Raw genomic sequence first — 838789 nt, 5'->3', positions numbered from 1 at the left:
GTATCAGGTACTGTTTTAGCTGTTGAGAATATAGTGGCGGGGTGGGGGGAGACAACAAACAAAAAAATCAAACAAATTTAAGTAGATGATAATCCCTGTCTTCTTGAAGCTATAGTTAAGAAAGGGGAGAGGGACAGTAATTTCAAAAATTAAGTGAAATTAAGCTATAATCAAGAAAGGGGAGAGGGACAGTAATTTCAAAAATTAAGTGAAATATATAAGGGGAGAGGGACAGTAATTTCAAAAATTAAGTGAAATATATATGTGCCTTTGGAATTTTATTACCACTTAAATAAATAAGTTTAAAAAATTAAGTGAAATAAAGTATGTAATTTGTATTAACAATAAATGCTATGGGGAAAAACATAACAAGGGAAGCACGGTAAGAACCCCAGTTAGAGGCGTTGTTGTTGCCAGTAAGATGGCCAGGAATGGCCCTACTGCGCAGCTGCCACTTGGGTTGAGAATGGAAAGGAGAGACAAGGCAATGTAGTCATCTGGGTGAACAGAGGTTCCAGGTGGAGGAAGCAGCAAATGCAAAGGGCCTTTTCACATAATAACGTACTTAATTGTGGTTATAAAATAGAAGTAAATGGCATCAATTTCAGAGATACAAAAATGAAAGACGTGTGGACAGAACCTTGGAGAAGGTGGGTGCATAATAACTTCATCTGACAAGAGGGGACAATCCCAAAGCAGCACCCACAGTTAAAGGTCTTAGTTTATTATCCACAGTTACAACAGAGAAACCAAACATAAAAATGAAACTAACTGAAAAACAATAAAGAAAAAAGGCAGAGGTAGAGTATAATGTCTCTTTTATTTATGTGTATCTTAATATATGATGCCTAGAAGTGATAAATTACTTTTACCTGAATAAATGAAGACATCAGAAGGAGAAGTAGAAAAAGTGAAGCTTAGTGGGAGAAGTTGGATCACAGAACTGATTTTAACCATGTGCTCAGTTTGATTTACAAACACATACACACCCCTTTTGGAAGTCTTCTCATACTCTTAGGATAAATACCAAAACCTAAACAAGGCCTACAGGGCCCTTTCTGTCTCAGCAGCCTCACCTCATGTTCCCTCTCCTGCACTCGCTGCTCTAGTCACACCTCCATTCAGTTTCCTGAGCAAGCAAGGACCTCTAAGCTTCTGTCTGTGCTAATCCTTCCAGCTGAAATGTTTCTGGCCCAATATTCCACACTTCTGGACTGACTTATCCATTAGGGCCAGAAGGCGCAAGTGCCGTGGGCCCACAATACCGTTAGCGGCCCACCAAAATGTTTTCTTTTAGAATGAGAAAAACAACCCTTTTAGATCAAAGAAAATATTTTAATATACCATACTAACATACTTATTTCTATACCAGTATAATTACAAAATGCGATTTTGAATATTTTTTATGGAGGTAGGGGCCCGCAAAAGCAAAGGTGTCTCCTTAAGTTGTTAAAATGGCATCCACAACTCTTTTAAACATATTTACATAATACGTAATGAAAGGGAGGGAATTAACAAAACAAAATATTTACCTAATTCACCCAGTATATCAAATACTATTATACCATAGTATAAATACCAAGGTCCCTGAATGTCCCATTCGCCCATTCTACTGACCTTGTGTGACTTCTACTCACCCCTCAGATCTAAACTGACCCTTCTTCAGGTGAGTAAGGGACAGGTGGGGCTAGGTGGTGAGAGATGGTAAGAGGGCTATGTGATCAGGCTCACAGAAATCCTAGAAACGCTGAGGCATAGGGAAGCCAGAGATATGGGAACAAACCAGATCACACTGCCCTTTGCATCAGAGATGGGGTCTTTCTATGACAGTCACACGGTGACCACAAAGAATGGCCAGATCCCAAGGAAGTAGTAAGCCATTAAAGATGTAATCACCAGTCCTTACTCGAACCAAGACATCACAAGAATGAAAAGACTATAAGCTCCTTGGTCAGTTCTAAATAAAAGACGGTCAATGAAAGCCCACATTGGCAACCTCATCGGGACCCCTCTTTCCTGAGAGCTTTTTCTCTGTATCCTTGCTAAATAAAACTCTATCGCTTTACTCAACCTCCTTTGTCTGCGAGATTCATTTCGACTCTGTGAGACAAGAATCTCACTGTCCCACTTCACAGGGACAGGGACTCTGCTTGATTCCCTCAGGCAATATAAGGTCCCTATATATGTTTTCCCATCACTTTGTAATATGGCAATGATACAAATAATTGTGTAAATTTGTATTTAATGAAATCAGGAACTGTGTCTACCTCATTTAATCTGCAGCATAAAACCTTGTAGTCAGTGATGTGAGAGCCTGAAAGATTCAGAATTTTCTGCTGTGGCTCCTCTCAAGTCCTTCTTCTGTTTTCTGATCCTTGATTTACTATTATTTAATCTCTTATTCACTGTTTCTTCATTTAAAAAATGGCAATAATAAGGGGAGTTATGAGCTAGAATGAGCCAGAACAATACCTGACACATAGTAAAGCCCAGCTTAAAAAAAAACCAAAAACTAGCTATTCTTCATTTTATTAGAGTATTACTACTACTACTACTATTTTTTATACTATTACCATCATCATTATTATTCCATATACTGGGTGAATTAGGTAAAAATTCTTTGTTAGTTTTTCTCCCTTTTATATCTATTAGGTAAATACGTTTAAAAGAGTTGTGGATGCCATCTTAATAACTTAAGTCCCAAGTTTTTAGGAAAATCTTAGAGCAAGTAGCTATAAAGACAGAAGAGAACTGAAGTTTTGGCTACTGAAAATACATAATTATCCATGAATTCAAAATGTCAGGGCTTTCAAAATACCCATACCCACCAATTCATAATTTTACATGATAAGATCAGGCTGGAAGAACATTTTTAGCAAAGAATAGTAAATCAGAATTCTCTCGAACACAAATTTCCAAGAAAATCTCATAAAAATGAGAGGTAGAATTTATTATCTTAAAGAAACTTAACTATTTCCCTTAAATAGATGCTCTACAGAGTTGAACACAATTTTCGACAGTGATATTACTTTCTTGGGTTTTTAATTTTTTATACATAATTCCTTCTGCAGGTAAATAAAAATACATGCCCCAAAGCAGTAAAAATAAAATAAAGCAATAGTAACTGAAAAGCCTACCAAGGGTTTTCATTTTGGCAAACATTTATCTTACCATCTAAGCTTCAGACTCTTGAGATGGCCCTTGGGATAAAATGACAGACTCAGGTTTGATTCCCACTGGTATTTCAAACAATACTGCACAACCTGAGGACCATTTTTTGAGGATAAACAACTGGCTAGGAGCAGGACAGTCCCCAGGCTTTGCCTGGGGCCTATAATCTCACCTAATCATTATTCAGAATCCCCCAGAAAAGCCTCCAGCTACAACTGTGATTGTTATTTAGGACTAAACTTGCAAATTCAATTTTGAAAATCCTTTCTTCTTTCATGATTTCATTTTTTTGTTTAATTCATGTGTACCTTTAGATATCAACTACAGCAAGCATTAAAACCTAGAGCAATAGTCCATCTGTTTTGAATGTTGCTTTCTCTACCAATTTATAAAAAAAGATATTTTAGTAGCAAAAATGCCTAAGGACTACACTGCATAATACATGCACCTAAAAATGCAAAATTCTTACTTAAAGGGGGTATGAAAAGCAGTGATAATGGAGAAGAGTTCTACAAATTGAGAATTTTGTAATACAGTTCTTATAAGCCATTTTTTAACTTCTAAAACCAAAACAATTTTTATAAATGCAAAAATGAATTGAGGGATGCAACAGTCTCTGAAAATCAGGGAATAAGCTAGAGTCAAATCATACCACAAATTTCTTTAGCTAGATCTTTCACTTTTTTTTTTTTAACTTAGGTTGTAAAGAATATTTCTTGCTATCTATCCTGCCAAAATGTTCTGCTCTTGCTTTATTTCTAAGATCCACCATTGCAACCCTCTCTGTTCTTCCAGTAATTCTGTCTGCTTTAGTTGATAGCAACATATAATTTCTTACTAATTATAACACAAAAGAGTCTCCTCTCTAAAGAACAGCAATTAAGAGTGAGGGCCTTATGTCTTCAGATTGCTTGGAAAAAGGGGACAATTATAATTGTTACACCAAAGTATATTGTAGGGATAGGTGAGACAAATGACTTAAAGTATTTAGTAGATTGTCTGGTACATAGTAAGTATTCAAAAAATGTTATTGTTAATAATGAAACTTTTTAGAATATTTACTTTATAAAGGTTTTCTGAGAAAACAAACAAAAAAAACCCCCACATTTGTGTGACTTTGGACAAACTGAGTTAAATTCTGTTCTTTTGTTTTCTCACTCATAAAATGAAATAATCTGACAATATTAATCTAAAGGTCTTTCTTGACTGTAAAAACATATAATTTTATTTAGCTATAGTTAAGGTTCAGACTTATTTTTCTTCTCTATTTTTAATGTGAATTGACAGTTTTGTTTCTAGTTGAGACTAACTTGTTTTTTTGTATCCTTTTTCTTCAGTAAGAACCACATGGGATGATGTTTTGTACTCCTACTGGTCTTAGTATTCATGGGGTATTTTCCCAATTGCTTATGATGAAGTACTACACTCATTATCAACCCCCATAGAAGACCCTAAGAAGGTATAGTTTCCTTTTGAGCTGATATCTTAAAAGTGAATCAGACATTAATTATACATAATATGTAAAAATTTTTGTTCTATCTAATCCAAGAATTAAAAAAAAAAACTTGTTATGTTTCTGAAGTGGCAGTAGGTAAAGTTTTACTCAAAACTGCTAATCTTGTACAGCAAAAGTGAAGCACATAAAATAAAAGTAAAACATCATATCAAAACATTAAAAAATGAAAAATATGAAAAAATAATTGTATCACATGTGATTTTTTGTGTTAATACTCTTAATATGATTCTTGATTTTTATTAATAAAGAAAATAACATCAAAGACCCCTAAGAAAAATTTGGAATGGGGCCTAAGGGAGATAGGCATAAAAGAAATATAAAAGACAAATAAAAAATACAAAGATATACATTTTATTAACAATCAAATAAATGAAAATTAGAATGCCATGCACTTTTCTCACTTCTTATTTCAGATATATTTAAAAACAAAGATAGTCAATACCAATGAAAAAATTAAAGAGAAAGTGTCACTCTGATACACTATAGGTGGAAATGCAAATTGGGAGAGCCTTTCCATATATTTCCCCTTTGATTTACCAATTCCATTTTTAAGAATATACCATAAGCTAGCACTTTCCAAAGTGTTCATTGGGATGTTGACATGTTCTGATGTTACTTTGTGTGTGTGTGTGTGTGTGTGTGTGTAAAAGTCTAAATTTAATTTTAAATGTAAATGTATATAATGGCACTTGAAAACTTTTCCTTTTTTAAGTAAACTTTATTTTTCAGAAAGTTTTAGCCTCCCAGCAAAATGGAGTGGAAAGTACAGCAATTTCCCATATTGCTCCCTGCTCCATACAAGTATGACTTCTCCAACTAGCAACATCCTGCAGACAGATGCTATTTTAAGAAAAGATTCTATGGTCAAATATGTTTGATTACTAAGACCACTGTATATGACTATACATTGGTATTCTCCAAGATGGAGATTAATAGATGTGGTTCTTTATGTTATAGGCCATGGACCCCTTCTATCAGAGAGCATGCTTAGGAACTAAGGCTGTGCAACACTTTTGTAAACTATCCTAAAAATATCATTAGACACAAGTACAAAGATGTATGTAAGAGAATGTTCACTGAAATCGTGCTTAACACACACAAAAACCCCTGGAAAAATCCCATATACTAAATAATGGGAAAATGGTTACATAATTTATGTCATATCCTTAAACTGGAATATTATATAACCACTAATAAGGGAAATGCAGATATTTCCAGACATGAAAAACAGCAATAAACTGCTAAGTCAAAGAAGCAATCTAGACAAAGACCATTTATAATCTATTGTTCCTAATTCTAATAATTACATCTATTATGATTATGTACTATGCATTTTATACAAATATATCAATAAATACAGAAAGACAAATAACAAAATATAAACAGTAATTATCACAGGCTGGTAGGATCACTATATTTTCAGTATTGTCTTTTTTTTCCTAATGAACATCTATTAATTTTATAACAAATATTTTTTAAAGGCTATGTGTTTATATGTCTAAACTGGGAAATCTGGCATCTTATTTTATAGGTATCAGATGCTTTTCATATTTAATAAAAATTAAGTTCACAATCAAGAAAACTATAATTATAAAGAATTCATAGAGAGAAAACACAATTCCTACCTTCTGGAGAGAAACTGATAAAAACATAACAAGTGCTGTGAGAGCCAGCAGCGTAATGGAGGCAGTAAATCTCTAGATGCTCTATGCCTTTATGAGTCCCTATAAGGGAGTACCTCTTCTCTCTGTAACAGAAATAACATAAACACACACATTTATTTAAAGGAGCAGCTGAAGGAATATCATCCTCAAGTATAGCTTGGAGCTATACAGGCTGCCTGTTTTCAAGTGGGATATCACAGGTAAACAGTTGGAAATATTACCACTTACTTTCTGTATGACCTTGGAAAAGTTACTTATTTTCTCTGTGCCTCAGTCTCCTCATCTGTAAGTGGGGATAATGATATTACCATCTATAAAGATTATATTCATAAAGTACTCATAACAGTGCCAGATACTGTTGCTATATATGTGATTTTTAAAAATAAAAAGTGGGATTGATTATATTAATAGAGATCCTTCACAGAGCACATTATTATCAGTGATATTTTACTTCTGTTACCATCTCAAAGTAATTCTCACCTCGATCCTGTGAGGCATTATTATTATTACTACTTGGCCCTCAGCTCTGCATACCAGAAACTTAATTTTATCAGCTTCCTAAACTGATAAAAACTTACAAAAAAGCTGATCAATTAAAAATTTTTTTTGTGTGTTTTCAAAATGTTATTCATTTGATAAAATACTATGTACTAATATCTGGTCTAATTAAGTACTGAACCACCACTTAGACATTACTTGATTAGCATAAAATTAGAGCAAGGAGAATTGAAAACTCGTATCAGACCTTAAGCCATAGTAGTATGATATGCTTTTCTAGTGTGTTAACAATTTCCTCTTACTCTAGATATGACACCTTGAGAAGGCACAGCATCACCAATGAAGTATTCTTTCCAAGAATATTTCACTTGAATCTAATAATAAAAAAATCTTCAGGAAAATCTAAAATAAGGGCCACCTTGCAAACATTGGCCCAGACTGAAAAAAAATATCAATGACATGATACAAAGAGGTTGGAAATTTTTCTATATTAAAGGATATTAAATGGATATGATAATAGAATACAAAGAATAATCCATAATTAGATCTTGGATTAGAGAAAAAAAGACAGTTATAATTGCTGGACAATTGGGAAATCTAAAATGCAGACTCCAGAAATCTCTATCCGTGAATAAATTTAAAATTAACTTAGGTGGTTTGTACCTAGAAATAAAATTATTCATTCATGTATTTATATTCATGACAATTTATTAAATACCTATTCATTGTGATAGGCTTGAAGATAACAAAATTCCTGGGAGTAACAAACCCTAAAATATGTACATGGCTTAACCAAAAAGATCAGGTTAAGGGTGTTGAGGACCTTTTTAACTAAGTCTTTGTCAAGCACGTTAGCAAAACAGCTAAACCATATCTGTTATATTTGAGACTCAGGCCCTCTTCCTACTGAAGTATTTTCCCTTCTAAAAGAAGGGAAAAATTAAGAACATTGGAGCAGGTTGCTAGTGCTTCATCCAGACTTCAGTAAATTCCTACAAGAAGGAATGACCTATCTGGAAGCAGAGAAGGGGGAAAAAAAGACAGCTTTGCCAAAAGAGCTACTTTCTGTCTGTGGCTGAGAATCAGATAATCCGAAGCTTGGCAGGTTGATAAAGCCAAATTATAAGTGTTTTATAATTATCTTTTACTTCTTTTTTAATAGGCTATTTTCATGATGTAGAATTTGAAAGACACGAAGGGGCAGCGAAAATTTCTCTTCCAGTCTTAGACAAGACTGTTTTCCCTCCTTAGAGGTAACTTCTGCTAACAGATTTCCTGTATTCTTCCAGAAATGTTTAATGCACTGCCATATCTGCACTTGTGTGTACAGAAATGGTTATGCACACTGTTCTACACCTTGATTTCTTCATAGCACATTTTGTCAATGGGTGATTCCAGTACCGTTGCCTTATTTTATATTATTATTATAAAACTATATTGTAAAAACTATAGACAAAAATACAAGGGGACATAAAGATGTTTTCTCATGCAAAGGAAATAAGATAATGGTCACCAGGAAGAAAAGAGCACTGAGGTGTCTGAGTATAGAGTATTGAAGACAATAACTCAGGAATGTATCTGGGAAGATTTGTCTGAAAACATCTTTGGATTCTAAGCATGCCAGTGTATTGTGACAGAGCCCCTAAAAAGTTGCTGTAGCCTCTGCCATGAGAGGGGTGCTAAAGTGGCTAAGACTCAGCTGGCAGACATAAAGGAGAGGGCACAGCCCTTACTAGAAACCATGGCAAGAATCATGGTAATAGATCCAGTTTATGATTCCAGAGGCCAAACAAGGAATTTTGCCTTTGTGGATGCTGGCACATTGGCCAAAATGTCAAGGGTCAAGCAATAACTCAATGGCGACAAGGAAGCAGAAAGAAGAGTACAGAAACCCACACTCATTCATTGACTCCAGGTATATAAGTCTCCCAGGAACCTGGAGAAGAGAAGGGACGGAGAATCCTTTTAAGCTAAGGGGAAGAATCTTGGTTTAAAGCCTAAATCAATTTGATTTTACTTTATTTTTTAAAATTTTTTTTAAAGATTTTATTTATTTATTTGACAGAGAGAGATCACAAGTAGACAGAGAGGCAGGCAGAGAGAGAGAGAGGGAAGCAGGCTCCCTGCTGAGCAGAGAGCCCAACTCGGGCCTCGATCCCAGGACCCTGAGATCATGACCCAAGCCGAAGGCAGTGGCTCAACCCACTGAGCCACCCAGACGCCCTGATTTTACTTTAGAAGTAACCAAGCAACTACCAGTTGGTAAGATTAATTTTTCCTTTATCTGTGGAAATGGTGATGGTGGGTGGTACCAGGAAAAGGAATCTGTGAGAAAAGTCAATTTTTAAATATAGGCAAACTATATTTTACACACTTGAGATAAGCAACTACAACATTTAAATCTACATAGCCAGCTTATAGGCCTGTTACAAAAATTCAATGAAATGGTTGTAAAAAATGTACAAATAATAAAGGGTGTGGGGGGCGCCTGGGTGGCTCAGTGGGTTGGGCCGCTGCCTTCAGCTCAGGACGTGATCCCAGAGTCCTGGGATCGAGCCCCGCATCGGGCTCTCTGCTCAGCAGGGAGCCTGCTTCCTCCTCTCTCTCTGCCTGCTTGTGATCTCTCTCTGTCAAATAAATAAATAAAATCTTTAAAAAAAAAATAAAGGGTGTGATTTTCTGGTTATGATTTGTGACAGTAACTTTCCTTTAACTTCTTCCCAAGTTCTAAGGACTTTTAATACCATCCCATAATGCCAGATTTTGTATACATAGTCACTTCCAAAGTGTATTAGCTTTAGAGTTATTGAATCCTGCTTTGTGGCCCACTGGCTGTATAAATTTGAGGAAATAGCTTAACTTCTCTGAGTCTTGGATTTTTAGGTATAAAACAGAATGACAGCATAGAAAATATAGTCAATAAAATTGTATTAACATTGTATGATGAGTGCTCAGTAATGTATAGAATTGCCAAATCAATACATTATACACCTGAAACTAAAATAACATTATATGTTAATTATACTTCAATTAAAAAATATATCCCTTCTCAATATTCTCAATATAAACCCATCCAATAAACAATATGTATTTTCAAAAAAATGTGTGATAATAAAAAATTATTTCATACAGGTATGTATCAAGTACAACACATTGTTTGGCCAATGGTTGGTGGATCTACTATTTTCTCTAAAGCACAGAGAAAACATAAAACATAGTTTTATGTTGCCCAGTTTTTGACTGGAAAAGTTTGACCATGTTGTACGTCCTTACCATACAAGACTGAGCTCTATAAAGTAAGGCTCCTTGTTATTGTTTTCAGGCTGATGGAGTAATAAACATCCCCATATACCATGAAGGAAGCAGGTCTCTGTCATAATAAAAGCATTCAAATACAATAAACATAAATAGCAATCTTCTTAAATCTTACCCTGAGAATGAGCATAGGAATTAGTTATAATTATCTCCCATTTCCTCTAAATAGAAATTGCCTTTTTTAAAAAAGGTATTTACCTCAAATCTAACAACCATTAAAAAGAAATTACACAGTGAATAATAAAATCCACAATCAATAATGATTTCTGATTAAAAAGGTAGATTGGACATACACATTTAACTCCATCCATTTTTTAAACCATACTAAAATACAGTATTAAAATTTTTGTTAAAAAGCATAAACAAAGAAAGAAAAAGAGAGTGAGCAGTGAATGAATTAATGACGGTAACCAAAATTTGGAAGCTAGAGGACAGAAGTACGATAGCTAACTGATAGCCGATTCAAACAAGTTGAATCCTAAGCCAGCAGTAGGTAAAGCTGGGAAGCAATTTTATTTGCAGTAGTTTCCAAAATACTTGGGAATTGGTAACACCTAAATTTCTGGAAGCAGGTTAAATAACAGTAAGCCTGGTTAGAAACCAATATAAGAATCAATCTCTTGCATTCGTTTTCTATCATTCACAACTAGACAAGTCCTCCTCCCTCTCTTATCTTGGCAGAAGACTAAATGTTTATTCTTTGGAGTGTGTAAAACAGAAGATTCCCCAACTAGCAAATTTTGAAGAATTCTGGAGGGAAGATTATTCTACTGAAAATAGAACTGAATGAAGTTTTACATGACAAATATTAAGACTCCCAAGTCCTCTACTACTGGGTTTGCAGAACACTAGTAGCCCATCATAAACTTCTAGGCAGGAGAGTGGAAGATTCTTCTTTGGTGAATATTACTGGAATAAAAACAAAACAAAACAAAACAGGTATTCAGTGAAATGATACTGGGGGCTCCTGAACAAAACAGCATGTTCAGGTCTAGGGAATTCACAGCCATTAAGCTCCAGTTATGTGTTATCCTGGCCTTCTCCCTTTCTCACTTTCTGAAATCTGAACTGACAGCCAATGACCACTAGACATTTGGGGAAAGCCCCTCAAAGGAAAGATGGAACCCGAAACAAACAAATGAACAAACAAAATAAGCAAACAAACAGAAAATAGAACTGTCAGGAAATGAGAATTTCAAAAAAATTACCTTTTTTAAAAAATATTTTATTCATTTGAGAGAGAGAGAGAGACAGAGAGAGCACAAGCGAGGGGAGAAGCAGGCTCCCTGCTAACATGGGACCCCAACGTGGGGCTTGATCCCAGGACCTAAAGATCATGACCTGAGCTGAAGGCAGATGCTTAAGCCCTTCAAAAAATTATCTTTAAAGAGATAAGAGAAGAACTGCATCCATGAAACAAAACCAGATTGCTTAAAAAAAGAAAGAAAGAAAAAACACTCAGGAGACAAGAAAAGTGGTGGTGGGAAACAAAATTGTGATAGAAATGGAAGGTTGGAAGATCTCCCAGCAAATGAAGAGATTGACGGAAAGAATATAGAAGAGAAAGGATAAGAAAATTAGAAGAGCAATCTAGAAGGTTCAACATCCAAATAACAGAAAAAGAGAAAAGAAAACAGAGAAAAAATTATCTAAGAGATAACTCATGAAAAATTTTCTGAATTAAAGAATAAGAATTTCTGGATTAAAAGGGTTCACTGGGCACTCAGCCAAATTAATGGAAATAGATCCCCTAAAGGGCACATAAAATTTCAGAACTTCGTGACAAACAAAATTGTAAAAGCTTCCAGAAAGGAAAAATATACAAGACAGAAAGTAGAATGTCTTTCAGATTTTCAACACTGGAAACTAAGACAATGGAGACAGACCATAAAAACTTTGAAAGAAAATAAATTTCAAACCAGAGTTCTGTAGTTAGCCATAATATCAATGAAATATCAATAAAGCTGAAAGATATTTTCAGAGAGACAAGATCAAAGCTATGGGTAAATGTGCTCCATCTAAATGAGAGGAAATGAAGATGGAAAAGACATTAAAAACAAGAGTTTCAACTCAAAAAACAGGAACAAAAGAAGCCCCCACGTGATAATGAAAAGTAACCTGTGCTGTATGGGACAGAGGTTGCAACTGAATCAGAAACAAGTACATTGAACCAAGCAAATGAAAAAACAAGATAATTATTAATTTTAGGGAAAACAAAGAATTAGAAACATGATATGGTTCAGTCATTAATTAATTTATAAAAAACAATTTTATAATTTTATAAATAAATTAATTTATATTAACTTAATTATTAAGTTATAAAATGTGCTTAATTAAAAGTTAAACATCAAAATCATTATATAATTATATTGAGAAGATGATGTATTCGGATTTAATTCAATAGCTTCCATAGTGAGAAATTAATAGATTACATGCAAAGCTGAAAAAAATCAAGAAGTAGAAATAATCATATTCTTTAGAGGTATTTTTTATAAATATAAAAAGGAACAGCTAAAAATGAACTGAAAATGATAGCTTCTGGGAATTAGAAAAATGGTGGAAGGTTTGCAGAGCAGGGGACTGCTGCTGTTTTTTTTTTAAGTCTCATAGGACGGCTTGATTTTTTAAACCATATCCATGTGTAACTTTGATATACACAACACCAACCAAAAAACAGCATAAGATTGCCATTAACAATAATCTGTGGAAACTTAGCAGGCATTTACAAATTCTTAAGTGTCACTGTAGATGAACTGTTTTATTATATAGCCTTACAGGATAAGTTTCTGGAAAAAAAAATGTTGAGGCAGACAAACATCTGCTTTGGCAGTCAGCCCATGGCAGGCATCTAAACATTACTACTTTAGTTGGTAACAATGAAAAACAAAAATGGGCACTGTACAGAGTCCTAGACATTCTAGGTTCTACCTCTTTTTTAGTTATATAATCTTGGACAAGATATTAAACCTCTTTTTGCTTAAGATTTCTTAAGTGTAAAATCCTTACTTCACAATAATGTTGTGAGTGTTAATTGACACAGGAACAGTGCTTAGCACAGTGCCTGAGACATAATGATCGGTTAATAAATATTTGCTATTTTAATTTTAATTCCAAATTCCTTACTCTCGGTTGTAAGGATTACATCCACTGTACCTCCTTCCACTCCCTTCCATGAACTTTGGAACAATTTATGTTCCATGTACGTCTTGTTCATCTACCCCACAGAGATCAGATTCAATCATTACCCTAAAATTGATCATGTCTGGTCTACTTTGAAACAAAGACTAGAAGTAAGTGTGATACCTGGAACCACATCTTTTCTTATCCAAACTGCTTTCCTTTGTTTTATAGCAGCCACGAGCAGGATCTGTAACTAGAAGACCTAAATTTGGATAGGTCTTTCAGAAAATATTTTCAGAGTATTGCTTTTCTCACCTGTAAAGTAGACATGAAAAAACCTGCTGGAAAGGACATTTGATGTTTGCCTACCTACCATGCTTCCATGCTTTCCTTCTACTTCCGTTAACTGCATCCTGATTTTTCTTTAACTCACCCATTTCCCAGCTCTGGAGGAGGATTTAAGTGGAGAAGCACGTCAGCATATTACCCTATCCCCTGTCCACAGTTACATGTTCAAGGATGAGCACTTAACCAAATGAGGACCAGTGATACTTAAAACTCTCAGTGTCACCAAGCGTGGAGCTGACAATTGAGCCGATTCAGCTCCAAATTAGCCTAGATGAAAGACCATTCCATGCTATGAGCCAAAATACCCTGTTGTAGTCTAAGCCTGTGTGTGTGTGTGTGTGTGTGTGTGTGTGTGTAGTGGGAGGGGGTGCGCAGAGAGGGAGAATGTTCTTCATTGCAACCAAAAGAGTCTTGACCTACCTTATAAGTATTATCTCCACTATTTCTAGGATCAACTGAGATGATAAATAAATTAAAAAATTTGGTAAACATAAAGCTATATGCAAATGTTAACTGTTATTACCACAGTTTTTAATAACTTAAGCCCAACTTCTTCACAAAGCAAACTATGTCAAACTATGTCTTACTATGTCTTGTAAAAGATTTTCACAAAAACCAAAGTACCCTACTTAAGGTCTGGAGCTGTTGGATATTATTTGTGAATATATATTGTGTATAAAAACATAAGAATATGCAGTTGTTCAAATCATTCCAGGTCATGCATGTGACAGCAGCTCAGATGGCTTCCTTATTCATCAAACTTAAAAGGTTAGGCTAGTAAACCCCAAATCTCTATTTTACCCTTTGATATTTATGGTCGTATGCTCCGTAAACCTGTGTGAATCTCCCTGAAAATATGTATTCAGTAGTAGTTTCTTAAAACTGAATTTTATCAGATAATTAGTCAAGTCTGGAGTACTTTTAATTGTTTTATTATTTATTAAAAACACTAAAAGGAAATTGAAATATGTAACCTACTTCCTATAAAAGCTGATTTTATAAACCTGTAAAATAAAATACTTTGAAGTCAGAATAAAAACTGGAAGTATATGGATATTTCAAATGAGCTCAAAGGCTTTAAAAAGGCACTTGTTTTCTTAAATAGATCTATCTCTTCATGCCCATAGGATTAATTTGACTGGCAATTCTTTTCTTTCTGGCTAATGCAAAAATAAACTTTAGCTCAATTCCTGTTTCATTTCTCAGAAACTGAGTAAGTGCTGTTGAAATAAATGCCGTTTTAAAATATTTGCTCCATCTGATATGTCCTTGGTCTTATTTCCAGATTAGTTTCCTTTAGGTAAAGGATAGCTAATCAAGTAATGAGGGTGACTTTTGGTCTCACCCTCCATTATCATTACCTGATGACAACAATGAATAGAATTATGAGAAAATCATGAGCATGAATGTATATATTTTCTTATGAAGAAAAATATCTAATAAAAATAAAAAAAACTGAGCTATAACCACAATTTTTACAGAATTAAAGTGAGATAAGAATGCTATTCTCTAGTTAAAAATAAGTTATAATATCAGTGCCGCTGGTAAAAGTTTCATACCAATTCAAAATATTATTAGACTGATTACTAGTCAGAAAATAATAAAATGCTTGAATTCCAGTTCAGTTAAACCAACAATCTTCTTAATAAACCAGAATTATAAACTGAGCCTATGTAGAGTCTGGTATTTTAATAAATATGCTTTCAATCAGTTTTGTCTTTCAAATGTCTATTTTGGGAAGTTATAAGGGAATCCCAGAAATTCTGGAATTGTTTGAAGTATTTTTGAAATTTCTGTTTTGCAAATATCTTTACAATTAGCTTTTGCACCACACAAGATCTCTTGTTTTTGATCCAAAAGGCATACATAACTTTTGACCCACTAAACATAGCTGGAGATGACATTTAGTTGATTTCAGAATTCAGATGAAACTTGTGTGTATATTTAAAATAGTGGTCACAGAACAAAAGCAATTCCATAAATATTTTGTGCAAAGGTAGTCCCATTGAACTAAGTCTATGGTTTCAAAAGTTCTGTGGAGAAAGAGTCAAATAATAATCTAGATTTAAAAATTTTGTGTTTGTCACCTTCCCTATAATTATATCTTAAGTTAGGAATAAAACAGTCCGATTATGCAGGCATAATAAATCGTAGACTGTGCAATAAAGTTTTCTTTTTTTTTAATGAGCAACTCCAGGAAATTAGTTCAATTTAACAAACATTAATTGAGTGTATCCTATGTATCTGTAGTAGTGCCAAGTATAATCGGAAATAAATAAATAACAAGGCACCTATAAGGTACTAGAAGAGGAAATCATGTGTAATAACCACTACAACATCTACTTCACTTAATTCTAGAGCAGGCTATTATAAATGAAGTTAAAATCTTAGTTGTATAAGTTAATTTACAAATGCAAATGTTTTCTTATGTTTACCTTATTCCTACTACCATTGTGTACCTTTATAAATACTTATCACATTAAATTGTATAAATTTATTTATATATTGCCCCATCAGCTAGCCTATGAGCTCTGTTACAGTAAGGACTGGAAGTCATAGCATGATGTTTAATACAACAAACATGCACAACAACCATATGAATCATAAGGCAGGAAGTTAAATGTATTATCACTGAAAGAAATGCAAAATGGTATAAGAAAACCAAACAAGGAATGGTTCAATTTTCACTAAAGAGTTTGGGGAAACCTTCCAAAGAAAGAAGCATTTAGAGATCTCAATACAGAGAAATATAAGAAGAAAGAGAGGATTACAGATAGATGGAAGACGAAAGGTTTGCAAAAGCATCAAAGTAAAGAAAGTACTGCAGATGCTTTAAAACTTTTCATAATCTAGTATCAGTGGAATTCTAAGCCTTTGTGGTTGAATAATAGATGTAATAGAGGTATGAAGAGGAACAGTGGGAGAAACACTGAGACAAGTCAGTAGCAATCTGAGTGGGTTTGTTTTCCCATACCTGTACAACTTTGGGGCTAATGCAAGTGCCATGAAAATGGCTTTTGGGTATCTACCACATGACTGAACACAATTCAGCTGTCTAAACTGTTTTAGAATAATGTATGACACTGTTTACCAAATGGTATTTCATAGAATGATACAGTCAGAAAAACGTAATGCATGCTTGCAGAGCCCAGTTCAATCTAGTGTATTTTCCCAAATAATCTGACCATGGAATCTTTTTGAAATTCCTATTAACATCTTACTTTGAAAAATATTATTGTAATTTCCTTATGTTAATATGTATGATATCACAATACTTGAACTCAAAATTTGAGTCATCAGATGGGTCTGTTTCAAGACTTTTGATGATATATTACTATTGGGAACGACTCCGAAATATCCACTAATTTGAAAGCAACAGAGAATACGAGATAGGGTCATAATAAATTAGACAGATTACAAACATAAGTTTACTTTTGTCTTATATACCCAAACCTACCCGAAATATTTAACAGTTCATGATAGATTGATCAAGATTACGGTGAAGCTTAGTGAAATAAACCTAAGCTTTGACTCAGATATAATACCTTAAAAATATCAAGAAACTGGAAACAAAGGAATTGTTGAATAAATTTTGGTACATCCATACTATACAATATATCACAGTGATTTAAAAAATTAGAGCTATTTCTACAAAGCAGTGTAGAATGAAAAATGTGAAATGTTGGGCCATTCGTGTGTGTGTATTTGAGAGACTCCTTTTTTTTTTTTTTAAGATTTTATTTATTTGACAGATGGAGATCACAAGTAGGCAGAGAAGCAGGCAGAGAGAGAGGGGGAAGCAGGCTCCTGCTGAGCAGAGAGCCTGATGTGGGGCTCCATCCTAGGAGCCTGGGATCATGACCTGAGCTGAAGGCAGAGGCTTTAACCCACTGAGCCACCAGGCACTCCAAGATTCCAGATTCCATTTTTTAAAGCAATGAGCAAAATTCCTGTCTATGTGTGTATCCAGTGAATACAGAAAAGATATAGAGTGGGTTAAGTTAAAAAAGGACTTCATAAAGACATGATCATAATTTTACATAGATAAAGTAAGATCTAAAAAACTGAAGAATATTAAAAACTACAGAATTTACATCAAAGTTTATTATGACCAGTATAATAAATTATCACCTGTTTGAATTCTTTGTTGGTTGCCCATTAATTACAGTGGGAGCTGGGGTGGGTGAGATGTCCATTTTTTAGCATGTGTTATATATTCCTTCATGATCTGGTCCCTACTCTTTTTTTTTTAATTTTTTATTTTTTATAAACATATAATATATTTTTATCCCCAGGGGTACAGGTCTGTGAATCGCCAGGTTTACACACTTCACAGCACTCACCATAGCACATACCCTTTTCAATGTCCATAACCCCACCCCCCTTCTCCCAAAAGTCCCTACTCTTTTTATATTACCAGTGTATAGCCTACCTTCCAGTTATTTGAAACAACCTCCTATTTACTGGAATACCCTGTGCTACTTCATATTCCTGTGCCTGTGTCCTTTTCTCACTTTTCTGCCTGTTATGTTTAAGACCTAGTCATACAAATATAAAAAACATAACATATAATAAGCACAAAGTAAGTGTTATAGGAATTCAGAATTCAGGAAAAGCTATCTGAATTAGGTCTTGAAGGATTAGCACTTAAATAGAAATAGGGTGAGAAGGTATTCCAAGCAGGGAGAAAGGACAAAAGCCACAATATATAGGTGGTATGCAGTACAAGCCATCTTCAGGAGACAGTGCCTGGTATGTAGTGGGTATGTGGTAAATAACTGGATGATTAGGTGGGTGGGTTTATCAGAGGATCAATGTAGGGAAATAGCAAGTTATAAGATGGGTAGGTTGGGAGGGGACCAGATAATTGGGTCTTAAATATGTAGCAAAGACACCCCAAATATATCCTGTACACTCAGGCTCTTCAAACAGGAGTACATGTAATTCATGTGACACTAGAATGACCATGGTACACATGAAGCATCTCTGACTCATCAATTTTCTTTGAAAATGTAGAATTAAGTTATTATACGATATCTAAATTTAAGCATTATTTTTATATTAAAAACAGACATATTATATGATATCTAATTTTAAACATTATTTTGATATTAAAACCAACAGATGTATATAGATATAAAATCTGGGTGAACTTTTAAGATAAAACAGAAAACTTCAAAGAAATGTTGAGCTTGTGATAAAGAGCTTTCAGGTTATGCTACCAGATCCTGGTGCACACCTCTTTACATCCTTTCCTGGCAGTGGAAATACGGAGTCAGGTAAGGGATTTGAACAAGGTAGTGACACGATTAAAGTGATGATTTATTTATATTAATCTAGCAGTGGGATGCTGACTGGCCCAGAATGGGGAGAAGATTAGAAATCTGTATCCTAGCTAGAGAACTACTGCAACAGTCTGGAAGGGTAGCTATTGGAATGGAAAGAAGCATGACAACCTCCATTGAAGAACTTAGTATTTCAACCACTATTGCAACTCGTGCCAATGTTAAAATTGAGTCAGTGTGATGCTGGACCTTTTTCATATTGAGAGGCAGTTTATTTATTATTAGGTAAGTAGTAACTCTGGCGCCAGAATGCTTGAGTTTAAATTTTGGCTCAGGCACTTAACTTGCTGTGTGACTTAATACAAATTGTTTAAGTGTTCTGTATCTCTACTTCCTCATTTGTGTAATGGGGATAATGACACTTACTATTAGCTACTTCACTAGATTGCTGTGAGGTTTATTTATTTTTTTTATAAAGATTTTATTTATTTATTTGACAGAGAGAAATCACAAGTACACTGAGAGGCAGACAGAGAGAGAGAGAAGGAAGCAGGCTCCCTGCTGAGCAGAGAGCCCGATGCGGGACTCGATCCCAGGACCCTGAGATCATGACCTGAGCCGAAGGCAGCGGCTTAACCCACTGAGCCACCCAGGCGCCCCTGCTGTGAGGTTTAAATGACTTAATATATGTAAAGCATTTAAAATAGTGCCTGGCACAGTAAACGCTATTTAAGTATTATCTGCTATAATTACTATTATTAATTTAAAAATTATTTATAGTGACCTCCATCTTTCCTAATTTTAGGAATTAGGGAAAGTTAATTCTAATTCTGTGATGGTTCTGGAAAAGCCCTGAATTCTAGAATCTCCTCCAAGAGGGCATTAAAAAATTATAGGCTTGGTCAGCTCCCCAGTATATTTGTACCCTATTGCCACTTCTTTACAATTAAAAGGTCTCTTTTGAATTTGATAACCTGTTTTTAAAATGTCCATAACAAGTGTTTCTGGCACCTAGTAAGATTACATTTATTTGAAAAAGTAAATATTTTGTTAAAATTAATTGCTGATATAAAAAATGGAGAAAAAATGTAATCATATCTATTCAGAATGAGCAAACTCATGGTGGGCTGTCTGTTATGGTACGGCACAGTGCATTGATAGGCTTTAATAGCTTGAACCAAATGAAATTGCCCATATTCAATCATTTTTAACTAGCAGAAATGTCAATTTCAAATGACTTAACTTACGATTTCCTTAAATATGCCTTGGACAAAGAATGTATACTTTTATGTTTCTTAATCAAATTCTATACTCTTATTTGTTAGTTAAAATAACCAAGAAATAATGTGGACAAATAAGATCCACAGACCATTCATATAAATTAACAGCCTGGAATTTGGAAAACTCTTGTTCTTGCCTTAAACTTCTTCCTGCACTTGTCCCTGCTGTGCTTTCATGGTAAGCAGGCTGGTCCCACGGGTGGCCTTACAGTCTTGTCTCTACCAACTGTGCATATATTAGCCACCAAAAGCCTTGCCTTTGTTTGGGGTATTGCTTTTTTAAAGTATGCTTAGAAAGATTTTCTGGACTTCAGAAATTAAAGGCCTTTGACTATACTAATGAATGAAAAACCAAATTGATTTACCACTGAATTCCTTTTGTAATGATTTGGGGGATTTACTAAAATTCAGAAGGTCATACTTATAAAAATCAGTAGCAACTCTAATTATTTGGCTGGGCATCTCAATCTGGCCATTTGCAATCATCATTTGACTTTCTGGGACCGTATAAAAATACAAACAGTATTTTCAAATTGAAAATTTTATTTTGAATAGCTCTTGAAATAAAGACATTTGTGTATGCACGTGCGTGTGTGTGTGTGTACGTACTATGTAAGATAATATAGAGATACATTATTAGCATATATTTTGGTATGGTATATCCTTTTTTGGTTTGCAGTTTTAGTTTTAAAAGAATAAGAATAAGATGAAAGCTACCCAATTCTTCAAAAAAGCAAACAAACAAACCTAGAACAGCTTAAATACCTGGATATCAAAAGAATCCAAACTGAGTTATAGATCTACGTGAAATTAAATGGACTTGATAAAAATGAGTCTCTTCATTTGCAACTGTTACTAATAATAGTAAGATACATGGAAAAAATATTGCCCTAGTCTTGTTCTACATCTTAGCTTTAAAGGTTAAAGGACTGAAAGATGAGAAAGGAGAGGTCTTCACCTTGGATTGCCCCAAAAGGAAAAATGTAGGATGAGTAGGAGGACATAGCCAAAAGGCAGTGATGAGCTTGGAACAATACAGACCTCTAAATATTATGAGCAAAACTCAAATCCAAGTAAAATCACCAGCATTTTCCCATTTCCAATTTATTATTCATGCCACAGAGGAGGTTTTTCCAAAATACAAATCTGAGCATAACATCTGCCATTTTAAAAACCTCAATAGATTTACATTGTTACTGAACCTAATAGAAGTAAAAATGTCTTCACATGGTCTTGTAGAGCTACTGTGATCCAGTTACTTAACTCCTCTTACAGCTTCCTATTCATTGACACCTCTCACCAATTAGTTTAATTTATCATTTAGGCAAAAGTTCCCTTCGGGTCCTGGTATTCTCTATATTGCTTCCAGCCACATGGCTTCCTGCTAGGTGTTCTTTCCTTCCCTTTTGACAGTTAGTCCATATTCTACTGGCAATTAACAATAAAACAGTATGATTTATTCCCATTTGGCCTCTGAATGAAGTGCTGTGGGGCTATAGAGAGGTGATTATTTTATTAGGTGTCTCTATATCTTAGTTACTGGTGATAGAAACCAACTTGATGCAATTTCAGCAGAAAGTAAATTTATTAAAGGAAGGACCTCACAGAATTCTCCAGGAAGCTGGAGATTTAGCTTTGGAGGCTACCAGTCTAGGAAAAGGGGCCCCAGCGTACAATGCTGCTGTTTAGAAGCTGCAAGCTAGATGCTGCCTCTAGAATAGCTTTTCTGTTGTATCTGGAAACTGGAAGCAGTTGCTACATATTTACCTTCTCTAAAAATGGAGTTTATGGCCTGTTTTCTCATGGCTCTAGTTTTTGCCTCAAAGACTGTGGAGTATATACCTGAACAGTCAGAGTCTTGCTTACAAACTCATGCTCAAACGTAAGTAGTTGATATTTTGAGCCTCTCAGGTAGGAACTATCTTTAATTTAGAAGCTAAGGGACCCCCTAAACAAAGAAAGAGGACTCTGATACTAATTCACCAAGAACAACAACAAATATCCACTATATTAAAAATGGACATAAAAATGAGGAAAATTTTTTGGGAAAGTAGTATTTTAGTTAGGTCTCTCAACTCTCTTAGTCTCTTTCCTTCTCTCTCTTTTTTGGCTTTTGTCAAGGAAGATTTTGTCAGACAGAGAGAGAGCACGTGATCAGGAGGACACTGCAGGGAAAGAAAAGACCATAGCAATGGTTCTTAAGTAGCTTTAGAATCAACTGAGAAGCTTTTAAATAAATCAACATAAAAATTCTGAGTCAGTAGGAGTGGACTGAGGCTCTGGTTCCTCACAAAATTATCAGAAGATGGTTGCAATCACTTGGCTAAGCATTTCTGATATCAAAAGCATGGACAAGTGAAATAAATGGTGTGTTCTGAGAAAGTAGTAAGTTGTTGGTGCAGTATGAGTGGAACACAGGCAGAAGATCAGATGTGAGGCAAGAAAGGTAAACTGTGGCCAAACAGGGAACGTTATGAAGTTTATCACACAGGCCAGCCATCAGACATTTGGGAAATTAGGAATGATACAACATAGAAACCTATTAATCTTGCATGTGGGAGAAGTACAATAAAACAAATACTTTAGTAAATAATGGGAAATGACTGTGCATCAGTTATAAAACAGAAGAGAAAAATATCCTTAAGAAAATGGAATAAAACTGGAATTTTACAGGGGCACCTGGGTGGCACAATCAATTGAGTGTCTGACTCTTGGTTTCAGCTCAGGTTGTGATCTCAGGGTCTCATGAGATGGAGCCCTGCATCAGAGTATAGTCTGCTTTAGATGCTCTCCCCTTCTCCCTCTAGTTCTCCCCCCATTCTCTCTCTCTCTAAAATAAACAAAATTTTTAAAAACCCTGAAATTTTATATATCTTATACATAGGTGTCTGAAAGTAGATGATTAGTCAATGTAGATTAGAAAGGGGGAAGCAAGAACTCTTAAAAATTCTTTAACTTTTTGGAGTTAAGCTCTTAAAATTAAGAACTCTTAAAATTCTGAACTTGAAACAAAACTTTTTAAACAGCGGACAGACCAAGATCACCTTTTGCCAGGGAAGCTCTGGGAGGAGAATGGTTGCTGTAGAAGGAAGGAGAACCCAGCCTGTATTAATGTAGTTTAGGTTAACTGGGGGATAATCTTCTATCAGAGAAAGAGAAAGTTTCCCTAGTCCCGCTTTGTCACCCTGGTATGGATGGGGGCGATAACATGATAAAAACCTAGACTGCTTATGATCCAGAATTAGTTATTCCCTTTCCTAGATGACCTACAGGGTATCATCTGTATAAACAGATGATCTTAAGTTAGGTTGCACCTAATCACACATGTTGACATTAAGTCTAAACATGTATTACTGACATTTGGGCATGCTGTAATTCATTGCCCTTAGCGTACAAAGTGGTTTGTGGCATGATGATGCTGATTTCTAGAGCTAAACCGATAGATTAATAAATGATAAATCACACAGAAACAAACATCCTTCTGAGAAGAACAGAAATGTTGATGGGATACCATCCAAAAGGTAATGGCCCAGATCCACTTCTGGAATGGATGAGGAGTAAGGAGCTTACCAGAGAAACAGTCAAAGCTGGAAAAATTATAAAAGCACTAACATTTATAATTTCTAGAAACTGTTTTAAGGGCAAAAAGCAAATAAACAACCTTTTTTGCAATTGTAATTAGCCCTTACTTACAGAGCAGAGGTTTTACTCCAGGTGAGGAAGGCTGAGAACAAATGGCCTAAATCCTCCTTGCCCCAGCTCAGTTTTAGGGTAGAAGTTCCACACCAGCAGGGGCAAGTCAAGATGATCAGAGGCGACTGTTCCACCAACTGTCCCATTCATAAAATGGGTGTCACCCCAAGAAAAGTGGACCACTGCCCTTGTCCATAGTTTCAGAGCAGTGGCTCAGAGATTTTGCCTAGGCATAGATGCAGACCATAAAAATGGAGTTTTAAAGCTCTCTCCAAAATAAGTAATTTTATTTAGAACAGAGTGTAGAAAAGTTCAGGATTAAGGGTGACACAAGTAAGAAAGTACGAGAAGGCTAGTAACTCTTTACGAGAAACAAAATAAATGGCAGGCCACATCAGTACAGAATAATAAATGAATTATAAATCAGTTACCAAATAAAACAAAAAAAATACCTCAGGAAAATGGGATTTTTAACAGAGAGAACCAAGGAAAGAGACAGAAAGAAGAGTCCTTCTGGGGTAGGAACAAACTTCAAAAAGAAAGGCCTCAAAAACTACTCTAGCAAAGAGGCTAGAATTTAATTGGATCAGACTATAGAGTAATTTGTGTCCTTAAGCCTTGTCAAAAACAACAAAGTATTCTACCAGCAATCAGTGAAGCTCAACAGATGTGTGAGATACCAACAGAGGCAGACAGCATAATAATGATCAAGAAAGTAAAAAAAGAGCTATGTTATAAATACTGTTATTACATGGTGACCATGTGCATGGGCAAACCCAAACCATTTCAGGAGTATTAACAGAAGCCTGACACAATGGGGGAAACAGACCTCACTAAAATAGTCTAGCTAAGTAATTAAACAAATAAACAAGCAAACAACAACAAAAAAGTCCTGGAAGAGAGGCTCAGTATCTAGAGTTGATAGGCTATTGAAAATGTCAAGTTTCCAACAGCAAAAAATTATAAGACATGCAAAAAACATTAAAGTATGACCTAAACACAGGGAAAAAAATGAGTAGAAACTAATTTTTGGGAGAGCATTTCTCAACTCATTTTGAAGCCATTATTACTCTGATACAAAAATTAGACAAAGACATCACAAGAAAAGAAAACTACAGATCAATCTCTCTTATGAATATAGACACAAACATCTTAAATTAAGTAGCAGGAAACCAAATCTGGCAACATATAAAAAGTATCATACACCATGACTATATGGAACTTATCCCAGGAATGTAAGGTTGGTTTAACATCCAAAATGAATTAATTTAATACACTGTATCAGTAGAATAAAGAAAAATCACATGTTATTATCTCAACAGAACAAATAAAATAATAAAAAATAAATAATAGAGGGAGGAGTCAAGATGGCGGAGAAGTAGCAGGCTGAGACTACTTCAGCTAGCCGGAGATCAGCTAGATAGCTTATCTAAAGATTGCAAACACCTGAAAATCCATCGGCAGATCGAAGAGAAGAACAGCAATTCTGGAAACAGAAAAACGACCACTTTCTGAAAGGTAGGACCGGCGGAGAAGTGAATCCAAAGCAACGGGAAGATAGACCCCGGGGGGAGGGGCCGGCTCCCGGCAAGCGGCAGAGCAACGGAGCACAAAATCAGGACTTTTAAAAGTCTGTTCCGCTGAGGGACATCGCTCCAGAGGCTAAACCGGGGCGAAGCCAACGCAGGATCAGCGTGGCCTCAGGTCCCGCAGGGTCACAGAAGGATCGGGGGTGTCTGAGTGTTGCAGAGCTTGTGGGTATTGGAATGGGAAAGCCGGCTACAGAGACAGAGCCCACACTAAGCTCACAGCTCGGTGTTACTTTGAACTGGTCGCAGGCTTGGTGAGCTCGGAGCGTGGCCGGAGGTCAGGCAGACGGGAGTAACTGGCGCTGTTCTCTGAGGGCGCACTGAGGAGTGGGGCCCTGGGCTCTCGGCTCCTCCGGGCCGGAGACCAGGAGGCCGCCATTTGTATTCCCGTCCTCTGGAACTCTACGGAAAGTGCTCAGGAAAAAAAAGCTCCTGAAAGCAAACCCGGCCCCTGCTAAGGGCGGTGCAATTCCGCCTGGGGAAAAGACACTTGAGAATCACTACAAAAGGCCCCTCCCCCAGAAGATCAACAAGAAATCCTGTGGAGACCAAGTTCACCTACCAAGGAATGCGGTTTCAATACCAAGGAGAGCAGCAGAATCCCGAGGAGGAGAAAGCAAAGCACGGAACTCATGGCTTTTTCCCTGTGATTTTTTTTAGTCTTGCAGTTAATTTAATTTTTTTCTTTTTAATTTTTTGTTTTTTTTCTCACCTTCTGGTAAAATTTTTTTTAAGTTTTACCTTTTTCTTTTTTAACGTTTTTAACCAGTTTATCTAATATATATATTTTTTCTTTTTTATATTTTTCTTATTTGTTTTCTTTTTTTTTAATTCTTTTTTCTTTTTTTTTTCTTTCTTCCTTTTTGAACCTCTTTTTATCCCCTTTCTCCCCCCTCACGATTTGGGATCTCTTCTAATTTGGTTAAAGCATATTTTCCTGGGGTTGTTGCCACCCTTTTAGTATTTTACTTGCTCCTTCATATACTCTTATCTGGACAAAATGACAAGAAGGAAAAATTCAACACAAAAAAAAGAACAAGAGGCAGTACCGAAGGCTAGGGACCTAATCAATACAGACATTGGTAATATGTCAGATCTAGAGTTCAGAATGGTTCTAGAACCTCTAGTTCTCAAGGTTCTAGCCGGGCTCGAAAAAGGCATGGAAGATATTAGAGAAACCCTTTCGAGAGATAATAAAAGGCCTTTCTGGAGAAATAAAAGAACTAAAATCTAACCAAGTTGAAATTAAAAAAGCTATTAATGAGGTGCAATCAAAAATGGAGGCTCTCACTGCTAGGATAAATGAGGCAGAAGAAAGAATTAGTGATATAGAAGACCAAATGACAGAGAATAAAGAAGCTGAGCAAAAGAGGGACAAACAGCTAATGGAGCATGAGAGGAGAATTCGAGAGATAAGTGACACCATAAGACGAAACAACATTGGAATAATTGGGATTCCAGAAGAAGAAGAAAGAGAGAGGGGAGCAGAAGGTATACTGGAGAGAATTATTGGGGAGAATTTCCCCAATATGGCAAAGGGAACGAGCATCAAAATTCAGGAGGTTCAGAGAACGCCCCTCAAAATCAATAAGAATAGGCCCACACCCCGACACCTAATAGTAAAATTTACAAGTCTCAGTGACAAAGAGAAAATCCTGAAAGCAGCCTGGGAAAAGAAGTCTGTAAAATACAATGGTAAAAATATTAGATTGGCAGCTGACTTATCCACAGAGACCTGGCAGGCCAGAAAGAGCTGGCATGATATTTTCAGAGCACTAAATGAGAAAAACATGCAGCCAAGAATACTATATCCAGCTAGGCTATCATTGAAAATAGAAGGAGAGATTAAAAGCTTCCAGGACAAACAAAAACTGAAAGAATTTGCAAACACCAAACCAGCTCTACAGGAAATATTGAAAGGGGTCCTCTAAGCAAAGAGAGAGCCTACAAGTGATAGATCAGAAAGGAACAGAGACCATATACAGTAACAGTCACCTTACAGGCAATACAATGGCACTAAATTCATATCTCTCAATAGTTACCCTGAATGTTAATGGGCTAAATGTCCCTGTCAAAAGACACAGGGTATCAGAATGGATAAAAAAATAAAACCCATCTATATGTTGCCTCCAAGAAACTCATTTTAAGCCCAAAGACACCTCCAGATTTAAAGTGAGGGGGTGGAAAAGAATTTACCATGCTAATGGACATCAGAAGAAAGCAGGAGTGGCAATCCTTATATCAGATCAATTAGATTTTAAGCCAAAGACTATAATAAGAGATGAGGAAGGACACTATATCATACTCAAAGGGTCTGTCCAACAAGAAGATCTAACAATTTTAAATATCTATGCCCCCAACGTGGGAGCAGCCAACTATATAAACCAATTAATAACAAAATCAAAGAAACACATAAACAATAATACAATAATAGTAGGGGACTTAAACACTCCCCTCACTGAAATGGACAGATCATCCAAGCAAAAGATCAGCAAGGAAATAAAGGCCTTAAACGACACACTGGACCAGATGGACATCACAGATATATTCAGAACATTTCATCCCAAAGCAACAGAATACACATTCTTCTCTAGTGCACATGGAACATTCTCCAGAATAGATCACATCCTCGGTCCTAAATCAGGACTCAACCAGTATCAAAAGATTGGGATCATTCCCTGCATATTTTCAGACCACAGTGCTCTAAAGCTAGAACTCAACCACAACAGGAAGTTTGAAAAGAACCCAAATACATGGAGACTAAAGAGCATCCTTCTAAAGAATGAATGGGTCAACCAGGAAATTAAAGAAGAATTGAAAAAAATCATGGAAACAAATGATAATGAAAATACAACGGTTCAAAATTTGTGGGACACAACAAAGGCAGTCCTGAGAGGAAAATATATAGCGGTTCAAGCCTTTCTCAAGAAAGAAGAAAGGTGTCAGGTACACAATCTAACCCTACACCTAAAGGAGCTGGAGAAAGAACAAGAAAGAAACCCTAAGCCCAGCAGGAGAAGAGAAATCATAAAGATCAGAGCAGAAATCAATGAAATAGAAACCAAAAAAACAATAGAACAAATCAACGAAACTAGGAGCTTGTTCTTTGAAAGAATTAATAAAATTGATAAACCCCTGGCCCGACTTATCAAAAAGAAAAGAGAAAGGACCCAAATAAATAAAATCATGAACGAAAGAGGAGAGATCACAACTAACACCAAAGAAATACAAACTATTATAAGAACATACTATGAGCAACTCTACGCCAATAAATTTGACAATCTGGAAGAAATGGATGCATTCCTAAAAACATATAAACAACCACAACTAAACCAGGAAGAAATAGAAAGCCTGAACAGACCCATAACCAGTAAGGAGATTGAAACAGTCATTAAAAATCTCCAAACAAACCAAAGCCCAGGGCCAGACAGCTTCCCGGGGGAATTCTACCAAACATTTAAAGAAGAACTAATTCCTATTCTCCTGAAACTGTTCCAAAAAATAGAAATGGAAAGAAAACTTCCAAACTCATTTTTATGAGGCTAGCATCACCTTGATCCCAAAACCAGACAAGGAGCCCATCAAAAAAGAGAATTACAGACCAATATCCTTGATGAACACAGATGCGAAAATACTCAACAAAATACTAGCCAATAGGATTCAACAGTACATTAAAAGGATTATTCACCACGACCAAGTGGGATTTATTCCAGGGCTGCTAGGTTGGTTCAACATCCGCAAATCAGTCAATGTGATACACCACATCAGTAAAAGAAAGAACAAGAACCATATGATACTCTCAATAGATGCTGAAAAAGCATTTGACAAAGTGCAGCATCTCTTCCTGATCAAAACTCTTCAAAGTGTAGGGATAGAGGGCACATACCTCAATATCATCAAAGCCATCTATGAAAAACCCACCGCAAATATCATTCTCAATGGAGAAAAACTGAAAGCTTTTCCGCTAAGGTCAGGAACACGGCAGGGATGTCCATTATCACCACTGCTATTCAACATAGTACTAGAGGTCCTAGCCTCAATAATCATACAACAAAAGGAAATTAAAGGCATCCAAATCAGCAAAGAAGAAGTCAAATTATCACTCTTCGCAGATGACATGATACTATATGTGGAAAACCCAAAAGACTCCACTCCAAATCTGCTAGAACTTGTACAGGAATTCAGTAAAGTGTCAGGATATAAAATCAATGCACAGAAATCAGTTGCATTTCTCTACACCAACAGCAAGACAGAAGAAAGAGAAATTAAGGAGTCAATCCCATTTACAATTGCACCCAAAACCATAAGATACCTAGGAATAAATCTAACTAAAGAGGCACAGAATCTATACTCAGAAAACTATAAAGTACTCATGAAAGAAACTGAGGAAGACACAAAGAAATGGAAAAATGTTCCATGCTCCTGGATTGGAAGAATAAATATTGTGAAAATGTCTATGCTACCTAACGCAATCTACACATTTAATGCAATTCATATCAAAGTACCATCCATCTTTTTCAAAGAAATGGAACAAATAATTCTAAAATTTATATGGAACCAGAAAAGACCTCGAATAGCCAAAGGGATATTGAAAAAGAAAGCCAACGTTGGTGGCATCACAATTCCGGACTTCAAGCTCTATTACAAAACTGTCATCATCAAGACAGCATGGTACTGGCACAAAAACAGACACAGAGATCAATGGAACAGAATGGAGAGCCCAGAAATAGACCCTCAACTCTACAGTCAACTAATCTTCGACAAAGCAGGAAAGAATGTTCAATGGAAAAAAGACAGCCTCTTCAATAAATGGTGCTGGGAAAATTGGACAGCCACATGCAGAAAAATGATATTGGACCATTTCCTTACACCACACACGAAAATAGACTCAAAATGGATGAAGGACCTCAATGTGCAAAAGGAATCCATCAAAATCCTTGAGGAGAACACAGGCAGCAACCTCTTCGACCTCAGCCGCAGCAACATCTTCCTAGGAACAACACCAAAGGCAAGGGAAGCAAGGGCAAAAATGAACTATTGGGATTTCATCAAGATCAAAAGCTTTTGCACAGCAAAGGAAACAGTTAACAAAATCAAAAGACAACTGACAGAATGGGAGAAGATATTTGCAAACGACATATCAGATAAAGGATTAGTGTCTAGAATCTATAAAGAACTTAGCAAACTCAATACCCAAAGAACAAATGATCCAATCAAGAAATGGGCAGAGGACATGAACAGACATTTCTGCAAAGAAGACATCCAGATGGCCAACAGACACATGAAAAAGTGCTCCATATCACTCGGCATCAGGGAAATACAAATCAAAACCACAATGAGATATCACCTCACACCAGTCAGAATGGCTAAAATCAACAAGTCAGGAAATGACAGATGCTGGCGAGGATGTGGAGAAAGGGGAACCCTCCTACACTGTTGGTGGGAATGCAAGCTGGTGCAGCCACTCTGGAAAACAGCATGGAGGTTCCTCAAAATGTTGAAAATAGAACTGCCCTATGACCCAACAATTGCACTATTGGGTATTTACCCTAAAGATACAAACGTAGTGATCCAAAGGGGCACGTGCACCTGAATGTTTATAGCAGCAATATCCACAATAGCCAAACTATGGAAAGAACCTAGATGTCCATCAACAGATGAATGGATCAAGAAGATGTGGTATATATACACAATGGAATACTATGCAGCCATCAAAAGAAATGAAATCTTGCCATTTGTGACAACATGGATGGAACTAGAGCGTATCATGTTTAGCGAAATATGTCAAGCAGAGAAAGACAACTATCATATGATCTCCCTGATATAAGGAAGTGGAGATGGAACATGGGGGCTTAAGTGGGTAGGAGAAGAATAAATGAAACAAGATGGGATTGGGAGGGAGACAAACCATACGTGACTCTTAATCTCACAAAACAAACTGAGGGTTGCTGGGGGGAGGGGGTTTCAGAGAAGGGGGTGGGATTATGGACATTGGGGACGGTATGTGCTTTGGTGAGTGCTGTGAAGTCTGTAAACCTGGTGATTCACAGACCTGTACCCCTGGGGATAAAAATATATGTTTATAAAAAATAAAAACTTAAAAAAAAAAGAAAAAGAAATACAAAAATAAATAAATAAATAAATAAATAAATAATAAAATCCAATACCTCTTGATGATAAAAATATCTACAAATTAGGGGTGCCTAGGTGGCTAGGTTGGGTAAACGTCTACCATCAGCTCAGGTCATGATTTCAGGGTCCTGGGATCAAGCCCTTTGTAGGGCTCCCTGCTCAGTGGGATACTGCTTCTCTCTCTTCCCGTTATACCCCCATAGTCTCTCTTGGTATCTCCCTCTCTCTTTCAAATAAATAAATAAATAAATAAATAAAATCTTTAAAAAATCCTCTACAAATCAGAATTAGAGAAGTGAACTTCCTCAAAGAATAAAAACCATCTTTTAACAATCCACAGCTATTATCATAATTAACAGGGTAAGAATGAGTGTTTTTTTGGAGTGCCTGGGTGGCTCACTGGGTTGAAGACTCTGCCTTCGGCTTGGGTCATGATCTTAGGGTTCTGGGATTGAGCCCCACATCAGGTTCTCTGCTCAGCAGGAAGCCTGCTTGTGATCTCTGTCAGATAAATAAATAAACTCTTAAAAAAAAAAAAAAAGAAAGAATGAGTGCTTTCTTCCTACATTGGGAAAAAGACAAAGGATATCCACTCTTAACACTTCTATTCAACATTATACTGGGGTTCTAGCCAGGGAAACTAGGCAAGAAAATGAAATATGAGGAACCTAGATCAGGCATAAGTAAAACTATCTGTGTTTCAGATGATATGGTCTTCTTTGTAGGAAATTCAAAGGAATTCTCTAAGAAACTATAAAAATTTATAAATGAGTTCAGCAAAGTTGCAAGACAAAATCAATATAAAAAATCAGTCACTTTCTCTATGACAATGAACAATATGAAATGATATTAAGAAACAATTCCAAACTAATGGAGTACTATACAGTGGCTAATTGAACATAATAAAAAATAATTAAAAAAATAATAAAAGAAAAGAAACAATTTTATTTAAAATAGTATCAAAGGAATAAAATATTTAGGAACAAATTTAGCAAAAGAAGTATATAATTACACTCTAAAAACTATGAAAGTTTACTGAAGAAAATTAAGACTTAACTAAATGGAAATACGCATTCATGGATGAATATGAGCCTTACTATTGCTAAGACACAACATTCCCCAAATTGATCTTTAGATTAAATGCAATCTCTATCAAAATCACAGCTGGCTTCTTTGTGAAATTGACAGGCTGAATATGTAAAATTTATATGAGAATTCAAGGGACCCAGAATAGCCAGGACAAACAATCTTGAAAAAGAAGGACAAAGTTGGAGAACTCAATTCCTTACATTAATCATGCAACATGATGCCCCCAGCTTTGTTTTTCTTTTTCAACATTTCCTTAGCAATTTGGGGTCTTTTCTAGTTCCACACAAATTTTCAGATACATGAATTTTAGGATTGTTTGTTCCAGCAGTTTGAAAAATTCTGGTAGTATTTTGATCGGGATGGCACTGAAAGTATAGATTGCTCTGGGCAGTACAGACATTTTAACAATGTTTATTCTTCTGATTCATGAGCATGGAATGTTTTTCCATCTTTTTGTGTCTTCTTCAACTTCTTTCATTAGTGTTCTGTAGTTCCTCAAGTACTGAGCCTTTACCTCTTTGGTTAGGCTTATTCCAAGGTACCTGATGGTTCTTGGTGCTATAGTAAATGGAGTCAATTCTCTAATTTCTCTTTCTATAGTTTCATTGTTGGTGTATAAGAAAGCAACTGATTTCTGTGCATTGATTTTGTATCTTGCCACATTACTTAACTGCTGTATGAGTTCTAATAATTTGGGGGTGGAGTCTTCTGGGTTTTCCATATAAAGTATCATGTCATCTGCAAAGAGAGAGAGTTCGACTTCTTCTTTGCCAATGTGAAAACCGTTTATTTCTTTTTGCCGTTTGATTGCTGTTGCTAGGACTTCTAGTACCATATTGAACAACAGTGGCAAGAGTGAACATCCTTGTCGTGTTCCTGATCTCAATGGGAAGACTATTAGCTTCTTCCCATTGAGAATGATATTCACTGTGGGCTTTTCATAGATGGATTTTAAGTTGAGGAATGTTCCTCTACCTGTATACTTTGAAGCATTTTAATCAGCAAAGGATGCTGTATTTTGTTAAATGCTTTTTCTGCATCACTTGAGAGGACCATGTGGTTTTTTTTTCTTTTATTGATTTGTTCTATCACATTGATTGATTTTCGAATGTTAAACCACCCTTGCACCCCAGGGACCCACCTGGTCATGTGATCACCAAGACAGCACAGTAGTGGCACAAAAACAGAACACATAGGCCAATGGGGCAGAGTAGAGAGCCCAGATATGGACCCTCAACTCTGTGGTCAAATAGTCTTTGACAAAGCAAGAAAAAAATCCAGTGGAAAAAACCAGTTTCTTCAATAAATGGTGCTTGGGAAATTGGACAGCTATGTATAGAAGAATGAAACTTGACCATTCTTGAACACCATACACAAAGAATCGTACATCATACACAAAGAATAAACTCGAAATAGATAAAAGACCTCAACGTGAGAGGAATCCATCAAAATCCTAGAGGAGAACATAGGTAGTAACCTCTTCGATATCAGCCACAGCAACTTCTTTCAAGACATGTCTCCAAAGGCAAAGGAAACAAAAGTGAAAATGAACTTTTGGGACTTCATCAAGATAAAAAGCTTCTGCACAGCCAAGGAAACAGTTAACAAAACAAAGAGGGAATCCACGGAATGGGAGAAGTTATTTGCAAATGACACTACAGACAAAGGGCTGATAGTCAACATCTATAAAGAACTCCTTAAACTCAGCACCCAAAAAACACATAATTACATTAAAAAATGGGCAGAAGACATGAACAGACACTTCTGCAAAGAAGATATACAAATGGCTAACAGACACATGAAAAAATGTTCATCATCATTAGCCACCAGAGAGATTCAAATCAAAACCACATTGAGATACTACCTTACATGGGTTAGAATGGCCAAAATTAATAAGACAGTAAACAACAATGTTATGGAGAGGATGTGGAGAAAGGGGAACCCTCTTCCACTGTTGGTGGGAATGCAAGTTGGTGCAGCCACTTTGGAAAACAGTGTGGAGATTCCTCAAGAAATTAAAAATAGAGCTACCTTATGACCCTGCCATTGCACTATTGGGTATTTACCCCAAAGATACAGATGTAGTGAAAAGAAGGGCCATATGTACCCCAATGTTCATAGCAGCAATGGCCACAGTTGTCAAACTGTGGAAATAGCTGGGATGCCCTTCAGCAGATGAATGGATAAAGAAGATATGGTCCATATATACAATGGGATATTACTCAACCATCAGAAATCATGAATACCCAACTTTTGTGTCAACATGGTTGGGACTAGAGGAGATTATTCTGCGTGAAATAGTCAAGCAGAGGGAGTCAATTATCACATGGTTTCACTTACTTGTGGAACATAAAGAATAACATGAAGGTCACTAGAAGGAAAGGAAAAGTGAAGTGGGGGAAACTGTAGAGGGAGATGAAGCATGAGAGTCTGTGGACTCTGAGAAACAAACTGAGGGTTTTAGAGGGAAGGGGGGTGGGAGGATGGGTGAGCCTGTTGGTGGGTATTAAGGAGGGCACATTGCGTGGAGCACTGGGTGTGGTCCATAAACAACAAATCTTGAAACACTGAAAAAATAAAATAAAATTTAAAAAATCTTACAGTAATCATCACAAAACTAAGTAATTAAGAGTGTGGTACTGGCATAAAGACAGACACAGACCAATGGAATCCAACTGAAAATCCAAAAACAAACCCTCATATTTATGGTCAATTTTTTTTTAAACAAAAATGTTACAAGAATTCAAAGGTAGAAAGTAAACTTCCCAAATGGATCTATGACAAACAGATACTCATATACAACTGTATATGATTTTATAGGGTTATTAGGGAATACAAATGAAGTGTAAGAATGAAACAACTCTACCACTCAAACACAACTCATGGTTCAACTGTTGATTTTTGTATATCTTTTTCCAGAATTTTAAACTTTATGCATTTTTAACAAAAAAGCCCATGCTTCAACAAAATCTTTGCAAACATTATATAAAACAATATCATAATATTGTCCTGTAATTTGTTTATTACCATTCACTACAGTGTTATTTAGTTTCTTTCCAAATTTAATTATTATAAATAATCTTGCAAATTTCCTTGAGATAAGACTTTTTCTATACTTCTTTGGAATAGATTTTTAGAAATTGGGTCAAGGATAATAATAACTTTAGGCTTCTGGTATACATATATATCTTAACTGCTTTTAAGAGTTTTACATCTACCAGCAGTGTAAAAAAAATACAGTTGGCCCTTGAACAACATGAGGGTCAGGGGTACTGACTCCCTATGTAGTTGAATATCCATTTATAATTTTTGACTCCCCAAAATCTTTACTAATAGCTTACTGTTGCCCTGAAGCCTTATAGATAACATATACAGTCAGTTAACACGTTTTGTACATTACATGTATTATATACTGAATTCTTACAATAAAGTAAGCTAGACAAAGAAAATGTTATTAAAATCATAAGGAAGAGAAATACATTTACAGGTCTGTGCTGTATCAAAAGCAATCTGCATGTAAATGGACCCATAGCAGTTCAAATCCATGTTGCTCAAGGTTTAATTGTTTCTGCTTCTACATAGTTTCACAAACATACCTCATTGAAGTGGAGATGCAACATGGGGGGTTTGAGGGGTAGGAGAAGAATAAATGAAACAAGATGGGATCGGGAGGGAGACAAAAACCATAAGTGACTCTTAATTTCACAAAACAAACTGAGGGTTGCTGGGGGGAGCGGGGTCGGGAGAAGGGGATCGGGTTATGGAAATTGGGGAGGGTATGTGCTATGGTGAGTGCTGTGAAGTGTGTAAACCTAGCAATTCACAGACCTGTACCCCTGGGGATAAAAATACATTATATGTTTATTAAAAAAATAAATTAATTAAAAACAAACAAACAAACAAACAAACATACCTCATTTTCATGAGTAGTATCATCTTTAAAAGTCTTTAGAGCATCTATTTGAAATTTTACTTATAAGCTATATTGGACAAAGAACTCATTTTAAGTTTAGTAATGGGGGTAATATTAATATTTGCTATAAAAGTTTTGCATAACAGCAAAGGAAACAATCAACAAAACTAAAGGCAACTTATTAAATAGGAGAAGATATTTGCAAATGATGTATCAGATAAAGGACTAGTATCCAAAATCTATAAAGAACTTATCAAAGTCAACACCAAAAGTTAAATAATCCAGTTAAGAAATGGGCAGAAGACATGAACAGACATTTCTCCAAAGAAGGCATACATATGGCCAAGAGACACATGAAAAAACGCTCAACTTCTCTCATCATCAGGGAAGACAAATCAAAAGAATAATGAGGTACCACCTCACACTTGTCAAAATGGCTAAAATTAACAACTTAGGAAACAACAGATGTTGCCCAGGGTAGAGAAGGGGGAACCCTTTTACACTGCTGATGGGAATGGAAACTGGTGCAACCACTCTGGGAAAATAGTATGGAGGTTCCTCGAAAAATTAAAAAGAGAGCTACCCTACGACCCAGGAATTACACTACCAGGTATTTATCCAAACGATACAAAAATACTGGTTTGAAGGAGCATGTGTACCCAATGTTTATAGCAGCACTATCAACAATAGCCAAATTATGGAAAAAATCCAAATATCCACTGAAAGATGAATTATATATATTTATATATAATATATAATATATAATATAAACTATGTATATTAATATTATATTTATATTCTATCATATTATATTAATTATATTTATATTATAATATATATGTATATTTATATATAATGGAATATTACTAAGCCATCAAAAAGAATGAAATCTTGCCATTTGCAATGATATGGATAGAACCAGAATGTAGTACATTAAGCAAAATAAGTCACTGACAGAAAGACAAACATCGAATGATTGATTTCATTCATTTGTGGAATTTAAGAAACTAAACAGATGAACATGGGGAAGGTAAAGAAAAATAAAATAAGATAAAAAGAGAGAGGGAGTCAAATCACGAGACTCTTATCTATAGAGAAAATCGATGGTTGATGGAGGGGAGGTGAGGGGGAATGGTCTAAATGAGTGATAGGTATTAAGAAGGGCACTTGCTGGAATGAGAACTGGGTGTTATACGTAAGTGAATCACTATATTCTACTCCTGAAACAAATACTGCACTATATGCTAACTTGATTTTAAATAAAATATTGGAAGAAAAACAAAAAAAGAAAACAAAAACAAAAAATAAACAAAAAAGGTTTGCATAGTTTTATGAGATTAATGTATCATATCTTAAATAGAAGTCAAGGCCATTTTTCTTATTCTGGAAAAGAATGGGTTTTTATCAGTAAGATCAAATAAATATTTTGGCCATGTCTACAAGGCACTGTAGTAGAAGTGGGAGAATGTGATGGGAAGGTACAGGCACAAAAATAGTTCAGTAACAATATGAAATTTAAATATATTGCAGAAAATAGCATAAGGTCTCAAGTTTGGTACAAAATTATTTGTCAAGAAGGCAACATTGGGTGTTTATGTAAGTGATTAATCACTAACTTCTACTCTAGAAACTAATACTGCACATATGTTAAGAAAATTTACATTAGCGACAACATGGATGGAACTAGAGCGTATCATGCTTAGCGAAATAAGTCAAGCGGAGAAAGACAACTATCATATGATCTCCCTGATATGAGGAAGTGGTGATGCAACATGGGGGCTTAAGTGGGTACGAGAAGAATAAATGAAAGACGATGGGATTGGGAGGGAGACAAACCATAAGTGACTCTTAATCTCACAAAACAAACTGAGGGTTGCTGGGGGGAGGGGGTTTGGGAGAAGGGGGTGGTATTATGGACATTGGGGAGGGTATGTGTTTTGGTGAGTGCTGTGAAGTGTGTAAACCTGGTGATTCACAGACCTGTACCCCGGGGATAAAAATATATGTTTATAAAAAATAAAAAATTATATTAAAAAATAATAATAATAAAAAAAAAAGAAAATTTACATTAAAAAAAGCAACATGGAAAATGAAGCTTCTAGAACTTCAGGGGAGAGAGAAATCACTTCAAGTTAGGATGAGATTTATTTTCTAATCATAGAACTTAGTACATATATGGAAACCTAGAAAAGTTTTTGTCTTAACATTATTCAAAAGTCTTTAAACAATAAAGGTTAGAATTTTAAAAATTCTGATGTTTAATAAATGTTTCTAACATTTGACCATGAGTATGGACATTAATAGCACCCATTTCTAGATTACTGTTTTTTCTCTTTTCATTATTTCTACTTCAAGACTTAAAAATTTTTTTTATTTATTTGAGAGAGAGAAAGAGAGGGAGAGTGAGAGTGAGCATGAGAGGGGAGAAGGTCAGAGAGAAGAGAAGAGTTCCTGTGGGGCTGGGAACCCGATGTGGGATTCAATCCCCGGACTCCCGGATCATGACCTGAGCTGAAGGCAGTTGCTTAACCAACTGAGCCACCCAGGAGCCCCACGACTCACTTTTAACCAATTAGCTTTTGATAGATGGTACTAAATTCATCCATGCAGTGAGTGGTTAATAGTACCTGTAGTTCATCTAGTCCTGTCATCCGGGCTTTCTTTTCCTTGGTATGGATTTGCACTCGGGATAGCTATTATAATGTAACAGTGAGTTGTCTGGCACTGCATTCTTTAGTCTAGTATCTATCACACAGAGAAATATCTTTCTTGGGAATTAGAATATTATTCATGTTAAATAAATATCACTATCAACACTGACAGCTCAATTTAAGTCAATGCTCTGGATGAATTTCCATCTTATTACTTTGAAGAAATCAATTCACTTTTATGCAATGTCTGATGGTTATACACATATGTGCACACACAAAAAACACATTTTTATGGTACTTTTAAAGAAACAGTTGATGAGTTTTTGTAAGATGGGGAAGCTTTTATATTAAACTTGAAAAGCTTCAGAATTTGCCACACAGAAAGCCACAGTCTCATATCTGAAGACTAAAGACAAAACAGAGAGTTCCCATTATCTGAATATTCATCACACAAACAAAAGTTCTCACATCATAAAATATTGATTAATTTATACATCACTCATTAATTGTTCCTACTCAAATATTCTTCCCTCCTCAACACTAAAAAACCTGTCCTTACCTATTATGATAAAAGTTTTGTTAGTTGGTCTTTCCTTCATCATTGGATGTTGCAAATTTATCTCTTCTTTTAGGATCCCATTTATGGCTGTAAATAATATAATGAAATTGACAATAATGTAATATAAATTGACTCAAAGTCAATATCAAGGAAAAATGCAGGATTTCATGAATGCTATTTGAGTACTACTCAAATTGCACATAAAGCCAGTTAGAACAGTTAAGAAGTAAAATAGAGAAAAAAACCAGCAAGGTTTATGACTCAACAGGTGCTCCAAAGGAGAATAATTTGAATATCAAAGATTGGGTAGACTCTTCGGAATATTGGAAAAACAAACAAATAAAAAAAGACCCAGAGTATTTTTGCAAAAAAGCATCCTCTTTAAAAGCTTCTTAGAAGGTTAAACATTAAGAGCTGGATGCCATATTGTGTTATCAAATGTGTTAGAAATAACAAAAAAAATTAAAATATCATTCATTCTTTATTGATTTTTGTTATTCCTACAGTTAAAATTATAACCTGTATTTAAATATCTTTGGTTTTTGGGGCGCCTGGGTGGCTCAGTGGGTTAAGCCTCTGCCTTCGGCTCAGGTCATGATCTCAGGATCCTGGGATCCAGCCCCGCACTGGGCTCTCTGCTCTGCAGGGAGCCTGCTTCCCCCCTCTCTGCCTAGTATTCTGCCTGCTTGTGATTTCTGTCTCTATCAAATAAATAAATAAAATATTAAAAAATATCTTTGGTTTAACACTTTTCATAATAAAGTCTTACTAAACCTTCCCTTTCTACTCCTATGCTCCTACTACTTACTATACACCTTTTGTTTCTACTTCATTTAGATTCCTTGTGCTGGTATTAATTATTTTTAGATAACAACAGTAATACAGGACAGTCATAAAAAGAATTTTTATTCTTAAAAATGAACAAATTAAATGAATTCCTTCACATCCATGTTAGGATGTGAACCTTAATTTCATGTGTTCATAAATAAAGCATTCCATAGCACTAGTACAGTGTTAACAAAGAAATCAACCATCATCCTCAATCTTTGTTTATACCATGAGAGATTTCAGTGCAGAATGTAGGGTATTGGATGAACAAGTAATTAAAGTTCACCTAAATAAACAGAGGTCTGCAAAGTCTGGGAGATTAAAATCAATGAAAAGTTATATGGTAAGTCAGCTCATCAGCTCAAGGATTGAAATACAGGAGAAATATGATCATAATTCTGATTAACCTTGCCATAATATTTCTCAGCAACTAAATCTTTTTAAAGATACATATGAAAAGTCAAATGACATGGATATGGGATAGTTAATCTGTCACACGAAAAGTAAGGATTGTTTGGAAAGTGATAAAAATCAATGATACTTTTCCAAGATGATAGGAAAATATATTCATTTATTTAAAGGAGAAAAAACAATCTCTATGTTAAGTAGTCCAACTATTAAATAAAATGTCAGATTTCATGTGTGTAAGAACAAATACTTTAATAATAATAACTGTACTTTTTAATTGAAGTATTATTGGTATATGCCATATGGAAACTTGAGAATATGGAAAATAGAAACAAGTGTTTGCTGATGTTCAAACAATTAAAACTTTAACTCAAGTATATAGTATTCTGAAGAACAAGAAGGATAAAAATGAGTGAAGTGCCAGGTATAAAAATTTAGTGAATTAGAGTACATGCACCAATTAACAGTTGCCATATGATAATATGGGTGATTGTGGCCAGATATTATGATTATTCAAGCAGTGTCAGAAATGTTAACTTTAATGTAAAATTTCCTAATTTTGAAAGATTATATGACACAAATGACATAATAATAAATTAACTTATTAATAATTTATTAATACATAAATTATTTCTTGTACATGCTGAATCTGACTTGTAGGCCTGTGGTTTTATAAATCTAGAATAAATAATGCTATTTTGGTTATGTATAGTTGATTTACATTTATAATAAAGAAAATGTTTCAAATACTTCAGTCCAATTTTCTCATGTCAATCCTACTAATATCATTCTTTTTTTAGTAAGCTTACAAATGAAAATACAAAACTGTAAGATCTTAACCATGCTTTCATTTCCAAATATCTTGGCATTGGGTAAGAGGGAGAAAAGAGAAGTTAAGTATGTATCCAGACTTGTGAACATTTAGTGAAGAACAATTACAATCTCAAAGATACACAACTACAATCTAGACTCCTTTTTAAAATTTTCTTTCAGTTATCCCTTAGTTATTCAGAATGACAGAGTCCTGTAGACTTAGTTGTCTGTTTCAGGAGCAGATGGGAAAAGTAGCTGCTTTAAAATGTTATTAAAACTACGGGGCCTCTGTTCAGGATTTACTTTTCTTTTTAAGCTTCTGATTTTAAGCTAAAGCAACTTTAACCAAGGGAAGAAGGACCAGACAGCTGCCGTAGCCCTAGTTCAATGCTTATGTCTCTACATGGGAAATGCTCTAATAAACAATCACAGCAAATAGACAATTGACTCTATCTTCTGCCAAAGCAGTGAGAAAAAGTCATTCATATATTGTTGGGGTGAGTGCAGTGTGGGTGTACAATCTTTAAGGAGAGTATAGCCAATACTTACTAAAATTAAAAATGCACTTATTATTTTGTATTCTGGTTATGGTGCTGGTTATGCAAATCTATGAACATGTTAAAATTTGTAGGATGGTACATCAAAACAAAGAAATCAGTTTTACTGTATGATAATTTTTGAAAAAGAGCAAGTGAGCATACTATACTACCATAGCTTACTACCAGGGTTGTGGCTACTTTCAGGTTAATAATTACAGCACCTTAAGGGTGGGCAATGCTGGCAGTTCCCATCCATTATCTCATCTGATTTTATAATTATCCAGTTAACATAGAGAGTAATCTCCAATTTTTGCAGAAGAGCACACACCAAGCCTCCATGAGAGGGGGAGTGACTTACCTAAAAAGCCACGTGGCAATGGAGTAATGAAGCCCAGACTGAATCCAGGCCTGTCTGCACAATTTGAAACAGGTTCCATCCCCAATGCCCCCATTCTCTGTGGCTCTGAGATGGTTGAAACAATAAAGTTTTTTTTTTAAATGCATCCACTCTTTGACCTAGTAATCCTGCTTCGGAAATTTAACCTACAGATATCCTAAACATGCACAAAACAATAATACTCTATTTCTTCCACTGTAGCAGTGTTTATATCACCAAATATTGAAAGTAACTCAAATGCTCCTCCACAAGGGGCTGATTAAATAACTATGACATACTTCCAATGGAGAACCATGCGGCTCTGAACAGAAGTAAAGAATATTAAAACAAAAACCAAAACAAAACAAATAAAAATCCTCCTAGAACACCAAGAAAAATTGTTCAGCAAAGAAAAAAAAAGCAAAGTATAATAAAATATATTGTATGCTACCACTCATGTAAGAAAGGGGAGAATATATCTGTATTTGTATCCACCTGTGTTAGTATGATGTTTGTCCAAACAAACACAAAAGGGTACACAAGAAACTAGTAATAGCTCTGACCAGAATGAGTTGGTGGCAGAGAAGACAGGGACACAGGTGGAAGTAAGATTTTGTGTGAGTTCTTTTTAATATTGATCTGAGTTTTGAACCATATGTGAAAAGTTAAAAAGACAATTAAGAAAGAAAGGGATTATAGACAGGTGAGTGGAGCTTTAAGTTTAGGTGCTAACCTTTTACTTTGCTCCTAGAAGCAGCATTTTTACTTTAACCTTTCTCCTGGCTCTAGCAAGAACAAAGCACGTTCTACTTAGTTTTCGCTTCATGTGAGCCTGAAGAAGGAAGGAAAAATCTGTATTGGAGACTTAGGTGGAGAATACATTTATTGTGATTTAAAAAGAGCCATCAGCTAAGGATAAGCAGCTTAGTTCCTAGATTTGTTCACCATAGTCCACTAAAGGTATTATTAATTTTATCTGAACTGCAGAACTAAAATTAGGATTTCTTTATTTCTGTTACAAATTGCTAAGAACTAAATATTGTATGCTGTGTTTGAAAAAGCAAAGGATTCTAAAACCTTGGTCTCAGCAGTTAAACTGTCAAATACAAATACCAGATAATCTATATCTATTTCACTGCCATCCCCTAAGAATCATTCTTGACAAAACCCTCACTGAGAATTTCTCCTTATTGTAAAAAGTACAGAATGATTTGCAAGTGAAAAAAACTTTCCAGGCTCAGGGTTACCTGCTTTCCATTGGAGCTCTGTAAAGCTGCTGTAAATGATGATAAACAATAATAGCTTGTATTTCTGGAGTGATTTGCAGTATACAGACTGAATTCTTATATCTTATTTCATTTCATCTTTACACTCTGATATGTGGGTATTATTAGCTCTGTTTTATAAATTAAGAAATTGAAGTTCAGAGAAGTGAGGTGATTGGATAAGGTCCTACCCGCAGGAGCACCTGGGTGGCTCAGGTGATTGAGCATATGACTTTTGATTTCAGCTCAGGTCATGATCTCAGGTTTTGGGATTCAGCCCCATGTCTAGCTCTGTGCTCAGCGCAGAATATCTCACTGTGCCTCTCCCTCTGCTCCTTTCCCCTACTTGTGCTCTCTTTTCCCCTCTCTCTTTCTATCTCTAGAATAAAAAAATAAAATCTTAAAAAAAAAAAAAAGATCAACGTCCAGAGATTGGCAGAGGCCAGACTGGAACCCAGACCTGATCCTGAGACCAACTGATAGTCTATTTTCACAAAGTTATAAATATTTATGTATACATACATATGTAATTATCAATGCCTGCCATAAATACACATATGACTAGTTTAGAGAAAACTAATAATAGTTACATCTGTTGAGGAAGTTAAGTCTTAAAGTTGGTCTGTAAGGAAAAAGTACCCAGTAGTTAAAAACACCTTTGGAGATCATTTAAATTACCCACTAAGTAAAGACATATAGTGTGGATGTTTAAAAACCCTGGTTATATTAAATTTCATAGTACAAATTAATATATCACATACATTAGGGTACATACCTAAATATTACCTTACAAAAGAGAATTATAATAGGTAAAAAGGTGAATTTCTTTTTTTTTTTGTAATTAACATAAAACATAAAATGTATTATTAGCCCCAGGGGTACAGGTCTGTGAATTGCCAAGTTTACATACTTCACAGCACTCACTATAGCACATACCTTCCCCAATGTCCATAACCCCACCCCCCTCTCCCTGCTCCCACCTCACAACCCTCAGTTTGTTCTGTGACATTAAGAGTCTCTTATGGTTTGTCTCCCTCCTGATCCCATCTTGTTCCATTTATTCTTTCCCCACCCCCCAAGCACCCCATGTTGCATCTCTGCTTTCTCGTATCAGGGAGATCATATGATAGTTGTCTTTCTCTGATGGACTTATTTTGCTAAGCATAATACCCTTTAGTTCCATTCACGTCATTGCAAATGGCAAGATTTCATTTCTTTTGATGGCTGCATAGTATTCCATTGTGTGTGTGTGTGTGTGTGTGTGTGTGTGTGTGTGTGTACCACATCTTCTTTATCCATTCATCTGTTCATGGACATCTAGCCTCCTTCCATAGTTTGGTTATTGTGGACAGTGCTGATATAAACATTCGGGTGCATGTGCTCCTTCAGATCACTACATTTCTATCTTTAGGGTAAATACCCGGTACTGTGATTGCTGGGTCATAGGGTAGCTCTATTTTCAACTTTTTGAAGAACCTCCATGTTGTTTTCTGGAGTGGTTGCAGCAGCTTGCATTCCCATCAAGGAGGGCTTCCCTTTCCCTCCCTCCTGGCCAGCATCTGTCATTTCCTGATTTGTTAATTTTAGCCATTCTGACTGGTGTGAGGTGATATCTCATTGTGGTTTTGATTTGTATTTCCCTGATGCCGAGTGATGTGGAGCACTTTTTCATGTGTCTGCTGGCCATCTGGATGTCTTCTTTGCAGAAACATCTGTTCATGTCCTCTGCCCATTTCTTGATCGGATTTTTTGTTCTTTGGGTGTGGAGTTTGATTAGTTCTTTATAGATTTTGGATACTAGCCCTTTATCTGATATGTCGTTTGCAAATATCTTCTCCCACTCTGTCAGTTGTCTTTTGGTTTTGTTAACTGTTTCCTTTGCTGTGCAAAAGCTTTTGATCTTGATGAAGTCCAATAGTTCATTTTTGCCTTTGCTTCCCTTGCCTTTGGCAACATTCCTAGGAAGAAGTTGCTGCGGCTGAGGTTGAAGAGGTTATTGTCTATGTTCTCCTCAAGGATTTTGATGGATTGCTTTCTCACATTGAGGTCCTTCATCCATTTTGAGTCTATTTTCGTGTGTGGTATAAGGAAATGGTCCAGCTTCATTTTTCTGCATGTGGCTGTCCAACTTCTCCAACACCATTTGTTGAACAGACTGTCTTTTTTCCATTGGACATTCTTTCCTGCTTTGTCGAAGATTAGTTGGCCGTAGAGTTGAGGGTCCATTTCTGGCCTCTGCATTCTGTTCCATTGATCTATGTGTCTGTTTTTGTGGCAGTGCCATACTGTCTTGATGATGACAGCTTTGTAATAGAGCTTGAAGTCTGAAATTGTGATGCCACCAACTTAGGCTTTCTTTTTCAATATTCCTCTGGCTATTTGAGGTCTTTTCTGGTTCCATATAAATTTTAGGATTATTTGTTCCATTTCTTTGAAAAAAATGGATGGTATTTTGATAGGGATTGCATTAAATGTGTAGACTGCTTTAGGTAACATAGACATTCTCACAATATTTGTTCTTCTAATGGAACATTGTTCCATTTCCTTGTTTCTTCCTCAATTTCTTTCATGAGTATTTTATAGTTTTCTGAGTATAGATTCTTTGGTTAGGTTTATTCCTAGGTATCTTGTGGTTTGGGGTGCAATTGTAAATGGGACTGACTCCTTAATTTCTCTTTCTTCTGTCTTGTTGTTGGTGTAGAGAAATGCAACTGATTTCTGTGCATTGATTTTATATCCTGACACTTTACTGAATTCCTGTATAAGTTCTAGCAGTTTTGGAAGGGAGTCTTTTGGGTTTTCCACATATAGCATCATATCATCTGCAAAGCGTGATAGTTTGACTTCTTCTTTGCTGATTTGGATGCCTTTAATTTCTTTTTGTTGTCTGATTGCTGAGGCTAGGACTTCTAGTACTATGTTGAATAGCAGTGGTGATAATGGTGGTGGTGGTAATAATATCTGTGGTGATGGATTATCACCAGTGGTGATAATCCTTGTCGTGTTCCTGACCTTAGTGGAAAAGCTCTCAGTTTTTCTCCCTTCAAAATGATATTTGCAGTGAGTTTTTTATAGATGGCTTTGATGATATTGAGGTATGTACCCTCTATCCTTACACTTTGAAGACTTTTGATCAGGAAGGGATGCTGTACTTTGTCAAATACTTTTTCAGCATCTATTGAGAATATCATATGGTTCTTGTTCTTTCTTTTATTAATGTATTGTATCACATTGATTGCTTTGTGGATGTTGAACCAACCTTGCAGCCCTGGAATAAATCCCACTTGGTCGTGGTGAATGATCCTTTTAATGTACTGTTGGATCCTATTGGCCAGTATTTTGGTGAGAATTTTCATATCTGTGTTCATCAAGGATATTGGTCTGTAATTGTCTTTTTTGATGGGATCCTTGTCTGGTTTTGCGATCTCATAAAATGAGTTTGGTCTCATAAAATGAGTTTGGAAGTCTTCCTTCCATTTCTATTTTTTGGAACACTTTCCAAAGTGTGTGTTTGGAGATTTTTGTTTGTTTGTTTGGAGATTTTTTTTTTAAGATTTTATTTATTTATTTGACAGAGAGAAATCACAAGTACACTGAGAGGCAGGCAGAGAGAGAGAGAGAAGGAAGCAGGCTCCCTGCTGAGCAGAGAGTCCGATGCGGGACTCGATCCCAGGACCCTGAGATCATGACCTGAGCCAAAGGCAGCGGCTTAACCCACTGAGCCACCCAGGCGCCCTGTTTGGAGATTTTTGATGACTGTTTCAATCTCCTTACTGGTTATGGGTCTGTTCAGGTTTTCTATTTCTTCCTGGTTCAGTTGTGGGAGTTTATATATCTCTAGAAATGTATCCATTTCTTCCAGATTGTCGAATTTTTTGGGTAGAGTTGCTCATACTATGTTCTTATAATTGTTTGTATTTCTTTGATGTTGGTTGTGATCACTCCTCTTTCATTCATGATTTTATTTATTTGGGTCCTTTCTCTTTCTTTTTGATAAGTCTGGCCAGGGGTTTATCAATATTATTAATTCTTTCAAAGAACAAGCTCCTAGTTTTGTTGATTTGTTCTATTGTTTTTTGGTTTCTATTTCATTGATTTCTGCTCTGATCTTTATTATTTCTCTTCTCCTGCTGGGTTTAGGATTTCTTTGTTGTTCTTTCTCCAGCTCCTTTAGGTGTAGGGTTAGGTTGTATTGTGTGAAAAGGTGAATTTCTAAAACTAAATGTAAATATCATGCAACTCTATTGTACAAATAATAGCTAACATTCACTGAGAACTTACTGTGAGTTGCATATTATGCTAATGTTTTATAGATTACCATATTTAATCCTTTATAGATGTCTATGAGGTAGATCAAAACTCATAAAAACAGATGAGGAAATGAAAGTCTTTGAAAGTTTGAGTCACATAGGAAGTAAATCTCAATGCCATGATTTAAATAATTTTAAATTCAGACTCTAAAAGTCAGATTCTTAGAATATGAATTGGTATTCATATTCTTATTTGGATGCACAAAACTATGCATTAAACAAAGCAGGAGAAAGAATCTTATATATATATATATGCAAATATATATATGATATTTATATGAAAGATGACATATATATAAAGAGAAGTTTGACAAAGATTCAAAACCTAATTTCCAAATTCCAAACCATGCCAATAGGACTTCTGGTCAAGATGGCACTGTGAGTAACATTTTAGAGACTTATCTATTTCATATTCTTCATATTATAAAGTACAGAGAGAAAAAAATTAAGAGATATATGTGCACTAAAAAAATAAAAATCCCATGTAACAGAACACAAAGTAGTAAGCAAGCTGACAGTGCAGTCTCGTTAGGTTCCAGGTTTGGTAGCAGTCACAGGCACCAGTGATTGACAGTACATGGTAGTGGAGATTAAAAGAATCACCTGACAAAAGAGTTCAGCCTGTCTCTTTACATAAAATCTGCACTGAGGTGTGATTCCCCCAACTCTGAAAAAGAGGTTGTAAAAAAAAACTCAGCTAAAGTTTATACAAACCCAGGGAGCCAGAGGATGAAGACCAAGCCTACCTCTTAAAACGCAGGTAAACCTTCCCCCCATTCCCCCTCCCTGAGTCAGTGATTAGAATAAGCAGGAAAAGATGAAATAAGAGAAAAAAGTTTCCCCTCAAGATAAGCCTGCAAACTAATTTCCAAAGAACATGAGGAAAACTTAAAGCCATGAAAGACAAAACCTTAATAATCAGTAGTTAAGTGTAAACTGCAAAACAAATACATACACAGAGCAATCAGAAAGCATCTTAAAATTAAGGCTTTAAGATTCTCAAAGAAATAAAAGGAGGACACCTATAAAATAATAAGAGATTATGAAATAAAATCAAAAGAAAAGAATAGATGTTTATGAAAATATACAATAAAATTTTTTGAAAATGAAAATATATTACTGGAAAAGAAAACCCTAGTAAACACCAGAAATTCTAAACTGGATATAGTAGAAAAGACAGTAAGCTGGAAATGAGGATCAAGAAATTCACAAAGATTAAGATACTCAGAGGGACACCTGGCAGGCTCAGTAAGTAGAACTTGTGACTCTTGATCTTGGGGTTGTGAGTTTGAGTCCCATGTTGGGTGCAGAGATTACATAAAAATAAAATCTTTAGGGGTGCCTGGGTGGATGGTTGGTTAACTGTCTGACTCCTGGTTTTGGCTCAGGTTGTGATCTCAGCATTGTGGGATTGAGCCCTGTGTTGGGCTCTGCCCTTAGCAAGGAGTCAGCCTCAGATTCTCTCTCTCTCCCTCTGGCCCCTCCCACTTGTGCTCTCTCTCTAAAATAAATAAAACTTAAAAAAAAATCTTTTTAAAAAAAGGATAAGATACTGAGATACAAAGAGATGAAAACTGGGAAAAAGTAGTTAACGGTCATGGGGGATAGATGCTTTAACATATATCCAAACAAAAATTCCAGAAATAGAAGACAGAAGGCACAGCACATAAGCAATGTTTGAATGTATAATATTTGAGATATTTCCAGTACTAAAGGTCAATATGATAGCTATGATAAAAAGCATCATAATCAGTAAGCCTATAGAAAGATACATGAAAATAAATCCACACCCCAAACTTTCATAAGAGCAAGTGCAAAAGTCAAGGTTAATAAGAAAATCTCAATACCATCACAGACAGAGAGAGAAAGAATACTTGTAAAGACCAATTATTAAATGGTGTTTAATTATTTGAGAGAGAGAGAGAGAGAGAGCAAGAGAGCTAGGATGGGGAGAACAAAAGAAGAGGGAAATGGATAAGCAGACTTCTGCTGGGCATGAAGCCCAATTCGGGGCTCAATCTCAGGATCCCAAGATTAGGACCTGAGCCAAAGTCAGATGCTTACCTGACTGAACCACGCAAGTGCCTCTAGATGGAATATTCTACTAAGTCTATCTGGTTCAGTATGTCACTCAAAGCCATTGTTTCCTTGTTGGTTTTTTGTTCAGATGATCTGTCCACTGATGTAGGCAGGATGTTAAAGTCCCCTAGTATTATTGTGTTATTATCAATTAGTTTCTTTATGTTTGTTATGAATTGTTCTATATATTTGGGTACTCCCATGTTGGGTGCATAAATATTTACAATTGTCGTATCTTCTTGTTGGATTATTCCCTTTATGATTATATGATGCCCTTCTTCTTCTTCTTCTTTTTCACAGCCTTTATTTCATTATTATATACTTTTTAAAAGATTTTACTTATTCATTTGAGAGAGAGAGAGCACGAGAGGGAGTGTGAGAGAGCACAAGAAGGGGGAGGGACAGAGGGAGAAGCAGACTCCTGGCTGAGCAAGGGGCCCAATGTGGGGCTCAGTTCCAGGACCCTGGGATCATGATCTGAGCCAAAGGTAGATATTTAGCTGACCAAGCCCCCCAGCCCCAACAAGTCTTTGTTTTGAAGTCTATTTGTCTGCTATAAGTTGCTACTCTGAATTTCTTTTGACATCCATTAGCATGATAAATGTTTCTCCATCCCCTCATTTTCAATCTGTAAGTATCTTTAGATCTAAAATGAGTCTCCTATAGGTAGCATATAGATGATTTTTTATTTTTTATCCATTCTGACACCCTATAAGTTATGATTGGGGCATTTGATCTATTTACATTTAAAGTAATTATTATAGATAAGTATTATTGCCATTTTATTACTTGTTTTGTTATTATTTCTGAAGATTTTCTCTTATCCCTTCTCTTTGTCACTCTTAGTCTCTCCTTTGCTTTCAAAGAGTCCCCTTTAATATATCTTGCAGGGCTGGTTTAGTGGTCATAAATTCTGTTAGCTTTTGTTTGTCTGGAAAACTCTTTACTTCCTATATTCTGAATGATAGCATTGCTGGATAGAGAATGCTTGGCCCAGATTTTTCCCATTCAGCATTTTGATCATATCATACCACTGCTTTCTTGCTTGCCAATTTCTGTTGAGGAATCTCCAGTTAGCTTTATGGACTTTCCCTTTTAAGTTAAGGACTTCTTTTATGTTGCTGTTTTTAAGATTTTTTCTTTGTTGCTGTAGTTTGCAAATTTAATTACGGTAAGTGTTGGTGTTGGCCTGCTTTTGTTGATTTTGATGGGCACTCTCTGTGCCTCCTGGATCTGGAGTATCTATTCCCATTCCCAGAGTAGGAAAGTTTTCCACTATTACTTCTTGAAATAAAATTTCAGCACCCTTTTCTTTCTATTCTTCTTCTGGGACTCCAATAATATGAATGTTATTATGTTTGATGGAGTCACTTCTGTAAGTCTCTTCTTGTATTGCATAATTCTTCTTTCTCTTATTTGCTCAGCTTCATGATATTCTATTATTTTGTCTTCTACGTCACTAATTCATTCCTCTACTTCTTTCAGCCTGCTGTTCCTTGCATCAAGCCTGTTCCCAGTCTCATTTATAAGCATACATGAAACGATCATGCAAAATGATGACATCCTAAACCTCAAAATAAGGCTCAAGAGTCAAAGATTCAGAATTATATGGAAGAGACCTCTGATCGTAATGAGTTCATGATGATATAGATGAATCTTGAATGTATTATATTAAGTGAAGGAAGATAAAATCAAAAGGCTACACATGGTATAATTATATTTTAATCATCATTAATAATATAAACTGTACTCTGGAAAAGGCAAAACTATAAAGACAAAAAACAAAGTGCTTGTCAAGGACTAAAGGAGAGGGGTTGACTACAAAGGGCAAAGGAAAATTTTTATGGGTGTTGGAAATTCTATAAATTGACTATTGTGGTGGTTGAATATATAGGTAAATTTGCCAAAACTCAAAACAGCACACTAAAAGGATGATTCTATTTTATGTAAACTGCATCTTAATTGACCTGATTACAAACACTCTGCTTAATTACTTAAAATAGTGATAAATGCATTGCCTCAAATGTATTCATTAAATTAGAAAAATGATTAAAAATCGATCAAATGTTTTAATCAAAGAAGTGAGAAAAAGAGTAAATATAGGAAACAAGGAGAATAATGATGAAGATAATAATGTAAACCAATATCTAGCCAGACTGATGAACAAAACAAACAAAAAAACATTATGGGTGAAAAGGGAACATGATTAAAATACAGTATATGTATAAACCCAGTCTATTACTAACAACTTTAGGACATACTTGGTATTAAACAAATAACTCATACATATATATGTCTGGGTAATTACTGGTAGATTTTAAGTAAAGGAATGGGTTTTATAAAATGCTTCATAGTATCATACTATAACCAAATTTCAATGATCTGTATTTGTCTTAAACTCTCACTAGGAATATTTTCCTTATTATTCAACTATTATCCATCTTTTTAGTCCTAATGCTTTGAGCTTTCCATAAGCTTTTGTCACTTCTCACAACTGTTCCCTAATTGCCTTACCTATATGATTATTGTCCATTCAACCACAGCTTACATTTCTTTGTATTTATTCTCAACTGAATTTAGCACAATGCTCTATAAATACTGCAAATGACAAATGAAAATCGTTTCTTAAGTGATACTGAAGAAAGGGAGACACAATTGTTTTTTGAAGTTATACAGCTGAGAGTACTTTAATCGAATATATTAAAACTAGAGGGAAAAAAACAAAAACCAAAAAAAAAAAAAACCTAGAGGGAAAAAAACCTTTCCCTTTCCTCTTTGCTGGGCTTAAATTTTTAAAGAACCAATACAATCTTAACCAAAATTCTGAATTCCTGACTGGATACTTACAGAACTATTCATTATAATGAGAAAACAGAAGGGGTTCCTGCTGAGGAAGCATATCAAATATTTCAGTATGAAACAGATATATGTCAAGAAAGAGCAGACTACTTCAAAAAAATCTCTTATATGATATAGGCAATGTATAATTCTTGACTGAAACTTAGATTAGAGTAAATAAATTTTATAAAAGGATAGTATCAAAATAATTGGCAACATTTGACTATAAGACTGTATATTAGATGACAGTATTGTATCAATGTTAAATTTTCTGAGTTCAACAATTAATTTATTGTCGCTTTTCTATGCTGTAGGAAATGTCATTTAAAATGAAAAAAATCAGGTTGACATCAGACTTCTCTCATACAATTATATGTAATAGTAGACAACGAAGCATGCTCAACTGATTTTTAGAAGTAAAAGTTCCTACCCAAGAATTTAAAAGTAGCCTAGCTCTATCACCCACTTCTAAAGATACAAATGTAATTCCTAGTCTTGGAAGGACCCAGAAACTTAACTGTTCATTCTGTGGGAAAAAAAAAAACTTACAAAATGCAAAATATTTTAATTATGAGAAAGCATCAGCAATGAAACCATTAAAACTTTAGGTTCTATCCCTAAGTTAATATGGTTCTAAGATAATACACATGTGAAAATAATCATTTAACAAAATTGAAATAATATGAAAAATAGCAATATAAAGGTAAAAGTCAAAATTATTTCAATAAAAAGTGGTGTGTGGAGTGCATGCATGTGTCTGTGTGTGTCGGGGGACAAGGGTAAGAATGGGAGTAAATAAAATTATGGTGAGTATCTTATTGAACATACAGGGAACTATTACATAATTTTATTCATAACACTGAAAGAAGAATATAGCATTTGTAGAATAAAAATATAATATAAAACTTCCAAATGTGAGTAAAAATAAAGAGCAAGAGAAACTTGGCAGGTGCAGCAAAATACAGGAAGAGAAAAAGAATAGGAAAGAATAAAGAAAAGTATTAAAAACAAAGTCCAGCACTAAATATACACGCTGAAAGTGAATCATGAACTTACTATATCCATAAGGAATATAGGCAAATTTAAGTACTTTCACTTTCCAGGGCATATAAAAGATGAGATAAAGAAAGAGAAGATAATTTTTTTTTCTAAAAAGAAGTATAAAAAGTAGCATACTATAAGAACAAATATATTTTTTCCATACTAACAGTGAAATCACTTGGTTCTTTGTCTAAAAAATAAGATTCTTACCAGGCTTATTTAAAAAGCAAAATCCAATTCTTCAGTCTTATGTTATAAGAAAGCAATTCTAGTTTACATAAGCAATTCTATGCTATATGACATCTTAAAAATTTATAAGTAAAGGTTAAAATTAAAAAACAGGGAAAGATAAATCAGATGAAACAAATCAAAAAGCAAGAGTAGCAACATTAATTGCATACTTGTAGAAATCAAAGCAAAGTGTAAGATACAGAGTGAGTTACTTTTTTGATTAAAAAGTATAGATCTACAGTAAGAATACATATTTTATTTTATGAACCTGGTACTACAAATAACAAATAATTGAAATATAAAACAAAGACTACTTGAAAACGAAGAAGAACATGAAAACATGGAAAATAATTGTTCTGGGAAAATAACTTTTCCCCCAAAACAGTCATTTTTACGAATCAAGCATACAGAAGTAAATTAAAGAATCAAGCAACACAATGAATGTGTATTATTTTGTCTATAACAGAGAACATAATTTTCTTCAAATGTCCATGTCATGTTTATCAAAACTGATTATATTTGGTGTCACAATGACTTCACCGAACTTAAAAAATTAAAAAATTTATTGGCCAGCAACTAATCACAGGACAGTAAAACTAGATACTACTGACTAAAGATAAAAAGAATAAGTAACACTATCTAGAGACTAAAAATCATTCTCCAAAGAAGAAATAAAGCCATAAATTAGAGATTACATATTTAAAAAATAACAGTAAAGGCAGTCAAATGCTCTTAAGATAGGTTTCTGTTATGAAATGATAGGTTGAACTCATATTTCTATCTCCTCTCTCTTGAGATTTCACTGAAATACTAGTAAAGAAATAATTTTTAAAGGGAAAAACAGTAAGTAAAAGGGATGAGAGGCTACCTATCAATGGAAAAGGGAGTTTAACAACAGAGAGAAGGAAAGTAGGAGTTCTAAATGGTAAAGCAGAGGAGTAGAGCAGGGCGCCAACCCACTGGAGGAAGCCTGGAAAGGCAGAAAACACAAAGTTTGATTGACTTTAGTAGAGTGACACAGGGCTGAAAGCAGGAAATAACTGAAAATCAGAAGACAAGGCTGTGGATTTTCCAACCACTTGTCACTGTGGGATACTCAGCATTCAACTTCCAACCCTATTTCAATTAAAAAGAAAATGAGTTTTCTTCTCCAAAGAAATTTCACACACCATCTGGTATGAATCAGGGTGGCTAGAATGAGAGGCAGTGCTCCCTATCAGAGACATCATCATTTTACACTTAGGGTTTCTAAAACACATAATGATTATTTTCAAGAATATTCATCCACAGTGAAGCCAACCAATAAACTAGTCTACACAGAACTCAGAGCTCTTCTGTTACTCTATTTAAAATGTAAACCGAAGCCAAAGATCACCAAATACTTGAGGTATATCTACCATAGTGAAAAGAAAAATAAAGACAAAAAAAGGGGGAACAAAAGACTATGAGAAAGTGGAGAATGTTTACAGAATATAAAGTAACTGAAAAACTTTCAGTACATCCATAAAACAAGAACAGGATATCTTTAAGAAAGAATAAGAATGAGCCCTTGGCCAGAGGCCATAATGGTTCCCCCCTCCGCTTTTTCTTACTCTGGAGTACAGTATTGCATATATACGAAGTAAGAGTCAAAGCCAATCTGTCTATTTCACACTTTCTTGAGGAATCGCAACTCAAGAGGTATACACATTAAACAGTTTAATTTGTTCTCATGGTGGTTTCCAACTGTCAAATCTTTACCTTAAATATATCTTTATTAATATGTCTTTGTCTTATTTATATATATCTTAAATATATCTTTGTCATATTTAACAGCTTTGGGGTGACTTGTTATTAAAATTCAACATTGTTTGAAACTTTACCCTCAAATGCAGTTAAAAGAAAAAAAGAATGAGCCCTTGGAAATTAAATACATGATTACCAAATTCAATAGGGAGTTTGGAAAATAAGAAAAAACTTCAAAAAATGGAATAAAAAGCACAAGATAGGGTATGAGAAAGATTTAAGAGTTACAGAGGACTGATTCTAAAGGGTTAGTATTCAACGAACAGAAATCTCAGAATGGAAAAAAATAGGGACATATACAGGGGAAAATAATCATAGAAATAATAAAAGGTAGGTTCAGAAATAAAAAGGATATAAAATTTAAGATTAAAGGATCCCTTTATGCCAAGTACAGGAGATTTAAAAACTCCATGACTAGACATAGAGTTTTTAAATTTTTATTATATCTTTTCATATCTTTATGAAATTCTGGACTACTAGGCAAGGAGACCTTAAAGGCTTCCGGTAAGAAGAAACAAGTCACATATCAATCATCTGGTCAGCAATACTGGAAAAAATTGAGCAATGTCTTAAAAGTTGTGAGGAATGATTTTAAATTTAAGTATCTAGCAAAAGCAGTATTCAAATATGTAAGTAGAATAAAGACAGGTATACAAGTATACAAGGACTTAAAAAGTTAATCTCCTACACATCCTTTCTTGAATGATTACTTGAGCTTTTGCATCTAATCTGGCAAAAGAGGAAAGAAAATCAAGAAGGAAGATATCCTGGGGATCAAAGAAATAACTCTTATTCAGGACACTTGATTAGACACATGTTTAACTATTGGACTAAAATATAGCCTAGCAAAGGCAAAAAAAAAAAAATGAAGTATCTGAACTAAGGAAGAATAATTTAAGGAAGAATATTAAGCAAAACACATGCAAACTTTTATAGTTAAGTCAAATTGTTGATGTATGTTGGCAAAGGAAAATTTTGTAATAATCTATCATAGCTGTGGGTGTACCAAAATGTGAGAGAAATTTCAAGCACCTTAATGTTTTTGTTTTGTTAGGATGTCCTGATTACCTTTATATTTTATTAGAGAATAAAAGTCCATATATATAGATGTGGACAAAAATTAGAACAGGAAGCAAAATTTCCAAACTGTCAAAAGAAAACTAGGATAAAAAGGAAAATTAGGGGGCGCCTGGGTGGCTCAGTGGGTTAAAGCCTCTGCCTTCAGCTCAGGTCATGATCCCAGGGTCCTGGGATCGAGCCCTGCATCGGGCTCTCTGCTTGGCAGGGAGCCTGCTTCCCTTCCTCTCTCTCTCTGCCTGCCTCTCTGCCTACTTGTGATCTCTGTCTGTGAAATAAATGAATTAAATCTTAAAAAAAAAAAAAAAAGACAAAGACTGGCTAAAAAGAAAGAAGAAAAGGAAGGGAGGAATGTGGATGGAATGAAGGAAGAAAAGAAGGAAGGAAGGTAGAAAATCCAGTGACAAATTAGTTTAAAAAGGAACACTTAAATCAATATGATGGAGAAATGTTGAAAATCGAAAGATGAAAGGTAAAAAAGATAAGCCATAAAATTGCTAACTAAAGAAAGCAGATATCAGAAGAAAACTTTTTAACTGAAGATAAAATCCTTTAACTGGAACAAGGATATTAAATTGACAAAAGTCCAATTCCAAAAAAATTATTACATAATAATCTTGACACCTTGATCACATTTAGAAAATTGTTATATATATGTGTGTATATACATACACACACACACACACGAATATTATTAATATGTTTCTGTTGATATAAAATTCATATTTGCTTATTCTTATTATGTTTCTGTTTATATAAAACTCTTCTTATTCTTCTATTTTTATTTATATATATTAATAGTATACATACTAATATGCACATATATTAACACATATATATACTACCAATAGTATATATAGGTAATAGTATACATTATATACTATTATATATAGTTTGGTGTATATTATATAATATGTAGTATATAGTATATATTAGTATATAATAGTATATGGTATAATATATAATACTATATATACTATTCAGCGTATATGTCTGTGTATGTATACACACAGATATTACTTAATAATATAAGGGGAAATAGTCATCAACAACCACAGTAGAAAATTAAAGAATCCTCTAATAAATTAATAATCGAGTAGTCAAAAATAAATGACAGATATACCAAGCTTCATCAACAGAAAATATTGTTTGTATTGTTTTTAAATGCCCATAAAGAATGATTATGTATTAGCTTATAAAGACAATTTCAATAAGTTTCTCAAGCAGAAATTATGAAGACCACATCATCTAAAAAAAGAAATAACACTATAAATCCACAAAAAGGGAATATCTAAGCCCGTATCCTCTTAGAACTAAAAAAAGAGTATTTTCCTAATAATGTCTTTACTAAAAGGAAATAAAAAAATACATTACAGACTATTGAGAAATAACTGATGTCAAAAGAAAACCTACAGCTTTAAGTCTATACATTAAAAAAGACCTCGTTCGAGGGCGCCTGGGTGGCTCAGTGGGTTAAGCCGCTGCCTTCGGCTCAGGTCATGATCTCAGAGTCCTGGGATCGAGTCCCGCATCGGGCTCTCTGCTCGGCAGAGAGCCTGCTTCCCTCTCTCTCTCTCTGGCTGCCTCTCTGTCTACTTGTGATTTCTCTCTGTCAAATTAATAAATAAAATCTTTGAACAAAAAAAAAAGACCTCGTTCGAAACATATGAACCAAGCATTTAATTCAAGGATCCAGAAAAGAAAAACAAAATATACCCAAAGAAAAGAGAATAAGGAGGCAATGGTAAAAATAGAAACAAAAGAAAAAACCCACGATGGTAGACTTTGACACAACAAAAGCTGACCCTTTCTGCAGCCCAGTAAAACATAGTTCTGGTGCTATTTTGATATTTCAAATGATCTTAGAGAAAGAGAAAGAATAAAAGCCTTAAATTCATTCTATGAAACTGATGCACTTTGCTATAAAAGATGACAATGACAAAGCAAAAATAAAAACTGAAAACTAATCTCTTACTCTTTCATTCAGTACATATTGACAGTCTACTGTAGGTACTATACCAGGCAATACGCATAAAGCAGTATGGAGATTAGATTTTGAAAATAAGCAAATCTGTACATGACCAACTATAGTTTTTTTTTTTTTTTAAGATTTTATTTATTTATTTGACAGACAGAGATCACAAGAAGGCAGGAAGACAGGCAGAGAGAGAGGAGGAAGCAGGCTCCCTGCTGAGCAGAGAGCCTGATGCGAGGCTCGATCCCAGGACCCTGGTATCACGACCCGAGCTGAAGGCAGAGGCTTTAACCCACTGAGCCACCCAGGCACCCCATGATCAAGTATAGTTTATAAGAGGAATATGAGATATGTATGTTGGGAAATTTAATAAAATAAATTATTATTAGGTCAAAAAAACCCACATGATTAGTATCATAAATGATTAAAATTATTTGATAAAGTCCAATATCAAGTTCTATTTAAAATACTTTAAATTAGAAACTGTACAGGATACACTAATTTACATTATTCTACAAGAATTAGTTAATGCAACCAGATAAAATTATATGAGATGCAAACATTGGAAAGGATTTGGAATTATCATTTGCTAATGATAAAATTACCTACATGAAAAAACCCAAGTGCATTAACTAAATTAATAAGATAGTTCATGGAGTAAACAGTTCATGGCCTTTTAAAAAATAAATGTACAGTAAAAAAAATAAGAATAAGGGTTTTATATAAACAGAAACATAGTAGAACATGTAACAGGAAGAAAGAGTTCATAACAGCAACAAAAAGTACACAAACTAAGTAATGGTAATAAATCTCACAGAAGCTGCACTGTTAAAATCAGTGGGAATAGGAAGAGCTTTTCTAGACAACACGTGATTTACATGGAAAAACAAAATTAGATTCCTATCTCAAATTCATGCCTAAGACAAATTCTGGGTGGATTAAAGACCAACACATGAACAGAAAATTTAAATACAAGATTTTTAAAAATTAAAGAACATTATACATTATTTATTAACAATGCATATATTTTGTAAAAATATTAAATTATCCATGCATATGAGCCCATTAATTTCAGAGCACTGGTTACCTTTGGAGACAGAGGGCAGGAGAAGGCCTAGAAGTGAGCTTTAGCTTTGTCATAATATATCATTACTTTGAGTATTTTTTTAAAGATTTATTTATTTATTTTAGAGAAAGAAATAGAAGGAGGGGTGCAGAGGGAAAGGGAGGGGACTCAAGTCAACTCTCTGCTGAGCACAGAGCCCTATATGAGACTCAATCTTGAACCTGAGATAACAACCTAAGCTAAAACCAAGACTCAGTTGCTTAACTAAATATGCCACCCAAGTGTCCGTATATATCATTCTTTAAAAAAAAATAAGTGGGAGATAAATCAGGATTAAGTGTTTAGTTTGATTTGACTGAGTTACTTAATTACTTTCTGTATTTCTTCAGTAAGTTTGAAATATTTCATAATGAAGAACAGAAAATTTGTAGCATCTATAATCCATTTAATCTTTACTTTGGAGAAAATTGCGAGGTTAGTGGACTTATTCTAATTGTCACACTGTTGAATAATACATGCTTTCCCTGTTTTAATTTGAAATGCCTGTATCATTGCTTTGCGGCCTTTTGGTTAAGATCAAGTGGAATACCTGTATCTTATTGTAAATTTTTCTATACATGAGCTTATTTGTCTTTTTTATCTTGTTCTTTTTTTTTTTCTTAATCTATTTTGGCCTCAGTACCACCATTTTAGTTATTAAAACTTTTACAAGTTTAAAAATGAATAAATGGTCAAACCTGCATTACTTCTCCACGTTTCCCAAATCATCATTTGCCTGGTACCTCCTTAGTGTTTATTGTTCCTCATAGCATTCAAAATAAATGTTAGGAATAACTCCTGACGAAGCTTGGAATCCTTTATGTCAGCTCCATAAAGATAGGGATTTCCATTTTATTCTTTGCTGTATCCCAACAGTTTCCACAGAGTTTGGCATACAGTAGTCTCTGAATATTTGTTCAGTGAATTCATTCATTAAAAAAAACCAAAACAAACCAAACAAAAAAACCCTGAAAAGCTAGGATTACATTATATTTATAGACTAATGTGGAGGAGATTTTGCTTAGTCAAACCAACATTTATGTATTTAAATATTTCTCAGAAAGGGCACCTGGATGGCTTAGTGGGTTGGGCCTCTGCCTTCGGCTCGGGTCATGGTCTCGGGTTGTGGTCTTGGGGTCCTGGGATCGAGCCCCTGCATTGGGCTCTCTGCTTAGCAAGGAGCCTTTCCCCCCACCCCCTGCCTGCCTCTCTGCCTACTTGTGATCTCTCTCTCCATCAAATAAATAAATATAATCTTTAAAATACTATATATCTCAGTAAAGTTTTATAATTTTCTTCAGTTAAATTATACCTGAAATTCCTCTTATGCTTATCCTTATATAATTTTTGTTATGATTAATATCCTTTTCCTTTATTTTTAAAATTGATTATTAGCTAGTAGGGGAGTAACTGATTTTGGGAGTTTTTTAATCCAGCAAGCTGGCTATCTTCTTTTAATCCTTTTATAGATAATAGTAACATCTGCAAATAATGACATTTTGTGTTTTGCTAGCCAATCTGTATATTTCTCTTATTTTCCCTTTTTTATTGGTTTGGGTAGAACTTCTAGGATGTTAAGAAGCTAGAATGACAATAGGTACCTTTTTTTTTCATATTTTCAATTGAATGCTTGCTATTTTATAAATTTTATTTTTAGATTTTCATAGATACCTTTTTACCAGATTAAGAAATTTTCCTCACACTCCTAATTTGCTAAGTATTTATTTTAATTACTGTTGAGTTTTAGTAAATGTTTTTTATATATCCAGTAAAATGAACACATGGTTTTTCTCCTTTAATATTCAAGGTACTAGATTATCTTGGCAGGTTTAAAAGAAATAAAACAAAAGATTGAACCATTCTTGAATTCCTTGGATAAAACCTACATGGTCAGGAGATAACTTTCATGCACATAAACATTATTCATTTCAATTTGCTAATGTTTTATTTACAATTCTTGTATCAAAGTTTCCATGTGAAACTGGTCCATAAGTTCTCTTTATTTCTTTGCCTGATTTGATATTAAAATCAAAAGAATGATGCTTTTCTATTTGTCCTGAAACATTTCTTTCGTTTTCCACTCTAGTCCAAGCCGCCACCTGAATTATCCTCTAATTCTCCCTTCTTTTCAAATTTATTTTTTCTCTTCCTTGCCCTCTTTTTCTCTCACACCCTACCACATCACACATGTTCTAAAATGTAAGTTCCAAGAGCAAGGAGCTTGCCTCTCCCCAGAAATTTGGCCTCTGTCAAGCCTGTAACAAAATATGTGTTGAATAAATAAAAGAAATAAAATCCCACTTTTCACCTATCAGACTGGCAAAGACAAAAAACTTGAAAGATCCATATTGACACTTGGGGGAAAAAATGAACACATATTTATATGCATATATCCTAAAAAGTAATTTGAAGATAGCAGCCAAAAGCCTTTAAAACATGATATCTTTGACCAAGAAGGTGCATTGCTAGCATTTTATTTTTCTGATGTAATCTAATAATGTGAAAACATTTTTAATCAAAACATTGTTCATCAGGAAAAATGGCAAATAAGGTAATTGTTCATGGTAGTGATTTTTAAATAAATTAGATACATCCATACAGTGTAACAGTATGTACTTCTAAAATTGTCACAGAAAGATGTTTTGGACAAACTGTAAACTTTAAAAAGATGGTAATATAATGTGTATTATCATTCTGTTTTGGTAAAAAAGTTTACTTCTATGCATTGAACAAAGCCTACAAGTATATACACAAAATATTGCTGTTATTTACAAAGCTTCTTTTCTTTTCCTCTACCTATATTTTTCTACATTTCTATCATGAAAACTTCTATCAAAGCATAAATTTAAAAAGAAAATAATTATAATATCATGTTACCAATTTAATGAAAAATCTTTGGCACTGAGAAGTAATATCAAATATTCATGCATGTTTGTGTATGTGTGTGTATGTGTGTGTGTGTGTGTGTGTATAAATGAAGGTTGCCCGGTATTTGAAACACACTTCTTTGGGCAATCTTGAAACTAATTACTAAGGAGCAGTCATGTGACCTAGGTTCAGGGAAACTAACATTTCCACCCAGAACTCTGAATTCTGTGAGAGCAATGCAGATACACAGAAAATCATTAGAGATTACTCATTGAACTGGTGGCCAAACTGAGACACTAAACTCCAAGAGAGTCCAAGGGCAACAGAGCACAGTAGCATGACAAAGAAAGTGGTAAATAACTCCTAAAGCAGACTTTTTTTGTGGTATGACATTGGCTAGGCTTTGCTTATTTTGGTTTGTACTATGTTCTTAAGCCTGGTTCTCAAAGTCCTTACCTTACAGATCTATAGAGCTCTACTATGGTATTTTTCCAAAAAAGTCCTTTTCTGTTTCAGACAGGTTAGTTTCTATTGTTTAGAATGAAGAATCCTGGTATAATTCTCAATTGGCACAACTGGCAACTGGTACAGCAGCCTACCAATTATCTCCAATTAATGCTCTTGCATTTCAGAAATTGCCACTATTTTTCTAGGTAGGTCAAAAGGTAACTAGAGATGACATGGGCATAAATACCAGAGAGATCAGATATGAATACCAGCCATGATACTTACGATTTGTTTGAACTTGGACAATAGATCTAATCTCTATAGTCCTTAATCTCCTCATGTATAAATTACTCTGAGGATTCAATAAGATCATGTTAAAATTTCACATATCCAGTATTTATCTTAAATTCTTAACTCTGCTCCCTTATTTCATGGCTCACATTATATCTACACTTTTAATTCATGTATACTTCTACCATAAACACCACTTACCATTATGATCAACTCTTTTTCTATTTCATCAGAATATGAAAACTATGCATAAATCTAAATTTTTGCTTTCTTCAATACTATGCGTTGGTTACTGCAGTCTGGTAGAGAAATTATAATGACCTATATAAAGTCAAACTGCCTTTTGGCCAGACTCACAATACTATACTCAGATAAAAACAAACAAAATGACAGCATATATCCAAAAAAGCACTGAAAAGTGAAAAAAGAATCTGAATCTTTCCTGAACTCTAATGAAGAAGAACTAATGTAAGATTTTTTTTACTAATTCATAGTAAAAAATCTAAAAACTCTCTCTTGTCATCTCCTTAAATTACAGAGTAGGGCAGCTGCCCCAGAACCTTACCTCAGACCCCTAAATCTTCCTCAAGTCATCTATCTAAGCTCCACCCAATATAACTTTTTCTTTCAACACATCTCCTCCTCCAGTCTTTCTGGATTGATTATTTTCTCCCTCTAACTTCCTAATGTAAATAAATCAAGCTTTCTCAGCTTCTTTCAATTCTCCCTTCCCATATATATAACACACACACACACACACAAAAGGCCCTGAAGCTGAGCAACCAGGGAAAGATTTATTAACTTTTAAGTATTCACAATATTTTATCCTCCCTGATGCCTTCCAACATTTCTCTTTTTTCTCTTCTTCTCTTTTGCTCTTCTCCTCTCTTCCTTTCCCTCCCTCCCGTTCTCCTCCCTGCTACCATAACTATATAGATTTGAGCCATGATATATTTTGATCTGAGACCACAAGTATGTCTTTACACATACTTGGCAATCCCACACTTTCCTGCTTGGTCTTTTTCCTCTATTTCTCAGCTCTGATCTTTCTCCTGAGCTCCAGAAATACAAATGTCTCTAACTTCTGGACATCTTCATTTGGATGCCTTAAGGGCATGGGCATTTCAAACACAAAATTTAAAGCGAATGAAACACTCAGCAACTTTCTTCCTAAATCTTTTTTTCTCCTATATTCTCCAACCCAACATCAACTTTCACTTGGTCAAACAAAAACCCTAACTGTGATCCCTGACTTTTCTGCTTCCTTTATACTCCACATTCATTAATCACCAAGTCCTGATCTCTGTAATTATTTTAATCTCTTGCATTTGTATACTCTTATACACATTAGTTGCCACTACCCTAGATTAGACTAACACACATGTTTTCTTCTATCTGGTCTTCCTGTCTCCTGGTCTGTCTTATTTCAGTTCACTGTTTTTACTACTGTTAAAACAGTCTTTCTAAGATGTCAGTCTCATTCTGTCACTTAACTACATGGGTTATGGAGTCTGACTGCTAAGTTTTGAACCAGATTTAAAGATCAACTAGGGAGGAGAGAAAGTGCATGCTATAGTGGTTAAGCACACAGACACTACAATCTACTTTCCTTGGTTCAAATGTCAACATTGACTTTATTAATACTTTGGAACAATTAAGTTTGTAGAACCTAGTTTTCTTAATTATAAAACTGAAATAACAAAAGAACCTATATTACAGAGAAGTTGTAAGGATTACATTAAATCAAAAGCTCTGACAGAGCCATGTAAATGTTTGCTATCATTATTATATGACCTTATGTAGATTATACAGCCTTTCAGTACTTCAGTCATCCTACCTATAAATAGGAATAGTATGTTATAACAGGTTTTTTGATATTAGGTGACATAATGAGACTCAATTAGAAGTCAGAACCTCTGTTAAAACATCCTCTGATTTTCCAATTTCCCAAGGTAGGAATAAATGTACATGACCTCACTGCACCAGTATATACTCTATATCATAGCACTGAACATAGGTAGTTACAACTGACTGCTTCTCTGTCTCCCTCCCCAAACTGGATGTTCTTGGATTGCAGGAGGTATGCATTGCCCAGTGGTTTTTCTATTGTACATCACAGCAAAATCTTATTATGCAAATGACTGAATATATATACCTATATATTTACATATATAGATATATATACAGATATAGATATAGATATCTATATATAGTCTTTCCCAATGTCTAGCAAATAGTAGGCAGTCAATATATGTCAATTTTCTTTATCAATTTTCTCAGTCTGTGGTGGGATGGTGGTAGGACGGTAGCCTACTAGAGCTCTCTTTTCTTTCAATTTTAACCTCTCTCAAAGTACCAGGCCATTTGGTGATGATGAGTTCTTTTACCTGGATCCAAGCCAGCTGTCACTGCTGAGTTTCAGTATCCCAACCTCAATAATCTCATAAGAAATTAAGTCACTATTTCCATATCTGGGCCTTTTTCTGACGGGCCAACAGTGAAGAAAATGTCTAACAATGTTAGTGTCAGAGTACTTTCTTTTATTTTTTTAAAGATTTTTATTTATTTGTCCAGCGATAAAGAAAGAGAGAACACAAGCAGGGGAGTGGCAGGCACTATCTAATCTTGGTTAGATGCAACTGTTCCATGCTCTGCAAGAAATGTGAGACTTCTGGAGCCTTTTACTAGCACTCACCAATGGCAGTAACTCTTTGCCACCACTGTGACAGTCCACAATGCCTCTAGACATTTCCAAATTCTGTCTAGGGAGTGAGAGTCAGGGGAACAAAAATGATCACACTTAGTTGAGAATCACTGAATATTTTCAAGCACCTTTCTGTCACTTTCATCAAAATGGTCATACACACTAAAAATATAAAAATAAGAACCAATCATTTTTTATTTTGATAATAAGAATGATAAAGAAGTTGGGACACCTGGGTGGCTCAGTTGGTTAAGCATCTGCCTTTGGCTCAGGTCATGATCCCAGGGTCTTGGGATCCAGTCCCACAAGGGGGCTCCTTGTTCAGCAGGGAGCCTGCTTCTCCCTCTGCCTGCTGTTCCCCCTGCTTGTGCTCTCTTTGACAAATAAATAAAATCTTAAAAAAATGAAAATGAGGGGCGCCTCGGTGGCTCAGTGGGTTAAAGCCTCTGCCTTCAGCTCAGGTCATGATCCCAGGGTCCTGGGATCGAGCCCCGCATCGGGCTCTCTGCTCAATGGGAAGCCTGCTTCCCCCTGCTTCTCTGCCTACTTGGGATCTCTGTCTGTCAAATAAATAAAATCTTAAAAAAAAATGAAAATGATAAAGAAGTACAAAATGCATGGTTCTTGCCTTTCTTTTCTTTCTTAAATCTTTATTGGGTTTCCTGATTGTTAGGAATTGAGACTGATTTTTTAAAAAAAGATTTTATTCATTTGACAGAGAGAGACAGAGCATGAGCAAGGAGGAGGAGGAGCAAAGGGAGAGGGACAAGCAGACTTGCTGCTGAGCAGATTCTGAGGTGCACCAGTCGCAGGACCTGGGATCATGACCTGAGCTGAAGGCAGATGTTTAACTGACTGAGCCGCCTCCGTGCCAGTTATTGCTTTTCTTTACTGGAGACACATAGTAATAGGCATCTGACAAAATACAGCATCCTTTCTTGATAAAAACCCTCAAGAAAGTAGGGACAGAAGGAACATACCTCAACATCATAAAGGCCATACATGAAAAACATAGCAATTATCATCCTCAATGGGAAAAATGGAAAACTTTTCCTCTAAGGTAAGGAATACAACAGGGATGTCCAGTCTCACCACTGCTACTTAGCATAGTACTGGAAGTCCTAGCCTCAGTATTCAGACAACAAAAAAAAATAAGAGGTATCCAAATGAGCAAGGAAGAAGTCATTCATCACAGACAACATGATACTTTATGCAGAAAACCTGAAAGACTCCACCAAAAAAATTGCTAGAACTGACACATGCATTCAGCAAACTTACAGGATATAAAATTAATGTACACAAATCTCTTCCATTTCTTTTTTTTTTAAAGATTTTATTTATTTATTTGACAGAGAGAGAGAGATCACAAGTAGGTGGGGGGTGGGGGTGGAGAAGGAGGCTCCCTGCTGAGCAGAGAGCCCGATGCGGGCGGGGCTTGATCCCAGGACCCTGAGATCACAACCCAAGCTGAAGGCAGAGGCTCAACCCACTGAGCCACTCAGGCGCCTGTCTGTTCCATTTCTATACACAAATAATGAAGCAGCAGAAAGAGAAATCAAGGGAAACATTAGATACCTATAAACCAAAGAGGTAAAAGATGTTCAACGTCTGAAAACTATAGAACACTTATGAAAGAAACTGAAGAAGACACAAAGAAATGGAAAAAAAAATACAGTCTGTTCAACAAATGGTGTTGGGAAAAATGGACAGTGACATGCAGAGGAATGAAACTGGACCACTTTCTTACATCATATACAAAACTAAATTCAAAATGGATGAAAGACCTAAATGCGAGACAGGAAACCATGGAAGAACAAATATTGTTAAAATGTGTACACTATCCAAAGCAATCTACACATTCAACGCAATCAAGCTGAATTACAAAAATAAAAATAAAATAACATAGAGAGAGAGAGTCAAAACATAAGAGACTCTTAACTATAGAGAACAAACTGAGGGTTGATGGAGAGAAGGTGGGCGGATGGTCTAAATAGGTGATATGTATTAAGGAGGGCACTTATTGGGATGAGCACTGCATGTTATATGTAAATGAGGAAGAACTAAATTCTATTCCTGAAATCAATACTGCACTATACATATACCCAACTTAAATTTAAATAAAATCTTGGAAGAAAATAAAAGGATTAGGAATGGTTACTTGAAATCATAGTCAGATTAAACATTAAAAGTCTTTTGTCCATTTTTCTTTTTTTTTTTTTTTGAAGGGGTATTGATTTGTGATCATTTCTTTTCAATTATACATGTTGAAATGTCTTCTCCAGTTTGCAACTTGTTCTTTCATTCTTTTAATGTGACTTTTGAAAGAAGAAACATCACAATTATAATGCAATAACAGTAATCTTTTCCTTAATAACTTTTTAAATTTTGTATCTTAAATTTTTCCCTATTCTGAATAAATAATCAATGAACCCAATACCATTTATTGAAAAGTCAACCCTTATCACAAATACCAGCTCTGTTATATAAGTTTCCAAACACATAGATGTCTCTGGGCTGTCTTTTTTCACTCCATGGGCCAATCCATCTATCTTTGCACAATTATAATACTGTATTAATTACTAAGGCTTTATACCAAATTTTCATCTCTGGCAGATCAAGTCTCCTCACTTTACTCTTCTTCTTCTTCTTCTTTTTTTTTTTTTTTTAAAGATTTTATTTACTTATTTGACAGAGAGAGATCACAAGTAGACAGAGAGGCAGGCAGAGAGAGAGAGGAAGGGAAGCAGGCTCCCTACTGAGCAGAGAGTCCGATGCGGGCCTCGATCCCAGGACCCTGAGATCATTACCTGAGCCGAAGGTAGCGGCTTAACCCACTGAGCCACCCAGGCACCCTCACTTTACTCTTCTTCAGGACTATTATTATAGTCCTTAATCATATCTTTTATTTATTAAACAGATGTGTTTTATATTGTTCAGTAATTTTAATATGTGAGATGTTTGAAATCTTATTCTTCTATTATTTCTGATACTTTTTCCTGATATTTGGTAATTTTTATTGTAATCTCGTTTTTTATTTTTTTAACTTTACCTGTGGGAATTTTTTGAGTCCTATATTCAAAGTAGATTCCTTTGGAGAGAATTTGTGTTCTACTAGCTACTTGGAGGATTTTAAACTTGGGACCACATTAGATTCTTGGCTTTAATTTTCTTTTTCATATCATCTGTGTAGTGTGAAGTTCAGTAGCAAACCCACAAGACCAGCTTGTGGTTACAAATGATCACGGAGAAATTTTACTATGCTTAGTGCCAAGATGTGAAGCAATTAGTTATTCTTGAAGTGCTGTGGGAGGTGATAGGCTGATTTTATTACGCACTCTCACAATGAAGGTGCAGAGATTTCTAAGTCTATGCTGAGGCCCCTCATGTTTTAAAAAAAAAAAACAATCACCTTGGGTTTTGACTCTTTCTTGTTCCTCTTTCAATGAGGGAAAAGTCTGTGAAAACCTTAGCCCAGGGTTTACCAGGTTCAACAAATACTATAAAGCTTACTGCTCTGGATGGCACTTATATTTGTTTATTGTTTTGTTGTTTTGTTTTATTTTTAAAAATATTTTATTTATTTATTTGGGAGAGAGAGAGAGAGGGAGAGAGAGAGAGAAGCAGACTCCCCGATGAGCAGGGAGCCTGATGCAGGGCTAGATGCCAGGACCCTGGTCTCATGATCTGAGCTGAAGGCAGACGCTTAACCAGCTGAGCCACCCAGGTGCCCCTGTTGCTTTATTTTAACCTTTTGGGATAAACAAATCATCATCATTTTTCACATCATCTTTCCAGGTCATAGATGCATGCAATACTACTTTTATATCATATTGTTTTTAGTTGTTTACCATGAGATGTAGGGTATCTAGTTCACCATAATAACAAGACACAAAGCTTGCATTTTATTTCCCCCTTACATTCATCTATTTACCTTATTTCTTTTAAAATGTCTCTATTCTGTTTGTTTGCTTTTTTTTTTTCCTGGTTTAAAAAACCAGATACTCAGTTTGAAAAAAACATGAAGTGATATTAATATGAATTAGGAAAGCCAAAAGTCTCAGCCCCCTAATCCACCTCCCTATAACCCTAAGGAAAAGACACTGTTATAGTTCGCTCTCATATAATATATATTTTTATTTTTACAAAAATAGTATTATGCCAGGGTTCCTGGGTGGCTCAGTGGGTTAAGCCTTTGCCTTCAGCTCAGGTCACGATCTCAGGGTCCTGGGATTGAGCCCCGCATCTAGCTCTCTACTCTGCTCAGAGCCTGCTTGCCCCCAGCCTCTATGCCTGCCTCTCTGCCTACTTGTGATCTCTGTCTGTCAAATAAGTAAATAAGAGTCTTAAAAAAATAGTATTATGCCTAAATATATTCCCCTCTTGTCCATAACATGGTTTAAAAAACAAACATATATCAGGTAGAATTTAACATGTCATTAATTATAGATCTACTTCATGAATATTTTCAAAAGAAAACACTGTCTAGCAAATATTGAATTTCTTTCTCTTTTCTTCAATTTAAAATCCTATTTTCTGAAAGACATTCTGAAAGTATATTTTAACTTGTTTTATTAAATATGCAATATTCTATGACAGATCCACATTTCACTTATAACTATGTTATTTATCAGTAAACAGATTCACCATGACATATTTTCAAAGTTCGATATTTTCATCTCTCTTGATAAAACTGCATCATCAGGAAGTTATTAACTTCAATGGATTTAGAATTTTATAATTGATTAGGTACAGTGGGATTACAAAATATTCTCAACATGCTAAGTAAGTGTTATTTCAAATGACTCTAAGCAGATTTAATATTCTAACTGAAAGGGATTCAATATTTTAACTGGTTTTGGGCTATCATCTTCTCTGGCTATTCTCATATGCTATGAAAGAGTAGCTCTTCTGAGAGATCAAATGAACAATTATTGATATTTGCCATCTTGAATATTTCGAATGTCCACTATTCAAGAAGGTAGATGTTACACATATTTTTAAGTTGCGCTGAAAATCCATACTAATTTATTTAAAGTACTTACTAATTAAAATAAAATAGTCCCCTTACTATAGAAGTTATTTATTATAGGAAAAAGATCAAAGATCTTTGTTTCAAATTTTGTCTATTTAATCCAAAGAGGCTTTAAACAGGCTTTTTGGAAAACTTTTGGAAACAAAGGAAAAAGCTCTTTAAGAATTAAAACTCATTTCTGGCAGGGATAGGTTGCAGAGGCTGCTCCAAAACCTGCTACAAAATTTAACAAAGAAAACAACTGGATAACAACTGGGTGGTTCAATTGGTTAAATGTCTGCCTTTGGTTCATGACACGATCATGTCATAGGGTCGTCGGATCAAGTCCCCTGTTAGGATACCTGATGAGTGGGGAGTCTGCTTCTCCCTCTCCTGTGCTCGCTCTCTCTCTCTCTCTCTCTCTCTTTCAAATAAGTAAATAAAATCTTTAAAAAAAGAAAAGGAAATAACTGGATAAAAATTCATATTTATACCAACCATGGTTTCAAGAGACAGTGACAGGAAAAAAACAGGTGGAAAGAAAAATTCTTTTTAATTATAAAAAGTTCATGACAGAATGAGAGAAAAACTCTAGGCCATAAAAAGTGGTCTGCAAGAAAGTTAATGTAATTAGGGTATACTAGGTTTTCCAATGAACAGTATTTATATAACATTAATAAGCTCATCATTTATTTTTGAAACTATATTGGCAAGATGGGGGCACAGAGAGATACAAGTGAGGTAAGTCATCATCTAATGATAATAGATACATCATGTTTATAATATCTATAATTCCTATCTATAATTTCTATTTGTAGAATTTATAATAATAATAATTTATTTATAATGTCCCATAACAGTAAACCTGGATATAGCAGCAAAAAACCCCACATTATTTAAAAATAGGTAACCAAATTACTCTGGGAATTAAAAGCAAGTAAATATTAAAGCAGTTAAATATTAAAAGCAGTTATCTCTAGGTTAGGTGGACTCCTAGGGAGGGGACACTCAATATTATTTGACTTAACATGTTCATATAATATGTTATCTTTTTTCTCTTTTTAAAAAATTAACATTTAATGTATTATTTGTTTTACGGGTACAGGTCTGTGAATCATCAGTCTTAAACAATTCATAGCAGTCAACATAGCACATACCCTCCCCAATGTCCATCACCCAGCCACTCTATTCCTTCTATCGCTCTCCCCTCTAGCAACTCTCAGTTTGTTTCCTGCGATTAAGAGTCTCTTATGTTTGTCGCCCTCCCTGGTCCCATCATGTTTCATTTTTCCCTCCCTTGCTCCTATAAATCCTTACCCTGTCTCTCAAATTCCTCATATCAGAGAGATCATATGATAATTGTCTTTCTCTGATTGACATATTTCACTTAGCATAATACCCTTTAGTTCCATCCTTGTCATTGCAAATGCCAAGACTTTAGGTTTTTTGATGGCTGCATAGTATTCCATTGTGTGTGTGTGTGTGTGTGTGTGTGTGTGTATGTATACACACACACACATCACAACTTCTTTATCCATTCATCTGTTGATGGACATCTAGCCTCCTTCCATAGTTTGGCTATTGTAGACAGTGGTGCTATAAACATTCAGGTGCACGTGCCACTTCGTTTCACTACATTTGTATCTTTAGGGTAAATACCCAGTAGTGTGACTGCTGGGTCATAAGGTAGCTCTATTTTCAACTTTTTGAGGAACCTCCATACTGTTTTCCAGAATGGTTGCATCAGCTTGCATGCCCACCAACAATGTAGAAAGGTTCCCCTTTCTCTGCATCCTCGTCAACATCTGTCTTTTCTGACTGGTTAATTTTAGCCATCCTGACTGGTGCGAGGTGGTGCCGAGTGATGTGGAGCACTTTTTCATGTGTCTGTTGGCCTTCTGGATGTCTTCTTTGCAGAAATGTCTGTTCATGTCCTCTGCCCATTTCTTGATTGGATTCTTTGTTCTTTGGGTGTGGAGTTTGATAAGTTCTTTATAGATTTTGGATACTAGCCCTTTATCTGATACGTCATTTGCAAATATCTTCCCCGATTCTGTCAGCTGTCTTTTGGTTTTGTTGACTGTTTCCTTTGCTGTGCAAAAGCTTTTGATCTTGATGAAGTCCCAATAGTTCATTTTTGACCTTGCTTCCCTTGCCTTTGGCAATGTTTTTACAAAGAAGTTGCTGCAGCTGAGGTTGAAGAGTTGCTGCCTATATTCTCCTCCAGGATTTTGATGGATTCCTGCCTCATGTTAATGTCTTTCATCCATTTTGAGTCTATTATTGTGTGTGGTGTAAGGAAATGGTCCAGTTTCATTTTCCTGCATGTGCCTGTCCAATTTTTCCAACACCATTTATTAAAGAGACTGTCTTTTTTTTCTACTGGACATTTTTTCCTGCTTTGTCTAAGATTAGTTGACCATAGAGTTGAGGGTCCATTTCTGGGCTCTCTATTCTGTTGCACTGATCTATGTGACTGTTTTTGTGCCAGTACCATAGTGTCTTGATGATGACAGCTTTGTAACAGAGCTTGAAGTCTGGAATTGTAAAGCCACCAGCTTTGGTTTTCTTTTTCAACATTCCTCTGGTTGTTCAGGGTCTTTTCTGGTTCTATATAAATTTCAGAGTTATTTGTTCAATTTCTTTGAAAAAAGTTGATGGTATTTTGATAGGGATTGCATTAAATGTGTAGATTGCTCTAGGTAGCATTCTACATTATCTTTTTTAAAGGGAAAAGAATAAGGTCTTAACAGGGAATCTAAGGCTGTACATACATTCTCACTCCATTTCTGCACTTTAGTAACAAATGGAGAGGCAACATGGTGCGATGGGGGTTGAATTTGGATCCATACGAATATGGATTTGAATTCTGGATCTATAAGTGACTGATTCAAATGTCCGTCAGAATGTCAGTTAGTATTTTTGAGAGCATATTGTTTTTGTATATAATTAGGCAAAATGATTTCTAGCATGCAGAGATACTGTAGGGACTATCAATAATCTATGTGGAGCATATGGCATGTAGAAAACAATAATAGTAGTTGCTATAATTAGTCATTATCTTTTACTAATGAAAACAACAGCAAACTATCAAAGTTTACAATTTCTTTTTTTCCCAAAGATCTGTATTTATTTATTTGACAGAGAAAGAGATAGCACAAGCAGGGGGAGCAGCAGGCAGAGGGAGAGAGAGAGGGAGAAGCAGATTCCCCACTGAGCAGTAAACCCAATGTGGGACTCTACGCCAGGACCTTGGGATCATGACCTGAACTGAAGGCAGGCATTAACTGACTGAGCCACCAGGCACCCTGAAGTTTTCAATTTCATTTTTTTCTTTTAAGAATTTTATTTGACAGAGAGAGATCACAAGTAGGCAGAGAGGCAAACAGAGAAAGAGGGGGAAGCAGGATCCCCACTGAGCAGAGAGCCTGATGTGGGGCTCCATCTCAGGACCCTGAGACTATAACCTGAGCTGAAGGCAGAGGCTTAACCCCCTGAGCCACCCAGGTGCCCCTGAAGTTTTTAATATCCAAAGCTACAATCTTATATTGAAATCTGAATCATATAACTATCAGGTGAGTTTTATTATCTGCATTTTATAGTTGAGCAAAAAGGATCAGCATACTTGCCCAAACCTATTAGTAGGAACTTAAACTTGAAACAAAACTGCAAATACTCAATCTCTCTCAAAAATAATTCTCATTCAAACAATAAATAGGAAAGCAGAAAAGTCCTTTTCTGAGTAGAATACTTTAAACAACAAAACTTTTTCATTAGAGCTAGCAATAGGGTGATTAATGGTGGGGAAGATATAAGAAAAGTTTCAAAGAGAAAATAGCTGTGAATCTAGCTATCAGTTCCAGGCCCAAGGTTACCTGATACTCAAAAGATAGAAAGAACGCTAATTATTTTTAGTGAAAGTAGCCTATATAATAGAACTAACAGAACTCTAATAGTAGAGTTAGATTCAAATGTGATCATGTACTTCCTGACCTAACGTTGTTACTCATTTGTACCTAAGCCCTCATAATTTTGTAAAGCATGCTCAAAAATTTATCATTCCTTTAAAATGGACAGACTTTCAGGAAGGTGGGCTGTAATATAACTTTTTAAGTCTGATGCTGTCTTGCCTTGTTATAATTCACAGAATCAAAGAAAACTTCATTCATATGGCATCTACTCCCTAAATCTCAAGCACAGCGTCTCTGACACTGTTAACCACCTATGAACCACCTTTGAAGGGCTGGACTTGCAAATCCAGGACTGTGAACAATGAACTAGAATTCTAACTAAATTTTAAACTTCGATGACAGGGATGTTGGTCAGCCTTATTTCCCACTGTATCACCAGTGTTTACCACAATGCTGGGTAAACAATAGGTGCTCAGTCAGTATTTGTGAAGTGGATAAATAAGTGTATGAAAGAGTTAATAATAATTCTTAAGTGATTATTTGAATTTTCATTTTGCAAAGATAAAAGGACTGAGTACAAAATTAATAATAAATTTATTTTATTCATAACTCAGTAATTATTTTTCCTTAATTAAAAAAATAAAATAATGTAGATTAAGTGAAGTGTTATTTTTTGGAGTAAAAATTCTGCCACTTGCATACATGTAAAGTCAATGTTATAGCTTCACTACTTCTGTTTTTATAATGTACTTTTACCCATCCCTTAAGAGCAAAAATAATGCAAACAATCATAGTAAACGTAACAGTATTTTCTAATCTAAAATACTATAGTCACTATACTATAGGCCTGAGATACTTGATTTCATTCACACTACACAACAAACTTATGAAACGATATTATCACCACATCTGACAGATGAAGAAAATGGAGTTTAAAGAGGTAATTTGTGCAAGGTCACAAAGATGGTAAAATCCAGATTAAAAAAAACAAAAAAGTCTAATTCTAAAATAACTGGTTTAACCACAGGGTTAACCCACACAAGAGTCATACCATATCTAGCCTGCTATCCAACCCCAACCATGAGAGAATAATTTACCTATTCATTCAACATCTATTGTACACCAATTATGCTCCTGGTGCTACGCTAGGCTCTCCTAATGATCACTTGTAATTCTGAAACACAATAAAAAATGACACATACCAACATTGCTCCCTGGAACCATACTGTTGAGACCCATACTCTGAAAGGTTACACACTCTGTTCATATGCATGTGTGACATGTGTGCTTTTGTTTGTCTTACTAAGCTACACACTTCTTTTAGGCAGGGTGGTACCAGGTTTATTTTTATATTCCTGAAAAATGCCTAGCACAGTGCTTTGCTCATAAAAAGTTCTTAATAAACACTGTTCAAAAATAACACTATGTGTAAACTGAACTAAATTTCCTTGGCTGAGATAAAATGTAAATGAAGATTTTATCTTCTAATCTTCTGTGCAATTATCCTACACTTAAAAAACCATAAATTCCAAAAACAAGACAGTTTTATTATTTTAAATATTCCATTCATAAGCTTTAATAAAATTGTTAAATTTTCATGTAAACAAATATAAAATCTATTCTGATAAATCTCATTTAGTATGTAAATGGACTTTATTTGCTTTTCATATATTATAACCTTAGGTAATGTTCTTTTTATAATGTGGCCTTCCCCTACATATGATTGCACAAGGATAAAAAGATTCCATTTTAAAAAGGATAAATAATAATTTTTCTATTTTTTCTCAGAGCCATTATTATGATTAGAGAACTATATGAATACTTGATTCTGTAAGACATATATAAAAAAAGAAACCACATCCTGGCAGGAATTATTTTATTTCCACTTCTGACAGTGCATTTTGCTTCTTAGTCTTGATAAAAATAAAATCAATTTGAAAGGACAGATTTTAATCTGAGATGATACAGAGCATTTATTTATTTATTTATTTATTTATTTTTGGTGGAAAAAAAAAGATATGTGGCAATTCATACTATGCATTAGAGATCAGAATCTGGCCTTAAGTTTACATGATTGATGGGTTTCTATCTGAACAGGCATAAATGTGAATAGTAACTGTAATAATGCTTACCAGAGAGAGTGGATGTGACCTCAAGCATAAAAGTCTCCCTTTTTATTTTCAGCATTAAATAGCTTCCTCTACAGCAAAATATTTTTGAGAAGCACTAACAAAACCCTATGTATTACTTAAAATATAATACTTAATAACACATATCCATATCCATACCATGATTTCAGTAGACAAACAATGATGTTAACTATTCATAGAAAACCTCATTCAATCACCAATTTCTAAAATTACACGCTTGCCCGGGGTACAAATCATTCATTTGTGAGTTACAATTAAACCTAGAGGACAAAATAATTCATTACATAGTGGTATGTTTTATACTATTTTCTTTAATGACCATACATACAAACACTATTTATTTTACTAGGCCTGAGTATTCTCACTGAATATTCTGTCTGGCTCTAAAATTGAAAACTTACATAAACTCATGCTACTCTCATATGGAAAAAAATACTACTGTGGGTATCTTATGGTTATCAGTCAATTGGCTGGCTCCTAAAGGCTCATAGAAGAGAAAAGGACATCACGCAGTATACTGACCATGTAGCCTTACTGTTAGTAATCTTTGTTTTGTTGTTCCTCCTTATGGAAACAAATATAAAATCTATTCTGATAAATCTCATTTAGTATGTAAATAGACTTTATTTGCTTTTCATATACTATAACCTTTTAATTACAGTCAGGCAGTTTCTCCTTCTTACAGGGCATAATACTGAAACTGAAACCCCTGGGAGACATAAACTTATCTTGCAGAATTGATTTAATTAATCCCTACTCTAATTATTTAGTAATAAGATCTTAGGTAAGTCATCCACATTCCAACCTTATAGAATAATTATGGTAATAAAGGGTAGCAGCATTTACAAATACCAATGAGTTCTAAGCTCTGTGCCACATGTTTTACATATACTGTCACATTTAATATTCAAAATCAACTAACCTTTACAAGGTAAATATAATCATTTCCATTTTATATATAAGGTCACTAAAAACCAGAAATCTGAATTAACACCATCATAAATGGCAAAACCAGGAAGTAAACCCAAGTCTGAGTGACTAAACTAATCATGAAGTGAAATAATACATATGAATAACAAATAATGAAGTGAATAGGTAACTATAAAAGTAAAAAAGGACCAGGAACTGCAATTCCAATAATGGTGAAGTAATTTGAAACAGACTTGTTATCCCATGATAACAATTATAAACTGTGAAAAAATACTAAAAGCAATAAATAAAAACAACTATTTGGTAATCGACCAAAAGAACGCAAAAATAGAAAGAGGCTGAGACCCTTGAAAGAAGAGAATATTACTAGACAAGATCTATATTTGTATAGTTTTTCCTCTAAGGTAAAAATTTGTGGGAGTAGCCAAAACTGAAACAGAAAGTACATTCCTATTAGCTTGAGGTATTAAAGACCAGAGTTCAGGGCTGAAAGAATGGCTGATAAATGGGGTTTTGGGGAGGTAGATTCTGGGAAGTGGGGAGGCATAGGGGGAGAGCTGAAAATTTGCATATACATTCCCACTCCTGAACTATATATACACACAAGGAAGACTCCAAAGAAGGTACTGGAAAGTAATAGCTGAAAGGCTGAAAGGAATTTTTGCTGTTGCCCACTGCATGAGACAAAGAATTTGGAGTTTGAATCCCATAAGACTGACGCCGCTTGGTGAAAAACTTAGGCTTTCCATAGAAATCTCCTAAGGGCCACATTTCAGGAGTAAAGATTTTATCCCTGTATTAAAACAGTTACCCTAGAATTTAAGGAAAACCAGAAGAGATCCACTGTAATAAAACGTAGAACCAAGCCTTTCCTAGACAAAGATAAGCAGCCAGTAATTTAACTGTTAGGTAAAAATAAGTCATATTCTTCAGAGGAAGATAACAGAATCCAGAGTCTCTAAAGTATATAATATACCCAGGATAGAATAAAAAAGTTCGACAAATGGATAAACAGGAATATGTAACCCAAGTTTCATAGAAAAAACAGCAATAGAACAGATTCTGTAATGATTCAGAAAGTACTTTATTATCAAGAACACAGGGCACCTGCCTGGCTCAGTCAGTCAAGTATGTGTCTCTTGATCTTGGGGTTGTGAGTTTGAGCCCATGTTGGGTGGAGACATTACTTAAAAATAAAATTTTATAAATAAATAAATAAATAAATATTATCAAGAACAAAAGAATTCATGAAAGAACCAAGATGCCCTTCAACGGACAAATGGGTAAGGAAGATGGGGTCTGTATACACTATGGAGTATTATGCCTCTATCAGAAAGGATGAACACCCAACTTTTGTAGCAACATGGATGGGACTGGAAGAGATTATGCTGAGTGAAATAACTCAAGCAGAGAGAGTCAATTATCATATGGTTTCACTTATTTGTGGAGCATAACAAATAACATGGAGGACATGGGGAGGTGGAGAGGAGAAGGGAGTTGAGGGAAATTGGAAGGGGAGGTGAACCATGAGAGACTATGGACCCAGAAAAACAACCTGAGGGTTTTGAAGGGGTGGGGGGTGGGAGGTTGGGGGAACCAGGTGGTGGGTATTGAGGAGGGCACGAATTGCATGGAGCACTGGGTGTGGTACGAAAACAATGAATACTGTTACACTGAAAAGAAATTAAAATAAAAAAAAGAAGAAGTAAAACAAAACAAACAAACAAAAACCAAAAAACAAGGGGCGCCTGGGTGGCTCAGTGGGTTAAAGCCTCTGCCTTCGGCTCAGGTCATGATCCCAGGGTGCTGGGATCAAGTCCCACATCAGGATCTCTGCTTAGCAGGGAGCGTGCTTTCTCCTCTCTCTCTGCCTCCCTCTCTGCCTACTTGTGATCTCTGTCTGTCAAATGAATAAAAATATTAAAAAAAAAGAGAAAGGATTAACAAAACTAAGAATTGGTTCTTTGAAAAGGTAGACAAAATTGACAAACATTTAGCTAGACTAAGCAAAAGAAAAGACTCATAAATAAAATTATAAAGGAAAGAGCAGAGGCACCCTGGGTGACTCAGTCGGTTAAGTGTATGCCTTTGGCTCAGGTCATGATCCCAGAGTCCCAGAATCAAGCCCTTCATCTGGCTCCTGGATCAACAGGGAGTCTGCTTCTCCCTCTGACCCTCCCCCATCTCATAATCTCTCTCTCTTTCACTCTCTCTCAAATAAAATCTTAAGAAAAAAGACATTGCAACAGAAACCACAGAAATACAAAGGAAAATAATTTGACTACAATGAATAATAAAATGCCAATAAATTGGACAATCTAGAAAAATGAATACATTCCTAGAAACATACAATCTACCAGGACTAAAGCATGAAGAAACAGAAATCCCAAACAGGCCAATTAATAAGAAGACTGAATTGGCAATCAAAAACCTTATAACAAACAAAAGCTCAGTATTAGATGGTTTCACTGGTGAATTCTACCAACATTTAAAGAAGAATTAATACCAATCATCAAGCAGAGAAAGACAACTATCATATGATCTCTCTGATATGAGGAAGTGGTGATGCAACATGGAGGCTTAAGTGGGTAGGAGAAGAATAAATGAAACAAGATGGGATTGGGAGGGAGACAAACCATAAGTGACTCTTAATCTCACAAAACTGCTGGGGGGAGGGGGTTTGGGAGAAGGGGGTGGGATTATGGACATTGGGGAGGGTATGTGCTTTGGTGAGTGCTGTGAAGTGTGTAAACCTGGTGATTCACAGACCTGTACCCCTGGGGATAAAAATATAGGTTTATAAAAAATAAAAAATTAAAAAAAAAATTTCTAAAAAATTTAAGAGAAGGAAAGGCTTCTAAATTCATTTTTACAAAGCCAGCATTACCCTACTACAAGAGCAGGTAAGAATGCTCTAAGAAAAGAAAACTACAGGTCAATATATCTAATGAATATATTTACAAAAATTCTCAACAAAATATTAGCAAATTGAATTCAACAGTGTATTAAAAGGGTCATACACTATGATCAAGCGGGACTCATCCCTTGGATGCAAGAATAATCCAACAGATGCAAGTCAATAAATGTGACACATCACATTTAACAGAATTAGATCAATATCATATGATCTCAATAGATGCAAAAGAAGCATCTGACAAATTCCAACATCCTTTCATGATAAAAACCCTCAACAAAAATCTCAACATAATAAAACTGATATACAACAAGCTTACATTGAAACCTTCTCTTGTAAGGTCAGGAGCAAGATAAGAATGTCCAATCTCACGACTCATATTAAATAAAATACTGGAAATCTTACCGAAAGCAATCAGGCAAAAGAAAGAAATAAAAGGCATCCAAATCAGAAAGGAAGAAGTAAAATTATTCCTGTTTGTAGACAATATATAGAGAAAAGCCAAGTTTTACATCAAAAAAGTATTAGAACTAAAAGATGAATTCAGTAAAGTTTCACGAAAAAAATCCGTATGCAAAAATTAGTTGCAGTTCAATACAATAACAATGAGCAATCTGAAAAAGAAATTTAAAAAAACAATCTCATTCACAGTAGCATCAAAAATAATAAACTACTGGGCGCCTGGGTGGCTCAGTGGGTTAAGCCGCTGCCTTCGGCTCAGGTCATGATCTCAGGGTCCTGGGATCGAGGCCCGCATCGGGCTCTCTGCTAAGCAGGGAGCCTGCTTCCCTCTCTCTCTCTCTCTGCCTGCCTCTCCATCTACTTGTGATTTCTCTCTGTCAAATAAATAAATAAAAAAAAATCTTAAAAAAAAAAAACAATAAACTACTTACAAATAAATTTAATGAAGGAGGTGAAAGACTTATACAATGAACATTATAAGACACTGATGAAAGAAATTGAAGAAGATACAAGTAAGTGTAAAGATGTTTCATGTTATGGATTAGAAGAATTCATATTGTTAAAATGTCCATACTACCAGAAGCCATCTATAGATACAGTGAAATCCCTATCAAAATTTCAGTGGCACTTTTTTTTTTTTTTTTTTTTACAGATACAACAAATAATCTTAAAATTCATATGGAGCCACTGAAGACCCCTAATTGTCACATCAGTCTTGAGAAAGAACACAGCTAGAGGCACCATACTTCCTGATTTCAAACTCTACTCCAAAGTCAAAGTAACTGAAATAGTATGGTATTGGCATAAAACCAGAGACAAAGACCAATGGAATCAAATGAAGTACCCAGAAATAAACCAATACATACTGTCAATAAGAGCCCACCCTGAAAAGAAGCCAAGAAAATTCAGTGAGGAAAAGATAGTCTTTTCAATAAATGGTGTTGGAATGACTGGATATCCACATGCAAAATAATAAAATGGCACCCTTATCTTATACCACTCACAAAAATTAACTTGATTTTAATTTAATGCTTAAATGTAACACTGGAAACCATAAAACTCCTAGAAACAGGGAAGAAGCTTCTTAACATTGGTCTTGGCAATGATTTTTTTTGATATGCCATCAAAAGTACAAGCAACTGGGGAGCCTCAGTGGCTTAGCTATTAAGCATCTACCTTCAGCTCAGGTCATGATCCCAGAGTCCTGGGATCAAGCCCCATATTGGGCTCCCTGTTCAACGGGAAGCCTGCTTCTCCCTCTCCCACTCCCTCTCACTGTCTCTCTCTGTCAAATAAATAAGTAAAATCCTTAAAAAAGAAAAGTACAAGCAACAAAAGCAAAAAAAAAAAAATCAGTGAGACTACATTAAACACAATTCTATACTGCAAAAAAAAAAAAAAAAGAAAGAAAGAAAAAAACAAAAAGAAAAGAACGAAAAGAAAAAGCAACCTATGGAATGGAAGAAGTACTTGCAAATCTTGTAATTGATAAGGGGTTAATATCCAAAACACATAAGGAACTCCTACAACCGAGCAGCAAAAAACCAAATAATCTGATTTGAAAAATGGCAAAGAAAATAAACAGACATTTCCCCAAAGAAGACACACAAATGGCCAAAGGTACAAAAAATTTCCCAACATCACTACTCATCAGGAAAATGCAAATCAAAACCACAAAGAGATATCACTTCACACCTGCTAGAAGGGCTATTATCAAAAATACAAGAGACTGCAAGTTCTGGTAAGGATGGGGAGAGGAAGAACCCTTGGGCACTGTTGGTAGGAAAATAAATTGGTACAGACACTATGGAAAACACTATGGGAGGGTTCTTCAAAATATTAAAAATAGAACTACCATATGATCTAGTAGACCCACTTTTGGAATATATCTGAAGAAAATAAAATCAATATCTCAAAGAGATATCTGTACTTCCAGGTTCATTACAGCACTGTTTACAATAGCCAAGACATGGAACAACCTGTGTCTATAATTGGATGAATGCATAAAGAAAAAGTGATGTGTATTTATGTGTGTGTGCTTATAATATGAAATATTATCCATAAAAAGAAGGAAATCCTGCCATTTGTGACTACATGGATGAACCTTAAGGGCATTATGGTAAGTGAAATAAATCCAACAGAGAAAAACAAATACTGTATGATCTCACTTACTTGTGGACTCTAAAAAAGACTGAACTCAGAGAAACAGAAAGTAGACTGGTAGTTGCTGAGGTGTGGTGGGAGATAAGGTGGGAGAAATGGGTGAAGGTGGTCAAAGGGTACAAACTTCCAGTTACAAGATGAGTAAGTCCTGGGGATCTAATGCACATGATAGTGACTACAGTTAACAATACTATATTTTATATCTGAAAGTTGCTAAGAGAGCAGATCTCACACACCACACACATATGTACCCTTCCCCAGTGTAATAATATGAGAAAGAGATGGATATGTTAATTAACATTATTATGGTAATCATCTGTAATATACATTTATATCAAATCATCACATTATAACACCTTAAACTTACATGTCAATTACTACTCAATAAGCTTGGTCAGAGGGAAGAGGTAATTCTGTCCTTATTTCCATGATGACATTCATGTATACTTGAGAAACCAAGAAAATCAATGGATAATCCCCTACACCCAAAGAGTTTAGAAAGGTAGCTAGTTACATAATATATGAAAATCAATGATTCTCCTATATATATGTAAGCCATGCCCAATTAGAAAATAAAAACTAGAAACACACCCATTTAATATGAAATACACAATATAAATAAATAACTTAGAATAAACAAATCCAGATATCTATAAGACATGTAATCTGTTTCCAGGACAGACATAATTAATATTCAAAGACTTATTATTCCAACTAAATTAATCTATTATTTTAGTAAGGTTCCTACTAAAATAGCAATAGGATATTTTATTAAAGATTTTATTTATTTATTTGAGGAGAGAATGAGAGAGAGAGAGCATGAGAGGAGAGAGGTCAGTGGGAGAAGCTGACTCCCTGCTCAGCAGGAAGCCTGATGTGGGACTGGATCCTGGGACTCTAGGATCATGACCTGAGCTGAAGGCAGCTGCTTAACCAACTGAGCCACCAAGGTGCCCCTAAATAGCGATAGGATTTTTTATTTTCAAAACTTGAGAGATGATACCAAAGTTCATCTGGTTAAAAATATGTCATTATCTACAAATATTTTGGAAAAAAAAAAAGAGTAGTACAGAGGAGACCAGTCCTTCCAGAACACTGGAAAGATACAGTCATTTAGGAGTTATATACTAGAGAAGAAATAGACAGATAGAAAATATATACTGGAGAATCCTGAAATATACTTCAAAACATGTAAGATTTTTATATATGATAAAGGTGACTTTAAAAAAATCAATGCCAAAAATTAAAATTAAAAGATTAATCAGTAAAAGCTGCTGGTACACTAACAAGATTTGAGATAATTTAAAGATTTAAATATAAAGTATTTTATTTAAAAAAATTTGGAGGGAGGGATGAATTTGCATAGTATAGAGGATTTTTACGGTAGTTAAACTACTGCACATGATACTGTGAGAGTGGGTACATGCCTTTACAAATTTGTCCAAACCTACAAAATGTACGATACCAATAGTGAACCCTAAGGTAAACTGTAGACTTTAGGTGATAATGATGTGTCTATGTAGTTTTATCAATTGTAACAAATGTACAACTGTGGTGGGGAAATTGGTAATGAGGGAGACTATGAATGTTTGGGGGCAGAGGGTCTATGGGAAATCTCTACATGTTTCTCTTAGTTTTGCTGTAAACCTAAAACTGCTATAATAAAATCTCTTAACAAAAATTAATCTGTAAGGGTGGGAAAGATGTAATGGTGTTATATATTTTATAATATTGGAAATAAACAGAAGCCATAAAAGGAAAGACTGATTATTTGACTAAAACTTAAAATTCCAGCATGGGAAAAAAGAAACTACCATAAATCAAGTTGAGTGCAAATTAAATAGCAGAAAAATGTTTGAAATACCTAAGAAAAGACACATTTTATTAGAATACTAAGAGCTCCTAGAAATCAATAATAAAGAGATGAGGGAAAGTCCATTAGTAAAGAACAATGGGTATTCTGCATTTATGTTTAAAAAAAGCATATACAGCATATGCATGTGTATGTTTCATGTATGTACACACATAAACTTGTATGTCAATAGAAGATTTCTGAAATGATACGTAAAACAAGCCAATATAAGTTACTTATGGAAAGTAGAAACATGATGGTTCCAAATTTTACTTTTTATTTTATGCTTTTCCATATTATTTATTTTAAAAACCATGAGTATTGTTTTAACAATTCAAAAGCAAAACCTAACATATTCCTTCTGAAGAAACTCACCAGTAATACACTATTTGAGTAAATATGTCCCTCTCTTTACTCGTTGACAGTATTACATACTGAATTCTATTATGAAGTTAAAACATTTCAAAAAAGGGAGTGACTTACTAAAATCCTGTATAGCAAAAGGCATAAAACTCTGGAATAAGGGAAGTTATCTAAATATAAGTGTAAACTCAATTTTCCTTGTGGACTTTTTTTTTCCTCTCAAACTGTTTTTGAAATACATGCCAGAAAAAAGGAAATAATTATTGTTGTTTTCATTTTGCTTCTTTCAAGTCAGAACTAGAGTTTTCTCTAGAAATTCCTTTCCCTTCACTCCCACTGGGACTCTGGAATCAATTGAGTCCTGTCCTCCAAAGCCCATTACGATCAGAACTTTTTCTCTTATGGATGCTGATTCTCTATCCTCAGCAGTTTTTATTCCAGGAAATTGGCCTCTCTCCCCAAGATTCTAGCTATTAACAAGCAATAGATGCATCAAAAGCAACTTGATCAGTTACATACTCAGTAAAGAATCGTGCAGATGAGGAACAATGACAGTAATTAACGTTAGGATCTGAGTCTTAACCTTTAGTAATCTGAATGAGATACAGTATGTTGCACCTTGTACAGACTTTTCAAGTTTCTCCTCAAACATACTGGATCGAGATGACACTTTTTCTAATTATCATAATGCAATTTCTTTCTGAACATTTAAGTACGTTGGAATTCCTAGCTCATGTAACACCTAAATGGTAAGAGAAATAACCAACACATGTATATATGAAATAGAAGTATTTAACTGTTTCTGTGATACTTTATTGTAGTGATTATGAAACCTAGTATATTCTATTTTTCTTCATGTCCACAGATTTTATGTTTTGGTATGATATCTGGCACATAAAAGTTTTCAAAATGTATAGATTGATAAATACAAGTAAAGACAGGACTGTCACTTATTTACAAACATAGCATATTAGAGTTAGAAAGGGCTTAGAGGTTTTGCAATCCGTAAGAATTCCGTAAGCCGCTCCTACTCTATCCTTACTCGCCACCATAACTACCAATGTCATACTCCCAACAAATATGTGCATTCACTCTCACTGTGAACACACTATTGATGTTAAATCCTCCATCTAAGAAATCAGTCCATTCCAGTTTCAGACATATCCTAGGCCTTGCAATATAAACACTAGAGGGCAAAAGTACAATACCCTTGTATTTTCCCTAGGTTTTTTTTTTTTTTTTTTTTTTTTTACCAGTAATATGGGGTATTTGCTTTACTGTTACTTGTCTATCAAACTATATTGTCCTTATTTTTCAGTTCAAGTTTTCCTAAGTAGATCAGCACAACTCTAAGTAGATATTGTTTCCAATTTCTGTGAGGCACATTCTTATTCAAAAGTCCAGTACTTTTGTATCATCTCCACTTCTAGAGAATCCAATTTTATGGAATAAAAAAATACTCAGGCACACAAGTAGTAATTAGCAGAACTGAGATTAAACAGTAGAGACAGGACCAAAACATTTACATTTTTTAAAAAGCTTTCCAGGTTTTGCGGAAGTATAGTCAGAGTGGAGAACCAATGCTCTAGTAATGTGATCCATAGTTTAGAAAATCAAAACTTACTCTTTAAACCGTCAACTATTCATTTAACCTTGCACTTTATGTTTTCTTTTCTCAAAGTTTCAGAATTCATTTGGAAAAAGAGATAAAAATATAAACCAAAGCCACAAGCCCTTCAGTTTACTGAAAAATTCCAGGAAATAACATGTCTCCACTTTGCAGCATTTCAAATTCTCTAGTTCCAATGTCTGTTTATCTCTTATACCAATTAAAAAAAATATTTAACTGAATTAGCTTCAGAGTCAACTTGCTTTCAATATCACTCCTTCTGGATGCTATCTATATGGAAGGGGCTAATAACAATGTTCTTCATTCACTTCATAAACATCTATTAAGTACCTCTTCTATGCAAAGAATAATTTGAAGGTTTTACCTGCAAGAAGAGTATGTTTTGGAAATTTTATATGTTTCATGCAATAAAAAAGCACAAGGGCCTGAAAACAGGATTTTTTTCCTTTTTCTGTTTTTTATCTTATTATTTAAAAAAAAATAACAGTTCCAGTATAATTAAAATAAAGTATTATATTAATTTCAGGTGTGCAATATAGAAATTTAAAAATTCTATGCATTACTCAGTGCTCACCACGATGTATGTACTCTTAATTCCCTTCACCTATTTCATCCATTCTCTCACCTCCCTCCCCTCCCCATCAGTTTGTTCTCTATAGTTAAGAGTCGTTTGTTTCATTGGCTCATTTTTGTTTGCTTTTGTTTCTTATATTCCACATGAGTGAAATCATCTGGTATTTGTCTTTTTCTAACCAACTTATTTCACTTAGCATTATATTCTAGTCCCATTCATGTTGTTGCAAACAGCAGGATGGCATTTTTTGTTCTGAACAAGTAATATTTCATTCCATATCTATACCACATCTTCATTATCCATTCATCTATGCATGGAAACTTAGGTTGTTTCCATAATTTGGCTATTGTAAATAATGTTGCAGTAAACATAGGGGTGCATATGGGAAAATATGTAGCAGAATGACTGGATCATATAAAATTCAATTTTAATTTTTTGAGGAACCTCTATACTGAGTTCCACTATGGCTATACCATTTTGCATTTTAACCAAGAGTGCACAAGCGTTCCTTTTTCTCTGCATCCTTGCCAAAACTTGTTGTATTTTTTATTTTAACCATTCTGACAAGTGTGAGGTAGTATCTCCTTGGGGTTTTGATATGCATTTCCCTTATGCTGAGTGATTTGAGCATCTATTCATGTTTCTGTTGGCCATCTGCATATCTTCTTTGGAGAAATGTCTGTTCATGTCTTTGGCCCATTTTTCAACTGGATTATTTGGTTTTGGGGTGTTGAGTTGTATCAGATCTTTACATATTTTGGATACTAACCAATTATTGGATATGTCACATGCAAATACCTTCTCCCATTCAATAGGTTACCTTTCAGTTTTGTTAGTTATTTCATTCACTGCGCAGAAGCTTTTTATTTTGATGTACTTCCAATAGTTTATTTTTCCTTTTGTTACCCTTGCCAAGGGAGACATATCTAGAAAAATGTTGCTATAGCTGATGTCAGAGAAATTACTGCCTACGCTGTCTTCTAGGATTTTATGGTTTCAGATATTACATTGTGGTCTTTAATTGATTTTGAGTTTATATTTGTGTATGGTGTAACAAAGTGGTCCAGTTTTCCAAACACCATTTGTTGAAGAGACTCTTTTTCCCATTGGATGTTCATGCCTCCTTTGTCAAAGTTTAATTAACCATATAGCTGTGGGTTTATTACTAGGCTCTTTATTCTGTTTTATTGATCTATGTGTCTATTTTTGTCCCAGAACCATGCTGTTTTGACTACTACAACTCTATGGTGTATCTTGAAATCTGGGATTTTTATACCTCCAGTTTTGTTCTTTTTCAAGATTCTTTTGGCTATTCAAGGTCTTTTGTGGTTCTCTACAAATTCTAATTATTTGTTCTAATTCTGTGAAACATGTTTTTGGTATTTTGATAGGGATTGCACTAAATCTGTACCTTGCATGTGGTACTATGGGCATTTTTGCAATATTTGTTCTTCAATCCATGAGCATGGAATATCTTTCCTTTTGTTTGTGTCATCTTCAAATTCTTTCCTCAATGTTTTATCTTTTTATGTTTTTAAAGATTTTATTTATTTGTCAGAAAAAGAGGGAAGGGTGAGCAAAAGCAGGAGAAGTGGCAAGCAAAGGGAGAAGCAGGTTCCCTGCCAAGCAAGGAGCCCAATGTGGGACTCAAAGGAGATGCTTAAGCAACTGAGCCACTCAGGTGTCCCTCATTAATGTTTTATAGTTTTCAGAGTACAAGTCTTTCACCTATCCCTATGCATTTTATTATTCTTGGTGAACTTGTAAATAGGACTGTTTTCTTAATTTCTCTTTCTCTACACTATTAATGTACAGAAAGACAACATATTTGTGTATGTTGACTGTGTATCCCACAATCTTATTGAATTCATTTATCAGTTCTAGTAGGTTTTTGGTGGAGTCTTTAGGGTTTTCAATATATTGTATCATGTCATTTGCAAAGAGTGAAAGTTTTCAAGTGAGTGAAAGAGTGAAAGTTTCATTTCTTCTTTAGCAATTTGGATGCTTTTATTTATTTTTCTTCTCTGAATGCTGGGGCTAGGACTTACAGTACTATGTTGATTAAACATGGTAAGAGTGGACATTCTTGTCTTGTTCCTGACCTGAGAAAGAAAAATTCTCAGTATTTCACCATTGAGTACAATGTTAGCTGTATTTTTTTTCCATAAAGAGCCTTTATTATGAGCTACATTCACTCTAAACCTCTTTCATTGAGAGTTTTTATGATGAATAATGTTGTACTTTGTCCAATGTTTTTTCTGTCATATGATTTTTATCCTTTCTCTTGTTGATGTGACATGTGACATTAATTGATTTGTGAATATTGAGCTAGCCTTGTATCCCAAGAATAAATCCCACCTGTGGTGAACAATTTTTAAAAATGTATTGATGAAAACTTAGTTTGCTAATATTTTGTTGAGGATTTTTGCATCTATGTCCATCAGAGATATTAGCCCATAGTTCTCTTTTTTTGTAGTGTCTTTATACATTTTTGCTATCAGGGTAATGCTGGCTTCATAGAATGAATCTGGAAGCTTTCCCTACTCTTCTATTTTTTGGAATAGTTTGAGAGGAATAGGTATTAATTCTTCTTTAAGTGTTCAGTAGAATTCACCCAGGAAGCCATCTGGTTCTTAATTTTTGCTTGTTGGGAGGTTTTTGATTACTGATCCAATTTCATAGTTGGTAATCAGTCTGTGAAAATTTTCTATTTCTTCCTGATTCAGTTTTGGGAGATTATATGTTTCTAGGAATTTATCCGTTTCTTCTAGGTTGTCCAATTTGTTGGCATATAATTTTGCATAAAATTCTCTTATAATTCTTCGTAAATCTGTGGTGGTGGTTGTTATTTGTCCTTCTTCATTTCTAATTTTGTTTATTTGAGTCCTCTCCAGTTTTTGATGAGAGTGGCTAAAGATTTATCAATTTGGTTTATCTTTCTAAAGAACCAGCTATGGGTTTCATTGATATGTTCTCTTTTTTTTTTTTAGTTTCTATTTTGTATATTTCTGCTCTAACCTTTATTATTTCTTCCCTTCTACTGGTGTTGGGTATTGTTTGTTCTTTTTCCAGTGCTTTAGTTGTAAGGTTAGGTTGTTAATTTGAGATTTTTCTTGCTTGAGGTACACCTATATGCCTACAAACTTCCCCCTTAGAACAGATTCTGCTGCATTTTGAAAATTTTGGACCATTGTGTTTTCATTTTCCTTTGTCTCCTTTTTTTTTTTTTTTGTTTAAGATTTTATTTATCTATTTGAGAGAAAGAAACAGCAAGAGAGAGTATGAGCAGGGAGGAGAGGGAGAAGCAGGCTCCCCACAAGGAAGGAGCCAGATGAAGGACCAGATGAAGGACTTGATCCCCGAATACTGGGATCATGACCTGAGTCAAAGGCAGACACTTAACTGAGTGAGTCACCCAGGTGTCCCCTTTGTTACCTTTTGATTTCTTTGTTGACCCATTCATTGTTTAGTAGCATGTTATTTAACCTCCATGAGTTTTTGGTCTTACCAGATCCTTTTTTTCTTGTGGTTTATTTCCAGTTTCGTAGGATGTAACTGTTTTCTTTTCTTTTGCTGCTTTTAAAATTCTCTCTTTCTCTAGATTTGGTAAATTTTCAGCTATAATTCCTTCAAATAGATTTTCTGACCACTCTTTCCCCTTTTCTTCTTCTAGGATCCCTATAAAGTGAATGTTATTATGCATGATGATGTTGTTGAGTTCCCTTAATCTATTTTCATTTAAAAAATATTTTTCCTCTTTCTTTTTCAGTTTTATTGCTATTACTCTGTCCACCAGGTCACACTAATCCATTCTTCTGCTTCCTCTAGTCTACTACTTATTCCCTCTAGTGATTTTTAATTTTACTTATTGAGTTCTTCATCTCTTTTGGGTTCTTTATTAGGCATTTTATTCTTTCTTAAGGGTCTCTTTGAGGCCTTCCACTCTTTTCTCAAGTCCAGTGAGTATCTTACGATCATTATTTTAAATTCTCTTTTAGGTATATTACTTACTTAGGTTCCACTTAGGTCTCTTGCTGTGATTTTGTCCTATTCTTTCAATTAGGGCATATTCATCTATCTCATTTTGTCTAACTCTCTGTATGCATTTCTATGTGATAGGAAATGCCAGCTCTATCACCTGCTCTTGAAAGTAGTGGCATTGTAAAGAAGAGATCTTGTTCCCTGCAATGTAATGTTCCATGTTCACCAGAACCTGGTGTTTCAGGGGTACTTCCTGTGTGTGTTGCCTGTACCCTGCTGTTGTGGCTCAGCTGCATTTGTCTTCAGTTCAGCTGTCTGCAATGGCTCTCTTTGTGTGTTAGAGGCATGGTTTGGTCCCTGTGTTATTAGTGGGCCAGTGTGGGGCCACCTTGGGCTTGAGATGAATCAGAGCAGGCATTTGCCAGAACTGTGGTAACAGCAAACTGCAGTGTGCTCTCCCTGTGTTGTCCTCTGAGAAGCTTATATTGATGAGTGGGGCCTGTAGTCAGATCAGAAGTCTACCACTGGGGGTCATAGTGGGATTGGTGTGTGTGGTTATTTTTCCCTCTCCCCCAAAGACAAGAGTCTGTTTGAAGTGGTGCTTGCCCGTGTTGTACAATGTGACACTTGTCGCACTGCTTTGGATTGACTCCTCCTGAGGGCAGGTCTGCAGGAGAATGCATGGGCAAGGCATGTGGGGCCAGAAGGTTTGCACTGGTGTGCCATGGAAAGGGATCTGTCGCTACTTGAGAAAGCTCCTGCCCTTGGGCTGGAAGGGGTGAATCTATAGGAGAGGAAGGGGGTTTGGGGGAAGGTGACGTGCTGTTAGGAAGGTACTTGAGGGTCTGCTGCAGGAGGAGACCTGTAGCTGCCTGGGAAAGCACTTGTCCCAACTAGGATAGAGGTGGTAAATCTGTAGACAAGAGTGGGGGTGGGATGTGCTATTAGCAAGACAGTGTTTACATTGCACTGGTTCCTACACGTGTCCATTTGCCTAGGCTGGGGTTAGGCGAGGGAAGTGGTGCCCACTAGCTCTTTTATTACTGGACAAGTCTCCAACAGATCCCTGCCCCTCCAGCACATACTCTGAGATTAGTAAATAAATCTCTCTTCCTTATACCCTATGCATTTTTCAACTGCTGCTTCTAAGCTGTATTTCATTAGAGCTGTTTGTTCTGCTGTCTCTTTAAGGGTGGGGACTCAGTTTCCTCTTACCCTGCTGGCCCTGCCAGAGCTGAGCTTGCTGGTTTTTAAAGTTCTAGGTGTTAAGTCCCACTAATTATAAGAACCCACAGAACTATGCTCCTTGGTTTTCAAAGCCACATGTTATGGAGTTTTGTCTTCCTTATATAGGTTCCTGTGTTTGGGGTGCCTGGTGTGAGGGCCTGTTTATTTCCTCTATCCATGTCCTCAGCATCTTTCCCTCCTGCAGACAGTCCTGTGGGTCAGTCTGACTTCTGCCCACATCTCTTACCCTGTTTGATGTGTCCTCTTCTCTACATTTATCTACAGAGAATCTGTTCTACCGGTCTTTGAGTCATTTTCTGGGTTATTTATACTGATGTGGATGTTACCTAGTTGTAGCCACAAGATAAGGTGAGCTGGGGATCCTTCAACTCCATCTTTCTTCACTCCCCAAACAGGAGTTTATAATGCTTTACCTTCCTTCCTTGTCAGAAGTTCAAACACAAGAAAATATACATAAAACACTCTCACTGAACTTGTGAAATAAGAGTATACATCCTATGTAAGTTTTATTACATGAAAAATTTATGACAATTATCTAAATATATGGGAGATGATCATAAAGAACATAAAAATATACTGATAATCTATACCACATGCCAAATTATATATTAGAAAGATTTCATTAGAATTATCTTTACTAGAATGAGCTGTAGAATTAGTGTTAAAAATATATAGTGGTTACATTCATTTTGAAAGATTAAGAATATTTTTAAATTTGAATTTAAAGTGAATTTCTTACTCATGAAAATAAAAAGTGGCTCTGGTTTGAATCAAAACTGGCAAAGGGGGGCGCCTGGGTGGCTCAGTTGGTTAAGGCCTCTGCCTTCAGCTCAGGTCATGATCCCAAGGTTCCGGGATCGAGCCCCACATCAGGCTCTCTGCTCCTCTCTCTCTCTCTCTCTGCCTGCTTCTCTGCCTACTTGTGATCTCTGTCTGCCAAATAAATAAATAAAATCTTTAGGAAAAAAAAAAACTGGCAAAGGAAAAACTAACTCAAGTTCATTTACAAAGTGTAACTATCAATAAAATTAAAAAATGTAAACACAAAACTATCTCTAAAGTCTTTAGAGAATCTTATTTGTTGATACATATAATATGGATACAAGTTTTCATCATAAAATAGTAACCCTATTATTTGAACTCTGAGCTCAAGTAAACAAACAAAATGGTAGATATTGTTTCATAATTTAAAAAACAGTTATAGAGTATATGGGCAAAAATATTATAGAGAAGCTATGTTCAAGAAACTTATTGCTAAATCATTATAAACAAAATATGTACATCTACTCATAGACCATATCTTGTCACAAGTGAGACAACATCTTTCCCAGGAAAAGAAAATTTTCTTGTTTTTAGAAATTAATTTTTCTGCCCTAATTTTATTCTCAGTTCAAAAACATAGATTAGAGAGTGTTATTGCTTAAATTGTGTCACTTCCCAAAATATGTTTAAAAACTAATTCTTGACACTTGCTTGTTAACTTGTTTGCAAATAGGGTTTTTATAGATGTAATCAAGTTAAGGTCATACTGAATTACGGTGGGCTCTAATCTGACTGTGTCCTTATAAAGAAGAACAGAAAAAACATAGCAACCTAGGGAGAAAACCAGGTAATGAGGGAGGCAGAGACTGAAATAATGAGTTTATAAACCAAGGAATGCTAAGGACTGCCAGGAAACAACAGAAGCAAAGAGAAAGGAATATAACAGAATCTTCGCTAAAGCCCTCAAAAGAGCTTTTAAACTTTCACCTTCAAGATTTGTGAAAGAGTAATTCCTTAAAATTTGAGCCATTCAGTTTGTGGTAACTTGTTACAGCACACCTAGAAAAGTAATATAAAGACCCAAACTACTGTTTACTTCTATTTTTCTAGTGTGATTATCAGTTTCTCAGACTAAGCATCAGCGCATACATAAAAGATACTAAAAATATTTTTTTTTTTTTTTTTTTTTAAGATTTTATTTATTTGTCAGAGAGCGAGCGAGAGCAAGCACAGGCAGACAGAGTGGAAGGCAGAGTCAGATGGAGAAGCAGGCTCCCCGCGGAGCAAGGAGCCCGATGTGGGACTCGATCCCAGGACGCTGGGATCATGACCTGAGCCGAAGGCAGCTGTTTAACCAACTGAGCCACCCAGGCGTCCCAAAATATTTATTTTTTTGAAGAAGAAAATTCTTCAAGTCACTCTACCTTGCACATGGATTATTTCTCCAAATAATAGTGGCTGATACAAAGTTAAAATTTTAGAACAGGCAGTGAGTCCATGAACACCCAAGTAAAATTACTTGCAAAATTTGTAATGTACATTCAAATACGCAAAGGTCAACAATCATTTTTTTTTTAACAACTACATTTTTAAATAGTGAAATATTTTTTAGGGTCTTTGTTTTTTTAATTTATTTAAATTTTGTTAGCTAACATATAGTGCAATATTGGTTTCTGGAGTAGAATTCGGTGATTCATCACTTACACATAAGAGATGCCCTCTTTAAAAAAGGAAAGAAAACAGATGGACATATGGAAAAGGGTAAAGGAAAAAAAGAGGGAACGAACCACAAGTGACTTTTTTTTTTTTTTTAAGATTTTATTTACTTGGGGCGCCTGGGTGGCTCAGTGGGTTAAAGCCTCTGTCTTCGGCTTGGGTCATGATCCCAGGGTCCTGGGATCAAGCCCCACATCGGGCTCTCTGCTCAGCGGGGAGCCTGCTTCCCCCCCCGCCCCAACCTGCCCTACCGCCTGTCTCTCTGCCTACTTGTGATCTGTCAAATAAATAAATAATATCTTTCTTTAAAGATTTTATTTACTTGAGATAGAGAGAGCAGGAGTAGGGGGAGGGGAGGGGCATTGGGAGAGGGAAAAGCAGACTCCCTGTGGAGCAGGGAGCCTGACATTAGGCTTATCCTAGAATTCCGGGATCATGACCTGTACCAAAGTCACACACTTAACTGACTGAGCCAACCAGGTGCTCCCACTTGTTTTCTTTCTTTAACTCCACATATGAGTGAGATCATATGGTATTTTTCTTTCTCTGACTGACTTATTCCAATTAGCATAATATACTCTAGTTCTACCACATCATTGCAAATGGGAAGATTTCATTTTTTCTGATAGCTGAATAATATTCCACTGTGATGTATGTAAATATATATATATACCACAACTTCTTTATCCATTCAGTTGATGGACATTTGGGCTATCTCCATAGTTTGGCTACTATTGATAATGCTGCTATCAACATCAGTGTGCATGTTCCCCTTTGAATCTAAACAGTGATTTTTTTTATAAATTGCTTTTTCATATGTTTAAACATAAACTGCCTGTTGGGAAAATGCAATGAATAAAATTTAGTAGCAATATGACAACATGATGATGTAAAAGAAATCTGGCATAAGTATAACAGACAAATTCATTATTTCTTTAGACAGAGTTGAGCCTGTCATAAGAGAACCTGTTTTCAATAATTTTGCAAAAAGTAGAATAACTATATCACCTATTTATTGAATTATAAACTATGTAAGTGCTAAATAGCTAGGATATTTACTTATATCATCTATCCCATTTAATCCTTGATATTATATTATTATTAGCACCTAAATTTTAAAGATGTACAAACTGGTGGTCAAAGGGAATCAGTAATTTGTCTAAGGTCACATAGTTGGAAGGTGTGGCAGTTTTGTGGTTGATTAGTCAGTCTTAATATGCTCTTTGAATTTGTGTTCTTATACAGCAGACTTATAAGCCATACTTGGTATGTTCTACTTGCCTTTCAAAGTACAAAAAGTTTTTATGACTATAATATTCCAATTAGCCTTAAAATATGGGAAATAAGTGAAATAGCACTTTTGATGAAAATTATAAATATCTGTGGCTTATTAATGACATGGTCATAAGCAGAATGGAATTCAAAGAGAACAAAGGGCTGGTTCTTAATATAATGTGGAAGAAATACAAATTAGAGCTATCTGATATAAGACGTATTGCTGTGGTTAAAGAATAACTTAAGATCAAAATAGGATATGAAATGGGAATGAGTTAAAAAATATTAGAGAAAAAATGTGATAAAATTGGTTGCATATGGAGAAGCAGTACATATAGAAACTATTTCTACTAATTTAGCAGTGGTCAATTTAAAGCATTTTTAAATGCTTTAAAAGCATTTTAAATGGAAAGAGAGCACACAAGTGGGAGGAAAGGCAGAGGAAGAGGGAGAGAGAGAATCTCTAACAGACTCCCCACTGAGTGCAAAGCCCCCCACGGGGCTCAACGCCACAATCCAAAGATTATGACCTGAGAAATCAAGAGCTGGACACTCAACTGATGGAGCCACTCAGGTGCCCCATTAAAAATTTTCTTAAAAGAGTTAAGTTGATCATATCAAACTAAGAAAAGATTTAAATCATGATTAAAGTACAAGAAAGCCTGTTTTAGAGAGGATTACTAAAACTGCGCAAAGGGTTATTAGAAACAACTTCCTACTCCTGAGAGCTGTTACACTAGATCAGTTTGCTGAAGGAAGCAGTGGAAACTAGTTTTTTAAAGATCCTTAGGAACAGAAGGCATACATTACTAGCAGCTCAGAAAGGGTTAGGTGTGTCTCTGCCAGAAGGCAGCCGGTGGATAACCACTCTTCGTTCTACAAAGCCCAGTGACTGCATAATAATGCTATTCTTATAACTGTGAGGCAAGGGCAACACAGCTGCTTTTTCCTTTCTTTGGTGATCAAGATTTGCTGTCCAAAAGGTTGAAGAATAATTTGAATGTAATTAGATGAAAATTTCCCCAACAGAAAAGCAAGAATTAATTTTGACTCTAGTTACTGAAAGAAAACTCAGAAGCTGTACACTGGACTTTTTAAACATTTATGTCCTCCTTTACTTAGAAAGTATTCCTCTACGTACAACTTAAAAAGCAGACTCGTCTGCGAGATGACCTTAGGCTTACGAGTTGAATTACTACTAAATAAAAAACTCTGAGCTTATCTACAGTTTGTATAAAATCTTTTGAAAAATTCAATTTTAATGCATTCTACTTAAATTTTTATGAGTTTATTTTTATTTCATTTTATATTCATCTACTTAAGTCTTTATATTTCATGAAGATGGAGAAGGCAGATTCCTTATAGTTAAAATTTTTTCTTTAAAATACAGTGAATTTCGGGGTGGCTGGGTGGCTCAGTGGGCTCAGGTCATGATCCCAGGGTCCTGGGATTGAGCCCTGCATCGGGCTCTCTGCTTGGCAGGGAGCCTGCTTCCTCTCTCTCTGCCTGCCTCTCTGCCTACTTGTGATCTCTCTCTGTGTCAAATAAATAAATAAAATCTTAAAAAAAAAAAGAAAGAAAAAAAGAAAGAAAATGATCATTTCTTAAAAAAAAAAAATACAAAAAAAATACAGTGAATTTCTTTCCAGGCAAACTTTCCCTTTAACTGGTAATATAATTAATTTCAATTTTGAAGAGGGCACTGTGGTCCACAATCCTTGGCTGACTCTTCTTCCAAGAGCAATAAGAGCTGCTGAGAAAGGAACTAAAAGTTCCATGAGTTCTTTTGATGCAGGAATCTTACAAAATATAAAGCTGTGAGGAATGTAAAGGGATTACTTCCCAAGATTTTGGAACACTTCAGAACAGTTGTTAAAAATAAGTGAAAAACAAATGCTGGAATTAAACAAAAAAATTTCATAAATGGTATGGATATAAACAGAAAAGAATTCTAACCTTTGAAACTATTCAGTATTGTAGTTAGATGATTATGTGTCCAAGATGATACAAATGGCAGTGTTTTCAAACATGGCTACTTAATTTCTGTTATTTAAATTTTTATTTTATATTTAGGGATTTAATGCAGCTCTATACTATGAAATACAATATGCAGAGAGCTTAGTGTAGTTTTTGACAGGCAAAAATGCTCAGGAAAAAAGCAAAGAAAGAAAGAAATAGCTTAGCTATAGAGAAATATCTATATTAGCTATGCATAATATATAAAGTTTTTATACTAAAGAACACTGTTTTTCTTCATTAAAATGCAAGATAATACTACCTTTTTCTACATACTAAACAACAGAAAACTCATAATATAAATATTTCATTGCTTGCCTCCAAGAAATTGTTGACATCCTCTGTGGCCATCTGCCAAGGTGGTCATTCCTTTGTGTGTGATGGAATTAAAGAAGTATCAAGGTTCTGTGGATTGATGACAGAAAATATTCTGTGCTCTTGGCTTCTGGTATTTATTTCCTTGGTCCTGTTAAAAAGGAAAGAAAAGTGAATTTACCAATTCTGAACAGATAGCCAGTTATTCTGTATTTCTTTAGAGTCACATTTAAGGACATTTTGAGATTTTTATGAGTTCTCATTAAGAATCATAGAATTTTAGTCTTACACAAAAGACTTGCTACATTCATGAATGCAAGTAAGAAAAAGCTATGTCAATCAGAGGATTCAATCCCCACACTTCACAGTATGGGAAACTGAAATCTAGAGAGGTTAAACAACTCAACCAAAGCTACAATTAGTGGCAGAGCTAGCATGAGAAAACAGTTCTTACTACTCCCAGTTCAGGGCTTTTTCTTCTGATTGTATCTCAGCAGGTACAAGAGAAGAATCTTTTTTTTTTAAACTTAAGTCTTTTGAGAGAGAGAAAGAGAGAATGAACGAAGGAAGGGGCAGTGGGAGAGAATCTTTCATGCAGACTTCCTGCCAACTGAGGAGATTGACACAGGGCTGAATCCTACAACCAATGAGTTCAGGACCCTAGTCAAAAACCAAGAGTTGTACGTTTAACCAACTGAACCACCCAGGAGCCCCAAGAGAAGAATCTTTGGAAGAGGAAGGGAGACTGGGAAAAGCTAACTTCCCAGCCTCAATGCTTAGGGAAAATTCTAGAAACAACAAAAACCACAATAGTTTAATAATATTTAGATTAATTCATAGCACAGGACTTGTTCAAATAAATATTTTATTAAAGTATGACTAAGATATAGTTTTATTAATAAACTAAAATTTTACCATTAAATTTCTGAATTTCACCCAGAGCAATGATCATTTATTTTTCCAAATTCTTATTACTACAACAATCTATCATCCACATAGCAAAAGTGTTATTTTTATTAGAGTAACACAGTGACATTTTTAAAAAGAAAACTAGGTTATAGACTGCTTCGCTCAAAATTCTCCAAAGTTTTCCCATAACTGTTAGGCTAAAGTCTTACCCTACGTTACATGATTGGGCCCCTGTTTACCTGTCAGTCTATCTCACCACTCTCCCCTTGTTTGGTATTCTATAGCCTTAGTGCCTTCTGTTCTTCCTTGAATATGCTAAGCACACTTATGGTTTATGTCTTTGACCTTGGTCTTCCCTCAGACTGAAACTCTTTTCCCCAGAGAGCCACATGTTTATTCCCAATAACCAAACTCTCTTTCTTTTCCCTTGAGAGCTCCATAGCCTGTTTCAAGAATCTGCTCTAAAGTCACTTCCCAGAGAGTCTTTCTCTTACTATCTAGCCATGCAACTTCCACACTCAAACCTCCTTCTCAATGGCCCCTTTCTTTATACACACACTGGCTTTATTTTCATTCATGGTATTTATAATTTCTAAATGTTATAGAGTCCAACACAATCCTTATAGGAACCAGATGTGTTTGGAAATACTTGCATTTTAAAAGATAATACGGTACATGTAGTGTAATTATGTAACACATTTCTCTTCCCTCTGTATCTGAGAGGTCTAGTTGGTTAACATGTTCCTCTTCCCTCTGCATCTGAGAGGTCTAGTTGGTTAACACGTCTACAGGAAAACATGTATTCATTCTAAGTGAGATTTTTTTAAAAAGGCAATAAATAGTCTCATATCACTTTTACTACTAAACAAATTAAGATTAGGTCAGGTTTTACCACGATATGAATTATAAACACTTTCAACTTCAGAGCTTTTTGATTTTAGAATTGCACAGAAGAGATTACTGAATATCCTATCCGTTATTTGTGGAATATTCTATAAATCAGTTTGTTGATTGCCCGTCTCTCCTGTACGCACAAGGAGACTGCCTGTCTCTCCATTACACAGAAAGGAATGATCACCTAGTATGCTCATTAGATCAAGGATCTTTTTTTCTGCTGTATGCCCAGTGCCTAATAGATAAGTATTTGATCAATATTAGTTAAGTGGATAAATGAAGGCTTCTGTAAGGACCAGCTATTTTTGTTTTTTACATTTTAAGTAAACCCTATCCTGTAATATATTCTTTTCAACTGAAGGAATAGTATGAAAGCATTGTAAAAGCTTAAAATTATTTCTTCTTTTAAGGTTCACTAAAAGAAAAAAAATATGACAAATGGCATTTCAAGAAAACTACAGAAACAACACCTAGAGTATGTGATACAGTAAGAGTTTTTAGCTAGAAGTCCACAGATCCAGGTTTGGCCTTCTTTGCATTCCTATTTTCTATTTAATTCCTTATCTATCATTCATCCATCCATCTTTATATATTTAGCTCTTTCTCTCTCGTTTGGGTATCTCACCATTCTTTTTTTTTTAAAGATAGATTTATTTATTTATTTATTTATTTATGTAACACAGAGAGAGAGAGTGAGATCACAAGTAGGCAGAGAGAGAGAGGAAGGGAAGCAGGCTCCCTGCTGAGCAGAGAGCCCGACGTGGGACTCGATCCCAGGACCCTGAGATCATTACCCAAGCTGAAGGCAGCCGCTTAACCCACTGAGCCACCCAGGCGCCCCGATATCTCACTTTTCTTTGCCCAATGCATTATCTGTAAGACTAGACGATTGAACTCAATGGTCGTTAGCAGTTCTATGATTCTACTAACAGTTAAATAATTGAGGTAGTAATCACTGATTATCCCAGAATTGGCTGACCAGTCGGAAAGACACATAAACTTGCTCATCTAATCACAGCAACAGAAATACAGACTAGTTTTAAATTAAATTTAGCATGTGTGTCCAATGCCAAGGAAATGACACGTGTCCCAAACATGTAGTTTTATATATATCTATATAGATATATATATGCATATACACACACACGACACTGAACTTTTGTGTTTCTGCATAAGAATATGCCCAATAATACAAATATTTATTGACTATTTACTCTGTACCAGGCACTATTCTAAGGTCTTTACATATATTGAACTTAAAATAATTCTATTAGATAAGAATTAATTTTACCCATTAATGGGTAGTAGTGGTAAAGTAGTAGATTGTACCACATCCTCTTTCCCTAGCACACCTCCATTGAAGGTATATGTATATAGCTCTGCTCTGAGACTTTGGGCCTGGGCTTGCTTTGACCAATGGGGTAACATAAGACATCATGCGGACAGCCACATGAAATACGCTTGTGCAAGGGACAAGAAATATGCTTGTGCAATTGCACTTCTTCCCTTGTTATCTAGTTTTTCTTTTCTTTTCTTTAAGTAGGCTCCATGCCCTGTGCAGAGCCTAATGTTGGGCTTGAACTCACAGCCCTGACATCAACACTATCAGCTGAGATGAAGAGTCTGACGCTTACTGACTGAGCCTCCCAGGTGCCCTCTTGTTTTTTACTCTGAGGAAAAAAAAATGCTTTAGTTAGTTCCATGGCAAAGGAGAGATATTTGGCTCAGACTTAGACGCATTCTCCACTTGGATCCATGTCCTACTTCAACGTACCCACAGACTCCTAGCAAAAACGAAAAGCTTATTTTGGTATGCCAGTGAGATTTTATGGTTTGTATTATAAACCATCATCAAAAGCTCACTGACAAACTTTTTTACAGACAATAAAAATGAAGGGCAGAAACTGAGTAACTTATCTAATCTTTCACAGTTAGTTAAGTGATATGGGTTATGAAGCCTACCAAGTCTGGCTCAAGGGCCACTCTCTTAACACCTATACTATAGTGTCACTACATTATATTGCCTGTATTATATGTTATTAATTCATTTATTAACATAGTAGCAGGTGGTTTGGCATACATTAAAATTCATAATTATAAAGGTAGTCTAGCTATCAATAGACAAAGTTGTCTTGCAGTGAAATGTTTCTTCTGAAAAAATTAGTAAGTATAAAATAAATGTACTATTTCCTAGAAGCAGATTAATAAGATTTTATATATCTTGAGGTGGCTTTCCAGTTCATCCTGCTACCATACAGTAACCTTCAGTGCTGATATCTCCACGACACAATTCCACTCTTTGACCTTGGCTGACTAATTCAGGCATGTATCTATGATTCAAACTCGATCACTTAGATTTCTCTCCTGGAATTTTGAAATTTGGACCCATCACGGGGAGCCACCATCAATGGCCCTCTACTGGAAAAAGCTGAAATCTCCAGAGCTGCTCCTGTTACATTCTTTCCCACCTGTCAATTCTATGATGGTATCTTCCCAGACAAATGTACTTTTTGAGTAAGTTTACTAAAACCTATTTTTCTTGTTGTAACCAAAAGAAATTTAACAAAGTAGATTTAAAAAATCCATTGCTTTTATTATAATTTAAAAGTGCAAAGATTTCATAAAGAAGAGACCTGATAAAGCCTGCATTTGTTTTACATTCTATCAAAGTAATTTTGTAATTTATAGTTATGGATTGTATATTTCCTGAAAACTAGCTAGAAATCCTTCTATATTTTGAGAGCGAGCATCCATGGACTGTCTGTGAATAGAATTACATTTCAGTAAAGTTGAATAAAGTCAGTTTTTCTTTGCAATCCTATTTATTTTATGCATTTAAAAATGTTTTATGATGAGCTTTATATATTCCTTTTGATACAAAAAGCAAGTAAACATATGGAATTATCTTCATCATTAATTCAACTCAGAAACTATATATGAGACCCAAATATATTCTAGACATTGTTTTGGGTCCTGCGGATACAGCAAGGTCTCTGCTCTCATAGAGTAGTGATAGGAAAGAGTATGTGGATATAAGTTGAAAATTTTGTAGTACGATTAGTAATGAACCTGATAAATCTATACAGTAAAGCGATAAAAGTAGCTTAAATGTGTGAGGGTATGGTGGCAAATGCCTGAAGAATATTTATGTGCAATCCTTAATCTATTCCTAGACTGAAGAGGGATACATCAGCATAGGGAGCTCTGTCAGAAATCATATGTAAGAATAAATAAAAAGCGCAATCACCACCACAGTGGCATATTTATCTCACACTTTTTACTTTACCAGTGATTTTCATATCTCAGTGATTTCATATATTACAATATGACCTCTTAATACTTCATTGAGATGAACAAGTGAGAAAATGGAGCCTCAGAAGTTTGAGAAACTTGACCACTTTGTGTAGTGGCAGAACAAGGGCTACTGTCTGTTTTTCAAGCCTCCTAGTTTTATTTCTGTTATATCACAATACATCATCTTTACAAAAGACAATTAGTTTCACAAAAGGCAGGGGTGAGGACTTTTTTTTTACTTCTATGAGATACTTATGGAGTGGGACTGAGAAGCAACATTATTGGAATCACACAGAAGCTGCTGGTGACAAATTGAATATCTTCTGTCATCAGGCATATGCTCAAATTAGTAAGAACTTTGGAATGGTGTGATAGACTTGGTAGTGGAAAAGTTTATGAGTTCATTTTCTCAACTGGTAGATTTAACCATTTAGCGCAGGAGCTGGCAAACCTCAGCCTGTAAAACAAATCTGGTCTGACACCTGTTTTTGTATGATCTATGAGCCAATAATGGTATTTACATTTTTAAATGGCTCAAAGCATCAAAGGAAAAAAGTTCTATGACATCTGAAAATTAAATAAAATTTAAATTTCAGTGCCCATAACTACAGCCATACTCATTTGTTTATGTATTGCTATGGCTACATTCACACCTTAGCAGCACATGAGTAGTGCAAGAGACATGCTGGCCTGTGAAGCCTAAAATATTTATTATTGACCCTTTACAGAAAAGATTTTGACCCCAATCTAGAAGATCACAGTTTTCCAAGGAGTTCGTAATGTAAACAGCAGTAATGACATCTATTTAAATCTGTAATTAAAAAAAATTAATAATGGCATAGTTGAATATTTCTTCCCCTTAAGAGCATCCAACGCATTTGAGTGAATGACTATCATAGGGACCTTAGAAGCATGCTTGTTTCTAAGCCACTCAGCTATTCATGAGGTTAACACATGGTGTCTGTGAATATTACAGAAGTTTAAATTGTTTAGCTCTTAGTCCTACCTTTTGAAACTTATTGTCTCATAGATTGTTGGTTAAAGATAGGAAGCACAAAGAACTTCTGGTGGCATATAATTAAGGAGAAGCATACAATTACTATGAAGCCTGTGAATTTGCATTAGGACAACCATCACCAAATCTGTAAATTGCACATATCTAATCAAAAGGAACGCCTTAAAGTCTCAAATACTTTTAAAAAGTCATAATTAAAAAGAATATGGTCTTATCCCTAATTTTCTTGAGTAGAATTTTCTTTAGAAATTAAAACCAGCTGATGTCAAAAGCGCAGAAGATGAAGAACTCCAAAAGATGAGATCATAAAAGCAGTCTGTCACCTACTTTTGATGTTGTAACTTAGAGTTACTTTTCAGTATATATGTGAATACTCATTTGGCCACAAAGTCAAGTATTATTAAAAATACTGTTATAATTTTAATTTACTATTGTCAAATCATTTTTCTCCACATAATTGAAGATAAATAGCAAACAGGCCACTTACTAGCAGAGACAGCACTTGGATATCTTTACTATGTATAATAAATCCTAGTTTATAGGGTTGCTAGAGCTAGAAATAATCAAGAACCAGCTGGACTAGGAAGTGAAGTTCTTGTCCACATCCATCACCCAGCCCAGGGTGGTACAGACCAAGTATGTTGAAGCCATAGTCAATAAGAACACCAAGGGGAAAGAATTAATCATCTCACTGACAAGTTCTACATATGTCCCTGGGAAACTACATGACGTAGCACATGTACTCATTGATGTGGGAACAGGCTACTATATTTTCTACATAGCTGAAGATGCTCTTTTTTTCAGGAAGAAGACAGACTTCCTCAACAAGCAAATGGAGAAAATCCAGCCAATTTTGCAGCAGAAGCATGCCATGAAACAGGCTGTTATGAAGATAATGAACAAAAAGATTCAGTAACTCACAGCCGTGGGGCAACTCAGACTATTGTCAAAGCCTGAGAGCTTGTTTCAGGAAAGGGGCAGAAGGACCCTGCTTTAGGACCCTGTGACTTTGTGGTTATGGTTTCCTGGGGTCAGGGAAGAGAACGGTCTTGTGTTTAATGTTAATAAGTACACCAGCTGGGACCAAAAAAAGAAAAAAAAAAAAAAAGAACTCAGTACCTAGAGGTAAGAACAGAAAAGAGAGAATGAAGTAAGAGGTATTAACAATGTCCTTTATTTATATACAGAGAAATAAAAAAGGTCTAGAAAATGCTTACTTAGAAAAAAAGGATAAACTGAATAGTCTCTACAGATGACCAAATTATCCTTCCCTCTTAATTTCCAGACAATTCCTCGACCAAAATTTTTGGGAGCCAGATGCATTTTGGAATGAAGTTTTTAGAATTTTGAAAGGCAAGCTTAAATTTAACTATCAGACATGCAGAAGCTTTTTTAAAAAATGTATTGTACGGTGACTAACATAACATAATCAAAAGTAAATAAATAAAAAATAAAACACAAATTCTTAATGTCTAAAAGACATCAGAGACTGCTTAGTACCAAACTATAATTTCAGGCTTCTTGTCACTGAAGATTAATAATTGGTTCAAAAAGAATGGACTCTTATGGACTGATGAATAGATACACAAAATGTAATATAACCCATACAATGGAATGTTATTTGGCCATAAAAAGGAATGAAATTTTGACACATGCTACAAGATGGATGAACCTTGAAAATATTATTCTAAGTGAAAGACGGACATACTATATGTCCGTGAAAGACCCACATACTATATGATTCTATATATATGAAATGTCCAGAACCCTCAAATCCATAGTGACAGAAAGGTTAGTGGTTGCCAGGGACTTGGAGTAGAGGGGAATGGAGTATGACTGCTAAAAGGTACAGGGTTTCTTTCTGGGGTGAAAATGTTCTGAAAGTAGATAGTGGGGATTGATGTACAACATTGTAAATATACAGAAAATAACCAAATAGCACAATTTAAAATTGTAAAGCATATAGCATTTGAATTGTACCTCAATAATGCTATCATTAAAATTTTTTCTTTAAAAAAGAAGAATGAATTCACTTTATCAGATCATCTTTTGTTTCTAAAGTATTTAAAATAAGCTGCCAAAATACTAGGGGAAATATTTCTGTTCATGACTGTGAATAACCACATTGCTCTTATATGATATACCTAAAAGAAAATAGTTGTTTATTTCTTCAAATATTTCACATTTAAAAATCTAAACATACATAAACAAGTCTAAACACAGAGCATACATAATTAGTATAGATAAGAAAAGAAACACAGGGAAAGACTCAAATAATAGAATAAGGCTGGGCTAGACTTTAGTATGTCCTTACCATAAAGATATAACAAAAGTTAAAAATTTCTGTCAAATGCTGAAAACAGTTACAGAAAATTAATCTGGCAATTTCTTCTTAAATCTGATGTCCAATTTCTTTTAATTCCAATTTAAGTTAGAGAATGTTTATAAACCAATATAAAGCTACTTATATTGATGAATAATGGCTTCTGGAAACGGGAGAAAATTTAAAATTGAGTATTTAACCAGAAAAGTTAAAGAATGAAGAAACTAGAATCTGTCTGCATTTGAACAATCTTAAGTCTTAACTTATAAAAGATGAATTATAGAAGAAAAAAGAAAAAGAAAGCAAAGAGTAAGCAAAATCCACCAAAATCTATGTTCATTTATTCGGGTTCCTGAACTTGATGTTCATCTTGCACTGAAGATGTTACTCACTCGAACACATAAACTGGCTTGATGCCTAGGGTATTAAGATCTGCTAAATGGCCACTTCCAACAGTAGATCACAGCTAGTTAACAAAGAGTAAAATGAGACATTTTCTTCAGTAGATTAGGAAAAGCTACATTGATTTTATACAGCATAGTTTTCTCTCATATATATACACTTATATGTATACATGTATACACTTATATATGTAAAAGAAAATAACCAAAAACATTTTTTAGAATATAAATAACAAAACATAGGTACAACTGAAAACAAATAAGTTTGAATATATGTAGCAAGAAACCAACACATTTTCTTTGATACTCCTAGAAAATAAATTGTAACAGGATAAAATTCTTACCAAATTACCAATGTTTATTTAGTCATCTAAATTATTTTCTATAATTTGTGTTTATTCACATTGAATAATATAAGTAAAATGGAAAAGTTTCAATTTATAAGTAAAACATGATAACATGATTACTAGATTCTGTTACATAACCATGACCTAAATTCAAGCTGCTCCCAATATTTACTCCAGTATGTGGTAAATCACAACATTAAAAATTCTTTTTTGTTGTTTTATCCTTTAACATCACAATATGTTTAATATTATGAGAATATTTAATGATATAAAGTATAAAATATAATTGTATCTAGGTAATTAAGCAAAATGTGAGCTTCCAATTTTATAGAACCTGCTATTTCTTTAATAGTCTGTGTAAAGCATGTTTGAAGTACTAGAAAAAAATAAATCTGCAGTCTTTCATAAACTGTATACTCAACATTGGAGGTAGAAAGGAATAATGCAAAGGGTACATACATGTTAAGATAATGTAGCAGTAGCAACTGATTTGTAGGAAAATCAGTCTATAGGTCTTATTTAGGATGAGGAAATTCAGCTAATGCTTGCAGCTGGAAATAAGTAGTTTCATGGCTTTTCTTTTTTTGAAATGAAAATGATACTAAGATCTATTATATAACATAAAGATACTGTGATCAAATCATATTTATTAACTTCTTAAAGTCCACATTAGGATTTTAGTTGGAATTGAAAAAGCAATAAAACATGAATGCCTTCCTTCAATAGGTAGTTTTATTTTATATGCCACACACACACACATATTTTTTTTTTTTTTAAGAGAGGGAGAAAGAACACGTGCACATGTACACACAGAGGGAGGTGGGACTGGGAATGGGCAGAGGGAGGGAGGGAAAGAGAGGGGAGAGAGAGAGAGAGAGAATCTCAAGAGATTCCATACCCAGCACCGATCTTAACACAGGGTTCAATCTCATGACCCTGAGATCATGACCCCAGCTGAAATCAAGAGTTGGTTGCTAAACCCGCTGAGCCACCCATGTGCCCCTATATTTTTATTATTAAGTATTACGTGAAACTAAAAATCTTAAATAGCATAAGAATAATATAATTGAATGGTCACATGTAACAAAGGCAGTTATGGACTACTATGTCAACACAATCAGTTTTAGAAGGTGATAGAAAAAATTATGCATTCATGGTAAAATCAAATGAAGTTACAGTATATTATGCTAATACCAATTAAAAGATGGAAGTAATATTAAGGGTTAAAATCACATTTGATTTTGGAAAATTTTGTATTAAATATAAAGATGTTTAAAAAATCCCATCAAGAAACATAACTGGAGACACTTCACTGAAATTCAATTTGCTTCAAATAAATTCTTTTACTATTAATTAATAAAATAGAGGCATGTAGTGACACTATTTCCATTAATTTTATAATTCATGCAAATATTTGCTTGGTCATTAAAAGCTTAGTTTAAGAGTTTCAAAGAAAAATAAGTAATTAAACGTCAGGGAATGAAGAGCTCATATAAGTGACAAACATGCAAAAAGAATCTATAAAGATAGTTAAACTAACTTTCCATAAAGTCCATCCTATACTGCAGCTCATAGTTACCTCAACTTTCTCTAGATTCTTGGTTAAAAGTACCACCCACTTAAAAATCATGACATAGGGGCGCCTGGGTGGCTCAGTGGGTTAAGCCACTGCCTTCGGCTCAGGTCATGATCTCAGGGTCCTGGGATCGAGTCCCGCATCGGGCTCTCTGCTCCACAGGGAGCCTGCTTCCTCCTCTCTCTCTCTGCCTGCCTCTCTGCCTACTTGTAATCTCTCTCTGTCAAATAAAAAAATAAAATCTTTAAAAAAAAAAAAAATCATGACATAGACTGACAGTTTTTCCCATTACAGAGATATACCATAATTCATTTTAAAGTAACTTTTTCAAGTAATTTATGATTAATGTAATTCAAAGTGCATAGAAGTATATGAGGTGAAAAAAAAAAGCCCCAATTTTCTTGCCACAGATAACACCAGTAATAATTTCTTGCATGTCTCATTTTACAAATTTTATATACCTCTTAGAAACTCTTAGAGATAAATTATTTAGGAATCTGGAGTTTTTCAGATTTTGAAAGGTAATCTGATGCATTTACTGCATTTTACCTAACACCAACCAGTGGTATCTAGGCAGAATCTCACAATAATATACAATATTTCTGAAGTGAATATTCATACTTTGATATAAATATAGAACCTAAATAATTTCACATAGTCACAAGTATCTTTACTTTTTTTTTCTTCAGAGGATATGTCATTTTTCCTCCAACTTCACAGAGGTATAGCTGACATATAAGACTAGTAACTCCAGGGTGTATAACATGATTTGATACATGATTGTATTACAAAATGATTACACAATATGGTTAATTAACAATTTCATCGGCTCACTTAATTACTTGTGTGTGTGTGTGTGTGTGTGTGTGGTGAGAACATTTAAGATTTACTCTCTCAGCAACTTCCAACTATATAATACAGTTATTGTTAACTATAGGCACCATGCTGAATATTAAATTCCAGAAACTTCATTATTTTATAACTGGAAGATTGTGCCCTTGGAACAAAATCATTTCCCCATTTCTTCCACTTGCCAACCCCTGGCAACAACCATCATTCTATGCTCGGTTTCTATGACTTGGGGTTTTTTTTCCCCCAAGTTTTTATTTAAATTCCAATTAGTTAACATATAGTGTAATATTAGTGTCAGGTATAGAATTAAGTGATTCAACACAATATCAGTGTCAGGTATGGAATTGAGTGATTCAAATGGTGCTCATTATAATTTTATTTTTTTTAAAGATTCTACACATAAGTGTGATTATATAAAAATCAGGTTGACTTATTTCACTTAACCATAATGCTCTCAAGATCCACGCATGTTGTCACAAATGCTAGAATTTCCTTCTTTTTCTATGGCTGAATTTTATTTCTCTATGTTTTCTTTATCCATTCATTCATCCACTGATGGACACTTAGGTTATTTCTACGTTTTGGCTATTGTGAATAATATTACAATGAGAACAGGGGTGCAGGTATCTCTTTGAGACTATCATTTTTTTTTTCCCTTCAGATATATACCGAGAAGTGAAACCATACAGCAGGTTTATTTTTAATTTTTTGAGGGACCTCCATACTCTTCTCTATAACATACCAATTTATATTCCCACTAATAGTGCATACGTTTCCTTTTTTCCACATCCTTACCAGGACTTGTAAACTTCTCTCTCTTGATAACAGCCATTCTTACAGGTATGAAGTGACATCACATTGTGGTTTTGATTGGCATTTTCCTGATGATTAGTGATGCTAAGCATCTTTGCATGTACCTGTTGGCCACCTGTACGTCTTCTTTGGAAAAGTATCTGTTTGGGTCCTTCTGCCCATTTTTAATCAGATTGTTTTTGGCTACTGAGTTGTAAGAGTTCCTTATGTTTTGGATATTAACTCCTTGTCTATTATATGGTCATGTATAGCTTTTAAATTCATGATGAATTTAAGTAGGCCTGTAATGTTCCCAGGTCAGTTAGGTTTTGTCCAAACGTGCTGAGGGAAAAAGAAACTTTTACTGATTCTCCCAAAGATGGTACATAGCTAGTACCATTTTACATTCCATAGCAAGGAAATTAATTCATTATATACATACATTGAATAAAGGCCACCCCAAAATACCACGTCTTAATGCCTGGAACCAGTAAACATTATTTTACAAAGAGAAGGGGTATTTTCAGATGTGATTAAAGGATTTTTTTTTTTTTTAAAGATTTTATTTATTTATTTGAAAGACGGAGATCACAAGTAGGCAGAGAGGCAGGCAGAGAGAGAGAGAGAGAGGGAAGCAGGCTTCCTGTGGAGCAGGGAGCCCGATGCGGGGCTCGATCCCAGGACCCTGAGATCATGACCCGAGCCAAAGGCAGCAGCCCAAACCACTGAGCCACCCAGGCGCCCCTGATTAAAGGATTTTGAAACAAGCAGATTATTTTGAATTATCCAGATGGGCCCTAAATGCAATCATAAAGGTCCTTATGAGAGGAAAGCAGATATATATAGAAGACCAGGAAGCAATGTGGCCATAGAGCCCAAGATTGAAGAGATGTGGCCACAACTCAAAGCATGCTGGCAGCCACTAGAAGTTGGAAGAGGCAAGAAGAGGATTGCTCACTTAGAATCTTTAGAGAAAGTCCTGCCAACATCTTGATTTTGCCCAGTGACACATATTTCAGATTTCTGGTATCTAGAAAAGTGAGGAAATCATTATCCGTTGAATTAAGCTACTAAATTTATGGTAATTTTCACAGAAGCCATAAGAAATTAATACACAAACAATGTACCTAAGCTTGTTATAAATACCCAAACAATATGCCTAGGTACAATATGGCAGTAAGTCTTAAAGTTAGTTTAGTATACATGAAAGTTACTCATATGGATACATTATTCATCTTGTACCAGAATATATCCTTATTTATTTATTTATTTATTTATTTATTTATTTATTTATTTATTTATTTTCAGCGTGACAGTATTCATTGTTTTTGCACCACACCCAGTGCTCCATGCAATACGTGCCCTCCTTAATACCCACCACCTGGCTCCCCCAACCTCCCACCCCCTCCACCCCTTCAAAACCCTCAGGTTGTTTTTCAGAGTCCATAGTCTCTCATGGTTCACCTCCCCTTCCAATTTCCCTCAACTCCCTTCTCCTCTCCACCTCCCCATGTCCTCCATGATATTTGTTATGCTCCACAAGTAAGTGAAACCATATGTTAATTGACTCTCTCTGCTTGACTTATTTCACTCAGCATTAATCTCTTCCAGTCCTGTCCATATTGCTACAAAAGTGTACCACAATATATCTTATTATTTATAGTAGTTACTCAGTTCATTTCATTTCAGGTGATAATTCCAGATATATAATCATATCATCTGCATGCAGGGGTTTAACTTCACTTTACTGATTTTAAAAAACTTCTAATACCTTTTTCTTGGCTGATTTCCTTCACCATAATGTTAAATGACAGCCATGGCAGTGGGCATCTTTACAACATTCCTGACTTGTACAAATGAATTTGCAGTGCTTCCTCTTTCCTCCTTTGCCCCCAACACCTACCTGCTTCATCTGTCATGAACTGTAAGGACAATGAGTAAGCTTCCCACATCTGGTGTGTTTTGACTATTTTCTTGTACCTGCACTGTTTTTGTTTTATAATGGTTGGTGTCATGTTATCTGGTTTGCAGATATTCATAACTGCTACATTATCAATGAATTATACTCTTTACATTAAAAAATAACTTCATTCATCTCACAAGATGTTAATGTGGACTGATTCCTCTGTAAGTATTTTGTTGGCTTTTATTTGGCTTAATTTTTATCTTTAGTTTTCAACATTCCTAAAATTCTTTAATATACTTGTGTTTCTTGCATATATCAGAGAATAACATTTTGCTCTGTGCTTTAGCTAGAAATCCACTTTTTAAAAAACTAACATGAGGGGCACCTGGGTGGCTCAGTGGGTTAAAGCCTCTGCCTTCGGCTCGGGTCATGATCCCAGGGTCCTGGGATTGGGCCCTGCATCGGGCTCTCTGCTCAGCAGGGAGCCTGCTTCCTCCTTTCTCTCTGCCTGCCTCTCTGCCTACTTGTGATTTCTGTCTGTCAAATAAATAAATAAAATCTTAAAAAAAAACCAAAAAACACACAAAAAAACCCAACATGAATTAAGTCCATTTACATAAATTCTCTTGGCTGATTCCCCTCAGTATAACATTAAATGATTAGTGTAACGGTGGGCATCTGGTAAATAGAAATGATCTTCATTTTATTATTATTTCAATATGTTTTCTGGAAATAAAACAAATTTTTATCATTGTTATCTCATTTTTATTCATGTTTAGTTCCTCTCTATCTCTGTTCCAGTAGTTAGAACTTTATGCAACTTTTTTATAACTTTGTTTTTTACTTGCATATCTATTTGTTTACTCCCATAAGCAATTATGATATTAACATATTTTCCATTGCTTTGTCCTTATTTTCATTCACTTGTCCTATTTGTTAGTATTTTTCAGTGTTTTTCTTTGTACTCTTCAACTCTGCTCATACTTTTATTATTGGCAGCTTTAACTGACCTATCATTTCCACCAACAGTGAAGAGGGTTCCCCATTCTCTGCATCCTCACTAACATGTCCTTAATGTACTTTCTATAATGCTTCGTCTCCCTTGTGGTCTTTCCAATTTAATCTTTGAAATAAATACTTCTTTCGTAAGTTTTGCCAACTCATAATTCAACTCTTAGTGTTTTTAAAACATTTTCCCTGACTGGCTTTCTAGACCATGAGTTTCATTCTGAGGTAATTGCTTTATTTTCTCTCTTCTCTCTCTGCCTCTGTTACCATCCATCCATCCCTCCCACCCTTCCTCCTTGCCTTCTTTTTTCCTTTCCTTTTTTCATGGAGAAGCCCATACAATAGATTTTCATCAATATTAAGATTCAGATATAATCCCCAAACCCTAAAAAAGGCAAAAAAGTAGCTGAGACTAGCAGAAAACATATAAGAGTAGGTGAGGAGAAACAGTCTTGGAGAAATGTAGTGGTAAACGACCCTTGTAGTGAAAAGACTATACTGTAAAGGACCCCTAAAAAATGAGAGCAAAAATGACCTGAAGGTAAAAAAACATAATTAAGTTGTCTTGTTTGCAATCACAGGTATGGGAACAGAGGTGAGCTGAGCTGTCAACAGAATCCTCAGAACCAGAGAGGGTAGGAGCTACACAAAGAATACACAGACAAGCCTACTCCCTTGGGAAGACTAGCAAATGTGAAACAGTACTCTGGACTCTCCTACCAATACACACATCCCTCTTAAAAATGCCTACCCAGCTAAAACCATTATAATCAGCCATATGCAAACAAAAAGGAACTACTACAGTACTGTTAAAATAATACTCTAAAAAAAGAAGATGATAAGAATAGCAAAAACATAGTAATAGGCAGCATCAATCACTAGAAAATGGTAAATTGAATACTTTCATTTGTGTATTAACCATTTGCAATTCTTTGATAAACTGCATGTTCATGTCTTTTATACAAATGCATTTTCTTTTCTATATTGAATTATTGCACTCTTCCCATATTAAGAAAATCAGCATCTTCCTTATTATAGCTACCAAATATTAATTTGTAGGTTTTCAAGTAACTTTTAACTTAATTTTTGGATTTTTTCTAATTACTTAGAAATTTTCATAGTTAAAAAAAACAGTCTATTATTTTATGGCTTTTAAGAGTTGCTTTTTAAATAAAACACTAAAGTTATCACTCAATGTTTTTCAAAAATGTCTTAAATTCCACAAATCCATCAATACCATACTTAAAACCCATAAATGACTTCTGTCATGGTTAAAATAAAACCTTAATATAGTATTCCTTCACATGAACTCTAAGGTCCTTACATGTTTGGCCCCTTCAATCTCTCCAGTCTCATTTCAAACCACTCTTTCTCTTACTTTCTCCATACCAGCACATGGGATTTCTTGCTATTCCTCAGACACATTAGTTCTTGCTGACCAACCAGCCTTTCTATGTGCTGTTCCATTCTTTTACTCTGGCCACTCTTCCCCAATTCATGGCTTTCACTTCCATCATCTGGGTGGTTTCTGCTTCAATATCATTTTCCTAGAGTCTTTCCTGACCACCATATCTAAACTAAAATAACACTACCAGCTCTTCATCATCCACTAACTGCTTATCATATTTTATTTTTCTTTCTAAAACATGTCACTTTCTGAAATTACATTCTGTAACTATAAAATGGCTTAGAGTCTATCTCTAAAAATAGGTAGTGAGCTTCATGAGGGCAGGGACTTTGGCTCCTTCATCGTATATATGAGCTTCTATAATAATCCCCAGTAAATAATTGGAGCACAAATATTTTTTTAAATGAGTGAATGAATAAATAAATGATGTTTCCAATGCTTAACCTTAAAAAATGTTTTAAAGCACTTTTGAAGAATTGCCCACATTAGTTAATAAAGAGAATATGAAGACAAACTATATAGATCAAAAGCACTTCTTTAGAAGTTCTTGTTTTTAAATTTTACCTTTATGATGTTCTGTGTTTTTAAAACCCATCAGTACATGTATAACATATAATTTCTTCTGTGGGGACACCAGATCACATGTGTATTTGGAAACAATGTAGCCTTGATTTACATTTGCTTTACATGCTACATTTTTAAAAAATTTTATTTATTTATTTGACAGACAGAAATCACAAGTAGGCAGAGAAGCAGGCAGAGAGAGAGAGGCAGAGAGAGAGGGGGAGGCAGGCTCCCTGCTGAGCAGAAAGCCTGATGAGGGGTTTGATCCCAGGACCCTGAGATCACAACCAGAGCTGAAGGCAGAGGCTTAACCCACTGAACCACCCAGGCCCCCCACCTACATGTTACATTTTTATAAAAACTGAGATGTTTTTTGTTTATAACCTTTTTGAGAAAGTAAGTGTAGTAAATTGCAAAATCCTTGCCTGAGTGCATTTAGCTACTAGTGTGGGCACACAATAAATATTACATTACATAATGCATTAGAAAATTTAAGCTAAAAAAAAAGAAAAGAAAAGGTAAGATGAGAAAGGGTGACAGTTTAAAGTAGAATGGTCTTATAAGAAGAAAACCAGAAAATTCAAAAGTATGTGGAAATTAAACAACATACTACTAAACAATCAATGAATCAAGAAATCAAAGGAGAAAGTAAAAAATAGCTTGAGACAAATGAAACTGGAAATACAATGTATCAAAACTTATGAGCTGTAACAAAGACAATTCTAAGATGGAAGATGATAGAAATAAAGGTCTGCATCAAAAAACAAGAAAAATTTCAAAGACAGAGCATAGCTTTATACCTTAAAGAAAAAGAGTAACAAAGCCCAGAGTTAGTGGAAAAAGGAAATAACAAAAATCAGAGCAGAGATAAATGGAATAGAGACTAAAAATAGAGAACAAAAATTAAACTAAGACCTGGTTCTTTGAAAAGATAAAATTGACAAGATAGATGGTCTTTAGATACACTCACCAAAAAAAGAGAAGACTTGAATAAATAAAACCAGAAATGAAAGAGGACACCTTATGATACCACAGAAATGCAAAGAATGATAACTATGAAGAATTCTATACCAATAAATTTGACAATATAGAAAAATGCATAAATTCCTAGAAATATACAACCTACCAAAAGTGAGTCATGAAAAATCAAAAATCTGAACAGACTGATTCCTAGAAGAGAGACTGAATCAATAATCAAAACATACCAACAAACAAAATTCCAGGATCAGATGGTTTCACTGGATGAATTCTACCAAACATTTGAAGATGAATTAATACCACCAGTCCTTCTTAAATTCTTCAAAAAATTAAGAGGAAGGAATGTTTCCCAATCATTGTACAAAGTCAGCATCACCCTAATACCAAAACCAGACAAGGATGCCACAAGAAAATTGTAGGTCAATATCCCTGATGAACATAGATGCAAAATCCTCAACAAAATAGCACATCAAATCAACAATACATCAAGAGGATCACACATAATGATCAAGTAGGATCTACTCCAAGAACACAAGAATGTTTCTACATCTACAAATCAATCAGTGTGATACACCACATTAACAAAACAGAAGTCAAAATCATATGATTATCTCAACAGAATCAGGAAAAACACGACAAAATTCAACATCTTTTCATAAGAAAAACTCTCAACAAAGTTTTTCTGGGTGTAGAGGGAATGCACCTCAATATAATAAAGGCCATATGTGACAAGCCTAAAGGTAATGATTATCTCAGTTGTAAAAAATTGAGTACTTTCCTTTAAGATCAGGAACAAGACAAAGGTGCCAATTCTCATCACTTTTATTCAACATAGTATGTAAATGGAGTCCTGGTGTGAGCGATTAGGCAAGAAAAAGAAATAAAGGCATCCAAACTGAAAAGGAAAAGGTAAAATTGTTATTAGTTGCAGATGACATATTTTATTTAAAATTCCCTGTAAAATGTACCAAAAGACGTTAGAATTAATTAAGTAAAGTTACAGGACACAAGAGCAAAATGCAAAAGTCTACTGCATTTCTATACACAAATAACAAATTATCAGAACAAGAAATTAAGAAAATAATCCCATTTGCAATTGCTTCAAAAGAATAAAAAATACCTAGGAATAAATTTAACCAAGGAGGTGAAAGACCTGTACACTGAAAACTACAGGACATTAGTTAAAGAAATTGGAGAAGATACAAATAAATGGATAGATATTCTATGCTCATAGATTGGAAGAATTAATATTGTAAAAATGGCCATACTACTATAAGCCATTTATAGATTCAATGTAATCCCACAAAAATAGAAAAAACAACCCTAAAATGTATATGAAACCACTTAAAAGACCCTGACTAGCCAAACAGAACTTGAGAAAGAACAGAATTTGGTGGCACTCTGCCTCCAAATTTCAAACTACCTTACAACAACAGCATGGTACTGGCACAAAAACACACACATAGATCAATGGGCCAGAACAGGGATCCCAGAAATAAACCCATGCATATATGGTCAATTAATTTATGATAAAGAACCCAAGAATATATGATGAGGAAAGGACAGTATTTTCAATAAAAGGTGTTAGGAAAACTGGACAGCCACATGCAAAAGAATGAAACCGGACCATTATCTTATACCATCCACAAAGATTAATTTAAAATGGATTAGACTTGAGTATAGACCTGAAGCCGTAAAACTCTTAAAACATGTGGTAAGCTCCTTGATATTGGTCTCACTGATAATATTTTGGATTTGGTAACAAAAGCAAAGGCAAGAAAGGGAAAAAATAAATTAAGTGGGACGACATCAAACGAAAAAGCTCTACCCTCTCAAACTCTCAAAATGAAAAGCAAACTACGGACTTAGAGAAAATATTTACAAATCACATATTTGATAAGGGGTTAATATCCAAAATGCATAAAGAACTTGTAAACTCAAAAGCAGATAAATAAATAAATAAATAAATTAATTAATTAATTAATAAATACTTTTCCAAAGAAGACAAATAGATGGCCAACAGGCACAGGAAAAGATGCTCAACATCACTCATCACCAAGTAAATGCAAATCGAAACCACAACGGGATATCACCGCATACCTGTCAGAATGGCTCTTCTTAAAAAGACAAGCAACAGGTGCTGGCGATCATGTGGAGAAAATACATGCACTGTTGGTAGGAATGTAAACTGATGCAGCCACTATGGGAAACAATATGGAGGTTCCTCAAAAAAGTTAAAAATAGAACTATTATCCAGCAGGTCCACTTCTGGGTAATTTTCTAAAGAAAATAAAAAACCATTCACTTGAAAATATATATGCACCCTCATGTTCACTGCAGCATTATTTACAATAGCTGAGACATGGAAACAACTAAGTGACCATCAATGGATGAATAAAGAAAGAAAATGTATGTATATTTCACTTATATGTGAAATCCAAGAAATGAATGCATGAAAGAAAACAAAAACAGATTCTTAAATATAGAGAACAAAATAATGGTTGCTAGAGCAGAGATGGCTGGGTGAGGGATAGGTGAAATAGATAAAGGGGATTAAGAAGTATAAACTTCCAGTTATAAAATAAGTCATAGAGATAAAAATTATATCATAGGGAATACATGTGATAATGATAATATGATAATATGATAATGATGTGTTTGGTGATAGATGGTGACTGTACTTGTTGTGATGAGTACTGAGTAATGTACACAATTGTTGACTCAATATGTTGTATACCTGTAACTAATATTACACTGTACATTAATTATACTTCAACAAAAAGAACATGGTTAAAGGAAGAAAATGCATATATAATGGTATATTAAGGAACCATTAGAAAGGAATTGTGGAATGTGGTGTACGTATAATGGAGTACTATTATTCAGCCATAAGTAATACCTCTTGCCATTTGAGACAACGTGGGTGGATACTGAGGGCATTATCCTAAATGAAACAAGTTGGATACAGAGAGACAAATACCAAAAACCCTAATACCATATGATCTCACATATATGTGGAATAAAACAACAAAAGACTCCCAAAATCATGAGCTCACAGAGAGACAATAGATTGACGGTTGCCAGAGGTGGGGGTGGGCGTGGGCAAAATGGGTGAAAGGGGTCAAAGGAACAAATTTCTAATTATAAGATAAGTTAGTCCTGGCACTGTAATACACAGCATAGTGACTATAGTTAAAAATACTGTATTCCGGGGTGCCTGGGTGGCTCAGTGGGTTAAGCCTCTGCCTTCAGCTCAGATCATGATCTCAGGGTCCTGGGATGGAGCCCCACATCAGGCTCTCTGCTTGGCAGGGGGCCTGCTTCTCCCTTCTCTCTGCCTGCCTCTCTGTCTACTTGTGATCTCTCTCTCTGTCAAATAAATAAATAAAAATAAAAATAAAAATAAACAAAAAAAAATACTGTATTCCATTTTCAGTTGCTAAAAGAGTAGATCAGAAAAAAAAAGAAATAGAATGGTCAGATAAGTCCTGTTGGGGAGGTGAAATTTAAGCAATTGTTTGAAGAAGATGAGCGGACTTCTCAAGATAGTCAAACAAATGCATTTCAGGCTCAGAAAAAATTCTAGAAGAGCAGTTTCAAATTTTTAAGTAATATTAGCATGAGATAAATGTACAATTATTTCTCGAGATGATTATTTTAGAAGACTTAACATTCATTTGCATGGGATGGTATATTTTTTTAAAAGTCAAATCATTTTAGTCATATTTTAAATGATAGTATACTATACATGATATCTTTGTAGAGTTGACACTCATAGGAAATATAAAGATTCACAGACTCTATAATGATAACAAATGTTTTTCCCTTTAACACAGGGCATTTATTATTTGTTTTTCTTTTAAATGCCACAGTTGACGGTATGAATTAATACTGAAATGCTAAAATGTAGTAATATTAAGCTCACCATCAAAAGCCTGACACATTATTTGCCTTTCTAATAGTTTTTTGCATCAGTTTGGATAGACTAGAATGCAGTTATTCAGTTAAACACTAATCTAGGTATTGCTGTGGAGATATTTTACATATTATTTTATTTTCATTAACATCTTCAATCCACATAATCCACAGAAACATAAAATCATTATAAATTCACTGCATGAGAAAATGTAAGCTTACTGAACTTTCTTTGAGTGTTTAAAATAATATCATAATATAAAAAAATTAATTGCTTTACGAGCAGTATTTTATTTACTCCTTACAAGAACATGAGGTACACGGAGCACTAGGTATTACACACAAACAATGAATCATGGAACACTACATCAAAAACTAATGATGTACTATATGGTGACTAACATAACATAATAATAATAATAATAAAGAACATGAGACAGGTATTACTCATATGCCCATTTTATGGATGAGGAAGCCAATGCATAGACACTGAGAAACAAAACTAGGTATTTAGAGATTGAGTTGTCATGAGACCATGAGAACCCATGCAACTAACTGGAGTGCAAAACAAAACAAAAAGTCTTCTAAGTTTAGTCTTTTTTGATGTTGGTAAAAGTTAAAGAAATTCAAACTACAAGAACTCTGCAGTACAACTTTACACTTTTTGCAGTTAAAAAGAAGGATAGTGTTAAAAACTATCAAGGCTTCAGAGAAAATGATGCAATCTGTATTGATTCTGGTAATGGCAAGTATTTTTAATTTTTTAGAAGTTAGTGTAGCCAGTCATTAACAATTTTAGATGCTATGGCATAATAATTCTACTACAAAGAATAAACTCTCTGCAGATGACAAAAAGGAAAACCAGATTTTTCCTAAATCACATGTTAACAGTAAAATGTTGTAAATAACCTAAATGTTCAAGCAAAGATAAATGAAGAAGCAAGATGGTTTATCAACAGAATACATAACCATTAAATTGAAGACTACAGAGAAGCATTTTCCAATGATAACATATGAGATCCTTTATACAAAGTACTCTATGATCTTCTTGGAGAGCATCACACATATTAGCACATGAAGGTTTTCCTATAGAAAAGAAATTTCCTTTGATGTTCAATTAAGTATTTTCCAAACTTATCTGAAAACAAAATAAAGAATGTATATTGTTTACAAATTTAGGCAGAGTTCAGTAATAACAACTTGTTTCTGCTCAACTCGGTGCCAGATGGGGCAGCTTGAAGGCCTGGGAGTGGAATCATCTGAAATTTGCTTGATCATGTGCCGGATATGACCTCTCATGTTACCTGGGCTTCCTCACAATACAGGGGCTAGGGTCCAAAGGGTGAACACTCCAAGAGAAAGAGAGAGGCAGAGCTGTATTATCTAGAATGACTAAGCTTTTGCAGTTGCCTAGTGTCAATTCCACTACATCTACTCATCCAGGCAGCCAAATTTCAGGGAAGAGGGAAACATTTCACTTCTTAATGAGAGAGTAGAAAGGTTCTGGAAGAACATGTGGGATCAGAAATATTTCTGTTGTGATTTTTGGCAAGTACAATTTGCCACATATTTTTAAAGTAATAAGTACCAATTTCCCAAGTTTGGTAAATGTTGATGGATGTATAACAAAAAAAGCTATATAATGTATATATTACATACATATTATCTATCTTTTCATATATATACTTATACATATACTCATACCCACACACTATTTGGCCTAGAGGAAAATTCCCTGTATTTGACACAGTAAAATAGTTCCAATCGTTGTGAAATGAATTAAGAAATTTCCATCCAAATTTATATGAACAATAACAGAAATTAGTTTTCCCATCGACCAGCTCAGTTTTCCATTGACCACTTGGATTATTGTATTGTCTACCTTCTTGTATTTCACAAGAGACAAGTTTTCAAGATACTAAGTCTTACATTAGTGAAGAAAAAAAATCTTTTTTTTTTAATTTATTTATTTGACAGAGAGAGAGATCACAAGTAAGCATTTTCTTTTTTACCAGAGTTTTTCAAAGTACTTCCTTTGTGTAGTTACAGCTACCAAATAGAAACTATTTTTTTATGGTGGTGAAAAAACATCTTTAAACAGCTCCTGTTAATTACCCTCACAAATGTGACAGGTTAAAGCAATATAAATGAAACCAAACTGGAAAAATCTGATGTCTATGGAAATTTAAAACTTGGTGAGAATGTTGGGAATGAAAAGTACAGCATAGAGTATTTAGTCAATAATACTGTAATAACTCTGTTTGATGACAGATATGATGATATGAACTACACTTACCGTGGTGTGCACTTTTTAATGTATGTGATTGTTGAATCGCTATGTTGTATACCTAAAACTAATGATACATGTTAAGTATACTTTAACTTTTTAAAAAATACAGGAATCAAAAAACAAACAAACAAACAAACAAAAAACAACCATGGAAAAACCTTAGACTTAAAATTATCTCCTATACATCCTTTCTCAAGAAACCTCTGGAAAATGTATTCCACAGAAAATGAGAAAACAAGAGAAAAAAAAGGTTTAAGGAACAGGAGTTTTACGCAGGAAAGAGAAGAAGGAAATCTCACAAACAAGGTTAGAGATATCCCAGAACGATACCTGTGCCATTAGGGATAGCAGCCAAACCAGACTGCAATGTGACTCAAGTTGAGGGTTTTCATCAAGATTCCCCACCAGCTTTTGTAATGGCTTTTCCTATTTCTCTTCTTTTATTTCTAGATCAATCTAGCAAGAAGTTTATCAGTTTTATTAATATTTCCAAAGAACCACCTTTTGCTTTCACTATCTTTCTATTTTTGGTATTCCTTAATTTATTGATTTCTGATTTTATATTATTTTCCTGTTTCTAGTTACTTTGGGTTTAATATACTATGCTTTTCTTTAAAATTATAAATTTCTCTTTAAGCACTTAACTATATTCTACAAATTTTCTGTGTTTTTATTATCATTAAGTTCATACATAGTTCATATTTCCTAACTTTCCTTATGATTTCTTATTGATTCATAGATTATTTAGAAGTATGATGCTTAATTTCCAAATATTTGGGAATTTTTCATACTTTTTTATTATTGGTCTGTAACTTAATCCTATTTTTTCCTCCCCCACAGAGAACATATTCTGGATGATTTTAAATCTTCTAAAATTTACTGAGACTTGTTCATGGTCCAGCATATAATCTATCAATGAATGTTCCATGCAGAGCACCAAAGAATTCATAGTCTGGTGTTACTCAGTATACGTTCTACAAATGTCAATTAGGTCCAGTTCGTTTTTACTGTTGTTCAAGTTCTTTATTTACTTACTGGCTTGTCTACTTGTTCTAAGAACTGTTGAAAGAGCATAGTTGAAACACCCAACCATAACTGTGGATTAGTGTATTTCTCCTTTCAACACTTATCAGTTTTTCTTTTATGTATTTTTAGGCTCTATATCTACACATGACGGTATGTACTTTCGATGTCTTGGATGTCTTTTAGCAGTATAAAATTTCCCCTTTATTTATGAAAAAGATGTCTTTCTTCTTCTCTAGATGTCTATTTTGTCTAATATTAATTTAGCCACCTCAACTTGATGATTTTTGTTAGCATGGTTCATTTTACTTTTAACATCTACCTGTGTCTATATTTAAAATGTACTTCCTCCATCCAATACACTAAGGGTTGGCAAATTATGGCCCATGGGAGAGATACTTTTTTTGGTAAATAAAGTTTTACTGAAACACAGATACAACCACTTGTTTACATTTTGTCTATGGGTAAAAAGTTTTGGGAGGCTACAACAGCAGAATTGGGCAATTGTAACTGAAACTGTATAGTCCTCAAACCTAAAATATTTACTATCTACACTTTGATGAAATGTTTGCCAACCATTGTGGTATAGAATTGTTTTACTAGATTTTTATTAGTCTAACAAAATAAAACAATTCACTGGCGTGTTTAGACAATTTACATTTAATATAATTATTATATAGTTAAGATACAAATCTTCTTGCTATTTTCTATCTGAACCATCTCTTCTTTCATCCTCTGTTCCTGCCTTATTTTGAACAAATTCAATTTTTTAGTATCCCACTATACTCCTCTACTAACTTATTAGCCATCTCTCTGTATACCTTTAGTAGTTATTCTCGGGCTTAGGTATGCAAATTTAACTTAGCATAGATTTAAATAATATATCACTTCCTAAATAACATAAAAATCTTGTGACATTTTATCTCCAATTCTCCCTCGGATTTTTTGCCCTATCATCATACATTTTACTACTACATACATCAAAAAACTCACAATATTTCATATTTTTTTTACTTTTTTGACAATTATTTTTTAATTAAAATATATTTTATTTCAGTATAACTGTTATATTCATTTCAGGTGTATAATATAATAATTCAATAGCTCTATACATTACTCAGTGCTCAACAAAAGAAATGTATTCTTAATTTCCTTTATCTATTTCACCCATCCCTCCACCCACCTCCCCTCTGTCAACCACTGGTTTGTTCTCTGTATTTAAGAGTCTTGTTTTTTTATTTGTCTCTTTTCTTTGTTTGTTCATTTGTTTCTTAAATTGCACATATGAGTGAAATATTTTATTTGACTTTCTCTGTCTGACTCATTTCACTCAGCATTATACGCTCTAGGTCCATCCAGGTTGTTGCACATGGCAAGATCTCATTCTTTATTATGACTGAGTAATATTGCCATATATATATGTATATATATATGAGTAATATTGCCATATATATATGTATATGTATATACATATATATATGCTGCATCTTTTTTATCCATTCATTTATAGATGTACATTTAGGTTGCTTCTGTATCTTGGTTATTGTAACTAATGCTGCAATAAATACAGGGATGCACGTATTTTTTTCAAATTAATGTTTCCATTGACTTTTGGGTAAATATCTGTAGTAGAATTATTTGATCATATGGTATTTCTATTTTTGGCTTTGAGTTATCTTTCACAAAATTTTAATGGGAAAAAGTCTTTTATTTTTACCTATTTATTTACTATTTCTGAGGCTTTTCTTCCTTTGTGTGAATTGTGCTCCACTGAATACCATTTTTCTTCTGCCTTAAGACTTCATTTAATACTTTTTGTAACAAACGTCTGCTAGCAATAAATTCCCTCAATTACTTAGCTGTCTTATCTGAAAATGCCATTATTTTGGATTTTTTACTGGATATATAATTTTAAGTTCATAGTTTTCTTTCAGTGCATTGTTCATTCCAGTGTTTTCTGATTTTCATTGTTTCCATAGAGAAGTCAGTAAATTTTTTGCCTCTGTGCTTTGTATGCAATGTGTCTTTTTTCTGGGCTTTTATGACTTTTCTTTTTATTACTAGCTTTCAGAAATGATGTCTTGGTGTGGTATTCTTTCCTGTTTGAAATTAGTTGAACTTCTTGGTTTTGTGAGTTTATATTTTTTATGAAATGTGGAAAAAGTCTGGTCATTATTTCTCAAATACTTCTTCCTCCTAGAACTCCAATTACACATTTTTTTTTTTTTTTTAAGACCAAATAGTATCAGGACACTGATATCATTTTATTTATTTATTTATTTATTTAAGTTGTCTTACTCTCTGCTTTTGTTTGGAAAATTTTAGCAGCAATGGCCACCATCGCCAAACTGTGGAAAGAGCCAAGATGTCCTTCAACAGACAAATGGATAAAGAAGATATGGCCTGTACATACAATGGAATATTATGCCTCCATTAGAAAGGTTGAATACCCAACTTTTGTATCAACATGGATGGGATTGGAGATCATGCTTTGTGAAATAAGTCAAGCAGAGAGAGTCAATTATCATATGGTTTCACTTACTTGTGGAGCATGAGGAACAACATGGAGGACATTAGGAAAATGAAAGGAAAAGTGAATTGGGGGAAATTGGAGGGGGAGACGAACCATGAGAGACTGTAGACTCTGAGAAACAAATTGAGGGTTTGAAGGGGGGTGGTTAGGTGAGCCTGGTGGTGGGTATTAAGGAGGGCATGTATTGCATGGAGCACTGGGTGTGGTGCCTAAACAATGAATCTTGGAACACTGAAAAAATAAAATTAAATTAAAAAAAAAAAGTTCACTTACATTTTTACCGGCAGTGTCTAATGCATTGCTTAATGCATCCAGTAGATATTTCATTTCATCTGTGGGAATTTATAGAGCTACAAAACATTTTCCATGACTGTTCTCATTATTTTAATATTTCAATCTTCAGTATGTAAACGATCAGCTGTTTTAAAGTCTTTGCTAATTACATCATCCCTGTCAATTCTTGGTCTGTTTTCCCTGGACTGGCTACTGTATCTGGCTTTACATATGGGGAGAGGCCAGCATCAGTCCATGTCTTTCTCAGTGAGCTTAGAGTACATATGTACCATATGCATGAGGCTGCATGATCAAGTAAGCACAATATCTTCTTCACAAGAATGTGAGAGTTGGAGAAAGGAAGTAAAATAGTTTAAAAAGCATTTTAATAGGAATACATAATTAATGATAAATATCCACAAATAAGGGCTATCTGTGCAAGTCCACAAAGGTCAAATAAACCTTCTAAATAAATAGTATAAGTCATGTGATGTCCTCTGTTCTTTACATCTCTGAAGAAAAATATCTGATTATTCAAATGAAATAGTTTCCTTATTTTAATAAGGCAATGAAAATTATATAAATTAATATTTTTTTACTTCTTTCCATCAATTTTGAACTTTAAGGAAAAAAATCAAGTGAACAAATAGATAAGAAAAATGCAAACTAAATGATTGGCATATGAAGCCTCCCACATCCCAGTTGCTTGCTTCTGCTTTATTAAAAAATATATATATATTTATATATATATAAATATACATATATTTTTATGTATGTATGTGTACATACACACACACACACATATCCAGTAATTTGGAGTACAAAAGCAACATATACTTATTACAGCAATTTAGGAAAGCATAAAAAAGGACAGTAAAAATAAATTCACCCATCATTTTATACTAAAAGATAATCTCTGTTACATTTTGGAGTATGCATGTAGACATTCACTTTTTTTTTAAAAACAAAAATGAGTAGTGAAAAGCTAGTTATCTTAGAATAGTTTATTCTACCAACATATGTTGGACAGTTTAGTTGGACATTTGTTGGCCATTTTAGTTGTTTTCAAACATCATGATAAAATAATTCTTTTTTTTTTTTAATGTGTTTACTTATCTTAGAGAGAGAGAGAAAGAAAAAGATAGAGACAGCAGGGGAGGGATAGAGGGAAAGCGACAGAGAGAATCTCAAGCACACAACCCACTGAGTGTGGGATTCTATCCCAGGACCCTGAGACCATGATCTGAGCTCAAACCAAGAATCAGATGCTTAACCAAATGAGTGATCCAGGCACACCAAATAATTCTTGATAATACACTTAGGCGTAGTTTTTAGAAATGTGATCCCTGAGTAAATCAGTACACACATGTAAAGCTTTTGTTAGAGTTTCCTCCAGAGTTATTTTTTTTGTTAGAGTTTCTCCCAGGAAGATAACACCAAGATGTTGGACTAGAACAACTGCTGGATCTCTAAGTATCAACTCCAATAGAAATTATAGACAGAAAAAGCCAAGAATACGAAAACTTAAAAACTCCTCTGGAGGGCAGGGTGGTATAGAAGACTATTGTGAACTGGTAAATGTCCTTGGGCCTTGGAACCCAGGGCTCTAGGGCAAGAGGCAGCCTATCGACTATGGGAGGACAAAATTGGAAATGAACTGTTAGAGTTCTGCTTTTGATTCTTTTCTGTCATTGCCTTGAAACAAAAATTGACTGCCCCCATATCTTCAGGGACTCACACTACTATACAAATGCCCTCAGGAGTAAAGAGTACTTAAAAATTTTTGAGCTGAGAAACAGCCATGAGAAAGGGTAAATACTAACCATTTACATTAATGTGGATGGAACTGGAGGGTATTATGCTGAGCGAAATAAGTCAATGAGAGAAAGACAATTATCATATGGTTTCACTCATATGTGGAATATAAGAAACAGCACATAAGATCACAGGAGAAGGGAGGGAAAACTGAGAACTCCCTGAGAGGGAGACAAACCACAAGAGACTCTGAACTACAGGAACAAACAGAATTGCTAGAGGGGAGGTGGGTAGGAGGATGAGGTAGGTAATGGGTGATGGGTGTTGAGGGACCATGATATACTGAGCAAATGAGCATTAGGTGTTAATGCAACTTATGAATTACTGAACTCTACATCTAATTTAAATTAAAAAAAAAATAAAGAGCTGAGAAAAACATGGGGTGGGAGGACTAACTAACCTTAGGCAGTCATACCCCTACCCTTTCCTACCAAATCACAGAGCTGGTGATTTTGAATCATCATCTATGGATGCTGCTGCTTCTGGTGGGATGGGGGAGTGAGGGGAAACGGTGAGACTCAGATCTGAGGTATCACTTTCCTGACTATAAATTATTGTGATTTCTTGGTGGCCTGAGGATTTTCTACCTACCTGCCATCCTCTGAAATCCGTTGCATTTCTATACACTAATAATGAAGTACCAGAAAGAGAAATTAAGAAAACAGTCCCATTTATAACTACACCAAAAATAGTAAAATACCTAGGATATTTACCAAGAAGGTAAAAGACCTTCTGGTACTCTGAGAACTCTAAAATGCCGATGAAAGAAAATGAAGTCAACACAAAGGGAAAGATATTCTATGCTCTTGAATTAGAAGAACAAATATTATTAAGAGGTCCATATTACCCAATACAATCCACAAATTTTATGTAATCTTTATCAAAATATCAAAGGCATTTTTTGAAGAACTAGAACAAACAATCCTAAAATTTCTACGGGACCTCAAAAGACTCCAGATAGCTAGAGCAATCTTAAAAAAGAACAAAATTGGAAGAATCACAATCCCAGATTTTAAGATATACAACAAAGCTGTAGTAATCAAAACAGCACAGTTCTGGCACAAAAACAGACACATAGATCAATGAAAAAAAAGAACAGAGAGCCCAGAAATAAAAACACAATTATTCTATGGTCAATTAATCTTTGACAAAGGAGGCAAGGATATGTAATGGGAAAAAGACAGTCTCTTCAACAAATGGTGCTAGGAATATAGGAGAGGAATATGTAAAAGACTGAAATTGGATCACTTTCTTACACTATATACAAAATTAAATTTGAAATCAGCTAAATGCCTAAATGTGAGACCTGAAACCATAAAAGTCCTAGAGGAGAACACAGGCAGCAACCTATTTGGCCTTGGCCATAGCAACTTCCTGCTAGACATATCACTAGAGGCGAGGGAAACAAAAAGCAAAAATAAACTATTGGGATTACATCAAAATAAAAAGCTTCTGTTCAATGAAGGAAATAGTCAATAAAACTAAAAGGTAACCTATTGAACAGGAGAAGATATCTGCAAGTGACATATCTAATGAAGAGTTGGAACACAAAATATATAAAGAATTGATACAATTAAATACCAAAATAAATAAATAAATGAATAAAAATCAAATAATCCAAATAAAAATGGGCAGAAGACATGAACAGACATTTCCCAAAGAAGATATACAGATGGCCAACATCCACAAGAAAAGATGTTCAATGTCCTTAATCATCAGGGAAGTGCAAATCAAACCTACATGAGATATCACCTTATACTTCCCAGAATGGATAAAATAAAAACACAAGAAACAGCAAGTGTTGACAAGGATGTGGAGAAAAAGGAACCATCTTATGCTTCTGATGGGAATGCAAACTGGTGCAGTCACTGTGGAAAACAGTCTGAAGGATCCTCAAAAAGTTGAAGATAGAATTGCCATGATCCAGTAATTCCACTACTGGGTGTTTACCCAAAGAATACAAAAACACTATTTTGAAAAGATATGTGCCCCCCTCTGTTTATTACAGCATTATTTACAACAGCCAAGATATGGAAGCAGCTCAAGTGTCCATCTATAGATGAATGGATAAAGAAGATATGGTATATATACACAACAGAATATTACTCAGCTATAAAAACAATGAGATCTTGGCATTTGCAAAGACATAGATGGATCTACGGGCATAATGCCAGATGAAATAAATCAGAGAAGGACAAGTACCACAGAATTTCACTCACATGTGTAATTTAATAAACAAAACAAAGAAAAAAAGAGACAAACTGAAAAACAGACTTAACTAAAGAGAAGAAACTGATGGTTACCAGAGGGGAGGTGGGTAGGGGAATGGGTAAAGTAGGTGTAGAGGATTAAGAGTATACTCTTTTTTTATTTTAAGAGTATATTAAGATTAAGAGTATCTAAGGGATGAGCACTGAAAATGTATAGAATTGTTGAATTACTATTTTGTACACCTGAAACTAATTTAATACTCTATGTTAACTGTACTAGAATTAAAAAATATTTTTTTAAAAAGGAAAAAGAAAAATTACGACACTTATTTAAACAATAGTATATAGAATAATGCTGACAGAATATCTTGGCAAAGTCTGTTGTCTTTAAAAATAGCTAGCAGCAAAGAAAAAGAAAAATTGACTGCAATAGTTTGTTATTTAAAGTAGATAGTTGCAACAAGATGGAATTGGGGAAGGAGAAAGAGAAAACAGGATATCAGAATGTATAAGAATCTTTTTAGGGAAGATATATAAATGCTAAGTTGTTATTTTTAAGTAAAAAAAGATTAAAAAGAAGATATACAAAGTGTATGAAAAAGCTGAAATAAAATGGTAGAAAACATTCAACTGTATCAAAAATTATAACTATTATATGTTTATTGACAGTTTCTTGTTAGTGGGTCTATAAAACTCGTGCTTATAATCTCTACTCCTTTTTCTTTTTGTAAGCTGGAATACCTTTATTTTTTCTTTTAATAATATGTTGTTACTCTAAAGTTTCAAATTCTGGAGATAACATGAAAATCATCTAGAGTTTACCACAATTTGGTATATATTGTAAAGGACATTAGACCAGATGACTATCTTTTACCAACACTTATCTTCCCTGAACTTTTATATCTTGGTTATTCTTTTGTCAAAATATTTACCTTTTATAGAAGCTTAACACATGCAACCAGAAGTATGGCAACAGTTTTAGGAGATACAAACAAGTGAACCAAACAATGTTAAATAATGTAAACCAAAGTTTCTGTTTGTGGAATAGTAGAGAACTAATGGAGCACAGAATTAATTTAGGTATGTGGCACTGAGAAGTTAAGTGAAGCAACGTGAGAGCCCACTGGTCAGGGTTAAAACACTGAATCCCTGGTCACTTCAAAAGGTGGGGGGTGACCATTCCATGGCTCAGTTGGACGTGTACACTGAGACTATCTAGGCATTTCCTGAGTCAAAGAAAACTGGGTCTGACCTATACATGTAAATGGGAGACCATCAGGTGTCATCAGTACTTATGGGAGGATACTGGAAGAAATGGAGGAAAAAAATCAAAAAGCACTTAAAGACATCAATAGCATTCAAAGAAATCTCAAAAAAATGCTCAGAACCAGATAGTTTTACATGAGTTTTAACACACATTAAAGAAATAGTAAATTCATATCTTGTAAAGCTTTTCCAGAAATTAGAAGAGTAAAAGCTGCCCATCTTATTTTATTAGGTTAATGTAATCTTAATTCCAAAATGAGACAAGGAAAATGAAGGAAAACAACTACAGCACATTTCACTTAAAAATGCAGATTCTAAAATTCTCAATAAAATATTTGCTAACCAAAAAATAACGTGTTAAAAATAATACACCATGATCAAGTAGGATATAAACTAGAAATGCAGTGATGGTTTCATATTAGAAATTCTATCCATATAATTCACAGCATTAATATACCACAGGATAAATGTCATGTGATTACCTCAAAGATGCATAAAAGCCATTTTATAGGGTTCAATAGCTATTTATGCATACCAAGCTTGAAATAAAAGAACTTCCTTAACTTAGTAAAGGTTGTATATTAAAAACCTTTAGCAATGGGGCGCCGGGTGGCTCAGTGGGTTAAAGCCTCTGCCTTCGGCTCAGGTCATGATCCCAGGGTCCTGGGATGGAGTCCAGTATCAGGCTCTCTGCTCAGCAGGGAGCCTGCTTCCTCCTCTCTCTCTGCCTGCCTCTCTGCCTACTTGTGATCTCTCCCTTTCTGTCAAATAAATAAATAAAATCTTTAAAAACAAAACAAAAAAACAAACCTTCAGCAAGCATTATACTTAAGTGAGAAGTAAGATACTAGATGCATCCTCTTTAAGACTAGGCATAAGATAAGGATGCCCATTGCCACTAGTACTTGTTTTACATACTTCCAGAGGAAATGATTAAAGGTATAGAAAGAAGAAAAGTAAGAGGATGGGAGAGGTAGAAAGAAAACTTTGATTATTTGGAATTGATATATGATCACCTATCTAGAAAAAACAATCTTTTAAGCATTAGAGAGTTCAGCATTGTTGTTAAAACCAAGATCAAGTTTCAAAAAATCAGTATTATTTCTCTACACAAACAATAGACATCAAGAAAATATTTTAATAAAATTTAAAATATTGATGTCTACTCAAAGAGCATCATGCACAAAATTAAAAAGTTGAAATAATGGAAGCAGATTTTTTTTAGTATCTAAAACTAACAGGAAATGAATATTTAGAATATACAACAAACTCTTACAGAGCATTTATCAAAAGACAAGAACCCATATGAAAAATAAAGTGTATGAACAGCAATTTCAGAAAAGGGAAGTCAAAAGGCCAATAAAAATATGAAAATATATTCAAATAAATGTATTACTGATAAGAAGAATTAAAATTAAAACGAAAAACTACAAAAATTATGCATATGAGATGGAAAATAGCAAGCTCAATAATGTCAAGGATTGACGGGAGTGAGAGGGTTACTGTTGGTGTGGACCAAAGTATTTGATCAAGCAACTGGCAGGACTTGGTCAAATTAAGCATAAACATGTGTCCTACTACCAGCAATTGTGCTCCTTGATATATATCCCAAAGAAGTCCTTGCAAAATTCCATGATTAAATAAGTATGAGGATGCTCATCATAGCAGTGTTTGTTGCAACAGAAAATCTAGGTAGCAATCACTGGGAAATATAGGTTGTTCAAACACGATAGCTACAAACTATGGAATATTATGCAGCAGTTAGAAGCAATGTACACATGACAACATAAGTAAATGATAAGCACATAATGTTAAGTAAAATTAAGCAGTAAGGAACAAAACAAGATACACAGCACAATATCATATATACATAATAAAATTTAATACACATAAAAAAGGGGAGGGGGCAGGGTGGAGAGATAATTGACACAAGCCCAACCAAGAGAACCATGAAGGTTCATAATATATTCTCTTATTTATTTGAAATTTTCTGTTTAAAATATTTAAAAATATGTATAGAAAATAATACATTATGAAAATACATAGAATAAAACAAAGAGAGCATTTCAGTAGTTACTATAATGACTATCATATTAGAATGGTTCCCTATGGGTCAAGGTCAGGAGCATGGGACTAGAAACAAAAATAAAATGTATAAATAAATAATATCAGTACTTTACATGGACCAACGATGACAGCATGCAATGAACTAAGGACATGTTTAGCTTTATTCTCTATGCAAAGGTCCTTTAAAAAAAAAATTCCTTATGGCTATTTTTTTTTTTAATTGGAGGGATCTGGTTTTAGCTAGTGAAGATGAAGGAACTACAAAAATAATTGTCTAATTATTATAATTCAGAAAACAATTGAATAGCTGTTCCAAATAACCAATTCACCATATGTAGCTATAGAAATGAATTAGAAATAAGCAATGTCATTTTTATTTTCAAGATAAGTCATTTCTGACAATATTCATCACAAAAAACTAGCAAAATCAATAAGCTGCTACCCACAAATTAAGGAGAAAAAATAGACTCTAAAGTACTAGCACTCTAAGAGAATAAAGAAAAACAGAACAAAAGGAAAAAATTTCCGCACCAGAGGCTGTAAACTGTTTTATTTCATTCACACAGTTGGCAAAAGTAGGTTTTTTCACAGGCAAAATTCTGTGCTGATGTTAAAAAATTAGGACTCTTCAAAATCCATATTTGTTTCTCACAAAAAATTGTAAAATCAGATTTAACAATCTCTTATTTCTTCCTCGGGAGGATTATAGAGCTGAACAAAAGTGCCTCATTTATTGGTCACATATTCTCCAAAGTTACATTGTACCTGCCTAACACACAATGTTATTTAAAATACCTTTTCTTTGCACACAGTACTCCTCATCTCTCACTCAAAATTTTACCAAAATATATTAAAAAATTTACTTAGTAATGTAATCATATAAGCAGTCATGGGAGGCATGAGCAGAACATGCTAAATGAAAGGATATGATGGGTCAAGAGAAATCTCTGGGGACTCAAGAAATAGTAAAAAGAGGTTTGGTATTCGGAGGTAATACCATAAATATATGAAACTATGACAGGGTTTTTGGAGTGGTTAAAGAACAAGTTTCTAATGTAGTTAACCGATTAACCGATGAATGAATACACTACATTAAGAAGAAAGTGCAGTGGATAGAAATTTTTTTTTTAATATTTTATATATTTATTTGAGAGAGAGAAAGTGAGAGACAGCATGAGTGAGAAGGTCAGAGGAAGAAGCAGACTTCCCATGGAGCTGGGAGCCCAATGCGGGACTCGATCCCAGGACTCCAGGATCATGACCTGAGCTGAAGACAGTCGCTCAACCAACTGAGCCACCCAGGCGCCCCTGGATAGAGATTTTTAAGTATTCTTTCAAGTTAAACATTATTGAGTTCTGCTTACAGTTTTAATGGAAGCTACTTCATTTCTTCTCTATTCTTCTTATTTGGTTTGCACACTTCCATGATAATACATCAATTTTATCAATTGCTTGTTATAAATGAAATACAATACTTCTTGTCAAAATAGTGTTAGGGCATACATATTTGTGCCTGAATATGAATGAATGTGGTGTTGAGGTTTCTTAGGTAGGGCCAGTGGTAAAGCCAGTTTGCCAAGTCAAAGTACAGTCTGGAAATCCTTGTCATTTAAATGAGATTATTTATATGGTTGTATTTATTACTTACCTTGAGTATCTATATTTTAAAGATCTTGTCTGTAAACCATATAACCTTCAATATCTACTTCCCACATGCAGAAACTGATTTCCTCAAAAAGCATCTAAAAAAGAAGAAAATATCACAGATTGGAGGAAATAAATATTATTTCATTTATTTTAAATATAAAAGCAGATTATTCAAAATTATTCTTTATGAGTTTAGTAAGTTTGGACAAGGGGAGGTGTATCTCATAGGACATATTTTATATAAATAAAACAGTAGTAATAATGAGATCTTTCCATTTAGAAGAACCAGAAATTTCTATGGAACACATATTTTGATTCAGGTCATAAAATTTTATACTTTCTATAGTACTGATTTTACCTGGTTACTTTGTTTCTATGAGCATTCTTAAGAAATATAATTTTAGGTATGCCCGCGTGACTTGGTTGGGCTACCTACTCTTGATTTCAGCTCTGGTCATGATCTCAGGGTTGGGGGATTGAGCCCCGACTTGGGCTCCATGTCTGTCTGTCTGTCTGTCTCTCTCTTTCTCTTCCTCTGCCTCTCCCCTCAAAGCCCTCTGTGCTCACTCTAAGTAAGTAAGTAAATAAATAAATAAAACATTGTTAAAAAAAAATCTTAAATACATGGATTCTGATGTCCTACATGAATATAGCCCTACCCTAGAAAATATTTTCCTTATTACAAAAATATATTCTTGATTACATCTAAATTGCTTACAAATGCCAATATCATAGAGATCAACTAGTTATTGTCCTCATAAAAAAGGTCAATGTCACTTTAATCACCCAATCAGTTCTTTACACCAACCTAGGGAAACTCTACAGAGTCTTTTAAGAGAAATTGCCACTAATAGAGAATTAGGATCATTCAGAGGAAATGTTCTTTGCTAAAGGATTTTTATTCTGACTCTTCTTGATTTTTTCAAGAAGCCTAAGACAAGCAGTTAGGGAAACAGGATTCAGAGGCTAGTGTGCCATACCTTTAGTACATGGTTTTGAGTACTATGGATTCCCAAGCCATATGTCAAAGTTTTGGATTAAGCAACATGATTATTCTTTTTGGACATTAATGTAGATCTCTCATTAGTGTAGTTTTTCAGTTGCAGCTGCATATTAAAAATACTTGGGACACTTTTAACTATTTTGAGACTCAGTATACTTCTTAGATACTCTGATTTAAATGGCATGATGTAGGGTCAGGGTGTAGGAAGGAAGGATATCTGTTCTTCAGGTATAGAAACAATCTCCTTCCAAGTATCTGATTTAATTTCTACAAATCAATAAGATTAGCTTAAAAAAATACAGTCTACAGATATCTATGAAACCTACAAAAACTACTATGAAAACCTATGAAAAATACTGAATACTTGCTAATCTGACTACTAACAAGTGTGACATAAATGGTGGTTGCAGGGAATTTCAAAGTACAATGCACTTAAGGACCAAAGGTACTCCTTTAAAATGTAGAATCCTGCTAGGTGTTATGCTGGAGATTCTGATTCAGAGAAACTAGGCTAAGGCCATGGATTGTCTATTTTTACAGACATCTCTGGTGATTATAATGCAAAAGGTCTATAGTCCCTATAAAAGAGTGCTATAAGAATTTATGAATACTATTACTATGACCTTCATTATTAGCATTTATAAAAATCCTTGAGTTTTATTTTAAGGTAATATTTCTAATCTTAAAAGATAATCTTAAAACACTCAGGATAGGAAATAACTTTAAAATGCAAATAAGACTTTAGCAATAAATCAATGTAGATAAGTTAAAATAATGTTTATGGATAATATATTTTTTAAGTTGTGCTACTCTCCTAAGTAAACTATGTAAGTAATCAACAAAATACTGTGGCAAAAAAGAGAAAACTAGATTATATTCTGTAATGGGAATTAAACCTAACACTATATATTTAACTACAAACATGCCCTCAATGATCAGAATTAAAAATTTTTTTGGCCCTAACTTAGCAGGAGGGGAAAGCTCTTCTAGCATCATTTGCTCTAAGAGCAAAGCTAAAATTTTTTTTTAAAGAAAAAGTCTTGAGTCATTTCCTTCAACACACACACTAACATAACTTACTAAAAATAACATGAAATAGGCTGTTAACATTTTAGATTTGAAACTTCTTATAAACAGGTCCAGAAATACAATCACGGACTTCTCAAATGTCTTTCATGAACATGGATCTACTCCACCTCTCAAATCTGCAGGATCAGATGCAAGTCTGGCTCTGGTTTATAGCTACGCAATCAGGTCCCAACGTCTTTTGGCAAGATTCATGATCTTTTACTATTTGACCTCAGCTGCCTTTTGTTGTTTACCTCTCATCTCTTCATCAACCAAAACTTGGCTCAAATATTGCTTCCTCCTTGAAGGAAATTTCCATCAATCTGACACTAAAAGCTTTCTTTCTCTTCTGATTTCCAGCACTAATTATTGCAAATTACTTGGGTAATTAATCAGGTACTCACTTATGGTCCTTTATTTCTATCTTTTATTATTAAGATTTGGCATGTTTGTTTTATTCCCTCAACTAAATTATATTTCCCAGCAAGCCTGAAAGCATTTAATAAATATGTGATGATTTTATTTGTTAGTCTTCCCAGTAACTGAGTATAGCATTTGACAGTGATTGAGTGAGGCATCCAGCTTTTCTCTTTAGTATGCCTTACAACTATTAATGATTTAAAAATTGTAATTGTGGTCTCCCTATCCTGCAAGAATTTGTCCATCTCTTTTGAGGCTACAACACCCAACTCTCTTAATATCTCATAATCCAGGTAATTTTAGTCAAAGGAGGGTAATGGTGTAATAACTGCTCTTAATAATAACAATGAATTAACAAGAATGCACATTTTATTTTATTTTTAAAGAATGCACACTTTAAAGAATAAATTAGACTCTATTTAATTATACTTAACATAGAAGTCCTAGGGAAAAGATTTAGTGTTTCCTTAGAAAAACTACATACTTTAATAAGAACCAATAACTCAGTAAATAACAGCATATATCACAAAACAACTCAAAGTATACATATTATTTTTTAATAACTAAAAATACAAATTTATAGATAAGTGTCTGCAACATTTTTTTAAAGCTAACACTTCTTCCTTGCTTTGAGATACAGTAATGAGAGCTAACATTTATTGATTTTTAAATCTAACCATCATTAATTAAATTTTTACAACAATCCTAAGAAGTACTATTATCATCTCCATTGCACAGATAATGAAATTGAGGAACACAGAGATTGACTCATCCAAGGTGCTATAGTCAGTAACTGTCAGAGCTAGATTTCAAACTCAGACAGTCTGTAATTATCTACAATATTTTCTGAAGCCACTGTCCATTAAACTAAAACTCCAGTAGCTCTGGAAGCCTTACTGAATGTATCTTCATATAAATTTCTGCCTTCCACCTTCCACCCTTTTGCAAGCTTTATCAGGTTTCCCACTCAAAGGAGAATGCCATGGGGGTCCATTTCCAACTCTTCTCACAAAGAGATGATTTCTTTTTCTTTTTTTTTTTTTTTAATTATGTTCAGTTAGCCACTGCATAATACATTAGTTTTTGATGTAGTGTTCAATGATTCATTAGTTACGTATAACACCTAGTGCTCATTCTAGCACATGCCCTCCTTAATACCCATCACCCTGTTAACCCCTCCTTCAGCCACTCCCCTCTGAAACCTTCAGTTTGCTTCCAGGGGTCCACAGTCTCTCATGGTAATCTCCCTCTCTGATTTCTAAGCCCTCATTTAGTGCTACATACATTCTATTATTTCTGTACAATTTAAAGAATAAATTCACTGTATAATTTACATAATAAAACATAATAAATACTAAAGATTTATCCTAAAAACCTCATTCTTGCTTCGAATATGATGTCTTCTAACCTAATAACATTAAGTATAGATCCATGCTGGATATTTTATTTACAGTTTTAACTCATTAAAAAAATTTTTACAAAAATTATACCTTTTATAGAAAAATTATACCTTCTCTATAATCTTGAAATATGGAAGTTTTTACAGTAAGAAAATATGCTTTCTGCTTCCCTGAGCTATAGGACTATATCAAAACTTAAAATACTGCTTCTTTTTCTTCTTCTTCTTTTTTTTTTTTTTTAAGAGCGAGAGAAAGTGTGAGTGTGGGGTGAGGGGTTAGAGGGAGGAGGCAAGAGAGAAACTCTCAAGCAGGCGCCAATGCCCAGCATAGAGCTCCACGCAGGGCTTAGTCCCCTGACCCTGAGATCATAACCTGAGCCGAAATCAAGAGTTGGATGCTCAACCGACTGAGTCCCCAAGGCACCGCTCAAAACCTAAATTTTTATAGGTAATTGCTCTCATACTATTAGTAGAATGCAATTTTGTAGACCTCAAGATTCCAGTTATTCTAGTAGGTGACTTAAAAAAAATCTAATGCACAAATTTCAGATGTGGCTGAATGGAAACAGAATACAGCAAAGCATTAATGAATAAAATAAAATCTTTCAGTCTTTTATTTCAATAAAAACCAAACATTCAAAGAATTAAAAATATATTTAACCCTTGCCTGCTTGCTTATTTGCCTTGTTTGCCTTTTTTTTTTTTTTTAAGATTTTATTTATTCATTTGACAGACACAGATCACAAGTAGGCAGAGAGGCAGGCAGAGAGAGAGGAGGAAGCAGGCTCCTGGCTGAGCAGAGAGCCAGACAGGGGGCTCCATCCCAGGACCCTGAAATCATGACCTGAGCCGAAGGCAGAGGCTTTAACCCACTGAGCCACCCAGGCGCCCCTTGCCTTGTTTGCTTTTTAAATGTTTCCAAATTTGTTCAGTATGACAAAAGTTCTAATCATGCAGTGAATGGAAGTTTTTTTTTCTCAACTGTTTTTAGTTTGGAGACTAATCTTAGCCTGACTGTATTCAAGCCATTGCTTAGTACCAGTTAAGTCCGTTATTAAGTTTATTCCAGATCACTCATTTAGTGCAACTTGCATAACTCTTATTTATGGTTTTAGAGCAACTGTTCTATTTATGTTGAACAGTATAAAATTCCCTCATTGGATACGCCCCAGTCATTGTCAAAAACAAAGAACCACGGGTAATTCCTTAATCCTGTCCACCAAATTAGGCCTTGTCTTTAGCCCTCTTGTAACTTGCCCAGATGATCTGGCTTCAGTTAAGAAGCTATATTTAAAGTCCAAAGAAACTAAAGTTCTTTCTATAAAAGTTGATAATAACCAGGCTTTCAAGGTAAAATAGTAAATGACATTTATTTTTCATTAGAGAAAAGAAAGAAGCAATCTTTACTTCTTCTTACTTTCTTTTCCCACCAGCATTCTCTAAAACTGTTTATCTGATCTGGACAGTATATCTCTTCCACTGGAATAAATAATCAATTTGGTTCTACAGACCACCTTAATTACATCTATTATTTGGGAAATACCAGGGAGTGATTTTTGACTACTAATGTGCTAATGAGAGCTAACGTTTTTGGGCAGAAAGAATTATGTACAACATTTTGCCAAATATAATACCAAGAACAGCATGTTAATATTATGGAAATAACAAATTCATTAAGCTTGTTATCCTATTGGGCTGGTTGATAGACTATTAATGAACTAATAGGGTTTGGACCTAGTTAGTGGGTTGGCAGCTCATTTATTACTCTAATTCTAGGTAGTTTCTCCCAAATTCAAAAATAAGGTTCTTGAAGACCACTATGGATTGAGAACTCAAGGCTGAGAAAATAAGTATGTTGTAGGATTTGGAGATGGAAATCATGTGAATATGAAGGTCTCAATTAATAGGCTTACATTCAATAAAACAAAGACATTTTAAAGAAATCATTTCCATTTATTTTTTCAAGCACCAAAACTTTTTAAGGATTTTCTTTGTGGCAGTGTTACAGAAATAACCTATAAAACTATTCCATATAATATAGCTTTATTATATTTTTTAAAGCTCTTTTACTTTTGGAAATTATAAATATACTGGTAACCTTGCTTTCTACCTAGCTCTAAGTGTTGGCACTGTTAAAATTTATGACTAGGATGATATTGATACTATCATCGTATTTTCTCAGGTTCTGCCTCTTGCCTCTCTGACTCCTGAATCAGTAGTCTCTATTATACATTTCTAGCTGTATTTTCTACCTGTTATCTTTCTCACAGTATCTTTAGAAACTATTACCACGAACATCACCTCCATTTTCTTTTTAAAAACATCATGTTCCTCCTTTTCTCATTATTATCAATAACAGGAGTTGCCTACATTTCCAGAATGCTGGAAATAAAATATTTTTTTAATACTAAAAAGGTCTACAGAGGAAAAAAAAAAGAGAGAAAAGAGAAGAGAAGCAACAGTGATACGTTGATTTCATTGTTCAGGATTATGCTAAAAGCATATAAGCATATCTTGGAAATATTGTACATTTGGTTCCAAATCACCACAATAAAGCAAATATTACAATAACATCAGTCAAATGAACTTTTTGGTTTCCCAGTGCATATAAATGTTATATATAGTCTACTATATGTTATATATAGTCTACTCAGTGTGCAATACAATCATGTCTAAACAATGTACATACCTTAATTAAGACACTTTATTGCTAAAAAATGCTATCATCTGAGCTTTTGACAAGTCATAATCACTGATCACCATAACAAATGTAATAATAATAAAGAGGTTTGAAATATTGCAAGAATCACAAAAATGTAACAGAGAGACAGTGAGTAAATGCTATTGGGAAAACGGCACTGAGAGACTTGCCCAACACAGGGTTGCCACAAACCTTCAATGTGTGCAAAAAAAAAAAAAAAAAAGTAATATTCGTGAAGTGCAATAAATGAGGTAAGGGTGTAGATGGAATTACTGGACAAGGGATATCAAAGAGACAGGGATATCAAAGGAGGAATTTCAACATCAGAAGGTATGATTAAATTCCTTCTGAAACATGGTGAACTTGAAGGACCCTTCCAAATCCATGATTCTATGAATCTATGATTGAGAATCATAAGCAATTTTATGAACAAACAAGAAAATGTTTTGGGCGTGGGAAGCATTCACAAGTCAAAACCAAAGTTGTACTGCCCCCTTTTGCTGGCTGACTACGGAAATTCATAAACATTTAACAGGATAACAATTAACATTTTAGTTTCTAAAGCAGTATGGTAAAATATAGGAATTAGTTGTACCAGTCAGCCAATTTATTTTTTAATATATTTAACTAACCCCAGTGTTTAAACGACCAAAATAATATAAATTCATTGGGGGCCAACATGAAGAATAAAACAAAAACCCTGGAAGTGATACTGAAATTCAGGCTACCAAATAAAAAATTCCAAAAGAACTAGAATTTAGCCCAAGAAAAAGTGATGTTTCTGTTGATATTGAAACAGAAAATGGGTCCATAATCCTGGGTGTATGTGCATGTGTGTGTGATAGAGACACTACTGCTCCTGTGTACAAAAATCAAGAGTCTTTAAAGAAGTTTCACATATCTTCAAGTATTTTAATGGTGCTATGTTATAACATTTTGGGGCATTTGATATAAAAGACACTATAATCCCAAACAAAAACCCTATTATAAAGATAAGATTTCATGAAACGATCATAAATCTACTTTAATACCTAAAAAGAAATCCAGATCTGAATATAAACCATAATGCTTTATTTACGTGGTGGTAAAGAAGATAATAACAAGCCCAAAAGTGATTCCCCTGTACTGACTAATCAAACTACTGGAGTGTTTTAGGAGCTTAACTAGAAAATCCAGAATCAGAACTCAGAGAAAATCTTTTTAGGTGTTCTCTGTATAAAAATAAAAAAAAATCATGTTAGCTAAAAAAATGAATATGGTAGAATTATTAATTAGTACTTGTTAATTAAGACTAATTTAAAAGAAAACTAATTAAAGGAAAGATATATTTAAATTAACTTATAAAAATTCTAAATGTAATTTTAAAGTATGTGCACAGAAACTGAAACTGTTCTCATAAGATTTCCAATATAAGTAGCTTCAAAATTTAGCTACAGATTATTAAAATCAGCATAGAAACTGCTATAGAAAACATCAAACTTATGCTATAAGGCCTTTTAAATGTTCTAGAATATGGAAATACCCTTTTTTTAAGTACTTATGGTATTGATAATATAAAGCATAATCTTTTTATATAATGCATACAATAGCCAAAGTGACTTTTCAAATCATCAACAAAACAAAGTAAAATCACTCTCCAAAATGAAGGGTTCTCATTAATAGAAATAAATCCTACGATATTCTAAGAGAAGAGATGTTAGCCAGAATAACTGACAAAATAACAGTAAGTAGTTGCGCCTTGGGAAAATCAAGTTCTATCATGAATAAAAACAATAAAAAGATATCAGAGAGATGTTAGAATCTTGTGAAAGTTGATGAAATCCTCTCATGTCAACACACTGAAATTATAAAATGACAAGCAGGAAAATGCAAATAAATGCACTGAAGAGTAAGAGTATCATACTTAGTGATGTCTGAAAAGGAGGCTAATAAGATTGGAAAATCAAAGTCACCAGTGAGTGTTTGGGGGAAACATCAGCCTCTGACTTTCCGCATTTTTTTTTTTTTTTTTTTTTTTGTGCAGGCACTCATAACATTAAAAGAAACCATATTACATGAGAAATTTTATGAGCCTGTAGTAATGCCTGATTTTATGATGTCTGGAAACAGCTTTAACCAAAAGAGAACAATATTTCAAATCCTACCAAGATCATTTCAGTATTATGCCAACCTGCCAAATAATGAAGAGTTTTATTAGAGAAAATAACATACTGACACAAGAATAAAATCCTTATAAATGGAAAAAGATGTCTGGATTACACAAATTACCTCCAGGAGTAAACAATGACAGGGTCATTACTGACTGAGTGAGAGATAATTGAGAAATCAAAAAATGAAATCTAAATAGGAGTAAGTGCAGCCAAAAAGAGCTTGAGTCACTCCTGTTTATTAGAGATTTTTCATGTTCAGAGGATTGCCTTGTCAAGTTTCCTTTCTGAGATATATAAAAGATAAATGGAATATCATTTTAGATCCTCCAAAGATAATAAATCAAAAACTACACATATAAAATGTGAAGAATTTCCAGACATTTGCTTCATCTTCTCAGTTTATAATGAACTGAAATGACTATGCAAAAAAAGAAGTACTTAAACATTTAAAGCACAACATTATAGGTCATCGTACTCTATAAAAGTGATTGGAGTCTTAATACTATCTCTCTCATAAAGTTTCAAATGCTATTTAAAATTAATCAAATATTAAATGTTCCCTATATTGCTGGCATTTATAATGCTGTGATTTTTCTGATGATTCCTTCCTTAGCACTGAGAATCTGTAGATACTGATATAAAAAATGCACCCTTTGTAAATATATATAATATAGAACTTTAACTTGGTACAATGAACTACAAAACAGTACACGAAGTAAAATTTAGTATGTTCAGTAAAAATCAAATTTAAAACATTTTAAAATACCTACTGATGAGCTGGTTGCAACAGAGAGCAACTGAAGCAAATAATAAAATGAAATATTCAGTTGATTCATATGGAAAATAATAAAAACAAATTATCTCCATATGTTGGGACGCCTCTCTTTTGGATTCAACCAGTGAAATTATTTTATTGCTCAAAAATGACTGAACATGGGAAATTTCATACTGTTTAAACTAAAAGCACTAGAGTTAACATATTTAGCTCATTTAATCCTATGAAATATTGTAAAACAAATCAAGAAACAATATCAATTCATTGACTAAAATATGTATTTCAACTAATTTTACTATCACACAAAAAAGGTGAAAAGGGAGTAAACACTGTAAGTGATTTCTGCTGCTCCCAGATTATTAAATTAAGAGTTTAGGTCTTTAACAAATTTGAGCATATACTATGTAGATTTTAGGTACAAAAAATCATTATTGCTATTTTATTCTTCTTAGATGCGGAAAGAAGATGTAGTAAGAGGACGGTTATAAATGAGAGCAAATTCAATATTTAAAAGAGAAGGAAACCAACGAAGTCCTTTATATTTACAATAGCTTAATAAATTTTTTTGGCCAAGTACTATAAAGTGAGAACTTCTTCTACCACATTATTGCAAGTTCATAATGTAAAAAAATGGTTTACTACAGGTAAAAGGCAATCTATGTTAACGGGCAATTGATTAATTAATGTAATCGAAAAAGGATTTTATATTTATGTAATAGTTTAGCAGAAACTTTAAGGAATGAATTCTCAATTTTGCCTGATTCTAAAAATGTATCTTAAACAAACAAAAATAAAAAATTAATACAGTATTTAAATTCTTATATACCTAATTATAACATTAGATGTACCAAAATTATATATTTTGGTACGTCTAATGTTTGGTCAGAATGAAGAGTGTGGCTGTACCAGTTGTTAAAATACTAAATAGTAAAAGGCTTCCATACTTGTTAGAAAATAGTCACTGCTCTCCTCTCTTCTGCACATGCCCCCTTCTCTAGGGGACCTCATCCCCACCAAGAAGACTTCCACATTCTAACACCTTAGGAAGAAACACCTGGCAGAACAGGGGGCCTATAAGCCCCTGGGATTCGCCCAAATTAGTTGGTGCCTATGTCCTACCAGTTGTTATATGTTTCAAATCTCTCCTCTGTTAATAAGGATAGTTGCAGAAGCTGTGTATGTAGAGTCAGACAACGTTATAGTAGCTCTACTATCTGGGTAAGTCAATCAACCTTTTTGAAATTCTAACTTCCTTTTTTGAAATAGTTATTACTAACTACTTAATAGAACTGATTATAGATAGTGTGAAATGGCATGACGTGTCTATGAGCAATGGTAGGCATACTACTTACTCTCCCCTCACTTTACCAGTAATACAGCACAGCTGATCCTTGAACAACAGGGGTAAGGAATGCCAACCCTGTATGCAGTCAAAAATCCACGTATAACACTTGAGTCCCCAAAAACTTAACTACAAATAGCCTACCATTGACCAGAAGCCTTAGCGATACCATGAACAGTTGATTCACATATACTTTGTATGTATTATATACTGTATTTTTATAATTAAGTAAGTTAGAGAAAAGAAAATGCTAATAAAGACGTAAGAAAGAGAAAATGCATTTATAGTACTGTATTTTATTTATCTGAAAAAAACCCCTGCATGTATGTAAGTGGACCCACACAGTTCAAACCTGGGTTGTTCCAAGGTCAACTGTAAATAAATACTACATGGGAAAATAAGCAAAAACTGCAGTTTTTTATTCACAAGTGGGTTATCTTTCAAATACTCATTTTGGAAGTCGGTAGTCTAATAATTAGAATGTATTTTCCTCATAGTGATCATTATATAAAAGTAGTAATAGGGTGCCTGGGTGGCTCAGTTGGTTAAGCTGCTGCCTTCGGCTCAGGTCATGATCTCAGGTCATGGGATGGAGTCCCGCATTGGGCTCTCTGCTCAGCAGGGAGCCTGCTTCCTCCTCTCTCTCTCTGCCTGCCTCTCTGCCTACTTGTGATCTCTGTCTGTCAAATAAACAAATAAAATCTTTAAAAAAAAAAGTAGTAATATATCTCACAATTTTATAAATTCCAATTTCATCTATAATATACTGTTTTGATACATGGGGAAAAAAAACCTTATTGAGTATTCATATATACTAGGCACTATTCTAAGAATTTTACATTTAAGGTATTTAATCCTCAAAACAACCTTAAGGAATAGTATGCTTTTATCATGCCCACTTACCAAATGAGGAAATCAAGACAGAGAGGTGAAGTAACATGCTCGAGGCTGTATTTGCTAGTAAGAGGCAGAGCCAGGATTCATCCTAAACAACCAGGCTCAAGAGCCTTAAACCATTATACTATACTGCCTTTGAAGTTATTTGAATTATAAAACATATAAACATTTATAAAAATCAAAAGCATTGAGAAAAACTACATAGTAGTTTCTCAACTTGTGACAGAAATCAAACTGAGCAAAAGAAAAAAGTATTGGGAATTTATCTTGCATTCTGGTGGCTTGAAGGAAAGCAGCCTGGGTAGATAAGATTTATGGAGATAAAGGCTGTCTATTGTCAAAGGCTTAAATACTATCATTGTTTCTTCATCACAGCTAAAGCTCCTGAGTTACCTTTCCTTTTCTTATTTGCTTATCTTTCTTTCAGAGTAAGTGTCTTTTTTAAAGACAGTTTGCAGATAGGCCCAAGGCCAATCAGTATTGACCTGGGCTCCCAAGTCTGGATTATCAACAATGACCAGGCTCTTGTCTGGTACCTTCCCCAAAGATCAACAGAATGGTAGCATTTGTTCCAAGGAGATTAGGCGGTTACTGCCTCGCTCCCCTCTTCTTCAGACTTATTTGGTGTATTAAATGCTCTGAATGCTGCTTTCCAGTATTTTAGAATGTTACTTTACTATGTCATTTTTAATTCTTAAGCATCTTAGGTATCCCTAAGTATTCATATTTGAGCATTTTAAGGGTATTAAGATTTTAATTTAGACTGTAGGTCTAAATTTTTTGTTGGAATTGCATTCAATTTTTTTGGTTAAAACACATTTTTTCTTACCTCCATTATTAAGACTTTACTGTATACATTGACTTAATATTTTACAGTGATGCTTAGAATTTCAATAAGATGGTGACTATGCAATATCATTTTATTTATGTAATTTATTAAGCTTTACTCGTATTTGATGACTAATAAAACATTTTAATAGTGTGGGGTTACAAAAAGATGAAAAGGGATATACCATACTATATATTTTCAGTCCCAAACAAATTCACATGGATCATCTTTATAACTGTCCATTTACTCTAAACAATATATTGTAATAGTATAAAATAAATAATACCAGCCTAAATGGGAAGAATGCTTATCTTTGGGTTAGGTAGTTGTCTTAGTGGGGTTTCTAAGGAAGCAGACTCCGAGACTAAGACTGAGTATACATAATTTATTTGGAAGGTTCGGAGTAACTTGCAGGGAAATGGGAAGGTGCTAAGAGAAGGGCAGGCAGCTAATACAGGGTACATTACTAAGCTAGCTAAAACAAAAGCCAACTGAAACTTAGTTTCATGGGCGAAACTGGCAAATAATTTAAGATACAGGTTTCAGAACTGTCTAAGCCAGGGCCAAAGAAGCTGTAATCTGTCAGTCATTGTTTATGGTCTAACCCCAGTGGCTTCTGGTAGCTCAAAGGCCATCATATGGGAGATGCTGGCCTTTGGAAGGCTGATATATACAAAATGGTAAGGACCTACAAGGGTGAGTTTATGGATGGAGTACCACATTAACTATTACATTAACAAAACTATTAGGCACCCCTCAATCACCACAGTATTTTTTTGTTTGTTTGTTTTTTGTGGGGCTTGAACTCATGACCCTGAGATCCAGACCTGAGCTGAGATCAAGAGTCTGATGCTTAACCAACTGAGCCACCCAGGAGCCCCAAGAATCATTCTGACAAAGTAAGTTTAGCCCTGAATGTTGGTAAAATTTTGGCAAACCAGTTTTACCTGGAAGCACAAAGTATGCTAACAGTATTTAAGTATTACAAATGATAAGATAGTGTATAACTTCTCAACTCAAAATGTTAACAAAACAGGAGGCTGGGTACTGAGACACTAGGAAACAAGCTCAAGGAATAATATCAGCCCATGATTTAACTCTTTTAAGAAATAATCTTTGTTTCCTCCTTGGCTCTTGAAGATTGGTTAACTATCATGAATGACACAATAACTATCTGGACCAGGAAGTTCACACCATCAGATTATCTCAGTGGAAACAAATGGTCATTGATGTTCTTCACTCCAGAACGGCAGCAGTACAGGAGACAAAAGTTTGGGAAAAACTAGCCAAAATGTATAAGACCACAAGAGATGTCATCTTTCTATTTGGATTCAAAACCCATTTCAGTGATGCCAAGACAACTGACTTTGGTATGACTTAGGATTACTTGGATAATGCAAAGAAAAATGAACCCAAAAATTGAGTTGCAAGACAGAGGATGTATGAGAAGAAAAAGACCTCATGAAAACAGTGAAAGTAATGCAAGAACAGAATGAAGAAAGTCAGGGGGACTACAAAGCCAATGTTGGTGCTGGCAAAAAGTGAACTGGAGATTCAACAACTGAAGGAGAAACACTTGGCAGTGACTTTATCTGTGGTGATTGTGCAGATTTTTGATGAGAGAATTAATAAACCAGAAATTAAAGAAAAAAATGAAAGTATCCTCATGATCCCTATAATGTACCAAACCACAGCAAGAACAAACACCCACCAGAACAAGAGATGTGAAACATCATCTCAAATAATAAAACTATTTACTAGTAAATGGGTACATTCCTATTGCAACTTGAAGGTACATGCTATAAAATAAATGAACTATGGATTAAAGTCATTTGGAGAATCCACAAGCACTTTTTCCAAGAAATGCTTCTCCAACCTAAGTATAATTTTTCTGATTTAATTCTTTCTCATCTTTAAAGCTTTTCTGGTTCCTCTCAGTATTTGTCTGACTTGACTCTCAAGGTCTTTTCTTTGGAGTGTGCCACAGCAATTATGTTTCTCAAGGTCAGGTGATAGGTGCCAAGTAGAGGAGTCAGGTCCAGGTCCTGGCTTCACCATAATTCCAAAACTCCTTTGGTTAATGAAATGCAAGTCTGATGGATTATTATTTCTGGATCTTGACTCTGTAAACTGGATTAGCACTTGCAGTCACTGGCCTGCTAAAACAGACTAGAGGGCTAAGACTTCAGCCCTGAGCCCTATGGGCTAAGTGCCTAAGGCTCTTTTGGTCACTTACTGCCCACTAAAGTGGGTTTATTCAAGAGTGATAATCTTCTGAAAGCTAACCATGGTGAAAAAGCTATGTACATATGTAAACTATGTATCTGTACCCAAAACTAATATTTGTAGATGTGAAACTAATTTGTTCATTATTTTTTACAGAGAATAGAGAAAAAAGGTGTAAAATGTGTGTGTGTAAGTGAAGAAATGCCATTTCTTCCCTAAACTGTGCAAGGCTATAAATCATACTATTTGAGATAATTATGCATGTATTTATTTCCTCTGAATTCTATTTTCACAACACAGTCGCCAAGTATTGGTCTATTTCTACTGCAGAGAGTAGTGCCTGGAATTTGTCAGGGTACCTCTGCTATTACTCTGTGAGTTGTGTGGTTGTCAGGATTACTTTCAGTGTGTATACATGGGAAAGGTGCTTGCGGTGGGTGGGAGGTAGGCAGAGGGAGAGGCAACAGGAAATATGAAGAGTAAGAGATTTACCTAAGAAGAATATTTTCAAAAAAAAAAAAAAGAAGAAGAAGAAGAATATTTGAATATTTTTTTTCTCAGAAAGAGTAAGTCTGGTAAAGAAATATAATGTCTAAAGCAGCAAATATTTAGGAAAAAAACCCAAATTTTTATTTTTTAAAAGACCAATTTATAATATTAAATTTCATGTTGTTAATAATTCTTGAGTAAAACAATTTTATGTATAGCATGACTAATTTCTCATATCAAGATTTAGTAACAATAACAGAAATTTACAGCTGGAAGGAAACAGTACTCTCCTAGACCTTGCCTTCATTTTTAAGAAGAGAAAACAGAGCTAAAAGGTTGACTTGCCAGAGGTCATAGTCAGTGATAAAAAGGCTAGGATCCAGGTCTCATCATTTCCTCTCAGATGTCCTTAACACAAATAATTTTGAAATATTAACTTTTCCAATTTGCAGAGCTTTTCATTTGAGCTCCACAACACATTTTCACATAAATAATATTTGTAGGAAATATTATAAGCATTGCACCACATCCCAACATGAACATATTCCAAATCTGTACATCTCTACTTTTAATTCATTTTTTTACTAAGAACAGTTAAGAAAAGATGTTTGTATATAGGTATATATTAAGAATGCTGCCTTAGACTATTCTTACCGATTTCATTAACATGAAATACATCTGAATTACTACAATTTTAAAAATTTACAGCAACCATCAATCTCAAAGATAGACCTATTTTCTAAAAGTCATACCTTCTAAAATCAAGCAAATTATGGAAGTGGGGAAGTGAACATGAATCTTTTTGAAAATTAACCAGCACTCTAATTGAAAGTCTTTTACCCTTCCACCGTTTTTATTGTTTTTCATCTTACCCCAAAACTACATATAAATAATATGAGAAAAGTTCTTCATCAATCTATATAAAGTTTTTAGGCAACAATGTAATACTATTTCATTAACAAGTCCTCTGGGTACAGAATTTTTTGGTGTGGACATGGAACAGACTGACAGAAGTTTCAGTCTTCGAAATGCTAGCTCAGAATAAAGGCCAACATGTGGAGGATGATAAACTAGTCTGGATCCCCTTGATAAAAAGACCAATTTTCAATAAAAAATATGGTGAATACATTTGTATGTTTAAAAATGCACAACTGTTTATGTTTGAAAAATAGCTCTTGAATGGGTGCTGAATATGAAGTGTGCAGCTAGCAGTAGATCAATTGGGTGACCAATGATAAAGGTCTGAACTGAAGAGGGTTAAAACTTGGTGACTTACCAGAGTTAAAGAGGGAAGAAAAAAAGGAAAAAGATTAAGTAGTGAAGGACAGTTACCAATTTTTAAGAAAATAGGACAACACAACCATGGTTGCCTATAAACTCTCTCTGACTTCTCTCCTATTGCTCCTACCTCAGTTTTCCCAAAATGCCAAACATACTCTTGCTTCACAATGTGCAACTGTTGTTCCTTCATCCTGGAAAAATACTCCCTAAATGTCCCCATGGCTTGCTCCCTTACCTCCTCAGGTCTTTGCTCAAATGGTAACTTTACAGTGATGACTTCCCTAAGCATCCCACTTAGAATTATAACCCTATCCACATCTTGGCTCTCCTTAGTTCTCTTCCCTCCTCTATTTTTCCCCACAAAATTTATATCAGACACACAACACATTTATTTGCTTTGTCTTTTCCACTACAGATATGTTCCCTGAGGGGTAAATATTTGTTGATTTGTCTACTTCACTACTGTACCCTCAGGGCCTAGAACATAGTAGGCATTCAATATATGTTTAATTAATGATTGAACAAGTGAATTAACAGTAGCATCAACATCGGTACAGAGTGGGGAAAAAGTATGCAGTAAATGATTATGTGCACTTTTAAATATGCTCAATTAGAAGAGGTCACTGAGAAGAAAGATAAAGTTGGAAGAGCAGCAGGGGGACCCTGGGTTTGCTTTATCCCTCAAACAGAGTAGCTCAACATCAAATCATTTTGAACAACTAGGAAATAGATTTGAGGATTAAGAAAATAATCTGCATAACTGGAGGGAGAGAAAGTGGCAGATGTGAGGTTTGGAGCTATGAACTAGGGGAGAGAAAAGCTATGGTGCTGGGAAAGGGAGGGAACCATTTTTTTAGAAGCCAGGGAGAGAGGGAGAGGGCAGGAGAAAGAACAGCATATAGGGTTCCCACAATATGCTGGGGTGAGGGGATTCCCTGAATGGCACTGAGAGAAATCATTCCCCCTCCTGGAGTACATGTGGAAGAGGGATTTTGCTTTTCTGAGGACAAAAGGCCCCCTAGGAGCCACTGAGTGGCTGTTTAGCAGCAGAGGACAGAAGCATGTGTAGAGGGCAGATATGCTGGTCACAGCTTTCCACTGTGGGGCACAACAGACTCCACTCTGTGTGACTGCTTTTATGGGACAGAATGGTGCGGGGCAAGCTGCAAGCCTCTCCTCCTAGGGAGAGAAGCAGGTCCACACCTTGCTGGGTCCTTTAAGATTTGGAGTTTTCAATACCAGCCATGGGACAAAGATAAAACACATAACTGTGGCATAGGATGTGCTGATGGCCAGGCACAGGGAAGTTGAGGTGCAGTGATATGATGAAAGCCTGGAATACAGGAGAAGAAGTTGTTCACTTTTTCATCAGGGCCTCCTAAACAGTAGCAGCTGTGAGTTTTCCCCCAGGTTGAGAGGGTGGGGTGATATGATCTTCCACTCATTCCCTTCCCCCCACCACCATGGTTGGACTTAAGAGAGAAACAGAACCTCCAGGGGAGGCTGGAGCCCCTTACACCAAACCCTGCCCTTGTGCACCCAGCAGGGGCATGTTTCCTAAGGCAGGTCTGACTGTGAACCAGCACAGGGGGCCTCTCCCTCAGAACAACATAGGCTGCCCCACATGTACCAGGTCTACTAATCACAGAGTGCTCTAAAGCATCAGCTTCAGTTCTCGTGGAAATAGGACCAGGTTTTCTTTTCTTAAGAATTCTTTTATTTCTGGGGTGCCTGGGTGGCTCAGTGGGTTAAGCCACTGCCTTCGGCTTGGCAGTGCCTGGGATCGAGTCCTGCATCGGGCTCTGTGCTCAGCAGGGAGCCTGCTTCCTTCTCTCTGCCTCTCTGCCTACTTGTGATCTCTCTCTGTCAAATAAATAAAATAAAATCTTTAAAAAAAAAAAGAATTCTTTTATTTCTTTATTCTTTATTTTCTTCTTCCTTTAGCATTAGGCTTACAGTTTTTTGTTCATTTGTTGGTTTGTTTCTTTTTTTTTCCTTTGTAGAATCAGCCTTTTTTTGTTTCCCCCCTTTTTCCTTCCTTCTTTCTTATTATTTGGAATCAGGGTTATAGTTGTTTGTCTGTCTGTTTTTTCTTCCTTTTCCTTTTCTCTTTTCTTAGATCAGTCCTTATTTTTTTTTAGTTTTTTTTTTTTTTTTTTAAATTAGGCTTATCTTAACAAACAAATCAAAGCACACCTAGTGAAAGGTTCAACCACCTCCCACTGCAAGCAAGGAGGAATTCTGAGCAAACTGACCTGTGGAAAAGGGCAGCCAAAACACAACAGCAGAGTGCACACAGCATACAACAGAAACACTTCCTGAAGTGCAAGACCCTGGACAGTGTGTGACCCCTTCTTAATATAGTATTACTCTCAGGAGCAGGAAACACAACATTCTTTCAAAAGACAGAAACCTAGACATAATTACAAGATAGAGAGATTCTCCCTAAAAGAAATAGCAAAAGAAATCACAGCCAGGGATTTATCAAAACAGATATAAGCAATATATCTGAACAAGAATTTAGAATGACAGTCATAAGAATACTAGCTGGGCTTGAAAGCAGCAAAGAAGACACCAGAAAAATCCTCACTGCAGAGATAAAACTAGTCATGCTGAAATAAAAATGCTATAACTGAGATGCAGAACCAAGTGGATGTAATCACAATGAGGATGGAAGAAGCAGAGAATCAAATAGGTGATAGAGAGTTAAAATTATGGAAAATAATGAAGCTGAAAAGAAGAGGGAAAGAAAACATCATGAATACAAACTTAGGGAATTTAGTGATTCAACAATGTGCAATATTATCTGTATCACAGGAGTCTCAGAAGAATAAAAGTGTGAAAATGGGGCAGAAAGTTTATTTGAACAAATTATAGCTGACAATTTCCCTAATCTGGGGAAGGAAACAGGCATTTATGTCCAAGAGTCACAGAGAACTCCCCTCAAAACCCAAAAAGAACAGGTCAACACCAAGATATATTAGAGTGAAATTCACAAAACAAAAAAGATAAAGTGAGAATTCTGGAAGTAGCTAGGGGCAAAAGGTCCTTAACCTACAAGGGTGGACACATAAGGTTAGCGGCAGACCTGTCCACAAAAACGTAGCAAGCCAGAAATAAGCAGCATGATATATTCAACACGCTGAATGGGAAAAATAACACAGCCAAGCAGCAAAGCTGTCATTAAGAATGGAGGGAAAGATAAAGAGTTTTCAAGATAAGCAAAAACTAAAGGAGTTCATGAACACTAAACCAGCTCTGCAAGTAATACTAAAAGGGATTCTTAGAGCAGGAAATAGATACCAAAAGTGACAGGAACTTTTTTTAACCATTTTTAAAAGAAACAGAGACAATCTACAGGAACAGCAATTTTACAAGTAATACAATAGCACTAAATTCATATCTATCAATAATTACTCTGAATGTAAATAGGCTCAATGCTCTAATCAAAATACACACGGCTTCAGAATGGATTAAAAAAGAAAAAAAACCAAAACCAATCAAGATGCTGCTTACAAGAGACTCATTATAGACCAAATGACACCTCCAGACTGAAAGTGAGGGGGTGGAGGAACAGGTTAATGGACATCATGCTAATGAATCATGCTAGTGGACATCAAAAGAAAGCTGGAATAGCCATACTTACATCAGAAAAACTAGATTTTAAACCAAAGACTGTAATAAGAGATGAAGAAGAGTACTGTATTATAATAAAGGGGTCTATCCAACAAGCTCTAACAGTTAACAAATATTTATACCTCCAACTTGGGAGCAGCCAAATACATAAATCAATTAGTAACAATCTTAAAGAAACTCATTGATAATAATATGATAGTAGGAGGGGCCTTTGACACCTCACTCACACCAATGGACAGATCATCTTAAGGAGATCAACAAGGAAATAATGACTGAATGACACACAGGACCAGATGGACTTAAGGGACATATTCAGAGCATTTCATCCTAAAGCAGCAGAATACATATTCTTTTTGAGTGCACATGGAACATTCTCCAGAAGAGATCACATATTGGATCGCAAATCAGGTCTCAACAAGCACAAGAAGACTGAGATTACACTGTACATATTTTCAGACTACAGTGCTATGAAACCTGAAGTCAACCACAAGAAAAAATTTAGAAGGACCACAAATACATGGAGGTAAAAGAACATCCTACTAAAGAATGAATGGGTTAAGCAGGAAATTAAAGAAATAAAAAAAAATTGGAAGCAAAAGAAAATGAAAACACAACAGTCCAAAACTTTTGGGATGCAGCAAATGCAGTTATAAGGAATTTTATAGCAATATAAGCCTTTCTCAAGAAGAAAAGTCTCAAATACACAACCTTAACTTACACCTAAAAGAAGCAGGAAGAAGAACAGCAAATAAAGCCCAGAATCAGCAGAAGAAGGGAAATAACTATGATTAGAGCAGAAATAAATGATATACAAGTAAAAAAAAAAAAAAAGTAGGACACATCAATGAAATTAGGAGCTGGTTCTTTGAAAGAATTAACACAATTGTTAAATCCCTAGGCCAGACTTACCAAAAGGAAAAGAAAAAGGACACAAATAAATAAAATCACAAATGAAACTGGAGAGACCACAACCAGCAATGAAGAAATTCAAATAATTATAGGAGAATCTTATAAGCAATTATATGCCAAAAATCTGGAAGAAAAGGGTAAGTTCCTGGAAATATATAAACTACCAAAACTGAAAAAGGAAGGAATAGAAAATCTGAACAGACCCATAACCAGCAAAGAAATTAAATCAATCATCAAAAATAACCCAAAACACAAGGTCCAGGGCTAGATGACTTCCCAGTGGAATTCTACCAAACATTTAAAGAAGAATTAATACCTATTCCTCTGAAGCTGTTTAAAAAAGTAGAAAAGGAAGAAAACCTTCCAAACTCATTCTATGAGGCCAGCATCACCTTGATTGCAAAACCAGACAAACACCTCATTAAAAAGAATTATAGACCAATATCGCCAATGATCATGTGCAAAAATTCTCAACAAGATTCTAGCCAATCAATTTCAACAGTAAATTAAAAGGATTATTCACCAAGATCAAGTGCAATTTATTCCTGGGCTACAGGGGTGGTTCAATTTCCGCAGGTCAATCAACATGATACACCACATTAATAAAAGGATAAGAATCATATGATCCTCTCAACAGACGCAGAAAAGCATTTGAAAAAAATACAGCATCCTCCTCGAAAAAAACCCTCAAGAATGTAGGGATAGAAGAACATACCTCAACATCATAAAGCCTGTATACAAAAGACTAAGAGCTAATATGATCTTCAATGGGGAAAACTGAGAGCTTTACCCCTAAAGTCAGGAACATGATAGGGATGTCCACTCTTACTGTTCAACACGGTCCTGAAAATCCTAGCCTCAGCAATCAGACAACAAAAAGAAATAAAAAACATCCAAATTAGCACAGAAGAAGTCAAACTTTCACTCTTCTCAGACAACATGATACTTTAGGTAGAAAACCTGAAAGATTCCACCAACAAATTGCTAGAACTGATATATGAATTCAGCAAAGTCACAGGATATAAAATGGACATTCAGAAATCTGTTGCATTTCTATACACCAATTATAATAAAACAGCAGAAAGAGAGATCAAGGAATCAATCCCATTTACAATTACATCAAAGACCATAAGATACCTAGAAATAAATCTAACCAAAGAAATAAAAGTTCTGTACTCTGAAAGCTATAGAACACATATAAAAGAAACTGAAGAAGGCACAAAGGAATGGAAAAACATTCCATGTCATGGATTGGAAGAAAAAATAATATTGTTAAATGGTCTATTCCACCCAAAACAATCTACATATTCAATGCAATCCCTATCAAAAATAACACCAGCATTTTTCATAGAACTAGAATGAACAACTATAAAATTTGTATGGAACCAGACAAAACTCTAAATAACTAAAGTGATGTAGAAAAAGAAAAGAAACACTGGAGGAATCACAATTCCGGACTTCAAGCTCTATTACAAATCTGCAGTCATTAAGACAGTATGGTATTGGCACAGAACAGACAGATAGATCAAAGGAACAGAACAGAGAAACCAGAAATGGACCCACAAGTGTAAGGTCAACGAATCTTCGACAAAGCAGGAAAAAATATCCAATGGAAATAAGACACGGTCTTCAAAAAATGGTGTTGGAAAAAACTGGACAGTGACATGCAGAAGAATGGCACCAGACTACTTTCTTACACCACACAAAAATAAATTAAAAATGGATGAAAGACCTAACTGTGACACAGGAAACCATCAATATTCTAGAGAAGAACACAGGCAGCAACCTCTTTGACCTCGGCCATAGAAATTTCTTACTAGACATATCACCGGAGGCAAGGGAAACAAAAATAAAGATGAACTATCAGGACCTCATCAAGACAAAAAGCTTCTGCACACTGAAGGAAACAATCAACAAAACCAAAAGGCAACCGATGGAATGGGAGAAAGTTTTTGCAAATGACATATCAGATAATGGGCTAGTATCCAAAATCTATAAAGAACTTACCAAACTCAACACCCCAAAAAACAAATAATCCAGTTAAGAAATGGGCAGAAGACTTGAATAGAACCTTGTCCAAAAAAGACATTCAGATGGCTAACAGACACATGAAAAGAGGCTCAACATCTCGCATCATTAGGGAAATACAAATCAAAACCAAAATGAGATACTACTTCATACCTGTCAGATTGGTTAAAATTAACAACTCAGAAACAACAGGTGTTTGTGAGGGTGCAGAGAAAGGGGAACCTTCTTGTACTGTTAGTAAAAAGGCAAATTGGTGCATCCACTCTGGAAAACAGTATGGATTTTCCACAGAAAGTTAAAATGAGAGCTATCCTATGACCCAGCAATTATATTATTAGTTATTTATCCAAAGGATACAAAAATTCTGATTTGAAGGGGCACATGCACCCCAAATTTATAGCAGTACTATCAACAATAGCCAAATTATGGAAAGAGCCCAGATGTCCATTAACAGATGAATGGATAAAGAAGATGTGGTATATGTACACATATATATATATACATATGTGGTATGTATATATATATGTGGAATACTACTTGGTATCAGAATGAATGAAATCTTGCCACTTGCAATGATATGGATCGAACTAGAGGGCATTATGTGACATAAATCAGTCAGAGAATGACAAATACTATGTGATTTCACTCATACCTGCAATTTAAGAAAAACAGATAAACAAAGAGGAAGGGAAGGAAAAATAAAATAAGATAAAAACAGAGAGGGAGGCAAACCACAAGAGACTCTTAAATGTAGAGAAGAAGCTGACAGTTGCTGAAGGGGAGGTGGGTGGGAAAATGGGCAAGATGGGTGATGGACATTATGGAGGACACTTGTTTGGATGTGAACTGGGTGTTGTATGCAGCTGATGAATAACTGGATTCTGTTCTTGAAAGCAGAGCCACACTCTATGTTACCTAACTTGAAATTTAAAAAAAGAAAGAAAGGAGGAAAGAAAGGGAGGAAGGGCGGGACGGAGGGAAGAAGGGAGGGAGGAAGGAAGGATGGAGTAAAGAAAGAAGCAAAGGAACAAAGGATATAAAGTAGCGCACAGAAAAATAAGTAAATGGTTAAGAAACTTGCAAATGCGTTTAACTAATTCTAAAGACATGTTTTTGGGCTAAAGTCACAATACAAATGCATACCCACATACCATATAAATACTTAAGGCTATAAATGAAGCAAACTTGTAAATAAAATGCATTCCTTTCTCTCAATTTAAAAAAGAAAGAGGTCTCTGAGCAATACAACTGGTGCTCAGGGAAAAGGTTTCAGCTAGTATAAGAAGCATTATCATACTCATAAACAATGTGCGTGGGAAAAAGAAAATTTTAAAAAGCTATAGAAATTGGGAAACACCAATATTTAAGGTTTGGGCAAAGGAAGAAGAGTAAGCAAAAGGGGCGCCTGGGTGGCTCAGTGGGTTAAAGCCTCTGCCTTCAGCTCGTCATGATCCCAGGGTCCTGGGATCGAGTCTCGAATTGGGCTCTCTGCTCAGCAGGGAGCCTGTTTTCCTTCCTCTCTCTCTGCCTGCCTCTCTGCCTAGTTGTGATCTCTGTCTGTCAAATAAATAAATAAAATTAAAAAAAAAAAACCTGGAGGGTGCCTGGGTGGCTCAGTGGGTTAAGCCGCTGCCTTCGGCTCAGGTCATGATCTCAGGGTCCTGGGATCGAGTCCCGCATCGGGCTCTCTGCTCAGCAAAGAGCCTGCTTCCTCCTCTCTCTCTCTGCGTACTTGTAATCTCTCTCTGTCAAATAAATAAATAAAATCTTAAAAAAAAAAAAAAACCTGGAAAAAAACAAAAAGGTAAGAACACCACCAGAAAAAGGAGAAAGGAGAGAATTTTAAGAGGTTCAGTAGTATCCAGTGTAAGACAATCTATAATAAAGGAAGAGAAAGATCCAGAGTATTTCATAATTAGGTTACTACTGACTTTAGTCAATGCAGTTTTAGAGGAGCACAAAATAACAATGACAAATAACCACCACTTATTGAACAATCACTTATAGGTATATTCAAGGGGGTGCTTCAAATGTACTATCGATAATCTTCCCAACCACATTACCAAGTAGCTCTTCTATTATCCAAATTTTATAGAAGAAGACTTGGGCTAAGTAAGACGAAGTGTCTCATATGTTATAGATGAACAAAAAGTGGAGGAGCTAAGGTTTGAGTCCTAGTAAAAATATACCTTATAAATGTTTTGTTCATATGATACTCTTGATGTAAATTCCACATGAATAAATTTTTGAGGTATAAAAATCTTGCCACTTTAAACACCAACACTCACATATTTTAAAGATCTTTTAAAAAATTGTTAAAAAACCTTATACTTGATAATTTATGAATGCCATTATGAATGTCAATAGCTGTATTTATGCCTTTGGGAACAGCTGAGTTATTTAGTTTTTTTGCTTTTATGATGAAAGGCTCTATGAATTTTATTTATTTATTTATTTATTTTTTGAGAATCTGTGTCTTCATTTTATGATTTTTTTTGCCTATGGGCTAGAACCATGCTAAGTGCTATACATATATCCTCTCAGGTAATCCTCACCATAACCTTGCGATTTAAGTTCTAGTATAAGGAAAAAGAGGAGAGAGTAAATAACTTATCCAATTTTACATATTCAGTCCTCGCAGAGGTTTTAGGTCTCTGAGCCTCCAACTCCAAAGCTCTTAATCTTAATTCTGACTCAGCTGTTTTCCAGGGTGATATGCCAATGAGGTCCTTAGTCACTTTGCAGATAGACCAGATTTCCGGATAAGTATTGCCCTAAATGAACTCTGAGATATTCAACTTCCAAAAATTTTACTGTTAATTGGGGAAAAAAAAGTTAACTTTTCAGATATTTGGACAAATGCTAACAATTTAAGAAAAAAAGAGGAAGCATCATAATAGTTTAATATTAAATTGCATTAATTTCCTATTTGTTACCAAATTACCATAAATTTATAGTTTAAAACGACGCTTTTTATTACCTTGTTGTTGTATAGGGTCAAGTAACCTTGTATAGGTCTCACTGAGTTAAGGCTGGGCACAGCTGCATTCCTTTCTATGGGCTCTTTGGGGGAACCTTCCCTTTCCAGATTCTTGAGATGGCACATCTTCCTTGGCTTATGGTTCCTTTCCTCCATTTTTAAAGCCACAAGAGCAGAATGAGTCTTTATCACATGAAATATATTTCACCTTCTTTCCTGCACTCCTCTTGCTCTTTTAAGAACCCCTGTAATTGGGCGCCTGGGTGGCTCAGTGGTTTAAAGCCTCTGCCTTCGGCTCAGGTCATGATCTCAGGGTCCTGGGATCAAGGCCCGCATCGGGCTTTCTGCTCAGTAGGGAGCCTGTTTCCCCCTCTCTCTCTACCTGCCTCTCTGCCTACTTGTGATTTCTGTCAAATAAATAAAATCTTAAAGAACCCCAGTAATTACACTGGGCCCACCTGTATAATCTAGAATACCCTCCCTCTTTTAAGGTTAGCTGATTAGCAACTTTGACCCTATCTGTAACCTTAATTCCCCTTTGCTGTGTAAGGTAACATACTCACAGGTTCTGGAGATCAGAACATAGGCATCTTTGGGGAACTTGTATTCTGCATACCACAGTAAATAAGAAAATTCTCACCTATAGCATAGTATGTTCCTACGATTGGAGAACTTTTTATTTTTTTTTTACCAACAGAAGGAGAGGGAAAAAGATACTAGGCTGATTGGGAAATACTAATTTAGATTATACTATTTGCAGAAATATTTAGGCTGAATTTTTAAAATTTATCTTGCAGATCTTAAAAGTAGTCTTCAGATATCCTCAGTCTAGGCAATAAAACATAGGAGCATATGCTATGGTCCGGAAAGGTGCTTACTTTCTATAAAAGTTAGAGTATCTTTTCGTTAGTCTTCATTCATCCCTTCACCCTTTGCCCTTGCAATTTACACTTTCACCCTTCCTAGGAATGTCCTTTGGCCTCTAAATTTACATATATAACCAAAATTCAAGCTATCTGAATGTAATCCATTCAGATATTAGTAATTCCTCATACATGTTAGTGAAGCCTGCAAGTTTTCAGAGGTTTTTCTATACTTTAGAAAAACTAATTATTCCAACTAATTTTTCCAGCCCTAGAATCACATGAAGGAAACATTTTTTAAGCCATGAGTGGAAAAAGTTTTAGTAACATTTTCTTATCAAAGCTCACCTTCCTCGGGGCACCTGGGTGGCTCAGTGGGTTAAAGCCTCTGCCTTCGGCTCAGGTCACAATCCCAGGGTCCTGGGATCGAGCCCCACATTGGGCTCTCTGCTCAGTGGGGAGCCTACTTCCCCCTCTCTCTTTGCCTGCCTCTCTGCGTATTGGTGATTTCTGTCAAATAAATAAATAAAATCTTTAAAAAAAAAAAAAGCTCACCTTCCTCTCTTTCCCTAATATTTCCTCCAAATTCTCAGAAAGTAACCTAATATTATTCCCACTTCCATTGTAATAAGTTGAACAAGGAAGACTTGCTAACCATAAATATTTAAAATAATAATTCACAAATTGCCAAATAATTATTAAATAATAATTATATACTAACCTTTATTTTTTTTTAACTTTATGTTTTTAGTACTCTTTTTTTTTTTTTAAAGATTTTATTTATTTATTTGACAGACATCACACGTAGGCAGAGAGGCAGGCGGAGAAGAGAGGAAGCGATGCAGGCTCCCCGCTGAGCAGAGAGCAGATGCCAGGCTTGATCCCTGGCATCTGGGATCCAGGACCCTGGGATCATGACCTCAGCCAAAGGCAGAGGCTTTAACCCACTGAGCCACCCAGGTGCCCCTAAACTAAACTTTATTACAATGCAACAAAAAAGAAACTGCAGAGGGATAAATTTAAAACAATAAGTTGTATCAATATAAAGAAAACACTGAAACTCTACTAAGAAAATAGAACATAAATGGAATAATATACCTTGCTGTTAGAATGAATATTGGAAGGATAACAACTATCTGAAAATGAATACATTTTTACTTCACAAAAGTAGAGTGTCCCAGACCAGGAGCATCAACATCACCTTTGAATTTTTAGATACATAAATTCCAAGCCTCAACTCAGACTCAGTGAATTAGAAACTCTGAAGGTGAGGCCCCACAAACTATGTTTTAGCAAGCTTTCTACAAGATTCTGACTGATAGGTGCAAAAATCTGAGATTCTTGTTTTAATGTAATTTTTAAAAAAGATTTATTTATTTATTTATTTATTTGACAGAGATCACAATTAGGCAGAGAAGCAGAGAAAGAGGAAGGGAAGCAGGCTCCTGGCTGAGCAGAGAGCCGGATGTGGGGCTCAATCCCAGGACTCTAGAATCATGACCTGAGCTGAAGGCAGAGGCTTTAACCCACTGAGCCACCCAGGCACCCGTTTTAATGTAATTTTAACAAAAAGTAACAACGTAATATTTCCTCAAGAGGGAAATAGAAATAGACAAGCTGATTCTAAAGGTCATATGGAAAAATACCCATTAAAATGTTGGCACTACAGAAAGGACAAATTGGCAAAGAAATCAATGGAAAAGAATAGAGAGTCCAGAAATATTCTCTCTACATAAGGGAATTTATTACCTAAGAAGAGTGGCATTTTAAATCAGAGAGGAATGATACAGAGACAACTGGTTAGCACTCACAAACAATGAGCCACCCAAATAAATAACTAAATGGAACAATAAGTTCCTGGAAGCAATAAGAGATGAAATTTTTATAAACTGAGAAGAAACAAATGCCCTTCTAAGCAAGACATACAGATAGGAAGAAGACTGGAAAATCTGACTACTTAAAAAAAAAAATTAACAAAGAAAAAAGTACTGTAAACCACACCATGTGACCGATAATCAGCTAGAGAAAAGAATATTTGTATTATGTAAAACAGACCAAAAGTCCAACGACTCTAACTCACAAAGAGCTATTACAAATTAAAACTCAATAAAAAAATGAGAGAAGGACATGAAAAGAGATGCTGTGTGTGAAGCGAAGAAGACTCACAAATATATGAATATATGAAATATATGAAAAGGTATTATGAGAAGAAAAGTAAAACAATAAGGAGAAATTTTTCATCTTTGAAATTGGCAAAATATACTTGATAATCCAATGTGGCAATGAGGAGAAACAGCATTCTCCTTTACCACAAACAGAATTATAAACTGATGAAACATCATTGGAGGCAATTTTCCAACATCCATCAATATCTGAAAACAAACACACCTTACATTTAATAGTTAGGAACTTATCCTTCAGTAATAGCACACATGGTCAAAGAGATGTAAATGCAATGGTGTTCATCCCATCATTGTTTGAAATAACAAAATAGTGGACCAATCCAAGTATCTGTTACTAGAAAATGTGTAAATAATGGACTATTCATCTTAGAATACCAAACAACCACAACAACAAACTGAAATAGCACTATGTAGCAACATCTAAGGTAAATTACCAAGTTTTAAAAAATGGTGAATAATAGAGAGTACAGTATATTTCTATATGTATAAAAGGAAATACAGATCTTTTGTCTATATATATACATGCTTCTCTAGGCATGTATTTATGAAAGACACACAGTAACTGTTAACACTAGTTAATATTCTGGGAGTACCTGGGTGGCTCAGTCATTAAGCATCTGCCTTCGGCTTAGGTCATGATACCGGGGTCCTGGGATCAAACCCTGCATTGGGCTCCCTGCTCAGCAGGAAGCCTGCTTCTCTGCTTCTCTCTCTCTGATTCCCCCTGCTTGTGTTAACTCTCTTGCTGTCTCTCTTTAATAAATAAATACACAATCTTTAAAAAAATATTCAGTTTGGGATCCAGGGTCAAGGTGTTTAGGGTAGAAACCTTATTTACAACACTCTTTTCTTCTATTTCTACTATTTGAATTACTTTTAATTTTTTTAATTTCACTATAGTAGATACACATTACATTAGTTTAGGTGAAAATAGTATAGTAATTCAACAACTGTATACATTATGTTTTCCATACCACAAGTATAGCTACTATCTGTCCCCATACATTGCTATTACAATATCATTGATTATATTCCCTACACTGTACCTTTTATTCTCATGACTTATTCATTCCATAACTGGAAGCCTGTATTTCCCACGCTCCTTCACGGTTTGTTCATCCCCGCCCCACCCCCAGCCCTTCCCTTCTGGCCACCATCAGTTTGTTTTCTGTATTTATAGGTCTGATTCTGCTTTTTGTTTGTTTATTCATTTTGTTTTTTAAATTCTACATATAAGTGGAATCATATGGTATTTGTCTTTTAAAAAGTATAGCTTAATGTTTGGAATATGGAGTAAAAGCAATAGTAACAATGGCAAAACTGTCAAAATCATCTTTTTTCCAAACTCTGCAAATTAACTTCAGTTAGCTCATTTTTCTCTTAATCCCATTCCCCTCTCAGGTTCTAGAGTAGCCATGAAAACAAAGAGCCTCACCACTCTGGAAGCTGGATAAATTAGCAGCCTATCAATACATATAGGATTAGGGTAGGCTTAGAATTCCCTGAAATGTCCATACCTAAAGAACTGTCAATATTTGCCTATCTAGCATCTCACCAAACGATTCCATTTACAAAGCATTTTATTTCATGACTCAAGAGCTGCCTCTGTGCAAACAGTGTTACTTTTGAGCACTTACTAAAGAAAATCAGTGGCAATTAGTTAACACTGAAGCTGTTGGAGGGAACTTCAACGCTTGGGGCTAATGAGAGGCTGATCAAACAAACAAAAATTAAAGGGAAAATTGAAGAATTAAGATGTCCACATGGAACCCTGAAAAACTTCAACATATTCCTGGGATTCTAGAGGCTCATGTACATGCAAAGAGCTTAGTGCATGACCATGAAAGACTTGAGAAGGCTCTGAGCTCTCATTTCTGGCTGACTTTGAGACTCCGTGCAAGCAGAAAGTGAAGGCTAAGGCTAAGGGAGGGCTTTAAACTGCCTGGTGGAGCACTAAGGGAATGCCCCAACAAATATACAGAGCCCCTCAGCAAAGGTTGAGAGACTTCTTAGTTCAATCTCCCATCAATCATTTGCTGACTGCTAAGGCAACAGAACAGAGACTTCAGTGCCCACACAACAAAGAACAGACTTTATAGAAAAATCACTTAAAACACAGATAGCAACAACAACAACAACAACCCAAATAACAATAACAAATCCTGGTGAGAAGGGCATCTGGTTTCTAGAATAGACAAATTATCATAAATATCCAGTTTTGACCAAAAAAAAAGAGATTATAATCAAACAAAAAAGCATAGCCTATAAACAGGAAAAATAGCAGTTAACAGAAACTGTCCCTGAGGAAAATCAAAAGTTGGATTTATTAGACAAAGATTTTAAATCACCTATAATAAATAAGTTGAAAGAACTAAAAGAAATCATGTCTAAGAACTATGAGAAAGTATGCAAATGATGTCTCATCAAATAGAGAATAACAATAAAGAGATATAAATTATTATTCCTTTTATTTGTAAAAGATTTTATTTTTAAGTAATGTCTACACCCAGTGCGGGGCTCAAACTCACAACCCAGAGATCTAGAGTCACATGCTGTACTGACTGAGCCAGCCAGGCACCCCTATTATTTTAAATCAAAGAGAAATTCTGATGTTGAAAAGTATAACTAAAATGAAAAACTTCCCTAGTCTGAATAATATATTTAAACTCACAGAAGAAAGAATCACTTAACTTGAAGACAATGAACTGAATACAGGTCAACTGAAACTATCCAGCATGAGAAGGAAACAGCAAAAGGAATAAGGAGAAATTAACAGAGCCTCAGACACCTGAGGGACACCATCCAACATCCCCAACATGTAAAATGGGAGCCCCAGAAAAAGAGAGAAGGAGGGAGTGGCTGGAAAAGGTGGGAGAAAGAGAGAGAGAAGAGAGAGAGGAAGGAGTAGAAGGAATATCTTAAGAAATAATGACTAGAAACTCTCCAGATACAACAACAAAAAGAATTAATCTTAGAATTCAAGAAACTCAATAAACTCGAGTACGATAAATCAAGATCTACGCTCAAACATTTCATAGTCAAAATGTCAAAAGAAAAGGACAAGAGACAATCTTGAAAACTGCAATAGAAAATATGATCCTCAATAAAAGTAAAGACTGACTTCTCACTAGAAACAATAGAGGCCAAATGACACTGAGATGACATTATCCAAGGTGCTGAAAGAAAACAAAGAAAGAAGCAAAAAACAACTATTAACAAAGAATCTTACATCTGCAAAACCATTTTTAAAAATGAAAGAGAAATCAAGATATTTCTAAAAAACAAAAACTAAGAGAATATGTTGCTAGTAGTTGTGTCCAAGAAATGAGGAGAGTATTTCAGTCTAAAACTAGACATACCTTTGTTTTACATAGTGAAACAAAAAGCACCAGTATTTACTATAAAAGTATATAGGTAAATATAAAAGTATAAATAGATATTTTTCATTGTAATTCTCTTCTTCTCCTATATGATTTAAAACACAGCCATACAATTTTAAAATTGTGTTGATGGGTTTACAATGTATAAAAATGTAATCTATATGATAATAATAGCACAAAGTGAAGGAAGTGAATGGAACTATATTGGAGCAAAGTTTCTGCAATGAAATTAAATTGGTATTAATCTAAACTAGATTGTTTTATGTAAACATGCTAATAATGATCACCAGGACAACCATTAAGAAAACAATTCTAAAGCATATAGTAAAAGAAACAAAGAAATTAAAATGGTATACTAAAAAAAAAAATCTATCAAATACAGAGGAAGGCAATAATGAAGGAATGGGAACAATGGGTGAAGACATAAAAAACACAGCAACCAGGAAAATGGCAGATGTAATTCTTAATTTTACAGTAATTACATTATATGTAAATGTAATAAACAATCTAAAATGGATTAAAAAACATGATACAACTACACTCTCACTCTTTGTAAAATATATACTTTAGATTCAAAGACAGAAATTGGTTAAAAAGGAAAACTATGAAAAGATTATGCCATACAAACAATAATCAAAAGATAGTTGAAGTGTGTGTACTAATATCAGAAGAAACTTGAAGACAAAAATTTTCCCTAGAGATGAAGAACACTTTACAATAATAAAAGGAGCAACCTATCAGAAAGTAATAACTATTATAAATATATGCAACAAAGAAGCCCTGATAAACCTGAAGGAAGAATTTACAGAACAGAAGAGAAAAATACACAATTAAACAATAATAGCTGGAGACTTCAGTATCCCATTTTCAATAATGGATAGATTAACTAGCCAGAAAGTCAACAGGGAAATAGAAGACTGAAATAGTACTAAAAATCAACTAGACGTAAGAGATTTATAGAATACTCTATCCAACAACAGTAGAATATCTTTCTTCTCAAATGCTCATGGAAATTCACAGATGTGAGGAAATTAAATGACACACTTCTAAATAATCAACAAACAAAATATCCCAAGAGAAATCAGAAAATATTTTAATGAATAAAAACGTAAACAAAATATACCCAAACTGATGGGATTTAATTAAAGTAGTGCGTAGAGGGAAACGTACAGCTATAAATGCCCATATTAACAAAAGAAGAAAATCTCAAGTCAAATCAGGAACAAAGCAGGAATAACACTACCAATCACATAGAAATAAAAAGGATTATAAGGGCATACTAACAATAATTATATTTCAAGAAATTAGAAAACCTAGATAAGATGCATATTTATTAAAGTGTTTTTGCTGTTGTTTTAAATGTTTGTGTATCTTAAGTTCTGCAAAGTGTCAAATCAACACACAATTAACTTCTGCCTTCATAGAAGTTGAGATATTGTATTTTTAAAATTGATTTTATTTTTATCAAGGTAATACATGTATATAGTTTATTAAGTAAAATTATATTGTCTTATAGTGAAAAATTACATCCTTCTGCCATACCCCTCTATACTGTCTCATATATGTGTATGTATATATATGTATATATACACATATATATGTAATATACACATATACACGTATATATACACATATACATATATATACACATATATGTATATATGAGTGTATATATATATATAAATAAATAAAAGTATTACATTGGTTTCAGGTGTAAAATATAATGATTTAACAATTCTATACATTACTCAGTGTTCATCATGATTAAGTATACTCTTAAACCCCCTTATGTATTTTATCTGTCCCCCCCACCTACCACTCCTCTAGCAAACACCCATTTGTTCTCTGTACTTAAAGAGTCTGGGTTTCTTTTTCTTTGTTTTACTTCTTAAATTCCACATAGGAGGAAAATCATATAGTATGTCTTTTTCTCACTTATTTCATTTAGCAATATAACCTCTATATCCATCCATGTTGTCACAAGTGGCAAGAACTCATTCTTTTTATGGATGAGCAATATTCCATTTATATATATGTGTATATTTATATAATATATAATATACATATATTGTATATATTATATATATTATACATAATATAAATATATATACACTTAAATGTAAGTGTATATATATATCACATCTTCTTTAGATATATCTATTTATCTAATTTACCTAATCTATTTATATATATCTATATATCAATCATATCTTCTCTATCCAGTCATTAATGGACACTTGGGTTGCTTCCATATTTTGGCTATTGTAAATAATGCTGCAGTAAACATAGGAGTGCATATGTCTTTTCGAATTAGTGTTTTATTTTCTTTGGATAAATTAGTGTTTTATTTCTATTTTTAATTTTTTGTAGAACCTTCATGCTGTTTTCTACAGTTGCTGCATCAATTTGCATGCCCACCAACAATGTGCCAGAGCTTCTTTTTTAAATTTCTATTTTTAATTTTTTGAGAAAGGTTTATACTATTTTCCACAGTGGTTGTACCAATTGGCATTCCTACCAACAGTGCACAAGGGTTCCTTTTTCTCCACATCCTCTCCAACTGTTGTTATTTCTTGTCTTTTTGATTTTGCCATTCTGTCAGGTATAAAATGATATCTCATTGTTGTTTTGTTTTGCATTTCATTGTATAATGATGTTGAGCATCTTTTCATGTATCTGTTGGCCATGAGTATTTCTTCTTTGGAAAAATGTCTATTCAGGTCCTCTGCCCTTTTTAAAATCAGATTATCTGTTTGTTTTTTTGGGGGGGGTACTGACTTGTATAAATGCTTTATATATTTTGGATATTAATCCCTATTGGATATATCATTTGCAAATACCTTCTCCTAATTAGCAGGTTGCCTTTTTGTTTTGGTGATAGTTTCCTCTGCTGCACAAAAGCTTTTTATTTTGCTGTAGTCCCAACAGTTTATTTTTGCTTTTGTTTCCCTTGCCTCAGGAGACTTATCTAGAAAAACGTTGTGATGGCAGATGTCAAAGAAATGGCTGCTTATGTCTTCTTCTAGGAGTTTTGTGTTTTCAGGTCTCCCACTTAGGTCTTTAGTCCATTTTGATTTATTATTGTGTATGTACAGTATAAGAAAGTGGTTCAATTTCATTCTTTTGCATGTAGCTGTCCAGTTTTCCAAGCAAAATTTGTTGAAGACTGTCTTTTCTCCCATTGTATACTCTTGCCTGCTTTGCCACAGATTAGTATAAGTGTGGGTCTAGATGATATCCTTATATTTATTTCTTCATTTATCAATTTAAAACATTATTGGTTAACTCCCAATCATATGAAGACTTCACTCTTTTATATTCTTATCCCACATTTCTACTCATCTCTGATATCAAAATAATGTTATAATGTGGGACTATATAAATCACCAATATAAATATAAATAGCTAATGTCTACATTATTATGAGTTGCAAATATTTTAAGCAAAGAGGTGAACTAGGACCATGCCTATTATTTCTCCTGGAGTTCATAACTACTAATTTTTTTACCCTCTAGTTTTCTATGTACTTAATACAATTATTATATACTCTTCCAAATCACTGCTACATGCAATTAATATTTTTTCTGTATGCTCAAACACATTATGTTCCTTTGTTTCCTGGAGAGCTCCTTCCCAAGGTTCTCTTTTAGAGAGTACAATATAGAACTGACTGACCTCATGGCTTGTTGAATAGCAGCCATGCTGACACTTTCTTATCCCTCTCCTGAGTGGGATCCCCCTGCCCTGGTCAACTATATCTTTCTCTTTCTTATTTAATCATCTGGACAAATCACATCCTTTAAAAATTTCATAGGCAACAGTCCATGGAAAGCATTTTTTAGGGAAAATAATATCCTTGATATGCTGCAATTTGGGACTTTTTCTTTGGTAAGAGTATTTTTCATTTATTGTGCTGGATATTCAGTGGGCTTTTTCAATGTGGAGACTCATTTCCATCAGTTCTGAGAAAAAATAAACTTATTAGTTCTTTAATAATTCCTTGCTCACTTTACTTTTCCTATTCTTTCTTTATTGGAGTCTTACTTGCAATATGATGGGCCTCCTGGGTTAAGCCTTGAATCTCAAGTTTTTTCTGCCTTTGTTTTTTTTTTTTTTTCCAGGTTTTTATTTAAATTAGTTGGTTAACAGATAGGGTAATACTCGTTTCAGGAGTAGAGTTTAGTGATTCATCACTTACATATAATACGTGATACCAATTACAAGTACCTTCCTTAATATCCATCACCAATTTTGTCCACCCCCCACCCACTTCCGCTCTGGCAACCCTCAGTTTGTTTTCTATAGTTAAGAGTCTTTTGTGGTTTGACTCTCCCCCACCTTTTTCTCTTCCTTCCCCTTCTATTTCTCTTAACCTCTTTGCTTCCTGTTCTGTTTTCTAGGGGCTCTTCATAACTTTCTCTTCCAATCTATTTGTGTTTATAATTCAATTTTATTTATATTTTTTTAATTTCAAAGTTCTGCTTTTTCTACTTTGAAAAATTTAAATAGCACCTTATTCTTATTTAATGAACTCAATAGTTCCACTGATTCTTTGAAAATATAGTTCGTCTCTAACTTATATATGTTTCTTTTTCTTTTTGCTTTTGCTTTTAATCTTCTAGCTACCTTCATTGTCAGTTTCTTCTGGATCACATAACACTGTTTGATTCCGATTATCATGTTTTTCATGTTGGAAACTTTCCTTAAATTAATGGACAATTGTTGGAGTGAACTGTTGGACAATCACTCATATAAAGAATGAAGCACTGAAAGAAGTGTGTGGGTAGGACCTGTCAATTGGTGACTTTCACTGCAAGTTAATCAGGTTAATAAGGTGAAGTGTCCTATTTGTAGAAGAATCTCCAAATGTCAGGATCTGAAAATCTTTTGCTCTGGGAATATTAAAGTGCTATCCAATAGCAAAGTATTATTTTCTTACTTTGTTTTACTACATAGGTTGAAATTCTACTTGGAGCAAGCTTTCTAAAATCTATAGCAATCTCAAAGATATTTCATAAACATATTAATGTAATCTGGCATTATAAAAATTACTTTATAATTAATTCTGAATACAATCTTAAGTAGTCTGTCAGTTTAAAATGCTTTAGCTAAAATAAAGTTCAAATTATTTAAGACATCTTCACAGATTTTCACAATATGTTAGACATGTTCTATACATCCTTCTTACCTCTAAATGCATTAGGAAAAAAGGATGACACAGCATTGTAAAATTTAAGTTTTGGATAATGTGACTTAGAGAAGTACAGAACTAGAAAGGATTTTGAGCTATCATTCCAAATAAACTCTTATTTTTTAGAATAGGAAACAGCATTTGGATCCTTCCTTCAGGCAATTAACTAAAATGGAGAATCATGACTAGTTAACTATCTTTATATAAGATGCCAAAATGTAAATAAACTTTAAAAAAAGTAGTTATATAGTTAAAGTTATAAACAGTGCAACATTCTTTTACCAGCTTTGGTCTAAAACAATATAGGTACTTACAATATTTGGTCAATACCAAAATTTTCTAGTGGTGTTGAGTGCTTTTGATTTAGTTTTGTAAAAAATAGAATCTTTTTCTAAAATTTTTTTTTAAAGATTTTATTTATTTATTTGACAGAGAGAAATCACAAGCAGGCAGAGAGGCAGGCAGAGAGAGAGAGAGGAGGAAGCAGGCTCCCTGCTGAGCAGAGAGCCCGATGTGGGACTCGATCCCAGGACCCTGAGATCATGACCCGAGCCGAGGGCAGCGGCTTAACCACTGAGCCACCCAGGCGCCCTTTTTCTAAAATTTTTAAAAAGATTTTATTTATTTATTCGAGACACACACACAGAGAGAGAACTCGCACAAGAGGGTGGGGGAAGCAGAGGCAGAGGGAGAAACAGACTGCCCACCAAAGCAGGAAGTTTGACACGGGGCTTGATCTCAGGACCCCAAGATCATGACCTGAGCCAAAGGCAGATGCTCAACTGACTGAGCCATCCAGGCGCCCCTCTTTTTCTAAAATTTGAAGCAAAAATTTATTCTTGTTATATACATGGAGAAATGAAATGTACTTGGGATGATATTTAAATCACAAGTCCAGTATGATATGGTAAAAGAGCATTGAAATGGGAATAAAGGAATCTGGGTTCTAGTTCACTACTAGCATTTTCAATATGGGCAAATCACTTAACCTCTCTGGGCCTCAAGTTCAAGTATAAAAGTGTTTGACTAGATAATCTCTCTTAGGACCTATCACTGAAAAGTTTCATTACTTCAATACAATCATTTTCACAGCAATAATATTATTTACTAATTGATAACCTGAGTGATGGACTTAGTTTTATAATTCTGATGTTTAAGTTCTGTCTAATTACTCATTCTGCCATCACCATTGAATAGGAACTTGAGCTTATAGGCTGGTTAGAAAAAACAGGGTGTGTTGGGGCCCAGCAAGCCAGGAAAGAGCAGGAACCAAAGTTCAGAGGTGAATATATCCACACATGTCCAATGAACATATCAAGAGACAATGAGAGGAGAAGGGTGATAAGAGTCTACTGGAGAAAAAAGCCATCCTGGGGGAAGGGCACAAGAATGACTGGGTCTGCACTTCAGGTTTTCTCAGGAGAGTGGACATGAAAAAGACACTATCTATGGTTATTTTCTCTGTATATACCAAGGCCTACATGTCACACTAATTTTTTCTAATATTCTCACATCAGAGACTCAACAATCATGGCATCTACATATTGTCTTAAAAAAAAAAAAAAAAAAACTGAAGTCGGGGCACCTGGATGGCTTAGTTGGTTAGATGTTTAACTCTTGGTTTTGGTTCAGGACATGATGTCAGGATCATGGGATGAAGCCCCTGTGCTGGACTCTGCACTCAGAATGGAGTCAGCTTGTTCTGCTTCCTCTGCTGCCCAGCCAACCCTGTTCACATGTTTTTTTCCTCTCTCTCTTTAAAATAAATAGATAAAGTCTTTAAAACAAAATTGAAAGAAAACATTTGGGGACACAATGCTCATAAAATCAATCATTTCCCCTCTACCGATGCATACCCTAATTTTATAAATTAGAGATAATCCATGGGGAGTATGGTTAGCTCAAATTTGCTAAAAATTATAACTCAAAAATGAGAAAGTTTCTCTAAAATACCATATAAAAGTATCTTTCAAATAAGGTATTAATGAAGTTGCAAAGTATTAATTTAGTTTTTAAAATGAAACAAAACATTAGAAACTGAATTTGAACTGTTGCCTCAAACTGAAACCCAAATAAATTGTTTAATAATTCTTCCAAGGTAAAAATTTTTTTTTTGAAATTTCAAAGCTGATGCTATTAAGCAATTTTCCCTAAAAGGGTTTATTTATCTTGTGGCACTCAGCAGACAAAAAATTTGAGGATTTGAATTAAGTACTCTCTCTTTCTTGCCTTTCACATCCATTTAAATGTCAAGATATATATAATCAACTTCTGTATCTCAAACATTCAAATTCTCTTTTGCATTCCTACTGCCTCAAAGTCACTATATATATATATATATATATATATATATATATATATATATATATATATATATAAAATATGTGTACATAGAAAAAGCACATTATTTCTGGCTTAACAGGGCACAAAGAAAAATAATGCACTGAAAATGAAATTAATAATAACTAAGAGATCAGTAAAAATAAAGGGAAAAATATATATGTGTATATATATATACATAAAATAAAGGGAATTAAAAATAAAGGGAAAAAATATATATGTGCATATATATATACATATATATATATATATTTTTTTTTTTTTTAGAGAGAGAGAGAGAGAACATGGGCATGAGTGGGGGTGGGGAGGGGCAGGGGCAGAGGGAAAGAGAGAGAACCTGTAGCAGGCTCCATGTGGAGGAATGTAGGGCTCGATCCCATGACCCTAACATCATGATCTGAGCCAAAATCAAAAGTCTGATACTTAGCTGACTGAGCCACCCAGGTGCCCCAGAAATCTGATTTTTAAATTCAAAAATAAAATAATTGAAAAAAGGTGTGTTCCTGTTGAACCCAGAATTACCAGCGTATAAGGCCAAGTGAAAGAAATTGTGTCTGGTATTTTCACTGTAAGCATCTTTGCCATAGACATTTTTGTTGCATAACTAATCAGCTGTAAGGCAGTTTTGCCATAAAAGAGAAAATGATGAAAAACAAAAGAGGGACATTCACTGACACAATGAAACATGAAAAATTAATAACAAAAAGGTTTTCCTGTAAAATAAAAATATTTGAATACATTAAAAATGTATAATTCCATGGTAATATTGCACAAATAATTGATTTTATTTTGTGGATTATATCTAAGCACTTGTCTCCAAATTCTTTTGTTCATAGTATTACACTTTTTTTCTTTTTTTTACCTTAGCTTGTTGATTCACCTGCTTGTCAGCAAAGTGTTTTCTTTTTTTTAAACTAAGATTTCTCCCTTCATTAAGAGAGATATCAGTTTCCAAATATAAGGATGCATATTTGTAACTGAGATTTTTATTGCATTATGAAAATCCTCTGAACTGTTTGTGTTTGGCATATTGCTACAGGTCAGTTGACAGACATTCCAAAGGTCCATGGTAAAGTGGGTTCAAAACTGGACCAGTGTATAGGCCAGTATGAGGTCTTAGATTTATATAATATAAAAATGGAAATACTGCATCAATGTAGAAAAAAATCCAACCGGTCAACCAGTTGATGAAACTAACTAACTGTCAAACCAAACTGTCAACCAATTATTTTTCTACCTTTTATGGCAAAATTGCCTTATGGCCAATTACTTATGTAGTAAAATTGTTTGCGAAGAAAATGCTTACAGCAAAAATTCTTGGGGCAAAGATGCTTATGGTGAAACTACCTAGAACCAGATGAAACACCTCAAAATATAAAAATATTTCTATATATGAAAATATAGAAAGAGAGCAAAATCTTCAGGGAGAACAGACTTGGAAAATAACTCCAAGAGAAATTTCTGGTAAGGAAGATAATAGTTATAAAAGAAAATGAAAAACAAAACAAAACAAAAAAAAAACCAAAACAGAAGGTTAGGAATAAGGAAATGACAGAATTAAAATTCCCTGGTTTGAAAATGAAAGGGCTAAGTTATTGGTAGATTAATCAGAGTAAGACATACAAGTAGATACATTTTGGTAAAATTCCATTATTATGATTAAAAGAAAACATTAAAAATTTCCAGAAAGAACAAGTTATTTAGCAAAGAAAAACAATCAGAATGACTTCTTTCTGTGTGTAATACTTGAAGTTGGAAGATACTGCAATACTGAGGAAAGAGAGAAAAGACTGCCAACAAACAATTCTATGCCCATTCAAGTTATCATTCATTTTGCAGGCTGAAGGAAAGAATTCTGCATACGCAAAGATGAGCTAGAAGACCACTCTTCATCCAATCTGATGAAAATACTCAAGAAAAACACCTGAGCCAAAAAACCTAAGAACCAGAATAAAAATCTCAATATGGAAGATGATGAATAGAAAACAGTGTAATAAGCCTTGCAAAATACGTGTTAAAACTAAATGGATAATGATTGTCTGACTGGGAATTGATAATGTAACTGCCAAGTAAGGATTCTTAAAATAGAAGAGACATATGGCAAGGGAAAAATCTAATCAATCTGGAACCAAATATATTGAACTCTGTCAGCAAAATCAAGGAGTTGGAAGGGGGTAAAGGAAAGTAAAAGCACCCTAAAGGCCAAGGGGAATAGAATGGGGGATTAAAACATTCTAAAGCATTCATCTAGGAGAAGGGAACAGAGTAGACTGGGAGAGAATTTATTTGGTTTTGGGTTTTCATATAATATTATATAATTGTGGAGAAATATGTGTTAGGTAATGAGTATCAGAAGTATCAATAAAAAAGCACATTATTTCTGGCTTAACAGGGCACAAAGAAAAATAATAATGCACTGGAAATGAAATTAATAATAACTAAGAGATCAGAAAAAATAAAGGGAAAAGAGCAAACAACAAAATAAATAATGAACACAAAGTAACATGAAAGAAATATAATGAGGTATGTAAGTTGTCACTCTACATAATGATAACAGTAACCCTCTTAAATAAGGAGTTTCAGACTCGGTTTAAAGCAAAATCTAGCTATATGGCATTTTACAAAAAAAAGCATTTAAAAGAAATTGCTAAATATCTTGCTTTAGTGCTAAGAATGTCAAAATATACATGTAAACATATATATGTATATCTATCTATCATCTATCTATTCATCTAATCAAAATAAAAATAAGAGGTATGCATGGTAAGTACTAAGTAAAACCAAATTCAGTACAAAGATAGATTGACACTTAGACATTTAGCAGAAACACATTTCTTTTTTTAATATTCCAGAATACTCTAAAGGAATATTTTCTTCATGATATCACAGCAATTTGGATACATACCTTCATTACCATTGCTCTACAAATAAATTTTCCTTAGTGTATTGTGAATTTGGGAACAATAATTTTCTTTCAAAATAACTTAAAAATAGTATGTTTAACTTGCTTTTTTCCCCCTGAAAATGGTATGGGGTTTTATTTAAACATGCTATTTTCTACACTTGACAACAAGAATAACAAGAAAAACAAAGAAGAAAACAAAATGAAGGCAAAAATATCAGACAAGAAAAACTTATCCAAATGGATATAAAAACTTGGTGGTAAATAAGGGTATATTCATATCTCAATATTCTGAGAATAACTTACTTAAAATAGTTTAATTTGCAAATCCGAGGCTTATAAGGTAAACAGCAATACCAAATCTCTTGAAATATGAAAAAAATACACTCTACCCTAAGTGATTTTAATTACCCCAAGTAAAATGTATACAAAGATTGTTCTAACAATATTATGGATATGCTCCTTTAAGAGATGGAGAAACAGAAATTGAACTATTACTGGATCTCAGAAATGGCAGAAGTAAACTTTTTGGTTTCCTTTTTTTAGGATTATATAATCTCTTCAAAATATGTATTCTGAGACACTGTCAATTTTCTTTTTTTTTTTTTAAAGTAACATTCTGGTATAGTTCTATCCCAACTTTCCAATTAAAACTATGCAGTCAAGCATGGACCACCCAATTCTTTTTCAGTAGCAAGGACAGTATATGAATACCTTAGATATATTACATTACAAAGTTATCCTTCAGATAAGATTTCACTGCTTCATGCATTTTATGTAAATGAACAAATATTTTCATGTAAATATGTGCATGTTTCTGTAAAATAAAGTTCATAGTAGTTTTACCCAACAAAAACAAGTTCTGGTTAAAAGGAAATCATATTAGATTTTAATATTCCAGTGAATTCCAAAATATCTTGAAAAATGATGTATGACTAATTGAAGATTTAAAAATTTACCAGTCCACCCTCACTGAACTAACCTAGATGAAGAGACTGATTACAGCTGAAATCTCACTTTCACTTCTGCATAACTTTCTCCAAGATTTGTTTGGGAACTGTCTCATGCTTAGTCACCCTCCAAATATGATTTTTATGAGCAAAAGCAGTTAGCTATTTTTATGTTATGCAAGATGGGAAAAGATATATGAGTATTCCTTTTTAAGCAACATAATTTGATTTTTATGCTTATTCAATATTAAAAAAGCGGTTCACTTTTACATTTTAGAATTGCCATATGGATATATTTCACTGGAGATCCATTCCTATTGAAAGCCTGGCAAACTTCTGTTTACAATAAGAGGTAGAGCAACAGAGGATAATTTATACATTGTCTATGTATATTTTATTTCCATGCCAGTTTTTAAACAGTAGGCTTGGAACAGCAGACTACGTAGACTTGGTCTCTAGAAAAATAAAAACATGGATGAGCAGATCCTAAAACACCACCACAGTGCACATAAAATTCTCTTTTTGTAATCCACTAATAACCGTTTTGACTATTTATTATTTTCCATGTGGCAGACATTGTCCTGTGGAATATCTCATTTAATTCTCCTAATATAACTATGTGGCAAGCATAATTATTCCCACTTTACTAAGTAAGGTAACAAAGTTGGAAAGATCACATGGGCAGAATCTTAGCTCAAGTCTGACTTCAAAGCTTTTTTATCTAAAATAATGTAAAGGTTATTATCAAAGATATTTAACTCTAAGATGACAATGTGCAAAGTAGTGATTAGTGAATAGTACCCAAAGAAGAACACATGCACCCATGCGTGCGTGCACATACACGTGCACGCGTGTGTGTGCACGAGCACTTGCATGTGCACACACACACACACACACACACACACACACACTTCTTAGGTGTAGAGGCCAGCATGCTGAAAAGATACAATAATATCTCATTCATCTAGAACTATCAAGGAATTAGAAATTTTAAGTAAAAGAGATTTTTCCAGATAATTAAAACATAGCATTCTTAATGTTTAAAACATTTAATTAAATTTTTCAAAATACAAATAATATATTTTCTTATATTCTTAAGAGAATGAACTTTGAAGAACAACAGAACTTTTCTTGATAATGCAAGCTTATTCTTATGAAAATTAGGATCTCTTCTGGTTAACAAATTCAGTGAATGTCCTGTAATTATAACGATGACCTTAGCTGTCAATGTATGTAGTGCTATTTGCCCTTATTGTAAGAAGACCTGGGTTGCTTTTTTGATTTTTTAAATCTTTTCTAATATTTTCTTATCTTCTCTTATTAGTCGGTTACTATAAGCATGACTACCAATGACCGGTATGCTCTTCAGTTCATTAAAAAAACAAAAACAAAAAATAACCCCTGAAACAATTGTAGGTTGGGAAATAGAAAAACAAGTTAATCTTTCAACCCTCCCAACTTCCGATCTCTTTTCTGTCTATTCATTCAACAGATATTAGGTGCCAAGCACTGTGTTAGATGCTGGTTAAAATTAAATTTTATGTTATAATAACCCTGAAAATGACCAAGAATTCCTCTATAATATTAACTCCTTTGCCTTTGGGACATATAGCTCAACAATATATAGAGTACCCTATATAGTGAGAGAGCAGCTAACCAGGCGGGGTAAGTCTCTAAGGTCTCCACTTAGGCCTCACACATCCCAAGTGTAAAGAAGATACTATCTCCTAGGTAGAAAGAATGACATTGTGATAACGTAAAAGGTGCACATGAAGGCTTATAAGCAGAGAAGCCCCCCCCAAAAGTACAAGTACAACAAGTACAAGTACAAATACAAGTAAGATAAAGGCATCTATGTAAACAAAAGCAAAGAGAGAGAGAGGAAAAAAGAGAAACCTTTGAGGCCTATGATTATGATTGTATCCTATATAATCGTAGACTCCTAATATAATCTAGAGGTAAGTCAGAAGCGACTTGCATTCGTCTGTTAGATCACTGGACTACAGGGCCCCATCCCCATAGCCTTCATCTGGTGTTCGATTCTGCATCAGAATGCTTTATTAAATCACTCAGCTGATGCTGTGCTGGTGGTCCAGGATCCACGTTTTGTTCAACACCACATTTATCTGACACGGGGGTAAAATAATACCAATATTACACTTGAAAAATAAACGTTAGGTTTTCTGTAAATTGGGAAAAGAAAATGGCTGTGGTAGTTCTGGTATGACCCAGGCACAGGTTTGGGTACAGTATTTCTCAGTATGCTTCACTTAATATCTGTAAAATAATCACCTACAGTGCTTATTAATAATAACACATGGATTCCTCCACCTTATCTCAGATCTAGTGAATTAGAGAAACTGGGGCCTAAGCCCAAGAATTTTCATTTTTAAGAAATTCCATTCTAAGAATAAAAATCATCTTCTATAATAAACAGGTATAATCAGAAGCTACATTAGAAATAAAATACTCTTACAAGTTAAAATAGATTTTCTATCTTATCTACAAAGGGGCCATTCTTTTGTTCATTCACTGATAATTTATGGAATACTCATTACATGTCACACAGTGCGTCTAGATGTTGGTAATACAAAGATGACCAAGAGACAGTCCCTGAACTCAAAAGTCTCAGTCTAATGTTTGTAAGAATAGTAAAATCAACAGTCTTTTCACCAAATTAGTTCTAATTAATTTCTATTACAGAATATGAACAAAAGTGACCACTGCAATTAGTTAATATAACTTGACTCATAAATTCTCTTTAAGAAAATGGCAACAAAATAAGTCCTTTTGAATGACCTCTACATTGCATTTTAGGACAAAGAACTTCTCATTCATCTCTTATGTTATGGATGAATGCAGTTTTTAGGTAATGAAGTTCACTTAAAAAAGTACACAAACTATTTGGACTCTAATCATTTGGTCTAAAATTTAAGACATATTATCTGGTCTCCCCAACCTTTCCCAGGCCAATCATTACCAACATTTAGTGAGTAAATTCCTGCTGCTATTCACCCTGCAGCATGCTACATGAGAAAGAGCTAGACAGCAAATAAAAGTCTGCAATCTAGCAGGTCCATCCTTGGAGCTTTTGATCGGAGATTCAGATTTAACACCACTATTTTTCTGGCTTAAGACACATGCTTATCTCTCCAGATCAGGACTGATTTTGTTTATATTACATATCTCATGTTTTCAGTTGGACAATCTCAAACAAACATTTTAAAATTGTTGAAAATTTTTCATGCTTTTTAAAGATATTTATATGGTAACAAACAGAAATATTCCTGTCATACTAAGCAATATATCAAAAACAACTTTGCATGGTTTCATTGACCTTGTTTATCACTTACTGTACCATTCCACAAAGAAATGATACTCTAGAGGCATTTGGGGTATAAAGGGTCATTGCTATATTGTGTCAATATCAAGAAGTACAGTGCTGATAATATATCATATAGAAATTGAGCTGTCAGAAGAAACCAAAAGACAAAGTTTATTTAATCAACTTGGCTAAAAATTATATTAGCATTTTACCCAAATTGTATATTAACATTTTTAAAATAGTAATAATGGTTATAGTCCTCTCTTTTAGGCCAAAAAGCATGGGTTTTGCCCAGCAATAAACCCATGCTTACATGGTCAACTAATTTACAACCAAAGAGGCAAGAATATACAATGGGGAGAAGACAGTTTCTTCAACAAATGGTGCTCAGAAAACCAGACATCTACTTGCAGAAGAATAAACAGGACCAGTTTCTTACACTGTAGACACACAATAATAAACTCAAAATGGACTAAAGACCTAAATGGGAGACCCAAAACCACAAAACTCATAGAAGACACAGGCAGTCATTTCTTTGATATCAGTCATCACAACATTTTTCTAGATATATCTCCTAAGGCAAGGGAAACAAAAGCAAAAATAAACTATTGGGACTGCACCAAAATAAAAAGCTTTTGAGCTGCAAAGGAAACAAAACAAAAAGGCAATCTACTGAATGGAGGTTTTTGCAATATATCCAAGAGGGGTAATCTCCAAAATAAAGAAGGAATTTAAATAACTCAATACCAAAAAAGCCAATCTGATTTTAAAAAGGGCAGAGGACCCACAACAGACATTTTCCAAAAAAAGAAATACTCATGGCCAACAGACACATAAAAAGATGCTCAGCATCACTATACAAACAAATACAAACTAAAACCACAATAAGGTATTACCTCACACCTGTCAGAATGGTGAGAATAAAAAAGACAAGAAATAAAAGTGTTGGCAAAGCCGTGGAGAAAAAGGAACCCTTGTGCATTGTTGGTGGAAACACAAATTGGTGCAGCAACTGTAGAAAACAGCATGGAAGTTTTTCAAAAAATTAAAAATAGAAATATCATATGACCCAGTGATTCCACTACTGGGTATTTTTACCCAAAGAAAATGAAAATACTAATTTGAAAAGACATATGCATTCCTGTTTATTGCAGCATTATTTATAATAGTCAAAATAAGGAAGCAACCCATGGGTCCATTGATAAATGAATGAATAAAGATGTGTGTATATGTGTGTGTGTGCGTGTGTGTGTGTAATGGAATATTACTCAGCCATAGCAAAAATGAGATCTTGCCATTGGCGACAATAGGAGTGGACATAGAGGGTATAATGCTAAGTGAAGTAAGTCCAACTATAACAAATATTATATAATTTCACTTATATAGGGAATGTAAAAAAACAAATAAAGAGCAGAAACAGACCCATAAGTACAGAGAACTGATGCTGACAGAGGGATGGGTAGGGTATGTGCAGAATGGGTGAAGGACAATAGGGAGATACAGGCTTCCAGGTATGGAATGAATGAGTCATGAAGATAAAAGGTATAGTGTAAGGAATACAGTCAATGATATTATAATAGTGTTGTATGGTGATAGTAGCTATACTTGTGCTTAGCATAGCATAATGTAGAGACTTGTTGAATCACTCTATTGTATACCTATAACTAATGTTACTTTGTGTATTAACTAAACTTCAATGAAAAATAAACAAAAAATGCAGGGCTCCTGGGTGGCTCAGTTGGTTAAGCGTCGACCTTTGGCTCAAGTCATGATCTCAGGGTCCTGGGATAGAGCCCCATGATTGGCTCCACACTCAGAAGTGTGCATGTACTCTCTCTTTCTCAAATAAATAAGTACACAAATAAAAATAAAATATAAATAAATGCATGTTATTTAAAAATATTTTTTCCCTATACGTTTAAAGTCTTTGTTTCCAGATCCATGGTTCTATAACAAAGTTGTTTCAAAGCCTACAGAATCCACTAAAATCTCTGCAATGCCACAAAATTACTTAAATTTGAAAACTGTATTTGAATCACAAATATTTCAATAATGAAAAAAATATTATTAACTTAAAATTTTTGAAAGTGTCAATTAGGGAGGTAGTCCAAATTTCAAAATGGCATAAAATAATGAGAGAAGTTAGTACAGAAAGTAAAAAGAATTTAAAGTCTCATATTGTTTAACAATAAATTATATATGGATACCATATTCTGCATTTACCTATTCAATTATCCAGTAAAATATATTTATAACGTCCGACTTCTCAATTTTTGTAATATACAGTCACAAAAACGTGGACGTAGAACTAATGAGTTCCTTCCCTAAATTTCAACATTTTCATCAATTGCCATATGTTTAAAACTTACAAACAATGAAATGTTCCTTTTTGCTAATGCTCAGTGATATTTAAATATACTGACAACCTTCTTTTAAAAAAATTCTATTTATTTTAGAGAGAGGAGTTGGAATGGCAGAGAGAGAGAGAGACAGAGGGAATCTCGAGCAGACTCCACATTGAGCATAGAACCTCATGACCTGAGCTGAAATCAAGAGCGGAACATCCAACTGACTAAGCCACCTAAGCGTGCCCTAACAACCTTCTTTATACAATGTATCAGCTATATTTACACTGAGCCTATCTTTTTAGACATAAGACTATGAGTTGAGTCACTATTTTGGTTAAGAAGTTCCTTAAGTTTCCTTCAGCCATAGTTTGTATTCCACTTTTCTGTTAAGGACTATTAATAGTTCTTTGCTGCTTTTAATTCTTCTGGAGTGGAAGATCTTTAAAATTGGGGCTGGATGAGTAAAGGCATTTTGGAAATCAAACTGACAAAAAGCAATATGAAATTGCTAGCTAAAGAAATAGAGCTAAAGATTCAACTTTTATGAGAACTTTCTGTGAAATCTTAAATTGTGCTGATAGGAAACATTCAATCTGATGCCAGACTTATTTCTTAAAGAAACATGAACTGTGTTGGTATAATGAATAAGGATAAGTGCAAACATTTTACAAACACAAAATCCATTAATTTTAAGTAAGGTTTTTGTAAGACAGAGGTGGAAGTGTAATTTTACATATTTGCTGGCGGTAGAAGATTTTTTAGATATTTAAAGTGACTCGACAATACAAGCATGTATGTATATAACTGATTCTATGTATATGAAAAGTTATGAATTACTTTTTTGTGCTGATTGTCATTTTCAGTCCATTGCATAGCAAGGTGGTATAAAGGAAAAAGGGCAAACCCAAGAAGCAAGAAATGGGATTTAGTTTCTGCTCCAAGCCTACGTAATGTGTAGTCTTAGACAACTGTTTGTCATTGAACTTCAGGATGTCAGGACTTTTTCTACCAAAAATACAAGGTTACTGTAAGGATTCATAATATACATATTGTATATGTTATATTTATGTAAAGTAATATATATATATAGACTTTTTTTTTTAAAAGATTTTATTTATTTATTTGTCAGAGAGAGAGCGAGCAAGCACAGGCAGGCAGAGTGGCGGCAGAGGCAGAGGGAGAAGCAGGCTTCCCGCCGAGCAAGGAGCCTGATGTGGGACTCGATCCCAGGATGCTGGGATCATGACCTGAGCCGAAGGCAGTCGCTTAACCAACTGAGCCACCCAGGCATCCCTAGACATGCTTTTTAAAGTATGGTTTTTCAACTAAGATTTCACAATAAGTTTTAACTAATAGGTACCAAAGTTTGCAAAATAATTTTATTTATTCTTAAACGTAAGAAGCATTCAAATACCCTTATACTGTAAGTCGTATTCCCTTTCTCACTCCCTTTCAAGTAAGTACATTCTGACATACTTTTTAAAGTAAGGAATGTGTTGTATATGTGACTGCCATCCATCACACACTCATGTTGGATAAGAGATTGTCAACTGCTATTTAAGTATAATCAGCTAGGGGGAAAATAATATTATCATTGTCCCTATTATTAAAATAGCCCAGGTTAGAGGTCTACTCTTAAGGCTATAATTCATACAATTCATGCAATATAATTCATAACTTCACTGAAATGTAAGTACAAAGGACTGCTTTGTCTGTTTTATTCTTTTTGGCACATGTGGAACACAGGAAGGAAATACCTGGGATAAAGCACTGACTACGTATAGTGAAAGATATCATAAACACTCTGGTTATCAGTATGGAAAGTAATATTTAGCCATCTAATAACTAAAATTATATTTCTCCATTCAGAACTTTTAGTCATTTTTCCTTTCAAAGGTACCTAATTCTTAACCTATAAATCTCAATACCCAGGTTAAGTAGACTCCAAATTCCTTTAACAGATTTTTATTTTAGTTACTGCTTCCTCTTAGGATGGTAAAAAGGGAAGAAAGAATGTACACATAATGCCAACACATTTTTCATTTTCTTTTAAGCTGGTCATATTGCTTGTTAAACTTTTTTCTACTTTCTTTTTCAGTATAGCAAAAAAAAAATTCCATAGTCAATCTTTAAAAAATATTTGGAAATATTTTAAAGAGATTTCACAGTATGATCCATTCCTTCAATATTTACTGACCTATTAAGTGAAAGCTACTACTTCTACTACCTATAGAGTCCCAGACCTTAAAGAAGCCTAGTACAAGAGACAGAAAAATTAATAAGGCATCTGTAGTAAAAAATATAATAGATGTTGAAAGGAGCTAAGCATATGGGGTTATTTAGCTATGCTGGAGACATCCTGGAGGTTGAAGAATGTCTTTCAAGATGACACCAGCATTGAGTCCTGAAGTCTAGGTGGGAAAGTAAAATTTTTTTAAGCAGAAGGAGTATCATAAGAATTTACATCTGACATTACTTATTTGTTATAATCACATTTACCTTTTAGAAAGATGACTGTAACTGCAATACAGAGAACAGTTTCAAAAACAGCAAAAACCATATATTAACCACTATTCCTTTTCATAATGTATGCAAATTCACAATATAGCTTATAAGACTTACATACAGTGAAATAAACAACATTTAAGGTAGAAAAAGAATGTTCATTAAGCCATTTCTGGTAATAGTAAAAAGCTAAACACAAAAAAATCCTCCCCCAACACATAAAAAACAACAGCAAAAACCCTAGCATATAAATAAGAGAATGGTTAAAAAAATTATGAAATGCAACTAAGAGAAAGAATTAATTGCTATTTTTTCATAGAGTCTAAGATGCTAGAAATGGTAAAACAAGTATGTATTCAGAGACATCAAAATTTTTAAAAAGTGCTTCATATTGATGAAAGATACTAATTTTATATATACATACATATATAAATTTTTTTATTTCAATAGCATCTTAAATTTAAAAAGCATGTTTTTCTTTTTAAGACTTATTTACTTATTTATTTGACAGAGACACAGTGAGAGAGAGAACAGAAGCAGGAGGAGTGGGAGAGGAAGATAGGACCCTGGGAGCATGACCTGAGCTGAAGGCAGACATGTAACCAACTGAGCCACCCAGGTCCCACTAAAAAGCATGTTCTAACAGTATATATATAATGTTACAAATCTTTCCAGTTATATACTACTCACATGCATGTGTATGCATGTGCACACTAACTCACATACACCCTTAAAGTATACAAAAGAAAAAAAGAAATTATTACAGATTATTTTTTAATTGTAATTTAGCTAAAGGCAGACACTTAACAACTGAGCCACCCTGGTGTCCCGTTTTTTCGTTTTTTGTTTTTTTTACCGTAATTTAATGGAATTACATGCCAGAAATTTTTATTTGTATATATAGAAAGATACAGAAATATATACATATGTAAAAAACATAGAACATGTAACTTATACAGGTGATACTCTTTTGCCACATAGTTCCTCCAGTAATGTGATTAAGATGAAAATAATTCGGGTGGAAGAAAACAGAGATACATATGGTAAGGGTAGGTAAATACAAAATGGAAAGATCTGGGGAAATTATAGAGACAGCTGTGATGTGCACAGCATTTGAGGAATGAATATAAAAACCGATAATGGGAATGTAATAAGTATTTCTAAAATATTGCTCATGAAACCAAAGACAAGAAAATGTTATTTTTAAAAATTTACTTAAGCTTCATGAATTGCTCTTTGACTTTGATCATATTGCATGCCTGAATCATGTGAGTTGTGATTTATAAGAATTGTATGTATTGAGAGAGGCAAGATGGCGGAGGAGTAGCAGACTAATATGATATCAGGTAGCAGTTCAGATATATAGTTATCAAACCATTCTGAACACCTACAAACTCAACAGGATATCGAAGAGAAGAGCAGCAATTCTAGGAACAGAAAATTGACCACTCTCTGAAAGGTAGGACAAGTGAATCTGAAGTGACGGGAAGATAGACCGCAGGGGGAGGGGATGGTTCCTGGTAAGCAGCAGAACAGTGGAGCACAAAAACAGAACTTTTAGAAGTCTGCTCCACTGAGGAACATTGCTCCAGAGGCTAAGCGGGAGTAGAGACCTTGAGAGACAGTATAGTCTCAGGACCTATGGAGTCACAGAAAGATCGGGGGTGTCTGAGTGTGGCAGTGCTCCCAGGTATTGGAGCAGGGAAGTCGACTACAGAGACAGAGCCAAGGAGTGAGCTCTCAGCTCGGGGTTACCTTAAACCGTGATGTACGGCACAGCCAGGCCACTGCTCTTTAAGCAGGGACCCCACAAGTGGCAAGGTCAGGGAGACTCACCCTCCTCCACTGGATACAGGAATCTGCTGGGTTTGGAGATTCCAAATGGGGCTGTGTGCCAGAGACTGAAAGGCTTGGTCAGGCCGGGTGAGGCCAGAGAGTGGGTAAAGACCAGAGAGAGGGGAGCGATTGATGCTTTTTCTTTGAGGGCACACTGAGAAGTGGGGACCCAAGCTCTTGGCTCCTCTGGGCCAGAGACTGGGAGGCCACCATTTTGATTCCCATCCTCCAGAGCTCTACAGAAAGCAATCAGGGAAGAAAAACTCCCAAGAGTGAACTTGAGTAGATTTCTTAGCCTGGCTCCTGGCAAGGGTGGTGCAATTCCACCTCTGGCAAAGACATTTGAGAATCACAACAACAGGCCCCTCCCCACAGAATACCATCAAGAACACCCAGCCAAGACCAATCTTGTGGATCAAGGAGAGCAGCAGAACTCCAGAGCTAGAGGAAAGCAATGCATGGGATTCATGCCTTTCTCTCCATGATCCTTTAGTCCTGCAAAGTTAAATTAAATTTTTTAATTTTATATTTTTCTTATTCTAATTTTTTTAACTTTTGCTCTTCCCTCTTTTAATGTTTTTTAACTAGTTCATCTTAATACCTTTCTAAAAAAAAAACTTTCTAAGCCTTCATTATAATAGTCATATTTTATCCTTCATTGTATTTAACCTTATTTTTTGTATACATATGGGGGTTTTTTTCCTAAAAAATTTTGAGATACAATTTCTACTAACAGATCAAAATATACCCTAAATCTAGCACAGGGCTTTGTTCTAGTGTTCAGCCTGAGCACGTTCGCTCCCCATTTTTTTTTCTTCTTTATTTTTCCCACCAACTTATCTTATCAATTCCTTTTCTAGAATTTTTTTTTTTAGTTTTCATCTTTATAGTCATATTCCATCACTTCATCATGTTTACCCTTATTTTTGTATATATATGTTTTCCTTTCATTACAATTTTGGGAGGTAGTTTCTTCTAAGAGACCAAAATATACCCCAATCAAGTGGGTGGCTCTGTTCTATTCATATATATATTCATATATATATATATATATATATATATATATATATAATGACTGGTGAAAAAAATATATATTTATCTTTTACCCCCTTTCTTCTTGCCCTCATTTGGCATCTTTTCTGATTTGGTTAGCATATATTTTTATGGGGTCTCTCACACCCTTTTAGCATTTTATTCTCTCATTCATATATTCTTATCTGGAAAAATGACAAGGCGGAAAAACTCACCACAAAAAAAAAGATCAAGAGGCAGTACTGACGGCTAGGGACCTAATCAATACAGACATTGGTAATATGTCAGATCTGGAATTCAGAATGATGACTGTCAAGGTGTTAGCTGAGCTCAAAAATGGCATGAGGGTATTAGAGAAACCCTGTCTGGACAAATAAAATCCCTTTCTGGAGAAAATAAAAGAACTAAAACTTAACCAAGTTAAATAAAAAAAAGTACTAATGAAGTGCAATCAAGAATGGAGGCTCTTACTGCTAGGATAAATGATAAAGAAGAGAAAATTAGTGATATAGAAGACCAAATGACAGGGAATAACGAAGCTGAACAAAAGAGAGACAAACAACTACGGGACCATAAGGGGAGAATTCGAGAGAGAAGTGATACCATAAGATGAAATATAAGAATAATTGGGATTCCAGGAGAAGAAGAAAGGGAGAGGGTAGAATGTATATTGGAGCAAATTATGAGAATTTCCCTAATATGGAAAGGGAACAAGCATCAACATCCAGGAGGCACAAAGAACCCCTCTCAAAACCAGGTCCACACCCTGTCATCTAATAGTAAAACTTACTAGTCTTAGTGACAAAGAGAAAATCCTGAAAGCAGCTTGGGACAAGAAGTCTGTAACATACAATGGCAGAAATATTAGATTGGCAGCAGACTTATCCACAGAGACCTGGCAGGCCAGAAAGAACTGGCATGATATATTCAGAGCACTAAACGGGAAAAATATGCAGCCAAGAATACTATATCCAGGCTATCACTAAAAATAGAAGGAAAGATAAGAAGCTTCCAGGAAAAACAAAAATTACAAGAACTTGCAAACACCAAACCAGTCCTACAGAAAATATTGAATGGGTCCTATAAGCAAAGAGAGAGACTAGAAGTAGTACAACAGAAAGGAACAGAGACAATATACAGTAACAGTATACTGTATACTATAACAATACACAGTAACAATCACCTTACAGGCAATACAATGCCACTAAATTCATATCTTACAATAGTTACCCTGAATGTAAATGGGCTAAATGCCTCAATCAAAAGACACAGGGTGTCAGAATGGATAAAACGACAAGACCCATCAATATGCTGTCTGTAAAAAACTCATTTTAGACCCAAAGACATCTCCAGATTTAAAGTGAGGGGTGGAAACCAATTTACCATGCTAATGGATATCAAAAGAATGCTGGGGTGGCAATCCATACATCAGATGAATTAGATTTTAAGGCTAAAGACTATAATAGGAGATGAGGAAGGACACTATATCATATTCAAAGGGTCTGTCCAACAAGAAGTTCTAATAATTTTAAATATCTATGCCCCTAACATGGGAGCAGCCAACTATATAAACCAATTAATAACAAAATCAAAGAAACACATCAACAGTAATACAATAATAGTAGGGGACTTTAACATGCCCCTCACTGAAATGAACAGATCATCCAAGCAAAAGACTAAGAAGGAAATAAAGGCCTTAAATAACACACTGGACCAGATGGACATCACAGATATATTCAGAACACTCCATCCCAAAGCAACAGAATACACACTTTTCTCTAGTGCAAATGAACATTCTCCAGAATAGATCACATCCCGGAGCACAAAGCAGGTCTCAGCAAGTACCAAAAGACTGGTATTCCCTGCATATTTTCAGACCACAATGCTCTGAAGCTAGAACTCAATCACAAGAGGAAAGTTGGAAAGAACTCAAAGACAGGGAGGTTAAAGAGCATCCTACTAAAGAATGAATGGGCCAACCAGGAAATTAAAGAAGAATTGAAAAAATCCATGGAAACAAATGAAAATGAAAACTCAACTGTTCAAAATCTTTGGGACCCAGCAAAAGTGGTCCTGAGAGGAAAGTACATAGCAATACAAGCCTTTCTCAAGAAATAAGAAAGGTCCCAAGCATACAATCTAACCCTACACCTAAAGGAACTGGAGAAAGAACAGCAAAGAAAGCCTAAACTAAGCAGGAGAAAAGAAATAATAGAGTAGAGCAGAAATCAATGAAATAGAAACCAAAAGAACAGCAGAAGAAATCAACAAAACTAGGAGCTGGTTCTTTGAAAGAATTAATAAGATTGATAAAACCCTGGCCAGACTTAGCAAAAAGAAAAGAAAAATGACCCAAATAAAATCATTAATGAAAGAGGAGAGATCACAACTCTAGCAAATTTGACTATCTGGAAGAAATGGATACATTCCCAGAGACATATAAACTACCAAAACTGAACCAGGAGGATATAGAAAACCTGAAGAGACCCATAACCAGTAAGGAGATCAAAGCAGTCATCAAAAATCTGCCAAGAAACAGGAGCCCAGGACCAGACGGCTTCCCAGGGGAATTCTACCAAATATTTAAATTAGAATTAATACTTATTTTCCTGAAACTGTTCCAAAAAATAGAAAAAGAAGGAAAACTTCCAAACTCATTTTATGAGGCCAGCTATTACCTTGATTCCAAAACCAGACAAAGACCCCATCAAAAAAGAGAATTACAGACAAATTACCTTGATGAACACAGATGCGAAAATTCTCACCAAAATGCTAGCCAATAGGATCCAATAGTACATTAAAAGGATAATTCACCATGACCAAGTGGGATTTATTCCTGGGCTGCAAGGCCAGTTCAACATCTGCAAATCAAGCAATGTGATATAATATATTAATAAAAGAAAGAACAAGAACCATATGATACTCTCAAACGATGCTGAAAGCTTTTGACAAAGCATAGTATCCTTTCTGATCAAAACTCTTCAAAGTATAGGGATGGAGGGTATATTCCTCAATATCATCAAAGCCATCTATGAAAAACCCAGAGCAAATATCATTCTCAATGGGGAAAAACTGAGAGCTTTTCCACTCAATCACGAACATGGCAAGAATGTCCACTATCACCACTGCTATTCAACATAGTACTAGAAGTCCTTGCCTCAACGATCAGACAACAAAAAGAAATTAAAGGCATCTGAATCAGCAAAGAAGAAGTCAATCTATCACTCTTTGTAAATGATATGACATTTTACATGGAAAACCCAAGACTCCACTCCCAAATGCTAGAACTTGTACAGGAATTCAGTAAAGTGTCAAGATATAGAATCAACACACAGAAATCAGTTGCATTTCTATAGACCAACACCAAGACAGAAGAAAGAGAAATTAAGGAGTCGATCCCACTTACAATTGCACCCAAAACCATAAGATACCTAGCATTATACCTAACCAAAGGGGGGAAGAATCTGTACTCAGAAAACTATAAAGTACTCATGAAAGAAAGTGAGGAAGAGTCAAAGAATGCTCATGGATTGGAAGAACAAATATTATGAAAATAGCTATGCTACCTAAAGCAATCTACACATTTAACGCAATCTCTATCAAAATCTATTTTTTTTTTCAAAAAAATGGAATAAATAATACTAAAATTTATATGGAATCAGAAAAGACCCCAAATAGCCAGAGGAGAAAGAAAGCCAAATTTGATGGCATCACATTTCCAGACTTTAAGCTCTATTACAAAGCTGTAATCATCAAGACAGTATGGTATTGGCACAAAAACAGACACATAGATCAATGGAACAGAATAGAGAGCCCAGAAACAGACCCTCAACTCTATGGTCAACTGATCTTCAAGAAAACAGGAATGAATGTCTAATAGAAAAAAGACAGTCTCTTCAACAAATGGTGTTGGGAAAACTTGATGGGCACATACAGAGAATAAAAACTGGATCATTTCCTTAAACCACATACAAAAATAGACTCAAAATGATTTAAAGACCTCAATGTGAGACAGAAATCGATCAAAATCCTTGAGGACAATGCAGGCAGCAACTCTTCGACCTTAGCTGCAGTAACTTCTTCCTAGAAACATCACTGAAGGCAAGGGACGCAAGGGCAAAAATGAACTTACTGGGACTTCATCAAGATCAAAAGCTTTTGCACAGCAAAGGAAACAGTCAACAAAACCAAAAGACAACTGACAGAATGGGAGAAGGTATTCGCAAATGAAATATCAGATAAAGGGCTAGTATACAAAATCTATAAAGAACTTATCAAACTCAACACCCAAAGAACAAAGAATCCAATCAAGAAATGGGCAGAAGACTTGAACAAACATTTCTGCCAAGAAGACACCCAAATGGTCAACAGACACATGAAAAGGTGTTCCACATCACTTGGCATCAGGGAAATACAAATCAAAGCCACAATGAGATGCTACCTCACACCAGCCAGAATGGCTAAAATTAACAAATCAGGAAATGACAGATTTTGGAGAGGATGTGGAGAAATGGAAACCCTCCTACACTCTTGGTAGGAATGCAAGCTGGTGCAGCCACTCTGAAAAACAGCATGGAGTTTCCTCAAAAAGTTGAAAATAGAGCTAGCTACCCTATGACCCAGCAATCACACTACTGGGTATTTACCCCAAAGATACAAATGTAGTGATCCGAAGGGGTATGTGCACCCAAATGTTTATAGCAGCAAAGTCCATAATAGCCAAACTATGGAAAGAACCTAGATGCCCATCAACAGATGAACGGATAAAGAAGATGTGGTATATATATACAATGGAATACTATGCAGCCATCAGAAGAAATGAAATCTTGCCATTTGCAATGACGTGGATGGAACTAGAGGATATTATGCTGAGCGAAATAAGTCAATCAGAGAAAGAAAATTATCATATGATCTCCCTGATATGAGGAATTTGAGAGCAGAATGGGGTTTGGCGGGTAGGGAAGGAATAAATGAAACAAGATGGGATTGGGAGGGAGACAAACCATAAGAGACTCTTCATCTCACAAAATAAAGTAAGGGTTGCTCAGGGGAGGGGTTGTGTGGATAGGGTGGTTCGGTTACAGACATTGGGGAGGGTATGTGCTATGGTGAGTGCTGTGAAGTGTGTAAGCCTGATGATTCACAGACCTGTACCCCTGGGGCAAAGAATCTATTTTATGTTAATAAAAATAATTAATACATAATTCTAAAAAAGAATTGTACGTATCAATGGGAAGACTCGAATCAATATAAGTGCTTTGGGAATGACTAAATTTATTCACTTATTTAAATATCCATTAAGTTTAACATATACATCGACTGTTAGACATCTTAATTTTAGAAACATTAAAATATGAAAACTTTTGCATTTGAAATGGCAGGAATACAATAATACTTGCATAAGTAAGAAAAATGATTAGAAAGATGCAAAAGAAACAACATTTACTAGTACAGGGAAGAATGCAGTTAGGAGAGAGGCATTTATTTTTCACTTTCTACCTTTGAAAACTCAGTAATTTTCAAAATAACATAATGCATTACTCATGAAATTAGAGGTTTGTTTTTTTTTAAAGATTTTATTTATTTATTTGACAAAGAGAGATCACAAGTAGGCAGAGAGGCAGGCAGAGAGAGAGGAAGGGAAGCAGGCCCCCTGCTGAGCAGAGAGCCCATGGGACTTGATCCCAGGACCCTGACATCATGACCTGAGCCGAAGGCAGAGGCCCAACCCACTGAGCCACCCAGGCGCCCCGAAATTAGAGGTTTGTAAGAGAAAAAAACAATCACTGGGGACATTTGTGTTAATTGCTATCACTGAAGTTATTCCGTCCTTTGTCTTGTTGGATTTTTCACTTTTGAGTTCCTACTTTCCTAAGCTGTTCTATCCAACTTCCTTCACTGGGTCCCCTTCTACTGCCCAATTTCACATGTTCCCCCACATTTCAGTTTTTAGCAGTCTTCTTCCTGCAGATACCTCCCTTGGAGACATTATCTATATTAATGATGTCAGCTCATAACTATATGTTCCTTAGGCCTCACCTCTCACAACATGAATAGTAGATAAATAAAACTAGAAATGGTCTATTACCAGTTTTCTGATGGATTTCTAAGTTGATATCCCATAATCAACACACAATGAACATATTCAAACACAACCCATTTTATTCATTCTCATTCTTACTTTGATGATTGCTTTTCATCTTGGTTAATGAATCATAAACTTTCATGCTAGAAACTTCAGAATCACCTCTGACTCCTCTCCTTTTTAATAAAGTCCCAATCTACGTACTCATCAGTCAACAATGCTGAATTTATATCTATATTGTTTCTCACAGTCTTCCCCTTTAAAAGTCCTATAACTTACACACATCTCTCATTTAAATTATAATAGCTTTCTGAGTTCTGTCTTTCTAATCTTTCCATGTCAATTCATATTAAATCATTTTACTAAAACATAGTACGTCTACTCAGTTGATACTCCTAACTTAAAAATTTAAAAACGCTTCCCACACTATAACACTCAAAACTCTCCAGTTTTTAATATTTCCACGAATATTTAATAAATATTTATTATGTGCCTATATAGATGACAAATAGGAGAAAGACTTCAAAAAAACATTGGGATTGGCAGGAAAAGCTGAGGAGAAGAGCAGCCCTTGATGAGACCACAAAATTGCATATTCTTAGCTACTACTACATTCCACCCAACCCTCAGTGCCCATGACCATTCATTTATCCTTAGTCCTCTATCCTTAGTCCTCTCTGCCATAAGTCAACTCATTTGGCTCATATATGGCCTCTTGTATTCACCTGTCCTTCTTTAAGGGACATGGAAGAATAAAACATAGCTTTAAAGGTAATGAAAACAGCTAAAAATAAACTCTTTACGACCAACAATTTACAAAGGCTGCTTTCATATTCACTGCATTTAACATAATCATTGACTATTTATTTACTTGACATTTAGAGTCTAACATAGCATAGTTCACTGATCACAGACAAAAGATAGTCAACCTAATGAATAGGTAAGCGTAAATCTTATTTTCATCAAGTCAACCTAACGAAAAGCTAAAAAATAAAATACCTAATTTATGTAGTTTTTAGGAAACAAAGTATTTGACATAACTAATTTTCTAAGTAACCCATATTTACCATTTCAAATGTCAAACTTTAAATACATTTAATCACTCTTAAAGAGAAGCATTCTAAAATACAGGCATACCTCATTTTATTGCACTTTGCCTTATTGTTCTTTGCAGATGTTGTGTTTCTTTACAAATTAAAGGTTTGGGGCAACCATTCATCAAGCAAGTCTATCAGTGTTATTTTTCCAACAGCATTTGATCCCTTCAAGTCTCTGTGTCATACTTCGGTAATTCTCACAATATTTCAATTACTCTCATTATGATTGTATTTGTTATGGTGATCTGTGATCAGTGATCTTTGATATTACTACTGTACTGTTGTGGGGTGCCATAAACTGTGCCCATACAACATGGCAACCTTAATCAACAGATATGTATTCTGATTGCTTTACCAGCTGCTCCCCTATCTCTCTCTCTCTCCTCCAATCTCTTTATTCCCTAGGATTCAACAATACTGACATTGGGCCAGATAATAATACTGACAATTGGGCCCTACAATGGCTTCGAGGTGTTCAAGTAAATGGAAGAGTCACATGTATGTCATTTCAATCAAAAGCTAGAAATGATTAAGCCTTTTACACCAAACAGCCAAATTGTGAATGCAAAGGAAAAGCCCTGAGGAATGAAAATGTTACTCCAGTGAACACACAAATGATAAGTGAGACAGCCTTATTGCCAATATAACAAAACTTATAGTGAACTGAACAGATAAAACCAACTACCTCATTCTCCTAAGCCAAAAACAGAGGGCGACCTTAATATTTCAATTCTACGAGGCTGAGAAAGGTAAGGAAGCTGCAGAAGAAAAGTCTGAAGCTAGCAGAGGCTGATTTGTGAGGTTTAAGGAAAGTCTTCCCCATTAACATAAAAGTGCAAGGTGAAGCAGCAAGTTCTGATACAGAGGCTGCAAGTTCTCCAAAAGATCTAGTATGTAACGAAGGTAACCACACTAAATAGACAAAATAGCCCTCCACGGAAAGCAGCAGCCATCTAGTATTTTCACAGCTAGAGAGGAGAAGTCAGTGCCTGGCTTCAAAGATTCAAAGAATAGGCTACCTCTCTAGTTGGGGGCTAATGCATCTGGTGATTTTAAGCTGAATTCAAGGCTCACTGACCATTCAGAGAATCCTACGGCCCTTAAGAATTATGCCGAAACCACTCTGCCTGTGCTCAAAAAATGAAACAAAAAAGCCTGTATGATAGCACATCTGCTTACAGTATGGTTTACTGATTTTAAGCCCATAGTGGAGACTTATTGCTCAGGAAAACAGATTCCTTTCAAACTATTACTCCTCATCAACAATGCACCTGGTCACCAAGAGTTATAATAGAAATGTACAATGAAATTAATGTTGTTTTCATGCTTGCTAATGCAACACCCATTCTGCAGCCCAAGGATCAAGGAGTGATTTTAATTTTCAAGTCTTTATTTTTTTTTTTTAAGATTTTATTTATTTATTTGGAAGAGCTCACAAGTAGGCAAAGAGGCAGGCAGAGAGAGAGAGAAGAGGAAGCAGGCTCCCTGCCGAGCAGAGAGCCTGATGTGGGACTTGATCCCAGGATCCCGATATCATGACCTGAGCCGAAGGCAGAGGCTTAACCCACTGAGCTACCCAGGTGTCCTAATTTTCAAGTCTTTAAAAAAGACTTCCAAGTCTTTGATTTTCAAGCATTTAAGAAATATATTTAGTAAAGCTATAGCTACTATAGACAAGGATTCCTTCGATGGATCTGCGTAAAGTAAATTGAAAACCTTCTGGAAAGGATGCACTGTCCTAAATGCCATTAAGAACATTCATGATTTATGGGGAAGAGGTAAAAATATCAACATTAACAGGAGCTTGGAAACAGTTGACTCCAACTCTCATGTATGACTTTGAGAGGTTCGAGATTTCAATGGAGGAAGTAACAGCAGATGTGGTGGAAACAGCATAAAACTAGAATTAGAAGGGGAACCTGAAGATGTGACTGGATTGCTACAATCTCATGATTAAACTTTAACAGAAGACGAACTGTTTCTTATGGATGAGAAAAGAAAATGGTTTCTTGAGATAGAAACTACTCCTGCTGAAGATGCTTTTAAGATTGCTAAAACAACAGCAAAGGATTTCGAATATTACATAAATTTAGTAAATTTATTTGCTAAAATTGCACTATAGGGTTTGAGAGGATTGTTTCCAATTTTGAAAGATGTTCTACTGGGGGTAAATGGTATCAAACAACATCTCACGCTACAGAGAAATTATTCATAAAATGTAGAGCCAATTGGTGTGGTAAACTTCATTACTGCCTTTTCATAAGAAAATGCCACAGCTATCCCAAATTTCAGCAACCACCACACTGATCACTCAGCAGCCACTCAAACTTGAGGCAAGATCCTCCACCAGCAAAAAGATTACAACTCACCGAAAGTTTAGACAACAGTTAGCATTTTTTAGCAATACAGTATTTTTAAATTAAGGTATGTACGTTTTTAGATATGTTATTGCATGCTTCATAGACTACAGTATAAACATAACTTTTATATGTACCAGGAAATTAAAAAAAAAAAAACTCATTTGAATCACTGCAATATTCACTTTACTTTGGTGGTCTGGAACTGAACCCATACTACCGAACCCATACTATCTCCAAAGTATGCCTGTATACCATACACATTCCTGCCTTCCTAAGTAGAAAAGCAAAGAAAATTTTTAACTTTACTTGATAATTTCAGCACATCTAAAATTATTCCTTATAATAGAACAATTATGTGTCTCTAGTTATTTCAGATTCTTCTTTAAATTGAGGTCATTTCTTTTCTATCCAAACACTTACAAATTTCTATATTCAGGTATTTCACCTTAGCTTTTTTGTTCTAAAAAACTAGGAAACTGGGGCGCCTGGGTGGCTCAGTGGATTAAGCCGCTGCCTTCGGCTCAGGTCATGATCTCAGTGTCCTGGGATCGAGCCCCGCATCGGGCTCTTTGCTCAGCGGGAGCCTGCTTCTCTCTCTCTCTCTGCCTGACTCTCCGCCTGCTTGTGATTTCTCTCTCTGTCAAATAAATAAATAAAATCTTTAAAAAAAAAATAATAAAATAAAATAAAAAAAAAACTAGGAAACTATGTTAGGAGTCAATAAAGTTGGTGAAGGTCTAAGGAGAAAAGGGGTTGCTTTATTTTTATTTTATTGTTTTTAAAGTTTTTATTCATTTGAGAGAGAGAAACAGTAATAGTGAGAGAAGGCACAAGCAGGGAGGTCAGGGAGACGTAGGCTCCCCACAAATCAGGGAGCCTGAAATGGGGTTCGAACCCAGAATCCTGAGAACAGGATCTGAACTATAGGCAGATGCTTAACTGACTGAGCCACCTAGGTATCCCAGGAGTTGGTTTAATACAAATGAGAGCTTTGTGGTTAAGTATTTTCAGTGCTCTGAATCATTATGTTATTTTACCTCTGTATTAGGAATTGTACTGAAATGGCTGCTTGTGCTAAAGTTTACTTCCTATAAAAAGTGGGGAGGTCAGTTAAACATAGAGTCCTCCTAGTTAGCTAAAAGAATGATTACAAAATGGGATTCAAATTTTATAAGATGAGAGTAAATCATACATAATTGTTGTTCACAAGGAAATTAACATGCTGAAACTGATGCTTTCATAGTTGACTTCAAAGAAATCCAAGGAAATTCATTTTAAACCGTCAAATCTATATGTCTAACTAGTAATGGCAGGAAATAAGAAAACATTTTATCTGTCTTCTTTCTTTCAATTTGAATGTCCAATGGAATTCTCAGAATACAAAGTATTTTTTACTCTGATATAAAAAGCCTAGACAGTTCTTTAAATTTTAGGATGTCCTTAATGAATCTAGTCCCTCATGGCAAGATATGTTGCTTTTCACAGCTATTCATTCATGTTCTCCAAAGAAGTAACTTAGCTAAACTACGGATCAAAACCAGTGATGCCTCTACCGCTTTTTTACAGACATGGTACATGACTTTTTAAAAGAAACATGATCTGAAGATCTGAAGTCACCTGTAATAACAGGCAAGGCACAAATACAAAGCAAACATAATTAAAAACTTTCCAAAACTCGAACAAGGGTTTCTGAATCTTATATTATCTAATTTGGTAGGTGTTAAGTATGTAGCCTTAGAAAGTTTGCTTGAATAATCTACCAAGAGGAATATGTGTATATTATAAAAACAAACAAACAAAAAAACCCAAAAGACTAAAGTAAAGCTTTGAATGTTTTTTTCCTAAAGAAATGTCTTTATGTATTTTACGCATGTAAAAAACCGTATTGTGATTTTGTGCATAAATTATGCATATTAATAACAACAGATATGTTAGTGCTTACAATGGGGCCAACTATATTCTAAATGCTTTACTTGTAAATAGTTCAGTCTTTTAAAAGCCCTTTAAGTTAGGTACTATAATAGTCAAACCCAATTTCACAGATGAGGAAATTCAGGTGCACAGAGGTTAAAGCTGTCCAAGATCCCACAACTAGAAAGTAGAGGCACTGTTTAATAGATAAGAGAAGAACTGCTAATATAATTTAAGGATATCTTAGTATAGTCTCCATGTGGTGTGAATTCTGAAATACAAAATATTGAATCCAGTGTAAAAATGGAGTAACAAACATTTTTAATTCAATAATTTAAACACCACATGAAACAACTAGAAATAGAAGGGAAGTTCCTCAACCTAATAAAAGACATCCATGAAAAACTCACAGCTATCATCATACATAAGAGTGAGAGACTGCATACTATCCCCTTAGGTTGAGAACAAAACTTTCACTGCTTGTATTCCGTATTGTACCAGAGTTTCTAGCTATGGCAATTAGGCAAGAAAAAGAAAGAAAAGATAGCCAAATTTTAAAGGAAAAAGTAAATTGATCTTTATTTACAGAGGACATCATCTTACATAGAGAGAATCCTAAGAAACTACTAGAAGAATTCAGTAAGGTAGCAGGATAAAAGACCAATATATAAGTCAACTGAATGTCAATACACTAACAATAAACATGAAAAAAATACTTGGAGATAAACTTTTTTAAGAGTGTAAGACTTAAAATCTGATAACACTGTTGTAAGATATTAAAGAAAACCCAAATAAGTTGAAGGATATGCTACATTTCTGAATCAAAAGGCTGAACATTATTAAGATGATAATATTCCTGAAATTGATCTATAGATTCAACACTATCTGTATAAAATTCCAGCTGTTAATTTTATAGAACTGACATACTGATTAGGATTTCACATGGAAATGCAGGAATAACCAATCTTGCTAAAGAACAACAAAGTTAGAGAATGCATACTTCACATAATCAAAATAATGTGGTACTGTCATAAGAATAGACAGACATGCAGTTTTAATAGAACAGAACTATAATTCAGGAAATAAACCCTTACATTTGTGGTCATTTGGTTTTTGGCAAAGAAACTAAGACCATTCATGGGAATAGAATTATCTTTTTGATAAATCGGGTTCAACTGGGGATCCACATGAAAAATAATGAAACTGGACTCCTTCCTTACACTATATACAAACATTAACTCAAGACTGATCACAGACTTCAATGTGAGAGCTAAAACTATAAGACTCTTTTTTTTTTTTTTTTTAATTTGACAGATCACAGGTAGAAAGAGAGGCAGGCAGAGAGAGAGGGAGGAGGAAGCAGGCTCCCCACTGAGCAGAGAGCCCGAAGTGGGGCTCGATCCCAGAACCCTGGGATCATGACTTGAGCCGAGAGCAGAGGCTTTAACCCATTGAGCCACCCAGGCACCCCAAAACTGTAAGACTCTTAACAGAAAACATAGGAATAAAATTTTTGTGATCTTGCCTTAGGCAAAGATTTCTTTAAATATGATACCAAAAGCACAAGCAAGAAAAGAAAAAAAACTTAATAAATTGGACTTCACCAAACTTAGGAACTTTCATGCTATAAAGGATACCATCAAGAAAATGAAAAGACAACCTATGGAATGGGAAAAACATAAATCATGTAACTGATAAGGGACAACTCAAATGTGCATCAACTGGTGAATGGATAAACAAAATATGGTATATTTAAAATATTGGGTTATTATTTGTCAATGAAAAGGAACAAAGTTAGGATATATCCTGTAACATGGACGAACTTGCAAACATTACGCTAAATGAAAGAAGCCAGTCACAAAAGACCCTATCTTGTATGATTCCATTTGTATGAAATGTTCAGGAAAGGCAAATCTATAGAAAAAGACAGTAAGTCTGTGATTTCTTAAAGTTTGGGAGATGGATAGGCAATGACCACTAATGGGTACATGGATTTTTGGGGTGTTATTTAAGACATTCTAAAACTGATTATTTTGTCATACAACTCTGTGAATATATTAAAAATCACTGAACTGTACATTTTTTTAAAAGATTTTTTTATTTGACAGAGAGAGACAGAGATTACAAGTAGGCAGAGAGGCAGACAGAGAGAGAGGGAAGCAGGTTCCCTGCTGAGCATAGAGCCCGATGCAGGACTCTATCCCAGGATCCTGAGATCATGACCTGAGCTGAAGGCAGAGGCTTAACCCACTGAGCCACCCAGGCGCCTGGAATTGTACACTTCAAATAGTTGAAATACATGATATAGATTACATCTCAATAAAACTGTTAAAATAACTTGAATATCATCTTTTTACCGTGTATAAATTACTTGTGAATAAAATATACCTTAGATGATCATGATCTCAGAGACCTACATCGGGCTCTCTGCTCGGTAGGGAGTCTGCTTCACCCTCTCTCTCTGCCTGCCTCTCTGCCTACTTGTGATCTCTCTCTCTCTTTCAAATAAATAAACAAACATATAAATAAATAAAATCTTCAAAAAAACTAACTTAAATATTTGATAGAATGTGATTAAGCTACCCATTTTTTAGTAAGTCCATGAGAACATTACCACAGAGATTCACACATTCTCTGTGAACATTTATTGAGTACTGATTATTAGCTTGGTACTGTGATAAGTGCTGAGTATTTGATGGTGACCTTTTTTGAGGGCTACAGTGGAATAGTGGTAATGTCTACTCTAACAGAAAACAAGGTGCTTTATGGTGTTTCGTTGTGAAGATTTCACAGGGTTCAGTCAACACTTTTTTCCCATGTGGTAGAGCAGATCCAAAACTCTAAATTTTTTAGTATTTTTACATTTCACTAAAGATGCAGCATGCTTTAAACACGAATTTTAATTCAGACTGTATGGCTTTACTTTTTCTCTGGGTCTTAATTTCCGTATCCACAAAATGGGGATAATTGAATCTACCTTATTAGGTTCTTATGAGAATTAAATGAGATAATCCATTTAAAGTACACAGATTATTGCCTATGCACTTGAGTAAAGACTCAATAAACATAATGATGATAATGATGATGCTGGTGGCAGTGACACAGTGGTAATTTACATATAGGTGTTCCTTTATGTACAGAGGTGAATCCTATCTCCCTTCAGGTCTGTGTTCTGGTTCAGCTCTCTATTCATTTACGAAAGCAATATTTTCATCCTTTGTTCATCTGACTTTCAAAAATATATGGATATATCCTGAACTTGCAACTATGCCCAACTGGTTTAAATCCAGCCTCTATGCTATGTCTAGCAACAAAACTGATTTGTAGGAAATTACCTGGAGGTCATATGATTTTTTCCATTCTTCTATGTACTGTAAATACTATGGTTGCATAAAACACAATTCCCAAAAGGCCACAAACTTGGACTATATATCTTAGCCATTTTCAGAAACTCCGTTTTTTAACTGGAAAAGAATAAAGTGTCATAAAAAATCTATTTATGCAACTGTTACTGAAATTCTGTAGAAGCTATAACTATGTACCTTTTCATCATAACCTCCAAAGATCCTTTCACATTCTAGAAAATTTTTCAGTCTCTCTTTGCGTAACTACTTGAAAAAAATTGAGAGAAATGATATTTGTGGAAAATTATTTATAAGCTATGTCTTGTCCAACGCTTTTAGGTACTATTCTTAAACTTTCACCACTACAGACAGCTGTAAACTCAAACTATATTACTGTACCTATTATATATAAAAAAGTAACAAGGAACAATTTTTCTATTATAATGCATGCAAAGGACTGAACTTCTATAAGTTTATCCTACTCAGTAGTAAAAATTCACTGTTTCCCAGCCCATTCCTGACAGGGAACCCCTGCAGCCAATATGCACCTATGTGCTAAAGAAGCTACACAGAGGCAACAGTTATTAATGGAGACCTATACAAATAAGGATGACTGGATATGAAAGGAGAATCAGCAGTTTAAAAGAGAAGACCAAGGCCCCAAATGTGCAAATGGTACCCAATGAAGAGAAATTATGCAAGAAACAGGAGAAGTGATTGAAATTTTCTAATTTTGTTTTCGGTTATATTTGAAAGGTGTTATGCCAATAAAACAAGAATGTACTATCATGGAAACACAGCAATCAACAGTAAAACAGCAAAAAATTGTTATACTAATCTACATATTTCCCTGGTATATGTAAGTTAGAATTTCTCCACATACTCAGGTGTTACTACTAAAACTCAGTTAATCGGATAAGCAATAGACTAAATCCATTGTTATTTTTTATTTAAAATTCTCAAATGTTTAGTTTTCAGGGGTTTGTTGTTGGCAGAAAGCAATGATAAGATTCAGAGGTCTAGTAGGGCATTTCAAAGTCAAATAAGGAATTCTTTGTTGAGGGAAGGAAGTCTAATACACTAAAGGAATCTGGCAGACATCACTGGCTCCTAATCAATGAATACCACCAGTACAGTACTTGCTTTCTCAGTCAGGGTGAAAACCTAAAAAGGACCCTAACATTTCCTATTCCATGGCAGGGAGTAGAAGAAGAGAATACTAGCCGTGTTTTTTTTTAATGGAGCTAATATTTATGTGTAGAAAATGAAATGATAAAAATCTCTGAAACAGAATATAGGAAGATCATTTTACAGTCTTGCAGTAGTGATTTCCTTTCTTACCATAACATAAAGACCAGAAATTATAAACGACTAACACATTTGACTAAACAAAAATGTAAAATTTAAATGCAGCAAAATATATAAAACAAAGCAAAAGACATGATGAATTGGGAAAAAAATATTTATACTTACAAAAGAGACTAGTAAACATTTTTAATATTAAAAAATTCTTCTGTAAAATCAGTGAAAAGGAAACTCTCCAAAAGAAAGATAAACAAGAGAAATGAATAGGAAATTCACTAAAGAAGGAAATTGAGAACTATAGAGATATATTAACTCTTACTATGTGCCAGTTTAACAAGTACCTAGTAGCTACTTTACATAAATTTCCTCATTAGGAGAGGATATAGAATTCTCAACAATTCTCTAAAGTAGTTTCCAGATTCACATCAATTTTATAGTAAGGTCAATTAGCTTGCCAATGTTACACAGCATGTTAGTAGTAGAGTCTGGGATTCAAGCTTTAATACCAGCCCAGACTCATATCATTGCTCTCTACCACTAACAGACAATGCATTGCCACAGAGGTATTAATTTTAAGGAATTAATAATAAAGCACATAGATATCTGTATGAGATAATAGGGGCACTCTCTATTTATAAATAAGAAGAAAAGGAAATTTACTTATTAAAATATAATGTATTCATAACATGTAGTATCATATAGGAATTAAAAAGAGTAAGGTAAACATACATGTAGCAATACAGTAAGATATTTAATTTAGCAATATGTCAGTGGATTTTTTAAAAAGAAACTTGCACAAAAGAGTATGATCTCACTTGTATAATTTTAAAAATTAAATATATATTTAATTGTAAATATTTATGTGTGTATACATTATATGTATAAACTTAGAGATTTCTCTAAGGAATATAATTCTAGATAGGAGTTCTTACTTTCTGCTGCTTTTTATTTGTAAAGTTAGATTTTTAAAAATAGCATATGGACATTTTATTATTTATAATGGGGCAACAAAAACACCTCTATCCTGGAAAAAAATAAGGGAAAACTACATTAAGTAAATCACTTCCTAGAGAAGCTTATAGTTTTATATATTAGTAAAATGTCCAATGCTGTCACCTAGGTATTACTTTTAGTTTATCTTGGAAACTCCTAATATATTATTCCTAATGATAGCAGGTAGTAACTTATTCTAACCTCCAAATCATTAACCAGTCATTTTACAGCTTGCTAAGGGGTTATCTAAAGTTCTCACTATTTAAACCAGCCACTTTCCTTATTGATTTTGTCTAAAAAAATATTAAGCTAAAATATTAAATATTAGTCTAAAAGTACAGAATACTTTAAAAAAGTAGTTGAGCAATATTGTACCAAAAATTTTGAAATTTCAATCCTCTTTGATCTAGCTATTGTGTTTTTTTATTCAAAAGAAATTATGCCCAAAGATTTATTTCATCAATGACGTAAGAGCACTAGTATAATAAAAAATTTAAACCAAAAATGGGGAGTTGTTTAAATAAGTCATGGTACAACTAAACAATACCATACAGCCATATAAAATAATAGTGCAGAAGAAAACTAAGTAATAAGGATAGATGTTTACTATGTACTGTTAATGAAAAAATTCAAGCAATAAAATGGCATATGCAATATGAACTCATTTAAAAAGTAAGAATCTCTAAAGAGAAAGATCTGAGAGGATAAGAACCAAAATGAATATCTCTGGACAGGGTAATTATATGAAATCTTTATGTTCGTCTTCTGTATCTTCTAAAAGAAATAAATATTACTTTGTAATAACAAAATTAGCTTAAAAGTAGAAAAAATCAAAATCATGTTGTGATATGTTTAACATATGGTATGCAGTCATCTTTAAGTTATTCATAGAGAGAAAACTGAAATACAAAAGCAAAGTGATGGGCAATCATTTATTAATACAGTTTCACCAACCTGTCCTACTTTTCCTGGCAGCCCTTTCCATGCTGAAAATTGGCCGTTTACAACAGAATAAGGTGTATTTAAGCTATTCACATTCTTCTGCAACAGGGGAAGGCTGTGAAATGGTTCCATTTTAGGCTTCTCTAAACCTCTAACAAAACTGGTGATGTCAACAACATTTTCATTAGAGATTAGAAGCTGTTAACAGTAAATACTAAAAAAAGCAACAGTACAAGTTGGAGAGTAGGTATTACAAATAAAAAAGTTTTAAAAAAATGTTTTACAAGGTAATATTCCCAGCAGATGAAATACAATATACTTGCCATTATCTAAGAGTTAAACTTTATGTGCAAAAGGGAAGCACCAATTACCAGATCACTGAATGGATTTTTATAAAATGTAAGAAGCTGCAGGTCGTATCACCTATTTCTCAAGCCCAACCTCACCTCAAGCATTAGAGTTGGAGAGGATTTATATAGTAAAATAAGCAAGTGTTTTAGGTAAGGTTTGAGAGTGAACAGCTGCAGACTCCACACAATAAAGAGGGCATGACTGACTGAGTTAAAAGTATCATTGGTGATTCTTACCTACATTATCTCATCTAATTAAGTTTTCAGACTAACAGACAGACCCAGACTTCAAATGACCAAAGAGATGCTGGAGTTTGAGAGACAATCAGTGGCAGAACTGGAACCTCCCAAGATTGGAGTCTGGTTGAAAGATTTTTTTTCCTTCAAGTTCAACACTATAATAATAGACCAAATGAGACTGGCAAGCCATAAACCGAATATGATAGGAATCAGATTTAAATTAAAATGAGTATAATAGGGTGGAAAAGTAAACAAAGAGAAAATAGATAATGACTAATGATAAGCATTTAAAAATTGTAAATTTGGGGCACCTGGGTAGCTAAGTCATTAAGCGTCTGCCTTCAGCCCAGGTCATGATCCCAGAATCCTGGGATTGAGCCCGGTGTCTGACTCCCTGCTCGGCAGGGAGCCTGCTTCTCCCTCTCCCACTCCCCCTGTTTGTGTTCCCTCTCTTGCTGTGTCTCTCTCTGTCAAATAAATAAATAAAATCTTTAAAAATAAAAAAATAAAAATTGTAAATTTGTTAAGAAATAGCATTTTAGACTCTTTTTAAATTAAGTACTGGAAACCATGAATTCCAGAGAGGCTCATGTGATACTTTTTCATGTTGATTTTATTTTGCAATGTGCAAAAAAGTCACAGAGACATATTCATTTTGCACCAAGTAGAAGCTATCTGGTACAAAGGTTTCTTAGGCCATCTTAGAAAACATTTCAAGAAAAGCTAATAAAAAGTATTATAGTTTTTTAAAGAAGGAAGGAATATTTTAGTTCAGCATATTTATAACAGAGCAAAACCTCCAATAAAAAATAGACATGCTGAGGAGATTCCTTGGGGAAAAGGATTTCAGTAGAGATAGTAAAGGTTCTCACAAGTGCGTATGTGTACATACACATGCACAAATTTCTTATGAAAATATATGAAGTAAAACAAATTGTTAGAGAAATTATTACTATGGTGATATAGTTGTAGGTATAAGATAGTTAAATTTAAATTTTTTGACATTACATACAAAAGTTACCAAAATATATTCTACTTTTCCTAACCTTTGTAAAATTTTAAACTTAAGGAAAGTTCCAGTAATAGTATCCCCAAAGAACACCCAATTATCTTTCACCTAACTTAATGACTTTTAACCTCCGGCCACATTTGCACTTCCTCTATCTTGAGTATCTGCTTGTGTGTGTGTGTGCATATCTTTATATATACATGTGCTTTTTTGGGTGAAACATTTGAGAGTTAGTTGTATATAATGTAGTACTCAACCCATACTCAGTATGTATCTCCTAAGAACAATGATAGTCTCTACACAATTGGGATAATATAATTATGACATTCAGGACATTGAACAGCAATATTTATTTTTTTTTTAAAGATTTTATTTATTTATTTGACAGAGAGAAATCACAAGTAGATGGAGAGGCAGGCAGAGAGAGAGAGAGGGAAACAGGCTCTCTGCTCAGCAGAGAGCCCGATGTGGGACTCGATCCCAGGACCCTGAGACCATGACCCGAGCCGAAGGCAGCGGCTTAACCCACTGAGCCACCCAGGCGCCCTGAACAGCAATATTTAATGTGATACAATTTATAATCCACATTTGGATTTTGTCATTTATTCCTAAAGTATCCTTTTTACTATTTTTGCCTTTTTTTTTCCCCAAGTTAGGATTCAATCGATATTCATTCTGTTTTCACCTAGAGCAAATTCTCCAGTCTATTTTAGTTTTTCACATTACTGACATTTTGGAAGAGTCTAGGTCAATTGTTTTTCAGACTTCTTCAATTTGAATGTATCTGGTTAATTCCTCATGATTAGATTTAGGTTTAAACATTATTGAAGATGGCGGAGAAGTAGCAAGCTGAGACTGCTTCAGCTAGCCGGAGATCAGCTAGATAGCTTATCTAAAGACTGCAAACACCTGAAAATCCATCGGCAGACCGAAGAGAAGAAGAACAGCAATTCTGGAAACAGAAAAACAACCACTTTCTGAAAGGTAGGACCGGCGGAGAAGTGAATCCAAAGCGACGGGAAGATAGACCCCGGGGGGAGGGGCCGGCTCCCGGCAAGCGACGGAGCAACCGCGCACAAAATCAGGACTTTTAAAAGTCTGTTCCGCTGAGGGACATCAGTCCAGAGGCTAAACCGGGGCGAAGCCCACGCGGGGTCAGCGTGGCCTCAGGTCCCGCAGGGTCACAGAAGGATCGGGGGTGTCTGAGTGTCGCAGAGCTTGCGGGTATTGGAACGGGAAAGCCGGCTACAGAAACAGAGCCGACAGTGAGCTCGCAGCTCGGTGTTACCTTGAACCGATCGCAGGCTCGGTGAGCTCGGAGCGCGGCCAGAGGTCAGGCAGACGGGAGTAACTGGGCGCTGTTCTCTGAGGGCGCACTGAGGAGTGGGGCCCTGGGCTCTCGGCTCCTCCGGGCTGGAGACCAGGAGGCCGCCATTTGTGTTCCCGTCCTCCGGAACTCTACGGAAAGCGCTCAGGGAACAAAAGCTCCTGAAAGCAAACCCGAGCGGATTACTCACCCTGGCTCCGGGTAAGGGCGGTGTAATTCCGCCTGGGGCAAAGACACTTGAGAATCACTACAACAGGCCCCTCCCCCAGAAGATCAACAAGAAATCCAGCTGAGACCAAGTTCACCTACCAAGGAGTGCGGTTTCAATACCAAGGAGAGCAGCAGAATTCCAGAGGAGGAGAAAGCCAAGCACGGAACTCATGTCTTTTTTCCTGTGATTTTTTTTTAGTCTTGCAGTTAATTTAATTTTTTCTTTTTCATTTTTTTTTTCTTTTTTTCTTTTTCTTCTCGCCTTCGGGTAAAATTTATTTTTTTTTTAACTGTTACCTTTTTCTTTTTTAACGATTTTTTACTAGTTTATCTAATATATATATTTTTTCTTTTTTACATTTTTCTCAGGTGTTTTCTTTTTTTAAAAAAATTTTTTTTTCTTTTCTTTTTTTTTCTTTCTTCCTTTTTGAACCTCTTTTTATCCCCTTTCTCCCCACTCACGATTTTGGATCTCTTCTAATTTGGTTAAAGCATATTTTCCTGGGGTTGTTGCCACCCTTTTAGTATTTTACTTGCCCCTTCATTTACTCTTATCTGGCCAAAATGACAAGACGTAAAAATTCAACGCAAAAAAAAGAACAAGAGGCAGTACCAAAGGCTAGGGACCTAATCAATACAGACATCGGTAATATGTCAGATCTAGAGTTCAGAATGACAATTCTCAAGGTTCTAGCCGGGCTCGAAAAAGGCATGGAAGATATTAGAGAAACCCTCTCGAGAGATATAAAAGCCCTTTCTGGAGAAATAAAAGAACTAAAATCTAACCAAGTTGAAATCAAAAAAGCTATTAATGAGGTGCAATCAAAAATGGAGGCTCTCACTGCTAGGATAAATGAGGCAGAAGAAAGAATTAGTGATATAGAAGACCAAATGACAGAGAATAAAGAAGCTGAACAAAAGAGGGACAAACAGCTACTGGACCACGAGGGGAGAATTCGAGAATTAAGTGACACCATAAGACGAAACAACATTAGAATAATTGGGATTCCAGAAGAAGAAGAAAGAGAGAGGGGAGCAGAAGGTATACTGGAGAGAATTATTGGGGAGAATTTCCCCAATATGGCAAAGGGAACGAGCATCAAAATTCAGGAGGTTCAGAGAACGCCCCTCAAAATCAATAAGAATAGGCCCACACCCCGTCACCTAATAGTAAAATTTACAAGTCTCAGTGACAAAGAGAAAATCCTGAAAGCAGCCCGGGAAAAGAAGTCTGTAACATACAATGGTAAAAATATTAGATTGGCAGCTGACTTATCCACAGAGACCTGGCAGGCCAGAAAGAGCTGGCATGATATTTTTAGAGCACTAAACGAGAAAAACATGCAGCCCAGAATACTATATCCAGCTAGGCTATCATTGAAAATAGAAGGAGAGATTAAAAGCTTCCAGGACAAACAACAACTGAAAGAATTTGCAAATACCAAACCAGCTCTACAGGAAATATTGAAAGGGGTCCTCTAAGCAAAGAGAGAGCCTACAAGTGGTAGATCAGAAAGGAACAGAGACCATATACAATAACAGTCACCTTACAGGCAATACAATGGCACTAAATTCATATCTCTCAATAGTTACCCTGAATGTGAATGGGCTAAATGCCCCTGTCAAAAGACACAGGGTATCAGAATGGATAAAAAAACAAAACCCATCTATATGTTGCCTCCAAGAAACTCATTTTAAGCCCGAAGACACCTCCAGATTTAAAGTGAGGGGGTGGAAAAGAATTTACCATGCTAATGGACATCAGAAGAAAGCAGGAGTGGCAATCCTTATATCAGATCAATTAGATTTTAAGCCAAAGACTATAATAAGAGATGAGGAAGGACACTATATCATACTCAAAGGGTCTGTCCAACAAGAAGATTTAACAATTTTAAATATCTATGCCCCCAACGTGGGAGCAGCCAACTATATAAACCAATTAATAACAAAATCAAAGAAACACATCAACAACAATACAATAATAGTAGGGGACTTTAACACTCCCCTCACTGAAATGGACAGGTCATCCAAGCAAAAGATCAGCAAGGAAATAAAGGCCTTAAACGACACACTGGACCAGATGGACATCACAGATATATTCAGAATATTTCATCCCAAAGCAACAGAATACACATTCTTCTCTAGTGCACATGGAACATTCTCCAGAATAGATCACATCCTTGGTCCTAAATCAGGACTCAACCGGTATCAAAAGATTGGGATCATTCCCTGCATATTTTCAGACCACAATGCTCTAAAGCTAGAACTCAACCACAAAAGGAAGTTTGGAAAGAACCCAAATACATGGAGACTAAACAGTATCCTTCTAAAGAATGAATGGGTCAACCGGGAAATTAAAGAAGAATTGAAAAAAATCATGGAAACAAATGATAATGAAAATACAACAGTTCAAAATCTGTGGGACACAATAAAGGCAGTCCTGAGAGGAAAATATATAGCGGTACAAGCCTTTCTCAAGAAACAAGAAAGGTCTCAGGTACACAACCTAACCCTACACCTAAAGGAGCTGGAGAAAGAACAAGAAAGAAACCCTAAGCCCAGCAGGAGAAGAGAAATCATAAAGATCAGAGCAGAAATCAATGAAATAGAAACCAAAAAAACAATAGAAAAAATCAACGAAAGTAGGAGCTGGTTCTTTGAAAGAATTAATAAAATTGATAAACCCCTGGCCCGACTTATCAAAAAGAAAAGAGAAAGGACCCAAATAAATAAAATCATGAATGAAAGAGGAGAGATCACAACTAACACCAAAGAAATACAAACTATTATAAGAACATACTATGAGCAACTCTACGGCAATAAATTTGACAATCTGGAAGAAATGGATACATTCCTAGAAACATATAAACTACCACAACTGAACCAGGAAGAAATAGAAAGCCTGAACAGACCCATAACCAGTAAGGAGATTGAAACAGTCATTAAAAATCTCCAAACAAACAAAAGCCCAGGGCCAGACGGCTTCCCGGGGGAATTCTACCAAACATTTAAAGAAGAACTAATTCCTATTCTCCTGAAACTGTTCCAAAAAATAGAAATGGAAGGAAAACTTCCAAACTCATTTTATGAGGCCAGCATCACCTTGATCCCAAAACCAGACAAGGATCCCACCAAAAAAGAGAGCTATAGACCGATATCCTTGATGAACACAGATGCGAAAATACTCAACAAAATACTAGCCAATAGGATTCAACAGTACATTAAAAAGATTATTCACCACGACCAAGTGGGATTTATTCCAGGGCTGCAAGGTTGGTTCAACATCCGCAAATCAGTCAATGTGATACAACACATCAATAAAAGAAAGAACAAGAACCATATGATACTTTCAATAGATGCTGAAAAAGCATTTGACAAAGTACAGCATCCCTTCCTGATCAAAACTCTTCAAAGTGTAGGGATAGAGGGCACATACCTCAATATCATCAAAACCATCTATGAAAAACCCACCGCAAATATCATTCTCAATGGAGAAAAACTGAAAGCTTTTCCACTAAGGTCAGGAACACGGCAGGGATGTCCATTATCACCACTGCTATTCAACATAGTACTAGAGGTCCTAGCCTCAGCAATCAGACAACAAAAGGAAATTAAAGGCATCCAAATCGGCAAAGAAGAAGTCAAATTATCACTCTTCGCAGATGATATGATACTATATGTGGAAAACCCAAAAGACTCCACTCCAAAACTGCTAGAACTTATACAGAAATTCAGTAAAGTGTCAGGATATAAAATCAATGCACAGAAATCAGTTGCATTTCTCTACACCAACAGCAAGACAGAAGAAAGAGATATTAAGGAGTCAATCCCATTTACAATTGCATCCAAAACCATAAGATACCTAGGAATAAACCTAACCAAAGAGACACAGAATCTATACTCAGAAAACTATAAAGTACTCATGAAAGAAATTGAGGAAGACACAAAGAAATGGAAAAATGTTCCATGCTCCTGGATTGGAAGAATAAATATTGTGAAAATGTCTATGCTACCTAAAGCAATCTACACATTTAATGCAATTCCTATCAAAGTACCATCCATCTTTTTCAAAGAAATGGAACAAATAATGCTAAAATTTATATGGAACCAGAAAAGACCTCGAATAGCCAAAGGGATATTGAAAAAGAAAGCCAACGTTGGTGGCATCACAATTCCGGACTTCAAGCTCTATTACAAAGCTGTCATCATCAAGACAGCATGGTACTGGCACAAAAACAGACACATAGATCAATGGAACAGAATAGAGAGCCCAGAAATAGACCCTCAAATCTATGGTCAACTCATCTTCGACAAAGCAGGAAAGAATGTCCAATGGAAAAAAGACAGCCTCTTCAATAAATGGTGCTGGGAAAATTGGACAGCCACATGCAGAAAAATGAAATTGGACCATTTCCTTACACCACACACAAAAATAGACTCAAAATGGATGAAGGACCTCAATGTGCGAAAGGAATCCATCAAAATCCTTGAGGAGAACACAGGCAGCAACCTCTTCGACCTCTGCCGCAGCAACATCTTCCTAGGAACAACGCAAAAGGCAAGGGAAGCAAGGGCAAAAATGAACTATTGGGATTTCATCAAGATCAAAAGCTTTTGCACAGCAAAGGAAACAGTTAACAAAATCAAAAGACAACTGACAGAATGGGAGAAGATATTTGCAAACGACATATCAGATAAAGGACTAGTGTCCAGAATCTATAAAGAACTTAGCAAACTCAACACCCAAAGAACAAATAATCCAATCAAGAAATGGGCAGAGGACATGAACAGACATTTCTGCAAAGAAGACATCCAGATGGCCAACAGACACATGAAAAAGTGCTCCATATCACTCGGCATCAGGGAAATACAAATCAAAACCACAATGAGATATCACCTCACACCAGTCAGAATGGCTAAAATCAACAAGTCAGGAAATGACAGATGCTGGCGAGGATGCGGAGAAAGGGGAACCCTCCTACACTGTTGGTGGGAATGCAAGCTGGTGCAGCCACTCTGGAAAACAGCATGGAGGTTCCTCAGAATGTTGAAAATAGAACTGCCCTATGACCCAGCAATTGCACTATTGGGTATTTACCCTAAAGATACAAACGTAGTGATCCAAAGGGGCACATGCACCCGAATGTTTATAGCAGCAATGTCCACAATAGCCAAACTATGGAAAGAACCTAGATGTCCATCCACAGATGAATGGATCAAGAAGATGTGGTATATATACACAATGGAATACTATGCAGCCATCAAAAGAAATGAAATCTTGCCATTTGCGACAACATGGATGGAACTAGAGCGTATCATGCTTAGCGAAATAAGTCAAGCAGAGAAAGACAACTATCATATGATCTCCCTGATATGAGGAAGTGGTGATGCAACATGGAGGCTTAAGTGGGTAGGAGAAGAATCAATGAAACAAGATGGGATTGGGAGGGAGACAAACCATAAGTGACTCTTAATCTCACAAAACAAACTGAGGGTTGCTGGGGGTAGGGGGTTTGGGAGAAGGGGGTGGGATTATGGACATTGGGGAGGGTATGTGCTTTGGTGAGTGCTGTGAAGTGTGTAAACTTGGTGATTCACAGACCTGTACCCCTGGGGATAAAAATATATGTTTATAAAAAAAAAAAAAAAAAAAAAAAAAGAAAGAAAGGACCAATACCCAACTTTTGTAGCAACATGGACGGGACTGGAAGAGATTATTATGCTGAGTGAAATAAGTCAAGCAGAGAGAGTCAATTATCATATGGTTTCACTTATTTGTGGAGCATAACAAATAGCATGGAGGACATGGGGAGTTAGAGAGGAGAAGGGAGTTGGGGGAAATTGGCAGGGGAGGTGAACCATGAGAGACTATGGACTCTGAAAAACAATCTGAGGGTTTTGAAGGGGTGGGGGGTGGGAGGTTGGGGTACTAGGTGGTGGGTATTATAAAGGGCACGAATTGCATGGAGCACTGGGTGTGGTGAAAAATAATGAATACTGTTATGCTGAAAATAAAAAATAAATTAAAAAAAAAAAAAAAAAAAAAAAAAAACATTATTGGCAGGACTACAACAAAAGTGGCAGCTTTTCCTTCTTAAGTGTCTATTAGGAGACACCTGATGCTAGACCATCTTTTATTGGTGTTCTGAAGTTTAATTTAGTTAAGATGATATCTACCAAATTTCTCTAATTTAAAGGTACCTATTCCTTTCTATTTAATAAGTAATCTGTGAGGTGATACATAAGACCATATGAATACCTTGTATGTAAAGAAGCACTTTACATTCACCCTTCTTCCAATTTCTTTTAAGTATCAGTGTGGACTCATTACTATCTTTAATTCACTTTGTCGTAATCAATTTCTAATATTATTTATTTTGATAGTCCAACTGTCCCAAATTTCTCCAGAGGGGCCCCTTTAAAGCTGGCTTCTGTGCCCTTTGGACATGTCTCCTCAGTTTTTGAGCCTGTCCTAAAAAAAAGTTTAAAAATAATGAGTCATTTCAAAACAGAAATCAATATTATATCCAATAGTAGAACCCTACTAGAAGTATTTCCTCCAAACTAAGTAACTAGAAAATTCCTCCAAGGCATAAAATAAGGGAATGAATTATTACCAGTATTATTTAAAATGGTTTTGAATATCTTTACAAATGCAAAAAAGAAAAAGGAAAACAATGAATTAATATAACAGGAAAAGGCAAAATACTGTTTTGATAAAATGACTATATGCTATGAAATCTAAAAGAATCAACAGCACAGAAGTTATAGAACTAATAAGTTTAATATATTTTCCAGATATAAGCTAAATATACTAAAGTAATATCACCAAGTAATAACTAGTTAGAAAATACAAAAGAAAGATTCCATTCAAAATAACAAGGAAAAACTGCAACATTTAGAATGTAATGAGAGCTATATTTAACCTTTATGAAGACAACCATTAAATTCAATTAGGAGATTAAAATTATTATTCTTAAACGGAGAAAATGTCATTTATTGAATGGGTGGCCATAATATTATAAAATTAGTTTTTTAGTTAAACATAGTACATTACACATGTGTTCATCTCCACTTCTTCCTGAAACACCATTTAAATAACAGTAAATATATTTTAAGAAAAATTATAATACTATAAAAAAGAAACAGATAAAATATATCAAATATATAAATATATTTCCAAATATATCCAATTTGGAAACTGGAAATTGGATTGATTAAAGATAACCCCAGGGATAAGAAAGGTATGGAAAGGGAAGGGAAAGAAAGAGGGAGAGAGGGAGGAAGGGAAAGGGAAGGGAGAGAAAGCAATTCTATTGCAGAACCTCAGAAAAGCTTAGGAATTGTCCTTCTGGATATAAGTGTTTAGTAAGTCAGGCTTTAAGTGTAAGGATCTGCTCACAAGTTTTTAAAAGAGGATGCCAAATAAACTAATCTCCTTCCCTAATCTGGAGCCAAGTGACTACTTGAATAGGTGACTGAAGTTTTATTCTCTAGAAGGTTGAACCAGAGAGGTGTCATTGTGAGATACCCAGAAGAGCTGAGAGTGGAATAACGTGCCTTGTTTAATAAGTGGGTTTAAGTAAAGGTTGTTTTTTGTTTTCTTTTTTTTTTACCACCACTCCCTTACTTTTGATTGCCTCCCAGAATGCATTCATCCAGGCTTTTACCTCAGAGGCAAGAAACTAGAAAATTCCTGAGTATAATCTGAACTTCCCAAGAATAAATACCTTGAGTTACTGACATGTGGTGATCTCCCAACAAAGAAATCACTTCAGTGCTCATTCAACTCAGGGAAGCTCTTCAGTCAACAAACTCTGCTTATAGCCAACAGAAACAGAATTGAAACCACAGAAAGAAAAACCAAGAAATCAGAGAAATTAATACAATTCAGGAAACAGGAGAAACTTCAAAAAATATATTTAGAAACCTCTCAGAAATAAGAAACTATATTGTACCCAGGAAACAATAATCAGAAGCTATATGAAAGAAACTCTCAGAGAATAAAGAACAGAATGGAAAAAAAGAATAAATGTATAAAAAGAAGGCTCAAAGATAAAATCCAAGATTGCTTCCACAAGGTAGAAGAATATAAGAGAAATGAACAATAGGAAACAAAAGATAAGACAATTAGAATCTAAGAGGTCCAATATCCAAATTATAGGAGTTCCAGAAGGATGAAGAAACAACATTACCAACAGCAAAATTTAAAGAAAAGAAACTATCAAAACAAACATACAAACAAAAAACATATGAGAAGTTTCAAATGGAATACCCAGGTAAAAGGATAAAAATAGAACAAAAACAAGGTGAATCATTAAGGAAGTATAAAACACTGAGAAAAAAGAAGATTCCAAAAGATTCCAGAGTATGAAAGTGGAGCTATAATGAACAAGAGGAGAATCTGAAAGTTACTCGCCTTTTTAATAACAACACCAGAAAATAAAAGATAATTATTTTAATAATTCTGAAATAGACAGGGTATTCAGGAAATGCAACCTAATTTTTATTTCTGTTAACAACTACAGAATAGTCTTAGAAATACTACCAGAAAAAACTCAAGACAAATTGGAAAGCAATCAGACAAATCTGAGTTGAATTCTTGGTCAACCTCTCACTAGCTTTGTAATCAATGAGTTGCTTAGCTTCTTCAAACTTGTTTCATTCTTAGTAAAAAATAATAATGTCAAACTCATAGGGTTGTCCTAAGAATTAAATATAACTTCTACAAAACAACAAAAAGTACTTAACAAATTACAGGTGTTATTATTATCTTCAGAATAATCATTTTTATTATTTAGTTGATGTCCCAACCATCGAGATAAATGCTAAAAAACTAAATATTTAAACAATTGGAGAAAATATATTAAATTTTAGTAATTAATGAAATATAGTATAATGTCATTAAAATTATAATTGCAAAGCCATGAAGAAACATGGAAAAAAATTAGAAAATGCCAAAGAAAAATGGACATCCCAAAATAAATGTATAGAATAGTTTTAACTACAGGAAAAATGCATGTGCCTAAACATTATGGAATTGAAAAGTCCATATGCAAAAACAGAATACTGGCATTTTAAATCATTCCTATTTAAGAATTTATTTAGTGGCATGTTATCCATTTTAAATAAAGTTTAGATCACTGTAGAAAATACAAATAAGTAAAAAGAAAATGTGTTAAAATCATCCAAAACCTCATTCTCAAGAATTTAAAAATATTTTAAATTTTTAAATTTTTTATTTTTTATAAACAAATAATATATTTTTATCTCCAGGGGTACAGGTCTGTGAATTGCCCAGTTTACACACTTCACAGCACTCACCAAACTAAGAGCTATTACTTTTAAATTTTTGAGATTGGTAACGGTTATATATATCTATTGTTTAACAAAATCAGATTGCTTATATTAGCTTGCAAACATCTCAGTTTCCTCTCAACAAATTATCATGAACTTCTTTTGACAGCATAAATATATTTCAGACACTTATAAAAACTGCTATTTAACATCTTATTATAAGAATAACTCACACCCAACTCAACCCATTCTCTTGTGAAGCAATTACCTGTTTCTAATATTTAAATTTTCTATAAAGGGAGGTAATGACCACCTTTGTGGCTAAATCTCTGCACATAACTTTAATTTATAAACACCAATATAAATATTTTAACAACTTGGATATACACTGACAAATAGCTCTGCATAGGAGCTGTGGCAATTAACTTCTTGCCAGTAAGAGATATAAAGGAATCTAGACTCTTGAATGCTTGTTAATTTGGGGTTTCAAATTCTGTTTCCTTCCTTCCTCCCTTCCAACCTCCCTCCATCCCTCCCTCCTTTCCTTCCTTTTCTTTACTTTTCTAACTTGGTAAGAAAAGTAGCACTGTATGGTTACTTCCATCAGGATTTCTTCCTCCCTCCCACCCTCCCTCCCTCCTTTCCTTCTTTTTTCTTCCTTCCCCCCCTCCCTTCCTTCCTTTTCTTCTTTACTTTTTTAACTTGATAAGAAAAGTAGCACTGTATGGTTACTTCCATCAGGATCTCTTGAATTACTAGTGATAGTGAACACATGAAACATTTATGTCTGTTTATGTCCTTTGTTCAGTTATTTCCTGAAGCACATGCTTAGAGTCAATTTTGGATTTCAGTCTTGGCTTTGCCATTTACAAGCTGTAAATAACCTGAGTACCACTGGAAAACAACTAAAATAAAATAATATATAAAATATTTCTCAAATATTCCCATGAGCTAACAAAAAAGAAAAGAATTCTGACAAGATCAAGCGAAGACTGATATTCAGAGTGGCAAAGCAAGAACTTAAATTGTCTTCTACCTTGTGAATATTTACTGAAGTAGCCGAACCTGAGGATTAATTTTTTTTTAAGATTTTATTTATTTATTTGACAGAGAGAGATCACAAGTAGGCAGAGCAGCCCGCAGAGAGAGAGGAAGGGAAGCAGGCCCCTTGCTGAGCAGAGAGCCTGATGTGGGACTCGATCCCAGGACCCTGAGATCATGACCTGAGCCGAAGGCAGCGGCTTAACCCACTCAGCCACCCAGGCACCCCCTGAGTATTAATTTTTGTGGCCTCAAAAGGTAGAGCATCCAACAGCAGACCCACTATAGTATTGCTACCATAAAGCACTATTCAGGGTAAGAGTAAATTAGATCATGATAAAAAGAGCAATCACATATACAACTTACTGTGTTCTAAGTGCTTTAAAGATATTAGCTCATCTAATCCTCACAAAAAACATTAAAAAGGTCCCATTAAAAAAAAAAAAGCCCCATTATAGCCTTTTCTAAAAGGTCAAGGCTGAAGCACAGAAAAGTTAAGTAATTTGTTCATGGTTAGCAGTAGAGCCAAAATGCATCAGACAGTCTGGATCCAGAGACAATGCTCTCTTAAGAACTATGCCCTACCAATCCCCCAATCCTACCCAGAGGAAATGCAAAGGAAATAGTCTATACCAAGTTTTGGCACTGGGTAGTGCAATAAGTCATCTCTGAGAATTTGCAACCACAAGCTAACCCTCAGTGAAGTCTGCAGTCTGAAGACTCACTACTCTTATGCTTCATAAAAACTCAAGCCAAGAATTTAAAGTGGTTCTATATTAATGGTATTATACTAATACTGTTCTCAGGCATCTGATGGAAACAAAGGTAAACATTGGAAAATCCACTTTCATCACAGGTAGTCCAAGATTTTAAAAATAATCACTTACATACATAAAAAACAAAGCATTATATTTTAAAACAAAAATATGTGCCACAATCATTACTAAAAAATTTCAGGTAGTAGAACTACCACACACACAATACAAATACGCTTGATCTATTTTAAGAAATAAAAAATCTTAACAGCAGAAGAACACAAATTCTGAAAAAAAGAAAGAAAACAGAATTTTTAAAAATACAAAGCAAGGGGCATAAGGGTGGCTCAGTAGGTAAGATATCGGACTTCTGGTTTGGGCTTAGGTCATGATCTCATGGAACTTGAGATTGAGCCCTGCATTGTCAAACTCAGCACTTGGTAAGGAGTCTGAAGATCGCCCACTGCCCCTCCTTCTCACACTCTCACGCACGCTCTCTCTCTCTCTCTAGAATAAATCTTTAAAAATAAAAATAAAAAATGCAAAGTATGATAATCAAATCAAAGGAAAAATCAATCAGTAAGTTAGACGATAGCTTTAATATAGCTGAAATGAGAACTAGAAAACTGGAGTAGAGAAATGCAAATCATGTCAAATGTAGTCCTGAGAGGTAAAGAGGTATGGCAAATACTGTGAAAAGATTTAACATGTATCTGAACTGGAGTTCTAACAAAAAGAGAAGGAAGTGGAGACTACAGTGGAAGAGCTAAGCTACAGAAAATACAAGAAAAAGAAAATATTTCAAAAGCAATGAAAAAATAAACCACATTCAAAGGACTGACAAACTGATAATTAATTTTTTGAAAAAAATAGTAGAAGCCAGTAGACAGTGAAATAATACCTTCTATAGGCTAAAAGGAATTCTCTAGTAACCTAGAATTCTATCCTCAAAAATATTCTTAACAACGAGAATGAAATAGGTTATTTAATAATAAAGACTGAGAGGCTTTGTCACTCTTATATCCTCACTGAATATACTTTCAAGCAAAAGGAAAATAATACCAGGTTAAAGATCTGAAATGCCAGAGGAACGATGGCAGTGGGGAGTGGTAACTATGAGCAACATTAACATTATAAAATAATGATATTTATTCCTTCCAGAATTAAAAATGGCATAGTACATAAAATAAAAATATATAAATTGGGGAAAGGTGAACAGAGTTAAAGTGTTCTTTTCTTAATATTTATTTAATTATTTTAGAGAAAGAGAGAGAGAGAGAAAGAATCTCTAGCAAACTCCCCACTAAGTCATGATTCCATGACCCTAAGATCATGACCTGAGCCAAACTAAGAGCTGGACGCTTGCTTAACTAACTGAGCCACACAGGCACCCTAAAATTGTTCTCTTCTAAGATTCTTCTTTTTCTTTTTTGTTTAGCAGAGAGTAATTTTTTGTACGTAACTTGAAAAGGCAGCTGATAACATTTTGGGGGTAATGAAGTAAAAGTAGAGAGTATGACTTCCAAACTAGCAGAACAATCACAAGAACAACAAAACAATGAAGAGGATGACATAATGAAGTAAACAAAAAGGCACTAAAGGGAAGAAAAAGAAACAAAGAAATGGGGAAGTAAAAACCCAAAATAAAAAGGAAGAAAAGGAGGAAGGCACATGTAGAAATAGCTATTTGCAGAAATTACATAACTATAGATGCTTATGACATTTAAATCTTAAGAGGTATTAAAGGATGGCTCAGTGGGTTAAGCCTCTGCCTTTGGCTCAGGTCATGATCTCAGGGTCCTGGGATCGAGCCCCACATTGAGTCCCACATCGGGCTCTCTGCTTGGCGGGGAGTCTGCTTCTCCCTCTCTCTCTGCCTTCCTATCTGCCTATCTGTGATCTCTTTTTATCAAATAAATAAATAAAATCTTTAAGAAAAAAGGTATTAAAACAGCTTTGTGCCAATGCATTTGAAAACAGATGAAATGATCAAATTTCTAGGAAAATATACTTTACTGACATTGATTCAAGTTCAAACAGAAAAATCTGAACATTACTACTAAAGAAGTTGAATCAGTAGTAAAAATCTTTTCACAAGCTAAATTCTAGGCCCAGCCGTACAATCTAACTATTAATCTCAGAGTCTTAGTTTCTTTAATCGTAATATACTGTTAATTATTTCATAATTACTATACTATCTTACAAACACTTAATTTGAGAATTAAAAATAGTATATGATGGCAGTCTCCAAACTTTAAAGTGTTATAAAAACTATATTATATTATTCATCTAACTTTGGATTTAAATCAGGAAACCTATAACTTTAAAAAGATACATTCCAGGGCGCCTGGGTGGCTCAGTCGGGTTAAGCCGCTGCCTTCGGCTCAGGTCATGATCTCAGGGTCCTGGGATCGAGTCCCGCATCGGGTTCTCTGCTCAGCAGGGAGCCTGCTTCCCTCTCTCTCTCTCTCTGCCTGCCTCTCTGCCTGCTTGTGATCTCTGCCTGTCAAATAAATAAATAAAATCTTTAAAAAAAAAAAAAGATACACCACCAAAAAGCCAAGTTTTCACTGTAAGATGAATCTTATTTTGCTACTGTATCCACTAAATAACTAAGGACATATTCCTTGGGAGGAAAACTGGCCACAAAATAATACAACTGCAAATTAAGAATGCTAAAAAAAACTTTAAATTCATGTTTTCAAAAAGTCACTATTGTATCTTAAGATTTTACTAAGTTATAAAATATAAATGATAGCAATTTTTTTTTAGTGCAATAGGCTTAAGATCCAAAACACAAAAATAATCGTGCAGGATGGGAAGCAGCAGGATAACAAACACACTAGTTTAATGTTTTCATGGGTAATGAGTTAATGTTTTCCCCCCGAAACACAATCTTCTATGAATGTGTGCTTTGTAAAATACCTATAAATCTATTCATATCTACTTTTTCATGTGTGCATTCACTCATTCACTCAAAGATGTTAGGGCTTACCAAGTAACAGGCACAGGATTAGCTGATGAGGATAAAACGATGAGTAACAGTGAGGCTTATAACCATTTTACAGTCCAGTGAGAGGGGAGAGCGATAAAGTACCTGATTATGCAGAGTACTATAGATGTTCACAGAGGAGTACACTTAGTGCAAAATGAAGAGATCAGAGAATATTTCCTGAAGGGCTGACTTCTAAGCCATGTAATAAAGAAGAAATTAGTTAGCCATGGGAAAGGGAGGAGTTGGATGTCCATTTCAGAAGAAGAAAACCCAGGTCACTGCTGTCATTCCTCCTCATATTCCTTCCTACAACCTCATGCACATATATGTTATGCTACATTGGTCAAGCATGGTGCCTGCAACAAAAATTATTTCATAAAGAGCAGGGTTTTAAATTTACTATTGGATCACAGTAATGGTGGGTTTTAATGATAGGAGTTGTATAATGTATTTAAATTATTCTAACTCTGACAAGATACCTTAAACTTATTTTGAAATCAAACTTCAGAGATCCATGTTTGACCAAAACATAATGAAATTTTAAGAATAATGCTCAAGTTGTTTCATTGTTCCAAGCACTGGTATAGCTAGAAATTATAAAAAAGAAGTCAGTGGATCTATGGTGGGATGGGACAGTGGGTCATAATTCTGGTCCACAAACAAAGAAAGGGCACTTCATTGAATTGGGCTCACTTTCCAAACTAATCCATCTACTAACTTGCCACTTAAGCATGTAGCAAGTGTCACAACATCAATAGGTTATACAGCTTCCTAAAAAGATTCTCTTAACTAAGGGCACTATCCTGGCTCTTCTTCCAGCAGTGATTGGCTTTGGGGAATGTTTTTAATACCACTATTTCTATCTTAATTTTTCTATGACTCCAGTAATATTTACCCTTGAGCCACTACATTAAATACTAAAATATTTCCAAGGCTGAAATGTTTTCAATTACATTAATTTTGATCTCTGTAAGAAATGTAACCCCACTGTTAGGGATATGTGTTACTCTGAAGAGGAAAAAAGACACTGATGGAAAGCAAAAATAATAGAAAGCAGTAAGTAGCAACACAGCTGGGGTTGTGTTTGGCTTTGGCACAATAAAGAAAAACACAATACCAGTGGATAATGTATTTTTTATTTTCTTCATGCTGCCTACATGGATATGTGAGGAATTTATTCTAAGGCAACAATTTGATTTCTCACAGAATGCTGTATTTTCTTATAGGCAACTTTTTATGTTCTGATTAAATTTTTCCATCTATCTTTTCTTGGTGAGCTGGAATGTTGTGGTCTTGTTCAACATATTAAATTATGCTTTTGTATAATTTTATAGTTTCTTTTTTTGTGTAAATTTTGGTCATAAAAAAGACCTCAAAAATTTGATTTGCCAATGAACAGACTCAGCTCCTAATAGGGCCAATGTTCTTGCTCTTGTAGTCTCCAACTGCTCCTGAAAAAGCCCTATATAAACAATCCAGATTTATATATCTATAAGACTGAATAAAACAAGGAATATAATTCTGATCATTCACATAAATATTAAACCAAAATCAAAGTAATATTCACCTGAGAAATGTAGAAAGACTAAAAGTACTGATACAAAATGAAAGAACACAGTATTTGGACTCAGACCTGGCTTAGAATCTTAACTGTCACCACTATGTCACAGCTGTGTAACAGACAAATTAAAGCTATTTAATTTCTTCCAGGCTTTGGCCTTCTTTACTGAGAAATACAGAAAATAATACGTACTATTTTGAGTTGTTTTGGGGGTTAAATGAGGTAACAAATGTACAGCCTCTGGCAAAAATAGTGGACACCACAATTTTTTAACTCAATTTTCTATCAAAGTAGACTGGTCAGAAGGTATATTTTAGAGCACAGACTGTCCAAAATTTGGCTAGGTAAGTGAAAGTGATGTCCTGCTTAACTTGACACCAGCTCAACCTTGTTCATACAATATTTTTGAGGTGGGAGGGAGGATGGGATGGATTAAAACAGCGAACTTGACATCAAAAATAGAGACATGATTTTCTGGGATGCCTGGGTGGCTCAGATGGTTGGAGTGTCTGCCTTTCGCTTGGGTCATGATCCCAGGGTCATGGGATTGAGCCCTGCATCCAGTTCCCTGCTCAGTGGGAAGCCTGCTTCCTCCTCTCCCACTCTCACTGCTTGTGTTCCCTCTCTCGCTGTGTGTCTTACTCTGTCATATAAATAAATAAAATACTTAAAAAAAATAAAGACATGATTTTTTACATCTTTTCCTCCAATTTAATTCAGACCTTCTGGAAGCATTTTATTTTATTTATTTATTTATTTATTTATTTATTTATTTATTTATTTTAGTGGAGCCCAGTGTAGGGTTTGAACTCACAATCCTGAGATCAATACTTGAGCTGAGATTAAGAGTGGAATGCTTAACCAACCAAACAACCCAGGTACCCATTTCTGGATCATTTTATTGTTCTAGGTTCTGAAAGGATGCTCATTTAATCACATTTATTTATTTATTTTTTTTTTTAATCACATTTATTTATTGTATTTTTAAGATTTTCTTTATTTATTTGAGAGACAGTGAGAGTGAGAGCAGGGGGGAGAAGGAGAGAGAGAGAATCTCAAGCAGACTCTGTATTAAGCACAGAGCCTAAGGTGGGGCTTCTTTTCACAATCCTGAGATCATGACCTGAGCCAAAATCAAGAGTCCGATGCTTAATCAACTGACCAGTGCAGGCGCCCCTCCTGGATCATTTTAAATCAGAGGATGCAGTGGGTGGCTAAGATAGGCAAGTGAAACAAGAAAGGGGATACTTGGGGTTTATGGCTATTATGTATGTATACAGAGATTATTCAATGTATTTGTGTATATACACATGCATGTGTGCATACATGCAAGCACACACATCTCACACAAACACATATATAAAACAATTATGTGCATGAAAAAATCAGGATCAACCAAAGAAAAACAAACACATGTAATGAGTTGTAGTTTTAACTTTAACACCTATTTTTGGTGAAAGAACACAATTTTTTTTGACATTTAGTTGTTTTTTTTTTTTTTAATATTATACTGAGGTTAGTAAACAGCATAGTGCAATGAAATGAGGTTAAAAAAACAAACTCGGAACTGTCTTACCTAGTTAGCAGACTTTTAAAAGAGATGAAGTACGACTAAAGTTCTTTTTTTTTTTTAAATAAAAAAAAATTTTTTTTAAGATTTTATTTATTTATTTGACAGACAGAGATCACAAGTAGGCAGAGAGGCAGGCAGAGAGAGAGGGGAGGAAGCAGGCTCCCTGCTGAGCAGAGATCCCTATGCGGGGCTCGATCCCAGGACCCTGGGATCATGACCTGACCGAAGGTAGAGGCCTCAACCCATTGAGCCATCCAGGCGCCCCACGACTATAGTTCTTTAATACCTAGAATTGTTCTAAGTTCTGAAAGGATGCTCATTTAATCACATTTATTTATATATCTAAAGTGACAACACATAAGCAGTATAGTTTTATCACTGTTTTAATTAAAAATCTTTGATTTCCGATGGAATCATATAATTTTTCTTAGTACCACTTATAGCCTTCTTCTTGCTTTTGCCCCTAGTGGACAAGAAGGGGCTACTAATATTTATAAAATACCTCAAAAATAATGTTAAAATATCATGGATCAATAACCAACAGTAAGCTACAAAAGGCAATTAATTAGTGACTGTTACTAGAGCAGTGGAACATAGATTCATTCTTATTTGTGAACATTCTTAAGTGAGGAGTGTGTGAGACCGTACTTTCCAAAGATGCTAATCAATCTTTTCCCATATTCTCTTCTTACAATGTGACTGACACTCCTCTCACTGAGAGGTAGGTTCTATGTCCCTTCCCTTGAACATGGGTAAGGGCTTATGACCGACCACTGCAGTAGATACATGATAAAGATGATGCTATGTAATTTCTGAGGCTAGGTCATAAAAAGGATAAAGCTTCTGCCTAGTTTTCCTTCTTGAGATACTTTCTCCTGAATCTTGGTCACTATGCTATGAGGAAGCTCAAACTAGCCCATGAGGAGAGACAATATGGAGAGGCCCTTTGGAGAAGAATTAAATCCCCAGCCAATAGCCAGAACCAACTATTAGGTGAATGAACAATAATGTGGATGATTTTAGCTCTCCCACCTTGCCAGTCCCCAAATTGAGATTCCAAACACTATGGGACTGAGACAAACAATCCCCACTGTGCTGTCTGAAATCCTGATCCAGAATCTGTGAGTGTAATAAATGGTCATTCTGTACCATTGAATAATTTGATATGCAGCATTAGAAAACTGGAATAGGTGTTTCTACACACACAAGTTTGAGACCCTGACATTTGAGGGCTGTATGTAGAGGTTTGTACTGTTTATACTGTTAGAGACAGGGAAAACAAGGGGAGATTAACAACTGATCTAATTTTCATAGTATATGGCTGTTTGCTTTCTCTTGTCTTAAGAACAATCTACTCTAACTACTCCCTGAACCTGAACATTAAGCTCCTCAGTGACCCAACACTCACTCTGATCTTCACTTGGCAACTTGCTACTCTCATTAAAGGTCTATGTTTCCTATGAAATGTCAGATGCTCCCAGAAGGTGCATCTAACTGCTAAGGAATGGGTTTGGGTGTCTTCTGTGTGATTATAGTGATTTTATCATAACTGCAGTTGTCTAATAATCTGTTCACCCCACTGGCCTATAAGCTCCTTGACAGCATATATGTTCTTACTACTGCATACAAAACATGAAATAGTGCTGCATGATCAACAGTATCAGTTTAATGAATGAATTAATGCTCTTTTCTATCTCAACCCTGCTGTAAAAGTATATAGGCTGAAAGCGAATACCTTGAAAATTGGAAGAAGTGGATATTGAGAAACTGCAGTAGGTTAGATAGAAATGAACAAAGATACACTGAAGTTAGAAACTTCCAAATTAGTCTTTCTAATTTAGGGCACCCAAAATATACCAAAGGCATCATGTCTGATGAATATCAGAGGTAAAACAATCTCCATTCTGGTTCCAGAAAATTCTGCAAATCAAACACAGTTCTCCCTCTGTTCCTGACTCTCCTGATACTCTCCTCAGTTCCTCATGTTACCCTCGTTCCTCATGTTACCCTAGTAGACTCTTGATAACCTCCAGAAATTCAAAATCACTAAATTTATCCAGAATTGTCATTATAAGTGCTCTATACTCGGGATCACAGACCTGGTAGAATTCAAGACAATACTGATTTCATTCTTTTTTTTTTTTTTTTTTTCCTCTCCATTAAATTAAACCTCAATCTACATGAAATAACATCATTATAAAAACCATCACATAGGGCGCCTGGGTGGCTCAGTTTGTTGAGCAACTGCCTTCAACTTAGGTCATGATTCTGGAGTCCCAGGATGGAGCCCACATTGGGCTCCCTGCTCAGCAGGAGGTATGCTTCTCCCTCTGACCTTCCCCTTCTCATGCTGGCTCTCTCATTCTCTCTCTTTCTCAAATAAATAAATAAAAACTTTAAAAAAAAAACATCACATAAATGCATTCATGAATCAACAAAAGTAGAAGATAAATTCCAATTTTCTGGAAAGAAAATAAGGACATTTAACTAATGATTCTAAAATTACTCTCTCCGATTCTTGTAAGTTTTTACTTCTACTCCTTAATACTGATTTAAAACAAGCATTGATTTCATTCTAACAATTAACTCTAGAGTGCAAATCACTTTATCCCTCCCTGGGGTTATCAACAAGAGATGAGGGACTTGTTTACCTAAATGTAAGACCTACCATAGATATGAATAATTACTTTTGAGTTAGAAAGGTCTGTCAGTATTCATTGTCTACTCCTGGTGTTTTATACAAAAAGTCTCTCAGGGAGCACAAACACATGCTTTTTTCCAGGTTCCCATATTTACTTCTCTTCCTTACTGTCACCTATTGGGCAACTTCCTCTTCAAAAACATCTTTTATATTTTATTCTCTGGCACTTGGTTCAAAGGTTTTCCCTCCTATCCAAATACTGCAATCAATCAGAATCACTTCAGTGGGCTACATGAATGACCCCTTATCTTCCATTGCTTGATTTTTCTTGGTAATTCAATCAACCATTTCCATACACATGCCCAGCTGTCATAGTGCTATACCCTCAAAATAATACATTTTACTCTGACCATGACCTCCCAAATAGCCAGTGGTCTCTTCTAATTATAATCCAATATATAGATTCTCGAGGCAAGTTCTAAGGTAGGATGTGCAAGATGATATAAGCTTATATAAAGTATATTAGAGTAGAGATAAATACATATAATTTGTAATTACATATATACATTGGTGGTGTGTGTTTTAAAAAACTGCTTACTTTCAGAGGCTTTCTATCTACCTTTTATCCTTTCTCTTTAGTCCCTTTTCTACTCTGCTTTTTTCACACTGTTCATCACCTCAACCACTTGCCTGTCAATATTTTCAATTCCCCTCCCCTCTGTCCTTCCATTGTACCTGGGTCCTGAGTGCTTTGAGAGAACAATGACAAAATATAAAACTCTATAGATAGTGGTCACCATAAATCCTTGGTCAGCATCCTTTGGGCCCCAATGATGCTGGGTAATCCTATCTGCTTTCCTTATTTAGCTCTCTATTCCTCCACAGTGAACAACTCAAATATTAATCATTTCTCAAAAACTCCATCTTTACCAAGTCTTCCCTCATGCCTAGCAGATGAAGTGCTGGTCAACAGAAAAAAATAACTTCCTTTAGATGAGATGAGATTTCAACTCCCTCAATTTTCTACTACCAATGTTAAAAACTGACCTATTTCCAATTCTCCCCACCTCTTAAAACAAAAAGGTTTTTTTTTCTTTCTGTGCTGTGGTTTACTAATCTCACTCCCTTTATCTGTTTATCCATTCTGATACTAATTTATCTCTCTACAGCCCTTGCAGTTAAACTTGCTTAAGTTTTTCCCATTTTAGAAAACGGCCTCTTCCAACCTCAAATTCTTTTTAGCTACTATGCTTTTTTTTCCTCTTCCCTTTCATAATCAAACTCCATGAAAGAAGGTTGATATCAAGTCTCCTTTTCTCCACCACTCCCTTCATTAATTACAGCAATTAGGCTTCCATTACCATTACTTCAAGTCAATCCAATGATACGTTTTCATCATTATTTTTCATTGCATCTCAGCAATTCTGACTCGGCTCATTCTTCAAAATTTTTCTTTCTTTGGCATGGAGACAACAGAGAATTTTTATCCAATCAACCATTGGATTACTAGCCACCTTTGTGTTTTCTTCATTCTCTGGTTAACCCTATATGCATGTTCTCAATCTTGGCTGTACATTAAAATCACCAGGGAAGCTTTTGCAATAGGACATACTGAGATCAACTGAATCACAATCCCCAGAGTGTGGAAACCAACTACCATGTTTCAGAAAGGTCATCATTTCAGATGTACTGTGACAATAAGAATCTCTACTTTAAATTTTATCTGCAGGGTTCCGCCACAGGCCCTCTTCCCTTCTCACAGTATGCATTTGCTATATACAAACTTACTCTTACGGCTTCAGTTACAATCTATATGCTGATAAATTCCAAATCTGTATCTTCAGCTCAGATCTCTCTTCTGATCACCATACCCATGTATTCAACTCTTTTGTTTGTACATAAACACTTTGATGTCTTGTATGTCTCAAACTCAACATGTTCCAAACTGAACCAATCACTCCCCATCCCCCTCTATATAATCCACTCCTCATTACTGCCCACCAACAAACACTAAACTCCAATAATTATACCTCTTGAATATTCCCTCAATCTATTTCTGTCTCCCCCTTCCATATACAATTCACCATCATTGCTTAACTGGACTGAGATGAGTTTCTCAATTGGCCTCCCACCTATAATTTTGCTCTCTCCTCCAATCCACACTCTTCACTGCAACCAGAATGATCTTTCTAAAATGCAAAGTTGGTTACATTACTCCACTTAAATTTTGTCATGCTTTAGGCCTTGCAGTGGCTTCTCACTGCCTTTAGAATAAAATACCTTAAAACAGCTTATAAAGTCCTTCATGACTGTGTCCCTTTTTTGCCTCCCCCCACCTTCCCACGTTCAATGTTCAAACACTATATTGCTAGTATGTGAAGAGTCATCCTCTCTACTCTAGGCATTGGCATAAAATTATGTCTACTTGAAATAACCTATCTCTTTACAAGTCTAGCTAACCGCTTCTTAGTTTTCAGGTCTCAATTTAGATGCCACAGCTTCTAGGAAAGTCTTTCCTGACTTGTCCAATTTGTGGTAAAGACCAGAGGCAGAGCTGGGGCTCAACAAATAGTCAAATGTAGCTCTTCTGCATTTTCTAACATTTCTAGTTAGGCTGGAGGAATGAGGATGATTTCTGGCCAGTAAGATGTGGAGGAAAAAGATATAAACTACTCAGGATTGGTCTTTAAAAATGTTCAATGGGATTCTCCAGGTCTCCCTTTCACTTTCATGACAACTGAAAAAGCCATGTTTATTTATTTTTTTAATATTAGTTTCACGTGTATAATTTTGTGATTTAACACTTCCATATAACAGCTGGGGCTTGTAACAAGTGTCCTCCTTAGTCCCCATTCCCTATTTAACCCGTCCTCCTCATCCACCTACCCTCTGGGAACCATCAGTTTTTTCTCTATACTTAAGAGTTTGTTTCTGGGGGACCTGGGTGGCTCAGTGGGTTAAGGCCTCTGCCTTCGGCTCAGGTCATGATCTCAGGGTTCTGGGATCGAGCCCCGCATCGGGCTCTCTGCTCAGCAGGGAGCCTGCTTCCCTTCTGTCTCTGGCTGCTGCTCTGCCGACTTGTGATCTCTCTCGCTCTGTCAAATAAATAAATAAAATCTTAAAAAAAAAAAGAAAAGAAAAAACAGTCTGTTTCTTGGTTTGCCTCTCTCTCTCTCTCTTTCCCCCCTAAGCTAGCTAGTTTGTTTTGCTTCTTAAAACTCACATGAGTGAAATCATACGGTATTTGCCTTTGTCTGACTTATTTCACTTAGCAGAATATTCTCTAGCTCCATCTGTGTCATTGTAAATGGCCAGATTTCACTCACTCTAATGGCCAAAATATTCTACTGTATACATAACACCACAATTTCTTTATCCATCCATTCATCAGTCAATGGACATTTGGGCTGTTTTCAGACTTTGGCTATCGCAGATACTGCTGCTATAAATAAAAGGGTACAGGTATCCCTTTGAATTAGTCTTTTTTCATTCTTTGGGTAAATACCTCATAATGCAATTATTGGATCATAGGGTAATTCTATTTTTGACTTCTGAGGAACCTCCAAACTGTTTTCCACAGTACAAAGCCACATATTTCTGCAAGACAGTGGAGGGCTACCTAATACAAATTGGACATTACTTAAGTAGAAAAAAATTCCTTTTATGATAAATTATGGAGATTTCTAGTTTAATTTGGTAGCAAGTTTGGGCTAGCTTACCCTTACTGAAACAACACAGGGCTTCAGCTATATACTCCCACTGGACCTCTTTACTACTTAACACAATTGGTTATTGCTTATCTGTTTTCCCTGATAAGACTATTAGCACTTTAAAGAAAAGTTTTATGCTTTTCTTGCTCAGTGCCTTGTCCCTAGAATCTAGTCCAGTGTTTGAAACACAGATGACATTAAAGAATTATCTGTTACATGAATGACTGGATCAGTATAATCTACAGCATTAAATAGAATGCTATAGTAGTATTGCTCTGAATTTATAAGTAATACTATACACTAGATATTTTATCTGCCAGTATTTTTCTATGCCTTTTCATTAAAAACAGCTATATAAACTTTGATTCTTGTATTTTCTATTTTGCAACTTTTATTTTTTTCACTTAATATAAGAATGTATCTTTGTGATAACAAATTAATCAGAAACATTATTTAAAGTATATTCCTTTGGGACGCCTGGGTGGCTCAGTTGGTTAAGCGGCTGCCTTCGGCTCAGGTCATGATCCCAGCGTCCTGGGATCGAGTCCCACATCGGGCTCCTTGCTTGGCAGGGAGCCTGCTTCTCCCTCTGCCTCTGCCTGCCACTCTGTCTGCCTGTGCTTGCTCTCGCTTCTCTCTCTATGACAAATAAATAAAAAAAAAAAAATCTTAAAAAAAAAATAAAGTATATTCCTTTATATCTAAATACTACATATACCCAAACATTTCTTATTCTTGGACATTTAGGAGGTTCCCTGCAAACAATTTTAGATGTAAGACAGTTTCTATTCTTGTTCAACTTACATTTTGAATAATTTCTCCCACATTTTAAAGGTCTCATTTTCTTTTATCTTGTAGTTTCCCTGAAAACTAGAATTAACATCTTCAAATTCTTAAGTCCTTTTGGTATGCCTTGCTAGATACTTGGAACTGAATAAACACAGATAATACATATTGATTAACTCTGAATGGAGAAAAAAACTGAAGCTACCAATTCCAAAACAAAAGGTACTTTAGATATTTTATAAGCAAGATATCTGAACCAAACAAAATACAAACCCAATTAAACTACATTTAAGAGAAATGGAAACGGAGCACAGTTTTAACTGATAATTCTCTTGCTCCTTTTTGTTCTCCACAATTCTCCAAAATTAACTTAAGTTTTGATTTTAAGAACAACGAGAAAGCACAATAGCTTGGGGTCAGGATATTCAAGTTCAAGTTTTGGCTATTTCATTTACTAGGTGTGTGGCCTTGTGTATCTCCCTGTATTTCAGTTGTTTTTGAAATATGAGGGTGTGTGTCTCTCTCTAAGACAGGGTTTCTCAACCTAACATTATAGACATTTTAAACTGGAAAACTGTTGTTGGGAGCTCTCCTGTGCACTGTTTGATGTTTAGTAACTTCCCTAACCTCTACCCACTAGCTGCCAGTAGCAACATCCTGATTCTGTCAGGTGAGGGCAATCAAAAATATCACCAAACACTGTCAAATATGCACTGTGGGACAAAATCACCCGCAGTGGAGAACTACTGCTCTAAAATAAGAACAATACTTTATAATTCTATAGCTTTGTTATTTCAGCAACTTATTCCTCAAATTTTTTCAGAACTCCTAACAAATTACTGGGTTAAATGTTTATAGTCTGTCTGCAGTATTTCCTTTTCTTTCTCTGTAATTTCCTTTTCCTTCTCTGCTCTCTTGTAATTTGCTTTTAAACAGTCAAAAGCATATCAAAGAAACAAAGAAAATGGAGAGGTGTAAATGTTAAACTGATTTGTCCTGGGGTAATTAAATATTGATAATATTGCTCTTTTAACTCTTAGCAGTACTTCAATTACTTTTTTCTCTATTCTCTTTTAAGAAGAAAAGAGTACCTCGATTTCCTCTCTTCTACAAATTAGACCATTTAAGGTGGTGTTAGAGCTCAGGGATTCCAATTAGCATTTAACACTGCAAACACTGAAGAGCATCTAAAACTGCTTCTTCATTCAGAACATTTTTTTTTTTCAAGTCTGTTGAAGGTAGCAAGAATACTCCAAAAAGAACCTTACTCGTAGTAATGAAATTAATTTAAAAACGACTATCATACATACAGACATGTATTACTCATAGGAAGTAATTTGTATTTATACTATACCACACACTCTCAAAACATTTAATAAATGTTAAATCTAATAATTCAATGTTCCCATCTTGTATAAGAGGGGAATAAATTTTAAGCATCTGAAAATGAGTCTTCAAATAAAAGTATCTCTTTAAAATACACCCTATATTACTATAGCACTTTAGTGGTAAGTAAATCAAGCATACTTTTACTTAAATACAGATTGTATATGTGTTAAAGGTATTATGCAACCAACAAAATATGATATGACAGGGAGTCAACTATACATCATTTCTCAGTAATTACATTTAATTTTATATTCCCTTCAAGATCTAATGTAGAAATAATTAAATTAATTAAATTAATAATTTAATTTCTGAACTAATAGAACAAGGGGAATTTGTTCACTTTAAATATTTAAAGTGGTATCATTTTTGTGGGTTTTTTTAAAGATTTTATTTATATATTTGACAGAGAGAGAGAGATCGCAAGTAGGCAGAGAGGCAGACAGAGAGTGAGGGGTGGAGGAAGCGGGCTCCCTGCTGAGCAGAGAGCCCAAGGCAGGGGTTGGGGGGTGTATGGTGGACAATGGACACAGGATCCCAGGGCCCTGAGATCATGACCTGACTCAAAGGCAGAGGCTTAACCTACTGAGCCACCCAGGTGCCCCTGAAGTGTTATCTTAATACTCACTGTGTTCTTTTAGGAATTTGAAAATGAATATTTCTATGACAAACAACATTTTTCTACCTGTTAAAAACAGTTGCTGAACTTGGATTTCTTAATCGTGATCTAACATTTTTGTTAGAAAGTGATTAGGCATATACTGGGAGTAACGTTAACCTTTTAACTACATTTAATGAGTAAAGAGCAATCACTTGCCATAATTTTATTTACTTATTTATTATTTATACCCTGCTAGCTTCCAATAATGATTTAAGATGATTCACCTCATTTTTTTATACACTAGAGTTATAAGGCAGCTCGGTGTGGTAGAAAAGCATTGCTTTGGAATCAGATACACCTAGGTTTAAATCCTGTTTCTGTGGCATAGTAGCCATAAACTTGAGTCAAGTCACTTATCTTACTTTCTGAATAGCAGGATCTATAGCTATTTGAAGTATTAGCTCTAATACCTGTATAACTGGTTTGTGGCTAGCATTCCATAAGTTTTATTGCTTCTTCCTCAGAAATGTTTAGAGTTTCAGAAAATTCAATGTGCTAATTTTCACAGTGTTCTCTTTTAGATCAAAAAAGTTAAGGCTTTGTCACTGTGCCTGATAGGGAAAATATCAGTATGTAAAATATTAATTCAGATGCCATTCTGGACTCATTCTTTTTTTGAACTACTTATTATGTACTCATACCACTAAAAGGAGTTAAATACTATGTAAAAGGGTACATATGAAAATGACGGTGTAAATTAATATTTCAAGAGATAAAATACAAGTGGAATTTTGAAAATACTTTAAAGTCTCTGAGTAAACCTTCATTTTACAGCAGTGGGCTTCAAATAGGGCTCTAGTATCTATAGGAGATACTAGACTATACTAATCATTAGAATGCCAATGTACGTCTTTGATCAAGATTTGTCTACACCTCACTAAGAATTTAATTAATTACTCTTTGTTGCAGTTGGTCTCAAAGCAGATTCAAGGAAATTCCAAACTTCTTTGGAAACTAGGAAAAATTAATTCAAAAACACTTTTGGAAAAAAAATTACTTTTGGAAATCAAGTCTTAACGATACTTAAGTAGACTAAATTATGTCCTCAATTCACTGAATTAGCTATACTGATTCTCATTAGGGTTGTCCATTTTTGAAATTTCTACCTGTGTGTAAATTTTTAAAAAAACATGGCTAACAAAATCATGCAGAGAAAAAAAATCCATCTTAAATAAGGCAATCTGGCTTAAAGACAAAACAAAATTGAAAATTCTGACATGTGATTGGTAAAAAAAAAAAAAAAAAAAAAAGGCTAATTCAGTAGTTCTGCATCAGAATCACTACCTAGAGAGTTTAAAACAGACCACAAGGCCCTACCTCTATAGTTTCTGATTTAACAGGTCATGAGAAAGTCCTTGGAATTACATTTCTAACATATTTCCTGGTGATGCTACTGCTGCTGGCTAGTTTAGCAAGCTTTGAGAACCACTGTTCCAAATATCCCTAAATATTTATTATTTCTAGTCTTCTTTAATCTGAATAATCTGTTATGCAATTTTCTTTTTTTTTTTTTTTAAGATTTTATTTATTTGTTTGACAGAGAGAGATTACAAGTAGGCAGAGAGGCAGGCAGAGAGAGAGAGAGGAGGAAGCAGGCTCCCTGCTGAGCAGAGAGCCAGATGTGGGACTCAATCCCAGGACCCTGAGATCATGACCTGAGCTGAAGGCAGCGGCCTAACCCACTGAGCCACCCAGGCGCCCCATGTTATGCAATTTTCTTGACTCAATTTATTCATTTACTCCTACAGCAATTTCTTGGCCAGGTTGTTTCAAGGTTCTGCTGTCATAGAACTTACAATCTACAGGTAAGAGAGACAATAAACATGTAAAGAGGAAAATCCTGGATAGTAGTAGATGCCATAAACAGAATTAACACAAAGTGATGTGATGTGAGTGATTTCTTTAGCTTTGGTGGTGGCTGGGGAAGACTTCCCTGAGTAGTTAATATTTAAGCTGAGACCTGACTTGTTAACAAGAGTCAGCCATGGAAAGACTGAAGGCAAGAACATTCCAAGCAGAAGAAACAGACCACAAGAAACAACTTGTGTAAATGTCTTAAATAAGAAATAAATTTGGTGTGTCAAGAGATAGGTTAATTTGGATTACCCATGAGGGTGGAGAGATAGAAGTCAAATCAGTCATGTAGGGTTGGGGAACCTGGGTGGTTCAGCGGTTTAAGCATCTGCCTCTGCTTGGTCACGGTCCCAGGGTCCTGGGATCAAGCCCTGCTTCTGGCTCCCTGCTCCACGGGAAGCCTTCTTCTCCCTTTCCCACTCCCCCTGCTTCTGTTCCCTCTCTAGCTGTGTCTCTCTCTATCAAATAAATAAATAAATAAAATCTTTAAAAAGAATCATGTAGGGTCATTTGGGCCAAGGTAAGCAATTTGGAGAGTTCCGATATACCATACTGAAAAAGTCTGCCATTAAAATACAAACAATGAAAATGGCAATTAATCTCTTGGCACTGTAGCTGTATCATATAAATAGCAGAATACACTTCCAGTGGGTCAAAGACCATGCCTATAGCAGTAGGCATGGTTTAAGAAATTTAGAGCAGTTTCAAAAAAAAAAAAGTTAGAAGCTCAGAAGGCTTAGCTACTTATCAGCAAGGTGATCAAAGGCATGGTTGCCTTCAGTATTCTGGACCTCACTTTTCTCCATCTTTAAAAGAGAACAAGTATCACTAAGAATTGTTAGTAATATTAAACAGGATAATGAATACCGGATAATTACCTTTCATTTTGCGGGTACTTCATAAACAGAACTTATAGAAATGTTATTACAGATCAGTCTCTTCTGCTCTTTCAGATAAATTAATCAGCTCAAAACAATGAAAGAATGATTGAAACATGCTAAGTTTTCAAGAAATCTTTCTTTTGTATCTGAATTCTCATAGCTGCAATTTCCCAAATGATCCCACATATGTGTCTATATATCAATTTTATTTATTTATTTATTTATAAAATTTATTTAAAGATTTTATTTATTTATGACAGAGATAGATAGTGGGAGAGGGAATACAAGCATGGGGAGCTGGAGAGGGAGAAGCAGGCTCCCTGCTGAACAGGGAGCCTGATATGGGGCTCGATCCCAGGATGCTGGGATCATGACCTGAGCCAAAGGCAGATGCTTAATGATTGAGCCACCCAGGTGTCTCTATATCTGAATTTTAAATATACTTGTAAAACAATAATCCTAAGAATAATGAGTATTACATTTTAATCAACATACAGTAATCTAAACACCAAATAAATGTTGCTCCATTCAAGTATAGGATTATAGAGCTACACTTGTTCCAAATAGCTTTGAAACTCTTGTTCTAGAACTAGTGTAAGAATGAATCAACTTAAAAGACCCCCCAAATCTACTTTTTAGCTTTCACTTGTTTTTGACCAAGAATGAAACAAACAAAACACAAAACCTTCCTCAATAGACATTACTCGGAAAGACAGTTGTCTGTAAACTCTAAATTAACTCTCAAAAAGTGACTAATAATACAGATTACATTCAAAATAATGGCACAGACTGTGATGATAACCTAAGGGGTTCCAAAAGTAGTTAAGCAAACCAATAGCACTGAAATAACTACATAGCCTCTCATGTAATTACTTTCTAAGAAAAGATATTTGCTTGCATGGATGGTTTCTAGGATATTTGTTTAAAAGCAATCTACCAATGTGTGCGTTATTTGTATGTGGGTAGCATAGAGTGAAATTTAAAGATCATTACAGGAAAAGAATCCCTTAGGAAACTGAATGTTCTATAAACTAATAATCTTCTGGAAAACAAAAGGTCATGATAGACAAGAAGTCATGCTTCCAGCTTTTCCAGCTTCTTAAAAGTAGTACTTCAATATTCTTTCTATCCAGTCTCAGTCACTTAATAGCTCTCATCATCTATCATGTGTTTTTGAGTAAAAACTATTAGCCATCCTTATGAAAGGAATACTGAGAGACTTGGAGAAGAGTTAAGTGGATAATTCAAATTTAAAGATAAAGTGAGGGGTAGATAAGAAAGAAGGGAACCTAGTCCCATTACTTCCAAATAAATAGAAGAACTATATATGGTATAAATGAAAAAGGATTTAGGTAGGGCAGTTCCTAGAGTCTGCAGAAGAAAAGAAAGCAAACAACATGAAGCTATAAGAAGCAAAACAAAACAAACAAACAACTCATCTCAGCCTGCATCCAGGTCAGTTAAAGGCAACTTTCGCAGGAACTCAGCCTGTTAGAATTCTCACTTTCATTGTATGATGGGATAAATGAGCCTCAGAAATCATGTGAATACTGCAGTACAGCTGTTTTCATGTTTGCAGATGGGCCAGGCTAGGGTAAAGGAGATAGGTACATTCTAAAAGTATTTTCATAGAAACATTGCCATAAGATCCACAGAACTGTTAATATCATGTCTTACATACACTATGGATTGGTTAAAGGAACATAATGTCACCAAGCATAACCACCATGTAAAACAGCATTTCTGTGACAGATACTGAGAAAACAAATATACAGATTAAAGACTATCTATATTAGTCTCTTCAAGATGATGGGGCTTAACACAGTTAACAGTTACTTAATATGTGATTACAAGGTCACCTGATTAAAGCTACTAATGGTCACAATATCTGTCACTCAAAATCCCTGAGGCCTTGCCTACTTGTGATCTCTGTCTGTCAAATAAATAAAATAAAAAATATTAAAAAAAAAAAAAACCCTGAGGCCAGCAACATTTCAGAATTGATTTACATGTATATTTTTTTTAATTTTAGAAATTTAAAGTAAGAAACATATATACTATATATTTATACTATATAGGATATAACCTTCCCAGAGGGGACTGGAGTAGCACCTGAGAATCAAACACATGTGAAATATAGGAATATTCACATAGGGGAAATATAAAGCCTAATAACAGCCTCACAAAATTCAGCTCTGAATTTACCACCAAATAAACTAAGTTCAAGTTTGAATTTGCTGCCTGAGTAAGTAAGTAAGCCTTAAGTAAAAATACTTTTATTTAATTTTTTCTTATTGAAAAAGGTGTGGGGGGTTTTCCCTCCAAACTTTCTGAAGCTCTGAATTACAGATAAGGGACTAGGGACACTTATATCATTATTTGTAAATTCTCTCAACATCACTGTATGGATGATCCACTGTCACCTCTGAAAAATAAAATTCGGGGGCTTCCTAACTAAGTAAAGACTAATTGACTATAGACAAAAAGCTCTAAAAAACCCTTGTAATTGTTCTAGTGCCCAAGGATTCTTGCAAAGGTTTCAGAAGGCCTCAGGTAATATGAGGAGAACAAAGTTTCTCTTGAACTGAATGCTGGAAAATGTTGTGATCCAAAATATGAGACTTAGATTTGCCTCTCTGGATGATCAACAAAATTATTGTAATAATAATGATAATGATGTGGGAAACCTAGCTTTAAAGCACCTGCCAACAAAAGCTGCCATTCCCTGTTTCCTCACTCTCAAGTGGACTGCCCTAAACCTAGGTAGGCAGTGTTGCTCAGCCCTGCCCTTGTTTCAGTGGTCATGACCTGCTGTGTTGCTTACACAGACAAAATACATTTACATAGCACAGCAGATGCTATCTCTGGGTCAACCAGACTAGTATTTCCTTTTCTTTCCCTCCTACTGACCCCTTTTGTGCCAATTTCTATTTCCATACTTGGAATCTACTCACTTCTGCTATCAGGAGCTCCTTTGACTTCAGATTAAACTCTACCTTCTACTGTTTAAGAATTTATATTCTCCTTTCTAGAGTAGCTAATGTTCTAACTGAAGCTCTGTGTTCGCTGAGACCCTCATTTTATGTAACCTCTTATCAGCCTAAATCAATTTTAATCCTTGGTTTTTCTTGACCTGTCTCATTCTATACCATGGGTAGTGATCAAAGTAACTCTTCTCAAAGTATTGGCTTATAGTTATAAAATATCTCTTCCTTCTGTATTTTCTCTTCTTTATGGATGACCCATCAATCTCCTTAATCAAATAAAATGGAAGCCAATAATTTGAAAAAAGACAAAAATATATTAGAAAAAAAAGTAAGGGGCAAATGTAAAGACAATAAAAAATACTTAATACAACTCTTTGAAAACCCATTGTCACTAACAGCATCAATTCCAACCAAATAAATAAGGAAAAATGACGGCAAAAAGGAAATATTAGTTGGGGATGGAGGTAGGGGATGGGGAATGGATTGCTTAAGAATGGGGGAAAATAGCCCCAGGAAGAAAAATCAGCCACCATTAAAAGAAATGGCAAAATATTTTATAAATAGTAACAAGACATCCTGTATTTATATAATGGCTGTCTTCCAAAGAATTCATGGCGATGTATTTTTTAAAGCAAAGACAATTTTTTTAAAAAAAGATGAGCCAATATAGGATTAACTTGAATTGATCTTAAAGTATATGATATTTGCGTATCGAAGATTCAATTACTTGGTCCTAAAAGGAAAAGCAAAATCTATTAAAGATATTGTTTTTCATGTGAGACAAGGATTTCGATAGGCCCAAATTTCCACTGAAAGATCAATGTAGCAATGATGAAAAATACATACTGAAAAACTGACTTGGAAGTCAGCAAACATTGTACTGAAATATCTATATATGTTTAAACTCTATTTTATGAGGAACAAAATAAGGGTAGGTATTACCTTAGATCTGTGTCAAAATTGTTTTATTTTTTCAATGGCTATTATAAAATATATTACCTTTTGTATTATATGTTCTTATCCTTGGAATTAAATTCTGGTTGGGTAAATTTTATAATCCCAAAATAAAAGGTGAAGCTCCTAGTTAGGTATGTTACAGTGAATTGGTGACATCCCACATGAGACTAAAAGCATTCAAAAGATTTAAGTAATTTGCCCAGTATTAATGGTACAGCATGGTAGAGATCTTGTTTAATTTCCAGTCCAATGCTTTTAAATATTACATAAATCTATATTCTAAAACATAAAACTAAGTATTAAATTGCAAAGAAACAAAATAGGAGATTTTATATAATAGTATTTCTATTCTAGGTTTTTCTATGGCAGGGGTGGGGAGGGGAGTGATGGATAATCTATCTAGGAGGAAAAGTCTCCTAGTAGTGAAAATGTGAAAATGCGAAGGACACAAAAATATTTTGTAAATGATACAAGCAATGGATAAAAAGGGAACTTGAAATTTCAATAGGAGCAGGGTGAAATATAGAGCCTTTATTAGGATGCTCTATTCTTTATTTATTTTATTAAAAACAATTTTTTTTAAAGATTTTATTTATTTATTTGACAGACAGAGATCGCAAGCAGTCAGAGAGACAGGCAGAGAGAGAGGGGGAAGCAGGCTCCCTGCTGAGCAGACAGCCTGATGTGGGCTCGATCCCAGGACCCTGGGATCATGACCTGAGCCGAAAGAAGAGGCTTTAACCCACTGAGACACCCATGTGCCCTTCTATTTCTTATTTTTGCATGAATTATGTTAAGCAAATGTTAAAGAAATGAAAAATATATATAATATAGCTCAGATTTTATATATGTATTTATATATATACACATATATATAATATAGCTCAGATATGGTGTTTTTAATCTTCTCATCTTTCCATTTTAAAAAATTTCATTTGTAGGGGCGCCTGGGTGGCTCAGTGGGTTAAAGCCTCTGCCTTCGACTCAGGTCATGATCCCAGGGTCCTGGGATCGAGCCCTGCATCGAGCTCTCTGCTCAGCGGGGAGCCTGCTTCCTCCTCTCTCTCTGCCTGCCTCTCTGCTTACTTGTAATCTCTGTCTGTCAAATAAATAAATAAAATCTTAAAAAAAATAAAAATAAAAAATTTCATTTGTAACAAAGAAAGTTATGTTTGCAGACTCTCAATTAAGCAGAGGTTACGATTTAAAATCATATATTAATACTAGCATACAATCAATCTTTTCACAAAAACATTTTCCACTTAATAGTAAATATTTCCCAGTCTCCCAAAAGTCATAATCTCTTTTATAATCAGAACCAACCAACCCAAAAGTGGCTTTGTGAATATAGTTATATCTTGATTTTTGAAACCAAGATTCCCAAACATTTTATAAAGCAGAAATATTGGTTAGTAAGAGAAAGGGGAACATAAGTTTTACATGTTTGACTTTTGATTAATTTTACTAGTGATGGAAAGAGGAGCAAAGAGGAGAGATAAGAGAGCTCAAGTTTGTGGAACAAATGGAGTTGGATTTGAAATCTCACTTTCTCATTAGTATCTTAATAAATTTAGGCAAATGACTTACCTTCTTTGGGCTTGTTTCCTCATATGTTTGTTATGAGGATCATAGGATATAATGTCAATAATGGGCAAGAAGCACAATGCTTCATAAATAGTGGTTTTAATTATTAACAAGGTATTTATAGATAACCGACTCATTTTGTCAGAAACATGCCAGATGGTCTTGAAATTGTGCGAAAGTTACCAGCAAAAAGGTAAGATTATTTTATTCCTTTTTGGGTTGCAAATGTACAGAAAGTTTTGTAATAAAAAGTCCCTTCCCTTGAAATTCACATGCAAATTCAATGGAAGTGTAACAGTTTTAGATGTATGAGATTAATGTTTTATGCTTCAGCTGGATAGAAAATTCCACAAGGGTTTGGATCATGTTTGTTTACAATTTATCCTAAACCTAGAAGAGCTATGGTACACAGTAGTGACTCAAAGAATATCTGTTGGGGGTGTCTGGGTAGCTCAGTTGGTTAAGTGGCTGCCTTCAGCTCAGGTCATGATCCCAGCATCGAGCCCAGCAGTGGGTTCCTCACTCAGCGGAGAGCCTCCTTTTCCCTGTCCCTCTGCCTGTTGTTCTGCTTACTTGTGTTCTCTATATCTCTAATAAATTTAAAAAAAAAAAAAAAAACAACTTAAAAAAACCCTGTTGAATGACTGAATAAATAAGTGAATACATTAAAGTCACTCAGAGAAGATATAAAAGGGTCAAAAAATTATGAGAAACATAACCATTTGAAATGAAGAATAATTCACAATGAAATGCTCGTGGTCCTGGGCAAATGGTAGAGAACTAAGGAGTTTAACAGAACCCATCAGAGCCAAAAGGAATAGAATTGAAAAAAGCATGACAGAGAGATAGATACATGCTCTACAAGAAGGAAGATACCACAGGAGACACTGAATGACAAGAATTGGAAAACTCAGAACTCAAAGAGATGAGATGCGATTACATAAACATTCAAATAGTTCTGGAGAGAGCAGATTTAGCTTAAGACTATAAAGGTCTAGGACTAAAGAAAGAAAATTAAGGGGGTCTCAGAGCCCACAGGATCCATAAGAAAAGCCTTTGCTTTTGCATACGAAGCGTGAAATATTTTCTCAAAAGGAAAAGGATGAAGGATACAACAAACAAGAATGAGACAACGGAATAAATTAAAGCAGAAAGATTCGAAGGAGTCTAAAAATCACTTAACAGAACCATGCTGAAGTGAATGAAGGAAATAATAAGTATATTGGTCAGGAGCAAGACTAATGATTTACCAATTAAATTCATGCAATCACATTCAAAATGAGCAGCTACTGATATTTTATATAGTTTGTGTTCTAACATACCAGGAATTCACCCACAAAAGTATGAATTACATTGCAACAGGCATTATGTAGAAGAAACAAAAGGATTAAAGTTATGATTCTGGGGTAGACTCAAGAGTAGGTCATCTAAGCACCCACAGAGCCATTTGGGAAGCCTTGCGAATGGGGGCCACCTTGGACTGTGTTGCAATACAGGGTCCTTTTATGGAAAGCAGACCAGAATTATGGGATATACGTATCACTTCTCTGTCCTACCTACTGTACCTCAATCTTCCTTAGAGCCACATCTTTTCCTATAAGTGATGGGGATATATCTTCTTATTGAAGATATATCTTCATCAACAAGAGGTTGATCTTGTTTGGTTCCAAGTTGCTATATGCTCTATAGTTCAAGGTATCTTTAATCCTTGTCAGAAGTTTCATTTTCCTCTGGTTTTATAGCTTAAACCAAGTGAAATGGCGAGGGAACGGAACGCAAGTAATTTGCACTGGAACTATCTGTACCTAATTAATTAAGAGTTAATTGCATGTCTTTCTCATGTTATTTATTTACTCACTCAACATACACTTATTAGGCTCCAACTATGTCCAGAAATTACTGTAAATGCTAGGGATATCACAATTTGAAGTGACAAAAAGAGTAGTTTGTATTCAAGGTGTTTGGAAGAATGGGGGTTTGAAGGAGACAATAAATAAACATTTATTTAACACCTTTTATATTAAAATCTATTTGAGGGTACCTGGGTGACTCAGTTGGCTAAGCAACTGCCTTCGACTCAGGTCACTATCCTGGAGTCCCGGCATCAAGTCCCGCATCAGGCTCCCGGTTTGCCAGGGTGTCTGCTTCTCCCTCTGACCCTCCTTCTTCTCATGCTCTCTCTCAAATAAATAAATAAATAAATAAAATCTTAAAAAACAAACAAACAAACGTATTTGATATTAATATGGAAAATTGCCTAGCACCCTGACATTGTGAGCTGTTTCTTATCCTGAAATATAATCTAAAGAAAGTACAATCCTTTGGGTACATGAATTATCATTTTAGTTAATATAAGTGACTTCGAAACATTTGCCATAATTAGAAGCAGCAAACGCTTTTCTATATTTATCTTAGCTTCTTATATTGCATTTGATAAAAACATATTTATTCTTCTCATCATAAAAGTAACAACAATATTACAGAAATATTGGAATCTAGAAGAAAAAGTAGCCCAAATATTAGCACCTCAATATAGCATTTGGTACATTTTATTCTAATATTATTAATGTTTAAATAGTTGTCAATTTACATAGTTGCAATCATGTTATATAATTTTGATTTTGTTTTATTTTAAACATTTTTCAGTACTTCATAATTTCTTAAAGTTAGTAGAGCCACAAATTAGCAAAAGAACTGCATATATATTTACCATTCTGCCAGATCATATAAAAACTTTAAGAATGAAACTAAAAAGTCTATTTTAAGTGTAATTAGTCTTTAAATTGAGGCCCAATACTAAAGTTCTGAAGCCTAGAAAATACTAGGTTCAAAATCTGATGCTACTTTGGGTGCCTGGGTGGCTCAGAACGTTAAGCCTCTACCTTCAGCTCAGATCACAAGCTCAAGGTCCTGGAATCCAACCCTGCACTGGGCTCTCTGCTCGGCGGGGACATTGCTTCCCCCTTTCTATCTGCCTGCCTGCTTGTGATGTCTCTCTCTCTCTCTGCCAAATAAATAAATAAAATCTTTAAAAAAAAAAAGAAAAAAATTGATGCTACATATTTTTTTTTAAAGCATTATCAGACATGGCAAAATATTATACTTACATTACCACAATTTCTACTTTAGGTTTGCTATTGAATAAAGTTAATGAGAAAATTGATGAGTTCATTTTTCAATAAACATTTATTTAGCCACTAATAAAATATTAGGTTCCAAACATATGATTTGAAATTTTGTTCAGGAAACTAAAGAATCACACTTTTTAAAGAAAAAAATATTTATTTATCCAAATTAAACTTCTGCTTCTCTCATGACTCAACATTACTGGATCATTTTTGAAGTTATCTGTGCATGACATCTTTAAAACTAAATACAGAATACAGTGAATTTCCATATATACTGATTTTATTGAAGAATTACGATTTTAATAAATCTGTGGCATGCCTCAGGTGGACCACAACTTACTCATAAATTTAGTAGAGACCCACCTCAGATATATTGCAGGTTTGGTTGCAGACAAAGGAAATATAGCACGTATCTCAATAAGGGGAGTCAAATGAATTTTTTGGTCTCTCAATGCATATAAAAATTATGTTTCCAGTACACTGTAGTCTATTAAGTGTGCAATCCATTATGTCTAAAAAGCAATGTACATACCTTAATTAAAAAATATCTTATGGGGCACCTGGGTGGCTCAGTGGGTTAAGCCTCTCCCTTCAGCTCAGGTCATGATCTCAGGATCCTGGGATAGAGTCCTGCTCAGCAGGGAGCCTGTTCTCCCTCTCTCTCTGCCTGCCTCTCTGCCTACTTGTGATCTCTGTCTCTGTGTCAAATAAATAAATAAAATCTTAAAAAAAAAAAAAACAATCTTATTGCTAAGAAATGCTAGCCATCATCTAAGCTTTCAATGAGTTGTAGATCACTGATTACCATAATGAATACAATGACAAAAGTTGAAATATTGCAAGATTTATCAAAATGTGATAAAGATGCAGAAAAGTGAGAAAATGCTACTGGAATAATAGCACCAATAGAATTGCTCAACTCATGGTTGCCACAAATCTTTAATTTGTAAAAAAACTCAGTATCTGCAAAGTGCAAGAAAGCACAGCACAATAAAATGGGTATGCCTGCATATGATATCTGTCTGCTCTAATGGAGGGATAGATTAATCACCTGCCCCTAATTCCACACCTCCAGACTGCAGACTGCACCTTTACTTTGACTCTGAACTTTACGCAATGAGATTTTTTCTTCTATTTTTACTTTATTTTAATAATTCTAAAAGATCCACTAGACACAAAGTAGTATTTATTAACATGACAACATGGTTTATTAAATTAACTACCTTCAGGATCTGGACACTAAGGAGAATAAGACAAGTTTTTAATAGGGAAGAGAGGGGTCACAACTATAATTGAGATGGGGATGCAATGAATGGGCAGGGACTGCCACTCTGACCAGAATTTCAGGCACATAGAAGATTGTGTATTTTCCGTACTCACTCACTAGCCAAGAAAATTCTATGAAGCTTCATTTTCTCTAGCTTATACTAGCATACTGACTGTGCTTCTCTAACTCCAACAATCTCCTGAGAGGCTGTTATTATTGCCAACAGTACTATTACCCTCTAAAACATCTGAAAAATCTCTGACTTAAGACAGGCTGAATGAGACTAGGTCAAACCCAATATCCAAAATGTTTGTGACACAAAGGCAGTGGTTTTGAGACTGTTGATAGAGCCAAACTATTCACAATTCTGCTGAGATTCCAAGTCAGCATGTTATGAATTAGAAGTGGCATAAGTGGTAATGAAAACTTCAGACACATGATCACTTCAACTTTGTTTTAAAAAGTTTAATGATATTAATCTGGAAACATATTTCAGTGGATTACTCAAAATGAAGACAGAAAAGGTATACACCAAGAATAGATGAGAGAATATTAAACATTATTTTTCTATATATATGTCTAAGAAGGTTAGCTACAGGGTCATTTTCTTTAGTCTATGTAGCAATCATCCCCACGAACAAAACATTTTGATGATAAAACAATTAACAACTTATTCTTTTATGGTATTAAATTTCCAACATAAAGGTGGGATTACTGGCTAATTCCAAATTATAGCTATGATATCCAGTTATGTGAAAATTACATTTGTAATTAGCATTAACCAAAAGAAGTTCAAAATTGCAAACAAGAAAGCTAAACTTATAGTGTAGAAATCAGAGATCTGAAAGGGTCAAGGAATGTTTATGTTAAAAGAAGTATTGGGGTACCTGGGTGGCTCAGTTGGTTAAGCGACTGCCTTCAGCTCAGGCCATTATCCCAGAATCCTGGGACTGAGTCCCATATTGGGCTCCCAGCTCCATGGGAAGTCTGCTTCTCCCTCTGACCTCCCCTCTCATGTGTTCTCACTCTGTCTCTCTTTCTCTCTCTAATAAACATATAAAATCTTTTTAAAAACAAATAAAGACGTATCAATGGATAATACATACTTAAACTTGATTATTTTAGCTACAGTAGAAAGGGAAGTTAGTCATATGACTCTGTTAAAATCATACATTTGTAGTGGATAAGCTGTAGGGCAGTTCACTTTATGGAAATTAACAACAAAATGACTACATAAGGAAAAATGATTTTAAATGATAATCTCAGAATTATATATAGCAGTAATCAACAGCCATGAGAAATGGATCATACAAAATCCATAGTAAACACTAGCGCATTCAGTGTATTTAGAGTAATCTGCCAGCCCTAAAATAAATAGAAAGCTGGTAAAATACTATGCCAACATGACATGTAAGTAAACAATACTCAGTGGATACCACAGGCTATTCAGTATACAAGCTCAGGATCTGATTAGTTACTCAAATCCACAGATCTGAGCCACATCTGTCATCTAGTCATAATCAGTCTTAACACTAGAAAGAACCCCAGGAATCACTTGGAAAAATATGCTTGCCCATTGTTCAAAAATTATCTTCAGTGTTTATAAAATAGTTGAGAGTAACATTTAAGGGTTCAATCTCTGAAGCACCAGTTCTGAAGGAGGGTTTTCTCCAAATCTATAAAAATTTGGTTCCTATAAACAACTCAACAGGAAAGAATATGACCTTGACCAAGACTAGAGTTCCACAGACTGTCGTTAGGTGTTTGTGGCACCAACAATCTACATCCCACATATCAGAAATACCTTAAGTGGATCCTAAAATTGGTGTGGAATCTGGTGAAGTCTATAATCTAACATGGGAGAAAAAAAAAAGTGGGGATATAATGGAATCGAGCTCTAATAGTGAGTGCAAGACTGTATCAAGCATAAGTTAAGGCATCTTTTCTCTCATGTTATAAAAGTTACATATTGTGGATGCTTTTTTTCCAAAACTGTTTTAGAATAAACCAGATTTATTTTATACAGTCTTATACCTCTCAAACTGAACCAGAATACCCTCTTTTTCATTCCAAACTCGAGTATTTGGAGTGATTCTCAGTTGTCCTTGTATCTCAGGTGTCTCAATCATCTCAGGGAATCTACATATACTCTTCGAACTCTATATGCTTTTAACCACAGCCTCTTATTTGGTTTCAGAAATACCTAAAATTATATTCTGTAATACAGTAGTCCAGTCCACAGTATAGAAAATTTTGAAAATCTACTTTTATATGTATTTCCATTCACTGATTTTGATTTTCTCTTATTTCTCTGAAGACATAGAGATATTCAGAGATATTCATGGTTGTTTTACTTCCTGTTCCTAACAAATCATTACTTAACATCTGCATATACACATTTCAGGAGTCTGACCATCTTGGGGTCAACCACGCATCACTGAACGTCTCCAATGCCAGTGACAAGATCACTCAAGATACCAATAAAAATCACCATTCAAACAACACAGGAAAAGAGTTATATTTCCACAGAAATGTTATATTAGGTCAGCAAGAGTAGTTCAATATTTGCAAATGAATCAACATGATACATACTATCAGTAAGAACGAATAAAAATCAGATGATCATTTCGTAGATGCAGAAAAAGCATTTGACAAAGTACAACCTCCATTCATAATAAAAAGCCCTCAACAAAGTGGTTTAGAGAGAACATACCTCAACCTAACAAAGGCCATATATAAAAACCCACAATTAACATCATCTTCAAATAGTAAAAACTGAGAGCTTTCCACTAAGATCAGGAACAAGACAAGGATTCCACTCTCGTCACTTATATTCAACATAGTACTGGCAGTCCTATTCATAGTAATCAGAAAACAAAAAAATAAGAGACATCAAAATTACTAAGAAAGAAGTAAAACTTTGAGTATTTACAGATGACATGATACTATAAATAGAAAACTGTAAATACTCCACCAAAAAACTACTAGAACTGAAAAATGAAGTCAGTAAAGTTGCAGGATACAAATCAATGTACAGAAATCTGCTCCATTTCTATACACTAATAATGAAACATCAGAAATAGAAATTAAGAAAACAATCCCATTTGCAATTTCAGCAAAAACAATAAAATACCTAGGAATAAACTTAACCAAAGAGGTGAAAGATCTGAACTCTGAAAACATTAAAACATTAATGAAAGAAATTGAAGATGACACAAAGAAATGGCAAGACATTTCATGCTCATTGTTTGGAGAACAAATATTGTTAAAATGTCTATACTATCCAAAGGAAACTACAGATTTAATGCAATCCATATCACAATAACAAGAGGAGGGAGGGGTGCTTGGGTAGCTCAGATGGTTAACTGTCTGCCCTTGGCTCAGGTCATGATCTCCAGCTCTTGGCATCGAGCCCCATGGGCTCCCAGCTCAGCGGGGAGTCTGATACTCCCTCTCCCTCTCCCCTTGCTTGTGCCTTGTCTCTGTCTCTATGTCTCTCTCTCTCAAATGAATAAATAAAACCTTAAAAAAAAAACCAAGAGGATTTTTCACAGAATCAAAATAGAACTGGAGGTATCACTATTCGAGACTTCATATATTACACAGTTGTAATAATCAAACATTATGATACAGAAAAAATAGACATATAGATCAATGGAACAGAATAGAAAGTCCAGAAATAAACCCACAACTATATGGTCAATTAATCTTTGACAAAGAGGCAAGAATATGCAATGGGAAAAAGGCAGTCTCTTCAAGAAATGGTGTTGGGAAAATCAGACAGTTACATCCAAAAGAATTAAACTGGACTACTTTCTTAAAATGACATACACAATTAAACTTGAAATAAATTAATAAATAATAAATTAAAGACAGTTACATTCCAAAAGAATTAAACTGGACTACTTTCTTAAAATGACATACACAATTAAACTTGAAATAAATTAATAAATAATAAATTAAAGACCTAAATGTGAGACCTGAAACCATAAAAATCCTAGAAGAAAGCACAAGCAGCAATTTGTGACATTGATCACTGCAATATCCTTCTATACATGTCTCCTGAGGCAAGGGAAACAAAACAAAAAATAAACTATTGGGACTATATCAATATAAAAAGCTTCTGCACAATGAAGGAAACAACCAACAAAAAGAACAACTACTGTATGGGAGAAGATATTTTCAAATGTTTTATCTGATAAAGGTTTAATATCCAAAACATATAAAGAACTTATACAAATCAACAACCAAAAACAAATAATCTGATTTAAAAATAGGCAGAAGACATGAACAGACATTTCCCAAAGAAGACATAAATATGGCCAACAGACACATGAAAAGATGCTCAATCTCACTCAGTATCAGGGAAATGGAAATCAAAAACCATAATAAGGTACCACCTCACTCTTGTCAGAATGCCTAAAATTAAGAACACAAGAAACAACAAGTGCTAGCAAGGATGTGTAGAAGAAGGAATCCTCTTACACTGTTGGTGGAAATGCAAGTTGGTGCAGCCACTGTGGGAAACAGTATGGAGATTCCTCAACAAATTAAAAAGAGAAGTATCCTGTGATCCAGTAATTGCACTGTTGGGTATCTACCCCCAAAATACTAAAACACTAATTCAAAGGTATATATGCACTGTTATGTTTACTGCAGCATTATTTGTAATAGCCAAATTATGGAAGCAGCCAAAGTGTCTACTGATAGATCAATGGATAAAGAAGATGTGGTATATATAAATCATAGAATATTATTCAGTCATAAAAAAGAACAAAATCTTGTCATTTGCAACAACGTGGATGGAGAGCAAATTATTTTTAGTTTAAGGGCCATATAAAAACAGACTGCAGGCCAGATACAACCTGTGGGTGCTAATCTACTGATTTCTTATATAGAATTACTTGCCAAGAGGCCTCTACTACACTCTCAGATTCTGGAGAGGAGGGATGAAATGTATTTTATTCACTTTTTATTTCTACTGTCTGGTACAAACAACTTTCACATAGCAGCCATTCAATAAATATTTGATTATTGAACAAATAAATGACTGAATAAATCCATTAGCAGTCCAGCAACAAAATTATTACTTATACAGTAAAGTATCTGCACTGTTCACCAATAGCTGGTTTCTTCTCTCTGAGGCAGAAAGATGACTAATTTCCCAGCCTCTTTGTGATTGGATTTGTGACTTCTGGGTTAAAGCCCTTAATTGTAGATGCAAGATCTTTCAGGGCTCTTTTTTTTTCTTTTTTTCCAGTGTGATGATCAGCAATGATTGAATGGTGGCTGCTCCATAAGGTCCCTAAGTGACTATTACAAGCATAGATACCTCTGACCATGACGGACATGCAAGGAGAATAACAAATAAACCTCCATTGTTCCAAACCACTGAGGTTTTGTGGTTGTTTCTCACTACCTCATAATACAGACTAGCCTGGCTGATAATCATACTCTCATGTTCAGGCTACATGCAAACTATTTAAAAACTCACATTTGTCTGTAGTACACAGCAGAAGAACAAAAGCATTTTTATCATTCCACTAAAAAAAAACCCAAAAAACAAAAAAAAAAGTGCTCTGAAATTTTAAACTAGTTTCTAGGGTGATCTGGCAAAAATCATCAATTATTTGATTTTTGTGACCTGTTTTCCTAACCAGAATATATAATCAGGGTAATATTTACATTCTAAGAACTCACTTGTAGGGCAAATTAAGAAAACAACTATATAGATATTATTTACAATTAAATAAGTTGGATAATTACTAGTGGCTCCTGATTTCTTACAAACTATTTTCATTTAGACATTTACATGAAGACTGTTAAAAAAAAAACTGAGTAAGTACTTATAAATTTAATTCTTACAATTTAGATTGCTACTTTCTAAAATTTCCATGATGAGAAAAGTTGTTCATATGAAAGTAAGTCTAATCAATTATTAATCCTGAGAAAGAAAAGCTATAGATTCAGAAACATTTAAGAAATACTTCATACAACTGTAACATATGGATATCTTATTTAGACCTTGATTCAAATGAACAGCTACAAAAAAAAATCACAAAAATACCAAATATATAATGCAATTGAAAAATATCTGAAAGCTGATGTACAATGATAATTAGGACTGTGTCCAATTTTTTAAAGTGAGGTAATGGTATTGTGGCTATTTTAAATTGAGTTATCTTTTAGATATACACATAAAAAAACCTATAGATGAAAAAAATCCTATAGCTAATGCTATAACCCTTTCAGGGCAATTATTCCCATTTCTCTTAGCCTAGTCTAGTGCTTTAGGAATAAAGGGCAGTGGGACAGAGCTCAGACAAGGAAAAGTAGTATAGTGGACAGGGTTCTAGACTTCCATTCTGATTTCAAACAGAGTACATCAGTTTTTATTTTTGACTATCACTACCAAACAGACAAATAACAACAAAAACCCAAAAAACCAAACTTGACTAAATCTAGTTTATCCCAGTATATCTTATAGACTGTTGTCTTTCCATTGTCTCCCGAAACGTAAACCTCTCTTCTAGACTCTTCCAAAGTCTTCTTAGTTGCCTCATTCTACTCTGGGCTTCTTCCCTGAACCACCTTTTGAATAATTCCTTCCCATAGTGTTTTTTTCTACAGTACCTCTATTCCTGCTACTATAATTACTAATTGACAATTTACAATCCCCTATGCCTCCTCTTCTTGACAAAATGCTCCCTCTAGAGACGTATTTGCTCTTAGTATAAACCCAAAGGACACCCTTCTCTGGTGGACCTTTCTAAAAAGAAGTCTTTATTCTCCCAACACCCTCATATAATGCTGTAACAGAGTCTGGGGGAAATAAGAGGTCACCATTCCTTAAGCCACTCATTATCATTTCCAAATCATTACTGCCAAATCCTCATGTAAAAAGTTCTATTCCTTTGAGGTTTATTATTTTCCAGTTATACCCACTACTCTTTTTAAAAGGAAATAGGATACCTATAAATCTATTTAATCAGCTCACATTAGTGTTTTTCTCATTTTCAATATTTATTAGAAGTCCAATAAATACCAACCTAAATTACACAGTTTTACAAAGGAAAGAGAAAGCATCCAATGGGAAAAAATAAGATATACACTAATTACAAATGTAAAAGGGCCTTGTAACAATGACAGACTTGAAGGCAAGCAGACTAAGCAGTGTTATTGCTGCTTTGTAGAAATTAAAGCACCAAGACTGGTGATGAAGGGAAGAAACACAAGTGGTGAAATGGAAGAGAGAATACTCTGGGCAGTGGTTTATTTATTTCCAAAACACAAAGCTTTATTTACTTTTTCTGATTAGAAAAATCATAAATACTAACAAAAAATTCAAAGAAGAAAAATAATTATCTGATATCTTATAAGCCAAAAATAACCAGGGTCAACAATTTTATGCAAAAAGAATCATACTATATTTTGTATGTTATTTTTACCTGTGGCTTTATAAATAATGCACATTTCCATATTAGCAATAAAGGTCTATATAATACAGTTAACAGCACTTGCTCTGAAATCATACTTCTGGATCCATAACCTAGCTTTTCTTCTTAGTAGTCAGGTGATATTTGGCAGTTTATTTTTGTCTAAGGCAAATCATCTTTAAAATAATGTTAAAAATAGTACGTATCTCATGGGATTCTGAGGACGAGATATATTTAAGCTATTTGAGATATTCTAAGCTAATTGCTTAGAATAGTACCTAAACATTAAGTATATGTGCTCAATAACTAGTTTTTAATTTTAAATGTCATTTTCATATTAATAATTATAATGATTTTATATATATATACACTGAAAGTGATTATCACAATAAGTTTAATTAACATCCATCACCTCACATAGGTAATTTTTTTTTTTAGGAGAAGTTTTAAGATCTACTCTCTTAGCAATGTCCAAACATACAATACAGTATTAACTATAGTCACCACGCTTTACAATACACCCCCATAATTTACGTACCTTCTAACTTTATGCTTGTCACCTTCAATGGATCACCTTCAATGATTTCATGGTCCCATCTCCACCCCCTGCATCTGGCAACCAAAAATCTGTTCTCTGTATCCAGGAGTTTGGGTTTTTTTTTTTTTGGGATTCTAATATAAGTGAGATCATACAGCATTTGGCTTTCTTTGTCTGAGTCCCTCAGGGTCCATCCATGTTGTCACAAATGGTAGGATTTCCTTCTTAATGGATGAATAATACTTCATTTTTCTTGGTGTGTGTATATACATATATATTTTAGCATATTATATACATATTTTAATGTATAGTTTAACATAAAATATACACATATATTTACAGCATATATGTAGACACCATATATATGTGATATAATGTGATAATATGTATATACATAATATGATAGTATGTATATATAATCACATTTTCTTTATCAATTCATCTGTCAACAGACACTTAAGTTGTTTCTATGTCTTGGCTATTGTGTATTAGTCTACACCTGCCATTTTAAATGGCTATAAAGTATGCCATTATAAGAATGTACCATTTGCATTCAAACTACCCTCTATTAATGGATATATTTTTTAAAGATTTTATTTGTTTATTTGATAGACAGGGATCACAAGTAGGCAGGGAAGCAGGGAGAGAGAGAGGAGGAAGCAGGGTCCCCGCTGAGCAGAGAGCCCGATGTGGGGCTCAATCCCAGACCCTGGAACCATGACCTGAGCCGAAGGCAGAGGCTTTAACCCTCTGAGCCACCCAGGTGCCCTTATTAATGGATATTTAAGTTGCTTTCACTGAAGCAATGTTTTTTTTTTTAAACTTTTTTTTAAGATTTTATTTATCTATTTGACAGAGAGAGAGAGATCACAAGTAGGCAGAGAGGCAGACAGAGAGAGGGGGGGAAGCAGACTCCCTGCTGAGCAGAGAGCCTGATGGGGGGCTGGATCTCACGACCCTGGGGTCACGACCCAAGCCGAAGGCAGAGGCTTTAACTCACTGAGCCACCCAGGTGCCCCTATTAATGGATATTTAAGTTGCTTTCACTGAAGCAATGTTTTTAAATTTAAGAGCAAGGAAGTAAGAGGGATAACAAAGTCATTTACAAAGTTTTAATTTAATTTAAAATTAATTTAATTAAGTTTTATAAATTTTGTAATTTAAAATAATAAAATTTTAATTTTAATTCACAAAAACAATTAGTACACTGAATTTTAACATTAACTTCAAATCCACCAATTATAGCAACACGCCCTCCCCTTAACTCTGAAGAGTTTTATTTGTATATCAAGGCAGTCTGATTTATCTATACCTCACCCAACCACCCTTAACTCAGTAAGTCTAAAATTAAGACCTTTCTTTCTTCTAAACTGACTTCATCACCCCAGTAGGGTTCTTAATCTTACCTATCTTCTTATCACAGAAACATAAAATCATCACTGTGAGACTATCGCACTTCTAAGGAGTGCAGGATACTTAGATTACATCAGGTACTAAGAAACTAAAACATTTCTTTGCGAGAATTCTTGGCCAGTTCTATGGGAGGAATTTCAGGCCTTGGGTTTGCAAAGAAACCTAGATGGATTATTTACTCCATCTATCACAACATTTCATCTCCTATGCCATTTTTGTTAAAAGGCTAAACTTTAGAGCTGCTTATGTGTACCCCAGAACATGAACAAAATAAAACAGAAATCTGTTATTTCTCAATCAAATCACTATCATTTAGAAAGCTTAAAGAAAATGAACATAAACATTTACCACTGGTGAAAGGAAATACTACTCCCAGCCAGATCCAACTGATCTAACTTTCATGGGATATGAAATTTTGGAATGATAAAACTTTTGAGGTAATAAATAAATCTGATACATTCATAATACAAGAATCTGTCATGAAAAGTAATGATCTATTGTCAGCAGTAATTGAATGCCATTTTATTCAGTTTTCAAATAAAAACTAATTCATGTACCCCCTACAGAATAAAAGTGATATGTTAAAATCTCTAAGTATTCCATTTACCACTCAATCAAATCCTTAGCTGGTACATACATAGTTATGTCTCCAGAAAAATATAATGCTAATCCTAAATAAATCACTTTAATAAGAGGAGATAGTATTTTTCTTTACGTTGTATAGCACGCGTGTGCGCACACACACACACACACACACACACACACACTTTAGTAGTTTTTGCAGGGGGAAGGAGTGGAGAGGAAGAGAATCCTAAGCAGGCTCCACATCCAGCACAGCGTGCCAGGTGCAGCTCAATCTCACAATCCTGAGATCATGACCTGAGCCAAAATCAAGAGTAGGATACTTAACTGACTGGGCCACCTAGGCACCTGGAAAAGGTTTTGTTTTGTTTCTTGACACAGAGAAAACTATGTTGATAATTTCTAAAATAAAACTTTTAGGGGTGCTTCGGTGGCTCAGTTGGCTGAACATCTGACTTCGGTTTTGGTGAGGTCATGATCTTGGGGTTGTGAGATTAAGCCCAGCAATGGACTCTACTTAAGATTCCCTCTTCCTCTGCCCCTCCTCTGCTCTCACTCTCTCTCTTTCAAATGAATAAATACATGTCTAAAAAACAAGAATGGAATTTTACCCATGAAGATTAAAGTCTGCATTTTAGCCTATACATTCTTTAAATGTTTGATTTCTGGTAAAACAGAAGTCTGTTTTGCATCTAAAAATCTATTATCCTGAGGGGTGATATTGTATAAGATAGTATAATTTGGTAAACTTATTTTTAACTAAATGATGACTCATTTTCACTATGTAGATTTCAGGTAACTATATATATTTACCCAGCTGCATTATTTAGAAGTGTTTGTTATTAGAATTTTCAATAGGTTTCAAGACGTTACATCCACTACAATAGATGTTATTATACTGGAGAATATAAGCAAGGTAGAACCTATCTTCCAGTTAGCATAAATTCTCTAGGTGAATGTATACTGGCATACAATGATTAAAATATGGAGTACAGACATGTACATTTCACTATGATTTACTCCAGATGATAAGAACACCTGATCATGTGAGACATTTTGTAAAAATGCACTGTCCAATGAACTTTTATAAAATTTTCTTCATATAATCTTTCAAATTTAGTATTAGAACTCACCATGAACATTACTTTAAAACCTAATGATTCCAAAACACGGAGTATGCTAATATTTTATTCCATTTTCAACTAAAAAGACTGTAATCCAGCATAACATTTATATAAAACTTGGAGAAAAACAGTAAACTTCTTTGAAAATGTTTAAAACAAAAGGCATTTTAAAGACAGAGGCCAGCCTGAGAGGACCAGAAGATAATTTAGCAATGCTAAATTATCAGAGAGAAAATATCTCAGATCATTTTTGATGAATAGATCCCCCAACAAGGAGGAGCATAGTAAGCATATATGCGTATGTTAGCTAAAATACGAGAAAGTCCTGAGAGACCTGAATATGAGTCCCAAGGTCTACTATTTGATGACTGTATAAACTTGGACAAAGTACTTCTCTCCACATGTCAGTTTCCTTATCTCAAAAAAAAGAGGGTAAGAATAGTGCCTATTTCATTGGGTTATTAGCTGGATTAAATGAAAATATAAAGGGACTTAGCACAAAGTCTGCCTCCCTAAACCAGTCCTCTATTAACTATTCACATCCACAAATACATAAATCCACATCTACATGTACACACACATAGAGATAAATACATTATAAATAAATATCTATGTATATTTATATATACAAGACAGTTGGGGTTTGTCAGAGAGAAAAATCATAATATATTAGGTTAATATTGATTTTGACTTTAAATGGAAATGCTTCTATTTTAGCATGTATGTCTATCAATTTGCTAAATTACTACCTTACTCAGAATTATCAATTTATAGTAATACCGGAGTTTAGTTTTACATTTAGACATTCTAAATGTCTGTTGTATAAGGAAAATAGTATTACGATCTTGATTAATGTTATTTCTGTATTTCCAATTTTTATACTAGTGAAGTTGTCAGACTTTTCTATAATTCTAACAATCCAGAATTCATTAGGTAGTATCAGAAGAATGGCATGAAGTTTGATAATGCAGTGGGCAAAAATTTTCCAAAATATACTTGTGGACAAAATAGTGAAATGTGAACTGGAGATATGGTCCTCAAACTTTCATACTTTGTATCCTACCATCAAAGATGGTTCCACCATGATAAAAAAGAATGACCATTTTGCCTGAGGAATTTTTATTTGTTTTTCCAAAAGTCTCATAATGATGTAAGTGGCAATCTGTGCCACCTGTGGTATTTTCGGATAATGCTTTTGGGATTAAATAGTATATAGCAAATGTACTATCAATATCAAATTACTAGAATGGATATTACATATATTATCATATAGAAACACCACTGGCTTAATAATCTTACCCCTAAGGTTGAGTGCTATGTTAATGTAGAAAGAGGTCTTTAGGAAGTGTCACATACTTTTGTCCTTTCACCTTATTGATTTTTATTATGTAATTAATGAAGTCACTGAAAGAGGGAAAATCATTTAGCAATACCTTGTATAAATGGGAAATGCCCGCTCTAGTTCCCCATGAGCTCCTTATTATCCAGCACTGCGACATAGCTGCTAAACACAAGAACATACTATGCGGTGACATTTATAGAAATGTTAAATCCAGCAAAAAGCATTGGTTGGATGATAATTTACTATGAGCTGTTAACTGAGAGTCCCATCACTAAGGAAAAAAAAATATATTAACAATAGTGGACTGGCTAAATAAATTACGGTTCTTCCATTTAGAACTCTATTCTGTATTTTAAAATTATGTTGATGAAAATGTACTGACATGGAAGTATATTCAAGATGTATCAAGTAAAAACAGGCTGTATGACAGTATGCAGTTCTGATCCCATTAAAATAGAAACAGATACATCTCTCTCTCTCTCTCTCTCTCTCTTTCTTCTTCCTATCTTCCCTCTCTCTCCTTTCCCTATGTATATAAAAGGTTTGGAGTGAGAAACATATATGCTAATCAGTAGATATCTCTGAACAATGGAATTATACATTTAGAAACTTTTCTCTTATTTATCCAGACATTGCAAATTTTCAAAAGAGAACATATATGGTTTCTATACCATAAAAGAAAATTAAATGAGTGAAACCTGCATTAGCAGAAAATTTGGGTTTTAGTCCAAAGTGTTTTCCAATTTCTTAAAATTTGTGTTTTTTTCCTTTACCTACTAGTAACAGCACATCACTTAAAATTATAATGAAGGACGGAAAAGCTTCTTACAAATGGCTTCAAAGATCAAATTTCATCTTCAAAAAAAAGATCAAGTTTGAAGTAAAATAATTGAATAACCCTATTAGTAAAATTAGATGAAGTATGGTATCGAGAGCAATGATATAGTGAAAAGTGAAATATCGTACCCTCAAACTGCTAACTAGTTACAATTATCATCCATCATCTCTTCACCTTTTAAGATGGTTCCTGAAGCATAAAAACAACAACGAAAAAGAACCTATCAATGCACTATAGTAGGAATATTTGATAAACAAATATTGCAGTGTCCCACTACATCAGACTTTCTCCAACAGAAAGTCACTGAAAGAGGGAAAATCACAGAAAGAGGGAAATCAATCACTGAAAGGGAAAATAACAGAAATTATTTGTTTTAAGTATTCAACAAGCGACTGTGGAAGGAGCTCATGGAATCGAGAAGATATGGGTACTATGATCACAGACAGCATCACTGTGAATAACTAACCCAAGGTCTTTGCTTCTATTCTTCCAATACAATCTGTCCTTAGTACAATTCTGGAAACAAAGTCTAGTCAGATCATCAATTTTCACTCAGAAATCTTAGGTTCAATGGAAGATACAGATTCGGGAAAACTATAGGCTACTTTGAATACCAGTCTATCAAGAATGTTACAGGATAAGCACTACGGGTTGCCAGCAGGGCAGAGTTAGCTGTTCCTCTTCTGCAGGAGTCCTTGCAGCAGTCCACATAGTGGTTCATACAGCCATCTGAAAGCTTTCTTTCCTTGTTTCCTATATCACAACTTTGGTACAAGATGAGACCCACATCAAACAGAGGAGAGAGTTGCACTGACTTAGAGGCCACCTGCACCATCTGTAGTCAGTATCTCATGTAACGTCATAGCATAGCTTCCAGGATTCCTCCAAGGGACATGTCCATTTGTAAGAGTCACCACACTCAAAGAAACCCAAAGATATGGGTGCCTGCCAGTATCTACAGTGCAAGAGTAACAGTGAAGCTTATCAATTAGGGGGCATTTTACCATAAGTAATGTTGTCTACTGACACAGCTGATATACTACCCTTATCATGTAACCATGGAAACAGAGCTAGAGCCTTAACAGAAGGTCAAACTCTCATGCCTAAGGGCAAAATGTTCTTGTTAAACCTTTGCCCATATAGGGCAAGATACTTTCTTGTAGCACTGGTAAGAGATGACAGTAAGAATGACCACTCAGTTACCATGAGATTTTAAAAGTCAGCTTTGGAGGATGAGAGGAATAGGGATGACGGGAAGAGTTAGAAATAGGGAATAGTTTAAGATAGGGGAAAAGAAGTGAATGAAATTATTCTGTAAGCCTGAACACCATCTATTTCTATTTAATTGTAGTCAGTGTTTGAATAAAAACAGAATCTAAATTCAGTGTTTTTATTTTGTAGACAAGCAGATAGAGTGAGATCTCAAACTATATTCACTTAAGAAGTCATCTGGAATAAATCTGTACAATAGATTCATTTCTTAAGTTTTAGAGATACTGGAACTTAAGGAAAATTTATGTCTTGGCAAATGAAATAAGATGTTTACTGAATTCCTGAAGACTGTATCTTGATCTATGTCTAATGATAATCTTTAAAGAAAATAAAATATAACAAAAATGCCTAACAATTACTGAGTAACTCTTTTTTTTTTTTTTAAATATTTTATTTGTTTATTTGACAGCTAGAGAGAGAGCACAAGTAAGCAGAGTGGCAGGGAGAAGGGGAGAGAGAGAAGCAGGCTCTGCTGAGAGCCTGATGCGGGCGGGGCTCGATCCCAGGACCCTGGAATCATGACCAGAGCTGAAGGCGGCCGCTTAACCAGCTGAGCCACCCGGGCGCCCCGTGAGTAACTCTTAATAGGCAGTTCAAAATACTTCTTTGATATAAATAAATTTAAAGCTCCTAGACATATCAATGTCCATCATAGTGGCTGGTTCAAAGTAAGTGCTCAATAAATGTACTAAATTAATGAATATTCAGAGAGTTTATCTTTTGCACTCTACAAAGTTACTATGAAAAGTCAAAACTTCTATCAACATTAACTAGTGTTTTCTTAACATTGATCAGAATTGGTACAGATATTCTTAAATCTATATTCATTTCCACAAATAATCATCAAGTATCTATGTGCTATGATCTGTGCTAGCTGCTTGAAACACCATGTTTGTTCTCTAGGTATTCCCAGAAAATTCTAATATGACAGAAAAATACAAAACTGGATGATGCCATTGGGTTGCTGAAGGACAAAAGCCAGCCTCACAGGCCACACCAAATCTTAAATATTAAGAAAGAAAGAAACAAGTACAGACATATAAAGTGCATTCTTCATCGAAGGAATAGCTTGAGCAAAGGCCTGGAGGTGAGAGAAAATATAATATATGTGGTAGACCTAAAAACAGTTTAGTGTTGCTGAAGGAAATATTAATACTAAAGGGAGGAGGTAGTGAGAGATGAGGCTTCACTATGAGAGGAACATAAAATATCTGCCTATTAACACACGGCATTTAAGGTGATAAATGTCTATAAATGTACCCAATGAAAATAATGTTGCACATGTCTCTTGTCCCCTGCCCACCCACAAAACTTAAACAGTAATGCCTGCTTAATTTTGGAACATACAAATAACAGATATGCTTTAGTAACCACTTACCAATTAAATGCTAAGTTTACATTTTAATCTTTGCTTTGTATATATTCCTGGCAATGAGCATATATAGCATATTATATGCTCATATATGCATATAATATATGCATATATATAATATGAAGATCTTAATATTTAAGAAATCTTCATATTTATAAGAATCTTCATATTTTTATGAAAATATGAATCTTCATATTTTTAAAAAAACTCACAAAAGTTGACCACTGGGTGTTACATGCAAGTGATGACTCACTAAATTCAACGCCTAAATCCAATTTTACCATGTGTGTTAACTAATTAGAATTTAAATAAAAACTTGAAATTAAAATAGAATACAAATAAATTCTTAAGAAAAATGAAAACACAAGGCTCAGCTTACAGTGTTTTCTACTGAAAAAAATCCACAAAAACTCATATTTAGCATCTTATGACATTCCTATTTCCCACTTTCCATGTCATCTCTGGTTTATCTAACAGGGAGTCATTAGCTTTAACACATGCAACTTTGAAAAAATTCATATTTTACTACATTATACTGTGATATTCCTATATTAATTTTTTTCCCCTGAGATTGGTTTTTCCTATATCTTTTGATGAATGGTGATTTCAAATGATCATGACACTGCTTCAGAGTTGCTACAGTTACAGAAAACAATCTGATTTCAACCATGGGACAGAGAATGCTAACAGGCTAGGAAAACACAGAAGCACCTCACAAACTCATAGGTTTGACCTTCTCAACTGATAGCTAGAATGTCTGGTCCTACACACAGTGTAATGGTTCCAGCTTCCTTCAATCTTAAAGCTATTCTCACTTCACCTTATTCCCTGTCCTACTTTAATAATACTGGGAAATACTAGGCTATATGAAAATAGGAAAGCCTCATGATAGAGGCCTATATGGTTGGAAAGAGGCCTTCTACACCCTTCTCCAGAGGAGAGCAAAGATGTTTTGCCCTTTCCCTATTCCTGCTCCAAGCAGGTAGGGCTTATATGTGTTAAACACTGGAGATGAGGTTGGGAGTTATCTAGCCCCAAATCTTCCTTTTGGAAAGTGGTGATGCCTAAACTTATTGTCTCAGATGATGGCTATGCACCTCTCCCTCAGCTGCCTACTGGGTTTTAGGGCCTGAAGAAAGTAAGACAAGATGAACAGTAATTTTAGGTATCAGGAAGTGACCAACCACAAAGGTTTAATTTCAGCTGTCCAGTAGGTTATCAGAAACACATTAATATGAAAGTAGTGGGCTATGTATAAGTATGAATTGCTGTCAATATTTTAAGTATTCAGTTTTTCATATATCAGTTACTAAAGGAATAAAGGAAGAAAAGAGGGGGAAAAAAAAGCAAGAAGGGATAGAAAACTGTAAAAACTGGCTAATATAAACAGCCTCTAACTGTTTGCAGTATTACCTAAAAATTATAGATCCTTTAATAGATTTGTGATTAGGTAAGAGAAGGAAGGTGAGTTCAGCTGTAAGGCTTGATGAGCCCTGTGCAAAACTGCTGGGATTAGCTGGGCTGGGGGCACTAGCTATCACGAGAGAATGGTGAATACCAGCCAAATTAGAGTGTCCAAGGTGTCATGAAAGAATGTAGGTTTGATCCAGGGTAGCACCAATTTCCAAATAATCTCATCTGGTAGAAGAAGTAGTATGAATGGAATCTTTGTGTAGTGGTGACATGTGAAGACCACTGGTAGTAGCAGTAAGTTTCCTCAAGACTTATACTACATAAAAGCAAAGCCAGAGGTATAATGATTCTCTACCTGGGCAAAAGGGGCTGCAGTCCCATCATATCTCAAGACCAGGACGTTTCCTAGTACTAAACAAGTTATCAAGTCAGTCTGAGCAATCAGGGTGGCAATGGTGGGAGAAGGCTATATAGCCTGTTGACATTAGAGCACTTATGGAATTAACCTAGCACCTGGATACTGACCTAAAACCAGAAAGATTAATGCTCATGAGAGAATGAGATCACTAATATCCTGGCTCAGGAACTGAGCTGGATAGAGATGTAGGTAAAAAGTCTAGAATATTGATAAATAAGAAAGCAATATTATAATTGGTGTATTCATGGGTTTTTCAGGGTGTGTAAACTGTACTGGTGGCAAAGCCTGCCATTAGAGAGGCCCCTATCACCAGATCTGCAATTTTTTTAAAAATAAGTGAGCCCTTGTTCACACATACACAGTATCACCCAAAATATACATTAGCACAGGAGAGCAAATTAAGCACATTATCTGTTTTTATAAAACAAACAACAAACAAACAAAAAAAAAACCAACCCCCCTCCTCCCCAACAACCCGTTGTATTGGAACACAGGTATACCCTCTTCATTTGTTTATTGTCAATGGCTGGTTTCACACTAAGCAATGCTGAATCTGGCTGATAAAGCAGAAAGCAGAAAGGGCTTTACTATCTAGCCTGTTACAGAAAAAGTGTGTTGAGTAGTGCATTAGGGTAATACTACCTAGAATAAATCCAAAGGATCTCCAATTCCCATTCTTGCCATGTATTTTACTTCTATTTCTCAGGTAAATTAAAACCTGGATGTTTTTTAAAGGCAAGATTTATACTAAAAGAGAGAAGAAATGTATAAAGATTCTAAAATTTCAGGAAAAACACAAATTCAAAACATTAAATAACAAATTCTGAACAAATGAAAGCAACACTGGTACTCAATCCATCTACAATCCTTAAAATAAATTCTTAAAGTAATGTATATCTCAAATTTCTTTAAAAACAATTGTGGTTTTTCTCCCTATTAGTGACCAAGATAATTATTTTCAAAAATTGTATTTGAATACTGAGACAGAGAAAGGCTAAGTGACCTGCTTCTCAAACTGGGTCATAGGTTCCAAGGAACTTGTGAATATGTTCAGAGAAATTCTTGTGTTTTCCAAGAAAATGTATGATTTTGTTTTTTGTTTGTATTTTATTTCGTTAATGGGGGGGTGGTAATTACAGCTATGTAAGAGATAAGAAACTGAGTTCATACCTGCTTTATATACATACATATATAAAATTTTCTAGAAAAGAGTCTACCACAATATTTTTCCCTTGTAGAGTTGTAAATACAATAGTAATATTTGAAAAATCACTGTCAGAGCATGTCAGTAGAGGAAGGAAAAATGACATTAAAAAATCATAACAACATAGTTAAAACTTGAGTGATTTTATAATTTGAATACCATTAATTATTAAAAACTCCTAAACCAAAGTTCAACTAGATTTCTCTGCCTAGAACCAGTAATCACACATCTCTAAAACAACACTGTTTACATGACATTAAAACAAAAAGACTTGGGACGCCTGGGTGGCTCAGCTGGTTAAGCAGCTGGCTGCCTTTGGCTCAGGTCATGATCCCAGCATCCTGGGATTGAGTCCCACATCCAGCTCCTTGCTCAGCAGGGAACCTGCTTCTCCCTCTGCCTCTGCCTGCCATTCTGTCTGCCTGTGCGCTCGCTCACTCTCTCTCTTGTCTCTGACAAATAAATAAATAAATAATCTTTAAAGCAAAACAAAACAAAGCAAAAACAAAAACACTTTAGCAAAAGTTAATGTATTATTCTGACCTTACAGGATATAGACAGTTAAGTGATAAATGTTTAAATTACTAATAGAACATATACAATTATATACATTTGAAAACATGTTAAGTGACTCACACTTTGTATGATTCATGTAAGCTCTGAAGAGTATAGTTTAAAGGTACATATATATTGAATAAAGCCTACGAATGCTTTAAGAGCAGGAACCATGTAATTTTTTACTTGTTGCAAATTAAGATTCTGGGAAATAATGTCAAATTTTAGCATCTTGCAACATTCTTCTCTCAAAAAAGCTAAAATTATATATATATACACATACACATACATATATCTGTGTATATATATTATATATATACATAATATCTATCCATCTCAAGGTTAAGATTGCCAAAAGAAAGGGAATTTGTAGGACAATTTTATGATAATTCTGATTTCAATCTAATATACAGTTGACCCTTGAACATTGGTTTGAACTGCACAAGTCCACTTACATACAGTTTAAAAAGTACTGTACTATTAATGTATTTTCCTTATGATTTTTTAAAAGATTTTATTTTTTTACTTGAGAGAGAGAGAACGAGCAGGGGGATGAATCAGAGAGGAAGAGGAAGAAGCAGACTCTCCGATGAGCAGGGGACCCCATGTTCAATCCTAGGACCCTGAGATCACGACCTGAGAGAAAGGCAGATGCTCAACAGACTGAGAAACCCAGGTGCCCCATCCTTACGATTTTCTTTCCTCTCGCTTGCTTTATTATAGCAATACTGTATATAATACATATACAAAATATATGTTTATCAACTGTTTGTGTTATTGGTAAGGCTCTGGTAAATAGTAGGCTATTAGTAGTTAAGTTTCTGGGGAGTCAAAAGTTATATGTGACTATGTGGAAGACTGGCATCCCTCATCTCCACATGTTCAAGGGTCAGCTGTACAAACTAGGAAAGTATTTTCAGCCAACATGGGAAAATGTTACTATACATACTATAAAATACACTTCCATATTAATAAATTACAAAATTAAGGCTTTGATAGAATAAATGAAAAGACCAAAGAGGATTTCATGAATAAATACTATTAAAACAAAATGAAGTACCATTGGTAAAGAAGACAGAAATATTTATCATCCTGAGAACCAATAATAAAAACTGAAGATCTTAGGTGGAAAAAATACAAACTTTCAATTGTACAGTAAGCCATTCTGATATATTACCATATGGGATGTATATATCAGTTTCATCTTCTTAAGAAGTAAATTGACAACATGAGTCAATAATAGCTTTAAAGTATTTCATATACTTTGGCACGGAAATTTCATTTTCAAGAATTCTAGTCTTTGGACACTGAGAAGTTGACAGTCTTAGGCAATAAAGCATTCACTCCTATGGTATAATAATGAAATATGAGGAACAATATGAGGTCTAACATTAAGGGAATGGCTAAGTAAATTATTATGTACACACAATAAATTGTACATTTAAAAGTTTTGAATAACATGAAAATATATTTATGTTGGGGTAGATTTCCCCAGTTACAGATCAAGCAGTAAGCAAGTAAGCAAGTAAGCAACTACATCACCAGTAAGCAAGTATAGTAATTTATGATATAGGAAAGAGAATTTTTTAAAAGTAATATTCTAAATAATAATTCTAAGGGATTACAAATATGTCCAAAAATTGGAAAACTAGTAGAAATTATTTATATTATTTTAAATTTAAAATCCTTGATGAAATCAAACCTCAAAAACTACTTCAAAAATTCAGCCAACTATTTCAAAATAGAGATTTGGAAACCTTTTTGGAATGGATAAGAAAATATGTAAAATACAATGAATAAAGGGAGAGTTAAAGACTATCAGCATCAGAAACTAGTCCTATCTAACTTTTTTATAATTCTGGTGGAAATGTGAAAGCCTCTTTGGTTATGTAATGAACAAATAGAAAATACCGAAGTAACAAGATAAGTAGTAGCAAAATCATATCTAAGTACATAAAAGGAGGCAAAAATGCTACATATGATTTGACTGAAGTTAGGAAGGTTTTGTCATTTAGGGAGAAATGAAAAAAATATATTTACAGAACAAATAATCAAGCATTATCTGTCATAAGAAGAAGAAACTTCAAAGTAATTTTTCTATTTCTTCTGTAAAGTCTTCTATTTAACATGTTAAAATTCTAGGCATTATTAAGGATACTAACAACAAAATAAAGATTTTCTTTAAAAGATTTTATTTATTTATTTGAGGGAAAGAGTGACTGAGCATGAGTGGAGTCGGGGAGGGGTAGAGGGAGAAGCAGATTTCCCCTTGAGCATGGAGCCCAACAGGGGACTCAATCTCAGGACCCTGAGATCATTACCTGACCTGCAGCCAGCAGCCTAAAAGACTGAGGCACACAGGTGCCTCCAAAATAAACATTTTTAACTTATAAATTTTCAATAAATTTTGAAATATTTGATAGCAGTCCATACCTTACTTAGACCCTAGAATAATCAGTTTATAAGTATATGCAACAGAAAAACAGACTAGTTCAATTAACCCTCACTACTGTGGAAAGAACATAACATGGATTTATCTAGTAACATTTATCTAGTACTACAAGAATGAATGACAAAAATTGGTTCTGTATAAACCATAGACTAAAAAGACTTATAAGGGGTGCCTGGGTGGCTCAGTGGGTTAAGCCTCTGCCTTCGGCTCAGGTCATGATCTCAGGGTCCTGGGGTCGAGCTCTGCATCGGGCTCTCTGCTCAGCAGGGAGCCTGCTTCCCTCTCTCTCTGCCTGCCTCTCTGCCTACTTGTGATCTCTGTCTGTCAAATAAATAAATAAATCTTTAAAAAAAAAAAAGACTTATAAAGTGGGCATTTTAAGGCATTGCTCTATGTATTTGAGGCCTCTAAATACCTTAAAGCATCGCACCAATCACCAAGAACAAAGATTCCTTCCGGCCCTGTGCTAAAGAAATCCTTTAAGGAATGAGAAGAATTTCCTTTAATTATTTTTTAATTGAAAAATAATTTTATATTATTTATATTTAGACTATTAAACATTTTAATTACATTAGTGAATTTACATAGCTCACTTAATATTAATTACATTCCTACTCATATCAAGTCAACTCCTGCATGCAAACCTAAGAGTATGGTGACAGCATAATGTACAGCATAATGACTACAGTTTGTATTTTAGAACAGAAGTTTGCTAAGAGAGTAGAACTTAATTTAAATGATGTCACCAAAAAGACATATACTTGAGGTGATGGGTATGTTAATTAACTCAATGGAGGAAATCCTACCCAGGGTATATGTATATAAAAACATCACATCATACACTTTAAACTTTATTTTCAATTATACCTCAATGAAGCTGGAAAAAAAAAAAAGGCCATGGGGATGCCAATAGAATTTTATTTATTTATTTGTCAGACAGAGATCACAAGTAGGCAGAGAGAGAGAGAGAAGAGGAAGCAGGCTCCCTGCTGAGCAGAGAGCCCGATGTGGGGCTTGATCCCAGGAGCCTGTGATCATGACTCGAGCTGAAGGCAGAGGCTTTAACCCACTGAGTCACCCAGGCGACCTGGGGATGCCAATAGGGTAAAAAATTTGCTTACTGGGTATTCCGTTACTAAATGTGTAAATGCTGTAGCTTACTGTATATATAGAAGGCAAATAATAAATTATACTTTCCTTCAGTTGTCAGAACCAGCTTTTATTCATGTACAAACATTTCATAATAAAAAAGCCACTGACAGCTCTTCAGTTAAATATGTATTAATAAATGATAAGATGCAAATATGCAAACTATGGAAATAGATACATAACTTTTTTTTTTTTTTTTTAAGAGAGAGGCAAAATCAGACTCCTTGCTGAGCAAGGAGACAGACAGACATGGGGCTAGATCCCAGGACCCTGAGATCATGACATGAGCTGAAGGCAGACACTTAATCAACTGAGCCACCCAGGTGCCCCTACGTATAACTTCTACACAGCCGAATAATATCACCAACAGGGATTTGTAAGCTCTTGCCAGGGTTCTTCATTAAGAAGTCTTCTGTTGTGTCTATAATATTAGCAACATCACAAATGTACACATACAGGACACTAGATATTATAAAAACTTATATGCAAATGTTTCATCTATTTACTCGCTTATCCATCCATCCACCCAATCCACTCTATAAAACACTTTCATTGTGTTCCAATGATTTAATTTAAATACTGAAATAGCCGTAAATTCTGACTACCTCACATAAGGATACTATGATCTTCTGCAATGTCAAAAAAAAAAAAAAAGAGAGAGAGAGAGAGAGAGAGAGAGAGAGAAGGCATTCTGGAAGGAAGTTTTTAAGCTAATAATTCAGTCATACTTTTTGCCTAACAAATTCAGTCATACTCTTTGAACAAACTTTTAAGGTCAGAAAGTAATGAAATCTACCGGAGGAAAACTTTAAACACTGTGTTTATACTATACAGATGTTAGAGATAAATGGCAAAGTATGTATGGAGACAGAATAAAATGTTGTGATTATACTTTGCTCATTTTTTTCTTAATGAAGTAATGAAACTAAAGATAAAAGACAGTGGAGAAAATTTAGTAGTAAAAAAGTAAGAGCCTCTGAAAAAATTTTTTTAAAGCATTTGCAATGCAAATAAAAGCAATCTAGAAAGTCAAAATAAATATTTATATATTGGAACATGTTAAGCCATCCATAATTTAAACTTGTTTCATAATAAGATCACTGATATTACAAAAGATCTACAGAATAAAACATATACAAACATAAGAGCTGACAACATTGGGAGTAGATGGGTTTGAATTGTGGCTTTTCCACTTACTGGCTAAGGGACACTGACAAATTTAACATTTCAGTCCAGTTTCATTATCTGGAATATACAGACACTACCTAATTTGTAGGGTATCTGTGAGCACCCAAGAAATAGTTTGGGGAAAACAGTTCATGACACTGTTAAATGATAAATAAATGATACATATTGTAAGACAGAAGTAAGGGGGGAATAAAAGAAAAAAATGCTGACTCAAACTCTGAGGTAAAAGGTAGAGAGATGAGAGTTATACATTCTCTCCTTTAAAACAGCACTCTAGGAGGGAGGAGCAAGATGGTGGAGAAGTAGAAGACCTAATATCATCCGGTCCCAGGAGTTCAACTAGTTATCAAACCATTCTGAACACCTAAAAACTCAACAAGAGATAGAAGAGAAGAAGAGCAGCATTTCTAGGAACAGAAAAGCCACCACTTTCTAGAAGGTAGGGCATTCAGAGAACAGAATCTGAGGCGATATCTGGGAAGATAGACTGTGGGAAGAGGGGGTGAGAGGCCAGCTCTCAGCAAGTGGTAGAGCCATGGAACACAAAATCAGAACTTTTTTTTTTTAAAGATTTTATTTTATTTATTTGACAGACAGAGATCACAAGTACGCAGAGAGGCAGGCAGAGAGAAAGAGAGGGAGAAGCAGACTCTCCGCTGAGCAGAGAGTCCGACGCGGGGCTCGATCCCAGGACCCTGGGATCATGACCTGAGCCGAAGGCAGAGGCTTTAACCCACTGAGCCACCCAGGCGCCCCACAAAATCAGAACTTTTAAAAATCTGTTCCAATGCGGGATGTGGCTCCAGAGGCTAAGTGGGGGGTGGAGCCCTCACTAAGACAGGGTCGTCTCAGGACCTATGGCGGCTCACAAAAAACTGGGGGTGCCTGAGTGTGGCAGAGCCCCCAGAGATATCTGGGAGCGTGGAAGCAAGCTGCAGAGATGGAGCCGAGGATGGGGCTCTCAGCTCAGGGTTAACTTATCAACTGTGATCCGAGGCACAGTCAGGCCATTTGTTCTTCGAGCAGAGACCCCACAAGTGGAAGATCTGGGGAGACTACCCCCATTCTTCCTCTGGGAGCAGCAGTGGAGGAGCATGCTGCAGGAATTTGCTGGGTTTGGAGACTCAAAAGGGGGCTGGGTGCCAGAGACAGAAACGCTTGGTCACAGGCTGAGTGAGCATGGAGTGTGGCAAGAGACCAGGAAGATGGGGGTGATTGACTGCTTTTCTCTGAGGGTGCACTGAGGAATGGGACCCTGAGCTCTCAGAGCCTACAGGCCTAGAGTTTAGGAGGCTGCCATCTTCATTCCCGACCTCCAGAGCCGTTCAGAAAGAGTTCAGGGAACAAAAGCTACCAAGCGCAAACCTGAGAAGATTGCTTAGCCTGGTCCCTGACAAGGGCGATGCAATTCCATCTCAGGCAAAGGCATTTGAGAATCACTGCAAGAGGCTCCTCCCCCCAGAAGATCAGCAAGAACATCCAGCCAATACCGAGTTCATCAATCAATGAGAACTGCAGAACTCCAGAGATAGGGGAAAGCAACACATAGTACTCATGGCTTTCCCCCCACGATTCTTTAGTCTTTGAAAATTAAATTTTTTAATTTTTTTTTCTTTTTCTATTTTTCAAAAATTTTCCTCTTTGCTATTTTAACATTTTTTGAACTATTTTATCTTGTCAATACCTTTTTAAAAGTTTTATTTAATTTTCATTGTTATAGTCATATTTCCCTTCATTGTATTTAGCTTTATTTTTTGTATACATACAGGTTTTTCCTTCTTTAAAATTTTGGGATACAGTTTCCTCTAACAGATCAAAATATACCAGCTATAAAACTAGTACAAGGCTTTGTTCTAGTCTCTAGTCTGATCACATTCTTTCCTTTCCCTCTTTTTCTTTTTCCAACCAAATTCTTATCAAATCCTTATTTAGAATCTTTTTAAAATTTCATCTTTATAGTCATATTCCATACCTTTATCATATTTACCCTTATTGTTGTGTAAGTTTATTTTTCTTTGAATATTGGGACACAGTTTCTTCTAACTGATGAAAATACACCCAAAATCAAGAAGGTTGCTTTGTTCTACTCACCAGTCTAAAACATGTATGTGTATATGTGTGTGTGTGTGTGTGTGTGTGTGTGTGTGTATTTTTTTTCCTCCTTTCTCTCCCACCGCCCACCCCCGTACCTCCAGATCTCTTCCAATTTAGTTAGTATATATTTTTGCTACCTTTTTAGTATTTTATACTCTCATTTATCTATTCTTACCTAGATAAAATAACAAGGAAGAAAAACTCACCTATAAAAATCAAGAGGCAGTACCCATGGCTAAGAACCTAATCAATACAGACATTAGTAAGATGGTCAGATCTAGAGTTCTGAATGAAGATTATCGAGGTGCTAGCTGGGCTCAAAAAAAGCATGGAAGATACTAGAGTATACCTTTTGGAGAAATAAAATCCCTTTCTGGAGGATTAAAAGAACTAAAATCTAACCAAGTTGAAATACAAAAAGCTATTAATAAGGTGCAGTAAAAACTGGAGGCTTGTACTGCTAGGAAAAATGAGGCAAGAGAGAAATAGTGATATAGAAGACCAAATGATGGGGAATAAAGTAGCTGAGAAAAAGAGAAAAACAACTATTTGACCACGAGGGGAGAATTCGAGAGATAAGTGATACCATAACATGAAAAAGTATTAGAATATGTGGGACCCCAGAAGACAAAGAAAGAGAGAGGGGGGGAAGAAGGTCTATTTGAAGAAATTATAGTAAAGAATTTCCCTAATTTGGTGAAAGAGACAAGCATCAAAATCCCCGGAGGCACAGAGAGCCCCCCTGCCCCCCGCCAAATCAATAAAAATAGATCCACACCCTGTCATCTAATAGTAAAACTTACTAATCTTAGTGACAAAGAGAAAATCCAGAAAGCAGCTTGGGACAAGAAGTCTGTAACATACAATGGCAGAAATATTAGATTGGCAGCAGACTTATCCACAGAGATTGGGCAGGCCAGAAAAAACTGGCATGATACATTTAGAGCATTAAATGGGAAAAATATGCAGCCAAGAATACTATATCCAGGTAGGCTGTCATTGAAAATAGAAGGAGAGATAAAGAGTTTCCAGGACAAACAAAAACTAAAAGAATTTGTAAACACCAAACCAGCCCTATAGGAAATATTGAAAGGGGTTCTCTAAGCAAAGAGAGAGCCTAAAAGTAGCAGACCAGAAAGGAACAGAGACAATATACAGTAACAGTCACCTTACAGGCAATACAATGGCACTAAATTCATATCTTTCTTTCTTTTTATTTTTTTTAAGATTTTATTTATTTATCAGAGAGAGAGAGGGGGAGAGAGCGAGCACAGGCAGACAGAATGGCAGGCAGAGGCAGAGGGAGAAGCAGGCTCCCTGCCGAGCAAGGAGCCCGATGTGGGACTCGATCCCAGGACACTGGGATCATGACCAGAGCCGAAGGCAGCTGCTTAACCAACTGAGCCACCCAGGCGTCCCAAATTCATATCTTTCAATACTTACCCTGAATGTAAACGAGCTAAATGCCCCAATCAAAAGACACAGAGTATCAGAATGGATAAAAAAACAAAACCCATCAATATGCTGTCTGCAAGAAACTGATTTTAGACCCAAAGACACGTCCAGATTTAAAGAGAGGGGGTGGAAAACAATTTACCACGCTAATGGACATCAAAAGAAAGCTGGGGTGGCAATCTTTATATCAGATAAATTAGATTTTAAGCCAAAGACCATAATAAGAGATGAGGAAGGACACTATATCATGCTCAAAGGGTCTCTCCAACAAGAAGATCAAACAATTTTAAATATCTACACCACTAAGAGGGGAGGAAACAATTTTATAAACCAATTAATAACAAAATCAAAAGAACACATCAAAACTAACACAATCAGAGTAGGGGACTTTAACACCTCCTCATTGAAATGGACAGATCATCCAAGCAAAAGATCAACAAGGAAATAAAGCCTTTAATGACACTCTGGACCAGATAGACATCACACATATATTCAGAAAATCCCATCCCAAAGCAACAGAATACACATTCTTCTCTAGTACACATGGAACACTCTCCAGAATAGTTCATATCCTGGGTCACAAATCAGGTCTCAACTGGTACCAAAAGATTGGGATCATTCCCTACATATTTTTAAGCCACCATGTTCTGAAACTAGAACTCAACCACATGAGGAAAGTTGTAAAGAACTCAAATACACAGAGGTTAAAGAGCATCCTACTAGAGAATGAATGGGTCAACCAGGAAATTAAAGATGAATTTTTAAAATTCATGTAAACAAATGAAAACAAAACCAAAACTGTTCAAAATCTGTGGGATGCAGCAAAGGTGGTCCTGAGAGAAAAATATATAGCAATACAAGCCTTTCTCAAGAAACAAGAAAGGTTGCAAGTACACAACCTAACCCTATGCCTAATGGAGCTGGAGACAGAACAGCAAAGAAAGCCTAAACCCAGCAGCAGAAGAGAAATAATAAAGATCAGAGCAGAAACCAATGAAACAGAAAGCAAAAGAGCAATAGAACAAATCAAAGAAACTAGGACCTGGTTCTTTGAAAGAATTAGTAAGACTGACCCCCTGGCCAGACTTACCAAATAGAAAAGAGAAAGGACCCAAATAAATAAAACCATGAGAGAGAGAGGAGAGATCACAACTAACACCAAAGAAATAGAAAAAATTATAAGAACATATTATGAGCAACTATATACCTGCAAATTTGACAATCTGGAAGAAATGGATGCATTTCTAGAGACATATAAACTTCCAAAACTGAACCAGGGATAAATAGAAAGCTTGAACAGACCTTTCACCAGTAAGGAGATTGAAGCAGTCACCAAAAATCTCTCAACAAACAAGCGCCCAGGGCCAGATGGCATCCCAGGGGAATTCTATCAAACATTTAAAAAATAATTAATTCCTATTCTCCTGAAACTGTTTCAAAAAACAGAAATGGAAGGAAAACTTCCAAACTCATTTTATGAAGCCAGCATTACCTTGATCCCAAAACCAGACAAAGACCCCATCAAAAGGAGAATTACAGACTAATATCCTTGATGAACAGAGATGCAAAAGTTCTCACCAAAATATTAGCTAATAGGATCCAACAGTACATTAAAATGACTATTCACCATGACAAGTAGGATTTATTCCAGGGCTGCAAGGTTGGTTTAACATCTGAAAATCAATCAATGTGATACAATACACTAATAAAGGAAAGAACAATAACCATATGATACTCTCGATAGGTGCTGAAAAAGCATTTGACAAAGTACAGTGTCCTTTCTTGATCAAAACTCTTCAAAGTGTAGGGAAAGAGGGTACAAACCTCAATATCATCAAAGCCATCTATGAAAAACCCACAGCAAATATCATTCTGAATGGGAAAAAACAGAGCTTTTCCCCTAATGTCAAGAACACAGCAGGGTTGTCCACTACCACCACTGCTACTCAACATAGTACTAGAAGTCCCAGCCTCTGCAATCAGACAAAAAGAGAAATAAAAGACATCCAAATTGGCAAAGAAGTCAAACTCTCACTCTTTGCAGATGATTTGGAAAACCCAGGAGACTCCACTCCAAAACTGCTAGAACTCATACATAGAATTCAGTAAACTGACAGGATATAGAATCAGTGCACAGAAATCAGTTGCATTTCTCTACACCAACAGCAAGACAGAAGAAAGAGAAATTAAGGAGTCAATCCCATTTACAATTGCACCCCAAACCATAAGATACCTAGGAATAAACCTAACCAAAGGGGCAAAGAATCTGTATTCAGGAAACTATAAAGTACTCATGAAAGAAACTGAGGAAGGTACAATGAAATGGAAAAATGTTCCATGCTCATGGATTGGAAGAACAAATATTATGAAAATGTCTATGCTACCTAAAGCAATCCATACATTTAATGCAATCCCTATCAAAAAACCATCAATTTTTTTAAAAAAATGGAACAGATCCTAAAATTTATATGGAACCAATAAAGACCCCGAATAGCCAGAGGAATGTTGAAAAAGAAAACCAAAGTTGGTGGCATCACAATTCCAGACCTCAAGCTCCATTACAAAGCTGTCATCATCAAGACAGTATGGTGCTGGCACAAAAACAGACACATAGATCAATGGAACAGAATAGAGAGCCCAGAAACAGACCCTCAACTCTATGGTCAACTAATCTTCGACAAAGCAGGAAAGAATGTCCAGTGGAAAAAAGTCTCTTCAACAAATGGTATTGGGAAAATTGGACAGCCACATGCAGAAGAATGAAACTGGACCACTTCCTTACATCACACAGAAAAATCGACTAAAAATGGATGAAAGACCTCAATGTGAGATAGGAATCCACCAAAATCCTTGAGGACAACACAGACAGCAACCTCTTCGACCTCAGCCGCAGTGACTTTTCCTAGGAACGTCGCCAAAGGCAAGGGAAGCAAGGGCAAAACCAAACTATTGGGACTTCATCAAGATCAAAACCTTTTGCAAAGCAAAGAGAATAGTTAACAAAACCAAAAGAAAACCAACAGAATGATAGAAGATATTTGCAATGACATATCACATAAAGGGCTAGTATGTAAAATCTATAAAGGACTTATCAAACTCAACACCCAAAGAACAATGAATCCAATCAAGAAATGGGCAGAAGACTTGAATAGACATTTCTGCCAAGACACCAAAATGGCCAAGAAACACATGAAAAAGTGCTCCACATCATTTACCATAAGGGAAATACAAATCAAAACCACAGTGAGATACCACCTCACACCAGTCAGAATGGTAAAGTTAACCACTCAGCAAATGACAGATGTTGCCAAGGTTGCAGAGAAAGGGGAACCCATCTACACTGTTGGTGGGAATGCAAGCTGGTGCAACCACTCTGGAAAACAGAATGGAAGTTCCTCAAAAAGTTGATAATAGAGCTACCGTATGACCTAGCAATCGCACTACTGGGGTATTTACTCTAAAGATACAAATGTAGTGAAACGAAGTGGCATGTGCACCCAAATGTTTATAGCAGCAATGTCCACAATAGCCAAACTATGGAAAGAACCTAGATGTCCATCAATAGATGAAGGAAAAGAGAAGATGTGATATATATATAAACACGCACATACACACGCACATATATATAATGGAATCCTACGCAGCCATCAAAGAACCAAGATCTTGCCATTTGCAATGACGTGGATGGAACTAGAGGTTATTATGCTACGTAAAGGCAATCAGAGAAAGAGAACTGTCATATGATCTCTCTGATATGAGGAATTTGAGAGGCAGGGCTGGGAGTTGTGGGGGGGTAGGGAGGGAGAAAATAAAACAAGATGGGACAAACCATAAGAGACTCATTATTTCAGGAAACAAATTGAGGGGTGCTGGGGAAGTGGAGTGGGATAGGGTGGCTGGGTTATGGACACTGGAATCTGTACCCCTGAAGGAAATAATACATTATATGTTAATTTAAATAAAAAGCACCCTAAGAACAAAATTCATTGTGGAGTTGAAAGTATGTAATGTACAGGATGAAAAAAGGTAATCATTGATATAATGTCTCTGAGAATAACCTGTCAGTAACATTGAAGATTGTAATGTCTGTTCTTTTTAATCAATAAAGTTGAACCAGATATACACTAGTTTTTATTTCAGGGTCCAGAAAACAAAACAAACCAATTAAAAAATAAAACAACAGCACAACTCAATACAGTTTTTAGAATCCAATTTTTTTAAAGCATGGGAATAATTCTGTGTGCATTCCCTTCATGCTGCTGCTAATATCCAGGATCAAACAAAGATTCTAGTGGTGAAACCTAAGTAAAATGCATTATGACATAATTACAAACCCTAAAGCACACTGAATGTATTTTTTTTTTTGCTTTATTTATACTATATTGGATTTAAAACTCCAAAAAAAAAAAAAATCGAAAACAGTAGTACAGTATGGGATTCTAAGACTCATGATCTTATTACTAAGTAACAAGGTCTTCATATTGTTCATATCCCATGACCACATGCCTTTAACATATAGAGATCAATAACAAAAAAAGACAGTCTTAAAGGCTTGAGGTAAACAAAATACTTTTAAAAAACAGAGAAGGCACTGAAGAAATCACAATAGAAATCAAAGTATATTTATAAGAAAAGAGTAACAAAACCCTATATTTTAAAATTTGGGATATACAGTTAAAGCAGTATTTACTGGATACTTAATGGTCTTAAATACTTATCTTAAAAAAGATAAAAGCCTGAAAATTGATGAGAAAGCATCTAAGTTGAAATTAAAAAGTCACTATATAATGAATAAAGTAAAATAGAAATAAATAGAAAGTAAGAATACAGCAGTATCAGCAGTACCAAAAGTTAGTAGTACCAAAAGCTATGAATAACGTTGATAATGCCATTACTGTGTTAATCTTATATAAGAAAGAAGCATAAATAAAAATGTCATATGTGAAAAGTAGCATATAACAAATAATGCATATATTAACCAGGTAAGAAATCACGGACATCTTTATGCCTATAAACAAGAAAATACAAACATATATAAATTCTTAGAAAACTTTAACATTATTATTTAATAAAAAGTTTATTATCTAATAAACTAAGACTCTAAATATTCTTTCATCACTTAAGTAATTATATCTAAACACCTCTCACATACACACACACAAACAACAGCTTTGATGGGTTATAGGTATTTTTCAGAATGCATTCAAACAAAATTCTAATCTTATAAAAACACTTCCAGGCAATGCAAAAAAAAAAAAAGGTAAACATCAACTAATTAAAAAAAGCGGGGGGGACAAATACAGAGCACTCTTTCTTCCTGGAAAGAGTTGAAAAATGCACAAACTAAATATTTTAAAATCTAATCCAGCAATGTAAGAAAAAAAGTGTTACAACATGACTAAGTTGGTTTATAACAGGAATACCAAGTCAGTTTAATTTAGAACATTACTTAAATGTAATTTAATTTAACATGTGCATTAACAGATTAAAGAAGAAAAATATAAACAACTCAATAATGCATTTAATATGACTCAATAGTTGTACATGATAAAAACTTTTAATACTAGGAACAGAAAATGACTTTAAAAATCCACCAAAAAAAAAAAAAAAAAAAAAAGGCCGCACTTAAAAGGTGATGTGGAAAGCACTTTTTTAAAAAAGCAAGATTATAAGGATACCCATTATCATTGCCACTAGAGATTCTACCCCCATATAAAAGCAAAGGGAAGAAATAATAGGTATAAGGCTTTGAAAGGAACAAACAAAATTTTACATTTGCTAAGAAAGAATACCTATTTCAAAAATATTCTGAGAACGAAATTATTAGAATGAAAAAGAGTGATTAGTAAGCTTCCTAGATAAATAACAGATACACAAAAGAGAACTGCATTTCTGTACTAAAATAAGATACAATGTATTTTAAAGTACCAAAACTATATAGAAGAATTACACTGGGAAAATCTCAAAACTTTGTGAAATATTAAAAAGTATAATATAAGAAGCATCCTATAGCCTTATACTTAAAGCCTTGTTATCATGATGACATCAATTCTAATAAAAATCCACATGAGGTTTCTTATAGTCTATGACACACTGATCAAATTTCCATGGAAGTACTATGTGACAAGATTTAGTCTATCAGCTATCAAGATTTATTTTAAAGGTGTAATAATTAAGGCAAGGGTTAGTCAAACTGACCAATGAACCCAATAGTGAGTCCAGAAAATGACACGTACTTGTATTATAATATAATTTAAAACAAATGGAGCATTGAAAATTAATGGTACAGGAGAATTCATTCAATAAACAATGCTCGTATACTTAAACACTGAAGGAAATAATAAAATTAGATCCTATCTCAAATTCTAGACAGAAACCCAATTCAAGTGCAGGTAGGTATAAAAAAATGTAGAAGACAATAGTTTAAAACTTAAAAAAATGTTACAGGAAAATGTATTAAACACAAAACAAAAAGAATTTAGAACTTCTTTTCTTTGAAGCACCATAAAAACAAAATACAAAATGGGAGAAGATATTTGCTACATGCATAGAAAATTACTATCTAGACATACAAAGAATTCGTAAACTGAGAAAATGGAATCACAAATGTACCATGTGAAAATACAGTTAACCTCATTAGTAATTTAAAAAATGAAATTAAAATTATAAGGTGCCATTTCACACCTACCAGATGGCAAAACTTTAAAAAAAGGTGGTCAGCAGAGGAAATACCAAGGGTCAGAGAAATAAATAGAAGAGCAATGGCAATTCTCATACCCTGGTGGCAGAATAAAGTGATACAATGATTTTGGAAAACAGAATGAACTGATTTTGTAAAGTTGAATATATGCATAGGCTGTGATTCTGCAATTCTGTGTAAACCCACCTTAGAGTAGTGCTCCTCAAATAATCCATTTGAACAACCCACTGTATTTGTTAAAATTTCCAGTCTGTTACAGATCAATACTCATGTAAAATATAATAAAAATGAATTGCTAGATAAGTAGTCATGTGCTTGGATACTGCAGCTATTAAAGTTTCTAAACATTTTCAACTTTTGTACTTATTTTGTCACAAAACAGTGACAATTTGAGGATCAGTACTGGTTCATGAAACACATTTTGAAAAAGCACTATGTTAGAGCAATGCTATTCAAGAAAACCTCTAATAACAGAAATGTTGTATAACTGAGCTTAACAAACTGAAATCAAAGTGTGTATTCTGACCACAATGGAATGAAATTTGAAGTCAACAGCAGAAAGAAATTTGAAAAATTCACAAATATCTGGAAATTAGACAACACACTTCTAAATAACCAATAAGTCAAAAAAAGAAATCACCAGAAAAATTAGGAAATACTTTGAAACAAAAGAAAAGGAAAGCACAATAGATAAAACCTTATGGTATATGGTGAGTGAACTACAGAAGCTGAAGGGTCTCCATTTTAGAAAGGCAACATCTCTGCTGTTTTTCTGCTAGGCTCCATTTACTCATGTTCCAAAGTTTGCCTGTGAATGAGTCAAAGAGGCCATGTTCCCACTTCAAGGGGAAAGAAAGAAAATGAATCATTCCCTGAGTTTTGTCCTATGCCCCAAACACCTGACTTTAAGACCAGAAGAAGCGCCAGATCCCAAATCAGCACATTAGCTTCAAAGGAGCCTCAGCTGTGGCTAGCATCAATCTCTTCTTTTTTTAATGTGGTCTATCTAGCTAAAGGTTTGTCAATTTTACTGATCTCAGGAGAACCAACTTTTGCTTTTGTTGATTTTTCTCTCTTTTTTTTTTTCTATTCTCTATTCTCTTTTAAAAAATATTTTATTTATTTATTTGTCAGAGAGAGACAGAAAGAGCACACAAGCAGGGGGATTGGCAGTCAGAGCGAGACCATGCAGGTCTCCATCCCAGCACTCTGGAATCAGGACCTGAGCTGAAGTCAGCCACTTAATTGACTAGGTTACTCAGGTGTCCCTCTATTTTCTGTTCTTTATCTTTGCTCTAATCTTTATTATTTTCCTCTTTCTTTGGATTTACTTTGCTCTGTTTCTAGTTTCTTAAGGTAGAAAATTATGTTACTGATTTGAGATCTTTCTTCTTTTTTAATGTGAGCCTTTACAGCTTTAAATTCTCCCTTTAACAATGCTTTTGGTGCCAGCCAGCCCAGAGAGGCATCTCACAGGACCAGCCAAGAGGGTCCTTGGTTTCAAGAAGCTGGAAATCAAACACAAGCCAGACAAAGTGGCAACAGTTTATTGAATAGTGTTAAGTAGAATGTGGAGAGTAGAAGACAAAGTCTTTGGGAGGCTCCAAAAGGAAAGCAGGGTCTTATTGTCATTAGGTGTTTATGTTGGAAAGGGGTCTATGGTATGTGTTCCTTCAGGAATCCAGACTAGTGTCTAGATTCAGAGGATCAGAGGAATGAGTGATTCCTTTCCTAAACAAAGATCAGTGTCCAAAAAAAAAGAGGAGTGGCAGGCGAACAACAGGTGCTACTCCGTAAATTACTGAAGGACAAATTCTTAGAAACACAAAGACTTCTAAAACTGACTGAAGAAGAAATAGAAAATCTGAATGTACTTATGTCAAATTAAAAGATTTACATCAATTATCAAAAAATTTCTAATATAAAAGTCCAGGACCAGATGGCTTCACTGGTGAATTTTACCAAATGTTTGTTTCTTCATTTATTTATTTTTAAGGATTTATTTATTTATTTATTTGACAGAGAGAGACAGTGAGAGGGAACATAAGGAGGCGGGTGAGAGAGGGATTAGCAGGCTTGCTGCTCACTAGCAAGTCCGATGTGGGGCTTGATCCTAGGATCTGGGGATCATGACCTGGGCCCAAGGTAGACGCTTAGCAACTGAGTGAGCCACCCAAGTGCCCTTCTACCAAATGTTTAAAGAGAAATTAACACCAATCTTTCTCAAGCTCTTCCAAAAAATAGAAGAGGAAAGAATACTCCCTAAATCATCCTGTAAGACCATTAAATCCTGTACCAAAGTTAAAAAAAAAAAATTACAAGAAAACTACAGACCAATACCTCTTATAAATACAATAATCAACAAAATATAGAAAACCAAATCCAGCAGCATTAATACACATTATACATGATAATCAAGTAGGATCATTCTAGGAATGCATAGTTGGTTCAGCCTTTGAAATTCAATGCATGTAATACACCATATTAATAGAACAAAGTAAAAAACCATATGATTAACTCAATAAATATATAAAAAAAAAGCCTATGACAAAATCCAACAACCTTTCATGACCAAAAAACAAAACAAAACAAACCACTCAACAAATCAGGAATAGAAGAGAAATTTCCTCAACCTGAAGGATCGTTAAAAAACAAAACAAAAAACAAATAAAAAAAACCCAAAGAAAAGATCATACTTAATTTTGAGATAGTGAAACTCTTTACCCTAAGATCAGGAACAAGAAAAGATCTCTGTTCATATCTCTTCTATTCAAATGATAAGGGAAGTTCTAGGGAGAGCAATTAGATAAGAAAAAAAAAAAGGCATCTACACTAGAAAGGAAGAAGTTAAAAAAAAATAAAAGAACTATCCCTATTTGGAGGTAACATAATTTTATCTACATAGAGGAGTGTGTAAAAAATTATGAGAGCTAATGAGTTCAGCAAAGTTATAGAACGTAAGGTCAGTATAGAAAAAGCAGTTGTTATTTCAACACTAGCAATGAACAAACTGAAGAGGAAATTAAGAAAAAAATTCCATTTAAAACAGCATGAAAAGGAATAAAATAGGCAGGAATAAATTTAACCAAGAAGTTTAGGACTTGTACACTGAAACCTATAAAACATTGTTTAAAGAGATTAAAGGCCCTGGGCTTTTGTTTGTTTGGAGATTTTTAATGACTGTTTCAATCTTCTTACATAAATGAAAAGACATCCCATGTTCATGGATTGGAAAGTAAATATTATTAAGACTGTAAAAGTCTCCAAACTGATCTATACATTCAACGCAATGCCTATAAAAATTCCAACAGCCTTTTCTTTTTCTTTTCTAATTTCCTTCTTTTCTCTTTTTCAGAAATGGAAAAGCTGATTTTAAAATTCATATGGAAATATAAAGGATCCTAAATAGCCAAAGCAGTCTTCGAAAAAAAAAAAAAATGTTCAAGGATTCACATTTCCTGATTTTAAAACTTACTATAAACCTATAGTGCTCAAAACACTGTGGTAGTGACATAAGGAGAGACCTATAAATCAACGGAAAAGAACTGAGACTCTGGAATATACCCATATGATTATGATCAACTGATTTTTGACAAGGGTGCCAACATCATTCAATGGGAGAAGAATAGTCTCTTCAAATGGTGTTCGAAGAACTGAATACACAAAAGAATGAATCTGGACCTTTATTTCGTATCATACACAGGAATTAACCCAAAATGGATCAAAGACTTATCTGCAAGAGCTAAAAAAAATATATAACTCCTAGAAGCAGAGATACAAATCTTTGTTACATTGGATTTGGTATTTTTTTTTAAATAAGACACTAAAAATTCAAGCAACAACAACAAAATAGTTAAACTGCTTAATTAAGAACTTCTGTGCATCAAAGGTTATGATCAAGAAAGTGAAATGATAATACACAGAGTGGGAGAAATATCTGCAAATATATATATCTGGTAAGAGTCTAGTGTCCAAAGTATATACAAAAAATCCTCTTACACCTTAACAATAAAAAGGCAATAAAAAGAAGGGGTGCCTGGGTTGTTCAGTGGGTTAAGCCTCTGCCTTTGGCTCAGGTCATAATCTCATGGTCCTGGGATTGAGCCCCACATAGGGCTCTCTGCTCAGCAGGAAGCATGCATCCCCCCCCACCCCCCTGCAACCTAAACACTTGTGATCTCCGTCAAATAAATAATAAAATCCTTTTTAAAAAAAGACAATAACATTGACTGATTTGCGGATGTTGAACCAACCTTGCAGCCCTGGAATAAATCCCACTTGGTCGTGGTGAATAATCTTTTTAATGTACTGTTGAATCCTATTGGCTAGTATTTTGTTGAGTATTTTCGCATTTGTGTTCATCAAGGATATTGGTCTATAGCTCTCTTTTTTGATGGGATCCTTGTCTGGTTTTGGGATCAAGGTGATGCTGGCCTCATAAAATGAGTTTGGAAGTTTTCCTTCCATTTCTATTTTTTGGAACAGTTTCAGGAGAATAGGAATTAGTTCTTCTTTAAATGTTTGGTAGAATTCCCCCGGGGAAGCCGTCTGGCCCTGGGCTTTTGTTTGTTTGGAGATTTTTAATGACTGTTTCAATCTTCTTACTGGTTATGAGTCTGTTCAGGCTTTCTATTTCTTCCTGGTTCAGTTGTGGTAGTTTATATGTTTCTAGGAATGCATCCATTTCTTCCAGATTGTCAAATTTATTGGTGTAGAGTTGCTCATAGTATGTTCTTATAATAGTTTGTATTTCTTTGGTGTTAGTTGTGATCTCTCCTCTTTCATTCATGATTTTATTTATTTGGGTCCTTTCTCTTTTCTTTTTGATAAGTCGGGCCAAGGGTTTACCAATTTTATTAATTCTTTCAAAGAACCAGCTCCTACTTTCATTGATTTGTTCTATTGTTTTTTTGATTTCTATTTCATTGATTTCTGCTCTGATCTTTATGATTTCTCTTCTCCTGCTGGGCTTAGGGTTTCTTTCTTGTTCTTTCTCCAGCTCCTTTAGGTGTAGGATTAGGTTGTGTACCTGAGACCTTTCTTGTTTCTTCAGAAAGGCTAGTACCGCTATATATTTTCCTCTCAGGACTGCCTTTGTTGTGTCCCACAGATTTTGAACCGTTGTATTTTCATTATCATTTGTTTCCATGATTTTTTTCAATTCTTCTTTAATTTCCCGGTTGACCCATTCATTCTTTAGAAGGATGCTGTTTAGTCTCCATGTATTTGGGTTCTTTTCAAACTTCCTTTTGTGGTTGAGTTCTAGCTTTAGAGCATTGTGGTCTGGAAATATGCAGGGAATGATCCCAATCTTTTGATACTGGTTGAGTCCTGATTTAGGACCGAGGATGTGATCTATTCTGGAGAATGTTCCATGTGCACTAGAGAAGAATGTGTATTCTGTTGCTTTGGGATGAAATGTTCTGAATATATCTGTGATGTCCATCTGGTCCAGTGTGTCGTTTAAGGCCTTTATTTCCTTGCTGATCTTTTGCTTGGATGATCTGTCCATTTCAGTGAAGGGAGTGTTAAAGTCCCCTACTATTATTGTATTGTTGTTTATGTATTTCTTTGATTTTGTTATTAATTGGTTTATATAGTTGGCTGCTCCCATGATGGGGGCATAGATATTTAAAATTGTTAAATCTTCTTTTTGGACAGACTCTTTGAGTATGATATAGTGTCCTTCCTCATCTCTTATAATAGTCTTTGGCTTAAAATCTAATTGATTTGATATAAGGATTGCCACTCCTGCTTTCTTCTGATGCACAGCAAAGGAAACAGTTAACAAAATCAAAAGACAACTGACAGAATGGGAGAAGATATTTGCAAACGACATATCAGATAAAGGACTAGTGTCCAGAATCTATAAAGAACTTAGCAAACTCAACACCCAAAGAACAAATAATCCAATCAAGAAATGGGCAGAGGACATGAACAGACATTTCTGCAAAGAAGACATCCAAATGGCCAACAGACACATGAAAAAGTGCTCCATATCACTCGGCATCAGGAAAATACAAATCAAAACCACAATGAGATATCACCTCACACCAGTCAGAATGGCTAAAATAAACAAGTCAGGAAATGACAGATGCTGGCGAGGATGCGGAGAAAGGGGAACCCTCCTACACTGTTGGTGGGAATGCAAGCTAAGCTGGTGCAGCCACTCTGGAAAACAGCATGGAGGTTCCTCAAAATGTTGAAAATAGAACTGCCCTATGACCCAGCAATTGCACTATTGGGTATTTACCCTAAAGATACAAACGTAGTGACCCAAAGGAGCACGTGCACCTGAATGTTTATAGCAGCAATGTCCACAATAGCCAAACTATGGAAAGAACCTAGATGTCCATCAACAGATGAATGGATCAAGAAGATGTGGTATATATACACAATGGAATACTATGCAGCCATCAAAAGAAATGAAATCTTGCCATTTGCGACAACATGGATGGAACTAGAGCGTATCATGCTTAGCGAAATAAGTCAAGCAGAGAAAGACAACTATCATATGATCTCCCTGATATGAGGAAGTGGTGATGCAACATGAGGGCTTAAGCGGGTAGGAGAAGAAGAAATGAAACAAGATGGGATTGGGAGGGAGACAAACCATAAGTGACTCTTAATCTCACAAAACAAACTGAGGGTTGCTGGGGGGAGGGGGTTTGGGAGAAGGGGGTAGGATTATGGACATTGGGGAGGGTATGTGCTTTGGTGAGTGCTGTGAAGTCTGTAAACCTGGTGATTCACAGACCTGTACCCCTGGGGATAAAAATATATGTTTATAAAAAATAAAAAATTAAAAAAAAAGACAATAAAAGATAAACGATTCATTTTAAAAATGAGTCAGAAGATTGGGCAAATGGACAAAAGACTTGAGTATACCACTTTGCAAAGAAGATCTGTAAATGGTCATTAAAAACATGAAAAGATGCTGTCATTAGCCATCAGGAAAACAGCATTAAACAGACAGATGAGATACCACTTCAAAATCAAAAAAATGAGATACCACTTCAAACCAACCAGGATAGCTATCATAGAAAATATACATAATAAATGCTGGCAAGCATGTGCAGAAACTAGAACCCTCACATACTACCGGTGGAATGTAAAATGGAGCAACCACTTTATAAAACAGTCTGGCAGGCCCTCAGATATTAAACAGAGTTACTATATGACCCAGCAATTCCACTCCAAAGTATATACCTCAGAATACTGAAAACATGTATTTACACAAAATCTTGAACATAAATGTTTATAGCAGCAGCATTATCTATAATAACCAAAAAGTGAAAGCAACCCAAATGTCTATAAACTGATGAATAACAATATTTCAACCATAAAAGGGGCCGAAGTATTGATACAAACACATGGATGAAACACTGTGCTAAATAAAATAAGCCAGACATAGTGATATCATTCCGTGTATGTGAAATGTCTAGAATAAGCATATCAACAGAAACAGAAAGTAGAGGCTGCCAGTAGTGGTGGAGGGGTAAATTTTAAGTGACTGTTAAAAGGTTTCTTTATAGAACGATAGAACTATTCTGGAATTAGATAGTGGTGATGGTTCCACAGTATCATTTATATACCACAATCTACTGAATACACTCTAAAATGGTTACAATAGTGACATTCACATCATGTAAATTTTACCTCAATTAAAAAAAGTGAACATACAGCCTCCTCTCCCTACCCCCCAACCAAGAAAGCAAGATAAATGCTCAAAAAATTTCAGTTTTTTTCTTATTTGCTTTCTGGTTTAAAAGATATTGCCACAGGCCTCATAGTTTGGAAACAGCTGGAGTATAAAACCATAGCATGACTATTCTATGGCTAATGCATACCCAAAGATCTTCAGGGATTTCTAGAGTTATCCAAATTCCTCCCCTGGTTCAAAAGAAAGGTACAGAACAGCTGACTCCCTGAGATATCTCCTGACATCCACATGTCACATGATCTCTAGCTTCTAGAGAGCTAAGGTCTGTCCAATTTCTGGGTACAAATCACTGGGCTGCTGAGAACGGAATATACCATAATCCAGTCAAGCCACAGTCTAGTCAGTCAATCTGTCTCACCAGAAACTTTCAGCAAATAAAGAAAAAAAGACTTCTTTCTTACAATCTCTCTACATGGTCAGTTTTATTTCTGTTGCTGGTACCACCTCTCTGAAAGTATTATCACTAATGAAATGTTGTTCTTTTGCTCCTCCTGTTTCACCTACTGAGTCACTGCTCAATGTTCCCTGTTCAGAGCACTGCCAGTATTGTTTTAGACCCAGGAAAGACTCCATGCCTTATGGAGTGGACCACGAGTGGGCCATGCCAGCATTCCAGGGTGTGACAGGGCAATTTTTCAGAGAGGTTTCTCTTATTCTCAGCCAAAGGGATTTATCATTTCTCTTTTCTCAGAGGAGCAAAGGTGGAACTGCAGGCACTCTGATGGACTTTTCAACCAGTGAGCCCCACCTGAGAAGATTCAGTCCCCTGTATGTTTTCTACTACCATCCTTTTCTTTTAGGGGTTTTCATATTGCTTGTTTTTCTCTGAACAAGTTATATTACCTAAACCTTCCTTTTGAATATGTTCTCTCTTCTCCCTGGAAAGCCTCACTTCTCTCCATCCACCAACTCCAAAACAGCAAGCTGTTTTTCATTCTCCAAGTCACAATCTTCCTTGATGAAGACTTTCCTAATGCCCCCATAAGTTTCAGGTGCTCTTTTCCTTTAACCTCATTAAAGCACATGTCAGGTTATAACTGTTGATTCTCAATATACAGTAGAATATAGTATGTATCCTCACTAAGTTCTTCAAAGGCAGAGGTTGTGCCTTACTCATTTTTGTAATTCCAGTACCTAATAAATGGTAAGCACTCAATAAAACACTTCTTCTTCTTCTTCTTCTTTTTTTTTTTTAAAGATTTTATTAATTTATTTGACAGAGAGAAAGATCACAAGTAGGCGGAGAGTCAGGCAGAGAGAGAGGAGGAAGCAGGCTCCCGCTGAGCTAAGAGCCCGATGCGGGGCTCGATCCCAGGACACTGAGATCATGACCTGAGCCGAAGGCAGCGGCTTAATCCACTGAGCCACCCAGGCGCCCCAATAAAACACTTCTTAAATATAGGAGTTAAAAAAAAAAAAAAAGCCTATCAGGAGTCCTACTGAGACATTCTTAGGGACCACGCACTGTGCCAACAACAACTTTGCATGCATTCTCTCTCTCTGAATCTTCCTAAAAACACTGATAGGTAAGTAGAATTAATATCCCACTTTTTTTTTCTTAAAGGTTTTATTCATTTGAGAGAGGGGGAGAGAGACAAAGCATGAGCCATTCTTTGTCTAAGTCCTTACCATCTTATCCATCCATAGAATTCCAATTCTCACTTTAAAACTTTGTGAGAGCATCACTTTGAAGTTTTCCTGTCAAAGAATACATTCTCATCATAAGGGGTTTCTGTAACTCAGAATTAGTTTATTAACATACATTTCTAGACATTGTATTTATTTACCTATTGTATTTCACTATTCACTTTTTTCCCAAATGCACAGTCCATTTCTTACTCATTTTTGTACCTGTAGTGCTTATGTAACAAAAAAAGCACGCATACATTGAGATGCTTAGTAAAGGTCTTGGCTAATTGCATTTCTATGTCTCCACTTGATCTCTGGGTAGGTTTGCAGTATTACTTGCCCCAAACTCTGGCCAAGCAGTATGTGAAAAACACTAAGACTTGCTAATGCCCATGTTCCCTCTTCTTAAAACTTTCCCTTTGTCCACACAAAATATATTCCATTCTTTTTGGTTGCAGAGCCCTTACTTCAATTCAGGTCTGTCCTTTGCAAAGGCAATGGCCTTGATGACTACAATATATCTAGGACATGCATTCATCTATTAGGGCTTGGGCTAGCTTTCAAGCCACAAATAAAAACAAAGCAAGCACTTCATAATCCTGGGGGTTGGAAGACCCTAAAGAGAAAATTTTATCTGATGATAAAACGATAAACGTTTGTGCCCTTAGCTAAGAAGAAGCAAATTAATTCTGCTGGAGCAGGGTTAAGATGATTTGATAGAAACTGACATCTGAATTGGACTTTATAGTAAAACATGTTCATTTGGTGTATGGGGGGGAGAACAAGGAATAGGTAAGGCAAGAGGCACTGTACAGAAGGCAGTACATGTGTAAAGGCAAGGAGACATGAAAAAGCCAACATAACGTTGAAGAGGAAGCAGTTAGGTAAGCTGCCACAAGACAAAGGGAAAAGTAACAGAAGATGAGGCTGGAGGTGTAAGATGGAGTAAAAGACTTCTGTGCCAGACTGAAAATACAGTCTTATATAAACTGAGATGAAGGTCTTTAATCAAGATAGTGGCATAACTAGATTTATGTTTAGAAACAACTTCAGCAAAAGATAGAATATGGAGTAGAGGAGGAAAGGCCAGAGGCAGATTCATTAGCTAAAGAGGCTACTTACTATCATTGTCTAGCCAAGGAATGAGCTAATGTAACAGAAATAAGCATAACATGAAGACAGAACTGAATAGACTTAGGGGTTATGAAGGAGAAAAGTTCTACAGAATTTGGTAACTATGGGGACTATGGAGGTAAAACAAAGGGTAGCAGAAAATTGTGACATTTCTAACTTGGGAATGGGTGGGGGGAACAGAATGACACCATCCAAGAGAGTAAACATAAGCAGAGGAGATGTTTGTGAGAGATGTTAATGAGCTTAATTACATAAATGCTAATTTTGAAGGATTTGGGGGACATAATGTTAACCACTTAGTCTAGGACCTAATCATATGTTCTTGAATTAATTTGATGTGTTTATGTAGACTTCTCAACCAATGCTAAAATACTAGAAGACCTTGTATTTTATTTCCTTTGCAACATCACTGCATATAGGAAGGCTTCATTAAAACAACAATAACAACAAATCCCTAGTGAACTGATTTGATTTGTATGGACCAAGATTCTGTACATAAATAAAGACATAATTTTATTATCCATTATAGAATTAAGAAGCTAAAGTCATCAAAATTTCTAGACGGGTACATAAAAAGAACCCTAGTGTACTTTTGTAGCATGAAGGCAAAGAAAGAAAAATGACATTTCTTTACATTTACTAGTAGCTAGAGGATATTTTCCCTTCTAACTCCTGGTTTATCTTCTTTTCATCATAGAATAATTAGTAGCCAGTCTACTTGAGAAAATGTCGCGATCCAAGTTCAGTCTTTTTTTTTTTTTGTCAGTCACAAGGACTATGGTGTCAGATATTGGCTTTGCCAGATCATGTATAACCTAGAGCAAGTTAAAAAGTAGACCCTTATTTTAAAACTGTAGAAGAGGATAACAAGCTCTATCTCATAATTAAGGATTAAATGCTATATATAAAAGTGTCTGTAACTATTCCTGGTGTATAATAAGCAGGCAAGTTAATATTTTGCCTTAATGTGTTCTTTATACATACGTGGAGAGAAGACTCTACATTTTCCAAATACTGTTTTTGGGGGCACCTGGGTGGCTCAGTGTATTAAGCCTCTAACTTCAGCTCAGGTCATGGTCTCAGGGTACTGAGACAGAACACTGCATGAGACTCTCTGCTCAGCAGGGAGGCTGCTTCCGCCCCCCCCACTCTGCCTGCCTCTCTGTCTACTTGTGATCTCTGTCTGTCAAATAAATAAATAAAATCTTTAACAAAATATTGTTTTTAATGTAAGACTCTGGATATTCTATTTTAAAGTCATCTTCAAAGTTAGTAGAGCATACTTGTTAAGAAGTCAAATACTGATATTAAATGTGGTTTAAAGTTTATTTTCATGCAATCTTCATGGAGTTAGTTCACTTAAGTATGCTTTCTCATCTATAAAATGGCACTAAAAATTATACTTTCTTTCAAGGTAACTGTGAATTAAATGACATAATGTACATAAAGTATGTAGTATTATGTACCAGTTAGTGCACTAATCCAAACATCAGCCATTATAACTATCGTAATCCATTTTGTCAAATATAAAAACATGTAATTCTTATTGCATTATTTTGCAATAAGAACATAACATATAACATACGTGTGTACATGGATGTGTGTATACCCTCATGCATGTGAGGAGGAAATCAAAAGGAACCAAGAAATTAAATTCAATACACCAAAAAAAATCATAAAAAGTTGTACATTGTAGGAAAAAAAAATGAATTTTTATCAGAAATAAGATGCAGTGATAAAATTATCAACTAAATTTTATTATTTGTAGTATAACTATATAACTTCCATTTTATTTTATTTATTTTTTTTTTTTTAAAGATTTTTATTTTTATTTATTTGACAGAGAGAAATCACAAGTAGTCGGAGAGGCAGGCAGAGAGAGAGAGAGAAGCAGGCTCCCCGCTGAGCAGAGAGCCCGATGCGGGACTCGATCCCAGGACCCTGAGATCATGACCTGAGCCGAAGGCAGCGGCTTAACCCACTGAGCCACCCAGGCGCCCCTATAACTTCCATTTTAATGTAAATTTGGATGATCACAGGAGACATGAAAAAAATTTTATAGAGTATTTTCATGTATTTTCCAGAAAGAATGACCTTAGGAATAACAGATTTTACATTGATAATATTTACCCAACTAAGTTTAATCTTGTTTTAAGAAATACACAAATGAGAATGTACAGGTTTTTTTTTATTTTACCAATAAATAATATAACAGTATCACAAGAATTTTCCCCACACAGAAATAGCATTTCTGACTTATCACTGATCACCTTATTATTTTTTCTCATAGCAATAAAGATCTTCCATTGAGCAATTTATATTATTTTACCTGGTCTCTCTTGACATCAAACCTGTTTGATGAGAAAGCTGACTAAAATACACATTATAATCCTTAATTAGGGAATTTTTTCTTCTGTGTTTAAATAAAAAAAAATCCCAAGATACTGGACTCATAAATAACCTGTCTCTCAGTGCCACAGTGCAAAAGTGTTTATGCCTTAATACTATATAGTTCAGCAACATAGGCATACTAGCTCATTAATCCAGATTTAATCATTTGAAATGAGATAACGGCATGTCCCTATTAGTCTAAAGTTCAACCCTAAATTTATCTATGAAGGAAACCAGCAAAAATAAATTAAGACCATAATAAGATTTAGAAGGAAATGTTTGTCCAATTTTACATACTATTTTCAAGCAGTCTTAGAACTGTTTTAGCAGCATTAATTTACGTACCAACTACTTAATATGTGCATTACAAATAAGACTGATTCATTCAGATATAGATAAGATTCTTCTTGGAACCAGTTATATCACTATATAAATCTGAAGTAAAGCTGCATATATTTTTAAATTGCAAAAGTCACTGGATCCAACCTCAATTATTCTGATTTAGCAGTACTTTCAAGTAGCTATCACTGCAAATCCTAGTCTGATGTCTACTAAACACTTGAGTAACCACAGATATATTTTAAGAGCAAATATGCTGTATTTTACTAAGCCTAAAGTCTTAAAGTCTGAATAAGAAATTTATATTAATTTGTATATTATGTATACCTACAGGTCCAGAGGCTAAAATGTTTTACTCATAACTTATTTCATTAAAATGATCAAGCCAGCACAAATAACTATATTTCTTTACAATCCTGGTACTCATTAATGGCACCAATTTGATATTTTTGTAGGTAAGTCAAGAATTTAGTAGATAACATAAGTATCCTGAAAACCTTGTTCCTAGGGCAAGGGCAGAACTCACATAATACATAAAGCGCGAGAGCAGTGATTCTTAAGCTTAGCAGTGAACAAAGAAAACATGTGGGAATTCCTCTTAAAATGCAGATTACAGAAGCCAAGTCATTGGAAATGCCAATACAGTAGGTTTGGGGTATACTCTGCAGTTTAAATTGGCAACTCACGTGCTTCTGAAGCAGGTGGTCTAGGAGTTAATAACTAGTCTTCAGCAGATTCATAAACTTCCTGATACATAGAGGTCATACAGAGTACTAGAGGGGAAGGAAAGAAAAACTGAATGGAAGAAATCAGAGACAAAGACGAATAATGAGACTCTTGGACCCAGAGAAACAAACTGAAACAAACTGGTTTCAGAAGGGAGGGGGGTGGGAGGAGGAGGTAACTGGGTGATGGGTATTAAGGAGGGCACCTGTGGTGATGAGCACTGGGTGTTATACGCGACTAATGAATCATTGAACATTACGTCAAAAACTAATGATGTACTATATCTTTGCTAATTGAATTTAAATTAAAAAAAAAAAAAGGCTCATTCAGAGTTTTTCATTGACACCCTCCTTTCAGAGTCCAATACTTTAATCAGATTTTCAAAGGGAGCCAACACCCACAAGAAGGCAAAAGCCACCTTGCCTGCAGAAGCCCTGAAGCCCCAGTAAAATAATCCCTGACCAGCAACGGGATTCCCACACCTTGCTAAGGTTTCTATTAGTACTACTAGTCTACCTCCTTTTCCTTTTTTATCTTTAGAGACAGTGACCACCATGCAATTTTTATAAAAATTACTAAATGCTAGTACAGAAACTTTATTGAACATCACTGTTTTCTTTCCAAGAGATTTTCTTTCTCATTTGCAGGGTTTCAATTTCTTGTGTGTGTGTCTCCTTCCTCATCTTCCCAGATTTGTTGAATTTCATTTTACTATTTATTTAATGTAGAATTTAAAGAAAATGTATAGCTTTAAAAAAAAAATAATGTAGGGGCGCCTGGGTGGCTCAGCGGGTTAAGCCTCTTGCCTTCTGCTCAGGTCATGAACTCAGGGTCCTGGGATTGAGTCCCGAATCCAGCTCTCTGCTCAGCAGGGAGCCTGCTTCTTTTTCTTTCTCTCTGCCTGCCTACCTACTTGTGATCTCTGTCAAGTAATTAAATAAAATCTTTAAAAAAACAAAGTAATGCACCTTGATAATGTAAAATTTTAAAGATTGTCTTTGTTTTTGAGAGGCCAAATAACTTCAGGTATCCAATGGCATTATTAAAAAAAGGCTGGGGGTTCTTTGGCTTTTTACTTGAAGTTTCCTATAGCTTACTCATAGCTGGGAGACATGTTTTATCTCTAAGTCATAACCCCCTTTTCTTCCTCATAGAGGCGTATGCTTCTCATCAGTCACATAAAGGAAGACTTAACTTTAAAGTGTTATTCAGGCACTAAAAATAAATGGTAGGAAAAATTGCCAAGAAGGGGTATAAGAGACGTACAATCACTGAACTCTTAGTGTAGCAGTTCATCAGGATGTTTAGTTATTCTAAATGACTATTATGTAGAAAAAAGGAAGAAAATGTTTCTCTGAGTTATGGTAACATCCACCTAATAGCTCATTATGATGTTTACTTTTTTTAATCCACATAGATTCTATAAAAGAAATCCTGCATTTTTAAGAATACTATATGCTAATTACTTATCTGCAACTTAACTGTTCACTTGAAGTTGAGAAGGCTAACAGTACTTTTGTACAAACCTTTTATGTATCTGTTCACAATGAAAGAAAAGCAGCAAACCAGGAAGTGAGCCATCTCCTTTAGTGGCCAGAGCTTTTCTATCCTTTCCCTCTCAGAGTAAAATACAGGAAAGGATAAAGACATATTTAAGTTGTTAAAAGACTACATTATCTTGTGAGAAGAGGGCAATGCTATGCTTCCTTCACCTCTCTTTAAGGAGAAAATTCCGTTCCCCTAAGGAATTTCAATTAAAAGCCAACAGGTATTAAAAGTTTTTTGTTTATGCTTTTAAAGAGTGGGAACACAGAAGGCAGGCGGTGGAGCCAAGAAAGAATTTTCTTTTGCCTCTGTAATCAATTCCTGCATCAAAACATGTGTGACCTTACTTGATTTGTAATAACGGTGGCAGTGTGTATCATATGTGTGCATGTGGGTCCTGGGACGAGGGGGACACTGTTAAATACTATTAATATCCAGTCCTCATCTTTCTCCCTAAGAAAGACCATTCATTATAGCGGGGGGTCAGATGAGGGGGTAGCTCTTTTGGAGGTCTATTTCAAGGTACTTCATGACCTAAATGACTATATATCTGGCTATCTTTATTACTTTCCTGAACTTCTAAACTCACTTCAATTTCACCTACCCAGTCAGAAGGCCTCTCTCCTAATTCTTCCCTGGCTGAGTCATGATGAGTGCTCTCAGCTATCCTGCCATAGTCTAAACTACTAGAGCCGAGGATCCAGAAGCCACCCTCACAGAATTCCTCATTACATTCTAACGTCAGTCCAAAACAAGTTAAGAGTGAAGCTTCTGTGGTGCCATCAGCCCTCGAGCAACCTATGAACCTAGTGTTAAAAGCTCTCTCAAGGAAAGGCATGAGAATGTTAACCCAGCAGACTTTAGCCTTATAACAGTAATTCTCAATGCTTGCTGAACTTTAGCATCATTTGAGAAACTTTTAAGAAGAACAATACTAGGATCCTCAATTCTCAGAAATTCTGATTTAAATGTTAGGGGTTGGTCTTTAACAATTTTAATGTGCATCAATTAGAAACACTGTCTTAGATGTAGGAGAAAGAAGTGTGTGCAAATACAAAAAGTATTGCTTTCGTAGGTCAAACTGTTAAGAATGGGATAAGAAATTAATCAATAATGGATTATATATATGATAAAGATTAAAATGTGTTATATAAACTGATAATGGTGTTTGGACAAACAAAAAACCAGCTGTATTAAAAAAACACTATTAGTGTCATTTAAAGCAATTATTTATTATATTTGCCTAATTATGAATTTCAACAATGATTTGAAACCATTAAATTTACAAATTAACCATGTTAGTTTTAATTACTTAGATTACAGAAATACAGAAACAGAATCATAGGACTGGATACTTAACTGTGCATACACCAGCTGCTCACATTTAATGGACATGAACTTATCATTTTAAAAAATTAAAGATGATATTACTTATCAGTAGGGTGCTCTGATTAAATACTAAACTTGTCAATAGCTGAATATTATCGACCATTGGATTCTTTTTTATTAAATGAGAATAGCACATACCCAAACTATCAAATATTTTGAAACATCACTAATAGTCCAGTGCTCTTCTGCTCATTTGATATTCACATGTCATTTTTACATATAAAACTCCTTTTTCCATGTATTATTTTCATATAGAATAAACAAATTTCAAAGACAACAAAACTAAAGAATATACTGTAGTAACTCAATAAAATGAATATATTCAAAAGTGAGATGCAAATGGAGTTTCTGTATGCAGAATATTTTTTCATTATTTTATTATAAAAATTTCAGAAATGTTTAACCCTCGTTACTGATTACTATCCAAGCAGCAGTGGCTTCTGACATTTCAGCACTGAGTTTTCTTGTATCTCTTTTAGTCCATATTAGGAAGTAATTTTAAAAACACTGAAGTACATCAGAAGAGCTTTCTATTTAAAGGAATTCATCAGTGAAATCTTTTCATCATTTATAGCTTTATAGGTTTGATTTTTCATGTAACAAATTTACTAAAATTTGGCAAAATAAAGTGACTACAGTATGTATTCCTAAAAGGCAAAAGCACAAATATATACCCCCCAAAATATAAAACATAGAGGAAACATTATAAAATAAATATAAATAACATATAAATATGATGTAGATACTTTAAAAAAGTTTTCTTATAAATCAAAATATGTTCACATCATGATATCTGGACGAAAGGCAGCATTATTATTTCTGAGATGACACATCTAAGGTTGTAAAGGAGAATATGTGTTTTTAAGTCCCAGCTATTTTGTCTGTAGTCTGTTATACCATCTTTATCCTTTACCATATGCATTGTAGGTGGGATGCTTCCTGTTGTTACTATGTCTAGCTTTGCAGACTCAACTTTCAAACACTTTATTTACTTCTCAAACACGATCCTATAATTGTCTTTATTTTCCCCAAGTCAAAGTAAGTTACTAGGATGTGTACTTAGTTTTATCCTTAAGAAAAATCCTTAAAAAATATCCTTAAGAAAAAATTCAAACTTTTTGTTAACCTAATGGAATTTAAACAATAACACTGAAAAATATAAGAAAATTAAAATGGAAACAAAGATGAAATCATATAACCATTTTTACAAATCCTTGTAATTTATTTGTTAGTTTAATCAAAACTTTATTTGTAATTATACTACCCTTGGTAATTTATTATGAAGTCTTTCTTATCAGACATATCCAGGATTAGTCTATGGGAACAGAATTTCAAACCAGTGTTAGAGCAAAAGCATCCCAGGAAAAATTGTGTCTTTTATCTTATAACATCCTGTTTTCCTTTTTTCCCTAGTAACAAGTTACTATACCTTAGCAAATCCAAGGTAATTAAAGTAAGCAACTTTCTTTACTGAGGAAAAAAACAAAAAACAAAACCCAGACATATCCCTAAAAAGTTACAGTGAACAGAACTTCAGGAACCACAGAACCAACATAAGTGGTTTCCAGGGGTACAGAGTTCCCTTTTAAAAATTTTGTACAAACATAGATATAGCACAACCCTGAAAAACTATTTAGTAAATGTTAAAGAAGAACCAACAGAAATTTAAAGAAATTCAAATAAAGTACAAACAAGCACAAAGAAGTTAATAAGTTTAACAAGTATAATTTCTCATATTACATTAACTATGTTCAAGCACCAAGTGGCTGGTCCAAATTTCTAGGCACCTTGCCTTACTTTCTTCTCTTTCACTTTCCTGTTTTAATCCAAGTGGCAAATATAAATAAACCAGGAGACAGGAGACCTCAGTCCTAGCTATACCACTCGCTATATGATCTTGGATAAACCATTTACCTTTTCTGGCATGGGTCTCTGTTTCTTCATCAATAAAACTAAGAGGTTGAAAATTAAGTGCCTTTATTATTATCATCTAGAAATGTCTTTTTTTTTTTAAGATTTTATTTATTTATTTGACAGAGAGAAATCACAAGTAGACGGAGAGGCAGGCAGAGAGATTGAGAGGGAAGCAGGCTCCCTGCCGAGCAGAGAGCCCAATGCAGGACTCGATCCCAAGACCCCGAGATCATGACCTGAGCCGAAGGCAGCGGCTTAACCCACTGAGCCACCCAGGCACCCTAGAAATGTCTGTCTTAAAACTCAAGTCATATACCCATTCTCTAAGTACCTGAAAGACTTGTTCACTCTTTGTAATACTGATCTCTCTTAAGTGCTATGGTGACTGCCTGTCTTTTTTTTAATTTTTTTTTAAGGATTTTATTTATTTATTTGACAGACAGAGATCACCGGTAGGCAGAGAGGCACGCAGAGAGAGAGGAGGAAGCAGGCTCCCCGTCGAGCAGAGAGCCCGATGAGCAGAAGGCAGAGGCTTTAACCCACTGAGCCACCCAGGCGCCCCTGGTCCCTGCCTGTCTTAAATACTGCTGAATAACTGACATATAGCAAATATTATGTGTCAAACAAGTAAATGAATGAATATTTATGCTTCTCTATACTACTGTGAAAATCCCAAGATCGTTTTTGAGTCCTCGGTCTCTCTTTACCTAACTACATATACAGTAAGTATGAGCACAACAATGTACGCTTTCTCTCAGAAAAATTCCTGCTTTTAAAAATATTACTGCTCCCTTGAGTCAGGATTTGATGTCCTCAAGTAGCTGATATTAGCCATAATACCTAAAATGTCCACAAAAATCTCATTTAAAGAGAAAAATTATTTTCACAAGCCAGAACGTAAAAAAAGACTTTAAATATGACTTGATACTTTTTAGCAGAAACTTAAAAGTGGTTTAATCACATCAGGATTTACAAATAATTTGAGTTTTCAGACTAGGTTATCAGGATCCCTGAGTCTATGCCCCCAATCAGCAGAATGAACATATCAAAATACCAGAGAGAGAGGGAGAATGAGAGAGAAACATTTTGTAAAACTTGTTTACAAAGTTTGAACCTTATTTCATGTGGAAGATAGCAAGGCGATTGTGCCTTTGAGTTAATATCTTGTCATTTTAGACACATATGGAATTATCTTTGTTTAATTTTAAATAATGTAAGTGGCATTTATGTAAAAATTTCCATAAATGTTAGCAAATTATTAGACTGGAATACTAAATTTTAAGTTTTGCTATTTAAAAAAAAATCCTAATAAATTATTTTACATGATAACCCTACCAAGTAACTATGAACAATAATTACAAATTTGAATTTAGATACTCCTCTATTACTTGTCTAACAAATCATTTACAATTCTCTCTCAAAGAGATAGTTCTGAGTCTTTTGGTCATCATCAGTTACTATTTTTTGGCTCCCAACCAAACCATATCACTTTCTTAAACTGATGAATCATAGACACTATATAATATTTTAAACAAGAAAAAACAACTTTTTAATGTTCCTCTAATGTATCTTTATAGAAATATGCTGTTCTTATAACTCCAGGGTTTTTCAAAAGTTGTCTGTAAAATAATAATCTATTCTCTGAAACTTGGAATTGTTTTTCATAGAAAATATTAACAACGATGGTTAAGTTTCTAAGATGGCTTGGCAAAGCACATTGAACCTATAATATAAAGTACAAAAACACTGATAATATGATAAATATGGAAGGAGTTTTTGAACTAGTTCATGATGGGGTGAGAAACCTCTGACAACTTAAAAAAATACTCGATCCTTAATATCCAAAGAGATAGCTTTAATTAACTTAATTCTATTTAAAACAATTTTTCTTTCTTTTTTAAAAAGATTTTATTTATTTATTTATTTGACACAGAGAGAGACAGCAAGAGCAGGAACACAAGCAGGAGGAGTGGGAGAGGGAGAAGCAGGCTTCCTGCCGAGCAGGGAGCATAATGTGGGGCTCGAACCCAGGACCCTGGGATCATGAACTGAGCTGAAGGCAGACACTTAATGACTGAGCCACCCAGGTGCCCCTAAAACAATTTTTTCTATATAAGTTTTCAGTGAATAAAACTTAAGAGGACAAATCCAAAGGAAACACAAGCCAATAGAATTTTTGAAGAACACAATAATATAAATTTAACATTTATTTTATAGATTTGTTGTTTAAATACTTAATAAGAAGTAGACATAGCTTGACTCAACATACTGGCACATGAAATATTCTGAATTCTAACTTAGCCTTTCTACTGACTTTTCTACGGCCACGCTTTAAAGGTCTAAACTTTCCGTATGTCTGTTTCTTTATGGAAAACAACGGGGATGTTTTCCCCACTATCATTTAATAATAAAATAAAAAATTTTAAATTAATATAAAGAATCTGGAAAATAGAAAATAAAAGTTTGATGTAATTTTCAAGGAACTGTAAATTAAACTGAATTTGTTTTATTTTGCCAAATGAGAAACTACCCAAGTTAGACACTCACCACGACATTTAAGTCACCAATTTTTCAATAGTACAACTAATATACAGACAATACATATAATCGCTAGAACAGCTAATACTTTTAAAAGTATGTGCCAGGCATTTTTTAAAGGGGCATATAGACATGTATATGCACACACACATATGTATCACATACATATGCATATATATATATATCTCTTATCAAATAACCCTGAGGTGGGCACAATTATTACACCTATTTTACTAATGAGGAAATTGAGAAAGATAGGAATGGTAGAAAAAGGATTTGAATCCAAACAGCCAGGCTCTACTGCCCAGGCTCTTAACTTTTTTTTAATACTGCCTATTTAATATTGGGGAAACTAGACAAAAAAATGTAACCTATTTACATTTTTATTACACTTAATAAGGAATTACCAAACGCACTGCTGTAAGCTAGAAGTAGAATATTTAAATTAACAAAGTGTGACAATTTATTTAGATTTCTCTAATATCAGAGTTCAACAATATTTACAGGTGTCCATTTTATTAGCTAAACGCAGGAAAGCAAAAAGGTAAGAGGTCCATGTATAAAATTTCAAAGAAAATTTTAAAATATTTTTAGGAGTAATGGGGTAATTTTATTTTTTAAAAAAGAGGAAAATTTTAAATCTACTTCATAATTTCACAAAGACTCTGAAACATGGTTATTACTAATAATAGAAGCAGGAAAGAAAAGGAAAGGAAATTAAATTTTAGTGAATGTCCACAACATGGTAGGACTTCATATACACTCCTTAATAGTCAAAATGCTGTGAGAAATGAGTCACTATACAAATTTTACAGATAATCTCAAATTCAGAACATTATCAGCTCACCAAAGGTTGCATACTATACTATACCCTCAGTATATGGAGCCAGTGTTCAAACTCAGGACTGTCTCTGAAGCACTAAAAGTTGTTCCCTACTAATAGAAAAAGTATGGTTATCATTGATCATCTGTGAAAACTGTAGTTGTACTACAGCTTTGTAGTATATATCAAATTCTGGAATTGTGATACCTCCAGCTTTGTTTATCTTTCTCAAGATTGCTTGGCTATTTGGGCGGGTTTGTTTTGTTTTATTTATGAAACCATACAGATTTCAGTAATATTGGATCTAGTTCTGTGAAAAATGTTGGTATTTTGATGGGTATTGAAGTGAATCTGTAGATTGTTTTGGGTAATATGAACACTTTAACAATATTAATCTTCCCATCCATAAGCATGGGTTATCTTTCCATTTGTTTGTGTCATCTTCAGTTTCTTTCATCAGTATTTTATAGTATTCTGAGTACGGGTGTTTCACCTACTTGTTTATGTGTATCCCTAGGTATTTTACTCTTTCTGGTGCAGTTATAAATGGAACTGTTTATTTATTTATTTATTTATTTTTAAATTTCTCTTTCTGCTACTTCATTGTTAGCATATAGAAATCCAACCAATTTCTAATATGGAATGAATAAATCATAAGAATAACAGGTAAAGTATAGGGAATACAGTCAATGGTATTATAATAGCATTGCTTGGTGACAGGTGGTAGCTAACTTGCAGTGAGCATAACATACAGAGTTGCCGAAGCTATACATTACATATGTGAAACTAACATAATGTGTCAACTACACTCAGATAAAAAATTAAATAGGTCATTCCAAAGATAAAAAAAAAATAGAGAATTATACTATTAAATTCAGTATTTAATTTTAAACATAAATTTCATAATCTTTCTTTTCCAAAGCTTATAACAGGTTAAAATGGTATTTGTCTTATTTTTACATTCTTAACAGAATTTTTTGTATTGGTGCTTATACGCAGTGATATTATATTAAGAATATACTTATAAATTTTTTTTTTAGTTGTTAAGAGGATTAAAGAAGATAATGTATGTAAAAATGCTTAGCAAAGTGACTGGCAAAAAGGAAGCTCAATACATGTTAGTGATTACCTCTGCAGTAAAAAATCCTATCAAACATTCTTTAATCATAATCGTTACAGTCTAAACTTTATTTGAAAAGGGAACTTTGGTGGGGTATGTTTCATACCTATTAGCTTATCATAGAACTAGGGATCTCTGGAATACACTTTGATAGAAAGACAAATAGGAAGGTGTAAAACAAGGAACACATCAATCCCTAAACAATTTCCAAGCGATTCTTCATTTCTATTTAAAAGGTACCCTGACCACTTAGACTTATTAAATAAATTTAGTAAGCCATCTTTTCAACACTAATACGTTTCCCAAACACTTATGTCCTATGAAGGAAATCACAAGTGGTCTGCTAGACACTGTATGAAGAATAAACCAATACTAGTGATATCATCTCATTAAGAATGTCTATAAATTAGTAAAGAAGCAAGTGAACAGAGAAGCACTAAACTCAATTCTGTAGTTTTTAATTTTAGATGTTAACCTGCTTTAGAAGCATGGTCTGTCATCTCTGAGAATGCCAGAAAGTTAAATTCAAGATCACCAGATGGATCATGCACTGGCAGAATTCACTGATCAAAAGTAATGTGATGCACCTCGTCTAGTCAATGAATGCTTGTATTTCTTTTACGTCATCCTTACAATTTAACACATTGCTGTGACATTGTGGTCTTAGTAAGAGTCAAGTGACTTAATCCACTTTTTATAATGCTCTAGTATTTGGGTATTTTTTGAACTTTTCATTATTAATTAGATTATTTATTACTTGACACAAACTAGTGTTCAAAGAGTCCTAAAATTTAAAGACCAACATGAATATATTTTATCAGCAATATAAGTTAGATGGAAAATAACCATTAAAAATTAAATTTCTTCAACTTCATCTTTAAAACTACTATTCCAATTGAGATACATCATATTTTCAAAGCTACACTGTATTTTCAAAAGCTAATATTGAGGTCCAAAGTAGTTAATGTAACTTAATAATTTATAATTAATTCTGACTATATAAATTAATCTAAAAATAACCAAAATAAAGTTAGCACTGTATTGTGATTAGTTTGTAATTCTGCTTTTCTTCAAGCAATTTAAAATTTTTTTTGTATTCTAGTAACATCAACACAAATGTGCCCTAGATTCAGAACCTGTCAATATTGTCTTCTACTCTGTCTTAGTTTGTTCCAGATATCATAACATGATATATCAAGGTGCCAGTTAAAGGTCTTTCCAAGTTGTCCCACTGTATGTATCCCTTAAGGTCATTTGCTAAGATATCCTACACCAGCCTAGCACACTTACAGGCTTTTTTCTTTTTCTTCATTATTTACAACTTAGTCAATCACACCCAGGATATTCTCTTGAATACATACACTCATTTTAATTCCCTTTCTTGCTTTTCTTTTCTAATCTTTACCTACTTATGTTTAACGCACAATGTTATGGTCACTACTTTCATTGTTTTCTGTGTTAAAGGGATTTTAAACGACAGACCACTATAACCCCGATTCCATGGGAAAAAGCACTGTGAGTTTTAAAGTGAAATAAAAATGAACTCTTATAACACAATCCTTTTATAAGTAGTAGTAAGCTTTTGCACTGAGCATAAAGAATATTAGTCTAAGTATAAAAATTAATTCTAAGGATAAAGGAAGCATTGGCCTACAACATCTTCGAGTTTGATTCCTACATAAATCTAACATCACTTTTTACCATGTATTTCCTAGTTCTTACAAGTTCTGTCATTCTGACCATCATTTAATGTTTGGTACTATGTTCTCCCCCCACCCCTTAGTACCATTGTACATATTATTCCTTCCTAGAAAACTTTTCCCCCTCTTGATTAAGTTAACTAATTCATCGAGATTTCAGCTAACTAAACACTTCCTCCAAAACAAAAACAAAAATAAAAACAAAAACAAAAACAAACTTCTCTTGATCCCACTGATTGGTTATTCTCCTAAAAGCCTTCATATTAAACACTAATTGGAATAGTTCCAACTTTGCACTTATTTATATGATTATTTGATTAATATCCATTATCTCTAGGATAAGTCCAGAAGAGCAAGATCCACATTTATTTTTGGTTCACTATTCAGTGAGCACATAATAGGTTTCAACACACATTTGTTGAAAGAAAAGACATTGGCAAGCCACTGGTAAAAGAAAAAAGAGAGAGAGATAAGAATACTGAGTCAATGACCCCTACAGAAGAGACAAATTACTGATTTTTCAAGAGAAAACAATACAGAGCCATATTTGATACAACTCTTTAAAACATACATTTTTCAGGGGAAAAAAGTTCATTTTGTGATGGCAGGAATAGGTGGAATGGTAATTGACACGATGGGGCCAGCTAGAAAGAAATTATGCCAGATGCAAATAAAGCTTGTTAAGTAAATGGAGAAAACGTAAGCTATAACTTTGCTATTTTTAGAATTTATATATAAGATTCACAGTTTTAATTATATACTATTTACTATTGATCCTAGGGACCAATTTGGGTATTAATTTTAATTATAAAAGGAAAAAGAAACTCAGCTAGTATCCTTGGATAAAATTTTCCTGTTTTGACTCCATGGTGTTTCATTTCTAACTCATTCAAAATATACTTGCTTTAGCCTCTTGACAAATTTTCTAGTTATAATTGTGAAGAAGTATTCCCTTCATTTTTTATGCAAGTTATTTTTTCCCTATTTCTTTTTTGATTTCCATTCTTGAAAATAAAATGTTAAAAACATAAATGCAAGGTATATTATTTCTAACCCCTTTCTTAATTTACCAGGTTATTTTGAATTTTAATTGTAGCTTTCAAACTACTAAAAATAAGCTCCCCCATCCTCTCATTGCATTTAAAGCTTTGTCTTAACTTGAATTACTCTCTTCAGAGCCAACCTACGATTTCTCTACCTAAATTCTGATTAACTCATGTCCTCCCAAGAAGCCCACTGTGATTAACTCTACAGAATTCTAATTGCTTCTTTACTCTGCATATTTTCATACTCAGTTTGATGTTATTTTACAAAAGCTCCTGAAGTGTTTTTCAAGTACATGTTTCAGACACTTTAAAAAAAGACTTAATCTTAAAAACTTGCTTTATCTGTCTTCTGTTCAAACCACTACCTGAATACAGAAAAATTATAAAAATGTTAAGTGACTATGTCATTTGTATTTTGAATGAGCATATAATTTGGAGCTCTGACTAAAATAATAAAACTCTATCTTGGGTCCAACATGTATCTTATCTCAAGACTAAAACTGACCTATTGTCACCACTTTATGACTGACATTCTTCACCACCAGTTCCCTCGTCAATATTTTCCCAGGTAAGTGAGAAATGCATTTTGCAATAAGAACCAAAGTAATTCAAAGTCAGAATAGATTATATCCATTGTTCCTCCCTCAATTGACTATGCTTTTCACCCTGTTAGGTAAGATTAGATCAGTCTAACAGACTTTATTCTGTATCAAGCTATGATGATTGTTAGCCAATACTCAATTCTTTTCAAGGTATTCAAGGAATATATTCATGTGATGATTGGGGGATAGGACTGCAATTTTCCTGTATCATTCCTTTTCTCATTCCTTTAATACATAAGTATATTTTTCCATTATAAAATTACTACATGAATATAAACTTATTGTTAAAAATAAATCAAAGTTATGCTGAAGAGTTCTTAGTCTTCCAGCATCCCACTTACACACTTTCTCTAAAACAAAGGTATAATTTGCTACATATTTTCCAGACTTTTTCTTAATGTATTTACATAAACATAAGGCATATGTCATATAATTTTTTTATTTTATAAATACATGTGCACATGATATAACATATACATATATAAGTATATATTCTTATATAGTACAGGCATATTATTCTGTGTGCATTTTTTTTACAAAAATGGGATCATACTATATATATATTTTTTGTGACATGTTTTCAATTTAGCTTATCTTAGAGATCTTTCCACATTTTTTGGCTTATAAATCCAAACTCTGCATGGTTGTTGTTCTTATCCACAGAGACCACAGGTAATATTTTCTAACTTTCTTATAAAATTTCAAAATAAATGAATCATTTCTTTCAGTGCCCAGGAAACTGAACAATGTAGATTTTTTTCATTGTAATATATTTTAATTAAAAGCATTTTAGCAAGTAATCATTGAATTTAATATGATTTTTCATCTTTTCTTAAATGTTTAAACCTCTTATAAACTTGTATTTTAATAAAAAAATATATATATGTACATAAAGAATACACACATTTAGTAATCTAGGTCCAAAATTGGTAAAAAGTAAAATTTAGTTTTATAAAAAAGAAAGCAATATAGCAAATTTACCTACTCATTAGAAAAATTAAACACATAAATATATAACAAATTTTCTAAATCCATGATATAGATTGCACAAAAACGGTGAAGCTGCTGAAGAAATGTTTTTAAAGAATTCTTAAAAGCTACAAGAAGAAAAAAAAACTTCTAAAGCAGTTTACTAACATTCTTAGAACATAGAAACCACAAACAGCAGGAGCAGCAGGCCAGAAAAGCAACATAAGATTAAATTAAAATCTGTATCATGCAGGTCTAGTCTCCTCCCATACATATAACATTGGAGTATTGTAATTGTTACCTTTGTTTTCTAATAGGCAACATATTGCTATGCTCTTCAAACTGGAAACTTGAGTTGAATCAATTAGGAAACAAACACATCTACTATATAGAATTTACTAATTAAAAAAAAAACTGGGCCATTTAAGTAAGATATGTAATAATATAAGCTGTTAGGTTTTATTATCAAAAGAAATTGCTGAAGGAAATGCTATACTACTTCTGGTAGAAAATAAGCTTCATTTTTAGACTTCTATGAAAGAATTAATGTTAATACCACATAAATGAAAAAAGTACTCATAAGGAATGGCATGATTTAGGAAAGCCTATGGCTACACAAAATCATTGCCATCATTACTGGTAATATTTGTAGCTGGTATAAAGCTTTCTGATATATAGTGAACTGAACACTGCAGCTTTAATTGAAGTTTGAATGTTATAAACAGTTAGATGTCTGGCTCTGGCCTGCATTCTAATACCATCAGCAGAACAGAGATGGGAAGTATAAACAAACCTTTTAACTAGATTACAGTCTCTCAAATGGCCAAGAAATCCTTTAGCACAAACTCCTGTGTTACAAATGTGGGAGAAGGAAAATTATTTTTTGGAATAATGCTAAAAAATAGCCTCTATATTTCCGTCATTATTGGAACATGTATTTGACTTTCTAAATATTGGCTTAGTATTCGGTAATGATAAACTTTACATTTAACTTTCAAAATAAGTAAAAATCCTTTTTATCTTAAATAGCAGCTGTTTTTTATATCAGTATATCTCAAGTAAAGAAGCTGTTTAGAAATCAATACTTTCTTTTGTTGAATGTGGAATACTTGCCTCCCCCAACATTAGTGGCTATATGTATATAGCCAAGAGTATTATTTTTTGATAGTAGTAATATTAAGAATGTATGGATTATGTTAATTAATGGCTAACAGATTGGCAGACATTTCTGGACTCAAGGTATATAGAAAACAATAGCTTTAAATACAAGGATGAATCTTAATATAATTTAGAATTCAGTCAACCTTAAGAAACATTTAAGGTTTATTCAACTTTCAAGATACAGACTACAAATATAAAAAAGGGGAGCACAAGAATGTAAATTTTAACACTAGTACCATACAGAAATTTTTCCTCTAATTGCCTGAATCTTGGTTGGTTGGCAAAGAACTCTGTAAAGCATGGATGTGCAAAAATTTTCACCATTACAACTGATTTATATAAATCAGTGACTGATTTATATAACTCATTTTAGTCCTTTAAAACAATATGTTCTAATAAATTACTCAGTAACACAGAATTTAATTACAAGTTCTCTAAGAAAAGGTTATATAGGTCAACTGAAACAGGACTCAGATTAGAATCAGTCACATAAAACTTTGAATGAAGTATATGCTTTTCACCAGGTATGGTATCATTAGTGATTTTCTTTTCCATCATGTGCAGCTGCATTAGAAGATATTCCTTAATATGTGTTAAGCCTGGTTCTCACTTCGGCTTTCTGAAAATTATACTGAGTCATTCCAACTTCTAAAATCTCACATGATATTACAGAAATACCTCAAACAGAAACAATAATGAGTTAGAATCTTTACCTTTAAACCCTTATCTTTAGATATTGCCTTTGCCTATTAGGAATTACCTTTAGGTTATCTAAGGATGTTATTTGAGACCATAGACTTCTTCTACCCCACCAATTACTGAGATTATTTGTTAAAGCAATAAAATCAATTTGTTATAAAGTTTCCTCTCTGAAATATAACAGACTATATAATATATAATATATATAACATATATTATATATATATAATAGAGAACAGTTCTTTAGCATTTAAAAATATAACCAAATTCTACAAGTCATAATGTATCAGCATATTATTTATAGAATAATATAGTCATCTTATGCATATAGCATGAATGTGTATTTACTTAGGATGCATATGAAAATTACTTGATTAACAACATAGAATTTTTAAAAATTACTCTTTTCTTCTAGAGCAAAGAATGTAAAAGTAAATCTGGTTAGCTAGGTCAAAACACATTTTAATTCAGTAGCTGCTTTAAAGAACAACTATATAATAATTTAGGCATCTAGAGAATCCACCAAGTTGTCCATTCTCATACTAAAAATATTTCTGACTTTACGTAGTACTAAAAAGAGTACATTAAATTTAATTCTGTATGTATAATGTAGTAATTATGAAAATCTTATAAAATACAGGATCCAGAAGATCTGCATATATACACACCCAACCACTAGGCAATATATGTCCCTTCTGTGTAGTGATTTTCCATTTAAACATTTACATTAAAATGCTTGCAGTAAATCCAATATTCGTTGGATTACAAATTGTTAGAACCTTCAAACTTCACCTAACAAAATGCTAAATACAACCCATGCAAGAGAAAGAAAATTCAGTATGTAGAAAGCCTAAATGTAATCTTTGCCATACAGAGAGAAAACTGATTTTAGGTATACAGTTAACCCTTGAACAATGAGAGTGCTGATCTCTGTGCAGTTGAAAATCCTGTATAACTTCTGACTCTTCTAAAACTTCACTACTAAAAGCCTACTGTTGAACAGAAGACTTACCAGTAACAAAATCAATTAAAACATATTTTGTGTCTTACATAACATATTCCATTCTTAAAAAAAGCTAGAGGAAAAAAGTGTTAAGAAAATCAGAAGATAGAAAAAGTATACTTATACTACTGTAAGAATTCTGCATATTAGTGGACCCACAGTTCAAACCTGTGTTGTTCAAGGGTCAAGTGTATTTGATTTCCAGTTGCACACTGGTCTGCATCTATGTTCCTTATAAAGAACTGGGTTTGTTTATTGTTTTTCTCTCCTTGTAAACTTCTAGAAATTTTCCATCACTCTATCAATAAGCTATTTGGGCCATGATTTTACTAGTGGTTACCAGAGTACTTATTGACTGATAAAAGTTATTGTGACTGTGCTTTAAATTTTAAAAAGTGTTATGAATTTACTGTGATGGAGTATTTTGCTGCTATATGTAAAATGCTGTTTTATCAGTAATAGGTCTCCCCATCTATAACATGGCAATAATGTTCAAAGTTCACAGGACCAGTGTACTGATATATTTATCATAGTGTTAGGCACTTATAATAAATGGTAACTATGATTATTACTAGAATAAAAAGTTAAGAATGAACTTGAAAAAGATCAGAATTGACCTTCAGAAGTCTATTTACCTTCACAAGATACTGTACCAGCAAGAGAGTCCTTCCTTTCAAACTGTGAATCAATATTATTCTAAGTACAGTTTAAGGGGGACAAAGAAAATCCAGGAAATTTCCCTCTAATATATTTTTAAATTACATGTGAAAGCCATGATAGGAACCAAGATAGTATCCTTTGGTTTTGAAACATCCATAACCAAGAAACTCCCAAATCATTTTACTGAAGTTGTCTCACATAATCAAGAATAAAAATTGCAACTAACCTGTTTAGAGTTAGAAATGGAAAGCTTCTAATGAGGATCTTGGAGGAATTTATCTAGTGCACACTGAAAATTCCAAAACTCCTAAAAATAGTATATACTGTAATTATTCCATGATAATTAAATTATACTGGTAGCTTAAATTATAGAAATTAACTAAATGATCAAAATGATAATGTACCATGTCTTCCAATGAACCTTGAAAGATAGCCTGTTATATGAAATGTAAAGAGAAAAGTTACTTTTGAGAAAAAAAAAGTTTAAATTTGTTTTTTGGGGGGAATAATTTAATGAGGTACTTCAAAAAACAATGTTGATAACGTTCAAATATAAGTATGTACCAATAAAATACTAGCAATGATAGCCACATAGACTAATTTTATGATCTAAAATTAACGAATTATATACAGAATAGAAATCCCCAGAATACAGTATTAACTGGAAAATTTTTCTTTATATTTTTCTATTTTAATAAAATATAGCAAAATCCTTCTTAAACATGCATTTTTCTACCTAACAGTATCCATTTAATTAATATAAAATTTATTTAGGAAAAAACATCAAAGTAAAGTTATGACCAATAGACTTGTGGAATACAATAAAATATCTCTTCATATTAAACTGTAGGGACCATCCTGTTTCTCAGATGCCTAGCACAGTGCCTGACAGACAGCAGATGCTCAGTGGATGTTTAATGAATACCTAAATACAATATGTTTTGCACATACATTCAAAATCCAGACAAGTTTGCAAAGGTACATAAGTTGGACATAGGCTTTCTGGCTGACTTCATGGGGTCCCAGTGATGACTAGGAGTAAATCTTCATATCCATAGAAAACTGGCAAGTTGATAAGTGTCTGGGTAAGGACCAAAAAAACAAAGTCAGGGAAACATGTCACCTAAGTAACAGTTGCTTTATAGAGCTGGTAAAAGTGGCCTAATCACTCCAATATCCTATTGCACTAGGCATTCAATGAAATGAAATTTAAGTGTATCTTGAACTTTTACCAGTATATTTTTAATTGGAATTTTTTTGAAATCTCTTATTAAAAATAAATGATTTTTGTTAAATTGCATCCTGTACAAGGATTAAAGGAAATATGTTTTTATGTTCTATAAATACTATATTGTTATCAGGATTTATTTTGGTTGACAGAAAAAGTGAGAGCTACAGTAAAAACAAATTTAAAAAATCATGGTAGTGGAAAAATTGTAGGAAAGAAAAAGGAAGAAAGGAAACGAATTCTACATATGGAAGTAAAGAAATTCAAATATGCCTAACTCTATTATCAATTATGACAAATAACCAGTAGGGCCTACTGTGCATCAGACACTGCTGTGAGGGATATAAAATGTTAACAAGACAAGAATCCTTAGTTTTAAGTGGTTCACACAGCAAGACTAACAGGTAAACATTCATAATACATTGTATATCATTCTTATATACATGTCTTTAATCCAAGAGTAAGAAGTAAGACGTATATTTATTAATTAGAAGTGCAGAGAAAAAATAAGCATCAGAGGAAGCTGAAATAATTCTCATAATAGTAACTATCTAGAATGAAAGAAATCAGTACCTCTTAAATCAACAACAAATAAGTGAGTTATAAATAGACAAAATTTTAGCTTAAAGCTATATACCTAAATATTCTTAGAATAATATGCCTCCATATAAAATCCCTAAGTGCTATACACAAAATTGTGAATGAGTCTCATTCACGACCTCATAAGAATGAGGTTGTATAGCACAGTGACTGTTAAGAGACCTCAGTTCTCTGGTCCATGTTCTGCCCACTTAGAGGCCTTAGAACCTAGGCAAGTTCCTCAAGCTCTCTGAAATTCAGCAATATGAAAAATGAAGAGCTGGATAAAGTGATCTCCAAGATATCACTTAGATGAACATTACAATCCTAAAATGTCTTAATATTTAAAATATAAGCCATAATAAAAAGGGTTTTCTAAATATAAATCATTATCCAACTTAGAGGAAGTCTGGAAACCTCAAACCACACAATTACCCCATGAGTGGTGGGATATAGGAACATTTTCAAAAGAAAAGCAGACACAACTTAAGTAAAGGTATTATCGTCAAGACTGTAAATTTTCACTCAGCTGCCGACAGGGCAACTATCTTCCAATTATATACACAATTTGCTTTACTTAAAATTGATTTCTTCACTAAGTTCTACTTTCTCCCTCTTATGTTAAGGTTGCTGAGGAAGTAGGGTGAGGACGAGAAATCCTAGGTGGGCCTGAAATAATAGTATTGATGTTGGGAGAAAAACTTGAACTTGACACAGGTTTCTGCTGAAGTATACCAATTATACCTCAGTGGAAGGTAAGAAACTGTTCAAATTGATGGCAGAAAGGAAGGAAATAAGAACATATTGTTTATTGCTATACAGCTTTTTCCCCGTGTTGAAATGTCTACTTTTGCACACATTAATGAAAATTTTACAGAACAAGTTTTTACAGTTGCAATGCATTTCTGCCACTAAAATAGAAGCATCATTAAGTTTTGGTTTTACCATCAAGAAAATAAAAATTAAAAAGTATTACGTTTTAATAATATTGTGTCAAATATCCATCTAGATTTATTTTTCTTCAATCCTTTCTTTTGATCAAATTGCTATTTTCATATTACTAGTCTGATCATAAAATTGCTGCTTTACAAAAAAATATTTTTTGCTGACATAAATTATGGGATCAGAGATACCAATGCAGTTACAAAAAAGGGTGTGTATGTGTGAGAGAGACAGAGTGTGTGTGCGTGAGAGAGAAAGTGTATATATGTATGTGTGCATCCATCTTCAAGGAAAGGATAAAGAAATGCATGTATGAAACAAAATGCCACTTTCCAACGTAAGCCCTAGTAAAAGGCCTACACTGGAAACATAGTTTCTAGCATTTGTGAAATAAAATACAGCACTGAATTTGAAAGCCATAGTGATTTTTATGAAGCTGTTATTCTATAAACCGAAACCTGGATTTATCTTTCAATTTTTGCCTAACTACAATGAATATAATAAGTATGACTTCATTATTTGACTCATGAAAGTATATTTTAGAAATTTGTCTTCTTTCACATACAGTGATCAATTTGGTTCGGTACCCCAAGAGATGAAAAACTCATCTCAATTTACAACACTAAATAAATAATTCAGTTAAAACTGAAAGTGGTACCAATCCGGCAAACTATTGATGGAGAGGTTTGGCCTTCCATGAAGCCAGAACAACATAAAGTTTTCAATGGGGATTACTTGTTCAGACAAGTTACAAAGATTAGAAAAATACCCAGATTAATTAGGAAAAGCTAATATTCTCGTCTTATGGAAAATAATTATCAAGAACGTATGTAGGGAGAGATAATACCGGAGGTATTTAAACTTTGAGCATTTTAAGCTTTGAACTTTACATACTAATATATGAAACAAACATTTAACAAAAAAAGCAGTAATACAAGTCAAAACCTAACCAAAGGCCTCTATCAACTAAAAATTTGAAATCTTCCTTGCAAGTCAGACACAACAACAACAACAATAACAAAAAAGGAAAATTAAACCCAGAAAGCAAAAACCAATCAAGTCTGTTCCAACACTGAAGTCAATTTCCAAACCATATACAGAACCAAAAAGGAGAAAACACTCAGGTCTACAAATGGATAAGCAGTTCCTATACAATCCAAATCCCGACATTTTCCCACTCAGAAACGAATGCAGTGGAGCTTTTCCTGGGGAAAAAGGGGAAAAGCTCTCCAAATGAATTTTTTCAAGTGACATCTAGAAAGTGTGCCTCTTTCTGTCTCTTTCCCTGGCGCCTCATTGGAGGAAGGAGGGGGTTGTTTTTGTATTCTCCCCCACTGGAGCAAGACACAATCAGATGTTAGCTGGAGAAGAGAAACCACTTTTGACAACAGCAAATAAAAATAAAAGTGCCCTTCCTCCTCTGACAGGATGGGCACCCACCTCACACACCCCTCCCCACTCCAACCCCTCCTCCCCCCCCCCCCAGCACCACCCCCTCCTCACCCCGGAGCTCCACTGCGTATGTGGTTTGGTGCTACTGTTGCCCCGGAGTTAAAGTCAGAGCCAGAGGAAGGCAATGAAGCCCCCACAGACACACTTACCTTTCCTGCCCCCCACTTTTGAGTGCCTTCCCTGGAGCTGTGGAGGATGACACAAAGGGTAATAAAGGGGGGGGAGTGGAGGAGGAGGAGGCGAAGGAGGAGGAGAGCTGGGGAAGTGGCTGCTCCTGGGTGTAGTGAGATGTCTCCAGCCAGGGCCAAGCAGCAGCAGCAGTAGCAGTAGCAGCAGCAGCAGCAGCAGCAGCAGCAGCAGCAGCAGCAAAGGGTCTGTGTTGCTAAGAGGCTTTTGGTCTCTTTCTCTCCTCCTCTCACGGCCAAAGAGGAGGAGGGTGGAGGGGGCTCGGGAGGGAGGCTAGTGGAGGGGTGAGGGGGTAGGAGTCGTGGATGGGGGTTTTCGAAGAAGAAGAAACTCCTTCTTCTTCTTTCTCAGGCTCAATCCCCCTCTCAGGTCTCAGGGCTGGAGGGTGGGGGAAGGAACTCAGCCGCCTTCCCCCCACCCCCCTCAATTCAAGGTTGAAGTGGGGTAAAATTAGTGTCCTGTCCCTTTAAAAATAGAAATAAAAGGTGCCCCCCCTCTGCCACTGCCTCTCTCTTCATCATCAGCTGCTGCTGCTGCTGGGGTCTCTCTGCTGGGGGGGGGAGGGGGGGTTCGGGTAGAAGAGACGGGAGGCACTCACTGCGCATGTCCCTCCCTGACGGGAGGCTGGTTGGTCGAAGGCAGAAGGAGGGGGAGGGGAGGAAATGATATGGTTTCCCAGAAGGCTCCGAGGCACTTGCGACCCGGAAGACATTGTAGCAGGGGGTAGAGGGGCGGGGGCGGGGAGTAGGAGGAAGTCGCTACTCTTTAACACCCCGTGCCCCCCTCCTCTCTCCCAAGGGAAAGCGGAGGAACGGAAGTGGGCGTGGACGGAGACGCAAGTAAGTCACGTGTTTGGGCGGGAGTGGGGCGGGGTGGGAGACGCGGTGCGTGCGCGGGGAATGCCGGGAGTAGTGGTGTACTGTTGGCAGTAGCAGGTGAAGCCGAGCCGACTCCGCGGTGAGTGGACCCTGAAGCGGTTCCCGTTGTCGCTAGATTCCTGCTCTGCCCTGGTAAGGGCAGACTTCTCTGTGAGAGGTAACACGGGGCAATCTAGCCTGAAAACGAAAGCCAGGGTCGCCAGTGGCGAAAGGCAAATCGAAAAGAATGAGGACGGAAGGTTGCGGAGACTGGGAATGCGGGAAGGGGCAGGCTTGTCTAGGCCAGGCAGGCCCCTCTGTCTCGTGGCCTTCCTGTGAGGCTGCTGACGAATTTCTGACGCCTGCAGGGATTCCTCACGAGAGCAGATCTCTGGCGGGGTGTGGACTACCCCCGGTGGTGGTGAGGAAATTTGATCCTGCTGCTAAAGAGAAATGGGATCTGTGGAGCTTCTGCAGAGGACTGTTGGCTGTTTCTTCAGCTCAGAGCAGGAGGAGAGAAAAGCTCCGTGTGTGAATTTTGACAACTTTGGGCATTAGATGCGTTACTTGCATTGGGTATTGTGACCATCATTCCTTACTTCGCTGTGCTCCTTGGAATTCTGGAGTGGTTTTGGGGAGGAGGGAGCAAGCTGGGAAGTCTTGAAAGGAATTTCCCTCCCGTATCTTGGCGTTGTTGCTGCAGCACCACGCTTCTGCTTGTTCTGAGAAAGGGATATGGATGGTGTAGTCGTCGAGGTTGTTACGGTTTATAGAGAAGGGACATGAAATTTTCTTTTTCTCTAGTGTAGATGAGAGATTTTTAATATTTTTTTAAAGATTTTATTTATTTGACAGAGAGAGATTACAAGTAGGCAGAGAGGCAGGCAGAGAGAGAGAGAGAGAAGGAAGCAGGCTCCCTGCTGAGCAGAGAGCCCGATGCGGGACTGGATCCCAGGACCCTGAGATCATGACCTGAGCTGAAGGCAGCGGCTTAACCCACTGAGCCACCCAGGCGCCCCCAGATGAGAGATTTTTTAAATGGGCATTTTGTTTGAAGTTTCTTTGGTTACTAGTCTCAGATGGTTTCTCAATTAAATGCCACCTATTTTTGCTGGAAATGTTTCCCTCATAAGATAATAATTTAAACTACTAAAGAATTCAAGAATTTACATTAGTAAGCCTTTCTTTCTTTCCTTTTTTTTTTTTTTTTTTTTTAGTAAAATATCACCATTTCTTTTTCATACTCATTTCATACAATCTTAACTGAGCCATTGCTGTCTTTCAGTTATCTTCTTTGGTAAAAGTACTTTCAAAGATGATCACTCTTCATCGTTTTCTTCTAAGACCAGTAATCTAAAATTCCTTATTTTGTTGCATTGGTATTATTTACTTCTGTAATGAGTTCTTTAGGAGTACGCTGTCAATTAAAGTTACTACTTTTCTACATTTTACTTCTTATGTTTTGGCAGTGGACCCTATTTATACACTATTGCCTTGTGCTTCTTTCTTGTGTGTAGTATGTGAAACAATTAAAAACTAGACTCTGTGCCTTAAAATTTTGTTCGTATTGCAACATTTACCACTTTATAAAAGAAAAAAATATATAGCAAAGCAATATAAGTGCCTTCTTTAACAAATTTAAATTTTTTTTAAAAGATTTTTATTTATTTATTTGACAGACAGAGATTACAAGTAAGCAGAGAGAGAGGAGGAAGCAGGCTCCCCGCTGAGCAGAGAGCCCAATGTGGGGCTCGATCCCAGGACGCTGGGATCATGACCTGAGCCGAAGGCAGAGGCCTTAACCCACTGAGCCACCCAGGCGCCCCAAACAAATTTAAATTTTTTATGTTAAGATACTAAATATGCAAAAAATGCACAAATCATAGGTATGTAGTATAATTCAACACTTTGGTGATCACTACCAAAATCAAGAACTAGAACATTCTTGGCATTGGAGACCAACTCCTGCCCCCATCCATTCCTGAATATTCTGTTCACCACTTCCAGAGGTTAACACTAACTGAATTTTTATTGTAATTATTTCCTATTTTTATTTCAAGTGTTTTTGTAACCACCGATGTTGGCATTCTTACACGAAGTAGATGAATTTTGCCTGTATTTTACCTATATGAAAAGATTATCCATTATGTATTACTTTCCTCTTGTGCATCAATGTTTAACTCTGTTAGTGGATTTAGCTGTAGTACATGTTTTTTTCATTTTTATATAGGAATGTCTGTAGTAAGTGGTGTGTAGTTAATTCTTTTATTAATAAACCACAATTTAATTAGTCTAAGTTTAATGGACATTTGGATTGTGTCTAGTTTTTAGCAATTATAAACAATCCTACTATGAATGTACTTATGCATGTATTTTTATGCACATAGCATTTATTTTTGCACAGTGTAGATTATGCCAAACTTTCCCCAAATAGATCAATTTATGCTCCTACCAACAGTATATGATATATAACTTTTTTCAACAGTGTCACCAGTAGTTGACATTTTTCATTTTTGCCACATGATGAATGTAGCTTATTATTGTTTTCATTTACAGTGCTCTGGTTATTAATGACTTTGAGCATTTTGTAAAAAATTTATTGGCTATTTCAGTTTCTTGTTTGAAATGTCGTTTCTTTACCACAATGTTTCTGTTCGGTTGTCTATGTTTTACTTAAAGATTTGACCAGTGTGGCAAATATTCTCTGTGTGCTTGGAACATTTCTTGCTTCCTGGATGATTTTCTCTTCATTTCATTTTTTTACTGGCTTACATGCTATTAGTATTATTTTAAATTTATTTGTAATTTTAACTCAAAGAAAGGGTTTCTATACCATAGCCCGCTTGTGGCTGGTCATGGACAACTTGAAATGTGGATAGTGTTGCTGAGGAACTGAATTTTTAGTTTTATGTACTGTTAATTTAAATTTGGAAAACTGATACTTGATTTGGTTGTTGAAAAGCCTTTAAGTATGTTTGGAACAACTTGGATATGTAAATGTACTTTTCAATTGGAAACTAAAAATAAAGGTCAAATATTTCTGATGACAATTTAGCATCTTGAATTGTCATGTTCTGTAAATGTCAAATTGCAGATTTCTGAAACTTAGTATGAAAACAATAGAATAATTTAGCTTTTTATTATGACTGCATGTTGAAATTATAATAAATTAATTTTACCTTTTTTAAATGTGGATACTAGAAAATTTTAAATTATGTTTATGCATGGTATTGTATTTCTCTTGGACAGTACTGTTCTTATCATCAACATTCAGTTACATATTCCTATATTTTTACCATTTTCAGACTTCATTAATTTTTGCATTTCTCAGTTTTCTTTGAAAATCTTTTTCGTTTTGCTTTTAATACTGTTTAGAGTATCTTTAATACAGTTGTACTGAAGGCGAGTTATCTTAATTTTTTGCTTACCGTACAGTGTCTTGTTTCATCTTCAATCTTGAAGAATGTTTTGGGTCTTTTAAACTGTAGACTTTCGTTGTTTTTCAGAATCTTGAAGATAACGTTCCACTGTGAGTTTTTGCTTTTTGAATTTTTTTAGCTTCCATTAGTGATTTGAGAAGTCAGCTGCCAATCTAATACTTGCTGCTTTGAAAGAAATCTCTAAAAAATTTTTCTTTAGGTTTTCTGCTATTTCCTTATGATATTTTGGATAGAATTCTTTTTCCTGTTTTGGGTTGAGATGCTTGAATCAGTCTGATCAGTGTCTTTTTAAGAAGTAAATGACCCAATTTTTTACTGTTTCTAACTACTTGCTAAAAATTACAGTTGTGGCTTTTGTTGGGCCGGTATTGGTAATTTGTTGTTTTTAACTGATAATTTCAGTTTCTTAATTTTTTTTAAGGGTCTGTTTCTGCTGGTTCATGATTTTTTCCTTGTATGACTATGTCCGAGTTGTTGGATATGAAAAATTACAGGATTATTTAAGTCTTAGGATAATGGTATCTTTTTTAGGAAGGCATGTTTTCCTGGGAAAATTGATTTATGCATGCTACCAGTCCCAAGTCACTTAGTTCATGTTCGACTTCAGATTACTTGTTTTATACACACACACACATACACTCACACATGCATGCGTGCACTATTCAGCAGGGCTTCAAGTCATGAGTCATATGAGTTCTGTTTTCCATCTAGTTTCTCTCTGATCCTGATGATGTTGCTCTTAGGATCTCAACTTAATTTGGGTGATGATATATTTGCATCCCACTTTTGGTGGATCCTGTGCTTTGATTTTTTTGTTGTTTTTTGTTTTTTTTTTCCTCGTAGCCCAGGAAAGCTACCAGCAGCGCTGCCCTTCTGTTTTCTCAGTCTGGGGGTCTGCCCATCCAGGGCTCTAACTAAACCCTGATATCATGACCTGAGCTGAAATCAAGAGTCAGACGCTTAATTGACTGAGTCATCCAGGTGCCCCCAAGTTAGTTAAAATTTAGAAAAGTTTCAAGTAGTTTTTGAGTTAATAGTTTAAACTATTATATGTAAAATGTAAAGGTTTAAATTGTAAAAGAACATGTTGTTGAAATATTAACTACTTCTACATGGCTTATTAAAAACAAGTTGAACTTCTCACAAGTTTATTTTATCTCAAGTTTAATTCTCCAGAGTATGGCCCACCGGAGATGTACCATGGTGGACAGAAATGGTTGGGCCTTTATCCCCACATCTTCCTAAGCCCCAGGAAGGTGTGATGTTGGACAGGGTGGCTGTTAAAGCCCCCATATCCCCATCTTTGGGGAAAACAGTTTTTATACTTTTTTTTGTCTGATTTTTTTGGTATTTAACTCCATATTTCCAAGTAACATATGCTACCACTTAATTTTTCCATTTTAGGCACTATCTTTTGACTTCCTCTGTGGATGGTGTAAATTTAGGTTTTTCCCACAAATACCCATGCCCTCTCCCAGCATTCCAGTGATACCTTAGTTTTTGGTAGATAACCATTCTATGTCTGTATAGTTTCTCAATATTTATGATTAATTCAACCCCCCAAACTCTGCATGTGATCAGCATCTCCTTTCCAGGTTCAGAAGTTTTTGTTGTTGTTGTTCAACTAGTTCAACCATCATTGAGAATTTCTCCTAGAACATTCTGATCTCCAGTTTAGGCTGGCTGCTTGATACGGCTGCCCCTCATGCAACCTGTCTCTAGCCTGTGATGTACCCTCTCTTACATCCCATGTAATTCTTTGCTTGTGTTAATTTTTGCATCTCTGAATTTTCTTTGGAGATCTTTTTTCTTTTGTTTGAGTACAGGCTTTTAGAATTTCTTTAACTTAGGTTATCATCATTAAAGGGTTAATAGTTATCTATTAAGATTAATAATTGATTTTGTTTGGTCACAGTCTCCAGTAGCTAAGTGGCAGATGTTTTGAGGTGTTCTGTACCTCTGAATGTCTTTAGGTTGCCCTAACTTAGTAGGATTCTACGTTGGAAATGTTTTTCTTCAGAATTGCAAAGTAATCCTTAGTGTTTGATATAAAATTTGAAGCTGTATTTTCAACAATTTGCATTTCACTTTTTTATTCCCAGTGGAAGCTCCTGTACCCTTTTTGTTTGAAGCTTATATAAGGTTCTCTTTGTTGAAGCTAGTGTTCTGAAATGTCACGGTGATGTGAGGTGAGTTATGAGTCTATAGGCATCCACTTTGCTGTGCATTTATTTCATGGGTTCTTTTGTCTGGCAACTTGTATTTCTTAGTTCTGAGAAGGTTTCAGATACTTCTGCTCTGATTTCCTTGCCTGTGTTTTTGGCTCTAAAATTGCAATTAGACATTATATTCTTAGATGTATTTCTTCTCTCCCATATTTGATCTTCTCCCAGTCCTTTGCTTTACAATTTTTTGAATACTTATTTGATTTCTTTAAACATTCAGACTTTAATTTCTATTGTTTTGTTTTTAATTTCCAATACTTTTTTTGATCTCTGCATTTTTTTAAATGGCATCCTGATTATTTTTCTCTTTATGAATTTAATTAAAGTTACATTTTAAAGTTTATTTCTGCCTACTTTCTTATCTCCTAAGTTATCCTTTCTGTTAGGATGCTCTAAAGGCTTTCATCTTAGAGGCTTTCCTCAGCTATCTTGTGATCCTTGGTTGTGTGTTCAAATTTGTATAAAGAGCATTAAGAAGCTTTTTCATGCTTTTGAATTTGGCTGAGCCTTGCAAATGCTAATGGATCAACCTTTGGTAAAATTTCTCTGCAGCATATTTGGTGGGGAAATCCTGATACCCACTTTTTTGGTGTTATTTGGAAGCCTTTTCTCTTGGGCTAATAAGAGCCCAATGAGAAGAATTTTCCAGTCTCTTGCCTCTAAGTCAGTGGTTCTCAGCTTTGACACTATGACCCCCAGGAGACATTTGGCAATGTCCAGAGACATATCTGATTGTTAAGGGTGAATTGCTATTGAAAATCAGTGGATAGAGACTGAAGGTGCTATTGAGTATCCTACAATGCATGGGACAGCCACCTACAACAAAGAATTAGTTCAAAAATATCATTAGTGCCTATTGTGAGAAACCCTGTTCATGGCATAAGCCTGAGAACCAGGTGAAAACAGCACAAGAATCACATTTGATATTGTTCTAAAAGATCTTTTATTTAGTGATAGAGTGAGCAAGCAGGGCCAGGGACTGGGGGAGGAGCAGAGGGAGAGGGAGCTGAAATCCAGAGTCAGCTGCTCAACCAGCTGAGCCACTCAGGCACCCCTGATTTTTTTTTTTTTTTTAAATGATACTCTGATCTGCTGTGCCTGGTTATTTCCCAATGTAAATTTCTTCTGTTACTGTATAGAACCTTGTCTTTTGAAGGAGAGAGATAGAGGTCTCCATTTAATTTTAACTGTCTTATCACTTCAGGTTTTTGAAGGTGAATTCTAGCCCAAATTAAAATACTGGTTATTAAGTGTTCTTGTTTTTATGTGTTTATTCTGTTTCAATAGGATTGACCAATGAGATGTTTTATGGGATGCTTAAGTTTGAAAATGAAATGTAAGTTGAACGTTAAAAATAAAATGTAGATAAAACCTGGAATTTACAGTTCTTCCCCTTCTTCTATTTTAGTTTTATTCCTCCTTTTCACTCCAGATTCTTTCCTAGGTGCTTATCTTCAAAGAAGCATCTGTTTGGGACACCAAAGTTTTCCCTCATTTCTTTTTTCCCCTTAATATCACATTCTTCTCCCAGTGCCCCTTCTCATCTTCAGTAAAAACACAATAAAATTTTAGATATTTTACTGCTTCTTTGATTAATATGGCAATGAAATTACTATTAAGTTTTAACCAAAAGATTGAGGTCAGAGTTGGCAAGATTAAAGGTCCAATGTGTTAGCTTTTCTTTTGGTGGACTTGTACATTTTCGCTTTCTCCCATATGCTTTCATCTTGACACTATTATAAAAATGTACATTTTTTTATATAGATGTCCTAGAAATGTCACCTTACATTGTTTTCTCAAAATAATCACGTCTAGGGGCACCTGGGTGGCTCAGTGGGTTAAGCCGCTGCCTTCGGCTCAGGTCATGATCTCAGGGTCCTGGGATCGAGTCCCGCATGGGGCTCTCTGCTCAGCAGAGAGCCTGCTTCCTCCTCTCTCTCTCTGCCTGCCTCTCTGCCTACTTGTGATCTCTCTCTGTCAAATAAATAAATAAAAAATCTTTAAAAAAAAAAATAATCACGTCTAGATTTATGTATGTCTTTGTTATTTTAAAATGGATGAAACCCAAAAATATTTTCTTTAAAAGCTGTGTTGCAACTAGTAGCCATAAGACCTCTGTTGTTTGAATCATATCCAGTGGGCATGTTCTCATGTATATTCTTACTTTCATATGTAAATATTCTATTCTTCTGATTTAAGAATAAAAACAAACAGATGAATTAGTTTTAAAATACTTTTAAAGTAGTTAATATTTCCTTTGACTCACATTATTGTTTAGCAAACATTCCCATAGGGTCATATTCTCCCAAGGCAGATGTTGCACATACATTGTATTTTACAGAGATTTTTTACTTCATTTTATAGGCTGCCTGTTGTACTTACTTGAAAGTGACTGTTTTTTTGTACTTACATTTCATTTTCGCAAATATTCCATAAGTTTGTGTTCCCACCTGGGTTTTTCACAAATTGTCATTAAAAAGAGTAGAGTTTGGGTCTGTATTTTCCCGTGTGTTTTGGGATTACCATATTTGACAGCAGGGAAAAGTGAAGGTTGTGACTTAGATCAATCCCTTCTTTCTTTTTTTTTTCTTTTTGGATTTTTTAAAATTAATAGACTCATTTTTTTAGAGCAGTTTTAGGACTTACAGAAAAATTGATTGAGAGTACAGCAAATTCCCATATATTCCCTCTGGCCTAGCTTTCCTGCTGTTAACCCAGTTTACCTTATTGTTAACATCTTGCTAGAGTGATGTGTTTTTTGCAGTTGATGAACCAGTATTGATATGTTATTATTAAGGAAAATTCAAAGTTCTTGGTATGTTTTAGATACCAGTCTTTTGTCATATATGTATTTTGCAAATATTTTTTCTGTCGTGGCTTGTCTTAACAGTGTCTTTCACAGGACACAAGTTTTTTAATTTAAATAAAATTCTATCCACCAGTGTTTTCTTTCCTGGATTGTGCTTTTGATGTTGTATGTAAAAATTCATTGCCGGGGACGCTTGGGTGGCTCAGTCAGTTTAGAGTCTGATTCAGTCTTAGCTCAGGTCTTGATCTCCAGGCCATGAGTGCAAGCCCCACATTAAAGTCCAGTGTGGAGCCTACTAAAAAAAGAAAAAGAAAAAAAAAAAAACCAAAACCAAAAAAACAAACAAAACACTGCCAAATGCAAAGTAACAGATTTTTTTACTATGTTCCTTTTTAGAAGTTATATGGTTTTACACTTAACTTATGGATTTATTATCCATTTAGTGTTAATTATTGTGAAATGTGTAAGTTCTTTGTCAACTCAGTTTTTTTTTTTTTAAAGATTTTATTTATTTATTTGACAGAGAGAAATTACAAGTACACTGAGAGGCAGGCAGAGAGAGAGAGAAGGAAGCAGGCTCCCTGCTGAGCAGAGAGCCCGATGCGGGACTCGATCCCAGGAACCTGAGATCATGACCTGAGCCGAAGGCAGCAGCTTAACCCACTGAGCCACCCAGGTGCCCCTGTCAACTCAGTTTTTTTTCCCGCATGTGTTCACTTGTTCCAGTACCATTAGACTTTATTTGTTGAATTATCTTCTTTGTCAGAGATATTTATGTGAGTCTGTATCTGACTTTCTGTTATGTTCCATTTATTTATTTTTCTATCCTTCCACCATTGCCACCCTGTGCAGTTGACCCCTGAACAACCCAGGTTGCAACCCCCTGTGCGGTTCAAAATGATTGTATAACTTTTAATTCCCACCCCCAAACTTAACTACTAAGAGCCTCCTGTTGACTGGAAGCTTTACATATAACATAAGCAGTTTGTAACATGTATTTGGTTTGTAGTATATAATATATGCTGTATTCTTAATCTAGAGAGAAGAAGGTGTTATTAAGAAAATCATAGGGAAGAAAAAGACACTTTCAGTACTGTACTGTATTTGTATATTTAAAAAAGCGTGTGTAAATGGACCCAAGTAGTTCAAACTCTTGTTCAAAGGTCAGTTGTATATATTAGCCTAGCTTTATAGTAAGTCTTGTATTGGGGTGGTTTCCAATCTCAGCCTTTGTTCTAGTGCAGTATTGTGTTGGCTTTTCAGTGCCTTTATCCCTTCCATGTAAACTTTCACATCAGTTTATTTATCCACAGAATAACTTGAGAATTTTGATTGGGATTTCATTGCCTCTATAGATCAAGATTGGAAGAACTGACATAATAACAATACTGAGTCTTCTTATGCATCTAAATGGAGTATCTGTGCATTTATTTATTTTATCTGTGCATTTGTTTTTTTTAAATCAGTTTTATAGTTTTCCTTATGTAGAACCTGTATGTTGTTAGATTTATATCTATATTGTGGGATTTTTCTTTTTTGGTACTAATATAAATGGTACTGTGTTTTTAATTTCAAATTCCAGTTCATTATTAGTGTATAGGAAAGCAGTTGAGACTGGTATATTAACTTTGTATCTTGAACTTTGCTTCAGTAGTTTGTGTGTATACATTTTTTGGATTTTCTACATACATGATCTGTCATCTGCGAACAGTGTTTTTTGTTTTTTTTTTTTTTCTCTGTCTGTATGCTTTTTATTTCCTTTTCTTGTCTTACTGCATTAGCTATGGGTTCAAGTAACATTTTGCACCAGTGGTGATCCTTGTTCTTGATCCGAGTGGGAAAGCAGGCAGTTTCTCAATATGAAAAGTGTTAGCTAGATTTATTTTTGTATTTATTCATTTTTTAGATTTTCTTTTCCCCATTGAAAAAGTTTCCTTCTATTCCTAATCATTCTTTTTTTGGCTTCCGTTTGATTTAGTTTTTGATTGTTTGTTTATTTGTTTGTTTTTTGAGAGAAAGAGACAGAGTATGTAAGTGTGCTGCGGTGAAAGGCAGAGGAAGAGGGTGAGAGAGAATCTTTAGCAGGCTTTGCCTCTGGATGCTGGGCTCAATCTTATAGCCCTGAGATCATGACCTGAGCTGAAATCAAGAGTTGGACACTTAACTGACTGAACCATCCAGGTTCCCCAATTCCTAGTGTATTTTTCAATGGGTGTTGGATTTTGTGAAATGTTTTTTCTGCATTTCTTGATAAAATATTTTTTTATCCTGTGGATGTTGTGGATTACATCGTTTGCTTTAGGAATGATGAATGAGCCTTGCATACCTGGAATAAATCCCACTTATTTTTTGAGTATATAACTATTTTTATACATCGTGTGATTGAATTTGTTAATTTGTTGAGAATTCTTGCATCTGTATTTATGGAAGATAATGGAATATAGTTTTCCTTTCTTGTAATGTTGTTGTCTGGTTTTCTTATTAGGGAATAATGCTTACCTCATACAATGAGTTAGAATGTGTTCCTTCACCTTTATTTCCTGGAAGAGATTTGATATCATTTGTAAAGAATTGGTGTTTCTTCCTTAAATGTTTGGTAGAGTTTACCAGTGGACCTTTCTTGGCATGTTGAGTTCTGTTTTGGAAGGTTATTTATTGATTCACCTTCTTTAATACATATAAATATATTCAATTACTTATTTTTTCTTGTATATATTCTATTAGGTTGTGTCTTTCAAAGAATTGGGTCCATTTCATCGAGGTAGCAAATTTGTGGGCATAGTTCATAATTTTCTCTTATCATCATCTTAAGGTTTATAGGGTCAGTACTGATGGTCTTGCTCTCATTTCTGATACTAACCATTTGTGTCTTAATTTTTAAGATCTTTTGTTCTTTGCCTGGCAAGATGTTAATAATTTTAAATTTAAACTGAGCCAGTTATTTTGTTAATTTTCCTAATTGATTTCTGATCTAATCTGTATTATTTCTTTTGCATAGTTTGGTTTGAATTTGCTTTTCTTATTTTAGTTTCCTGAGGTAGAAACTTAGATTATTCATATTTTAGGTCTTTTTTTTTTTTTCCTGTTCTGATAATGTGTATTTAGTGCTGTAAGTTTTCCTCTAAGTACTGCTTTTGCTGTATCTCTTATATTTATTTGGTTGAGTTCTGTGTGCATTTTCATTTCCTTCCCAATTTTTATTTTTCTTGATTTTTCTTCCTTGGCCCATGTGTTTTTTAGAAATGTCTTGTTTAATTTCTTATGATATTTTATTAGTCTCTATTATTTGTTTTTAGTATAATTTCATCATAATGTTAGAGCATACTTTATATAATTTCTGTTCTTTCAAATGTGAGGTGTATTATAAGGTTCAGAATGTGGTCTTCATTGGTGAACGTGCATATGAGTTTGAGAGGAATGTGTATTTTGTTCTTGCTGAATGCAATATTTTATAAATATCAATTAAATTCATTTGATTGATGGTCATGTTCAATTCAGGTATGTCTTTCCTGATTTTCTATCAGTTACCAATAGTATTGAGGTCTCCAAATGTAAGAGTAATTCATTAGTGTCTTCTTACATTTCTATCACTTTTTAACTATGTGTATTTTGACCCTCTGTTAGGCATGTACACAAGGATTATTATATCTTATTGGATAATTAACTTTTATCCTTTACCCTTTATTCCTAATATGTCTGCCTCCTTCTTCTGTACTTTCATCTGTTTCATTATATTTAAAGTAGGTCTCTTGGAGACCACATATTATTGGGTCTTGTTTTTATACCCTTTCTGACAGTCTCTTTTTCATTTGTTATATTTACTTCAACAACTGATATTTAAAGTCCATACTGATATAGTTGGATTAATAGTTACCAGATTTATTGCTGTTTTCCCTTTGTTGCCTTGTTCTTTGTTTCTTTTTTTTTTTTTTTTTTTGTCCTCCACTCTTCCTGCTTTCTCTTATTTTGAGCATTTTACATTATTCAGGGCTTTTCCCTCTCTCTCTCAGGATATATTATACTTTTAAAAAAAATTCTCTCAGTGGTCTTGGTACAATTGCTATGTACATATGTGAGCAATCCAAACCCATTTTCAAAAAACAATACACCATTTAATGGTTAGTGCAAGTATCATGTAACAGGGTATTTGTAATTTCGTACTCCAGTTCCTTATGATATTTTTGCTATAATCATGTGTATATTGTTAAGCATACAGTATAGCAGCATACTTTATTTCTCTTTTAATGTTTATGATTTTTGATTCTTTCTTAGAAGTTTCCATCTTTGCTTAAAATGCCCATCTGTAATTGCAGGTTACCTGCTTTTTCCATTGGAGCCCTTAACATACTAGTCACAGTTGTTCTATACTCCCTGTCTGTTAATTTCAAAAATCTTCGCTACATCAAAATTTTTGTCACAGAATTTCAAAATTCTGTCTCTTTAAGCTGTATCTTTTTTTTCTTTTAGTATGCCTTGTAATATTATGTTAAGCAGAATTGTACTGTGTATAAAGAACTGAGGTAAATAAGTCTTTCGTGTTGAGGTTTTTGTATTTATTCAGCTTAAAGGTAGGCTGTGTTTATTGTTTGCTGTACCCATAGGTGTTAGAAACTGAAATTTGCTCTTGTGTTTTTGCTTTTGTCTACATCATTTTCTTTGGAATTCCCAGAGATTTCATAAATAGGCTCTGAGCATTCTTTTGTCACTTGTAAATCCCTGCTTTCGATACGGGAGCCCTTTTAATATGATAGTAAGATGTTAGGGGAGAGGAAGCATTATATATTCCTATAATTAGATTTCAGATTTTGTTCTGTGGAGTCTTTGCCCTTGGGCTATGACCTTTACAGGTACTTCTCAGCCCCCCCCCCCTTGCATAAATACACACAGGTTATCCCCTTTAGGTGAGTCAGGTAGGCAAGAAGAGGCTTGACTTGGGTATTTCTCTTCCCCGGGTCAATTAGGGTCTGGTGAAGTAGCTTGCTTTGTGGGCAAGCCTTTTAGGGATAGAATGTTCTAGATGTATTTCAGTATGCCTGCTTTTCTCTTATCCCTGTTAAAACAGGAGGAAATATTTTTCTAATCCTCTCTGCAAATCTAATAGGGTTCCTGGAGGTAAAACTCAGAAAAATTTGGAGTCTTCCCTAAGACTGGGCCCTCCTGGAGTTTTTAACTGTTAAACTTAATCAACATTGAGTCTCCAGCAATTTGTCCATTGCGTTTTAAGTTTTCATACTTTGGAATTGCTTCCAGTGCAGTATCTGTTCCTGGGCTTCTGCTCCAGTAAGCTGTGATTCTGTATGCCTGTGTATATTTAATATTGGAAGAAACAGTTGTGCCCTATGACCTCATTCTTACAGATCTTAGAGTTGTTTTTTCAGTTTATTCAGGTTTTCTTTTGCTGTGAGGACAGGAGTGTCAACCTTCAAGCTCCTTAAATGCTGGACAGAAAGCATTGGTCTTTTTTGAACAAACAATTGTGGGGGTGCTTGTGTTTGTTTATTTTAAAACCAAATCAGTCAAGATTATAGTTGAAGAGTAATTGTCTTTCATTATGTGTGTATCATAGCGTAGTCAGCTTCCTACTCCTGGATATTTAATTTTCCTTTTTATAATCAGATATATTAAACATTTTTATAGCTAGGTATTTGTGTATGTCTGTTTTGTTTCTTTTTTAAGATTTTATTTATTTGACAGAGAACACAAGTAGGCAGAGAGGCAGGCAGAGAGAGAGAGAGAGAAGGAAGGGAAGCAGGCTCCCCGCTGAGTACAGAGCCCTATATGGGGCTTGATCCCAGGACCCCGAGACCATGACCTGAGCCGAAGGCAGAGGCTTAGCCCACTGAGCCACTCAGGCACCCCTCTGTAACTGTTTCATTTGAGTACATTTCTGGAAGTGGAATTGGAAGATTGAAGTCTGTATAAAATTGAATCTTCTAATAATATGTGTTTGTACTTCCATTCTGTGTTGCTTGCATTATCCACACCCTCACCAATACAGACTATTGTCTTAACTCAAGAGCAGACATTTTAATCTATATGCCAAAAATTATATCATTTAATCTTTTAAAATTTAGTTTTAATGAGAAAGAACTGCATTTTATTTTTTATTCACTTTTTTAAGATTTTATTTATTTGAAAGAGAATGGAAGTAGGAGAGAACTATGAGAGGGGAGAAGGTCAGAGGGAGAAGTAGGCTCTGCTGAGCAGGGAGCCCAATGTGGTACTTGATTCTGGGACTCTGGGATCATGACCGAAGTCGAAGGCAGTGGCTTAACGAACTGCGTCACCCAGGCACCCCAAGAACTACATTTTAAAGGTGAAATTTACTTTGTTCACTTCCTAAGGTTTTTTTGTTACTGTTCAAGTATAGTTAACATACAGTTACTAATTTAAGGTATATAACATGATTCAATACTGTACCTTATTGCCCATCAAAATAAGTGTAAGCTTTATCTCCTTTACCTATTATAACCATCTCCCAACCCACCTACTCTGGCAACCACCAGTTCTCTGTACTTAAGAGTTTGATTTTTTGTCTCTTTTTTTTTCTTTGTTTTGTTTCCTAAATTCCACCTATGAGTGAGGTCTTATGGTATTTGTTTTTCTGGTTGACTTACTCACTTAGTGTTATATCTTACAGGTTCATTCACATTGTTGCAGATGACAAGATCTCACTTTTTCTTCATGGCTGAGTGATGTTCCGTTATATTATGTATATTATATTCCAATATATATGTTCACCACATCATCTTTATCCATTCATCTGTGGATGGACAGTTGGCTTGCTTCCATATCTTAGCTATTGTAAATAATGCTGCAATAAATATAGGAGTATATATATCTTTTTTAAATTAGATTTTTTATATTTTTTGAGTTATTACCTAAGTCATTTGGTAATTGTATTTTTAATATTTGGTGCAATTACTAAGTTATTTGATAATTGTATTTTTAATATTTGAAGAACTTCCATACTGTTTCCACAGTAGCTACACCTATTTGCATTCTCACCAGCAGTGCATGAGGGTCTTTTTTCTCCACATGTTTTCCAGTACTTGTTGTATCTTATATTTCAGATTTAAGCCATTTGACAGGTGTAAAGTGAGAGGTTATTGTGGTTTTAATTTGCATTTCCCTGATGATTAGTGGTACTGAGCATCTTCTCATATGTTTATTGACCATTTGTATGTCTTTGGAAAAATGACTACTCAGGTCCTCTGCCTACCTTTTAATTGGGTTATGTTTTTTTGGTTTGAGTTGTGTATGTTCTTTATATATTGTGTGTGTGTGTGTGTGTATATATATATATATGTATATAAATCTTTTATTAGATATATCATTTGTAAATATCTTCTCCCATTCAGTAGGTGGTTGTTTAATTATTTATTCATTTATTTATTTATTTGCTGTGCAGAAGCTTTTTATTTTGGTTTAGTTCCACTAGTTCAATTTTGCTTTTGTTTCCCTTGCCAGAGGAGACCTATCTAGAAAAATGTTTCTACGGCCAATGTTAAAGAAATTACTGCCTGTGTTTCCTCCTAGGAAGTTTATGGTTTCATGTCTCCCGTTTAGATCTATAATCCATTTTGATCTTACTTTTGTACCTGTTGTAAAAAAGTGGTCCAGTTTCATTCTTTTGCATGTAGCTGTCCTGTTTTCCCAGAACCATTTGTTAAAGAGATTGTCTTTTTCTTATTGTGTATTCTTACCTCCCTTGTCATATATTAATTCACTCTAAGTGTGGGTTTAGACTTTCTATTCTCTGTTGATCTTTTATCTGTGTTTGTGCCAGTACTATACTCTTTGGATTACTACAGCTTTGTAGTATACCTTGAAATCTGGGATTGTAATGTCTTCAGCTTTGTTCTTTCTCAAGATTGATATGACTATTCAGGATTTTTTGTGATTCCATACAAATTTTAGTATTATTTGTTCTAGTTTTCTGAACAGTGCTGTTGGTATTTTGATAGGGATTTTCATTCCGTCTGTAGAATATTTTGGGTTAGTATGCACACTTTAACAATATTAGTTCTTCCAGTCTGTGAGCATGGACTATCTTTTAATTTGTGTTGTTTTCAATTTCTTTTATCAGTGTATTATGGTTTCAGCATAACACACTTAATCTTAACTTTATTCCCAGGTATTTTATTAATCCTGGTGTAATTGTAAATAGGATTGTTCTCCTAATTTCTCTTTCTACTACTTCATTGTTGGGTATAGAAATGCAACACATTTTTAAATGTTGATTTTGTATTTTCAGACTTGACTGGATTCATTTATCAGTTCTAGTAGTTTGGTGGAGTCTTTAGGGTTTTCTATATATAATATTTCATATGTAAATAGTGAAAATTTTACTTCTTCTTTACCAATTTGGATACCTTTTCTTTATTTTCCTCATCTGAGTACTGTGACTAGGACTTCCAGTACTATGTTGAATAAGATTGGTGAGAATGGACATTTTTGTCTTGTTCCTGACCTTGAAGGGAGGGCTCTCGGGTTTTCCCCATTGAGTATGTTAGGTGTGGGTTTTTCATATATGACCTTTATTATATTGAGATTTGTTTCATCAGAACCTATTTAGTTGATTTTTGTCATGACTGGAGGTGGTACTTTGTTAAGTGCTCTTTCTGCGTCTATTGAGATGATCATATGGTTTATTTCTTTCTCTTGTTAATGTGAAATATTATATTGATTGACTTGCAAATACTGAACCACCCTTGCATCCCTGAAATAAATCCCACCTGGTCATGGTGATTTTTTTTTTAAATGTATTGTTGTATTTCTTTTTGCTATTATTTTGTTGAGGCTTTTTGTTCCTGTGTTCATCAGAGATATCAGTTTGTAGTTTTCTTTTTTTGTGATATCTTTATTTGGTTACTCTCTTCTATTTTTTGAAATAGTTTGAGAAAAATATTAACTCTTTTTTAAGTGTTTGATAGGATTCACCTCTGAAGTGGTCTCTTGGACTTTTTTTTTTTAAGAATTTATTTATTTACTTTAGAGAGAGAACACATGCATGCGACCAGGAGGAGGGGCAGAGGAAGAGGGAGGGAAAGAATCCTAAGCAAACTGTGTCCTGAATAGGGAGTCCAACACAGGGCTCCATGTCATGACCTGAGCCAAAACCAAGAGTTGGGTGCCCAACTGACAGAGCCATCCTGGCATCCCTGGTTTTGGACTTTGGTTTGTTGGGAGTATATCGGTTACTAATTCAATTTCATTGCCAGTAATCGATCTGTTCGTATTGTCTTTCTTCCTGATTTAGTTTTGGTAGATTGTATGTTTCTAAGAATTTATCCATTTCTTTTAAGTAGTCCAATTTGTTGGCATATGATTTTTCCCAATGTCATAATTCTTTGGACATCTGTGATGTCAGTTGTTATTTCTCCTTCATTTCTGATTTTGAGTCCTCTCATTTTTTTGATGAGTTTGGCTAAAGATTTGTTGATACTGTTGATCTTTTCAGAGAACACATCCTGGTTTCCTTGATCTGGTCTTCTTGTACTGACTTTGGGCTTTGTTCATTCTTTAGCTCCTTTAGGTGTAAGATTAGATTGTTCAAGATTTTTCTTGGTTCGTGAGATAAGCCTGTATTGCTATAAACTTCACTCTTTAAATAGTTTTTGCTGCATCCCAAAGGTATAGATGTTGTGTTTTCAGTTTCATTTGTCTCCATGTATTTTTTTCTCTTTGATTTCTTGGTTTACCCATGTTATTATATTATGGAATATTATTATTATATATAATAATAACAATAATATATTATTATATTATATCATATATAATTACATAATATATATTATGCAATTATATTATAGTTATAATTACATTATTATATAATTATGATTATAGTAATTATTATTATGTTATAATTATTATGTAATATTTATATTATAATTATTAATATACTCAGAAATAATTACATAATAAAAAATAAAAATAGAAATATATTATACCCAGAAATATATTACTATATTATATTATACCCAGAAGCATGTTATTTTGCCTCCATGTATTTGTGTTCTCAAGATTTTTTCTTCTGATTGATTTCTTTTTTGTATTATTGTGGTTGGAAAAGATGCATGATATGATTTTAATTTTTGAATTGAGACTTGTTTTGTAGCCTAACATACGATCTGTTCTGGAAGAAAAGTCTCTGTGCACTTGAAAATAATGTATATTCTGCTGGTTTTGATTGGAATGTTCTGTATATATCTGTTAAGTGCATCTAGTCCTAGTCCTATTAATTTCTTTTTCATGTGTGTTATTAATTCCTTTATGTATTTAGATCTCCCCATGTTGGGTGCACAAATATTTACAGCTATTATATCTTCTTTTTGGATTGTTCCTTTTTTTTTAATTTTTAAATTTTTTAATAAACATATAATATACTTTAATTCCCAGGGGTACAGGTCTGTGAATCTCCAGGTTTATACATTTCACAGCACTCATCATAGCACATACCCTCCCCAATGTTCATATCCCCTCCACGCTCTCCTGTCCCCCTGCCCGCAGCAACCCTCAGTCTTGTTTTTTGAGATTGAGTCTTTTATGGTTTGTCTCCCTCCTGATCCCATCTTGTTTCATTTTTTTCTTTTCCTACCCCCCAAACCCCCCACATTACATCTCCACTTCCTCATATCAGGGAGATCATACAATAGTTGTCTTTCTTTGATTGACTTATTTCGCTAAGCATGAATACCCTCTAGTTCCATCCACGTCATCACAAATGGCAAGATTTCATTTCTTTTGATGGCTGCATAGTATTCCATTGTATATATATACCACATCTTCTTTATCCATTCATCTGTTAATGGACATCTAGGTTCTTTCCATAGCTTGGCTATGGTTTTGATTTGTATTTCCCTGATGCCAAGTGATATGGAGCATTTTTTTGTATGTCTGTCGGCCATCGGGATGTCTTCTTTGCAGAAATGTCTGTTCATGTCCTCTGCCCATTTCTTGATTGGATTATTTGTTCTTTGGGTGTTGAGTTTGCTAAGCTCTATAGATTTTGGATACTAGCCCTTTATCTGATATGTCGTTTGCAAATATCTTCTCCCATTCTGTCAGTTGTCTTTTGGTTTTGTTGACTGTTAACTTTGCTGTGCAAAAGCTTTTGATCTGGATGAAATCCCAATAGTTCATTTTGTCCTTGCTTCTGTTGCCTTTGGCGATGTTCCTAGGAAGAAGTTGCTGTGGTTGGGGTTGAAGAGGTTGCTGCCTATGTTCTCTTCAAGGATTTTGATGGATTCCTTTCTCACATTGAGGTCCTTCATCCATTTTGAGTCTATTTTCATGTGTGGTGTAAGGAAATGGTCCGATTTCATTTTTCTACATGTCGCTGTCCAGTTTTGCCAACACCATTTATTGAAGAGGCTGTCTTTTTTCCACTGGACATTCTTTCCTGCTTTGTCGAAGATTAGTTGACCATAGAGTTGAGAGTCGATTTCTGGGCTCTTTATTCTGCTCCATTGATCTATGTGTCTGTTTTTGTGCCATTCCCATACTGTCTTGATGTTGACAGCTTTGTATTAGAGCTTGGAGTCTGAAATTGTGATGCCACCAACTTTGACTTTCTTTTTTAATATTCCTTTGGCTATTTGAGGCCTTTTCTGGTTCCATATAAATTTTAGGATTATTTGTTCTATTTCTTTGAAAAAAATGGTTGGGAGTGGCTCAGTGGGTTAAGCCGCTGCCTTCGGCTCGGGTCATGATCTCAGGGTCCTGGGATCGAGTCCCGCATGGGGCTCTCTGCTCAGCAGGGAGCCTGCTTCCTCCTCTCTCTCTCTGCCTGCCTCTATGCCTACTTCTGATCTCTCTCTGTCAAATAAATAAATAAAATCTTTAAAAAAAAAAAAAGATAGGGATTGCATTAAATGTGTAGATTGCTTTAGGTAACATAGACATTCTCACAATATTTGTTCTTCCAGTCCATGAGCATGGAAGATTTTTCCATTTCTTTGTGTCTTCCTCATTTTCTTTCATGAGTACTTTATAGTTTTCTGAGTATAGATTCTTTGCCTCTTGGGTTAGGTCTATTCCTATGTATCTTATGGTTTTGGGTGCAATTGTAAATGGGATTGACTCCTTAATTTCTCTTTCTTCTGTCTTGTTGTTAGTGTAAAGAAATGCGACTGATTTCTGTGCATTGACTTTATATCCTGACACTTTACTGAATTTCTGTACAAGTTTGGGCAGTTTTGGAGTGGAGCCTTTTGTTTCCACATATAGTATCATATCATCTGCGAAGAATGATAATTTGACTTCTTTGCCGATTTGGATGCCTTTAATTTCCTTTTGTCTGATTGCTGAGGCTAGGACCTCTAGTACTATGTTGAATAGCAGTGGTGATAATGGACATCCCTGCCGTGTTCCTGACCTTAGCGGAAAAGCTTTCAGTTTATCTCCATTGAGAATGATATTTGTGGTGGATTTTTCATAGATGGCTTTGATAATATTGAGGTATGTGCCCTCTATCCCTACACTTTGAAGAGTTTTAATCAGGAAGGGATGTTTCACTTTGTCAAATGCTTTTTCAGCATCTATTGAGAGTATCATATGTTTCTTGTTCTTTTTTTTTTTTTTATTAATGTATTGTATCACATTAATTGCTTTGTGGATGTCGAACCAACCTTGCAGCCCAGGAATAAATCCCACTTGGTTGTGGTGAATGATCCTTTTAATGTACTGTTGGATCCTGTTGGCCAGTATTTTGGTGAGAATTTTTGTATCTGTTCATCAAGGATATTGGTCTGTAATTCTCTTTTTTGATGGGATCAGATCCTTGTCTGGTTTGGGGATCAAGGTGATGCTGGTCTCATAAAATGAGTTTGGAAGTTTTCCTTCCATTTCTATTTTTTGGAACAGTTTCAGAAGAATAGGAATTAATTCTTTTTTCAATGTTTGGTAGAATTCCTGGGAAGCCGTCTGGCCCTGGACTTTTGTTTGTTTGGAGATTTTTGATGACTGTTTCAATCTCCTTACTGGTTATGGGTCTGTTCAGGTTTTCTATTTCTTTCTGGTTCAGTTGTGGTAGTTTATATGTCTCTAGAGAGAAATTCTTCCAGATTGTCGAATTTGTTGGCGTAGAGTTGCTCATAGTATGTTCTTATAATTTCTTTGCTGTTGGTTGTGATCACTCCTCTTTCATTCATGATTTTATTTGGGTCCTTTCTCTTCTTTTTGATAAGTCTGGCCAGGGGTTTGTCAATCTCATTAATTCTTCCAAAGAACCAGCTAGCTCCTAGTTTCGTTGATTTGTTCTAATGTTATTTTGGTTTCTCTTTCATTGATTTTTGCTCTGATGTTTATGTTTTCTCTTCTCCTGCTGGGTTTAGGCTTTCTTTCTTTTTCTTTCTCCAGCTTCTTTGGGTGTAGGGTTAGGTTGTGTATTTGAGACCTTTCTTGTTTCTTGAGAAAGGCTTGTACTGTTATATATTTTCCTCTCAGGACTGTCTTTGTTGTGTCCCACAGATTTTGAACCATTGTATTTTCATTATCATTTGTTTCCATGAATTTTTTCAATTCTTCTTTAATTTCCTGGTTGACCCATTCATTTTTTAGAAGGATGCTATTTAGTCTCCATGTATTTGGGTTCTTTCCAAATTTCCTCTTGTGATTGAGTTCTAGCTTCAGAGCATTGTGGTCTGAAAATATGCAGGGAATGATCCCAATCTTTTGATACCAATTGAGACCTGATTTATGACCCAGGATGTGGAGAATGATCCATGTGTTCTAGAGAAGAATGTGTATTCTGTTATCTTGGGATCGAATGTTCTGAATATATCTGTGATGTCCATCTGGTCCACTGTGTCATTTAAGACCTTTATTTCCTGCTTATTACCTGATTACCTTATTATTACCTTATTACCTTTTGCTTAGATGATCTGTCCATTTCAGTGAGGGGAGTGTTAAAGTCCCCTGCTATTATTGTATTATTGTTGATGTATTTCTTTGATTTTGTTATTAATTGGTTTATATAGTTGGCTGCTCCCATGTTAAGGGCATAGATATTTTAAATTGTTAGGTCTTCTTGTTGGACAGACTCTTTAGTATGATAAAGTGTCCTTCTTCATCTCTTATTATAGTCTTTGGCCTAAAATCTAATTTATCTGATATAAGGATTGCCACCCCAGTTTTCTTCTGATGTCCATTAGCATGGTACATTGTTTTCCACCCTCTCACTTTAAGTCTGGAGGTGTCTTCAGGTCTAAAATGAGTTTCTTGTAGGCAGCATATTGATGGGTTTTGTTTTTTAAACCATTCTGATACCCTGTATCATTTGATTTGGGTCTTTAGCCCTTTAACATTCAGGGTAACTATTGAGAGATATGAATTTAGTGTCATTGTATTGCCTGTAAGGTGACTGTTACTGTACATTGTCTCTGTTTCTTTCTGATCTACTACTTTTGGGGTCTCTCTTTGCTTAGAGGACCCCTTTTAGTATTTCCTGTAGGGCTGGTTTGGTGTTTGCAAATTCTTTCAATTTTTGTTTGTCCTGGAAGATTTTTATCTTTCCTTCTATTTTCAATGATAGCCTAGCTGGATATAGTACTCTTCGGTGCATGTTTTTCTCGTTTAGTGCTCTGAATATATCATGCCAGTTCTTTCTGGCCTGCCAGGTCTCTGTGGATAAGTCTGCTGCCAATCTAATGTTTTTACCCTTGTATGTTACAGAGTTCTTTTCCCAGACTGCTTTCAGGATTTTGTCTTTGTTGCTAATACTTGTAAATTTTACTATCAGGTGATGGGGTGTGGACCTATTTTTATTGATTTTAAGGGACGTTCTTTGCATCTCCTGGATTTCGATGCTTGTTCCCTTTGCCATATTAGGGAAATTCTCTAAATAATTCTCTCCAATATACCTTCTGCTCCCTTTTCTCTTTCTTCTTCTTCTGGAATCCCAATTATTCTAATGTTGTGTCATCTTATGGTGTCACTTATCTCTCGAATTCTCTCCTCATGGTCCAGTATTTGTTTGTCTCTCTTTTTTGCTCAGCTTCTTTATTCTCTGTCATTTGGTCTTCTATGTCACTAATTCTTTCTTCTGCCTCATTTATCCTAGCAGTAAGAGCTTCCATTTTTGATTGCACCTCATTAATAGCTTTTTTGATTTCAACTTGGTTAGATTTTAGTTCTTTTATTCCTCCTGAAAGGGCTTTTATCTCTCCGGAGAGGGTTTCCCTAATATTTTCATACCTTTTTCGAGCCTGGCTAGAACCTTGAGAATTGTCATTCTGAACTCTAGATCTGTCATATTACCAATGTCTGTATTGATTAGGTCCCCAGCCTTCAGTCCTGCCTCTTGTTCTTTTTTTTTTTTTTTTTTTTTTCCCTGTTGATTTTTTCCGCCTTGTCATTTTGTTCAGTTAAGATTTGCTTTCTCCTACCCTGGAATTCCGCTGTTCTCCTTGGTGAGTGAAGTTGGTCTTGGCTGGATTTCTTGTTGATCTTCTGGGGGAGGGGCCTGTTGTAGTGATTCTCAAGTGTCTTTGCTGGAGGCGGAATTGGCTCGCCCTTATCAGGGGCCATGCTAAGTCATACCCTTGGTTTGCTTTCGGGAGCTTTTGTTCCCTGAATACTTTCCGTAGAGTTCCAGAGGACTGGAATAAAAATGGTGGCCTCCCAGTTCTGGCCCGGAGGAGCCGAGAGCTCGGGCTACCGCTCCTCAGTGTGCCCTCAGAGAAACGTGCCGAATTGCTCCCATCTCCCTGGCCTCTGGTCTCGCTTGGAGAAAAGCGCTCAATCTTTTGCGCTTGGGGAAAAGCACTCAGTCGCTTCCCTCTCCTTGGCCTCCAGCAGCGCACTAGGAGAAAAGTGCTCAGCCACTCTGTCTCGCTGGCTTCCAGCTGCGCTCCGAGCTCACCCAGTCTGTGCCTGGTTCAAGGTAACTCTGAGCTTAGAGCTCACTCAGCTTCCCCGCTATAATAACTGCAAGCTCTGCGGCACTCAGACACCCCGTTCCTTCTGTGACCCCGCGGGATCTGGAGTTACGCTGACCCTGCATGGGCTTCTCATCCCCTACCCCCCCCCCCACCCCCGTTTTAGCCTCTGGAGTGCTGTCCCTCAGTGGAGCTGACTTTTAAAAGTCCTGCTTTTGCACTCGGTTGCTCCTCCACTTGCCAGGAGTCGGCCCCTCCCCCGCGGTCTATCTTCCCGTTGCTTTGGATTCACCTTTTCCCCGGTCCTACCTTTCAGAAAGTGATCGATTTTGTTGCTAGAATTGTTGCTCTTCTTCTCTTCGATTTCCCGTTGGATTTGTAGGTGTTCGCAATGGTTAGATAAGCTATCTAGCTGATCTCCTGGTACCTGATGTCGTCTCAGCCTGCTACTTCTCTGCCATCTTGACTCCTCTCCCCCTTTCATTATTTATTTTGCAGTACTTTCTTGATTGATATTTCCACATCAGTTATTGTGGGGTTCCCCTCCCCTGCCCTAGCTTGAAGAGGAGAAAACGGAAAAAACACATCCGGAAGCTGAAATTCTCCTTCTGAAACTCTGGATTTTTCCTTTTATCATTACATAAGTGATTTTGTATTAACTTCAGAATATCACTTAATAATTTTCCCATTTATAATAGTTAATAAGGTAGTGGGATGTTAAATAATGGAACTCTTTAGTTCACTATTTTTTTTAACGAATTTTTTTATTTAATTGCATAGACACACCAGTGAGAGAGGGAACAGAAACAGGAGTGGGAGAGGAAGATGCAGGGTTTCCTTGGAGAAGGAAGCCTGATGTGGGGCTTGATCCCAGAACCCTGGGATCATGACCTGAGCGGAAGGCAGATGCTTAACGACTGGGCCACCTAGGCACCCCAGTTCACTATATTAATTCAGTTACTCACTATATTAATACAGTTACAGGATCCTACAGTCAATTACTGAAATAAGAGCTTGTTACAGATTCCTGACAAAACAATAATCTCTGATTAAGAAAGATGTATATTTTCATTAATAAGCGTATACAGTTTAACAAATTACATGTAAACACATTTTCAGTGGTTAAAGTGGGATACTAAATTTTAACATTTTGCAGATTAAAGGAACTTTGCAGTTTAACTCTTTCTGTTTTAAAGACAAGTAGAGTTTAAACTCCTTTAATATATAGGAACTACATGAAATTGTTCTAGTGGGATTTTTTTTTTATTGTTACTTGATTTCTCTCGAATAACACTGATTATTAGTAGTAATAGCAGACATATTGTTCATGGTTTTATTTGTAACACTGTTTATAATGGGTTTTTCATACTATTCTATTATAAATTAAAGAACCAGATTTTCAGCTTTCTGTAATATTCTTTATTTATTAGGATATTATCTAATGAATACTTGATCCAGAATCCTTGATTCTGTTTATGAGTTCTGTGTGAGCCATACATCTATAATGATTTGGGGGTTTGTTTTTTTTTTTGCCCTTCGTCTAGTTTTATTAACAAAGGTTGTATCAGGTACATAGAAAAACGTCCAAAGGCTTATATTTTTTTTCTAGATATTGGAATTGTTTAAATCCTTTTCAACTTCTTTTTGGAGTGTTTTCTTAAAAATTAAATTTCAGACCTCTTTGGTGCTGTGGTTATTTTTTGGCATATTAGCACACTTCCCATTTCTTATATGATCACTTTTTTTTTTTATGTTTTTTGCCTTATTTTTCTTATTGGTTGTCTTATTAGTAATCGTTTTGTAATTTTTCTGCTTTTAGTTTTTATTGTACATGATTTCATTTTAATTCTGTTTTTAGCTTTGTAAGTTACATGTTGCAAATTTCATATTTAGTTTCTTTAATAATAAATTTCTAAGTTGGTTTATACCATGTAGGTCTGTACCAAATTCCAGCAAGAGTGTTGGAGGGAGTGTTCCCCACACCACCACCACCATGCAGTTCTCAGACACTAGCTAGATGTCCTACCATTCAGATGAATTCTGACATTGTTTATCTGGAGATAGCATCAATTCTGTAGGTTAAGGGTTTAGTCCTACAAAACTATCCCCTGCCCTAACCACTTCAGGTGCCAGTCACAGGTCAAGGTTGTCATCTTTTCTTCTTACCAACCTGATGTAGATCAGAGGTTCCAATGATCCCCTCCTTTAGAGTGGCTCACAAAATGCAGAGAATCCTTTTACTTACTAGATTATCGGTTTGTTATAAAAAGGGTATAACTCAGGAACAGCCAGATGGGAGAGATGCATAGAGCAAAGAATGTTGGAAGGGGTATAGAATTAAATGTCTTCTCTGAGCATGCTATTCCATGTGTTCAGCAACCCAGAAATTCTTTGAAATTTGTAGTTTTGGGACTTTTGTGGAAGCTTTGATCACAGGTATGATCTGTCATCATCTCCATGTCCAGTTCTTCTCCCTTCTCAAGAGAATTAGATTGGGGCTGAAAAGTCCAAGCTTCTAATCTTGGTTTACTCTTTCAATAACCAGCGCTTATCCAGAACCTATCCATGAGTTTCCTCTTTAGACCAAAATACACTCCTACCAACCAGGAAATTACAAGGGTTTCAGTAGCCCTGTGTAGAAACCAAAATCAGAGACATCAAATATTTGAACAAAAAATGCTTCTGGTGCTCTTAACACTGAGGAAATTACAAGTGTTTCAGGAGTAATAGGTGCCAGGAACCAGGGCTCAAGAATAATATAATTGTTGATTCACTCATAAATATCCCAAGTTTTCATCTACATTTTTCTTGGTCCCAGTCTCTAGATTTGGTGATTTCTTTTTTTTTAGAGAAAATTAACAGTATTTATGATCAATTCTCAACATTAATAATTGGATTATCAGTACTGATAGTGTTTATTTTTAATATATACCTTCTAAAACAGGATGTATTCGTTATCTCTTGCTATGTAGAAAATTATTCCAGAACAGTTGCAACCAGTGGTGGTTTAAAACAACAGGCATTTATTTTCTCACAGGGTTTCTGTGGATCATGAATTCAGGAGCAGCTTGAATGTTTGTGGTTCTTCAGCTCTCATAAGGTTACAGGCAAGGCATTAGTTTGATTGCAGTCACCTGAAAACTTTACAGGAGCTGAAGAATCTGCATCTAAACTAGTTTGCTTATGTGGTTGGCATGTTAATACTGACTCTTGGTAAGAGGCCTCAGTTCCTTACCACATGAACCTCTTCATAGAGTTGCCTGACTATCCTCATTACGTGGTAAGTTGCTTCCCTCAGAACAGGAGGTCTAAGTGCAATCAAGGCCTCTCTCCTCAGAAGTCACACTCCATTGCTTTCACAATGTCCTCTGTTTACACTGGCCAGCTCTATAACGTGGTAGAGTATTACTTAAAGATACGAATACTAGAAGGTAAGAACCACTGAGAGCCATTTTGGAAGCTATTTAAAATAAAGTGGGATTACCAAGTTTTCTTTCAGGGTATAAGGAAAACCTTGCATTTTGAGTATGAGACCCCTTTTTATTAGTGCCAGAAAGTTATCTGGGGTACCATTTCCCTTCTCAGGTCTCAGTGCCTATTCCAAGTATCTTCAGAAGAAGCTGCCACTTTATATAGAGAACTGTAGTTGTGGCCTTCAGTTGGGATAAATGGAACTGCTGCTGAATATCCCAAATTAGAGATTGGTAAAATTCTTTATCATTCATTTTCCTCATCTCTTTTATGATTGTTGTCCTACTACTTTAGATCTTATGGTTATTCTGGAGTTCTGAGAAAGCTTGGGTGTTATAGAAGTCTTTTAGAATTAGTGGTATTTATAATGTCCTTTGTGTAGCCAGTGTGCTTTATATCTTACAGTTTTTCAACATTTTGGTAATCTCATCTTTTTAGTTTTCTTGATGGCATAGATTTGTTCTTTTTATTTTTTTCTGTAACATTGGTGACATTTTTGAAGGAAGTCAAGGTAAACTGACATGCTCAGTCAACTTTCTTATAAGAATTAGAAAATTAATTGGTCAAATGTATTTGAACTTTTTTCAGGTAGAAGAATGAGTTAGTTCTCCCTGTAGCCAATTAATAGGACTGGTGCTTTTGTTTATTTTGGGGAGTTTTGTTTCAGTGAGGGTGGTTTTATTGTTGTTTTCCTTACTTTAGTTGTTAGAGAATAGCAATTTTTTCAGAACAGAGCATGGTGTTTACATAAGAGCTGTATAAAGAGAATGGTTTTTACATAAGAGCTGTATAAAGAATGGCATCAGTATAGGTAAGAGTATATTTGAACCTGTCTGTTCACAATTGATCATAAGTTAACCTTGGTTGGATGGGGGTGTTTTGCAGAGAAGGGTAGGTGTATTGCACCTGAGTACTTAACTTGAATCTGACTGTAACTGGATCTGTGTCTAAATTTGTGTCTTGGTGTTTTCATATGTGAAAATGAAGGAGTTAAGTTTGATGATCTAAAAATAAGTGAGTCTGTAACTTTAATAAAGACACTTGATGAATAGCCATTTTGCAGTACAAGGAATAATGTAAGTTACTAAAAATTCTGGTTTGGAGTCTCAAAAAGATTAAGTTTTCCTATGTATTGTATAATACTGTATAAGAAAAAATTCAAAGCTGTCTTTTTAAAACAAAAACAAAATATATAAATATGTATATGTTATATATATGTTTTTGGCAATCTCTTCCTTTTAAAAAAATCCAACTATTTGTAGAGATCTTATTACAGTATAAATGTTCAAACAGATTTTTCAACTGTCACCGCAAAGTTATCTAAGCATGTTGGTGGAGAGGTAAGGGGTATTTATGCATTAGTATTATTAGACACAATGGGAGAATATAATCTCAGCCCTAGTACTCAGATTATAATGATTTGGTCTTCCTGTGTTTTCTGCATAAGTTGAAGAGTCTCATTAGAAACAACAAACTGTTCTTAAAGTTTTTAGGGTAAATTACGAGATTTCAGGTTTACATGGGATAATTTCTAAAAATTCTCAAATGGTTTCTTTCTAAGGCAGTATTTTCAGTTTTTTTCCTTCTAAAAGTAGTCTAATGAATGTTCGCTAATTGATACATTGGGGTTATAGCATATAATATTTATATTTATATGAATTCAACTGTGAGCATGTCCAGAGGAAAAAACTAAATAGTGGGAAGGAGTCTATTCATTATTATTCTTAAATAAACATATGCCCTGGAGTAACTTTATGAGTATAAAGTACACTTATATACTTTTCAAAAAAAATATATATATATATGTGCTCTCTTCTTACTCACTGACTTTAGTGCCCAGGTCTTAAATCTTGGGTCCTATGTATGATACCTTCCTCCACCCAAAAAAAAAAAAAAAATGCTGTTTTCATTGATTCACATCTTTGTTGCCTTTATATTGTTTGTCCACCCAAGCAAACACATTAGCTTTGAATCACAGCCTTCATTCCTCTTCCTGTTCAGCATATTTCTAGTCAAATTCCATGTGCTCAGAGACAACAGAGTACTGTTGGCTAGTACAACATTTAAGATGTAGTTATGAGATAAATCAGTGCGAGTGAAAAGATAACAAAACATTTCAAAAGATAAAAGGATTTCTAGATTATTTGCAAATGTGTGTTGAGAAATGAATATATTTTAATGTGTATTTTAAAGAAGTTCTCTCAATCTTTTTTATTGTTTTACACTAATACAAAATTGATACTTATGGACTACATCATGGGATATTTCATGGTCGGTAGTTAGAAATCTTACAGTAACTTATAAATAAGTGCCTTTTTTTTTTACCTAAATCGAGTCATTAACGATTTTTCTATTGATATTGTTTATTTTGTTGACATTAATCCACTACTGTTAACTAAAAACAACTCTGTGGGCATATTTATTAATGCTGGGATTCTAATAGGTACTTTACAAGTAAATACATTTACTAAGAGATGTGTATTTGTATATATCCATGCACATATATGTATGTACATATGTGTATATATACAAGCATATGTGTGTGGGTATGACTCCATGTATATGTGTGCTTCCAAATTGCTATGTAGTATTGAAAACTAAGATGTAAGAGACAACATGACTTTTCTGGAGAATTACAAACTTTTTAGTATGAATTATTTGGTCAGTTTTGAGTATTAGACATTACAAATTTTATAAACTATTAGATATTATAAAATAACAATGAAGAAAATAGCGTGTCATTATATAATTGGACTAAAGATGCTTAAACTTTGGATTCATTGGATCTGAGTGAGTTTCTAAGTAAATTGTGTCCCTTTTATATTCACTGGGAACAAACGGAGAGAAAAAAAAGATTTTATACAGTTGTTGGGAGTTACTAGTTACTCTGCTGTGGACAAGTTTATCTAGCACTCATGTAAAAAAAAGCAATTACTTGGGATTACTCTTCAGCTCTGGGGAGCTCAAGGAAGCATCTCACCAGATACTCAGCCCCAACTTGACTTAACTAAAGCCACATAATTTTATAGACAACATTCCCACCTAATCTTTTTAGGAAGTACTAAGAATATGTTTGCTATAAACCCAGAATTTACACCTATTTTGTCCCTTATTTGTCCCACCTTCAGCCTTTTAATTCCATTTTAATCTTTCTCTTGCTACAGACACTCCAGCTGATGAGAGATAAATGTGGAAACTAATTCTAGCTGACTGAAAAACAGCTTAAATATATTTTTACCTCAGTTTCATTTCAAAGAATAATAACAAAACGTGGAAACCACCCACAGATTTGTCCTAAAATATCTTTTGTTTTACATTTTGACTGTTTATCCACTCATCATCATTTTTGTAACTGAAGAGAGGCAAAGTTCTAATGTTTTGTGCATTCTTACTGTTTTTCGAAAAATGTCAGCCATTCTGAGTTAGACATTAAGTAAACAGTAGTAGAATTTGTATTTTTGCTTTTACCTACTTTAAACAAAGGCATATAATATATAGTATATATATTTTTAATTATTACTATGTTATATTAGTCACCGTACAGTACATCATTAGTTTTTGATGTAGTGTTCCATGATTTATTGTTTGCATGTTTCACCCAGTACTCCATGCAACACGTGCCCTCCTTAATAGCAGTCTCTGGGCTAACCTATCATCCCTCCATCCCCCTCCCCCCCTAAAAGCCTCAGTTTGTTTCCCAGAGTTCATAGCCTCTCATGGTTCATCTTCCCCTATATATTCTTTTCTTTAGTTATCAGAGGGAGATCTTTTTTTATTTTACCAAAAGTTCTTATCATGAAGTCATACTCCTCTGTGCTGGAACTTTAGGGTTTTGTCCAAAAGAGGGCTTTTGAAAAAATAGTGATAATTTGTATGTTCTTCATTTTCAATCTCATCCACCAGTTTTACACAAATTTTGTAGGAATTCTGTTAGTAAATTTCATCTTTTCTCATGTAAATTATTGATTTTCCAAACTGATTGGAAAGTTTTTATATTTTTAACAAATGGACATAATAAAGCCTATTTATGTTTTTTATAGGAATATATGTTATAAAGTCCTCTTTGTAAGTTTTAAGTGCCTACGCATGAGAATTTTTTATAGGTAACACATCATTTTCAACACAAAATTAGAGATAAAAACGTTTTCAAAATGCTCTCTCCCTAGCACAAGTTTCTTTCAAAAATTAGTTTCTTCCCTACCTTTATTTTAAAATTCTTCATAGAGAATTTTTGTTCTTTGTTCTTTCTTTCTTTCTTTGCTAAAGCAATATGCTTTGGACAGACAGCCACTTTTCACTCCAGGAAGAATCCACAATTTTTTGGAATGTCTGAATCATTTCACTTTCTTTTAAAACGTCATAATGCCTTTAAGTTCAAGGTAGCTAAATTCATTAATTCCATCCAACTGGGCCCATAAGCCTGTGTTATATAGTAATAAGCTGAATATGAATAAACATGTGATGGTGCCACTTGTAATCCCTTTTGTTTACTTACCTCCCACTCTTTACCTTAGGGCTCTCAGGTTGCTATTAGTGACATGACTTGACTTGCTAATAGAGAGATCACATGAAGATACTAATGTCAATTTATATGTTAAATATTATCTAAGTTTAATGTAATTCTAATTTTTTAGGTAAATATTTTAAGTAAATGCCTTGAAATGCTTGTTTTACCTGAGAGGATTATTTTGCACCAACTAGTTTGGAGCTTGTTCATCTGTATGTAGGGCAGGAAAAATTCTTTGTTGTACCTTTGACCTACTTGGACAACTTCAAGTAAATGAGACATATTCTCACCTGTTTTCTCTTGTAAATGCTTTCTTTTCGTTTCTTTGGTTTACAGTTTCTGTTAATATTACTATTATGGGCTTCATTAATTTTTTTTCTTCTTACAGTTCTTGCAGACTCTTCCCTTGAAATAGAAGTATTGGTCCTTGAACAACATGAGGATTGGGACATACTTTTTTTTGTATGTCTTGATATTTTCTACTTAAAAACTGTCATTTGAAACTAATAATTTAGTAGCTCTGGAAGTCACATTTTCCCATTCTGCAGGGTTTGTTGCTTTTTTGTTTTTGTTTATTATTTTACTTTTTAAATTGTTGTTGTCTGTTTCTGTGCCAAAGGTCAGCCTGAGGTATAAAATTAAAGTCTCTCAGGTGTATGTGAACCTGTACCTTCCCCTGGGTGTGCATCATGACTTTTTAATTCTCATTTTATGCAGTTTCTTTTGAATATCCTAATCTGTAATCTCTGGCTCCCAAAAAGAGGAAGAGTAATGGCACCTAGGTGGCTCAGTCAGTTAATTCGCAGACTCTTAGGCTCAGGTAATGATCTCAGGGCTGTGAGATCAAGCCCCGTGTAGGATTCAGCACTGGGCTCAGCGCTCTGTGTGGAACCTTCATAAGATTTTTTCTCCCTCTGACATCTTCACCCCTTGACCTCCCCGCCCCTACCCCTGCACGCCCAAAAGCACATTATCTCAAAAAAAGAAAAAAGAAAAGAAAAGGAAAAAAATGAAGAGTAAATGAAGGGAGGGAAAAGGGGCATTGGCTTTTTAAATCCCATGAAAGTTATGTCTCAGGAGGAAGAGGGACTTCAACAGTAAGAGGATATAGACTCCTATAGCAGCAATGGCCATGGTCGCCAAACTGTGGAAAGAACCAAGATGTCCTTCAACGGACGAATGGATAAGGAAGATGTGGTCCATATACACTATGAAGTATTATGCCTCCATCAGAAAGGATGAATACCCAATTTTTGTAGCAACATGGACGGGACTGGAAGAGATTATGCTGAGTGAAATATAAGTCAAGCAGAGAGAGTCAATTATCATATAGTTTCACTTATTTGTGGAGCATAACAAGTAACATGGAGGACATGGGGAGATGGAGAGGAGAAGGGAGCTGAGGGAAATTGGAAGGGGAGGTGAACCATGAGAGACTATGGACCCTGAAAAACAACCTGAGGGTTTTGAAGGGGCGGGGGGGTGGGAGATTGGGGGAACCAGGTGGTGGATATTGGGGTGGGCACGTATTGCATGGAGCACTGGGTGTGGTATGAAAACAATGAATACTGTTACGCTGAAAAGAAATTAAAAAAAAAAAATTAACTAAAAAAAAAAGGAAATGGACTAACAATGGCAACCTGTCTGTTAATGTTTCTCTGAGATAAGAAGCCACAATCAGCACAAATCTTTGACATTTGGATCCTGTCGGATCCCTTTTACCCATTCTGTCACCACAAGCTGTGTGCAAAATCCTCCAGTAACAGGTTGATAGCTGCCTCCCATTGGACATGGTAGTGGGGGATGGGTGCTGCTACTGAGCAAAGAGCTGAAAAGAACCAAAATTAATGGCAGTTTGCTTTCCAAGCCTTCCTCTGGATATTACAAACCTTAAAGAAACTCTAGAGTTCCGAAATAGTTATATCACATTCTGTCGTGTACAATTGCTTTCTGGTGGATATAGATTCGTGATGCTTCCTACTTTCCATAATCCATCTTTCTGTAATCCCTCTAAGACATTTCTTTTTTGTTTGTTTTACTAGATATTGCAAGGACAGGGATTATCTGATTTCCTTTTGCTCAGTGATTCTTCTCTACACGTCTCCTTACTGACTTTCCAAAGTTCATATTATAAACATGTATTGCTTTCTGATGTTAAAAAAAAGTTTATTATTTTAAAAATACAGATGTTTATTAACATAAATTTTACAGGTACACATTTGGATTGTTAGTCTGGAACATCTGGGATACTGACAGTTTTCTTTCAGAATGCATTCATCTGGTATTTTTATTCCCTTAAAGAGAAGTCCACTGATAATTTTGATGCTCCTTTGGTGTTTACAGGGTGTTTTGGTGTTTTTTCACACCACTTCAGACTAAAAGAACACTGCATTGGGTATCACTGAAGGCAACAGCTGCTGCTTATATGTAAGTTGTATGATCTTGGCAGGTTTTTAAAAATCTCTACCTAATTTCTGCTCTTATAAAAAGTAGCCTATGAATCAGAGCTTCCAGACGTGCCTCTCTCCGGGTTTCCTGGAGTTTCCTCGCAGCATGGCCCCCAAACGCCAGTCTTCGCTCCCGCCTCAAATGAAGAAACCGAGACAGCCCCCTGCCCCCAAGCTAGGGCAGACGTCAACATCCCAGCACTTGCATAGAGGAGAAAAAGAACAGCAAGAAGCAATTGAACATATTGATGAAGTACAAAATGAAATAGACAGACTTAATGAACAAGCCAGTGAGGAGATTTTGAAAGTAGAACAGAAATATAACAAACTCCGCCAACCATTTTTTCAGAAGAGGTCGGAATTGATCGCCAAAATCCCCAATTTTTGGGTAACAACATTTGTCAACCATCCACAAGTGTCTGCACTGCTTGGGGAGGAGGATGAAGAGGCGCTGCATTATTTGACAAGAGTTGAAGTGACAGAATTTGAAGATATTAAATCAGGTTACAGAATAGATTTTTATTTTGATGAAAACCCTTACTTCGAAAATAAAGTTCTCTCCAAAGAATTTCATCTGAATGAGAGTGGTGATCCATCTTCAAAGTCCACTTAAATCAAATGGAAATCTGGAAAGGATTTGACGAAACGTTCAAGTCAAACACAGAATAAAGCCAGCAGGAAGAGACAGCATGAGGAACCAGAGAGCTTCTTCACCTGGTTTACTGACCATTCTGATGCAGGTGCAGATGAGTTAGGAGAAGTCATCAAAGATGATATTTGGCCAAATCCATTACAGTACTACTTGGTTCCCGATATGGATGACGAAGAAGGGGAAGGAGAAGAGGATGATGATGATGATGAAGAAGAAGAAGGATTGGAAGATATTGATGAAGAAGGAGATGAGGATGAAGGTGAAGAAGATGAAGATGATGATGAGGGGGAGGAAGGAGAGGAGGATGAAGGGGAAGATGACTAATGGAACACTGATGGATTCCAACCTTCCTTTTTTAATTTTCTTCAGTCCCTGGGAGCAAGTTGCTGTCTTTTTTTTTTTTTTTCCTTTTTCTTTTTCTTTTCTCCTCTTGTGCTCATTCGCCCTGTTTTTTGAAGTCTCCTTTTTCTCTCCCTTTATACCATGGTTCTCAGCTTATTTTGGGGGGAAATACCTTGAGCAGAATACAGTGGGAAAAGAATCTCTACCCCTTTTTGTTCCAAATTCATTTTTGTCCCTTCCTGTCTCAACAAAAACAAAAACTTTATGGAATCAACACCACCGTGCTCTGTGGGAAAAAAGAAAAACCTTCTGCTCCCTTAGCTCTGCTGGAAGCTGGAGGGTGCTAGGCCCCTGTGTAGTAGTGCATAGAATTCTAGCTTTTTTCCTCCTTTCTCTGTATATTGGGCTCAGAGATTACACTGTGTCTCTATGTGAATATGGACAGTTAGCATTTACCAACATGTACCTGTCTACTTTCTCTTGTTTAAAAAAAAGAAAAAAAAACTTAAAAAAATGGGGTTATAGAAGGTCAGCAAAGGGTGGGTTTGAGATGTTTGGGTGGGTTAAGTGGGCATTTTGACAACATGGCTTCTCCTTTGGCATGTTTAATTGTGATGTTTAACGGACATCCTTGCAGTTTAAGATGACACTTTTAAAATAAAACTCTCTCCTAATGATGACTTGAGCCCTGCCACTCGATGGGAGAATCAGCAGAACTTGTAGGATCTTATTTGGAATTGACATTCTCTATTGTAATTTTGTTCCTGTTTATTTTTAAAATTTTCTTTTTGTTTCACTGGAAAGGAAAGATGATGCTCAGTTTTAAACGTTAAAAGTGTACAAGTTGCTTTGTTACAATAAAACTAAATGTGTACACACACAAAAAAAGTAGCCTATGTGTTCTTTAAAGTCCTTTTCTTTACTAAATCTGTGAGTTTATCCCTTGTTTTATACTTCTACTGTCTTTTCTATTTATATCCTTTCTTTCTTATATCCTTTCTTTTATATTTATATATCTTATTTCCAGCCAGACTTTAAGCTTTTGATGATAGAGGCCAACTTTAATATTCATCTTTCCCATAGTGATTTTCCCAAGGCCTTGTAATGCATACTGATTCACTAAATAGTTTGTTTAGTTGGGCATCTGGGTGGCTTAGTTGGTTAAGGGACTGCCTTCAGCTCAGGTCATGATCCTAGAGTCCTGGGATCGAGTGCCACATCAGGCTCTTTGCTTAGCAGGGAGTCTGCTTCTCCCTTTGACCCTCCCCATCTCCTGCTCATGCTCTTACGCTTTCTCTCTCTCAAATAAATAAAATTCTTTAAAAAAAATAGTAATTTGTTTAATTGAATTGTTTGTGAATCCTTGTTATCAGCATTGTGCTCCTTGGTTTTCTCACTATCATACAAGGAGGCATTTCTACATTTATTTTATATAAATAAATATTTAATCTTTTTATAGATTGCATTTATCTTCTCTTTTATTTGTAATGTCATTCCTAGTAACAATTAGTGTATAATGTGCTGAAACTATTCCTTTAAAAACAATGTCTGGAAACTGAAGCCATAAACTCATTTATATGTATACACAGACACACACATATATTGTCATCCATACAGATAGACGTATGGAAATTCATACATATACACATGGAAATTGGAAAATATTCCAAATAGGAATATTTGTTGTATAGCTGTCTTATTTATTGGGCCAAATTAGTCATGAGATATTATCACCATATAATACCACCAAAAAATTTATATCTAGTTGACACAGCCAACAAGTTGAGTGCCTAAAATTTGTGGCATGAAAGGACTTACAAATGATTTGAAACAACAGTATTATTTTGGTGAAGCCGTATGTTTTTTTACTTTAAAACAATTATTAATTCAATAATTTATTGAGCTGTTTATTCTCAGGCGTAGGGGGTGGTTATCCAAAGCAAGTATCAGGGTGCCTGGTTGGCTTATTTGGTTAAGTGTCTGCCTTCAGCTTGGGTCATGATCCCAGGGTCCTGCTTCTCCCTCTCCCTCTGGCCCCCTAGTCATGCTTGCCTGTGCTCTCTCTGTTTCTGTAGTGCTTTCTCTCACAAATAAATAAGCAAAAATCTTAAAACAAAAAACAAAAAACCCAAAGCCAGTGTCATAATTTCTGCCTTTGTAAGATTTGATAATTCTAGATTCTTTAGGACAGTGATATTCAAAATCAGGTTTTATCTTATAATGTATATGTTGTCTCCTGTTGCTAATCAGCAAGCTGAGAGATACTTTGTCAATTGTCTAGACTTAAAACAGTACCTGACTTTTTGTTCAGGTTAGTGGTATATACGTACATCTATATACACACATACCACTATACATTATACAAGTGTGTGTGTATATAATATATACGTATACATTATATGTGTGTGTATATAGATATAGATATATAAAATGGAATATTACTCAGCCACTAAAAAGAACAAGATCTTGTTATTTGCCACAACATATATAGACCTAGAGGGCTTTATAGTAAGTGAAATCCAAGAAAGAAAAATACCAAATGGTTTCACTTATATGTAGAATCAAAACAAAATAAATGAATAAAAACAACAACAACAAACAGAAACAGACCAAGAAATACAGAAAAACTGATGGTTGCCACAAGGGGAAGGGTGTGGGAAGATGGATAAAATGGGTGAAGGGGAGTAGAAGGTATAGGCTTCCAGTTGTGGAATGTGTAAGTCACAGAGGTGAAAGGTATAGTGTAGAGAGTATAGTCAGTGGTATAGTAATAGTGTATGGTGACAGATGGTAGCTACACTTGTGAGCAGAATGTAGTATATAAACTTATTAAATCACTATGTTTTATACTTGGAACTAATGTAATATAATATTACTATATTTTACACTTGGAACTAATGTAATATACCAACTATAGTTCAATTAAAAAAAAATCTGATTTGAGGGGCTGTCCAGGGAGTCTATTCATGTTGATTGTCCCTGGATGGTTTGGTGTTTTGTTAGTCTGAAAGACAGTGATTAGAACCAGCCTCAGGTGAAGAGGTTAAGTTGGCTGTACATACCAGATAGATTTTTATTTACCATTCCCAGGGTGGGGAAACACCTGACACCTGGTTAGATATTGAGCTCTATTTGGAAATACATTATTAGTGTCATTTGTTTCTTTTCTAGTTATTTATTTATTTATTTATTTATTTATTTTTACAATTTAAGAGGTTTTTCTAAATAATCACTTTTATTGTTGGCTAGAGTTAGTTTAAAATATATGATATAGGCACACCTAGGTGCCTCAGTAGGTTAAGTGTCTGCCTTTGACTCAGGTCATGATCCCAGGGTCCTGGGATTGAGCCCCATGTGGGACTCCCTGCTCAGCAGGGACTCTGCCTCTCACTCTCACTCTCCTCTGTGCTTGCTCTCTCTCTCTTTCTGTCTCTCTCTCAAATAAATAAATTAAAAAATAAAATATATAATGTAGAGACAGTGAAGAATATAGATAGTGGTTCTGAGTGAGGTTTGGTGTTAGGAAGTCACTATGAGAAAACAGGAGCTGTAAGTGGTTGAAATCTCAGGAGCAGTAAAGGACTTGCTTCATAAAATTTAGGAATTAATCAACATGTAGTTTTTAGAAAGCATACAAATGGGTGATTATTGTGATAAATAAGCCACCTCGTTTGGTAAGTGAAAACTGAAGGTACACGATTTTGTCTTAAATTCATTCACTTAGTTATCCTGCTTTGGTTAACATCTTCTTAAGAAGCCTGAAATTCCAAATATAAGTATGCTAAGTAGTGGTCAATGAATATATTTTAGTATTTCCCTTTTAACATTTCTTCTTCAATTATAAGAATGTGAGTTGTAGAATTCATTGAAAATGTATGAGCAGGCAGCTTCATGTGCCATATATCTATAATTCCTGTCATTTTAGTCTTTTGCAACACAGAAACAAATTTTCAATGGCCAGTACCTTTCTGCTTTACAATTTGGAAGTTCTCTAGAATTGATGTAGTGAGAATCTTCCCACCCTATATATGTATCTAACTTTATGTGTGTCTTATAACTCAGCAGAATGACCTAAGGCAGAAAAGTCAGAACCGTATTGCAACTCATTTGAGCCAGTAGTATAGAACTGTGGTTCCTGAGACCTGGTAGTATAGCAGGTCAATCAGAGAACATTCTGTAGATCACAGATTTATGACTAAGACACAGAAATAATATTTTAGAAGAATTTTCCCAGGCAAATATGTTATTTGGGAAACTTACATTGAGTAAAGCAAATAACAGTTTCTTTGTGTGTGTTTCTAATTATAGTTTAATGTTACCCTTGTGTCCAAAATTTCATCAATGCTGGCAGATTTTCCTTTTCCTTTTAAAATAAAAAGTTTAGCGATTTGTGAGCTTGTACTCTTTATGAGGAAGAATGCTTTCATTGGGCCTACCATGTTGCATTGGATGTACCACATTACAGATATGTCACTGGATGCAGTGGGTTGTAAGAAATTATACAGCAGAATCTCATCATAGGTGAGTTGAAATCTAACTGCCCTAAATTTGACTCCACTGTACTGCATAGTTCTAAAGAATTTTAACAGTGTAATTAGGAGACTAATGATTAACATTTAGATTTTTTTTATTTTTTATTTTATTTAAAGATTTTATTTATTTATTTGACAGGGAGAGATCACAAGTAGGCAGAGAGGCAGGCAGAGAGAGAAGGGGAAGCAGGCTTCCTGCTGAGCAGAGAACCCAATGTGGGGCTTGTTCCCAGGACCTTGGGACCATGACCCAAGCTGAAGGCAGAGGCTTTAACCCACTGAGCCACCCAGGTGCCCGGAGCCAGCTGATTTTTAAAGTCCCAGGGAGACACTTAATCAACTGAGCCACCCAAGCCTGTGCATTTTGTTTTTTTACGTAAAAAAAATTTTTAAGGGGCACCTTATTCAGGTTTTATAAAAAGAACTCTTTTGTCATTTACCAGGAACTCTATAGGCATGTTTTATGACACAAATCCAGTTTTTTTCCAACTTTTCATATTAGAGTAATAATTTATAGCAGAAGGAGTTTCTATACCTTTAAATTCAGGTCTGTTGGCCTGGGATTTAATTATTATTATTATTTTTTTATGTGCGTTCATCCATTTTGCTCATGTCTTTCTAAATATTACTTGTTCTTTGCCACCGACCACCCACTTGGCATCACAGTAACTGACACAGCTTGTCCAACAATGCCATGCCATTAGTGCTTTTTTCATCTTATGATTGGAATTGGGAGACTAATCTTCAGTTAGCACCATTAGTTAGCTGGCTTTAACAGAGCAAATGTTTGTCCTCATCTTCTGAATCAAGCACATCTTTTTTTTTTTTTTAAGGATTTTTTTTTTTTTAAGATTTTATTTATTTATCAGAGAGAGAGTGGGAGAGAGCGAGCACAGGCAGACAGAATGGCAGGCAGAGGCAGAGGGAGAAGCAGGATCCCCGCTGAGCAAGGAGCCCGATGTGGGACTCGATCCCAGGACGCTGGGATCATGACCTGAGCCAAAGGCAGCTGCTTAACCAACTGAGCCACCCAGGCGTCCCTTTTTTGTTCTTTTTATATTAGGCACCTTTCATGTGATTTGACACCACTTTGAGATAACTATTTTCTAAAGTTGGTAACTATTTTAGGTACTAATTTTTGCTTTTGCTTAATTTTTTTTTTTAAGTCTAGGGATTTTAATTATTCCCAAGAAATATTGATGAATCAAAATCTGTTCATATAAACATTGTTTTCTGTGCTGTTAAAACACATATATCAAAACAATTTAATAATTCTTTGCAGGAAAGAAGATTTTTGTTGTTGTTGTTTTTTGATCAGGGGATGACATATAACTATAAAACATCCAAGCTAGTGTTTCTTTCTTTATTTTACTCTTTTGTTTTACAAGTTTTTTAGAGTTTTTTTAAAACAATTTTATTTATTTCTTAGAGAGGGTGAAAGAATACAAGCAGGGGGAGCAGCAGAGAGAGGAGAAGCAGCTCCTCACTGAGCAGGGAACCCCATATGAGGCTCCATCCCAGGACTCCCAGATCATGACCTGAGCCGAAGGCAGACAGTTAAACAACTGATCCACATAGACGCCCCGTTTAAGGAGTTTATATGACTATCCTCTGAAGGCTCTCCGAATTATCAGATGATAGGACAAAACCTTTATTACTTTTATATAACTGGAGAAAGAAAAACTTTTCTGACTTTTTAATTCCGCTTGTGGCTAACACTCTATGATGTTTTCTAATAGGTAGCCTTTTAGCTTATTTTATTTACCATAATGGAAGTCCTTTGGCTTCATGGTATCTTTTTTGTGCCAAATTCTCCTGTTTTGGTGATCCTTACATACTGTTTACCTCAGTATAATCCTTAGATACTGTTTACCTTTAGGTTTAGCTTGGATTGAAGAGATGGTATCTATACCAATGGATTTCTTTATCTTCTGTGGTATCTTAACAGTTTTATGAGGTTTGGTGTGGAATGAAAAGTAATTGACAATTTTCTCAGTAGCTGGTGAAGTATGGTTCTGGGACTGGCAGTAGGAGCATCATCTGGGAATTTATCAGAAATGCAAATTGTCAATTGCTACCTTAAACCTATTAAATCAGAAACTCGGGGTATGTTGCCAAGCAATCATCATCTCTTCCAGGTGTTGAATGGCTTCTTACCATTAGTAATTTGGAGTCTTTGAGATCCATGTAACTGTAGATTGATCCACCCATCATTTCTTTTTATTACCAATATTCGAAACTATTTTTTTATATTGATGAGAACTCAATGAATGTATACCATTGAAGTATTCTCTCATAATTCTGAAGTTCTTCAGTTGAATTCACACTTGGTATTTATTGCATTGTCAAAGAAGTACTGTCAAAGAAATTACTTGTTTACAAGAATCTGTGCTTTTGCTACCTCCACTTCCCCATCCTCCTCTTGGTTCTTCTCTCCAATGTAAAATGATAAAGGGTATTGCTGTGCGTGGGATTTGACAGCATTGCATATCAGGTAAATCACTTAATTTAACCCCCGCAATACCCATGAATTAGTTAATAGTTTTATCTCAGATTTTGCAGAGAAGAAAACTGGAGCTTAGGAAAGTGAAGGTGACTCCGTAGAACAAGAACCCAAATCTGGGCCCTGCTGATAACAAAGCTCTTAAATATAGTAGTACCATCAGTCTTATTTCTCTAGTTGTGCTTTTCCTTACTCTTTAAGAATTTGCATTTATCTTAAACTTGATGTACAGGTTTTTTTTTCCTGGGCTTTTTACAGTCCTGATTTGAATTTTTTTTTTTTTTTAAATTTCATCACTTGTGACTTTCTAAAAATCTAAAACTTTCTAGAAAAATTTTGGTGTCTTCATCTTCACTTCCTTTGCTTTTACTTTTTTCTGGTTTAATTTAAAAAATGAAAACCTTTTCATATACTCAGTTAAAGATGTAGAGTCTGTATTGCCAGCTTTTTCAGACATGCTAAAATGCCTCTGGTAATTTCAAGTTTGAAGTAAGTAGGGAGACTATTCCAATCATGGCAGAATTATGTTAGAAGTAGAAGTGTAGATATTGACTAGTAATTTTAATATTATTTGAAATATTCCTCTTAAACCCCATGTCTTAATTGTAGGCAGCAAATAAAAGATGAAATATACTACTCTAATTCCAGAAAGGAGAATATATTACTAATCATTTTTAATGTGTTGGTAGCAAGCATAGACCTTTTTTCACAGTTAGGGTATTTTAAGCCACAGTGAGGATATCATTTCATGTTGTTAAATGGGTCCCCCCCCCATGCAACTTTTATTTAAGGGGAGAAATAATAAAAAAATAATAAATTAAAAAATGGTTAATATAAAGATTCTTAAAGTTGCTTGCATAGACATTAGGCTCCTAGAAGGTGCCCAGAGGCAGCTGAGAAGACTGCTTTTCTCCTAAGAAAAAATATTCTTAAAGAATAAACCAGTTGAATATTCTGTTCTTAAGTTCCAATTTCGGATCTTGGAACCAGAAGTCCTTTGGACTTTGGGCCCTGACTACATGGCTTATACAGTTAGGGGGAGACAGATTTGCTTGCTCTCAATCTGTCAAAGCCTTGCTCAGATGCTATCCTGTTAGCATTTCCAGAGAAGAATAAAACAGCATTCCAATGGTTGGCATCTAATTGTCAGTATGTAAAATTAATAAATGTGAGTTAATGAGTTATTAAATGAGTTAAATACAAAGTATGTGTAACAGTTCCTGGTATATAAGCAAACAGTGCTTAAGTTCTTATTACCCGACTAGTAAAGATTGCTATTGGAAATCAGTGCTAAGACAATTAGATCTTGGGGTGCCTGGGTGGCTCAGTCGGTTAAGTGGCTGTCTTCACTCAGGTCATGATCCCAAGATCCAGGGATCCAGCCCTGCATCCGTGCTCAGAGGTGGGCCTGCTTCTCCCTCTCTCTATGCCTGCTACTATGCCTACTTGTGCTGTCTATTTCTCTGTCAAATAAATAAATAAAATCTTAAAAAAAAAAAAAACAGAAAAAAGAAAAGAAAATTAGATCTTTTAGCCAAATGTATTTATCTGTGGCTATATTGCCATAAAGACTTTTACAAATTTTTCTTTATTTTATTAGTATATATATTTTCCATTCATATCATAATTGCCAATTTTGTTTTGGATATTGTGCTAAAATGCTCAGAATTTTAATGGATTGGGGATATTGGTAGTTAAGTGGACAGTCTTTTTAATATAATTTGATTATGGATGAAGAGAAATAAAGCAATTATGGAAGTTCATGGAAGAGGCATTTTACCTACGAATTAAAGACAGTGTATGTACGATGAGTAGAGCAGGAAAGCCAAGGCTTTCTGGAAGGTTATGATCCTGTGGGATGGATGGAGAGGGAAACATTCCGTATAAAGGAAGCATATAGTTTTAAGGAAAGAAAAATAGTTATGGGAGGGAATGTGAATAGTAGATTGAAGCGAAAGGTAGAAAGAAGTTAGTTGTCTGTAAGAGCCATATACCATGTGGTATGGAATGTCAAATAAGCCAAACTTAGAGAACTGTTCAGATTTCTTTCAGTTTTACTGAGAAATAATTTACATACAGCACAACAGTTTGATTTATGTATATTGTGAATGATTACCAAAAGAGATTGAGGTGAGTTTTTGAAGTTGGAGAAATTGGAGTTTTCATGTTTTAAAAGTTGTGTTTATTTTGATTCTGTAATACTAAATTCTTAATCTCTTCAAGCCTGTAATGTTTTTATATTCATGCTTTTTTTTTTTTTTTAAGGATTTCAGTTTGTTAAAATGAGCAGTCGCAAATCTAAGAGTAACAACTTAATATATGCAGAGTACCTTTCACAGGTTAGTATATATTTTCATTAACCTCAAAGTCTATTATCAATCAAAACTGATCAGAGAAATAATTATCTTCTTAATTTGAATTCTTTCCTTAACACTTATGAAACACTTTACATTTTCAAGGAGAGACTCTACACTACTTTCATGCTTTTTAAGGCTTTAGACAAATGTGTCCTAATTTCAGTTTACTTCAGAGTTTTCTACTACTTCTGTTAAATTTATTCCTATTTTATTTCTTGTGATTATTGTGTTATAAATGGAATTGTTTTAACTTTTTTATTTGTTCATTGCTAGCATATCTAAATGCAATTGATTTTTATATATTAATCTGTATCCTGCAACCTGACCAGACTTACTAGTTCTCATAGTTTTTATTTTTTATATAAGATCATGTCATCGGCAAACATAGTTTAACTTTCTTTTCATTATGGTGACTTTATTATTTTTGTTTTAATTTTCTAATTGCCCTGGCTGGAACTTTCAGTACAATATTGAGTAACAACTGAAAAGCAGACATTCTTGTTTTGTTTTTGATTTGGGGGAAACACATTCAGTCTTTTACCATTGAAGTGATGTTAGATAGAGGTTTTTATAGATGTCCTTTATTGGGGTGAGGGTGTGTTGCCCTTTTTTCCTAGTATGTTGAGTGTTTTTATCACGAACATTTAATATTATCTTGTGTGCATACAGTATTCAAAGTGCTGAGCCTATATCTATGTGTCTGTGTCTTAAGATAGGGAATGGGTATAATAACTTTGTCCTGGTATTTCTATTTATCTGGCTTGACCAGAACTATAGTTTTTTTAAATCAAAACTAAATGTATGTTATTGGCATCCCTTCCTCCCTTACTTTTTTTTTCTTTCTGGAAGGAAAAGGTTTAACTCCGTTTCATGAAAGAAATTTAGCTTAAGTATGATTTACATATCCTAGTAAAGTAAGTATCTTCCACGTACAGCTTAATTTCTGTATACATATATATGTGTTTAACCTTCATCTCAGATCACTTTGAGATTTTTGAACCGTTCACTGTTCACTACAGCTTCACTTCACTTTATCCCTTAGATTTTATACATAGTTGTTGCCTCTGATAGACAAGTTGAAGTTTGAAAAAGAAAAGGATAGAGATTTATATTTTGATTTCTAATGATCTTATCTAGGTAGAGAAATACACCATATAATTAGTATTATGATTATATATGCTCATTTAAGTGTTTTATATGTATTAACTATTACCTGTACAAATACTTAAGTTATGTTAAAGACGACTACCTTATTTAATCTTGAGAACAGGCCTGCCTGAAAACTATTACTGTCTCTATTTTATAAATGAAAAACATTAAGATTTAGGAAAGGCTAACTTTAAGATCCACATAATTGGTTCTTCTGGCATCACTCCTCTTAATTCTTTCCCCTTCTTAAATAATAATTTGCTTTGAATAATTTGCTCTGAATAATTTGCTTTGCTTAGCCTCTGTTACATATAAACAGAACTCAGATTCTACCTTTTTGGTACATGAAGAATCAGTCCCATGCTGTCAGTCTGAGAAAAGCAAATTATCTTGGAAGCTTCTTGTTTCCATTGGTGGGACCAAATCTCAAATAGCTTCCTAAGGTTTTTGTCTTTGAAAGGTTTCTGTATTAGCAGCAGATGCAGAAAAGGAAATGCCTTTAATGGTCTGTCTTTTTTAAAAATGCGCTAGATTATCTGACATAATATTTTACAACTCAGTTTAAGCCCTTTATTCTAAGGCAAACTCAAAATTAATAAGAATTTTTTTTCTTGGGGCACCTGGGTGGCTCAGTGGGTTAAGCCTCTGCCTTCGGCTCAATCATGATCTCAGGGTCCTGGGATCAAGCCCACATCAGGCTCTCTGCTCAGCAGGGAGCCTGCTTCCTCCTCTCTTTCTCTGTCTCTGCCTGCCTCTCTGTCTACTTGTGACCTCTGTCTGTCCAATAAGTAAATAAAATCTTTAAAAAAAAAAGAAAGAATCACCTATTTAAAAAAAAATTTTTTTTCTTAATTCGTTCCAGTGATTCCTCATTTTATAGATACAGATGAATCTAATTTCTTCCATGTAGTTGAGCAATTCCTTATATGCTAAATTACAACTTTTTTTCAGTGTGTCATTTCTTTCCAGTTTATTTGCACTATTTCTTTAGGCATGGATCATACTTTTTTAGGAGTATCTTACTCTGCTTCTAGTAGGTCCTCAGTAACTATATGAACTTTTAAACTTTTGTTTTCTCAGAATCCTGACTTTTATGATAGGTGCAGGTAGATAGGGCTTGGGCTAAGCCAGTTTAGATTTGTTTGGTCTCTAGAGATTGAGGTGTGGTTCATGAGCATTATTAGGTGAGATTACATTATTACATTCTCTCCTGTCTTTTTTCCTTGGCTGATATGTACCATATAAAGTGAAGTGTTCATTTATTCACATGCAATGTAAAACAACCCTCAAATTGCTGATGTGGCTAATGCAATTAATTCTTTCTGTTGAACCTCACAAGTAAATTCTCCTCCTTCCTCCGGGACTTGAGTTAGGTTGAAAGAACCGTTAGTTTTACAACTCATGAAAGTAGTACCAGAACTGGTGAAGACAAGTTATTTAGGGAGGGTTGAATAGACTCATTAATACCTAATTCTGACTGCTGTAAATGTATATTCTCATTCATTTTTATTTCATGTGTAACATTTTTATTTATATTTATTCACTTTCTTTTTATCAGGTACAAGGAATTTTACGGGAAAGATTTTGTCATCAGAGCCCACATAGTAACTTATTTGGAGTACAAGTACAATACAAGTAAGTTTAGCTGTCCTTTTGTCCACTATGAACTTACTTAAAGATGCCGTTAGGTTTTATAAAAATTATCCGCACAGATTTTATCTTGAATAAGGCTAACAAACATTTTTATAGAGATAAAAAATTTCTTTTTCTTTTATAGAAACAATAAATATTATAAAGGAAGAGCAGATATAACTGTTGTCATAATGAGAATGTGCCTTACCTTTCAATCTTGTGTTGCTTCTGTCAGCTGGTATATGGAGAAAATTCTGGGCTCTGATACTCCACAGCCTGTTGTGGAATGAAAGCTCCCAAGATATGCTGCTGTTGTCCCTTGTCTCATGACATCATAAAGCTAAGACATTTCAAACTTACTTGGTTTTCTCTTGAGGTTTCCAGAGAATCCATATTGACCTACCCTCTCTTCAGTGGTTTTCTGTGCATATTCAAATTCAGCTTTTAAATAGTATTACCTAGCATATTATTCCAGCTTCCTTTTTATTTTTTATTTTATTATTTTTTAAGATTTTAATTATTTATTTGACAGAGATCATAAGTAGGCAGAGAGGCAGGCAGAGAGAGAGGAAGGGAAGCAGGCTCCCTGCTGAGCAAAGAGCCCGGACGTGGGGCTCAATCCCAGGACCCTAGGATCATGACCTGAGCCAAAGGCAGAGTCTTTAACCCACCCAGGCACCCCTCCAGCTTCCTTTTTAAATTTTGACTTATATATGTCATTCCAGACACTTAATTGAGCTGCTAAAAAGAACTGCTATCCATGGAGAAAGTAATTCTGTACTCATTATTGGACCCCGAGGATCAGGAAAAACCACGGTAAAACTATTGATTTCTGGTATTTTCTTGTTTGTGTAGGCATGTAATGATTCTTATAGACAGTATTGAAAATACTTTGTATTATTTTCATTATCTCATTAATTTCCCTTTTTTCATTTTCTTTAAATCATAGAAGACGTGCAAAGCCTTAAAAATTAGGGTGGTATATTTGAGTTGAGCATATCGTTTTTCACCACAGTAACAAATTTTCAGTTGCTGCTTTTTTCATCATGGCCTTTTGCCCATGAGGAATTTATGCTTGCCAGTAGAAAAAACAGATTAGCATTTATTGAGCATATTCCTTGTGCCTTTTCTCTGTGTTCTTGCACCTTATCTTGGTCTTTTTATCTGTATTATCATTTCTTCTTTACACTAACGCTGCAAGGTAGACATTGTTTCTGTTTATAAATTAGGTAACTTGTCATGACATGCATTCTTTTTTCCCCTGCTGTTTTATTGTTTATTGTTTAACCCTAACTCAAGTAATTTTCATATGTACAGTCACATCTTCTAGAATTCTTTTCTACTTTCCCTCTTTATTTTCTTAGCTACCGCAAAAAGATACTCTTGATTTTTCTCCTCATTTTCTCTTTTCACATTCTTTATTCAATATATGAGATAAATTATGACTGTTACATTGAATATATGTACTATTAATTTTCAGTAGTTGGGCTATATAAAAGCTCTTTTCTGCTATACTCCATGCAATGAATTTAGATTTCTCACTAACATACTTTTTTTTATTACATGTAGAAGTAAAATTACGTATTAAGTAAAGTTACATAAATTAGAAGTAAGATTGTTTTTAAAGCGATGAATGTTGACTATATATTAGGTAAGGTGAGGAAATAAGGACTTTACAATTTTATTGAATTGCCCATTTCTAGTGGGGATATAAATCTAGGTAATTTCTTTTTTAATCTTTGAAGAATATTTTACATTAATTGTTTATTTACAATAATTTTTTAGTTTTGACTATATTTAATTTTATTCAGTCTTCTGCTCAGTCACTTTATACAACCACTATTTCTCTCTCTCTCTCTCTTTTTTTTTTTTTTTTTCTTTTTTAAGGTTTTAGAGAGAGGAAGAAGAGAGGGAACACAAGTAGGGGGAATGGGAGAGGGAGAAGCAGACTTCCTTCCTACTGAGTAGGGAGCCCCATGTTGGGCTTGATCCCAGGACCCTGGGGTAATGATCTGAGCTGAAGGTAGATGCTTAATGACTACGCCACCCAGGCACCTATATTTCTTTATTCTTGAGTTCCTTAGTATGATTTTCTTTTGTGTTTGACCTCAGTACTGTTCGGATGGTTTTGAAAGGAAAACCATGTGACTGATATGCCTTTGAGCTATTAGAATATTTTAAATTTCTAACAATAATACTATTAAATAGTAGAAACACTATGCAAAGGAGATGCATAGAAAGGTCACATAAAATTAAATACAGATCTGTCTTGAACTTAAAAGTTGTTCAGTTTTACTTATAATTAAGTAAATTAACCAAAAACATTAGCAGTTTTGTCTACCAGGTTGACAAACCTGTAAAATTGATAACACTAAAATTGTGAACTTATAAAGAAATAGACATGTGTCCTGCTGGTAATATAAATTGACATAACTGGAATAAGAGACAGTATCTAACTAGGCCAAAGTCATATGCCCTTTGACTCACCAGCAGTATTTCTAGGAATTTAACTTGTGAAATGATGTATATACAGTTACTCACTACAACACCATTTGTTAATAGTGAAAGATGAGAAACAACATAAATGCCCATCAGTAGAGTACTGGTTAATAAATGCTAGTACAGTCATCCACATAATTATTGTGCATCAGTGAAAAGAAACATTTGTCTGTAGTCCAGAAAAGGAAGAGGGAAAAAAATACTTGTGTTGGTTTGTACTAGCATACTTCATTTTGCTTTGCTTTGTTGCACTTTGCAGATAATTGCATTTTTTACAAATTAAAAGGCTTTTGGCAACCCTTTATTGAGCAAGTATGCAGGCATCATTTTTCCAACAGCATTTCTCATTTTGTCTCTATGTCAAATTTTTATAATTCTCACAGTATTTCAAACATTTTCATTATTATATTTGTCATGGTGATCTGTGATCAGTGATCTTTAATGTTACTGCTGTAATTGTTTTGGGGTGCCAGGAGCCATGCCTGTATAAGATGACAAACTTAATGGATAAATGTATTGGTTCTGACTGTTCCACTCTCTGGCCACTCCCCCATCTTCCCCCCCACCCCCCGCTCTGGTCCTACCTGTTCCCTGAGTTACAACAATACTGACTTTAGACCTATTAATAACTCTATAATGGTTCCTAGGTGTTGAAGCGAAAGGAAAATTCACACATCTCTCACTTTAAATCAAAAGCTAGAAATGATTGAGTTTAGTGAGGAAGACAGGTCAAAAACCAAGGTAAGCCAAAAGCTGGGCCTCTAACACCAAGCAGCCAACCTGTGAGTGTAGAGGAAAAGTCCTTGAAGGAAATTCAAAGTGCTCTTCCAGTGAATCCACCAATAAGAAAATGAAACAGCCTTACTGCTGATATGGAGAAAGTTGTAGTGGCCTACACATTCCCTTATAGCAAAGCCTAATCCAGAGGAAGGCCCTAATTCTGTTGAATTCTCTGAAGGCTGAGAGGGGAGGAAGCCACAGAAGAAAAATTTGAAGCTACCAGTAGTTGGTTCATGAGGTTTAAGGAAAGTAGCCACCTCCAAAACATAAAAGTACAGGGTGAAGCAGCAAGTGTTGATGTAGGAAAAGGCAACATGATGAATCATGGACACATACTCTTTTTAGAGCTCCTACTCAGAGATGATAACAGAGCACCTCTCCTCACAGTTCACTGGCCAAATGTCATATAGTTACACCTAGTTTCAAGAGAGTGAAGAAGTATATTCCGCCTAGGTGACTAGAAGTCAGAAATGCTTAGTGAATGTCACTGATAGCCGTGACAGCTAACTTGTTTTGAGTTTGTTTGTGTGTGTGTGATTTTTCCCTATCTAGACACTTACAGAATTTCTTTATTTTAGCAGTATGAAAATTTCAGACCAATATCTAAGCTTGGATCATAAAAACTGATACTCTGTAAACTCCCTTAATATAAATTTAGATCTTTTTTCACTATAGGATAATTTTTATTCAGTCTTCATTGTTTTATTATCTTTGGAAAATACATCTTTGTACAAATATTTGAAAAACACTTTTAAGTAGTACTTTAATTCTTCAAGAAGCTCATGGTGATAATCTGAGAAAATGAAATCTAGGAAAACAGTACATTCAGACCTATTATTCCATCCTAAACTATGCCTCTTGAAACAAAATGGCATTACAACAGAGAAGTTGGCTCTCAATGAAGTGTACATGAAAGTGTCAAGCCTACAAATATAACTTGAACAGTTAATGCCTGGATTTATTCTGAACTTTGTCTTGGAAGTTTGTACGTAAAAGCATGGAAGGAGGCTCAGAAAAAAGGAAATAGTTAGTAAACACTTATAAAGATGTTTAAATACAAATTAAAACTATACTCCATTTCATTAGTAAATTGGCTAAAGTAGATCTATTTTTTACCAAGAAAATTAAGCATAAAAGAGAGTTCCCCTATTATAACCACCCCCCATGCACATACATGCAACTTCCCCTATTATTAACATCTTCCCTAAGTATGGTACATTTGTTGAAATTGATGAACCAATTTTAATATGTTATTATTAACTAAAGTCCCATAGTTTTCATTAAGGTCCCCAGTTTTTTCATTTAAATAAAAAGCTCAGTTTATCAGCTATTTCTTTCATGAATTGTGACTTCGGTGTTATATCTAAACTTCATCACTGGGATGCCTGGGTGGCTCAGTTGGTTCAGCATCTGCCTTCCTCTCATGATCCTAGGGGTCCTGGGATCAAGCCCTTAATCTGGCTTCTTGCTCAGTGGGGAGCCTGCTTCTCCCCTGCCTGCAGCTTCCCCTTCTTGTGCTCTTTCTCTCACTCTCTCTCTCCGACAAAGAAAATCCTTAAAAATAAATAAACTTCAACACCAAATCCAAGATCTTATAGGTTTTCACCTATGTTTCCTTCCAGAAGTTTTATAGTTCTTTGTATTTTTACATTTGGTTTGAGTTAATTTCTTTGAAACATACAGGGTCTGTGTCTGGATTCTTTTTCTTTCCTTCTTCTTTTTGCATATGAATGTTTAAATTGTTTTAGCATTTGTTGGCAAGGCTATCTTTTCTTCATAGAGTTACCTTTGCTTCTTTTTCAAAGGTCAGTTAATTCTGTTTGTATCAGTCTATTTTTACCATCTTGATGACTGTAGCTTTATAGTAAGTCTTAAACTCCGTGTCAGTCTTTTTACTTTGTGTGCTTCTTCCGTATTGTTTTGGCTATACTGGGTACTTTGCCTTTTTATACTAACTTTAGAATTAATATGTTAATTTCCAACTACTGGGGATGTTTGAGTTCAGTTGTAGTTTCAATCTTTAGATCACATTAGAAAAACTAGTTTCTTAATTAAATTGTTTCCACATTCATGAACATGGAATATCTTTCCATTTATCTTTTTTAGGTCTTTCACTAGAGTTTGGTGGTTTCCCTTATATAAGTCATATATACTTTGTTAGGTTTATACCTAAGTTTTTAAAAATATTTTTGACCCTAATGTGAATAGTATACATTTTAAATTTCAGATTCCTAGTGTTACTGCTGATATAGAGGAAAGCAGATGACCTTTGTGTGTTATCTTGTATCCTGCAATCTTGGTATAATTGATTGGTTCTTAAAATTTGTCAGTTCTTTGGGATTTTCTGTAGACAATCATATCATCTGCAAATAGAAGAAAGTTTTATTTCTTCCATTCCTGTTTCTTTTTATAACTTTTATTTCCTTCTGTTGTCTTACTGCATTTGTTATTCACAGGCTATGTTTGAGCATTAGCTGATATTCTACAAACTCTTAATATGACTTTAGGTCTGTTTTCCCTAAAGACTAATTTTATTTTTGAGTATTTCCTTTCTTTCATTTCTTCTTGTCCTCTCTTAGGATTAAAGTATTCAGTTGTTAAGCCTTTGTTCTCATTTCTTTGTGTTATTTCTCCATGTTTCTTTCTTTTATTCCTCTCCCTAGCATTCTGCCATATCATCAGTGTGATTTTCTTCACCATCCATTCCATTGTTTGCTTCTTTTTAATGATGCTGCTTTTTAGTTCTAATAATCCTTCTTGTCTTGTCATGCACCTTCTGAGTTTATTGTTTTGTGTTTATCTAAATCTGACTTAAATGACTCAAAATACTTATTTTCTAAAATACACATTTTCAGCAGTAATTAATCTTTTTCATCAGTTTATTGTTTCCTTTCTTTCATGTTAGACCATTTCTGTGTAAACTCCTAAGTCAGTTTTTTCTGTTTCTTCAGGGCTTAAGAAGATGAAAGCCATTAAGACAAGAGTTTTTGTCAGTTAATAAAACAGTTAGATCGTTCTTGGGCTGCTGACAGGTTGTCCTCTTGTTACATCTTAAACCAGAACCCTCTGATGGTGCTTTGAAGTCATTGACCAAGTCTGACTTCAGTGGAATATGGAAGAATCCTGTACTTTGTATTCCATTTCAGTATTATTTGATTTATCCTGCTGTACTCCAGTATTGGGAGGTCAGAGCTTAGGAGCACTGTTTAACTTTTGTCACTTTCATAATTTGTTGTGTATGGAGTATTCTGAGACATAAAATAGATTGTTTTAGACAAGAACTCTCACGTAAGTTTTAATATAAGAAATAAGATTACAATATAACACTGTCCTTGGCCAAGCTATTTGAAGTGCAAAAATTTGGAATCTATAGTTATTTGATAAAAATAACAGTGTCGCTTATTGTATTTCAAACATTTTATTTAAAAAATAGGATGTGGGGTGCCTGGGTGGCTCACTTGGTTAGGCAGTTGCCTTCAGCTCAGGTCATGATCCTGGAGTACCAGGATCAAGTCCCGCATCGGGCTTGCCAGCTCCACAGGGTGTCTGCTTCTTCCTCTGACCTTCTGCTCTCTCATGCTCTCTCTCACTGTCTCTCTCTCAAATAAATGAATAAAATCCTTAAAAAAATCCAAATGACAGATTGTACTCTGGAAAATACTTTTCTATATGGAAATTGTTTTAGACAAAGAAGCGAGTATTTGGCAATAGAATAGTAGATAAATATAAAAATTCCTGTTTGCTGGCAGGTCTAAATGAAGTCAGTCAGTATGTTTGTAAAATTGTTAGCTGTAAAGACTGTGGAAATGGAGTAGCCATATTGGTTATCCTGCTTGGTGTAACATCAAAAAACCAACTAAATTTTTTTTTACTATATAATGTAACTAAAAATATTTGGAGAGGTACTCTATTTGTGAAAAATACTGAAATTATGCAATTGGCTACTTAGGTAGTTACACACAGACTAAGTTTTAGCAATATCCAGACTGGAACTAAAATTATTATTTGAAGACATTTATGCTAATACATTTAAATTATCATTTTAGACCATACAAGCACATCATGAAAAAGTCGTGAGCTAATCTGGCTAATGTAGCTAGACTAGGCAAATCATAATAACTTGTTTGAAGTAAATTCAATGGAAAGAGTGCTATAAACTTGTTTCAACTCTCTCTTTTAAGTTTTTATTTTAATCACCTGGTGCTCATCACAACAGGAGCACTCCTTAATCCCCATCACATTTTTCACCCATTCCTCCCATCCACCTCCCCTCTGGTAAGCATCTAGTTCATTCTCTGTAGTTCAGAATCTGTTTCTCGGTTTGCTTATCTCTCTTAACTTTTGGTAGTTTGTTTTGTTTTCTAAATTCCACATTAGAGTAAAAGCATATGGTATGTATCTTTCTCTGACTGACTTATTTCACTTAGCCATATAGTCTCTACCTCCATCTATGTCACTGGAAATGGAAAGATTTCATTCTTTTTTATGGCTGAATAATATTTGTGTGTGTGTGTGTGTGTGTGTGTATATACATATTGTAATCCATTCGCCTATTGATAGATACTTGGGCTATTTCCATAATTTGGCTATTGTAAATAATGCTGCTATAAACATAGGGGAGCATGTATCCTTTTGAATTTGTGCAAGAGGGTTCCTTTTTCTCCACATCCTTGCCAACAGCTGTAACGCCTGTTATTTCTTGTGTTCTTTGTTTTAGCCATTCTGACAGGTGTGACATAGTATCTCATTGTGGTTTTTATTTATCTTCCTGAGGATAAGTGATGTTGAGTATCCTTTCATGTGTCTTTTGGCGATCTGTATGTCTTCTTTGGAGAAACATCTATTGCTGTCTTCAGCCCATTTTTTAAATTGATTATTTGGTTTTTTGGAGTGTTGAGTTGTATCAGTGCTTTATATATTTTGGATACTAACCCTTTATTAGATAAGTCATTTGCAAATACCTTCTCCCATTCAGTAGGTTGCCTTTTAGTTTTGTTGGTTGTTTCCTTCACTGTGCAGAACTTTTTATTTTGGTGTAATCACAATAGTTTATTCTTTCATTTGTTTCTGTCGCTTTGGGAGACCTATTTAAAAAGAAGTTACTATGGCCTGTGTCACAGAAATTACTGCCTGTGCTCTGTTGTAGGATTTTTATTGTTTTAGGTCTCACGTTTAGGTCTTTGAGCAACTTTGAGTTTATTTTTCTGTATGATGTAAGAAAGTGTCCCTGTTTCATTCTCTTGCATGTTACTACTGCCCAGTTTTCCCAATACCATTTGTTTTTTTTTTCCTGTTGGATAGTCTTACGTGCTTTGTCGAATATTAATTGACCATATAACTGTGGCTTTGTTTCTGAGTTTTCTGTTCATTTCTATTATTCTGATGGTCTCTTTTTTACCATTATCATAGTATTTTAATTAATACAGCTTTGTAATATAACTTGAAGTCTCAAATTGTGATTGCTTCCAGCTTGCTTTGCTTTTCTTTTTCAAGATTGCTTTGGCTCTTAAGGTCCCAGAGAAATTTTAAGATTGTTTGTTCTAGCTCTGTGAAAAATGCTGTTGGTATTTTGACAGGGATTGCATTAAATGTGTAGTTGCTTTGGATAGTTTAGCAAAATCTTTTCTTCTAGTACATCAGCATGGAATTTCTTTCCATATCTTTGTGTTGTCTTCAGCTTCTTTCATTAGTTTTTTTTTTTTTTTTTTTTTTGAGCATAGGTCTTTCACCTCCTTAGTTGTATTTATTTTATTTTATTTTATTATTTTGGTTCAGTTGTAAATGGTATTGTTTTCTTAATTTCTCTTTCTACTGCTTCATTATTGGTGTATAGAAATGTAACATTGATTTTTGTATCCTGCAACTTTACTGAATTCATTTATTAGTTTTAAAAGTTTTGGGTTTTCTATATATCGTATCATGTCATCTGCAAAAAGTGAAAAGTTTTACTGCTTCCTCACCTGTTTGGATGCCTTTTATTTCTTTTAGTTTTCTGATTGCTGTGGCTAGGACTTACAGTATTACGTTGAATAAAAGTGGGTTGGGAGGAGGTGGGTGTGTCAGTTAAGCATCTGCCTTCTGCTCAGGTCAGGATCCCAGGGTCTTGGGATGGAGCCCCACATAGGGCTCCTTGCTGAGCGGGAAGCCTGCCTTTCCCTCTCCCTCTGCTGCTCCCCCTGATTGTGTTCTCTCTCACTCTCTCTCAAATAAATTAAATGGAAAAACCTTTTAAAAAAAAAAAGTGGTGGGACGCCTGGGTGGCTCAGTTGGTTAAGCAGCTGCCTTCGGCTCAGGTCATGATCCCAGCGTCCTGGGATCGAGTCCCACATCGGGCTCCTTGCTCCGCAGGGAGCCTGCTTCTCCCTCTGACTCTGCCTTCCACTCTGTCTGCCTGTGCTCGCTCTCGCTCGCTCTCTCTCTGACAAATAAATAAATAAAATCTTTTAAAAAAAAAAAAAAACAGTGGTGAGAGTGGACATCCTTATCTTTATCCTCACCTTGGGGGAAATGCTTTCCAGTTTTTCCCCCATTGAGGGTGGTATTAGCTGTTGGTCTTTATTATATTCAGGTATACTCCCTCTAAATCTACTTTGTTGAGGGTTTTTATCCTGAATGGATGTTGTGCTTTGTCAGATGATTTTTCTGCATCTACTGACATGACCATATGGTTCTTACTCTTTCTCTTATTGATGTGTTGTATCAATTAATTGATTTGCAAGTATCGAACTGCCTTTGCAACCCAGAAATAAATCCCACTTGATCATGGTGAATGGTTCTTTTAATCTATTGTTGGATTCAGTTTGTTAGTATTTTGTTGAGGTTTTTTGCAACTATATGTTCATCAGAGATCTTGGCCTGTAGTTCCCTTTTTCTGTGGTGTCTTTCTGGTTTTGGTATCAGGGTAGTGCTGCCCTCATAGAATGAATTTGAAGTTTTACTTCCTTTTCTATTTTTGGAATATTTTGGGAAGCATAGGTATTAACTATTCTTTAAATGTTGGGTAGAATTCACCTAAGAAGCCATCTGGACCTGGACTTTTGTTTCTTGAGAGTTTTTTGATTAGATTCAGTTTTTTGCTGGTGATTGGACTTTTCAAATTTTGTATTTCTTCCTATTTTAGTTTTGGTAGATTATATGTTACTAAGAATTTATCCATATTCTAGGTTGTCCAGTGTTGGGATGTTATTTTTTGTAGTATTCTTCTATAATTGCTTGTAGTTTTTAGTGTTTGTTATTTCTCCTTTCTCATTTGTGATTTTGTTTATTTGGGTCTTTTCTGTTTTTTGTTTTTTGTTTTTCTTGGTAAGTCTATCTAGAGGTATATCAGTTTTATTGATTTTTTTATTAATTATTTTTATTGAAATATAATGCATTATTTGCCCCAGTGGTATCGGTCTGTGAATAGTCAGGCTTACACATTTCATAGCACTTACCATATCACATACCCTCCCCAGTGTCCATAACCCAACCACCCTCTCCGTAAACCACCCCCCCATTTTTTTCCCCCCAAAGAACTAGCTCCTGGTTTCCTTTATCTGTTTTGTTGGGTGCTCTTCAGATTGCTATATGTCCACAGACAATTTTCCCTGCCTTCTCTCCAAGAGCAGCCCCAGTGTCCTTCGAGTTCTCCCAGAACCACACGTGCTGATCTTTATAACCCCAGGCTTTAAGCCTCCCTGGTTGTAAGAACTCAAGAAATTTAGGCCCTCCAGCTTTCCAAACCAGTCCTATGAGGATTCATTTCCTGTGTGTTCCCCTATATGTTAGTCTCTTTTTCCAACTCCTCTGAGACTGTGACTTCCTCCCCATTGCATTGGTTTCTTTCCTAAGTCATGTCTCTGCATTTCCTACCACCTTTGATGTGTCCTTTGTCCTCTTCTCTACACTTAGTTGTGGAGTTTTTTCTGCCAGTCTTCAGGTTGGTTTCTGGGGTATTTAGGATGATTTGACTGGGATCTACTTGTATTTGTGGGAGGAGGCAGCCTTAGGAACCTCATTCTTTGCTGCCATCCTCCTTCCATGTTATAATAACTCTCTTTATGTGTATTTAAAAAAAGAAGGTATTATTATTTTGCCCATTTCATTATGCATAGAATTTAAAATAGTTTTTAATGATTTACTGAACATATAATAATTTAGAACATACAATCAGACCCAGAAAAATAGAAATATTATGTAAATAAGAGACCATTTGGTGGGAGGAGGAACATTGCAGATTACCAAGAAGCTATGGCAGAGGCCCCATTTTGACATACCACGTTAGTATCATCTGGGAATGAAGTCTTATGATAGACTCATACTTGATCTAAAAGCCAAGAAGTACCACTTTATTTTTGGATAGTTCTCTGCAAAGAATGTCACTTCTTAATTGGATTTTATTACATGGTATGACAATTGATATTTTGAGATTTCCCTTTTTAAGAGGACTTAGATTACTATGATCTAAGGTAGAATTCCATTTTTTAAGGTTATTTATTTATTTTGAGAGCATACATGCACATGAGAGCAAGCATTGGGGGAGGGGCAGAAGCAGAGCGAGAGAGAGAATCTTAAGCAGGCTCTATGTTCAGGAAGGAGCCAGACACAGGGCTGGATCTTACCCCTCTGAGCTCATAACATGAGCTGAAATCAAGAGTCATATGCTTAACTAGCTGAATCATCCAGGCACCCCAGAATTCCATTTGTTTTAAAAACAATACAGATTAGGAGTACCTGGGTGGCTCAGTCATTAAGCATCTGCTTTCAGCTTCGGTCATGATCTCAGAGTCCTGGAATCGATCCCTGCATTGGGCTCCCTGCTCAGTGGAGATCCTGTTTCTCCTCTCCCTCTTCCTGCCACTCTTCCTGCTTGTGCTTTCTCCATCTCTGTCAAACAAATAAATAAAATCTAAAAACAAAATAAAACAAAACAAAAAACCCAACCAAACAAACAAAAATACAGATATACCAGAATTATGTTTGATACCTGTTATGAAACCTAATAATTTAAAATACTTCTTCATATTTCACAAAGATGTTGTAGTGACAAATTGAAGTACAGTATTTCAAATACAAATAGTATTTTGTTTTCCAAAATGATTTGCCATTGTTCAGTGACATTTGAATTTCCTTTTTGTTCTCACTAAATTCTAATGCCATCTTTACTAATTTTTTTTTGTATACACAGTCTGTTTTGAGGGATCATTTATTTTCTAATCATAGGAGTAGTTTTAGTATTAGTAGTCCTTTATCATTGTTCTTCTTTTTAAGTTTTTTGACTTTTCTTAGTTCTCTTAATTTTTAAAGTTTTTAAAAACTGTACATAATATTAATGTGAAGAGATGTATATTATATTGCCATAGAGTTGTAATAAGATGTCACAAGTCAAAAAATAGAGAATAGAAAGTATGTGTCATAAGAATCTATAGTTATAAATATCTTAAACTTTATAATTGAACAATTTAAGGTGGTAGAACACCTTGTGAGTATATTTTTAGTAGCTACTATATTATTAGTAGTATTTTTTTTTTCATTGCAAGCTCTACATTTCTTTAATAAGGTCTTTCTCTATATGCAGTAGGCCCCCCCACCCATGGGACATACGTTCCAAGACCTCAGTGAATGCCTGAAACCACAGTACCATACCCTATATGTACTGGTTTTTTTTTTAACATGGTAAACTTCACCTGTAGTATACTTTAATGTATGAATTAGATACAGTAAGAGATTAAAAATAATAATAAAATAGAATGGTTACAACAAATATAGTAAAAGTTAGGTGAGTGTGGTCTCTGTCTCTCAAAATAACATACTGTACTATATTCATCCTTCTTGTGATAATGTGAAACGATAAAATGCCTACATGATAAGATGAAGTTAGGTGAATGATGTAGTCATTATTATGTACATTAAGCTACTTTGACCTTCTGCCCATAATGTCAAAAGGAGGATTCATCTGCTTCCACAGCACAGGTAATTGAAACTGCAGATAAGGAGTGGCTGTTACACCTAGCAACTCATAGAGGAAACATCTTTTTCAATTTACCCCTTGGTATTTCTTAGTTTTCCACATTTTTATTTCATGATAACTTACAGACTAGTTAACAGTATTTCATAGAAATTGATATAGTGACAGGGATAGACTTTTTACAGTCATTTAACATTGCTCTAATACATGTTTTTCAATAGCTTTTAAGTGATTTCAATAGTATTTAGTAGAATAAATGTTAGAGATAAATAATGAACTAACTCAGACATGAAGCTCTTAAGTGGCTATAATTTTTATGTGACTTATAGAGAAATATGTCTTTGAAAACTTGAGGGTTGTTTCTAAACATTTATTAGTTTGGGAAGATGATTGAAAGAGCATGACATCAGTCCTGGCTTTGGCGTCTTGAGTCGGACAGTAGATGTTCTCATTAAACCTTTCTTTTATCTTTGAGTAATATGCAAACTTATTTGTTAGTTTCAAATGACGGTCTTTTTATTATATTATGTTCCATTCATAATTTTTAAAAGAACATGAGCATATATTTTTATTTATTATTAAATATTCCATAAACTTTTTAATACCATTTAGTTAATAAACCATGCTTTGAAAGAACTAATGGAAGTAGAAGAAGTGAGTGAAAATGTATTACAAGTGCACCTAAATGGTAAGTATGTCATCATTTTACTATTGGAAATGATATAAACTATGTGAGCTTTTTATAATGTAAAATCTAATTTACTTGTGTGTTTTAAAGGTGGGTAATAGTCATAATTTAAAGAACTTGATCCATGTTTAACAACTTTCACTTTAATATACCATACACAATATTTTGAGAAATTTAAAAAAAAAAATAAGATTAAAGAGGTACATAAGGACTCTTGTTATTTTGTTTTTTCTTTTTAAAAAAAATAAAAGAACCCCAAGGATGATAGTTTCTTTGAGTCTAACAAATGTCTTCATTGCTGAGTTTCAAAAAGAAATTAATGTTAACTCACAGTTATTTGACTTTCTTTTTCTAGTTAAAGTTAGAAACCATTAAGAAAGCTTAATTTGACTGGAAAATAATCTGCACTGTTTCAAATATTTCATTTTAGTTAAATACTTTTAAATGGGCTTATTTCAGGACTGCTGCAGATCAATGATAAAATTGCCCTAAAGGAAATCACAAGGCAGTTAAATCTGGAAAATGTAGTTGGAGATAAAGTTTTTGTAAGTATCCTAAATAGTCTTTAATATTTATATGCCATTAGATATTTTCGTATTTTTGGAAGGCTTGGGTGGATTCAGGATTCTAAATTGAAATATGAAAGATTCTTATCATAAAAAAGTATAATGTAGTAGGATGCATTTATTCATCATAGCTTTATGTTTAAATTTTTTTGAAGTAGATTATACTAATTATAAAAGAGCCAAGAAATCCATGTTTATGTAGATATTATCTGAGTTCCTTTATCTGTAAGATAAATAGTTTGATTCCCTATCTTTAGAGATAGTTTAAAGTATTTTTTGAAGTACTACACTCTAGCACCCTATTTTTAGTCTTCTGAGACTTAGGTAGCTGGGAGTAATGCAAAATGTACTGAATTTAAAGCTAAAAAAGGTAGATTTGAGTCTTGTCTTAAAACCATTGACTACTTGATAATCATGACTAAAGTATTTCTGAAGTTCAAATTTTCCCATCTGTGTTAAATGTGCATTAACCTTATTACATCACAGATTTATTCTAAAGACAAGCATTAAACATAATTTATATTTTAAAAATGCTGGATTGGTAATGTTCTATACAAATGTCAATTATCTCTTACTAAAACGTTTTCAGAAACTTAATTCATATCTCATCATTGTAACAGCTTGGAACCTCAAGATAGTGAACATCAGTAACTTAAACGAAACTGATTAGAAATGTTCTGGAACTTTCATTAAACTTTTTACCCTATCACTTGATTTATAAGGTTGAAAAGTAACATGATTAAATTAATTTACAGCTAGTTTAATTTTCATAATGAAATGACTTAACTTCGTACTGCTTATTCAGTTGAAGTGGATTGTGGCATCCCAAGTTCATTTTACACTCACTGGTGATCATACAGTGTTATCACTCTTAAAGTGTCTCCTTTTTCCTGCAACGACACAGCCATTGTTGTGTAAGCCTCTTAGCATTTAGTAATTTCATTCTTTAATAAGTACCTGTAAAAAGGTAAGCCAATCATGTGTTACCCTTTCACACTGTCTGCAGGTTCAAAATGCCCCTTCTGTAAGTCTGAAGTTCTTTCTCCTGTGCAGAATGTATTGTTGAATACAGTGGCCTACTTGGTCAAGGAGATTTACTATTATAGAGGCTCAGTTTGGCTTTTGGTTTGTCCCTGATATAGACTGAGGTTTCTGACTTTCCTAATTGAACCTGTTCTTATTGGATTCATAGAAAATAATAAAAGGGACAGTTGTTTATCATTCTAGTCATTACTGTTGTTACCGTAATCATCACATATAGTGATTATTAGTTTAACTTTTACATTATATAGGTAAGTCACCTGAGGCTCAGAGAGCATAATTAGCTTGCCCTAAAGTCAAAATGGATATTAAGACATTAAGAACCTGAGTTACTTGACCCAGAGCCTTTATATTTTTGATATACTTACAACAAATTTGTATATTCTTATGCATATGCATGTGTTTTTATATAAGGATATTCTTATAATATGTGCATATGTACTTATATAATTGCACACTCACATGTAATGTCAGATGTAACTGTCTTTTAAAAAAAATGCATAAGACAAGCTACCTTTGAATAACTTCAACTGCTGATTACCCACCCACAGATCGCCTCTGAGCTTTTGTTTATATTATATAAATACCTCTTGCCCTAACTGCCTTGGAAATAATGTTGATTTGACAACAGACAGTTATTATAAAATATGTGGAAATTCTTAAAAACGTGTTCAGCTATTTTATGTCAGTTCTCTCAATGGGGAAGCAAACAAGTGGATTTTTTTCCTCCTGTACATCTTCACAAATTTAAAGTTGGCTATTTCTTAAAATGAAAAAATCTGAATGAAGTAAAAATTAATGACTTATATGAAAAAAAAAATTTCAACAGGGCCCTTATCTGCAAGTTGGAACATCTGGATAATGCATCTGCTTCTCTGTTAATTTCCATGTAGAATGTATAAGTTGTATCCAAAAATGTTTTGGCTGTGTTCCAAGTAAACATAGTCAAAGTTGATATGATATATACAAATTCTATAATATGCTCTTGAATAGGGAGAAACTATTATAATATGTAATGATTAAGGCAAATTTCTTCTCCCCTTTCCTTTTGGATCTCATTTAAATTTGTGCTCATTTTTTTAGTAGTATGCTTTTTTTATTTGTTTGCACTTAAATTTAGTTAGTTAACATATAGTGTAATACTAGTTTCAGGAGTAGAATTTAGTGATTCTTCACTTACATACAATACCCAGTGCTCCTTAATACCCATCACCCATTTAACCCATTCCCTGCCCACCCTCCCCTCCATGAATCCTCAGTTTGTTCCCTGTTGTTAAGTGTCTCATGATTTGCCTCCCCCTCTTTTTCCCTTCCTCTGGGTTCATTTGGTTTTTTGTTTTGTTTTGTTTTGTTTTGTTTTGTTTTGTTTTCCTTAAATTTCACATACAACTGGAATCATATGGTCATATTTTTAGTGGTCCAAATTAATCTGAAACTTGGAAGAGCTTAATCTGTTTGAAAATAAAAGTGCAGTGATTTCTAGTTCTCAGACTCTATTTGGAATACAAGTCTTAAAAACTACCTTTAAATTGTTAAACATTTTTATGCATTTTATCCAGAAGTATAGAATTTTGAGCATGGCAGGGTAATGCCATTTTCAGTACAATGCCACCTCTCCTTTTATATTTGAGTCTTTAATGGTGCACATGGAAGTCTCCAGCTCAGAATCTGGCCACTGACTAATTTAGGAAACAATAGATACATAGTGTCTATGTAATGCCTAAGAATCAGATAGTTCGCTTTTATTCTTTATTTCATTAAACTTCTAGTTATGGTGTCCTTTTTTGTTTTTTAGGGAAGTTTTGCTGAAAATCTTTCATTTCTTCTGGAAGCTTTAAAAAAAGGTAAGTATTAGCATATTTAATAACATTAAAAGTTATCTTTTAGCTTTATTTTTCCCCTGATTATAAAGGCATTACATATTTTTACAAAAATGATAATGTAAAAAGTCATAATATAATGATCACTGTAATCCCACAACTATTATAGTGACTATCCTAATCATTACTATTTTTTAAGAAGTTACCACACCCAACGTGGAGCCCAAAGTGGGGCTTGAACTCATGGCCCTGAATTCAAGACCTGAGTTGAGATGAAGAGTCGGACACTTAACTGACTGAGCACCCAGCCACCCTATGATTATCCCAATTAACATTCGGTTTCATATCTTTATTCACCTGTAGTGTATCAGTGATGCAGTGGACATAATTTTTTATAAGGATAGAATGATTTTCCATATTGTATAATGTATATCTTGTTCATTTATGTCAGTAAATAGTGAGTTACATCATCATTTTTATGTTTCTCATATTCTATTTTATAAATTAACTATACTTAAAATATAATAAATTATGTTATTAATTACCAGTTATGAACTTTGATTTCTCACTTTGTATATAATTAGGAAGAAATGCTTAGATGATCATTTAGTTATTTCCTAGGGTAAATTTTAATGAGTAGAGTTCCAGATTAAACAGTGCCAGATTTAAAAGAATGATTATAGGGTCACCTGGGTAGCTCAGTTGGTTATTTTTGCTGACTTTGGCTCAGGCCATAATCTCAGGGTCCTGGATTTGAGCCCTGTATCAGTCTCCCTACTCAGCAGGGAGCCTGCTTCTCCCTCTGCCTGGGGCTCCCCATAAGATAACAGTGATTAACTTAAGGTAATAGTGATTCTTCTGCCCTCATGGTTTCCCTCACTGTAATGAGAAAAATAAATTCACAGAGTCATGATGAACTTTCCCCTGTTCCTGAAATATTAAAACTTGATTGGGGGGGCTTTAAAAATTTTGGTTAGGAGTTAAAAGAGGCTTTGGTCAAATTTTGTGGTTTAACGATTATTTATAAAAATTATAAGTACTTGGGAAGATTCAGTTTGCATTTCTGCTAACTAAACAAATTTCTTTTGAAGCAAAAGCTTTGTTCATAAGTTAGTGACTCCCTTTATTATTAATCCCAAAGTATTTTGGTTTCTGTGGGTGTTAAGAGATCCCTGTCAATTTTTTGATGATAGAAGATTATATTTGCATAATTTTAAAAACATCAGTCTGGTTATTTAAATCATGTTCTTAATTTTTTATTAGTAAACTACTAAAGTCTTGTAATTAGACTGTTAACTACTTGACGGGAGTAAGGACTATCTTGTCCTCTGAATAAGTTTTTGTTGTTGAATAAATGTGTAAACATTGGTAAGTATCCTGCACAAACTAGGTTTTCAATATGTTTGTTGAATTGAGTTTTAACCACTAAAATACAGTAAATAATTTGGAAACTTAAGAAAGATTGATGTAGTTGCTTATTAATATATAAAACTCCTATTTTATCTTAGGTGACCGGTCTAGTAGCTGCCCAGTGATCTTCATATTAGATGAATTTGATCTTTTTGCTCATCATAAAAACCAGACACTCCTCTATAATCTGTTTGACATTTCACAGTCTGCACAGACTCCACTAGCAGTAATTGGTCTTACATGTAGATTGGTAAGTTTTTCTTTCTATTAAAAAATTGATTATATTTAGAAAATTAAAGCTTACTGATATCATCAGTTATGTAGGTCATTATATCAGAAATTTTTTAGATGTGTTTTAGTAGTGCCTGGTACAATGATCCTACTTTTCAACTCAGATTGAAGAAAACAAAACATTTATGACACATGCTCATGAACTAATACCTCTCTCCCTCCAGTTAAATCACTGAATAAAAAATGTGAAGTCAGATTATGCTAGTGTAATTTCTACATTAGCAAGTAGAGAGAAAATCATATCACTATTTTATAAAAATCATCCATGGTTTTTACTTCTATATTTAAGATTGTTCCTATATTTTGAAAATGCTTAGAATCGAGTAAAAATAATAGTATCCCATCTTTGTAAGTAGTCATCTCCAGAAATGGAAGGGATTACTTCTCTCAATCTGTCAACAGTAGATAGTGGCTTCTTTGCTTCTTGGGGGTGATTTTAGAATGATTTTAACCATAGCTCTCAGTGTCACTATCACATTATGAAGACTCTCTGCATTGTGAATCTTATATACTTCAGATAGTTACACAGGCCTTTTTTTTTTTTTAAATCTTCTTTTACATCATAAACTTTCTTACTGAATTCAGGTAAAACTGTTATTTAAGAGTCCTCTCTCTTCTCATAGATGGCTGCCATGAGTCTGTTTTCATTTTTCTTTTCCCTCCTTCATTCTTGGCAGGTTTGTGGTCAGGCCCATTGACTTCTTTTCCTTTCTTGCAGCAGTTTCCTTTTTAGAAAAGTGAAATAATCTGAGTCATCTTTCAACAGCCTTCCTTTTAGTGTTGTTTTTCTGTGGAGTGTTTTTCTCTGTCCTCTTTCCCTAGTGCTCTTGAGTTTATAATATATGCCTTCATAATAAGCCTCCCCATAAAACATCTGCCTCTTTGTTTTATCTTTATTCCTTCTTGTCAAGGCAGCAGTTATACCACAGGAGTTAAGGAAGCATCTTTCTTCTTCTTGCAAAAAAAAAACACAAACCTTTGGGTGGAAGTAGCAGTGGCAAATGTTACTGACCCATTGAAGGACCAAATAAAGAATCGGGTGCTCTTTAGCAGTGTTACATAGGCCTTTAAAAATTCTATAGTATAATTCTTCCAGCTGTGCAGTTCAGGTCTATCTGTATGTCTGTGTTTGAAAGGATAGTTGAGTTAGTGACTTTGCTAGCAAACAACCTCTTCTCTGTGAAAGTAGTTCTTTTTTTTTTACTATTCCCTTTATTTCCACATTGCAAACTTCAGTCATTACTGTCCACAACTAAAGTACCTTTTACATCCACCTTCTTTCCATTCCCAAGTTCAAGCTCTTAATTATTGCTGGCATAGAGTGTTGTTTACACTGCTTTTAGCCACTTGTACATGGATGATCTAGAGCTAATCATTAATAGAAAATTTATAATATAGCTGTTTCTGAACATAAAACTTCACTCTTTTAATTATGCTGGCACTGTATTTTTCTTTGACCTATAAAAACATTCCAGGTTTTTCATTCACTTTCTCCCTGCCAACCCCAAGCTATTAATCTTTCCTGTCTTCTTTTCCAGACCAACCACGATCCCGTTTTGATCACTTGAATTCTTTCCTCTATATGATTGGTTTCTCAACCTAGCTATGATGAAAATCATCTGGGTAGATTTAAAAATCATATTTTAGGGCCTTACCACATTTTTTTTTTTTTACATTTTTTCTTTCAGAAAATTGACAATAAAAAAGTTGATTCCTGGGACGCCTGGGTGGCTCAGTTGGTTAAACAGCTGCCTTCGGCTCAGGTCATGATCCCAGTGCCCTGGGATCGAGTCCCACATCGGGCTCCTTGCTCCGCAGGGAGCCTGCTTCTCCCTCTGACTCTGCCTTCCACTCTGTCTGCCTGTGCTCACTCTCGCTCGCTCTCTAACAAATAAATAAATAAAAATCTTTAAAAAAAAAAAAAAAAGTTGATTCCTAACTTCTTAAGGAAAAATAGCACAAATGCAAGTAGTTTCTAAAATATCACTGTAAAAAAGTCAAAAGACAGAATAACTTAACAGTGTCATGCTGTGTTCCTGCAAGTTTCCTCTCCTGTAGTTTGTTCCATCAGTTCAGCATGGCTTCAGCTTGAATTTATAGGTAGTAAACAATTCTTCTCCATTACATTTGCTACTTCCTGAGACTTTGTTATATAAAACAGTGTTTAAATTTTCAGCAATTAATATGAATTTTGCTCTTTTTTAATATGAATTTTTCATAGAATATATAAAATTCTTTATTGAAATTTTTAGTGTTATTGTGGCAGAGAACTATTCAATAATAGTCACATTTTTTTTGCAATTATTATTGGCTTGAAATGTTAAATTTTAACTGAGACTAGCATAGTAGGACAAAGGCATGACATCACCAGGCCTACAGATGCTTAGAACGGGATTATTAAAAGTGACTTGCATAACTGTGAGGAAATGAAGGCAATGATTTGAGTTTTTGGAGGCTTGAATAAAATGCTTAATTGTGTATTACAGGTTAAGCATTGTTAATTATAGTGATAGTTCAAATATGTATACCTCTAATATTGGTATTTTTTTTTAACATGCACCTTATATGGATTTTTGTTTGTTTTTAAGGATATTTTGGAACTCTTAGAAAAAAGAGTAAAGTCACGATTTTCTCACCGGCAGATACATTTAATGAATTCATTTGGATTTCCACAGTATCTTAAAATATTTAAAGAACAATTATCTCTACCTGCAGAATTTCCAGACAAGATCTTCACTGAGAGGTGGAATGAGAATGTTCAGGTAAGTTGGAACAGAGGCAATAATGTTTTAATAATTTTTGTGCCTACTGTACCATTGAAAGCTTATAAAAACCTACAAATTTAAACAAATTTGTAAATTAGCAGAAAGTTTCTCATGTTATTGTAGCATAAAACTGTATTAATACAAATTATGTACTTTGTATGTGTTATTTTCTTTAAAAGACATTTGTCATACCCTAAATTTTTTCTCTCAAAAGAACTTTAATGAGATTTTTTGTTCGGTCTTATAATTTTAGATTATTCTATTAATATTTAGAATATGATAAAAATATTATTTTCATTATTTATTAGTTTAGCAGGTTTTTTAGCTTAGTGGTTCATACCTAACTAATTATCCAGTATGGATTTTCCCTCCACCCCTGATTCTCATACAATTTCAGCTTTTATTTCATTGGGTCTTTTAAGTTGTATTGTATATATTGGTGAATCTCATCTTATCTCTGGAGCTCTCAGGGTCTTAGCTACCCACGCACACTCACATGTTGATATAAAGGTTTACTAAACCTTGTGGACTCTGTAATTTTATCTACACTTACATTGAATAGCCTAACTTATGTAGACCATTGTCATATCAACTCAACATACTAGCATAAGTTTATCTTACATTGTCAAGAGTTTTCAGTTGGCAGAGAGAAAGGAGAGAATATATGTATGGGACTGTGTTTAATAACACAATTGAAAAACAGTGTTGCAGAATAAATCCACATGGTAGAATCTTCCAAAAATATGGGTCTTCTGAAAGTAGAAAACAGTGTAGAATCCTTGGTTTTGAATGAATTGGGAAAAACTGGTCTATGATATTAAATATTGATGAGGATGATTAGATCTTTGGATAATTAAAGTTGCAAAATGTATATTCACTGACTCTTAAAAAATTTTTATGTCAGAGCAGTAATTATTTTATTATTGTAGTTTTAACTTTTTATTTAAATTCCATTTAGTTAATGTACAATGTAATAATAGTTTTAGGTGTAGTATTCAGCAGTTCATCACTAACATATACACACAGTTCTCATCACAAAAAGTGCCTTCCTTAATACCCACAACCCATATAACCCAACCCCTACCCACCTCCCCTACAGCAATCTTCAGTTTGTTCTCTATAGTTAAGAGTCTAGGGGCACCTGGGTGCCTCAGTCATTCAAGTGTCCCACTCTTGGTTTTGGCTTAAGTCATGATCTTGCAGTCATGAGGTCTGTGCCTGCATCAGGCTCTGTGCTCAGCGCAGAGTCTGTTTCATGTTCTCTCTATCTCTCCCTCTTTCTCCCACTCTTTCTCTTTCTCAAATAAAATCTTAAAAACAAATGAACAAAAAGAGTCTGTTTCCTGGTTTGTCTCTCTTTTTTTCCCTCCTATTTTCTTCTATTACACTTAAATTCCATGTAAGTGAAATGATATTTGTCCTTCTCTGGCTGACTTTATTTTGCTTAGCATAGTATCTCTAGTTTCATTCATGCCGTTGAAACTGGCAATATTTCATTCTTTTTTATGGCTAAATAATACTCCATTTTATATACATACCACAACTTCTTTATCCATTTATCAACTGATAGACATTTGGGCTCTTTCCATAATTTGGCTACTGTTAGTAATGCTACACAAAAATAAATTCAAAATGGCTAAAAGACCTAAATGTGAGACTGGAAAACATTCAAGTCCTAGAAGAGAACACAAGCAGCAACTCTTTTGACCTTGACCAACCATAGCAACTTCTTACTAGATAAATCTCCTAAGGCAAGGGAAACAAAAGCAAAAATTAACTATTGGGACTTCATCAAGATAAAAAAGTTCTGCACAGCAAAGGAAACCGTCAACAAAACTAAAAGGCAACCTTCAGAATGGGAGAAGATATTTGCAAATGACATATCTGCTAAATAAAGTCTTAGAATCCAAAATATATAAAGAACTTAACAAACTCCATTCCCAGAAAAACAAATAATCCAGTTTAAAAATGGGCAGAAGACATGAATAGACATTTTTCCAAAGAAGACATACAGATGGCTAATGGATACACGAAAAGGTGCTCAACGTCACTTATCATCAGGGAAATACAAATCACGACAATGAGATATCGCATCACACCTGTCAGAATGGCTAACATTAACCTAGGAAACAACAAATGTTGGTGAGGACATCTAAAAAGGGGAGCCCTTTCATACTGTTGGTGGGAATTGAAACTAGTGTAGCCACTGTGGAAAACAGTATGGAGGTTACTCAAAAAGTTAGAAATGGAAGTACCCTACTATCCAGCAATTGCACTACTGGGTATTTACCCAACGGATATACAAATACTGATTTGCAAAGCAGACGTGATTTTGATCTTAAATACCAATACCAAATTAAAAGTGAAACAATTCTGGAACGCTGAAAAGAAATTAAAAATCTAGATAAAAATTAAAAAAAAATTCAACCAAAAAATAATTTAAAGGATTTTGCATTTATTTTGTTTTTTTATTTTTTTATTATTTATTTTTTAATTTTTCCCAGCTTTGTTGAGATACAATTGACAAAATAAATTGACAATAAATTGACAAAATAAATTATATATGTTTCAGGTAGACAGCTTGATGTTATGATATGCATAATGCATATACATCAAGAAATACCACAGTGAAGCTATTCAAGGCATCCATCACCTCAGTAGTTACCATTTTCTTTCTCTTCTTTTTTTCTCTCTTTTTTACTTCCTTTGTGGGAAGAGGTGAGAATACTTACGAGCTGTCTTGTAAGCAAACCTCAAGTGTACCGTACTGTATTCAACCATAGTCACGTTTTTACGGTTACTATATTCCAAAATTTACTCATCTTGCAAAACTTAAAGTTGATTCTTGTTTGATTATAAAATATAATCTGCTAATCTAAGCACTATTAATTTAGCACTTTTCATTTTTTAAAATTAAAAGTTCACTGAACAAGGGAACACCTTACTGGCTCAGTCAGAAGAGCATGCAACTCTTGATCTTGGGGTTGTGTGGTTTCAAGCCTCACATTGGGTGTAGAGATTACTAAAAGTTAGTCAGGGCATAAGAATATATGTTAAAAGGTACAAGTTTGTCTTATATATATGCCCATTCTACTTCCTGATACTACAGAGTAGTTATTTGGTTTATAGCCTTTCAAACATTATGCATACTAAAGTTGTTTTTATAGAAGGAGTTCAAACTTTGTGTATTATTTTGTTTTACCTTTTCTGTTTTGTTCTGATTGACAATTTTATATTCTTTTTTGTTGTATAACTATACAGAATTGTGTGTAAAAATGGTTATCTTAGTCCTTAAAATTCAGATATTGTTCTATGATATAATTAGGTGTAGATTTTTCCTTCTCCTCTTCTCCCCAGATTAATCTTGTCTGGGACTGAGATGTTTTTAGCCCAGATAAGTTTTTTTGATACTCTTATTATAAGATTCTATTCTTTAGGAACCCTTTATATTTGGTACTCCCACATTGTCCCTTTCTTTACCTAGGCCTGATGTGGAGCAGAGCTCTGCATCTTTGACCTCTGAATCCACCTTACAGTGCCTCACAGACTTTCACTTTTCACTTGAATTGATTATCTTGTTACAACAGTATGTTTTTCTGACTGCTTTAGAGATTCAAATGCAGTCTTTCATAATATTTAAATATCTTTGCTTTGCCACAACTTTTATTTCTGTCTCTGCTCCCTTTCTTTTCCTGAGATGACTACCTAGCCCAGGTGATACAGTGCTGACACCTGTCTTTCAGTCCTTCACAGAATATTGCATTCTGTGAATCCAAGTAGGTATATAAAGCAATTAGATGAGAAGGATTACTGGTGAAGCATAATTCTGGATGACTGAGAAAATGGTAACCATGTAGCAGGAAGGTGGCTAACCCTTAGGTTTCTGATCCTTTTTTGCTGATTCTGTATTACTGAATTTGGGGGCAGATGGTAGAAATGAATGTGAGCACTATCCTTTTGTTTTTTAGGTTTTTTTGTTTGTTTGTTTTGTTTTTTTGTTTTACCATCTTGCATTTCTTTTATAATGTAGAACTAGTACCACTGCAGTTTTTGTCTCTTAGGTCTAGTATTTTGTTCCCTTAGTCCCCGCCCTCATTTGCCGCTTCCTTTTGGTATGCTAATGGGTGAGCTTCACTTGAAATATATGTCAGCACCATGGCCAGAGGCCTTGCCCAGGAAAGGGGGGTTTACCCTGAGGGAGCTATCCTTTCTCTCAGTACTGACTACAGTACTGACTACCCAGCAAGTTTTTCTTATTCCAAGGTTAAAACAGAAACAATGGTATAGATAACAGGTCCTGCGGAATCTCATCCAAGAAATATTTTCGGGATAGCATTGAACATACCGTCTAACTTGAATGTTTTAGTGGTACAAATTAGTTAAGCAGAGTAAACAACATCTCAGCATGACAGTATAAGGAGAAATCCCTGTATGAAAGAACATTTTAAAGGATCGTAACTAATTCTTCTCAAAGCAAATTCCCTCAAATAACTATACTAAGTTCAAGGAATATTTACCTACTGTCATAATCTTCCCGGTTTAGTTAACAGAAGGTGAGAAGATTCACCAGGAACTGACTAGGAGGTTTAGTACATATCCTGCTGCCACTGAGTTATCCTTGGAGCATCATGAGTTCTGAGATACTAGTGAAACTCTGTTACATTCTGCTTAGAATCTGCCTGTGGAGAGGGCACCAGACAGGCAAATTGTAACATTGGTACAATAAGAACTTGCTTCTGCAGCTTCTACTCATGTGTTCATCAGTGAAACCTCAGTATTTCAGCTTCCTTGAATAACAGGAGAGATCTGTTTTGTTTCTGGGAATTTCCCCATGTTCCTATAAGGGTGATGTCAGTCAGTCATTCTTTGTCTTTATTTCTCTTGTGTCATTTCCTGAGCGAGCTATAAGGGAGCTTTCAGTCCAGAAAAATAAGAAATGTAGTCGTGTTTCAAAACCCAAGATCTAATATGTTCAATGACTATGAACTACTTATCTCCAAGTAGTTTATAGTATTGGAATCAAGGTGAAAGTCTAATAAGGTTTTTTGGTTTTTTTTTTTAATGGCTCACATATATAGATCTTTTAGACTTTTTATTTTTAAAGCACATTAAGTAATTATGGAAGCAAGAAGGTGATAGCTTTAAGAAAGTTGGGGAGTTGGATTCAGACCTCTAAAAATTTAAGAACACAAGCAGAGTATAGGTTAGCCTTTTGAAGCATCATGTAGAAGAAAAGCAGTTAACTGTTATTAAAAATAATTGATTCTTACGGAGAAAATTTCTTCTATCAATATTTTTGTGCCAGGTAATTTTTTTAGAGTTTTAATAAAACTGCAATTAATTCCCAAAAGTTTTTTATGTGTACTACTTTGCTTTATTATTTTGTGTTCATCTTGTGTACTCTCAGAGAATATCTGATCCTTTTATGATACAAAGATATGTATAAGGGCACCTGGGTGCTCATTGGGTTAAGCCTCTGCCTTCAGGTCAGGTTATGATTTCAGTCCTAGGATTGAGCCCCGCATCTAGCTCTCTGCTCAGCAGGGAGCCTGCTTCCCTCTCTCTCTGCCTACTTGTCATCTCTCTCTCTCTCTCAAAAAAAAAAAAAAAAATACATGCTGTTAAGTTCAGAGAGAATACTGAAAATAATGACAAAGGAATGAGGACTATAACTAGGATAATGTATTTATTGAAAGCATAAAACTTTATTTCATTATACTAGAACTTATTCCTGAATCTGGATCTTCTTGCAGTGGAAGTAGAAATATAACAGTTTTACCTCTGGAAAATAAGATTTTCGAGGTTTTTTGTTTGTTCTAAGAAAAAGTATCCTCATTTGTTACAGATGATTTTTGAAAATTTATGTCAGTCTTCCCCACTCTGTTTTTGGCTCTGCCAGCTATGAATTTACTCTTTGTACATCTAATTTTTTCTGTAATACCAAATGTACCTTATTTTTTATTAATTGTGATTCACTGCAGACACAACTGCTTTTTCAAAGGACCTTATTCTCCAAATTTCCAATGTGATTAGTTCTTCTCAAATATATTTGTTTAATTATACTAAGTAATTTACATTGTTGATCATTACTTCCTTCCTGAAGTTTTCTTCCCTTGCTTTCTTCCCTTGCCCTCTCTTGGATTCTCTTCCAGGCTTCAGTACCTTTCTCAGTCTCTTTGCTCTTTTTCTATTTTGTTCTTTAAAGTTAATAACCAAGTTTCACTTCTTGACCACATTTCACTCTTCATTCCTCCTGGAATGTTCTGTCCCCAGAATATTATTTCTGATTTATTTTTCTTCCCTTTCTCAAGCCCTTGCTTCTCCACACATCACCGTTTGACTCTCCTTCAGACCATGTCTTCTATAAATGTCTTAATTCTCTGTTCACACTATTTTAATTCAGACCCTTATTGTCTCTTTTATGGACAGTTACAGTGGCCTACAATTAGATTTTTCTGTCATTGTCTTTTCCATGAAATCACTTCACCAATAACTGAAACTCAGGGTTACATGACTACTCATTTTCTGTTAGTATGCCATGATCTTTCAGCATTGCTCATACTGTTCCCTATAACTGGAACACGCTTTCTTTTTAGCTTAATGACTCATAAAATTTAAGCATTCTTTGTACTGCTTTACCTTGTGTTTCCAAATATGGTAACTCTTACTCTCTGTTGTGTTTTGTGCTGAATTATGATCATCCCACTGGTATGACTATATAGTTTGCCTTTTTAGACCAGAAAGTTTGGGTAGCAGGTACTATGTTTTGTTTCTGTGTGTATTTAATTAACATAAAGGGATAAGAAGAAAACAATAGACTGGAAGTTTCGTTTTGATTTTTGTTTCTACAAATAAAACCAACACCTATTTAATAATGAATAAATATCAGAGTTAATGAGGTATACCAACTAGTGAGGCACATTATAGTTAGGTTTTAAACCGCCATGTTACTTAACCTATTTTGATTTTTTTTTTTTGCCTCTCTCTCTAGGGTCTCACAGAAGATAGAAGTGTGCGAGAAGTACTACAAAAGCATTTCAGTGTCAACAAAAACCTGCGGTCATTACACATGCTATTGGTTTGTATTTTCTTATTTTTATACTCATTTTATTTCATCAGGTAATTGTATTTTGTTGGGAATTGATTAAACTTACAGATAAATTTTGGGAGAATTAACATGATTACTACATTGAATCATCCAGTCTAGAATAGGGTACATTTCTCCTTTTATTTAGTTTTTCTTTGATTTGTTTAATTATCATTTTATAATTTTTGCCATACAGGTTTTGTTTATATTTATTTTCTTATTTTTATTTTTTGTTTTTGTTTTATTTTGTTTTTTGGTATATGTTTAAAATATATACCTAAGTATTTAATTTTCTGTGGAACTGATATTTTGTAAATATCATATTTAAGTGATATCCTGTTATTGTTGTTGTTGTTGTTTAAGATTTTATTTATTTATTGGACAAACAGAGATCACAAGTAGGCAGAGAGGCAGGCAGAGAGAGAGGAGGAAGCAGGCTCCCCACTGAGCAGAGAGCCTGATGCGGGGCTCGATCCCAGGACCCTGGGATCATGACCTGAGCTGGAGGCAGAGGCTTTAACCCACTGAGGCACCCAGGCACCCCAATATCTTGTTTTTAGTTAGGTTTTCAATGTGCTCATTCTTAGTATATAGAAATATGTTTATGTCTAATGGTAAGTTTATCTGTAATGGTGTAGTAAATGTCTGTGACTATTAAAATTTATGACTGCTAGTAGTGTATGTCTAGGTACTTTGGAAAACAGTTTGGCAAATTAGTTTTCTAAAGAAACTCTGATGCACAAGAAGATATGGAAAGATTGTTTGCAGCAACCTTGTTTATAATTGCAAAAAGAAATGACATATATCTATCAATAAGGGAAAGAATTAATAAATTGTGAGTATACATTAAGGAATATAATACAACAAAAAAAATGAATGAACTAGAAATAATACCTCAACATTATAAATTCTCAGAGTACGTGTTCAGCCAAGAGTTGTAGAAGTATAATATGGTATTTATATAAAATTTTGGAAATTACTCTGCATTGTCTAGGAATGTATACATGTGTAGTAGAAAAATAACAACATGGTTTTTTTTGTATAAGGAAGAGTAGAGTATCCGAAGAAATAGATCCTCTAAGATTATATTTTGTAAGCTCAGGAAGTAGTTGTAGATATCCAACACATTATTATTTTGCCTTTTTATGTCAAAAATACTTTATAATAGTAAAGATAAGAGTAAAGGGGAAGAATAAGGGAAAGAGTTACTGTGTAACCAGGTTCTCTCCCAGTAGGGGAATGAAGGACAAGGATTTCCAAACTCTTCTGTTCAAGTGAGGACCCTGGGCCCTGGTTAACACGAGAGAGAGTTTTTAGTATAAATATTTCTTCAGTATTACATGGTACTTAATTACACTTGGAAATTACTCATTGTTTAACTGGAATTCACGTTTAACCAAATAGATATTTTCATCCACTAACTCTGCTTACCTTATTTAAGAACTACATTTAAATGTTAGGAAAATTACACTTAAATCTTCAAATTGTTGGAAAGGCAACAGCTACATGAAAAGTTGTCTCTAGGTATAATTTTGGTTTTTAATTTTTTTCTTTTATGTACAGTTGAACATAAAGTAGGTAACTTCTGTCACTTAATATTGACCTGAACTGGTTAATTATTCAGTAACAGTTAGTAAAAAAAAAAAAAGCTTATACAAGTCACAGGTCTGCCTTTTTGGTTTGGTCTAGGGCTTTGAATAATAATGTTTTTGAAGTACAGTTGACATTACATTAGTTTCAGTCATACAAGCCTAGTGATTAGACATTTTTATATATTACAAAATGCTCACCGTGGTAAGTATAGTCACCATATGTCACTTTACAGAGTTATTTCAGTGTAATTGACTATATTCCCTTTGCTGTACTTTATGTCTCTTAGACTTAACTTATTTTATAACTGGAAGTCTGTACTTCTCAATCCCCTTTACCTATTTGACCCATCTCTACTCCTCTCCCTTCTGGCTACCATAAGTTTGTTCTATGTATTTGTAAGTCTGTTTTTGCTTTTAGTTTCCACATGTAAGTAAAATCATATGGTATTTGTCATTTTCTGTCAAACTTATTTCACTTAGCATAGTACACCCTCAGTCCATCCATGTTGGCACATATGGCAGGATTTCATTTTTCTTTTTTATGTCTGAGTAATATTTCATTGTGTGTGTATCATCTTTTTCCATTCACCTGTTGATTGACATGTAGGTTGCTTTCATATCTTGACTCTTGTAAATATGCTGTAATGAAATAGGGGTACAATTGTCTTTTTGAGTTAGTCCTTTTGTTTTCTACTAGTAAATATCAAGAAATGGAATTGAATTGTATAGTAGTTCCGTTTTTACTTCTTTGAGTAATCTCCCTACTATTTTTCATACTGGCTGTACCAATTTATATTCCCACAAACAGCAGGAGGGTTCCTTTTTCTCCACATCCTCCCTGTCACTTATTGTTCTTACATTTTTTGATACTAGCCATTCTGACAGGTGTGAGGTAATCTCACTGTGATTTTTTTTTTTTTTTTTTTTTGGTGTTATTCTGATAATGAGTGATGTGGAGCATTTTTTCATGTGTCTGTTGGCCATCTGTATGTCTTTGGAAGTGTCTGTTCAGCTCCTTTCCCATTTTTAAATCCAACTGTTTCAGGTTTGGTATTAAGTTCTATGAGTTCTTTTTATATTTGGGGCATTAATTTCTTAATCAGATATATTTGCAAGTATGGGAGAAGTTATTAGATTGACTTTTTTGTTTTTTTGATGGTTCCCTGTACTGTACTGTGCTGTTCAAAAGTATTTTTAGTTTTAGGTAGTCTCAGTTGTTTATTTTTTGTTGTCCTTGTTTGTAGAGACAGTTAACAAAAAAATATTGCTAAAACAGATATCCAAGTGTTTACTGACCAGTGTTTTGTTTTTAAAGAGTTTTATGGTTTCAGGCCTTAATTTAGGTCTTTAATCCATTTTGGGTTTATTTTTATGTATGATGTTAGAAAGTGGTCCAGTTTCATTCTTTTGCATGTAGCTGTACAATTTTCCCAACAACATTTATTGAAGACTATCTTTTCCCCATTGTATATTCTAGCCTTTTTTGTCATGAAATGACAAATGAAAGAATTCATGGATGAATTGGCCATAAATGTGTGGCTCTATTTTTGGTTTCACTCTTTTGTTCCATTGATCTTTGTGTCTATTTCCATGCCAATACCATACTGTTTTGGTTGCTATAGCTTTGTAGTATAGTTTAAAATCTGGAATTGTGAGATTTCCAGCTTTGTTCTTTCTGAAGATCACTTTGGCTTTTCCAGGGTCCTTTGTGGTTTTATACAAATTTTAGGATTATTTGTTTTAGTTCTGTGGAAAATGCTGTTGGTATTTTGATAGAGGTTTCATTGAATCTATAGATTGCTTAGGGTAGAACAAATATAAACAATGTTAGTTCTTCCAGTCCATGAGCATATATATTTTTTCCATTGATTATTGTCATCCTCAATTTCTTTAATCAGTGTCTTAATTGGTTTTAGAGGGAAAATTTTTCACCTCATTGCTTGGCTGAATTTATTTCTAGGTATTTTATTCTTTTTGATGCATTTGTAAATGGGACTATTTTCTTAATTTCACTTTCTGCTAGCTTTTTATTAATGTACAGAAATGCAGCAGGCTTCTCTATGTTACTTTTGTATCCTGCAACTTTACCTAAGTATTTGTTAGTTCTAATGACTTTTTGACTTTTTCCATCCTAATACTATTCCTAATATTATATCATCTGCAAATAGTGAAAGTTTACCTCTTCCTTAACTACTTTGGATGCTTTTTATTTCTTGTCTGATTGCTGTAGTTAGGACTTCCAGTAGCATGTTGATTAAAAGTGTGAGAGTCTGCATTCTTTGTCTTGTTCCTGACCTTTAAGGAGAAGCTTTCAGCTTTTATGATGCTGCCTATGGATTTTCTTGTGTGGGTGGACTTTATTTTATTGAGGTATGTTCCCTCTATATAACTTAGCTAAGTGCTTTTATCATGAATGGATATTGGATTTTGCCAAACTTTTCTGCATCTGTTGTGATGATTATATGATTTTTATGCTTCATTTTGTTAATGTGGTGCATCGTGCTGATTGATTTGTGGATAATGAACCGTCATTGCTTCCCTGGGATGAATCCCACTTGATCATGATGAGTAAACCTTTTGATGTATTGTATTCAGTTTGCTAATATTTTGTTGAAGATATTTGTACCTGTGTTCATTGGGAATATTGGCCTGTAATTTTCTGTTTTTGTAGTGGTTTTGGTATCAGGTTAATGCTGGCCTCATAACCATTCCTTCCTTTTCCATTTTTTGGAATAGTTTGAGATGTAAAGGTATCAATCAACTCAATATTTAGGAGGATTCATCTGGTCCTAGAATTTTATTTCTTAGGAGTTTTTTATAAATTTTTAATGGTTTATTTATTTGAGAGAGAGTGCAAGCATGAGTGAGAGGGGCAGAGGAGAGAGAATCTCAAGCAGACCACACTGAGCAGGGAGCACAACAAGGACTTGATCTCCGGACCCTAAGATCACAATCTGAGTGGAAACCAAGAGTTGAAAGCTTAATCCACTGTACCACCCAGGGCGCCCCATGAGAGTTTTTAAGTTACTGTTTCAGTTTTGTTAGTCATAGTTCAGATTTTCTCTTTCTTACTGATTCAGTCTTGGAAGATTGTATGTTTCTAGGAATTTATCCATTTCTTGTGCGTTGTCCAGTTTGTTGGTGTATAAATTTTCACAGTAGTCTCTTAGATCTTATAATTTTTTGTATTTCTTTAGTGTCAGTTGTAACTTCTCTTTTATTTCTGATTTGAGTCCTCTTTTTATCTTGATGAATCTCTCTAAAGGTTTATCAAATTTGTTTATCTTTTCAAACAACCAGCTCTTTTCATTGATGCCTTTTCTGTTGTTGGTTTTTGTTTTTGTTTTTTTTCTAAATCTCTCTTTCATTTGTTTTCATTCTGATCTTTACTTCTTCCTCCCTTGTACTGGCTTTAGGCTTTGTTCTTTTTCTGGTTCTTTTAAATGTAACATTCAATTCTTAACTCGAGATTTTTCTTGTATCTAGAGGTAGACCTGTATTGCTATAAACTTTCTTCTTCAAACTGCTTTTTTCTGTCCCAAAGATTTTTAGAACACTGTGTTAACATTCGCATTTGCCACCATGTAGTTTTTTGTTATCTCTTTGATTTCTTTGTTAACTCATTATGTTGTTTAGTCTCCAAATGTTGTTTAGTCTCTAAATGTTGGTTAGTCTCAAATGTTCATGGTTTTTTCCTTTTTTTTTCTTGTGATTGATTTCCTGTTTCATACCATTGTACTCAGAAAAGATGTTTTATATAATTTCATTCTTAACTAAATTTATTGAGACTTGTTTTCTGGCCTAACGTGTAACCTGTCCTGGAGAATATTTTACATACACTTGACAGGAATGCTTTTGGTAGTGTTTTTGGATGGAATGATCTGTAGCTATCTGCTGAATCCATCTGGCTAAGTCTGTTAAGGCTGGCGTTTCCTTACTGATTTTCTGACTGGATAATCTATTGATGTAAGGGCTGTTAAATTGTAATTAATATGTAATTGTAATTATAATTATAAAATTATAGTATTTGGTCAGTTTCTCCCTTTGTGTCTGTTAATATTTGCTTTATATATTTAGGTGCTTCTGTGTTGGGTGCATATGTATTTACAGTTATTGTAGTCTCTTAGTGGATTGATCCCTTTATATGATGTTCTTCTTTGTGTCTTATTACAGTCCTTGTTTGTTTGGGTTTTTTGTCTGGTATAAGCATTGCTACCCTGGCCTTTTTTTTCCCCCCCTCATTTGCATGGGCTTTTTCCATCACTTCACTTTCAGTGTGTATGTATCCTTAGGCCTAAAGTGAGTCTTGTGTAGGCAGCATGTAGATGGGTCTTATTTTTTTAATCTGTTCAGCAACCTTATGCCTTTTGATTGGAGCACTTAGTCTGTTGATATTAAAAGTAGTTATTGATAGGTATGTACTTATTGCCCTTGCGTTTTATTTTGTTTGTTTTTGTAGTTCTTTCATGTTCCTTTTTTCTCTTGCTCTCTTGTCTTGTGATTTTATGACTTTCTTTAGTATTATGTTTGGATTCCTTTCTCTTTATTTTTTGTGTACCTCTTTTAAATTGGCTTGTGGTTACCATGAGGTTCAACTGTATGTTAGCAATCTATTTTAAGTTGGTAGTTGCTTAAAATCAAAAGCATTTTAGGGGCACCTGGGTGGCTCAGTTGGTTAAATGTCCAACTCTTGATCCCGGGGCAGGTCTCTATTTTAGGGTTATGAGTTCAAGCCCCTCATTGGGCTCCACACTGGGCATTGAGCCTACATAAGAAACAAACGAAAATCATTTTAAAAGCACTAAATGTTTACTCTTCTCCCACTCTCACACTTGATGTGTTTGATCTCACGTTTTACATCTTTTTACTTAGGATATACCTTAACTAAGATATAGCTGATTTTTATTAGTTTTTAATCTTCCTACAAGCTTTATAATTGATTGCTCTCCTCCTTTTACTGTATATTTGCTTTTACCAATGAAATTTTTCTTTAGTAATTTTTAAATTTCCTCTTAGGGCCTTTTCTTTTTTGCTTAAAGAAGTTCTTAACATTTCTTGTAAGGCTGGTTCAGTGGTGACGAAATTCTTAAACTTTATCTTGGAAACTTTTTCTCTAATTCTGAATAATAATCTTCCTATATAGAATATTCTGGGTTGTAGGTTTTTTCCTTTCAGCACTTTGAATATTATGTATCATGCATATAGACCTTGGATTTGTCTTCTTTGAGGCTTCCTGTACTTCCTGGACCTGAATGTCTATTTCCTTCCCCAGATTAGGGAAGTTTTCAGCTATCATTTCTTCAAATAAGTTTTCTTCCCCTTACTCTCTTTCTTCTTCTGGGACCTCTGGAATGTGAACGTCAGTATGCTTGATGTTGTCCTAGTGGTCCCTTAACATATTCTCATTTTTTAAATTATTTTTCCTCTTTGCCATACAACTTGGGTCCTTTCCATTACTTTGTCTTCCAGATTGCTGATCCATTCTGCTTTTAATCATTTATTCATTTCACTTACTGTATTCTTCAGCTGTGACTGATTCTTTTTTATATTTCTTACCTCTTTATTGAAGTTCTTACTAAATTCATCTGCTTGTTCTAAGTTCATCCACTTGTCTCCCAAGTTTGATGATTATCTTTATGACCATTATTTTGACATCTTCATCAGGCAGATTGCTTACATAACTCCATTGGTTAGTTTTTTTTCTGAAGTTTTGTCTTTTTCATTTGGAACATACTCTTCTGTCTCCTCATTTTGTCTGATGTAGTGTTTGTTTATATTAGGTAGCTGCGTCTCTTGATCTTAGAAGTAGCAGCCTTATGTAGAAGGCATCCTCTGGAGCCCAGAAGTACAATCCTTTCGGGTCACTAGAATCTGGAGCTTTAGGGCTGTTTTATGTGGGTTGCTTGCACATCTCTTGTCACTGGGCCCCGACTGCTGAGGGCACATTTGTCAGGGCTGGTTCCTGACCCAAATGGCAGCAATGCCTCACCACAACTATTGGAGGCACACCAGTGTGTGGAGCTGGTCCCAGTCCAGGTATCTGAGAGACCCGGCTGTGGCTGCCCAGGGCAGATGGGTGGGAGTAGCCTCTCTGTGGCTCATTGTGAGATCCCACCAAGACTCTTGTGTGCTTGCTGGTGGGTAGGTTTGGTTCCCCTTCCTTTGGGTAGGACTTACTTGGAAGAATACCTACCTAGATTAATACAGTGCAGTTCCACAGGGGAATTTCCCCTGGCGTGAATAGTGGTCCTAATGAGATAGATGAATAGTGTCACAACTGGCTCTTACAAGCATCTAACCAACATTCCTGAAGGAAAAGAAGAAAAATAGTGCTGCCAGCACTTCATTTTCAAAGAAAGCCCCTACAGATACTTGTCCCTCCAGCACTATGTATGCCTTAGTCAAGTATACCTTCCCATATGGCCCAGGTGTTTTTCAAACTTGCCTCTGAGCAATTGAAATTGTGTATGTGACCTATGAGAATAGAGTCTCCCATTTCCTATAGTCCCTCTGGCTCTCCCAGAATTAAGCCCCTCTGATTTTTTGAAGCCATGCATTATAGGGACTTGTCTTCCTGGTACAGATAACCAAGGCAGAGGGTGCCCAGTGTGGGATCTGAACCCCTCACTCCTCAGGAAGGACCTCCACACCTTCCGCTGTGGATCGCTGCACTCGGTGTATGGTTCCTACCCCAACCATATCTCTGCCTCTTTTTACCCTTCTCAGTGTGGCTTTTTAAAATATCTTCAGCTGCATACAGACGCGCACGCGCGCAGACACACACACACACACACACACACTCACACTCCTACGCTGCTAGTTTTCAGAGCATTCTCAGAGTTGCTTTGTATGTAGTTGCATTCTTGTGTCTGTGGGAGAAAGTGAGCTCAGGTAACTTCCCTACTCCATTTTCCTGTGAAATCAAAATAACCTTTGAACAGCATTCTTACCTATTTTTGATCTCTTCTTGCTCTACTCCTTGCTCTACTCTTGAGGAGTTGTAAGTAAGATACACAAGTAGGAAGAGGTAGAGCAGCAAGAACTTTTTTTTTATGCTTTACATTTATAGACCTATATGACATATGTATTGGAACACTATATTAGAGCCAAGTGTGAGAATACCTTTCCCAAGCATTAATATTAAGTCTCCCATAAGAATAGACTCCAAATTAAGAAGTTCTGTTCAGTAATATCTCCAGAATGCCTAAGTAAACATGTAAATGTTTTTTTGATCCACATTTCCCTAGATGCTTGCTTTAAATCGTGTAACAACATCACACCCATTTATGACTGCAGCAGATCTGATGGAGGCAAACCAGTTGTGTAGCATGGACTCTAAAGCAAATATTGTACATGGTGAGATGCCTGTTTAATTAGTTTTTTATAAATTTAAGTTAACATAATGGAATTTTTCAAAATTATACTTAACATTGGGTATAATACAGACTACTTTTAAGTCCATGTAGCCTTTAATTAAGCCCTACAAAAAGTATTATGATTCCCATTTAAAGTGGAAGAATACTGATGCTCTCCCTGCCTTGTTACATTGGAAGTCCAGCTAAGACTTGTATTGCAGGTGTTCACATTGCATTGGGTGCCACTAGAGAGCCTTAGCATTAAAGGTTCACTCTCCCTTTGAAGAATCTAATGAATTTTCTTATTTTAGAAAAAAAATGTAATTACAATCTCCAGGTGTTCAGGGTTTCTATGAATAGTCAAGGACCCCATGTGATTTAAAGTACATAATTGCAGGGGCACCTGGGTGACTCATTCTCTTAAGTGTTTGCCTTCAGCTCAGGTCATGATCTCAAGAGCCCTGGGTCGGGCTCTCTGCTCAGTGGGGAGTCTGGTCTTCTCTCTCTCTTTCTCAAATAAATAAAGTTTTTAAAAATATATAAAGTACACAGTTGAAGTGTCAGTTTATGTTTATTATGAGCCATGTGATCAGTGCTTGATAATACTCTCTCTAATCCTTATAACATCTCTGTAAGCTTAAGAAGATTCTTAGTTTGCTTATATGAAAGCTAAGCCCAGGAAGGTTGAGCAGTTTGCTTAGGATTGTATAAGTAATAGTGACTGAAAGATAATTTGAACCAGGGGGATGTCTTGATCTCCTGCCACCCCTCAGAACAATGGTCTTTCACTTTATCATTCTCTTTGGAGGACAGTTATTTCAATCTTATGGATCAGTAAGTTAACATACAGCTCATAATTTGTTTTCCTTTTACTGTATAGGTCTGTCAGTCTTGGAAATCTGTCTTATTATAGCAATGAAACATTTAAATGACATCTATGAAGAGGAGCCCTTTAATTTTCAAATGGTCTATAATGGTGAGATGAAACTTTGGTTTCTTTCTGCCTCTACCTCACTGCCTGTTTGAAGGTGTTAATGTTGTTACTGCTTTCTGTCCAGAGTTTCAGAAGTTTGTTCAAAGGAAAGCCCATTCTGTTTATAATTTTGAAAAACCTGTTGTCATGAAGGTAAGATTTAAGTTGACTGTTATTTTTCTGAATACAGGTAGATTTTTACATCCAGTTTGATTGTATATGTCATATTTGAACTCTTACTAACTTTGAAACATTAGGTATTTATCATAGAAATTTATTTGTATGATAGACAAAAATTAATCTCAAACTGTTTGAATAATTCTAAGGCAGCCTGATATTTCCCAGTTTGTGGAAGTATACTGCCCTCTACTGTCTGTTTGTAGCACTGCATTATACAAAGAACTATACATCACAGTTCATCAATAAAATCCTGTCCCTTTACAACCCAGGGGTTGGCTTTATAATCATAGCAGTAAAAAAGAAAAAAAAAAATGCAGATATTAACCATTAAAAAACTAAAAGATAAAATATGGGCTAGTGAGGACATATAAAGTGTTATAAGGGCTTGGTTAAGTCATGAGTTTTAAAACTTGAGGAACTTCTTTAGAGTGTACCATTGTCCACTAGAAATATATGAGCCACATAGTGTAATTTTGGATTTTCTAGGACCAGCAAAAAAGTTTAAAAAGGCAAAGTTAACTTTAATGATAATTTTTATTTGGCCTAATACACCAGAAACATTTTAATCTATAATTGATACAGAAAATTATCAATGAAATAGTTCATTTTCTTTTGTATTTTTTGAAATTTCATGTGTCTATACTTAATTCACTAAGTATTCATTGGAATTACTTGCTCTTTAGATTTCATAAAATTTGTAGCTGAAGTAGATGTACCTTCTCAATTGTTCCACTAACTTAAAATTTTCTAAATGATTCTAGTATCAAATTTTAAGTTAAACTTAATAATTAATAAACTTAAATAAAATTAAAAATCAAGTTACACGAATAATAGTAGCCCTCTGGTTACCTTACTGGACTGCGCAGCTCTGGAGGACTTGCTAGGGAAAAACATCTTTCCTTTCCTTCCTCTCCCACTTCCTCTGTTTTTCTCTTTCTCTCTTTCCCTTCCCTTCCCTTCCTCCCCGCTTCATTCTCCTACTCCTTCCCTTCCCTCCCCTCCAGCTGTGGACCCATAAGTCCTTTATCATCCTTTATAGGCCTTAGAGGTCAGAATTCTGTTTCTTGTACCAAATAAAACATGTGAATACAGGGCATTACCCTTTCTTCAGAACAACAGAGAAAGTATTTATCCTACTGAAGTTTTTTTTCCCCTTCCTAATGTCCATGTCTGTCTGATAGTCACAGTTTGTGGAGGTTGTATGAATACAAAGGTTTACATGAACATTTAAATTCTTGAGTAATTTGTATTTTGTACCTGGTCATTCTGTATTTTAAAGTATTTTGCTGCCTAGAAATATTTTAAATTTCAGTTTTATTCTGCCCCAATAATACCTGCAGCTTCAGTATTCCTCTAGTATTTTCTCATTTTTAGAAATGAATGGTGTCTATTTCTTTTCATCAGACTTTTTATGATACATAAAGAATACATTCCAGTGATATTTTTTACAGTGTGGTTGTTAGAATAGAAAGCTCCAGAATCTATTTCACTGTGTCAATATTTTAATGCTTACTATGTCATGATTGAATGGTTTCCTTGGTATCAAAAAGATACGCTAATAAAATACCTAAAACAATAATCAGGGTTAGAAAAGACATAGTACATGAATATTAGAGGTGAGAGGAGACCATAAACAACCCTTTTTAAGGGGGGGAGGGAATTTTTGACAGGTTGTGGCATGCTCTGCAGACTTCTTAGGGAAAAAGGAGCCTGTTTTCTTTCCTTCATGCCCATACCACTCCGCTGAATCATTTATTTATAGGGTTGGCCAAACAGGCTTGGTGTACTCCTAGAGGTTTTTCTGCCTCTACCTTTTTTTGCAGCTGCATTAAACTTCTGTATAGCAAAGTCTTACAAAACTAGAAAGAGGAAAAAAAAAAAGAACCTAGAAAGAGATTGTAAATGCAAATTTGAATCACCTAGATAATTAGTTAAAGTACTGGTCTTACTAGTTGTTCAGTTTTTATAGAGAGAACTAGGAGCCCTTCCCTTAAGTATGAGCAGGTGAAATGGTACAGAATGAGGATTGGAAGAAAAACCATATTAAGTAGACTGAATTAGAGTTTGCCCTGTTCACATTCAACAATGCAGGGACAGATAACTGTATATTGATACTGCTTAACCTGATAGACAGATGAAGTTCTTATGAGGTTGATGAGAGTTCTTTTTGATCCCTACTGATTTCTGTTAAGTTTTGTTTCCTGGCACTCTGTTTTACAGTTAACAGCAACCCTAATTGATCTCTGGATTAATGTTACTGTTTTACTTCCCCTATTCAACCGAAACTATTTCTTTCATTTTCCAGGCGTTTGAACACTTACAACAATTAGAATTAATAAGGCCCGTGGAAAGGACTTCGGTAAATACACAGAGAGAATACCAGCTGATGAAACTACTTTTGGATAATACTCAAATTATGAATGCTTTGCAGAAATACCCCAACTGTCCTACAGATGTTAGGCAATGGGCAACATCCTCACTAAGCTGGTTATGAATATAACCGGTGGTTTCAGTTACAAAGTTTCAGGCATACTTCTGTAAGGAAGTCAAAGCTATTGTCCTTTAACAAGATATGTTATTTCATTTTCTTATATTTATAAACATGTATTTTTGTATTTATGGGAGACTGTTACACATGTAGTGTCTTGGCTGTGTCATGCCTTTGAATCATGAGCAGTTACATGATTTATAATTTCAGTGATTTTAGATTATGTTGTAAGTAGCAGTTCAAAGAAATAAATGTGACTGTTTTAGGGAGTGAACCATATGCTTATTTAACACTTGTCAAGTATTTATGCAGTATATTTGAAGAGTTCATTTCAACACAGCAGCCTAGTGTCTTTACAAATCCTCAAGCGGTAAAGAAACCGTGGTAAGAGTTGAGGTGTACTGAGCAGTCTTTTGGTCCACTGGGAGGTGCCACATTTGTTTTGTTTGTTTCCTATGGGTGGAGATTCTGGATTCTATCCCAGACCCAGGTCTTTTAGTTCAGGAGACTGACCAGTTTGGCCGGGAGATAGTTCACACAGAAAAAAAAGGTGAAAAGTTTGAATATGAATTTCTTCCAGGCTTCTCAAAAGGTGGTACTTAATCTTATCACCTATAGAAGAATCCCTTGTAGAATTTTTTAAAAGGCAGATTTTTTCCATTTCATTAAAGATTTCGTGAAATGCTGGTTTATTTTTTTATTTATTTTTTTAAAAGGCAAATTTTTGGGCCTGTCACAGGCCCAAAGGATCAGAATTTGTCTTTTTAACAGGGACTTTAGGAAATGCCTGGAAAAACATTCCCGCAATTAATGGTAAGTGTATGGCACTATTGACTAAACTTACTTGTATCAAAAATTGTAAATCCCTAAAGGCAATGTAGAAATAGAAATGCTCACCTTATAAATTTAGGAGTCCAGGAACTATTTAGGAGTCCAGGTTTAAAATGAAATTTAATAAGCATTTTCTAAGTGTTAGTGACTTCATTTATTTAAGAACATTTGATTGTATATTGTTTTTAAAAGACAGTCCCTGTCCTTGTGTATTTCATAATCCTTTTAACTATCAAGTGCCCTGTGATATTCAGGGACTGTTATTTACAGTTGAGAAAAAACTGACATACTAGTGGCAGTGTTCAGAATCACACAGGTAGAGAATGACTGACACACTCTGGAATTCAACTCAGGTTTGACTGACACCAAAGCCACAATGTCAAGAGTTTAAATTCCTTAACAGGTTCTTGCCATACTTTTTTTTAAAGTATGCTCTAAGAAATTATTTACCAGGTTTTTCAAGAAGTGTATAGAATGGACTATAACATTTCTGTGTGTAAAAAGTAGCTCTTCAGTTCAACCTATTTTTTTGCAGATGTAGCTGTTCTTTCCCTGCCTTCTAAGTCTTCAGATCACTGTCATTTACTTTTCAGCAGTGTTTCAGTAAAGGTAAGGCTTGCATACTGGTTCTATGCAATAGTCGACAGATTTTAGGGGATATTTTGCCAGAATACTTAGAAGCAAGGATTTTACACATGAGCTTAAGTTTTCTCTCTAAAAAAATTTTGAGCCATTTTAAGGAAGTATTATCTGTTTTAAATGCACTCACTGTGAAAGTATCTAAAGAACTTGATTTCAGGATTGTAATTCACTAGCCTAAGATTGCCACTAAAAGGCTGAAAGCTCTCATCTGCCTTCCTGGTTATAGAAGACCTGCAGAAGATCCATCAACACCCAGTATAGAGATTGTAAGACTATAAGTAGCAGGGTGGGTTTTCATTTTCATTGAAACAATTCTTAAATTAGAAAAAGGGTTAGCAAAACAGTGTTAGAGGCTTCAGGGCAGTTTTGACTCATGTGACCCCTCCAAGTACCTTATCCAAAACAGGATCTTCTTCTCTAGTCCATGTGCTCATGCATGTGAATGGCTCTGAGGAATTAAAACTTGCTGGTCCAAACATACAGTATCTTAATGCTATGTATGTTGAGTATATACTATGTATTAACTTCCCAAAGAATCCATTTTGCAGAATATGCTGTGGAAGGCGATTTCAGTCTTTCAGTATAGATTCATTGTATATTCCACCACAGCTTTCATTTTCACGTGATTTAGAAGCCAGTGCAGGTTCTTTTAAACCACTGTTAAGCGTTGTTCTTTCCTTCACCTTTACCTTAAAATATAGAGAATCCCATTGGTGTGAACTGTAACACAGCTCCCACCGTGGGGCTTTCCGTCCCCTCTTTTAAAAGCCACAGGATAAACAAAAGCCTTGGCAACATTAAAAATATAAATGAAAGCTAGCTTCCTTAACAATTGCTCTTACTGATCACCCTAAGTGAAAAATACCAGAATTCTTCCATTGAGTTAGTAAATTAGTTAACATTCTTAGGAAGTGGGGTTTGTGTCTTTGATGACTATTTCCTAAGCCACATCTTTCTAGTTCCCTATGAAAAGAAGGTAACTAATGCCTGTTGGCCTCTGGTTTCCTACAACTGGCAAGACTAACATACATACTTTGTGAATACAGTCTTGGGTAGTAAAGGGGGGAAACGCCAACCCTTTACAGACTTTCACCACTATCCCCATTCTTCCATATCGCAAGGTGTGAGCCTCACCGTAAATAACAAAGCTACTGTTCCACTCTTGAAGAAAAATGTATAGCTGAAGAAAAACTGCATAAGCAAATCATATACCATATTCATTTTTTTATTTAACTCGAGGATGGAATGGGGGTAGCATACATTTTATTGTACAATATTTAACAATCACTTATTCAAGGTGGAGTTTTAGGGGCTTTTTTTTTTTTTTTTTTTTAGCTTTTTGTTAAATACTTGCAGAAAAAAATAGCAAGTACAATTTGACAGTAGTACAACAACCTGTGCCCAAAACACTGACAAGAATTACAGAGTAAAGCTAAAATAATTGCTTACCAATATTTTGAGAGGTAACAAATAGGATATGGATTGAGACTGCGTAAAAAATGTACTGCTGGTTGAATATCTGAGGTAAATGATGTTCAATCAAGATGCTACTTGTATCATTTTGCCCATAAATCAGTAAATAATTTTATGCACATTATACCAAATGTTTCTAAAAAGTAATTTTTTAAAAAGGTAAAAAAGAGAAACTGGAAAATATTTGTGGAGAAGCATTTTTTTTTTAAATAGTAAGTTTAATTCCACTTAAACTTATCATCTGGTCAGGGTATTTTTTTCCCCTACCTGCCTGCATTTTACTTAAATGTAGCTGTTACTTAGGATTGAGGAAAGGAAGAAGAAAAAGGTTCTTTTTAAATTTTATGTAGATGATTCTCTTTAAATTCCAAACTTGTTGGGTTTTTCTCCTGATTATATTTTCAAAACATCACCATGAAAGATAGTACAGGTTCATGGGACCAACAATTTTGAGGCACAGTCTCTGTTCTGGAATTCACAAGGTACCTGTAATAAACATTCAAACAAGAGTCACACTTCACATGCTAAAAACTTCCTAGCATCTAAAATACATACAAGAGCTGTGCAGGGCAAAGACTTCGAATAAAGCCAAACACTGGTTAATCCATCAGTCCTATGGCAGTTGATCATAAAGCATTCCTTACATGGAGATTTGGGCAAGGTAAAGAGTGGAAGTTAGAGCAGCAGTTCTGATGGGTATCAGAAAGGCAAAATACAAGACGAATCATAAGGAGCACCATACACATGAGGAAAAAATTATTGGGGTCTCAGTTCACCCCCAAACAAGAAGTCATCGTTTTTCTCATTCTTTGATCTTTCTTTTTTCAGTATCCCTAGCTCAAACTTTTTGTAAGCTTGCCCACTCTACGCTGACTGTAAACCAAACATGAAAATGCCCTGCAAATGAAAGTTTTAACAAGACTAGGTATCAGGACAGGTAGTCATTGGAACATTCTTATTTTACTGCTTATAAAAAGTGTTTTTCTATTAATATAGTTTTCAAAAGGATACAAGTCTTAAAGTTGGTTAGCTAGAGTTAAGTACAATACCCAGGATTTCTAAAAATTTTTTCTAACATGAAGAGAAAACTATCTTTTGAATAACTGATCTTATAAAATTTATCACTAGTGCTCACATAAGCCAAACATTCATCATAATACTTCTTGTTTTTGTTTTGATTTTTTTCTTGCTTTTAAAAATGAGATTAAATGTTTAGAACAGGTAGAACTTCGTCTTTAGGAGATTGACAATTTCCATGTGTGAACATTGTCAGTTTCCCATCTTGATTAGTTTCAAAGTGGAAGTTAAACCCAATCAATTAAGATGTCAGGTCCTTTTTGAAATAAAGAGGTGAACTTAACATTGAAAAGAGAATTCTTAGGAATACAGTGAAAACTTGGGTACATATGAGACCCAAGAGCACAAAGTTCTGCATGGTGTGTGGCACACAGACAACAATGCTGTTACTCTTCTTTCCTCCCTGCTTTAGAGTCTGTTGACCTATGCATTATTTATAAATAATATAATTTATTATTCCCAGAGATTAAGTGCACATTATATGTAAAATGTAGTGTACTGTGTGGTTAAATAGCCATTTTAAGATAATACATTCACAGTGAGCTCCTGACAGTGACATGTAAAAAGTTCTTTTATAAAATCAATGTATGGATTTTAAAATGACCTGACTAAAGTACATAGTGTAATACTGGCTATTTATTGGTCAGAAATAAAATAAAATAGAAATTCAGGAAATTAACTTTTACTTTGGCCTATATAAATTTGAGGAACAATCCAATTATATTCTGATGCAATATTGTTTTGAAAAGCACTTTGGCACCTACCTACCATCAATTCCACTTTCTTATCAAGGATAAGGCATGAACTATCCTAAAAATCATAGTTGTTTCTGAAAGCAATTTGCGGGAGGAGGCTAGGCTATATTACCTATATCAACATCGGTTACCTCTAAATGTCATTGCATATTTTAAGTTTTTAAGTTTAACTTGTTATCCCTGATTTGTTTTAAAGCAGTAACATCTGAAATCTGTGCTTAAAATTTAAAACCTCTATCCTAGGATAATTCTTTACATATCACAGACATCAAATATTACTCTGACAAGATGGCACCAAGCAGAAATATAGTGATAAGTTACAAGTCTCAAAGCAGAGAGTGAGGAATTCTGGATAATGACACTTCCTGAGGTGATCCTTAAACAGTGATTAAGAATGTCCCACACACTGTTTGGTGAAAAGAAATACACTACAATTTTACATATATAAATAGGAAAAAAAATCTATTTTAAAAGAATAAAAATGAAGAGCTTTCCAGTGTCATAGCTCACTTTAAAAAATTTAAATCATGCTTTAAATTTTCAAATATTCCCCAAACACAGCACACCTTTAAAAGAAAAAAAAAAAAAAAAAAACCTTAGATAAGTATGCAATAATTTGGGAACTGGATAGAAGATGAAGCTCTAAAACATGGGAAGAAGGGGAAAATGACATCTTTTTTTCATTGCAAAAAACAGCACTTTTTTTCCTTAAATTACAAGCTAGCACAAAAAAAGCTAAAACACTGCTTTATGAATGGCCACTTAGTGTTGGCACTAAGCATAGCTTACCTTTTTTTCTTAAATAACACAGTGAATTTGTAATACCTTGTTACAAAACATGGATCAATTTATTATTCAAATTTTGTTAGTGTTTTCAATTTTATAATTTAGCAACCGTGGAACTGAGGTATACCTTGTTGAGGGAGGTTAAAGTAATGCTTGGAAGCCTCTTTACTGTACCCCACTTTGATGACTTTGTTTATGTACACAGAACAGCAGCACACTAAACATTCACAAGCTGTGTCATATTGGCATTACAATAGTCATTTATAGAAACACAACAGCAAATGCAATAAAAACAAGTTACCCTTTTTAAAATCTGAAATGAAAAGTTTTTGATTTAAAAAAAAATAGCAGTAGTTCATTTAAGGAATTAGTGTCTTCTGACAGACATTAAGAAATCTGATGTCAGTTTTCAAACACTTGATTAGCCAGGTCCAAAATATCCTTGATTTGGAGAGGGCTACGTTCTTCATGTACACTTTTTCAAAAGTTTCTTTATAGAGTCTGCAGCTTTTCCAAGTCTCATGTCCTTCACATCTCTTCTGCAGGCAATGCCGTAAGTCTCCCAGAGCCACATTTTTAAACGTGAGGGTCTTCTTTTTGACATGTCCAAGAGACCTCCTACTCATTTCTCACAGAAAATTAACTGTAAGCAGTTTCGTTAGCTTAGCAGCTCCAGCTCAGAGTCCTGTTTCACACTGTGTACACATGGTGCAACCATCATAGACTAGATTCTTTGGGAGGAAAGTCAACGTTTGTCACCATTGTGACCACTGTTACAATGTCCTCTGTGGTAATGATATTTGTTAGTCTTTGCATCTGAGTGATTCTTTCACCTACACATCCAGCTGATAACCTGGCTTCTGCATCGTGATCCCAACATTCTTCTATTGTTTCACAGAGCATTGCCATTCCCTAAAAAGGAAAAACATACTCAAACACCACAGCCGATTTTGTTTTCTATTAGGAAACAATAAAATGTCCATAAAGAAACTGGTATTTCTGTGAGTCAGGTTCCAAGATTAGCCAAGTTAGATGTTATATATCAGCATTCACTTATGGATATCTATTGTATGTAGGAAATGGAAGAAAAGCATTAAGAAAAATCAGAATTCCTATAGCTTCCAAACTTCTGAGACTGTCATAGGAGGTAGTAAAATTTTTTTAATTCCCCAAATCCCCATATAAACCAGGTCAGTTCAATGCTAACCCTTGATCTGGACTCAAAGCCAAAGCTAAATTTGTTTTTTAACCAATTTCTATTGTTTTCTTAGTTAATACCAGCATTTCTGTCTTGCAGTTAAATAGAAAAGAAAAAAAAGAAAGGGTTAGAAAAGCATCCTTAAGATTCTTTACCTGGTTTTAATCCATGTTTCCGGTTATATTTGGACCAAAATAACCAGGGCAATAGTGTTCCATTCTTCACTTACCTAAGACTCTAGTTTTAAGAGCATTCCTAAGAACCTCAACAAATTCCAATCCCAAATCAAAAACAAGGAAAGCAGAAAACTGCTTTACTTTAAAAATAGCATCTTATGGGAAGCTGGTGATCATCAAAGTCACCCACCTATCGACATGATCAGAGCCAGGTACTCCTTTCCCTGGGAAGATTTCCAAACGAGACAAACACAAGACCATAGTACTGTCAGCCCCTTAGGTTTTAGGACTTCACCATCTTCCCTTATAACCCTAAAATTCTTTTTTTTTTTTTTTTAAGATTTTATTTATTTATTTGACAGACATAGATCACAAGTAGGGAGAGAGGCAGGCAAAGAGAGAGAGAGGAGGAAGCAGGCTCCCCACTGAGCAGAGCGCCTGAGATCATGACCTGGAGCCAAAAGCAGAGGCTTTAACCCACTGAGCCACCCAGGCGCCCCTAGCCTTAAAATTCTATTGTTTATAGAACTCTAGACAGAATATCCTGTATGAAGATAACCTCTCCAGAAAAATCATCCCAGAAGAGAAGTGTGCAGAGATAGAAATCATCCCTCTGAAAAGCATTTTATTGGAATTTCAAATGAAAAGCTAACTGTAACTTACAGCATGTTTCTGCCAATAATCTCTTAAAACAGGCCTCTTTTTTTTATGCACAACAACTTCCTGCATGTCTTCAAGAGATGGATGCTGGCCAATTTCCTCCTCGAATGGCAACATGTATTCATCTACAGGTCCTGAAATGGGTGAGGGGGGGAAACAAAACCATTTTAATTCAAATCTTACTGACTTCCAAACTGGAACAACCCTTCTGAAACATACTCTGTATCACCTTTTCCCAACTGTTAAATGGTATATAATGACAGGAGAAAAACACACTCTCAACTACTTCTACCACAGTATGACCCAAATGCTAATTTAAGAGAAATCAAAAACTCTACAATTTGGCACATAAGCCTGCTAAGTTTGCGTAAGGAGCTTTCTCATCTGCTCTATGAGAACTGCCTATCTCCATACATATATAGGACCACAGGGAATCAACAATATTTGCAAATCTAGGCTATAATATCCCTTTAAGTACTTCCCACAATTCAAATCAGGCTGTAAACAGTGGTGATTCTATCTGACAATTTGGGGGTTAATCTCTTAGAACCATCTTTATCCTGTGACACATCTTTACCCTCTACAAGCTCTGCATGAGGAATTACATACCTCAGAGTTACAACTCCTTGCCCAACAAAAGCTGCCAAAAATAGTCTTTTAAAAAAATCACAAGCATACTCCATACAGGGTTCCCAATAAGCCTTCAGAATATGTCTTCACAGACAAAACTTATTCACCAAAATAAATGGTTCCTTTTTTCTTAGGCATACTCAAATAGGAAAATGCAGTTGTGAGTTAATACTAATACTTAATAAGCACTTACCCTGACTAGGAACTTTACATACACTATTTCCTCCCATTTTACACCTCCACAGAGTAAAGGTGACATTACCTCTACTTTACAGATAGTAAAGAAGCTCAGAAAAGTTGCATAATTTGCACAAGGACAGAACAGTTGTTAAGTGGTAGAGTTGGAATTTGAATCCATCTCTGCTGCTGAAGTCCGTGTTTTCAATCACTGTACGGTCTCCCCTTGACAGAAACCACTCACTAGAGACCAATTTCATATAAAAGGCCTGTATACAGACCTAAACCTTGCACAGATACTCCTACTCCTGGATGGGATATAAATGATAAATTATGAGTCACGAAGGAGGACATGTAACTCTACTCTTTCTAAATGGAAGCTTTAGCACTTCCAGTGACATTCTAAAGTGTCTGTTTAACTCCTGCTACTCAAAATTGCTCAGCAGCAATGGCACTGACTACCAGCCTGCAAGAAATTTAAGTATCAGGCCCTAACCCAGGCCTACTGAGTCAGAATATGAATTTGATCAGGAGTTTAGTACACTTTAAAGTGTGAGAATCACTGAACTTTGCCATCAACAAATTTTAAAGTACTCACTTTAGCAATGTTCACACTGTCCCCTCCTGCCCCAATTTCTGACTTAAGGGTCAGAAATTCCCGACTCTGCAAGTATTTCACAGCACATGCAAAGCATTTCAGAAATACCAATACCTGTCCTTTTTCACTTTTCATAAAAACTTCCCTGATAACCGCTCTACCACAAATGCAAAAATACAAAACAAAGCATTTTTCACTCCTCTAAACTCCCATAACCCTCTCAATATTCTTCAAGTATTATATTCGTCCAGAATAACTTACGGAATATCTAATACTAATGAATACTACACACAGAACTAGACAATTCACACTAACCTTAATCTAGAGTCAATTGTCCAGGATGTATTTTATCGCTGTAATTAAACTATACATTGCTTAAGGGCAGGGTCTCGTATATATCCCCACGACATCATATCCAGTGGTTGGTTATGGAGAGTCCATATTATTAAAGTTTTTATAAAATACATTTTCCTATAACATTTGCCATCTGACCTATTACTGCTTCCATAAATGCACATAATGTACTTTATCTTCCACTTTAAGCGAAACTGCTTCAGACTTTCTTGGGTCTGGATCCACTCCATGCCAAACTCCCAATCTCAGAAGAACGAATGGCTGTCCGTTCCTGACCACTCTCTACTAAATTCCCTTGAAAACCATAGTGCCCCAAATCAAATTTCATGTACCAGACAGAGGTAGTCTGTCCTACACTGAGACACCATTACAGTACTCAGAAAACAAAGTATTCTTATAAATACATGTTAAGTTGGCTTAAATATACTAAACAATTTCTTTTAAGGTCTTTTCACAATCAGCAGGAAGTTTTTAGGTAATTGTAAATTTTTTTTAAAAAGGATCAAGCTAATTTACATTTGTTGAGATGTCTGCTTTATATTTTTCACATCCAAAAAAAAGTGCTGTAACACAAGTGAAGAGAATGGAGACCTTCGGAGAAGTGCTAAAGACCAGTACCTAGCACACTATAATTTTGTTAACACCAGGAACAGTATAGAAGCTTATAATCAATCAATCCGTGCAAATATTTACAGGACTTAAACAAGGATTTACATAACAAAAACAAAGAGTAAGAATCCTTTAGAACCAAGGTGTGAGAGAATATAACTAGCATTCATAACAGCCTCTATACATCAGCTCAGACTTTTAAGGCATTGAGGAGGCAGAAATTAACCTGTGGTATATCCAAAGGCATGCTCCATTTTGTGTCATGGAGGATGGACTGTAAATTCAGTCTGGTTAAGTGTATGTGGACATCATGGGAGTGATGAAGAGACTTAGCCTTGAGTGTCCTGGGAAGGAAAATCCCCCAATCCTTCATTTACCTCCTGTTGCCAAAAGAGTTGACTTTTGCAACCTGGGGGCAGGTAGGACCTGCAGGACCCACAAAGTAGCAGCCATATCCCTATATTTGGATCAGAGTTTGAAATCTAGGTTTCACCATTTACCACCCTAAAGCTAATATTAGCAATCTGCTTAATTTCTACTACTTAAAATTTGAACTTCAAATTGCACCTATATAAAACTAATAACTACCTCCAAAGGAGTCTTAGGAAATCAGCTAAAGGTATGTGAAGTGCCTAGCACAGAACACCTGGCAGTGGTAAAGATGCCCATACCTTCCCTCTCCAGCCTGCCCCTATCCCTTGCCTCCTGAATTCTCTTTAAGCCACTACCTCTTGGGAGTCTACTTAAAAAAATTTTTTTGTACTTTGAAATATTACCTTTTAAGTGTAATCATCCCTTTTCATGTATGTGTAGTAGGCAATAGGCATTATCTTTTTTAAAAAAATATTTTTTCCCTTACCATCTGCAGCAGTACAGCGAGAAGCCAGTTCCCATAGGACTAATCCCATGGCGTACATATCTATCCTCAAAAATGCATCCCTTTGGAAGTTTATAGCACCCTCTAATACCTCTGGAGCCATATACCTCCGGGTACCAACCTGAAAAAGATGAAAGCAAACAATACTCATTAACTTTATGAACTAACATTTTAAGATTTTTTATAAAAAGAATCAAAACCAAGTATGTTCTGCTGTCGTTATCAGGTAAGGTAAATACATTATGACCACCAGACTACAGAGTCAAGGAGCATTGTATTCACGTAATAACAGCCAAGACACTGGAAATGGGAAGTTTCCATTAGTAGGGACTTCTTAAACAGAGTACTATGCAGCTCCTTAAAAAACATGAGGTAAATCTGGACTTATACGGAAAAATTTCCAAAAACACTGTACAGCAAGGAACAAAAGCAGTATATATATTGAGATCCCTTGTGGGTATACTCAATAAATATACCAGCAGACACTGCTGGCGTTGGCTTAGAATTTTTCCCCCTTCTGGAAGTAATCCTAAAAACAATGGAGGTTTTGTTAGAGATAAGGACAAGAGAACTGTATTTCTCAATTGTACCCTTTACATCCTGTTTGAAACGTGTCTTTTAAAAAAAATAATCCTTTTTAAGGGTTTCTCTTTCTCTGTACTAACAAAAAATAGTAATATAAAACTTAAAAAGAATTAGCCCAGTAAAGAATGGATAAACTTTTAAAAGTTCTTTTTCTTCAAAGTCTACATATTTATTTATTCATGAATTCTGTCTTGGCATTCTTTATTTCTGTCTCTAACAGTTTGGTATTTCTTAGTGTTGTAACTATGGTTACTAAGCTACTATAGCTAGCTTTGGTTGGTGCTTGACAATATTCATATATGAAAGCTTAAAAATTCTTATAGGATAGCTGGGTGGATCACACATTCAGTTTTTGGAGATCAAGGGAATGGCCAGATAATGGCTCCATCCTTAGTTGAGTGATCTCTAGATTAGAAGTCAGACAACTATCTGAGAACACACATACAGCAGAAATGTCTAGAAAAAAAAGGAGTCAATCACTAAGACTCCAAAGCTCAAGTTTTTAAGTCATTTAATAATGAGAACACTCTAAAGATAGAAAAAAAAAAAAAAAAAGTAGCTTTGCTTCTTTTGCTCCTTTAACTGTACTATAGGCAAGCATTTCTCAAAAGTTTACTTTTCAAAGAAAAAAAAGTTTACTTTTCCCCTAAAGACAAATGTATTCTATCCAAAGCACTTTTCTTATAACGTGACAACTACCTTTCCTTAGTATAAAATGCCCTCTCTTTTATAATAAGATAAAAATCTTATTTTTCTCCAGGGTTCTTTATTTGCAATATATAAAGTGTACAATAAAACTTGAATTTTGAAATTTTCTGGTCCATGAAGTCTCAAGTCAAGGATCCAGTGATGTAGGTAATTATTTTTACCTCGTCATGTAAACTAATTGAGAGGGCAGTGAAAGACAGGAATAAGTCTCAAATTTTTTTCTTAAGAAAAGGGGGGAAGTGTTATGATATACCAGAGGATTAAACTGTCCCCCAATTTTAGTTTTATAATAATGACACAGTCAGCTCAGATGTTTGTCCCTAGGCTTCCTGCACAATCTCCCACTTCCATCACAGACTCCACAAGACTGCCTTCATTCCCAAACACGTATGGTGTCAACTTTTCTAGAACTTGGACTACTGACTACTGGTGTAAACTAAATTCTTATCCTCTGTCAGTATTGCCAAATTTGTTATGCTGTGATTCTTTAATAACTATTCTTGGAGGTCAACAGGATATGCTGGGAAAAATGAAAGCTTAGAATTAGATGACAAATAATTTCCATGACTTGAAAGATGAAGTAATAAATCATGCCAACTTTGTAAGAAATGTCACCTTTCAGGTCAAACTGGTTTTCTTAATAAAAAGATGATCTTGTAGGCATGAAAAGCACCACCTTTCTTCACCTCACAGTTTCTGAGAATAAAATGTATGGATCATGTTTTTCTCCTGTTTGGCTTTCTTAAAGATTCCCATTGTTCAGTGTTCTTCATACAGACCTTGACTAGATAGAATTAATTAGGCTTTTTGCTCAGGGCTTAGTAAGTGCTCTGAACTGGAGAGAATTCAAAGAAAAGCTGTAAAGTTGGTTAAAGAATTAATGAAGCACTAAAGACCATGAAGCAAGAAAGTAATTGTTGCATGGAAAAATCAAACAATAGATATTCTTTAGTACATACTAGCATGATTAGTAACTGTTCTGCCATTCCTCTTAGGATGATGAAAGAATTAACGAATTAAAACTACTGTGTTATTACTAAGAATGAGGTCCATTTAAATGGATTAACTTGATTATTTTTAAAAATAGTATCCCATGACACATATCTAGGTTGTTTTATGAACTGACTGATCTAAACCACTTGAGTTCCTAACAGTCCTTCACCACACATGAAAATGTCTTCCTCAGCAAATTTAACATACTACTTTTAAGAGAGTCATTTTATATTATATGCTGATTTAATAACCATCACAATAATTTTTATCAATTCAATCTAGATATGCCATTCTAAGAAAATATGGGACAAGATTATTTTTCTTACATTTTGTAGTTACCATCCTTACCTGTCCATGGGTATCACCTGCAGACTTGCCAGCTTCAAATTTTAACGCCAACCCAAAGTCAGCAATGCAAGCTGTCAGATTGTTTTTCAACAGCACATTTTTACTTTTGATGTCCCTTGCAAATAGACAAAGTATTCAAATTAATTTTAAACAAGTTACTTTTAAAAGTTTTCAGTGAAAGTGGGAAAAGAGGAGAAAACACTATTAGAGTATGACAAACAGAAAAAAGGAGGGAGAAAAGGCTTGAAAAACAAGAGTAGAGTGACAAACTCCTATTCATAACATGGACAATAAGAGGGACATTTCTCCATAAAGCATGGACAATAAGAGGGACATTTCTCCATAAAGAGCCGCTCTTCCAAAAATACTGTCTAGCCTACATGTTACCTATGTCATTCCTACCTACCAATCATAAAATTGCTGGTTTTTTGAGGTAAAATGAATATTTCAGAGTTTATACTTAGAAGCACCCCTTGCAACTGAGATTTAAGAAAGCAAACTAAAAGAATATTCAAATAAAATGAATTGGGGCCTTTTGTCTACTGGAAAAGGCCTACATACTATAACAAACAATCCCTTATTTTAGGGGTTCTTAGATTCATCAGCCTTGTTCATCATCTTAGATTCAAAAGCATCTCTAGGAATGTGTATCAGAAAATTTTCACCATAAACAAACAGTTCCAGCTAGATCCTGGTGTTCCAAAAAGAGTAACCATTTCAAAGCAATCAGATAACCTCTTTTATATACTAGCCTCAACTAATTCACCCTAGAGATTACTACACTCCTACTACATATATCTATGCCATGAGCAGTAGTTAAATCTATGTGCACAGACATGGAGACCAAGAATGGGACAGAGGAGACACAGACACCCACAAATGCTGCAAAAAACAATCAGTAAAGCCTCAAAGGATTTTTAGGAACCCCACTGCTAATAACTTTTGGGGGTGCCAAAGAATTAGTTCCCTATAGGACTAAGTGAGGTGAATAAAAATTCAGGAAGAGATAGACTGTATGCAGGAAGGTGAGAAAATGGGAGCTTTTTCTGAGGTGGAATTCGTTCAAGGGAGTTCGCAAAATTAAAAGTAGTGCCTCCCAACAACCTAAAACACTGCAACTGGTGGCACTCAATTAAGTATCTGTTAAATGAATCAGCTTTTAAAGCAACCATCTTTTTTAAACTATATAATGGACACACAATGTTACATTAAAAGTGTAAGATGTTGTGATTCAACAAGTCTATAGATTATGCCCTGCTCACTCAAGTGTAGTTACTGTTACCATACAAAACCACTGATTATATTCCCTAATGGTGTACCTTTTATCCCCATGACTTACTTATTCCATAAATGAAAGCTTTTATCCTACTACCCCTCACCCATTTAGTCCATATTCCCACTCACACACTCACCCCCAACCCCTCCTCTGCCAACCATTAGTTTGTTCTCTGTATTTCTGGGTCTCTTTCTAAAGCAACTGTCTTTAAATTGAATACACAATGGCAAACTGATTCCATGTTTAAAGGAACGAACATTTTCCCTTTTAAGGGAATGCCAACTATTGGGTTCAAGCCCAGTTACTCAAATGATGCCTCCCTCCAACTCAGCTCAGATAATGATCACATGGTCATTACAAACACAATAAAAGATACTCAGAGTCTCTCCTCAATTACATCTTAAAATTATCACCAAAGTAAATCCATGTTTTGAGGCAAAACAAATTTCTTTTTTCCTTTGTGATAGACAAAATACACTTTCACTCTTAACCATGTTTTCAGAAATGAGAAATTAAAACAGAGGTCATTACTTAAACTTTGCTAATGATATTAAATATATCCATTACCCAAAATACTTCCTGGCCAATCTCAAAGGTTTGAAAAACAAATAAAAATCAACTGCCTCTTCTAGCATGATTAGGTAATTGGGGGGAAAACAAATTTAAACTTTAAATACTAAATACTAAATTATTAGGGAAAACAATATAATTTTATTTCTACCTGTGAGATATGGCGGGTTTGTGGCCATCTTTTAGGCCAGGTATGTCCTCATGCAAATATGCCAGTCCTCTAGCCATGGTTTCTGCAATATGACACAATTCATTCCAAGAGACCACATTAGCCTTAAGAAAGTCTGACAGTGAACCCTAAAGAAATGAAAGAAAAGGGGGGAAAAACAACTTATGCTCTGGACAAAAGCTGTATGACATGGAGAACTTTTTACTTTTAAGAGATTATGGAAGGCAACATATCTTTTAGTGAACAATATTATAAAAAAAATTTTTTCTGTTATGATTCAAGTTTCACATTAGTAAACATTTGACTAGAATAGAATACCTCTAATCTTTAAAGGTTTGCTACAAGGCACAGTCAGTTTCCTCCTATTTTGAAGGCAGGAGTTACAAAACAAAACAACCCCACCATTTGAAAATCGAAAGTTCAGGAAAATATTTAAAAACTTAAAATATGATGACTACAAATGTTAACACAAAATTAAGACATACAGCTGTCAGAATCTTCCTCTACAGATTACTGTTATTCTTCTGGTCAACAATTTATAGAGACGTTTAAGAGCCACCTATATCTAACAATGATGAAACAAATTGCCAAGGAGAACACAACTGCCTATTTCATTAACATGTATTTTCATACTAGCTCTGAAAGCAGAAAACCTTTCTACTTTCAGAGGAGAAACAGCAGCTGTGTTCTGGTGATAATTATTCTATAGATCAATGACAGATCAAAGATCAGATAAATCTCCTCACTCTAGTTTTGTCACTACGCTATACTGACTGAAGAATTTTAAAAACAAAATTCAACCTAAAAAATGGTCCAAATAATCAAGATGAATTGCGAATGGTAAATGAAAATGACTAAGCACCGGCTACACTGAAATAATTATCTGTAAGAGAGAGAAATGCAGCACAAGAAATAAGGGACAAATGACTGGTTTTATGTAAGTAGAGGCTTAGGTGAAAAAGTTGCCAACTTTTCTCTTTTACTAAAATGAATTAATTTTTTTTGAAGATTTTATTTATTTACTTGACAGACAGAGATCACAAGTAGGCAGAGAAGCAGACAGAGAAAGAGAGAGAGGGAAGCAGGCTCCCTGCTGAGCAGAGAGCCAGATGCGGGGCTTGATCCCAGGACCCTGGAATCAGGACCCGAGCTGAAGGCAGAGGCTTTAACCCACTGAGCCATAACCAACTAAAACAACATACTATTTCCAGAAAAACAAGTCTGAGGGATTTGTAGCCAACATTAGGTGGGTAAGCCAACCCTGAGTTAAAAAACTGTTTTCCTGAGTTAAAACAGAAAGTAGTTTTACCTTTTCATGAAATGCTGTGATTAGCCAAAGATCCACATCAACACTGGTGCCTCGTTTTTCTGCACCAATGAACTGCAATATGTTCTCATGCTTCATTCCAGGTAAACTATAAACTTCATATTCATTTTGCCATGATTGTTTGTCCTAGAGTTAAAACAAAAGAATAGTAAGAATGCAAAGAACACGGGCAAATAAACCATATCTAAGAAATTACTCAAGTAGATTCAAAGGGAAAATTTAAAAATAAAGCTAAGCATGAGAAGATTCTTTGGTTTGGTTTTGTCTTATTTTTTCATAAAAGAAATCCAAGAATAAGGTAGGAACTCTATGACAAATGCCTGCCGTGCCTGCCCCACTCCCTAAAACATACTTCTCTATGTTTCTTGTTTGTAAATACAGGAGTCCTCATGGGAAATGGTGCATATCTCTATCTATCAATGGCAACACATTCTGCTGACAGTTTCGTAATACAGTGTCATTTCATCATCGTGTGAAGTTATTTTTGTTTTTTCAGAATAATTTTCTGAGATACGAATTTCAGGTAGAATGACTTCATCTCAATAGAAAACAAATTTTTTGTTCAAAGACTAACATTGTATCAAACGTTCTTAACAAAATGCTGAGAATACCCTGCAAAGTCAGTGAGCACACAACAGGGTATAAATAGGCAATACAATTTAAAATATTATTTACTCATTTGCATCTGCAAGTGACCCATGCCTACTACATGTCTATTTATAAAGGATTAGCTTCTCTTCACAATGAAAGAATAATGAAAGTAGGAGGCACCATAGCGTAATGGTTCGGAACCCTCTGAATCCAAACTATCTTAAGAACCTTTGCCAAGTGACAATCATTTAGTTTCCTCATTAGCAAAATGGGGACACTATAGTGTCTGACCCATAGGGTTGTTGTATTATATGTATACTGTGTATTGTTTTTTTATGTGTGGGTAATATATAGACACCTATTACTGAGTACTCCTATGTAAAGCACCTCTCCTGACAGTAAGAAGCATTCAATAAAATATTAGCTACTGTTACTCTTGTGCTAATATCCAAAGACCTTTCTCTAATTTTTAAGCTTCTTCCCACAATGAAAGAAGAACCCGGAATTTATCAATCTTAGCAGAACAGATTAGATTCTTTTATAAAGTATCTGCATCAGTACAAAAAAAAAAAAAAGTAATAGCGTTCTTCACAGACTCTATGAGACTTTAGAGGAGGCAAGAAAGATAAAAGCTAGGTATATTAAGATAAATTGGTTCTCTAACTCTGGAATGAGGAAGCTCCACTGTGAAGATACAGTGGTGGACCCTGCATCACCAAAGCCAATCAGGACTGCAATGCACACAAGGCATTAGCTGGAGGCGAAAAGCAAGACATAGGTAGGAAGAAATCATCATAGATCTATACCACTGATGGACTCAAATAAAACATAAGAACAGTCCAGATGTGCATTAGACAAGGGTTTTATGAGGTCAGACCCCTTTAAAAGAAAAGTCAACAGTAAACCAATTATTTGGAATCTTGATTCACTTCCAAACAAAATCTGAAATGATTACATGAGCAATCAAAGTAAGATAAAAATAAATCAGTCTGGTAATATACCTCAAAACAATTCTAAAACAAGTATGCTATTCTTTCATTCTTCTCTTTGTTTTCTGATAAAGTCAATGGGATATTAAAAGTTAACCAACAAAATTCTATTACAGGAATCCTCATCTTCACCTTACATTTCTATAGTATTTTTAATGGCAAAAGATGTCCTATACATTCATTCACTGGAATTCCATCACTCCAAACAAACGTAACAACTGCTATACCATGAGTTCCATTCCTTGGATGAGAAAGCAGACTGAAGAGCTAACCGCTTTCCTCAATATCACAAAGAGCCACCTGGAAACATGTAGTCTGTGTTTTCGGACTGTTTCTGAATTGCGATAATTGAGCCAGTTTATCTTTTAAAAATACATGCAGATGAGAAAGATGCAATAACATACCTGTATTGGAAATATTTTCACAGCCACGTACTCATTGAGCAGCTGGGCTTTCCACACACAACCAAATCTTCCCCTTGCTTTCACTTCTAGTAACTGCAGTGGCTTCAAACCTAGTAATGGAGAAGGTGGGGGTGGTCCTGGGTCCTACAGATAAACAATAACAATCATTTTAGAAAGCAGCACCTGATACAGATCAATGCTAAATATGAGGGGGAAAGTGAGTATAACTGAGGAATCAATTGACAGAAACAGGAAACACATACAAATGACACTAACTTCTATCTTGCAAAAACAGTTCTCAAGCATTACTAATAATTTATAGTGATCATAAAGTAAACCACTTGAATTGATGTTTCCATAATAACACTCAGCACTACTGCTACAAAAGTACAGCAGGAGAAATGACCACAAATCATTTTGAGTCCATCTCACTAATTTTCTGGACTAAGATCTTTTGTGACCTTTAGGGTTATTACTAACAGTATTTCAACGGTTTCATCCAGTTGGTACTTAATTAGACAAGGATTTTAAAAGTGCCAGCAACAGCAAATTATGGCTATTTCTCAAAGGAAAACAGTCCTCAAAATCTACTACTTTCTTTCTCCAATGACTGTTTATCTTTAAATCTTTTCTTCATTAATCTCAGAAATGCACAGTCATTCCCAAATACATTGCAGATATGTGTGTCAAATACAAAATGCAAAATGTGTTCAAACAGCCACAGTGTTCTACTTATTCTAATTTTTCAACCTATTAACAATCCCTTTGCTTATAATTCCCCAAGTTGACTGGAGATAAAAATTATTAGTCTGACTGGCAAAGAAAGTACAAATTATAATCCAGAAAATGAGTGTTCATCATAGTAGATGGGAAGAAAAATGAAAGAGAAGTGTATTGCTATAGGTAATTTTGAAAATGGAGCAAATATAGTATATAAATAGGGGCACAACGTTTACAAAACACAAAGGCATCCTTCCTATACAAAGCAGAATGGCAACCTCTCTGGAAGCATTGTATCAGTTCAATATCTGCAACTAAAACAAGATGTAGGAAGCCTTTTGAAAAGCTTCCAGAGAAAAGTAATAAAAATGTATGAAGGGCTGCATAATGAGTATTACAAGGAAGAACTAAAATTTCTGTGGCAACAGCAGCAGACACTGTGACACTGGGTGGCATCTAAGTCGCTTGGAAATAGTATGTCATCCTGTATCAATGCATCTCTCTCCTTTTCATCCCCTTTTAAGAAAAAAATCTCTGCAAAAGCCCCAACACGGTCAGTGCCCCCTTTAGGCATTATTCAGCCCATGGTGTCACTCAAGATTTTAAAAAGCTTACATCAACATTAGAAAGACTCTCTAAAATAGAAAACACTGCACGGTATTAAAGAGGACGAAGGTGCAATTTCTTTGAGGCAATCCTTTATAAAATGGCTTGAGAATTCCTACTTTTAAAATAGATAAATTAGAAAACTTGTGACTCATTTCAACCTTAGATATTTATTTTTTAAATGTCTACAAAAAGTTGCTTTGCCTTCACACATTCAAAAGATGAAAGGTTATAGGAGAGCTAAAGAGTGTTGTAGTTTTAACAGAGTGATGAGTCCAGAAAAGTCAGATACAAATCTTAGGGCAAGTATGGCCCCTGAATTTATTATTCTCAGTGGGAAGGGACACAAGAATCTAGGGAGAAGTTTCATCAAACTTAAACCCAGCCTACCTCATTGCTCTATTTACAAGTGTAATAAGAGATGCCCCTGACAGGAGGAGGCTGCGGATGTGGATGTGGAGATGGGAGGAAAAAAGGTTGAAAACTAGTCTTGTAGAGGCAGAGAAAACCGCTCATGCTCAAAATCCAAGAATTATTAGATAACTACATAAAATAATTATGCTAACAGAAAATGTTCAGCCTGAAAAAATGTCACTAACTACAAAATCAATGATTCCCCCCTTTTTTAGAACTGAATCAGAAATGTCAAGTTTTCAAAGCAGGTATAACAAAAACTGAAGTATGGTGATAAATGCTGAAAGCTGAAGAGGCAAAATAACCACATAAAGAAGAAAACAGCTCTTAACTTAAGATTTAGGAACTTTTATGTAAATTGATAATGTCTCTTAATAACATATGACATTACCCATTCTCTATTCTAAAGTGTACCAACCACGTGGATATGATTCAGTCTATAAAACAGGATTCAGAGGACTTAATCCACATCTCAAATTAAGACTATGTTTGCAGTTCAAAATGCAATTTTAGTATTTTAAGAAATTTTAGGACACATACAGTAACTTTCAATGTCTCTATTTAGAGAGAAAAGATCACTGAATATTTTCTGAATGCACAAATAAACCTTAAGTTTCCAAGTCTTTGTTTGGCAAGTTTCTAAGCTAACATTATGAGTAAAAAGTCTTAGATCACTGTCCTAATACTATTACCATTCTATTCAGCCTTATAACAGCATGAAAACAGACTACTGTTAAAAGAACGAATACTGACGACTTTTTAAAGGGTGAGGAAATGACGACTTTTTAAAGGGTGAGGAAAAGGTGTACAAAGGTAGATTCCTACAGAATGTCAAACTTTAGAAAATGGTATGTGTTTTTAAATAATATTTTATAATACTTAAAAGGTAAAACTCAAAAATGAGTAACTAAAATATAGATCATAACTCTATAAAATATATACACTAATATAAATTTTTGTTTTAATGAAAAACTAGATTATTCTATATAATACTTTTCATACTCTTCACTAAATGGATAGGAAACTTTAACTGTATCTCTAATATCTGGCTTTTACTTATCCTATCATCAGAGTGTATCACAAATCATTTGCAGTTTATGAGCATCATTATACTATTTTACCCACAAAAAACTCAATGCAGTTCACCCTTGAACAACATGGGCTTGAACTGCAGGAGTCCACTTCTATGTGGATTTTTTTCTAATAAATACAATACAGTCAGTACTGTAAATTTATCTTCTCTTCATTATGATTTTAATAACATTTTCCTTTTTCTAGCTTACTTGGTTTATTTGTTGCAAGAATACACTATCACACGTATAACATACAAAATATGTGTTAACCTTTGTGTTATTAGTCACAAAATTTAGTTTTCTGGTTAAGTAGTTAAGTTTTAGAGGAGTAAGAAGTTATACACAGGTGTGACTGTGCACAGCACTGGCACCCCTAAACCCTGCATTGTTCAAGGGTCAACTGTACTTGATTCTAGGAATAAAGATTTATACTTTTAAAATGTATCAACACCTGGCAAGACAAATTCGGGCTTGTACTTCACAATGACAGCAACACTCTAATATTGTCATAAAACATGACTTGGTCCTGCTACACAGAAAACCAGCTTTGGGGATTCAACTGTATGGACCAGGGAATTCCTGTAAACTTTTTCTGATCTCCTGTTCTCTTGCAATCCCCACACTATGATGCATAGTTACGAAGACATGCAGTGGAACGTGCCTCCACTTACATCACTTCTTTACCCATTTGTATATGAAAATTATGGCATCAGAAGACATCATGTTGAGGAACAACAAATGGCAATCACTGAAAGCCGTGTGCCCATCCCAACACCGCTACCCAATAAAATTACTATACTGAAGACTGAAATAAATTAGCAGAAGTGAAGAGCTGCTAAGTAGTCTGTGATCATTTGATTCTTCTGAGTTCTCAAGTGGGAAGGGTGAATTCTAATCTAAAATAAAGCCTTCAATCTCTAGAGAGCAAAAAATCAACTTATACTTCTCTAGCCAGCCCATTTGCTAAGGAGGCTACAGAAGAAAGAAACTATTTGAAAATATAGATTTCACATTAAAGGATAATGGGTTTTACCAGAAAGTCAGCTCCTGGTAAAAATGAGCATATGCTCACATTTAAGCTAGTGACACACTAGTCATTAGGTGTTAACATCTCATCAACTAGAACAGCTGTTTCTACATTCCAACTCAGGTAAGTATAAATGAGGTTAAGAACTCTTTGAAAACAAAAAAAATTTGCTATGGCAAATCAATCATATTTTTAATACTAAAAGTGGTAAAAAAAAAAATTCCTTAACATAAATTTATAAAGGATGCACAATAAAGCAACAACAACAATGAAAATCTAAGAACAAAATGTTTAATTTGCATCCACAAAAAGTTCCACAACCATAAAACAAACATCAATGCATCTTACCTCTATCATTATATGAAAGGCGTGCTTGTGAAGAAAAAACACAGGCAAAAGAAATTACGATTTATATCCAGAGTGAAATGAAAAATGACACATCAGTTACAAAAGCAAAGGAAGGAGAATCATGATTTAGCTTTTTAAAAGTTGGCAATGATCCAATGTATCATATTTTTAAAATAAGAATTGGGAACACTCTCCTTATAAAGAGAGGAAAGTAATATCAAACAAACAAAAAACTTGGATATTACCTTTCAGATGAGGGGCATTATTGTATAGACGAATCTAGTATGGCCCCAAACTACTTGATCCAATGAACTTCAAGCTAGCAAATAAACTACAGCAAGTCAAATAATTGTTACTTGTTTTTCTAAGAAGTTCTAGAGTCTAAACTGGAAGAATAAAAGGAGCAATTTTAGAAAATATGTGTTAGAACTGGCTTTGGACAGCAGAGGGCAGTACTGCCTTAAACAAAATCTAGAAGCAGCACAGAAGGAATTTTTATATAACTAGAATAAGTTCCTCAGCCCACACTCTGGCAGTTGTTTTAAGACTCTCTAAAATCTCCCATTTCCTGAACTGCTTCACTCCCTTGTCATGGAATATAGCAGAATCGTAATAGAAGAATGTTTCTAGTGTGCAACATGTTTCTAGTGTGTGCAACATAAACAATATACTAGGGTAAGAAAATGAGACGGGAGAAATAAAAAAATGAGAATTAAGTAGAATACGTGACAGGCCAGGCCCACTGTTGACTTACTGGCTACATAGAGAGTGAAGAAGTCAATCAGGGGTGGCCCTGGGAATAAGTATCCATACATATTTTTCAGTCTGAGGACACTCAGATACTGAAGGAGAACATGATTTTCATTTTCAGAGTCATCCTAAAATAGTTAGGGGACTAAATTTAAAATTAAGAGAAAGACTGCCACCAATGTAAAAGAAGGCTTCAAATCCCTCCAGTCACTGAGTATATCTGCCATTTCCAATATTTCTATAATATTTATACAGAGAATAGCACTGACAAAAAAGATGTGACAACTCATATGTACCAGTAGTTTAACTAGTTTTGCTTCCTTCTTGATTTTCTCCTGTGATAATGATTCAGGACTATTTATAATTCATCTAAAAGGCTTAGCTAATCCTACTATCAAATCATCTTATCAGTACTCCAAAGTATAATTCATCCCTTAAAAGATATACATGCTAACTGAGTAACTAGACTTTAACTTCCCAAGGCCTATGTATCTCTCAGGTTTTGTTTTCATTACAGGTACTACAGAGATAAACCTGCCACTTCAATTGCACTATGCAAGTAGGTGCTATCCATGCATCTTTATATACTTATCAATAAATGAACACTAGAGTAAGTCAGAGAATGATCAAGCTAAATAAGAACAAGCAATAAGATCAAGCTAAACAAGAACAGGCCTCAATGTGTAAACTATGTTCCAAAATAAAAGGGTCAAAACAGAATCCAAAAAAATTAAATCACTGAAATACATGGACAAAAAGTAACCAAATAAAACCATCTGAATTCACAACATAGAAAATGGAAACCTGAGTATCATGTGCTATAACTGGAGATAATCATGAAAACCAAATCAGCATATTAATGTCAACTAATGAGGCTGCTGGATAAGAAAGAGACTAGTTGCTTATTCCTTAAGAAGTAAAGAAATTTAATTGTATTGCCAAACATCAAAAAAGAATAAATAGGACTTCTCCATTCACTCAAAAAATCCCTGAGTGCCTACTTGTGCCAGGCCCTGACTACCCCAGCTTCTCATGGTACTTACTATAGTGTGGAGGAAGTGAGACTCATCAAAGACACCACACTGATGAATCTATAATTATAAAAGAGCAGTAAAAAGGAATTCAATACTTTGAGCACCTGTACGGTGAAAGTGGACTTCTACAGGCATGTTAAATAAGAGATTTTCCTAAGGAGAGAATCCTTGGAAAATGGAGTAAGTACTCAAGGGAGACACACTAGGTGGGAAAACGGTACTGAGATACATCCTAAAATTTCTGACTTGTGCCACCAAATGGTTACTGGTTCTATTTACTGAGAACTCAGTTTGGAGAGATCATTACCACAGGATGGTTAAGTGCTTGGAGATACCTAAGTGCTAATATTTAGCAGGCAGTTTGATGTACAGAACAGGAACAGAAAGAAATCTTTCTAGAAATAGGATTTTGGTTCATTTATTTACTATAAACAAGCATATATGACATATACTAAAAATTTTCTCTTACTATTTAAACCTAAGATTTACATATATATTCTTTGATAACTCACTAAATATCTTCTTAGGACTATCAAGAAGATTTAAGCTCCCCCCACCAATCCAAAGTATTTGAAAACCAACAAATTCTGAATTTGTCTCATCTTAGTTATCTAATTATCTCATGCTCTAAGAAATTTTACAATTGCTGATTTTAAAAAAGATTATTGCCAGGCAGACTGAAATAGAATCTATAAAGAAATAATATAGGGCATCTATCAAAACAAATGCTTCTGAGCTAGGGAAAGCAAGACATTATACATTAACAGATTCAATAGTATTGATACTGCCAAATACACAGCCATCATTCTATCCAATTAGATCTTCAAAATTCCATTGTGATTTATCAACTCCTACTTCCTCGATTTCTCTCATCTAACTCCTGAAAGCAAGGCAAAGACAGATCCTTTGAAAGAGGTTTCTGAATAAGTTCCCTAAAAAGAAGGTAGCTCCTCAGCGTAGCTAGCAATGGGGTTTAAAAGTGTGAACTAGATGTAAGGGATATCCATTCACCTCTGGCCACTGCTCAGAAGCACCAGGTTTATTAGAAATTTTTTTTTTTTTTTTTAAGATTTTATTTATTTATTTGACAGAGAGAAATCACAAGTAGGCAGAGAGGCAGGCAGAGAGAGAGAGAGAGAGGAGGAAGCAGGCTCCCTGCTGAGCAGAGAGCCCGATGCGGGACTCGATCCCAGGACCCTGAGATCATGACCTGAGCCGAAGGCAGCGGCTTAACCACTGAGCCACCCAGGCGCCCAGAAATTTTATTTTTATTTATTTTAACATTTGTATTCTGCAAGTAAAGCTGAAAAAAAAGGAAAAGGATCATGGAAAATTTCCATTATGGAAATTATGGAATTGTGATGTGATAAAATGGTTATGTTTATATGTACTTATAATAAAAACTATTTTAAATATAATTTATATACTCCGATCCCTCCCTTAATCCTACTATAGTTTTTTATGTCCCCCCTAATTATTTACTAAAATAAGCCATTCTGTTAAAATTACCTCAATGAATAATAATCCTTGGGTCTAAATGTCCAGACTCTACTACTCAGCAGACTGACACTAGGCCAAGACACTTCACCTATCTGTGCCTTAATTTTTCTTATCTATGAAATGGACTTAATAAAACAGAACCTATATCGTGGGGTGTGGAAATATTAATCAGTGTAAAGTGCTCTGTGTAGTCCTTGACAGAGTACTCAAAATAAAATCCTTCATTGCACTAATTTCAAATGACTTACATATAAATATATATTTACAATGGCCTCAATAAATAGACCTTTTGACAATTTTGAAGCTGCTATTCTGTTGGAAATAACAGCTAACATGTTTTTGTTTTGTTTTGTTTTAATTTTATTTATTTATCTGACAGAGAGAGAGAGAGAGATCACAAGTAGGCAGAGAGGCAGGCAAAGAGTGGGGTGGGGGCGGGGGTGGGAAGCAGACTCTCTGCTGAGCAGAAAGCCGGATGCGGGTGCGGGGCTTGAGCACAGGACCCTGAGATCATGACCTGAGCCAAAGGCAGAGGCTTAACCCATTGAGCCACCAGGCGCCCCAACAGCTAATATGTTTTGAACACTTAATATTAGGTACCCTGGGTGTGGCTCCAAGTCACTACAGAACTGAAGTCAGACCAAAATTGTTTTCACCTTTCATTTCCAAGCTGCAAAGTCAAACGACCAACCAACCCAATTTTTGTTCACCTACATATCAACTGTGGACTTCAAAAAGGCCAGCAAGAACTGTCCCTCTGTTGCTCGCCACTACCCAGCAGCATGATGTGCGGCACACGACAGGCACTCAGGCACTGGGTCAGTGGGTCAACTGAAACCAAACAAGCAAACCCGAACACCCGCCACCTATGTGATACAAGCAGCTCTCACTAACAAATGGGCTCTTTCATTTTTCTTATCTCAAATTAACAGAAAAAATTTGACAGTGAAGTAGTAAGGAATGAAGGAAGAGATATACAATGAGGTTCAGGAAATAAAAATTGAGAGAAAAGCCAAGTCACTTCTTCCTATCTTCCATCTCCTAACCAGACAAGAAAAAGGAGAAATTATGTACTCTGCTCTATATGCATCAGTCCCACTTGCAAAGTGGAAGATAGGGCCCTCCACAGTCTAAAGGAAAACTGAACTCAAGATTTTAAAAACTGAATAGAAGTCGTCTTTAGAAATGAAGTACCTTCGCTATTAACTTTAATATACAGCTTTAACTTGTTTTAAGATTTGAATAAAGGTCCCCCCCACCCGCTTCCCTTTCCTTTTTACTTTTGGACATGGAATTTAGCAGATCTCTAAGTGGGCCTGTCCATGCATTTGTTAAGTAAAACAGCTCTTATACACCTAAGAGAGTAATTTTTTGCCAAGCTGCAAGTCTACAAATAATTTACGACACTTATCCCCACAATTAGAAGTATACCTAAAACTTAAGTTGTATTTTAAGTTGTAACAAAAATAATCACACACAAACGTAGAACACAGAAGAAAGGAGACTTCCTTTCTTCTGTAGGAACCCTGCACTATTTCTTAGGCATATATAAACAAACAAAAAGATGCTCAACTGTAAGATAAGAGCATGATATCATCATACTTGAAACATGCTAAAATAAAAGTAAGGCACTTAAAAAAATGTGTGAAATGCAGGTTCCAGGTCTTAGTAAAAACCTAACACCAACTCTAAGCTAATAAAACATCATGTTTTGATTATTTCATGAGCATACATTATAGCTCTACTAAATTTCACTTAAGAACACTCACTTAATCAGAATGAGATTGAAAAGTATTGAGCTGAAAAGCTGTCCTCAGTATACTGTTAAATTAAAAGAAACCAATTGTGAAATAACATTCTGTAGTTTATATAAAGGGGAAAAAAGCATATACTCAAACAAATTAGATTAGAAAAAGGTGTCAAAGGATACATACCAACCTGTTAAAATTGATTATCTCAGGAAAGTGATAAAGAAAAAAAAAGGAAGAATAAATGGTTCTATCACCTTTCTTTTGCACACTTCCTTCTGTATAATTTGTCTTATTATAACAGGCAAGTATGTGAAATTAATTCTTAAAAATAATTTAAAAGGAAAGAGAAAGTGAATCAACCTATTTCAAGATGTGCTTCTATAGATGTGATACTCATTTTGCAAGTATAACTTAATATTAGCATATTAATACTCATTTAATTTTAGTAAATTTCTCCTGCATCCTCCACAAATAAACAGTACCCTTTCCTAAACTGAGTTGCCTGAATGATGATGTTATGCTACCCTTTCAGTATGTTATTAATTTTAAATGGGTACATATATAGACTCAAATTCAACAGGAAATCCTACACAGCATTTTCACAGATGGCTCAGTTTCTCAGTGGATAGTAATTTGACATAGCATGAAACAATAACCTATTATTACTTTAATATTAAGGTCAGCAGGATTATTTTGTATGCCCAAATCAGTATCCCAAACATCTGAAAGTCTTTACTCTTTATCAGATCAAAATCTAAACAAAATGTCATTGCCGTAAAGAACTGAAGAGACTGATGTCATTTAAGTAGGCATTACTGTTGCAATAGTAATAGTCTACTTAAATAGCCTTTAAAAATGAACAAGAAGTTAACTTCATACCTTGTTAAAGGTAGGTAATTTCTAGCCACTAAAATCCACTTTCTTATCAAGTGCTTTTATCAGCATAAATATAGATCTTATTAACAGGAAACTTCAGCTCACATATGGTTTTGAAAGCGATGCAAACACTTTTATTGGAACCACATTACCTCTAACCACAGTAAGACTTCTTAATCACAGAGTCAATGCAGCCATTCCCTCCTGTTCTTGATTCACCGGCACTAGAAAAACCAGTTTGTGTTCAGTTTACTCACTGCAGGTTACAAGAGCAAATTCCTACATGTGGAAAGACAGTTTCAGCACAGATAAAAGAAAAGAACCTACAGGATGTAAATTAAAAAGATGCTTCAAGCTTGTGATTCCAGAAAGAACTGAATACTGGCTTTGTCTTATGAAAGCCTGGAATACTTCAACTTATTTTAACCTAAAGAAATATGGCCTCTAGATTTATCTTAAAACTAAGCCCTAAAGCTCCTTATTAAATGAATCCCTGGACATGTTGCATTATTATCTCAATATAATTCTAAATGCGACAAAGTCAAATTTGGCAATTCATCACTTATAGAACAGTTATACGCACAAACACTATGTAAATACAGCAGTGACTACAATACGCAGCTGGTCTTCAGGGAGTTTACAGTCAAGGGGGAGACTGGACCATGCACACAAATGACTAGAGCCTCTCTCAACTGGGGTTATTCATCTGACTTAACACAAGACAAACTGACTTCACTATTTTCTCAATTCTTTCAAGGACAGTACATAACTAGTATTATTCTAGAGGCATATGAGGGATATGCCTCTAGAATATGGGAGGAAAGAATAAAAAGGTAAATGTATTGAAGTACGGAAGCCCCATGTCATACTCTCAATTTTGTATTCTTTGCTGTGGAGCACTGAGAGCCCTCAAATATTTTTAAAAACAGAAGCAACACAATCAGACATGTAAAATGCTATTCTACAGCAATAGTACAGATAGAGAGAAAGAGAAGACCAGCTATGAGATTACAGAAATAATCTCAGCCTCAGATGTAATAATGCCCTGAACTACAACAGGATCAAGAAGGATGAAAAAGTGAATGAATAGGACTTGGTAAATGACAGGGCCAAAAAAGCAGCGGCTGTCTCCCAGGCTTTCATTGAGGGTGACGGGGAAGATAGTGTTAGAGACGTAATAGTTATAGGTTATAAAGAAAGAAGAATGGCTTCAATTTAAAAGAAAAAAAATTATTTTCCATGCCTCGAACTATGCTAGATTTGAGAATTAATATTCTTTACTGGTTACTAAGAACCATAAGACCCGATTTTAAAGCATGTATATCCTTAAATCATTCCTTCACAATAAAATACTACACCATAAGAAATTCTATCTTGGGGTCTTAGAAAGAATCCCACAATTTAGCTGTCAGAACCAGCTTAGTAAGGAGATATATGTGGGTATCTCTTGTCTTCCAGGATTCCATAAGACTGATTTTTTATCCCCCAATGAGAATAAAAGACTGAAATCAGACCAAAGAATGATCACAGTATACCTAACTTCAGCTTGCTCTGTGACATTCACTATAAATTCTCTTCAAGTATAGTTCTTATTGTAGGAACGACCTGTCAATGAGATATTATCACAATGAGACTAATGTCATGTAAGAGAGAAGTTACTTCACAAACCAGTCTTTGCCAAAGCTTTAAGGAAAAGTTGCCTAAGAAAGGAAGGAAAAATTTCTTATCGCTCTAAGTGTTTGAAGATTTGGAGGAAAAATGTTTCAGAAATCCATAAGAATATAAGATCTTTTTCTAACCAGTCTTGGAATTAAGCTTTGAACATGGGGACATGAATATGGAGTGAAATACAGAAATCACCTTAAGACTTCAAATGTATGTCTCCCTTACTATCTTGTTTTAACCATCTATCCCATTTTAACTAACCTATCCCTCGTAAAAGTCTTGAGTAACTAGTAGGGACTGGCACTCTCAACTCAGCTGCACAGGAGTCCTTACCTACAACCCAATCATGCTGAAAAAGGTGCTAAAATTTTTTTAAATGAAAAATACATGAATATGTCCTTGTACATATCCATGACCTTTATTGTCCTTGGTGAGATAATGAAATATTGCTGCTCATTTTGGTGGTCAAACTTTTCAACATCCAAAATGGGAAAATAAACTGGCCTATAGAATGATTTTGAAATGGCAGGGATGTTTACCGAATTATCTAAAACACCAGAGACATCAGCTTTCTAGGAAAAAAAAAAAAAAGAGGCAGAACAGCATAAGCAGGAAGAAGAGCAAAGCTTTAGTATTGGAGTCCTTGATTCAGATTGCAGCTTTGACAATTGTGACCTTTTCTAGGTCTCAATTTCCTTATCTATAAAATGGAAATTAAAACTACATAAACAACGCTGTGAGGTAAAACGAATTCAGTGCTTTTCACTCCTGGCTGGTCACCACAATCACCCTTAAAACCTATCAGAAACATAATACTCCATACTTACAGGGCTGTGGCCCACAAGTATTTTATAACAAATTCTAAAGATGAGCCTTATATGCCAGTCACAATTGAGAAATCATGGGAAAAAATTATCTATTTTATGTTTTTACATATTCTTATATGTATAAACTTAATATGTGTAACTTACCAGTACCCTAGTACACTGTAAGTGTTCAAATAAATGCTTGCTGTTATTATCAATAATTATTTTGAAATTGGAGATAAAACTGGGCATTTTGTAACAAGATGGGCACTTGGCGGTTGCAGAATTACTATGCATAAACCTCTCACCAAGAATGAGACTTAAAACATGACACTATACTGTTTGAGACACAGTGAGAGATGACATAAATGAAGTTTCAAATTGAAGACAACCCCTCTTCTAAAACACAGTTTATCACAGAAAGAAAGCCTAGTTGGGCATTCTTTATATTTTTCCTAACAAAGCTTGACCATTCTAGATCATTCCATCACAAAACTTTAAATCTAATTTTCATTTTTCAGTAATTCATACAATGTACGCAAATTTACCACAGAGCAATTCAAGTGCTAAATAAATGTGTACAATGACATTAACATGGCAGCAAATATCTAAAATCCACAGAAATGGCACATTCATTGAAGATTCCTATTTCTCAGTTATTTATGAATAATAATTGCATCGTCCCATTTTAAAAGTCTAAACCCTTGAATTAATTAGCATTTCTAAATAAAGTGGCCTCATATATAGGATACCGAGCCCTTTAAAAAAAGCCCAATCATATCTCTGTGCCATTATAAAAATACCAATATTATCTATAAGAATACATTATTATTTCTAAAGTTCTATTATAAAACAACAAATCTGTTTTTAAATTTAGTTTCCAGTTTGTTTCTTTCATAAAACAAACTAGGGTAAATTCAGACACTACTCTAACTACTAAACACTCTCTCTTCTAAATACAGAAATAAAAGAAAAAATAGTTACACCAAAAGAAGATAAGGGGGAGTCTACAGCTATTAGGAATAAACTACATATATTTATTAGGCACTAAAATTTTTATTTTTAAAACACTTCCACAGATAATTTTTAATAAATCTACAATTTAATTACTAATGTTTAAAAGTTAAAATATTTCAGCTGTACAAAACTGTGTTTACCTACTTTACTGAATAGGATACTTTACCTTTGGGTTCCATATACACATCTTACAAAGATTACGTGGATCACTAATCTAATGCTAACAGATTGCTGCAAGTACTGAGAAAGAAGTATGTTATGTAAATAAAGCTTACAGAGAAGAAGTTGTTTTGGTCATTAAATTATAGGACTCTACCATTCTTCTATCATGTTTTAACCATTAATCCTAGTGGTATTAGAGAAACAAAGTTAAACCAAGAGATCCAGAAGGCCAAGGTAATCTGATCTTAAGAGTTAAAAGAAACAGGGTAAAAACTAGAGTTTAAAGATGTCTCAAAGTATAACTACAGTTTTCACCTCTCCTCAGCCTGCAGAATATTAACTACTTATATTAAAAGAGCTTGTAAACCACTGTACCAGTGCCAACTGTCTACACGATAGGAAGAATGAGGAAAATAACATGAATTTAATCTGATTACCCACTACAACCACATTTTCAGGTATATTCAGAGTCAGGAGAGGGAGAATTAGGGGCATTAAAAAAGTTTTTGGTCTTAAAAAAAAAAAAAAAAAAAGCTTTTAGTCTTCAGTACACATTTGATCTGCTGCAGCAAAGCAAAACAAAACCAAAAAACCCCAAACAAAAACAAAAAAACAAAACAAAACAACACTTGGAACTACCAAAGTAAATGATGACAAAAACTACTCATCTGCAGCTCTTACCTAAAACATTTTTTGGATATACTTTCCTAATGCCTCTGTGAAACCTCTCTTTTCCACACTTTCTTGATTACCATACTAAATCCCTCCCTATGGTTAAAAGGATAATTTGGCAAATAGGATAAACAAAGGATATCTGGGAAGCCTGAAAATGGCACAAAAATTAAGGAATGGAAGAAAGAATAGAGGGGAAAGAATGTGAAAGAAAAGAAGGGAAAGTGATCATAACCACCCCTTCTCCACCATCAATTACTTCTCAAGAAACAAAGCAGGGAGAATCTCACACCTGAAAGTCCTACAATGACAATAAAACTGTCCAAAGAACATAATACCCTTTACTCTACTTTACCTCAACTCCTAAGTGAGAGAAGTTTAGGATATATCAAGTTAATAAGTTTGGAAACTTAGCCATAGATGCCATAACAATAAACATTCAAAAAGTAACACCAAAGAAAATTATTCATAATAACCCAGTGGGTTTCCCCACAGTAATATTTCTTTAAAATATACAACTCAAAACAGCACAAAGTACAAGAAAATAACTTACTTGAGTTGGAACAAGTACAGGAGGATAGGCCATCTTATGATGTCTATACACCCAAAATGCACAAATAACAATCCCCGCAATTAACATAAGTGGCACCAAGGAATACAGCAATATGTTGTAATAGGGTGGCTTAGGTGTAACTGGGTTTGAAGTCGCTGTGGAAAATAGAAGGAAAAAAACAATTAAGATTTGGTCTATAAAATTGCACAATAAGTATTTATTATAGTATCAAATCTTAGAGGAGAAAAATGAGAGTAGGAGAAGGTAGGAGTAAATTATTACATCAACACAAATATTCTTTGTTTTCAGTGTACTAGTTGAACAGACCTATGTGTTTTCCCTGTGAACTTACGCTGTGTGACTTCCATCTCCGGAAAATAAGAAAACCTTTCGTTACACATATTGCCCTCACAGCAACAAAAATATACTTCAGGGCTGTCTTTTTTTTCTATACAATCAGTCCTATAAACAAACAAAAAGAGAAATAATTAAAATCAACATTAAACTGAATCTGTAGTGAGTGTTTTTCTAAAATTCTTCTCAGAGATAAAATAATGAAAACGTTATTCATAGTCAACTTCAAGATTTTTATTAATAACCAGTGATCAATTCTTAAAAGCCAAAAATGGGGCGCCTGGGTGGTTCAGTTGGTTAAAGGACTGCCCTTCGGCTCAGGTCATGATCCTAGAGTCCTGGGATCAAGCCCTGCATCAGGCTCCCTGCTCAGTGGGGAGTCTTCTTCTCCCTCACCCTCTGTTGTTCTGCTTATGCTCTCTTGCACTCTGTCAAATAAATTTTTTTAAAAAATTAAATTTTAAAAAGCCAAAAACGTTCCAGTAATCCTGTTACTAAATTTCATAAAAAACAAAACAAACAAAAAAACCCAGCTGCTCCCATAGCAATCATAAGAGCTCCATGAGACCACTGCTTTAATTTGGTTTTTAACGATCAATCTAAGGCAATCATCTTTTTTTTTTTTTAATTATTAGAAAAGCATGAAAAGGAACATAAAGCCAATGAAGAAATTTGGTTTATGAGTGCTTTCTTTTACAGGAAATATACCTTTCCCATTGCATGAATACAAAAACTGAACACTATAAATAAAACTATGTGTGTGTGTACACATAAATACATATATACATATAAATATACACACACAAAATGATGCAAGTTCCTCTCATGGCAGAACCTATCTCAACATCAGAGACCCAAGCTAGGTTTGGGAATTGAAGAGTGTTATTTTTTGCAGTAGATTTAAATGCGCTAAAAAAAATGAACAGGGTTAAGATAACCAACAAGTAGAGAACATCATGGAACAACATACAGAACCTAATAACTCAAAACCTGATATGAGTTAGATTGACTGGGGAGCTGAGGAAATAGGGACTTAGTTGCTAGAACAAACCCTAGTCAGCTGCTAATAAGACACAGCTATACCTATTAAAAAAAAAAAAAATCAAACCTTTAAACACTGCTAATAAACATCAGGTGAATTTAAAGATCTATCTTACAAATACACGGCAAACTTTTGTGATGGCTGTTAGAATAATAAGGTTGAATTTAAAATGGGAAGCTTAAGAAATTTCAGGGAGAAGACTATTTTAACAAAATCAAAGATTAAAATTAAATCTATACCAATATCTATTTAGTAGAAAGTAAAAAACAACTGAAAGTGAAATCTTAAGTCATAAAAATGTATAAATTTAAATGTTTAATATTTAGAATCATTCCTCAAATTATAGGAAGTAAAAATGATTAAGTACCTAGCTTAATTAATTTAAAAAAGTACTTTTCACCATCCAATTTCACTCTTCTTTTTATCATTGTCTTTTCCTCCATACTTTGACCTTTCTTGAATCTTTTAACTATTCTTCAGGTGAGACAAATAGTTTTTACCACAAAAAGAACAAGGATCCCCGGTTTCAACTAATTAATAAGAAGTAATTTGGGTAAAGACTTTCTTCCTACCACTTTTTTAATTTTTTAATTTTTTTTTTTTTGTAGATAAAGCTGAAATAATACCACATTAATTTCAGGTATACAACATAGTATTTTCATATCATATCATATCATTTCATATCTGTACATACTGTGAAATGATCACAATAAACTAGTTAACATTAAATATCATACACAGTTACAAATTTTTTTTCTTGTGATAAGAACTGTTAAGATCTACTTTCTTATCAGGGCATGTGGGTTGCTCAGTCTGCAAAGTGAGGAGGATTATTCGACATTCTCATAAAAAAAGAAAAAGTTTCCTTACCTGTCATAACAGTTGATATCATCCAGCCAACAACCTTGCTTCACTATTTCAATGGAACCAGAAATATTCTTCCAGGTAGCAAAACAATGTCGCCTTTTATCTTTGTCACCGTAACAGGGTTCAACACCAGTTCGATTGGTTTTATCTCTTTCCCAATTAGCATTATAGAAAATACACTCCTGAGTTTCTGATCTACCAAGTATAGCACCTATAAAATAATGAAACAACTTAATATTAGCTGTATTTGCTCTTAAGAGATTCTCTCCCATATACCGAGCTCAGATGTGCCTAAAACATCAGTAACTTTCTGTCTTCCCAGTGTTGTAACATGGGTTTGTTTCTTCATCAATCTCTGTACTTGAAGTGTAACAAACATAATAATGGAAAATGATCAAATATATCACAATATTTCTCTGAAAAAGGACAGTTTCATTTCATTTAAGAATGTCCTTGATGAAAAGCAGTAAAATTGTTAATTAAATCTTGACCTGAATAGATTTCTTTTCAATATCCTATATGACAAAATAGAAACTAAGTAAAAGCACTTCTACTGCATACTGAAGTACAACGATTGATCAAGAAAAAGCCTCTGCATGACTGAGTTGCGAATTAAACCAACCATGGTTATTCAGACTTGGGTATCTGACAGACATGTTCTCAAAAATGAACAAACCAAACCCATTACCTTCAAGAAAAACAACGGACAGTATGCAATGCCAGTGATAAAATTTGATCTTTTAAGAGAAAGAATTTTGGAAAATTTGCATACTTTCCCAACACTTAAAGAATTCTCTCATGAGGGGTGCCTGGGTGCCTTAGTCAGTTAAATGTCAGACTCTTGACTGTGTCAGGTCATGAGCTCAGGGTCATGAGATCAAGCCCTGCTTCGGGCTCTGCTCTGGGCATGGAGTCTGCTTAAGATTCTTTCTCCCGGGGCGCCTGGGTGGCTCAGTAAGTTAAAGCCTCTGCCTTCAGCTCACGTCATGATCCCAGGGTCCTGGGATCAAGCCCCGCATCAGGCTCTCTGCTCTGCAGAGAGCCTGCTTTCTCCTCTCTCTCTGCCTGCCTCTCTGCCTACTTGTGATCTGTGAAATAAATAAATAAAATCTTAAAAAAAAAAAAAAAAAGATTCTTTCTCCCCCTGTCCCTCAGCCCCTCCCTCAATTCTACTCCCACTCGCATGTGCATGCATGAGCATGCTCTCTTTAAAAAAAAAAATCTCTCATGAGATCAGTGAATATGTTAATACATGTAACTTTAAATACTGAATAATAAAACGTGCCAATAATTAGGTCTACGTAATTTCTAAAAAAAAAAAAAAAATATGGGCAAAAGATTCAAAATAACATGCTTTGCTGAAAAGATATGAATGGAAAACACTAACATGAAAGGATTCTCAGTATCATTAATCATTAGAGAAATACAAACTGAAATTCTAATACTGATTAAAATGGCTAAAACAAAAACAAGCTCAAATGTTGGTAAATATGTAAAGCAACTGGGACTTTCACATATTTGGTGGCTGTAATGCAAAATGGTCCACCCACTTTGGAAAGCCAGTTTGACAGCTTCTTATAGTTAAACATACACCTACCATACTACCTACACAGCAATAGCATGCCTAGGCATTTACCTAAGAAATAAAAGCATATGTTCATGCAAAAATCTGTACATGATGCTTAGAATGGCTTTATTTACAATCAACCCAAAACTGGGAACAACTCAGTATCCAGTACTGCTAAGTGGATAAACATCTATACAATAAAAAGAAATGAACTAGTGACAGCTGTACAACATGGATGAATCAGATACACATTATGCTATATGTGATTCCTTCTCCCTGATATTCTGGAAACAGTGAAATTATGGAGACAAAAATCTGATCAGATGTTGCCAGAAGCTGGGAGCGAGGGGAGAGGACTGATAACATAAAGCCATGAGAAAATTTTTCAGAGGGACCAAAATATTCTACATAACTGTGGTCAGAGGGTATATGACTTATGGGTTAATCAAAAGTGACAGAATTATATTATAAAAAAAACCATTTTATTCTATGTAAATTATACTTCAGTAACTCTAACCCCCCTCCCCTCAAAAAGCAAAAAATCTACCACTTGTTGAGTTTTGGTATAGTATCAAAGAAAACATCCACAATCATCTAAAAACACATTTTTTCTAACGATATATATGTGCATGACCAGACTTCCTTCATAACAAAAGAACATATCCCAGGAGACTTAATGGAGAAAGAGATACAAGAATCCAATTGTCAGGGCGCATGGGTGGCTCAGTGGGTTAAAGCCTCTGCCTCCGGCTCAGGTCATGATCCCAGGGTCCTGGGATTGAGTCCCACATCGGGCTCTCCGCTCAGCAGGGAGCCTGCTTCCTCCTCTCTCTCTGCCTGCCTCTCTGCCTACTTGTAATCTCTGTCTGTCAAATAAATAAATAAAATCTTTAAAAAAAAAAAATCCAATTGTCTTCCACAATACAGTCATTAAAGAGATCTGCAAGGGGCACCTGGGTGGCTCAGTGGGTTAAAGCCTCTGCCTCCGGCTCAGGTCATGATCCCAGGGTGCTGGGATCGAGCCCCGCATCAGGCTCTCTGCTCAGCGGGGAGCCTGCTTCCTCCTCTCTCTCTGCCTCCTTGTGATCTCTCTGTCCAGTAAATAAATAAAATTTAAAGAAAAAAAAGAGAGAGATCTGCAAAAATTTCACTAATTTTTCTGTTTTAGAAAATATTTTTCACACAAATGTTCTTTTGTGAACATATAATGGATTACTGTTACTGTTAAATATTTTTAAATTCTGTCAATTGCTAATGTGATAAGGATGATAGATATAACCCCTATTTAAAAAAAAAAAAAAAAAAACACCTCTGGGGTTCTAAATTTTTAAAAGTCTTAAAGAAGTTGAGACCAAAAGAGTGAGAAATCGTTGCTGCTATACAATGTCCTAGTACACAGATGGAATTATAAGCTGCTAAAATCTGTGGCAGTATTAGTGCGATGTACTTCCTTTCAACTATGGAAGAAATAAAAGCAGGAGTAGACATATTATAAACTAAGGCTAGTAACTCCATGTTCTCTGTATTCTATTAAAAAGGGGGGGGGGGCTGCTTGTACTATTTACCTGTATTAAAAAAATAGCTATTTTCTAAGTTACTCCTTTTCAAAAACCTGTTGAAAATACCAGCAAAGTAAGTTCCCTCCTTTACTAAACAGCCCCAAAGCAATCATTCACTGTCACATTATTATCTTAAAACAAGGTATAGCCAACATTTTCTCTTTTAATTCAATTTAATTTTCTTTCAGTGTTCTAAAATTCATTGTTCATGCACCACACCCACTGCTCCATGCAATACGTGCCCTCCCTAATACCCACCACCAGGCTCACCCAACCCCCCCCCCACCCCTCATTCCTCCAAAACCCTCAGTTTGTTTCTCAGAGTCCACAGTCTCTCGTGTTTTGTCTCCCCCTCTGATTTCCCCCAACTCACTTCTCCTCTCCATCTCCCAATGTCTTCCATGTTATCCTTATGCTCCACAAGTAAGTGAAACCATATGATAAATTTTTCTATAAAGGGCCAGATGGTAAATATTTTCGGCCTTGCAGACCACCTGGTTTCTGTCACAACTACTCCCTTCTGCCATTATAGCACAAAAGCATCCATAGGACAGTATATAAATGAGCATGGTTATGTTTCAGTAAAACTTTACTTATACACACTAAAAATGAAATTTCATGTAACTGTTACATGTCACAAAATACTGGGTTTTTTTTCAACCATTTAAACATGTAAAGATCATTCTTAGTTTACAGGCTATAAATCTGGTTCACAGGCTATGCGGTCAACTATCTCTTAAAACAATGTCCTAATTCCAATAGTCTAGCTAACCTCCCTTTTGTTTTATTTGTTTTGTTGGGGACGAAGCCTCTATAAATTACTACTTGTGTAATTTGTGTTAAAAACTACTATCAAGGGGCACCTGGGTGGCTCAGTGGGATAAGCCTCTGCCTTCAGCTCAGGTCACAATCTTAGGATCCTAGGATTGAGCCCCGCATCAGGCTCTCTGCTCAGCGGGAAGCCTGCTTCCCCCTCTCTCTGCCTGCCTCTCTCTGCCTACTTGTGATTTCTCTCTCTGTCAAATAAATAAATAAAAACTTTAAAAATACACCCCACTAACATTTTTAATTTCCAAAGATGTCACTGAAACACAGGAACAACATAATACCATTTAAACTAAACAAAACTGATAAAAATAAAATAAAATACTGCCTAGAACAGAAATGCCAAATAGATTTCGTCTTTGTTGTCACTTCCAATAAACTAACAGTAGCTGCCTGGAGTAGCATATGGAGAAGGATTCTGAAGTAAAAGGGTCTTGAAATTAGTATCTGCCACCTCCGTTCTAGAGAAAAGATAAATGACCATTTCCTTGTTTAAAAAAAACTTTCTTCACTAAGTTTTAAAGGCAAACAAGACTTCAGCATGGTTTTCTAGATCTAGACTGTCATTTGAAGGATATTTTCCAGAGACAGAAAGAAGACTGCTTATATAGAAAATTGTAGCAATCTCATCATCCCCTCCTCAAGCTGATTCTGTAATCAGTCTCTATTCCATCATATCGCTAACTGAACACTAAATAATATGATAATTATAAAAATAAAAATTACACGTATTTTTATGTTCTTAAGTTTGCACTGTGACTTTAAAGGTGAAATTCTAGGGGCACCTGGGTGGCTCAGTTGGTTGGGTGACTGTCTTCAGCTCAGGTCATGATCAGGCTCATCAGATCAGGTCATGAGTCCCGGAATCAAGTCCAGCATCGGGCTCCCTGCTTGACAGGGAGTCTGCTTCTCCCGCTGACCTTTCTTCACTTATGCTCTCTCCCTCTCATTCTCTCTCTCTCAAATAAATAAATAAAATCTTTAAAAAAAAATTAAAAAATAAAAATTTTTTTAAAAGGTGAAATTCTAAAAAAAAGGGCAAAAGTTGCTTACATGTGTGAATTTTTTTTTTTTTTTTAAAGATTTATTTATTTGACAGAGAGGCACAAGTAGACAGAGAGGCAGCCAGAGAGAGAGAGAGAGGGAAGCAGGCTCCCTGCCGAGCAGAGAGCTCGATGTGGGACCCGATCCCAGGACCCTGAGATCATGACCTGAGCCGAAGGCAGCGGCTTAATCCACTGAGCCACCCAGGCGCCCCACATGTGTGAATTTTTTACAGCAACTTCCAATTTAAAATTTCCTGAAACTTAAAATTTCTACCCATAAGTTTATTCTATCAAAGTAATTCCAGATTCATACTATTTTCAAAAGAAATAAACAGACATAAAAGGTTATATGTTCATGGTTTAGTATGACGGTTCTTAACTAATTATGTAAAACAAAATCCCCTATGTTTTCTCAAATTCCTGTTTGAGTGACATTTTAGCACTGGGAATGAGTAACTGAAAAGTCTACGACAGGAGGGGTACATATCCAGAGAAAGTGAGTGAGTGTGTGTGCACGTGCATGCATGCGTGTGTGCAAGTACACACACATGTGTTTTTTTCTTTCTGACAAAGACCCAGAGGTGATCAAATGTTCCTCCCTAGTTAAGTACCACTGGCTTAATAGACTGTGAACTGAATTTGGAATTTAGTTCACAAACTGTGGCCTTCAGTAAATCACCAAAACTTTCATTACCCTGTTTCCACAACTGAATCAATTTCCATAATAATTTTGTAATTATTATTAATAATTTCATCATTTCCTAATTCACATTTAGCCTAGTTATAGTAAATCACTTAAGTCTTTAGATAATAGTTCTAGTTCCAAAGTACTACTTATGCATTAATGACTAGTACCATTTTTCCTGCCACTTTAAAAAAAGGGGGGGGGGGCAGCACACTGGATCTGAAATTTGGTAGAACATCTAATCATAAAATAGCCCTGTAAAAGTCCTATTTAAATCTAAAGTACCCCTTCTATGATGAAAAAGCTGATTTCACCTAAAGTGACTACATCTGAGGACAATGAGGATTTTATTTTTTTAAAGTAGTAAATTTTAACCTGATACACCAACACTAATTTCACACACTCTCTTCCAGAAACAGAAAAGAAGTGACTATTTCAACTGATCTTATGAGGCCACTATTACCTTGATAACAAAAACAAAGCACAACAAGAGAAATACAGACCAATATTTCTTATCAACTTAGATGTTAAAGTCCTCAGCAAAATTTTAGCAAACAGAATCCAACAGTATATATTTTTTTAATTTTATTTTCTCAGTGTTCCAAGATTCATTGTTTATACACCACACGCAGTGCTCCAGGCTCATCCACCCCCTAACCCACTCCCTTCCCAAACCCTCAGTTTGTTTCTCAGAGTCCACAGTCTCTAATGCTTCATCCCCCCCTCCAATTTCCCCCAATTTACTTTTCCTTTCCTTCTCCTAATGTCCTCCATGTTATTCCTTATGCTCCACAAGTAAGTATGATAATTGACTTTCTCTACTTGATTTATTTCTCTCAGCATAATCTCATCCAGTCCCTTCCATGTTGATACAAAAGTTGAGTAACACCAAGTAGGATTTATTTCAGGTATATAAGGTTGGTTCAATATTCAAAACTCAATGCAATCTGCCAAATCAAGAAACTAAAACAAAAATCACACAATCTATGAGTACACCAAGAATAGATGGGAACTTCCTCAAACTCACAAAAAGCACCTACAAAAACACCAACAGCTAACATCATAATGGCAAAAGACTAAATTCTTCCCCTCTAAGATCAAAAACAAGGTAATGATGTCTGTTCACTACTCTGAACACTCCACTGAAATTCTAGCTATTGCAATAAGGCAAGAAGAAATTAAAGGCATATGAAATGAAAAAGAATATATAACTATTTCTATTTGCAGATGGCATGACTGTCTTTGGAGAGAATCCCAAGGAATCTTCAAACAAAATATCAGAATGAGTTCAATAAGGTCACAGCACATAAGATCAATACACAAAAACTGCATTTCTATATACTAACAGTGAAGCAGTAGACATGAAATTTAAAATATAATACCAGTGGGGCACCTGGGTAGCTCAGTCAGTTAAGCTTCTAGCTCTTGATTTTGTCTCAGGTCATGGTCTTGGGGTCCTGAGATCGACCCCGGCATCAGGCTCCCCAATCAGTGCAGAGTCTGCTTAGGATTCTTTCCCTTTACCCACTCTTCTTCCCCCTCTGTCCCTCCCCCATCTTACGCACACCTGTGTGCATTTGAGCGCACTCTCTCAAATAAATAAAGTCTTTTTTTTAAATGTAGTACCAGTTACCATTGCTCCTTAGATTATAAAATACTTAAGCTATAATCTGACAAAATGTATAAAATCTACGTGGTAAAAATAATTAAATGTTGACGAAAGAAAAAGACTTTAACTCTTGGAGAGACATACCATGATAATGTATAGGTTTAATCCAATTCATATCAAAATCCTATTAAATTTCCTTGTAGACATAAATGAACTTATTCTAAACATTTTTGAAAAAGAATAAAGTGGGAGAATTCATGCTTACTGATGTTAACTCTTACCATAAAGCTGAAGTATGACCAAGTGGTAATAGAGGTGGGACAGACACAGATCAATGGAACACAGAGAAAACCCAGAAAGAGATCTACACAGATAAGCCTGATTAACTCTGGACAAATGAACAAAAGCAATTCTATAGAGCCGGGAAAGCCTTTTCGATAAATAGCGCTACAGCAGTGGGAAATGATTAAAGCAACTATTTCTTAAATGCCCTCCCCTTTGCTATCTATATCTACCATCATTTTAATAGTTCCTGAAAGTCCAGCTCTTGCAAAAAAGCCTCCTAGGCTAAATCTCACGTGACAATTTTCATGTTTTCTCAAGGTAGATATAACAAAATCCTAGAAGTCCTTTAATAAGAACTACTCCTTCCCCAAAATGTACACCACTTGCAATCCAACATACAATGTATTCCTTTACATTTACTTACCGTTTTTGATCATTGCCTATATACATTCATTTACATGTCAGAATGACTGTGGGTCTAAAACTATCCATCTTAATTTCCCTCCAAATACAATCAGTATTTAATGAATGATAAAATGTAAAAAAAGCAATATAAGAACTGAATAAAAAAACCCACTAACTACTACAGCTTCCCAGCTTCAAACAGGTAACTGGAATTAAACATCTTTAACAACTAAGAATTGCATTAATTTCTTTTCTGATTAAGAAGACAATGTTTTTCACAGTCCTGTGACTTGTATCACCCTGTCACAATTTTCCTATGTATACAAACAACATTAAACAGAAAGAGTTGTTTGATATCTCACAAATATGAGGGACACTTCCTTTTTTTTTTTTTTTTTTGCCTTCCCCTCCTACTCCTAATCCTCCCCCCCCCCTTTTTTTTAAGATTGATTTATTTATTTGAGAGAGAGAGAGAGAGAGCATGAGAGGGGGTAGGGTCAGAGGGAGAAGCAGGCTCCTCACTGAGCAGGGAGCCTGGCAGAGGCTGGGTCCTGGCATTCCAGGATCATGACCTAAGCCGAAGGCAGACACTTAACAAACTGAGCCACCCCGGTGGCCTGAGGCTCACTTCTGAAAAAGTTCTCTAATGGTGTCTGAAACTATCAATAAATTATTGAGAATACAGTATAAATAGGCATGCTTCCTCCTATAGGCAAATTAGTCCTCTAGGAAGGGTTAATGAAGTTTCAAAAATAATAAATAAAACTTGATAAGCAATTCTTGTTTCCCTTTCACATATTATTGCTTCCTGCCACTCTAGGGATAAAATACACATCCAAAGAGAATCAGCAACAGCAGGTAGATTAGACTGATGATGCTTTTAATCCAAAACATTTTATAGTATAAATTAAAAACAACAGAATAGTATCAAAAGCATTATACAAAAGAATGATTTTAGATAAGCAAATAATTGGGAAATTCTAGTATAGTACAACCCCATGGCACCAAAAAACCCTAAAATAAGTAAATATATACAGCATTTTATTAGTTCAGCAGGTATTATTTAACAGTCTCTCCCTATTCTAGGTAATCATCCAACTACCCAGAAACCTGCAACTTGAATGAGTAGCATACAACCCTCAAGTTGAAGGATTTCTCAATTCCCCCCAATAAGGTATTTTTAAAATTTTGGCCAACTGGAAGTATACAAACCTTTGTATATTTATATGAAATAGTCCAATGTATACTTATTTTAATGAATTTAATGAATTAAGTTTTATGAATATTTTAAAATCAAAGCACAATTTTATAAACAATTTTGTTCAAATTTCACATGCATCTCTCAACAAGTATCATCTCATTTTTTTTTTTTTAAAGATTTTATTTATGTATTTGACAGAGAGAGACAGTGAGAGAGGGAACACAAGCCAGGGGGAGAGGAGAGAGAGAAGCAGGCTTCCCACTGACCAGGAAGCCCAAGGCAGGGCTCGATCCCAGGACCCTGGGATCATGACCTGAGCCAAAGGCAGACACTTAGTGACTGAGCCACCCAGGCACCCTCATTATTCTTTTTGAGTCATCAAAAACTATCAAAACATGAATCATCTTCACTTCCATTTAAGTTGCTTAAGAAGCAATACGTTTTAAAGTCATATAGGATATTATCACTGGAAATGTTTTTCCAAGCCAATAATATCCATTCACGTAATACTAAGGCAGTGATTTTCTTTTCACTGTTCTAAAGGAGTATTTTGTGATCTTCAAAAAGTAACTACTTATAATATTGCTTTTAAAAATGAGTTTTAAGTTTGTTTTTTTTTACAGCCTCTGAAAATAGTTTCTCCAAGAGTAATTAATTTGTTTAAACTCTTAATTCCCTTCTACCTTAGGAAACTGACATAAACATTTAATCGAGCACTGACCGGCATAATTTCAAGCTCGCCTGCCTTTTCCAAACATTTTATTTTCATTCAAAATAAAACTGAGAGAGTCTCAAAATACAAAAAACTTTGTAAGGATTCAAATATAAAATTACTCTTCTTCTGAGGAATAATCTTTTAGAGAAAACTATGCTTTATACTGAGCATTTACAGATGAAAAAAAATGGACTATATGCTTGTACTATAAATTAACACACCAAGATAAGTGCTACAGTTAAATGCTGTAGGAATTAGAGATGATAACCTATGAGCTTTCTAGAATAAGCCCTGTTACCCGTTCTGTATCACCAGTGCTTGGAACAATACAGGAACTCAATAAATGTATACAAAATCAATTCACAAAAAAAAAAAAAAAAAGAAAAAAGACTTTACAGAGGAAGTGGGACTAAAGCAAATTATTAAGGAGAGACAAAACTATGGCGAACAGAAGCAGGGGAGATAATGACCAAGTAAGGAGGGATGTGAATAATCAAGAGTGTTTGACAACACTGCTCTTAATAGACGTACACATTCCATACTGTTTAGTACTGGGTATAATCAAGGCAGGTCTGCAAGACATCAGAATTAAGAAAAAGAACAGAAGTGATATTTCTAAGATTAATCTGAATACAATGACTATATTAAAGTGTGCTGGATTTGAAAGAAACTCAGTAAGCCACACTAATAAATAAAATATTACCCAATAAAAACCAAGGGTCTATAGTCTATCATGTGCTGACCAGACAGTCACAAGTATCAAAAGGACTGGCAAATCAGAAGACAGAGATCAAGTTTTTGCTTTCCATAGTCCCTTCTTTGGTCCCTCTTCATGTAAGAAAGTAAGATAAAAGTGATTTAGTTTATAAAAGTGATTTGCGTGTAGAGGGTTGGCTGTTTCTAAATGTTTATCTTCTAGCATCTGACAAAACAGAGCTGGCTTTCATACTATCTACCCTTTATTTCTCTTTGTTGCTAACTCTCATCCTGATATTCACTCCTACTGTCATGAAAGATACATATTTTCAGGGGTAAGTAAGATATCTTCAAAGATGAAGCACAACAGCAAAGTGTTTTTGCCTACAGCCACAAAATGTGTGGGATATCTATAAATGCCCAGGATGCAAGATTAAAATAGTCCTACCCAGTTCTCTGGCACTCATTCGAAATATGAATTACATCAAAACAAGTACAAGTAGATACAAGTATTACCTAGGCTGTGTAAAATAAATTTCTGATATTAGATGTTCATCTTGTGAGGGCAGATGAGATCACGGTGACTGCAGCTAGAGGCCAGGACTCCTATCAGAATTAATGGGCTATTTTTAGAAATTGTACAAAAGCCAAAACGGGCATAAACTTAGAGTAGTAAGAGATAAAAGGTAAATTCGCAAAATCAGAACAGAGCTCTTAAAATAGATTAAGGAAACACACACAGAGCAGTTCCTACTAAAAACAATCTACACATCTCAATTACAGTGAGAAGCCACTATGTATATTAAGGTTTTTTAGTGCTTTATTTTCTTATGAAGATGCAGCCTTCTTTTTAGTAAATCATCAAACTCTGTCTGATGCAAAAAAGACTAAAAATGGCTCATTTCAGCTGCTATGAAAGTAATGTGAAATATCACCCTTGAGGAGCCGGTAGTATAAAGAATAAGAAATTGAAAACAAAACAAAACAAAACAAAAATGAAAAACCACCTCATCACAAAGTTTTCATTAAAGTAATATCTGGCAGTTTAAAATCATCAAGTGTAGAAAATTAGCAATACTTACTAGAGTAGCTTTAACTAGCAATACAATTTTATTCAAGGAAAAGAATGCAGACTGAAAACAAACTATGACATTAAATAACAATGGATACAGAATCAACCTAACTAGCCTTAAATCAACAGCTTTTTTCATATTTATAACCAAGATTCCTAGTATTAGAAAAGAAAAAAAATCTAAAATTCTTGTTTATTACTTTTGTGTGTTATAAAAATTTGTCCCACTTCAAAACTCATTTTAATAATGTTTCTATGAAACTATAAAGACAGCATAGGTCTTCCAGCATCCTTTCTTTTCTATATTAACACACATCATGGAAGACAAGTCACCTTCCCTATTTGGTTGCCCTGGGCTGTTTTTAAGGACTAGGAAGAAAAATCCACAAAAAGCCTTCTGATAAACAGGTTAGAAATAGGAAGGAGAATAAATTTTCAAATAAAATTTCTGCATAATAAAAACATATTAAGTCCTATCAATCTTTTGTTAAAAAAAAGTAAGCACCTCCTTACTACCAACCACCTCTAAAGGGAAACATAAATACTTTTCAGCATTCTTCCCAGATTTTTTTTTTTTTGCCTTACCTGTTAATACTCTTAGTACTATCAGTTTGACAAAATATTACAAGATTCTGTCCATCTTGCTCAAGTAATATAAACTAGAAACACAACTACTATGGAATAAATTAAAAATCTAAACGTATGTGGTAACAGACAGACACAGTATGTGAATGCGTGTGTAAGGAGTAAAAAGTACTTTTAAGTCAACATTTAACTACTGGTTTTTTTAAGGGCTCCTAATACTAATTCCTGACAAATTACTAAGATAATCACCTAAAATGTATTATAACATTGTTAACTTGTGACTAATTTTTCCCATATAGATACTTCCAAAATAAGTATACACCTACTTTGTAAGGACCCAGATTTTCTTAATATTTTTTAAATTTTAATTCCAATATAGTTAACAGTTTTTATTAATTTCAGGTGTACCATGTACCGATTCAACAATTCCAAACTTAACGACTGCACCTTAACAAGTGCACCTTAATCCCCATCACCTATCTGACCCATGGCCTCACCCACATCCCCTTTGGTAACCATCAGTTTTGTTCTCCATAGTTAATAAAGTCCAAGGGGTACCTGAATGGCTCAGTCGGTTAAGCATCTGACTCTTGATTTTGGCACAGGATTGTGAGCTCAGGGCCCTGAGATTGAGCCTCAGGTCAGGCTCCATGCCAAGCATGGATGTTCTCTCTCCCTTTGCCCCTCCCCCTGCTTGCACGTGTGTGCACTCTTTCTAAATAAATATATTTTTTAAAAAGACCAAGATTTGAAGAAAAACCTCAATCTCAATTTCTCAAACCTCTTTCTTAAAAAGCCTCTATATAAATAAAGTTTTAGAGCCCCAAAGAGATCACCACATTTGTAATGGTAGAATTTCCTTTTGTGAAAGAAGCAAGCAGCTCTCTTTAAATAAATTCGGAACAATTTCTCATTTTTTTGATTCACTTAACTATATAAAAAGGTGCATTTCTTTACTAGCAAAACTTTCAAAGGACCTCATTTCTTAAACTCTTCTCTAAATATAGAAGATCCTCTACAAAGGGACTGTTCAATAAGAGACACGAACGTGCACTTGATTACTAAACTGCTAATTAAAGCCACCCATTACAATGGTTTCTCCCAAAAGAAGAATCTTCAAATTGGTATATTTCGTTGGTTATTTAAAATAAAGCATTGATTTTATCATCCATTACCAAAGAACTTCAATTTCCTGAATACATAGAGTATACACAGAATAACAGGAACCAAGAAAACAGCAAATCACAAAACTCCAAATTTCTGATTCAACTAACCAGCACTTGGGACCACATTTACCTCTCCAGGACAGTCCAAGAAAGTCTGGCAAACTTTCAAACCTCAATGTCCTAATTAAAAAGGGAGGAGAGGAATACTTAGAAGAAAAGACCTGCTTTCTTCTCATTTTAAACAATATAAATAGGTTTCTTATTCCATTATTGGGGAAAGATTTCCATCAAAAAAGGAACAGGAAATATAAGAGCCCAGTGTTTTCCCCTTCACCAACAAGAAAATTCTTATTAAAATCCTTTTACCTCTTCTGTCCCTTGAAGGACACTTTAAACTCTATTTTGCAGACACGCTACATGAAATCTTAAGTATTATGTCTTTCACACAGGTAGAGCATCTTCTACATCCAACGAATATATATAGTGCTGACATATAGGTGCCAGGCACTTTGACTTTTGGGTACTAAGCAGAAATAGTGAAAAATAAAGTATTTTCAAAATTTGAGAAGTCTTTAATCTCAACCTAGGAAGAAGAGAAAAAATGAGAGGCTGAATTTTTAAAACCAGACACTAAAGTAGAAAATAAGAGAGAAACATACATATCTTTAGACACTTCTAAACTTCAACTGAAGCTTATTCTAATTTCCCCAGTAAGGTAAGTAGGAAGGCAGGACAGATTACTAATCAGAAGATCACAAAGACTAGGGAACTTCAAGTATGCTTCCTTATCAACATATTTTATTTAAAGGAATAAAATCACGTTAATGCCTCTAAAAATGTAGACTTTGTCTTGGAACTGAATTGACAAGACAAAATGATGAATAAAGAAATATAAGGGTGTCTGGGTGGTTCAGTCGGTTAAGCCTCCAACTCTTGATTTTGCCTCAGGTCATGCTCTCAGGGTTCTGATATCCAGCCCTATGTTGGGCTCTCTGCTCAGCAGGGAGTATGCTTCTCTTCCTCTCTCTCTCTCTCTGCCCCTCCCCACCGCTCTCTCTAAAATAAATAAATCTTTTTTTTTTTTTTAAAGGAAATATAAAAATCAAGTGAGATATCCTGACTTGCATATAGAAGTGCTCCCTACTAACCACTGCTTGATACTACAAAGCAACCACATCAACCCCTTAGTGCTAGGTAGTAAGGACATTTTAAAAAGTAAATAAACCCTCTATAAATGCATTCATACTAAGTATAAAGAAACCATCTATTCATATTAGCACCCCTAATTGAATAAAACAATAAAATAATGTTGTCCAGTTTGTCAAAAGAGTATTTATGGATAACTAAAATTTTAAAAGAAAATAACAAAATCGGGTCAGAGATTTAAGTTACAAGCAAAAGAATTTAAGAAAATCTAAGCTAGTTTTTAAAAGAGGTGGAACAAGGTTATTACCTCAAGTTACCAATATCTCTTCCTAGGCTGGAGCAATGGCTTCCCTAACTGATTTCTCAGCTTCTACTTCTATCTCGGCAAAGGGAGTTCTTCATCCAGAAGTCAGAAACTTTTTTAAAGCAAATAAAATCAAGTCACTTGCCCAACTTAATGCTATTCAATGGTCTCCCACCACCCTATTCCCTAAAATAAAACTTGAACAAATCTTTCTTCTCTGGCCTTCCACAATCTGGCTCCTCTTCAGCCTCAATTCATACCAGACAAAGAACAAACTCTTTCGGACCTTGACACATTCCTTCTACTACTCCCTCCCCATTTCAGACCCCTAAATGTTTGAGATAATGGAGTGCAGTAAAACATTAAGAAAATGTTTTGAAAAATGCTTGAAAAACTTGAAGAAAAGTTACCAGATCAGGGCAAAATATCAATTCTAATTTGGAAATAGTTGTCAAACCACTGAGAACAGTTTGATTATATTTAGTAAGTCTTAAAAAAAATATGTATTTACCATCAAATGTTCCATTCCCACCAAACTACTGATCTCAAAAATAAAAATACTCAGCTATTTTTCTATGATATTTCTAATAGCCATCTCCATCCCTCTAAAAAAGAAAGCTTTATTTGCTACTTGATTCCTAAGAGACAAAGGAAAGCCCTTAAATCTAATAACCTTTCTCCAAAAATCCCTAGTCACAATAATACAAAACATGCACTCCTCCTCCTAAACTCAAAGAAAGCTAAGCAAAAATTTCAGATAAACAAATCAAGTAAGTATCTGGCTCTAGTTTGGTCACTGGCCTCTTAGTTATTAGTAAACTAGAAGAGTTATATTTGTAAGTCACATTTGTCCCCTTTAAAGATAAAGACATCTATCCAGTATCTTTCAATAATTATCAAAGTTGTTTTAAGACACTGACTTGTCTGATGCTATAAAAGAGGAGTAGCAAGGATAATAAAATTAGATTAATAAACACATTTTTAATATCACAAAATATATTTAATCTAAATCCTTCACATTTACAATTTTAAAACATTTCTTCCCAAATGTAGCTTAAATCTTTACCATTTAAACTGAAGGAAAAAATTTTTTCTTCAACATTTTAATAGTCTTGCTATATTAATACTGCCCCAAATATAACAATTTTGTTCTATGCTAATTACCACAAAAGAATTATTTTAATAGTATCTCAATAGAGTTTTCCCCTCCACAACTTAATGCATTAAAGTATATATACTACAGGCATCAATTTTTACTGTAAGTATTCACATATCTCTGTTTAACCAGTCAGTGATAAGAAATAGGGCTTTCAAAGAATAAAAAAAGGGAGCATGATAAATTTATCACTAACAGTTTTAATCAAGGATCAAAGTTACAGCAAAACAAAACAGAAGTTACAATAAGCCTCCTTCAGAAAGCTTTCACATAAACATCTGTATAGCCTATTACTTACATTTAGTACACGTATTTTATCACCCTAATATAATGTTCACTTGAAATGTCATGTTTACACTGAAAAGAAGCCATGGTTACTTCAACAATAACCAATAACTGATTGGTCTTTGTTATGTTAATGATTATTTTCTAATATGCCATCACCTACATCTCATTAATGAAACCAGAAAAACTGTTCATTTAGGCTAATAGTAAAAGGAACTTTTTCTGTTCAGGAGTATGACAGAAAACCTTGGAAAACACCAAATGATTTACTTTTAAATCCAACAGTGGAAGAGAGCGAACACGTTGATAGACCTGTGCTTATGTTCTGTAAGTTAAATATCTTGAAAAAGAATTCTGTTAGCCCACCTTGAATGGCAATTTACCATTTCTTCAACATTCTCCCTCCTAGAGATGTTTATAACCATCTAAAGAACAAAGATCTACAGAACCCTAACAATTATTGGGGCTATTCGCAGCCTGTATTTGTAAAACATTTAAACATAAGGCAAAAATACTTACTAATGAGCCACTGAATTATACCTATAAAACAAGATTCAAAAATGTTCTAATATACGGCACTTTTTTCCCAAGTTAAAAGCTTTCCCAAAGCCAGAAACAAAGGTCACAGCTGGCCAGTGTTTAGGTTCAGATCAACCCTTGGAACAGAAGTCTGAGATCAAGATGTGTAGCAGAAAAGCAAAGGAATTCAGAGACACAGAGACTTTAATAATAATGCTACTATTGTTACCCCTTTCCATACTCAGTGATGTATTTGTGCACTGAGGAGGCTGAGAAAGGACAGGAGCAACCAGATAGAAGAAAAGGATGGAGACAAAAAGCAGTTGAAAGGACATGAGCAACAACTGCACCCACCATAGTTGTTCTCAGTTAAGCAGCTGGCTGGCCGCTGACTCAGGGGTCAACAATTCTAATCCCTGGCCTTCCACTAAGTCTGAAGACCAATTCCTGGTGGAATTCACACACCCTCCTCCTATTTAGCACTTATACCCACCTGCCCCAATTTTCAGTGAAGAACAATTTTGCTTTTTAAAAACAAATTAAGAATGGGAACAACTGCAATGAAACTTTGAACCCACAGGAACTTACATATTTTTAGGTATTAAAAACCTTCTAAGTCTAATGAAGAGAATGACAGCAATAGGCTGATGAGAATTATGTCCTAGCTGCCACACAATCCAAGATTCATCTTTAATAACAGAATTTTTAAACATAAATAAGCATTTACAGCATATTCCTAACACTTGAGGAGACATTTTGGGGTAAATATCTAAGAGAAATGTCAGCAGCACCGGTGTAAGGGAAGAACACTTCAAATTTTTAGTTTTTTGCTTACTCTGGTACTTAGAAATTTTACATTTTTTACAAAATGTCTCACTCATTTTTATCATTATTCCATTCAGTAAAAAGGTAAACAAAGGAGAAGAAAGACCAAAAAAATGACACATTACAAGAAAAACAGAAATAACAAGCAGACCACTCAAATGAAAAACAGGGGGGTAAAAAGATCAAAACCAGGATTTTTCATGGGAATGAAGGTATTATACCCTTTCAAGAGGTGAGATCTAATGTTGTAGATGATGCCTGTAGGAGCAACTAGATATAGACAGAATAGCTCTCAACCATTTTTCCGTATAGAAGTAGAAGACATTGCCTCTGTATCCTATTTTCTGCTTTCCTATTTATTTTGCCACATAATCTTAACAGTTTTCACCGATGGACTATAACATTTTTGGATCCCTGAAACTAAAAAAGGAAGGGTAAGAAGTATAGACTCCTTTTAGAGCCACCTATGCTCTATGATTTTCTTTTTTTTTTTTTAATGTTTTCTGTAGTACTAATATTTGTTGTGCTTTAACCAGCAGGATGGGTTTGTCCCCTACTCTGACATCTGTGTTACCATCATTTTGAGTCTCTAGGGAAAACACACAAACACACACACACACACACACACACACCCCTCTGATGTGCAATATTTTTATGTTCATTTTCAAGCTGGAAGCATACCTAATTTATGCCATGCAGCCAGTGCCTACAACTGATGCCTCTGGAGGCAACCAGAAACTCAGCAGTGTTTCTAAAGGGGGAAATAAAATGCCGATTTTTGGATCTCAAACCACACCTACTAAATCAGATTAAAAGTGTGCTATCTGTTATACTGCATTTTTAATAAGCATTTCTATATATTATGTGTAGGTATGAGATACAAAAATAACAATTGTTAAAGCTTGAAACACTGTATGCAACAAAGAATAGACATTTGATAATAATCTGCTCCCTCTGGAAATAAGAAAATGCAGAACTATATTTTATCATCCCCAGAAGGTACCCTAGCAGTAGGGGTAGCTTTTTGTTCCAGGTTAGTATCTTCTGTTTGTTGATGGCAAAAAGTATCAAAGGTAGACTTCAAATAATCCCTAAATAAGACTTCTATTTAAACAATGAAGAGTCACAGAAATTACTTTTAAAAATTATTCTTACTGTTAATTCTTACTAATGTTAATATTACTAACGTCAAACACTTTAAGCCTCTATATTTTTAAGAATTTATTTATTTATTTATTTATTTGACAGATAGAGAGGAGAGAGATCACAAGTAGGCAGAGAGGCAGGCAGAGAGAGAGAGGGGGAAGTAGGCTCCCTGCTGATCAGAGAGCCTGATGATGCAGGACTCGATCCCTGGACTCTGAGATCATGACCTAAACTGAAGGCAGAGGCTTAACTCACTGAGCCACTCAGGTACCCCTAAGCCTCTATATTTAAAAATTAGAATGAACATTAGTTTTTCCTTCAAATTATTACTCACTTGGTTTGAATATCTATAATCCTGCTTAGCCTCTATGCAACTTACAAAAGCAAAATATTAAATAGAGATGGGAGAGATGAAAAAAACTTATTATTTTGTACATAAGAAATCTGGAATCAAATACTTAATAAGACCTGTCATCTACCAAGACTCACCTTGTACAGAAATCATGATTGATTTACAGCTGAGAGTCACTATCTATATACACATATAAAATACACATTATATATTATAATGTATTCATATTTAGTAAGTATTATTATATGTTATGACCTATAGAGTTCTAAAATTAATTATCTTTTTACTTAAACTGATTTTTACAAAGATATCTTACATGATCCTCACAGCAATCCTACCAACTCCAACTGTAGACTTATAATACAATCAGAAGATTCATACTTGAACCAAAACATATCTTAGAATCATCCAGTACATCATGTCCAGTGCTTCTCAAACTGGATGTGGTATGGAACAGTTACAATTGAGTGCTACATAAAACTTCCTTTACCCAAAGAGATCAGTTCAGTGGGTCTATGGCAGAGCTCAAGGATCTGCACTTTTATCCAAGTACTCTAGGTGATTCTAGTGCTGGGAGGACCTCAAACCACACAGTTTTGAGAACCATGAAATAATTCAATCCCAACTGAGTCCCAAAAATGAAGTGATGAGGTCATTATGTGGTGGACTGGGACTCAATCCCAGACTTTGGCTCATTTTCAATATGCACACCATTCACAAAACAAGACTTAGAAAGTCTTCACTTAATAGGAATTCTATGTAAAGAAATTTTCATGATCTATTAATCAAGAGGTTTCAAAGCTGAACTCTGAAAATTGCATTAAGGAGTCACAGTTTAGAATATGTGTTATAAACATGTATTCCAAGAAAACACTATGGTAATTCTTCTTCCTCCATCTGGTATTTTAAACTAAGAGAAATAACAGGAAGATCCTACCAATCAAGGTCACTACGTGCATACTCATTTAATCCATATATGTCAATGAAGTAGATATTATTTCTGCCCATTCTATGTATGAAGAAACTGACACTTGAGTGTCTGGAATTTGCCAAGGAATATAAAATTCAATGGTCACGCCAAACTGACTAAAGTTAAAAGTATAAGCTTTTTTTTTTCTTTAAAGATTTTATTTATGTATTTAACAGAGAGAGACAGTGAGAGAGGGAACACAAGCAGGGGGAGTAGGAGAGGGAGAAGGAGGAGGGAGGCTGATGTAGGGCTCAATCCCAGGACCCTGGGACCATGACCTGAGCCTAAGTCAGACACTCAAGGACTGAGCCACCCAGGTGCCCCAAAAGTATGAGCTCTTAACAATACTTACATACTGTAACCAATGTCCCTATCACTAAGTCCTCTTAATGATTGCCTAAGCAGTAAATTTTGATCTAGTATTCCACATAATCTTTCATTGTTCCCAAGTCACCAAGAACTCTGTCCAGTTCTTATCTCATAAAATCAATCCTTTACCTCAGACCCTTCCTCTCTATTATATTACAGTAAATCATCCTCCCCCGTCTCACTGCTATCCACATTTTATCTGCTGATCCCAACAGTTTCTCTTGGATGTCATTATGAGTAACTGCTCACAGTAGTACACACCTTAGGCTAAAAAGCCCCTAGTTGGGAAGGATGTTTTCTTTAAAATAACTATTTTATTCCTCTTATAGAATACTGTCTACTGCCACATCCTGCCACTTCCTATATTCATTTTTTCTTTTGAATCTTTTTCTCTTATCTTCCAGATGATTTCCCCACCATCTACCAAAAGAAGTTTCACACTAGTTTTTCAATCTCTCTCCTGAAATTACATACCATTTCATACAGAATTCCCTGAACTTAGTTTATCTTAAGAGATTCATGTTCACTCATCTTATGCCTTCACCAATTTCCTGGCATTACCGTACTTTCACCAAACACTCTACACCGGAGCTGATATAGTAGCCACTAGCTATATGGTTTACTGAGCACTAAAAATGTAGCTAATCTGACCGGAGATATGCCGTAACTATAAAACATACACTAGATTTCAAAGACTTAGTACCAAAAATACTCATCAATAATTTTCATATTGATTACATATTGAAATAATACTTGTGGGGCACCTGGGTGGCTCAATGGGTTTAAGCCTCTGCCTTGGTTCAGGTCATGGTCCAAGGGTCCTGGGTTTGAGCCCTGCATCTGGCTCTCTGCTCAGCAGGGACCCTGCTTCCTCCTCTCTCTCTGCCTCTCTGCCTACTTGTGACCTCTGTCTGTTAAATAAAAATAAATAAATAAAATTTTTTAAAAAGAAATAATACTTGTAATATACAGAGTTAAATAAAGTATGTTATTAAAATTAATTTCATTTAGAGGGTTTTGCTTTGATTTGTACTTTTTTCCATTATTTTTGATTTTTTTTAGAGAGAGCATGAGCATGAGTTGGGGGGAGGGGCAGAGAAAGATCTCAAGCAGGCTGCACACTCAACACAGAATCCAATGTGTGGCTTGATCTCATGTCCCGGAGATCATGACCCGTGCTGAAACTGAGATTCGGACGTTTAACCAATTGAGCCACCTAGGTGCCCCTTTTTGTACCTTTTTTAAGGTGGTCACTAGAAAATCTAAAATTGTATTTTGTAGTTCATAGCTATGTCTTGCATTATATTTACTTTGCAGTACTGCTTTATACAGTTCACAATCCTGAGCCTGACTGGCCCAATGCCCGTATGACACCTTTTTAAAATATAATACCCACTCTCTCTGTTCAATCCTCTCCTCAAAGCTGTATCAATTAGTTCATCCCATTAAAAAAAAACCTAAGGGGCGCCTGGGTGGCTCAGTGGGTTAAGCCCTGCCTTCGGCTCAGGTCATGATCTCAGGGTCCTGGGATCGAGTCCCGCATCCCGCATCGGACTCTCTGCTCAGCAGGGAGCCTGCTTCCCTCTCTCTCTGTCTGCCTGCCTCTCCGTCTACTTGTGATTTCTCTCTGTCAAATAAATAAATAAAATCTTTAAAAAAAAAAAAACCTAAAACAATATTTCATCATAAAATGTACACATGTGCATTTCAAGGAACACCACCTAGAAATAACATTACCATGAATGTCTCCAAAGTGGGAACTGCAAGTTAGGTGTTAAGTGAATGAGCTATTCAAAGGCAAATAAACTACCCTACCTGTCCTCTCCTATACTTGAAACTTTTCTTATTGCCTTCTCTCCCAAGAAGCCAAGGCAATGCTACCTCTAACGAAAGAGAAAGAAAAACTCTAGAAACTATAGAAAGACAAATAATAACTTCTATCACTAGAAGGAAAAGGAGTGAAAGAGGTTTTTGTTGAGAAATATTCTGCAAATATAAAGTACAACAAAATGTAAGCTATTAATGCTTTAATCAACTATTCAATGTGTCAATTATCCATAGAACCCAACTTTCCATTAAGACATAATAAGAAATGTTTTTTTTGCATCAAAGTACATTTTATTTTTAATTAGGCTTTACATAATATGTTTTATATAGAAAAAAATAATCTATGACCCCTTTCGATACATGCAAAACATAGGTGAGGCACATTTAAGAAGTTAGCTATCAATCATTAAAACTTTACTGTGGTACAGTATATACATACAAAAACATGGGCTCTATGTTTTCAATGTGAATTTAGAGGAGTTGGAATGGAAACTCTGTGATCACATTTGCCACTTATATGGGGCAAAAAACCCAAAAAACAAAAATCTCGCATCAGAGAACAAGCAAGCTCCACCACTAAGAGTCCCCATTACAGGCACTCAACAAACTGTTTTTCACCTACTTACACCAAAGACCAACGAACAAACAAAATCAAGTCCGAAGATATGTAATCAGGAGGAAGTTAATAAGGGAAAGAGCAGAAAAATTAAGATGTGAACTTGAAGAAGAACAAGAAGGCAATGTGAGCAGCAATTTAAGATGTCCCAAAAAGCAGGAGGCAAGTTTTTCTTTAAAACGAAATCTTAACAGATGGCTAAGTAGGGGACTTAGTCCTCAGAATATTTATAAGATGAGTTCTTCTGTATATATCTGCTCAATTCCACTGACACTAAAGGCTTAAAAGTAGCTATTCCATGCTTTTGCTTATTAGAACTTACCTGAAGCAGACAGCACAGCTTTTTACTTTTAATCTCCGCCACAAAATATTGGTATGTTATCTGTAAAACTGATTCATAATTAAACATATCATATATATGTTATCATACATGCACATAGGCTAGATATTTGCAAATTTTCCTATGAGGGATAACATACAAAATTTTTATTTAAATAAAACCCTGATTTAAAAAGCTGACCAAATTAAATTATTTATTGATATTCCTTAAGGTCATTAGAATTTAAGAATTAGAATTTAAAAGTGATTAGCAGAAAATAAGTGTAAGAAAAAGCTTATTTATTACTTCAATTTAATTAGTAATAATGTACTGAACTTGGCATTTACTCAATATTAGCCAAAAGCAAGGAAAAAATGTCTTCCTAACAAATTTTTATTAACATAAAAATTCGCAAGTATAAGAACCAGAACTTGCGACATAGCAGGGGAAACACCTTTCAACGTATGAGCTTTGAGTACCAACCATCAGACAATAACCACATCTAAGGACTCAGAATACTCAAAACATGAGAAATATACCACAAGTCTTTTTGTTTCCCCCCTTGTGGAATCTACTATCCATTCTGCATATCAATCAAAAACTTAGAAGTTACTTGATAAAAGACCTCAATGCAAGGCAGGAATCTATCAAAATCCTAGAGAAGAACATAGGCAGTAACCTCTTCGACACCGGCCACAGCAACTTCTTTCAAGACATGTCTCCAAAGGCAAAGGAAACAAAAGCGAAAATGAACTTTTGGGGCTTCATCAATATCAAAAGCTTCTGTACAGCAAAGGAAACTTAACAAAACAAAGAGGCAACCCACAGAATGGGAGAAGATATTCACAAATGACACTATAGACAAAGGGCTGATATCCAAGATCTATAAAAAACTCCTCAAACTCAACACACACAAAACAGATAATCTTGTCAAAAAATGGGCAGAGGACATGAACAGACACTTCTCCAAAGAAGACATACAAATGGCTGACATATGAAAAAATGTTCATCGTCATTAGACATCAGGGAGATTCAAATCAAAACCACACTGAGATACCACCTTACACCAGTTAGAATGGCCAAAATTAATAAGACAGTAAACAATGTATGTTGGACAGGATGTGGAAAAAGGGGAATTCTCTTACACTGTTGGTGTAATGCAAGATGGTGCAGCCACTTTGGAAAACAGTATGGAGATTCCTCAAAAAATTAAAAATAAAGCTACCCTATGACCCTGCAATTGCACTACTGGGTATTTACTCCAAAGATACAGATGTAGTGAAAAGAAGGGCCATCTGTACCCCACTGTTCATAGTAGCAACGGCTGTAGTCGCCAAACTGTGGAAAGAACCAAGATGCCCTTCAACAGACAAATGAATAAAGAAGATATGGTCCATATACACTATGGAGTATTATGCCTCCATCAGAAAGGATGAATACCCAACTTTTGTATCAACACGGACAGGACTGGAGGAGATTACGCTGAGTGAAATAAGTCAAGCAGAGAGAGTCAATTATCATATGGTTTCAAATTACTTGTGGAGCATAAGGTATAACACAGAGGACACTGGGAAATGGAGAGGAGAACTGAGTTGGGGAAATCAGAGGGGGAGACAAACCATGAGAGATTGTGGACTCTGAGAAACAAACTGAGGGTTTAGGAAGGGAGGGGAATGGGGGGTTGGGTAAGCCTCGTGGTGGGTATTATGGAGGGTACATACTACATGGAGCACTGGGTGTCGTGCATAAACAATGAATTTTGGAACACTGAAAATAAATAAAATAAAATAAAATGGAAAAAATTAGAAGTTATTTAAAGTAATCTGTGTGCTTATTTGTAAACCAAATACATGAGAAATGTGAGAATTTCATGAGGAATGTGAAGATTTAAAGGGATACATAGAATTTAAAGATTAATTAGAAAAGGTTTCATAGAAAAAGTTTATGGATTTATTTAGAAAAGTAAAGATATCTGATCATCTAAAGAAGAAAAAGGATAGTCAGGGAAAAGGAGGACCCATATGCAGAAAGCAGTCTGTACTGGTAAGTAATGAAAAAGGAAACTCATTCTTTAAAAGGGAAGAAGGAAGAAGGGAGTCAGTGGAGAAAGAAATGAGAAAAATCAGGGTATTCAGTTCCTGCAACGAAAAGACTTGATATGATAATTACCTATGATATTCAGAGTCACAGTTTATAAATTAGGTCAGAGGGTGTAAAGGGTAAAACTCCATCCTAGGTAACCAACAAGGTACTAGAAAGGCCAAGGAACTTAATAAACTATGGTACCTGCTCTCAAGTTGCAAACAAGAAAAATCAGAAATGGCTTATTAAATTCAGCATTCTGGCAAGGTATACTTAGAGACATTCAGAAGAAGCACAAATAGGTAGATCTGTTTGAAATGAAAGGTATGTTTTTGATTAAAGAAGTAGCAGAAATGACCAAGTAGAATATTAAAGGGAGGAAGAAATAGACCAACACTGAATTTGATGTTATGCTATACAAGAGTACCACAATAACAGGTCTAAATATTAAAGGTTTCCATAATTATACTTGAGACATTTTCACTCTACTTTTTTTTGCTTTGAAGAGTACACTCTTACTCTCATACCCTCCACCCACACCCATACCCTCCCACACACACATCCCTCACCTAACCTCTTCTCGAACAGCTCGTAATACTCTCACATCCTACACATACCTTCCTCTTACAGGCCCTTACACACCTTCATAACTCATATACCCTCACATCTTCTCCTCTCACAGAAACCCACAACCTCCACATCCCCACAGCTCTCACATCCCCCACACTCACCCTTTCCCACATTCCCAAGCACATTCATACCACATTCAACACAAATATGTCTAATATCTGTATCTTAGTTCATGTCCCTACACTCAACCTCTCAACCCCCGCCAGCAACACACACACACCTTTCCCAACAATCTAAATTTTAGTTGATCTTTCAAGGTCCACTGAAGTTCCATATTCTTTACGAAGCTTTCCAGGCTACATTGCCTCCTGATGATTTTTCTTGGTCTGAATTTCTTAGTTACTCAGCTAGTATTCAGCTGGTTTCTCAAGCAATTCAGCATTTAAATATAAACTATATTGTAACATTTACTGTTGATTTATATATAGAATTTCTCCAACTAGAGCATAACCAGAGACCACAGCTTTCTGTTTTCTCTACAGGAAACACAATACAGGACATAGGAGGCAAGAGTGCGCACGCGCGCGCACACACACACTCACACACACCACACACACACACACCCCACCCCTTCTGGATTTTAATCTAAGATTATCTAATCGCTCCCCCAATACATTCAATACCTGGATTTCCTTCTGCAATCTCCCAATATCATATTTAAACATGTAACTAAGAGGATCTTTGCAGTCATAAATTGGACAACTCCTTAGGGACAAAAGGCAAGAATGAACAGTCTCCCTTATGAATGAAGCAAAATCAATTTTAACATTTTTACAAATAACCTGGAAAAGTATGTGTAGAGAACTTTCAGACTTAAGAGATTTCAACAAGCAATTCAAGGAAACAAGCTACCATGCCAAAAGTGAGAAATTTTACAAAGCTTTTTAAAGGGTATAAAAATGTAATACTAGAATATTTTCTAATATTAAAGGAAGAATATAAACTACCATTTTAATTTACCCATTTAATAACTGATTATCCCGAGGGAAAAACATCTAGAAGTCATTAAGGTTTGTTTTTAATGATATTAAAAGACAATGACAGAAAGTACTGATCTAAGTACAAAAAGCAGTATCTTATAATCTTTAGGAAAGGCATAAAAAATAAAAAAATTAAAAAAAAAAAACAAAAATTACTAACACCCTGAACAAAAATTAATTAAAATTAATTAAAATTAATATTTCAAGAAGATATAGGGCCTTTCCTCAAAATTCAAGAGCTGGTGTTACTCCCCAGTTTAACAATCCACAAGGGGTACTACAAAGGGAAAAAAATCTTAAAGCACACCTAAGACTCCATTTCATCTTCATCCACCTTATTTTTCTAACCCTATCTTCCCTTATATTTTCTACCTCTTCTCTCCTGTTTAAAAGGGGTATTCAGCATAACTATAAATATTATAGCTACTTCCTCAATGCTCTTGCATATGCTAGCCACTCTGTATAGAACCTTTTTCCCCATCAAAGACCAATGGGATTATACTTGGTGAAATCCTACCATTCTTCCCAGGGCAGGTCAAAGGCCACTACTTCCACTTTTTATGTCCAATCATTAAACATAAGAAGAGCACCCACCTACCTACTCCAGCAGCACTGAGCCAGGCACCAAGAATTTAGAAAGGAATTAGACAAACCCTTTATAGATTGAATGTGAAAGGAGAAAATATCAATAATGCATTAAATATAACAATAACTAAATCAGTAAGATGGTACAGAAACACAGAATGCAGTACCTAACAACTTCCTAGGGGAGGTCCTACAGGAACTGCAGGAAGCACAAAATGAGGGGAGTTTGGAGGCAAAATCAAAGTATATGGGGAGAGGGGAAATATCAGAAGTTTTTTTGTGTCACAGGATCAAGGTAGGAGACAATGAGTAGCAGGAGATGAAGGTGGAGAGAAACAGTCCCAGGGGGTACTGTATGTCATGTTAAAAAGTTTGACCTTCATCCTGTGTAGGTGATAAGTCAGTGCAGGGGATTTAAGAAGGTGAGTGTCGGATCAGAACTGTACATTCATGACAGATCTCTTAGTTTCTGTAGTCTCCATGGTTCCCAGCAAATTGTGTGGAAGACAGGTTTTCTTTTTCCTTGGTGCTTTTTTGTTTGCTTTGTTTGGTGGGGGGTTAGGGGGACTGCCCATTTAAGGGTCCAGGGAGGGGATGGTAAGGGTAGAACACTCTGGTAATGGAAAAAGGCAAGCAAGAATAGATTCAAGAAGTATTCTGGAGGTAAAATTTACAGGATTTAGTAATTTCATGTACTTGGAAAAACACTAAGAAGTGTTGAAGATGGCACCCAAGTTTCTGGTTCCAAAAGGTTTAAATGTTAATCTTCCCCCTTCTATAATCTCTCTCCTGAACCAACTCCTTAAGCACATAACATCTCAACTCTTTACATCTCTTTATACCTCTTCTCAGCTTACATTTTTTAAGAAGTTATGGACCACAGCTGAACCCACTTCCTCATCTACATTTCACTCATATTCCACAATGGTTCTTGTCTCTCCACCATTCCACTGAAATGTCTCTTGCTAAAGTTACAAATAATCTCCAAACTGACAAGTAAGGCTCTGTCTTATTTGGTCTCTCTGGTACTGCTAAATATTCCCTCTATCTAGATTTCTTACAATGACACTGCATTTGTTTCCTTCTACCTCCTGACCATATCTTGGTCTCCTCTACAAGCTTTTCCTTATCCTCTTCTCCCTACCTTGAAAATGTTAGTATCCCCCAGTTTGATCTTTAGAACACTTTATTCTTCCTTCTGCCTACCTGATTTCATGCTTATACATCTATTAGCTGAAAATTAAAATCTCTCTCCAGCTTAGATCTATATCATCAACTACTTATTTGATATTCCTGTCAGGATAAGCTACAAGTACTTTTTGACCCTTCAAAATGGCCCTTCACAGCCTTCAGCATGAAGTTAACACTCTGGCACAAAACAAGCCCTTCATGATCTGATCCCTGTCCACCTCTGCAGACTCATCACTGAACCCATCACATCACTGTACTCCATGCCCCATGTCTTGTGATCTAGGTCTCATGAACTAATTCCAGTTCCTCAAAGATGTAATAATGATCTATGTCCATGTATAAGCTATTTCCTCTTCATGTATCTGGCCATTCTTGGCTCCCTTAGTCCCTTTCTATTCCAAGTACAGGGACAGGCAGCACGGGTTCACAGGAATTTGTTAGAAATGTAGAACCTCAAGCCTGACTCCAAACACACTGAATCAAAAATCTGCATTTTTAATATTATCTCCAAATGATTTATATGCATATTAATGCCTGAGAAGTACTGCTTTATTTTATCAAAACCATTATTACAATATACAACAGGTTAACACAGAAAAGGATAAATCTAACACGTTACTTCCAGAGTCTTAATCTAAATTATTCCTTTACACACACTGCTTTTGACTGGGTAGTAATGGGCTTTGTTATTAACTCTCCACTCCTTACAATCTCTTCTGGATTTAGTGCTCAATACCATTTTGCTGGTCATGCCATTGGCTCCACTGAAAGATGCTCACTCTCTGTTCTGAGGCTGTATGTTCTCAGACCTTGGAGGCTTCCATAATAGGCTGTCTCAACACCAGGATGCATACCCATCAGATCTGACAAAGACAACATAAAATATTCCTCTCACTCTGTCCCCCTAGTGAACTCCTAATCATCCTTCAAAAACACTTTAAGCATCTTTGAGGGAAAACATTACCTGACTCTCTCCAAAATGAATTTAGGCCACCTTTTTCAGCAGTCTCAAGGGACTCTAATATAGATAGAATGTGCTGCATAATTGCTACTTTACCAATCTCTATTCCCCAACAAAACTGTGAGTTTTCTAGGGTAAAGGCTATGTCTTATTCATCCCCCTACTCCCACTTCTGACATATATTTAACGTTTACTGGATAACTAAAAATTAAGTCTGGAGCTCAAGATGGAGATCAAAGTAAGAGATTTATTCAGGACATCTACATTTACTTAAAAATGAGAAATGGGATTACTTCAGCAGGGGAGGGTATGTAGATTAAGAATTCTATAAGGATTTAACTCTTGAGGAACACAAAACTAAAAGGATGAGCAGATTGAGATGAGGTAGTGAGGGGGCTTTAGTCAGAAAAACTGGGAGAATAAAGGAACAAAAGAATTTCAAGAACAGGTAGACAATAACATCAAGGTTACGAGAAAGTCAAGTAGTAACTGAATATAGGTAAGAATCCTTTAGATTAGCCAATTAGAAAACCATTAATCTTTAAGGGAATTATTTCACTTACTTCAGGAAGACAATGGGTTGAAGAGAAAACAAAAGGTACAGATATGAGGCCAAAGTAGGATAGAAACCTTTAAAGAACTTGGACAGTGAGAGGAAAAAGAGAGACCCTTTCACATTAATTTGCTCAAAAATACTGACCATTGGAATGCAATAATTCCTATCCTCAAGGTGTTTTTACTGTAGCAGCACTAAATTCAGGAGGAAACAAAGCCAAGAAGGACTCAAAAAGATTAGACCAATCTGAATGGCATCACATACCTAGTAAGGTCCTAAAAGATAACCAAAGCCCGTCCCCCTCCAAAAATGCCCCTTAGTGCCTACCATCACTAATTTTAGTAATTGTGTCACATGTTTTTGTATTATATTTTAAGTTTCAAAATGTGTATTGTGTTTTAGAGTATTAAGGTTTATCATTCCAAAGTGACTATTCCTTAAACAAAGACTTCATATTTCTTTTACATTTTCTCCATAGTACCTGGCATACTAAGAAGCACACAGCAGGTACCCTTTAAATGTTGGCTGATTTCAATTATAGCAAAACAGATAAAGGATATGACAATATTCATTTTTCTATAAATTCAGTCACTTCAATTCAAAACAAATCCTTATGAATTTATTAGTTCTGACTACTCATTTGTCACCTTTTATTCATTCTTCCTAATAAAAGAAACCAGAATAAATACGGGATTTCCTTTTCTTCCTATTCTCTTCATCATCTTTCAGTTTTCTGCAGGCTAACCTATAATTTAGAATTTATAGTAACAGAAAAATTAAGTTCTTAGATTTTGCAAAACAAAGTATGTGTTTTGTCTTTTTATCAATCTGTCTTAATATGAATGTGGGCAAGGGAACCACAATCCAAATGCCAGAACCATTCATACTTACCTAATATGTTCTTTCGCACTCACCCAGCATAGGTAACAGGCACCAAGTGAGCAATTAACTGCTACTACCATTAAATTATTTTCCAAATATTAGTCAAAAAGAATCTGGATTTGTTTTCTTCTACCCAAGGAAAATTCAATTAATTCAACCTCTCTGAATCAAAGTATAATCATTTTTAAAAGATGCATTTATTTTGATCCTTTCATTCACTAATTACTCAAGTAGTGATCAGAGCAAATGAATTCTGACCTAGTTGTGATTCTGGCTCATTGTATAGACAAAAGGAACAACTTCTGTTCCTCAGTCTTTAATTAAACAGCTGTGGACTTTTACTTAAGAGGTGGAGAAAGCTCTGCTTTATCAACTTACAGGAACCACAGTAAGCCATCAAAAACTCAATTTGATAACTCAGCATTGTTTCCTACGCCACAGATTTTAATGGGTAACAGCAACACCAGCTACTGTCAAGGTGGGAACATGGGGCAGGAACCTTGGCAGAACAGGTTCAAAGAAAATCACACTGCACCGGAATTGGTAACTTCTATTTTAATATACACTTCAAAATTGACTCAATAGAAAGAATAGATTTAAGCCCTGTAGACCAACATAACATACTTTGGCTCTGCAATTTATTTAGTTATGTGGCCTTAGGCAAGTCACTGAGTCTCAGGTTCTTCATCTATAAAATGGGAATAATATCTATCTTGTAAGGTGAGGCACACACATCACTGAAACTTAAGTTTCATCACTGAAACTTAAAAGCACTTAGCCCAGGGCACATAATAAGTGGTGGCTATTAAAAATGGCAGCTTTAACAAATGTTAGTCGTTAATAATATTATCGTTCTGCATAATGACTGAGCTGTGACATAACTTGTTCCAATTTGACCAAAGAATTTAATAATGTAAAATTCTGGCACATGTGTAATGGGACTCACCTATTAGTGACCCATTAGGAAAAAATTTTTAACCATTCTCAATCAAAAGTAAAAGTGATTGAGAAAAGAACATCTGCAGCAATCAAAGGCAGGATTTACCCACAGCAACAATTAACATATGTGGATTTGTGGCTGCCATCAAGCAAGCTATCAAGCAAAGAGCAAAACAACTTCTGCCCTAGAATTAGAGCTCACTTTGGTGTTTTTTACTGCTGTATCGCTACTTCCAGCTCCCCACTTTCCCACCAACCATGGATTTCTCAAAAGTGTAGTACAAGGATTATTTACAAAACAACTACTTCTATAAATGACTATAAAGATTCCCCCCACTAAGGATGGGAAACGGCAGAGGATGATGAGAAAAAAATTATCAAACATTCTTTACTTTTACAAAAGAACACTGAACTTAAAATGAGGCTTTATGTACTAGCTCCACTGATTAGTGAATTCAAGCAAATTCTATTATTACAGGGTCTGACTTAAACTAAAAAACAAAACAAAATAAGAAAGGTATCTCAAACAGGTTCAGATAGGATTAAATAGGAACATACATGAAATCACTTAGAAAATTAGAAAACACATATAAATGGAAGTTATCTTCTAAGAAATGTTGATACTCAAATACTGAAAAAAATCAAGTAAGATACACTTTTGGAAATTTCATTTATTTCCCCAACCACACTCACTTTCCTTTTGCTTTCATCTCATTTTCGAAAGATTTTGAGGTACTACCCTTTGGGAATATACTACTGAATGACATACTACTCCATTCTATTTTATAGTTTTCTGAAAAGATCCCCCCAGGCCTCTACATAAAATACCACCAAATTACATAATTGAAAATGTTAATACTCTTCCCTGATAAACCAAATGATATTCTAGATTTAACCAGAGTCCAATAAATATATAACTATTATAAATAAAACAAACACTACTGTATCCTGAACAGGATGGCCATCTGCAAAAGTAGTTTCTCACTAAATATATCAGAATTCCCTCAATTTTATAATTACTACAACTGTAATTGTTCATGTTCAATAAATTGTTCAAGCTAGACACTGTGCTAGACAGAAAACAGTAAGCAGCAGCAGCTGCAACTTTTTGAGACTTAATTTTATAGCAGTTTTAAGATCACAACAAAATGAAAGTACAGAGATTTCTCATATACCCCTTGACCCCACACATGCATAGCTTCCTGCCTTATCAACATCACTAGAATGCTTTATTTGTTACCAAGGATGAACCTTGACACGTATTTGAATCACCCAAAGCCCGTAGTTTACCTTAGGGTTTTACTCTTGGTGTTGCATATTCTATGGGTTTGGACAAATGTATAATGACACACATCCATCATTGCAGTATCATAGAAGAGTATTTTCACCATCCCCCAAATCCTCTGTGCTTTGCCTATTCATCCTTTCCACCCCAGGTAACCACTGATCTTTTTACTAGTCTCCATAATTTTGCCTTTTCCAAATGTCATGTAGTTGGAATCATATAGTATGTAGCCTTTCTAGATGGGCCTCTTTCACTTTATAACATGTATTTAAGCTTCTTCTGTGTCTTTTCATGACTTCAAGGATAATTTCTTTTTAGTATTAAATAATATTCCACTGTCCAGATGTACCACGGTTTATTTATCCATTCACCTACTAAAGGACATCTTGGTTCTTCCAAATTTTGGCAATTATGGATAAAGCTGTAAACATCCATGTACAGGTTTTTGTTTGGACTTTAGTTTTCAATTCCTTTGGGTAAATACCAAACAGCATCACTGCTGAAGCCTATGGTAAGAGCATATAAGAAACGACCAAAGTATCTTTCAAAGCAGCTGTGCCATTCTGCATTCCCAATAAATGAGAGCTCATTTTGCTCTACATCCTTCCCAGAATTTGGTGGTGTCAGTATTCCAGACTTTGACCTTTTTAATAGGTATGTAGTATTGTCTGTTTTAATTTGTATTTGCCTGATGATTTATGATGTAAAAGCATCATTTCATATGCTTCTTTACCATCTGTACATCTTCTTTGGTCAGGTGTCTGTTAAGGTCTTTGTTCCATTTCTAAATTTGGTTCTTTGTTTTCTTCTTATTGAGTTCTAAGAGTTCTTTATTTTGGACAATAGTCCTTCATCAGATATTATCAAACATTGCAAATATTTTCTACCAGTCTTATCTTTTAACTATTGTTTCTGAGTTATTTACAATGCTTACTACATGCCAGATATCATTCAAAGCACTTAATGTATATTAACTCATCTACACTTTATAACAACTGTATAAAAGAGTACTATCATTATCTCCATTTTCCAGATGGGAAAAATAACTTGATCACACAGCTAGAGAATAATGGAGCCAAAATACAAAACCAGGCGCTCTGGCTCCAGTGCTCTTAACCTACACTGAACACCAAGCACTACACTGAAAGAATCTAAAAGAACTCACAGTCAGCTGATATAGATGGGCAATTCTAATACAGAATATGGTAAGGAGTACCACAGGGGTAACCAAGAAGGATAAAAATATTAAGTCCAAGTCTTCAGATATTACCTGTTGAAACTTACTCTATATAAATTAGTAATTCCCACTGTAAAATCAATACCTCCAAACCAGCTTGAGAAAGATTAGCATATTTTATAGGGTTTGTCACCTATCCATTCAATTAACCAGGTATCTACCTGTCTGCTAGGTTTCCTTAATTTTCTAAGAACAATAATAGCCTTCCGATCAATCTTTTTCTTCCCAAGACAATTCCAAATCAAGTTAGAGATCAAAATTAGCATAAACTAGTTTTCACCATACTTGCTAACAAAGTATATAAGAGAGAAATGGCTTAGACATTTAATATAATTTTTAAGTACTTAAAATGGGTAACTAAATCTGGACTGAGTATTGCTTAAGAGTAGCTTCTCCTTAATAACTAGAAAAGAACTATTCTCAATTAGCATATCAAAGCTACTAGTCTCCAATGCCAAGACTTCTGCTTGTAACATGATTAACAGCGGCCCCTGTTTTACCTATACCCACTTCTAAATCGCCACCTGGGAATAGCCAACCCATTCAGATGGCCAGGTGGCCCTGCTACTTGGGTTTCCCTCCTTATTCTCCTTTCAACTAAAGACAAGATTATATTACTCCTCCTCACTAAACCTCATCCTCAAGCCCTTGTTGTTGCTGGTGTGAGTTAAAAGCCCACACTGCTGGTGAGGTATGAAGGAGCAGGGCTAGCAGTACACATAGGGAAGAAGAAAAAATTAAGGCAAAATAATACAGACTCCTCCTTTCTTATACATCATATAGTTCTTCACACAGAGCTCCTAATCATTTTCTTCCAGTGGCCCTGTCCTAATACTTAAGCTAATGCTTTGTCTCAAGAAACCTGGTGAGTTGCCACCTATTAAGATTTTTTTTTTGTCCTCTGAAACACAATGGAAGTCATACATAGCTTCATTCCCTACAGTAAAAATAATACAGTATAATGGAAGAAGTGCATATTCTAAAAAGTTAAGTGTCTGTTCTCACTTGTGACGCTCATTAGTTTAAGACCCCATCTTCTCATCTACAAAACAGATAACTACCTCAATAAAGCAACCCAAAACACACACTATACCAAGCAGTAAAGACTTCCTTTCAATTTTTCTTTTGGTTCTCTTATATAATAGGGGTTGGTACAGGGGAGATCTCAGGATCAATACAGGCTTTCAAACTTTCTGACCACAAACCACTGTAAGAAACACATTTTTCATTGTGATCCAGTACATATATACATATAATCACACACAACGATACTATCTCACAAAATACTACCCTTACTATGTATGATCACTCTAATATTTTCTATTTTCTTTCTTCTCTCTGGTCCCCATGAGACCCTTTTCCCTCCACGCCCTCCTCCCTAATCACATACACAAATGTCTTTTTAGCCTTGTCATCATACCACCTGACTGGAGACCCAGGAAGCCAGACACTTTCCAGGTAGAAAAAGAGAGATCCTGGAAGAAGGAAATTCTGATTGGTGCTGAGGAGAAAGTCTGTCTTTCTTCTGGCCCAATAAAGAATACTATATCCATTTTCTCTCAGAAACAGTGTGACTGCTGAGGGGCAAAGTTGTACTGCTGGAATAAAAGACACTGGAGGTAAAAAAGGCTTGTAGATTAGTCTGGGAGAGAACTTACCCAAAATATGTGACGATGATGCTATAAGAAAATTCCTCCTAGGTTCCCAACAAAGTTTTTAAAACATAAAATACTTCTATGTTGGGAGAAGGGGTGCTATTTATACCGTGTCTTATGTTAGAGGTGGCTAAACTACTGCCCATGGATCAGATCCAGCCGGGAGCCTGTTTTGTACAATCCCTGAACAACAATTTTTACATTTTTAAGTTGTTGAAAAAAAGTCAAAAGAATATTTTATGACACATGAAAATTACATAAAATTCAAATTCCATTATCTATAAAGTTTTATTAGAACACAGTCAGAATGATTCATTTATGTACTGTCTATAATGCTTTTGTGTTAAAACTGGCAGAGCTGATAGTTGCAAAAGAGATTGCCTAAAATACTTACTATCTGGCCCTTTACAAAAAGTCTGTGAACTCCTTAGTATTTGATTCAATATTCATTCACAAATATTGGTTAAGCACCTTTTATGTGTCAGACGCTGGGGAAACTACAGTGAGTAAGTCAGATACGGTCCCCTACTCCTAAGTATTCACTGAAGGCAAGTGAAAACAAAAGCTCCTAGGAATAAAAAGGGTCCTGGGATCAAGCCCCGCATCGGGCTCTCTGCTCAGCAGGGAGCCTGCTTCCTCCTCTCTCTCTGCCTGCCTCTCTGCCTATTTGTGATCTCTCTCTGTCAAATAAATAAATAAAATCTTTAAAAAAAAAAAAAAAGACCTGAGCCAAAGGCAGCGGCTTAACCCACTGAGCCACCCAGGCGCCCAATAAATAAAATCTTAAAAAAAAAAAAAAAAGCATTTGGTTTGTTGTAGGAACCACTAAGGCAAAAGATGAACCTGAAGAAGGGCTATATCAAGCAATGCCTTTAAGGTCACTGTAAGCATCAGACATTCCTCTAATATTTTACCATATATTCAGTTGTTTATAGAATTAACCCCTTTATTCACAATGTAAAAATAAATGTCTACTGATGAAGAATCACAAAGGCTGAATGAGAACTGTTATTATAGTTCACTTGAACCTAGCACTCTATTGCTCTCCCTGAAAAAAATCACTGCATTAATTACAAATATTTGGGGTTTTGGGGTAAGATTTTATTTATTTATTTGACAAAGTGAGAGAGGGAATGCAAGCAGGGGGAGTGAGAGAGGGAGAAGGAGGCTTCCCGTGGAGCAGGGAGCCTGATGCAGGGCTGGATTCCAGAACCCTGGGATCATGACCTGAATTGAAAGCAGATGCTTAATAAATGAGCCACCCAGAAGCCCCAATTACAAATATTTGGAATAATAACTCAATGTTTACAAAGTTTCAAGTGTATATGTGAATGTGCTTGTGGTTATGTATGTCACCTTTGATCCTCACCTTACTTTTGTCAGGTAGGTATTATGAACTCCATTTTACAGATGAAGAAATCAAGGTTATGGAATTTTTCCAAGTTCAAATGGTTTATCACACCATGGTAAAAAAAAAAAAAAAAAAAAAAAAAAGGCCCAACACCCAAGTTTTCTCCCTAAAGAATGTCTGCTCTTTTCTACTATACCAGTCCAAGAACTGCATAATTAATTACTTTCACTGAATTTGAGATGAAGGACCTTCTTAATTAATACTATTCACTTATAACAGCTACATTTGTACCAACAAGATTAACTTTTATTGCTATCAACTAGCCCTACTCGCCAACAATAGATTCCAAAGGTAGAAAATTCTATAATCTGTAACAGACTAGGCTCTTCTGATTTCTTCTACTCTTTGGCTTGGTGAGCTGTTATATTTCTCTATCACAGAAACAAGACTAGATATTAATTTAAAAATACTGTTTAATCAAAGCTGCTAAATATATGTTGCTAACTAGGATTACAATTCTTGGAGTGGAGCTATGCTCTGGCTACAATATTGCAAAAGGTAAGATCTGCAGATAAAAGATCAAAACCACCCTTCACTCATTCAAAAAGAAAGAAGTATAACCAACACTTCTCTTTTCCTAATCTTTTAATTTTATCCCATCTTTCTGAAGTGAGGATCAGCTTGAGTAGCTTATTCTCATAAAAATCACTCTGATAGCGGCAGTTACTAGGAAAAACAGTACCTGACACTCTGTTAGGCCCTCTCAGCAGTTAGAGCCTAATTTAATCATTTCTATTATTTCTAGCTCTCTCAGCTAGTAGACAATCTCTATTTACATTTCAACAAACAATTAGCAGTGAATTTCCTGATTCAACACCCAAACAAGGTTTATGTACCTCTAAAGAAATAAATAAGAGAATAAAAAAAGGTCAGCTGGTAAGATTTGTTATTTAACATTTATGCAGAATAAAAGGATGATCAGTAGCTATTTAATCATTTTCCCAGTCACAAAGAAAGGTGTTTTATTCTACTTCTGAATGCCTACTAATCAGGTAACTTTACTATTACCCTGTTCATCTTGTTTAAGTTATCTCACAATGGCCCTTATTCATTATTTATCATTCTCTTTTAACTTTGACTTTTCATTTCTCCCCATATTATTTTAAAGTGTACCTGCACAAGAAATTCCAAGTCTTAGCTTAAATAAAAACAATTAGCAAATTCTATTCACAAAAAATGCAGTATGAAACTCCAGGACCAACGAACACAAAAATCTAGCCAACCTGTTATTTTTCTAGAACTACTTTACTTAAGGTAATAATAAATAAAATGGCCTATAATATTTACAGAGTGAAACTACACTTCTTTATAGAAGGTGGCTTACCAAAGACAGTTAGATTTACCTGCTTCCATAATGAGAGAAACCAAATGAAAAGAGTCAGCCACCATTATATTTTTAAATTCAGTGAAGTTTAATGTCTCTTCTGGCTTTATCTCTATGTAATAATACAGTTTTTCCTAGTCAGAGATGATGCTGCTGAACTTCTGCCAATATAGAGTTGATTTCCCTGTGCCAAGCACCACCTCCCCCTCCTACCAACAGTACAGACTTGAAATCTTTCACAGATAAAAATATTCAAGCTGACTACTTAGAGTTAGAGGCCATAGCCCAGAGTAAAAATAAGAACCCACAGTATTAACTACTTATCCTTTCAGACTTTAAGATCTTGATAACCTGTAAAGTATCAAATTCCTAAGAATTAAGATAAAATATGTTGTTTCTACTTCTGAATTTTCAACAACACCAACAATAGAATATATTACATGTTTAAAATAAAAAGATGATCTTGTGAAAAAATAAGCATATTGAAAAGGTGTAAAGTTAAAGTTTCACAGAGAAACAGGAATGCGTAGTAAATAAGAATATAAATTAGCAAATGCACAAAATCTAAATATAGGAACTTTCCAGAAAAATTAAACAAATTCTGTGTTTTATTACTTTTTTTTTAGCTTTTTTTTTTGAGATGATGTATTCAAATTTTTCAGATGCACAATAAGCCTATCCATTTATTTTTAAGAAATAATAAGTAGGACAAATATGGGATGACTAAGAAAATCTAAGAGGAAGACTGGTTAAGTACAGGCAAGTTTGAGAATACAACGTTCAGAGGTAGATAGGATCTTAGAGAATCTGTACAGTTTAGGTTAGATTGATAAAACGGCCTCCCACTCTCACCTCTTCGCTTCTACATACCTCCAATATATTCTCCAGAGAGCTCCCAAGTGATCTCAACATATAACCCAGATCTAGCTCCTCCTCAAAACTCTTTGCCCTTTGGATTTTATTCTAACTCCGTCCTACATTAGATCAAAGCCCTGCATGATCAGGTCCCTGTCTCTCTCTCTAGTCCCGAGCCTGGGTTCACTTCTTCCGGCAGGCAAGCAGGCTTCTACTTTATGCCAGAAACTGTGCTATCCCCGGAGGGTATTATGATAAAAGTGACACACCCCTCTAAAAGTCTTATACTCCCTATACTCCCATAGTGGAAAGTGCAGAGAATAAATAGGTAGATAAGCTAAGTAACTAGAGATTTGTGGTATGGATGTGAGGCAAATAGCTATCCTATGAGTACCCTGTTTGCTTCTGTCAGAATTCATATGGCAATATGTAATTATTTTATTTATTTGGCTACTGACTTTAAGACTGTAAGCTCCATATGCGCATAATCATATCTGTCTTGTTCACTGCTACATCCCAAGCACTTAGCAATGTCTAGCATGTAGTTCAACATTTGTTAATAAATGAATACTTAATTCACTCTCTTTAATTTAAGGATGAGTAAAGTGAGGTCTGAGTGATTGCCAAGGTGAAAGAAGAGTGAGTAACAAAATAGGTATCTGAATGAGACTCTTTTAGTTCAAGATACTATTATATCACATTCAAAATACTGATCTCAAAACTTGAACGATTATGTTTTTGAAGCTTGTAGCTGTTACCCAAAAACAGACTTGACAATCTTTCAAGACTTTACTTCTACATGAAAATTTTTAAAACACTTAAGTTTTAAGTGAAATTATGAAAATATTTTCAATTCCAATAAATAGGAAAGAAAATTTACTTTGAGGTTTCCTTTAATGCATTCTACAACAATGAGACCTTAAAGAACTCTGTTTAAAAAAAAAAATCTTATCTGAATGTTCTAGATATTTCCTGACTCCTTTTTGGCACTCTGTATTGATATATTCTTTGGCTAAATCAGTTAGTCAGAATATTATTTCATATTAATGGATAAGTAATTTACCAGCAAACTTAAAAATACCTCCCAAAAACTGAATCTATATTTTTAAATGTTTTACACACAATATTCTTAATAATGGGACTTTAAGATACGAATGAAGACAAATGAATATGGGTGTATGTAATATCTACTATGAACCAGCTACTGTGTTATAGGGCATATTATTTCATTAAATACATCTTTGTTCACAAATTTAAAAAATTAATCTAAGAGCTTTAGAAACTGGCCAAAATTTCATAATTCACCCATACCCACTTCTCTTAAAATAGTGCTTTGGAAAAAATTTGATTTATCATGTATAATCATATAGATGTGAAGATCACGTATAATGATAACGACGTGAAGACCAAGAATTTCCCAATAAAGGTTTCATTTCTATAAAATATATATTATAAAGTTGCTAATCCTAGGTAGGAAAACTCCTCCCTCAAAGTTTTATATATAGATAGGCTTACTTTTATTACAATATGTAAAAATGGTTCATTTTTTAAATGGTTTAAAAAACAACCACTCCCTAATGGGAACTTCTAATAATTATCTTATTGCTTTACATTTATTTTCTTCCACAAATTAGAGAATAAAATGATTCCCAATGTGACTATAGCTACTAAGAAAATAGTCAACCAAAGAAGAAAGTAAAAGAACGGTATTGAAAAGGTTAGGATTCAGAAACAAATAATGAATACCAAATCAAAAAAGTTTCTAAATCTACAGAAAATGACTTATGCAGATTTCAAAGAATGTAATCTGAATGGCCAGTATGAACAATAACTGTGATTACTATAATCTGACCATTATTTAAATACAAACAACATACTGAACCATGAGTGCTCAGAGTTCTTTACAATAAAGACATACCATCATAGTGTCTCTGCCCCCATAAAAGAACACTACATGTGCTCATCTTTTCTATGTATTCTATTTTTCCAAATCTCTGTCTGTATTTTCATTCATGCTTATAATCTAAATCTATACCTGCCTGTAGAATTTCTTTAGTTATGAAAATGCTCCCTATTTTCTTCTGGTTTGATATTTCTTTACCAATTTTACTTAGTAGCACTACCATCCTACTTTAATCTTCAAATTGCTCTTCTATCCTATATTCCATATATATGTATGTGTATACATATACACATAATATATGATATTTTGGGGACCTCCATCAAGATCTGCATCTCTCTTAGTTTTAATTACTTTTCCTCTGATTTACCCACTCAAATGAGATCGTTTTACTTCTTTAAGCAATTATAAACATCTTCTCATCACATAAATCTCTTCCTCAGATTTAGTCAAAATTCCTTCATCTTGTCTTCTATCCATGGTCAAGTTTACCGGCAAATGCTCTCTGTGCTCCTGGATTCTATTTTGTGCCTTTTCCTTCATATTAAGATTAACATCCCTCTCAACCCTGCCAAGACATTTTTCCCCCATTATTAAGATCTATGTCCTCCAGCAAGCCTTCCCTGAATGAAGAAAAATGTTAACTCTTCAAAATTACAATCTAATTTTGTTTTGGAAACTTTGTGTATCCTTAATTTATGCAGAGAATCCATAAGAAATAAGAGCTCAGCCAGAGCAGGTCCATGTTCTCTCTTAGGGCCAGTTTTCCCTATATTCTGTACCTAAGTACACATTCTCTATTGTAGATTAAATAATGAGCACGTTTTTCGGTACACATACTTTTCAATGCACATGTTTACTACGCAGTTTCCTTCTCAGAGAATTCGATAGAAGAGGGATTGCTGAACCAGGTCACTATTTCTTAGGAATTTAGAATCCATTAGTTGATCACTGAATTAATTAATGGATTACAATAAAAAAATTAGTGAAACAGAATATAAAAATAAAAGCCTTACACACAGTAAGAGCTAGTTCTCAAAACTTCTACTTCTGATATATATACATATTTATGTAAATGGGAACTGCATTATGAAGCAATGTGTATTTCTTTCTGTGGATTATGGTCAAGAAAGCTGAAAGACACAGAACCTGAAGATCTCTAAAATGCCTTCTAAACTGTGTGATTCAAATTATATTAAAAGATTTTATCTAAGGATCAGAAACACAGCATGTTAAAAAAGTGAACAGAACTTAAGGTACCCAAAAACAACCAGCAAAATCATTTTCTCTTAATAAAATATTACTATTAAACTCTAACCTTAAGATTATAGAATCATAAAGCTTTTAGAAAAGGAAAAAAGTTCAGAAATAATCTAATTCAAGTTTACTGCTTTAATACATAAATGGAAAACCCAGGCCCAAAAATGAAAAAAATTCACTTCATTCATTAACTAAACATTTCTTCAGCACCTATTATGTGCCAGGTTCTAGGACTGGGTCTGTAGATAAAGAGAAAATGTCTTCGAAGAGCTCACAGTCTAACATGTATAGAGATAAATAAACGTTTGCAATAATTACTGGAATAAAGGTCATTTAGAATAGAAGGCAACTAAATATGGGTTGGGTGGCATAAAAATTGTTTCTAAACAGGTGATACTTCTTAGTCTTAAAATAAGAAGTTTTAGTCTTAAAAAACAAGGAGTTTTAGTCTTGGTCTTAAAAACAAGGAGTTAGTCAGGTAAAGGAGGAAGAACTAACCTATACAAAGGTACCATACTGATATACAATAAAGGATGACGCATTCAAAAAACTGCGAGTCAAGTTTGTATAGCTGGAATATAGGACTTATGCTAAGGAGGAGAGACAGCAGAATACCTAGTATTTATGTGATATTTAATCTTCAAACCACTCTCTGAGGTAGTCACTATTAATACCCCCACTTTGTAGATGATAAAACTGAAGCACAAAAGGTAAAGTGATTTGCCTAAGGTTAAACTGAGAAGCCAGGATGTAAACATAGGAAGTCTAACTCCAGAGCCCATCCTCCAAGCCACTATACCAAGAGTTTAAAGAACACAAGCAGGAACCAAATGACAAAGCACCATTCTAAGTACAAGCAATTCTAAGACTAGATTTTAGGCTAAAGATGACTTACAGGGAAATGTTTAAAGCAGGAGTGACATATTTAGATTTATTTTTTAATGTGGTCAATTGGAAGTTATATGTGGACAGAAAGGGAGAGGACGCAATGATAGGAACCCAGTCTTAACTAGAAAAGTACTACAATAATTCAGGTAAGAAAAATGATAGATGAGCTGGACAGTGGCAGTGCTGACACCAGAACCAGAGTCTACTAACCACTATGATCACATTCTTGTCCAGTATCCAAAAGAACCTCCAAATTTTTTCCTTTAAGCCCACCATTCTAATAGTTTTTAAAAATCCAACCTCAAAGACAATACATTTCTTTTAGACCCTTCATTAAACAAAACGTGATACTAGATGCATTTAGATATATCATATTTAGATCATATTTAGATATATGAAAGTGACTAACAGAAATCCAGTTGGAGAATGACAGAAAGTCAATTGCTATCTACAGTAGTTTCTTTACCTTCTTGACTTCTTCTCCTTCCTATATACACTATTACTGGAACTTTCATGTTCAATAGTCAATTTGAAATCAATGTTCTGTCTAGACATGAGCATTATAACCTAACAGAATTAAATCTACCACAGAGGAAGTCTGTGGTCCCAGCTGTGGCAATAAATATATTCTCTGGTCTGGTCAAATTTTGGCTTAAACAGAGATGAGGAATGAACAACAACAAAAGGCAGACTTTTTGAAAGCAGCAAAGAGTTAAAGAAAACCAAATATTTTAAAAAGGAGTAAGAGTAGGGCACCAGGGTGGCTCAGTGGGTTAAGTGCTGGACTCTTGATTTCCTGTCAAGGAGATCAAGCCCTGTGTTGCGCCTCTCCCCCTCTGCCCCTCTCCCCTTCAAAAAAAGTTTATAAGAGCAATCTACAGTTGAAACCACTGGATTCCAAAAGAGTAACACTACTCCCAAGTGTGTGTGTGATATCTCAGAAACCCAACAAATGAAAGAACAGTAGAAAAGACTATCTGGTCAATTCTCAAACATTCTCAATTGAGTCTGTTTTCATTTAAATCATGTGTGAGCCCTCTTGAGCCACACCTGATGCTAAGCAACAAGTGGGTTCCACAAGCAAAGCAGCCTACAGAACAGGGAAGTACAGAAGGAAAAAAAAAGAATATAAACAAAGCAGGCATAAAGAGGAAAGGAAATGGAAGAAAGTATGAGTTACAGAATAATAGAATAAAAAGTGAAAGAGTACTACTGACCCTAATATCAAATATTGCTAAGCTTACCTAAATTACTATCTAAGAGAAACTATGCAGGACACATAGCCACATAAGACAGCATGAAAAGACAAATACAAATCACAGGCTTTTGAGACACCAAAGATGAGAAATAAGAGCATACTACTTAAAAAGTAAAAAAGCAAGAAAATAATTTTAGAATATAAAAACATTTAGAGATTATTAAAATCTCATTTGGCTTAGTTGTGCTTTACTTCTCATGAAACAGTGAACCCAAAAGGTGAAGATGTCAGTAGTACCAAAGATATATATGTATGGGGAGGTGTGTTACAAAGATAGTATGAAGCTTATTTGCATACTTTTTGTGGGAGTGATTTCAGAATTTTTCTTTTCAATGATGTAATGCTACTTACACTTTTTCACTTTAATTCTTATCCTGGCTAGGTTCACTTCCTTAAAACCAGAGTTCAAAACAAAGTAAGCATTTATTAATTATGGTCAATTTTTAACCTTAAGAAGGACAAGGGTCTACGATAGATCATAGAATATTAATTAGTATAACCTAAATGAGTCTAATGATAACCAAAACCCAGCCAATGATTCTTCAGAAAACTATGTAATTAAGAAACCACTTTAAAACTTTCTTCAAATTAAAGAACAGAAGAAAAAAAAAAAAGCCTTAAAAAAAAAAAAAAGAATCACACCCTGAATTTATACTTTGAGATCTTTCAGGCACATGTAATAGTGTACATATTTCTTCCATATGAAACTTACAAAACTTTTCTGTACCATGTTAGTTTCTCTCTCCCTCTCTCTCTCACACACACAACCCAGCTGCCACCACACAGTTCAAACAGTGATTTTAATAAGGATAAAAGGAAATATCCTTAAAGATAATTATCACAGCAAAGAAACTACTGGATCAAAAGCAAATATAACTAAACCTGATACTTCAAGCAATTATTCATCCTATTCAGGAATATACAGTCTTCATGGGCTTTCCATCACAGCAAAGCAATGGGTCTGGAGAGTTTATTCAAAACTTAGCAAATTATTTTTATTAAAATATCATAAGATGAAATAACGTGTACACCAATAGTCAGTTTTTCTAATATAATCATTCTAATTCTAAAAGACAATGAAAAGATGAAAGCTTTCAATACAAAATCACCTCAAGATCAACAGCATATCCTTATAAAATTTGGATGATTGTGGGAATGGAAAGCAGGACCCTTTTATTAATATAATAATACTTTTAAAAATGAAGAGTTTAAAGTAAGGCTTCTCAACCTCAATATTATTGACATTTTGAGCCACGTAACTCTTCATTGTGTAAGGCTGTCCTGTGCATTATGGGATAATTAGCAGCATTCCTGCCCTTTACCCACTAGATGCTAGTAGCATATAGTACCCCACAGTTGTGACAAGCAAATATGTCTTCAAATGCCTCCTAGGAGAGGTGTAGGGGCAGAGAGCAAAAGACACCCAAACTTGAGAAATACTGGCTTACAAGTAGAAAAAAAATCAACAAGAATTGGTAGGGGAGGGAGTTTGTTTTGTTTCTCTTCTGGTGTTGATGTTCTAATATACTGTATTTGAATTTGATCACAGACTACATTTAAGCAGTTCTGCCTGCAGAAAAGCAAGCATTTAATATCTAACACTTGTTAGCCAAAGTTCAGTGGAGTCTCAGAAGATTCACTATACTGCCAATTCTCCCTCCAACTGCACATATACTCGCTCACAGAAACATACATAGGCGTGCGTGTGTGCACGCGCACACACACACACACTCTGCTGCCTAAGTGAAGTAAAGGAAATGCATAAAATTACTTTATCTCCATTTCTTATTTCATCGAATATATGGACCAGACTGCTCCAGTCTGCGCAGAAATTCAAACAAATTCTCAACTTAGTGCAACTCAAATACCACAGTAGCTCATCATTCTAGGTAGGATAAACCTAAGTACAAGAGCAAGAATTAAACCCACAGTTTAACAAATGGTGAAGATACAAATTAACCACAATGCTTTAAAAACAAACAAAAAATCTAAGTACATTTGTGTTTTGAAACAGAATCTGAGAAAGGATAAGTAGAATGAAAAAGTCCAAATACAGAAGGAATCTGAAGGCATTTGAAGATGAAAGCATAACTCAAAAATGTTTTCTCTGGAATTACATTAAGAAATTATATACTTGGTCATATCGTACAGGATTAGTATGCAAAATCAGTCTTCTAGTATATATACCATGGGATGGAAACTGAAAATCAAAGTCTGCAAAATACTAAAGAAAACAGTAAACATTCATCCTAAAAACCTGAAATACAACAGTTCTTTACTACAATTTTTCATTTGCTTAAAAAAAAAAAAATCAAATATCCAGAAACAAAAAACTGACAACTTGAGAAATTTTTAAATTCTCATGAAAACAGTCATCCTCATGCTTCCAGCATGCCCGCTTACATATTACATAGAAAAATCAATTAAAAAAAGAAACATAATAATCTTTTAAAGTGTATTTAATTCATAACAAAGCCTTTTAAAAATCAGATATTTTAGGTACTAAAAATCTTCATACATAAATATGGATTAAAGTCTTTAAGATGATTTCAATTATCTTCAATAGAATTATATTTTAGTTCAACTAGGAATTATTTGAAAAAAAACTAAGCAACATTTATTACCAGTTTTATGTAATTCTGTGTGCTATATATATATATATATATGCTCTACAGCAAGAAAACTACTGTATTTCAAAATTTTAGCTATTAACCTCCTGGCCCACGGAAAATAATCCTACAAAAAACTAATGCTCTATTCTTTTTACTTCTAAACCAAGCAGAGGAAGCTGTAAGATCTGTAGCGACAGCCTGCTTTCTCAGAAGTAATACCTTGAGACTGCTCAAGAATAACCCCCTTCACCAATTAGTGTGATTCAGGTGGGTTTGGGAGGGAATAATGTCCACAATTCCTTGGTCAGTGGCCATGATGCCCCTCCTCCTCAAGGGCAAGAGATCAGAGAAAGGGATTTGAACAAGAGGAGTTCACCAACCAGAACATACAGAAACACAGAAGAGAGAGTACTACAGGAAAAATAAAAACTACACAGTTAAGTCATGTTACAAAAGCAAGAGGTTTAATGTTATCAAGGTATTCATTCATTTCAGAGAGACCATTGTTTATCTTCCTCCCCAAACCGCGCACAAAAAGAACTGTCAGCCTGCCTTAAGCATGTTCCTTCTTCCATTTAAACAGACATGATTCTTTGGTTAATCTCTGGCAATGATCGCCATTTCACAACACATTTAGCCCACCCGGAACTGATCAATACCACTACAGACATAAGACTAGACTTTATCCATTTATTAACCACAAGGAAATGAACCATTCAGCAAAATTCTATACATTACAAAAGATTCTATTAAAAGAGGGGGTTGGGAAGATGGACACACACACACACACACCACAGAGGTACACAAAGAAAAGACTAACACCCTCTAATTTCCCTCTAGCAAAGGAGATAAAGACATGGCCATGAAACCTGTCAATTCGTCCCCCCCCCATAATTCTCTCTCACAACCTAGTAACTGAATATATTGAATTTTATGGCCAAGAGATCCATTGCGACTTTAAAATTGTTTCATCTATCAAACTAACTCCCCTGTTATGTACATTTGCACACCTTTGAGCTAGGTTGTATTCATTTACAGAATTTCAAATACAAAAGAATAGATAGTTTTCCAACCACTGGTTGCAAGCATAGAACGTTCTCACAAAATCAAAATTTCAAATAAAAAAGGACCTAATTATTCTTCCAACCTTGGGCCAAAACCTATTTTATGACTATAGCGTATCTGACAGTATGAACAATCTCAAATGGCTGCTCTAAACCAAAAACAATGCTTCAATACAACGCGTTTAAAATAAGTATTCCGTAGGTAAGCAAAATCTATGCCAGAAAAGAGCACATAAATGGTGGTTGAAAGCCAGCACATTACCAACACAGCAGCATACCTCTTCTGCACTGGGTTATTGTTAATACTCCAACAACAACAACTATAACTATTTTTAACACTGCTGGACACTGAAGTTTAAGAAAACATGAGGGGAGACCCAGATGAAATTGCTGATATGATGCATTGTTTCTCACGGTCAAAATTAAGTAACAACTGCCCAGATTTCTGTCGTGATAGTCACTGGTGAAGCACTAATTAAAAGACCATTAAAATAAAACACCCTTATTTTGGAGAATGCCACACTAAATGGCATTTTGGAAAACGCCTTTCGGGTCTCAAACCTTTGCATAGATTGTCACTTGTGGTATTTGTGGCTTAACTGCAACCCAACCAGCGCTGTCATCCAATGTTATGGCCACAAACCATGACTTTCTCACTTCCACAACAGAGCAGTCACTCTTATCAGTTCGCCAACCTAACTCAAAACGAGAAGCATTCATGGAGATGTCCAGATCACAATCAGACCTGGGGGGTCGGAGCCGAGGGGCTCCAGGTCGGGGAAAACCTCCCCGGGCTCCACTGGAGCTCGCGGACCCAACAACAACCGCGGCCAACAACAACCGCGGCCGCCAGCAGCGGCGGCGGCGGCGGCGGCGGCGGCGGCAGCAGCAGCAGCCCTGCCGCGCCACGCTCCATGCACCTACCTGAAGAACAAGAGATAAGAAAGACGGCAAACGCCAACTTTGCAGCAGCTCCCATTTTCCCGAGGCGCCGGGGAATCCGTAGGAAGTTCTCGCTAGATATCCAGTTCCCTGGGTCTTCCTCGGAGACAAACCTCCTGGTGTAAAATCAACCGTCATAAAACATATTCGGAAGCCCCGACCAAAAAAACGTTCACGGGGTTAAGAAAAAGAAAAAAAAAAGGGGGGGGGAGCACAACAATAAAAAAAAAAAAAAAAAATGCACCACGGGGGAAAAACCGCCACACACACGCACAACACACAAAACCAAACAACGAAAAGCCAACAACAACAAAAGCGCGTTTAAATCACTGTCAAAATCACTGTCAGCTCCGCTCGCCTCTCGGGTCTCTCCGAACAAAACGCCAGGCTGAGGCGACGAGGCGGCGGCGGCGGTGGCGTCCGCTGCCGCCCGGACAGTCCGGGAACCGAGCTGGGTCCGACGTCCGGACCGACCTTCAACCCGGACACCCAAAGTCCGCGGACCACTGGCGGCCAAGCTCTCGGCCGTGGCGGCCGAGGCAGCTGCGGCGCCGAGAAGGAGCAGCGGGCGGCGGCGGCGGCAGCGGTGCTAGCGGCGGCCAAGTTCTGGTCCAGGCTCTGGCTCCGGCTCCGGGCTCCGGGCTCGGCCGCGTTTTCGGTCCCCTGGCCTCCGCCGGCCCCGCCCCCCAGACTTCCGGTTCCGGTCCGAAGCTGGAAGCCGGGCACCGCGGAGAAACGCTCCGCCGCGGCGCGGCGGCGGCGGCGGCGGCAGTAGGGCAGCAGCAGCGGCGGCGGCGGCGGCGGCGGCGGCAGCGGCGGCCCGGCGCAGCGCGCGTGCCGGGCCGGGAGCGCGAGGAGATTGTCGGGGAAGCGAGGCGGGAGCGGGGGAGGGGTGAGTGCGAGGGCGGGGCCGGCTGGAGGGCGAGGAGGCGGGGCGGATGGAGGCTCGCTACCGCGAGGCCTCGGCGTCCGGCCTGCTTGGCCTCCTGGGCTGTGGGGCTCGAGTGGGTGGGTGACTTGATGCAGTCGGGGACGTGGAGCGCCCGGTTTTCTAATTGCGCCCCACTGGCCTCTCTGGAACGTACACCAGCCTGATCAATGGGAACCCAAGAGAAACCGGAGCCTGAGGCGGGGTGGGTGGCCGGTGACTCCGAGGGGCGTCTGCGGCGCCCTGTCTTTCCTCTGGGGGGACGCCTCGTCCGCACGGAGACTCGGGGCGCCGGAAAGCCGGGGGTGTGAGCCGGTCTGCCGCGCCCGCGAAGCTGCCTTAGCGAGCTCGGTGAGCGCGCGAGCTGGTGGTTGTGCTCCCCAGTCTTAGGTCCGCGTCCCACCCCTGTACCTACTGCTTAAGCGTTTTGTCTTTCGGCTAAAAGAGAAAAGAAGGGGGAAGACCAGCAGAGGATGGGCTGTCAGTCCGGTCAGGATGTCCGTGGCATTATCACGGTGTGCAATTTGAGTCCATTCCTACCATCCCTTTTATACACAAAGCATTGTGTTGAGGACTGTTCTGCACGTAATAGGTTCACAAACATTACGTGCCAAAGAAAACCTGCGCATTTCGATCGACACATTGGATGGTCAGACAAGTGTTTACTTTTTCAAATTTTAGTTTTTTGGAGGCTTAAATTTTACCTCTTAATCCAGGTCAGTTGTTTACAAGGTGCCGTGCTAGGCATGGAATGGGATCCCAAATGTAAAAATAGGATCCCTACCTCAAGGAACTCACAGTATTTGCTGTACTTGAAGTTGGCTATAGAATACAAACTAATGACAGTATTAAAGGTACTAGCTTTCTCATTTACCACACTTTAGCGAGCTCTGTGAAGGTAGGGATCCTAAGTCTTCTCCATTTTATGCCAGCACTCAGAGTGTCTAGCATGTGATAGGTGGTTACTAAATAATTGTATAGATGACTAGAGGATTACTGCCTTTTCTTAGACACAAAATTCTTGCATGTACTCTACAATTTTTTAAATTTTTATTAATAAAAAATAATAAAGCAACTGTATCGTATGGCTAACTCGTGTTTTACTGGTGGTTTACTGATTCCCACATTTTTCCCACAAAGCCAAACCTTCCCTCTAGTATTTATAGTGTTTTATTTTTCTCTTCCTCTAAATTACTCTATATTTCTGTCTATTAAGTTCATCCTGTAATTATCTGCCCATTTCTACAACTTGTCAAGGTTATTAGTAATTACTGTGACTCTTTAAACTCTCTCCAAGATTTTCAGTTCTCAAGTTGTGATGCTCAGAATCTGACTGATAATTGTGCAACAGTTAAGAAAAGTCCCAAATTGGTCTTCAAGGTGTCTAAATGATCTCATATTATGAAATTCTCTGGACTTTGTAAGCTGGATGGAGAAATAGATATAAACTTTCTTCCATTTTCTAGTTTCACTAAGAGCTGCCACTAATGTTTCAGGAATGGAAGAGTGTATTTAGATCATTCAGGAATTTGATGTCGGTTATACCCTGGATCAGGCCTCACTATTGTCTTATCTCTGCATCACTTCCATATTTCTTGAATTGTGAAACCAGAGCAAGTGGAATAACTGGAATAACCAGTAGTAGGACTAAAACGTGAGAATATATTCCTTATTTTACCACCTAAATATGCCAGTAAAAGAATATGAGAAGAAGAAAATCATGTTTCAGTAGTATGAAAGGGGAGCAACAAGTTGAAGTCCTCACTTATTCTTATAAAGAGTTTAACCCCATGTGAGAAGTTAATATCCACTAACAATAGATACCTATTTTGTCCCTAAAATCCCCCATCCTCTGTGTATTTTTAAGAATTAAAAAATAATTTAACCCAATAAGACAGAGTATGTAAATAAATTCCCACTGGAATTCCAAAGCTTAAAAAAAAGACAGAGGTAGCAGCAATTAACCCTACTGGCCCTCTTTCTTTACTATTTCTAGAATCACTTTCTCTTAATCTACAAATCTGACATCTCTCTAACACTGCAAGCTGTACAAGCTGAGTTTAGGAAGAAACGTGAAAGGAACTTTGGTCTTCCAGAGCATTAGACAATTATATGTCAAACATCTTTTTTTTTTTTTAAGATTTTATTTATTTATTTGACAGAGAGAAATCACAAGTAGGCAGAGAGGCAGGCAGAGAGAGAGAGGAGGAAGCAGGCTCCCTGCTGAGCAGAGAGCCCGATGCGGGACTCGAATCCCGGACCCTGAGATCATGACCTGACCCCAAGGCAGCGGCCCAACCCACTGAGCCACCCAGGCGCCCCTATATGTCAAACATCTTTACGTAACACCACTCAATCGCCATACCTGAGACCCAGGCTTATAGCCACTCCATTGCTAGAATTTCAGGTCCAGATTTCTGAGAAGAAATTCAATTGAACTGCAAGTCTTTCCCAGCTGAAAGAATCTTGAGAGGCCGATCTAATCTAGAAATTCAAGTGTGTGTTGGCTAGATGAGGAGACAGAGATATACAAGTGTTATAGACTGCTTCCAAAATAAAGGATGATTTATTTTGCTAGGAACTCATCTGGCTCAAAAAGGTATGGATTAAGTTTAAATCTTCACTCTGAAATAGGGCTGGAATTGAATTAGGCCAGATTTGAACTTGCCTTTGAGATTGAATGGTATGCCATATATTGTGAAGAAATTCACTGAAAGGTATTCACCTGCTTGTAGACATACCAACAGCCACATATAAGCATAGACATGCCAAATCTCTCTTCCTTCATCTTCAGAAAAGTGACAAAATTCCTTTGGAGCATGAAGGATGTTGGATTTCCCTTAGTTGAAGGATTTAAAAGTATTTCTGCTGCTTTCTATACACTATATACATTTGTATAAGTATATAAAAGTATACTATAAAGTTACTATAAAAGTCTACTCCTGTGCTCAAATTGCAAATAACATATTCCTGAAGTGGCTTAAGTAATGAATTTCTCATATACCAATGCTGTAAGGCATAATACATGGGGGAAAATTTGGTAACGTGGTAAGTCAAAGGAAGGCAAATAATAGCATATCTCCCATGAACATTCTCCTCTCCCTAAATATTCAACATGGGAATTAAATTCCCTATATCTTAGCTTTTGCTACTATTATTCCTCTTTTTTTACTTAGGTCTAGTCATAGCATTGCACTATGCCAGTGATGGAGTAGGGGGAGACAGATAATGAGAAGAATAAGGATGTGGGAATGGATGAGGGACAAAAACATTAAGGCAGACTATTTTAGGGCAGGAAAATGAGTTAGGAAAGTTAGGAGAAACTAGCTGTGGTAGAAATAATATGTCCAGCACTTTGGGGGCACCTGGGTGGCTCAGTGGGTTAAGCCGCTGCCTTCGGCTCAGGTCATGATCTCAGTGTCCTGGGATTGAGCCCCGCATCGTGATCTCTGCTCAGCAGGGAGCCTGCTTCCTTCTCTCTCTCTCTGTCTGCCTCTCTGCCTGCTTGTGATCTCTCTCTGTCAAATAAATAAATAAAATCTTTAAAAAAAATATGTCCAGCACTTTGATAAAAAGGTTGTATTAACCCAACTAGTAATAAAAATAACAACCAATTGTTTCCTGTTGGATTATACCAAGGATATTTGACTTTTCTCCCACTCTCATCTCCTTCAAAATCAGTCAAGTATTTGGGGAAGGTAATTCCCACCCCACAATTTATATTCATGACTACAAAGACTTAGTTTTCTGTTTAATTTCTACAATTTTAGAACTTTAATTTCTAATAGTATTCTATTTTACTTCTAAGCTCTTCAACTGTTTTATAAATTTTATAACTTTATTTCTTAGTTTTGTTTTATTTCTAGTAGTTTTCAACTCTTCTTTCTGTAACAGAGGATAGATTGAGCTTTGAGATACAGTACATAAATCAATCCCAGTGACCTCAGTCATTCATTCAAGTTGGAGTAAAGCAACACTACTCAAAAACACTACTCAAAAAACACTACTCAAAAGCAGTTCTCAAACCAACCTTGGTCTCAAACTTTGTTGATGATCTTTAATGAGATTAGCATAGACATTGACAACAACCAATTAAAAAGTTCTATAGAAGGGCACCTGGGTGCCTCAGCCAGTTAAGTGGCTGACTCTTGATTTGGCTCAGGTCATGATTTCAGGGTCATGATATTAGGGTCAGGAGATAGAGCCTAGGCTCGTGCTCCATACTGGGCATGGAGCCTGCTTAAGATTCTCTCTCTTCCTCTCCCTATCCCCTATCTCCCTAGTTTCTAGTTAAAATTCTAAAAACTTAATAGAATAATGTTAAGTCTGTTAAAGGTGATAAAAACAGGGTACCTGGGTGGCTCAGTGGGTTAAGCCTCTGCCTTCGTCTCGGGTCATGATCTCGGGGTCCTGGGATCGAGCCCTGCGTAGGGCTCCCTGCTCAACAGGGAGCCTGCTTCCCCCCTACCTTCTGCCTGCCTCTCTGCCTACTTGTGGTCTGTCTGTCAAATAAGCAAAAATAAATCTTTAAAAAAAATTGGCTTATTCTTCTCCTACCCACTTAAGCCTCCATGTTGCATCACCACTGACTCTTAATCTCACAAAACAAACTGAGGGTTGCTGGGGGGAGGGGGTTTGGGAGAAGGGGGTGGGATTATGGACATTGGGGAGGGTATGTGCTTTGGTGAGTGCTGTGAAGTGTGTAAACCTGGTGATTCACAGACCTGTACCCCTGGGGATAAAAATATATGTTTATAAAAAATAAAAAGTTAAAAAAAAAATAAATTAATTAAAAAAAAAATTGGCTTATATTTTGTTTTTATGTCATGTTTTTGGTAATTCAGTTTTAATTGAATTTTATAAAAAGTCTCATAGATTGGGAAATCACCATAAATAACTTGAGAGGCACTGGACTAGAAAATAGACTATATACCTTAGACTGTCCCTCAAAAACAGTGCTTTCTATCTTTTTTGACAAATGCTTAATATCTCGAATAAAGCTTTGATGCTCCAGTCCTAAAATTTTCTATAATGCAAGACTGCATAAGAATCAGTCATTTCCATCACATTACCCATCTTTAACTGTGGTACACATTTATCAAACAAATAGTTATTAGCTGCAGGATTGTCCTAGGTATTGGTTGTAAAGGAATGAAGGAAATGGATATCGTCTCTGCCCTCACTGAACTTATAGTATCATAAGGAAGACAGAAAAATAGCAAGTAAACCAGTAATTATGAAATGGGAAGGATTATTTATAAAAGCAGACAGGGTGCTGAGATAAAGAAGAGTGGTGGAATTGGAAAGGTAAAGGACACTATTTAGAGAGAATGAGTCAGGAAGGACTTACTAAGGAAGTGGCATTAACCTGAACCCACAAGATGAAAAGGAGATGGCCATGAATGGAGCTAGTTAAGGAGGAACAGTATGTACAAAGCCTATGATGTGTTCCAGATTGAAAGGAGGTTCTCATGGTTATGAATACAGTGATATGAATAAGGAGAGAAAGGAATACAAGCCCCAGACAATAATATCTTATAGGCCAAAGTAAGGTTGTTGTATTTTATTCAAAATGAAGCATCAAGGCATTGGAGGTTTTTAAGCTAAGAAGCTATGTGCTCTTACTTAGGTCCTTTAAAGATTATTCTTATTCTTATATGGAGAACACGTTGCAAGAAATTACCAGAGAAAGCAGAGGGACTAGTGAGAAAGGTGTTGCAGTAAGTTAAGCAAGAAACTATGATACCATGAAGTAATATGGAAAGAAGTGGATAGACTCAAGATAGACTTTGGGAGAAGAATCTAAAGGATTTGCTGATGAATTGGATGACTCCTACTTTTTTCTTGAGCAAATGTGTAGAGGTAGTATTATTTGTTGAGATGGGAAAGATTTAGAGGGAGTATATTATAGAGAAGGGAGTAGAGAGATGAATAGTGAAATAATCAATTTTGAAAACTTCAAATTTCAGATGCCTGCAAGACATCTAAATGGAGATGTAAAGTAAGCAATTGGATATGACCGAAGTTTGGAGGAACAGGCAATGCTACGGATATAAGTTTTGGAATTATCAGCACATAAATGGTATTTAAGGCCATGGAAATGAATGAAAGCATCCAAATAGAGAGTGGATAGAGAGAAGAAATTTAGCAAGTGGAAGAGTAAGAGCCAGGAAAGGCGATGAAAAAGTAGCAGCCAAAGAGATGAGATAAAAACTGAGAAAGATGTCATATATGAGAGTTTACTACAAAATGGAGATAGGAACAATATTGAGTCATATGGAGACATCAATAAATCGAAGAGCAAAAAATAAGGAACCATTGGATGTGGCACCACAGAGAAAGAATCCATCTCCTTGATAGCCATTTCAGCAGAAACCTGACTGAGGCGGGAAGGCAAGAAGAAACTGCAAGCAGAAGCAGGTGAGTCTGTAGAACTAGTCACGGGTGGATGATGGTATTTCCAGTGAGGGCTCTAATTTCCACAAATTATAAAGCAAGTTTTCAGCTTAAAGTAGAAGAGGCGTGATGAAAAGTTGTGAAATAGTTCTAAATGAGTTTGAAGAGCAATGCATTGTAGGATTCTCAGGGCTGATTACCTGTTTGAGGTTGGAGTTCATGTCTGTCATTACTCCAGTCTGTACAGCTGTGTGAGTGGTTATTTCCTGAAATGCACAGAGGGTTTCCGGCACAGAGTTGTCAGGCAGATGACTGAGTTCTACCATGGTTGGGTTTGTTAAGGGATTTTGAAGAAAAGAAAAACAAGAATGGTATGGAAACTGAATTGAAACACTCAATAATGGAATTTGAGTTGGGGAGGAAGAAAGTATAGTCTAGAAGAGGCTTTTGTGGGTAGACGAGTGATAGGAGCATAGATTAGAAGACTGGCTGGCACCATTAAGAGGATTTGTTACTTCCTAGTCAATATTTAAGCAACTAGAAAGATAGGAGCTAAGATCTAAGAATAAGAATTTAAGGTTTTGAGGGGGGACAGTTGTGTCTGGCCAGGGAGTTACCATTGCAGTGATAGAAAAAAAAATTTTTTTCTGGCAATGAGGAGATCCAAAAATGGGATGTCAAAGGATCCAGTGATCAGGAGGTTGAAACTACCTGGAATGGTAACAGTTATCAGACAAGTGAATAAAAACATTAAGACTTCAAGGGACGCCTGGGTGGCTCAGTTGGTTAAGCAGCTGCCTTTGGCTCAGGTCATGATCCCGGCGTCCTGGGATCGAGTCCCGCATCAGGCTCCTTGCTCGGCGGGGAGCCTGCTTCTCCCTCTGCCTCTGCCTGCCATTCTGTCCGCCTGTGCTTGCTCTCTCTCCCTCTCTGACAAATAAATAAATAAAATCTTAAAAAAAAAAAAAAAAAGACTTCAAGAACACAGAAATGTTTCTTGGAGTCTGTTGGATGATAGCATTCCTCAATGTTACCTTCAACAAGACGAATGGTTGTCAAAGTTTTGTCAGGTATACTTAGTTGATTTTCATCACAACTCTAATAAATGGGTAACTTTGATGATATTATTAGCATTTTGTAGATTTAAAGAAGTGATTCTCAGAGAAACAGCAAATGTACTAGAGATAGTTATAAGGAGGGGTGCTAGGGTCACTCAGTAGGTTAAGCATCTGCCTTTGGCTCAGGTCATAATCCCAAGGTACTAGGATCAAGCCCCCATTGGGCTCCCTGCTCAGTGGAGAGCCTGCTTCTCCTTCTCCCTCTGCCCTCCTCCCGCTCCTACCCCAGCTCATGCCCCCTCTCTCTCTGGCTTGCTCTCTATATCAAATAAATAAATAAAATATTTTAAAAAAATAGTTATAAGGAGATACATGGTAAAGAGAGTCAATTTATTGGCCTCTATTTTAAATTAAGCTCAAAATTATGAAATAAATTGAAGATGATTTGTTAACTTTTAAAAGCATTCTTTCTAAGGCTTCCTTTCAATGGCACCTTTCCTAAGTACAAGCACATTTTAAATTTCTCTGTATTTAAAAAAAAAGTCAATCTTTACATTTTTTTTCAGAAACATGCATTATGCAAAGTAAGATAAAGTATCAGGCAAAGGAATTCTCTGAATATTTGCTCCCTTTATGATATGGTGAGGACATTAAAAAAAATCTGTTGAGATAAAATTATCATAAAATTTAATAATAATTATTATTCAACTTCATTTCTGAAGAATTATAAATAAGAAAAGAATATATGTGAGTTTATTATTATTATGTGTAAATGTGAATTTTTGCACTTAGGCAATAGAAAATAATACATGTGTATAGCATATAATATTTTTTATAATTAATAAATAGTGGGGAAATAAATTATTTTCTCTCTCTTTTTAAAAAAGATTTTGTTTATTTATTTGACAGAGACAGAGAGTACAAGCAGGGGGAGTGTCAGGCAGAGAGAGAGGGAGAAACAGACACCCAGCTGAGAAAGGAGCCCGACGTGGGGTTCGACCCCAGGATTCTGGGATCATGACCTCAGCAGAAGGCAGATGCTTAACTAACTGAGCCATCCAGGTGCCCCATATTTTTCTTTATTTCTAAAAAAAATTTTGTTTTCTCTGGCTAAACTACACTGAATTTTCCCATCTGTTTAAGCATGCAAATTAAAACACTTAACTGCACTTTATTGTGCTTCATTTTAACTTAGATCAGAAGAATTTTAATCAAAGCAATACTGAGGCTTTAGGGGAAACTGAATCATAGGAACGTTTGTAGTAATTTTAACTAGTCACAATATACTGTATGCATTTCTTTATATTCAAAATCAGTTATTACTTGCTACTTGTGCAAGTAAGTGATAATTTTATCCCATTTTTTTTTTTAGGTGAACAAATGCAAAGGTTAACTGTTTTGCCCAAGGACATAAATTGAATCAGGAGCAGAAGTAGGATTATAACTCCAAACTACTGACTCAAAGCTTAGTCCAATGAGCCATGCTGCTTCTCAAGTAGTAAGCATATTAATTGCCCCTCCAAGCAGGAAACAGAGTTCTAAATGGAGCATGTCCTATCCAGAAGACCTACACAACATAGGAAGGAGACCTATTTCTTTCACTTAAAAAAAAAAAAAAAAAAAGTACATACCAAACTGTCAAACTTACCTTTCTGTGAAGAGGTAGTATATGTTAGAAATTCAAAAAGTAATACAAAATATATGCTATAGAAAGGAACTAAATTTTATACTTATAAAATCAAAAATGTGTTTTAATTTTGTTGTTCAGTACTGACATTAGACCTGGGATACACAGAATATGAATATTAGTCTAATACCTACATAATTCAGGAATCTATTTCCCTTTGTTATTTAGGCTAACCAAAGATAAACAGCAATTGCATAAATTTTATTCCATATTTGAATAAATGCTTTCCTGACTCATTTTTCTTATTCCAAGTTCAACCAGGTCATATTTTTTCTGACTTAGTTTTAACTCTCCAGTTTTAAAACCACAAATGAAAGACTATATTGAAAGTAGAGATTATGGAAATTGCAAATTAAAAGTGAATGATTCAGCTTTCACTTCTAGCTATGGTAGAATAGCTTGTAATATTTTAACTCCTGTTGAAAAATAATATATAAAATAATATATACAACTATTTGAAGTCACTAGAGTACTAAGGAAGCCAGTACTGGAGGACCCAAGATCTCAGAGAAGAGAAAATTGCAATGAGTCGAGGCCACATTCACTTCAGCTTTTCACTTGTATTGGCAGATTCCTGGCATGGGCAATAGAGGCCAATAAGAAAGTGTCAGCCTGGGCTTATGGCAGTCTCACTGGATTAGAGAGACAGATTCTATAGTTTGAGGCTACCAAGGTGATTGGGACTTGAGTTGAGAAAAACCACAGAGGAGTGAGCTCAAACTTATGAATAATGTCCCTTCAAGGCAAGTGCTGACTCCCAAACTGTGCAGGGTAAAATGCAGAGAAACTAAGTATAAAGGAATACTTTGGATGTTAAATAGCAGAGCAGAGATTTTGGCAGCTTTGGAGAACTTGAGAGAGATGAAAATTAAAAAACCACCAAGGTGCTAGAGCCTAAGTAAATACTTCAGAATTTTAGAGGAGAATCTAAGAATGCTACTTCTTAATAATTAAGGACTATGTTTTAAGAGTTAGAACAAACTGGAAATCAATAAGGCTAACAGAGTCTGAAACCCAGAATTGACTTGAGAAATGTGATAAATCCATACCTTGTATAACGGGAACATATTAAATCCTTTCTGGAAAAAGGATAACTTCATAGAGTCTTTGCAAATTTTCACACATGACATTTAGCATCCGATTTAAAAATTACCAACTGTGTAAAAAACAGGACCAAATGGAAATACTAAAAGGAAAAGTTATAAGAACTAAAGAACTAAAACAAATTATAAGATGGTTTAATAGTATATTAGGCACATCAGAAAGAAGAATAGTGAACTAAGGGGGAAGTAGGAAATATCCAAATTTAAGTATAAAGTTTAAAAGGGATGAAAAATACAGAAGAGAAAATAAGAATTATATGGAACAGCATTTAAAAGTTTGATGTACCAATCATTGGAGTCCCGGAAGACTAGGAAAACATGAACTGAAGAAAAGCAACATTTTGAATCTATTGACAACGAATTTTACAAAACTGATGAAAGACAGCAAGTCATGAATTCAAAAAACTCCATAAACCACATGCAGGATAAATATAAGGAAGCTACACCTAGAGTATCACAGTCAGACATCTAAAACACAATGATTAAAAGAAAATATTGAAAGTAGTAGAAGAGGGGTGCCTGGGTGGCTCAGTGGGTTGAGCCTCTGCCTTCAGCTCAAGTCATGTGGTCCGCATCCGGCTTTCCACTCAGCAGGGAGACTGCTTCCCTCTCTCTCTGCCTGCCTCTCTGCCTATTTGTGATCTCTCTGTGTCAAATAAATAAAATATTTAAAAAAAAGTAGAAGAAAAATATATTTGTAAGTATTAAATATAAATATGTATTATATACACATAAATTTCAAAGGAGCAGACTTCATAGGATTGCTGACTTTTTAATAGAAACCATGGAATACAGAAGACAATGGAATAACATCTTTAAACTTTGCAGGAAAAATATTAACATAGGAAACAGTAAATGAGTAAATCTAAATACAAATAATAGTGAGTAATGCACCATGGGCTTTAAAATAGCTATAGGATTAACACATATAACACACAAAAATAATATTCAAGAAATTGTAAATGTACAAACCTAAAATAGACTGCAATGAACAAAAAAAGAACCTTGGAATCTCTTGTTTTAGGGTAACCAACAAAATAATAAGTGTATCACTAACAATCCAATAGACAGGTCAAATGGAATAATAAACACTTGATTAATCTAAAAGAAGATGGTACAATCTGAAATATATAGTAAGAAGGTACATTTAAATACAAATACATGAATAATTACACTTAAGTAGTTGAATCAATTCTGTCTAATTTGACCATCTTTGTGATTTAAGTAGAGTAAGACAATAACCAATCATATGCTGCTCATAAAAGACATACCTTAAATATAAGGACTATTAAAGGTTGAAAGTAATAATATGAAAAATATAACAGGAAATGATAACCAAAGGAAGATGTTGTAGCTAAACTGATATCAGGCAAAGCAAACTCTAAGGCAAAAGATATTACTGTAGAAAAACAGTTTTTCATAATAAGGAATCAATAGGAATATAAGCTTACATTTAAATGTACCTAATAACATCGTCTTAAAATATGTAAGTTATTATAAAATATATTCTAATTTTCCCTGTGATATTTTTTGAACATTTGGTGCTCCCAAGTGTTTTGCTTAATTTCCACATATTTATAAGTTTCTTAAATTTTTTCATGTTACTGATTTTTTTGATATTGATTTATTGAAGTACTTGACATACATTGTTACCTTCTGTTATTGATTTTTTAAAAATATGTATTTATTTTAGAGAGAGAGAGAGCAGAGGAAGGGGCAGAGGGATAGGGAGAAAGAATTCTAGAGCATACTCCCTACTGAGTACAGAGCCTAGTATGGGGCTATATTCCAAGGACTCTGAGATCATGAACTGACCTGAAATCGAGTCAACTGCTTAATTAACTGAGCCATCCAAGTGCCCCTGTTATTGATTTTTAATATCAATCCATTGATTATATTATATCATTTCAGTTATTTTACATTCATTGCAGCTAGTTTTATGGCCTAACATATGGTCAATCCCAGAGAATTATTCCATGTGCTCGTGAGAAGAATGTGAATTCTTCTGTTTTGGGGTAGAGTGTTCTATAGATGTCTGTTAGGTCTTGTAGTATAGTTGACTTGTTGTGTAGTTACATTTTTCTATTTTCTTCTTGGTTTTCTCCTTTTTGTTATATCCATTATTAAAAGTGGGGTATGGAGATCTCAAACTAGTATTTTTCAATTGTCCATTTTTTCAATTCTGTAAGCTTTTACTTTGCATACTTTGAAGATCTGGTGTTAGGTGCATGACTATTTATGATTGATATGCCATCCTTATGAACTGACTCACTTTTTATTATAAAATGCCTTCTTTGATTCTAATCATTTTTATCTTAGAGTCTATTTTGTTTAATACTAGTGCCATTCTAGGTCTCTTTTCATTACTAGGTCTCTGATAACAGTAACCAAAGAGATTTTTTCCCCCCTTCTTTTACTTTCAGCCTCTTTGTTTCTTGAGTCAAATGTTTATCTCTTATAGCCAGCATATAGATGGCTCATTTTTTCAAAATACATCTTGCCAATCTCCCTCTTTTGATTCAAGTGCTTAATCCATTCACATGCAACATAATTATTGGTAAGGTAGGATTTACATTCATCATTTTGTTATTTATGTTCTATGTCTTATGTCTTTTTCTTTCCCAGTCGCTGCCTTCTTTTGTGTTAGGTGTTTTCTAGGGTACTATTTTAATTCCCTTGTTGTTTCTTCTATTATATGATTGGAATTAATTTTCTTAGTGGTTTCCATGGGAATTACAATTAGCATGCTAACTTAAAACAATCTACTTCAGATTAATACCAGCTTAATTATAAGAATGTACAAAATTATTAGTCCCTTTAGTGTATATTAATGTACAAAATTATTTAGTTAGTTAGCTCCTTTCTGCTCCCCATTTTGGTGCTATTATTGTCATACACGTTATTTTTTTATATATTAAAGTTCATCAACAAAGCTTCATAATTTATACACATATCTTTTAATTCATATAAAAGAGGGAAAATGTTATAGCCTAAAATGCATTTTTACCCTTTGTCTTTTGACAGTATGATTATCATTTATCTATGTGAAAGAATAGATCTCAGGATGCCTGGATGGCTCAGTCAGTTAAGTGACCAACTCTTGATTTCAGTTCAGATCACAATCTCAGGGTTGTGAGATTGAACCCTGGGCCAGGTTCTGTACTCAGTGCAGAGTTTGCTTGTCCCTCTCCCTCTGCTCCTCCTCTGCCCCACTCATACACTCTCTCAAATAAATACATAATTTTTTTAAAAAGAATAGATCTCTTTATGTTCACAATATTTTGGATTTGTTGTGCTCCCTGGATCTATAGATTAATGTTTTACGTCAAAATTGGGAAATGTCTGTCTGTTGTTTTTTCAAATATTCTTTCTGTCTCCTCTTGTCTTCCTTCTGAGATTCCCATCATGCATATATTGGTACTTTTCATGGTGCTTTGTGGATCTGTGAGGATGTGTTCATTGGTTTTTGTTTGTTTTTTCATTTAAAAAAAATTCTCTTTCTCAAACTGGACATTCTCTATTGACCAATCTTCATGTTTGCCAATTCTACTTTTGCTAGCTCAAAAATAGTCTTGAGCCCTTCTATGGAATTTTTTTATTTTGGTGACTGTACTTTTAAATTCCAAATTTATATTTGGGAGATTAATATATATCTCCCAAACTTTTTGTTGATATTCTCTATTTGATGAATCATTTTTCTCCTTAATTCCTTAGCTCTGATTTTGTTTAATCATTTGGACATATTTATAGTAGATGATTTTAATTTTTTGTCTGAGAGTCCTCAGGGGTAGGACCTATTAACTGCTATTTACCCCTGTGTATGGGTCATAACTTCCTGTGTCTTAGAAAATCTTGTAATTATTTTTTGTTGTCAAAAACTAGAATTTTATTCAATACAATGTGGTACCTTTGTACCCCAGGATTTATTATAGTTGCTATTTCTTTGCTATTTTTTTGTTTAGTGGCTTTCCTGAATTAATTCTATAAAATTTGTATTTTTTTTTTTATATATAGCCCTTGAAGTCTCTGGTGAGATTAGTGGTCAGATAACAATTGCAGCATGATTTTTTTAAAAAAGCCTTGAAACAATAAACGTACAAGATTTTGCCAAGAGTTTCTGTGGGTGTTTGTGTTAGGTTATGCCTTCAATGCTCTGGAATCTTATAAAGTGTCTTATCCTTCACTTCCTGTTTGCACAGGGCCTCGGGCCTTAGACATGAGAAAATATCGGTCTTGTCTTTTGTGAGGTAGTCACACAAAACTGCACAAGCGTGTGACCTTCTAGATCCCCAGAATTATTTTGGAGCTTTTCAAAACCCACTATGTGTATCTCATCTCCAGATATTCCTTTTAACTTTCGGCAAGTATCTTATATTTGTCAAGCAGTCTTCTCTTCTCTCCTCTTTACTTCTCTCCTTCCTTCCTTCTTTCCTTCCTTCCTTCCTTCCTTCCTTCCTTCCTTCCTTCCTTCCTTCCTTCCTTTGTTAAGTGCTATTTCTCTTTTATGTAGCCACAATATTAACAATTACCACTGAATGTTTTTGACAATGCCTTGGGGACAGAGACCTCATCACTAAAAAATTCTGGTTCAGGTAAAATAAAGGCAAGTCTTAGGAATGGGGCTCTTCCAGGGAGTTGCCAGATAGGTCAAATAGTGACAGTTGGGGCGTCTGGGTGGCTCAGTGGATTAAGCCTCTGCCTTCAGCTCAGTCATGAACCCAGGGTCCTGGGATCGAGTCTGACATCAGGCTCTCTGCTCAACAGGGAGGCTGTTTCCTCCTTTCTCTCTCTGCCTGCCTCTCTGCCTACTTGTGATCTCTCTCTCTCTCTCTCTCTCTGTCTCTCTCTGCCAAATAAATAAATAAAATCTTCAAAAAAAATAGTGACAATTGGCTTGGGATTTGGGGGATCTCCAAACTGATTCTGCCCCCTTTAGTGTCTACTGTGGTGGTTCTCATAGCTACTATGGTGTAAGGCTGCTGATTTTCAGGGCTACCCTCGATCTGAGGAGAGAGTAACCAGACAGGGCAAGTTAAAATGCCACAAAGCTCACTGTTTTTACCAAAATTCAGTAGTTTTTCTTGAATAAATGCTCTTTAGATTGCTGCAAGTCTTGGGTTTATTTCTAGAGGTCTGAAAAAGTAAATTTTGACAATTTTTAGGATTGTTCTTATTGCTTTTATAGAAGAGAATCAGAGGTTCTTATTCTTCCATTCCAGAAGTGCTTTTGTTTTGAGATTTTGCTGAAGTGCAGTAGTATAAAGGAATAAGATATAATGAATAATATTTCATGTAACCACATTGATGAATCTCCCAGAAATGACATTGAGCCAAAGAAGCCAGGTATGAAGAGTACATATTGTTTGGTTTTACTTATGTGACCTTTCAAAAACAGTTAAAAACAAGTCTTTATAGTGATGAAAATGAGAATATTAGTTGCCTTTGGGATGGTTAACTGAAATAGGACATGAAAGAACATTGTAGGATGTTGCTAGTGTTCTAGATCTTGACCTGGGTGGGGGTTCCCCGGTATATTCATTTACTAAAATTCTTTGAGGAATACATTATGTGAATTTTATTGTATGAATGTATGCCCTCATTAAAAAAAAAAACTTTAAAAACAAAAGTAAATGGTTAACCTCAGGCCCTTTGTTAATTCTTGGATATAGATTCCCTTTCAGAATGTTATGCAAGGAGTAAAAGTTCTCATATTTGTGGTTAAGAGAGTTATCTATAGGAATGATTTATTTCTAATATTGTTATTAGTGCTGATAACAAAAGCATATATGTCTGTACATCTCTGATTTTTTAAAATTAACATATAATGTACTATTTGCCCCAGGGGTACAGGTCTGTGAATTGTCAGGCTTACACACTTCACAGCACTCATCGTAGTATATGCCCTTCCCGATGTCCATAACCCAACCACCTTTTCCATACCCCCCTTACCCCCACAACTCTCAGTTTGTTTTGTGAGATTAAGAATCAATTATGGTTTGTCTCCCTCCTGATCTCATCTTGTTCCACTTTTCCTTTCCTACCCCCTAAACCCCCCACTTTGCCTCTGAAATTACTCACCACGACCAACTTGTCAAAATTAGATGTGTGCCCATGATTTTAGAATTCTCTAAAATTCTCTTAAAGCTTTCCTTTTTAAAAAGATTTTATTTATTTATTTGACAGAGATCACAAGTAGGCAGAGAGGCAGGCAGAGAGAGGAGGAAGCAGGCTTCCTGCTGAGCAGAGAGCCCAATGTGGGACTCGATCCCAGGACCCTGAGATCATGACCTGAGTGAAAGGCAGAGGCTTAACCCACTAGGCCACCCAGGCACCCCTCTTAAAGCATTCTTAAAGGATGATATTAACTCTTAAATTTATAGGTAATCACAAGTTCTAGAACTAGACAGAATTTTGAACTTCCTCTTTTAAATCTCTTTGTGAGATACAAGAGTATTTATTATACAATTTAAACATATTTTTTAAAAGATTTATTTATTTATTTGAGAGAGAGAGAGAGAGAGGAGCTGGGGGGAGGGAGAGAGGGAGAGAATCTTTGAGCAGACTCCCTGCTGAGCATGAAGTATGTGGTGCTAGGTCCCATGATCCATGAGATCACCACCTGATCCAAAACTAGAGTCCGACACTCAGCCAACTGAGCCATGTAGTGCCCCAAACATATCTTTTGATGAGATTTCACAATGCTCACTTATTATATATCACCTACTTTTTATGATAAGGAGCTCATCCCATTGCTGTGCGAAGTTTCTATTTCTGCTGCCTGCTTTTCCCCTGACTTCTACTCAAATACAGAATAACTGATCATAGTCTGATTCCTTTCTAAATATCTGAGGAATGTTAAAAGCTATCCTCACATTGGTGATCTTTTCCCTACTTCATTTAGGCTTTCTTCCTATTATTTACTAAGCATTTGCATATTGGTTGAATTTCTTTTTATCAGAAAAGATCCTTGTCTTGTCATTTCCTCTGTGCTATGAAGCTTTATACTAGAAAACAGTGCTCTGATTAAGTCCTGGTCAATGTTAATGTAAAGGTTTTTATTTTTTCTGATATATATGATTAATATATAATATTCTGCCATGTTTATGTAAATTTCTAACATCGATTTCTTTTATTTAGGTGATTTAATCTGCATTTGTTCCTTGAATTAAAGGTCAATAGATTTGTGAAGATGACTTTGAATTCAATTGTGTTTAGGCATGCCAGTTAACTTTTTATGCATCTCTTATTAGTTTAATAAGTATACTCTCAACATAAATCCTGGGATCACAAATGGAATAATTAAGAAAGCAGGACCCACAAAGCTGCTATGTATTTGTGAATAGCTACTAGAAAGCCTTAATTTGCTTTTCAGGAAAATGAAGAATAGCATACAAGTGAGAAAGTGCTATTTATAAAGAGAATAAGGGGCTTGGAGAATTTATTTATGCTTTTGCAATTAAGTTCTAAATTGCTGATGAAATGCCACTCCAGACCCCAAACAGAAAGCTACTTTAGCTGGATTTTCTCTGCCCCTCATCTTGAGAAAAAACTTAACTTCTCAACCACTTAAATATGTAAGGGGGTGGTGGCAATTTTTCCTTCAAATATTTCTCTGTAACCTGATAGGGTCTCCCTACCCCTCGCCCCCTGGAGCTCACCTTTCCCATGATATCCACCAAAATACAGTACACAGAATCTGTTTGGTCCCACAACTTATACTACTATCTACTTGGGCAATTTTAGGAAAAGCTGTAGATAGATAATGTGAGTTACTGGGGTACATTGCTTTGTTAGCTTAGTACAGCCTGAAAACAGTAACCCTTCTCTTGGACACTAGCTCACTTTCATTTGCTACTCTCTCCTTGAGTCCAAACCCTTGAAGTCACTACCTTTCATCCTAGTTCAGGCTGCTTCTATTCTCAAACTGAGGACAGATAAATCAATCCTTCCTATCTTCCTTCCTTCCTTCCTCTCTCTCTCTCTCTTTTTCTTTTCTTTTATTTCCTTTCCTTTCCTTTCCTTTCTTTTCCTTTCCTTTCCTTTCCTTTCCTTTCCTTTCCTTTCCTTTCCTTTCCTTTCCTTTCCTTTCCTTTCCTTTCCTTTTTTCAACTTTATCCTTGAAGGTAGTGTCCTTTTCTGCCTGGATCAGTTTAGGTTTAAAACTGCTATTCTTATAGGCATCTGAGTATTCAATCTATGCAGGGACATTAGGATTGAACCCACAGAAAGCCCATGATCAAGCTTCTTCCTTTAATTATGGACACATAATAATATGCAGTGATTGCGTATCATTATCAGCCCTTCCTGGTTTTTTTTTTTTTTCCTTCTCTTCTCATGTTCTTTACCATTTGGACCCAGAGTTTCTTTAAAACCTTACTTGTAATACTGGTGTGCAGTCCATACCCTGTTCCTTCTTCCTTCCTCCCTTGTTTATATAACAAGATCACCAACCTACCTCAGTAGCTCCGTTCCCAGCATTCAGGAATACCACCAATATACTAACATCTCTCTATTTTTCTAATCATATTATTAAATACAGAAGAATAATAGCACATTTTACTTCAATTATAAGTTCATCTCTGTCTCTGGACACATCCAATTTGGGGGATGAGGCTAAAGATAATTTACAGGATATTTTAAAAGATATACCACAGCAAAAGAGATTGAGAATATACTTTAATATTTACTTATTTTAATTTTTGTTGTGGAAAATGTTCAAAATATGCTAAAGTAGAGGCATATTATATTGAACTCTCAGGTATCCATCACCCAATTATCATAGTCTGTTTATGTTATTTTTAAATGAAAATTTTTGGTCACTATATTGTATTAACATTGCTTTCTTAAGAATTATTTTTCCTCATGACCAATCTGCTCTTTATCCTAAATCCAGTCCTGAAACCAAATTAAACACAGTAAAAAAAAAAAAAAAAAAAGTTAGGGGTAGAAAAAGAAAAAGGAACAAATTGAATACAAATTGAATATTCCAGGAATATCTATTCCATATTATCTTTATCATATAAGACAAGTTGCAACATGAAATGTCTTATAAATTCTCAATGGCTGAAGAGAATTTTAGCTTATTGGAATTACTTTTCTTTCACCACACTGTTGTTGTCATAGGTACTTACCTTGTATTCTTCAGTGAAATCTCTGGACAAAGATTGAGTCAGTTTCAGTGTAGGCAGGTTTTATCTAGGCTGGGGATATCTGCGGCATCTATAGGAAGAGAACAAACCTTCAAAGAACTAAACTAATGAGGTCTAGATTATACCACTTCCAGGTAACTGAATAACTTGACAAAATTACAAGTAAGAGTAGTGGTTGTTTTTCTGGGTGAGGTGAATCAAATGGCTAAGTGGGAACATGCTAAGAGGGTAGTTTTCCTCATATCTTTATTGATATCCTGAATAAAAGAGTCAGAGCATGTTGTGAGACTCACATGTGGTTTGCTCATATATTAGAACAGAGAGAGAAATGACTTGAAAGGTGATAAAATGTTAGTCTGAAAACAAAGTGTGAAATCAGAGGTGACAAATACAAGGTGAGGTTTAATTTCATAGAAATCCCATGAATTCAGGTTGAAAGATAATTCTTCCACTATACTTTTCATTTGACAGACTTGTACTAAAACAATGCATACATCTGGATCAGAAAACTTTCAGATTTTGTTGACAAAATTAAGGCGTTTCAAAGATTAGTGGCAAAATCAACAAAAGTAGAGAAAAATTCAGCTTACAAAATAAAATTTAAAATGCATGAAGTGCATAATGAAGAATGTTATGGTCTGAATATATGTATGCCCCCCAAATTCATGTCTTGAAATCCTACCTCCATGCAAAGATGGTGGTATTAAGAAGTGGAGTCTTTGGGAGGTGATTAGGTCATGAGGGTGGAGCCCTCATGAATGAAATTAGTGCCCTTATAAAAGAGGTTCCAGAGATATCCCAGTTCCTTCCACCATGTGAGGATACAATGAAAAGTCTGTGACCCGGAGAAGGGTCCTCACCCAACCATCTTGGCACTCTGATCTCAGACTTCTAGTCTCCAGAACTGTGAGAAATAAATTTCTGTTGCTGTTAAGCCAGTCTGTAGTATTTTGTTAAAGCAGCCAAATGTACTAAGACAAGGAAAAGACTGAATGGGGTGTGTGTGTGTGTGTGTGTGTGTGTGTGTGTTTGCTTAAAAAAGATTAAAAAGAACTTTACAGGAGGACACACTGCATTTGGGCCCAATTCCCTTTATCTTTCAATCAGGCAGCAAAAATAAGTGAAAAGGGTGTATTCTTTGGTTCTCCTTCCAAAGTGTGGCTTTCATGGTGTACTTTTTTAATGTAAGAGTTCTTCAGCAATGAAAAAGATAGTATTTTATTTTATTTTTGGATCAAATTTGGTCCTTCTTTGCTCTATTCTAAAAAAAAAAAATGTTCAATTAGCCAGCACATGGTACATCATTAATTTTTGTTGTAGTGTTCAATGATTCATAAGTAGTGTGTAACACTAAGTGGTCATCACCACATGTGTCATCCGTAATACCCATCACCCCCATTCCCCCATGCCTCGCTCTTCTGTAACCCTCAGTCTGTTTATGGAAGTCTGGAGTCATTCATGGTTTGTCTCCCTCTCTGATAGTCTTCATTGACTTCCCACTCTTCCCAGCAGCAAATGATTTGCTGGTTACTAGGGCTATAGAGGAGTTCCTCCAGGCAAGCACCAGCTTCCCACCTCCCTCACCCTAAAATGGCATATATTCACATAGTACAAACTTTTCAAAAATGTAAAAAGGCATACTGTGAGAAGCTGTGCTCTCATCCTGTCCACCGTTTATGCAGTTCCTTTTACACACACACACACACACACACACACACACACACAGAGAAAGCCATAATTAATTCTTACATATTCTTGGCAGATTTCTTTATGCATTGATAAGAAAATATGAATATATAGTCTTATTCTTTCTCTTTTTTATAAAAAGCACAAAGTATGCACTGTCTTATACATTTTTTTGCATTGAACAACACATCCTGATGATTAATACTAGAGAGCTTCCTTATTTTTTTAAACCACTGTGTCGTACTTCACTCTGTAAATGTTCCTTGACTATTTAACTAGTCTCCTATTGATAGGTATATGAGTTGTTTCCAGTTTTTTAAGCAACACTGGCCTAGATAACATTACACATAATGTCATTTCACATGTGGGCAAGTATATCTTCAAGGTAAATTCCTAAAAGTACAATGTATTAGCAGTTTTCATAAACCTTGCAAAATGTCTTCCCATCAGACTATACCAATTTCAATTCTCCCTAATGTATGAAAAGACTTGTCTTCCTACAACAATAAAAATATGTTGTCAAGCTCTTAGAACATTACCCAACTGGAAAGTGATATATCAGTGTTGCTTTAACAATATATTTCACTTATTACAAGTGAACTTGATCATCTACTTATATTTAGAAGCCATTTTGATTTTTTCCATGACTTCAGTATTTATATTTCTGCCTATTTTTCTAGTATGTGGTCAGTCTTTTTTTTTTTTTAAGATTTTATTTATTTATTTGACAGAGAGAAATCACAAGTAGACGGAGAGGCAGGCAGAGAGAGAGAGAGGGGAAAGCAGGCTCCCTGCTGAGCAGAGAGCCCGATGCAGGACTCGATCCCAGGACCCTGAGATCATGACCCGAGCCGAAGGCAGCGGCTCAACCCACTGAGACACCCAGGCGCCCCAATCTTTTATTGGTATCTAGTAGCTTTTCATGTTAGAGAACTTAATATTTGTCTATGACATAAGTTTCTCAGTTTGCCATTTATCTTCTGACTTTGTTTATAGTTATGCATGTTGTTAAATTTATTTTTTTTATTTCATGCATTCGAGTTACAAAGACCTTCTACACTGAAATGTTACAAAGGAACTTCCAGTGCTTTCTTCTAATACTTGCATGCTCTAATTATTTTGTACATATATCTTTGATTCAAGTGAAATTTATCCTAGTTTTTCTAGATCACTAGAGTATGATACGGGGTATGAGTCCAATATCTTTCCTCTACACATTCTATCACCGTTTATTGAAGTGTTCATCTTTTCCCCACTGATTTAAAATACTATCTGTTTCCTCTGGTGAATTGCTGTATGCATTTGGAATTATTTCTAGACTTCGTATAATAGTCTATTGGTCAGTCTGATCATGAACTAGTCCCACGCTGTTTGCAGTTTTCAGTTTTTTATGTTTATGTTTTTATAAAACATATAGGGGTAATTCCCCCTCATTGACCTTACCCTCCCCTAGTTTTCCTTTCCATTTTTTGATAACTTTTCCATATAAGCTTTATAATCACTTTGCCTAGCTTCAAAAACCCACTATCAGTGTTTTTCTTTTTGGGATCCTGTTGAAATTATAAATTAACTCAAAAAGAGTTGACATCTTTTTGTTGTTAACTCTACCAATTAAATACATCTTCACTTGATACAAAATTTCTTATGTGTTCTCCAGTACGATTTTAAGACTTCTTATTAAGTTTATTCCCCACCTTTTATCTTCTTTTCCTTCTTAGATGAGTATTTTTTCCATTATATATTTATACTGGTTGTTGTGTTTCTTTTGTATATTAATTTTGTGCACCACTACTTTGCTAAATAGCTTTTCAGTTGAGTCTCTTGAGTTTTCCAGGTATATAATTATAATACCTGGCAGGAAGTTTCCTAATGGACACTGTGGAGGAGAAAAAATTTTGCTTTTCAGTTTAGTGGATGGAAGTTCCTTTTGATAAATCTCAGGAAGATACATTCTCGACTCTTGAGTGCTCTGAATGACACCAGGTAATAAATGCCAGTGTTTGAAAACTGTAGTATCATTTTACAGGGGATATACTGGAATGAGGATTGTTTTAAAACAAATAATTCATTCTTATCTTAATGTTAGTCATTATAATTGCTATCACATCTTAAATTTATAGAGAGCACTCTTTTTTAAAAAAAAATCACTAATACATAGCTACCCATTTGTTATCACTTTTGTTATTACCAAGCATTTCAAAAATGCCTTTAATATCCATATATGGCTCATGGAGTTTAATACACTATGGTTAAAAAAAAAATCCAGTTGCATGCAAGTAACTACCCATCAGTCTTGAAGTGGAATTTGTATTTAAGTAGCTTAAATGAGTTGATTTGTGTTTATGATGGGCATAGCAAATCTTCCTTGCTGATTGCTAAACCCTCCTCAACTAACAATGATGTTCTTTGTTGATCTTCAGGGCATGATGTCTCATCTGTTTACTTTGGCCTTTTATTTGACTTTCATTGACTTTACAGCCAAGCCTGTTTTCTTTGTTAGCTCAAATATGTAGGTGAACTCAGCCGTTTAGTGATAGGCATACAATTTTAAAAAACACCACATAATGGATTTGATGAGAGAATATAATTTTCCCTTGCAAATGGAGAAGCAAATGTTTGACCAATGAGTACTATCTTGCTGTCTTTTAGACTTGTCCAGCTGCCTTTTGCTAGGAGACATAGACTTCTGGTTGCTGAATTTCTGCCAGCCCTTTTTCTTTATACAGTGCTCAAGCTTACATTACAAAGAGACAATATTAAATCTTCTTTAAGTACTTTCTAAGATATTAACACCTTCCAGTACTAGTTTCTGAAGACTTGCAGCTGTCACTCAAGTCTTAGTACAGAGCTAGCCACTATAACATGAAATTTGGTGTGTTGAAGAATCTTCTCAGTTGAGATACATCACAGGTTGTGCTATGTTTCTAACTATTAGAAAAAAGTAAATATGCATATTGGGCAGTATGTCAAGGAACATAAAAGAGAGAAACCAAAGATTGTGAATGTGTACATTTGTACCTCTTGGTACGGAAACCTTGATTTCACCTAGTAAATTCAACTTTATTGCCCTCCCTCTGGTATGGCTGAATCTTAGTATTTTACTTCTCTTTTACAAAATTCTCTTTTAAAAAGCCAAAATACAAAATACTTCTAAAATCCTAAAATTTTACATAAACTTCAGTTTTCTCTGAGGTGTTAATTCTGACATAAAAACCAGTGAAACTTCAGATCAAATAACATGAGGTACTGAAATCTTGAGGGACTTACTCGGTGTGTGTTGAGAGATGCTGGCAATTGGAATATTTTCATCAATAGGAGGTTTCTGTTGGCTCGAAATGTGAATTACTTTTGTAAATGTCCCTTTAAAACCTCTGTTTATATGATAGAGATCTTAAGAGATATTAGAAAGACTCTTGTCTTCTTTTATAGACTTTCTGATTTGCTAACACACTTGAAGTTTCAATATTCAAAAGTCATTCACATAACCTCTTTTTTGTATTGATGTGGTTTTGAAAAGTTTCAGATACTTACTCATGTTTCCCAAGAATGTTTCCTTGTGTCTGGGGTATACTCTGACATTTACCTTCCTTCTTTTTGTTTTCTGGATTATTTTTTGAACATAGCACATCTTTCAAAGAAAGGAGAAAAAGAAGAAGAGACAAAACCAATCCCTGGTTTATTCACATGACCAGCAGAAGAGCAAAGGAAAGCTCCCTCCACTATTTGCTAATTGACCAACATAGAGGAATTCTTTACTTAATAGGGCCCTAATTTTATTTCTGAAATTATTTGATTATCTCAGTTTTCTGATACAAATTGATGTCAAATCAATTAGCAAGACCTTGGAACTGTCTTTTATCCTTGTGTCCAGTGGGAGTGTGGGGTACCTGGTAGATGACAGGGATAGGGTTGGAAAGGGATTTTTTTTTTCTTCTTTTAACAGTTTGTGTAATGAAGGTTGTATATAAGATTACTTTATTCCTTCATCTTCTCAGTTTTTACTTCTTTATATTTGCACTTTTCCTTTTCTACCTGGCAAGACATTCAAAGTTATGCTTACTGTGTTTGTCCAGTTTTACCCTAGTGATAAACACCTTGCAGGGCTGAGTGCCCACATGGACAGTCGTGTCATTGGCTTCTCCTGTTGTACATGTTCAATATAGAGGACACATTTTTTAAAAATTATTTTTATTAACATATAATGTATTATTTGCCCCAGGAGTATGCGTGTGTGAATCATCAGGCTTATACATTTTACAGCAATTACCATAGCACATACCCTGCCCAATGTTCATAACCCAACCACCCTATCCTTACCTGCCCACACCCCAGCAACCCTCAGTTTCTTTCCTGAAATTAAGAGTCTCTTATGGGGCTGCCTGGTGGCTCAGTGGGTTAAAGCCTCTGCCTACAGCTCAGGTCATGATCCCAGGGTCCTGGGATTGAGCCCCGCAACAGGCCTTCTGCTCAGCAGGGAGCCTGCTTCATTCCTCTCTCTCTGCCTGCCTCTTTGTCTACTTGTGATCTCAGTTTGTCAGATAAGTTAAAAAAAAAAAAAAGAGTCTCCTATGGTTTGTCTCCCTTCTGATACCATCTTGTTTCAATTTTTCTTTCCTTACTCCCCAAATCCCCCCACCTCTCAAATTCCTCATATTGGAGATCATATAATAATTGTATTTCTCTAATTTCCTTATTTCGTTCAGCATAATACCCTCCAGTTCCATTCACATCATTGCAAATGGCAAGATTTCATTCTTTTGATGGCTGCATAGTATTCCATTGTATATACAGACCACATCTTCTTTATCCATTTATCTGTTCATGGACATCTAGGATATTTCTATAGTTTTGCTATTGTGGACATTGGTGCTATAAACATTCAGGTGCATGTGCCCCTTCGGATTACTACATTTGTATCTTTATGGTAAATACCCAGTAGTGCAATTGCTGGATCATAGGGTAGCTCTATTTTCAACTTTTTGAGGAATATCCATACTGTTTTCCAGAGTGGCTACACCAGCTTACATTCCCACCAACAGTATAGGAGTTTTCCCCGTTCTCTGTATCCTCACCAACAACTGTCATTTCCTGACTGGTTAATTTTAGCCATTCTGCCTGGTATGAGCTGGTATCTCATTGTGGTTTGGATTTGTATTTCTCTGATGCCAAGTGATGTAGGGCGCTTTTCACTTTTCATGTGTCTCTTGGCCATCTGGATGTCTTCTTTATATAAATGTCTGTTCATGTCTTCTGCCCACTTCTTCATTGGATTATTTGTTCTTTGGGGGTTGAGTTGGATAAGGTCTTTTTTTTTTAATATTTTATTTATTTATTTGACAGAGATCACAAGTAGGCAGAGAGGCAGGCAGAGAGAGAGGAGGAAGCAGCTCCCTGCTGAGCAGAGAGCCTGATGCGGGGCTCGATCCCAGGACCCTGGGATCATGACCTGAGCCGAAGGCAGAGGCTTTAACCCACTGAGCCACCCAGGTGTCCTGGATAAGGTCTTTATAGATCTTGGATACTAGCCCTTTATCTTATATGTTATTTGCAAATATCTTCTACCATTCTCTTGGTTTTCTTTTTGGTTTTGTTGATTGTTTCCTTTGTTGTGCAAAAGATTTTGATCTTGGTGAAATCCCAATAGTTCATTTTTGATCTTGCTTCCCTTATCTTTGGTGATGTTTTTAGGAAGAAGTTTCTGTGGTTGAGGTCGAAGAGGTTGCTGTCTGTGTTGTCCTCAAGGATTTTGAAGGATTCCTGTTTCACATAGAGGTCCTTCATCCAATTTAAGTCTATTATTGGGTGTGGTGTAAGGAAATGGTCCAGTTTCATTCTTCTGCATGTGGCTGTCCAATTTTCCCAACACCATTTGTTGAAGAGCCTGTCTTTTTTCCATTGGACATTCTTTCCTCCTCTGTCGAAGATCAGTAGACCATAGAGTTGAGGGTCCATTTCTGGCCTCTGCATTCTGTTCCATTGATCTATGTGTCTGTTTTTGTGCCACGACCATACTGTCTTGATGATTGCAGCTTTGTAATAGAGCTTGAAATCTGGAATTGTGATGCCACCAACTTTGGCTTTCTTTGCCAACATTCTTCTGGCTATTCAGAATGTTTTCTGGTTCCACATGAATTTTAGGATTATTTGTTCCACTTATTTGAAAAAAATGAATGGTATTTTGACACAGATTGCATTAAATGTGTAGATTGCTTTAGGTAGCATAGACATTTTCACAATATTTGTTCTTCCAATCCATGAACATGGAATATTTTTCCATTTCTTTGTGTCTTCTTCGATTTCTTTCCCAAGTACTTTATAGTTTTCTGAGTACAGATTCTTTGCCTCTTTGGCTAGGTTTATTCCGAGGTATCTTATGGTTTTGGGTGCAATTGTAGATGGGATCGACTCCTTAGTTTCTCTTCGTTCTGTCTTGCTGTTGGTATATAGAAATGCAACTGATTTCTGTGCATTGATTTTATATCCTGACAGTTCATTGGATTTCTGTATGAGTTCTAAGAGTTTTGGAGTGGAGTCTCCTGGGTTTTCCATATCATCTGCAAAGAGTGAGAGTTTGGCTTCTTCTTTGCCGATTTGGTTGCTTTTATTTCTTTTTGTTGTCTGATTGCTGAGGCTAGGGTGCCTCGTTCTATGTTGGATAGCAGTGGTGATAGTGGACATCCCTGCCGTGTTCCTGACCTCAGCGGAAAAGCTCTCAGATTTTCCCCTTTGAGAATGATATTCACTGTGGGCTTTACAGAAATGGCCTTGATGATATTGAGGTATGTACCCTCTATCCCAACATTGTGAAGACTTTTGATCAAGAAAGGATGATCTACTTTGTCAAACGCTTTTCAGCATATATTCTTTTATTAATGCATTGTATCGTATTGATTGATTTGTGGATGTTGAACCAACCTTGCAGCCCAGGAATAAATCCCACTTGGTTGTGGTGAGTAATCCTTTCAGTGTACTGTTGAGTCCTGTTGGCTAGTATTTTGGTGAGAATTTTCGCTTCTGTGTTCATCAAGGGTATTGGTTTGTAATTCTCCTTTTTGGTGGGGTCTTTGTCTGGTTTTGGGACCAAGGTAATGCTGGCTTCATAAAACGAGCTTGGAAGTTTTCCTTCCATTTCTATTTTTTGGAACAGTTTCAGGAGAATAAGTATTAATTCTTCTTTATGTGTTTGGTAGAATTCCCCTGGGAAGTCGTCTGGCCCTGGGCTCTTGTTTGTTGGGATATGTTTGATGAGTGCTTCAATCTCCTTACTGGTTATGGGTCGGTTCAGGTTTTCTATTTCTCCCTGGTTCAGTTTTGGTAGTTTATGCATCTCTCGTAATGCATCCATTTTTCCAGATTGTCAAATTTGCTGGTATGTAGTTGCTTCTAATATGTTTTTATAATTGTTTGTATTTCTTTGGTGTTGGTTGTGATCTCTCTTCTTTCATTCATGATTTTATTAATTTGGGTCCTTTCTCTTTTGTTTTTGATAAATCCTTGCATGGGTTTATGAATCTTATTAATGCTTTCAAAGAGCCATAGGCTAGTTTTGTTGATCTGTTTTACTGTTCTTTTGCTTTCTATTTCATTGACTTCTGATCTGCTTTTTATTATTTCTTTTCTCCTGCTGGCTGTAGGCTTTCTTTGCTGTTCTTTCTTCAGCTTCTTAGGTGTAGGGTTAGGTTGTGTGCTTGAGACCTACCTTGTTTCTTGAGAAAGGCTTGTATTGCTATATCCTTTCCTCTCAGGACTGCCATTGCTGTGTCCCAAAGATTCTGAACAGTTGTATGTTCATTTTCATTTGTTTCCGTGAATTTTTTCATTTCGCCTTTAATTTCCTGGTTGACCCATTCATTCTTTAGTAGGATGCTCTTTAGCCTCCCTGTATTTGAGTTCTTTCCAACTTTCCTGGAAGGTGATTGGAAAGTGATTGAGTTCTAGCTTCAGAGCATTGTGGTCTGAAAATATGCAGGGAATGATCCCAATCTTTTGGTACTGGTTGAGACCTGATTTGCGATTAAGAATGGAATCTATTCTGGAGAATGTTCCATGTGCACTAGAGAAGAATGTGTATTCTATTGCTTTGGGATGGGATGTTCTGAATGTATCTGTGATGTCTATCTGCTCCAGAGTGTCATTTAAAGGCTTTATTTCCTTGTTGATCTTTTGCTTAGATGATCTGTCCATTTCAGTGAGGATGTGTTAAAGTCCCCTACTCTTATTATATTATTTTCAATGTGTTTCTTTGATTTTGTTATTAGTTGGTTTATATAATGGTTGCTCCCTTGTTAGGGGCATAGATATTTAAAATTGTTAGATCTTCTTGTTGGACAGACCTTTTGAGTATGATATAGTATTCTTCTTCATCTCTTATTATAGTCTTTGGCTTAAAATCTAATTTATCTGACATAAGGATTGCCACTCCAGCTTTCTTTTGATGTCCATTAGCATGGTAAATTGTTTTCCACCTCCTCACTTTAAATTTGGAGGGGTCTTTGGGTCTAGAATTGTTTCTTATAGACAGCATATTGATAAGTCTTGTTTTTTTAATCCATTCTGATACCCTATGTCTTTTGACTGGGACATTTAGCCCATTTTCATTTATGGTAACTAAAGATATGAATTTACTGCCATTGAATTTCCTGTAAGGTGACTGTTACTGTATATTGTCTCTGTTTCTTTCTTGTCTATTACTTTTAGGCTCTCTCTTTGCTTAAAGGACCTTTTCAATATCTCCTATAGGGCTGGCTTGCTGTTTGCAAAATATTTAGTTTTTGTTTTTCCTGGAAACTTTTTATCTCTTCATCTATTTTCAATGAGAGCCTAGCTGGATATAGTATTCTTGGCTGCATATTTTTCTTGTTAAGTGCTCTGACTATATCATGCCAGTCGTTTCTGACCTGCCAGGTCTCTGTGGATAAGTCTGCTGCCAACCTAATATTTATACCATTGTATGTTACAGACTTCTTATCCCAAGCTGCTTTTAGGACTTTCTCTTTGTCACTAAGACTTTTAAATTTTATTATGAGATGGAAGGTTGTGGACCTATTTTTATTGATTTTGAGGGGAGATCTCTGTACCTCCTGGATGTTGATGCTTGTTCCCATTCCCATATTAGGGAAATTCTCTACTATAATTTGCTCCAATATACCTTCTGCCCCCCTCTCTTTTTCTTCTTCTTCTAGGATCCCAATTATTCTAATAATGTTTCACCTTATGGAATTTCTTATCTCTCAAATTCTTCCCTCGTGGTTTAGTAGTTGTTTGTCTTTCTTTTGCTCAACTTCTTTATTCTCTGGCATTTAGTATTCTATATCACTAATTTTCTCTTGTGCTTCAGTTATTCTAGCAGTAAGAACCTCCACTTTTTATTGTACCTCATTAGTAGCTTTTTTGATTTCAGATTGTTTAGATTTTAGTTCTTTTTTTCTCCAGAAAGGGATTTTATTTCTCCAGAAAGGGATACTCTAACATTATTCATGCCTTTTTTGAGCCCAACTAGCACCTTGATAATCATCATTCTGAAGTCTACTTCTGACATATTACCAATGTCCGTATTGATTAGGTTCCTAGCCATCGATACTGTCTCTTGTTCTTTTTTTGTGGTGAGTTTTTCTGCCTTGTCATTTTATCCAGATAAGAATGTATGAATGAGAAAATAAAATATTAAAAGGGTGTCAAAGACCCCAGAAAAATATATGCTAACAAAATCAGAAGTGACCCGATACTGGGGGGAAAAGAAGGGGAAAAAAATTAAAATATATACATATATAAAATTTCAAATTATATATGTATAATTTATTTATATAAAATATGTAAGATACATAAAAATATATAAAATATATTTTATATTATATAATTTTATATTATAATAGTTTACATTTAATTATATATTTAATATAAAAGTATATAAATATATTGTGTGTGTGTGTGTGTGTGTGTGTGTGTGTGTGTATGACTGGTGAATAGAACAGAACCATGCACTTATTTTGGGTGTATTCTGGTCTCTTAGAAGAAACTACCTCCCAAAATTTTAACAAAGAAAACAAAACTTTAACAAAGAAAAACTGATATATATACAAAAATAAAGGTAAATATGATGAAGTGGTGGAATATGAGTGTGAATATGAAGATTAAACAAGGTTCTATAAAGGACATTGATAAGATAAGTTGGCTGTAAAAAGAAAAAAAAGAAAAGGAGATGATGTGATTAGGCTAACTAGTACAAAGCCATGCACTAGATTTAGGGTATATTTGGCCTATTATAGGAGAAATTGTATTCCAAAATTTTAATGGGAAAAAAACCCTATATGCATACAAAAAAAAGGTTAAATACAATGAAGGGATAAAATATGACTATAACAATGAAAATTTAAGAAGATTTTTTTGAAATAGGTATTGATAAGATAAAATAGTTAAAAAAAACATTAAAAGACAAAAGAGGAAAACCTAAAAAATAGAACAAGAAGAAAATGAAATTTAAAAGATTTAACTTTGCAAGACTAAAGGATCATGGGAAAAGAGCTATGAATTCTGTGTGTTGCTTTCCCCTAGCTCTTGAGTTCTGCAATTCTTGTTTGTTGGTGAACTTGGTCTTGGCTGGATGTTCTTGCTGATCTTCTGGGGGTAGGGGCCTGTCGCAGTAATTCTCAAACATCCTAGCTTGAGGTGGAATTGCACCACCCTTGCCAAGGGCCAGGCTAAGTAATCTGCTCGGGTTCACTCTCTGTAGCCTTTGTTCCTTGAATGCTTTCCATACAGCTTTGGAGGGTGGGAATGAAGATGACAGCCTCCCAATCTCTGGCCCTGTTGGAGCCAAGAGCTTGGAGGCTCATTCCTTAGTGCGCCCTTAGAGCAAAACAGTCAATCCCTCCTATCTCCCTGGTCTCTGGCCGCACTCCGAACTCATCCGGCCTGTGACCAAGCATTTTTATCTCTAGAGTATGGCCCTATTTGGACTCTCCAAACCTAGCAGATACCTACTGCATGCTCCTGCTCTGGTCCTCCCAGAAGAAGAAGGAGGGGGTCTCTCTTGATCTACCATTTGTGGGGTCCCTGCTCAAAGAGCAGTGGTTCAACTATGCTTTGGATCATGGTTTACGGTAACCCCAATTAAGCTGAGAGACTACTGCTTGGCTCTGTCTCTGTAGCTGGCTTCCCTGCTCCAATACCTGGCAGCTCTGTTGCACTCAGACACATCTGGTCTTTCTGTGACCCTGTGGGTCCTGAGACCACACTGAACCCACGAGGGCTTCACGCCCTGCTTAACCTCTGGAGGACATCCCTCAGTGGAGCAGACTTTGAAAAGTTCTGATTTTGTGTTCTGTTGCTCCACTGCTTGCCGGGAGCCAGCCCCCCCCCTCCCCTGAGTCTATCTTCCTGTTGGTTTGGATTCACCTCTCTGCACATCCTACCTTCCAGAAAGTGGTCAATTTTCTGTTCCTAGAATTGCTGCTCTTCTTCACTTTTAAATTGTTAAAAAAACATTAAAAGAGGAAAAGCTAAAAAAAAAAATAGAATAAGAAAAAAATGAAATTTAAAAGATTTAACTTTGCAAGACTAAAGGATCATGGGAAAAAAGCCAGGAATTCTATGTGTTGAGTTTGTAGGTGTTGGGAATGGTTTGATAACTATCTAGCTGAACTCCTGGGACCTAATGATATTTCAGTCTCCTACTTTTCTGCCATCTTGTTTCCTCCTTCTTAGAGGACACATTTCTTTCTGTAAACTTGGGGTACTTTGCCAATTTGCTGACCTTTGTAGTGCCCTTATACAACCTGAACTTTATCATCCTTTCAGATGGACATGGATGGAACATTGTACTTCTGTCTCAGCTCTTTGGAAAGAGGGAAAGATAATCTTCCTGCAAATGGTGGGAAGGTGCATTGAAATTGACTTTCATGTTTCTTGCCCTGATCAGACATCACAAAAGGAATGAACTTCATTTTGGCTACAGCTGTTTCAGCAATGGTCATAAAAGAAAACAACAACAACAACAACAACAACAACAACAAACAGAAGATGGGATTTTCAGAGCAGTTTCTCTACCCCCAGTCTCTTGGTTTGCTTGAATGTGCGAGTCTGCCTTTGTAATCTCTGCCCAGCCCTTTCCCTGGCCTATTCAGTGTTTTTTCTCCTAAAAGTTAGGATTTATACTTTTCACACACTTGGAATCCTTGTCAGGCATTTAGTTGCCCTCTTTTTTTTTTTTTTTTAATTTATTTATTTGACAGATCACAAGTAGACAGAGAGGCAGGCAGAGAGAGAGGAGAAAGCAGGCTCCCCACTGAGTAGAAAGCCCCATGTGGGACTCCATCCCAGGACCCAGGATCATGACCTGAGCCGAAGGCAGAGGCTTTAACCCACTGAGCCACCCAGGCACTCCAGTTGCCCTCTCTTTAAATGAAGTTTTGATTTCATTTTTTTTATTGCTGTTGTTGTTATTTCTAAGTTTAAAGAGACATGTTTTCATCATATCAGAAAGAAAATGGACTCTGGAATCAGACATGCCAGTATTTGAACCCATATTCCCCATGTGCTGACTTCTTCACTTCTTAAGCTAGTTATATAACATATTGTCTGCAAGTTGCCTATAATAAGACCAATCATGTAAGATCTGCTATGAAAATTCCTTGAGCTCATGCTTGTAAGGTGCTACCCAGAACCTAATACATTGTTAGCACGCTATATATATGAGTTTCTTTTAAATTTATTTGAGGCATTCTAATGCCTATTGATTATTGTGAAAGGCTTTATGTTTAAAATATATATATATACTTTTATTCATTTATCAAATATTTGTTGTGTTCTTTTTAAATGCCAGGCATAGATTTAAGAGCTGGGAATATATAGTGAATAAAACTGAGATTATTTAAGAAATACTAAGTTTATACAAGATTTGCATTCTTATGGGGAAGATAGATAATGAACAAAATAAATGTGAAATATAGAATACATTCAATGATGATAATTACTGTGGGAGAGGGTGGTACCCTGGGTAGGTAATGCTTAAGTAGAGACTTGAAGGAGGTGAGAGAGTGAGCCATGTTGATACCTAAGGCAAGAGTGGGTATCCTGAGAAAAGGAGGCCAGTGTTTCTGCAATGGAATAGGACATGTGCCCACAGAGACAGCAGAGGATGTATCATATAGAACCTTGTATGCCATGTTTAAGAACTTTGGGTTTCCCTCTAAATAAAATGGAGCTAGGAGAGGGGTTTAAGCAGAGAAATGACATGACCTGGGTAAGATTTAAAAATGAACCACCTAGGCTGCTCTATTAAGAAAAGACTATCAGAAGAATGAGGGCAGAGACAGGGGAGACCAATGAGGAGGCTAGTGTGTAGTATGTAGTGGCCAGGACCAGAATAGTAGGTAGAAGAGGAAGTGATGAGAAGTGACTGGATTCTGGATATATTTTGTATGTGGGGATGACATGATTTTTTTTTAAAGATTTTTATTTATTTATTTGATAGACAGGGAGAGATCACAAGTAGGCAGAGAGGCAGGCAGAGAGAGAGGGGGAAGCAGGCTCCCCCCTGAGCAGAGAGCCTGATGTGGGGCTCAATCCCAGGACCCTGAGATCATGACCCGAGCTGAAGGCAGAGGCTTAAACCACTGAGCCACCCAGGTGCCCCGACATGATTTTTTTGAAGGATTTTTGTAGGGTGTGAAAAAAAAAAAATGAGGCGAGTTAAAGATGGCTCCAGTTTTGGGCCCAAGAAAGTGGAGTTTCTGAGAGAACACAACTAGAATATGAACATATTTGGAATGGGGTTGAAGAGGAAGATCTGAAGTTTGGATTTGGATATGTTAATTTTGAGATTAAAATACCTACTAGACTTAAAAGTAGAAAGGTTCCTTAGGCCTCTAAAGTCATGAGACTAGGGCAACTCGGTGTCTCAGTTGGTTAAGCATCTGCCTTGGATTGGGATCATGATCTCAGGACCCGGCTCCCTGCTCAGTGGGGCATCTACTTCTTCCTCTCCCTTGCCCCTCCCCTGTCTTTTGCTTTCTATCCTTTTCTCTCTCTGTCTTTCTCCTTTCAAATAAATAAATAAATAAATAAATGGATAATTTTTTTCAAAAAGTCATGAGATGGATGAGAACTACCAGGGAAAGAATATACATAGACAAAAAACTAAGTCCTGGATCCCTCTTACAATAAGAGATGTTGGAGATGAGGGGAGCTATCTGATTTGTTTCTCACAGTGTAAATGTAGAGGAAATTTATCTATATTCACTTTATGCTTGTTTCCATTAAAAAAAAGTTTATATTAATGTTCTGTGAAAAGTCAAAGGATTGTGACAATTTCAGTACGAGAAGACCTTTAAACAATTGTGAATTGAATAGTATACCCCCAATCTTCAATGTTAATTTCTTTTATTAAAAAAAAATCATTCACCTTTTTTCTTCCCTTTCCTTTTTTTGGGAGGGAGGGGTGCCCTTTTTGTTTTTTCTGTTTGTTTTGCAAAGTTCTCCCTGAATTTGTTGTTCAACATTTATAAAGAGTCTTGACTTGCCTCTTCCCATTTAGAAAGAATCTGCTAAACTGGGTACCAGGTTTTAAGCCATACAAAGTCTTGGCTGGCCGCAGCACTATGCAGATAGTTTATGTCTTCAATATTGATAGCCTGGCTTAACTTTTCTTCCTGTTAGTTGTAATTGGATAACTTGTCATTAGAGATAAAGAGTTAAAAATCTTATGGTAGCAAAATAGTCATTCTCCAAATTGTAATTTCACCTCTTCCATACACTGTTTCTTGTTGCCTCTAATATTTGCAACCATTCTCCTTATGACTTTAAAATCTCCTTACCATAGATATCTAATGAACATATTCAGCCAACTACATAAGTAGAATTAGTAAGATGAGGTAGGGACTAAAGAAAACATCACAAAATTATAATATTAAGGATGTGTAAAGTTATCCTGAAAATTATCTTAGAACAAATTTCGTAATCTGTTAAGAATATGCAAATAATTTGCAAAGATCCATTATTCGCTCCCATGTGCATGTGGCTTTTGTTAAGGACTGCTAACTCTCCCCTAATATTGATTTTGTCCTTATTTCTTTAGTACTGGAATCTTCAACATTTAGCTGAGCATCTGGCCACCCAGACAAAGACTGTATTTCCCAGCTACTCTTGCTGCCTTGTTTGGCCGTATATTTTAGCACTTGGCCAATGGTATGTGAGAAGATTCCAGCCACACTGTTGAGAGTTGCAAAAGCCATCTTTTGGGGATGAGAGCCATGTCTTAAGAATGGAAGAACAACAAAGTAGAAGTGCCTAAGTCCTCAAGTCTGGGGAGGTGCCATAGACTAATTGTGCTTAGCTCTTATGTGAGAAAGAAATCAATGTCTTTTTGTTTGAGCTATTATTTCTGTGGCCTTTGTGGCAGCAGGCAGACTTGTATTCCAGTTTGCTCATGGTCCTTCTACTAGAGGCCAGTGTGCTGAAGTACAATAGTGGTTGTCCTTTATTATTTGTTGATAGAGAACATATATAATGACAAAGAGCTATTATAAATGCAGAAGACTTTAAATGGATTTTTATTTATTTAATCCCAGCTCTGTACATTTGAAAAACAATAGTCCTTACCTAGGTGAAATATATTGCTTAGTCACTATCTTGATAATGCGTGGATTGGATTTAAGGACTCTTTGTCAGGTCCTTTCCCCAAACTACTTTTTAAAGTCCATGGACTTAGGCATTCGAGTTAAAAATGAGGTTAGAAAGAATAGGATCCAGCTCAGAAGATGCAAAGAAAATACGAAATGCCAGGTCAGTGATGCAACTAGAACAGGTATAAAGAGAGCTGAGGGCCAGAAGGTCTAGGATCTAGTGGATATGTGGGAACTTCCCCAACATCACTTTGCCACTTTCCCATCGCTTAGCAACCACCCCACTTGGAGGGGTATACCGTGTTGAATAATGTCCCTCCCAAGTTCATGTTCACTTGGAAGCTGTGAATATGACCTTATTTGGAAATAGGGTCTTTGTACATATAATCAAGTTAAGGTAAGGTCATGCTGGATTAAGGGGGGCCTTAACCCAGTGACTGGTATCCCTATAAGAAAAGGGAAATTTAGACATGGACACACAGACAGTCATCATGTGAAAGTAGAGGTCAAGATTGGAATTAAGCTATCATAAATCAAGAACAACAAGGGCTTCTAGGAACTACCAGAAGCTAGAAGAGGCAAGGAGAGATTCTTCCCTAGAGCTTCTGGAGGGAACAAGGCTCAGCCAACACCTTGGTTTCGAATTTCTAGCCCCCAGAATTATAAGAGAATAAATTTTTGTTGTTTGAAGCCACCCAGTTTGTGGTACTTTGTTATGGCAGCCCTATAAAACTAATACAGTGAGGTTGGCATTGTCCTCAGGTGTAGGCTGAGGTTATATTCAATATGTTTCACAACCAGGATATGATCCATCCAAACAGGAGAGATGCCTACTGCAGTGCCGGAGCAGGGACCAAACGGATCCTCGCTTTGCAGGTGTTAATTTTGTTGTTGCTGGGTAGTGGTATGTCAGGAGGATTCCAGGATGGACTGCTGATGCAGCAAAGAACATGTGTGTGTGGGGTGGGTCACAGAACCTTGGCTACTTATCATCTGGTTTAAAAGCATTTCAGTATTTAAAGAACCTATGGAGTTATGTCAGTATGTACCAAAAGCATGCCTTGGTTGGTCTAAACCAATACAATATATCCTTCCTTCTTGCCATTACAGATGATTCAAGAGGGATCCAAATTGGGTCAGTCACAATGAAGCTCAGGACTTTCCTTCTCTGGGTGGGGAGAACAAGCCCTCTCTTGGGGAGATGGGAATAGGAAAGAAGGTAATCCTGGTTACTGTGAGCTAAAATTTTGTAACCTGCCCTTGTAAGCCCAAGGACACAACCAACAATCAAAGCAGGGAAGAACTGAGACAACTGCGGCCAAATCATCCGGAACTCTGGCCGTTTGCACCTGAGCCTCTCCCATCCTCTGGACTATTAGTTACATGAGCCAACAAGTGCTTTTATTGTTTATGCAAGTTTGGGTAGGGGGTTCTTTTGTTTATAACTAGCAGCATCCTAAATGATATGGTCCCTGTGACTTTCTTAGCAGATATTTATTAGGTCCTTTCCTCTGAAACATTTTATTTTGATGTCTGCTAGTATAATTATTTTGCAATTACCTTTTATGTTTGTGTTCTGTTAGTAAATGAAACATCAGCCAAGTTTCAAGGAAATAGGATTTTTGCTGAAAGACTACTATCATCAATTTTATACGGAATCCCTCTTTTAGAATACAACCTAACCTCAGACACACAAGCACACGCACGTGTGTGTGTGTGCACACGCACATGCACATAAACACACACACCCATCTGCAATTTCCCTCACTGCATTCCTCGCCACACATAATAAAAACTAACTTGTATTACAGATGTTATTGATGGGCAAAATGGTACAAACAAACGGGAGAGGCTCTGTAATCTGTGGGGGACAGTGAAAAAATAAAGGAAAGTATTAACTCAAAGAAATATGGCTTTGTGAATGAAATTCTCTTCTCTAAGAATAACTCCACAATAAATCAAATGGTAGTGCAAAGGCCAATTTAAATACAAAGGCTAGCAAAGGAATGGCGATAGAGAGAGATGAATAGAGGCAGCCAGGGAAAAATCATGAAGTTTAAACTCCTTTGCTTCTGTCTCAGCCTTCAAAATAAATCTTTCTTTTGCAGTTAGAGGGACCATTTCAAAAACAGGGCTAAAAAAGGGCAGAAATAAAATACTAGTATCCTTTGTGGCCCCCTAAAAATAAAAAATTTGAGGAGCCTCAATTGATGTGGGTTACCTCATATTACTATTTTTCTGTTTGCATACTGAATTTGAGGCTTCTGCTTTATACACCTCATGGCAGTGACTGTCTATACATCATTAACAATAACTATTAGAAAATGCAATGCCAGATTTAGCCAACATATCAGTTACCTTCGATTGATTTTGAAATTAGGATATTGCTTTCAATAATAAGGGGAGAAAAGTTTAGAAAGGAGACTCTAAAAATGCTAAAGTTGCTTTTCTTAGTATGCAATTCATGTGAAATCGCTGGTGTCTGAAGAATACAGAACTGAGATTTTATCAATACATGCAGTACCACACATTTCCTATTTTAGTTGTTAATTAGTATTCAGGTATGCAGTGGAATACATGAAATTAAATGCTAATGCTGTTTCATTTGTGATTTAACATGTACAAGTTGTTACTATATGCACATTACACTGTCAATGCACACATATAATTGTTGCTTTTTTCTTTGTAACCATCATATCTTCATGTATTCATTTGATTCAATCTTCAAAGGGCATGAAATGAATAAATCTTCTTGGTTACAAATAAATGATTATTTTCTGTAGTTTAGAAATGAAAATAAGAGATACCTGAGAGTCATTTTTAAAAGGCTTCTTCAGTTGAGGCCTTACTTTAATTGACTGACTCGTATAGAAATTGTAGTTTTTCCCTTTATTTTGTTTCACTTCATTTGTGATTAACAGCTGCCTAAAATTGTGAACCATCTAATGCAAATAGTTTTATAAATATTGTATGCCATTTTATGTTCAATTTGTACTTCCCTTATCAAGTATTTTTATGTTAAGAAATTTCAAAGTTAATGTATGAGGAAGTAACTAGCTACTTTAGTTAGTTAGATTTCTCTTCCTTGAAGAAAATTACTATAATGGTTACTTTTGCTAAAATGCAATTACTGTCACTGTAACAATCAATCATATTTTTATATAAGAAACTTTAACAACTTTTGAATGCATTAAGAAAAGTAAATGAAAAAGACTCAGTGTGAAATAAGACTAGACACCCAAACCCCTCACCCCCGACATCTGATGTGAAAAAAAAACTCAGCTAACTTTCTTGTGATTCATGCTCATGCCTTAACTAAGATTACTGCAAAAGTTTTATAATATAGTAGTAAGCAAGTTTCTTAGAACATCATTGAAAAATACAATGTATATGAAACAACTAGTGCTATTATTGTTTCTGATGAATAGTTTACTCCTAATCTGTCAAAAATCTGTTCTCTTGGAGTCTTGCATATCAAACCAAAAGACATCATTTGCAAAGGTTTAGCATTATTCTACTCCTGGAGCTGAAAATATCTCCACATGAAAAGCAAAGGTTAGGAAGTAAGAACTGGATCATTTCTTGGCTTGGAGGAGATCACTATTTGAGGATAGGAAAATGTTTTTTGTCTCAAAATATTACACAGTGACATGGAGACAGTATTTTCCCTCCAAAGCATATATAATATACTCATAAAACTGGAATACTAACCATAACATGAGATTTCCGTCCTGCTATTCAGAATATTATACCCCTCATGCAATGTTGGAAATACAGAAACAGATGACGTGGTCTGTACTGTTACTTAGTAACATATGTTTTGACAGGATGAATACATATAAAGGGAAGCATTAATCAAAACCTATTAAATAATAACATGGTATGAGCAAAACAGATAATTTTATATAGCTATGTACTAGGACACCCAATTAATGCCTGGGCACATAGGCGATCACAGCTCTGTTCTCTCTCCTCCTCTCTCCTACTCCATCCCACACCTGCCCATGTCTGTTTTTTTTTTTTTTTCCTGTTTTCCCTATTATCTTTAATGGTCTCTCCATCTAGCTAATCTCCTAAACTAAATACAGGGGAAGTATTTTGATTCCTCCCTCTTCCTTAGCCCCTTCATTCACTCCATTGCTAGTCATTTCCAGTCTCACTGCCAGCCCCATCTCAGCTTTCTGCGTAGCCCCCTCAAGGATCCAGGGTAATTGGTCTCTCTCTTTTGCCACCCACCCTCTTCCCTGCTTCAGAGTTTCCTTTTCAAACTCTTTGGCGTGACATATAATTCCTGTCCCATTTTGTCTGGTCTCACCCTGTTAGTTTCCTGGGCATTCCTTCCCACTGTGCCCTGTGTGTCCAGGGACACGATTAATCCACAGAGTCCAGTTAATAGCAGGTACTGCCTTTGCTTCCTGAAATATCATTTTCTAGGGCCTTTGATTATCAAATGACTATTTCTCCATCACAACCTTGATCTAAAAGGCCTTCTCTGACACCCCCAGGCAAAATTCACTGCTTCCTCCTTTGTGCTGTCATAGCTGTCTGGACATAAGAGGTTTGCAGTACTGTCTGTGCTTCTTGAGCTTTCCTCTGCTGCATTGAAAGCTTCACTAGGACAAGGACATGTCTTATTCTTTTTGGTATTCTTAATGCTTAGTTCTGTGCATGACAATACAGTGTGCCATCAATACAGAGTGAAGGAATGAGGGAATGAATACATCCTTTAGTATTTTTAGTTGTGAACCAATTTCAGTGTTATTATTCATGGTCCACATTTTGTCTGAAACAAAACCATTAAGAAAAATAAAAATTTAAAGTCATGCTATAAAAATTAGCTTTTAGTCAATTTACCTAAAGTAACATCCATTACAATGAGAAACCATTCTTCATTATTAGAAAGTCTCTTCATTCTTAGGGATTCTTTTCTTTTCTTTTTTTTTTTTTTTTTTTTTTTTTTGGTGTTAAGAAATGTGAGGTGTGAATGACCAATGGGTAACAGCTGCACGCACAGTGATTTGTTAATAAAACATCCCCAGAAAGGCAAACCCTTACAGGGTATCTATTGGACATTTGATTTTTTTTTTTTTTAATTTCTCTCAAAGCTAAAGCTGGCCATAAAGTTCATCTGGTGGCAATTTTTTCAATGTATTTTAAATTGAGATAGCAGCAGGCCAGTGCTATCTATAGAAAACTGCATTTGGTTCTATTGCCAATATGTGCTGCTTTTTTTTTTTTTTTTACATTCCGTCTGTTATCAGGTGCTTCTTTATGTCACTGTCATGCTTTCTAGAAAAGAGAAAAGGTTAATAGCATAAACTTCAACATCTTCCTTAATGAAGACCCTACAATTATTTGATTTAAGGTACATTTGCATTAAACATCAGTCATTTTAATCAGGTCAGAATCCCTGTGTTATTTGAGGAGTGGCATCTCCCTCTTCCTATGGGTTTTGGTGGAAAGGACAGTCTCTGTGTCTTGCCAGCTTCTGCTTCAGGAGTGGGTAGGAGACCCAAACTTCTCCAATCGTGGTATCTCACCCTTCTGCCTACAGTGTTTGATGCAAGTGGTGGGTATATGACCCAGGCAAGGCAAATTGGAAAGTGTGTGTGTGTGTGTGTGTGGTGAAAGAAAGGGCTTATTTATTTTTTGCATTTCAAGATTATAAAAAGATGCATGCTTGGAAATTCTGGCACTTATGGTTTCTGACACACGAAGATAGTCTGTTCAGAGTAGGAAAACACGTACCTTACATACCAAGGGAAGAAGAGAATAGCATGGTTGAGACATGTTAAGTAAATCTTATGATACTATTTGCACCCTTTTATCTAGCCATTCCTAAAGTGAGAGTCATCCTTAAATTTCCAGGTATATGAGCCAACGAATTCCTTCTTTTCTGCTTAAGCTGGTTTGAATTCTTCCAACCAAAATAGTATATATCAGAGTGACATTATGCTGAGAAAAACTAAGTGTTATGGCTCCTTAAGTATGAAATGTCAGGGTTAAATAAATACAAAGTGTGCACGATCTGTCACTGCATGGGAAGAAGTTTCTGGACATGAATTCCCTGACATCTCCCAATATTTTCCATTCTAGACTTTTCAAAGTTCTAGAAAATCATTTTATTTCAAATGCAATATTTCAAATACTGAGACTATCCTTTTCACCAAAACCCATAGGAAGAGGGAGAAGCCACTCCTCAAATAACACAGGGATTCTGGCCAAATTAAAATGACTGATGTTTAACGCAAATGTACCTTAAGTCAAATTGTAGGGTCTTCATTAAGGAAGATGCTGAAGTTTCCACTATTATTCTTTTCCCTTTTCTAGAAAGCATGACGGTGACAGAAAGAAGCACCTGATAACAGATTGTTAGTTAACTCACGGCTAAAAGTACTAACATGGTATGATGGCTTTGTACCATGTCAATTTCCCCAAATTCTCTTCCCATAATAGTTCCAGGTTAGGATTTGCCATGACAGAAATGTTGCAGGATTTGGCACTAAAGGGCACCCATTTCTAGGTTCTGAGTATTGAGGCAGGGCAGGTGCTATTGGGTTTTTGCATGTTGTCATGGATCTGCCGTTGGCAAGGGGCAACTGCTGAACCCACAGCACCTCTAGCTCCCACCAAACTCCTTCAGCCTCTGAGAATCCTGGGCTAGAGGCATGTACATCTCTGTGGTAAAAGATGCTGACTTATCCCAAAAGTTGCCCAAATTATCAGGACAGAAGACAGGATAAAGTGATCTTTCAGTTTTTCCTGTTGAGTCCTGGTTTGTCCTTGGTTGCCCCTACTTTGCACCCACCTTCACTTTTTTACTGGTGATGCTTAATCTCAGTACCAGACCTATAGGCAGCAAACAACTAGGACTGCATATGGGCTAACACCTGTGAGTGAATTCCTTGTTTTCTTCATTCATTGGTTCTGCCTGCCTGGTTGAACTCAAACTGATGGGTGGTCTACTTTTTAAAATTTATTTCTGAAGCATTATGGGAATTTATTTATTATTGGGAATCAACATTGGTGAGGTTGAAAGAATTTAGGCTTTATACTCACTCTTCACATTCTATCTTTGCCACTTGCTATATCTATATAATTTTGAACAAGTTGTTTGATCTTTTGATGACTTAGTTTCTTTAGCTATCAAATGGGGAAGAGTATATCTAAAAAGGGGATTGTTACTATGACTTACAAGGAAATAACATTTTTTTTTTAACCACTGGACTATTTATTATTACAATCTCAGCATTTAGCTGAAAAATCAGTACATTGTATCTACTTCACAATCTTTCTAAGCTGATGCATAAAGATGTGCTTAATACATGTTAATCTCTTCTCATTCTTTATTTGAGGAGTTATGGTGGAGTAAATTATCTCTCAGATAATATTTTGTTTCTTTCCTCCAAGAAATCTTCTATGCAGAAGTAGATTTCCCTATCTCATTAATATTGGTCCTGGCCATGTGACTTGCTTGGCCAATGGGTTGTTAGAATATATAGCAGGTAGCCACTGGTCCTTTAGACTGGGCTTCTGAATGAGACAAGTAAAGCAAAGCATTTCTGGCCTACTCTGAAGCAAAGACACTCCGGCTGACCCATAAACACATGACTAAGAATCAAAGCTTATTATTCTGTGACTTGAGTATTCAGGTAGTTTGTTACTAAACAATTGCTGACTGATGTAGACACCCTTAATTATAAAGATAGAATCAATATTTATAGACTTAGCATGTAAAAAAAAGTCACAACTCAATTGGGTTTATGTGCCTATTATAAATAAGATAAGCAGATTAGAACAATAGTTTAGAATGGTCTTTGGCCGGATTAATGCATCCACTACATAATCCATGAGTACAATTTTAGTGATAGTTCTGGCATGGTTGTAACATGTATTGAAGAGCACAAGAGTTGGTAATCATCCTCAAAGAGCACATAAATATGTCCTCATGAAAAGTGGGAATATTTATTTATTTATTTCACACCATAGCACATACCCTTCCCAATGTCCATCACCCAGCCACCTAATCCCTCCAACCATCCTTCCCTCCAGCAGCCCTCCATTTGATTCCTGGGAGTAAGAGTCTCTTATAGTTTGTCTCCTTCTCTGGTTTCATCTTGTATCATTTTTCCCTCCCTTCCCCTTGATCCTCTGTTTTATTTCTCAAATTTCTCATATCAGTGAGATCATATCATAATTCTCTTTCTCTGATTGACTTATTTCGCTTAGCACAATATCCTCTAGTTCCAAACATGTCATTGTAAATGATAAGATTTCGGGTTTTATTGATGGCTGCATAGTATTCCTGTGTGTGTGTACATATATTTATATATATATATTCATATATAATAATATAATTATTATCTACATTTATATCTATATCTATATCATGCATCTTCTTTATCCTTTCATCCATTGATGGACATCTAGGCTCTTTCCAATAGTTTGGCTATTGTGGAAATTGCTGCTATAAACATTCGGGTGCATGTGCCCCTTCAGATCACTACGTTTGTGTCTTTAGGGTAAATTCCCAGTGGTATGATTGCTGGGTTGTAGGCTAGTTCTATTTTCAACTTTTTGAGGAATCTCCATACTGTTTTCCAAATGGCTGCACCAGCTTGTATTCCCACCAACAGTGTAGGAGGGTTCCCTTTTCTCTACATCCTCACCAAAACCAAAAATCAGTTTCCTGACTGATTAATTTTAGCCATTCTGACTGGTGTGAGCTGGTGTCTCATTGCGGTTTTGATTTGTATTTCCCTGATGCCAAGTGATGTGGGACACTTTTTCATGTTTCTGTTGGCCATCTGGATGTCTTCTGTGCAGAAATGTCTGTTCATGGCTTCTGCCCTTTTCTTCATTGGATTATTTGTTCTTTGGGGGTTCAGTCTGATAAGTTCTTTATAGATTTTGCATACTAGTCCTTTATCTGATATGTCATTTGCAAATATCTTCTACCATTCTGTTGGTTTCCTTCTGGTTTTGTTGACTATTTCCTTTGTTGTGCAAAAGCTTTTGATCTCGATGAATAGTTAAATTTTGCCCTTGCTTCCCTTGCCTTTGGCGATGTTTCTAGGAAGAAGTTGCTGAGGATGAGGTGGAAGAGGTTGCTGTCTGTGTTGTCCCCAAGGATTTTGATGGATTCCTATCTCACATTGAGGTCTTTCATCCATTTTGAGTCTATTGTTGCATGTGGTGTAAGGAAATGGTCCAGTTTCATTCTTCTGCACGTGGCTGTCCAATTTTCCCAGCACCATTTGTTGAAGAGCCTGTCTTTTTTCCATTGGACATTCTTTCCTCCTCTGTCAAAGATTAGTTGACAATAGAGTTGAGGGTCCATTTCTGGCCTCTGCATTCTGTTCCATTGATCTATGTGTCTGTTTTTGTGCCACGACCATACTGTCTTGATGATTGCAGCTTTGTAATAGAGCTTGAAATCTGGAATTGTGATGCCACCAACTTTGGCTTTCTTTGTCAACATTCTTCTGGCTATTCAGAATGTTTTCTGGTTCCACATAAGTTTTAGGATTATTTGTTCCACTTCTTTGAAAAAAATGGATGGTATTTTGATACAGATCCACTAAATGTGTAGATTGCTTTAGGTAGCATAGACATTTTCACAATATTTGTTCTTCCAATCCATGAGCATGGAATATTTTTCCATTTCTTTGTGTCTTCTTCGATTTCTTTCCCAAGTACTTTATAGTTTTCTGAGTACAGATTCTTTGCCTCTTTGGCTAGGTTTATTCCGAGGTATCTTATGGTTTTGGGTGCAATTGTAGATGGGATCGACTCCTTAGTTTCTCTTCGTTCTGTCTTGCTGTTGGTATATAGAAATGCAACTGATTTCTGTGCATTGATTTTATATCCTGACAGTTCATTGGATTTCTGTATGAGTTCTAAGAGTTTTGGAGTGGAGTCTCCTGGGTTTTCCATATCATCTGCAAAGAGTGAGAGTTTGGCTTCTTCTTTGCCGATTTGGTTGCTTTTATTTCTTTTTGTTGTCTGATTACTGAGGCTAGGGTTCTCGTTCTATGTTGGATAGCAGTGGTGATAGTGGACATCCCTGCCGTATTCCTGACCTCAGCGGAAAAGCTCTCAGATTTTCCCCATTGAGAATGATATTCACTGTGGGCTTTACAGAGATGGCCTTGATGATATTGAGGTATGTACCCTCTATCCCAACATTGTGACGACTTTTGATCAAGAAAGGATGCTCTACTTTGTCAAATGCTTTTCAGCATCTATTGAAAGTATCATGTGGTTCTTGTTCTTTCTTTTATTAATGCATTGTATCGCATTGATTGATTTGTAGATGTTGAACCAACCTTGCATCCCAGGAATAAATCCCACTTGGTCGTGGTGAGTAATCCTTTCAGTGTACTGTTGGGTCCTGTTGGCTAGTATTTTGGTGAGAATTTTTGGTTCTGTGTTCATCAAGGATATTGGTTTGTAATTCTCCTTTTTGGTGGGGTCTTTGTCTGGTTTTGGGACCAAGGTAATGCTGGCTTCATAAAACGAGCTTGGAAGTTTTCCTTCCATTTCTATTTTTTGGAACAGTTTCAGGAGAATAAGTATTAATTCTTCTTTATGTGTTTGGTAGAATTCCCCTGGGAAGTCGTCTGGCCCTGGGCTCTTGTTTGTTGGGAGATTTTTGATGAGTGCTTCAATCTCCTTACTGGTTATGGGTCGGTTCAGGTTTTCTATTTCTCCCTGGTTCAGTTTTGGTAGTTTATGCATCTCTCGTAATGCATCCATTTTTCCAGATTGTCAAATTTGCTGGTATGTAGTTGCTTCTAATATGTTTTTATAATTGTTTGTATTTCTTTGGTGTTGGTTGTGATCTCTCTTCTTTCATTCATGATTTTATTAATTTGGGTCCTTTCTCTTTTGTTTTTGATAAATCCTTGCATGGGTTTATCAATCTTATTAATGTTTTCAAAGAGCATATCCTAGTTTTGTTGATCTGTTATACTGTTCTTTTAGTTTCTATTTCATTGATTTCTGCTTTTTATTATTTCTTTTCTCCTGCTGGCTGTAGGCTTTCTTTGCTGTTCTTTCTTCAGCTTCTTAGGTGTAGGGTTAGGTTGTGTGCTTGAGACCTACCTTGTTTCTTAAGAAAGGCTTGTATTGCTATCCTTTCCTCTCAGGACTGCCTTTGCTGTGTCCCAAAGATTTTGAACAGTATGTTCATTTCCATTTGTTTCTATGAATTCTTTCAATTCTTCCTTAATTTCCTGGTTGACCCATTCATTCTTTAGTAGGATGCTCTTTAGCCTCCCTGTATTTGAGTTCTTTCCAACTTTCCTGGAAGGTGATTGGAAAGTGATTGAGTTTTAGCTTCAGAGCATTGTGGTCTGAAAATATGCAGGGAATGATACCAATCTTTTGGTAGTGGTTGAGAACTGATCCATGACTGAAGATGTAATCTGCACTGAAGAATTTTCCATGTGCACTAGAGAAGAATGTGTATTCTACTGCTTAGGGAAGGATTGTTTGAATATATCTGTGATGTCTGTCTGGTCCAGAGTGTCATTTAAAGGCTTAATTTCCTTGTTGATCTTTTGCTTAGATGATCTGTTCACTTCAGTGAGGATGTGTTAAAGTCCCCTACTCTTATTGTATTAGTTTTGATGTTTTTAAAAATTTTTTTATTAATTTGTTTGTAAAATTGGCCCTCCCATGTTAGTGCTATAGATATTTAAAATTGTTAGATCTTCTTGTTGGACAGACCCTTTAAGTGATAAAGTATCCTTCCTCATATCTTTTTAATTTAAGTTTTTCAGTGTTCCAAGATTCATTGTTTATGCACCTCACCCAGTGCTCCATGCAATATGCTCCTTCCTTAATACCCACTACTAGACCCCTCTAACCCCCAGCCCCTCCCCTCCAAAACCCTCAGTTTGTTTCTCAGAGTCCACAGCCTCTCATGGTTTGTCTCCCCCTCTGACTTCACCTAAATTACTTCTCCCCTTCATCCTATGTCCTCTGTGTTATTCCTTATACTCCACAAGTACGTGAAACCATATGATAATTGACTCTTTCTGCTTGAGTTATTTCACTCAGCATAATCCCGTCCAGTCCAGTCCATGTTAATACAAAAGTTGGGTATTCATCCTCATATCTTATTATATTGTCCATAGCTTAAAATCTAATTTTCTGATAAAAGGATTGCCACCCCAGTTTTTTTAATGTCCATTAGCATGCTAAATTGTTTTCCAACCCCCCGCTCACTGTAAATGTGTTTCTTGCAGACAACATATGGATGAGTCTTGTTTTTTTATCCATTCTGATACCCTGGGTCTTTTGATTTGGGCATTTAGCCCATTTACATTCAGGGTAACTACTGAAAGATAGTTATATCTAGATAACTACTGAAAAGGCCACTGTATTGCCTGTAAGGTTACTGTTACTGTACATTGTCTCTGTTGCTTTCTTCTCAGTTACTTTTAGGCTCTCTTTTTGCTTAGAGGACCCTTTTCAATATTTCTTGTAGGGCTGGTTTGGTGTTTACAAATTCTGTTAATTTTTGTTTTTCCTGGAAGCTTTTTATCTCTCCTGTTTTCAATGACAGCCTAGCTGGATATAGTATTCTTGGCTGCATATTTTTATCATGATGTTCTCTGACTATATTATGTCAGTCCTTTCTGGCCTGCCAGGTCTCTGTGGATATGTCTGCTGCCCATATAATATTTTGACCATTGTATATTACAGACCTTTTGTCCTGAGCTTCTCAGGATTTTCTTTTTGTTCCTGAGACTTGTAAGTTTTACTATTAGACGAGGGGGTGTTGATCTATTTTTATTGATTTTGCAGGGGGGTTCTTTGTGTCTCCTTGATTTTGATGCTTGTTTCCTTTACCAAATTAGGGAAGTTCTCCACGATAATTTGCTGCAATATACCTTCTGCCCCCCTCTCTCTTTCTTCTTCTTCTGGGATTCCAAGTAATATTAATATTGTTTTTATCTTATGGTATCACTTATCTCTTGAGTTCTCCCCTCATGATCCAGTAGTTGTTTGTCTCTTTTTTGCTCAGTTTCTTTATTTTCTGGCATTTGGTTTTCTATATCACTAATTCTTTCTTCTGCTTCATTAATCCTAGCAGTTAGAGCCCCCATTTTTTATTTTACCTCATTAATAGCTTTTTTATTTCAACTTGGTAGGATTTTAGTTCTTTTATTTCCCCAGAAAAGGATTGTCTAGTATTGTCTATGCTTTTTTCAAGCCCAGCTAGGATCTTTATAATCATCATTCTGAACTTTAGTTGTGACATCTCACTAGTGTCCATATTGATTAGGTCCCCAACAATTGATACTACATCTTGTTCTTTTTTTTTTTTTTTTTTGAGATGAGTTTTTCCACCTCGACATTTTGTCCAGAGAAGAAGGGATGAATGAGAGAACAAAATACAAAAAGGGTAACAATGACCCCAGAAAAATATACACTAACCAAATCGGAAGAGACGCAAAACTGGGGGGAGAGGAATGGGGAGGGAAAAAAACGATATCTATATCTATATCTATATATTTATATATATTAAAAATATATTTTATAAACATATATATTATAAAATAAAATATATTATATGTATATTTATTTATATAAAGATAAGTATAAATGTGTATTTATTAGTTTGGTGAATAAAACATAGCCACACACTTGATTATGGGTATATTTTGGTCTGTTAGAAGAAACAAAATTTTGAAGAAAGAAAAACATATATATATATATATATATATATATATATATATATACACACAATACTTTTATATATACTATACACACACACACACATACACACACACACACACAAAATGAAGGGATAGAATATGACTATAAGATGAAAGTTAAAAAAGATTTTTGAAAAGGCATTGATAAAATAGGTTAAAAAAGGAAAAAGGAAACATTCAAAAAATAGAAAAATAACAAAATAATGAAAATTTTAAAAATTTAATTTTGAAAGACTAAAGAATCATGGGGAAAAAGCCATGGACTCTATGAGCTGTATGTCCCTACTCTGGAGTTCTGCAGTTTTTATTGATCAGTAAACTTGGTCCTGTCTGGATGTTCTTGTGGATCTTCTGGGGGAGGATCTGTTTCAGTGATTCTCAAATGTCTTTGACCTAGACGGGATTGCACCACCCTTGTCAGGGGGCCAGGTTTAGTAATATGCTTGGTTTTGGTCTCAGGAGCTTTTTTCCCCTGAATGCTTTCCTTACCACTTTGTAGAACAGGAATGAAGATGGTAGGCTTCCCATATCTGGCCTATAGTTGCTGAGAGCTCAGGGCCCCACTCCTCAGTATGCCCTCAGAGAAAAGCAGTCAATCAGTCTCATCTCCTTGGTCTCTGGCTGTGCTCCAGGCTCACCCAACCTGTGACATAGCATTTCTGTCTCTGGTGCACAGCCCCATTTGGAGTCTCCATACCTCACAGATTCCTCAGTGCACTCTTGTTCTGCTCCTCCAGGAAGAGGAAGATATGTCTCCCTGGACCTGCTGCTTGTTGGGTCCCTGCCTGAAGAGCAGTGGCCCAACTCTACTGTGGATCACGGTTTAAGGTAATCCTGAGCTGAGACACCTCCTGCCTCTGTCTCTGCAGCCAGCTTCCTTGCTCCAATACCAGGGAGCTCTGCCACACTCAGGCACCTCTGGTCTTTCTGTCACCCTAGAGGTCCTGAGACCACACTGTCCCTGCAAGGGCTCCACCCCCTACTTAGCTTCTAGAGCGACATACATCCATGAAGCAGATTTCTAAAAGTTCTGATTTTGTGCTCCCTTGCTCTACTGCTTGCCAGGAGCAACCCCCCCCCCCCGCCCCGCCCCGCCGTGGTCTATCTTTCCGAACATCACCTTAGTTTCACTTCTCTGCACATCCTAACTTCCAGAAAGTGGTCACTTTTCTGTTCATAGAATTGCTGTTATTCTTCTCTTTGATCTCCTGTTGAGTTTGCAAGTATTCAGAATGGTTTGATAACTATCTAGCTGAATGCCTGGGACCATATGAAATTTAGGTCTCCTACTCCTCCACCACCTAGCTCCACCCCTTGTGAATCTTCTTTAAAATATGCCTCATTTCAGAGCTCTGCCACTGGCTCAGTATAGGGCCATGTGTTGCTTATCATTTGAACATTTAGAAAGAATTCTGCACTACTTAGGGGCTGCAACCTTGGAGAAGAAGAAACTCAACTTTATTTCCTCATCTTTAAAAGTGGCATAATAATAGTTGCCATCCTATGGAATTGAGAGACCGAAATGAAAGCATGCATACAAAGCTCTTAACACATTGACTGGCACATACTAAGCAGTCAATAGAAGGTTAGCCCCTGTTACAGTTGTTATGATTGTGAGTGACAGAATGCTTAGGCAAGTTGCCAGGGTAATTCTGCCACTCTAAGCCACTCACATAGCAAAGTGATAGAGCATTCCAGCTTGGCTCCATGATTGGACAGGGAGTCTCATAGCAAGAAGAATTCATTAAGAGGACAATCTAGGAGAGCAGCATTTAGTTCTTATGAAAGAAAAATCATGCAGATCATAATTTTTTTATAAGTACTTTAATGGAGTCTTTTGGATCAGATTTCAGATTTCCTTTCCTTGGGCTAAGGAATCCAAATACATTTTTTAACTTTTTTGTTTAGTTATGAATTACTTATTAATTTTTCATATTTCTCACTTTATTTTGTGAAGACTATGGACCAAGGAAAGTCGGTTTTGAGCCAACCAGGGTGGAACAATAATAGGTGAGTATAGAGTACATACTTTTAGTACTTAATTTTATTATTTGTTTTGTCTTACAGCATTCATAACCATTGTACCTTCTCTATTCTTAGTCAATGATTTGGTAGGTGGCATTGCCCTATTCTTAGCCCTAGACCGGGTCTTGTTTGGCTTATTGATATCTCATTGCTGTGGCCCTTGTGATTGGTTCAGAGTTAGGTATATGGTCCTCTGGACCAAGAAAATTGAAACAAAAGTTTGTATTTAATTGTTGGAGTCTTTCTTTTCTTGGCTGGAGTGATATGAAGATGCCATATTTGTAGCTGCTGTGGATAGGACCACTAGGGGCAAATATATGGAACTGGAGAATAAAATCAACAGTGAGGAAGATAAAGCACTAGAGATAGAGATAAATTGGCTCATTTGTAAAATCAGTGAAGCTGCTAAATTCTGCCTTACCTGAAGTCATAATTGCCTCTGGATTTTAGCACCTTAATCAATGTTAAAGGCAGTTTGAATTTGGTTTTCTGTTATCTGCAGCATAAAGAGTAATGTACCTACATGCCACACCCTTATTCATATGCCCTATCAAGAACTCAGGTGATCAATAATAATGATAAACTTAACAAATTTTTATAAATGAAAGTCCTGTTTAGCACTGTGTGACATTCAGCTGGCTGCCCCTTTATTATTATTATTATTTCTTCCTTTTGACTTGGGATGTGTAGCAGAATAAGGATCCTTTAATTACACTTTCAAAATGCTTTCTTAAGAAAATAGTGTGGGGGAGCCTGAGCGGCTCAGTCAGTTAAGTGTATGCCTTTGGCTCAGGTCATGATCCTGGGTTCCTGGGATCAAGCCCTACATCAGGCTTCCTCTACTTATGCTATCTGTTGCTATCTCTGTCTCTCTTTCAAATAAATAAATTAAATCTTAAAAAAAAAAGAAAATAGAATGTAAGATGCAATGTTAGATTAAAAAAGCAGGGCAAAAAATTCTATCTATATATGTATACATAAACATATATGATACATGTATAATTCTATATATAGTATAATCTCAACTATGTGGATATACATAGGAAAATATTACTTTCACAACAAAAAAATTATTAAAAGTACTCTTTCCTACCATGGCACTATTAATTTAGGATGTTTTCTTTTTAGGCATGATACACCCCCTCACTATCTAAGTGGTCCTTGTGACACTTATGTTATGCTCATTTGTCACACAATCATTTCCCTTAACAACTAGATTGTGATCAAACATTACAGCACATTAATTCCCTGGTAAGACAAGTTAGAATATAGTGTGCCCTGCTGTTTTGTCACATTTTCCTCTTTTTATTGTAACTTTCTTTTAACGTCACCAAATTTGGTGCTTTTATCAAAATGATTGACTCTTAAATTAGAAGATTTGTTTGATGGTTAGGCTCCATATCTTCAGTTAGAGAGTTTTGTTTAAGATTTATAAGAGCCTGAGAATGGCGTTATCATCACTGGCCTTACATAACACACATATCAGCTACTAGATTTCTCATTCCTGAAGTTGTGAGTTCAAAAATAAGGAGAAAGTGAAGGAAAAACTTTCCACTTGAAGGCAAGTGTAAAATGTCTTAATGATTTTCTATATACTCTCAAATCATTACTAAATTTTATTGTTCCTACCTTGACATATACCTTTAAAAGAGTTGCATTTCTGACAAAGCAAAGGAAATGAGTGATTCCAAGTCAAGAGCTAATAAAGTTGACATTAGTTTAGTAAGAATTTTGAAATATCATTGAAATGGTAAATTTGTAAATTCTATGACTAATTTTACTGTTTTTAACTGCCAGGAGAATATGTTTATGCTTTTAGGAGTACAGATGAAGTGATGGAGTTGTTACCAGGAGGGAAGAAAGTCACAAAAGGGTGTAAGACATATACCTTCCTAGTGAGTGATAGAATTGTTAGGGTGTTTTTTTTTTTTTTTTGAACTGTGAGTTATTTTCTAATGTCTTTGACTATACATGGCTTCTTAGGACAGACCCTCATGCCCTCTGAGGGGGTGAGGTTGTGGGAGGGAGGGAGGAACATGGTAAAAGAAAGAAGACTAGAGAAGTAGAAGGGAGCCTTGGGGATTTGCTCCGTTTTGGTTCAACAGGGAGAATTCTGTAGCTTTCTCAAAGTTGGACTTTTAAAGCACTGATGATACAATGGAGCCACTTTCATCACATTGGTGACAGAAATAAAATTTACATTCATCATTCAGGTTTTTTCTGCATTTTAATGAGAAAGGTACTCAAGGTCATTATTTGAACTAAAGTATACATCTGATCCACAGTAAAATGAAATCATTGCAGGATGATATTATACTTTGATTCTGCCTAGATGTTAAGTCATGTATCTTGGCACATTAAATTGTGGTAAATGAGCATTTCCTTTTCTACCAAGATATTTGTAGTAATATACTCAATTTTAGATAAGATGATGGGCAAAATTTTAAGCAATTTTCTTCTTCTTTGCCAAAGATTCATAACAGAAATTCAAAAGATGCTGTGTGCATGGAGAAGGCTTATCAAATATCCCCTGAATTTACTGTAAAATTTGAAACCATAAATGTTAGCCAAGGTTAGTTAGATTTCATTCTTTCCTGATGTGAGAGTTCTAGTCTACTTGTTCTTAGCTTATACTATATAACAAATACACCCACAAATCTTTAGGTTACTTTGCATATCTAAAGAAAAAATTTTACATATGGCATTTTTTTCCACTCAGTGTTAAGTTTAACAGTTGTTTTAGAAGTTATTAACAAATTGACACATTAAAAATTCAAAAAATTAACTCTGGTTAGTATCAGAGAATATTTTTAATATATGTGCATTTAAAATAATTATTGAGCATTAAAATCCATCTTGAAAATATGAAATCTATCATTATTTTCCCTAAATCTGAAATGGTGCCAGAACCTTAGCTCATTTTCCATATTCATAATTATGTTTAAGACTTTGAAGAGGCATGAACAGATTGTATCCTAATAATTGTCCATGGACATTTGACATAAAATCTTTTAAAAAAATAATTTATTCTCAGTTGTGAATTTAATAGTATACCATAGTAAGAGCAAGATGTCTGGAACTAGGTTGCCTGACAGAGCTTCCTGCTAGCTATCTAACTGAGTTCATATTATTTAACCTCCTTTCTCACAGTTTCCTCATCTGTGATATGGACATAATAATACTTCATTACAGGGCTGTTGCCAGGATTAAATGAGCTGATAAACATAAACCACTTAGAATTGTGGCTGGTATAGAGGAAGTTCAATAAATGTTAGCAATTTTGATTTTTTTTGCCCTCCTATTTAAAGGATTTAATTTAAAATAAAAAATAATAATAAATAAAAATGTTTTATTTAAAATAACACAATTAATATTACTTTAGTATGTTTTCAAATCACAGTATGTCACACCAAATATACAGTGAGTCTCAAGCCCTATATTGTTCTATTTAAAAGAAATTTAAGAACATCGAATTGATACTTTCAATAATACTTTCTATTGAATTATGGAAAGAAGACAATTAGTGAACATGGTATTTTCTTCATCTATGTCACTAATATTCTGAGGAACTAAAAAACAAAGTATTTAATATACGTGTTACAGGAAGGACATAAGTCTAATATAATCACTTTCTCATTCCCAGGGTGCTTTTGATGTTTAATTAGTTAACATTTGAAAAGTGCTTTGTGGATTAAAACTGCTACATAAGTGCTAAATCTTTATTGTTAGTAACAAAAGACCAAGTTTGAAAGAATACATCAAGCATATTTTACAAAGGAATTGTGTTTTATTGTAATTTTTGCTTTTCAACTTTGTACAAAACTGCCATTAAAGTTTATTCTTGTAAGAGATAAAAGCAGAGCACTCCCACTGAAGAGCTCAGCTCAGTTAACCCAGTGATAATGGTGGAACTTTGACTAAGTCACCCCAAACCAATGTCTTTTACTTTCATTATTACTGAAGTGAAGATAATCATACTTAACCCCTACCTACTTAATGCAGACATGAAAAAAAAGACTCCTGGAAGCTTCAGCTAACATTAGCTGTGAGTTCTTTGCAGGACAGTGCAATTTATCATTGTTGTGATTAGTGCTCAGTGACACTGCATTCATCATGTATTTGGTGCAACGGTGTTGAAGCAGCTGAAGGGTCTTTGCCTATAGCCCTGATTGCAGAACCAGGCAGTCTCCTGTCCATTGCCTTTTATCACCTCATCAAGAGAATAGGTGGAATAGCACAGCAAGAGGGAGAATCCCTGACCTGCAAATGCCTTGAGACCACCTAATCCAATGTTTTTATTCCCGATTCCACAGACACAAGCAAAACCCACTTTGAACAGCAAACAGTGATTGTACACCTTAAATGGGTAATCTATAGGGTCACTTGGGTGACTCAGTTGGTTAAATGCCTGCCTTCACCATCCTGGAGTCCTGGGATCGAGCCCCGTGTCTTGGGCTCTGTGCTCAGTGGAAGTCTGCTTCTCCCTCTCTTCCTTCCTGTCCCCACTTGTTCTCTCTTTCTCTCTTATTCTCTCTCAAGTATATAAATAAATTCTTAAAAAAAAATGGGTGAACTCTATGATATATGGATGATAGCAATAAAACTGTATTTTAAAAAACACTCGCATGAGCAAGTATGTTGGTGTGATGTGTATAAATGTCTGCCGTTTTGACCATCTCTAAACTGCATTGCAAGCCTACTTCACTGACCTTGTTCTCATTCATTTGTGGTCTTTGATCTATTGTGGAATGCAGTAATGTTGCTCAGACAAGAACCCTAGATGATCTCTTCTTTCTTAAGAGCTAAAGGCAAGCAATGAAGAAAAGTTACTTAGGCTTTTCTCTTTATCAGATGGCATTGACTTTTCAGGAGTTCTGAGGAGGTCTTGCTAACCTATAAAACTTTCCTTTTTACACTCTTGCTGAACTCATTTTTTTTTACCCAGTCCCTAGCTGTTGGTTTCTGCCATTTCATCTGGGAGCTCTATTCCTTTAGTTCAATGGTTCTCAACCAGGAGTTCCTTATGAGGTGTCTGGTGTTGAGAGGAGACCTTTTGGATTATTACAATTCATTGGAGCAGGGGACAGGGATGAAAATAAATTGTCTTTCATGAGCACTCAGTCATGTAGAACAACAAATCATCCTACCCAAATGCTAACAGTGCATGTAGTGAGAGACACTGATGGAGTCTAGCTTGAAACTTTGGTTCCTTTTAACTTGTAAATATAGCAATCTCCCCTTATTTGCAGTTTCACTTTCCATGGTTTTTGTTACCTGTGATCATCTGTAATCTGGAGGCAGACAATCCTCCTTTTGATAAATCATCAGAAGGTCAATCAGTAGCCTAACGCCATGTCACAATGCCTACATCTTTCACCTCATGTCATCTCATCAAGTAGGCATTTTATCATCTCACATCATCTCAAGAAGAAAGGTGAGTAGAGTACAGTAAGATATTTTGAGAAAAACCACAGTCACATAACTTTTATTATAGTACTGTATATTGTTATGTGTTCCATGTTATTATTAGTTATTGATGTTAATCTTTTACTATACCTAATTTATAAATTAAACTATCTTCGGCATATTATGTATAGGAAAAACTGGTATATGTAGTGTTCAGCACCATCTGCAGTTTCAGGCATCCATTAGGGTTCTTAGAACATATTCCCTATGGAATAAGTTCTAGAGATAACTAGAATTGTCTCTCAGAACTTATTGTAAATGCCATATTCTTTCCTTGGAACTAGTTTTGGTGAACAGAATGGTAAGAGCTGGTGGGAAGAGCACATGTAAATGAGTTTACTGGAAATAATGTTCTCATGGGAGCAGAGAAGATGAGAAGGGAAGAATCTATGTGTGGTAGGTACTGTTGGTTAGCTACCCCACACCAATCTCCAATCCCCTTCCTTTTTGTCTCCTTTCACTAACGAGGTTGAAAGAAAATGATTGACTTCCTCAGGTTTCCTCATAGATGAGTGACCACGTGACAAAATGCTAACCCATAAGACATGAATGAAAGTCTGCCCTGGGTGGGAGGAGGCTTCTGGTAAAATATTGCTCTCCTGGAAAAAGTCATGGTGTTGTCCCATCCCCTTTTACCTACCCTGAGTATAGATGTGATGTTCAGAGCCATCCTTCAATATAAGATAAAAATCATGCCAAAGAAAAACCAGTACATTGAATATGATAAAGAGTAACAGAACAAGTCTGAACTTCAGTTCATCCTGGAGCAGCCAAACTAATCCTGGCAACAACTACCCTTGATCTTGTTATGCGAGAAAAAGAAACTCCTTATTGATTTGCGACAGTTGAGTTTTCTATTACTTCTAGCTGAACATTGCTACAATGCTAACAATATAGAATCAAAGGAAAATTGCCTAGGTAAGAATAATTTTCCGTAGGTCTGAGTCTATGTCTTCATCTTCCCAGAATATTCTGTCAATCAGGATCAACCTACTCTGTGCTCTCAAGAGTAGCCAAACTTGACAAGGCCCTCACTGAACTAATTTCAGCCTTTATTGAGAGTCTAGTACTTGCAAGGCAATATAGCCACAATAAAAATGAGTAAGATATAGTCCCCTACCTCAGTGAGCTTGAATTTTGAGACAAGAGAGACAAATGATTTTACTGAATCATTCTGATTCATTCTATATTAAAATTCATTCTATATTAAAACCCTTAATATCATTGATCTGGAAAGCGGTGGTCTGGAGGTGGGGATATTGGAGGCAGAGATGCCAAAGAGGAAGTTGTTGCTATCATTTAGACAAGGACAGTGTCTACACTACAATCTCACTCAAGAGATGCCATTGCTCAGTGGCCAAATATGACATAAGGCAGAGCTTCTGAGTTATCAAAGATATTCCCCTTTTTACTTGAACAACTGGCCTTTCAACTGCTTTCCCACATTTTCATGAGCACCACCGTTTCAGTGCACCACCATTCACTGGAATCATCTATTCTTATATCAAAGTTTGATTAAGCATCTATGGTATGCTTAGTGGAAATGTTGCTTAGGGGTCAGGAGTGTATACCCTGGCTTTGAATTCTAGCTCTGCTACTTAAAAATGTGGATTTGTACTTAGGCCAGTTACTGAGCTGTGCCTTAGTTCTATCCTCTGTAAAGTGGGGATAAAATTAACACTACTTTAAATCACTGTCAAAATGATTAAATGTGATAATGTATGTTAAACATATAGAACAGTGCCTGGCATATAGTAAGTACTTAATAAATATTAATAAATATTAACCATTATGTATATAGCATTGAATGAAATGACGGGGAATGCAAAGAGGGATACAAAGAATGTTAGGGCTATAAGCCTATCACTTAGGGGTTTAGTTAGTGCTATGGGGGAAGGAATATGAATTCAGTTTGTTAAAGATACTTGGAGGAAGGGGCAGAACTGAGGTAATCCTTGACTGTAGCACTAACCACTCTCTGGTTCTGTATGGACTTCCGTCAGGTTTTGTGTATGTACCTCAAGCCTGGTGATTTTTTTGTTTTATTTTAATTCCAGGATACTTAACATACAGTGCTTTATTAGTTTTAATTGTACAATGTAGTGATTCAGAAATTCTAGACATTACTCAGTGCTCATCATGATAAATGTACCCTCTAATCCCCATCACCTATTTCACCCATTTCTCCTCCCACCACTTCTGTGGTGACCATCAGTTTGTGCTCTATAGTTAAGAGTCTGTTTCTCGGTTTCTCTCTCTCTCTCTTTTCCATTTGCTCATTTGCTTCTTAAATTCCACACATGGGTGAAATCATATAGCATTTGTCTTTCTTTAGCTGACTTATTTTGTATAACATTATACTCTTTAACTCCATCCATGTTGTTGTAAATGGCAAGGTTTCATTTTTTATGGCTGAATAATATTCCTGTGTGTGTGTGTGTTATATCTTTATACATTCATCAATCAAAGGACAGTTGGGCTAATTCCATAATTTAGCTATTGTAAATAACACTGCAATAAACATAGGGGTGCATATATCCTTTTGAATTAGCATTTTTGTATTCTTTGTGTAAATATCCAGTAATGCAATAGCTGGGTTGTAGAGTAGTCCTATTTTTAATTTTTTGAGGAACCTCCATACTATTTTCCAAAGTGGCTTCACCAGTTTATATTTCCTTCATCAGGGTACGAGGTGTCCTTTTTCTCCGTGTCCTCACCACCACTTGTTTCTCATGTGTTTGATTTTAGCCATTCTGGCAGATGTGAGGTGATATCTCATGGTAGTTTTGATTTGCATTTCCTGATGATAAGTGATGTTGAGCATCTTTTCCTGTGTGCTTGTTAGCCACTTGCATGTCTTCTTTAGAGAAATTTCTATTCCTGTCTTCTGCCCATTTTTTAAATTGGGTTATTTGTTTTTTGGGTGTTGAGTTATATAAGTTCTTTATGTATTTTGGGTACTAACCCTTTATCAGATATGTCATTTACAAATATCTTCTCCTATTCAGTAGGTTGTCTTTTAGTTATTTGAGTTTAATTTTAATTCCAATATAGTTAATATATAGTATTATATTAGTTTCAGGTGTACAACATAGTCATTCAACAATTCCATACAGCACTCAGTGCTCATCCTGACAAGTACACTCCTTAAACCCCATCACCTATTTCACCCATACCTCTACCCATCTCTCCTCTGGTAACCATCAGTTTGTTCTCAATAGTTTAGACTCTATGTCTTGTCTTTTTTCTCTCTCTCTCAGTTGTTTTTAGTTTTGTTGATTGCTTCCTTTGCTGTGCAGAAGCTTTTTATTTTAATGTAGCCTCAATAGTTGATTTATACTTTTATTTCTCTTGCCTTCAGAAACATATCTAGAAAAATTTGCTATGGCCACTGTCAGAGAAATTACTGCCTCTGCTCTCCTCTAGGATTTTTATGGTTTCACATTAATCAATTTTGAGCTTATTTTTGTGTGTGGTGTAAGAAAGTGGTCCAGTTTCTTTCTTTTGCATGTGATTGTCCAGTTTTCCCAACACCGTTTATTGAAGAGACCATCTTTTTTCCATTGCATATGCTTGTTTCTTTTTTCAATGATTAATTGATTATATAATTGTGGGTTTATTTCTGGCTTTATATCCTGTTGCATTGATCTGTGTGTCTATTTTTGTGCCAGTACCATACTGTTTTGATTACTACAGCTTTGCAGTATAACTTGAAATCTGGAATTGTGATACCTCCAACTTTGTTTTTCTTTTTCAAGATTGTTTTAAGTCTGTGGTTTTTGATACTCATGTACACATATACCACCCCAAAATCCTTTGCTTCAAATGTGAAACTAAAGGTGCTGACATGGGACTGAATAATTTTCCTAAAGCAGCTGGATGGTAAGCTTTGGACACAGACCCTTTGAACAAGGGAGAGTCAAGTCCACCTGCTTGTTAGGACTGGGGAAAGGATGTGATTGGATATACTTCGCTCATTGTTCAAAAAGATTTGCAATAGCTTGTACACAACACAATAGGACAAAAAGTAGAGGAAATTTTAGGGTAAAATAAAAGAAATAAGAATAGGAAAATAAAATTTGACCTGGATTAATAAGACTTGGAGAGAATTTTTTGGCCTTTCTTAAACTGGAAAGAAAAAAAGGAGTAATTCAATTTTAATCCAACAGAGAATTGACCAAAATACATGAATGACTGTCTTTGTCATTTTTTTCCAAAAAGGTGGCAATATTTTTATTTATAAACATGTATAGTTTTATATAAATGTATGGTTAATCTTAGTTCTCAAGAATGCATATATCCCAACATCATCTTGTAAATGTATGAGTTTTCTGAGATTGAATTACATCATTATGCCCACATAGATATGTAAACTTCATACTGCATTTATTTAACACAACAAGACCCAGTTACTAAAACATCCTTTGTGTCTTTCATTTCCACCACATGATATTGTTTAGAGTAGTGTTTTGGTTCCAAGCACATAAGACATTTTTTAAATAAACGAGAATTTATTTTCCTTGTGAGGATGTGGGTTGTCTATTTGAAGCATTAGCAAAGCCATTCATTGGAACTTAATGTTTTCATTGGCATAGAGATCTGTAGGAATGTACAGTAAGTAAATTGTCAAAGGTGAGTTTAAGGCATTTCTAACTGTTCAAATAACCAGGATTAGAGATGTCCTTTTTTTGTATTTCTTTCTCCTGCCCTCACACACATGTATGGAGCCATAAACAGATCCCATTTACTCAGCCATGAGTAGGTGTGGATGGTCCTGTGACAGCCCCATACCTGTTTTACCACCACCATTTGGGGACATATGCAGGGCTGAGGGGAAAAACAAGGAAGACAAAACTAACCTCCCATTCAGAGATGGAGCCCCAGAACTTTTTTCCTCTTGTCCTAAAAGGCCCACGTGCTTCTTTGCAATTTTTCATCTTTTAGCATATTGGGCTGGAGAGCTAGCCATTAGATAATGGACAGATGAAAGTGCTGATAAGAAATTGTGCATTCCCATTGGTATATGAGAGAAGTTTGGTGTATCAGAGAAATTGTGTACTGCCATTGGTGTATCAGAGTTTTATTGCAACAGATTAGAAAGAGATCATTGAAATGAGCTTTTTAAAAAATATTTTTTGTAATTTATAATAAGATTTGAGATTGCCTTTTTTATAACACAGCAAAGATGAGGAAAAGAATTTCTAACAAAAAGGTATTAAGCAGACTTTCTTTTTTTTAAAGCAGACTACAAGGTTTTGTTTGTTTCTAAGACTCACAAATGTTAATATTAATTCAGTTGGTGGTAAAGTTGTTAAAATGAAAAACAAAGGGAATAATAATAACCAAAAGAAGAGTTTTCTCCATTTTTGTGTGATAGAAGAAAATAGAACTAAGCAACTTTGCAGGTAATCAGTGTGAGCTTTAGTTCTGTATTTAACAAACTACCCTTTGATGTGCTTTGAAATAACCTATAAATGGGGAGGCATGTTCTATAAATAAATAAATAGGCTTACTCAACTTTACTTACTCAACTCAACTTTCTCATCTTGATGTTTAATAACATTTCATAATGAGGACACATAAGTTATTTGATTTAAAAATTAAATAAAAGTTTGTGAAGTTTGGTTTACTTTTTATTTATAGTAAATTATTATACTATGGGAGAGAGATGAAGAGAATGCTGCTAGTGTTGCTCCTTTTCCTCTTTCTTTGAGTTGGCCTCATCCATGATGAAAGTTGGTGATTATAATGCATAAACTAACTCCTCTAAATGCCTTTATATCTGTATTTGTATTTAAAAGGGGCAAATGAATGATTAATTTCCTTTATTTTCAGTAATAAGCAATTACTGAAATGTATGTCATTGTATTCACAACCATGGCCAGTTTTATGATTATTCTCAATGATTCTCCAGGTACTTTGTTCCGTCTCACCATGAATTACTTGGGTGACTGGGTTTCGCATAATTGGCATAATAACATATTTCATGATGGAGTTGGAGAAGACTTCTCAGCTTCTGGGCTATAAGTAGCAATAGGAATATTTGAGTATTGATGAAGTTTTGTCTTCTATTATTGAGGCTCATGAACAAATCTGAAGGACATTTGAGTATCAAAAATGCACATGGGGGACGCCTGGGTGGCTCAGTTGGTTAAGCAGCTGCCTTCGGCTCAGGTCATGATCCCAGCGTCCTGGGATCGAGTCCCACATCAGGCTCCTTGCTCTGCAGGGAGCCTGCTTCTCCCTCTGACTCTGCCTGCCACTCTGCCTGTGCTCGCTCTTGCTTTCTCTCTCTCTCTCTCTGACAAATAAATAAATAAAATCTTAAAAAAAAATGCACATGGTACTTTCAAGAGTATGCCAAGAGAGTCAACAAGACATGATCTCCAACTACCTGAGGCTCATAGTAAAAAAATACAACTTGCCCAGTTCCAGTTTTCTCTCAGAAGTGGTCCAAGCCTGCCCAAATTACTTCTAAGGTTTCAGCCACTATGCTTATGGCCCTGCCAGCCAGCAGACTTGCAGAGAAAGTAGATGTTCTTCATGTTTAAATCTATTCATTAATTTTTAATAGACTTAATTCCTGTTGAGCAGAAAGTTATCCTCTAAAGCCTTGCCTGTTGTTGTCTTTCTTGTGAAATATTAAGTCAAAAAACAGTTTTCTTTTATTGTTGTTGCTGATGGAAGAATGAACTTTTTATATCAAGCAGCTGGCCAGCTTCTATATAATTATGTTGTATAACCATAAAAAGCACAAAAATAAAAAAATCAAAACCAAAAAAGACCTGTGAAAATCTATGATAGGGATACAAGACCTCGAAACTAAAATTATCTCTATAGATTCCATGTTTTATGATGTTTTACTACTCAAATCAATACGAAGGAGGCTTTTCCTCCCCAACACTGATGATATTCTATTGGACACAGATTTTTGCTTATATTCATATAGTTTAATCATTTGAAGGACATCAAAAGTTCTTCACATCCTGCCTCCTTACTTCTAGTGTTACTTCACTGACTACAATTTGCACAAACAACCCTATATGTCATAAAATTGCAACCATGAAACTGCTGTATTCAGCATGTGTATCTTTTTTTTTTTTTAAAGATTTTATTTATTTATTTATTTGACAGAGATCACAAGTAGGCAGAGAGGCAGGCAGAGACAGAGAGAGGGGGAAGCAGGCTCCCTGCTGAGCAGAGAGCCCAATGCAGACCTCGATCCCAGGACCCTGAGATTATGACCTGAGCCGAAGGCAGAGGCTTTACCCCATGGAACCACCCAGGTGCCCCCCCCACTTTTAAAAAAGATTTTATTTATTTGTTTTAGAGAGAGAGAGAGAGAGTGCGTACAGGGGGAGGACCAGAAGGGGAGAGAGAGGGAGGGAAAAGAATCTCAAGCAGACTCTGTGCTGAGTGTTGAGACTGACACTGGGTTCGATCTCACAATTCTAAGATCATGACCTGAGCCAAAACCAAGAGTTGGTTGCTTAACCAACTGAGCCAACCAGGCACCACTCAGCATATATATCTTATTATAAACTTCTCTGATTAAATTTAGATATATGGAAATTGAGAGAGGACAGGTGCATTTTGTTGGGAAAAAGCGGAGGAAAAATAAGAATGTTTGTGATCGCAGGGTTTCTCTTACGGGGTCTAGGAAGCCCTGCTACCCTGATAATGGAAGAAGGTGCTATATGATTCATTAAAAAAAAAAAAAAGGCAAAAAGTGCAGAAAAAGAGATTTGAAAGGGTACACAAGGTTATCTATTTCACATTTTTGACCAGAGAAGGCCATATCTAGACACCACACTGAAAAAAGATCTGCCAACTTATGACTTTGTAAGAAGTAAATGAGCAGATGATTCATGCAAATTTATTCCAACCACAAAATGAATTTCGAAAGCCCCAGAAGTTTAGAAATATAAATATATGCTTTATTCTGAGTTCATTGAGCATAAAAAAGTTATATAAGGTAAGTCTAAGGATGGTATGCCAAAATAATATAAATAGTGAGATCAGATAGTGGAGGCTTGAGGTACGCTGTAATATGCAGGAGAAGTTATGAGGAGGCCACATAAGAGATCTGACGAATTGGTAGGATTTAAATAGATCAGCAGAGAAGAAAGGAGCTGATATTCCAGAAGGCAAGAAAAGCATGAGCAAACACAAGAGGATGGGTTTTCCATAGCATGTTTTGTGGATAGAATGGTGAACACAACAGTCTTCTCAGTTGGGCAGCTCAGGTGGGATGGGCCAGTGTGCAGCAGTCCTGTCTGATCACCCAGTTGAGGAGTCTACACTTGATGGTGGTGCCACAGAACAGGTGATATATGTATAGTTAGAGTCATTTAAAAAAATCATTCTTCTCGTAATGTACCTTTCACTTACGGTTTTAATATACTTGATTACCCTGTGTAATCTATGAAAATTACACTGGTTATAAAAGTGAAGGGTGGAGTGAGGTGACTAGCATTTATTATATGCCTGCCAGGCACTACATATGTATTAAAAGATACTGACTATTAGTTATTAACTGTATGACTTATGCAAGTCAATTTTTCTGTGACTCTATTTACTTGTATATAAAGTAAGGATAATAATATCCCTACAACTATGTACCTACCTGTCCACTCATACATCTAATAGATTGGGAAATTTTTAAGAGAGAGTCTCCTTTGTGATTAGCATTTATAATCAACTCAACAAATATTTGTTCAGTGGATACTTGAAGTGATTTTTAGAGGAGTAAGTGACTTGGGTACTAACTGAGAAAAGTATTTTATAAACAGCAGAGTAATACATAAATAAAGGAAAAATTTCTTCCTTCTGCTTCTGTCCAAGGTCTCTCCAAAAATTCTACTAATTCCTGGTCTGAGCAGAGATTCATTTCCATGTCAAATTCAGGCTACCCAACTTGAGCTAGGTAGACATAGCAAGGACAGTTTCATGGACTCACCAAACCCTTTTCTTTTTATTCCTGTCAGACAGCTCAACAACATCTTCTTACCTTTCCTGCAGTAAAGTGAGGCCATGTGACTGAGTTATAGCTAATGTTACGGATATGATAAACAACCATAGCCCCTCAGATCTCCAGGCATTGACCCTGAACTCTCCTGCAAGATTCTCGACATCCTCTCTTTCCTCATCTGCTGGTTGGATGACACCTGGGAACTAGAAAGCCTTGTTAGTTTTCTAGGATTGCCATAACAAAGGCTCATGGATTGGGTGACTCAAACAATGCATTTTATTTTCACACAGTTTTGGAGGCTAGAAATCTAAGACCAAGGTATTGGCAGGGTTGGTTCCTTCTAAAAGGTGTAAGGGAAGAATCTGTCCCAGGACTCTCTCCTTGGCTTGTGCTGTGCATAGATGGCTATCTTCACCTTTTATGTTCACATTTTTCCTCTGTATGTGTCTGTGTCTGAGTTTCCTCCTCTTCTAAGGACGCCAGTCATATTGGATGAAGGCGCCCTAAAATGTCATTTTCACTTAATTGGCTCCATAGAGACCCTATCTCCAAAGACGTCACATTCTTAGATAATGAGAAGCAAGTTCTCAAATATATGAACTTTGGGGGAGATAAAAATAAGGCTGCAACAGAAGCTATGTGTCAAAGTTAGGGGGAGCCTAGATATCCCTTGTTTCTAACATGCACCGATAGTGACATGAGCTAGAAAAGTTTGGTCTATTGAGATTTGGTCTATTGTAAAAGGTAGGATATCTTGACTAATACAGATATTGGGTAATATATAATAAAAACCTAAAATATATTGCATTGGTTTACCAATGGGTGGGGTGCAGGAAGCAAAAGACACTAGTGTTACAAATGAAAAAAATGGCACTCCATGTAATATACTGGTAAATTGCTTAGTGATAAGAATTGTCACCTCTAATATTTCAGGCAACAGATATGCCTACATTGAGAAATAGCTCTAAAGGAAATAGTAAAAGGAATCAAACTATCAATGTGTATTGACTATTGTTGGCTAACTTTTGAAAAATATTTCAAAAATAGGTAAGATCAGGAAAAAGCTGACCACTTAGTAAACAGAAATGAGATAGAGTCTAGAAATTTGGAGTCCTAAAGGATGGAGAAAGGTGACCATTTCTAAGTGCCTATCAAATAAGATTGAAAAGATTAAAAACCCACTAATAACCAAGCATTTGGCAAAGATCAGATTAAAAATGTGGTTTTCCGGGGGGAGGAGTCAAGATGGCGGAGAAGTAGCAGGCTGAGACTACTTCAGCTAGCCGGAGATCAGCTAGATAGCTTATCTAAAGATTGCAAACACCTGAAAATCCATTGGCAGATCGAAGAGAAGAAGAACAGCAATTCTGGAAACAGAAAAACAACCACTTTCTGAAAGGTAGGACCGGTGGAGAAGTGAATCCAAAGCGACGGGAAGATAGACCCCGGGGGGAGGGGCCAGCTCCCGGCAAGCGGCGGAGCAACGGCACACAAAATCAGGACTTTTAAAAGTCTGTTCCGCTGAGGGAGGCTCCAGAGGCTAAACCAGGGCGAAGCCCACGCGGGGTCAGCATGGCCTCAGGTCCCGCGGGGTCACAGAAGGATCGGGGGTGTCTGAGTGTCGCAGAGCTTGCAGGTATTGGAATGGGAAAGCCGGCTACAGAGACAGAGCCGACAGTAAGCTCACAGCTCGGGGTTACCTTGAACCGGTCGCAGGCTCGGTGAGCTCGGAGCGCGGCCGGAGGTCAGGCAGACGGGAGTAACTGGGCGCTGTTCTCTGAGGGCGCACTGAGGAGTGCGGCCCTGGGCTCTCGGCTCCTCCAGGCCGGAGACCAGGAGGCCGCCATTTGTATTCCCGTCCTACGGAACTCTACGGAAAGCGCTCAGGGAACAAAAGCTCCTGAAAGCAAACCCGAGCGGATTACTCACCCCGGCCCTGGGTAAGGGCGGTGTAATTCCGCCTGGGGAAGACACTTGAGAATCACTACAACAGGCCCCTCCCCCAGAAGATCAACAAGAAATCCAGCCGAGACCAAGTTCACCTACCAAGGAGTGCGGTTTCAATACCAAGGAGAGCAGCAGAATTCCAGAGGAGGAGAAAGCCAAGCACGGAACTCATGGCTTTTTCCCTGTGATTTTTTTTTTAGTCTTGCAGTTAATTTAATTTTTTTCTTTTTCAGTTTTTGTTTTTTTTTCTCGCCTTCGGGTAAAATTTTTTTTTTTAACTGTTACCTTTTTCTTTTTTAACGATTTTTTACTAGTTTATCTAATATATATATATTTTCTTTTTTATATTTTTCTTATGTTTTCGTTTTTTTAAATTCTTTTTTTTTCTTTTTTCTTTCTTCCTTTTTGAACCTCTTTTTATCCCCTTTCTCCCCCCTCACGATTTGGGATCTCTTCTAATATGGTTAAAGCATATTTTCCTGGGGTTGTTGCCACCCTTTTAGTATTTTACTTGCCCCTTCATATACTCTTATCTGGACAAAATGACAAGACGGAAAAATTCAACACAAAAAAAAGAACAAGAGGCAGTACCGAAGGCTAGGGACCTAATCAATACAGACATTGGTAATATGTCAGATCTAGATTTCAGAATGACAATTCTCAAGGTTCTAGCCGGGCTCGAAAAAGGCATGGAAGATATTAGAGAAACCCTCTCGAGAGATATAAAAGCCCTTTCTGGAGAAATAAAAGAACTAAAATCTAACCAAGTTGAAATCAAAAAAGCTATTAATGAGGTGCAATCAAAAATGGAGGCTCTCACTGCTAGGATAAATGAGGCAGAAGAAAGAATTAGTGATATAGAAGACCAAATGACAGAGAATAAAGAAGCTGAGCAAAAGAGGGACAAACAGCTACTGGACCGCGAGGGGAGAATTCGAGAGATAAGTGACACCATAAGACGAAACAACATTAGAATAATTGGGATTCCAGAAGAAGAAGAAAGAGAGAGGGGAGCAGAAGGTATACTGGAGAGAATTATTGGGGAGAATTTCCCCAATATGGCAAAGGGAACGAGCATCAAAATTCAGGAGGTTCAGAGAACGCCCCTCAAAATCAATAAGAATAGGCCCACACCCCGACACCTAATAGTAAAATTTACAAGTCTCAGTGACAAAGAGAAAATCCTGAAAGCAGCCTGGGAAAAGAAGTCTGTAACATACAATGGTAAAAATATTAGATTGGCAGCTGACTTATCCACAGAGACCTGGCAGGCCAGAAAGAGCTGGCATGATATTTTCAGAGCACTAAATGAGAAAAACATGCAGCCAAGAATACTATATCCAGCTAGGCTATCATTGAAAATAGAAGGAGAGATTAAAAGCTTCCAGGACAAACAAAAACTGAAAGAATTTGCAAACACCAAACCAGCTCTACAGGAAATATTGAAAGGGGTCCTCTAAGCAAAGAGAGAGCCTACAAGTGGTAGATCAGAAAGGAACAGAGACTCCTTATAGGCAATACAATGGCCCTAAATTCATATCTCTCAATAGTTACCCTGAATGTGAATGGGCTAAATGCCCCTGTCAAAAGACACAGGGTATCAGAATGGATAAAAAAACAAAACCCATCTATATGTTGCCTCCAAGAAACTCATTTTAAGCCTGAAGACACCTCCAGATTTAAAGTGAGGGGGTGGAAAAGAATTTACCATGCTAATGGACATCAGAAGAAAGCAGGAGTGGCAATCTTATATCAGATCAATTAGATTTTAAGCCAAAAACTATAATAAGAGATGAGGAAGGACACTATATCATACTCAAAGGGTCTGCCCAACAAGAAGATTTAACAATTTTAAATATCTATGCCCCCAACGTGGGAGCAGCCAACTATATAAACCAATTAATAACAAAATCAAAGAAACACATCAACAATAATACAATAATAGTAGGGGACTTTAACACTCCCCTCACTGAAATGGACAGATCATCCAAGCAAATGATCAGCAAGGAAATAAAGGCCTTAAATGACACACTGGACCAGGTGGACATCACAGATATATTCAGAACATTTCATCCCAAAGCAACAGAATACACATTCTTCTCTAGTGCACATGGAACATTCTCCAGAATAGATCACATCCTCGGTCCTAAATCAGGACTCAACCGGTATCAAAAGATTGGGATCATTCCCTGCATATTTTCAGACCACAATGCTCTAAAGCTAGAACTCAACCACAAAAGGAAGTTTGAAAAGAACCCAAATACATGGAGACTAAACAGCATCCTTCTAAAGAATGAATGGGTCAACCGGGAAATTAAAGAAGAATTGAAAAAATCATGGAAACAAATGATAATGAAAATACAACGGTTCAAAATCTGTGTGACACAACAAAGTCAGTCCTGAGAGGAAAATATATAGCGGTACAAGCCTTTCTCAAGAAACAAGAAAGGTCTCAGGTACACAACCTAACCCTACACCTAAAGGAGCTGGAGAAAGAACAAGAAAGAAACCCTAAGCCCAGCAGGAGAAGAGAAATCATAAAGATCAGAGCAGAAATCAATGAAATAGAAATCAAAAAAACAATAGAACTAATCAACGAAAGTAGGAGCTGGTTCTTTGAAAGAATTAATAAAATTGGTAAACCCCTGGCCCGACTTATCAAAAAGAAAAGAGAAAGGACACAAATAAATAAAATCATGAATGAAAGAGGAGAGATCACAACTAACACCAAAGAAATACAAACTATTATAAGAACATACTATGAGAAACTCTACGCCAATAAATTTGACAATCTGGAAGAAATGGATGCATTCCTAGAAACATATAAACTACCACAACTGAACCAGGAAGAAATAGAAAGCCTGAACAGACCCATAACCAGTAAGGAGATTGAAACAGTCATTAAAAATCTCCAAACAAACCAAAGCCCAGGGCCAGATGGCTTCCCGGGGGAATTCTACCAAACATTTAAAGAAGAACTAATTCCTATTCTCCTGAAACTGTTCCAAAAAATAGAAATGGAAGGAAAACTTCCAAACTCATTTTATGAGGCCAGCATCACCTTGATCCCAAAACCGGACAAGGATCCCACCAAAAAAGAGAGCTATAGACCAATATCTTTGATGAACACAGATGCGAAAATACTCAAGAAAATACTAGCCAATAGGATTCAACAGTACATTAAAAAGATTATTCACCATGACCAAGTGGGATTTATTCCAGGGCTGCAAGGTTGGTTCAACATCCGCAAATCAGTCAATGTGATACAACACATCAATAAAAGAAAGAACAAGAACCATATGATACTCTCAATAGATGCTGAAAAAGCATTTGACAAAGTACAGCATCCCTTCCTGATCAAAACTCTTCAAAGTATAGGGATAGAGGGCACATACCTCAATATCATCAAAGCCATCTATGAAAAACCCACCGCAAATATCATTCTCAATGGAGAAAAACTGAAAGCTTTTCCACTAAGGTCAGGAACACGGCAGGGATGTCCATTATCACCACTGCTATTCAACATAGTACTAGAGGTCCTAGCCTCAGCAATCAGACAACAAAAGGAAATTAAAGGCATCCAAATCGGCAAAGAAGAAGTCAAATTATCACTCTTCACAGATGATATGATACTATATGTGGAAAACCCAAAAGACTCCACTCCAAAACTGCTAGAACTTGTACAGGAATTCAGTAAAGTGTCAGGATATAAAATCAATGCACAGAAATCAGTTGCATTTCTCTACACCAACAGCAAGACAGAAGAAAGAGAAATTAAGGAGTCAATCCCATTTACAATTGCACCCAAAACCATAAGATACCTAGGAATAAACCTAACCAAAGAGACACAGAATCTATACTCAGAAAACTATAAAGGACTCATGAAAGAAATTGAGGAAGACACAAAGAAATGGAAAAATGTTCCATGCTCCTGGATTGGAAGAATAAATATTGTGAAAATGTCTATGCTACCTAAAGCAATCTACACATTTAATGCAATTCCTATCAAAGCACCATCCATCTTTTTCAAAGAAATGGAACAAATAATGCTAAAATTTATATGGAACCAGAAAAGACCTCGAATAGCCAAAGGGATATTGAAAAAGAAAGCCAACGTTGGTGGCATCACAATTCCGGACTTCAAGCTCTATTACAAAGCTGTCATCATCAAGACAGCATGGTACTGGCACAAAAACAGACACATAGATCAATGGAACAGAAAGGAGAGCCCAGAAATAGACCCTCAACTCTATGGTCAACTAATCTTCGACAAAGCAGGAAAGAATGTCCAATGGAAAAAAGACAGCCTCTTCAATAAATGGTGCTGGGAAAATTGGACAGCCACATGCAGAAAAATGAAATTGGACCATTTCCTTACACCACACACAAAAATAGACTCAAAATGGATGAAGGACCTCAATGTGCAAAAGGAATCCATCAAAATCCTTGAGGAGAACACAGGCAGCAACCTCTTCGACCTCTGCCGCAGCAACATCTTCCTAGGAACAACGCCAAAGGCAAGGGAAGCAAGGGCAAAAATGAACTATTGGGATTTCATCAAGATCAAAAACTTTTGCACAGCAAAGGAAACAGTTAACAAAATCAAAAGACAACTGACAGAATGGGAGAAGATATTTGCAAACGACATATCAGATAAAGGACTAGTGTCCAGAATCTATAAAGAACTTAGCAAACTCAACACCCAAAGAACAAATAATCCAATCAAGAAATGGGCAGAGGACATGAACAGACATTTCTGCAAAGAAGACATCCAGATGGCCAACAGACACATGAAAAAGTGCTCCATATCACTCGGCATCAGGGAAATACAAATCAAAACCACAATGCGATATCACCTCACACCAGTCAGAATGGCTAAAATAAGTCAGGAAATGACAGATGCTGGCGAGGATGTGGAGAAAGGGGAACCCTCCTACACTGTTGGTGGGAATGCAAGCTGGTGTAGCCACTCTGGAAAACAGCATGGAGGTTCCTCAAAATGTTGAAAATAGAACTGCCCTATGACCCAACAATTGCACTATTGGGTATTTACCCTAAAGATACAAATGTAGTGATCCAAAGGGGCACGTGCACCCGAATGTTTATAGCAGCAATGTCCACAATAGCCAAACTATGGAAAGAACCTAGATGTCCATCAACAGATGAATGGATCAAGAAGATGTGGTATATATACACAATGGAATACTATGCAGCCATCAAAAGAAATGAAATCTTGCCATTTGCGACAACATGGATGGAACTAGAGAGTATCATGCTTAGCGAAATAAGTCAAGCAGAGAAAGACAACTATCATATGATCTCCCTGATATGAGGAAGTGGTGATGCAACATGGGGGCTTAAGTGGGTAGGAGAAGAATAAAAGAAACAAGATGGGATTGGGAGGGAGACAAACCATAAGTGACTCTTAATCTCACAAAACAAACTGAGGGTTGCTGGGGGGAGGGGGTTTGGGAAAAGGGGGTGGGATTATGGACATTGGGGAGGGTATGTGCTTTGGTGAGTGCTGTGAAGTGTGTAAACCTGGTGATTCACAGACCTGTGTACCCCTGGGGATAAAAATATATGTTTATAAAAAATAAAAAAGTAAATAAAAAAAAAAGAGAAAAAAAATGTGGTTTTCCAACTGAGCTTGAGCACTGAGGTAACTGCCCTTAAATTGAGACAACAGGTACAGAGTGAGAAAAAAAAACACATTTGAGAATTATATCTAGAAGATAATTTTGGGATGCTTACTTAGCTAATAGGATGAGTAAAGTAGATTAGAAATATTCTATACTTTTGAGTGAACTTCATTATCAATAAACTTTAGACTTCAAGCTTGGATTAAAAACAAAAAAGATCTTCACTGTTTAAGGAGTAAGACCACTCTTGGACTCCCAAGTTGTTATGACAGCACACAGCCTATAAAAACTGTACAGTCTGTAAGAAGGCAATACTCCCAAGTACCCATTTTAGACATGGCCAAAGATGTTGCATAAGGAAGAAGCTCCTAGGTAGTCAAATAAGTCCTCCTAAAGTGGAGACTCGGGGCCTTCACAAGAAAATCTTCCTCTACCCCCCACCCTATGATAGTAGACCCTCCTAGTATTTGACCAGCAGGATTTTAGAATTATTTTAACTCAAGTCAGCTACTGTTTCCCAAATGGGACTGTTTTTGCTGGTAATTCTGTGCCCATTCCACCACTGAGTTTGGGGAGTATGTGAGTTAAGAGGGACATAACTTGTGCCTTCTTTTTAGTTCATAGTTTATAAGAACTTGAGAAATCCCACCTGGAATTGACGGAGACCTTGATCATTGTTGAGAGATCCTGGTCTTTGGGCTGGATGCAGAGATTGAATGGGAATTTAGACTACCTCTTATGGGGAGGTGGTGATTTTGTTCTGTGTTTGGGAGGAGAGGATGAAATAAATATGTGATGACCAGGTGGGTAGAGTGTGACGGAAACATTTTCATATTCTCACCAAATCTATTTCTCTCTCTCTCTTTTTTTCCAACTGTCCTGCAACAAAATTACTTTTTACAGTATTTTCTGCAGTTAGATGAAGCCATATAACTGAAATCTGACCAGTAGAATGTATATAGAAATATTGTATACCTTTTCTGGTCCTGACCTCTAAAATGTCTTATAAATTCTCCACAATCTCTCTTTCCTCATTCTCTTGTTGGATGACTCTAGAGTGGTGTTGACTGCACACTTGAAGACTGAAGAAACTGGGGCCCCTGAGTGGGTACAGGGAGCAGATTCAAGCCCCTCACCTACCTTAACCCTTCGTTTCCTCTGAACATCATTAACTCTCATTGAACTGTGACCTCAGCAAGGGATGCACTGTTACTGTGTTAAGTCACTGAGATTTGAGGGCCATTTGTTACAGCAGTTGATATAGTCTGACTGATATAGCCACTGATGTTGCTAGATGATCCTTTTACTTCTTCCCAGTGTATTCTCAGGTTGCCCACTATGATGTCTTTGCACAGCTGATACATACAATGGAGGGGCAGAAAATTCAGCTAGCCTATCATATTTAAGGGCCCAATTGATCCCAAGCCTTCACTCTCTATACAGCCAAATTCCCTGTACTATTTTAAGTAGTACCTCTGTATAGATGACCCCACAGCTACCTCTCCAATTTTTATTTCTCTTCTGAATTCTAGACCTAAATTTCCAACTGGCTACTGAGCATCTTTCTAAATCAAATTGAATCTGATTTTCAAGTAAGAAATATATCACTATAGTCATTGTCTTTCTCAAAATCTGGGCCTCCTTTTCAGTCAATGATCACAAGTCCTCCTGAAATCCAGCTTGAGGTTTGTGAGTCATTTTCAACCCCTCCGTCCATCTGACCCTCCATCTCTACTCTGACACTGGATAGTTTTCTTTTGCTGTCCCATACATCTTTTCTTTCTTTTCATTCCTTCAGTAATCAGGACCTCCCCATCTTATTTCTGGCTTGTTAATGGCTTTACCTGACTCTAGTCTCTTCCTTATCAACTCCATCTTTCTAATGCTTTAAGAATTATATTTTAAAAATCATGACTCCTTTTCTAAGAAGCTCTGGTAGCATTTCATTATTTACAAAATAAATCTACATTCCTTAACTTGCCATTTGAGAGTCTTTATTCATTTGTCCCAACCTAACATTTTAGTCCTTATTTGAATTTTCCAACCATATCCATGTTCTCTGTATTGCTCTGCATGTCTGTCTTTATTGTAGCATAGCTAATAAAGATTCTTAATTACTCTCAATGATGGTCTACCTCAGAATCACTAGGTAGCCTTAAAAAAATTATATTCTCATGTGACACCCGTATAGATATTGTGGTCCTCTTAATCTGTTTTACATTGACTGTGCAATGCAAACAATCTCTTTTTGGAAATGGGAATAAGTAGCAACTTTAAAAACCGTACAGTTTTTTGGGTGTTCCAGGGACTACTGAATCAGAATCTACAGGGATAGTATTTCCCCAAGCATTTCTGATATGCAGGCTTAGGAACCACTGATAGGCAAGCTGGAACTAAGAAAGAATTGAATAAGGCATTAAATATATACTCCAAATAACTGCGAAGGGCCAAAAAAAAAAAAAAAAAGGAAATATCATTACGAAATCAAGGAAGATTTGAGTCATCATGTTTACAAAAACTAGATATGCTGGGATCTGGACTTTGAAAAGGGCCCCCTTACTCTTATAGGATCTTCATTATTGGGAAGAATAGGAATAAAGGGAAAGTGACTTCCTTAAAGTAGGTAAATTGTGAAAATATACATTAAACTCTGACTGCATCATGATAAATGCCATAGCTAGCAACAAAGAAGGCATATATGCTTGGGAAGCCTACCCTCTCAGCAGACAAGAAACAAAAGCACACTGACAAGTGGATAAAGGGGTAAGGCATGAGGCAGTGAGATGACAACATTATTTGTGTCCAACTGGCTATCCTGTCAAGAGGGAAAGTGAGAGAGAAAGAGCCATTAAGGACTCTGCTCTTGCTGGCTTAGCCCTATGTTTCTGTCCTGAATGAAGAAAGAAAAGCAGCAGTTGAATAGCTAATAACAAATGAACAAACACATGGCATAAAGGACTCTGACTTGCTAAGTAAGGACTCTGTGATGAGTCAGCCTCTATTTTGACCTTGTTGTATGAATAGGAGAATTATACCCATTGCTTTTGTTCTTAGCTTTAGCAATCTGTAAACCACTGGATGCCACACAGTAAGTAATTTAAGGTAGAATGCCACCACCCATGCACGAATGTCTTATGATGAGATACAAGCAAATATTTGGATACAAAATGATTTTCTGTGATATTTTTTCTCTTTAACTTTGAGGATAATCATTTCAAGGAATTCTGCAACTTGAAAAGGATTAACGAAATAGTGTTTTGAAATCAGATCTGATCTGTTTTTTAAGCTGTGCTGTATTTAGTTAGAGATGTATTTTGTTGTGTGAATGTCTTGAGTCTATCATCGGAATTGGACTTTCCCATCAAAACCAGACACTGCTTCTCGAGGAGCCAGAATAGGGTACTCTGCAATTTGGTAGCATCGTTTTCATTTTGCCCTTCACTGTGTGAGGTAGGATGGCAATTAAAGAGCTGATATGGGAGCACCTGGGTGGCTCAGTTGGTTAAGGGTCTGTCTTTGATTTAGGTAATGATCCCAGTGTCCTGGGATCGAGCCCCATGTGGGGCTCTGTGCTCAACAGGGAGTCTGTTTCTCCCTCTCCCTCTGTCTGCTGCTCCTCCTGCTTGTGCTCTGTCTTTCTGTCAAATAAATAAATAAAATATAAAAAAGAAAAAGGCTGATACCGTTTTTCTCTTTCTGTCTGGCCCAGAGAAGCTGCTTCGAATTGTCGTGCAATACAGGTAACCGAATTTTGTTGGGGGATTGCCGTAACTAAGAAGTCTTCAGGAACCGTGTAATTTAATCACTTCCAAACTTTTGAAAAAGTATAGAAATAGGATTTAAAAAGCATTATTTGGAGTTTAATTTATATTCTTTCCAGAGAAGAGCTGTTGACAATGGTGGGGGATGAGGGGACTGTGATGAAGAAAAGTATTGAAAATTCTGGCAGTTCACGATTCTATAATGAGCCTCCAACTTGTCAAGAGGTCTGGACCCAAGATCTGAGGAGCTCAAGATTTTATCTGAGGTTGGAATAGACAAAAGCAAGAACCATTCTTTTTTTTCCGTTTGGCACTGAATTTTTAAATGGTCTAGGAATCATTGAGTATGGCAAAAGCCTGGCACATATCTCATCTGATTGAATAGATTTAAAAAAAAATCATTCAGGGTAAAATGGTTTTCTATTGCTATTGTGTTATTTTGCCCAATTTTTCCCCCAAAGGTGTGATTTACATAACAAAGTTAGCAAAAAATTTCTAGGCCTAATTATCGCTTTCAAAATAGAACCTGGAAATCAGCCATTGGTAACTGAAAATTACAGATTGTTTTTTAAAAAGCAAATCTTGAGTTCAGCTCAAATGTTACCCTTAAAACTGGATTGTATTATTTTGCCACCTCAAATCAAATGCCTTTTTGGCATCAAAGAAAGCAGCAACAAGCTAATTCATAGCTCAAGTGCTGTCAGTTTGGGCTATATTAAAGCTTTAGCTTTTTTAAAATTAAAAAAAAAAAGACAGTTGTACCTATATTGTTTATAATGACAATTTGCTTGTGTGGCATTAAACTTTACTTGGAAACCAAAAATATGTTTTCTTCAGTCTATGTTCTGTTACAGAGACAGGAGAGAAAGTAGTTGTGAACATAGGCTCTAGGTTAGATTCCCTGAATTCATATTTTGGCTCTCTCACTCCCCAGTTTTAAGTCCCTGGGCAGGTTTTGCAACCTCTCTCTATCTCAGTTCTTTCAACTGTAAAAGGGAATAGTAATGACACTTCTTTCATGGGGTTTGTTGACAGGAGTAAATGAGTCAATACATGCAAAGCACTTAGCTCAGTGCCTACAAATAGAAAGCATTCAGTATTTATTATACTCTGATATGCTCTCTACATTGAATTCAGGAGGATTCAGACTTCTGTGCCTAAAAAGTCATACACGTAGTAAGCTGGCTGAGAATTTTTTTTTTTAATGTAGAAATCCTTGAAATTAGTACAAAAAGACTTTTTTCAATGTGGATATGATTTAAGCAATTTGTTTACAAGGTTAACTAATTTAAAGAGTACTACCAAATATAGTCTTTTATGTCCAGTTTTTCTTTAATAAAAGTTTTTTTCCTAAAACATTTGGATAAAAGCCTAACTTGTGTAGTTCAATTAGTAAATGATAAATAATTTTTCAATTCTTATGGAAGGCAAAGAGGTAGTGGTAATTAAGGAAGTCACACACACCTAAATAAATATACAACACTGATCCTGCTATACAGGAACTTATTCATTTTTGGAAATTTTATCCTATCACAAACTATTGGGAATCCAAAATGCTTTAGATTGTACCATGAGTAAGAAATGAACTCTTTGTGTTGAACTACTTGAGGTTTGGAGCTTTTCTGTTATAGCAACTATAGTTATTTACCTTAAAAAGTAAAGTTGGTTTTGAACTCTCTAGTAGGATTAAGAATATAAGATTTGGAACTGCTGTTAAGTCCAGTGCTGTTGGTGGGTCCCAAGAAATTCTGCCTCAAGAGCACAGCAGAGAAAACTACTTTGCTCACATTTTGAAATTTTGTTGTGTACCTACTGCATAAGCAGATGCTGTGTGAGACATTGGGGACAAAAAAAGAAGGCAGAGGGCCTGGAAGCCTCAGGTCAGAAGAGCATGCAACTCCTGATCTTGGGGTCATGACTTCAAGCTTTATTTTGGATGTAGAGATTACTAAAAATAAAGAAATAGAGAAATGAAAGGAAGGAAGGAAGGAAGGAAGAGTTGCTGTCCTCAAGGAGTCCATGAGTTAATAGAAGCAGCGGTGAAAAATAGAACATTCGTTGAGTGACCACGGTGTTGCTTGCATTCATTATTTTCTTTATTCCTCATAAAAACTCTATTAGATACTTATTCCTAGGCCCATTTTGAAGGGGAAGAATATGGGGCCTATAGAAGTTAAGAAACTTGAAAGTATTTCACATTCTACTATAGAAAAAATATGTAAATAAAAGACAATGTGATTAAAGCCAATGGAATGCCTGCAATGTCTATGGTATGCTGGGCATTTTGCTCTATAATTTGTAAATATTGCATTTAATCTATATGGTATTTCCCCAAATGTATGTATTATTATCCTTAAGTTACAAAGAAGGAGCATAAGACTCAGAAAGGTCAAGCAGAAACCTCTAGATCACTGTTTGTAGTAGTGGAGTAAAGAAATTTGAATCTGCATTTTTCTGGCTTCAAAACCCAAGTTTTTATCACCACATTGAATGGTCTGTGCAAGGTTAGTGGACGAGAGGGAACTGCAGAAGAGAAAGCCAGATCAGGCTAAAGCTTGTGGGTGGTGAGAAACCATTGGAAGATTTTGGCAGAAGAACATCAGATTTGCTTTTCAGAAAGAGCAGACTGATAGCAGTTAAGAATGATTATATCTTTAAAAAGGTGTATAAATTACAACTATGCTGCTTTCTTTCTTGACTTGCAAGCATCACCAAGATGAAGGTTATGAACAAGATGCTTCATCATCGCTCTCTCTTTTTGGGACTTTGATTCTGTACTTTCCCTTTTTCCCAGGGGTAGCTGATTCATGCACTGGTCCTAACCAGTCTTGAGTCTAGGTCCCCAGCTTTTATGAGAGTGCCTGCTGCAGACCTACACCCTTTCCTGTGTGCACTTATTCCATTTCATATCTTCTTTCCACATTTATTATCTATATTATCCTCTAGATTTGACTGTGGATGATATTCTCAAATCAATGTTGTAAGAGAAGTATCTCTTGTGTGTTTTACTAGTGTAATAAGGTGGAATATGTGGTGGTTTTTTGAAGTTACGAATGCTATATAATTTATCTAGCAGTGTATTATATTAAGAACTAGGGCACTATGCAAGAACTGCCTGGGAATAAGAATTCTGCCAAGCTGTTTACTAACTGTTAAGCACTTTGCTCAAAGCTATTTAGTTTAATAAATAATTAGGAGACAGTACAAAGAATATGCTGGACACAGTGCTGCATGCTTCACATATCACACTGCATTTAACAAGAACAAAGCAGACCTTGGTGGATACATGCTTTATGTATATACTCTTCACTTCATGAGAATATGGTAAACCTGGAAGTGGGTGTTATTTCCCAAGGTTGGCCTCTTTGTGTATTACTTTCCTTATCTTCGTAAGGATAGTAATGGTAAGGATCTCTTAGGATAATTATAAAGATTAAGTGAATTAATCCATTCCTATATGCCTAGTACATAGTAAGCACTCAATCAGTATTAACTATTACCTGATGAATCAAGGAGTGATTCAAAAACAAGCTTGTGGCCTTTGAGACACAAAGATATGGTACGAAAAGGGCATATTCATATAGAAAACAAAAAACAAAGAAAAAAATTCAGCAGGGAGAAAACAGAACCATTTCTTTTTTCCAGCTGGTTTATTAGATTAAAGTAGAGCAAGCTGACTAGCTGTAAAAATTGTACTGTGTATCTATGACCACAAGTACAGAAATAGCACAAGTTTTTAGATTTAAACATCCTTGATAATTTATTGAAAAATCTTATAAAATGAATACTTTAAGCAATTACATGTTCACTGATTAAACCATAGAAACTAAACTTTAATGAAGAAAATCAGCTTAACTCTTAAGTGTACTAATCTAATGGAATCCAAGTCAGAAAATGCTAAATTTAAATTCTGTGAAACTGAAAAATAAGCAGATGAAATTGCCTGTAAATATCAATTGGATGTCATTTTGATTTTTTAACCAGTTTTATATGTGTAAATGACATTCATTTGCATAAAGAAAATATTAGATGAAAATGCAAACTTATCAGAAAAAACTTATGGGAAAACAATCTGTAGGAAGAAAAAGGGACAGTCTCATCAAATCAGAGCTGAATATATGAGTGCCCTGAACTCTCAGATGTGGTATTCCTCTCATTAAATGTCAGAATGATTTTCAAATTTTCCTCTACTAAACATTAAAATGATTCTTGACAAATGTGAGTGGCCACCTGATTAGTTTTCCCATGCTGAGGCATGGTCCACTGAGAGTTCTGTTTAAACTGGCCTTTTTACTCTGTAATAGATTATTGGGTCAAAAATACCAAATCAATCTGTCTTCACTCTTCTCAGTATTCAAGAACTATTCAACTCCTGATATATTGGTAACTTTAATTTCTTTATTCACTGGGTGTCCATTCAAAGAAGGAATTTCAGAGATAAATTTCAAACTATATTTTCTAACTACTGAGGAAATTTTAAGTTAATTTTCTTATTTCAAATTATTTTACTTCATGTGTCTGGATTTCTATGCTTCTTCTGTGCTTGGAGTTTTTTTTTTTTTTTTTTTCCCCTCAAATATATATAGTCAATTTGGGAAAAGATGAACCCCCAGAGTTTTAAGATCTAAATGACTGGTTATGGGTTAGAGACAGTATAAATAAGGAGATGGTTCTATCTGCTAATACTAAAAAATAAAGAAATAAAGAAGGACTCAGAAGAGCCATTAGTGAGGAATTAACCCCTGTATCCCCAGCCAGGTAATATTTGGGAGTCAATAAAAAACTAGAGATTGTTGGTTTCTATTCTTTTGCCTTCTTCTCTAGCACCAACAGGCATCTGTTTGAAGTTGATGGTGGAAGGAAGGTGTGTGAGTCTGAAGGTGTGTGTGTATGTGTGTTTGTGTGTGTGTGTGTGTGTGTGTGTGCATGTGTAAGAAAACAGAGGTAGGAGCTGAAGAAAGAGTTCTAATCTTAAGTTGTTTGTGAGGTGCATTGAACACTCAAGGAGGAAGTCTTATTTTATTTTATTTTATTTTTTAAAAAGACTTTATTTATTTATTTAGGATAGAGAGAGCACAAGCCAAGGAACAGAGGGAGAGGGAGAAACAGGCTCCCCACGGAGCAGGGCTCTATCCTAGGACCCTGAGATCATAACCCGAACCAAAGGCAGATGCTTAACTGACTGAGCCCCACAAGCACCCCAGTTTGCTGGAATTTTAATATTGGTTCTGCCTTTGTTGTTTTTTTTTTAAATTATTAATTTTTTATTTTTTCTGCCTTTGTTTTTATTCCCTTCTTAAATTCTGCTAATTCTTTAGGAAATTTGCTGAAGTCTATGCAGCCTCGTTAGTTATTCTTGTGGACATGGAAAGGTTAGTGTGGCAAAAGGAAGGGAGATCGTTTTATCTCTTCTTCTTCTCAGGATTACTCTGTGTTGCAGATGGAGGTCTAGCACTGAAGGGTATCCCACAGAGAAGCCACCAGGGAAGGAGCAGCTCTTGGGGAGGACATGGTAGTAAAAAACAGGCTGTGATTACAGCCACAGGACAGACACCACCATTTTCCTGAGGAGGAGGTAGCAACTCCAGGGAACTCCTGGATTCCTTATAAATACTTTAGTTCTTGACCTGCTGCTGGTTACTTCTACACATCTTCTCCCCCATTTCCTCATATGCTTCTCAAGAAGCATCTTACCTCTATGTGACAGCTCTTCCTCTTCTTTTATCTTTCTAGATTGTCCTTAGTGTTCATTTAGAGATAACAAATTTTCATGTTAAAAAAATGTTAGTTGCAAACATCACTTTCTCACAGAGACATTCCCTGGAAACCTTATTTATAACTGCAACTTCTGCTTTACCAACATTCCTTATCCCCCTTCCCTGATAGATTTGTTCCATTGCAATGATCACTATTCTTGTGTATTATCTATTTTACTTACTGATCTATTTTCCACATAAAAAGAAAGCTCCATGATGGCAAGAGATTTTATCTTTTTTGCTCACTACTGTTTATATCCAATGTCTAGAACAATGTCCTGTGTTAGTGGTCATGCAATGAATATCTGAGGAATTTTGATGCACATGACAAATGAAAGTCCCCTCTTCCCTTCTGTTTATGCGCAAAGCATTCAGGTGAGTCTCAGTCTCACATGGATAACTCCTTGAAAGTTAGTTGAGCCATTCAATCCTGTCAATGGTGACAGTCATATTCTTTACAGGGTCAGTTTTTGCATCATTGTTTCCTTTTGCGAACTCTACTTTCTATGTTATTGTGGTTCCTTTGATCTTTCAGGAGCCTCTCACCTGCTCAAATACCTGCTATTGCTTGCTGAAAGGAATAATTCGTTGGTACAACCACTTGTGTTATTCTGGCTTTCCCTTCATGGTCTCAGTCAGAGGTGCTGCTCCTAGAATCACTGATAGGTCTCCCTTTTTGCTGACGACCTAGGACTTTTTCTGCTTGCCTTCACCAAGGTTGCCTTCACCATCATCTTTGCCACTTTCCTCATCAATGCTCTTCCTCCTTCCCAGAGCTAATGGATGTTTCTCCGCTTCAGATGTTTGGAAACAAACAAAAACTCCAAGCAAAAAACTGTTCCTAGAAGGGCATGTGCCTGGATTCTATATGCTCCCACTCTCATTTTGAAATCCTTGGGAACTGAGAAAACAGGAAGTCCAAACTGCCAGGGCCATTAATGGTTCCTTGCAGGTCTGTGGGTTTGTGTATGGCACAGCAACGCAGACTTCCTCCCTTAGCTTCACAGTGCTCTCTCAGACCCCTCTCGCCTTTTGCCTTCTATTATAAATCTTGTGCTTAGAACTATTTCTGGTTCTATGTTTGATCTCTGGGCTAGATGCTTTGGGCTGTCTGGTCTGGAATTAGGACTCTGAGTCCCCTTTGGCCACAGCCTTAAGCTAACCCTGACTATTTTTCTCCCAGATGCTACCACTCTTGGAGCTGGGGAGGTTGAACCCAAAGGGTTTCTGTCCCAACCTTTCATTCCTTGTTGAGAATGGCTGGTTTCAGCTAGGGTGGAGTAGAAATGAACAATAAGAAATCAAACACTTTATTCTATGTGTCCTAGAGCACTGGATCTGCTGATGGCAGAAACACAGTAAACCCCAAGAAAATTCAGACAACCACTCTACAGACTTATGACATTCACTATCAGCATTGCCCTAGACCAACTCTCAGCAGCTGGGAAATCTTTCCTCCTACAATTTGATCTGGGCTATGGGACGATCTTCTTAAAGCACATACGTATTATCTAAAAAAAACTCTGAATTTTTCCTGTCCAGGGCAACAGTTGACTCCCTCATGGATTAGAGGGCTGGGGACGTCCAGGGGGCTTTCTCTGGGACCTTAAATATCCTTGGAAAAAGGCACTGCTCACAACTCAGCTCTCCCCACAAGGGCCCTCAGCCTTGGAGCACATGGCACATACTTGGTATCAAGAGCAGACTTACAGGCAGGGAAGAATGTTACATGTTCAATCAAACAGCAGCTCCCAGGCCAGGTTGGGGGCAGGGGGAAGTGGGCAAGGGATTACTCATATATCATATGTTGACTTGGAAATCTTGATGTCATCAGGCTGTGATGGCAGTAATCCCTTATCTTTGTATATATGGAGTCTCTTGCACAATTATTACATTTTAAAATAGTTGTGGGGAGACATTTATTGAGCACCTACTATGTATGTGTAGATCATTGGGCTGGGAGGTGGAAGTGTTGAAGTTTATAATGAATAAAGTCTGTTCCCTGCTTTCCAAAGAGTTTCCTGTTTTGTGGGGGAGACAGATAAGCACAGAAATAATACAAAGGGTAAAAAAGGGGCATGGCAAGTGATGAATGTGGAGGCTGAGAATGGAAGTAGCCAGCAAAAGTTTCTAATTTTGAACATTAGTGTTATAGTGCATGTGGCTTTTATTTCTTTTGCAAAAGGAAGAATAAAAATTCTGTGATCTTTTTTTATAAGACTATTAAACTAAACTACTTCCAACAACTTAGAGAAATTTGGTTATTCATGAGAATAACACCTTTTCTAAAAGAAATAAAGTTAATTTTCTACTCTTCTGCAAAGGAGGTCATTAATTATACATTTTAGATTTCATCAATTTCAGTTAGATGAGACTAACATTTTAACTAGATGTCAAGGAAGACATAAGATATTAAGTTAAATACAGTGGATGACAATAAATGGTTATTAAAGAACATAATTCTGTTACTCTCATAATTTTCTCACTTGGGTATTTAATTGAAGGCCTGAGTTTCACATTTAGGCAGATAAGTCAATGTATAGCAATCCTGTGAGCTTTAAACAAAAGCTTCTAAACCATTGAGTCATTTCCAAATTAAGGACAGATGGGTGGCATTTTTTTTTAAGCACTTAAAAAAACAAAATCAACAAAACACTGGCATCCACAGTAGTAACCATCTATCTGCAAAAGAATCAACATACCTCTTATCCTGCTCCCACTAGGAATTTACTATTTTTGAGATAGGAACTTTATCTTGAAAAAATTTAATGCATGTGATTCTGTGTTTTGGTGACTCTCATTGCCAACAAATGTAGAAAAAGAAGGAAGGAAAAGCTAAGAGCACTAGCTGTTTGGCATGCGTCGTGATTTTCCCAGGTTGCTCTTCTGTGTTCATCTTCTCCTGTTTTTTAAAAATTGCCCTGTTTGGACAGCCCCCTATCAGGAGAAACAGGAGAAGTCACACCACACTGTCTCCCATGCTGCATGGGGGAGCCAGAGCCATCTTTCATTTTTTCACATTGTCTTCTGCTTGTTTGGCCCAGATTCACAAAAGAAGAGTTGTTTCTTTTTAAAATTCTTTTTTCTTAAGGAATCCAATGAGACACATTAATGAATTTTGTTTTTATTAAACCAATGGGGAGGAGCCCATTCATGTTCCAATAAAGATTTGAATTAATTTCTGGAGTATAGTTTGAGGATTAAACAGTGCCTTTAAACCATTCGAATTCACACATCTCTAGTGACATATGAATAGTTCAGACAACTGTGTGATAAAAGGTTGATCTGTGTGGGTTGCATCTGTTTGACCCTGCTTTCTTGTTCTATGATGTATTCCATAAGTACAATAAAGCAGGGAAGACTCTTACAGAAGTGAGAAGTGGGGTGAACCAGACCACCCAGAAGTGAGGATGGGAAGTCATACTCATCTTTGATTTTGGTCCTGCATGGACACTCAGGCTGACCATACATACTTTCCCTATGTTTTTGCATGTCACTGTTTTGTATTTATTCAGTCTGCATTGGGTTTGGTCTGTCCCTGGTAGACTTTGAGTTAATCAAGAGGCATGGTCCTTATCTTCTGCTTCCTGTTTCCTTATGCAGAATCTATCCCAATAGTTCACACATTGTGTCTACCTAATAGATAATTATTAACAGACTGATCTTTTCCTTCCCAGTAACAGACTGAAATTGGGTTCTTTTTCTTTCTTTCTTTTTCTTTTTTTCTTGTTTGCTTCATGTTGCTCTATGCAAAATCAGTGACCTTAATCTGTGGTGTGGTACAAACAGAAAAGAGATCGCTAGAGTTGACACGAATTTGAAATAGCAAAGAAATGGGTCATCCAAATTGAAGTCAACAATGCATAAAAGAAGCCTCCGCTTTGTAAGTGGCCACTTACTATTAGTAACTGTCACTTATTTTTTGTTTCCAACTATTATGGTCTTGATTTTCTTCAGAGTGGCTTTGAAAGAACTCTTAAAGCAAACTCATCATTTACCATGCTTATTTATTGACAGTTTTGTACTCTTCAATGGGACATGCAGGCATTAAACTGGAAGAGTCCTGTTAAATGTTGTTGGCGCTGAGGAGGTAAATTCCCAGTGCAATGAAGGGGTAAAACAAACAAACAAACAAACAAACAAACAACAAAACCAAACTCTTTAGTATTCCTTAAGAAGAAGAAGCAATTATAGTTTTGTAGGTCTGGGAGAGTTTCCCTTCTTTTCCTTTTTCATTCTGTCATCATTTTTGCTTTATTAGAAAACAAGTACCATCTGTTTTTTACATGAAAATGTTTCTTAATTGTATTTGGTACAGTAGTTCCAAGCAACATGATTAATATAAAATAATAAATAAATGACTTCAAGAAAATACTTATAAAGGCAACTACCCCTGAAGTTCCCAGTTTTTCTCATGTTCTCAAGGTTCTTGGGTACAATCATTCTTGGTTTCCCAATTGTTACGAATTTTTATTACAATTATTACTGAATAAGGAAGGTTAGTAGGAGAAAATTTAATCACTACACAAAAGAGAAAATTTGTAGCAGCTACCTGAACTATGGCTTATCTTTCTGAGGGCAATTGGATAAATCTAGAGCCGAAGAAACTAGTATTTAAAAACCCTTTTTAGCCATGTCCTCACAGGAAAAGCCTGTCTAGACAGCACGGCCTATTAGGTCAGGAAAAAGTCAGACTTTTTCAGTTTGATAGAGATTTCCCCACATAATTATATTGTAATATGGAGTCTAGAAATACTTATTCCAACACATAAAATAGTTAAGATAATCCCACTGACTGTCACTGGCTAAATATTTTAGTTCAGCTCTTTGTTAGATGGTCCCTATTGATTACCTCATTTGAATAAGCTTTTCCCAGTGCATATAGTTGCTTATATAAACAGAGCCATAAAGTTTTCAAAAAAAGTATTTGGTTAAGGCAATTGTGGAATGATCATAAATTTTTTTCTCATCTTCTTTGTTCTAAAATAAATTATAAAAATAAATTTCAGAAGGAAAAATATCTAGTCATTTGGATCATTTTGGTATTTGGATCACAGACCACCTCGAAAAAATTTGGAAATATGAAATTTAGTTATAATGCATTTTTACATACAGTGGACAAATTGATCAGTGATCGTCCATTATGAAAATGTCATTTAATATATTGTGCTTGTGCACCCTATAGGTACCAAGGACTATGCTAACCTCTAGAGACACAATGTTTTTTTCTTATAGAGGTTCGGAAAGTAGAGAAATAAAATGGCACTTGAGAAGTGTGTGGGCATTTTGTGAATTAATTCTCTGTTAATGGTGGTTCTTCCAATACTAACAGATGCCTTGAGCAGGATATGAGGTACACTTCTGGGCACAAGTAGGCTTATCTTAGCTTTGGTGAGGACAAATAGAAAAGAAGCTTTAGATATCTTTGAACTTGGACTAAGGAAGGGCAGAACAGACATTTCTCTATCTAGTTGAAGAAGTAGAAAAAATACCCAAGAGAAGTTGGATCATCATGTGTATAAGGTGGGGAAAGAAAATGGAATTAGAAAAAAAAGAGAATGGAATATATATTCAGTTTCATGTATGATATTTTATACCTAATAATCTTGAAGAAAGCTTTTCAACCTTCACTTGGTGTTCCAGTATGAAAAGACAGTAACAAAGGCGATATATCCCAACCCCATTTGATTCTGAAATCTTAGTCCCTTTTAGTTTATCAATGTGGCCTTGGAAACTCAGTAAAATATATAAAGTTATTGGTGGTGAATGCTGTAGTTGAGACCAGTATGTAATTTAGCTATACATTTAATATTAATATAATATATAATATATATTGCTAATATATATGTAATTTAGCAGTATATATTATTTTATTGTGGATTAATAGTTGTATATGAATTCTTAATTTGTGTGTTCAAGCATACGTATACTTAAGTCTCCTCTAGACATACTGATGGCCAATATTTATAAGGCTTAAAAAACACCAAATTAGTAAATTCACACATTTTCTCCATAATACATGGTTAATTACACAACTGAGGGATCAAAGTCCTGTGCTTTGAAGTATGTTTGCTTTTCACACCAGGGAACCAAGTTTAGCAGCACCTGAGGAATTCAAACAGAACCTGTGTTTACTACGCCTGAGGTATGTCCAGGCAAAATCAGATAAACACCTAAGGTATAGAAAAGATAAACATGGGCACCATTCTCTAGTTCTTTTTCCTCAGTGTCTATTACATGAATTTCCATCTTTCATCTAGAAGTTGTTCAGAGTTTCTATTTGCAAGCCATAGAATCCACTCTGGCTAGTTTAAAGAGGAAGATTTATTGAAGTATTTCAGGTAGCTCAAAGAATGTTTTCAAGGGCCAGCGGACCACGTTTGAATGTAACACATTCTCCAACAATATAGCTGGGAGGGCTACTCAGGTGCTGCAGGATTGTCATTACCAAGACACCACTACCACCTCCCTTCAGTGATTGTTCTGGATGCCATATGCCAGCACTCCTGAAGGGTAAGATGGTTCCACTGCCATGTTTGCTAAAGGTTAATCTCCCCACATGTGGCCATTGGCTCATGTTGCTACTGTTCACATTTTACTTCCAGAGTCTTATAATAAGTGTATTTGTTTGACACAATCTCGGTCTGATGTTTGCACGGTGGCTAAGAGTGAGACAGAAAGAAGTAGTGGATGTTGTTGTTGTTGTTGTTTTAATTTTACTTCAGCAAGACTGGATTCATGATCTCAGAATCTATCAAAATATTGAGAACATTTGAAAGATACAAGACAGCTCCAAATGACAAAGTTCCAAGGCTATGATTAAAGAACCTCTGGGAGAACACAATTATTTCAGGATGAGCTAGAAATTAAAGTTAGGTGGCACATTAACAGGATGTGCTGACTAAAGGTTGGAGGCTAAAATCTCTTCTGAAACTTGATGTGTAAGATTTGGAGAAATTGTGATTTCTAAATTGCAAACCTCCACATTACCTAGGGATAAACTTAACATGAAATATACATGACCTATGAAGAAAGTGATAAAATGTGCTGAGGAACATAAAAGATGACAAAAAATTTAAAGACACCTTCTGTTGGTTAGAAACGCTCATTAATGTGACGATGTCGATGATCTCAAAGTCAATCAATGCATGAATGGTAATCCTAATCAGAACTCCAAATGGTTTTTTTTTTTGAAGATTTTATTTATTTATTTACAGACAGAGATCATAAGTAGGCAGAGAGGCAGGCAGAGAGAGAGGGGGGAAGCAGGCTCCCTGCCGAGCAGAGAGCCCAATATGGGGCTCGATCCCAGGTACCTGGGATCATGACCTGAGCCGAAGGCAGAGGCTTTAACCCACTGAGCCACCCAGGTGCCCCCCAAATGGTTTTTTTTGGAGGGAGCTTTACTAAATGATTTTAAAGATTATATTGGATTATAAATATGGCCAACAATATCCTAAAAAATATAATAGTCAATGAATGAAATAACCAACAAAATTCTGAAAAAGGAAAGTGATGGGGTAATTGTCTCTGGTGTGTCCAGGCATTAGTAAGGAAAGCAGTGTAGTCCTGCCAACACAGTAATACCTAGAAAGAGGAGTTACACTGTGAGTCTAGAAGAAGACTCAAGTTAGTAGGGGAATAAAATATGATAAAGGTGGCCATGCCGGAAGGATAGATTATTTAATAAATCATGTTAAGGTGACTAGTTAGTCATTCAGGAAAAAGAAAAAAGAACTCAATACTGACTTCAGTCATTGTGTTAGCAGAGACTCCAAATGGATCAAAGATTTAGTTAAAAAACTGAACTATAGAATTACAAAAACAAAACAAAACAAAAACAAGGGTTAGTATTGTTATGCTCTTCTGGTGAGAAGAGCCTTAGCCATCACACACACACACACACACACACACACACACACACTCTCTCTCTCTCTCTCTCTCATAGATATTCCCCTTTCATAGGCACTAAAGGAAACTATTGAAGTATTTAAGTACATTAAAAAAATTCAGTATAGCAAAAGGAACCATGAAAAGAGAAATACCATGAAACAAATTGGGAAAATATTTGAAACAAAGTTTTGAGAATGTATATGAAAATAAAATCAGGTGACAGTAGGGTCCTGTGTTTAAGGAACTCTCAATCTTCTCATACACATCTACTTCACACACACACACACACACACACACACACACACACACACTACATATGTTACATACTCTATGTCTCTTCTGTAATTTAGTCCCTTTACAGAATTGCCACTGGCTGTATGTTTTATATTACCTAATAAAGCATCTATGCTGCAAATTTTTAAAAGATTTGGTTAATTCATCTGATAACTTTTTAAGTTCAAGAACATAATTCTTAAAAAATAAAGAGTCGTGGTTCATTGTATTAAATCAAATTTTGTATATTGAATATGTTTCCCCTAACAAAAAAATCTTCAGACGAGTTGCATTTCTGTAAAAAGTAATGAAAAGTCTTCTGGGGTTATGCAGACTCTTCTAGATTCTTTTGCTTTCCTGGATCCAAGGAAGAGAAGACAGGGTTTTTAAAAGGGGGATTGCTTTCCCTTCAGATTGTTATTCTAAATCTGACTTGATGGCAGAATCCAAAGTACATCATCTCCCAAATAAAGCTAGCTGCTTGCCAGACTGCTCTGTTACAATTGAACTGTGAATGGCTCACATCAGCACATTCTGTCAACTTTATATAAACCCTGCTTTATGTAATATGATTATAGATCTCCTGAACACTGTTCTGTACCTGCAACTTGCAGACTGATTCTCTTGATATTCTCTATCAGATATAATCACCATGAAAAACAACTTGGACTGATGTTGAGGACATAGGCAGAGATAACAAGTGGCTAGTGCCTGGTAGTTTCATTTTTTTCTGGAAGCCTGTTACCTCATATGCAGAAGACAGGTAATTGTGTTCTTTCTCTCTTTCCCCTTAAGCCTTTACTCCTTGAACCCTGTTTTTATCACATGTAGAAATGTCTGGGGGTGGCTTTCTTTGACCAGAGGCCCTGAGTACTCCACAAGAGCACACGATTCATGTGGTCAGCAAGCCCTTCTGTGCAATGTGATTTATCCAGGAAAGCTTCACTCTCCGTTCCTCTTTGACAGTATGATTCCCACTGCTCCATAATCAGTCCGACCTGCCAGCATGAAGAGTTCTTAGGAGATTCAGTTCAGATCGACAAGCATTTATGGAGCCTCTGTTGTGTTTAAGCACTGAATGAGGCACTGGGGATACCAAGGCATATAATGCAAGATCCCTCTGTTGTGGAGGTGACAGCCTAGTGGGAAAAAAGACAAAACCAAAGTTTCAATTCATGCCAAGAGTAAGACTCCTGGATGCTGAGCACAGGTGAGGTACTTAATCTAACCTGGGGTCCAGGAAAGGTTTCCCAAGGAGTTGATGCCTGAGCTGAGTCTGGAAGATTGAGAAAGAATTGTATAGTTGAGACAAGAAATCTATACAAAAGTAAAGCCTGAAAAATATCACAAGGATATGAAATGGCTTAGGGATAAGGGCATGGAAACTCCTAGAATTCAGCTATTGAAGGGAAACCTATCAGGTGTGGAGTGGTGGGAGATGAGGCTGAGGAAGGAAGCAAGTGTCATGTAGGGAAGGACTTGGATGCTATGCTACAAGCTTGGTCCTTATTTTATAGGCAATGCCAAGTCCTTCATCTCCTGATCTCTCTCAGAACTATTTCAATCCTTCAGCCAATCTTCTTAACCCACCACCATAATCAACTAGTGAAAGCTACCAAGGATCATAGCATAGCTCTGCAATGATAGTGGGAATCAGTCTCCTTCCATTTCTGTCCCTTTGAGGTCTGGGTAGACCACACAGAAGTGTGAACAGTCTCTCTCTAATATAAATCAGTGAACCCTCAAGCCTCCAAAGACTTCTGCACATTTAGAAGAAAATCCACATTCTTACCAAGGTATAAAAGGCAGATCCTTATTTGAATTGGCCCCTGCCTTGCTCCTCACTTCTCCTTCAACCTCCTTACACATCGTTCTCCAGCCGTGCAGGCCTCCTTAATGTTCCTTGGACATGCTGGCATATCTCTGACTTAGGGCTTTGCACTTGCTAATCCCTCTGCCTGGAGTGCTCCTTCCTTCCTTCTCATGGCTGGTCCCCTCCCCTCATACCCTCTGCTGAGAAAGGGCCCTTCTTCATTGACTGCCCTCTGTAAAACTCATCCTCCGCCTCCATTACTCTCTTTTTTTTCTGTTTTGCCTATATATCTGTCATTGTGTAGTTGTCTTCTATTGTCTGTCTTACAGGGCTGTAAGCTTCAAGAAGGCAAAGATGTGTGTGTTTGGTTGACTGTTGTATTGCCAGGGCTGGAGCACTGGGATTCGTTGAATAAATTGATGAATTAATTCAGAACCATTTAGAACTTGGGAGTGAAAGGATCAGCTATGTGTTTTAGGTAGGTCACCACGGCTGCAATGTGGAAGATGTATGTAGGGGGGTAGATTTGTTAGGGGGAGGTGGGTAGATAAGGTCAGAGAGACCAGTTTGGAAGTTTTTGTGTTATTTGAGATCAGTGAAATGAAGGACTAAACTGAGGCAGTGGTGTTTTCCATGAAGAAAAAAGAGATCGATTTGACAAGAATTTTGGAGATAAAATTGGCCAAACATGATCAAATTACATCTGGACCTCCCTTCAGACTCTTGACTACATGAGGGATGATGAAGAATGCTGGAGCTGGATGTGATCCAGTATCAGAGGGAGCAGGATGATGTTGCCTGAGTGCCTACTGGGACTAGTGCTTTTCCATTTCAGTATTTCCCTGGGTTAAAATTTCCAAGACATTCATGTGTCCCTTGTGAAGCACCAAAGCGTTGTCTTGCTGTGGATCTGAATGACTACAATGAGTTGGATATATTTTTGGCACCAGATAGATGTTCAATAATAGTTTTAATAATAGTTTCTGCAGCAGTTGGGTTTACCCTGGAGGCTGTCCATCTCTCTAATGACTAGGGCCAAGACTGCTTAGTTTATAAAATCTGGCAAAATTACAGTGTGAACTGGTGATGCCGTGGGCTGTTATACAAATTATACCAGGTCTGTCTTTGAGAAACTTCTCCCAGACCAGTGCCTCCAGATACTTCAAGAATACTGACTTCAAAGGAAGTCTGTGTTGTTTACCAACACCACAAACCGTGTACCTAGCAAAACAAGAAAGGGACCCATGGAGCCTAACTTGTAGAAGTATTAGATCAGCCTGAAATTTCTTAAAAAGTGTCTGAGCTGGTGAAATTGACAGAGCATTACAATTTTGTTTTCAACATGGTTTGAGAAAGTTCCTTTAAGCTTAGGAAAATTTATTATCTTAGCCAAGGAAAGAATTATGTATAGGCCTCAAATCTATAAACTCTCAATCCAAGAGAGATTATGAAATTATTTTGGATGATTGAGACAGAAGTGTTTCCAAAGAAAAGGTTTATCACATGGGTGATTTAAAACACTACTAAAATTGCCTCTCCAAGCGATGACCTAGAAATCTGACAATGCGATAATGAATTCTCAAACAAATAAAACAAACAAACACAAGGATCACATTGGAACATTTCACAATTGGCAGGGTGAAAACTGGCAACAATGACTTCTGGAAAAGTGAGTTGGATCTTATAGCATTAAGATGAATTTTGGGACTATAACATCAAATCAACACTTTTGTGAGAATTTTGGAATGCTCAATTTCCCACAATCTCATCATTTCTCTGCCTGACAATTGTAATTATTCTTCATCAACTTGACAGTCAAATTTGCTTCCTGTAGTGATAATATACCTGCTACCATCCTGACCATATTGGAGAAATAGCTTTTTCTTTCATAGGTTTGTTCGTTTTGAAACTGACGTTCTAGGTTATTCTGACCACTTTCTTATCATTAACTAATCACCATTCATGTTTTTGACAGTACTTTATAACTTTGGAAAAAATGAGGAGATACACAATTATCTCCCTGTTTATGGAGAAAAGACTATTTTACTTACTTCACAAATTGAAATTAGTTAGTTACTTGGCCAAAGTATGCCATATGACTTCAGAAAATATTGGACATTATTGTATGTTTCCAAAACACCTAAGGTTGTTCAGTAATTGTGGCTTTAGTGTATGAAACATTATAAAGAAATCTCATTTTGTACAGGTTGAGAAAAGATGCATGGAACATTAAGACCCAGTCACATTAAAAAAAAAAGCAAAACCAAAAAACCAAAACAACAACAACAACAACAACAACAATAAAACAATGATAGGGAAAAGAGAATAATTATAAAGTAAAAGTCCCAGCCAGCTATAAAAGATATTGATGTGAAATCTCTTCACTTAAGTATTTGTTCAGTAGGTTTCTACCCTTCTGATCAGGTAGCATTTGAGTAAAACTTAAATTTAGGAGATGATGAAGCACGCCTTGGAGTTGCCTGCAGAAACAACTTTCCAGAGGGAACTGCAAAGGCCTTGAGGTGGGGTAAGATCAGGCCTGGGGTTTCCGAGGTGGCACAGGGAAGAGGGCAGAGGTTGTGGGCTGAAGCAGAGCTGCACGTGGCAGATGGGAGATGAGGTGGCGACTGGGGTCTGTACAAGCCAAAGCGAGTGTCTTGGTTTCTTTTCTGTGTGAAATGGGGAGCACTGAAGTGTTTTAAAGTAAGTTTTAAAAGATTCAATCTGCCTGGTGCATTGGGAGTAGATTGCAGAGGACATGGATGGGATCACAGAGACTCTAATAGGCTGATACAAGACAATGGCTTCACCAGGGAGAGAAGTGGAAGGGCTAAGAAATGGTCAGACTCATGGTATACGTTAAACATAGTGCTGTTAGATGAATTGGCAGTATGAAAAAAAGAAGGAAGTCCAGGGTGACTTGGGGTTTTGCTGAGCAACTGGAAGGGAAGAGTTGTCATTTGTATTAGATTTGGGGAGATGTTGTAAAAAAAAAAAAAGTACCACAAATTGGGTAATTTACAATGATCGAAATATATTCTGGAGGTCCGAAATCAAGGTGTTGGCAGGCCTGCACTCCCTTTGAAGACGTTACAGGAGAATCCATTCTTTGCATCTTCTAGTTTTCCTTGGCTGCCTGACTTTAGTCTCTGACTCCGTGATCATGTTGCCTCTTGCTCTTCTGTCTCTTAGGGCCCACATGGGGAAATCTAGGATGATCATATCACAGGATCTTTAACTTGATTATGGTTGCAAAGTCCCCTTTACCAAATAAGGTAAAGTTCATAGGTTCCTGGGACTTGGATCTATTTACAGTTGGCGGGGGGGGGGGGCGGTTCGGGGTGGGAGTAAGTATCATTAAACTACTACACCTTTCATTCACAGAAATGAAGGAGATTGCGGGTACAGCAGGGGGTGGGTGAGAGGTAAGAATGCGTATAATTTTTCTTTTACCTGACAACACCTGATTACAGCCCGAGTTGTTGAAGTAAATAACCAGCTATTATTATTGAAGATATTCATTGCATTATTCATAGATTATTAAAACTATGAAAATCCAATATTCTGCTCAAATTTTGCTACCGTCCTCATTCTTTAGGAGGTATGTTACCTCAAACTATTAAAACAAGTCTGTTGTTCATGTTCGAATTTTATTTCCTCTCCCTTTCACCAGTCTATGGTTTGTTAAAAAAATGCATTTATTGAATAGATATTTATTTATTATCTAGAGTGTGTAGTTCACTGCACTAGACAATTCAGAGATACAAAAATTATGAAGAAACAGTTTCTATCATTAAAGAACTTACGTATAATAATTTGGCTCAAACTAGTGTCCCCATCCTGTCCTAATGTGGCTTAATAGGCATAGAGCTTACTTAGAGTAGGTGTTTTGTGAGCGAGAACACAGGTGATTAAGTCCTCCTGGCTAGTCAAGGTTGAGAGTGGTCACAAAACCTTTCTCCTGCTTTTTGTTTCCCAACTGCTTTCATTTCTTTACATTGAGAAAGTTTAAGGTGGTCACAGACAGTGAGCTGTGGATCCCAGAAAAGCTTCAAAATGTAGAGATAAGACTCCAGAATAAGTACATAGTTGGGGGGCGGGTGGGAATCAGTTTACTTGGAGGAGTTTTTCCTAGAAATAACCTCTCCACTACCAATTTGGGAGAGAGAATTTGCTGAAGAGACAAAAGTGGGGGTGGGGTGAAGAAGCACGGTAAAATATAAAGAATGTAAAAGAAACTGTAATCTTGGAGGTGGAAGTGTGTTCATGGCAAAGGGCCCTTGTGGAGTTTAGGAAAGGAAAAGATTGGGAGTGAGTATGTTTATCCGTGACCACTGAACAGGAAGAAAAGACTGTATTTGATGTCACTAGTAGTCTGAACCCTTAAAAAGTGATGAATTCTCTGATCTCTTAGATAGCCTGATTTAAATAGTTCCCAGAACTACCCAACCTCCTCTGCAGTGAATCTGGCCTCACCAGTCACCAGATTATTATTGTAAAGAGCTTAAGGGGCAGTTTTTGGCACATCATACAAGTTCCACCAGGATGGGCTATTATTATAAGTTGTTATTTTTTTTTTCCTTGCTACTTGATCATTTCTCGCAGTATGATCAAACTGTTGGGGGTGTAACTGATGAAACTGAACATAGAAACCTTGTTGGCCTGTCTGAACTGCGATGATTCTGGTCAAGATGTGATCAGTTATTTAATTAGTCACTCCTGAAACCGTCTACTAGTTCTCTCCTAATACTGCAAGCAGAATATTTCTCCCCATTGAGATTGTATTTGCTGATAATTGTCAAATAGCATCACCTATTTATTGTCTCCTTTTGTAATCACACTGAAGCACTGTTTGCTCATGCCCTTTTCCTCAAACATCTTTCAATAGATCACTGGTATCCACCACATAGTCTAAACTCCTTAAAGTAACATTCAAAACCTGCCTATTACCATTTGATTGCAACCTGTTTCCAATGAATTCCTCTCACCACTCTACCATATTATTTCTACGTTGCCACCCAAAAATGTTATTGTCTCCTTTACAAAACATATGCTCCCCTACCTCTATGCCTCCTGCCCTCTGGAATGATCCTACTTCTTAAAGTTACTCAGCTCCCATTAGACTCCTTGCCATTGCTCAAAGGCCATCTCCTCCACCAAATACTTCCAGTTCCCGCTGGCTGTGAATGATTGCTATAAAAACCTGCAGTTTATGGGTTTGCTTTTAGGATATTTTCCATGTGACAGTAGTTTGTCTGTTGTGGGAAATGCAGTGTTACATCACAGAAGGGAGCTAATGCTCCTTGGGGTCAGACCAACAAGTCCTATTTTACCAGTTTTATAACCTTGAACCATTTAGTTAAACTCTGTGAGCTTAGTTTCTTGTTTATCTGTAAATATTCTTAGTTTATATGTAAAATAAGTGTAGTGTTACTATGAGGATTAAATGAAATCCCTCAATGTGCAATAAAGCTCTTGGTGTAGTCCCTGACACATTATGTGACCCAAGATATGTTTGAAATTATTACTTTATTGCTAATATTATGTCCTTTCTTACTTAAAGATTATAGTCATTTTGAGATCAAAGACATGGCATCTCATTCCTCTTTGCATTCTGCTTAGCATAATATCTTGTGCAAAGGCCCCTGTTTGCTAAATTTGTGGATTGTGTATATCAGTTTCCCCTCTCCAATTACACTGTATGTTTCTAGAAGTCCAGGGACAATGCCTCATATACTATAGTACACATTGGTTCCAGTTAAAGGCTGGCATAGTATGTATTTACTCATTAGGAATAAGACCTATTCAAGCACTCTCTGCTAACAGTGACATTTATTTTTTGCTTAAAGATTTAATTAATTTATTTATTTGAGAGAGAGAGAGGGAGAGAGAAAGAGAACAAAAGTAGGGCTGGGGCTGAACAGAAGGAGAGGGACAAACAGACTCCATGTTGAGCATAGAGCCTGACCAGGGGCTTGATCCCACATATCTCAGATCATGACCTGAGCCGAAATCAAGAGTCAGATGCTTAACCAACTGAGCCCCCTCAGGCTTCCTGGGCAACTGAATCTTGACTGCAGTTGTCAGGTGGGGAAGCACGTTTTCTAGACAAAATTCTTAATAAAGTCTGAAAGAATTGTGTATAGTGGAGAATAACTAAATCCATGCTATGAAATTAGTACCACTACACTTAAGTTATGTTTAAATACATACACAGCAAATTACAGTGCATATTGAAAGTCATGCTGATGGTGACACTCATCTCTCCCCTCGAAGGAATTTACTCTTAGGTGAATGTAGATCAGAGAAATATCTCTGACCTCATCTTGGTCCCTTTGTACGGTTCCATTTCTGGGTCCTACATTCCGCCTGTACTACAATTGCCTGCCTCGGAATGGGCGTGTATTGCCTTAGACTTAAGATGACTGCTGGGAGAGGACGTCTGATTGCTACATTGACAGTTGCATAGGAAAGCCTTTAAGTAGAGTTTTTATAAGCCATTTCTTTGGGTAATCATGTCAGATGTAATCATCAAATTCACTATCACACCAAATGTCAAGAGGATTCCTGTGCCTCCCCTATATTTTACAAAGTCCTCAGAGTGGAATTGTTTTTTGAAAGCACTGCTGCAACTTGCTTTCTCTGAGAGTTTTTTGATTTGCCCTATATTGTGGGACTGGAAAAAAATATATGTATTTCTGTGGATGTTTGACAATGTGGGGCAGCTAGTGGTTGGGCTCAACCTGAAAAAGAATCCTCTGTTGTATAGAAATAATTTCTATGGCTTCCTGGGTGTCATAGTCAAACATCTTTTCTGCCTACATCTAAGTATGTAAGTATAACAAAATTGCTACATATTTACTATGTAAATTCACAGGATCTGAAAAGTGTCTTATAACAGCCATGTGATCTATAGATTATCCTCACAGATGAGGTGTCAGCAATTATGTATCATTATGACAGTAGACAGATTACTAATTGTATTAAGTCTGGTGGTGATAACATTATCATAGTATGAAGGAGTAAATTCAGAGATGAAGGTGAGATGATGAAAGGAAATTAATAAGAAAACTGAAATCATTTAAACCTTTTCTCAGGTGAATTGTTCCGCAATGTCTCTCTTTCATCAGTCAAGTGATATACATTATACATGGTTTTGCAACATTAAAACCATCTCTCCCATAGGTACTGGAATTTATTTATTTCTAGCAACAAAACTGGATTTTTGTTTGGAAAAGATAATTTTTGAAAGGAAAGGGAAGTTGCAATTCAGTAGTCTCTTCACAGTTGGACAGAAATTCATTTTAACTGGTGTCAGAAAAATGAGGTGCTATAACATTCTTTTTGCTCTGAATAAATGGAATATTAACACTGATGGTGAGTCTGTAGTTCACCTGTCTCATTTTAACACATACAAGAGACATATTCAAAGACACACAATGAGTTATAATACAACTCAAATCTCTTGACTTCTAACCCAGGGCAATTTCCACTACTTTTCCTTCTCTGTAATTCTTCTAATTGTACAATTAATCAGGAATGGTCAGTGTTATGGATTGAATGTTTATTATCTCCCCCAAATTTGTATGTTGACACCTTGAACTCCAGTGTGACTATATTTGGAGACGGAGCCTTTACAGAAGCAATAAGAGTTACATGGGGTCATGAGTATGGAGCCTTATGATGCCCTTATAAAAAGAGATACCAGAAAGCTTGCTAACTCTATCTTTTATGTGAGGACACAGGGAGATGAAAGCAGCTATCTGCAAGCCAAGAAGAGAGCCAGCATTGAAAAGTAATCAGCCTGGCACCCTGATCTTGGACTTCTCAGCCTCCAGAACGATGAAAGTGTAAACTTCTATTGTTTAAGTGACCCGGTCTATGCTATTTTGATATGGAAGCCCAAGCAGACTAATACAATGAATAAAAGAAAAAATACTTTTTTTATATGGCCAAATTTGGCTACTTTCCATTGGCTGAGTGTTGTTGCAAGTACAGATGTTGCCTTGATGAAATACAATTAGGTGAGAAAGAAAACAGAAGTCTTTATCTTTATGCCTGCAGTGCTTGGTTTCCTTAGCTCATAAATTCACATTCATAGATAGAGATGTGTTGTGTGATTCATGTGCAAATTCTATCTCAGACCTGCCCTGGAGATGGAGCTGCTTATGCAAACACAGATTAATTTGATTAAAAAGAATATTTATTATGTCTTAAAATTTCTCTTTCAAGTGGGAATATGTTATTCACTACTGAATGTTCAGGGCTAAATTAGGTGCTTCCTAATTATCTTGGTCAAAGGGGTTAGTAGCAAAGGGAGTTTTACATTTTTTATTCTGCAGGGCATCTATACATACGATTGCTCCAGCTTCCAGTGAGATAGGATTTAGCTAGCAAGGTAAAATTAGCTCTACAACTTCTACTCAACATTTAGGAAGGAACTAAAATCAAAATGGTTTCTTTCCAACTTTTTACATGGGTTTTCTTCATAACAGAAAAAATGTTCTTGATTTTCTCATTGTAATTCAAATCTTGATGGCTAATATGTTTGGAAGGCAAACTGTAGCTAATGTTTTAGTTTTGGATTGAGATGTGTCAGGAGGGGTCAATTCCTGATTAACTGTGTATAAGGATATTGATTATAATAGAGGAATATATAAAAGGATTTAAAAGTATGCTAGTTAATAGTGGTTTTCTCTGGGAAATGAGATACTACAATATTTTATTTTTTATGATTTATGTAAATTTATATTATCCAACTTAGGCTAAAGTAAAGATAACCAATAGGATTTTTTAGCATTTTTTTAAAGCTATAGCTTCAAAATCAATGGATTTTAGGTCAGAAATAAAATATATATTTTATTTGGAAAAGAGAGGTATTTGGGAAAGCTGCAATATCACAATGTAGACACATCAAGTATGTAAATAGTTTACATTATAAAAATGGACTGGTGGAGCAAATACTAAATCTTTACTTTCTGAAATATTTCCCTTAGTATTCTTTTTTCTGCAGTACAATGTAGTGATAACAATAATGTTATATTTACCTAACTGGGCTTCATAGCTTACCAACTAAAGAATATTCTCTTATTTGAGTCCAATAAGACTACTCTCCAGTAGACAGGGCAAATGTTACATTCCTCATCTTAGAAATTGAATAACTGGGGATCACAGAGGTAAGTGACTTGTTCAGGCTGAAAGGGTAAGAAATGGCTGGGTCAGAAGTAGAGATAATGTCCAGTGTTCTTTCCAGCATAGAACTCTATTTTCATGATCACCATTTAACTTACCTTCCATTCACTTAAATCTCACTAGGTTTTTGTCCATACCACTCCAGTGGACGCACCCTCACAAAGATCACCAAGAAACTCTATCTTGCTTTGTGATTCTCAGTTCTCATTTTGCTTGACCTCTTGGCAATAATCCTTCCCCCAAACTTGAAAAAAATACATAGAAATAGAAAATACATGTAAATGCTATAAAATTCAAAATACATAAAAGACTATAAACCAAGAATAAGTCTCTCTTCCACCTCACACAGTTCTCATGCCCAAACAACCTTGTCATAAGATTATTGTATATCCTTTCACAAACATTCTAGGCATACACAAAGATATGTGTATGTGTATTTATTTATATTTATTCTTATCCTTATTCATATATATATACATACATATAATTTTATTTATTTATACAAGAGATGGGTAATATACCAAAGATACTAATCTAAACTGTGACTTGTTTCACTTAATCAAATATCTTCAGGAGCCTTTCCATATGGTAACTATAGAGCTGCCTGATTTTTTTCTTTTCTTTGCCTCATTTTTTAAAATAGCTGAATAGTATTCCAGGATTAACTGTAATTTATTTAACCAATTCCCATAATTCTATTATTTATTTCAAGATGAGTCATAATTTATTTAGCCAGTTCCCTGATGATCTATACAGGTTGTTCCCAACCTTTTTTTAATTATTAATTATTTTTATTAACATATAATGTATTATTTACCCCAGGGGTACAGGTCTGTGAATCATCAAGCTTACACACTTCATAGCACTCATCATAGTTCATACCCTCCCCAATGTCCATAACCCAACACCCCTATCCCTACCTCCACATCCCCCAGCAACCCTCAGTTTGTCTTGTGAGATTAAGAGTCTCTTATGGTTTGTCCCCTCCCGATCCCATCTTGTTTCACTTTTCCTTCCCTAACCCCCAAATCCCCCAAACTGCCTCTCAAATTCCTTATATCACGAGATCATATGATAATTGTCTATCTCTGATTGACTTATTTTGCTCAGCATAATACCCTCTAGTTCCACCATGTTGTTACAAATGGCAAGATTTCATTTCTTTTAATGGCTGCATAGTATTCCATTGTATATCTATACCACATCTTCTTTATCCATTCAATTGTTCATGGACATCTAGATTCTTTCCATAGCCTAGCAGGTGCACATGCCCTTCAGTTCACTACATTTGTATCTTTAGGGTAAATACCCAGTAGTGCAATTGCTGGGTTGTAGGGTAGCTCTATTTTCAACTTTTTGAGGAATCTCCATGCTGTTTTCCAGAGTGGTTTCACCAGCTTGCATTCCCATCAACAGTGTATGAGGGTTCCCCTTTCTCCGCATCCTCACCAAAATCTGTCATTTCCTGACTGATTAAATTTAGCCATTCTGACTGGTGTGAGCTGGTATCTCATTGTGGTTTTGATTTGTATTTCCCTGATGCTGAGTGATGTGGAGCACTTTTTCATGTGCCTCTTGGCCATCTGGATGTCTTCTTTGCAGAAATGTCTGTTCATGTCCTCTGCCATTTCTTGAGTGGATTCTTTGTTCTTTGAAGATGAGTTTGATAAGTTCTTTATAGATTTTGCATACTAGCGATTTATCTGATATGTCATTTGCAAATATCTTCTTCCATTCTGTCAGTTATCTTTTGGTTTTGTTAACTGTTTCCTTTGCTGTGCAAAAGCTTTTGATCTTGATGAAGTCCCAGTAGTTCATTTTTGCCCTTGCTTCCCTTGCCTTTGGCGATGTTTCTAGGAAGAAGTTTCTGTGGCTGAGGTTGAAGAGGTTGCTGTCTGTGCTGTCCTCAAGGATTTCGATGGATTCCTGTCTCACATTGAGGTCTTTCATCTATTTTTAGTCTATTTTTGTATGTGGTGTAAGTTAATGGTCTAGTTTCATTCTTCTGCATGTGGCTGTCCAATTTTCCCAACACCATTTGTTGGAGAGCCTGTCTTTTTTCCATTGGACATTCTTTCCTGCTTTGTTGAAGATTAGTTGACTATAGAGTTGAGGGTCTATTTCTGGGCTCTCCATTCCATTCCATTGATCTATGTGTGTGTTAGTGCCAGTACCATACTGTCTTGATGATGACAGCTTTGTAATAGAGCTTGAAATCAGGAATTGTGATGCCACCAACTTTGGCTTTCTTTTTCAACATTCCTCTAGTATTTGGGGTCTTTCTGGTTGCATATGAATTTTAGGGTTATTTTTCCCATTTCTTTGAAAAAGTTGTGGTATTTTTTATGTGTTCATCAAGGATATTGGTCTGTAATTCTCCTTTTCGGTGGGGTCTTTGTCTGGTTTGGGGATCAAGGTAATGCTGGCTTCATAAAACGAGCTTGGAAGTTTTCCTTCCATTTCTATTTTTTGGAACAGTTTCAGGAGAATAAGTATTAATTCTTCTTTATGTGTTTGGTAGAATTCCCCTGGGAAGTCGTCTGGCCCTGGGCTCTTGTTTGTTGGGATATTTTTGATGAATGCTTCAATCTCCTTACTGGTTATGGGTCTGTTCAAGTTTTCTATTTCTCCCTGGTTCAGTTTTGGTAGTTTATGCATCTCTTGTAATGCATCCATTTTTCCAGATTGTCAAATTTGCTGGCATGTAGTTGCTTCTAATATGTTTTTATAATTGTTTGTATTTCTTTGGTGTTGGTTGTGATCTCTCTTCTTTCATTCATGATTCTATTAATTTGGGTCCTTTCTCTTTTGTTTTTGATAAATCCTTGCATGGGTTTATGAATCTTATTAATGCTTTCAAAGAGCCATAGGCTAGTTTTGTTGATCTGTTCTACTGTTCTTTTGCTTTCTATTTCATTGATTTCTGCTCTTTATTATTTCTTTTCTCCTGCTGGCTTTAGACTTTTTTTTGCTATTCTTTCTCCAGCTCCCTTAGGTGTAGGGTTAGGTTGTGTGCTTGAGACCTACCTTGTTTCTTGAGAAAGGCTTGTATTGCTATATCCTTTCCTCTTAGGACTGCCATTGCTGTGTCCCAAAGATTTTGAACAGTTATGTTTTCATTTTCATTTGTTTCCATGAATTTTTTCATTTCTTCTTTAATTTCCTGGTTGACCCATTCATTCTTCAGTAGGATGCTCTTTAGCCTCCCTGTACTTGAGTTCTTTCTGACTTTCCTCCTGTAATTGAGTTCTAGCTTCAGATCATTGTGGTCTGAAAATATGCAGGGGATGATACCAGTCTTTTGGTACTGGCTGAGACCTGATTTGTGACCGAGGATGTATTCTATTCTGGAGAATGTTCCATGTGCACTAGAGAAGAATGTGTATTCTATTGCTTTGGGATGGGATGTTCTGAATATATCTGTGATGTCTATCTGGTCTAGAGTGTCACTTAAAGGCTTTATTTCCTTGTTGACCTTTTGCTTAGATGATCTGTCCATTTCAATTAGGATGTGTCAAAGTCCCCTACCCTTATTGTGTTAGTTTCAATGTGTTTCTTTCATTTTGTTATGAGTTGGTTTATATAATGGCTGCTCCCTTGTTAGGGTCATAGATATTTAAAATTGTTAGATCTTCTTGTTGAACAGACCCTTTGAGTATGATATAGTGTCCTTCCTCATCTCTTATTATAGTCTTTGGCTTAAAATCTAATTAATCTGATATAAGGATTGCCACCCCAGCTTTCTTTTGATGTCCATTAGCATGGATAACCCCTCATTTTAAATTTGGAGGTGACTTTGGGTCTAAATTGAGTTTCTTGTAGACAGCATATTGATGGATCTTGATTTTTTTAAAATCCATTCTGATACCCTGTGTCTTTTGATTGGGGCATTTAGCCCATTTTCATTTAGGGTAACTTATTGAAAGATATGAATTTAGTGCTGTTGTATTGCCTGTAAGGTGACTGTTACTGTATATTGTCTCTGTTCCATTCTGGACTACTACTTTTAGGTTCTCTCTTTGTAGAGGACCCCTTTCAATATTTCCTGTAGGGCTGGTTTGATGTTTGCAAATTCTTTTAATTTTTGTTTTTCCTGGAAGCTTTTTATCTCTCCTTCTATTTTAAATGACAGCCTAGCTGGATATAGTATTCTTGGCTGCATATTTTTCTCATTTAGTGCTCTGAATATATCATGCCAGTTCTTTCTGGCCTGCCAGGTCTCTGTGGATAAGTCTGCTGCCAATCTAATATTTCTACCATTGTATGTTACAGCCTTCTAGTCCTGAGCTGTTTTCAGATTTTTTTCTTTGTCACTAAGACTTATAAGTTTTCCTATTAGATGATGGGGTGTGCACCTGTTTTTATTGATTATGAGGGTAGTTCTCTGCACCTCCTGGATTTGATGCTTGTTCCCTTTGCCATATTAGAGAAATTCTCTATTATAATTCACTCGAATTTACCCTCTGCCCCCCCCTTTCTTCTTCTTCTGGGATCCCAAATATTCTAATATTTTTCCATGTTATGGTATCACTTATCTCTTGAATTCTCCCCTCATGGTCAGTAGTAGTTTGTCTCTCTTTTGCTCAACTTCTTTATTCTCTGGCACTTGGTCTTCTATATTACTAAGTCTCTCTTCTGCCTCAGTAATCCCAGCAGCAAAGCCTCCATTTTTCATTGTGCCTTATTAATAGCTTTTTAAATTTCAACTTTGTTAGATTTTAGTTCTTTGAAACCTCCAGAAAGGGATTTTATTTCTCCAGAAATGGTTTCTCTGCTATCTTCCATGCCTTTTTCAAGCCCAGCTAGCATCTTGAGAATTGTCATTCTGAACTCTAGTTCTGACATATTACCAATGTCCATATTGATTAGGTCCCTAGCCATTGGTACTGCCTCTTGTTCTTTTTTCTGTGGTGAGTTTTTCTGCCTTGTTATTTTATCCAGGTCAGAATATATGAATGAGAGAATAAAATACTAAAAGTGTGCCAAAGGCCTCAGAAAAATGTACATTAACAAAATCAGAAGAGATAAAAAACCAGGGGAGAAGAAAGGGGGAAAAAAGAAATAAAAATTAAAAAAAATATATATATATATTAGACTGGTGAAAGAACAGAGGCACCCACTTGATTTTGGGTGTATTTTGGTCTCTTAGAAGAAACTACCTCCCAAAATTTTAAAGAAAGAAAAACTTATATATATACAAAAATAGGGAAAACATGATGAAGGGATGGAATATAACTGTAAAGATGAAAATTTAAAAAGATTTCTAAAAAACAAATTGATAAGATAAGTTGGTTGGAAAAAGAAAAAAAAAGTAAGAAGAAGGAATGTGCTCAGGTTGGAGACTAGAACAAAGCCGTATGCTAGATTAGTGTATATTTCAATCTATTAGAAGAAATTGTATCCCAAAATTTTTTAGAAAAAAAACCACACTATGCGTATACGAAAAATAAGATTAAATACAATGAAGGGATGAAATATGACTGTAACAGTGAAGGTTTAAAAGGTTTTTTTTTTTTTTGAAAGTATTGTTAAAATAAACTAGTTAAAAAGAACTAAAAGAGGAAAGAGGAAAAGTTAAAAAATCAGATAGAAAAAAATTAACTTTGCAAGACTAAAGGATCATGGAGAAAAAGCCATGAATTCTATGTGCTGCTTTCCCCTAGCTCTGGAGTTCCACTCTTCTCCTTGATTTATGAGCCTGGTCTTGATTGGATGTTCTTGCTGATCTTCTGGGGGAGGGGTCTGTCACAGTGGTTCTGAAATGTCTTTGCCTAAGGAGGAATTGCACCACACTTGCCAGGGACTGGGCTAAGTAATCTGCTCAGGTTTGCTCTCAGAGTTTTTGTTCCCTGACTGCCTTCCTTACTGCTTTGGAGGAAGGGAATGAAAATGGCAGCCCCCCAGTCTCCAGCTCAGAGGAGCCCAGAGCTCAGGGCCACAGTTCTCGGTGTGCCTTCAGAGACAAGCAGTCAATCACTCCTGTCTCCCTGGTCTGGCTGCACTCCAAGCCCACCTGGCCTGTGACTGGGTGTTTCTATCTCTGGTGCGTGGCCCCATTTGGAATCTCCAAATCCAGCAGATTCTTGCTGTGCTGCTCCTTCTGGTGGAGAAAGGTGAGTCTCCCCAGATATGTCACTTGTGGGATCCCCGCTCAAGGAGCAATGGTCCAACTGTGCCTTGGATTGCAGTTTAAGGTAACCCCGATCTGAAAGCTCACTCCTCTGCTCTTTCCCTGCAGTCAGCTTCCCTGCTCTGATACCTGTGATCTCTGCCTCACTCATACTCCCAATCTTTGTGCGACTCTGCGGGACCTGAGCCCAAACTGTTCCCATGAGGTCTCTACCACCACTTGGCTTCTGGAGCGATGTCCTTGAGTGGAGTGGAATTCTAAAAGTTCTGATTTTGTGCTCTACTGCTCCACCACTTGCTGGGAGCCGGCCCCTCCCCCCATGGCCTATTTTCCTGTCACTTGGGATTCACTTCTCTGCCCGTCCTACCTTTCAGAACGTGGTCAATTTTCTGTTCCTTGAATTGTTGCTCTTCTCCTCTTCTATCTCCTGTTGAGTTTGTAGGTGTTCAGAATGGTTTGATACCTATCTAGCTGAACTCCTGGGATCTGATGTCATTTTAGTCTGCTACTCCTCTGCCATCTTGCCTCTCACCAGTTCCCAGCCTTTTATTGTTGAATATAGTTCTTCAATGTATGTCCTTGTACATTTATCATTTTGCATAAGTCTAAATATTCAGGATCAATTCCCAGAAGTAGAATTGCTTGGTCAAAGGGTATATTCACACTTAAAATTTTGATATTGCCAAGTTGCTCTTAAAGAGAATGTGCCAATTTATAGTCCCATCTACAATACATGAGACTGCTTCTCTATAATCTTACCAATATGGTGTGTTATTAAATTTTTTGATCTTTGCTAATTTACTGGATGAACAATGATCTTACAATAGTGTTTAAATTTTATTTTCTTTTAGCATCTTTTCTTTCCCAGGACCCAGGACAAATACATTTGTATTTCATTTTGTACACACTGTATTTCCATATCCTTTACTCTTTAGTTTTCTTCTAGATACTCTATAATTCTTGATTTCTCACTCTCCTGGTTTTCCTGCTGCAAAACTGGTTGTTCCTTCTTAGTGTCTCATGCTGGGTTTTCCTCTTTTATAGATCTCTAAATCGTAGAATGCCCCAGGGCTCAGTTTTCAGCCTTCTTTTATTTTCCACTCATTATCTAGCAATCTCCTTCTGTTCTATTAAGAGCTGATACTTTCCAAACTTACACCTCTTGTTTAGCATTTTGTCTAACTGCTTGTCCACCAAGGTGTCTAATAGGCATCTCAAATTTAACATGTCTAAAGTGTAACTCTTGGTTAATGCCTTTTTCTCTCTATGTCCTCATTTCAGTAAGGAGAACTGCCACTCCACCGGTTGAGCAAACTGAAACACAACTTATCCTTGATTTCTCTGTCTCACTCCCAACAGCCAATTTATCAGTAAGTTTACCATCTCTAACATTAGACTATATCCTAAAACCTACCAATTCTGATTACTACTAGTGTTACCCTCACTTCTATTACTGCTATGGTCTCTGCTACACCAGTCCAGTCCAAATGACCTCTTGCAGCTTTATCCATGTGCAGAGATACAGTGTGTGTTCTCACATGGATCAGAGAATCATTGAGGGGCACCTGGTTGACTTTGTGGGTTAAGCCTCTGCCTTTGGCTCAGGTCATGATCTCAGGGTCCTGGGATCGAGCCCTGAGCTGGGCTCTCTGCTCAGCAGGGAGCCCTCCCCCACCCACCTGCCTATCTGCCTACTTGTGATCTCTGTCAAATAAATAAATAAAATCTTAAAAAAAAAAAAGAATAATTGACCACGTGCACCATTTCATTGTGGAACACTGGCAGGAAGCTGAAATAACAGATGGAGAAGAGTACTTGATCTACATATTCCGGGTTGCCAAAAGATTCCCACTGCCTTGTTAGATTGGGAGCATTCTGAGAGGCATGCAAGACTGGCTTAATCATCTCTGTATCCACAGCACTCAGAATAGGGACCAGTATGTAGTCCAATTAATGTTGGTAGAATGAATGAATGAATAACCTGATTATTGGTGGGAGGTGACAGGCATGCTAGAGAGCTTAATGATTCATTGGCCACAAACCATTCATTCAACAGATATTTAGTAAGTGTCTAGAGCACAAGATCACCTCCTAGTCTGCATTCTAGGTGATTTAATGTTAGCAGAAAGCACAGGCAATCAGAACAAAGGACTCTGATTTCTTGACTTTCTTTGATTGTCTCAGATTGAACCTTTGCATTACATCTGCCATCATGAGCTTGTTTTTATTAGGGTCATTTTTGTTAAGGGATTGATTCAGGAACTCAAATATTCAGCTTGCTGGTCCACCTCTTACTTTCTGTGGTAGGGCTAATAACCAGGCTCTTGGCTTGCTTCAGTATCCAGTTTCAGTAACCAAGTCCCAGTCGTCTTAGGACTACCTTGATAGTTTATCTGAGGTAACAATTACTCTCAGATATATCTTATTTTCAAACCATTTCCAGGTTTCTAGAGTCCTTTGGTCTCTATGCCTGTGGCTGAATACTTCATACTAGGAAGCAGACCTAAATGTCTTTTTTCCTAGACCCATGTTTATTGCCTGTTGTCCGACTCCTTAAAACTTGCCCACCATCCTAACCTTCCTTCTTTCCTTTGGCCATGTCTGTGTGTCTAAGCCCTGCCACCTCTGGTTTGGCTTTTCATTCAGCCTCTTCTGACTTCCTCTTTGACTGTTTATATTGAGTGAAAAAATCAGCTCGGATGTCTTTTTAGCCTGGGCATGATCCTGGAGGAAAAAAAATCATGGAGATGAAGGAAAGAAGCTCTTTTTCCTTCATCCAAGTTCACAGCTGCTATGAACATTAACTCTTTGAACTCTATGAATTTCTTTCTGCCTTTTTTGAACTCCTACAACACATTCTGGATGTCCCAAAGTCATCACTTAGATGTTCCATGTGAGATACTGGTCTCTTCCACAAGTATAGAACTCAAACCTTCTTATTTCAACATAACTTCCAATGTCAGTGTCAAGTACAATTTTTGAGTACTTATTGTATGCTAGACACTGTGCTAAATGCTTTATTTACAATAACTTATTTAGTCTCTGGAATGATCTTATAAGGAAGGTGTGAATATAAGGGAAGTTGTTATTTAATGGGTATAGACTTTCAGTTTTGCAAGATAAAAAGTTCTGGAGACCTGATGTGAAAATACTTAACCATACATTTAAAAATTGTTAGGATGGTAAATTTTGTTATGTGTATCTTACCACAATTAAAAAAATTCTTACACATAGTAGGTAGACTGAAATACTATACAGTACTGTGCTTTGCCCAACAACACATACACAATGTTATTTTACTATTAAAGATGGTAGTTCTCATGATGGCAACAGTCAAATCCTTACACCATACAATTGTTCTAAATTCTGGACTTAAAATACTACTATATTAAAAATGCATATGGGCAATTATTACAAATATCATCATGGTGTCAATTGTTAAAAAAAATTAGTGAATGCTCACGACATTGTTCATGTCTCTAAAACTTGGTTGGAGATGGTTTTGGGAGAGGCACATAAATATAAACATCATGTGCATGCAGACACATAACTACCACACATATTCTGACATTTTAACTTACTCCACATATGTATATTATTTAGTGAGTCAGTACCTTCCCTGTGTGACAAATGTACTTGTTTGTACTTTCTTTTCTTATATCTAGAAAAATTACATGTCTGGTGCCAAATATCATATATATCAAATATATATCATGATATCAAATATTGTATATATTTCATTATATTTGAGAAGAATATCTTCTTAAGCTTACATAATAAATGACTACATAAAAAAGTCTACATTTTTAATGAGAAAACGACCTTTATTTTGTAGTTTTTAGTATATTGAATAGATATTCCTATTATCTGTTATTTTCCATTAATGAAAGTTTATATTTTTATAATAACAGAATATTTTGGTTTTTATAATATCAGAATATATTATTTCTGATTCCTAAAAATGTCCAAAAGTTTGAAATGTTTCTATTTATATAGTATAAATAGATGCCTGCAGATTTGACAGGAAGCTGGGAATGTTCCCTACTTAAAGATATAGGCCTACTGTGGATATTTGAAATGCCACCAATAATGACTCATTGCTTTCTGTTAAGCTTTTCCCTCATATAGTGGTTCTTTTTTTCTTTACAAATACTCCAGGAAGGAGTAATATACTGACTAACTCACACCCTATTTCGAAATAATTGATCATATCTTTTCTATGATGGGAGGAGCTATGCAGAAAGTATCGACACAGGACCCATGAAAGAAAAGTACCTAAGGTAAAGTAGAGTCTGCTGAGGATTTCTCCTTCTCCCTGAGCAGAAGCTGAGTTCCCAATCCTTTTTTGAAAGGAGTTTCTCAGTTGCAAGTTTAAGTTTTGTAGATACAAGCAAAGTGCAATGGAAATCTGGGACAATTACCTAAATTATTTCATTTTTAAAAAACTTCATTAAATCTAAATGGGGATTTTTGGCTTAAATTATTCAACAGGACTAACTGCATTCAAATTATCTAAAATTGCCTTGCTCTCTATTTCACCTTATCTGTTTAGAGAGACAGACCTTAGGCTGTGTCTGCTTCACCCTGTATGGATTGATTTGGGGCCAAAAAATTCAATTAATTCTATTCACAGAGGACCTTCGTGGTACTGAGCAAATGGCAAAATTAATGCTTCTGATTTCTTGCTGCCCCATTCCACTGTCAAGTCTGGGAGAGACTGAGCCTGACATACTTAATGATCCCTGTTCACTTGGCTCACTGTGTGCCTGTGTGGGTTTCCACTTGACATCTTATTTTAAATATACTGGCTTCAAAAGCTGTTTTGCTTTGGGATAATCAGCAGAGCCAGTTCATTGTTTGGGAAGCAAAGAAAGCAAATTGAGGCAGTGTGTTGCTAGCTAACCTCTCTGTGTGCTTATCATGTGCTGGGTATTTATTAACTCATTAATCTGAGGTTTATTGTAAGTGGTGCTGCAGCTTCAATGCTAGGCAGTGTAACTCTATAACCCGCGTACTTGAGTGCAGCCTACGCTGAGCAGCAGTGGAGCATGCTGGTCAAGAGTGTGGGCTCCAGATTCAGGTTGCTGAGTTATATAACCTTATGCCTCAGTTTCCCTTATTGTAAAATGAGGGTAGTCACACTTCCTATCCCATTGGGTTGTGGGGAAGATAGGTAGTAAATGTAAAGTGCTTAAAAGAATGCCTAGCACATGGTAAATTACTTAAGAAATATCACCTATTATTCTTAAAGGCATCATTACGATAGTCTATAGAGAGGCAAGGAACTAATGCTCTGAAAAGGAGTATGTGAAATCCTTTTCTCTTGCCTCTGAATTTACCCCTCCCCTAACCTTCCACTCTTTCCTGCACCACTCGCACCCACCCACCATTACATATTCTTGAGAATTAAGACTGGCTTTAGGACTATAAATTTAGGCAGAGTTATAAATCAAGACCAACTGAGCTATTTTGGTTTGTGTGACAGTCATATGCTTATTATCTTTTTACTTAAAAAATGATCATAAACGTCATCATGATGATGGGATTTGTTTAGCACTTTATGGTGTTAGTATATTTTTATATTCATCTCTTCTGATGTAGCAATACTCTGCAAAAGATTGTGCAGATGTGACTTCCATCAATAGGAATTGTAACACAGAGAAGTCGAATCATTTGCAGGAGAAGGAGAGGGGGTGCAGGGACTTCCCAGGGGCCTGGGGCAGGAGAAGTTGAGGGAAGGAGCATGAGAAAAGTTTGGTGTTAGCCTGGGTTTTGGAGTTATTGGAACAGTCAATGTCAAGCCTACAGCTAAGGACAGGGGTGAGGAATCTTCAGAAAGGTGAAAAGGAGAGTAGAAAAGAGTGACCAGAAAGGGGAAAGAAACAGCAAACAGGGGAAAGAGGTGTACAGTCTAGGAAGAATAGAGTGCTACCAGCAGTTTCTTCCAATATGCGGACTATTCGTGTCTAAAAATGGAGGTTCCTCAATGGCAGGGTCTTTGTCTAGGTCCTTAATTTCTTCTCCTGGCATTTAGTGTAGTATTGTTGGGTGCCTAATGAATTGTTCTCTCTTGTGCAAAGGACTTCCACTACAGCAGCAACTGTGAGCTTAAATGATGGGAAATGGTTCATTTCTCCCATTGAGGAGAAAGGAAGACCTCCTATGAAGTCAAGGAATTGGATGAAAATGATGGGTATTCTCTGGGGTGGTTGAAATTAGAGCTCTGTGGTCCGGAAAATAAACTGTGCTTCAGTACAGATACATTTATGGAAACATCAATAAACACTGTGATTAAACTGCAGATAGGATTCCATCAGAGAGAACAATTCAAACGGTATACAAAGTTATTTTAAACCCCTATTCATATTTGCAGGTAAAAATTCCATTTTAATTAACTAGATGGGTTATTTAGATGGTTTTGTTAAATTGAAATTATGTTAAAGTAAAAACCTTGTGCTGCAGGGTATGGAAAGTTTACTTGTTCCCCCTTTGCTTTGCTGTGCACTCTTTGCAGATAATAGCTTCCTAACATCGAAAGTTGTGGTGGGGGCATGGATTCTTTCCTTCCATATGCGATCATTAAGTCGCTATTGTGTGATGAGCTTTAGGTTCATGTTTGAGGAAATCCTGACAGAGTTCTCACTCCTGAGGAGATTAAAATCTCTTGGAGATTAAAAAACAGTGTGACAATGACAAGGACTCCTCTGGAGAGACAGGTTCCAAGGACTATGGGAACTCAGGGCAAGGGCAGTCAGGAGAATGTACTTGATCTGTGTCCTAGCTCTGGGTCTGGATGGATGAGCTGGTGAGGGAGCTGAGCCATTCTTTGCAGAGAGCCCTACATGTGCAAAGTTACAGAGATGAGAACATTCGGGAGTTGAGGACGCTGGCTGGAGGGGAACAGGGACCGGAAAGAGAGAGGGAGGAGAGATGAAGCTAGTGTTGTAGGTGGGGGCCCAGTCTTGGAGGGTCTTGTCTGTCATTCTAAAGTCTGAAGTGTATTTGGAATGCTGTAGGGGTGCCACTGAATGATAGGATATGAGGCACCATATCGGCTCTGGGAAGAAGCAGGAGGAGGGGACAAAAAGGTGGGAGTAGGAAGACTGGGTGTAGATGCACTAGGGAGATAAATGTTGCGTTTTAAATAAAGGCCCTCTGGGCTGCTGGGTGAAGAATGGATTGGACAAGGGTGTGATCCAGGGCAGTGGGAGGTGGTGGGAGGAGTCTATGTGAGAGGTGAGGGCAGTAACCGAGACGGATGCAGGTTTGAGCAAGGGTAAAGTGAGAGTTGCTGGAACTTGGTGATTTACTCAGTGCCAGGGAGTGAGAGTGGAGTATAGAAGACTCACAGATTTAAGGCTTGAGAATCCAGTGGTTTCTTTAATTGAGAGAGGTATACTGAGGGAGCGGGGAGAGTGAGGTAGAAAATGATGTAAGATGACTGCATTGGGGGAAGAACAGTTGAAATTAGCAGGGCCCGGAATGGTAAGCATTACCGTGTTCTGATTTCTGCTTCCTGGTACCTGCCTCTGAAACTTTGGTGGTGGTTGTCCTGCTGTCTTGCTTTTCTCCCTCTCCCCCACTTCCTCTCACATTACACCGCTGCTGTTTCTTTCATCCTTACCTGCCTCTGCTAATGTTTCTTTCTCAGTTCTCTCCAGTCCACTCCCTCCAGCCTACCCCCCATTGAGACTCAGCAAACCCACACATTTATAACAGATAGAACAAATACTGAACCAACATTTTTGTTAAATAGCTCGACTGCTTTGTGGACAGGGATTTGTCAACACATCTGTTCTAAAGGATTTTCTTTTAATAGATTTTTTGTGTGTGTGTGTGAAAACCAGATCAGCAAAGCACTGTTACCATGGTCTATCCTTAGAGACCTGGAAATTGCTATACTAAGCAGAACTGATTAAATGATATTTTACCTGTTTGGAATGAAACTCACAATCTGTTTCTGCAAATTGTTGCCATTACTTGGCTAAAGGTAATTGAGGAGAGGAATATAGTATCTGTTGTATTCTAAAACTGAGATTTGTGATCTATGTCTATGGACATGCTCTCTCCTTAACTGGATAAACGCAAACTGTGAGCATCAAAGAGGACCCATTTAGAATAGAGGGAGCCCTTAGGGACGCCTGGGTGGCTCAGTTGGTTAGAATAGAGGGAGCCCTGCCAGAGGGAGCCCCAAAGCTGACTATGGGTGGAACTAGGAACACCACCACAGAGAGATCTGGGGTGCAGATGGGATGCAAGACCACCTGGACCCAGCATGAATGATCTAGTGCTTCTTAGACATGCCGTTCATGTGATGCTGTGTGAGGGTATTGATTACAGATCCAAAGAAAAGTGAAAGATGGATCACCTGCATGAGTAAATTCTGAAGCTGTTTGACTCAGATGGTGAAGGTTATCCTGCCTCAGAAAGTGGAGGGATAAGGAGAGTCGGCCAGCTCTAATCCTCTTAGAGTAGAAAAGCTGCAAGCTGCAAGAGTGCTAAGTTCTCACCAGGAACCCAGCCACGTTCCCTAGAGGTGGTAGGGCAGGGATTAAGCGCGATCGGTCCTTCTAGGCAGCCTGACACAGGTAGATCTAAAAGCAAGGACTCTGGCAGCCAGGTTCCAGCTTGGCCCTGCCCCCCTCCCTTGCTTCCCAGCAGTGTAACTTTGAGTAAGTTACTTAACCTCTCCGAGCTTCACTTCTCTCTGTATAGGGAGAAGAACCTTACTCATCTCATGGGGTTGTGGTGAAGAGGAACAGCCATGGTGCTTGCCGTGCTTAACATCTTGCCTGGCACGTAATGACAGGGAGCCTAATAAATGCTAGCTGGTATTCTTGGTGGCTATCTAATGGGATGATGAAGTTAGAGCTAGAGAACTGTAATGAAGGGTCTTGTAAAACAAAGATGTTTTCCTGTCATGGCATTGAGAAACTGGTCTTTGGGGATTTGGTTACAATGAATTTGCTACCAGGAATAAGCTTATACTACAAAAGCATTCTTGGGGTTTGTCAAAAGTCTTGTTGTTTTCCCTCTGCTCATGGTTCACCGTGTTCAACAGTGAAAACTGCTGTCATTTAAAGTCTGTTTCCATCTCTATCTCTGATCATCCTTCACCCACAACCAATTACCAAAATGCAAAAGGAGTTTCTACAAGACATGTCAAGGGTCTGCCACGGAAGCCAGGATCCTGACTCTGGCTTTGCCCATCTCTGACCTCTCTTTTCTCCTTTCTTTCTTAACCTGCATTGCCAGGGAAATTAAGCATCTTCTGGAAGATAATAGAGCAGTGGTCCTCAATCCTGGTTGCATCACAATCGCTTACAGAACTGTTAATAAATTGTAGGTGGGCAGGTGCTGTTGCTTAACGCACAGAGGGCAGCTTACCTAATTCACCCTAAAACTCCACTGCGGTGTCCTTGTCAAAGCAGAAGCAGCCAAGGACCACAGTTGAATTAAGCAATCAAGGGAAGTTGTGAGCATCCCCTGTAGTTACAAGACTCTACATGTGCCTCTCGGAGTGAGCGCACCCATATAGGAACCAGTCATGTTTGGATGTTTCCTCTTCAGTACAGTATTTTTTGGCTTTATCCATGACCTTTCTCTGTCAATCGCATTTGTTTTTGACTCAAACTTTTGCCTTTGCTCTTGTACAAATGTATCAGATGGGAGGAATGTAGGATATGTGTTTTCCCAGTAATGTGGATAACTCTTTAAAACAGGCTTACACAAACTTTCTTCCATATCTGAAATAAATCTGTGAGGCGTTAACTGGGCAGAGAGGAGATGATCTGCCTGCATTTCTCCTGCAGGATTTCCCCTTCTTGGTCAGAAGCCCTTTTCTCTGAGGCAGTTTACCTTTTCAAGCTATCAAAGGCACACCCCTCCTCCACCCCCAAACTGTAACAGCCTGTTCCTTTGTGAGGAAAACATGCCTCACTGGGGCCCTGCCTTTTAACAGCTTAATGCCAGCATCTATTAAAGCTAGAGCTGCCTCCTCCCTGTGAAGTTTATTCACAGGTAAGTTTTAAGGTTATAATGTTTTTATCAGTACTAATTTGAAGGTTGACATTTTTTTCCATAGTTATGTTGCATCTCCTTCTTTGGCCCAAATTAAAACAGACTTGGGAGCATTTCTTAAAAAAAAAAGTTCCTTCATTCCAGGGGTGTTTATAAGTGTTACCGAAAAAGGAAAATGCTTCCTGGTGAACAAAGCTTGGGGAAATACTAGAAATACAAGTTGGCTTCTCTGTAGAAGCATTTAACATGGTCATATTCATCGTGTCTGCAATATTTTCCCATAAAACTCTCTTTTTTATTCACAGAGCCTCTCTTAGAACTAGGTTTTGGGGGAAAACACTTTGGGAAATGGTGTCCTAAATTTCTTAAACAAGAACCATGAAACAGAGGAGAGAGAAGAGACACAATCTTGAAACAAAAACTGATACACATGATCTGACATGTCCTCAGATAATAAGACAATTTGAAATTGGATCTGCCTCAAATAGTTCAGAACTTTGGATCAATGCGTACCTCATGCCATGAGGGTGATTGGGAATAGCACAGCCTTTCCCAGGCAGCTACCGGAAAATGAGGGTGTTTGATGTTGTTGTTCTCATCATCAAAAAAGTGGGTGCACAGTTCTGATGTGCAGAACTATCCGATCATCTCCTTGGTTAGCATCAGTGTAGCCAATTGTTAAGAAGCAAATCACATGCCTGTTGTTCCTGTTCAAAGCATCCACTGAGCTACCCCATAAATACTTACTGGATGTATTAGGTACTGCTGTGATCACTTGCGCTAGAGGAATGACAATATAAAGTCCCTAATCTAACAGGGTTACTGTCTAGTTTAATCTTTACAATGCTCACATTTAATAGGTAAGAAAACTATTGTAAGAGAGTTTAAGAGATGGAGACTGTAGATTTTCAAGTCTGGAAAGTACTTCAACAACTATTTTGAGTCAAAGTTGGCATTTGACTCCTGAAGAAATATGTTTAAATGGCTAGTCTTTTTTTTTTTTTTTTTTTTTAAAGATTTTATTTATTTATTTGACAGAGAGAGATCACAAGTAGGCAGAGAGGCAGGCAGAGAGAGAGGAGGAAGCAGGCTCCCTGCTGAGCAGAGAGCCCGATGTGGGACTCGATCCCAGGACCCTGAGATCATGACCTGAGCCGAAGGCAGCGGCTCAACCCACTGAGCCACCCAGGTGCCCTAAATGGCTAGTCTTTTTGATTGAAAATAGTGACAGCTGGGACCAAAAGCCAGGTCTTCTACCTTGAAACTCTGGTCTCTCCCTGTTGCCGTATGCTGCTTAGAAAATTGACGTGGCTGTGTTTGAGATAGGCATTCGAAGGAGGTGTGATTCTCAGAGAGTGGACACATTCTCCGCCCTAACACTGTCAGCTCAAGCTGCTGACTGAAAATCCAAAAGCAGCAGTTGGTGAAGGACCATGCCAAATAGTATTTCTCAGGGTAAAGAGGGAAAGGGATCCCCATTAACTGAGAAGGATGAGATAAAGGGTGCCAGAACTCTTACTTGCATCTTGCTAGATAATGAAAGCACAGTGGATGTGCTCTGATTTAAACTTGGCCAGACACTGGGGGATTAAGTTTCATGACACAAGAGGTTGGTATTGTTAATCCTTGTAGGTTCTCCATGAGAAGATGGCACTTTTATATGTCTTCATATGTAAGGAAACAACTTAAGAACCATATTTCTGTTACAAACCGTATCAGAAATTAGGACTTCACTTACCCTTTTTTGCAACACTAAATCTAGGAATATTGAGGAAGAAATTGTACTTCCGGGAATGCAGAAAACTTTATCCAAAAAACCCTTAATTGGTAAAAATGTATCAAAGAAAGCATATAAAATAAACAGCATACATTTTATATTTCAACTTTTTATCTGAATTATCTAAATGGTTGTTAGACTGACCGATTGATTTAATCCATAAAAAGGGATTAGATGACTATTAATCAACAGACACGTATTAAGCATCTACTGAACAAAGCATCATTAGATAGTAAGAAATACGAAGATGAATAAATCCTGCCCCCTGAGGATGATAAATGTTGCAACACAGGGATGAAAACTGATATGTTCATTAGAGGAGCATGAGATGTTTGGGAGAACAAAACTATTTCTCACTATGGGAAATATAATCATAAGATAGCGATCAAACGTTTGTTGCCTGTGAGAATGTTTGGCCTTAAAAACCTGGTGAGGAAAATGCCACCAAAATTTTGGAATTACGTGATTTACCTTTTGGAAACTGAATTTGGTATGGATGGTATGATTCAAACTACCATTTGCAGAATGATCTATAATAATAGCTGTTATTTTTTGAGATGATGTTATATTGGCCCGGATCCTTCTGAAGTCGGTTCTGACATTTATAAGGGAGCAGTTAGCTCCTTTGCAGACAGCAAGCTCACCATCCTTGCATACTTGTATCTAAAATAGTCCTAAAATTCTCTTTATTGCCACTACACTGTTTCCCAAAATGAAGCATGAGATCATGGTAGTATTTAGTTATTGGTTCAGTTTCCTGTCTTCTTAGATCTTTTTAAAGCTCCTACGTCCTTAGAGAATGACCTCCTAGCTTAATGTCTGATCACGTGATCAGCTATTTACAAAGTACTGCTGTTCTAATTTGATTCCTTTTGATAACATAAGAGAACATTTAGTTGTATGGTCTGTAGTGAGTATAATTTATTTCATACGCTCAGAGTCTTCTGAGACTGCAGTGGCAGAAGCAGACCGACTAAATAGTCACATTCTATGAGAAATTAAATCAGCCTTTCTGTAAAGGAATTTCTTCCAACTATTTCCCCTTATTGATTATATAGTTCTAAATGAAATAGATAAAAAAATTCAGCCAGTGAATGTGCCAAGCCATGCTTTGTCAACTTTATTATAAAAATATGTTAAGTGTCTATGGATCACATACATCACATTTTATTTGCATAGGAATATATACACTTTAAGATACCTTTTAAAACATTTTTACTCAGAGTATGGGTAGTCTTAGTTACTAAAATTCTTATCCTAGAATTCATGGCTGAACGTTCCTTTAAGGCAAACTCGTTAAATACCAGTCCCCAACTTTATTGCAAACCTATTATGCATACATAATGCATTCCACACTCTTGCAAGATGCAAGTCACTACTCCCCAATAACATTCTTACACACAACCTTACTGTTTTTTTCTTTGTAGGACTGAAATATCCTCCTGACTTTGTATTATCTTGTTTTGTGAATTTTACCTATGACCTTAGAGAACTGGTTGTGATTTTATTGAAAAAAAAAAAAAAAAAGTAGCACATTATTCTTATGCAAGTCTCCATGAGTGGCTATTTTTGTTCTCCGTTCTCAACAGGAACAAGTAAATATTGCAGTATGAGTTATATTTAAAGGTTTTTAAATAGTGTTTGTTATTTCAAGGCATTAACAAGTAAAACTTCTTAGAAAATACTGGTCAGTTGTGTTTATTGCCTTATGTCAACACGCTTGTCATTTTGAGAAAGTGTCATAATCCTAGAAGAAGATGGTTCACACTCCTTGAGTCTGATTCTAATCTGAGAAGTGTTCTGTGTATCCCCACGTATCTCTCAACGGATCTGTGGCTGCACATCTGTAAGCATCTTGCTTCTCATAGCAGAGCACATGCATGCCGGGAAGACTCAGATTCTTTTCTTTGGCAGTGCATTTACTGAGTAGTGAATGTGGAAGAATGGAAGGGTCTGCATCCACCTGCATTTTTTTCCCCCTCTTTCTATCTGCAGTCTTCATATTTTTGACCTATTTACGATAAGCCAGATTTACCGAGTGGGATGGACTGAACACAGTGATCTGGATTCCACGCGTGGACTTGTCCAAAAGCAGTTATCGGACTTTTAATGTAAACTTCATTTTTTTTTAAAGATTGTATTAATTTATTTGATTGAGAGAGAGAGAGAACGAGAGAGAGAGAACACAAACAGGGGGAGTGGGAGAGGGAGAAGCAGGCTTCCTGCCCAGCAGGGAGCCTGAGGAGGTACTCGATTCCAGGACCCTGGGATCATGACCTGAGCTGAAGGCAGACACTTAACGATTGAGCCACCCAGGCACCCCAAATATAAACTTCTTGAACCCCAATGTCCTCATTGTGTGAAGGGAGAGATTTGCGAACTGCTGGCTCATGGCCTAAATGTGCACAGGTGTTTTGCATGTGCTTTACTACTTTAAAAGTCACTTTTAAAGCCACTTACGGCTTTAAAAGTCAGGAGATTTGACATGATTTCTAGCATAAAATGAGAAGCTCTGGCAACCTGGGGCCTGCATTCTCAAACAGCACATTTTCTGGGCCCTCTATGTTCCTCAGTTTGTTATCCTTGTGCTTGACCAGGTTTTGTTCCCTTGATCCTCTAAAATGCCGTGATTCTGTAGGCTTTGTTTCAAGAAACTTTGTGGAAAAAATTTAGTTCCTTTTAAAATTCGTTAGACACATTACTTTCTTTTCTACCTTATGAAGGCTTAGTTTTCCTCTGGTTCCTTTCTGACCCCACACTCTGACAAAGGACACAGTACGCCGCCTGTACTTGCTCTGTTCTGCCTGGGTATGGCTTGGCCTTCTCTGCCTCCTCTTTAAGGTCAATGGTTGGGGAGTAACCTTGGCTTTCTTTTTTTCATGCCATTTAACTTTTCTCCTTCCATAATTTTCCTTCCAGATGTATAATGTAAAATAATTTATCATTGCTTCTATGGAAATTAGAGAAACAATGCCTTTCTACTCATAAAATTCAGAAAGTATGTGGAACTGAGAAAAGAAGAGTAAATCACACTTTCTGAAGCTGTGCTTGTTCACATTTTTGGTTACCACGCTGTATCTAATCAGATTCTTGCAAAGCAATGCTATGCATGCAACCGTTCTCCCATAACTCTCTTTGGAGATGGAATCCAGCTGCTGTGGCAAGGGTTAGTTGCTTCTTATGGCTTGGGATCATCTTTCATTAATGATCACAGATGGTTGTATATGCATTAGTACTAGAACTGACATAAACTGCAGGAGGACTGCATGACTGTGAAGAGCTTCTTCAAGCACAACATCCCTGAATCATGTCCAATGGTCATGTGTCCCCATGACGAGATTGCTGAATCTCTCTATCCCAGCATCTTGGAGAGAATCAATAAAGTCAATAAAAACCCAGGGTAGTAAGTTAACTTTGGATCTGTGGGTGGGGGGTGGGGGGCTGGTGGAGAATGACTGATAAAATAAATTTACTTGTTTTATTAAGAGTTGAATTTGTACAGAAAAAAAAATGGTTAATATTAGAGACTTGGTTTAGACAAAGACAATGCTTACTTGCTAAAATAAAGCCTTGGTTTCTTACTTGATTCTTACAACATGGCTACTCAACAGTTTTAGAGCCAAATAAATGTTGCTTATTGTCAAATGTGATCCTTGAGCTCAGTTATTGACAGCTTAGGACCATCTAAAGATAATACACATTTTACAAGATGATTCTTTTTCACCTGCTGATTAAAATGTGAAAAATCTGAGCCCAAATGCAAATCTCCCTGACACCCTCTTATTGGATAGGCTCCCAGGACTAGGCTAGAGGTAATACAAATTAGAGAATTTCTACCAGTTGTCTTGGGGAAATAGTGAGCTTGAAAAATTAACCTCTCATCTGTGAGATTCTGCAGAAAAATACAAAAGTAGGAGCTTTGATTCAGGGAAGTAGCTTTAGGGGGAACGAGATTCCTTTTCTGGAATTGAGTTATTACTCCATGTATGGAGCAGATCAACCAGATTCCCCACTTGTGAGCTTATTCTCTTGTTTTTTTTTTTTTTTTTTTTTTTTTTTTTTTTGGATTTTGTTTGTTTGTTTGTTTGTTTTCCCTCCTCATCTCTTTTCTGGCTTTTCTTGGCTCAATGTTGACTGCTGAAAGTGAGAACAACTTAGGGTAGACCTTTTACCTCTGCTTTTACAGAATGCATTTCCCTGAATTCCTCATTGGGAAATCTGTTCCAAAATAATGTTAGAAGCATAAAGAGATACATTTTGTGAGGCACACAGGCAGTGGATAACTAGGTGGAAAAGGCTACTGAATTGATCTGCGCCTCATTTCTGACTAAACCTTTTAAGAACTCCATGGGAAGTGGGTAGAATATTTTGAGTATCTTGTTATGAACACTCAGATATGATTCCACAGAAGACAAAGATGTCTGGAAGAAGGAATTTTTGTGGATGTTAATCTCAATGTTTTTCATATCCGGTCATGATTTGACTCTGGAATTTCCTTAATAATATGAAGAATTCAGTAAGATTTTATAGCAAGTTGCTCCCTGTTTGTCTTTGGAGACCTCATGATCTAATGCAGGATTATCATCTGCCAAACCAGGCAGGGTAACCATCAGTCCTGGGCAAACACTTAAAATGCTTAAAAATGCTTAATAAATTACCAATTTCAAAAATTGAGGATGGGGGCCGAATACTATTTTATAAGCTTCTTTTATATCTAAGTTTGGAAGAGGACATGGGGGCAGATGGACTAACACCTTCATTTTACAGATGAGAAAACTGAGGGCCAAGGAATATAAATGCCATAATTGAGGTTACATAACTTCTTAGCTGCAGAACCAGAATGAACTCTTGATTCCCAGCCCAAGGCTTTGTTCTTAGGGCATGCTGCCTTAGATTTTCCCACCAGATCAAGCTGCTGGCTTGGGTAGAATTCTAATAATTGATATTTCATTTTTGATAAAAGTTTGTTTTGTGAAGCCTGCATCACATTATGTCCTTTCAGCACTGTAAAAAGGAGCTTAATTTGAATGTCCTTGTAGCATAGTGCACCAATGAAGTGTACCAGCTTAACCAGTACAATATTATCACCAGGCTCCAAGAACACTGTGTAACTTTTCCCACCTGATGCTAGCCCCTATCTGTCATGTTCAGCTTCAGTTTTGAAAAGCTACCCAATTCCTCCTGTATCTGACTAATCTTACACAAAGATGCTGCCTTTAGTGTATGTTGATTTTCAAGGAATCCTCCCCCACAAACCTACTTCAAATTAATGCACATAAGTAAAAGGAGTTATTTTTTCCATAGAAAACATCGGCAGATATAACAAAAACATAGATAACTAATTAGCTGACCGTTATGTTGAAACATCTAATTTTATGTAAAAGTTGCTAAGTCATGGAGACAAAGCCGAGTATGTACATGAGACCCAGCCTTTGGATTTCTTAAGCTGTCTGTTGAATGTTAGGCATCTTGAAATTGTCACAATTGTCATTTTGGATGTTCAGCTTATATCTTTTTTTTTTTTTTTTTTTTTAAGAATTATAAAGTTGAACTGCTCAGTGGGGGAAAAATCTTTCTTAAGAAAAGAAGGGGGGATCGGAACATGGACAAAATCCATCTGAAAATATCTGTGACTCAAAGACTATCTTTAGGCATTATATGTGGGCCTGAGTGAGCTTCATAGGTTTTGGGTGCCACCAAAGTCATGGTGAGGTTGAAGGAAAAAGTATGATGGGAAGACTAAACCAAAAAACAAAGGAGAGAGTAAAAGGAAAGAATGGGAGTGTCAGATACTCCCAGAAATAGTTCTGGATATGTACGTTTGTTCTGAGTTCTCTTACTTTTGTGTGTATTTTTTTTTTAACAGCTTTATTGAGTTATAATTTATTTTTCTCAAACTTCATCTGTTGCACTTTCACAATTCAATAATTTTAAGTACCTTGAGTTTGTCATTTAAGTCTGCCACTTGGCCTTCATTGTGTCTAATGAGAGGTTAGTCATTAATTGCACTGTTCTCTTTTTTCCTCTCTGTTTTTCAGATTGGATAATTTCTATGGATCTATCCAAATTCCCACATTTTTCTTCCATATTACATTTTCAGGTAAAACCTGAAATATTTGTGAAGTTTTCATTTGGGTTATTGTACTTTTCAACTCTAGAATTTCGATTTAGTTCCTTATAATTTGTGTCTCCTTATTGAGAGTCTCTATTTGCTGAATCATCATCATATATTCCTTTAATTCTTGTTTCCTTCCATTCTTTAAATATATTTATACCACTTCTGAGTCTGTCAGTTATATCCAACATCTGAATTCCCTCAGTTATAGTTTCAATAGACTACTTCCCCTTCTCTCCCATGCTGCATTTCTTTGCATGTCTCATAGTTTCTTTGTTGAATATTGGACATTTTAGATAATTTCTGGTAACAGCTCTGGATTCTGATTTTTTTCCACCAGAAGGATTTGTTGTTTGTCGAATAACTTGCTTTGTCTAAATCTATGAAGTCTCTCTCTTCTGTAGGGTGTGGCCCTTGATGCCTCTACTCTGTTTCTTTCCTCCTTTCCTTCTCCTTATCTTCCTTCTTTTCCTCTTCTTCCTCCTCTTCCTTCTCCTCCTCTTCCTTCTGCTTCCTCTTGATTTTATTTTTTAAGTCTGACTTTCTAGAGATCATCTCTACCAGGAGGAAGGAGAGTTCAATTCTGGCATATGCCTCAATAGCTTAGGGTTAGCCAACAATTGGTCAGAGACTGTGCTCAAACACCTTGAATCAGTATGGCTTTCATCATCTACTGATGGAACTGAGTGGGCTTGGGAGTATATTCAAACGTCAGATCACTTTCAAGTCTGTATTATCAGCCTTCTGCTGACCTCTCTTGAATCTCCTTTTCATTTGCCTAGACTCAGTGCTGTCAACTAGGAAGTGTAGGTGGTTGTGTATGTGCACAGCCTCTGGTCAATTCAGGATATTTGAAGAGTTTATCACATTCACTATGGATGTCTAATTTCCCATAACTATCTGTTTAAGTTCTGGCTGGTCCCCCAGTCCAGTGTTTACCCCAAACAGGCCAGCAACCTGAGGCTAATGGAGTCCTGGCCCTTCCTTGTCATTAGATCTCCTCTTTAATTGATAACGCTCCAAATCAAGTGAACTCTCTCCAGCAACAGCAGCAGCAGCAGCAGCAGCAGCAGGAACAGTTTATAATTTTCATGGCCTGCCCTACTCTGATTGTACAGCCAGGCTAAGAACTGAGGAGAGATGATTGTAACCTTGGGAAAAATGCCACAGACTTGTGCTGTTCTTACCCAAAGTTTAGTAAATGTCATGAATAAGTGCTTCTCGGTTGTTGTATGTCTTTGGTCAAATTCCAGGGTGCTGAAATGATTGATTTTGACTATTTTGTCCAGCTTTATAGTTGCTTTTGGGAGAGGGTATTTTTTGACTTTTTAAAATAATTCTTGACTTATTTTATTCTGTCACAGTGGAAGTTGGAAGTCTCCTCAACTTCATTTTACTGACAATATCTTCACTGAAGGTATGTGGCCCATACTCTTTGCATGTAGATATAAAAGCTCAGCACATGTTCCAAAGGTCATGCACTATATTTGATAGTATGTCCCTACAGGAAATACTCCGTTCATTATGCAACTTTTTTTTTTTTTTTTAAATATTTATTTATTTATTTATTTCTCAGAGTGAGCATAGGCAGACAGAGTGGCAGGCAGAGGCAGAGGGAAGCAGGTTCCCCGCTGAGCAAGGAGCCAGATGCGGGACTCGATCCCAGGATGCTGGGATCGTGACCTGAGCTGAGGGCAGCCGCCTAACAAACTGAGCCACCCAGGCGTCCCATTATGCAACTTTTAAGAAGCACACAGATTTGAGGCTCTACCCACACCTCTGCCTCTATTTCGTTGTGAATGAACATCAAGCTTTTTCATTTCTGAGTGCTGATAACCAAGGTGCAGAAGATGATTCTTCTCCTTGGCCATAATAGCAGTCATTTAGTTTACAGTTTGGGAGAGTGACAATAGAAGGGCATTATCTTTTTGCTTTCTTAGTGATAAATATTTAAAAAGTAATAAGAATGTCTACCATTTAGTGAGCACTTATTATGTGCTGGGTACTTTGTTAAGCATTTCACAACTTTGTGTGTCTTTATCTCCATTATAAGACTTAGAAAAGGTAAGTCACCTGCCTGAGGCCACTCAGTCAGCATTTTGTGGAGAAAGAATTCAAATACAGCTCACTTGGATGCCTAATTCCATGTTACTAATGACCAGGCTACTACTCTTTTGAGGCATCACTACTCCCAGATATCAAGCCAACAAATTGGGTTCACACTTATTTTGAGAGACTGGCTTTCAATAAGGCAACATGACTGCTGATCTGCCCATGGTGATTCTAGTCTGTTTCAACTGCAATCTTCCTTCTCTAACCCTTCTTTACTGACTCACTAAATTTAATTATAATTTGGGTAATGGAGGAGCGGGTTCAAGGAATTGTGCTTAACAATATATTATTTTTCTTAATCTTTAATTTTTTTCAACTGAAGGGTACATCTTGTCACAGCCTGGGTCCCCTGAGAAGTGGCATCTAAAATGGAGATTAGCATACAAGAGATTTATTAGGGAGTACTCTTGGGATCAACACCATTGAAGGGAATGGATGTAGGCAGAAATGAGCAGAGGAAAGAAATGGAGCTATGATGGAATTTCAACAGAGTTCTACTGGTTCTGAAGCTAGGATCGCTTTTTCAGAGGTCAGGGATAGTCATTTTATACCCACCAAGATCTATCACTGGGTAAGCCACCCTGGGAGGGACAGGGTATGGCTTGGGGTGAGGCAGAATTCCCAAAGCAGGGCTGACCACTGAGAGTTATTAGCCAACATCACCTGCTCCCAGCTTGAGAAAATACGTCTTTCATTCCTTAAGGAAGATTTGGGCAATTTACTGGAGTGCCCAGCACAACCATTTATAGATATACTTTTTTTCTGTTATTATTACTATTTCTTTAATTTGGCAAAGTTGTTTAGTGAGAAAAGGACTTTTTGTTGTTGAGATATAATTGACATAATATTGTATTCATTTTAGGTATACATTATAATGATTTCATATATATATATCATAGTTCTTTATTCTTTTGTTTATTCAAATAACATAATTTTTAAATGTGAAAGTTTTTACATGGGTACTGTATGAGAAGCTGAAGATACAATAATGAAAAATACCTACAAAGTTCCTGTTTTTATAATGCTTATAGCTTGGGGGAGACTATTTGTATTTAATTTTCTTCCTTGAAGTCTCTTGTTTAATCAGAAATTGGTTCTAGGTCAGTAACTCAATATGGCCTAATTTAAGCCAATTTTAATCTCTCATCCAAGCCTTAAGCACTTGGTTGTTGTTTCCCAAATCCTTCTAAATTAGAGAATATCTTTCTTAGAATTATACTAGACAATGTTTAGAAGTTTTTACCATTTGTAAAGTTACAATTACCAGTTTAATGGACTGTGAGCTGAGGGAGAGGAGCCTTTGTATTAAAAAAAAGGCATTAAAATTAATTATAATTTTTGACAGAAAGTGGTGATAGCAGCAGTTGAATTTGTTGCTCAAGATTATCCTATCTTCTTAGTGTTATCCTATTATCCTTAAAAAAGAAATAGTGTGTTTTAATTGTAATTACTTTTGATAATTTTTTTTACCCTAGGAGGTAAATTATTAATTAGGGTGTGCATTATAAATTACTTTTTTATTAGGTGATTTCTGTCTGACAATAGTTTCTAGTTTTTTTTTTTAATTAAACTATGTCTCTAAGATTTATTATTAATAGCTTTGGGTTCTATTAAGAGGGAGGCTAATCTGATTTCCACCTTATGACTCCACATACAGCTGGAAAAATGATTGTGCCCAGCTGAGATAAATGGTGAATTACGTATGGCCAATACAAATGGCTCTGTTTGAGGGATCATTTTTATTTTTAAATTTTATTTATTATTGTTTTTTAAGAGATTTTATTTATTTATTTGTCAGAGAGAATGAGAGAGCACAAACAAGGGGAGTGACAGAAGGTGAGCAGGGAGCAGGGAGCCCAATGTGGGGCTTGATCTCAGGACCCTAAGCCAGATCCCATGACCTGAGCCAGAGGCAGACCCTTAACTGAACCACCAAGGTGTCCTGGGAATTATTTTTATTTTTTTATTTTATTTATTTTTTTTATTATGTTATGTTAGTTACCATACAGTACATCATTACTTTTGGATGTAGTGGTTCATTGCTTGTGTATAACACTCAGTGCTCCATGCAATCCATGCCCTCCTTAATACCCATCATAAGGCTCACCCATCCTCTGACCTCCCATCCCTTCTAAAACTCAGTTTGTTTCTCAGAGTCCATAGTCTCTCATGGTTCATCTCCCACTCTTGATTCCCCCCTACTTCATATTTCCCCTTCCTTCTCCTAATGTCCTCCATGCTATTCCTTATGCTCCACAAATAAGTGAAACTATATGATAATTGACTTTCTCTGTTTGACTTATTTCACTTAGCATAATCTCCTCCGGTCCCTTCCATGTTGATGCAAAAGTTGAGTATTTATCCTTTCTGATGGTTGAGTAATATTCCATTGTGTATATGAACCACATCTTCTTTATTTATTCATCTGTTGAAGGGCATCTTGGCTCTTTCCACAGTTTGGCTATTGTGGACATTGCTACTTTGAACAGGGATGTATATGGCCCTTCTTTTCACTACATTTGTATCTTTGGGGTAAATACTCAGTAGTGCAATTGCTGGGTCATAGGGTAGCTCTGTTTTTAATTTTTTGAGGAACCTCCACATTGTTTTCCAAAGTGGCTGCACCAACTTGCATTCCCACCAACAGTATGAGGGTTCCCCTTTCTCCACAACTTCTCCAACATTTGTTATTTCCTGTCTTGTTAATCTTTGCCATTCTAACTGGTATAAGGTAGTATCTCAATGTGGTTTTGATTTGAATTTCCCTGAAGGTTAATGATGATGAACATTTTTTCATGTGTCTGTTAGCCATTTGTATGTCTTCTTTGGAAAAGTTTCTGTTCATGTCTCCTGCCCATTGTTTTACTTGATTATCTGTTTTTTGGGTGTTGAGTTTGAGAAGTCAGCCCTTTGTAGTGTCATTTGCAAAGATTTTCTCCCATTCTGTGGGTTGCCTCTTTGTTTTGTTGACTGTTTCCTTTGCTGTGCAGAAGATTTTTATCTTGATGAAGTTCCAAAAGTTCATTTTTGCTTTTTTTTCCCTTGCATTTGGAGACGTGTCTTAAAGAATTTGCTGTGGCCAATTTTGAAATGGTTGCTGCCTATGTTCTCCTCTAAGATTTTGATGGATTCCTGTTTCACATTGAGGTCTTTCATCCATTTGAGTTTATCTTTGTGTGTGGTGTAAGAGAATGGTTGAGTTTCATTCTTCTGTACATAGCTGTCCAATTTTCTCAGCTCCATGTATTGAAGAGACTGTCTTTTTTCCATTGGATATTTTTTCCTGCTTTGTCAAAGATTAGTTGACCAAGGAATCATTTTTAAATGAATATTTCCTTTTCACGTTTTTTTCACCATGGTATTTCACTGTAGATTTTAAGTTAATTTGCCTAACCATTACACATGTGTCAGGATAAATAGCTCTTTAAAGAAATAATCCAGGCATAAAAAGAAATCAGGGAGAGAACAAGAAAACTCAATGTAGAATCAACTCTAAGTGATAAAACAAATAAATGAATAGATCACCAATAATGTTACCATTTGTGCATAAATGGGGTACCTTGGCTAAAACTGAATCCTAAGACATTTTTCCTTCTGAACTTTCATAGGGAAAACAAACAAACAAACAAACAAAAACCAACAACTAGCTATGACCAGTAAAAACGTCCAACAACAAAACTACTATTAAAATAGAACTATCAAAAAGTATAAATTAGTTTTTTCTTCAGTTTATTTTTTGAGCCACCAATCTTTTGTTTTGAGAAAACTCTTTGAAAAAATGGGGTCTTGGAGGAATATATATTTCATATAGGTCTGGGATAGCACCTTATAACCAAACTCTAGTATTTCTACACCTAAGTAGATAAATAAAGACCATATATAGCTTCAGTCTGTTCAGGTCAGATTTGCTATCTAATGAGTCAGTCCCAAACTTAGGAAAATAATATTTGGTTTTTAGAGATCTTTGGATTTCAGAATTGGGTGAGAGATTGTGCACCTGTGCTAATGAGGTATCTTTCTATCACTAGAAACCTAGCATCATTTATTCCCAAGAAAATATTCTGAGATCTCATCACTTTAATAATTGAACTAACCTAGGAGGAAAGTGAAGACATTTGACATGGGGGCTGGTGCTCTTCTTCTTTGTTTGGGAAGTGTAGTGGGATAGGGTCTGTAGCCTCAGAGTTGGCTCTTACCCTCACTCCTCAAAGGACGCCTGCGTTTTCTGTCTCAGTTCTCTGTTAGGTTTTTGACTCAGAAAAGAACTCTCCCACGAAGCAATTGGTTTGTGCTGCAACAGTGGGACCCTCAGCAGCCTCTTAATCCTTTTTTCTTAAGTGTGATAGGACAGCCGAGGAACACAGAGAAATCTAGCAGCATGAATAGGAAAGACCAAGATAAACAAAAAATGAAACCTGAAGGAAACCTCAATCATTTAGGAAATAGAATAAGACCTTAAAAGAAAAATACTCATAGTCAAGAAAATATTACATAAAATAAGAGCAGTCAGGGATGTAAGACCTCTTAAAGAATAAAAATATCATTGTCTATGTAAAGAGAATTTAGTGCAAAAGCTGGAAAATGAAGTAGGGGAAATCTCCTGGAATGTGAAGCCGTAATACAAAGAAATGGAATAGATGAAAATGCATGAGATAAGGGGCCAAACCAGGGGGTCCAACATCTTTGGAGAAAAAGAACAGGGAAAGTGAAGGGGAAGAAATAATCAAAGCAGTAAGAGAAAATAGTTTCCCAGAGTCAGTTTGAAAGGCCTACTCAGTGAATGAAGAAAGTTTGTGTTTGGAGTACTTTAGGAGGACAAAGAGGAAGAGTAAGGCCTGGAGTTTTGTCTTTGGAGAGCCCAGTAGTGGGCGGGAGTTAGGGCCCTTTTGGCGGATTGTTCTGAATCTAGCCTTAGAGTGAAATGTGATTTCTTTCTCTGTAGCATTCTGACCAAATGGTGGTCGTGGTGGTGGGGTGAAAGAGAGAGAGTCCAGGAAAACACAAAATGTTAGATTCAGATCCTGCTGGCATTTATTAAGGCACTTAAAAGAAAGAGCTTTGAGTGCCCTTATTAATTCAAGAGTACAGGGGAAGAAGAGATTACCACATAGAATGTACTCATGGTCTCATTCATTTGTATATGCGTGCAAGTTTAGAAGGTAATCTGGGAGGCTATATCCCATTTCCAGATGGTGCGATGATGGGTGATTTTTATTTTCTTCTTTCTAATTTCCTGTATTTTATGAAATAAGTGTGTATTTGTTTTACAAATAAAAATACTAAACTTGCTTCCATGTGTGGGGGGTGGGATAGGGAATTTTCTGTATTTAAAATGCAAATTCTCTTGGGAGAAGAAGGTGAAAACTTGAAGAGAGTAGCTTGTGAAGGTAGGAGTAGGAGATACCCCTCAGGCTGAGAAAGAAGGCCTGCAGTGGGAGAAATTGCGGAATGAGGAGGTTGTAAACCCCAAAGGTTGAGCTAAAGATAAGCTTCATCTACCTCGTGGTTCATATAAGACCTGTCTTAACAAATTTCTGAACTGAGATAAATAATTTTCTTACACTGACGACTTGTTGCTTGGGGGCTGATGCTATCCAAGATTATCTCCTAAGGGGCAGAAGAAACAACCAGATCTGGAAAGAATCTGGCCAGGGCCCAGCTGTGAGAGGAACGGAAGGAGCCCAGGGTTTACAATGAGGTGGTTGGGGCTTGGCTCACATAAGGCATTCTGTGAGCCCAGAGATCTTTCAACTTCTCTTAAGTTTATTTGAAAATAGATATAGAATGATTTGCTGACCATTCCAGCATCCTGAAAGAATATTTCTGTGGCCATTGTCCCTATTGTCGTCATGAAAATACATTTATTCTCAATTGATCCATGGGGAAGGCTATTTTGGGCACTGAAAAGCAGGTTAATAAAGTAGAAATGGTTTCTTTCTTTCTTTTTTTTTTTTTTCCCCTAAGAATTTGCAGATTGTGAAAGAGAACAGTTTAAAAGCTTACTTTATGTAAACAAATTATAAAATGTAGCTTCTCACAGGGAAGCCCTGCCTGAATGACCGCGTGATGATCCAGTTCATTAAAAATATCTCTTAATTGAATTTAGGTCACTAACTTGGGCCTTGCACCCCCATGGTAGTCCAAGTTTCCAGAATACTCAAAATTAAATAATTCTGGATTAATTTGATAATCCATTGAGGAGAAGAATGATGGAGTATTGTCATAAAATTTTCCATCTAGGTTAAATTTTTTCTCCAAAAAAGCATTACGTTTATAAGATTAAAACAAATAATTCAAGCTCTAAAAGTTACTTTTCCCTACAAAAATACTATTGTGGAGTTGTATTTTTTTTTCAAAGCAGAGAGTAACAAAAGCAGGGGGAAGGTAGGAAAAGAACAGAAAATTGGATTTAAGAGATAATGTATTGCATTTAAAGAACTCCAGTGCCATTACTTTTCATCACTTAACTTTTCAAAGAACACTTTCAGCTTCCTTATTTGCATGTTTCATTGTTTTCCAGCCTTTACACTGTATGCTTAAAATGCAAATGGAATAATATAAGAATAATGAGAAGTAATACTTGGAAATGTACTGAGAAAATGTTGAAAAAGGGCCTGGTTTCCATCTGATTGAAAGGAGGTGAGACTTGAGAGAGCAGTCAGACTAGATATAATTTTATCTTAAGCTCTAACTAGTGGCACCATTGCTATCCTGTTCTCCTGTGTATTGTTGAAAATTAGTTCTTATTACTCTTTCATGACCCCCTTATTCTTTGTCCATTTCTTCTATTCTTCACATTTGGTGTCTATCAACCAGCTAACCTCAATTCAATGAACATTTATTGAGTATTTATTAACTATTCATTGCCATATCTGGAATGTGGAATAAATAACTCTTTAATAAGGAAAGCTTGGGTAGCTCAGTCAGTTAACCCTTCAACTCTTGATTTCAGTTCAGGTCATGATCTCAGGAGTTGTGGGCTCGAGCCCCGCACTGGGCTCTGTGTACAGGTGGAGTCTGCTTGAGATTCTCTCTCTCTCCCTCTGCCTCTGCCTCTGCCCCACTTGTGCATGCATACTCTCTTCCTCAAATAAGAAAATAATGTCTTTTTTTTTTTTTTTAAGATAAAAACAGGATTTGGGTAAAGGACACACATGGGGAAACATTTGTCAGCCTCCTGCTCCAACTCCTTTCGATATCTGACTCTCCATTGAATGGGGTAGAAAATCAGACAGCTTTGGTTCCAGTCTTGCTCTCCCATTTCCCAAACATGCTACTTACCTTCTCTGAGCCTCAATTTCTTCATCTGTAAAAGAGACTAATAATGCCTTTCTCATTGGAGACTGGGATAATTGAGACAATATAGGTGCTTATAGAAATAGCTCAGATGGGGGTGCCTCGGTGGCTCAGTGGGCTAAAGCCTCTGCCTTTGGCTCAGGTAATGATCTCAGGGTCCTGGGATCTAGCCCCGCATTGGACTCTCTGCTAAGCAGGGAGCCTGTTTCCTCCTCTCTCTCTCTCTGCCTCTCTGCCTACTTGTGATCTCTGTCTGTCAAATAAATAAACAAAATCTTTTAAAAAAAAAAAAAAAGGGAAGAAGGAAACAGCTCAGATGATTTCTATCCTTTGGTTTGTGATATAACAAAGGAAGTGTAAGTTGACCAGCCACCATACTGAGATTGATAGGTTTTCTAGGACATAGTTCTGTCAGTTTCAAAAAGGAGTGGTGCCAGACAAATGTGAATGAAGTGGTCACCCTAAAGATAGAGGAACATGTATTCAGTTATTCTTTTTGTTTGTTTGTTTTTTAAATATTTATTTGAGAAAGCAAGAGAGAGAGAGTTTGTATGCACAAGCAGGAAGGAGAGGTAGAGGGAGGGGAAAGAACCTCAAACAGATTGCAAGTCAAGTTCAGAGCCTTACATGGAGCTTGATCTTACAATCCTGAGATCATGACTAGAGCTGAAATCAAGAGCAGGCTGCTTAGCTGACTGCGCCACCAAGAAGCCCCTACATGCAGTTAGTCTTAATCCCAAATCGAATGCATCAAATTACGTTCTACATGAACAAAATTATTCTGGGGCATAGGGCAAAGGATGGCAAATTGCTCCGCACAGCAGAAGAAAGAGCCTTCTAAACAGACGGAACTGAAGAAGCAAAGCCTTGGAGCTGAGAAACTGCGCGGACCTGTTTGTGGAAGCCTTAAGCAGTCTGGTGTGGGAAGCCTAAGAGTGTTGGAAAGGGTGTAGCAAGTCAAAGGTTCAGAAGAATATGGGATGGACAGACTGTTTAAGGCCTTGAGTGTTAGGCTGAGAGGACTGTGGATTTGTTCGGAGGTAATGGGGAGATGACCTGGAGAGGGATGGAACAAAGGTAGGACATACACTTCTCACACCTCAGTCTGACCCTGCAAGAGAAAGAGCTCATGTGACCACTTCAAATAGACTAAAATGAACAATTTGTGTCTAACTCTCATTTTATTATTAAGTAATCACAAATTTTCCATTATACCAAGTATTTAATATGGCTCTTCTTATATGATGACAGATAAAGAGTATAAAGTCATTTTTGCTACCTTCCACATTTGAACTTTGGGGCACCTCGATCCTCCTCTTCCCATTATCCTCCTTATCTAATCAGTGGCACAGTATATTGGTTTTTGTCTTCATGGCCAAATTTTCTTCCTTGCTATTCACTAACTTAGGCCCTAATCATGTTCCTCTAGATTCAGGAAACAATCATATGTGGCCTGTGTTCCTAGCCTCTCTCTGGATATATTCATCCTGAATACTGTGCCCAATTAATCTTGTTAAACAACATTTTTGTCATGTCACTCTCCTATCCAAGAACCTATCACAGCTTCTTATTAACATCTAGGCCACCTCTGTTAGCCTGCCTTTAAAATTTCTTCATCAATGGGCCCTTCCTTACAACTAACTACTCAGGTTCCCAGAAACCATTTGTGTTATTCACATCCACCTTCTCGTTGTCTTTTTGCTTTGTTTGGTTTTTGTTTTTAAATTTTTAATTGTGGTAAAATACACATAACACAAAATTTGCCATCTTCAGCATTTTTAAGTATACAGTTCAGTAGTGTTAAATATATTCACATTGTTGTGCAACCACAAATCTCCAGAAACTTTTCATCTCTTTTTGTCTTTAACACCAGGCCTTCCTCACAAACCCAGCCCCTCCATCTGTTTCAAACCGCTTGCCACACATGGAATTGAGTTTCTTTTCTTTTTCTCTTCCTGTTTAAATCCACAGCCAAACCCCAAGAAGAGAAAGCCTATGTAAAGTCTATAAAAGAATAGGTGCTCAATAAATGGTTCAAGTTCAAGTACTACCGTTCTGTTTAGTCTTAGTCTGTGGTTATAGCTTGTATGTGGAGAACACGTTGTCATTCACAGGTCTTAGGCACAGAGGTCATTTCAACTGGTCCTCACCACAGCCCTGTATGGTAGATAAAGCAGATGCTTTTACACCCAGTTTTCAGAGGAGAAACCCAAGAATGACTAAGGTACTTGTCCAAAGTGATGCAGTTAGTAAGTGACAGATCTGGTAGTAGAATCCAAATGTTCTGGCTCCTAACACAGAGCTATTTGTCCTGGGTCTGCCTGCCTCATTTCTTTGAAGCATATCTTGTCTCCCCAACAAGAGTGAAAGTTCTCTGAGTGAAGGAACTACAAGAATTATCTTCAGCAGCCCTAGCATATGGCTGAGTCTTGGGCACAAAGATTCTGTTTCTTAAGGTTCTTATCAGTTTATTGTTAATTTGTCACACTGTTATCTATGGTTTCTAAAATATTTAAATCATTTTATATATATAGTTCATGTGTTTTCTCACATGACTCGGCAGAAGACACTTTTAGTTCTCACTTAATTCTTCTAGGTACATGGGAAAACTGTACCTTCCTTGCTTCCCTGTCACCCTTGAGAGAGGTCAGATGTTGAGTTCTGGCCAACTGGCTGTGAGAGGCGGTGCCATGGATCTTTCCAGTCTCTTTTCTCCTGCCACCCTTGGCATGGAGGGGTACTTGTGGAGAGATGGTAGAGTCCCAGGATCTGAGCAGCATGGATGCCACATTGAGACTTGGAGAACAGCTACCCTGGAGAGTGGCCCAGGTGTGCCGTGGACTTTGTGAGGTAATCAACTCATATCATGTTAAAACCCAAAGATTTTAGTTTATTTTTCTCTTTTAACCTTGGCATAATCTACCCTATTCTGACAGTACAACATGGAAAGCATCTCAAACTCTCAGAGTTAATCCTGGAAAAATCACAAGGAATTGTTCTTCTTAATTTATGGTTGGGAAATCAACAAGGGCACAGAGAGGTTAAAGAAATGACCTTGAGCCATTCCTCAGGTCAGTCTCTTAATCCAAGTTGGATCTTACCCCACAAACTTAAGACACTGCCTAAGAAATGTAAATCAGGTGCAGAAAAATGCCAATGAATATTCCAACCCTCTCTGCTTGTACCATAACTTCCTTCACCTTAGCTCTCCTCCTTGCTTCACAGCCATCTTCCCTTTTTTGTCTGGTTTCCTACTTAACTGCCAGTTGAAGCCTTTGCCAAGGCAGGCTATGTTGAAAGAGGCATTGTTATTTATCACTGTGTTGTCAGAGTAACAGCAGTCTGCACAAAGATGCAGCTGAAGAACTGGCATGTGTACAAAAGATAGCTCTGCTGGTCTTACACAGACTTCTTGGTCCTCATCTCCTACCCTTGGCCTGTGTGAGGAAAAGAGAGGGATCAAGCTTGTCATCGTTCTAAAGAGGAGCCTATCTCTAAGAAAGGAGAGGAGAGAGCACTTGCATAATCTCATAGTTAAGTTTCACTTTAGTGATGGTTATTGCAATGTTCTCATGTTTCCATGTAAATCCTTTCCTAATCAAGCCAATTCTTATTACTAACTCTAAATAAAATCCAATTATCAGAATTTAGGGTCTTCTTTTCAATTTTTTCCCAATTTCAGTTGAAATTTAGACTTTTGTATAACCTTAATTCTCTAAAGTTTTACACACACTCTCTCACACACACACACCCTTCTTACATAATATATGAAACTTGATATACACAAAGTCTGTAGTATTTTTTCAAAATTCCTTTCTTTCTTTTTTTTTGAGTCTGGTTTTGGGGGTGTTGGAGGGATAGTGAATGAGACATTTAGCCTTGGAACCAGACTAATTTTTCTGTATAAATTTGCATGGCCTACCAGGAAGTTACTAATGTTTCTTTGCAGCATTATAAAGTTGAACAGATTATTCAGTTCATATTTGAACCTCACAATTTACAACTATTAGGAAAAAGCTGAGAGGGAGGCTGAAAAGATGTTCCTTGGGGGAATTTTCATTGCTGAAATAAAAGATACCAATAGACTCACAAAAAGTTCCATAAAACAAATGGGAAAAAATGTTACACTGAAGATACAGATAATTTGGGAAGCTGAAGCCATCTGGTTATGGTCAAAATAGCTGCTTCTGATGTCCTTAGATGGTACAAATTACTGGCAGACCTCAAAAACCAAAACAGGAATCCATTTTGAGATCAGATTCCTTTTGCCTTCAAGACATGTTTATAAAGAAATCAAGATTAGAGGAAACAGAGGAGGAACTGAAGTGTGGAGAGAACATATCACCAAAGGGTTACTTAATTTGGCCAGTGATTAACATGAGCTACATTTGGACAAGAGGACAGGTGGATGACCAGCCCCAGGTCATTCATTTGGCTTTTTCATTTTACGATAACCATTAGTGCCCCCAGTTTCCCACCCAGGAGCTGTTTGGTGATTTTGTAAGGGCTCTGTTACCAACGGCAACCAAGAGTCTTCTTGGGATAAGGTAGTGGACATTAACCAGATACGACATGCGATGGTGACTAGCAGACAGTTGCTTCTAAGCACGTAGGACTCACTCCTTCCGAGGCTCCATCAAAAATGTGGAGGGAGCACTTTGCAAGGTTTAAGTGGAGAACTTCATTTGTACGAGTACTAATATGATTTGAGCATTTCAAGTAAAGTACTCTAAAAAAAAAAATAAAAAGTAAGTGAATTTATAATTCCCAGGTCAACAAAATCTTAGTGTCCTGGTGTCATTACTGAACTGCTTCAAGCTGACTCATCTTCCTTTCAGTCACTGCACTGCTAGCTGGGGCACCCCCTCAGCTCCCCCTTCCAACCCCATGTTCCCCAGTTGTGTGAGCATGGCACTACCCCCCCTCCTTTTTTTTTTTTTTTTAAAGCTTAGATAACCTTTTCTTCCCCTCACATCTTCTCTTCTATCTTTTTCCTTACTCCCTCCCCAATTTCTAGGACTGCCCTCTGCTCAGGTCCGTTTCTGATTTCCTGTTCCAACAATCTGTGAGGTCAGAAACTAAGAAATCGAATAATTTCCTCAAAATACTTGTTTTTTAGTAAAGGGGAGGGAAGAATGAGGAAGGGGGGATTGATATTCTTGTATGTAAAAAAAACTAATTTGCATACTTTAACAGATAATTTAAGCATACTATTTATGCAGATTTAAAAAATCATTTGAAAACGTTTTTTTGAAACCACTTAAAAAATACTTCAGAATAATTGCGTGGAATATTGAAGAAAACAGCCTCTACCTTATGCAGGTTGTATGCGCCTTGTTTTCGACTTGGTCTTTACACTGTGTGAAACACTGAATATCCTTTTCATGTCTTCAGTTGCGATGGGAATTGATGCATAATGTGTGTAAATAAAATAATCTTACTCAAACAGTTACTATATGGCAACAGAGAAATTCATTGTGAGATTCCTGGGGGCCACTTCAAAAACCTAAGCATTCCTTCACCAGATAGGCTGCAACAGAGGTATCACTAGAAAACTCCTGGCCTGTGAATTAAGAAGGCTACTTTGCATGTGTCAAGGTTCCCTGAAAGAAAACCATCAGTTGTTTCAAAATGAGTCTTACGTGAAAAGTCTCAAGGGCACAGGTTCTGATTTATAAATGTTGATTCAGAGTTAAGCTACTCTGTGTAGCTGGGCTTCTAGGTAAATAACAGAACTTATCCATAGGTGGTTAATGCTTCTGCTGAGTAATACCCAGGAGGTCAGTTGAAGCTGAAATGATTTTAACAAATTTGGAGTTGATTTTTGGCTGAAAAATGTGTCTGTATTAGGTAGGATAGGTGAATTGCCAGAAGAATAGACCCAAAAATATATTATGGCTAAGACAGCATAGAAGTATATTTCTTGCTTGTATAATGATACTGGGCAAGTGAACAAACCAGAAGGGTGGCCGTCTTCCATGAAGTCATGTAGGGCCCGGGCCGACAGAGGCTGTGCCATCTTTAGGTGCTTCCAAGTGCACAGCTGGTAGGGGACAAGTGCAGAGGAGCACGTATGGAAGGCTTTTGTGGGCCAGGTCCGGAGGTGGTTTGCATCTCTTCTGCCCACATTTCACTGCTCCATGGTCATGTCTTTTTTTTTTTTTTAACTTAATTTAATTTAATTTTTTTTTCGGTGTTCCAAAATTCATTGTTTATGCACAACACTCCAGGCTCCTTGGAATACATGCCCTCCGTAATACCCACCACCAAGCTCACCTAATCCCCCACCCCTCTCCCCTCCAAAACCCTTGGCTTTGTTTCTCATGGTTTGTCTCCCCCTCCGATTTCCCCCAACTCACTTCTCTCCATCTCCCAATGGCCATATCTAACTGCAGGAGAGTGTGGGAAATAGGGTCTCCCTGTGCTCCGGGGAGAAGTGGAGGACCTGGGTGTGAGTGTGCAGCCGGCAGTCTCCACCAGTGTCCGTTTATCAGTCGGGGCCTGCTGTGAGCTCTGGGAATAGACACATTTCATTCAAGAGGGGGAAATTTGTCCAAAAGATGTAAAAGGGAGCTCTCTTTTCCGAAGCCTGAGAAGGCCTCCAAGAAGAAATGTTTATTTAATATACAGAGTTACAAACATCAGCACTCCATGCTGCCCCAGCTCTGTCTGGCCCCAAACCCAGCAGGAACAGCAGGCTGCCCTCCTTCCCCAGGGCAGCTATTGAATATCCTGAGGTTAATACTCAGTTGTTTAAACAGTCTTTAACAAAGCTTTACTTAATTCAATATAGAATCATTGAAAACACATTTGTTCGAGTACGTATTTGTGTGTGTGTGTGTGTGTGTGTGTGTGTGTTTTCTGTCACTGAGACTAGTGTCTATACCCAGGGAATGACATAACTCTGAACCCAAGTCACTTTTACTGAAGCTACACCCCTTACGTTCCACTCACTATTATGATGAACATAATATCCTCCTGTGGACTTTTTTGGCATTTGAGAATGAATAAGCACACTCTGGTTGGATAGGCAGTGGGAGTAAGAGACCTTAAAATAATTTAATGACCTTGTTCATTACTGGCCCTAAATTGTATTTAATCTAAGGGTGGGCCCTTGCTGCTGTGTGACTTGCAGAACCAGTTATGTTTCATATAGAATGACTTTGTTCATCTAAAATCAGAGGTGAAGTCTTTGTCTAGGCTAATTAGGTGGGTAAAAGGGCAAAGCAAACAAAACTGCTTTGGAGCCAAGTTGATTATGCAGGTTTATGAAGAACAGTGAATACTTTTGATAACCGAAACACGCAGATAATCCCTAAATCTCAGTCTACCCATTGGTTTTAATTATTTCCTCCCTGGGTTTGGTACCAGGTGCGTCAGGTCAATCAGTTTGTTTTTCCTCTTTCCCCTGCCTTCCGCGCACCCCCTCACCCCCCACCACCATGGGCTTGCTGTTCTAAGAGAGGGTCCAATGATGGGTGCTGGGAAGAAAATGGTGAGGCTGGGTAGTCCATAAACCATGTGAGAGGCCCCAGGCAACCGAGCATTGCCAGCAATTGATTTTTTATCAGTGGGTTTATGGCACAAGCCAGGAGAGAGAAACGGGGTTGGGCTCTGAACCTAGAGAGACCTTGGAGAGAATCTCAGCAACACTAATCAGCTGTGTGATTTCAACCAATTATTTAACTTCTCTGAGCCCTAGCTCCTCCATCTACAAAAGGAGACTGAAATTGTCATGAGATCCTATGTGTTATATTCTCAGTCTGGTGCCTGGCATACAGTAAGCACTTAATCAGTGTTAGTTACAATTATTATCTATGAAAAATTCGGGTGTCCCTTTCTTGCCTTCACGGTCCACTCCTGCCTCTATTACTGATAAGAATCAAAGGGGTGCATATTGTTGAAATTCCTCACCCCAGTGCCGTTGTAGTAGTTAATGCAATAGCCCCTAATGCCCTTTCTGACCTTAGGGATGAAACAGCTTGGTGGTTCAGAGCAGCTCTTTCTTCTCAGCTCTATTTTGTTCTTGATATAGCTGTTCTATTCACACACCTTGCAATCTGTGAAGTTAAAATTAACCTATTTGCCAACCTGCGTCTCAGTGAGAAACTGAAAAATTACACCTTCTCTACGCACTAGACAGTGTTTTCTAGTGCATCTTTGATGAAGAATATGTTAAAGGAAGAGATGGCTTAAAGGGAAAAGACTGAGTTCTATCTGCGCTTCGTTTATTCCCTTGGAAGAGTACTCCGCAAATGTCAAAAGCTGGATTGAGAGAACAGGATGTGACATGGAAGTCGCTCAGTTGTGTCTCCACACACGTTTTTGAAATGGGGAATCAAAGTGTGCCAGTGTAACTGTCAGATTTGGGCATATGGAACAATCTAAGGAATCTGACTCTTTCCAGTAACAAGTTTAGCAACTTCCTTTTAAGAGAGAGAGAGAGAAAGAAAAACACTCACTGCACTCACAACCAATGGTTATCTTCAGTCAACAGTTCAAAGGAGTCCACTTTTCCATTTTGTATCTGAGCCGGCGTTTCCCTGACTGCGGGCGGCAGTGGTGCAGCCAGCCGACCTGGATATTTCTGCTCTTTGATTTTTGGGACCCTGGAGGAACCTGGTAGTCTTCTGGCTCCCTATTATTTCAGAGCCATGATAGGTACCCAAGAATGGATCTGTTTGCCTGACCTTGTACTGGAGGGCAGCTGGGTGATGTTGTTTGTCTCTGAGATGGCCTGGACCGTGGCTGCACCAGGCTGCACCATGTATGCTCTTATATTTCCCGTCTCCGTCAGGGAGCCATTGTGAGTTATTCCTCAGTCCTTTCAGGACTTAATTCCTCCTCCTCCCCCATCTCTCCCCAATAATTCTTAAAGACTCTGAAGTTTCAGGTTCTAGAGACTAAAATCAGTGGGGATGAGACACAAACTTTGAGGAGTGGTCTTCACTGGGCTTGAGAATCCCTAAGCCATCAGAAAGCTAGTTGAGACTAGACTCTCAGAGATATGATAAGAAGAGAGAAAGGGTTTGAAACACCTGCTTCTTATCTGGCACAGGGAACCTGAAATCAGGGTGAGTAGTGTCTGTATAATGGGTAGACTCAAGTATTAGGTAGAGCTCTCTGTCCTGAAATAGCCTCTAATTATCTGTAATTTTACTATTGGAGATGTATTCTTCGGATTTGGACAGGTTTTTAGTTTCCAAAAGGTCTCTGTCTACATCTGTTTGGGGAATAAAATTTTAAAAAGTGCTTTCACATATATAATCGAATCCTTAAAATGACTATGTGATTTAAGTACTATTATTATTTCCCTTTTACAGATGAAAAACCTGAAGCACAGAGGCACTAGCCACTTTCCCAAGATCCTATAGCTGGGAAACAGTGGAGCAAGAATTTGAACCCAAGCAGTATAGCTCCAGAGCCCTAGCTCTTAGCCCCATGCCCTTCTTTTCTTCACTGACAGCATTATTTCTTACATGGCTAGCTCTAACATCTAACTGCTGTTACATAAACTCCAGTCTGCACAAAGCTCCCACTGCTCCCACCCTCAATTATTTTTTGGGACTTCCCAGAGACTAGTAGGTGTGGACTATTGGATATCAGTATAATGTATAGTACCTACCAAATCCCTTTCTCCTATTTGGGTGTCTCCTGGATATTATCTTGCTGCTGCCTCTATGTTACAACAGTTTAGCCTAAGAAGGCTATGTTCTTTATAGTCCCCAGGGAGCCCAGCCACGTGGTGTCCTATATTGAAGGAGTGAGGATTTTCTGCCAATGTGAGACACTGGGGCTTGGAGCAGCACTGCACTGTTGCCAGCTGTAGAGGACTTCTGGCACGTGGGACTGTCTGCCAGGATCCCTTTACTAAAAATTGCTCCCATACCCACCCCTTCCCTCCACCCTCACAGTTAATGTAGGAATAAACACCTTAGTATCCTTTCATGTTCCCAGGCTTCCTGGCAGGTCCACCATGGGAAGTGGGCCAATCCCAGCAGTCCTCCCTCTGGACCCAAATGATGGTCTAAGGCTGATTCAAAGTGGGCTACAGAGCCCTTTCCTTGGAGGGACCAGTATCCAGAGAGAGCTTGAGGGCCTCTTTTTAGGGATTAAATCTATAAGATGTACAACTTAGCAACTCTTGAAGGTTGTGGATCCTCTAATTCAAAGACAATCATTCTGCAGGGGGAGAGGAGACAGTGGATGGACAGAGAGGCAGGAATGAGGACTAGAGTAGAAGTGCAGTGCGCACTCGAGTCCCCAGTTCCAGTGATTCCAGAGGTTCAACAGCGGCCCTACTCTCGCCACGTCTTACTCTTCTTCCTTTCTTGAATGCCATGAACAAGCACAGTGCCGTATTTACTCAAGCTGATTTGAAATGTGTTTTTGTCACTTGCAACTAAAACAAATGTAAAAGCCCAGCAGGTGACAGTTTCTGGTTTAAGTATCTTGATATTTATTTGCAACTCTCCCTTGAGCTTTGACAAGTGGAGTGGGCCAATCGAGAATTTTCCACCAAAACACTTTCCTAAATTCCATTCTATTCTTCCCCCATATTATAATTAGTTCCTTAGACCTAAGGCTGATAATTTTAAAGCTTTCACTTATATATGCAAATACACCTGGGAAAAGAAACACCTTAAACCAAAATCAGCTAAAAGCCATTATCTGTAGAGAGACTAGCTTAGCTGACAGCTAAGAATAAGGCTTCTGGGAAATGAAAACTAGTTGGAGAGAAGCAGAAATTTGATGTCTAAGTCAAGGAAGTGGAAGACAGAATTTGTCAAGGACAAGCCTTGCTTTCTGGATGTGCTCCTTACTTTAGCTGGGTAAATCCAGGCGTGTGTATGCTTGCTGTACTGCTTTTCCTACTGAGAATGTGATTCAGTTAAGACAAAATATGTATTCTTTGCTGTACTTGAATAGAGCCCAGGGGATTGTTGTTTATTTTATTGTACATACTTTAAGTTTGGGCCTTTTAAAACTTAATATTTAGACACTCCAAATGGGATGCAAATTGGTAATATGTTCTATTTGAACCAAAGCCTCTAGAACTTTAAAAGAATCAGATTGCAAGGCTGCAAATCTACCTTCCTCATCCCCATTTAATATTCACTGAACTAGGAAAATGGCTGGAGCTAAGAATCCTGTAAATAAGTACCTTTGATTTTCTCCTCTTTGCTAATCAGTCTGCCTAAAACCAAATCTTTGCCTCCTTCTCTTGAAGAGAAATGGAAAAACCGAAGAGTACGCAGCTGTTCTGAGTTTTGCCTGCTTGGTGCCTCTTCGAAGGCTCCCCCAGTTTCTTGTATTGTTTAAGGATCATTTATTACTAGAAAGTTTATACACCTGTGCTTCCTGATCCACTCATTTTATCTACCCATGGAATTTTAGATCTGAAAGGGATTTCAGGGACAGAGTGGTCCAAATATTTTCATCATGGACCTTCAAGAATTGACTAATTTGATTAGGGTCTCAGCCATTTAGAGGTCTTTGGCTCCTAGGACAGTGCTATTTCCAGGTAAAACACAGAATTTTCCAAAGTAGATCTGGTGATCATATATCCATGCCAGTTTATGTTCAGTCTCCATTTGCTTCCTTTTTCTTGCCTGTCAAGGCAGAGCTGACAGAACTAATTTTTGCTAATTTTTGGTCCCTTTTTAGGTTCAAGGAACTTGACGTGGGCTCGTAGGCCCCGGGGTGGTGGGTAGCATTGGGTGGGTGGGATTGGCCCACTGGTTGTCTGAAGTAGAACCGACGGAGCTCCAAAAGCTTATCCAGATGAGGATCTGATGGTCAGTCTAAACTGAAATTTCCATTTCTAGGAACTGAGAGGAGTTGGAGATCAAAGGCCATATGATGCAGAATAGAAACCAGTGAGGAGCAGGAAGTTGGGAAGGGAGTTCTGGAAGGCAGAGCTGGAGGAAGTGCCTGAAGCCTTAGAGATGGGGAACTTCCTTCCCTCTTCCCCCTGCCTGCACCCCTCCTTGAGGATGTGGGAGAAATGATTTGTACCCACAAGACCTCAGTGATTAAATAAAACAGAAACCTCCGTTATCAGAAAAACTGTGTTTCTGGTTGATATTTTTGGCTGAATATTTGTCAGTCTTTTTTATCCCCTTATTGGAAACCCCAGTGTGGAAATAACATGGTCACGCCTGAGAAACCTTCTCAAGTCCATGTGTCTATTATGAACCCATGAGATATCGCTGATATATAACCAAAGAGCTATAAAGTGCAAAAAGCAATATTTTTTATGTTTTAAGAAATATATATATTTTTGTGGTAAATTCTTGATGTGCTTCCATGCAAATAATTTAGGATTAAAATTTTCTTACCTTTCAGTTTGACAGTTTGGTGTTGAGATGAAAACAAGGAGTCCCTTGAGAAAAACAATGGAAAAGAATGATAGAAATAGGGATTTTCGTGCTGGTGCTAGATTAACTTCTCTGTTTCCTCCCTGAATAGGGAAGGGTGTGGAATGAGGAAATCTGTAGGGAGAGCTCTAGTTAGAAAACTTGTTTATTTTTTTTTTCTTTTTATCTTCCATTTCTGACTCTGCCTTATATTTCTTATCCTCCTCCTCCTTATCCTCTTTCATTTGACCTGAATTCAGATTTAAAAATTTCAGAAACCATGAATCATATATGTATTTCTTGGACTAATGCAGTACACAAATAAATGCAAGTGTTTTAAACTTGCATGACACATGATGAAAGTGCACAGTGGAGGTATAAGGTGTTGTTTCTGTATAATTGGTTAGAATGTAGGTATGGTCATACTCCGAGGAAATGAGCCGCCTGATCCTACGTGCTTGCTAAGTTCCTCTTTGCTACTGGTACAGCACCGAGCATGTGCCAGCCCTGCCAGCTCATGTCATTTCATTACTGACATTTTCAGTTCCTCTTTCCAAGCATGCTTTTGAAGTCTGTGACTTGCCTGTCCTTATAAAACTGTGGTCACAGATGAGTAGGAGATTTGAAAGGAGTTTAGGAAAAGGGGGTGATGGGAGGTACCCCAAAGAATGGTTTGCTGCCAGGGCCATCCTGGAGGTCAGGGTAGGTGGATGCTATTGAACCAATGCTGATGGTCTTGGTTGGGCACTTTATTTACTTTATAGGTTTGTACAGACAAAATTTAGTTAAAATGATCATCATAGGAATTACGAGGAAAACGTTGCCTCTTCACCCCATCCACGATCTCCCCGTGGCTCCCACTCCTTTCTTCACAGCAGAGAAGCATTCCTCCCAATACTCTGTGTGGCCCCTCTGAACAATATGGGGAGTGCAGAGGCATCTCTGTGAGTGCATCCCTGATGCACCTCCAAACTGCAGGATGAGCCAAAGATCTAGGAAAACCTGCCTTTATGGGTACTTTGCTGACTGCTTTTGGCATACTATTCCCCAAGCCAATATCTGCCCCCCCCATTTTTTTTTTTTTTTTTCTTGAGGAGTAGGGGTTAGGAGTTTCAGCTGAAACAGTATCTTCACTCTAGGAGTTAGTTTTTCTGGAGTCTTGCTCTCTGTGTTCTGGGGGGTTCATCCAGATGTGAGTAGGTATTATATAAAGATTGTTCAGAGCATGGACATCCAGGATAGATTCTGTGGCTCAGTGATGATATCCATAAGCCAACCTCTTTCAATTTTCTGCCCAGTTATTCTCAATGTGTTGGTATTTGGCTCTTGTGCTGGTTACCTTAGGGCCATAAGGTGGCTGTCATCACTGCTGGCAACAAGGCCATGTTCAAAGACAGAAAGGAGGAGTCAGGATTGGAGCAGGTGGAAGAAGAAATGGCTTAAGGTAATTCCCTCTCTGTCTCTGTCTCTCTTTCTCTGTAGATAGATTAATAGATGAATAGAAAAATTGATCTATATAGATATATGGGTATATTAAAAGGCCCCAAAAGATGCTCCCTCATATCTCATTGACCAGAACCATGTCCTGTACCACTCACAGGACAAGTCTGAGGAAGCTAGTACTGGACAAAAATTAATGGGATTGCTAGCAATGGCTTAACTAACCATGATTCAAATGATGGGGGTGGAACACGTCACTGTTCTGCACAAAATGGTGGTTCTGTTGGTAATGGAAGAAGGGGTGGATGGCTGTTGAGGGGCCAGACAACAGTTCTATGACAATAACAGGACCATGGTTTTGTTTCATCCTCCTCTATGCTGTCACGGGAATGTGACTCATTCATCCTGGGGGGCTTCCTTCCTAGTCCGAGAGAATGAATCATGATCCTGGGTGATCGAAGTCGATCGTGATGGTCCAATTCCCCTTGCCAATGGTTGGAGGAAGCATGGAAGTATGGAACAATTTTTACCAATGAGATGTAAGAGGAATTGGATAGGGGGCTTCTGGAAGCCTCTCTGACTAAAAATGACACATGGGTAAAAGAATATTTGATTTTTCCAGAGGATGTTGGCATATATGGTGTGATGGCTGGTGCTGCTGCAGTCATGAGGGGAACCACACAACATGCTGGAAAAGGCAAAGGGAGAGACTAAAGTTCATGGCGCCTGATGACAACTCTATTTTGCTGAATTAACACTGCCGCTATAAACATTGGGGTGCATGTGTCCCTTTGAATCACTATGTATCCTTTGGATAAATACCTAATAGTGCAATTGCTGGGTCATAGGGTAGCTCTATTTTTAACTTTTTGAGGAACCTCCATACTGTTTTCCAGAATGGCTGCACCAGTTTATATTCCCACCAACAGTGTAAGAAGGTTCTCCATTCATTGCATCCTTGCCTATACCTGTTGTTTCCTGAGTTGTTAATTTTAGCCGTTCTGACCAGTATGAGATAGTTTTTGGAAAAATCTGTTCTTGCCTCTTCTAGCTTCTGATGGTTGGTGGCAGTCCTTGGCTTTCTTTGCTTATGGCAGAGTAACTCTGACTCTATTTTTTTGTGCTGTCTTCCCTCTGCGTATCTGTGCCTATCTCAGTGACACCAGTCTTTGGAATAGGGCCCATCCTAATCCAGTATGATCTCATCTTAACTAATTATATCTGGAAAACCCTATTTCTAAATAAAGTCGTACTCTGAGGTACTGGATAGACACTATCAAACCCTGCACAATCTGTGGTTGAGGAGAGTCACTCTGGTTGGTTTTGTCTCAAATTCTGTTACTGACAGTGTTGTCCTTACTGTGAGAGCCATGTGGCTCAGAGAGAAGAAAGTGTTTAAATTGTTTGGATGGGGGGCGCCTGGGTGGCTCAGTGGGTTAAAGCCTCTGCCTTTGGCTCAGGTCATGATCCCAGGGTCCTGGGATTGAGCCCCTCGTCGGGCTCTCTGCTCAGCAGGGAGCTGCTTCCTCCTCTCTCTCTCTCTCTCTCTCTGCCTGCCTCTCTGCCTACTTGTGATCTCTCTGTGTCAAATAAATAAATAAAATCTTTAAATTGTTTGGATGGGTCAGGGAAGATGTGTGGATGAGGTAGAACTCGAATGGAACCTTGAAATAGGGCTGGAATTTACTTGATGGAGGAGACAGTAGAATGTTTTGGATCTTGGAGATGGGAAAATATCATGGTCAAGGACTGTGAATTAACAACCCTATTCTAATGAAATCAATTACTTGACCCCTTACTCACTTGGACTGTGATTCTTGAGGACACATGTAGTCAGTGTAGTGCAAAAGATCCCATTCCCTAGGCCTAGCTCTTCTTCATGGCTGAGAAGGGTTGTTGTAGGAAAAGGAGATGTGTATGTATGTAAGGGGTGGGGCAAGGAGGAATTTCCTTCATGTAATGAAAATGGCCTGTCTCTCTCTTTGCAAGAAAGAAGTTAGGGATGGTAGTGAAGAAAGATTATATACTTTAAGTAATCATAAAACCTTAACACAGAAGATGGATGATGCCCTCTTGAAATAGGTAAGTGAAGACCACAGTTGTAGGTCAAATTTAGATGTGGATTTTTTTTTTTTTTTTGCTTAAATCCAGAGGAAAATTTAAAATCTCTATTATTATCTACATTTATTTCTGCCACCATTGTCTTTTTTTTAAAATTATCATTAAGATTTGTACACCTGTCTAAATTTATTTCCAAAATGTCCTATTAACTATTTCCTTATAACCACCAGAATTCTTATAGTATTGTTTGGATGCTCCAACGATTAACCTTAGTCATTTTAAAGTAACTATGGCATGGCTCCACATGCAAAAAATTACTAGAAAAGACTTTGCTCTACTTCACATAGAACCAGCCGAGTATGTTACTTCCTTTTCCTTTATATAGCTTCTTTTCCCTATATATAGATCAAACAGTTTTTAAAAGTATCTCTTAATTCCTGGTCTTCAAAGTCTGCTAGAGCAGCCCTGAAAATTGTCTCCAGAAATAAGTTTCTTTCCAGCCTACTAATTTAATTCAGCCATCCCCAAATTGACGAATGGTGTTTGCTCCAAAATGACATCCTTTTCCTTTGCTACCACCACAGCTTCGGTTCACTGCCCTTTTGACCACTATCGCCATCCACAGTGCTCCTGTATCAACACTGAAAGTTTTGCCGGTAATCTTCAGATCATATAGGAATGAGACTTCTGCCTACAACTGGCTTCTATAATAAATCCCATCATATTTTGGTGACAAACTTTGGGTTTCAATGGCAAAAACTGTCCCTTTTCCCCTATCTGCTGCAGGATAGGATCAAGATACCCTATCCACGTTTAATTTGACCAGGCTGAGCAAAATAGAAAAAAGATACTTCATGATATGAGTAGAAATGGAAAGAATCTATATGACCATTAAAGAGAAATGATGAAAATGGGTGTATCCAGGGGCAAGGCACAGATGCTGACAATCAGCATGGAGGAGGAGGGGTGTAAACATCTGGAGAAATTATTCTTTTGCTTATGGGTATGGATTGCCTTTTCCAGATTGTTGGTATTGCTCAGGTTCTCTTAAGCCCTGGGTCAGTTGGTCTCACACTCGTTTCTGTGATGGGTTGCTGGAACATGGGGTGTCTCACTTTCTAAAGTACTGAACGACTTTCCTTTTTGAAGAAAGCTGCTACTTTTACTTCAAGGATCGTTTTACGTAGAAACTACCAAGGGGTCTTCCCAGTTTGTAAATTTGAAGCTGACCTTGACGCATTTCAGAGAAAAGCTTTGGAATACTTCTGGAAAGATCATCTTTTTAGTCATAGAGGCTGGAAATAAATGAAAGACTTGACAGATATCAGAACTAGGTAATGCTTTTTTGCTAAAATTGTATTGGAAACTTTCAGGAGTTTGGGGTCTCCATAGAAATAAAGGGTATTTGAAGTGTGTTGGCTAACATGCTGAGTCAGCGTTCAGTGTTCTGCTGTGAACTGAGATCTAGAGAATTGTATATTGTAAGTTCTGTGAGGTCAGTAACTAGGTCTGCCTTAGTAGAGCATTTCTAGCACTTGCTTATGACTGGCACATAGTAAGCTCTCAATAAATATTTAGCAACTGACTGAATAAATGAAAAAAACAATAAATCTTTGAGATCTGCACAGAGTTGGATATTATTAGTAAATGGAAAAGACTTGAAATTCCTTTAGAAGCTCATTGCTTTCTTTTAAATATTGCCCTTTCCTCTCTACACCTTCTTTGAAACACAAATACCCCTGAGCAAGGCGACATGGTAGTCCTCTGATGTTTTATCACAGATGAATTTTTTTAAAGATTTTATTTATTAATTTCAGAGAAAGAGAAAGGATGGTGGTGGGCGGGAGTGGCTATTAGCAGGGAGGAAGGGTAAAGGGAGGGGAAGAAGCAGACTCCCTGCTGAGCAAAAAACCTGACTCCAGGCTTGATCCCAGAACCCAGAGATCATGGCCTGAGCCAAAGGCAGACGCTTACCCAACTGAGCCACCCAGGTGCCCCACCACGAACGAGTTTACGGATCATGATGCCACACGACATTTACAAAAGTGGGGAGAGGCTAAGTGGAGGTAAATTGTTGCAGAAAGGGAGGCCAGAACACAAGAGACCAATTTGACCGATCCAAGTGTTTTTCCTATAGCTAGTCTTGTAAGGAGAAACCTCTCCAGCTGCTACAGTCATTCCTGGGAGCACCTGCAGCTTTTGGAAAGTAGCACAAATTAGGGGAAAGAGAAGAAAGGTAGTTGGAGAGTGAACTTTTTTTTTTATTCTGACCTACTTTTCTATTAATAAAATGTATTTATTACTTAGGCAACATTTTTCCCAGCAGGCAAATTATAACTAACAACATACAATTTTAAGCTAACATTCTTTTTGCTAAAGGCCTCAGTCATAACAGGTGTTATTAAGGGTAATAAGTACTTCAGAAGGAAGAAAGAACAATTCTTATATTGGAACATCTGTGGAAGGTCCAGTCAATGCAGTTAAGAATTATGTCAAGTACCTTATTTTTCGGCTCTCAGGGAACACCACGACCTGTGAATGATTTTATAGTGCTTGGGTAATGATGAATTCTGGTAGATACACCTGAAACAGTTAGTCCTGTGGTTGATTATGCCCTTGAAGGTAATGACATTGGCTTTGAGGAAAATGGATATTTACATGTAGGAATTGAAACAAACACTGAATGTTCAATCTGTGGTGCTGTCTGCTATTAAGTTAGAGGAAAGAAAGAGAAACCCTGTGTATTCTCAGCTTTTAGAAGAGGGTGTGAGGAAGAGGAGGGCTGAGAGATGGAGCCCAATGGTTACCCTTCCAACAAGCAATAGTGGTGCTTTGGAAGGGCCCTGGAAGAGCATCAGCTGCTGTGAGAGTGTTCCTTGGGCCATTGGTGTTTTACTTTCTTCCTGAGCCTGGGTATCTGGGGTGTGTGGAGTTGGAAGAGGGATAGGGATGGTGTGCTGGTCAGGGCTGCCACGTCTAGCACTTGTAGCCTAGGGAATATAGGATCATTGTTAACAGTCATTTATTGTAGGGGCACTTTATTGGTTTTAAAAATAGATACCCACTATTTTAATCAGTTATAAAAATCTCCCTTTAGACCCAGGACCACATGGTTTTACTGGCAAACAGTTTATGCTTTCAGTGGTACTAGCTTGGTGTCACTCATTTCTTTAGCACACTGAGTCCTTACTTTGCATCCTATTCCAGGGCTTGGTATGCTGTTGTGAAAAGGACCCACAGAGTTTCTGGATTCTCAGAGTTTATATTTTAGTGGGGGTAATACAACATAAACAGGACATACAAATATAGAGGTTACTTTTAAGAAATAGCTTCTACCTTGGAGGAGATCTTGATCGAATTGGAGAGACTAATATATCAGCATCTACTTATCAGATAAGATAGAAATACAGTATCAGCCACTTAGAGAACATTTGTGGATCTCCACTGAGAGCCAATGTACTCTGTTGTGGGGCATTTTACAATGGAATCCTTAGACTCAATAACAAGAAATGTTTTCTTGTTATTGCCTTGCCCCTTTCTGATGATGTAATTACTTAACTTCTTGAAGAAAATAGTATTCTGATGACATGGGTTGCCATCGGGTAGTAACTGATGGCTAGCTTGCTGTTCTCCTACGGAAAGTGGGAGTACTGGACCAGTCCTCATTGTGGCTAACTATGCCCACTTTTCAGCTCTTACTCAGATAGCATCTTGAAAAGTGGCCTCTGCTCCCCTCCCCTGAGTTGTTGTCTCCTTGGTTTATCCCAAGGTGTTTATAAACAAGAAGAGGAGGTAAGAAAAATATGTGAAGAACCAGGGAAAGGAGGCAGAAGGTGTAAAATGCTACAAATAATTACAAATAGTGTTATGTAGATTTAGTGAAAAAGAAGTCACTTATCTTTTTTTATTTCGTATTTTAAAAGTATTGAATCCTTGGGGAAGATAAGATATAGATATATATATATATATATATATATATATATATATATCTGTATCTTTGAATCATTGGACAAGAAAATAAAGGTCCTGAAATGTTAACAAGATTTATGAACACAGGAACAAGGTCTTATAGAGGCGATTGAAATATGTGACAAGCATTAGCATTTCAGAGTAGTGATGAGCTATTTGTATAGATTGATGTGGCTAAAAATTAGACAAGGCATATTAAAAGCTGAGATCATTCAGGCTTAGGAGCAGCTGAATATGAGCAATTATGAAGCAGTTAAGCCATTAAATAAAACTGAATGTCTTGTGAACTGCCAGAGCAAAAAGGCACCTCCGTGTGACCGAGAGCTTTATCACCAACACTCTCCTCTCAAAAACATAAACATTAGGAAATGTTGGTGCCAAGGGCGATGGAGAGGCTCTTTAAAGGCAAATCATGTCACATGTCGCTCAGGACAGCGTCTCATGCAGAGAAAGCCATCTCTAACCAGGCACAGCAAATGTGGGGATACGGGGATTAAGGCCAGCATTTTGGTGGGGGGGCTGCTATGGGGTCTGAATAATACAGGGACCTGCGGAGCACAGTTTACCTGGTTTTCGTCATCCTCCTATAATTGTGCATTCAGAACGGCTGCCTTCATCAGCTGATCCCTCCTGTGTGAAGGATTGTAAACACGGGTAATGCTGTCTATGTGAAGATGGTTGTTCTGTTCCCATTCTGCTCGGGTGTTAGGCATTCCAGCATGAAAGGGTTTCGAGAACACACTATGTGAGGGGAAATAATCTTTAAAACATCTGTTCTTTCCCCCATCACTGTGACTTGGCTACATCATTTGATAGTAAATAAGATTATTCCGTGAAGAAAAAGCTGAGGCAGTTTCAGAGTGGATCTGCCCCCCCGTGCCGTAATACTATGTCTATATGCACAAGTTGTTTGAATGGCTTAAGTGGTTATTAATAGAAAATATAATATTTATTAAGAATCTGCCATGTGCTAGGCATGGGGTAGGCATGTTTATATATTTATCAGGAGAAACAGGGTGTCGAAGTAGAAAGAGCACAACCATTAGAGTTTAAGTCTTGGCATAGCCTTGAACTAGCTTGGAAAACTAAACAAGTCATTTAAAACACTCAACAAATGTAAGGAAGAAAAGCAAAGTCTCCAGATCTGTATTTATTTTGCTGTTTAAAAGTGCATGTGTGAGTGTGTGCATGTGTGCCCGTGTGTGCATCTGTGTCTGGAAGAGATTATCTTTCATATTCCCTCCAGCTCTAACGCTCTGTGGGCTGTAGAGGTATCTGACTTTATTTATATTTTTGACCCTTCTGCTATTTCTTGGATAATATACTCTCCGTTTGCAGTATTTTCTTTCTTCTATGTCCAAGTCAGTCATCAAATTCCACTTTGATTCTTCTTTGAATTATCTCTCAAATGTCTTCCTTTCAATCAGTCATTCTGTATCAGGAAGCCCAGTGGTTAGAAGCACAGGGCTCTAGAGTACAATTGATTTAGGTTCAAATTCCTCCTTTACCATTAGTACTTGTGTGGCTATATGATCTTGTGATCTTTACTATTAAAGTATTTGAAATTCAACTTCCTATCCTGTAAAAAGGGCTGGTACTTCCTGACTCTCAGGATGGCTGTGAATATTAAATGAAAAATGCATATAAAGTACTTAGCCAAGTATCTGGTACAAAATACTCAATGCTAGCTAGTCCTTATACTGCTGCATTACTACCAGCGGGAGTAGTTGCTGTGTTAGTTTCCTACTGTCACGACTGCTGTTTTCACCCTACCATCCTTTTTCATGGGACTGGTTGACCACAACAGCCCTGTGACCGATATGCTAATTCCACCCATGGAACAGCTACTACGTTAAATAACTATACTCCATGGTAGACTCTCTCTGTGTTTCATTTTGGAGAGTTTCTATTGCTTTAGATTCAGGTTTACTAAGTTTTTTTCCTCTAATCCACTGTTTATTTTATCCAGTTTATTGTTCATTTTTTTTTTAAGATTTTATTTATTTATTTGACAGAGAGAAATCACAAGTAGATGGAGAGGCAGGCAGAGAGAGAGAGAGGGAATCAGGCTCCCTGCTGAGCAGAGAGCCCAATGCGGGACTCGATCCCAGGACACTGAGATCATGACCTGAGCCGAAGGCAGCAGCTTAACCCACTGAGCCACTCAGGCGCCCTTTTTTCTTTTTCTTTCTTTCTTTTTTTTTTTTTTTTTTATTGTTCATCTTATTGTATTTTTTCATCTACAGAAATTTTAAGTAGATGTTACACGTCTCTCCTTAATTGCTTGTGCCTTCCTCTACCTTAATGGTTTTCAACCGGAGCTAATTTTGCCCTCGAGGAGACTTATGACAATGTCTGAAGACACTTGTCATGAAGGGCTTAGAGAATGCTACTGGGAGTCGAGCGGGGGATGGGCAGGGATGCTGCTAAATATCCCATAATGCAGAGGACGGGTCCCTCAACAAAGAGGTACCTGGCTCCCAAAGTCAGTCAGCAGTGCTAAGAGACCCTGCTCTTCCTTGATATATGGAATATAGTATCTGTTTTAATATTTTTGTCCATTGTCCCATTATCTGTGTCATTTCTGAATCTGTTTCTACTCATTGTTTTTCTCCTCATTATGCTTCTTTGCATGCTTGGTGAGTTTTCATTGGATGCCAGTTACCGTGGATTTTATCTTGTTGGGAGCTGATCGTTTTAAATATGCTTATACTTTGTTCAAGATACATGTAAATTGGAGTGACCTTTACGGGTAATTTTTTCTCCCTACTGAGAGAAACCTTTTACCCTCCTGGATCCTATTACTTGCTCAATTAATTTGGACTCTTTCTGGTTGCTTTTGGCCTTTTCTGCAGTCAGGTCCTAAATAAAGTTTATGTATGGCTCAATAATTCACATGTCTGTTTGTTGGTTACAATGCAATTTAATGGTGTATTTATATTGCTGTATTTATTAGCTTTGAAATTCCCTAACAGAGATATCCATTTTCTGTCCTCAGGGCATGCTCACATTTTAATTACCACTTATGTATTAAACAATATTTCTTTACATGTTTTCTAGTAACTTTTTTTTCTTAAAGTCTTTCATTAAGGTATGTTTATTGAAGAGGATAAGGGCTGGAGACACAATGAGAACTGGGGAATGAAAGCAAAATAAAATACGATTGAGTCCCAAGTTTTAGTACTTGCCAGCTGTGCCGTTACTATTTCTTTTGGTGGCCAGATATTTTCAGATTTTTCCAAAACTAGAGAAATCTTAGCTCTTCGTGGCTTACGATCACTAGCCTGGAAGTTACTAATCTTGATGCTGTTATGCTGTAGCTTGAGTGAGCTTGATCTGGTTAGGGGTTTGTTATGTTGCTCCACGAAGTATGATGCTTGAAAATAAAGCCCAGGATTTAGGTTGAGTGACTCATAAGATTAGAGGTGGGAAATGTTGAGTCTTTCATCTTTTGGTTCTTAATTCAGAGCCAATCAAGAAGTCGTTGGATTTAATGACCTCCAGTTAGAGGATCCTGTGAAATAAGCTGTTTCTGTCAATCCTATTTTTAATGGACAAGAATCCCCATAATTCAGTGCCACAAAGGTACTCTTTGTTCTATAGGGTTGATAAATGGGCTGTGAGTTGACGGTTTCTGGAAACAATTCCTCCCTCCCTCCTCAGAGCTTAGGCAATTTGATAGGATAAACTATAGGAGTGTAACCAAACTTTATTACTGATCTAAATATGTTATTTGGAGTTGTTCCAGGGCTCGGGGCTCATGTGGAAAGTGGGGCCATAGTAGAAAACGAAGACTGTGAAAGTCAAAGGAAGCTGGGATCCACCATTGTCTCACAGCATAGGGAGCACTGTGGAAAGGGGTCAGCAGTTCCTGAGCCAGGCAACCCACTCCTCATTCCAGGGCTCAGCAGCTGTTTGTGTTGCCGGAGTGAGGCCAGGAGTTCAAGACCAAGAAGATAGTAAAATACTGAATATGAACTTGAATGGCAACCTGAAGATATTAGGAATAGAGAAGTTAAAACTGAGCCTCCCCCGTCTTGACAGAAAGTCTCTTACATTTTTTCCTTGCAGTGGGTGTTGATGAGCCAGTGTAAGAAAATAGATTGAGCAGGATAATACAAAATAACATCAGATTATGACAAATGGCAAGAGGTCCCCAAATACTTGGATTTAAATCACTTGAATTCGACTCTGTCTACTTGGGAAAGAAAAAGAAAGGGAAAAACTCATCTAAGTGGGGTGGATGGTTCTGCTTGCCATTTCTTCTAATAAATGAGCACGAGAAAGGAGATGTGAACCCAGATTGTTCCTAGGTTGATCTCAGTCCTTCAGTGCTTCTCATATTGAGTATTTCTCTGCACAAAGGGGGATTCAAATATTTAGTGAGACTGAATTTTCCTAACAACATGCCACTACAAACCAAGCTAAAAACAACAACAACAAAATGACAAAAAATAAATAAAAAATAAAAGCCAGTTAGCAACTTCATCTGGTGCTCAGAGAAGGAACTGGGAGAAAATGGGGTTATAATAAGCCTTTTTAATAGATTTTTTTCCAACGGTAAGTTTGATTCTATAAATCTTGCCTCCAGTGCTGATCCCAGAACCTGACTTCTATAACAGATGCAACTACAGTGAGTGGAGGCACAATGGCTGACACACGGCTGGCACTCCACAAATGTTGGTTAAATGAATGAATGTATGTGTCCTAAATACAGTTAGAGGAACCGAGGGACAGGGGACGCTTTTCTAGAATATTCAATAGTTCTGCTAGAAACGTCTCTATGAATTGCCCTAACCACCATCTATGGCTATGTGTGTCAACTCTGTATCTATTGACTGACCGAGAGATGAGTTGATCTAATCTGCCACCCACTCTGGGTACTACAGAATGGCCTTGGTAAAATTTTCGTAAAATTTTAATTGTAATACTGACAGGTACATTTTGTGACTTGCTCATCTTTGAGTTTAAAATGAATCTGTCATTAAAACAAATATATTAAATAACAGTTTTTTTGCAAGTATACATTGTGGAAATGGTCCATGTAGGTGGAAATTCACCTTGGGAGGTAGAATGCATACTGAAACAAGAGCCAAGAGTTTGATTGTAAACTTTCCATTGGCCTTCCTAGCTGACTGACCATGGGTAAGCTGTGACCTTCCTATTCTCACTTTCTTCTTCTGTAAAGTGAGTGGGTTGGATCAGAACAAACTCTGAGCTCTTTAGAGCTTAAACATTCTATAGTAAGTTAGAAAAAAAATCAACTTAGTACTTTGGCAGACAAAACGATTAAGGGATTTTTATTAGATCACTTTCCTTTTTCAGAGATCTTTAGTATTGTGATTTGGTATTGACAGAAGGAACCAATCTTTGGAGCTAAGATTTCCACCTGGGTACCTAATTTGCACCTCTTTAAAAATATTCGGAAATACTGTTTGGAAGTCTCTTCTTAATTTAGAAGTGGTTCTTAAATTTTAGGATGCATAAGTATCAGCTAGGGAGTGTGTTAAAAATGTGCATTCTGGGGTGAGGCTTAGGAATCTTAATATTTATGAACATCCTAATTCTGAAGTGATGGTCCCTGAGCTCATTTTGAGGAACACTTATTTAAGGTATAAATAAAATTGACTTTGGATAGGAAGAAGCTCAGGAAATAATCAAGTCCAATCTATCCTCAAAGACAGAATGCATTTATTCTCAAGGTCCACCATAGAAAGGTATTATATAAAATCCAACTTTTAATTTACTCAAATCTTTAGGAAATTTCTTCTTTGTGTTAAACTTAAGACAATCCAGTTTCACTTTTATAGTTGCTTTTATTTGTTGGCTCTAATACTTCTAGTAAAAATTTTTATGGGATCATGAGATCTTGGAATTGAAAGTGACACCAAGGGATGGTTTTATTTAGTATTCTGCTTTTTGGCTGGACTAGAGTGAAATAAATTAAAACACACACACATACACACACACACACAGTGAAATGATTAGAAGGCTAATATAAAAAGATTTGTTTGGTAAAAGGTCTTAAAGGCATTTTGGAGTATACAAAAAAATTAGATTACAATGAGGTAGCAATTAGAGACCTTTAAAAGCACAGAGTTTTCCTGGTCAGCTATCCTTAGGGAGCCATCTTGAAAAATAAATAACTGCCTGAAAGGTTGGTAGGTAAAAAGTGGGTAGTGAAATCTAGTGGGGATTTGTGGAGGTGTAGATGGGCCACAGTTTGAGTAGGAGGAGGCAAGTAAAGAAAATCAATCTTAAAGCTCTCACCCATGGGTAATTGGTACCCCTGAGCTTCCAGGTAGCCAGTGCCTAGGCTGCAGAGTACAAAGGGTGTCTAATGACCTCAGAGTTGTTTTCAAGGTAAGGCACGGCTCACAACTGTGCCTGAGGGTGCAGTGGAGGGTGGGAGGTGATGGTAGGGAAGATGAGTTTGTCAATACCTTTTGGCATAAGCAGGCATGGGCTTGAGCCTAAAGGTTGTGTGGTTTATTTTGGCTTTCTTACCACCTTCCTGTAGTGAGAACGCTCCCCAGAATTTCATCATCTCTTAGTGGTTACACGAATGGCTGTTCTTTGTAGTGTCAGAGGGCAGAGTATTACAGGCAATGAAGTTCTGGCTTTCACTCCTTTGCCCTTCTGACCCCCGCAAATGTGTCCCATGGACAAGCCCATTTTTACTCTTTTGTCCGAACTTCATCTTTGATTTTGATTTGAACAACATAACATAATAGAAGAAGATGAAGCTGGAATTGAGAGCTGCACTTAGGGAAAATAACAGAAATTGGTCAGGTAAGATTGGCCCAGGATGTTGAAAGTAAACTGAAGTGTTGCCAGAGTCTCAGGTTGGTGTTTTGAGAAAACATTTACTGCCTCCCTTATTCCTTTTTTTTTTTTCTTAATGAAGCAAAATCACATAATTAATGTTTTTTATTGAAGTACAATTAAGAGAGATCTGAAAAGAAACATTTTGCTGGTTTGTAAAATGCTACATGTGAAGTCATTCAGTTTATTCTTTGCTCTCTGTAGTTCTGCACTTATTCAGAATTTATTCTCTTGATAAGTTGCTCCAATAATTTTAAAGTTTTGGTTGAATTCAACCAAAAAACTTGAATAAATAATTTCCAATGTGGACTGCTTTCCCCAAATATTTTTTTTTAATTTTTAATTTTTTATAAACATATATTTTTATCCCCAGGGGTACAGGTCTGTGAATCACCAGGTTTACACACTTCACAGCACTCACCAAAGCACATACCCTCCCCAATGCCCATAATCCCACCCCCTTCTCCCAAACCCCCTCCCCCCAGCAACCCTCAGTTTGTTTTGTGAGATTAAGAGTCACTTATGGTTTGTCTCCCTCCCAATCCCATCTTGTTTCATTTATTCTTCTCCTACCCAAATCTTTTTTTTTAAATGAAATTAAAATGTACTTAATCCTAGTATTAATGTTATGAAAAATAAATAGTATTTAATTCAAATTTATTTTATAATCAATACTAGGGAAAAGAGCCTCTCCAAAGGAAAAAAATCAATGACCTCAAACTTAAGACATATTTTTCCAGAAATTTCTGAAACCCCAGCTAGGTTACATGTTCCTTATCTCTGCTCCCACAGCTTCCCATGGTTACCTTTACCACAAATTTTACAAAAGTACTCTATGAAAGTAGCACAGCAGGAAGGGCAAGTATATAAGCTAAAACCTAAAGCCTGAAGTCTAATCCAAACTCTAACATTTACCATCCCTGTGACTTAGAAAAGTTAATTAATTCCCTTAGACTTGGTTTCTTCATCTGTCATATGAGAGTATCACTAGTACTTACTTCATAGTGCTGATAGGAGGATTAAATGAGCCAATCCATGTAAAGTACTCAGAGCACTGCATGGCATATATTAGATGCTCATTAAAAGTTAGATAGCTATGATAATTATTTGGTCCTTCCTCTACACTGTGAGTTCCCACAGGATGCAATTTGTATGTTAACATTCATGTTTATTCCTCAAGCTCCTGGCATATATTCGGTACTCCATAAATATTGAATGAAAAAAAAAAATGCTTTACTCTTGGTGACAGTGTGGAATCCAGTTTGCAAAAGAAATTAAACAAACACGAACAAAGCCTGAAAGCTAATATTATGAAGTATCCACATAAAGAAACAACAGGTACATTGCCCCCAACATTACATTGTGTGTGGTGAGGGAAATGAAGCTTTCATAAGAAATCTTCAACTCCTGTTCTGTACTTTCTCTAGTTCATGCTCAATATATGCTGACTTTTATTTTTATTTTATTTTATTATTTTTTAAGAATGTCCTTTCAGCTTTTATTTATTAACGTATATTATTTGTTTTAGGGGTATGGGTCTGTGATTCATCAGTCTTACATAATTCACAGTGTTTACCATAGCACACACCCTCCTCAGTGTCCATCCCTCAGCCACTCCACCCCTCCCACCCCTCTCCCCTCTAGAAACCCTCAATTTGTTTCCTGAGCTTAAGAGTCTCTTATGGTTTGTCTCTCTGGTTTTGTCTTGTTTCGTTTTCCCCTCCCTTCCTCTATGATCTTTTGTCTTGTTTCTCAGATTCCTCATATCAGGGAGATCATATGTTATTTGTCTTTCACCGACTGACTTAATTTCACTTAGCATAATACCCTATCCACATCACTGCAAATGGCAAGATTTTGTTCTTTTTGATGGCTGCATAATATTCCATTTATATATATATGTATAAAACATCTTCTTTATCCATTCATCTGTTGATGGACATCTAGACTCTTCCCATAGTTTGGCTATTGTAGACATTACTGCTATAAACTTTCAGGTGCACGTGCCCTTTGGATCCCCACATTTGTACTTTTAGGTTAAATACCCAGTAGTGCAATTGCTAGGTCATAGGGTAGCTATGTTTTCAACTTTTTGAGGAACTTCCATACTCTTTTCCAGAGTGGTTGCATCAGCTTGCATTCCCACCAACAGTGTAGGAGAGTTCCCCTTTCTCCGCATCCTCGCCAGCATCTCTCATTTCCTGACTGGTTAATTTTAGCCATTCTGACTGGTGTGAGGTGGTATCTCACTGTGGTTTTGATTTGTATTTCCCTGATGCTGAGTGATGTAATATATGCTAAATTTTAATACTTAGGAGAAGATTTTCAATGCATTGAGTTGACAGAAGACTGCAAAAGGATTATAGAATTTGGTGCTAAAAGGGCTCCAGTGCTCACTTCATCCATGTGACTTTGTCCCCAGTGGTCTCTGTGGTTGACACAAAGACATATAACCAGTCATTAAAAAGTCTGAAACCAATACTCAGGACACTTGATTTCTTGGCAAAGGTTTTTGTGAACAAACCTGAATAACAGAGGATAGGGTGAGAATTTACTGGGTAATCTTATTGGACAAAAAAAAGGAGGTGTGGTTACAAAAAAGCCTGCTAGAAACATGACTGACTGAACATCCCAAGCTGCTAACTACAATTATCACCATCAAGGCACTGGATTGCTATGGTGTAGCAGAAAAGTTTTGTTTCTGAAGTAGTGGGATAGTGCTGCTTAGTGGTTTAGAGCTTGGCTGTGGAGTGAGAAAAACCTGGATTCTAACCCCAACTCTGTCATTGACTGGTTCTGAATCCCTGGAACCTTAAATTCTCCCTTTGTTGCCTCAGTTTTAAAGTGCAGAGAGTAATACCTACTTTGTAGAATTATTCTGAGGATTCTCTGAGAAAATTTGTATATTTAGTACACAATATTCAATAAATGGTAGAGGTAGTCTTTGAAATGTCATTAGATTCTCTGAGGCTCAGTTTTCACATCTGTAAATTGGCGTAATAATCTGTAATTTGCAAGACAATTGTAGGAACTAAACGTTCAATAAATGTGCTCTTGAAAATACCTACATCTGGGTGCATTGGCATCTTTCCTATATTCCTTTGTCTCTTCCCTGATCACCTTAGGTTATCTGCTGGTCTAATTCTCCTTATTGAACTGCCAGTTCGAACTTGACTTTCTCATTATTTCCCTGTGCTTCTGTTTTGATTCTTCTGGTTAAAAACTGACAATTCTTTTAGTGTTCATCTTACATGAGTATCAGTAAGGAAAGCAATCTGATTAAAGCAATTCACAATCTAGATACAGGTAACTGGTAGATTAATTCCGAGATATGTGTATTTTAAAACTCATGCCAGGAGAAAAATTCTTACCTAAGAGAGAAAGAATCCATAGAATTTGTTGAATCAAAGAAATCAGCAATATCTATGTGAACTATAAAGAGAAAAAGAAATATTTTGTGGAAGAAATATTTTAGAACCATATAATTTCTTCCTCTGGCAATGTTTCCCTTAATACATACAAAAGAAGGAAATGGGTCAGCAGCCCCACTCTGGAATGGTTGCTGCGAGCAAGAGGAAACCTTTTTAAAGTAAGAGTGGACATGGTATTTGGATTTGGGTCTCTTGTACTTATGTGTCTCCCATTCCTATGCTTTCTATAGAGATATACTCTGTGAGATCTCATTTTTTGAGACAGCCTCAAGTACCGAAAACATACACTTTTTTTTTTCCTTGAGAGCACAATGGAACCCTCTATTTTTATCTTGGCTGGAAATGAAAAGGAATGCTTCCAAATGTTTCAAATCTTCAGATGTCTTTAGTTTGGATGGAATAATATGAAAGATGAAGGCTGGCGGGGATGTGATTGAAGTTTGTAAAGTCACGAAGGGTCTGAGCAGGGTGAACACAGATTGGCTCACCAAATCACTGAAAGCTAAAGCCAAGGGCCATGCCTTGAAGCTTAAAGGGTGAACTCACTGCTCTTAATTGCACATTAACATTCCCTTGGTTATAAAGAAAATACAGTAGAATTTGAAGAGGCTGATTGGGAGTTTACCTCAAGAGGTGCTAAATGGACGTATGTATAAACTGTGGAAGACTTCAGGTTTTTTTATGTTCCACGTTGAGTCTGCACCTGACAGACTTGGGTTAGAGAACAGTCGAGAGTCTCTGACATCCTCTGGCTTTGTATGTAATTAGTGGAAAAGTTAAGGAATGCTTCTGAGTGCATCCCTTCCTTTCAGAGGCTGAATGTAAGTTCCTCAGTGTCAAAATTGGACACTCCCTATTGAGGACACCTTTGCCAGTCATCACTTCTCAGGAGGTGAGTTTTATCCTGGGGGAAAGTAATTCCTGAAGTCTTAAACTAATTGTTGAATTCTTAATTGCCCACATTGTTATGTGAAAAAGCAGAACAAGGGAATGTCCAAATCCTGAGATTTATTGGATACTCCTCATGAAATCACATTAGTGTTAGCAACAAAAATATACACATTTAGTTAAGTTCCAATATATTTATTTTTTGACCTGCTGTGATTCTATTAGTTTCAAAAAACAGAGTGCTCAACTCAAAATGGATTGTTTGCTTGTTATAGCAAATGTATATTGATTTGATTAAAAATGCATTAATTTCTTTAAATTTCAAGAGCAGTAGATTCATTTTCAAAAAAAGGGCTGGAAAATGTGTAGTCATGCAACCTGATAATCTCAGATAAATGATATTTAATATTGTTCAACAGGAAATTTTTTTCCCTTATAGTTTTAAGGCAAAAATCTCCAATATTAAGTAATGTATGTAGTGCATATGAAGCATTTAGAAGAAAAGAAAGCTCTCTAATTTAACTCAAGGTCATATGCACATTGTCAGAGCAAAGTGGGAGCTGTGAAATTATCCAGGGAACTTGAAACAGTCTAGACAGTCAATCCAGATCATTGAAAAAAATATATTAAAGATGCTCATAAGAATGAGAGAGTTATCTACTAATATGAAGACAGAGTTTTGGGGCAAATCAAGTTTGGTGTTAAGAGCTTGAGGTCTTGCTTGAAATCCATTTTATTAGAAATATGTACACTTAAAATATTCCACAGATAGGAAGTTATTTAATAAATTAATATGTTTTATTCACTTGTCACACTACACATCCAGGCATAGAAATATCTTTAAAGCTAACCTAACGTGTGTGAATGTTTGTTGAATGTGTTTTCATGTCAAATGGATAGTATTGAGGAAAACCTATAAAACTCAGTGCATTATGTAAAAATCCAAGCAAACCCCAGAAGAGGCATATGCCTGGAAGGAGGAAGAGACCAGGGTTCTCTCATTAAATCTTCTATTGAGTACATTTAGGCAAGCTCTTTATTCTTTTTAAATTTTTTTCATTTGTAAAATGAAGAAATGGGAGCTAAAAGGACACAGAATGGATCATCTCCAAGTATGGCTTAATGTAAAATCAAATAAAATATATCTATACACTTTTATATGATACAGGCACACCACAATGTAAGTCTGCAGTAGTTAGCTAATTATATAACTGGGAGAATAAATAGCAAATTAATAAATTATGCTTTTGTTTACTCTTCTGCAAAGGATAATTGCTCAGCAGCTCAAGCTTCCAATTAGCGGGAACTCATTCAATGATTGTGGAATTGAATTGATTGTGACCCATAGTACATAAAAATGGGCTTGAATTCTACCAAGCATGCTTGAATTTCACAAATCTTGCATTCCACACTAGGGAAATCAGCCTCCGGAAAGTATTTTCACTATTTTCATGGCTTGGATAAAGGTGGTAGGTTTCACTCACAAATAGCTATCTTTGAGAACGGAAATATAAACAAAATCACAGCTTGTATGTGAACTGATTCTCCTTTCCAATGCACACTGAAGGCCAAATGTGTAAATACACGTTAGCAGCGTGAAGGCTCTCTCTCAGACAAACTGACACGCTAATTCTGCCAGGGGAATGTCACACACTTGTGTTCCTCCCATTCTCAACACTGTCATCATTCTTAGCACTCTCATCACCCTGGGTTACTCCTGGACGCCTTCTTTGCCTCCACCTGAACTGTTCGATACCGTAGTCTCCAGCCGCTGAGGCTTTGGGACCCTTGAAATGTATGTAGCTCCTTCACACAGGCTCATGCTTCACGGGTAAAATCGCCCCGAGGCTTTCAAAAACGGATATGAAAAAAAGAGAGCAAATGAACTCCTTATTGTTTTTCGTGTTGCTTACACGTGGAAGTGATAGGATAGTGGATGTGTTGGATTCAATAAAACATGTTAGCAAAGCCAATTTCACCTGTCTATTTTTACATGTTAAGTTCTCAAAATCTGAGAAGATGTCCAATTACCTAAGAGGGCCCACACTGGCGGCTCACATTCTAGTTCGTTGGATGGGGCTGTTCTCGAGCATCTGTGGAAAGTGCATCTTCCCCTACGCACTCCTTCTCGGAAATTGTCTGTGGTCCTTTGATCCCATCCACAGAACCCACGCGTCCTTTTTAGTTTCCGAGGCCGTCTCTAATCTGCACCGTTCCTATTTAACTGTTTTAGGAGGAAGTTATGGGTTCTCTCCTAGATGGTGGTGTTGTTTACTGTCCTTTTTCTCTCCTTCCCCAGCTCTGAGCAGTTTCCTTCATCTCTCATTTACTGATTTTTACCCCTGGGCTCTGGGGCTAGGGTCCCTCCCCCTTTAGAATATACAGTCTCGAGGAGGAAAGAGACAAGTAAACAGTAAATGACAATACGGGTTGTTAGTGCCACTGGGGGTGAGAACAGAGTGCGGGAAGGAACACAGATGGGTCCCAACTCAGGTTCAAGAGTTTAAAAAAGACTTAGCGGAAGGCTTGAAGCCTGACTTGAGACCTGAGGGATGAGGAGGAGTTTGCTGGACAAATGTCAGGGGAGATGAGGGAAGAAATGGCCGTCTAGGTGGATAGAAATTGGGCTAAGGCCAGGAACCGAGAGAACACTAGGTTTCTTAGGGAGATGAAGAAAGTGATATGGATAGGAAAGGAGACAGGAAATTGAAGCTACAGGTCAGAGCTGGCCAGATCAGGAAAGCCATGCTATGGAGCTTGGTCTTATAAACTCTTTTGCATTTCTCCCTTAGCTCTCTGCTGTAGATTGATTCTATTCTTGGACCCCCTTCTCAGCCTTTTCTGTATCTTTGCCCCTTGCCGTGTGACATTGCAGTACCTCTCATAAATAGGCAGCGTCTATGTCCTACCCTCGAATCTGGATTTGGACATGTGACTTGCCTTGGCTATTGAGATATCACCAGATCCCTTTATGTGCTTGGGCATGTTCTCTGTGCTTTTGCACTCTGTTGTTGCCCTGAAAGTGACATGCCCAGGCTAGCCTGCTGGTAGCAGAAGGGGCATGAAACACATGTGAGCAAAGTGAGTCACCCCAGTCAACCTAGCTAAGGCCATACTTGAGCAGCCTATAGTCAGTCAACCCCCAGATGTGTGAGAAAACCCATCCAAGATCAACAAATTCACCTAACAGCCCCAGCTATACAAGCACTAAATGCTTATTTTGCGGGAATGCGTAACTGTACACTAGCCAACTCCATTGTGTGTTCCTTGAGGGCGGGACCATGTCTTCTCTACCTTTTTACCAGTGCTCAATAAACAAGTAGCAATTGATAGATTTAAACGTTTCTTGGGTTGATAAAAGATTTTAATGCCATAGTTGTAATGAAAAAATGGGAGATTTCTTAAGATAATGGGGATGGCCTTGCTAAAACTTTCCATCAAGGAGAAAGACAACACCTAGTCCTCCTCCTTTACTCCATTAAAGACCCCAGTGGCAGCCCCTGATGGAGGAGAGATGTAGAGGTCCTTGGTGATTGCTTCGTGGTTTTTCTGCACCAAGGAGAAACCCCCGCTCCCAATCGACGGTGCTAAGAGGATTTAGGAGAGCTTCCAGAGTGGCACACACAGTGTTTGAAAAGGAGCTGACATAGGAGAAATGTCCAGTACAACCTCTGGAATATAAATCTTATTTGACAGTTATTCTAGAATGCCTGTCCTCAGTAAAGCTTGGCTCTGACAGATGCTAAGTAGACTGCCAGAGAAAATTGCTGAGCTTCATGGACTTTGGTCAGGTGGGTCAGAGTTGATGGCATTGTGTCATAGTCATTTTCCATCACCAAAGGAGAGAGGAAGGCAGCTCAAAAGATCCAGCTCCTCTCTATTTTGTGTAGCTATACTTCAGAATGCCACTAGACGTCTAAGAAGTGATGTTAGTCTCTGCTTCAGATCTCCTGGAAAACTTTCCTAGATCATCAAGAGTCATGAACATCTAAAGTTCTTTCTTAAGTCAATAGGCCAGGGTGATATATACATGCTGAGAAAGGCACACACAAGCAGATGTGAGGAATGTCGGTCCACTTAGTGGAGTCGGTGCAGTGCTGTGGTCTGAAGAATGAGATTACATGCCCAAGCCTACATGAGGAAATCTCTGCCCTTATGACAGCTTTCCTTATGAATCAGAGATGTAAAACAGCTTTGGAGTCCCATTGCCTGGGTTTGAATCCAGCTCTGTTACTTATCTGCCACATGATCTTGAGCAGGAAAACTTAGAGACTGTCATTAAGTTTTGGTAAATTTCCTCTCTTGGAAGATGGAAATGAGAACAGTTGCAACCTCATTGAGTTGAGGCAAGGCCAAAATGAGATAAAGTGTGAAAAGTGATTGACAAGGTGTGTGACATATTATAACTTCTCTGTAAATGATGGCTGTTACTATTAGTGATTTCTGCACTCCGTGTTGACCCTGCGAGCTGGGGAGTAGGCAGTACTGGTCTAGCTTGTCCTATAAGAGAATGACTGGCACAACACTGTGTCAGCAAGAGTTGACTTTTTAGGGGAACCTGAGGTGTAGCTTAAGAGCGAATTGCTTGTTCCATTATGAGGCTTGTGCTGGCTGTAGATGACACTGTCCTGCCACCATTGTTGTCCTTCTAATGTCGGTGGCAACCAAAGTGTTCTGAGAGTGTTTGATGCCCGCCTATGCCTATTCTCCCAAAGTTGGACCACAGTCTGCTGGAAAAGGAATTTGCTCAACTCTGGAAGCTGCTTATCACAGTCATGCTCTTGGACAATTCTTCACTACCACTGGCTGGAGTCTGGAATGTTGGTAACTTTGGATAATGTAGAGGCACTATAATTCAACAGGCCAGTGGCCAAAGATGGCTAGTTTCACAGTTTTAGTAAGTGCAAGGTATGCTTCTATGTATGTATGTGTGTGCCAACTTCTCTTTTAGTTGCTTAGTCTTTCAACAAGTATTTACTAAACATCGAGTGTATACTGTGTACTCTTGGTATAAGTAAAGTAGATATATGTCCCACTGCTGAGCTATTTGCAAGCAGATTCATTTTGTGATCTTTTCCTGCAAATCTATTTTCCAGGTTCCCTTGTAAAGTGGTTTCTTGCTAGATTCAGCCAATGGGAGGTACTAGAAGAAGATAGTTGAGCAGGAATAAGAGGAGAAGCGATGGTATTTCTCAATGTAACTTCCATCTCCCACTTTGGAAAGTGGCTACATCTCTGTGTCCCACCTCTTGTCAAGTACCTTCTGTCATGAGCTCTGCTCTCACTAGGCAGCCTAGATGTTGGGTAGGATCAAGTAACAGGCCTTCCTTTCCTTGTCTTTCTGGCCCTAGGAGTGTTAGGGGTTCCCTGCTCTTGCTTAACTTTGGGCTGTTTCACTCAGTTTTTTCAACTTTGCATCTCGTTTCCTAAATTAAATGCCTTCTGTTAAACTACCTGATGTGGTCTCTGTTTTCCTGATTAGATTTTTGAATGATGTGATCTCAATATTTTTTATTTTGAGTGAAGGGACAGAATTACTCAAGCAGTACTACAAATGTATAATGGTATTCTGTGATATGCTCTGGAGTACAGATATAAGGAGGGCATGTAACTGGGGAAGCAGTGTTGATGTAGTTTAAGGTCCTGTTACTCCAAGTGAGCATTGCCTTCCCCTGAGGGCTTGTTAGAAATGAAGATTCTCAACCCCAACCCAGTTACAACTGGCTCAGAATCAGTATTGTAACAAGCTGCCCAGCTCAGAGGAATGACCCAGAGTTTCAGTTTGATCACTGTAAGGCAGTCCTCCTAGCCCTAGTCTATTGGGATTGCACAGAATCCAATGGTGGCCCTGAATCTCACCTCCATTCAAATGAGGAAATTTTCCAATGCCTGCTTGATCCTGCTTGAGCAAACACTGCAGGACAGACCCTAGGGCCGATACAAAACAGAGGGTGGAGATTAGGCAATTCAGGTAGAAGAGCCAGATCTTTCGCTGCCTCTTTGCTGGCTATTTTGGGATAGCTAGGACCTGAGCCCTAAAGGACTGGGTCTTTGAAATGAATTGAAGAATGCTGTGGGAAAATAAATATCTCTCCCAAAGTGACCATATCTTATATCAGCCAATGGTAGGACATTTGATCACTACAACCTTTCCACATCAGTAAACTTCAGATGTGATTCATATGCATTTTTTTTTTAACCGCAGTGGAAGAAGCTGTCAGAGGGACAGAATTTATACAAATGTTATAGGCAGGTTTTCACCCATGATCTCTTTATGTTTTTAATAGTTCTGCCCATTCCCCAGACCTAGTCGCTGATTTTGAATGTGTTATTCCCTTTGCCATGACCATTAACTAGAAGTGAGAATAGTGTAGAATCTGGCAGCAGAAGACCACATCAGGTCCCACCTATGCCATTATGTGAGCTGTGCTCACTTGGGCCAGTGCCTTAATATCTCAGACAGTTATTTCACATGCCACATAAGACTGAAAACTTCTTACTCATTGGTTTGTGGTGTGGTCACAGATGGTGTAAGAATGCTCTATAAAGTGAAAGGAAGTAACTGGCATTTAAAAACTACACTTAAAGCAAAGTAAGCTGGCAAAACTGAGGGGAGAAAGAGAAAGGTGTCAACAGTGTGGTTAAAATGCTATGCTCTACAGCTTCTATGCTTGGGTCTAAGGGACTGAAGACTGCACAGTGTCCCCTTGTAAATACTAGTGTGTGTGTGTGTGTGTGTGTGTGTGTGTGTGTGTGTTTTAATGAGAGTCTGTACATCTTTCAACCATCCTTTGCCCCTTTTTTTGAATTTGTGGTTGTTAATACTCACTTCTTTCTTACTTGTGGCCATGCATGTTGGGGTTCATTCCATGAATATTTACTGAGCATTAACTCTATATCAGACACCAGTCTTGGTATTTGGGATACTCAGTGAATGGGGCAGACCCCAAGCTCATGTTCTCATGGAGTTTAAATGTAGTGACCCTCCTGGTTACACTTGAGTCCATCAAATGTCCGGCATTACTACCTTTGGATGTGAAACCTCACTGGTCCTAAGCGGAATAGGTATGAAGATTTCTGTTTCAGTTGCTTGCTGGCTGTAATGCTGTTCGTACAGCTCTGACCTTACAGAAAGTAAAAAGTATTCCATATTTACCCCATTTCTAGGTGTCTTCTTCATGCTACCCTCCCCAGTGATTGAGTCTTCTCTCATGACCATGTCCAATCTACTTCTGATCTCCCGGGACAAGACCTTCTGTTTGCATGAGATTTCTTTATTCTTTTACTTATTCATTCATCCACTCATTTCTTCAACTAGTATATATTGAAAACATTATGCTAGTCACTATGCTAGGAAATGAGGCTATAGATATGAACAAAATAGAGAATGATTCTGTCTTCATGGATCATCCTTTCCAGCAGGGGAGCCTGTAGATACAATTAAACATTCAATTATAATTATGAAGAGGACTATAGAGGGAGGGTGTGCCATATTAGTGGAGTCTCTAATAGGGCTACTTATACTTGTCTGACTAGTTCACTTTCTTGAAGAAGACATTTGAACTGAGTTCTGGATAATAAGGGGAGTAGAGGGGGAATCAGTCAGTGGTAAGGGCACATAAGAACATTCTATACAGAAGAGCAACATGTGTAAATTCTCCAAGGTAGGAAAGAATGGTGTATTTGAAGAACAGGAAAGATTGGTATTTTTGAATCAGAGAGAATGAGTGGAATCAGGGAACAGGATGACCTGGTGATGTATGTAATCTTGTAGGCCGTGCAAAGGATTTGATGTTCATTCTAAAAGTAACAGAAAACTGCTGAAGTGTTTTGTGTTTGGGTAGGGTATGACCTCATTTATGTTTCTAAGCTGCAGTGTAGACAGTGGGTTGGAGGTATGGCAAGAATGGATGTGGAGAGACCAACTGGAGAGCTATTACAGCTGTCCGGAAGAAGAGATGGAGTTAGCTTAGATTAGGGTAGTGGCCTGATAGAGAGAGAAGTAGATGGATTTAACAGGTATTGAGGAATAAAAATTGTCAGGATGTGGTGACTGAGTGGATATTGGTCATCCAGGATGACACCCAGGATTCTGGCTTGAGCATCTGGGTAAAAGGTGGCATTGTCACTGAGATGAGATATCCTGGAGAAGGGATGGGTTTTGGGGACAAAATGACGTTCATGTTGGACATGTTCATTTTGTGCTGCCTTTAAAACATCCAGAAGGAGATGTTGATTAGGTAACTGGATGGATAGGTCAGGAGGTGAAGTTTGGGCTACAAATTGCTGCTACCAACTGCCTCATTCATTGTTGGCTAAACACTTCAGATATTAGAACAATACTTCAGATCTCGACTGACGGCAAAAGCATCTTATCAGCCCTCCCCATGAAATGAATGTTCCAGTTATTATTTTCAATGCCTCTTGACAGACTATTAGACATTTATAGTGCTTCCATGTTAAATCTCAGGCTTTTAGATATATGATGCCAAATTGCTCCGTACTGCCAACAACAGGATACCCAGTTATGATGATAATGAATTGTGTCTATTGCAGATATTGCTAGCTGCCTCCCAATATCCATTCCCCCATCCTCCTTAGTAACAGAATCTGGGCTACCCTGCCTAGCCTCCCTTGGAGCAATGTGTGGCCCCATGAGTGAGATGTGGAAAACAGTTCTGTATGGGCAGAGACATTAATGAGTGGGAGGTGGGAGTGGGGAGCAAGTCATCTCCTCCTGCCAGCTGCTTGGAATCTGGATGGAAAAAATGGAAAAGTTTCATTTTGGATTATGCAAGCCTTATGTAGTAGAACAAAAAGGTAGAAGGAGCCTGGGTCCTTGATGACTTTGTGGACCCTCAAATATTAACCTTAGGTTGACTAAAATATGCCTTCCTTTACCTGAAAAGAGATACATTTACGCTAAATTTGGCAATTTTCTGGATATCTTACTGTAATGCTACCTATTACAACACGAAATTTGGTGTGAAGAGAATAGGTTTGGATCTCACTCAAGTTTATTGCTGGAGCACTAATGGAATCTTGTTTTAATACTTTTATCTCTTGACCAACACCTGACTTAGAGCAGTATAAAGACAGGGATCAGAAAGATCTGAAACTGAGATTGAATAATAAATAAGAATGCCAACAGAAAAGAAAGAAATGAATGAGTTAGTGATTAAAAAAAAAAAAAAGAATTTACAGATTGTATCAGTGAGTTTTTGCTGCTTAACAAACTGCCCCCAAATTCAGTGACTTAAAATAATAATGATTTATTTAGTTTCTGCTTTTGCAGATTGGAAATTTGGGCTGGGCTCAGCTGGGCTGCTCTGATGATCTGGGCCAGGCTTAGCTGCTCTTGGCTGGAGCCCATTCAGGCATCTGTGATCTGTGCCAGGTCAGCGGGGGCTGACTGACTTTTGGCTGGGGTGCTTTGGTTTTCCTCTATACAGTCTCTTATTCTCCAAAACTAGTTCACATGATGATGGTGGCAGAAATCTCAAAGGAGTCAGTGAAAGTGTGCAACGCTTCTTGAGGCCCAGGCCTAGAACTAGTGACCAAAACAAGTCACTACGCCAGCCTGATTTAAGGGGTGAAAAATTAAATTTTATTTCTTGATGTAAATTGCAGGAAGAATTTGTAGCTGTTTTTGCAACGTACCACACAGACATCTAAAGATCTAATTTAAAGTAGTAGAAATGAAGTAAGATAACCCAACCCCCTATGTCTGAAATGTAACCCAGAGGTTAGAAGTATGGCTATGCAATTGGATAGAACTGGATTCAAATCCTGACTATACTGTTGACCACCTGGGTTTCTTATTTATAATGACTATCCCACAGTTTTACGAGGATTATATATATGTAAAATTCTTAGGTACCATGCCTGGCATGTGTAAGCAACAATAAAAGGCAGCTGTTATAGTTGTTGTTATTATAGGATACTGCTGTGGCATAGGACCTGAGTTGGAAACTAGATTTACCAGGTGGAGGGCTGGGCACGAGAAAGGTCGGCTCGGGCTGGTGGAGAGAAAAGAGAGCTATCACAGGATTAGGTAGTAGTCTATAGACTGAGTTCCATTCCAAGATGGAACTCAGGATCAGACACACGAGGGATTCATCAAAGCAATAGGCGTGTACACTGGCACAGGTCCCCTACCAACAGCAGTGATCGTTGACATTTATTGAGCACTTACAATGTGCCAAGCACTGTTCTTAAATGCTATGTAACTATTAACTCATTTAATCCTCATAACACATTTATCTAGGTGTTTTTGTTATTCCCATTTTATACTTTGGGAAGTTGAGGCTTAAAGAGATTTTAGCACATTGCCCAAGACCATGAGGCCCATGAGAGGTAAGCTGGGATACAAGCCAGGTTTGTCTCATCCCCTTACTCCAAACTTCTAGCACCTTCACTACACTGTGAGATGATCCCAGGCAGCAGCCAATGGCAGGCAAGTGAGGTTCAGAGATTTCTGGAGAAGTAAGGAAGATTCAAGCCACCACTCATGACACCTAAAGACCCATAGCTGAGAAGTTGCTAAGGGCAAGAGGAAGACTGCCTTAATAATTGAGACCTCTACAGCTCAGCACTCCCATTTGCACGATCTCTGGCATTAAAATTTCTAGTACTCAGAAGGAGGAAGGTGAGAATTGCTTTCTCTTCACAACTCAGCTACTTGAAAAGATAGTCTCCGCTCGTTGACTTGACTTCCTCCTCTCCTACTTCATTACCCCCCTACAGCCTGACTTCCAACACCTACCGTGGTCCAGGTCACTAGTGACCTGGATGGTCACATCCAAGGGCCTCTACTCAGTCCTCATTGCTCCCTGCTGAAGAGAGGCGGTTATCCATTTATTGAAATGCTTTCCTCCCTGTCCCATATTCTTGGCCTAGGGGAGGTAAACCACCTTTTTCATACATGGCCTCAGGCAACCTACTCAGGCTCTTGACCAACTAGATTTCTTTCCTCAACTGTCTTCTGCATTTATAGCAGCATATTCCTATGGCTAATTCCAGGCATCTCCACTGTGTCAATTTTTTTTCCTTATTCCTTGGAATGATAAGTACGTAGGTACCTGTACAGTCTCTTGTCTTTTGCCTAGAGTATGGGAGACTGGAGTGCGAGCAGTTACAATCAGTTATTGAGCCCACATGGTAGTACTTCTTAATACAAAATGTATCAATTTTCACACAACAAGCCTGTGAGCTAAGTAGTGCTATTTTTATTTTACATATAAAGAAACTGAGGCTCAGAGGGAAAATCAATGTACAGCTGGTAGAGGAGTCTGGACTCAAAGACACCCAGATTGCTTTGACACCCAAGCCTGTGTTTTCCTGCTACCTCACGCTGCCTCTCATCATTCACAAATTGTATACCATGGGATCGATACCATCGTCTGCAATAACACAAGCATCTAATTTGCATTTATTTATTTGTTTACTATTTATTTACTCTCCTTGCCTTGGGGACACAGCAGAACCTGGAAAATTGAGCAGAGCTTAAGCACAGGACTGCTGCTCAGTTGCCCAGGGTGTGAACGGCCAAAGGTCTGAATTCTGTTTGGGTGCCTGGGTGCCTCCTTTCTGTAATTTGTAACCAGACTCTGTCCTTAATTAGAATGTCCCTGTGATTTTATGAGGAGGGGGAACATGCACTGGTGAGATTACAGATCAATAGTTCTTCCACAAGACACAGATATAGAGCAAGTAAGAGATTAGAAATTGCAATCCAGGCATGAAGACACCTTGGAAAAACACATATTTTAGCCCACCCCCCTTTGGAATCATTGAGTGTCACTGAAGCCAATAAGTTAAAACTTAATATGTGAAGCTGAATGAGCAAAGCAGCATATTAACGGAGGAAAACGAGAGGCATTTCTTGACCCAGTAATTTGGAAGGAGAGTAGGTGAAGTGTGTAAATTAGAGAAAATTCAAAGGTGAGTCATTTTGGAAATGGATAGTAGGCATATATCACCCTAACTGCAGCTCGGAATTGTGGATTTCACTTCTGAAATCCATTAGAGCAGGGCTTCCTAGCGTTTTTACCATTTTAATACTTGCAACATTGTTTGCTTGATTTTCTCATATGTGGTCCATGTTTATTTAAAACATCAAATGAATTAAAATGATTCTTTCTCTGAAGTTTTAATGATGTTCCCCTGAGGTCATTAGAGGCACTCTGTGGTGGGAGGTGTCCCAGGGCTGGGAATTACGGAGTTATGGAAATACACCCCACATGCTACCTCCTCCCATTTTTAATTTAGAAGGAACAGCTGGACATAGTGTTTAAGTGATGAGGATTAAAAAAAGGAAGGAAACTTGGCAATTGAAAGGACTGGTCTGAAAAGAACAATAGAAAGAATCATGACCTTTGAGGTTCTTGCCCAAATGGAAGTAGGAATTAATGTTTTAATCGCAGGAAAGAAGTCTATGGCCTCTCATTCCGTCAGGAATTTCATCCCTGCACCAGTCTTAGGATGCTATCTCTTGGAGATTGTTCATTCAACAGATGTGTATTATGTGTCAGGCTCTGGAGTATGCAGTGGGCATTTAGTTGGGAATCGGATAGCATCCCTGTCCTCAAGAAACTGCCATTCTGTTGGGATAGATTAACAACCAACAAATAAATAGAGCATTATGTCAACTGGTGCAAAGTGCTATCCAAAAAAGGGAGGAGAAGAGAAACAAGCTAAGGCAGACTTTGAGGGAAGAGGTGTTGTTTTACACAGAGTGATTAGAGAAGAGCTTTCTGAGATGGTACTAATTTTTGTTAAGGTTTGTTTAGTTATTTGAAAGAGAGAGAGAGAGAGAGCATGAGTGAGGGGAGCATTGGAGGGAGAGAATCTCAAGCAGACTCTCCAGTGAGTGTGGGGCCCAACCCCAGGGCTGAATCTCACAACACATGAGATCATGACCTGAGCCAAAACCAAGTCAGATGCTCAACTGACTGAGCCACCCAAGTGCCTCAAGATGGTATTATTTGAATAAAGGACTGGCCTGTACCAAAATTCAGTGGAGTAAAAAATAACAAGTGCTGTGTGCTTATGGTCCCAGGTCATAGGATGTCTCTAAGGGAGACAGTTCCTTGGAATTTATGTGAACTCCAACAGGTCCTTTGGCTAGAGTATTAACTGGATATTCAGAAAAGACCTTTGAGATGTCACAAAGTCTCCTCGGCAGAAAACTACCATACCCTGACCTTGAAATACTGCAGAGTTCTATAGCCTTGCTAATAATATGAATCTGTGATGGTAAGGACCACTGGACGATCCCAGCTTGGATTAGTTCATCACTGTGCCTGGTCCCCATGTCAAGAACAAGCAAGGCAATTATCCAACTCCAGGGATAAACAAATCGAAATGCTCAGACCACACAATATACCGCAGTCCTTCTTTTTGACAGGTTGTCATGGTGTATTAAATAAAATTTCTCATCTAAACATCCAAGGGTGAGAAGTGACATGTAAAGATGCTTCGGGAGGAATAGAATGGCTATTTGGGGGAAGTTTTACCTTCAAGACCAAAATCACTTGTTTACTTAAGCAAGCTATTATCCATCTGCTTTCTTATGTCTGCCCGAATCTTCTCTGGTGTATTTCAGGTTTTGCCACTGTTAGCAATTTTTTTGTCTGTTAAAAACAGAACCCATTCAAACAACCTTAAGACAAACTTGAGAGATATTAGGAACATACAAAGCAATAGGATGGAAACCAAGGAAAGGAAGTCAGGCAGGGCTCACAAAATGCTGGAATCCCAACTGGAAGATCATTAAGAATGGGAGTTACTTTTTCCAGGTCTCTAGAATCTCATAGTCTCTTGTCTTTGCCTCTTTCTTCTCATCTGCCTCATTTATGTCTCTTTCTGAAGGGTGGCTTTCTAGGTTTCTCTGAGCACATGGCTGCTCTAGCTTCTGTCTGTACATTACTTCCTTGTTCATTCTTAAAAAGAGACTCACTAGAACTAGTCCTATCCAATGAATAATTACATGTAAAAAGCAAGTTATAAATAAATATACATGGTATAATCCTATTCTATAAACAGTTTTAGTACGTGTATGTATGCTTAGAAGAAAGGAAAGAAATGTACCAAAGTGTTTTTAATGGTTATCTCTATGTGATAGGATTATGTGTGATTTAAATTTTTTTCTTAGAATATGTCTGTACTTTTCCATCATTACCATGCAGTATTTTTGTAATTGTGAAAAATTATTGAATAAAAAGAAGAGGTGAAACATATGTAGCAAATCCAAGTGGTTTAGGACTAAACCCAAGAGTGGGTCAGGCATCTGCCAGATCTAGGGTGCCGGGAGGGAGGGCTTACCCAGGGTGGTGGCCAACCACTCTGGGGAAGGTAGCAGGAAAGACTGCACCCACAAAGAGGGGCTGGCTCTTTATTTCTCCATTTATTCAATGGTTTTCAAGAAAATATCCTCAGATAGTTTTCTGTACCATCATAGGAATAGAATCTACTGTTGATAAGGACACCTGGGGAGGTGTCTGGATTTTCTTTTCCTCCTTGCTTTACCTGCGCAGCTGTACATTGGCTAAGATTCAGTCAGTCCTGTGGCATCCCATGTTGTAGGACTGACTGCTCTTGATCCAGGTGATCAAGCGGAGATCCCAAGTTCCATCTATTCTCTGACTTGCCCCCTTCTTGGAAAACATCAAAGTGATCTGGTACGTTTTCTCTCTCTACAAGACACCACCTGAGCAAGCTGGCTCTTAGGGACTTCTTGCACTCCCACCATGCATTGGATTCAATCCACGCAGCTTAACAAAGCAAAGAAAGCCCTTAGTGCCTTGGCTCCTGCCTACTTGCCACCCCCTCTTCTGTGGTTCCCCACCCCCCTTAACTTCACCTACAGCAACACTGAATTGCTTGCAGTTCTTTTAACAGACCATAACATTTCACGCTTACTTGCGTTTGTATATGCTATGCCTTCCCTGTGTAATGTTCCCCTCCTCCCTTGTCTGCTTGGAAACCTTCTCTTCCTTCCTTCTGCTCAGATGTTACATTTTTGGATGGGTTTCTTTGAAATCACAAATGGAAACTGTTCTCTGTGTACCTTTATGCCTTCCGGTGCCCCTGGTGTTGCTTCTACACAGCCACAGAGTAATTTGTTTACATGCCCATCTCTCCTCCTAGAGGCCAAGAATTATTTCATTGTTTCTAAATTCTCAGTCTTGTTACCTAATAGGTGCTCAATAATTGTTTCTCGAAAAAATAAATAATTCTGATTTGCAACCCCTGCAAATACTGTGCATGGGAAGCTATGGTGAACCGCAGTTTAAGACGGTCAGAGAGGCTTTACAGACATAATCTCCTTTAATCCCCAGAGAAGCCACGTGAGATTCTTATGATCCATCCCATTTTACAGATTCAGAAACTGTAGCTCAGAGTGATTAAAAAACCTGCCCTAAGCCCTACTTCTAGAAAATGGCAGAAACAGGTTTTAAACCTGGCTCTGAAGACAGTGCTCTTTTTCCCACAGAATCTGTGTGAATCTGAACCTTGGTTACTAATGAGCTACATGATCTAAAGCCATTCGTTTCATGTTCATTACGGTCAGATTTTCCCATCTGCGAAGAAAACCAAACTCTAAGGAATTAGTTCTCAAACCCTGGTTGCACATTAGAATCCCCTGAAAAGCCTTTATAAAATACCAATGTGTAGCTCTCACACCTAGAGATGCTGATATCATTGGTGTGGGGGTGGTACCAGGACATCGGTATTTTTTTCAAAGCTCCCCAGGTGATTCTAATGTGCAACCAGAATTAAGAAGCGTTGCCCTAGCTCAGTATTCTTAAATTTTAATATGTATATAACTCATTTGGAGATCTTGTTAAATGAAATATTCTGATTCAGTAGTTTGGACGTGGTCTGGCTCTAGGTTCTGCAACTCTTAACAGGCTTTTTGACTACACTTAAGGTAGGGAGTCTGCATCCTATCTGACCAAATCTAAATTACCCAAACAAAGATACTTGTTGCTATCACCTGCTCGACACAGCCGAATGCGCCTGCCTTTGTCTGTTCAACTCAGCTTCTACGGACCGATGGTCTTGGACCCTGAGTGGTCCTAACCACCATCATCTTTGGTGCTAGGTCTGGCAGTTGGCTGTGGATTGTCTCCGAGTAGGAAGATTAGGAAGGAAAATAGGAAGAGACCTAGCTTGGGGCACAGTCGAAAAAGGACCTTGGCTAACAATCAAAGCAGCAGATAGTATTAGCCAAATCACCAGGGAATTCAGAGTATTAACCAAATCACAAGGGAATCCAGAGTAAGCCACACTGGAGGGCACAGCAAGGCTGGTTGGGGTCTGGAAGCTAGTACAGTAACGGGTGTGTTAGGAGGGCAGAGGAAGGTGAGGGCAAGCGAATAGAGAATGGTTAAAGGTCAACCAAGGGTTTAGAAAGAGACAAGACGGCATCTCAGGAGGCCAACCTGTCAACAGTTATTAATCAATATTCAGCTGTTCACTATTTACCACCTACCAGTCCTGAGCTGGGGGTGTCTTCTGTGGGAGGGTGTGTATGGGATAAATGATTCTTGTGAATGTTTGTGAGTCAGAGAAGAAACCTGGCTTGCAAAGACTGGCTTCCAACAGAGTGTGGACCCCGAGTTCCTAAACAACCCTTGAACCCACTTCATCATGAAGACCCACGGGTGATTCATTATTGACAACTGTTACATCTTGGAGAAGCAAACTCTGGGTACTCCATATTCACATCCCTGCACGAATATGGATGCAGTTCAGAATGTTTGGTGTTCATATTACTAACGAGAGAGACATCTGTCCCTTTATAGGGAAAAAGAAGAAAGCAAATTTAAAGTGAATTAGACATTAGGGAGAATTTCCTCCCCCAAAGTTTGAGAAGCCATGCTGATGGAGCATTGAGGAAGGAACTGCGGAGCCTTACTCTGCAAATTTCCGTGTATTCTTTCAGGTTCAAATTCTGCTTGGCCTGGAGGCAGGGTAGGGCTCAGACGGCCTCTCGGGAGGATCTTCCACCTCCAAGTTTAGTTCTGTGTTTATGGCTTGGAAAACCCAACACCTTCACTGCTCAGATATCCTAGACACCGAGTGTTTTTCACAGATTTGCTAGCAGGAACACCCTACCTCTTTGTTTAGCCACTTGAAAAGGAGGATTAAAGACCAAAAAAAAAAAAAAAAAAAAAAAGAGAGAGAGAGAGAGAGAGAGAAAAGAAAAGAAAAAAAAATCAGAGACTTGCCACGAATAGACGGAATGGAGCTTGTTTTGTAAAGCAGTGCCTCACACTGTGCCCATATTCCTTGTGGAAACTGAAGATAAAGCCAAGTCTGCTTTGTGCAAATCCAGCAGCACCAAGACCCCTTGGCAGAATGCCACATCACCCCTTGCCTGAGCGTTGTTTGTGCAAAATTTTACTTGGTGAGGCCTTGCTTTCTTCCGGGGAACAAACAGAGTGGAAATTCCTGATCTACCTCCATATCACCCGTAATCTGACCTGCAGGCTTGTACCTGAATACTGAAACCTTGGGGTTCGCTGCTCAAATATAATACTTGGGGAAAGAAGAAAAGGAGTAAAGAGACTCTTCTTAACCTTTGCAAATGTCCCATACTATTTATATAACATTTTCCACTTTTATTTTCTACAGCCCAGGATTTTGTGAGCAGAAAGGCACAGGCACCTTAAGCTCAACTGCATTCCTACACGTTTTAAATTGCAGCTTCTCAGACTCTCTGAGGGCTAAGCTAATTGTATGGACATCATTCTTCAGGGTCTGATCGCCTCATAAACAACTTGAATTCTACTTTTTGGATAATTCCCGAAACTGTCTTTCTAATACCTTGAGGTGAGAAGGATTTTTTTTTTCTCTTAAATTAAGTAAATTACCAGTCCTAAAAGACAAGTTACTATCTGTTGGATAGAAGCTTTGGAATTCTTTCTTTCTGTGTCACAATAAATGCAACAAGTTTTCATTTCAAATCTAATCTTATTAAATAAAGATTGTACATTTACAAAGACTGGACTCCAATTAAGTTTCTATTGTCTTGCCTGTGCAACCATGAGGGGCCTGAACTTGACGGAATGAGCTGCTGTGTGAAGGCTGGTAAGTATTTTACAAAGACTAGAAAAGAAGCCACAGAGTCTCATTTTGACAACCTTACTAACTGTAGGTAGATAAGAAAAACAAACAGAGGTTAATGCCACGCAGGGATAAAGCGAACATGAGCCTCTGGGAAATATGATAGACAAGAATATAAATGCCAACGACTCATCGAAGGCACTTGTTTCAACTAAAATGCAGCTTTCATACATTTGATCCTTGAATAAAAGGAGACATTTTTAGACCAAGAGCTTCTAAATAGCTAAAGTATTGGAGTGTTTTAGAATGAATACGCTGTATCTTGTCTCAAAATGGCTACAGTGACTAAAGTCAGAGGTTGTCAAGTGGCAGTCTCTGACCCGAATGTTGTACTTTGTTTGGCCATTACTGTGTATAGAAATGAGTTTGTTTCAACATCTTTAAATGAGGCTATTTCAAGTAAAAATACAGATTTCTGGATTCTCTTGAAAAAATGGGTAGGTTCCAAAAGAATTGGCCACATTCTCATTTGGTGTTGATAGGCTGGAAGTGGGTAGTGATTGCCCCTTACATGGTGCACATAATTTCCTGTTTGGTACACGAGGGCTAAGAGCCATGTTGTTCCCATAAGTTGGCTCCTTGCCCCTATGGGTGTTTTGTTTTTTGATCAAAGTCGAAGCGTGGATGCCTCCCTGTAGCACAGGGTTGGCAAGCCTATGGCAGGAAGGCCCATAGGAGCCACCTGAGACAAGCTGAGTCTTTTTTCTTACGCTCCCTGGTGAGCACAATTGTTTTCTTCTTCTTCCTCTTGAGAAGGCATTATAGCACAGATGAAGGACTCCTGGGTTGAGGTGGGGGGCTTTGCTCTTGTGATAATTTCTTTTATCTAACTGAGTGAATTCAGGAAAGCCACAATCTTTTAGAATCTCGGTTTCTTCATCTGTAAAATGAAAGCCTCATTGATTAATTTGTTCCTTCAACTGACAGTTTAAGGCACTGGTACTCTGCTCCACAGATTTGCAGATGCACCAGAGAACTCAATTATAAAAAGAAACAAACTGATACACAGACACGCTCTGTGTCGGTATCTAAAACCTCTTTTACAAAGGATGAATATGAATGCCTGTGGACATTCTCCCACAGTCCCCATCACGCCCAGGCAAGCAGGGTCTCCATTACCCGTCTAGCCTGGCAGTCATTTGAGTTAACGAATGATCCCGACTCCAGGCCCCCTTCTTGCTAGGATGTCCTGTGTTTTTTCTCTCTTATGTAACATTTGCCTCTTCTGCTACCTTGCCTCTTTCTTTTGTTCTCTTCCTGTCTCCATCTCCCCCAGCCTAGGGCTAGCCAGGGGCTTCACTTTTAAAGTCTGCCATAGAATTTCTGGAGACAGAATTCTTTTGGGTTCGTCCCTTTGTTGCTTTTCATCCTCACCTTGACAATAAGGACAGGATTCTCAGTTTTACTCTGTAGTTTGGTTTACTGTTAACCGCAGTTTGCCCCCCCCCCCCCCACTTCTTTGCAGCAGCTGTTCTCATTCTTCTAACCAGTTTTTAAAAGGCTTGAATTTGGAAATACGGTCGCTGTGCGCCTCTTCAGAGATTCATCCATAACTGTCAGAGCCTTTTCATTCCCTGTCTTTTGTATAGGTTTCTTTTATGAGCAGAGTAATTTGCATTTGTCTTTAATTCTTAATTTGTCTTTGCATTTACTGTGGATGTAACATGCAGCTGAATTTGCATTTTCTTTTCACTTCCATTCTCATGGACTGGGGCTGTCTGAGGTGTAAACCATGGAGACATTCAGGAGCATGTTTGCTAAGTGGCAAACTTAGCTGCACTGCTTTTGTCCTATTCTCCTCTCCTCTTATTCTGAGTTGTCTTATCATATTTGGATGCTCTAAACTGTCATCAAACGTAGCCTATGTTGGGGTGCCTGGGTGGCTCGGTGGGTTAAGCCTCTGCCTTCGGCTCAGGTCATGATCCCAGGGTCCTGGGCTCGAGCCCTGCATAAGGATCTCTGCTCAGCAGGGAGCTTGCTTCCTCCTCTTTCTCTGCCTACTTGTGATCTGTCTGTCAAATAAATTTTAAAAACTTAAAAAAAAAAAAGCCTATGTTTTCCAATCTATTGGTTACTTAATTCCATTAACCTTTAAACAGCAGTTGTACTCGCTTATCAGAAGAAACCTTATGTATGAGGATCCTATTAGGTTCCAGAGTATAGAGAGCTGAGGATTTAATTCTGTCCTTACCACTAACCATTTGGACACATATCATGTGGCTTTCCGGTCCTTGGTTTCTTTGCCTGTTGGAAGAGAAGTAACACTATGTTTCTGGCTAGTTCAACGTTCTTCCAAGGTACAAATGATAGGATGGGTGTGGAACCCTTTGAAGAGTATCATATTCTGGACCGATACCGAGTACGGTGCCCTGAGGACCCCAGGCAGTACTGCCCTTGAGCACTCCGTACAGCTTCTGTTTGCTTGATGATAGAGCTTTGGTCCTGTGGAGTTTCACCAACAATGGCCACTGTATTTCAAATCATATCAAAGTTTCCCATTAGCAAAGGTAAAAAGGAACAGGTTAAAAATCCACTTACAGCCTCACACTAGGGGTTTCTCTCCAATGCTGTGAAATAACATTTAAACAGAAGGTTAATGCCTTACACTAAGCCTGTAGTCTTGATGTGCCTTCAAAAAGCATAAGTTCTAATTACTCTTCATAGAAAAGCAGAGACTAGAAGTGGCCCTATATATTCCAACGTTCAATTAAAAGGTTGTTCTTGAGAAATAGGTTTTTTTTTTTTTAAACTGTGTTGTAGAATGTTGAGAAAATTGTTAGTTGCTTCGATAGCCCATTCTGTAACAATATATAATTTTTGGCCTTGCCGAGAGAGAGGGGAGAAATTTAAGTCAGTGTGAATTAATTGTAGGGTATATGGAAGAAGTTTTCAAGCAAGTCCAGTGATTCTTCCTCACTGCTTCCCTTCATCAGAGCTTAATTACCAGAAGGCCCTGGAGGCATTGGAGTGGTGTCTAGATTTCCTATAAAATGTACCACATCCAGGGGAAAGGGCCATCCCTTTTCCATGAACCTCTTCCTTCCCTGCCACCCACCCACTTCTGCTCCGGGATTAGATCTTTCTCTGTTGGAAATGTTTGAGACCTATGGAATTAATAGATTGATCTGAATTAGAGGGTCACTTTCATAGGTTAGAGAGTGGGGCAGTTTATTCCCTGGGTAAGGTTCCATCTCTCTCAGCTCTACATGCTGCTTCTTTAGTACTCCAGGAACCCTTGTTTCAGGTGTAGGAAGAAGAAAGATCTCTGGTTATTTTGCAGAGATCTCTGCTCCAGATTGTTCAAGTGTGGATAATAAAGACTTTGATGGGAATCGAAGCCCACTGGTCTTAAGATATACCCAAAACCCAGAGAATAAAGAGAAAAAGAACTCAGGTTGAGAGGTCAGAAAGGTGCAGAGGACATCACCAGGAAAAAAGAAAGCAAAACAAACAAAAACAAAAGAACCACAGTTATTTTAGATAAACTGGGAAAATCATTGTTGTCCTTGACATTTTAGAATGAGAAGTTGCGTTCAGAGGGTTATGTTTTATTCTATAACCTCTGACCAATATTTCACTGCAGAGGAAGGTTCTTCACTGCAGCCTTTGTGGCTGCAAAAGACACCACTGTTTTCTTGGAGTTTACAAGAACTGTTTGACACTATTAGCTCTTAACTATCAATCAGAGCTTAGGAAGAGGATTTATTGTCCTATTTACCCTTGTCCAAGTAGATGAAATGCAAACTTCATTTCAACTGATTTCTTGGGAAGCAGTTTCCCAATTTCTGTGGAAGGAAGGACAGGCCATTTGTTCTTTAAAACTTCAATGGGACAACTATGAATTCTTTTCTGACCTAATACCTCGCTTAGGGGAGGGTTATTTTCTTTCCAGTTTGCTGACTGACTTCCTTCCTGTAGTGCTGGAAAGCCTTGTTCAAAGATCTCAAAGACTGGCTGCATCTCTTTCCTAATGAAGCACCCTTAGCTTGAAGCTGGGGGAGAAGGTCCATCTGGCTTCTGCCATATGTGTGTATGCTGTCAAACCAGTAAACACAGCAGAGTTTGCTGACAGTGAGGAGTTTCAGTTAGTCAGTCATAAATTAGAGATGAGATATGCTGTGTTCCTGCTGCTGCGAGCTTTCACACTCCAGAAAGGAATCTTTACTTACCTATCCCGAAGAAGAAGAAAATGTGAATCAAGGATCCCTCTGATGGGATGCCACGGCGCCCATTGAAGGCTCATGTACTATTCAGAGACCGTGAAAATATGCACAGGATTGGGAAACCGAAGTCATTTCCTCAGCACCTGATTTGTATCTGTTTGCTTACACAGTTGGTACATGGACTCTTTTGTTTTAACACGTGTATATCTAATTATGGTGGGTTCCCCCTCCACTCCCGGTGGGTATTGGGGAAAAATTCCTTGAAGAGTCTTTAAAAACACTCCTGTGCTAGGTGAACATATGTGTAGTTTCCCCCCAAATATGTTCTATTCTTGTCTGATAATCAGAGAGGGAGACAATAATTAAATTTTAATGCAGCTGTCTTTTTAAAGAGAAAAGTGCTTTCTGACTCTTAATGGCAAAATTTCATTATTATGATTTTAATGCTTTTAGACTAAAGGAGAGTTTACATTGAGGCTGCAAAGAAGCACAGCTAAATTATTCCTCTAAGACATATTTGTTTCATTTATGGGCTTGGGTTGAGGTGTATTTTAATGTATTGCATTTAAAACAGAGCATGATATATTAAACTGTTTCAACATTTAAACCAGAATAGCTTCAGATAACATTGCTATCTGTATCTGAAGGTATTACCACAAGAGGGTCATAATTTCTAAAACGGATTATCATACTTTTTATTCTGAACACCCTTCTTACTGACGAGGTTCTGTGACCCTCACATATCTTCAAACCTTCTCTCTAACAAAAAAAGAATGAGATGTTAAGATAGTTTCGCTAATATGAGAAGTGGAAAACTCATAGCAACCTATTTTGTTTGATTAGTTCAGAAATGGTTAGACCCTGACCTCAGCTATGTTTTGTTTCTTTGAGGTTAGAATTTAAGGCCAGGAAAGAAAGGTGACGACAGATGGGGTGAGCAGAATAAGGAAGTTTCTAATTCACACAAAAAAGCCTGTTTGGGAAAGAGGAGGGGAGGGGGGCCAAGATTATGGTTGGCAAGAAAAAAGACTGTTGATTTTATTCTAGTCCCAGAAATAAACACTATAGGCTCTTTGAAATTCCCTGTTTGATACCAAGGGTGAGTAGGATTGACATATTTTTAGAAAAACTGCAGAGCATGGATATGTAATTGGTTGTGACCCTTATTCAATAATTACAAAAATTGATATGTACCTACAGTGAGTTGAATGGTACCCCTCCAAAAGTCTTAACCACTTGGAATCTCAAAATGTTACCTTATTTGGACATTGGAGTTTTTTTTTTTTAAATGTAATTAGTTGAGGAGCAAGAGGAAATCATTATGGATTAGGGCAGGCCCTAAATCCAATGGTCAGTATCCTTAAAAGAAAAGGAAAGGACATAGAGACCCAGGGAAGAATGTAAGGTGAACACAGAAGCAGAGTTTGGAGTCTTCTATTTACAAGCCAAAGAACACCAAGCGTTGTTGGCAACTACCAGAAACTGGGAGACAAACGAGGAACAGACTTTCCCCCAGAGCCTCTAGAAGAAACTAAGTCTGCTGATATTTTGGTTTTGGACTTTGGCCTCTAGAACTGTGAGGAAATAAATTTGTGTGTTTTAAGCCACCAAGTTTGTAGTAATTTGTTATGGCAGCCCTAGGAGACCAGTATAGTTGCTCAATAATTTTATTCTAATTGTTAATAACCTTAGCTTTAGGTGCTTTACCCAAACAAACAGTGATTTTCCTGAGCTTCATCGTTCAAGCCACTGCCTATTTTTCAGCCAGGACATCATTACCTGCACCCGGACGGGAGCCGCAGCGTTGGCTTGTCTGGGTCTCCAGTTGGCAGACTGTGGGACTTCTTAGCCCCCATAACATGTGAGCCATTTCCTTATAATTATCTATCTGTCTATCTACTTATCTACCTAGCTCGCTATCATCTATGTATGTATGTATGTATGTATGATCTATCTATCTATCTATCATCATCTCCTATTGGCTGATTCTCTGGAGAATTCTAAGGCACTTTGCTTACATGATCTGTTCACTCCAGCCTCCTCTCTTGTCAATCTCTCACCTTCATCAAATGCTCTGAATTTCTTTCCATACTGTGAATAAAAAGTCCTGTCTCTAGACCAGTGGTTCTCCTCCTTGGCTGCACATTGGAATAACCTGGGGAGATTTAAAAATTATTGATGTCTCGGTTCCACCCCTAGAAATTATTATTCAACTCTTGGGGGTGTAGTAGGGAGTTTAAAAATCTCTCTGGGTGATTCTAGTGTCCAATTTAGGCTGAGAACCACTGAGGCTTTGCACATGATTTTGGTCTCTCATCCCCTATCCTATTTATCAGGCTAATACTCACTTATCCTTCTGGTCTTCATTTAATGAACACCTGCTCCAGAAGCCTTCCTTGATTACCCTTAGACTAGATGAGCTCCTTTCTTTCTTCTTTTTTTTTTAATATATATTCCTTAGCATCCTATACTTCTAGATCATACCACTTGTCACCTTTAATTTTATTTATTTATTTATTTATTTATTAAATGGGCTCTGTGCCCAACATGAGGCTTGAATTCATGACCCTGAGATAAAGAGTCACACACTCTACTGACTGAGCCAACCAGGCTTTCCTGTGATTACTTCTTTAATTCTTTGCCCTCCCCATTAGAATGTAAGCTCCATGAGTTCAGGTATCATTTCTGGTTTTGTCCCATATTTTATCCCCAACACCTGACTTTGTGCCTGGTATTTTGTCGTTAATAAATATTAGAATGAATGCATAAAGTGTAAATACGTATGTCAGTATACATTAAGAACAGTTCTTATTTGTTTCAAGCAGTCCTTTTGAGGAGATGTCCTCCCTATGGTCTGGAATTCTCAGCCTCTTCCCAGAGTGAATACATTTCAAAGACTGTGCTCGCCTCAGATCAGAGACTTGCTCTGGGGTATAGACTTTGGGACCCATTCTTTTCAACTGCTATTTTTTCCAGTCACATGGTCTTTAGGATACCTCTTTCTCAACCCTAACCTTGACCTATATCCCATTCTATATCTGGCAGTTGTAAGGTGGAAGCTTGCATCAGAATGCCTTATGAGAGGGTTTTTTAAACATGATTGTTCAAACCTCTACTACTTTCCAAATTCTGACTTGGTAAGTTTGGGGTGGGTCCTAGGCATTTGTATTTTATAAAAGTTCCATAAATTACTCTCTAGAATAATTTTTTAGATCTTCCATTGTTTCTAAATGTGTTTAGTGACTACTTGCAAACCAAAGAGAGTGAAACTCAAGTGGGAGAGGGCTAGAAGGAGAAAGATATTGTCTATAACTTTTGGTCACCAACTAAGTGCCCTTAGTTGTACCTATGGCACATTTAGGCAATCCTAAGTGTCCCTCCAGGAATTATGACTCTTTTTTTATTGCCCAATCCAGAGGAGTGACTGTGGTGACTGTCAGAGAGTTGTCAAGGCCATTGTAGACCCGGGAGACGCTATTTGTGGTTGGTGAAACACTGTAGGGCTCTCCAAATTATAGACAGAACTGACCTCTTCTGGGTTTCATAGGCTGGGAAAGTTTTCCTCCAAGCTGCCTAACTGAGGCTGGCTTCTGTCAGTCTGCAAGAAAGGGGACCTGGCACACTGCTATGGTGTCACTAAGTGTTCCATTTTATATAACACAGCCTTTAGAACATTGCTCTTAAATATATGTTAGGGTTGGGCTATTTAAAGCTCAAGACTTATGCTGCTCAGACATGAAGCACAACACTCCAACATAGCTTTAAGTTATGCAAATTGTTTCTTCTCAGTTGCTGCAAGAAGCTTTGTTTTGTGATATTGGCCTAGGGCCAAACAGGTAGCGTGATATGAGTAGGCAGCCCTCCTACTAACTCTTAAATTGAAGGCTTCAGCCAGTGCTATTCTCAAACATCCAAACAGGGCAGAAATGAAGCCTGAAGAAAGGTACAATGAGAAGTGGCATGGACTGGTTTTGTACAGCTAGCAGCCAGACAGAGTGCAGGGGACCTGCTGTCGAGGGTGTCCACTCACTGCTCTGCCTCCTGTTCTCCACTTGGTCCAAGCTGAGCAGAGCCACCTTTGGAAACCTCAAGTTTTTTCTTCTTAAAAGCTTTTTAAAAACATTGGTATAAATTCATAAATAACCAACATCATTAGACATAGTGATAAATAGACACATATCTACATCCACTATATCCTCACGTCAGCTGAGGCTCCTTTCCCCCTCAAAATGTGGTCTAATTAACTTGGATCCTTGTCAGCCTCAGGGCATTGAAAATCCACAGTTCTCCCACGATTTCGATCATTTCCCAGGCTCCTCACTTCGTGTCTGTTCCATTACCTCCATCTTTCTTTCTATAAACTGAGCCCAGTTTATATAAGAAACCCACTTACTTCTAGGATTTTGCAAGCTTTGGTGGAATTTACTCATAACCCAGGAGAGGATACAGGAGAGAGGTCGCTTTCTGCTAGGCATGATCTCCTACTACCCTCCTGTTTCTGCTCCCTCCTCTTCTCTCTTTCTGCACTCCCTGTCTTCCATCCCCGATTCCAAGTTTGTTTCTGGTATCCGTGGAGGGAGATGGGGTTTAGCCTCTATCCCTGAACCTGCAGCCCAATCTCAAGCCACTTACTGCTTTTTTGAGTCACCCTTCTTAGGAAGCAGTCTTGGTTATGTATGATTTTTTTTCCTTCCCTGGTATATATTTGTTTGATATCTCACCATGAGTTAAGGTTGATCATGCATATGTATACAGTGGAAACTGTAGAAAATTTAGAACGTACAGGTGGGTTCTCCTGCAGGCAAGCTGTGTGATGTTATTAGCCTTAAGCTATATAAAACCAGCAAGACTTTAAAGCTTGAAGCTGCACTATTTTGGTGCAAAAGAGAAAGTGATGTTGAGGAAGAGTGAGAGAAGAATCGGAGTCTTTAGGTATAGATGTGCAACTTCCAAAGTGAAAGGTGGAAAAATATATAAACCACCCCATGAATATTAATAAGAATACTTTGCAAAGCACTCTGAGTTCTCAGAAGAAAGACGCTACATAAGCACAAACTTTAGCTCATTAATCCTAACAGCATCCCTGTGCGAGGAGAGCCAAGGCCGATTACTCCACTTTTAAAGATGAGGAAGTGGAGAAAGGAGGAGATATAACTTGTCCCAACATCATCACTATCTCTTGCTGAGATCCCGCAAATCTCCCCTTTAGAAAGTTGCCTTACACAGGCCGGCATCACTGCTGCATGCAGTAAATCCTTCACTCCTGGGCGCTGTTCTCCATTTCGCCTGCGAGGGGAGAGCCTGGGCCCTCCATCCCTTGCATCTCTCCCTCCTGCTACAACCAACAGAACTGCAGGGTCTTAGTAAGAACTCGACGAATGCTTGTGGACTGATGAATAGTCATTGTAGTGTGGAAGTCACAGAGTTTGCACTAGCTGTATTATCACTTTCGAGTATTTTTCTTGTTCTTACTAAGTTTTAAATAATTACAATTAATATAAACATTTTGTTATTGTAAAAGAAAAAAAACTAAAGCATTCTAGAAGTGTCCTTTGGCTATCACCCTATTCCTGGATTTCATTGGTGATGTATCATACGGTGAAGAACAGTTTTAGTAATATATTTTGGAAAAGTAGCTTCATGTGCATAGTACAAAATTTTAAAGGTTTTGTAAGGATATTCTCTGAAAAATAGCTATCCCTCTGCCCTTTCCCAGGGCTACCTGGTCACCCTTCCCAGAGGCAATTTTCATTACCAGTCTTGTGTCTTTCTAGGCATGTTCTATGCTTATACAAGAATATATATGCATATAATTTTTAAACTCATATGATAGAGTATCACAGACATTGCTCCGTACTGTGCTCCTTTTGCTTAATAACATATCTTGGACATTTTTCATGCCAAGATTTATTGTTGCCCCATTCACAGTATGTCTTTATGTGGACATACCATCATTTCGCTACTCTCCTACTAATGAACAATAGGTTATTTTCCATCTTTTGCTATTATAAACAAAGTTACAATATACGTTTTTCTACATATGTCATATTACATATGTGTAATGTCCTATGTGCAAATTCCTAGAAGTAGAATTGCTGGTTTGAAGAATTTGTGGATTTACAAATTTGATGGCTATTGCTAATTGCACCCCATAGGAAAAAGAACTAATATACACTCTCAAATATACAATATACATTGCAAATATACATTGGAAGAGAGCACAGCACATTTTAGAAAAGCCATCTATAAAAGATGAAAACATGAAGAAGTTACAAAAATTGGATTATAGCAAAGTAGTGTGTTACAATGAAGATATGGATGGCTGACATTCATATATAGAGCTAACTGTGTACCAGGCTCTGTTATGGGCTCTCAGATTCATTGACTCAAAACAGTTCTGTAGCTATTAGGTGAAAGGGACTCTAAATTTGTAACTTGCCTAATAGTTAAAGTGGCTGATAGAAAAGAACATATATTGAATATCTCCTAAGAGCTGGGAATAGAGGTAAACACTTCTAATTCTCTGTTATTTAATCCTATGGTTAATCCTAAGCATTATTTTCCTCATTTTTTTTTTTTTTTCCAGGAAACTGAAAGTTAGGTTAAGTAATTTGCCTGAGGTGTCCTGTGAAACTAAAGAACTCTTCTCTAACTCTTTCTACTACGCCACACTGGTCTATGTGATTTGGAATACTCAGGAATCGAAATAGCATTTTCCTAAGGAAGAAGGTTATGAGTCCCATGGTACTGCCATAGGGAAGGATGTCCAAATATATGCACTTTGAACTTGTCCACAGAAATAGAAACTACCTGGTAACCAAAGGATATTTTCTGATGTAAAAATATCAACAACACCACTCTTCTGCCTACTTAGGGAGGGTCTCATCACACACAATGACCCCACTCAAGAAGGGACAGATTTTAATCTCAGCATCACTTTAGAATTTGGCAATATAAGAAAAGGGAACATAAGAGAATGGAACATAAATTTAATTTTCATATTATGGTACAACGTTGAGCTGAGATACTATCAACGACCAAAATTTGAGTCCTGTGGTTACTGTTGTGATGAAATCCTGTGGAAAGGGGAGTTTCACTTCCAGACACAGATTGACCACTGACAGAACCAAGAAAACCCATGCAATCATCTGCTGATTTTTCTCTACCAAAGAAAACTGGCTGTGGCCTTTTTCCAGAAGCCAGGGATGGCAATGTATGTCTTTGTGCGTGTGTGCAAAAGATGGTGGTGCTGGGGCTGGGAGAGCACCTTTATAATAGGGGTACTTAGCACATTGCACCTTGATGAGTGGTGTTAATACTATCAGTTAGCTTAACTTCACACTTATGTACTGTGTTCTTGCTAATAGGAGGATATCTCTGTGATGCATCGGCTGGAAGAAGATACATGAAATAGAAATTCTTATCTTTGTGTACTACATGCAGAGGAATATCTAGCCTAATTGTGCAGCTAAAAACACATATACATGACAAACTAGAAGACATCCCTCCAACAAATGTTTCTACTATGTGAAAGGCACTGAGCCAGTTTCTCAGAATACTAGGTTCAGAAGAAAGGAGATATGGGTTCCTGCCCTCCGTATTTACAGTGTAGATGGAGAGACAGATGATTGAACAGTTACACCAAGTGAGAATTACAGAAATAACTACTAGAAGTGTTCAGAGAGGTTATGTTATTCTGGGTGGTAAAAGAAAGCTTTAAGAAGAGAGTAGACATGAAAGTCAAAAATGCACATTATGAAACATTTTTCATTTTTATTTATTTTGTATAGGTTTTATTTATCTGTCAGAGAGAGAGAGAGCACAAGCAGGGAGAGCAGCAAGCAGGCAGAGGGAGAGGGAAGCTCCCCACTGAGCAAGGAGCCCGATGTGGGACTCCATCCCAGGACCCTGGGGTCATGACCTGAGCCGAAGGCAGGCACTTAACCAAATGAGCCACCCAGGAGTCCCTATGAAATATTTTTATTATTTTTCTTCTGGTGGAAGAAATTTTCTAGTAGAAGGTGGGTGAATCATAAGGGATGCTGATGAATATTTGCATCTCTCTTTCTTCTGGTCACCTGGAGGATTATACTCTCCCACCTCTTTGAAGGAAGCCTGGCTGTTACAATTTGTTTTGGCCCAAGCAAGCAAGATTGATATATATCACTTCTTTTTAAAAATTTTTAATTTTAATTCCAGTACAGTTAACATACAGTGTTATGTTAGTTTCAGGTGTACAGTATAGGGATTTGACAACTCTACACGTTATTCAGCACTCATTAATCCCTATTACCTATTTCACTCACCCCCCTCCCCCACAACCATTTGTTTGTTCTTCTATTTTAAGGGTCTGCTTTTTGTTTGTCTCTTTTTTTCTTTGTTCATTTGTTTCTTGAATTCCATATATAAGTGTAATCATATGGTATTTGTCTTTCTCTGACTGACTTATTTCACTTAGCATAATACCCTCCAGATCCATCCATGTTATTACAAATGGTAAGATTTCATTCCTTTCATGGTTAAGTAATATTTTCGTTGTATATATGCCACATCTTCTTTATCTGTTCATCTATCTATGGACAGTTGGGCTGCTTCCATAGTTTGGCAATTGTAAATAATGCTGCAATAAACATAGGGGTACACATATCTTTTGAATTAGTGTTTTAATATTCTTTGGACAAATAGTAGTGGAATTACTGGATTATACGATAATTCTATTTTTAATTTCTTGAGGAACCTTTATACTGTTTTTCATAGTGGTTGCGATATGTATCACTTCTTGCTGGAAACTTTAAGAGCCTCATGCTATTAATCATATTAAGCACACCTTGTTCCACTGGTGTGCTGATCCTCACAGACACATACACTGAGAGGAAGCTTCTTTTAGTCATGGTCCTCATAGGATGATGACCAACACAGCTCTCTAGCCTTTGTAAGGTATATATTGTGGTTTTAGCCCAGTGAGATTTTGGAAATGTGTGTTTCTATAGCCCATTCTGACTATTCCATTCATTTACATTTTTTGGTGAAGATTTATTGAAGAATTCTGAGCATTATGCTTAGGGGCTAGAAATAAATCATAGAAAAATATACATAAGTTTCCTCTTTTAGAGCTTATATTCTAGATGCATGGAGGCTAGGAGATGAAGCTAGAGGCAAATAATAAACAAGCAAACAAGCAAACACATAATTAGTTAGATTTTGATTATGGTAACTTTTACCATTGGTGATATAGAGAATGCCTTTTATTTTTTAAAAGAATTTTATTTATTTATTTATTTAACAGAGAGAAAGAGAGAGAGAGAAAGAGACAGAGCAAGAGATGGAACACAAGCAGGGAGAGTGGGAGAGGTAGAAGCAAACTGCCTACTGAACAGGGAGCCTGATGCTAGACTCAATCCCAGGACTCCGGGATCATGACCTGAGCCAAAGCCAGACACTTAATGACTGAGCCACCAGAGAATGCCTTTTAATAGCGATAGGGTGGTCAAAAAATATCTCTCCAAGAAGGTGCTATTAGTAGCTGAAATCTCAACAATGAGGAAGAAGCAACCGTGTAAAAACCCAGCGGAGAGTGTTCCTGAAGGAGAAAACAGCAAAAACCCTGAGGTCAAAAAAGAAGTTGGCTTAGATGGGCAATAAAAGAGGACCAGTATGGTCTAAAGACGATGCTTATAGGGAGGCAGCTGAGATCAGAGAGTCGAGAGCCCAGTGTTGTAGACTGTAGTGAGAAGTTTTAAATCTGTAGTTTAGATAAAAAATGGAAGGTTGTTGCAATATTTTAAGTGGAAGACTGATGTCATTTATGTGTTAAAAAGACCACTCTGTTTGCTGTGGAAGAAGACCAAGCATGGATGCAGGAAGGACTATTAGAACATTTCAGAAAATTGATTTTCAGGACTTGGTCTAGGGTGGCATCATTGGAGATGGGGACATTTGGGCATATTTGAGATATATTTTGCTGGTATAATACACAGGATTTGGTGATGGATTGAATGTGGGCAGATATTAAGAATAATGTCTAAATTTTTGGTTTGAGTTAAATAGTGCTCGTTACTAAGAGAGAAAGGATTGGAATAGAAACAAGGAGATGGGAGAGGTAAACTAAGAGCTCTGTTTAGTTAAGTATAATGTGAATACTAGGTATCCAAGTTAAGATACCAAAATATAGTCTGGGGCCTAAAGTAGCTGTTAAGCCTGGAGGGAAAATGAAGAGCCCCCAGCAAAGAGATAGCATCTCAAGTCATGCGAGTAGACGAGATCATCTAGGGAATGTTTGTAGATAGTAAGAGAAGAGCCTAGGACTGAGCCCCAGGGCACTCTCAAATTTAGAGGCTGAGTAGAAGAGTCAGGAGGGAAGTATGGGAGTGAGTAATGCATGGGGTAAGAAAAAAAAGTTGAAGTTTGGAGTGCTGGACGCCAAGAGAAGTGTTAAGAAGGGAGGAATGGTTGAACGTGTTAATGGCTACCTAGCGGTGGGTAAGATGAGAAGACAGATATTTCCTCTGATTTTGGCGCTGACATGATAATTAGTAAACTGAAAAGAGCAAATTCAGTGGAGCTGGATGCTGGATTGCAAGGGCTGAAGAAGGAATGAATGCAAAGTGAAAAAGTAGAGAAGACGTGCAGAGAAGTTGTAAAAGCCAGGAAATGGTCCGACTGATAGACAGTGGGTAGATAATGGCGCATATAGGTCAATGGAGTTTTTGTTTTTGTTTTTATTTATTATTATTATTATTTTTTTTAGTAGATAGGAGGTTCTAAAGCACATTGTATGGTAATGGGAATGATTGGGGGAGAGAAGGAAAGAGGGGCTGCTAGGAAGGGGAAGAGCAGGAAGGAGGAGGAGGGGAAGAAGACAAAGACCGTTCGTATAAAGTTCTTAGAGCATATGGAGCCATGAATGCCAACAGAAAGGAAGGCATTGACTTTGACCTTAGTGGATGATTAGAATTTGTGTGGGCAGAGAAGTGGGAACATGATCAGCAGAAGTGTATTTGCAGTATTTAAGATGGTATTTTGGGAAAACCCGTTAGTAGGATTGGCTTGAAATTGAAAGCCATGGCTTTATTAGGGAGATAGTACAACTAAAATGGAGAGTGCAGGAGTCAGTGCTACCACTGCCCTGACAGGCATCTATCTGGCCTCTGCTCAAAGGTGAGGGCAGCTTGCAAAGACCCTTATATCTGAATTAGCTTTGGGAATTCATTATTTAGGCCATGAGAAGTTGGAGTGCTTGTTGGGGCAGGGGGACTTGATAAAAAGGGTCTTCCCAAGGAGGAAGCATTTTGGAAGACTGAAGCAGGGAGGTTGTGGAGGTGGAGAGGCCAGGTGGGAGGTCCATGGGACAGTGGGCAGCAGGGTGTTGGCACTGGGATTGCAGAGGAAGGGAGGCAACACGTTCTTTGGGATCAAAGGCAACCAAGGGGCGATTTTGCAGGTATTGATAACCACTAATGCTGTTTTCACTTAGTTTATGAAGTGCTTTCACAGTGTTTCCTTTCACTTACAAGTTAATGTCTTCTTAGTAATTCTCTGAAGTAGGGAGAGGGTCGGTATTTTCACTTTCTGAAAATAGAGTTCCTCAAGGCCTCATGACAGCTTCCATACAGTTGTGGTTCTCAAAGTGAGGTGCCTGGTGTAGCAGCAGCAGCCTTGCCTGAGGACTTGGAAATGCAAATTGCTGGATCCCCTTCCAGACCTACAGAGTCAGGCACACTGGGGTTGGGGCCCAGCAATCGGTGCTCTAGCGGGCTTTTCAGGTAATTCTGATGCACACTAAATTTGGGAGCCACCAGCTTCCATATAAAGAGCATATGGCAGAAGGAAGACAGATGCTAGAGGGTTAAGGAGAGAATGGGAAGTAAGAAATCAAGGCAGCTGGAGTGTTTACTCTTCTGAGCTAGGTCTGACCTCATTTCCTGGGGTTGTGGTTGGAGGGTGCTCATTCAGGACCTCCTGATTCTGCTTTTTCAGTACTCTCTTGACTTCCATTTGACTATGAATTTCTTTGTTAATACATTTGTTCAGTGCTATTGTATTTGTGGGATAGGGATTTTTAAATTAAAAATAAAATTTTATTAGTGCAGGAAAGGGCCATATATATACATATAACATTCTCACAGTGCTTAACCTGGTGACCCACACTCCATGGTTTCTTAGTAGAGACTAATGAACATCTTTGTGCCTCTGGAAACGATGATGTACAGGCATGATCATGATATGGTTACTTAGGAGGAACATGAAAACAGACTGGCAGAGCAGTCTGAAGCTGCAAAGATCTAAACAAGGATGTGATCTGGTCTTGGGGATATTTGGTGGTCCTGAGAATCTTTGGGGAAAGCTGAAAAGTAGGACCAACAAAGGTTGATTGGTGAGAGAAGCCTATTAATTTGGCAGAGGTTAGTGAATGAGCATAGTGCTAGTTCAAGTAGAGGAATTAAGAAAACTTAACATGAATGTTTTCTATCTCTGCACCTGTTTATCATTAACAATTTCTCTTGCCCAAGTGTCAAAATGGTGACTTAACTTTTTGACTTTGATGACTGGCTACTGAGCCACTGAACCCCATGGCCTTGGCCTCAACCTTTCCTCCTTGGCATCTGTAATTTTGCTTCTAACTTTTTTGGCTCCAGGCTCTAGCTGGGAAGCTCCTTACCTCGTTAGGGTCTAAGATGTCTGTGTTCTTCTCTTTCCTTATGGCTATAATTCTTCATCACTTAGGCTTTCATGCCTTTGAGAGTTGTGTGCAGCTCAAGGAAGGAAGCAGACAGATTCTAAAGGTGCCATGTCTGTGTATCAGCTGTTTTTCCTTCTATTTTGGTCAGGTGTGTCTTCTGTAGGGGTCAGGCAGGGTAGGAAACACCACATTTTCTAGTCCTCAAATAACTTCTGCTTGAGAGAATTTTTGATTGACTTTATAAAAAAAAAAAAATCCTCAAAAAATGCTTTTGGCAATCTTCAATAGGACAGATGGAAATGTGCCTGGCAGGGTTTGATGTTCTAGGATGAAGTTTCCATCATCTTTTGTCTAGTCACAGAAGGTACTTTGGAGTAAGGAAAGTAAAACTGAGCTTGATGTGGGCTCATTTGGCTAGATATATGCTAGTCGGACATGCAAGTTTTTGGCATGGGTGTCTAGCATTTTCTGCAGTGAATGGGAGCTGAGTGAGCATTTGATGAAGATAACACAAGACCTCAACAATTGCAGCAATAGAAGGAAAACATTAAAATAGGAAATTAAAATCCACACATGTGTCTGTAAGTATCTGTAAGCATAGACAAAAACATGTTTACGAGCCAGACTGGACCAAACTTAAGAGAACATCTAGGTTAGATCAACCAGACAATGAATACCGTTGGCAGGGTTACTGAGCTTAGGGGCTGAGCAAAGGTATTCCGCGGCTTGTGTTTTTGATGTGTGTTGTTAATTAATGAAAGGCAAGCAGCCTTCCTGTGAAGGGAGTCAATGTTCCTCATTTCATGTGTGAGGGAACAAGGGCAGAGAGGATAAATGACTCGCCATTCTGCCAACCTGTAGCATCACCCTAGCCATATTGTTAGAATTTCCAGTGGGGCTTCAAAGGATGACTTTCATTTCAGATTTCGTCTGGGTTCATGCAAGGCCACTTCAGTGAAATTTTCGTGTCTGTGGAGTCACTCACTGGTTCCTGCCTGTGAGGTAGATAATGGTCAGTAAGAGTCTACTTGGAAGGTGTGGGGGTTTTAAGTGCTTCTCATGTTGACTTAAATTAGCACTTGTCTTGCTTTCTTAGTATAAACTTGCCATCCCGGAGTGCCACTTATGTGCTATACGGAACAAAGAGCAAGCTTGCTGGAAAATTAATTAATTCAATAATCGGTGGCAAAGGAACTTGAAAGCTTGCCAGACCGGCAGCCCAGTGTGATTTGTAGCAATAGAACAGAAAAATACCTGAGGAATGAGTTTCACGTTTATTTTGGGGGGGGGGGGGACAATAATAATCAGTAATAAGGGAAAGGGGCCAATGAAAGTAGACGTCCTGGATTCAGTTTTTCTCTTGCATGATGGGAGCTCTTCATGTAGAGTGACCTCCTACACAAGATGGAGCACTCAGTGTGTTGGCAGAGGAACAGAGTAAACAGATTGGTGCAGGATATCTAACCGTGCTTCGGAAGCCTGAATCAATGCACCTCAACGAGTGAGGTCAGTCTGGTTCCTTATGCAAACTGTGCAGAGAGGGCACAGAAATCGTGGAGTCTGTAAATGGAAACAGGGTTTAGGAGACACCCAAGATTTCAAAGGATCAGATGTTACCTGTGGGCAGTGCTGGTGGGATGGCAGAGAAGGAAGAAAATGAAAGCCCAGCATTGGGTTAGAGAGAGGCACTCCTGGAAAATGGGAATGAATTAGGCTAGTGGGCAGCGGAAGATTTCAGCTGTGCGCTTCATGCCACAGCCTGTAAATAGATGATTACTCTTGTATTTTGCCAGTGGGAAAGAGAACTAATTAATTAGAGGAACGGAGGATCTTACAATATTGGGACACTTTGAATTTCAATGGAGAAGTCAAAGTGTTTCAGAATGAGTCAGAAGGAACTCAGTGTTTAGGGGTGCATGGTTTGTGAGCATATGACTCATAAGGGGAATTTTATGTGCTATAAATGTCATTGAGTAAGTGGGCTTTCCTGTTTCAGGGGGGAGCTCAAATCTGCCTGATTAGCAGCAAAACTGTAATATGATGTGATTGTATTTTGGGAATTAAGTTTCAAAAATATGAAACTCGATGAATTTTGTAGATAAATTTTAATATGGTAATTTCTTATAATGACCTTTCCTAAATGAACCTTGATCAAAATACCAGCAGGTGTTGAATAGCTGCATAAAGAATATCATATCAAATTCTGAAGGGGGTTCAGAAAGAAATAAGTAAAGACACATTTATATTCTTAATTATTTTTATTAACATGTAATGTATTATTTGCCCCAGGGGCACAGGTCTGTGAATCGTCAGGCTTACGCATTTCACAGCACTCACCATAGCACATACCCTCCCCAATGTCCATAACCCAACCACCCTTTCCCTGTCAGTAAAGACATATTTATAATCTAAAGCCCTACTTTCAAGATTTATCAAAATACCCAAATATTGTTGTACTCTTTCTTTCTCTAAAGTCTTTTGGGGGGGTGTCTGTCTTATGGGAATAATCAAATATGGAACAAGTTAATGTACAAAGATATTAATTAGCATATTATTTACCATTGTGAAATAGAGAAAAAATTTGAAATTACAACAGTACCCTTTTGTTAAAGCACGCTATTTATGTTTTATTAAACATTAACAAAATGAAGGTAATACAGGCTATATAAGGAACATGGAAAAAGCATATAAACTTAAATGTTACGTGGAAAGATTAATATAATAACTTACATTTAGTTAGCATCTATTAGGTAGTACTTCTGTTTTAAGTCATTTAAATCTTTTAACTCATTCGATTATCATAGCAGTCTTAGTTGGGGATATTGTTATCACCCTTATTTTGCAAACAGAAAAACTGAGACAGAATGGTTACGTAATTTTCCAGGCTTACGTAGCTAGAAAGAAGTAGAGCCAGCTGGCCCGAAAGACAGGCATAAAACTACATCTACTATACGATTAAAACTATTTATAAAGCATATATGAGGAGAGAATATGTTGATTTTAAAAGTGAAAACACTTTTTATATATAACCAGTTATATACAATGTAGTTATCTTTGTGATCATCTGTTTAACTAGCTGAGTAAAAGAACATGCTCCTTGTTAAGGTTCAAGGTGCTGAAAGGGTTTTGTGGCTCCTTTTGGGAACACATGCTGTTGCTTTTCTGGCACTGCATGGTGATCTCCAGTAGTGGGATTAGCTACAGTTCACCACTTGTTTTCTTTCTGGTGAATTCGGTTACACAAAATTGGAGACCAGAAAGGGTGGCTGATATTGGTGTTGATGGAGCCAAATATGACTCTGCGAGGTGATACTACCCTAGGTGTCCTTCGTAGAGCCTAACCTTCAGATTTGTAGGACACTATCTTATAATAATATTATCATGTGACATTTGAGTGCTATTTGCCGTTTCCATGTCATTTTCATCATCTCATTTGATCTTCTCAAAAAGATTGCCTTTATTTTGCAGAGGAAGAAAAGTGAGGTTCAAAGAGCACTCAAATTGCAAAGCCTGAATCCAAACCCCACTACTCTCTTTTTCATGCAAAGATGTGAACATACTGTGTAAATATTTGTATATACCTAGTAATTTGTCTGTATGCATGTATCTGTCATCTAATTTCTCTACCACTTGCTCTTCTCACTTCCTACTGTATCATATACATCTCCCCAACCTAAGATGTGAATCTGACTTGTTCTTTTAGTAGTTGCACCATAACCTGCACCATAGGGATACATCTTAGTCTATTCAACCATCCTATTCTTTTTTTTTTTTTTTCTTTTAAGATTTATTTTAGAGAGACAGAGAGAGAAAGAGCATGAGTGGGAGGACAGAGGGAAAAGGGGAGAGAATCTTAAGCAGAGTCCATGCTGAGCAGGGAGCCTGATGTGGGGCTTAATCCCAGGACCCTGAGATCACGACTTGAGCCAAAACCAAGAGTCTGACCCCTAACTGACTGCACCACCCAAGCACCCCTACACTATTCTATTCTTGTGGACATGAAGGTAGTTTCAAGTTTTTCCATCACAAACACAGCTGCAGTAAGCATCCCTGTATGCCTGTCCTCATATACTGGTACTTTAATTTTTACAGGGTTGATTCCCAGAAGTAAAATTGCTGATTCAAAGGATATGTGCTTTTAAAATTTTAATATATCGTTAGATTCCTCTCCAAAAGGCTGGGTCAAACTCTGATGTCTGGAAGTGGCTGCTTGTCTGCACCCCCAATCAGCACTGGGAGTTGTCACTCCCGTCTCTTACAGGAGAAACACTGGCACTCGGACTGTAAAGGCAGGCCTCTGTCTTTTCAAGTAAGATGTCTCAAATAACGGGGACTTTGGGCAGATTTTTAAGAAGTAGTTATCTTTAGGAGATGATTCATAATCTAATAGGCCTGGGTTCTGTTGGGAGGCTGGTTTTGGCCTCCGCCATTGCTTTGTATACATGCATGGCAATAAATAATAACCATTACGGTCGAACATTAGAGTTGACAGTGTAGTAACTTATGAACAAATCTCCTCATTAGTGGCACTATTATTTTGGTGTTTGCAGCAATCTAGTAGTCACAGCTAAGCTGAAACAAGAACCATTATGTATGTAAGACAGTTTTAGCTCATTTACTCTGAACTCACTTTGCATACGAGAGCACTTGGCCCACGCCATATGGTGTAATGTCAGAACAAGACGCACTCTGCAGTGAAGAGGAATAGGACCTCTTTGACATGAGAGTGCATTATCATGTACTCAGATGCTTGTGGCTTCAGAACTGAGTTAATGATTGTTTCTGAATAGATTCCGGTTTTAATTCCATCTGATTGACCCACATATTTTCTTGCTGTTGAAACAGAGTGTCTACTGTCCTAATGTATTTATTTATGCATGCCCATGTTTGTTGACCACTCAAGAGTTGGAATTGTGGTGTTGTGTCAGTGGACTCAATTTCCTTTTTTAAAAATTCTTGTCGAAATCTCATTAGCTGAGGTTGGGGAGTTAATTAATTTGAGTGCTGGATTGTGTGTCTGGCAACCATTTCATTTTTTCTAGTAATGGCGCCTTAATTTTACTTTGGGGAACCTCCCTCCTTTATTCCAAGGATGGGATTCGCATGCAACAACTTCCCCCACTCCAGATTTAGTATATTCTGCTCCCCTGGCATATGGTGTGTTCAGGGATGGGCATATAACCTGATCCAGGATGATGACAGTTCGGAGACATTTGTTAGGATTATAGAGAAGAGACCAACCCTCTCTGTAAGGATTGCTAGCTCTAGGCTGAGGTAGGCCTGAGCTATAAATCTCCAAGATGATAGGGTCTACCTGAGAATGAAGCCAGCCCAAAGGTTTGCAGAACCAAGAGGTGGAAAAAACTTGAGTCCCAAGGATGCATTTAAGCTTCTGGTTCAGGGTTTCTGGACTTTACCACGGTGTGAGCCCATTGTTTCCTTCCTTTTCCTTATTTTTAACTTAACCCATTTGGGGTTGAACAACTTCTTTCACTTGTATCCAGTTGAATCCTAACTGACTTAGGTTATTAAATTGTTCTGATTTTTCTACTGAATTATTTGTATGATTTTTTTCAGTGGCTTCACTGTTTCACTGTATAACCAAGAATGTTTTCAAGCGACTTCTAATGCAATGTATTAATTAGATTAAATAAGGAAACAGAGATGCTGAGATATGAGCTTCTCTTTGGCAGTTCCACAAATATAAAAAGTTAGTCGCTCTTGTTTTTCTAGTGACTTTGTTTAGGATGTTTTTAGGTCAGATGTTGACATCTGAGTTTCCTTCCTCCGTGGTCAAAGTTAACAACTCCATGGGATTTTTTTTTTTTTTTTTAATGTTCTCAGTTCTTTGGATAATAGCATACAGAAGCTTATTACCCTAGCACGTTAAATATTGCCCTGGGGGCTGCAAACACAGCGAAAGCTACCGATAGCGCTAACTGAAGCCAGGTTTCTTTTTTTGGGTGCCATTTATGTGAATCACAATTTCTTAGCCTGTGTTTCACTGTATCTTGTTCCAGGCTCCTAAAACAGCTTTAGAAATTAATATTATTTCCTCTAAGCTGAGACAGATCATATGTTAACTGTCTTATAAGAGCCAATAACAATGTTTAATTATTTTAGAAATAAAGTATGAGGGCAGGAGGGGAAAGACAGTATATTTTCCCCTAAACAGAGTTAGGGGAGGGTAAGTGATCCTCTGTTTAAACTCCAATCTGAAAAATAGTTTTCTCAATGAAAGAATCTGCAAGACAAAACATACATTTCTCCAACAGTCTCAGAGTGGCCAACATGGTGTCAAGAAAGGACGTCCCCCAAAGCTGGGACATGCAGACAAGAACAGAACTGTAGGACCAGGCCATGGAAAGAGGAGTCTTCTCTGAGTTGAAACTTGGCAATAAATACTGCACAAAGCAAATATTCTCAGAGATGCCATTGCTGTTAACTCTCATGCAAGGCAAAAAGAAAGACTAAAAGTTATCTGGAATTAATCATAAGGAACTTACATGAGGAAATGATCCTCGGAAGCATCAGACACAGGCATGATGAGGACAGTGTGGAGTACCCAGAATATGATGGACAATCTAAGGAGAGACCTACACAGGAACTTCAGAGCAGAGACATTTCTCTCATACCTTCCTGGATGAGTCTTCATCAATTCTTAATGAGTGGAGTTGATGAAGAAAGAATGTGTGTAGAGTGAGTACTATTGGCCATACACTGTCAGGCAGTCGAAAGTCAGAGGAATTTTATATTTCCTTTGTATAGTTTTTGCTTATGTTAAATGTATAGAACACTGCTCATGGTTCTTATTCCACAGAAAGAGGTCTACCATTGCAGATAATAGTTCTAGTTTCCATGAAACCTTTAGCCTGGTGTACCTCTCCTAAGTGGCACAGTTAAGACCCTGATGCCTGGTGTGGGTAGACAAGAGTACATTGGTGGAATCATGCTTTCATTGAATTTCACATGATTTTACATCTGGGCCACCTTCCCAAGCAACTTCTTCAAGGAGAGTTTAGTCTCCCAGTCATACTTTGTGTCTCCAAAGCTCCAGACCTGGGCATCTACAGTGCAATCCCAGGGATCCTTTTTTAAACTAGTTTAACTGATTGGTGCAAGGAAGTCTCCCCAAGTGGCATCTCTGCATCTCACCTACACTCAGCTGGCTCTCTTCTTCTTTTTTTTTTTTTCTCCTTCAATTTTTTTTTATTGTGATAAAATACACATTAACATAAAATTTACCATGTTGACCATTTTTAAAATTTTTAAAACATTTTTAAAGATTTTATTTATTTATTTGAGAGACAGAGAGAATGAGATGGGGATGGAGCAGAGGGAAAGGGAGAAATAGACTCCCTGCTGAGCAGGGAGCATGATGCAGGACTAGATCCCAAGACCCTGAGATCATGACCTGAGCAGAAGATAAGACACTTAACAGACTGAGCCACCCAGCACCCCCACATTAATAATTTTTAAGTGTTCAGTTCAATGATATTAAATATATTCATAGTGTAAGGCAATCATCAGCACTATCTGTAAGTACCTCTTTTTATCTTGTAAAACTGAAACCACACACCCACTAAATAATAACTCCTCATTTCTCCCTCCCTCCAGTCCCTGGCAACTACCATTCTATTTTCTGTCTCTATATTTTTTGTTTGTTTGTTTGTTCGACTCTCCTCCTGATAACATTTTAGCTGGTCAGGGAAACCAGGGGGGTGGGAGGAGGTGGTCAAAATATGGCGCTGTTGGAGATGCAACAAGGAATGATGGGACTTGTACTTTGTTAAGCATACAACACAGTTAATTGTATGACCTTGCACAAGTTCCTTAACTATGCTGCCCTCAGTTTCCTCATTTGTAAAGTGGGAATAATAGCAATACTTACCACATGTGATTTTTATGATGCATAGACAATTATACATGTAAAATAGAGCTGTACCTAGTACATACTAAGTAGGCACTAAATAAATTTTAGTGATGGTGACAATGCTGCTCTCCCATTAGGATAATTAACCTTGGTTGAATTAACAAATTTGAGCAGCATATGAAGTTACAACTGACACAACCCTCCACCCCTGGATTGTATGGGATTAGAAATTCAGTAAGAGTGGTTTTGTTGTTCAAATGTTCAGATGACCTGTATATGATTTCATGCCTATGCCAGTTTATTCACATTGTGTAGATTTACAATGTTATTTTCTGTTAATGTGAAGGATACAAATAAACCAACACTTCTCATGTGGGAGGAAGCCCATACATCTATCCCTGAGGTTAATGATCATATTAGTGACCATACCATTACCTGGAAAATTTTGGCAATTACCAGAGAAAGTGCCCAAGGGGCTATTATAAAATTGCTGTTAGAGAAATTCACATTTTCTTTACATGGGGCATTGCTGCTTACAACTTGGGCTTTTCAGTAGCTCAAGAGAGGATATGGCTTGAGACTGAAAGGCCAAAGTAACCCTGTGCTTACGGATGCTCTACTTGTATTTTGCAGACAGTAACTAGAGCATTTTTTCATTCCACTCCTACCTCAATGCTGTTATTTGTTTCCATGACACTAGTTCTGGGAATGGCACCAGGCACATTCAGCATCTGCAAGTGACGGATTAGATAGTAATTGATGTGTGTTACGAAACTCACATCTGGGCCTTCCACCAACTGAGAGTCAGTTTGATTTGATCTGGCAAAAGGAGTTTCAAAGCATTTGGTTTTTAAATTATAGTGATTTATAGAAAAGTACCTCTTAAGATGACTATCAGCCAGTAGCAGGTTGAGTTTCCAGAAAAAGGGTGCTTGCATTGTCCTGATTTCTCCAAATGGCAGACCCACTAGGGCATTCCTCTTCAACGTGGCCTCCTGGGGCTCTCTCTTTCTTTTGTTGAATATGATGCCTACAGACAGATAGGATTACGGATGCTAAGATTGAACTTCACTGTACTGCAGGTTTATCTTGTTTACTGGATAATACTTGAATTATCAAAACTGTGGAAATAAAGTAGTTTGATGATAAAGTTGGAATTTAAAAAATCTTCATAAACTTATGTGAAGTTTTTTTTTTTCAATTCAAAGTAGTGTTTGCCCAACAAAAATCATCATACCTTAAATTCTATTTTCCTACATTTCCCTCTTTCTGTCACGCTATCTCCCCAAGATACAACGTACAAGCATTGAATATCTTCCTTCTCTCTCAAGTCCTTCTTCTTTAGCAAAATCTGCAGAAATCTGCTATCAGTCTTTTATTTGTGTTTTTGGTATGTCTTTTGTCTTTTGGTATGATTAAGTTTCTGTCTATATTTTACCTTTTCCAGGTGTTTGCACTTTAGGTTTTTTATTTCTGGTTGGGAAGTGAAAGGCTCTTCTCCTCTGTTAAAGGAATTTCAAGCATCATTAAGCAGCAAGAGAATCTTTCTGGAACTGCTGAGACAGTTTGCTGATATCATTCTAGATCTTGTAAAACAGGCACTGGAGGTAAATCTGATTTAATAACACTGGGGGATCCCAAAGAGAATCATCAGGAATTACCTTCCACTCAGCTATGGCTGCTGGAAGCCACCAGGTAAGGAAAGACTTGTTTTGGTCCCTAAATATAGGTCTCCTATGTAGATTCCCAAGGTAATTAACCTTGCTAAATATTGTTAAAATATTGATTCTGAATTAGTATATTGGGCATGGGATCTGAGTTTCTACGTTTCTGGATTCATCCCATGTGATTATAATGTGATTGGTTCCTAGACTACACCATTAGAGTTGCAGGGATGTGGAGGGTTCCACTTTTGCAAATCTTCTTCAATGTCTCTTCTTGACTTTATCCTCCTTTTCCTGAGATTAAGTTTATATAGGTATACATTATGGCACATTTAGTGTTATTGTTACTAATGATTGTGACATGCCAGAAGATATTTCCTTTAAAATGAATTTAAAAAATTTATCAAACACTCATAATGTACTAGGTATTTTTCTACATACTAGTCATATAGGAGTGAATAAGACAAAGCCCTATCCTCGTGGAATTTTTCACTCGACTGGAAGAAGCAAATAAGTACCAAAGAGTAAACAAATATACCAAAGCATGTCAGGTGGAGATAGTGCTATGCAGAAAAATAGGTGAGGATGATGGGATAGAGTGATGTAGTAAGAATGAGGAAGAAGTAGGTCTAGGGTAGGGCTATTTTTTTCCTCTTCAAACTACAACAAAAGTTAAACTACTCTGTTAATTCTTAAACAAGATAGTATTTAATTCAAACACTGGAAACTCAAGGAAAGATTTACTGAATGAAAACATAAATTTTGGAGAGTATTGGCGACTCAGTTGTTAAGTGTCTACCTTTGGCTCAGGTCATGATCCCAGGGTCCTGGGATTAAGCCCCGCATTGGGCTCTCTGCTCAGTGGAAAGCCTGCTCTCCCCCTCCCACTCCCCCTGCTTGTGTTCCTCTTCACTATGTCTCTCTCAGTCAAATAAATAAATAAAATCTTAAAAAGAAAAGAAAAGAAAACAGTTGTCTTTTCTCAATGCCAAAAATTCTGAGTTTGTAAATGTAGTGTACCTCAAATTACACAGTTCTCCTAGGAGCAAACCACTCACCACCTGACATGTATGAATTCCTGCAGGCGACTAGAGCACCACTTATATTACCCATCAGCACTTCCAAGTAGCCTAGAACATTAATGACTTCTGAAAAACAAAAGACAAAAAACAAATCTTTTTTTTTTAAAGCTTAATATCAAGAACTTATTTAGAACCATGAATATGGTCAACTGATCTTTGACAAAGAAAGAGTAGAGCAGAGATAGTCTTTTACAAATGGTACTGGAACAATCGGACAATCACATGACATACACATGCAAAAAAGCAAATCAAGACACAGACCTTATACTCCTTCACACAAATTAACTCAAAATGGTTCATAGATTTAATGTAAGATGAAAAATTATAAAACGCATAAAAAACATAAAAGACAACCTAGACGAGCATGCGCATGGTGGTGACTTTATATATAACAAAAATGGTATGATCTATGAAATATATAATTGATAGGTTGGACTTCATTAAAGTGAAAAACATATGCTCTGCAAAAGACCATGTTAATAGAATGGGAAGACAATCCACGGACTGGAGAAAATATTGCAAAAGACACATCTGATAAAGGACTGTTATCCTAAATATACAAAGAATTCTTAAAACGGAACAACAAGAAAACAAGCAAACTGATTTAAAAAAAAAAATGGGCCAAAGACCTTCACAGACACTTCACCAAAGGAGATATACAGATGGTAAATAGACATATGAAAAGATGCTTCACATCATACGCAAATTAAAATAACAAGGTACCTCTATGTCCTTATCAGAATGGCTAAAATCCAGATCACTGACAATACCAAATGCTAGTGAGGATATAGAGCAGAAGGAACTCTCATTCACTGCTGATGGGATTGCAAACCAATACAGCTACTTTGGAAGACAGATTGGTGGTTTCTTACAAAATGAAACATACTCCTACCTTAGAATCCAGTTCTCATGCTTCTTGGTATTTATCCAAGGGAGCTGAAAATATGTCCACACAAAAACCTATACATTGATGTTTATAATAGCTTTATTTATAATTTCCAAAACTTGAAAGAAACCAAGATGTCTTTCAGTAGGTAAATGGATGAACAACTATTTCACATCTACACAATGGAATATTATTCAGTGCTAAAAAGAAATGAGATATTAAGCCATGAAAAGACATGGAGGAATCTTACATGTATATTACTAAGTGGGAAAAAGAAAACCAAAATACTCTTAGGGGCACCTGGGTGCCTTACTTGGTTGAGTATCTGACTCCTAGTTTTAGCTCAGGTCATGATTTCAGGTTTGTGAGACGGAGCCCCGTGTCAGCCGAAGTCTGCTTGAGATTCTCAAGCAGAGAATGCTCACCCTCTCTCTCTCTCAAATAAGATAAATAAGATACTTAAGAAATTAAAAAAAAAAAAAAGAAAAAAACAATCTGAAAAGGATGTACACTATGTGATTCTAACTATGTGACATTCTGGGAAAGGCAGAACTGTGGAGACAGTAAGATCAGTGGTTGACTGGTGTGACGTGAGGGGATGTGGGATGAATAGGCAGACCTCAGAGGGTTTTGGGGGTGGTGAAAAGACTCTGTGTGATTCTATAAAAATGGGCACTTGTCCTTACACATTGTGTGTGTCCAAACACACAGAATGTATAACACCAAGAGTGAAACCCAAGATAGACTATGGACTTTGAGTGACTGTGATGTGTCTATGTAGGTTCATGAGTTGTAACAAATGTATTGCTCTGGTGGAGATGCTGGTATTGGAGAAGGCCATACAAGTGTGAGGACAGGGGATTCATGGGGTATCTCTGTACTTTCTCAGTTTTGTTGTGAATCCAAAACTGTTCTAAAAAGTTAAGTCTTAAAAAAAGAAGAGAACTTATTTAGTCCTTTTCCTCACTTCACTAATTAGAGGCCTCCCTCTTCTGATATTCTGCCTTCAAGTATTTGTAGTAAGCCAAACCTCTTCCTTTTATAGATGTCGATCCTGAGGTGAAAAGGGTGTGAGCTTAATGGACAAAACTCCACTGGCCATCAGTAGGAACTGGGTCCCTGAATGTTTCTCTCTAGGTTAGCAGCTCCTTGGTCTCTTCACTCCTCACTGTTGCCTCTGGCAAAGAGTGCTTCAATAGTTAGAATTACACAGAATTTAAAACACAAGCGTCTTAAGACTTTTCAAGGAAAGATCAAACAAGTATGTTGAGACCTCTCCCCACCCCCCACCATGAAGTCATGAATCTATGTGGTCAAATAGTATGGATGTCTGTGCAGGGTCTGTGCCAGGGGTATCTGTACTTGGCTGGTGCAGAACTCAGGAAATAACAATCATAAATCGACATCTTTTAAATAAACTAATACCTTTTTTAAAAAAAAATAGAATTGATGTTGTGATCTGGCCAATATGTTTGGTCAAAACACTAGTATTCCTTCAGAGAAAAAGCAGCTGGTACAATAAAATACACTTTTGAGGTAGATTTAAAAAAAAAAAAAAAAAAGAATGAAGCAACTTCCAGGCAAGTTTTCCATTGCTAGAATACTAAATTTGTGTCACTACCCTAAAAAACGAGCCAATCAAGATTTTTTTTTACATTTAAAAACCAGAATTGCTGATACCTACATTCAGTAAGCACTTAGGGTGGCTGGGAATTGAATGGGTGGCTTACTGGGGCGGCTTGCTGGGATGCTAGCAATCCCAGTTTGAACGCTTTCCTAGCCCTTGGGCTGTCCACCAACACTTGCAAACAAGATAGGTTAGAAGAAAGCAAAAACCATCTGGGCCATATGTCTTCTTAATTTAAGGTTGGTTTTGTTTGTTTTGTAATTCTAACCTCTAGTTGTACCTCTATTTGATCCTTCCCTAGGGAACTTAAATTGGTTTGGGTTTGCCCTTGATGTCTATGTACCTATAACAAAAGAAAACTACTGTAGAAAGAGTATTCCCTGTTGCTGAAGGCCTGCTTTTCTTTTCTTTTCCTTCCTTCCTTCCTTCCTTCCTTCCTTCCTTCCTTCCTTCCTTCCTTCTCTCTCTCTCTTTCTTACAACAGCAAATCTCTATTGTTACAATTCACTGATCATTTTGGAACCGTCGCATGAATTATACCCATGGTAATTCCTTTAGAAAGATAAAATTTTTAGGTTTTTGCCAATTGAAGTATTCAGTGTAAAAACAGATTTCTCCAAATGTAACAAATTGTTGGTTCATTTACTAACCATGTTTGTTTCATGTATTTGCATTTGCCAGACAAACACTGAGAATATATATTTTAATTTTATTGCAAAACTACCATTTCAAGGCATACCGTGAAATTATAATTTATGTTCCTGAGATTTTTGGAGTTTTAGAATGATCATTTCAATTTAGCCCTGAGTACCTTATACCATTATGCTAGGAACACTTCCAGTTTAAACATATATAATTTATTTTTAACAGATTTTGCTTGGAGTACACAAATGAAATGTAACAGTCATTACCGAGATTGTCTTAGTTCATTTACTAAACATGAATCCTTGTCCTCCGCTTCCCTTATTCTTTGCATGACTCCAGGGCTGGGCTCTGTTTTATGCTTTGATGCAAACTGCAGGTTGAAAGAGGCTCTGAGCATAAAGTCCCTTTTAGGGGACAATCTTGGCAAATGGGATGTGTGGGTTATTCAGATATTCTGGATTTTTAGATAGTTTGTTCTGAAAAATCAAATTTATAAATTGATCTTTCCTCCACTGCTAGCCACTTTACATAGGGACCCTTTCTCTGCTTCAAAACCCCCAAACAAACAGATCTTGAGACCTTTTCTTTCTGGAAGATGACGATTTCATTTTTTTTTTTTTTGAAGTTATTTTACCTTTATTCAGAAAAAGTTATTCAAACTCAACTAATTAGAGTCCTCTTTCTTTCTCAAGCAGCACAGATCAAACAAAGGTGGAGATTCAGCATGTCACAGCTCCCTGAGTTTTTAGCAGGAATTACACACAGCATTGAGTATAGAAATTCAAATAATGTAAAAACATTTTGTGGTAGGCTCTGTCTTGAACCTTTGCCCAGCAAGTTTTGGCCTCCAAATATTTACACTGGGTTTGTATTACCTTTGCCCACCAAATCTTTGTGGCTCTTTATGTATTGTCTAGCTCAGTACAGATGGTGTACAAAGTATTTCCTTTTTTTCTCTACGTAGAAGAATGTTTGAGGAAGGTCTCACAGTATCGAGCCATTTGTCGCATGGACAGATTTGATGCCATTTGAAACTGGAATTATGTAGAGCAGTTATCAAGAGGTGACTGAGTTTTTGGATTCTGCAAATAGGCAGGATTCACAAATTCAGTTTTCATCAATAGTGAATAAATGTCTCTAAGGGATTAAGGTAGCAGAACAAGTTTTTGCAGATTTGTACGCACTGTGTACTGGGCTTTCAGAAGATGCCATAAGGAACTGTAGATTTTCCCTGGCAGAAGCTGAAAAATAAAGATGGATTCTGTGAGCGTTATGGGTTGTTAGGTGATTTTGCTTCAGGCTATCAAATAAAAGTGGCACATGTCATTAGCCTTATGGAGAGAGGGTTTTAAATATCTTTTTAAAAATTATGTTCTCTTTTGATTTATTCTGTGGTTCCTTTTATTTGGCTCCTATTTCTGAAAGAGGCCTGTGACAGGGGTCTAAGGGATCATCCCTTTTATAATCCGACATGTTGAATTTTGTATAATCCACAGATTTTTTTTTCTTTGATATTGGACACTTTCCAAGTGCTGAATTAATTCTGCTGTTAAAAAAAAAAAAAAAAAAAAAGAATCAAAACAAAAGTCTTCTTAAGAGAGCAAGGCCCTCCAACATGGCTGTGTGTCTTCACAAAGCAGAAGCTAAGTGTCCTATTTGAATAACTGTGAATATCCAGCACAAGAAGGGATGCTCTGGCCTCTTCACGGGTGACATTTCGATGGTACTTCAGCTTTCCTTTCCGCCCTTCCCCCCTCTTATCTCGGATACTCCATCGCCGAGGGAAAGCTGAAGTGAATCTTCATCAGGGAGGCTCGCATGGATAAGAAGGGGGAAATGGCTTCAGTGCTTAAAGATCTGCCGACGCTGGCCCGCAGGCTCTCATTAGGTCGAGGTTGGAGGAGAACAATAAAAAGATCAAATTCAGCAGAGATAAATGGCACGCATCGTCTTAACTGATCGATAAGCCGCTTCTGAGCGTAACCAATGCGAGCTGAGCTGGATCAGTCTGTCCTAGACTCACCCGGGAGTGAAGACCTCATCCCTTTCAGGCTGGGAGGTCTTCAAAGCCAAAAAACCTAGAGGTATGATACGGGTGTGTCGCAATGATTGCTCTGTAACATTTTGGAGGTTTGTTTTATAGGTGGAAATAGAATAATTTCACCAATGCAAACAGTGTGAATTAAAAAAAAAAACGCAAGATAAATTATGCCATTATTGCCGCATTTTTCACAGCTGCCCTACTAAACACTGACATTTTAAGAGGAGTTTATATAAAGAGGAACATTATTTTTGATACAGTACTGAACTTGCGGGTTACCAAAGCGAATACTTGAGAACAGTCTGAGCATGTTCTGACTAGAACAAAGTCTTAGAGGTGGCTTCCAGTCAGGCATAGCTGCATATTTCATTTAGACAGTTCTAGAATGAAAACGAGAGAGAAGTTTTAAGAGGCCTTAAACCCTATCTCCCCACCCGCTCCTTCAAGTATAAATTTAGATAAGTGTAATGTACAGAAAATAAGCATCCAAATAGACTCATTTGATTATACGGCTTTTCTGTCTAGGAATTATGGAAACAGGATGCTTTATTTGATCTTGGGTTATAATATTACTGAAAGTTTTTGCTAAGGTTAATAAAAAGGAAATTCAATAGATACATTAAAATGTCTGAAACAGGCTCATGAGTTAGGACACTGAGCTCACTGCACTTAAAGCCTGGAAGTCAGAATTCTGACGCCACTCAGCAGGGAGTGAGTGAGTGTGTGTGTGTGTGTGTGTGTGTGAAGTAAGAGGTTGTTCTAGGAAAGAAATCTCTCTGGCCCAATATTTTAGAGCATGTTGCTTCAGAGAAGCACCTTTTAATTGGCATTTAAACTCTTCTATTATTGCAAGTTGGTATAAGAATGACAATTTTCATTTCTTGAGACTGTTTATGACTCCTCTCATCCATATTTAAACATTGAGAAACAAAGAAGGCCTATTAGATCGTCTCAAGGATTGCTTAAAAATCTGTGATAATTTGAATCAAAATTTCATCTGAGAGAACTTGGAAAACCTGTCTGGCTAGAAAGCTTTTCTTCTTTTCTTCTTCCTCCCCCATCCCTTCCTAAAGTTCTTCTGATTTGTGAGCCCAGGGCAAGTTTAATTATAATTAGTTAATGTTAGTTAATTAGGTAATGTTCATATAGTGCTTTGAAGATGAAAAGTGTTTTAGAAATGCTAAGTGCTATCATTATTAGTATCAGCAAAGGGGGAAAAGTAAGCACGAGGAACACTTCGGGAAGCTGCAGAATGGGAACGTGAAATGCTCGGTGCCACGTGACTCTCCAGTTCCACCAGCTCCTGTGTTCCTGGTGGAATGAGCAGTACCCTTTTGTATTCATTGTTTGGTGTCCAAAGTTCTGTTCTTTCCTCCTTCGCTGTCCTATGCTGTCACTGTTCAAAGAAGTGAAATGTAAGTCAGTCTTGGGCTACACACCACCCCAGGTATGTACACTTGAGAACACACCCACATATAAGCACGTTCACACACATAGCTCAGCCTTCAGTGTGAGACCGAAATTTCAGTGTGAGGCTAAAAGTTCATACTCAGGTATATTTCTGAACTCTGAGAGGTTCCAAAGGCTCCAACACTTCATATTTTCTTTAATCGTTTTTGTTCCATATTTCAAAAGAACACAGTAGAAAATTAACGGGAACAAAAAGAACTCCTGTTCTTTGGATCATGTTATTTATTGAAGGAAATGATCTTGCCAAGTAAACAGCAGCATCTCTTACTTGCAAATACAGGGAATTCTCTTAATTCTCTTAACTGTAACTGAGATGCAAACTTTGCAGGCACATGGTTCCTGAGCTTTAGAAAATGCAAGGCTGTCCCATGCAACTTGCAGAACAGAACGCATTTGCAGGCATTGTACCACGTTGTACAACGTGTTGTATCTGGATGGCACAGCTTTTTATTAGCCATGCTGAGGAAAGTAGGTCAATATAATTTCTGATGTAAAGGTGGAGGAAAGTGGACGCTGGCCAAAGCTAAGTCTAGGTGAGGATGGGAGGGTATTATTTGGAAGGTAATGTTAATGGGAGAGAGTACCTTTTTCCAATCTGTCCTCCAAATACATATCACATTTCTTGTAGATTTAATTTTGAAGAGGCTTATAATAAATAGGATAGAAAGACTTGGGATCTTGGAATGAAATAAATCAGTGTGCGGCAATGAAGAAGGCAGAAGAGGGATTCAGGGCCAACATTGCCATCTCCTGTTGGGCTTCTACAGAGGAAGTGTGGATGAAGTTGGAGTCATCCAAGTTTACGGAAAGTCATAGAGGAATCTCTCACCTCCAGATTCCTCACTTCTTTGTTTAGCACACTGATTCCTTGCTTCCTTTCCTTAATATAAATTGTCTACATAGCAGTAATACCAGGGAAATGGCATAGATGTGTCTTGGACTTGAGTTAAATTATTCCCAAGAGTCCAAATTGGTTTCTTACTGTGTGGTGAAGTAATTTGTGCATCTCACTAAAGGGCTAATGAACACTTCACTTTGGCACTTGGAAATAGACACATTCAGATCATGTTAATCAAACACAATTAACTTTCAAGGAAGGAGGCTGGAAGAGCGGGCCAAAACAAATACGCTGAAACAGAACAGAGATGAATGCAAAGTCCTGAAGTTAAAAAAAAAAAAAAAAATCAACTGCACATACATAGAACAACTATGCGGTTTATTAAAACAAAGCAAGACAAAACAGCATCCACCCAGCTTTAAAGGCTTTAGTGGACTAAAAGCTCCATATGCGTGCCGAGAAGTGACCTGAATACAAAAGTGCCAGGGGGTCTCAGCATCACACAGAAAGGATCCAGCACTGAGCTTGAAGGAGGGCCTCATCTCCAACACCAGGTCCTCCTGGTCTTTGAGTTTTTAGAATGCTTGAGCATCTTTAGAAGGATGGCTGAACTGGGAGAGAGTCAGTCTAGAAAAGTAAAGATTCTAGAGATAGGTAGGGTGCCATTTCATTTAAAAAATTTTTTTTTTTAAGTATTAAAATGTCTAACATCTGGAGCAGAGATTAGCCCAGAATGATTATGGCCAAGGAAGAAATGACTAGTCAACCTATGTTTCTGGACTTCAAATCCCTCCATGCATCAACCCATCAATGCTTCTCCCTCGTGCTATTCCTCACGGCTCCTTTATCAGAATCCTCTGCCCTCTGCCCTGGCTTGCCTCACCATTTCCCAAATTCACCTTCCCAGTCACCCATGGGGCTTTCCCTGACCTTTATGTTGTCCCTACTGCTTTTCTGTCCAACTGATTCCTTCAAAGTCTTGCCCAGTGGTTTTTCAACCTTGGCTGCATATTAGAATTACCTAGAGAGCTTTTAAAAATGCTATGCCCGGGCTCTACATCCAGAGGTTCCAATGTAATTGGTTTGGGGTGGGGCTCAGACAACAGTATTATTTTAAAGCCCTCCAGGTAATTTTAATGGAAACCTGGCTTTAAGGACTACCAATTTGGTCCCAGCTGGACTATGGCGATGCATTGCTGTATTTCACTTATTCCTCTGACCTCTTGCTGTGAAACTCACTTATAATTAATATTATGTCTGACTTCATTCATTCAGCAAGAAAGAACTACTTGCTTTGTATTATTGATCATCTTTCTGGGTACATACATCTCACTTAATTGAACCCTCAGTCTGTGAATGTGTTTCATATTCTATATTCCCTTCTGTCCAGTATAATACACAGCATAATACCTTACATATGGTAGTGTGCATGGGACACTAAGTTACTGTAGAAAAACCCACAGATATCCCTTACTTAATTGGTCAATAAATATGACGTTTGTTAGCTGATACTAAAGTTACAAAAATCATTTCATCCAGAAAGGTCTGTAAGAAAAGGGTGGGCCATGAAAGTTTAGTTAAGCTATTGGGTAAGAACACAACAAATTAGGAAACAGAAAATTTGGGGGCTGCATTTACTGTTGCAATAGATATCACAGAGAGTACCTGTGAGGGCTCACCAAACATATCGCCAGAAAGGCACAGAATAACTGGGGGAGGCCCACCCGGGCGTGGCTTAGCTTGACTGTACTGACCAGTAGTAGTTGGGTCAGGAGGCTGCAAGAGCACACAGGTTCATTATTCCTAGATAATGAGACTATCTTTGCTTTCTTTGTTATCCGAGGGAGAGAGGCTTTTTGAATCATTGTACTGAATTTTGTTTTATTCCTACAGGTGGATTTGTGTAAGCCAGAACAGAATCTAATGCCAAGAGACTGATAGAGTAACTAAGCTGTTAATAAATTCCAGTACCACCTAATAATAATACTTTGTATTTATATAGCGTCTTTCTTAGAGGAGCTCAAAGCACTTTATGGGCCCTGAAAGTTAATCAAGTTGGGAATTTTTCAATCTTTGTGGGAGTGAGATCCAAGGCTACAAATCCCCAAGCTGTGAGGTTTGCTTTCCTTATTTATACATGTGGACCCTGTTAGTGTGGGGAACTTCAAAAAGTCTGAGGCTCTTTGGCCTTAGAGATGCTATAACACGAACCGAACTGAACAGCATAAGGATCCAAACAGTGTTTAAGCTATTTTAACAAATAAAAACATTAAAAAACATCATATGCAGCTGTCTGGCATTACTTTGTCACCATGACAATTGATGAAATATAATGATCCCGTGTTTGTGTTTCTAGTCATTATAGGAATAATTGTGAGGAGGAAGAGTAAGTTTTACTTTAAGTTCTGTTTATTGGAATTTTCTTCTTTCCCTTTATTGACTACATAATAAAAAGGTCTGGGGAAGGAGAGTTAAGAGAAGTAAGTTCTTTCCTGGGCTAAGCTATGACATAAGATGATTTTATTTAAGAATTTTGGCTAATAATGAGATTCACGGAAATGATCCATGTCATCAAAGACTAGTTACGTGAACTTAATCTTTAAATTTGTCTTGTGCAGTCCTTGCTTTGGAACCCCTTCCTTAGCACTTAGACTTCAAAGTTTTATTGTGGAGCTGGATTTTGTTTAGGCAACCACTTTATTTTTCCTGGGGTCCTCGAGACTTGAAACGAGTTACATGTAGAAAAGTTTTATATACCTTCTAAGGAGCCAGATGGAGTTGACTTTGAGCATCTGCCGTATTGTATTGGAGTAGGTCTTCCAATATTAGAATATCAGCTCTTTATCCAAAGAGACTTTGTAATTCTAAGTACAGTGCAATGAGAATTACGGGGCTCAGTAAGTATTTGTTGATTGATTTTCTTAATACAGGACTTTCCAGAGTGAGTCGAAGAGCATGGCGATGGTCAAAATGATTTTAGATGGGGCTGGAGCCCTACAGTTCATAAAATGGAATCACATAGAAAATTAAATCGAATTAAATCGAACACTTGTTTTCATTTTCTCTTATTTCCTTATTGGAGTTGCTTGCTACTCTTTAAATGTAAATTTGACTTCTCACTACCCCCAAATTATATGTATATAAAAGGCAAAAACCATTAATTTCCACTAATTTCTTATTAACTCTCTAGGTCAAAGGATATTCTTTTCTGAGTAATGGTTAAACATCCACTCTGTGAAATGAATAAACTTTTCACTTATGCATTTAGAATAATACTATCTATGTACCATTTTGGGGAGACTTGAAACAGTCATTCTATTATCTGTGATTTATTTATTTTAGAGAGAGAGCGCCAGTGAGTAAGAGAGCATGTGAGCAGGGGCAGGAGCAGAGAGAGAAGGACAAGCAGACTCGTCGCTAAGCACGAAGCCCGATGTGAGGCTCAATCGCAGGACCCTGAGCTCAAGACTGGAGCCGAAATCAAGAGTCAGACACTTAACCAACTGAGCCACCCAGGTACCCCTGTGTTCTGTAATTCAGATGAAGAATCATGTTAAGAAAGGCTTTTGAAGTTATTCATCAAGACTAACTTATTAGCTTAATTATCTCTTCTTTGAGAACATTCAGTGATGTAAAGAAAGGGAGGAAACATCAGAGAGGTTAAGAAATAAGAGGGCAGACAGTGGAGAGAAGGGAGTGGGTGCATTGAAATGGCAGGGAGGGATAAAAGGGAAAGAGGAATCCCACAGGATCAGAAGAGGGAAATAGTGAACAATGTAAAAACACATGGTGAATTAATATGTCTGTTTATGGAATACTTGGTATTAACAAAACTATTTTGAAGTATATTAAAAAACAGATACTTTACATCCTCATAATGTTCGCTCTTGGGAACTTGGTGATTTCAAAAGGGAAGGCAGATTTGGGCTCAAATATGGTTACCTGCAATGAGCTCCATGACCTTGGGAGAGTCGTGGAACTGTTCCTATGAAATGCAGTTCTGGCTCCTACCCTTACAGGATGGCTGTGCGGATTCAGTGATGGCTGGTTAGGAAGGGGAAGTAGGAGCTTCACTGCAACACAATAAGTGCACTGTAGAGCTGGGGTCACCAACCCCCAAAACAAGAGGAAAAGTGGTTTTTGGTTGTTTTTCTTTTTTTCTTTTTTGTTTGTTTGTTTTTACAAGACCAACAGATAGTCTGAAAGAATGTGTTTCTTTGCTCCTTTCCTCAGTAGTTCTTGTTGATGATGCTCTCTCCCTGGCTGCAGGATCACTGTGAGCTTGTGGCACCTGGCTCTGGAATCTGCTGTGGGCCACCCACCAGAGACTGACTTTGAGGCTTAAGCTCCATTGTGGTGCGGTCATTAAAAGGGTTGCTGTGATGTCTACAGCCTGTCAGTGAACGTAAAAGTGAGCAGGAGAAGTTCTTCCCTGAGCTAAACCAGGGCATGAGGGATTTTTATTTCAGACATCCTTTTTGCCTTATTTTCTTCCTCCACAGGTACGCAGGATCCTTGTCCTGTATCTCTTCTCTGTTATCACTCACCCCGTATCCTCACACCAAAACCACTCTCAAGCAAGCAGCTATTGAGACTTTGTGTGAAATCAAGTGATCAGTTTTACCTTTCCCAGGTGTGTTTGCAACTTAAGGTTTTTATTGCAAGTTGTGGAAATCTGCTCCTGTTAAAGGGATTAGAGACAGTTCCAGAATTTTCTGGAAAGGAGCCCATGGGAGCAGGGTCTTACAGGCAGAATCGTGGAAACGAGCCATGTCCTTGTGCATCATGGGTTCCTCTCTGGGCCTGTCCTTACAGTCCTCAAGGCCAATGTTTATCAGAGCAGTCCTCATTTTTTTTTTTTTTTAAAGATTTATTTATTTATTTGACAGAGAGAGATTACAAGTAGGCAGAGAGGCAGGCAGAGAGAGAGAGAGGAGGAAGCAGGCTCCCTGCTGAGCAGAGAGCCCGATGCGGGACTCGATCCCAGGACCCTGAGATCATGACCTGAGCCGAAGGCAGCGGCTCAACCCACTGAGCCACCCAGGCGCCCGAGCAGTCCTCATTTTAAATACTCTGTGTGTCAACCATTTTCTTCCTTTGCTGGAACTGGTTTGGGAAACATAATCATATCTAGTATATAGCAGATCTGAATTATCATTTCAATGGATTTGTTAAACGGCAGCGTATATAGGCAGTACGCGCAGTGCTCTATCTGTTGGTGTTGACCCTCTATCCTTTGTGGGGTGTCAAAAGTTCTTGACTCTTAGTTGTCCCTGATTAGGGCCTTGTACCTTGGTAATCATATTCACAGCAGGCTCAACCCCATGCAGCGACTTTATCTATCTCTTTATCTACATCCTTTCTTTCTTTCTTTTTTTTTTTTTTTAAAGACAGAGAGAGAGGGAGTGTGCACATGTGCACACTTGATCTCATGACTCTGAGATCATGACCTGAGCTGAAATCAAGAATTGGACACTTAAGGGCACCTGGGTGCCTCAGTGGGTTAAAGCCTCTGCCTTTGGCTCAGGTCATGATCCCAGGGTTCTGGGATTGAGCCCTGCATCGGGCTCTCTGCTCAGCGGGGAGCCTGCTTCCTCCTCTCTCTCTCTGCCTGCCTCTCTGCCTACTTGTGATCTCTGTCTGTCAAATAAATAAGTAAAATCTTTAAAAAAAATAAAATAAAAAATTAAAAAAAAAAAGAATTGGACACTTAACTGACTGAGCCATACAGGTTCCTCTATCTATCTATTTATCTATCATCTATCTATCTATCCATCTATCCATCCATCCATCTATCATCTACCCAAGAAAATAAAGAAAATGTAAATTATAAAGAAAATAGAGGGAGAGAGTGGAAGGCTTTCAGACATTTTCTTTAGGCAGGTCAAGATTTTCGATAGCTCTTCATACCAGGCCCTTCAAGAGGCAGGGCTTAATAACATTCAGGACAAAGTGTGAAATGCTGCCTCTTTCCATGATGCTGCATGGTAGAAGGGTCTCTTGAGATTTGCTGCTGCAGGCTGCTAGCATTTCGTTTGGATGTTATTGCTGCTGTTCTGGGTTTTAAATATTTTAATGAAAATTTTTATTGTGTTTGTGGACTGGCTTTTAGCAAAGGCTGCAGTTTAAGAAATTCTAATAAATGAATGAGGGATGTGTAGAGAGAGAATTAAAACTGAAACCTAGTTAACCCACAGCTACAGAGCATTTCATAAAGTGTGATAGAATCTGATGTTGTTTCAGAAGGTGAAGTCCATGACTAGGTGCTCGAGAAATAGATTACGCCTCTCAGAACTATTACAAACCGCCAAAGTCTGCACATTCTTCACTGGTTTGGTGAGTATTTGATTGTCTCCTTCTTTCAAGTGGACCATTCTTGCTGTTGTGATGGGGTCTGATGTTTCCGAGCACTGCCCGATTATACAAAGAACAAAGACGATGAAGGAAGTGATGTCCTGCCTAGAAAACCCAGCCTTGCGTCACCATCTCCTTCCTCTTGCAAAGAGGCGATGAAGTCTTATCCACAAGAGCTCTCTGTTTATACATTTTATGAATAGACCTAAATATCTAAGTGTATGTATAAAATATTTCCAATGAGCAATGCAGCTCATTTTGTGAACTGTACTCCTTCCTCCCACCTCTGGTTTTGATGCCTCAGGGCCTTTCCATAAAAAATGATCTTATGCAATCCAGCTTGGTGGTTTTCACAGGCTTTAAAAATGCATTCTCTTTTGGCGTGATGGTGCCAGGCGCGCTGTAGGATTGTGTGGGCTTATCCCTCCCTTCCTGTGCTTCCAATTGTCCAAAGATAAAATGGAAAATAATTCTGAGAAGTGACGGTGCTGGTCATTTGCTTGTTTGCTCTCAGACCTATTCCTTGCCCTTCTCTGGCTCTGCTCTGCGTGGTCAGGTCAGCGAAAGAGAGGCAGGGGCAGGGAATGGGAGGGTGGGAGGAAGGGAGAGACCTGGGGTTTCTGCTTTCTTTCTGTCTCAGGTAGCAATTCCGGCACTATTTCCAGTTCCCAAACAGCCTCTCTTGTTGACCCCAGCTTCTCCCCGCCGTCCCACACTAGGGCAGGCTTGTCTAAATCCAGCTCTCTCCAGGCTGCCCCAGTCTCTGGGATCTGGCAATACCACCTCCTGCCTCCCTCCTCCCATTTGTAGTGAAAAACCCCATTATTTCCTGGTTATACGTACTGCATGACCATTGTAAAGAAAATAAAAACAACACTATAAAAAGAAAAAAGTTGAATTACCTGAAACCCCACTATCTAGCAATAACCATAATCAACATATTAGTATGTTTCCTTCCTGTGTTTTTCTGCTATAAATACGTATAAACTGGGAATGTTTTTGGAAACATCAACTAGATGCTGTTAGTGGCTTCCTGGGGCTATAATTTGTGGATGAGCTTCTGTGATAAAAGCTTTGCTACCAGACCATCAGTCCCATTCTCAGGATGATGGGCGCAAATACCAAAATATGGCAAATTGTGGATATGGCCCCCTGACCCTCTACCAAAATACACACATGCACGTGCACACACACGTGCACCTGTATACACTGCCACCACAACCATCACCACCAAACCCAGTTGTCCTGACGCCCCCTCCAGGATAAATGTCTTCGGAAGAAGTCCCACCTGTGTATTGTCCACTGCAGACTATTGCCTACAGGCCCAGAAGATTTCTTTCCAAAGGGAAGCAGGCTTGAGCAGCAATTCTAGGAGGCACACAAGCAAATGTGTTCCTTCGGCAGAGTAACAGCACTAACAAATCCTGTATGTTTGTGGTGCTTTTCTTCTGATGAGCTCAAAGTGTCTGGCATATCAAACTCCTTGTTTTGCTTCCCCATGGGGATGTGGGGAGGCTGCTTTCATTCCTTCTTTGCACATGGGGCATCTGGGACCCACAAGGTAACCACATGACCAACATCCCCTGACACTTCTAACTCTGAGAAGTTTATGATTTATCCACGGCAGCTGGATAAATTGCTCCCAGAGATTCTAGTTCTGTAGGTTCTGAGGCGGGGCTAGCTAATCTGGATTTTCCCAAAGCCCTCAGATGCTGGTATGTAGCTGGGAATGGGAACTGTTGTGCTAGGAACCTTGTTATGTTCACACTAACTAGTGTCCTTTAAACTCATGTGGTCATGTTAGGTGCTAGTGTTTGTGAAATTTTTGTGTTCGTTACAGTGTCAGTCCTTTAATCTTAAGGTGGCTTAAATGGGGGATATTCAGGCTTTTTTTGGTCATGATTGGTCCTTTTCCTGCTTCTGGCTGTCTGTGTAGATGGATTTCTGTGCTTGTCACCTTGCCTCCTTGGGTGCAGGGGAGCCTCATGTTTTAGAGCCAGAAGGTGAGCTCATACCTTTGATGACCACAAGGCGAGCCTTAGGCAACATTGGAAAAAGGTCAAAGCTCCTCTCTGGATCCCTCCTGTGTCTCCTTTCGGACCCTGCCGGCTCTGCTGTCATAAAATTTCCCGCTGGGCTCCACCCTGGCTCTGAGAGTATGAATTGGCTCTAAATGATCAAAGGAGACAAATGATCAGACTTCGCTTTCTCTTTAAAATTTTTTACTCCAGGCCCAATTTCCTCAGTGGCTGGGTGGTTAGCCAATCTGAATTAATCTGCTGGTGGAAGAGAAGTGGATGTAGGAGATCTTTATTGCTGCAGAACAAACTAATTCAATACTGAGGGGGTCAGGAGTTTGGGAAGGTCTTTGGATCAGGCATATGGGAAGAGTTTAGTTGGATGGTTCCTGCTTGGGTCTTTAATGACGTTGCTGTGAATTATCATCTCGAGGCTGGACCCTGGCTAGAAGACAAGCGTCCTAGATGGCTCACTCACATGGCTTTAGCTGGAGCCTCAGCTTCTCTCCTTTCCCACAGGGCTGCTTGAGTACCTTCATGACGTGGGAGCCGGCTTCCCTCAGAATGGGTCATATAAAAGAGGTAATAGAGTCAATGCTACTGTAATAGTGATGTAACCATACAAGCGGTAGCTATACTTGTAGGAACAGCGTGCAATATATAGACTTGTCAAATTGCTAAGTTGTACACCTGAAACTGTTACATTGTGTGTCAACTCTACTCAAATATTAATAGTAATAATAATGATAAAACAACAACAAAAAAAGAGGATAGGGAAGAAGCCACACCTCCTTTTATGTCCTAATCTCAGAAGCCACACTGTATCACTGCCATTTCTACCACTTTCTTTTAGCTAGACATGTCACTAAAATCAGTCTGCATTTAAGCAAAGGGGGATTAGGCTCCACCTTTTGAAGGGAGAAGTATCAAAGAATTCATGGAATATTTTAAAAATATCACGGTGGGGCGCCTGGGTGGCTCAGTGGATTAAGCCTCTGCCTTCGGCTCAGGTCATGATCCCAGGGTCCTGGGATCCAGCCCCGCATCGGGCTCTCTGCTCAGCAGGGAGCCTGCTTCCCCCTCTCGTCTCTGCCTGCCTCTTTGCCTACTTGTGATCTCTCTCTCTCTTTCTGTCAAATAAATAAATAAATAAATCTTAAAAAAAATAATATGCTAACCCTTCCAGATAGCATATTTGCATATTAATAGGGCCTAAAGCTGTTTAATGCTTAATAAATGCTACAACTCCCTTTTCTGACCTGCAGACTTTAGAGAGGGAATAATGGGGACATTTCCATCTCCTGTTGATTTTTTAATTCCCTCTCCTATTTGTCACATGTACACACACACACACACACACACACACACAATCACTGTTGCTAGTTCTGGATCTGGTCCACATCTGATGAGTCATCTGACCACTGTTGCAAGCAAAACTTTCTCTCCCACAAGGCCTTCCCTACCCCCATTCCCAGTCGGGCACTGGTCTCTCTCGTTTCTGACTTTTATTTTGAATACTTCATCCTGGTAATCCTATTCTTTGTCCTCAGTTTGGCCTTGAAGAAAAGCAGAGCAAGAACTGGAATGACATTTGTAAGGAGGAGGAAAATCTTTTCCTTCCGCCTATGTATTCAGGAGTTGTGATATCCCTATATCCTAGCAACAGTCTTGGAGGTGAGGCAATGCTTTGTGAGAATCAAAGCAAGGCTGACTGTTGCAGCGTGAGTATTGAAAAGGCCTTTGAACGATGAAAAAACTGCCAATTATATGTCTTTGAATTGGATTCCATCCAAGCCCTCCCTGAAGGAATTCCATTTACCTGATATCTGAGCAGGGCCAGGAAGGGAGGAACGGAGCCTGGAACTAGGCATGGAGTGCCCAAGTGAATGAAGCAATTCCTTTTGACAAAGAATGATAGCTGTTTCCCAAGTTAGGTTAGTGAAATGTGACAGGTGGATAAACCAAAAATTATGGCTTTGTCACGCTTCACCCAGGACATCACAAATTAAAGACTTGTAAATCACCTGCAAATATGCCATTAATCAATGGTAAAGGAATAAGAATGCTCTGTGTAGGTCAAATATGCAAAGGAAATTGCCCTAGGAGGAGACCCATCTTCCAAACCTTGCTCTCTTCTTTATCTAGCCTAAGGAAGACCTGCTTTTGTAGCCTTTTGGAAAAAAGACCTCATTATTACAAAACGTATAGGAACAGTGTTGCTGATTATAAAGTGGCATGTTTGTAATGTCTTCCTAGGGACATGGATGGAATCTTACTTGGTTTGTTATTTCATCTGGGTGTGTTTATGAGGGATGTTAATTAGGAGGAGCAGGTGGCACTGTGTAGATTTGATATAAAGCATCCTTTTCTGAGTGGTTACTGAGTGCCAGGCATCAAAGCAAGGCTTGCGACTTGCATTATTTTATTTAACCATAATAACAATCCAGAAAGATTGGTTATTATTAGCTCCATTTTATTTAACAGATGAAAAACTGGAGTTTCAGGAGGGTTGCATTATTTGCCCATGGTCACACAGCCAGCAAGCAGCCAAACCAACCTTAAAGCACAATGTGAACTCTGCTTTGCCTTATAGATCTAAACATTGCTTGAAGGAGTGGGGAGGTGGTACTAAAATCTTCTGCCTCCTATGTAGCACGGTTTTAGACTTTTCTGAAAAGCAGTGAAATGACTTTGTGCCTTTTCTCAGCATCTTAATCTGTAAAATGGGCTAATGGTTAGATTAATGTGGGGATTAAATGAGATAGGTTAAATTTCTTAAACTGGAAAATTCAATTTACATTCAATACATTATGTTCTCACTTCATTTAGAACCTGATTCAAGAGTGGTCAGATTAGCTAAAGAGCATATAGTGGTTTCTCGCTATGTCCAAAGCCTTCTATTAAGACTGACTATTTGCAGAGCGTGGACAATGATGGTATTTCCACCTAGTGCTCTTGTGTTATTTCTTGAGAATTAGAGCATAATGAGTATAAGGGCTGGCTAAAATAGTCACAGCAAAAATGTAACATTGTTTGCATGAGTTCTATCTGCTCATACTTTTGAAGTTTAGCTCTGTGAGTACTAAATCATCACCTTTATAGAAGATAAGCAGTTGCCCATTTTCAAATATTAAAATCTAAAAAAAGGCAAAGGAAAACATGCTAAAATGATTATTTAGTGCAAAATGCAGGAATGACCCCGAGTTTCAAGTACAAAAGAAAAACAACCCGAGCTCTTCTCCCATCTAAATTCAGGTGGGAAAGAGCAGTATACAATGAAGTAATTGAATAAATAACATGAGATATTTATAAGATGAAATTTCTCTTCCTAGAGAGGAGGTCCTGAATGCAAAATGTAAAATATTTATCTTCTTGCTACTCACCATTGTCTATTTTAAATAAGGTTGTCTAGTTCATTAATAATGAAGAAGACAGCAGAACACCATCATTCTTGAGATCATTGTACAATTTTATAATAATTTATCATTTCTAGGTGCTTACTTTCATATATTATTTTTCTGTGCATCAATATCTGCAAAATGGAGGCGCTCAAAATTGTCCTTACTTAATGGATTCAGAAATCCTGCAGCTCACAAAAGTGAGCTTCCAAGGGTAGAATACTTTGAAGAAGTGGTGGATGAAAAAACTTAAATTTAGGTTTATTTTGTGTCCAATATGCAAGAGTCCCTAGTCCCATGCCTCCTACCACATCATTTTTCAAAGGAGACAACCAAAGCCTTAATGAACAAACTCAGGGGTGAAAGAACTATGGGTAGAACCCTGGTATTCTGTTTCTTTCTTTTTAAAAAAAAATCTATTTATTTGTCAGATTGAGAGAGAGAGAGATCGAACACAGCAGGGGAGTGACAGGCGGAGGGAGAAGCAGGCTCTCAGCTGAGCAGGGAGCCTGATGCCGAGCTGGATCCCAGATGCTTAACCCACTGAGCCACCCAGGCGTCCCTGGTGTTCTGTTTCTTAAAGCGTGCTTTGAGTCAATCCTAGTGTGCCTCACACTGAGCCACGGCTGCTCTCACGGCTTCTGCTTTGCATTCTGGTTGGAGCTGGGGTATGTAAGGGATACTTAGTGTGCGGAAGTCAGGACACAATGGGAGTCAGCCTTGTAAAAGATTTAAAAACTCCTTAAGCATTTTTCCAGCCCACAACATTTGCATCGGCCTCACTCCCTGCCCACCTAATCATCTTATTCCCTATCAGAGAGCACGTACAAATACCGGCAGCCATAGCCTCAATTTTCCCGAAGCCACCCGTTCCTGTAAAGCCAAGGGAAAACAGAAAGGAGCGCTGAGTACTCTCAGCTTAGTTTCTTCTTGGAACTGGTCCAAGTTTCTTCTCATTTCTCCAGATTGCTCGTAGTCTCTCTAGTCACCTGAGTTTATTTTCGAGGCTGGTGCGGATGGTGGAACGAAGATACGCAGAGCTGTGTGCCCACGTGTAACTGCAGGGGCCAAGATGGTGATGTAAGATTGCTGGATGCTCCCAGAACCAGACAGATGGTTGTAAACAAAGTGCAAAGTGAGGCTGAGAGTGGCTCCCAGCAGGGAAAAGAAAGGTGCAGGTAAAGTACAGGACCTGCTGATTCTCTAATCTCATCTTGAATACCCCTATTTTAATTCAATGCCATATTGTTTGCTCGTAGATAGGACTGGCTGCTTTGGGCTCAGAGCAACAAACATGTTCCAGACATTGTGCGAGGCGCTGGAAAAAAACAGCCAAGGATAAGACATGTTCCCTTGTCCTCCAAAGGTCATCACCATCATCAGCATCACCTGAGGACCTGATAAAAGTGCAAACACCTGAGCTTCCCTCTGACCCTCTGAACTTGTTGAGTCAGAGTATCTGAGGGTTAGACCCAGGAATCTGTTATTAAAACAAGCCTCCCAGATTAATTTCTGTAAAATTTGAGAGAAGGCAAATGAGAGGGCTTTGAATGGCTCCTGGTTAGAAGTGGAAAGACAGTCATGTGTCCTAGCTGAGAACAAACCCTGCTGGGCTCTCTTGATACTTAGAAGGACAGAATGTTTGACTTTGGAGCTGCCTAGACTTGTGGGCCATTGACAGGACTTGTAATGATGTGAGGGGTGAATAACTATAACTACTTAGGGAATTTTCATTAACTTAAGTACTAAGGGCAAGTTAAAGTCAGGTCAGGAATATTTACTGATACCTATTATGGTCATGTTTTTTTGGGAATGAAGATGTCTAAGGCAAGCTCTTGCCTTCCACTTAGCGGCAGACATAAGACTTACTGAGGTAAGCCAAAGGATGAAAAATAAGTAAAACTTTAGGGAGAACAGAGTATGGGAACAGCATCTTGTATGGAGGAGGGGTATTTAAATATGCACCTGAGAATCCTAGGGAGTGCTGTCACCATCATCAAAGTCGCTCTTTTTTGTCCCCCTTTTTAACAACTAGTTAGGCATCCATCCACACACAGAAGTGTTTCTTTGAGAGTTGTGTAGTCCAGCACCAAACATGCAAGGACCTTGGAGGAGTGCAGCCCACCTGTGCGTCGGACGATAGGCAGACAGACCTTGGCTTGGGCTGTGGAACCAGCAGGAGCCTGTGAACCACTGTAGCCTCTCTGTGCTGCTGCTGGAGAAGACCCTTAGCATGCCCATGGGTGGAGAGAGACTTAGTAGAAATCCAGCCTCCCGAAGGGGAGATTCCACCACTCCCCTGGAGAATCCCGGGAGAGAAGGTAAGGTGGTTGAGGTGAATGAGGGTATTCACTGATGGGGACATGGTTTGTTTGCTTGTTTGTTTTTGTTTTTTGAAGATTCATGCAGTAAAATGAATGCCCCTTTCTACTAGTTAAAAATTAACACCTCTTAACACAATGAGTTAGATATTATTGCTCTTCCTACTTTCCAGATGACAAAATCAAGGCTAAGGGAAGTCAGTTGCCCAATGTTACACAGCAGAGAAGTTAGTAGATCCAGGATTTTAACTCAGCAGTGTGTCTTTGGGGCTTTGGCACTACGTACACAGATCAGGGAGCTGGTTGAAAAGACATGCACGGTCCACATGGCTCTGCTCTCTCTTCCTCTTGGGCTTCTGCAGACAAAGTCCATGATGGTATCCTCCGGAGGAGAAGGGAGAGCTGTGACACTTAGGAAAGTCTACCATATGAAGGGGAGGATGAGAGAAGCTATGGGAGCTAGAATAAGCTGAGACTTTTACAGAGTCAACAAAGCCAGCACAACACTACAGGGCATTTCTTCTCTGTCCAGAGGTGAAAGGCAACCTGTGACCTTTCTCAACACTCAGATGTGCATTTGTACAGGAGCCCGTTAGCTCTCCTTTGGCTGCTAGTTTTCCTGCTGGTGTCAGTTGCTCTGGACAGGAACACGGAGGCAGGGTCAGTTTTACCCCAGATCGAGGGCTGGCAACATGGGTTATGTAGGTGGAAGAGGAAACACTTTGAGGAATCCTAGGGTTCTGGCAAAAACATAACTTGTAATGTCTGATTTTGATGTTGGATGCAGAGAAAAATGAAGCTGAGAGACTATAGAGTTTTGGGAGACCTGTGGTAGTTGGTGTCAGATGGAGGACAGACAGCACCAGAATGACGAGTTCAGAAGCTGGGAGATTCAGGCCACAGCAAGGCTTGTGAATGATTGCACTGCGTGGTGCAACCAAGTGAGTGGTTGGGGCTTATCAGCGAGGAACTGGGAGAGGAGGGTGTTGAAGGAATCATTATGTGAATGATGAGGTCACTGGGTATGTTGAGGCTGCTGGAGAAAGTCAGTATGGAGGACTTCTGGAAGTGTCCTCGAGTGGATGCAAGGCAGTATGATCTGAACGAGATGTTCTAAGTTATACCAGATCTTGCACAAAGCAAGCTGTGACCTGTGGGCAATTATTAAATGATGGTAATAAGAGGCAGGGGACGGCACTGATTAGAGATGGGCTTATCAAAGGGGTGGTCCTTGAGCTAAGCCTGAAAGCAGGAGAGATTCTTTGGCTTAAGAGGAGGGTTGTAGAGTGATGAGAGCAGGAGAATTAATGAGGCAAAGCATGAGACAAGCCGTAGAGGGCTGCTTAAAATGTACTTCACTATATAATAGTGATTGTAATTATCAATTGTACAAATGTGCATATTACTTATTAATATAAATTGCATTGGGGGCTTGCTTTAATGGTATAGCTTCTTGGCCCTAGCAACATTTAAGGGACAGTGCATTGGGTCAAACAAATACTGTAGCCATAAAAACAGGCCAGTTTCTTAGAAGATTTATCTTGAATTTCTGAGATAGGCAAATGTATTACACACAGCAATAGGGAGGTGTTTATAGATGCTTGTCTCTCTCTTTATCCTATTGCCAAGATAGTCATCTATTATTTTTTTTTCAGAGAGAGAGAGAGAGAATTTTTTTTTTTTTTAATTTAGCGATCCAGAAAATTAACTTTTCTGCCCTGATCAATAACTTTGGGCAAACATCTCTATCCCAGAACCTACGGGGACCATTCTGGCATTCCTGGGGTTTGGGCATATGAAGGAGCCTATAGATTAGAGATGTCTTCTTGGAATATATCTTGAAATCTTTATCAGTCTTCAGGCATTTCTAATGAATTCTTAGCAGCTACCATTTGCTAATATTTTAGGGGTTTGGTGAAAATTGAGCTGTATTTAAATGGAGACAGAGAGCGCGAGCTTTTAAGAGCATGTACGCCAAAACACAGCACCCCCACCCTTTTTCCTGGAGTTGGCGCGGGCCCTGCTCAAAGCGACTGTTCCTTGAGATGTGGATGGGTGAAATAATTACACCAGATATTATACCAGTTACTGCATCCAGAAAAACTGGGCCCTAGTGTTCTGTGATGTGTGGGTTAGAAAGTTGGCTTAGAGAACTTGCTTTAAAAGAGTCTTTTAAAATGGAATGAAAAGGCTTTAATGTTTTGGAGAGAAGAGAAAAGGTGACTTTTGCATGCTTCTTAATGCATATGTGTAGCTTTGAATGGATTTATTATAGAACTCAAGAACAGAAGATTAAGAAATTAAGGATCATGATGCTTAAAATAGACACCACAATTTTTTTTTTTTCTCACTTTAAGCAAAGCAATCTGCTAGGCAGGTGAGATTTCTGTAATGATAACAATAAAATATCCAGAATCTGGGCGGCTATTCCTCTACCGGTAATATTTCCAAATGGGCTTTTGATGAATATTTTAAATTTTATTCTAGCTACATAGAGATAAGCAGAACCAGGGAAAACAAATTTCTGATGCCCTTCAGGCTGGCCAAAGTACAATAAGTAGAAAGAGACGCGATGCATTTAAAAATGTTCTTAATCTCCTACAAAATCAAACCAGTCCTCAATTCTCTGCTTTCCTTATCAGATTACAGATTTATCTTTTGTTTTTGAAATCAGTGACAGCTAGGAAGGAAAAAAATAATCATCCTGGGTCTTTTTATAAGCTATAGAATTGTGTTTCTTCTCTCATCAGGTAATGTTCTTCTTCCACTTGCTATTATTGCCATTAAACCATCAATGGAGATAGGGTTAAGCCTCGCTGGGGTTCCAATGAGACCAATATGTATGCATAGATGAAAAAGAGTGATCATGGCTGTATGTACATTGTGCCTGAAATTGACCCCTTAATATATGCAGATATTCTATTTCTCTGGAGGAGGCAGTGTATTACCTTTACCTGGGAACAGGACTTCGAGGGCGTGGGACACAGGTGGATGCATTTTGAAAGGTAGAGGCTGGTGGGAAAGATGGGAAGTTGGAGCACTGCCGCTAGAGAGTCCTACGCAGAAGGCACCTGGGGGAAGATGCTGCTAAGAGACAGTATCAAAAGATATTTTTTGCATCTTTTGTAAGATTCCCAGCATAAGAGATGGAGATTTTTAAAACACCGGGCAAATAGAAAGTCTTGCCTCTGAGGTTTTGCAATGCTATTTGAGGCCTACATGCAGAACTGCAACCCCCCAACGTAGACCCCCTAAATGTACGCACCCACATCTGTGTGCCACCCCTAATCTCGGCAGAACTGTAGACACCTGCTGTCAGGCAGGGTGAGCTATCACCTGTGAGGACATTCATCCTTTCCAGATCGGCAAGAGTTGATTCTGTACATAGGAGGAGTTTCTAAAAAGCATCCATTTCCTAAAATTCTCCAGAAGACTTCAGCAGGATGTAAACGCAGAGACTGATCCTGAGGGACCATAACAATCCTAGAACTTTCCAAGAGGAAGGAAACTCTGGCAACAGTCACAGGCAATGTGTTCCAAGACACCTCCCTCTGCATCCTTCACGACTCCCTTCCGTTACTCTTCCCTTGCCTTTTTTCAGAACCCGTTACACAGTTCCAAGGGACTCAGATATAGAGGGTTGGTGGTTATTGCTGCTTTTTTTTGCCCTTTGGACTCTCTAACTGGGAATGTTTGGGGTCACACAAAGGAGATGTTGTTGGATAGCATGTTCTAGGACAGACATGTCAATCAAAGATACTTTAGCTCTTGGTAAATAAATAATATTTTTATGAGTTTTTCTGATACAAGGTAGGGTTTTCTTTGAGTATAGAAATCAGAAGCTAGTCAAAAAATAGCTCTCTATTTCCTTGTGTAGTAGTGGAAACAGGAGGAGCAATGAAGAAGGTGGCAGAGAGAGAGAGAGAGGCCCTGGGTACCAGGCTGTATTTCAGGGCTTGTCAACATTTCTATTACTGAGACCTCAGGTGACTGTAACTTAATGCAACCATAAGCATTTACCCTCTGAATTGAAACTTATCACCTTGAAACTTATTTTGATGATATTTTGCAATTTTTTTTTTTTTTAAGAGGGGGAAGGATGCATGCCCCTCCTCGGCCATGTTAAAATTAGAAAAGAAACACAGAATGCCCACTTCATTTGGCTATTTTTGAGAGACCTCTGAAATAAGATAATATAATGTGGGCTTGGAATTAAAGTTTTTTCTATTTCCACAGTTCCCTTTTATTTTTAAATATTGTCTTAACTTACATCTTCTTTGCCTTCCAGAAAGTGTATGCGCTTATGTATATAAAATATATTATTCCTTATATCAATCCTCTTTCCACATCCTCTCAGACCAAGCATTTTGGTCTTTTCTATGAGGCAGTGTGCTTTGGGCTCAGAAAAACAAAGTATGATAAAATAGTCTCTGTCCTTAATAGCAAATTTCTTTTCTCTTGGAGAAACATTTGTTTCTTTTTCTTTCTTTTTTAAATTGAGGCAAAATTGATACATAACATTATGTCAGTTTTAGCTGTGCTTGTCATTGAACATCTGCATGTGCTACAAAGTGACCGACCACCAGAAGTCTAGTTACCATTCACCACACAATTGACCCCCTTCCTCTCTGGTAACCATCAATCTGTTCTCTGTATTTATGAGTTTATTTTTGTATTGTTTTCTTTGTTCATTTCCTATACATTTTTTTTTTTAGATACATATAGGAGTAAAATCAAGTGATCTACATCTTCTTCCGGCTTAGTTCATTTAGCGTAATACCGTCAAGTTCCATCCATGTTGTCACAAATAGCAAGATTTCATTCTTTATGGCTGAGTAGGCTTCCATCGTATACATAAGGCGCATCCTCTGTATCCACTCCTCTCTTGATAGACACTTAGGTTTTTCTCATATCCTGGTTATTGTAAATAATGCTGCAATAAACTTATGGGTGCATCTATCTTTTTGAATTAGTGTTTTTGTCTTCTTTAGACCCAGGAGTGGAATAGTTGGATCATATGGTGGATCTATTCTTAATATTTTGGGGAAGCTCCATACTGTATACCATAGTGGCTGCATCAATTTACATTCCCACCAACAGTATGTTCCCTCCACTATATAACCGCTTGAACACTTGTTATTTCTTGCTTTTTGATACTAGCAATTCTAACAGGGGTGAGGTGATATTTTAGTTTTGACATGCACTTCCCTGATATTTAGTAATGTGTGACATCTTTTCATGTACCTGTTGACTATATGTATAAGACATTGGGAAAACATCTATTCAGATCCTCTGTGCATTTATAACTTACAATTTTCTGTTCATATATAACATATATGTTCATTTTCTTATTGTGTTGTATAAGTTTTTTAAATATATTTTGGATATTGACCCCTTATTGGATATGTGGTTGGCAAATATCTTCTCCCACTCAGTAAGCTACATTTTCATTTTGATGATGGTTTCCTTTGCTGTGTGAAGCTTTTTAGTTTAAGTCTTGTTTGTTTATTTTTGCTTTTCCCTTGTCTTTGGAGATATATTCACAAACAAATTTCTAAGACTGAAGTCAAGGAGCTTACTACCTAAATTTTCTTCTAGGAATTTTATAGTTTCAGGTTTTACATTCAAATCTTTTATCCATTTTGAGTTAATTTTTGTATATGGTGTAAGAGGGTGGTCTAGTTTTATTCTGAAGAGCATGTGACTCTTCAATTGAAGAGTCTGTCCTTTCTCTATTGTACGTTCCTGGCTCATTTGTTGCAGTTTGTGTATACTTATTTCTCGGCTCTCATTTCTGTTCCATTGATCTGTGTAATCTGTTTTTATGACAGTGCCATAATGTTTTGATTACTATAGCTTTGTAGCATAGTTTGACAACTAGGAGTATAAATATCTTCAGCTTTGTTTTTCTTTCTCCAGATTGCTTTGGCTATTCAACATCTTTTGTGGTTTCATATAAATTTAACAATTATTCTAGTTCTGTGGAAAATGCCATTGGAAATTTGTTAGGGATTACATTGACTCTGTAGAGTGAGTGCTTTGCGTAGTATGGACATTTTAACAATATTAATTCTTCTAGTCCTTGAGCATAGACTATCTTTCCATTTATTTGTGTCATCTTCAATTTTTTTCCTTAGTGCCTCATAGTTTTTAGTTTATAGGTCTTTCATCTTTTTGGTTAAATTTATTCCTAGGCATTTTATTCTTTTTTAATGTAATTATAAATGAGATTGTTTTCTTAAGTTCTCTTATAGTTTGTAGTTAGTACACAGAGATGCCACAGATTTCTGTATATTGATTTTGTATACTGTAACTTTACTGCATTTATTATATTTAACAGGGTTTTTTTTTTTTGGCAGAGATGTTAGGGTTTTATACATATAATATGCCATCTGCAAATAGTGACGGTTTTACTCTTTCCTTTTCAATTTGGAATAATTTTATTTATTTTTCTTATTGCTATGGCTAGGACTTTCACTAATATGTTGAATAATCAAGGCAAGAGTTGACATCCTTGCTTTGCTCTTAGTCTTAGAGGAAAAACTTTCAGCTTTCATCTTAAGTATGATTTTAGCTGTAGTTTTGTCCTATATGGCTTTTGTTATGTTGAGCAACATTGCATTTATACCCACTTTGTTGAGAGTTAATTTTAACATAAATAGATGTTGAATTTTGTCAAATGCTTTTTCTGCATCTATTGAGTTCATCATATGATTTTTATTTTTTATTTTGTTAATGTATTATATCCTGTTGATTGATTTGTGGCTGGTGAACCATCCTTATGTACCTGAAATACATCCCACTTTCCCACTTGCTTATGCTATATGATCCTTTTAGTGTACAGTTGAATTCACTAAGCTGATATTTTATGGAAGATTTTTGCATCTGTATTCATTAAGGATATTGCCCTATAATTTTCTTTTCTTGTGGTAACCCGGTCTGGTTTTAGTATCAGGGTAATGCCAGCCTTGTAAAATGAGTTTGGCGGCATTCCCGCCTCTTCAATTTTTTGGATGTTTGAGTATAGGTATTAAATCTGAATGTTTGGTAGAATTCACCAGTGAAATGGTCTGGTCCTTTCAGTTTTGGTAGATTTTTGATGACTGATTCAATATCCTTACTAGAAATTGGTCTAGGGGCGCCTGGGTGGCTCAGTGGGTTAAGCCGCTGCCTTCAGCTCAGGTCATGATCTCAGGGTCCTGGGATCGAGTCCCACATCGGGCTCTCTGCTCAGCAGGGAGCCTGTTTCCTCCTCTCTCTCTCTCTGCCTGCCTCTCTGCCTACTTGTGATCTCTCTCTGTCAAATAAATAAAATAAAAATCTTTAAAAAAAAAAAAAAGAAAAAAAAAAAAGAAATTGGTCTATTTGGACTTTTTGCTTCTTCATGATTCAATCTTGGAGGGTTGGCTATTTCTAGGTTGTCTAATTTGTTGGTGTATACTTGTTCGTAGTAGTTTCTTATGGTCTTTGTATTTCTGGTGGTGTCAGTTGTAACTTTTCCTCTTTCATTTAAGATGTTATTGATTTGAGCCCTCTTTTTTTCTTGGTTAATCTAGCTAAACATTTGTCAATTTGGCTTATCTTTTTAAAGAACCAGTTCTGAGTTTCATTGATCTTTTCTACTGTCTTTTCAGTCTCTATCTTACTCATTCTCTTCTGATCTTTTTTATTTCCTTCCATATACTAACTTCAAGTATCATTTGTTATTTTCAGTCTAATTACTTTAAACATAAAGTTTGATTGTTTGAGATTTTTTTATTTCTTGAGGTAGGCCTGCATTGCAATGACCTCCTCAATTAGAATTGTTTTTGCTGCACTTCATAGATTTGGTATGCCATTTGTCTGTTTTCATTTGTCTCTGTGTATTTTTTTTTAAATCCTTTGATTTCTTCAATGACTTATTGATTGTTTAGTAGAATGTTGTTTAATCTTTACATTTTTGTGGGTTTTTTTTCTCCAATTTCCTTTTAATTGATTTAGAAGCAAGAGATGCTTGATGTGATTTCTGTCCTCTTGAGGCTTGTTTTTTGGCATGAGGTGATCTAACCTGAAGAATATTCTATGTGCAATTGGGAAGAATGTGTATTTCTGATGCTTTTAGATGGAATGTTCTGTGTATATCTATTAAATCCATCTGGTTTATACTGTCATTCAAAGCCAGTATTTTCTTATTGTTTTTCTGTCTATCCTCATGCAAATGTGCTGTCAAAGTCCCCTATTTTATTGCTTTTTTTATTATTTGTCTTTGTTTTAATGTCTATCTTGTTGGATATGAGTATAGCTATACCAGGTTTTGGTTTTTTTTTTTTTTTTTTCCATTTTCACAAGATGTTTTTCTGCAGCCCTTCACTTTTGGTCTGTACGTGTTACTTATGAAGTGAGTCTTGAAGGTAGCATATGGATGTCTGGTTTGTTTGTTTTGTTTTGTTTTTTAATTCATTCAGCCACTCTGTCTTTTGATGGGAGAATTTAGTCCATTTTACATTTAAAATAATTATTGATAGGTGTGTACTAATTCCAATTTTGTTATTTGTTTTCTGGCTGTTTTTGTAGTTTCTCTCTATTCCTTTGTTTCTTCCCTTGCAGCTTAATGGCTTTCTTTGGTATTATGCTTAGATTTTCTCATTTTATGTGTGTGTGTCTTTAAGTTTTTGCTTTGTGGTAACTGTGAGGTTCGTGTATAGCATTTTAAGCATATAATAGTCAGTTTTAAGTTGATAGGAACTTACACTTACATACACTCCAAAATTTGACAGATTTATTCCCTACTAGCTCACATTTTACATTTTTGATGGGACAGATTTTGCATCTTATTTTCTGCATTTTTTACCTAATTATGGTGGTTTTAGTTCATTTTACTGCTATTATTTTTTAACCCTCATAATTGTTTTGTAAGTGATTGATCCACTACTTTTTAAATATATTTACCTTTTCCAGTGAGATTTTTATTTCCTTATGTCTTCTTGTTATTACTTACTTACTTAATTTTTATAAGGCTGGTTTAATGGTGCCGAACTCTTATAGTATTTGCAAATTTGGGAAACTAGAAACGATCTCTTTTTCAGTTCTGAATGATAACCTTGCCATGTAGAGAATTCATGGTTAGAATTTTTTTTTCCTTTCAGTATGCTAAACTTAAAAATAAAAATGCCAGTTATTTTCCATCAAAAATGGGTTTAATAGGGAATAGTAGAGAATTACAATCTGGGACAAGGAAGCTACTATAAAAGCATCAGCAAGTCTGGAGAACAAAAGAGGTAGAGAGCAAACAGGGGAGTTAGAAGGGCTGTTACAAATTAAAATCCATTGGCATAAACTGGGAGTTTGAAGTATAAAGGCTTCTTTTTTTAAGTTTTTATTTTAATTTCACTTAGTTAACATACAGTGTTGTATTAGTTTCAGGTGTACAGTATAGCAATTCAGCAATTTCATACATTACCCAGTGTTTATCACCACAAGTATATTCCTTAATCCGCATCACCTGTTTAACCCAACCCCCACTTCTCTCCCCTCTGGTAACCATCCGTTTGTTCTCTATAATTAAGAGTTTGTTTTTTTGGTTTGTGTCTTGGCTGAGTTGTAACAGTCTCTCCTGGGCTGAGCTGTTTTTATTTCCTCCTGGAATAGTAAAGTAGTAACTAAAGTAGTATGGACTTGAAAGGTATGTCTCTAACTGTTGTGCTTATAATTGATGAGGAGATGTCTCATAGGGTTCAGAAGTACCACCCCTTCCTGCCTGGGCCAGGTGTTCCAGGGGTGTTTCCTATGTGAGCTGTGTGTGTCTCTGTTATGGTAGGGTCACAATTGTGGTATGAGAGTGGGTGAAGCTTTCATTTGATATGGCCACAGTGCACAGCTTTGGCACCAGGTAGACAAGACCCTCAGCAAGGTGGGTTCTTCCATAACAATAAGCTAGAGGAAGAGTTCCAACATGGTACCCACCAGCCCTGGCACCAGCAAGTTAGAATGAGATTACAAAAGTGGCCCCGTTAGTGTCTCTGTCCCTGGAAGAAGTCTTAATAAATTTTTGCATCTCTGGCAGACACTTCAAGATTAATGTAGGTCCTTCACATATGGTCTAGGCATTTTTCAGTCTGCTATTTTTGTGCTGGGTCTTGGGGTTGTGTGGGCCCCTTAAAGGAGGGTTCGTCTTCCCTATAGTTCTGTGTTTTTCTTGGATATAATCCTCTCTGGGTGTCAAAGGAAGGTGTTTTGGGGTCTTGACTCCTATGTAGGTTGTAGGTATTGGGATGCTGGATGTGGTGCACAGACCCTTCACTTCTCAGGAAAAAAAAAATGCTGTATTTTTTATATCCCTCCAAGTTGTGGATCACCAGAATGTGTGTGTGTGTGTGTGTGTGTGTGTGTGTGTGTGTTGTTTGTTTTGGTGAGGCTGTATGTCTGTCTCTTCTACCTGTTGTGATGCTGAGATTTTATCCTTTCTTGTGGAAGCTGTGTTCATAGATTTTCAGGTCTTTTACAGAGGAAATTGTTCCATATGTAGTTGTGAATTTGTTGTGTCTGTGGGAGGAGGTGAGTTCAGGATCTTCCTACGCCACCATCTTGAACAACCCCTCTGACTGTTTTATTTTTCTATGTTAAATTTTAACCTCCTTGAAAGTAAAAACTGGCATTGTAGTCATAAATGTACTTAACAAAAACAAAACACAACACAGTCTCATAAAAAGCTTGTCTTAAAAAATGGTGACTTTCTTTGGTATCATTTTTTTTTTTTTCTTCAACGTTCCTTTCTTTAAGCCTGACTGAGTGAGCTCCAGAAGACATCCTACACTAAGGTGTGATAGGCAATCTAATGGTCCCTGAAAGATGTCCATATTCTAATCCATAGAACCTGTAAATATGCTACCTTATTTGGCAAATGGAATTAACGTTGTTAATCAGATGACCTTATAATAGGGAGGTTATCCTGTTTTACCGGGCAGATCCATTGTAATCACAAGGGTCCTTAAGCGAAAAAGGAGTAGGCAGAAAGGTGGTCAGGGGCCACAGACAAAGGAATATGGGTAGCATCCACAAGCTAGAAAAGGCAAGGACATAGTTTCTCGCTTACAGACTCCAGAGAAGAATGTGGCCCTATCAACATGTTGATTCTAGTGCAGCATGGCCCATTTTGGACTTCAGACTTCCAGAATAGTGAGATCATGATTTTTTGTTGTTTTTAGTTTGTGACCTTGTGGTAATACATGGCAGCAATAGAAAACTAATACACATGGTAAACACAAAATAGTTCACCCTAATAGATTACTAATTAATTCCCCTCCTGGTTGATTGGATCCCCCAAACTGTGAATTTCCTGAGGGTATTTTCATTAGCCCTCATTCACACCTTCCCCATTTCAAACACTGTGCCATAGACTTTTAATTTCTTTGTACCTTCTATTTTCTTCCCTAAAATTACCTGAGTTTCATTATTTAGGATTTCTTTCTACAGATGAGAACATCTTTGATAGTAGCTATGAAAGATGATGTTATAGAAATGGGAAAATTTAGTTATGTTCCTTATGGTTGGTATCAGTCAGGACCCAATATGAAAGCATAAACCATGTAAAGTTGCACATAAAGAATTACTATAGCAAGAGAATTAGAGTTGTGAGGAATTAGAAAAACTAAAGGATGCTAGAGAATATAGAAAAAACACAGATTATAAGGAGCATGCACTATATCCCATAGCACCCAAGGAAAAGCCCCCCAGGGCAGAGATCCAGATCTAGCTAGACAGCATGGCTGTAGCTCATGAATAACATTTGTTGTAGTGCCTTGCTGGTAAACCTTGCTGAAAATCTGTCCCCTGGAACTTTCCAGAAGCCTACTCTCTAGAATGCCAAGGAAAGCATCACAGGATGGTATTTTGCTGGAGATTTTCTCCTGTAGAAGGAGGGTGTGGGGTAAGCTGTTGGTCACTGATTGATGCTGACCTCTGTGCACATGGGATCCACATGCTGGAGAAACAGTATGTGCTGCAGGATCTGGTTGTTGGAGGAGCCATGCATGCTATATCTGAAATCAGGAAGAAAGTTTCCTTCTTCTTGTGGTGTCTCTTTGCTTCCTGCTGACAGAGGAAAATATTTACAAGGCTTATCTCTATCCACAAAGCAGGCAATGAAGGGTGAATTTAGAACTGAGAGGCAGGAAATTGATAACTGGCAAGTGGTCCCAAAAGGCATATAACATAGGACCATTGTTCTCAAAGTGTGATTTGTGGATCCCTGGGTTTCCTGAGATCCTTCAGAGCATCTGTGAGGTCAAAATTATTTTCAAAATAATATTAAAATAATATTTGCCTATTTACTGTACTGGGATTCATGGTTCAAAAACAATGGTAGTGAACTGCTGGCAACTTAGCAAAAATATAGTGGTACCAAACTGTGCTAATGGTCATTGTAGTCTTTACTACCATATGTGGGACTTACTAATAAATAACTTCTTTTGAGAATCTCCTTGATGAAACAATAAGAATGACTTAATTTTATGACATTTCAAACCTTGGGTACACATCTTCTTAATATTCTTTGCGGCAGAATGGGAAGAATGGATAAAATAAGTCTTCTGTATATCCAGTGATAATGATTGCTCTGAGGAAAAGCAAGTGTGAAGTTGTTATAGTTGCAAGCTGAACTGGCTACTTTTTATCATAGGATGGTATTTTAAATTGAAAGAATGCCTCATAAAGTATGGTTATGCATATTTGGGTATTTGGTATGCATTTTCTTAAAAATGAACAAAATAAGCCTATCAATCCAAAGAAATCTGAGCCTGTGTTGCCAATGATAAAAATTCAAGCTTTCAAGTGGAAATTAGAATTTTGGAAAACTTCTAATTCCCATCATGAACTTGACAGCTTCCTAATCCTCAAAGACTTCTCTGATGAGATTAGCAGTAATATCACTAATATGACTTTTTGATATTATATAAAGAAATGTGTCAACATTTAGAAGATCTGATAACCCAGTGAATTAATATTTTCTAGATGACCAATGAATGCTGTCACAAATCATTCGTGGATCAAAGATCCAGGTAAAGTGTAAGACAGATCAATGGATTTTAATGTAACAGAAGACAAAATGGTTATTGATATGGTTTCAGGTTCCATATTGTGGCTAAACTTTAAGACACTATCATGAATTGAGTTTGGGGTAGTATCAAAGAATTTCCAGTTATCTGAAAAAGCTTTTGAAATTCTCTTCCCTTTTCCAACTATTGTGTAAGGCTGGATTATCTCTATATACTCCAACCAACCTATCACAACAGATTGAGTACAGAAGCAGGTATGAGAATCCAGCTGTCTTCTATTAAGTCAGAGACATTAAAGTTATTTTCCAAGATGGAAAATAATGTTAGTCTGCTCACTCAAAATTTTTTGTTTGGAAAATATGGTTATTTTAATAAAATATTTTATTTATGTTAATATATAATTGTTATTTTAATATTTATTAAAGTTTCTAATTTATTAAGTTCTATTTATTAATGTTTCTAATTTATTTCTAATTTATCAAGTTTCTAATATAGTAAATATTAACAGATAGAATTCACATGCACAAAAGCTCTTTGGAGTATCCAATAATTTTTAAAGATTATAAAGAAGTTCTAAGGGCAAAAGGTTGAGAATTATTGACATAGGAAATTGTGTAAGTTGTAGGTTTTGGTTTAAGGTAGGAAATACTATCTGAAAATTAGAGCTGTCACAATCCCACCAGTAATAAAAAAAAAATAGTTAAAATAACAGAAATGACTTCATATCCCTCACATGAGCAAAAATTAAAAACCAGTATCAAGTCTGGTAAGAGTGTGTGAGAGTAGGAATTCTCATTTATTGCTGGTGGAAGTTTGATTGGTATAATCACTGGGAACAGCAAATTGACACTCTCTTGTTTAATTGAAAATACGTTTTATTTTATTTTTAAAGATTTTATTTATTTATTTGACAAAGAGAGATCACAAGTAGGCAGAGAGGCAGACAGAGACAGAGATTGAGCAGAGAGCCTGATGCGGGACTTGATCTCAGGACCCCGAGATCATGACCTGAGCCAAAGGCAGGGGCTTAACTCACTGAGCCACCCAGGTGTCCTGAAAATACATTTTATAACTGAGCAATTCTACTTTTTATTATATATTTTTGAGACTCTGTCACCATTGCATTCAAAGATGGAATGGGCACTGATGCCCATTGTAAGCCTTTTTTTTAAATGGCAAACAAACTAATACAAAGCTGCACCATTATATAACAGGATCCCATAAAACTGTTAGAGTGAATGCACTAACGCTCCAAACGTATATATAGACCTTTAAAACATACTATTGAGTGAAACAGCAAATTACAGAGTAATATATATGGTACAGTATCATTTATGTACATTTTAAAAGCCACACTAACAAAACGATGTGAAATTGCATTCTTTGGCTGAAAAACAGTTGAAGATTAGCAAATCCATATTATTCAAACTAATTATATAGAAGCTTAAGAAACTTCTACATATGAATTTATCACCCTAAATTCTTTGGGGAAGAAGGTATAGACTGACCAATGGGAAGGGACTTCAACTTCAACTGTAAAATTTAATTTCTTTTATAATAATGAAAAAGAGATAAAATATCAAAATATAAATTCTAAATGTAGGAGTTTGAGTGTCTATTTTACTATATCTCAATGAATTATTTTCTTTAACTGAAAACGTCCCAAAGAGGATGAAATGAGTCAGGAGGCAGCCTGTTTCCCTTCATTGTAGTGTTCATGATATTGTTGGGAACATTCAAACACCCAGCATAGGTGCTTTGGGGAAACCCACCTCCTGTACTCAAAAGGAATACACATAGTTAGAGGAGCTTCTAGTTCCATGGCACCTTTTTGTTGTAGGGAAGAGACAGGAGAACTGTGAATTTCTTCAGAGCTCCTATAAATCCAAATAGCTAATTAGGTTCATATAAGGCTGACTTCTGGTGCTTAGTGAAAGAAGATTTTTTCATCTAACAGAATATTCACTTTAGCAGACATGAAAATACTGACTTCATCCAGCCCTTCTAAGAAGGTCCTTTTAGGTATGTTTTACCAGCACTGTGAATGTTAGAATGGTCAATTAGACACCGACAAAATGGGTGTAAGGTGTGTAAATTGTAGTTAATATACAACCTAATGTATACCAAACACCTTCTTTGGACTGTACTTTCTTTTTTCTGTGTTTCTGAATTGCTTTCAAAATAGGATTTTTAATGGGAGTCTCCCAAGATTGAAAACAAATGACGCTATAAATTAGTAGTTAAGGTTTTTAAGCAGACCTAACTTGCAGAGCTCTGGATGGAGAAGAAAAAGGAAGATCTGACCAGGATCTTGAGAAAAATCCCAGTTTAATTGAATAGCCAGAGCCCCTATAAATGAAGTTCCTACCAAACAAGCTAGAGGAAGTGATAAAACGGGGTCTTGACTAGAGAGAGAGCACTGGAGCTATTGTGGAAATGTTGTGATAGGACCTGGCCAGCCATGTGTTTGGGAACAGCTTCCCAGGGGAGATGCGACCCCCAGAGGACTGAAGAGGGAGATGATCCAATTTACCTGCTGAGGAACCACTTAAACTTTGGGACTTGTGATCTTCTGCTGAGTTTGAAGGTTAATTCCGGAAGAACAGATTAAGCCAGCACCACAGTTGTGATTCATGGCAGAGGCCTGACTCTTGCAAATGAGTAGGGGAAGTATGAGGAGTGTGAAATATAGCAGGCAGCAGCTAAATAGTTCAGTGGTGGTTATTGTTATTAGAACGTGTGAGGCAGTCTTCTATTTATAGCTTGCTGTACTGGGCGTCTGTTCAGCTCCCACCTCCACCCAAAGAACTCGATGTGACATCAGGCTGGAGAGCCGCTCATCTAGGTGAAATTACTTAGGGGATTCCAGCGGAGCTTCAGATTATTCACATTTCAATGACATTTTCTCACGAAAGATATAGGACTGTTTAGAGTCAGCTGTCAGACAGCAACACTGAAATATGCTCTGAGACGGGCCGTGAATGCTACAGAGTTTCTTTCTCTAGCTTATGGCCACGGTGAGTAGGATCCTCAGCAACTCTGCCTTTTTTTTTTTCACACATCCTAAATCAAAGGGGTCCAAATCCATCACCTTTTGTAACATATCTGTAGGACCTCTTCTTATTCTTAATGAATCTCTGTCTTCTAGGCTTAGCATCCTGAGAGTTGATTCAGTCGTTCATTTATTTAATATGTGTTGAGTAGTCTGCTAGGTGCAGTTAAAAAATAAGTAAGGTTTTCATCTAATGAAGGTGGTAAGGAACATCCTCATATAGTCTTAGAACAAAAGGGAATGACAAGTGCCACATCAACCAAGAGCAAGAAGCATTCAGAAAGTGTCTGTGTTCTCGTGGTGGTGGGTGGTAAGGAGGTGATGGTAGAGCAGGAAGGAGCTGAGAGCCCTTCAAGAGAAGCTGGACAAAGGTGCAAGCCCCGTGACCGGGTTTATGGCTTGGTAGTCCTTTTAACTGGTGGTTTAAAAATATCTGTTTGGGGCGCCTGGGTGGCTCAGTGGTTTAAGCTTCTGCCTTTGGCTCAGGTCATGATCTCAGGATCCTGGGATCGAGCCCCACATAGGGCTCTCTGCTCAGCGGGGAGCCTGCTTCCCCCCTCTCTCTCTGCTTGCCTCTCTGCCTACTTGTGATCTCTGTCTGTCAAATAAATAAATAAAAATCTAAAAAAAAAAAATATCTGTTCAACATTTGTGTAGTGGAGAAAATAAGACCCACAGAAGCCTCTTCTCTACTGTCCCAAGTCCTCGAGCTCTGGTCCCCTGCTTGTGTCTTGCTTATTTAGCAGGGTAAAAGCCCTGTGGTTACCTGGATCCACTCACCCTGGAAGGCAGTCCAGCCACCTGCCATCTGTGGTTCTTCACAGTTGCCCCTGCCAATCCTCCCCAAGCCCGAGTGGCTTTATTCAATTAGTCCTTCCTAACACCTACCGTGCTGTTTCTGAATGGAGTCCTAGGAAACACAGTTTGCTCCATTTCACTACATTCTTGAGCACCACTGCAGTCGTTGCCGTCTGGCCCTCTCCCTAATCCAGCTCTGAAAAGAAGCAACAGCCTGAGCAGGAGTTCAGAAACCGGAGAGCCTGGGGGTGACATACCAGAATATGAAGTGTCATCTGTAAGGAAGCAGTGGGGGAAACGGCAGCGAAGGACAGGCACCGGCACGTAGAGGCCTTGCAAGGGGAGTCTAGTCCCAGGGGACCGGCCTCTGGTCACTAAGGCTCTGAAGGATGACGAGCCAGGATTGTGATTCGCAAAATCAGATTTGTAGTTTGAGAATTCTTTTTGGGTCAATAAAAGGGAATAGTGGACCTCAAGCTGTATGAAAGTTGTGCCTCTCATCAATTTTTGTAAGTTTCTCCATTTAAAAAGTGTCTATGGTCACTAAGAGTCAGACTCGTGGTTAACATTTTGCTCTTTCTGTCCAGTTCTATTTCTTTGTGTGTGTTTATACGGTCGAGATTACAGTGGGTATACAACTTATTTTCCATTTCTGTACTTCACAAAACGACACTAAAGCCCCGTTGTTAAGAGCTCCTCATGAGGGCGCCTGGGTGGCTCAGTGGGTTAAGCTGCTGCCTTCGGCTCAGGTCATGATCTCAGGGTCCTGGGATCGAGTCCCGCATCGGGATCTCTGCTCAGCGGGGAGCCTGCTTCTCTCTCTCTCTCTGCCTGCCTCTCTGCCTACTGTGAACTCTCTCTGTCAAATAAATAAATAAAATCTTTAAAAAAAAAAAAAGAACTCCTCATGAACATCGTTTTTTTAAGTTGTACTGCATTTTGTAGAAACATTTTCTTCTCAACCATTTGCTGGTTGTGAACATTTGTGCTATTATCTATTAATTTGTAAATACTGTTATAATTATTTAATTAAGATTCATTTGTCAGCAGCATGATTTAGAGAAGGTTGGGACACAAATACCACATAACTGAGACAGGAGTCAATGACCGGAAGAAGTTCCATTGATTCCATGTCTAATTTGGGGAACAGCAAAGAAAGGAATAGAGGGAATCAGATGGGATTATTGTTAGCTTTTCAAGCTCTGATTTCCTAAAGCCCTGCATTAAGTTTCCCTTCTCTTTCACACCAGTGAGTCCTTATTACATGTTTGTTGAAGGAATGAATAAACGAATGAATGAGTACACGAACGCTGGCTAGGCTTTGGCGATACTGCTGTTGCCAAGGACCAACACATATGTGGATTCTAAATAACATTTTTACTCCTATGGCTTCCCCCAAAGAGAACATTATTCATGGCAACTTTTATCTAAGCAATCTCAATGCACCAATTCCCTCTGACCCGTCTGATGTGTTTTCGTACTTTTTTCAGAAACAGAACGCCCATGAAAACAAAGAGTTGGTCACTAAAGAAGTTAATATATTTGCGCCCATCTTTTTTAGTATTTCCATTTCCTCTGGTCAGTAGGCCAGCATTTATAAAAATCTCTATAATGTGCCCAGAGCTGGGTCGTGCTCAGTGCTTTGGCAAGTAAGTGTGTATTCTGCCTTAAACATGACCTATAATTTAGGTGTGTAGACAATACATGCAAGGTAAAGAGAGAGAATGATTTAGAGATAGTGTTTCGTGAAGAATGCATTTATTATCGACTGACGCTTAGAGACAAGAAGAGCAGAATGGAATAGGAGTATTAGTAAACACAAAGAAAGCAATGTGAATTTCATGAACCAAGTTGAATTTCTGTCAGTATTGTGGTTTTGTCTAACTCCTCTAGAACATGGAGGCAGGCAGCAGCTGGTCCCCACTTCCTGGGTAGGGGATTGTGCTTTACTTCCCTATGATAAATGGAGACCCCTAAACTCATTTAATCAGTGTTTTACCACCACATTCTCAGCTGAGTTGTTGGCCTGCATATAAGCCCCAGAGAGAGACTTGCACCTAAGACCTGCTATAATCCATGTGAATAATCAATATTTACTGGTGCAATGATCTCACTCTGGGAAATAATGCTTCTGAGCTAATTGAGCTAATGAGAATATATTAGCTCTTGGTCTAGTGAAAGTGATGGCAGAGTAATCTAATTCCTACTGGCTCCTGGATAACCTTCAATTTAAAGGTAATGACATTAAGAAATGTTAAACTGAGTATGCTCGAGTGTACGTGGTATGTACTCATTAGGCAGTGCAAATGGCCATCAGTAAGTCATAATGATTCTTTAAAGCAAGGTTTCTTTACCTGGGGTTCATGGGTAGAATTCAGACATCCTGTGGACTTGGATTGAAAGGAGAGAACACCTTGATTTTCCCTAATTTCTAATGAAATTTAACATTTTCTTTCATTATGAATATAGGCACCTACTTACAATGGTATTCAGGTACCTGTGGCTTAGTCATTATTAGAAACTGCAGATATTTTTGTATCACATTACGTTTGTTTCATATATCCTAAAATACTGTCTACATTCAATGCTACTTTGAAAATATGATAATTAGATCCACAAATAGATCTTGTTATTTCATATATTAATAAAGAGTTTGTTGTTATATCAATAATTAGTTTTTTTTTTAACATTTTGATATTAGTGTTTAAATATAACTGGTTTATTTTGTATTCCTTTTATTTATTTATTTTTTTTTATGCTTTAAGAAACATTATTGTGAGAAAGCATCATAGACCTTACCTGACTGCAAAGGGGTTTATGCACAAAATGATTAGGGACCTTTACTTAGAAAGAGGAACCTTTTGTTCCTGGTGAAAACTTTGCTATTTGCAATACAAATTCTTTCTGTTTTTCTGACACGGGGGATCCTACCAGTCCCTTTCTATGGGGGAGAACTTGGAGTGGCTCTGCTGTCAGTTTACACAGTGAGATCTTACACCATATGTAACTCTAGAGGCTGGAGAGATGACACTCTGCCAAAATGGTTGGGAAACATGGAGAAACAGAGAGCTGGTGGCTGGACCATCTTACAAGGAGAAGTGACTTCTTTAAAATTGTATCCTGTTGCAGACTGCTGCCTTCCTCTGTGGCTATTCTGCTTCTCAACTCATGTCATATTAACACAAGTTTTAGACAAATAAGCTAGCAAAATATAAAGCTGCATGAGTCAGGCTTTTTCTAGCTGGTGGGTTTGGTTGAGGGATGGCAGTAGAGGAAAAAGAAAGGAAAGGAAAAAGAGACCGTTAGGATCAAACTGTCATTTCATTTCCCAACACAAGTCCTCCTTGGCAGTGTGACATTGGTTAAGTAACATCCTTTCTAGATTGTGATTTCGTCCTATTAAAATGAGAGGCCAGTTCTGATTCTGACTGGGTCCTGGGTCCTGGTCAAGATGGAGCAGTTCTTCAGGGTGTAGGATTTTGCTCGTGTTGGCTCCAACTCTCTGACAACCCAGACATGCGCCAAGAGGAATGGAGAGAATAGCTGGAGCTCAGCGTCCCAGGAGCCTCTTGAAAGCTGATCTAGAATGCTGCAGGGCCTGCCGGGTGAGGAGAGAGCACAGGGAGGCTCTTGGCATTAGCTTCTTTGGGTCCTCAAAGGTGAAAGGTTGAACGATGTCACCAGTGAGGCAGTGCAGATTCCATTTCACAAAGACCTTGGAAAGCAGAGCCCTCCCCGCCCCTGTGCTTGGATGGCTGGTTTGTGTCTGTCAGAGTGTACGGGTAGGTTATTTGGGCCCAAGAGTAAGTCCGGTTCAAAGGGTCATGATTTTCCCTACTGCTGGCTTTATTTTCCATAGCCTATTTCCTTATTAATTTACTTTTATTTATTTATTTATTTTTGCATCACTTCTGCTGATTTTAAAAGTTGCTTGTTCTCATGCACTCAGCTCTGAGGATGAAAATAAGCCTTTCAGATTAGGTTTTTGTGTCCCAAGCTGGGGAAGTAGTTAGGGTACAAAGGAAAAATGTACAATGTTTGAAGAGTAATGTCCTGGCTTATTGGGGTTTAGTTGTGAAAATGTGTGGTTTCTCAAGCTGCGTATCAACTTATGACAATATTACAGAACTTACAGTATAAAAAATACTTCCTGGAAACACTTTGACTCAGGAAGCAGAGATCGTACTGGTCTGAGCAGATGCTTCAGTTTCTTTCTGAATCTGAAGCCCACTCCTCTTTCTAACAACTGCATGTCTGCTGTTGAACAAATCACACTGCGGGTGAGCTCTTGGGCTGGTTTTAATGCAGCAAAAGATTACTGTGTTAGAAGTTCCCTCGCTCCACAGGATTTTTGCCTAGGAACATCTTGTTTGTTCTTAAAGCATAAAGGCCTTAATTTAGCAGATTGCAATTTTCGTATAATCTATCTTTAGGAGAAAAAGGTAAATGCCAATGAAGTACTTATTGGTGCTTTGTTCAAGAAACTGTCAGATCATGATTTGAGATTAGTGGAAAACGTGTTTAATCTCCTATACCTGCTATCCTCTGAGTATATTTTATGACTATGATTAACATTCAAAAATGACCGAAGGCTAACCAAAACCTCAAATCATTAAAGATCCAGAGAGGTTTAAGAATAGCAAAGTTTGAAACTCTATTTTTCTTGCTTAACAACCCTCATTATCAAATCTTATATTGAATATGCTGATTGATTTAAGTTTTATTACCCTTCAGATAAAGAGCCAAATCCTGTTAAACTAGGTGCTTGAGTGGAATGGTATCTGACCTCCCATTCAGCAGGGAAGACAGTATATTTAAGGTATATTTTGAAGGCTGTGATGTAAATTTAGATTCAGTCACCAGGGTAGCTAAGGAGTTAATATCCACTTCACTCTTAATTTATTTGGCTTAAGTATTCTGCAGAACAGAAGAAAATTATGCTTAGGAAATACCCAACAGGCTAAAGGAAGAACCTTTAACATAGTTTTTCAGATTCAGAATGAGAAAGCATCTGGAAACAAGAAAGTGAAACAAACGTTTTATGGTTTTTAGGTTCTGACCTTTATTCTTTGCAGGGAAGCAGTGGTAGGTTGAGGATTCTTGATTTTTGGTTCATGTAATTCCCATGATCATTGATAGGATTTCTGGAATATTACTTTTTAATCCCTAGACTAGATCTGGACTGATCCAAGAGTGGTATGAAATTTGTTTATTATTTCATTTTACTAGAGATTCTCAACACTATATTCACAGCTCTCGACTCGCCCCACCCCATCTATCTAGCATGTCTTTCAGCCTCATTATTTCATGTCTGTAACAAGATGAGTCGTAAAATCAAAAGCAAAGTGTTCTTGTTTGCACTTCTGGACTGAGGAACCAGTGTATAGCTCAGTGAAATGAGGCAGTAAACCTAATACTTTTATGCCAAATGTACAAAAGTATATACTTTTGTAAATGCACTTAAAGCTTCCAGTCTGGTGGTTTAATAGAATCTTTAAAACCATGAGCAATAGGAAGAGAGACATGAGAGGCAGAAATTAAAATGAAGAGCGACAACTCCATCTAATAGAATGTGTAACTTTAACCAGCTCTAATCTCATATTCTGGCCCCTTTTTTCCTTGTCAGCCATTCAGACAATTGAGCTGGGATTTTATTCCACAGTATCTTGGTCTCATCCCCTGCTCTGTGTGTTGTCCTTCTGTGTTTTAATGTAAGTAGTCAATTCTGCCTTCTTTGGACATCAGCAATCTCCTGCCCTCCTAAATCAGATGAGGACAGCCAAACACAGCCTTTAAAAAATGCTCATTTCCCATCCATCGACAAATGTTTATCAGTGTTGAGAACGTAGCAGTGGACAAAATGGACACATTTCCTGTCCTTGTAGAGCTTATGATCTACTTGAGAAACAGACTATGTAAAATTATGTAATTTCAAGTTGATGTAAGAACTGCTGTGGAAAATGGGAAAGTACAATCTTTGAAGATTATAATTGATGTTAGTTTGGGAAGTTGGGAAAAAACCTTTCTGGGAATGACATGAAGATGATTTGAAGGATGAATAGTAATTAGCTGAGGAGTAACTTAGAGAAAAGATTGTTCCAGGCAGATAGAAGCACAAATCTGAAGGCCCCAGGGAGAACTGGGAGTATTAGAGGAAGGAAAAGGTGACCAGGGTGGCTGGAGTGTGGTACACGTGTGCGAGTGCGGGTGATGGGGTAAGGCTAGAGCTATGGGAAGGGGCCAGATGATACAAGGTGTGCAGTCTGTTTCAAGGACTTTGGATTTTATCTTAACAAAAGTGACATGGCATTGCAAGTTTTTAAGCAAGGGAACTACACAACTGGATTTAAGTAGTGAGGACCACTTTGGGTTTTGTGTGGGAAATCAACTAGAGGAAGAAAAATGGGAAAAGGACTATCACTGCGTTAGCCCAAGGCAAGATCACAGCAGCTTGGACTCCAGGGGTAGCATGAAGATGGACAGGAGTTAGTAGATTCAGGTATATTTTATCACTAAGGTAGACAGGACTTGGAAATGCCTTGGAGAAGAGAATGAGAAAGAAGGAAGTGACTTTGGCTAGTGCAGTTAGGAGGGGAGAAAAGATGTCATTTGCTGAAATAGGGAAAGTTGGAATTAGAACAATTGAGAGGGAAATCAAAATTTAATTTTAATATATTATGGCTGATATGTATTCAAGATATTACAGTGGTAATGTTAAAGATTTAGTTAGATAAAAGGGTCTGTGTTTAGAGTTAGAGGTTGAAAATTGATCAGTATATATAGATGTCACTTAAAGCATCTATATGAATGTATATAATACTTATATAATAAGTATATATATTTATATAATATATTATATAAGTATATATAGAAGTATATGAGCATATGATATTACTAATGAGTGTATAAGACATTACTAATGAGTATATAAGATGCCATTAATAAATAGTCTATAGTAAGTAAAGAAAGGAAGAAGCCCCAGGACTGAACCCTGAAACTCTAAAATCTAAAGGCCACAGAGACATGGTCCTGTTGTCTAGAAGAAATAAGTAGATGAAATAAGAAGACATTCAGGAGAATACAGTGTCATAGAAGGGCTCAAAGAGAGGGTTTGTTTATTTATTTATTTAAAAAGATTTTATTTATTTATTTGACAGAGAGAGAGATCACAAGTAGGCAGAGAGGCAGGCAGAGAGAGAGGGGGAAGCCAGCTCCCCGCTGAGCAGAGAGACCAATGCAGGGCTCAATCCCAGGACCCTGAGACCATGGCCTAAGCTGAAGGCAGTGGCTTAACCCACTGAGCCACCCAGGTGCTCCATCAAAAAGAGTCTTTAAATAAGAAAGAGAGGTCAGTTTGGTCGGATGTGGTTGGTAGTTTAGTAAGATGAGAACTTAATTGGTGTCTTTAGAAAGAATGAAACAAGACAAAACCAGAGAGGGAGACAAGCCATAAGAGACTCTTAATCTCAGGAAACAAACTGAAGGTTGCCGGAAGGGAAAGGGATGAGAAGGTAGGGTAGCTGGGTGATGGACATTGAGGAGGGTATATGCTATGGTGAGTGCTGTGAATTGTGTTAAGACTGATAAATCACAGACCTGTACCCCTGAAACAAATCATACATTATAGGTTAATAAAAAAAAAAAAAAAAAGAAGTAGAGGTGGGATTTATATTATAGTAAATGGGCAGTGAGGAATTAGATATACATGTGTAGAAAATCTTTTAGGGAAAGATTGGCTGTGAAGGGAAGCAGAGAGAAGATAGGGTATATTAGAGTATGTTTGAGTACTGACAGGGAATGAAAAAGAAAGAGGCAGTGTCTGAGGACGTAGGAGAGAGGGATTTGTGATGGGGCAGCCTGTCTGAGAAGGTGGGAATGGGGAGATAGAACAAGAGTAAGTCCTGCCAAAATGGCATAGTTAGCAGAGTTGGGATTTTGCTCAGCAGGGGTTATAGATGTGGCAGGGGGGTTGCATATATTTGCCAAGGAGTAAATTCAATGATAGATCAATGATTTTTATCTGGGTAAGAAAGGATGTGAGGACGTAAGGGCCTTAATGAATAGAGAGAAATGGTCTATGGATCTGAAGACTTGATGAAGACAGTGAGTACGTCGGACAAGTCTTTCTACACAGGATTTTGGCTTCATCTGCCTATAGTAGGGTCTTCCTTTTTCAACTGCCCTATATCCTTATTTGCATTATGTATTACAAAACGTCTTTAGAACTCCTCTACAAAAATTCTCATGCTTCCCGACTAAAGTAAAAGAGTAACACAAATAAGCTTATCTTAAATTTCACTTAGTTTTGCCTCCTATCTTAACATACTTCTTTGTGGTCTGAGGAGGAACGTTCACATGTTTGTTGGAGAAAAATGTTTATTGGAATGTCAGTATCTGTTCACTTAATTCTGCTTCCAGTTAGGTGCCTGAATTTATGGGATTCCCCCATCAGCAAGTTGTATGTAAAAAAAAAAAAAAAAAAGAAAGAAAAATTGCATTTGTTTGCCTAAGCTGAAGGCAGTGGCTTAACCCACTGAGCCACTTAGATCTAGAAACAAATGTATTTCCTATTAGATCTAGAAACAAATGTATTTCCTGACTAGGACCAAACTAAGCTTTAATTATTAAATATTTTTTTTTTCTCGTTGGTTTCTTTTCAAACTAGATGCTTGTACTTCATACTTACACTTAGTTATTTGTTGACTACCCATCAACTCATAGGCAGGGTGCTAGATTCCAGGAATAAGAAATCTTAAAAACTAATGTACTCTAGGGTAGGCATGCAAATCACAATTTCCTGTGCTAAATGCTTACATTAGGCACTTACGGAGGACTAAGGAAATATCAAGGAAGGGAACATTTGATTCTACCTTGGTAAAGGAGTTAGAAAAGCCTGTACCAGGGAAGATATTTTTGAGAAGGACCCTTAAAGGTGAGTGGAAGTAGGTGATAAAGGCATGAATGTGAATGCTTATGTTTGCAACCTGGAGAGGAGTCTGTTGTGGTTTGAGACTAAGTTGTATGGATCTAGCCCTAGGATTTCAGTTTGGAAAGTTTCAGGTTGACCAGATTCTGAAGAAATTTATGGTCAAGCTAATTGTACATTATTCTATAGGATAGAAGGCTTTTAAAGTTTTTTGTTTTTTGTTTTTAAAGAGAGGACTGACTTGATCTTTTTCTTGCTCTATTTCTGTTTTCCTTCTAGTCTTAATGTATTTCTGTTAAGAAACTGCTTTTCACCTCAACCAAAATTATATCTCAGAACTGACACCACTAAACTCCAGATGTCTCAACTTTCACTGCTGATGTTGACCACTCTAATGTCCCCACTGGCCCTTTTGTCTCTGCTGCCTGAGAAAGTGGATCTTCTTGTCAGAGTTGTGCGACCAAGCCCTGGAATGATTCTCTACCAGCCCTTCTTCTTTGAGTCACAGTGCCGAGGGGGTGAGTCTGATTAGCTAGGTTTGACCATGTGACTGCACCTTAGCTGCAAGGTAGCCTGGCATGATGAATGTGCCTCTTTTCCAGTTTCCATACCAGGAGGCTATCTGTGTCTTGTGTTAAGATTCCTAAATGTAGAGATTCTCCAGATATAAGTAAAGTTACAAATAATGATTAGCTTTTAATCAGCTAAAAAATAATAATAAAAAAAAAGAAATGACAAAACAAAACAAAACTAAACTAAAAAGCCCACAACTGTTCATAGACCACCATCCTTCATGGATGAGAAAAGTAACTTATCCAAGGCCACAGTGGTATAAAGTAGTAAAGGCAGGACCTGAACAGAAGTCTGACTCCAGAACTCATACTCTGAGCTACTACATCCTATAATCAAGCTGTAGAGTGATAAAGACTTTGATAAAGTGAGCACAGGGCTGATAGTGATATACTAGGGAGAGTAAGGAGGGTTTTGGTAATGAAACAGTAAAGTAAAGGGCTTGTACAGGAGTTGGGCACATTGGTTTGTGAGCACCCTCACATCACTAGGGTGGGGGCCAGGTTGTCATAGCCATAGTCAGGAATGAAACAGGGATGGCGCCTCATCAGTTCAGAGCCTGTAGTTTGGCCAACTTAACCAAGCAGCATGGCCGATGTCCCTGACACTGACTTCTTATATCCATGGTCTTTGTTGATCTATTTCTTCCAGATCTTCGCCCTGTCCAGCTTCACTTACGGGACCTGAAATCCTTGCTCCTCCTGTGACTGGCTTTTCTGTGATGTTCTTCCTCATCACTGAGTATTGAAATTCGAGTGGATATTTAGAGGGCCTTTTCCGAGAGGAAAATCACCAGTGTCCGTCAGATATACACACACCAGATGCGAAAACAAGAATAATAGAAGTGTGTAATTTTAGCTAAAGCCAAATATGGTCAGAAGATGCTTCCAAGAAGTTATTCCCCATTCAAGTACATTTTGGATTTTTTAGAGCCTTCAACGAGAGTAAGTAAATTGAAAGGTTTCTTGTAAACACCAGTCAAAATGTCGCAATAAGTCATCTTCTAAACTACATAAACATTTAGGCTCAATTATATAATTTCTATTTTTTTTTAATCTTGAAAAACAAAGCAAAACCAAAAAGAGATCCTTGTGATTAGTCCTTGTGCTTACTTCATCCACTTCCCAAGTGTTGGCTTCTCCGTGACTTTAAGTTTGTAGAATGTGGTGTCACTGTCTTTAGGACTGAGCACATCTCCAAAGCATCTTTTTTTTTTTTTTTCCCTTTGTTTTTACCTTGTGGCATTATCCAGCTACCAATATCAAGATTTCATAGAATGTTCTTTATCTACCTAGAAGTCCTTAGATTTTTAGGACTTCCAGTTGAATTTTGTAAATGCAAGGCTGTTGTTGAATGCTTTGTAATAATAAATACTTTCTATTCATTTCATATGCAGTTGTCCTTGTGGAAATCAGAAGGCTCCTGGCACTTGAGGGAAATATATACCTGGACATGAAATACTCGTGAAATCCCTTGCTTTTTTCCCATCATACCACTTATTACTGTTGTTCACAAATTTGAATACAGCCTTTTCCTTTTCTTTTAGCCGCTGCCAATATTTGTCTTTCATTTCTTCTGTTTCCCACAATTATCTACCTCTAGACATGATCAAAACTATCCCCAGGCATCTAAACTTTAAATGAGATTGTAACTTTTCCATTTGGGCCTTGTTTCATTAAACAAATATGTGGGTGCTACATGATTTTGCAGCAGATACTGTTTATGTGGGAGTAGGATTTGTACTGTTTACAGGTAAAGAGAAAAAATTCAACACTTTATTGGACATGTACTAGCCTGTGGGTGAGGCTGAAGAAAATAATTGAGTGTTGAAATCAAACACATGCCTGGGAAAGTATTCCTTTCTGATGGGGCAGGCAGGAAAGGCCAACAGCTGGCACACACGGAGAAATTTGAAGATCAGACCTTCTTTTTTAGAATATTCCTTCAGGACACTCAGCCTCCTAACTAGAGCTGATTGGCCCAGAAGAATTCAAGGCAGACTTTAAAGAAGAAAGACATTTCACCACAGATCAAAAACCATGTATCTTTATCTCATTGTATATCATCTCTCTCATGCTACTAAAACCCACTCATCTATCTGTCTGTCTATCATCTATGGTCAATTCTCATCATACATGGTAGTTAAGTTCTGTATAGTTGCTGTGAATGCTGAATTAGTGAATGCAGATCCATTGCTTTTAGGGGAAATGCCAGGTTGGGTTCCATGTTCACCAACTCATTATTACATATCTTGTTTCAATGTGTGTTTCTGTTTAAGGACCCCTCATTTAATATGTATTGTTGATTTCCTGACATTGGAACTTACAGGCAGCAGCACTATAACTCATGCCTGGATGAAGCTTGTTTAATACACATATTTTCTTTGTGAGACACATCACAGCCTTCTTGCACTTAGGAATGATAGACAGCACTTAACCACTATGCTTGGGGGCTATTTAAAACATTGAAATCTTCAATGAAAAGCACAAAAATATAAAAAATATGCCACAAAGTAAAGAGTGCAAAAAGATCTGTCTATAGTACAGGCAGAGCACTGCCTTCTTCAACTACAGTTGGGGGCATGTATGTTGGGTGACTCAATTTTTTTTGCTGCTTTCAGTATGTCCATGAATAACTGTGAAACCACCTCAAGTATTAGTTTTGGGGTAACAAATACTTTTTTGTATTTTTTGGAAATATAGAATTTGGAAATATAGAATCCACGAATAATTAGGACTGACTGTATCCATCCATCCATAGATCGATCATCCATCCATTCATCCCTTTATTTTCAGGACATAAAGCATACTGAAAATTCCTAGACACTTTATTTGAGGATAATCTATATGGCAAATGTGACTGTGTTATCCTGGCCTTAAGACTATTTAAAATATGCCCTCCTGAGATCAAGGACTTGCAGGTCCTTTTCACTCTTATATTCCCAACCATAAAGGAGAGCATGGGACAGAGTAGATGCTCAAAAAATATTTATTAAGAGACTCAGAGTGTATTGTAAATGGTACTTGTTGCATAGAATAGCCTGTTTTTCTTTCTCTCATATTGACCTCAGTTCAGAAATCCAAAAATATCTCTACCATGAAGGTGATTTTTTGCACATAATCTTCAAAGAAGAGGATTAAAGTAGGATAATCAAATAAATATGATCTCCGGAATCAATGGACCTCACTTCGGTCACTGTCATCAGCTTAGGAAGATAAAAATCGGTCTCCAAATTTTCTACCATCTCCAACTTCTCCAAATTAAGAAGAATCCACAGCTTTCCTAGTGTTTCTGTCCATATTTAAAGAGCTTTGTCACTGAAAAAAAAATTTTTTTCTTTTCTGATGAGAGCTTTTTATCTTATTACATATTAAATTTCCCCTCTTTGTCTCTCTCTTTTTGTGTCTCTTTGTTTCTCTTCCTTTCCTCCTCCAATTCCTTCTCTTCTTCTACCCCTCCCCTTCTTGGGTCAGGGTAAACAATACCTCTATATACCAAAACTTCTCAGGCTAATAGGCTCTAGTCTCCACTTTCCCAGGTGAAACAAGGTGTGTCAGAGGGGTTCTTTTTTTTTTTTTTTTTGCTGAGTATTTATATACAGCTGAATTTTCTTTAGTCTTTATATGCACATTTCTTTTTTGCAGTGAACCAGTAGGTTGGATGTATTACTTCTGGGAGAGTGCAACTGGGACTCTGTGTGTTGATCAAGTTGTTTAACTCAACATATGCCCAGAATTATATAAAGAGCAAATAAATGTCCAAAAAATAAAGATGAAGGAGATTATATTTTTAGCATGGAGGTCAAGTTATGGCATATGAAGGTAATCTTACAGAATATGGGATTATAGGACATTAGGCAATTTGACAAAAGAGTTAGACTTATAAGTATAGTAGTTCCCCCACTCCTTATGCAAAGTTTCAGTTACCTGTGGTCAACTGTGCTCCAGGGGTAGATGATCTTTCTGTTGTATTGTTAGAAGGTCAGCAGCAGCCTAGCGCTAGGTCATAATGCCTGTCATTTACCACACTTCATCTCATCACGTAGGCATTTTATCATCTCCCATCCTCCCAAGGAGGAGGGTGACTACAGGTCAGTAAGGTATTTCAAGAGAGAAAGAAAGAAACCATGACTTTTATGGCGGTATATTTTTATAATTCTATTTTATTATTATTTATTGTTGTTAATTTCTTACTGTGCTTAGTCTATAACTTAAAATTTGTCATAGGTATGTGTATACCTATGGGTGCATAAGTACACAGGAAAAAGAATGTAGTATATACAGGATTTGGTACGATCCACAGTTTCAGGCATTCATTGGGGGTCTTGGAACCCGTATCCCTTGTGGATAAGGAGGGACTAATGTAGCCTGATCTTAAAATTTCTCAGATATGGGGGTCACCTGGGTGGCTCAGTCAGTTAAGGGTCTGCCTTCCACTCAGGTCATGATCCTGGGGTCCTGGGATAGAGCCCCATGTCAGGCTCCCTGCTCGGCAAAGTCTGTTTCTCCCTTTCCCTCAGTTGCTCCCCACTGCTTGTGTACAACTCTCTCATAAATAAATAAAACCATAAAAAAATAGCCTCCTCAGATATGGAGGAAGGTAATTACAGGGCTGAAATGAATTGCCAGGGGAAATTGCTGGGACGTAGTTGTATATACAATGTTGTTCTAAATAGATTTTTTTTTCCTCACGCTAGAGTCAAGTCCCTTATAATCCTGGAGGAATATACTGCCTGGGATAAGGTGCTAATAAAACATTATTATTTTTTTTAACATTTTTATTTATTTGAGAGAGAGAGCATGAGTTGGAGGGTGCAGAGGGAGAGGGAGAAGCAGGCTCCCCGCTGAGCGGGGACCCTGATATGGGGCTTTATTCCAGAACCCTGGGACCATGATCTGAGCCCAAGGCAGGCAATTAATTGACAGATTCACCCAGGGTCCCCTGAACTTCATTATAAACCTGAATGAATACATTTGAAAAGTATATCTAGTAGAGTAGTAGAGTTGTGGGGCAAGGTTACAGAGAATAATATTATAAAAGCTGTCATTTATTGAATCTTTAAACCATTTTTAGGTATCATGATGGATGTTATATTTTCCTGTTCTTATTTAATCTTCAAAACTCTTCGGGGTGATATTATCTCTATTCTACTCATGAGGCAAATTCATCTCAGAGAAGATAAATCCGCCCATGATCATAGCGCTGGTAAAAGGGACAAAATAGTACTTTAGTACAAAGCTACATGGCTCCAAAGTCCAAGGTATGTCTTTTATCTAAAATGAAATACAGACCAATATAAAGGAACAACTTACCATATGTTTATGACTGTGAAGAGCAATATATAAAAAGGTTCATTGTAGGAAATTTCATTCAAAATAAATAAAGTAAGAGTCACACAAAGTACTATGTTTTAAAACAAACGAGCAAAGGAAAAAGAGAGAGAGAGAGAGAGAGAGAGAGGCAAACCAAGAAACAGACTCTTAACTGTAGGAAACGAACTGATGGTTACCAAAGGGAAGATGGGTTGGGGGGATGGGTGAAACAGGTGATGGGGATTAAGGAGGGCACTTGATGAGCACCAGGTGTCACACAGAAGTATTGAATCACTATATTGTACAACTGAAACTAATCTTATACTGTATGTTAACTAGCTGGAATTTAAATAAAAACTTTTTTTTTTCAAAAAAAAGTACTATGCTTTGATGAAGTTCTGTTCAATTTCCTTTTAGTCTTTTTCTGTACCTTATGTAAATTTTTTTCATCTCTATCTGTTTTCTATCTATGCATATAAATATATATTTACATGAAATATATATGAACAAAAACATAGGAACACATTTCCTTATAAACATACACAAACATGATTGGGATTGTGTACCATGTAATAATTTTATGGTCTATGTTAACAAGCAGTATGGTACTTAAAATTCTTCAAATCAACACACTTAATGATGACTTAATGGTTTGTGGAATATATGTACTGTAATTCACCTATTTTTTGATATTTAGGCAATTCCAACTTTCTTCAGTATTAGAAGTAATAGTGTGGTGAACCTTGTAGTTTTAAGAGTGTCTGAACCCGAGATTATTTCTTCATGAGGGATACTTAAAAGTAGAATTACTGGGTATAAACACAATTTTTAAGGTTCTGCATACTTACAGTCAAGTTGTATTCCCAATACATGCACTTAATTTTCTATTAGAGTACCATAATCAATCTCTGCATATAGTATTATAATTAAAAGGCCTTTACAAGGGGCGCCTGGGTGGCTCAGTGGTTAAGCCGCTGCCTTCGGCTCAGGTCATGATCTCAGGGTCCTGGGATCGAGTCCCGCATCGGGCTCTCTGCTTGGCAGGGAGCCTGCTTCCTCCTCTCTCTCTCTGCCTGCCTCTCTACCTGCTTGTGATTTCTCTCTGTCAAATAAATAAATAAAATCTTTAAAAAAAAAAAAAAAGGCCTTTACAATATTTTGTTAAAAATGCATATTGATATTTCACACTAGCCAGACCGAGTTTAAGCTTTTTTTTCATGTTTTTCCATTTCATGTCATCTTCTATAACACCATGGCCATCATTTTGTTTCTTTTAGCTGTCTTCTATAATGTTACTAAATTTTTACTGTAATCATAATATCTCTACCTTTTGGCTGATTATTATGTGGCCTTGAAATTACCAAGCCAACATAGACGCCTATTTCTGTGACATGAGTACATTGGATGCCATGGGTTTTATGGGAGCAGCTCTGGATGAGTTACATCAGTCTTTGCCTGTCCCAGCCCCTCCTACTTGGCCCCAGCAGGTTCAGCCCTTCCAGAGCTATGGAACCAGAGGGCACCAATTGGATATGGTGTCTGTAGGCACATTTCTATTAGAGGTAGGGTTTGGAAATAATGGTAGGCTTTCCAAGTTTCTGGAGGCTCTTTTAGTCTTGGTCTAGCAATGGCTCATACAGAGGCCTTCCCATCCATGTTAAATGGTCAGAAAATCTCAGCTAATATTCTGAGTAGAGTCCTGGCTTCCATTCTCTCTGCTGCATTTCCTCCATGGGGAAGGTGAGTGCAGTCAGTGTTCTGGGGTTTACTCTGGACCCCTTACCTATAGGCCAGGAGTTTCTTCTTGACTTGGCTTCCACTTGTCTAAACTCTAGTATATAACCCTGCTCCCTAACTAGAACTGCCACCTTGGAGAAGTCTTGAAGTCCTCTCTCTCTTGGCTGGAACCCATTCCTGCTTGAGATGGACTTGAGTTTGGGTCCCATCTTTTGGACTTGTCATTTTGGACTCTGACTGCTCCCATTCCCCTACTATACAATCATATACATTTTCTCTTGCCCTGTTTCCTTCCCTATAGCTCTTTTCTCTGTTCCCATTGCAATATAGCTGTCTGCATGGTGTGGAGCTCTTAGTGGACTGCTGCTTCAGGGGATTCAGATCTGGGCTTCAAGCTCTAGCTTCTAAAGTATAATCTAGCCAAGACATTTAGATTTTCTGCATCACAATTTGTTAGTCTGTAAAGTGGAGATTCGTTATTTAAATTAAAATTTATTCATTACTTAAGGCAACAGTTACTGAATGCATACATGTGCAGTAAGTGACCTTTGGCCTTTGGGTTCCAGAATCACACCTCTTGAATTTGGCCAATTTTTTCCACATAATGATAGTAATCTCCCATTTGACTTATTTTATCTTATTTATAATTTGCCCCATATGTTCAAGAATACTCCAGCATTCCTTTAGAATTATATCCTATTTTACTAATAGCAGTGAAATTTCAATTCAGTGGAGAATATCTATAATTCATTATCGCAGTGTAACATCCTACTCCTCCCCACAATACCAGGCTGAGAGGACCTAAATGTTTCCAGAAATGTGGCTGGCTTATTAAACTGACTTTTAAAAAATCAAATATAACTGTTAGAATATAAACGCTCTTTTGGCTTAAAATTCTAAATGTCTCCTGTAAGAATATAACATTATAAAATAAGTTTAATTCTTGATTCAAGCAATGAAGAAAATAATCTCTATCCTACATGTTGCTTAAGCTCAAGTGTTCATGCACATTTGTGTGTGTGTGTGTGTGTGTGTGTGTGTGTGTGTGTGTGTGTTGTTTTAATAGAGTTCTGGCTGTATTTAGCATTATTCCCACATTGCCAACAGAATATTTAAACTGCATTATTTGCAGGGAAAAATGAATTCTATCTAGTGGGCTAAAATGGGGGAATAATAGACAGTAAAACTATGCAGAATAGAGTCTAGAATTCAAGTTTGATCTTTCGGAATATTGGCGTAAAAAAAAAGAGTGTAGATCAAACGTAGGCACATTTTTTTTTCCTAATATATGTGTGTATCTGTCTCTATGTAAGTAAGTGTAAATAACAATATGTGTACATACCGTTTTTGTTTTGCTTTGTTTTTTGTTTTTGTTTTGTTTTGAGCAGCCTACCTCTGCAAAGACTATAGGCTCAAATCTTACATATTTTTTAAAATGATTGAGCAAAAATGAGACTGATTTGTAAACCTGCCAATATCATGGCATCCCAAAATGTGATGTTTTCCTAATCTGGAGATTGATGATCCTTCAAAGTGATACAACACACCATGCCTGGTTCAATTTTTGTCTCAGAAAATAAAGTAAGGACCTAGTTTTTTGTGTGGGTTTTTTTTGTTTGTTTGTTTGTTTTTGTTTTTACTGATACTGCTTTTCAATCTTTATGGGATTCCTATATTGATTTGCATTTTAAAATGTTTTTCCCATGTGAATCTACTGCCATTCTGAATTATTCCAAAGGTCTTATTAAGATGGAAACTTCTGTGAAGTTTGAATAAATATTTTTTATTTATAAATTTCAAACAAAGTGTTATTTACCATAATGAACAGTCAAGTCCTCATGTGCATTTGTGCATTAATCTTTCATGCTTTTATAGGTGACTTGGAGCTCAAAAGAGACCATAAAATCCAAGTCAGAGGATATAGCTCCAAGCCTTGATGCCTCCTTCATGTAGATACCCAGCACTGAGCCACATTTCTCTCTGTTCCTTGGCTGCTCCTTCCTCTTGGGTTTAGCATCCAATGATACTAGAGGAGGAGAGGCAAGGAAGGGGTGACTTGGGGCAGGAGGGGAAGAGATGGTTAGTTGGCCAATAATCATTTACTGAATGCCTGTTGTGTGCCAGACACTACTCTGGATCCCAGAGATGCAGCAGTGAATAAAATAAAAGAAATACAAATAAGAAATAAAAGAGATAAAGAGGCAGTCCCTGCCTCTTTTCCCTATATATAATAACTGACCACTTTCAACATAAAAATTATAACGGAGGTGAAAAAATCAGTCCCTCTATTTTAGAGACTCTATTCTTTCCAATAATAGTGATGACAATGTGCTCATGTTACCATAAAACTTTCTCCTGTCTTCTTGTTAATTCTGGGAAAACCAAGCTCATATTATAGCCTTATATATTCCAAGAAATTCATGGAATTCACTCCTTTCCTCATACAACATGTCTTCCAAAAATATGAATGAATGAATATGTGTTTAATATTTAATGTTACCACGAAAGTTTGGTTTGTTAATGTCAAGAGTATAAAAGTCAAGGTTTTAATAAAAGTTCCATGTATATATGTTGCTCATTTTTTTCAGCACGTAATTGAATGCCATTTATATATGGGGTATGGTAGTGGAGATTTCTGATAACCAATTTAGTCTCAGTGGGTTATTTCAAACAGATTAAATATGCAAAAATCATTTTCTACTGATCATATGTATAGTAGTTACTTTTACAAAGAACAACATGATGGCTTTTATTAACAATCTCTATCCATGAAGGAATATCTACCTATCTTACCAGTAGACAGATCATCACATTTGCTGTGGATCTTTCAACTTAAGACACTTTAGGGCTGGGGGAGGAGACCCATCAGAGACTGTGGACTCTGGAAAACAATCTGAGGGTTTTGGAGGGGTGAATCTGGTGGTGGGTATATGGAGGGCACGTATTGCATGGAGCACAGGGTGTCGTGCATAAACCATGAATTCTGGAACACTGAAAAGAAACAAAAAATAAAAAAAAATTTTAAAAAGACACTTTAGGGGGCGCCTGGGTGGCTCAGTGGGTTAAAGCCTCTGCCTTCGGCTCAGGTCATGATCCCAGAGTCCTGGGATCAAGCCCCGTATCAGGCTCTCTGCTCTAGCAGGGAGCCTGCTTCCTCCTCTCTCTCTGCCTGCCTCTCTCCCTACTTGTGATCTCTATCTGTCAAATAAATAAATAAATAAATAAAAAGGAACTAATTAGTGGTTTAAAAAAAAGGACACTTTAGGGCTAAAGAAAGAAATATAAGTTATTAAAATAGAATTGAAATCAGAACATGTTTTCTTTCTGAATTTCTAGGATTCATATTTTGTAATTGACAACTGTCCTGGCCCATTCAGGCTAAAATACTGCAGGCTAGATAGCTTATAAACAATAGACATTTATTTCTCACAGTTCCACCAAAGACTGAACACTCTTAGATCAAGCAATAGTGTGGTTTTCTTCTGGTGAGGACCTTCTTCCTAGTTCATAGCTTGTAACTTCTCTTGGAATCCTCACATAGTAGAAGGGGGAAGGGGTCTCTGTGGTTTCTCTTTTAAAGGACACTAAGCCCATTCATGAAAGCTCCATCCTCAGGTGCTAGTGACCTAGGCACCTCCCAAAGACCATACCTCTTAATAGCATCACATTGGGTATTAGGCTTTAAACATAAGAATTGGGGAAGAGCGACACAAACATTCAGAGCATACCAACAACTATATTGCTTAACAAATAGACAATCACTTTTTTGGAGCAGGTTAGGGTCCTGCATGGAATCTGAGAAGGGGCTAAGGTTATATCCTATTGTCTCCTTTGACCAGATAATTATCTATGCTCTCAGTCATGAACCTGATGTGGGAGTAATAGGAAAGTAATCTAAGGATAATGGCAGCATAAGGGTCTCTCTTGGCTTCTGCTGAAATAACTTCACCATTATAATCTTGCAACAGAATCATCAGATGATAAAACAGATGTTGGGCAATAATGCTGTTTTTGTAATGTTTTAAATTGGATGCTAACGTGAGGTTCACTTCAATGGGGAATTCATGTCATGTTGCAAATCTTTTGAAAAAAGGCATTATAACTCAATTCCTACAGATGCTCATTAAAAGTATTTTGAAATTATAACGTTATATGATTGTGAGATCTATGGGCTCCCTGCAGACTTGCATTGAAATTGTGATATCTTTATTACTCTGTGTTTATTGTACATGAACATTTTCTAGCAGAACTTGAACTTCCTGCTCACAGTGAGATGTTTACGCTTAAACAGAAAGATTTGCTGGCGGTGTAAAACTACACCAAAAGGAGTGGTACCATTATTTTAAAAATGAGCCTTCTGCAAAATAAGTATCAAAATGTGAAAAGTTACTTTCACCCAAGGTAAACCTTTGGAGGCCTATCAACCGTCTTGGTATATTTAGATGTAGACAGCAAGCTCTCAGTAAAGCTTGCTGAAGGATTGACAATGTGTGGAGCACTTTACACCTAATAGTGTTCCAAAAATGACCTTTTCCCCAAATAATTCTCCAGCAGAAAAGCATATGATATGGTCCTTTTCCTAAAAGCATTTATAATCTAGGTGAGAAATTCAAACAAGCAGTAATTTAAGAATATATTCTACGTTTACAGACCATCAGAAGGCAGATAACAGGGCAGATAACCATCATAGGTTCAACAGGATTTGAACCTATGAGAGATGCGTAGAGGATATGTTCATTTAGTCTTAGGTTGAGTGGTCATCACTGAACAAAATGATAAGATTAAATACAAACTTAATGAATAAACAACCTTATTTTGGGGCTTATTTTGTGTTAAGTCCTGAGGTAGCTACTTCCTAACATTTTAGTAAATCTTTACAAGAATTGCAGTAAGCACAGTTAATCCTATTTTATAGATGATGACACCGAGGATTGGAGAAATAATTGTTACATATCGAACAGCTAGATGGTGGCAAAAGTGCAATTTGATTTGACGTTTGTTTTAGATTAATATGCTCTGCTGTTTTCCTAGCGTCCAGTGAGATTTTTGTTTACTGAAACTTAAAATGTTTACAATGGGGACAAACAAACTGATAGAGAATTAGGGATTCTTGCTACTCAAAGAACACCCAATGAATTAGAATAATAAGACATTGTGTAAGCTCCCTGAGGCCCAGAACCATAACTATTTTTTAAGAGGATATTATTATTATTTTTCTGTAGTACTAAAGGCAGATCTTTGAGCATTCTGACAGTAAAGTAGTTGATTGACTAAGGAGTTGTGAGGGTTGCAAAGAAGGAGTAGAGGCAGTAATAGAGACATTTCCTTCCTTTCTGTTATATAATGACTTTGGCAAGGAAGGTTTTTAAAAAACATGTTTGATGGAATACTGTTCGTTAAGGCAAATCATGCTGGTCCAAAGTACTAAAGGAATCCAATGTATCTTTAAAGAAAATTAAAAAAAAAATTTTTTTTTAAATTTAAAGGAGGATTGGGGGTTTATTTAACACCAGTAGGCTCAGAGGAGACTGTTCTTCAAAGGTCTAAGCCCAGAGCACAAGCAGGGAGGGTGATTTATACCTACTTCCACATACTTGGTACTTTTGGCGTGTGTGGCAATGGGGTAGGAAAGAAGAACCCGGAAGGGCTTTGAGACAGGGACTGGAATTCCCTTGCTGGTTTGGTGGGCCTTCTTAGAGTACAGTTTTTCCCTTATCAGCCCCTCCTTCGATGCCCCTTTAACCCTTCATTTAGAGGGCATCATTATCATCTACTAAATTTACCTTATATGAAGCATGAGGCAAGGAAAGTAAAAAGCGAATTTTAAATACATTTAGGACAGTTCTCGAAAGGCAAGTACTACTTTGATCATACATGTATCTTTTGCTATGACTGAATGAGTCAAAATTCTCAAAAAATTAGTGATTTTCCAAGTGCAGTTTTAAAATTTTAAAAGAAGGGCTGTGGAGGAAGGCCTAAAGTATACTTATTTTTGGCACAAAATGCTCCCAGGTGGTTGATGGTATTGATTGCAATGGAGTTCCCATCTTCAGAGTCCCAATGATGGGTTGCCTGGGGAAAGACAAGGCTAGGATTGCATTCTCTTAGACACATGCGCTCTGGGATCGGCTAATGATAGTGGTCCTTCTTTTTCTTCTTCTTCTACATTTTGATTTTTATTGATTAAGACCCATCAAAATTTTATAGCATCTATTATTAGATCATGTTAATTTAACTCTGTTTTTTCTTTTGTCTTCATGGATTTGAGCATTTATTAATACTTTTTTTTTGTTTTTTAGAAACTATTTTCATGATTACCACATCTATACAAAATACAGAGAAAATTAAAGAAACTAGCACAATAAATCCGTATTACCCATCATCTAGCTTCAAAAATTATCAACTCATGACCATTCACTTTTCATAATACACGAGCACATACTTCCTCCTACAAATCCCAAATCCCATAGCATATCATTTTATCCATCAGTATTTCAGTATACTTTCCAAAAGATAAGGTCTCTTTTTATGACATACTATAATATTATTATATTATTATCACATCTAAAAACAACAATTCCGTAATATTTATCAAATGTCCATTCAGTGTGCAATTTCTCTGATTATCTCAAAAATATTTAAGGAGGCTTTTGTTCAAATTAGAATTTAAACAAAATTTATACATTGTAACTGGTCAATATGTTTCCTTAGTCACTTTTTTTTAAACATCTTAATTTAATTTTATTTTTTCTATGTTGCGAGATACATTGTTTATGCAGCATACCTCATGCTCCATACAATATGTGCCCTCCTTAATACCCACCACAGACCTCCATAACATCTCCTTAATACCCACTTGCCTTGCCTCCATAACCCTCAGTTTGTTTCTCAGAATCCACAGTCTCTATCTTTCGTCTCTCCCTCCGATTTACCCGAATTCACTTTTCCTCTCCTTCTCCTAAAGTCCTCCATGTTATTCTTTATGCTCCACAAGTAATTGAAACCATATGATAATTGACTTTCTCTGCTTGGTTTATGTCACTCAGCATAATCTCCTCCAGGCCCTTCCATGTTGATGCAAAAGTAGGGTATTCGTCCTTTCTGATGGAGGCATCATACTCCATTGTATATATGGACCACATCTTCTTTATCCATTCATCTGTTGAAGGGCATCTTGGTTCTTTCCACAGTTTGGCAATTGTGGACATTGCTGCTATGAACATTGGGATACATATGGCATTGAACAGACACTTCTCCAAAGGAGATATACAAATGGCTAACAGACACATGAAAAAATGTTCATCATCACTAGCCATCAGGAAAATTCAAATTAAAACCACATTGAGATACCACCTTACACCAATTAGAATGGCCAAAAATAACAAGACAGGAAACAACAGGTGTAGGAGAAGATGTGGAGAAAGGGGAACCCTCTTACACTGTTGGTGGGAATGCAAGTTGGTGCAGCCACTTTGGAAAGCAGTGTGGAGGTTCCTCAAAAAATTAAAAATAGAGCTACCCTATGACCCTGCAATTGCACTACTGGGTACTTACCCCAAAGATACAGATATAGTGAAAAGTGGTCATTATTCTTTGCATGACTATGGTTGCTGAGAAGCAAAGTTCATTCCAAGCTAGTAGTCTGTCCCAAGTTGACATAATGAACTTAGAAGGTTTTAGTGAAAAAAGAAAGACAGGAAAATGTTAGAGGCATTTCAGCTTTTCTTGAATGATATACTAGTCACACGCAGATTTGTATTTTTTTTAAATCACAAACTTGAACACCCATCATAATAAGATTGCAATCCTATTCTTTTTGAATGATTTAAGTATGTTTCCACTTAAAATAATAATAATCTGTTCCCAACAACTTCTTTCATATTTTAACCTCTATCAATGTTACCTTTGAATAGTTCTGCAACCTCCCATGGTGCAAATGTCTCTGTTTAACTAACACTCTTTATTTTATTACATTCAAAATGTACTTGTGAAAATGAAAGTGCTTTGTATTGCTGTTATAGCTCCAACAATGTGATTATTTAGCACTTTTCAGAGACTGATTTCCTCGTTAGTATTTATACAGCCCAATGTACCTGCTACAAGCATTAGAAAGGTGCAAACAGCATTGGAAGGTTGGAATTTTTTAGCATGTTTTAGAGCAAGAATGACAAGGACTAATAGAGAAGAACAAAAGCAAGATTTCTAAAAAGTGACATTTTTAGGCTCTTGTTGACAAACCCTCTGAACATATGTGGATCATAGTCAAAATAATCACCCACTGTGTCTGCAAACCACATTCTGGTAGAAGAAGAAATCAAGGCCTATCCATTCTGAAGGCTCAGTGTCTCCTGATGTTTTAGCAGATGACAAATGCTTTGTTCACAATATCCAAATGCTCATAAAACACCAAACAGAAATATGTCTAGTTGAGGACATATTTCCTAGGTACCACCCAAAGGATCCATTCTTAAAAATTTCCAGCTTCAAAGCTTGTGAGATTATTTCACATAATATTTCACATAAATACTTCCTAAAAGAGGAAATAACTTCCCAACTGAGTTACTTCTATAGAAATTTCTGATGTAGATTTTCCTGGAAGGCAGAATCAAAGGTAATCAAGAGTGACCTAGCTAAAGTAGTATCTACAACCTGGGATCCTTGATCAAAACCTGAAGAAACTGTGTAGGTTCACTTTTCCAATTTTCTCTGTATTTAAAGACCAAGGTAGGCTGAAAAGTCCCTCTATGGTATGCATTTTGCTCTCTATTTGCCATATATATTTTCTAGCCTTGAGAACATTTAGTGAAGCCCTGCTAACATTTGACCCAGTGGTAATGTGAGACAAGCAGAGACAAGCAAAGTATTTTGGTGGTTCAGAGATAGGCCTTCATAACAGAACTATAACCTCTGGCACTATGATTCTGAGATTTTCTTGCTGCTTGATTTCTGACTGAAATATAATCAGAGAATGGTTAACAAACTATCATGCATCAACACAACGGAATATTCCACAGTCTCTACTAATCATAACTAGAAAGAAAATGTAGAAACTTACACTCTTTACAAAGTAATTGAAAAATCATATTGCAAATTGATATGGGCACAATGGTAATAGCTTTGAACAGTATACATAGGCACTGGAGGGTAGTAGACAAAACTAAGAGTAGAGGTAAAGTTGGTTTATTTGGAGATTAATTTTTTTCTTTCTTTCTTTTTTTTTTTGCAAAAAGTTATTTAGGATAGTTCCATCATTTCTTCAATGTGTAATTTTTACACAAACAACCTACTGATGCTTGGTATAATTTGAGGAACTACAAAGAAGATGAGTTTCTAAAATGTGTGTGCTTGGAACAGGATTGCAGCTGAAATATTTGAATTGGGTCAAACTCATAAATTTAACTGGGTTTCAAATGAGTACATCTTATGCACATGACAGTAATAAATGATTTTTAAGGAAGAGAACTGAATTAAGTAATACCTTGCTTCCTGAACGGTCATGATTATCTTCTTTTCTGAAAGAAGTAGCCAGGTATCTTTACTATTGGAATTTAAGCATAACAAAGGAGGGAGCCTTGGAAAATACTATTAGCTTCTCAGCAGCCAGCAAATGAATAAATTGGCTGTATTCTATGGCCTTTCTACTAGTCTTTTCTCTACAGAAAAGTTAGATGGACTACAGTTAAATTAGAACTTTAGTATAGGATTTCATAATTGAAAGTGACCTTAGAGATCCCCTGTTCAAGTAGTTTTACAAATTCTAAAACTCCAGTAGAACCCTAAAAGAGGAACGAGCTAAGAAGAGCTACTTTTGTTGAAACATGGGAACACCCTTGGACCAGTGTGACTATTGAGACTGTCTCTCACTTCCCAGGTAATCCTAGTCCTTCTGGTTCCTGACATGGGAGGGCAGTGGCCCGAGATCCATTTCAAAATGAAACTCGGTCTCCTGACACCCACCCAGTGGTCTTTCTACTAAACCGATGGTTTTCAGACTTCTTGTAAATCCCTAAGATACCATGGGTTGGTCTCTGTGGCTGACAGAAGAAAGCAATACTGGATGGGGGAGGTGGAGAAAGGGTCAGCCTCCTTTACCCCATCTGACCAGAGTAGCCACACTTTTGCCTTTGTATATAATGGGGTTAATTTTAGTACTTTTCTGGGGAGAAGCATTCCATTGCCAAAAAAGAAAAGAGGAAGGAAGGAAGACAAACACACTACTATAGCACTATCTTTCTTCACTTTATTTTCTTTTATCTAAATAGATTAATCTTAAAGTGCTGTATCTTTTTATCTCCTATTTCCAAGGTGAAGATGGAGAAATACACACATAAACACATAAAAGTGTCTTAGAAAAAAAAAAAAAAATCACAAAGTAATGAAAGCTGGCTGGTGAAGCAAAATTCCTGACTAGAAAGTAGATGCTTAGCAACCAGGACCACAATGTTTCTGGCCTGGCCACATGGATTGATTTTCTTTTTTAAAACTCTGATAATAGCTAGAGACTATCCTGTGGTCTGGATCAGTGATTCCCTGTGTGTCTTTGTGAGGTTATTTTGTTTGACAGGAAGCAATGAACTTGCCTTTACTTTGCCTCTATGTAGGGAGGACACTTTGGATCACTTGCCAAGTCTTTTGGACCAGCACAGCCTGGTGGACCACAAGTTGTGGATAGCTGTTCTGGAAAGCAGAAGTCTATAACCAACAGCTTTCATAAATGGAAAAGGATGAGCTGCTGATGGACAGAAAAGACTCTGATTACATAGTTCAAAGATACAGTGAAAAGACTTAGATGTTGAAGTGGTTTATCGGAAAAGGGGAAGAATGTGGTGTTCAGCTATGAAGTGCTGAAGAAGGTATGCCTTCACCACTCTGGGAAAACAATGGGGAAACAATTTTTTTTTTAAATATTTTATTTATTTATTTGACAGACAGAGATCATAAGTAGGTGGAGAGACAGTCAGAGAGAGAGGATGAAGCAGGCTCCCTGCCGAGCAGAGAGCCCGATATAGGGCTCGATCTCGGGACCCTGGGATCATGACCTGAGCCAAAGGCAGAGGCTTTAACCCACTGAGCCACCCAGGTGCCCCCAAAGCAATGTTTTATGTGTTTAGATTCCTCTCAAAATAAAACCATTGGTAATTTTCCTTTGTACAGAATGGAGAACCTGACATCTTTACTATACTTGGAAAACCAACACCATGAAAGCAACAGTGGTACCAGAGCACAGATATGTGTGTTAGTCCCATTGACCTCTAATAACTGTGATGAAAATTTTTTTCAGTTCTATAAATTTGGAAAATCTAATCCAGTAGACGAATTTTAAGAGTGTTATAGTATATACCAGCAAACTTAAAAAAGTTTGGTTAGCTTTGCAGATAGTATATCATGCCAATGAAATTTCCTTGTGTGTTTGTGACTATGTTGCATGTTTGTTTATATGTTTGATAACTTCACTGGTCAGGTGATTTAGCAGAGGCATCTTGCACCCTTTTAGACCTCATAACAGTTTGCACATCCTAAGGAATCCCAAGAAATGGCCATTCTGTCATTCAAAGCCATCTAGAAAGTAGCCTTTATTTTGGCCAGTTTTTGAGTGCTTGGAGACAACTTGGAAGATGGTTACACAAAAGAAATTTCTTCATTTCCTATCTCCCCATTTCCCTTTTTGCCCCACCTTCATCAGGACCTATGCTCTTTCCCTCCCCTGGGGTGTTCCGGGGGACATCCCCCAGGATTGAGAGCAGATCTGCTTCCCAAGGTGCCTGGGGAACTCAACTTCCTCCTGTATTGTGCAAGGTTGTTGCCCTTCAATCATTTGGCTTCTTGGCTCGCTTTGTGTGTGGGGGTGTGTTTTTCCTGTTTTCTAACTTGCATTTTGTTTGGTGGGGTGGGAATATCTTTGTCCAGATGGTCCCCATCCCAGGACATTTTGCAGAGTATCTGTGAGCCAGAAACCACCAGGGATTTTTTTTTTTTCCTTTTGACTCAAGAAGGTCCCTCAGTTCGCTTCATGTTGCCAATTCTTCTTGTAAATCTCAAGGCATGTTCCTTTTGCAAAATAACTTTCTGAAAACACACACACAGATACTCACGCACACACAGTTTTATTGGTTAAAAAATTAGTCTATGGCAAATTCTTGCTAAAAAGGGAAAAAATTTCTTTCTTCAAAGAGGCTGGCAGACTTTCCCTTTCCTGATTTTGCTTTTTAAACAAAACCATTAGCCCCCCAAAATGCTCTTAGAGCACATGTCTTGTATGGACACCCTACAGAAGCTGAGCCTCAAGACACAATGTCAGCCTAACCACCTCCCATCACCGCTCCCAGAACAATCCTCAATCCTTTTGAAACAAATCACGTGGAATAAGCCAGATTGCAAATGAAAGCCGTACGGTCCATTGGAGGCAGCATAATTTGTGTTTATTATGCTCTTTCAAGCGATGCTGTATTCCCCTTTGTCTCATTTTCTGGTTGCACAGTAGACATCTGCTCATGACTGAAATGCCTTAGAAGAACTTGATCCCTTTGGGCTTGGAGAGGTAAGGGTGGAAAAGGGGCAACTTCATCTAAATAGTGCCTAAAAACCTCACTCTGATCACCTCTTGCGGAACAATCTTTCTTCTCCCCTTCTTTAGCATAGCACTCCCTCCCCCCATTGTCTTCCAGTGGGCAGGATCTATCTATGTAAAGGATGTTGTGTTGGATGACTACTCCTGATGAGGGTTTTTAAACGCTTTAACACGTGGCATCATTGTTATAGCTGTCATTGCTGTCTTGGAATTTATTCTCAGCTCTGAGAAAGGCTTTTAGCCATGTGTCAGGCAGCACGTCAGCAGAAATTGCCAACAAGCACAATTTATATTCAGCCTTTTGGGGCTGAGAGAGTACTGCCTCAGGCTGCTTGAGATCTGAAAGAGGCTAGAACCACATGTTGGCAGTCTATGACTTATGTCTGCCTTTGGTCAGGAAAATAATTTTATTTGGAGGATTACAGCCATTTTCAGGGGCGTATTCCTAAACAGCTTTCCCTGATGGAGGATAAGAGAGTTGCCTGGCGCTCTCACCCCCTTGCCCTATCTGTCCCCGTATTTGTACCTACCTTCACTCCCAGAATATAATGGCATAAAGGAAAAAGTCAATCCCATTCTAGCTGCCAACTCTAACTTAAAGTGAGACAGAATTGTTAAGGTTTGTCTATTGGTATGTTTATTGCAAGATAGTTTGTAAGCGGGGAGTTAGATTAAGAAACATGGTACATCTCATTCAGTGCATTGGTCCTTCTTTTTTTTCTTTTTAAAGATTTTATTTATTTATTTGACAGAGAGAAATTACAAGTACACTGAGAGGCAGGCAGAGAGAGAGAGGAGGAAGCAGGCTCCCTGCTGAGCAGAGAGCCCAATGCGGGACTCGATCCCAGGACCCTGAGATCATGACCCGAGCCGAAGGCAGCGGCTTAACCCACTGAGCCACCCAGGCACCCCGCATTGGTCCTTCTTCAATGGAATACTCCACAGGCATGAAACAGATTCTAAATTCCATGTTAATAAAAATTTGATCAGCAAAAAAGCAAGTTACCAACCTAAATGTTCATCAACTGATGAATGGATAAATAAATGTGGTATGTCCATACAATGGAATATTATTTGGGCTAAAAATGGAATAAAGTATTGATACTGATACCTGCTACAACATGGATGAAACTTGGAAACTTGTTAAGTGAAGGAAGAGAGCTACAAAAGGCCACACACTGTACTACTCCACTGGTATGAAATGCCCTTAACAGACGAATACACAGAGATAGAAAGTAGTGATTTCCAGGGCCTAGCCAAAGAAGGAATTGGGAATGACTGTTACTGGATACTAAGTTTTGTTTTGGAATGATGAAAATTTTCTGCAATTAGATGGCTGTAAACTCTAAATATACTAAAAATAAAATCCCCTATATTGTACATTTTAAAATTATATTGTACTCTACATAAGTTATATCTCAATAAAGCTGTTATTTAAAAAAAACAAAAAGAACAAAAAAGAAAAAAGCAAGTTACCTAACCCCACACATTTATGATTTTGTTTTTGTTAAAAAAAGGTATATATTAATATATTTATTTAAATGTGTATATTAATAAAAATGAATTAAATATATTAACTATATATGTGTATATACATATGTATTTAATATCTATATATTATATAATATTTATATATATATGATAAATATATATATTTAAAAACCAGAATTGTACAGTTACCAATTTGGATGAAATTATAAGAACTTTCTATTTTCCAATTCTTTGTACTTACTATATATTTTTCTAATTACAAAAATTATGCTGGTTAGTTTCATAAAACTTTGAAAATTAATGTCATTTATAAATGTGAGGAAGGGAGGATAAATGATGGCTGCTTTAGACATATTCTAAAATATTTTTCTTTTTCTTAAAGAGACACTGTGGCCCTAAAAATGGAGCACCAAATGGGAATCTTAAAATATGGTACTATGTACCAGAAAGGTTAATTTCTTGTTCCTTTACTTCCATTTCCTTCCACCCAGAAAATAGTATTACATTAAGCATATTTTTTTAACTTTTTTTTTTTTTTTTTTGAGAGAGAGAAAGAGAGATCTCAGGTATGAGGAGAGGCAGAGGGAAAAGGAGAGAGAATCTTAAGCAGGCTCCACTCCTGATTCTGGGCTTGAATCTCAGGACCCTGAAATCATGACCTGAGCTAAAATCAAGAGTCAGATGCTTAACTGACTGAGCCACCTAGGCACCCCTAGTATCACATTAAGCATATCACATTAAGCATAAGTTTATGACAGAGATAACATGGGGTAGAAAGTAACTTAACATTTATTGAGTGCACCTGATTGTCAGGAACTCTGAAAAGAGCACTATACTCCCAATTACATGAACAAATATTCTCTGTGGCTGCACTTGGTTACGTTCAAGACTTCCGTTGCATTCTATTAGGGAGAACTTAGTCAAATAGTCATACTTAGCTGCAAGAGAGGCTCCAAAACAGTTTCTAACTGATTAGTCTTGTGTTAATCAGTTTCAAGAGCTATCATAGTTTAGAAGAAAGGAAGAATGCATTTGGGGAGAAACTAGCAGACTTCCATACCAATATTTCAGAAAATATTTTTCAAATGTAGTAAAACTATGTACACACAAAAAAGTATCTTGAGCCAAAGAACAATTATGAATTACTATGGAAGGTAGTGTAATTATTGGAGCTCTTTGAAATTATGTAAAAACCCTGAGATTTGATGGTTGATGGATATTCATCTGCCCACAGGCAGGTTACTAAAGTAAATGACCCATAGAAATAATTTTGGGCCACATGATCATTAATATGCTTGATCTTTGTTCTATTTTATTTTAAACAGAGAAGATTCCTTGTAAGCAACTCAAGTTCTTGGTTACCTTTGAATCTAATTTTTGCCAAGTGCTGTCCCATCAGGGTGGCTTTACTATACAAAGAACTCCTCATGTTAACTGAAGTCCTGTTATAATTCCTATATTAGCTAAGATAATTCTTATATTAATGCTAGTTGTTGGAATGAATAAATTCTCAAATATCAGTATTTTAATGGAATAAGATTTATTTCTTGTTCAGGCAATAGTGTAATACGAATGTTTAAATAGGCAGGTCCCTGGTGAGCCAGGGACCCTGGCCCCTTCCTTCTTCTGACTCCACCAACTTTTAGATTTCTGTATTCCTTAACTTCTAGCTGGTGGATGGGGAGAAAAAGGAACTAGAGGATAGAATGTGAGGTTTTAAGGCCAGGACTGGAAATGGACTCTAAAACTTTCACCCACAGCTCATTGGCCAGACAACAGCCACATGACCACAACTAACTAAAGGGAGGTGGGAAATGTAGTCCAGGGGCAGTCTCACCTAGGAGGAAAGAAAAGAGAGCTGGGAAACAATTAACCAGTTTGTGTCACAACTCTTTATCTCAAAGGAGATAAAGCCTAAACTCTTTATCAAGGACTGCAAGGTCATTTATGGTTTGTTCCTTTTTACCTCTAGAGCTATGTCTTGTGTCTTGAACTCTATTCCATTTCAAGTCACTAAATCCTAGAGATCCTGAGGTGTTGATAGTTCAGGTAATAATATTGTTTGCCAGTAGAACAGTAACTAGCAATTACTCAAATCTTTTGATCTTCTTATCTTTAGTCTCAAGAGACCAAGCAGCTTTTATCAACACTTTTCCCACCAAAAAAAAAAAAAAAAAAAAAAAAAAAAAAAAAAAAAAGAAAAAAGAAAGAAAGAAAGGAAAAAAAGAAAGAAAAGGAAGTATTGTGAGCACTATTGCTTGCCCCCATTTAATGTTCTGTGGGATAAGTTGGAGTTTTTTTGTTTGTTTGTTTCTTTTTACTTTTGTTTTTGTTTTTCCATCTAGTAAATTTTAAAGACTAGGAGAGAAGGAGTTTCTACTTACACATCTGGAAGAATTCTTTTAGTTTGCTAAAGGGCCTTCTCATCTTTATCCTCTCATTCTTCCAGGTGGAGAATTATTTAACTGGAGTTACCTAAGATATTGGTTCCCAAACATTGATGTATTTAAGAATCACTTAGGCAGTTTGTGAAAAAAGATGATTTCAGGGTACCATCAGAGAATATGATTCAATAAGACTTGTATAGCATCAAAGAATGCATATTATTATGGTTCTGATGTAATGATCCATGGGCTGTGATCTGAGAAATATCAAACTATCAGGTTATAGAGTATACAGTAGTGGACAAGAAATCTACTCAGACAAGTTTATTTAGTTCTATTACTGAACAGTTTTGCAATCTGGGGCAAGTTTGTTAAACTCTGTGATTGGCTGGGTGGGGAGCAGTGAAATGCTACTAGAAGCTTCTGTTAATGCTCTATTTGCTTTACTTCTCGAGGCCCATTCCTGCCCCTTCAGTAGTCTTACGACGCACTGTAGCTGGATTCCCATTCTAGCCAGCTACAGTATGTTTCTCAAGAAGGGCTAATGCCTTCATACCTAAAACCTCAGAAATTGGCTTCTAGAACCAAGAAAGAGTATAGGTTCAGAGAAGGAAGGAGTCAGGGGCATAGTAATTTTCTTAAATTTTCCCTTTTAAACCCAAGCCCTTAGCTACCTGTAGATAGGGAGCCGCCAGTGTCATATAGCTGCTAAAAATTCAACACAATCATGGACCGCACTAAAGAGATGTTAGAATTCATATAAACAAATGTGAAGGTTCTGTTATACTCTTTGATGACCACAGCATATCTGGAATTGTGTTTCCTTGGGAAAGTTCACTCTCTACCTAAACAAGAACTTTGACAATGTGGAGTACATCCAGAGGCGAGTGGGGAAAAAAAAGGGCATGGGGTCTGGAACCATGTCCCATGAGAAGGCGTTCAGTCAAATTGCGAAGTTTAGTTTTTCTGAAGAGAAGACTTGGTGGTATTTTGGGGTGCTTATTCAAGAAGGGCACAGTGATTAATTCAAAATGCTCCAAGAGACAAAAAAATATAAGAATATCTAGATTTAGTCTCTGATGCCTTCTAGAGTAGAATGAGGGCATGGGTAATAGAGACAGATCAGAGTGACAATGTTTCCAAGCCCAGACATATACAGTTGTGGGAAAAATAGGGGCTGGTGACCCGTTCCAGAGGTGGTTGTGAGCAGTCTTTCTCTTTCAGGATGTATAGAGATTCCAGCCACTGAACCATGACTCCACCACGGCCAGGATCTTGACCAGAGGAATCTTGACAAGAGGAATGAGAATGCTGCAGTTCAGTGACTAGGAGGAAAAGCATCCAGAAAACCAGTTCCCATTTAGTCTTGGCCCATTTAGTCTTGGCCCATTTAGTAAAAGCTTCTTCATGGAGTAAATGGCAAAGCATAACATGGGTCTAAGAAAGATTCTGACTTACTTACCTGGCCACTTAGCCACATGGAAACAGGGTGACAGACAGCAAGATGGCCAAGTTCCTGGGGAGATCTGGCTCAGCTCACTAAGCTAGCTGTATAACATGATGATGGCAGAGACCAGAGCACCTGACCAAATCAGCTCAGGTCTCAACTACCTAAAGGCATAGAAGCTGGAAGGAGACAAAAGTGATTCCTTCAATGGGATCTTTTAATATACAATAGCCCTATCCAGTGTGGTTTTGTCAGCAACCTGAAATCTGACCAATGATATTAGCGACTTTTCTCTTGGTTTGTGAGTGGGACTGGGTAGGGAGGGTTTAGGACCTTTCTATTCTCCACTGAAATATTCATTCTGCATGGAATGGGGTAATTCCTAAAAGGACATCCATGATGAGCTGGTCTGGTCTTTGGGTCCCAGACAACTTGCAGTTTGTTTGTTTTTTTTTAACAGCACTATCTTAATTTTTTAAAAAGATTTTATTTATTTATTTGACACAGAGAGAGAGGTCACAAGTAGGCAGAGAAGCAGGCAGAGAGAGAGGAGGGGAAGCAGGCTCCCTGCTAAGCAGAGAGCCCAATGCAGGGCTTGATCCCAGAACCCGGGGATCATGACCTGAGCCGAAGGCAGAGGCTTTAACCCCCTGAGCTCCCCAGGAGCCCCTTAACAGCACTGTTTTAACCGGGGGAGGAAGGATGCTGAACTGTGGGTCATCTTGCTGTCACACTGGGCTACAGAACCAGAAGGAAAGAAGGGACAGAGACAAGCTGCAATTGGCTCTAGATACACGCTCTTGTCTTGAGGGGATGGGTCCTGGAGTATCTCTAGTGTCTATAATAAACTTTCTGTCTCTTATTTCTTGTGACTGCACTTGAGGTTATTCATCCTGAATTCCAGAAACAAACAGGCTCAATTCTAGGAATTCTGGCATCTAGAATCACAGGATGTTACAGTTTTCAGAGATTATAGATCATCTTCTTTAGTCTCTGCAGTTTACAGATTACAAAACTGAGTCCCAGGAAGGTCAAGTAGCTTGTCAAAGGTCAGAGAGCTAGTTACTGGAATAACTTAGATTGTAGTGTATGTTGTATAACCAGAGGTTAAGATTGGTTAAGACCACAGTTTATTGAGACAGCCAACCTGTATTCAACTTACCGGGAACAACTTTTCCCCAAATAAGAAACTTCAGAGAGTTAATTAGCTCCTCCATTCCTCGGTTTTCTCATATGTGATTGAGGGTAATAGTGGTACCCACTTCATAGGTTGTCGTGAGGCTTAAAACAGGTAAATCATATTGAAGGCTTTCAGAACAATACCTGACATTTAGTAAAACACTTAATAATGTAACCCATTACCATTAATTTTGGATCATAGAGCTTTCACTCTGGGCCCAAGATTTTAGGCCATCGAAAATAGTAATTCCTTCTGTATAAAAACATGTCCTTACCCCCGAATAGTTTTTAGCCTCCCACTGACAACAGCCTGGATTATTGCGGAAGCTCCTTCATTGGTCCTGCTGCCTCCTTTCTCATTCTGTGTTCTAGTCATTAATTGTTACCTAACAAACTATACTAAACTGTTTCCTTATGATTTTGTGAGTTGGGAATTCAGAATTGCTCAGCCTAATGGCTTGTCTCTACTTCTTGCATTGTCACCTAGGGCAGCTTGACTGAAGCTAGGGGATCTTCTTTCAAGATCACCTTTTGGTCACCTTTTCAAACTGTATTTTCTGACATGTTATCTAAACCAGTACCATGTTACTTTCTTTACCCTTGCTCCCCATGATTTTTCTTTATGTACTTATCATTACCTGATATATTTTATTTTTATTGATTTGTCTGACTCAGCCCCTAGAGTGTGAGTCCATGAGGGCAGGGGCTTTAGTCAATCAGTTATCTTCATTGCCTGGAACAGTGTCTGTCAATAGCTGTGTTCCATAAATATTTGCTGGATTAATGAATGGTATATTTTACACTGTTTTCTTTGACAAACAACAACAACAACAACAAACAAACCTTCTGTTTTTGTGTACTTGACTTTCTGCCATACTTTCCCTTTCCTTGGAGAGGCAGTAGCCTTGGTGTCAGTCAACTTTATTTACCTATGCAACATAAGGAAGGAAAGCAAGATGAAAGATACAATGCTTTTGGCAGGGGAAATGATTGAAAATCACTTGGCTAATATTAAAGACAAGTCTCACTATTGACATAGGTATTTAGGCCATGTGTATGCAATAAGAAAGAAATGATACAATCTGTGCTCTCAAAGAGTGTAGAATTAGGACAACGCCAATGTGATGACTCAAGGGTGACAGAAAGTCTAAATGAAATTATCAATGGCACTGAAAGTAGACAAACTTGGACATCTCTCTCCAGGCATGTGACCTAATAATACATTGGCATACCTTCTTTGAAACTTGGTTTTTGTCATCTGTTCAGTATAAATACTAATATTCTCTAAACATTTCCGTGAGAATTACATGTGTCACTCTATCTGTAGTGGGATTAAAATACATCTGCAAATTCTTCATTACTCCTATTGAAATGTGGGGGTTCAAGGTACCCTTCCCAGGAATTTGGACGGACTGAGTTTGCTTGCGCCAAAAGAGTATAACAGAAGTGATATTATCTGAACTCCAAAGTGAAGTCATAAATGCCCAGACTTCCCATATAAAAAGTCTGATGACTACCCTGAGGCCATCATACTAGAGTGGTCACATGTAGGCCCTCTGGCTGAATCCTGGTTGTTTTTCACCATCTCAACTTGGGCAACCCGTTATGGGAGTGGAGAAGCCATCTTGGGTGTGGATCCTCAAACTGTTCCAGTTATTGAGTCATCTCCAAACTGAAAGTCACTTTGATGAAGGCCCCAAATAAGATGAACAGAGAATAACTGTCCCCACTCTGTGCTTCATGAGCACACTGCATTCATGAGCCTAATAAATTATGGCAGTTGTTTCGGGTCACTATGCTTAGGGGATGGTTTGTTACACAGCGAGAGATAACTGGAACAGAGTGGAGAGCAGCCAACAAGTCCTTTATGTAAGGTAGGTGATCTGAGTATGTACATCTCCTTTCCTTCTAAACTCAATAGAACATTAGAAAAGAGGGACATGCCTGTGGACTTTATGGAGTGATGGGTTTTGAATTGGGTTTACAAGTGGGGCAAGAATTCAATAGGGTGATGAAAGGGTGTCATAGAAAGACATTCCAGCCGGGGAATGTAGGTGGGAGGAAGCGTGACTATGGCCAGAGACTTAGAGTAAGTCTTCAGATGACTCACTGTTAGAAATATGCAGTGGTCAGCCCCAGCTCCTCAGACAGGAGATAAAACTGCTCAGAAGGAGGCATCCTCAGTGGCCACCTCCTTTATGCCAAGAAATGAAATACAGTGGTGAGACCTTTCCACCAGGGCCCTGCTGCCCTCCAGGCCCAGTCCTCACCAGAAGTCACAGAGATTGGGGTCCTTGTTCCTCACACTGTCCCTTTGCTTCTGGCTTGGTGAATTCTCTGTGGCTACTTCTCTCTGCTCTCTTCTCTGGTCTAAATCTCAATCTTTCTTCTTAGGCCATTTGCTTCATCCTTATTCTCTTTGCTTACTTCTTGGGACTCCTCCATTTCTCCAATGTCCCTACATGTCTTCTATTTCCTCTGTAGGAGTAGAAATAAAAATACAATTTTGCCACTTCTCATACTTCAATGAAACATGGATATCTTTTAATAAGGGGGTGTCTCTGAATGTGTGTGTGCTCATCTTTTTTTTCAGGAGCGGAATTTATATTAAAAACAGTTTATTATTGGGGCAACTGGGTGACTCAGATGGTTAAACATCTGCCTTCAGCTTAGTTCATGATACTAAGGTCCAGGGATCAACCCCTGCATGGGACTCCCCACTGGGCAGGGAGTCTGCTTCTCCCTCTCCCTCTCCCTTTACTGCTCCCTGAGCTTGTGCTTTCTCTTTTGCTGTCAAATAAATAAATAAAATAGAATAAATAAAAAAATTTATTATACAACAATCTTTTCAAGAGTCAAGACCATGACTTTTAGGTAAATTATAGCTCTTATTTGGACAGCTCTCAAGTGTACATGCACTGAATAAATATGAGATATTATGGAAGAATTTTCAATTCTTAGTGTAAAGAAATCCTTTTAATTTAAATGGGGCAAAAGAATTACTAGGAGAACTGTCACCACCATGTTATGCTTGAATCTGAGATTGGTATTGAGTACCTCAACCTTCTTCCTTTTCACCACTAAGGTGGAATCAGGAGTCTGAGATCCTCATTGGAACATTTTCAGCACAACCCGACAGCGGAATTTTTGATCATGGCCTGATTAGTATTATTTGTCATTATACTAGATCAATTTTAAGGCTCTTCTCAGCTCACATAGACAATTTTTTTTTCATTTTCCCAGCCTGATGACTTCTATCTAAAAACAGGACAGAAAGATTTTTCTTGGTGTGTCAAATCATTAAAATCTCAGTAACTCTTGTTTTTTTTTTTTTTTTTTAAAGATTTTATTGTTAAGTAAACTCTACACCCAATGTGCAGCTCAAACTTACAACCCTGAGATCAAGAGCTGCATGCTTTATCAACAGAGCCAAGCAGGGGCCCCCAAATTTTAGTAACTCTTATGTTCCAAGAATAGACTAGCATGGTGCCACTATACAGCTAAGTCTGTTTTTTAAAAATAATGCTTCTTAAACTCAATTGGTCCTTCCTTTACCCTTGGATAGAATATTGGCTAGGCTCAGAATTTATCTTCTTATTTTCAGATAATAAAATGTTCTGTAGTCACTTTAGTTAGGAAAAAAAAAATACAAACCAAAAAGCTAAATTCAGTTCTTTTTCTTAGTCCTAGTTTAGAGTAACAATCAAATATAAGAACCTCCTTCAAAGATAAAACTTTAGGCTATCAAGGTAGAAAGCTAGTAGTGGGCAAGCTGTCTCAGTAGGAGGTACCAGAATGGCTTCTTCTGTATTTCTCTGGGTTGCATTCTTTCCCTTTAGCCCTGCTTGCTAACTATGGTCTCTGACTCTCATCCCCACGATGTCAGCTTGAAGTTGGAAAATGACTGTGACAGAAAAGAGTCATAGAGGGATAGGAGAGGTCTCACATGACTAGAATATTATCAGGTGGTGCTGGAGCCCTGTGGGGGTACTTTTTGGTTTGGGGGGGTACCCTACCTCAACAATGAATGCACCACTGAGGATCTTTTGCCTGCTGCGTTCCCTCACAGCAACATTCTGACTGGTTGCCCATGCTACCTTCCTCAGTTCTAGGCATCTGGTGGTCTATCCAGCACATTTTTGCTGAGCTGTCCTTGCCTCTAGAAGGTCCTCAGGAGGTGCCTGCGTGGCTCAGTGGGTTAAAGCTTCTGCCTTCGGCTCAGGTCATGATCTCAGGGTCCTGGGATCGAGTCCCGCATTGGGCTCTCTGCTCAGCAGGGAGCCTGCTTCCTCCTCTCTCTCTGCTTCCCTCTCTGCCTACTTGTGATCTCTGTCTGTCAAATAAAATCTTTAAAAAAAAAAATACAAAGCTGTGGTCACCAAGACAGCATGGTACTGGTATAAAAACAGACACATAGACCAGTGGAACAGAGTAGAGAACCCAGATATGGACCCTCAACTCTATGGTCAATTAATCTTTGACAAAACAGGAAAAAATATACAGTGGAAAAAAGACAGTCTCTTCAATAAATGGTGCTTGGAAAACTGGACAGCTATATGTGGAAGAATGAAACTCGACCATTCTCTTACACCATACCCAAAGATAAACTCAAAATGGATAAAAGACCTCAACGTGAGACAGGAATCCATCAGAATCCTAGAGGAGAACATAGGCAGTAATCTCTTCGATATCAGCCACAGCAACTTCTTTCAAGATATGTCTCCAAAGGCAAAGGAAACAAAAGCGAAAATAAACTTTTGGGACTTCATCAAAATCAAAAGCTTCTGCACAGCAAAGGAAACAGTCAAAAAAACAAAGAGGCAACCCACAGAATGGGAGAAGATATTTGCAAATGACAGTACAGACAAAAGATTGATATCCAGGATCTATAATGAACTCCTCAAACTCAAAACACACAAAACAGATAATCTTGTCAAAAAATGGGCAGAAGACATGAACAGACACTCCTCCAAAGAAGACATACAAATGGCTAACAGACGTATGAAAAAGTGTTCATCGTCATTAGACATCAGGGAGATTCAAATCAAAACCACACTGAGATACCACCTTACACCAGTTAGAATGGCCAAAATTAATAAGACAGTAAACAATGTATGTTGGAGAGGATGTGGAGAAAGGGGAATTCTCTTACACTGTTGGTGGGAATGCAAGATGGTGCAGCCACTTTGGAAAACAGTATGGAGATTCCTCAAAAAATTAAAAATAGGGCTACCCTATGATCCTGCAATTGCACTACTGGGTATTTACCCCAAAGATACAGATGTAGTGAAAACAAGGGCCATCTGTACCCCACTGTTCATAGCAGCAACGGCTGTAGTTGCCAAACTGTGGAAAGAACCAAGATGCCCTTCAACAGACAAATGAATAAAGAAGATATGGTCCATATACACTATGGAGTATTATGCCTCCATCAGAAAGGATGAATACCCAACTTTTGTAGCAACATGGACGGGACTGGAAGAGATTATGCTGAGTGAAATAAGTCAAGCAGAGAGAGTCAATTATTATATGGTTTCACTTATTTGTGGAGCATAACAAATAGCATGGAGGACATGGGGAGTTAGAGAGGAGAGGGGAGTTGGGGGAAATTGGAAGGGGAGGTGAATCATGAGAGACTATGGACTCTGAAAAACAATCTGAGGGGTTTGAAGTGGCGGGGGAGGTGGGAGGTTGGGGTACCAGGTGGTGGGTATTATAGAGGGCACAGATTGCATGGAGCACTGGGTGTGGTGAAAAAATAATGAATACTGTTATGCTGAAAATAAATAAATTTAATTAAAAAAATAAAATAAATATTCAGATTTAATGACAGTAAAATAAAAGAAGATCCTCAGATTGGTTTTCTATTGTCATGAGGCAAATTACTCAGAGCTTAGAGGCTTAAAACAGTGTAAATTTACTGTCTCACAGTTTCTGTAGATCAGAAGTCTAGGCACAGCCTAATTGAGTTCACCGCTCAGGGTCTCACTAGGCTGAAGTCAAGGTTTTGGCTTGAGTGGTGATCTCAAATGCTGCTAGCAGTCCTCTTCCAATTTCACATGGTTATTGGTAACATTTCTTTCCTTGCATCCCTAGAACTCAAGGAGGCTGCACCTTCCAGGCCAGCAGGAGACTCTGTCCCTGACACTTTGTCATTTTTAAAAAGCTCATCTAATTAGGTCAAGATGAATCAGGAACTCCTTTGATCAACTCAGAGGATTAGTAGCCTAATTATGGTAGTGATATCCTATTATATCCCTGGGTCTTGCTCAGTGGAAGCGATTATACAAGGAGAAGGAATCATACATGAGTGGACGCAAGGGAGCGAAATCTTGAAGTCTTAGAATTCTGCCTATAATCACTCTCTTGGGAAGGGTCTACAGTTCCTTTACCCTCTCCATCATCTCTCTTTTGGCTCACATCCACGATTCTTTTTCTGTTGGACTATAGTTACTTTGAAGCTATAGTTCTCTACTCTTCTTCAACAGGCCACTGTAGCCAGCTATGGCCTTTTATATTTCTCATGGATTGTCTAGTTTCCATTCTTTATGTCACTCACTGTCCAGGAGACCTCTAACAAGCTCACCAGGTTATCTCCTTGAAGTCTCTCTCATCAGTACTGAGGTGAGGGTAGAAATTCTGTAAACCTTCCCTTCTCCCAGTCTTAGAAAATGATTTCTTTATGTGCCATAAGTGGCTGAGGGGACAAGGTCACAAAAACAATTTGAGAACTTGTAAATCCTGCTTAGGTTGCTTGGTATCTCACTTTGAAAATTGGGAATAATTGGTACCCCTCTAGTAGGTTCAGTTAAAACTAAGACCAAGGAGTTTCATAAAATTCTGGTATTTGGAGCTTATTACCACCCACTTTTATTAGGTTATTAATATGTGTTATCTTCCCCTAAGTACATAAAAAAAGGGAAAACTGAGGCTTAGAGGATAAATTACTTGCTTAGGATGACACAATTGATAAGTAGTAGAGTTGAAATTTGAAGCCAGGTCTGACCTTATAGCCCATATCTGTCTTTTCAGACTTTCTAATATTTTTTCCCAACTTCTAATCCCTGAATAAGAACACATGGGTACATTGGATCAAATTGTCTAATGATAATTAGACTGCTGAACTTACTGTCATGTTGGTTCTGTAGCTACCTATTTGTGTTATATGTTTATGGATGTATCTCTTGATATCTGCTGACACAGTTAGGGATGTTTCTTTCCTTCGGCTCTGGGAAAAACATCCCCAATGTTCTGATCAATTCATTTCAAACAATTGCAGATCTGGCTTTTTGTCAGCTACCAGAGCAAAGAAGGCTTACCAAATTCAGAGTCTACGAATACATGGGGCCAATGGGCACAGGCAATCAAGGGAGTACCTTGTTTATATCTCAGACAATACCTTTCAAGTGTCTGGATTTATGTGGCAGTCTTAGAGTGGGTCACAAGTGGAAATTTTGAGAAGTTCCATTCCATGCATGAAGAACTAATTGTGTGCTGCTGATTTGTTTATATTCCCTCTGTCACAACTAAAGAGACCACAACTGAATGTGGATATTTATTGGATATATTTCATAACTGCCTTTTTCTAAGTGTCTGGTTGCCTTATGCTGATACAGAACATATACCACCTTGTTACTCAGCTGTTTTTTGGTCACAGGCAGAGTCAAACACCAAATAGAGCCAAGCCTCAGGACTTCAGGAGACTCAGCCATTCCCTGTACTGAAAAATGTGTTTTCGTAACAATAAGCCACCTTCAGGCATTTTAAGTGGGCCAGCTCTCCTTGGGTTGGGCCAGGATGGCAGAGAGTAGAATGACTGCATTTCATGTGGAAGGATTTCTGAGGCCACTTAAGCCCAGTGGGGATGGAAAGTTTGGGAATGGTACCAGAAAAAGAATAAAGACCGAATGTGCAGGCAGGAAGGCAGACATTCATGGATTGTTTGTTGTTCAGCAGGATACTGAGTGCTGTTTCTGAGTTAGACTTTTGAAATCTTTAGGTCTATATCAAAGATGTGTTGTTCTTGATTAGCTACACAAACTATTTCTTCTGTAGCTTCTTCATAGTGAAAACTTAATCTCAGGTTGCCTGCCATTGCTATCAAATGGAATATGCTTAAAGAATGGAAATTAATTCCAATAGTTGACTAAATAAAACTCAATTAAGAAGATAGATTTGGGGGCGCCTGAGTGGCTCAGTGGGTTAGGCCGCTGCCTTCGGCTCGGGTCATGATCTCAGGGTCCTGGGATCGAGTCCCGCGTCGGGCTCTCTGCTCAGCAAGGAGCCTGCTTCCTCCTCTCTCTCTCTGCCCGCCTCTCTGCCTACTTGTGATCTCTGTCTGTCAAATAAATAAATAAAATCTAAAAAAAAAAAAAAAAAAAAAAAAGATAAATTTGCTCCCGGGAAAATATGCGCCATACATTCCAGAACAATGCAGAAATGACTTACTTAGGATGGTTTGGCTTTATTCCTATGTTGCCTTCTCCATATTTCTGTTCCCTAATTAGGGAAACAGCCGGAGGAGACTGAAGGGAGAATGACTTTCCTTTGGTTAAGCTTTAAAAGGTCATCACAGGCCCATGAATTTAAGTCCATGGAGAGAGGAAAGTGGTGGAGAAACTCTGGGCTTGGATGGCGTTTTGTGGTTAGGTGTGATGCAACCAGGAATGAGTGTTGGGAGTTATGTTCTCCAGATGGCTTCGTGTCTCAGACCAGGCCAAAGATATCATGCAATTCCCTTGAGCTGCTTGTGTTAAGTATGTCTGGGATAGAAAACACAACTAAGTAAGAGATGTGGAGGAAGAGCCAAGTTCTGGGAAATTCCTTTTCATGCAGCTGGTCTCAGCCCTTTGTGGAAGATTTCACTGTGCTCCCTGAAACAGCATTCCTGGGGGAGGGAATGATCACCCTTATTAAATAGAAATCCTTATTGGGATACTGTTGACAAAACGAAGAAATCTCACCTTTGTTGGAAGTCTACAATGTACCCAGAATTTAATTCATAGATGATTGAATGGGATAAATTATAGAGTACTTTTTATCCCCATTTTACAGATGAGGAAATTGAGTCAAGAAATGGTAAAAGCAAATTATCCAGGAACTGAGTGGAAAAATTTGAGTTGAAACAAATCTTTTAAATCCCTTGGTCTATCTAATACTATATCATTGCAATAACATCATTATAAAAATAACAGTTAATATATGTTTATTACTTAAAACCTTAGCCTTCAAAATGTTTCATCTTTACTTCTACCATAAATAAGATAGGTATACAAGGCATAAGGAGAAATTGAGTGATTTCCCTAAAGTCATACAGAAATTTGAGATCAGAACCAGAACCAGAGCTGAGGAGCCTGGTGATTATTTCAGGAAATTGTACTTCAGTTCCTACTTTACTTGGAAAATCTGAATATTAGCTACCCAGGTTGAATCCTGTGAGGCAATTTCTTATCTTAGCTCTTACTTAAGCTAGGGAAATACTGTCTTTGAAGGAGTGATATGGTAAGCATTAACTGGACTATCTTGTCCCTTTTTTCTTTTAACAGAAGAGCTGTGTTTTTCTGGGGTGTCTCTGCCTATAGTAGAGCTTCATTCTGGTCATTGTGTTAACTGGACAGAGTACAGATTTCTGGTCAGAACTGTTGTATCCTTCTGTGTAGACCATAGACTGCACACATAGACTCTGATGCATATAGTACCTTTGGAATTGTACAGAATGGTGACTGTGCCCAGTAGATGAATCCTCCTATTCTGACAGTACGCTGCCAAGAAAGGCCAGCAATTGGGGTGTTGGAAATACACTTTTTCTTCTTAGGTCTCAGTACCACAGGTTGATCCGCTATCTAATACATCTGTCAACCCCTTAAGCACCCCAGGCTCTCCTCAGATTCAGAGTTGTTCTGGGCCTGGCAATGGACAGAGGTGACTTACCTTGTTGAAAACTCTAAGAAGCTCTAGTTCCTTGAATAGGAAACTTCCAGCACAAGGACTCACATTGGCCTAGTAACCATAAAGATCATCTATCTGCCTGTCTATTCATCTACCTACAAAGATAAGGGATGAATTTGTCCTTAGAACCACCTGATTTTAAGAATATCTAGTCCTTCCCCTTCCCTAACCTTGTTTCAGTCTGCAACAACATTGGTTTATGTTCAACTCTCTTGAATATACCTTGGCAAAATTTTACAGGCTTGCTCACACTGATTTGTTGATGTAAAATGGTGTAAAATCATGAGGGACCTTTGAAATTGTTAAAGACCAACATTTGCATCTCCAGGAAATTTGAAAATAGGTAGAGCGAAAGAAAAGGATTTTGTGCCCAAATTTCTCCTCTATACTTAGTTTATACATGCTCTCATTTAATTTCTAAGTAGCAACAGCAAGGGCAGCTGGTGACTTTGTATGTTTAGATTAAAAACACTATCGGTATGCTAATAATCACTGTTGGTTGACACAGCAGATTAAGCTGTGTTATCATTAAGAATTAATCTTTGCAGGCTTTAAAGTTTATGAAATGGAGAATTTTCTCTTCTAGAAAACATTGAGAATATAATACCCTGGTTCTCTAAGTTTAAAAAATGTTAGCCTGGTCAGAAGTGACAATTTATCTGTAATCAAAAGGCAAAAATTATGCCATGAGTCAGTGACAACATTTGTGCTTTTGTGAATAAGAATCAGAAAGATTTAATTTGTTAATGACTGACTGTAAGTAAATGTGCTTTCATGATAGCTTTTCCAGGGCTTTCTGCGGCCAGAGTTCCAAAAGATGAACACTTTACTATTTATTTGTAGGAGATGTAAGAATTGATCTTCTAATCTTCAACTTAAACTATTGGAGAGAGAGACAGACAGACTATACCACTAGTGCGTGTGCTTGTCATGTTTATCTTCCTTTGAGAGGTATGTTCAGTTTACATTGACAAATAGGCTATCAACAAATCATGTTTGGGGTTTTGTTGATCAAAGTGTGACCCAGAGCTTCCACATCCCTCTTTTGGAATTCCATCTCATATAATGTCCTTGCTGTGTATCTTGGAAGAGGTCTCTTTCTCTGCAGGTCCCTTCACATTTTGCTATCATCCAGAAGGACAATTTCTGCAGTGTCTGGTTAGGGCAGCGGGGCCAGAACTAAACCGTCCCCTCCAGGCTATGATTCCTGATCTCTTTTGGAACTATAAGCACCAGATCTCTCGACTTCACAGCACCCACCCCCTCTTCTTAAAAGTGCTCTGTGGCACTTTTAAAATTAAAGTGGATCAACATGGTTTGATTTCAGAATTTGAGACAATGTAAAACTGGGACTGGAATCCATTGCTCCAAACACCATGGGGTGGTAATAGCAGCTTACATTGACTGAGTTCTTGCCTACGTGACTGGCACTGGGCAAAGCAATTTATATCCATCTATCTCCTACAACACTGTGAAGTCTCTGAGCAGATTGTAAAGAAGATAAACTCCAAGCAGAAAGAAGTGAGGTCCATTAATGAGGTCACCCAGCAGGTAGGGGTTGTGGATGTCGAATCTGGCGTAGGAAGGATGAATTGGTCCTATTGCGGACAAGGAAACAATTTGCGGTGTTTGCGGTCTACAAGAGAGATCATCTCATGGTCTCTTGTGGTGGCTCTTTAGGAGGTCATCAGATTTATGCCTGCGGTGGTAGTTCTGTTTTCCTAATGACCTCAAGGCTGTTGGGACCAAGCACAGCTACTAAAACTATACTTTTGGAAGGTATGGAAAGTACTGGGATCATCAAGAAAGTCTTCATCATTTCGTCGTTATGCAGGACACAAGGGTACAACCAAATGATAGGCTGATTCTCAAAAGGCTTCTGGGTAGATTGTAACATGTCAACGGGGTAGTCTGACAATATATTACAAGACTAAACATCCTCCAAGCAGCAGTTCCTGTCAGGAATTCACATTATTTGCTGTAATCACTTGGGCTTCTAGCCTGATCACGTCCCTAAAATGTGGCTGAATTTCCCTGCAGTGTAGGTTCTTCTCCTGATGTGGAACAGCATGCGTGGAGAGAGTTCTGAGATCAAACATCCCAGAATTGTTCAACCCACTGTAGTAAGAATTTCCTGAGTGCATACCCAGAACAAAGATACAGAACAGGCTACAAAAACAAGGAAGACTTCATCTTTGCCCTGAAAGGGGGTAATAATCTAGTTTGGGTTTGAGATACACATACCAATAATGCTTTTGCAAAAACAGAAACATCACATTTTAATTATCAGGCTTGTCTCACCTCTAAGTCATCCTTCTCCGAATGTTGAATTTACAGTTGATGATTCATTAGCTGTGGAGAAAGAGATGGTGCTTATGTGGATACTTTCATTTTTAATCCATTCATTTGTTTATTTAATTGATGATGGCTCTTTTCCTCAGAAGTTTGTAGCTGATAAAAATATTAGTGTTGTCAGATAATCACCTGTCTTGTGTTCACTTCACTGCTGTCACAGTTGAGGTATTTGGTTTTCCAACCCTTTGGATCCTGTCACTCTCCTGTTAATGCCTTCAAGGTCTGCCACTGTTCCTAGGATAAAGTCCAAGAATGACAATGTAACCACTACCACCTTCTCTGTTTGCTCAGTATACCCATCTCCTTTTATTCAACAAATGCCTCTGTGCTGCTGACTGGGTGCCAGGACTGTCCGAAGAATTTTTATCCTGGTGAACCCTTTCAGCTTCATGACAATCCTATAGGGCTGCTACTGTGTTCCTTGTTCCACTTTTACTGATGGGGAAGCGGTAGCACAGATTGGGTGGCTTGCTTCAGTTCAGGCAGCAAGACTGGGCCAGAGCCTCTGAGGCTGTGCAGCGAGACCCAGCAGCCTGACTCCAGAGACGGTCCCTCCACCACTGCACATCTCTGCTGCTTTTAGGGCTTTGCCAGCCTCTTAGTCATTTCAGGGACTTCACAGATAAGTTCCTTCTGCCAGGAACCCAAGGGCCTGCTTACTCCCATCCCTACCAGCCCCACCCCCTACTCCTCTCAGTCTGCCTGCCTCTTGCAATCACCCTTTTAGCTGTCCATTTAAATAGCACTTTTCCCTAACCATTACCCCAAATGGAGTTACCGACCGTATTACTCACTCCGAAAGCACCCTGTATTTTTCTCTTATTGCACAAAGCACATTGGTGATTAAATGATTATTTGAATAATGAAGACATTTTTCTTTTTCACTAGATTGCTATGTAACTTGAGGGTAGGGACCATGTCTGTTTGTGCCTTCAGCACCTGGCAGAGTAACTAGGCCATCGTAGGCCCTCAATTAATATATGCCACATTTAAGAACTTCAATTAATCATCAGAACTGGGGACAGACAAGCAGGGAGACACTGTGAGGTTGTGGAATGAATGCAGATACTTGGAAGGCAGGGCTGGCTTCTGCTCCCGGTGGCCCTGCCTCTCTCACGGACTGACGGGCTGAACAGCCTTGGGAAAGCCCCCTTCTCTCCTCGCCTCCCGTTCCTCATTTGTAAATAGGGACATAATCTGCTGCAGAGCCATCCTAAAAGGTACTGGGAAGACCAATAAAAGGGGAGGAAAGTTTCAAGAGGCCACTCCGCCTTACATGGGTTGTCATCATTCTTTCGTGTTTATTGAAATGACTTTGTTCACCATTTGTTTTCTAAAGCCTGGTGCAATGAAAGTTGCATGGGGGAAAAAGAAAATTCAAAGAAGTCTGAGTAAGGTTCTTATTTGTAGCAAATCCCGTGGACAGAGAAACATGTTGAACTGCACCAGGAGTGTGCAGGGAGAAAGATGTAAACTGGGAAATTCTCTGGCTTGAATGAATGACCTGGAGCCTTCAGGAGGCAAACTGTAAGCAAAGAAAGACTTGGTGGTGGCGGTGCCTGTGACTGTTAAGTTAAAATAACTCAAAAGGGGATGCTTGGGTGGCTCAGTCGATGAAAGCAGTTAAGCAGCTGCCTTTGGCTCAGGTCATGAGCCCGGAGTGCCCGGATTGAGCCCTGCACCAGGCTCCCTGCTCAGCAGGAAGTCTGTGCCTTCCTCCCCCTCCACTGCTCCCCCTGCACATGCTCCCTCTCTCTCTCTCATTCCCTCACTTGCCGTCTCTCAAATAAATAAATAAAATGTTATATTAAGAAAATAACTAAAAACCTATATCAATTTTTTAAATGAGTCAGATATAAAATTAGTGTCCAGGGATGCACATTTGGGTGGATAAAACTAGGGGAAAAATACACAAGGAAAGAATTACTAGAAGTTAGGCTATTGGTTATGCATGTGGGGAGAGGACACATGAACGGGCAACTAGGGTGGCTGGCAATATTCTATTTCTGGACCTGAGTGGTGGTATAAGACTTTTTTTCTTATAATAAGTCATCACCCTATGTATTTGTGTACTTTTCTGTATCTCTTCTTTAGTTTTTGATAAAATGCTTTAAACATAACAAACTGAAACAATACAAATAAATAACCCAGCCAACGAACAGATAATAACCACATAGAGCTATAAATACCAAATTAAAGAGATGGTTGGAAACTCACAAACACCAATTAAGTGTATACACTGGTGTTGATCTCAGTGGGGAGTGGGCAAACTTTGGGCAAGGGCCAGGTAATACATATTTTAGGCTTTGTGGGCCAGAAGGTCTCTGTCTCAAATATTTAACTCTGCCATTGTAGGCAAAAGCAGCCAGAGATAGCATGTAAACAAATGGGCAGGGCCGTGTTGCAGTAAAAGTTAATTTATAAAAACAGGCTGAGGACTGGATTTGGCCTAAGGGAGCTGGTTACCTGACCCCTAATTTAAAAAATTAAACCTGAATGTTACCTGGCATGTCTTCCCAGTGTCTAGTAGATGAAAATCAGCTCAGCCTATAATCCAAAATTTCCTTCCAAGTAGTTACTAGAGGGGGCTACCTACTAATTCTAATGCTGCTTTATCTTTCAAAATGCTTTGAAAATTTTATCTTTTGGAATTCCCTTCAGAGGTGAGGTGGCAGTGGGGGCGTCTGTGCCTCTAAGTTGAATGTGAGTTTTGGAAATACCTGTACCAGTCATTTAGAGCCAACACTGATGAGTAAGATGGTGATCAAACCAGGTCATGGTGATTTCCCTCAGAAAGATTTTCAGGGAAAGCTCTTGCAAACCAGAGCCTCATGGTGAGCTGCAGTACGCTCTCTCGTGTGGAGCACACTTTCAAATGTTTCAGATGGTTTCATGTTAAATTCAATACTCCATCTGACTTTAAGGATGGGTTCTCCTCCAAATAATGCCGCCGATAACCAGAGAAACAAATTCAACACTATGTGTATTTGTGATTTGGGTATATATTGTTGTAGTCATTTTATTTTGAAGCGTTCTTAGGACTTTCTGCTGGATTCTTTTGTGGTTTATTGTCTGGTCAAGCTGGAAACTCCATGTTTCATCACTATTATAGCTCTTAAAAACAGGGTGTTGTTATTAATTTTCCCAGATTGATAAAAACACATGCTGTCATCTCTGAGTGGGTACAGTCTTTACAACAAACTGACTCATTTTTTCCTACAGTGAATCTATTGCTTTATAAACTATAACCTAATAAGCCCAAATTCTCATGTTCAGTTCCTTGTTTAAAGGACTTCAAATCTCTTACCTTTTAGCCATTTTTCATAAGTCCTATGTGTGACCTATGTACAGGTCACAAATCAATACCATGTACATCTTCTCTGTGAATATCTCTTTCTTTTGATATTATTTTATCCTCATGACATTTTTTTGCGATGATTTCTACTGTCTCACTTTAAGGTTTATTTAATTTTACCTCATATTTGACATTATTAGCTTTCATTTAAAAATCTGCAATATGCAAGCCATAGGTACCAGAGCTACTCTGCCAAGCAGCTATGTATTACTTTGAGAGTGTATCTCTAAGCTGAAACAAGTTGCAACATATCCTTACCATAATTTCTCCCTCTCTGCTTTCAGAAGCCTTATGAAATAAACATTCTCACTACTTCAGAGTCTCATCTTACTACTGTATCATGACAGTTGGAAGGAAATTGACATAATTAGCCTTTCATGTGGAAAGTGATTAGATTTGTTCTATAAACCAGAATTTATGGTTGGAAGTTATAGCAACTAAGTTCTTCAATTCTAATAGGACAGGGGCAATGATCGTCTGACTCGTCATTTGCAGTAGATTGATTACAAAAATGATCCCAGTTGTTCATGCCATTTTGCTCCCACACCCTTTGCAGTGTGACTTTTTAGCTCCTCCCATCAAGATGTGGATTCTGCCATCTCATTTTTTGTGTTTGAGCTGGATATGTCCTTGTTTGGCTAACGGAAGACAGTGGAAGGGATGGTATATAACTTCAGGGACTAGACCTTTGCAAGCATTGCATGCTTCTTTTTGCTCTCTGTGACTACAGGCTGGGGGAAAAAAGGTATGTGTCTAGTCACGGTTGCCCTAGCCAATATTAGTCAACTGCTAGATGTGTGAATTAGGCTGTTTTACATTGGCCTAACTAACCAAACTGCCAGCTGTCCAGACTAATCAGCGAGGCTGGCTCTAATTGTAGATCCACCCAGCAGACTTATGGATTTGTGAATAATAACAAATGCTTATTGCTTTAAGTCACTGAGCTTTGGAGTAGTTTGTTATACGCAATATCTAACTGATATACCATTGTGATTCTAGGGCCTAGCATGAATGCCTGGCTATCACAGAGTAAGCACATAATCCATATTTTTTTTTTAGGAAAGGCATACAATAAAGAATGACTATAGATCACTAACTGAAAACCAGAACTCTCAAAGTATGGATAGACCTCTTTAAGAGAGTATGTTTTCAACACACTCTATGTCCTAACCTCTCAGGATCTTTTTTGGATCATAATTCTATCATCCGTCTTTCAGCAATTGTATCCTTACCTCATTTCAAATGCAGGTTTAGTGAGCAAGAGTCATAATTAGAAATGCTGAACACTATAGGCTCATCTTACTGGCATTTTCCCAGGGCGCTGTGATGGTGGTGAACATGAGGGATACAAGCAGATGGACTGGTCTGGTGGAAAGATCAGCAAATGAGAATTAGGAGACCAGGAATCATATCCCAGCTCTTATAATAACTGTCTGTGTAATACTGTGCAGGTATTTTTATTTTAACACTATTATACATTTCAGATTTTTTTCTTCTAGCCTCTTATAACTCTAATTTGTAAAATTGAAAAGGTAGCATTTTGCCCAACATATAACATGAGAAATTTTGTAAAAATATAAAGAAATAGCAGATGAGATATATTTTTATCAAAGGCAGTGTGCATCCATAACATTTATTTTATTTAAATAGCAGCTATTATTAGCCTGAGACCAATGTTGTCATGTTGTCAAGCATATTGTCAATTTTAATTATACCTCCTCCTGGTATGGAATACATTCCCTCAGGACCTTGTGTAACTTCTTTTGGGGGTGGGGGATCATAAGTGCTTACTAAATAAAATCACTTTATATCTGTATATAAATTTCTGTTGCTTTCTGTTTAACATCAATAAAGTATTAGTGACAAAAGTAAAATCTGTTCTAGAGTTAACAGAAATGTTTCTTTTAATCCTACTCTAAATATATATTTTCTTAAAGAGCTTATTAATATCATTAGGCCTAGCTACTTTAATAAAGAGGTTTATTTTGATAAGAGGTATCGATTAGAGAATTGATTAGCTGAATCTTAGGTTCCGTCATCAAACCACAACTTCTTAACAAAGGTACCACCCCTCCTAGGAGGGGCATTATTTTAGGGCTGGCAATGTTACTGTCCCCCAAATAACTGCTTGAGCGTCAGACTCAAGAGCCTTGATCTCTAAAGTGGAAATTGTGGATCTCATAGATTATGACTACCTCTGATATAAACAGTTTCCCTGACTGTACAGTTTAGGCTGTGCAAACTGCCACATAGATTTTTTTTGCCATGGTGTATAGAGATTCTCAGAAGAAGGGGAAGTTCCTTCATCACATTTGTGAGCTAATTATAATTTTTAACTGCTATGAATTCTTGAAGCTCTGAGTTTCGGCTTGGGTGATGGGAGTGGGAAAGGCTGGCTTCAGGGCATCTGATGAAGGTTAACTAAGCTAATCATATGCAAAAATAAACCTGGCTCAAACATTGAACTGTGCCTGCTTTTCTAAATAATTCTATGTCAGCACCAGACCTCAAATTAACACCTCTCTCCATACCTCACATTTTTTTCATGTGCATTCTGAAATTTCAGTCCTAATGAACCACCTTGGTCCTTAGTGAGATTCAAACGGACACCTCTTGGAAGTATTTTTACAGAAGTTTAGACCCTCTAGGACCCTAGTCCTAGAGGAAAGAAGTGAAGTACAGTTTCTTTGAAAGCTCCATGGTAATCCTTGCATGGCAACTGACTGCTATGGACAAGAGACCCGGCAGAAGCTCTTCTCTTACACGACATCATTCTTCTGGAGGTTCCCAAGATGCGAGGCTCCTCTCCCCCTCCAGAGGGATCATGTTTTTATTTCTTCCCAGATCTCGAGTCAGGGAGGAAAGAAATGGATGGCAAAGGGCAGAGTCCACATTTCCTCTTCTGAGTTCCTGAGAAAGCTGTGATTTCAGTGATACTATAAGAAAGGATTAAAATATAGATCAGTCATTTTTTGCTAAGTGGGCCAAAAAAGCGTATATAGGATTATTTATTCATGGGTACAAAGAAGTCTTCTAAATATTTTAAACACAAATTAAAATTTTAAAAATGCATGAAAAGAGATTACAATGTTTAAACTAACCTTAACTCATATGTAGTCACAGGTATAAACCTGCTTTTGAGGATAAATGGTGCCATTATCTTTCTATAAGTTTGCCCTTCCTGATGAAATTATAAATACAAAGGCAGCTTTGTGGATATATGAGGTGTTATATTTTACCTAACTACAAATTTCCATGTAATTTTGCTTCTGATTGCACATGCTGAACAATTTTAGGAAACAGTACAGTGATCATCAGAGTTTGTGGTGCCTGCCAGATGTAACTAGAGGAGATGCTGCAAGACACTTATGTCCCAAATTCTTCCATTTGCCAACCCTACTGTGGTACCTGGCATGGCTTTGCTGGATGCTTTTGTGGGGTAAGGAACCAAAGGTCCCAGTGTAAATTTCACCGGGAGAAAGAGAAACATTAAGGCTACCTTAGCATGAATAGCTCATTCTAATGAAAGGAGCTCAGTCCTTGGAATCAAGCACTGGGGTTCAAATCCCAACTTTATTGCTTACATTGATGTGATCAAGGACAGATTATTTATCTTTCAGAGTTTAAGGTTCATCATCATAAGATGGCCATCTTCTTCTGTACCAGGAGGTGTTTGGAGATTAAATCAGATGTACATGGCACGTAGAAAGTGCTCAACAAATGTTCTGTTTCCCTTCAGAGAACAGAGCCTGTGGGGAGTGAGCTGGACATATACGTTATTTTGTGAGCAGAGAGGTCAGGAGGAAATGACTGAAGGAAGCTGGTGGTGCAGGGAATACATCTTTGTCAGTGAAACATCACTTAAGGTCACTTTGACTGCGAGGTGGCCATCTCTCCCCCCACCCCCAACCAGCTCATTGGGTGAGGAGAATGAATGCAGCTCGAGGGTGCCAGTGGCTCTGAATATGGACGTTGCTCATCTCTCAGTGACGTTGCCGGTCAGCTCTGGTGATGGCCTACATTTCTTACAGCTCCTCATTCCCCATAACGCAGGAATAATGCCAAAAGGTGTATCACTAGATATGCTCTCAAAGTCCAGTAACAAAATAATAATGCAATTTGCATATTGTTACTTTGTACTTCTCCATCCCTGTGGCTCTCCAAGGTTTATCTTTAAAAAAAAAAAAAAAAAAAAAAAAGCCTGACTTTTTCCCCTTCTTTGCCTGAACATCATTAAGTGCCAGAATATTCTATTCCTTTGGCTTCTGTCCAGTCTTTAGAGTGAGAACTCAGTCAACATTGGCAATTTCCTGCCTGACTACCAGCTACCACTGGGAGGCAAAGATTCCAGAGCCAGGTGCTTTTTCCTTTTACATTTCTTTTCTATTATCTCTACATATATGCATGCATGTGTGGTTACACACATGCACACATACCCTGAGTGTGTGCCAGCCAGTGAAGAAAAGACACAGTTCAGGCCCTTTAGCAGCTAATGTAATTGACGACATATATTTTAAAAATGGCGACAATTTCAGAACACTGTGTACAGGAAGCTTTGGGAGCCTGTGAAGAGGCAGTCAAGCCAGTCTGGGTTTTTCTAGAAAAGCTTCCTGAATGGGATGATGCTTAAGTTGAATCCTCAAGGACCAGTGCATTTTATCCAGGAGAGAGAGGAAACGGGCTGTGTAAAGACACAGAGAGAAGAAGTGAGAACCTTATTTTGTCTCTTAGAACTACTAATTCTCAGGAAGTGTTGGCTGATTGTAGGGAAGTCGGGACATGAGGCTTAAGGGGTATGTAGTAGCTCCTTGTGGCTTGCTTCGCCCTACTGAGGACTCCACTCTGACTGACTGGAGTTGGTCTGTGATGGGCATGTGGGATGTAGAACAGATTAATGACAACGTCGAGCAGGAAATGACCCAGTCTGATGTGGGTCGTTACAGAGATCAGGTCTGAACTATGTCAATGGTGCTACAGGTTGAAACAGGAAAACCATTACTGGGCTCTGAAAAGGTGTTTCCCTAATGAAGACGAAGACCCACAAAAATAGTATGTATCTAGAAACACCTCAGTGTGAGTCACGTTAGCCCTCCCAGGGTAACGTCGTCACTGTTCTTATCAAGTAGGCAGGAGGCTGAAGAGAGTTATTTCTTCGCATTCACAGTTCATTTATTCATTCATTTGTTCATTCAAAAATATTCTTTGAGGAGCTGCAGTGTTTGGGCTCTACATTAGGTCCTTCAAAGTTTTTAAAAATATTGCATATTTATGGTAGTATTCTTCAGCTCAGTTCTTTAAGCTCTAGGATCATTTTTTGATGCCCTTACTTGCTTGCAATATTCATTCTCATATCTAGCACCTAGGTACAGTCTGGCATGAAGTAGCTTTGTGACTAATGTTTGCCGAATGAATTGGCTATTAAATATAACCCCGCTCTGCAATGGGAAAAACAAAGGAGGATAACTGAGGTAGTATAGAAGCGGGGAGCGTCCATGCCACCTGGTTACCGTTTCCCTCTCAGAAGCACACAGTGGCCTCCTCCCCCCTCCCTCTAGGAACCCCTGAGGAAAGGCATAGCAGGTGGAAATCAGCAGGGCCTCCAGAGCACCTTTGACTGCAGATGTGTCTAATTGGGTAAACCTAAAGGAAGGTTATAATAACTGAATAATAATAACTGAATTATTAAATAATAACTGAAAAGTGGTCTGGGAGAGTGGCAGTGCACTATACGTGTATCTGGAGAACTACCTTTGTTGAGTGGAGAACTAAGTTGAGACATTTCTCTTGCAGAGAGATAAGAAGCAGGATTTGAAGCAGGCTCCCCACCGAGCAGAGAGCCTGATGCGGGGCTCAATGCCAGGACCCTGAGATCATGACCTGAGCTGAAGGCAGAGGCTTTAACCCACTGAGCCACCCAGGGGCCCAAGAAGCAGGATTTTTAAATCTTGAATATTTCCTTCCCTCACTCCCTCCCTGTTTTCCTTCTTTCTTTCCGTCCTTCTCGCTACATCTTAACATTTATATAGCTTATCTCAGAGGATTAATAGGAAAAGTGATATTCTCATTCTCAGACATCAGAAATTATATTAGCTCTTTACATCTCTGTGGGTTCAAGGGATGGGCATTCTTGTGCTATTGATGCATGTCTGTCCCCTGCTCCCATGTAAGATCAAACACCAAGAAGAAAGCTGCTCTGAAATCTGGCTGCTTGGAAGGGCTTAAGCAACCTTTCTGGACAGGCAGGAAGTTCTATCCAGGGAGGATCCCAGAAAGAAGAGAGATACTAAAGGATGTAAGAGGGAATGAAAAGTATTCAGTATGTTGGTGATTGGAAAAACATGACATGGAGAAGAAAGTAGAATAATATTCGACTCTACATCCCTGGGATTCTTGGAAAAGGCTGAGCTTATCCTTCTCTGTGGGGTGAAGCTGAAATCCTCTGTAAGAACTGGCACTCTCTGCTTATAGAGCAATGGAGAGGATTAACAGCAAGCAGCAGGGTTTAGGACTCCCAGTACTGATCCAAAAGGGATATGAGATGGTGCATGAAGGACCTAAAATGGTTTAACAGAAAATTGCACTGTCTCCCATGACTTGCACTAAACAGGTTAATGAATGAAAGTATTTTAAAGCTGTGTTTGGCATGTGGTGGGTCTTTACTAAGTGTGAATTCTTTTCATTATTACCACTTTTCCTTCATAGGCTCTGGGGTGTGAAGTAGAGTCTTGGAGACGCCATGAACCCATTCTCTCTCTGTGGGTGGGTCCCACCAGCAACACTCCCTTGAACTTTTCCATTCCCCAAATTTCTCCATTATCTGTAAGAATCAGGGTCAGAAATCTCAAAAACTCCAGAACATGGATGCCATTTTCATTTCTTCTTCTAAGGTAATTAAGTACCATAATTTTGAAAGAGAAAAGAAAGTCTGAAAAGGTAACATCTAGCCCCAGAGACTGTCAAAGACTGAGTTTTCTCAACTGCAGCTCATGAAAGCAAAATGACAAGAGGCTGAACACATACAAAACACTAAGAAGACTAAAGAATAAAGTAGAAGGGCAAGTAGAAGGGCTCACCAGTCTAATTAAGAAGACTTGCGTGTGAAATTTGAGGGGAAGGAGGTAAAGGCCTATAAACTAGGTGTTAGGAACAGTTGCCACGGCACGGGATACAGAGTGACGAGGGAGGTGCTCAGTAATTTACTGAGGAAAATAACAGGAGAGTGGTTGGAGAACTCTATTTATGAGCTCAGAGTATAAGGAATAAATTAAGTCAACCTGGAGTTTTCACATTGAAACCAAATCCAGTGCCACGGAGAGCACTGGGATGTTATGGGCTTGAATCTAGAATGACTTGCTAAGGTTTGTCTTGTTCAAAGGAAACCGGTGACATAGAAATGATGGACGTGCCCCAGAGCCACGGTTATGTGGCCAACTATACAACGGACGCATAAATGTACAGTGCAGAACATTGTTAAACATAAAAGGAGAGTGAATACAAGGATTTGGAGAGAGGTGGTGAGGGCACGTTGTAAGTTCCCCAGCCAGGTGAAAACAGACAACTGCTCAGGTGGATAGCTGGAAGAGTCCAAGCATGGCAGTGCCATGAGCACGTTCTCGCATCCAGGTGTCTGTTGACCTTTCCTTCCCCTAAAAGCCGGAAAGGGATAAACTAAACTGCTTTGGGCACAATACCATTAATTGAAAGTCATAAACCATAAAGCTATGAATCTGATGCTGATCCTCTGGGGGAAAAAATTGAGATAATTTAGCTCAATAAAAAAAAATTTAAGTCCCTTATAAAATGAGACAGCCGTTAGATGGGTATACAAAGATGAGTAAAACAGGTGCAAAGCTTGCCTTCTAGTGGAGGTTACAGATGTTAATGACTGGTTCCATGTCTGATTATTTCAACTGCAATTGTGAGATCCATTACAAAACAGAAGAAAGGGTGAAGTGAGATAAAATTGGAGACCCCTCTGAGGTTGAGGGACAGAGGAGCTTAGCGAAGACCTTCTGTGGGAAATAAAATTTATGTTGCTATTGGAAGAATTTAGTTGGCAAGCAGACTCTGAGATGGGACATGGCAGAGGCCCCAGGGCGGGTCTGTGTGAAGGGTAGGACTGAGGAAGAGACTGTGGGATGTAAGGCTCCGTTATGGGTTTCTAAACTTATGGTATTCCCATCACTCTCTTTAAAGGAGTGAGATTACATGGTCATGTGAACTTCAGAAAATAACTCGGGGGCATTCCATAGGCCTCCGTCCTTATGGTGGGCACTTCCGTGTGGAAAAAAGATAGGGCGAGCATTATTTTGAATGGCGGCAGAGAGTGGAGCTAGGACTCAAGTGTGCACATTTCTGGGATGCGGAGGGCATGGGAGGTCCTTCTAACAGCTAGTTCCACCCAGTGAGGTAACAGCCTACCTGCCTGCCTAGGAGAGGAGAGCTGCTTTACCTGAATTCATGCAAAAGGGTCAAGTGCAGGCCAGTGAGCAGTTTCAGGACTATCTTGTCAGCATAGAGTACTTACTCTATGCTGGGAAGTTGGACCAGTGTGTAGAAATACCCATTATGCAGCACCGATGCTGTGGCAGGCATTCTTTGTTTAGGCTCCAGGAACACAGAGATGATAAAGATGGCCCCGTCGTGTCAAGAGGCAGGGAAAAATAGGATGCTCTGGGGAAAACGGTCTCACACATGCTGTGCTTTCAACTTTAGTCCCTTGCCCAACCCACCCCCAACGCCCTGTCTGACTCCACCAAGAATACCTTTACTTAACGCCTTCAGCTGATGCCGCTTGACGGATCCTCACCTGCACAGCCTCGTCACAGAACCTCATAATCCCTCATCTCTGCTTCCCTCTCTGACCCCATCAGATGCTCTTTTCTGGCTTTTGTGACTCTTCATTGACCTGACCCTTGATCTCTGATTGCAATCTGTTCTTAATCCTGTGCCAGGCCTGGACCGAGGCAGGTTTGCTTTTTCACTCTGGATACCCCTGTGGCACGATGCATACTGCTTCTTCTACTCCCTCTAGCAGCTCCTACCCATGCCGTCTGCAACTTCCCTGTGGAATCCCCATCACCGGAGATGACTCCTGAGCACTGGAAGGGCCATTTGAGAGCTGTGGGAATGTTTGGGGTGCCTCTGGAGATCAAAGAATTTCTGAGCAGGAATTCTTCAGGAGGAGAAGGACTGGGGGACCGGGAGGGACTTTCAGTCAGGAGAGCAACCCAAAGGTACTCTAATACATCCTGTCCACCCAGAAATAGATTGCTCCCTCTTCAGGTGGCAAAGGGGAAGGCATTATGAAGCTGGGTGTCAGATGAAGACTTGTGACATCCCCAGCTGCTTGAGCCTCCCCATATCTCATACCCCAGTTTACTACCTGAACATAGATATATCTGCCATCCTGACCCTTACAGGACAGAATTCTGAAAATGAGGTAAGGCAGGACTGGGATTTTGCCTCTCTGAAGAGAACCATAGAGATAGATATTTGTATCTAAATTAATCTATTGAGTGACCATTAACTAGAATTCTGTGGTGTTGTACCCTAAAGCTTTTCATTATTGATTTATTCAACTAAGCCCTTGTGGAAAGGCCACTTGGGAAAGAGAACAATTCGTAAAGCTGAACAATGAAATTGCTCCAGGGTGCATCCTGCTTTTTATGGACAGTCTTGGAGAGAGCAAGCTTCTCAGCCCTGCTGCTCTGGCCTGGGAAATTGCAATGTATGATAGTCCCTAAGGATCTCTGCCCTCAGCCTCCTGATCACACACTGCCGACTGGGCCTAAATGAAGAGAATCAGACTCTCCAGGGTGAACATGTGTAATTTTTTTCTTTGGAGTCTTTTACTTTATACATATCTTTGGCAAATGTTTTCATATCTAAATTGTCAAACTGAAAGGAATGAAGAAAGGAAGTGCTATGGAGGTATCATTTATAGAGGAAGATTCTAGAGTGAAAGTAGGATCCTGGGACTGAGAGCAAAACACTGGTACTTGGAACTTTCGAGCTACCCAGACTGATGAGGAATACCTCTGGGCACATCTGGGACAGACAGAAGACCAATAGCCCTATGAGATCAGAAAAGAGATTCAGGCTTCTGGCCAGTCAGCTTGCATTCTCTTCCTCCTCCTGCTGCCCAATTAGCCACGTGATTTCAGACAGGTCACAATCTCTATGCCTCATGTTAATCGCCTACAAAATGTTGTGGGTGGACCCATCAGAACCTTTGGGATATTCTAGAATTCTGTATAGGATTTGCTTCCAGATATTTTATAGTAGCCTTGGGCTAAATCTGCTTCAGAAAGTTAATTAGATGCAAAAGGAAGCTCAGGATGCTATTGATAACTTATTTTCAAATAATCACTACCAGAATTAGGGGTTTGGATACTACTGCCCTTGGTCAGAGAGGAGACACACACACACACACACACACACACACACACACACACAATATGTGTATTATATTATATTATATTATATTATACATATATATTTTTCAAAAATTGTTTAGTTGCTGGTGTAGATGATGTTTGTTAGATAAAAAAGAATATGCAAAGAGTACAAAATATCTCCTTAAAAGGGTTTGATGGGAGATATATTCTAAACTGGGATTATGGGAAGCATGTGGTGTAGTGTTTATGTTATGGGTTGAATTGTGTCCCATTAAAAAAGATATATTGAATTTCTAACCCTCAGTACCTATAAATGTGATCTTATTTGGAAATAGGGTCTTTGCAGATTTAATCTGTTTAAGATGAAATCATTAGGGTGGGCCTTACTCCAATATGACTAGTGAGTGTCCTTGTAAGAAGAGGGGAATTTGAACACAGAGGCACAGAGAGAACATGATGTGAAGACAGAGCCAGAGACTGGAGTAATATATCTATAAGCCAAGAAACACCAAAGGTGGTCTGCTGTCGCCAGAAGTTACAAGAGAATCATAGAACAGATTCTCCCGCAGAGCCCTTAGAAGGGCTGCCACTCTGATTTTGAACTAGTCTTTAGAACTTGACAAAATAAATTTCTACTGCTGTAAGCCACCTGGTTTGTGGTACTTGTTATGACAGCTCTAGGAAGCTAACTCAGGTTAGGAGTACAGGCTCCAAAACCAGACATTTAAGTTAATTAGCTCTTGACTTACTAGTTATGTGTAGGCAAGCTCCTTAATCTCCCTGAGACTCCTGTTCTTATCTGCTAGTAATGTTGTGAAGATGAAGTGAGGTAAACCTTGAAAAGAGGCCAGCAGCAGATTATGAAATGTTATCATCTCGTTTTATTTTATTTTGTTTTTTTTTTAATTTAATTTAATTTAATTTTTTTTAAAGATTTTAAAAATCTTTAGAGAGGGAGCGCGAGGGAGCACAGGCAGACAGAGTGGCAGGCAGAGGCAGAGGGAGAAGCAGGCTCCCTGCCGAGCAAGGAGCCCGATGTGGGACTCGATCCCAAGACGCTGGGATCATGACCTGAGCCAAAGGCAGCTGTTTAACCAACTCAGCCACCCAGGCGTCCCTTAATTTTATTTTTTTCAGTATTCCAAGATTCATTGTTTATGCACCACACCCAGTGCTCCATGCACTATGTGCCCTCCTTAATACCCACCACCAGGCTCACCCATCCCCCCAGCCCCCTCCTTTCCAAAACCCTCAGTTTGTTTCTCAGAGTCCACAGTCCCTCATGGATCATCTTCCCCTCTGATTTCCCCCAACTCAATTCTCCTCTCCTTTACCCAATGTCCTCTGTGTTATTCCTTATGCCCCACAAGTAAGTGAAATCATATGATAATTGACTCTCTCTGCTTGACTTATTTCACTCAGCATAATCTTCTCCAGTCCCATCCAAGTTGATACAAAAGTTGGATATTCATCCTTTCTGATGGAGGCATAATACTCCATTGTATATATGGACCATATCTTCCTTATCCATTCTTCTGTTGAAGAGCATATTGGTTCTTTCCACAGTTTGGCGATTGTGGCCATTACTGCTATGAACATTGGGGTACAGATGGCCCTTCTTCTCACTACATCTGTGTAATCATCTCCTTGTATTTTCTTCTGAACCAGAGACTGTTTCTTAGGGCCTTTTAGAAGATAGGGACCATATTTTCTACCATCTCATCTAGCATTGAGTGTTGCATGTGGTAGCTGCTCGATAAACATTAGCTTCCATTGATAACACAGATACAAGTTAATTTTGTCAACGCCCAACTGAGTATGACTGAAGGTGGACACGTCCTTCTCTTAGACTCTCCTCTTGACTCTTCCTGTTTTTTCTGGGTAATATCCAACATCTCACTGAGAAAAGTAAGAGGGAATGCAGGTGGGGGTCAAATCCAGCTTGTTGGGTGCTGGTTAGGTGTCCTTAGAGAAGTTACCCCCCTTACTGTGCCTCAGTCTCCTCTGTAAAATGGAGAAGGGGATGGAATTGCCTTGCTTGGTGCACTCCCTCTGGGGTGGGTCTGACTGTGTGTCCCTGGTTCTTCCCTCTCAAGTTCTGCTCTCCACCCTCTCAAACAGCATCCCCTTCCATTCTAAAGAGCCCCATTGTTTTCAACACTAGCTTCATGAAGAATACACTTTGAGGAGAGTTATAACTGACAGCCTTAACAATTTATACACACACACACCATGTGCACAAAATAATCAGTTCAATAAAAGCAATATCAAGGGCCTGGTTTACCCTTGATGATTTCAACTAATGTGGAAATTGTGGCCTTGGCAGCCCAAGACTTTACTGATGTGGGAATCACTGAATTTGGGGGCACATCTTATAAAACATGTGCTTTGGCTGAGGAGACCCCTTGGCAATAAATGTTGGGGTTGGGGGAGGCCAGTGTCAAAGTCCAGACTTGACTGCCAGTTGGCAGACATTTAAAGTGTGTTAGCTGCACATGGAGAACTGCAGAGGGAAAGCCTAGCTGAGAGCCCTGAGGAGAGCAGGACTGGGGAGAGTGATAGATGAGGTGTGTTTAGTGAGGTTCCTACAAATTGTTTCCTTTTAACAAGACATAAACCTGACTGAAAACATCATCTGTTTTTGGCTTGCTAATTATGCTTTTGCCTTTCCTCACTTAGCTGAAGCTTTGACGGCCCTAAATTTCCTAAAGGCCTTGTTAAGAAATATAAAATTAGGGGTTAATTAAAGGAAAATACAACATATCTATTATTTTTAGGCATCTCTAAGGGGTGCATGGTATTTATACGCATTCATTTACTCTCACTTGCCCGCTTTTGTTGGGCCCCTGCTCTGTCCAGGTGCACTGGACATGGTGGACACTCCCATGGCCATGTGTTAGTGATGTGATGGCTGCAGCCAACTATGATTTCAATAGTCATTTTCTAATGTCATTGTGTCTCCATTCCAGTGCTGGAGCTGGCACAGAGCCTAGATGGAGACAGTCTTGCCCTCACGGGCTTGCCATCTAGTTGGAAGAAAGACTGCTTTGCCGCCTTCCCAAGGGCTGAATTAGTAACAGCACAACCAGAACAGAAAAAGTCAGATATAACACTAAGGATAATAGCTAACATTGATTGTTTATTATTTGCCTGCCTGTAAGTGATTTAAATAGATTATGTTATTTAATCCTCACATAAACCTCATGAAAAAGTTGCCAATATTCTACAAGTGAATAGTTGTGCCCATTCTAAAGATGAGAAAACACAGAAGTTAAAAGTTTACCAGAGCAGAGATGGAGTCGGTGGCAGGACTGGGATTCCATAAGCTGTCCTCATAATCGGTTTTCTGCGCTGCACTCAGGAACTCCACTTTAACAGCGGTACCAACTGCAGCTTTATAGACATAAAGGTAGATTATTCACTTTTATAGGAGGATTTCATGAAATGTTTCTATGAATAGCAAATGCTCTTGGCACATTGAAAATAAGGTTCGGTTGGCAAACGGCTGATTTATGCATTTGTCTTCGGGAACATGCCTACTCTGTAACAGGAAGTTCACCTGATGTAAAATTGTATTCCACTTACACAGCAGAGAGAGATACGGGTAATACAGTGGACAGCCCTATTCTTCTACTCTACCCATGAAAACGTTTTTATTGATAGTTGTTAATACAGAAGCATATAATGAAGAAAAATGAAGCATAAATTATCTGTAAACACACAGATAAACCCTACTGACTTTGAACTTTGCTTCTTTGAATCTATTACTTTTTTTTTTTTTTTTAAATACTGAAAGGTATACAAGGATAATAAAAAGATCTCTTTTCCATCTTAAGCCCCCACCACTGAGAATTGTTTCTTGCTTGTCCTTGAGGAAAGTGTGTGGAGTTGAATATGTCTTCAGGAGGCTAGGTCACTTTCTCCTCTGTGCTGGGTTACCTCCAGAGGGAGGAAGTCACAGACACAAATATCACTTTACTCTGGGCATTTGGTGCAGGCATAGGTGGAAAAAAGATCAGCAAGACCCAACCGTTCGGTCTCCTGTTCTTTCCCAAGTGTCTCCAGCTGAATCCCATGGTGATTTGAACCCTTTGGCCCCTCAGTAGCCTTCCATGTTTCAGTCATACACTCTCACAGCCATCCAGTCAAAACACTGTTCATATGCCTCTATAAGTTCCCCTACCCTGTTTCTTCATTTTTATCCTTACAACTCTGAGAGGAAGATTCACACTAAAATCCAAGGCACTTTCTCCTTCCTACGCCTACTCCTTCCTGTTTTCTCTACTTTACTCTCTCTCCTTGTTCATCCTTTTCACTCTCCTTCTCTCTCTCTCTTTCTTAAACATCTCTGTGCATTTCCACTAAATTTTAGGCCCTTGCCATCTTGTCTGCACATGAACGGGTATATTTGACAGGATATAACTGTGGAGTTTGTGTGCATGTGTCTTTCTAACAATAGTCTATGGCTCGCATGATTCTGTTTAAGTCCTTAACAGCATGTACAAATCCTTTGTGGGAGATATCTAGTCAAAAGAGTCCTCACTCCCATCCTAGAGGCCATCACTGAGTGCTTCTTTCATCAATACACCATTGCTAGGCGTGAAATGGGCTATTTAGGATTTTAAGAGCCAAATGTAAATGTGCTTAATGAGCCTCGAGGGAGCTGTGGCATGGCCAGGGAAAAAAGGCTTTTAGCAGCAGATGCAGACAAAAGTATTGGATTTCATTCTCTGGGTCTCCTGAAAAGTCAAAGACAAAGAAAATGGAGATCCTGGCCCCCGATGGGGTAGGAGTCAGTCAAAACCTAAAACCCAAGCAACTGGAGTCTCTTAACATTTTTCTCTTTGGTAAAGAATTCAACAAATGGTGGGGGCAGATGGAGTATAAGGATTTGTTCTACTACTACGAAGCCCCTGGTTCTGTCAGGGACACCGTGAAGGAGCTCGGGGAAACCAGCAATGCAGAAGGAATCTTTGCAATAGTTTAAAGATTCCGAAAAGTGATTTTTAAAATTTTTAGATTTTTAGATGTGTTTAGAAAAACTCATCTGAGAGAGTATTCCAAATCTGCCTGAAATCTCTTTTTGGCTCTGTCCAAACAACATTCTTTGTCTCTTTACTAGTAAATATGAAGGCTAGTTCAGGCATCTCAGTGCATTAGAAATCTGTTGAATGTCTCAAATTTACTCTGCTGTAGCTTGGGGCTGGAGTCTGGGAGACTTCCTGCCTCTGACAACTGTTTTATGCCTCCCCGGGTTGGGCCAGCTCTTCTTGAGTGTGTTAAAAGTGGTGTGTTTCTGAATATAACAATGCTGATACTTGATCCTGGCAGAAAAAGAAGTGAAAAATAACTCATAAAAAAATTTTTTTTCTTTTATGGCTTGAGGCAAGTCAGTAACTCTGGGCAATCATATGGTTTACATTCTGCAACAGCTGAGCTTCCTGCATTCTCATCCTCTGGGAGGAGGAGAAAGGCGGGGTCACCCACACTGTTTGCCTTGATACCCACGCTCCTCCACTCTGGTTTGGAAACTTGAAGCTGGCTGTGTCCACGCTCAGCCTACACTGTGCCACTCTCAGCATTCCTGCTGCCTAGCTTCATTCACATCCCTCATCTATTTGTATACCTATGTGTCTCCCATTGCTGATAAGCCCTGGGAAGACAGGGGTGGGTGTCTCTTTTTTATCTCTCTGAGCACCAAATGCAGAATTTTGCCCATGGAGACCACTAGGGAGACATTTGCCAAATAGTTACAATTTTTTTTTTTTTTTAAGTCATGCATTTTGGTCCTTTTGATAAGTCCCTATTCTCTTGACAAGTCTGACTACATTTAAATTCTTACCACTACTAAGATGATGTCTCACTAAATGTTATGTGCTTACGAGCTTAAATCCTATGATTTTTTAAAAAGAAATGTTTAACTAAAAGAACATGGGATTGTGTGCCCTGAAATAAACCATCCAAACTCTTGGCGTCTCAATTTTTCTGTTTTTAAAAGAATGAGAAGCGTTATTAGAAAGTACCGGAAGATAAGGTGGAGAGTAATAGGGTATGACTAGTGCAGGGCCAGCTTTCTGGCTGTATGATCTCAGACAAGTTACCTGAACCGACAGAGCTTCAGTTTCCTTACCTGTATGTTAGGGATAAGGTCTAATTTATAGAGTTGAGGAGAAGAGTGAATTAATTCAATGAGATGATTCATATATAGCTTTGAAACTTTGCTTGTACTTAGCAAGTGTCCAGTGAACCCCACTGAGGAGGACTGAGTGCTTTGTGGTAGAGATCTGAGGCTCCAAAAGGATACCTTCTGGGGTTACAGACAGATGGGGAACAGATCTCTGGGGCCTGGGAAAAGGGCATATAACTTTTTTTTTTATTTTTGCTTTTTTATTATTTTTTCATTAGCATATAATATATTATTTACTTCAGGGATACAGGTCTGTGAATCATCAGTTTTACACAATTCATAGCACACACCATAGCACATACCCTCCCCAAGGTCCATCACTCAGCCACCCTATCCCTCTTCCCACCCCCCCTTCCTACAACCCTCAGTTTGTTTCCTAAGATTAAGAGCTTTATGGTTTGTCTTCCTTCCTGGTCCCATCTTGTTTAATTTTTTTCCTTCCTACCCCACACGACCCCCCCCCAACCCTGCTTCTCAAATTCCTCGTATCAGAGAGATCATATAATAATTGTCTTTCTCTGATTGACTAATTTTGCTTAGCATAACACCCTCTATTTCCATCCATGTCGTTGCAAATGGCAAGATTTCATTTCTTTTGATGGCTGCATAGTATTCCATTATATATACACCACATCTTCTTTATCCATTCATCTGTGGATGGACATCTAGGTTCTTTCCATAGCTTGGCTACCATGGACACTGCTTCTGTAAACATCCGGGAGCACGTGAAAGGCCATATATCTTGCTGGTGGTCTGTATCTTGAGGCGAAAACACAGTCTCAGAGGGAAAAAAAGGTGAGAGGCTTCCAGAGGGACAGGTTGTGGGCCTGGCATGCTGGCCCGGCTCAGTATTTCCAGGCCCATGTGTACTCAGAAACAGAGCAATGGATCTAGAGAGACTGTGTAGGCTGGGACAGAGGGGGTCTCAGTACCAACAACTCTGCCCAGATGGTGGGCGGACCCCAAGGGACTTCATAATGCCTTGGAACTTTGAAAGACCTTGTGATTTGTCCCAACACTGGGGACCCTTAAAATGACTGAAGTTGTGTTTCCCATCCCCCGGGCAGGAGGGGAACTTGAAATTAAATTGTCTTATGGAAAAGAGATGCAATATTTCTTACATACTTACTGTCTGTATCATTAAGAATATTAAACCTGCCACAGATTTTCACTCAGATGTTGGCTCTATTTCACACTGTTAAAGAGCTTTGTGGAAAGATGAATTTTTAAAATAATATAACACTAGGTCCATTCAGATTACATATTTGGCAGCTTTATAAAGTAGTCTCTTTGATTTTTAAATAATTTTAATAGCCTGGTCCCCTGTAAATTATGACTTTTACCCTCTGACATGACATGGCCACCTCAAATATTATGTAAAGTTAGACAGATTAAAATATGAACTAATATGAATAAATAGGCAGTGGATCATTGATGTAATAACACCTAATATAGTGCCCTACATAATTATAGATCTTCAATAAATATTTGGGAAACGAATGAATTAATGGGTAGATTCTGACAAATTCTTAGAATCACTGACAAAAATGTAAACTTTGTTCATCTTAGCTTTAGTGCTAGTAAACTTTATTATATTCTAATTCTTATAAATTTAGTCATTGGTGCCAGTACTCTATTAACCAAAATATATTACTAATCAAAATAGATATACCGATATACCATTTCCTGGCTATACTGACTAATAGAGAATTTATAGAATTAAGTGACAATGTTTGTCAGTATCTCATACGTCACAAGCTGAGGGCAATTTTGGCCTTCGATGAAACTGAGAAGAGAGCAGAGTTCTTCTCTGCCTCTTGGTGAGGGTTTCCCCTTTCATAACTCCCTTGGGTGACATGGGCCCTTTATTATAGCTGCCAGTATCTTGCCCTTTTCTCTGTTCTACTCTCTAATTTTTTTTTAAATTAGTTTTGTTGTTGTTGTGTAAGAGAGAAAGTATAAGAGGGGAGTGGCAGAGGGAGACAGAGAATCTTAAGCAGGCTCCACACCCAGCCTGGAGCTAGATCTTACCCTGAGATCGTGATCTGAGAGGCAATCAAGAGTCAGAGGCTTAACTGACTGAGCCACCCAGGTGCCCTCTAATTGTCTTGACCGAAGATTTGTGTACAAAGATGCTCTTTGCTGCTTTCATTATAATGATGGAAAAATAGAATGAAGCTAACTATTCAAATAAATTATGAGATATTCTCAAATGGCTACCTGGAAAGGTGATGTTTTTAAAAAATGTTTAATAACCTGACAAAATGTCAGTGTCACCAAGTCAAATGAGGAAATAGGATATAGTTTAGACATGGGGTTCTGTGGGCCCATTAGAGTGGATTTTGGACTATGAAGGGAAATTACTGGATTACAGTTGCCTTGGAGCATCCTTGGCCAAGAATTTTTCTCAAAGTGGAGATTTTGAAAATATAGGGGTGGGGGATAATGACCTCAAGCTCACGCTCTCTTTCACAGACACTTGGAATGCAGTCTTTCTATGCTGCTGGTTAGGTGTAAGGTAGAGCTGAGGTGGGGTTGGTTGATACCCTTGTTTGAAAACTGAGGAGGCTTGGGGTGCCTTGGTGGCTCAGTGGGTTAAAGCCTCCGCCTTTGGCTTGGGTCATGATCCCAGGGTCCTGGGATGGAGCCCCACATTGGGCTCTCTGCTCACCAGGGAGCCTGCTTCCTCCTCTCTCTCTCCCTGCCTCTCTGCCTACTTGTGATCTCTGTCTGTCAAAGAAATAAATAAAATCTTTAAAAAAAAGTAAGAAAAAAGGAAGGAAGGAAGGAAGGAAGGAAGAAAATTGAGGAGGCTTACTAGAATGGAAACTGAAATAAAAGAATTACTTTGGTTTAGAGGTGAATCCAAGGAATAACCTGTGGGTGAGGTAAAGAATTTTTGTGGAAAACAGCTTTGGATTTCTTTTAACCCAGAGGTAAATGACTGATCAAGAAAGTAGATTATAAACCTGTGCAGCAGTACTATGGTTATCTCTTGGTAGAGCTGTGGGTTGTTTTAATTTTCTTTTTGAAACATTTTATTTTCTAATTTCTCAGCAATGAGCAGGCATAAGTTTTAGAGAGAGGAAAAAATAACAAAAATTGTCTAATTTGCTTGTATGCCTCACCCTCATTGGCCTGCGTGTCTAGACCTAGATCCTATTTTATACATATGCAAATCATAATAACTTTGTCCCACCCATGCAGGAACTTGGGCTCCTCAAATGCTCTCCAGGTGTTTATAAAAAGCCTCCCAGTACTTTCTTCCTTTCTGACTTCCCTGTCAATCCACCGTATACAGGCAGGTACTGTTACAGTGCTGGGTAACTGGCCTTTCCTGGTGACATTGCTGACCAGAACCATGGCCCTGGGCAGGGGAGAGGAGGTGCTGTTCCTTTCCTCAGCATGTTCTAGGAATATTCTTCAAAATCCCCAAGGATAGCTGAGAATAAGGTGGAAAATTTCAGAAGGCTTTACTAAAGCCATGGAACAATGAGAGGGAAATACGTTCTAGAGGTTAGCATATAGCTGTGACTACATGGGATTGTCCTCAATGTCCACAGACCAGGACTATCCTCAAAATCCCCTTCCCAGCTTTACTGCCCACCCACCCTGCCTCTCACCACTGATACCTGTTGGAATGCTCAGAGCTCTCTAGGCTTTGGAGTTCACATCTGAAGGTATCCTCAAGAGACCGAAGTGCTTCTCCTTCTTTCCAGACTAAGGTTCACCTCCTCAGGCCTTATTTCTGGTCTCAGGTTGTATCTTCCCAGGATGATTGACAAAGAGAATGGCTGTGACTGGGTCCTGGAATTCCAACAGAAAAACAACTGTAAATTAAATCTACAAATCTATGTGTTACATTAGTTTTTTCTGCTTGTTGCAGTCAAACAATTCTTAATAAAGGGCCTCAAAGATCCAGTCCAAGTTTCTCTGAGATTTCCCAGTCCAATTCTTGTCACGGTCTCTCATCCATCATGAGGTCAAGACTGGGCTGGTGTGAGATTTCTCTCACTCTGTCCAAGTTGTCCCCTTTGAGTAGTCAAGAAAACACACACACACACACACAGTCACTCACACATACGTGTGCACACTCACATCTCCACAAAAACAAGTGGCAGGTTGTCTGCATCAAACAGTACAGTAAAAGAAACATGCCCTGAAAGAAACAAGTTTGAAGAATCTGGCTATAACCCTGTACTCCATGGTTTATATTACCAAACAGAATACTTATTTTCTCAGTTGAAAACACCTGCACTCGATTTACTTCACAGTTTTTCCCAAGGACAATGATGGGTGGGGACTTCCTTTATATTCATGTCACTGAAGGGGCCACCAGAAGCAATTATCCCAAATCAAAGGAACAAGCCTATCCTAAAAGTGAATTCAGTCCTTCTACTTTGAAAGAAAATTGCCTTGTTTTGAAATGGCAGTTTTCCAGCATCTACGTAACCAAGTATTGTTGCTGTTGCTGTTGTTTTAAGAAAGCGAATGATCCAAGGGTACACTTTTAAGTACATCTGGATAGCCTTTTGCACAATGTGATAATTATTTATGCCTAAAAGTTGACTTTTCATATGCCATGCTTCTATGGGGCTGTTTCTGCTGCATCTAACCCAAAACATGAGTGATCAGGAATGCAGGAATAATTGGTGATGGCTTAATCTCTTTGTCTTCTCTGGTATCATTAGCAGTCTGGAAGCTGTCTTCAGAGCTTTAGTCCAGTAGTGACTGGGGTGGAGATTTTCAGGACCAAGATAACTTTCTAGGCCCTGAGGTGAAAGTGAGGTTTGGAGGGGGCTCCGTTGGTGTGCTAGTCTTTGCCACCAGTACTTTAGTCAACCAAATGGCTGGAAATTCAGCCTCTGAGTCAACATTCCTCAGCTCTGCTCAAATCTCTATAGGGCTTCTGTGTTTTGGGAGTAGGAACAAACTATAGAAAGAATGGAGGACAGAAGGCCAGATGAAGAGATACTGTATATGTGGTGACAAGTTTTGAGAAAGGAAAGTGAAGACAACTTTAAATGAGTTTCCATTATTATGAAGTTGATTACAGAGAGTTTATGACTGCAGGTTCATAAAGGCAGAGCCAGAAAGAATGAACGTGTACTGTTGCAGGAATGATGTTAAGAAACTAGCAACAACTCCTGATAATACATGTGATTTGGTACCACAGGAGGGTGTGGCATGCCACCCCCAGTCCTATAGCCTACCACAGGCAAGCCGGTTTCCTCTGACGTGTGATACCTATCGCCTCCTTACTTGTGTCGTTTATTCAACTTTACCTCTTATTTTTCTTTAAAAAATACTATCCACCCTTGGAGGCACCTGGGTGGCTCAGTGGGTTAAAGCCTCTGCCTTCGGCTCAGGTCATGATCTCAGGGTCCTGGGATCGAGTCCCGCATCGGGCTCTCTGCTCGGCAGGGAGCCTGCTTCCTCCCCCTCTCTCTCTGCCTGCCTCTCTGCCTGCTTGTGGTCTCTCTCTGTCAAATAAATAAAATCTTTAGAAAAAAAAAAATACTATCCACCCTAATCAGGATGGTCACCTTATTACATACAACATATAATTGCCTATCTTCCCTCCTCTTATGGCTTCCTTGCAGGTAGGTAGTGCCATCTACCCTTATGTATTGAGGGTACATCCTTCATGGTCCAACTCACATTTCCTTTCCCTGCATGAGGCTGTCCTTGAATGTTATTCTGAAGGTCATACTACCTTGAAGGTATCCCCAAGAGACCGAAGTGCTTCTCCTTCTTTCCAGACTAAGGTTCACCTCCTCAGGCCTTATTTCTGGTCTCAGGTTGTATCTTTCCAGGATGATTGACAAAGAGAATGGCTGTGACCAGGTCCTAGAATTCCAACAGAAAAACCACCGTAAATTAAATCTACAAATCTATTGGTTATATTAGTTCTCTCTGATGGTTTCAGTCAAACAATTCTGCATAAAGGGCCTCAAAGATCCAGTCCAAGTTTTTCTGAGATTTTTCAGTCCAATTTGCATTTTAGGAATTAATTATACACAGCAAATGCTCCTTCCTTGGGGTGATTATAACTCCTTTAAGGTGTACCAGTCACTTATCATCTGCAGTTTTGCATTGTTAATTTCTGTTTTTCATCTGTTTAGTCATTCAATAAATATTTACTGAATGTTTGCTTTAATCCAGGCACTCTGCCTGGCACTGGTAACAAGAAGAGTTAAGACATTGTGTCTGATCTCAATGAATTCTGTGTTAGTGGAGAAACAGAGTCTAGTAGCACTCTCTGATCTGGTATGTGTCTTCAGTGAAGTATGGTGTGATTGCCGTGGGCTATTAGAAGAAAAGAAATATCTAACTCCAACAGAAAAGGCTTCATGAAGACTAGGCTGGACCTTAAAGAATAGATTGAAATTTCCAGGCAGAGAATGAGGAAGGATATTTCGAGGAGAGGGAGCAAGATGTGCAGAGGCAGAGTTAAAAGAGGGCGGATGTTGTTGGTGACTGGTGAACTGAGTGGTAGAGCTTAAGCATATGTTGTGTGCATGTGGTTTGGAGGGTGGGAAAGAAGATTAAAGTGATAGCTGGGGGCCAGCTTGTCAGGGTCCTTATCTGCTATGCGGAGCTAACCAGTTTGTACATTTAGCTTTCAGAGTGCTGAAATGTATAAGAAAAGTACTGACATATTCAGATTTATTTCATGGGAAGAGAATTTTGGCACATATATGGATTATGGACACAGTAGAGAGAGACAGGTGGCAGGGAGGCCAGTTATGAGACTAAACTGTAGCTGTGAGATGCAGAAGAAAGGCTAGATTCTGGGAAACAGGAAAAAAAAAAAGAGAAAGAGAGAGAAGAACCTTCTGGAGATATGATAATAAATTCAGTTCAGTTGTACATGCCAGGAGATGTCCAATGGGCAAGTACAAATAAGGACTTAATCTCGGGGAAGAAGTCACTGCCTTGGATGGAGAACTGGGTACACCTGGCCTAAAAGTCATGGCAGCAGAGGGTAGATAAGATTACACTAGGGAGAGTGACTAGCCATAAGGCAAGGATGCCAGTAGGACATTTGAACAATACAGGAAAGTGAGGGATAACTGGTAGAATAAGATCAAGGAATAGGCAGAGGGTAGCCAGTCCAGTGCGTGGGATAAAAGGGATTCTCCCTAAAGAGGTGTATGTACTATATTTGAAGAAAGATGAGAACTGATGAGCTAGAGTACTGGACTGAAGCCATTTGAGAGTAGAAAATAATCCTTTTTTTTTTTATTTTTAAGATTTTATTTATTCGTTTAAGTGAGAGACTGAGAAAGCACAAGCAGGGATAGAGGCAGAGGGAGTGGGAGAAGGTGACTCCCTGCTGAGCTGGGACGCCCCCCACTTCTGAGCCACCCAGGCACTCCTAGAGACTATTTCTTTATTTCTCATACAACATTGCCTTACACAAAGTAAGTCCATAATAAATATGTGCTGATTTATAATAGTTTACTCTTTTTGTGCAAAACTCACCTGATTATCTGTCTTGTACTTCCTCTGTTTCCTTGCAATGTTTATGAGGTCTAATCCATAGCAATTATTCAATAAATAATTGCTGTTGAATGGCTTTCTGGTTTGAATTTCTTGGTTCCTGGGGGATGGGCGACTAGACTTTTGCCACTGAAGATGGGATACATAGAGTTGTAGTGTCAGCATTGTTCAGGAGCTAGACTGCAGAATTATGCCTCCACCCCAAATCTACTGAATCAGAATCTGCATTATAAAAAAAAAATTCTACGTGATCTGAGTACACATTACAGCCTGAGAAGCACTGGACTATAGGCATCTTTTGGAATCCCTTCCTATTCAGAACTCTGCATTTCCTTGTTCTTTGCTTCTTCATTAGACCCTCTCTATGGTCCCTACAAGATCATTTTGGTGTTTCCAGGAACTGTTGCCCTATGACAAAGTTTGATACATTAAATTTTATGAAATCGTAGATGAGCCTGTACTCATTCAACTGAGGCTCTTCGTGTCATTATGAAAAAGTAAAAGATCTAAAATATATTCATTTTATAGCCACACGAAGAAAACCAACACTAATATAAAAATATTAGGTTGCACAGGACCCCAAGAGGTTGTGTTAGGTATAATTTAGAAATTCTCAGTTGTGCATCTGCTTCGTTGCTGTTTTCTCTCCCACTGACATAATTCAAGATCGCCAATTCCATCTTCTGTGGTGTGAGAAGTAAATCAAAAGCAGGAGAGAAGGGCAAACTTCCCCTGAAGAGTTGGAATTCCAAATAAAAAAGGAAGCAAAAATATCTGAAGGGATAACCCAAGACTACATGTAATTTCTGTTCTTCTTGCTCTTTATACAAGAGCATTTGGCTCAGTTTCTGCTGGGCACTGTGACTGCAAGGTTTTTGCTTGTTCCTTTGACTTATTGCTTTGCTTCACACTTTAAAAATATTTGCAACCCCAGAATAACTTGTGTAATTCTGAGTATAAATGCATGAGTGTAAAGATCTTCTAAAAACAGTTTGTTAGAAATAATAGATTACGTGCTTTATTCTCATTTTAGTATTTTAGCTGATACTTTGCTTTATGTTATCACAATATAAGCAGTAATGTTTATACTTGCTCATCAAAAAAATGGAAAAAAAATTGTCTTTTGTTAAAATTGTTGCTTATGTGTCTAGAGTCTCAATAGAAACCAAGTTGTAAGTGTATCTTGACCATGTCCAATATGGCTGGCCTTTCTAATTTATTGATATCTCTTGTTTTCAACAAAGGACCAGAATATCCTCTTATTAGATTAAAATATGTCTTGAAAAGTAAAAGAAAATTATGCTGAGTGCGGAATTTCAAACCTGAGTGCAAAACATCTGAACACTGGGTGTTCATCTTTCTAACAAGCTTAGCAGATGGATGGGAAGTGATGTTTGCTGTTTATTTCCTCAACATATCAATATGTGAGGATGTGGTGCAAAATATGGTTTTCCTGCAAATGAGCAAAACCATGCCAGAAGAGTACAAGCAACATAGTTTGTACTCTGGAAGAACTTAGAAATTGGAGAGCCACTATTGACTTAAAATCTGTCCAATTCTTTTTACTCATCAAAATCTTAGAACCATTATGACCAGGGTTGAAAGATGCAATTGTTTCTGCTACTCATCTAACCATTTCAAGAACACTTACAGGGTCCTTTCAGGCAAGAAACACAAGGACAACTGAAATCTATCTGCATTCATGGTCTTTGAATTTTTTATAAAAAAGAAACAACTGTAAATGTAAGCCACCAAAAGATGCAGTGCCCATCAAGTAATTTTTCCAGGATTTTTGAGTATTTTTGTAACCAGTGACCTTTCTTTGGCTGTCAATCAGTTAAGAATTAGGCCATAGTCATGGTTTAACAGTCAACGGGCATTATTTGAGAATAGTTATAGTCATAGCAGTAAAGTAATGATATTTGCAGGAATAACACACTGAAATATGGGGAGCTATCAAGAAGGGAGAAGTAGCTAAGTAGTGTAGAAAGCCTTAAGAATTGTCTACTTTTTTTTTTAGGATAAATAAAATTTTCTTAGCTTTTTTGTTACATTCTTGGTGCTAGGCCAAATCCTTGTTTTCTTCCTTCATTAATTATTGTTTCTCAATGGCTTTTGTTTTTATGGTATTGATCATGGGTTGCCTACATTTCCTGAAAAAATAATAAGAATTCCTCCAAGCCAAGTTATCTTATCATCCCAAGGAGAATAATGAAGTAGATTAAATGTTGAAAGATTCACGTTCCTATAGCTTGAGGTTAGACATTTATAGTCATCATCTTGCTACTAGTGACCTATAAAAATTTAATCTATGCCTGGGGCTGGGAAAACCAGATGCCTCAGATGCCCATTGTATAGCTTATTCTTGGTTATAGGTTTCTCTCATCTTGGCACCTCTGGGATGGGAGAGAGATATTCTAAGCAACTTACACTAGGAGAAATATTTTTATCTCAGTTTTTGAGTTGAGAGCAACACCTCTGAACTGAGAGGTAACACTCTAAAACTTTGCCCCAAGAATTAGTGTTGGGTTTAAGCTGATTCACAGGGAAGCCTGACCCTGGCACTGGAGAAAGAGTCCAGTGCTTTCAGGCCCATTGTGATCCTTTCTTGCTAAAAAGCAGACCAGAGATTCTTTGTTTTTCAGAGAGTTCATAGGATTATGTTATGCTATTGCAGTGGACGAAGCAGAGGTATCTGGTCTCTATAAAGGTTTAAATATCTCCCCAAATTTCATTGTGTGGCTTCTACTCTCTCTACTCTGTTTTACTAGTCTATGTGAAAGCACTGTATTTTACAAAGATATTCTGTGAAGTGAATGTAAAGATGTGTCCTATAATGGATGGAAGACGACATGGGTAGAGGACTGCATTACTTTTTAGGAAATCTGGCTTCTAGACCAAAATCTTTCTCCTTGGTAGTTGTTCACTTGGCCAAGTTACTCAATTTCTTGACACTTCCTTTTTGACATTTGTATTAATGGAGGTTCAACTAGCTGCTCTACCTATGGGTCTATCCCTTGTTGTTTAAATAATGTGGCTTCTCCAACATGTGAAACCCAGACTCATTTTTCCAGACCAGAGATCAACTTTACTCTTGGTAGAACTGGTTTACAATGAAGCTGATAGAATAGAGGTGAAAGCCATGGACACTCAACAAATACTTGAAGCTGTGAAATTTACAAGATGAGAAAACAAACCAGGAAACTGGGAATATGTGCAGCCATCCAAGCTGGAGAGCTAATAAGGCCAGTCAATCCTCTGGAATTCCTTTCCAGAGGTTACCAGAGGCACAACTTGGAAGGCAGAGAGGAAGAGGCTGGTGCTTGCATTATACAAATTTTCCCCAGGACCTTCTAACTGCCTCATCCCATAGCTTCCTGATATGTCTCTTTCAGAGCTGACCACATTTTGAAGTATAAAATGCAAATAGTAATATCAGGCCATATGGTAACAACAGAAAGTAGGCAAGAGTTTCTCTGTATTTCATGACCTTAAAAAATAAACCATTGAACTTTTTGCTGAAAAATATTAACAAGAGGTTAATGCAGCAGAGACCCTTATCTTTGATCCTTAGAGAAAAGTTATGCAATGTGTTTGGCATTTTCTGCTTGTGACCCAGAGCCATGTCCAGGCAAATCAATCTTAGTTTTCAATATCCTACTCTCAAAACGGAAAGAGTAAAGGATGACATAAGGGCCAAGGTAGGGAAGTGAGCACTGGGGACTGGGTGGAGGGTCTATTTAAGTTTTAATTATGTTCCTTTTGCTCTGCATTTCACTGTGTCCCTGAAGTCAAAAGGGCCAGCTTCACTGTTGTCATCATCCTGGCCCACTGTCCTCTTCCCTGATTTCTGCCAGGAGATACTACTTGGTTGGGTGACTCATCTGTATTTCCTCTTCTAGCATTCTGGTCTGCTCACTTCTTGGTTCTGGATGTGTTCTTAATTCTCCGAGACCCTGCTCTAGCCCCATGTAACCCTCAGGGATTGGCCTTGACCAACCTCTCAGCAAAGAGGACTTTGGAAACTATGTTGTCGCATGATTGATGAGATGGTATACGAAGAAGTCCCATTCTAGTTGAAGAGGTAAGGGTCCTCACAGAGGAAATCGCGGTGACAGCTACTTCAATTCTTTCAGCAACCCAAAGTCTTCCTCAGTCACCGGCTGCTTCAGAACAGCACGACTGGTCAAATGTGCTAAAACAACCATGACAGTAACCATAACAGAAAAACATCCTTAAATTAAAACCTTAAGAATCTCCTAGTACACTGGGGTTCATGAAAATGAAATCAGGTTGACACATATTAGGAAATCAAAATATGTGAGTTTCCTTCTTCTCTAAAAGGAAAACACTTTAAAAAATTTTTTAAGCCTCTCAAATCATGACTATCACATAGAGAAGTTAAATTCAGAGAGCAAGCCCTTCCATGGCATTTACTTGACTTACAGTGGAAAAGCTTTTTCTTTTGTTGGCAGAGGAGGAGAAAACCTGATAGTGGATGCTCTGGAGTCCGAAAGTAATTATGTCAACAGTATTGAAGAATACTATGGCTTGTGATACTCATATAAAATTTCTGTCAAGTATTTACAGTTACTGTTGGCACTGGTCATATGAATTCATTAATGTTAACCTTTAACCCCATTTCACAGCTAAATAGTACTGTTGGATGTTTGATTACTTCTCCAGAAGCAGGGGGATTCTACAAGTCACTGGACAAGTGTTCAGGACAAGGCTGAAGATTCCTGGCTTTGCCAAAAGTTACCTCTGGGATAGATCCATTTGGAATACTTTGGATGCTGGTTTTCACATCTAACACTACAGCAAGCTTTGAGTAACATCTGGAGTTTAGTGAGGATGAAGAGAAAAAGCAGAAAAAAACTTTATAAAAAATGTTTTATTTATTTATTTGACAGAGAGAGAGAGAGAGAGATCACAAGTAGGCAGACGGGGGAAGCAGGTTCCCTGCTGAACAAAGATTCCCAAAGCGGGGCTCAATCCCAGGACCCTGAGATCATGACCTGAGCTGAAGGCAGAGGCTTTAACCAACTGAGCCACCCAGGCACCTCAGAAGTTAACTTAATAGAGAAAGAAGAGAGCCTAATGGGGAAAATCATCTGACTTTTTAATGGTCTTTCATTACAGATTTCATGTTTTAAATCATTTGGTCTTTCAAACTGACTTCTCTATTTAAAGTGTTAATTAATGCCTTTATTCTTTTTGGCCATCAAAGACCTATGTAATTGATGTTCTGAACACCCTGAGATGTAAATCATATGTTTTCTTTCTCTAAAGCAGAATAGTTAACCAAGCATTTATTCACAAGTATCCTTTTTAAAAAAAGTTAACTCATTATGCCAAAATTGACTGTTAGTGTTTTTGTAATGTTAAAAAAAGTTTCCCAAACTTTATTACAGGTTTGTAGATCTTTCAGCCTGTGAGGACCTCAGACTGATATACTCAGTCTAAGGCTGGTTGCTTATCTATTCACATATCTATTCATATATGTATGTGCTTAAATAGTACAAAGCTCTTTCTTGAAAGGTATTATAATACAAAACCTCCATATGTAAAGGAGTTAAAAATATTGCTGAAATGACTGAAGCATACTCTAATTTTGTCTGTTACAATTGCCTCATAAGGCTCTGAAATTATCTCAACAAAAACTCTTGGGGTCTAAGGAACATAATTTGAGCTCCATTGGACCAAGAGACAAAAAGGGAAGAAGGTAATTTTAACAACTCCTTGATGTGGTATCCACGTCCTCCTCTCAAATACAAATAGTAAGTAACTGGGCCAGTAGTAAATGGGTCAAAAGATAAAGAGAGTTTCCCTTTGCTGATCCACTTGTGAAACATTCATATGTTACTTATGAACAAAGAGAATTTGATTCCCTCTTTCCTATCCTATTTGTAGAGGACTCTAGTCTATGATCATACTTGACAGACCTGCACCAGATCATTGTGAGAGGAAAATCAGAATATACTCCTTCTCAGAGTTCTGTATTTCATGGGCTGTGAAATGAAAAATAAGTATGAAAGACTAATATGGGCTTCCCAATGTCTTATTTTGCCAAGAAAGGACACTTCAAAGAGCAGCCACTAAGGGGATATTTAAGAATCTTCACATTTCATTAGAGAAGGCACTTTTTTCTTTTTTCTTCCAAGATTTTATTTAAACTCAATTTAGGGGACCCGTGGGTGGCTCAGTGGGTTAAAGCCTCTGCCTTCGGCTCAGGTCATGATACCAGGGTCCTGGGATAGAGCCCCACACTGGGCTCTCTGCTCAGCAGGGAGCCTACTTACCCCCTCTCTCCTGCCTGACTCTCTGCCTACTTGTGATCTCTGTTTGTCAAATAAATAAATAAAATCTTAAAAAAAAAAAAAAAACTCAACTTAGTTAACATACAGTGTTATCATTGGTTTCAGGAGTAGAATTTAGGGATTGCTCACTTATATATTACTGCCAGTGTGCATTACGACAAGCACTCTCCTTAATGAAGAAGGGACATTTAAAAACAAAATATTAGGGGGGGGGCCTGGGTGGCTCAGTGGGTTGGGCCTCTGCCTTCGGCCCGGGTCATGGTCTCAGGGTCCTGGGATTGAGTCCCACATCGGGCTTTCTGCTCAGCGGAGAGCCTGCTTCCTCCTCTCTCTCTCTCTCTCTCTGCCTGCCTCTCTGCCTACTTGTGATCTCTCTCTGTCAAGTAAATAAATGAAATCTTTAAAAAAAAAAACAACAAAATATTAGGAAGACAACCTCAGAATTGTTCAAGAATCAATATTGACAATTAATTGAAAAGAGGAAAGAACACTTTCTTTTTGGAAGAAGATTTGGGAGTGAATTATTAATCATATGATAATGGCTGAGATAATTAATAATTCCAAGCCTCATCTATAAAATGTCAATAAAAACATGTAGCCCATGTGATTTTCAGGATGCAACCAATGAGTAGATATTTTTTTATATTCCTATGCTGTTTGGTACATAGTAGGATCTCAATAAGATCCTGCACCTGTTTCTCCCCTTCTCCTTTTACTAACATTAGCAGCTTGTTCCAATGATCAAGTAGGAAAATAACAAGAAAATATTCGACGAACCTTAAGGCACTGTTTGAAAGTAAGGTTCTTGAGACTCAAGGTGCTTTGCTTTAAGCACATGGTTTTTCCCTTCTATGAGATGTGTAATAAGTGGTGGAAATAAGCCTAGTGCTTTGTCTGATTCCTTGAGGACTCACATGGCCTTCTAGATGAAACTGTATATAAAATATAGATGTTATTTTAATAAATACTGTCCATATAGTGAACATAGTGTTTCTTTTACATGTTTTTTAAACAAAGAGCGTTAACCAGTCAACTCACAGATTTCCCGGCATGGCAAACCCTGTAAGGTGTAGTTATAAAGTCCAGTGGAGTTGTAAAGCGTTTGGAGTTATATTGCATTAAGCACTATTGCATTCAATCTCACCAAGCTATTAAGGTGTTTTATAATAGGATGTAAATATTTATGACCTGTTTGAGAATAACCAAAGAAAAGTGCTTTTCATTATTTTACTTCGTATCCTATTAGCCAGACATATCTTTTAGTATTTCAACACTTTCATGACTTGGGAAAGTGATGTCAACTTTTGTACAATATGTGGTTGGGAAGGAATTTGGCTACTTTTGTTACTGTGTCAAGTTGCCCAGGAGCTGCTTCACCTGACAGCATGCCTAGTAAGCTAGGGCCAGAAGAATTCCTCTGTAGGTACATCACGAATAACAATCGGCCTCCCAGAACAACACTTTTGCAGGGAAACCTGGGAGCATCACTTTCTAATGGTTTGCCTATCTCTCAGATATAATATTAAGTACAGAAAAATTATTTCTACTTTTAAATATTTTTCCTTAAAGAAAACTTGAAAAATGATTGCATATGTTTCTTCCAGAATGAAATTCTGTTTTTAGGGAACAATCTTGGTTCTGAAATTTTCATACACATCATTATTGTAATAATTGGAACTAGTTAATTTAAATGAATCGAAGCTACAGCTCATTGTGAAAGAGTATAAGAAAGTCTGAAAGACGTACTTTTTATTAAGGAAATAAGGAAATCGATGTTTTCATGATAACATACTGTTCTTGAAAACATCTAGTTACAGAAAACAGGAAAGGTTAAATATTCAAAAATGACAATTTAAAACCACTTTGTTCTCAAATCTGTCACTACAGCTTTTGTCAGATAAGTTTAAATCCTCGTAATTGGTTTATGCCAAAGGACAGAGGACAGTCATTTCAAAGCTTTCCTGTTCACAGACTATTAAATTGCCAGAAATAACAATCACAACAAAGTGACACATAATTTAGAAAGAATGCAATGCATGCTTTCCATCAGAACAACAATAACAAGAAAACCTACTAAGAACAAGTATGGAAATGCTAGTATATTGTTGAATCTAGTAGTGGTCACAAATAAAAAACAACAGTTTGACAAAGACAGCTGTGAATGATCTACGTGTCCCACGTCCTCCCCCCTGCCCCCCAATTAAAAAGATACTCTCATTGGAAATAGGGTTACAAATATAAATCACTGATTTTTTGCAAGACCGTGACGGCTCTGTAATAAATATCAAATCGGCCCATTTTAATCTGTAAAAGGATTCTTTCAGATCTGAAGACTCCAGAGCAACTGTGAAGCTGTCTTTATTCAAATCCTTTGAAATTTAAAGCGGTGATCTTAGACCACCAAGAACTGTAAGACATGCCAAGTGATGTTTATAACAACTTAGCCTTCCTGTTCTTCATATCTGATTTTATTAAATGTCTGTCAAAGAGTGTATTTAACTTTCATGTTTCCAACAGGAATTCATTGTTTTTAACTTTTATTCTATGTTTTAACAGGCAGATAATGAAAAGAATTATTTGCATGCTGAATTTATACCTCAGGCTATCTCTACAATGAAAAGAGGTCTGAGGTTATTGTTGTGGTGTGATTTCTCTTCCTAATAATAAATTCTATTGGAAAAGGTGGAGATGTTATAAAAATGAGATTGAAAAGGAATTTTCAACATGATTTTGATGGACAGATAAAAGCATCTACTATTATTTATAAATGGGGATCTATTTAAAATGGACCCTTTCTCAACATAAGGCAGTTAAGAACTCAAAAAGAAAACAGGGCTACTTTTATGTAATTGAGATGTTAGAGACTGTATGAAGAAATCCCTTCATCTGCAACTCAGCAGACAAGACCTGGCACACCCCAAAGAAAATTTTAATGGAAATTAGGAGGCGGTAAAGCTGATTAAAACCAGATAACACATTATTTGCTTAGAAATAGCGAACTACAGATATTATGTTGATAAGGTTCCATTATAAAAATTTACTGTTTTTAAATTTACTTATCAATACATTTTCTAGAGTTAAGTTAGTTTGAACTCAATTCATTAATCCAATAAAACAAAAAAGTTGTTGTTTTTCAAACCATGTATGTACCAAACTTTGAAACTGGGTGGGTCCCTTCTGCCAATTTGGAAATAGGCCAGTTTTAGCATGTGACCTCTGACACTCTCGTTAAATATTTTTAATGCAAAGTTCCTAGCAACATCATGTCCTGGTGAAAAGCAATTTCACCAACAAACAAAAAAACTCAATAAGTAAGTTCTTTCACTTTCCATGTCTCACTATTTTCTACTTCTGAAATGTTCTCACTTCGGACCATTCTATAATGTAAACACTTTATTTTCTCTTCATTTAAAAAAATAGCTGTAATGGGGTAAAATTTGCACATTAAAATTTCCCAGTGCAATTCAATATCATTTAGTCAATTTACAAAGCTGTGCAAGCATCATTATAATCCAATTTTAGAACTCTATTCATGCTTGCATTGTTTTAACATTTCTGGGTTTTTTAGTATGTTCATACCTGCTTGTCTATGAAATAAGATTTTCAATAACTGGATAAAAGAAGATGGGAAGGATGTTATAGACAAGAGAGTTAGGATTCGTTCATTTAAGACTTATTGAGTCCTGGGGCGCCTGGGTGGCTCAGTGGGTTAAAGCCTCTGCCTTCGGCTCCCGTCGTGATCCCAGGGTTGTGTGATCAAGCCCCACATCGGGCTCTCTGCTCAGCAGGGAGCCTGCTTCCTCCTCTCTCTCTGCCTGCCTCTCTGCCTACTTGTGATCGCTGTCTGTCAAAATCTTAAAATCTTAAAAAAAAAAAAAAAAAGACTTATTGAGTTCTTAGTTTGAGCCAGACATCGCAATGAGTCCTCGTAATAGTTTTTTTTCAGTTATAATTTGGTAGGTGGGCAAAAAATTTTGCCATATTATCACCATCAACATGATGTGTACTATCATAAGGCTATGCAAAGTGGTAATGCACAGAAGCCTAAAAGCAAATAGATCATGGAGGGCTTCCTGGAGGAAGGGCATTTTGAAGGATAGGTAAGTAGAACCAGGTGAAGAAGAACAACAGTTCCAGACTCTAAGGAGAGGCTGGAGGGGAAAAAATAAAAATCCCAGTGGAGCTGTGAGAACAGGTTCACCATATGCGTTTGTTTGTAAACAAAGAAATTAAGATTACTTATTAGATTTCCATGGTTGTAAGGATTTAAGAAACATTTTATATTGTCACATTTAACTTTCTTCAGGATTACTGTATGGAAATGTCTGAACATAGGTGGGATTTTATGTGAGAAGCTAGGGTTCTTATTTTATCTTTTAAGATTAACATATGATTATCTATTACTCTGACTTCCATATAATTTACATGTAGGTCAAAGTCTCTGTGAAGGGGGCAGGGTGGAGAAAGAGAGAACACTAATGGAAATTGCTAGTAAGTTTAACAAGGAAAGAATTTCTAGCAAAGTTTCTCAAATTTCAGTTTTTAAGTTAGCCCTGGACATTATTCCAGGATTTACTTCCAAAGTCAAGGTTTTGCAGAGGCAAAAGGAGGAGATCCAGCACGGGCTCCAGGACACTAGACTAATGCCCTGCTAAATGTGGGGCCTCATACTCCTTGGGTGTTGACGTTGTAGATCTAACATCTGCTCAGACACTTTGTGTGCTTCCCCATATCTCTTATAGCCAAGAAGCCAATGGAAAAAGCCCCCGTATGTGTGGTTTTAGCTGACTGTGGTAATTGGGATGTCTGCTTCATGTTCTGACCCCCTGGGAAGACAGCTGGCTCAATCCATTGGTATGGATTGTTCTACTAGTACAACATGATGGTCAATTACTGACCATCCTGTCAAGCAGACTGTTGTCTCAAGATAACAGCAACACACCTGGAATCTTTGACTGAGTCCTTCCTCCCACCGAAATGTGAATGTCATTCTGGACAGGCGAACCTCTTTTATCAGGAAATATATTTTATTTCACATAGTTGGCTACCCTCTTGGTTAAATAAAATCAGTATTTCCAATTAAGATCCAAAAATGGTTTCACAAAAATGTTTCTTCAGAGAAAGCAATTTTCTAAAAGTGCTTGGTCTTTTTCGTCACCTGAATCTACACACCAGGAAACACTGGATGAAGGTGGAAAGGCCAATCCCTCTTATCTAGTCTGACACTAATAAAGCCGTTAACAAGGTCCAACTGGAGCAACAATGGATAAGGAAAGAAGAGTTGAATTCCTTAAGATCAGTCCTATTAAGTTGGACAGATGTCAAGTTCAATCAATCTACAGACCTTAAGGACTTTGGCGAATGTCCTTTTTTATATCTTACTGCTGTTTGAGTTGATGCATCACACTGTTTGCATAGATATAATTATCCTTCGTAGATATTATGTAATCAGGAAAGTTTTTATTTTTCTATTAGTTTTATCCATACAGTGTAATAGAAAAAACTTCCTGGTGCACTAATTTTTTTCAAATTTAAGAACTAATGTGCAACATAAAGATTTTTTTTTTAAAGTACACAGCAATTTATATTTAAATACCCAAGTATAGTTGGAGATTATATTTATTTATGGTTTGAGGAAAGAGATTTAATGCTTGTATCTGGTAATAGGTAAACTTGTTATGCCCCTTATTAACAAAATAGGATACTTTCAATTATAATTTAATGGCTTTATTGACGGCTCTTTCTAGCTATTTCTAGCTATTTCTTTCTTCAGTGGCTGATAACTGGG

The 838789-nt window shown here is 36.5% G+C and overlaps 4 protein-coding genes and 1 long non-coding RNA gene across 26 annotated transcripts in view; 2 read left to right on the top strand and 3 right to left on the bottom strand.

The window, feature by feature from the left end:
* Positions 1 to 1600, bottom strand: part of MBD5 (methyl-CpG binding domain protein 5) — a gene marked incomplete at its 5' end in the record, with an annotated part of 54363 nt that extends 52763 nt beyond the window's left edge. Inside the window, 1 exon segment of the mRNA XM_082688983.1 lies at positions 1580 to 1600. Coding sequence (XP_082545109.1) covers positions 1580 to 1600 — 21 coding nt within the window.
* A 3618-nt stretch (positions 1601 to 5218) lies between these two features.
* Positions 5219 to 322724, bottom strand: LOC309844300. Its single transcript, XR_014300596.1, has 5 exons — positions 322614 to 322724; positions 195106 to 195231; positions 137384 to 137477; positions 100080 to 100227; positions 5219 to 6434 (listed from the first exon to the last, which is right to left on the bottom strand). It is a non-coding gene; the product is annotated as an uncharacterized lncRNA (long non-coding RNA).
* Positions 322725 to 322740: 16 nt separating this feature from the next.
* On the top strand, positions 322741 to 425794 carry ORC4 (origin recognition complex subunit 4). 21 transcript variants are annotated; one of them, XR_014300591.1, is made up of 18 exons: positions 322741 to 322836; positions 323449 to 323489; positions 358184 to 358267; positions 368582 to 368655; positions 371381 to 371457; positions 372180 to 372270; positions 385292 to 385367; positions 385827 to 385912; positions 388770 to 388818; positions 390303 to 390454; positions 393084 to 393257; positions 400252 to 400338; positions 409187 to 409295; positions 410175 to 410270; positions 410353 to 410420; positions 412753 to 412806; positions 414302 to 414375; positions 420569 to 425794. XR_014300591.1 is itself a non-coding variant. In XM_082690889.1 (17 exons), the coding sequence occupies exons 5-17, from the start codon at positions 368599 to 368601 to the stop codon at positions 412939 to 412941; spliced, it is 1311 nt and encodes a 436-aa protein (XP_082547015.1). In that variant the 5' UTR covers positions 322741 to 322836; positions 323449 to 323489; positions 358184 to 358267; positions 363747 to 363802; positions 368582 to 368598; the 3' UTR covers positions 412942 to 413204. The 21 variants fall into 21 exon arrangements, 16 of the variants coding, with proteins under 16 accessions (XP_082547015.1, XP_082547026.1, XP_082547017.1 ...); XR_014300595.1 differs by lacking the exons at positions 322741 to 322836; positions 323449 to 323489 and adding exons at positions 323560 to 323685; positions 363747 to 363802; XM_082690889.1 differs by lacking the exons at positions 414302 to 414375; positions 420569 to 425794 and adding an exon at positions 363747 to 363802 and having other exon boundaries at positions 412753 to 413204.
* On the top strand, positions 358394 to 360151 carry LOC309844042 (protein SET-like; the record flags this gene model as incomplete). Its single annotated transcript, XM_082690182.1, is given in 2 exon segments — positions 358394 to 358897; positions 358901 to 360151. Coding segments are annotated over 2 exon segments (867 nt in total). The 3' UTR covers positions 359264 to 360151.
* On the bottom strand, positions 415618 to 499560 carry ACVR2A (activin A receptor type 2A). Of its 2 annotated transcripts, XM_082690885.1 has the most exons (13): positions 499081 to 499161; positions 498705 to 498838; positions 448979 to 449186; positions 447065 to 447174; positions 446713 to 446867; positions 435927 to 435950; positions 431739 to 431882; positions 429737 to 429880; positions 428410 to 428555; positions 426413 to 426527; positions 423761 to 423899; positions 420537 to 420667; positions 415618 to 419411 (listed from the first exon to the last, which is right to left on the bottom strand). In XM_082690885.1, the coding sequence occupies exons 2-13, from the start codon at positions 498757 to 498759 to the stop codon at positions 419217 to 419219; spliced, it is 1566 nt and encodes a 521-aa protein (XP_082547011.1). In that variant the 5' UTR covers positions 498760 to 498838; positions 499081 to 499161; the 3' UTR covers positions 415618 to 419216. The 2 variants fall into 2 exon arrangements, with proteins under 2 accessions (XP_082547011.1, XP_082547012.1); XM_082690886.1 differs by lacking the exon at positions 435927 to 435950 and having other exon boundaries at positions 499081 to 499560.
* Positions 499561 to 838789: the final 339229 nt, after the last annotated feature.

Source organism: Mustela nivalis, assembly GCF_964662115.1.
Source record: "Mustela nivalis genome assembly, chromosome: 11".
In the NCBI taxonomy this organism is placed as follows: domain Eukaryota; kingdom Metazoa; phylum Chordata; class Mammalia; order Carnivora; family Mustelidae; genus Mustela; species Mustela nivalis.
Note: the sequence above shows the minus strand (reverse complement) of the source record. Positions and strands in the feature narration are given on the sequence as shown.

Bases quoted from the DNA above. Each gene is read 5' to 3' on its own strand.
- ORC4 (XM_082690900.1), top strand. From the start codon at position 368,599: ATGAGCAGTCGCAAATCTAAGAGTAACAACTTAATATATGCAGAGTAC. The intron at 372,271-385,291 runs GTAAAACTATTG...AATACCATTTAG, and splicing joins GAGGATCAGGAAAAACCACG to TTAATAAACCATGCTTTGAA. The intron at 410,271-410,352 runs GTGAGATGAAAC...CTTTCTGTCCAG, and splicing joins TTTTCAAATGGTCTATAATG to AGTTTCAGAAGTTTGTTCAA.
- ACVR2A (XM_082690885.1), bottom strand. From the start codon at position 498,759: ATGGGAGCTGCTGCAAAGTTGGCGTTTGCCGTCTTTCTTATCTCTTGT. The intron at 435,951-446,712 runs GTAAGTTATTTT...TTTCTTCACAAG, and splicing joins CTGTACTTGTTCCAACTCAA to CACGCCTTTCATATAATGAT. The intron at 423,900-426,412 runs GTAAGGATGGTA...CATCTTTTTCAG, and splicing joins CAGGTGATACCCATGGACAG to GTTGGTACCCGGAGGTATAT.